Source organism: Diabrotica virgifera, chromosome 8 (assembly GCF_917563875.1).
Source record: "Diabrotica virgifera virgifera chromosome 8, PGI_DIABVI_V3a".
NCBI lineage: Eukaryota > Metazoa > Arthropoda > Insecta > Coleoptera > Chrysomelidae > Diabrotica > Diabrotica virgifera.
The window spans coordinates 4444752-5526073 of NC_065450.1; the positions used below are offsets into that span (position 1 = coordinate 4444752).

General features: G+C 33.0%; 2 protein-coding genes and 3 long non-coding RNA genes across 6 annotated transcripts; 4 read left to right on the forward strand and 1 right to left on the reverse strand.

Annotated features, from left to right (window-relative positions):
• Nucleotides 1-130461: 130461 nt before the first annotated feature.
• Nucleotides 130462-133944, forward strand: LOC126890427 (uncharacterized). The gene is made up of 2 exons (XM_050659344.1): nucleotides 130462-130862; nucleotides 131357-133944. Exons 1-2 carry the CDS (start codon nucleotides 130853-130855, stop codon nucleotides 133840-133842), a joined length of 2496 nt encoding a protein of 831 aa, XP_050515301.1. The 5' UTR covers nucleotides 130462-130852; the 3' UTR covers nucleotides 133843-133944.
• Nucleotides 133945-336888: 202944 nt separating this feature from the next.
• On the forward strand, nucleotides 336889-921703 carry LOC126889639 (semaphorin-1A). Of its 2 annotated transcripts, none has more exons than XM_050658141.1 (13): nucleotides 336889-336985; nucleotides 633650-633758; nucleotides 747014-747209; nucleotides 799324-799428; nucleotides 803535-803623; nucleotides 840634-840775; nucleotides 854961-855309; nucleotides 858883-858965; nucleotides 861374-861611; nucleotides 862819-863102; nucleotides 866629-866839; nucleotides 874506-874734; nucleotides 887258-921703. In XM_050658141.1, the coding sequence occupies exons 1-13, from the start codon at nucleotides 336951-336953 to the stop codon at nucleotides 887330-887332; spliced, it is 2145 nt and encodes a 714-aa protein (XP_050514098.1). In that variant the 5' UTR covers nucleotides 336889-336950; the 3' UTR covers nucleotides 887333-921703. The 2 variants fall into 2 exon arrangements, with proteins under 2 accessions (XP_050514098.1, XP_050514099.1); XM_050658142.1 differs by having other exon boundaries at nucleotides 874509-874734.
• Nucleotides 567066-578617, forward strand: LOC126889640 (uncharacterized). Its single transcript, XR_007700111.1, has 2 exons — nucleotides 567066-567499; nucleotides 577778-578617. It is a non-coding gene; the product is annotated as an uncharacterized LOC126889640 (long non-coding RNA).
• Nucleotides 749960-759865, forward strand: LOC126889641 (uncharacterized). Its single transcript, XR_007700112.1, has 2 exons — nucleotides 749960-750136; nucleotides 759654-759865. It is a non-coding gene; the product is annotated as an uncharacterized LOC126889641 (long non-coding RNA).
• A 25607-nt stretch (nucleotides 921704-947310) lies between the features above and the next one.
• On the reverse strand, nucleotides 947311-949413 carry LOC126889642 (uncharacterized). Its single transcript, XR_007700113.1, has 2 exons — nucleotides 949221-949413; nucleotides 947311-949004 (listed from the first exon to the last, which is right to left on the reverse strand). It is a non-coding gene; the product is annotated as an uncharacterized LOC126889642 (long non-coding RNA).
• Between the last annotated feature and the right edge of the window lie 131909 nt (nucleotides 949414-1081322).

The window sequence follows — 1081322 nt, forward strand, 5'->3', positions numbered from 1 at the left end:
TGCCTCGAGGAAGGGTGTAGTAATGCGTAGGTTTTGTATTGTTTTTTTCTTCTTCTTCTGCTTTTTTTTGTGGAATTTATGACTTTGGGGAGAGCCATTTAGCTTTAATAATTGTTAGAAATAATATTTCTAACAAAGCAAGTAAATAAAAATACTATAAAATAAAAATTTGTTGTAAATTCGTATTTACATTCGTATTGTGAGATAAAATCTAACACGCGACTGTTCACGTTATAGACGGAGAGCTAGAGCCGAAAAATCATCGTCATAAGTAATAATCTGGAGTTTTTCCTGTGAAATGTGTCCATTGTATATTGACAATTATGACCCCTTTCAGGCTGACACCTCAGTGGATACAGGAAGTAGCATTAAAGGTTTTCACCTCCTATTTTGTTAAACCTCCATCGATTTGCATTAGTTAGAGCATACATCAAGAAACAAAACTGATTTGGTGCCACTTGCACTTTTACCCTGGTGGTGAATACCACCCCTTCCCGCGGGTGAAAACTATTTTATTAAAAATAACCCCACAAGTCGATAGAGGGACAAATTTTAAGTAAAATTTGTTATATCACGTTATAAAGATCAAAGATTTGTCTATTTAAGAGCATATGCGTGAAGTTACGGATGATAAAAAGAACATGTTAATTAATTGTATGTTAGTAAAGTATTATTTTTATATTATTTCGATATTTAATTGAATTTTTTTTTCATTATAAACTGAATATGTCCAGGAACTGGGGGTGTCCAATAATGGGTACATCTGACATATTCGAATACACTTTTGCTAAATTTATAATATCGAAATAATATAAAAATAATATTGTAGTAACATACATTTAATTAATATTTTCTTTTTTATCATCCGTAACTTCACGCATGTGCTCTTAAACAGACAAATCTTTTATCTTTAATAACTCAAAAAGTATTGATTTATTTTAATAACATGATATAACAAATTTTACTTAAAATTTGTCCCTCTATCGATTTGTGGGGTTATTTTTAATAAAATCGTTTTCACCCCCGAGAAGGGGTGGTATCCACCCCCAGGGTAAAAGTGCAAGTTATCACCAAATCATTTTAATTTCTTGGGGTATGTTCTAACTAGTCACTAATTTTCATGCAAATCGATGGAGGTTTAACAAAATAGGAGGTGAAAATTTTTAAAGACTACACTAACTTTCCCCTTTCATCCCTTATTGCTACTTTCTGTATCCACTGAGGTGTCAGCCTGAAAGAGGTCATAATTATCAATATAAAATAGACACATTTCACATGCCAAACTCCATATTACTTATGACGATGATTTTTCCGCTCTAGCTCTTAGACTATTACAGAAGTGAGCGCGACTGCTCCCGGGTTAAAATAATTTGTGCTGATTCTTTGATTTTTTTCTTTTTACTATCTGTTTCTTTCAGAACTATGCTTGAATCTTTCCATTGATTTCCATGTTGCATGTTTCGATTATCCCGAATTTTCGTTAGAACAAGTAATTTTGGCTTTATCATATAAGGATTTAATGATTCCCTTTTAGTTATGATTTTATTTGAAATTTAATCTATTGGTATGTTAATACGTTCTTTAAAGGTACAATATTGCAAAACCTCTAAATTTTAAAGAACCGCTTGGATTGACATGAAATTTGGCATACACATAGCTAACAAGTCAAAGAAAAAAAGTGATATTGTGCAGGTGTCTGCTTTTGCCCTAGGGGCATAGGCTTAACCAGGGGGTAGTTTTGGGGGTTATAACCCCCCTTCCCTTTGGATGTACTTTGAGCTCTATACGCTTAATACCATTATTATTCCATACCCTCCAGAGATCTTCAAGTAGATATAACCCCCCCCCTTTAGGATCATCCTGGTTACACCTCTGCCTAGGGGTGACTTTCACCCCCTTTTGGGGGTGAAAAATATATGTTCGAAATAAGTCCGGAAATGGATAAAATGACTAATTCTAAGCAACTGTTGTTCTATAAAGTTTTTTCACCAAGTTAACACTTTTCGAGTTATTTGCGACTGAATATGTTACATTTTCTACAAAATAACCACGTTTTCAGACGGTTTTTCGCAAATAACTCAAAAAGTAAGTACCTATTTGGTTGAAAAAAAAAATTCTTATCAAAAATATAGCACGTAAAAAAAGTTAAAAACATGGTGTACATATTAAGTCACTATACCTAGTAGAAGCAGAGATATAGCTAATGAAAAATAGGTTCATATTCGTCAAATTCCAAATCGAATATATTAACCTGCCATAACCAAAAAACGAAGTACTTTTTTGGGAAAAACTCATTTTAACTTTTTTAAAGTGTTTGAAAAATGCTTATTTTTGTTTAAAAAAATTTTTTTAGCATCAAAAGTAAACAAGTTACGCTCAAAATAAAGTTGATCCCTTTTTTTGGTAAAACATCGGGAAAACCACCCCCTAATTAGCATTTCAAATGAACTTAATTGTTACCAGTGCACAAGTTTTTTACTCGCATATGTATTGATCAAATGATCTGTAAGTTTAATCGGTTCAAAGTTCTTATTTTTGAAAGAGCTGTAGTTAAAAAGGCTTGAACGAGTCACTTATCACGAGTGTATGCAAATTTAGAAACACCGAATCTTAACCAATTTTTGTCTTACGGAAAAACAAAAAATACAAAATATTCAGAAAAGTAAAGCCGGCTTTTTTATTGTCTAAGATTTTTAACAATTTTAAAGTTATTTTGAAAAAAAAAGCATTTTTTTCAAAATTAAAATTTTTAAAAATTTTACTTTAAAACCAAATTTTTTCAAAAATAAGCACATTGAATCGATGAAAGTTACAGATCATATAAACACAACATAAGTAAAGTAACTTGTGAAGCGATAACGATTAATTTCATTTAAGTTTCTAAAAGGGACCAACTTTATTTTGAGCGTAACTTGATTACATTTGATGCTAGAAATTTTTTTTATAAAAACAGAAATAAAGCTTATTTTAAAAACTTTAAAAAAGTTGTAATGTGTTTTCCCAAAGAATGCTTCATTATTTGGATATTTCACATTGAATTAATCTATTTAGAATTTTTCGAATATGAACCTATTTTTCATTAGCTATAACTCTGCTTTTGCTAGGTATAGCGACCTAATATATACACCGTTTTTTCACTTTTTTATAGGCTATAGTTTTGCTAAGAATATTTTTTCGACAAAAGCCTTACGTTTTGACTTATTTGCAAAAAACCGTCTAAAAACGTGGTTATTTTGTTGAAAAATCAACATATTCACTTGCAAATAACTCGAAAAGTATTGATTTGTTGAAAAAACTCTATAGAACAAAAGTTGCTTAAAATTAGTCAGTTTATCCATTTCGGGACTTATCTTGGACATATATTTTTTATACCCGAGATGGGGTGAAACTCACCCCCAGGGCAAAAGCACACATCGGCACCATATCATTTTTTTATTTGACATGTTAGCTATGCTTATGCTAAATTTCATGTCAATCCAATCGGTTCTTTAAAATTTACAGCAAAAACCGTGAAAGAATGTACTATGTGTTGGTTTTCTATACACATGAATCTCATATAATTTTAAAGTCATGCCAAAATGCATGAGTCAGATAAAATAAAATTATTAGGCAAATTTTTAATAAAAATAACAAAAAAAAATTGTTTAATTTTGTTTTATATTTTGAGAACGATTTCCGAAGTGGAAATCGAAACGTTAAATAAATTTAATTCTGGCTTATTTCCAACAAAAAATAATAAATTTCATTAAGATGTCACAAGAAAATAGCTTCAGAACAATATTAAGACGCCTATTTAAAAAACTTCAATGTCATAAAGAAACAGCTTTAGGACCTATTACCTTAGTTACCCTCTGAATCCAATTACCCTTCTTGGATCCGCCCAAATCAAGGGGATGCATTAGCAAAAAAGTATAGTGGAAACTTTGTGACACAAGAGTTAAATATTCCATTAGGATAGCTTAGGGTTACGCCACTGTAATGGGGAGAGAATTACAAGCCATCGCGCGTGTTTCAGGACAAGCGTCCTGATTCTTCCTCTGGAGTATTTCGTAATGCACCGGGTTCACTGACCCTTTGTATACTTAATTTATTGTATTTAAACAGGTACAAGGATAATGAATGGACGGACGAAGTTGAGTAGGAACACAAATAATTTAGACTGTATTATTATTAACGACATATTTCCACTGGACGAATTAAGACTGATATGCCTTGTAATTTTTGTAATGATTTTTTTAATAACTTATTCAAATATTGTATTATATTTTTGTAGATAATAATCACTAATTCTATATAATGTAACTACATTATAGATGGACTATTCAATCGAATTCATATACCATCAAATCTATACCTCAAACATTTTGTGACAAAAGAGTAAATCTATAGGAATAAAAGGCAGATTTCGAGCATATAGTTTAATCAAATCTTGCCCAAGTATACTTAGCATCATCAGGGACATTTCGTCAAATTAGGAAGATATCCCAGCAAAATGCAACATTGGCAAGAAAAAAGTTTTTAAAATTTGCAACTAATAAATAACATATAACACACACTGGACAAACAACAAACAGAAAAAAATTGAAAGAAAAGAAAAGATGGTTCAGATTTGATTACAATACAGAACCTCTATTATGTGCTTATACGTATTTTGGAATAACCGTTTCCTCATCGGAGCATCTGGGTAGAAGCACTTAACTGCAATCAAATCCTTTCATTCTTTCCGGGTAATTATCAGTAGTAATTGCACAAGAGCTCTAAAATTCTATATTAATTTTAGAGGTCGAATGCAATTTGTTGCGATTATTTCATGAATAAAACTGTTCAGAACCAAAATTTTATTGTAATTTATTTATGTAAGTACAAATTAGTACTGTTAAACATACAGTTGATATAAAATATTTTACGGTTGAAAGTCATCACTTTTATAACTTTTAAAACATTAATTGTCATTAATGTCACTGAATGTATTTTTTCGTAGCAACGAAGGGCATCTGACGTAATATACTTGACGACGGGATATTATCAAAAATTATCACCTTAATTTGCATTTCTGTAGCTTTCTATAGGGTGCGGCAAAAGTCAGTTCCCCGATTTGCACAATCGAAAAATATCGGAAAATGAAAATGCAAAACGTTTAATTAAGTCGCAAATTAAATGAAAAAAAATAATAAAAATATCGGAAAATAAAAATGCAAAACGTTTAATTAAGTCGCAAATTTGGGTTACAAAGGTGCATATAAAAATCAAAGCTTTATGTTTGCACTGGTGTCCATCTTCCTCGCTACAACGTTCACAACGGCTCGCAACGCTACGGCATGTTCGGTTGAGGATTGCCTTGTTCTGACGGAGGTGTTCAAATTCTTCCTCAATAATTGTCTTCAACTGTGGGAGAGTTTGCGGTCGCCTAGCCTAGCCTAGCATACACACTATTCTTCAGCAGATCCCACAACGAACAGCAACACGCGACAGGCAGATGAACGAAACTCAAGGGGAACCCTACAAACTGTAGGGAACACCTGTTATGCGAGGCTGATTGTTAGCATGTACTTATCGCGCTTATACACGAAACTACATAGCGGGAACTGACTTTTGCCGCACCCTGTATTGCTCAGAATCTCGTATGAATGAAATAATCAAAATAATTACCAAAGATGCTACTAGCGCCATCTATGAATCAAAAGTCTAATAAGTCAGGAAATCAAATTCGAAATTATTTATCCTCTGAGCTTTTTAAGTTGGAAAAATAAAGCATAACAGAGTGGCGAAATACTCGACAAGGGATATCTAAATTGCATTTCACGTCCTGTCATTCACCGTTATAATAATTTTAGCGAACTATTTCCTTTAATATCCACCAAAGGTGAATATAGTATACACTAAAAGAAAAGAAAAAATAGTCAGATTTGATTACAGTATAGAGCCTCTACTATGTGCTTATACGTATTTCGTATAAGCTGCATAGCTTATTTCTATTTCTGCTATTTCGTGCTTATTCCGAAATACGTATAAGCACGTAGTAGAGGCTCTGTACTGTAATCAAATCTGAACCATCTTTTTTTTTCTTTTCTTTTAGTTTTTACTTTATTCACCTTTGATGGATATTAAAGGAAATAGTTCGCTAAAATTATTATCACGGTGAATGACAGGACGTAAAATTCAATTTAGTCGATTTCCCTTGTCGAGTATTTCGCCACTTAGTGGAGTCACTGAAGGTTTTCACCTCCGATTTCGTTGAACCTCTATCGATTTTCATGAAAATTGGTGAGTGATTAGAGGATACCTCAAGGAACAAAGGTGACATGATGCCAACTTGCGCTTTTACCCTGGGGGTGGATGCCACCCCTTCTCGGGGTGAAAATTATTTTATTAAAAATAATACCATAAATCGATAGAGGGACAAACTATAAGCAAAATTTGTTATATAAAGTTATTAATATAAATCAACACTTTTTGAGTTATTAAAGACCAAAGATTTTATTTTTCCGTAAAAGAATGCATGTTTTAAATCGGTTTTTTACGTATAACTCAAAACCTATAAGCTTTTACAAAATAGTTATTATTGCTGAAATTGATTATAATAAAAAACTGAATACATTCCTCACTTAAGGAACCAAACTAATGTTAGTTCAAAGTGAGTTATTGGCAGTTGAATGTGTATTTTTTTCGACGGGTACTCAAATCTAAGTATTCAAGCTTAAATAACGGGAAAACGATGCAATGTATAAAATATACTTGCTAATCATTTGTCAACGTACTTCGGAATACCTATTAAATGAGCTTCAGAACAAGTTAATGGTGTCAAAATTAAGCAAGTTATGATGAAAATAAAAGAACCCTTTTGAATTTTTTAGGAAAAAGTAAAAAATAAAACATACGCCATTTCCACAAAAATTACAATTGATAGTAATCCTTACAAGAACTTCTTTATATTAGCATAAGTAATGATGTCAATAATTTTGACCGGTTTAGAATGCATATTTTTGAAAAAAGATATAATTTAAAAAAATCATAATTTTTAAACTTATTGTAATTTTCATATTCTTTTGATAATAACTCCAAAAATACTCAATATACGTAAAAAATGATATATACCAAAATCTTTTTCTGTGTCAAATATGTTACTTGTTCTACTATTTCCATAGGTTAAAAAATAACCTGGATACAAACGTTTAAATCCTAAATTTTGCTGTGAAAAACATGCAACCAGGGCCATTTAACCTTTTATTTAAAAAAAGTAAGGGGTCTAAAAGATTAAATTCAACGTGGTTAAATAGCCATTGGAATTAACTTTCAATCGGTTTTTAGACAAACCTGATATCGTAAAAATAAACGGAGTTATTAAAAAAAACAATAACATTTTTTGGAAAAATTTTTAAAAGATAAATTTTGAAAAAATTTTGGTGCATAAATTTTAATGCTATCAACAGGTTCGGCGGCTCATTTGATAGATATTTTTAAGTACTTTGACAAATTTTTAATAAGTTTGTGTTATAAAATGCATCATTTTCTCGTTATTTCAGCTTGAATACTTAGATTTTCTTTACTCGCCGAAAAAAATATATATTCAATTACCTATAACTCACTTTTAGTTAACATTAAAAGATTTTTCTAGTAAAGCGTTTATTTTGTTTTTTATTAGCTTCAATTTTGGTAATAATAACTTTTTTGTAAAATTTATAGTTTTTCAGTTATTTATGAAAAATTGGATAAAAACATGCATTTTTCTCAAGAAAAATTAAAATCTTTGATCTTCAATAACTCAGAAAGTTTTGATTTATTATAATAACTTTATATAACAAATTCTGCTTAGAATTTGTCCCTCTGTCGAATTATGGGGTTATTTTCAATAAAATAATTTTCACACCTGAGAAGGGGTGGCATTAACCCCCAGGGTAAAAGCGCAAGTTGGCACCATGTCACCTTTATTCCTTGAGATATCCTCTAACCACTCACCAATTTTCATGCAAATCTATGGAAGTTCAACGAAATCGGAGGTAATAGCTCATATCCACCTTCAGTGACTGCACTAACTCTGTTATGCTCTATTTATCCAACTTAAAAAGCTCAGAGGATACCTAAATAATTTTGAATTTTATTTCCTGACTTATTAGACTTTTGATTCATAATATGGAACTAGTAGCATCTTTGGTAATTATTTTGATAATTACCCGGAAAGGATTTGATTTCAGTTCAGTGCCTCTACCCAGGTGCTCCGATGAGGAAACTGTTATTCCGAAATACGTATAAGCACATAGTAGAGACTCTGTACTGTAATCAAATCTGAACCACCTTTTCTTCTCTTTTAGTTTATACTTTATTCACCTTTGGTGGATATTAAAGGAAATAGTTCGGTAAAATTATTATCACGGTGAATGACAGGACGTGAAATGCAACTTAAATTTCCCTTGTCGAGTATTTCGCCACTCTTTATTTTTTTAACTTAAAAAGCTCAGAGGACAAATAATTTCGAATTTTATTTCCTGACTTATTTGACTTTAGAAAAAAATTAATTAAAATTATGCCGGAGGCTACATCTTCAAGTCAAAATATAAGAACAATGAAGATGTAAGATTGTTCTTACATTTTGACTTGAAGATGTAGCACCCGGGATAATTTTAATTAATTTTAATCTGTTTGTTGTTTGTCCAGTGTGTGTTATATGTTATTTATTAGTTGCAAATTTTAAAAATTTCTTTCTTGCAAATGTTGCATTTTGCTGGGATATCTTCCTAATTTGACGAAATGCCCCTGATGATGCGAAGTTAGCGAAAGTATACTCAGGCCAGATTTAATAAAACTAGATGCTCGTATCTGCCTTTTATTCCTATAGATTCCATATATTCGAGCATTCAACCTACTTCTATTTTAAAAGAGTAAATTACTGTATCTAGCTGGATCCTTGAGTCAGTCTTCGCTCAAACTACGATATTATAATATGTTTCGCCTTTGTTGAGAACTCGTAGTCAGGCAGTGTTAGAACCGAAGACATATTATATTATGAGAAAGAAAAGAGAAATATGCTTTTGCCTGAAATGATCTCGCTGCGTAACTCCATCTAATTTATAGTACAGAAACCGAAGCTTTTCACCTCGCAATTTTTACAGAATTAATCGATTTACTTAAAAATTTGAGAATAAGTAGTGGATATTCCAAGGATCAAAATCTATATGATGCCGAAAGGCGCTTTTACCATGGGGGTGATTGCCACCCCATCTCGGGGGTGGAAATTTTTTATTAAATTTTGACCGCAAAAGTTGATAAAAAGATTAATTGTAAGCAAAATATGTTCTATATATTTTTTTGATAAAATTAACAGTTTTCGATTTATTCGCTATCGAAAGTGTTAGTTTTATATCGAAAAAATTAATGCTTTTCAATATTTTACTCATCCAAGTTCTTCGGAATTAAATAAGGTACAATTTCATATTTAAACATTTTTTCGTATCTCTGATGCCAATCTTTTTATTCAGAAGAAAACGGATTTTATTCAGACTTTTACCAAACTACAAAAATTCGTTATTCACTTTTGACTCCATTTCTTTTAAACTAATCATTCTAAGCCGGTCAAACTTCTAAAACCTATTAATAATACATAAGTAAAGAAGACCAAATAAGATCAATGACTAATTTAAATTAGGGTGGTCGTTAGGGGGTTGTTTCGGATCACTTTTCGCTGAAAAAATAGGGACTGACATTCTTTTCATTATCAAGGCACTTAATTTTTGTGCTAGAGACTTTTTTTTATTTCTGGAGATAGATATTTTTAAATACTTTAAATTAGTTTTAACAAGTTATCCTCGAAAAAAGCACAGCTTTCCCGTCTTTTGACGTTGAAACTACAATAGTACAATATTTAGCATTTGACGAAGAAGAGCTAACGTATAATAAAGTATAGCTCAATTACTATTGGTCTTAAAGAAAATGAGAAAAGACGGTTTTGTATATTTTTTCAAAAGGTACATTTTTGTTAATCAAAGTTGTTTTGATAAAACGAAAACTTTTTGTGTTATTAGCAGAAAACTGACTGTAACATTGATTTTTTCGATATAAAACTAATATTTTCGATAGCAAATAAATGGAAAACTATTAATTTTATCAAAAAAATGTATTAAACGTTTTTGCTTAGAATGAATGTTTTTACCAACTTTTGCGGTCAAAATATAATAAAAAATGTCCACCCCCGAGATGGGGTGGCAACCACCCCCGTGGTAAAAGCGCCTTTCGCCATCATATAGATTTCTGAATTCAATTTTGAATACGAACCACAATCATCAATCTATTCATATAAATAAAATATCTTAGCAAAAAATTTTCCACTTAATTATTTGGTCCCAGATGTTCTTTAATATAAATGGATCCATTATTCGCTAATTAATTCAACTTCATTTGAATTATGTATAGATGGCTACATACATTCTGGCTAATTCTCTATTTGCATTATAAAATCATTTTATACTTTACCTACATCTTACATAATTAAGGTAAGTGTAATTATAGTCACAACATTGTTGATGTTTGTTATTACTGTTGAAAATTAAAAAAAAATCTTTTATTGCAATTAGTTGGCTGTAGTAATACAGGGTAACTTCTAACGTCACATTGTCGGTTTGATTTTTGACACCTTTCAGAAACATTACTAATTTTGCATTTAGTTGCCATTAAGTCATTGGAATGTAAACAACTCATTTTGCATCCGACGTGTTGGGAGATTCAATACCTTACCTAAGGGCATTATCCTTGTTGCCATGTATCCATCGTAAGGCATTTTATTCAAGTATGCACCTTTAATGCATACATACTATATTTAAAGGGTTTTTACCCGAACATTTCTTTGGTGGCTCGGCTAGCATCCAATCTGTAAGTATATCCAACTTGCTCTAACCTTAGTCGAAATTTAAATATTAACTTTACATTCATTAAATCGGTTATACTTACTTTTAGGTCTAACACTGATGATGATTTTTTTATAAAATCGAAAACGTTTTGTTGTGATGTAGCCCTTTAAAGGGATTTTAATAAAATTTTATACCTTTTACAAAGGATTTTTTTCAATTTTTGAAATAACTATATATTACAACTTTGTCATTACTTTATACCAGCATCGGGTATTACTTCATAATTTTCAAATGAATATATTACGAAAACGGTACACAATATCAAGTTTTACCAAGAGTACCTTTTTGGTATAAAATTGTATGATGTTTAAGTTAACTTGGAACTTTGATTAATAACTCTACCCTTAAACAAGTTATGTTAAATAATACTTGGTATGAACCTTGTATCTTATGGAATATCTGAACAAACTCATGGGATATATTAGTTTCCAAAACATATTAGTCTAAAAGTTCATTATAATGTTGCCAGTAGTTTTGGCAAAATCGTAAAAAATGTGTAAGATTTGTTAGTCTTCAAAACGTTATTGTTCTTTTTGTTCTTCAAAATGTTCTTCTTTATCTTGAAAACGGACAAAAGTTCGGAAAACGTACCTATCCTAGAGACTGTGTTTACCGTTTTCTGAAACGCACTGTATATATATTTTTCTTCGGACATTTCCGCCCACAAATACAATTTGGCGCTTAGCCACTTCCAAAAAATATATATTCATGGCACGATTATCGATTCGGGTCACGTCCGAATCGGATCCCGATCCGCCTACCAATTCGCACCAAATATTGCGCTACTCAAACGCGATTTTATGTTAATACAATCATCTATCTAATTTTGCTTCTGCCTCTGCAAGGGAACGCTGCTAATTGCGATACTATTCTTGGGGGACGGCGATCGGATCGACCCTTCCTAGGCCTACTATGCCATTTTCTCTTCTATTCCACTATTGCGTTTATGTTAGATGTCGGAAAGAGTGTGTTATAATGGACTTACAGTGTGCTGTACATGCCTAATAATAATTTCTTTTATTTAAAATATTAAAAGTATGTCACTAGCAAATAATTACAGGTTATTCGCATAAGCTATTCACTAGATGCCAACATTAGTTGACAACGATGTCGTCGTAAGCAATGAACGATATGGCTATTTGGTTCAGGTTTTTAGGTTTCAATGGTTTAGAAATTCTTGTGAAATTTAGTCCTGAAAATGACTTTATTTCGTTTTGTGTAGTATGAATAGGAAAATCCTACTGACTGCGCCAATTACAAAAATCAGGGCCGAAAACGATTTAATTTTGTAATAAATTTATTTTGAACGTACAATTTCGAAAATACAGTAACAAGTAACAAACTAGAAAGCTAATTAAACACTGATATCTATAGTCTCCCTACCGGTCGTCACACATTGGATAATCCAGGGGCGTAACACATTAATTTATAATAAATTTTGTGGAAGTATTGAAAACAAAAGTTTTCAGTGTTTTATTGTTTGATGTTAATTTTACTTTCAAACTTCCAAAAATTATTCACCAACGAGGAAATGAAGCATTTTGGCTCGCAATTTTTTCGTCCAGCATGGATTTACTTGAAATTTTCACACAAGGTAGGGAATAGTCCAAGGATCATTTTCTATATCATGCCGCTGTACGCTAAAACCTTGGGGGTGGTTGCCACCCCATCTCGGGGGCGGGAATTTTTTATTACATTTTAACCATGCAAATCAATGTAAAAAGTAATTCTAAGAAAAAAATGTTTTTTGCATTTTCTTCGTAAAACTAATATTTTGCGAGTTATTCGCGCTTGAAAGTAACAGTTTTTCGATGAAAAAATCAACTTCTTTAGAGGGTTTTTTGAGAATACCTCGAAAAATATGCATTTAATCAAAAAAACTGTAGATATCAAAATTGTTTTTTTAGTAACATAAACCAAATTCTTTCTCTGTAATATCTTTAAGACCAATACAAACCGAGATACGGCATGTTAAATGTTAGCTTTTTTCGTCAAATGCATAATTTGAAATATTCAAAGTAAAATAACGGAAAAACTTTGCATTTTTTGAGGAAAACTTAAATAATCTTTTTTGAAGTATACAGTTAGACCTTTCAAAAAATAATAATAAAAATTTTCTAAGCCTGAAAATTAAGCGACCTATGATCAAAAAAAGTCGGTACCTGCTTTTCTCTATGAAAAAATCAGTGAAAACAACCCCCTAACTAATTGATGGATTCGACCGTTACTTGATGGAAGTTCATTTTATCTCACAATAAAACACTGAAAAACGTTTGTTTTTCTATACTTCCACAAAATTTTTGTGGAACCCCCTAACTACCCTCGTAATTAAAAATTGGTCTTCACCTTTCTGCAGTTCCTTTTATATTTGTATTATCAATACAACCAAGAAGATTGACCTATATAGAAGGCCTAATTTTAGAAAAATTGGAGTTTAGTGAAAAATTAATTTTTTGGAATTTCCCATTTTTTCACCTTTTACTTTAAAATATCTCCGAAAATAATGGAGATACGAAAAAAATGATGGACTACTAAATTGTAGCTTTTTTAATAACTAAAATTCGAGCCCTTTAAACCCACCCTAATTAAAAACTAAGGGATCTTGCGGAATTTACTTTACACAGTCTTATAACTCTTCAAAAACCCTACAAAGTTATTTTTGAAAAAACTTTTTATCGCCAAAAATGAAGGAGCAATGTTGATAAAACGATTTTTTTTTTGAAAAATTCGGATAGTCCGCTTATGGATAATTTTCAATGTATGTATAATGCCACAGAACCGGTTCGTATACTGGAAGATGACTAAAAAACTATTTGTATTTGTACATATTTGGAAATTTGTATTTTTGTGTAAATAAATGTTTTTGTAATTCTTTAATTATACTTTTTTTCTGTATAGACCTATAAAAATATCTAAAAAATTAAAATTAAAATATCATAGAAAATGAACTAGAGGGTGTAATGAGCCTAATCACAAATTTTTGTACAAATCGGTGCTGGACGAAAAAATTGCGAGGTTTTGCCATTTTTTTAGCTTCATTTCCTCGACTACAAACTGTAAGATGAGAATAGTAAGAGAGCTGCGTATAATTGCTTAGTAACAAAAACTACATTAAAAAGTAACAAAGCCAAGTTTCCACAATAAATTACTAATATTCCTCGCATCATACATATTCTTGACATGTCCTATAATACGCAGACAATAACCCATCAACATCGGCATACAAATAACGTCCTATATATATGTATATCCTAATGAACAGTGGATGAGGATTCGCAACTAAACCTGTTAAGATGTGTGTCTTCGCAAAGATAGGGGAGATTACCAGCAGCAGAGGCAGCAGGGAAGTAGGCCATTTGCATTCATGAGACGGTACAGATTGCCAAGACAACAAATATTAGACTTCCGACTTCTAAACACTTTTCAAAATAAAGAACGGATGTATGTCAATGTTTCCCCAACAACAACTTTTTTAAATGAACTTCCGCTACACAGACAGGCTTTTATTTAGATCTATTATTTTGTTAAAGATTTAAGGCACTTTTATTTGGCATTTTACTTTTATGATTATAATAGAAAGGGAATTAACCTTTTTTTTATTATGCTATTAAACACCTAAGCTGTCTTTATACTACTGAAATCTGGTCACAGTTGACCAATCATCAATTCTTTTGTACGTCACTCTTATGATATATTGCCAAAATATCAATATTTAAAAATGAAAATCGGGATTTTTCCATAGAGTATCCGGTTTACGAAATAACGAATTTATTCCAAACATTTGCACCATACTGTATTACAGGTCTTTTAGTAGAATATTAGAATATTTAGAAGCTTATTACAATTTAAAAAAAAAATAAAAATCTTATCTTGTAAAAGGTATATTTAAAATCCCTAAAAACGGGCTGTCTCACAACAAAACGTTTTCGGAATCAATATTCCATCATCAGTGTTGTCACCTAAAATAAGTATAACTCTATAAGTAAAACAAACGTGAGGTTAAATTTTGACAAAGGTAAAAAAGTGAATAGATATTTATACTTACAGGTTTACATGCTTTAAGCCACCAAAATGTACGGGTAAAAACCCTTAAATTGATATTAAACTATTGGGGTTACATTATATTATCTGATTTTAAAGGATGTTAAAAATATTTCCAAATTAACCCCTGGCATCACATGATATCAACCATATTTGTTGAGAAATCGTAGGTAGAACCTTACATGGCAGAGTTTAGGTGACAACTGACCGGAATGGCCCTCTGAAGTATGTCAGCACTAGACTGACACCGTACCTTGACAGAATGTAATAATATGTGTAGTTACTTCAGTCAAAAGAATTTAAATTTTATGTTAATATTTTAAAACAGTAGTGAAAAAATTTGTTGGGATTAAAATTAATCTACAGGTGCCTCCGAAAAATTTTGAAAGTATATTCCCAACATCATAACAAATCAAGAACTCTGGAAGAAAACCAAACAAGAGCCAATTGAAATTGCAATTAAAAGGAAAAGATGGAATTGGCTGGGACACACCCTGAGGAAGGACAACTCAGATATAACAAAGAAAGCTCTAAAATGGACAGTAGCAGGACGAAGAGAGCAAGGACAACCCGCAACGACCTGGAGAAGAACAATTGAAACTGACTACAAAGATATGAGAAACAGCTGGGGAGAGGTAGCAGCTATGGCCAGAGACAGAGTCCAATGGAGAAGCTTCGTGGATGCCCTATGCTCCTTTACGGAGTAACAGGAAATAAGTAAGTAAGTAAAATTAATCTACCCTGAACGTATGGTGGATAAAAGTTAAAAATTATAAAATCAAACAGAAGTGAATTAATACTTTCTTTAGGGTAGGCAATTATTAGTACATAGTATTGAAAATTATAAATTGTAAATACAGAGTTGTACTTTTCTAAGATATTAGTTAAGCTGATGTTATAAGCTTAATATTTGGTGTAATTTATTAATAGAAGGATCCAACAAAATAGATAAAAGATGATATATAATTAGTTTGGCTGAAGAAATATGTATTACTAGATGTGAATGTAAATAAGAGAAGAATTAATGAGGAGACCGAGAAATCTCGTTCCCTAAAACACACCAAAAGAGAGAATACTTCCACTTTCTCACATCTTAAACAACAAAAACACACTCTCAACATCCCAGAAGACGTCTCCTTGTTACACAAAATTCCTCAGAAAGACTACCTAAAATTAGACCTGTATGAGGACCTAGAAATAGTCAACGAAAAACAAAACAGCCCTAATGGCGTTAACCGTCATGTATCGTTTAATCGAGACTTCATTCCATTTCATCGCCAACTTTTCTCATAGTCAAGATATCCACCATTCATCCATTCCTCTTTACATATCCATCTTCATGTACACTTCGACTCTAAACCACATTTTCGATAAGTTATACCTATGACTTATTACACTCATTTAAACCTCATTCACAGTCTAATTTTCTGTAACAGACCAACTCACCAATATCAACTTACATCCCTTCTTTCATCACTACTTCTTTTTCCTTTCTTACACACCAATAACCTTATACCCTTCCTGTCCCATCATTGCTAGTTTTTCATCTCCAGATACTTTGATGTCGGTTCTCTGGATTTCTCGGTCTCCTCATTACTTCTCTTATTTACATTCACATCTATTCTTGTTCTCATGATCATTTTTCAGTGCGTCACAGTTTTTCGATTTCTCTCTAATGCATTAAGTTTGATGAGACGGAAAAAGCGGTAGCTCCGTGATTAAACACAAAAATAATACAGCATTACAATGGTTATATACATAAGATGTCTATTCCTAACCTACGTTTGATTCGTTGATATTTAGAATGCGCGTTTTTTCTAGCCAATCAAATACACGTATTACGAACATTTGACGAAAACTTCGTCCATTTTGGCCAATTTTTAGAAGTGTCAAAGAGTCAAGTGACGGTTATTATTCAGGTCAGTATTTTGTGTACCTATCATTTTGAAATTTTGAATTCGACTTCCCTTGTGTTTCACAACGTTTTTGTGCATTATTTTGTGTTTTGGTTTAGAATTTAGTTCGTTAAAAGTTAGTTTTGTATTTTGGTTTAGAATTTAATTCGTTAGAAGTTAGTTTATACTCCAGGTTATTATGCAAGAAAAATATCCATAGTAAGGAGACGTAACTCATGGCTGAAGAACCTTAGGAACTGGTTTGGATGTAATAACAATGAATTATTTAGAGCCGCGGTTTCAGAAATAAAGATCGCTCTGATGATTACCAACTTTTGAAGCGGAGACAGCACCTAGAGAAGAAGATAAAAATACAGTTTATGGATAGTTTTGTGTCATTTTTGAATGTTTCCATATTTATAAATTTAATTAACAATATTGTTTACTTTTTAATTTTATTCCCCTTTATAAAAAATATCTACATGTTAACATATTGTGTAAAAATAAAATCTACTAAATTACTAATTAGTTTAATTCCACAAGCTTTTCACCTATGGCGAAGTACGATTCTGGCATCTGTCAGATTCGTCAATAATTACATGAAATAAGTCTCGACACACCCAATACAGTATATGACGTCATAATTAATGACGCACTGAAAAATGATCATGAGAACAAGAATAGTAATACACATTTCTTCAGCCACACTAATTATATATCATCTTTTATCTATTTTGTTGGATCCTTCTATTAATAAATTACACCAAATATTAAGCTTATAACATCAGCTTAACTAATATCTTAGAAAAGTACAACTCTGTATTTACAATTTATAATTTTCAAACTATGTACTAATAATTGCATACCCTAAAGAAAGTATTAATTCACTTCTGTTTGATTCTATAATTTTTAACTTTTATCCATCATACGTTCAGGGTAGATTAATTTTAATCCCAACAAATTTTTTCACTACTGTTATTCTTTTAAAATATTAACATAAAATTTAAATTCTTTTGACTGAAGTAACTACACATATTATTACATTCTGTCAAGGTACGGTGTCAGTCTAGTGCTGACATACTTCAGAGGGCCATTCCGGTCAGTTGTCACCTAAACTCTGCCATGTAAGGTTCTACCTACGATTTCCCAACCAATATGGTTGATGTCATGTGTTGCCAGGGGTTAATCCTTTAAAATCAGATAATATAATGTAACCCCAATAGTTTAATATCAATTTAAGGATATTTACCCGTACATTTTGGTGGCTTAATGCATGTAAACCTGTAAGTATAACTATCTATTCACTTTTTTACCTTTGTCAAAATTTAACCTCACGTTTGTTTTACTTATAGAGTTATACTTATTTTAGGTGATAACACTTATGATGGAATATTGATTCCGAAAACGTTTTGTTGTGATACAGCCCTTTTTAGGGATTTTAAATATACCTTTTACAAGATAAGGTTTTTATTTTTTGTGATTTATGGTATACAGCCAATACAGGAATTTTTTCCTTGTGAAATTTTTTTTAATATTGACAGAAATGAAAAATAATATATAATACCTTCACATAACATTTTGAATAATACAGCTTGTACATATCTTTTAATTATTATATACCAACAAAATGTCGGCATACAATTTTAACATACATATTTATATGTGAATGTTGGAGATTTCATTCATAATAGAATATTTGTTTGGAAATAGGTCTGGATCCCGCGTATAAAAAAAGCAAGCTGAAAATTTGTTAACAGCTTAAGGGTGTCTAGTCGGATAAACTTTGATATATGGGAGCACTGGAACAGGGGCAGTTTTAATTGTGGAACAGGTTAAAAATTTGGAACGGTCAGACCACGAAAACGGCACATTTATTTTGTCCGCCAGAATAGACTTAAACTCTCCGAACAGAGATTAAACTCTCATGCAAAAATCAGACTGCTATTTATCACCTGTCATAATTCCTGTCATTTGAAATATTCTACATGTTCCACTCATTAAAACGCCCATTTGGTGATAAATAGCAGTCTGATTTTTTCATGAGAATTTAACCTCTGTTCGGAGAATTTAAGTCTGTTCTGTCGGACAAAATACATGTGCCGTTTTCGTGGTCTGACCGTGCCAAATTTTTAACCTGTTCCACAATTAAAACTTCCCCTGTTCCAGTGTTCCCATATATCAAAGTTTGTCCGACTAGACACCCTTAAGTTATTAACACATTTTCAGCTTGCTATTAATCAACTTTTTTCTCATACGCGGGATCCAGACCTAAAACCTTTTTAGCCGTTTTTTACATTTATTACGGAACTATTTCCATTTGACTAAGTCGAGCAAAAACGACGATTTCATTTTAGTTAATCATTTTCTGAGACCTCCCTTAACTGTGCTTGTGATCTCAGTGATAAAGCCGTTTTTTAGTATCGTAAACAAATGAAAGACACTTAGAGGGTTCTGCTTACCATCCAAATCGACCCATAAATACAGATGAATGTCATCAGGGGCCTTTAGGAATGTTTCATTAGAGGGTCGTTTATGACTCTATTTTCTTCTCCTTTTATATAAAGTCAAGTTCTGTGCAAATTAAACGGTTGGCAATTGGATGGTGGAGTTTTAGAAAGATAACATTCAGCTTTTTTCCAAGTGCTATCAACTAAGCTGATGTGGTGAATGTAAAAGGGACGATATGTTCATGCTTTATCAAGTTAGTTAGCTAATGATACCGTTCATAGAGCTCAAATAGAAAAATGTTGTTAGTTACGTATATACATACAGCGTGGCAAAGCCTAATGGAATAAATTCATTATTTCGTGAATGAGTGATTTTGAAAATAAATCCTGGTTCGTGGAAGATCCTCGGAAATAGGAGTCGTCTGCTAGCTCATTTGAAAGGTAATTCAATTCTCTATTCAGTAATATAAACATTAACATATTTATTTAATTAAATTAATGGACACAAAAAGAAGAATGTTTTGTGTGTAATTTATTTAATTCAAAATACATTTTACTGCTGTCAGAAAACAGAAATACTATTTCTTAAATAAACATTGCTTTTCGCCTAAATTAACTATTTAACTGTCAAGAGGTAGTTGGGTTACTTAAATTTTATTTCTGCTACACTATTATAAAAGAAACTATATAACGAAAGAATAAAACTCCAAACACTAGCATCAATGGAAGACTGGAGGAAAATGCAAAGTAATATAAGAACAACACATCATGAACTTAGAGAGATAAGTAAAAGGACACACAAAGGGCACAAAAATCTATTAGGACGGACAACAGAAAGCATAAAAGTGAAAAAATCCAACAAACGATTGGAGATAATAAAAAGCTCAAAATTCTATGGAGAAAATTAACACATAGTAAAAAAATAACGTTAAAGGATAAAGATGGAAATATCATTACCAAAAGAGATTAACTATTAAGTGTAGTATGTAGAAGATTAGAGAATTATGCATAAGTCAACAACGCCGTGATGAGCAACTAACACGAAAATTAGAAAATTTAGGAAACAGGTTCATCAACGAAGGATCGAAATTGATAACCGATATATCAACAGACGAAATAAGGAACGCACTGAAGAAAATGATAAGAAATAAAGCATTAGGAGAAGATAACATCATTATAGAAGCCGGAAAAATTGAAGTAAACACAGTTTTAGAGAATATAAAACAACTGTTCAACTTATATCTGCGCAAAAGTAAAACACCTATAAGACACCATAGTGCACCAGAGACGCAGAATGCAACACAGATGGCAAACTAGTAATTGCTTGGACGAAATTCCTCTTTATATGGTGTAGCACTTAGAAATAAGGGGGAAGATAAAAGCTTGGAAAATTTAGATACTGCTTAAATACAAAAGGGTCGAGAAAACTAGGGGATATTTCTAAAAACTACTTTGCTACGGCGGCTCGTGTTTTGGTTGGAGAGCTAAGGTTGTGAGTTCGTTAAGAAGAAGTTAGGGATTAGGGAATATTTACTACTATCAAAAATTTAAACAAGGGTACTTACAGATATCCTGGGGTGTTAAATATAAATCCTGGCTATATTTTGTTAGGGCGCCTTACCAGGAGTTTTACTTTCTATGATCATCCAACATCTTAAAATTTGACTCTAAAAAGCTTTTAAAGTTTGTGGTTAAAATTTTGCCAATAGGTTAGCGGTAAATAAACAGGACAAAATACACAGTTATGGCATTTATTGAAAAATTATTCCTTGACATAACAAAACTTTCAGATTACATAAAAGATTACCTGTAAAAAAAATACATCTACTTTTCTGAACATAGGTTATGGTGCACCAAAAAATAAACAATAATATTATTGCATTGAGGATTTGATATCTGACTTAATTATGACTTGTATAACTGACTGACTGACCTAATTATGACATATATTATAGCATTTGCATTAAAACAAAAATTTATATTCATTCAGGGAACAATGTTTACATTAAAGAATTACTGACTACTCCTCGTAGTACTTAATTATTGAAAATAACAACAACTATGTCACCTGTCAAATATCATTCCGTAAATCTTTTATTTTTAACTATTTCAAAAGGTTTCAAAAAGGATTTTAACATTAACTTACAATTATGTCTTTACAATAATATTTTAATGATGGAAGCAAAATTATTCTTTGTTCTGTTCAACAATTTACTTTTTCATCTTTGTATTTTAAGTTCCAAAAAGATTTATTTTTTTTATGTTGAAAGAAATTAACGTTATTAGTTTGAGAATTTTATAATTATTAAAAGTCACTATACCTTAAAATTCAAAACTTCACCATTGTGAAACTTGACATGACACTTGACAGCACGTACGTAGTTCATACGTCACTCGAAGGGGAAAATGTCAATGGAAAATTACTGATTGCACCATATACCATTATACCATGAAAATACCATAAAACAAAAGAAATTTGCTTATTTACCTCGGGAAATAGGTTTTCTAATCCAGGAGACGGGAGGCTTGGGTTTAATTCATCACTACGATATTAGTACTATGCCGGCTTTCATAAATACATACGCAGTATTTTTACAAAGCGTATATTACACTTTTACCATCAAAAAAGGAACTGCTACACCATCAAACTGATGGTACACCTACTTAACAACAACACAGAAGAACTTTGATAGATCCCATTTACTTGGAAATTCTTTTTGCGTCACAAAAAAGCCGGTAACTCACTATCGATGTTTACTGATTCACTACCATTGTAAGAATGCCTGCTTTCTTCTCCGTCTCCTGCCAAAATTCCTTGATCCTGTCACTACGCAATTTCCGGCTTCCGTTCTTCAGAGCCAATTACGAGCTTCGATCTTTGTACCAAATTCAAACAAACCAATCAAATTGATTTTCAACATTTATTCTAGAAAGTTCATCAACGCATTAGAACTGTACTTTTGTCAAAACTTCTTACAAATTCTGTTTTTGCGTCTCAAATAAACAGGAATCTTGTAACACATTGAAATGTTGCGGAATACTTCGTAGATGTATACAGGTGCGGTTTTAGAAAATTCCTTGCAATCTGAATTTAAGTAAAAAACTGAATAAAAAAATTTGGACTTCTTAGAGAGGGATTGTAAAATCTATACAAATCTAAAGATCATATTTTCACTGGTTTTTTAAACGCTACAATGGACCCAACAGAAACACTTAGAAGAAAAATAAACGTACTAGAAGAAAACTCCATAAAAGACTTATATAAACGAAGATTGGACCAAAAGCTAGAAGAGTTTAGGTATGAATCATTAGAACAAACGCACAAATACATAAAAACATGCATAAAGACAGCAGCCGTAGAGAAAAGGACCAAAAATACATTCACCAAAATACGAAATTAAACGGAGATACACTGAAATGCATAAAAGAGAAGAAATAACTCCATATAAAATACCTGAACACAAAGAACTATGAGGACCTGGAACTGTACAGAAAAAAAAATAAAGAAGTAAAAAGTGACAAATGTAAAAAAAATAAAGATGGGAAAATTCTGCACAGACATAGAGCAGCACATAGGAAGAACGAGAAATTCAGAGTCATGGCATATCATAAAGTCGCTCCAAAGAAAAAAAAAACAAAGGAAATCAAGATCGGTCGATAAAATCAAAGAAAACGAATGGCAAGAATACTATAAAAAATTGATAACCGATAACCGCCCCCAATTCAAAGAATCAGAAATAGACGGAATAAAAATGTATACACATGATGAAATCGAATTAAGCCTAACTGAGGTAAAAAGAACGATCAAACCTCTAAACAACAGAAAAGCAGAAGGTCCCGGTGAAATACCAAATGAATTGATAAAAAACGGATCGGAAAAGCTATTCCGCATTATACACAAAATGTTTGAGAGAGCTCTGAATAGAGAATACTTACCGACAGAATGGACTCAAGACTCAAGCATATATGGCATCAATATAATATAAGAAGGGAAATAGAAAAAACTGCGAAAACTATCGAGGAATCAGCATTATATCGTCTATAAGAAGACTGTATGGAAAGAGCATAAAGGAAAAATTAAAAATATACAGGGTGTCCCCGAAAATAGTGCGTTCCTTTAAAGTATGGATATAATACACAATGTAGAACAAAAAAGTCCTATAACATTTTTTTCTAAAGTTAACGGTTTCCAAAAAAAAAATACATTGTTGTCTATATAAGCGAACTTTTATTTTCATAAAATTAACTAATCTGACATCACTGTACAAGAACTGTTTGTGACTAGGTGATTGACATCAGCAATGTAGGTCAGACAGTAGACACCTGCAAAATAGTTATATCACCCTATGTGTGAAAATCAAACAAAACAAGAATTTGTTTGTTTGTTGAGGAGAAAGACAGGGTTTAATGTAAATAGTAAAGGCCCATTGGGCAACTATTTTTGAAATGCCACTGTGTCTATCTTTAGATTTTGTATACATAGTTGTCAGATTTCAATTTGCATACCAAAATGTATTTTCGTTTTTTGGCCAAACGGTTGAATTTAGAAAAAAATGTTTAAGACTTTTTTGCTCTACATGGTACCTTCTAGCTATACCTTTAAGGAACGCACTATTTTCGGGGACACCCTGTATATACAGGATAAAATCGGAGAAGACCTGGCAGCTTTCACAGTGGTGAAAATATGCTTAGATCACGGTCGAACAACTAATAGAAAAGAGAATGGCCAAAAATAGATCCGTCCATCTAGCTTTTGTAGATATTAAGAAGGTATATGACTCTTTGGCCTAAAGAAGAATGGAATGTCAATACTTAGACTGCCTCTCAGAGAGAGGGTTAGAAATGAGGAAATCAGAAGAAGGAAAGGCTTCATTGATGTCATAGAGCGAATAGCATGGCTAAGTGGAATTGTGGGCCATGTGGATATGTGTCCAGTATGAATAACGGGCAGTAGACCCAAAAACTTACAGTGCGGAGACCACGAGCAGATAGAAGAAGTAGAGGTAGACCATCTACACGATGGAAACAGATGGAAAAGGGTCGCTGGGAATTGGCTGCAAGAAGCAGCTGCCAAATTCTACAGAACTGGAAGAAATTAGGAGATGCCTATGTTCAACTTTGGTAGAACCATACCGAATCGTAAAATTATTTAATTTTAACTTTATAATTGTAAAGACAGGTATGTCGATTTTGAGACCCTGTATTTTGTCTTACATATTGTTGTAAAATTTTATGGGAAAATTTTAGAAAATAAAATAAATATTTTATATCAGAGACCACGAGATCATAGATTTTCATCGCCCTGTATATGACCAAAAATTGTAAATATTATAATTTAGCTAGTAACCAGTGTTTTTCGCGGGAAGTGAAATCGTTAAGTGATTTGTTAATGGTTCTTTGAACGGATATACAATTATGCGGTAAAAATTAGAAAGTACATTTATTTCGCGTTGGAATCGACAATAGGACATTTGTAAATGATTCGTAGAAGGAGAGACCGTAAACAAATTTATTGAGTTTAGAATATAAGACCTTTTGTTTAGCATTTTAAAACAACGAAAAGTAATTTGGTATCTCCTAGAATTTTAACAAATTGGAAAAAGTTTTATACAAAATAAATGGGTTCTTAAGAAATGAAAATATGGATGTAGTGGGTAGAGAGGATTTTTGTGATTGGCGGAAAAAGATGGATGGAAGGGATGAGAGTGTTGAGTCTGATTTTGAGGAAAGAAAAATGGTCACTGTGTAATTAATATCTGGAGAAGACAGTCCAGTTTTTTAAAAAGTGAGAAGTCGGTGTAAAGTGGTGAAATTGGCTTTTGCGAGCAGATCGTGGTGAAACGAAATCGTTGACCGAGTTGAGAAGTTAATTTTCCTTGTGTCAGAGGAGATTCCTGTGTTCTGTCTAGAACGAGTAGCCGGTGGGTACCAATTTGCACAAGATATCGACCAGAGAGAAAACTGAATAGAGATTTCGAGCGAGTCCCGTTGTTTGTTTGTTGGGGAAGCAGTTTGGACGAGAAGGACCTTTCGCTACATTCTAGGAGCAAGTGTGAGAGAATCGAAGGCTGCGCAATCCAGGAGGAAGAAGTAAAGAAGAAACAAAAAGGTTAGTCAGAATTTTTGTGAAACGTAGAGAGTTTGTTTTATATCCACACCATATTTGTTTATTTATGTATTGAGCATTTCTATGGCATAATTTAGTCATTCCAAAAATTCAAAAGAGATAAGTAATCAATTCAAAAGGAGAAAAGTAAATTCTAGTATTTTTGTAAGAATAGTCTAACGAATTATTTAAATAAATTTTTTGTTAAAACAAAGGAGATACCAGAAATAAAGCTTAATTTATTAGATGAGAAAAAGTTGCAACATAATTAAAATTTAGTATAATTTTTTAAATCTTATATTTATGGTATATTGGATAAATAAAAAAAGAATGTGTGTGTACTTTGTACGCACGTAAGAAGTTATACTTCTATTATATGATTATATGATTATAAACGAAATTAATATACTTTTTATGTATATTTTATTTAAATATAAAATTAATTTATACTTACTACTTCTCAAACAATTTTATTAAAACAGTGCCAAAAATTAAAATAATAAAAGAATAAAACCCACACAAACACATTAAAAATGCCACAAATGATTTCTGAACATTAATTGTCGGAAAATTTTTTAACTAAATACGTATTTTCTGAAAATAAAATTATATAATAAATATACTTACAATCATAAAATGTATAAAAAAAATAAAAAAATAAAAGTTTCTATTGGGATTTGAACCAACTTACCAGCGCGGCTGGTATTGGCGTTGTATTGGGGTTCACTCGCATTAAACGCTTCGTCACGGAAACAGTGTGTCATTATGTGCGAAGATCGACTAACTAAACGGATTAAACTTTTGACATTTTTGCATTATGTAAATCAAATTATTTTGACTTTGAATTGAAATGATTTAGAATTGAAAAAATACAACAAAACATAGAGTAAGAAAACGATATATTAGGTGAATATTGAAAGAAATTTTGATGGCAATCAAATTATGTAAATAAAAGTATTACATACTATGTATTTTGGTAGGTTCAAATGATAGTTCAAATGATATTACATACTATGTATTTTGGTAGGTACCTATGATACATTTACAATTATTACGTACCTGTTGCTTTAAAAACTATTTAAAAATCACTACAATTATAAACTTTTCTGTTTTGCCATATTGGATAATTTTTGTCATGTCATTTGAACATCCAATCAGAACAAAGTTGTAATGCGACTGCGCCGGGATCAAAGGTTTTAATCCTATTAAAATTCACCCTCTATCGCGCGTAAAGAAGTATAGCTTCAAAAATATTTATAACATTTATATGACATCGAGTGTGTTTAATTTCCCTCTTTTGTCCCTGGATGAAGTAAGCAAGAAGCCACAAACTTAGGTAATTCATTAAAATTAAAATAGCCCTGAGAATAAAATTTATTAAAGAATTTAATTTAATTTTGGTTTTGTTTTACATAAGTAATAATTAAAATAATTAAGTAATTAATCAAAATAAGAATTTGCTGATCAATCTTATAAAAAGAGAGAAATACAGAGCTTAACAATATATGGCATAATATAATTAGCTTTATTAAAATATCACGTATTAAATTTACTATTAACAACAAGATTACTTTTTATTGTAGTCTAGACCACAATAGTCGATTTATATAATATATATTAAACAACCTTGAACCCCAATATTTCGGTTTATCTCTGCGCCCCCGGAGATGTATACAAACTTCCAAATCTATTTTCGCGGTATCAATATTGTCGCGGCAATCGACTTGTCTTGCATCCTTTTCTACTCTCAGCGAATGGTACCCACCGCCACCCAAGGCACTTCGAGTTCTATAAGGGGTATATACCCTCCATGTGCCCAAGGGCTTGTTTTTCAATCAAATATTGTCTCCTTTACGGCGAAGACAGTTGATGTCGGTTTCGAGTGTATCTGGAGAGGAGAACGTCTTGCAGTATATAGATGAATTTTGGAGAGAGATGGTAAAGCGCAAACTTCCGCGATGTTTGCTCTGGGGGAGATTTATATGAAATTTGGTGATTTAATGTACGTAAAAGATTAATAAATACTAAATGAGTCATCAATCAAGTTCCTATTAAAAGGAATTGTGTACAAGACGAGAATAATAGAACAAAAAACATGTACAGGATAAGAAAATAAACTAAATAATACTGTTTAGTATTAATTTAATACTAATTTAGATTTAACGGACTTTTTCAAAATTATATATGTAATCACATTCATAACAACTCTTCTTCTTTTTTAAAAGTGCCGTGTCTTAATCAAAGGTTGGATATCATCATCACTATCTTCACTCTATCTACCGCTCAGTGGCGGCAGGTCAGGGTCGGCAGGGTCGGCAGTGCCGACCCACACATTTATGGACACATTATAGATTTTTTTAAATGTATAAGTTAATCAGAGTTGATAATATTCGTTTCTGTGAAATAAAAAAAATATCTGTGAGGTAATACGGACTAAATTTTATTCATTGTTTTTAAAAGAATTCGAACGATCTGATACGTTAAGTGATCCCTGTGCGCTGTGCGTAAGAGACTTTTCAAATTAAGGATCCTAGCCAGCCATACACCCGACTGCGATTGTGTGAATTCATGGCCCGCTTCGGCTAGCCGTACCCAGTTGAGCATTTGCTTGTAATAAGACGTTATGGAATATTAGCCGATAGGTAACCAATTATACATTCCCCGTATTTATTTGAATGACAAGTGCGGCAGAAAAACAATCTGCCGAGCACAGCGGTGATCTGCAAACGGCAACAAAACACGTACTTGGACGTTGAGATTTAATTTGGACGTTGAGAGTTGACTCATATTTGTTTGCAGAAATTGCTTGAAAATAACTCATATAATAATATTTGAGTTATCCTCCCACTCAAAAAGGTCCGGAACATTGTTTAAATAATCAAAATGTCAAAAAATAAAGGAAACATTCGATTTTTTTCTTCATTTTTTTGATTATAACTTTAAAAATATTCATTTTCGAGAAAAGTTGCACTGACATAAAAGTTGCGTAATTAAATTTTCTACAATAAAGGATTAGCTAAAAATTTTAAAAATTGTCACCCTTGTTGCAAAATAGCAATAAATGCGAAAAAATCATAAAAAACAAGTATTCGTATTTTACGTTTTTCAACCGTTTATGCTACACTTAAGACCTTCATAATTTTACCCAGAAAAACTATATCATATAATAAAAAAATATTGTGAATTTCATTAAGATCGGTTCAATAGATTTTGCAAGATAAATTTTGCAATCCAGCTTTCACAAAAAAATTAATTTTTTCAAAATGTTGCAGAACTGAAAATAAAGCAGACAGCAAGTTGAATTTATTTTTACGTATAGAAGAATACCGTACCTTTCTTCTACATATATGTAAAAAAATTCAACTTGCTATCTGCTTTATTGTCAGTACTGCAACATTTTGAAAAAATTAATTTTTTTTTGCAAAAGCTAGATTGCAAAATTTATTTTGCAAAATGTTTTGAATCGATCTTAATGAAATTTACAGTATTGTTTTATTATATCATAAAGGTTTTCTGGTTAAAATCTGAAGGTCGTAAGTGTTAGCGAATACTTTGAAAGTTAAAATCAAAAAACGAAGAAAAAAATCGAAGTTTTTCTTAATTTTGTGACATTTTGATTATTTAAACAATGTTCCGGACCTTTTTGAGCGGAAGGATAACTCAATTATTATTTACAAGGAATTTTCAAAATATCTATTAGACAAGTTCATTAAAAGTTATCCTCATTCTTTATTCAAATAAAATAAGAAAATTGATTAACAGTTTTATATGCTGATCTAAATATTTTCGAAAGGTGGGATAAGCTACAAAATATGTTTAATTTTATATACTTCAATTCATTAGGTACAACAAAATGTTCCCGAATTTAATAAATTATTGTGCTCAAATGTGGGCAAATTCTGCCTCAAATGAACGGGATTTCTCTTGTCTCAAAAAAGTCAAAACGTATTGTCGAAACACCATGAAACAAGAGAGAATGTCAAACTTGTCTCAAATGTCAATAGAAAAAAACTTTTAAAACCTCTCCAAAACAATAATAAATTTTACAATGAAGTTATAACCCATTTTGCTACTTCGAAACAACATAGACTAGAGTTAATTTATAAACAGGTTTACAAAAAAAAACAAAAAAAAATAAAAAAAATAAAAAAAAAACAAAAACCAAAAATCTTCTATGAAATTGAAGCCTTTTAATTAGATGGCATACCCATCTGAGGAGACAAAACCTTGCCGACCCTGTCCCTAAAGCCACGAGCCGCCACTGCTACCGCTGCCTGAAGACTTCTATTAAAATTCACTTAAACCAATACCTTAAATTTTTCAACCATGACACTCTCCTTCTTCCTATACTCCTTTCGCCTCTTATCTTTCCATGTATTAGCATTTCATATCGCTGGCCCCTCATTACGTGTTCCAAATATTGCAATTTTCTTATTTTTCATTGTGTTTAATATTTCGTGTAGAATTGTTGCAGGACCAGATGAAATTCCTGTAGAATTGTTGAAACTTATAGACGACGACACACTTGAAATAATGGTGAACCTCTTTAACACAATTTATAGAACAGGCATCATACCAAAGAAATGGCTCTCCTCTACTTTTGCCACAATCCCGAAGACGAATACCGCCAGAGAGTGTTCAGACCACAGAACTATAGCATTGATGAGCCATACACTAAAAGTATTTTTAAAAATAATTCACAAAAGAATATTTAATAAATTAAAAGAGAACATAAGCGCCACACAGTTTGGATTCAGAAGTGGACTGGGAACATAGGAAGCTTTGTTTGGTCTGAGTGTGTTAATGCAAAGATGTTTGGATGTTAACCAAGACCTCTACGTAGGTTTCATAGATTTTGAGAAGGCCTTCGATAAAGTCAGACACCAAAAGCTGTATGAAATCCTAAGAAGCAAAAACATCGACAGTCGCGACATTAATATTATATCCAGGTTGTATTGGGGACAAACAGCAAAAATCAAGGTTGATAATGAGTTAACCGAAGAAATTGAGATTCGTCGAGGTGGGCGTCAGAGTTGTGTGCTTTCTCCACTACTATTCAATATATATAGCGAAACAACATGTCAGGAAGCACTTCTAGAGCAAAACATTGGTATGAACATTAACGGAGAGTTAATTAACAATATACGATACGCTGATGACACGCTAATAGTAACAGATAACCTAGCAAATTTACAGTATTTGATGGAAAACAGAAACACTCATACCAATAAGTATAGTCTAAAACTGAACATCAAAAAGACTAAATTCATGATTGTAACAAAGCAGCTATACACCAATGTGAATTTAACCATAAATAATCAGCCAGTTGAAAGAGTTACGTCCTACAAATATTTAGGGGTTTGCTTCACTGATACTAATGACCAGACAAGAGAAATCAAGAGGCGAATAGAGATAGCGAGACAATCGTTTGTCAAAATGAAAAAGTTCCTATGCAGCCGGGACTAAATATAAACTTAAGAACGAGAATGCTAAGGTACTATGTTTTCTCCGTTCTGCTGTACGGCATGGAAGCTTGGACACTGAAAAAGATAAACATCAAAAACATTGAGGCATTCGAGATGTGGTGTTACAGGAGAATGTGGAAAATACCATGGACAGAAAGAGTAACAAATCAAGATGTCTTGCTGAAGATGTGGAAGGAATGCGAAGTCATAAAAACCATTCAAACGAAAAAACTGGAGTATCTAGGCCACATAATGAGAGGAGAAAAGTACTCTCTGCTAAGACTCATAATCCAAAGAAAAATCTCGGGAAAGAGAAATGTGGGATGTAGGAGGATTTCCTGGTTGCGAAATTTAAGGGGGTGATATGGGTGCAGTTCGATACAGTTGTTCAGAGCTGCAGCCAACAGAGATTCCATGTTAAAAAGGCAAATGTGATTATTGGGCGCTGTAATAATGACATTTTTGTTCTGTTATACAGCGATGAGCGCTGCAATAACCGACAAAATAACGCAAAAGATGGAAAACATAATACGTTGTGATATATAAAGAGATGAAACTAGCTGGGGTGTAAAATTATCGATAGGAGCCTATAAATTTACATTAAATTACATAGTGTCCCACCGTTAGTATCGGAGGAATATGACAACTGTCACTGTGACAGTCACAGACGTCTAAAGGTGGGAAACTATCTAATGTAATGTAAATTTATAGATTCCTATCAATAATTTTACACCTCTACTTGTTTCATCTTTTTTTTTGTTTCACAACGTATTATATTTTCCATCTTTTGCGATATTTTGCGGTTATTAGCGCGCTCGTATGTTCAAAACTTTTGAAGACTGTCTATTTTTATTTCACAACGTATTATACTTTTCATCTTTTGCGATATTTTGCGGTTATTAGCGCGCTCGTATGTTCAAAACCTTTGAAGACTGTCTCTTTTTATTACACAGCGTATTATATTTTCCATCTTTTGCGTTATTTTGCCGGTTTCTTTGAAGGCTGTTTCTGAATAATAACTTTCAAAAATAATGAAAACACATTCATAAATACATATATTAACAATACAATCCTAGAATATACAGACCATTAAGCTACAATATGAGACAACACTCAACTTTTCTACCAGTGTTCCATTTGGATAGTGTTCCATAGTATAGATAGGTAGTAGAAAAAAAATCACAGAAGAGGTGGACGAATGACATCAAACATATCGTGGACAAACAACGGATGAGAATTCCTAAGCGTAGACATTAAGGGACCATATGGAATAGGTATTTGGAAGAAGAAAAAGAACATGTGCTAAAGAACAAGACGTGTATCATAAATAATATACGTCTTGTTTTTAAGTTTTGTCACTTTTATGATTAAGTATTCTGCTCACATAGTGATTAAATTCAATTGTTTAATGTGATTCACTGTCAGTAGAAAGATAATGCCTTTTTGGACCACATTGTCGCTGGTGATGAGTGTTGGTGTTTTAGATTAGAAACCCATATTGCCGCGCAATGCCATAACTACGCAGAACCATGTTGATCATAGTGTTCAAGTAGAATAAAGAATATCTTCTTAGAACATTAATATTACACGAGTAATTCAGATTTATCACAGTAAGTTTACCATTTATTTAACATTAAAATTAACAGACATATTGATTCAAGGTCTTAAGATAACACCCTAATATTAGTAATTTTTTCTTTTATTTTCTCTTTATTTATATTATTATAATAATTATAATATTTCTTTTAGTTGTTAAACAACTGCAGTAGGTCTCACTTTTTTTAGTTCTCGGTGTCCGGTGTTGAATTTTCATTAATTTTAATTTATTTTTACGAGGAAGGCAACCAGTCCAACACTATTTATTTTTGTTTTCGTTTTGTTTACTATCGCGCTGTAAAAGAGGTTCATTCATTGCGTCAAAAGTGAAGCGTTGGGTTTTTTTAAAGAAGCAAAGAAGGCAATTGCTCGACAACCAACGGCTAAGATGGGCTATAAAACCCATCTGGTAAAGTTTTCTTATATATTCACTTTGGTGATAAATGAAGACGAGGTCCCTCGGAAGTCTGGAGTACGGCTATTTTAAACGCTAAGTGGACCTCTTTACGAATTATTTTTGTTCCTTTTCTCAAATTTAATGTTGTTCTGAAGCTATTTTCTTGTGGCATTTTTATAATCAAGTATATTCAAATGGGAAATAAGCCACAATTTTACCTAAAAATGATTTTATTAACGTTTCGACGCCCAAGTCGGATGTCGTTGTCAAAATACAAAATAATACTAAATAAACAAAAATGTTGTTGCTTAGTAAAACATTCTTCTAATAATTTATTTAATCTGACTCATTTATATCGGCAATTCAGATATATATTATACATTTTAAAGTAGACGACTTTAAAATGATATTGCCAATATTGATGAGTTGTGTTCCTGGGACGACGTTACTAAAATATAGTTCATTCGATTACATGAAATCAATCCCAACTCAAGAATATTCGCCACAAAAAATCATAGCATGTGATCTGTCTTTAAAAAGACAACCAAATGCAACGGTGGCACTGAAATTCTCGCGTTAGAGATTCCATAGTAAATCACGAGGGAAAACCAGGAAAAACCTCGTGATACTATCCCGACATCGTAAGTATTTGGGTTTACATTTAGTTTACTCTCAAAACTAATACCAAATTCTGACTTGATATTTTAAATTTTAAATAATACTAAAATACTAAATATGTACTAACTCGATATGTTACTGATTTACTAATTGTGGTATTTTCTTTCTATTGACTTCCTCCTTTAATATGGGTAACCACATCCTACTGCATTCTACCGAGGAATTTGCGACACAATTGGTTTCATTTAGCATAATTAGAGCCGCTTCTTTGATTTTTCTCTTTTTACTATCTGCTTCTTTTAGGACTATACTTGAATCTCTCCACTGAACTCTATGTTCATTATCCCATGCGTGTTGACATATTTGAGATCTATCAAATTCTCTATTTTTTTATATAAGACTGATGTTCATTTACTCTAACGTCTAATGGTCTTGATGTTTCACCTATATAAAATTGTTCGCATTCACAAGGTATTTTATAAATACAATTCTTTGTTCTTTCTTGATCACTGTTAGGTTTAGTTTTAGATAGAATAGATCTCAATGTGTTTGTTGTTTTGAATGTTGTTGATATGTTGAATTTATTTCCTATTGTTTTAAGTTTCTCGGATAGTCCTTTTACATATGGTATTGATATTTTCCTCGTATTATTTCTTGTGAATGTTGTAGGATCCCGTTCTAAGTTGTTCTGTTCCATTCGATCCAATCTTGACAATTCCTTATTTATAAACGATATGGGATAATCATTTTTTAATAAAACAGATGTTAACAATTGTTTTTCTTCTAAAAATGAATTTTCGTTAGAACAAGTAATTTTGGCTCTATCATATAAGGATTTAATGATTCCCTTTTTAACGTTGATGTTATGATTTGATTTGTAATTGAGATATCTGTTGGTGTGTGTTGGTTTTCTATATACTTGAGTCTCATATACAGTATCCTTCTTTGAGACCAAAACATCGAGGAAAGGTAGGGTGTTATTGTATTCCTTTTCCATTGTAAACTTTATTGTCTCTTTATACTATATTTAAACTTATACGTTCCTGAATATTATAAACGATCAAGAAGAGACAATAAAGTTTACAATGGAAAAGGAACACAATAACACCCTACCTTTCCTCGATGTTTTGGTCTCAAAGAAGGATACTGGATATGAGACTCAAGTGTATAGAAAACCAACACACACCAACAGATATCTCAATTACAAATCAAATCATAACATCAATTTTATATAGGTGAAACGTCAAGACCATTAGACGTTAGAGTAAATGAACATCAGTCTTATATAAAAAATAGAGAATTTGATAGATCTCAAATATGTCAACACGCATGGGATAATGAACATAGAGTTCAGTAGAGAGATTCAAGTATAGTCCTAAAAGAAGCAGATAGTAAAAAGAGAAAAATCAAAGAAGCGGCTCTAATTATGCTAAATGAAACCAATTGTGTCGCAAATTCCTCGGTAGAATGCAGTAGGATGTGGTTACCCATATTAAAGGAGGAAGTCAATAGAAAGAAAATACCACAATTAGTAAATCAGTAACATATCGAGTTAGTACATATTTAGTATTTTAGTATTATTTAAAATTTAAAATATCAAGTCAGAATTTGGTATTAGTTTTGAGAGTAAACTAAATGTAAACCCAAATACTTACGATGTCGGGATAGTATCACGAGGTTTTTCCTGGTTTTCCCTCGTGATTTACTATGGAATCTCTAACGCGAGAATTTCAGTGCCACCGTTGCATTTGGTTGTCTTTTTAAAGACAGATCACATGCTATGATTTTTTGTGGCGAATATTCTTGAATTGGGATTGATTTCATGTAATCGAATGAACTATCTTTTAGTAACGTCGTCCCAGGAACGCAACTCATCAATATTGGCAATATCATTTTAAAGTCGTCTACTTTAAAATGTATAATACGTGTCTGAATTGCCGATATAAATGAGTCAGATTAAATAAATTATTAGAAGAATTTTTTACTAAGCAACAACATTTTTGTTTATTTAGTATTATTTTGTATTTTGACAACGACACCCGACTTGGGCGTCGAAACGTTAATCAAATCATTTTTAGGTAAAATTGTGGCTTATTTCCCATTTGAATATACTTGATCTCAAATTTAAATTGTTTAAAGACCCGGTGTCAAACCACCTTTATAAAACCAAAAGAACCAACCCTATGGTGAGTCTTTCCACCAGAATCGAACTCTCGGGAGTTATAAGAAATTAATATGTAGTACACAAATATGTGTATTACGAAATGCTTTTCGTAATCACAAATAATATCTTGTATTTGAAGACGTTTTTTATACCTACATTAAGTAACCTCGTAATATTGATTGGTATACAATGTTAGCTACATTTAAACCAATAACTAATATCAGAAAGTATTATTTAATGTCGAGCTTTATCCCTAATTTATTTCGACGGCACATTATGGGTTTTTTTTTCGATTCTTTTTTACGAGCTCTCTTACCAATTTTTTCTGCTTCCATTACAGATCTGAAAAATTATCTCCTATTCGTATCTGGATTATCAGCCGATAAGAGGGGAATTTGAAGATCTTTATCTACATTCAGTTTCAGATATATACGAGAGACGATTACAATGTCGTCGAGGTAGCTGATTCACTATCGAGTGAATTAATGTAATAGGTCTGGATCCCGCGTATGAAAAAAAAAGTTGATTAATAGCAAGCTGAAAATTTGTTAATAGCTTAAGGGTGTCTAGTCGGACAAACTTTGATATATGGGAACACTGGAACAGGGGAAGTTTTAATTGTGGAACAGGTTAAAAATTTGGAACGGTCAGACCACGAAAACGGCACATGTATTTTGTCCGACAGAACAGACTTAAACTCTTCGAACAGAGATTAAACTCTCATGCAAAAATCAGACTACTATTTATCACCAAATGAGCGTTTTAATGAGTGGAACATGTAGAATATGTAAGTGACAGGAATTATGACAAGTGATAAATAGCAGTCTGATTTTTGCATGAGAGTTTATTCTCTGTTCGGAGAGTTGAAGTCTATTCTGTCGGACAAAATAAATGTGCCGTTTTCGTGGTCTGACCGTTCCAAATTTTTAACCTATTCCACAATTAAAACTGCCCCTGTTCCAGTGTTCCCATATATCAAAGTTTATCCGACTAGACATCCTTAAGCTATTCACAAATTTTCAGCTTGCTATTAATCAACTTTTTTTCATACACGGGATCTAGACCTATAAGGTAAGAATTTAACAGACAACTTCAGTAATTCTTAACTTACATTATACTCTGGGCTAATTAGCAAAATACAAGGAAAAGTTATTTACCAGCAATTTTATTGCTGGAATCGAATCTTATTATTGTATGTATTAATAATATAGGTATGCAAAGTCCGCAAATAGTGTGCTACTTTTTTTATAAACAAAATGGCGCCCGAAAATCGTGTTTTTTTCAATTTTTGCTCTATAACTCCAAAGATTTTAACTTTACACCAAAAACACCCAAACAAAAATTGACCGCAATTAAATTCTGCACAGAGACGTGTGTTTCCCGATTCAGTTCGACGAAAACTTTCCCCGGAAAAAGCGGGTTTTTCCAACAAAATCTTTAATTTTCAACTAAAATTTTAGATAAGTAATTGTTAATAAATATTTAAATAACTTGGTAATGTAAAAGTCCTTTTCGTATAGATTATAATTCCAGAAGCCCATGGAAATTGAATAAACAGTTTAGCAACAATTGAATTGTTAATTAAAAATTTACGGTCGCTATAATAACGACAATAATTATGATGCATAAGAATAACTATGTTTTTTTTATAAAAAGACACTATACCTATCTAATGTACTTTACAGAATTGAAATTGGACTATTTAGGCGGCCTCAGGAATATTTTAAAATTATAAACAATTTTTTGGCTTATAAACAAATAGAATATCTCGGGAAATCTTAAACTAAATTAAATTGTAAAAACGGTATTCGAAAGACAGCGGAACAACGCTTCTTTTAAAAGAAAAAACGTTTAATTATGATGAGTGGTTCCTGAGATACAACCAGTCAAAATTGACCGGAATTTACGGCAAAGATATAAACAATAGGATCATAATTTTTAAACCATCACCTTTTTATTTTTGTCCTCTTTCTCCACACCAATTTTCATATCTTTAAAATACTTATAACATATATTATTATAATAAAAACTATCGATAATACGTGTGAAAATTGCCAAAAATAGCAAAATTCCAATCAAAAATTAGGTTGGAGAAAATGTAACCCTCAAAGTTCAAAATCGATATACGTTAAAAAAATGCATTTTCTCGGCTTCCCATGGAGCAATTTCCTTCATTCTTTTTTTGTTCCCTAATAACTCGAGTAGAGCCATCGAACTAACGCATTATAATATATATTTATTTATAAGAATAAATAAGAATATATAATTTATTTATAAGAACAGAAAACTACATATTTTTTCCACTTGTAGGCTTTTTTTAGATAAACTTACTACAAGTGTACCTTTTAAAGTTAAAAACATAAATATTCTCATTTGAAAGCTGTATAATTATTTAAACAATTTTTATTTAAACAAATTAAAATTTTGTGTTATAATAAAAAAATTAATTTATTATAACAAAACAAAAACAAGTTTGACATTTAATAATGCGTTAGTTCGATGGCTCTACTCGAATTACTTGGGAACAAAAAAAGAATGAAGGAAATTGCTCCATGAGAAGCCGAGAAAATGCATTTTTTTAACGTACACCGATTTTGAACTTTGAGGGTTACATTTTCTCCAACCTAATTTTTGATTGGAATTTTGCTATTTTTGGCAAATTTCACACGTATTATCGATAGTTTTTATTATAATAATATATGTTATGAGTATTTTAAAGATATGAAAATTGGTGTAGAGAAAGGGAACAAAAATAAAAGGGTGATCGTTTGAAAATTATGATCCTATTGTTTATATCTTTGCCGTAAATTCCGGTCAACTTTGACCAGTTCTATCTCAGGAACTACTCATCATAATTAAACGTTTTTTCTTTTAAAAGAAGCGTCCTGCCGCTGTTTTTCGAATACCGTTTTTATAATTTAATTTAGTTTAATATTTCCCGAGATATTCTATTTGTTTGTAAGCCAAAAAATTCTTTATAATTTTAAAATATTCCTGAGGCTGCTTAAATAGTCCAATTTCAATTCTGTAAAGTACATTAGATAGGTATAGTACCTTTTTATGAAAAAATCATAGTTATTATTATGCATTATAATTATTGTCGTTATTATAGCGACCGTAACTTTTTAATTAACAATTCAATTGTTGCTAAACTGTTCGTTCAATTTCCATCGGCTTCTGGAATTATAATCTATACGAGAATAGCTTTTACATTACCAAGCTATTTAATTATTGATTAACAATTACTTATCTAAAAGTTTAGTTGAAAATTAAAGATTTTGTTGGAAAAACCTGCTTTTTCCGGGGAAAGTTTTCATCGAAGTAAATCGGAAAAAACACGTCTCTATGCAGACGTGTCTATTTATTTGAGTGTTTTTGGTGTAAAGTTAAAATCTTTGGAGTTACAGAGCAAAAATTGAAAAAAACACGATTTTCGGGCGTCATTTTGTTTATAAAAAAAAATAGCACACTATCTGCGGACTTTGCATACCTATATTATTAATATATACAATCACAAGATTCGATTCCAGCAATAAAATTACTGGTAAATAACTTTTCCCAAAAATGGCCTATTTTCCGATAATCAGCCCAGACTATTAATTAACTCCATATTCACGATGAAAAAAAAAAGAAACAGAACAGAATCAATCCATAAATTTTCTAGATTTAAAAATTATCAGACTTGAAACCAAACATGATCTCCGTATTTCATAAACCTACGGCTGCATGCATACACAATTTTTCATCCCATCCTACACAGCATACATTGGCAGCCCGTAATGCCTAATAATGTACAACATTTTTAATCCAAAAACTAAATAAGAAAGCCCTGAAATTAGTCAATCAAAATAGCAAAACACATAAAAAAGAAAGGGATAACACTAGCTTTTAGGACAAACAACAACTTAAGCAAATATATTAAGAACAAGAAGAGCCAAAAGAAAAAGCATTTACATAGTGGTGTATACAAATCTGCTTATGATGACTCCTCAAAAACTTACATCGGTTAAAGTGGTAGAACTTTAACAAACGTATAGCAGAACATATAAGGGCTTTAAATAATAGAACAACAAATTTTACGTACCCACTTCCATTCTAGATCATAATAATTCTTTTAATTATTATTATTAGAATCTATGGAAATTAATAAATTAAAAAATACTGATATAGTTCTGAATTACTAACTTGAGACAAACAGCTCCCCCTCCTCAACTTATTCGGTTAACGATGTATAGGATACATCTTATACAACTTTTCTCTCTGATGGACTGTAGATATAAAATTAATATCTAGGACTGTAGATATAAAATTAATATCTACACAATAGGACAAACATGGATGTGCTAAAATCAGAGAGGGAGAGAGAGAGAGTTTATAACAAATATGATGCTGGATATAAATATCAGACCTCTTACCTGTAATTTATGAATTTTTTAAACACTAACGATTCAAAAAGCTATCCAAATGTACCTACTAAGAATTTATTATCAGAGAGAAATACAAAAAAAAACATCAAACCAATCTAGAACATAAATAAAAACAAAATAGACATAAACAAAATCTTATAGACAAGTGAAAGTTTTACTTTTAATAAAATTAAAAATAATATCAAAAATAAAACTACTGGGACCAATAATCTTCTGGTAACACCATTCGTGGTTTCTAAAATTTGCAAACCAACGAATTGCCGGAGCAAAGAAGGCCGAGGGAGATCTAAATAGTTGCATCTCACTTCTCGCCTGTCCAGCGTGATAAAATTCCAACGAAGATTAATCCTCCATACTCAGAATAGGAGTAAAAATAATATAAAGATTAAATCCTATAGCTACCATATTACTTACTAGTTACTATAAGTCTTTCAAAAGCAGGGTAATCTTTGACATATTAGAGAAAACTTTGTAAATGTATAGTGGACAGTAAATCCTTGACGAATTTTTGACAACTGCTAACAGAGATGTTGCTTGGTCTACGTCTTAATTTGTCCTTATACAAAAGCGGGACAATTTTTGACAGATTGGAGAGCACATGGAGTAAATTCTTGACGTATTTTTTGAGGGCTTCTTCTAACAGAGACATTAATTCGACATAGTCTTAATTTCATCTGATGTGTAGGCGAGTGCCTGGTGTTTTTAGAGTTTTTCTTGAAAACTACATATTTCACTACGCTACACTGTTGTCACTTACATATTTACATCTATATCATCAATCTGGTCACATAACCACAATCAAGTCATCCTCAACCTCATTCTAAACTAACCAAACCACGATTTATTTTTTGAAGTGCTTGATCAACTTCGTCGTTTTTTATTTTTGTGACCATTGTTATCATCGCTATCATTGGTTCTCCCTTAATGTAGCTTTTATATTTTAATTACTAGTTTCAATCTTCAACAGAAAAATTTCTCAAAATTAATTAATCTTTAATTTATACATCGCGGACCTACCTAGGACAACTTCGCAGAAATTTGGCTATGCTGACGATTGGGCCATGGCAGCAAGACATCATAACATGAACGTTACAGAAACAATACTGACGGATGACCTTGCTGTTATGGGTGAATATTTTCGCAAATGGAGGCTACGGCCCAATGCAACGAAAACTGAAGTGTGCTGTTTCCATCTGAATAATGCCCAAGCCAACAAAAAATTCTCCGTTCACTTTGAAAACAGACTACTCACTCATAACTCAACACCAAAATATCTTGGAGTGACTCTTGACAGAACTTTAAGTTTTAAGGAACACCTACAAAGAACGGCAGAAAAACTGAAGACGCGAAATAATATAATCCAAAAGCTATGTGGTACCACATAGGGGTCCTCAGCCTCCGTACTCAGACCATCCGCTCTCAGACTCATGAATATCTCGGTGGATGAATATGCTTCGCAGGTATGGCTCAATAGCAAACACACGAAGATCATTGACACCCAATTAAACCAGACAATGCGAATGATCTCAGGTACAATTCGACCAACACCGAACTATTGGCTTCCCATTCTGAGTCACATTCCACCGCCGAAACTAAGAAGTCATTCTCTTCTCAGAGAATATCGAAAAATCGAGACTAACCATCAACTACCCATCCACCATGATAAGCTTGATATCGAAGTGAACAGACTGCGCTCCAGATATACCCCATTGTTAAGGGCCACCTCCCTACATCAGGAACATTTCGACCTCACCAACGCTTGGAGAAGACAATGGGAGAGCGACTCACCACAGGAATCACACCAAATGGAATGTATAGATCAGAAACCGCCAGGCTTTGAATTGCCCCGCTATACTTGGACGGCGCTGAACAGAATAAGAACAGGTACCGGTAGATGTGCTGACAGCTTGCATAGATGGGGAAAGGCCCTTACTCCGGAGTTTGACTGTGGTGCGCAACGGCAGACCGTCCGCCACATTATTGAGGAATGCCCCCGAAGGCGGTACCCTGGAGTTTTCGATGAGTTTCTGAATGCGACCGAAAATGTTTTACATTATATTAATACATTAGATGTTCGTTTGTGATATTTCATGTAGTGTTTTATATACTTTTTTTAAATTATGTGTTCTTATTGTATCTATGCCATACGATAAATAAAATAAATTTCTCAAAAGTTCTTTAGCAATTTACTATTTGATATTGGAAAAATATTTCAATTAGCGCAGAAAAACGCTTGTTATTTCCTCGCTAAACATTTGTAACGTCACCCGTAAACAGTTCCTTATATCCTTACAAAGAAGTTTAGCTTTTATCTGCTGGGGCCGTTACAGCTCCCTTCGTTTCTTTCCGCCGTGTGTACCCAAGCGATCTTTATCTTTCACAGTGCAATCTTCAAAAGTATGTCGTCATATCTGGCCGGGAAATTATTTTCTTTCGCTCGACTGGCTCAGAATTAGATACAGATAACATTTAATTGAAGACGAAACATGTAGGAAATTTGGATTTGTATCAATTAAGTTTTTCTTAGAACCTTTTCGTGCAGATAAAAAGTGCTGCTAGTTTACTATGATTGGCGTATGAATCATATCAAACATGAGGCGTATGGGAAAAACGTTTTTTTTTTTAATTATTGAACTGATTGGAATTTTCTCTATTCGAGTTATGACGATCGAATTGCAGAAAAGTCATAACGGCTAAAAAGAGAAGATAAGGACGATAATGATTCTCACGAGGACCAAGAGTGATTTTTTAGATGGTAATAATCCGGTCGTAAACAAGAAAGATACTTAGCGCAAGACAAGCGACAATTACAGCTCTGTAAGAGCAGTAAAATAAAGCTCGAAAAATGGGTGGTGAAGTATACAGTGGGTATAGTGAGTATATTTACACCGCTGCTGTCTGGCCATCCACTATACTCACTGTAGAAATCGGGAGCTTTATTATTGTTCTTTCAAATTCTCCGGGATTCCGAATTCATTTCTTTCTGCACTGGATAACGGGCACTCCACTACAAGGTGTTTTATTGTTAGAGGGGTCTCGCAAGCATAACACTCTAGTTAGAGATCTCCTGTCATCAGATGGCCATGCCTGAGGCAACTATAACCAAGTCGCAGTCACGTGATGATTACCAGAGATAAACGATTGGTGGAATTATCAGGCCATGGTTGAAATGTTGGTTTTATCTTAAGTAATTTTCTCCTGTTTGTTGTGCCATCTTCTGTTCCATATGTCAAATATTTTGCTGCGGAAATATGATTTGAGATCTGTGGCTGGAGTTTTGGGATATATCTCAGTATTTGATGATTTCTTAGATTTTAGAGATGATTTCTAGAGAACTTAGTGAGTCTGTAATTATTAGGAAGTTATGTAATTTCAGAACCTTTTGTAACACGACATTATAGCTTTAAATATTACAAGAGTCTTCTTGTCAAGATAGTCTTAGTGTGTGTACTCAAGCGATCTTTATAGCTCACAGTACAATCTTCAAAAGTATGTCGTCATATATCTGGCCGGGAAATTAGTTGCTGTCGCTCGACTAGCTCAGAATTACTTATATTTCTTTATTTTGTCTTTTGTTACAAAGGCAGATGCTACACAATGTTCCGTCGTAGATCTATCGGTGACTAACTGTTTGAACGAGGAATATTCAGAAATAAAAGTTTGATATTTAGAACTAATAATATGACGATTTGTTTCTTTCTTCTTTTCTGACAATATATCCAAATTTATATGAGAAGATATTGGACAAGGAGGGGGATTTGGCATATTGCTAGGATAGATTTCAGGGACTTGAAAGTTTAATATTCATTTATGATTCGTCTGCATCTTTCATAAAAGAGAATGTGGGTTTTTGCGTGCTGAATATGCGAGGAACGAATAGTTTGGTGACATTGCAAATGGTCCGCTTAGTTGCATATGAGTATTAATTCCTGTCTTCTTAAATAATGGTAGTTCACGAGTTCGGCCTGAACACTTATGATAGGAATTGTTCTAAACGCACCGCATATTATTCTAAAAACGTTATTTTGATTGGTGTTTAAAATGTTTAGAGTTGTTGTTGAAGCGGAGGAGTAAGCATGACATCCATAATCAATCTTGAAGCGGATCAGATTTTTTTGAGAACTTATTGAGTTGATCGTGTAGAGTAATTTGGTCATGCTTTGTATATGATTTCTCTTTAAGAATATACTAAGATCATCCGCGTACAATTTTGCTTGAATCGGTTTATTCATTGATTATATCGTTAATAGCTATGAGTGAGGGAAAACGTAGGGTTGATTACCGAGGCCTGAGGTGTACCATTTTTTGTTATCTCACATTAAATCGAAGACCGTTTACTTTTACCTAGAAATTTTTATTTAAGGGAAAATTTTTAATAAAAGCAAGTATATTTTCTTCCTAGCCCCATGATTCCAGTGTTGATATTATCTTGTGATGCCAAGCCTTATCAAAGAAAAATTATGTTGACTTTATGCTTTTAGTTAACATTCATTTCAATACACAAAACTTATTTATGTTACATCAGTCAAAAGCGAGCACAAAACTAGACAAATCGCGTTATTACAAGTCGTTCATCTCACGTACGTGAAATATATCTATGCCATCAAATACCTTCACCTCCCAACGACTCTGGATATTCTCCATTCGGTACTTGCCTTGACTTATTGATTATTATCCATTTAATACATTGAGCTATTATGAAATGATGTCGGATATCACCCTTTTCCGCTCTATTCAGACATTTGGGTAGGTATAGCGATGCCATTATTGATTTACTGTATCAGCTCACAAGTAAATTGTACAAGATGAGGATCTATTTGCGTATTTCTTTGTAAGAGACTCTTATGGTAATGAATTTTGAAATCCATATATTATGTATTGAATTACGTTTGAAATGATAATATAGATAAATTTAATGAAAAATTTGTCTTTATAAAATGTGTTGTAACGTTACAAACGTCACATCTTTGCTATTTTATTTTCAAATAATTATTTTATTCTATTTTCTTTAATAATTCTTTAATAATAATCCTCTTCTATTTGTTTTACCTTTTTTCCCGTTAAAAATTGGTTGGCGCCCTCTTTCGGTATTTATAGGCATATCTCAACATTCTTGTTCTATCTCAGAATTCACATTCTTATTCAATCGTTCTGTGGTTCATGACAGTGACTTCGCACTGTCGTTTCTCGGTTCAAATTTTAAGCCCCCACTCACGAACTCTGTCAATGTCAAGTCAAACCCTTTCTCTTTGTCAAAATGAAGAATATTTTTTTCATTAAATTCTAAAATCTACTTAAGGCAATGTCTGGCCTCATAGCCACATTTTCAAACAGACGTTCTTAATTGGGGTAAGTGTTTAAATATAAATGTACACATTTTTCTAAGCCTATATCCGTAATCTTTTTTATGTTCCTATCTTACCTTACTTTTCGTACTTTTTATTGTTGTACCGCATGGTAAAATTATTTATATTATCTATTATCTTCATATGTATGTAGTAATCCACAACTATTTAACTACTAACACTATTTTATACTATTCATTTTGTTTAACCTTGCCTTTCTGCAACATTTCTGGATTATTTCTTGGAATGGCAAGGATATCTTTCATTTATTCTTGGTGTCTAATGTACCTGTATGTATTCTAGTTTTCTGGACAAATAATAGAAACCTGAACAACCCTTCACTCCGTGGGAGGACTTCTTCAAGCTGGAGCCCCCAATGTCGCCGGCGATGCAGCGATAGTACATGGCATAGACTCCTAACAACCATCCAACACCTGTAGGCCTGGTGGCCAGAACATCCACGTCGCCAGAGCCCGTTGCAGAACAACAGCAAGACACCAAGAACCCGCAGACAGATACCAAGTGCCATCGATAAAAAAAAAAGAAAAAAAAATGTGTAACGTTACAAACGTCACATCTTTGATATTTTATTTTTAAATAATTATTTTGCCTTATTTTCTTTAATATTTCATTAATAATTATCTTCTTCTATTTGGTTTACCCATTTCCCCCTTTAAAAATTGGTTGGCGCTCTTTTATTATCCTCTTTGATTATCATTTTATTATCCTTTTTTATTATCTTCTATTTACTATATCTCTTTTCATTCAAATCAACATACTGAACGTACCCTGTATACATTCTTACTCCGTAAGTATCTGTCTCAATTCGGAACATGCCCGCCACCTATGTCGCACTGTCATGAAAGTGTCACTTCATACTTCATCCCTACCAGAAGACACAAACTGGAAGGGAAAAATTAATCCTTAAAAAGGCATGTAATTCCAAAATTAAATCATTTTGATCCATCAAATCATTCCTCTTGGGGTAAGAATAATATTATATTGTAATTATATTTCTCCGTCTAACAGTTTTTCTAATGTTTTTTATCTAACCTTCAAATGTTCAACCATGTGTTTGATTTCTATATTTCTTTTCATCTATTAATATGCACGTTTAGTAATCAAACACATGGTTGAACATTTGAAGGTTAGATAAAAAACATTAGAAAAACTGTTAGACGGAGAAATATAATTACAATATAATATTATTCTTACCCCAAGAGGAATGATTTATTTTTCCCTTCCAGTTTGTGTCTTCTGGTAGGGATGAAGTATGAAGTGACACTTTCATGACAGTGCGACATAGGTGGCGGGCATGTTCCGAATTGAGACAGATACTTACGGAGTAAGAATGTATACAGGGTACGTTCAGTATGTTGATTTAAATGAAAAGAGATGTAGTAAATAGAAGATAATAAAAAAGGATAATAAAATGATAATCAAAGAGGATAATAAAAGAGCGCCAACCAATTTTTAAAGGGGGAAATGGGTAAACCAAATAGAAGAAGATAATTATTAATGAAATATTAACGAAAATAAGGCAAAATAATTATTTAAAAATAAAATATCAAAGATGTAACGTTTGTAACGTTACACATTGTTTTTTCTTTTTTTTTTTATCGATGGCACTTGGTATCTGTCTGCGGGTTCTTGGTGTCTTGCTGTTGTTCTGCAACGGGCTCTGGCGACGTGGATGTTCTGGCCACCAGGCCTACAGGTGTTGGATGGTTGTTAGGAGTCTATGCCATGTACTATCGCTGCATCGCCGGCGACATTGGGGGCTCCAGCTTGAAGAAGTCCTCCCACGGAGTGAAGGGTTGTTCAGGTTTCTATTATTTGTCCAGAAAACTAGAATACATACAGGTACATTAGACACCAAGAATAAATGAAAGATATCCTTGCCATTCCAAGAAATAATCCAGAAATGTTGCAGAAAGGCAAATAGAAGAAGATAATTATTAATGAAATATTAAAGAAAATAAGGCAAAATAATTATTTAAAAATAAAATATCAAAGATGTGACGTTTGTAACGTTACACACTCCTCTCACCCATCAGGAAAATTTTGAACAAGTGAGAAATTTTTCCCAAAGAAAACAGAAATGTTACAGTATATTTATTTAAAAACCCTTAAAAGGGCTACACATATCACAGAATGTTTTCGCTCTCTAAAAAGAGCATTATCAGAGTTACAGGTTTGACATGGTGAGCCACCCAAAAATACAGAGATTAAAACCTTTTAAATGTTGACTAAAAGTCTTACATTGTAAAATTAATTATTAAATCCAAAGGATGATCCAATATATGACTCCCAAGAAGCACGCGGGTTGCTAAGTAAAAAATTATGTCTTCACATTGAGAACGGTGAGTGGCAACTGACTCACCGGTGTAGTTATACGGTGCAGGTCGGAAGGTTATATTTTTTATAATAAATTTCTTATTTCATATGTAATATTTAAAAAAATATCAAAAAAATATTTTTAAGAAACGCTTTTCTTTAGTTACGAGTGACTAAAATTAAAAATATTTTAAAAAAATCAACTAAAAGCAAAAATTAAAAAAAAAATTGAAAAGAACACATTCGTTAAAGAATAGCGTGGGGCGAAAACTGTTTATTCGATGAAGACGCGCCCCACGCTTTTCTTTGACGAATGTATTATATTTTTTTAATTTTTTTAATTTTTTGCTTTTTAGTTGATTTTTTTTATAATATTTTTAATTTTAGTCACCCGTAACTAAAGAAAAGCGTTTCTTAAAAATATTTTTTTCATATTTTTTTTTACTTCTTAGTCTTACACTTTTCAAACATTAAAATATATCGTCATGTTTATCAAAATATGTATAAAACATGATGTACAAACGTGAAAAGTAGTCGGGATCCGCAAAAAATTTGAAACTTTTTTGTTTATTTATGAAGCATAACGTAAACAATTTACGTAAAAAGTGAAATTATCTATAGTTCATATAATTAGCTACAAGATGAAAAAGTTTCAATTTTCTTCATTGTAAAAAACCAAGAGAATTTAAGCATTTCTTGTTAAAATCGTTTTTTATTTAAACAATTAATAAACAAAAACAATTTTTATTGACTATTTGAGTATTGTTCCCGCGAATGGATATGTCTGCAAATTTTTGGTCATTTGCATTGAAGAAAAGGCAGTCAAATTAACATCCAAAGATTTGACCCAAACGATTGAACTAAAGAAAAGCGTTTAATTAAGAATTCTAATGTTAGTTGTAGCACAAAACGTCTCTACCGGTGGTTTTTCTAAGACTACCTACACGAATTTTTTGAATTCGAGTTTTTGTTGAAGTTTTGTTTCGTATCGTATTGAAATTTGACACGAATAAACGCCGATTTATTTATAAACAAATATATGAGCGTTCAAAATTTGAAACTTTATTGTTTATTTATGAAGCATATTGTAAACAATTAACGTAAAAAGTGAAATTATGTATAGTTCATATCATTAGCTACAATCCCTAAATAGACAAGGCGAAAACGGCGGGTTCTTTGGAGAAAATATTCCCATGAGAGTTTTTTGCAGAATCACATTCGTGAGACATTCCAGAATAAGACACAATTTTTTTAATCAAATTGAAAAAATCAATATTTTGGCCGGAACAATTTTTTTTGGGTTTTTTGGACCATTGTGGATAAAAAAGGTCTCTTATAATTTTTCTCTTAAGTTAATCGTTTTCGAGGTAAAAGCATTTTAAAATTGAAAAAAACGAAAAATGGCGATTTTCAAGGTTTAATAACTTAGTTAAAAGTTATTACTATGAAAGTCAGAAAGTAACTAAATCAAAGTTTAATGCCCCCCCCCCTACAAGATCCTGAAGAAATTTTGCGAATGAGTGCGAAAGAGATGCCATTCAGGCAGTCCAATGGCGCATCTCACTCGCACTCACATTTACAGCCGCGTCAATACGATCTTACCACTCATTATTAATAATTAAAAATAACAGTTCAGTAATAAATTAATGACACAAATTTCTTCAGGATCATGAAGGGGGGGGGGGCGCTTTAAATTTGATTTAGTTACTTTCTGACTTTCATAATAATCATTTTTAACCGAGTTATTAAGTCTTAAAAATGACCATTTTCGCGTTTTTTAAATTTTAAATTCCTTATAACTCGAACACGATCAACTTTAGAGAAAAATTATAAGAGACCTTTTCTGTCCTGAATGGTCCGAAGAATCTAAAAAAAAAATTACTCCGGGCCGAAAATATTGATTTTTGCAATTTGATTAAAAAAAATTGTTAAAAAAATTGGACCCCTTTTCGCGTGGGCGACTTCTTGAACCTTATTCTGGGGTGTCTCACGAATGTGATTATGCAAAAAAATCTCATGGGAATATTTTTTCCAACGAACCCGTTGTTTTCGCCTTGTCTAAAAAGTTTCTACATTGTAAAAAACAAGAGAATTTAAGCATTTTCCATTAAAATCATTTTTTTATTTAAACAATTAATAAACATAAACAATCTTTTTTTATTGACTATTCGTGTATTCTTCCCGCGAATGCATATGTCTGCAAATTTTCATTCATTTGCATTGAAGAAAAGTCAGTCAAATTAACGTCTAAAGATTTGATGCAAACTATTGAAGTAAAGAAAAGCGTTTAATAATAAACAGTCAACTACAATACAAGACCATCAAAGTCAAATAAACGCATCACAGTCATACTCTTTGGCAGCGTCGAGAGTGCAATTTCCTTTAAAGTCCCAAGCAATTATCTTTAGTGCCTTAGAAAACACCAAACTTCAAGACTACCTTCTTCCACTTGGAAATATAATTCAACCGAAAAATATAATCTTTTCTTCTAGATTATCTAATAATCGCATATGTATGTATTTATCCAATAAACAAATAGTGGATGATTTTATGAATAATCATGGTCAAATAGAAATAGAAGGTGAATTTGTCAGAGCACGAAGGTTAGTTACACCAGCGGAACGACGTGCTCTCCGGCGTATGTCCTTCAATACCGCACGACTTGCTAATCAATGAGTTACAAAAAATCGGCATAGTTCCTGTCTCCCCCATGACATTCTTCAAAATTAGTGCTTCTATGCCTGAGTTCAATCACATCCTTAGTTTTCGAAGACAAATTTATATCAGTTCTCACAGTCTAACACTACCAGAGTCATTTACTCTTGTTTTTGACAACATGATATATAGAATATTCATCTCTCAAGACAGTTTAGTTTGCTTTAGATGCAAGAAGCCAGGTCACATTGCATCACAGTGCTCCGAACCACTAGCTCAACTGAACCCCAACCAAAACAATGAAGCATCGGTATCCAGCACAACAAATATATCTTTGCAAGCACCCAATGATACAAACCCTTCTCAGTGTGAACAAATGTCTATTTCCAATGTCCCGGAGATACCGAACAAAGAAGATGCATCAGATAAGGACAGTCACATAATTAATCAACCAAAACGTAATTTTGATGAAATTATTTCACCTGAAGCAGATCCATCTTCCAAAGAATGTAACATTTTTCCACCACCTAAAGTCCAAGCAAAATCTAAAAAAGCTAAAATTAGTTCAGCAAGCACTTCTAAATGCTCATTTTCTCTCTTACTTGACCCTGCTAAAAACTTCATACAAAATCACCCTCTACCTTTCCCTCTAAACTTTGATCAACTAACATGCTCCTAATGAATATCACGGGATCAACAGATCCTATAACCACAATTCAAGAATATACCACAGACCTATCAGCTTTGTCCCATATGCTCAGTCTAGTTTACCCCCTTTTAAAGGAAAGATCCATAAAACGAAAATTCACGTCCATAAAGAAAAAAATTCATCGTTATCTTGGCAGTGAGGCGTCAGACTGGGAAAGTGACACATCTCAATTAAGCCAACATTAAGATTCAAGTTTCTACTTCAAAAGAATATTGATGGACTTTTTCATCGCCTTGTTATGCTCCTACATCTTTCTCTGCATTCCAGCATCTATACTGCAGAGCTCTTTGGATTGTTTAAAGCCATCAAACTATGTATATATTAAAAACCTCCCTTGTTGCCCAGTCCTTTCCGACTCTCTTGTCGGACTTGCACAGTCAAAGCTATGCAAAATATATACCATAAACACCCCATTGAGAAAAGAACCAAGGCCGAACTAATGGAAGCTCAAGAAAGTTTCAGAAGAATCCACTTCCTGTATATACCATCCCACATAGGCATTGAAGGAAATATGAACAAGCAGATACTAGTAAGCGTAACGCTATCACTACCGATGCATCAGAAAGAGAGTGTCGGAGTGTCGCTAGCGATCTAAAAGTTCATTCCAAAAATAAAGTGTTAGTGCGTGGAATCCAATTATTGCTCCAAAGGTTTAATTGTATACAAATTGTAATTCATTTTTACCAATTTTTGATTTAATATTGTTACAAATATTACAGAAATGTCGCTAATAACCTTCGGGTGGATGCGACTTTGTCTTTTTAAATAAATAAAAAAAGTAAATAAACAGTCAACTATTATCTTTTATAAAAGTTTTACGGGTTTATAATAAATATAACGTTAATGTCTTATTCGTGTTTTTTCATGATCGGAAATAAAACTTTTTTTAATTTCCCTCGCATAACTTTTAATATCGAATCCATATAATATACCGTACAATACCGTATTTGTCACCAGCATTTCTGTATTTGTAGCAATGTTACTACATAATGCTGGGACGGACAGGCATACCAATAAAATTAAAGGATCGATTTTTTAAATTGTGTTTTGCTCTATTAGCGAAACATTTTGCCTTTACATAATGCATTTATGGATAACAACATGAAGTAACATTTGCCTATTTCATAAACGTCAGCTATCATTTTGTATTATGTCTCTTTGAACAAACTAATTGTAATAATTAAAGCAATTTCCATATGTCATTTCTACTAATGTGTCGATGTATATTGAACATTGTTTACAGATTTTGCATTAGTATAGTAGATTAGTTGGACGAAGTATGTATAATAGATTAATAGTTACATAATACCATAAATTTGATAGCAATTTTGATGTCGAGAAAAATATACAAATAATACAAGAAAAAAATTTTTCCACAATTTTTCCACCTCTATCCAAAGTATACATTTCCTGACCTCATTCTTCTTCTTCTTCTTCTGCTTCTTCAGCCTGTTTGCATCCACTCCTGGACAAAGGCTTCCCCATGAGCTCTTCACTCTTCTCTGTGTTGTGCTATTTGGTGTCAGTTTCTCCCGACTTTGGCTTTGATGTCATCCACCCATCGTTTTTGTGGTCTTCCTCTACTACGATTGTGTTCGCGTGGTCTCCAATGTACAGTGTTTCTCATCCACCTGTCGTTGTTTTGCCATGCCACGTGCTCTACCCAGTTCCATTTCTTTTGCGCAATTCTTCCAATTATTACATCTTCCACCTTCGAACATATTCACGCAGAAAACAAAATGCATTACCATTGCGAAAGACAAAATTAGATGCAAGCTCGTGGTAGAAGGGAAACCCATAGAACAGATAAACCAGTTCAAATATCTAGGTGTAGAGTTATCAAGTTATCATGACCCAGCCAGAGACTTTAGAGGACAAATTAACAAGGCCGCTGTCTTGTCCGGATTTTTGAGAGATGCGCTCTGGAATAACCTATATATGAGAATGGATAGCAACGTTAGAATTTATAAAACTATATATGAGAATGAATAGCAAAGTTAGAATTTATAAAACTTGCATCAGACCTGTTATGACCTATGGAATTGAATCAAGAGAAGACACCAATAAAACGAAAAGCATGCTACGAACATCCGAAATCAAAAAAACACTAAGAGCAATAGCAGGGAAGACAAGAAGAGATAGAATACGAAACAACATCACCAGGGAACAATGTGGCGTACAAGATGTAGTCAGATGGGGCAGGCAAAGACGAAGAGAATGGTTCAGTCATGTAAAAAGAATGGAGGAGCACCGACTACCAAGAATTGCGCTAGAAGGAAAACTAGCAGGCAAGCGTCCACCGGGGAGATCACCCAAAAGATGGAGAGATAGCTGGCAGTCTACCTCTCAAGAAATACTTCAACGTCGGAATTAACAGATCGACAGATCTACAACAAGTATAAGAAGAAGAAGACCTTCGTCCTGCTTCGCACGTCCTCGTTTCGTATATGTCACTTTCGTTTTATATAAGTTCATTTTTAAGCCGATTTGCTCAGATTCTCGTTTAAGCTCTTTCAGCATGCAGATTAGTTCCTGTATTGTTGCTTATGTCATCGGCAAATCTTAGGTGACTTAAAAATCTGCCAACGATTTTAATTACGCGTTGTTCCCAATTTAACTTCTTGAACACATCTTCTAATGTAAGAGTAAATAATTTTGGAGATATGGTGTCTCTCTGTCCAACACCTCTTTCCGTTCTTATTTTGCTTGTTGTTAGGCCTCATTGTAGGGAGCAAATATAAAATAAATATAAATTTTAGCTATATCCCTAACTTATGCCTCGCAGTATATTTATTAAATAAAATTAAACTGTATTTTCTAGTATTCGTTAAGCGTTTTGTGCTTATACATGTACCATCTGTTTTTATGGCTTCTACCTTGATTAGGACATTGACAATGTAGCGTTATGTTTCCCTTAATATATGATTTTTATTTTCATCGATAATCACTCATTTCGTGTGAATGGCACGATGCGATGTGTCAGTCCGTTATGCATTTGTCATTGCACTCGACATATGACAAATGAAGTGAATTTAGGTAGAATAATGTCAACGTCGTTTTTTCACGCGAATAACGCATTTGCATAGCGTATACGATGATGTTCTATTTGTTACTTTTTCTCGGTCGCTTTTGAATTGTGTTTCGGCTCGCGTTCGCCATTTATGGAAATGTTGATACACCAAATTAAAAGTTAAATCTCATTTTTATTTCTATTTGTTTAATTTTGTTTTTAACAAGGTTGCTAATAGGAATATGGCAATTTGATTCCAATTTTTTGATACGTGTCAAGTTGCAAAAGCCGACAAACAATAATTTGAAACTTTTCAGTAGGTAATCCGCTAGAAGTAATCCGCTAGAAGTAATCCGCTGTATTGTCGTATTTGATATCCGTAAGGAAAAATTTCCTCTAGCTGGCTCTATACCATTAATTACAGAAATTGAAGAAAAAGATCTTTTGTGTAAAAGATATATTTATTTGAATAAATATACCTTTAACACAGAAGATCTTTTTCTTCAATTTTCATATTTGATACTTATTATTATACATATATTATTTAGAATGTATTTCATTGTAATACTATTCGATATAACATTAAAACTGAAAAAAGGAGAATTTTTTCTATACAACGCAATATATAGAACTTATCAAAAGGTATAGACCTTTGTAGCCGGTGTTTTGTTAAGGATACGTTGTTATCACGATTCAGGATTATACGTCGTGTTTAAAAATTCTTTGACCCTGAAGTTTCCTCTTACGTCATACAAAATCTTATACATTCTATTAAATAGGCATTTATAGACAATTTAGTAGAGGAATACAAAGCCGGATTCAGAGGAACAGATCGATAAGATTTTTTGAACGTGGTGTCATCAATATGATCATGCTGAATTAATCGTTTAGCATAACTTTCTACAGATGCTTGAAGGATCTGATACTTTTGATAATTACTAATACCAATCATCTTCTTCTTCTTCTTCTTCAGGTGCCGTGTTCGTATTCAGACGTTGGCGGTTGTCATCATGTTTACAAGTTCCTGAAACCTCTCTCTATCATAATACCAATTTCTCAATCTCCCTATCATGATATCAGTCTATGTGATAATACCAATCACAGAACGGATATTTGTTAAAAATGAATTTTTAAATTATAGCCAGCCCTCAGCGTCCCCTTTGAAAGGAGGTAACTTAACCTTTGGTATTAATATACTCTGCAAAGGATTTTGAACAACCGCATTTGTGGAAGCTGATATTGAATTGTAAGACTGGCTCTGTTTTATAATAAAACCTTTAAGGAAACTAGCTGTTTTGATATATCGGTTTTGAAAATGATCAGCTTTTTCTTGATTTTCCTCGAGCTTGCTCTCGTCACAAATATCTTTGATTTGTCCTTGATTAATATTAAATTCCTGTAACATGATTTCAGCAAGAGAAGTCTCATTTGTACTTCTGTTATACTTGGTTTACTATGTTGATTTTCTGCCTTAATTGTCTCCTTATATCTTTCTAAATATTATTTTTTTTGTTTTAAACTCCCTCTTTTTCTAGTAAGTTACTTTTCAGTAGTTTTGGCCATGTTTAATATTATAAAGGTATTAAAAATCGAGTACAACTTTGTAATTGTATCGGCACAAAACTAAAAATTGTAATCAAATTGTTTCTAAATAACACTGAAATTGTTTTAAAATTGAACAAGTTATTGAATGCTACATATAAATTGGCAAAGTATATTTAATTAGCAATTCAATTGGATTAAACTTGAACAAATATTTGAATAGTGTGTATAGCTTTGGCGCAATATTGAAAATAATCGAAATCGAAAATCGACTTTTAGATAGAAGACCTAACTGGTACATCAGTTGCTCTAAGGATTTTTTCTCAAATCTTCTGAGTGCCTTTTCATCCTTAGTGCCAAAGCCTATGTGCCATTTTCATACATCACTACTAGACGTTCAGACTGACAAAATTGAAGAATTGGATTTGAAGAACTGTAGTAGACTGAAGTCGCTTTTGTTAGCCACATTGACGCTGGATTTACCCTTCTGCGTCACAAAATTATTTTCGGTCAATATTGCACACAGGTGTGCACTTGTCACTTTCTCGTTCGTGTGTTCATTATTGATGACATCTTGATCTTTTTCTTCTCCTTGGTTCCTGAACATGATCATGCACTTGGTTTTCTCTCTGGTAACTCTCAGTTCCGCCTCTATTTAGCATGTCTTTCCAGAGCTGTATAGGGCTTTTCCAAGTATGATAATAATCTTGAAAGTTTTCTTATACCATCTGCATACGTTAGACCTTGTATTATTCTGTTAAATAGTGTTCCACGTGGGTTACTTATACCTGGTTGCACCAACAGATCTTAAGCTTAAGTCGTGCCTTAAGCTCAGCTTATGAAACATACGTGTTGCGCCGTTGTGTCTTAGATCAATTTTCAGCTTGAACCGATAATAATCTCAATTCCCCGTGATTCTCAGCTTAAGTTGCTGTCTGAGATATAAGACATAATCTAGATCAGCGGTTTCCAACCTTTTTTAGCTCGAGGCACACTAACTTAAAAACCGGTTCAGCCACGGCTCACTTGGGTAAATAATCTCTATAATGATAGTGAGTATAATCGAATTTCGCGGCACACCTACAGGGACTTCAAGGCATACCAGTGTGCCGTGACACACTGGTTGGGAAGCTCTGATCTAGTCAGTCATAATCTACAAGCTGAGCTTGGCTAAGCTGGAGCTTAAGATATGTTGGTGCAACCAGGCATTAGTAACATTTTCTCATGATTCATTCTCATTCAAGTGAGTTAAATTAAGTAACTCTGAGTGGGAGTTTAAGGGAATGGAAAACCACTCACGCGTCCATCTCTAGTTTAACCTCGAATTGTCTGAAATTGCCATACTTCTCACTTATATATGAGTAGGAAAAGAACATTTTACATATTTTGATCAGATCAAGAGGTGTAAACATTGTTCTCTGTTGCTATATTTTTACAAACAGAATCTATTCCACTGGCATTCTTTTCGAACTAATCTCTGTGTGTGTAAAAATTCCAAATGAATTTTATCAAAAAAGCAACCATAATATACAATCTCATGATGTGCAAGTGTCAAAAAACAATCTGTCGTTATGGCAACCAGACATTACACCAGCTCCAGCTTAAATGTTTAATCTAACGCATAAATTTTGAACGGAAAGAGTGAGCGGACGCGCTGGCCCTTCGCTCCTGCCTCGATAGCCGTTCGAGGGAGGACAGTGACCTTTTTGTTGTAGGGTCATTTAAATTTAAATATTTTTACATTGAAGGTCCGCATGACGATGATGGTTCGAGGCGCACCCAACCGTAAACACATTATGAAATATATATGAATGGATTTAATTTCTTGCGTTTTATGTCAGCTGTTAGGATGAATTCGGAAGTAAAATAAAATATTGATCCTAAATGTCTCATAGCACGCGTGTTTATATCCCACACCACACACCACGTCGTTATAATAGAAAGTATGAGTTTTAATTATTTTTTACGGCTTAGTTCGCACCGTTTAGTTATGTGTTTAGCACAGGCTGCAACTGCATAAAATTATTACGCTCGCGTTAAGTGTATAAGGAAATTAAATATCAGGAATTAAATTATCAATAAATGGGGACTGGTGGAGATATTAAAAAATATGTTATATTATTCACCTGACGTCTTATAAAAATTTATATAACATAAGAACTAGTTCTTCTTTAAGTGCCGACTCCCAATCGATGATTGGTTATCATTATCACTATTTACTCTATCTACCGCTGCTCTGAACAGTTGTACAGAAGTGAATTTAAAACAGTCCCTTAAAATTTTCAACCATGACAGTTTCCTTCTTTCTGCATTCCTTCCTTCTCTTATCTTTACCTGCATTATCAGTCTTCGCATGTCCCTCATTACGTGTCCCAGACATCGTAACTTTCTTATTTTTATTGTGGCAAGTATGGCGTGGGAATAATTTTAAATAAACTGTCGCCAATGGGGTTTCTGGATGAAAATTACCTTTTTCCGTTTCCATGGTGCCTTCCAAAGGACTACGAATAGCCAGGTCGTAGCTTCCTTTGCGTTAAGTCTATTATCGGAAGGATTTTTTCAAATATTAGCTCAGTTTAGTAGTGAAAAGTGGTCCGACAAAAAATATAAGTCCATTATCAGTCCCTTAGTGGAGGGTTTGACAATAATAACTCATAAATAAAACGGGATAATACCCGAAGGTTGGCTGTATACCATCTAGTTAAATAAAATTTAACGTGAAGTAAAACACTCCCTGGTGTAGTTGTAAGTGTAAGTGTAGTGTAAAACACACCGTATAAAATATACCAACTACACCAGGGAGTGTTTTACTTCACGTTAAATTTTAAATAATAACTTAGTTTACAAGTAAAAGGTGGTCCGGCAAAAGAGTCTGATGTGAAGTGGGGAACATAGCCCCGTAGAGTGGTTATATGAGGATAGCTCCTAGAGTATAAGACCCTATATTGGGAGCCTGACGCCAGGCTGGACTAAGCCTGAAAATGTCCCACATTTATAGACTTTCTTGTCTGTGTTTCTAGGTGAAAAAAATTCGATGCATAATAATATGTCCCATTTATTGCGAGTTTTAAAACTTATTTATAAAAAATGTATTCCTTTTTTTCAATAGCATTACAGCCATTTGTCGAGTTTTTATGTACCTCATTTCTAGACGGGCTTTCTGCTTAATCTATATTCAAGTTGGTCTTGTACGGTATGGGGAGAGCAATGAAACATCGATCAATTGTTATGACATTAGTACGCTACCCTCTAAATATATGCAAATATGAATGCCTTTATTGAGGCGGTTTCGCAGTTGTTTAAAAAGAAATATAATCTGATATTCAGGCAAGTTCGTTTTTCCTACATTTAGAATATGTACTTCTGAAGATAAAGAATTGGGTTTTGTTTTTATAAATTTTTTCTTGCACAAATATTGAAAGTATAGACCCCTGAAATGTGTTAGTAGTTGTTCTTAGAATATCAAATTTCAACTTTTATAAATTAGCCAACAAAAATGGTACGGAGTCTTTCTCCAATAGCCAATATAACAAAAATAAGAACACTTCTGTTGGAGTGAAAGTAAAGAGAAGGATATACTCCAACAGAAGTAAGGAAAAAGGCAATAACTAGTGGGACAAAAATGAAAATAGATGGGATGTAAAGAAGAGAGTGTAGTGGCTTCTACGTTGAGAAGCCGCAGTAGGAAAAAATACTACTTTCCAGTAGTATTGGTGGAGGAAAGTGGAAGGATGTAGAGGCAGAGGCAAACTGAATAGAATTGGCTAGCAAGAGATGCAAGAGAACAACTTGACACTCAAGGATGGATACGGCTAGTTTGCATGCCTGTCGAAGAACAGTAGCTCTAAGTAGATAGTAATGATGACTAAAAGGTGAAATAATAAAATAAGAATAATGTACTGAAAATGAATGAAGATGAATAATTTCTAAAGATGAACAAAATAAATAAAACTAACAAATCATGGGCGCCAAGAAAATGATCTTCGATCACTCTCCCACTGACTATTTGACACTGCTGTCAAATATTAAATATATTAAATATATGAGTATATGGAAATATAAAGGAAATAAGAATAAATGATATACAAAATAAATAAACATTTATTAAAATTAACTACCAGATTTTTAATAATCTCTGAGTTAGATCAAGTGCATATCATGTGACTCTAAAATTACATAAGTTATACAAAGTTATATTTAAGATAACTACAATAATGTTATCTGTTACAAAATTACATAAGTACCTCTTACTTACATATAGGGTACAACTCACATGAGTCTTCTACCAAATGGTTATAGTACGCTTGCTACGTACCACTAAATTGAAACCGACGAAGATGAAAATAATAAAAATAAATAGGCACAAGCCTGATTACGAGAAAATACTATAATGGATTAAGCAAAAATTAATGAATAAAATTGAAGCGAAGAAATATAATATGAAACCTACTTGAATGAAGATAAGTAAATGAACAATAAAATATTTGGGAACAAGCAATTAATATTACAAAATAAATATCAAACCAATAATAAAGTATAAAAACCTAATTTTCTGGGACTTATTACCTTGTGCACAATGTAACGTACCATATGATCATAAATAAGTTTGGGAACCTAATACGTTAATAAACAAATATGTTATATAAAAAAATACAGGCAGCTAAATCTGAAAAAATATTAATAAACATAGTGCATTACCAAAAGTCCGAAATATAAAACACAAAATTTACTCAAATCACCAAACTGAGTGTTCCCAAACAACCCCATTCCTCAAATGTATAACCAAAAGGTTCCCAGAAAATGAGCACGAGGATAGTGCCAAACCATGCTTCCTGTAAGCACAGGTGTAGACAGAAAATGAAGCTGGAACGCTTCGCTTGCTCCCAGGTGACTGACTATGTAGCCGGAATAGGTTCCTCTCAGGTGGGTGAGGGTCTATGATTTCTCATGTTCGTTTTATCTTATTTCCCCAAAAGGCTAAAACAAATATTTCCCAGTCTTAGTTTCAATGTCAAAGTCTAGGAAAAGTCAAAGGAGAAAAAAAAAAGAAACTAAGAAGTGGTTTTTAGTTTAGATTGTAATGTAAAAAAAAGGGTCATTAATATACAAGAAAAACTTTCATTATTGGATAGTACAAAATAGACATTATTGGATAGACAAAATTTGACCTTCAGAGCAAAATATGTGACAATTTCAAATTACAGTAGAATAAATATATGATTTCAAATGGTACGGTGTCTTTCTTAAGGTTCCACGGAACGGAATAGGAATAGCCGAACTGGGACCCAGAGCACCCCAAGTAGAATTCTATTTTGCTAACGTCACAAAATAGAATTTCATAATGGGAGAATCGACGGTTGACAGGCAACGTGACGTCATTAAAATAGAATTCTATTTGGCGTGCTCTCGCACCTGAACCGACTACGCACAAGTCCTGTAGTCAGTTCAGTTCGGCTATTCCTATTCCGTTCCGCGGAACCTTAAGTTCGTTTTACGGCTACTGCTAGCGTAAATTTGTTGCCCGTGGAGCCTTAGCCTTAAGCTTTTAATCCCAGTTATATTAATCCACATATGGTGAATTTAGGCTATACATTGTTTTTATGAAGGCTGAAAACGTGTGAGAAAGAAAAAATGACTATGAATTTGTTTTCAGAGCGTAAAGGTTTCCAAGTCAAAAGGACTGCGACATTCAACTAAAATACGAAGAAATCCAGTGGATTAGTAATTTAATCACTTTTCTCATATTCGAGTTAAAAGGGCAGATGTCCGAACACGTGTATGAAGTAGTAGAAGATGTGATAAATTATATTAAGATCATATAAGTAGAAATGTATTATCGATATGCTACAAGGTTGTAACAATTGTACTTAAATTATCCTTTTATTTTCAGGTAAGTGACTATCTTCACACATCACTGTTATTTGTGGTAAGTTTCCAATGATTAATTTAAAAAAGACAGGCGGCATCAAAGTTTACTAAGATATTTATGATTTTTAGATTTTAGAATTTTATGTTTTTAGATACTGTAAACGGAAAAAAGTCCTATATATCAAGTCTATTCAAAACTAAAGCCTCCATTTCCTAGCTATATAAAATCCAAAACATACGTAGCCCGTTTCTTTGAAAGATTAATATCGGCTTGTTACTTAGTCTAATATCAGAAGAGCAAACAATTCAAATACGATATACTTGCCGATCTGAAATTCAAATCAGTCCATATATTTCCAGATATTTCAGGACGCCGTCTGTAACAGGCTCCACGGGTGGCCCTTTTGACAGCGCGCTGATCAAAAAGAAAATAAACGATATTTTATGAAAACCGGTTGCATATTGAATTTGGTACATCCATCAAAGAAAAGTTCAAAAGATTAAATGTTGTTGTCTTACGTGTTTACAACAGACGATATTGCTTCGATTTCTAGATTTGCAAACATATTTTCGAGGAAAGGGGCGACAATATTAACTTTAACAAAAGCTTATCTCTGGAAACCAGTAGCCCAGTAGCTTACCCAATCTTTATAATCTTAATTACCTGTAACAATAATTCTCTAATAAAACCTTTTTAAAAAGCGCAAGCCTATAGTACACTAGTGTGGTTATTTACTTAACGACGTTCTATACCTTCGTTGCGGGGTATGCCTCTCAGAAGAAAGGGGGGGGGGAACTCATATGCAAGCGAAAGTTGGTAACAATGCATTTATAGCAGAATACTCAAATCATATGTTTCAGTATTGAATACTTTATAAAAATAAATTATAATAAATTACGGAAACTACGGAATAAATTACGGAATTAATCATAATAAATAAATTAAAAATAAATGGTACGGTAAACAATCCTCATTTTTTAATATGTTATTCCTTACAAGAAAACCTTTAATTTAAGCACAAATAATTAAAAATCGTAAATTTGGGTCAAAAGTTATTAACTTTTTAAGAATTCCCATAAGAGCCCATGTTAAAACTTAACTTTGACCCTTAATAGTAATTAAATGGCACGGTAAAACAATTAAAAAAAAAGCAAGTCTTAGTTTTTTGAAGTAAACTATAACATACTAAAATTTCATGCAAAATGGTCCTGTTAGTTTGGTCAAGTTCAATTTCATCATGTTTTGTTTGAAAATGTTCCCAGAGACTGTTCAAGCCACACACCAAAGTAACTGTAAATTTTGCTCTAAATAGACATATTTTTTTCAATCTAAGTTCATCTTCCTTGGAGACAGTATGTAGTGAAGCTACAAGGAAAGAGAAAACGAGGTAGACCGAGAAAAAGTTGATGCGAAGAAATAGACAAAGATGTTATCATAACGTTAACGATATTGTTTTGCAGAACGTTAATTATAATAGTGAAAGAGTGCCGTTGGGAAATTCATTATTTTTATGTAAACTAGAACTATTCAATTAAGGTAAAAATATTTTAAATTACTTCTAGCATGCAATGAACATTTGAACTTACTTTATATCTTAATTCGTACAAATAAATATACTTGAGGTCATTACCTTTTCAGTATAAATGTAAAGTTATAGCGGTAACTTCTCATCCCGCTTGTTTTAGAAAGTAAAGACAATTAAGTAAATTCATTAAGCAGTAAAATAAAAAAGTTTTTGAGAGGTGTGGTTAGAAGTTTACTAGCAACTGGAGTTTCAATCTGAAATTTTATATTATGAATGTCGAAAAAGGAAAGAAATTTGTAAAGCTGTAATAACAACTTTAAATTTGTTGAGGAATTTTTATATTCTTCTTCTTCTTATACTTGTTGTAGATCTGTCGATCTGTTAATTCTAGTATTTCTTGAGAGGTAGACTGCCAGCTATCTCTCCATCTTTTTGGTGGTCTCCCAGGTGGACGCTTGCCTGCTGGTTTTTGTTCTAGCGCAATTCTTGGTAGTATGTGCTCCTCAATTCTTTTTACATGACTGAACCATTCTCTTCGTCTTTGCCTGCCCCCTCTGACTACATCTTGCACGCCACATTGTTCCATGATGATGTTGTTTCGTATTCTATCTCTTCTTGTCTTCCCTGCTGTTGCTCTTAGCGTCTTCATTTCGGCTGTTCGTAGAATGTTTTTGGTTTTATTGGTGTCTTCTCTTGATTCAATGCCATAGGTCATAACAGGTCTGATGCAAGATTTATAAATTCTAACTTTACTGTCCATTCTCATATATGGGTTATTCCAGACCACATCTCTCAAACATCCAGACAAGACAGCGGCCTTGTTAATTTGTCCTCTTAGGTCTCTGGCTGGGTCATGATAACTTGATAAGTCTACACCTAGATATTTGAACTGGTTTAGCTGTTCTATGAGTTTCCCCTCTACCACGAGCTTGCATCTAATTGGGTCTTTCGCAATGGTAATGCGTAATGCATTTTGTTTTCTGCGTGGATATATTCATATTGAGTCTTCGACATGCTTGATACAATCGATAAAGTTGTCTTTGTAGGTCTCCTCGTCCTCTGCAATCAAAACTGCATCATCCGCATAGCTCAGGGCTGCAACATTCTACTGTGGCCGAGTATGTATCCTAGTTGTAGCGATTACACATCTTCTACTATTTCATCTATTAGCTTAGCATATTGAATAGAAATGGACTGAGGCTGTCTCCCTGCCTGATTCCTCCTGGTGTTGGTATGTTGGCCGTAGTGGTGTTGTTTGTTTTAATTTTTGTCGTGTTGTTATTGTTCATTTGTTTTATGACTTCAACAATGTTTGCCGGTATCCTTTTTTGCTTAATTTTTTTTATTATATCGCAAAGTCTGACTCTGCCAAATGCTTTCGTTAGGTCTATGAAGCAAATATATGCAGGTTTGTTATATTCTATCGACTTCTCTTTCACTTGTTTCATGACAAATATTGCGTCCGTCGTCGACCTGTCTTTTCTGAATCCTTGCTGTCCTTCTCTGTTCTTTATATGCGATTCCAATTTATCCTTAAATATGCCTGTGAATAACTACATTGTCGTATTTAAGAAAGTTATTCCTCTGTAGTTGTCCGGTCATGATCTTTGTCCTTTCTTAAAAATCGGTATTGTGATACTGGTGTGCCAATCTTGTGGTAGAATTTTTATATAAGTAGTCGTTTTTAATTAATTCTTAACACAAAAATAAGTTTCCTCGACATGTTTACTACCATTTTCGAAGATTGATGATACTTCCACGAAACTCTGCCGTAAAAAAGTTACTGCAAACTTTTCTGTCTAATCTTGCTTACGCAGTGTTTTTCATTGGACATTTCATGTTCATATATTTGGACATACAACTATTCCATCTGTTTCCTATGTCTCGGTTTAGTGTGGTGTTTATCTTTAGTATGTCTGCCATTTTAGTGGTATATGGACTCAATATACACATAAAAAGACAAAGTTCATGATAATTAGCAAGAAAAAGATAACAGAATGTCAACTCTACGTTAACTATACCCCAGTAAAAAGTATGGCGCACTACAACTTCTTTCGAATCATAATAAATAAAGAATGGATTAACAACCAGGAGATAAGAGCGCGCATCGAGAAAGCTAGATCCACCTTCAACCAGATGGAAGCATTAGTCTCCCTCTTGGTATAAAAATAAGAATGCTGCATTGATACGTCTTCTCTGTCCTTTTTTATGGTGTTAAATCGTAGACCTTGAACGAAGATTGGAAGTATTTGAAATGTGGCTATATCGGAGAGTGTTTAAGATACCGTGAACTAACCAAGTCACACATGACGAGGTCCTCAGAAGAATGAAGAAAACCCGAGAGATACTGATATTATCATATTTAGAAAGTTATGAATACTTCGGACGCATTATTCGAAATGAATCCAGATATGCCCTTCTACAAACCATCCAACAAGGAAAAATATTTGGAATGCGAGGTCCAGGAAGAAGAAGAATATCCTGGTTAAAGAATCTTAGAAACTGGTTCAACGCAACATATGTGCCGCTTTTCTGCTCTGCTGCAGATAAGATAAAGATGTCATAATTATCGCCAAAATTCGTCGCGATACGCACGTCAAAAAGAAGAAGAATTATCCTGGTAGTTGTCGTTCCCGTTTTCTTTTTGTCCCCGTAGCTCCCATTGGAGACCTTATGGTATTATGGCCTCGTAAATACATTGTTTTCCGGCTCATTTATATTCATTTCATTATGGTTGTACTTGTGCCTTTTCCTTTAATTATCCTCCTAATCTACCGTATGGAACATAAGTGCTGATATTTAAAATTGTCCTTTCCATATTTCCTTATGACCATGTCTCTGTTGGTTATGTCAATACTGGCATTAAACATTGTTCTATCCTCGTATTTTTATTAAGTTCCTAATGCCTCTGCTTCTGCTCTGAATTATAAAATTGAGTTTTGCCAACGCAATCCAATCATTTCTTATTCTTCTATTTATGTACGCCGTCTGCCCAATGATGTTATTGAATATTATTTGGAGTAGGGGAGAGCGGGTACAATTGTAACGCGGTACAAATGTAACATTGCTTCTAAACATCTTGTTTCTGGTCGACTAGAGCTGACAACGCTGCATGTGAGAAAGTATTTAGTGGTGTAATGTTGACCGTAGTTTGGCGATGTTAAGTGAGGGGTTACATTGTTAGACGAAAATATTGGTTTTTACGCCTGGCAGGTAAAAGTAATTAAATTTTGTATTTTTTGATTGAGAGAATAAGAATTGAGTCATATTATACATTTATCAATATATTTATTAAATTGAGATTAGATTTCGTGATCTGTCATAAAATTCTGACAAACCATTGGCATGTCGTTGTGGTACAATTTTAACACTAGCGACGGGTACATTTGTAACGTGTATTTTCCATACCAGTATATACATACACATTACCTATATGTATAATGTATGTATCGCTATGTATGTATAAGACACCTGTTTATAAATATTTATTTTGGGAATAAGTTGTATAAAATTCCATGATTTTGACATTGTTACATTTGTCCCCTTTATGTGTTACAATTGTCCCTTGAATGGGTACAGATGTAACATTTGTTGTTAAGTTAAAATTATGCATTTTTCTAGTTACCTAATCAAACGTTACAAAATAAAATTGGAAATTGAAGTCAAATGTTCAACCTATAGTCTTATATGGGACCCATTTTTAAATAAACAATTACAAGTAAAAATTGTTACAATTGTACCCGGACCTCCCCTACTGGAATTTTTACGGAAAATTACTGGCTTCGGTGACTGGTACAATACAAATTTATTCGTTAGTTTGTTAGTTATTATTTTGGTTAAAATTTTACACATTTGACATAGAAGGCTTATTAGTTGGCAGTTGTTCCTATTTTTTGAGGTAAAGGTTGCACACCAGTTTGCCTATTTTCTGAGGTAGAGGTAGAGGATACACGATACACCTCCTGGAAGATGAACAAACAGTGGAAAGATATCAGCAACAGACAATAATCAAAATGCAGATCAATAATATTTTAGATGGGGAGTAAATATTTATTTTAAGTGTCGTATAAACACAGGAAAAACTTGTTCGGCATTAGAAAAAAAAGTATGTACAATGATAGAGTAACAACTAATGGTGGGGAAAAAACGCAACTCCCGGAGTTCAACCCTGTCGAGAGTTATGCAAATGACCGGGCGGCGTATTCCATGCCGCCGCGACGACCAAGATAAGGACGCTCGCCCTGCGCCCACTGCGCTACTGTTATGATAGATGGCGCTATATACGGGGGTTGATAAGTGTTATCTTACTAGGCTTACGGGGTCAGCCTTCTCTCGCACCTGCTTTCCTTTTCCTTTTGTATTTATACTCGGGCCTCAAATACCGCCGAGAGTTCTCCCCGAGAGATAATTATTGCATTCATTATGACCCTTTTCACAGGGTAAGTTTTATTTATCCCTTAGTGGAGGGAAGTGTTCATGGAGAACACAGATAATTTGGATGAAATTCTTTCTGTGGCATAGAAAATGGGGCACATGGCATAAAGGAAGCGACGTACTTTGTTTTTTATGGTAATTATTTATTTGAATAATTGTGATTTATTTGATCGTCTTTTTGGGGTTTTTTCCCGCCTACGTAGTGTTCTACAAGGGTTGAACATGTTTCGACGCCCAAAGATGTTGATTATAAAAATGCCACAAGGAAATAGCTTCAGAACAACATTTTTTGTGTATTACTCTTCTAATTTTCGGAGCATATAGAACAGATCTTCTTCATCTTGAGCCGGTACCACTTGGTCATCTGCATGTGTACAAGAAATTGTCCCGGATTGGTATTCCCATCCCTTCACATTTTCTTTTCCATGGTTTTAATGTTTGTTCCAGGAATATCTTGAACAGTGTCTAAGATGTAGGGCATCCCTGCTATAAGCCTTGTGTGGTCTTAAATTCATTGGAGTATTTATTGCCGGTTTTAACTCTTACCCTGTTGTTGTTCTATTTTTTACGGCTTCTATTAACCTCTAAGTTATTCTGATTTCCTTCATTGTGTTCCATAGTTGTTTTCTGGGAACCGTGTCATATGCCTTTTTTAAATGGATGAATACCATGTGTACTGGTATATTTATTGCCATTTTTTTCTCAATATAGCTTATAATTTTCAAATAAAATATTCCGAAAACGGTACAGAGTATCGAGTTTTACCAAGAGTACCTACCTTTTTGGTGTAACGTTGTACCTACATAATGTTAACATGGAAGAACACAATGGCATAATTAAGAGCACAATTTAAGACACTGGTATTGTCTTCTTCTTCTCTTCTTATTATATTAGGCCTCTTGGCTTGTTCTTAACCGATTTTTGGCTTGTATTCGTAGCTGTGATGTTGAATGCCAGCTATCTCGCCACCTTTTAAAGGGCCTTCCTATTGGTCTCTTGCCTGTTGGCTTCGAATCCCTGGCTATACGGGCTATTCACTCGCTGTCCATTCTCATCACATGCTGATTCCACTCTCGTCGTCTCTGTCTTCCTCACCGTACTATATCGTGTATGTTACAGAGATCTCTTATTTTGTCGTTCGGTATTCTGTCTCTCAGTGTTTTCCCAGTTATTGACCTCAACGTTCTCATTTCTGATGTTCTCAGTATCCTCTTGGTTTCTGCAGTGTCACATTTTGTTTCTTTCGCGTACGTCATATTCGGTCTTACACATGATTTGTATATGCGTATTTTCCCTTCCAGCCTCATATCTTTGTTTCTCCAGATGAGATCACTCAGATATCCTGGCACGTAATTGGCTTTATTTGCTTGCTTTCGGACGCTCTCTTTAACATCTCTATAACTACATATTTCGACTCCCAGATATTGGAATCTCGAGACTTGTTCAATTAGTTTGTTGTTAATTACTAATTTGCATCTTATGGGTTTCCTTGACACTACCAGGGATTTTGTCTTAGCTGTTGATATTTTCATGTTGTAGTTCTTCGCCACTGTATTGAAAGTTTGTGCCATTCGCTGTAGGTTATCCTCGTTATCGGAGATTAAGATTGCGTCGTCAGCATAACAGAGGATTTTTATTTGTTTTTTTTTGGTACTATGAAACGAATAAAAATAATATCCAAAGAATATGATGATAAAAAGGCAATTTTAAAAACGGATTAGTAGACTGCAGCAACCGTTTTTAATTTTGGCACTGATACAATCATACATCGAACATTTTTATTTTTATTAGCGCTTTCGTACAAATACAGTTGTTTGCTCTCGTAGTCTGGTGTGTGCTTTGTTAACCTCAAAAATTCAGGCAAAAGGTATTGGAAAACTTGGATTTCAATATTTCTTCTTCTTATTGTTTGTTTTATGAATGTGAGGAAACTGCCGGAGCGCCGCCGCCCGCGCCGTTCGCTGATATTTATTTCATTTCGGTGCACAGCAGCGAACAGAGCGACAAAATTATTTATTAAGAAGATAAAAGCTATAGATATTCCAATTTTTGTATGAAATTTATTACGAAGTGAGGTTTTAATAAAACCGGCATTTTAGCACAGTAAATGACCGTTTTGGAGTGTAATTTTCAGCCTCACGACGATTTCCTTGATTATTTCATTCATATGAGATTCTGACCAATAGAAAGCTACAGAAATAAAAATTAAACTGATTATTTTTTAATGATTTTAACTTCCAATCGTATAGTAAGATTTTTGATCACGTGTTTAATTCTGTCCAATCAGATTATTGTTACATTGGTAATTTTCTACTGTATCTGTATGAGAATTTTTTTAAGTAGATTGTTTCTGTTTAATTGCAACCAGTTTCATAGTTTTGACAACTGTCACATTTAAGAAAATATCCATAATATACTTTTTCGTACTTCCGGGCCTAAAGTGACAACTTCACTCCCTTGTGACAGGTACTAAAGTGTCACATTTAATCCCTCCGGGATTAAATATTGACGAAACTCCCGGAACGATTAAATCACAAACAAACGAATTTAACCTGCTCAGACGTGAGAATTCTTGACTTCTTTGGCTTAAATCCCTCATTTCTTCTCTTCAAAAAAGCTAATAATTTTGGAAATTTACTTATATCAATATCTTCTCTAATGTTAATAACCGATTTCAGCATTGAGTAATTCAGAGAGTTGAGGCACAAACCGCTTTTGATTTATCATCGAAGTAGACTAACAGCGCATTTTCAGTAGGTTGTCTCACATTTTTTAAGCGGCACCACTTTTTAAAAGCATCGTACTGCTGCTCGTATAGTTTTCTAGATTTCGGTGGTAACAATTCTTCACCTACTTCGGCTGCTCTTTTATCAATATCAGATACACCTTCTTCACTCATGATACCAATAATTATCAATAACAATGTTTCTTTACAATGACACTAGTAATGACAATGTTTCTAAATTATAACTGTCACAACGCAATGTTACTATGGTAACTTATTTTAAAGACAGTTTATTAAATGAGTTGAAGAGAGAAAAAACTGATTGAAATTATTGAAATAATTAATAAAATCATACCGGAAGTACGAAAAGTATCGTATATACCTTGCGACTGAAGTACATTTAATCCTTCAGGTAAATTATGGCCCTCCCTGCGGTCGGGCCATAAACTTTACCTTCAGGATTAAATGTACTACTTCAGTCCCGCGGTATATAATGTACTATTTCGTACTTCCGGGCCTAAAGTGACAACTTCACTCCCTTGTGACAGGTACTAAAGTGTCACATTTAATCCCTCCGGGATTAAATATTGACGAAACTCCCGGAACGATTAAATCACAAACAAACGAATTTAAGGGATATTTTATTGAAAAATATAATTAATTAGAATGGTAATTAACGTTAATATTCAAATTAATTGACTTCTTTGGCTTAAATCCCTCATTTCTTCTCTTCAAAAAAGCTAATAATTTTGGAAATTTACTTATATCAATATCTTCTCTAATGTTAATAACCGATTTCAGCATTGAGTAATGTGCCCAGAGAGTTGAGGCACAAACCGCTTTTGATTTATCATCGAAGTAGACTAACAGCGCATTTTCAGTAGGTTGTCTCACATTTTTTAAGCGGCACCACTTTTTAAAAGCATCGTACTGCTGCTCGTATAGTTTTCTAGATTTCGGTGGTAACAATTCTTCACCTACTTCGGCTGCTCTTTTATCAATATCAGATACACCTTCTTCACTCATGATACCAATAATTATCAATAACAATGTTTCTTTACAATGACACTAGTAATGACAATGTTTCTAAATTATAACTGTCACAACGCAATGTTACTATGGTAACTTATTTTAAAGACAGTTTATTAAATGAGTTGAAGAGAGAAAAAACTGATTGAAATTATTGAAATAATTAATAAAATCATACCGGAAGTACGAAAAGTATCGTATATACCTTGCGACTGAAGTACATTTAATCCTTCAGGTAAATTATGGCCCTCCCTGCGGTCGGGCCATAAACTTTACCTTCAGGATTAAATGTACTACTTCAGTCCCGCGGTATATAATGTACTATTAGTTCTGCATCTAATGTCAAATTGTCACGAGGAGAACACAAATAGGCAAATTTAAGCGCTCGACTTACTTCGGTAAGATTATTTAATGAATAAAACTAAAATATTTGCTAAACTGTGCTTTTCACTTTGACAAGTTGAAAAATGTGTGTCACATTAATTGGGATCAATGTCACAGACTTATATAAAGACTTGAATTTTATATGTAAGTATGTATTAAAAAATAATCTTACGAATATCACACGGCAGTAAGAATAAATAAGAAAATAATAGGTTTGTTTTAGCATCAGTTTCAAACGGTTTGAAACCATCAGCGAATAGTCGACCAGCGCGAGTAGAGGGGATTAGGGGATAGCACTGGTGACTGTATTATGTTCTCTCACTGACCAACTGTTTGCTGACGGTTTCTGACTAGTTTGACTGTTTGCTAGAACAAACCAAATGCTTCATTTTTTCTCAAATTTGTTGTCATTGGACAACGGCCACTCGAGCCCTGCGGGCTCTCGTGACAACAAATTTTCGAAAAACTGTCGCATTATTGTCAATGTCTATTTGGACTATTTCACTCATCTTAAAATTTTCACATAATCTGACCAATCGCAAACCAAAGACAGCTTGTGTTATCGCGAAAACACCAACTGTCTTTCAATTCTGATTGGTCTATCAGCTTCGTGTTTTCAACGACGTAACCATGGATACCGATCGCAAAGCAAAGTTTGACGTTTGCCAAAAAAATTATTGTAGCTGTATACGCTGTGAGCTCGTACGTAGAAGGGATATTTACAAATTCGCGAACGCCAGTAGTGACAAGTTTGTAAACGTTTACTGGAAATTTGACATAAATGTCAAAGTGATTAATTTAAAATTAAAATTAAACACATTAATTATAAACAATATTAGTTGGTCAAAGCTGTGGTATATATTTTTACCTTAAATATACTTACGTTTTAAATACTGAATTTAAGTTTTTTTAATGTTCCGTAATATCTAATTATCAATAATCTATTATAATCTTAGCGCCATCTACACGATTATTGTCAAAGTATCCGAAGTAAGAAATTGATATTTTATCAATAGAACGTCAAAATGATTAGAAAAATCTTAAAAAAATCGATTACAATTTAATTACTTTTTTGCGTTGTAAATATTAAGCGATAACAATTAAATAACAAATTTAAAAATTACCGGTAAAAGTTGAATTAGTAACCGCTAGGAGCGACACCAGCGAAGCTCAGAGCGTATACGTCAAAAGGAACATCATCAGAACATAGTGAATACTTTTAGGAATACTCCAAGTACATCACGTAATAATAGCAACAATACCAATTGTATCCACCTAATAACGGTCTTACTATTCAAAATTTTTACAATTGCATCGTTTATAATAACTATAGTCGAGAATAATGTATTTTTTTCGTGTACAAATTATTTATTGTTATAGGTAAAAAATAATTATAACAAATTATTTATAGTTACAATAAATATTTCATGATTATGACTAATTGTGAATTATTCAAAAAATGGGTAGATTTGGGTTACCTAGATCAAATGCATTATTATTAAATTCCTTCCTCTCATTCTACTGAATTTTTGACCTATCACTTTGTTCGTGAAATAGTCTAATAAAATACCACTCGTGATTTAATTTATCTTATAAGTCTGTCTTTTATTTCTAAACTCAACTGAGTTGCTTAAAGAAAACACCACTCGTCCTACGGACTCGTGGTGTTTTCAAGCAACTCAGTTTCGTTTAGAAGTAAATCGACAGACTTATCGCGAAAATTGAATCACTAGTGGTATTACTATTGATAATATCCCGTCGTCAAGCATTACGTCAGATGCCCTTCGTTACTATGCAAAAATGAACATTTCAGTGAACAAAAGTGAAAATTCAGTGACATTAATGACAATTAATGTTTTACAACTTGTCACAGATAACACCAAGAAACACTTTTAAAGAAAACTAGTAGCAAATATTCAGGTGAAGATATCGATAAAATATTAGTTAAAATTATTTAAAAAAACAGTTTTATTCATGAAATAATCTCTTAAACAAATTAAAATCGAACTCTTAAAAATTATCGATTTGTTTTGCCCTCGTGTCACTGTCACAGTATCACTCGGGAAACAATTTGATAATTTTAGAGCTCTCGTGCAATTACTACTTATTATTCCATTCATAGAGATTCTGACTAAATAGAAACCTACAAGAATAAAAATTACAGCGATTATTTTTTTAGTGATTTTAACATCCAATCGTGTAGTAAGATTTTTCATCACGTGTTTAATTCTGTCCAATCAGATTATTATTATAGTGGTAATTTTCTACCTAGATGATTACGGCGGGAATAATTTTTAGGTAATTCTGTTTAATTATGAGTCTCCTAGTTTTGACAACTGCCACATTTAAGAATATGAACCATAATCAACTTTTAGTCCTGCATCTAATGTCAAATTGTCACGAGGACAACACAAATTGGTAATTTTATGTGCTCGACTGTAATTCGGTAAGATTATTTCACGATAAAAACTGTATTTATAAATAATTTTAACTAATAGTTTATTGATATCTTCGTCTGAATATTTCCTAAACTGTGCTACTCACTTTAACAAGTTGAAAAATGTGTATCAAATTAATTGGGATAAATGTCACTGAATGTTGTTATACAAAGACGTAAAAATTGTGTATGTAAGAATTAAAAAATAACCTATCAAATATCACACGATAGTAAGAATAAAAAGGAAAATAATGCCCAATTTTTTTTCTTAAACTTGTTTCCATTCGGCCTTGTTTCCAATTTCATTTGAGATTTTCATGGGAACCTTGAATATTTTCACGATTATTTCATAACTCATAAATTAACACTACATAAATCTAAATTAAATCGATAATTTTTGATAATTTCCCGTCGTCAAGTATATTACGTCAGATGCCCTTCGTTGTTACGAAAAAATACATTCAGTGACATTAATGACAATTATTGTTTTAAAAATTATAAAAGTTATTACTTTCCACCGTCAAATATTTATAACAACTGTGTGTTTAATTGTACTAATTTGTAGGTACTTACATAAATAAATTACAATAAAATTTTGGTGTTGAACAGTTTTATTCATGAAATAATCGCAACAAATTGCACTCGATCTCTAAAATTAATATAGAATTTTTGCCCTCGTGACACTTTGACATAATAAAACTGTGTCACTCGGGAAAAATTAAATAATTTTAGAGCTCTTGTGCAATTACTACTGATAATTTTACTATAAAAAAAGGGCCCAACTTTATTTTGAGTGTAACTTGTTTAATTTTTATGGTAGAAACTTTTATAAAAAATAAAAATAAATTTTTTTAAGCACTTTAAAAAGTTCTAACGAGTTTCCCCGAAAAGTGCTTCATTTTTTGGTTATTTCACGTTGAAATATTCGATTTGGAATTTGACGAATAGGAACGTATTTTTCATGAGCTACAACTTTGCTTTTTCTGGGTGTATTGACTTCATGAATACACCATTTCTTTCATTTTTTTATAGGCTACATTTTTCCTAAGAATATTTTTTCAATAAAATACTTAGTTTCTGAGTTGTTTCACTATTTGTGAAAAACCGCCCGAAAACGTGATTCTTTGTTGAAAAATAAACATTTTCACTCACAAATAACTCAAAAAGTATCGAATTTTACTTGTGATCGTACTATCGACTTACTCTTAGTGAGAAAACTCCATAGAACAAAACTTGCTTAGAATTAGTCAATTTATTCATCTCTGGACTTATCTTGAACGTATGTATTTTCACCTCCGAAAAGTGACTTTCATCTCCCAAGTAAAAGCAACCAACGACATAAGTCTAACTTTGAAGTGGAGTGTAAATAGAACCTAAATCCAAATTTTCATGTAATTCGATGATGACACTGAAAATTACACTGGATCGCCGTATTTCACGTTCATTTACTGGGCTATTTATGATGCGATTTTATTCCAGTAATACTATTTTTTATCTTTCGCTACTAAAATAAATAAATTCGCACAATCTCGCTAAAAGATAAAATTAAAACCTACCGAGGTTTTGCTTTGTCGGTTATTGTGACATTGGTTATATAAACAAGAGGGGCATAGAGGCAAAAAAAATTGAATCAACCTATTATTCGTTTTCTTTTATTTAAAACTAACGCAGAAGCGTATAAAAATTTAAACCATGAAGTTGATAACAGAGAGGATGACATAAAGCAAAATATTTTAATCAGATTATAATTCTTCTTCTTCTTCGTCTCCCTCATATCAGCCGTTCTCTATATTTTCAATAGAGGCTTTTCCATTACTTTATTTTGTAAAAAAAGCCATTTTGAAGAAGCAATACTATCACAAAGTGAGGGAATAATAATTACCGGAAGATCTATTAACAACATAATATATGCAGATGACACCGTGAACAACTCCAATTACGACTAAACAAAACAGTTTCTGTGAAAAATATAGAGTAAAAATGAATATAAAAAATACCAAACACATGATACACAATAAATGTACGGATAGGAAAGATTGATAAATACAAAAACCTAGGACCCGGATTTCAGAAAATGATCAAATAACAGAAATAAGGGCAAGGATAGAAATAGCAAAAAATGCGTTTGTGAAAATGAAAACATTTCTCTGCAAAAATATTAGAACTGAAAGTAAGAGAAAAAAATAGACGAACTTTGGAACTTTACCGCGCTGAGCAGATGGGACGTGAATTATTCCCTCATCTTCCTTAGTCTCAGCATCCGTTATGGCTTGCAAATTGTAGAAGCCTCGGAGGGGTTACCAGAGAAGGTTCCCATTGTTTTCAGTCTGGTAGGATGTAGAGTAACATCTTTTGATGTTGTTTTATGTGCTTCTTCTTCTTCAGGTGCCATCTCCGCTACGGAGGTTGGCAATCATCATAGCTATTTTAATTTTTGAGGCAGTAGCTCTAAATAGTTGTTTTGAGCTGCATCCAAACCATTCTCTCAGGTTCTTCAGCCATGAAATTCGTCTTCTGCCGATGCTTCTTCTGCCATCTATCTTTCCCTGCATTATGAGTCGCAGGATGCCATACTTCTCGCCCCGCATCACATGTCCGAGGTACTGTAGTTTTCTTTCTTTAATTGTAAGTTCAACTTCCTTCTCTTTACCTATCCTTCTCAGTACTTGATTGTTCGTAACTCTATCTACCCAGGAAACCCTCATAATTCTTCTATACGTCCACATTTCAAAGGCGTTAAGTCGTCTCATTGTCTCTACATTTAACGTCCATGATTCCATTTCATAGTATAGTACACTATATACGTAACATTTTGTTAGGCGCACTTTAAGAGCTAATGTTAAATCTTTGCTACATAGGACCTTTTTCATTTTCATAAAATTAGAACGTGCTTTTTCGATTCTGACTTTGATTTCTGCAGTGTAGTCATTATTTTCGGTTATAAGTGTCCCTAGGTAAGTGTACTTTTTTACTCTTTCGATCTGCTGGCCCTCTACTATCAAGATTTCGTTAGTATTATGGTTGTTTTTACTAATTTTCATAAACTTTGTCTTTTTGATATTGAGAGAGACTCCGTACTCCCTACTACACCTTACTATTTTACTCATGAGTATTTGCAGGTCTTGTAAATTATCGGCTATTATTACTGTAGATAGATAGATAGATAGATAGATAGATAGATTTATTTAACTACTTTACAAAAAAAAATTGTTTGTAGCAAGTCAAAATTACAAAGTCAAAATAAGGAATATAAAAATTACAAGGTATATAAAATCACAAGGTATATAAAACAGAAATATAAAACACAACTTATAAATATGTATCACAAACAAGAATATAGATTAACAAAAAATATTTTGTGTCACGGTAAGCATTTCAGTAGATGTTCTGCAATGAGTCATATATTCTTCCGAGCAATAAAAGCAATGTTTCAACAGATACCTTTTTATTACTTTTTTGAAACTGTTACAGCTTAGCTGTTTAATATCTTTTGGTAAAATATTGTAGTAGTTATAATTAAGACAATTTTTATCTGAAAGACGCAATCTAGAGCGATTTGTTCGTAAATAGTGAGAGTATCGCGTATTGTGAACGTGAACATCAGACTGCTTTGTTAAATGGGACCTTTTTCTGTGAATTTCAGTCAGAACTTGATATATCAACAGAGTGGGTAGCGGCATAATTTTTAATTTGATGAAGAGAGGTCGGCAATGTTCCAGATAACTAACCCCTGCTAAAATCCGGATAGCTTTCTTTTGCATCCTGAAAATTTGAAGAGCATTTGTTGAATTGCCCCATAAGATTAATCCATAGCTTAGGTGTGAGTGAAATAAAGAAAAATATGTCACCTTCAATGTCTCAAAGTTGACAACCCTTGCTAGTTGACGAATAAGAAACAATGAACTAGACAGCTTCGCCTTTACTTGTGAAATATGAGCCGACCAGTTCAATCGATTGTCTATGGTTATTCCTAATAGTTTAGCAGTGTCTTTGTCATCTGGATCGCCATGTAAACCACTTGCAGATATAATCAAGTCCTGCGTTTTTTCAGTATTGAGTTTTAGTTTGTTCGCAGCAAACCATGTGCTAGATTTATCAGAGACTTCCTCGTAAGCCATTTTTAAATCCTCATTTTTATTACCTGATATTATGTATGTCGTATCATCCGCAAATTGTACTGATTTGTACGGAGATATGAAATGAGGCAAATCGTTGACATATATAATGAATAAAAGAGGTCCCAAGACCGAACCTTGTGGGACTCCATGTTTTACGGGTCGAAAATCGGAGAGATAACGTTTAGAGACTACAGCCTGGTGTCTACCACATAGGTACGAAGAGATAAGCTTAAGAGGGATACCTCTGACTCCATAATAGTTTAATTTGTGGAGCAAAATGTCATGTGAAACGCAGTCAAAAGCCTTCGACAAATCGCAGAGAGAAATTGCTATGCGATTGCCACGTTCAAGCCCCTCAATCACCTCGCTCACAATATTATATACCGCGTTTGTAGTAGAACGAGCACTTCTGAATCCATATTGCGAGTTGCTAAAATAACTTTTAGACTCAAAATAAGAATATAATTGTTGTTTGATCACCTTTTCAATCACTTTCCCGAATGTAGAAACAATGCTTATGGGTCTGTAATTGTCAGCTTTCGAGGAATCACCTTTTTTATAGATAGGTAGTACCTTTGAGTACTTTAGTGCTTCTGGAAATACTCCAGTTGATAAAATTAAGTTAATAAGATGAGTGAAAGGTGTTAAAACTATTTGGTGAGTTTCTTTTAAAATTTTGCTATTAATTTCGTGAACGTCCTTACAATTGGAATTATTAAGAGATTTAATTATTTGAGAGATCTCATCTTCCACAACGGGTCGGAAACAAAAGGACTTACTCGGGGAAGGATAGTTTCTGTAACTGAAGAGGATATCGTTATTAATAGTGGGAAGGGATGTAATTATATTCTCTGCGATTGTAATAAAAAATTGATTTATTTCGTCTGGAGATAGATCTGGTTGTACCGAACTGGATCTTGTATTGCCTCTTTCGAAGTTTAATATTTTCCAGCAGTCTCTAGGTTTATTATTGGAGTTAGTAATAAAACCAGAGTAAGCCGACTTTTTAGCATTTTGTAACTGCCGATTATATTCATATTTTTGTTGTTTATATAGTTTGAAAATATCGGGATCCTTAGTGACATCTGCCATGTGTTTAATGAGAGAAAGATTAGATCTGTAAGACCTTAATTCGTCATTAAACCATTGCACGGGTGTTATTTTAGCAGTTTGTCGTACTTTTTTTAATGGAAAAAACTTTAATATTAAGTTATTATAAGTTTCAGTTAAAAAGAACATCAAGACATCGGGATCGTTATTGGTGTCATAGAAAAAGTCCATCTTTGTACTAGCTAGTGCATATTTAAGCTTCTGCAAACCAGAAGAAGTAATAGACCGTTGAAGTGATTGATTAGTGTCAACAACTTTAAGATCAGAATCAATAGATATAAATTGTGCTCGATGGTCAGAGAAACAAGGTTCAAATACGCCCACCCTGTAGATATTTTCAGAAAAGTTAGTCATAATGTTATCGATGCAACTACTGGATTGAGATGTGATTCTAGTATAATCGTTTATCGTTATTTCTAGACCAAAAGACATTAACAGATTTTGAATATCATAAGAAGAGTCAGATTTAGTTTTAAAATTTATATTAAAATCCCCAAGTATAATCAGTTTGTCTGCTTTGTTAAGTAAGAATGCTATAACATTCTCAAAATTCACCAAGAACAAGTCACAGTCACCATTACCTGATCTGTATACAGTTAAAACATTGGTTCTCATTGAAGGTATATAAATTGCACAAAACTCTGAAGTTTGATCTACGTTATATTCATTTAGATTAAGAGAAGAATACATAAGATTTTCTTTTACATAAATTGCAACGCCACCTTGCTTCTTTTCAACCCTACAGAAAAAGTTAGCTAGTGAAAAGCCGGAGATGTTAATTGATTTTAGATTTTCTTCAGTTTGCCAGTGCTCTGAAAAACATATGACGTCATAGAACTTTTTATCCGCAAGAAAAGCATTGATCATATCGACTTTATTTGATATACACTGTAAATTGACATGAAACATGCTTACCGTGCCTTGTTGAATTAGGTTATTTTGAAAATTTGATGGAGGGTTAACGGTCGTTTCTTCATCCTTCATTTTATTTGAGTATGTGTTGGACGCTTCATAAAAAACCTGCTTACATAAGAGCCTACGGGCCATAGTTTTGGGTCCATCGCTAAACCAAAATGTTGTTCAAAAATTGAGACTTTAAAGGATGAATATATGTTGGGATGCTTAGCCGTTAAGGACGTACATATCACTTCTGGAAAGTGTTTTTCTAACATCTTCTTAAGATTATCTGCCGTTGTATGCTGGTTTACCCTAGTAACATGAAGATGACTAAATTTTGGGACACCACTGATTTCAGAGTTTTCATTATTGCCAATAACAATAGGTCCATTCCTTCTTTTATACCTAACAGTTTTCCATTCTTGCCCATTATTATTTGGAACTGGAACCGAATTTTTACTCTCAGTATTTATCAAATTCTCATCGTTTGTTAAATTAATGATATCTGAACATTTTGCCTCCGTTTGTATTCTTAAAATATCAGCTGATAATTGTTTATTATTTTCGATTAAGGAAACAACTTGTTTATTTTTATTGGTACTATTTTTAAATAGAGTTTTTGTTGGGGAACTCCTTTCTTTATCAACAACTAGACTTTCATTTACAGCAACATTTTTTGCGGGTGTAGTGTTTTCGTTTTTTGGATATATTTTACTGCTAGACTGTTTCGGTCGTTCAAAATTTGGGTCTCTGTTTGAATGGTTGATTGAATTCGTATTTTGTTTTGTAGATGGCGACTGATCAGCTATTTGCATATATTTAAATAAATCTAGTTGTTCCTTCAATAAATTTATCGTAATTTGTTGATTTGATATTATTGTTTCATTCTGATTAATAATTTTCTTTAAGTACCTTATTTCAGTTTGTCTCGGATCCTCATCGTCAGCTTCACTATCCAAGGTTTTGTTTGGTGGATCACTTAACCTCACACTCTCCTCACAGCATATAACTGTCTCATCATCGATATATTTGATCGATTTTAGTTGCTTCAGGCAGCCACTATGGGATAACGTTCCACAATTCGCACATAATAGACCACTTTGTGCAACTTTATAACACTTTTTACAACACTTAACTTCCGAGTCGTAAACACGACCGTTCTTCTGAGGCGCCATGTTTCTTTTTGCATCATTCTGTATCATCTGCATATCTGATGTTGTTAACTAAGACTCCATTTACTCTTATGCCGACTGTTTCATCTTCCAGAGTTTCTCGCATTACCTCTTCAGAATAAGCGTTAAATAATAGAGGTGATAGTATGCAGCCTTGCCTGACTCCTCTCTTTATTTCCATTTCTTCAGATGTTTCTGTTTCAATTCTTACTATTGCTCGCTGATTGTAATAGAGATGTGTTATTAGTCTTAAATCTCTTTCATCTAGGTTTTTAGTTTTTAGAATTTCCATGAGTCGGTCATGTTTTACTTTATCAAACGCTTTATCGTAGTCTATAAAACAGACGTAAAGAGAACGGTTAACATCCAAACATCTCTGTGTCAGCACTTTGAAGGAGAATAATGTCTCTCTGGTGCCCATTCCATTGCGGAACCCATATTGAGTGTCACTAATATCCAGCTCCAGTTTAGAGTGTATTCTGGCGTGGATAATTTTCAGCAGAATTTTCAAGGTATGTGACATTAAGCTTATTGTTCGGTAGTCACTGCATTCTTTGGCATTCACTTTTTTTGGCAAACACACAAATGCTGATGTCAACATTTCTCTAGGGATGATTCCCGTAGTATAGATAGCGTTGAACAGTTCTACTATTATGTCCAGGTTTTTCTCGTTGACCAACTTTATCAGCTCGCTAGGTAATTCATCTGGACCAGCAGATTTATTGGTTTTCATAGAGTTTATTGCCTGACTAACCTCTGATTTGGTTATCTCTGGGCCTACATCTCCGGTTTGGCTATCTACGGATGTACTAGCTTCTCTCTGGTCATGAAATAGTTCCTCGATGTACTTTTTCCATCGTCGTAGTTTTCGTTCTGTCTCCATTATAATATTTCCGTTTTTGTCGAGCAATATATTTGAGGTTCTTCTATTTCCTATTCCGGCTAGTTCTTTGACTTTTTTATGTAGGTTGAAGTTGTCATATATGTTTTGAAGTTCTATTTCTTTACATTTTTCAGAGAAGTAGGTTTCTTTAGCCTCCCTAATTTTTTTTCTTATTTGGCTTTGAAGCTGTTTATAGCGAGTCTTATTAATTGTTTTGTTTTTTCTTCTTTCATTCATCAACTCTAGAATTTCCTCCGTCATCCATTCTTCTTTCTTACATTTGGTTGTTGTAAGTACTTTCTTACTTGGCTCTAACATAGAGGTTTTGAAGAATTGCCACTGTTGTTCTACGTTGCAATTATTTCTTGGGTTTCTATCTAGATTTATGTTGATTTCATGTTTCAAAGTTTCTTTTGTTTCTTCTGACTTAAGTTTATGTATGTTAAGTTTATTGTTGTTGCGGCTTTTTTGCGTCTTTTTTAGTTGAAGTTGAAACCTAGCAATAAGAAGACTGTGATCAGAAGATACGTCCGCTCCTGGATATGCCTTTACTGCCTGAATTGAGTTTCGATGTCTGTGCTTTATTAGGATGTAGTCAATTTGATTTCTGACGATTTTGTTGTTTTTGTCAGCTGGCGATTTCCATGTATAAAGGCGTCGCTTAGGTAATTTAAAGAATGTATTTGCGACTACAACATTATGTTCCTGGCAAAATTCTATTAGGCGATCCCCTCTGTCATTTCGTTCGCCATATGGCCATACATTAGGGTAGCATTTTCCTTCGCCAATTTTTGCATTGAAATCACCCATGATCACTGTTATGTCTCTAGATGCTGTGAGCTGTATATTTTATGTGCTATTAGATTGAAAACTTAGTTTTTTTTTTGCTAGCAGTTGGAGCAATCTTTTTGTACTCTCTGTGTCGGGTCGTGTTTCTGCCGCGTATGTCATTATTGGTCTGATGACTGTTTTGTAAATTCTGCCTTTCATTACTTTTCCGATATTTTTATTTCTCCATATTGTGTCATTCAGGCAACCTGCGGCTCTGTTTGCTCTATTCACTTGATCTTCCACTTCTGTTTCGAGCCTTCCGTAACTAGATAGCGTGATGCCTAGGTATTTAAACTCCATCACTTGTTCTATTATCTGACCTTCCAGTTCCAATTTACATCTTACTGGGTCTGCTGTTATAATCATGCATTTTGTCTTTTTTTGAGGAAATTAACATGTTAAATTTTCTGGCGGTTATGTGAAATTGGTGCAGCATACGTTGTAAATCATCTTCACTTTGAGAGATTAGTATTGCATCGTCTGCACAGCAGATTATTTTAAGTTGTTTTTCTTCCATTTGGGATCCTTTTTTAATTCTTACTTTTTTTATATTATTTCGTCAACAAGTCTCTCGAGTATAGCAAATGGATAACTTCCTTTAATTTGACCCTGTAATAAGAATATTATAATCCGTATTTCCATAAATAGGGAAGCGAATAGGGCTACAGATAAACCAGCACAAAACAAAATACATAACGATAGGGAAGGACGACACAACAACTCAGAAATATCTACACATAACCATGAATTTGAAACTGTATCCACTTTTTCTACTGGGGAGTAACAATAGAAATATCGAAATGCCGTTTTCAGATTTGGATTCAGAAGAAAAAACTACATAAGAATCCATCGATAAATCTGATCTGAGTATTGCAGGAGCGGCAACGCAATAACACACAGACTTTGCGAATTTATAAACGAAATGTTTTCGTTGAAAATATTTCTGTAAAAAGGTCTTAAGTCAAAACATGTCGATGACTAAGTTTTTTAATACGTTAAAAACATCGATAAATAGCGATGAAAAGCGATTGAATTTTAACGCATTTTTGAAATATTAAAATAGAGGTGAAATTCAGTCGATTTCTATTATTTTTATGGATTTTTTTAACGTACTAAAAAACTTGTCATAATCGATATTTTTTACTTAAGACCGCTTTACTTATCAGTACAGATTTGTCCTTCTAGCTGTTGCATTTTTTTTGCAATCAGTAAATACACTAAGCATCAAAATTAACGCACCACCTTAGAAATGGGACATTTTGATATCTCGTATTTCTTAAAGCTGTTGTCCGATTTGAGTGATTTTTTTAGTACATTACAGTTTATTCTTCAAAAATATCGGAATAATAATATTATTGCTAAAGAGGTAAGTGTCATTGTATACCGGGTGTAACAATGATAGTGTGTTTTTTCCTCAAATTTTGGAACACCCTGTGGAATATTCTAGCGTATACAAAATATTGAAATTAAAACTCAACTGTAACCTTAGGTTTTTTAACATTTTGCTTTTTGATTCATTCGCTTGTGTTGGATAATAAAAGAGTTAGGTACTTTAACAACTAGCGATGTTATTCATCAATACAGGATGTTTCTACATAAGTGCGACAAACTTTAAGGGGTAATTATGCATGAAAAAATAATGACTGTTTGCTTTATAAACATATGTCCACAAATACTCCGTTTCCGAGACACGGGGGATGTTGAATTTTTTCTTACAGACTGACGATTTATTTATTGCTCTAAAACCGGTTGAGATATGCAAACGAAATTCTGTAGGTTTTAAGAGGTAGTTATTGTGCATTTTTTGACATACAATTAAGAATTTCTTAATTCTTAATTATATGTCAAAAAATGTGCAATAACTGTCTCTTAAAACCTACCAAATTTTATTTGCATATCTCAACCAGTTTTAGAGCAATAAATAAATCGTCAGTTTGTCAGAAAAAATTCCAACATCCCGTATCACAGAAACAAAGTATTTGCAGACATATATTATTTATAAATAGAAACAGACTGTTTGATTGATATATATATATATATATATATATATATATATATATATATTGTTATATTTCTATTTGATATAAAAATTAAAATTTGATAATTATAAACAAAATTCACTTTAATATAAAATATTTTTAATTTTCTCAACCACGGGCATATAAATTTAGAACAACCTGTATACAACAAATTGTTATATTTAATTTTAAGAAGTGATTAAACGATACTCGGAACAATGCGCTTAAAATAAAACTAAAGTGAAATCGAAAATAGGTCATTATCGTTGTTCGCGGAAGGTTCAATCATTAGCCGATGCTAAAGAAGACTTAGTAAAAGTAGATAATAGATCATTAAATTTTGTAATTAGTAGAAAGTAATTTTAGAATGGGAATTAACTATTTTCTTTGAAATCCATTAAGCATATTTAGAAAGTTTAAAAATTGGTTTTGAGGAATACTGCGAATGAGAGTTGGTGGTGGAATTTTGATTTGTGAATCTGGAAGGGATATTTAGAAAGTAGGGGAATGAATGACAAATAGAGAGCAGAATGTTTTGAGCTGTCGAGAAGTGAAGTCGAGTAGTGGACGGTAGTGTACGGAGAGTGAGAAAGCCGGTGTAGTTCCGTGAGTGTGGAGTATCTATCGTGGAACGAGAAGTAGGCCAGGTTGAGAGTAAAAGAAACTCCTTGAGCCAAGAGTGTCCCGGTAGCTGATTGCAGTTTCGAAAAAGGTAGAACACAGCATCACGACAGAAGCAGGAAACGAGAGCTATACGAGTTAGTTTCAGAGGAGAACATTACTGGAAGCCAGGACGAGGTTTGATTGCAGCCAAGGACAGCAGGAAACGGGTCTTATGTGAAGACATTCTCAGTGCACCAAAAAAAGGTCAGTCTCATTTGTTTGGACATGAATGTATGGGTTTTTCGTAGTAAATACCACATTTAAAATTGAGGAAACATAATCAATAATATCAGAAAAGCTTCCTCAAACTTAAATAGAATTGTTGCTGATAAATCATAATAGTTAAATGTTAATAAAAACTTTCAATTTGGAAATCAAAAGGAAATAAGATTCCCATGTAAATGTTATGTTTAAGAATAATAAGATATAGCAAATATTAAACAGTGATTGCCATTTAAATAAAATAAACAATATTTTGATTACAATTGTAACCCATATGTGTTATTATTTTACTCTTTTCTTTCCTATCCCGATTAGGAACCATTAAGAAATACTTAGAAGCCACGTATGTAAGTACTTAATTTTATAAAAAGCCCTGAGATTGAAAACACATTGATATGTGATCTGGTAAATTAGTTAGATTATTATTCATGCATTGATTAAATTAAATGACATATAAAAATATTATCTCATATCAATAATCAAGATCACAACAACTGGCGCCCAACGTGGGGCATTGTAAAGTATTTCTAGTGGCAAATTTGAAGGATAGAAAGAGTAAAGCCGGTATTTAAAAATTTATATGCCTGTGGTAAAAAGTGAGATACTTACATTTGATAACATAGAATTTTAGATCTCTTTAGGTACAAATTTTACATAACTGATTTAATATTTTATTTTTTACGATATTACATTTGATATATTTATTGACAATTTATAATATTTGGGTGAGAAAAAGTCGTCTTGGTAACATACTAGTAAAATTTCATATTTGGCGGGGACAGTACTTCTTGAAAACAAAGGTCTGTGACAAGAAGCCAAAGCAAGGACAACAAAAAACAAAAAGAACATTCAGACCAAGAAGATATTTTAGACACGACAATCATGGCATCAGAACAGCAAGAATTATCAGGAATAGATAAACTATTACAACTGATGCAACTCCAGTCACAAAAACTGGATGACAATCAAAGAGAAACAAAACTAGCAATGGATGAAGCAAAAAGGACAATGGATAAAAATCAGGAAGAAACATCAAAGAAAATGGATAAAGTGGATCAAAAAATGGATGAAACACAGCAAAAAATGGATGACAATCAAAAGGAAACAAAACAAGCAATAGAAGAGAACAATAAGAAAATAGAGGAACGCATAGAAAAGTATGAAAAGGAAATAAAAGGATGTTTGACAACAATGAAAAACGAGATAGAACAGCAAGAAATGAAAATTAAAGATCACATGCAAGAACAAGAAATTAGAATGAAGGACCACATGAAAGAACAAGAAATGATAATTCAAAACAAAATGGAGGAGTTAACGAATGGCCAGAAAAAGGAACTAGAAAATTTGGAAAATAAGTTAGAAAATGCTATTCAAGTAGACAGAGAAGAAGTGGAAAAAAGAATCACAGAAATAGAAAAAAAAGTCACCGAAAACAGGACGCAACAGAATGTCGGAGAAAGAAGAGAAATGGTTATACATAGCACAGATGACGTGAAGATAAGGTTTGGCGGGGATGTAAGAAGATTACACCCAGTGCCGTTCATAAATAGCCTGAAAAAGAAAATACAGCACATCGGAAATTTCGAAACAGCAAAAGAAACTATCAGAAACCATCTCAAATATGAAGCAAGCCTATGGTTCGATAGCAAAGAAGAAGAATTCGGCAACTGGCAACAATTTGAACAAAAATTTTTGAATTATTTCTGGGGAAAAGTCCAACAATTGGAAATTAACAAGGAATTGCAAAATGGGAAATACAATGATAGGATGGGTGTATCAGAAAGGACATATGCTTTGCAAATTTACAATAATGCAAAACATTTACAATATAATTACTCATCGGAACAATTAGTCGAACTGATTGCAAGACATTTCGAGGAAACGCTGGAAGACCATATCACATTGCAAAATTACAAAGACATAGATAGTTTATGCCAATTCCTACAAATAAGAGAATCACGTCTAAGAGAAAGAAAATCAAGAAGGTCGCGAGAAGATTACAGGCCCCGAGAAACACAAGATTACAGAGATAGAAATCAAAATAGGAGGGACTATACAAGACGAGATTTTAATCCCAGAAGGGAAAACGAAAATAGAGACAACGGAAGAGGAAATTATGAACAAAGAAATAGGCAATGGAATGAGGACAGAAATCGAGAATACCAGAATAGAAACACCACACGCTCAAATCAAGAAAACAGAAATAATGGTAGACAAAATGAACAGGGATATCGAGAAAACCGAAACAGATCCGACAGACCAAGAGAAAATAGAAGAGAAGTAAATAATACCCAGACAGATGAATATGACGGAGAGAGACATTATGACGAAAATATAAACAACGATGAGCAACCGGCGTCTTTTCACGACGGCGCTCACTAAAAACCAAAAATCAAACAGGAATCTTTTGTCACCCCAAGGAGTTTATTAAATTGGCAGGAAACAACGAAAAGAAAAATGGAGTTAATTTAAAATTTGTGGATGGATTTATCAACGAGAAACCAATTAAAATTATGATAGACACTGGATCTGAAATAACATTGGTCAACAGAAAACTAATAGAAGAAGTTAACTTAACGAATTTAATTTATAAAATACCTAGGGTAAATTTAGTGGGCGCAAACAAACGGACATTGGCAACTATAAATGAAGGCATACGAGTAATGGTACGACTGGGCAAGAATATGTATGCACTACAATGTGTAATAATGCCAAACATGTCACATGACATGATAGTAGGAGTGGACGAATTGGCAGAAAAACATGTAGTGATAGATTTTAAAAATAATACGATGAAACTAACAGAAGAAAAAGAAAAAGAACAGGACAAGGAACATGAGAAACAAAATACGGACGAATCAGGTAAAGAACAAACAGTGGAAATGAATTTGGCAGCGAAGCAAGGACAAAGAAGAAAAAGGAGAAAAGGTCAGAAAAAGATAAAAGAAAATGAAACCTGTGGCTCCTCAAAAGAAGAGTTGAGCCCAGAAGAAGAAAATTTGAGAGTATCAGAAACAAAGGAAACCTGGGATTCCTCAAAAGAAGAGACGGGCTCAGGAGAAGAAGAAATAAAGCTAAAAGATGAAAGTGAAAAGAATATGATTGAAACAGTGGTATTTGAAGAGGAGGTATATGCAAACGAGGATGCAGAATGCACGGTAAACATGTGTGAAGAATCTGAGAAAAAAGACAGAAAATTGATATGTGGAGAAGGGAAAGAAAAAGAATTGCGGTTGATGTTACGAAACTACGAAAATTTGATCAATGAGGAAAACAGAGTGGCTAAAAAGTACGAACATTCATTTGAGGTGAAAAACTTGGGAAATTTTCGATCAAAGACTTACCCGATTCCATACAAGTATCGACAAGAGGTGAAAGAAGAAATAAATAAAATGTTGGAAGATCAAATCATCGAAAGATGTGATTCACCATATGTTAACCCGATTGTGATAGTAAAGAAAAGCAGTGGAGAATTGAGATTATGTTTAGATGCCAGGAATATCAACCAGCACACTGTATCACAATATGAATCACCTCTAAACATCGAGGCCATTTTTGGAAGAATCACCGGGTCACACATATTTTCGAAAATTGACTTAAAACACAGTTTTTGGTTGATACCGTTAGCTGAAAAGTGTAGAAACTACACCGCTTTTTCTATTGATGGTATTGTCTACCGGTTTAAGGTAGTGCCGTTTGGATTGCAGAGTGCTTGTGCTGTACTCGTCCGAGCTCTACATACCATTTTGAATCGCCACGAAGATTTCATAGTTCATTATATCGATGATTTATTAATTTTTTCACAAGATACTCAGAGTCATCTGAAACACATAGAAATAATTCTGGAAGAATTGGACACAGCGGGATTGAAATTAAACATTGAAAAATGTCAATTTTTTCAAAAAGAAGTCATTTATTTGGGTTTTCAATTGGACACCAAAACAGTAAGATTATCCGAAGACAGAGTCAAGCTCATAGATGAATACCCAAGACCAACGAATTTGAAAACATTGAGAGGTTTTCTTGGCACGATTAATTATTTTAAAAAACTGATTCCCGATTTGAGCCAAAAGGAAATCCCTCTGATAAAGTTGCTTAAAAAAGGAATAAAATGGAATTGGAAAGAAGAACAGGAGGAAGCTTTCGAAACATTAAAACGAGAATTCGCAAAAGGAACGAAAATATACCACCCCATTTACAATTTACCTTTTATACTCCGAACTGATGCGTCCATACAAAAATTTGCAGGAGTTCTGTCTCAAATACAAAACGACCAAGAAGTGCCGATATGTTTTATATCGCGAGTGACTAAAACACATGAGAGAAAATATAGTGTTACAGAATTGGAGTTTGCCAGTGTACTATATTGCGTAAACAAATTGAGGTTTTACTTATTGGGAGCAAAATTCACAATCGAAACAGACCATGCAGCTTTAGTACATATCATGAAGAATAGATTAGTAAATAATAGAATACATAGAGGCATTCTATTATTACAGGAGTATGATTTTGAGTTCCGATATATAAAAGGAAAAGACAACATAATAGCCGACGCTCTAACACGGGATGAGGACACCGGAAAAAAGGAAACAATTACTCTACAGGTGGGACTAAATAGATTAATACAAGAAGAAGGGATATATTCGTTAAATGAGATAAGGACAAACCAAGAAGACCTAGAGGAAAGAGAGAAAAGAAGAGCGGAAATAGAAAATGACATATATTTTAAGAGAATAGACGGAAAGGAACTATATTTAGTGACACAGACATTGGCCGAAAAGATAATAAAGAAATTACATGAGGACAATGGGCATATCGGTAGCAGAAAAGTTTGGCTCGTTTTTAGGGAAAATTACATCAGCCGACAGGATTACCGCATTGCAAAGGAAATTACCCAGAAGTGCGATGTATGTCAAAAATATAAGAGTCGGAATTTCAAAAACGAAAATGTTGCCAAAAATATTGAAGCCCGAAACAAACTAGACATTGTAGCAATAGATATGTTAAGCGATCTAATTATGACCACTAAAAGGAACAAACATATTCTGGTAATGGTGGATGTGTTTTCAAAATACGTAAAATTATGTAGTTGCCGCACCACAAAGGGGGAGGAAATATTAAGAAAAATCGACAATTTTATAGCCATAGTAGGAACACCAAAAAAGATTCTACTGGACAATGCAACGTATTTCCGAAATGATCGTTTCAAGGGACAACTTCGAGAACGAGGAATAGAGACAAATTTTGTCAGCATCAGGCATCCACAGAGTAATCCTTCGGAACGATTCATACAGGAAGTGACGAAATTTCTTCGCATTGCAACAGATGGTCAACATCGCCACTGGGACAGGAAAATGGCGGAAATAGAAAGGTATCTAAATACAATTCCGAGCACAGTAACAAAAGAGACCCCAGAATACATCATGAAGGGTGTACTGCCGATAAGGCCATGGGAAGACCAAGAGCCAAAAGAATATCAACAGGTGATTGAAACCGTACAGAGAAGATTACGGCGAAGCAACGAAAAATATATCCAAAGACAGGAACAAAATAGAAAAAGAAGACCAGTGACTTTCCAAAAGGGTGAAAAAGTACTCGTGAGGGCATTACGAGTATCAAATCTTCCTGGGGGCATTTGCGCAAAGTTGATGCCTGTTTTCGAAGGCCCGTACATCGTGAATAATGAAAATGGGATAAATAGTTATGAGTTGAGGCACAGGAACTCGGAAAAGATCCGAGGAATTTATAATATTCACGATGTATACAAATATCACGAATGAAAGACAGAATTACATGAAGTAGATAGTAAGTTAGGATATAAGACGTAGATTAAAGTAAGGAAATATACAGGGAGTTGGTTTTGCCTCGAGAAAATTTATTTAAAAATGCAGATAAATTTTATCGAATACAAGGCGGGGATTTGTTATATTTCTATTTGATATAAAAATTAAAATTTGATAATTATAAACAAAATTCACTTTAATATAAAATATTTTTAATTTTCTCAACCACGGGCATATAAATTTAGAACAACCTGTATACAACAAATTGTTATATTTAATTTTAAGAAGTGATTAAACGATACTCGGAACAATGCGCTTAAAATAAAACTAAAGTGAAATCGAAAATAGGTCATTATCGTTGTTCGCGGAAGGTTCAATCATTAGCCGATGCTAAAGAAGACTTAGTAAAAGTAGATAATAGATCATTAAATTTTGTAATTAGTAGAAAGTAATTTTAGAATGGGAATTAACTATTTTCTTTGAAATCCATTAAGCATATTTAGAAAGTTTAAAAATTGGTTTTGAGGAATACTGCGAATGAGAGTTGGTGGTGGAATTTTGATTTGTGAATCTGGAAGGGATATTTAGAAAGTAGGGGAATGAATGACAAATAGAGAGCAGAATGTTTTGAGCTGTCGAGAAGTGAAGTCGAGTAGTGGACGGTAGTGTACGGAGAGTGAGAAAGCCGGTGTAGTTCCGTGAGTGTGGAGTATCTATCGTGGAACGAGAAGTAGGCCAGGTTGAGAGTAAAAGAAACTCCTTGAGCCAAGAGTGTCCCGGTAGCTGATTGCAGTTTCGAAAAAGGTAGAACACAGCATCACGACAGAAGCAGGAAACGAGAGCTATACGAGTTAGTTTCAGAGGAGAACATTACTGGAAGCCAGGACGAGGTTTGATTGCAGCCAAGGACAGCAGGAAACGGGTCTTATGTGAAGACATTCTCAGTGCACCAAAAAAAGGTCAGTCTCATTTGTTTGGACATGAATGTATGGGTTTTTCGTAGTAAATACCACATTTAAAATTGAGGAAACATAATCAATAATATCAGAAAAGCTTCCTCAAACTTAAATAGAATTGTTGCTGATAAATCATAATAGTTAAATGTTAATAAAAACTTTCAATTTGGAAATCAAAAGGAAATAAGATTCCCATGTAAATGTTATGTTTAAGAATAATAAGATATAGCAAATATTAAACAGTGATTGCCATTTAAATAAAATAAACAATATTTTGATTACAATTGTAACCCATATGTGTTATTATTTTACTCTTTTCTTTCCTATCCCGATTAGGAACCATTAAGAAATACTTAGAAGCCACGTATGTAAGTACTTAATTTTATAAAAAGCCCTGAGATTGAAAACACATTGATATGTGATCTGGTAAATTAGTTAGATTATTATTCATGCATTGATTAAATTAAATGACATATAAAAATATTATCTCATATCAATAATCAAGATCACAACAATATATATATATATATATATATTTATTTATAAAGCAAACGGTTATTATTTTTTCATGCAGATTACCCTTAAAGTTGGTCGCACTTATTTAGAAACATCCTGTATTGATGAATAACATTGCTAGTTGTTAAAGTACCTAACTTTTTTATTATCCAACATAAGCGAATGAATCAAAAAGCAAAATGTTAAAAAAGTCTAAGGCTACAGTTAAGTGTTAATTTCAATATTTTATATACGCTAGAAGATTCCACAAGGTGTTCCAAACTTTGAGGAAAAAACACTCTATCATTGTTACACCCGGTATACAATGACACTTACCTCTTTAGCAATAATATTATTGCATCGATATTCTTGAAGAATAAAGCTATAATATACTAAAAAAATCACTCAAATCGGACAACACGTTTAGGAAATACGAGACATAAAAAATGTCCCGTTTTTAAGGTGGTGCGTTAATTTTGATGCTTAGTGTATTTAATTTTTACTGCCATCCCTTACTACTATGTGGAAAAATACGTTGGCGTCAGTGAAGAACTCCCCAAAATTGAAGTTTTAGTGACGGCATTGCCTTAACATGTTGAAAGTGCCGAATCTTGTTCGGATTTTGAGGGATATTGACAGGATGAGAGGAAATGTATTTCTGATAGGTATAAGGTGTTGCCTCCCAAAATTACTTTACTAGGTATAAGGAAAATTGACACGGAGCTTTCGGGGCTTTTGCTTTTTTGTTGTTAAATCATTTTAAAAAATTGTTCAAGGACGATATGGTACAGAATTCATGATATTGAAAATTAGGTTATTATTAAAAATCCACAAGGAAATAGTTTTCCTGTAGTTGGCTGTATAGATACCATATAATACAAAAAATGAATAAAATCCTTTATAAAAGGTATATATTTAAAAATCCCAAAAAAGAGCTACATCACAGAACTAGTTTTCGATTGGATGACCAATCATCATCAGTGCTTACCTAAAATGAATATAACCTGATAAGATAATGCACAGTTTTCAAAATTTTAACTACGGTTTAAGAAAAGTTGTAGGTTATACTCACGTGATATAACATGCTAACCACCAAAATACAATAATATAAAAATATATGGGTAAAAACTCTTTAAAAGCAATCCGTCAAGATTAATATGCGAACTTAAACATGTATGTTCAAAATATTTCATGTAATATGCTCTAGGTACCATCTGAGCTCTAATTCGACTTGTTCACATGATGACAGTATGGTACAAGTGACGATGACATGGGGTCTCTTGAACGATGCCATGACAGAAGTGACAGTTCCACAGGAATATGAAAATTTAACCTGCCAAATTTGAAGACTATGGTGTAAAGCTTGTTAAATTAAGAAAAGTAACAACAATGGTGGTTAGCATGTTAGATCACGTGAGTATAACCAACAACTTTTCTTAAAGCGTAGTCAAAATTTTAAAAACTTTGCAGTATCTTATCAGGTTATATTTATTTTAGGTAAGCACTAATGATGATTGGTCATCCAATCGAAAACTAGTTCTGCGATGTAGCTCTTTTTAGGGATTTTTAAATATATACTTTTTATAAAGGATTTTATTCGTATTTTTTTTAGGTTATTATTAAACATTTGATAAAAAAATTTAAGATTATTATTAAATATTGTATACTGGTTGGGCAATTGTAATTTAGTTAGGAATATCGCAAGTTGGCTTTCAATGGAAGCATGGACGTTAAAGGCCAGTCCATTAACTTGAAGTTTTTGAAATGTGATGTCTACGCCGGATGCTTAGAATATCATGGACGAACAGAGTCAGAAATGAAGAAGTATTAAGAAGAGCTGGATTCCATGATAGGGAACTTTTATTATGTAAAAAATAAGAGGACTACATATATGTACTTTTTGTATAGAGAAGAACGATATACAGTGAGCACGTAAAGGTTGGAATAAATTCATTTTCTCAAGAATGGACGATTTTGGAAGAAAATCCTGAAACAGGTCAATTTTTATTTTTAAGTTACGACTTTTTGGCATATATATTATACTAGTAACGTGACCAATCTGGGCGTGATGATTTCATCGATGATTTTTTTAAATGAAAATAGGTATCGTGTGATAGCTCATTTGAAAGGTAATTCAATTCTCTTTTCAGTAATATAAACATTAACATAATTATTTATACAGGGTGTCCAAAAAAATTTTTTTGAATTAAATTTATTGATATAAAAAGAAGAATTTGTGTAATTTATTTAATTCAAAATACATTTTACTGCTATCAGAAAACAGAAAAAAATGTTTATTTGGCAAATAAATATTGTTTTTTGCTTAAATTCAATATTAAGCAAAGCAGCCACCCACCAGCTTCGTGAGAGTTTGAACATTTAATTTAAGCGAAAAGTCATGAATATTTTTCAAATAAACATTTTTTCTGTTTTCTGAGAGCAGTAAAATGTATTTTGACTTAAATAAATTACATACATTCTTCTTTTTATGTCAATAAATTTAATCCAAAAAAAAAAATTGTTTTGGACACCCTGTATAAATAATTATGTTAACGTTTATATTACTAAATAGAGAATTGAATTACCTTTCAAATAAGCTATCACACGACCCCTATTCTCATTTAAAAAAATCATCGATGACGTCATCACGCCCAGATGGGTGACGTCACTAGTATGATATATATGTTAAAAAGTCGTAATTTAAAAATAAAAATTGACCTATTTCGGGATTTTTTTCCAAAATCGTCCATTCTCGAGAAAATGAATTTATTCCAACCTTTACGTGCTCACTGTATATTACAAGAAGAACGATACACTTTTCAGCAACTGATATTCTTCTTCTGCTTTTTGTGTAGACATGACTCTGTCTGTTTTTCAGTGTGCCTCCAGTAGGTTGTCATTCCACATTTTTCGTGGTCTTCCCACTGATTGTCTTCCTATTGGGGAACCGCCCCTCGCCTTCCTTACTACTCTATTTGTTGTCATTAGTCTTATGTAGTCATTCCATTCCACTCTTCTGTTTTTCACCCAGTTATTAATGTTGTCCACCTTGCATCTCCGTCGTATATCTGCACTTCTAGCTCTATCCCATAGTGTCTTACCATCGATTTTTCGAAGTGTTTTCATCTCTGCTGTTTCTAGCATTATTTTTGTCCTCTCTGTATCAGTTCGTGTTTCTGCCGCGTACGTCATTATTGGTCTAATGACTGTTTTGTAAATTGTGCCTTTCATTTCTTTTCCGATATTGTTATTTCTCCATATTGTGTCATTCAGGCAGCCTGCAGCTCTGTTGGCTTTATTCACCTGATCTTCCACTTCTGTTTCGAGCTTTCCGTAGCTAGATAGTGTAATGCTTATATATTTAATAATGATAATAATATAATAATAATATAGAGTTATATACTATATATTATATATTAGAGTTATATATTAATATAATAGTATAGAGCAGGAATACTTGCCGTGGAACAAAAACTGACACCTGGCAGTAGGTATAAAATGCACACCCATTGATATGGAGAATTATGGTTTATGTTTAGGATCGCTGCCTGGGGATCGCCAGGGCACGTCTGGAGCCGGCGCTGGACGTGACAGCATGCGGGACGTCGGTGGCAGGGTGTTGAGGAGGCGGGCCCCTGTCACACAAACAGCTACAGCCCAACAACAAGAACAACAACCACAAGCGAGCCAAACAACAGCAAGAGCTCCACTCGCTGAAGGTGCTGCGCTGGAACATCAGCCGGCGCTCACTCAAGCGGGACGACCGAGGCAGCGCATGAAATGGACTGTGTCCATTAATGAAAGCATTTTGCGCTTCTATTATAAGGTGACAAACCTTGGTCAAGAAACGATCGGCTACAGACAACAGCTGTATGCCGAATTTTGCAGGGAGTACCCAGATATTCAAGTATCGGAGCAAAGAGTATCAGATCAATACCGGGTAATCGTAAGAAACAACCTTATCCCAGAGACTAGACGCAATACGATCAAAAGCGAAGTCGAACGGGAGATTAATAACCAAGAGCTAGTTTTAGATCAAGTCCCTAATGAAATCCTTGATGAGCAGATTCCTGAGATTCCCATACCAGAAACTCAACCTGACAATACACAGCAGGAAAACAACGAGTTGCGCGATAGTCTAGAGAACGAAATGGCTCGTGCCGTACAAGAGTTTAATGGAACAAATCCACTTAGCAGACCACCGCTACCACGAATAAACTCTTGTATGAGACTAGGTGCCCTGTTACAAATTGTGAATACTGAAGTCCTACCCAATTATATCGTAGAAGCCCACACATTGGAATATCTGCATATGCTAATCTACTGTGCAGCTACAGCAATTGCCAATGTAATGGGCGTTAAGATCAGAACACGACGGGGTACTAATAACGGAAGGACTGGTAACAGAATTGCACCCTGGGAAAAAAGACTTCTCGGAAAAATTGAATTACTGCGTAGGGATATTGGTCAAGTCACAGAATATATAAGAGGTGTTACAAGTAGAAAAGTCATTAAAAGAGCTGAAGAAATAATGCGGAGCACTGCAAGACACTCGAGATACGATCCAGAAAATAACACAGCCCAACAGTGTCTGGATACGTTAAAACAAAAACTCTCCGTCTATTCAGGACGATTAAGAAGGTATAAAGTTAGTAACAGCCGAAAATGTGACAATGCACTTTTTGAGAACTCTGAGAAGGCGTTCTACCGAAAACTCAATTCCACCGTAGAAAGTGTCGACAAGTCTTACCCAAGCCAAGAAGAAATTCATGAGTTTTGGGGAAATCAACTTTCCACACCAGCTGCTTTTAACAACAATGCTGGCTGGATAGAAGATACGACGCACAACTGTCACCACTACGTCACTGCTAACTACGAACCATTCACGACTGAAGAACTCTCAAATGTCATCAAAGAGCTTCATAACTGGAAATCTCCTGGACCAGACGGAGTTCAGAACTTCTGGCTTAAAAAGTTTTGGAGTATTCATGAGTGCTTATCAACATTAATTAATCATGTTATTTCTAATCCGCAGGAATTACCATCATTTCTAACTCAGGGAACTACTTATTTAATACCCAAGGATCAAAATAACACCCAAGATCCATCCAAGTACCGCCCAATTACTTGTCTTCCAACTTTGTATAAATTGGTCACATCCTGTGTAACCCGGCGTATCTACCAACACTGTGCTCTAAACAATATCATAGAGCCTCAACAGAAAGGATGCGCTAAGGGTTCCATGGGTTGCAAAGAACAGCTTATCATCGACTCAGTCATTTCTAACCAGGCATTCACTAAAAAAAGGAACCTTTTTACTGCTTTTATTGACTATAAAAAGGCCTTTGATTCAGTACCGCATGAATGGCTAATAGATATATTGAAAATATACAAAGTAGATGATAACATAGTGACCTTTTTAAGGCATATAATGAGAGATTGGAAGACTAAAATTCACCTCCAAATACCTGGTGAAAACAATATCGAAACCGAAAATATCGCAATCAACCGGGGCCTATTTCAAGGAGACTCGTTGAGTCCATTGTGGTTCTGTTTAGCTTTGAACCCCCTTTCCCAACTATTAAACTCCACTGACTCAGGTTTTAGCATTAAAAGCAATAATACTGTGGTAGCGAAGCTCAATCATCTGTTGTATATGGATGATTTGAAATTAATGGCTTCCACTCGAGAACACCTAGAAGAGATGCTAAAAACTGTAGAAACATTTTCTAATGATATTAGTATGCAGTTCGGTCTAGACAAGTGCCGTGTTTTGAATATAGTCAGAGGAAAGGTACAGCCCGGTGGATTCGATATGCAAAATGGCCAGAACATCGAGGCCATGGGCGACAACGATATGTACAAATATCTTGGAGTAAAGCAGGCGCGGAAAATTGACCATAAGCAAATGAAAACTGAGATAAGTACTGAGTTTATAAGAAGGGTAAAACAGCTGCTTCGTTCACAGCTTAACAGTAAAAATTTGTTTAAGGCTCTAAACACCTACGCTTGTTCCGCGCTTAGCTATTCATTTGGTATTGTTAAGTGGACAAAAACGGATATAGAAAATCTTCAGCGAAAAGTACGAACACACCTCACAAAGGCACAAAAACACCACCCTAAAAGTGCAGTAGAACGAACGACATTACCCCGCTATTTAGGAGGAAGAGGACTTATGGATATAGGTGAGCAATTAGATAAACAAATTGCTAATTTAAGAACTTATTTTCAGATGCAGGCTGAGACATCTACTCTACATCGCGCTATCTGCGCAGTAGATGACACAACACCGATCAAACTGAGGGAAGCAGAACTGCGCATAAACCACCTTACTAAGGACGAAAAAGTGCGCGCCTGGATGGGTAAACCTTTGCATGGGCGACATCCCAATGAGGTCAGCCAAGATTATGTCGACAATATAGCGTCGAACTACTGGTTGACATCAGGAAAGATGTTCCCTGAAACGGAGGGTTCATTACTGGCCATTCAGGATCAGGTTATACCAACCAGAAACTACCTGAAATATATCATAAAAGACCCTCAGGTTCAAAACGACAGATGCCGATATGGATGTCAAGCCCAAGAAACCATCCAACATCTTACAGGGGGCTGCCAGGCATTTGCTGCAACTGAATACAAGTAACGGCATGACGCAGTGGGAAAAATCCTTCATCAAGAGATAGCTATCAAGCTGGGACTTCTCCAAACGGACCATCTCCCGTATTATCAATACGTCCCTGAGAGTATGCTTGAGGATGGCAACTACAAGCTATACTGGGACCGCACTGTGCTCACAGACCAAACAGTGGCACATAATAGACCAGATCTCGTACTAGTTAATAAATTAACAAGACAAACAACACTAATTGATGTGGCGATTCCTAACAACAATAATCTAAGTAGTAAATTCACTGAAAAGATCGCCAAGTACAGAGATCTAGAAATTCAAATACGAAGGCAATGGAGAATGCAAAGTACCCAGACGATACCTATTGTTATATCTACTACTGGAGTCATTCCGAAGAACCTCCTCGAAAGCATAAAAAGGCTGGGTCTAAATGAACATCTTTACAAGACCATGCAGAAAGCTGTACTACTCGCAACGGCCAGATGTGTACGAAAATTTTTGGGAGATACACCTGCATACCAAGTCACCTAGGGCTCGATAACACGGAAAGAGTCCCACCAGAGCTCAATCCTTTTGATACCGTAGGTATCTGGGATGAGTCAATTTTCCCCTTAGAGGGAGTGTGAGCCGTATGGCTAAATCTGGATAATAATAAATAGAGTTTATTTGTAGCAACTAATACATAAATAAATAAACCCAGTTTCTCACTGAAGTTGTTGGTCAAAATAGACTACAACTTGTGCGTGAGGGTTAAATTTTGATTAAGCGTATTAAATAACATTCATTTATCTTATAGGTTAACAAAAAACGGAATCAAATATAGTCTTGTTCGATCATCTAACTTCAATTTTTGGGCTCCTCTTCTCACCTAATTCAGTTACTGTTAAATTTTGTTGATGGGACCTCCGAAAATCTCTCATAATATTCAAGAAAGGATTGCAAAAAATTTCTGATGGGATTCTTCTGACGAACTTCGTTTTCTGTAAGCATTATAATTACTTTTTGAAGGTATTTTATCCATTTTTACCATAATTTTCACAATTTAAACATTTGTAATAAATCATTTTTGACATTTGTAATTAATTGACATTTAAACTCCAGGTCGTGTTTCTGCCGCGTATGTCATTATTGGTCTGATAACTGTTTCGTAAATTCTGGCTTTCACTTCTTTTCCGATGTTTTTATTTCTCCATATTGTTTCATTCAGGCAACCTGCGGCTCTGTTTGCTCTATTCACTTGATCTTCCACTTCTGTTTCGAGCCTTCCTTAGCTAGATAGTGTGATGCCTAGGTATTTAAACTCCATGACTTGTTCTATTATTTGACCCTCCATCTCTACTTTAGTCCTTATTAGATTTGCTGATATAACCATGCATTTAGCCTTTTTTGGGAAAGTTAACATGTTAAATTTTCTAGCGGTTATCTTAAATTGGTGTAGCATACGTTGTAAATCATCTTCACTTTGAGAGATTAGTATTGCGTCGTCTGCATAGCAGATTATTTTAAGTTGCTTTTCTATATATATATCCCGTTCACAGCGTAATACGCCTTGGGGTTCCCGTTCGCCAAGCCTGTCTATTCTGCCAGTCTTCTTCAGATAGATTTCTTGCTGACATTGCTTTTGAGATTCCTTGGATCCATGTTGTTGGTGGTCGTCCTCGTTTTCTTTTCTCTGATGGTACCCATTCTAATATCTTTTTGGGTAGTCTTTCTTCCCCCATACGTCTAACATGTCCGTACCATATTAGTTGTTGTTTTTCGATGTCTTCTATAATTGATCTTTGTACTTTCATTTGTCTCCTTATGTCCTCATTTCTCACATGTTCTAATCTAGACTTTCCCGCTGCTCTCCTCCAAAAATCTATTTCAACTGCCAATAGGTTACCTTTAAGTTTTTGTGATAACTGCCACACTTCTGAGCCATAGAACTGGTTTTAATATGGTATTATATATTCGGGCAACATTAAATTGGAGGGTCCGAGAAGTTAGCTACATATATAAGGAAATGAAGGCGTGACAGTGTTGCCATGTGTTCTTAAAATAAATCGGAAAAGAGCATGTGATATATTTTTATTAATTTATGTATTAACATGGAAAACATTAACTATGTAGATAAAATAACGAGAAAAAATTTTAAATTTCTCTAATTATGTCGACATAACAAGATTTTAGTATCAATAATAAAGTTAAAAAGTGTAAAATAAGTAAAATTCTGCTGTTTTAAGATTTTACTTAATATTGATTAAAGACAGAAATATTAAATATAATATAAATAATAACAGACTCCAGAATATATGCAACTGAAAACACAGATATACAAACAAGTCCACAGAAATATTAAAAAGCTGTGATAATAACAGGCTCCAGAATATATGCAACTGAAAATACAGATATCCACATACAGATGTCCACAGTACTATTATTAGGAAACATAATTTCTCTAAAATGGAAGTTATAGCTATTTATATGGGTAAAAGGACTATAAGTCTTTCACGTGCTACAAAAGTTGCAGACATTTTAATATTTAAAAAAATACAAAATAAACACAAAAATAGCGTACTGACGAAGTGAACACTTTTCAGTAACTAAGGGCATTTCAGTATTCAGGTACATTCATTCCAAATAATAAAATAATAAAAAGAAATATTTATAATATAATAAAAAGAAAATCATAAAATGTATATCTGCAGAACATCTGTGCAATCTGGCAAACGCAAATTTAAACGTTCTGACTCTATTGCCAAATCACTCCAGGAATCTATCAGGGCAATTGCCACAAAAAAATTTCTAGTAATTAACTGCAATGAATATCAAAACAAACAACAAATATTTATTCGTTCGTGTTTTACATGAATTAAGAAATATCAAAATCCATAGAATAAAGTAAAAAGGTAGTTTTTGAAGCTTTCTCTGTATATTTGAAGCCTGCAATATATTATATATTATATGCATTATAATCGCATGGCAACACTGTCAAACTTCAATTCAACGTTCTATGAAACTCTAATGTGGCTAACTTCTCGGACCCTCCAACTTAATGAAGTCCATATATTCTTTTTTTCGTTTTTGGTCTTCTATTTTTTTGCCATAATACTGAATTAACGCACCTATAACTTGTTTTCCTTTGGTTATTCTGTCTTTTATGGATTCATCACTTCTCCCTGTCTTTGTCAGTTTCAGTTTCTCCAACATTCAACATTTTTTCAACATTCAACAATATTCAACATTTTTTGTAAAAGGTTAAGTTTTATGTCGCTGATAAAAGTTTTAATCGCCATCAAAATACAGCTATTACTGTACGAATCGAAATTTCAACTTGCGTTTTACAAAGATAACCTAAAGATCATTTTATTCAAGATGAATATCTCGAAGTAATTTAAAATTCAGTTGTAACACGAATTCTTTACAAGCAACTTAGATAATTTAATTACCTAAGAGAAAACCTTTCATTCAAACATAATAAGCAAAAGGTGTTAAGCGCGGGTGGAAAAAATACGAGAAAATAAAAAGCCTGAATATTCATCAAGGTGGATTTGGACAATGAATTGGAAAGAGAAAAAGAAATAAAGAGCTCGAAGGCGAATCTTTCCAATTTGTTTTATTTCTAGACAAAGAAAGGTCACAGCTATAAAAGTTTCAACGGAATTGGGGAGAGGAAATGCAATGCATCTAGATGTGACCTCGTCAGGGTTGACAACGTTGAAACTGATAAGAAAATGGAGAGAAAACAGGGAGGGATTTAGCCTGGTTGGAATTTCAAATAACTAACTGATACAAAAAGTTGTGATATACGTGGTGGAAATTTTAAAATAAAAATTACCTGCGAATAGATTTTATACATATAAGTCACAAATATAAGGTTATCAAATCTTAAAAATATCTACTGGATAGGGTTGTTTCGTTTTAAACATTTTGTTCTAATAAACTGTTTTAAACATGTTTTAAACATTATTAGTCGAGTAAATGAAGCATTTTGGCTCGCAATTTTTTCGTCCAGCATGGATTTACTTGAAATTTTCACAGGAGGTAGGGAATAGTCCAAGGATCATTTTCTATATCATGCCGCTGTACGCTAAAACCTTGGGGGTGGTTGCCACCCCATCTCGGGGGCGGGAATTTTTTATTACATTTTAACTATGTAAATCGATGTAAACAGTGATTATAAGAAAAAAATGTTTTTTACATTTTCTTCGTAAAACTAATATTTTTCGAGTTATTCGCGCTTGAAAGTAACAGTTTTTCGATGAAAAAAATCGACTTTTTTAGAGGGTTTTTTGAGAATACCTCGAAAAATATGCATTTAATCAAAAAAACTGTAGATATCAAAATTGTATCTTTTAGTAACACAAACCAAATTATTTTTCTGTAATATCGCTAAGACCAATGCAAACCAAGATACGGCATGTTAAAAGTTAGCTTTTTTCGTCAAATGCATAATTTGAAATATTCAAAGTAAAATAACGGAAAAACTTTGCATTTTTCGAGGAAAACTCAAATAATCTTTTTTCAAGTATACAGTTAGGGCTTTCAAAAAAGAAATAATAAAAAGTTTCTAGTCTGAAAATTAAGCGACTTATGATCAAAAAAGGTCGGTACCTGATTTTCTCTATGAAAAAATCAGTGAAAACAACCCCCTAACTACCCTACTGATTAAAAATTGGTCTTCACCTTTCTGTAATTCTTTTTATATTTGTATTATAAATACACCCAAGAAGTTTGACCTATTTAAAAGGCCTAATTTTAGAAAAATTGGAGTTTAAAGAAAAATTAATTTTTTGTAATTTCCCATTTTTCACCTTTTACTTCAAAATATCTCCGAAAATACTGGAAATACGAAAAAATTGATAGATTACCAAATTGTAGCTTCTTTAATAACTAAAATTCCCTTGTGCATAGATTTTCATTACAGTGAACAGTTAGCGAGATATAGCTGTTTAAAACCTCTATTTACGAGCAAACACCACCTTATTCGAGCCCTTTAAACCCACCCTAATTAAAAACTGAGGAATCTTACGGAATTTAGTTGACACAGTCTTATAATTCTTCAAAAATACTACAAAGTCATTTTTGAAAAATCTTTTCACCGACAAAAATGAAGGAGCTATGTTTATAAAACGAAATTTTTTTTCGAAAAATTCGGATAGTCCGCTTATGGATAATTTTCAATGTATGTATAATACCACAGAACCGGTTCGTATACTGCAAGATGACTAAAAAACTATTTGTATTTGTATTTGTACATATTTGTAAATTCGTATTTTTGTGTAAATAAATGTTTTTGTAATTCTTTAATTCTACTTTTTTTCTTTTTAGACCTATTAAAATTTCTACTTATAAAAACTGTAATGTTATTAAGGGTGGTTTTTAAGGGTTGAAGTATTATGATATTATATCCTAAAGTATAAACAATCATTATTTAACCAATCAAAACCAAATTTTACACATATTAAAGTATACAATGTTTTTATATAATTTTTGACAATAAGGGGTTGTTTACACCCCTAAAAATAATCAACGCCCTTAAGCATGATATAGAACATGAAGTACAGGGTAAGATGATCCAAATCCCAAATTTTTATGTAAATCGATGCAAGCCGAAATTATTCTTTTAGGATAAGTAAATTTTGTATATATAGCTCCAACAAGGGTGGTTTTAAGGGTTTAAATATTATGATAGTATATTTTAAAACATAAAACATTCATTATGTAACTAATAAGAACCAAATGTTGACAATATTAAAGTTTAAAATGTTATTTGATAATTTTTTACAACTAGGGGTAGTTTTCACCCTTAGAAAACCAAAAGCGTACAACGGCTCAATATAGAAAATGAACTAGAGGATGCAATGAGCCTAATCCCAAATTTTTGTACAAATCGATGCTGGACGAAAAAATTGCGAGGTTTTGCCAGTTTTTCAGCTTCATTTCCTCGACTATATTTGTTTATGTTTAAAATAGTTTTTGTTTAAAACAGTTTAAAACATGTTTAAAACACTTAAATTAAAGAAGTGTTTTTTTCCATTTTCTTTATTAATATGTATAATGAACATCAAAAAAAATTATTAAATACCTTATACAGTATGTCCCTGTAAGTTGTATCCATATGGAAAACTTTTTTATTATTAATTTTACGAAAAAAAGTTATTCTTCATAAAAAGCTCTGCATGGTCCAAAATCTAAGGTTCAACCATCAGATATCAAATTTTATGAATATTATACGAGGTATGTCAAAAAGTTTGAATTTCACTCAAGAGTAAAGTAGCTTTATTTTTTACAATATTGAAAATTGTGATTATAAAAAGTTGTTTGGAATTAAAAACTATATTCTAATATGCAATTACATCCTTCCTTGAAAATTTTTTTTTGTTGAAAAATTATGGATAACTAACATTATTTTCAGTAATTTTAATTCTAATAATTCTTTTATTATTAATTTTACAAAAAAAGTTATTCTTAATAAAAAGTTCTGCATGGTCTAAAATACTCTAAAACCTAAAATACAACCATCTTATGTCAATTTTATACGAGGTATGTCAAAAAAGATAAATTTAGATCAAAAGTAAAGTACCTTTATAGTTCAAAATATTTCAATTAGAAGGATGCAATTACATACTGAAACATGGTTTTTAATTCTTAATAACTTTTCATAATAACAATTTTCGATATTGTGAAAAATAAAGGTATTTTACTCTTGAGCTAAATTCATATTTTTTATATACCTTGTATAAAATTGATAAAATTTGACTTAAGATGGTCGTATTTTAGGTTTCAGACCATGCAAAACTTTTTATTAAGAATCACTTTTTTTCTTAAAATTAATAATAAAAGAGTAATCAGAATTGAAATAACTGAAAATAATGTTAGTTATCCATATTTTTTCAAAAAAAAAAAAAAATTCAATTAGAAGGATGTAATTGCATATTAGAATATAGTTTTTAATTCCAAACAACTTTTCATAATAGCAATTTTCAATATTTTGAAAAATAACAACTTTACTCTTGAGTGAAATTCAAACTTTTTTACATACCTTGTATAATATTCATAAAATTTTATATCTGATGGTTAAATCTTAGGTTTTGGACCATGCAGAGATTTTTATGAATAACTTTTTTTCGTAAAATGAATAATAAAAAAGTTTTCCATATGGATACAACTTACAGGGACATACTGTATAAACTTTTTAATATGCATATTATTTATTAATTAATAATCGGAACACAGAAAAAAAATTGGAAAACTTAAAGACATTTTGCATACAAGAGTTAATCAATTTCTTAAAACTGTTTCAGTTTCATAGTAATATTGTAATCTAAATCATCAATCTGATCAGTCACGTCATCACTGATGGAATTAAGTTCTTTAAAAATTGAAACCAACTTAGAAGCTTTGATATTGCCTAGTGGGCCTAGCCGATTACGTAGTTTGGAATGGTAAACCGTATGACGAGAAGAGTCTTTCTTAGTTGGCTGGCGATGCAATAGCTCTGTGAAGCTGTTGAGCAAGTTTCAATGCTGTAGTATTTATATTTTTCGTAGAACGCCACCATGCCAATGGTTTTATATTGTCAATTAGATGTTTAGAAAACATATGGTTTAAAGTTTAAAGGGTACACACTTTGCCTGGTAATAATAATAATAATTGAAAATGCTTCTGGATGATAATTTATAATGGATGGATGATAAGTTTATTTCCACTAAAGCGATGATCAAGCAAATTTGACAAAAAATTGCTGGGGTCACCACAAAATAACTGACAGTAGTAGTTATTGCAATAGCTAACTTGCAATGCGAATTTATAAATAATAAATTGTCTGGGATTACGCAGGCAATTTCTTATCTATTATTTAGTAGAATAATAGATCAAACACCTTCAATTAATGTTATGATTAAGAAAATATGATTTAAACAATGTTTTCTTCTAAGTTTTATTTGTTTAAAATATTAAATTTAAAAACAGAAAACAAAAACATGTTTAAAGCAAAAAAGGTTTAAAACAAAAAAAAACATGTGTTTTAAACAAGTTTTATTTGTTTAAAACATACAATCTAAAAACAAAAAAAAGCATGTTTAAAACAAAAAAAAAACGTTTAAAACAAAAAGAAACATGTGTTTTGTTTAAAATTAAAAAAACATGTTTTTTGCAACCCTGTGGATATGATAGTCGTTTTCAGTATTTGTTGTTAGAAAAGAAAAGCAAAATGAAACTAAGTAAAAATAAAAATATAATCAAAATAGTCGGTTAAAATATTTCATATTATTTGAGAGCAATATAATATTTCAAATATATGAAAAATTGTTTTAATCTTCTGTTCAAATACTAGCAAAAGGCTAAGAAAATTTTTACTATGGGCAAGTAGGTCTCCTACGGATCTTATAAGAAAATAACAGAACCCCATGGTTTTTTATTCTTACTATACTGAGCTAAAAGTTAACGTAATTTTCCTCCGAAGCTGAGTCATTTTTCAGAAGACATGATCCCGTTGATTCTAAGCTATATAAGGTAAAAATATTTGGTATAAGTGAAAGGAAGAAGAAAAATGGAAAGAAAAGGGAAGAAGGTAAAAGGAATCTGGTAAATAACAAATAACCATGCTTTATATTCTCTCTCCTATGGCGCTACAGGCTCCCCCAGCATTCGCCTCCAAGTATTTCTGTCCCTGGCTACTCTCCTTCAATTTATCCACGCTCACTATCTCTTTAGCATCGGTTCTCACTTCGTCTATCCACCTCTTCCTTGGTCTTACTTGGTACCTAATTGGAACGCTAAAGTTCCAATCTATAATATTGTAAGAAATCATAATAGAGGGAAAATATGGGGAGGAAACCATATGCAGAAATAGAATAAGGATGATCAATTTCTGTAGAAGGAATGATCTAACGATTGGGAACACCTATTGGAACCAACGAAGAGAAGATAAGTACATATTTGTAACAGAAGAAACAAAATGCTTAAAGTTTAATATACCATATAGCACTTACGAAAAAATTAACAAAAGTAACACAAAAATTGAAAAAAGAATAGAAGCAGAAATAACCTCACAGCATAGGCTAGTCATAGTAGAATGTATATTAACACCAGGAAGAAAATAAGATGAAACTGCGTACTTTATAATAGTAATATACAAACCACAGACGACAGAAATACCGGAGAAATACCAACACGAAACAAACGAAGAGTTCAAAAAATTAGAAAGTAAAGAAATCCAAAGAATTCTCGAAGAACAGTGGAAAATATTCATATTTTTAGCAAGTAAAAATTGTTTCCTCTGCCTGAAGTTCAAATATGCGTAACAAAATACACTCTATACAAAATATCCATTATAAGCAAAACTAAATGTCTCGTAATCTAGTTTGCAAATATGTATTGACCCCTGAGGCAGATCCAGAACAGAGTGCGTCTGTAAGAAGAAAAATGGAAACAGGATTTTCCACTTAAAGTTTAAGTTGAACATATATAAGCCAGAAATCAATCACCTTTTTTTCTTCTATTTGCTATTAGGTTAACGACTTTCGTGAAACAGCGAAAACTCACTTGACAAGGGAATGAAAGTAGATAAAACCGAACTGAACGCAATCACGTCGTACGAGATAGGCTAAAAGCGCGCTTTTAAAGCTCTGAATTTATTTTGGATTGGATTAATTTATTATGTTATTTGTATTCGTTCTATGCAGCTGACAGAAGACGATATATGCCACGTTTAGAGCGCTCATATCGGAAAAAATTGTCATCGCTGTAAGATTTTTATAATTATAAAAATGTATACCATTTCTATTCATCTTAGTTTTTTATTTTCATAATTATTAACAATCTAATCTAATAAAATCCTAGGATGACAAGGAAAGAACTGCCAACTGACACTTTCCGTGGATTTAACCATTTAGTAGTTAACAAAAGATTATAATGAATTAGACGTAGATACACTACGAGAATATGCTAAAAGCTTCTTTTGACCCGGCATCCGACAGGTGAACTTTTTTGCCACTAACAGACAGGTGGGGTGTGACAAACCCCAGCACTTGAAAGAGCTAAAGAATGTCAAAAAATATCTTTACGTTTAGTTATTTGTGATATCTGGAACGTCAACATGTTGAAGCTGGTCAGGATAGTTACTATTTACACTAATATTGTCTATTTCTTCACTTACTTCCGATCCACTCTTGTCAATAAATTCATCACTGTCTGTTTCATCCTATAAAGGCATAAAGGCGTGCGTATTTTCGTTCGCAATTTATTTTAGCTTAGACTAATAAAAAAATATGTTAAAATCTGTAATAAGTATTATTCATTTATAGCCCAAAATGACCGTTTTGGAGTGTAATTTTCAGGGACAACTCCGAATTGCATGAACATTTGGATTTAGGTTCTACTTACCCTCTAATTCAAAGTTGAATTTATGCCGTTGGTTGCTTTTACTTGGGAGGTGACATTCACCCGTTCTCGGGGGTGAAAAAAAGAGCGTTTAAAGTGAGTCCGGAAATGGATAAACTGACTAATTATAAGCAACTTTTGTTCTATAGAAATGTTTACGTAAGTGAATACTTTTCGAGTTATTTGCGATTGAAAGTGTTTATTTTTCGCCAAAAAAAAAAATACGTTTTCAGACGGTTTTTTGAAAATAACTCAAAAAGTAAATATTTTACCGAAAAAAATATTCTTAGCAAAAGTGTAGCTTATAAAAAAACTTAAAAAACGGTGTATTAGTAAAGTCTATAAACTGAGTAAAAGCAAGGTTGTAGCCCATGAAAAATACGTTCTTATTCGTCTAATTCCAAATCGAATATTTCAACGTAAAATCACCGAAAAATTAAAAAACTTTCGGGAAAAACTTATTAACATTTTTTAAAGTGTTTAAAAAAGCTTTACTTTTGTTTGTTGCAAAAGTTTCTAGCATTACAAATAACGGTGTTACGCTGAAAAAAAAGTTGGCCTAATTTTTTTTGGTAAAAAAAATGTAAAAATCTCCCCCTAGTTATCACCCTGAATAAAATTAATCGTTACAGCTTTACCATTTACTTTAAATGTATGTATATTATTTATATTATCTGCAAGTTTGATCGGTTTCAAGTGCTTATTTATGAAAAAGTTTGGATTTAAAGTAAAAAAAAAATTTCTAAAAATTTTGAAATATTTTCATTTTTTCAAAATAACTTAAAAAGTATTAGTGACACGAAAAATCTCAAGGAGTAAGAATGTAGGTTTTGGAAATATGATAGTTTCATTTTTTTTCTGTAAGACAAAAATTGGTTAAGATATGGCTATACCCTATTCCACGAACATACGCCTGTTTTTGATTACTTCGACAACGAATATTTTACTGTGCAAAATAAGAAGAACGAAAGCAAATTGCAAATTACATTGTTGTTTATTGGAATAATTATTAGCGCCATTTACTTTCGTACTTCTTATATTGCATAGTAAAATATTCGTTGTCTAAGTAATCCAAAATAGGCGTATGTTCGTGGAATGTCCCATATTCGAAGTTTTCATACATTCGTGTTTAGTGACTCGTTCAAGCCCTTTCAACCATGACCCTTTCAAAAATAAGCACTTTAAACCGGTGAAACTGACAGACCATATAAAAATAAATAATCAAAGTAAATTTATTGTAAAGCAGTAACGAATAATTTTATTTGAGAAGATAAACACTGAGATTTTTATGATTTTTTACCAAAAAAAAGTTTTTCCGAAAAGTGCTTCATTTTTTGGTTATTTTACGATGAAATATTCCATTTGGATTTGGACGAATAAAAACGTATTTTTCATGAGCTACAATTTGCTTTTGCTGGATCTATAGACTTTACGAGTACACAGCTCTTTTCGTTGTTTACTAAGCTATATTTTTACTAAACATATTTTTTTCGATCAAATATTTACTTTCTGAGTTATTTGCAAAAAACCGTTTGAAAACGTAGTTTTTTTGTCGAAAAATTAACATTTTCAATCGCAAATACCTCGAAAAGTATTGACTTACATAAAAAAACTTGAATGAAAATTTCCGGGCTTATCTTGAAGGTATGTTTTTTCACCCCCCAGAAGGGGTGACTGTAACCCCCCAAGTAAAAGCAACCAACGGCACAAATTCAACTTTGAAGTGGAGGGTAAGTAGAACCTACATACAAATTTTCGTGCAATTCGGAGTTGCCCCTGAAAATTACACGGTATCGCCGTATTTCACGTTCATTTACTGGGCTATTACCTGTACTTACTTATTTATAGGAGTAAAAGAAAATAAAGACAATTATGCAGAAAGTTCAAAATCCGACTCGTGTGGTGTGGACACTTCCAATCCAAATGTACTTGCTGAAACTAAACAGACTACTAAAAACTATGTGCCATTACATAGATGAATATACAAGAGAAAGCTATCTAGCCGCTGTGGCCTATACATGCAAACTTTTCTTATGTTTTAGGCGCTTTAGTATTGTTGGGGTGTACTACACCTCGCCTGTCGGATGCCGGGTTAAAACGCTGAATTTACTTTGATTTGGATTTATTTATTATATGTTATTTGTATTCGTTCTGTGCAGCTGACGGGAGGGGATTAAGGAATTATAGAATAAATTTAATTTAAATTTTTAATGTTGTTCTGAAGCTATTTTCTTGTGGCATTTTTATAATCAAGTATATTCAAATGGGAAATAAGCCACAATTTTACCTAAAAATAATTTTGTATTTTGACAACGACACCCGACTTGGGCGTCGAAACGTTAATAAAATCATTTTTAGGTAAAATTGTGGCTTATTTCCCATTTGAATATACTTGATTAAATTTTTAAATTTTTAAATTTTAAAACACCTACCTGAAACTGGCTGGAGTGTCTACCTAGGTCCACCTATACCTTTTCAGTAATTCACGTCCCTAAAAATTATCATGCAATGTAATCTATACCTAGGTACACCTCACGTTACTTAAAAATATCATTAGGTTTTTTCCACTTCGGATTAATTGAAAAAGTCTAAAGATATCTAATTACATTCATATCCCATTCAACATTTTTATATCTAATTACATTTTTTTGTACCCTATTTTGAGTTCTCCTAAGAAATCAGTCCTGGATATTGTTTAAGGCCAAATAAATGTAAAGTAAACAGCAATAATTACACGTGTACCTTTCCGGTAACATAAAAGTTAATAAGGTTTCTCCAGTTACTATACAATCCTTAATGAGACACCCTGTATATGATATTATTGTACTAGTATATCTTGGTTCACATTTATAAATGTTTCTAATGGTGTAGATCTTATGATGATGATGATGATGATGATATAGTAACCTATAGAAGGCGATACTTGTTTAGCTGCATGTAATGAATAACGTAATACTGTGTTATACAAATCGTCTAAATGTAATAACGTGTTTTACAAATCATCTAAATAATTGAGTAATTAGAGCATTGAGCACAGATTAAATTCGTTACCTAAATAATAGAGTGAATTTACTGTTCTGTAATTTTCACATAAATTAATAATTCAAGTGGATTGCCCGTAGAGATGCTCCCTGCTTTTGTAAATTATTAAAGTATGCACACTATTATTTATAGGTAGATGGTAAATACATTTAAGGCAGATATTAACTACTGTTGACCTTCCTTTGGCAATTTAAGTATGTATTGCAATAAGAAATCTTCTGAGACTCCATCTTGTATTTCTCGTATACAAAATACATTACAAAAACTTCAGATCATTCTGTCTTTGAAAACTTTAGCGCGAATCTTATTTACATATTTTATGAAATTTTAAAACAAATATTAAAATTTTTGTCCTAATCCCCTAATTTTGCCGGAGGCCGTTATACAAAAGTGTACAAACCGTTTTAAAGTTGTTGGTAAATTGTTTCAATTTTCAAACTGTACTCAAATTGTATTTCCAAATATTTTATTTATTTTGTAGTATAATAATTAAATTCACTATCAAATGTTATTTATATTTTATTAATAACTTAATTTAAAATTTAGTTTGACATTGACGGACCTATCAAACTCAATTATTATTTTAATATAACATAATTTATTTAAACAATTCTTCTTCTTTACGTGCCATCTCCGCGACGAAGGTTTAGCAATCATCATTGCTATTCTAACTTTTGACACTACAGCCCGAAAGAGTTAAGTTGAGCTGCACCCAAACCATTCTCTGAGATTTCTCAGCCATGACATTTTTCTTCTACCTACGCTGCCGCTTCCTTGAATTTTTCCCTACATTCTGCATCATTAATTTTAGGAGCTCGAAATCTGTCACCACGTGTTATATGACCCAAGTATTGCAGTTTTTTTATTTTGATTGAATCCAGTATCTCCGCTGTTCTCTATCTATTCTTCACAACCAAATAAATCCTAAACAATATGAATGAATGAATGAATGAATGAATGAATGAATGAATGAATGAATGAATGAATGAATGAATGAATGAATGAATGAATGAATGAATGAATGAATGAATGAATGAATGAATGAATGAATGAATGAATGAATGAATTTATTTGACTACATTACACAATTACAAGGTTTGTAGCAAGTCAGACTTCAAAGATTTAAAATAAACAAGTAAAAACCTATCTATACATAAAATTAGAATATACCTAAAATACACAAAAAATACCTAAAATATACAAATAATAATTTCACACATAAGTAAGTATATCACAAAAATCTCACTTTTAAATAGTATAAAAATTATGTAAGTACCAATATAATTCCTTTATTTAATTTTAAACATGTTATTTTAATATAACGTACCTATACAGGGTGTCCCGAAAAGAATGGTCATAAATTATACCACACATTTTGGGGTCAAAAATAGTTCGGTTGAACCTAACTTACCTTAGTACAAATGTGCTCATAAAAAAAGTTACAGCCCTTTGAAGTTACAAAATGAAAATCGATTTTTTTCAATATATCGAAAACTCTCAAAGATTTTTTATTGAAAACGGGCATGTGTCATTCTTATGACAGGCCCACCTTAAAACCAAATTATAGTGAAATTTGTCCACCCCATAAAAAATTTATGGGGATTTTGTTCCCTTGAACCCCCCCAAACTTTTGTGTACGTTCCAATTAATTCATTATTGTGGTACTATTAGTTGAACACAACGTTTTTAAAACTTTTTTGCCTCTTAATATTTTTTCGATAAGCTAGTTTTTATCGAGATGCGGCTACTTTTTTACTATATTTACATAAAAAATTTATGGGGGTTTTGTTCCTTTAAACCCCCCAAATGTTTGTGTACGTTCCAATTAAACTATTATTGTATTACCATTAGTTAAACACAGTGTTGTTTAAAACTTTTTTGTCTCTTAGTCTTTTTTTGATAAGTCAACTTTTATCGAGATGTGGCTTCTTTTTCAAAATATACCAAAAAATTTAAGTTATAAATAAATTTTCAGATTATTAACAGGTGTCTATAATCATACTTAACAACTTAACCATATAAAAATAGGTGGTGGATTCGACAAATATTCAAAATATCTCGATAAACAGTGGCTTATCAAAAAAGTACTAGGAGGCAAAAAAGTTTTAGAAATATTGTGTTTAACTAATGGTGCCACAATAATAATTTAATTGGAACGTACATAAAAGTTTGGGGGGGTTTAAGGGAACAAAACCCCCATAAAATTTTTATGGGGTACACAAATTTCACTATAATTTTTTTTTAAGATGTTGCTACGATAAGGATTCCTCATGTCCATTTTCAATAAAAAATCTTTAGGAGTTTTCGATATATTAAAAAAAATCGATTTTCATTTTGTAACTTCAAAGGGCTGTAACTTTTTTTGTGTGCACTATTGTATATAGGTGAGTAAGGTTTAATCAACCTATTTTTGACCCCAGAATCTGTGGTATAATTTATGACCAATCTTTTCGGGACACCCTGTATAATTTGAGAAATGTACCGATAGAAAGGGTTGATAAATACAAATACCTAGGAACCTGGATTTCAGAGAAAAATGATCAAACAAGAGAAATAAGGACCAGGATAGAAATAGCAAGAAATGCATGTGTAAAAATGAAAACAGTTCTCTGCAACAAAGACCTTAGCTTAGAACTGAGAGTAACAGCTTTGAGATGCTACGTGTTCTCGATTCTACAATATGGACTTGAAAGCTGGACATTAAAGCAAGAACACATAAATAAGCTACAGTCATTTGAAATGTGGTGTTACAGAAGGATGCTTAGAATAGCATGGACACAGAGGAAAACGAACACGGAAGTATTGCGAGAAATGGGTAAAGAATGCGAAATAATAAACACAATAAAAATAAGAAAGTTACAATATCTGGGACACGTAATGAGGGGACCGCGATATGAAATGCTAAGACTGATAATACAGGGAAAGATAAGAGGCGGAAGGAGTATAGGAAGAAGGAGAGTATCATGGTTAAAGAATTTAAGGGACTGGTTTAGATGCAGTTCTATAGAACTCTTTAGAGCAGCGGTGGATAGAGTAAAGATAGTGATGATGATATCCAACCTCCGATTAGGAGACGGCACTTGAAGAAGAAGAAGAATTTAAGTAACGTACCTATATCGTGAGGGGTAACCGCAAGGTAACCTCTCGCGTCACGATTTTTGAGTGACGCCCAATACGATTTTACACCCACCAAAATTCCATACCGAACGATAAGCAGGATTTATTTAAAAAAAAATAGCTTATTGTGGTTTATGGTGGGAAGTAGCAGATACTCGTTTGTATAGGAAAAACTTAACACAAGAAGAATAGGGACGAATAATAATAATTGTTATGGTATGTTTAACAGTAAATGGTTGAGTTCAATTAGTTACCACCACAAACATCCTGGATTAACCGATAATAGTATAAAAGGCCCGGTTTCAGGTAAAATTTAAATATGTTTTCTGGTAAAATGTCTTTGCTTTATTATGTGAGTACCGTCTAGTCAGTGTTAATTGTCAAAAGACCAACTCTGTCTACCTCGGTGGCTTATCGCTCCGGGTGGGTCTTAACAATGGGCCAGGTCAGATAAATTTAATAATATTTACGACCGCACTAATTGAACTCAACCATTTACTGTTGAACAAACCATACATGGCTCACAAAATCGAGAAACATAATTGGCTAGGTGGCATTGTGGCTACTAATACCTAAATCTGGGCATGGCATCGAAAGAAGATCCGTTATACCCTGTCTAGCTTAACCGATTGTTTAAAATATTTTTTAATAGTATTATTTTGTATTTATTGGTATAGTCGGTTCGCTAAATTCAGACACAACTGGCTAGTGATTTTAGTAAGTAATTTTGCCAATCTGGTAAAATTGGCAAAGAAATAATTACTAAATAGTTAATAATTACTAAGTAGTTAGTAATTTTGCCAATTTTGGCAAAATCGGCCAAAAACAAAAAAAAAATACCTACTAAAATCACTAACCAGTTGTGTCTGAGTTTAGAGAAACGAGTATATTTAACCTTCATAAACGTTTTTTTTTCTGGAGCTATACCGTTTTCTAAGTATTTTTTTTATTTACAGTGTTTCATTGAAACAAAATCTAACCAGAAAAAAAAATAAAAAGAATTAATGCTCGTGGCAAAAATAAAAAGGTCCCGGAAATTTTCATATTTCTAGAACTCTTAGCATGTAACAAAACTCCCATAATACAAAAGACCGAAAGGTGTATAAAGAATACGTAAAATATGTAAATTGGTTCTTAAATGTCTTGTGGAAAAAATACCAGGTAAATTGTAATATTTATTTTCAAATTGTATGTAGACAACGGCTTCCAAGGTAAAAGCCGAAATGTTAGAATTTTATTTCAGAATTTATGTGGTATTTTCCGCAGAATATTTTAAAAACAGGGATAGGTCACAGATAGCTCCTGAACAATAAAATGTCTACTTGGGGAAACAAAAAATAAAAGAAAATACGATTTAGAAATAAATATTTATTAGGTCCTGGAGACGACGAAATAACAAAAGAAATGATTACAACTGTAGGTCAAACTACTTTGGAGGGAATTAAACCTCAGGGACGCCGCTAAAATGTTGGCCGCCCGTGTGCAACTTTATATTTGCCGCCCCCCTTTCAACACTTTAATCGTTTTAACATAAGTACTAGTATCTAAAGAAATGTGCAGGAGACCGTAACGCGTATATTAATAATAATAATTCCTCTGATCTCGACGTTACCTTTGGACCTGGATCCCGCGTACCAAAAAAAAGTTATTATTATGTTAATAATAATATACAGAAATGCAATATTGTACTAATACCTACATGTGTAAGTTTTGTTTACAAGACTACTTACAACATTCGGCATGCTTAATTGTTTACTAATATATTTAAATATATGGGCCTGGATCCCGCGTACAAAAAAAAGTTGATTAATAGCAAGCTGAAAATTTGTTAATAGCTTAACGGTGTCTAGTCGGACAAACTTTGATTTACGGGAACACTGCAACAGGGGAAGTTTTAATGGTGGAACAGGTTATAAATTTGGAACGTCAGACTACGAAATCGTTCCATGTATTTTGTCGGACATATCTTCCAATGATTTGTTACCATCTCATTAAACTCTCATGCAAGAATCATACTGGTGTTAATCACCAAATGGGCATTTTAATGAGTGGAACATAAAGAATGTTAAATGACAGGAATCAAGTTGGTTAGTAATAGCAGTCTGATTTTGCACGACAGTTTAATGAAAGGGTAACAAATCAATTGGATGTTCTGTCCGACAAAATACATGGGCCGTTTTCGTAATCTGACATTCCAAATTTTTAAACTGTTCCACAATTAAATCTTCCCCTGTTCCAGTGTTCCCGTACATCAAAGTTTTCCAGACTAGATATCGTTAAGCTATTAACAAACTTTCAGCTTGCTATTAATCAACTTTTTTTGGTACGCGGGATCCAAGCCTATTTGAAATACAGTCGTGTGCAAAAGAAACGGTCACACTACTATATATTACAAACAAAATCGTTTATCAAAAGCGTGTCTAAAATCATCAAATTCTCAACTTAGGGTTTGCTCACTACGGAGAGCAATGGGTTGTATCCTCGCTCCGACCCTTGCTCCCTGGTATTTATATTCGTGAATCCTCGCATTTAAAATAATGTATTTATTTTAAATGTGAGAATTTAGGAATATAAATACCAGGGAGCAAGGGTCGGAGCGAGGATACAACCCATTGCTCTCCGTCGTGAGCACAACTTTGAACTATAACCCATCTATAACCATACAGACATAAGCATAAAGGAACAATATTATAGCTCGAGTAATAAAAAATATTTTTTTAAACCATCGAGTAATAAAAACGACTTTTTTATTACTCAATGAGAGCAACTTAACAAGCACTTATCTAAATTCTCGGAAAGTATCCTATTGTCGTATCGTACTCTCTTAACAAATCATAAATGTTCAGAATTTGAAAAAATCGCATAAGCACTTTGAATTAAAAAGCATTCCCGGAACTACTTTATGACTACAGCTGCAAAAGGGCAGTTCATATAATAAATAACATTTTCTGGCATTTTTGTTTAGATTGTTTGAAATATTAGAGTTTATAGACATATCTGAATCATTACTATTTAATTTTTTAAATTTATTTTCATGTGAAAAAAAGTATTATCATCAGTGTCCTGCTTTTGGCCGCCTCTATTATCGGCCGCCCGTGTGCGATGCACACTTTGCACACATGGTAGTGGCGGCCCTGACAAAAAGTAGGCAAAATGCGCAAGTACTTTTACTACACAAGAAAGGAAAAAAACTCGAAAATTACAGACCAAGAAGTCTGTTATAGTCGATTCGCGAATCTGTTACACAACTATCTAAACTACAATTACAATAAAGATGCACTAGAAATAAACAATTGTAACGAGGTCGTTGCGTTGTTGCTCCAAGTAACTAAATCAGTCGAAGAAAAGAATTCGCTTTTTAAAACATTTTTATTTGGAATCAAAACATACAAAAGATAAGATAATTAGCCTTAATTACTCGTTAATTTCGTTAATAAAATATATTTATAATCTACGCATCGAGCTTTCTGTCCGGGCCGATGAGACGATATTTTGTACATGAATGAATGATTTTGACGATCGCGGGAAATAGGAATTGCTTTTATTAATACGACATGAATGTATAAGGAAAGGGAAGAAAGGTATCTCACTCAGCTCACCAGATGGAAAGGCATATTAGGGATATACGATCACCGCTCGTATAAGGATAGGTAAAAGGATAGGTAAGAGGAAAAACTGTCGGATTCGCTCAGCTCGCCAAAACGACAGCGGAAAATAGTCGGGAACTACTACCTACATAAACTCACCTCTTATACCTCGTTGCTGTTTATTATTATTCGATCAACGCTCCAAGAATAATAATCAAGTAGGCTTTCCGTTCCGACTTTTATATCGTCCAAGACGGTACAAAAACACGTTTTACTTAATTCATTGGCGTACTCTATCTAATCAGCCCTAAACATCCATCCTTGGATATAGGCCTCCTCTTCCTTCTTCCATGCTTCTCTATCTTGGGCAATTTGCATCCATTTTGACCCAGTGTGTTTCTTCAGGTCATCTGACCATCGCATCTGTGGCCTTCCCCCTTTTCGTTGTGTTGATTAAACATTGGAGACCGTGGAACCATAAATGGCGTACTCTAGACGATAAAATTATATTATCGTCACACAATATACACTAGAGTGCACGAGGAGCACTTCCAAATCATGATTTGGGAGTGCTATTCGAACATTCAACGTGTCCTGGTTTATTTATTTCTATATACTAGTGCATTTTTATTGTGATTGTAGTGTAGACAGTTGTGTCTCAGATTAGCGAATCGACTATATCACAATTACCAACAGGCTATCAAACAGATACCGATAGTTACCAGCCTGTTGAACAGGCGGAATTTCACAAGGGTTATAGTACCATAGAACACCTAAAGACAATATAACGATATTATCATTGATAAATTCCTTTGGCATTTGTGGATTACAATAAGGCATTCGATTCCATAGAACTCTGGGTTGTATTAGAAGGAACGAACATCACAAAGATTGATTCCAGGTATACTAGAATGTTTCTAAAATACAAATACGACAATGCAATCATGCAAACAAATGTAGCAATAGGTTTAACAACAAGCAAAATAAGAACGAAGAGATAGGAGTAAGAAATGGGGACACTGGACACTATCTCTCCAGAATTACTTATTCTTGCGTTAGAAGATGTGCTCAAGAAGTTAAATTGGGGACAACGCGGAATAAAATATGTGGCAGATTTTAAGTCATTTAAGATTTCCCAATGTCATAGTTACAGTGTTCAGAATTACAGTGTAATTATGAAAATATCGTGGACAGAAAACGTCACAAACAAAGAGATTCTGAGAAAGATAAATAAAGAAATGGAAATCTTAAATACCATCAAAACAAGATAATTAGACTATCTTGGACATACTACAAGTGAAGAGAGATACAACTTACTCCAATTGATTATGCAGGGAAAGATTCAAAAAGAACGAAGCATTGGGAGCCGCACAATATCGTGGCTGCGCAATCTGAGAGAATGGTACGGATGTACATCAAATGAACTTTTCAGAGCAGCCGTCTCTAAAGTCCGAATAGCTATGATGATTGCCGACCTCCGTCGCGGAGATGGCTTAAAGAAGAATGTCATATTTACTCATAAGCAACAATAAGCTACAATCATTTGAAATGTGGTGTTACAGAAGGATGCTTAGAATAGCATGGACACAGAATAAAACGAACACGGAAGTATCGCGAGAAATGATTAAAGAATGCGAAATAATAAACACAATAAAAATAAGAAAGTTACAATATGTGGGACACGTAATGAGGGGACCGCGATATGAAATGCTAAGACTGATAATACAGGGAAAGATAAGAGGCGGAAGGAGTATTCGCGGTGTGCAAGTACTTGGAAGGGGAAACGAGAAACGACCCTGCGCGAGTCGCGGAGAAATATTGCAACTATCTTAAATAATTCATATTGTAAATTGAAATTGTCAAATTGACGTATATTTCATACCTTCTGTCAATGAAGCAGAAAAATTATATATTGCTCCACAATATTGATATGATATGCAATTATTATATAAAGGTAAATTTAATTAATTTTATTTTGCTTGCAGTACTGCATTTTAATAACTAATTTTATTTACTACATACAAATGTTGACGTTTTCATAACATAACCTGAATCTTATTTTTTCTTCTTATTATTTTTTTTGGACTATGGCCTTGACAATTATCCAGTAACCAGGACTAATATAATTGGCCAATATAATTAAAAGTGCGAATTTTAGTATACAGCGTAGAAATAGGGGTCGCTTTGCCGAACTTGCACGGTCCCAATAGGAAGAAGGAGAGTGTCATGGTTGAAGAATTAGAGGGACTGGTTTAAATGCAGTTCTATAGAATTCTTTAGAGCAGCGGTAGATAGAGTAAAGATAGTAATGATGATATCCAACCTCAGATTAGGAGACGGCACTTAAAGAAGAAGAAGAACAATACAGAGGAACTAATCGACATGCTAAAGGAGCCTAAACAAGAATCTGCGGAAATCTGTGATGGAAGTGAATTCGAAAGTGTCGAAAAGTATATTATATACCTAGGTCACACAGAGACAACTAGAAGAATCCGAATGACTTGGGTAGCAGTAGGAAAACTTAGTGTGTTGAAAAACAGAAAGAACCAATAAATCTAAAGAAAAGGGTATCCAACAGTTTTATTCTACCAGTTATGGAATGAAGACCGTTGTACAGGATTTATATTAGCATCCAAAAAATAAGAGTATTAAATCGATTTAATTTTTAAAAGTCTTAAGGTAAATAATATACACATGCATTGTTTGGATTTCGTAAATGGGTGGCATTGATTTATTTAATCTAGGTCATATACTGAAAACAGCAAGTCAGCAATAATGCTCCTATTAGTAATTCACGGTCACATTAAAATTATTTTACACACTATCAAAAATTTTCTGAGAACATACACCTGTTTGCCGTTTTGACCTACTTAGAAGTGTGTACAAGTCTTACAGTATTTTCCAATACATTAAAAATAGTCAATCATAACAAACAATTACGATATATTTATAGATACGTAGAAAGATAGACAGAGATTATTCATTATTCAGAACCAGACTTTGTTAGAGTCGAGACGTTGTCCATCCATCCAACATCAACTAGTTACTGTAATACTTAGTGAGTTAAATAAATATATTCAAGTATTTAGTGTTTCAACATAATCAACCCCATCACCGAGGGTGGCAACCCCGTACCACCATAGCGTGATACAGAGTTATTAGCTAATAGATTATGAACGCAATGGTATGGGTACCAGAGAGGCATTATTCTCCTTCAACGTGCTGACACAGAGATGTTTGGATATTAACCATCCTCTTTACGTCTGTTTTATAGACTACAATAAAGCGTTTGATAAAGTAAAACATGATCGACTCATGGAAATCCTAAAAAATAAAAACCTAGATGAAAGAGATTTAAGACTAATAACACACCTCTATTACAATCAGCGAGAAATAGTAAGAATTGAAAAAGAAAAATCTGAAGAAATGGAAATAAAGAGAGGAGTCAGGCAAGGCTGCATACTATCACCTCTATTATTTAACGCTTATTCTGAAGAGGTAATGCGAGAAACTCTGGAAGATGAAACAGTCGGCATAAGAGTAAATGGAGTCTTAGTTAACAACATCAGATATGCAGATGATACAGTAATAATAGCCGATAGTTTACAAGACCTGCAAATACTCATGAGTAAAATAGTAAGGTGTAGTAGGGAGTACGGACTCTCTCTCAATATCAAAAATACGAAGTTTATGAAAATTAGTAAAAACAACCATAATACTAACGAAATCTTGATAGTAGAGGGCCAGCAGATCGAAAGAGTAAAAAAGTACACTTACCTAGGAACACTTATAACAGAAAATAATGACTACACTGCAGAAATCAAAGGAAGAATCGAAAAAGCACGTTCTAATTTTATAAAAATGAAAAAGGTCCTATGTAGCAAAGATTTAACATTAGCTCTTAAAGTACGCCTAACAAAATGTTACGTCTACAGTGTTCTATACTATGGAGTGGAATTATGGACGTTAAATGTAGAGACAATGAGACGACTTAACGCCTTTGAAATGTGGACCTATAGAAGAATTATGAGGGTTTCCTGGGTAGATAGAGTTACAAACAATGAAGTACTGAGAAGAATAGGTAAAGAGAAGGAAGTTGAACTTACAGTTAAAGAAAAGAAGCTACAGTATCTCGTGTGATGCGGGGCGAGAAGTATGGCATCCTACGACTCATAATGCAGGGAAAGATAGATGGCAGAAGAGCATCGGAAGAAGACGAATTTCATGGTTGAAGAACCTGAGAGAATGGTTTGGATGCAGATCAAAACAACTATTTAGAGCTACTGCCTCAAAAATTAAAATAGCTATGATGATTGCCAACCTCCGTAGCGGAGATGGCACCTGAAGAAGAAGAAGAAGATTATGAACAATGCAGAAGGCCTTCAAACGAGCTATGGTAGGAGTTTCTCTGAGAAAACATATACGAAATGAGGATGTGTGAAACAGGATGAAGGTGGAGGACGTAATTGGGAGAATTACGCAAATGAAATGGAACTGGGTAGGACAAGTGGCATGACGAAACAACTAAAGTTGGACGAGAAACATTGTACATTGGAGACCACGCAAGTACAGTCGTGGTAGAGGAAGATAACAAAAACAATGGCTAGACCACATCAAAGCAAAAGTGGAGAGAAACTGGCACCAAATAGCACAAAACAGAGAAGAGTGGAGAACTCATGGTGTTGTCTTTGTTCAGGAGTCGATGCAAACAGGCTGAAGAAGAAGGAGATGTTATATTTATTATAAATATAGGTTTTCCATGATTGTTGTGTCTCGTTTATCCGTTTGTTTTGCTCATTATGTCGAATTCGTTTTTATAATTACTTCAGCAGTCATTTAACTTTTATTAGAAATACATCTTTGTTATAACAAGGACACTAATGTTTAGAAATATTCATCATCATTATCATAAGTGGCTCGACAATCCGTTGTGGATCTTGATCTGCTCGCAAAGAAGTCGCCACCCCAGTCGATTCCTGGCATCTTCCTTCCATCTTCTGACCCTTAAAATCTTCAGGTCTTCTTCCACATCATCAATCCATCTTCTTCGTGGTCGTCCTCTACTTCTTGTGCCCTCTGGTTTTGAAAATGTTAATCTCTACGTGTATTCGTGATCTGACATCCTAGCAATGTATCCAACCCACCTGCACTTTAACTAATTTCACAATATCTGGATCGGTGTATAACTGTCTTGTCCGGATGTTTGAGAGATGTGGTCTAGAATAACTTATATATCAGAATAGAAAGCAAAGTTAAAATTTATAAAACTTGCATCAGACCTGTTATGACCTATGGCATTGAATCAAGAGAAGACACCAATAAAACCAAAAGCATGCTACGAACAGCCGAAATGAAGACACTAAGAGCAATAGCAGGGAAGACAAGAAGAGATAGAATACGAAACAACATCATCAGGGAACAATGTGGCGTGCAAGATGTAGTCAGATGGGGCAGGCAAAGACGAAGAGAATGGTTCAGTCATGTAAAAAGAATGGAGGAGCACAGACTACCAAGAATTGCTCTAGAAGGAAAACCAGCAGACAAGCGTCCACCGGGGAGACCACCAAAAAGATGGAGAGATAGCTGGCAGTCTATCTCTCAAGCAATACTTTAACGTCGGAATTAACAGATCGACAGATCTACAACAAGTATAAGAAGAAGAGAAAAGAAGAAGGTATATAACTAATGTAGTTCAAAGTTGTATAATATTCTTCAACTTATTATGATGGGTAAAATCGAAGGACGCAGAGGAATTGGTAGAAAGCAGGCCTCTTGGTTGAAGAATATCCGGGAGTGGACAGGAATAAAGAAAGCAGAACACCTATTTAGAATAGCTCGAGACAGAGACAGTTTCGCCATGTTAATCGCCAACGTCAAGGGGACTTGATAGGGCACGTTAAGAAGAGAAGTTCAAAGTTGTATCTTCGACGCCATAGCCCATTTTCATTGACGGCCCCAAAAATCATTCTACGAATTTTTCTTTCAAAACTACCAAAAAGTCGTTTAGAAATGTTCTTCTTCTTAAAGTTCCATCTCCTATCGGAGGTTAGATATCATCATGGCTATGGTCACTTTGTTGGCTGCCTCTCTGAATAGTTGTAATGAACTACATTTAAACCATTCTCGAAGGCTCCTTAGCCAGGAGATGCGTCTTCTTCCTACGTTTCTTCTTCCTTTGAGCCTTCCTTGTATAATAATTCTCAGCAACTTATATTTTTCTCCTCTGGTTATTGGACCCAAATATTCCAGTTTTCTTGTTTTTTGTTTTTCTTGTTTTAGAAATATTATAAACCCTTATGGTCTAAGAGCTAGCAACTTTTTCGAGAAAGTATTTTAAAACAGCTGATCCTTTCATATATATTGTTCCCTATACTTCCTCGAACACCGTACGGGCCATCTGGCTGCTGATACAGGTTGCGTTCATTACTGCGCAGCACACCTGTACGGGTAAATACAAAATCAGGTGATTGATTAGTGTGATAAAGCTTAGTAGATCCGCAATAGTAATAGATAGCAGTAAACGTTAGTAACAAAAAATGTAGCCAACTTTGAGCTTCACATTACAAAATTAGTTAGAATGTTACAGGGTGTTCGATAACATAGTGGCAGACCACTCCATTTTTTTAAATGGAACAACCCATATTTTATTTTATATTCGAAATCTTCCCCATCACAAAAATATAAAGGTTTGTTATGTTATACAGGATATTTACAAAGTTATAACCAATGTTCTATGAAAATCGTAATAAGTTCAGCTCCCTGTATAAATAAATATAAGCACAACAGCAATTTGTAGGTTTATTGGTGCCATATTTTTTTGTTGATTGTCAAAATTTATAATAATGGTTGTTATTGCTAATTTTTTTATATCGAATATAGGGTGAGTCAAAACGCAAGTACATTATTTTCTCAGTAATTTTAAATAGAACACCCTAATTAATAACTTGCTCTGAAAAATGAAAATAGAGAGATTTGGCACCTCTTAAAATAACCGCTGATTTTGGCTCCGCTATGGAGCCAACTTTATTAAGCATAACGATTACGGCAACGTTAAAAAGCAGAGTTTTTGCAGCCTGTCAAGTAGGTTTTTCGTGTCATCGTTATCGTTATTTAAACATAACCTCATTTCACAACGTTATTGTAATTTTAAGCATATACTTGAACAGTTTTTGATATTTTAATTTATAGGTCATCAAAATTAGAATCTATGTAAATGTAATTTTACTGATTTTTTTACATTCTGGCAACAAAGCAATTTAACCATTACTATAACGATAACGATAAGCACTACTTTAAACCTCCGTAAATTACGGAATCCCTTATTTAATAACGATAACGGATCATAAATTCGCTCCTGCGCAGACTTAGTATAACGATAACCATAACGGAATTGCAAAATATCTCTAATATCTCGAAAAATAACAAATTTAGGCATAGGGAATATTTTACAAAAATTAAAGTACGGTAATGATACTTTTCGATGGTGATATAAAATACAGCGTGTTCCATTTAAAATTTATGAGAAAAAAATGAACCTGCGTTTTGACTCAACCTGTATTCGATATAAGGAAAATTACCAAAAAAAATATGGCACCAATAAACCATTACTGTTGTGCTTATTTTTATTTATACAGGGAGCTGAACTTGTTACGATTTTCATAAAAAAATGGTTATAACTTTGTAAAAGCCCTATATAACATAACAAACCTTTATATTTTTATAAAGTTAAGAGGAAGTTAAGAGGATTTCGAATATAAAATAAAATATAGGGCATTCCATTTAAAAAAACATAAGTTTGGTCTGCCACTATGTTATCGAACACCCTGTAACATTCTAACTAATTTCGTAATATGAAGCTGAAAGTTGGCTACAATTTTTGATATTAACTTTTATCGTTATCTATTACTATAGCGGATCTACTGAGCTTTATCACACTCATCAATCACCTTTGTACATTGAATTTAAATTATTTTAGGACGAAAAATTTTTTTCATTACTTTTTAAACCACAGAAATATCTGGCAATTATAGTTTATATTTCTAATAATGTTTAAAAATTAACGACAAAAAAATTTTTCGTCCTATAATAATTTTAATGTTGTTCTGAAGCTATTTCCTTGTGGCATTTTTATAATTAACTATTTAGATGGGAAATAAGCCACAATTAAATTGAAAAAATAATTTTATTAACGTTTCGACGCCCAAATCGGGTGTCGTTGTCAAAATAATTATGACAACGACACCGGATTTGGGCGTCGAAACGTTAATAAAATTATTTTTTCAATTTAATTGTGGCTTATTTCCCATCTAAATAGTTAATTACAATAATTTTAAATTCGATATATTTACCTGTACAAGTTTGCTGCGCAGTAATGAACGCAACCTGTATCAGTAGCCAGATGGCCGGTACGGTGTTCGAGGAAGCATAGGGAATAAAATATTAAAGAACCAGTTGTCTTAAAATACTTTTTTTTCCGACGTTGAGCTCTTGGTCCATTAAATTTTAATCAAGAAATATATAGCTACTCTAGTTATTGTGAACCATCTATCAAATACGTTCGACGTAAGTGTGCCAAAGAGCTAATAAACATATTTCTGCTAAAATAGGTATTATAAACGATGTTTCCCAAACACTTAATGTAAATAGCGTATGTCCCAAAGCTAATTCCAAACGACGACAATATCACAAATCCCCCATTTGATGTTGAGTTGGTTTAATGTGTTTCAGTATGGAAATTGTAATGCAACACAATATCGAATATATTTCGCAATCCGTTAGGCAGAGAGAGAAGTATACACATATACGTATACTCCACAGACGACACACCAGATGCTTCTTATTAAAGTTTCCACTATTCATCAGATATTATGGAAATAAGTTTGCTTGTCTGTGGTGAAACTGGGAGATTAGGTGAACTCCAGCTACTCGGAAGGAAACTGGCGCAGTCATGGATAGAATCAAACTGCAAACATAAAGTTTTCGTCGTTAGTCGAGAAAGTGGTGATGAACGAATGAAAAGTCTACATTTCTCTAACTATTTCTAAACTTTCAGGACTTTACTTAAGAAATGCCAACACTTATTAAAACGAATGTGTAATTTATGCTACAATATGTTACTGAAATTGCATTTTAGGTATAATTTATAGTGGATGTTTACATTAACTTAAAAATAATTTAAACAAAGAGAAATCTAAAGGACAGAAGTACTATAGATCTCTATAGGTCGGAAAGCAAATTTTTGGTAACAACCCTTAATTTGACCCTTCTACAATTTGCAAGGCATACAGACCTATAAATAGTAGACATATGAGAATATACAATATTATGCATTCTATACCTGGTTACTTATCTATGTAGGTAAAAATCCAACAAAACTTTGTTTACTAGTACTCAATATGTGAGTAAAACTAAAGTTACGAGAGATACTTAAGATTTAATTTTTTTCAGGGGCCTTGCCAATTGTAGAAGGTATAATAAAGGTAGGGGTGTTTTCCCTTAGTGTTAGTGTCTGGTTAGTTAATACTGGAACACATTGTTTCTTCTATATGGTTTATTGGTTGATAAATATATACATTGATTAATATGGAACGTACTTAGCTGATGACAGCACCTATCATATAATAATCAAGGTGGCACTCTCAGGCAATCCCAAAACCTAATGTTGTTCTGAAGCTATTTCCTTGTGGCATTTTTATAATCAACTATTTTCAATGGGAACTGAGCCACAATTTTACCAAAAAAATGATTTTATTAACGTTTCTACACCCAAGTCGGGTGTCGTTGTCAAAATACAAAATAATACCAAATTAAACAAAAATATTGTTGCTTAGTAAAAAATTCTTCTAATAATTTATTTAATCTGACTCATTTATATCGGCAATTCAGACATGTATTATACATTGTAAAGTAGGAGACTTTAAAATGATATTGCCAATATTGATGAGTAGCGTTCCTAGGACGACTTTACTAAAAGATAGTTCATTTGATTACATGAAATCAACCCAACTCAAGAATATTCGCCACAAAAAAATCATAGCATGTGATATATATTTACTATGGAGTCTCTAGCTCGAGAATTTTAGTGCCACCGTTGCATTTGGTTGTCTTTTTAAATACAGATCGAATACTCAAAGTATTCGAGGTAGTTTCCATACGCATAGAAACTTACTTCAAATACTTTGAAGATGTTTTATTTTTTTGCATAAAAACGGCGGCTCATATGAAAAAAAGACAAGAAAGATTTTTTGTCTTAAATTGAACGAGGAATTCAAAAATGATTTTTAATTTAAAATATCCCAGTGGCGTACTATTTTTTCTTTAAAAAATTCAGGCCACTACCCATACGGGCGCCTATGATGAACATAAAATTATTCTATTACCTCCTAAAGGAGGTAATTTTGAACATTTCTTGTATATTTGCACCTAGTTAAAATCTTATTAGTGATATTTCCTGTTATTGTTCTAGTTTAATATTATTTAATTACATAGTTCTTGATAATGTATTAAGAAATGACAAATCGTCACTTGAATGCAGAACTATCCTAACTCAAAAAAAATTTTTTTTTCGTTTATTCCTTATAAAGGTAATACATATCGTATATTTTCATGCAGAACAATCTTAAGTTCATAACTTTAAATTTACTAATAGAAATTCTATATAGAACATCATAATCCTAACTAGCAAATCATTATTTTATCAATGCAGAATAATCCTAAGTAAATACAAATACAGTTAGGATTGTTCTGCATTTTCAATAACAATGCGCGCCAACATTATTTTTGTTATCTTCTATTTACATAGGATAATTCAACGGCTATCGGTTAGTCATTTCCATCGTCTTGTTGGATATTCACGTTTGTTCTTTTGCCAAATAGAGTTGCAGTGAGTGTGAATTTTAACAACAATAATGAAACGAGGTAAGTTTTAATAATAAATATGCTTTATTAGTAGTTTTTTATCTATTAAGTGAATCTAATTTTTATCTAATAAGTGAATTAATAAAACTGTGAATCTTGTTTTTAAGATGCTTTTGGTAGAAAGTAGGTACGCATTAAAGGGCTGTGTTTTTATTCTGCCACGTGCTATAAATTGTATATAACTATTAGGCACGTGTTGAATTTCACAATATTTTATGATATATTTGAGAAAATATCGCAGAATTACTAACCACACATACATATTTCGTTATTAAATAATATATAATTCTTTATATTGAACAATGCGTTGCTACAGACGGCAGTTTGGGGATACATTATTATTGGGACAAAAATTGTAAATTTGAACAAGTGAAATAAGGTTTAACGTACGTCCTGGTTTCTGAGTATTTTAATTTGTATCAATTAATTTTAAATGTCTGCAATTAATATGTTCTTGTTATGCTGACTGTAAGCTCATTGTAAATTTGTTGCAGGTGCGTTAATGGTAAAAATGGCCATGTCTATGAATCCAACACAACATGAGAATTCTGGAGAATCAAGTAATGATACGGCAGGTAGTCCCATATCTATAGCTACGGTAGAAAGCCCTTCCACATTGTATACTAACCAGCAGTACTACGGAGATCTAGGTGAATTAAGATGTCTACACTCTCCCGTACACCAAGAACAACAGTATTGCCAGCTCGAGACACCGATAGAACAGCAGTTTTCCCAACATTATAATCAATATTACGACTTACCAATACCTACCTCCATAAGCCTACTAGTACCTGAAGCAGAGCAGTATCGCCAATCTCCGAATAATTGTTTGGGTTATTGTTCACCTCTAGATAACGTCATAGATCTTCAAACATCCATCGAACAACCACGGTTGCAGCAACGTGATGAAGCTAAAGATTCCCATAATCCTACACCTAGCGTTGTAAATTTTGCAACACGTGTCCTTCAAGAGCAGGTCCTTCAGCACCAAGATGATATTACGCGTCCATCCACATCTACCGGTAAGCTTTTACCGACCATCTCACATCAAACTGATGAAAATAGTGACCCATATGCTACAGATGGAAGCTCAGATGTTGATTTTAATCCAAATGATTTTGATTTAGACCAGCAGGATGCCCTAGTGTCTGAGGAAAAAATACCAGATATCACCAAGTCTCGTAAGCGAAAAAGAAACCCAGATAATTGGAGGAGAAATAGAATAAAGAAATTACGAAACTCCGGCAAGGCCTATGTAAATTGGAAGTCTAAACAGGTTTCAGAAAGGATTATGAAACCGCCATGTCCCACAACATGCAGACTTAAATGTCAAACGAAATTTCAGGAAAAACATCGCGTCCAGATTTTTCAAGATTTTTGGAAATTGGGAGATATTAATTATCAGAGAGAATTTGTTTTGCGGAACTTAACTGTGAAGCCTACAAAACACCCCAGAAAAAAGAAGGATGCAGTTGAGCTTCCAGAAGGTGATACTTGTGAAAGTCGTAGAAAGCTGTCGTATTTTTATACTTTTCCACAAGAGAATTGTCCAGTCAACACAATCAAGGTATGTCAAACATTTTTCTTAAATACCCTGGGAATAAGTCATCAAATCGTCAAAACAGTAGTTAAAAAAACTCATCATTCAAATTCAATATCGCCACAAGCAGATTTACGAGGTAAAGTACAATGTAATTCTCGATTGCCAAAACATTTTAAGGATTCAGTACGACATCATATTAAGTCATTTGCTTTGATTGAAAGCCATTATTGCAGAAAAAATAGCACTAAAAAATATTTGCCACCTGACCTCAATATCAGCAAAATGTACCGTTTATATAAAACATATTGCAGTGATAACAATATAAATACCATAGCTTCTTATGCTATATATAGAGAGGTATTTAACAATGAATTTAATTTGGGTTTTTTCATTCCCAAAAAAGACCAGTGCGATTTTTGCAACAAATTGTCTAATTCTTCTCCGTCAGAAAAGGAAGAACTTCGTTCTGCAATGGAAGCTCATCTTAAAAACAAGGACTTATCTAGAGCAAATAAAGAACTAGATAAAGAGAGGGCTAAAACTGATAATTCGTTTTGCATGGCTATATACGACTTACAAAAAACATTGTTATGTCCTAAAGCTGAAGTATCTCTCCTCTACTATAGACGTAAGCTTGCATGTTACAATCTGACTGTGTACGATGCTGCTAACAAACAGGGATACTGCTACATGTGGCCAGAATCGCTAGCATGTAGGGGTGCTTGTGAAATCGGTAGTTGCATATTAAGTTTCATTGACGAAATGGTACGAAATGGAATTAAGGAATTCAGTTTCTATAGTGACAACTGCACTGGACAAAATCGCAATCGATTTATATATTGTCTGTACATGTATTGTGCCGCCAAATATGGTGTTAAAATTACTCACAGTTTTCTAGAAAAGGGACATACACAAAATGAGTGCGACTCCGTACATGGGGTTATCGAAAGAGCTGCAAAAAAAATCCCTATATTTAGTCCACAGCAGTGGTACACATTAGCAAGGACTGCGTGTAAAGTGCGACCTTATAAAATTAAAGAAATGGCTCAGGCGGACTTTTACGATTTAAAGGACCTGTTAGCCAAAACTACAAAAAATTGGGATAAAACTGAACTTGGTTGCAAAGTCATATTTAATAATTTGAAAGTTATTATGGTTGACCCAAAATGCCCAAACCAACTTAACGTTAAATATAGTTTTGAAGAAGATTTTATAAAAATTAATACTCTGGAATTGAAAAGGAGCCACCAAAAGTTAGACTCATTAGAGACCTATCAACTTAGAATGTTAAGAAGCTCACCAGTTCCAATTCCTGCCGCGAAATATAAAGACTTATTATTTTTGTGTGAAAACAAGGTTATACCTACGGAATACCATAACTTTTTCACTAATCTTCAAGCTAGTAACATTCCCGAACAGGAAACTGACGAAGATTAATTTAATATGTTAGTTTAATAATTTGACCATTTCATAGTATTCTTTGGTATTTTGATTTTGAGTTGTAAATCTTTAATAAAAATTAAAAAGTTTTAAATTTTACCGATTTTGTTTTTATTTGTATCCTATGTTAATCTTAAATTTATTCTAAGCTTGAAATGTATTAATGCAGAAGTAGCTTATGTACCAAACATCGCACTTACAATAGTTCTGCAGTAGAATTTATAAGTCAGTAGTATCCTAAGTCACACTTTTTATAAAAAAATTATCATTAATCCGTCTCATTCCTAATAACACATTTAAAAGGTTCCTAATATACTATACTGAGATAATTTCACCATTTAACCAAATACTGTTTAAATTATGACACATTGAAACATTAAAATCGCTCTCCTGTAAAATATCTTAAATGTGAGTTAAGCTAGTTCTGCATTCAGGTGACGAAATATGCGCCAAGATGTTTTATTTTTTTGCATAAAAACGGTGCACCATTTAAAAAAAAAGACAAGAAAGGTTTTTTACCATAAATTAAACGTGGAATTTAAAAATGATTTTTAATTTGACATACATAAATGCGCAATTACTAGATACCTCTTAAAACCCACCAAATTTTATTTTCATAACTGAACCAGTCTTAGAGCAATAAATAAATTGACAGTTTGAGATAAAAATTTCAACAACCCGTGTCTGGGAAACGAAGCATTTGCGGACACACGTTTATAGAGCAAACTGTTATTATTTTTTCATGTAGAAATTACCCCTTAAAGTGTGTCATACTTATTTACTAATACCCTGTATACCTAATGCGCCCAATAGCAAATAGTTCTTGATTATGTTTTCTTAGTACACAGCTGGATTTAATTTTTCTTCAAGGTACACCACAGACAGCACTGAGGACTCAAAACGGAAGAAACACATGTCAACTCATGGTAGTAGCCCCTGAAACAAAGTAAATGTTACGGTGTATCTCATCAAAATTAATTCAAAATGCATTTAAACTATTTAAACCAGTAAGACAGTCAATAAATCATTTTAAGAATTTTGACCTTTTGGATGACCCACCTACGAGTAGTGGTCAACCCTTCGACACCCGTAACAAATAGCTTCTTTATGAGTCTAGAGGGAGAAGCAGGTCACAATCTAATCGTTTTCTGAGGGTGAATTAACGGTAATGGTATTTTCGTTTGATGTCGAAATATGTACTTTGGGTTTTTATTAAAGGCATTTATTATCCAATATAAAGTGATATTACACTTACATGTTCTAATATAATGAAGAAGTCGTATAGTTGTAATTGTTTACTTAAAAAATATACCTTTATAATAAAAAAGTGAAAATATATCCCAGCACTTAAAATTACGAACATGCTTCTTCTTCTTTTGGTGCCATGTACACGTTCAGGCTGGTTGTCGAATAATCGAATGCATAAAGGTTCGTCTTCCGTTCTTCCAATCAGTGTGCTACTATCAAAACTCAAAAACAACGATACAAAAAAGCATATTATACAGAAGTAATAAACAATGAGAGGAAACTCATATGGGAAAAATACATCAAAAATCTCTTTGCAGACGAGAGGCCTGAGATAGAAGTCGTTCAGGAACAAGTGATAGATATTAACAACCTATCTGGTCCCGAGATCACAATTGAAGAAATTACTAGAGCAATAAATACCTCGAAAGACGGGAAAGCAGTTGGACCTGATAAAATTCCTGTTGAGTTACTCAGATTGTTAGATGAAGAGGGAATTACGATACTCCAAAGATTTTTCAACCAAATCTATAAAAAAGAAAAATTCCCTGTCCAATGGCTTGTATCTACCTTTATCCCTTTGCCAAAAAAGAACAAAGCAATAAAGTGTCAAGAGCACCGACTGATAAGTCTGATGAGCCATTCTTTAAAAATATTCCTCAAAGTTCTTCACTACAGAATCTCCACAAAATGCGATAAGGTTATTGGTTGCTCACAATTTGGATTTCGAAAAGGCCTGGGTACCAGGGAAGCACTAGTTGCAACCCAAGTGCTAGCTCAGAACTGCTACGATCAAAGGAAAGATGTAATGATGTGCTTTATAGATTATGAAAAAGCCTTAGATCGAGTACATCATAAACTCGTACATATACTAAAACAACTTGACATAGATCAAAAAGACATTCGTTGCATAGAGGCTCAAAGAGGCAAGCTCAAAAAATTCTCAGAGGTGTAAGACAGGGATGCATTCTCTCCCCACTACTGTTCAATCTATATTCAGAAAGTATCTTCCAGGAAGCTCTTGAGAAATGCGAAAGCGGCATCAAAGTGAATGGTACCTGGGTCAATAATACATATACGATATGCGGATGATTCGGTCTTAATAGCAGACAATATAGAAGACCTCCAAAACCTTCTTAATAAAATTGGAGAGCATAGCGAGCACATGGGACTTAGCATCAACATAAAAAAGACGAAGTTTCTTATAATCAGCCGTCAATTATGTCAACATCAAAATGCAAGACTAGCATATAACAACCAAGATGTAGAGCGCGTAAGAAAGTTTAAGTACCTGGGAACCTGGCTATGTGAAGACTGGATGTCGGATATGGAAATTAAATGTCGGATAGAAAGAGCCAGAAGTGCATTCATGAAATTCAGAAACGTCTTTACGAACTCTGACTTTGACCTAAACCTAAGATTAAGATTCACAAAATGCTATATATGGTCGGTGCTCCTATATGGCATGGAAGGATGGACTTTAAAAATAAACACAATGAATAAGCTAGAGGCATTTGAGATGTGGATCTATCGACGAATCCTTAAAGTTCCCTGGACCGCAAGAATAACAAATGAAGAAATCCTGAGAAGAATTGGTACAGAACGACAACTGATGTGCACAATTAAACAGAGAAAAACGGCATACCTGGGACACATAATTAGAAATGAAAGATATCAGTTTCTGCAAACCTTAATTGAAGGAAAAATCGAAGGAAGAAGGGGAGTGGGCAGGAAGAAAATGTCATGGCTCCGTAATGTCAAACAATGGACAGGACTAAAAAACATAGGAGACCTAATACATACTGCAAGGGATAGAGAAAAATGGTCAAACGTGATCGCGAACATCCATTAGTGGATTGCATAAGAAGAAGAAGAAGAATAAACAATAGGATTTCTGATATAACAACTGTGGGTGTTGAAAAGTCATGGAACGCCATAAAAGAATTATTAATGATAGGAACAACAGTTTTCTTCTCCAGAATAAAACAACTAGGTACTATGAATGTGTGGAGGCGCGATATGGAGTGAATGTAAATGTGCGCGATTTCATTAAAAATGTTGGTCCTGGGCGCAGACGCGTTATACGTTTGCTCTGATTGGGTGTTCAAATGACACGTCAAAAATTATCCAATATGGCGACTATGGGTAAACAAATGTGTTTTAGTTTTATCGCCGACCGTCACTAAAGTCATTCATCATTGTACTCATCTGCCCTCATCTGCGGCAGTGTAGTAACACTTTATTGTATTGAAAGAATTTTACTTTACCTTCCGGGATTATTAATCAAAGTAACCGAGATTGAATGTAAGTGGTCGATGACAGTAAGCGATTATTTCTTTGAGTGAACTTAAAATGTATTTACTTTAATTATTAAAAATATTGTACAAAATTTACGTTATTATTAATTAAATTTATGTCAAAAAGTGAAATTCCGTAGTATTTTGTAATTATATTCATATAAAATAAATCAAAACTGTACCAATTTAGTAATTATTCATTATTCATTTGATACATCAAGGGAAAAGCAACTACGGAAGGATACAGTTCATAAATCATGACGTAACAATTAACGTTATTTTTAATTTTTGGATTTATTTTAAGTACCTGTTAAAGTTAGTTTAATATTTAAATAAAAATGCAATTAAATTGTTTAAAATATATTTATTTCGTTGAAATCATAATAATAGAAGTATAACTTCTTACGTGCATACAAAGTACACACACTCTTTTTTTTTTCTCTGTAATATCAACTTGTCATAAGAGAAATTTGAGGCATGAAAAATGGTGGCGAGCCTGAAAAGAAACCACACAAACAACACAGTCACTGGTTGAATTCCTTTACCAGAATGGAAAAAACTTTATCAACATTTGCTAATTGAACACAGACAGTATAGCACAACTGAAGTCTATTTGCTCTGACTGTCAATAAGGCGTTTGAAGCACCCAACGTCTGCTGTAAGCTGGTTCTTGAGTACAAGAGAGCACTCGCTGATGTTGAGCTCAGTGGAAGGGACTATAGGACCCGAACCTGGATGGTAATGCCCTTCAGTACTGGTCGGATAAGTCTCAATGAGCTTCTTTTGCGGAGATTCCAGGATTCTGAGCTAGTGATGGAGATATGAAACAGACTATTCTCCACATAGCGCGGCCATCCAGAGGTTTTAAAGCTCAACTTCTGCTTCTAAATCGTAGAGATGCTTTCTGGTGGTCAGTATGCTTACTGGCCTCTGTAGACTTAGGATGGTCCACAGTGCCGCCTATGTGATGAAGAGAAGGAAGCCTCACATGTCTTCTGGAAGTGCCCGGCATTGGTCTCTTAGAGGTGGCAGATCCTGGTTTCGGCCTTAATGCAATCGAGCTAAATGAAGGAGGTACCCCTAAAGAGATTTATGGCTTTATGTGAGGCCATAAGATTAGTAAATGACTAGAACCCTCTTTGATTCTAGCAGATATGGGAGCCCGTAATAGATTGGGTCTCAGAAACGCCAAAGAACAGGTTCTTATGGGCCTACTTCGTAATATATGAGTGATACAATGGTTTCGCTTTAGGAGGTCTTAGTGTCTCCAGGGTCACAAATGGGCCACGCCACAATCAACCATGGCGATGACCATAGCACAACTGAAGAATCATTACTTAATAACGAGGTAGTATACCCAAATCTAGGGTTTTCAATAGGGAAAGTTGGAACAGTACTATCCAGGATGACAGATCCCAGGTCATGGAAATATGCCTGTCAAGTTATGGAACGGAATAACGAAATATGCTAAAGCGTGTCGAATAATAAATTGCTTGTAACATTTCGGTTACTTTAAAACAGTACTTCCGGTTGCAACTCTGTAAACGAAAGTGTGAGGTCAAATTTCTCACCTTTAATACCATTCTTGAGTTATAGGCTTTCATTCGACACCTTATTTGTCCTTCCATAACAATAATTGTCCTTCAAATACAAAACGATATTTTTGTACTGAAGTTTTTTTCTTTTTAATAATGTGTTTGTTAATATACATATTCGTTTATAAAAAATTAAATATATTATTTTTTCTACTTTGGCAACGCTGTTCTGTCATAGACATACCTACGAAACGAATTGGTTTGGTGGCCCGGCCTTCGTTATCTTTTATATTGTTTTAACTAGGGTTTCTCTCTGTTGCTCCCACTGATGGCGCATACCCACGTTAGATTCTTTCCCAATCTGTATAAATACAGAATGATCTAAGTTTTTGGGTAGTCTAAATTATAAAGTAATATTGTCAAGCAATAAATAAAAATATTATAAATTAATTAGTTGTGTTATTGGTGCAAATAAATTAAAATAAATGTTAGAAGACTGTATATAAATAATTAAAGACTAAGAATATTAAACAAACTAAAACATTGCAATATATTAATATATATATATATATATATATATATATATATATGAAAAAACAAAAGATGTAGATCTTTGAAACACACTCAGTGATCAAAAGATCCACAGGTACTGGTTTGGATCTTCGATTCTATTCAAACAATTTTTCCCAGCCCGAAGTAGTGGATGTGTGAATTGTTCGTAAGGGGATTTTTCCGCATTCTCTATTTCATTTGTTTATATATATATATATATATATATATATATATAAATTTTAAGCGAGTTGTTGGCTGTAGGTGACAAAAAGGGGACAAAATCTGCATGATTAATTATATTTTCCCTTCATTTTTAGGGTGTTTGCTTGAAAGTTTTATCAAAATAAATACGAAACAGCATTTATCATGATCTGTATTGTATTCAATAATTACACATAACAGTTTTTTAAAGTTAAAGTACGCTCTACCCTGCAGCTCACACCGAAGTTTTTTATTTGGTCTTTTCTGGTCTGATGTCATTAATCATGTGTCATCGGGTGTCGCAAGCCCTCTTGATGCAAACCCTAATTAATGGCCGCCCCTATTGACCGCAAATTCCATCACCAATTCAAGCAGAAATGAATATAACATTCACGCTTAATACCCATTCCTACTCCTAGTCGTAGTAGTTTCGACTTGGGTCATGCAGTGGCAGGAAATTAATCGTAGTTCGTTGTAATATGTCTCGGCTCTTTTCATAGTTAGGACCAGCAGGAGCAAAAGCAGCAGAGGCAATTAATTTCAAATTTAGTAATATTGCATTCCAGCAAAAAACATTAAAATTCCTGCCAGTCAATAAAATAATAAATTAAAAGTTATAACAAATATTAAAACATGATGAAAATGAAAGGCATATCCGATGTATCCTCAAAATATCCTGGACGACTCACACCATCCACGTAGAGGTATTGAGCTGAATGGGAAAACAAAAAAAAAGTAAATATAAAACTAATTTTAATACTTACTACTTTCCAAAAATTTTTGTTAAAACAATACGAAAAATTAAAAAATAAAAAAATAAAACACACGCAAACACATTGAAAAATGAAACCAAAGAAATTATTTCTGATCAATTGTTGAGAAAATTTTAACTAAATACGTATTTTCTGAAAAAAAAAAATATATACTTACAATCATAAAATGTATAAAAAAAAATAAAAAAATAAAAATTTGCATTGGAAATTGAACCTGCGTCTATCAGGTTTAGATTATTTTGAACTCACCCCACGCAGAATTTAACGTCCCAGACATGTGAATGAAGTGGAAAGATATACCTAGTAACTAAACGTTTTAAAAAATTTTCGACAGTTGCTTATTCTATTCGTTTAATCAAATAAGTTTGATTCTTGTGGAATTAAAATACGACAAAATATAGACTAAAAAAGCAATATATTAGATGGAGATTTTTGTTGGTAATCAAATTACGTAAATCAAAGCATTACCTACTAGCTAGGTAGGTACATTTTCCAAATAGGTATTTACCTAATTTGTAATGTTTTATTACAATACTGAAACATTTACAATAAGGTACGTACCTGTTGCTTTTAAAAACTATTTAAAAAGTCACTACAATTATGAACTTGCTTTTTGTCACTGTCCTCTCTTCTTCTTCTTCTTCCTCTGTATAAGCAATTCTGCTTGTTCATTGGCGGATTGATACCTCTATGGAAGGTTGTCACTCCATCTTTTGCGCGGTCGGCCGATACTTCTTCTGCCGATTGGTGATTTATCTCCTGCTATTTTGACCACACGTGTCTCCCCCATTCTGGTTATATGGTTGTTCCATTCTTTTTTTCTATTTAGTGTCCATTCGTTTATACACTGTACGTTACATTGTCTTCTAATATCTTCGCTCCTCTTTCGTTCTCTCAGTGTATTTTCTGTAATTCTTCTCAGTACTCTCATCTCGGCCGTTTCCAATAGTCTTTGTGTTGTGGCTGTATCGGGTCTTGTTTCTGATGCATATGTCATTATTGGTCTTACACTGGCTTTATAAATTCTTGACTTCATCTCGGTGTTAATATGTTGGTTTCGCCATATATTGTTATTAAGGCATCTTGCCAATCTATTTGCGTTTTGTACTTGATACCATCAATTTCTATTTTGCATCTGATTGGTTCTTTACTCATATTGTTTTGGTTTTCTGAGATGAAATTGTCATATTGAATTCTTTTGCTCTTATGTTAAATCTGTGGACTAATCTTTGCAGACTATCTTCATCTTGGGCTATCAATATTGCGTCGTCTGCGTAGCAGAGTATTTTTACTTCTTTGTTTCCCATTCTATAACCTCTTCCTTTGTTGACGTTTTTAATGATTTCATCCATGATTAAATTAAAAAGCATAGGACTCAATGAGTCTCCCTGGTCTTATTCCGCTGCCTATATTTATAGGTTCTGTAAGTTGTCCATCTATTCTGACTTCCATTTTGTTATTTTGGTAGATGTTCTCAATAGTTTTTATGATATCTAGAGGGACTTCTCTATTATACAGAAGATGGATTACATCTTTGAGTCTTACTCTGTCAAATGCTTTCTGTAAGTCAATCAGACATAGAAATACTGGTCTATTATACTCTATTGATTTCTCAGCAATTGCTTTGTGACGAATATTGCATATGTACACGATCTTCCAGTACGAAAACCCTGTTGTTCATCTGCTAAACTTATCCTCTGATTCATTACGTCTTGTAAGATTTTAGTTGTAAGTTTTAGGGTAGTATTTAACAAGTTGATACCTCTGTAGTTTTCTGGCTGCTTTTTATCTCCTTTCTTGAATAGTAGAATTAGTTCGCTCGTTCTCCGCGCTTCCGGTATTTTATTGTGTTTTATGATTTTGTTAATTAATGTTGTTAATTGTTCTGTCATTGCTGCTCCACAATATTTCAGTAATTCGTTTGGTATTCCATCCTTACCTGCAGCTTTTCTGTTCTTCAGCTTTTCGAGTGTTTTTCGTACTTCCTGTGCACTTATATTAACATCTTCATTTGTGGTAATTTCTGGTGTTTCCGGTTCTAGCATCATTTTTTCTTCCTCTGCATAGAGCTTTTTTAGGTAATCAATCCATGTATCCTTTAATATGTGTTTTGGTTATATTAGTTCCTTTACCTTCGTTCTTTGACCTCTTATAAAGCGCCATATTTCCTTTTGGAGACCATAAAAATCATGTTCCATTTATTTCGAAAAACGTTCCCAGTGATCATTTTTTATTCTTCTTACTAATGAATGTGTTTCGTTTCTTATAGTCTTATAATAATCGTATGCCTCTTGTGTTTTAGTTGACATGTATTTTAGGTAAGCTTTTTTCTTCTCTTTACATTTTTCCTTCACTTCTGTACAAAATCATGGAGTTCTTCGTCTTGGAAGCGATTTATTTTTATTAATGTTTCTTTCACCAAGAACTTCCTTGGATGAGGCTAAGATATTAGACTTAATTTTTGCCCAGCTTTCTTCGACTCCGTCACTTTCTGTGATATACGTGTTGCTGCTTTTTTCCGTTAGTCTTTTTTGGAAAGGTATCTTGTGGAGTCGTCCTGTAAGCTTTCGACTTTAATCTTGGTGGTGGTGTATTCTGCTGTTTTGTTATCACATATATGTGTTTTCATTCTGATGTCACTGTCCTCACAACAATCAAAACTAATATACACAACATTTTGTTTATCCAGAATCTCCATTTTAACAATTATTGACAGATGATTTTAACACCCAATCAGATCCCTCATAACGTTTCATACCATACTGTCGGTGTGCGCATGTGCCCAGCAAAATAAAAATTTACCCTCGTGCCTAAAGAAGTATAATAATAATAATAATAATAATATGTTTTATTTGCAGAATGATATGTAACAATACATTATAATACTTACATATTAAATTCAATAATACATTTCTGCAAAAAAGAGATGACAAACAGCTAGGCTGATACAATGAAGTGTCATCCCTTTATTACTATAAACAAAAACAAATGATATATGACATTAAAAAAAATACAAAGAAAAAGAATTGCTATTTACTTTCTTGTAAAATACTTTTGTACTTAGTCTTAAACGTACTTATTGGTAGATATTTTAGATGTTGGGGTACTTGGTTATATATTTGAAAAATCATATATGTGAATGATCCTTGAAATTTAGTAGTTCGGTGAGCAGGTGGTGATATTTGGCCTCTGAAACGAGTATGTATGTTGTGCACATCACTGCGAAACGTAATTTTATTGTATAAATATGGTGGAGACTTATATAATATTATTCTATGATACAATGTGGTCAAATGTAACTCTCTTCTACTCTTCATATTTAACCATTTAGCTTCAATCAGTTTATGGCTAATTCTTTCGAATTTTCTGATACCGTAGATGTACCGGAGACAAGAGTTTTGAGCCCTTTGAATACGTGTTGTTTCTATATTGTCAAGGCACGGACCATATACTGTATCACAATAATTAAAGTGACTGAGAACCATTGTATCACACAATAAAATTTTTGTCTTTTGATCTAAAATGTGACGATGCGGAAAAAGCATTTTTAGATTGGTATAAGCCCGTTTAATGCACTTATTCACATGACTGCCAAATTTGAGATCTGTATCTAATTCTAAACCTAAATTTCGTGCCACATTAACAGATAATACACCAACACCATCAATTGAGACTGATAGTTGCTCTGAAATGACGTCTTTGTTTTTTCCGAACACTAACATTTGAGTTTTAGTGGGATTTATGATTAACTGATGTCTTTTTGAAAAGTTTACAAGTTTTGACAATTCTGTATTAATACGTTCATTTGTGATAATACTATCGAACTCGGTTATACTAATTTTTATCTGAGTATCATCTGCATAAATGTAAGCTTTACAATTTTCTAAAACAGTAGATACGTTACTTGCATATAGACAAAATAAAACCGGTCCCAAAACTGAACCTTGGGGCACACCACAAAATATATTTTTTTATTAGATATTCCCGAACTTGTTTCCACAAACTGAGATCTGTTAGTAAGATAATGTTTAATAAATTTAATAGCATTTGGAGAGAACCCTACATAATGCAAAATATTGAATAATAACTGATGATTTATTGTATCAAAAGCTTTTGTATAATCCACAAGTATTAGTATACTAGAATTTCCCTTATCTATGTCTCGAAGTATGTCATCGGTAACTTCCAATAGCGCTGTTGCACAGCTGTAGCCGTGTAGCCCCGCCGAAAGCCTGACTGACTAGTTGGTAAAATATCATATTGACTTGTATGTTGTTCAATTTGATTTTTTATTATTTTTTCTAAAACTTTCGACAACACAGATAAAATGGAAATAGGTCTGAGTTCACTCATACTAGTTATGTTGGATTTCTTAGGCAAAGGAAAAACTTTTGATATTTTCCATTCATCGGGAAAAACTGATAATTCAATACAGGTATTAACAATATTAGTTATGAATGGTAAAATGTTTGGGCAACATAGCAAAAGCATGTCAATTTGTAATTCGTCGACTCCCACTGCTTTAGTTTTAATTTCTAGTAAATATTTATACACAGTATTTGTATTAACTGTGATGAAATTCAATAATTCATTAAAATTTGTCTTTAAATTATTATTATGGAAAAGTACTAAGTTCTGATCTGGCTCAGTCATATTACCAGTTACTAAAAGAAAATGATTATTTATATTATTAGGATTATCTAAATTTTGCGGTATTTCTCTATTCGCCGGTTTCGAACGAATATCCAACTTTCTGATTTGTTGCCACATTTGTTTACTACTTCTACCATAAGTATTCAAACAAAAATTAAAATACCCCCTTTTTTCGTTTCTTATTGCAACAGTAGTGAAATTTTTCAAATCTTTATAATACTGGTAATGAGCTGGACGTTTTGTTGTTCGGTATTTAGAAAGAGCTTTATCTCTCAGCTTTATCAATAGTTTTATGTTATCTGTAAGCCATGGAGGATTTATTTTTTTGTTTTTTCTTTTTCTAATAGGAGCTAATGTATCAAAAATATTTACCATTAACTGATTAAAAAGTGAAACTTTATCATTAATATTTTCTAACCGAAATATTTCTTCGAAAGGAGACGAATATAAAAAATCTTCCAATAAATTTTTATCTATGTTAGTTAAATTTCTTGTATATATAACATTTTCTTTATTACTGATATCAAAATTTAATGCACAAAATACTAACTGATGATCAGAAGTAATAAATAGTTCTTTATTACCATGAATGTAAGAATCGTTTTGATTTGAAATTAAAATGACATCAATAAGTGATTCACCAGTAGCTGTGATTCGAGTAGGTTCATTAATTATTTGTTGTAGATTAAATATTTCTGTAATGTTAATAAACTTTGTTACGTTATTGCAGGACGGCCCCTTTAACATGTCAATATTTATGTCCCCTCCACAAATTATTTCATCAAACTGTGTGAAAATTTCAGCTAAATTTTCTTCAAAGTCGCTTAAATAATCATTTATATTTTTATCCGGGGGTCTATATATATTTCCAAATGCGTATTTTGTATTATGTAATTTGAAACTAATCCACAATTGTTCAACAGAATCTGTATTAGTAAAATCACAAAGAATATTATAATTAAGTGAAGATCGAATGTATATTGCAGTTCCTCCCCCTCTTGTAATTCGGTCATTTCTTATAAGGTTGAATCCGTCAATGTGCACAAAATGATCAGTAATATTCTGATTAAACCAAGTTTCCCCAGTACCTATTACATCATATTCCTCTCTTAAAACATAAGATTTAAATTCGTTAAATTTATTACATAATGAATTAGCGTTAAAGAAAGCAAAAGAAAATTTTTTCATAAAAGTACCTGATATCGTAAAATAACAACACAAAAAAAAACTGTATGAAATCTATTAAATATAACAAATAAAATGAGCACGCTGCTCCTGACAAAATACCCATCATAGTTCCTAAATAAATAAATAACCAGTATTGAAAAAGAAATATAATAAATACAATGATAATACGCAGAACTTTCGTTCCAGTTAAAATAACGAGCATAAAATAAACCCATATATTTTTTATCACTAATAAAACACAAAACCCATTAAGAATAATTGATTCATGTTTAAAACAAATTTATATTGAAACTAAAATTAGTAGTAGTACCTGTTCGATAAAATAATTATTAACATTTAAAATTAGTTGAATGAATGATCAGAAAGACACTTTTTTATATTATTAATTAACGCATAAACTCTTCCATCCAATGTCCAAACTCGATGTTTCCCGTATTTCTCCATAGCCGCCCTCAAAATCTTACTAGCTGTAGTGGTTAAATCTTCTTTAATACTTATTCCGGAACTTTTCAACATTTTTTTCCTATCAAAAACACTTCTTCTAACTTTATATGACAAAAACCGTAGGAGAATTGGTCGAGGATTGGTACTGTTTTTATCAGAAAATTTACCTATTCTAAAACACATATCTACGTCACTTTGGGTTAGGTTTACTGATAATTTATCATTTAAAAATTTTACCACTGTGTCTTCTAAAGATTTTCCCACTTGGTTTTTTTCTTCCATACCAAAAAGTAGTAAATTATTAAGTTTATAGCGCTGTTCGATCAAATTTTGATTCATGGATATGGTATTTATTTTCTCCCTATTCTCAGTAACTTGCCCAATTAATGAGTCCAGACTGACTTTGAATTGTGTAAACTTAACATATATTTCGTTCATAATAAAATTAGACTGTTGTTTACAAATTTTCGTTAACAGTTCTTCACTCAACATTCCATCTTGAGTCGTCTGTGGAGTTTGTTTCGTTTGCCTTGTATCCGGCATCTTTGACAACGACTTGATCGAAAAGGAAGAACTAGTCGATTTAGTTTATAATAAAAGATTTCAAATTTTACCTTGTTTTTGGAGTTTTCCAAAATTTGGGTACACTTTTAACAAGTACTACCATCAAATGATTACCTACACGTCTTTTTATAACTGTTAATTTCTTTTTCACACAAAACTAAAGACTTTTGCCAACACATATAACACGTATAACTTCAAAAAAATCTCTTTCACAATTAAGAAACGAAAACTTGAATACCTCGGTCATATTATGAGACACGATAAATATCATATACTCCAACTGATAATACAGGGTAAAATAGGGGCAAACGCGGATCCGGAAGAAGAAGACACTCATGGCATCAAAACTTACGCCAATGATTTGGACAAACATCGATCAAGTTATTCAGAAACGCCGCAAACAAAATTAAAATTGCTAGGATGATAGCCACCGTCAGCAACGGACAAGGCACACGAAGAAAAAGAAGAAAAAGAAAGAAAGTTACTATTTCATTCTGTTTCAGAGGCGGCTATTATCCTCTTACGTACCTTTCACTCTCTTGAGATCTTCAGAGAGGCCTATGGTCTGCTGTGAATCATCTAATTAAAACAATTACAAGTTTTAGATCCGAAAATATAAAGACGGTTGAAACCAAGTTCTAGTGACAACCCAAATTCGTGCCCTCTAAAATTTGCAAAATAAATAACCGATAAATAAAAGAAGACTAGGGGAATCTAAGATTGTATTCCACAACTCGCCTATCTAGGTAAAATTCCATCGAATCTTAGTTCTTTTTACTCAGATATGAGTAAAACTAATAGAAAATGAAAGACAGTTAATATTTAATTCCATTTTCTTTTCTGTAGACTACATATTCTGTTCTGTTTTAGGACAGCTAATTCAATCATAGACATATTGTTCTATGCTTCTGTGCTACACTTCATTGACAATTACCTCTTCCAATCCTGTCAGAGTCTGTTCTCAACATGGCAGAGTGGGAAATTTTTTAGTAATTCTTGGGCCTATAAATTTCAAGTTTCACTCAGAAAAAATTTATTTATATCGACTACAATCTCCTGGGTCTTTTGGAACAAATATGAATTTCGGTTTCCTCATTCGGGAAGGATTTATAATTCACAAGGGCCACTTTAAGTCACTGACATGGTCAACATCTGATGCCTACGTACATCATCCGGAGCCAACAGCATCTATCTTCACCTAATAACAGAAACAAGCGGTCCATCGTTGCCATAAGTGTCACTTCATTTAATTGTAAAGCACTAGACAGGGTTGCCTTTTACCTATTAAATATCACTTTATTATATTTTCTATGATAAATAAATATGATTAGTTAATTTTTTGGACCTGGATCAGAAAGTATTGACGTATTATTTTACAATAGCACTTCAATTATCTGTGGCAGTGCTATCGTTACACATGGCGCCTAACGTGGGGAGTCAATGGCACTGCTATTTACTGTTTGTATAAGTCATCATCATCATCACGTAGAGCTAGAAACCTGGGTAGGTCCTTCTGGCTGATGGCAGACTGTACAAATTTTTTCCAATTTGTTCGGTCTTCCATCAACCTGGGGTCAAATGGAATGTTCGTTTTCCGGAGATCTGCTTGGATGTTATCTCTCCATCGTATTCTGGGGCGTCCGAGTGGTCTTTTGTCTGTAGGAATCTCCTCCCATACCAGTCTTACAAGTCTCTCGTTATGAAGGCTGTGCACGTGGCCTGCCCATCTTAGTCGCTGATTTCATTTCTTGGACAATATCGGCGTCATTGTAGAGTGGTTTTAATTCGGTTTTATTCGCCAATGTAACAAAAACAGAATAACTTCTGTTGGAGTGAATGCAAAGAGAGTGATAAACTCCAACAGAAGTAGAAAAAAGAAAAGAGCTTAATGTAAGCTAATGGAACAAAAAAAATATGTGTGGCTTCAACGTTGAGAAGCCGAAGTAACAAAATACTACTTTTGCAGTAGTATTCGTAGAGGAAGATGCAAAGACAAAGAGAATGAAATTGATAAAGAAAGTGATATGAACTGGTAATAAAATTAGTAGTAGATATATGTATGTAAATTGAATGGCTAGCTAGATATACAAGAGAATAACCGCTTGCCACTCAAGCAAGGATTCGGCCAATTTGCACGCCTGTCAAGACAGTGAATTAAAGAAAATGACAATGATGGCAAGGAAATATTAAGATAATGCTCAGAAAGTGGACCGAATAAATATAATAATATAATGAAAATAGAATAAATTTTTGGGCGCCAGAAGGGAGCTAACTAGGTTAACACTCTTCCAGGTATTCTACGCTGCTATAGAGTATATTAAATTTGTAGCAAGAATATACATATATTAAATGTGTAAATATAAAGGAATAATTAGAAATAATATCCACAATAAATAAATATTTATTAAATATAACTACTAGATTTCCATAATCTCTGAGTTAAATAAAGTGACTAGTATGTGACTCTAACATGACAAGAAATGATACTAGTGAAAATCTTTTACAGAATTACTGTACAAATATAATATAAGAATAATCTTAATGAGGTTAGAAAATCTATATAAGGGTACCTCTAATACAGAAAGTACAATTTACACCTAGGTTAGTAAGAACAACCTTCACCAAATAACAATTGTACGTTTTGAAGACGTACACCTTAATTCAAAACTACCTACTGGGCCTGGATTCCGTGCACTGTAGATATCTACATGTCGCTTTCTATCGGTGTCAATTTTCGTAAAAATATTTGAATTTTTAGCTTTAATTGAATTATTTTCTAGTTTTGCTAGGTTATACTCTAATTGATGCTGAAGTGACACTTAGTAAAACAAGAAAATATTTGAATTAAAACTAAAAATTAAAATATATTGACATCGCGCCGATCGCTTTCTATCAATGTCAATATATTTGAATTTTTAGTTTTAATTCAAATATTTTCTTGTTTTACTAAGTGTCACTTCAGCATCAATTAGAATATAACCTAGCAAAAATAGAAAATAATTCAATTAAAGCTAAAAATTCAAATATATTTACGAAAATTGACATCTATAGAAAGCGACGTGTAGATATCTACAGTGCACGGAATCCAGGCCCTGGTATTGGTTCAGATCCTATACTGATACTGGTTTGTGTTATTGTCGTTTGTGTAAGTACATCTGTTTAAATAATCGCTCTCCGGGAAAAAGAGTTGAATAATTTACAAACTATTTGTTCCATCTAGGTCAGATTTAGCACACTTCAATAATAAAACAATAACCTACAATAAAAGACAATTTTAGAGCTATCGAATATACATTAAATTAAATTAAAATTATAATTCTCAGGACAACTTTGCAGATATAAAATATCTATACAATAAATAATATAATCATCTTAATGAAAATACCTCCTACAATTTCTAAATAGTTTAAAGGGAGTATTCTCTTCCCTTTTAATATGTTAATTTTTGAGCCATTGAAATGTTAATAAATCTCTTTCTGATTCGGCTCGAACTTCACGATGCGTACTGTAAAGTTCGAAGTACTTTTCAGAACTATTTTAATTGAGCCCCAAAACAAACGATTCTTCGCAATATTCGCGGTGCATCGGAAGTTCTGGAAATTAGTGTAGATTTTATTATAATTTCTTGGATAGTTCACTACAAATTAGTTTTTAGTTTATTGTCTTAAGAGAAATTACTAGTGGTGTATAGCCATGATCGTTCCGAAAAAAAAAAATGTATTTCAAGCTAAAACTAAGTCAATTTAAATACTTGGCAAAGCTTCTGGGAAGATATATAAGAATCAAGAGACTTAATGGTCGTCAATTCGAACTTCAAGAGAAATAAAAGAAAACTATGCGAGAAATTATCTACAACCAAAGTTATAGCTGAAGCTCATAAAAATCAAACGCTAAAAATGTAACGATTTTAGACTGATAAGCCCATTCTGATTTAGAATTATAGAATTCTCTAATAGAATTTTCAAAAAAGTATGAAGAGGATATATGAGCCCAGAATAATTTGGATTCAAGAACGATACGGGAACCTGAGAGGCCTCGCTTAGTTTCATTTTACTCATGCAAAGAGGCCTTTGATAAAATCAGACACGAAAATCGAATATTTACAAAAAGAGAACATGGATCCCACTGATATATAAATATAATACATGAACTCGATTGGAATCAAAAGGCATTTATTAGATCGGAGTTGGGGGGGGGGGGACACAGGGGCCATAAAAATCCAAATTGGAGCTAGACAAGGCTGTCTACTTTCGCCATTATTATTCGATTTTAATAACATCAAATTGCTCAACTTATAAAGTGATGGTCTTGGCAGTTAACGTTTTAACAAAGGTAGGGCAGATTTGTTCTGAATGTTGTAGTCAGAGAGAGTTTTATCTTCTTTAAGTTATTTACCAGCAAAAATCAATCTTTGTTGATCTGCTGAGATACCTCCCTTGTCTTGGATCTTGGCTTCCACATTTTCAATTGTGTCGGAAGATTTTACTTCCAAGGTGATGGTTTTACTACTCAAGGATTTCATAAAGATCTGCGTTTTCTTCCACTATTTTTGACAGTACACTCTCATACACTCTAGTAGGTATATTATGATGAGGCGCAAAATGGTATTATAGTCAACGGAAGAATTGCTAATAACATCCGATATGTTCAAGATACTGTATTTATTGTCGGAAGCGACAATTAATTTCACAATTTGCTGGTAGTCAGCGAATGTGAAAATATGGTGTTAAAATTAATGTATAGAAAACATAAACAATGAGGGATGGTCACAAGCTCGAGCTTAGCTCCTTCTGTTAGGGGATGGATATCACCTTATCAACATGGCTTTATAGATAAACGCTCTACTGTATCAAACTTAGCTGTAATAACTCAATATATTTCAGATGTTTTGGATGTACAAGGTCAAGTAGATGTAATATATACTGATTTTTCTAAGGCGTTTGACAAGGTTGATCACAAATATCTTCTCTTTAAATTACCAAATTTAGGATTTTCTGAAAACATTTTAAAGTTACTTGAAAGCTATTTAATAGGTAGGAGCCAATTTGTATCATATAATGATTTCACATCAGAATTAATCTTTACTACATCCGGCGTTCCACAGGGATCAAACTTAGGTCCATTGTTGTTCCTATTATATATTAACGATTTATTTTTAGATATCAATAACAGAAAATTATGTTTTGCGGATGATCTTAAAATATACTGTGAAATTAAAACAATTGCTAACTGTATAGATTTGCAGAACGATCTAAATTATATAGATAACAAACTATATTTGTATTTATAACAATTTGTACATATAAACAATTTTATACAAAGTATATAAAAAACAAACTTTTTCTTAATGTCAATAAATGTAAAGTAGTAAGATATTCTAGGAAGGAAAATAAGGTTGATTTTAATTATGTAATTCAGGGGTCAGAACTGGAAAATGTAATAGCATTAAAGACTTAGGGGTTATATTTGATTCAAAATTAACCTTTAATGACCATATTGAGCAGAAAGTATCTGATGCTATGAAAATGTACGGTTTTATCAAAGGTAATACCACGAGTCCTCTAAATTGTATCGATAAATTTTTTTGTTTTCACGAAAACTTCTTTATTTGGTAAAATTACGAAAACAAACCGAATGATAAAATCACGAGTCCGAAGGACGAGTGATTTTATCCATTTCGGTTTGTTTGAGTGATTTTACCCTAAATAAAGAAGTTTAAGTATGAAAACGAAAAAATTTATCAAGCAAAATTTAGAGTACGAGTGGTATTTGAAAAGATTATTTTGTGAACCAATATGTATTATTAGTAAATACGGGCACCTGTGAAATATTTTTAAGACAACTAGGATCAATGTCTTAAGTAGGTTATAGATAAATTATTTTATATTTTTAAATTTAGGGTACCTTAAGTTTTATCAGGGAAGAGACTGTTTTATCAAGGAAGAGGCTGTTTTATCAGTATTACACTTAATGATTGGCTAGAACGACGCGTGGTGATTGGCTGAAAAAGCAAAAACGTCAGAATTTGACAGGTGAAAAAAATAATCATCAGAAACTGTAGAAATTTTAGCGATATAAGACCGATTAAACTGCTGTATCTATCGTTAGTGCGAACAAAACTAGAATATTGTAGCTTAATTTGGTATCCTATTTATAGATGTTATATGCAACAGATCGAAAAGGTACAACGGAAACTTTTAAAATATTTAGCATTTAAGGTTGATGGAGTATATCCTGCTCATGGTTATGATTACGATTTGTTATGTAATAGGTTTGATATTGTAAGTTTAGAGTTAAGAAGAGTTATATTTTCGGTTTCATTTTTATTTAAGTTATTACACAACTGTATTGACTGCAGCGATATATTAGACCAAATTAGATTTAATGTGCCACGAATATCTTCCAGGTCAACTATCGTGTTTACTTGTCCACGCGCGAGAACAAACATGTTACTAAAGTCACCGATTTATGTTATGTGCGATAACTATAACAAAATATGCAACCATTGTGATATTTTTTCATGCTCAATTAATCATCTAGTTGATACCGCATTGATTTATGGAGTACCTTAAATTGTTAATTTTTTTTTTATTTCTTATTTACATAGTTATTTGTTTAATTAAATTCTGATTGTATGCTAACTAAAAATTGTTCAAATTTTTACCCTAGAAATGGGAAACTGTTGGGTAATAAAGCTATTATTTATTTATTTATTTAGCACGGCTGGGCTCGGCTCGTTTGACGAGCCAAGCCTCGAGCTCAAGCCGGTTTGTTTCTTGCGAGTTGAGCTTCGAGCCGAATCAAATTTTTTTCGAGCTGAACCGAGCTGAATTCGAAACGAGCCGAGCTTTCCTTATCGAGCTTGTCAATATTTTAGTTAATACTCTAATCATTTTTCTAATTCATTTATTTCTGCTACGACTGATACTTTTGTTTGAGAATAAGTAATTCAGCCTACAAATATGGATTTTTAATATACAGTGTGTCCGTAAAATATGGAATAAATTCCAGCCGAGCCGAGCTTCTATCTTGAGCTCGGCTCGAAGTTTTGAGCCGAGCTCAAGCTTGTCAAAAGGTCGGCTCGTCTCGGCTCGAGTCTATTCCTATAAACAATGGATATTATCACAAAAAAGAATACTCCAAACTCCAAACATAAACATATTAAATAATGTTGAATGGGTTGCATTTGCGAGTTTATTTTGAATGAAGTAAATGACAAACTAATTGAAAAATTGAAAAGTTTAAATATTTAGGATACTGAATACATGAGACCTTAGAGTCAGAACAAGAAGTCAAAAATGTAGAATGGAACAGATCATAAAGGCATTTCTAAAAATGAAACCTTTTTCACCAACCGAGATCTTGATCTAACTACGTTGTCGCATAATAAAATGCTATATACAATACACACTCTCTTACTAGATGGCATGGAAACCTGAACACTGATAATTACGACGTCGACGCCTGGAAAACTTTGAGATGTGGATGTTCCGCCCGTATTCTAAAAATTCCTAGGAACATGTTACGTGAACGTGTAGAAATGATAATTAAAAAACGAAAAACATTTATGTTGGACATAAATGATTCAGACACGAGAGATATAACTTCTTTCAACTAATAACAAGAAGAAAAATAGGAGGAAAGTGGGATCCTGGCAGACGACACACAGCCTGGCTGTATAACATCAAGAATAAGACACGACCAGACCTCCAAACCTCAATAAGAAAAGCACAGGATAGTGACGAATGTGCAGAAGCCATCGCAAATTTCCATTACAGACGGCACGTAAAGAAGAAACGAAAGCTCTTGTTAAATTTCTATACTGTTCACCAGCTTCAACATCAATTTTTATTACATCATCATTAACAATTTTTGCAGTAAACCTGATTGGGTTCAATTGAAGGTATTTGTATGTTTACTGTGTATTGTTTACGTGTGATATATCTCGGTCATATTACACGTGGAGAGATACAACTTTCTCCAACTAATTATGTAGGGAAAGATCCACGTGAAGTAGAAGAAGTATTGTTTACTTTTTCTCTTTCTTATGTGCTGTTTACAACAAATATCGATAATGCAACTTGTTCGACGGGGGATTGTTCAGATCTGGAAAATTTCACCCTTCCCAGGAGTGACCGCAACGAGAACAAAACTGAAGCGAAGTGCACACCAAACACGAGTGCCAGTGTCATATCGCGTAGGCCAGAAGAAACTATATAAAACTACATAATTAAATAATATTGCTCGTAGTTTTAGTTCAATTTTCTATTTTTATTAATTACATAATATTATGCATGGCTTACATAGAAAGATTTAAACAAAAAACAGTATTTTAGTATCGCGTAGGCCAGAAGAAACCATATGAAACTACATAATTAAATAATATTGCTCGTAGTTTTAGTTCAATTTTCTATTTTTATTAATTACATAATATTATGCATGGCTTACATAGAAAGATTTAAACAAAAAACAGTATTTTAGTATGTTGAATTTTTATTCCCACTCAAAATAAAACACGATTAGGAATTTGGGGATGTGACGAAAGCAAACAACTTTTTGAATTATTGATTTATGATAGATACATATCTTGATTTCAAATAGGTAACCTAGTATACAAAAAAATTCTAACTTAAGGGGATAGGCGCAAAATTTCGGCTCCAATACTATTTAAATGGGATTTATTTTTCGAATTTTGAGAAAAAAGTTACAGGGGTGAAAAACTAAGAGACAGTTTAGTGTGATTTTTATTTTCAAATATCTCATTCAAAAGAAACTTTATCTACTCGATCTCATATTATGTATAAGTTTTTAGTTTGTGAAAACTGTCATTATAGATCGCAGTGCGTGAAGGAAATAAAGTGTGCGTGAAGGATTTAAAGTGTGCGTGAAGTAACAATGCATTTTAAATGGGATTTACTTTTTCGCACTGTTTTTTGGCACACTTTCATATAATCAAATATCCTTAACTTTCGTGTTGTCATGGTGATGACATGTGAGCAATAAATTACAACAAAAGTTTTGACAGTTTTGTGGTTTGAAAGAAGTTAGAATTTTTAAATGTCAAAGTTCTAAAAATTGTAGAATAGAATTGAATTCCAGTGACGAAGAGTTACAGTTTTTTATTTGTTTATCGTAGATATAATATTGTATGAAACTGTGCGTGAAGTACTTTTTGCGAACTTACGCGATGTATAGCACTTGTTCCGCTGTCGCTCGGGCTCTACTAAATATTGAGTGCGTTCGCAAAAAGCATACTTCACGAACTGTTTCATAAATAACTATTTTATTAATTCTAAGGGACTTTCGGCCCTCGGTAATAATTTAGTCTTTCATTCTGCTTTTAAATTTTTCAAGAGTATTACTTTTTTCAGGATTGGAAAAAAATGAACACCATGTCAGTGGTGATATTTTCCAAGTCGAAAATTGGCTATCTTTGTCATACAACGCACTCAGTCGAACAGAATGTGCTGACAAGACAGTGACAATTTTATATATTTGACACGGCTTTAGGAATAATAATATCTTGAGTTGTTTATTAAATAATATTGATAGTGTATTTGATAAATAATTGATTTAAGACGTGAAATTAACAAAAAGTTATTTATTGTTTATTATTTATGGAAAATCCCAAGCAGAGACTACACCAGGATATATAATGTGATATAAACATTTTGTTGTTAAAGATTTACAAAATTTATCTAAGCGTTCCATAGTAACAATATATTATTAAAAAATCACTTTTCCTCTTTTCTCGATTAAGTATTATCTTTTATTGCATAGTATATACATTATTATAATCACTGAATACATACATAGTTAGTGAAAAATTATTATATTAATTGTGGTAGTTTAATAAAAAAAATATTTTCAAAGGCTTCGAGCAGATTCTGTGGTTTTTTGTGGGTATAAAGTTTTTAATTTTCATATTTTTAATCCAAAGACTTCTTTTTGGTTCGTTTTTTGGAAACCTATATAAAAAGTCAACACTATTAATTCCATTTTCGTATTTGCCACAATATATTTTATAATTTCATTTATTTTGTACCTACACCACTGGTAAAATGGTGATTCTTTATGTTACTTTTAATTTTACATGTAAATTTTTCTCATTTTATAACTTAAACATGTAATTTTAATTATGTAATAAGGTACATTGAAGTGTTAATTTTCAAATTATTAACCGTTTAAGAGGCAATATCTAAGAATAAAGGAGTATTTATTGAATTTTCATCTACGCACACATAACAGAAATATTTATGTACCTGTGAAATGTAACTCCCACTTCCTTCCTTCTGTTGTCGCTTTTACAACCCTAAGCCGAACACATCACCATTTTAAAGAGTTAAAGAAATTGCTAGTTTTAACTCAGAAATCGCACAAAAATCACTAATAAAACAAGTAGTGTTAAACCTCAAATGCCCACCAAACGAATGGCGGACCGATCAAAATAAGCTTCACTTTTGCTTGAAGGGTAGATAGCGCATTACCTCTCCTGGAAGGGGTGAAATTTTCCATACTCCAAGGTTCAGATTAATACTTTCGTATTTTTTTTTATTCTACTTGTTTCATTTTTGAATCCTGGAAATCCGTAAAATTGTTTACATACAGTTCACTGGCCTGTAAGCCGTTGTCTTTAATAAAGAACCAAACAAAGTAAAATTTTAATTTTGTCAGATATTTTTTGCTTACGTAATTTTTTATCATTTCGATCTTAATTTTGTTCCTAAAGTAATTAAAACTTTAATATAAGCATGACAATTTAGTTTTTATGTCAAATGAAATGAAGGTACAATTTTACTTTTTTTATTTGAAAAGTAAAGCCACAATATTCGCAATTATTTTATCGTAATAATATCCAAGTCGACTCAGAAACTTATTCTTTTACGACAAATTATATATCCGGAAGCCAGAACTACGCCATTTTTGCTACAAGGAAATTGAAATTGAAATAGAAGAACATTTGGTTTTAATTAAATTTCAATTCGAGGAAAATACTACTTAAAGTAAAGAACTCAAAGCGAAACTGCATTATATATTGTATTTAAAAAAAGTTTTTGATTACAAATTGTTCTTAATTATAATATTGAAAATATGATAAACTCTTTCATTTTTATGGGTGTCCCAAAAGCAGCGGGATGATCGAATACTTCACGAAATGAACATCGCATTGAAAAACTGAAAAATACTTGTTGAATATTTTTGAAGTTATACTTCTTTAAGCGCGTTGGGAGTAAATTTATATGTGCGCGAATTACGGGCTCTGATTGGGTAATTACAATGAACTGTCAATCATTGTTCAATATGTCGGTTATGAGTAAACAAATGTTGTGTATATTAGTTTTTATTGTTGTGCGGACAGAAACAAAAGCAAGTTTATAATTGTAGTGACTTTTTAAATAGTTTTTAAAAGCAACTGGTACGTAATTCTAAATGTTTCAGTATCGTAATAAAAAATTACATAGTTACCTACCTACGTATTTGGAAAATGTAAAATAAACGTACCTAGTATGTAATGCTTTGATTTACATAATTTGATTACCAACAAAATGTCTACCAATATTCATCTAATACCGTTTTCTTACTCTGTTTTGTTGTATTTTAATATTTAAATTCCACAAAAATCAAACTAAGTAATTTGGTTAAATTCAGAACCACCCCTCTGTGGCTTAGTGGTAAGAGCGCCTACCTTTGGATCGAAAGGTCCGAATGATCGTGAGTTCGAATATCACCAGGGTCAGAGATTTTTCGTTTATTATAAATTAATAAATGAAAATAGTTTCTGTCCTTGTGGGATCGGTGCTCACCGGAGGGACCGCAGACGTTCGGATACAATTAGCGTCTCTTTGCAAAGACAATGACGTCGTCTTTGCAAAGTAACAAGACACTTACTCAACACACACACTACACATGACACTAGGTACGTAACTGCAAAAATTTACCGTACCTACCATGCCACTGGCCATTAGTTTTCGAGGCATTAGCTAAATAAAAAAAAATCAGAACTGTCAAAAGTGTAAAACGTCCAGTTCGTCTACATATCTTCCAACAAAATGCAAATGTCTCCGTAATCAAAATCTAAAGATACTAATTTCAAAACTATCCGCGCCCATGGTCCGCGGGTTCAATCCCCAATACAAACTTTTATTTTTTTTAAATTTTTTTTATACATTTGATGATTGTAAGTATATTATTATATAATTTTTTTTCAGAAAATACGTATTTAGTTAAAAAATTTCCAACAATTATTGTTCAGAAATCATTTGTGGCATTTTTCAATGTGTTTGTGTGTCTTTTATTCTTTTATTTTTTTAATTTTTGGTATTGTTTTAATAAAATTTTTTGAAAAGTAGTAAGTATTAAAATTAGTTTAATATTTAAATAAAATATAAATAAACTGTTTGAAGTATATTAATTTCGTTGAAATCATAATAATAGAAGTATAACTTCTTACGTGCGTAGAAAGTACACATACATTATTTTTTTACAAATCTGCCGAATGACACCAAACACGACGCCCCACTCCTATTCCTGGAGGTGGGGTGGGAGGTAAAATCTAAAATAGGAACCACAATTTTTTATTGCAGATTTGGATTTGTCATGAAAAAATAAGTAACATTTATTCGAGACATTTTTCGAATTGTGGATAGATGTCGCTACGATCGGAAAAACGATGTATCGTGTACCATAGGAAAATTATAGAAACGGTTTAATATTTCGAGAAATACACTTCCAAAGGAAAAACCAAAAACACGTGTTTAATATTTTTCAAAAACCTATCGAACGACACCAAACCCTACAGTCCACTTCCACCCCCTGTGTGTGGCGTGGGGATAACTTTGAAATCTTAAATAGGGACCCCCATTGTTGCAGATTTGTATTGCTCATTAAAAAATTAGTAACCATTATTAAGACCTTTTTTAGAATTATTGATTTATAGCAACATGTATCAATAATTCTAAAAAATGTCTCAAATAAATGCTACTTATTTTTTCATGAGAAATCCAAATCTGTAATAAAAAATTGGGGTTCCTATTCAAGAGTTTAAAGTTAACCCCCACCCCACCTCCAAGGGGTGAAGGGAGGGTCGTGTTTGGTGTCATTCGATAGAGTTTTGGAAAATATTGAACACGTATTTTTCAGTTTTTCAATGCGATGTTCATTTCGTGAAATATTTTTATTTGGGACACCCTATATAAGTCCTCTTTTCATGCTTCAGGATCAATTTCCTAGAACGCTTCCATTACTCGTTGCGTACTCCTACTAACGATAGGTATAATACTGTTTTGGTATTTATGTGGCAGGTAACATTGGTTTTTCAGATGACTGTCCCAAAAAGTAGGTTGAACAACACGGTTGATAGTGCGTGTCACTTCCATATTTATGTCAAATAGGGGGCCACTTGTCCATCTTCTCAAACTGCTGCTTTTGAAACCTGCAAGGTCATTTTTATGAGGTTGTGACCTTTTTGTATATGAAGGGTCAGGGGGAAGAACGATGAATGTCTATCTGCAAGCATTTTTGGTAAAATGAGAAACAAAGTTACGTATTCATTGTTTTTCCCCTTGCGTCCAATCTTCTGTTGGGATTTTAAGACGATTACCATCTTTATTTCTCCTTGGTCATTCACAGGTTGGTAGTACTCTTTCTAAGCTTGCACAAAAATCGCAAAATGACCAAAAATTGACACTCATCGTTTTTCCCACTGATCCTTCATATGCATTAGCCCTTAGAAACGGAAAGCCTTGTATAAATTGTTGTGAAAACAACAGTTATTTAAATTAATTCGCTTTTATAAAAATATCGCTCTTAAATTTGTTTGGATAATCTGTACCATTTGCTAGTGAGATTTAAGAATTTTGTTTTTAAGTGTTGTGTTAAGCAGAAAAGATAAAGTGGACATGTAGTGGCCGTTTAGCTTCTCCGGTGGTCACAAGGGTATAAACACGTGTGGATATGGATACAAGTGACATTCTTACCCTTAGCGAAGTAACAAAATATTATGCAGGTTTTAGAAGAAAAACCCCAGTCTCTAACCAGCCTCCGTAAGGCGTGGTGTTGAAGTGTTTGCTCCTCTCTACTAGTCGTGAAAATACGTTACGCTCTCACAATAATTACTCCTGTCGCTAATTGTCTCGCGAAATTTTGTATAATAGACTTTTTCTCTCTCTTTTGCTACTAAGACAATTTATCGTTAAGCCGCTTATTTGTTAAACTCGTTGTTGTTAATAAATGTTTTTGTCGCTTATCACTTTTATTTCTCGTGTGCACAATCCCTTCATATCGTGCTAATTAGTAACTATAAAACCAGACCAAATAAATTCTTAGAACCAGTTCTCCTAAATGTTCACTATTTTGTATAATCGAAGGACATTCCTCTACTTTGGGGAAATGCGTATGGTCCAAAAATATGTACGTATGTCCAATTAGGCAAAAGATAATAATTAAACCCTTTTTGCCACGGTGGGGTGAGATTCAATAAAAACTCACACCATAAATGTGAAAATATATTGTGGATTTTCTAAGCATTTTGCGTATATAATAATTGAAAGTTATAACTTTTTCTCTCTCTGTCTCTCTCAAAAGGAAATATGGAAAGTTTAAACAAAAAACATGTCACTGTGTTCTTTGAATATTTGCTAAATGTATAAGTTATGCTATAGTATTTTTTGCACAAAGTCTGCTGCTGCTCTAAAAGTTTTCATTCCCCGGAAGAACTCCAACACCATTAAAAAACCACGGTCTACATAAAACGAAACGTCAAAAAGAAAATACAAAAGCGATGAACTTATAATAAAGTTTTAAAGCTCCTAAAAGTCACTGGTTTTTATTCTAAATAGCAGAAATAACAGCAGTGTGGCCAGATTAAACGAACCGCGCAATTAAAAGAGAATTTTCTTTCTCTTTCTATCACAATAGAAATCTTTGTCTTTTCTTTTGAACTTCATAAATCAAATTAAGTCAAATCAATGACTTTGCTGAAATGTTTAATTAAAAGTGCGGTGGTGAAGTGGATTCAAAAGATACTTAACATCACTCTAAGGGTGAAATAACCTTTTGATTTAGTAGTATAAATTGTTTTATAGTTTGAAGTAATTATAATGGAAATATTTATTTCAAAATAAATTAACCTTTGTTAGATTTTCACTTTTAGTTCAGAGAAATAAGGAAAAACATATCCTGTTGGCGACACAACCCCCTACAGGCCGAAACCAAATTTTTCGAGTAGTATAGACATCTATAATAATAACCTATACTTTTCCTGCAGCCGATTTTGATGATATACATAGTTATAAACAAATGAAGATAAAAAAACGGTAAATTTTCGCTTTTTTCGTCTATTACCCAAAAATTAAGCATTTTAAACAAATTTGAGAGTAAGAAACTCATAAAGCGTATAAAAACTTCATGGCTTAACTTGCACAGCGGCTAACTCCGTTTTTTAAAACTTTACAGGAACACAAACAAACTTCTTAAAATCACAGAATTGGTATATTGGGTAACTCCTCAATTCGCATAGTAAATAGTTACGTTAACAATGGACAACTCCATCCTCAACATATTATGTTATAACTAGGATATTTCTCACAAACAGTTATAATATTTCATTAAAACTACTTACCGGTAAAATGGAGTTAGCCGATTTGCAAGTTAAGCCATCGAATAGCGTTCGCGGTTCGCGGAATATGTCTATCCTTATTGGTTGCTTATAAAATTGCAAATAAATTATAAATTTTGAGTTTTTATAAATATTCATAACTTATGTAAAAAATACCTTAGAACCTTCTTATGACACGGAATGCTGAGACTTCTGGTGCTTAAATCATACCCTAAATTTCAAAGCAATTGGTCAAATAGTTTAAAAGTTATTTAATTTGTTTATCTCAAATTAATTTTTACACACTAAAACACTATAAGTCAGACAATCATATTATGGTCATGAAAATGAAAGTAACAGTAATACTTTGGATAGTTTATGAAAGAAGAAGATTTACACTATTAATTTAATTTAAAAAGAATGACAAAAAATAATTATAAATATTGCAAAATAATTTTGTAAAAACATGTGAATTAAAAAAATGGGGGGGCTAACTTCGTCCTTAATTGTCCTAGGACAATTGTTTGCTTTCTAAATGTGTATAAAAATACAGTCTTTCTAAATATGAAAAAATAATGTTTCTGCGGGTAACGGTTAAAAAGTTATTCTAATTAAAATAAAGTTCAAGTTAATTTTAACATAAGTTATGAATATTTATAAAATCTCAAAATATATGACTTATTTTGCAATTTTCTAAGCAACAAGTAAGGATAGATATAGTCAGCGAACGCCATATTGAAGTGTTTAATATGATTTATGAGTTTATTATTCTCAAATTTGTTTAGAATGCTTCACTTTTTAGTAATAGACGAAAAAAGCGAAAATTTACCGTTTTTTGATCTTCGTTTTTCTATGTATATCATCAAAATCGGTTGCAGATACATAAATAAATACGAAATTTAACCGACGATCGATTGGATTAGGAATAGCATTTATTCATTAACGCGAAATGGTTACAAAAGGAGAGGAAATCTCGCGCAACTCGCCAGGGGTAAGACATGTAATGGGCCGTATACAGGGTGTTTCATTAATAATTGTCCATATAGTAACTGGATAAACCTTAGCACAAAATACGAAGATTTAACCTAAAACACTTAAATAAAATGTGGTTCCTTGCTGAGTTACAGGGTGTTTTATCTAAAAATTTAAAAACTATTTTTGCTCAGCATTTTAAAACTATTCGACGTATCCTTTTCATACTTGGCAAAAAGTATAGGTACTGTACAAAGTACTAAATTACGTTAAACAAACGTTTCTGGCTATTACCAGAGGCGTACGACGGGGGAAAGTGAATGGTTGACCCTTTCCAAATTCTACGCCACTGGCGGAATTGCTATTTTAGTTCAATTTTTGGATTCTTCAATACTTTCTATGAAAATAATATACTCTTCATTCGTAACGATACAGTCATTAGTTTTCGAGATCTTTGAAGTTAAAAATGAAACTACACGGTTATTTTGATTAATGTATTGTGTCGCTTCATTTTTAATTTCAAATATCTCGAAAACTAATTATTTTATCGTTACGAATGAAGAGTATATTATTTACATAAAAAGTATTGGAAAATCAAAAAATTACACTAAAATAGCAATTTCGTCAGTTGCGTAGAATTTGGGAAGGGTCAACCAGCCACTATCCCCTGTCGTACGCCTCTGGTAGTAGATAGAAACGTTTATTTATCATAATTTTGCAGGGTGTACAGTGCCTACACTTTCTGCCAAGTATGATAAGAATACGCCAAATAGTTTTAAAGTACTGGGTACAAATAATTTTTAAATTTTAATCATATGAATCATATCATAAATTAATCAAAATAACTGTGCCGTTTCATATTTAACTTCAAATATCTCGAAAACTAATAACTTTATCGTTACCAATGAACAGTATATTATTTACGTAGAAAGTATTGGAGAATCTAAAAATGGCACTAAAATAGTAATTCCTCCAGTGGCGTAGAATTTAAGAAGGGTCAAACATTCACTATCCCCTGTCGTACGCCTCTGGTAGTAGCTAGAAACATTTGTTTATCATAATTTAGTAGGGTGTATAGTAGTCGCACTTTCTGCCAAGTATGAAAAGGATACGTCGAACAGTTTTAAAGTGCTGAGCAAAAATAGTTTTTAAATTTTTAGATAAAACACCCTGTAACTCAGTAAGGAACCACATTTTATTTAAGTGTTTTAGGTTAAATCTTCGTATTTTGTGCTAAGGTTTCTCCAGTTACTATATGGACAATTATTAATGAAACACCCTGTATACGACAACGCGATGGCTTAGTGTGAAAACCTCGTATCTCATTTTACAGAAAATTTTACAGGAGAGACTTTAAACTGAATTTTTGCATAACTTACAACAAAAAACTTTATTTACACATTTTTGATTTTAATTACATTTAGATCATTACACATGAATTTTTCATGTTATACTTTAGGTTAAAATATGCACAAATTCAGTTTAAAGTCACTCGTGTAAAATTTTCTGTAAAATGACATACGAGGTTTTCACACTAAGCCATCGAACGGTTTTTCGCTACGATGTGACTGTACAGTGCGTTGGTGTCGATTCATCGAACGTGTGGACGCAAATCGAGGCAAAGTACCCTGCGCAAACCTTATGGAAGTTCGGTCCCAGTGGATTTCGTTCATACTTTGGGAAAATACTTTTTGAAGCATCCTGATAAAAAGTTCTCATGGGCACAACTCAATCGTATGAAGGATTTTCAAGATATAGAGGCACAAACTCGGAAAACTGTAAGATTTACTGAGTATTCAAATTCCCTGAGTTACTAGTTATCTGACAACATGTAGAATTTTGGATCAAATAAAAGTACTAGTAGTCTAGGATTTTTTCCTGGTTATCCATTTCCTTTACTTTGACCTTGACCTTCAACGGACATCATCTTGTAGAGTTTCGAGGGTTTTTGGCATTAAATTGATATAAACAGATTACTCATGGGTTTTTGGGATCGCTAAACACGAATATGCCACCAGAACCGACTCCCGGAGCACCTAGTTTCCTGGAGGCGCTCCTGGAGTTTCGAGGGCCTTTGGTACTACATTAATGCAAACGGATTAGTTATAGGTTTTTGGGGTTGCTGAATACGAATGCGTGATCAAGTCAGACACAGGAGCACCTGGTGTCTAAGACAGGTTACCTATTAGATACTTTAAAACTAGTGAAAAATGCTTAACAGTTTTAAAGTTCTGGCAGTATATCTACAAGGTAACTTTAAAACCATTATCTGCTTATTTACCCCAATAAAACCTGTATAAACATTAAATAAAACTAAAATGTTTTTATTGTGCTACTTGGGCATTTCTCGTTACTGCACATAATCGTAACCGAGATACGAGAACGGTAATGTGACGGGTTGGAACAAACCACTTATATACAGACCGGTCGTAGTATTGCCCTATAGAGAAGAAGTTTGTTCTGAATATTTAAACCTGATTTCCGATTCATAATCCAGTAGATTTTCTTGTAAATGCTTGTTTTTCATTTAATTTGAGCTACAGTAGACTCGCGATTATCCGAGGTAACTGGGACCGTGACTACCTCGGATAAGGAAAAACTCGGTTAACACTGAGATTGGTTATATTGATAGAAAAACACATAAATGATCATGACTGTGGATATTTTAATGACAAAACTAATACACTACTGTCTATAAAAGATAAAAACATTTACTTTATCAATATTACTGTTTACAAAAGTTTTTGATTTTGCATAAGCTTCATTCCTCTTTTTGATTTTGAGGCGGCGATGTTGCACCAAGGTTGAAAGTTGTAACTCACCAGTTATGACTTTTGCCTCGGTTAACCGAGGGGCTCGGATAACCGAGACTCGGATAATCGCGAGTCTACTGTATTACAAAGTTATGTTACTCAAAATGCAATCGAGTTACAAGTGAAAAATCGTCTAAATGCGATTTGTTGTACTTTATAACCTGCAAATTTTATTCGTGATTTATATTTTCATCACCATTAGTTGGTGTGCTTGTGTGTAATCATTTTAAATCTAATGTGAAAATAATTCACCAGAAAAACGGTTTTGTGTAGCTTTAATGATGAAAATGAAAAACTAATTTACCAAATTATATTTATTTTTGTGACCTAAAAGTTATAATCACTTAATAATACATTTGTGCTATTATACATATATTAATTTATTTTTCATTTTGTTACAGGTAAGTCAAGAAAAGTTTCAATAGCAACAATGTTTCCACAAATAAGTAAGTAATCTTTTATTCAATCCACAAGAAAAATAAATCCCTGCAGCTGGCTGTATATGTATATCGGCCATTAATCACAAAATATTAGTAAAATCCTTTTTAAAAGATATATTTTATTTAAAATATTTAAAGGGCTACATCACAGAACGTTTTCGATCTAAAAAGATCATCATCAGTTCTTTTTACCGAAAAAGCAAACGTACGGTTTCAGTTTTCACTAAGTTTGAAAAAATTACAAGGTGGTTATACTAACAGGTTTTTGACATGCTTGAACCACCAAGATATGTGGGTGAAAACCCTGTAAGTGTTGTACCGGGTGTCCTAATAAAAATGGCTCTCGGCCATATCTCAGGAACCGTTTATAGTACAGCTTTGAGAAAAAAAATATTTTTAACAAAAGTTGCCTCGGGAAAAGCCTGGAAAAATTATTTTCATAATTCTAAGTCCACCGCTAGAGGGCGTAATTGAATGTCAAAAATTAAAAAATCAAAATTTTACAAAATTTACCTAATGAAAGGGCACTGGAAATCCAATCATCGTATTCTTCATAAAATTCTGCGCATATTTGATTTTACAAGTTTAAGTCTACCTCTGCAAATAACAGGTGGGGTGAGTGGGAACCTTCTTATGAAAAAATGGCTGTAAGTCCGGTTCTGGTAAATTGAATTTTGCATACTTGGTCTTGTTGAAAGCAGCTCTTTTTCGTCAATGTAAATGTCTTATTTTCGAAACAGCATAATAGGTAATATGCAAGCTAGGAGGCGTTATTTAATAATTTTCAGAAATCTAGTTTTCTTTGGAAAATATTAAATACAAGTATGCATTTTTAATCCTGTATTACAAAATTAGATCAAATTAGCAACATAATACCGAAAACCGCATGTCGATACCTTTTTTTTTTATCTCGAGATATCTTAAGAAACGTGTAAATTTGAAACAACTGTTAATGTCACCGGTAAACGATGTTAAGGAAAAGTAGTGTGCTATGGAAAAAACAAAGAAATATTTTGCAGATGTAAACGTATATAATTAATTAAAACAACAATAAGACAAACAAAACTATAAAATATAACAAGGAAATAGAAGCAACTACTAGTGACGACCTAAATGTTCAAATTATTGCCCGTCATTTTCGTGCCTCTTTCAAGAGTAGATTGAACAGCAGTCTCAATTTCTGCTTTCGCAATGCTTTGAATGGCGTTTCGTATTCTCTAGATTCTGGATCATGTTGTTTCGAGTAGTGGGCCTAGCGGAAAAAACAAGGTCTTTAATCCGTCCCCATAAAAAATAAAATTCTAAAACTGTTAAATCTGTTGCTATTCAACCCACTCTTGAGAGAGTAAATGCTTGCATCGAAAATGATAAGTAACAATTTGAACATTTAGGCAGTCACTAAGACTAAGTAAGTAGTTACTTATATTTCTTTGTTATATTTTATAGTATTGTTTGTCTTATTGTTGTTTTAATTTATTATATACGTTTACATCTGGAAAATGTTTATTTGTTTTTTCTGTAGCACACTACTTTTCCTTAACCTTGTTTATCGGTGACAGTAACAGTTGTTTCAAATTTACACGTTTCTTAAGATATCTCGAGATAGAAAAAAGGTATCGACATGCCGTTTTCGGTATTATGTTGCTAATTTGGTCTAATTTTGCAATACAGGATTAAAAATGCATACTTGTATTTAATATTTTCCAAAGAAAACTAGATTTCTTTTCCAAAGAAAAACAATAATTAAATAACGTCTCCTAGCTTGCATATTACTTATTATGCTATTTCGAAAATAAGACACTTACATTGACGAAAAAGAGTTGTTTCGAACAAGACCAAGTATGCAAAATTCGATTTAGCAGCACCGGACTTACAGCCATTTTTTCATAAGAAGGTTACCACTCACCCCCACCTCTTATTTGCAAAGGTAGACTTAAACTTGTGAAATGAAATATGCGCAGAATTTTATGAAGAATACGATGATTGGATTTCCAGTGCCCTTTCATTAGGTAAATTTTGTAAAACTTTGATTTTTTAATTTTTGATATTTAATTACGCCCTCTAGCGGTGGACCTACAATTATGAAAATAATTTCCAGGCTTTTACCGAGGCGACTTTTGTTATAAATATTTTTTTCTCAAAGCTGTAGTATAAACGGTTTCTGAGATATGGCCGAGAGCCATTCTTATTGGGACACCTGGTACAATTATAGAATGTTAACATTATTATGTTAAAATCTTGAATGGGTTGCATGTGAGAGTTCATTTTAAATGAAGTAAAAGTCAGACTTACTCTCAATCTTTATTATAACTTCCGACGACCGGTTTCGCTCTTTAAACTTTGTAGAGCATCTTCAGGTCAAAGGTAACAAGTTATATACACAATAATTACTCAATACATTTACGATCCAAACGTTGTCAATCTTACATTAATAATAAATAGAATTCTTTAATATACATATAAATATAGATAAAATTAAAATAAAATAAAATAAAATAAAACCTTTAAAATCAGCACACATTAAAATTGTAAAAAGTCATTCACTAATTTGATTTACACAAACATAACAACAGACACAGATTTGCTGGTTAACTTCCACCAATTATCTCATCACCCTCAAGAACTCCTAATTCCCATAGATTTGTTTACCTTTGCTGCATCGCCCGTCTATTCCACCATATCCCGTTAACATAACTTTAAAAGAAACATCATGATAATGAAAACTGAGTTGATGGCACCTTGTATCCGAATGTAAGTACGACACGTTATGATTGCATGATTATGTATAGCATACTTCTGCGCATGTTGTCGCGTTTGAGGGAAGTTTTGTATCACCACCCCCAAGAATGCTTTCATGTGCATTGGTATGCTATTTCGCTACTTTTATGTATGTTATTCAACATTGGCTTGATCATATGGATCTTTAGCATCTTTTACAACCAGACAATGTTCTAATTCTGGTTTTTATTTGTAGCATTTTGTAACTTGTTACCTTTGACCTGAAGATGCTCTACAAAGTTTAAAGAGCGAAACCGGTCGTCGGAAGTTATAATAAAGATTGAGAGTAAGTCTGACTTTTACTTCATTATTATGTTAAATTAAAAATGAGATATAACATCAGACATCACAGGACTCGGAGGTTGGATCCTCACATTACGGACAGTAACTAGCAACTGAATTGAATGGCATTTTGAAGGATGTCAGAACTAAACTGTCGATTCACCCGGAAGTATATAGGTTTATGTATTGTTACTGTAGCCAACAAATTGAAAGATTTAGTGATATTAAAAAAATTATAACGGTAGCAAACATCGATGAAGTGGGCTTAAAAGTTACTCTACCCTAAGTAGATATAAAAGGTGGAAAATACCCAATGATTGTATAGATCAGATGGCCGTAGCGTAATATTTTAAGTTGTTGGTAGGCAAACATCAATACCACCTATTGCGGATAGAATTCAATAAATTTAGTTACATTGAAGTAATAACCTTGGAAGATGATAAGGCGATTTATGTCTACGTCGGATAGGTAAGGAGAGAGAGGTAGGAATAACTATATAGAAAAGAAAGTTGGTGGGTCACCTTATGAGGCACAATAAATATAGAGTATAACAGCTAATCAATCATCCAAGGAAAAATAGAAAAAACTTGCGGCAATGGATCGGATTGTCATCTGCCGAACTATTCAGATCTGCCGTAAACAAAATCAGAATAGCCATGTTAATTGCCAACGTTCGGAACGGACAAGACACATGAAGAAGAAGATATTTAAGAGCATCTAGGACTGGAAAAAGTTGAATGTGTACCTATATGTACGTTTCTAAGTTATTAATTATGGGACTGGATCCTGCGTACCAAAAAAAGTTTAGTAATAGTAAGCTGCAAATTTGTTAATACCCTAACGGTGTCTAGTCGGACAAACTTTGATGTATGGGAACACTGGAACAGTGTTTGCTATGATAAGTTTTAATTGTGAAACGTGTCCTGCTGACAAGTTTATGATTGTGAAAACTAGCAGGTTGTTTTTAAGTTTATTCAATAGCAAACTTTTTATAATACACACACCGGCAAAATTAGCCGAACACCTTAAAAATGGGACATTTTTTATGTCTCGAATTTCCTAAACCACTGGTCCGATTTGAGTGATTCTTTCAGTATGTTATAGCCTTATTATTTAAGAATATCGTCGTGATAATATTGTTGCTAGGCAGGTAAATATCATTTTATACCGGGTGTACTAATCATACTGTGTTTTTTTCTTAAAGTTTGGAACACCCTATGGAATATTCTAGCATATGTAAAATATTAAAATTAAAACTCGATTGTAGAGTTAGGCTTTCTTAACATTTTCCTTTTAGATTCATTTAATTATGTGGGATAATAAAAAAGTTATGTGCGTTAACAACTATCCATGTTTTTCATCAATAAATCCTCATAGTAGGGGAGGAAAGTATGCTAAATTTGCAGTTACTCGAGCGTTATGGGGACCTATTGGATTGTGAAGAGTATGTGCTAAAACCAGAAAAAAGTTAAGTTAAGTTTTCCATATAGTGGGGGACTTTTTATTTTTAATTTAATTTTCCATTTGAAACAATCGTTTTTTTTTTCGATTATAGCGCGATATATCCACAATTCGAAAAAATGTGTTGAATAAAAGTTGCTTATTTTTAAGTAAAGAATCCAAATCTGCAATAAAAATTGGGGCTCCTATTTAAGATTTTAAATTAAATCCCCCACCCCCACCTGCGTGGGGGCTCGTGTTTGGTGCCATTCGATAGATTTTTCAAAAATATTGAATACGTGTATTTTGCAGTTTTTCGATCTGATGTTCATTTTTAGCCGATGTTGTATATAAAATATGTAAAAAACATCGTAAAACAGATCGTAAAACTGCAAAATACACTTATTCAATATTTTTCAAAAATCTATCGAATGGCATCAAACACGACCCCCCAAGGAGGTATGGTGTGGGGTTACTTTAAAATCTTAAATGGGAGCGCCCAATTTTATTGCAGATTTGGATTCTTGACGTAAAAATAAGCAACTTTTATTCGCAACATTTTTTCCAATTATGGATAGATGGCGCTATAATCGGAAAAAACGATTGGTGGAAATGGAAAATTAAATTAAAAAATGGAGAGTAACACACTTTATGGAAAACTTAACTTAACACTTTTTGGTTTTAGCACCCACTCTTCACAATCCGATAGGTCCTCATAACGCTCGAGTAACTGCACATTTAGCATACTTTCCTCCCCTACTATGAGGTTTTATTGATGAAAAACATCGCTAGTTGTTAAAGCCCATAACTTTTTTATTTTCCAACATAAGCAAATAAATCAAAAAAGAAAATGTTAAAAAAGCCTAAGGCTATAATTGAGTTTTAATTTCAATATTTTATGTAGGCTAGAATATTCCACAGGGTGTTCCGAACTTTAAGAAAAAAACACAGTATGATTGTTACACCCGATATAAAATGACATTTACCTGTCGAGCGACAATATTATTACACCGATATTCTTAAATAATAAGGCTATAACATACTAAAAGAATCACTAAAATCGGATAACAGGTTTAGGAAATTCGAGACATCAAACATGTCCCATTTTTAAGGTGTTCGGCTAATTTTGCCGGTGTGTATATGAAAAAATTTTTGTCCGACAAATATGTCGGGCATTTTAATAAGTCCGACAGCTAAAACATAAGGAATTATGTTGGTGGTAAATAGCAGTTTGATTTTTGCATGAGAGTTTAATGAAAGGGTAACAAATCAATTGGAATTTCTGTCCGACAAAATGCATGGGACGTTTTGGTAGTCTGACGTTCGAAATCTGTAACCTGTTCCACAATTAAAACTTCCCCTGTTGTTAAGCTATTAACAAATTTTCACCTTGTTATTAATAAAAAAATTTTTGGTACGCAGGATCCAGGCCTATTATATTGTAAGTAATTATTGACTGATATATTTTTATGTAAATAACCCTGATGATGAACTTTTTAGTTCAAAAACGTTCTGTGATATAGCCCTTTAATTGATTTTTAATAAAATATACCTTTTATAAAGGATTTCAGTAATTGTTCGTAATCTTTTATAGTCTAGGCGCCAAATAGAGGTCACCGTGTCATTTTCAATTCTGATGGACAAACTCAACGGTTTCTTATGGATTTTGGGCTGCTAATTACGAATTTCGAGGGGGGATTTCGATCCGAGTGGTCAAAAAATTGTTATAAACAATTTAGTTGTTTATAAATTGTTTATAAGGCTCTGGCTCATAAACTAAAAGAGATAAAAAAAATGTTTCAAATAAAATTTGTTCCCTAATAAAAAACGAGGAAACAACCGTTTACTAAACTTAAATCCTACAATTATTAGAACTCGAGATATTGTAAAATTAGTGCACAATGCAAATTGCAAATTGCAAAATAAGTATTTTTCGACGCTTTACCGATCATAACTCGGCTTCTACGCATGAAAATGAGTCTTATAAGGTGTCCTTTTAAAGCTTAATTAAGAGGCTTCCAAACAAAGTTTGTTAAATTATTTGATCTTCATTTGTTTAAAAGTTATACCCGTTTGAAGTTATAATTTTCTTTAAAAAATTGTACATTAATTTGTTTATAAAGGTTTCAAGCAAACTTGAGCTATAAACATTTATACTTTAATTAACAATAATGATAAAACAACTCAAAAGAAACAATTTGAGCTTACGAAAATGTTCGTAAGTTTATTTTTGGCTAAGATGTCGATATTTTAATGGCGCGCTCTGAGGCGCAAGATTGGCTCACAGTCAAGTAAGTATGTATTCTTCGACGCTTTATCGATCGTAACTCGGCTTCTACGCATGAAAATGAGCCAATATGTGATATCCATATAAAAATGGATCGAGTTCTTTTGCAGCATCATCGTTGCATATAAAACGAGCATTTATGATGTGGCGGCATACACACAGTTGACGGGCCTTGATGATGCTGCAAAAGAACTAGATCCACTTTATATGGATATCATATAGATAATTAGACTCTGAAGCCTCAAAAAATTTTAGTTTTACTGCCCACAAGAAAGGACTTGTACCACCATGTAACTGTTAAAATTTAGCTAAGAACTTATGCAGATGTAAAAAAGCTGATATTCCCTGTATATCTCTATGCAGATTTGCAGATGCATGAAAAAAATGTTTGTAAAAATAGTATTAATAAATAATATCAACTTACTTTTTAATTATACCTCTGAAATATTAGTTTTTAATGTTTTTTCTCATTCAGTGCAAAAAATAGAAGACAATGTAAATAGAATGAAAGGTGATACGAGGTACAGTATGATGATTTAATTATAAGAATTATATGATAAAATTTTATTAGGATCTTCAAAAATGAAAAATGAAGATAACGTATGTATACATAGAAATTATAATTTGCATCGAGAAGTTAGCGCGTGAACCTTTACGCGGTGAGCCGATCTTGCGCCTCATAGCGCGCGCCATTAAAATATTGACATCTTGGCCAAAAATAAACTTATGAACATTTTCATAACCTCAAATTGTTCCTTTTGAGTTTTTCTATCATTATTGTTCATTAAAGTATAAATGTTTATAGCTCAAATTTGCTTGAAACCCTTATAAACAAATGAATGTACAATATTTTTAAGAAAATTGTAACTTCAAACGGGTATTACTTTAACACAAATGAAGATCAAGTAATTTAACAAACTTTGTTTGAAAGCATGTTAATTAAGCTTTAAAACAACACCTTCTAAGACTTATTTTCATGCGTAGAAGCCGAGTTACGATCGATAAAGCTTCGAAAAATACTTATTTTGCAATTTGCAATTTGCATTGTGCACTAATTTTACAATATCTTGAGTTCTAATTGTTAGATTTAAGTTTAGTAAACGGTTTTTTCTTCGTTTTTTATTAAGGAACAAATTTTATTTGAAACATTTTTTTATCTCTTTTAGTTTATGAGCCAGAGCCTTATAAACAATTTATAAACAACTAAATTGTTTATAACAATTTTTTGATCACTCGGATCGAAATCCCCCCTCGAAATTCGTAAGCAGCAGCCAAAAATCCATAAGAAACCGTTGAGTTTGTCCATTAGAATTAAATATGACACGGTGACCCCTCTGGCGCCTAGACTATTATTAGTAAACTCTAAATCAAGTTCTACCGACTTGTAAATAAATTTAAATGATATTGAAGTTGTAACTTTTGAAAAAGTAATAAATTGTTTTTATTTATAGAAAACATGCGAACTTTGCTGTCTTTTGGAACGGTAGAGTAGTATAAAAGTTTCTAATCCATAAAAGTCGTGAAAGCATCCAAAAGTCTTTTACTTTCAGAATTTATGATGCTGACACAATTAGAAAGCAGAGCTCTAATAATTGTAAGCACAGTGGCGTCTAAAAAATTATAGCAATCAATGTGTTGTTAAAAGGATAAAACTACTTAATAGCGTATATACCCAGATACATTCTTCTTCTACTTCTTATCTTCAGCCTGTTTGCATCCACTCCTGGAGAAATGCCTCCGTATGAGCTCTCCACTCTTCTCTGTTTTGTGCTATTTGGTGCCAGTTCCTCCCCACTTTTGCTTTGATGTCGTTTAGCCATTGTTTTTGTGGTCTTCCTCTACTACGACTGTGCTCGCGTTTCTCGTCCACCTTTCGTTGTTGTGCCGTGCTACGTGAACTACCCAGTTCCACTACATTTGAGCAATTCTTCCAATTACATCTTCCACCTTCGTCTTGCTTCGCACGTCCTCATTTCGTATATCGTCCTATTAGAGGTAAAACTCACTAAGTGCATTTTTTGCGATTTTGACATTTTCATCAATTTGAACTCAATACGGTAGTACCCAGCCCTGGAGAAGTCAACTGGGGCTCTAACCCTTCTAATTGCTGAGGTAATTTATGGTACAATCCACTAAGTGCATTATTGTGAATTTCGGTGTCAGGGCAAAACTCATTAAAACTTATTATTGCACTTAGTGAATTTTTCCTTACAGTCTGGAGTGCAATGTTGAGAATTTCGGTTTCAGGGTAAAACTCATTAAAACTTACTATTGCACTAAGTGAATTTTTCCTTACAATCTGGAATGCCGAATGGGTACTTTGAGATTTTTCAAACAAATAGATAACATAATGTATTTTTCGCGACTACTATTAAGCAGGAGACCGATGTGTTATATGGTATCGTTTAAATTAAAGTGTTCATTATATTTGTGTACATTATCTGTTTGGCAATTGATTAAAGAAATATGAGCTTAAACTTCTTACATAAAGGGTAACATAATCCATTTTGCGATTAAGCAGGCGACTTTTGTGGCTGTCAAAAATGCCGAAAGAATTTCATTTATTTCAAAGAACGAAACTTATTGCTCATTTTTTAAATAATAGACTATTATTCTGATAAATTGTTATTTGTAAGTCAGCGAAATTTTATGGAAACAAATTCATTAACTTCTCTATATCCAATAATTGTGTTCATGGAAAAACTCATCAAGTACAAAGTGTAGTTAGTGAGTTTTACCTCTAACAGGATATCAATATCCATAATTTTGTTCATGGAAAAAATCATTAAGTACAAAAATTGATCTAATATTGTATTATATCATAGTTCCTGTGACAAAACATGGCTGAAAATATCTATTTTTATTTATTCTTTAAAGTTGCATTATTCCAATTAAATAATATAAATTCCAATATTCAAAGCAGATGAATTTAAAAAACAATTTGTACACTTCTTCTTATTCTTTAAGTACCGTGCCCAAATTTTTAGGCGTGGGTAGCTTCCATAACAATTTGCCGATATCGTTCTCGATCTTGTGCGGCATGTAACAATTGATCTGCCGATAAGCTAGTCCATTGACGAAGGTTTAGGAGCCATGAATATTTCTTTCGACCAATTCCTCTTTTCCCGTCGATCTTTCCATTGAGTATTAACTGCAGCATCCTGTATCTGCTACCTCTCATTATATGCCCCAAAGTTTTCTCATTTTTATCATCTTCATTAAGTCACCCTCGCCTTGACCTACTCTGTTTAAGACTTCTCTGTTAGAAATGCGTTGAACCCAAGATATTCTGAGCATTCTACGATATGACCACATCTCAAAGGCTTCTAATTTGTTCATCATGTTAACCTTCATGATCCAGGTTTCACATCCATATAGTAATACAGGATACACATAACATTATAGGAACTTGATTCTTAGTTGTAAGTTCAGCTGAGAGTTGCTCAGAATAGATCTAAGTTTCATAAATGCTCCTCTTGCAATTTCTATACGAGTTTTAATTTCTTCATCCGGATTTAGTGTCTCGTTTATCCAACATCCTAGGTATTTAAAATGGTTAACTTTTGTTATTGATTCATCACTGACAATTAGTTGCATAGGGCCGACGTCTTGTTTACTAACCACAAGTAACTTTGTCTTTGTTGCATTTATGTTAAGTCCGTTATTGGAGCATTCTCTAGTGACTCGATCTATAAGGAATTGAATTGAATTGTACACTTCGCGTCATATAAAACTGGTACACTTTTTTTTCCCGATGTAAACCTGTGTTCAGACTGACAATTATTGTTCGTGAATCACTTCGTTGTTGTCATCACAGATAACGGATCATTATCATCATTCTCTTTGCCTTATACCTATGCGGGGTCGGCTTCCCTAATTGCATTTCTCCACACAATTCTATCTTCGGTCATATCAATGTTAATCCCCTTTACCAACATGTCCTGCCTTATCGTCTCCCCCCAGGTCTTCTTTGGTCTTCCTCTCCTACTCCTTTCAGGAATCTGCACTTCAGCTATTCTTCGTATTGAGTGATTAACGTCTAGACGTTGAACATGACCAAACCATCTTAACCTATGCTCTCTCATTTTGGCATCAATTGGTGCCACACATAGACTTTCCCTAATATACTCATTTCTAATTTTATCCTTCTTTGTCACTCCACTCATCCATCTAAGCATTCTCATTTCCGCCACATGCATTTGTTGTTTCTCTTTCTTTTTCACTGCCCAACATTCAGTTCCGTGCATCATAGCCGGGCTTATGGCTGTTTTATAGAATTTTCCCTTCAGCTTCATTGGAATTTGTCTGTCACACAACACACCGCTCGCTTCTTTCCACTTTATCTATCCAGCCCTAATTCTACTGCATGCATCTCCATCTATTTCTCCATTACTCTGTAATACCGATCCTAGGTACTTAAAACTATTGCTTTTTACAATCATTTCACCACCCAAAGATACCATTTTATTTGTAGTAACTCCATCTTTAAATGAACATTCCAAATACTCTGTTTTTGTCCTATTAAGTTTTAAACCTTTTTCCTCCAGAGCTTGTCTCCACTGTTCCAGATTTTTTTCTAAGTCTCTTTCACTATTTCCTATTAACACTACATCATCAGCATTCATTAGGCACCATGGAATACTACCCTGAAGTTTCGCTGTTATCTGGTCCAAAACTAATGAGAATAAATAAGGACTAAGCACCGAGCCTTGGTGCAATCCTACTTTCACCTGAAATTTATCAGTCTCTATCACACCTGTTCTAACACTAGTCGTTACTCCCTCATACATATCTCTCACAATCTTTACATATTCGCCAGGGACTCCTTTCTTATTGAGTGCACAGTTCTTATTGAGTTCTCATCACAGATAACGGAATTGCACTAAGTCTAAATACAAAAAAATAACGTTTAAAATGTATATTTCGAATTGTTATACATACATATGTTTAAATTACACACTTGTTCACTGTAAAAGTTATTCATTTTGTATTAATTTCAAATTAAATTTTTAATTTTTCCAGTGTGTTTTATTTATTCTACACAACTTAATGCAGTTTTGTCGTACAATTTACGAGAAACCAATCACACCTCTCGATTTGACATTAAACATAATAATTTAAAGTCATGTCAAGATTTATTTTCTATCATTATTTTTTAATTGTAATATTTTCATAAATTATAATAAAACACGAATCAATGTATGGATACTTAATTGAGATGACGGAAAATTACAATTGTTTTAGTTTTTAGTACATTAAAAAATGCGGTCTGTCGCACAGCCCCGTTTTTACCTAGTTTGATATAATATTTTCGTTGAACTGGCAACATTGCCCTAGAAATTGGAATGACACTTGTGACAAGATCAACTTACACAACTTGAAAAATAACGATTTTCGGTTATAAGAGTTGTACCAGTTTTTTTTGACGCGAAGTGTACCTTTACTTCCCAATTCACTCCCAATTGCGCCTAAAGAAGTATAACTTCAAAGAATATGTGTGTGTACTTTATTTATATTTTATTTAAAGATTAAACTAATTTTTACGTACTACTTTCCAAAAATTCTTATTAAAACAATACCAAAAATTAAGAAAAAATTAGAAAACATCCGGATTCGAACTGGGAGCTTCTTGATCTCCAGTTGAACGCTCTGTCACTGAGTTATACTCCTTTTGTTTGTGCGGGTGTGGACTACAAAATTTCTCAAAAATAATGTCAAATAGACCAAGTGAAGTATAAAAATACTTTAATATTAGGTACTTGTTATCTTATTCCCGTGGTAGACAAATCTAAAGATATAAAAATTATAATAAATATATTTACTGAAAACACTAATATATTCTTTCCACACCTTTTTTGGACTAATACATACACAACTTAAAACATCTAGCAACTAACGCCATACTGTCTGTGTGCGCATGCGCGCAGAATAATAAAAATTCACTCCCAATCGCGCCTAAAGAAGTATAACTGTAAAAAGTTTTTCTTTTTAATAAAATTATGTGCTTGTTGTTACAACGATTTTATTTAAGTTTATGTTCAAGAAAGAATAATTTAAGAGTATTAGCCTAATAAAATAAAAAAAAGTCAATATGTAAATTCGTACAGGTTAAAACAAATTTGATATCAAAGTTTAGGTGGGTACAAAAGATATTTTCAAGAAAGTATCCAAATCATACAAGGGGATCATTGTTTAAATAATTAAAAAGGGGTCATTTTTGCAAAAAAATTACTTTTTTAACTGCTGAGGTCATTCAATTACCAACGAAGGTCTATAGGATTTTTTTCTGCAAAGTTGAAGAGTAAATATTTCTCATAAGACTTACTAAATTAAATTTGACCCCCTATTTATTTAAATAATTATATATAAAACTTTAAAAACAAATTTGCAAAAAATTATTTTTAGCGTTTTAAATAAGCACTATAAAATATCTTATTTTACAGACTAAGTTGCGCTATGTTACCAGTATCAAGCAAAAAAAAATTGGTCGAAAAATATTTAATAGTTTTTGAGATATTGAATTTGTTTATTAAATTTTACTATATTTTCAATTGCAAAAACGCGGTTGTTGCCAAAGAAATATTCACCTGCTTAAGATTTCAATATTTTTATTTTTATGTATATTTTCGATAAATGTGTTGATAAATTCAAATTTCAGTTAAACTCTCCCCTAAAATGGCATTTGAAAATTATTCAAATTTGTTTATAATTTGTTTTTTTAATAACGTCGCGGGGATTAAGTATTTTGAAATGCCGTTTCGATCATTGGGTTCCTGGGATTTTTATCTAATTAACAAAATTTTTTTGTCGTTTTTTCTTCTTCTTTTTCTTCTTGGAGTTATATTACTACGGGCCCTTTTAGGGTTAATTTTATTAAGAATGTCGAATCTCTGAGTTGTAGATTCTAGACCTAAAAATATTAAGATTTAACTAAAATCTTTTAAATAAAATGTGGCTACTTACTGAGTTACAGGGTGGTTTATTTAAAAATTTTAATACTTGGCAGAAAGTGTGGCTATTATCTATTAAATTGTGATTAATAAACGTTTCTAGCTAGTGCCAGAGACGTACGACAGGGGATAGTGAATGATTGACCCTTCCCAAATTCTACGCCACTGAGTGAATTACTATTGTAACGAAATTTTTTGATTCTCCAATACTTTGTATGTAAATAACTTTATTGGTATTGATAAAGTCATCAGTTTGAGAGATATTGGAAGTTTAAAATGAATGAATGAATAAATCAAAATAACTATGCCGTTTCATTTTTAACGTCCAATATCTCGAAAACTAATGACTTAATCATTACCAGTAAAGAGTATATTATTTACATAGAAAGTATTGGAGAATCGAAAAATTTCGCTAAAATAGTAATTCCCTCAGTGGCGTAGAATTTGGGAAGAGTCAACCATTAACTGGCCCCTGTCGTACGGCTCTGGTGGTAGCTAGAAACTTTTATTTATCACAATTTAGTAGACTGTATAGTACCCAGACTTTCTGTAAAGTATGATAAGGATACGTCAAATAGTTTGAAAGTACTTGGTGAAAATAATTTTTAAATTTTTAAATAAAACACCCTGTAACTCAGTAAGTAGCCACATTTTATTTAAGTGATTTTAGACCAATCTTGATATTTTTAGGTCTAGAATCTACAACTTAGAGATTCGACATTCTTAATGAAACTTAACCCAAAAAGGGCCCGTAGTAATACAATGCCAAGAAAAAAAAGAAGAGTAAAAAAAGACAAAAAAATTTGTTAATTAGTGAAAAATTCCCAGGAACCCAATTATCGAAACGGCATTTTAAAATATTTAATCACCGCGACGTTATTAAAACAACAAATTATAAACAAATTTGAATTATTTTCAAATGCAATTTTAGGGGGCAGTTTAATTGAAATTTAAATTTATCAATACATTTATCGAAAATATACATAAAAATAAAAATAATAAGATTTAATACAGGTGAATATTTCTTTGGCAACAACCGCGTTTTTGCAATTGAAAATATAGTAACATTTAATAAACAAATTCAATATCTCAAAAAATATTAAATATTTTTCGACCAATTTTTTTTGCTTAATACAGATAACATAGCACAACTTATCCTGTAAAACAAGATATTTTATAGTGCTTATTTAAAACGCTAAAAATAATTTTTTGCAAATTTGTTTTTAAAGTTTTATGTATAATTATTTAAATAACTAGGGGGTCAAATTTAATTTAGTAAGACTTATGTGAAAGATTTACCCTTCAACTTTACAGAAAACAATCCTATAGACCTTCATTTGTAATTGAATGACCTCAGCAATTAAAAAAGTAATTTTTTTGCAAAAATGACCCCTTTTTAATTATTTAAACAATGATCCCCTTGTATGATTTGGATACTTTCTTGAAAATATCTTTTGTACCCACCTAAACTTTGATATAAAATTTGTTTCAACCTGTACGAATTTACATTTTGATTTACATGTAGTGTAATTTTATTTCACTAGACTATATAAAATATTTTCAGTCATCCTAAATATATTGCGAATATAACACACTGAAGAAAACTCGTTGTGTGTTCGACGTCTTATTTCGTATTAGTTTGAAATGGGTCTAGGACTTGTTTACGGAATAGTTTAAAGTTTAAACAGTGTCCGTCTTGAGATATCAAGTAGCTAAGGGATTGATTTAATTAACCCTATTTAGTGAAAACTAATGCGGGTTTGTCTAAATATTTGCCAACCCTTGAATGAAAATGAGCATTGAGCAGTTCGGTTATTGTCTACCGAGCTAATATAGGCAGAAACGGTTGCTCATTTACATGATACCAATACAGATTGAACTTTGAAACAGTTGCATGGAATATGTTCTTTAACTTTCTTAAAAAATTGTTTTTGGTTGTCAGCTATTATTTTTAGTTAACATAAACAGCATTAATCTTTTTAGAGAAATTAATGCAAAACTTAATAGCACTACAAGAAGAAGAATAAAATGTTATCTCTTCTTCTTAAGGTTCCATCTTCTATCGAAGGTTGAATATCCACATGGAAATTTTCATTTTACTTACAGCAGCTCTAAATACATAGTTGGTTAGAGCTGAAACTAAATCATTCCCTTAGTTTTCTTCCAGGAGGGAAAGTTCGTTAAGGGAGGCCCGAAAAAAAATATATCCATAAAAATACTCGAAATTGTCAGATTAAGGTAAGGTAAGTACATGCAAAAGGTATTTAAAAAATCTGACGATTTGAGCGGGGGGCGTAAGGAAATGGGCGAGTCAAAAAGTTTCACAAAAAAACAGCGAATATTTTGCGAAATGAACGTCAGATCGAAAAACTAAAAAATACGTCTTCAATATTTTTCAAAAATCTATCGAATGGAACTAAACATGACCCCCACGGAGAGGGGTGGGGGGTAAATTTAAAATTTTAAATACAAACCTCGCGATATTTCGCAAAATAAACATCAGATCGAAAAACTGCAAAATACACTTTCAAAATGTTTTTGAAAAATCTATCGAATGGTACTAAACACCACCCCCACTGAGGTGGGGTGGGGGGTTACTTTAAAATCTTAAATGGGATAAACCAAATTTTTATTGCAGATTTGGATTCTTTACATAAAAATAAGTAACTTTTATTCGAGACATTTTTTCGAATTATGGATAGATGCTATAATCGGAAAAAACGATTGTTGGAAATGGAAAATTAAATTAAAAATGGAAAGTCCCCACTAAAATGGAAAATTTTACTTAACTTTTTTTGGTTTTATTACCTAATAATCACAACCCAATAGGTCCCCATAACGCTCGAGTGACTGCAAATTTAGCGTACTTTGCTCCCCTGCCAATATGGTAGGTACATTTTTCGTTCAGCCGTTCCAGTATGTTTGTCAGACTTTGTAGAGTTGAAGTGAATATGACAGTGTCATCGGCATAAATTGCTATTTGATGGTACGTCATTATTTCTTAAGCATTCCCTATACCTAATTGCTTTAAATGAAGTAAAGAAACACAGACGTACTCACAATCATTTAATTTACTTCGACGACCGGTTTCGATCTCTACAATATACAGATCATCTTCAGGTCGGCGTTACAAGTGATTAAATGCTACAATTAAAGAAAGCCAAAATTAGAACAGTGTCTGCTTGTATCAAAATGCTAATAGAAAGCCAAAATTTTGAAAAGTATGTAAATGTTTACATTTTAGAACAACAAACAAATACATACGTATGCACACACATGGGCACACAAGTACTCATAAGCACGCACGCGCACACAGATGCATGAGGTTTATGACTATTTGTTAAATTAAAATTAAATTTTAATTTTTGATTTACTTACATGCCGTTACAAGGGATGATTTGTAAGTTCATCAGTAACATGTTTACACGTCCAGATTATGCTAGTAGTATTCATCCTACTAGCATAATCTGGACGTGTAAACATGTTACTGATGAACTTACAAATCATAACTTGTAACGGCATGTAAGTAGATCAAAATTTAAAATTTAAATTTAATTTAACAAATAGTCATAAACCTCATGCATCTGTGTGCGCGTGCGTGCTTATGAGTATTTGTTTGCTCATGTGTATGCATACGTATTTATTTGTTTGTTGTTCTAAAATGTCAACATTTACATACTTTTCAAAATTTTGACTTTCTTTTAGCATTTTCATACAACCAGACACTGTTCTAACTCTGGCTTTCTTTAATTGTAGCATTTAGTCACTTGTAACACCGACCTGAAGATGATCTGTATATTGTAGAGATCGAAACCGGTCATCGAAATATTATTAAACGATTGTGAGTAAGTCTGTGTTTCTTTACTTCATTTAAAATGAACTCACACATGCAACCCATTCAACATTCTAATTTCTTTAATTTGTGAGTTATTCGTAATTCTTTGAGCCAAACATTAACTGCAGCAACAATTAGGTGAACTTTTATTAGGTTGGCCATGAAAATACTCAGTCAAAACTAATTTTTCGAAAAAAAAAAATAAGGAATAAAATAGTCTAAACCTTAGTTTGTTAGTATGAGATGACATATCAAAATAGAATCAAAATATAATAGATATCGATGTAGATATAATCAATTTAGATATTAAAATTAATTTCAATATAAATGACAATACTATTTTATTATTTTCTCCAAAGTATTCTCTTTAAATGTATGGCATGTATTTCTAGGCCAGTTTAGATAATATCAAAAACCATCTCGGTATTATAACTCACTCTACCTATCAATCTAACTAGACAGTTAGTCTGGATTTTCTTTCTTTTCTTGCTTCGAATGACTTATGTATTGATCTTTTTGAATATACGTGATATTGCAGAGTGTAGCTAGAAAACTAATGCTGTTGGATAACAAGTTGGACTGTTAACAATTAATTAGTAATACTGTATATTAATGTTAATGTTAAGTATGTGACTAAACTTTGAGAAATCGAGTATTACATTTGTATTTCCAAGATTTAAATGAGTTTTCGTGCCGTCAATTCACTGGTTAACTCTCCCTTTTACTCTGAAGAAATTTTGTCGTACCTACACATCTTATAAATTACAATAGTTAGTGCTTTTTTCCTTCATTCAAACGTCAAACTATTGTTAGTTTTATGAATTAATGTAAAAAGACAGCGTTCTATTGAAGTGTGAATAATAATGCAATTTCCAGAAAATTGTATTAGTCCTCAATTAAATGTAATTAAGGGGTTATGAGCCAAATCTTGGTCCAATGCTATTTAAATGCATTCATTTTATTCGAATCCTGATAAAACTAATAAGTATTTTTGAAAAATTTAAACGACGAATGAAAGACTACATTATTACCGAGGGCCGAAAGTTCCTTAAAACTTCTATAAGTTCTATAACTTCTATAAGTTACAGGGATGAAAAAAAAAGAGAAAATTTCATGTGATTTTTAATTTCAAATATTTCATTCAAAAGAATCTTTTTAGTTATTCTAAGGGACTTTTTACCCTCGATAGTAATGTAATATCTCATTCTTCGTTTAAATTTTTCAAAAATATTTAGTAGTTTCCTTAGGATTCGAAAAAAATAAATGCACTTAAATAGCATTTTACCAAGATTTTGCTCCTACCCCTTACATGTGTTTTTTTTATAAAAACTACAACTATAAAATCCTGCAATACTTCCATTGCAATCCTGCAATGAAATTTATTTTTAAAATGCACTACTTGCAGTTTGACTGTATTTGTTTCGCATAATTGTTAAACAAAGAGATGACAACGAAATGGTGAAGCCATTTTGTAGTCAAATAGCTGGCTGTTTTTGTTCTTCATTGTAATCAGTTGTTAATAGCTTTGCAACTAACTGCATGGACAGACAAAACGTATATTTACCCTCCAAAGAGAAGAGAACAAGCACTATGTTCGAATCTAAACATGATCCTTCCATTTGCCATTATTAGTTCGGAGCCGGGTGTTCTGTTAGCATTACGCACAACATTGGACAACTCCATTATATATTGAAATTCCATCTCCGTCGTTTATCGCTTGCAGGAAAATAGAGCAGAAAAAAATGCTTTCTGCGAAATTATTTTACAAACGAAAATATTCATTGGTTGTGAATATTTAAACAAGAATAAAAAACTGCTAAACGCCGTAAAAGTGAGTGGCGCATACAATATTCCAGCTACAAATATTTGCTAAATTTGAAGTAAAACGCGCCACAGAAGAGTAACTTTGATAGAGTTTGTATTTTGAAGCTCTTTTGTGGCGCGTTTACTTCAAATTTAGCAAATATTATGGAAACTTCTTTTAAAATAAAACTAGAATTTTATTTTCCAACAAAATGAAAATACATTTTCGCGCTACGTACCTAATATTCATATCAGCTCCTTTGTAGCTGGAATATTGTATACTCATTTTTACGGCGTTTGGCTGTTATTTATTCTTGTATTAGGAGTTTTTTAAAGTTATCTATAAATTAAATGTATGAAGTTGAATGGAATGTTTCTGGATTCCACGTTAAGCGTTATAAATGGTCGCCTTTCTAGCATTATCTCTCAAATGATCTAGTGTCCATCGAATGTATACTGGTTTTTTTTTATTCGAAATAGATTGAAAGAAGAATGTGTGTGTACTTTGTACGCACGTAAGAAGTTATACTTCTATTATATTTTATAATTTCAACGAAATAAATATACTTAACAGTTACAATACCAAAAATTAACAATAATTACCAAAAATTAACCAAAACTTAACAATACCAAAAAAAATGAATGTGAATATGAACCATCCGGGATTCGAACCCGCGATCTCTCGATCTGTGGTCCAATGCTATACCAACCGAGCTATGAAGCCCCGTGCTATTGACGTGTCGGATATAATTACACATCACGGTGACAAATAGATCAAAGTGAAGTATAAAAATAGATATTTTATTATCTTACGCCCGAGGAAGACAAATCTAAAGACACAAAAATTATAATAAATAATACATTTACTAAGAACACTATACTAAGAACATTTACTAAGAATCTATAAAGCAGCAATTAGACCTATATTGACATACACGGCGGAGACAAGACCTGACACATCTCAAACGAGACGACTACTAGAAACAACAGATATGAAAATACTCCGACGAATATCAGGGAAAAGTCTGTTGGATAGGGAGAGAAACGAAAACATAAGAAGATCATGGAATGTAGAAGACATAAATGGATGGGTGACAAAACGGAAACAGGAGTGGAACGAACACATTAGTAGAATGGCAGAGGATATGATATTACAAATAGCACGAGATAAGTCACCAAATGGACGAAGAAGTATTGGCAGACCAAGAAAAAGAAGGTGCGATAACTTAAACAATTTAGGAGGCTAATATTGAAGAAGAAATAGGCTTTAAAGCCTACATAAAAGAAGGAAGAAGAAGAAGAAGAAGATTAATAACACTAATATATTCTTTTAATGATTTATTTGCGCTGATACATACATAATTTGAAAGATTAGCAACGCGTCTGTCCCTGTCCCTGACCCTGTGTGTCTGCGCATGCGTCAGGGAATTATAAAATTTCACCCCGATCGTAAAGAAGTATAACTTAATAAAAAATAAAAAAAATAAAAGTTTCCATTGGGGTTCGAACCCGCTTATCAGGGCAGTTAGTATTGAAATTCATTCACCTTAAACTTTTACCCACGGAGACCATGTGTCATCATGTGCGAAGATCAACTAACTAAACGGATTAAACTTTTGACGGTTCTGAATTTAACCAAATTCTTTTGATTTTGAATTGAAATTATTTAGAATTGAAAGAAATATTAGAATACAGCAAAACATAGAGTAAGAAAACAATATATTAGGTGAATATTGATAGAAATTTTGATGGTAATCAAATTATGTAAATCAAAGCATTACATACTATTTTAGTAGGTTCTTTTTAAAATTTCCAAATAGGTAGATCCTACCTATGAATTTTTTTATTAGGTTACTGAAACATTTACAATTATTACGTACCTGTCGCTTTTAAAAACTATTTAAAAAGTCACTACAATATTATAAACTTGCATTTTTCTCTGCCATCACAACAATAAAAACTAATATACACAACATTAATTTGTTTATCCAAAATCTCCATATTGAACAATTATTGACAGATGCTTTTAACACCCAATCAGATCCCGTATAACGTTTATACCATACTGTCTGTGTGCGCATGCGCGCAGAATTATGAAAATTTACTCTCAATCGCGCCTAAAGAAGTATAACTTAAAAAAAAATATTGGGATGGCCGGTAAATGAACTCGGATTGTCCTATCAATTTAGCGTCGTAACCACTACAACTACATAAACCATTTCGGCGATAATGGTTAAATGGATTATACCTTTGGAACTCGATAACTTCTGAACGGCTTAACCGATTTTTACCATTAAACATGAGTTTAAAACGTATTGACAAGTAGTATCTGATGCATCCAAGGTCAAGTATGGTAACTGAACGTACTACAGGAATTATTGAGCTTGAAAAACCGTTTTCCCATAAGAAATAGATTTGATCATACTTATGAAGCCTATAACTTAAAATTCGAATTTTCCCAGATATGTGGTATACACCGTTAGATGCGTCTAGAGTCCCGCTACAAACGCTCAGTTATTGGCGTAATTCGTAGGTTGAAATTTTGAGTAATTGTCGAAAAACCAAAATTTTCAAAGTTTAGTTACAGCTTTCCTCTTTGTAGAATTTCTAAAAATTTGCCGGTCAACGTGGATATCTGGAACATGATTATGCTCCACCGATGCTTTTTCAAGAATAACGTAATTTTCATCACCTTCCTTTGTGTACACTTTTTGTTGACACCCTTTTTTGATGCATCGCCATCTAACTTTTCCATCTTTGGAGACATGGGCCTTTGAATATTTATATTCATTAATTATTAATAAAAGTTCTCCCCTTAGACTAAACATAGTCGTTGGATTCGCCATTTAAAAGTTAAACACAACGGACAAAACCGGACACTACAGGGTGTCCCAGACTAATTTACCCACGCTATATCTCTTAAACGAATAGAGATTTTGGAATGGGACAAAAGGTGATATATTCTACTTGTAATACACTTCAATATGGCGTACAAAAAAATCATCCCCTAAGTAATCATCCCTTAGTTACAACCCCTAACTTTAATTTTTTTAATAGCACCCTGTATATTTTTTTATAATTTTGAATGTGGTCTTTTATCGTCTATTCAACACATTTTTTAAAAATAAAATCGGTTCGTAAATAACCTAGAAACTATCAAGTTTATTTTTGTTACATTTTGTGTCCCAGACTAATTTATCCAGGCTATATTTCTTAAACGAATAGAGATTTTCGAATGGCACAAAAACTGATCTATTCCATTTGTAATACAGTTTTATATGGCGTAGAAAAAATTCATTCCTTAAATATTCATCCCTAACTTACAGGGTACTATTTAAAAAAAAAATAAAGTTAGAGGTTGTAACTAAGGGATGAATATTTAGGGGATATTTTTTTACGCCATATTAAAGTGTATTACAAATGTAATAGATCAGTTTTTGTCCCATTCGAAAATCTATATTCGTTTATGAAATATAGCCTTGATAAATTAGTCTGGGACACATAATTAACAAAACTAAACTGATATTTTCTTGGTTATTTACGAACCGATGTTATTTTCAAAAAATGTGTTGAATAGACGATAGAAGACCACATCCAATACTATAAAAAATATACAGGGTGCTATTAAAAAAATTAAAGTTAGGGGTTGTAACTAAGGGATGAATATTTAGGGGATGATTTTTTTCTACGCCATATTAAAGTGTATTACAAGTAGAAAATCTCTATTCGTTTAAGAGATATAGCGTGGATAAATTAATCTGGGACACCCTGTATACCGTAATACTTGCAACTGAAGTGAATAACTGAAAATATTTATATACTTACTTTCAAGTATAATCAAATTTGAAATTTCCGGTCATTAAGACTTAATCCCCAACTTTCTCGGCGATGGGGCAGCAGGTACTTGGGATTAATGGGCCCAAGTAGTTCATGGGTCAGTTAGATAACGCCGATATAAACACTGTTTTTATATTCTAATTACTCTACACGTCCCTATTTTAAAATGATAAAAATAAAAGAGGTCGCATAAGCTAATATTTAAATTATAACCCCTAAAAAGGAACTGCATACTGCATTTGTTTTGTTCGGAATAGTATTGTGTGTCGTGCTAGAAATGCACAAACTTGGAATAAGTCTCGCAGTTCCGATGGTTGACTCCAAATTGGTCTGTCGGTGTAAACAAATATACATTATACGGCGGGATATATAAGTTAATTCTGAATTCAACACGCTCAACGAATAATGCATTGTCTCTTTGTCTTTTAATATCGGTTTCATGAGTTTGTTGAACTATTAGATAGTGGATGAACTCCCCTAAGAGTGTTTTTTTATAATTTCAGTATTTTAATTTAAGTTGGATAATTGAGAATGTTCGATAAAGTACGACATGAACAATTAATGAATGTCCTGAAATTAAAGAAGATAGACTACAATGACCTCAGGATCATATCTAATTTATACTATAAGCAGCGAGCAAGAGTACGTGTTAACGAACAGTTGTCAGAGGAAATTGAAATTAGACGTGGGGTGAGACAGGGATGCGTATTGTCTCCCGTTCTCTTTAATGCCTACTCGGAAGAGATCCTAAAACAATATTCCATTCTTTCACGGTTTTTGCTCTAAATTTTAAAGAACCGCTTGGATTGACATGAAATTTGGCATACGTATAGCTTACATGTCAAAGAAAAAAAGTGATATTGTGCCGATGTGTGCTTTTGCCCTGGGGGTGACTTTCACCCCCTCTCGTGGGTGAAAAAATATATGTCTAAAATAAGTCCGGAAATGGATAAACTGACTAATTTTAAGTAACTTTTGTTCTATAGAGCTTTTTCGCTAAGTCAACACTATTCGAGTTATTTGCGAGTGAATATGTCCATTTTTCAACAAAATAACCACATTTTTAGACGGTTTGTCGCAAATAACTCAAAAAGTAAGTATTTTGTCGAAAAAAACGTTCTTAGCAAAAATATAGCGTATAAAAAAGTAAAAAAAATGGTGTACGCGTTAGGTCTCTGGATCTCGTAGAACCAGAGTTATAGCCAATGAAAAATAGATTCATATTCACCAAATTTCAAATAGTATAAATCGACGTGAAATATCCAAAAAATTAAGCACTTTTTGGGGAAAACCCATTTAAACTTTTTTAAAGTGTTTAAAAAAAGCTTTATTTCTGTTTTTACAAAACGTTTCTAGCATTAAATTTAAGCAAGTTACGCTCAAAATCAAGTTGGTCCCTTTTGTTTTTGCAAAAAAAATCGGGAAGACCACCCTCTAATTAGCAGCTTAAATGAGATTAATCGTTACCGCTCCACAAATTATATTTTACTTATGTTGTGTTTATATGATCTGTAAGTTTCATCGGTTCAAAGTGCTTATTTTTGAAAAAATTTGGTTTCAAAGTAAAATTTTTAAAAATTTAAATTTTGAAAAATATGCTTTTTTTCAAAATAACTTAAAAATTGTTAGAGATACCAAAAATCTCGAAAAACAAAAAAAGTCAGATTTGCTTTTCTGAATATCATGTATTTTTTGTTTTTCTGTTAGACAAAAATTGATTAAGATTTGGTGTTTGTAAATTTGCATACATTCGTAATCAGTGACTCGTTCAACCCTTTTTAACTACAGCCCTTTCAATAATAAGGACTTTGAACCGATGAAACTTACAGATCATATAAACAATATATACACGAGTCAAGAAACTTGTGAAGTCGTAACGATTAAGTTCATTTAAGATAATAATTAGGGGGTGATTTTCTCGATTTTTTTACCAAAAAGGGACTAACTTTATTTTGAGCGTAACTTGTTTAATTTTGATGCTAGAAATTTTTTTTATAAAACAAAAATGAAGCTTTTCTTAAACACTTTAAATAAGTTGTAATGAGTTTTCCCCGAAATGTGCTTCATTTTTGGTTATTTCACGTTAAAGTATTCCATTTGGAATTTGACGAATATGAACCTATTTTTCATTAGCAATAACTCTGCTTCTACCAGGTGTAGAGACGTGATATATACACCATTTTTTTTTAAATTTTTTACAGGCTATATTTTTGCTAGGAATGTCTTTTCGACAAAATACTTACTATTTGAGTTATTTGCGAAAAACCGTCTAAAAGCGTGGTTATTTTGTTGAAAAAATGAACATATTCATTGCCAAATAACTCGAAAAGTATTGACTTAGTGAAAAAACTCTATAGAACAAAAGTTACTTAAAATTAGCCAGTTTATCCATTTCCTGACTTTCTTTGGACGAATATTTTTTCACCCCAAAACCACCCCCAGGGCAAAAGCACATATCGGCACAATATCACTTTTTTTCTTTGACTTGTTAGCTATGTGTATGCCAAATTTCATGTCAATCCAAGCGGTTCTTTAAAATTTAGAGGTTTTGCAATATTTTACCGTTAAAGAACGGACTACAAGCTCTTGAGGGTGAAACAGCTGGAATAAAGGTGAACGGAGTTCTTATTAACAATATTAGATATGCGGATGACACTGTCGTCTTAGCCGAAAATATTGAAGATCTTCAGATACTGGTTAACAGAATAGCGACATATAGCCAAGAATACGGTTTAACAATGAACATCAAGAAGACAAAATTTATGAGAATATCTAAAACTCAAAGAAATAACGAGAATCTCCTCATAAACGGAACCGACGTCGAACAAGTAGACCAATATGCATATCTTGGAACAATGATCAACTCCACAAATGATTACTTCCAGGAGATTAAAATTAGAATAGAAAAGGCTAGAGCAAATTTTGACAAAATGAGAAAAGTGTTCTGCACAAGAGATCTAAGGTTAGAGCTACGAATAAGGTTGGCTAGGTACTACGTTTTCTCGACTCTGTTGACTAACAGCACATTTTGATTTCTGGATTGAAACATTTAATTAAGTGTCATAAAGTTTTATGTTTGATTAGAAGAGGTTTTTGCAATCTCAATATCGTTAGTCTGCGTTTTTAATTTCTTCTTTAAGATTTTATTTGGCCCAATGAAGAAAAAAAAACATCAAAGACAATTTTTGGTGGACAAACGTCCACCATTTTATGTGATTTTAGAAAATTGCGGAACGTATCCCTACTTTTTCAACGCAAGTAAAGTCTTTTTTTATGCAATTTTTTTTATATGCGCTTTTCTGTGGAACGTAGCCACCGCATAAAATGAGACCTTACTGTAATTATATTGAAGATTCGAGTTTAATAATTCTTATAATAATTAATGAATTTAGAAAACTGATGAATTGCGAAGTAAGAGGACTTTTGAAAGGAAAAACGTCGTCATATTTATCAAGTCACAGAGACTCAGATGGTTGGAACAGAGAAAGGAGAAACTCAGAAGCTGTTATTAAGAAAATTACCAAATGAATACTAGTCTCAGGCAGACCACGAGGAAGAGCCAAAACCAAATGGGAGAGACAGATAGTTGAGGACCTTAACAAGATTAGAGTTAGAAAATGGGTAACCATTAGCAAAAGCAAGAACGAATGGGGAAATATTGTAGAAGATGCCAGGTCACACAACCAATAATTGAGGGGCTTGGAAGTAAAAGGGTTTAAGTGCACTTTTTTTAAATTCTGACCTAAATACAGATTCGCATACCTAAATGGTATAATAACTTGGTGGTAAATTGATCTAAGCATATTTCGCCCTACAGGCGCCATCTATCGCCATTACATTTTGTTCAATGAAAACAATTGCAGTTTGCTTTGGTAGTAAACAGGTTTATCCGTGCTCTTGAACCGTTTTGCCACAAAACTATTTTTAATATTCTGTAAAAACAAATAATAAGAAACGGGTTTAAGTGCGTTGAACCATTTTACCACAAAACTATTTTTAGTATTTTGTAATGTGTAAACACATGTTAGTACAGGATTAATTTCAAGTAAATAAATATTAGATTTGTGACCAATTTTGAAGACTAATTAAGTATTATGCAACGTGCCAGTTGTAGTTACACTGTGGATAACAGCTGGAACAAAAATGATTAGTAATATGTAGTTAACATCTGCACTTGAACCGTTTTACCAGTAACATTTATCAACACCATGTACCGATTCAAGTACATTTTTTTAATAATTGAAAAAAAAGGAAGGATATAGTATGGGTAATTATATACCCTTATGTTTTTATCACTTTATAGTACATTGTACACTAGACAAATTTTAGTTTACTGACTCCTAGAATTTATAAAACTCAAACAACTTTGAATAGTCGAGGAAATGAAGCTGAAAAAATGACAAAACCTCGCAATTTTTTCGCCCAGCATCGATTTGTACAAAAATTTGGGATTAGGCTCATTACACCCTCTAGTTTATTTTCTATATTGAGCCGTTGTACGCTTTTGGTTTTGTAAGGGTGAAAACTACCCCTAGTTGTAAAAAATTATAAAATAACATTTAAAACTTTAATATTGTCAACATTTGGTTCTTATTAGTTACATATTGGGTGGAATGCATAAAACGTAGTACCTGCTAATGCTTCAAGTACGTACTACATTTTTGAAGATTTTACTTCACTTACAAAGCATTTACTTTCCTCCGTAGCACCTGCTACTATTTACCAGATACATAGAAGAATGTACTACGCTTTTGAAGTATTTACTAGTTTAGTAGTATTTGCTTCAGTTTAAGTGAAGTTGGTGGATGGACGACTTCGGCGTAGGTATTTTTTTGTTACAATATAGCAGTATTTATGAATGTCTGTCATAAAAAAATCTACAAACTAGGAAGAAGATTCTTTATTTTTGGGGTCATTCTTTTATCAAATAAAATTTAATAATACTCAAGAAGAACAAATAACAATTGTTCATTTTGTAACCCTCGCGTAACTCTTTTGTCGCTTCGGAATGTGAGTCACTCATTTTTACTCATGTACAATAAAATTCTAATAATTTGGTACGTAAAAATGTGATTTCACAAATCACAAACACATGGAAAACTAGTTCACGATTGGTGTAATGCAGACACGGCTGGCGCTACGCTTTGTAGTAGATACTTCAGGTCAGTAGTAGGTACTTCTGTTTTGTAGTATGTTCCTCTCAACAAAAGCACCTACTTTTATGTAAAAGAAAATGCTACAAAGTAGATACTATTTGCTGAAGCAGTAGCATCTACTACGTTTTATGCATTCCACCCAATGACTGTTTTATGCTTTAAGATATACTATCATAATATTTCAACCCTTAAAACCACCCTTGTTGGAGCTATATATAAAAAATTTACTTATCCTAAAAGAATAATTTCGGCTTGCATCGATTTACATAAAAATTTGGGATTAGGATCATCCACCCTGTACTTCATATTCTTTATCATGCTTAAGGACGTTGATTATTTTTAAGGGTGTAAACAACCCCTTATTGTTAAAAATTATATAAAAACATTGTATACATTAATATGGGTAAAATTTGAGTTTGATTGGTTAAATAATGATTGTTTATACTTTAGTATATAATATCATAATATTTCAACCCTTAAAAACCACCCTTAATAACATTACAGTTTTTATAAGTAGATATTTTAATAGGTCTATACAGAAAAAAGAAGTAGAATTAGAGAATTACAAAAACATTTATTTACACAAAAATACGAATTTACAAATATGTACAAATACAAATAGTTTTTTAGTCATCTTCCAGTATACGAACCGGTTCTGTTGTATTATACATACATTGAAAATTTTCCATAAGCGGACTATCCGAACTATTCGAAAAAAAAATTCGTTTTATAAACATAGCTACTTCATTTTTAGCGGTGAAAATATTTTTCAAAAATGACTTTGTAGGATTTTTGAAGAATTATAAGACTGTGTAAACTAAATTCCGTAAGATCCCTAAGTTTTTAATTAGGGTGGGTATAAAGGACTCGAATAAGGGGGTGTTTGCTCGTAAATAGAGGTTTTAAACAGCTATATCTCGCTAACTGTTCACTGTAATGAAAATCTATGGAAAAGAGAATTTTAGTTATTAAAGAAGCTACAATTTGGTAATCAATCATTTTTTTCGTATCTCCAGTATTTTCGGAGATATTTTGAAGTAAAAGGTGAAAAATGGGAAATTCCAAAAAATTAATTTTTCTTTAAACTCCAATTTTTCTAAAATTAGGTCCTTTAAATAGGTCAAACTTCTTTGGTGTATTGATAATACAAATATAAAAGGAATTAAAGAAAGATGAAGACCATTTTGTAGTTACAAGGGTAGTTAGGGGGTTGTTTTCACTGATTTTTTCATAGAGAAAAGCACGTACCGACCTTTTTTTGATCGTAAGTCGCTTACTTTTCAGACTAGAAACTTTTTATTATTTTTTTTTTGAAAGGTCTAACTGTATACTTGAAAAAAGATTAAGTTTTCTTCGAAAAATGCAAAGTTTTTCCGTTATTTTACTTTGAATATTTCAAATTATGCATTTGACGAAAAATGTATCTCGGTTTGTGTTGGTCTTAGCGATATTACAGAAAATAATTTGATTTGTGATACTAAAAGATACAATTTTGATACCTACAGTTTTTTTGATTAAATGCATATTTTTCGAGGTATTCTCAAAAAACCCTCTAAAAGAGTCGATTTTTTCATCGAAAAACTGTTACTTTTAAGCGTGAATAACTCGAAAAATAATAGTTTTACGAAGAAAATGTAAAAAACATTTTTTTCTTATAATCACTTTTTACATCGATTTACATAGTTAAAATGTAATAAAAAATTCCTGCCCCTGAGATGGGGTGGCAACCACCCCCAAGGTTTTAGCGTACAGTGGCATGATATAGAAAATGATCCTTGGTCTATTCCCTACCTACTGTGAAAATTTCAAGTAAATCCATGCTGGACGAAAAAATTGCGAGCCAAAATGCTTCATTTCCTCGACTAGAAGCTGATTATCTCAGAACTACCAAAACTGCACTTAAACCCTTTTACGGCTGGCCCCCTCAATTGTAAAACCAAAATGTTAATTCGGATTGATTCACCGCGACAAATGAATCAGAAGAGCTCAAAGAGTGCGGCAATCACTCCTTTAGGAGTGTACATAGATGCCATGATGATGATGATACCTTGTATAAAGGATTTTAATTATTTTTGTGATTAATTGTACACAGTCGATAAAAAGAAAGAGTATAAATGTCTTTTAAATATATTAAATTTTACTTTTCCATGAAACTTTAGTTTTTCAATATCTAATCATGAAAAGTTCAAGTGTCTTCAACAGAATATTAACTTTCAGATTTGTAATAGTTTTGGGATTAATTATTGTATTGGAGATTCGAATTTAATAATTCTTATCCACCTTACCGTTACCGTCCAGTCCGTCTGCTGCTACTCCTATTGTGATAAAAGTATAAATTGGCAAACTTTATTTTTCATCTACGAAGAAGAAAAGTAGTTTTCATAAGTTCGCAGCGTCGAAAGGAAAGCGGATTGCGGCAAAAATTGAAACCTTGCGTTTTAAAGCGTAACTGGAACAATATGCTCAACGACATCTTTTATTATGAAAAGAGATTCATAAAGTGCTATCTGTATTCATGAAGTTAATTAAAACGTCAACTTCTGGTTATGGAAGTTCGGCCGGCGTGAAAACATTTAATATTTCGCCACTGGCATTCGTTTTTGTAAAATGTTTCGACTAAGGACGCTAGGGCCTTTGTGCACAATACTAATTTATTGCCCTATTTACGGCGTTCCTACATAAATACTTTGAATCGCTGTTGAAGAATCTTGATCAACAGATGTAACCATTCAATTATTTGGCACGAAACAAAATTTTCAAATTAAGCACAGTTTTCAATACCGCTCAATAAACTCGGGGTGACCCGCTTTAGAGAATTATCTCAAACAACTGGGAGATTATCTCAAAGAAATAACTATTATATACTGTTTATTTGTATTTTACTTGATCTTGATACTTGATCTTGGAAGTTATATTAACTTCCTCTTTTTCCATTTTCAGGGGAATCTATTCTAATATGTATTCTTCTTGACCATCTGTATCGGTATCCTCGTTATGTAGTTTTTTCTCTTAATGAAAATCTATAGAAACTATAAAAAAATTATTTGACAGACATAATATGACAGGTCCAGCATAATGGACATCAGGACTTAGCTTTCATATCATTTAAGTATGAAACTGAAAAAACACTCTCGTTTACACATATACATTTTGCATTTTGTACAAAAGAATTTTGTCTTCTTAGTGCATCCAAGAGGTTTAGGCAACGCGGTAAGAATTTCTATTGCTGACAGAGCATATTGGCAAATGGTCATTGCTGGTTTTTTTTACATCTATAGGCGGTAACTGGACAACTGTAGATCTTTTTACAGGAATTATGGGCACTTCATCTTCCATCACCGGTTCTCTTGAAATAAACACACTAGCTTGTCTCCCACTTGCAGGCTTACCACCTAGAGCTAAGTGACCTTCCAACATACAGCTTAAATTCCTGTAAATCCATTTCCTTTGATCATTATCGCTATCTTCACTGACGGAAAAATCGTTATGTCAAAATAGCCTCCAATGCACGTTCTATCAATATCGTTTTACTATCTCTAACTAAACTTAAAAAACGTGAGTATGGTAACATATTTTGCTAACTAAGTCCCAATGTCCAAAATGCTGTACAAACAGTTTAGCGGACCCTAACGTGTTCAGTTGTAAATATTTTCAAATATATTGTTATGCTCTCTAGTTTCTCTCTGTTAAGAGATTGATCAGCATCTTATTAATTCGGTTAATTAATTAATTATTTTAATTACTACTCATGGAAACAAAACCAGGGCTAATTGATTTTAAAGTATTACCTTTAGTTTGTGGCTTCTAGTATTTCTCGTTGCTCACTTCATCCAGGACAAAACAAGCAAAATAAATGTACTCAAAATCATGTAAATTGTACAAATATTATTTATTTATATGATATACCATAAATATACGATTCCAAATGTATGCTAAAACTCAATTTTGTTGTAAAAATTTCTTATCTAATAAATTAATCTTTAAAATTCTACTATCTCCTTTTTACAAATAATCTGACTAACTTTTTTTACCTTCTATACTTCTTATCATGGATTGTGTTGTCCTAGGTTCCCCCACACGTGCTCCTTCGGATTCTGCGACGCTCCTTCTCTTCCAACTGCTTCACCAACAAACAGCACTCACTCTAAATCTCTCCTCAATTTAGTCTCTGCCTCGATACAAACAATATCAATCTTTATACTTCCAAGATTTATTTCTCAGCTCGATATCTTGTGCAAAATTGATAAAAACCGGCTACTCGTTCCAAACAGAAACTGGAATCTATTCGGACACGAGGAGATTTTACTTCTTGACTCGATCACGATTTCATCTCAACAGAAATCTGCTTTTACGGCCACCAACTTAACCACTTCACACAAAATCACTACTTTCTGAACTAGACTGCTCTCTTCCGATCTTAATTACACAGTCCATATTTTTCCTTCATCCATCTGAGACTCAAACACTCTACTCCCCTCCATCAGTCTCCTCGCCAATCACAAGCATTCTCTCTACACATTACATCCCTATTTTGTCTATCTCCATCTCTTCATCCACCGGGCCGATCATCAATGTCTTTTCTATCCCTATTACTATCCCTATTTTGTCTATCTCCATCTTGTCAAATTCCAGGAGATACCAAAATTAATTTTTGTCTTCATGCTAGAAAAAACCCTATATTCTAAAACTAAACAATTTTTGCTTACCATCGTTATTTTCTAGGAATCATTTAAAAATGTTCTATTGTTCACGTCAAACGCAAATACGTTCACTTTCTAAAACCGTTCGTAATTTAGTTCTATTGTTCTTCAATTGTTAAGTCCGTTCGTAGAATCTTAATCACTAATGTTTTTCACTTTCCACGAAACACTGCTTACGACTAAATATATTATTTACAAATTTTGTCCATATACAGGGCGATAAAAAATCTACGATCTCGTGGTCTTTGACATAAATTGATTTTCTAAGTTCTTCCCATAAAATTCTATAACAATATATTTACCACAAATACGTCCAAACATCAAGTAACATACATTAAAAACAATCAATACTTTAAAGTACAAAAAAACACTACAACTTACTGTATTTTTGTGGAGCCACATCATAACTTAAAAAGTTTCACCACATGGGACAACAAACTACCGAAGTAGGCGCTGTTGTCAAATTTTTCAAACGAGTAAATTTTACTGATAAATAGGAAGTCCAGTATGCTGCAATATAGGACGCAGCGATGCCCAACCCGAATAGTCACCGTGTAATAAATTAGTAAACATTGTCCAGCTGGCTGGACCTATGGACTTAGGAGGATATATAATCTCACTTTGTAGCATACCCATATAGATATTTTTTTTGTTTCATTTTTGGATTGATTTTTGCCAAAAAATTTAAACTAACTCTCGTGTTATTGCTCTGGCCTTATTTATTATTGCTCCGATTTCATCTTCACTATTTCTTTTTTTATTGAATCTTATTGAAATCTTCTTTAACTTCCCCAAAGACTACATTCTCGAAAATCAAACTTAAAAATGCCAAGAAGTCTTTCATCCGGGACTTACATAAAGACACATACACAAACCGTAGCCAGTGGTATGTTTGCTTGATTTTCGGGCCAGGACGAAACATTTCTCAAGTACATAATATTTTCAGTAGTAATTGCACAAGAGCTCTAAAATTCTATATTAATTTTAGAGATCGAGTGCAATTTGTTGCGATTATTTCATGAATAAAACTGTTCAACACCAAAATTTTATTGTAATTTATTTATGTAAGTACAAATTAGTACAATTAAACACACAGTTGTTATAAATATTAATTTGACGGTTGAAAGTCATCACTTTTATAATTTTTAAAACATGAATTGTCATTAATGTCACTGAATGTATTTTTTCGTAGCAACGAAGGGCATCTGACGTAATATACTTGACGACGGGAAATTATCAAAAATTATCGATTGAATTTAGATTTCTGTAGCTTTCTATTAGTCAGAATCACCTATGAATGAAATAATCAACAAAATGTAGTGTCTACAGGACACTAACTTGAATAAGGTTACAATAAGACAAACTAACCAATCTCAAGTTAATTACTGTATAATGAATAGATGTATTGCATGCAACTGGCAACTGCATGTTGCTACAGTTTTTGATAAAGCCTATGGAGCCCATTTGAATCATTTAGATGGCGGTGCCTAGTCAGGTTTCGATGACTTCCCATCTAGAGAGCCGTAGAATAATTCAATCATTGAATTGAACGATGTAAATACCGAACGATTTAAATTTTTAGGATCAGTCTGAATTATAAATTCGTATTGTCAAGTAATATATAAAAATATTATAAATTAATTAGTTGTGTTGTTAGTGTAAATAAATTAAAATAAGTGTTAGAAATCTATACATAAATTAAAGATATAAAACATTTCATTATACATCCCAAGTAAGAAAAATTGTGAAAGTATTTGATTTAACGGTTTAAAATCTTGAAATTGCCTTGTATGTGTATCTGACGTGTCAAATTACTTATCCATTGCTTTAGCATTCAACAACACACACACGAAACGAAAAATATCACAGAAAACAAGAAGTTTGTTAAGTGTTTGGTCGTAGGAAGCTATTAATCAAATCGTGGTTCATTCCGGAAACAAAGAAATCGGCAAATAGGAAGTGAGGTCGTATGCCTGGCAGGCATATATTTGCGTCTCGACGTCGTTCTCTTCTGGAATAACGTAGTGACGTTGTCAGCTACTTGGCGATGTCTGTCACTTACAGAATTCTATTAAACAAAACGTCTTGAGCGACAACAACGAAAAAAACAGCGAAAAACGTATTAGATCGTATCATCGTTGCTTGTAAATAAGGGAGCTCTGCCTCTGCTTGAATATGTATAAACTTGTCGTGGAGTGTACGTGTTTGATCACTGGAATTTATTTATGCATTTTGTATTCGCACAAGACTAAATTTTTGACAAGAATATAAAGAAAATATATAATATTACAAATGAAATAGTTACAGCGAAGAATAGATGATAATCAAAACATTTTTTTATAACGCCATTGTTGATGACAATTTTAATTCAGTGGAATCCAACCTTTCTTTATTTTTATTCTTATAGTCAAGACGTGACCTGTTTAGAATTGGACAATTTCCATAGGAGACTATTTTTTGCTGGAATTTCTTCACGATGTACCTTCTATCAATAAGCACAATATGCGCCAGTCACAAAATTTGTGCATAATTTTTTATTTAACAAAATCTGAAAAAAAAATGTTGCTTTTTACACCCATATTTTTGCCTTTAACTAGAGGAATACTGCTCGTACAAAAAAATTATACAATGTTTCTTAATTTTAGATACATATTATTTGACTAGCTATAAATTGAAAATTTAATATTTATTATCAACTATTTTTAATGGGAAATAAGCCACAATTTTACCAAAAAAATGATTTTATTAACGTTTCGAAGCCCAAATCGGGTTTCGTTGTCAAAATACAAAATACTACTAAAATAAACAAAAATGTTGTTGCTAAGTAAAAAAGATCCGACTCATTTATATTGGCAATTCAGACGTATATTATACATTTTAAAGTAGAAGACTTTAAAATGATATTGCCAATATTTATGAGTTGCGTTTCTGGGACGACTTTACTAAAAGATAGTTCATTCGATTACATGAAATCAATCCCAACTCAAGAATATCCGTCACAAAAAATGCATAGCATGTGATCTGTCTGTAAAAAAGACATCCAAATGCAACGATGACAGTAAAATTCTTGCGTTAGAGATTCTTTTGGTAAAACTTTTTTGGTAAATGATGAAAGGGTTGCCAATGCGTTTTTTGGTAAAATTGTAGCTTATTTCCCATTAAAAATAGTTGATTATAAAAATGCCACAAGGAAATAGGTTTTCACAAAGTTTTTCAACCTAATAAAAATATTAAAAATATTTCTAAAAGATATTTAATTGAAAAACTTATTGGACCATTTCCTGGTGACACCTCCACGGCTTCTAAAAATTGCAAGCAATAGGGATGCCGCAGTGAAGACAAGAGGGAGTTCTAAAAGTTGCAATTCACAACCCCGTCTACAGCTTGGTAAATTCCAACGAAAAATGGACCTAGTTACTCTATAGGAGTAATACTAACAAGTAATTGGACTTCGTAAGTTCTAGGTTTTCACCCAAAGTAATCGAAAATAGAACTGGAAGCCGATATTTGAACGCTTCGTGTAACTTTGCGCCGATTGATAAACGATTTTACTAATTTTAAGTCATTTTTACTAAACTTTGGGTCATCATTGTTTAAACAAACATTTTCTGCACTTCTGGTTAGAAATTTTTAACCGGAAATGACATAAAAACCAAAATTTTACATTTGTTCTCATCTTGCTAAGGCACGTCGAATGATATATCGCTTATACTATTTCGGTGACTTTAAAACAGTTCATACGGTTGCAACTCTAAAACCGGAAGTCCGATGTCAAATTTCTCATCTTTAATATCATCCTTGGGTTATAAGCTTTTATTCGACACCTCATCTGTCATTCTGTCTGTATTAACAACGGAGGAGGTAGACATACGGGCAGACAGTCATGAAACCGGAAGTATATATTTGTTCTCTTCTGCGAAGTCGCGTCGAATAATATATCACTTGTATTATTCCGGTGACTATAAAACAGTACTTCTGGTCGCATTTCTAAAACCGGAAGTCCTATGTCAAGTTTCTCAACTTTCTTGTCATTCTGCCTGTTATAGCGGAGGACTTATATTCGCAGTCGGACGGACAGACAGACTAGGGCAAATTTCTCACCTTTAGTAACATCCTTGGATTATAAGCTTTCATTTGACACCTTATTTGTCATTCTAGCTGGTATAAGTACGGATGAGTTATATTCGCGGTCGGACAGACCGACGGTCAGATAGCTTAGGTAAAATTTCTCACCTTTAGTACCATCCTGGATTATAAGCTTTCATTTGACACCTCATTTGTCATTCTAGCTGGTATATTGACGGAGGAGTTGTGATCACAGACAGACAGACGGACAGACGGACGTGGATAATTCAAAGTTTTCACATTTTTTCAAAATTGGGTGAAAACAATAGAAAAATAAAAATGTATTCCATTTTTATTCAATTGCAATGCGCAGGCAAAACTGTCTTATTTTTCACTTAGTACAGTTTTTCCTTCGCATTGCAACTAAATAAAAATGGTATAAATTTTTATTTTAATATTTATTGTTTAAAAATAGGAATAATTGGGAAAAAAAGTGCAAAAAATGGAGTGTATCCTTAATAGTTTTTCGATCGGTTTAATAATTTTTGTATAAAGTGATGAGCGCGCTAATAACCGGCAAAAAAACGCAAAAGATGGAAAAAATAATACATTGTGAAATAAAAAGAGATGAAACTAGTAGAGGTGGAAATTGTCGATATATGTGGCGGAAATGAGAATGCTTAGATGGATGACTGGAGTGACAAAGAAGGGTAAAATTAGAAATGAGTATATTAGGGGAAGTCTAAGTGTGGCGCCAGTTGATGCCAAAATGAGAGAGCATAGGTTAAGATGGTTTGGTCATGTTCAACGTCGAATTTAACGAACGACCCAATACGAAGAATAGCTGAAGTGCAGATTCCTGAAAGGAGTAGGAGAGGAAGACCAAAGAAGACCAGGGGGAGACGATAAGGCAGGACATGTTGGTAAAGCGGATTGGCATTAATATGACCCAAGATAGAATTGTGTGGAGAAATGCAATTAGGGAAGCCGACCCCGCAAAGGGATAAGGCAAAGAGAATGATGATGATTGTTTAATAAAAAGTTAAGCACATTTTTAATAACATACGTAGTGAAATTTATATTTATGCAATAAACTACGTTTATAGAATTCTTAAACACATGTGGTCATTTTAAAACAGATACTGCCTAGTTTCTAAAAATATTATTACACCAGGGAAATAAGGCAAAAATATACCATGTTCGGGACACTTGAGCAGCCAGGTTGCAAATCGGTTTTTTGGGTGCTATATACATAATACATTATAATTACAAAAATGCCCGTCACAGTTTGGACGATAAATTTAGTTATTAACAAATAAGGATCAAAAATGAGAGTTTTTTCGTTTAAATCGCTACAGGTAAAAACAGGGTAATTAAATTTTTAATTTATAATATATTTCTTTTAGTAGATGAGCCAAGGTTAAAAATAGCGCTTGTTGAATTTTGGTCCGATTATTTGTTGGTTCGGATATTGCAAAATAAAACTAAAATTTCGAAAATAAAAAATTTGCTATAACTTTTGAGAAAATAAATTTAGGACTTTCATATTGCACGAAAAGTTGAGTCAAACAGTCCATACAGTGCACAAAAAATTTTAAGAGGATGCGTCAATTAGTTTAAATTTTATTCAATTTGTTTGTTCCAAAGAGGTTTTTTTTCGCAACGTTATTGTTCAGAAAATAATAATGATACAGCAATTCAGTGAAAACAAGATGAAAGAAGAATAGTCATATTGTCAAAGCATTAAAAAAAATCATTAAAAAGTTATTTTTATCACTCAGAAAACATTTTAATAAAATAGAGTCATTTTTGGCTTATAAACAATTTGAATAACTTTGTTAATATTGACTGTAGGCTAAAACTACAATGTAATTTGAAAAACTTTTTCAAAGAAAAACTTTTCACCTAGGTTAATTACGGTCAAAGTTAGCCACTTTTCTTATTTAAATGACGGCTACTTTGTTTATAACAATTAAGCAACCTAACTAGAGCCATTTTGAAGTTGAAGATATATAGGTTATGTGTAAAAGTAGAGTAAAATTTTAACCTCAACAGAGTGGTTAATAAAGCTTTAAAAATGGCGTCCGAACGGAATTAATTCGTGGTCGGTGGAGGGGAATTACTAAAATACGTGCACTCAAAAAATGAAACTGATTCTGCAAACATATGCTGCGATTAATATCGCTGGAACTTGTTGATGGATTTTGGTCATAATTTTTTTAATTTGTATGAACTCGTAGTCTTATAGAGTACGTTATGTACACACAACCCCACCTACCATTACAAATTAGGGAGAACTCCCCTTATCACTCAGGGATTTTTTTTTCTGAGAATTCGTATAAAAATACCAGCTTTTGAAATGGTAAAGTAGATTTACTCTATAGTCAATATTAACAAAGTTATTCAAATTGTTTTGAAGCCAAAAATGACTCTATTTTACTAAACTTTTTTCGGAGTGATAAGAACGACTTTTTAATGATTTTTTTCAACACTTTAAAAACATAACTATTATTCTTGCATGTGGTTTTCACAGAATTGCAATGTCATTATTATTTTCTGAACAATAACATTGCGAAAAAAAGCTCTTTGCGATAAACAAATTAAATAAAATTTAAACTAATTGACGAATCGTCTTAAAATTTTTTGTGCATTATACAGAATGTTTGACTCAACTTATCGTGCAATATGAAAGTCTTAAAGCCAATATGAAAGTTATAGCAGATTTTTTATTTTTGAAATTTTAGTTTTATTTTGCACTTTCCGAAACAAAAAAGGATTGGACCAAAATTCAAAAAGTGCCATTGGCTCATCTACAAAAAGAAGAATATTATAAATAAGATATTTAATTACCCTATTTTTAACTGTAGCGATTTAAACGAAAAAACTGCCATTTTTGACCCTTATTTGTTATAACTAAATTTCTCGTCCGAACTGTGACGGGCATTTTTGTATTTATAATGTATTAGGTATATAGTACCCAAAAAATCCATTTCCAACCTGGCTGCTTAAGTGTCCCGACAAAAACCTTATTTCTCTGGACTATATATGTTTCCGACTGTACGTAACTATAACACTATACAAATTTGGAAACTACTTTAATTTTTTCTCTACTGTAATAAAACTTTAAATAAATTAAGCAGCAAAATGAAAAATGATAGTTAAACTATAAACGATGCGCGTTATGACCCATTTTTCACTTGCCTACTGCCTCCGATTGCAGTACTAAGAAATTTCTCATTACTCCGCGCATATATATCATAAAGTAGAAAAAGAAGAAGCAGTAGGAAAAAAGGGAAAAGTGAGCCATACGTTGTTGTCAGTGACAGGCGGCATGGCGCGATCAATTCTGTGCGACTTTGAAAGTTGTCAGGCCGAGAAAAACTAATTAGAGAGATTAATTGCGGTTGAACCGGGCGATAAATATTCCAATAAACCTTCCGCACGTCATATGCACAGGGTGGCATAACAACCATTCAACATAAGAGATGCTAAACATGTACTTTTTACATAAAATATACCAATATAATGTATTTCTATTGTAATCTGTATGTACACTAATCGCAAAAAGTATCACATAATTTCAGAAACAGAAAAAAAGTTCAAAAATAAGTTTCAATTTTTAGCAGAATGTATCTTTGTATATATATAGAATATATTGTTGTGATCTTACTTTTGAAATCTAATGATGTTCTCAGATGTAATTTATCTTAATTAATTAATCAATAATTATCTCATTAATCAAACAGATCAAATACCAATATAGTGTAAATCTCAGGGCTAAATTATAATATCAATTACTTACTTTCGTGGCTTCAAAGTATTTCTCAGTGGGTTCCTAATCGGGATAGATAAAAGAGAGTAAAATAATACACACATACGGATTTCAATTAGAAATTATAAAAATCGTTTATTTTCTCTAAATGGCAATAACTGCTTAATATTTTAACTATTTAGAATGGGAAATAAGCCACAATATTATTAAAAAATGATTTTTATTAACGTTTCGACGCCCAAATCGGGTGCCGTTGTCAAAATACAAAATACTATTGGTATTTTGACAACGGCACCCGATTTGGGCGTCGAAACGTTAATAAAAATCATTTTTTAATAATATTGTGGCTTATTTCCCATTCTAAATAGTTAAAATTGTAAAAATGCCACAAGAAAATAGCTTCAGAACAACATGCTTAATATTTCTAATATCTTATCTTTCTATCTTTATTTAATACAACAATTACAAAAATAGGAATCTTATTTCTTTTTGTCTCCAAATTTATTTGATTTATAATGAACTATTATGATTTATCAGTAACAAATTGATTGAGGTTTGATGAAATTTCTATAGTGATTGTGTAGCTCAATTTTCAATGTGTTATTTAATACACAAACCATACATTCATGTCATAACAAAATAGACTGACCTTTACTGATGATTTGACAATGTCTTCACACAAAACACGTTTCCTATTGGCTTGGGTTGCGATCCGAAGACTCGTCCAAGTCTTCCAGTAGTGCCTCTGGTCCTTTGAAAACTAAGCCTCGTACAGCCCTCGTTCCTGCCTTCTCCTGATGCCGTGTTCTACCTTTTTCAAACACTTCAACAAAACCGGGATACTCTACACTCAAGGAGTTATATACTATCTCGACTCGGTCTATCACTCGTTCCACGATATCTTACTTTTTATTTTTTTAAAGACAAAACTAACCAACCCGGCGTTTCACTTTTTTGTACACTCTTCTCGAAAACTGGACTTCGCCTCTCTATCGCTCAAAAGACACTGACTCTCATTGCTCATTCATTCTCCTCCTTCCAAATACCCCTTCCAGCATTCAAAAATCAACCAATCCAAAGCAACTTTCAATTATCCGTATTTACCAACACAAACTTTCCTTTTTCTAAATATCTTAATGGATTTCAAGAAAAAATAATATTCCCCATTTCAATTTTACTTTCCACATTAACCCTCTTTACAAATTTAATAACCTATTATCTTATTTGCTAGAATATGAATTATCGGTGGTTATTCACACCTTTCCACGAACACTTTCTTTTTAAACATCACTCTAATTGTTTACTTGAGTCGTATTGTTCCTGGGGTTCGTAAACACTTCTCCGAAACACTTTCTTAAAAACTACCTATACATAATTTGTTTTATACAGGGTGTTCCAAATTTACATGCCCGCGGTCGAGAAAAACGAAAACCTTTATTTTTATTTGAATTTTAAATATAACTATAGACTTTTATTTTTTATGTCAAATAGGAATATAACAATATATAAATATATATATATATATATATATATATATATCTTTATAATATGTATAGAATACTCATCTATCGTGCCCTTTAGGTGTCTACCAACCCATATCATTTTAAGTTGAAGCGTGTTTTTGCCGAAAAAAAAAAACAGTAAACAAAACGTTGTTAAAAGAGACTATTTATTTTGGACATTTGAGTTCAAAGTGATAACAAACAAATTGAATGAAATTATAACATTACCAGAAGAACAACAAGGTTTTAGGTCGGGAAGGTCATGCACTGACGCTATATTTATAATGAGGCAAGTTTAAGAGAAATCGTTGGAATACAACAAACCGGCATATTTATGTTTCGTGGACCTTAAGAAAGCATTTGACAGGGTCACATTAAAGGACGTTATCCATTTGTTATACTCGAGAGAGGTACCTCTAGGAATAATTAAAACGATCGAAAACATCTACCAGAACAACACAATAAAAGTAAAAGTGGACGATGAATTAACTGACCCAATTGAAGCCGGCAATGGGATAAGACAGGGTAATTCCTTGAGTCCTTTATTGTTCAACCTGATCATGGACGAAATAATAAAAAAAAGTAAGAACTAAAAAAGGATACCAAATGGGAGAAAAACAACTTAAAATAATCTGCTATGCGGAAGATGCAATACTAATCTCTCAAAGTGAAGATGATTTACAACTTATGCTGCAACAATTTAACATAATCACCAGAAAATTTAACATTTTAATTTCCTCAAAAAAGACGAAATGCATGCTTATAACAGTAGATCCAATAAGATGTAAATTGGAGCTGGAAGGTCAGATAATAGAACAAGTGATGGAGTTTAAATACCTAGACATCACACTATCTAGCTACGGAAGGCTCGAAACAGAAGTGGAAGATTAAGTGAATAGAGCAAACAGAGCCGCAGGTTGCCTGAATGACACAATATGGAGAAGTAAAAATATCGGAAAAGAAATGAAAGGCAGAATTTACAAAAAAGTCATCAGACCAATAAGGACATACGCGGCAGAAACACGACCCGACACAGAGAGGACAAAAAGATTGCTCGAAACAGCGGAGATGAAAACCCTACGAAAAATCAATGGTAAGACTTAATAGGACAGAGCTAGAAGTACAGATATACGACCGACGGAGATGCAAGGTGTATAACATTAATACCTGGGTAAGAAACAGAAGAATAGAATGGAATGACCACATAAGCCGAATGACAACAAATAGGATAGTCAGGACAACGGGAGACGGTTCCCCAATAGGAAGACGATCAGTGGGAAGACCACGAAAACGATGGAACGACAACTTACTAGAGGCACATGGAAAAAACAGACAGAGTCATGTCTATACAAAAAGAGGAAGAAGAAGACATTTGAGTTCGAGAATTTGATATGGGCAGTATGTCTGCTGGATTTTTCAATAAGGAGGTGTGTTCTTACAAAAAATGAGTACTTTAACGTCATGTACAGGACTTATATTATCATTCCAAAATAAAAGCAACTCATATTCATTTAATTTTTAAATATCTTAAAACAAACATTGCCTGTTGTTGTAAATAACTAGGTGACACAAATTTCCCAATATAATGCACTTGTTTCAAGATCACCTTAGTCAGCTATTTTGATATAATTATTTCATTAGGTCGAATCGTGTCAACAATCATAATAAACAATTGGGATTGATTATAGATACGTAACAAGTAGAGAAAGAGATCATTCATTATTCAGCATTCATTATTCAACCATCAAGGTAGTTATAATATAGACTTTCGTCCACCAACTTGTTACTGATAATAAGTAGTAGTGTTCAATAAATAAAGTATGAACAATTAGTGTTTTACCAAGTCAACCCTCACCTCCAGTTAGTCAACTACCCCATTACGACACGTATTCTATTATATAACCAGCAGCTCAGATTGTGGCTTTAATTGGACATGGACGATTGCAGCAATATCTTGCTGATGTTATGGGAATCCACCAATCCAGCGTTTCAACTGCTTTATGAAGGTATAGAGAAAGTGGAGGATACATAAGAAGCCCAGTTCCAGGACTTCCCAGGTGCAAGACCCTCACCACAGGTGAACGTTATGTCGTGCGAACTGCGAAATGATTTTTCCATAGCCCGTGATATTTGAATAAGTGCCAAGTATGGCAGCAAGTGACATACGTTCACCAGTTGCTGCCATACTTTCACCATGTGAACAAGTCAAATCCACAGCTCAGATGTTACCTGGGGCATTTTAGTAAAATACTTTAAACATCCATGCTTAATGTAGCATTTTCAATCGATGTTTCCTTGACGGACTACTTTTACAGGGCTTTGACCCACATATTTTTGTTAAATTATATCTTGGTGGTTAGCATGTACATTTCACGTAAGCATTGATGATGCCTGGTAAACCAGTCGAAAACTAGTTATGTGATTGTGATGTAGCCCTTTTTAGGGATTTTAAATATACCTTTTATAAAGGATTTGATTGTTTTTTGTATTACATGGTATACAGCCAACTATAGGAAAACTTTTTCCTTGTGGATTTTTTCAAATTTATTAATCATTATCAAAGGTCATTGGAATGCCCAATCAGAGCAAACGTATCCGCTGTCCTGCGCGTAGCACCAAAAATTAATGTTTATTTAAAAAAAAATACCTGACGCCGTGGTAGTTAGCCGATTTTAATTTCGTAAATTTTAAATGAAAGGTACAGTCTTCATCTATATGTAAAAATACTCAACTTGCTGTCTGCTTTATTTTCAGTCCTGCAATATTTTAAAAAAATGCATTTTTTGCGAAAGCTGAATTTTAAAATTTATTTTGCAAAATCTGTTGAACCGATCTTAATGAAATTTACAGTGTTGTTTGACTATATCATATACAGTTTTTCTGGGTGAAATATGAATTTCCTAACTGTAGCGTAAATGGTTGAAAAACGTAACTTGTTTTTTTAATGCTTTTTTGCAATTATTGCTATTTTGCAACAAGTGTGACATTTTTTAAAATCTTTAGCCAATCCTATATTGTAGAAAATTTAATTACGCAACTTTTACGTCAATGCAACTTTTCTCGAAAATAAACACTTTTAAAGTTATAATCGAAAAACGAAGAAAAAGATTTAATTTTTCCTTCATTTTTTGACATTTTGATTATTTAAACAATGTTCCGGACCTTTTTGAGTGGTATGGGAGGAAAACTCAATTATTATTATATGAGTTATTTTCAAGCAATTTCTGCAAATATATGAGTCACCTCTCAACGTCCAAATGTAGTAATATTTTTACAGATGCGCCCTGGTCTATAATAATATTACTACGTTAATATCAATTAAAATTATTGATGAGAATAAGAAGTGTTAATGTCATTATTATACAACTGCATCTTGAGTGAGGGAGCTGTTGTATATTTATTTATGGCAAAGGTAATACGTACAATTTATATTACCTTTCTCTAAGCCTTCCATTTCGGGAATAGTATAATAACTGTCAGGGAGTCTTATGGGGTTTCCCTATCTCGTGCTGCATATATTAAACAGTAACAACCTACAGTAATTGCAGAAATTATTCTAGATTATTCCAGATTATTCAAGATTAGCGAATATCCATATTTACACATACACACACACATATCCTAGGACTGAGGTAAACAGGAACTGACTCACCCAACATCATTACTTAAGGGGATAGGTGCAAATTTTTAATGTGTTTTAAATGTATTCGTTTTTTTTCGAATCCTGAGAAAACTAATAACTATTTTTTTTATTTAAAGGCAGAATTAAATATTGCGTTATTATCGAGGACCGAAAGTCCCTTAGAATAAATAAAAAGTTTCTTTTGAATGAAATATTTGCAGTTAAAAATCACACTAAAATTTCTCTTTTATTTTCACCCCTATAACTTGTTAAAATAATCATTATAGAAGTTTTCAGGGACTTTCGGTCCTCAGTAATAATGTAATCTTTTATTCTGCGTTTAAATTTTTCAAAAATATTTATTAGTTTTCTCAGGATTCGAAAAAAATGAATACATTTAAAACACATTGAACATTTTGACAGGCGACATGTTGCGCCTATGCCCTTAATAATTAATATTGTCGTTTAAAAACCTTAATAAAAATACAACATTGTGTAATTTAATAATATGTACTACTTATTGTACAGCCAATGATGATGAATCTCATTTATGGTAAAAAACATGGGATACTTATTATAATGACTAGTTTCAATGCGAAAGTAGGCAGAGAGAAATGCGAAGATTTGATTGGAAACATGGACTTATCGACCGGAATGAAAGAGGGGAAAGGAGAACCGTTGCTTGAATTTGTCCAAAAAAAAAAACGGTAGTAACAAACACGTTATTTCCTCCAAGAAGATTATATATACAGGTTGATCAACTTCTGTGACAAAGTCCAATATATCTGTTATTATACAATATATGAAAAAAAGTTGTTAATAAAAGTTATAGACACCTTTAATATACACATTTTAAAATTAGTAAAAAATATACAGGGTCACCCTGGAACACCCAATGGAACACCCTGTATTTTATTCAAGATCGGGTTTCTCTACATTTTTCTGATTCTAGAGATATACCACTTGTCTAGGATTACACTGAGTGTTTCAAAGTTACGAGCACTTTTATTAAAAAATCATACTGATTTGATCGCCCTGTATGTTTCTAACGGTGTAATATAAACTTATTTTTTTAATGCTTTTGACTGTCAATACTAAAGTAGTTTTGCAATAATGTACAATTTTTTTATAACTACACAAATTGTATACAGGGTAAGTCAAAATGTAAATACAAGATTTTCTTCATAATTTTAAATGGTATTTTATTTTATATTATTATCCTGTATTTTATATTATTATCGAAAAGTTCTATCACTATCCTTACATATCTTTTAAATATTGCCTATACCTAAAGTTATTAGTTTTCGAGATATTTTAGTTTTATTGTTGATAACATGTATTACTTAGTTATTAATAACAGTACTTTAATTTGTTAAAATTTATTAAAAAAACTAAATTAAATAAAAAAAAATGTTCAACGTACTTCTTATGTTATAAAAGGTGTTCAAAATGACCTCTCATAACGTCTACACAAGTCTGGAGACAAGTTTCGAAAGACCTACTGATGTTTGTAAGGATTTGTTGTGTGACACTTCGAAAGGCGTTTTGAATCCTTATTTTCATATCGTCAACTATTGTTGGAGGTGTCCCATACACTACGTTTTTAATATAACCCCAAAAAAAGAAGTCAACTTCGTTTAATTCTGGTGATCTGGGTGGCCAGTGAACTGGCCCATCTCTTCCTATCCATCTTTCAGGAAATAGTTCATCGAGTTCACCGTTGACAAGTGCGTTGTAGTGAGCAGGGGCTCCGTCGTGAAGGTACCACATATGTTGGCGGATATTTAATGGTACATTTTCAAGTAGAATAGGTAAATGATTCACTAGAAAATTTAAATAAACCTCATCATTTACCGATTCCTCAAAGAAAAAATGACCTATAACGTAATTGCCTATGATTCCACCCCAAACATTTAAGGACCATCTCGTTTGACTATGTGTCTGAGCACAGTACGGATTGGTTGTGGAATAATAATGAAAATTGTGTCTGATTACACTACCATTTTTGTGGAATGTTGCCTCGTCTCCAAAAAAAAAAGAACAAACTCAAAAAATCTCTCTGCACAACTAGTTGTTGTGACCATTGACAAAATTGTACTCTTCGTTAGAAATCATCCCCAACAAGTTCCTGATGTAATTGTATATGATATGTGTGCATGTTCTTTTTCTTGAGTATGTTTTGGATAGATCCATAACTTATATCTTGCTCTCTTGTAATATTTTGAATACTTGTATGAGGATTTTCTGTAACAGGCAGTAAAACATTTACATTTAATTCATTTTCTTGCGTAATAATGATTTTTGTTTTTTCCTTTGCTTCATAAACAGAACCAGTACGATTAAACCTGTCTAATAACTTGTCAAATGCTCTCTTATTTGGATGTTGACGCTATGGACACCGTTCCTCATAAATTCTTGTGGCAACTAATGAGTTTTTGAAACACTCTCCTAAAATCCATATCATGTCTGTCATTTCTTCACGACTAAAATTCATTGTTAGGTAACAATTATAACAATATGGCAAACAGTTATAATCAATAACAAAAATAAAAACGTACAGATAATTAAAATCTTACATCTGACAGTTCTTGTGTCAATTATTTCAAAGCCACCTTAAACAAGAACTTGCAGCAATTTATAGTTCCCATTTCTTCGCGGAAAAGTAATATCATTTTGTTAGTAAATATAAAATTGTCGTTATTGTATAGAATTTACCATAAGCTTGGAGAAAAAATGAAATGCAGTCTAATTTTAATTATCATTAACAAACTCATTGGAGGTTTCTAATATTAAGGGTAATTAATTTACTGTAATAAACGTTTCTATGAGTTATCAACAATAAACTAAAATATCTAGCAAACTAATAAATTTAGGTATAGGGAATATTTAAAAGATATGCAAGTATAATGAAAGAACTTTTCGATGGTAATATAAAATACCATTTCCATATAAAATACCATATAAAGTTCCATTTAAAAATATGAAGAAAATCTTTTATTTGCATTTTGACTTACCCTGTATACAATTTGTGTAATGATAAAAAAATTGTACGTTGTTGCAAAACTACTTTAATATTCACAGTCAACAGCAGTAAGAAAATAAGTTTATATTATACTGTTATAATCATACAGGGCGATCAAATCAGTATGATTTTTTGATAAAAGTGCTCATAACTTTGAAACACTCAGTATAACCCTAGACAAGTGGTATATCTCTAGAATCAGAAAAATGTAGAGAAACCCGATCTTGAATAAAATACAGGGTGTTCCATTTAAAAAAACATAACTTTGGTTTGGCACCGTGTTATGGAGGACCCTATATATTTCTCACTAATTTTAAAATGTGTATATTAAAGGTATCTATAACTTTTATTAACAACTTTTTTTCATATATTGTATAATAACAGATATATTGGACTTTGTCACAGAAGTTGATCACCCTGTATGTACCTGGAAGTCGCCTCATGATACATACGGTAAGATCGTATGAAACCCGATAGACTATATTCTGATAGAACGAACATCCAAAAATTCGCAAAGGTATATCAAAGTGCTGACATAACTTCTGATCACAATCCAGTTGTTGCTGAATTCAGGTTAAATCTAAACCAATATAAACACAACCAAAATAGACAAAACATCGACCTCTCCACACTAAGAAACAAAGAAACAAAATTTAACGTTTAAAAAAAAGGATAAATCAAGAACTACTGTCAAATACAATTGATAACAGAAAAGGTTAGGATACAAACATCCAATGGAGGAACTTAAAAGACGCTATATCACAAATAAGTAAAAATGAACTCAATAGAAAGTGCCGGAAAAAGAAAAAGAACAAAAAGAAAGAAAAATGACTAAATGAAATTAGTTCAGAGAAATAAGGAAAAAAATATCCTGTTGGTGACACAACCCGCTCCAGGAAAAAACCAAATTTTTTAGTAGTATGGACATCTATATTAATAACCTATATGTTTCCTGCAGCCGATTTTGATGATATACATAACTATAAACAAATGAAGATCAAAAAACGGTAAATTTTCGCTTTTTTCGTCTATTACCAAAAAGTTTATTTATTTATTTTCAACGGGCTGCAGCCCAATAAGATTACAAGTTTATAATATATTCCAATATACATAATACGTGTGTCAATAATTAAAATACAATAAATAGTGTAGGAAACAGAGGTTGAACCTTGCAAAATGGACACAAGTCCGGTTTTATTTTTTTTCTGTTAAATCAAGGGGTGCTTATTATAAGACTAACTTTTTCTGAAAAAACTTCGCCCCGGAACCTCCCTTTTCACCCCTTTAAAGGGGGTAATTTGTGGTTTTTGCGGAACGTAGCCCTTCCTGTACCTTTTACAAAAAATTTATTTTATAGAAATATGAAGAGGACTATATTTTCTACGATTTATTTCGGACAGCATATGTCTATCATCCACCGTTTAGAGGCGTGGCGCCCCAAACTTGACAAGTTTTTAAAAAAGATGTTTTTAAAAAGAATATATTTTTCCCTAACTGTAACGGAAATTAAGAAGAAATTCTGCGGAAATTATTCACAAATAAGTGACTGATTTTTTGGTATTGGTTTCACTTAAGGGTAATTGCCCTATTTTTAATTACAGGGTGTTACATTTTAAAAAACCCCTTTTTATACCATCTGAACCGTTTATGCCAGAGTAAAAAGACTTTCAGCGATTACCCACGTACTGGTGCTATTTACAAATTTGTATAATGCACCCCCATTTTTTCCCCGGAACCACCCAAAAAAAAAGAATAATTAATAAATAAAGTGATTTTCTTGGAATCCTTCACACACAATGCCCTTTATTAATATGCTTCATATATCATATTGTGCACGTTATTATTACCCATGCAAGGACACCAAAAGCGATTTCCTAGTGCAACCCTTGTAGCAAAAAAAAAATAAATAAAATGGGGGGTTGAAATTTTTTTTTGTTTTTTGCTTTTTGATCCATATGGGCATATGCTTCATCAATAGTGCTTTTCAAAAATATATATGGTTATTGCAACGACCCTGCGGAAACCACCCCAATCCTTGAAAATATACTGCAAAAACTACCCCTATCCCTTGGCGAGGATGTTTTTACGATTTTCTCATTACCTATGCATTATTTTTAAACAAAACTTATACAAGGTTAAAGACCACTATTTTCTCTAAAAATTAGGTCCTACTCATTTTTTTCGTATAAGCAACCGTTACGGCACAGTGGCGCCGTAAACCTCATATATGCTTTGGCGGGCTCCAGTTTTTGTTTTATTTTTCGTCATCTGTTCGTTTTATTGATAAAGTACTTATGTAAAATAAAACAACACAGTGTAACCTACAAATTATGACCTATGCACATTTTACATTATTTGCTCCCCAAAGCCACAGTGGTGGCCCAAAATCAATTTTTGCATATTTTCGCCACCTACACGCATTTTATTGCATTAATGCTACCTTAATAGCACAATATTCACCCCTAAGTGGTCGCTAAGCAGTGGTGGATCCAGGGAGGGGTGATGAGGGCGATCACCCCCACCCCTCTCAAACCAAGTGATATTATATTTAAAGATTATAAAAATATTCGTTTATTTATATAAATGTTCGTTTATTTATACTAATATTATATTAATATAATTTTTATAAGAATGACTTTTTATGCTTTAGCGACAGTGGCGGATCCAGCATCGTTAAGAGGGGGGGTGCCAATTGGCTAAATTTCTATAAAAATAAATGAATATTTTTATAATCTTTGAATATAATATCACTTGGTTTGAGAGGGGGGGAGGTGATCACCCCCCATCACCCCTCCCTGAATCCGCCACTGCTTAGCGACCACCTAAGGGTAAATATTGTGCTATTAAGGTAGCATTAATGCAATAAAATGCGTGTAGGTGGCGAAAATATGCAAAAATTGATTTTGGGCCACCACTGTGGCTTTGGGGCGCAAAGATTGTAAAATGTGCATAAGTCATAATTTGTAGGTTACACTGTGTTGTTTTATTTGACAGGTACTTTATCAATAAAACGAACAGATGACGAAAAAAAAAAACAAAAACTGGAGCCCGCCAAAGCATATATGAGGTTTACGGCGCCACTGTGCCGTAACGGTTGCTTATACGAAAAAAATGAATAGGACCTAATTTTTAGAGTAAAGAGTGGTCTTTAACTTTGTATAAGTTTTGTTTAAAAAGAATACATACATAATGAGAAAATCGTAAAAACATGCTCGCCAAGGGATAGGGGTAGTTTCTGCAGTATATTTTCAAGGATAGGGGTGGTTTCCGCAGGGATGTTGCAATAACCATATATATTTTTGAAAAGCACTATTGATGAAGCATATGCCCATATGGATCAAAAAGCAAAAAACAAAAAAAAATTTCAACCCACATTTTATTTTTTTTTTTTTGGCTACAGGGGTTGCACTAGGAAATCGCTTTTGATGTCCGTGCATGGGTAATAATAACGTGCACAAAATGATATATGAAGCATATTGATAAAGGGCATTGTGTGTGAAGGATTCCAAGAAAATCACTTTATTTATTAATTCTTCTTTTTTTTTTGGGTGGTTCCGGGAAAAAAATGGGGGTGTATTATACAAATTTGTAAATAGCACCAGTACATGGGTAATCGCTGAAAGTCTTTTTACTCTAGGAAAAACGGTTCAGATGGTATAAAAAGGGGTTTTTTAAAATGTAACACCCTGTAATTAGAAAAAGGGCAATTACCCTTAAGTGAAACCTATACCAAAAAATCAATCAAATATTTTTGAATAATTGCCGCAGGATTTCTTCTTAATTTCCGTTACAGTTAGGGAAAAATATATTTTTTTTAAAAACATCTTTTTAAAAAACTTGTCAACTTTGGGGCGCCACCCCCGCTAAACGGTGGATGCTAGACAGATGTTTCGGAAAACAAATCGTATAAATTATAGTCCTCTTCATATTTCTATAAAAGAAATTTTTTGAAAAAGGTACAGGAAGGGCTACGTTCCGCAAAAACCACAAATTACCCCATTTAAAGGGGTGAAAAGGGGCGTTCCGGGGCGAAATTTTTTCAGAAAAAGTTAGTCTTATGATAAGCACCCCTTGATATACCAGAAAAAAAATAAAACCGGACTTGTGTCCATTTTGCAAGGTTCAACCTTTGTTTCTTACACTAAAAATAGTAATAGTAAAACAATAATACAATAAAATATAAATGAGGCGCTCAGAGCAACAGTGGCCTAATCCACATCCCACAATTTTACCAAAACGCTTTTATTACATTAACTTTATCCCTTATTTAAGTAATTTAAAATGCGGAGTGGCTCAAGCAACCATTGCTTGAGCCACTCTGCATCTGAAAATACTTAAATAAGGGATATTTAATGTAATAAAAGCGTTTTGGTAAAATTGTGAGATGTGGGTTAGGCCACTGTTGGTCTGAGCGCCTCAAATATCACAAACAGATTTACGTATCACAATAATGACTACCTATTCCACAACTACTCAAACATACGCCTGAGGCTTGAAATGAATTCAGACTTCGGTGCAAAGAAATCTAGATCAGGGTGAATATTTGCCCATCTTAGTGCTCGAGATAAAAAGGTGTTATAAGCATAGTTGGTTCTATGGATAGGAACATAGAAAGTTAAGCATTTTAAACAAATTTGAGAGAGTAAGAATAGTAAGAAACTCATAAATCGTATAAAAAACTTCAATATGGCGTTCGCTGAATATGTCTATCCTTATTGGTTGCTTAGAAAATTGCAAAATAAATCATAAATTTTGAGTTTTCATAAATATTCATAATTTATGTAAAAATTAATTTAGAACGTTCTTATTACACGGAATGTTGAGACTTCTAGTGCTTAAATCATACCCTAAATTTCAAAGCAATTGGTCAAATAGTTTAAAAGGTATTTAATTTGTTTATCCCAAATTAATTTTTTTTGTAACGCTATAAGTCAGAAAATTATGAGGTTACAGTATGAGTATGTAGGAAGAAGAACATTTCGTTACACTAACACTTTAGATAGTTTATGAAAGAACAAGATTTATACTATTAATATAATTAAAAAAAAATGACAACAAATAATTCTAAATACTGCAGAATTATTTTGAGAAAAACATGTGAATTAAAAAAAGGGAAAGGGCTAACTTCGTCCCTAATTGCCCTAGGACAATTGTTTTTCTTTCTAAATGTGTATAAAAATTCAGTCTTTCCAAATATGAAAAAATAATTTTTCTACGGGTAACGGTTAAAAAGTTATTCTAACTGTTTATAAGTAAGCAAAAAATCGACGTGTTTTTGCAAAATAATTTTACACTGTTTAAAATTACTTTTTGTCATTTTTTTTTAATTAAGTCAATAGTATAAATGTTCTTCTTCCATAAACTGTCACAAGTCTTACTGTAACCTCATAATTTTCTGAATTATAGTGTTGCAAAAAAATGAATTTGGGATAAACAAATTAAATAACTTTTAAACTATTTGACCAATTGCTTTGAAATTTAAAATATAATTTAAGCACCAGAATTCTCAGCAATGTGTGTAATAAGAAGGTTCTAAGTTAATTTTTACATAAGTTATGAATATTTATAAAAACTCAAAATTTATGATTTATTTTGCAATTTTCTAAGCAACCAATAAGGATAGACATATTCATCGAAAGACATATTGAAATTTTTTAGACGATTTATGAGTTTCTTACTCTCAAATTTGTTTAAAATGCTTAACTTTTTGGTTATAGACGAAAAAAGCGAAAATTTACCGTTTTTTGATCTTTATTTGTTTATAACTATGTATATCATCAAAATCGGCTGCAGGAAACATAAAGGTTATTAATATAGATGTCCATACTACTCAAAAAATTTGGTTTCGGCCTGGAGGGGGATGTGTCACGAGAAAAATCTTATTTCTCTGAACTAAATCCATTGCAATCAAATCGAGTAAGGAGCTTGCGAAATCAGGTGAAATATGGAATGAGTGGTAGAAACTAGTAAAAACATATACATACACAAATACAAAGAAGTACTTCTTCTTCTTCTTACTGCGCCGTCTTCTTTTAAAGGTTGGCGATCCAAATAGCGATTGTACATAGCTTTGGGATCTGCTGAACGAAGCTTACTGCTTCAATCTGCTACTGATCTTTTGCCTTGTGCTTTACCTTCCAGTATAATTTGAAGCAATCAATTATATCTTTCAGCGCTCAACACATGACCCAAGTATTGTATTTTCGAAAGAAACGGCGAAACCCAAGCGACTCCATTTTCAAATAAATAAATATTTAATTTAAAAATAAAATCTTTGGATTTCTTAATTCGGAAACAGATTCTCTCTTATACCTATTCCCCAGCCTTCTAAAACGTGCAAGGAATAAATGGTGATGAATGCAGAGATTATTCCTTGCAAGTTTTAGAAGGATGGGGAATAGGTATAAGAGAGAATCTGTTTCCGAATTAAGAAATCCAAAGATTTTATTTTTAAATTAAATATTTATTTGTTTGAAAATGGAGTCGCTTGGGTTTCGCCTTTTCTTTAATAGAGGTCGCGAGTGCGTCTAAATGTTAATTATTTCCTTTGTAATAGGCATACTTGGCGAATATGTCTAATTTCGATTCAAAGCATCATTACAAGCTCTCCTGAGGAGAACAAAAGTTCGAAATAATCCATAGAAAGATGGTATGATCTCTGAATCGAAATTAAATATTAAATGCATTTATCTAGTGTATTTTCCTTTCTTTGGTTATTCTTAGTAATTCTTTTTGTTTGCTCATGCGCCGTAGTACCTCATTGTTAGTAAATTTTTGTACCCATGCAATTCTCAGCAAAGTACTTAGCGATTGTAAATAAAACTCTAAAGTTATTCAAGAAATAACTACAGTTGTATATGGATTCAAGTTAAGTAAAAGTTGTTGCTTTTTAAAAAGTATTTTTTACAATGAAATCTCTTCAATTCAACGGTTTGGTATCTCTATAATCAAATCAGTATCAGCATTAGTCAAGCTTTTTCTGTCTGCCAAATAATTTTGGAGATTTGTGAGCAACACAAGTCTTGTTAATCACTGCCATTTCCGGTCTGTACACATACAAATTTCAGGGGGTTCGCTTCCGAATGATCGCATCCCACCCTTCATTTTCAATGTTTTTAGCGCTGCCGACGTCACTGATGCCTTGTCTGCATTTCACTTTTGTTTGACTGTAATCTATTCGAATATACTTCAGCGATGCCAAGTGTGAATTATTTATTACGGTGCTGCGTAGCTACAGGGTGTGTGTATATATACCATGTGAAATTTAAGCTCATTTTTAACGGCTATTTTTATTTCCTTCTAGTTTGTACATTCAAAAAATAAAACAAACGTTTTTTATGATCGACTTTTAGTAAAAATAGAACGACGAAAAAATACAGGTGTGTCATTTATGGCTTACATACTGTAAGCCAATTTCTGTAAGACAATTTCTTGTTTGAAATATTTTTTTCTATGGCCTACCGATTATATTATTGTTAAATCGATGTTTTCCGTTCTCCTTCCCTTACGAGGTGGGTTTCAGAGGAAGTCCAGGGATAGGACTGAAAAACTTTTTAGCATCTTTTTTAGGTTCCCAAAATTGACATTCTCAGCAAAATTTAGCTTGTTCGTATACTTTTTAGAGGTACAGTGGCATTTTTGTCTTTGACGAATAGGAGTGTCGTTTGTGAGTGAAATGAAATGGCAATCGAAACGTCAAAATAATAGCTATTTATGTATCAAGTCAGTAAAGTGAGCCTTTATCGAACGAGTCTGATATTACGAGCAGAAGGAGCGAAGCGAGCGAGGCGATAACAGACAAGTTCTATAAAAAGTCTTTACTGACGTGGTGCATACACAATTTTATCGCCAATCATAAAAAACATTAACACTTAATTACATCCTTCTAACGAAAAAAAGTGTGTTTACTTCGTACACACGTAAGAAGTTCTACTTCTATTATTATGATTTCAACGAAATAAATATATTTTAAATAGTTTAATTGTATTTTTATTCAAATATTAAACTAATGTTAATACTTAAAATAATTCCAAAAATTAAAAATAAAGTTAATAGTTACGTCAATGTTTATGAACTGTAGCCTCCCGCAGTTGCTTTCCGGAATCGTAGAAAATCTAAATAAATAGTTATATTTTTCAATCGATAGTTATCATAATTGAATAATTATTAAGTCGGTAAAGTTTTGATTTGTTTTATATGAATATCATTACAAAATAGTAAATTGCACTTTTTGACATAAATTTAATTAATAATATCGTACATTTTGTACAATATTTTTAATAATTAAAGTAAATAAATTTTAAGTTCACTCAAATAAATAATCGAAAGCTGCCAGCGACCACTTTCAATCTCGGTTAATTTGATTAATAATCGCGGCAGGTAAAGTAAAAAATCTTGTTTCAGTACAATAAAGTGTTACTTTAATGCCGCAAATGAGGACAAATGAATACAATAATAAATGATTTTAGAGACGGTTGGCGTTAAACTTATTTTAAAGTAAAATTGTGGCTCATTCCTCATAAAAATAGTATATTATAATATTAAGATCAAAATAGTTATTTATGTACCTTTACGTCAGTAAAGTTACTCTTTATTGAACGAGTCTGATATTAGCAGAGCGAGCGTTAGCGAGCGAGGCGAATAACAGACGAGTTCGATAAAGAGTCTTTACTGACGTGGTGCATACAAAGTTTTATCGCCAATCATAAAAAACATTACCACTTACTTAATTACATCCTAATGAAAAAAGAGTGTGTGTACTTGGTACGCACGTAAGACGTTATACTTCTATTATTATAATTTCAACGAAATAAATATATTTTAAACAGTTTAATCGTATTTTTATTTATATATTAAACCAATTTTAACACTTAAAATAAAATACCAAAAATTAAAAATACCGTTAATAGTTACGTTATTGCTTATGAAGTGTAGCCTTCCGCGCGCAGTTGCTTTTCCCTTGATGAATAGTAGAAATTCTAAATAAATATATTTGCTAACAAATTATCATTAATATCTGTCACAGTCCTATATACAGGGTGTCCCGAAAATATTGGTCATAAATTATACCACCCATTCTGGGGTCAAAAATAGTTCGATTGAACCTAATTACCTTTGTACAAATGTGCTCATAAAAAAAGTTACAGCCCTTTGAAGTTACAAAATGAAAATCGATTTTTTTCATTATATCGAAAACTATTAGAGATTTTTTATTGAAAATGGACATGTATCATTCTAATGGCAGGAACATCTTAAAATAAAATTATAGCGAAATTTGTCCACCCCATAAAATTTTTATGGAGGTTTTGTTCCTTTAAACCCCCCAAACTTTTGTGTACGTTCCAATTAATTCACTGTTGTGGTTCTTCTTCTTCTTTAGGTGCCGTGTCTGTATTCAGACGTTGGCCGCCATCATGTTTACAATTTCCTGAAATCTCTCTCTATCGGCTGCTGCGCGAAATAATTCTTCTACTGTGCAGCCACACCATTGTCTAATATTACGCAGCCATGAAAGTTTCTTTCGACCAATCCATCTCTTTCCCTCCACTTTTCCTTGTATTATAAGGCGAATCAGATGGTATTTAGGTCCTCTAATTATATGGCCGAAGTATTCTGTTTTTCTCCTCTTTCTGATGCTTATGAGCAGACGTTCCGAATTCATCATTTGAAGAACATCTTCATTGGAAGTGTGCGAAACCCACGATATCTTTAGGATTCGTCGATAGCACCACAATTCGAATGCTTCTATTTTGTTTAGCATTGTGGTTTTTAACGTCCATGTCTCACAACCATGAGGTTGTGTGGATAGACCACACATAGGGTCCTACAATAGGATAGACCACACATAACATTTCAGCACCTTCTTTCTAATATTCATCGACAGGTTTCTATTACATAAAACTGGTTTCCAGGTCATAAAAGCCTTCCATGATATTTCGATCCTAGTTATTATCTCTTCATCAGAGTCACAATTTACATTTAACCAGCTGCCAAGGTACTTGAAATGATTTACCCGTTCTAACTCCTCTCCATCAAGAGAAAGCTGACCTTGATCTATATTAATCTTTCCAACTGCCATCCACTTTGTTTTTGAAATGTTGATTTTAAGGCCTCTCCGATAGCTTGCTTCACTGACTAGATTTAGTAGTGTCTGAAGATCTTGTAAATTTTCAGCAAGAATGGCTGTATCGTCAGCGTATCTAATATTGTTGATTACTTCTCCGCCTAGCCTTACTCCCTCTTGTCTGTCATCCAAAGCCTCCCTAAAGATTTCTTCAGAGTACAGATTAAAAAGGGTGGGTGATAAAACACAACCTTGTCGTACTCCACGTTTTATCGGCAGTTTTTCAGTACGACTGTCTCCAATTTGGATAGAGGCTACTTGATTGTAATATAAGTATTTCAGCAGTCTTATATCGTAGTGGTCAAGTCCTGCTGTCTGCAGGCAGTCGAAAAGTGTATCATGTTGTACTCGGTCGAATGCCTTCTCGAAGTCGATGAAACAAACATAAACGTTCTTTCGGAATTCACAACTTTTTTGTAATAGAACGCGCATACAAAATAGTGCTTCTCTAGTTCCTAGACCATTTCTAAATCCAAATTGCTTATTACCCATTCTAGTTTCGCACAGAAGGAATACTCGGTTTTGTATAATACGTAAAAGTATCTTAAGTGTGTGACTCATCAAACTGATTAGTCTAAAATCGCTGCATTTGGTGGGCCTGCTTTTCTTTGGTAATGTTATAAACAGTGACTCCAACCAATCATCTGGTATTTTTCCTTCGTTGTAAATTTTGTTAAAGAAAGTAGTCAAGTAGGTAATGTTTTCCTCATCCAAAAGTTTAACTAGCTCAACAGGGATTTGATCTGGTCCAGGTGCTTTATTGTTTTTGGCTTGTTGTATTGCTTTTATGACTTCTGACTTCAGTATACTGGGACCTCTGTCTAATTGGTTGTCACAGGTAGTATTGGTACCACTATTGTGGTACCACTAGTTAATCACAACGTTCTTAAAACTTTTTTGACTCTTAGAATTTTTTCGATAAACCAGTTTTTATCGAGATGCGGCTTATTTTTTAATATATTTACATAAAAATTTTATGAGGGTTTTGTTCCTTTAAACCCCCCAAATGATTGTGTACGTTCCAATTAAACTATTATGTTTGTACCATTAGTTAAACACAGTGTTTTTAAAACTTTTTTGCCTCTTAGTCTTTTTTTGATAAGTCACCTTTTATCGAGATGTGGCTTCTTTTTCAAATATACCTAAAAATGTAAATTATAAATACATTTTCAGATTATTAACAGGTCTCTATAATCGTACAACCATATACAAAAATATTTAAGATTTTGCTGCCATAGGAATGCCACATGTCCATTTTCAATAAATAATCTCGTAAGAGTTTTCGATATATGAAAAAAAAATCGATTTTCATTTTGTAACTTCAAAGGGCTGTAACTTTTTTTGTGTGCACTATCGTATATATAGGTAAGTGAGGTTCAATCAACCTATTTTTGACCCCAGAATCTGTGGTATAATTTATGACCAATCTTTTCGGGACACCCTGTATAATCGAATTAACAAAAACACTATTTCATAATATATTTGCATTAATACAAAACTTAAAAGATTTAAGAATTTTATTAATTTTAGACAATATAAACATTTCGTATGACAGTAATGACGATGACAGAATGCTTTTGCATGATGGCCGATTTCGATGTTTAATCGATAGTTGTTCAAGTAATCAATATTGAATAAGTACTTAATTACTAAATCTGGTAAAGTTTCGATTTATGTTTTATGAATATAATTGCAAAATACTGCAGAATTTCACTTTCTGGCATAAATTTAATTAAAAATAACGTAAATTTTGTACAATATTTTTAATAATTAAAGTAAATAAATTTTAAGTTCACTCAAATAAATAATCGATTACTGCCATCGACCGCTTACATTCAATCTGGGTTAATTTGATTAATCGCGGCAGGTAAAGTAAAATTCTTCTTTCAGTACAATAAAGTGTTACTTTACTGCCGCAAATGACGTCAAATGAGTACAATATTGAATGACTTTAGTGACGGTTGGCGATAAATATTTTTTATTTTAATTAAGATACTATCTTTTTTAAACCATTATCATTATGTATGGGATGTATGTAGTTTCAATTCCCAATCTCTTATTCGAAATTCTTTCAATTGACAAGTTGATATTGCCGTGTCAGTGAACCTTATTGCGATATAAAATATAATTTCGATCTTCGAGACCTTTATGTCTAGTTCTTGGTCCTCTCGGTTGTAAAGTTGCCGATGCGCCATCAATAATGTATCATCGAATCGTAACCTATCTTTTATTCTTATAGGTCACATGCTTTATCAGCAAGCTGCATTAGCAGTCTGTTTGTATTATTTTTGGAATTGGCTCTCATTGGGAGTCATGTCCGGTTTTCCTTATTGCAAACGTCAGTTATTACCAGTAATTGTGGAATTTATTGAAAGTCATTCTGCATTTACAAATGTTACGGAAGTAATTTTAAACTGGTATGAACAAGTATATTGTTACTGATTTATTGATTTATATTTTTAACACTTTATTTTTAATGAATACACTTAATTCACATTCTTCTGTTATATACAATAATTTATAACACACTAAAAATAAAGCAAATACTAACACAAATAGTTTATATCTTAATTACTCTGTACAATTTATTACCATTGATAAACGCGCACTTTTACATCGAGATTAAATTTGCGACATTTATCCAGATCCAGATTAGTTCATGATCATCTCCAGAAACTTAGATGCACTTGAAAACTCCACCGTAACACTGAATACCAAGTGCATTGAAAGAGTGAGCAAATTTGAATACCTGGGAACGTGGCGTTTTGAAGACTGGGCATCGGACAGGTATTTAGGAAGGTACTGACCTGTTCAGTGTTCGATCTTCAACTGAGACTCTGAGACTAAGGTTTACTAAGTGCTACGTATGGTCGGTGCTGCTATAAAGCGTAGAGAGCTATACACTCAAAACGAGGGATATAAACAGATTAGAAGCCTTCGAAATGTGTCTTTATCGCCGTATCCCAAAGTTACCATGGACGGCGAAAGTCACAAATATGTAGATGTACTTAAGATAATCAACCAAGGACGCCAACTTTTCGAAACCATCAAAAAAAAGGAAAACTGCATATCTGAGTCACATCATGCGAAACAAAAAATACCAGTTCCTTCAACTTATAATCGAGGGTAAAATTGAAGGCAAGAGAGGAATAGGACGCAAGAAAATGACTTGGCTCCGAAACATAAGGCAATGGACAGGGATTAACGACATACAATATCTGATACACATTGCAAGAAACAGAGAGTTAATAGAAAATGTGATCCCTAACATCTACTTATTAGTGGATTTTCATCTGAAGAACAAGAATAATGACATCTGTGCCGGCTTGTATCCTATTGTTTATTTTTTGAGGTCCTTTATTATCTTGAATTTATTGTTGTTCCAAGTAACTTAAATTCTCTGATAATCTCGAAGTTAAAGTCATAGATGTTGATGTTCTGTCCATTTATATCTCTCCTATACAGTGTGTTTCATTAATAATTGGAAGTAATTGAACTGTAGATTCGTGGGCTCAAAATATTAAGATTGAATCCAAAACACCTAGTTCGAAAATGCTTCCTATAAGCTATAACTCTTTGAAAACGACGTCTTTTAATTCGTTTTTTTTTGTAAATACCTCTACTCTAGAACGCTGCTATTTTTATAAAAACAAAAAGAATTTCTAGTACCGGTCATAGACGTCCCTTTTGGGTAGGACAACGGTTATTTATCGCATAACTTTTTTGTCTTTAACTTTTAAGCTTTTTTGACACTTAACTTTGCTTTACACAAAACTATTACTTAGCTTTGACACAAAATTATTTAGTAATTTTTTTCTTTTAGAGGATTAAGCCATTTTTATATATTTTTGTCGATATTGTTACACGGTTAACCCTGTACTGAATTTTTACGTCCCTTGTTTGTTGATGTGATTAATCCAAGGTTTTGTGCTTCCATTTATATCCATCCGGCCAGTAGGAAAAATCTGTAATAAAGAGAGACCGTGCTGAGCGATGGCAAATGAAGTTATTTGATTTAGATTTCATATGGTATTTTGACATTTAGCACCTCGATTTTAGCTGTTGTGATTGTTGATTAAATGGGGTTTGCAGCTCTTTGATTCAACGTTTTATCGTCAAATAATGTGTAATACAAAACAATGTTAGCAGTTTCATTTAACTCAACTCAAACTCAATTTTTTAGAGGTAAACGGTGCAGCGAGTATTTTTCATTGTATACACCAGGGCATTTAGGGCAAATACTTCGATTTTTTAAGTACACCACCTAGAGACCTGCAACTTTTTCATTGTGTTTAGGACAATGTCAGAAAAAAGTCTACAGTAGAAAATATGGGTGGGAATGCATAATTGCGTTTTAAAGTGCATAACATGCATTCAAAAGTGCATGAAAATGTCAAAATAAGTGTATTTTGGGGGCTAGATTTTGTTACTCGGGGGGTTTTTGTAGTCACTGAACGTGAATACTCGATCAGAACCGACCGCCGGGACATCGGGTGCCCAGGGTCACTAATAAGGCACGTCATCTACAGGATGGAGGGTTATCGGTACTAAATTGATGCAAAGAGATTTCTTGGAGTCTGCTTGTGGAGTGTGACTGCTGAGTACAACAGAGTATTTGGAATGTTGATTTAGACATGGAGTTTCTATAAATAAAATGATAACCTTGGTGGAGGAATGATTGTAAAAAGTAATAGATTTTAAGTACCTGTAATCTGTATCATAAAATAATGGAGAAATATATGAATAGGGCTGTTAATAATAGGGTCCAATAGAGAATAGGGCTATTAATCACTTGTCATTATTCCCTTATGTAATATTATATACACTATATTGTAATTACTACAATTTATAATATTCTTAATTATGTATTCGTGGTATGTTAATTTATATTATCTATGTTTAATGAATTGCTTTTTTTATTTCAGGTGAGTCATAAGAGAAACATATAAGATTAACCTTTGAGTGAGTATAACTAATTAATATTCATGTTTTTATAATAATAATGTTTTTATTCAAAAGTACATATATCTACAATCTTTTACATATGTCACGATAAGAAAATCCAGGAGGATTAATCATAATAATTACAATAAGAACAAAACTAGACAAGGACGATTAATTGACAATCAAATATATCAGCTATTATGGAACTAATAGTATTATATGTATATTAACAGTAGTTAATTGCAATTAAACAATACCGTCATCAATCAAAAATTTTTAGCCTAGCAATAGGCAGTTATTTATCTCTATTATTAGCGGATATATTCACAGATATTTTCGAACCAAATATTTTCAAACTTGATTTAAGTTCCACAATATGGAAGAGATATGTAGAATGATTCGAAGATAAAGAAGGATGGATAAAATTGACCATAAAAAATAAAATAATGCTCCGTACTATTTCTGGATATAAAAAAACACCACAAGCATTGCATTAACACTCACAAGAAGGGATTCAAATATTTCAACAATTCAATATATGTAAAGGGCTTATCAGAAAAATTGAAAGAGAAAGAAAATTAGTACATCACGACAACATTCAAAACAACTTATACTCTGAGAACTATCCTGTCCAAAAACCAAACAACACACAAGAAATATCAAAAAACTGCATCTATAAAAAACTCTGTGAATGCAACAATTTCATCGTGGGAGAAACTGCAAGACTATCAATTGTTGGGATAAACAAGCATGAAATATATATCAAGAACAGAGACTTGGAGAAATCCCAGATATGCACACATAACTTGGACAACGAACACATAGTACAATTGCCAGATGCATTAGTAATCGTGATAGATTCATACAGCAAAAAGAGAAAAATCAAAAAAGCAGCTTTCAACCTACTAAGGGGGGGGGGGGGGGGGGGGTGTGGTTTGAAATCAACATATCACATTGTTGTGAATTTTTTTCGAAGCTATGGTAGAATTAATGATTTTTGGATTTTTGGTATCACTCAGAAGTCAAAAATACGAAATTTTTGGTAAAAATTTCTTGAAAATCAACAGATTTATTATTGTTGAACAAAAAATAACCACAAAAGGAAAAATTTCTCGACGTTGTTATCTCATGAAATGAAAAGAAAATATATGCAAAATTTCAGGCAGATCGGTCAAGTAGTTTTCCAGTTACAATGTGCCACCGCATTTGAAAAGGCAGTTTTGAGAAAAATGCGTTTAAAGTTTTGATAACTGCATCTTTATCTTCTCATTTGTCTGCCAAATCGTAAAGTGATGCACATTGGAATATGTTTTTTGAATCGCGGAGTAATCTACAAAAGAGAAGGCGAACGGTTGTTGAACGTTTCTCACTACGCTCAAGCGTAAGCCGCGGCAAAGCGAATCGAAGGTAGGGATATTCTTGAAAGTATGTACTTCTATTTGCAATAATAAAAAAATTAAATATTGCAAACCATAATCCCCCCCCCCATTAGTGAAAAAAAAAATGTCTAGCAAACCCATCATCAGACTGTAGCAGTTTGGTTGCATTTGTTACCCGTACTAACACAAGAAGTCAATAACAATAATATAACAACAAAAGGTGTAAATGAAATCAGAGACAAATCACGTAGTCTTCTAAAAAATACAAAAACACAAATCTAGGTTACATAACTAATGTTATATAACCACAACTACGATACAGATTACAGAAACAAAGAGAACATAAAATAAGAAAAGTCAGAAATTTATATTCCTAGGGTAATAACAGCACCCTCAGATTTTTTCAACGATACACATGCTGTGGCCCACAAGATCGAGGCCAAGTAGGTCAATTTTGACCTAATAATAACTGGCTATACATCGTTCCAGAATTTTTCAAAATATTTTTTTTGAGAACGATTTCCGGAGTGGAAGTCAAAACGTCAGACATTAGTTAATTAAAAATGTAATTTTCATTACACCAATAATTATTGCTTAATCCCATGGTAGGAAAGCCCAAGCGGGGATTTTTGCAGTTACTCGAGCGCGTCAGATTATTACATGGGGAAAACCTTGTACCCTGAAAATGTACCTCTACCATATATTGGCTCTTAATGGAGGAGAGTTTGTTAAGGGGGGGTCGGGAAAAAATGTATCCTTAGAAAAACTGGAAATTATTGGTGAATCGGCGAATGAGCCTTGAAGGGCCCGTAGTCATACAACTCCAAAGAAAAAAAAAACTGGAAATTGTCAGATTAAGATAAGGTAAGTTAAGTACATGCAAAACAGTGTATAAATATTTCAAAAATCTGACCATTTGAGCGGGGCGTAAGGAAATGGGTGAGTCCCAAAGTTTCACAAGAAAAACGCGAACATTTTGCGAAATGAATGACAGTTCGAAAAATTAAAAAATAGATACGTGCTCAATATTTTTCAAAAATCTATCGAATGATACCAAACATCTTATTCAATATTTTTGAAAATCTATCGAATGGCACTAAACACGCCCCCACACGGAGGTGGGGTGGGGGTTACTTTAAAATTCTAAATGGAAGCCCCCATTTTTATTGCAGATTTGGATTCCTTACGTAAAAATAAGTAACTTTTATTTGAGACATTTTTTCGAATTTTGGATAGATGGTGCTATAATCTAAAAAACGATTGTTGGAAATTGAAAATTAAATTAAAAATCGAAAGTCCCCACTAAAATGGAAAACTTAACTTAACTTTTTTTGGTTTTAGGACCTAATAATCACAACCCAATAGGTCCCCCCAAACGCTCGAGTGACTGCACATTTAGCATACTTTGCTCCCCTACCATAATATTTAAATTAAAGTTCAATTTTATTCTATAAAGCTCTTTAGTGATAAACAAAATATATAAGATATATAAAATTATTTATGTGCGCTAATTTAAAGCACTACTGTGTACTGTGTGAATGACTATTTGAAATAAATTTCATTAAAATTCTCTGTGTGACTTATATTATGTGCTTCGATTATCTCTAACAAACGAAGGAAAGGAAGGCTGTATGTAGAGACAGAGAACAAAAAAGAATGTCCGTTTGTCACTAACGATGAGAAATAGGGCTGATTAGGTTTGTTTGGTTTGCTTCTATAGTAGAACGTGTTCAAGATCTGGGTCGGCTTCGGCATCGGCCACGCTCTTCCAGTCTGACGCTTTTGTCAACTTCCTAAATTTAATTTGACCAAGTGTGACTAACACACGTACATAACTTTGCCATGTTTCGCTAATGGAGCCCTCACTCAATTACTTTTTCTACCTAGATGAACTTTGAATACGATATTAGACTTAACGGAATTAGACTTTTCCTTTTACTGGACGCGTTTGGTCCAATACCGTCAAGGTGCAATAAAATTAACGTGAGTTTCTTTTCCGTATCAAACTCATTAGAATAATTAGTAAATATAGTGGAATTTCGGGAGTTTAGGTAAAATTTTATTACTATTTTCAATTTTCACTTAGTATAAAAATAGATAGTTGTTAGTATAATGTAGCACAAAGCTAATGTAGCTTTGTTATAATCAGGGCCGTCTTAACCCGGGGGTGCAAGGGGTGCGAGGCACCCGGGCGCCAAGTTCAAGGGGCGCCAGACGAACACTTGCTAGGCTCAAACTTGCACCTGTACTTAAAAAACTACAAATAACAAACATGTACAAGTGCACTTTCAGTATTTTTTACAAACGCTATTAATGCTTAGTACACCTACGATATACAAATAGAATATGAAACCCATTTAGATTACAGTAGAACCCCGCAAATCCGAACTAATTGGGGGGACAGCCTGTTCGGATTCCGAAAAGTTTGGATTATCCGAAAGTTAGCCTTAACTAGTAGTTCAAAGCTTTCATTGTGATTTTGAGTAGCCAAACGTTCTCGCAAGAGTGTGGACAATATTTTTGGACTCAAGTTGACTACGAGAGAACCAAAGTAAGTTTGTGTTTAATCTTTATAAACACTTTATAAATCTATATATATTAAAGTATAATATTTATTTTTAAGAAATTTTAAATGTCAAAGTCCTAGTAATCCTACATTGTCCAATTTTCTGGCTTTACTCTGTATAATAAATATGTTTTTAAGTTTTTGTCTTGAATGTTTAAATTTTTTTCACTTTCCGTTGGTTCGGATTTGCCGAAAGTTCGGATTCGCGGGATTCGGATTTACGGGGTTCTACTGTATTCCGACATAATTTCAAGAAGGTGATGCCGTACACTATTTTAAGTAATACCAGATAAATTAAGATTATTATTAACAGAACATGGACCAGTGCAAATTAAAAGATCTAAGTATCCTGTAGATAGCAATAACAGGTGCTTTGCAGATACCTATTATACAAAAAGTTTAAAAAATAAACGAAATTATCAAACGAGATTGTCTTATATATTCTGTATCTAATAGTGGTTCTGTATTTTGTTTTTACTGTAAGCTTTTCAATGCCAATGTTACTGCTTTTAATACCCACATTGGTTTTAAAGACTGGATACATTTCGAGAAATTTAAAAGACACGAGAAAAGTTCTGGTCACTTAATTTCTGTAAAAAAATATTTAGGTCTAAAAAAAGGCTTACCTACTATTAGACAGAAATACAATAGACTCTGTCAATCAAGCAGCAGTTGAACGCAAAAGAAAAAGGTGGACAGCGGTTTTAGAAAGAATTATCGAAATAATAACATTTTTAGCACACCAAATTTACCATTAAAAGGAACCAGTCAAAGGTTGTATGAATCGGATAACGGTAACTTTTAATTAATAGAATGTATTTCCAATTTTGATAATACGCGGTCAGAAGACATTGAAAAGTGTTCAGCATCGTATGCCCCATTATCTTCAACATAATATTCAAAATGACTTGATAAAAAGTAATTGGTGAAACAATTAAATGCACAATTATTGTTGATTTTTCAAAACAATCTAAATATTATTCTATAATTTTAGATTCCACACCTGATACTACACTCAAGGAACAACTTACTATTGTGTTTAAATTTAGGTTCGTTTATCTCAATTCGTCAACAAAGCTTGCCGAAGTTAAATTTGCATTGTTGCATTTTCTAGGTTTTTACTGGTTACTGATGGTTGATACTACCGAACAAGGATTAACAAATTATTTGTTAGAATTTTTGAAATGAATGAATATTGATTTAGATGATTTACGAGGCCAAGGGTATGATAATGGGGCAAATACGAGAGAGAGAGAGAGAGAGAGAGAGAGAGAAAGAGAAATACTAGCCTTCAAAAAAAAAATTACAAAAAAAAAAACTAGTGCATGGAAATAGACCTGATATAGATGGTAAAGATCTATTCCATGAGTTAGAATTGTTACCAATATTTTTTATAAATAAAGACACAACTCCACTTGATATTTTAAGTTATGTATATTATACTCTAATAATTTACTTCCGTTTTCCCAAATCTTTTTACATATCTAAGGATATATTTAACACTTCCAGTACCTAATACTGGAGAAAAATCTTTTTCTAAACTTAAATTGACCAAAAATTATCTGCGCTCAACATTGGATCAATATTAACAAACCTGTCTTTAATAAGTAGGTTAGATATAACAGAAGTAATAAAAACTTTTGGCAACTCAAAAGCTAGAAAAGTTGACTTTGATAAATAGAGTTAAAAGATTGATCTTGTTTGAATACTGAAACCATGTTTTTTTAATATATAAATAAAAAAAGCAAACATACTCAGTTTTAATTTTAGCATACTTTTATAACCTATATTCCTAAGATATAATCTTCTGACAAAAGGGGCGCAAAGTTTAGTCTTGCACCCCGGCGCCGTGTATACTTAAGACGGCCCTGGTTATAATGTATGTCCCAAAAGTTTTAGCACAAAATTTATTCACTTTAATTTTAACAACAAAAAAATGAAACAAAAGTATGTTTACTTTGTCTGCTGTGGTAACTGAGATTTATTTATTTTGACAACGACAACATTAATATTTTGTATTTTGAACGACTTCCGATGTGTACGTCGAAACGTTAATAAAATCATTTTTTTTTAGTTAAATTGTGGCTTATGTCCCGTTTAGCATAGTTAATTTATTTTGAAGTTTTCACTTTACGATGTAGTACAAGTTAGAATAAGAAAAAGTGTCTTTTGGGGTAACGTTTTGGCATCGTCAAATGCTTTAAACGAATCCTTAAACTCAACCCATTGTTGAAAAGTTCCACTGAACTGGAGCAATATAATTCGAAAATGAAGGGAAAACCGACTACTCTTGTCGTACGATTTTGTTGACTTAGAGCATTGCATAAATTATAACCTGAAGAGCCTTTACGATTGTTACTATAAAATGTATCAAGTTGTTTTAACTTTATATTACTTATTAGTGCAAAATATAGTTTTTCAAAGCGTTTCCTCCCGTTTTCGTGGTCTTGTGATCCAGATTCCGGTGTTTCAGTTAATTCTATTGCTTCTTGCTTTATATTAAATTCTGTTTATAAACCTTCGACTTTATCACACCTTACTTCTCATTCATACGGTAAAGGGTAAAGGTACAAGTGAACAAATCTTGAACCTGAGACAACTCATTGAAAAGTCTAGAGAATTTCAAGTACCTATGATTATATGCTTCGTTGAGTACCAAAAGGCATTTGATTGTGTAAGCTGGTCAATTTTAATAGAAATGGGCGCACCAATGCACCTGGTGACACTTATTAAAAATCTGTACCAGTCCAATATAGCGACAGTACGACTAGATCAGAAGTTCTCAAACCAATTCAAGACCGAGAGAGGTGTTAGACAAGGATGCGTGTTGTCACCTGACTTATTCAACATTTATGGTGAACATGTCATGGGGATGGTTTTAGAAGGATGGGCCGGTGGAGTAACAGTAGCTGATAGGAAAATCTCCAATTTAAGATTTGCTGATGACACTACACTTATAGCAGCAAATGAACAAGAAATGTTTGATCTTCTGCGAAGAGTTGAGTACGAAAGCAATAAAGTTGGTCTGAAAATCAATAAAGCTAAGACAAAAATAATGGTGGTCGACAGATTCGACACTATTCAACTGACTAACATGTTGCAGGAATACCAGATAGTAAACAACTTTGTCTATCTTGGGTCTAGTATAACTAACGATGGTAACTGTGAAGCAGAAGTTCGGAGACATATTGGTATGGCAAAAATGCGATGAGTCGCCTAATTAAAGTTTGGAAAGACAGATCTATCTCTCAAAATATCAAGATGAGACTGGTGAATGCCCTTGTATTCTCAATATTTCTATACGGAGCAGAGACTTGGACTCTTCGCGCATGCGAGCTCCAAAAAATTGATGTCTTTGAGATGTGGTGCTGGAGAAGAACGCTGCGCATACCTTGGATAGCTCACAGGACAAACGTTTCCATTCTAAACCAACTCAATATTAAAAAAAGGCTGTCCCCAATATGTCTGCAACGAATTCTGCAATTCTTTGGTCACGTGGTTCACAGAGGTGACGACAGTTTGGAGAGATTAATTGTTTCTGGAAACGTTCCGGAGAAGATCAAGAGGACGATCACCAACTAGATGTTCCGACCAAATAAAGAATTCAGTTGGAAACTCATTCTGCGAAGCTCTTAGAGCAGCTGAAGATAGAGACCAATGGAGAAACATTGTTATGAATATTGGAAGAAATCACGATCCTCAGTAATGGGGAAGCGACAAGAGAGAGAGAGAGAGAGAGACTTATCATTCTTTGGCGGTTCTATCATCTAAATGTGACGAGATGCTATCGAAAATTTACCTTGCCTAGCCAATTTTCCCTTCAAGGTGTCCGTCTCTTTTATTAACTTGTTAATTTCGGCACTCATCTTAAGTCGGTACTAGTTCAATCCAAATAAACTCAAATTAAATTGGAAAATATGAGGAAAAACTCACCTTTATCGAGGTTAATTGACATGTGTGTTTCTCACTACTCCTCTAGAGGACTAAATGTTGGGGTAAATCGTTTGGTTGTAAAACTCGCTTGTGTTAAAAAACTTGTACACTTGAATTTACTAACTTTACTAAAAAACAAAACTTAAAACTATTGATTACATAATACATATTTCTACATTGTTAAGTCTCTCGCCATCTTTCTTCTTGTCTTCTCTTTCATGTCAGCTGTCACCTTTCACCAGTCCGAATGGGCGTGGACAACTGCACCTACTCCAAGCGCCGCGCCAACTGCACTTAAGTTTAATTCTCCGTAAGAGTATCTACAATTTGTTTGGGCGAGTACCCAAAGATGAAATCTGTCGAATATTTCAGAAAGAAAACATTTTACGCAGGAACATTTATAGAACAATTGTAATTGTACTTAATGGACTGTATATTAACTAATTTGATCGCATGAAAACGCTTAACGTATGAAATTATGTTTTTTTTAACGAATTTAACAGGTTCTTTAAAATACAAAATAAACCGTGTTGCTTGCTTGGCGGTCGGAGTTGAAGAGAGATTTGTTGATGCGGTTCCCTTTCGTTGTCGTAGGTTACAGCGTGGTAACACTGTTGCCGGCTCTAGCTCTTAAGCTCTGTTGCTGAAAGATGTCTGAATCTACCAAAAGTGGACGACCACGTGCATTTACAGCACAGGGTTCAGAAAGATTGGTGAGAAGAGAAAAAGGCCAGGTTGGAATGTCAACTAGGAGATTGACTCGTCAATATAAATCTTCTAAGAGTACGATATCGTTGAAATTGGCGAGGTATGGTCACAGTATATTGAGGTTCCACAGTAAAATCACTCCTCTGTCGGCGCTTTGATCTCAAGAAGTAATACCGGCAGTACGCAATTGGTAATTCATCAGTGGTGGATGCGGTTTTTCCCTGTTAAAATCCGTACGTTTCTATGCGACTAGCAATGCGAGAGTGGGGCAAAAGCGACTAAGAACATTGCGCGGTCGCCATGCGCGACTACAGATTTTACTTTCAATTTTTCGGAGAGTGGTTCTACTGTCCCTCTTTATACTGTGGTATGGTCTTAAATATAGAAAGAGACGTAAGTGCGCCAAATACTCTCAAACGCAACTCCTTCGTAGGCCAAAATGCTGTCGTCAACTGAGGCGAGTACATTTTTCCAATGAAAAAATCATTATTTTAGATGACGAAAAGTATTTCACTTTGAGTAATTCTGAAATGATGGGAAAAGATGGATTTTATTCAGACAAAGTCCAGGAGTATTCTGCCAATGTTAGATGTAAATATAATACAGCGAAATTTTCAGATAAAATCCTTCTCTGCTTTTGTCTCATATTCCTAAGTATTTGTAGGTATCCAAACTCTCAACTAAAGTGTATATAATCATCAGTTGGATGTTTGCATCTGCCGATTTAGTCATTATCAATGCATTTAGTTTTCTGCAAATTCCTCTTCAGTTCGTATCATGACAGCATTCATTAAGGTGGTACATTATGTCCTGAAAATCAATATTATTATCCTCATTACTACTGTAAGGTTTGCAAAACGTAGTTTATTCAAAACTTCTCCATTGATAGATATATCTTCTATTGAATCTACGATCACTTCTTTAAATACCGCTTGACTCTAGACATTGAAGTACAATTATATGACACTAGGTAGACTAGGTAGATCTGGCCAACTCAGTTGGTCTGTATCACTCTCCGGGCGAACTGCCCTTTTTTTGAGCAGGGAAATCTATTTTCTCTTAAAGTAAATCCTTTCATATCTACCTAGTGTCATATCAATTTTACAATTTATGGTTATGAACACGTAATTTATAGGTTTTATTAACCAACGTGTGGGCTAGTTTCAACTACTAATAGAATGTTTCACTTATGATGGTCTGACTGGACCAAAAACGTTCTGAATGAAGACTTGTAATCCATTTGGATGAATTTTAATTTTTTTAAATAAATTTTAATATGATTCATTCGAAGTTTTTTACTTCTTTGTAAAGTTAAGAAACAATGTCATAAACTTGAAATATAAAATGTATGTCTATCAGTTGGTCTTTCTGATGTTTAAGTTAAATTGAACAAATCCTTTAAACCAATTTAAAAAAGACCATAAAGTATTTCGTATTTTGTTTTAGCTTATTTCATTCGTACGTACTTGCAAAAACAAATATTTCCCCGTGGAATTCAGAAAGGCACTGTCTTACGTATTTTAAGCTTTTTTGTTTCCTTTCTCCCCTTTGTGACAAAGGTAATCCTACGGGGTGTTCGAACAGGCAGCACCTGGCCCGCCGTTTGCTGAATGTAAATTATTATCAACGATTCCAGTCAGGTTCTAGGGCTCTTGACGAATTCATTGAATTTTCATGTCGCCTCTAATGCGCTCCTCACGAATATTGAATTCAAATTTTAAATCGTTTTCGATGCTAGTTTACGGGATGACAAAAGAAAACGGGCCAATTGCACGAATCTTAGGGACGAATCATCAATAGGTATTTCCAGGGCAACCTGTCATATGAAAATAACTAGGCAATTTATTACTCGAAAGGATTTGCGAGAGAACCCTATAAAGGAAAAAATTAATTTGGAAAAGAATTGTTGCTCTAACTACTGTAACGGGTAGTTATGTCGGAAAATTTTTTGCTCAATTAGAAATCCAATGAAATCAATTAATTTGTGGTCACCTGATTGAATACAACCAATAAAACCAACATTATACTGAAAACAGATCCCATGGGCTGTTTTCACTCAATCATGTAGCTATTCAATATTTCAAAATGTCACGATTTGGTTGTAATACTGATGAGAATATTAATGAAATTATAGAAACTAACATGTCTGGATCTTCATTAAATTTTTCTAATTGTTCCTTTGTTAATTGCACATTTAAATAAATTGTTTCTGCTCTGTATTTTTTTTTCATAACCAGCAAAAAATTTTCTATCCGAATAAGCCTCGAACATTGATAAATGCTCAAAAATTTTTTAACAACTTTCTCAAGCTTGTTGCTTACAGGCAACAGACCTCCGCCTACGGCGTCGGTCTGTTTCCAAGCAACAAGCTTTCGAAATCTGTTATAAAATTTTTTCGAACAATTATCAATGTCCTTGGGTTATTACTACTGAAAACAGACTCAGAAAAACGCAGATTTAATTGAAATAAAAATATATTCTTTTATCCCAATACAACAAAATAAAAGTAACAAAATAATATTTTATTCTCTGCTCCGGCTCGAAGGCAGGCCCCCCAGCAGTTATCTATAAAGAAAAATAAAATGTATTTACTGATAGACCGGGACGGATCTGTGAAAAAACTTCTATTTTTGCATGCGCGAGGTGGCATTCGGATTTTTGCAGATAAAGTTAGGTGACAACTTCAACAATAATAATTGACTTATTATGCTCCTTCTCAAATATGCCCGAAATATTAATAAAAAAATTAAAATATTTAAAAATTTCGAAAAACATCGATTTTTTTCTACTTTCTTTGCTTATAACTTTAAAAGCATTCATGTTGGAACAAAGTCGTAGGGAAATAAAATAAAGATAATTGAATTTTGTATAATAAACGATTGGTTAAAAATGTCTTAAATTATTACCCTTTTTGCAAAATAGTAATAAATACAAAATAAGGGGGCAAAATAAGCTTGTTTTTATTCAATGGTTTTCAACCACTTTGGTTGCACTTAGAACTTTCGTAATTCGCTTAGAAAATTATTACAACATACTTAAATCGTTTACCAAATTTCATTAAAATCGACCTGATAGATTTTGTAAAATAATTTTGCAATCTAAACTTTTTTTTTAAATTTAAATTTTTTAAAACCGTTCTGAAGAAAAAGTAGACCATTTAGAAGCTTGCTAATTTTTTTATATATAAAGAGGTTCTCTACCTATCTAATACACTTTACAGAATTAAAATCGGATTATTTAAGCGGCCTCAACACTGTTTTAAAGTTAAAAACAATTTTTTGGCTTATAAACAAATACAGTGAGGACCTTTGAGTTGGCATACATTCATTTTCTCGAGAATAGGCGTCTCTGGAGGTAAATCCCGAAACAGGTCGATTTTTATTTTTAAATTCTAATTTTTTGGTATATATATCATACTAGTGACGTCATCCATCTGGGAGTGATGACGTAATCGATGATTTTTTTAAATGAGAATAGGTGCCGTGTGATAGCTCAATCGACAGGCTATTAAATTTTGTGTTCACTAATATAAACATTAACATAATTATTTATACAAAGTTTGAATTAAAAAATTTTTTTTAATTAAATTAATTCCAATATTTAGATTACGTCATCACACCCAGATGGATGACGTCACTAGTATGATATTTATGCCAAAAAATTATAATTTAAAAATAAAAATCGATCTGTTTCGGAATTTATCTCCAGAGTCGCCCATTCTTAAGAAAATGAATTTATTCCAACTCAAATGTCCTCACTGCATTTGTTTATAAGCCAAATAGGCTATTGATTATGTATTTTAGAAAGGAACTACAACGTTAACGGAGTTTTATTGCTTCATATAGTTAATGGACCTCTCAGTATGAAAAAACCGCGGAGTGCTACCATTTAAAGGGGTGCGTTTTTGAGAAAAGGGTGAATTAGTCCCTAGGCACAGGGCGAATTAGGGTGAGTTCTATGCACATTTGGTGCAAACATGTCTACAGGAAAATTGTTTCAGATTAAATTTACTATAGAAATATCATATTTTAAAGTCAAAAATATTTTTTTTTACAAAAATATATTCAAAAGAAAAGCAAGAAAAAAACACGAAAGATAGCAATTTTGTTTTTTATCCCAAAACTTTTTTCTATGGGGATATAGGTATAGGCATTGCTTCAGAGAAAAATAACTTCCATCCATTTTCTTTAAAGTGACGTTTGGTATAAGTCTCTATGATTTATAGTTTCCAAATTATGATTTTTAAAAGTTCGCCACTCACAGCGATTTTGGGACATTTTCCTTGTTACTTCGCAAACATTGTTCTGTAACTTTTTTCTACGCAGCTTTAGGTATATGCAATGTTACATTTAATAGGAAGAAAAATCAATTATGTTTAAAATCGTCTATCGTAAAAGGCTGTGTGACTATTTTTAAGCAAGATATGGTTTTTCAAAGTTATATACTTTTAATGATTTTTGATATATTTTACGATTATTTTTAAAATTCTCATTATAACTTTTTTTGTTGTATATTTAGGTATATACATTGTGCAATAAAAAAGAAAACTTATTTTATTTACGTTAAAACTGTGTATTGGTAAAAACTCTGGGACCATTTTTAAACATATTTTGCTTTTTCAAAATGTCACATACACATGCAATAGGTCCCACTAAGCTGGAACCATATGGAAAACTTTTTTATTATTAACTTTATGAAAAAAAGTTATTCTTTATAAAATGCTCTGCATAGTCTAAAACCTAAGATGCAATCATCAGATATAAAATTTTATCAATAGTGTACGAGTTATGTTAAAAAATATGCATTTCGCTCAAGAGTAAAGTAGCTTTATATTTCCAAATATCGAAAAGTGTTATTAAGAAAAGTTATTTGGAATTAAAAATTATGTTATATTATGCCATTATATTCTTCTAATTAAAAAAAAATTTTAAATTTAAAATTTTTTCTCAAATGACGGATACCCTTGGCTATCCTACGGATATCTTGTTTAAAAATAAGTCCTACAATTTTTTGCAATACACCATTTTAAAGTAGAGAAAATATTCTTTTTTTATTTTACAATGTTATATACCTGAAAGTACAAGAAAAAAATGCATAATGAAAAATTCTAAAAATAATCACAAAAAATATCAAAAATCATAAAAGTAAAAAACCTTGAAAAAGCATAACTTGCTTAAAAATAGTCGTACAACCTTATACAATAGACCATTTTAAAGGTAATTGACTTCTTTTTCTACTAAGTGTACCATTGTATATACCTATAAATGCGTAGAAAAAAGTTACACAACAATGTTTGCGAAATTATGGGGAAAATGACCCAAAAATGCTGTAAGCGGCGAACTTTGAAAAATCCTATTTCGGAAACTATAAATCCTAGAGACCTCTACCAAATGTCATTTTAACGAGGAAAGAAGGTGGTTATTTTTTGCTGAAGCAATACCTATACCTACATCCCCCTGGAAAAAAGTTATGGGGCAAAAAACAAAATTGCTTTCTTTTGTGTTTTTTTCTTGTTATTCTTTTGAGTATATTTTTGTAAAAAAGAATATGTTTGACTTTAAAATGTGATATTTCGATAGTAAATTTAACCTGGAACAATTTTCCTGTAGACGTGTTTGAACTAAAAGTGCATAGAACTCACCCTAATTCACCTTGTGCCTAGGGACTAATTCACCCCTTTCTCAAAGACGCACCCATATAAATGGTAGCACTCCGCGGGTTTTTCAATTTTTGAGGTCCGTTGACCATATGAGATAATAAAATCCCATTAACGTTGTAGTTCCCTTTAGTTCTCTTATTTTGAATATAATCAATAGCCTAAAAACATTGTTTATAACTTTAAAACAGTGCTGAAGACGCTTAAATAATCAGATTTTAATTCTGTAAAGTGTATTAGATAGGTAGAGAACCTCTTTATATGTAAAAAAATTTGCAAACTTCTAAAAATGGTTTACTTTTTGTTCAGAAAGTTTTTAAAAAATTTGAACTTTTTTAAAAAAAATTAGATTGCAAAATTATTATGCAAAATCTATTAGGTCGATTTTAATGAAATTTGGTGGACGGTTTAAGTATGTTGTAAGAATTTTTTAAGCGAATTATGAAGCTTCTAGGTGCAACCAAAGTGGTTGAAAAATATTGAAGAAAAACAGTCTTTTTTGCCCCCTTATTTTTATTTTTGTTGCTATTTTTCAGAAAGGGCAATAATTTAAGACATTTTAAACCACTCGTATATTATACAAAATTCAATTATTTTTATTTTCTTTCCCTACGACTTCGTTCCAAAATGAATCGTTTTAAAGTTATAAGCAATGAAAGTAGAAAAAAATCGATATTTCTCGAAATTTTTAAATATTTAAATTTTTTTTATTAATGTTCCGGGCATATTGGAGAAGGAGCATAAGTCAATTATAATTATTGAAGTTGTCACTTAGCTTTATCTGCAAAAATCCGAATGTCACTTCTCACATTCACCTCAAAACAGATCCGCCCTGGTCTATGACGTTAAAATAAGGTGATGTTAGTACATCCACACACACACAGACATCGACAAATCATCAAGATGAAGATGGGAGCAACGGCTCAATTCATGGTTACGCAAGCGATTCATCAATTCTGAACCACTCCACGGCCGGCTTTAACTCAATTCGTCAAAGCCTGCTTGGTTTTTGCTAGATCAACACCAGTGAATCTCTTTAGATCAGTACTCCGTAAGAAGTGTAAGACTAACTGTTATTACCTCGTTCGCTTATTTTTATATTGCTCGACGGACCATCTCTCTGCCTTCGATGCTCTAAGTGGGAAATAGATCAGGCGCGTCAGTGGCGTAGCTAGCCCCACAGGGGCCCCATATCAAAGTTTGTCGCGGGACCCTTTTCCACGACTGATATGGAATGGTGCTAAAAAATGTTCAACAAAAGAAGCAAAAACGCTTGTATAGAATAGAATGGGATTATGCTTTATTGTCACAGAAAATTTTACAATTTTATGGACAAAGCTTACAAAGAAAAAAAAAACAATAACAAATACGGTTTACTGAAATTACAAATACAAAATAAAAGATAATGAAATAAAACAAAACAATATATTGCAAATTACATAATACAACTTAAGGAACTATGTAATAAGTTCTGCATATAACATCCAAATATAGATAATAATAATAAACCTAATAAACTCTACGAAAAATAGATTTGGTTTCAAATCTCAAAACAGATTCAGTTTTTTCAAACCAAGGATGAATTGAAAATGAGTTTAAACACAGAAGCTCTGTTCTTATGGTAGGTACGACGGCGAGCGGACGGCAAGTATATATATCACTAAATACAATTTATAGATAAAGAACAGATTACACGAAAATATGCCCAAACAATATACACTATTACAAATATTCAAAGGTAAAGCGATTACAAAAATTGCAATTTGGCATTATACATTATACAATGTCACACACAGCCAACTGTGAATGGACAATGAAAGTTAGCTTGAAAACAAAAAAAAAAAAAAGAATGTGTGTACTTTGTACGCACGTAAGAAGTTATACTTCTATTATATAATTATATGATTATAAACAAAATTAATATACTTTTTATTTATATTTTATTTAAATATTAAACTAATTTATACTTACTACTTCTCAAACATTTTTATTAAAACAATGCCAAAAATTAAAATAATAAAAGAATAAAAGACACACAAACACATTAAAAATGCCACAAATGATTTCTGAACATTAATTGTCGGAAAATTTTTTAACTAAATACGTATTTTCTGAAAATAAAATTATATAATAAATATACTTACAATCATAAAATGTATAAAAAAAAATAAAAAAATAAAAGTTTCTATAGGGATTCGAACCAACTTATCAGCGCGGTTGGTATTGGCGTTGTATTGGGGTTCATTCGCATTAAACGTTTCGCTACGGAGACAATGTGTCATTATGTGCGAAGATCGACTAACTAAACGGATTAAACTTTTGACATTTTTGAATTACATAAATCAAATTATTTTGATTTTTAATTGAAATGATTTAGAATTGAAAAAATACAACAAAACATAGAGTAAGAAAACAATATATTAGGTGAATATTGATAGAAATTTTGATGGTAATCAAATTATGTAAATAAAAGTATTACATACTATGTATTTTGGTAGGTTCAAATAGGTAGGTACCTATGATACATTTACAATTATTACGTACCTGTTGCTTTAAAAACTATTTAAAAGTCACTACAATTATAAACTTTTTGTTTCTGTCCTCACAACAATAAAACTAATATATTATACATTTGTTTACCTTCATATTGAACAATTATTTATTATTGACAGATCATTTCAACACCCAATCAGAGCCCGTATAACGACTAATACCATACTTTCGGTGTGCGCATGTGCGCAGATTAATATAAATTCACCCTCAATCTCAATCGCGCCTAAAGAAGTATAACTTCAAAAAGCTCTGTTGTTATGGAATAACGGCGATCGGCAGAGAACATAAAATAGGTAAATATAATTTATAGATAGATAAAGAATCCATTACACGAAAATGTCGATAACCAAACAATATACACTGTGTTAATAGTGAAATAATTGTTCATTTTTTTAAATAGAATGTCGGGGGCCCCGTATAATTCATATAGCTGATACGGCGTTAGCTACGCCTCTAAGGCGCGTATTGCCGCCGCGTCGAATAATCGAACTATGCGCGGCCACGGTATCTACAAATTGTTACACTACAAAAGGATTAACAATCGCCTAAATCTTTGGTAAAAATTTAAATTAAAACTATTGAAAATGTTCTTCGAGTTTTGTCTCCATTTTATTGAAAAGGTTGGTAAATATTGTTCTGAAGCTAATTTCTTGTGGTATCTTAATGCTTCTTCTTTAAGCGCCGACTCCCAATTGGATATCATCATCACTATCTGTACGCTGTCCCTCTACCGTTGCTCTAAAGAGTTTTATTAAACTGCATTTAAACCCATCCCTTAAAGTTCATTGGTAATTTTTAATCATTTTGTATTGTTTAGGATTTACCCAAAAAATTTAAAATGTCAAGAGTTCGCGGCCGTCTGATTAAACAACTTTTTGGTGGAAATTGTTCGTTGAAAAATCCTCTATAAAATCGCTATGATGTTATTTTATTGTAAAATGAACGGAAAAAAAATTATAACCTCCAAAAGGAAACTTCTTACAAAATTTTCTCTTATTTTTGTTTATAACTTTTTTGTTGGTCACTTGACAATAAAAAATAATAGATATAAAATTGTAGAAAATTTAATTTGCTACATTTTATGCGTAATTAAATTCTCTGTATGGTTGCTAGTTTACGAGATATAGCGCGAAAGCCCTTTGCACCCCTTTTTCCAAGATGGCGGTCGGGGGACAAGGGCGGCGACCCCAAAAACTTGAACTTAAGCTTCTACTGAACCGCCCTACACATTAAAAAAATAAAATTGACTCCTCTAAGAAATGCAACCCTAAATGTAACATTTCAATGGACTATATGTTTGTTGTAATGTCAGTGTTCCTCCATATTTTTGTGAGTTTGGCTGTTGCCGATCTAGCCATTGTGATGCATGCACGGATCTCGTCTTCGCATCCACCACCGTTAGTAATAATGAAGCCTAATTAATTAAATTGTCTGACCACTTCTGATTCTATCGATGCTCATTTTGTGTATATTTATTTTCAAACCATATTCCGTACTCAGCGTACCTAGCCTATTCGGTAATTAATTGGTAGTAGTTTGTTACAATTGTTCTTGTGAAGACGCCAATATAACAGTGACAACAGCATAACGTAGGTTTTTGATTTTTCTTCCTGCTATAGTTGCTCCACCTTGTCAATCCCCAAAAACTTGATGCAAAATGTGATTACTAGATATCTATTGTATAGAATGGGGATGTTATACACAGCACAGCATAAAGAGGAACCTCTATATACTGTGTACAATACATCCCTATCAAACTCCAGATTTTAATTTGAAGTTTTTCGAAATTCCATGTAATACATTTTCCCACCTACCTCTACCGAAAGTATACTTTTCCGGACCTGATTGTAGGGAGCAAAGTTGTACTTTTCCTCCCTAGGGAGGAAAATATTTTTGGTGACGTCATGGTATTTCATTTATGAAATATAACTTATTGACGCCCTGTACAATATCTAATTTCTATTACGTAAGTATCTATACATTGTAACGTTTATTTATAAAACACCCTGTATTTTGCAGAATGGTAAAAAACAGTAAATTTTTATTTTGAGTTAACAATGTTTACATTAATAATTTGACTTGTATTTGACAGTTGACAGTTATATTGTACCTACTTGTTAGTTTTAGTTCTAATAAATTTTGTTGGTTAGTTACATAAATAAATGAAAAAATGACTTGTTATTTGAGGAAGGTGGAAAAACCATATGTATAACATGAGAGTAAAGTACCTTTTCCTCCCTTGAATGATTACTGCCCTCCGCTACGCGTCGGGCAGTAAACTTCATTCTCGGGAGGAAAAGTAGCACTTTCCTCCCTTGTTATACAAATAGCTATTGTACACCATATACAAACTTACATTTGCGGTATTATTTACATACACTTCTTGTGTAATAAATAGATTAGACGTTTTTGCGTAAGTACACATTTCCCTAGAATGTGCCACATTTTATCCAATTTTACGTTATCGAAGGTTTTGTAGTGTAGTCAACAAAGCACACATAATAATATGTTTCTATGTTAAACTCTCTCGAGATTTAGAATATGCTTTCTTGTTCCTCTACCTAGGACGAATCCGCATTGTTCTTGGGGAATTTGTGGCAAAATAATTGATTTTAGTTTTTCTTGGATGATGGTTAGAAGTACTTTGCTCGCGTGGTATATCAATGCTACTGTACGGCGTGTACGGTAGGTAATTACTGCAATCTGCCGGTGAACCCTTTTGATATTGGAATAAACCTGATTTTACCCCAGTAATTTGGCCACTTTCCAGTATTCCATATCTCATTGCAATTTTTAAGCATTACTTCCGTTCCTAATTCTCCCATTTCTTTAAAAATACATAGAGATGTCAAAAATAAATATATTTCTTATCTAAAAATAAAAGAATACCTATTTGTCCGCTATTTATAAATTTGTACCAGTTATGAAGTAAAGCAATTTCTGTAAGGAACCTAATTAGGAGATGTTTATTTTTCCATTTACACAATTCTATTCCTCATTCTCCTTGATCTCTTTCGCGCATAAACAAAAAAAGGATTCTATTGTAGTCGTGGCGATTGTACTGCTCCCACTTTGTAAGCGTCAGCACTTAAAATATGGTGGCTGTTCTGTTCTGTTTTATAAATGCATTTAAGCCCAACTTTTTGTCTAATCTGATAAAGAATTCCCACGCTTCGTGAAACTTTGAATTAATTCTTTGTGTAACGAATTAGGAAGGCTTTTTTATTTATTTTTCTACACAGGCAGTTGTCTTATCTTTCGAAAAAGAAAACTTTTTAAACGAAGGAATGAGAAGGGGAAGACGAGTTATCAAATTTTTTTATAAGTAAGTATGTATAATTTTCTCATTTGTAATTTTAGATCCGTGTAATAATGTACCTACAACGCTAGATGAAGGAACTATCGAATTTGCAACAGTAATGTGTAAATCAATAAATTAAAAAGTTGATAAGAGAAATTTGTACCAGACAGACCAGGGCCCAGAGCACGCCAAATAGAATTCTATTTTGGTGACGTCACAAAATAGAATTTCATAATGGGAGAATCGACGGTTGCTAGGCAACGTGACTTCACTATTTGGCGTGCTCCCGCACCTCCTTTTGGTGTACACTTTGTATACGTTTATAATATGCTGTTTTCGTTGGTTCTCTCCAGTGCAGTGGCGAATACAGGGCGACACTGAAAATGTGGAAATCCTCCCGAACAAGGTTCAAAATTAAAGAAGAAAAATAAATTAGCTAACATGAAACTTAAATAATAGACAGACAAAAACCCAATAATCCCCGTAGTTAGGAAAATAAGGAAACTTAATGCTAACAATAAAACATTGGAAACTTTTGTTTTCAATACTTTCACAAAATCTATTATAACTATGTCACTACAGCTGTTTCGGCAGAGTGCCTTTCTCAAGTGATTTATTTTACTATGTCTGCATTTTAAAGTCTCCAACTGAATAGGTTGAACAGTGGGGAGCTGTTTGTGTCAAGTTGGCCATTCAGAATTATATCTGTATTTTCCAATTTATTAATTTACAAAAATTCTAATAAAGATAGCTTAAGGCCTTTATTTTGAATATGAAGAATTTGAAACTGTTCATTAAAAGAATGATTACGATCTAGAAGGTGAAGTGCGTATAAAGAATCTGTTTTTCTATTGCTGAGAGCCCTTTTTTGTTCTGCTATCCGTTTGCCAAACGTTCTGCCAGTTTGACCGATATAAGTTTGACAGTCACCACATGTCGATTTGTAAACACCACTGTCTAATTGCTTTCTCTTTCGGCCTTTATTGTTTTTAATATATTGGCTTCTCATGTTCTTAAAGTTGTTGCTAGTTCTGAAAGCTGATGTTATTCCTTTCTTTTTTTATGTATTTTGGCTATTTTTGTTGATATCTTGCCTGTATATGTAATAGAGCAGAAGGTACGGGTTTTTTTCTGTGGTGGTGGATAGACTAATTTCAGGGCTTTCTTATGGAGTTTTTGGTTTGAAATTTTGTTAAGTGTTTGTTCGTTGTAGATATTGTTTACTGTTATTTGCCTAATGATGTTCAGTTTTATTTCGAAGTTATTTTTTGACATGGAAATTTCTGTCAATCTATGTATCATGCTATACTAGGCCGCTAATGTATTTTATGCAGAATGGGATGATAGACCAGGAAGGATCTGTTTTGAGGTGGATGTGAGAGGCGGCATTCGGATTTTTGCAGATAAAGTTAGGTGACACCTTCAGTAATAATAATTGACTTATGCTCCTTCTCAAATATGCCCGGAACATTAATAAAAAAATTAAAATATTTAAAAATTTCGAAAAACATCGATTTTTTTCTACTTTCATTGCTGATAACTTTAAAACGTTTCTTTTTGGAACAAAGTTGTAGAAAAAGAAAATAAAGATAATTGAATTTTGTATAATATACGATTGGTTTAAAATGACTTAAATTATTGCCCTTTCTCCAAAATAGCAATAAAAAAAATAAGGTGGCAAAGAAGACTGTTTTTATTCAATGTTTTTCAACCAATTTAGTTGCACTTAGAACCTTCATAATTCGCTTAGAAAATTCTTACAACATACTTAAACCGTCCACCAAATTTCATTAAAATCGACGTAATAGATTTTGCATAATAATTTTGCAATCTAAATTTTTTTAAAAAAGTTCAAATTTGTTAAAAATTTTCTGAACAAAAAGTAGACCATTTAGAAGTTTGCTAATCTTTTTACATATAAAGAGGTTCTCTAGCTATCTAATACAGAATTAAAATCGGATTATTTAAGCTTCCTCGGCACTGTTTCAAAGTTATAAACAATGTTTTGGCTTATAAACAAATACAGTGAGAACGTTTGAGTTGGAATAAATTCATTTTCTTGAGAATGGGCGACTCTGGAGATAAATCCCAAGACATATTGATTTTTATTTTTAAATTATTATTTTTTGACATAAATATCATACTAGTGACGTCATCCATCTGGGTGTGATGACGTAATCTAAATATTGGAATTAATTTAATTGAATTTTTTTTAATTCAAACCCCGTATAAATAATTATGTTAATGTTTATATTAGTGAATACAAAATTGAATAGCCTTTCGATTGAGCTATCACACGGCACCTATTCTCATTTAAAAAAATCATCGATTACGTCATCATCCAGATGGATGACGTCACTAGTATGATATATATACCAAAAAATTAGAATTTAAAAATAAAAATCGACCTGTTTCGGGATTTATCTCCAGAGACGCCTATTATGGAGAAAATGAAATTATGCCAACTTAAACGTCCGAACTGTATTTGTTTATAAGTCAAAAAATTGTTTATAACTTTAAAACAGTGCTGAGGCCGCTTAAATAATCCGATTTTAATTCTGTAAAGTGTATTAGATAGGTAGAGAACCTCCTTATATGTAAAATAATTAAACTTCTAAATGGTCTACTTTTTCTTCAGAAAGTTTTTAAAAAATTCGAATCTTTTTAAAAAGATTTAGATTGCAAAATTATTCTGCAAAATCTATCAGGTCGATTTTAATGAAATTTGGTGAACGATTTAAGTATGTTATAAGAATTTTCTAAGAGAATTACGAAAGTTCTAAGTGCAACCAAAGTGGTTCAAAAACATTGAATAAAAACAGGCTTATTTTGCCCCCTTACTTTGTATTTATTGCTATTTTACAGAAAGGATAATAATTTAAGACATTTTTAACCAGTCAGTTATCATACAAAATTCAATTATCTTTATTTTATTTCTGTACGACTTTGTTCCAAAATGAATCTTTTTAAAGTTATAAGCAAAGAAAATAGAAAAAAAATCGATATTTCGCGAAATTTTTAAATATTTAAATTTTTTTATTAATGTTCCGGGCATATTTGAGAAGGAGAATAAGTCAATTATTATTGTTGACCCTAACTTTATTATATCTGCAATTATATCTGCAAAAATCCAAATGCCTCCTCGCACATCCAAAAATAGACGTTTTTTCACAGATCCGTCCTGATCTATGATGAATTATTGTATAATATAGTTGTGTCAGTATGGATCGGTTTATGAAATACGGAGAAATCATGTTTATTTTGCAGTCTGGTAATTGTTACATCTAGAAAGTTTATGGACTGATTCTGTTCTGTTTCTATTGTAAACTCAATATTTCTATGGAGTGTAATGTATGATAAAAATTGGTCAAGTTGCCTGTCAGTTTCTGTAAATCATACTAGTATATCATCCACGTATCTCCACCAATATAATAACTGTTTGAATACTGGATGTTTTGAAATCGTTGTTTCTAGATGATTCATAAAAATATCTGATAGCGATGGGCTTAGAGGAGTGCCCATAATAAGTCCTGCACTGTTTTTTGCGTATATTTGATTTGATTCATCATTCAATCTTCGCTTGTCCATTGCTCTATTTCGAATCTTGTGCCTCTTACATCAAATTCCTATGACAACTTTTTAGATCATCAGCCCAACGTATTCTGCCTTCCTAAGAAAGAAGGCAGTATCTCCACAAATGTAAATTTCGAGATAATGCAGATTTTAATAAACGGGGCTGAGCCACCATGAAAATATTTATGGATTTCAGAATTGTTTAACTGCGTTGTAGTTCTTTTTCATATCATTGGATAAGTTTATTTTTTATGAGATATTTTTATAAATTTTAATGAAAATGGCGCAATGGCGGTTACTGCTTTTAAACAAGGTATGTTAATACACACTTGCTTAAAAGTAGTAAAAGTAGTCAAGCAGTTGCTAAATTAAAAAGCAGTATCTCCATTTTTTTCTGTAGGAGATACTGCTTTTTAGGCTTGTATAAGATACTTACTGTCTTTTAACTAAGTAATGCCTAACAACAAGTTGAGTTACTGCAATTTTAATGGTCTACCAGACCCAGGAATGAAGGCTTACTGCTTTCTAACTTTGTTAGGTATATTAATAATTGTATAATAACCCATATAAAAGAGCAAACTCGAAAATTGTAAAAATTGGAGATACTGCCTTCTTGCTTAGGACGGCAGTATTGGTGGTAGAGCTTCACGATATTCGATAAAAATATCGATATCGTATCGAAAATCAATACGATACCGATAGAATACATACCTTAGCAGTATTAATGTTGATACGATACTCATTATCTGAAATCAATACTCTTGTAGCTTGTTGAGACGTTTGCCTCGATATTATTGAGAATCGATATCGAGATCGAGAAAAAAACGCCACGTGAGTGCAGCATAAGACCTATTATACAGTTAAAATATTAAAAGAGTTATAAAACGCACAAGCGGGTATTAATGCAAGAGAGAGACGATGAACCCAATATGTCAATCAATTTCGATAATTTATTTTTAAATTCAGCAGATAATATCGATGTTTTTGAAAAGAGAATTGAAGACTACTTGCAATTTCCAAGACCTGGGCCAGACACAAGTATGTTATTATGGTGGAAATCATAAATATATAGTAGTGTTTTCCCCGTTTTATCTCGGTTGGTTAGGGATATTTTGTGTGTCCAAGCGACGTCCGTACCAGTCGAACGACTATTTTCTGAAGCAGCGCAGGTACTAACGAATAAAATAAAATATGCTCTTTAACAGATAAAAGTATCAAAGAACTCATTTGTGTGAACAGATGGATGAAGTAATCTTTAAACAATAATATTTGTGAGGTTGCAATGTAATTTATCCTATTTCTTGTATATTTTGTGATACATGAACAAAAAATCGTTTTTTTATTAATTTCATCCTTTTTATGTCGATATTTTATCGAGTATTATATCGATATCGCATCGAAATCAATATCAATACGATATATTTATAATAAAGTATTGACGATGTCGATACACGATACTTCATTGGCATAACCAATACAATACTCAATATGTATGTACAGTCAAACCTCGATATAACGGATTAATTGGGGTGTGTCCCACACAATCCGCGATGTGTCCGTTAAAGCCGAAAGTCCGTTATATAAAAATAGGCTTAAAATAAATCAAAAAACTTTTTTTGAAAATATGTGCACTGTACTTAAATATAAATAAAAAAGACAAAACACTCGTGAAGTGGCGTTGCTGTTTGATATTGACGTGCCTGCTTTCGGTAATTCTGCTTTGAAAAAGGAATCAAGTTTTGTTTGCACTTTTGAAGTTTGCTGTTTTGTTCTAATTACCTCTCTAAAATTATGCTGCCCTCTTGTATCCTCTGCAATATCTTGATCGTGCAATACAACTATTACTTCATCTAAAAACTATCAGAATTTTATTCGTTTGGTTTCCCAAGTTACTCCCTGATCCATGAGTTGAATAAGCGCTGTTGTATTTTTTGAGAGAAAATAGTACAGCAAAAATACAGCGTAATTTGTTGTTTATAACAGCAAATGTTGCCTTCTTCTGAACGTAGAATATTTTCAGAGGGATGAGCAGGAGCGTTGTCTACAATCAATAAACATTTCACCTCTTCCGGTGGTATTCTCAGTTTCTTCCCTTGAAATTTTCTCATTAAAGGTACAATTTCTGAAAAAAAAAACCAATTGTTGATCCTGTCCTTGCTGATTCTTCTTTAAGAATTCGATTTTTCATATTTTTTTAATTCAAACTTTTTTACATTTGAAGGGATTTTTTGTCCGTTATATCCGAAGTCCGTTAAATAGAGGTCCGTTATATCGAGGTTTTACTGTACTTAAAAGGTATCGATATTGTATCGTATGGTGAAGCTCTAGTTAGTGGACGACCTCTGCTTCGGTAGGCATCATCAGCCATTCGAGCCTCGTGACCTGCCCAGTTCCATTTCATTGTTGCTATTCTCTCTACTGCATCGGCCACTCCTGTTCTTTGTCGTAGCTGGCGATTTGGGATCTTGTCTCGTAGTGAAACGCCCAACACATCACGCTCCATCGCCCTTTGAGACACACGGATGATTGGCATATTTCATTATTAAATTCAAAGTAGTCCTAATTTATGCAAATTTCAAGAATGTGTAAAATTTCAAATGTAATGATCGGATTTGTAATATTATGGTCTAAAAATTTTTCAACTAAAACAAAAGTTTCTTTAGGAGGAGCTTAAAAGAAGTTATATTATTTATGTCTTTTGCAGGGGCGTAACAGAGGCCCCCGCAGCATGAAGCTTGCGGGGGGCCCCAATATATCAGGGGCCCCATCTTGTCATCTAATAAAAATGTGTTATTGATATATTATTTTACGCATGCGCACGCAACGTTTTTAAGCAGTGCCTGGAAATCTTCAAAAACTTCCCTGGATTCGATTTAGAACAATGCAGAAAAACTTCTAACAAAATCTCTTACTCTAAAAACGCTATCAGTGACTAGGTTGACTAGGTCTGGATGACCAGATTTCAAGCTGTGCTTGGTGTAAAGCAGAACTACATATCAATTTTAAAAACACTGTCTAAAATAGATCGTGAGTAGAGAATGACAGCTAATAATTTAAAAAGTAAAATGGAACAGTTCGAATTTGCCTTCCCATCTATTTTACAAAATAAAGTAGTGCTTTTACGTAACTGTAAAGAATTTTTGTCAAATCTTTAGGCAAAACTATGTCATTTTTATAACAATTCAAAGATTTTGATACTAATTGTGGCTTTTCCTGTACTTTTAAAATCAAAAGGTTTGATAGAGTTAGGAAGCATTTTGATGAATTATTTCACGATCAACGTATTTCAAACCCTGAAGAAATATAATACATATTATATATTATGGAGTAGGCGTGTTTTTCTGAAATCTCGATGTAGTCATTGAACAAATTCAAGCTGGATGTGTAAGTATGTATGTACAAAGTGAACAACGATTTTAAAGTCATAGATCCTAGAAGTGGATATCTTTTCAAATCGGATCCAGAAGTTTTCGCAGAAGCCAGTAAATTAGTTGCTAAGTACCCGTCAATCGCCAGTTTAAGTAATGAGCTTTTAGAGCAACTGCAATTTGTCCGAAAACCATTAAGGACATAGTTAGAATCGGCAAACTCTATTTATGATGCCGATGCCGCCAAAATTATTCTTATAGATATTCACTGCACTAGTGCTTGCATAATACCACAAATGTGTCATGCGTACATCTTGTTTTCAATTTTATCCAGCACGATCGCTAGTTCAGAGAGATCCTTTTCTAAACTTAAATTAGTAAAACCATAAATATCTTCGTAGTACAATGTTAGAAGCACGAAGCACGGTTATCTTCTCGAGTGCTTATAAGTATTTAAAAACGAAGTTTCCCATCAGATAGATATTAATAAAATTGTAGATATATTTGCTGATAGTAGTGCACGAAGAAAATTGTTCATCTCATAAAATAATACTATGTAATAATGTAATCATTTAACCTTCTGATGACCAACCTTTTTTTGTTACACGGATGACCGAGGGGGAGGAATGACCCCAGGTGAAAAATGACAATTAACAAAAAAATTAAGTTTTTTTATGCCATGGACTTTATGTCATTTAGCCAGTCACAACATGAGTATTAGTGTCATGGGTATGTTGAGTAAGTGTCTTGTTACTTTGCAAAGTCGACGTCATTAGCGTAAAACTACTTGGAATTACACATAGACGAAATTTTACTAAACATCAACTTCAGAATATATTTTTTATTCGTAAAATATAGGGAATTTTTTTTTATTTCAAAATATGAGGATATCTAGAATGATATTAAAGTCAAATAAAAAAAATAATGAGTTAAAAATTGAAAATACTTTTGAATTTATTAAAGAAAAACATACGCTGGGGTCCAAATTTCCCCCGCTTGGTCATCCGAAGGTTAAAGAGTGTAAGCGCAAAATCGCTGACTGATGCCTTTTAAATGCATGCATTTTTTATCGAATCCTGAGCTAACTAATAAATATTTTTGAAAAGTTTAAACGCAGAATGAAAGATTGCAACCGAAGGCTGAAAGTCCCTTAGAATAAACAAAATGTTTCTTTTGAATGAGATATTTGAAATTAAAAATCATACTAAATTGTCTTTTTTTCTTCACCCCTGTAACTTTTCAGGGACTTTCGGCCCTCGGTAATAATGTAATCTTTCATTCTGCATTTAAATTTTTCAAAAATACTAGTTTTCTCATCATTCGAAAAAACTGAATGCATTTAAAAAGGAATTGGTACGAAATTTTGCACCTACGCTATTAATTTTTGGTTTTATTTTATTCTATACCAATAAAGATAAAAAATATAAGTTGTTATAAACATTGCATGAATACATTAACACACAAGTTTTTGTTACATAAGCCGCACTTAACAATTTTTTCAAGTGGGCCCCATTACCAATTCTGCGGGGGGCCCCGACGGAGATTGTTACGCCACTGATCTTTTGTGTAGTTTGGGTTTTTTTTTATTAAAAAACATTGAATAGCGATGCTTAAAATTAAACAGAAATTACGTTATCTATTTCATATTAACCAGAATTGTGGTATGTTACAGAAAACTATTGTTCTTCTAACAATTGATAACCGTTTGAAGAAAAATGAAAAGGGTATTTCAATTGGAGTGGATTTCATTTAAAAAGCATAGCGTGATTCAAGCATGTGAACAAAAAAGAAATTCTACATAATAGATCAAGGTAATCCGTTATGTTGTGAAGAGTTTTACACAAAAAAGAGATGCTTGGAGTTGCATCTAATTTATGAATTTAATGGAAGTATGTCTAGAAGGATATATAATTACACAATTAGTTAATAATATAACGCTTCCAAATGGCAGTACTAGGGGACTTTGAACGATGAATTAATAATATTCTTCTAAAAGAGTTTCTAATAGCTTGACAATAAAATTTCTCTCGCTTATTCTCTCTGAGACAAAGAACCGATTACGCTGACAAATATTTCAGGTAGATCAATCTGTTTAAGCGCATTATTAAGTTTAATCGAGGAGCAGACATTATTGTACGAGACGCTTTTTAGTCTAAGTGCTCTTTAAATATTGTTACATCCATTTAACAAAAACCGTCAGAGCGAGAGAAACGTTTTTGTGCTTATTGTTTAAAGAACCTAACTTGCTTCAGCAGAATGAACTGAATCGTTCAGCTAAAATACTTTTCAATTGAGTTTTTTGGTCTCTAGAGCTACGGTGTCTACTAATGTACCTATTCGGTGATATTCCGCCTCTTAAAAAACAAAAAGGTGTAAGATCAAATATTGTTCTACTTTTTCGCTTGTAGATGGAGAATAAAAATAAACGACGAAAAATCAGCCAATGCAACTTTCACAAAATGCCAAGGTGACACACCATCAATATATTACAACAACCACCTAATACCAAAAAAAGATAGTGCCAAGTACTTGGGATTGCATCTAGACAGAAGGCTAACTTGGAAAACACATATCTGGAATAAACGTAAACAACTAGGAATTATACTTAAAAACACTACTGGCTACTTGGAAGTAACTCACCACTATCATTAAAAAATAAACTCCTGGTCTATAGTTCCATCACAAAGTCTATTTGGACATACGGCGTACAACTCTGGGGTACAGCATCTGACAGCAACATAGCGATCCTAGAACGATTACAGTCAAAGACATTAAGAACTATAGCGACTGCCCCTTGGTTTATCTCAAACCAGGTCATTTACAGTGATTTAAAAATCCCTACAGTGAAACAAGTGATCGCGCAGTGTAGTGATAAATATCTAAAGCGTCTTGAAGTGCACTCCAACAATCTTGTAATCGGTCTCATTGACAACAATGTATAAAACAACAGACTAAATATTCGTAGTCCACTGGATTTACCCTATAGACAATAGACAACAAGTAAAAGTTTAGAATAAGTTTAGATTAAGTAGTGAAGTAAATATATATGTCATACCAATGTATATCCAGTTGGACAAATATTCAACCAATAGAGCTATAGCCACTGGGCGATCACTCTTAATGTTAAAATTCTGTTCAACAAAAATGCTTAGTGTTTATGATTTGAAATAAACAGATGGCGTTTGTAACAATAAAAAAAACTTTTTCGCGCCGCAATGGATATTTTTTAGTGTCTGCTAAATGGGGATTGCAATGGAAGAGCACTTAATGGATGAGAAAAGTGCATCTCAATAAATGGTCATCAAATAAACAACCTACGTTTCGCAGATGACACAGCAAAAATACCAAAGTATGGAAGGACAGTCAAATTTCAAGAGCGTTAAAGATTAGGTTGGTCAACTGCTTAATATTCCCAATACTGACCTACGGATGTGAATCTTGGGACTCTGAGAAAATCCGAAAGAAAAAAGAAAATCGAAACGTCAAGTAAACTTAATTTTAAAGAAAAATTGTGGCTTGTTCCACTCAACAATACCGTGCATTACGATGCCGCAGAAAATAGAACAATATAATTTTATTGTGTATAAATGTAACTAAAACTAAAATACTTCTTTTAAAAAGGAACTTGTTTACAATTTAAGAGGAATGCAAAAAGCGTAAGACAATGTTAAATGATTGTGTATGGCGACGACTTGTGAAAAATACATATTTATATTTAGTGTGAAGAAAATTTATGATCCCACCCAAGAAGAAAAGCGTCCCGGTCCCGGTTTGAGTAATGGAGGCTTGTTTTTGCGATTTGTGACTCGACTATTCAAACAAGCGATTGTGTATCAAAGATTTATCATCCAGGAAGCAACTTTTCTCGCTGATTTTCGTAATTGGAACACTGGCAGATATTAATAACAGCAGAAGCAGAATAAGAGGTATGTGCTGCTTCGTTTGTTATTTATTAATCAAGGCTTATGCAATTTTTACTTCTCCACGCAAGAAAATAATGTAATTGCTAAAACGCTCAAAAATCCTCTTATAATATTGTAGGTAAAGAAAGACAGAACTGAATGCGCAAACTATAGGAATATCCTTGTTGGAGGTAATATACAAGGTGCTCGCCATATTGATCAAAAAACGACTAAAAAAATATGCGGAGAAAATCTAGGCTAGAAGAATAGCAGGAAATTCCAGCACAAGTAGCTAATACTGTTTATTGATTACAAGGCAGCTTACGATACAAGATACAATAGACAGAAATAAAGTAATAGAAACGATAAAAGTGTTCCAAGTACATACCAACGTATCCAGGGCCAGTTGCTCTATTATTTTTTATTCTATTTAGCGCCTTTCTTACTTCGTTTTTAGATATACAGGGTAGCGAGAAAGTATGAGAACACGGTAATTTCTCTCAAACCGCTTGAACGATTTTTATAAATTTTGGTGGGTAATGGTGTTATAATGCGGCCGATATTATAGTGGTAATTACATTGTTGTCAAATCTTCCGTTTTTCTGGAAATCTAATGAACTTCCTTATTTTAAATAGAACACCCTGTATATTTTTATCGTTTTGAAGTTCTTAAGAAATACTGATTATTTTTCATGTTATATTCCCTATACCTAAATGCCATAATTTCGAAGTTATTGGTACATTTATTATTTTTTTTTTAATTCTGACATAATTATTTTTTTGACTCGGATAGACATTATTTTAGGTTATGTGGACCATTGGGAACAAAAAAGGTATTTTTTAATTTTCCTCAAAAGTTACTCGTTTCTAAGTTATAAACAATTTAAACCTGAAAAAATCGAAAAATTACGTTTTTCTAGGATTCTAGGTTCAAACACACAAGTAAAAACTATTATTTTTGAAACTACCAAGTGCCTAAATTCAAGTTCAAACCTTATTGTATCAGATACCGATAAGTGATTTCATTTTAAAACATTATTTTTTAGTTGTTAATGCAGCCCGATCGCCTGTCCTCTCATATGAGCTTCAAAAACAATTAAAAAAGACAATATTTTTGAATAAAACATGCCAAAAATTCTTATACGAATCTGATAGAAAAAGTTTTGAGCTTAAATTTGGGTACTTACTAATTTTAAAAATACTTTTTTTTACTTGTGTTTTTAAACCTCGAAAATCGTCATTTTTCGATTTTTTTTAGTTTAAGTTGTATATAATTCGGAAATTATTAACTTTAGACGAAAATTACAAAAGTTCTTTTTTTGTTCCCAATGCCACAAAGAGTAATAACATAATGTCTACCCGGGAAGAAAAAAATGATTTTTATAATTTGTTAAAAAAATTTTTTTTAATAAATGTAGCAATAACTCCGAAATTATGGCATTTAGGTATAGGGAGTATAACATGAAAAATAATCAGTATTTCACTTCAAAACGCAAAAAATATATAGGATGTTCCATTTAAAATAAGAAAGTTCATTGATTTACAAAAAAAGGAAAAATTGACAACAATGTAATGACAACCAGTATAATTAGCCCAGTAGTGTAATTTTCAGGGGCAACTCCGAATTGCATGAAAATTTGTATTTAGGTTCTACTTACCCTCCACTTCAAAGTTGAAATTGTGCCGTTGGTTGCTTTTACTTGGGGGATGATAGTCACCCCTTCTCGGGGGTGAAACAACATACATTCAAGATAAGACCGGAAATGGATAAATTGACTAATTTTAAGCAACTTTTGCTCTATAGAGTTTTTATGTAAGTCAATATTTTTCCAGTTAATTTCGATTGAAAATGTTTATTTTTCGACAAAAATACTACGTTTTCGGACGGTTTTTCGCAAATAACTCAAAAAGTAAATACTTGATCGAAAAAAATATCCTAAGCAAAAGTGTAGCTTATAAAAAACTAAAAAAAATGTGTATCAGTAAAGTCTATCAATCGAGTAAAAACAAAGTTGTAGCTCATGAAAAATACGTTCTTGTGCGTCTAATTCCAAATCGAATATTTTAAGGTGAAATCACCAACAAATTAAGCACTTTTCGGGAAATCATCATCATTCTCTTTGCCTTATCCCTATGCGGGGTCGGCTTCCCTAATTGCATTTCTCCACCCAATTCTGTCTTGGGTCATATCAATGTTAATCCCCTTTACCAACATGTCCTGCCTTATCGCCTCCCCCCAGGTCTTCTTTGGTCTTCCTCTCCTACTCCTTCCAGGAATCTGCACTTCAGCTATTCTTCGTATTGGGTGATTAACGTCTCGACGTTGAACATGACCAAACCATCTTAACCTATGCTCTCTCATTTTGGCATCAATTGGTGCCACACCTAGACTTCCTCTAATATACTCATTTCTAATTTTATCCTTCTTTGTCACTCCACTCATCCATCTAAGCATTCTCATTTCCGCCACATGCATTCGTTGTTCCTCTTTCTTTTTCACTGCCCAACATTCAGTTCCGTACATCATAGCCGGTCTTATGGCTGTTTTATAGAATTTTCCCTTCAGCTTCATTGGAATTTTTCTGTCACACAACACACCACTCGCTTCTTTCCACTTCATCCATCCAGCCCTAATTCTACTGCATGCATCTCCATCTATTTCTCCATTACTCTGTAATACCGATCCTAGGTACTTAAAACTATTGCTTTTCACAATCATTTCACCATCCAAAGATACCATTTTATTTGTAGTAGCTCCATCTTTAAATGAACATTCCAAATACTCTGTTTTTGTCCTACTAAGTTTTAAACCTTTTTCCTCCAGAGCATGTCTCCACTGTTCCAGTTTTTGTTCTAAGTCTCTTTCACTATTTCCTACTAACACGACATCATCAGCATACATTAAGCACCATGGAATGTTACCCTGTAGTTTCGCTGTTATCTGGTCCAAAACTAATGAGAATAAATACGGACTAAGCACCGAGCCTTGGTGCAATCCTACTTTCACATTAAATTTATCAGTCTCTCCCACACCTGTCCTAACACTAGTCGTAACTCCCTCATACATATCCCTCACAATCTTTACATATTCACCAGGGACTCCTTTCGTATTGAGTGCCCACCACAGAATCTCTCGAGGAACTCTATCATATGCTTTCTCAAGATCAATGAATACCATATGAGCGCTTGTTTCTTTACTCCTGTATTTTTCCATCAACTGCCTTATAATGAAAATTGCATCTGTTGTTGATCTACCCTGCATAAAGCCAAATTGATTCTCGGATATTTCGGTCTCTTCACGTATCCGTCTGTCAATTACTCTTTCCCATATTTTCATGGTGTGGCTAAGCAGTTTTATAGCCCTGTAGTTTGTACATTGTTGTATATCTCCCTTGTTTTTGTAAACAGGTACCAGTATACTGCTTCTCCATTCGTCTGGCATTTGTCCGACTTCCATAATTCTATTAAATAGACCTGCTAGCCATCTTGTTCCTGTCTCTCCCAATGCTCTCCATACTTCCCCAGGAATATCATCTGGTCCTACCGCTTTTCCTTTCTTTATTTTTTGAAGCGCTTGAGCCACTTCCTCGTTGGTTATTTTGGTGACCATTGCTGCTACTGTCTCCGTTGACTCTACAGGCTGTCTGTCAAATTCTTCATTTAATAAGCTGTCAAAGTACTTTCTCCATCTCTTTTTGACTTCCCTTTCGTGAACTAGTATTTTATTATTTTCATCTCGGATACATCTAATCTGATTAAAATCTTTTGAACATTAAAAGGGTAAACCCTGTAGTTGGCTGTATACCTTTGTTAAGACAACGTAGAATGAAGTAAACACTTCTGTTGTATATAGGTATATTATAAATTTATTAAAAAATTTTAAAATTCATCCACAAGGGAGTGGTTGTACAAAACGTTTTCGGTCAAACTGACCATCCTCAGTGTAAACGTCCAGTGTACAAGTAATTGAAACTAGCCACTTGAATAGGTGTAAAACCTCAAAATAACATTATTGCTACATTATGAGCTGTATAGTAATCGACAATAAGTCGATGTCTTAAGATTAAAAATGTATCACATGTGGATGTATGTCATCCTTGCTCGGAATTAGCACAAGGTTGTGATCAGGTGAGAGGTTAACAACCAACTTGGTTGAGTTGGTTGTTAACCTCTCACCTGATCACAACCTTGTGCTAATTCCGAGCAAGGATGACATACATCCACATGTGATACATTTTTAATCTTAAGACATCGACTTATTGTCGATTACTATACAGCTCATAATGTAGCAATAATGTTATTTTGAGGTTTTACACCTATTCAAGTGGCTAGTTTCAATTACTTGTACACTGGACGTTTACACTGAGGATGGTCAGTTTGACCGAAAACGTTTTGTACAACCACTCCCTTGTGGATGAATTTTAAAATTTTTTAATAAATTTATAATATACCTATATACAACAGAAGTGTTTACTTCATTCTACGTTGTAAAATCTTTTGCTTTCTTTGCTCTCTGTTTGGCTATTTTATATATCTTCGTTTCGCCTTCCCTGGTATCAAGTTGATCGTATAGGTTTGAATACGCTTCTGCTTTGGCTTTTGCTACTGCTACTTTCGCTTCCTTTTTCGCCACCATATAGTTTTGAAGATCTGTGTCGGATCTGGTTTCTTGCCACTTTTTATATAATTTTCTCTTCTCTTTTATTTTTCCTTGTACTTCGTTTGACCACCACCAAGTCTCTTTATCCTCGAACTTTTTTCCTGACGTTTTCCCAAGTATTTCAATAGCAGTCTCTCTAATACTACTGGCCATTTTTCTCCAAATTGTATTAGGGCTTCCTTTCATGTTCCAACATATTTTTTCTACTATTCTTCTCCTGAATAGACCTTCTTTCTCATCTTTCAGCAGCCACCACTTGATTTTTTGTGGTCCTCTCCGATATTTTTGTTTAGTTTCGCTTTTTACTTCGATGTCCAGAACAAGCAGCTTATGTTGTTGGCTTACTGTCTCACTCACTATTACCTTGCAGTCCTTGCATTCACGTATGTCTTCTTTCCTTATCATGAAGTAGTCTATTTGGGATTGATGTTGTCCACTTTTGTAGGTAATAAGTTGAGTTTCTCTCTTTTTAAAGAATGTGTTAACAATCACCATATCCAATGCTGTTGCTAATTCAAGCATGTCATCTCCAGCTTCATTTCTAGTTCCAAAGCCTAATCCCCCATGTATTGTTTCATATCCTGTCTTGGTTTGGCCCACATGTGCATTGAAATCACCTCCTATTATAACCTTCTCTTCTGCTGGAATATCACTCAGTACGTCTCCTAATTGATCATAGAAAGCTCTTCTTTCATTCTCACCCAGACCTGTTTGGGGAGCATACACACACACAACATTCAATACCTCTTTATCAATTACAAATTTCACTGAAATCATTCTATCACTCGTTCTTACAACTTCTACTACGTTATCTTTCATTTCACTATCAGCAATTATACCAACTCCATTTCTAGTGTTACTACTCCCTACATACCACAATTTGTATCCTTCACCTAGTTCTTTCGCCCTTTGTCCTTTCCACCTAGTTTCTTGAATACAAGCAATTTGGACTCTTCTTCGTTTGAGCGCATCCACTAACTCCAGACTCTTACCTGTAAGACTACCAAGATTCCAAGACCCTATCCTGATTTTTCTAACCTGTAATGGTGTTCCCCCTGAGATAGTCCTCACCCGGAGATCCGAACGGAGGCTCATTTTACTTCCGGAACATTTTACCTCAGGAGATGCCATCATTTCAGTATAAGTTTTTATTGCGTTTGGAGAAGGTCTTTTCATTATTATGGCCTGAAAAGATTTTTGGATATTTGATGCCTGAATGCCTTTTCTATCAGCACCATACCCTGCCCTGCACGTTTAGCCAATACACCACCAATGCAACCAAAGTGCAGTATTACCCCACACCCGCCTGCATTTTTCTGTATAGGCCAGGATCCCTACTGTAAGGACTGCCCTATAAGCCAATGTATTGTTGCCCGTATCCCGCCGCTAGGAGGCACGTACTTTGGTTATTTCGGGATACAACCTTTTTAAAGCACTTTTCGGGAAAAACCTTTTTAAAGTTTTTTAAAGTGTTTATAAAAAGCTTTATTAGAATTGTTCATAAAAGTTTCTAGCATTAAAAATAAGCGAGTTACGCTCAAAATAAAGTTGGCCCTCTTTTTTTTGTAAAAAAATCATGCAAATCTCCCCGTGTTTAGCTCCTCAAATGAAATTAATCGCTACCGCTTTATAAACAATTTACTTAGTTATCTATTTTTTATATGATCTGTCAGTCTCGCCGGTTTAAAGTGCTTATTTTTGAAAGGGTTATAGTTAAAAAAGCTTGAACGGGTCACTAATCACGAGTGTATGCAAATTTTGAACAGCCATATCTTAACCAATTTTTGTCTTGCGGAAAAACAAAATGAAACTAGCATATTTATGTTACTAGCATAACTATAATAACAAAACCTATATTTTTTTACTCTTTAAGATTTTTCTTATCACTAATACTTTTTAGGTTATTTTAAAAAAAGGAAATTTTTCAAAAATTTTTAGAAAATTTTGTTTTACTATAAAACCAGTTTTTTTCAAAAATAAGCACTTCAAGCTAATCAAACTTACAGATCATATAAACAATATACATACAGTTAAAATAAATGGTAAAGCGGTAACGATTAATTTTATTTAGGGTGCTAAATAGAGGGAGGTTTTCACACTTTTTTTACCAAAAAAAGGGGCCAACTTTTATTTTCAGTGTAACTCGTTTATTTTTGGTGCTAGAAACTTTTGTAAAAAACAAATATAAATCTTTTTTTAGGTACTTTAAAAATGTTAATAGGCTTTTCCCGAAAAGTGCTTAATTTTTCGGTGATTTCGCGTTGACTTATTCGATTTGGAATTAGACGAATAAGAACGTATTTTTCATGAGCTACAACTTTGCTTTTTCTCAGTTTATATACTTTACTGATATACCATTTTTTTGTTTTTTAAAAGCTACATTTTGCTTAGAATATTTTTTTCGATAAAATATTTACTTTATGAGTTATTTGCGAAAAACGGTCTGAAAACGTAGTTTTTTTGTTGAAAAATCAACATTTTCAATTGCGAATAACGCGAAAAGTATTGACTTTACGTAAAAAACTTTATAGAACTAAAGTTGCTTATAATCGGTCAATTTATCCATTTCCGGGCATATTTTAAACACGCGTTTTCACCCCTCTGAGAAGGGGTAACTGTCACCCCCCAAGTAAAAGCAACCAACGGCACAAATTCAACTTAGAAGTGGAGGGTAAGTAGAACCTAAATCCAAATTTTCATGCAATTCGGAGTTGCCCTTGAAAATTACACTCCAAAACGGTCATTTATTGGGCTAAATATCGGCCGCATTAGAACTCCATTTATCGAGAAATTACCGTGTTTTTATATTTTCTCGCTACCCTGTATAACTAGTTTAGTGTTATCTATAAAACAGCTTATTACGTCAATGTTTACAATATGAAAATAAACCAGTTCAAAATGTGCATATTTTCATGAATCATGTATTCAAAAAATATTATTTTTATAATAATAAAACTGACAAAGACATTTCACTGCGCTCTAAAAATCCCGATGTTATTTTCATATTTCTCATATTTACTAGTAAAATCTAGTTTTAGATGAAGGAAAGCCAGCCAATTTCGAGAAAATGGATTTGCTTGTTGGAGATCACCTCATAAAAAATCTATATAGAGAAATTTCAAATATCCTATCGTAATCCAAGATTCTAAAGCACCATGGGGAATTACAACCGATACCGTATATACCACGGAAAGTAAATGGCAATATGATGGGAATGGGAGCGAGCCACTGGTCATGAAGTGAGATTGCTTCTGTAGAATTTATTGTAATATTACATCATCTGCCGAGTGCGAGTGTGAATCAAATAAAACTAGGTCAGGTTTTTTTATCTATAATTCTAAGCTTATTTGGACAGATTTAACGTTAGTATTATTGAAACTTGAAAAGAAATCATAACGAAATACAGAGCAAAGGCGAAAAAATGATCTGTATGACACAGAAATTTACAAAAAGTAGAATTATCTGAAGGAGCTTTTGCTGATGATGTGGTAATAATGGCGGACAGTAGAAACAACTGACAGTACAATCTAATTCTGTGGAATGAAGTTGTAGAAGATTATGTCATGAAAATAAACAAACAAAAAACAAAAGTAATGTTAATGATGAAAACCCAGAGATATTAAATATAGTAATTCAAGATGTTAACATAGAGCAAGTAAGATCGTTTCAATATCTAGTGGTGGAAAGAGATGCAACAGGAAGAACTGAGATAGAAATTAATAATAGAATAGACAAAACAATGGAGCTTTAATATGCAATGTACCAGAAATTTATCAACAAAAGCGAAATAACACAAAAAACAAAAATTAACGTGTCCAAGACGATATTCAGACCTATACTAACCTATGGGTGTGAAACATGGGTGTTGGATGAAAGACAAAAAAGCAAAATCGAAGCAGACGAGATGAAATATCTAAGAAGAGTTAAAGGTGTGGCCAGACATGATAGATTAAGATACTGACATACGAGAAGATCTAAATATAGAAGCTACTCTGGATTACATTGAAAAAAGACAAATTAGTTGGTGGGGCCACTATATTGAAGAACAATATTGGGATGGCCGGTAAATGAACTCGGATTACCCGTTGTTAGATCAAATTTAGCGTCGTAATCACTACAACTACATAAACCATTTCGGGAATAATCGTTAATTGGATTATACTTTTGTAGCTTAATAACTTCCAAACGGCTTAACCGATTTTGATCACTATACATGGTTTGAAAGGTTTTGACAAGTAGTATCTGATGCATCTAAGGTCAAGTATGATAACTGAAGCTATTACAGGAATTATTGAGCTTGAAAAACCGTTTTTTCCCATAGGAAATAGATTTGATCATACTTATGAAGCCTATAACTTAAAAATTCGAATTTTCCCGGAAATGAGGTTACACCGTTAGATTCGTCTAGAGTCCTTCTACAAACGCTCAGTTATTGGCACAATTCGTAGGTTGAAATTTTGAGTAATTGTCAAAAACCAAAATTTTCAAAGTTTAGTTTTTCAGTTTTTCGGCTATACTGAGCCGTGTGTATGTCTGATCCTGACAGATTAGACACTATTTGAAAGCTTAACTCAACACTATTGATTTGGTGTATTTGCGGTTCTCCTGTCTCTTCTTGAACCGAAGATATATACCCTAAAAAATATGCCGTTTTGTACCTACCAAGTCCTATAGCTGGCTTGTGGGTGGTCAAAAGTCACAAACTCCGGTTCCACATCACCGGTTCTGAATCGGCCCTCACCCCCTCTTGAAACAAAGAAAAAAAAAATCAGATCAGTCTAACTTTTCCACACACATACATACATACTGTTATATTTCTATTTGATATGAAAATTAAATTTTGATAATTATAGACAGAATTCAATTTAATATAAAATATTTTCAATTTTCTCAACCACGGGCATATAAATTTAGAACAACCTGTATACAACAAATTGTTATATTTAATTTTAAGAAGTGATTAAACGAAACTCGGGAAAATGCGCTTAGAATAAACAAAGTGAATGGCGCGTACCATTATCGTTGTTCGCGGAAGGTTCGATCATTAGCCTATGCTAAATAAGACTCAGTTGGAATCGATAATAGGTCATTATCGTTGTTCACGGAAGGTTCGATCATTAGCCGATGCTAAATAAGACTCAGTTGAAATAGAGAATAGGTCATTAAATTTTGTAAATAGTAGAAAGTAATTTTAGAATGGGAATTAACTATTTCTTTTTTGAAATCCATTAAGCATATTTAGAAAGATTAAAAATTGGTTTTGAGGAATACTGCGAATGAGAGTTGGTGGTGGAAGGTTGATTTGTGAATCTGGAAGGGATATTTAGAAAGTAGGGGAATGAATGACAAATAGAGATCAGAATGTTTTGAGCTGTCGAGAAGTGAAGTCCAGTAGTAGACGGTAGTGTACGGAGAGTGAGAAAGCCGGTGTAGTTCCGTGAGTGTGGAGTATCTATCGTGGAACGAGAGGTAGGCCAGGTCGAGACCTCCTTGAGCCAAGAGTGTCCCGGTAGCTGATTGAAGTTTCGAAAAAGGTAGAAACACGGCATCACGACAGAAGCAGGAACGGAAGCTATACGAGCTAGTTTTCAAAGGAGAACATTACTGGAAGCCAGGACGAGGTTTTGATCGCAGCCAAGGATAGCAGGAAACGGGTCTTGTGTGAAGACATTCTCAGTTCACCAGAAAAAGGTCAGTCTCATTTGTTTGGACATGAATGTATGGGTTTTTCGTATTAAATACCACATTTAAAATTGAAGAACAAAATCAATAATATCAGAAAAGCTTCATCAAACTTAAATAGAATTGTTACTAATAAATCCTAATAGTTAAATGTTAATAAAAACTTTCAATTGGAAACCAAAAGGAAATAAGATTCCCATGTGTAAATGTTATGTTTAAGAATAATAAGATATAGCAAATATTAAGCAGTGATTGCCATTTAAATAAAATAAACAATATTTTGATTATAATTGTAACCCATATGTGTGTATTATTTTACTCTTTTCTTTCCTATCCCGATTAGGAACCATTGAGAAATACTTAGAAGCCACGTAAGTAAGTAATTAATTTTATAAAAAGCCCTGAGATTGAAAACATATTGATATGTGATCTGGTAAATTAATTAGATTATTATAAATGCATTGATTAAATTAAATGACATATAAGAATATTATCTCATATCAATAATCAAGATCACATCAATACATATCCACAAACATTTTTCCCTTTTTAAGTAAAAATTGAGTCATACTTCTGAGCTCGGTAACTTTTGAATGATATAACCGATTTTCAAAATTGGACATGCGTTGGAGAGGTAATGATCAGTACTATCAGAAGCTGCAAAGGTCGGACTTAAATTTTTCGAAATTTTTGTGAGTTTTGGGGACGAGAACGAAAAACAGACCCTTAATAGAAAGGGCCGTAAAATCCACAGCCTTGGACCAAAATGGATGGTTGACATACGGATGGGTCAGTCTTTTCCTGAACTTTAAGATGTGTGTTGGCCCAATTTTCAATTCAATCAGATTTAGAAAATCGAAGATTTCGTGTATATACATAGGTATTATAGTGTCGCGTGTACGGGGGGTTGTGCGCCACTGACGAGAACTGCCTTTCTCTGGTAATATGCATTTTATACATTTGTGTTTTTGTTTATATATTTTCAATATCAGTTTGTACATACATTATCATAATATGCTTTATGCTGAATTGGTAGAATTCATTGTGTCACCAATGCGTGTGACCCAAATCTCCTTACCTTGCTAGTATGTTATTATTATATAACCAAAACAATATCACATTAAATATAAATCTCGTTAATCTTTTTATTTAATTCTTTTTAAAGAAAGGATGTTTAGAAGTTTCTGAATGCTGAGTTAAATCCCGTTACAACTTCATTGCTTCGACTAAAAATCAGGATCAATATAGTTCAAATACCCCATTGATATTATATTCGTATAATTTTTGTCGATGAAATATCGGAAGCTGCAGCCAACGACTCCACACTCACTCCAACTCCAGTTCCAGTTCCAGCTTTACGGTTATCTGTAGTGGTTACGTTTTGCGATACGAGGATGCTATTAGCGACACGCGTTGGTCCATGAAACGAGCACATTACGGTTATGACCGCCATATGTTATGCAAAATGGTAGACATTCAACACCACCCTATTTATTTCAGTAAACATTTAAGTATTTTTCGGGAAATTTTTCTGCTGCTGCTCGCTATAATAATAAACAAAATCTCCTAAAAGAAATCTCTGGCAAGTTGATGCACTGCGGAAGTTTCTGGAATACTTAACGAGCCGTTTTTATACTTTTTCGACTTTTATATCTCCGGAAAATTATACTGATGCGACTTAAAAAATTTCATACATTACGGTTTAGGATTTATTTAAAAAAGTATTAAATCGTTAGTACAATCTCTCTCTAGAGTTGGAATTTGGACGTAGCAATCAGAGGATAATGTAAATTTTTGCGGACTCTTCTGACGACACTCACTCGTTTATCTCCTTTGATATACTTGTGACATCAATTATGTCCTATTCTTCTTTTTTAAGCACACTGTCTTTTGTATTTAACATCGTATTTGCTGGTAATATCATCACTCTATACAACCGCGTAAGGTAATGGATCCAATTATGATACCCTTTTTTTAAACTCTTGGTAATCGTAAAGTTTATGGATTCAAGAAGCCTTAAATTAGATACATGTCAGATAAGTATGCTATTATATTGCAACAGGTTCAAAATTAATTTTAAACTAACATTTTTGAAGTTATACTTCTTTACGCGCGATATGAGGGTGAATTTTTATATGTTAAAACCTACGATCCGGGCGCATGCGCATGATAACTTTGTTCTGATTGGATGTTCAAATGACATGTCAAAAATTATCCAATATGGCAGCTGTAGCGCAGCTGTGGTTTGGACGGTTGACGGTTTGGTTATGTATGGTTGTTGCGTTTTAAAATTTGTGGGAAGAGAAACAACAAAGGTTAGTTAATAGTTATACTGCCTTTTTAAATAGTTTTCATATTATATTTTTGAAGTTATACTTCAAAATGTTTTAATTTATGTATGTATCAGTCCAGAAAAGGTGTGGAAAGAATATATTAGTGTTTTTAAATATATTTTTCTACAAACGTGTTAAAAACGTGTTACAAACTATTGTAGGTATATTTATTTCGTTGAAATTATATTATAATAGAAGTATAACTTCTTACGTGCGTACAAAGTACACACACACATTCTTTTTTTACCAATAAATCAATTTTTTAAAATGTCAAAATTTCCAACTTAAAAAAAGGTGTCTTAATATGAGACCATGTGGTATCAATCCTAATATGAGACATCACGTTATATAGGTTAGAAAGGTGATACAAATTATTTTAACACAGTGTTTTGGATATAAACTGTATTACATGCTGTAGACGTGATTTTACTGTTCTGAAGCTGTTTCTTTGTGGCATTTTATGCAATTTTCTTTTTTTTTTGGGAAATAAGCCACAATTTAAGTTAAAAATAAAAATTGGAAGTCTGAACGTCAATAAATTTCATTTTTAACTTAACGACGTTCTACACCTTCGGCAAAGAATTAAGGATTTTCATGAAATTTTAGTATGTTATAGTTTACTTCAAAAAACTAAGACTTGATTTTTTAAAAATTGTTTTACCGTGCCGTTTAATTACTATTAAGCTTCAAAGTTAAGTTTTAACATGGGCTCGATTTTTAATTATTTGTGCTTAAATTAAAGGTTTTTTTGTAAGGAATAACATACTAAAAAATGAGGATTGTTTACCGTACCATTATTAAATAAAAGTGAAAATACTGTTTCGAAAATACTGTTTCGCTCTTAAAAAGTTAATAACTTTTGACATAAACTTACCATTTTTAATTATTTGTGCTTATATGAAAGGTTTTTTTGTAAGGAATAACATATTAAAAAATGAGGATTGTTTACCGTACCATTATTAAATAAAAGTGAAAATATTGTTTGGCAATCATGTTTCGCTCTTAAAAAGTTAATAACTTTTGATCCAAATTTACGATTTTTAATTATTTGTGCTTAAATTAAAGGTTTTTTTTTGTAAGGAATAACATATTAAAAAATGAGGATTGTTTACCGTACCATTATTAAATAAAAGTGAAAATACTGTTTCGAGAATACTGTTTCGCTTGCATATAAGTTCCCCCCTTTCCTCTGAGAGGCATACCCCGCAACGAAGGTGTAGAACGTCGTTAAATTGTAACTTAAAATGATTAAATTTTTAACTTAAATAGTAAAAAGACATGATGCTACACTCAAAACATTACAGTACCCTAATATGAAATATCTCATACTAGGCACACTTGAGGGTCTCATATTAGGAGCAACCACGTGTGAACTTTTTAGTCCGTATTTTCAGTTTAGGATTGGTTTTTACGCCACTATAATTGCGTGTTTCTGTAACCAATTTAAGTAGCTATCAATTAATTACTAAGGTGATTTTTTTCTCTCACCTTAAAAATAAAAATTCAGTTTGAGCTACACCGATTAAAAAACTTTTGACTCGCAAAAAATTTAAAAACTTCACTGACTGGTAATACTAAATCACAGACACTCGATTTTATTCACAGCCTACTGGAAACACTACCGGAGTGTATAATTCTAGGCTCAGTGGAGGCTGCTCTTCAGATAATGAAAACACCAAATAGTAATGCGAGATTTTATTTATAAGACCGACACTAAGGGTAGTTACCTCGGGAGAACTTTGAATAATGACTTGTGACTTGTACGCGATTTAGTTGAAGACTCTATTTGAAGTTATATCTTGACTGGAGGAGTTGATTCTTGTGAATGATTCTAAAATGTATTATCTCTTGTTGGCAACATGAATAATGTCGTTTGGCAGTTATTGAACAAGCATAGGATCCAGCTTTTTGCCATGGTATCAAATAGTATAGTATAGGTGATCCAAAAGATGGCATAACCCAGACATCCAAAGTGAAAGTTATCCTTCAACACCAAATTGTTCTATATGGTCCACACAATGTCCAGAAAAAAGTCACACCATTTTGAGCGTCGGGTTTGGGGGGGGGGGGGAGAGGGGGGGAGAAATCGGTAAATTCGTAGTTTTTTAAGTTTTTCGCCAATATTTCTAAAAATATGCGGTTTAGCATGAACAACCCTCTATACAAAATTGTTCTACATTAAATTTTAAATAAAAAAGGTCCTATGCATAATCTTTCTAAAATGAATGGTTCCAAAGTTACGGAGGTAGTATAGTATAACTGGTCCAAAAAACGGCCTAACCCAAACATCCAAAGTAAAAGTTTTCCTCCAACACCAAAATGTTCTATATGGTCCACATATTGTTCAGTAAAAAGATACACCATTTTGAGCGTCCAGTTTGGGAGGGAGATGGGAGAGAAGCCGGTAAATTAATAGTATTTTTAAGTTTTTCGTCAAGATTTCTAAAACTATGCTTTAGCATAAACAATGTTATATAACAAAATATTCTACATGAAATTTAAAACAAAAAATGTTCTATACATAATTGTTACAAAATCAACGGTTCCAGAGTTATGGAGGGTGAAAAGTCGAGGTTTTCGATACTTTGTATATTTTTGGGCAATATTTATGATATAACTATACCAAAAACCCAGACATCCAAAGTGAAAGTTATCCTCCAACACCAAATTGTTCTATATGGTCTACATAATGTTCAGAAAAAAGTCACCCCATTTTGAGCATCGGGTTTGGGGGGGGAGAGGAGGGAGAAATCGGTGAATATAAAAAGTATCAAAAACCTCCACTTTTCACCCTCCGTAACTCTGGAACCGTTGATTTTATAACAATTATGTATAGAATCTTTTTTGTTTTAAATATTATGTAGAACATTTTTCTATAGAACATTCCTTACGCTAAAGCATAGTTTTAGAAATATTGACGAAAAACGTAAAAGAACTACTAATTTACCGACTTCTCCCCTATCTCCCCCCCAAACCGGACGCTCCCAAAATGGTGTAACTTTTTACTGAACAATATGTGGACCATATAGAACAATTTGGTGTTGAAGGAAAACTTTTACTTTGGATGTCTGGGTTAGGCCTTTTTTTGGACCAATTATACTATATCACCTCCGTAACTTTGGAACCGTTAATTTTAGAAGGGTTATTCATAGGGCCTTTTTTATTTCAAATTTAATGCAGAACAATTTTGTGTAGAGGGTTGTTCATGCTAAACCGCTTAGTTTTAGAAATATTGACGAAAAACGTAAAAAACTACGAATATGCAGAATCCTCCCCCCCTCTCCCCCCCAAACCCGACGCTCAAAATGGTGTGACTTTTTCTGAACATTATGTGGACCATATAGAACAATTTGGTGTTGGAGGATAACTTTCACTTTGGATGTCTGGGTTTGGGTCTAACTATACCATACTAAAACTGTTTAACTTGATCCACGCATATATCATCCACTCCTGCGTCTTTCCCATTTTTGAACGAATTTAGTTCTCTATGCAGTTGTTTTATGGTGAGTGGTGTGTCAGAGTATTACCTTTTTTGGTTGTTGGCGAGCAGTTGATACATATTGGCTATATTGTTAGGAGTAACGTTCGAAGGCGGTTTGCTCACCTTTGGGTCGCTGTTTAGTTTTCTTATTAGATTCCAAGCAATTTTGTCAGTGTGAGACATGTCCATGTCCATGCCCATACCTCGAGGATTTCTATCCATTTCTTTTGTCGAGCCTTGCTCAGTGCTGTCATATTTGCGTTGCCACAGACTATTGTCTCCTCGCTGAACGGGTCTTTGTTGAATGGTAACCGGTGAATTACTCGAATGCAATTGCTCAAAATCAATTGCTCGAAATCAATTGCACTAAAATCGATTGCTCGACAAGAAAATTGCTCGAAATACAAATTGCTCGAATAAAAAAAAATGTCTAAAATATTTGTTCACAATAATACGAAATATAGTTATAAGAAATATACTTGAAATAGGACAAATTATGTGATATTCCACGTATACAGGGTGTAACGAAAATACAGGTCATAAATTTAATCACATATTCTGGGACCAAAAATAGTTTGCTTGAACCTAACTTACCTTAGTACAAATGTGCACAAAAAAAAGTTACAGCCCTTTGAAGTTACAAAATGAAAATCGATTTTTTCCAATATATCGAAAACTATTAGAGATTTTTTATTGAAAATGGACATGTGGCATTCTTATGGCATCAGTGTCTTAAGAAAAAATTATAGTGAAATTTAGACGCTCCATAACAAGTCCAATGCCTTAAATGTTGGGCTTGTTCGAGTTTTCATTTCTGTGTGTTTCCTGCAGGCATATTGTCTCAATTGTGAGTCAGACACAGTTGGAAGATTATGTCTTCTTTAGATTTTGTAATGCCCTTGATCTCTGTAGGGACAGTGATTCCAGGGACGGCCGTCATACTCTACTCTAAAATGCACGCGTGAACGCTACTTTCTTGCTCCCCTAATGCCACAAGAAAATAGCTTTAGAACAATACAAAACAAATATATTTAAATTTTACAAATATAACACTGTAGGTATAGTGGGCGATAAAACGAGCGACCTTAATCTCCATGTTGTAAAATAAAGTACATATTATTAGTTTTGTCTTCTTAATATACCGTTACAAGTTGGTGCACCATTTACGACTCACCCCATATATTTTTTTGAATTGTGTTGTTAATATTACTGTACATCTATTGGACTATCAACGACATACTTTAGTGCTCTGTAGTTTGTAGTTACGTAGTTTATGTAGTAGTGTGGCATATTTTATTAGCATTTAAGGCATATACATGGCATAATTAACGAATATTTTAAACAACATTAGAATTTCGACAGGTCATTACTAAACCATTGCAAATGCATATAATAGCATTATAATGTAGGCGATCATTATTTATAATTAACATCGGCCGATATATTGCACTGATGCATGGACTAGAGTAGATATTGCGTTGTCAGACTAATTCTGGATTAATAGATAATATATGAATTAAATAATCTGTCACGGTTACTGCTACACCATAATGAACATTATGATAATTTATTGACTTTATTTAAGTAAGTTTAATCCGCCAGTGCTTAATCCATGTGTGCTAATTCGTGACGTTTATTGTAATCCAATAAAAATGTGGTTACAAAAGTTAGAATATCTTGTACTAATACTACAGGGAATATAAGAGGAGGAAGGGGTGTAGGAAGAAGAAAGTGTCAAGGTTGAAGAATTTAAGGGACTGGTTTAAATGCAGTTCTATGGAACTCTTCAGAGCAGTGGTAGATCGAGCCAAGATAGTGATTATGATACATATCTAATTCTTCGATATTGACGTTTGAACCTTTAGGGTTAAAACAGACGAACCACCCTGCTGCGCTACTCTATGGATCCACAAAGTGGCTTAAACAGGCGATTGTGTAGCCCCCATGATTTTGTATGGGCGCCACAGTGGCGAGTATCGGCAACCGTGGCCAGTCACTGTCGCTAGTGTGGAACGGCACGTTTAATTTACATAAGGCCCAAAACAGACGGGCTACTCTGCAGCGCTACTCTGTGAATCCACAAAGCAGCTTCCGATGATTTACCGTTGTTTCTTATGTGAAGTGGACGTCGCACCCCAGACGAGCAACTGTGGTGAGCCACAGTCGCCCTAGTGGCGTCCACTAGTGGCAAAGGCCATTCAGACGGACCACTTTTGTATCTTGTTTGTTTATTTATTTTAAATAGTGGGGTCCCATCCTAGGTCAAAAAGGTTTTATTGTTTATTGCTGAAAACAAAACGATAAGATATCCGTTAAAAGGGGGTTGAAAGCTAACATGTTTTTCACATTCACTCAGTTGTCAGGTTGTATCGAACTATTTTACGCCTGTAGGATATCAGATGTACTGGTTGATTTTTTATGTGCTTCTTTCTACGATGTAGCTGTTTTTGCCTGGTTCTTCTAAATTCCATTTATGGAGTTTATTGGTATTTTTTCAAAGGCGTTGAAATTTTATAAAATATTTAAAACTATGGACATTACAAAAACTGATTTTGACGAACACACTTTTTTAAAAAAATATTAGTCGGGCAAGTTTTTAATCATTTGAACAAACTTACTGTTTTTTCTCACCCATTACATTAAACGCCGCACCCTTCCAAACGACCCAGCCTAGTCGCCGGCGCTAGAAAATCGCCTGTTTCAGCCACTCTGTGGATCCACAGAGTAGCGCTGCAAACTGGTTCGTCGGTTTAAACCTTATTTGGAAGACCAATTTGTTAAGCGTCACCAATAATTATTGATCCTGTCTCCCTGAATTTTTCAATTACTCTCTTCACAGTTGTCGAAGTTAAATCAACATGCCGACCATATTTTGGACGAAATTTTTGAAAATCAATGAATACTCGTTGTCCTCTCGTGTAACTCTCCATTTTTGCTACCCCTAAACTGTGTAAACTGTGTATTTTCTTGTTGTTAACAACAAATTGGCAAATTAAAATCTTTCGTGAATTTAAGGACACATTTTATTAACTTAATATTACATACATAATACGAGATTAAAATGATTTAAGTTATATATTATATACCAATCATAAAACAATTTAACTATTATCAGAAATGATCAAGACCACACGTAACATCCAATACCGCCAGATTTATTGCTACTTGACAATCCAGTGCCACGAGTTCACCATTTCGACTTGTTAAGTATGTATAAAACTTTAGTAGATTCTTGGACAAATTGGGTCGAAGCAGTTTTGGCTTGAAAGCATAACGTGTCAACATGACTAAAAGGAGAACGAGAGATGGAGAGAAAGCAAGCGGTAGGTGCAAAGTTGCAGGTATATTCCCATTCCCAGAACGCGTTACAAATTTAGCGGAGGCATACAACTCAAACTAGGAGCGTAAAATGAAATTGCCCGAGTGATTAATCGAGGCAATAGCTCTGAGGACATGTATATCCCGGAAAGCTGCTTCAATCATTGTGACAAATAACAGTCTCGGCTCGACGCTCTCATGGACGTCGAGGGCCAACGCCGTTGGGGTCTTTGCAACGCTGCAAACAAACATACTCATGCCATGCCATAGAGTGAGTGGATTGAAAACAAACTCCCAATAATACTTATTTTGACAGAAAAGTGTTTGTTCTCCACTACAGAATCGTTAAAGGATAACGAATCATAAACAATATCATTTTATAGGGATGTGTATGATTAAGAAATATTTTGGTTATTTAATAATTTTCCTATAAACACCAGTATATTCATGGGTTTGTTGGTCTGTCCTAAAAAAACACTTTATTTTGTTTAAACTATTTTATAACTACATTTTGGCTATTTGCCATTTTCAATAAGCACTTTAATTATTTATGCCCGGTTGCACCAACAGATCTTAAGCTTAAGTCGAGAATATCATAAGAATTAATATAATATAATTATAATATATTACAATAAGAATGCCATAATATATGAATATATATATATATATATATATATATATATATATATATATATATATATATATATATATATATATATATATATATTAAAAACATAAGATGTAGATCTTTGAAACACACTCAGTGAACCAAAGATCCAAGGTTATTGGTTTAACGACCACTCGTACGAAATCAAATAGATGAAATAGAGAATGTGGAAAAATCCCCTTACGAACAATTCACACATCCACCATTTCGGTATACATTTATGTATATATATATATATATATATATATATATATATATATATATATATATATATATATATATATATATATATATATATATGTATATATATATATATATATATATATATATATATATAATTGATAATAAGGTCAGAATCTAAAATTATGGTGCAACGTAAGTGATACTCAAGGAGGCCCTATCTGTAAGTAGAGCTTAGCTAAGCTGGAGCTTAAGATCTGTTGGTGCAACCAGGCATGAATGTCCGACTGGTCTAGGGCCTATTAAATACTGTCAAGTTGACAAATAAAACTCTAAGTAAAACTATGGTTACCCAATTACGTTACGACTATTTCTGGTAAATGTACTTATTTCAAAACTAATTCATTCAAATTTTTTGCATATAAAGAATAATTGAGTCGGACATTAAACGTTGAAGGCACCACGGGTAGGTATTATAATAATAACGCTTTCGGTCAACGTATATACCTCGGGCCGAAGGGCCTTGGTCTATACACCATTGACCTCAAGCGTTAGTATCTTTATAATACCCTTGGTACCTTAATAACTAAAACATTACACTCTTACATATCGGTATCGCAAAACAACAGTGAGATAAGTAGAAAATTTCAATTTTTTTAAGTGCGCTATTTACATAGAATGTATTGCACTGTATACTGGTAACACTGAGATAATGTGTCTCTGATAACTGAGATATACATATCTCAGTATTACCTGTACCCAGTGCTGTTTTTGTAACAATATAAGGTTCCGGTACGCAATGGTTCCGGTACGCAATGTTCCTGGGGGTCTGGGGATTGTTCATAAGGGGGGTCCACCACCCGGGAACACTTATTAAATTTATCCTCAATAATGGCGTTTTAAAGCTATTTGGGAGCAAGGGAAAAATTCAGGCATTTGTCTATAATTTTGTTGATTTTTTTATTTTTTTTGTCACAAAAACAGCACTGCCTGTACCTATAGAGTGCAATACATTGTATGTGAATAGCGTACTTAAAAAAATTATTTTAGACTTATCTCACTGTTGCTTTGAGGTATCGATATACAGTACGTAAATCGTTCTGCTGGACATAGGGAATATACATTGAGATCATTGTGGCAACTGCGCTAACATGTGTTAGTTGAAACTTCTGTTCGAGTACGAGTTTATGTTACAATAGAGCTGTTAGAACGAATAGAATGAGTGGTTTTGAATGCAAGGCAGTCATAAATCAAAAACAAAGATTACGACTGATGAATTAATAATTTTACTTTAATTTTTAAAATATCTTTTATTTAAAAATTAATTTCCAAATAAAACAGACACAGTTTTCTCATTAGGTCAAAAATAGTTTTACTACAATGTCATGTTGTTGTGACGTTTATTTATGTCACCCGAAATGAATTGTCAATTTTGAAGTTAATGCCATAGAATGCTAACAATTATATTGTCATTGGGAGAGCGAAGTTGCCATAATTATCTTAATATAATACAATGTATGTATTTATGTATCTAAATATATACAATGTATGTTCCCTATGTCCAGCTGAACGATTTACGAACTGTATTATAACATATGTTACAGTTCAAGTTGATTGTCAGTTAGAGTTGACTATTCCTAGTTCGAGTCAATCCAACTAAAACGAACTGTAAGAGTTGATTTGAAAAATTTAATACAACTTTTGCAACAATGTGGCTGTATCGACGCATACTGAGAATTCCTTGGACAGACAGAGTGACCAACACAGAGGTATTGAGACGAATGGGTAAAGAGTTGGAATTGTTAACAACTGTTAAAAGGAGGAAAGCGTCATACCTGGGCCATGTGTTCCGTAATGATAAGTACAGTCTGCTACAGCTTATCGTCGAAGGCAAGATTGAAGGTAGAAGAGGTTTGGGCAGGAAGAAGAAATCCTGGCTGAGAAACTTGAGAGAATGGTTTCAAATACCAGAAGCTGCGAACATAATACATGCGGCACAAAACAGAGAAACCTATCGTTTGATGGTCGCCAACCTTCGGTAGAAGACGGCACATAAAGAAGAATACAACTTTTACTAGTTAAAGTAGACAGTAGACTATTCCTAACCCTTGTTAGTAAAAGTAGATCGCGGGAAAAATAGAATCAACTCTTAACTAGTTTGAGTTGACTATTCCTGGATCGACTCAGTAAATGTAGATTATACGAGTATAATCTCACGTGCTTTTTTGATGAGTGTAGTCTCTTTATTTTAACCGTTTCAACTACTTATCACGATTTGAACATATCCAGTAACATTAAATTTCTAAACTCTTACTAAATGGCATTGGGAAGAGTATACTTTTTCTAGTTGGAGTCTACTGTTGAATAAAAAATCTTCAGTTTATATTTATAATCGACTTTTACTAGAACCAGCCGTCTGAGTTGACTCGAACTAGGAAGAGTCAACTCCAACTGGATAATCAACTTGAACTGTAAAATATACACATACACATTATATTTTAAAATTTACAAATACACATGTTTAATCACTTAGACAAGGCGCTCACCAACGTGGCAACCAAATTTGGCAATGGCGTGCAAGTGGTGTGGTGACCCAGTGGCAGGTACAATTGCCAAACCTGTATAAACATATATTATGTAGTCGCACATATCGAAAGGTTGCACATATGTTTATAAAGGTTTAGCAAGTCTACCTGCCACTGGGTCACTACTTCGACGCTATTGCCACGTTGGTGAGCGCATTCAGAATTATTCTTCTCTACAGATACAACTCGAATGAATCAAATAAAAAAAACATTTTTTATAAAGTATCCCTTTCCGACGCCTCTGGCTTAGGATGCCGCATAACTACGTTGCTCCATTATCTATCTATCTCTTTCTAAAAGTCTGTCACACAACATTTGCACCAAAGAACAATTTGATCACCACAATGTATTTAATTTGAAATTGTTGTCGCATTCCTTTCGAAGAATTTTATATCAAAATTACATAGAGGAATAATCACTGGCAGTAGCTGATAAAAAATAATTTTATTCTCTTTGTTAATGCACATTTTATATTAATATGATAATGCATTGTTTTACAAAAATATATTAGGACGATTTGTTTTATTTTGTTTTATTTTTTAAATCAAAGTGTATTCAATAAAAAAAGTCTTTGACACCATATTACACTCTGGACCAAAATTAACCGCCAGCCTTAAAAATGGGTCATTTGTGATGTCTCGTATGTCCTAAACCTGTTTTCCGATTTAACTGATTGTTTTAATATGGTATAGCATTATTCTTTAACAATATCACTGTAATAATATTGTTGCTAAACAGGTAAATGTTCATTGTATACCGGGTGCACGAATCAAACTGTTTTTTTCTCAAAGTTCGCATCACCCTGTGGAATATTCGAGCATTTATAAACTACTGAAATTAAAACCCAACTGTAGCCTCAGGTTTTCTTAACATTCTGTTTTTTGATTCATTCGCTTATGTTTGACCATAAGAAAGTTAGGTACTTTAACAACTAGCCATGTTTTTCATCAATACGGGGTGTTTTTAAATAAGTATGGCAAACTTTAAGGAGTAATTCTGCATGAAAAAATAATGACAGTTTGCTTTATAAACGTATATTCGCAAATACTTCGTTTCCGAGATAGGGGGTGTTGAAATTTTTCTGATAAACTGACGATTTATGTATTGCTTTAAAATCGGTTGAGATATGCAAATGCAATTTGGTGGGTTGTAAGACGTAGTTATTGCACATTTTTTATATACAATTAAGAATTTAGTATTCACCATTGGTGCGCATACGAACATATAACGGCTCATATTATCCGTATGCGTGCCAATGGTGAATATTAAATTCTTAATTGTATATTAAAAATGTGCATTAACTACGTCTTAAAACCCACCAAATTTCATTTGCAGATCTCAACCGATTTGTTTGTCAGAAAAATATCAACATCCCCTATCTCGAAAACGAAGCATTTGCGGGCATACGTCTATAAAGCAAACTGTCATTATTTTTTCATGCAGAATTACCCCTTAAAGTTGGCCATTAAGGCTATACGACTTATGTTGATTGATTGGTACGCCCGGTATACAATGACAATTTACAGTTTAACAGTAATATTATTACAGCGATTTTGTTAAAGAATAATACTACAACATATTAAAAAAATCACCTAAATCGGACAGAACAGGTTTAAAACATTCATCATCATCATTGGCTCGACAGCCCTTTCTTTCTGGGCTTGGCCTGTTCCAGGATTCTTCTCTACTCTGATCCGTTTCGTGCTTTTTTTCTCCAGTTTTTTATTTTTAAGGTTTTTATATCATTTTCTATTTGTTCTAAATATCTCAGCTTCGGTCTTCCTCTTGTTCTTTTTCCTACTGGCATCTGCTTGAGTATTTTGTTTGGTATTTCGCCTTCTTCCATTCTTTCTACATGTCCCATCCAACGCAGCCAGCCTATTTTAATGAATGTTATGATATCCGGATCCTGGTATATTTCGTATAGTTCAAAGTTGTACCTTCTTCGCCAAATTCCATTTTCTTTTGTGCCCTTATATTATATTATATATTGCGACACATATTATGTGTCGCAAGATTTTTCTTTCAAAGGTGGCTAGCAATGTTTCCTCTTTTTTAGTGAGTGTCCAGGTTTCTGAGCCGTATGTGAGTACCGGTCTTATTAAGGTTTTGTATATTTGGCATTTTGTTTTCCTTGCGACGTTAGCTGATCTTAGTTGCCGAATTAAGCCATGGTAACTTTTATTGGCAATAAATATTCGCCTCTTCACTTCCTCTGCTACGTTATTATCAGATGTGACTAGGGATCCCAAGTATGTAAAGTTTTTTACCCCCTCAATGTTGTATTCTCCTATTGTTATATTTTGTGGCTGCCTTATTTCTGTGTTTTTACTTACCTGCATATATTTTGTTTTGTTCTGGTTGATTTTAAGGCCACTATTTTGTGCAGCTCGTTCTATTTGATTGAATGCCTCTATCATTTCTCTTCTTGATCTTGCGATTATGTCAACACCATCTGCAAATGCTAGTATTTGCACGCTTTTATTAATTATATTGTTCCTCGAGTATTGACTGTTGTGTCCCTTTAATGTGGTTTAAAACATTGGAGACATAAAAAATGACCTATTTTTAAGGTGGTGCAACCCACCCAATTTGCAACGCGGTATAACTTCGAAATACCACTGTAATTTATTGATAAAACTATTTCGAATTATAACTTTCTCTTTAACAAACCAAACTAAAACGTTTAACTAAAAATGATAGGGTTGAAGGAAAACAAGTGCCGACTTTCCAAATACATTAGGGCACGGAGTAAGGAAAAGTAAAGTTTTAGTCGCGTTTAGGAAAGTGCGTGTTTTCAGCGATCCCTCGTCTAAATTAGATCGGAATTATTTATAAATTGTATTCAATCACTGTGTTGGAAGCAGCTTTACGTTTCAACTTTTATTTATCGCGTGTCTTCTCGGAAAAAAGTTTATGCAAATACGACATTCTTCCAACGAAAAAATAGAGTTTGTTTGTGATTGAAATACAAGTTTATCGAATTTGGATACGGAGGATGTAATTAAAGACTAGTTACGGATTCCTATTTCAAGCAAACACATGGCAAGAATTGTACAGCAATATTGTCAGGAGGATGGAATTCCTGCTATGGATTGGCCTACGGGAAGTCCTGACCTTAACCCAATAGAACCGGAGTAACCTAGTTGAGTCCCAGAATTTATAATCCTTCTTTCCAATAGCAGAGTTGAGTCCCGAACATGTGTAAATTGAGTCCCGTTCCTACCTGGGGCTTAGTCGATGTACGTAATGTTTTCTAGGAATTATAAAACAATAATTTATTTTATAACATTATTAGATAATTAATATTAGATAACATTATTAATATAAGATTATTTCAATACATTTTTTGTAAAAAAAGAAAATTTCTTTATTTCAGATGTTCTAAAAGCAACATTTCAGATGTTCTAAAAGCAACCTTAAAGCACAAAAGAGCAAATACAATTTTTTTCATTACAACTGAAATTATAATCTTAAAATTATGCGTTAATCCTGGCTCTGGCGGACAGTGTGTAATTTTAAGTGAAGTCAACTAGCTCTTAATCTAACGTCTAAAGGCGGGAAACTATCTGTAGTGGTAATATAAAGTAAATTTATAGGTTTTCGTCGATAATTTACCACCTCTACTAGTTCCTGCTCTTTTTATTTCACAACGTATTATGTTTTTGATCTTTTGTGTTATTTGTTCGGTTATAATAAACTATTTTTAATCGGAATAAGCCACAATTTTACCAAAAAAATGATTTTATTAACGTTTCGAAGCCCAAATCGAAATGTATTTTATATCACTATTGAAAAGTACTATTACCGTACTTTAATTTTTAGATAACATTCCCTATGTCTAACTTTTTTAGTTTTCAAGATATTTTCATTTTTCAATGGGCCAGTAGCGTGGCCACCCAAATCACCAGAATTTAATAAACTGGACTAATTTTTTTTAGGGTTACGTTAATAATAAAGTTTATAAAATACCTCCAATAACAAGGGATGAGATGAAAAATAGAATACACAGTGTATTTCGATGTGTTAATTTACAAATGCTTCATAGAGTAAGTAGCTCATTCAATGATCGTTTTTAGGCGTGCATAAATGTGTTAGGAGGTACATAATTTTGAACACCTTATGTAATTAATATTAAAAGTATTTTATTAAAAGTAGCTTTTAATTTTTTCAAACATGTTTTTTTGCAAAATTTATTACTGATAAATTATGTTTCGTTCTTTATTTGTTGCATTGTTACATTTACATACAAAAGTAGTGTTTAATTGTCTTCGCAAAATGTTGTATTTTATGTTTGCGTGTTTTTTTTTTGTAAAATTTATTACTAATTTTCTTTCTTTATTTGTTACATTTAGTACTACAAAAAAAGTAGTTTTTAATTGTTTCAAAAATGTTGCATGTTGTGGTTTGTTCTTTTTGTAAAATGTATTACTAATAAATTATTTTTATTTATTTATTTGCTACATTGTTACATTGATTACCGGATTGATAATCAGTAATCTTCAATTGTCAATTCAGTCATGGCTTACTTAAAATTTAGATAAATTTAGACACCTAAAATAATTTGCTCTGAAAAATGAAAATATCTTGAAAACTAATAAATTTGGACATAGGGAATGGTATATAAAAATTAGAGTACGGTAATGTTACTTTTCAATAGTGATATAAAATACAGGGTGTTCCATTTAACATTACTGAGAAAATAATGTACTTGCGTTTTGTATTTGATATAAAGAAAATTAGGAATGTCAATACAGTGGAACCCCGATAAGTCGGCCCCCGATAACCCGGAAGTCCGGCTAACACGGACCGATTTTCATCAGACAAACATTTCAAAAATGTATGTAATGTAATATTTAAGAGATAATGTGTATTTATGTAATTTGAACTATTATACGATAGTAAAAATGACTCATGGCACACGGCGGCAGAGCGACGTTCATTGGCTCGGATTATCGGAAACAACAGGTACCTGTATTCCTTTATTTATTTCAAACTGTCTTAACATTGTTCAAAAAAGACTATTTAAAAAATTCCTTTTTAAACAGTGGTGTCAGTCTCCACTGTTCTTAAATAACATAACATTGTTCCGATTGTGACCGTATTGTGTGTAGTGCAGTCGTATTTTTCGCTTCCTTTCTGTTATCGTGCTTCAGATAGGTTTGTGTTTGCGTGTTTTTTGTCTACAGATCAGTTTTTTGCCAAGAAATGAACAATACTCTATACTCTATATTCTATACAACTATACGTAATTTAGATGTGTACTGTGCATATATATTTCATGTTATTTCAATTATAACGGAGTTTATCTGTAAGTATGTATTACGTATTTTATTTTAATTTTTACTATATTCTCCGGCTAACCCGGATTTTCGATAACCCGGATCGGTGGCGGTCCCGATTAATCCGAGTTATCGAGGTTCCACTGTAATTCTTGAAAATTTTGACAATAAATAAAAAAATATGGCATTAATAAACCATTCATGCTGTTGTGCTTATTTTTATTTATACAGGGAGTTGAACTTGTTAAGTTTTTCATACAAAATTGGTTATAACTTTTTAAATACCCTATATAACATAACAAACCTTTATATTATTGTGATGGGGAAGTCTGCCACTGTGTTATCGAATACCCTGTAACATTCTAACTAATTTTGTAATGTGAAGCTCAAAGTTGGCTACAATTTTTGTTATTAACTTTTATTGCTATCTATTACTATAGCGGAGCTATTGAGCTTTACCCTACTAATCAATCACCCTGTAGATTATTTATTTATTAATAATGGGAACACAACAGAAACTGGAAAACTTCAAAACATTTTGCATACAAGAGTTAATAAATTTCTCAAATTGTTTCAGTCTCTTAGTAGGTAATCTTGTAATCTAAGTCATCAATTTTATCAGCCACGTGATCACTTATAGAATTAAGCTCTTTAAACATTGAAACCAACTTAGCAGCTTTGACATTGCCTAGCCGGTTACATAGTTTGGAATTGACTAAAGCGTATGATGAGAATATATATATATATATATATATATATATATATATATATATATATATATATATAGATATATATGGTTTAAAGGGTACACACTTTGCCTGGTAATTAATAATAATTGGCAATGCTTGTGGATGTGACGTGAAGTTTCTACATATTCCGTGCCAGTTTTATTTCCAGTGACTAAATTTATTTCCACTAAAGCGATGAGCAAGCAAACTTGTCAAGAAATGAGCCAAGATCAAAGCCATTTTCATAAGCTCCTTGACTTTATTCGTATCATTTATCAAAACTTCGCCATTTGCGTGTTCAGTCTCGAATGCTTCCAGAAGTTCTAGCTAGCCTCTCCTTTAGTGCAAGTATTTGTTTAGACTTTGTCCCTGCACTGCAATATACTTTAATTTTTATAAATACCTAGTCTTTGGCATTTGTCTTTAACTTTGTATCATTTACAAGCTTTATTACATTTTTATCAATATTTATTCTATTGTTTAGAGTTTAGAGCAAATGTGAAATACTATTGGCCAGTTTTTCAACTAACTTTCTAAGCATTCCGATAAAGTATTCCAACGAACAGCCTAATTAGGGGAGTGCATTTAGATTTTCACTTCGGAAAAAATCAAACAAGATAAAACTTTTTGTAATTTCATTAAGAAATGTTTAATAAACAACATATCAAAAAGTTCTACTCGAGAAGTGGGTGCTTCATTTTTTATTAAACAAATGAACAGCGAAGTTAGATGTTTTTTAAATAACTCCGAAAATATAATTTTTAGAAAAAAACTGACTTGACCATGGAAAAATTCAGAAAATTTTACAAAAAAAACCTTATATAAAGATTTTTCTAAAATTAAATCTCTAGCTTCTGTAATTTTTTATTTATAACGCTAAAGTCACCCTTCTCACACACATTGGCGCAATGTAAACTAGCGTTGGAAGAAGGGCACGGTTGAGTTTTTTAAATGTAATTCTTTAACTAATGGATCAAAAGAAATTTTACAAATTGGACATGAAAGATTATAAAATAAGCTATCTTATGGTTGTAATAAAAAGAAATAAAATATATGGACATAAGTACGGTGTGGGCGGAAAGTGAGACTTACATGAATTTTGTTTAAAAATGATTTAAAAATGTGTAACTAATACAATTTTACTTACAAAGCTCTCAAATTTGCACAACTTACCTCTCAATCATCTTACTAAACGATGTTTCATTAAAAAAAAAATCTCAAAAATTTAATTCAAATAATACGCTGTCTCAAAAAATGTAATTTTTGAAAACTTAGTAGTTCTACAGAATTCCCACCACTTTAAGACGGTATTACTCAAGTTTGAATAAATCTAATACAATTTTTTTAATATTTTTTTAAAGCCTAGGATGTAATCTTTAAAAAACACTGAATTATTTTAGATTAAAAATGAAATAAACAATTTTTTTTTGAGAAAACTAAGAAAGATAACAAAAATGTAATACAAAAACCGAAAATTACCAGCTGAAAAAATGTATATACAGAGTGATCAAAACTTTTTTCTGTAAAACTTACCTAAAATTAATTTAATAATAAGCTTCAAAAATAATAAATGTTCAACAAAAAAAATTTTTTTTAGCTCTTATACAGTATGTCTGCGTAACTTGGAACCTATTGATAACTTTTTTAATATCAGTTTTACGAAAAAAAGTTATTCTTTATAAAATACTCTGCATCTATATAACATAAGATGCAACCATTAAATATCACATTTTGTTAATTTTGTACGAGGTATGTCAAAAAATATGAATTTCACTCAAGAGTAAAGTACCTTTATATTTCACAATATCGAAAATTTTTATAAAGAAAAGTTGTTTGGAATTAAAAACTATGTTCCAATATGTAATTATATCCTTCTAATCGAAAATTTGTTTTTTTTAATATTGTTTCAAATTAATTATACCAAACATCATTAAATTTTCACTTATTATTTATGATAACTGATTTATTATTAATTTTATGAAGAAAGTTGTTATTCGTCATAAATAGCTGTGCATGGTCTAACACTTAATATGCAAATATAAAATATTATATTTTATCAATATTATACGAGGTATTATGTAAAAAAATTGCATAAAAGTGTAATTGCATATTGACACATCGTTTTTAATTCTGAACAACTTTCCATAATAACAATTTTCAGTATTATGAAAAATATAGGTATTTTACTCCTAACTGAAATTTTTATTTATTGACATATATCTTGTACAAAATTGATATTTTATGATTGCATTTAAAGTTTTAGAATATGCAGAGCTTTTAACTAAGAATAACTTTTTATTTATGATTCCATTGCAACAATTTTTTGAATATTGAAGAGATAGATTTTGAATAATTGGTTCTTTCTTTCTAATACATTTTAATTTTTTATATTTTTGTGAAAATTATTTGTTTATCTTTTTTTTTAAGAATGAAATTCCATATTTGTTTGATTGGATTCTACTTGTTTTTCATTTAAATATCCGCCATTTTGGATCCGCCATTTTGAAATTTAAATTTTTAATCTTTAATTCAGATTCAACAACCTGTTAAAAATAAAGACAATAAATGTTTTAGAAAAATGTTCTTTTTTATGTTCTTTTTAGAAAATCCGCATTTTGGATCCGCCATTTTATAGTTTATAATGTTAACATTTAAGTTAGGTTTATCAAAGCTCTCAAAAATAAATATATGTAGAAATAAATACATTTTGTAAAGAAATTATGATTTTACAACTATTTTTTAAGTTATCCGCCATTTTGGATCTGCCATTTTATAATTTAAATTATCAAAATTTGATTCAGGTTCAGCAACCTCTCAAACATATCCACATATATGTAAACAAACACGTTTTATAAAAAAAATTCGGATTTTACAACTGCTTTTCAAGGAATTTTAGGAAAAAATCCGCCATTTTGAATCCGCCATTTTGAATTTGCAAATTGTAATGTCTGATTCGGGTTCAGCATAATCAAAACTAAAATAAAAACATTTTGTTATCAAAATAAAATGTTGAATTCACCCATATTCTTAACATTATTTATACAAAACAATTGTTATTGTTTAAACAATTAATAAACAATTAGCGGCGAAATTTGTGAGTAGAACTTTTTACTTTAACATATTTATAAACTAACAAAAAAGTTTTAGAAAAATATAACCTTGTTTGATTTTTTCCGAAACATTGTATCTTCTCGTTCTAATTGCACTCCCCTAAATGCAATACAAGAGCAGAATCACCAGCTTCTCGGAATTTTACGCTAGCAAAATGTACATTTCTGAAATATTTGCAATTTTTAAACGCTTTTATTTAGTTCAAGAGATTGCGTTAAATCTTTGGATGTTAATTTGACTACCTTTTCTTCCATGCAAATGAATGAAAATTTGCAGACATATGCATTCGCGGGAACAATACACGAATGGACAACAAAAAATTTTTGTTTATGTTTATTAATTGTTTAAATAAAAAAAAACGATTTTAATGGAAAAAGGCCTAAATTCACTTGTTTTTTACAATGTAGAAACTTGAAACTTTTACGGATTGTAGCTAATGATATAACCTATACATAATTTCACTTTTTACGTTAATTGTTTACGTTATGCGTCATAAATAAACAATAAAGTTTTAAATTTTGAACACTCATATATTTGTTTATACAGTCCGATGCAAATGAAAGGAATAAATTCGTTATTTCGTAAAAAGGCGACTCTAAGGAAAAATCCCGAAAGAGGTCGATTTTTATTTTTAAATTACGATATTTTGACATATATTTCATACTAGTGACGTCATCCATCTGGGCGCGATGACGTAATCGATGATTTTTTTAAATGAGAATAGGGGACATGCGATATCTCATTTGAAAGGTCATTCAATTCTTTATTTAGTAATATAAAAATCTATATAATTATTTGTACAGGGTGTCAAAAAATAATTTTTTTATTAAATTATTTGACAAAAAAGAAGAATGTATGTGATTTATTATTAAACACTTTTCTTTAGTTCAATCGTTTGTGTCAAATATTTAGACGTTAATTTGACTGCCTTTTCTTCAATGAAAATGAATGAAAATTTGCAGACATGCATTCGCAGGAACAATACACGAATAGTCAATAAACATTTTTTTATGTTTATTAATTGTTTAAATAAAAAAACACGATTTTAATGGAAAATGCTTAAATTCCCTTGTTTTTTACAATGAAGAAACTTGAAAGTTTTAGAGATTGTAGCTAGTTATATGAACTATACATAATTTCACTTTTTACGTTAATTGTTTACATTATGCTTTATAAATTAACAATAGAGATTTAATTTTTTTGCCGATTCCGACTAATTATTTATGTTTGTTAATCATGTTATGTTTTATACATATATTTTAATAAACATGATGATATATTTTAATGTTTTAAAACTGTAAGACTAAAAAGTAAAAAATAAAAAAATATAAAAAAAAATTTTTAGGAAACGCTTTTCTTTAGTTACGAGTGACTAAAGTTAAAAGTATTATAAAAAAAAATCAACTAAAAAGCAAAAAATTTAAAAAAATCAAACACATTCGTTAAAGAAAAGTGTGGGGCGCATCTTCATCGAATAAACGGTTTTCGCCCCACGCTTTTCTTTAACGAATGTGTTTGAATTTTTTTTTTATTTTTTGCTTTTTAGTTGATTTTTTTATAATATTTTTAACTTTAGTCACTCGTAACTAAAGAAAAACGTTTCCTAAAAATTTTTTTTTATATTTTTTTATTTGACACTGTTCTTTATTCCTGGCACTACTATATCGTGGGCAAGTAAGTTCAGAATATGGGCTGAACAGCCATAAGTTATTATATGTATCTGTGCTGCCTAATTCCTCAAACAGATCCTTCTCATTTTAAGAAATATGATTTAAACAATGTTTTTTTCTACGTTTTAACGTTTTTTTTTGCAATAAAGCATGTTTAAAACAAAAAAAAACTGTTTAAAACAAAAAAAAACGTTTGTTTTATATAAAATAAAAAAAAACATGTTTTTTTTTTCAACCCTGATTTTTTTTAGTCCCAAGTAACTCGAGTAGAGCCACCTAACTAATGCATTACTAAATTCCAAAGAGGCTTTAATTTTGTTTTAAAATATTAATTTATTATGTTTCCATCCTTTGCGTTATTTTGTCGGTTATTCGCGCACTCATCACTGTATTAGAAATACTGATGACATGATCCTTTCGCCATATCGATAGATTTTGAAAAGTTATTTAGTTGAAAGTAGATCAAAGTTGTCTCGAACTTTAGCACCATGCATTTTCCATTTAAAAATTAATCAGATAATTCCGCTCCGGGAATTTTTGCTGATTAGACCGGATTTAAGTTTCTTCCGACGACGACACTCCATTTTCGTGGGGATTTCCTAAACTTGGGATATTGCAAAAAGTGGCTAAGTTTGCGAAAATCAGCCTTCTTCGTTTTTGACGGTTATACACAAAGACATTGGCGTCGTGTGCATTAACGATCAGTTACTATTCACCAACGAAAATTGATTAGATTGGTTAAGAAACTCTTTAAATGTTTTATTTGTCATAAGTCACATTTTTTCTCAGAACTACCGCAATAGCTCTTAGGAAAGTTAAAACAACTCCATCAGTAAAAAAATTATAATAAAAAAAAATAAAAATCTAAAAGTCAAACTTTTCAACGTAATAGAAATATTAAAAATATTGAAAAATACATATTAAAAATTTTCCTAAAAGATATTTAATTGAAAACTTATTGGATCAGTTTCTTGGTAACACCTCCATGGCTTCTCAAAATTGCAAGCCAGATGGATGCTGAAGCGAAGAAGACAAGAGGGAATTCTAAAAATTTGCAATTCACGACCCCGTCTGTACAGCTGGTAAATTCCAACGGAAAATGGAGCTAGTTACTCAAATGAGTAAAACTAATACAAAATAAAATAAAAATGTATACCATTTTTATTCAGTAAAAACTAATTTGCTGCCCCTCAACTCCAAACAAAGTAGTCTTTAGGTTAGTTCGTATTAGTCTAAGAGCTAGTGAACCCTCCAACTAACGGTCGTCCTGTAAGGCTATAAATTTGTCTAGTAATAATTCATAGCACACCAAGGCTAAAAACAGTGACGTGGCAGGCATCAGCGGTGCACGTGTATCTACCAGGTGAATCGAAAAGTGCAAATTTAGGGTGTAAAATAAACTTTCTCCTGTAAAGTTTAAATTTAAGTATGTGTTTGAGTAAGTCATTTAGAAGAAATGTGTACAATGACAGGCGATTCTGAAGAGCGTAACATCTTGCCAGGCGAGGGGAAAGATTATGGGTTTTTCCGAAAATTATTTTTTTTGCATCGAACAAAGTTTTTTAGGTTTTTTGAATTATTCCAAACAGAAAAGGTCTTTGGTGATTTTTCTCTTTTCGAATATAAAATTAACATTTTTTCTTAAAATGATCGCAATAGCTCTTAAGAAAATTAAAACAGAACTCCGTAAGTCAAAAAATGGTGAACAAAAAAAAAATAAATAACTATTTGTTTTATGCGATATTAAAGTCCTAGGTTAATTTTTGCAAAAGTTATAGCAAATGTTTGATTTTCGAAATTTTAGCTGTATTTTGCAATTTCCAAAGCAACAAATGTTCGGACCAAAATTCAAAAACTGACATTTTAAACTTTTGTCCATCTACTAAAAGATGAATACTATATGCTAAAGTCACAATAAAGATGCACTAGAAATAAACTAGGTATCCAAGACACTCAATGTTACGAGGAGCACTCCCAAATCATGATTGACAATGTATATACACACCACCATCAAATGAGGACCCTAGAGGAAAAGGGGTATAAGTGACAAAAAGTAAATTTCGAGTAAACGCTGCTCTTTTAAAGTTCAGCTTTCACTTTAATTGCCACGATTTCTTAATGGTAGATTTTATTAACCGGTTTAGTAACTGTAGGCATTATTATTCTTAATTGTAACAAAAAATCATGATTTTATTAACATTACTCATTTTGGAGCCATTTTTAGGTTACTAAGTAGCACTTGTACCCCTTTACTTCTAAGAATTGTAACATAAAGGCAAAACATTTAAAAAGATTATAAAGTTTTTGTACAAATTTATTCTTTACCATAACACTAATACATAATTGATTTATGATTCATCGGCATCAGTCTCGTAATGATGTTCCAACTCGTCATTTTCGACTTCCGCTTCTTCTTTCCGAGTTTATAAGTTCTTTAGCTTGTTGACCATCATGTCGCAGATTTGTGAAAAACTCATGGTAAATTGGAGGTATGTAGTTAAGCAGCTGTTGCAGATTTGAATATTTGGCCTGCTTAATGAGAGGCCTTCTGTCAATCGGTACTGGTAAAAGATCTGGCAGAAGAAGAGTGTTTTTGCCAGCACGAGTGGGTTTCATAGATAGCTCACTAAACTCTTCCATGCTACCTCCAGCTGATTTCTTGTAAAACAGGGTTAAAGGTTTGTCCTACTGAAAATGTAGCCATTGCATACTCTGTATTCCACTTACGTTTTTCTAGAAGTATGGCGCAAGTGTTTGAAAATCTAAAAAATCGCCATTTTCCATCTGTACTGTAAAGAACTTTCTACTTGTAGAAGTTACCAGCTCCATCCAATGTTGTGGTACATACAGGTCCTTTTTGGTTCTTTTCTTCTTTAACTCTATTAAACCAAAATTTTCGTCACAATCATTATAAGAATGGCCACTTTTAAAAAATCGATGATCCACTGTTTGAATATTAGTGTTTCTGACAATGTAGAGCCAAAATTTGACTGTCAGATGACTCTTGTTTTGGCCTCCACAATTGTCTCTAAATGTAGTTATGTGTTTTATAGATGGGGAAAGGCTTCCGATATATTTTAGGAGACAAGATGATATTTCCTGACATCCACGTGACGCCTGACCTTCGTGCCACATAAAGAAGTGGGTCGTTCCATTCTATAGGTTATGGACCCCTAAGTTATACGTCCACAGTTGCCTTAGATAGTATGCTTTAGACGTTGACACATTGGGAGTTGGCATAGTTTTTTGTAAGTCGAAGATGAACGCAACTTTGCTAGATCCTTTAGGTCATGACACTCTTCTTTTGCTATTCTGACGGCTTCCGCCTTACGCAAGTGTAAGTCTTTTTCTCTCTGAGCTAAATCTTTTTCTTCTGCCGAACCGTGATTTATTTTTATCTGAAATTTGTCACATTTGTCACAGGTGTCTGTACTTGGCCTTTTGAAACTAAGGTTGAAATGAGTATTAAAAATATTTCTGTAAAAGCTTTCCTTTACAGGTTCCTCTTGTTTTTCCTCCTTACAGAAATCACAATAAAGTTTATACATTATTTTCAAATTACACTCCTGAGGAAGATACCTCCTATTCGGAGTCTTATTTCTAGTGTAGTGGATTGTGTACTTAGAGAACTTATTAATATGTTCTTTTATGATTTCAATTGCCCTTTCAGAAATTTTGTTTTAGGGTGAATTTTTTCCTCTTTTATCTATGCATGCCTCGCCCGAGGAGACTATTTTTGCTTTCAACTACATTTTATAAACGTTTGTTGGAGACATCAAGAGTTTTAATTATAAACTCTTTACATACTCTAAATCCTCCCAGATTAAAAACACATGACACCTCTTTGTTGCTAACTGCATTTAGATTTTTTTTACAGGCTCAATTTGTATGGATTCATTTAGAAAAGCTGTTTGGAGATTCCAGTTACCCAATGACCAATACTCTTTACAAATTGAAAGTCTTTGTTCTTGTGAAATAATATTGGTACATTTATACCTACAATGATGATTTTGAAGTTCTCGTAACTTTTTAGCTCCATGAATATTGTGCTTTTGGTCCATGTAAGCTTTTTTTCCATACATCTGGCCTCCGAATCCTTTTCTTGCCAGCCTGCTTTGGTGGTGGAAACGCATTAGCAGGTAAATGCTCTATCACTGGCTCTGCATTCCCATCTTCTTCTTCCGGATTATCTGCTGGATCTACAAAAAAATGAAAACATTACATTCATTGCTATTTTCAAATTTCTTAAATATTTTACTTTCAATAAAAAAGTTGCAAATTTACTTGAATAGCGATCTTAATAACAAGTGTACACTCAGCCAATAACAACTGTGTTACATTTTTTACTTGCAGAGCTAAATAAAAACACTTACGTATGAAAAGGTGCTCACTTGATTTATTGTCAACTATTTTAAACAGTAGGAGCAAACAGTATTCCTTAACTTACCTTCAATTTTTAGGATACGTACATCCATCTCGTTCAAAGCTTCAAACAAACAGCACGAACTCTTCTTAAAAGCACTGTAGTTAATAATAACGTAAAACACTGCAGTTTACAATAAAGTAATACTTTAATGACAAAGTAAAATTGCTTTAGAAGAGCTATTCCACTACCCATCCGAAATAATAACAAACTCAACTAACAGTCTGACACAGTCGAACAGGGGTACAAGCGCACTCGTATCTCTTCTCCTCCAAGCCCCACTCATAGTTGGCTTGGAGGTTAAGTAACTTGTCGCTAGAAAGCAGCACCTGTTACGATTTATCGCTTAGATCTCTTTACCTCCAAATAGAATGAAATATTTCCAGTTCAGAAGTGCATTTATCTCAATATTTACAAAAATGTCACTTATACCCCTTTTCCTCTAGGGTCCTCAAATATAAGCATCAAAATTAACACACCACCTTAAAAATGGGACATTTTTGATGTCTTGTATTTCCTAAACCTGTTGTCCGATTTTAGTGATTTTTTTAATATGTTATAGCTTTATTCTTCAAGAATATCGATGTGATAATACTGTTGCTAAACAGATAAGTGTCATTGTATACCGGGTGTAAAAATGATACTGTGATTTTTCCTCAAAATTTGGAACACCCTGTGGAATATTCTGGCGTATATAAAATATTGAAATTAAAACTCAACTGTGGCCTTAGGCTTTCTTAACATTATGCTTTTTGATTCATTCGCTTATGTTGGATAATAAAAGAGTTAGGTACTTTAACAACTAGCAACGTTCTTCATCAATACAGGGTGTTTCTAAATAAGTGCAACAAACTTTAAGGAGTAATTCTGCATGACAAAATAATGACCGTTTGCTTTATAAACATATGTCCGCAAATGCTTCGTTTTCGAGATACGAGATGTTGAAATTTTTCTTACAAACTGACGATTTATTTATTGCTCTAAAACCGGTTGAGATATGCAAATGAAATTTGGTAGATTTCAAGAGGTAGTTATTGCGCATTTTTGGCATACAATTAAGAATTTTATATTCAGCATTAGCGTGCATACGGGTAATATGACCTGCATTGGGTACATACGGTAAATCTGCATCTATTAATAACGTATTATATGCATTCGAACTGCGACGGGCATTTTTGTATTTATAATGTATTAAGGCGAAATTACACGGTTCAACCGAATTGAATTCACTTTGGTTGAATGGAGCAGAAGTGAAAGCATTGCTATTTACGTGGTGTCTGGAAAGTGAACTATTCAACATATAATGTTCGAATGATGTTGTTGAAAGAAGTCATGTGTTTATGAGTTGCATTAATACGTGATCATTTAATAAAATAATTATCTAAAAGTAAGCTAAGGAAATGTTGTCGTTGGTGGGTGCGATCATGGGTTTTAAGAAGACAAGCCTTAGGAGCCTCTTTTGGTCGATCGTTTTATCTTTGTTAACTCACAAGTATAACGAGTATGGATACTTTTAATTTTCAAATTTATATCTTCTTCGGTTATACCTCTAATGTTCAAATCTTCAATTAGCAATTTAATAGCATTTCTACCACAATATCGGTTTTTATAACCCTCTGTTTTATAATTCCATAGACACGAATAGTTTTTAAAGTGTTCCAAAAACAAAAGCGTGTGCTGTTCCTTCCATAATAATATGCTGTAAAACTGAATCCTTCAATTGTTGTGTTTACACATTCATTTCTCGTTCAACCGCGTTGAAGATAGAAACGCTAAAAATGAAAATATTGAGCATGTTCAATTCTTTAAATGTCATTGAAAGACAATATTCAATGACATTGAATGATTCACTTTTATGTTTACATGGATCAATTTGGTTGCTTCATCCAAATTGAAAGGCAAAAGTGAACCGTGTAATTTCGCCTATATAGGTATATAGTATCCAAAAAAACCCATTTGCAACCTAACAGTCAATGTCCCGAACATGGTATATTTTTGCCTTATTTTCCTGAAGTATTATTCGAAGTAGGCAAAAATATTTAATTAGGAACAAACCAAAAAAGAATATTTCATAGATGATTCAGAGCAGAATACTCGTATACGGGTCACGTCAAACAAAAAATATAATCGCACGAACGAACGAACGGTTAAAGCAAAAATTTATTAGTCCTCGTAAAAATGCGATTTATTCAAAACGTGTATAATTTATAAAGCGTCTTACCGTAAGGAAATATGAAAATGACGCTTATTTGCATTGTTAAAGGTACTTATATATTCGTGAGATATGCGACTCCTCCCGACTATGATTGATAATGCACATAAGAGAATATCTATCACTCCTTATTTTGTACACGCCAACTTAAATTTTTAGAATAATATATTTGCTTACACGATTTATGTTCACATTTTTATAAATATGTCAATGTTTTACCATTTATTTTTTAAAAAGCTCGACAGGCCTTAAAGGCATAGGGCTAAAAAAATCTATCTATCTAATTAACCTTCTTCGGTCCATCTTTGACCATATAGGCCTTCCCAGTCCTTTTCCATTCTTCTTTGTCTGTCGCCACATTCATCTAGCTAGAGCCCACGTGCTTCTTGATATCATCTGCCCATCTCATTTGGGCTAAAAATACAATTGATATAATACATTAATATAATACTATATATTACAAACACTTGTATCAAGTGTAGTGGCTTCTTGTCCAATCATGCTCCTTTTCTACTAAATTAGCTTACTATTCTCATCCAATCGTCCCTATTTGTTACTCTTCCTTCCCAACCAATAATTCCCTCACTTCAAAGATCTTCCTGTACACCATCAAACCATCTTTGTCTCGCTCTTCCTTTCCTCCTTTTCGTGATTGGGCCTCTTTTTAGGATCATCTTTGGCATCCTCTTCCTTTCCATTCTCATCACGTGTCCTATCCATCTCACTCTGTTCGTGTTCGTTATACAGTTCTTCTAATTCCCTGTTTGTTCGTCGTACCCAACCTTCCTCCGTGTTTTTGCCTCCATATGTAGCTGAGAGCATTTTCCTTTCCCAAGTTTCCAATTTCTCCATATTTGCTTTTTTCATTGTCCATACTTCGCTACCATACGTCACTGTGGGTCTTATTACCGTTTTATAAATCCTTAGCTTTGTTTTTCTCGATACATATTTGGATTTTATCAGTGGTCTTAGGCTTACCATTTTTTTCTTTACAAATGTTGAATGGGTTGCATGTGAGAGTTCATTTTGAATGAATTAAAAAACAGACGTACTCTTAATCATTTATTGTAACTTCCGACGACCGATTTCGCTCTTTATAATATGCAGAGCATCTTCAGGTCAACGGTTACAAGTCACTAAATGCTACAAATAAAAACCAGAGTTAGAACAATGTCTGGTTGTAAAAGATGCTAAAGATCCATAAGATCAAGCCAATATTGAACAACATACATAAAAGTAGTTAAGACAGCAGACAAATACATATGCATGTACAATCGGGTGCGGCAACAAACGTCCCCCAAGCATAACATGCACATGCACATGTATGCCGTCTGTAATCATGCAATGATAACGTGTCGTACTTACATTCGGCTACAAGGAGATACTTCATGAGTATTCATTAACATGATACCTTGAACATAACTTGAGCAGGTATGTATTGTATCGGTATCGTATTGGTTTTCGATACGATATCAATCCAATATCGATATTTTTATCGAATATCGTGAAGCTCTAGATATTGCGAATTCCAACGTGGTCGCTCCAGTGTCAGCGACGAATACAGGCCAAGTCCACCCAAAACATCAGTCACACAGCAAATCATTGATGCGGTTCGTGAGCTAATTAAGGAAGACCGCCGTGTAACATACCTAGAGATAAATAGACCAGGGCGCATCTGTAAAAATATTAGTACATTTGGACGTTGAGAGGTGACTCAAATTTTTTTGCAGAAATTGCTTGAAAATAACTTAAATAATAATATTTGAGTTATCCTCCCTCTCAAAAAGGTCCGGAACAGTGTTTAAATAATCAAAATGTCAAAAAATGAAGGAAAAATTCGATTTTTTTCTTCGGTCTTTGATTATAACTTTAAAAGTATTCATTTCCGAGGAAAGTTGTGCTGACATAAAAGTTGCGTAATTAAATTTCCTATAATATAGAACTGGTTAAAAATTTTAAAAAAAGTCACCCTTGTTGCAAAATAGCAATAATTGCGAAAAAATTATACAAAAACAAGTATTCGCATTTTACGTTTTTCAACCATTTATGCTACACATAGGACCTTCATATTTTACCCAGAAAAACTTTATGATACAGTAAAACAATAATGTAAATTTCATTAAGATCGGTTCAATAGATTTCGCAAAATAAATTTTGCAATAAAGCTTTCGCAAGAAAAATTCATTTTTTCAAAATGTTACAGGACTGAAAATAAAGCAGATAGCAAGTTGAAATTGTATTTGCGTATAGAAGTGTACTGTACCTTTCATTTGCAATTTGCAAAACTAAAATAGGTTAACTACCACGGCGTCAGGAATTTTTTAAATAAACATTAATTATTGGTGCTACGCGCAGGACAGCGGATAGTTTGCTCTGATTGGGCATTCCAATGACCTTTGATAATGATTGATACATTTTAATTTTTATTACATTTCGATATAAATAAATAAATTTGTTTATTGAAAAATAAAAACACATACTCTGTCCTTTGAAATAACAATTTTTTTAGCAAAAACTTTCTTTATTCATATATTTTAACTTAGAGATTAAAAGTTTATTATTTTTAAACATATTCAATTGTTTAAACAATATTTCGCAAACAATAATAAAATTAGTTTGATTTTTGTGGACTTAAAATATTAAAATACAACAAAATATAGAGTAAGAAAATAATATATTAGATAAACATTGGAAGAAATTTTGGTGGAAATCAACTTTTGTGAATCGAACACCGCTGTCCTGCGCGTAGCACCAAAAATTAATGTTTATTTAAAAAATTTCCTGACGCCGTGGTTATTAATCGATTTTAATTTTGCAAATTGCAAATGAAAGGTACTATACACTTCTATAAGCAAAAAAAAATTCAACTTGCTATCTGCTTTATTTTCAGTCCTGCAACATTTTAAAAACATGAATTTTTTTGCGAAAGCTGGATTGCAAAAGTTATTTTGCAAAATCTATTAAACCGATCTTAATGAAATTTACAGTGTTGTTTTACTATATCATAAAGTTTTCCTGGGTAAAATATGAAGGTCCTAAGTGTAGCATAAATGGTTGAAAAACGTAAAATGCAAATACCTGTTTTTGGATGGTTTTTTTTCGCAATTATTGCTATTTTGCAACAAGGGTGACTATTTTTTAAACTTTTAGCGAATTCTATATTGTAGGAAATTTAATTACGCAACTTTTATATCAGTACAACTTTTCTCAGAAATTAATAGTTTTAAAGTTATGTCCAAAAAACCAATAAAAAAATCGAATTTTTTCTTCTTATTTTGACATTTTGATTATTTAAACAATGTTTCGGACCTTTTTGAGTGGGAGGATAACTCAAATAATATTATATGAGTTATTTTCAAGCAATTTCTGCAAAAAATTTGAGTCACCTCAAAACAGATGCGCCCTGGACTAAAAGGCATCTTTGGGCATTTCAAAGACCTCGATCCAATAGATCCTACATGAAGAACTGGGTGTTCGGAAGTTGGTTTGCCGTTGGAACCCCCATTTGCTTACAGAAGAGCAAAAAGCGGTTCGCGTCAATTGGTGTCGGAAAACATTGGAACGGTTCAACAAAGGAATCTCAAAACGTTTATAGTATTGTTAGTGGCGATGAATCGTGGATTTACTCCTACCAACCGGAAAAAGAACGCCAATCCGTTGTGTGGGTGTTTCATGATGAGCAAAAACCAACAAAAGTTATCCGTTCTCGAAGTGTGTCAAAGAAAATGGTCGCAACTTTTGTGTCAAAATCTGGCCATTGTGGCAACAATTGATTTATGAGATGGAGGAACGGCTACTTCTGATTGGTATATAATCGTTTGTTTACCAGAAGTTATCGCGAAACTCCGACAAAGCAACATACAACGGCGAATCATCCTACATCATGACAATGCAAGTGCTCAAACTGCCCAAAAAACCATAGAGTTTTTGGAACTTCCAAACATCGAATTGGTAAATCATCCATCTTGTAGCCACGACTTAAGTCCCAACGACTTCTTCACGTTCCCAAAGATCAAGAATTCAATGCGCGAGCGACGATTGCAATCGCCAGAAGAAGCCATTGATGCCTTAAAAACAGCGATTAATTTGTAGGTGTCAACTGAAGTCTGGAATAACTGTTTTACCAATTGGTTTGAACGTATGCAAAAGTGTATCGAAAGCAATATTTTGAAAAGCAATAAAGTACTTTTTCTACAACCGTGTTAAAAATGCAATTTTTAGCACTCCATACGAGCGTTAAAAATGCTACTTTAAGGCACTAGTGCTTTAAAATATGTTTAAGGCACTGCAGTTCGTATTGACCCTATAGACAATTTTGATGTAATGTCAAAAAAATATAAAAATGGAATGTCAGTCAAGTTCAAGTAAAAGTTTTTGTAGATATTGTCCTGTAATTACGTTTGTAGAAAAAATATTGTATGATATGCGTATTAAAAAGTACATTTTTAAGGCACTCATGTGAATTGCAGAACTTGCTATTGCTCATTCTGCAAACTTTCACATGCGTGCCTTAAACGTGTACTTTTAACGCTTATATCATAAATAACTAAACTATTAAGTCTATATATTTTTTGTTTTTATGGCTATATGCAAAATTAAAAAGACAACCTATCGTATAAAGCAGGTATATTATCAATGTCACACTAAAAACTCACCCTGTATGTATAATTTTAGCTTTTTTTGTATCATTAATGATTCTTGGTAACATACCTAATTTTAAGTATGTGTATTAATTATTCACCGCTTTCCTGTATATTCCCTCGCGTACATTATTAGTTTGAAACAAGTTGATGAACTGCATTAAAAGTTTATCAGTAAGCACAGATTTTGATCAATGTCAGAAACTTACCCCTCAATATATCTTTATAATACATTAAGAACAATGAGGTACTTATTCCTTCTTTACTTTTTGTAGTAATGTAATGTGGTTTTGTTAAATACTTTTGTTTTTTTTTACACAATACATGTCGTTGATACAATGTTTTACTGTCCTTGTAGGCGAGCGGCACACCCTTAATTTGAGGTTTAGAAATCGAAAAAGCGACCATGATAGGTGACTGGCAAATTTTGGCCATTCCTTATGTTTTAGAGGTCGCTGAATCCGAATATGAAGTTTATTTTTATCTGAAATTGGTGGAACATGTTTAAAATTTTATGCAAAAATGCGAAAATCAATTTTGATGATTTTTCATATTCACCTCGCTATATCTTTGGTCGCTGTAAATATTTTCTTTTGAAATTGTTACTGTATCATCCTTCGAGTATTTAAATGACAGCGAGATTTGTCCAGAATATTTACACAAATTAAAAGAGGGGTTGTTAATTTTTAAACATTTTGTCCTCAGATTTCGTTAGTTTCATCTTTACTTAAAAAAGTTTAGTGATCTACTTTTTAGTTTATAATTTTAACTAACACAGCAATAAAATATAATTCATGAAGAACTTTTCTGGAAAATTTCAAGTAAAAATATGTAATAAGAAAAAAGTTATGCGACTTTATAGACGAGTGGCACTCTTCCAATAAAACGCTTATTTCTCGAGATACTGACCACAATGTGGTGAATGGCTAATTGTGGTCTTACTTTATGTTTTTGATGGTGCTGAAAACGAAAATAAGGTTTATTTTAAATTTTAGATGGAGGAACATTGTCAAATTCGCAATTTTACTCTAAAAACAAACAAAAAATGAAATCACGTTTTTCTTAAAATTAAAAGTGGCATTATTTTTTTTATATAAAACGTTTTATTCTTTGTACCCTATATTTTAACATAAACTTGATTAAAAGGCTAAATTTCAAATTTTGTCACTCAACTTTTGCGATTAAACTTTGAAATTCAGGAATCTGCAGCTTTCACTTTAAACAATTTATAACTTTTACTATAATAACACAGAAAGATTGAAACAGGTACCATTGTTTTCAGAAAGGTAAGAAATATATACAACAAAAATTTTAGATAAAGATATTAAAATGAAACAGCAAAAAATAAGAAAACAGTAAAATATAAACAGTAAAAACAGTAAAAAATAAAAATAAACGCAAAAAATGTGATTTCATTTTTTTTTTCATTTTTAGAATAAAGCAACTTCGAAAACATAAAGAACCACCAAAATTGGTCATTCACCTTAAATTTGATTTTCGTGGTCGGTATAACGTAATTTTAGGGGTTGCTGCCGGTCGCCTATTGTAAGCTCACCTATTTGTTACATTAAATTGGATATTATATTTTTTAAACTGAAAACTTGAAAATAAAATATTTCAAAAGTAATATATGCCTCTAAAAATGACAGAACTACAAAAATACTTTTAGAGACGAATGAAATGCAAAATTATGTTAAGCAAATGGGTTTTAAATTAATATTCGCAATAACATCAAGTAATTATTTTGAATACAGCGCTGAAATAAAAATATAAAAGAAAAAAACAGAAGAGACAAATTGGAAGCTGCCCTTTTCACCTTTAAAACACATTTTGATTTTTGTCGATAGAACACCCCTATCAAAAGATATCGAATTTTTACCGTGGAGTTATTACACATTTACGAACTCGAAATCAATTTTTTAAATAAAATGTGTATCAACTCGACTGTAAAAAGTCGATATCTTTTGGTCATAGTGTCCTATTGACAAAAATTAAAATGCTTTTTAAAGGTGAAAAAGGCAGTTTTCGGATTCAATTTTTGTATTTTGTCGCGAATGAAGTCAGTTTCTTTACAGCTGTTAAATAAATAAAAATTGCCCGATTTTTGCCATTGCATTGGGTATGAGTAGCAAACTTTTTTTTGCATCTTTTTTGGGGTTCCAAAATTGATATTCTCAGCAAAATTCAGCTTGTTGCAAAAACAATGAAAGTATCCTTTTTAAAAACAAAACGTACGTCAGTGTATTCCCCTCAAATCCATTATTTCCCCTTTTGCCACCCTCTCCTTCATCACGAAATTGAAGAAATCCCTGAGTTACTAATGAGCAGTTTATCGCCTCGTGCTGCCTTATGCCGGTTACTGGTAATTACCCGAATTTGTACATCCTCCCCTTCCCAAGCCCTCCCGAAGGAAAGAGAAGGAGCGTGATTAAGTCTGCTAACCAAACATACGGAGCTCTACTCTATGTATTTCTGCTCTAGCCTCTTTATTTGCATTTATATACCTACTTTGATTAAAGTTTATTCCTAGAGAACGGAGGAGACCTAAGACACACACATTGTGTTAAATAGGTTTTGTGTTGATATAGGTCCTCATAAAATATCACCATGCTAATATCTGTAGATTAAATTTGTTAGTAATAATAGCAAGTAGTTCGTATTACGAGGGTAATTCGTAATGTAAGGTTCTCTATGCCCCTAGGAAAGAGTGCGGCATGCTGGGAGAAATCTGGCAACACTGTCTTACACATCAACTCTCGCTCTCTCTCACCCCACAACTTTCGCCTCGCTGCATTGCTCAGTGTCGGCCTAGCAGCCTTTGAAGATGGAGGTCATGGTCGCTGTTATAGCTGTGATTTCATTCTGGCAATTACCGCTGTGCCAGTGACAGTTTTAGTTGACATATCCTCTGATACGTCTAAAGGTGGGACACAATCAATATAATGTAAATTTATAGGTTTCTATCGCTAAACTTTTCCACCTCTACAAATTTCATCTCTTTTTATCTCACAAGTTAATATGTTTTTCATCTTTTGCGGTATTTTTCCGGTTATTAACGCGCTCATCACTGGTAGTCTCGTGTTCTGTTTGTCAAGCAGAAGTTTGGAGATGTATTGGTATGGCAAAAAATGCGATGAGTCGCCTAACTAAAGTTTGGAAAGACATATCTATCTTTCAAAATATCAAGGTGAGACTGGTGAATGCCCTTGTATTGTCAATATTTCTATACGGAACAGAGACTTGGACTCTTCGCGCACGCGAGCGCCAAAAAATTGATGTCTTTGAGATGTGGTGATGGAGAAGAGTGCTGCGCATACCTTGGGCAGCTCATGGGACAAACGTTTCCATTCTAAACCAACTCAATATTAAAAAAAGGCTGTCCACAATATGTCTGCAACGAATTCTGCAATTCTTTGGTCACGTGGGACGCAGAGCTGACGCTAGTTTTAATTGTTTTAATAGATATTAATTGTTTCTGGAAACGTTCTGGGGGGAAGATCAAGAGGACGATCACCAACTAGATGGTCCGATCAAATTAAGAATTCATCTGGAAACTTATTCTGCGAAGCTCTTAGAGTAGATGACGATAGAGACAATGGAAAAAAATTGTTAGGAATATTGGAAGAAATCGCGATCCTCAGTAATGGGGAAACGACAAGAGAGAGAGTTCTGCAGAGAACCAAACATACGGGACTCTACTCTACTTCTGCTCTAGCCTTTTTATTTGCTTTTATATGCCTACTTTGATTAAAGTTTATTCGTATAGAACGGAGGAGACCTAAGACACAATTAGGTTGTATTACGAGGGTTATTCGTAAGTAAAGGTTCTCTATGCCACTGAAAAACAGTGCGACGTGTTGGGAGAAATCTGGCAACACTGCCTTACACTTCAACTACCCCGTTCTCTCACCACACAACTTTTTCGCATGGCTGCATTGCTCAATGTCAACCTAGCAGCCTTCTAAGTTGGAGGTTACCACCAATGTGAAATTCATGCCGGGATATGTTTTTTAAATGCAAAATGGATTTCAACTATTGACATTCATGGTCAGTTAATCGAAGTTTATGGGTAAAAGTGCATAATATATGTTCAACATGCTCGCAAATGGTGTAGAGAATTCAGTGAACGCCGAACGAAAATTCATGCACGATAAATCTGAAGGTCTTCCGCTGCGATCTTCATCCAGAATTTCCGTTCATATGTTCAAGCATAAGATTCAGGCATATGAGTCCTATGCTTGAAGTTTAGTATATGTGAGGTCTATGAGTTGTTGGTGAAAGAAACATTAATAAAAATAAATCGTTTCTAAGTGAAGAACTCCGTGGTTTTGTACAGAAGTGAAGGAAAACTGTAAAGAGAAGAAAAAAGCTTACCTATAATACATATCAACTAAGACGCAAGAGGCATACGATAATTATAAGACTGTAAGAAACGAAACACATTCAATCGCAAGAAAAATAAAAAATTATCACTGGGAAAGCTGAAGAACAGAAAAGCTGCAGGTAAGGATGGAATACGAAACGAATTACTAAAATATTGTGGAGCAGCAATAACAGAAAAATTAACAACATTAATTAACAAAATCATAAAACAAAATAAAATACCGGAAGAGTGGAGAACGAGCGAACTAATTCTACTATTCAAAAAAGGAGATAAAAAGCAGCCTGAAAACTACAGAAGTATCAACTTGTTAAATGCTACCCTAAAACTTAAAACTAAAATTTTACAAGACCTAATGAATCAGAGGATAAGATTAGCAGATGAACAACAGGGTTTTCCTACTGGAAGATTGTGTACAGATGCAATATTCGTCATAAAACAAATTACTGAGAAATCACTAGAGTATAATAGACCAGCATTTCTATGTCTGATTGACTTGAAGAAAGCATTTGACAGAGTAAGACTCAAAAGATGTAATTAATCTTCTGTATAATAGAGAAGTCCCTCTAGAAATCATAAAAAACTGTTGAAAACATCTACCAAAACAACAAAATGGATGTCAGAATATATGGACAACTTACAGAACGTATAGATATAGCCAGCGGAATAAGACAGGGAGACTCATCGAGTCCTATGCTCTTCAATTTAATCATGGATGAAATCATCAAAAAAGTCAACAAGGGAAGAGGATATTGAATGGGAAACAAAGAAGTAAAAATACTATGCTACGCAGACGACGCAATATTGATAGCCCAAGATGAAGATTGCCTGCAAAGATTAACCCACAGATTTAACATAAGAGCAAAATAATTCAGTATGACAATTTCCTCTCAGAAAACCAAAACAATATTAATCAGAAGACAGAAGATATCATAAGATAATGTAACGTACAGTGTATAAACGAATGGACACTAAATAGAAAAAAAGAATGGAACAACCACATAACCAGAATGGGGGAGACACGTGTGGTCAAAATAGCAAGAGATAAATCGTCCCAATCGGTAGAAGAAGTATCGGCCAACCGCGCAAATAATAAAGTGACAACCTTCCATAGAGGTATCATTCGGCCAATGAACAAGTAGAATTGCTTATAAAGAGAAAGAAGAAGAAAATGTTTCTGTAAATACGGTAAATTTTAAGATGATCTTGAGGTTACATACTGAAGTTTATCTACTAACAGTACAAAATTCGGTACATTGTGCTGCAACTCACAATTTTTGAAAGCGCAAATTTCTTTGATGTTTTCAAACAACCGATAACAAACGCATAGCAGGCATCTATTGAATTTTTTGAAAATGTTCGAGTGTAAATATTTGCATCGAACACGTACATACAAGTTATAAAGCGTAGTTCAAATGTAATAGCGTCAATAAAAACTGACAAAATAAATGTAGACCAATCTTGATGTCTAGGAAACCTACTCCCAGCTCTCTGTGTGTTTTCGGGATTGTTATATTCCCAGAAATTTTTAATAATAAAATGTTAACAATATAGTTTTAAGTACTCATTATGGGAAGCACCGGAGACCAATAGTACAAGCAAACGTAAGAGATAAAAATGCATGGGACTTGCCAGTATAGGCAAATGAGTAGATTCCAAAAACATCATTCAAGTATTGATCAATATTGTATATGCTTGTGTGGATTAATTACACATATTAATATTTTTCAAAAACCTTAAATCATATTATGTAAAAATGTAAACTACATTCACATTGCAAATTAACTTGTTATAGACTATCGCTGCTAAGGGTTGATTTCAAGAAAGTTACAAATATAACATAAGACTTAATATATATAATGTGATAGGCGCGCTAATAACCGGCAAAATAACGCAAAAGATGGAAAACATATTAAGTTGTGAGATAAAAAGAGATGAAACTAATAGAGGTGGGAAATTTAGCGATAGAAACCTCCAAATTTACATTATATTGATTGTTTCCCACCTTTAGACGTATCAGAGGAGTAATTATGTCAACTAAAACTGTCACTGTCACAGCGGTAATTCCGCTAAACTCTTATGCAAAAATCAGCCTGCTCTTTATCACCAAATGGGCGTTTTAATGAGTGGAACATGTAGAATATGTCAAATGACAGGAATTATGACAGGTGATATATAGCAGTCTGATTTTTGGATGAGAGTTTAATCTCTGTTCGGAGAGTTTAACTCTATTCTGTCGGGCAAAATAAATGTGCCGTTTTCGTGGTCTGACCTTTCCAAATTTTTAACCTGTTCCACAATTAAAACTGCCCCTGTTCCAATGTTCCCATATATCAAAGTTTATCCGACTAGACACCCTTAAGCTATTAACAAATTTTCAGCTTGCTATTAACCAACTTTTTTTTCATACGCGGGATCCAGACCTATAATGTATCGAAACTTTTAAAAATATGTCATATGTTGATAAAAAATATACCTACCTAATAAGTAGTTCATTTTTTTCCTTAATTAGTTTTCTAGGAATTTAAACACCGATATATAGAATAATAGACTAATATGTATATTTTTTCTGCTGAGTGTGATTACGATAACCAGACAGACTATAACAGATAATGCCGTGCCGGCTATACCGTGTAACCAAACACCCAAATATTTAGTCTACGAGGCATTCAACAAAGAAATATTTATAGTGAAATACATAGAACACAAAAGGACATTTATAGCTGTTTTTTCTGTAGGTAGTTAAATTAAATTGGTCATTTGTTTTATCAATCGACTGTTTTTTTGTTAACTCTTTGGTTTATATACACTATTCCAAGAAACGGGTCATTTTTGGTCTCTCGAATTTCCTAAACTTGTTAGATTTAAGTGGTTGAGAATTTGATTTTTTATTTATTTGATTTTAATGTTTGATAATAATATAGCCTTATTATGTATAAATATCGCTGCAATAATATTGTTTCTAGACAGGTAAATTTGTCATTGTACACCGGGTGTACCAATCAAACTGTATTTTTTTTTCTCAAAGTTCGCATCACCCTGTGGAATATTCTAGCATTTATAAAATATTGAAATTAAAACCCAACTATAGCCTCATATTTTCTTAACATTTTGTTTTTTGATTCATAGTTTCGTACTTTTTAACTAGCCATGTTTTTCATCAATACAGGGTGTTTTTAAATAAGTATGGCAAACTTTAAGGGGTAATGCTGCACGAAAAATAATTTGACAGTTTGCTTTATAAGTGTATGTTCGCAAATGCTTAGTTTCCGAAATAGGGAGTGTTAAAATTTTTCTTACAAACTGACGATTTATTTATTGCTCTAAAACTGGTTTAGATATGCAAATGAAATTTGGTGGGTTTTAAGAGGTAGTTATTACGCATTTTTGACATACAATTAAGAGTTTAATATTCACCATTGGCGCGTATACAGGTAACATGACCCGTTTGTTTTGAATTACCCCTTAAAATTTGCCATACTTATTTAAAAACACCCTGTATTGATCAAAAACATGGCTAGTTGTTAAAATACCCAACTTTACTGTTATCTAACATAAGCGAATGAAAAAACAAAATGTTAAAAAAATATCAGACTGTAGTTGGGTTTTAATTTCAGTATTTTATAAATGCTAGAATATTCTAAATGGGAAATAAGCCACAATTTTACCAAAAAAATGAATTTATTACCGTTTCGACGCCCAAGTCGAAATTATTATTACAGTATTGTTTTGTATTTTGACAACGACACCCGACTTGGGCGTCGAAACGTTAATAAATTCATTTTTTTGGTAAAATTGTGGCTTATTTCCCATTTAAATTAGTTCATTATAAAAACGCCACAAGGAAATAGCTTCAGAACAACGCTAGAATATTCCACAAGATGATGCTAACTTTGAGAAAAAAACACAGTTTGATTGGTACACTCATTAGTACCGATAAGTTATCGGGTACCTATACAACGACAATTTAACTTGTAGCAACAATATTATTACAGTGATATTGTTAACGAATAAGGCTGTATAATATTAAAAAATCACTTAAATCAGACAACAGGTTTAGGAAATTCGAGACATCAAAAATGACCCATTTTTAAGGAGGTGCCTTAATTTCTTGGAGAAGTGTATAATTCTCGGTTTGGTATTCGGTACCAAAATGAGAACTGGCGTATGAAGGGCCAGGGGAAGGAACGATGAATGTCTATCTGCAAGCATTTTCGGTAAAATGAGAAACAAAGTTACATATTCATTGTTTTTACCCCTTGTGTCCAATTTTGTGACGTGATTTTAAGACGATTATTATATTTATTTCCCCTTGTCCATTCATAGGTTAATAGTACTCTTTCTAAGCTAACACATTGCACAACAATCTCAAAATGACCAAAAATTGACATTCATCCTTTTTCCCTCTGATCCTTCATATTGTGCACATCTGTCACTGAATTGAATTCTTTTCAAATCACACATTGTCAATGGCAAATACTCGAAAAAATACGTAAGTTCCTAATAAACTTTGGTTAGTTGGCATATAGACACGGATCGTTTAGATCGTAGGTTCAAACCCCACCCGGTGTCAGTTGTTTAGATATTTATTAATTTGGTTGGTCTTTACTATAGCTGTGATATTAAAGCTTAAAATTGACCTACTCTGTTACGTTGTTCTAAGATATATAATAGGCTAATGGGCAACTGCGAGACTTGCAAGACTCTTGCTGCAAGACCAAGAACAAGACCAAGACCTGGAGGGCAATACCAAGACCAAGATCAAGACCAGGTGTACTGTCGCAAGACCAAGACCAAGACTCTCTAAGTCTCGTCTTGGTCTTGCATTTGGGCAACACTATTTGTGAGTCTTGGCCTGCTTAACAATGTTCTTCCCTTCTGCCCTGTTGGATACTTTCCTTCGCCACTGCCTGATGTTCATGGTTTTAAGATCCCCCTCTACGTCGTCTATCCATCTTTTACGGGGCCTTCCTCTTGTTCTATATCCTTGGAGCTTACATATCTGGATTACTTTTACAGCTCGATTATCGGGAATTCTACAAATCTAACAATATCGGCACTCTGCATTAGTTCATCCAGCTCGTAGTTCATTTTAATTCTCCACGAACCATCGCTGCAATGGATTGGTCCAAATATCTTCCTTAGTATTTTGCGTTCAAATATTCTCAATTGATTTGAATCACTGGTTGAGAGGATACACGTTTCACATCCATATATGACCACTGATCTAACTACTGTTTGAATAAGGCTATGAAGAACTTATTTATCTACATATCTCCATCCATGGCTAATCCAAATTTTTTTTGTACAAAAATCGTTGTTTAATTGAAAATAGGTGGTATCAGTGCAATGTGAATCGTTCATTTATAGCTGATAGATTCAGTTTTGTTTTAGTTGTCAAAGTGTCGACCTTTCCTAGGTTGGTTCTTATTTCTAACATCTATTCGTCGATAAAAGAAAATAACAAAATTACTTAATATCAAAAATTTGTATTGAGAAGGTAATATAACTTAAAAGGGTAAACCCTGTAGTTGGCTATATACCTTCGTTAAAACAACGTAGAATGAAGTAAACACTTCTGTTGTATGTAGGTATATTAATTTATTAAAATTCTTAAAATTTATCCACAAGGGAGTGGAAGTACAAAACGTTTTCGGTCAAACTGACCATCATCAGTGTAAACGTCCAGTGCACGTTTCAATTACTTGTACACTGGAAGTTTACACTGATGATGGTCAGTTTGACCGAAAACGTTTTGTACTTCCACTCCCTTGTGGATAAATTTTAAGAATTTTAATAAATTAATATACCTACATACAACAGAAGTGTTTACTTCATTCTACGTTGTGTTAAGGTAATATAAAACTTTCTTACACTCTTTTTCCTACAAAACTTGATTTAACTCGTAAAGACTTCCCCCAAAAGCACGAGTACGAGTCACAAACCACACATATCAGTCGTCTTTATAATACATACATCCTTTTCTGTAAATCTACATATACATTACAAGTAGCTTATTCATACTAAATTCACATCGACTCACGTACCACGCTCTACTCTAGTATATTGTGATTTAGAACGACAGTGTGATTTCAAGCACTTACAAGACACATTTTCTTGTATGTCTTGTTTGGTAATATTTATATATGTTAACACAGTCCTATACTCGAATAATCTGGTGAAATACTGTTGACACGGTTAATTATACATTAAATAAACAAATGTTAGGTTAGGTTATATCAGGGGTGGGCAAACTTTTTTTAATAAGGCCCACAAGAGGTTTTTGGTCTATTACCAAGGGCCGCAATGTTTTCGAATTTTTAAGTGGCAAATTTTTACCGACACCTAAACCTAAACAAAATGAATTTTTTCAGTTTCAGTAGACATCAGAACTCGTTATTGGATCATATGAAACAAAAAATTCAAAAATATTTTATTATCTTATGAGTTTCTCGAGATAACACTGTCGAGTTTTTTTTAGTTTTGACGATTTTTGCGTTTTTGATATCACTCAGAAGTGAAAATATCGAAATAGTGAAAATCAACACATTTGTTATTGTTATCTCACGAAATGTATAAAGAAAATATATGAAAAATTTCAGGTGGATTTCAGGAAGTAGCCTTTGAGTTACAATGTCCACCGCCTATAAAAAGCAGTTGAGCAGTTTTGAGAAAAACACGTTTAGTTTTGACAACTTTTATTTTCAATTTCTTCTGTCTGTCAAATCTTAAAGTGATGCACATCGGAATATATTTTTAAATCGCAGAGTAATTTACAAAAGAAAATGGAACAGCTGTTGAACGTTTCTCACTATGCTCAACAAGCTGCTGCAAAGCGAGTCGAAGGTGGGGATATTAAACATGCTGTATTTCTGGTAGTTTTCCTACGGTGAAACTGAAATTTTCAGAGAATATTTATAAAATTATGTATTTTCGTACAAAATAATAAAAAAATCGAAAATTTCAAAATTTTCAAACCATATCCCTACCCCCTATAACCACATTCGCACTTATTTGAGCATGGTATTTGCCACAAATATATAGGGTGTTTAATTGAAAAACGGGAATACTTAAATTGTGAATAGAGGTCACTAAGGCGGTTCTAGATATACTACATTTATTGCCTCAATGATTTTTATAACTGAGTTACAGGGTGTTTTACTGATTTAGCCCATGTTTTTCTGGAAGCATAACTTTAGAACCACCTTGTATATTTTTTTATATTTGACATAGATATCTCTCATTTAAAATCCAAACCATCCAACTTCTAATCACAGGAATAATCCAGATCCGGACCAGATCCCAGAATAATTGCACTAATTCTTTCTTTTTTATATGATCAATGAATAGTTTGAATTTCATTACAAAAGTTTCATTTTGCGATCAACACTTATAAATTTAGCAAAGTAGCAGTGTTTAATTTTTAAATAATTTCCTCCCCTAATTCACAGCATCTTTTAAGAACCTTTTCTAAACTTAATTATCGAATATGATTGTTGATTGTGGTATAAGACATCATGTATGTTTTGTCTCTGACTCTTCCAAAAATGCTTTGAATTCACGATGATTTAATCCTATTGAACTAATACAGTTAACAATATTAGTTATAATTAAAATGACGTTGTCCACTTACAAAACATTTTTGCACAATATCTGATGATGGATTATGCAGTGAAGAATAATAAATAATGTTCTGGAAACTGTTGAACGTAGTCTTTAAGTTTTCTCAACATTACAATATTTGCTCCTCTTAGGGTCGATTTCTCATACCTGCTGTAATCTATGGTTCAGTTGAACCAGGTTCAGCCGTGATCTTCGGTTTTGTTTGGAATGCATTTCTCATTGCACGTTCATGTCAGCGCTCGTTCTACAGCTTTCGAGAAATGCCAATAGATGGCAAAAGGTAAAAACTGTCGCCATTTTGAACTACCTTTTTTATGCTGGTTTTGAATAAAGTTAAATTTAAGTATTTATAGTCAAATAGTCATTTTAATAATCTTATATATAAAAATCTATTGCTGTGCGTTAGTCTCGCTAAAACTCGAGAATGTGTGGACCGATTTGGTTAATTTTGATGTTGAATTATTTGTGGAAGTTCAGGGAAGGTTTATACGGTTTTATATTGTCATTTTAGTAGCCACCAAAATTTTTACAGCTATATGTATAAAATGCTCTTTTTACAGTGTTTGTTGCCACACTCCTCCGAAACGACTTGACCGATTTTTATGAAAGTTTGCAAGTGTACTCGACCGGACCGGGAGTAGGTTGTTGTCTATATTTCATACCCGTGCGTCTTAAGGGGGCTTGCCACCCTTATATTTATTTCTATTTTTTCAGACAAACTCTTTTTTTTTTAATTTCATATGATGTGGAACGTAAAGATACATACAACCCTAAATTTTCACTTTTCTATCACTAACCGTTATTTTTTAATGGCCATTTAAATATTTTACATCTATATAAACAAAAGAAAGTCGTGACAGTTACCAACACATAACTCGAGAACGACTGAATAGATTTTTATGAAATTTTCCACGTATATTTGACCGGACCGAGAATAGGTTGTTATGTATTTTTCATATCCGTACGTCATAACGGGGGCTGCCCCCCTAAAATATATTTTTATTTTCAAGGCAAAGGTAAATACAACCCTAAATTTTCACTTTTCTATCTTCGACCGTTATTTTTTAATAGCCATCTAAAATTTTGCATCTTATATATAAAAATCTATTGCTGTGCGTTAGTCTCGCTAAAACTCGAGAATGTGTGGACCGATTTAGTTAATTTTGATGTTGAATTATTTGTGGAAGTTCAGGGAAGGTTTATACGGTTTTATATTGTCATTTTAGTAGCCACCAAAATTTTTACAGCTATATGTATAAAATGCTCTTTTTACAATGTTTGTTGCCATACTCCTCCGAAAAGACTTTACCGATTTTTATGAAGTTTGGCAGTTATGTTTGGTCTGACTGGGAGTAGGTTTATATCTATATTTCATACCTCTAGGTCATAAGGGGGTTATGTATGACGTCATAACTCTCAGAATAATGACGTGAAAAATATGAAATTAAGTAAGTGTACTCCTTGCTGAATTCCGAAGAGAACCGTACTAAAAGTTTTTCTCTAGCTGAATCGGTGTCCAAAATACAATATCTTAAGCTGTAGAAATATTCTGAGGACAGAAGAAGAACGAGCAACAAATTTCATCGAAGAAAAGTCCAACTGTTTAACTTTTGGACTTAAATTGGGCAAAATATGAATTTCTTAATTTTACAAACTTTCAAAAAATATCTCTACCGAACTTTTCTGATGAACGGCAAGCAGAAGAAAATTTCTGAGCACACGAAAAGAACAAGCAGCAAATTATAAAGTTTTATTTAATTTTAATTAATTTTGTTTCATTTTATTTAATTTTATTTAATTTAAGTATTTTATTTATTTTCGTTTATTTTATTTTATTTCATTTTATTAAATTTAAATTATTTTTATTAGATTCTGTTTATTATTTTTTTAAATTTATTTATTATTTTTATTTAAGTTTATTCAGTTTTATTTATTTCTATTAACTTTTATTCAATTTTATGAAATATTGTTTCATTTTATTTAATGATATTTAATTTTAATTTTATTTTATTTTGATTAATCAACACCTATATTGTTGGACAACCCCCAACCCAATTATAAATACAGGGTTGTTTTGAATGTAAATAAAATAAAGCTGTAATATTCATTATAAGATAAACAAATTTAAGATTGCAACTGTTGCACTGCAAACTTTATTTTGTTGCTTCTAACTAAACTTTATTACTTCAAACATCCTGTGTAAATACATTCATTAAAAATAATAATAAAAACTCATTCACATCGAGCATTTTTTGTTTATTTTAAGTTTATTGTTTACAAAAGTTTGTTTTTATCTATTGAGGCAGTACGAAGTCTGCCGGGTCAGCTAGTTATAAATAAATATTATAAAAACAAAAATAATGTTATCGTTTATCGTTAGGCTTAATATAATAAAATAGGATTTATTTATATTATGACAGCGTTTCGTGTTAATACAACGCATGCGTAGTCCATGAAATCATCTGAACTGAGTTCTGAAATCTTTGAACGGCCGAATTCCACCGTTCAAGCATCGTTCAAGTTTAAACTGCCATCGGTTGAACGTGCGAATTGAGAAAGACGATTTTGAGTTTAAACTGACGTTTACTAGAAGTTCAGGTTAAACTGGAGTTGAACTCGATATGAGAAATTGGCCCTTAAATTTGGTACTCCGTCAGTTGTTACTCTTACTAGGTGGTTACGGGTTAATTCAAAATTTTCCACACAGTTCCGGACTACTTCGAAAATATCATTTTCATTTGTTGAAATTTCATTAATTTCATTGAGGGAGCCGATAAATCTCTGTGCCAAAAACCCAAATCATTGCCCGCGTCCCGCGTTATGTTGAAAATTTGCGGAAAAATCACCTGCTGCGAAAGAGATAATATTAATAGCTGCATTATCTATCTATATTTAATTATCAATATTAGCAATAACTAGAAAAAATCTTGAAATGAAAATAATTCACTTTTTCTCCTCGGGCCCCAAAAAAATGTCCAAAGGGCTGCATGCGGCCCGCACTTTGCCCACCCCTGGGTTATATTAATATGTTGTAGACATAGGTAGAAGGAATAACAATGCAACTCAAAGTTTTACTTTATTAAAATTAAAAATAATATTAAAATAAAAAAGAATGTGTGTGTATTTTGTACGCACGTAAGAAGTTATACTTCTATTATATAATTTCAACGAAATAAATATACTAAAGAGTTTATTTATATTTTATTTAAATATTAAACTAATTTGAATACTTACCTACCACTTTCAAAAATTTTTTATTAAAACGATACCAAAAATTAAAAAAAAAAAAAAGAATATGAGTCGTCCGGGTTCGAACTCAAGTAATCTAAATCTGTGGTCGAATGCTCTACCAACGAAGTCTGTTTACGTGACATCTCGGACATAATTACAAATCACGGTGACAAATAGATCAAGTGAAGTATAAAGACGTTATAATAGATACTTTTATTATCTTACTCCCGAGGAAGACAAATCCAAAGACACAAAAATTATAATAAATAATATATTTATTAAAAACACTAATATATTCTTTTAATAAATTATTTGCGTTGATACATCCTATTATGCTCTATTATATCTATTTAATTAGATTGATAAGCAAATTCTTACTTTAATTAATTATTCAATTATTTTATTTACTGCCTTTGTAAAAACAAAACTAAATTCAAATTAAATTTTCCAATCAATTTTATTCTCAGGGCTAAATTTGTATTGGCTACAATACCTGTGATCTGTGGCTTCTAATATTTCTGATTGCTTACTTCTTCCAGGGTGGAAACAGGGAAATTGAAAACACTCAATATCATATAAATGTAATCTATTGTTTTTATCAAATAAGCCGTGTACATGTGATTCAAAAAATATTAAATTTAAACTTTGTTGCAACAATCTCTTACTTAATAAATTAAACTCTAACTCTGATATCTCCTTGTTTTGAGAAAAAAATTATTTAACTAAGGTATTATTTACTCATACTAAATTTAATAAAATTTACTTTTCTTCTTTTGACTTGATTTCTCAAATTTTAAATGACTAACTGCGTAAAAAAAGTTCAATAAACAAATAAACAAATATGGGTTTGATATAAAAAATTATCTCCATTCCGACAAATAATTTGACTAACCTTTTTGTTTCTTCACTCTCTCGTTCTCTGGATTGCGCCGTCATTGATTCTCACAACACGTACTCTCTGGATGTTGCGAAAAAGTCCCTCTCGTCAAACTGCTTCCAAAAATCATACAGGATTTTCTCGAATTCTGTTACTCATTTTTCCTTGTTCGATATCTTGTGCAAAAAAATATTAATCAGCTACTCGTTCTAGACAAAACAAAGGAAGCTCCCTCAGACCAGGAAAATTGACTCTTCAACCGGTCGACAATTTGGTTTCAACTTGATTCTGCTCGCAAAGGCTGATCACACACACTCTACACTGATTACTAAACTTTTAAAACAAAAAACTGGACTGCCTTCCACCGATGTTAATTACACAGTGACCTCTCGTCTCTCGCCAAATTTCGACTCCCTTCTACCTCATCTCTCCCACTCAATCAAAAACACGCCTCTCTCCAAACCTTTCATACCCATTTCTTCTGAACCAAATATTTTTTCACAGAACTTTACCAATTTGTCATATTTCAAGAGATATCATAATTAGTTCTTTCCTACTTTCTACTTTAACACCTAAAACTCATACAATGTGTATACCACATTAAAATCCTTCCCGAAAGGATCTTAAAACCGTCTTTGTTTTCGACCACGATGTCCACTTTCTAATCGCCGCATTGTTTGTTCATGTCCCGTCCATTTCGTCGAATCATTTATTTATCGTTTCACTTTTTCCCGAAACACTTGCTTAATAGCAAAATTAAATTCTAAACAAATTTGGTCATATACAGGGTGATGAAAAATTATGATTTCATGGTCGTTGATATAAATTTAATTTTTTCTGAATTTCTTTACAAAAAAAAACAATTCTACAACAATACATAACTTGAAAAATTAGCAAGGAACTCCATACTATCTCTGTGCGCATGCGCCCAGAATAATAAAAATTCACTCTCAGTCGCGCCTAAAGAAGTATAACTTCAATAAAACTTTTATTTTGACCAAGTTTCTGATAACGCCTTTGTGTCAGAAGGCTTGGGGAGATCTATAATTTGCATTTCACTTCCTGCATGATCTCGGTTATAAAATTCATCCATTGCCATTTTTCGTTTGTCTGATTATTTGATTCGGTTAATCTGATCAATTAGGTTAATATATATGTATGGCATATGTGGTTAATTGCGCCGAAACTGTGGTATGAAACTTTGATGGTATTGTACCAGTGTGTTTTCGTTGTATAATTAATTAAACTGTAAAGTTTTCACTGCATTGACGTTTGAACACGAGTGTCCTGCATAACAGGGATGAATCTTGGTCACTAGACCAACGATTCTATAAAAAAAACGCCCGTTTTAACAAATTATTCATAATATTAAATAATAAATCTTATTTAATAGCGAAAAAGTCGAACATTAATAGCAAAATAAAAAGTTGTCATTAGTTGTTTATCTTTACTTGCTAAATTAATTTTGTATTATTGACATATTTAAATGTCAACAAAGAATAAAGATCTAATTTAATTAAAACGTGAATTTGCAACAAAACGATATAATAAGAGCCCTATTCCTCGTATCTGTTTCAAATACAGGGTGTCCAGACTAATTTATCCAAACTAACTATCCAACCCTAACTTTAAATGTTTTAATATCACCCTGTACATCTTTTTATAATTTTGGATGTGGTCTTCCATAGGCGATTCTCAATAGATTTTTCAAAAATAAAATGGGTTCGTAAGTAATCAAGAAAATATCAAAAATATCACTTTTTTTATTTTTGTTAAATTAACTAATTAATATTATGTATTTGCATTAGATGTTCGAATTCTAGTCCACCTGCCGCAACACACATACCGAATATCCAAGACGTAAAATAACCGCAAAAGTTTTTCAAATATTGTGAACTAATAATTATAAGAGATTTTTTTGTGAATTTTTGCTCACTCATTTGAAAGATGTATGTATGCTCCTACGAAGCCCAAATTTTTAAAAATAAAAGATGGTGTTAAAAATTAAATATGTACCAATATTTAACAAAATGGAGTTTGTAGAGGCATGTATTGAAGCATTTTACAATGTCTGTTCTGATGGGATCAAGGATAAGATTAACTATATAGATACTTTGGGTCGAAATGGGACTAAAGAAGAAGGAACAGGCATATAAAGCTTCTTGCGTACGACAGCTCATTTTTTTGTGCGATGGCAGGTCGTGGAATCGTTAGGGGGGTAAGAGGGTTTAAAGAAGACTAATTACCTTATCCAAATAAGCAAAGGATACTTACACAGACTTGAGGACCTTCCTACTACTTAAAGAAATTTGGACGCCGTTTGAAAAATCCTCAATTCACATATCGAGTACTTACTGGACATATTCCATACTTTTGAGAACCAAATTGGGGTACATTCACCTTAGATTCCTCGTTAGGTCAAACTGGGCTATTATTGACCATCCTATGGCCTCTATGCCATTTCTTTTTCTTTACTCTAAAACTTATTTCACTTGTATTAGACATCTGGTTAATAATTTTTCAAAAAAAAAAGAAAAGATTACAGAAATAAAAATAGGTACATTTTATAATGTTTATTTAAACCTTTAGACTTTATTTTTATTATGAGAATAAACATGTTCTCAAACAGGAAATGAATAATAAAAATAACTATATATTTTTAATAAGACTTTACCATGGCCAATAAAGATTTTACAATCTTTTCTATTTATCAAACGAAAATACACCAAATTTATTATTACACATTATTTTTACATACATAATAACTTTTTAGAGCAGTGTATCAAAACAAAGTTTGACTTATGCTGTCAAGTCAAACGTCACTGCCATCTTATCTAATTTACATAAAACTTTCCGAGAATCCATATTGAAAACAAACTATTAAAATATTTAAAACCTTTACCAAATTAATATCCACTTGTGAATTTAATTAAAACAAATATTATTTCATACCTTTTTTAAAAACAAAATCCATCGTCACACGTCACACTTGGAACTTAACCAAAATTTTCCATCCAAGATAAAGGGGAGATATTCAATCCTAACCAAACAGGAAACAGGATAAGTTGATACCAAATCAAAAATCTCATCATGGAATCAGGAATTGAATACAGGAATGTTACCATAACATCATAAAAAACTGGAAAAGCTTCTCAATACCATAGAATCGCACACTACTTTACCGGCATAACCACGACACAATACTTTTTACTTGATTTTCACACAAATATATCCAAGTAATGCTGTGAAATTTTGGTACAAGTATTCCTTAATATTTACAGGACAAATTGCAAGTCCTTCACTTCGTTTACCATAACGAAAAAAGCCATTTCCAAGCCGGAAAGTGCGATTATCTGCGAGTATGTTGAGTTCTACCAAAAAGATGCTTAACCTTCAAACATGCTTTTAGAACTTAACTATTTTTACTTTGTCTCTTCTCACACTCTCGTGCGTCAAAACCGACCATTCTTTCGGCTGAAGACAATTGACCAATCGGCAGAGAGAACTCAACGATCTTTCAAAATTCACACCAATAATACTAAAAGATGCTTCGCGCTCAAAAGAAAGGGAAAAATACCAAAACTTTTTAAGGATTCATTCTAGAATAATGAATGTTTACTTACACAAATAAACAGAAAGTTTCCTAACGTTTACAATGTTGTGAAATATTGAAATATTTCTAACAGGAACGGCTTAGGAAATTTTAATGATATATAAACTCACAAAATAAATTAGAAAAATAGATATTTTTCTTGGGATAGGATATAAAATTAATGAATTCTATTTACAAAACATTGTAGCGGAAATCCATCTGCTACAGTATAATAGAAACATTTTTCTAACTGAAGTTGTTCAGTGAAAATGTGAAAATCCAAAAAATGACAAATCGAGCATTTACCTACATACCAGAAATCTTCTGGCGCGATATAAAATGTTTGTTGCAGCAGGTGGACTACAATTCGAGCATCTAATGTAAATAATATTAATTAGTTAATTGTTATTTTTATTGTTCCTTTAAGGTTTAAGGCTTTCTTGATTAATACAACAAAAATAAAAAATAAACTGATATTTCGATGACTATTTACGAACAAATTTTATTTTTAAACAAGCTATAAATGCGAGCCTTATCATAACGAAAACTTTGTTTATTTTGAAAATTTGCTATTATGAAAAGTTGTTTAGAATTAAAAATTATGTTTTAATGTGCTATTATGTCATTCTAATTTAAATGTTGTGAATTATAAAGGTACATACTTTACTATTGATCAAAATTCATATTTTTTATATGCCTCGTATAAAATTAATAAAATTTGATATATGATGGTTGCATCATAAATCTTAGAACATGAAGAGCTTTTTATGAAGAATAACTTTTCTTCGTCAAATTAAGAATAAAAGAGTTATAAATGAAAATGTTGTTGGTATCCATAATTTGAGAAAAATCTAAAATATTTTTTTAGATTAGAGAAAAATATTTTTTTCCATTAGAAGGATGTAATTGCACATATAAGACCATAATTTTTTATTCCAAACAACATTTCATATATTCGGTTCGCTAAACTCAGACACAACTGGCTAGTGATATTAGTCAGTAATTTTGCCAATACGGCAAAAAAATAATTACTAAATAGTTAATAATTACTAAATAATTAGTAATTTTGCCAATTTCGGCATAATTGACAAAAATAAAAAAATTACCTACTTAAATCACTAGCCAGTTGTGTCTGAGTTTAGCGAACCGATTATAATAACAATTTTCATTTCATAACACACGGAACAGTCCATTTATCATTAGGTACTCCCATTAAAGGGGAGGCCGTATACTCGTATAAACCTTTGTAAAGTTGTTAATAAATGATTGCTTTCAAAATATACTCAAATTGTATTTTTGAACATCTTATTTATTTTATATAATAATTAAATTCACTATCAAATGTCAATGATATTTTATTAATACTTAATTCAAAATTTAGTTTGACATTCACGAAATAATGTCAAACTCAAATGCAAATAACCTATGCTTAACAAATTGAGATTAAAAAACTAGCCTACTTACTAGCGACGATTTCATCTGACGTTTAGTGTGTCGGCAGAAAATAAAAGGATTGTGACGTCACATTTTAGACTTTGAGGTCGATTATCTCGAAGACGGTTAGAGATATCGAAATGCCGTTTTCAGATTTGGATTCAGAAGACAAAACTACATACGAATCCATCGATAAATCTGCTCTATGTATTGCAAGAGCGGCAACGCAATAACACACAGACTTTGCGAATTTATAAACGAAAAGTGTTCGTTGAAAATTTGTTGAATGTACGATGGAGGATCACATCTAAAATTATAAATAAATGTACAGGGTTATTCACTATATTTTGACCCCCCTGTAAAATACTTTATTTATAGAATTAGAAAATAATGTAAAATACAAAAGTTATTCGATTTTTAAATTATGATTTTTTGACATATATATCATACTAGTGACGTCGTCCATCTGGGCGTGATGACGTAATTGACCATTTTTTTAATGAGAATAGGGGTCGTGTACTAGTTCATTTGAAAGGATATTCAATTCCCTATTCAGTAATATAAACATTGACATGATTATTTATACAGGGTGTCCAAAAAATTTTTTTAATTAAATTAATTGACACAAGAAGAAGAATGTATGTAATTTATTTAATTCAAAATATATTCTATTCAAAACAATGTTTATTTGTGCAATAAACTTTTATTTATGTTTTCTAATAGCAGTAGAAGATATTTTGAATTAAATAAATTACATACATTCTTCTTTTTGTGTCAATTATTTTAATTCAAAAAAATTTTTTGGACACCCTGTATAAATATTTATCGTTATGTTCATATTACTGTAGAAAATTGAATAACCTTTCAAATGAGCTAGCACACGACCCTTATTCTTATTTGAAGAAATAGTCGATTACGTCATCACACCCAGATGAATGACGTCACTAGTATGATATATACCGGGTGGTGAATTGGAATACGGGCCATAGGAAACTCAATGTAAAATTCTAAACTGTTGAATTCCTGCTTCCCTAATTATTCTACGTCAAAAGACATGAGAAACTATTTGTAGAGGAATAACATCTTTATTGAAAACAATTGTTAGAATTGTTCTACGAAATAAACACATTTCAAAATTTTGTAAAATATAATAAATTTTATCAAAGTATTTGCCAAATTTAGGCCATACACAGTGCAAGAATGTGTATAAGGTTGCGTTCGGTCACAATGAAATGATTCTATTAACAATATTTTGAACTGTCAGTATTTTTATTTTATCATATTTATTGTTTAAAAAACAATAAAATTGAAAATATTTCCTCAGTTGAGGAGAAAGTAGTAATAAAAATATGTTTTATTCAGTCAATAGTGCGCGTACTGTCAGAAATAGTAACGTGTGGCCTTACTTTTACGCACTTAATATGGCAAATATACCTATTATATTTTTCAAAATTTTGGAATGTGTTTAAATCGTAGAACAATTTTAACTTTTGTTTTTAATACAGATTTTAATCCTCTACAAATAGTTTCTCATGACTTTTGATGTAAAATAATTAGGGAAGCAGGAATTCGACCATTTAGAATTTTACATTGAGTTTCCCATGGCCCGTTTTCCAATTCACCACCCGGTATAATATGTCAAAAAATCATAATTTAAAAATCGAATAACTTTTGTATTTTACATTTTTTTCTAATTCTATGAATAAAGTAGTTTACAGGAGGGGGTCAAAATATAGTGAATAACCGGGTGTTATTAAAAAATTTAGAGTTACGGGTTGTAAACAAGGGATGAACATTTGGGGATGATTTTTTCTCAGCCATAATAAAGTGTATTAGAAATGGAATATATCAGTTTTTGTCCCATTCGAAAATCTCTGTTCGTTTAACAGATATAGCGTGGATAAATTAGTCTGGGACACCCTGTATTGTATATCCCCCGTTGCATTTCGCCGGCGCCATTTTAGCTTTAGCGTTACACATGTTGCACTCGGGCTCCCATTTGCATTTTCGATATTTCTGCAGTCGATGCACCAACCAACCACCATCACTCGATTTCATTCTGAAATAACGTTCAATTACATTGCTCGGAATAAAAATTGGATTCGATAATAATGCCCGTTTTTATAAGGGAAAATTAAAATTTCAAATTGAAATTGCAGCGGCAATAAGCGATGAACGGGGAAAATATTTCAAATATTCCCTACAATTCGATTAAAACTGCTGAAAATTTGTGTATTTTTGTTTCCGCTGCTGAACATATTTTAAAAAAATAAGTTTGCTTTGGAATTTAAGGATTTTTTCAAGAGTGAGTTCAAACAAAAAACCAATTAAAACTTATTTATATTAATAATATCAACTAGTTACATAACTTAAGTACTTTTACGGCTTTTGTTAATTCTATATTAATATTCGTGCTTTCCATTTATTGTCTATCTATTAAAATACTCTTAGATCTATTTAACACAATACGTAGAACTGGAATAATACCTAATAGTCCAGGGCGCATCTGTTTTGAGATGGACGTTGAGAGGTGACTCAAATTTTTTTGCAGAAATTGCTTGAAAATAACTTAAATAATAATATTTGAGTTATCCTCCCACTCAAAAAGGTCCGGAACATTGTTTAAATAATCAAAATGTTAAAAATTGAAGGAAAAATTCGATTTTTTTCTTGGTTTTTTGATTATAACTTTAAAAGTATTCATTTACGAAAAAAGTTGTACTGACATAAAAGTTGCGTTATTAAATTTCCTACAATATAGAGTTGGTTAAAAATTAAAAAAAAAATAGTCACCCTAGTTGCAAAATAGCAATAATTGCGAAAAACCCATACAAAAACAAGTATTCGCATTTTACGTTTTTCAACCATTTATGCTACACTTAGGACCTTCATATTTCACCCAGAAAAACTTTATGATACAGTAAAACAATACTGTAAATTTCATTAAGATCGGTTCAATAAATTTTGCAAAATAAATTTTGCAATCCAGCTTTCGCAAAAATAATTCATTTTTTCAAAATGTTACAGGACTGAAAATAAAGCAGATAGCAAGTTGAAATTTTTTTTGCTTATAGAAGTGTACTGTACCTTTCATTTGCAATTTTCAAAATTAAAATCGATTAATTACCACGGCGTCAGAAAATTTTTGAAATAAACAATAATTTTTGGTGCTACGCACAGGACAGCGGTGTTCGATTCACACAAGTTGATTTCCACCAAAATTTCTTTTAATCTTTATCTAATATATTATTTTCTTACTCTATATTTTGTTGTATTTTAATATTTTAATTCCACAAAAATCAAACTAATTTTATTATTGTTTGTGAAATATTGTTTAAACAATTGCATATGATTAAAAATAATAAACTTTTATTATTTAAGTTAAAATATATGAACAAAGTTTTTGCTAATAAAAGTGTTATTTCAAAGGATAGAGTATGTGTTTTTATTTTGCAATAAACAAATTTATTTATTTATATCGAAACGTAATGAAAATTAAAATGTATCAATCATTATCAAAGGTCATTGGAATGCCCAATCAGAGCAAACTATCCGCTGTCCTGCGCGTAGCACCAATAATTAATGTTTATTTAAAAACATTCCTGACGCCGTGGTATTAATCGATTTTAATTTTGAAAAATTGCAAACGAAAGATACCGTACACTTCTATAAGCAAAAAAAATTCAACTTGCTATCTGCTTTATTTTCAGTCCTGTAACATTTTGAAAAAATGAATTTTTTTTGCGACAGCTGGATTGCAAAATTTATTTTGCAAAATCTATGAAACCGATCTTAAAGAAATTTACAATATTGTTTTACTGTATCATAAAGTTTTTCAGGGTGAAATATGAAGGTCCTAAGTGTAGCATGAATGGTTGAAATACGTAAAATGCGAATACTTGTTTTTGTATGTTTTTTTCACAATTATTGCTATTTTGCAACAAGGGTGACTATTTTTTAAATTTTTAACCAATTCTATATTGTAGGAAATTTAATTACGCAACTTTCATGTCAGTACACCTTTTCTCGGAAATAAACACTTTTAAAGTTATAATCAAAAAACGAAGAAAAAAATCGAATTTTTTCTTCAATTTTTGACATTTTGATTATTTAAACAATGTTCCGGACCTTTTTGAGAGGGAGGATAACTCAAATATTATTATTGGATTTATTTTCAAGCAATTTCTGCAAAAAAATTTGAGTCACCTCTCAACGTCCAAATGTACTAATATTTTTACAGATGCGCCCTGGTCTATAAGGGATGGCTCCGTTCGACCTTTATACTATGTACATCCAAAAAAGGCAAATACAAAGGAATACAATGAATATTGTACGATAGCTTTGATGAGTCATGCTCCAAAACTATTCTTAAAAAGAATCCACAATAGAATCTATAGGAAATTAGACGTAGACATCAGTAACACTCAGATGGGATTCAGAAAAGGGCTGGGTACAAGGGAAGCTCTGTTTGCAATGAACGTTCTCTCACAAAGATACTTAGACATGAACCAAGAAATCTACACCTGTTTTATTGATTTCGAAAACGCTTTTGACAAAGTACAGCATGAACCACTAGAGCAAGTTCTAATAAACAAAAATATAGACAGCCGAGATATTCAAGTTATATGCAACCTATATTGGAATCAAACAGCAAATGTGAAGGTTGAGGGTAGGCTAACAGAAGAAATTAAAATCCGTCGAGGAGTCCGACAGGGATGTATGTTATCTCCACTTTTATTTAATCTGTATAGTGAAGCCATCTGTCAACAAGCACTCGCGAAAGAAGATGTTGGTCTGATAATAAATGGTGAGACGATCAACAATATAAGGTATGCTGACGATGCGGTTCTCCTATCGGAAACGCTAGTAGAACTACAATATCTTGTTCAAAGTCTCAATATATACTGTAACAGTTACGGCTTGAAAATTAATTTGAAAAAAACTAAATTTATGGTAATCGCGAAATCAAAGAACATCAGAGCTAATCTTGTAATAGACAATACAGCAATTGAGCATGTGTCCTATTATATACACATACACCTATAAATATGTAGGTGCTTGGATCACAGACGATTCTGATCAAACAAAAGAGATTAAATGCAGAATAGAAATTGCTAGATCAGTCTTTAATAGAATGCTCAAACTCTTTTGCAATCGTGATATCAACATAAAGTTACGAATACGAATGCTGCGGTGTTATGTATTTTCCACTCTGTTATATGGAGTTAAGGCTTGGACACTAAAACAGTCGACCGTAAAAAATATCGAAGCATTCGAAATGTGGTGCTATAGGTGCACTCTCAAAATATCATGGATCGACCACGTCACTAACACGCAAATACTCCAAACTTTAGATAAAAGATGCGAAATTATAAATGAGATAAAAAGTAGAAAGATGGAATACTTGGGACACATTATGTGGGGTGAAAAGTATGAACTTTTAAGAAATATCATGCAGGGCCAAAGAAGTGTGGGAAGAAGAAAAATATCGTGGCTTCGCAATTTACGTGAATGGTTCGGGTGTAGTTCGATTGAACTTTTTAGACGCGCTGCTAACAAAGTCGCAGTGGCCATAATGATTTCCAATCTCCGCCAGGAGTGGCACGTGAAGAAGAAGAATTTATCATCACAGCTTCTTCAGTGGAACGCTATCGTAGCCTTTCCGTAGATCTACGAATAACATATGAATTTCTTGATTCCGTGTCATCTTTTTGTCTATTATCTAAGATTGATGCAAGGATCTTGCCCGTTTCCAGCTTTATTTAAAATATATGTACCTTGAAAAATGGAAACAAAAATGGGGATACCACTTACCAACACTATACATACGCTGTATAGGGCTTTTCATCGACTGTCATTTGTTTCGAGCTTCTGTCATGTGTCACATAATATTAATATATCGTCGGTATACTGCGAAAACCAGGTAAATGCCGAAATACCGAAACCGAGAAAAAACGTTTTTAAAGTTTAGTGTTTTATTTTGAATTAAAGGACAATTTGTGTTTGATATTCGGTATTCTAGTGAAAGATGCATATATCAGAAATTATATTATATCATTAGTTTGAAAAAGTTAAGACGCCTAGCTGAATTAACCTAAATTTAAGATGGAGATGCGGTCACTTACCTGGTTTTACCTGTAAATCTAAATTAATCAGTTACCCTTAAAATAACACATTTATAACAAATATAGTAAACCAAATATAATATTTTGTAGTTTTGTGATCGGAATGTGAGGCTTTAACTAGTTAATAGCAATGTTTTTAAGTGATTAGTCGATAATTATAAGATTTAACTGGTTTTCCCTGAACATTTTATTCAGAGCTGTTTGTAGTGATATGGATATTATTTACATAAATGATAGGCAGTTTTATAGAAAAAACAAATTTATTTTGAACGTGTTGTAGATACAAGAAAATAATATTACTATGCGTATTACTCGTCAGATTATTTACTGAAATCAGGATCTGACAAGATGCCATTGGTGTCGTAAAACACTATACCACCTGTTATATTCCTCCGGCATCACTCCCTTATCAGATAGTTGTAACAAATCTCTGTTTTTTGCTGTGCTAGATGGCAAAGTCTATCATAAAGTTGCTTAAGTTTTTATCGACCAACATAAGCATGCTTATGTTAGTTGATAACTCAGCTTGCTTTTTTCTTGTTGACCGCCGTGCAGTATCAATAAGGAAATGAAGCTTATTGGTGAAGCATCATAATTGAAATGGATTCTGTTTGTCTCTTCTTTCACGAATCTCATCTTTTTATCTTTAACCACTTTATTTTTTCGCCGTTTTGGTCTTTTGTTCGGTTTTTAATTAGTGTGTGACAATTTTTTTAAATCATAAAAGTCGTAGTACCTATTTAAAATCTTTACAGTTGTATGGTTCTATACATACTTTTTTATCACTGACAATGACATTTTTAGTTTCCTTGCAGACAAGTAATCTGGCATACCATAGAGAGACCTGATTTCTAGCGGTTTAGATGCTGCTATGTATAGAGTCAACTTCCATACAAGAATGTTCCGACTCTAAAAATTTATCTTACGATACTGTCCTCCGCAGGTGTAAGAAAATACACTTTTTACACTTGCTTACATATTCTAGGACACATTTTGATAGGTGTTGAGTATAATGCTTTCTATTTCAGAACTTCCTCGTCTACCGTTAATTTCTGACCAGGCAAAACGGTAAGCTACATTTGCTAATGCGGCTTCATTTACACACAAATTGTAGACCCTTAATTTTCGGGAAGAATATATGAATTGTCCAGTTAATCTGAAATCTGTAGTATAGCCTGTAGATCTAAAGTGATTGAAACAAAATTCCTTTGTTGATTAGAGCTTTTCTTATCATTTCGTTTTTCGAGATTCCATACTACTTTTTTTCTGACGTTGCCTGTAACTGTTTTCTAAATCCGGTTTCTCAGTTGGATTAGCCATATCATGATATGATAGGGCTAATAAATATTAGTTATTACAAACTAAACATTGATCTTATTTAGGAAAAAAAGCTTAAATTATAGTCGTTAGAAAATATTCTTCGGTATGTAATTTCACTAATACCTTCCGGTTTCTTCAGCTGAAAATCATTTATATAAAGTTGATACATTTTCCTTATACTCAAACTTTTGCCCAAATATCTACGCTTCGAACTTTGGCGAATATAATGTGGGACCATGGTTGGAAAAGACTCAATATGAGCCTTCACAATTTTTCGGTTTTCATTGCTTGTTTTATTTGGCAGTATATGCTTGTCTCTTTTTCCCGTATCTGCATAACAACATAGAATATCAACTTTTCTTACAACATCTTGCATTAACGACGCTAATATACAAAGTGTCTTACAAAAAAACTTCTCACATACCTGTACCTCGTGACCATTCAAAGAAACGTAGTCAATACTATCGATTTTACCAGTCGATATGAATGAGAAATTTTAATAAAATATACATGTAAAATGTATTAAAGACATTTATCACCTTTTTACTGAATATGGTATACAGCAATAAAAATATATTGTTGTCCGGCAAAATAATATATGTGCGCTCACTTGGTTTTACATGCAACAGAACTTTAATTTTGTGGAAGTAAGTAGCGATATATTGTTTTACTTGAAAATGAAAAGTTGGTTATGTGTAACTTATTTGTTTATCGCAGAAATTATCTGCTGAATGGTAATTCGTATCATTTACTGGGTTTTACCTGTATGTAGAGCGTAAAAAGCTGAGAATTTTGGTATACTTAACTCAATATTTTAAAATTTGTCATTTACCTGGTTTTCGCAGTATACCGACGATATCTACGCCATACGTCTTTGGTTTGTATCATTGTTATATGTTTGTATCATTGTTTGTATATTGTATATTATACCAATAACGTATACGTAGATATATTAATATTATGTGACACATGACAGAAGCTCGAAACAAATGGCTGTGAATGAAAAGCCCTATACTCTACTTTGCAGACGGTCTAGTAGTAATGGCTCAAGATTATGACGATTTTTTCTTATTCTGGCATTTTTTCGGCATATTTATCGTACTAGTGTGTTTTTGTCTATTATTGCTGTATTACAATATTATTCTCTTTGTTATAGGAGCAGAAGACGACGTACATCGCTTCAGAGGCAACGATACTCACACTGACTTCTTCCGTTTAGTTATGAGAGATAGTGATTCCTTACTTGTGGGCGGAAGGTAAGTTATTAAAGTTGTTATATTATGATATCGGGCACAGTATAAAGAAGGGACAGTAAAACCTCTTCCATGTCAGCACTTTGATCTCAAGAAGTAATACCAACAGTACGCAATTGGTAATTCACCAGTGGTGAATGCGGGTTTTCCCTGTTAAAACCCGTACGTTTCTATGCGACTAGCAATGCGAGAGTGGGGCAAAAGCGAGAGAGTGGTTCTACTGTCCCTCTGTATACTGTGATATGGGTTTGGTTTCACAATTTGTATAATGAAAGAAGTTGACTTTGCTTAATATATTGTATTCGAAAATGTCTACTCAACGAATCTTCTAGTTCAATACACAACATCTGCAACCATCTCTACAACATTAAAGTAACGATCGCGATTTTCTAGACTTCATCTCATGTTCATCTCATAGATAGAATAGAATAGAAATATGCTTTATTGTCATGAAAAATTTAACAATTTTATAGACAAAGCTTACAAGAATCATAAATAAAAACAATAACAAATACAATTTACTAAAATTATACAAATCGTCAATATAAATAAAACATAATAAAGTCAAATAAAAATCAGTAACAATCTATTGCAAAATTAAAAAAAAAATTGCAAATTGCGTAATCTACCTTAAGAAATTTAATAAGTGATTTAATAAGTTATGCTGCTGCATAAAAACTCTTCACTTCATGTGAAGTGAAAAACTACACCAAGCAGCTAAAACAGTATGTTCTTCTGACCTAATTGCTCAAAAAATGCTAATCCACACATCAATCAAAAATATTTAAGTGTTTAAAGTGACGCTGTTTTTGTGATCTTTATAAACAATTATTGATCCAAAACAATTTCGTGTGTTGATTTAACACTATTATTTAATGGGAAAAATCCCATTCAATAATAATAATAATAATATCGTATCCTGTGGGAGTTTTTGGTCAGTTCTTCTATCAGGCGCGGCCCCCTGCGAATGGGGGATGCTTTCTGGGTATTCGTAGCGCCAGTACCCAGAGAGTAGCAGGGATACTTGCCGTGGAACAAAAACTGACACCTGGCAGTAGGTATAAAATGCAAACCCATTAATATGGAGAATTATGATTTATGTTTAGGATCGCTGCCTGGGGATCGCCAGGGCACGTCTGGAGCCGGCGCTGGACGTGACAGCATGCGGGACGTCGGTGGCAGGGTGTTGAGGAGGCGGGCCCCTGTCATACAAACAGCTACAGCCCAACAACAACAACAACAAGTGAGCCAAACAACAGCAAGAGCTCCACCCGCCGAAGGTGCTGCGCTGGAACCTCAGCCGGCGCTCACTCAAGCGGGACGACCGAGGCAGCGCATGAAATGGACTGCGTCCATTAATGAAAACATTTTGCGCTTCTACTACAAGGTGACAAACCTCGGTCAAGAAACGATCGGCTACAGACAACAGCTGTATGCCGAATTTTGCAGAGAGTACCCAGATATTCAAGTATCGGAGCAAAGAGTATCAGATCAATACCGGGTAATCATCAGAAATAATCTTATCCCAGAGGCTAGACGCGATACCATCAAAAGCGAAGTCGAACGGGAGATTAACAATCAAGGGCTAATTTTAGATCAAGTCCCTAATGAAATCCCTGATGAGCAGATTCCTGAGCTTCCCATACCAGAAACTCAACCTGATAATACACCGCAGGAAAACAACGAGTTACGTGATAGCCTAGTAAACGAAATGGCTCGCGCCGTACAAGAGTTTAATGGAACAAACCCACTTAGCAGACCACCGCTACCAAGAATTAACTCTTGTAAGAAACTAGGTGCGCTGTTACAAATTGTGAACACTGAAGTCCTACCCAATTACGTCGTAGAAGCTCACACATTAGAATATTTGCATATGCTCATCTACTGTGCAGCAACAGCAATTGCTAATGTAATGGGCATTAAGATCAGAACACGACGGGGTACTAATAACGGAAGAACTGGTAACAGAATTGCACCCTGGGAAAAAAGACTGCAAGGGAAGATTGAATTACTGCGTAGGGATATTGGCCAAGTCACAGAATATTTACGAGGAGTACCAAGTAGAAAAGTCATTAGGAGAGCTGAAGAAATAATGCGGAATACTGCAAGACACTCGAGATACGATCCAGACAATAACACAGCCCAACAGTGTCTCGATACATTAAAACAAAAACTCTCCGTCTATTCAGGGCGACTAAGGAGGTACAAAGTTAGTAACAACCGAAAAAGCGACAATGCACTTTTTGAAAATTCCGAGAAGACGTTCTACCGAAAACTCAATTCCACCGTAGAAAGTGCCGACAAGACTTACCCAAGCCAAGAAGAAATTCATGAGTTTTGGGGAAATCAACTTTCCACGCCAGCTGCTTTTAACAACAATGCTGGATGGATAGAAGATACGACGTACAACTGTCACCACTACGTTACTGCTAACTACGAACCATTCACGACTGAAGAGGTCTCAAATGTCATCAAAGAGCTTCATAACTGGAAATCCCCTGGACCAGACGGAGTTCAGAACTTCTGGCTTAAAAAGTTTTGGTGTATTCATGATTGTTTATCAACATTAATTAATCATGTTATCTCTAATCCGCAGGAAATACCATCATTTCTAACTCAGGGAACTACTTATTTAATACCAAAGGATCAAAATAACACCCAAGATCCATCCAAGTACCGCCCAATTACTTGTCTTCCAACTTTGTATAAATTGGTCACATCCTGTGTAACCCGGCGTATCTACCAGCACTGTGCTCTAAACAATATCATAGAGCCTCAACAGAAAGGATGCGCTAAGGGTTCCATGGGTTGCAAAGAACAACTTATCATCGACTCAGTCATTTCTAACCAGGCATTCACAAAAAAAAGGAACCTTTTTACTGCTTTTATTGACTATAAGAAGGCCTTTGATTCAGTACCGCATGAATGGCTTATAGATATATTAAGAATATACAAAGTCGATGATAACATAGTGACCTTTTTAAGGCATATAATGAGAGATTGGAAGACTAAAATTCACCTCCAAATACCCGGTGAAAACAATATCGAAACCGAAAATATCGCAATCAACCGGGGCCTGTTTCAAGGAGACTCGTTGAGTCCATTGTGGTTCTGCTTAGCTTTGAACCCCCTTTCCCAGCTATTAAACTCCACTGACTCAGGTTTTAGCATTAGAAACAATAATACTGTGGTAGCGAAGCTCAATCATCTGTTGTATATGGATGATTTGAAATTAATGGCTTCCACTCGAGAACACCTAGAACAGATGCTAAAAACTGTAGAAACATTCTCTAATGATATAAGCATGCACTTCGGACTAGACAAGTGCCGTGTTTTGAATATAGTCAGAGGAAAGGTACAGCCCGGTGGATTCGATATGCAAAATGGCCAGAACATCGAGGCCATGGGCGAAAACGATATGTACAAATATCTTGGTGTAAAGCAGGCGCGGAAAATTGACCATAAGCAAATGAAAACTGAGATAACTACTGAGTTTATACGAAGGGTAAAACAGCTGCTTCGTTCACAACTTAACAGTAAAAATTTGTTTAAGGCACTAAACACCTACGCTTGTTCCGCGCTTAGCTATTCATTTGGTATTGTTAAGTGGACAAAAACGGATATAGAACACCTTCAGCGAAAAGTAAGAACACACCTGACAAAGGCACAAAAACACCACCCTAAAAGTGCAGTAGAACGAACGACATTACCCCGGTATCTAGGAGGAAGAGGACTTATGGATATAGGTGAGCAATTAGATAAACAGATTGCTAATTTAAGAACTTATTTTCAGATGCAGGCTGAGACATCTAATCTACACCGCGCCATTTGCGCAGTAGATGACACAACACCGATCAAGCTGAGGGAACCAGAAATGCGCATAAACCACCTTACTAAGGACGAAAAACTGCGCACCTGGATGGGCAAACCTCTGCACGGGCGACATCCCAATGAGGTCAGCCAAGACTATGTCGACAATACAGCGTCGAACTATTGGTTGACATCGGGTAAGATGTTCCCTGAAACAGAAGGTTCAATACTAGCCATTCAGGATCAGGTAATACCAACTAAAAATTACCTGAAACACATCGCCAAAGACCCTCAGATCCAGAACGACAAATGCCGATATGGATGCCGAACCCAAGAAACCATCCAACATCTTACAGGGGGCTGCCAGGCATTTGCTGCAACTGAATACAAGGAACGGCATGACGCAGTGGGAAAAATCCTTCATCAAGAGATAGCTATCAAGCTGGGACTTCTCCAAACGGACCATCTCCCATATTATCAATACGTCCCTGAGAGTATGCTTGAGGATGGCAACTACAAGCTATACTGGGACCGTACTGTGCTCACAGACCAAACAGTGGCACATAATAGACCAGATCTCGTACTAGTTAATAAATTAACAAGACAAACAACATTGATTGATGTGGCGATACCTAACAACAATAATCTACGTAGTAAATTTACTGAAAAGATCGCCAAGTACAGAGATCTGGAAATTCAAATACGAAGACAATGGAGAATGCAAAGTACCCAGACGATACCTATTATTATGTCTACTACTGGAGTCATTCCGAAGAACCTCCTCGAAAACATAAAAAAGCTGGGTCTAAATGAACACCTTTATAAGACCATGCAGAAAGCTGTACTACTCGCGACGGCCAGATGTGTACGAAAATTTCTGGGAGATACTCCAGCATACCAAGTCACCTAGGGCTCGATAACATGGAAAGAGTCCCACCAGAGCTCAATCCTTTTGATACCGTAGGTATCTGGGATGAGTCAATTTTCCCCTTACAGGGAGTGTGAGCCGTATGGCTAAATCTGGTAATCGTATGGCATTTTTGCCGGGGAGATCCTTTCGGACAGTTCCGGCGCCATTTACATCTTTAACCCTGTTTCAAGTAACTAGTGTCGATGTACACTAGCCCAGGGGGACCGACGGCTTAACGTGCTCTCCGAGGCACGGTGAGACGGCTCGTGTAATTATTGGAAATGAAAATGGTTTGTCTTGGCAGGGCTCGAACCCACGTGCACTGGCGTATGAGGCCAGCGGTTATGCCGTTACTCCACGGCCGCTCACATTCAATAATAATAAGTTGTTATATATGGAAATATTTCTAAAGACTAAGTTTCCAATCTAATAGCACATACAATAATATTAAAAATATTATTGAATGGGGATGGCATGTCACTCTTGTCATATTGAATGTCCATTTCCTATTTTCTCAGTTGGTCTGTGCCCATTGAACTGGCAAGTACCTAGCATTTTCGAGCAGGAAAACATGTTGCCCTTTGAGCATGTATTCTATTATATCTAACAACATCGACTTGTAATTACCATATTCTACTTAAATATAATATGTAAATCATATATTTTGGGGTAACCACTTTAAATAGTGTGCTATTAGATTCAAACTACTCAGCAGAATGTAAGTATTCGCACATGTTTTTTCTTTCTAACAGTCACAATTTTAACTTTTTTGCATTAATCTACTAACGTGGAAATACTTCATTCTAGGCACTGAAGATGTTCTGAATTAGAAAGAAAACGTTTTGCAATCCATTTGGATAAATTTTTAGATAGTTTTTAAATAAACGATTTTATACCAGAATGCAATTTGAAGTTTTTACTTCTGTATTATTTTTTTATTAAAAATATTACTCTACATCCCACCAGATTGAAAACAATGGGAACCTTCTCCGGTTACACCTCCAAGGCTTCTAAAATTTGCAAGCCATAACGGATGTTGAGACTAATGAAGATGAGGGAATTTTACAATTTATAATAATTTACGTCCCATCTACTCAGCGCGGTAAACTTCCAACGAGAATGGTTCCCTTCGTACTCCAATCAGAGTAAACATGTAAATAAAAAATGAATAACCATTTTCAATTTCGTTGCAACACGAAACTACAGCCGCATCATATTCTAGTTCAATCAGAGAGTGCAGTAAGCACCTCTACCGGTTTCGAAACTTATTAGTTTCTCATCAGGAGGCACATATGCTGCTCTCTCTGACCCAACTAGGAGAAACCCCGGCGTGCAGTTACGGATTGCAACGAACGAAATATTTCTGTTTAAATAAAAACAACTTTTGTGATACTGTTATCTGTTGTTATGTATGAACACCAGTCCATTGTTCAATAATTATTTAGTTTTTACGGCGAAATATTGGTTACTATTGGAAACTAATATACGAGAGGAAACAAAACTAGCAAAAAGTATATATTCATATTTTAACCAACTTATTAAAAGTTGCGAAAGTGCAACAATGACATCAGACGAATGATTCCGTGTAGAGGTTTCGAAAATGTAAGTAGACATGTTAATCAGCAAACCTCCACAGGAGACGATGAATGCAAGAAGTTTAAAAATTATTACGGCATTCATGATTTAATACATTGCTTCCCCAAAAAGAACATCAAAACTAACATTTGCAATGTTAATTAACGGGATATAAAAAACTGAATCTATTCTAAGTCTGTAGAAAAATATAATCTGATATAAAATATTCATAAAAAGAAGCAAATCTGTTTTAAAAATACGGACACTAATTTATTTTAGCCGAGATTGCCTTGTTTGAATAATACATAACGAGGAGAACAAAAGCACGAAATGGCGGTGCAGCCATTTCGTAAAGGTATTGTTGCTAGATATAATTAATAATTTACGTTGTGAGTTTCGGGCTGGCACGATAACCGTTTACACACCAAATACAATAAAATACATGCCATGCCGCCACCGCCACCGCCACCGGTTATTAAATTTTTATAAAATTTGTACAAACGACCTTCCGCCGTTGAATCCGATCGCAAGCGCAAGCTACAGCAAGGGACGTAGTCCTTTGAGTATGTACTGAAATTTCATTTAGTCCATGCTGTGAGGCCGCTCCCGTTTCTGTTCAAATTCCTCTTCAAATTTGTCCTCTTTAACCAAAGTTTTATATTCATTCGACTTTTCAATCCGTATTTTTTCGGCTAACAGTAAAAATACTGATTGAAGAGTCGAGCGAATATCAAATCCCATTACACATGGCATTCATAGACTGCCGAAAGACGTTTGACAGCATAGAACATTGGGCCATCAAAAACTCAGGCGAGTGTACCTAACTATATATCAATTCACAAAAATTCAAGTTGCACTGTCTGTCCCGTACTGTCATCAGTCAGAAACGCTTTTACACCTGTAATCAGTTGGCTTTCACCTTTCTCTTTGTGAAGACAGAGAAATCGACTCAGTCGCCCACGTGCTTCCAGGAATAATCATATAATGCCTTAGGGTATATTTTTCATCTATCGCCAGGATTTAGTATACAAAATTTCAATGTAAGACTTTTAGTTGACATTTAAGGTGTTTAAACCATGTATTTTTGTGGCTTATCATATAGAGCTTGTGAGTATAACCTAATTTTTTATCTTGGTCAACTTTAAAATTTTTACCTTTGTCTTCACTAATTATGGTTATACTTATTTTAGGCAAAGAACACCGATGATGCTCTCTTTAGAGCGAAAACGTTCTGTTTTTTAATGTAGCCCTTTATTGGGGTTTTAAAATAAATATACCTTTTACACACAAGATTTTTCTTCAATATTAGAAAATTTTTCATACGGGAACAGCCTCACACATGGACTATATTAACAAGGGACGTAGTCCTTTGAGTACTGTAATTTCATTGTTGGCTGTCCACTTGGAAGAGAGTTGCCCTAAGGACAAGTAACATTTTATATGCTAAAAATTGGGAAATGTTATACGACACAAACCACTGTGGGTAATTTAATATATTATTGGATAAACATTTTGTGTAAACACTTACATTTTTAGAATTAACATTCATGTATAAATAAGAAAACCCGAATCAACTCACCGCAAGCTTACCAGACTACTTTAATTAAATTAAATATTTACAATAATGGAGTATTTTAATTATTATATTTTCTGAGCATCTCTCACAAATATACGCAGAAATATTTTATTCGACCTTCAGTTCGGAAATCCCAGGTGATTTTCCGTTTTGCAAAATACAAATTGATTAAACACTGAACAAATTATTTTGCTGTTTTACTAAATTTTATCTGCCTTATAGTCTAGGCGCCAAATAGAGGTCACCATGTCCTTTTCAATTCTGATGGACAAACTCAACTGTTTCTTATGGATATTTGGCTGCTGATTACGAATTTTGAGGGTGGATTTCGATCCCAGTGGTCAAAAAATTGTTACAAACAATTTAATTGTTTATAAATTATTTATAAGGCTCTGGCTCATAAACTAAAAGAGATAAAAAAGAATGTTTCAAATAAAATTTGTTCGTTAATAATAAACGAAGAAAAAAACGTTTACAACCTTAAATCCAACAATTAGAACTCAAGATATTGTAAAATTAGCGCACAATGCAAATTGAAAATTGCAAAATAAGTATGTTTCAAAGCTTTATCGATCGTAACTCGGCTTCTACGCATGCAAATGAATCTTAGGAGGTCTCATTTTAAAGCTTCATTAATATACTTCCAAACAGAGTTTGTTAAATTACTTGATCTTCATTTATTTTAAAGTTATACCCATTTGAAGTAATAATTTTCTTTAAAAAATTGTACATTAAGTTTACAAGGGTTTCAAGCAAATTTAAGCTATAAACATTTATACTTTAATTAACAATAATGATAGAAGAGCTCAAAAGGAACATTTTGAGCTTACGAAAATGTTTGTAAGTTTATTTTTGGCCAAGATATCGATATTTTAATAGTGCGCCTGAGGCGCAAGATCGGCTCACCGCGTAAAGGTTTACGCGATAACTTCTCGATGCAAATTATAATCTCTATGTATATATACGTTATCTTCATTTTTCATTTTTGAAGATCCTAATAAAATTTTATCCTATAATTCTTATAATTAAATCATCATACTGTAACCTCTTATCACCTTTCATTCTATTTACTTTGTCTTCTATTTTTTGTACTAAATGAGAAAAAACATCAAAATCTAATATTTCAGAATTAGAACTAAAAAGTAAGTTGATATTATTTATTAATACTATTTTTACAAACTTTTTGTTTCATGCATCTGAATCGAGATATACATACAGGGAATCTCAGCTTTTTACGTCTACATAAGTTCTTAGAGAAATTTTTACAGTTACATGGTGGTACTAAGTCTGTTCTTGTACGCAGTAAAACTTAAACTTTCTGGGACTTTAGAGTCTAATTATCTATATGATATAGATATAATCTATATAATATAGATATCCAGTGGATAGTGCATCATCAAGGCACGTCAATTGTGTGTATGCCGCCACAACATAAATGCTCGTTTTATATGAAGTGATGATGCTGCAAAATAACTCGATCCATTTTTATATGGCTATCACATATTGGCTCATTTGCATGCGTAGAAGCCGAGTTACGATCGATAAAGCGTCGAAAAATACTTGACTGTGAGTCGATGTTGCGCCTCATAGCGTGCCATTAAAATATCGATATCTTGACCAAAAATAAACTTACGAACATTTTCTTAAGCACAAATTATTCTTTTTCGGAATAGTCGCCGGGGTTTGTCCTAATTGGGTCAGAGAGAGGAGCATATGTGCCTCCTGATGAGAGACTAATAAGTTTCGAAATCGGTAGAGGTGCTTGCTGCACTCTCTGATTGAACTGAAATAATAATGCGGCTGTAGTTTCGTGTTGCAACGAAATTGAAAATGGTTATTCATTTTTGATATTCCTTTTGAGTTCGTCTATCATTATTGTTAATTAAAGTATAAATGTTTACAGCTCAAATCTACTTGAAACCCTTATAAACAAATTAATGTACAATTTTTTAAAGAAAATTATAACTTCAAACGAGTATAATTTTAAACAAATGAAGATAAAGTAATTTAACAAACTTTGTTTGGAAGCCTATTAATGACGCTTTAAAATGAGACCTTCTAAAGCTCATTTGCATGCGTAGAAGCCGAGTTACGATCGATAAAACTTCGAAAAATACTTATTTTGCAATTTGCAATTTGCATTGTGCACTAATTTTACAATATCTTGAGTTATAATTGTTGGATTTAAGTTTAGTAAACGTTTTTTCTTCGTTTTTTATTAACGAACAAATTATATTTGAAACATTATTTTTTATCTCTTTTAGTTTATGAGTCAGAGCCTTATAAACAATTAAATTGTTTATAACAATTTTTTGACCACTCGGATCGAAATTCACCCTCTAAATTCGTAATCGACAGCCAAAAATCCATAAGAAACCGTTGAGTTTGTCCATCAGAATTGAAAAGGACACGGTGACCCCTCTGGCGCCTAGACTATTACTCATGGCGAAAGTTCAGACTATACATATTAGAAGAATTATTCAGAATTATTCTTTATCCATGAAAATAATCTCCTTTGGCGGCGATACAATCGTTCCAACGCTTTTTTAATTTTTGGATGCCGCCCTTGTAAAAGAATTATCTTCTTTTTTAAAACAGGCTTCAGTTTCGCCGATTACTTCTTCTCTCGCTCCTATGGCGCTACATCCAAGTCGGGCACTGGCCTCCTCCAGCATTAACCTCCAAGTATCTCTGTCCTCTCTCCCTGGGTGCTCTCCTCCAGTTGTCCACCTTCAATATCTCTTTAGCATCGGTTCTCACTTCGTCTATCCACCTCTTCCTTGGTCTTCCTACTGTCGACGTTCTACCACGTTCCGCTAAACGTTCTGCTAAGTGTTCTGTCGTTATCCATTCTTATAAGGTGACCTGCCCAGCTCAATCTTTGTATTTTTGCATAATTTGCTATAGAGGGTTCTTTGTAATATTGGTTTGACTCGTGGTTGAACCTTATTCTCCATATACCATTGTCGTAAATGGGTCATAATATCTTCCTTAATATCTTTCTTTCAAAAGTATTAATAAGGTTTATTGTCTTTTCAGCCATCATCCATATTTCTACGCCATATGTTGCTATTGGCCGTATGGTGGTTTTATATATTTTAAACTTTACTTCCCTATGGATGTCTTTGGATCCAAATACGTGCGAGAGAGAGAGAAGTATGCTTCGTTAGCAAGCATTCCGTATTTCCTCCTCCTCTCCGCCGTTCTCAGTTGTCTGTACACCCAGGTATGTGAGCTCTTCTACTACTTCAATATTAGCGTCGTCTACTCTCAAATTCTGCAAGTTTCGTGGCTTCCTTGCTTGTATTAGGGCTTTAGTTTTATCTACCTTGACGGCTAACCCTATTTCTTTAGCATTTTCTTCAAGCTCTACATCGAAGCAATATCCACGCTAGCGATAAGTTCCTCTTCCCATTTTCGACCATCGTCAACTATACGACATTTGCAATATCTTTTAAGACACTGCAAAGTACTTCTATTCTTACAGATGGGCTCCTTTTTTAGCAGTACGTTCAACAATCAAATAAAAATTCCTTTATGCTCTGGCACCCACAGCAAACTTTCCGTATTGTGCTTATCTAGTTGCTCAGCGACTGTTGAGCCTTTCAATTATTACTATAATGGCTTCCTACAACAGGGAAAAGGCTACTGAAGAAAAAGACCAAAATAAATCAGGCAGCGACATCGACGCGTGTCACCCCTCCTGCCCCTCCAACCTATACAGGGCCAATCACACGAGCCAGGAACCGCGCGTGCGGAAGAAACGCAATACGATTAACTTTATAAGTAACCGTATTGCGAATAAAAATTCAGTTTACTTCAAGCAGCAGCGAGACGCAGAGCTACCTGACTTGACAATGGCAAGTGAAACCTTGCCGAAACGTTGTCAAAATAGTAGTTCTTCTAAAAACCAAAATTATTCAACGCAATACGAGTCAAATCCGGAAAACCACATATATATATACAGGGTGTCCAGAAACTCTATCGACAAACGAAGACAGGAGATTCTTCAGATAATTTTAAGACAATTTAGCTCAATTCACCTAGTCCGAAAATGCTTCCTAAGGGAGCTAGAGCTGTTTGAAGATGGCGTCTTGTAATTAGTTTTTCTTAAATACCTACAGAACGCTTCAATTTAGAAAAACGAAAATCGGTACGTATATTTATCTTCCAGAGATAAATCGATTCCATCCATTGCCAATTTCTAGTACCTTTTGGGTAGGGCAACGGTTATTTTATCACATAACTTTTTTGTCTTTAACTTCTAAACATTTTTGATACTGGATTATTAAATAATGAGGTATTCTAGTACTAAGAGGTACTCTTGGTTTAAGTCGGTAGGACACACGGTTTTCTAGAAAAATCGATTTAAAAATTTTTCGTTTTTTGAATTTGGATACAAATTTAAAAAACATTAAAAAAACGGTGTATTTTACCAACTTAAAGCAAAAGTAACTTAGTAACTTAGTACTAGAATACCTCATAACTTAATAATGTCGAGTCAAAAATGCTTAAAAATTAAAGACAAAAATGTTATGCAATAAAATAACCGTTGACATACCCAAAACGGACGCATATGACCCGTACTAGAAATTCGCAATTAATGAAATCGATTTATCTCTGAAATATAAATAAACATACCAGTTTTCGGATTTCTAAAGTTTTTTTTTATTTTTTTTTTGAAAATTCAAAAAAAGAAAAATTGTCAAATTGATTTTTCTAGAAAACGGTGTATTCTATCGACCTAAAACAAGAGTACCTTTTAGTTGTAGAATATCTCACAATTTAATAATCCAGAGGCATAATGCTTAAAAATAAAAGATAAAAAAGTTATGCGATAAAATAACTGTTGCCCTACCCAAAACGGACGCCTATGACCGGTAATAGAAATTCGCAATGCACGGAGTCGATTTATCTCTGGAAGATAAATATGTGTACCAATTTGCGTTTTTTTCAATAGAAGCATTCTGGAGTTATTTAAGAAAAACTAATTACAAGACGCCATCTTCAAAGAGCTGTAGCTCTCTTAGGAAGCATTTTCGGACTAGGTGAATTGGATTAAAACATCTTAAAATTGTCTGAGGAATCTCCTGTCTTCGTTTGTCGGTAGAGTTTCTGGACACCCTGTATATAGGTATTGAAACGAAAAGTACGATAGAACTACCCCAGCCAATTGAAACAATATTCGAAAATAATATTTCAGTCAACCAAGATAGTTATCGTTCACCCTAGCTTAGCTCAGTCTCCCAAGGTGTGTGTTCATCTTGTCCTAATCTCAAATATGAACTATGAAAATTCAGAATGGAAGCAAACAAAACAATACTTTAACCAATCACGTTTATTGTTCATAAAGCTATAATAAAAGTGTGACTTATTAAATGCATTAACAAATATATTCAAATTCTTGCCAAAACCTAACAATTTGTAGATTATACTTATGGCTTTTGGTATCTGGTTCGATGGTAACTTCTTTATCTCGAATGGTACTGATGTTGGTTCTGCAACTGGCTCTGGCGACGTGGATGTTCTGGACCACTAGGCCTACAAGTGTTAGTTAGTTGCAGTCATGATGACTTGTTCCTCGTTGTTGTATCGCCGGCGATTGAGGATTGTTGAAGCTCCCGGAGGGAGGACGGTGATCCAAAATTTTATCCCAAAAACTAGAAGATATAATGCGTATATGTGACAATCAAGAAGTTAATAACCAAAATGCACCTTTGCCAAATAGTATTAAAAAACTAGTAGACGGCAAGGGTAAATTAAATGGAATTAAGATGAGGGAATAGTTAAATAATTTGATTACTAAAAGCATATCAATAGAGAGAATGTAAAATATGAAACATGGCTTTTCGACATGGAAGGTTAGGTATAAAAAATACTATAAAAACTGTTATAATATATGTTGAACTGTGATTGCAAGAAAAAAAATAATGAATTTTCTTACCCCAAGAGATCGTCTGTTTGGAATAAAATGAAGCTAAGATTTAAATTTCATGTCTTTAAATAAATTAATTTTTCCCCTCCATTACTAATTGCCACTCTCATTGACATGACAGCGTAAAGTATGAGGAAATGGACAACCATGTTCCGTATTAAAAGACAGATATCTAGAGAGTAAAGATATACGGAGTACGTTCAGTATTATGACTTAGATGTTAGATGAAAAGAGAGTTTCCTATAGAACGGGCGCCAAACAGGTTTTTAACGAAAAAACAAGTTAAAACGAATACAGACGATAATTATTATTAATGAAATATTAAAGACAATAAGGTAAAATAATTATTTAAAAATAAAATAGCAAAGATGTGACGTTTGTAACGTTAAAGTATAATATATGATATGATTCCTTTTAAAATATGTCTCATAATTTGGGAAGTAGGATTTACTAAATAGGTAGGGAGTATTTCGTAATCCGCCAAATTCGGTTATAAAATGAAGATTTATCCACAGCCACCCTGGATTTCCACAACACCTCTTAATCTACCTGCACATTAGTGTTTCTACAGAGACATATGTGCTCTGCATACATAAATAGTACTCCAGAAATATATATAGACATCTCTATGCCCTCTCTAATTTTATTTATACACGTAGAGAGCGTAGTAAATTGTTTTGGTAATTAAATTAAGATTTTCACGAAGTTGCTGCGTCGAATTTTAACGTCATTATTACACCATCTGATATTAGCTGCTCAACGATCATGAAAGGATTTGAAAATTTGAAAATTGTTTTCGTAGTAGAATTTCAAATTGTAAACAGAATTTTGTGTATTCTACCCATACCTACCGGTATATAAGATATTATTATAATGTATATAAATATTGTTTTTATATGGGATTAGCTACAGTTCATTGTAATGACAGTTATTACATTTTTACCTAAAAAATAGTGTATAATCGCCAAGGGGTTGAGGAGATTATGTCATTTCATTGAGGTTGACTGTCACTAAGATTGACATACTCGGCCATGGTGTTGTAGGCAACAAAAGGCCAATTATTCCTCTTTTGTAGGCAACACCATGGCCTACCTAGTATGCCCGAGTTCTGGTGAATATCCTATGCCCTATGGTACCTAACTTACTTACTTACTTAATCCAGAACTCGTCTACCTTTCGGTGTGAGTTATTACGGAGGTAAATTATCCGTCGTTTTCTTCCACATTTCCTTCCATTTCCTTTTATCCATGGCCAATGCTTTTGTTTCCTCCCATTTTATTCCTCTTTTGTCGGCCGCTTCACTCACTTCTTCTGTCCACGTCTTTCTTGGTCTCCCTCTCTTCTTTCTTCCCATATCTCTCGCTTCATATATTTGTCTTACTATTTTCTCTTCTCCTCTTATCAGTACATGTCCATCTAAGTTGTCCTAGTTCGATTGTTGTTGTAAGTGGGTGTATTTTCCCTAAAGCTTTGATTTCTAATTTTATCTTTCCTTGTTTTCCTCTCTATTGTTCTCAAAAATCTCATTTCTGTGCTTATTAGTCTATTCTTTTGCCTTTTTGTTAATGCCCAAGATTCACAGGCATAGGTTAGAGTGGGTTTCACAATATTTTTTACTATTTCCGTTTTTACATTCTTAGGTATTTCTTTCTTAACTTTCTTTTTTAAAAAGTTACTCTTAATAATATTGTACAGCTTACCAGTCTTTTCAATTCTTTCATTTATCTCATCTTCTAATTTTCCATCCCGGCTTATGATTACCCCCAAATACTTATATCTGTCTACCTGTTCAAGTTGCTTGCCATCTACTTCTATTTCATGTTTTCCTTGTTGTCTTCCAATTATCATTGTTTTTGATTTTTCTTTGTTTATTTTCATGTTTCTGATTTTTAGCTCTTCATACAATATGTTTATATTTTCTTGTAATTGTTTTTCTGACTCCCCAATGATCACCAGGTCGTCTGCGTAGCATAGTTCTGTTATTTGTATCATTCTCAACTTCCAATATCCTACATTATATTTTCTCCATTTGTGTTTGCATTCTTTTATTACGTCATCTAGTACTAGGTTAAAGAGTAGTGGGCACAGGACACAACCCTGTTTTAATCCAATATTGCTGTCGAATACTTTTGATTTTTCATTTTTTGTCCTTACATAGCTTTTCGTTTTTTCGTATAAACTCTGGATGAATCCTATTAGATCTTTTTCAATTTTTCTCTTCTCTAGTATTTTCCAAATATCTTTTCTTTTAATTCTGTCGAAAGCTTTTTCCATATCTATGAAACATACATGTATTTCTTTTTCTGTTTTAAGAGCTTTTTCTATTATTTGTCTTATTATGAAAATCTGATCGTTCGTCCCTCTTTCTTTTCTGAAACCACTCTGGCTCTCCTCAAAGGTGTTTTCTAGTTTTTCTCTTAGCCTGTTTTCTAGTATACTAGCATAAAGTTTTCCTACTGTGCTTCCAAGTGATATTCCTCTATAGTTTGAGCATTCTTTGCTATCTCCTTTTTTATACAATGGTGTTATTTATTATGCCTATCTGCCAGTCAAGTGGTACATACTTTCTTTTCATTTTTAGCTTGGTTCATGATGTTTAGTAATTCTTGTTGTCTTTCTTCATTCATGTATTTGACCATTTCTGAAGTTATATCGTCATGTCCCGGTGCTTTTCCCATCTTGATTTTGTTGATTGCATTTGTTAATTCTTTTTGTTGTATATTTCCTATCTGTTCCTGTTTCCTGTTTCCTGTGTATCTTGTGGAGTGTGTTGATTTTTGTTTTGTTCTGTCTTATGTCCTTCTACTTGTTCCACTTCCAAGAGTTCTTTAAAGTATTCTCTCCACCTCTCCATAATCTCATTCTCTTCTGTAAGTATGGTTCCATTCTTATCCTTCACGTTTTTCAATGTATTTGGTTTTGGTTTTCTCAAACTCTTAAGTGTGTTATAGAACAATTTCTGGTTTTCAACGAATGTTTCTGTTAATTTATTTTCAAATTCTACCCACGTTCTGTCTTTGTTATTTTTAACAATCTGTTTAACTTCCGTTCTTTTTTTTACTTGTCATACCTTTCTTGCTTTCTGTCTGTTAGGTATTTTTTCCACAGTTGTTTCTTTTCTTGTACTATGTTTTCAAGTCTTTTGTCCACCATGCCGTGCGTTTTTTGGGGTTATTACTTATTTTTGTTACTCCACAACTCTCTTTTGCAGCTACTAATAGACTATGTTTATAATCTTTCCATCTTTCTTCTATATTTTGGTACTTATTTTCTCTTTTCCTATGTCCCTCTAGGCATTTCTGGTATCTCTTCTTAACTTAATAATAATAATAATAATAATAAAGACTTTTTATTCATTTGGTATGTAAAACAAATAAGCATATAGTTACAGCACATTGAAGAATATAGAACAAAAGCAAAAAAGTTAAACCCTATTGGGATAACATCTGGCGAAGTCTAGCTAAAGCTACTCTTACTTAACCAAATGTTAATCCCCGACGCTTCTAATTAATCTAAAAATCTTAAGATCAAACGAACTTACCTGAAGTGATGTTCGATCTTGATTATATGAGGCCTCATCGAAATAAATAAATGATTTTGTAGTACCTCCGCCTATGGCTATTTCCACAATATTTTAAAGCGTAATTGAAACTTCCCTGCCTCCTGCTTCTCTCCTCACATATCCCGACGCGGCCGATCTCAGTCTATTTGAAAGTTGTTGTTGCAACATATGGGTATTTTTCGAAATTGTTAGGGTGGGTTGGGACTTATTTATTTCGATGAGGCCTCATATAATCAAGATCGAACATCACTTCAGGTAAGTTCGTTTGATCTTAAGATTATATTCGGCCTCATCTCATAAATAAATGATTTTGTAGATGTTTAAAGTCGTTGCAACAACTTTATTATAATAATTTACAACATATTGTTATGCGTAAATTATAAAGTTCCTATCAAAAAATGCCCTGAGGCAGTTAGTTAACACTATGCCAATAACCTAAGGTATTAGGTTTTATCCAACCTTAAACTAAAATTATATTAAAAAATCCTTACAAGTATTATAGTTCTTACCATAAATCAGGTTCTTTTACATATTTTAAAATCGTATTTGCAAATTCTTTATTACAAACTAAGGGGCTATTGTAAATTTTTGCAAATGTCTTGGAATTTTGCGTCCAACCTGCCGCCAATCTTATAGTGTCAAAACTGACTCCTTTTCTAGCTGCCGCAGATATTGCGGCGTGGCGTGTGCTTTAAATTGACTTATATCCAGGCCACTCTGTTGTAGAATAAACTTGATCCATCTGCCAATGGTTTGTGGAGTGGCCTTATGAAAGGGTTTCTTATGAGTCAGCAATAAGGCTCTGCATGATCCTCTTAAATCTTTTATCTTTTCCAGATGCATTTTAAGGGCTCTTGCTACACAAATATCTGGATCCTTCTCAAAAAATGGTAAGACAAGAAAGGGTTTAGTTTTATTAATAGTTGTGGTTTTTGTTCTATCAGAGATTTTAATTTCAATTTTACCGTCATGCTCTATTATATTATCAATGTCAATAAGACTTAAAGTTTTTATTCTGTACCCAGTTGCAAGGGCCATTAAGGTGACTAATTATTTGTAAGAATTTCAAGTGAAATGGTATTATTTTCAAGAGTTCGCAAATACTTCAGAGCTATGCCTGGATCCCAGGTATTTTCATACCGCGGTAAAGGTCGTCTTAAAGTGAAAATACCTTTAAAAAATCTCTTTCCTATAATCCTGTCCTAGTTCTGGGCCTGCTATATAAGCGATCGCCGATCTGTACGTATTTAGCTACCCATAAGCTGCCCTCTTTTTAAAGTGAAGGGTCAAAAACTCTAAGACACTTGGCCCAGTAACTTCATATGGATTAGTGTTAACCTTAGAAAAGAATTCCCACCATAATCTAAGTCCTAAATTATATTGTTTTAATGTGAAAGGAGTTATTGAACATAAACATATATCTAAAAAGTCCTTTGGCACATCTCCCCTTAACAGAGCTTTCCTGATAATCTCCCTGCCACCAGGGAAAGGTTTTTCCACAGAGGGTGAAGCATTCTGTTAAAAGAAAGTAAAAGTCTGTTAGGTTTAAAAATCAACTGCTCACTTATTAATAAGGACTGAAAAATTGGAAACCATGGTAGGGAGTTCCAAAGGGGAACAACAACTATTCCTACTGCTTTGTTTTCTATAATTTTCTGAAGTACTCTCAATACTAAGGAAAAAGGAGGAATGCATAAAAATCAAGAGAGCCCTAATCTACTGTAAAAGCATCAATATTTGATGCTTCTGGATCCCGTTTCCATGATATAAAAATAGGACATTTTTTATTTAATCTGCTAGCAAAAAGATCAATATTAGGTTTACCAAATATATCTACTATTTTTTTAAAAGAGTCCTTTGACAAACTCCACTCCGTCTCTTTGTTAACCTGGCGAGACGATTTATCTGCCTCGCGGTTATCTTTAGAATTTATATATAACAAATAAATAAGTATTTCTTTGCTCACACCACATCCAGATCTGCCTTGTAATCGAATTTAATTTTTCGAACCGGACACTGTCCATTCTATTGATACAAGAGATCGCTGTAGTATTATCTATGCGACACAAGATGTTACAATCTGATAGTTCTGATGCAAAACGTTTTATGCCAAAAGGTAATGCGAGAAGCTCTAAATAATTTATGTGGTGTTCCTTTTCATTCTCAGATCAATGCTAAATATTTATGACGTTCAAATAACTTTATGTGTAAAAAAGCAAATTTTATAGCCGGGCAAGCGGAAACAAGAGTTCCAAAATTTTTTGCAAATTTCCTAATTTTACATTCCGGTAATCGCAAAAAATATTGAAGCATTTTTAGAATCTTCAATTTTTTGCTGTTGGGTAATGTTACTGTCAAATTATTGGAGTCTAAAGTAAACCCTAAATATGTGCACACATTCGTAGAGGTAATGTTGGTTTTAGTCTGATTAATTAAATGGTAAGCATATCTTAAATCAATTTTTGACATGAAACAACCTTGAAATATAAGTCTGACCACTACTTTATTACCTTCTATCTTAAAATGTGGATTTTCAACAAATCTAAATTTATTTAGATTTAAAATAAGACGGTATGATCCATCTGATTTTGGAATTGCAAAAACCTTAGAAATATATTGATCATCACTATGATCAACTATAGATATTGCACCACTAAGCATTAATTTATTTATAAGGTTTGTAATAATTCTTACCTCTTTAGTTGACCTCTTATCCTCAGAAGCTACAATTGTTTGTTTTCGCTTCTTTACAGGTGGGATAACCATACCTTTTATGTATTTTAATACTTGTTGTTGCCACCTTTGATAAAAAAAAAATTTTAAACGACCACATACCTCGCTAACCTCATGTTCTGTCCCTTGGTTTAATAACGACGTCTCCTGTCGTTCTGGTAACTCTCTTTTCTCTTTTTTACCTTCAATTGCTGCCCTGATTTTTCCAACTTTTTCGCCGTCTTGACCTTGTTGTCAAGATCATTTCCAAAAAGATTTTCAGTTATTGGTGTGTCCTTTAGCACCTCTGTCATATCTTTATTTAAATTATTGGCTATTAATTCTCGTCGTAAAATTGACTCAGAATTATGAATATTTGCCAATATAAGCGGCTGGCATTGCTAAGTAGCTTAATATGCTCTTTATTTCCTTTCTCCTTTTCACTAAGCATGTTTGTTAGGGCTATTCCTATAGCCGCCATACTAGCACCAACTTGTTGCTGAAGAAGTACCCAACGAGTCACTTACTGCTATTTTTACTTCCGGATTTTCATTTGGAGGAGCCACAAGCTTGCAATTTTCTGGAGGCAGATATTTGCTTGTAAGGTCTTTGCGGATATCTTTCTCTAGTCCAGAAGTTAAAATATGAGCTCATCGGGCGGCAATATCTGTTTGTATGGGTCTTGCAAATGACATTTTCACTTTATTATCATCGCCCAGAATTGATAGAATATCTTCTTGCAATCCAAAAGGCACACTACCTTCTATCTGACTTGAAACCCAAACATGTATTTCAAACCCTTGTTTGTCACTACAAACAGCAAGGTATTATTATTTTCAATAATTGTTATCACAAACAATATTCATTATCAATAGGTTAGTATATCTCCTCTACAAAATTTGTTATCCCAACAAATATTTTGTCCTGAATATTTGCCATCACAAACAAATATTTACTTGGATAATTTTCAAAAGAAAAGCAGAAAGAGAAGAAAAAAAAATATTTTGTCCTGAATATTTGTCAACACAAACAAATATTTACTTGGATAATTTTCAAAAAGAAAAGCAGAAGAGAGAGAGAAAAATATATTTTATCCTGAATATTTGTCATGACAAACAAATATTAATTTCTTCTGCATAAATTTTATAAGATGGTATGAACTATACTATTGACGATATTTGTCATCACAAACAAATATTTACTTGGATAATTTTCAAAAGAAAAGCAGAAAGAGAAAAAAAAATTATTTTGTCCTGAATATTTGTCAACACAAACAAATATTTACTTGGATAATTTTCAAAAAGAAAGGCAGAAGAGAGAAAAAAAATATTTTGTCCTGAATATTTGTCATCACAAACAAATATCAATTTCTTCTGCATACTTTTTATCAGACGGTATTAACTATACTATTGACGATATTTGTCATCACAAACAAATATTTACTTGGATAATTTCCAAAAGGAAAAGAAGAAAGAGAGAAAAAATGTTTTGTCCTGAATATTTGTCATCACAAACAAATATTTACTTGGATAGTCTCCTAAAAGAAAAGCAGAAAAAGAGAAAAATAAAAATATTGAATATTCCAGTATTGTCAATATTCGTCATCACCATCACAGACAAATAATCAATGTAAATACCTACTTCGGTCAGGTGTCCACACAAACTCCTTATAGTAGAAGTGGATATTTGGTATTTGTAGCAATAGTATTTTATTTATACATGCGATAATAATTTAGGTGAGTAATGCATAATCAACAGAATATTATTATTACAACGTACCTTCACTTTCATTCCGCTCCGTATTCGAAATTTCTGTCTGGTTACTGTCAAGAATATCAGTCGCACTATTTTCATAAGACGAAATGCGTTTGGAACGATGTATTCGCTTGTTTTTAATAGCATCTAATCTCTTTTCCAGACTTTTTTAGATCTTATATATTCCTCTGTCTGATGATAGACTTCTTTTTCGTTTTTCTCCCTGCTTAGGCATTGTTTTCCGGTAATTTGTTGTCGAAATCACTACTAATTTACTAATAATTAATTTACGCAGTGTGAACCTATAGCACAATAAACGAAGACTGAGATCGGCCGCGTCGGGATATGTGAGGAGAGAAGCAGGAGGCAGGGAAGTTTCAATTACGCTTTAAAATATTGTGGAAATAGCCATAGGCGGAGGTACTACAAAATCATTTATTTATGAGATGAGGCCGAATATAATTCAAAATCTATTTCTTTCAATGATGAAGAATCGAAGTATCCTGAATTAGTAAAGGCTACTTGTAAAATTGTTTGCATATTTAAAACAATGATATGAACCATTTTATTTCACTTTAAAATTCGTGAAATCCAAACACTGGGAGAAAAATTTATTAAGTTTTTTACAGTTTTTAAATACTTGTTTAATTGTGGCTCGCGAAAAATTTCAAATTTTGAAAAATAGCTCGGACTATCGAGGAGCTTGGCGACCCTTGGTATATATTAAAATCAAAGTGGCTATCAGCAGAAGTATTACACATTTTTGAAGTTATACTCCTTTACGCGCGATATGAGGGTGAATTTTTATATGTTAAAACCTACGATCCCGACGCATGCGCATTATAACTTTGTTCTGATTGGATGTTCAAATGACATATCAAAAATTATTCAATATGTCGGCTGTGGCAAAGCTGTGGTTTGATTATTTATGGTCGTTCCGTTTTGAAATTTGTGTGAAAAGAAACAACAAACAAAAGTTAGTTAATAGTTATACTGCCTTTTTAAATAGTTTTCATATATATTTTTGGACTTTTGGACTATTTTGGACAAGGACTCATTCTAATTTGGTAAGTAGTTTTTATTATAATCATATTGTAATTATACATTTGGATTAGGTTGGAATAAATTTATTTTCTCAAGAATGGGGATTTTACAGAGAAATCCGAAATTAGGTCCGATTTTTATTTTTAAATTATGATTTTTTGGCGTAGATTTATTTATCTAGTAGGTATGTAATGCTTTGATTTACATGCTTAATTTGATTACCAACAAAAGTTCTACCAATCTTCATCTAATATATTGTTTTCTTACTGTTAAATTTTAATATTTTCTTCCACAAAAATCAAACTACATAATTTGATTTAAATTCAGAATAACTGTCAAACAGTAAAACGTTCAGTTGACCTATTTTTCCACATGACAAATAATGAGTAATTGGATGAGTGAGTCTAGGCTTCGATTACGAATCAAAGCGTCCCCAAATTCGCGGGTTCGAATCCCGATGTAAGTTTTTATTTTTTTATTTTTTTATGCATTTTATGATTGTAAGTATATTTATTATATAATTTTTTTTTCAGAAAATGCGTATTTATAATTTTTGCCAACAATTATTATCGTTCAGAAATCATTTTTTCTTTGTGGCATTTTTCAATGTGTTTGTGTGCGTTTTATTCTTTAATTTTTTTTAATTTTTGGTATTGTCTTAATAAAAAGTTTTTGGAAAGTAGTAAGTATTAAAATTAGTTTAATATTTAAATAAAATATAAATAAACTGTTTAAAGTACATTATATCAATTTCGTTAAAAACACATAATATGTAATAGAAGTATAACTTCTTACGTGCGTACAAAGTACACACACATTCTTTTTTTTAACTAGACTAAACACACTTTAGTTACTTAAATGAAAACTCAACAAATTAGTGGTTTGGTACAGAGCTAGCAAAAATTTGAAGCTTTAGGAAAATTTAAATGCTACAAAGACGATTTCATTTAACCAACACCTATTTAATTCTCAATGAACAGACACAGCAGTATAGACCTCAGCGTAAATCTTAGAAAACGAATATTAAAGTGTTATGTATTTTCTGTTCTTTTGTATGGTGTGGAGACATGGACTCTTAATAAATAAACAATGTCTCAATAGATTGGAAGCATTTGAAATGTGGACATATCGAAAAATGCTGAGAATCTCTTGGACAGACAGAATAACCAGTGAAGTACTAAGAACAATAGAGAACAGCAAGGAGATATTGGATCCCATAAAAGGCGCAGAATAGGTAAAAGAAAAATGTTCTGGCTGAGAAACCCTAGAGAATGGTATAGATGTAACTCAGCTGAACTCTTTCGGGCTGTAGTGTTAAAAATAAGAATAGCAATGATGATTGTATGACCTTCGTCGCGGAGATGGCATGTAAAGAAGAAGAACAGACACATATTGGGACGTCTGCCTTACTAGGCTAATGGAAAATTAGTCGATAAATTTCGAATACCTGGCTTTAAGTAATTCTATTGAAAACAGGGAAACATTCACAACTTAAAAAAGTTAATAAATAACACGGTTCACGCGGCATTTTGTTAATCAACTCCCAATATTCCAGAACATTAATTGGAATAGTAGTAAAGCTAGACGATTAATGAAACAAAAGAGATTTGCTATATTTATTGCTAGTTATACGTGTGCATGTCCCCATTTCTCTTCGCCACAAAACAACATTTTTCCATTTATATTTGTACACGAGTCGGTTAATTTAGCTCTCAATCGAAATAAATATGTTTACCAAAAGCTACTGCAAAGCCATAATTTGTTCGAAAAAGCTGCTCGTTCAAATTATCGAATCGACTAAGCGAATTGCAATAACTAACTAACTATCTGAATTCATTATTTCTATTTATTATTCAAACTAAATTCAGAAAGAAAAATAACAATTTTAAATATTTCATATAGTGAGGAAAGACTGCATTAGATTTAACTCGATTCGGGGACAGCACCATCGGCTGACCATGGTTTCTGCTTTACAGCGTCTTCAGAACCGCCTGTGGTGTATCCCGAAGCGAACTGAATCCAGCTGTCGAACTATATATACAACAGCGCTAACAGGCCTTATATGCCTTCGGCTTCAAAATTCTGGATAATATTTCTCCATTCTTTTCGGTCCTCTGCACTCTTTCTCCAGTCCTTCACCCCGATTTTTTCTAAATCCCTCTCTGCAGCCTCTAACCATCTCTTCCTTAGGCGACCTCGTCTCCTTTTTCCCAATGCTCTGTCATTCAATATTCGTTTGACGTTTCTACTTTCTGGCATTCGAGTAATATGTCCCAGCCATCTAACTCTTTGGGCTCGTATTTTTGTCGTTATTTTTGGTCTCCCATACATCCTCATCACTTCTTCATTTGTTCGTCTCCTCCAGGTTTTCTCCGCTATCTGTATACCTCCAGAAATCTTTCTCAGGACCTTCCTTTTCCATATCTGTATCTTCTTCTCCTCTTGTTGATTCATTACCCACGTTTCGCTCGCATACAACACTGTGGGCCTTTTACTTCTTGTAGTGTAGGTTCTTCTTCACGTTGTTGTTCTGTGTTATCCTGTTGATGTTGTTTTATTTCCTGGGGTTCTGCTTGTTTCTTTGCATTTAATAGTTCTTCAAAATACTCCGCCCATCTGTTCAATTTTTCTGTTGTTTCTCCTAAAAGCACACCGTCTTTACCTCTACAGTAACTTGTTTTACTCTTTGCAGTTCCTCGGGATTTTTTTACTTCTTGGTAGAAATTTCTTATTTCCTTGTTTATGTATGATTCTTCTATTGTTTTCAACTGTTTGCCAAGATGTTCTCTTTTCTTTTTTCTGCAGATTTGTTTTACTTCTCTTCTTGCCATTTTATATTTTTCTGTAGTATCCTGTGTATTATTTTTGTCTTTTTCTATTTTTGCTTTATTTCTACGTATCAATGCTATTTTACAATCCTCGTCAAACCAGTCTCTTCGTTTCTCTGCTTGTACTTTTCCTAGACATAGTTCCGTTGCTTCTGTCATCGCTATCTGTATATTCTTTCATTCTTCATCAATATCTTCTGCGGTGGGGTAACGAAGTCTTTTATTTATCTCTGCCACAAATCTGTTTGCCGTTTTTTCTTCTTTAAGTAATTCTATCTTGTATGTTAATGTATGTTAATCTTTCTTTTGCTGTTCTTGGGTTTCTTGGCAGCTCTTGTTTAAGTTTGGCTATCGTTAGAATATGATCGCTATTGGTATCTGCCCCTCTATAGCTTCTGGAATCGGTAATTGCTCTGATATGTTTACTTTCTATTAATACGTGGTATATCTGGTTTTTTGTCCTTCCATCTGGAGATATCCAAGTTATCTTATGAATATCCTTCTGGTCAAATCTTGTGCTTACAATTTTCATTTTATTTTCTGTTGCAAATTCAATTAATTTTTTCCCATTTTCATTTGAATCCTTATGCAAACTTTTCCCACCCGTTATACTTCTGTAAATCTCTTCCTATTTTGGCATTCATATCTCCTACGATTATCTTTATGTCATATTTCTGAATTTTATCTATCAAATTACTTAGCTTCTCATAGAACTCTGTCTTGGTTTCTAGGTCTTTTTTTTCAGTGGGGGCATGTGCATTAATGATGCTAATTTTTCTGTACTTTCCTCTTATTCTTAAATAACATATTGTATCTGATATTGCTTGGAAGTCTATAACTAATTTACTTATTTTTTCTGTCACCATAAATCCAACTCCAAAATATCTGTTTCTCCCGCCACTCTTAAAAAAGGTTCTTTTTCCTATTTTGACTATTTCAGTTCCCAACTGTTTTGTTTCTTGTAAGGCCAGGATGTCTACTTTGTAATTCTCCATGATATTATCTAAATTTTTTAAGGCACCCTTTTCGTACGTACTTCGTACATTCCAGGTTCCAATTTTTATTATTTTCTCAGGTTTTTTCTTATTTGTATCGTTTTTTTCCTCATTTTCCAAAGTCGTTATCCCTTTTTTTGCCATGTCAATACCATATTTCAGCCGCTGTTCTTCGTTTATTAGTTTTTTGAATTTTCTATCAGCTGTTCTCTCTCTTCGTCCCATATCCAGATTTTGCCATTCACTATTAATTTCTTGTAGCCGATTTTTGTTTGCTTACCTTTGCTTCTTTCTTCCTTTGCTATTTTAGTTATTTCCTTTTGTATTTCTTTTCCTTTCGATGTCAAATCGTTGTTTATATAGATACGGTCTTTATGCTGTTTTAGTTTACTTTTCTTGTTTAGGATTTCCATTTTATCCGTGATAGTTTCTGTTTCTATTGCGCATACTGTTTCTCCTATTTTTGTTGCACTTCTTAGTTTTATTTGTGTTTGCAACTCTTGGGCTATGAAATTTTCCATTTCTTCTTTTAATTTCTTATCATCATTTGTTTCTACTTTCAACCCAGTTACGATCAAGCTTTTCTTTTTGCTAAATTTCTCCAGTTGCTCCATTCTTTCATGTAGCAATTTTACTTCTTTTTTTAGTTTTTGATTCTCTACTTTACATCCATTAACTCTTTATTGGTTTGTTGATGTTCTTTCCTTATTTGTTTTATTTCCTGAAACATTTCATCATTTTTATTCATTAGCTCTCTCATCATCGTAATCATAACATTTTCCATGTCTTCCTTTTTTTCGTTGCCTGCTTTGCTTGGTGACCGTTTTGTAATTTTACTTCTATTAAACAATCATCCAAGTTTTCTCTTTTGCGTTTCGTTTTGTCATCGGTTTCACTTCCTGTGCTATTATCCTTTCTTTCCATTTTCTAAGAGTGCCCCGCTAAATGTTACAATTAGAAAAATCTGTATAGAATACAATATAAATATAAGGTTAGTTTAAAAATAAACCTATATTAGACACAATCTATAAACTTAATTTAGAAATTAACTATAAGCCAGTTCGTAATCACCGTAAAAATTAAAATTATTGATTTTTAATTCTCTCACTGCTTTAAATTTATTTTATTAAGTCCGACTCTGCACTGCGAAAAGAAATCAAGCCTGTTCGACCCATCAAAACTTGAATTTCTTATCAGTGGTTTTATTTTATTTATATTGTTCGAATAATTATTGACATCTAAAATACCTGTTCACAGTAAATAATGGAGAGATCTTACTTTTTCGATGCTTTGGACGATTTATTTTCACTCACTAGTGCACTTGTACTTTTATTTACACACTGTGTTAACTTGGCGATTTATCTATTCGTAATTCCAATGGAAATGATAAAAAAGATTCTAACAGCGCAACCCGTGGGAATGAGAAGACGGGGTAGACCAAAGCTTAGGTGGATGGACGGGGTAACACAGGATGCCGAGAAGATCGGAGTCGGCAACTGGAAAATGCAAGCAAGGGACAGAACAGAATGGCGTAGAAAGCTTGAGAAGGTCGAGGCCCTCTAAGGGCTGTAGCACCATGATGATGAATTCCAATGGAAATTGGATTATTCACGGAACAGACGTTAATCAACCTCACAATTTGCCTACCAGGACCGGTCTAGATATCGAACTATGCATATAAATAAAATATTAAATGCCTGCGGACGCGTTAGCGACATCTATCTAGATTTCTTCTTCTACGGCACTACAGCCCAAATTGAGCCTTGACCTCCTTTATTCTTTGCCTCCACCCTTGCTTGTCTGTGGCTGCTCTTCTCCATACACGCACTCCTAAAAGGGCTTGTGCGTCGCTGTTTACTGGATCTTCCCAGCGCTTTCTTGGCTTTCCACGATCTCTTTCCCTGCATTCTAGCATTCAGTGCTCTTTTTGGTAGCCTATCCTCTCCCGTTCTTATCACATGTCCGGCCCATTGCAATATTTGTATTCTAATGAAGTTTGACAGGGGTGTTTCCTTATAAAGTTGATAAAGCTCGTTGTTGTATCGACTTCTGAAGATTCCGTTTTCTCTCACAGGTCCTAGTTTCTCCTCAGTACTTTCCTTTCGAATATGTCGAGTTTGTTTTTGGATGTTTCTTTCAAGACCCATGCTTCACTGCCATAGCATGCTATTGGTCGAATTAAGGTTTTATAGATTCTCATCTTTGTATATGGTAGAGGGCAAAATAAGCTCTGTTTGCCCGCGTTATTCTCTTCCGTATTCGTTCTACTCCCAGGTATGTAAACTTTCTAACTAGACCAGGGCGCATCTGTAAAAATATTAGTACATTTGGACGTTGAGAGGTGACTTAAATTTTTTTGCAGAAATTGCTTCAAAATAACTCAAATAATAATATTTGAGTTATCCTCCCAAAAGGTCCGGAACATTGTTTAAATAATCAAAATGTCAAAAAATGAAGGAAAAATTCGATTTTTTTCTTCGTTTTTTGATTATAACTTTAAAAGTATTCACCTTCGAGAAAAGTTGCACTTGTTGCAAAATAGCAATAATTTCGAAAAACCCATACAAATACAAGTCTTCGCATTTTAGGGTTTTCAACCATTTATGCTACACTTAGGACCTTAATATTTCACCCAGAAAAACGTTATGGTACAGTAAAATAATACAGTAAATTTCATTAAGATCTGTTCAATCTATTTTGCAAAATAAATTTTGCAATCCAGCTTTTGCAAAAAAAATTCATTTTTTCAAAATGTTACAGGACTGAAAATAAAGCAGATAGCAAGTTGAATTTTTTTGCGTATAGAAGTGTACTGTACCTTTCATTTGCAATTTGCAAAATTAAAATCGATTAACTACCACGGCGTCAGGAATTTTTTTAAATAAACATTAATTATTGGTGCTTCGCGCAGGACAGCGGATAGTTTGCTCTGATTGGGCATGCTAATGACCTTTGATAATAATTGACACATTTTAATTTTTGTTACATTTCGATATAGATAAATAAATTTGTTTATTGCAAAATAAAAACACATACTCTATTCTTTGAAATAACACTTTTTTTAGCAAAAACTTTCTTTGTTCATATATTTTAACTTAGAGAATAAAAGTTTATTATTTTTAAACATATGCAATTGTTTAAACAATATTTTACAAACAATAATAAAATTAGTTTGATTTTTGTGGAATTAAAATATTAAGATACAACAAAATATAGAGTAAGAAAATAATATATTAGATAAAGATTGGAAGAAATTTTGGTGGAAATCAACTTGTGTGAATCGAACACCGCTGTCCTGCGCGTAGCACCAAAAATTATTGTTTATTTAAAAAATTTCCTGACGCCGTGGTAATCGATTGATTTTAATTTTGCAAATTACAAATGAAAGGTTAATTACACTTCTATGAGCAAGAAAATTCAACTTGCTATCTGCTTTATTTTGAGTCCTGCAACATTAAAAAAAATGAATTTTTTTGGCGAAAGCTGAATTGCAAAATCTATTACACCGATTTTAATGAAATTTACAGTGTTGTTTTACTATATCATAAAGTTTTTCTGGGTAAAATATGAAGGTCCTAAGTGTAGCATAAATGGTTGAAAAACGTAAAATGCGAATACTTGTTTTTTGTATGGTTTTTTCGCAATTATTGCTATTTTGCAACAAGGGTGACTATTTTGTAAATTTGTAACCAATTCTATGTTGTAGGAAATTTAATTATGCAACTTTTATGTCAGTACAACTTTTCTCAGAAATGAATAGTTTTAAAGTTATAATAAAAAAACCAATAAAAAAATCGAGATTTTCTTTCATATTCTGACATTTTGATTATTTAAACAATGTTCCGGACGATTTTGAGTGGGAGGATAACTCAAGTATTATTATTTGAGTTATTTTTAAGCAATTTCTGCAAAACAATTTGAGTCATCTCTCAACGTCCATCTCAAAACAGATGCGCCCTTTACTAAACCGTTTCAATGTCATCTTCATGTATAATATTTTGTGGGACTATATTTCTTCTCGTCTAAATCATTATTTTCGTTTTTTCTGTGTTTATTTCCAGACCTAGCCTTTTTGTTTGCCTTTTTAACTCTGCGTATGTTTCCGGCGCGTTTCTGGTTCTTCGGAGATAGATCTTAGCGTTTTTAGAAAGCTTTTTAGAGATCTTAGTATACAGTTGACTGAAGTTTTGGTTTCCTCGAAAGTGGTACCGGCAAATTACGACCGTAATAATGCGATGAATGACGTTAGATTGAGGTGAAAAAATCAGGGTTCTTTATTGTGGCAATCAAATGTTTAAACTCAGAAAACGTCGTCAGTACCGTTTTACCAATCACCACACTTCACCACCACAATAAACCTGATTTTACTGATTGTTTCTCGCTGCATTCAATATGCCGGCACCGTCATATTGCGTTGCAGTGTCTTCCAACGCTTCCTTAAAACCACTGCTATCATTGTGCATGGTACAGTTTTCTATGGCGTCATTCGGTGCAATATTGCGGTCGCAATTTGCCGGTACCGCTTTCGAGGAAACAGTCTGGTGGTCATACAAGGGGTGTCTTCGGTCCGTCTCCTGCTTTTTTGGTTTTACCTTTGACGTGACCTTTCTCCTAATGGGTGGTGGAGTGATCCCAACTATGGGGTAGACCTCTTAGATAGGTGTCGGTTTCAGGTAACCCGATAGTATACGAACCGTTTCATTTAGAGACACGTCGACGTTTTTTGCGTCAGCAGAGCTTGTCCATACTGGTGCTCCAAACTCCGCATTTGCCAGGAACCGTCAATTTGATACATTCAAATCGTCCTTTATCATTCGCTAGTGACACGGTATGCTGCTTGGTTGAATGATGAGTTAACTTACCACTAAAACCACAACGTAAACATAAAAAAGAAATTGAAACCGTTTGTTTCAAGGTCTTCCTTACACGCTTTTAGCCACCTATTCCTTGGTCGTCCTCTTCTCATCTTTCCTTCCCCTTAGCAGATCACTGTTCGATATAGTCTCAATGTTGCCTCTCCTGAGATGTTTTTTGCTCTTAGTATTTTGTGTAGGGCTCCAACAGTCTTCCTTCCTCTCGAAAATCCGCTTATCAATTTCTTGGCTTTTTTCTCTTTACTTCTCCTTTACAAAAAATGAGATTTTCGAAAAAATAAAATATAGCCACGCTATGAGAAAAAAAGGAGTACACCAAAAAAACAATAACAATTCAATTGTATTTATAAACAAAAAGCTGTAGTTCTGTGAGAATATCGATGGAAAATAATTGTGCACCTGTCAAAGAGCTAATTATCTCTGTGTAAATATACAATTACCAGTTCGGCCTCAACTTCTGTTGATAATGATTAATTAAATTGGACATTGTTTAAATTGTATGTAACATAAACCGAATATAATTTGGTAAATCTTTATAATAACAGCTTAAATAATGGGAGCCGCAAAATGGGAGCCACCGGTTTATCTAACCAAATTAAACAAAATCAATTACGAGAATAATGAAACCGAAAATTAGCAATAACAAAGTCAACTTGTTGTTTTCTATTTAAATCATAAAGTTTTTACTTTCCTTGGATTATTTATATTTGGTTTTCATTTATTACTTTATTTATTTACAGAAGAAAGTTGTTCTTTATTTACCAATTTATTCGTTCTTGCAAAATTTTAGTTGTTTCGGGGTAGTATTTAGCAAATTAATACCTCTGTAGTTTTCAGCCTCGACTTTCTTCTATTTGCCTCTCCACCGTCTTAAAATTTTTCGGCCATATAAAGAAGAAGTGATGATAATCTTGAGAGACTTATAATTTTGGGAAACGTTGAAGGGCGCAGAAGTAAAGGTCGCTCACCTACTCGATGGACGGATCAAGTACAGAAAGCCAGTGGAAAAACATTTTTTGAATCCATGAGGGAAGCTCAGGACAGAAGCCGATGGAAAGAGATAGTTGCTCGTATTATAGGGAATCATGACACTCAGCAATGAGGAAACGACTGAGAAGGAGGAGGTAGTTTTCAGGTTGTTTCTTATCGTCTTTTTGAATAATAGGATGAGTTTGCTGTCGACTATTCTTTTGGTATTTCTTCTTCTTCTTCTTCTTCTTCTTCCTATCCGTTTCGGATGTTGGAAATCATAACCTTGCTCGCTGCGGCTCGAAACAGTTCCGCTGAAGTTTTCTTAAACCATGTTCTCAAATTCCGCAGCCATGATATTCTCCTTCTACCGGGTCTTCGCTTACCTTTGACTTTACTTTGCCATATGGACTGCAGCAGGGAGTAACTGTGCTGATTTCTCATAACGTGTCCCAGATACTGCAGTTTTATGCGTTTGGTGGTAAACACAATCTCCGGTTCCTTCTTCATTCTTCCTAGAACTTCCTTGTTCGTGATTCTGGCTGTCCATGATATTCTCAGCATTCTTCTATAAAACCACATTAGTCCAGGACGCATCTGTTTTGAGATGGACGTTGAGAGGTGACTCATATTTTTTGCAGAAATTGCTTGAAAATAACTCAAATAATAATAATTGAGTTATCCTCCCACTCAAAAAGGTCCGGAACATTGTTTAAATAATCAAAATGTCAAAAAATGAGAGAAAAATTCGATTCTTTTTTTTTCGTTTTTTGATAACTTTAAAAGTATTCACTTTCAAGAAAAGTTGCACTAACATAAAAGTTGCGCAATTAGACATAGGATTGGTTAAAAATATTAAAATTGTCACCCTTGTTGTAAAATAGCAATAATTGCGAAAAAACGATAAAAGAAAAATAAGTATTCGCATTATACGGTTTTCAACCATTTATGCTAAACTTAGGACCTTCATATTTTACCCTGAAAAACTTTATGATATAATAAAACAATACTGTAAATTTTATTAAGATCGGTTTAATAGATTTTACAAAATAAATTTTGCAATCCAGCTTTCGCAAAAAAAATTCATTTTTTCAAAATGTTGCAAGACTGAAAATAAAGCAGATAGCAAGTTGAAATTATTTTTAAATATAGAAGAATACTGTACCCTTCATCTGCAATTTGCAAAATTAAAATCGATTAACTACCACGGCGTCAGGAATTTTTTTAAATAAACATTAATTTTTGGTGCTACGCGCTGGACAGCGGTGTTCGATTCACACAAGTTGATTTCCACCAAAATTTCTTCCAATGTTTATCTAATATATTATTTTCTTACTCTATATTTTGTTGTATTTTAATATTTTAATTCCACAAAAATCAAACTAATTTGATTATTGTTTGTGAAATATTGTTTAAACAATTGCATAATATGTTTAAAAATAATAAACTTTTATTCTCTAAGTTAAAATTATATGAACAACGAAAATTTTTGCTAAAAAGTGTTATTTCAAAGGACGGAGTATGCGTTTTTATTTTGCAATAAACAAATTTATTTATATCGAAATGTACTAAAAATTAAAATTTATCAATCATTTTCAAAGATCATTGGAATGCCCAATCAGAGCAAACGTATCCGCTGTCCTGCCCGTAGCACCAAAAATTAATGTTTATTTAAAAAAATCCTGAAGCTGTTGCCTTTAACCGACTTTAATTTTGCAAATTGCAAATGAAAGGTACAGTATTCCTCTATTTGTAAAATAAAATCCAACTTGCTGTCTGCTTTATTTTCAGTCCTGCAACTTTTTGAAAAAATTAATTTTTTTTGCGAAACTTGGATTGCAGAATTTATTTTGCAAAATCTATTAAACCGATCTTAACGAAATTTACATTATTGTTTTATGTTATCATAAAGTTTTTTTGGGTGAAATATGAAGATCCTAAGTGTAGCATAAATGGTTGAAAGACATAAAATGCGAATACTTGTTTTTTTATGGCTTTTCCGCAATTATGGCTATTTTGCAACAAGGGTGACAATTTTTCAAATTTTTAACTAATCTTATATTGCAGGAAATTTAATTACCCAACCTTTATGTCAGTGCAATTTTTCTCGAAAATTAATACTTTTAAAGTTATAATAAAAAAACGAAGAAAAAAGTCGAATTTTTCCTTCATTTTTTGATATTTTGATTATTTAAACAATGCTCCGGACCTTTTTGAGTGGGAGGATAACTCAAATATTAATATATGAGTTATTTTCAAGCAATTTCTGCAAAAAAATTATTAGTCACCTCTCAACATCCAAATGTACCAATATTTTTACAGATGCGCCCTGGTGGCCCCAGGGGCGGCCCGTCGGGGTAGGCAAGGTAGGCGCCGCCTACCCTCTTCAAATGTAGTACAATAATATAAATTATTAATATAAATTACTTATTTCAAAATTGTAATTTACAAATTTTGACACAATATCTACAATAAAATAGCAAAAATTATCCAAATTATTTTTAAAAATATCCAAAAAATTTTCTCCATAGTTATAATTATTGTACGCTCCTTGTATCAGTAGTACTGTATAGATTCTATATTCTCCTTGGTCAGGCACTCGGGAACGTAGCCTGAAATAGAACGACGCCAACACCGAATTGACGTGCGATCTCTCTCTGTTTACGCGAGCAGGCCTGCTGCAGGTCTGCTCGTAGCGACCGTATTCTACGATTTTGAACGGGCGGATAGGCACAGAGTCTTATAGCCGGACCTACAAAATTTTATCAGTTGCTTCTCTTGTGTCTTGTGAAACTGTTTTAAAATAATTGTTTTTTGATTTTGGCTGTTTTTTTTTTCTTTGGAGTTGTATGACTACGGGCCCTTCAAAGCTCATTCGCCGATTCACCAATTTTGCTCATTTATTTTACAATAATATTTTCCTATACTTATCTACTCAACATTTTCTATCCTACTTATTCTACATACTTTATAAGGAATGACCACTGATCAATGGGAATACCACATCAGGCAAAAACACAGTTTTACTTATATATTGTAATAGATTTTAATTTCGGTCTTTACGTTAGTTAGTTTATAATTTGATTTTTATATTTTTAATATGTTCTATAAATAATTGCATTAATTCTGTATTATTAATTTGTGATAATATATATGTTAAATTTATTGGGTGTGTAATATCTTGACAACTGTATAATTTACTTATAAACATATTTATTTTTACGAGGAAAACGAAAAGCCCTAGATACAAAGTTTACTACTTTTTAAACAATTAGAATAATTGAAATAAAAATATAATAAACAATATTTTAAATCCAAGACTTTTCGTTAATAAACTGCTTTCTGGCTGCATCCCATATCTCCGGATTTTACAATATATAATCACATAGAGACGACGAAATAGGAGAAAGCAAATAGAGGACACTTAGGCCACGCATTTACCTTCTCTTCGTCTAGGAAAAGGACCGAAAGACAGTTTCTAAATACTCACAAATTGAGTAAAAATGAAAAAGATAAAAAAATAAAAAATACCACATGCATAAGGATGCTGAAATAGTTACTATATGGAGATGGTAGTCCAACTCTGAATCGAATATAAACAAAACCTGCCTTGAACCCTTTTTTATATTTATTTTTATTTGTATTAGAGGGCAATTTAAAATCATATGTTCAGCATCACCTATTTCTCCACATTGACAATATGGATTGTCTCTTAAATGAATTTTATGTAGATATGTTGGAATCAATGCATGGTTAAATCTTAACCGGCATATTTGTCTCACTGCGTATTTTGGAAGAGTTGTCATTGCAAACCATGGTCTTGATGGTATTGTGATTTTGGCTGTTATTAGTAGGTTAAGTATTGAATAAAACTAGGTAGGACAATTTAAATTTGTTTATGAAAACTGAATAATGTGTTATTAGATTATATAGATAATTAAAAATTTAAAGCGAGGTTAATTGTTAACTTATCAATTTATTCGAATAGTAAATTATTATTTGATACATAAATACAATAAGTAATATTTGACGTTGTTGAAACGTAGGTGTGTTAGTTTTATTGGTGGAAAAACTTTAGTCATCGAATATGAATATTTTAAACGATGTAATATGCAGTTTGATCGAGACGCCTTTTTCAAGGCGCCACAATCAAGAAAGATTAGTAATTATTTCAATGGGCCGGCCTTTACAAAATTTAACAATTTTATCCGTAGATAAGACAAAAGACAATCAACCATTTTCGAGATCGTTTAAAACAATATGGTATGAAAATCATAAATGGCAAGTGGAAGTTATTTTAAAAATTCACTTTTCTGTTGGCCTTGTCTGTTGCTCTCAAATTTGAAGCAAACTGTTTGGGTGAGTCAGGGATATTCAGATTTGAAAAATTTATTAGCTAGTGTAAAAAACATGAATATTCGAAAGAACATTTAAACAATTGCTTAGATTTAAAACGGTTAGAGAAAAATAAACAAACTACTGACAGTGCTTTCGCTGGACATATTTCTCTATCTAATAAGATATATAATGAAGAAGTTGAAAAAGATTGAAGAAGTTGAAGAAATTGATGTTACAATTCTTTTAGCAAAACAAGAACTTACATTTCGCGGTCGTGATGAGAGCCATAATTCTTCAAACATGGGTAATTTTAAAGAAATTTTTAATTTAGTAGTTAAACGCGATCAGGAAATCCAGGATCATGTTAAAAAATAGAAGGGGTGTTCACGGGTTTGTCAAAAACAAAACAAAATGATACAATAGATTGTCTTGCCGATTACGTAAAAAATGAAATTTCAACAGTCAGTTTTTTTCTATACTAGCTGACGATACTACTGATATAACCGAAAAATCACAGTGTACTTTAACAATCCGTTTTGTTAACAAAGTTGGTCAGGTAACAGAAAGATTTTTAGGGTTTTTTGATGCTAGCGATAATAGATCTGCAGACGCTCTATCTATATAGTTTAATTTCAAACGTGGTTGAGCGATATGATTACAAAAATAAATTAATTGCTCAATTTTACGATGGTGCAAGTGTAATGGCTGGCTCTTTAAACGGATTACAATCAAAAATTAAAGTAGATGCTCCAAAAGCAATTTTTACACATTGTTGCGCTCATAGATTACATTTAGTATTGCAAGACGGCTCAAAATGTATTACAAACTGTAGGATATTTTTTGTCGCCTACCCGAAGTATATGTGTAGCCTACCCGCATACTGAGGTCACGAGCCGCCACTGGTCTACATCTTAATTGGTATTTAGTTGCGTCTTATCTCGGCCACTTGAGGTAAGAAAAGTTACCTTTAAGATCAAATTCTGTGGTCTTACTTTTCTTAACTGTTTGTAGATATATAGAGTGTCCCAAAAGCAGCGGGACGGTCGAACATTTCGCGAAATGAACATGTGATCGAAAAACTGAAAAAAACATGTTCAATATTTTCCCCACTCCACCCTCGGAGGTGGGGTAGGGGGTAACTTTAAAATCTTAAATAGAAACCACCATTTTTATTGCAGATTTGGATTTCATACGTAAAAGTAACCCACTTTTATTCGAGTCATTTTTTCGAATTATGTATAGATGGCGCTATAATCGATAAAAACGATTTATCGTGCTAACCTAGGTAAATTTTACTATTTTATTTGGAAATAAGCCACAATTTAATTTAAAAATGAAAATTGTTGACGTTTCAACTTCCATTTTTTTAAATTAAATTTTGGCTTATTTCCCAATAAAATAGTAAATTGTAGGTATAAGATGCCACTAAGAAACTGCTTTAGAACAACCCGTGTTGAGCTGCCCCCCCCCCCCACTTGCAAAAATTAAAAAACAAATAGCCTTGATTTATGAGCTATTTATGAGCTCTCATATTCCGCAAACTAAAAATTTTGAGCTCGTTCCACTAAGCAGGAATTTAATACCCTAGTGGGGGGGGGGGGCTGAGTCAGCCCCCCCACTACTTAAAAATAGGAATATTGAATCGGTTTTTGCGGCAGAATTACGAGCTATTTATGAGCTCTTGAAATTATATAGTTTCGATTTTTGAGCTCATCCCCTTCACCCCCAAACAACCCTTTAATTGATTTAACTTAAGAGAAAGATGCTGAGAAAACTTAAAATATATCGTATTGCGGATATAATTCCTATAGCTTATATACTCTAAGAAGAAACTATTAAATCAAGGGCATTTCGATTATTGAGCTGCAACCCCTTCGCAAGAAAACCACCCTATCTTCCCGGCTTAAGAGAAAGTTGTATTTAAAATGCGTTAAACTAATTATTTGGCGACTACATATCATTTAATAATTTATAAGCTTCCAAATTACGCGCATTTAGATAAGTAAATTGCAATTTATTTTGTATAGTGCAGTCACTGAAGGTAAAAATCAACGATTACCTTCAAGTTCGGTGAACCTTCATCGATTTTCACGAAAATTGGTCAGTGGTTAGAGGATACGTCAAGAAACAAAGGTGACATGGTACCACCTTGCGCCTTTACCCTGAGGGTGGATACCGCCTTTTCTCGGGGGTGAAAATTATTTTATAAAAAATAACTGCACAAATCAATAAATGAACAAATTAAAAGCAAAATTTATTATATAAAGTTAATAAAACAAGTCAATACTTTTTAAGTTATTAAAGATCAAAGATTTTAATTATTTGTGAAAAAAATGCATGTTTGAAGAGGTTTTTTGTAAATCACTGAAAAACTGTAAGTTTTTACAAAAAAGTTAATAGTAGTTTAATTCGCATAGCTTATATTCTAAGAATAAACTCTTAAATCACGCACCTTTCGATTACATAGCTACAACCCCTTCGCAAGAAAACGACCCCATTTTCCCGGCTTAAGAGAGAGTTGTTCTTAAAATAATTTAAATTGATTATTTGGCGACTACATATCGTTTAATAATTTATTAGCTTGCAAAATATACGCATCTCAATTATTGAATTGCCATTTTCTTTCTACAGTGCAGTCACTGAAGGTAAAAATCAACTATTACCTTCGATTTCGGTAAATCTCCATTTATTTTCACGAATTGACAATAACAACTTGGGGTTTTAGCCTGGGGTATATGTCACCCCTTCTCGGGAGTGAAAATTACTTTATTAAAAATAACCCCACAAATCGAGAGAGGGACAAATTGTAAGCAAAATTTGTTATATAATGTGATTAAAATAAATCAATACTTTTTGAGTTATTAAAGATCAAATATTTTAATTTTTGGAAAGAAAATGCATGCTTTAGAGCGATTTTTCATAAATGACTCAAAAACTGTAAATTTTTACAAAAAAGTTTTTATCACTAAAATTGAAGCTAATAAAAAATATAATAAATTGCTTACTTGAAAAACCTTTAATGTTAATTTAAAGTAAGTTATTGGTAATTAAATGTATATTTTTTTCCGCGACTGTTCAAATCTAAGGGTTCAAGCTTAAATAACGGGAAAAAGATGCATTTTATAACACTTAGTTACTAAATACTTGTCAAAGTACTTAGAAATACCCATCAAAAATAAGATCCAGAAAAAGTTGATAGTATCAAAATCCGCTCACCAATTTTCGTGAAAATGAATGGAGATTTACCGAAATCGAAGGTCATAGTTGATTTTTACCTTCAGTGACTGCACTATAGAAAGAAAATGGCAATTCAATAATTGAGATGCGTATATTTTGCGAGCTCATAAATTATTAAACAATATATAGTCGACAAATAATTAATTTAAATTATTTTAAGTACAACCCTCTCTTAAGCCGGGAATAAGGGATGGTTTTCTTGCGAAGGGGTTGTAGTTCAATAATCGAAAGGCGCGTGATTTTAGAGTTTATTCTTAGAATATAAGCTATACGAATTAAACTACTATTAACTTTTTTGTAAAAACTTACAGTTTTTCAGTGATTTACAAAAAACCTCTTCAAAACATGCATTTTTTTCACAAATAATTAAAATCTTTGATCTTTAATAACTTAAAAAGTATTGACTTATTTTATTAACTTTGCTTTTGCACTAATTTTGCACTTTTTAACTAATTTGGAAGCTTATAAATTATTAAATGATATGTAGTCGCCAAATAATTAATTTAACGCATTTTAAGTACAACTTTCTCTTAAGCCGGGAAGATAGGGTGGTTTTCTTGCGAAGGGGTTGTAGCTCAATAATCGAAATGCCCTTGATTTAATAGTTTATTCTTAGAGTATATAAGCTATAGGAATTATATCCGCAATACGATATATTTTAAGTTTTCTCAGCATCTTTCTCTTAAGTTAAATCAATTAAAGGGTTGTTTGGGGGTGAAGGGGATGAGCTCAAAAATCGAAACTATATAATTTCAAGAGCTCATAAATAGCTCGTAATTCTGCCGCAAAAACCGATTCAATATTCCTATTTTTAAGTAGTGGGGGGGGGGCTGACTCAGCCCCCCCACTATGGTATTAAATTCCTGCTCAGTGGAACGAGCTCAAAATTTTTAGTTTGCGGAATATGAGAGCTCATAAATAGCTCATAAATCAGGGCTATTTGTTTTTTAATTTTTGCAAATGGGGGGGGGGGGGGCAGCTCAACACGGGTTTTAGAACAACACCTAGGTGAATTATAGAAGCGGTCTAATATCTCTAGAAATACACTTCCAAATGGAAAACCAATAAACACGTTTTATAATATTTTTCAAAAACCTGTCGGATGACACCAAACATAACCCCCACTCCACCGCCTGCAGGTTGGGTGGTGGTAGCTTTAAAGCCTTCCAATAAACTCCCATTTTTTATTGCAGATTTGGATTCCTCATGAAAAAATAAGGAATATTTCGTCGTCGTCACGGCAAAAGTCACTAAGTCCAAAATAACAGATCTGAGAAAACGAACATTCAGTGACTTCTGTCGGACAACACCATGGTAATTTTGGACTTATGCATATTCAGTGACTTAGGCAACCATCTCTAGGTACTTTCTAGGACTTCGTTATTTTTGCCAGACTATGAAAATTATTGATATTGTGAATCGATCAGGACACAACTCAATTTTGACAAAAGTAGACTTAGTGAGTTTTGCCGTGACGACGACAATTTATTCGAGTAATTTTTTAGAATTGTTGATAGATGACGCTAATAAATCGTATTTTTCCGATTGAAGCGCCATCTATCAGCAATTCTAAAAAATGTCTCCAATAAAAAATGTTGCTTATTTTTTCATGAAGAATACAAATCTGCAATAACAATTGGGGGTTTCTATTTAAGATTTTTCATTTCCTGGCTTCAAAATTTACGATAGTGGTATAACACGACTGCCACTGAACTGTTCCGCGCTGCGGTAAAAAAGTCAAGATAGCCATGATGATCGCCAACATCCGGAACAGATAGGCACTTTAGGAAGAAGATTTAAGATTTTAAAGTTACTCTCGTGTTTTCTGGTTTTTCATTTGGAAGTGTATTTGTCGAGATATTAGACCATTCTTTAATTTGCCTAGAGTTACTAATAAATGGTTTTCTTTAATTATAGCGACATCTATCCACAATTCGAAAAAATGTCTTAATAAATAAAATAAATAATAAACTCGAATAAATGTTTCTTATTTTTACGTAAGAAATCCAAATCTGCGATATAAAATGTTGGTTCCCATTGAAGATTTTAAAGTCACCACACCTCACATTCAAGGGGTAGAGTGGGGGTCGTGTTTGGTATCATTCGAAAGATTTTTGAAAAATATTGAAGAATAATATCAGTTTTTCGATCCGATGTTCATTTCGTGAAATAGTCCCGTCCCGCTACTTTTAGAACACTCTGTATATGTAGTTTGATTCTTTACTCAACTGTTTTATGTCTCCATGCGTTCTTACGTCATTTGATCATAATGGAGAAAGTTGAAACAGAACAACGTGAAAATAATAATTATAATCAATAAAGGACGCACGTGTATGGCAAAAATTATAATCGTAGTATTAAAACCCCTTTATAAAATAAAATATACTCTGAATAATACAAATGATTATAATCCTCATTCTGTTTTTATTTTTTTTGTACGCGTGTCCTTCACCTGATTTATGTACATAATTTCTCGCAAGTAATTCTCCTCCGTATGAAATATTCATTATATTTTCACCTTTAATTTGCCGCTGTCTCTTAAAACCTACTCATTAATTTCTGTCGCCGTTCTTGCCGGTTTGTTATTTCGTATATATCCCAAAATTCTTTAATAAAATTTATTGTGTCTTATAAAATTCACGAAAAAGACGATTCCTATAATATCTCTTGTACCGTACAAAACGATGCGTGCATTCTGGTTTCGGCAGAGAGCGCTGCCTACGCTATAATGTTAAATATCAAATAAATAAATAATTAATTAAATAAATGGTACAATAGCACACATCGCTTTCTTTCTGGTCATGGATTTAGTACATTCTTTAACGGTAAAATATTGCAAAACCTCCGAACAAGAATTTTACACCGAAGTTCCTTTCCAACTACACATAACATTCTATATCCCTTTCAGGCCTGAATTTTGAGTACACCCACAAACACACAGGCGCTTGCTTGAATTTTACACCACCGAAGTTCCTTTCCAACGATATATAACATTCTATATCCCTTTCAGGCCTGAATTTTGACAATAAGACAATTTTTAGGAAAAGTCAATTTTCACGGTAAATATATCCCAAATTCTACAATAGTGCTTGAACCTCTGCATAACTTATTGCGTAAAGATACAAAATTTGATTGGTCCAATGAGTGCCAAATAGCCTTTGACATAATAAAGAATCTCTTATGTTCAAGGCCAATTCTTGCAATTTTTAATCCAAAATTACCCACATTTATTTATACTGATGCAAGTATAAATGGTTTAGGAGCTGTTCTAAAACAAACACAATTAAATGGAGATCAAAAGCCTGTAGCATACTTTTCAAAGAAATTAAACCAATATCAAAAAAAGAGAAAAGCTATTTTTTTGGAAACTTTGGCTATAAAAGAAAGTATAAAATTTTGGCAACATTGGTTGCCTGGAAACTTCTTCATTGTATACACAGATCATAAACCACTGGAAAAGCTCAATATTAAAAACAGAACAGATGATGAATTAGGAGATATGATTCACTATTTATCACAATATAATTTTACAATAGAGTACAAACCAGGAAAAACAAATACAGAAGCAGATTGTCTGAGTAGAGATCCAGTTTTTGAGGATCATGAAAATAATGAAGATATCCTAAAGACAGTCAATCTTATTAGTCTAAAATGTATAAAAAGTGATCAAGCACAAAACCAACAAATAAAAGAAAAAAATAATTTTATTATGGAAAACGATATTTACTACAAGAATGATAAAAGAAAAAGAAAAAAGATAGTATTAAGAGAACAATACAGTAAACTTGTTTTAAAGAAAATTCATGAAACTTATTGTCACATAGGAATAAATCAAATGAAAACAATGTTTAAACCTTTTTATATTGCACCAAATGATACTGAAAATATAAAGGTAATATGTAAAAACTGTGAAGTTTGCATAAAAAATAAAACGAGATTAAACAAGAAATATGGTTTAATGTCACAATCAGGTCGTGCTGAGAAACCGTTTCAAATAATGTCTTTGGATACGATTGGTAGTTTTGGTGGCTGCAGATCGACAAAGAAATACCTACACGTATTAGTAGATCACTTTACAAGATTTGCATTTATCCTCTGTTCAAAAGGTCAAACTGCTCAAGAACTCATCAACCTGAAAAGGTTTCTGCAGAAAATGAAATAGAGACAATACTTACAGATCAATACCCAGCTCAAAATTCGAATGATTTTAAAAATTATCTTGAACAGAGGAACATTCAACTGATTTTCACAGCAGTAGATGCACCATGGTTTAAACGAAAGATTGAACCAGACATTAGTAAATAAAATACGATGTAAATTAAATGAAAAGAAAAAAATGGCATGGTCTAAAATAGCACAAGAATTTACAGATAAATATAACGAGACAAATCACACAGTTACAGGATTTTCACCAAAATATCTTTTAAGTGGTGAATCAACTGACTTGTTACCACCTGAGTTAAAAGAGAAAAGCGAAGAAATAAAAAATTTAGAACAAGATCGAAAAATAGCCGCACAGAGATCAACAACGTATCATCAGTATAACAAATCTGTATTTGATAAGAAGAGAATACAATATGAATTCAAAGAAGGAGATCTAGGTTATGTAGCCAATGGTAATAAACTAAACAGAAAAAAAATGGATGAAGTCCGAATTGGTCCATTCGAAATAATGGATAAAGTGTCTGATTCAGTTTATAAAATCAATACAGGACATGGAAAGAGATCGATTGGTTTGTATCACATCACAAAGCTCATTCCTATATCTAGTGATATACCATAATTTGCACTACATAGTGAAAATTATATCTTGTGGGGGGAAGATGTAAGCTTTGTGAATGTTTGGTATTACATTAAGTACGGAACGCAGCCAGCAGCTTGTTTCCAAGTGACGCACTTATTCAACGACTTTGATATTTTTCACTCTGTTTTAATTTAGCTATTGTCAGATAGATAAAATAATTTGTTAGATTTTTGGAAGCATAAACTTTTAATTGTTGTTTCTCTATTTTTAGGTTTGTATAATTTGTTAGCATATAATTTTGTAATTAATAATAAACTCTATTTTTAGACAATCAACTTTTGTTTTGATGCACCAAGGAACATTATATATTTATATTAAAATTCTGACTATAGTTAATAATGATTCTATTGTATATAATATGCATTTGCATAATAGCACAAAATTTCCAAGTTAGGCTAGCGCGAAATTCAAGTTGTTGCAGGCGACATAATAAGCAACTGTTATGCAAGTTGACATTCATATTCGGTCGAACTTAGTTAATTTACGGCCATTGGGAATCATAAGTACTTCGACAATAGATTATTAAGAATTGATTTATGGTTATCGGCCAAGTTTGATTAAAACCAGAATACTAGTTCGGGCTCAAGAGTCAATTGATTTAAAGGGACTGGAATTGTGTTTGAAACTCATCTGTTCTCATCATAAATACTCGTGTTTGGTAAACTATCAGTAAATAACGATATGATATACGTTTTATACTTTTGTAGGGTTTGTGTTTTATGTGTTATTAAAACGTTATTTCCATAAAACAGGTGGTCCGAAACTAAAAGTAAAAAAATATGAAACATTTTTTTAAGAAACGCTTTTGAAACGAGTGACTAAAATTAGAAATATTATAAAAAAATCATCTAAAAAGCAAGCAATAAAAAAAATGAAAAAACCTAACACATTCGTCAAACCTAACGCATTCGCTTTTCTTTAACGAATGTGTTAGATAGAATATTTTTAATTTTAGTCACACGTAACTAAAGAAAAGCGTCGCTTAAAAATTTTTAAAAGAAAAGCGATTTTTTTCATATTTTTTTATTTTTTACTTTTTAGTCTTACACTTTTCAAACATTAAAATACATCGTCATGTTTATTAAAATATGTATAAAACATATGATGTACAAACATGAAAAGTAGTCGAAATCGGCAAAAAATTTGAAACTTTATTGTTTATTTATGAAGCATAACGTAAACAATTAAAGTAAAAAGTTAGATTATGTATATTTGTCTAACATAATTCTTTAACAGTTTCAAGTTTCTTCATTGTAAAAAACATGAGAATTTAAGCATTTTCCATTAAAATCATTTTTTTATTTAAACAATTAATAAACACAAAAATTTTTTTATTGACTATTCCTGTATTGTTCCCGCGAATGCCTATGTCTGCAAGTTTTTAGTCATTTGCATTGAAGAAAGGCAGTCAAATTAACGTCCAAAGATTTAACCCAAACGATTGAACTAAAGAAAAGCGTTTAATTAATTAATACGTCAAAACGAATTCTAATGTTAATTGTAGCACAAAACGTCTCTACCGGTGGTTTTTCTAAGACTATGATAAAAACACGAATTTTTTTGAATTCGAGTTTTGGTTGAAGTTTTGTTTCGTATCGTATTGAAATTTGACACGAATCAAGTGCCGATTTTTATATAAACAAATATGAGCGTTCAAAATTTGAAACTTTATAGTTTATTTATGAAGCATAATGTAAAAAATTAACGTAAAAAGTGAAATTATGTATAGTTCATATCATTAGCTACAATCCGTAAAAGTTTTAAGTTTCTACATTGTAAAAACAAAAGAATTTAAGCATTTTCCATTAAAATCGTTTTTTTTTATTTAAACAATTAATAAACATAATAGTTATTTATGATATAAGTGTTAAAAGTACACGATCAAGGCACGCATGTGAAAGTTTGCAGAATTAGCGATAGCGAGTGGCATAGGGAACCTTTTTTTGCGAATGACCCTCGTATGACCCATTGTATTTTTCATTTTATTTTTATATACATTTTATTTGTAATCATTAGCAAATAAACTGCAGAAAAACCTTTGTATCATGGGAAACAACGCAGGGTTCTCTAAATCAAAATTTGAAAATATGTATATGAGAGTCAGATAATAAGGTAGTTTCATTAATGCAATGGATATAATAAATATCCATACTAAAAACGTAAATTAGTTATGGTTTTGAAAATAAATTATTTTTGTGACAGCATAAAAACGAAAATTGTGTAATGAACGAAACGGCCTAATTGTACATCACTGCAGAATTTTAATATGTTAAATGAATATTCCCAACTGACAAAACAGTGAGGAAACAATTTGTTTTACTGCATGCGAGAATTTATTGCTTTTGTCTTAAATTATATTATTTCATTTATAGGCCCGGATCCCGCGTACCAAAAAAACGTTGACTACTAGCAAGCTGAACATTTGTTAATAGCTTAACGGTGTCTAGTCGGACAAACTTTGGTGTATGGGAAAACTGGAACAGGAGAAGTTTTAATTGTGGAACGTGATTTTAATTGTGGAACTTGTCATCCTGACAAATTTATGATTGTGAAAACTAGTGTTGCCCAAATCGGTCTTGGTCTTGCAGTCTTGGTCTTGTTCTTGCGTTTTCGCAAGACCAAGACCGCCTAATTTTAGCAAGACCAAGACCAAGTCTTACCGTGCAAGACTAAGATCTAGAACAAGACTAAGCCTGCGAGACTCTTGTGTCTTGCAGTTAGGACTGAGGGTCGTTTTAGGGAGTATATTAGTTCGACTCTATTGTTAGATACTCTATGAGAAACAAAAAAATTTGTAACAAAAATTTTCAAAATTGGACTTATGCGCATTAAGAACAATACCATAAACATACATATCTAATCAAAATATCCATTTAAAGAACACTTCCCACATTATTTGACACGTGTTCAGAGGTCATTATTACAATGTAAACATAAAATATTTTGTACATTCCTTCCCAGCAGACGACTTCTCTGAAATTAATTATCCGGGTTATGAGAATACATAGGCAAGTCGCCTTCTAATCATAACATAACATTCTTGCTTTGCGACGCGATAGTAATATGTATCGAATATCGTATCCAATCTTTTTAAAATTAGCTGATAAATATACCTAATAAGTAATTAATTTTTTTCATTATTAGTTTTTTAGGAATTTAAACACACAAATCTTATCGGTATATAGAATAGTAAGACTATTATGTATTGTTTTTGCTGAATGTGCTATGAGGTCACTCGGTTAAACAAAATTTGCCGAAACTGGGCGTATATTATTTAAAAGTACATATATGATGCCGAGACAAAAGAACATATTTAATGCCAGATACCCTAACAAAATACCGAAATATTATTTAATAACGATATACACTTCTCCAAAAAATTTACGCACCACCTTATAAAAGGGTCATTGTTAATGTTTCGGATTTCCTAAACCTTTTGCCCGATTTAAGTGATTTTTTTAATTTGTTGTCTTATTTTATAAATGTCGCTGTAATAATATTGTTGCTAGACAAATCAATTATTGTCATTGTACACCGGGTGTAGGTACCAATCAAACTGTGTTTTTTTCTCACAGGAATAGGACTCAAAACAACATGATAACTCTGTGGAATATTCTAGCATTTAAAATAAATAGCAATAAAATACTGAAATTAAAACGATAGCCTCATATTTTCTTAACAATATGTTTTTTTATTATTATTATTAAACGCTTTTATTTAGTTCAATAGTTTGCGTCAAATCTTTAGACGTTAATTTGACTGCCGTTTCTCCAATGCAAATGAATGACAATTTTTAGACATATGCATTTGCGGGTACAATACACGAATAGTCAATAAAATTTTTTTTATGTTTATTAATTGTTTAAATAAAAAAACGATTTTAATGGAAAATGCTTAAATTCTCTTGTTTTTTACGATGTAAAAACTTGAAACTTTTACGGATTGTAGCTAATGATATGATCCATACATAATTTCACTTTTTACCTTAATTGTTTACATTATGCTTAATAAATACACAATAAAGTTTCAAATTTTTTGCCCATTCCGACTACTTTTCATGTTAGTACATCATATGTTTTATACATATTTTAATAAACATGACGATGTATTTTAATGTTTGAAAAGTGTAAGACTAAAAAGTAAAAAATAAAAAAATATGAAAAAAAATTTTTTTAAGAAACGCTTTTCTTTAGCAAAAAGCAAAAAATAAAAACAAATTGAAAAAATCTAAGACATTCGTTAAAGAAAAGCGTGGGGCGAAAACCGTTTATTCGATGAAGATGCGCCACGCTTTTCTTTGACGAATGTGTTAGATTTTTTCAATTTGTTTTTATTTTTTGCTTTTTGCTAAAGAAAAGCGTTTCTTAAAAAATTTTTTTTCATATTTTTTTATTATTCATTCGCTTATATTGGATAATAAAATACATAAGTTTCTAATAATCTTTAGTTAGTTAAAACATAGGCACGGATCACTTAGATCGTGGGTTCAAACCCCACGCGGTGTCAATTGTCTAGATAAGTAATTCTCAATCTTTTTGAGTCATGCACCACAAAAAAATTTTTATTATTTTTGTTACCACCTAACTGAAATAGCTAGGAAATCTAATTAACTATAATAATTGTGGCTGATTTTGGCTGTTTTTGCGTTTTGTGTACCACCGCAAATAATGATATGTACCACCAGTGGTACATGCACCACATATTGAGAACCGCTGGTGTAGATTTTTTTAATTTGGCTGGTCTTTACTATGGCTATGATATTCCAGCTTAAAATGTACCTCTCTGTTACGTTGTTCAAAGATATGCAATAGGCTAATAGGCAACTGCGAGACTTGCAAGACCAAGACCAAGGCCGGGAGCGCAATACCAAGGCTAGGTGTACTGGCGCAAGACCAAGACCAAGACTGTATAAGTCTCGTCTTGGTCTTGCATTTGGGCATCACTAGGAAAACTAGCAGGTTGTTTTTAAGTTTATTCAATAGCAAACTTTATATAATATAAATATGAAAAAATGTTTGTCCGACAGATATTTTGGGCATTTTAATAAGTCCGACACGTGGAACATGTCTAATGACAGGGATTATGTTGGTGATAGTTACATACCAGTCTGATTTTTGCATGAGAGTTTAATGAAAGGGGAAACAAATCAATAATTGGAAGTTCCTACAAAATACATGGGACGTTTTCGTAGTCTGACGTTCGAAACTTGTAACCTGTTCCATAATTTCCCCTATTCCAGTGTTCCCATATATCCAAGATTGTCCGACTAGACACCGTTAAGCTATTAACAAATTTTCAGCTTGCTATTAATAAACTTTTTTTTGATACGCGGAATCCAGGCCTATTTTGTTTTACTGCATGTGTGAATTTATTGCTTTTGTCTTAAATTATATTATTTTATTTATTCGTATCATGTTTTAAAATTGATTTTAGTACACAAATCATTGTTTCACAATAAAACTTTAAATATTTCAACAAATCAATAAATTTATTTTTTCTTTGCTACATAAATATAATGTTATATCATTATTTATGTTTTTATTTTAAAATTAATCAACTGTTAAATCATTACCATGTTTGTCGTATGGTGCAATTTTAGTCGCTACAAATGACAAAAGTTTAACTAACGTATACAGTATGATGCAAAAGTATGAAATAAATTCATTATTTCAGAAACAGACCTCATTTGAAAGGTCTCCCAACCGGCTTTGCAACGATGCGATTATTTGAATATTTCTTTGTATAAGGTTAAACAAACTGTTGATTTCACTTCAAACTAGGCAACTAAGAGATGAAAGTGGTGCACTTATGACAGATATAAACCAGAAAATGCAGAGATGGACACAATATTTAGCACAACTTTTTGAAGACAAAGAGAGAACAGAAGCACCAAAAGAATTTAAAGATGATACTGGACCTGACATTATACGAGAAGAAGTCGAATATGCAATGAAAGAAGCTAAAAGTGGTAAATCTCCCGGGCCTGATGAGGTTCCTATCGAATTACTCAAAATTGGGGATACTGAATCTATTGACCTTCTTTTGGATTTATTTAACACCATATATATAACAGGTATAATACCTAAAGAATGGCTCCAATCGACATTTACACTGCTACCCAAAAAAGCCAATACAAAGGAGTGCAATGAACATCGCACCATAACCTTAATGAGTCATGTCTTGAAATTGTTTTTAAAAGTGATTCACAATAGAATACATAAGAAATTAGACGAAGGCATAAGTGATACACAAATGGGATTTAGGAAAGGTCTGGGAACACGGGACGCACGGTTTGCAGTAAGAGTTCTTTCGCAGAGATGCCTAGATATGAATCAGGAAGTATATGTCTGTTTCATTGATTTTGAGAAGGCATTTGACAAAGTGCAGCATAATCGTCTCAAAGAAATTTTGTTAAATAAAAACATAGACAGTAGAGACATTAGAATTATATGTAACCTCTATTGGAATCAAACAGCAAAAGTGAAAGTTGAAAATGAACTGACTGAGGATATCCAGATTCGTCGTGGGGTGCGCCAATGGTGTATTTTATCACCATTGTTATTTAATTTATATAGTGAAGCCATCTCAGAATTAGCGTTGGCCGAAGTCAATGAGGGCCTAATAATAAACGGTGAGCCACTTAATAATATAAGATATGCTGACGATACCGTACTTCTAGCGGGAACACTGGAAGAATTGCTACACCTTGCTCAACAACTAAATATACATTGCAACGATTATGGACTAAAAATAAATTTGAAGAAAACCAAGTTCATGGTATTTACAAAAGCACAAAACATCAGAGTTACACTAGTACTGGATAATACAGAAATTGAGCAAATATCTTCGTACAAATACCTTGGAGCATGGATCACAGAAGATACTGATCAGACAAAAGAAATAAGATGCCGCATTGAAATTGCACGATCCATTTTTAACAGAATGAGGAAACTTTTCTGTAATCGCAATATCAATATAACGCTCCGGATAAGAATGCTTCGTTGTTATATTTTCTCCACCCTTTTGTATGGGGTCGAGGCATGGACACTAAAACAATCCAACATTAAAAACCTGGAAGTATTCGAAATGTGGTGTTATATACGTATTCTGAAAATATCATGGACAGATCGTAAAACAAACGCACAAGTGCTCGAACAGCTAGGAAAACAATGCGAAGTCTTAAATTCCATAAAAATCAGGAAGTTGGAATACTTGGGGCACATCATGAGAGGTGAAAAATACGAACTATTAAGGAATATAATGCAGGGCAAAATCAAAGGCAGAAGAAGCGTAGGAAGACGTAAAATCTCGTGGCTACGCAATCTCCGTGAATGGTTTGGATGCAGCTCAATTGAACTATTCCGGCGCGTAACCAACAAAATTATAATTGCCAGAATGATTTCCAATCTCCGATAGGAGCGGAACTTTAAGAAGAAGAAGAAACTGTTGATTTATTATTGCAATTAACTTATTATAAATGGTTAGTAATATCTATACAATTAAATAATACGAAATATTGAAATTGACCACCTTTAATATTGATGCAGTGCGAAAGACAGACAGTAAATTCTTTCCTAACGTAATTTAATTTAGTAAATGACTATTTTTTGTAATTCCATTTAACTTACGAAGTGCATAATTTTGGTAAACCCAGTAGAAATAAATACTCGAATAATCTTCTTCTTCAAGTGCCATCTCCGCGACGGAGGTCGGCAATCATCATAGCTATCCGGACTTTAGAGACGGCTGCTCTGAAAAGTTCATTTTAGGTTGCACAGCCATTATATTCTACGTCTCCCTATGCTTCTTTTTCCTTGGATCTTTCCCTGCATAAAGAGTTGGAGAAAGTTTTATCTCTCTCCACGTGTAATATGTCCGAGATATTCCAAATTTCCGGTTTTGATTGTATGTATTTAAGACTTCTATTTCTTTATTCATCTTTCTCACAATATATTTGTTTGATTCGGATAATACATCTTTCAATTTATGTACACGTGAAATAGATTTGTATTTAAAAAATCGTCAATTGCGTTATTACAAAATGAGTATTTGCTCAATAACTTTAATAATTGATTATAAAAGTTAATAATACCTGCTTTTTTATCTCCGAGTTTTTAATAATTTTGAAATTAAAGTCATTAAATTGTCTGCGCAAAAATTGAAGCAAACCATTAAACTAAGTTTTTTGTTCCATTTTCAAACGTGCAAACGGATTTTGAATATTTCAATACACAGGGTCTGGTTCAAGGTCACAATGAATTAATTTTTTTTTAATCAGAACCTGGATTTTTCTTGTGGTTAGTAGTTGGGTGGTTTGGGTTCTAAATGAGACATATATGTACTAAACATAAAAAAATATAGAAGATGGTTCTAAAGGTATGGGTCCAGAAAGAAATACGCAAAATCGATAAAGTATCGATAAAATCCAAAGTCACGCGTATTTGTTGGTTACGTTACACTTCAACAACAGAATATTATATTTCTGCTTATAATAAATTACTACATGTATTTATTGAGAATAAACTACAATTTTATTTAAAATCATATATTTTTATATGTCGCCAATAACCCGCTCGCGGTATCCGATAACCGACTCATTGACCTCTGTTCACCATTCAAGTATTTCCGTTTTTCAATGAAACTCCCTGTATAAAGATATATCTCTCTCTTTCGTATATTATTTACACATTATTTTCATACTTTTTAAAAGTAGAAAGTATTTTGTATTAAGTACCTTGCACCATCTAGTGCCCTCAAAGTGGAGGGCCAGACAGGTATCTTTACCAAAACAAGTAGGTAGATTGTTTCTAAACAATTCAGATTGCACCAGTCTGTGAATGACTTTTTGGCTGCATCGCGGCCTCAGATGTGCGAAAGGATTGTTCTCATTCTTCGTCTTTCCTATAAAGTCGTACTGATGACGCAAAAATGCAGAAACCGGTCTACGAATGGTAGTAGAGACGAAGGTGTGAACATTACCTTTCGTATATTATTTACACATTATTTTCATATTTTTTAAAAGTAGAAAGTAGCAATTACTGCCTCTTGTTTTGGCGTTCTAGGTATTTTGTATTAAGTACCTTGCGCCATCTAGTGCCCTCAAAGTGGAGGGCCAGACAGGTATCTTTACCAAAACAAGTAGGTAGATTGTTTCTAAACAATTCATATATCTTTAGATACATACAAATGAGTAATTAGAAATTAAACAAATGGACATATTAGGCCTGGAACCCACTTACCAAACAAGTTTATTAATAGCAAGCTGAAAATTTGCTAATAGCTTAACGGTGTCTAGTCGGACAAACTTTGAGGTATGGAAAAACTGGAACAGGGGAAGTTTTAAATGTGGAAAAGGTTACAGGTTTCGAACGTCAGACTACGAAAACGTCCCATAAATTTTGTCGGACAGAACTTTCAATTGATTTGTTACCTTTTCGTTCATTAAACTCTCATGCAAAAATCAGACCGCCATTTATCACCAATATAATACCTGTCATTTGACATGTTCTACGTGTCGGACTTATTAAAATGCCCAACATATTTGTCGGACAAACATTTTTTCATATATTACATAAAGTTTGCTATTGGATAAACTTAAAAACAACCTGCTAGTTTTTACAATCATAGACTTCCACAGGATGACACGTTCCACAATTAAAATCACGTTCCACAATTAAAACTTCCCCTATTCCAGTGTTCCTATTCAAAGTTTATCCGACTAGACACCGTTAAGCTATTAACAGATTTTCAGCTTGCTATTAATCAACATTTTTTTGATACGCGGGATCCAGGCTTATATATTATGCTCTAAACTCTAAATACATGTCTAGATTACTGTTAATATTAGTATAAAGGATGTTTAATTTTTAATAATTTTATTATAACTTATATCTACGGTTTTAAAATGGACAATTTTCATTTAATAAATCCTTCTCTGCTATGATCCCACCACCACCATCGTTGAATTTCAATGCATTATGAGGTCGATATATAAGAAAAGCTCTACTCAGAAGTTTAAACTTCAATTCCTCTGAGAGAACGAACTTGTGATGGAGTTCCACAGTAGTTTTATGAAATATTGACTGTAGAAAGAATACGACTGCTTCTAAAAAATGTCCCAATAAAAATTTTACTGACAAACTTTGTAAATAAAAGTTCGAAATTTATATTATAAATTTTTTAAAAATTAAATCCAATTTTTTTTTTTAATTTGTAAGTGTCGATCGGATAGCTCAGTGCGACTAGCGGCTGACCCACACTTCACTTCGTCGTGAGGTATGTGCGTTCAAGCCCAGCCCAGGCCATCGGAAAAACAAAAAGGCTAACGCGTCAGTATAAAATTCTAAATATGAATCTCCCGCTGAGACTGGAATATGCGGGCATCTGATCGACCTATGAGGGAGCAGTACGGCAACGGATAAGGGCTTGCGGCTCGGTGAAACTCCCCCATAGATCCGTACCGAAGGGCGTTGACGCCTAGGAACGGTGTATACATACATACGAACAGTACAACTAATACGAGTTTTTGTTTAACTCTTATTACATGAAGATATCTATCATCATCATCATCATTCTCTTTGCCTTATCCCTATGCGGGGTCGGCTTCCCTAATTGCATTTCTCCACACAATTCTATCTTGGGCCATATCAATGTTAATCCCCTTTACCAACATGTCCTGCCTTATCGTCTCCCCCCAGGTCTTCTTTGGTCTTCCTCTCCTACTCCTTCCAGGAATCTGCACTTCAGCTATTCTTCGTATTGGGTGGTTAACGTCTCGACGTTGAACATGACCAAACCATCTTAACCTATGCTCTCTCATTTTGGCATCAATTGGTGCCACACCTAGACTTCCCCTAATATACTCATTTCTAATTTTATCCTTCTTTGTCACTCCACTCATCCATCTAAGCATTCTCATTTCCGCCACATGCATTCGCTGTTCCTCTTTCTTTTTCACTGCCCAACATTCAGTTCCGTACATCATAGCTGGTCTTATGGCTGTTTTATAGAATTTTCCCTTCAGCCTCATTGGAATTTTTCTGTCACACAACACACCACTCGCTTCTTTCCACTTCATCCATCCAGTCCTAATTCTACTGCATGCATCTCCATCTATTTCTCCATTACTCTGCAATACCGATCCTAGGTACTTAAAACTATTGCTTTTTACAATCATTTCACCATCCAAAGATACCATTTTATTTGTAGTAGCTCCATCTTTAAATGAACATTCCAAATACTCTGTTTTTGTCCTACTAAGTTTTAAACCTTTTTCCTCCAGAGCTTGTCTCCACTGTTCCAGTTTTTGTTCTAAGTCTCTTTCACTATTTCCTACTAACACGACATCATCAGCATACATTAAGCACCATGGAATGTTACCCTGTATTTTCGCTGTTATCTGGTCCAAAACTAATGAGAATAAATACGGACTAAGCACAGAACCTTGATGCAATCCTACTTTCACATGAAATTTATCAGTCTCTCCCACACCTGTCCTAACACTAGTCGTTACTCCCTCATACATATCCCTCACAATCTTTACATATTCACCAGGGACTCCTTTCTTATTGAGTGCCCACCACAGAATCTCTCGAGGAACTCTATCATATGCTTTCTCAAGATCAATGAATACCATATGAGCGTTTGTTTCTTTACTCCTGTATTTTTCCATCAACTGCCTTATAATGAAAATTGCATCTGTTGTTGATCTACCCTGCATAAAGCCAAATTGATTCTCGGATATTTCGGTCTCTTCACGTATCCGTCTATCAATTACTCTTTCCCATATTTTCATGGTGTGGCTAAGCAGTTTTATAGCCCTGTAGTTTGTACATTGTTGTATATCTCCCTTGTTTTTGTAAACAGGTACCAGTATACTGCTTCTCCATTCGTCTGGCATTTGTCCAACTTCCATAATTCTATTAAATAGACCTGCTAGCCACCTTGTTCCTGTCTCTCCCAATGCTCTCCATACTTCCCCAGGAATATCATCTGGTCCTACCGCTTTTCCTTTCTTTATTTTTTGAAGCGCTTGAGCCACTTCCTCTTTGGTTATTTTGGTGACCATTGCTGCTACTGTCTCCGTTGACTCTACAGGCTGTCTGTCAAATTCTTCATTTAATAAGCTGTCAAAGTACTTTCTCCATCTCTTTTTGACATCCCTTTTGTGAACTAGTATTTTATTATTTTCATCTCGGATACATCTAATCTGATTAAAATCTTTTGCTTTCTTTGCTCTCTGTTTGGCTATTTTATATATCTTCGTTTCGCCTTCCCTGGTATCAAGTTGATCGTATAGGTTTGAATACGCTTCTGCTTTAGCTTTTGCTACTGCTACTTTCGCTTCCTTTTTGGCGGTCATATAGTTTTGAAGATCTATGTCCGATCTGGTTTCTTGCCACTTTTTATATAATTTTCTCTTCTCTTTTATTTTTCCTTGTACTTCATTTGACCACCACCAAGTCTCTTTATCCTCCAACTTCTTTCCTGACGTTTTCCCAAGTATTTCAATAGCCGTCTCTCTAATAATATTGGCCATTTTTCTCCAAATTGTGTTAGGGCTTCCTTTCATGTTCCAACATGTTTTTTCTACTATTCTTTCCCTGAATAGACCACATATACATGAAGATATCTATATTTCCAATTTATATTTATTTGGTAACCACTGAAACTAAGAAAAGGGGAAATGGTATAACTGATAGATGATATATTCTATTGTTGGAGCGGAAAAAAAGAAGAAAGAGCAGTAGCCGGAGTGGGAATTCCATTCAAGACAAAATCGGTATAAAAAAAAAGAATGTGTGTGTACTTTGTACGCACGTAAGAAGTTATACTTCTATTATATGATTTCTTAAAAATAAATATACTTTAAACAGTTTGTTTTAATTTTTTTTAAACACCAAACTACTTTTGTGCTTACCGCTTTCAAAAAAATAAAAAAAATATATAGGATTGCTCCGAATTCGAACTCAAGACCTCTCGATCTCTGGCCGAATGCTATACCAAATACGCTACGAGGACTGTGTCTGTATCGGTTCGGACGTACCTAATGACAATTCACGGTAACAAACAGACAAGGTGAAGTATAATAAATATACAATAAAATGTTTTAATAATACTCATCTTACTCCTGAGGAAGACAAATCCAAAGACACAAAAATTATAATAAATATATTTACTAAAAACACTAATATATTCTTTCACGCCTTTTCTTGCACTGATATATTTATATACTTCGTCTAATTTACTAAACGTTGCACGTCACCCGCTTCATAGTGTGTGACGTCGTATGATACCAACACGAAATATTTGGCGGTAGGTGTGTTCTTTTTTAGAATCATTTTCCCGAGTACACTGGAATTATAGCCACTAGACATATTTTATTATATACGCGTAGAAATAATATTTGAAGATTTCTATTAATGTTAACCTAAAGAAATACACAATAATATATTTCATTTAATTTGTATAAATGGATTATAAAGCGTTTTTATGAAGCACATTTGATCGGAATACACTGTAACTGCAATCAAATGAAGGTGACATTTTAGAATAAATTGGTAACATTTATTTGACAGTTGCGGTGATGACACTTCATATTTGTTTATATTCTTTACTATAAGTATCTGTTCTATTATATTTACTGTTTTTATTATTTACTTTGCTATAAAAAGATCCTCTACTATAAAAATATAAATTTCACCTAATTTTATCACGACTTGGAATAATCGAGGTATCTGACAACTTTTTTAGTTGTTATTGTAGACATATACAAAGAAACCTATCGGCTTCTCCCAAGAGTTCGGAGCCGTTTTTTAATAATTAACCAATGCAGTGCAAAAACGCTTGCACTGCAAATCTTAAATGATTATAACTTAATTCTTGTTGTCATTGAATATCAATTTGTTTTGTTGTAGAATCCACGTTTACAATAATTATGTGATCTATTTGATTTAAAATGGATTCAGGATTTTTTTATACTTTGGCAACTATGTCAACTTAGATCTCTGGCGTAGATAATGACGTGCAACGGTAAGTAAATTAGACGGACTGTACATAACTTGAAAGATTTAGCAACTAAACGCCATACTGTCTGTGTGCGCATGCGCGCAGAATTATGAAATTTTACTCTCAATCGCGCCTAAAGAAGTATAACTTCAATAATATCATGGATGTCTACATTAGTAAAACTCATCATGAAAATATATATGACACGCAAGTAGTAATATTGGGTACATACGGCCCTACTGATACCAGTGTGATAGTAGATAAGGAACATATCATGGTCCATAACCTTATAAGAAGAGATCTGAAAAGTGGGATCAACACAAGTAATAATAATAGCGGGTGAGCTAAGTTGAAGAACAGGGAAGCGGTCAAATGATAGAACAATAGGCTGTTTTGGAAAACATGTGACAAATGATAATGGAGAAAAACTGATTGAGCTGTATGAACTGAACACCTGACGGCTTCTTCAGTAATAAATACATACATTAATTCACGTATATACAAACAATCGATATATACAAACATTATATCGATTACATAATTGTCAACAAATGTAGTACATACTATCAAAATTGAGGATACACAAATAAAGAGAGGAGTCAAATGTGGTACTGAACACCGATTAACAATTTCAAAAATGGAGTTTTCTTATAGGTTGAACACCCAAGCTAGAAAGAAGGAATAACGCTAAGTAGAAAATGAAGAGAAAGAAGAAGAAATGCGGCCGAGTAGAAAATTAAGGGAAAGAAGAATGAAGTTAAACATACATTTACTGCAAGACGAATCTATAAGGGATATTTACCAGAGTGAAAACTTGATCAGAAATTACTGGAATTTGATTTCAGATTTCGGATTTACCTCTTCGATGATTCCCAATGATGGTGAAACTTATGTAAGGGGTTGATGGTCCTCTCTGAACTAATTGAAATATAAGATGTCTCTCATTTTTATTTGAGTATAGGGACCAAAATTCATTGGAATTTTTACTTTGATGAATTTAAACAATTTTTTAAACAAATTCATAAAAATAATTTTTTCACTTCGATCAACTTTTTTTAGATCATTTGGGTCATTCTGAAAAAAAAGGTCTCTTGTGATTTTTCTCTAAAATTGATTGTTGTTGCGGTATTCAAGACTTAATAACTCGTTTAAAAATTGTTATTATAAAAGTCAGGAAGTGACCAAATCAAAGTTTAAAGTCCCCCTCTCCTGTGTTATTACTTACTTACTAAGCTGTTATTTTTAAGTAATAATAATGAGCGTCATGCACATATTAGGCGGCCGTCAATGGTGAGTGCGAAAGAGATGCACCATTCAGGCCGTTCAATGGTGCACCTCACCATTTTGTTTGTGAATTTGTTTAAAAAAAATTATATAAACAATTTTCCGACCGCGGTACCGCCTGGCACCCTATGGATTTGCTATAAACACCTCTTTTTTTAGTAAGTTTGTGCAAAAAAGTCGAATCGGAATAATTTACCTAAAGGAGCCTTCAAGTATTACGTAACGCGATTTTTGAAGATTTTTACCCCCCCCCCCCCACCTGCGTTACGTAATACTTGAACGGTCCCTAACGGGGGAGATCACAGCCTAGACTATTAGGAAATTTGCTGTTTTATTGCTAAATTGGCAAAAATATGTTTAAAAAGTCCTGATATATATAATTTATACTAGAGTAAAGAGAACTGTTTGTGCATTTTTGTACATAATTTTTGAGTAAATTATGTGTTAGCTCTGGTTTATATGAATGTTTTTTTGCAATTTGTTTTATATGGATTAGTTAGTTCATTATTGTAATTTTCTATTGGAAATATGCATCAATATGTTTGCCGCTGTTTTTTCTGTCAATGGATGCATTATGTATTATATCACTGTGTGACGTTTGATGGAATATTGCAAAATCATGTTTATTATTTTCATTTCTCATAGTTATATTTAAAAAATTACTGATTTGTTCTGAGTTTAATTTAATATTACAATGAATATGGTTCATAAAAGTTAACACGTAGTGTTAAATAATCGATCTGAAAGAAGGTTTTTTGCTTTAAAGTAAAATTGAGACTCGATGTCATAAATAAATAAATAAATAATTTTTATGAACCATATTCATTATAATATTAAATTAAATGCAGAACAAATCACTAAGTTTCGCTGTTACTGCCTTCCGGCTTTCAGCCAACGTCTCCAGTCCTTTCTCTCTCCATCTCTAAGACCACGTTTTTCGATAGCCTCGACCACTTCATTCCTCCATGATCCTCCTTTTCTCTTTCCTATTGGGATCCAATCAGATATCTTTGAAAATAGTTGAAAGACTGATAAGTTTGTACACACTTGAATGAATAAGGGAAATGAAAATGTAGTATGTTTAAGTGTGTAAATAATTTATTTCTTTAGCTGAGCGCTTTCGACATAAATGTCATCATCGGAGCTAATGGTCAAATAGTAAAAAAGTACCGCCACATAAATTACAATCAAAAATCACATTTATATTCATAAGATGCACATGATTACACCTCTATGTGGCGGTACTTTTTTACTATTTGACCATTAGCTCCGATGATGACATTTACGTCGAAAGCGCTCAGCTAAAGAAATAAATTATTTACACACTTTGACATACTACATTTTCATTTCCCTTAGATATCTTTGATATCCACCTTGTACAATCTGCTCTTCTCACGTATCCATACCAAATAAACTTGTTTATTCAATTTGGCTTGGTATATCTTGTTCTATTGTCATTCTTCTTCTTATCTCTTCATTTCTAATACGATCTAGTCTTGTAAGTTTGGATTCCTAACGTTTGTTTATTACCCAATTATTTGATCCGTCAGTCATTTAACTAAGTACCAAGGTGTTATAATCTTCTCTTCTTTGTATTTATGGTAATCTGTCTATCCCATAGTACCCCATTCATTTGTTTGATACATGTTCTTGTCTTTGCTAATCTGCTGGTTAGGTCTTACTCGGTGGTTCCATTCTTGAAATTTATTTATTTATTTACAAAGCTCAACGAGTCTGAAGGCCTATGGCTAAAATACAATCAAAATGTCCATTTCATGGAAACAAGTGTTTTGGTTTTGTTTCAGTTTTGTTTTTCAAGTTCTAGAAAACACAAACAAAACATAATCAACTGTTCTTTTAGTAGAAAACCGCCATAAACCACAATATAATAAAAATAATAATTATATTCACTTTTAATTTATTTTTCAAACATTTTTGGATAATTACAATACCTAATGTTTAAGAACGACACACTTTAGAATCATAATCATAATGCAAGCAATAACAGTCACTTTTGAAATGCAATGGAACTGGATCGTTTATCTTGGATTTAAATCAGGTTATATTAAACGATATGGCTAATGTACGACCCATTTCAGAGTTGTACGTGAATATGTACACTAACAGGATACCAGCGTAATAAATTTATGGAAAATGAGAAGTTAATGTCTAAATTTCAGCAGTTTACTTTATGACATGAAATACAGTTGTACTATTACCGGTCCCCAGGTGCTACATTCAACCTAACACTAAATATGAAATGTTTTGTTTAGTACGTTATGGTATTGTAGCTTTTATTAGGTCTATTACATGCATTTTTGATGTGTTTCAATTATTTATGGGTAAATATAAAGAAGAATTCATTTCGCCAATGAATTAGAACTTTTAGATATGAAATTGAAAATATAGGGAGACAATAGACCTGTTACATAAAATTAATAGCATAAGTGTTTATATTTATTTATTAAGCGCAACAGGCCTTGTAGGCCTAGGGCTAAAATGTTTACATTTCTGATTACATAAATAATATAATAAATAACTTAATATAACTTACATAACTTATAAGACTTATAAATTTTATTTAATTACACTTCAGTCTTTTTATACACGCCTTCAACACCTCTCTCCATCTCCTTCTGCCCAATAGTTCTTTCCATCTCTCAATGTTACTTTTCTTCAAGTCTTCATACACACTGTCCTTCCATCTTTTCCTTGGCCTGCCATTCCTCCTCTTTTTTATTGGTCTTCGTGAGAGTACCATTTTTGGCATTCGTTTACTTCCCATTCTCTCGATGTGCCCCAAGTATCGTATTCTCTGTGCTTTGATCGTCGTCGTGATCGTTGGCTCTTGATATAGTTCTTCCAATTCTTTATTGGTTCTTCTTCTCCACTGACTTTCTATTTTCACACCTCCATATTGTATTTTTCTCTTCCATCTTTCCAAAAGGTCTGTTTCTGACTTTTTGAGCACCCATGTTTCGCATGCGTATGTTACTGTAGGTCTGATAACAGTCTTATAAATTCTTATTTTTGTTTTTCTAGATACGTATTTGGATTTCAATAATGTGCGTAATGCTTCATATTTTTTATTTCCTTTAGCTATTCTTGCCTTTATCTCCCCTTCTTCATGACCGTTTTCATCTATTTTGGCTCCCAGGTAAATAATTTCTTTGGCTCTTTTGAACGAGTATGTTTTTTCTCCATCTATTTGTACTATGATGTTATTCTCTTTTTCTTGTTGGATCTCTCCCATTATCATATACTTTGTCTTTTCTTCATTTATTTTAAGTCCGAATTTTTTGGCTTCTGTTATTATGTTTTTCATTAACTTTTGTAGTTCGTTTTTGCTTGTTGCTAATAGCGTCAGATCATTTGCAAATGCTATGCATTGGTGGCCGTTTTTAAATATCGTTTCTTGCATGTTTATTCTGCTTTTCCTGATTATTCCTTCCAATGTTAGATTGAATGTGGGTCGATGTGGGTTGATAGTGGGTCTCCTTGTCGTAATCCTTCCTTGGTTTCAAACTTTTTGGATTATACCCTTTTCGATGTATACCCTTTCGGCCGATATTTCTGTTATTCCTGGGCTTTTGTTATTTTTCAAGCTCTTTATTTCGTAATTTATTTCTTGTGCTGTGGGTATTTCTATTGCTATCTGATCATCTTCAATTTCATGGTTTGTTTCCTTTTGTACTTCGCTCTTATTTAGCAGTTCTGTGAAATAGTTTTGCCAGTTTCCCATTATTTTTTCCGGCTCATTTAGCAACATCCCTTTATCATCTCTCATATATGGGTTGTTTTTTTGATATCCTCTTTCCATTTCTTTGCTTCCTGGTAGAATGATCTTATTTCTTTTTTTTAATTTTCTTCTATTTCTTTCAGTTTGTTCTCGTTGTATTTTCTCTTTTTGCTTCTACATTTTCTTTTCATGATTTTTCTCAATTCTCTGTATTCTTCTCTAGTGCTTTCTTCGTCATTTGTGAGATTTTTGAGTCTTACCTTTCTTATTGCTTCTGCTACTTCTTGACATTCTTCATCATACCAATCTTTTGTTTTGTGTTTTTTTTTGGTTTTCGCTAGGATTGCTTTACTTGTGTTCAAGATTGCTTCTTTTATATTTTCCCATTGTTTGGGTTTGACGTTTCTTGTTCCCTGATTAGTCTGTTGGTTATTCCCTATTCATACTTCTTCTGTGTGTTGTTATCTTTTAGTAGTCCTATGTTGAATTGTTTTCAAATTTTTTCTTATGTTTTACTGTTTTTCTTTATGTTATGCTCGATTTTGTATTCTGCTCTCACCAAGTAGTGGTCCTAGTTACAGTCCGCTCCTCCGCATGAGTGATTATAATATAGGCTATTAATTATGTCTAAAAAAGTAGAATAAAAAAGGAACTACAGCGTTAAAAGGGTTTGTTCCATTTTACATTTATTTTTATTCATACAAACAATAATTTGTTACATCCATATTCAGATGTTAGCGTATGGAGCTCGGCTCTATCCCGGTTTTCATGTTTAACCGTTGAACAACAAGCCAGCAAACCCTGCGCAGCAAAATCATTAATAGCACCAAGTTCAAATAGAAATTAATGTAATAATCGTCCTGTACAGACAGTTTCTTTAAATTTAGATAGCATGCATTTAACAAATGTAGATCAAATACAACTCAACCAAGTTAACTCTCAAATAAAATTGCCTACAGTACAACTGCCAAATTTCAAAGAGTCGTACGAGGGTTGGCTTGAGTATCACGATACTCACGCCTCACTAATTCACAAAAAGCCTGGAATCCATTAAATTCAGAAGTTCCATTATCGTCGAGCATCTCTAAGTGTAGAAGCTGCACAAGTTATCAGTTCATTAGAGATTTCAAAAATATGGACTAGGTGTAAGAATTGAGACAGATTCGAACTGAGAGTAAGAGCTATGAAATGTTACTTGTTTTCGATAGTATAATATGGACTTAATAATAACCATTCACTAAATATGAAATATATAATTATTTAAATAAGTAGGGGGTCAAATTTAATATAGTAAGTCTTAAGTGAAAGATTTGTCCTTCAACTTTGCAGAAAAAATTTTTAAAGACCTTCATTAGAATGTAAATTACCCCAGCAGTTAAAAAAGTAAATATTGCGCAAAAATTACCCCTTTTTAATTATTTAAACAGTGATCTTCTTATATGATTTGGATACTTTTTTAAAAATATCGTGTGTATTCACCTATACTTTGATATAAAATTGGTTCCAACCTGCACGGAATTACATTTTAATTTTTTATTATTTTATTAGACTATCTAGAATAATTATTAATAGTGTTCTATGGTCCATAATCTCTATGGGGTTAATCTATCTTAACAAAATTTGCATCAAGAATGGTTAGTGTTATATTGGAGATTACTTTTATCTTATCTCATAGAAGAATTATTTCCAATATGCATACTGATACATTTGTACTACCAACTCGTGTTTTTCTAATAAATGTATGTGAACTCCGTAAAACATGAGTTTTTATACTTTTAATTACGACGGGAAACTTTTTGTTTCGCTGTAAATATTCCACGTATTGTATTTCTTTCAATTCAGAAACTGTTTCCAACTTTTCATTTCAAAAATATAAACCACCGCCGAAATTACAATTTTTAAAATATGCAACTTTTGATTACACAAACTTTTTAATTGGTAAACCTGCGGTTTAAAAAAGTAGTTCAAACATAGAAATTACTTTTTGATGGTTTGCGGTATTGGCAACAATATTTTGATGATAACTTTTTGGTTGCGTTGTATGACGTAAAAAAAACGTAATTGTCAGTACATATTGTTTCTATTAATTTATCTTGATTCGATTATCAAGAAAAGTAATTAAAAAATAATGTGTGTGTACTTTGTACGCACGTAAGAAGTTATACTTCTATTATATGATTTCAACGAAATAAATATACTTTCAACAGGTTATTTGTATTTTATTTAAAGATTAAACTAATTTTTACTTACTACTTTCCAAAAATTTTTATTAAAACAATACCAAAAATAAAAAAAAAATAGAAAACACACCGATTCGAACCGGGGATCTCTCGATCTCCGGTCACACGCTCTACCACTGAGCTATATTCCCTTTGCTTTGACAGGTTACAAGTTTTCTCATACATACTGACAAATTGACACCAAGAAGTGAAGTATACAAAAATACTTTAAATATACTTACTATTATTATAAAATATCTTATTCCCGAGGAAAACAAATCCAAAGACACAAAAATGATAATATATTTACTAAAAACACTAATAATATATTCTTTTCACGCACACCTTATTTGCGCTACATAAAGATGTAGCGACTAATACCATACTGTCGGTGTGCGCATGCGCCAGGGAATGTAAATGATTAACTATTTAGATGAGAAATAAGCCACAATTAAATTGAAAAAATAATTTTATTGACGTTTCGAAGCCCAAATCGGGTTTCGTTGTCAAAATACAAAATACTACTAAAAGAAAAAAAATGTTGTTGCTAAGTAAAAAAAAATTTCTAATAATTTATTTAATCTGACTCATTTATATGTAATCGAATGAACTATCTTTTAGTAAAGTCGTCCCAGGAACGCAACTCATAAATATTGGCGATATCATTTTAAAGTCTTCTACTTTAAAATGTATAATATACGTCTGAATTGCCAATATAAATGAGTCAGATTAAATAAACTATTAGAAGATTTTTTTTTACTTAGCAACAACATTTTTGTTTATTTTAGTAATATTTTGTATTTTGACAACGAAACCCGATTTGGGCTTCGAAACGTTAATAAAATTATTTTTTTAATTTAATTGTGGCTTATTTCCTATCTAAATAGTTAGTCATAAAAATGCCACAAGGAAATAGCTTCAGAACAACATTATGGAATGTAAACATTCACCCTCGTGCCTAAAGAAGTATAACTTAAAAAAAAACAAGAAAAATTAACACGTATATTGATTTTTAAATAAAAAATTTATTTTTTGTAAAATTTATCGTTAAAAGATATTATTTATAACTCTAATACATAGGGCCAGATAGCTCAGGCGGTAGGATGTCTGACTTGCATGCAAGTAAACTGGTTATCGAATCCCAGCGCCGCCGGTGAGAACATCTAGACATTTTTAAAAATGTCTACAGGCCTCAGGTCGACTCAGTCTGAATAAAATGCGTCATAGATGTCTACTACACAAAAGGGGAACATTACCATGTTATTCCTCTCATAAATGTGCAGAATGTAATAGACAGCACCATTCATTGCTATACATAGCAGAAGATCGGTATGATACCAGAAGGATTTCTGAAAACAGAAGGCTTTAAAATATACCCAATTCGAGTGGGATCAGAGGTGACAACAGTTACAAGGGATCGTCAAGGAGACTAGAGAATACTGTTAGCTCTTTAAGTCATCAGAACGAAGAAGTGCTACTTGCAACGGCATTAGTACGAGTAAGAGACTGAATAGGAAGCTCACAATTGATGAGAGCGTTGATTGGCCAAGGCTCGCAGTCATCATTCATTACGGAGTCTCGAAGTAAAACGGCTATCCATGCCCAGATATCTGGAATTGGCAATGAGGATCAAAGGACGTCGAAATGGAGCGTGACATAAAACGTAGAAGTACATTTGAAAATGAATTCGAAATGAAGACCGAAGCACTTGTGCTTCTAAGAATAACAAAGAATCTACCGGAGAAGAATATACAGATAAAAGAAAGGAACCATAGGAACATAGTCCGGGCGGATCTAATTTTTAATGAAACTGGTCCAATAGATATTATATTAGGAGCGACGGAATATAGTTTGATATTACTTGGCAGAGTAGATTGCACGAATGATGGTTTGCTTGCCCGAAATACTAAATTGGGTTGGATAATATCAAGGGTAGCACAGCAACAGCATATCTCTAAGATACAAGTACTAAATATGATGTCTAGGCGACAGATGCTTAGAGTTTATAAAATATATAAAACCAAAGCTGTAGAACAAACTATAAATATGCAAAAAATATTGGAATTGGTTGAAACACCAATGAACTAAAAGCAGCTAATAGCAATGTAGAAGTTTTTGCAGTCGATCATGATTTCAAGGAATTGGAGCGAACCCAAAATACAAAAGAAACTTATTCTGAATCGCTTGCACCTTACGAAGAAAATTTAAATCCAGTAGGTCAAGAAATATCTGATATCGAGGGTATAGACTAAAATACAATTGGAATGGTTGTACAATGCAAGAGTTAAATGTGCCAAAAAAACTATGCCTAACCAACACCAAAGCAAAAGTAAGGATCCAAAATCAACTGTCCGATGAATTTAACATTAATGAAGGTCTAACACAAGGGGATGCACTCTCAACAACACTTTTGAACTTGCGTTGGAACAGGTAATCAGGAAAACTCCTATAGATAGGGATGGTACAATATTTACAAAGCTCAATCAGGTCGTTGCCTACGCTCATGATATAGACATAATCAGCTGGACATTAAAAGACCTAGAAAAAATTTATACATATTTTAAAGAAGCGGTACAGACTATGGGTCTAGAAGTTAATAACTCAAAGACAAAGTACATGATAACAACTCGGGAAAAAGTACAAACGAAAGGCAACATATCTCTGAGCCGGCAAATATTTGAAAGAGTAGACCTTTTCAAATATTTAGGATCAACAATAACAGAAAGAAATAAAAACAGCGATGAGATGATAGCAAGAATTTCATTTGGGAACAAATGCTTCTACAGCTTACAAAATATCATAAAGTCAAAATCAGTATCTATTAATTCAAAAGTAAAAATATACACAACAGTAATAAGACCTGTAGTAATGTAGGTATCAGAAACATGGACCTTGACTAGTGAACAAGAGGAACAACTTCTTAGATGGGAAAGAAAAATCTTAAGGAAAATATATGGACCTATACAGGAGAATGGCGTATAAGAATGAACCATGAAATAAATAGAATGTTTAACAGACCGACTATCATAAAAGAAAAAAAGTACTTAGAAAAGAATTAAATGGGAAGATACCGAGAGGTCGGCTTAGAGAGAGATGGATTGATGGTATCAATCATGATTTGAAAGACCTAGGAATACGAGAATGGGAAAAACAAGCAAAGGAAAGAAAAACATGGGCAGCTATAGTCAAACAAGCAAAACACACATAACGCCAAAAAGACCTCCTCAAAAAAGAAACAAGAAAGTAATATTTTAGATAAATATCGTTTAGAACTTTTGAGGAATTATGCGTGTGGCTGGCCTCCACACCATGTAAAACTTTAGAGCCTAGAAACCCCAACGGGCGACCATGGCCCTCAATGGGCTGTCAGCGGTCACCGATGATGATGATGATGATGATGGTTGTACAAGAGACAGAGATTGTTAAAACGGATGCAAAGGAAATAGAACAACTTAATACAAATACAGAAAATACAAAATATGTGAGAACTGTTAAAGGTATAGATGTCAAGACATGGCAGAACACATTAATGATTCTGTAGAAGTAGTTAAAATTGATATAAACAGTACAGACAAAATTGTCACAGAAACTGAACAAGTAGAAGTGAAAGATAGAAGTAAATGTCCACATATATCAAGTTATGTTATGGTTGAAAGTTTAAATATTGAAAAGTCAAATACAGTTTGCAGGGAAGAGCAAGATGTCTTGAACACTGAAACTTCGGCAAAGAAAAAAATTCAAAACAGCGTAACAGTTAAGGATACTGAATTATAGAGAAACATAAAATCAACAAGGCTCAATTGTCAGAACTATAAATAAATACAGTAATTTTAAATGAAAGTTTGAATAAATGTGATAATATTAAGAGAGAAAAGCGAAGATATGTCAACATAATATTATTTAAAACCAAAATTGTAAGTAAGATTTTTTTTCTTTTTTCTTTGTGCCTTGTGTTATTTATTGATTTATTGAATTTTCAACAACTTTACCCGAATTATTTAACTCAAGATATACAGAAAATATTCCGCTTCATTCGGTTTTGGTTTTTCAGCTTCGTAATTGTGGCAATTTGTTTCGTAATTAAAAAACAGCGGAAACTCGTTAAACTTTAAATGTAGCTTACAGCTTTTGCTATAGAAAGTAATATTAATATTTCTCCCTGTTTTGTTAAGAACTTTACCATAGTTTTAAATGGTTTTAAGTTTCATTCGATAATTACAACCTAAAAGTAAGCAACATGTTGCTTGGAGGGTAGTTTTCCTTAATAAAGGGTAGAAAATGGTTTCCGATTTCGCTGTTAGCAGGGAAATGGGCGGGACAGAACTACTATACGTACACGTTTATAATTCGTAATGAGGAAAAACGGTTTTATTAATATTTCATTAGGCAAAATGAACCAACCTTATACTTATGCTAAACTCACAATACTTTATAATTTTTATTCTGAAGAGCAAAGTTAAATAAAACAGCAATCCTTTTGGTTAATAATAATAACAAGGTTAAACCACAATAATAAAAAAAAGAAAAGGTTTACAAAGTAAATTTAGAAAATAATCTTTTTACTTATTTCTTTATGTGCATGTTTTATGTGTTTACAAATTTATGTGATCACCAAAATGACAAAGAAAAAGCATATGAGAAAAATATGGTTTCTATCCTAACGGAAAGAATAGCGGTAAAGATATACAATTAATAACGGAAAGCTCAGTGCTATTGCCCAAAGTTTTCGAACGTACTCTATAAATATGTTAGTCAAAGCTCTGCGCTCCTAAGTTTGACTATAGTTTGTTTTTAAACGAAGAGGAGTGTTCAATATGGAGATTATAGATAAACAAAAATGTTGTGTATATTAATTTTTATTGTTGTGATGGCAGAGAAAAAAGCAAGTTTATAATTGTAGTGACTTTTTAAATAGTTTTTAAAAGCGACAGGTACGTAATAATTGTAAATGTTTCGGTATCCTAATAAAAAATTACATATATAGGTACCTACCTATTTGGAAAATTTATAATGAACCTACCAAAATAGTATATGTAATGCTTTGATTTTACATAATTTGATTACCATCAAAATTTCTACCAATGTTCAGCTAATATATTGTTATTCCACAAAATATTCCTTTAATTCCACAAAAATCAAACTAATTTGATTAAATTCATATAAGTAATAAACAACTGTCAAAAAGTTTATGGTGTAAACGTTCAGTTGGTGTATGACAGATACGCAAATGACAGATACGCAAATTTGGCACAGTGGGAAAGCGCTTTGATTTTCGATCGGCGGGATCGACGGGAAGTGGGTTTAATTCCCAATGCAAGTTACTATTTTTTTTTTATTTTTTTATAAATTTTATGATTGTAAGTATATTATTATATAATTTTTTTCAGAAAATACGTATTCAGTTAAAATTTTTGGCAACAATTATTGTTCAGAAATCATTTATTTGTGGTATTTTTCAATGTGTTTGTGTGTGTTTTATTCTTTTATTTTTTTAATTTTTGGTATTGATTTAATAAAAATTTTTGAAAAGTAGTAAGTATTAAAATTAGTTTAATATTTAAATAAAAATATAAATAAACTGTTTAAAGTATATTGATTTCGTTGAAATCATATAATAGAAGTATAATTTCTTACCTGCGTACAAAGTACACACATTCTTTTTTTTTTTAGAGACAGCTGGACGTCGGGCACATCTTCAAAATTAAGAAAATTCTCGGCCTTTTATTCAGAAAATTAACAGAAACATCAATATTTTTTTCACACTGTTTATTTGCACTAATACGTAACTTGAAAGATTTAGCAACTAACTTCGGACTGTCGTTTTATCTTGTCGGTATGTGTGTAGTTCATACTGTCGTTTTTATAAAAATTCACTCTCAACATTTTTCCCAATGGCGCCTAAAGAAGTATAACTTTAAAAATTCATATGATTTAAAGATATAGTAATAGGATATTTAATAGAAACTGATATTTTATGGTTTAAATTTAAATATAAAATTTCATTCAGAATTTATGGATAAACATAAGAAAATATCTCATTGAAGTCGTTACCGTTTTTAGCTTAATCGATACGATCTCGAATAAGCTTCATGAACGCTCGCAATTATTTTTCGGTAATTTGAAACTGTCCCAGTTCATTAAAAACACGAGCATTTATTCTGCACGAAAAAGAACACACACAGCAGCCCCGTTTAATCCTTACGGCCTTTACAAGTAATCCTGCTCTAACGTTTCCAATTCTGTAGTCAAGTTGGGGTCACACTCACTAATCTAGTACTTTTTCACGTTTACGGTTACGCACCAAAGAGGAAAAAACCATTTCAGACAAATGTTGCCGGATTAAATGTCAATTTGTACCAAACACTATTATGAACTGGAAAAAATAATAAACAGTTAAATAAATCTAAAATATTACTATACGAGTATTTAGTCCTGTCGCCACGGGGGGTACAACTGCCTCCTTTATTCAGATGGACTTACCCAAGTTTTTTTTATGTATTTTGACCCGAAGAACACGAATTTTTGGGGTAACAGTTGATCCGGATGTCGATTAGATTTTTATAAACAAAGAACTTGAAGAATCACATAACAGCGATTTTTCGCAAAACAAAACATTTTTTTGTATTTTTTGGATCATTATAAGCAAACAATGTTTATACAAGTTTTTTCGTAGAATGCATAGTTTTCGAGATAAACGCGCTTGAACTTAAAGAAAATTGAAAAATTGCAATTTTTGAACCCGAATAACCTTTGATTAAAAGATAAAACAGCAATTCTGCTTACCGCATTTGAAAGTTCAAGTTAAAGTATATCGGTTTTGATTATTTGCATTGCTAAAAATTAATTTTTTATTGTTAAACAAAGCTATAAACATAGTGCTTGAGTGATGTTTTCAATGCATCTCCCATTTAAAATCGAACTAGTAGGCGCACCTTCTTCTTCTTCTTTGTTCCATCTTCTATCGAAGGTTGGAAATCATCATGGCAATGCGCACCCTGTTGACTGCCGCTCTAAATAGCTCTGCACTACTGCATTCGAACCACTCCCGTAAGTTCTTAAGCCAGGATGTTCTTCGGCTTCCCACATTTCACTTTCCTCGGATTTTGCCTTGCATAATAAGTTGTAATAATGAGTATTTTTGCCCTCTCATCACATGTCCCAAGTACTCAAGTTTTCGTCTTTTGATAGTTAGTACTATTTCCGGTTGATTTCCTATCCTTCCAGTTACTTCCACGTTCGACATTCTTTGAATCCATGATGGTTGTACGATTCTTATGTAACACCAAAATTCAAAGGCGGCCAACTTATTCAAATGGACTTGTTTCAATGTCCACGCTTCCAAGTCATAAAGAAGAGTAGAGAACACGTAACATCGAAGCATTCTTTATTCGTAGGCGCACCTGCACCTACAAACAGGCTATTTCTACGTAGCATGCATTAAAACACATGCATTTGGCACGGGGAAAAACTATATGTTTATATGACAATACATAATTAATTTTTAGCAATGCAAATAATCAAAACCGGTATAATGTGGCTTGAACTTTCGAATGCGGTAAGCAGAATTGCTATTTTATTTTTTAATCAAAAGTTATTCGGGTTCAAAAATTGCAATTTTTCGATTTTTTGAAAGTTCAATCGCGTTTATCTCGAAAACTATGCATCCTATAAAAAACTTGCAAGAACATTTTTTGCTTGGAATGGCCCAAAAAATACAAAAACCCGTTTTGTTTTGCGAAAAATCGCTGTTATTTAATTCCTCAAGTTCTTTGTTTATAACAATCTTATCGACATCCGGATCATCTGTTACCCAAAAAATTCGTGTTCTACGGGTCAAAATACATAAAAAAAACTTGGGTAAGTCCATCTGAATAATGGAGGCCGTTATACCCCCCCTGGCGACAGGACTATATTGTAGCGTGTTTAAAAATAAAACTTTCGATTCGAATTTATATAAAACTACAGTGTTCAGATTCTAAAGGTGCCGGTGGGGGATGGCATGCATACGCAGGATTATAATAGTCGGTGTATGAGAGAGAAAGTATTCGAAATATTGAAATAACAAATGAAATAATATTATTTGTTATTTCATTATTTGGAATACTTTCTATCAATAACAAATGTTATATTATTTGTTATTTCATTTTTTCGAATACTCTCTCTATCATACACCGACTATAATGCTGCGCATAGTCGCCATCTCCCACCGGTACCTTTAGAATCTGTGCACTGTATTTATTTAGAAGTTTACTCAACTTTACTTTAAGATATTTGTACCTACATATCGTTATCACCCATGGCCTCCTTCTGGCCATTTTGCATATCGCATCCACCGGGCTGTACCTTTCCTCTGACTATATTTAAAACACGACACTTGTCTAGTCCGAAGTGCATACTAATATGATTAGATAATGTTTCTACAGTTTTTAGCATCTGTTCTAGGTTGTCTCGAGTGGAAGCCATTAATTTCAAATCATCCATATACAACAGATGATTAAGCTTCGCTACTACAGTATTTGTTGTTTTTAATGCTAAAAACTGAGTCAGTAGAGTTTAATAGCTGAGATAGGGGGTTCATAGCTAAACACAACCACAATGGACTCAACGAGTCTCCTTGAAACAGGCTCCGGTTGATTGCGATATTTTCCGTTTCGATATTATTTTCACCAGGTATTTGGAGGTGAATTTTAGTCTTCCAACTTGTCATTATATGCTATAAAAAGGTCACTATGTTATCATCGACTTTGTATTTTCTTAATATTTCTATAAGCCATTCATGCGGCACTGAATCAAAGGCCTTTTTGTAGTCAATAAAGGCAGTAAAGAGATTTGTTTTTGTGAATGCTTGGTTAGAAATGACTGAGACGATGATATGTTGTTCTTTGCAACCCATAGGACCCTTAGCGCATCCTAGATACGCCGGGTTACACAGGATGTGACCAATTTATACAAAGTTGGGAGACAAGTAATTGGGCGGTACCTTGCTGGATCTTGGGTATTATTTTGATCCTTCGGTATTAAATAAGTATTTCCTTGAGTTAGAAATGATGGTCTTTCCTGCGGATTAGAAATAACATGATTAATTAATGTTGATAAGCACTCATGAAAACTCCAAAACTTCTTAAGCCAGAAGTTCTGAACTCCGTCTAGTCCAGGAGATTTCCAATTATGAAGCTCTTTGATGATAGTTGAGACCTCTTCGGTCGTGAATGGTTCGTAGTTAGCAGTAACGTAGTGGTGACAGTTGTGCGTCATATCTTTTATCCAGCCGGCATTGTTGTTAAGAGCAGCTGGTGTGGAAAGTTGATTTTCCCAAAACTCATGAACTTCTTAGCTTGGGTAAGACTTGTCGACACTTTCTACGGTGGAATTGAGTTTTCGGTAGAACGCCTTCTCAGAATTCTCAAAAAGTGCATTGTCACATTTACGGTTGTTACTAACTTTGTACTTCCTTAGTCGTCCTGAATAGATGGAGAGTTTTTGTTTTAATGTATCCAGACACTGTTGGGCTGTGATATTTTCTGGATCATATCTCGAGTGTCTCGCAGTTGTCAACATTATTTCTTCAGCTCTCTTAATGACTTGTTACACCTCTTATATCTTCTCTGACTTGACTAATATCCCTACGCAGTAATTCAATCTTTCCGAGCAGTCTTTTTTTCCAGGGTGCAATTCTGTTACTAGTCCTTCCGTTATTAGTAACCCGTCGTGTTCTTATATTAATGACCATTACATTAGCAATTGCTGTTGCTGTACAGTAGATTAGCATATGCAAATATTCCAGTGTGTGAGCTTCTACAACATAATTGGGTAGGAATTCACAGTGTTCATAATTTGTAACAGCGTACCTAGTCTCTTACAAGAGTTTATTCGTGGTAGCGGTGGTCTGCTAAGTGGGTTTGTTCCATTAAACTGTTGTACGGCACGAGCCATTTCGTTTACTAGTACTAGACTATTACGCAACTCGTTATTTTCCTGCTGTGTATTATCAGGTTGAGTTTCTGGTATGGGAAGCTTAGGAATCTGCTCATCGAGGATTTCATTAAGGACTTAATCTAAAACTAGCTCTTGGTTATTAATCTCCCGTTCGTCTTCGCTTTTGATCGTATCGCGTCTATTCTCTGGGACAAGGTTATTTCTTATGATTACCCGGTATTGATCTGATACTCGTTACTCCGATACTTGAATATCTGGGTACTCCTTGCAAAATTCGGCATCCAGCTGTTGTCTGTAGCCGATCGTTTCTTGACCAAGGTTTGTCACCTTATAATAGACGCGCAAAATGTTTTCTTTAATGTACACAGTCCATTTCATGCGCTGCCTCGGTCGTCCCGCTTGAGTGAGCGCCGGCTGATGTTCCAGCGCAGCACCTTCAGTGAGTAGAGCTCTTGCTGTTGTTTGGCTCGCTTGTGGTTGTTGTTGTTGTTGGGCTGTATCTGATTGTATGACAGGCGTCCGCCTCTTCAACACCCTGCCACCGACGTCCCGCATGCACTCACATCCAGCGCCAGCTCCAGACGTGCCCTGGCGATCCCCAGGTAGCAACCCTAAACATAAATTATTAGGATCCACAATTTTTATGTGTGTGCATTTTATACCTACTGCCAGGTGTCAGTTTTTGTTCCACGGCAAGTATCCCTGCTACTCTCTGGGTATTGGCGCTACGAATACCCAGAAAGCATCCCCCATTCGCAGGGGGCCGCGCCTGATAGAAGAACTGAAAAAAACTCCCACAGAGCACTAATAATTATTACTATTTATTTGACATCAATAAACAAATTAAAATTGACCATATTTTAATTTTACTTGCAAAAGAAATATTGTTGCTTTTATGCATATCACTATTCCATCGTCGTTAATATTATTACGCTATTTTTTAATAAGAAAAAAGTAGAATAAAAGTGAAGCGAATGACAGTTCGGAGTCGTGTAACTAGCAAGCCGGAGCTTGACTCATTTCACAGTTGAGCAAGTACGGCCCTGTGTTCGGCGGATGGCGAATGGACTTGTGTCCGCTCCGATAAGCAACAGCTTGATTGGATAAATCATTGTACTATTGGTTCCGCAAACATGGCCAGTCTTCTCTCCACTGGTCACAGTCTATATCTTGATTGAAAAATAAATGATTACGATTACGAAAAATTCTGGACGATTTTCTATCTGATTTTTCCACATGAAGTGAGCGCTGTGTACTTGAAGTGTGTTTTGTCAACTACCGGTCTGTGTGTATGCTTAAGAAATTTCTTTCGGCTTTTCAAGTTTATAAAACTTATTAAATAAAAAGTCGCTACGAACTTAAGGGGCTATCCTAGTGTAAAGTACGAAATTCATATACGTTTTTGGGAATTTCTAAAATAAAATTAAATGATTTATGCGCCATCTACTGGCACCGTGAAAATAAAAACATAGCTCCACTGCTGCAGTGATAGTCTTTGTCAAAAATGTCAATTTGGCGGTCTTTGAAAATGAAAATGTTTTAGTTAATTTAAAAAAAAATTTCAACACTTCATTTTTCCAAATTTTAATATTTTTCAAAAATCGTAGTTGATGGTAGGGGATAACTTATATTTCAATAATCTCTTTGAAATTTTATGTTTCAGGATCTATATTAGTCCCAATCACTGCAGCAGTGGGGCCATGTTTTTATTTTCACGGTGCCAGTAGATGGCACATAAATCGTTTAATTTTCAAAAGTTTTTTATGAAAATTGTTTTACATGTACTTCTTTTTATAATAAATGCTCGTGCAAATTTTCAAGACAATTGGTACAGTGCTTTTTGTTTTAGAAATTCCCAAAAAAAGTATATGAATTTCGTAATTTTACACTAGGATAGCCCCTAGGATTTAAGATACTATTAAAAACCTTTAGGAAAAGATGAAAAATCCATATTATACAAAATTTATTAAATATAAAAAATAATAATTTAAATCTGAACTTTTCGTGGAATTAAATACTTGCTGGTAACATCCGAAATTTTTGACTTTTACAATTTGTAAGACAAGAGACGATGAATAAGACGAAAAGGACCCTACAATATGCAGTCATATTTCGCTTCATCCGTCTAGGAAAAGATCCGAAAGTTAGTTCCTAGTACTCAAAAATCTGAGTAAGGTAAAAGTTTAGATTTAAATTATTATTTATTATTTTTAATTAATTTTGCACATGGATTTTTCATCTTTTCTTTAAGAGATGTCGCTACAGTGTCGTAAAAGTTGATTATAAAAATTATTTTTATAATTCTTATACAGGGTGTCCAGAAACTCTACCGACAAACGAAGACAGGAGATTTTTTTAGATAATTTTAAGATAATTTAACTCAATTCACCTAGTCCGAATATGCTTCCTAAGGGAGCTAGAGCTCTTTGAAGAGGCGCCATGTAATTAGTTTTTCTTAAATAACTCCAGAACGCTTCCATTTAGAAAAACGAAAATTGGTGTGCATATTTACTTTCCAGAAATAAATCGATTCCATCTATTGTGAATTTCTAGTACCGGTCATAGGCGTCCGTTTTGGGTAGGACAACGGTTACTTTATCGCATAACTTTTTTGTCTTTAAATTTTAAGCATTTTTGACACTGGATTATTAAATTGTGAGGTATTCTAGTACTATAAGGTACTCTTGCTTTAAGTCTGTAGGACACACCGTTTTCTAGAAAAATCGATTTGAAAGTTTTTCGTTTTTGAAATTTGAAAAAAATTGAAAATTTTTTTCAAAAAAAAACCGATGTATTTTACTAACTTAAAGCAAGAGTAACTTTTAGTACTCGAATACCTCATAATTTAATAATCTAGTGTCAAGTCAAAAATGCTTAAAAATTAAGGACAAAAAAGTTACGCTATAAAATAACTGTTGACCTACCCAAAACGGACGCCTATGACCGGTACTAGAAATTCGCAATTAATGAAATCGATTCATCTCTGGAATATAAATAAATGTATCAGTTTTCGTCTTTCTAAATAGGTTTTTTTTGAAATTTTTTTTTTGAAATTCAAAGAACGAAAAATTTTAAATCGATTTTTCTAGAAAACGGTGTGTCCTACCGTCTTAAAACAAGAGTACCTTTTAGTACTAGAATACCTCACAATTTAATATTACAGTGTCAAAAATACTTAAAAATTTAAGACAAAAAAGTTATGAGATAAAATAACCGTTGCCCTACCCAAAACGGACGCCTATGATGGGTACTAAAAATTAGCAATGGATGGAATACATTTATCTCTGGAAGATAAATACGCAAACCAATTTTTGTTTTTCTAAATAGAAGCGTTCTGGAGATATTTAAGAAAGACGCCATTTTCAAAGAGCTCTAGCTCTCTTAGGAAGCATTTTCGGACTAACTGAATAGGGTTAAATTGTCTTATCTGAAGAATCTTCAGTCTTCATTTGTCGGTAGAGTTTCTGGACACCCTGTATACAAAGTTTGGTTTCTTTTCGATTCAGATGTGTTTAGGTAGCCCCACTGAAGAAGTCTAGAGACAGAAACAGCTGTCTGGGGATTGTGATGGTACACGACAACCCTCACGCAATTTTCCTAATTCCTTTGTCATAAAAATAAGGTCATATTATAATTGCAATTTGTATAATTTATTACGACAGTAGCAAAGTTCAAAGTATTGAATCTATTGGAAGACTGCAAAGAAAGCAAACGTCATTCTTACTGCACTTATTTGTAGTACCTTACCATATATGGTAATATATATTTGCACTGGTATTAACTATAACAGATATAAATAGGAAAGTCGTGTACCTGATATGTTCTTGTTGTTACACTCTCACTAGCGTAGTCAGGGGATCTAGTTACCTCCGGGTCAATGGGTTTTTCCCGACCTAGCTCATAGGTCTGGATCCCGCGTATGAAAAAAAAGTTGATTAATAGCAAGCTGAAAATTTGTTAATAGCTTAACGGTGTCTAGTCGGACAAACATTGATGCACGGGAACACTGGAACAGGGGAAGTTTTAACGGTGGAGCATGATAAACGTGTCGTCCTGACAAGTTTATGATGGTGAAAAATAGCAAGTTGTTTTTAAGTTTATTCAATAGCCAACGTTATATAATATATAAAAAAATGTTTGTCCGACAAAAAGGTTGGGCATTTTAACGAGTCCGACACGTAGAACATGTCACATCACAGGAACTATGTTGGTGATGAATAGCAGTCTGATTTTTGCATGAGAGTTTAATGAAAGGTTAAAAAAGCAATTGGAAGTTCTGTCGGACAAAATGAATGGGAAACTTCCCTAGTCGGACATTCTAAACATGTAAGATATAGACAAAAATGTTGGTGATAAATAGCAAGCTAATTTTGATTTGTTTATGTACAAATTATATTTTGTAACGCAAAAAGTTATATGTCGGACAAAAAGTTTGGGCAAATCGAAGGAAATAAATAAAAAACATTTTCTCCGAATGACTTAGTCACATATTGATAAAGCTATTTTAGGTGTATATTATTATTTATATTCACATATTTGCATGTGCATATATATACATGCACACTCCAAAAACAGTGAGGTAAGTATCAATGCATGTATATATTTCAAAACAATTCTTTTTTTGGGTGGAGTTTGTTCTAGATATTCTCAAAATGATAATAAAAAATGTCAAAGAACATATGAAAGCAATCTCTTAGGGTTTTCTAATTAGGCGCATCAGAAAGTACGTAAAATTTCCTACAAAAAACGTTGTATACATTTTTTTCCATACTCAAATCTTAACCCTGTAAACGACATTGAAAAATGTGAAGAGTCTAAAACTCCGGTGCTTATAAGAATAGACGTAAATATGACACATTATGCTTAGAAGTATTAGTATAAGAGCTGTGAGACATTTTTGAGTAGGTATTTTAGGCAACCTGAAAATTTTTCAGGTGACTCTTCTATGATAGCCTAATACAAAAATGCCGGTCTGGCTGGAGGGTAGCGGTTATTTTCCCCAAAAAATCCCCCCCAAAGTCAAAAAAGGGTAAAAATTGTTATTACAAAAAATATCATTGATATGACTTGAAAGTAAATTTAAATATTCAAATATAAAGAAAATAAACAGGCCAGGCGATTTGAGGGCGATTTTAACTCTGCAAGATACTTGCATAGACGCCCCAGGAGTATTTTCAGGGGGTGCATCTGAACTTCAGAAGATTTCATCTGAATCTGTACATACTATTAACAAGTATAAAATATACAACTATACATGCATAGCTATGTATATTCCTTCCGGACAGGGAGGTGCAATTGTTATTTTGACAGGGTATTTTTTAATTTTAAAAATAAATATTCTACAAAAGACAGTTTTTTTTTGGTGAAATTTTCCAGTTGCCATGTGATTAAACAAATTACGCGTGCATATAATTGAAAATCGCTACAAGTAAGCATCAGTGTGAGAAAGAGCGTATACCGATAGCTATTTGCGTCCTCTGTTGTAGTTCAGTGAGTCCGTTCGCCCGAGAAAATCACGTGACCTGGCGATATCCATGCTGTTGTGCCTCGAAACGTTAGAGTAGTTATTATATGTATATATCATAGTTTTTTTAAGTAATTTTTCTTAATTAAAGGAAAATAATAGGTACTATACAATAGATTTTGCAAATATGATAGAAAAAGACCAATTAATTATTATAAATATATAGGTAGAAAATATAAAACTATAAACTAAACTAATTCGGTGTCCGAATCTTGTACTTCTTCTTCACACTCCTCATCTGAGCTTAAATGTTCATTCTGTTCTTCTTCGTCAGACTCCTCTCGAGACTCGGATTCCTCTTCTACATGATCTGTAAATAGTTGTAATATGGATTTAGAATTAATTAAAAATTAATCAGTGATTAATTAATTGAGTTGCTACGTATTCTCTGTCATTTTATACAGGGTCGAAGCCTGGACAATCACGGGCGCATCTGAAGAAAGACTTACTATTGTTGAGATGTGGTGTTATCGAATAATGTAAAAAATATCATGGACACAACACTTAACAAACACGGAAACATTAAGAAAGATGAAAAAGGCAAAAGAAATACTCAACACTATGAAGGAAAGAAAAATGAGCTAAAATAAATATTCATTCTCTTCTCCTTCGTCAGACTCCCCTCGAGACTCAGATTCTTCTACCTGATCTGTAAATAGTTGTAATATGTATTTAGAATTAATAAAAAATTACCAATGCTTAATACTTTTCCTTATATAACCAATCACATCACGTTTTTTATTTCTTAGTGTAGGTATGACCAAAGTAGCTCATGTTTCTTTCCTTCATAGTGTTGAGTATTTTTTTGCATTTTTCATCTTTATTAATGTTTCCGTGTTTGTTACGTGTGTCCATGACATATTTAACATTATTCGATAACTCCACATCTCAACAACCGCAAGTCTTTCTTCAGATGCGCTCGTGATTGTCCAGGCTTCGACTCCTTATAAAAGGACGGAGAATACGTAGCAACCCAACTAGTTAATCACTATTTAATTTTTAATTAATTCTAAATACATATTAAAACTATTTACAGATCATGTAGGAGAGGAATCTGAGTCTCGAGGGGAGTCTGACGAGGAAGAAGAGAATGAATATTTAAGCTCAGCTGAGGAGTTTGAAGAAGAAGTACAAGATTCGGACACAGAATTAATTTAGTTTATAGTTTTATACTTTTCTACCTCTATATTTATAATAATAAATTTGACTTTTTCTATCATATTTGCAAAATCTATTGTATAGTACGTATTATTTTTCTTTAATTAAGAAAAAGTTACTTAAAAAACTATAATATATTATAATAAATACTCTAACGTTTCGAGGAACAACAACATGGATATCGCCAGGTCACGTGATTTTTCTCGAGGGAACGGACTCGCTCAGCTAACAGAGGACGCAAACAGCTATCGGTATACGCTCTTTCTCACACTGCTGCTTACCTATAGCGCTTTTCATTTATATGCACTCGTAATTTGTTTGATCACCTGGCAGTTGGAAAATTTCACCAAAAAAAACTGTCTTTTTTAGAATGTTTATATACCCTGTCAAAATAACAATTGCACCTCTCTGCCCGGAAGGAATGTACATAGTGTTATGCATGTATAGTTGTGTATTTTATACTCGGTAATAGTATGTACAGATTCAGATGAAATCTTCTGAAGTTCAGATGCATCCCCTGAAAATAATCCTGGGGCGCCCATGCAAGTATCTTGCAGAGTTAAAATCGCCCTCAAATCGCCTGGCCTGTTTATTTTCTTTATATTTGAATATTTAAATTTACTTTAAAGTTACGTCAATGATATTTTTTGTAATATCAATTTTTACCCTTTTGTTTAACTTTGGGAGGGATTTTTCGGGAAAATAACCGCTGCCCTCCAGCCAGACCGGCATTTCTGTATTAGGCTATCATAAAAGAGTCACCTGAAAAATTTTCAGGTTGCCTAAAATACCTACTCAAAAATGTCTCACAGCTCTTGGACCAATGTATTAGAAGGCTGCATTTGTCAGTGTGACACTTTGTGCTATACAAAGTAGTATTTGAAAGTACATGGTCTCTGAGTTTCTGTTTGCCACGTGTGTTGGAAATTAAAATTTATATTAACTATGGAGTGTTTTTGTGTCTATTTTTGAGTGTCAACAGTTTAAATTTGAAGTCGCCAAATCAAAAGTGAAACCATTCAACGGAACATTTTTTAGTAATTTTCGAACATTTTACAAAGTTAGTAAAATACTTGGTCATCAATTCAATGAGGTTCAATTGCCAGATAATTGTGAAAATTCTATTGAATATCATTCTTCGTGCTATAATGCTTGGCTTGATTGAAAAAGGGTACCTAAATAAATTATTACTAAAATTGTATAACGTAATTTTTCTCCACTTTCTACAAATGAAATAATAATGTAATTAATATGTCACATGGCTAGAAATAATTTGCTGCCAAAATAAATCGATTAGTTTAAATTTGAAGTTACGATTGCAATTTATTATGAATTATTGTCAAAAGTGACAGTTTTTCTTAAAGGGAAATGTATTGGATTTTTTGACACTGACAATGTGTTAAAGATTAATTAATTATTTATTAAATTGTTTTGGGTGTTAAATAATATCGTATTTCGTGAGTAATATGTACATATCCATACGGTTAATTTGAAATTTTATGATAATTTGATGATTTTTTAGAAAAACCTTAAATCATCGCGTTAAAATTGTTATAAATTAAGTAATTATACTGTAGATATAGTTAGTTAGTGTTTGAACATTAATTTAGTAGTTAATTTAAAAGTTAAAACGGGATAATACGTTAGTAGTGAATTAGAAATACTAAGGACTTTTCTGTAAGTTTTGCCTTTATATAATCATAGTAGCAGTAGTATAGTAGAGTAGAGGCTGGCTTAGGAGATGGACACTAACTCTCCCGGCCCCCCTGACAAAGGGGGCGGGATCTATGCTTTGCTTTCATTGAACTCGCAACATTTTTTAAATTCCATACACATGCTAGCCCCGAGACATAAAAATAACATTAATTTAATAGAAAAAGAACTCTGTGCTTTAAAAAATAAATTCCAAAACGATCAGATCATGTTAACAGAAGTTAATAACTTATCATCTAGGATTGAAAATATTAGTAGAAGAAAAGTTGAATACAAGGACACTGACTTCGGCCCATTCCTTATTATGATAGAGAGTGACAAGGGAAAAGCAGGAAATATCCATCCTATGGATATTGGGAAAGTATTTCATACAATGGGTACGACTGGAATTAAAGAAATTAGTAGAAAAGGCATGAATAGAATTGGAGTAATTTTTAACACCTCCAAACAGGCAAATATGGTACTAAATAGTACAGAAATCCTTGAGAAAGGATTTCTTGCTTATATACCTCAAAAAATGCTAACATCAAGGGGTATTATTAGAGATGTAAGTATAAATATTTCAATGGAAAACATAGTTAACGACAGTAAATTACAAAAAAACGTGAAAATTATATCGGCCAGAAGACTTAACAGAAGAGTTTTAGATAGCAGTGGGACCGTTACATACATTCCAACAGGAACTGTACAACTACTCTTTGACGTAAGAACTCCCCCTAAAGAAATAATCATATATTCAAACTTGGTAACAGTAGATCCATACATCCCTCCTGTACAGCAATGCTTCAAATGCCTAAGATTTGGGCACTCACAAAGACAGTGCAGGGGAAAAGCAAGATGCCCGAAATGTTCCGATGAACATACAGTACAAAGCTGCACAGTTTCTGTACCAAAATGCCTATACTGCGATCTTGATCACCTTGCCACAAATAAAATTTGCAAAGAATTCGAAAGACAGAAAAAGATAAATGAAGTAATGGTCTTCCAAGATCTCACCTTTTTTGAAGCTGCTAAGCTGTTTCCCCCAATTAAGGAAAAGCCAGAGAATTCGAGAATGTTTCAGAGGAGAAGTAGGGATTTTCCTTCTTTACTATCCAGCTCACCCAGAGCATTTACTCAAGCACTTCAAAAATCCCCATCCTCCACTCCCCATTTCCAGAGTCAAAGTCATGTGGTCCCAGTTAAAAGGAAAAATAAAGTAATTCTTAAAGACATTAGTTATGACAAAGAGGCGCATAAAGCTCTATTAAATGAGGACCTAAGCAGAAATTTACCTAGATTACCGATTTTAAACAAATTAAATGATTCACAAAAGTATACGGGATCACAAGGCCCAAGTTTTGCACTCTCATTAACAAGCAATCGTGTACATTCTCAGGATAGTGTATTTTCAAAAAACGTTGATTTAACCTCTGATAATAATATGGATTTTGCAGGTTTTGATGAGTCACATAATACATCTAATTTTAGTAAAAGTAGTGTTGACTGAATTTTCATTTATTTCTTACAGATAATATAATATATTATTTTTTATATTAAAAATAAAAAAAAAATAATAATAGTAACAAATTATATATATAGTTATGATATTTAATATTTTGCATTGGAATATTAATGGTTTCTTTAACAATAAGCAAGATCTAATGGTGTTTCTTAACGAATACGATGTTAATATCATTCTTCTAAATGAAACACATCTGAAATTTTCACAGCACTTGCATATTCCCAATTTTTACTGCTATAGGGATGATAGGATTGATGGATGGGGTGGAATAGCTGTACTTATTCATCAGTCTCTGGCAGCTGATAGGATAGACATTTCACATATTCACTTGCCTGAAAAATGGCAGGCTATCATTATCAAATTTGAAAAATTTTTTATTATAGGATCGTATAAGACACCAGATGTTCGTTTTCGTAAGGAGATCTTTAGAGAATTGGTTCAAATGTGTGATAAACCGTTTTTCTTCATAGGTGACTTGAATTGCCAACATTCTTTATGGGGTTCATCATCTAACAATCCGAACGGCAATCGTCTTGCAGATCTTTTGGAGGAGGATAACTTGTGTTTTCTCAATACGGGTGAGGCGACAAGAATCTCACCGCCTGACTCAAACAGTGTCCCTGACGTAGCTATAGCATCTCCAGGTTTGGCTGTGGACTGCCTCTGGGAAGTTTTTCCAGAGATAGGAGCAAGTGATCACTTTCCTTTTGTAGTGTGTTACGGGCAGGATAGAAATAGTCCCCAAGGAAATGACCCTCTTCAAGATCGCAGTATCTTTAATGTGAAAAAAGCCAATTGGGAACAATTCAACCAATATATTGAGTCTAACATTAACAACATCCCTAATGAGTCTTACACAGATTTTCAAAACCTAATATTAGACGCAGCAAACAGGTTCATCCCTAAGAAAAAGCGTGTTAGATTCCATAAACCACAATTACCTTGGTGGGATGAAGAGTGTTCAGTTTTAATTAAATCAAAGAGGGAGGCAGTCAAGAAGTTCAAACAGGTACCTTCTTTAGAAAACTTCATTAATTTTAAAAAAATTAGGGCACATTGTAAAAAAGAACTTAAATCCAAAAAGAAAAAATCATTTGTTGTGTTTTGTTCCACAATTTCACCTAATACTCCAATATCAGTAATGTGGAGAAAAGTGAGAAGTTTCCATAAGGCTTTCACTAAAGCCTCAGTTAGAACTCCTAGTAATTCATCGTTAGGGGAGGAAATGCTTTGTTCATTGACTCCACCTGTATTTGAGGACATTGCGTCTCACCCAGTGAAATCTAATACTATCGAGTGTGAACTCTTCACTTTAAACGAACTTTCATTGGTTTTGGTTGAACGAAAGGATACTGTGCCGGGCCAGGATGGTATAACATTTTCTATGTTGCAACATCTTCCAGAGTCAGCAATCAAGTTCCTGTTAAAATTTTTCAATTTATGTTTAAAGGAGGGAATGCATATTCCCACTCAATGGAAATCACAAACAGTGTGTTTAATTCCCAAACCCAATAAAAATATAAATTGTCTTTCGGGCTGGAGACCAATCGTTTTATCATCGTGTGTTAGTAAACTTTTAGAGAACATGATAAAAATAAGGTTAGATTGGTATGTAGAACATTTTATGATCCTATCGCCTTTCCAGACTGGCTTTCGTAAAGGTAGAGGGGTGTCTGAAAACATAATTCATCTGGTCAATGAAATCTCAATGAATATCTCAAAAAGGAAACCAGCAGCTGCTGTTATGTTAGACATTTCTTCTGCATATGATAAAGTGTCAATCATCCAATTATTGGACGCTTTGGGAGATCTCAATTTGCCATGGTTACTTATTGAATTGGTTAAACATTTATTGACTAATCGTTTGGTGTCTGTTCGTGATCCCATTTCCTTAAATCTGCTAGGACCAAGAACTACCAATGTGGGCCTTCCTCAGGGTTCCCCTTTGAGTCCAGTACTATTTAATATTGTCATCAATATAATTTCATTTTGTGTGCCAGAGGATGTTCTAATTACTCAGTATGCAGACGATGTTGCCCTCTATTGCTCCGGCAACAGCTGGGTGGATGTTGTGGAAAAATTGAATGGTACAGTAGAAAGTATTTCTAATAAACTTCATGATATGGGAATGTGTCTGTCATCTAGCAAGAGTCAAGCAATTTTTTTTGATAGAAATAGGAATAATATTCCGAATTTACTAATATCAGTGAATAACACACGTTTAGATTGGAAACAAGAAGTTTCTCATTTGGGAGTTATTCTAGATAGTTCCCTTTCTTGGAGAAGTCAAATTGAAAAGATGGCATTGAGGGCTTCCAGTGGAGTCAATATTATTCGTTGTTTGTGTCGAACTTGGTGGGGAGCACATCCTGCAACTTTACTCACTCTATATAAGGCATACATTAGATCACATCTTGACTATGGATCCATTTTTCTGGGAGGTTGTGCACGTTCTCTACTTGCAAAATTGGATAAGGTTCAGTATAGAGCTCTTAGAGTGGTAGGGGGATTTATGAGGTCTTCTCCAGTTCATATAATTTTGTCAGAGTGTGGAGAAACACCGTTAGATCTCAGAAGAATATGGCTAGCATCTAAATTCATTTTAAAAGTAGTAGCCTATGACAACCCAATATATGCCTCAATTGAGCAATTTCACAATGTCTTTCTGGGTTACTTTAGTTTTTGGAGAAGAAAATATTTCCCACCAATACTGGCTGCTTTCCAGAATACTTTACATGAAATTCATGAGGTAGCACATAGCTCCTTATTTCCTTGTCACTCCTTTCCACTTAATATTCAGATTTCTCCTATGGCTTATGAAACTGTCAATATGGGCAAAGAAGCAAATAACCAAACCAAGTTTATGGAATGGTACCTCAATAACTGGTCGGAATATAAACTTATTTTCACAGATGGATCCAAAGATAAACAAGGTAATGTAGGTATTGGGATATACCTTAACGAGAGAACACAGTTAACAGCAAGATTACCCTCCGCTAATTCAATTTGCTCAGCAGAAGTATTTGCCATTAAAAAAGCATTAGAGTTAATCCAACAGAATAATTTTACAAAGTGCCTCATCTGTAGTGATTCTAAGAGTGCTCTAGAAAAAATCACAAGATCAAGCTACAAGGCGGCAATAGACTCACAAACTCTCCAACTAAAACAAAAACTATGTGAATTTGATGAACAACATAGAGAAATTAAATTTGCATGGATTCCAAGTCACACTGGAATTATTGGGAATGATAGAGCTGACCATCTTGCGAATCTTGGAAGAAAGCTGCCCATTAGTGAAGAACCAAAGGCCTCCTTTAAAGATTTTCAAATTAAATATAAAGAAAACCTATGGATCGGTTGGGAAAATCGATTCCAACAAATAGGACAGGCAAAAGGAATTACTTATTGCTCACAAGTTACAGTTCCATATAAAAAGGCATGGTTTACAAAATTTCCCAACCTGGGGAGAGGTATAATCACACAAATGTGTCGTATGAGAAGTGGACATTGTAGTGTTCCTGTACATTTATTTAGATTGAAGGTAGTGAATTCAAACCAGTGTTTATGTGGCAGTGTAGGAACTTTACAACATGTTTTATTGGAATGTACTAGGTTCCAAAGAGAGTCCCAGTTGCTTAGAAGGGAACTAGAAGGTGATCCGACATTAACTGATGTGTTGTTTAAAAATTTAAACTCAAAGACATTAATCGCAGTGCAAAAGTTTTTAACATCAACAATGACTCGTGTGTAGCTTGCTTAAAAACTTTATGACTTTATGCTTGCTTGCAATGCATGTGCTTTGTGCTTAGTGCGGTTTTGCGTGGTAGTACTAGAACTAGACCATTAATGGTAGAACTTTAGTTATGGAACTTATAAACAATTACAAAGTTTTTTTTTTTTTTTTTTTTATCTCTTAATATTTCAGATTCAGGAGCTATGAGCTTAAGCCCAGATGTACCTCAGGTACGGCTCTTGAATATTCAAGTCTATATTCACGGATCCTGGCCGGATAGCCCTGGCAGCTAAGGCCATTCAAATGAAGAGAAGAAGAAGGAAATGTATTCATAGACATAAGGGTAGACAGGGAATACAGTGCAAAAAGTCGATAGGTGGTCTATCTATCTCTTTTAACCAAGCGATCCCGCGCATGTGTCAGACAAAAATAGCTAGACCACTCAATCCATAATATAATTTGCCTGATCTACTATAAATGTATTACAGTGAGGTATCTAAATGATGTTGAGATAAATCGAAAGATATCGATTGTAATTGATTGCAGGTACTTTTGACATAGAATAATCACCCCTTATTGAAATTTCAAAAATTATTTTTTTAAATTGTCCGACTACAAAATCTACCCCTTATTTTTTTCCGACAACAGTCATTCTTGGTAAGGAATAATTTACTTAATTAAATTTCGTCTTTGTCGGAAAGCTATTTATCACCAGCATTTTTGTCTATATCTTACCTGTTTAGAATGTCCGACTACGAAAACTTCCCATTAATTTTGTCGGACAGAACTTCCAATTGCTTTTTTAACCTTTCATTAAACTCGCATGCAAAAATCAGACCGCTATTCATCACCAACATAATTCCTGTGATGTGACATGTTCTACGTGTCGGACTCGTTAAAATGCCCAACATTTTTGTCGGACAAACATTTTCTCATATATTACATAACGTTGGCTATCGAATAAACTTAAAAACAACTTGTTATTTTTCACAATCATAAACTTGTCAGGACGACACGTTTATCATGCTCCACCGTTAAAACTTCCCCTGTTCCAGTGTTCCCGTGCATCAAAGTTTGTCCGACTAGACACCGTTAAGCTATTAACAAATTTTCAGCTTGCTATTAATCAACTTTTCTTTCTTACGCGGGATCCAGGTCTATCAAGTCGTACGTAATTTACTTGTACATTTAAGTATTAAAATAAAGTTTATGAAAAAAGTTTAAGTTTGTTTGTTCGGGGTAGTGTCTTCGTTGCAACCCCCAACGCCACAGGATGCTGAACCGCATCTGAATCGAAAGAAAACATAAACTGTTTTTCACAATTAGTTTAGTATACACAAATTAAACTACGTGCATCTGTAATCCACATAAATATTAGAGTTGTGACAAGCAAATATACAGTAAGGGGGAATATTCCTTAACCGATTAATTAAGGAAAAATATACCACTTTTTAATAACGCTTCGCGTATAATTCCACACTAAATTAATTTTTGATTGGAAGGTGTTAATTACACCTCCACTTGAGAGTAGTCAACCCTACAGAGTTCTATTAAATAACCCTACCTAGAGGTCGAACTCTCTATAATTATATTAATATAGAATTGAGGCCTGCTACAGAGCGCTATTTTTCGACGAGAAAAAAATAAGGGAGCAAGAATTTGAAAATTAAAATTTTTGAAAGATCTCACTTATGTTACTTTTATTTATATTTTTGTCATGTAATAATGAAGTTTATTTTACTTTATATTAAAAAACACTTTCACAAAATTCAGCTAAAGGGCGTTAATAGATCTTAACCTAAAAATATTGGCGTTGAAAATGATTTAGAACAATACGTACAAGCAACAGTTAAAGCTAAACCTCCTCTTTGTAGATTTCAAACAAGCTTACGATTTTGTGATAAGAAGGCGAATTATGAATGCTCTTGGGAAAAACACTTTTTTAAAAACTGAACTCACAAATTTAAAACTTTATTTTCGACTTACAAAGATTTTAGTAACAACACAATAATTTAAAATCAGACTGAAAAATACTGATTTTTACATGGTGTTTTATAATTTTATAATTGCTGATCTTGCTGTCCAATACGTCGCAATTAAGTCCAGAATGTTCAAGCGGTAGCCTCGTGTTGATTCCACGTGGTAGAATTTACTGGATGGTAGCGGTCAATGTACTGTAACTGGCGTCTGTACTAGACCCTAAGAGTACTTGGAATTCCGGAAAAGATGATCAGACCAGCAAAAATGACTCTAATGAAGGCCGTCAATAGAGTAGGGATAGAAGGAAGCATAACAGAAAAATTTGAAGTTAAAAGGAGATTAAAGCAGGGAGGTCCGCTGTCCACAGTACTCTTTAATTTCTTTTTAGAGGCAATATTGAGAGAGAAAGTCAAATACGATCGAAAGATCTATGACAACAGAAGGACGTAGATGGCTGTAAGGTCTTTGCAGATGATGTAGTGTTAATGGCAAGAACTGAAAGGGAACTACTGAAGATTTTCAAACTCTTTAAAGCGAAAGCTAAGCAGTCTGGATTAATTAGTAATGAGAAAAAAACAAAGTAAGTATATGGGAATAGACAGACCACATATGAAGCCACAGAAGACTACTACAGAGAACGAGAATAAAGAATATTGCCTCAAAAGGGTAACGGAGTTTGAATATCCAGGAGTAACACTAACAAGTAAAGGGGAAGAAAGCCCCTTTACTTGTTAGTAGTGATGTTGATTATAGTTACTTTCGAATGTTCGTTACAAATCGTTACTTTTGTATAAAGTAATCATTTAAAGTATTCGTTACTTTGATTACTTTGATAACTTTTGTTACTTTTGTATTTGAGTACCGGTAATCATAGCGAGAATCGCAATTCTCAGTACATATTTTGTATTAGTATTAGTAGGATACTTTGATTACTATGATTACTCTTGTATTTGAGTACCGGTAATCATATCGAGAATCGCATTTCTCAGTATTTCGTATAAGTATAAGATCCGATATAACGACCTTCACCGATCTATTTAATGGATAGAAATTAATTGATATGTAATTGTTCTGTCATTGCTGCTCCACAATATCATTAATCTCGAGTAATCTGTTTGCATAAATTAAGTGCCAAAAACAAACCCTCGAAACTCTAGATGACGTACCTTAGCAGTAACCCTGGTCACCCAGGTGCTTCGGAGGTCGGTTCTGATTGCAAATTTGTGTTCAGTGACCCCAAATACCCCGAAATAAGAAAATCTGACCCTTAATATACTGATTTTAACATGTTTATGCATTTTTCGATGCGTTTTATACATTTTAAAATGTAATAATGCATTTCCACCTATTTTTTTACTGTAGACTTTTTTCCAGACGTCATCCTAATCCTAAATACAATGCAAAAGTTGCAAGTCTCTATGTACCTACTATATTTAAAAATAGATTTATTCCTGTGTTTTTAGTGTTAAATGCACTGGTCTAATAAAAACAATGCCATACCTACATGTAAAATTAAAGTTGAATAGTGTGTATTTATTATTAAAATCTAATGTGTTGCATTTTTATTTTCAAAAGAACTAACATCTGTAAAATTTTGTGAATTATCTACCTCGACAAATCGTAAAGACATCTGTTTCTGGGTGCATGTTTTGTTAAATGATATACCTCCCTCTGTTTCAGCTACTTCTCAGCCCTGTAATCCTGTAAAACTCTTCATAGCCTTCGCCCTTCATAGATAAAATTTTAGTTAACTGTACTTGATACCGAATACTCGTGGAATACCGGTCCGACTCCGATATCAACCGAGTAGATACAATACTTAAAATCAAAATAGGTACTCGCTCTGATACGATTGGTACGAAGTAACGAAGTAATCAGAGTAATCAAAGTAACGATTTACCTCTCTGTATAGTAATCGTTACTTTCGGTATTCGTAAGTAACGAGTACTTTGTAATGAACAATTACTTTTTCAACATCACTACTTGTTAGAAAGAAAGAAAGAAAGAAAGAAAGAAAGAAAGAAATTTAGAAGCGAATTTCGAGAGGAGGGAACACTGTCGGAGCCCTACACAAACTACTACGAGCAAATAACATCTTCAGAGAGGCAAAATTGAGACTGTACCGAACAGTGATCCAGCCCACAGTCCTTTACGGAAACGAAATATGGGTTATGAACAAAAGTCAAGAAAATATGCCGAATATCCGGAAGCGAAGTGTTCTAAGGAAGATATGTGTGGTAGTAAAAGACGATGAAGACGTTTGGAGGAGACGAGCAAATACTGAGATCACAGAGCTGTACCTAAAACCACAAATTAGCCAGACAAAAAGACTTGCTGACGGAAGGAGGGCAAAGAACTCACTGCCGAGAGTGGAATGAAAGAAGAGAAGAAGACGACCACGGAAAAAGGGACTAGAAGCGTGTAGGGAAGACCTTAAAACAATGGAGATAACAAATTGGAGAACTGCGGCCATGGACAGAAGAAAATGGAGGAAAACGGGGGAAAAATTACAGGCCGTGGGCCTTTAAGGCCTATTGAGCTGACTATTTATGTTCAGGGAGGCATAAGTATTACAGCGGTCTGAATTAAATGTAGTTTACAAAAAATACAAAGTTTTTTGCATCGTTACACTGTTTGCGACTAGAGCGTCACGATACGATACAATATCGATACTTTTGTATCGTTTTGTAAGTATTGAGTATTGTATTGGTAATGCAAATGAAGTATCGTATCGTGTATCGATATCGGCAATACTTTGTTATAAAAATATCGTATTGATATTGATTTCGATACGATATCGATACAATACTCGATAACTCGATAAAATATCGACATAAAAAGGATTCTTTACTAAAAAAATCTCTTAAAATATACAAGAAGTAGGATAAATTACATTGTAACTTCACAAGTATTATCCTTTAAAGAGCTCTTTATTCATCCGTTCACTCAAATGAGTTCTTTGATACTATTATCTTTTAAAGAGAATCTTTTTTCTTTATTACCAGCGCTGCTTCAGAAAAAAGCCGCTCGATTGGTACGGACGTCACTTGGACACACAAAATATCCATATCTAACCGTGATATAACCGGGAAAACACTACTATATGATTTCCACCATAATAAAATATTTGTGTCTGCTCCAGGTCTTGGAGATTGCAAGTAGTTTTCAATTTCCTTTTCAAAAACATCGATGTTATCGGATGGTTTTAAAAATAAAATATTGTAATTGATTGACTTATTGGGTTCATCGTTCTTCTCTCTCGCACTAATGGAGAGCATACGCGCTTGTTAGCATAGGCCTTATACAGCACTCAAATGGCGTTTTAGTTTCTTTTCTCGATATCGATATTCAATATCGAGACAAGCGTATCGACAATATAAGAGTATTGTATTGATTTCAGATAATGAGTATCGTATTGACATTAATATTGCTAAGGTATGTATTGTATCGGTATCGTATTGATTTCCGATACGATATCAATACAATATCGATATTTTTATCGAATATCATGAAGCTCTATTTGCGACACGGCCTATTTTTTATTTTAGTCAGCAAACGTTCTCTTTATAATATGTACTTAATGAAAAGAAGCTGTAACAACTTAACTGCGTCATCCTCGAAAGTTTTCTCCATAAAAATATTAATACTATATTACGTATAACGAAATAATTTCTTATCTGTATCATTACAACCAGCAGGATAAGCAGGCAGCAGTCAACAATTGTATGTTCTGTTATTCTCCAACAGATCGTACAGTGTGATATCTGCGAGTAGGTATATCGCATTTAGTCGAAATCTATGGTCGTAGACGTATAAACTTTAAGATAGCTAATTAAACAACTTAGTACATTTTACCGCTTACCGCTTACGGAGGTAACGGTAATCGCTCCCTGCGACTTTGCGAAGCTACTTCTCTGGCATAATCTGGGTCGCGTTGAATTTACTTAATTATCTTTTACTACATTTGGTTTAATTTATTATTCCAGTTGAATTAATGCTATAACACGGTCTCTGGATAATTTCAAGATCTTTAGAGTAAACGACACCAGACAGTGCACAGGGAAATATGGCAACTTGGCAGATAGTCTGAACAATATAACTGCTTGAATTATTATAAAGACACGTTGGTATTTAGAAAATAAGAGAATAATCGGGAGCAACTTATTTACAAATGAACTAATATTAGTCCGTTCTTTAACGGTAAAATATTGCAAAATCTCTAAATTTTAAAGAACCGCTTGGATTGACATGAAATTTGACATACACATAGCTAACAAGTCAAAGAAAAAAAGTGATATTGTGCCGATATGTGCTTTTGCCCTGGGGGTGGTTTTCACCCCCTCTTGGGGGTGAAAAAATATTCGTCCAAAGAAAGTCAGGAAATGGATAAACTGGCTAATTTTAAGTAACTTTTGTTCTATAGAGTTTTTTCACTAAGTCAATACTTCTCGAGTTATTTGGCAGTGAATATGTTCATTTTTTCAACAAAATAACCACGCTTTCAGACGGTTTTTCGCAAATAACTCAAATAGTAAGTATTTTGTTGAACAAACATTCCTAGCAAAAATATAGCCTGTAAAATTTTTTAAAAAATGGTGTATATATCACGTCTTTACACCTAGTAGAAGCAGAGTTATAGCTAATGAAAAATAGGTTCATATTCGTCAAATTCCAAATGGAATACTTTAACGTGAAATAACCAAAAATGAAGCACATTTCGGTGAAAACTCATTACAACTTATTTAAAGTGTTTAAAAAAAGCTTCATTTTTGTTTTATAAAAAAAATTTCTAGCATCAAAATTAAACAAGTTACGCTCAAAATAAAGTTAGTCCCTCTTGGTTTTGGTAAAAAAATCGAGAATATCACCCCCTAATTAGTATCTTAAATGAACTTAATCGTTACGACTTCACAAGTTTCTTGACTCGTGTATATATTGTTTATATGATCTGTACGTTTCATCGGTTCAAAGTCCTTATTATTGAAAGGGCTGTAGTTAAAAGGGGTTGAACGAGTCACTGATCACGAATGTATGCAAATTTAGAAACACCAAATCTTAATCAATTTTTGTCTAACAGAAAAACAAAAAAATACATGATATTCAGAAAAGCAAATCTGACTTTTTTTGTTTTTCGAGATTTTTGGTATCTCTAACAATTTTTAAGTTATTTTGAATAAAAGCATATTTTTCAAAATTTAAATTTTTAAAATTTTTACTTTGAAACCAAATTTTTCAAAAATAAGCACTTTGAATCGATGAATATTACAGATCATATAAACACAACATAAGTAAAATAATTTGTGGAGCGGTAACGATTAATTTCATTTAAGTTGCTAATTAGGGGGTGGTCTTCCCGATTTTTTTTTGCCAAAAACAAAAGGAACCAATTTTATTTTGAGCGTAACTTGCTTGCTAGAAACTTTTTGTAAAAACAGAAATAAAGCTTTTTTTAAACACTTTAAAAAGTTATAATGGGTTTTCCCCAAAAAGTGCTTAATTTTTTGGATATTTCACGTCGAAATATTCTAATTGAAATTTGGTGAATATGAATCTATATTTCATTGGCTATAACTCTGGTTCTATGAGATCCAGAGACCTAACGCGTACACCATTTTTTTCACTTTTTTATAAGCTATATTTTTGCTAAGAACGTTTTTTTTTCGTCAAAATACTTACTTTTTGAGTTATTTGCGAAAAACTGTCTAAAAATGTGGTTATTTTGTTGAAAAATGAACATATTCACTCGCAAATAACTCGAAAAGTGTTGACTTGGCGAAAAAGCTCTATAGAACAAAAGTTACTTAAAATTAGTCAGTTTACCCATTTCCGGACTTATTTTGGACATATATTTTTTCACCCACAAGAGGGGGTGAAAGTCACCCCCAGGGCAAAAGCACACATCGGCACAATATCACTTTTTTCTTTGACATGTAAGCTATATGTATGCCAAATTTCATGTCAATCCAAACGGTTCTTTAAAATTTAGAGTAAAAACCGTGAAAGAATGGACTATATTGTATGTAAGTCGAATAGCCAAATGTAGTGATATAACACTCTGTATAAAATATGTTTTCCGCTTAATTTCAAATAACTATATTATTGATGGTCAATAAGGCCTGTAGTTTCTTTTTATACAGCTCCGTCATATAAACGTTCAAAAAAACTGTCAGATATTATTACAGAATACACTAAATATTCACCTAAATTCACCGTAAAAAATACACTAGAACTAGTTAATAAAATACAACATTTTCAATTTGCCCAACAACTCCAGACTAATTTCATTTGACGTAAAAAATCTTTTTCCTAGTGTTCCTCCTACAGAAACTTTTGTTTTAGTTAAAAATCTTTTAGACCATAATAGTACAAATCCGATCATTGCATCTGAAATTTTACACCTACTTGAAATTCGCATAAATCAAGACTATTTTGAATTCAGTAATCAAATATACACAAACAGTGCAGGACTTATTATGGGTAATCCTCTAAGCCCATTGCTATCAGATATATTTATGAACCAGCTTGAAACAACAATTTCTAAACATCCCGTATTTAAACAGTTCTTATATTGGTGGAGATACGTGGATGATATATTAGTATGCTTTACAGGAACTAACAGGCAACTTGACCAATTTCTATCATACATTAATTCACTTCATAGTAACATTGAGTTCACAATAAAAACAGAACATAATAAGTCCATAAACTTTCTAGACGTAACAATTACCAGACTACACAACAAACATGAGTTCTCCGTATATCATAAACCTACCCATACTGACACAACTATACACAATTCATCATCCCATCCTACACAACACAAACTAGCAGCCTACCATAGCATGATACATAGACTGACAGAAATTCCCATGTCAAAAAGTAACTTCGAGATAGAACTGAACATCATTAAACAAATAGCAGTAAACAATGGCTATAACGAATAAACAATTAACAAAATTTTAAACCAAAAGCTCCATAAGAAAGCCCTGAAATTAATCTATCCACCACCACAGAATGAACCCAGTACCTTCTGCTCTATCACATATACTGGCAAGATAACAACAAAAATAGCCAGATACATAAAAAAGAAAGGAATAACACCAGCTTTCAGAACTAACAACAACTTAAGCAAATATATTAAGAACAATAAGAGCCGAAAGAGAAAACAACTACAGAGTGGTGTTTACAAACTAACTTGTGGTGACTGTCCGAAAACTTGCATCGGTCAAACTGGCAGAACTTTTGACAAACGGATAGCAGAACACAAAAGGGCTTTCAACAATAGAAAAACAGACACTTCTACATACGCACTTCACCTTCTAGATCATAATCATTCTTTTAATGAACAGTTTCAATTTCTGCATATTCAAAATAAAGGCCTTAAGCTATCTTTATTAGAATCTATGGAAATTAATAAATTGAAAAACACAGATATAATTCTGAGTGACCAACTCGAGACAAACAGCTCCCCACTCCTCAACCTCTTCAGTTAAAGACTTAAAAAGGCAAACACATTGTAAAATATATCACTTGAGAAAGGCACTCTGCCGAAACAGCCGTAGTCACATAGTTGTAATAAATTTTGTGGAAGTATAGAAAACAAACGTTTTCAGTGTTTTATTGTTAGATAACTGTATTATTGTTTTAACTCGTAGTAAGCTTAACGCGACAGCAACGAAGTAAACATGACATTGAACTCGACGTGCTGTTGTAATCGGTTGATGGGTATAAAGACACGTCGAAATTTAGAAAATAAGAGAATAATCGGGCACAGCTTATTTACAAATTAACTAAAATTGTATATATTTAAGTCCAATAGCCAAGGAAAAAAATATCTAGAAATCTCAAACTAAATCTGATGTTCCATTTACGTATAATAGCCGGATATAACTTTTTGTATCTTATTTTATATTTAGATTTAAATGTTTTGAACAAATTTTGTAAAATATATTATGCAGGGTGACCAAACGAAAACTAGACAGAGGCATTATCAGGAACGACGACACTATTTTTTAAAAACCCAACTAAAAGTCAGTGTTTGATTAAAGGGGGACACATTTTTCAGGTATTTTCGATTATTTTACTTCCACGCCTAAACGAGGATAAGAATCGCCCAACACTTTTTAATAACAATGGGGGACAAATAAGACAGCAGTTTAAAGTAGTTGCAACTTCCTCTATATTAGTCTTTACATTTTTATATTCGGTTCATATATTTTATTTTATTTATTTAAAAATACTTTTAAACTTTAATTTGTATTTACTTGCTTATTTAGTTGATTTAGTATGCAAATAGTTTAGATTTTATTTTTTTGCTCAGTTTTTGTTTTTTTTTGTCACACTAAGTAAATGATATGATAGAAACACATAAAGAACATGAAACTAAAGTATTCTTTTGTGAATATCAATTGTAAGCATTAATTTGTAGCCTCTACAAATTTATTATTATGGTTTATTCCATTCCGGAAAGGGTTTCAAAGCGTTTCGATGTATTTTATTAACAATAAATGTGCCAATATTGCAGCTCAGGCATTTAATGAACGACACCAAGATAAATACGACAGTAGGAAGCATTTTTTGGAGTCATTAAAATAAAAAATATAAAAAAAAATATTTTTAAGAAACGCTTTTCTTTAGTTACGAGTGACTAAAAAAAGCAAAAAATAAAAAATTTGAAAAAATCTAACACATTCGTCACGCTTTTCTTTAACGAATGTGTTGGATTTTTTCAATTTTTTTTATTTTTTGCTTTTTAGTTGATTTTTTTTATATGTTTAATTTTAGTCACTCGTAACTAAAGAAAAGCGTTTCTTAAAAATATTTTTTCATATTTTTTTATTTTTTACTTTTTAGTCTTACACTTTTCCATTAAAATATATCGTCATGTTTATTAAAATATGTATAAAACATATTATGATGTACAAACATGAAAAGTAGTCGGAATCGGTAATAAATTTGAAACTTTTGTTTATTTATGAAGCATAACGTATACAATTAACGTAAAAAGTGAAATTATGTGTAGTTCATATAATTAGCTACAATCTGTAAAAGTTTCAAGTTTCTTCTAAAAACAAAAGAATGTAAGCATGTTCCGTTAAAATCGTTTCTTTATTTAAACAATTAATAAACATAAAAAAAATTTATTGACTATTTGTGTTGTGTTCCCGCGAATGCATATGTCTGCAAATTTTTAGTCATTTGCAGTGAAGAAAAGGCAGTCAAATTAACGTCTAAAGATTTGATGCAAACTATTGAAGTAAAGAAAAGCGTTTAAAAAATTAAGGAAGCTGGGAATATGGGTAATAAAAAACGAGAAAATGAAGAGCTGAACCTAAAATCTAGAAATTAAAACCTAGAAGAATGAACCTAGTGAAGTATTTGTATTATGACATGTTCACCTAGATTCCTTGTTAAGCACGATGCAAGTAGCAGCTGCATCGGGAATCAACCGAACTAGTGCCCAAGCTGTTTTGAAGAAGAACAAATTCCATTCATATACACATACTTAGTGCAAGAACTTAACGGGGATGATTATGATCGCCGCGCCATTTACAGTATTGTGAAATAATCAGTGAGCCAGTAGTAACCAATTCACACTTTCGATTTATCTAATATTTTTTCTCTAATAAATACACTTTTTTCATAAATGGTCTGTCTTCTTCTTCTGTTGCAAATCCACTAATGGATGTTAGCGATCACATTTTCCATTAACTCTCTGTTTCTTACAATATGTATGATATGTTGTATGTCGTTAATCCCTGTCCATTGCCTTATGCTTCGGAGCCAGGATATTTCTTGCATCTTGCGTCCCATTTCTCTCTTGCCTTCAATTTTACCCTCGATTATAAGTTGAAGTAACTGGTATTTTTCGTTTCGCATTGTGTGGCCTAGATACGCCGTTTGCCTTTTCTGGATGGTTTCGAAAAGTTGGCGTTCTTGGTTGATTCTCTTAAGGACATCTACATTTGTGACTTTCGCCGTCCATGGTATTTTTAGGATATGGCGATAAAGCCACATTTTGAAGGCTTCTAATCTATTTAAATGGTCTATAAGTCGTCATTATTGCAGTTATTGGTATGATATAATCCTCAGCTTTATGCTTTACTTGTTTGTCAATATTTTTAGAACAAAAATTTTCACTGCGTTGGATTTGGAGAACCGACCTCCTCTGTCACCAGATTTGTCTTCCCTGGATTTTATAATTTACTAATAGATTTTATAATAAAAATAGTTTTTAATTTAAACTTATTTCTACTGTGTGGTTTGGAACGAATACCGTATTTTATGCGGTATACTGTCAAAATAGTTTTTCAGCAGTGGAGAATTATTGTTATTATATAAAATTGTTCCACATTTATGATATACTGAGATTCATTTATTTTATTAATACAACATAGCGATGATATGAGGGTATTTTTAGAAGATAATGAAAGTGGCTGTGGGATGTAAGCTGCTGTCTCGCATTTTATTTAGCCCCAGCTCTGATAAGTGTTGATACATGGCCGTGTTTTATCCCGTCTCATTCTTTCCGTATGGGGGACATGGGGGAAACAGATAAAGCCGGGCGAAAAATTCGGGAGATACGCAACTTTATGTGCGGGCATCCTAAGAAACAATGTTAAATGCGGGTGTTGCCTTAATAAATTTTACAGGAAATGGGAAAGATGTCGGATAAATTACGCTTTGATGTTGTTTGATCTAATGCGTGTTTTGTTTGGAGCTAAAGGCGTTGTTTTACACTACTTCAAAACAATAAATTTTGATGGAGAGCGGTTTAAGCCGTACAATGCATTAATTTGATTAAAGAAGTCGATATGGGATAAAGTTTAAACTTTGATTAAATATTTTATAAAATAAAATTCTTCTTCTTTACGTGCCATATCAGAATTACCCTACGTGTTTCACGAGTCCTTTTACAAATGTGTTTGAACACAAGAATTAAACTACATAACATATTATTGAGCCATTCTGATGACGAATTCACGATAGTAGCCTGTCTTTTTAGTTTTGCATATATCCGCTTAGAGGGCGCTACTAATAAAACCTTTCGACAGAAACGTAACCTCAATCTTTTGTTGATATAAATCGAGAGTTTTATTGAGATACAACAAGTCGTGTAGATACAGTGAATTTTTGAAATTAGCAAGTCGGTAGAAAATGGATATTAGCCGAGAGCATTTTCGAGCAATATTTTTTTACAATTTTTGGAGAGGATTATCCTAACATCAGTGTCTCGCTGAAATGGTTTCTGTGTTTGGGAATGCAGCATCACACCAATCAACTATTTCCCGCTGCTATTCCAAATTTCAACGCAGTCGCTCCAGTCTCACCGATGAATCCTGGCCAGGTCCACCCAAAACAGCAGTCATACAGCAAAACATTGATGCGGTTCGTCAGCTAATTAAGGATAACATACCGGGAGATAGAGGCATCTTTGGGCATTTTAAAGACCTCGATCCAAAAGATCCTACATGAAGAACTGGGTGTTAGGAAGTTGGTTTGCCGTTGGATCCCTTATTTGCTTACATAAGAGAAAAAAGCGGTTCGCGTCAATTGGTGTTAAAAAACATTGGAACATTTCAACAAAGGAATCTCAAAAAACCTTTATAGTATTGTTAGTGGCGATGAATCTTGGATCTACTCCTACCAACCGGAAAATAAACGCCAATCCGCTGTCTGGGTGTTTCACGATGAGGAAAAACCAACAAAAGTGATCAGTTCTCGAAGTGTGTCCAAGAAAGTGGTTGCAACTTTTGTGTCAAAATCTGGTTATGTGGCAACAATTGCTTTAGAAGATCGAAGAACGATTACTTCTGATTGGTATATAACCGTATGTTTACCATAAGCAACACATAACGGCGAATCATCCTACATCGTGGCAATGCAAGTGGTTACACTGCTCAAAAGACAATAGGGTTTTGGAGCTTCAAAACATCGAATTGTTAAACCATCCACCGTATAGCCCCGACCTAATTCACAACGACTTGTTCACGTTCTCAAAGATCAAGAATTCAATGCGTGGGCGGTAATTCCAGTCGCCAGAAGAAGCCATCGATGCCTTTAAAACAGCGATTTTGCAGGGTCAACTGAAGACTGGAATAGCTGTTTTACCAATTGGTTTGAACGTAAACAAAAGTGTGTCGATCTTGGTGGAACATCTTTTGAAAATAAATAAAGTACTTTAGATCTATAAAAATATCTTTTGTTTTTATGACTACATGAAAAACTAAAAAGACAACCTATCGAGTACGCAAAAAAACTGTTATATTCCAAACAAAATCGATTTAAAGTTTAGTAAAATTTAATACTTCTACCACAACATTATTTTGTGATTTAAAACTTATACTATACAACTTAGTTGTAGGAACCTAATTAGTTATTTATGAAGTACTTTATTATGTACTATTTTGTATTTACTAACGTACGTACAACTCTAGCGAATATTGCAAGTCTATTCCGAATGACCTGTTCACGAGAACACGTGAAGTCGATATGCAAAGTTAGAGACAACTTCCGAATTAAATTCTCGAATCGTCGAAAATGGAGGGAAGTTTGGAAAATAAAATATGAAAGTTTTATACAACAATTTCCAAAGTAATCTAATACCGAAAAGTTCCGTGGACCCGTTCTATCTGATATCGTATTCAAGGCAGGAACCAGTGTAAATAAAAATACTACGAAGCTGCACTAAAAATCACGGCAGCACAGAAACTAAAACGAATAAAAACGTTAGGTAGGTACTGAGATTGACAAAACATGCAGGACTCTATTAACATACTTAATTAAAAACTATTGCAAATTTACATGAATACAATACTTGATATTTACACTCACCGGCACAAAATTCTGCCACTAAAGATTTTTGATTAAGTTTGACAATTTATAACTTTATTATTTGTACTCCGATTTTCAAGATTCTTGCATCAGTTTGTAGGTACATGTATTGATACTACTACTATTGGTTTACAGCGTTCTCCGACTCCTTCCCGACTCCTAACCGCCATTCTTCTCTGAGTCATATACTTAGAGGGATTTCTCTTTCCTCTAGTTATTTTCCAATTCCTTCCTTCCAGCTTCTTTTCGACCTTCCTATTTTCCTTCTCCTTTGTGGTGTCCACGTCAATATCTGTTTAGGTATCCTGTCAGATGGCATTCTCTATAAATGTCCGTACCATATGAGTTGTTTTGTTTTTATGTCATCAATTATTGTATGTGTGACTCCCATCAGTTCTCCTGTTCTCTCATTTGGTATTCGTCCTCTTCTTGATTTGCCTGCGGCTATTCTCCAGAAGTCCATTTCTGTTACTATTAACATTTTCTCTGTTCTTTGTTTCAGTGGCCAAACTTCACTGCCATTATGTGATTATACTTTTAAATATGTTATTGTATATGAGCTGTTTGTTCGCTTTAGATATTGTTTGGTCCCACAGAATGCCGTTTCTCATGGATATGGCTTTCCTACCCTGTATGTTTCTGTCTTTTATAGCAACAGCGAGTGTTCTATCTTGCTTTATTTTCATGCCCATGTACTTGTATTCATCACAGTGTTTAATTTCTACCCCATCGTCTAATGTAATGGACTGCTTTGTCCGTCCAATACACATGGCTTCAGTTGTCTTAATGTTGACTTCGAGACCCCATTTGTTATATTCTTCTATTAAGCTTCCGTGTCATGTAACTCAAGCCGTCATGATCCTGATCAATCAGAATTTGGTCATCAGCGAAACATCAAATGTATAGTGTTGTCTCGTCATTGAGAGGGATTCCTATGCCATTACATTTTCTTTGAACAAGGTAGGGAAAGTACAGCAACCCTAATTCAAACTTGCATGACCTTATCTCCCTCAGACATCCTTGATCCAGTTTTAATTTTTGAAGTCGTTCCATTATACAGATTTTGGACTGCTTTGATAAGACCATGTTTAATGTTGGTTTGTTGTAGGGTTGACCATAGATTGCTGAGGAGCACACTGTTATATGCTTGTTGTAAGTCTACGTACACCAGGTGAACTTATTTATTGACAGCTGTTTTTTTCTCGATAACTTGCGTAATAGAGTACAGGTGGTCTACTGTGGACCGCCCAGCTCTAAAGCCAGCTTGCTCCTCTGCTTCGTAATCTCTATAGTCATTTTCTATTTTGTTCTATAAGTTTTCCATACATCCTACTTATTGTGCTGTTTACCGCAATTTCTCTGTAATTTTTACACTGATCCTTGCTGCCCTTTTTGTGGATGGTTGACAAGATAGATAATTTCCATTCTTTTGGTAAAATTCGGCGCTATTTAAGCAGTCTTGGAAGAGTTTTCTTAGCTGTTCCTGAAGTTTGCCTGGACAAACTCCAGGAACATGTATTGATATTGTTTTTTATTATTCCGGTAACAAAAATTTTTTGCTTAGATGGCAGTATACGGGGCTGAATGAAAGAGTTGTATTTTCTCCTGACTGAAAAATTCTGTGGAAAAATTGAAGAGCTGATTTTGTTTCAGACTCCTTTCGTATTATCCCGGAAGCATCACATGGAGGCATGATAAATGCAGTGCAGTAAAAATAACATTGTTGCGGTGTCGAAGAGGAAGAGTTTACATCATTATTAAATATTTTTACAGATACTACATGGCTATAGTAATGCAAACAATAATTCACGCAATGTTGATAAGTTTGAATAATGAATAGTATATAATTTACTCACGGTTTTTGCTCCGGATATTAAAGATTCACTTGGATTGACATGAAATTTGGCGTACAGTTAAATAACATGTCAAAGAAAACTTGCCGTGCGATGTGTGCTTTTGCCCTGGGGGTGAGTGTCACCTCTTCATGGAGTGAAAAAATATAGGGTAAGTCCGGGAGAGTTGGACGACATTTATTTGGATGCTCACTAAAATTATATTTGTCAACTTATTAACATTATTATTTAAGCGTTTGGTAAACAATTTAGTTTTATACCCTTAAACAGTTTATCTTCTAATTGAACATTCTTAATAAAGGCTACATCGTATTTTTTCCAAAACTTTGCATGGTCCATCTCACCAGGACGTGTCTGGGTGAGATGGACCAGAGGTAGAAAATAGGATCAATGACTACAAACCAAAATATATATATTTTACATAATAATAAATCTTACAATAACGAATACATAGTAAAAAACGGCATACAAGCCATAGTAAAAAACAAACAAGTCCATTCTTTTGCTTTCTTGACCACAGTCTTCCCATTAAGGGGAAACTTCCCTTTTTGTGACATTATTTCCCTGTTACCACAAAGGTCACATTTTACTTCAAATCTAGAGTAACGTTCATGAAACCACCGAGAACACTGTACACACTTCACCCAGTCTTCCAGTCACCCATCTCTCCCATAACATACTGGTCCATCTCTCCCAAAAATTCAGGTGAGATGGACCACCTCATAATTCGCATTTTTAACGTAAACATGGCGGGCTTTTTAGATTAGGTTACTACCTACATGTTTATTGACATCGCTACAAGAACCCTACGTCGATATCACGTAAACTTAAACTGAAAATTAAAACTACGTTTACTACCTTAAAAAACTTTTGGACATACCAAAATAGACAATGACGTTTTTCTCCACAAATATTAACAGAAACACTACACAACTAACAGTATGTCTTCACTGTAACTGAAGCATACTCACAACAAACGATGGCAGCGCTCGAGCGTCACAGTTCGGAAATAATGGACTGGTTTATCTCTCCCGGTGGTCCATCTCTCTCGGACTTACCGTACGTTCAAAATAAGTCCTCGCAAATAACTCGTAAAGTGTCGAGTAGCGAAAAAAAATTTAAATCACTCATGGGAGTGCCGACAGAAGTGAAAACTTCTTATAGTATCTAAATTACGCGCGCAATGCTTTTTCCCCTTCAAAAAAGAAGTGCTATACCTATATTATATACGCGTTGCGTACGTTCTATGCTATTTATGGATACATATACATAATATATATACGTACGAAATTTAGTTTGGCAAAATGATGATGGTCGCAAACACAATACTTTTTCCCTATCTAAAAAGTGCAAAACGTCCCTAAAAAAGTTTTCACTTCACAAATTTATTTCGTCGAAGCAATGAGGGTCGCCAGTTTAATACTTTTTCCCCATCGAAAAAGTGCAAAACGTCCCTAAAGCAGTTTTCACTTCAAAAATTAGCTCGTCGAAGCAATGGCGGTCGCGATGACGGTCGCTAATTCAATACTTTTTCCCCATCGAAAAAGGGCACAACGTCCTTAAAGAAGTTTTCACTTCAATAATATTACTATTATTGTACGTAGATTATAATACTATACGTACAAAATTTATTTCGTCGAAGCGATGACGGTCGCGAAATCAATCCTTTTTCTCCATCCCAAAATCAATTGTAAATTAAATTTAATTACTTTTTCACAATTTATATATACATACACATAATAATAATACGTACAAAATGTATTTCGCCGAAGAGATGACGGTCGCGAAATAAATCCTTTTTCCCCATCCTAAAATAGGTTTTACATTTATTTTAAATTTAAATACCTCTACACAATTTATATATACATACACATAATATACAGGGTGTTTCAAAAAGGTAACCCCGTCTCTAGGGTAGGTAAAAAACTGAAAAATAATTGGGGTTTGCTTAGTAAAAAATTTTTGTAACGCCATCCGTTTTCAGAAAAAAAAATGAAGAAAAAAAATTTTTACGCATTTTTGAAAATTGAAAAGTTGAAACAAGGTTTAAAAACTCTAATTATTGTTGATTTATCGTCATAACAATCAATAAATGTCAGATTTCCATGGCACACTTGGAGAAAATAGAGGTGTACCTATTAGAACTTTATCATTACTACCAGCATCAATTATTACTTCATAATTTTCAAATCAAAATATTCCGAAAATGGTACACTGTATCGAGTTTTACCAAGAGTACCTTTTTCGTGTAAAATTGAATGATGTTTAAGTTTACTTGAAATTTTGATTAATAATTATACTCTTAAAAAAGTTATATTGACTAATACTTAGTACGATCCGTGTAACTAGCGCCCTCTATGAGAATTAGATATAAAAACAAATTCATGGGATGTATCAGCTTCCAAAACATATTCGTATAAAATTTCATTACAATGTTGCCAGTAGTTTTGGCAAAATCGTAAAAAATGCGTAAAATGTTTTTTTCTTCAACGCCCTGTATCTTGAAAACGGATGGCGTTACAAAAATTTTTTACTAAGCAAACCCTAATTATTTTTCAGTTTTTTACCTACCCTAGAGACGGGGTTACCTTTTTTTGAAACACCCTGTATAACATAACCGACGACGGTCGCAATGACGGTCGCTATGACGGTTGCGATGACGGTCGCGATGACGGTCGCGATGACGGTCGCGAATTCAGTGCTTTTCCCCTATCCAAAAATCGCACAACTTCCCTAAAGAAGTTTTCACTTCAAAAACTGTATTGAACAAAAGTTGCTTAGAATTAGTCAGTTTATCCATTTCCGTACTTATTTTGAATGTTTATTTTTCACCCCCGAGAAGAGGTGGAACTCACTCCCAGGGCAAAAGCACACATAGGCACACTATCACATTTTTGTTTGACATGTTAGCTATGCGTATGCCTTTCATGTCCATCCAAGCTGTTCTTTAAAATCTGGAGGTTTTGCAATATTTTACAGTGAGTGAATTGACTAGAAATGCAGTCGCTGTGTTTTTTGCAATGATATTAGCCAAGTTGAATCCGACTCTGTTTAAAACTAACAAAACACCAAGGAATGAAATTGTAGCAGCTCAATTTAACTTCGATGTTTGCCTTTGTTGAAGAGTTTTATTCGGGCAATTGTACAAAATGAAGGTTCTTTGAATGTATTGCAATGTTGGTAATGGCATTCTGACCCAACCGACCTCGATATTCGGATGCTTTTAGAACTATTTATCTCATATTGCTGAGATAGTTAGTAAAACACTTCTTGCTACGAGAGATGGAGTGTCACAGATCTGGGAGTGACATAAATTGTGTAAAAAATATGAAAACATTAAATGAAATTCATTAAATATTTATTATTATTTATATTATTGTTTTTGGTCGAATCTATCAGGTGAGAGGGCCGAACAAGTTACGAGATAGGAATTCCTATAAAAATTTAATAATGGTCCCAAAAAAATGGTTTTGCTTTTTTCAGGAAAAAGACCTATTTTAAAAAATTACGTATTATCAATTATTTAAATAGCGTGTGTGTATCTAAATTATATTGTACTCTACCTGTTGTTTTAATTTTATGTTGTATGGCTTCTTTTCTGTCTCAAACGCGCTGAAATGCGTTGAATTACACTGGGTCGCGAGTTATAGTTATAGAGTTATTATAGAGTAGTTATGCTAGTAGAGAGTTAAATAGTTAGTAATTTAAAGTTATAGTCATATTACCCGTATGAGCGCCAATAGTGAATATTAAATTCTTAATTGTATGTCAAAAAGTGTGAAATAACTACGTCTTAAAACCCACCAAATTTCATTTGCATATCTCAACCGGTTTTAAAGCAATATATATATCGTCAGTTTGTAAGAAACATTTCAACATCCCCTATCTCAGAAACGAAGCATTTGCGCTCATACATTTATAAAGGAAACTATCATTATTTTTTCATGCAGAATTACCCCTTAAAGTTTGCCATACTTATTTAAAAACACCCTGCATTGATGAAAAACATGGCTAGTTGTTAAAGTACCTAACTTTTTTATGATCCAATATAAGCGAATGAATCAAAAAACACAATGTTGAGGAAAAATAAGGCTATAGTTGGATTTTACTTTCAGTATTTTATAAATGCTAGAATATTCCACAAGGTGAATCGAACTTTGATAAAAAACACAGCTTGATTGGTACATTCCGTATACAATGAAAATTTTCTGTTTAGCAACAATATTATTACAGTGTGACATTGTTAAAGAATAAGGCTATAACATATTAAACAATCACTTAAATCGGACAACAGGTTTAGGAAATTCGAAACATCAAAAATTACTTATTATTAAGGTGGAAGGTTAATTTTCCGGTGAGTGTATTGAAGTCTATAAAATGGGAAAATACCCCAAAACCCTAAAAAAAAACAGTTTTTTGCGTTTAGGAAAAATCTGAAAAAAATAAAAAATCAAAACAAAAATCACCACCGTAGGCCTTAAATAATTTAAAAAATATTATGATATTTACCAGAGGTGCATACACGCACCAGTCTTTTTCTATATAAAAAAACTAATTAAAAAAAAATTTGTTAAAAGTTTTTGATAATAGATAACTAGACCCAAACCCAGACATCCAAAGTGAAAGTTATCCTCCAACACCAAATAATTGTTCTATATGGTCCACATGATGTTCAGAAAAAGTCACACCATTTTGAGCATCGGGTTTGGGGGGGAAAGGGGGAGAAATCGGTAAATTCGTAGTTTTTTACGTTTTTCGTCAATATTTCTAAAACTGTGCGGTTTAGCATGAACAACCTTCTATACAAAAATGTTCTACATTAAATTTGAAATAAAAAAGGTCCTATTCATAAATGAACGGTTCCAAAGTTACGGAGGTAGTATAGTATAATTATTAGTCTAAAAAAGGCCTAACCCAGACATCCAAAGTGAAAGTTATCCTCCAACACCAAATTGTTCTATATGGTCCACATATTGTTCAGTAAAAAGTTACACCATTTTGAGCGTCCGATTTGGGATGGGGTAGATGGGGGAAAAGTCGGTAAATTAGTAGTTTTTTTTACGTTTTTCGTCAATATTTCTAATACTATGCTTTAGCGTAAACAATGTTCTATACGAAAATGTTCTACATAAAATTTAAAACAAAAAAGGTCCTCTACATAATTGTTATAAAATCGATGGTTCCAGAGTTACGGACGGTGAAAAGTGGAGGTTTTCGATACTTTTTATATTCTTTGGGCAATTTATAATATTATTACTGATGAAAGAAGTTTTCTTTAACAGGCTTGTGTTTTGTAAATAAAATCTGCTATTTCAGTGGCCGATGGTATGTTAGTGATAAGCCCTTGAAGAAGCGTCAACATCACCACCAAAAATCATCATCAATTGCCCAAATAATATAAAAAATATCGAAAACATCCACTTTTCACCCTCCGTAACTCTGGAACCGTTGATTTTATAACAATTATGTATACAACCTTTTTTGTTTTAAATCCTATCTAGAACATTTTTGTATAGAACATTGTTTACGCTAAAGCACAGTTTTAGAAATATTGACGAAAAACGTAAAAAAACTACAACACCGACTTCTCCCCCATCTTCCCCCAAACCGGACCCTTAAATTGGTGTAACTTTTTACTGAACAATATGTGGACCATATAGAACAATTTGGTGTTGGAGGAAAACTTTTACTTTGGATGTCTGGGTTAGGCCTTTTTTGGACCAATTATATACTATCTCCGTAACTTTGGAACCGTTCGTTTTAGAAGGATTATGCATAGGACCTTTTTTATTTCAAATTTAATGTAAAACATTTTTGTATAGAAGGTTGTTCATGCTATACCGCATAGTTTTAGAAATATTGACGAAAAACGTAAAAAACTACGAATTTACCGATTTCTCCCCCCTCTCCCCCCCAAACACGACGGTCAAAATGGTGTGACTTTTTTCTGAATATTATGTGGACCATATAGAACAATTTGGTATTGGAGGATAACTTTCACTTTGGATGTCTGGGTTATGCCATTATTTGGATCAATTGTATCATATCTACTATGATTAGAGTTACCTATTTAATGTGGGTTAAATTGGGCTTATGGTTACATTTTGAGTCTATAATACAGATAACCATACCACTGGTGTTTCTTTATACGCAATTTGGAATTATCCAAACATTGCTTTACAAAAACAATTTAAATATCCAATAACGTTTTATTATTTTATGTAACCATACAAATTTAGATTGATTAACAAAGAAACTGGAAGTCTCATTAAAGCGTTCAAAAATACCTCGAAGGGAAAAGAGATATAACTACAGAAAGTGAGGACTCTTTCCAAGGAAACGTATCATTAAACTCCAATAAAGCATTTCCGGATTTCTAAGTCGAAGAACAAATAATAATCAAGACGAAAATAAAGACGTAATTACTCGGCTTTCTCCGGTAATTGCGGAAAAACTTTATCTTCATTTATAGTGAGTGAAGGATTTACGAGAGACATAGAAAGTATTGATCGGGAAACAATTAAAACCATCTACGACGTTTTAACTTTAATTATATATTTCTAAACTATAAAAACTGATTACAAAAAATCAGATATCGAAAATATGTTTTAGAATAGTATATTATTCAACGAGCATGTAATGATGGCTATTACTCACGATGATGAAGTTTGCGACACGAGCCGTAGGCGAGTGTTGTAATTCATCAGAGTGAGTAATAGCCATTACATGCGAGTAGAATACTATACTACTTTTTCTACGACTTTTTTATTTTACTTAGTAAAAAATTTAATTATCAACTACTCGAGATTTAAATTATTATAATTTACAAAAATACCTAAATGCTATTTACCCCTAGTACGTGGCTGAATAATTGGTTGCCTACTATTACTAAATTCCTATTTATTGTAAAAATACAACTAGAAATAGTCAATATAAGTTCTATTCGTTTCCGAAAAATTATAAGCTTAAATTTGTACTTACTGTCAGTAAATCTAATAAATAGGAAATGGCTGTTGTCGGTGGACGTATTTCATAATATACCGGGTGGTGAATCGGAAAACGGGCCATAGGAAACTCAATGTAAAATTCTAAACTGTTGAATTCCTGCTTCCCTATCTATTTTACATCAAAAGTCATGAGAAGTTATTTGTAGAGGATTGAAATCTGTATTAAAAACAGAAGTTACAATTGTTCTACGATTTAAACACATTCCAAAATTTTGAAAAATATAATGTATTTACCGCAGTAGGTATGTGTGGGTATGTTAGGCCACACGTTACTATTTAACTGACAGTGAGCACATTATTGACTGAAGAAAATATCTTTATTATTAATACTTTCTCCTTAACTAAGGGTATCTTATCAACTTTATTGTGTTTTAAACAAAAAATGATAAAATAATTTAAAAAATTGACAGTTCTAATTGTTAATATAATAAATTCATTGTCAACAAATGCAATCTTATACACATTATTGTATTGTGTGTGGCCTAGCTTTGGCGTATTACTCTGAAAATTGTATTATATTTTTACAAAATTTTGAATAATTATTGTTCATAGAACAATATTAACAGTTGTTTTCAATAGAGATTTCAATTCTCTACAAATAGTTTCTGATGACTTTTGATGTAAAATAATTAGGGAAGCAGGAATTTAACAGCTTAGAATTTTACATTGAGTTTCCTATGGCCCGCTTTCCAATTCACCACCCGGTATATATAGTTATAATGTATATTTACATTTAACTATACTAGTATATAATATAATAATATATAACTATACACAATATGTTATAACATATTTAACACAATATAACTTGAAAAACAAACACAATATTAGTTATAAGTAAATTCCAATTAACATAAACAAAATGCGCTAATGTCACTGTCACTAAATTAAATGAAAAACGTCAAAATTTTTAGTAAACAAGAAATAAACGGACAAAATATACTGACATTGTTACAGTTAAAATTCCTTTAAAAAATTTTCGAAGTTAATTATTGGTATAAATTACAATAATTATAGTATTAAATAAACAAGTTTATGTAATTTTATTTGCAGTTTATATACGATTAATATTAAAAGAGGCATGCGCCACTTGAATCTAACTTCAGCCCGTGAGTAATGACCCGTGAGTAACTTCAGCCCGTGAGTAATGAATTATTACTCACGGGTACAGTAATAGGTGCTATTATCTATGAAAAAATAGCGAATAATGAGCTTGTTATTAAACGGTCGTAGAAAAAAACATTATATTAACGTTCACCTTTTCCTGTTAGCTTGTTATTCTACATGATAACCTGCATTTAATAATGAAATAAATATCTTAAATAGTTTAATAAAGTTCTTACTTTTATAAATATTTTAGTATTAGATTAGTGCCTTACAAATACTTAAAAATGCAAAAATATTAGAACTATCGAAATACTATATATTTATAATTATTTATCAAAGATATTGCCATAAACATTTGTCTTTATTAGAAAACTAGAGCGCACGATTCATATACAATGCGTATCTTATTTTATAACACTTTATGTCTACTTTGTTCTTCTTCTTCTTCTTCTTATAATAGGCCTCTTGGCCTGTTCCTTACCAATTTTGAGCTTGTATTCGTAGCTGTGATGTTGACTGTCTGCTATCTCGACACCTTTTAATGGGCCTTCCTATTGGTCTCTTGCCTGTTGGCTTCGAATCCCTGGCTGTACGGGCTATTCTCTCGCTATCCATTCTCGTCACATGCTGATTCCACTCTCGTCGTCTCTGTTTTCCGCACCGTACTATATCTTGTATGTTACAGAGATCTCTTATTCTGTCGTTCGGTATTCTGTCTCTCAGTGTTTTCCCAGTTATTGACCTCAACGTTCTCATTTCTGATGTTCTCAGTATCCTCTTGGTTTCTGCTGTGTCACATCTTGTTTCTGTCGCGTACGTCATGATTGGTCTTACACATGATTTGTATATGCGTACTTTCCCTTCCAGCCTCATATCTTTGTTTCTCCAGATGACATCATTCAGACATACTGACACGTAATTGGCTTTATTTGCTTGCTTTCGGACGCTCTCTTTAACATCTCCATAACTACATATTTCGATTCCCAGATATTGGAATCTCGAGACTTGTTCAATTAGTTCGTTGTTAATTACTAATTTGCATCTTATGGGTTGCCTTGATACTACCAGGGATTTTGTATTGGCTGTTGATATTTTCATGTTGTAGTTCTTCGCCACTGTATTGAAAGTTAGTGCCATTCGCTGTAGGTTATCCTCGTTATCGGAGATTAAGAGAAAACAGTAGCGATCAACAGGTAGCAACAAACGCGTTCCAAGATTGCGGTTCTAATTTTGAATATTTTGTCGAGATATTTGGCACACATATTCGTAATATAATAAAGAATGGCGGTACAGAGCCCAATTTCAGAAATATGTTAGTATGTGGAAATTACTCTATAACTAAATAAAATATTGAAAACAGGAGCCTGTACCGCCATTAAGAAAGACAAAAAATACACTTCCTTGAAATAAACTTTTTTATCCCGTGCCTAGATGTTGTGCCTAGATTACTAGTATGATTTTAAAGCATTTGGACAAAGAAATTTGACTGTTAATAATAGATAATAGTAATAATAAATTATTGTCTTACTTGGGTGTACATGCAAACAATAATTTATGCCCGCTAAAATATATTACATAATTTTTAAAGAAATATGGTCCATTATATTATATTGTATTGAGTTATAACAAATCCAGATAAAAAATAAGATATTTAACAAGTGGGCAAAATGAAACATCTTTTCTAGTCTGGATTACGAAAGATTTAAATCCGAATTCAGAAATTCGATCAAATAGAGAGCAATGAAGATTAGCCTTTTTGAAGATGTAACCAAAGAGTAACCTTGAGTAACCAAAGACTCGATCTGCAAATCCGTTGTCGGATGGTAAAATGTTATATCCACTCTATTCTTCTTTATAGTGCCGAAGCTTGGACTGTAAATGTGGACTTAATGAGAAAGCTGGAAGCTTTTGCGACGTGGACTTTTAGGAGATTTTTTAAAATACCACGGACCGATCATATTATGAACTATATGGTGTTGTACAGAATAGGAAGAGATAGAAAACTTTTGACCACCATTAAAAGGAGAAAGGTAGTATATTGGGGACATATACTTAAAAATGATTAGTACGAGTTGTTGCAGCTGATTATGAGGGATAGAATAGAAGGAAAACCGGTCCTAGTAGTCGATAAATAATATCCTGATTGAAAAACATTCGCAACTGGACCGGGTTAAACACACAGACGCTTTTAAGAACAGCAGAAGATAGAGACGAATTCGCAATGGTTATATAGTACATTCTTTCACGGTTTTTGCTCTAAATTTTAAAGAACCGCTTGGATTGACATGAAATTTGGCATACGCATAGCTCACATGTCAAAGAAAAAAAGTGATATTGTGCCGATGTGTGCTTTTGCCCTGGGGGTGACTTTCACCCCCTCTTAGGGTGAAAAAATCTATGTCCAAAATAATTCCGGAAATGGGTAAACTACCTAATTTTAAGTAACTTCTGTTCTATAGAGCTTTTTCGCCAAGTCAACACTTTTCGAGTTATTTGCGAGTGAATATGTTCATTTTTCAACACAATAACCACATTTTTAGACGGTTTTTCGCAAATAACTCAAAAAGTAAGTATTTTGCCGAAAAAAAAAAAATCTTAGCAAAAATGTAGCCTGTAAAAAAGTAAAAAAAATGGTGTAAGCGTTAGGTCTCTGGACCTTGTAGAACCAGAGTTATAGCCAATGAAAAATAGATTCATATTCAAAAAATTTGAAATAGAATATTTCGATGTAAAATATCCAAAAAATTAATCGCTTTTTGGGGAAAACCTATTGTAACTTTTTTAAAGTGTTTAAAAAAGCTTTATTTTTGTTTTTATAAAAAGTTTCTAGCATTAAATTTAAGCAAGTTACTCTCAAAATAAACTTGGTCCCTTTTATTTCGGCAAAAAAAATCTGGAAGACCGCCCCCTAATTAGCAACTTAAATGAAATTAATCGTTACCGCTCCACAAATTATTTTACTTATGTTGTGTTTATATGATCTATAAGTTTCATCGATTCAATGTGCTTATTTTTGAAAAAATTTGGTTTTAAAGTAAATTTTTTTAAAAATTTAATTTTGAAAAATATGCTTTTTTTCAAAATAACTTAAAAATTATTAGAGATACCAAAAATCTCGAACAACAAAAAAAATCAGCATTAATATTTTGAATATCATGTATTTTTTTGTTTTTCTGTTAGACAAAAATTGATTAAGATTTGGTGTTTCTAAATTTACATACATTCGTGATCAGTGACTCGTTCAACCTCTTAACTACAGCCCTTTCAAAAATAAGGACTTTGAACCGATGAAGCTTACAGATCATATAAACAATACATATATGAGTCAAGACACTTGACACGTGAAGTCGTAACGATTTAGTTCATTTGAGATACTAATTAGAGGGTGATTTTCCCTATTTTTTTACCAAAAAAAAGGGACTAACACTATTTTGAGCGTAACTTGTTTACTTCTGATGCTACAATTTTTTTTTTATAAAGCAAAAATGAAGCTTTTTTTAAACACTTAAATAAGTTGTAATGAGTTTTCCCCAAAATGTGCTTCATTTTTGGTTATTTCACGTTAAATTATTGCATCTGGAATTTGACGAATATGAACCTATTTTTCATTAGCTATAAATCTGCTTCTACTAGGTATAGAGAGACGTGATATATACACCATTTTTTTAAATTTTTTACAGGCTATATTTTTTCTTAGAATGTTTTTTTCGACAAAATACTTACTTTTTGAGTTATTTGCGGAAAACCGTCTAAAAGCGTGGTTATTTTGTTGAAAAAATGAACATATTTACTGGCAAATAACTCGAAAAGTATTGACTTAGTGAAAAAACTCTTTGGACCAAAAGTTGCTTAAAATTAGTCAGGTTATCCATTTCCGGACTTGGTTTGGACGAATATTTTTTCACCCCCAAGAGGGGGTGAAAGCCACCCCCAGGGCAAAAGCACATATCGGCAAAATATCACTTTTTTTCTTTGACTTGTTAGCTATGTGTATGCCAAATTTCATGTCAATCCAAGCGGTTCTTTAAAATTTAGAGGTTTTGCAATATTTTACCGTTAAAGAACGTAGAGGAAAGGATGCAAATATGGGCTACCCATTTTGTTTTTCTTTGTAAAAAAAGAATAAAAATTCTATTTTATTTCCAAAGGTACGTAAGAATACCTACATTTAGTTACTTATAACCTGCCCAAATTCCAAATTGATTAAAAAATATACAACTGTTTTAAATGTACAAATAATGAAAAATTGTACTTTTGCGCCGTTTGAATAATGATCCTAAATATGGGCTACCCCGAAAAATGTGTCTTAAATTTGTGTGAAGTGAGATAAATGTGTGACAAATATATTTTAATATCTAAAATACAAAAAGTCCATTAAATAACTCATAGGCTAAAACTATTTGCAAAAGTCACACACATAGGTATTCTTCTTTTTCGGCCCCAGCGCACTCGTTATGTGCCCAAAAATGACACATGAAGCACTTGACCGATATTTCACCAAGATTATCCTCTGAAAAAAGTGCTTCGCAAAACATACACGTTACGTCAGCTGCGTCTTGTGGAGGCTGTGTAGAAGGAAACTCATTGTAATCGCTCTCATCATCTGCAGGCACATATTCCTCCTCATCCTCGCTACTAGAACCCGATTTCTTTTTTTGGTCCTTTGTGACTTTGGTAACCTGCTTACGTTTTCCTTTTTTTATTTCTTTTCCTTTCCTTTTTTCTTTGCCTTTTCCTACTTCGTTTTGCCTACATTGCTACATTGTTCTAAATATGGGCCACTAGCCCATATTGTAAACACGCTTGCTTTGCACAACAAAAGAAGTTATGTCTAAAAGCAGACAATTTGGAGAAAACTCATTAGCATATATCAAAGACTAATAATAGAGCTTCAACGTGACACAGATGTTTTTTTAAAATTCGTGTTTATTTTTAAATACTGGAATTTATCAACTTACCCGAAAAAGTTTTGACACTCACACCAACCGACAAACAATTATTATAAACTGGGAAATATCTACCACAGTGGCGCCATCGCTACGGTGATAGTTTAACTTCGTCAAATACCGTTTGCAATAGTCAAAATGTAGAGATCTGCAACGAATAGCTGTGAAACCCACCTAGCCCATATTACAAGACCAGCCCATATTTGCAGCCTTTCCTCTACTAATAGCCAACCTTCATTAGTGGAGTCGGCACTAAAAGAAGAAGAATATTAAAATAATGGTCATTAAATCAGTCAGTTAATGAAATATTTTATTTTGCTATTTCTTTATAGCTTAACGATTTCTACAAATTAATTTAAAATTATGTTATACGCACACTAATACTAAGAGAATAACAAAAATTTCCTGTTGGATTTTTCAATGGGCCGGATAAAATAATCAAAAGGGCCGGATCCGGTCCGCTGCCCGCTTTTGCCCACCCCTGATGAAGGGAAAGATTCAAGGAAAAATAAGCATAGGCAGACGTAGAATATCGTGGCTGCGCAACCTGACAGAATGGCATGGATGTACATCAAATGAATTTTTCAGAGCAGCCGTCACCAAAGTCCGAATAACTGTGATGATTGCCGACCTCCGTCGCAGATATGGCACTTGAAGAAGATGTTTGAATTTGGTAAAATTAGGAACAACTAATTATATTACAACATGTATAATCTTCGAGCTCAGCTGTAGGATCTATCGCCTTTAGTAAAACACCAAATTCAAGATGATAGTTTATTTCTATGAATGACACTAATTTCCCGGAAGACCTAATGACGCTACTTTACTGACCGCTTCGTATGATGGTTGAACTGAGAATCATTTGATGATGCTACACGTTAACTGTTTGAATTGACTTGAGAGAATGTATTTAAAAGCACATCTTGACTCGTTGAATTGATTCGAAGGAATGATTCTATGGGGGCAGCCCACGCGTCTGATTAACAAAGGATATTATTTAGTCAGCACAATTAGTGTGCCATAGTTAAAAATATTGTTTATGATTTGCAATAATTAAACTAATTAAATAGCCCGCACATGTTTGCAATATAATAACAATTGCGTTAGTGTGATATACGGGGTGATAAAAAGATTGTTTAATATCGAATATGAAAATTGAATGTTTTGAAATTAAACACAACAAATGCGCGTTGAAGTTAGACCTTCTCATTTTTCGGCACATTTTAATTTTTTATGATGTAACCACAAATTGTAATTTCGGTTTAGCGGAAGAGAAAGTTCTTTAATAATAGTTACTTGGCATGTTATCCGACACTCCCTTATTTCGTTAAAGTTTAATTACAACATACTGATCCTTTCAGCTCCTGTTCCTGTTGCTCTGATAAAGTTGTACGTATTAAAAGCGTGTTCATGCATTGGCGTCCTGATCCTGAATAGAACCAATTTTATCGTTAGACCAGTAAGGATCTGCGAAAAAACGTCTATTTTTGGATGTGAGAGGTGGCATTCGGATTTTTGCAGATAAAGTTAAGTGACACCTTCAGTAATAATAATTGACTTATGCTCCTTCTCAAATATGCCCGGAACATTAATAAAACAATTAAAATATTTAAAAATTTCGAAAAACGTCGATTTTTTCTGTTTTCTTTGCTTATAACTTTAAAACGATTCGTTTTGGAACAAAGTCGTAGAGAAATAAAATAAAGATAATTGAATTTTGTATGATATACGACTGGTAAAAAATGTCTTAAGGTATTACCTTTTCTGCAATATAGCAATAAATACAAAATAAGGGGACAAAATAAGTCTGTTGTTATTCAATATTTTTTAACCACTTTGGTGGCACTTAGAACCTTAGTAATTCGCTTAGGAAATTCTTTGTAACATACTTAAATCGTGTCCCTTTCATTAAAATCGACTTAATACATTTTGCATAATAAATTTGCAATCTAAATGTTTTTAAAAAAGTTCAAATTTTTTAAAATCTTTCTGAACAAAAAGTAGACCATTTAGAAGTTAACTAATTTTTTTACATATAAAGAGGTGCTCTACCTATCTAATACACTTTACAGAATTAAAATCGGATTATTTGAGGGGCCTCAGCAATGTTTTAAATTTATAAACAATTTTTTGGCTTATTAACAAATAGCTTTGTTTAATAATAAAAAAATTAATTTTTAGCAATGGAAATAATTAAAACCGGTATAATTTGACTTCAAATGCTATCAGCAGAATTGCTATTTTATTTTTTAATCAAACGTTATTCGCGTTCAAAAATTGCAATTTCTCGATTTTTTGAAAGTTCCACCGCGTTTATCTCGAAAACTATGCAGCCTACGAAAAAACTTGTAAGAACATTTTTTGCTTAGAATTACCCAAGAAATACAAAAAAATGTTTTATTTTGCGAAAAATCGATGTTATGTAATTCCCTAAGTTCTTTGTTTATACCAATCTTATCGACATCCGGATCAACTGTTACCCAAAAAATTCGTGTTCTACGGTTCAAAATACATAAAAAAACTTGGGTAAGTCCATCTAAATAAAGGAGCCCGTAGCACCCCCTCCTGGCCACAGCACTAATTTGTTTATAAGCCAAAAAATTGTTTATAACTTTAAAACATTGCTGAGGCTGCTTAAATAATCCGATTTCAATTCTGTAAAGTGCATTAGATAGGTGGAGTACTTCTTTATATGTAAACAAATGGAAAAATCTTTGTATGTTCTAGTTTTTGTTGTGCAAGATTTTAAAAAAATTTAATTTTTTAAAAAAAGTTTAGATTGCAAAATTATTGTGCAAAATCTAGTAAGTCAATTTTAATGAAATTTGGTGTACGGTTTTAGCACATTACAAAAATTTTCTAAGCGAATTAGGAAGGTTCCAAGTGTAACCTAAGTGATGGAAAATCATTGAATAAGGACAGGCTTGTTTTGCCCCCTTATTTTATATTTATTGCTATTTTGAAGCAAGGGTTATCACCCTTGCTTCAAAATAGCAATAAATAAATTAAGACATTTTTAACTAATCGCGTCTGATAGAAAATTTAATTATCTTTGTTTTATTCCTATAAGACTTTGTTCTAAAATGAATAGTTTTTAAGTTATAAGCAAAAAAAGTAGAAAAAAAAACGAAATTTTTTGAAATTTTTAAATATTTTATTTTTTTATTAATGTTCCGGGCATATTTGAGAAGGAGCATAAATCAATTATTATTAACGAAGTTATCACCTAACTTTATCCGCAAAAATCTGAATGCCACCTCTCACATCCACCTAAAAACAGATCCTTACTGGTCTATGAACAGATCTGGCAGTTTCCTTTCTTGCTTGTCTTCTTCGCCCGCTAAGTACACGAATTCGTCAATTATCTAATTTTACACATCCTACTTTCGTTTGAAAATAGTACACTTTTCCAACTTCCCATGCTCCCGTTTTGGTGTTGAAGACACCAGTTTACCTGATCAATATTGTGCTGCCTGGTTAACTCGGGATCCCGTAACTTCATCCTGCTATATCGTCCTTGGGCACGGCAAATCTTCTTCTTATCCTTTCAACTAAAATATTTACTAGGGTGGTGCGAAAAAAGTCAAGTTGATAATCCAGTATTGCTATAGTGCGGAAAAGTTGCGATTGGTAATTACAAGAAAAACAAAACAAAAACTATTCAAATTGGAATTTATCTTTCGATCCCGCAATAGGCCTGAAGATTATGAAAAAAAATGAAATTTAACCTTTTTTTCGGAAATTTTTATTTATTCTCCATGTACATTTTATTTATCGCTACAGTAAAATTTATTTACAGTTTGCATGGTTGAGTAATAAAAACAATATTTTTACGCACTTAACGAATATCTTCCGATTCCGCAAGGTCAATCAAAATCTATAAAAATTTGAAATTGTTGATGATTTTGATAAATTAAAAAACATTTATTTATCTCATTTTTCTGTTACATTGTGAAGCTCTTCGCTTGTTTATATATTGTATAATAATATTTAAACGACCCAGAACTCACAACAAGAAGGTGGTGGCACTTTTTACTCCACCCACACCCTTCTCTCCATACAGCCAATAAGTGTGTGGTTTTTACATTATTTACATAGTACATTTCTTTTTCATTTGTTTGTATCCAGCTTTTAAACGTCAACTTTGAATTTTGATTTGGTGGTAAAATCTGGCAGCATGGACCTTGATTTAAGTGTTGCTTTGATGAATCCATCTCTTGATTGGGTCCCACATACATTAGATGATACTTCCGTGACCAACTCTACGTACCGCTAGACAGCTTACGTATGACAGGGATGGTTTTGTACATTCCAGTCTGGCGTGTTGCCTGATATGTATGAACTTATATGTAGGAACTTATATCTTCATTTGAAACGCTTTGAAGAACTGGTGGAGAAGATAGTTTTGCAACATTCCAATCTAATATTTCAGTGTAGTCCTGTGCTTCAAAATTTAAAGTAGGAGGGAGGAAATTTCTAATAAGTTTGCCCTTGGCTTTAGTCTATCCGGCTTTTAACAGTCTCCTTAGCCCTAGCTCTCTAATGTGTTTCCTTTCTCCCTACTACTTGAAATTTTGAAGAACGGGACTAAACTGAAATAATAGACTGGAATATAATGTTGCAAAACTATTGCAGACTGTTGCAAAACTATCTTCTCCACCACTTCTTCGAAGTGTCAAATGAAAATCTAAGTTCTTGCATTAGATCGGGCGACATACCAGACTGGAATGTACAAAACTATCCCTGACGTACGCAAGCTGATGAGAGGTGCCTAAAGTTGGTCACGGAAGCATCGTCTAATGCAGGGGAGGCCAACCGGTCGATCGCGACCCCTAGATCAGTCGATCGATGGCAAGAAAAAATTATCTACCTACCTATCTATTCCCGTCCTAAATATTACAAAAATTCCTAGTCAGTAGATCCCAGAGAATTAGAAAGGCAGACAGTAGATCTCGAGTCCGATTAAGTTGGTCACCCCTGGTCTAATGTATTTGGGCCCCAATCAAGAAATGGATTCATAAGGGCAACACTTAAATCAAATACAAAGTTGACGTTTAAAAGCTGGATACAAGCATGAAAAAGAAATTTACTATGTAAATAATGTAAAAATCACACTCATTGGTTGGTTGGAGAGAAGGGTGTGTGTGGAGCTAGAAGTGCAACCACCTCCTCGTTGTGAGTTCTGGGTTGTTTAAGTATTGTCATACAATATATAAACAAGCGAAAAACTTCACAATGTAGGAGAAAAATGAGATAACTAAATGTTTTTTCATTTACCAAAATCATCGAAAATTTAAAATGTTTATAAATTTTGATTGACCTTGCGGAATCGGAAGATATTGGTTAGATGTGTAAAACTGTTGTTTTTATTACTTAACCATGCAAACTGTAAATAAATTTTACTATAGCGATAAATAAAATGTACATGGAGGATAAATACAAATTTCCGAAGAAATGGTAAAATTTCATTTTTTTTATAATCTTTAGGCCCGTTGCGGGATCGGAAGATAAAGTCCGATTTTAATAATTTTTGTTTGGTTTTTCTTGTAATTACCAATCGCAACTTTTCCGCACTATAGCGACACGGAATTATCAACTTGACTTTTTTCGCACCACCCTAATATTTACACATATAGCTTCCAAGAGCTGCAGGTTTCAAATACATAGTGATTCCATATAAGTTTGGTTGAGTATCTTATATATTATGTAGTATATAATGAGGTATAATCGAAACCGTAATCGGTCAGAATGCGTAACAAAGTGGCGTTATTAATGTTTGGTATAAATGTTTAAGAAATTCGAGAAGCCGTTTTAAGATAGGATATTTTAACATCCCATTAATCATTGTAAATTAGTCATTTTAGAAGCGACAGTACACGATATTAGTACAGTTAAACTAATTAGACGATAAATATTACGCAAGAGAAATTAAACGCTTTTTCTACATTTAAGGACAACCAAAGCAAGTTCATTAGCGGAACCGAATTCAAAATTATTTTGCACATCATTTTTGAAACATTATTTGGTTAAAACATCTCATTTTTATTGGTTAAAAAATATATTCATTCGTCTCGACTAAATTACGGTTCTGTTGATACCCTAGAAGACTTGGTATTCACACAATGTTATCAAACTGAGTTTTGTTATATTCGGTTTAAATTTTCTAGTCGATTTATACTCATAGCCCAATAAATGACCGTTTTGGAGTGTAATTTCCAGGGCCAACTCCGAATTGCATGAAAATTTGGATTTAGGTTCTACTTACCCTCTACTTCAAAGTTGAATTTGTGCCGTGCGTTGGTTGCTTTTACTTGGGGGGTGACATTTACCCCTTCTCGGGAGGTGAAAAAAGCTTGTTTAAAATAAGGCCGGAAATGGATAAATTGACTTATTTTAAGCATCTTTTGTTCTATAAAGTTTTTTACGTAAGTCAATACTTTCCGAGTTATTCGCAATTTAAAATGTTGATTTTTCGACAAAAAAACTACGTTTTCAGACCGTTTTTCTCAAATAACTCAAAAAGTAAATATTTTATCGAAAAAAATATTTTTAGTAAAAGTGTAGCCTATAAAAAAACGAAAAAAATGGTGTACCAGTAAAGTCTACAAATTGAGTAGAAGCAAAGTTGTAGCTCATGAAAAATACGTTCTTATTCGTCTAATTCCAAATCCAATAATTCAACGCGAAATCACCGAAGAAAGAAGCGTTTTCGGGAAAGCCTTATTAACATTTTTAAAGCATCGAAAAAAAGCTTATTATTTGTTTTTTACAAAAGTTTAAAGCATCAAAAATAAACGAGTTACACTGAAAAAAAAAGTTGGCTCCTTTTTTTGGTAAAAAAATCATGAAAACCTCCCTCTATTTAGCACCCTAAATGAAATTAATCGTTTGGCTTTACCATCTATTTTAACTGTATGTGTATTGTTTATATGATTTGGAAGTTTGATTGGTTTGAAGTGCTCATTTTTGAAAACATTTGGTTTTATAGCAAAAAAAAAATTCTAAAAATTTTTGAAAAATTTCATTTTTTCAAAATAACTTAAAAAGTATTAGTGATAAGAAAAATCTTAAAGAGTAAAAAAATGTAGGTTTTGCTATTTTAAATATGCTAGTTTCATTTTGCTTCTCCGTAAGAGAAAAATTGGTTAAGATATGGCTGTTCAAAATTTGCATACACTCGTGATTAGTGACCCATTCAAGCTTTCTCAATTATAACCCTTTCAAAAATAAACACTTTAAACCGGTGAGACTGACAGATCATATAAAAAATAGATACGTAAGTAAATTGTTTGTAAAGCGGTAGCGATTAATTTCATTTGGGGAGCTAAACACGGCAAGATTTTCATGATTTTTTACAAAAAAAGAGGGCCAACTTTATTTTGAGCGTAACTCGCTTATTTTTAATGCTAAAACTTTTGTTAACAATTAAAACAAAGCTTTTTATAAACACTTTAAAAAAGTTTAAATGGGTTTTTCCCGAAAAGTGCTTAATTTTTCGGTGATTTTACCTTGAAATATTCGATTTGGAATTAGACGAATAAGAACGTATTTTTCATGAGCTACAACTTTGTTTTTATTTGATTGATAGACTTTACTGATACACCATTTTTTTGGGTTTTTTATAAGCTAAACTTTTGCTAAAAATATTTTTTTCGATAAAATATTTACTTTTTGAGTTATTTGCGGAAAACCGTCTGAAAACGTAGTCTTTTTGTCGAAAAATCAACATTTTCAATGGCAAATAACTCGCAAAGTATTGACTTACGTAAAAAAACTCTATAGAACAAAAGTTGCTTAAAATCAGTCAATTTGTCCATTTCCGGTCTTATCTTGAACGTATGTTTTTTCACCCCCGAAGGGGTGACTGTCACCCCCCAAGTAAAAGCAACCAACGGCACAATTTCAACTTTGAAGTGGAGGGTAAGTAGAACCTAAATCCAAATTTTCATGCAATTCGGAGTTGCTCCTGAAAATTACACGGTATCGCCGAATTTCCCGTTCATTTACTAGGCTATCAATTCATATCTTTAAAATTTCAATGTGTTTTCTAACGATAATAATGAGCAGAATGTGCTTTATTTGTAATTTTTTAATCAAAATGCTTTTTGTCCTTTTTATATTAGGACATAAATCTGAAGAAGATCTCCAAAGATTAACTAACACACATCTTTAATACAACAGCCAAGAAATACAATATGATAATATCATCAGAAAAAACCAAATGTATGACAACATCTAAATAGCCACTACGATGTAAAATCGAAATTGATAGGAATGTAATAAAGCAGGAAGCAAGGTTTAGATAGCTGGGAATAGATATAACTAGTTACGAAGATGTTGAAGAAGAAGTACGACAACAAAGCTTAAAAGCAAGTAAATCAGCGGGATCTCTTAATGACACAATCTGGAAGAACAAACGCCTAAGGCAAGATACAAGAGCAAGAACCTATTACCGGATTTATACTCAGCACTGTTCGACAGGGAATTGGACAGGGAAGTGGGCAGCGTGAATGTGTAAATAGCTCACTCGCGCTGCTGCTCGTCATGCTATTGCCATTGCACCTACATACCCAAAGAGTCGGTTTTCTGTGGCGGAAGTCAAAGAGAGGCAGCGCGAGGACGAGTGGGTATTCACATTCAACTACTCTCTCTCACTTGCCGCCGGCAAAGCGGCAAGTGAGTAAGGGAGCAAGACGATGCTGTCATCACATTCCTTTCTTGTGAGTCATTCGGTAATGAGTTGTGAAGATATTGGCGAGGAACTGATGTAAACACCTCACTCGCATCGATATCGTATTTCGGGCAATATTTCCGTCAGCGGCAGCAGCAGTGGCAATAGCTGAGTATAAATCCGGCATATAAAGCAGCAATTAGACCTACATATATTGACATACACGGCAGAGACAAGACTTGACACATCTAAAACGAGACGACTACTAGAAACAACAGAGATGAAAATGCTTCGGCGAATATCAGAGAAAAGTCTGTTGGATAGGGAGAGAAACGAAAACATAAGAAGAGCATGCAATGTAGAAGACATAAATGGATGGGTGACAAAACGGAAACAGGAGTGGAACGAACACATTAGTAGAATGGCAGATGATAGGATAGTACGAATAGCACGAGATAACTCACAAAATGGACGAAGAAGTATTGGCAGACCAAGAGAAAGATGATGCGATAATTTAAACAATTTAGGAGGCTAATATTGAAGAAGAAATAGGCGTTAAAGCCTACATACAAGAAGGAAGAAGAAGAAGAAGAAGAAGACATAAATCTGTTCTTATCCAGTAAAGCTGTAGTCGTACTTGTAACGTTAACTGTTAACTTGAACTGGCCATCTTTTTAAGAGTATTTCTGGTGGTTTGGTGTCTGGTATTCTCTCTTTTAATGTTTCCCAGTAATCGATCTCAAGGTACTTTCAATTTCTGTTGCTCATTGCAATTGCAATACACTAACAATGACCATCGCAAAAAACCACAGAAACAAGAACTATGTTGGTAATGGTTTTTAAGAATTTGTGTGATTTATGAGAGCCTCTTTTTTGTCAAACTTTTGGAATAACAAATTTTTTCAAGGAATTTGTTGAAACAATCCTAAAATTACAGTGGATAAACTCCGTTAGAATTGAAATAACATAAAATATATTTATAAATATGCACAGTATTACCTACTCATTAAAATTACTAAAAAAAACACCAAACCCAAACGTAAGCAAATGGAAGCGAACAATAGAAGACACACAATACTAAAGACCATTGTTTATAAAAGAATTTTTTAATAGTCTTTCCTAAACAATACTGACAGTTTGAAATAAAAAGGAATAGATACTACAGACAGGTGGCTGTTGTTTCTGCGGCGTGTGCTATGAGTTATTTTTAATATCGTATAGCTCAAATTACACACATAAGTACACATTATCTCTCAAATATTATATTACATACATTTTTATTGTTGAAAGGTTTGTCTGATAATTAACTATTTTGATTGGAAATAAGCCACAATTAAATTGAAAAATACAAAATATTGAAAATCAAAATGTTAATCTGATGAAAATCGGTCCGGGTTAGCCGGACTTCCGGGTTATCGGGGGCCGACTTATCGGGGTTCCACTGTACTTCAAATTGGCCAAATGACCCATATTTTTACGCTCGGCAATGTATTAAATATGTAGTTGTTTTTAATGTAAACATTACTAATACTAAAGTATACTAATTTATCTTTTTTGTTTTTCAGGTAAGAATTATCAGATACAAAAATCGATAGACCACACGTAATGTAAGTAGCAAATTACACGCTTTATTTTATATATAGGTTACCCTCATCCATCAGTTACTTTGATAATTATATCAATATATGTATAATGGTTTTGTGCCACAGACTTCAATCACATTATTCGTAAGGTTAAAATGTTGAATTATTAATAGTTTTATTAAGGATAAGTGGATTCGAATTATCTTACGATTATAATATCCTAATCGTATTATATGAGAATGTTTGTATTTGTCTTTAGCATAAATTTTTTATATAAATTTAGCATAAATTTTTTATATAAATTTAGCATAAATTTTTTAGCAGAAATTTCATAAATTTGATTCAAAAGAGATTTTTATTTAAGGGGATCGGTACATAGTTTCTGATCCAATGCTATTCAAATGTGATTCATTTTTTTCGAATCCTGAGAAAACAAACTATTAAGTATTTTTGAAAAATTTAAAAGCAGAATTAAAAATTACGTTATTACCGAGGGCCGAAAGTCCCTGAGAACTTCTATAATTTTTATTTTAATAAGTTACAGTGAAAAACTAAGAGAAAATTTAATGTGATTTTTAATTTCAAATATCTCATTCAAAATAAACTTTTTATTTATTCCAAGGGACTTTCGGCCCTCGGTAATAATTTAGTTTTTCATTCTGCGTTTAAATTTTTCAAAAATATTTATTGGTTTTTTCAGGATTCGAAAAAAATGAACACAATGTCCGTGGTAATATTTTCCACATTTATCTTTGTCATACAACGCACTCAGTCGAATAGAATATTGTCAGCATATTGTCAGTCAGACAGTGACAATAATTTTAGATATTTGACACGGCTTAGGGAATATTTTGAGTTGTATATTAAATAATATCGACAGTGTATGTGATAAATAATTGATTTAAGAGGATGGGTACGTATTTTCGGCTGCAATGCTAGTCAAACGAGGATTCATTTTTTTCGACTCCTGAGAAAACTAATAAGTATTTTTGAAAAATTTAAACGCAGAATGAAAGATTACGTTATTAGCAAGGGGCGAAATCCCATTGTAGTTTTAGCCTACAGTCAATATTAACAAAGTTATTCAAATTGTTTATAACCCAAAAATGACTCTATTTTATTAAAATTTTTTCGGAGTGATAAAAACAACTTTTTTATGATTTTTTTTAAATACGTTGAAAATATGACTACTCTTCTGGTTTCCACAGGATTGCTATAATATCATTATTATTTTCTGAACAATAACATTGCGAAAAAAGCTCTTTGGGATAAACAAATTGAATAAAATTAAAACTGATTGACGAATCGTCTTAAAAATTTTTGTTCATTATATGGACTGTTTTGCTCAACTGTTCATGCAATATGAAAGTCTTAAATCCATTTTTGTGAAAGTTATAGTAAATTTTTATTTTAGAAATGTTAGTGTTATTTTGCAATTTTCTAAGCAACCAATGATCGGAACAAAATTCAAAAACTGCCATTTTAAACCTTGGCTCATATACTAAAAGAGGATTACTATAAATAAGATATTTAGTTACCGTATTTTTACCTGTAGCGATTTAATTGAAAAAAACTGCCATTTTTGACCCTCATTTGTTAATAACTAAATTTCTCGTCCGATCTGTGACGGGCATTTTGATATTTATAGTGTATTAGGTATATAGTAACCAAAAAACCCATTTGCAACCTGGCTGCTCAAGTGTCCCGAACATGGTATATTTGCCTTATTTCCCTGGCGTAGTGGACAGTGAGAGCTAAATGAGATGGAGCACCATCTTGTTGAAAATAAACAGTGTCAGAAGTTCCCTGAGCTCTCAAACATAGATTGTAAATAGATAGAAACGATTGATCGGATTGTGCTGGGACCATCGCCTGTGATTTATCTGTTAGAACCGGAACTATCATTGTCTATCCCTCAAATATTTTTGAAGTTTTGATCATTATTAGTGAGGTATGCGTCTACATAATATGATTTTTTAACTTTCTCGATATTAGGATATGTGGAAAGAACTATGCTTTGATTCTTTAATAATGAGTTTATTCCAGAACTCATAGTCTCGTGGAAGTTGTCCCAACATAAGAAATATTGCTAAAATGATACAAGAAAATTACTCACATAAATGTTTCTTCCATTCACTTCCACCTTCCATAAGTCGGGTCTCAAGTTTGACTTATTTCTGGTGATTCAAAAAGTCCAGATGATGTGGCCTCAAAGCTTCTTCACGTGATGATAACAATAGCCAGTGTTTCAAAGGCTTCGAGCAGCTCGAGGATGGGCACTCTTCCATTTCTTTATACTACATTTTCAGTTTTAGATTACCATTATTCTGCGGATCAGTAGATTCTTTCTATTTAGGCAGGATCGCCATGTATTAGACACCCGCGCCGGTCAGTCCTATAGAACAGTAATATATTTATTTGCTCTTCTAGATTTTAATTCATATTAATCCTATTATCATGATTCATCTATATTTTGTTTTCCTTTAATTACTTTGGGATTCTTCTCTGTGTTTGACGCTTCTCGTCAATGTTATTTTTTATAGATTTGAAACTAAGTTTGTCTTTTATTTGAAATAGCTAATTTGTTTGGTAAGTCGCTTACCATAAAATTAAGTTAGGGTATAAATCTGAGAACTAAGTTGAATAAAGCACTCACACAAATATAAAATGATCTGCTATCTAAACAATCATCGAGGGAATGTTTATTTATTTATTATCCGAACTGTAACTGTTTCAACATCAACAGTGGAGTCTGCTTTCGTTTAATGAAAACTGTGGATTTTTGCGGGCTGTCGAACAACGGAAAAGAGGCAGAGAAAAGAAAACATTTCGCTCAGAACTATTGTTATACCGTAGCGTGTTTTTCTAAGCCTTAAATGAAATGGATTATAATACATGTGCTCATATTTTGCCGCTGCCGCCGTCATATCGTCCGAATGTGTTTTTAAGAGAGTGATAAATTATATCTAGAATTTAATTAAAAACGAATTTCTCAGAATTTATTTCTCAGAAGTTATTACAGTACCGGGATTTTTATTATTTTTGTTGCTGCTGCTTGCCTGCTAGAAACACTTCAATCTTTTTATAATTTCATTTAAAATTTTATTAACAGGCTATTGATTATGTACTATAGAAAGGAACTACAACGTTAACGGGGTTTTATTATTTCATATGGTCAATGAATCTCTATATATGAAAAAACCGTGGAGTGCTACCATTTAAAGGGGTGCGTTTTTGAGAAATGAGTGAATTAGTCCCTGGGCACAGGTTACATTAGGGTGAGTTCTATGCACTTTTGGTACAAACACGTCTACATAAAAATTGTTCCTGGTTAAATTTCCTATCTAAATATAACTTTTTAAAGTCAAAGATACTTTTTTTTACAAAAATATATTTAAAAGAAAAAGCACAAAGAAACCCAAAAGAAAGAAATTTTGTTTTTTGTCCCATAACTTTTGTCCACGGGGATATAGGTATAGACATTGCTTCACAGAAAAAAAACTTACATATTTTGTCTTTAAAATGATGTTTGGTAGAGGTCATTAGGATTTACAGTTTTCGAAATATGATTTTTCAAAGTTCGCCACTCACAGCAATTTTGGGCAATTTTCCTTATTATTTCGCAAATATTGTTCTGTAACTTTTTTCTACGTAACTTTAGGCATATGCAATGGTACATGTAAGAGGAATAGAAATCAATTACCTTTAAAATGTTCTACTGTATAATGTTGTACGACTTCTTTTAAAGAGGTTATCTTTTTCAAGACTTTATACGTTTAACGAGTTTTTATATTTTTTACGATTATTTTTTAATTTCCCATTATAACTTTTTTTCTACATTTAGGTATATATATTATATAATAAAAAGAAAGCTTATTCTGTTTACTTTAAAATGGTGTATTATAAAAAATTCTAGGATTATTTTTGAATAAGATATGCTTTTTCAAAATGTAATAAGTACTTGCAACGATTTTTGATTTTAGGATTATTTTTTAAATTCCTCATTATAACTTTTTTATGTGATTGTGTGTTATGATTGAATCTTATTTTTTATAGGTAATACTTAGGATCCACTTGACTCGACCGGGCAAACTTCAAAATATGGATTACTTCCAATATTTACTGTCCAAGCTAATGCACCACAAGCTTTGCTTGAAAAAATAGCATGTAAATGTACCAAAGGATGTACAAAAAACTGCGGTTGTAGGAAGATAAGAATTAGTTGTTCAATATTCTGCAAAGGGTGCATGTGCATGGGTACTAATTGTGAGAACTCTAAGGCTACGGCTCCACGGGCGGGAAATTGACGCTAGCAGTAGCAGTAAAATGAATTTAAGGTTCCGCGGAACGGAATAGGGATAGCCGAACTGTACCGACTACAGGACTTGTGCGTAGTCGGTTCAGTTCGGCTATTCCCATTCCGTTCCGCGGAACCTTAAGTTCATTTTACTGCTACTGCTAGCGTCAATTTCCCGCCCGTGGAGCCGTAGCCTAAGATAACTGAGGTGTCAGAGGAAGATATTGAAGCTAATGCTAACAAAGAGATGGACTTTGATTTTGAAAATTTTTTAAATTTCAACGTTTAAATAATTTTAACTAAAGTGATGTTTTCTAAGACTAATGTTTATGTAATTTTTTTAAAAGAAATAATTTTAAATAATACAGGTAAAAAATATCAAAGAATCACTCGGTTTCCAGTTTCCATTACATATTTAAATATAGATGATACACCATTTTAAAGAACAGAAAGTAAGCCCTCTTTATTGAGCAATATGTATTCATGTACAAGAAAAAAAGTTATAATGAGAAATTTCAAAAGTATTCGTAAAAAATGTAAAAAATAATATTTTTTTTATACTAGGTATTATAATATAATACCTAGAATATATAATATATTATACATTATATAATATTATATATAGTATATATATAATATATTATTATATTATAATATATAATATAATATTATATAATATATAATATATTATATAATAATATTATTTTATTTTTATATTATATTATAAAAAATCGTTAAAAGTATAAAACCTTGAAAAACCATAATTTCTTAAAAAAAAGTCGTACAACGTTATACAGTAGACCATTTTAAAGGTAATTGATTTCTATTCCTCTTACACGTACCATTGCATATGCCTAAAGTTACGTAGAAAAAAGTTACAGAACAATATTTGCGAAATAACAAGGAAAATTGCCCAAAATTGCTGTGAGTGGCGAATTTTGAAAAATCATATTTCGAAAACTGTACATCCTAATGACTTCTACTAAACATCATTTTAAAGAAGAAATATGTAGGTTTTTTTCTGTAAAGCAATGTCTATACCTATATCCTCGTGGACAAAAGGTATGGGACAAAAAACAAAATTTCTTTCTTTTGGGTTTCTTTGTGCTTTTTCTTTTGAATATATTTTTGTAAAAAAAAGTATCTTTGACTTTAAAAAGTTATATTTAGATAGAAAATTTAACCAGGAACAATTTTTATGTAGACGTATTTGAACCAAAAGTGCATAGAACTCACCCTAATGTAACCTGTGCCCAGGGACTAATTCACCCATTTCTCAAAAACGCACCACTTTAAATGGTAGCACTCCGCGGTTTTTTCATATATAGATGTCCATTGACCATATCAAATAATAAAACCCCGTTAACGTTGTAGTTCCTTTTAGCTATCTTATTTTGAATATAATCAATAGCCTATAAATAGACTAATAATTGTTAAAATTTGTATTCTTTATAGATTTAAGATTTCACTAATTTTAATATTGCAGTCCAGCTTATCACATATATAGAATTTGGAGGGAATTGATTTGCTCTTTGCTATTTTCACGACTCCTGTATCCACCCATTCTACTGATGTGATTGTTTCATTCTTTTTTTCTGTTCGGTCTCCACTTGTTTATACCTTTTACATTGCATTTTTTTCTAATCTCGTCACTCCTTATTCGGTCCCCCAGAGTGATTCCTGTAATTCTCCTGACTATTCTCATCTCCTGAGCACTCTCTCCTCTCTGATTTGAATGTGTTGAATCTTATTTCTGATGCGTACGCGTATACAATACCGATAATGGAAATATATATTATTAAGTAGTACCTTAAACTAATGGTAGGGGAGCAAAGTATGCTAAATGTGCAGTCACTCGAGCTTTATGGGGACCGATTGGGTTGTGAAGAGTAGGTCCTAAAACCAAAAAAAAGTTAAGTAAAGTTTTCCATTTTAGTGGGCGCTTGCCATTTTTTAATTTAATTTTTCATTTCCAACAATCGTTTTTTCCGAATATAACGCTATCTATCCATAATTCGAAAAAATGTTTCGAATAAAAGTTACTTATTTTTACTTAAGGAATCCAAATCTGCAATAAAAAATGGGGGCTCCTATTTAAGATTTTAAAGTAACCCCCACCCCATCTCCGTGGGGGGTCGTGTTTGGTGCCATTCGATAGATTTTTCAAAAATATTGAATAAGTGTATTTTACAGTTTTTCGATATGATGTTCATTTCGCGAAATATCGCGGGATTCGTATTTAAAATATTAAATTTACCCCCACCCCTCTCCGTGGGAAGTCGTGTTTGGTATCATTCGATAGATTTTTAAAAAATATTGAGCACATATTTTTTAGTTTTTCGGTCTGTCTCGCTCATTTCCTTACTAGCCCAGTAAATGAACGGGAAATTCGGGGATACCGTGTAATTTTCAGGGGCAACTCCGAATTGCATGAAAATTTGGATTTAGGTTCTACTTACCCTCCACTTCAAAGTTGAAATTGTGCGGTTGGTTGCTTTTACTTGGGGGGTGACAGTCACCCCTTCTCGGGGGTGAAAAAACATACGTTCAAGATAGGACCGGAAATCGATAAATTGACTGATTTTAAGCAACTTTTCTTCTATAGAGTTTTTTACTTAAGTCAATACTTTTCGAGTTATTTGCCATTGAAAATGTTGATTTTTTGACAAAAAAAACTACGTTTTCAGACGGTTCTTCGCAAATAACTCAAAAAGTAAATATTTTATCGAAAAAAATATCCTTAGAAAAAGTGTAGCTTATAAAAAACCCAAAAAAATGGTGTATCAGTAAAGTCTATCAATCAAATAAAAACAAAGTTGTAGCTCATGAAAAATACGTTCTTATTCGTCTAATTCCAAATCGAATATTTCAAGGTGAAATCACCGAAAAATTAAGCACTTTTCAGGAAAAACCCATTTAAACTTTTTTAAACTGTTTATAAAAAGCTTTGTTTTAATTTTTAACAAAAGTTTTAGAATTAAAAATAAGCGAGTTACGCTCAAAATAAAGTTGGCCCTCTTTTTTTTTGTAAAAAATCATAAAAATCTCGCCGTGTTTAGCTCCCCAAATGAAATTAATCGCTACCGCTTTACAAAAAATTTACTTACCTTTCTATTTTTTATATGATCTGTCAGTCTCACCGGTTTAAAGTGTTTATTTTTGAAAGGGTTATAATTGAGAAAGCTTGAATGGGTCACTAATCACGAGTGTATGCAAATTTTGAACAGCCATATCTTAACCAATTTTTCTCTTACGGAGAAAAAAAATGAAACTAGCATATTTATAATAGCAAAACCTACATTTTTTTACTCTTTAAGATTTTCTTATAACTAATATTTTTTAAGTTATTTTGAAAAAATAAAATTTTTCAAAAATTTTTAGAAAATTTTTTTACTATAAAACCAAATGTTTTCAAAAATAAGCACTTCAAACCAATCACACTTACAGATCATATAAACAATACACATACAGTTAAAATAGATGGTAAAGCCAAACGATTAATTTCATTTAGGATGCTAAATAGAGGGAGGTTTTCACGATTTTTTTTACCAAAAAAAGGGACCAACTTTTTTTTCAGTGTAACTCGTTTATTTTTGATGCTGTAAACTTTTGTAAAAAACAAATAATAAGATTTTTTTCGATACTTTAAAAATGTTAATAAGGTTTTCGTAAGTTTTTTGTCGAAAAATTAATATTTTAAATCGCGAATAACTCGAAAAGTATTGACTTACGTAAAAAACTTTAAAGAACAAAAGGTGCTTAAAATAAGGCAATTTATCCATTTCCTGCCTTATTTTAAACACGCGTTTTTCACCCCCGAGAAGGGGTAAATGTCACCCCCCAAGTAAAAGCAACCAACGGCACAAATTCAACTTTGAAGTGGAGGGTAAGTAGAACCTAAATCCAAATTTTCATGCAATTCGGAGTTGCCCCTGGAAATTACACTCCAAAACGGTCATTTATTGGGCTATACGCCCGGCTCAAATCGTCAGATTTTTGAAATATACACTCTTTTCCATGTACAGTTACGGTCACTGAATAGTTTACACTTTAATTTTTACATTGTAATACTGCAAAAATAGCAGTGTCGTACAGATTTGATAAATGTCAAAGTCAAAAATTTCAGAAATGTTGAAAAATAAAATAAAACGATATCAAACTCCTCCAAAATGATTCGAATGAATTTGAGTGATGCGCAAAAAGCAAGAGCAGTTGCCAAACTCGAAGAAGGTTGGTCACATGGTCACTAAGGCAAGTTGCTGCAGATTTAAACGTGAGCCATATGTGCATATGGAAAGTCAAACAAAGATGTGTTTATCAATATTTAATATAAAATAGATTTAAAATAAAAGGGTATTTTAAAACCAGACTTCCTTATTTTCGTTATTAATATCATAATCAAGTTTATTCAAAAAGACTTCTTTCTATACTTTTCATTTTGTTAAATTTTGTAAAATATATTATTTATATTATTTTGATTTTTTAATTTTAATCAACCTATTCTAGGTACACCACTGGTAACGTCACTTTGACGTAAAAGGTGCGTTTACACGGGGTAAAAATTTAAAAATCGGCTCCTAGATACGTAATCCTGTAAACTATTTAATGACCGCAACTGTACATATTATGTACTTAGTCGGGTTAGACGAATAACAGGCCTAACCTTGCATTAGGAGCTGCCCCAAATTTTATTTTTCTTATCTTTATGGGGGATTAATAGTAGTGTAAATTTAAAATCTTGACTGAATTCCGCCGTTGCGTTAGCCGCCATCTTGATTTTAAACGAGATATGTTTTTGCTCAATATCTCCGCCATTTTCAACTTTTCAACAAAAAGTATACCAATCAAAATTGTTGAAAATATGATTTTTTATATCTTCTATTTTTACACTTTTTTCGTGAGGTCGATATTTTCCGAGTTTTGGCGGAAACTAGTGACAGTAAGAGCATACTTATTGAATTATCTCGTTTATTATTAGTTTTAGGACAAAAATGTACCTATATAAAAATAGAGAAAATGAAATTCTACACAATTTTGATCTCCTTCATTTTTTTGCTAAAATTAATATTTAAGGTAGTACATACGTATGCGGTAATGGCGCAAGCGTAAGACCTGATAGATTTTATAGTAATGGTTTTTGTTCAATATCTACGCCATTTTCAGCTAAAATTATTCCAAATATGATTTCCTACAATTTCTTTTTAACAATTTTTTTCATGCGGTTAATATTTTCCGTGTTAAGTGGGAAAATAGTAAAAAGTGGTGGGGGGATCATAATTATTGAATTGAATCTTGTTTCCGAGCTGCCCCAAATTTTATAATTTGGGAGATGAATAGTAGTGTAAATTTAAAATCGCGACTGAATTCCGCGGTTGCATTAGCCGCCGTATTGATTTTAAAGGAGAACTGTTGTTGCTTAATATCTCGCCATTTTCATCTTTTCGACAAAAATGACAGGAACTAGAATTGTTGGAAATGCAATTTCCTACAATTTATTTTGTACAATTTTTTTATGCGATCAATATTTTCCAAATTAAGGGGGAAAATAGTGGAAGCGGAGGGGAAGCATAATTATTGAATTGTCTCATTTATTATTAACTTTACGTCATAATTGTACATAATCAGAATGTCATTTTATACAATTTTTGAAACTTCCAATAAAACACCAACCAAACTAAGTACATAAAATACATAAATAATAACTTATATGCATTAAGTTCAGTTAATTTTATTAACTAGCGGGTTTTATTGGTTGAATTTGTCTGTCGATATTTTAAGTTTCATGTCAGCTAATATATTTTTATATTTCAACAATTTTTTTTATTTTGGACCCTTTTGGGGGAATTTTCCCATTTCCCCCCTCGTAGACCCGCCACAGGTTCTCCCGAAAAATTGTAGTAAATCGTAATTGCAACAATTTCAGTCCTTACACTTTTTGTCGAAAAGTTGAAAATGGCGGAGACAATTGCTATAAAATCAATCAGGTCTTACGCTTGCACTTTTACCACATACGTACTACCTTAAATATTGATTTTATGAAAAAAATGAAAGTAATCAAAATTGTACAAAATTTAATTTTCTTCATTTTTGTATAGGTACATATCTGTTGTAAAACTAATAATAAACGAGATAATTCAATAATTCAATAATTATGCTTTAACTGTCACTATTTTCCCCCATAACTAGGAAAATATCGACCGTACCAAAAAAATTATAATAAATGAAATTATAGAAAATCGCATATTAAACAATTTCGGACTCAACACTTTTTGTCGAAAATTTGAAAATGGCGGAGATATTGAGCAAAAACCGTTCTCGTTTAAAATCAAGATGGCGGCTAACGCAACGGTGGAATTCAGTCGAGATTTTAAAAATTTATACTACTATTGACCCCCCTAAAAATTAGAAAAATAAAATTTGTCAAATGCTATGCTGACTGGGCTATTAACTTACCTTATCTTAATCTGACAATTTCGAGTTTATTTAAGGATAGATTTTTTTTCGGGCCCCCTTAACGAACTCCCCTGTGTTAGGAGCCAATATATGGCAGAGGTACATCTGCAGGGTACCAGGTTTCTCCCCATATGATAATATGACGCTCTCGAGTAACTGCAAAAATCCCCGCTTGGGCTCCCCTACCATAAGCTATAAGTAAAAAATTATTTTGGGAATGTATTTGTAATATTTGGCTTTAAGTCGAAAAAATTATTACATCGGCTTTTCAGCTAAATAGGAGTAGAGTGTGGCTAACTATACAGGGTGAGTCATGAGGAACTGTACATACTCCTACCTCGTATAGAGGCTCCTATGGGGAATAACAAATGACCATTAAAAAGTGTCTGCTCCCATTGTTTAATAATATACAGGGCGAGTTTCGCATTTTGACAGAAATTTGTATTTGTCATAATTTTTGAACGGTCAGATCGATGTGTCTCTTATTTTGGCCAATCGTTACACTATTACCACCTAATCAAGTAATTTATTCAAACTAGAAAAAAATCAGGTCCGGCTTTAAAAAAATTAGTTCGTTTGGGTCTTAGAAAAAATTTCACCCTGTATACGCTTTTTGAAAACTCTAATATGAATTTTACAAATTAGACAAATAGGCAATTAAAATGGCATATTTATTTTTTCCCGCACACTATTATTAATTTTTTATAAAAAAATAAAATTTCACTATGAACTAAAAGTTTGGTATGAGTGAACCATAGATTTAAAAAAAAATAACTTTTATTACAAAAATTAATTTTTTATCACAAATAAGTAATTTATGTTGCCATCCAATCAACTGATTTATTCAAACTAGAGAAAAATCAGGTCCGGATTTAAAAAATTATTTCGTTTTGGTATTAGAAAAAATTTCACCCTGTATACGCTTTTTGAAAACTCTAATATGAATTTTACAAATAAAACAAATAGGCAATTAAAATGGCATATTTATTTTTTTCCCCACACGATTACTTAATTTTTTATTAAAAAATCAAATTTGTCAAAATCGGAATTTTAACCTAAAAATGAAAAAAAAAATGAACTCACGGTTTAACTCGCTACAACTCTGTTCCATTTTAATATTTTTTTTTCTGAAATTTTTACAGCACATACCTCTTACCATTGGGAAGACTATGAAAATTGTTGTAGACTTTCAGTCTTCTTCTTGTAAAAGTTGCAAACTTGTAACTCGCAAAAATTAGGTGGAAAAATTTATCAATTTGATCACGTCTATGTTAAACTATAGAGTCCAAAAGAAGTGTGATGGGAAGTTTTAGATCTAGACGTGTTATAGAAAAAAAAATGGTAAAACTTTTAATTTTAAGAAAAGCGTTGTTTTTGTAAATTAATTTTTGTAAGAAAAGTTAATTTTTTATAAATCTATGCAAAAACTTTTTATGCATAGTCAAATTTGATTTTTTTAATAAAAAAAAAATAAGTAATCGTGTGGGGAAAAAATAAATAAGCCATTTTAATTGCCTATTTGTCTTATTTGTAAAATTCATATTAGAGTTTTTAAAAAAACGTATACAAGGTGAAATTTTTTCTAAGACCCAAACAAACTAATTTTTTAAATCCGGGCCTGATTTTTTTCTAGTTTGAATAAATCAGTTGATTGGGTGATAACATAAATTAAATATTTGTTCAAAAAAAATTCATTTTTGTAACAAAAGTTATTTTTTTTAAATCTATGGTTCACTTTACCAAACTTTTAATTATTCATAGTCAAATTTGATTTTTTTTATAAAAAATTAAGTAATCGTGTGGGGAAAAAAATAAATATGCCATTTTAATTGCCTATTTGTCTAATTTGTAAAAATCATATTAGAGTTTTCAAAAAGCGTATACAGGGTGAAATTTTTTCTAAGACCAAAACGAACTTATTTTTTAAATCCGGGCCTGATTTTTTCCTGTTTGAATAAATCAGTTGATTGGTGGTAACATAAATTAAATATTTGTTCAAAAAAAATTAATTTTGGTAATAAAAGTTAATTTTGTTAAATCTATGGTTCACTTTACCAAACTTTTAATTCATAATCAAATTTGATTTTTTTATAAAAAATTAAGCAATCGTGTGCGGAAAAAATAAATATGTTATTTTAATTGCCTATTTGTCTAATTTGTAAAATTCATATTAGAGTTTTCAAAAAGCTTATACAGGGTGAAATTTTTTCTAAGACCCAAACGAACTAATTTTTTTAAAGCAGGACCTGATTTTTTTCTAGTTTGAATAAATCAGTTGATTAGGTGGCAATAGTGTAACGATTGACCAAAATAAGAGACACATCGATCTGACCGTTCAAAAATTATGACGAATACAAATTTCTGTCAAAATGCGAAACTCGCCCTGTATATTATTAAGCAATGGCAGCAGACACTTTTTAATGGTCATTTGTTATTCCCCATAGGGGCCTCTATACGAGGTAGGAGTATGTACAGTTCCTCATGACTCACCCCGTATATAACGGTTCATTCCTATATTTCGTTTGTGAGTTTGTTTCAAAACTGCGGAATCCTACATTTATAATTAAAACTTAAGGAATTTTGATTGTGGACTGGACAAATTAAATTAGAAATGCCCATTAGGAACTGTTAGGAATTGCTTAATGTGGTAGAAGTTCGTGAAATGTTGGAACACTTTTAAAAATGTCAAAAAATGTTTGGGTTCATCTTACCCTTGGTAGCCTTACAAACAAAACTAAAAGGCACATTACTGAAAATTTTATTCTACGTATAAGTGATTTATAGGTGAATTATACCGTGTTAGACAAAATAAAAAATGCGAGTTAAAAATGTTGACCACTGGTATACGTAAATATTCTGAAACTGTTATCTTCTGGCATGTTTAACATCAGGGCCGGATTTACCACTAGGCCTACTAGGCACTGGCCTAGAGCACCAAATTTGTTAGGGCGCGGAACAGGCAGATTTTGTTCGGTGTATCACAAAACCGGCAACCAACTTACACATCATCAAAGCAGCACTATCCATCAGATAAAAAGTGATTTAACTGATAAGCTATTTTCTCGTAAACTTAAAAATGGAGAAATAATAAATAGAAATTGGATGTCATTTTCTCAGAGAAAAGGGTCTGTGTTTTGTGTTCCATGCACATTGTTCAGTTGCTCTGCTGACGCAAACACATTTACAACCGGTTTTAATGATTGGAAAATTGCTTCACAAAGAGTGGTAGACCACGAAAATTCTCCTTGTCATAAGTCACACCAGAAAACATTAAAATTGAGAGGTCAAATAAAAGGACATGTTAGTTCAAGTCTTACTGATCAGTTAAATAAGGAAACTAAAAAACTGGAGGAATATCCTTGAGCGTGTTGTTGCCGCTGTAAAATTTCTATTCACAAAAGAATTAGCTTTTCGTGGTAGCCATGAATATTTAGGACTGTTTGATAAAGGCATCTTTTTAGGTTTAATACAATTTTTATTCGAATTTGACTCCTTTCTTGCAGAGCAATTGAAAGTATATGGCGATGGAGGTTCAGGTACAACTTCATACATTTCCTAGTCAACATATGAAGAAGTTATCCTTCTTATGGCTGAAAAAGTTCGAAAACAAATATTAAATGAAGCTAAGGAAGCAAAATATTTTGGGATTATGGTAGACTCCACTCCAGACATATCTTATATTGACCAATTAACGTTGGTACTAAAGGAATATAACTAGAGATGGCATACCCGTAGAACGCTTTTTGTGTTTTTTGTCTAACGTCGGACACAAAGCTGAAGAGATTGTAACTGCTATTATCGATGTTTGTGATAAATTCGACTTGGATATCACAAAATACCGTGGTTAGTCATATGACAATGCCAGTAATATGACAGGGACTCAGGTGTTCAAACCAGAATCAAAAGCTATGTCCTCAGGCTGGGTATGTCCCACGTGCCGCTCATTCCTTAAATCTGGTAGGATCTGTGGCCGTTAGTTCATGTTGGTTCATGTGTGGTTGCTGTTTCTTTTTTGGTCTACTTCAAGAACTGTACAATTTTTTCACAAGTTCAACACATCGATGGGAGCTTTATTTAAACCAAAATGCTATGTGGTACTCGAAAGCCTATCTAAAACACCTAGGTTAGCGATAAACTATGCTTGTCGAGCTCTGAAAGAAAATTGGCCGGCAATTACAGAATCTTTGAAACTAATAGAGAATGACAGGGACGAAACACCTTCATGCCGTAGTGATGCATCTGCTCTAAGATTAAACCTTCAATCATTAGAGACAGTATTTTTGTCCATATTTTGGAGTACCGTTTTAGAACGATTACAAAAAGTCAGTACTAAGCTTCAGTATGAAACTACAACTAGAGTAAAAATAAAGTAAAAGGATATTACCAGTCGGCTGGTTTTTTAGTAGAGCTTGGTAACGCCAAAAGTTGGTTGGTTATAAAGGGGTTGGGGGAGGGGGAGATCAAGGCGTAGGGCGCCAGAAATATTAATGCCTAGTAGGGTTCAACATGTAAATCCGGCCCTGTTTAACATACACTCACCGGCACAAAATTTCGCCACCCAAAATTTTTGATTAAGTTTGACAATTTATAACTTTATTATGTGTACTCCGATTTTCAAAACTCTTGCACCAGTTTGTAGGTACATGTATTGATATCGTTTAGTATTATTCCGGTAACAAAAAACTGCTTGCATGGCATTATACAGGGGTGAATCGAAGCGTTGTATTTTCTCTTAACTTTAAAAAATTCTGTGGAAAAATAGAATAGCTTATTTTGTTTGATAGTCCTGTCATATTATCTCGGAGGCATCACTCAAATTTTGTTTTTTGAATTATCCGAATATCTCTTTTCTTGTAAGAGCTGTACCATTTTTTGTAAATAAAAACACTGATTGACTCATAAAATAGAGGTTGGATTGATAATATTAGAATGACCCACATGCAGCCCAGATCTCAATCCTATTGATTTATTTATTTAGCGTATGGCTTAAGTATATCACAGAATATATTTAGATTTATGCATTATACAATGCATCACAAACAGATGTCCAATTTTTTTTTGCAATCCTATTGAGCATTTATGGGATGAATTAAAAAAGCTATTCGCCGTCATCCTAGGCCTCCAGAAAATTTGGTACAGTTATGACCCTGGTAGAGGAATACAGAGCTATTCCCCAGACACGGATAACACATATTTATTTGATGCCAAACAGATTGCGAGCAGTCGTTGCTGCAATAGGTGGACATACCCGCTATTGAATTATTTTGTTTTGTTTTGTTAATTTTCGTGCGTTTGATATTTTTAATTATATAAACCTCAAAGCAGTGTTTTTAGCTCTTACAAGAAAAGAGATATTCGGATAATTCAAAAAACAAAACCTTAGTGATACCTCCACGATAATACAAAAGGAGTATGAAACAAAATCAGCCAAACAATTGTTCCACATAATTTTTTAAATTTAAAAGAAAAAACAACAATTCTATTCACCCTCGTATAATGCCATCTAAGCAAAATGTTTTTGTTACTGGAATAATAACAAACGACATGAAAACATGTACCCATAAACTGCTACAAGAATCTTGAAAATCGGAGTACAAATAATAAAGTTATAAATTGCCAAACTTCATCAAAAATTTTGGGTGGCGGAATTTTTTGTGTCGGTGAGTGTAGATATTTTTGTATGAGATCCATAAATTAGGAGGAACGAACCGACCGAAAAAGTGGTAGAAAGAAAATAAAAAAAGAAAATAAAACCATAACGTCAGGATCAATCCTTTTTAAAACCTCCTACAGTCCTAGTGGTAATCACTTACATAAAGAAAATTGTAATTTGTTTGCCCAAAGATACAAAGTTTTTTTCTTTTTGTCGATTAAGAGTGTTGGAAAATCACTGCTTCCAAATGAGTACTTTCCAACTTCTAAGGCACCCCTTGTATAAGCACCATCTAGTGTAGTCTCGTCACGCTTTTCAAAATCTTAACAAGCCGCACTATTCCTATCTCGTTTAGGTTGCTCCAATCATGTTGAAAGCCAACGAATATGTTATCCGACGCCGACGACGTCGCGATGGTGACGCCTATTCAAAGAGACACAAAAAGAGGCGCTTTTTGATTTAATTCCGACGATCTGCTATTTTCTAAATTTTTTTTTTCGAAAACTTTGTAATCCGCTTCCATGTATTAAAATGTAAGCTGCTCAATAAGTGTTTCACTGTATACGATAAACAAACTTTTTATCTTTTCTTAAGAACTGCATATATTAAAACGAGATAAAATTATAGAAAAATATGTGAGCTCTAAGTCACAGACGTCTAGTCAAACTAGATGCTCTAATCTTTCATAAATAAAAATTGTAGTTCCTCAAGTGTTTTTTTTGTCATAGGATTTCATAAAACAGTTGTTTTTCCCTGATGGCACTGAAAAACCAGTTTCTCACTGGTTGTTGTTCGGTTGTTAAGTATTCGGCCTTTTGTACATTTATTTCCAGTCCACTCTTTGTGTATTCCTCTTCTATTTTTCGGAGCATAAAGGATAGATCTTCTTCATCTTGAGCAGTTACCACTTGGTCATCTTCAAAACTTAGTGTGTACAAGAAGCCATCTGGAATTGATATTCCCATATCTTCACATTTCCTTTTCCAAAGCTTTAACATTTGGTCTAGGAATAACTTTGATCGCGTTGGTGTATTCCTGTAGTAAGTATTTTGTGGTCTTAAATTCGTTGGAATATTTCTGTTACTCCAGTGAATAAGTGGTTAAGTCAATTTTGAATAGTTTTCAGGAGACGACTTACAAGTTTTGACAACATGTCATAAATCGATTTTATATGATGGAATGCTAAAACTTTACATAAAATTAAGATATAATACAAACATATTATTGGTCTCATTTTGTAACTGCTAAGTGATTAGTTAATGAGATATGAGAAGATATGAGACTTAACCATTTATTCACCGTCGACTTACCCAGTTACTCACCTAATATGAAAATAAGTCACTCTATGTATTTTATTTTTCGGTTTAATGACTTACAAAATTTAACAAAAACAATTTTATAGTTTAAAAAACATTTATTCGGTTTTAATGATATTTTAGTTGTAACACAAGAAACGAAGTATTTTTTATTGATTTTGTGAGGTAGTTTACGAGATTTTTCGAAATACAGTTTATTGCTGGAATCTATTGCTAACTTCACACAAGTATTCTGAGTTAGGTTCTATATCTTGGTCAGGACCCAATTCCTCCAGTTCAGGATCATTGGCGACATCCTTTTTCGTTTTCAGATTTTGATAAAATGCATGGAATGAAGGATCTATTAAAGACAATAAAGACAATAAGTCTTTTTTCTTGTCTGTAGCTATCGACACTCATTCCTTGTTAATGTTAGGTAAACAAAATAATATAGTTGGACGTCTTCTATGAGCAAAATTTATTGTTTTAAAAAGATGTTCTTGTTTTAATGAGCATCTAAATGAAATTTCGGCGCCGTTTTTAACATAATAAAGCCATTGCCATTGGACTGGTTTCCATAGAAACATCTCGCCATCATTATCAAGTTTTTTAATAATCTTGATTATTTCATTCATAGGAGATTCTGACCAATAGAAAGCTACAGAAATCTGAATTAAATCGATAATTTTTGATAATCTCCCGTCGTTAAGTATATTACGTCAGATGCCCTTCGTTGCTACGAAAAAATACATTCAGTGACATTAATGACAATTAATGTTTTAAAAATTATAAAAGTGATGACTTTCAATCGTCAAATATTTATAAAAACTGTGTGTTTAATGGTACTTACATAAATAAATTACAATAAAATTTTGGTTTTGAACAGTTTTATTCATGAAATAATCGCAACAAATTGCACTCGACCTCTGAAATTAATATAGAATTTTTGCTCTCGTGACACTTTGACATTAAAACGTTGAAACTTTAAAACGTTAAAACTTTGACGTGAAATTAAAACTGTCAAAGTGTCACTCGGGAAAAATTCAATAATTTCAGAGCTCTTGTGCAATTACTACTGATAATCTAAGGGTCATATTTCGTCATAAGTGAATTGAAATCGAAGAAATTATCTTTCAACATCATTACAATCAAAGGGATTCTTCTGTTTAGTAATTCTGATTACCTGTGCCCAGTCGTTAAGATGATTTATTTAAATTGTTTTTTTCCTGGCTCTTTCAATAACGGAGTGGTCAGTATCACACTCCCTATGCGTATGACAACTAACCAAAATTTTGTGGTTGATCTTCAGGTTTGCTTTTGATTAACAAAATTAAGAAACATTAATGCAACGACATTATTTTTAATCTGACCACCACACGTATCTGAATAAAATTTTACTTCGGTTTTTCCATAAAGCAAGTGTGTTAAAAAATGATTAAGCAAATAGCAAGTTGTTTTGGCTGATTCTCTGTTACCATGTCATGCACCGTGAGGTTAAAGCTCCACAGCTTCCTCTCGTGGAAAGAAACTGAGGTTATAAGGTAAGGGGTAGGCAGGCACTGTTGCAAGCCAAATGTATAAACTCCTTTCGATTGATTTTCTTTAGCAATTGCTTTGTCTTGACTTTTCTACTGATAAGCAAATTGGGCCATGTTATGATGTTCGTCTCTTTCGGCTATTAATTGGATTTTAGTTTGTCCTTCTGAGGACAATTTCATTTGTACATTAAAATGATCACGTTTGTGACCTGTGCTGCGTTGGTTTTTAAAAGCTAAACCTAAATCACGAAATATTTTAGTGTAAATAGGTAGGCAAGTAGAAGATGATCGTCCTTCCTTATACAAATCAAACATTTTTAAAATAGTCAAATTGGACGGTAATTTTTTTTTATTAGTTCAAGTTCGACAATAGTGGCTCTCGTAAGTGGGAAATAACAAAATATATCTGCTTTAGATTGTAAATTAGTCATAAAATGTCGTGATGTAATAACTATAAGTATTATAGTTAACCAGTTATGCACAGTGGCCAGAGTGGACCAAAAGACGTCCACTCGAGTTAACCTGTTTAGCACAGTAAACGATTATATTATTGGTCATAACTGGGCAGGTCACTTTAACCATTTACGTCCTAAGATATTATTTTATTAAGTTTTTAGGTAAGTCGACTTAATCTAAATAGTACATCAATTTCAAAGATGGACAAAGATACACATACGTATAACTTTGGCTAAAGTCCCCTCACAGCTTAACTACTTATTCACAACATCTGAGAAGTCATTCTGCACCCATTGGTGCACTTAACCCATTTTGGCAAAAAATCGACTTAACCACTTATTCACTGGAGTAACAGATTTATTGCCAGTTTTTCTTCTTACCCTGTTGTTGTTGTATAGGTTTTTACGGTCTATTAACCTCTGCGTTATCCCGATTTCCTTAATCGTTTTTCATAGTTGTTTTCTGGGAACCGTGTCATACTCGGTTCGTGTACATGTTATACATACATTTTGAAATGGATGAATGCCATGTATACCAGTGTGCCGATCTATTTTTTCCCATTTTTTTGTCAATCAAAGTGTATATACATATGTGGTATATACTGTTAAATAATGTTTATGGGGAGAATTTGTGTGTTAAAAAGTACATTTTTAAGGCACGCATGTGAAAGTTTGCAGAATGAGCGAAGCGAGGTCTGCAATTGCAAACGTGTACTTTTAACACTTATATCATAAATAACTATAATTATTATGGTTTTAGTTGTTTAGTTTTCTGTTTACCACGAGAAAAGTTAATATACATTTTTCTACGACCGTTTAATAATATACTCATTATTCGCTATTTTTGAATAGATAATAACACCCATTACTTTACCCGTGAGTAGTAATTCATTACTCACGGGCTGAAGTTACTCGCGGGTCATTACTCACGGGTTGAAGTTAGATTCAAGTGGTGCATGGCACTTTTAATATACCTATTAGCAAATAAAATTACTTAAACTTGTTTATTTAATAAAATAATCATTGTAATTTATATGAAAAATTAAATTCGAAAAATGTTTAAAGGATTTTTAACTTTAACAATGGGTTAGTATATTTTTTACGTTTAAATTTCAACATTTGACATTTTAAGATTGACGTTATTAAAAGGTAAACAATAAACAATCGGTATTAATTTCGTAAAAGGACTTACGGATATGAAATTCATATCAATGAATTCTGTTTTACTTACTGTTCATTGTACAATTTAATTGAAAGCACACGTTCTTTTCCATGTAATTCCCTTAAAATATGTCTTATTTTTAAAAGCCACCGCCATTCCATGACATAATGACAACTGTTTGATTGTTTTATAAGGTCAACGAGTGTAATTCTAACAGTGTTGTCATAGTTATATAAAATATATTTTCTTATGAAAAATAAAATATTTCGTTTTAAATAATGTTAGCAGTTGATAATTATATTTTTCTACTAATCCACATAAAAAAAAGGTCGTAGAAAAAGTATAGTATTCTACTTGCATGTAATCTGATGAATTACGACACTCGCCAACGGCTCGTGTCGCAAACTTCATCATCGTGAGTAATAGCCATTATTACATGCTCGTTTAATAATATACTATTATACCTTAAAATATAAATCAGCTTAAAAGCAATCTTGTGTACGTATTTTTTACAAAATAGTCATAAAAGTCATAAAACAAAAGTTTTAAAACCAGAAATCCTCAATTGTGTAGGTATACGTAAAAAGTGCACGTAGCCACTCTATTCGTTTTGTTTTCTCTGACAATTTCTGAAAGTAAAACAACGATGGAAATCATCCTGTCGTACTTTTTATTCCTTTTATTCTGGTCAGCTCAGCTCCACTGGTGCTATTTTAAAGTCGCCGAAACAGTACAAGCGATATATTATTCGACACGCCTTCAGGTGCGTTTTTACTGGGGCGTCTGTTGTGATCATCGCTGAGGGATCGGCGCTGGGCGATGATCGAGGTATACTGCTTGTGTGGTTTGTTAAGGAGCCGTTTTGACTGAAGCATCTATCGATGAAGCCTCTGGCGTCGATTGTTGGCGACTGGTCCGAGATGAGACACAGTTGCAGACGCTGAGCGATTATAGTTTATGGAAACTTAACATCATCTCCTAATAAGTTGTTGTTTATCAAAATTTTGAAGTATCGTTCTTTTTGTCTTCTTTTAAATAATACATGTTTTTCTAATCTTGGAGCACTTAACATTTTTAACATTTCCTCGTCCTCTATTTCTTCTGCTAGCAGGTATTTTAACAATAATAATTGTTTTGTTTTACATACGCTCATCGCTGCAACGAGACCACTTGTTCACTAGACAACGGACAACTCACTAAAATCGCTTCGAAAAAAACACTTCGGTTGTGATCATCTCACAGCGATCATCGCTCAACGATGATCGCAACAGACGCTCCAGTAAAAAAACGTACCTTTAGCAAGATTAGGAAAATTAGTGAAATTGTATATCAATTGACGCAAAGTTACACGAAGAGTTCAAATATCGACTTCCGGTTCTACTTTCGGTCACTTTAGGTCAGTGGTCGGCAAAGTGCGGCTCCGGACGCACATGTGGCTCTTTGGCTCCTTAGGTGCGGCTCTGGCACAAATATCTACGGAAAGCGCAATATTTTCATTAAAAAAAAACTTGGTAGGAAAAACATTACCTATATCTTATTGTGATAAATTAGCTTTTATCAAACTTACAAATTTTAGCGTTTGTCAAAACTCCTCTTAATGCTACTATAACAGAGTTGAAATTTTCTTCTTTTAACATATGCATTAATAACTTTGAAATATGTATTTAACAACAAGGATGTATGGGTATGACGCTCTAAATTCGAACGTCTTCGTGTTGAATTGGAAATATTGGAGAAGAAAAAAATGCTCACAACACAAGTGGTCTGCTTTGAATGACCTGGAGAAGGAAGCTATGATCATTTTCAACGCTTGGAATAGTGTTCCTGATTCTTATGATCAGCTGAAAAAGCTCACGTTTGCTGTTCTTTTCCTTTTTGGTTCTACATATCAACATTAAAAAAAAATGGATGTTGCGCCAAAATTTTTGTAAAAAAGACAGTGTTGTAGGAAATAAAACCTTACAAAACGAAAGAAAATAGAAGTTTCTACGATGATTAGAAACGAAAATATCGCCAAAAAACGAAAAAAACACGTTTTAATTTTTTGGGGGTTATGGTTGGGACTAGGTAGTAGGGCTTTAGTTTTATTTCGTGTAATAAAAGTTTGCTGAACAATCAGATTTGGCTCCCATTTTTTTTTAATTGTTGTAATGTTCATATTTGGCTCTTTGGCTAAAAAGTTTGCCGACCACTGCTTTAGGTGAAAACCTTGAACTGACGTAGTCAAATTGCTTCTTTACTTATTGTTTTATTACTTTTTGAAGTTATACTTCTTTAGGCGCGATTGAGATTGAGGGTGAATTTATATTGACCTGCGCGCATGCGCACACCGACAGTTTGGTATTAGTCTTTATACGGGCTCTGATTGGGTGTTGAAATGATCTGTCAATAATTGTTCAATATGGAGGTTATCGGTAAACAAAAATGTTGTATAATATATTAGTTTTTATTATTGTATGGACAGAAATAAAATAACATTTATAATTATAGTGACTTTTTAAATAGTTTTGAAAAGCCACAGGTACGTAATTCTAAATGTTTCAGTTGTATTCCAATAAAAAATTATCTTCATACCTATTTGGAAAATGTAAAAAAAATAATGTACTCACCTAGTACTTGCTATGGTATACCCCTAGTAGGCAATGCTTTAATTTACATAATCTGATTGCGAACAAACTTTCTACAAATTTTCATCTAATGTGTCGTTTTCTTACTCTATATGTTGTTGTATTTTAATTCAACAAAAATCAAACTAGTAAAAATTCATATAAACAAAATGTCAAAAAGTTGTTCAGTTTGTGTATATTCCCACATGACGTATACGCGAAGGTGGTGCAGTTTGAAATCGCTCGACTCTCGTACGGCGGGATACACGGGAAGTAGGTTCAAGCCCAATGGAAGTTATATCATTTTTTTATTTTTTTTTTATAGATTTTATGATTGTAAGTATATTATTATATAATTTTTTTCAGAAAATACGTATTTAATTAAAATTTTTGGCAACAATTATTGTTCAGAAATCATTTGTGGCATTTTTCAATGTGTTTGTGTGTGTTTTATTCTTTTATTTTTTTAATTTTTGGTATTGTTTTAATAAAAATTTTTGGAAAGTAGTAGAGAAACTGTTTAAAGTATATTGATTTCGTTGAAATCATATAATAGAAGTATAACTTCTTACGTGGGTACAAAGTACACACATTCTTTTTTTATTATTTGTTTCACCTATATCGTCTATCACGAGAAAATTGAATATACATTACTTATACCTTAAAATATAAATCAGCTTAAAAGCAATCTTGTGTACGTATTTTTTACAAAATAGTCATAAAAGCCATAAAACAAAAGTTCTAAAACCAGAAATCCTCAATTGTGTATACGTAAAAAGTGCACGTAGCCACTCTATTCGTTTTGTTTTCTCTGGCAATTTCTGAAAGTAAAACAACAATGATGGAAATCGTCCTGTCGTCCTTTTTATTCCTTTTATTCTGGTCAGCTCAGCTCCACTGGTGCTGTAAATTATCTGTTTATTGAGCTGTAAGGAAATCGATACCCGTCTGGTTAAGCCGGAAAACTCTGCTGAATTTTATATTTCGAATATCCTGTTTATCGGTCCTCTTCAGTCACTTTTCATGGATTTCTAAGATTCCAATTTCCAAGACGGTCGTAAAGTTGAAAAATTTAATTAATTTTTTTTTAATGTCATTAAAATCTAATTAATGTTTATGTGATTCTGTGATGCTACAATATGGATTTCTTGTTGTAAATAGTTTTTTCCTTCGCAATTTAACCATTTTCTTGGCAAACCAAAATAAAAATGTGAAAAGTGTGTTTTCTTTCTATTAATGCCCTTCCAGAATTATTTAAAAATTTATGAAATAGATATTTCACCTTTAATTTATTGCTAAATATGCAAAGTTTTTTGATAGTTCAATAAGCAAAAAACAGCTAAAACGTACACTCCCTATAATATATAAATTTATATATAATAATATATAAATAAAAAAAATACACCATTTCTTACATAAATTTAAAAGGTTGTAAAAAGAGTCGAGGACCTTCTCAAAAATGCATCAAATACATCAAACAGATGACAGATGGCGTCAATTAGCAATGATCAGAAATCGGTAATAATCAAAATATAAGCCAACTGTTGCCATTTAGGGATAGTTTTATATTATTAGTACAAAATATGACTAACAGAATATACCTCAAGTTACCTAGAACTCACCTAGGACCTAAAATGAAAATGTTACAAAGTTACATTGTCAAGAAAAGGGTTTAAGAAATATCCATTTTGTTCAATTTTCATGCGTTTCCCATCCTATAGATACGTTCCGTGCGAAAAACGACTTAATAAATAAAAAAAATTTTCTTTGAAAATATATTTTGTTGTAAAGCATGTTTTATAAAAGATTACTAGAATACCATCTGTGTACCTTCAAGTGGTGTGTAATAATTGTACCTGCTCCCAACTGTTGCAGTTTTAGTATGGTTTACTCTTTGAGCTACGTTGACGTAAAGTTTTCTTGCGATATCACGTACTGCGTGTCAGTACATATTTACGTTTCTATAGTTAAAAGCGTTCCATTCAGTATTCTGTCGCTATAGTATGGCAGCAAGTTCGTCCAGTTTTTCTATTTTCAAGTGCTTTTAACATTATTTTACTATTTTTTAGTTACCAATATGTACTCGTTTTTTTTGTTTTTCAGTTTATAAGAAGTTTGTAAAGAGTCTTCGTCCTGAAAAATCCACGTTAAAAGTTAAGGGTTAAATAATTACACTTTTATCAAAAAGAACTTTTTTATAATAAAACCTTTTTATTATTTATAGGAAAGAATATAAAATAATTTAACGATAAACGATTTAACGATAAAATGCTTAAAATTCCAAAAATTACACTCTAATAAAAATAGTTATTTATGAAACAGTTCGTGAAGTATGCTTTTTGCGAACGCACGCGATATTTAGAGCATGAGCGACAACGGAGCGAGTGCTTATACATCGCGTAAGTTCGCAAAAAGTACTTCGCGCACAGTTTCATACAATATTTTATCTACGATAAACAATATAAAAACTGTAACTCTTCGTCACTGGAATTCATTTCTATTCTACAATTTTTAGAACTTTGACATTTAAAAATCCTAACTACTTTCAAACCACAAAACTGTCAAAATTTTTATTGTAATTCATTGCTCATATTGTCATCACCATGACAACGCGAAAGTTAACGATATTTGATTATATGAAAGTGTGCCAAAAAACCCATTGAAAGTGTGCGAAAAAGTAAATCCCATTTAAAATACATTGTTACTTCACTCACACTTTAAACTCTTCACGCACTGTTATCTATAATGACAGTTTTCACAAACTAAAAACTTATACATAATATGACATGGAGTAGATAAAGTACTTTTTATAATATCACGGTTTTGTTATTGTACATGTACATTATACATATGTAGGACACAACATGTTTGAAAAGAATAATTAACTTATAAAATATGAATTTTTAGTAGGTGTATTAACTGTTATTTATAATTCTGATTCCAAAAATTACACTAGTATAAAATAGTATTTTTTATAATACCACGGTTGTTTAAAATGGTGTATATAATTTTAAGGATATAAACTTTTAATTATTTATTAAAACAATTTAAAAAAGATACGCAACAGCCGGGTTCCAACTGGGGACCTCTCGATCTACAGTCTAATGCCACTGAGGCACCATCAATTTGTAGATATCGATTTATTAACGCACTTTAAAATATCATTGCATTAGTCACATTTTTAAAATAGTTTGAAATTAAAAAAATCGATTTATCCATACAGTGTGATTGGTCAGTGGGGTAAAGCTTTGTAGATCCGTTATAAGTAATAGATAGTGATAAAAGTTAATAACAAAAATTGTAGTCAACTTTGATTACAGATTGATAATCAGTAATCGTAAATTTTAAGTTTTAGGCAATTATTCAGCCATGGCTTACTTAAAATTTGGAAAGATTTAGACCCGTAATTATTAATAATTTTGCTCTGAAAAATGAAAATATCTCGAAAACTAATAAGTTTACACATAGGGAATGTTATACAAAAATTATAGTATGGTAATGGTACTTTTCGATAATGATATAAAATACAGGGTGTTCTATTTAAAATTACTGAGAAAATAATGTACTTGCGTTTTGACTCACCCTGTATTCAATATAAAGAAAATTAGCAAAACATTTACGAAAATTTGACCTTGTGCTTGCTTTTATTTCTACAGGTAGTTAAACTTGCTACGATTTTCATATAAAATTGGTTATAACTTTGTAAATAACCCGTATAACATACCAAACCTTTATATTTTTGTAATCGAAAAGTTCCAAAGATTTCGAATATAAAATAAAATACAGGGTGTTCACTTTAAGAAAACATAAGTTTGGTCTGCCACTATGTTATCGAACACCCTGTAACATTCTAACTAATTTTGTAATATGAAGCTCAAAGTTCGCTACAATTTTTGTTATTAAGTTTTATCGCTATACATTACTATAACGGATCTACGGAGCTTCACCCCACTATATAATTAATCACCCTGTATAATAGCAGTTAAATATTGCATTGTTAGCTAGTTCTAAGCTATCCTGAAAATTTCAGGTGTCTAGGTGGCCTAGAACTATTTTTAAAATGGATTACAAAATTTGCGGAGTCCGTGACACCAACCAAGCCAAGTAATAAAAAGGTTTTAAAATAATGTGAATTATAAAAAGCGCTCCAAACTGAGTGGTATATCAAATTTATATTGTTTCTTATGGAACACCATTTTATTGGATGGCGTTTTGAATTGTCCTTAAAGAACACTTTTCTGAGGATTCCTTATATCTAAATACAGGGTGTTTTCATTTATCTCGATTTTTCTAAAGAATAAAAGGTTTTAGAAAAAGGAAAGGCACCCAAGCGACTCCATTTTTAAACAAATAAATATTTAAAAATAAAATCTTTTAGATTTCTTAAGTCAGAAACAAATTCTCACTTATACCTATATCATATGCTTCTAAAATTTGCAAAGAAAAAGGGCGATGAATGTATAGACGTAGGGAATCTATAATATGCATTCCACAACACATCAATTCATCAAGGTAAAGATCAACAAATTTGTTTCCTAGTGCTCAATACAAGAGTAAACACACAGGTATATAGTAGGTAAAGGCATTTCAGATTTAATTACGATTCCGAGGGCACTACCATCTAACCATAATTTTAGAAAAAATTTAATATCTACGAATCTAAGAATCGGAGACAAAATTAGCAAATTCTAGCTGTAATAACGTACCTATTTTAAATTTATAAAATGATTTTATTAGCCTATCGTGTAGAAAATTCACTTAGCTTTCAATTTATATTGGGGTTTCCTATACCTATCTCCTTTCATTTTTGAAATATTTAAAGATTTCCTAATTTCTTGTTAAATTATTAAGCTTTAGCAATTACAGGGTGAGTCATGAGGAACTGTACATACTCCTACCTCGTATAGAGGCTCCTATGGGGAATAACAAATGACCATTAAAAAGTGTCTGCTCCCATTGTTTAATAATATACAGGGCGAGTTTCGCATTTTGACAGAAATTTGTATTCGTCATAATTTTTTAACAGTCAGATCGATGTGTCCCTTATTTTGGTCAATCGTTACACTATTACCACCTAATCAACTGATTTATTCAAACTAGAAAAAAATCAGGTCCGGCTTTAAAAAATTAGTTTGTTTGGGTCTTAGAAAAAATGTCACCCTGTATACGCTTTTTGAAAACTCTAATATGAATAGGCAATTAAAATGGCTTATTTATTTTTCCCCACACGATTACCTGATTTTTTATTAAAAGATCAAATTTGTCAAAATCGGAATTTTATCCTAAAAATGAAAAAAAAAAATGAAATCACGGTTTAACTCGCTACAACTCTGTTCCATTTTAATATTTTTTTTCTGAAATTTTTACAGCACATATCTCTTACCATTGTGAAGACTATGAAAATTGTTGTAGACTTTCAATCTTCTTCTCTTAAAAGTTATGAATTTTTAAAAATAAAAGGTGCAGATTCGTGAATTGCAAAATTAAATCGCAAAAATTAAGTGAAAAAATTTAAAATGTATCTATTTGATCACGTCTTTGTTAAACTATAGAGTCCAAAAAGAAGTGTTATGGGGAGTTTTAGATCTAGACGTGTTATAGAAAAAAAAAAATGGTGAAACTTTTAATTTTAAGAAAAACGTTGTTTAATTTTTTTTATTTTTATGGTAAAATTGCGATTTCGACAAATTTGATTTTTTAATAAAAAATTAAGTTATCGGGTGGGGAAAAATAAATATGCCATTTTAATTGCCTATTTGTCTAATTTGTAAAATTCGTATTAGAGTTTTCAAAAAGCGTATACAGGGTGAAATTTTTTCTAAGACACAAACGAACTATTTTTTTAAATTTGGGCCTGGTTTTTTTCTAGTTTGAATAAATCAGTTGATTGGGTGGTAACATAAATTAAATATTTGTTTTAAAAAATTAATTTTTGTAATAAAAGTTAATTTTTTTAAATCTATGGTTCATTTTACCAAACTTTTAATTCACAGTCAAATTTGATTTTTTTATAAAAAATTAAGTAATTGCTTGGGAAAAAAATAAATATGTCATTTTAATTGCCTATTTGTCTAATTTGTAAAATTCATATTAGAGTTTTCAAAAAGCGTATACAGGGTGAAATTTTTTCCAAGACACAAACGAACTAATTTTTTTAAAGCCGAACCTGATTTTTTCTAGTTTGAATAAATCAGTTGATTAGGTGGTAATAGTGCAACAGTGTAACGATTGACCAAAATAAGAGGCACATCGATCTGACCGTTCAAAAATTATGACGAATACAGATTTCTGTCAAAATGCGAAATTCGCCCTGTATATTATTAAACAATGGGAGCAGACACTTTTTAATAGTCATTTGCTATTCCCCATAGGGGCCTCTATACGAGGTAGGAGTATGTACAGTTCCTCATGACTCACGCTAATCGGGTATTTTATACAGTATATACCGTTTTCTGGAATGCATTTATGTTTATTTTCCTAACAAGTGCAGAAAGTCATACTTTTCCGCACGCGACTACAGTTTGCCGACCGACGAGAAGCGGGAGTTCGGCAAGCAGTCGAGTGCGGAAAAGAGACTTTCTGCAAGCGTTAGGAACAATATTTTTTCTACGAGTCTTTAAAAAATGACCAAATCTTAATGAATTAATTTAATTAATATGAAAATACATACACAAATTAATTATTTGACAAGGTTGTCAAAACCAAACTTTCAGCATAATTTATTATCATGACGACGATTAGCATGACGACGATCTTGGTTTCCATGACGACGATTCAAAACCACTGTTATTGTCTACTGATTTGACTTTCGAATATTAAGTCAAAATTATTTTATTTTATCGAATTCTCGCGTTAGTTTCATTAAACCATGAACACAATAAGATATATTTGAAATAAATTAGTAAATAATATCTAAATATTAGTTTATTGCATGTATTATAATTACTTTAAGGCCATATTAACATATCTAAATTAACATGCGTGCGGAAAAGTAAAACGCGTACGGAAAAGTAAAACGCGTGCGGAAAAGTAACACGCGTGCGGAAAAGTAAAACTTTCTAAACTAAAACGCGTGCGCGAAAGTAAACATTTTTGCACGCTCGTAGAAAAAATTATTTTTCTGTTTTCTACACCTAAAACCCAACGGTTATTAAACAAATTTAAAAACACAACTTTTTTATTTGAATCTTTGTGACTTTTTGTCGAAGGTCTTTCAAGAGGCAAAACAGGCTGAAACTTACAAAAATGAGCAATACCAATCAAAATACTTTGAGCGTAGATGGACCAAAATATGTAGTATGTACTTTATTCACATTCACAAATTTTGCAATTTTCAATGCTAAGTAAATGTTTAATTGCAAAATAAGGCTATTTTTTTGTAGAAGAACAAAACTTGTTTATTTTATTTGGTAAAAAATAGTTAAATTCGTCAATTTTATTGTACTGTTTACTTAAAGTATACATATACTGCTTTACTTACATTCATCAAATTTTTTTCTCCACCTGTAAAACTTTGTCTGCGTCCTAAGCAATTTTTTTAACTGTTGTCCTTAGTACGAAAATAGAACATAAATTAGCCGAATAGGCATTGCGTGTGAGCATGCAATGAATCACACAGCAGTCGTTTTTTTTTGGTATTCAAAGATTTTCAATCTACATATCGTTGGCAGTTTCATATCGAATCGAATTTCATAGTTCAATATTTTTGTGAATAAATGTATTTTTGATAAGTTCAAATATCGTTTGTTGAACATACAATACTAAAATATTACACAGGTTGTTTCATTAAAAATTGTCCATATAGTAACTGTAGAAACATTAGCACAAAATACGAAGATTTAACCTAACACATTTAAATAAAATATTGCTTCTTACCAAGATACAGTGTTTTATTACAAATATTCTAAAATTATTTTAGCCCATTGTTTTAACACCTTCCAATATTTTTTGTTCAAACTTGACAAACAGTTTACATATGTTAGGATACTCTAACTAGCAGTGCCCCCGTAACCGTTCGTGCAACGCGTGCGGCGCAGCGGGCGTAACTCCAGAGGGGCGCCAAACCGAAGATTTGGTAAATAAGAAATATTTATTTTAAATGAGATAATCTTTTATATACAATTTTAATTATTTCATGAACAGCTAGAGAAATCTCAAAAAACAAATATTGTGTTATTACTGAAAAAATAATTATTCCCGTCCTGAAATGTTGAACTTAAATATTGTGTCAAAAATATTTTGTTGTTTCTTCCTAATTTTTTTCTTTGAAGTAGATTGAATTACGCTTGGCATACCATCCAATCGATTTATGTTGTAAATTAAAGCGACACTCATAACAGTCAAATAAACATCAAATCACACCCCTTGACGAGTAGAAACATAAATTAACACCCATAAAACGCAACTTAGCAGTTTTACTACAACAAAAACACAACTTGCTGGATCAAGCAGTTTTACTCATATAAAGTGAATATTTTACTCGAGTTTATGATAATTACCCTTAAGTAAACAAATACTCTATGAATTATGATTATGTATTTGACTTGAGTATCTTTTCCCTTCTGTCTATGCGTTTATTAGGCACAAACCTTATTTACTGTTTCTGGTGAACGAGTGGTTTACTGCAGTGAAAGGTTTAAAATTTTATTTTATATTGGTGTTAATAATTACCTACCCCTACGACTATTATTGCAATATCCGTTGGGTTTGTTCTGCCCTGATTTTAAACTTTTGTTTTCGTGTAAAAAATATTGGAATATCTTTTTTATTTGTTGTTATTTTAAGTGGTGTGGAAATTAAATTAATTTTGAAAATGGTAAGTATCCTAATCATTGCATAGATTAATAATAATTCATTTTAAATAGTCGATTATAATCGGGTTTCCTCTAATAAAATTTACAATAATTTACAATTTATTTTGAAAAAAAAAAAGAAAATAATTAAGACATTGTGTCTACGTAATTTGGAACCATATGGGAAACTTTTTTATTATTAATTTTACGGAAAACATTTATTCTTCATAAAATGCTTTGCATAGTCTAAAAACTAAATTGTGTCAATGTTATGAGTATCAAAAATATGAATTTCGATCAAGAGTACCTTATATTTCACAATATGGAAAATTATTATTATGTAAAGTTGTTTGGAATTAATTAAAACTATATGTTTTAATATGCAGTTACATCCTTTTAATTGAAATTTTTTTGTCTCAAAAATGCGATAACTCTTTTATTGTTATTGATTAATTAATTAATTAATAATAATAAAAGAGTTATCACATTATTTTAATAAATGAAGAGGGCGTAGTTGAAAAGTATAAATAATACACGATAAAATGTTCTTTTTAAAAAGCTTTGCATGGTCTAAAATCTAAGATGCAACCATCAAATCCTATCAAATTTTTTCAATTTTATATGAGATATATGTAAAAAAATATGAGTTTCGATGAAAAGTAAAGTACCTTTCTAGATCACAATATATTTCAATTAGAACGATGTAATTGCATATAGATACATAGTTTTTAATGCTGAACAACTTTTCATAATAACTTTTCAATGTTGTGAAAACTAAATGTACAGTAAGTAGTTTTCAACCTATTTGCGTTTAAAGATAATGGATTCCATAAGACTATGTATTTTAAACTACATACATACATTCAGTAAAATTATGTGTTTAAAATACATCTTATTGAATCCGTTACATTAAAATGCAAATTACATGAAAACTACTTACTTTATTGCATTGAGACAAAGGGATGATATGTACGTAAAAAGTAACGAAGAATCAAAAAAACAAGCTGAAATGATTATTACGACAGTGGCGTAGATTGTAAGGGGGAAAGGGGCAAAAATTAAGTATATATCCCTAAAGCCCGCCCCTGGTAACAGCGGAAAATTATCTTTTAACACTAGTTAAAGTATTTTAACATGTGTAAACTGTGTGTCAAGTTTGAACAAAAAATAATAAATGGTGCTTTAACAATGGGCTAAAATCATTTCAGAACTTTTGTAATAAAACAATTTTAATTTAATATTTTATGTAAATGTTTTGGGTTAAATCTTCGTTTTGTTGTTCTGAAGCTATTTCCTTGTGGCATTTCGGGTGCCGTTGGTTATTATTATATTATTATATATTATTACCGAAACGTTAATAAAATTATTTTTTTCATTTTAATTGTGGCTTATTTCCCATATAAATAATTAATCATTAAATCTTCGTATTTTGTGCTAAGGTTTTTCCAGTTACTATATGGACAATTCTTAATGAAACACCCTGTATATACTCACCGGCATGAGAAACGGAAACCCTTATAATTTTTGACGAAATTGCACTGATTTTTTGATCTTCTGATAAATAAATATAATTTGGGCGTCGAAACGTTAATAAAATTATTTTTTTCATTTTAATTGTGGCTTATTTCCCATATAAATAATTAATCATAAAAATGCCACAAGGAAATAGCTTCAGAACAACATTAAATAAATATAATTTTGATAAATAAAATTTGTCAATGTTTTGTATTTTGAGAAAGATTTTCGAAGTGCAAATTGAAATGTCAAAATTGTGGCTTGTTCTCAATAAAATAGTAAACTTCATTAAAATGCTACAGAAAATATTAAATGGCATCGTTAAGGCGAGTTTTCACAGTACACTTTGGATGATCATGCGGGATGAATCATCCAAAGTGAAAAATAGATGAATCGTGTAAACTATTAATCATCGAAAATGATCATCCAAAATGAATATTGAACGAACTTGAACCGAGTTATACTTTTGTTCACTTTAGGGGATGCATCGCGGATGAATCATCCAAAGTGAACCATGTAAACATGCATTTGTTGATGTGATTCATCGGCAGTGACTAGTGAACGGCGGCAACAGGTCCACGTGGTTGTTTATTGTCGCATTTAAAGTGCGTAGTTGTTGTGTTTGTACGTTGTGTTTTGTTCTTAGATGGTTTTTTAACATGGCTTGATCTTTTGTAGACCATTACTTTAACAAACACGTTGACGCCCCCATTTTGTAGCGTCGAATTATCCACGGCCTTATCCACCAACGTCGTTTTTTTCTAATCTTCTGTTTTTCAAGTACATGTCTAAGTTCATTTAAAATATATTCACTTATTATGCCAATTCCAGCACGTACAACTTCAGTCGGCGCCATTTGTAAGTGAACAGACTAGTTCAGTCTTGGTGATCCATGTAAACGATAATTACTTTCATCGTCGTAATCACTTTGGATGATTCATCCGGGATGATCTTCCAAAGTGTACCGTGAAAACGGGCCTTTACATCAAGCTCGCTGTCGCAGCTTGGTTTGATAGGTGGGGCCCCTGGTCCTATAGTTCTTTTCACTAAAAGTGAATTTAAAGTAAAAATTAATTCAGTATTACCATGGAACAATATTCATTTTATGGAATCATTGGAACAATAGTAAACGAACAATGAGATCACTCACAAGAAATAAAATGCATAGGCGTAACCAGGGGGGTTTGGGGGTTATAAATGTATGTACTTTGATCTCTATACGCTTAACACCATTACTATTCAATATTATTTTGTATTTTATGATTGTGATTTTTTTATTAAATGAAAGCGTAATCTTTATTAGATATCTGACTAATTTTGTAATACCAATCATGATTTTTTCCGGATCTGTATACAGTGATGAGCGCGCTAATAACCGGCAAATAACGCAAAAGATGGAAAACATAATACATTGCGAAACAAAAAGAGATAAAACTAGTGGAGGTGGAAATTATCGTTATAAACGTATAAATTAACATTACATTACACAGTTTCCCACCTTTAGATGTATCAGAGCAATATGAGAACTGTCACTGTGACAGTAGAATTTAATAAAATACTTCTGTCACAGATGTCTAAAGGTGGGAAACTGTGTATGTAATGTAATGTTAATTTATACGTTTATAACGATAATTTCCACCTCCACTAGTTTTATCTCTTTTTGTTTCGCAATGTATTATGTTTTCCATCTTTTGCGTTATTTGCCGGTTATTAGCGCGCTCATCACTGTATACAGATCCGGAAAAAATCATGATTGGTATTACAAAATTAGTCAGATATCTAATAAAGATTACGCTTTCATTTAATAAAAAAATCACAATCATAAAATACAAAATAATATTGAATAGTAATGGTGTTAAGCGTATAGAGATCAAAGTACATACATTTATAACCCCCAAACCCCCCTGGTTACGCCTATGCATTTTATTTCTTGTGAGTGATCTCATTGTTCGTTTACTATTGTTCCAATGATTCCATAAAATGAATATTGTTCCATGGTAATACTGAATTAATTTTTACTTTAAATTCACTTTTAGTGAAAAGAACTATAGGACCAGGGGCCCCACCTATCAAACCAAGCTGCGACAGCGAGCTTGATGTAAAGGCCCGTTTTCACGGTACACTTTGGAAGATCATCCCGGATGAATCATCCAAAGTGATTACGACGATGAAAGTAATTATCGTTTACATGGATCACCAAGACTGAACTAGTCTGTTCACTTACAAATGGCGCCGACTGAAGTTGTACGTGCTGGAATTGGCATAATAAGTGAATATATTTTAAATGAACTTAGACATGTACTTGAAAAACAGAAGATTAGAAAAAAACGACGTTGGTGGATAAGGCCGTGGATAATTCGACGCTACAAAATGGGGGCGTCAACGTGTTTGTTAAAGTAATGGTCTACAAACATTACATACACAGTTTCCCACCTTTAGACATCTGTGACAGAAGTATTTTATTAAATTCTACTGTCACAGTGACAGTTCTCATATTGCTCTGATACATCTAAAGGTGGGAAACTGTGTAATGTAATGTTAATTTCTACGTTTATGACGATAATTTCCACCTCCACTAGGTTCATCTCTTTTTGTTTCGCAATGTATTATGTTTTCCACCTTTTGCGTTATTTTGCCGGTTATTAGTGCCCTCATCACTGTATAGTATAGTAATATATATGTAGTTCAGTTACTACATCCGTTAGTTATCCTACATAGTTATCCGTTTGATATACAAGTTCCATTAAAGAGGAAGAATATTTAGCCATAAAACGTATTTTCCTCTCTTCCAGCTAGTTTTAGACCTTAATAACATAAGCTGGGCAGCCACATCAAAAGCTTTTACGAAAATACGATATAGCACGTTCACACATAACAAAAGTTAAATCAGGATCGGATTAAACTTTTTTAATGCGTGTTTTCCAAAACATCACAACATACAAAATTAAGAGCGCGTGTGAAATCTCGCGTGCATTCCATTCTGTTGGCTGTTGGATGCATACGATGCCGATGAAGAGTTGTTATTGTATTCAAAGTTTTTCGATTTAGCAAATAAAGTATGACGACGATAGAAAAAAAGAAAACGATTTTATTTGATTATTTTTTATTTTTATGATAGTCTATTGATTATGTACTATAGAAAGGAACTACAACGTTAACGGGGTTTTATTATTTCATATGGTCAATGAATCTCTATATATGAAAAAACCGCGGAGTGCTACCATTTAAAGGGGTGCGTTTTTGAGAAATGGGTGAAGTAGTCCCTGGGCACAGGTTACATTAGGGTGAGTTCTATGCACTTTTGGTACAAACACGTCTACATAAAAATTGTTCCTGGTTAAATTTTCTATCTAAATATAACTTTTTAAAGTCAAAGATACTTTTCTTTTACAAAAATATATTCAAAAGAAAAAGCACAAAGAAACCCAAAAGAAAGAAATTTTGTTTTTTGTCCCCTAACTTTTGTCCACGGGGATATAGGTATAGACATTGCTTGACAGAAAAAAAACTTAAATATTTTCTCTTTAAAATGATGTTTAGTAGAGGTCATTAGGATTTACAGTTTTCGAAGTATGATTTTTTTAAATTCGCCACTCACAGCAATTTTGGGCAATTTTCCTTGTTATTTCGCAAATATTGTTCTGTAAATTTTTTCTACGTAACTTTAGGCATATGCAATGGTACATCTAAGAGGAATAGAAATCAATTACCTTTAAAATGTTCTACTGTATAATGTTGTACGACTTCTTTTAAAGAGGTTATCTTTTTAAGAATTTTAATACTTTTAACGAGTTTTTATATTTTTTACGATTCTTTTTTAAATTTCCCATTATAACTTTTTTTTCTACATTTAGGTATATATTATGTAACAAAAAAGAAAGCTTATTCTGTTTACTTTAAAATAGTGTATTATAAAAAATTCTAGGATTATTTTTGAATAAGATATGCTTTTTCAAAATGTAATAAGTACTTGCAACGATTTTTGATTTTAGGATTATTTTTTAAATTCCTCATTATAACTTTTTTATGTGATTGTGTGTTATGATTAAATATTATTTTTTATAGGTAATACTTTTAGGTCTGGATCCTGCGTATGAAGAAAAAGTTGATTAATAGCAAGCTGAAAATTTGTTAATAGCTAAAGGGTGTCTAGTCGGATAAACTTAGATATGTGGGAACACTGGAACAGGGGCAGTTTTAATTGTGGAACAGGTTAAAAATTTGGAACGGTCACACCACGAAAACGGCACATTTATTTTGTCCGACAGAATAGACTTAAACTCTCCGAACAGAGATTAAACTGTCATGCAAAAATCAGACTGCTATTTACCACCTGTCATAATTCCTGTCATTTGACATATTCTACATGTTCCACTCATTAAAACACCCATTTGGTGATAAATAGCAGTCTGATTTTTGCATGAGAGTTTAATCTCTGTTCGGAGAGTTTAAGTCTGTTCTGTCGGACAGAATTCATGTGCCGTTTTCGTGGTCTGTTCGTTTCAAATTTTTAACCTGTTCCACAATTTAAACTTCCCCTGTTCCAGTGTTCCCATATATCAAAGTTTGTCCGACTAGACACCCTTAAGCTATTAACAAATTTTCAGCTTGCTATTAATCAACTTTTTTTTCAATCGCGGGATCCAGACCTATTTGGATCCACTTGACTCGGTCGGGCAAACTTCAAAATATGGATAATTCCAATATTTACTGTCAAAGCTCCTGCACCACAAGCTTGCTTGAAAAAATAGCCTGTAATTGTACCAAAGGATGTACAAAAAAATGCGGTTGTAGAAACATAGGAATTAGTTGTTCAATATTCTGCGAAGGGTACTAATTGTGGGAACTCTAAGATAACCGAGGTGTCAGAGGAAGATATTGAAGCTAATGCTAACGAAGAGATGGACTTAGGCCATACTCTGTATTAGAGTACAAAGACTCGTTTCATACAGGGTCTCTGAACCGCATATTGAAATATTTTCCTAGCGGTGCCTTTCGATATTTTCATATCTGGGTTAAACAGAGAACTTGAATCGAGTCGACATTCATTAATACATAATAACACAAAAACAGTTTGATACCCATAGGGTAATAATGTAACCTTCAAGCAATTTTTCTTCAACCACACACTTGCTGTGGCCTGTGAGATCTAGGCTAAATGTGTCAATCTTTGAAAAGACATGCATAACCTAATAAAATTAAAAACCAGAATTTTTTAGAATAATCTTTTTTGAGAACGAGTTCCAGAGTGAAAATCAAAACGTCAAACATTAGTTAATTTTTTAAAAATGTAATTTGCATTGCATCAATAATTTTGGCTCAATCGCATATATATACATAATGCGCAAATTAGATATGCCACAGGAAAACAGTTTTTTCTACAACCGTGTTAAAAATCCAATTTTTAGCACTCCATAGGAGCGTTAAAAATGCTACTTTAAGGCACTGCAGTTCGTATTGACCGTATAGGCAATTTTGATGTAATGTCAGATGTAGATATTGTCCTGTAATTACGTTTGTAGAAAAAATATTGTATGATATGCGTGTTAAAAAGTACATTTTTAAGGCACTCATGTGAATTGCAGAACTCGCTTCGCTCATTCTGCAAACTCTCACATGCGTGCCTTAAACGTGTAGGTACTTTTAACACTTATATCATAAATAACTATTAGAATCTTGTTAAACTCATTTAATGTTAAATTTTTTGGAAATATGTATTGATATTTCGAACATTTTATTGGACAGTTTATGTTGTAAAATAAATTTGATTGTAATAAAATACCATGAAAATGTTTAGGCCGTACCTTGCATTTCTTAGAGGAGTCAATTTTATTTCTTTAATGTGTAGGGGAGATCAGTAGAAGCTTAAGTTCAACTTTTTGGGGTCGCCATCCTTGTCCCCCGGTCGCCATCTTGGAAATGGGGTGCAAAGGGGTTTCGCGCTATATCTCGTAAACTACCAACCCTACGGAAAATCTAATTAAACATAAAATGTAGCAAATTAAATTTTACACAATTTTGTTTCTATTACTTTTTATCGTCAAGTGACCAACAAAAAAGATATAACCAAAAATATATAAATTTTTTTAACAAGTTTCCTTTTGGATGTTATAACTTTTTTTCAGTTCATTTTGAAATAAAATAACATTATAGCAATTTTGTAGAGGGTTTTTCAGCGAACAATTTCCACTATAAAGTTGTTTAATTCTATTTATTTATATAGGTTTTACAGCGCTCCAAACTTGACCATATTCTCGAATGCTCATAGGGATACAATAGAAAAAAAGTTAGGCTCACTGTTCTATCTATATATATTTTTTATTCATACAATTTATTATGATTTTAACATTCCTATGCTATTATTAATCTGTTTTTGACTTTTCTTCCCACTATAAAACTTATAACTCTAAGCATATATAGAAAAGGCCCAAGAAGTTGTTTGAGGACAAATTCGCCGCTTCAGAAGAAGAATGACGCAACCGCAAAATGCAAAATTCTTAAGCAGAGCAAAAAAACGATTTTTTATATCAAAATCATAAAGTATGATAAAAATTAGCCATTCACCACACCGTAGTCAGGATCTCGAGATAAAAGCGTTTTTTGGGATGTGCCGCTTGTATATGAAGTAACATAACTTTTTTCCTATTATATATTTTGACTTAAAATTTTCCAAAAAACTTCTTCATGAACTATATTTTATTGTTGTGTTGGTTAAAATTATAAACTAAAAAGTTTGTCACTCAACTTTTTTAAGTAAACATGAAACTAACGAAATATGATGACAAAATGTTAATAAATTAACAACTCCTTTTTTAATGTGTTTAAACATTTTGGACAAATTGCATTGTTATCTACATACTTCAAAGATGACACAGTAAAATTTTTAAAAGGAAATATTTACAGCGACCAAACATACAGCGAGGTAAATTTGAAAAATCATCAAAATTCATTTTTGGCATTTTTGTATAAAATTTATTTTTTTAACATGTTCCACCAACTCTAGATAAAAATAAACCTCATATTCGGATTCAGCGACCTCGAAAACATAAAAATAGACCAAAATTGATCATTCACCTTAAATTTGATTTTTGTGGATGGCATAACGGTTAATGCCGCTCGTCTAATATATAGATAGAAAAGCATTATTTTTCTACGAGAATTCGAGAATCTGGTCAAGTTTGGAGCGCTGTAAAACCTAGAAAATAACTAAAATTAAACAACTTTATAGTGAAAATTGTTTATTGAAAAATCCTCTACAAAATCACTATGATGTTATTTTATTGTGAAATGAACGTAAAACAAGTTATAACCTCCAAAAGGAAATTTCTTACAAAATTTTCTCTTATTTTTGTTTATAACTTTTTTGTTGGTCACTTTACGATAAAAAGTGATATAAAATTGTAGAAAATTTAATTTGCTTCATTTTATGTGAAATTAAATTTTCTGTAGGGTAGCTAGTTTACGAGATACAGCGCGAAAGCCCTTTGCACCTCTTTTTCCAAGATGGCGGCCGGGGGACAAGGGCCTCAACCCCAAAAACTTGAACTTAAGCTTCTACTGAACCCCCTACACATTAAAAAAATAAAATTGACTCCTCTAAGAAATGCACACTAAATGTAACATTTCAATGGACTACATGACTGAAAGAAATTTTATATTATATCAGCTTTTGTGAAAAATTGGAAAGGAATAAACATAGTCAAAGGCCTGCACGGACGTTCGTTTGAAATAAAAATGCAAAGTGTCGTATGTAACTAAAGCTCCAGCTACTGAAAAATGGCACCAGTGAGTACAAAGTTTCCCGTAATAGAGATAATCAATAAGCTTATAGATAGGTGTACATTTTTTTCTGTTTTTTGACACTGAAAAATATTTTTAAAACTAGAAATCATCAACATAGAAGTGATTTTTACACTAAAATGCACCTTTATATGGCATATTAAAAGAGAGATATTAAAGAACATATTAAATTCTATTTATAACTACTTATACAGTGAGCACGTAAAGGTTGGAATTTCGTGAATGGGCAATTTTGGAAATAAATTCCGTAACAGGTCGATTTTTTATTTTTAAATTATGATTTTTTGGCATACATATCATACTTGTGACGTCATCCATATGAGCGTGATGACGTAATCGACGATTTTTTTAAGCAAGAATAGGGGTCGTGTGCTGGCGCATTTGAAAGGTTATTACATTCTCTATTCAGTAATATAAACATTAACATAATTATTTATACTAAAAAAAATTAATTTTTAATTAAATTAATTGAGACAAAAAGAGGAATACATGTAATTTATTTAATTCAAAATACATTTTAGTGTTATCAGAAAATAGGAAAAAATGTTTACTTGAAAAATAAACATTGCCTTTCGCTTAAATTAATTGTTCAAACTGCTAAGAGGCAGGTGGGAAGGTGGTGAACTTGAAATAACTTACAGTATGTGCTGCTTTCACCAAAATTTCATAGACGGCAAAAACACTCTCCTAGTTGACCATAGGAAAAGTAAATCTCGTAAAAAGATTATTTCTCAACGATTCAACACTAAGAGAGTTTTGTTTATCGTACGATTTAATTAGAACAATAGAAAAAAGGTTATCATACGCAGTTTAAAAACAAAGTGCTTATAGCGACCTCTAATTTTGACAGGAAGCGTTGTTTAGTGTAATTTGTTGGACTGTATAAACAAACATTCATAGTAGGTCTTTTCGTTTGAGAATATAAAACGGCAAAAGTCTCATGCTTGTGGGAGCTATACATATTTTTATGATATACAGAATTTACAATTTTTTTGGATCGTTACAATATTCACATAATCAAAGCTTTAATTTTAAGTTAGTTATTTTATTACTAGTCCCTGACATTACTGCGTACTAACTACAGGGTGTAACAAAAATACAGGTCATAAATGTAATCGCATATTCTGGGACCAAAAATAGTTCGATTGAACCTAACTTACCTTAGTACAAATGTGCACGGAAAAAAAGTTAGAATCAAGTATATTCAAATGGGAAATAAGCCACAATTTTACCTAAAAATGATTTTATTAACGTTTCGACGCCCAAGTGGGGTGTCGTTGTCAAAATACAAAATAATACTAAATAAACAAAAATGTTGTTGCTTAGTAAAAAATTCTTCTAATAATTTATTTAATCTGACTCATTTATATCGGCAATTCAGACACGTATTATACATTTTAAAGTAGACGACTTTAAAATGATATTGCCAATATTGATGAGTTGCGTTCCTGGGACGACTTTACTAAAAGATAGTTCATTCGATTACATGAAATCAATCCCAACTCAAGAATATCCGCCACAAAAAATCATAGCATGTGATCTGTCTTTAAAAAGACAACCAAATGCAACGGTGGCACTGAAAATTAGTCAGTTTACCCATTTCCGGACTTACTTTGGACATATATTTTTTCACCCCCAAGAGAGGGTAAAAGTCACCCCCAGGGCAAAAGCACACATCGGCACAATATCACTTTTTTTCTTTGACATGTAAGCTATACGTATGCCAAATTTCATGTCAATCCAAGCGGTTCTTTAAAATTTAGAGCAAAAACCGTGAAAGAATGGACTAAATAATATGAAAATTTATTTATGATTTACTTTTTTAAGTATATTTTGAACCATATTAAAAAAGAAGCCACATCTCGATAAAAGATGCTTTATCAAAAAAATACAAAGAGGCAAAAAAGTTTTAAAAACACTGTGTTTACCTAATGGTACCGCAGTAATAGTTTAATTGGAACGTACACAAACATTTGGGGGGTTCCAAATGAAAAAGGAACAAAACCCTCATAAAATTTTTATGTAAACATATTAAAAAAGAAGCCGCAACTCGATAAAAACTGCCTTATCGAAAAAATACTAAGAGGCAAAAAAGTTTTAAAAATATTGAATTTAACTAATTGCACCACAATAATAAGTTATTTGGAACGGACACAAAAGTTTGGGGAGGTTTAAGGGAACAAAACCCCCATAAAATTTTTATGGGGTGCACAAATTTCATTATAATTTTTCTTTAACATGTTTTTTCCATAAGAATGCCACATGTCTATTTTCAACAAAAAATCTCTAATGGTTTTCGATATATTCAAAAAAATCGATTTTCATTTTGTAACTTCAAAGGGCTGTAACTTCTTTTGTGTGCATATTTGTACTAAGGTAAGTTAAGTTCATTCGAACTATTTGTGGTCCCAGAATATGTGGTTTAATTTATGACCTGTATTTTTGTTACACCCTGTATAATACATTGTGTTACTAAAGCAGAAATTTAATAGGCAAATAAACACAGTAACCCTAAGGAATTGTTTTGCTTAAAGCCGAGTCTTCCCCTAGATCCGGTGCTGTGAAATATACACTTCGGTGTGGTAGAACGAGATAGCGAGAGAAGAAGCAACCACCTAAAATTTGATGGTTTATGTGCTGACTAACGTACGACAATGCTTTGAGGATTATTTTACTGCTAAAAGGAAGTCGTCTATGTCTAGGATGTATTCCGTTGGTGGATGCATATTATTTTAATTAACGACAAGTAATAGCGAAATGCATTTACTACTTTTTGTTAAGTTTTGAATTTTTCGACACTAAAGAAACGTAAGGCATATTTGGATATTTGATTAATGTATAAGAAACATGGCCATAACACCTTAATAAGTAAGGTACGTGCTTTTAAATAGAAAATAATAGAAAGACAATAACAAAATATTATAGGGAACTAAACGCTAAACGAAATAGAATAGAATAGAATAGAAATATGCTTTATTGTCATGAAAAATTGTACAATTTTATCGACAAAGCTTATAAAAAGTCAAGAAAACAAAACAATAACAATGCAATTTACTAAAATTACATAAATCGTCAATATATTTACAATAATAACAATAATAATGAAGTTAAACAGAAATAATCAATTGCAAAATTTAAGTAAATTGCAAATGCATAGTCTATCTAGTAATTAATAAGTTTAAAAGTTAAGAGGCTGCATATGACACCCAAATATAGACAAAAAAAATGATAATAAAAATACTACTTGTGCAAAGGGTACTGTAATTTCTTAGTTATTGATTAAGAAAATCTTCTACTGAATAATATGGTCTTTCAGATAGGTAGGCTTTTGTCAGTTTACGGAATTTGGGGAAAGATGCTGCAGATTTAAGTTGTAGAGGGAGATGGTTGTAAAGTTTTTTTGCGGAATATAATATAGATTTCTTTACTAACTCAGAGGACGGGGTCGGCATATAGACGTCAAACGTAGAATTCCTCGTGAAGTAGTCATGATTAGGTCTTGGTGGAAAGGCATGTAGATATTTACGAATTAAGCAAATAGTTTCTAAAATATACAAAGATGGAAGGGTTAAAATTCCGTGATCTTTGAAGTAACTTCTGCAATGTGTTGTTCTTCTGAGGCCAAACAGATATCTAATTGCTCTTTTTTGTAATTTGAAAATAACATCGAATTGGACAGCTGTACCAGAACTCCAAAAAGGAAGACCATAACGAAGATGTGACTCGAACAAAGAAAAATATATTATTTTGGAAGATGCTAAATTGAGTTCATTCGAAACAGATCTTATAGCATAGCAAGCTGAGGATAGTTTTTTCCTTAACAAATCGATATGGTGGGACCATTTAAGGTTGCTGTCTAAAAAAATACCAAGAAATTTTACAGAATCAACGGTACTGATCTGGCTGTTATTAAGAGGTAAGGGTTGAAGAGCTCCTTTATAAGACGATGCTACTGTTTTATCTACGTTAAACGAGAGTAAATTAGAGTCAGACCAGGTTTTTATTGTAAGTAGATCAGAAGTTATAGTAGCATGAAGAGTTGCAATATTTGAGTTGCTCCAAGTGATACTGGTATCATCAGCAAAAAAAAAAGATTTTTCCATCGATTTTTAAACTAGTGATGTCATTAATAAAGATAAGGAAATACTACAAGAGTTGGGATTGGATGCCAAGGACATAAGAATTCTCGCCAATCTGTATTGGAACCAGACAGCAACAGTACGTCTTCAAAATTTCAACGAAACAGAAGACTTCTCAATTAAAAAAGGAGTAAGGCGAGGTTGTATACTGTCTCCAATGTTCAATTTATACATCGAAAAAGCCTTCACAGAAGCAGTGGCAGACTCTAATAAGAGTATTAAAGTTATATAACTCACGCAAGGAAGCTCGGGGTTTGAAAATAAATATCAAGAAGACAAAAACAAGTATTATAAGTAGAAATAATTACCCCAATGCAAAGATATATGTATCTGGAGAAGAAATCGAACAAGTCACGCAATTTAAATGCTTGGGTTGTTTGCTGAACGAGGGTTGGGACCCTGAGAATGAAATAAAGAGCAGAGTAGAACAAGCCGGAAATGTTTTTTTGAGGCTTCGTAAATTTCTGACTGATGACAAGTTGGATTTCAACCTCCGATACAAGATGCTAAAGTGTTACGTTTGGCCTGTGCTTTTGTACGGAATAGAAGCATTGACGTTAAAGGCCAGCTCCATTAACAAACTTGAATTACGATGTCTGCGCCGAATGCTCAGAATATCATGAACAGGCAGAGTCAGAAATGAGGAATTACTAAGAAGATAGGGCTTACAGGATAGGGAGCTTTTTAATTATGTTAAAAGTAAGGAGACTGCATACTTGGGGCATATATTACGAGGAGAACGATAAACTTTTCAGCAACTGGTACTCGAAGGAAAGATAGAGGGTAAGAGGGGTCTGGGACGTAGAAAGATGTCATGGCTGCGTAATATTCGCCAATGGACAGGAATCCACAGCTATGAAAAATAGAATAAATTGTAAGTGTATGTTTATAAAGATAATAAATTAAGTGATTTCAATTAAAATACAGTGTTAAAAATATAATAAAGTAAATAAATCGTTACAAATGTTGTCAGAAATGAAAAGTTCGTAAATAAATTGGGTGACCATGGTTTCAATCAAGTTAAAAATTAGATACTTAGGGGCCGTCCATTAATCACGTGATGTTTTTTTGGCATTTTTTAACCCCCCCACCCCCTTGGTGATATATGGTGAGGTTTAAAGCCAACAACCCCCCCCCCCCACCCCTATATCACGTGTATTTTTTAGTATCTACAAAAAATCTATTTTTAGGTATTTATAAAATACACGTATCTATAAGTGTCATCTAATCTTAGTATACAAAATTAACACTAGGTACTGAAGAATTAAAACTGACCTAGCAACCCTGTTTACCCATGTATTCAGTGCCAAAACAACAGAATAACTGACAAGACTACCAAGTACCAATTCATCAGATAATTTATTACATCATGTACAGACTAAAACCTCATAAATAATAGGAGACGGCGATAGGGTCAGTATTCCTATTGGAAACACATGGTAAGAAACAAGGCACTTCGCAAGTATCCCTTCTTATGGAGAAATCTCACGACTAGGTCGAAGCGCGTGAAGCGACATTCTGAGTGAAATAAAAAAATGTAACAGAAAAAGATAAAAACTGAAGACGGGATTCAGCCCTACGTGAAATACAGTAAACGCAATTTGAAATAGAGAAATTCCTCTCAAAATTTTGTGATTTACGATCCTTGAACAAATACATATAGTTATTTATGGTGAGTGTTGAGTGACATGGGTTGGTGGTACAGGTATACATTTCAAAGACCCTTTCAGCTGGGCAAACCAGGGAATACATCAGTGTCGGCGTAATTTTGTGGTCTAATTACGTTGGGTTTTAATTCTTATCATTGTGTGAATTAACCAACTACTAATATTTTTAACGGCCCCACTGGCGCCGTGTAATAAATATTCTTGAAGGTAGGATGTCCAACCATGTGTCTGACCCATCTTATCACAAAGTAAATATTACTAATTTTACAGTCCTGTGGAGTTGTACTGTGCTCTCTGTCGTTCTCACTATTATATATATTATTATCTCTCTTTGCCGACGTCTAAATTTTTAAATACCTACCTGAAGCTCGTATCAACACGCGCTTCGACTTAGTCGTCAGATTTCTCCTTTATCTTAAGAATTTAAGATAATTTACCATGAAGAGTAGGTATCCCATGTCGCTTTTAACATTAGCATCCAATATTAATAAAACTATTTATTATAGAAATTTAGGTGAAAGGAAAGAAAATTAATGTGTTGTAGTATTGTAGAATATTTTGAATGAAAAATTAATTTTTTGTATCAGTCACACCAATGCCGCTTTCCATTTTTGAACACCTGTGACGAAAAAATAAATACACGTGATGTATACTACACCCCCCACCCCCTTGTGATGTTTCGTGATTTTTTATGGAACCCACCCCCCCCTTCGAGCCTCACGTGATTAATGGACAACCCCTTAGCTTTACATGTGGTCTACAGCTCGAAGACCGAGAATTAAACTCTGCTGAGAAGAAAGGGATTTAGTCCTTCAGACGTTGGACGCCCTGCAAGAAGAGGTTCATGACCAGAAAGTTATTTATTTCAAGACAAGCCAGCTGCTGTCATTTTGTCAAATTTGAAAGTTTCTTTCCATGTAGCTAAAGTTTCTTCCGATGTGGCCATAGTTTCTGGTAACATCACATCTTTGGAAAGCAAAGTCTCTAATGAGATTTCTCCTCTTGAAAGCAAAGTTTCTGCTAACATCTCATCGGAAATCTTTAAGGACACCTCTGATTTCGACAACAACATATCGTCGTTAAAAAACCAAATTGCTGCCGATATTTTGGCTTGCGGAGAAAAGATGAAAGAGATGGGAAGGAGATGGAGGAAACATGGAAAGTAGATAGAGGAATTGAATGGTATTTACAAAATTAAATAATAATTATTTATTAAATGTGGTGAATGAACGTTTTTAAAATGGTTTTTTTACGTAATTACTTTATTTGTGGTTGAAAGAAATCCCACTGTATAGTTTCAGTTCGCGCATTAAGAAAATCATCCTGTCTTCGTTTTATAAATTTTCCTAAATGGTTTCGTTTCCCAATGTATATCCGTCCGTTAGATAAGTTTGTCTCGTTACATATTCATGGGTAAGAAAGCGCCTTGGATTTATCTAAGATTGTAGCTCGTTTTAAAAAGACTGCTCGGTGCATAAAGCAGACAAACTTGATACTATACATATAATCCCCTATTTTCTGAAAATTTCCATTCTCGAACATAAGTAAAATTTACGCGCCAGAGGTATCCGAATCCCATTCAAAGAATGACTTCCTTTTTGGTTGTAAAAGTAATCTGAAAACTGACACATTTATGTGCGATTCAGGGGTAAAAGTTAAATTTTTTATGGCTACTATATATATACACAGATAACTTAATTAATTAAGTGGTTAGTTCGAAAATAATTATTTTTATATAAACAAATATATGAGCGTTCAAAATTTGAAAGCTTATTGTTTATTTATGAAGCATAGCGTAAAAAATTAACGTAAAAAGTGAAATTATGTATAGTTGATATCATTAGCTACAATCCGTAGAATTTTTTAGTTTCTACATTGTAAAAAGCAAGAGAATTTACGCATTTTCCATTAAAATCGTTTTTTTTTTATTTAAACGATTATTAAACATAAAAAAAAAATTTATTGACTATTCGTGTATTGTTCCCACGAATGCAAATGTCTGCAAATTTTCATTCATTTGCATTGAAGAAAAGGCAGTCAAATTAACGATTTGACGCAAACTATTGAACTAAATAAAAGAGTTTAATAATAAAAAATAATCTGAAGATATAGGTATGGGAATATACAGTAGGAAAAATTAAAGAATACCCATGAACGAACATATAAAACACGCTGTATTTTCCTGTCACCGTGTCACACAAAAAATTGGCCAGCGCAAGTACATGTAATAATTATTGTTACATGTACTTGCACTGGACAATTTTCTTTGTGACACGGTGACAGGAAAATACAGCGTGTTTTATATGTTCGGTCATGGGTATTCTTTCATTTTTCCGACTGTAGGTGGCTCTAGTATAACATTATCTGTTCTGAGCCACATATTAGAGAACGTTTCATTGACATTTCTACTTATTGGCAATAACGCCGAAAATTCGATAATGGTACTTTGTCATGTGAAAACCAATAATTTAATCTAATTGCTAATTCGACTTCATCAGGCAAAGAAGTAATTTTTCATTTACAAATTGAACATGCGAAACTGAAGTAAAGTTCTAATAGGCATTTACTATTATTTCATAATAATAAAAATGGGTAATTATATTATTATTTAATAACCCAGACCACTTATTGACCACCGTCTTTGATAAGATCTGCTGCTTATTAATTTAGAGTTTTTATTCTGCTGACCATGCAGATTATAGTTTTTATGGTATAAGTCTACGTTAATAGTTAATTCACAACTCCATTAGCCCATTGGCGCCGAGATTATTTTTTCTAAAATTTAGTTTTTTGTGTAGGCATTTGCCAAAGCTAAAACAATGTACTGTTATAAATTTTGAAAAACGATAAGTGTGCCGTCTTTGCTTCGTTTAATTTTAATTGTTGTTAGGTATGTGGTTCATAGAAAACTCCAGAATTTTCGGCAGTCCAATAACGACAATTTCCTTGTGCAGTAGCACAACATTCTAACACAACAGGCCACGCATTTGATTTATCAGATGTCAAAGATCTTGGAGATAGAAAATAATTATGAAAAAAGATTATTTCTGGAAATGTACCACATCAATAAAAACAAAATTGCAATCAATTATAAGACAGATGCAAACAATTTAAGTAAAATCTACTGCAATACTTTAAAATTCTGAGAAACTAAAAACATTTGGTTCGATAATACAACTACATATACTAAATTTACAATCAAGATGCAGTAGAAATAAACAAACCAAGACAAGTTAAATGCTACTAGGAGCACTCTCGAATCATAATTTACAATGTATAAACTTTGGAAATCATGATTTGGGATTTACAATGTATATAAATTGTAAATTATGATTCGGGAGTGCTCCTAGTAGCATTTAACGTGTCTTGGTTTGTTTATTTCTACTGCATCTTGATTTTAAATTTAGTATAGTTGACTCTAAAAATAAATGACCGAAAAAAGACTCGCAGCTCATTCTGGAAGAAAGTCATGTGTGTTGCACATGACGTCAATACATTTCGTAAGTGTAAATATTATGTATTTTATACAGGGTGTCCAGAAATTCTCCTGACAAACGAAGACCGAAAATTCTCAAATAATTTTAAGACAATTTAACCCAATTCACATAGTCCGAAAATGCTTCCTAAGGGAGCGAGAGCTCTGTAAAAAGGGCGTCTTGTAATTAGTAATTTTTTAATACCTCCCGAACGCTTCTTAAATGGAGTCTTAGTTAACAACATCAGATATGCAGATGAAACAGTAATAATAGCCGATAGTTTACAAGATCTGCAAAGACTCATGATTTACTAGTAAGGTGTAGTAGGGAGTACGGACTCTCCTCTTAATATCAAAAAGACGAAGTTTATGAAAAGTAGTAAAAACAACCATAATACTAACGAAATCTTAATAGTAGAGGGCCAACAGATCGAAAGAGTAAAAAAGTACACTACCTAGGAACACTTATAACAGAAAATAATGACTACACTGCAGAAATCAAAGTCACAATCGAAAAAGAACGTTCTAATTTTATGAAAATGAAAAAGGTCCTATGTAGCAAAGATTTAACATTAGCTCTTAAAGTACGCCTAACAAAATGTTACGTATACAGTGTACTATACTATGGAGTGGAATCATGGACGTTAAATGTAGAGACAATGAGACGACTTAACGCCTTTGAAATGTGGACCTATAGAAGAATTATGAGGGTTTCCTGGGTAGATAAAGTTACGAACAACGAAGTACTGAGAAGAATAGGTAAAGAGAAGGAAGTTGAACTTACAATTAAAGAATGAAAACTACAGTATCTCGGACGTGATGCGGGGCGAGAAGTATGGCATCCTGCGACTTATAATGCAAGGAAAGATAGATGGCAGAAGAAGCATCGGAAGAAGACGAATTTCATGGCTGAAGAACCTGAGAGAATGGTGTGGATGCAGCTCAAAACAACTATTTAGAGCTATTGTCTCAAAAATTAAAATAGCTATGATGATTGCCAACCTCCGTAGCGGAGGTGGCACCTGAAAAAGAAGGAGAACGCTTCTATTTAGAAAAACGCTGGTACGCCTATTTATCTTCCAGAGTAATTTTTATCACAAAAATTTCTTGTGTTTAATTTTTAAACATTTTTGACACTAGATTATTAAATTATGAGGTATTCTAGTACTAAAAGCTATTCTTGTTTTAAGTCAGTAAAATACACCATTTTGTTTGAAATTTTTTTTCAGTTCTTTTTCAAATCAAAAAACGAAAAATTTTCAAATCAATTTTTCTACAAAATGGTGCATCCTACTGACAAAGCTAGAGTTTCTTTTAGGATTATAATGCGTCACAATTTAATAATTCAGTGTCAAAAATGCTTAGAAGTTAAAGACAAAAAAGTTATGAGATAAAATAACCGTTGTCCTACCCAAAACGGAAGACTATGGCAGGTACTATAAATTGGTACTTGATGGAATCGATTTATGCCTGAATGATAAAGACTTGTACCAGTTTTCGTTTTTCTAAATAGAAGCGTTCTGGAGCTATTAAAAAAACTAATTACAAGACGCCATCTTTAAAGAGCTGTAGCTCACTTAGGAAGCATTTCCTGACTAGGTGAATTGGGTTAAATTGTCTTAAAATTATCGGAGGAATCTCTGGTATTCGTTTGTCAGCAGAGTTTCTGGACACCCTGTATCTAATTGTATACTTTTTTGTAGTAGTAAAAACTGAATTTTGTAGTAGATTCCTGAAGAACTTGAAAAAATAAACATTCAACGAAATATTGAATTCTGAAATAAATGTAGTTTAATTTCACGCCACAGACCGCTGATATTTGAACACTACTCTGTAGTTTTATACGACTCACTTGCACGGTTGATAATAATTACTAACGATTTCTAATCTAATTATATCTATTGTTTAATATATAAGTTGTATTATTTTGGTGATGACAACAGTAAACATTTATCTTGCGTTTAAAACTGTTATTTCCAGTGAAATTAAAGCGCAACATTTTACGGTAACTGAGACAGTAACAAGCCTCGTAAAGTTACAGATAACTCCTTAAAGCGAGGTGAGAAAGCATCAACCTTGAAACAATAATAAACTGTTACATTTTGATTTTTATCGATAGGACACTCTGAACGCCTAAATTATCTCGAAAACAGCTGGAACCATTTTGACAGACGCAATACAATTGTTTCATTGTGTCACTAGCCCAAGCTTCGGATGGTAACAACATCATCCTGAGGTGGGTGGTTAAAGGACACAACGGAAATAAAGACAACCGCATTACTGACCAGCTAGCTAGGAAGGAAGCAGGCCTAAGACTCTAGGACCTGGTGATCTTTTTGGCTGATCAACTGCAACAATCGCGAAAATTACTAAATGTCACCCCCACACGCAAACCGTGAGAAGATGGGAAGAAGGGCCAGGATGTAGACTTGCCAATGTAACACTAACGAACCTTGGGAAGTCAGCGTCAGAAAGTATTTGAGAATGACCAGGAAAACCTACGCTTGACAGTTGGTTTTTTTAACTGGCCATTGTCAACTAAGAAAACACTACCACACACTGGGGCTAGTAGACACACCTCTGTGCAGGAAGTGTGAACGAGATGACGAAACTATCGAGCATGTCCTATGGGAATGTGCGGAGTTATCGTCAATACGAGAGTATGCGTTCGGCGAGCCTTTGCCTACACATGCCGACATAGGGGAGATATCCCCTGGTGATTTGTCCACCTTCCTGCAAGTGGCAGGATGGATAATGAACTAAGGACGACAACCCCCTGGGAGGATGCACAATGGACTAATTGTAGCCTAAGTGCTGTGGGACTTGACTCGCCCTTCCTAGGCTGCAGATACAGATACAATTGTTACATGTATTGTACGCCCATTCTTCGAAATACTTCGGACCGGACTCCTGGACAAACGAGCGCAAATGATTTTGTCCTCCGAAAAGGAGACATCTTCGCAATAAGTTGTTACGCGACAACAGATCTTCCCAATTAGTCCTAACGGACACATCGTGCCTTAGCCGTCGTGATGTCAATCGAAGCGCGCCACTCCTACTTTCAGAATATTAATGAGCTTCGATGCTAAATGTCTAACCGCTACTTCACATACATCAACAAAATTATTTTCTTTATTCAAAAGGTGATTTATGAACTGCCGAATTGTTTCTTTCATATTTCATTACTCGCGATTTAAATTAATTAACCAGATAAGTTTAATTTACGTGAAACTTTATATATTATATGTATGTATATAAAGTTGTATTTTGGTGATGTCACCAGTAAACATTTATCATGAGTTTAAAACTGTTATTTCCAGTGAAATTTAATTCTGGCAATAATTTTAAAGCGCAACATTTTACGGTAACTGAGACAGTAACAAGCCTCGTAAAAGTTACAGATAACTCCTTAAAGCGGGGTGAGAATGCATCAACCTTGAAACAATAATAAGCTGTTACATTTTGAATGCAGGTCGTTTCTTTAAAATATTGCCTTATAAAAGTGGAAAAAAAACAATCATTTAGAGTGGTCGTATATTATGGTCCTAATGGATGCCACTTCATGACAATTGCTTTGGATCTTTAATAGAAAGACTGCTGTCAAATTGTTAAATTTTAGTTTCTTACTTTTGTTGCAGTTGTATTTTTATTTGTTTTATCAAATAATACGATTTCACTTAAATATCAATTATTGATATTTTTAAATTATTATAATTAAGTTTGATCATTTTACGCAATAGTTTACGCCAGCGTTTCCCAGAACTTGGTGTTCCGCAAAGAGCACTTGGTGCTCCGCCTAGCACAGTTTGGGAAACGCTGGTTTACGCAAAAGGTATAAAGTTCTATCATCCTATTCGAAAAAACATACCATCTTTTCATAAGTAATGCTTTCTTATCGTCTTGTATTGGTCTTACTTCCTTAAGTCTATAACACGATATGAGTCAATTTGTTTTCAAGGGATGGGTTTTTGTGCCAATTTAGTTAGGATAGAAAAAGTCTGGCGGGGAAAATTTGAAGAAGCGAATTGGCTAGGAAATTAGAGCAGTTAAGACGATAGGCTGTCATCATGGCTTCGTGCTCTACAATGAGATGTAGAGGGGGTTAAGAGGAGAGAAAAGACAAAAATAACAGAAGCGGGAAAGGGAGGTCAACTTAGAATGAATTTTTGAAGAACTTCTACAAAAAAAGGATAGCTGACCTTCGAGGTACATTGTAGATTATTTTATTCTATTTTGACTTGGATCGAGAATTTTATTATCCTGAAGTGTTGTGAAGGAGATAAATGATTGTGAATTTTGTTGAGATATATTTCTAACAAATTTTGGAAGAAATGTTCCTTTTTTTTTCAATCTGGGACCAGGAATTAATTTTTTTTATAGATTAGATGTTTTTTTATTTTACATTATTATTATATCGTGGCTAAATAATAGATATGGATAGAAACAAAAATATAGTTCAACAAAGCGATAAGTTGCAAGAAAACGGTAAAATAAGCAATATATGACGGCTTTAAGCATGTCAATAGAAGCACACTAAGCAAGTTAAAATTCTACCCTTACTGATTATATAATACAAGGAAGGATGTCATTTGCAAGAACACATAAAATGAGCCCGGGACTAAAAGACTTCCGGTTAGTGCGTACCAAATAGAGGACAAAATGAATGCATCAACCCTAATTGCCTAAGATCCCGAAGGGGGATCTTTTTGTTGAACCATAATGGAGGTGTAGGGGTTAAACAGGTCAAGCACTATCAGTTTTCTTGTTTGTTACTTATATGACACATAGTGCAATTCACAGATTTAAAATATTGATGACATCGCGATGTTAGGTTTCTTTTGTAATACAGTTTCTATAAACTCATGTTTGTAAGTATGTCTGTAGAATATACAGGGTCTAACAAAAAGGCAGGTCATAATTTAAATCAAATATTCCGGGACCAAAAATAGTTCGATTGAACTTAACTTACCTTAATACAAATGTGCACATAAAAAAAATTACAGCCCTTTAAAGGTACAAAATGAAAGTAGAGTTTTTCCAATATGTATATCGAAAATTATGGCAGGATGGTATTATGGTGTTCTTATGGCAGGAACATCTAAAAAAATAACAGTGAAATTTGTGTACGTTCCAATTAAATTATTATTGTGATACCGTTAGTTATACACAATGTTTTTAAGACTTTTTTGCCTCTTAGTACTTTTTCGATAAGCCAGTTTTTATCGAGATATTTTGAACATTTGAAAAATCCACCACATATTTGTAAATGGAAGTAAGATTATAGAGACCTGGTAATAATATAAACATTTACGCACAACCAAACTTATATGGAATCATCTGATATTTCTTATCGTTTCGTGCGAATTTAAAAAAACGAACAGACGAAGTCAAACATAATTTATTTTCAAGCAAAAATAACAAATACGTAACAATTAAATAAAACAATAAAGTATTTAACAAACAAATTGAAACTAGTTGTTTTAAAGTCAATAGAGAAAAAAATTGCAATGTAAAACTAATAATTTTTAAATTGTTTTTATTTATTATTTTTTATTGTTTATTTTTTTTTTGGTAGTCAGTGTTATCACCTCTAGTCCTATGCAAGTTGCCTGACTTTTTCAGAAATTAGCACATTTTGTCAATTCCCAATGTTCCAGTTTTGGTGGTGAAAGACCAATTTAGGCGATCAATCTTGTGCTGGCTGGATAACTCCGGAACTCATAACTGTCTCCTGCTGTATACTTCTTGGCACGAACTCTTCTTCTTATCATTTCAACTGAAAAAAGTTATTTTGGTAGTGTGTATTTATAATTTATATTTTTGTTAGGTATCCATAATCGAATGCAGGCAAAGATAAATGGAAAACTAACACAGTTTATACCAGTACAAAGCGGAGTCAGACAAGGTGACTCGTTAAGCCCACTGCTCTTTAATATAATAATAGACGAAATAATAGAAGCAGTTTATTATTTATTTAGCGTATGGCTCAATACTTGGAATAAATACAATAATAATTGTAAAAAAAACGTAAGTACATAATTCAAAAATACAAACATAAGCTTATATAAAAACGAACATAGACGAAATACAGATAAAATATAAGATAATAATATAAGATAATAGAAGCAGTACGTAAAGGTCATGGTTACAGAATAGGGAACAAAGAAATATTAAATATTATAAACAAATATTATGTTATCGCCGAGACAGAAGACGATCATCAAAGATTAACACACATCTTCAATACAACAGCCAAGAAATACAATATGATAATATCAGCAGAAAAAAACCAAATGTGTGACAACATCTAAATACCCACTACGATGTAAAATCGAAATTGATGGGAAAATAATAAAGCAGGAAGCAAGGTTTAGATATCTGGGAATAGATATAACCAGTTACGGAGATGGTTTCTAGGATTGATATCCATGTGTCATGATGGGAAGGATAGTTGAAGAACTGGTTGAATACTTTGCTTCTCGAATATTGAGTTATTTTTCAGTTTTTAAGTATCCAACTGAATTTTTCAATATGTCAGTTTGCTCTTCTAATAAATAATGTTTTTTTGTCATGTTTCAAAATAGAGGTAGATACATTCCTGGATTTCTTCTATTTTATTGTCATGTATTTACATCTGGGGCCGTCTGTGTTTATTATTGTTTTTGTTTTTGACATATTTATTTTTGGCGGATGTATTGTGAGCTGTCTGACAGTTCCTCCACCATACTTTATAGTTCCTCGAAGGTACTCGCTACAATCACGATGTCCCAGCGAATCTGAGATCGGTTATCTTGTTAACATTAACGTTGATGGCACATGTTGACTAATTTATAGATTTGAAGACGTCTTCTAACTCTAGATTAAACAGTTTTGATGATATTACATCTCCTTGTCCAACTCCTTTCTTAATGGGGGTGGGATTTACATTTTCGTCTAGTTGTACTGCTTTTCCATATAAATATTATGTATTAGTTGCCTATATCTTGAAGCTATTTTATTCTACCTAGCTATCTTATATTCAGCTGATATGGTCGAGCTTGAGCTCCTCATTATTATTATTTTTCCAGAACTTTAGATTACCAGTTGTTGTTCATTAAACATGCTTCACTCTCATAGAAAACCGACATTATCTTAGTACCCTTTCAGACTAAGACACTTGGTGTCAGACACCGGTGTCCGCCACCGTGCAGTAAAGCATTGTTTTGAATGAACGACTACAGACGAGCCACTTTTGTGTCTGGCTGATTTTAGTGGCTCAACAATGATTTGCTGCAATTGAACACCGGTGTCAGACACCAGTGTCTTAATGTGAAAGGGTACTAATTGTATATATAAATTTTTGTCTTGCGTGATACCAGATCTTGTTAGATTTTTTAACAGTACTGCGTTTTTATTTCTTGTCAATATTCTTTCATCTGTTTCTGTGTTTATTCACAATTTTTCTTGATAATCGCACCCAGATATATGGCAATTACGTGTACTTCTTTTATTTTTAACACTCTTTTATTTCCTGACTATTACTATTTCAGTCTGCGATTCTGTGCGTTCTTATGCTTACGTAGGGTACTTTTTTGCTGCTTATATTTATAACTTTTTCTTTTTTCTCTACTAGTTTTCAAAGTTTCTCATTTAACAGGTTTTTAGTTGCATTGAGTTATATCATTCGCATATCTTAATACCTGATAAATTTTATTTTTTAGCGAACCTCTTCTTTGGCTGTTCTTCTTCTTCAAGTGCCCTGCCCGTTGCGAACGTTGGTTATCATCATAGCAATTTTAATTTTGTTTGTAGCGTTTCTAAATAACTCGATCGATGTTAGTCCAAACCATTGGCGTAAGTTTTGAAGCCATGAGGGTTTTCTTCTTCCGGGTCCGCGTTTGATCTCTATTTTACCCTGTATTATCAGTTTAGACAAGGCGAAAACGGCGGGTTCGTTGGAAAAAATATTCCCATGAGATTTTTTTCCATAATCACATTCGTGAGACATCCCAGAATAAGCTTCAAGAAGTCGCCCACGTGAAAAGTGGTCCAAATTTTTTTTAACAATTTTTTTTAATAAAATTGTTAAAATCAATATTTTTGGCCCCGACAATTTTTTTTAGGTTTTTTGGACCATTATTGATATAAAAGGCCTCTTATAATTTTTCTCTAAAGTTCATCGTTTTCGAGTTATAACGAAAACAACATAATCAGCAACAATATCCTGAAATCTATTTTTAATTGCTACAGTGATGCCACAGTTATATACAGAGATGCATCTAAATCAAGAGAAGGGACTGGCTGTGCTTATTTTTTACCCTCAGGAGGTTTCGAATGCAAGTACAAACTTCCCAATGAGTTTTCAATTTTCTCTGCGGAATCATTGGCCATAATCGAAGCGTTGAAATATATTATACTAAAACTTATACTAAAAAAACGTTAATTCTTTCAGACTGCCTATGAGTTTTACAGAATATTAAAAATACTTTTTTGCCCAAAACATTTAGTAATCCTACATATTTTTAATAAAGGATATGTTAAAGCGTTTAGAAGATTCTGGCTTCAATATAAAATTTATTTGGGTTAAGGCACATATTGGACTCAAAGATAATGAATATGTAGACTACTTAGCTAAATCCAGTATAACGTCAGGTACTTTATTGTCATATTCTTTATGTGTATCAGATGTTATTACTATTTTTAAAAGAAACCAACTATTGATATGGAAATATCAATGCAATCTTTACTGCTTAACAAACCACACAAGATACACAACTTTACAACCCGTGATTCCACAAAGTACTTGGTTTAAGAGTTTTAAAGCTCCACGTAAATATATAACAACTATAAATCGACTACGTTTTGGGCATACTTGCTATCCAAGTCACTTATATAAAATAAATGTGATTGAAGATGATAATTGCAAACATTGCGGAAAACAGGGTGATCTTGATCATATATTTTTTGAATGTACTAAGTTTCAACAGCATTCAAACTCTCTCTATAAAAATTTAATTAAACTTAATATGCATGCACTATTCAATATCCAGTCTCTGCTGGCTACAGGCTCACAACAAATATACAATATCATTATAGATTTCTTGTCAGATACACGCACGGTCCTATAAGATTTGTACGCGGGAGTGAAATTTTTTATGATTTATTTTCAGATTTGCATCCTTTTTTATCATAAATGTTATATCACTTTATCAGAAATCCATCATTGTTTTTATTGTATTATTATTGTAATGTGTTATTTATTGTATTAGTATGTTGATTCTGTTTAATTTTGTATTAGTGATAAGATTGTATATTATTCTTTATTGCAACTGGCTGAATGACTAATGTCTATGCCATTAAATAAAAAAAAATCATAATATTTGTTTTAGGTATGAAAATTATACTTCTTTTGTATCTTGTCGTAGCGACTTCAGTAATTTTACTACTTACGTTTAATGATTTTCGCATTTTATTAACAAAGAACGTGCTACACGTATTGCACTATGCTAGAAAATCTGTTCGTAAAAATCATTACCTGCATAAAACAACCCTTTAAATATACCTACGACAATAGAGTGAGTTGAATGTCTTCGAGACACATTCACTCGATTTTCTCCGAAAATTGTATATGTGAATTATATGCGAGTTTTACAACTTTACAAATTTCAATTCTGAGACTGCACGGTTCAGAAAATATGGAATATGCTCGTCGATTTGCACAAAATGGAATTTCTGTTTCGAAACGGTGACAAATTTCTATTTGCAAATACTTATAAAAGAAATATTTTTGATATGGTGTTTTTATCATGTTGCTACGTTTACTACGGAGATAAGCTATAATACAGGTCTATATAATATTATATATTACTCTTTTCTTTCAACAATCAATCAATCAACAGTCGATTTTTTCATATGCGCAGAAAAGTGCATCTTGTACCTAGCCAACATGCGTTAGATTGTCTAATAGTAATTTATGAAGAAGTTTTAAATTTGTCTTATAAAAGTGTCTTGGTAGTTCAATTGTTAAACAACTGTTTTATCTTTAATAAGAATTTTTTTCACTTCATCTAACATGGTGCAACGTTTTCCCACTGGAAGCTTTTTTATATAATATTTTAATCATATTTAAGGTCATAATCTCGAGAATTCCCCCAAGATTACTTAAAATCGATATTACAAGATGCCTACTCAAATCTCTTATAATTCTAAATATATTTTTTTGCATAGAATAAATTATCGAGTAAGTGATTAATCACAAAAATACGAAGTACAGGTGTTTTTATAAAAAATCTTACCAATGAATAATATAATAAGTTACAATTTTTAAGTAGGGGATTACTATTCCCTCTATTACGTTAGGGTGCATACTCATTAAAAGGTAATCATTTATTTTAGACCTGACAAAGCTCCCCCTAAAATTCTGTTTTCTTTAATTTAATTATATTACAATTGGATGGAGTATATTTGACTTAATTATGGCATAATATGCTCTCTCATAACAAAACTGAGCAGTGGTTTGAAACAAATAATCTTCATTTTTTATATTTTATATTACGCTAAAAATGAGATTTTTTTTATGGATGCTATACAATATGCAACTTCTCTCACTACTTACATACATTCAAAACGAACAATTCCTCACACAGTGAGAAAAGTCGGCCATTGCAGTGAGAAATATTTTTTCTCACGGGTTCTCCTACGGTCTTCCATACTATGATCGCCGTTTCCATGGTAACATGCACAATACAAACACAATTAAATTAATATTGTCAAACAAATGTGTCAAAGCAAAACTATCCACGAATTACCTTTCAAAACTGTTCAAAAATAACTGGTAATTAGAATTTAAAAAAATAAGGTATATCAATTTTAAGAATATTAAATATCTACATGTATAGGTATGTATTTTATTTCAATTTATGTATATTAAGGCCATGGGTACATAATTCGCAAATATTTTACGGCTATCCCTAATCCCTACCTTTTCTGTCTTTACATGGCAAATTACATGTAGTAAAATTCACACTGGTATGGATATGTACATATTACTAGAATGTCATTCTACTTGACAATGTCATAACTAGCTTAAAGAGATGGCTTTTGAATGTTCTTGGATAACTGTTATTTTTTGTATAATTGCAAATTATTAATTCAGTTAATAAATGTGATAATTTTTTCACTAACTATGTATTCAGTGATTGTAATAATTTATATGTACCTACCTACAACAAAAACTAATACTCAATCGAGACAAGAGGGAAAGTGTTAAAGTGATTTTATAATAATATATTGTTACTATGGAACTCTTACAATTTTGAACATCTTTAACAACAAAATACTTGGATCACAGAATATATCTTGATGTATTATCTGCTTCTATCTTCCATAAATAATACACAATAAATAACTTTTTATTAATTTCACCTTTTAAATCAATTATTTATCAAATACAGTATATATCAATATTATTTAATCAACAACTTAAAATATTTCCGATTCATGTCAAATAATTATTTAAAATTGTCACTGATTGTCAGTGTCTGACTGACAATTACTCTGGGCTAATTAGCAAAATTCATGGAAAAGTTATTTACCAGCAATTTTATTGCTGGAATCGAATTATAAGATCCTACATATTAATAATATAGGTATGCAAAGTCCGCAGATAGTGTGCTACTTTTTTTATAAACAAAATGGCGCCGACAAATCGTATTTTTTTCAATTATTGCTCTATAACTCCGAAGATTATAACTTTACAGCAAAAACACCCAAATAAAAATTCACCGCAATTAAATTCTGCATAGAGATATGTTTTTCACGATTTGCTCCGACGAAAATTTTCCTCGGAAAATGCGGGTTTTCCTAACAAAAACTATAATTTTCAAATAAAGTTTTAGGTAAGTAATTATTAATCAATAATTAAATAACATCAAAGTGACATCAAAGATTTCTTGGTATAGATTGTAATTCCAGAAGCTGGTAAAAATTAAACGAATATTTTAGCAACAATTCAATTGGTAATTAACAATTTACGATCGCAATAATAACCAAAATAATCATGATACATTGATCAAACTTATAAAGATTATAAAGCTGAGATGCTTGTTTAATATTTTATCGACAAAATATAAATTTTTCTTTTTTTGTATAATCTTTAAATTTTGAAAAAAAAAATAGTTATAATACGTTGGTCTTATTAGTAAAGTACAAAGAAAGGTTATTTACCAGCAATTTTATTGCTTTAATCGAATTATAAGATCCTATATATTATTAATATAGGTATGCAAAGTCCACAGATAGAATGCTACTTTTTTTATAAACAAAATGGCGCCGACAAATCGTATTTTTTTCAATTATTGCTCTATAACTCCGAAGATTTTAACTTTACACCAAAAATACTCAAATAAAAATTCACCCCAATTTAATTCTACATACAGACATGTTTTTCCCGATTTGCTTCGACGAAAATTTTCCTCGGAAAATGTGGGTTTTCCCAACAAAATCTCGAATTTTCAAATAAATTTTTTGGGCCAGTAATTATTTATCAATAATTATATAGCTTGGTGAAATAAAAGCTTTCTTGGTGTAGATTATAAATTCAGAAGCCGGTTAAAATGAAACGAATATTTTAGCAACAATTCCATTGTTAATTAACAATTTACAGTCGCAATAACAACCAAAATAATCATGAGACATTGATCAAACTTAGAAAGATTATAAAGGTGTGATGCTTATTTAATATTTTACAGACAAAATATAAATTTTTAATTTTTTTGCATAATCTTTAAATGTTTAAAAAAAATTGTTATAAACAAATTAACATTTCTTAGAAATTGTTTATTATATTCTAATTTTAAAAAATACTTAAAATGCGTATTTCATAGGTCTTGAAAATGAATGCTTTAAAAAAATTTTCCAACCATTTTCAAAAAAGTTAGGAAACAGCAAAATAAATATACGATATCTCCATTGTTTATAATTTGTTTTAATTGTTTCAAAGCTTAAAAGTGAGTCTATGGTACAATCTAATTACTCACAAAGAATGTCAAAAATTAGTGCAATGGTTATATTTTAATCAAAGATTAAAAATACTTTTTTTGTAATTTTTAGCTCGAAAGTAGGCTTGATACAGAGCCGGAGATAAAATGTTCACTCCAAGCGACTGACACGCTTAAACTCGCGCGAGTTGTGTATGTGGGCGGGTAGCTACGGTACTGTATTATTCTACTTTCGCGCGTGTAAATTACAAAAAAATATATTTATAATCTTTAATTAAAATATAACCATTAAGCTGATAATCGATATTGTTTTATAAATAATTAGCTTGTACTTTAAACTCACTTCTACGCTTTGAAAGAATTAAAAAAAATTATTAACACTGTAGTAATCGTATGTTTATTTTGCTGTTTCATAACTTTTTTGAAAATGGTTGCAAAAAAGTTTTAAAGCATTCATTTTCAAGATATTTGAAATGTGCATTTTAGCTATTTTTTAAAATTATAATATAATAAAAACTTTCTGAGAAACGTTAATTTGTTTATAACTATTTTTTTATACATTTAAAGATTATGCAAAAAAATAAAAAATTTATATTTTGTAAGTTTGATCAGTGTATAATAATTATTTTGGTTATTATTGCGACCGTAAATTATTAATTAACAATTGAATTGTTGCTAAAATATTCGTTTAATTTTCACCAGCTTCCGGAACTATAATTTAAACCAAGAAGGCTTTTAAATCACCAAATTATTTAATTATTGGTAAATAATTACTTATCTAAAACTTTATTTGAAAATTAAAGATTTTGTTGGGAAAACCCGCATTTTCCGAGGAAAATTTTCGTCGGAGCAGATCGGGAAAAACACGTCTCTATGCAGAATTTAATCACGGTGAATTTTTATTTGAGTATTTTTGTTTTAAAGTTAAAATCTTCGGAGTTCTAGAGCAATAATTGAAAAAAACACAATTTTCGGGCGCCATTTTTGTTTATAAAAAAAGTAGCACACTATCTGAGGACTTTGCATACCTATGTTATTAATATATAGGATATTATAATTCGATTCCAGCAATAAAATTGCTGGTAAATAACTTTTCCCAAAAATGGCCTATTCTCCGATAATCAGCCCAGACTAAATATTCTATTCGACTGAGTGCGTTGTATGACAAAGATAGATTTGGAAAATAACCACGGACATTGTGTTCATTTTTTTCGAATCCTGAAAAAACCAATAAATATTTTTGAAAAATCTAAACGCAGAATGAAAGACTAAATTATTACCAAGGGCCGAAAGTCCCTTAGAATAAATCAAAAGTTTATTTTGAATGAGATATTTGAAATTAAAAATAACACTAAATTTTCTCTTAGTTTTTCACCTCTGTAACTTATTAAAAAAAAACATTATAGAAGTTCTCAGGGACTTTCGGCCTTCGCTAATAAGGCAATCTTTCATTCTGCGTTTAAATTTTTAAAAAATACTTATTAGTTTTCTCAGGATTCGAAAAAAATGAATCCCCATTTGAATAGCATTGCAGCCGAAAAAACGTACCGATCCTCTTAAAATATACCTAAAAGCACCTAATTTATTTAATTTTGAAGTTTAAACTCTTGACAAAACCGCATCAATAAAAAAAGTACAGTGTACAACACATGAAAAAATAACATATTTCTCCCTCGCTTGATTTGCGGCCCTTGCCTCGTGCCTCGGCTCGTGCCAACAAACTTCTGCCCTCGTGAGAAATATGTCTTTTTTCTCACGAGGTATTCTCACTTGTTGTACAATATACTATTCTCTTGCTCGAGGCTTTTACGATTTGTCTATAAAATCAAATCATTAGGTTATATAACTTAATCTCTTATTGACCTTTGCATGACGACGACATACTTACGTATGTCTTTTTCTGATCAATACTACTTTCTTCTAGTGCCGACTCCACTAATGAAGGTTAGCTATAACCATTACAAATTCGTCTCAATCTTCTGCTTTTCATATAAAAGCGTCTGTGTGTTTAACCCGGTTTAGTTGCGAATGTTTTTCAGCCAAGATATTTGTGGTCTTGTTCCTTCGATTTTAGCCTTCATAATCAGCTGTAACAAATGTATTTATCACTTCTAAGTATGTGCCCTTTGCACAGATATTTGCAAATATGCTGTTTTTCTCCTTTTACATAATGGTGATCAAAAGTTCTCTGTCTCTTCCCGTTCTGTGCAACACCATTTCGTTCATAATTTCACCCGATATTTTTAAAATTCTCCTGAAAAGCTACATCTCAAAAGCTTCTAGCTTTTTCATTAAGTCAACATTAATAGTTCAAGCTTCGATATTTTAAAGAAGAATATAGTGGATATAACATTTTAGTTTACCCATTGAGTTTTTGGTTACCCAGAAATTTACTCATCTTCAAAAAGGCTGCTCTTGACTGCTCTATTCTTGATCGAATTTCTGATTTCGGATTTAGATCTTCTGTAATCGAGTCTCCTAAGTATTTCATTTTATTGTTCGATATCTTCATTTTTGTCTGGATTGTCTAGATGCCATGAAGATCTATGCGATGATGAGAAAAGTGGATGTTTTCGAGATGTCAAGCAGGGATAGATTTTAGGAAAGCTTAGCGTTGGAAGGTGACGAATGTCATGGCTTTGCAATCTCAGGGAATGGTTTAATTGTTCGTCTGACTAGATTTTTAGAGCAGCAGTAAACAGAATACAAATATTCATGGTGGTCTGGTGGTCATCAACCTTCGAAAGAACACGGCACCTTAAGAAGATGAAGATAATCTCCAATCACACCAAACTATAAAAATTATCAAACTATAAAAAAATAATGTGTGTGTACTTTGTACGCACGTAAGAAGTTATACTTCTATTATTATGATTTCAACGAAATTAATATACTTAACAGGTTATTTGTATTTTATTTAAATATTAAACTAACTTTCTTACCTACCACTTTTAAAAACTTTTTTATTAAAACGATACCAAAAATTAAAAAAAAAAAAAAAGAATATGAATCGTCCGGGATTTGAACCCAGAACCTCTCGATCTCCGGTCACAGGCTCTACCACTGCGCTATGCGCCCTTTGCTTTGACAGGTTACAAGATTTCTCATACATACTGACAAATTTAATAGACCAAAAGTGAAGTATACAAAAATACTTTAAATATACTTACTATTATTATAAAATATCTTATTCCCGAGGAAGACAAATCTAAAGACACAAGAATTATAATAAATAATACATTTACTAAAAACACTAATATATCCTTTTAATGACTTATTTGCGCTGACAGCGCTAATACGTACATATCTTGAAAGATTAGCAATATTGTCTGTGTGCGCATGCGTCCGGCATTACAAAATTTCACTCTGATCGTAAAGAAGTATAACTTCAAAAATATAATGTTCTTCTAACACTGTATATATAAAATCTATTCTTAATATTAAAACTTAAATACACCACATACTTCTTCCATGCCGCACAAACATCCATTGCTGGTAAATATTCAGCAACTAGAAGAGGATGATTAATCAATACTTATTAAAAAATATAAACCTTTGTTTTATACACTTATATCTTTTCCTTTCCACTTTTTGTCATCTCTCATAAATTGACCTCTGATGGCAGAGAGACCTTTTTATCACAAAAACTCTTATCCCTTTGAAAGATATTCGGAGCGGCGACAAAAAATATATTTTTATAAAAGGTCCGAACTCACAATGTTATAGAGGCTCTTAGTCACAGATGTGAATAAAAAGATCGAAAACGAGCTTTTCGATCCTTAAAACTAAAATGTCAAAGAAATCGCCTCAGCAGTGGCCTAACTAGAGGGATAAAAAATCGTTTACATTATTGATCGGACATAAGTTAGGACTTGATGCTTTAATTTTCGTACGAATTTACAATCTAAGGGGAAAAAGACGTAACGTGAAAATAACAAGATGTTAGATAAATGATATATTTATTTCCTGTACGAACAAACATTGCTCACAAATATTAGTGTCCAGCTAAAACAACTTCAAATAAAAATTTAAAATAAATGCGTGGTACAATTTTTATGAATAAAATACATTCAAAGACCATATAAAAATTAATTAAAATAATAAAACTTTCACATTTCGTTTAATCAGTGATTGATGTTTGTTCGGGAATCCTTATTTCTTTATTTTATATTGAATATCATTCTAATTATCTCGGACAGAATAAGCGTTTAGATAATTTAATAATTATATTTAGTTTTTTCTCTGCCCTCTTTAAAATGGTGCAGAATAACCTTATGTACTCATTTATTTCATACAAAAGCGCGATATCAATTTTACTCATCCACACGCACAAAAATCGCTTTACGCATCATATACAAATGGACATGCTCCGTTGAGTACCTTTAGGATAGAAGGTACGACTCCGCTTCCAGCCTTCAACGATAGAACTTCAAAAATTCCGAGCCTTCGTGAATTTCATGGAAGACATTTGAAAGTGATTGAGCAGTGATGAATCGAGTAGTCATACTTGAGTCTGCATAGTTTACCAAATCCTAAAGAACACCAATTTTTGAGGAAAGCGATCTGTGCATAGCTTGTGGAACCATATTATTTTAAAGTCAATCTTTTTAACAAGTTAGTTTTCATAGTTCCTACAGTTTTCATACAATGTTAGTGGTGCACTTGGCGGGAGTTATTTTGAAGTATTTGTGATATATCCTGTCATACACACACACGATCATGAAAATCCCAACTCCAGGGGACATGAGATTCCCGGAGTACGGTGTTCTTTTTACGGTGATGCATGCATTCCCAGGTGTATAGCGCCCTCTGTATAGGAACCTTTTGGATACGTATGTGGCAATGTTTACAGCCTCTCTTATATTGTCGTTATGTGCTATTTGGCCCCATATGTTACAGCTGGTATTATGATGCTGTTTGCTATTCTTATCTTTGATTTCAGAGTGAACTTGCTATTTGTTCCAATAACAGATCTTAGTGTGCTTGTTAATGTCCTGCTCTTAGTAATAGCGTGCAGTTTACATGTGGAATGTATGTTATTCTTTTGTCCAACTCCTAACTATTTTGCGTGGTTGGGCCATTCTATCTGTGTGTTGAATATCCTCACTTATCGGTCTGGGCTTCCGAATCGTTTTTGGAACATGATTCTGAATTCTGATTACTGAGATGTTCCATTAAATACACCAATTTTATATCCTATTTGAACCCTAATCTTTTTTTTTTCTTGGCTACGTAGGATAAAAGAATGCATGTCATTGCCTTACTGTAACTAATTTTTCTCATTTTGTGAATAAGACCTTCGTGTCACACCTTGTCAAATACCTTACTGATGTCTAGGAATGCGGTAGCAGTGTGTTTCTTCTGGTTGGATCCCTCTGTGATGTATTAGGTCAAGCCTATTACTTTTGCTGTTTGCAGTATTCAGTTCTGAAACCAAATTGTGCTTCCGGTATCGTGCCTACTGTTTCAGACTCTTCTTTTAACCTAGCTAGTATTACCCTCTCTGCAACCTCGGTTATTTATGATAATAGGCTGATTAGTCTGCAGTTAGTTTTGAGGGGTTTTCCATTTTTTTCCTACTTTCCGAAGCACTATAATCTGCGCTTCTTTCCATTTGTTAGGAGATCTTCTTAATGTGAGCCTAGTATTTATGATTTGGGTAATGTAAACGATTGCTGTCCTTGGAGGATATTGTAGAGCCCTGTTCTGGTCTTGCTGCTTTTTGTTGCTTTTGGGTATTTAATTATTCTTTTGACTTCTTCTAGGGATGTGTGAGCTGTTCCAATTTCTTCTGGGTTTCTTGATAAGCTTCTGTGGCTACGTTCTACTTCTTCTATGAAATCTATATTTACATCCTGATGATAATTTAGCCTAAATTGTCCTTCAAGGGAATTTGTCATCTCTTCGGATTTTCTTCAGTCGTGTACACTATCCCATTTTCTGTGAGTTAAGTGTACCTACGTCAATAATCTAGTTAGATCTTTCATCATTGTCTACACAATTATATTTCAAATTGTCATACAATAGTAAATTTTAATTATAACCACTAACAAAATTATTAATAACGAATAATGAGAAACTAACATTAAATAAATAACAACTATTAGAAATAGCCAATGACATTTTGACGTCTAGACACACTAATTCAAAAGAAAAACAATCAAGCCCCTGAAAAATGTAGCGATACACGCCTAGCAGGGAGGAGTCCATGTAAAATAAATTTTGTTTTGAGAATGTTTGGTGAGATATTTGGAGTATCTAAGTTTTTCATGATTCTTGCTTTTTTGGCTCCTGATGTATTACCAATCTAGACTTAAAAAGATAAATGTTATTCTCAATTTATGTCGTTTCTAGCAGACTATCATATAAATCTTTCTTTCCTATTACCTATGAGGTTTTTTAATATTGCGATAAACATGCTAACATAACAGTGTTTTATATTTTCTGCCAAAAAAATATTTATTTTTCATTTGAATGTCTCAGTCATAACAACAATAGATCGAACAATTGATTATTTTTTTACTCTCGATATCAATAACAAAACAGCAAACTAAAAAGTCACGCTATTTAAGAATAATTAATAATAATAAACAACGATTAGAATTAAAAAAGGAAAGTATTATACTACAATCAAAATAAAGATGCACTAGAAATAAACAAACCAAAAAACTTTGAATGTTACGAGGAGCACTCCCAAATCATAATTTACAATGTATATACTGTTATGCTCTATTATATCTATTTAATTAGATTGATTAGCAAATTCTTATTTTAGTTAATTATTCAATTATTTTATTTACTGCCTATGTAAAACACAAACTAAATTCAAACTCAATTTTCCAATCAATTTTATTCTCAGGGCTAATTTTGTATTGTAGACACTACCTGTGATCTGTGGCTTCTAATATTTCTGATTGCTTACTTCTTCCGGGGTGGAAACAGGGAAATCAATATCATATAAATGTAATCTATTGTTTTTATCAAATAAGCCGTGTACGTGTGATTCAAAAAATATTAAATTTAAACTTTGTTGCAACAATCTCTTACTTAATCAATTAAACTCTAACTCTGATATCTCCTTGTTTTGACAAAAAAATTATTTAATTAATTTATTATTTACTCATACTAAATAAAATTTACTTTTCTTCTTTTGACTTGATTTCTTAAATTTTAAATGACTAACTGCCTAAAAGAAAAGTTCAATAAACAAATATGGGTTTGATATAAACAAATTTTCTCCATTCCGACAAATAATTTGACTGACCTTTTTGTTTCTTCACTGCCTCGTTCTCTGGATTGCGCCGTCCTTGATTCTTCCAAACATGTACTCTCTGGATGTTGCGAAAAAGTCCCTCTCGTCACGACTGCTTCCAAAATCATACAGGATTTGCTCGAATTCTGTTACTCAGTTTTCCTTGTTCGATATCTTGTGCAAAAAGTTATTAATCAGCTACTCGTTCTAGACAAAACAAAGGAAGCTCCCTCGGACCAGGAAAATTGACTCTTTAACCGGTCGACAATTTGGTTTCAACTTGATTCTGCTCGCAAAGGCCGATTACACACACTCTACACTGATTACTAAACTTTTTAAAACAAAAAACTGGACTGCCTTCCACCGATGTTAATTACACAGTGACCTCTCGTCTCTCGTCAAAATTCTGACTCCTAATTTCTTCTCCCTTCTACCTCATCTTTCCCACTCTATCAAAAACGCCTCTCTCAAAACCATTCATACCCATTTCTTCTGAACCAAATATTTTTTCCACAGAACTTTCCCAATTTGTCATATTTCAAAAGATATCATAATTAGTTATTTCCTACTTTCTACTTTAACATCTAAACCTCATACAATTGGTATACCACATTAAAAACCTTCCCGGAAAAGATCTTAAAGCCGTCTTTGTTTTCGTCAACGATGTCCACTTTCTAATCACCGAATTGATTGTTCATGTCCCGTGCATTTCGTCGAATCATTTATTAATCGTTTCACTTTTTCCCGAAACACTTTCTTAATAGCAAAATTAAATTCTAAACAAATTTGGTCATATACAGGGTGATGAAAAATTATGATTTCATGGTCGTTGATATAAATTTAATTTTTTCTGAATTTCTTTACAAAAAACAATTCTACAACAATACATTGTAAATCCCATATGATGATTTACAAAGTTTATACATTGTAAATCATGATTCGGGAGTGCTCCTCGTAACATTTAACGTGCTTTGGTTTGTTTATTTCTAGTGCATCTTTATTGTGATTTTAGTGTAGTAAAATTTCAATGGAACCGTAAAAAACGGGAACAAATATATAAAAAACAAGAAATAGATGAGATGATTTTATCTTCAAACAATATTGGGCAGTCAATGAGGGTATTTGGCTCCGAATTCCATCCTACTACATCGATTTACTTGATATTTTCCCAGTAAGTAGGGAATAGCTCAAGAAACAAAGTCTACCCTATGCCGATGTGCGCTTTTATCTTGGGGGTGTGGGAACCCCCTCTTGGGGGTGGAAAATGTTTTGGTTAAGCCACGGAAGAGGCTAGAGAACCTAATTTTAAGCAAAAACTGTTCCATAATTATTTTTTGAAAACTAAATACTTTTTGAGTTATTCGTGTTTGAAAATTGGCAATTTTCATTGAAAAATGACATCTTTTCGGACGGATTTTTGCGAATACCTTAAAAACTATGCATCTAACAAAAAACTATATTAAACATTTTTGTAGGTTATAAAAAAAACAAAGAGACACTTGCTTACATAAATCTTCTAGTTATAATACAAAAAGAGATATGGTAGGTGAAAATAGTTTATTTTTTGGTACATTCTCAAATTAGTGTATTCAACTTGAAATAACAGAGAAACAGTCGATTGTAGGTGTATAATGCTACTGATACTTTTTGTAGTGCTTGAAAAGACCTTTAAAGTGAGCAATACTGAATGTCGATTACATTCAAATTAAGCAAGATATTCTGCAAAAAAGTTGATGACTAATGTATTTTAAGAAGAAATGTATATAAAAAATATATTTACCCCTCATCCATCAAAATTTAAATACATTGTTTTCCTTCTACAATACTTTTTATTATAGTGTTATTTCTATGTTCAAAAAGTTGGACTAATAGTTGTACGGATACAGCGCATTTTTAAATTTTCTTAAAAATCTTCCCTTTCCTGCATGTAACTCGAAAAAGATAAGAGATACGAAAAAAAGATACCACACAAAAATGTAGGGCTTTTTCAGATAAAAATTTCCTTTTTATTTTTCATTACTGTATCTCTTATCATTTTCAAGTTACATGGAGAAAAAGGAAGATGTTTAAGAAAATTTAAAAATGTTCTCTATAATTTGATCTTTTTTTTCAAAAAGCATTCATTTTAAACCCGTCCAACTTTTGAACATAGAAATAACACTATAATAAAAGGTATTGTGGAAGGAAAACGAAGCATTTATATTTTGGTGGATGGACGTTAAAATTACTTCTCATTTTTTCTTAAAATACATTAGTTATCAATTTTGTTTGCAACATATCTCGCTTAGTTTAAATGTAATGGACCTTTAATATCGCTCATTTTAAAGTTGTTTTGAAGCACTACAAAAGGTATTAGTAGCATTAAACATCTAAAATCAACCGTTTCTCTGTTATTTCAAGTTGAATACACCAATTTGAGAATGTACCAAAACATAAAATATTTTCACCTACCATATTATCTCTTTTTGTATTATAACTAGAAGATTTATGAAGGCAAGTGTCTCTTTGTTTTTTTATAACCTACAAAAATGTTTAATGAAGACCGGTCCTGCATCGATAACTATAATGTTGTATTCAATGTGGGCTCCGAATATTTTTAATATTAACAAAGTTTAATATAAGTTATAAATTGTGAATCTCAGTGATATATGGAAATAAACTGTAAGTGTACAAACTCGTTACATAATATCCAGTTAAATTAGCATTAAAGTCTGCAAATTGCAATTATTTGTTATTGTTGTCAATAAACAAATCCAGTTTTACCAGCAAAATAACCGCTTTTAGTAAAGACCCATATACCTGTTTTTGCAGGTGTACAGGGTCGGACTTACTTTTCACTTAACGTTTATCCAAATTTCGAAATTAATTCAAACATGGAATCACACAACAGTTCTACAATACAAGACCATCAAAGTCAAATAAACGCACCACAGTCATACTCTTTGGCAGCGTCGGGAGTGCAATTTCCTTTAAAGTCCCAAGGAATTATCTTTAGTGCCTTAGAAAACACCAAACTTCAAGACTACCTTCTCCCGCTTGGAAATATAATTCAACCGAAAAATATAATCTTCTCTTCTAGATTATCTAATAATCGCATATGTATGTATTTATCCAATAAACAAATGGTGGATGATTTTATGAATAATCATGGTCAAATAGAAATACAAGGTGAAATTGTCAGAGCGAGAAGGTTAGTTACACCAGCGGAACGACTTGTGCTCTCCGGCGTATGTCCTTCAATACCGCACGACTTGCTAATCAATGAGTTACAAAAAATCGGCATAGTTCCTGTCTCCCCCATGACATTCCTCAAAATTAGTGCTTCTATGCCTGAGTACAATCACATCCTTAGTTTTAGAAGACAAATCTATATCAGTCCTCACAGTCTAACACTACCAGAGACATTTACTCTTGTTTTTGACAACACGATATATATAATATTCATTTCTCAAGACAGTTTAGTTTGCTTTAGATGCAAGAAGCCAGGTCACATTGCATCCCAGTGCTCCGAACCACTAGCTCAACTAAACACTAACCAAAACAATGAAGCATCGATATCCAGCGCAACAAATATATCTTCGCAAGCACCCAATGATACAAACCCTTCTCAGTGTGAACAAATGTCTATTTCTAATGTCCCGGAGATACCAAACAAAGTAGATGCATTAAATAAGGACAGTCACATAATCAATCAACCAAAACGTAACTTTGATGAAATTATTTCACCTGAAGCAGACCCATCTTCAAAAGAACGTAACATTTTTCCACCGCCTAAAGTCCAAGCAAAATCTAAAAATGCTAAAATTAGTTCAGCAAGCACTTCTGAACGCTCATTTTCTCTCTTACTTGACCCTGCCAAAAACTTCATAGAAAATCACCCTCTACCTTTCCCTCTAAACTTTGATCAACTTGACATGCTCCTAACGAATATCACGGGATCAACAGATCATATAGCCACGATTAAAGAATATACCACAGACCTAGAAGCCTTAACCGATATGCTCATTGAAGTTTACCCCCATTTAAAGGAAAGATCTATAAAACGCAAAATCACGTCCTTAAGGAAAAAAATTCATAAATACCTTGGTAGTGAGGAGGCATCGGACTGGGAAAGTGACACATCTCAATTAAGTCAACATTAAGATTTAAGTTTCTACTTCAAAAGAATATTGATGGATTTATCCATCGCCTAGCTATGCTCCAACATCTTTCTCTAAATTCCAGCATCTATACTGCAGAGCTCTTTGGTTTGTTTAAAGCCATCAAACGTGTAAATATTAAAAACCTCCCCTGTTGTCTAGTCCAGTGGTTCTCAAAGTTTTTTAGTTCGCGGCGCACTTAACAAATAGAATTTTTCCGCGGCGCCCTGAGTCAAAATATTGATTTAACGTCTAACTTTAACTGTAGTTAATACGGTTTCAGTTGCAGTTGATATGGTTAGGTTAATTTAATAATAATTAAACATACTTTAAATTCACAATTAACGGGATAATTAATGGGATAAATGAACTTGTTCGTGTACATTACACAACTTTTCAAATCTCGGAATCAAACTGGACACAGCTATCCTCATTTCTTGTTCCACGTTAATTTTCGCACGGTATTTACTTTTATTACAGCGACCGCCGAAAACCCAGCTTCGCACAAATAGGATGTTGCAAATGGAATTAAGATGCGCAGAGCTTTACCACTCAGCAGCGGATATTCATCTTTTACTGATATCCAAAAATCAGTTAGTTCCGTGCAGCCAAACTTTGTCTTCAACGTATTGTCGCAAGCCAAATCAATGAGATTTTCTTCTTCTAAAGAAGTAAATTCAGAAGGAGCTTCCGCTCTAAATTGATCTTGAATCCATGCAAACTGGTCGATATTATCAGCTTGAAAGTATTTTTCGAACCATTTGATAAGCTCTGATAAGTGATCCGCAAAAATAGATTTAATATTGCAAGAAATATTAACTTCATTGGAGATAATAAACTCCTGCAACAAGGGACAACAATTATTGATATTATTATCATTAATTTTTCTCTTCCATACTTCTAATTTTTTTCTGAAAGCTGAAATCTTCTCCGCCAATTTTAAAATGTGCGTGTTGCGGCAATGCAGGGAGAGATTCAACGCATTTAACTTTTCAAAGATATCACATAAGTACGCTAGTTGAATCAAAAAATCCGTTTCTACAAAGTACTTGGCATACTGGTGTTTTTCTTCTTCAAGAAAAATGTACATTTCTTGCCGTAATTGGAACGTACGAGACAAAACATTACCACGAGAGAGCCATCGTGAGTGGCAGTAGTATAACAGAGACGTGTGTTCTGCACCCATATCCTCACACATTTTTTTGAAAAACCTTGCTTTCACCGGCCTAGTTTTTATATAATTTACCACAGTTACCACACGTTCTAAGACCAAATTTAGTGAAGGACTCAGATTCTTTGATGCAAGCGCTTCTCTATGAATGATGCAATAGGTCCATACTGAATCCGGAGCTTTGTTTCGAACAAGCGCCTGTAATCCTCCATAACGGCCAGACATTGAACGACCACCATCAGTGCAAACACCAACGCACTTTGTCCACTCAAAATTGTTTTCAACCACAAATGTATTCAGGATCTCGAACAAGTCTTGCGCCTTTGTACTTGCAGTGATTTTTTTACAAAACAGAAGATCCTCCACAATGGTATCATCATCCAAGAACCTTATGTAACAAATCAAGTGTGCATCTTTACTAGAATCTGTTGCCTCATCCAACTGTAACGCAAATTCACTTTCTTTTATTTTTTCAATTATTTGATCATTAAGATCCTCCGCCATACGCTGAATTCTGCGACTGATGGTGTTGGTAGATAAAGGCACCGCTAAAAGAAGTTTTCCCGCAAATTCTCCGATCATAATGTTTACCAAATCTACAGCAGCCGGTAGAATTAATTGTTCTGCGATTGTGTGGGGCTTTTTACACTTTGCAACTTTATACGCAACCTTGTATGATGCCAGCAAAGCATTTTTAGGTATCGACAAATGCTTGGAAAAGTTACCTTTTTGCTGCTTCAAATCATTTAACTTCCTGGTAAAAAAGCTACGAGGTTTGTTAGCAAAGTTTGGATGATTGGCTTCCAAGTGGCGTTTTAACTTACTTGGAAGCATGCATTCTGGAGCCAAAAGTTTCAGGCACAATACACATTGTGGTCTCTCTTCATCATTGACGTTTGTTGATGTAAAGCCAAAATCCAAATAGCTGTCATCATATTTACGGTATTTTCGTTTCTTCACGACTCTACCACTAGTTTGTGGTGCATCCACTTTATTTTTAGAACCACCTTGTTTATTTAAATTCAAAAACTTTTCCATTTTTACAGCAACTTTTGTACACAAGTAGGTGAAACAACCCTGTTTATATTATATTCACCCTGATAAATGAAACGATGCGAACAGTATGAAACTACAAATTCAACTAACTAAAATTTAGATAAGTAAAAATTCATAGTTTTAAAATGTGCACGTGCAAAGAGACGATTGTATTTGCCGACCGGCAGTGATTTATGGCCTGTCGGTCCGAAGTCAATTTACAGTAGTAAGAGAATTGTTTCGTGGAATTTAAAATATCGAGGATATATATTATTGTCGGCATCAAATAAAATTACTAATAACTGAACTCGTTTATCATGGGAAACATTTTTATATAGGTATATTTTAAAAGTTAAAAAGTTGTCATAACAACTTTAGTTTAATGTTTAATACTTGAAGGTAATTATGTGATTATGTCTAATATTGGAAGAAAACTTTCGCGGCGCCCCTGTAGTCGAGCCACGGCGCCCCAGGGCGCCGCGGCGCACAGTTTGGGAAGCACTGGTCTAGTCCTTTCCGACTCTCTTAGCATAGTCAAAGCTATGCAAAATATATACCACAAACACCCCATTGAGAAAAGAATCAAGGCCGAACTAATGGAAGCTCAAGAAAGTTTCAGAAGAATCTTCCTGTGGATACCATCTCACATAGGCATAGAAGGATATAGGAACAAGCAGAGTACTAGTGCGCGTAACGCTATCACTAATGATGTATCAGAAAGAGAGTGTCGGAGTGTCGCTAGCGATCTGAAAGTTCATTTCAAAAATAAAGTGTTAGTGCGTGGAATCCAATTATTGCTCCAAAGGTTTAATTGTTTACAAATTGTAATTAATGTTTACCAATTTTTGATTTAATATTGTTACAAATGTTACAGAAATGTCGCTAATAACCTTCGGGTGGATGCGACTTTGTCTTTCTTAAATAAAAAAAAAAAAAATGTTTCAATATATTTTTTTAGTTAGATGCATTGTTTTTAAGGTATTCGCAAAAAACCGTTCGAAAAGGTATTGTTTCAATGAAAATTGAATTTTCAACCACGAATATCTCAAAAAATATTGAGCTTTCAAAAAAAAATTATAGAACAGTTTTTGCTCAGAATTAGGTTCTCTAGCGAATTCCGTGGTAATTTTAACCAAAAAATTTTCCATCCCTAAGAAGGGGTGGGAACCACCCCCAAGATACAAGCACACATCGGCATAGGGTATACTTTGAATTAGGAGAAAAGTAGAGGCTAGGCCCAAAATTTAATTAAAATCCATGCAGTAGGATACAATTTGGAGGTAATATCCTATTCTTGTTCCCATTGACTGGCGTAATAAAGATTATAGTATAGGGTCCAGGGCTATTTCGTGGCCAATCAAAGTCCACGCAGTTTCAGGGTGTATTCTTAATTGTTTAAACGATTATAATTCGTAAACTAACAAATACAAAATAGTCCTTACAAAATACAATATGTTCCTTTAACAAATACCTACAAAATGATGTTTGTTAAGTCTTGATCCAGTAATTAGAACCGAAGATACTGCTAAATTAGTACAAAAGCTGAAAAATTTAGGCATTTCGGCGATTTTTTTCGTGTAACTTAGCTCCATTTTAAGTCAAATAACTTTATAGTAATCAAACTAAAGGAAACACTACCAGCTTTAAAACTAAACCTATTTCTATAATCAAAATGTTATTTTTCTGCAGCCGTCCCGAAAATAAAACTTTCGGTATGATTTATTAAATCGAAAGTACCATTTTACACAACTCGTACCGAAAGTAGCTACTTTCGGGACTAATTTTTTCACTTTCGGGACGCTTTTTTTTACTTTCGGGACGATTTTGGGTAACTAGGTAACGGCTTTGACAATAACATCAACTTTGTATTTTATTATGACAACGCTTGTCATTCAAGATTCGTGTGTGTTTTCACTTAATTTTTCGTTTTTCAATTCCAAGAAATGGAAATCAGCAGTGAAAGTGAAGCCGAAATGATTCCAGATGAGATTAGGGAAACTAAATATCAATGTCAATAATTGTTATAATTGTGTTATTAATATTCATAGGTAGATTTTTCTAATGTTGAATTCACGAGAGTAACTTTAAAGTGTTTAATAAAAGTTCATAAGTAAGTAAAGTTTATCCATATATTCTTTTTAACATACAAAACGGATGCAGAAAAAATATTGTACGTAACACGATCCAAAAGTGATTTTACGAGACTCGCAGAATTCCAGGTCTTGCCTACGGCTCGCCCTGGAAACTTCCTACTCGTCTCGTAAAATATCACTTTCGGAACTTGTTACGTAAATTACTATTATAACACAATTATAGCAGTTATAAACGGATTCGAGAGGGTTGTCTTTTTAGTTTTATATATAGCCATAAAGACAAAAAATATATAGGCTTACGTACTTTATTGCTTTTCAAAATATGTCCCACCAAGATCGATACACTTTTGCATACGTTCAAACCAATTGGTAAAACAGTTATTTAAGTCTTTAGTTGACGCCTGCAAAATCGCTGTTTTAAAGGCATCGATGGCTTCTTCTGGCGACTGGAATCGATCCCCACTTATTGAATTCTTGCTCTTTGGGAACGTAAAGAAGTCATTGGGACTTAGGTCGGGGCTATACAGTGGATGGTTTAACAATTCGACGTTTTGAAGCTCCAAAAACTCTATTGTCTTTTAGGCAGTGTGAGCACTTGCATTGTCCTGATGTAGGATGATTCGCCGTTGTGTGTTGCTTTGTCAAAGTTTCGCGATAACTTCTGGTAAACAAACGGTTATATACCAATCAGAAGTAACTAGATTTTACACAAAAATTGCGATCATTTTCTTTGACACAGTTCGACAACAAATCACTGTTGTTGGTTTTTCCTCATCCTGAAACACCCACACAGCGATTTGGCGTTTATTTTCTGGTTCGTAGGAGTAAATCCAAGATTCATCGACGCTAACAATACTATAGTTTTTTGAGCTTCCTTTGTTGAACCGTTCCAATGTTTTTCGACACCAATTGGCGCGAACCGCTTTTTGCTCTTCTGTGAGTAAATGAGGGATCTAACGGCAAACCAACTTCCTAACACCCAGTTCTTCATGTAGGATCTTTTGGATCGAGGTCTTTGAAATGCCCAAGGATGGCTCTATCTCCCGATATGTTACACGGCGGTCATCCTTAATCAGCTGACGAACCGCATCAATGTTTGACTGTGTGACTGCTGTTTTGTGTGGACCTGCCCTGGATTCATCGCTGAGACTGGAGTGACCATGTTGAAATTCGCAATATTAGTGGGAAATAGTTGACTGGTATGATTCTTCATTCCCAAACACAGAAACCATTTCAGCGAGACATTGCTGTTGAGATAACCCTCTTCGAAAATTATTGTAAAAAAATTATTGCTCAAAAATCTTAGATGCATTTTCGACCGACTTTCTAATTTAAAAAATTCACTGTATCTACACGACTTGTATCATTTATGTCAACAAAAGATTGAGGTTACATTTGTGTCGGAAGGTTTTATTGGTGGCGCCTTCTAAGCGGCTATGTGCAAAACTAAAAAAACAAACCTCGTATTTTTTATTAAAAAAGTCATATAATTTGTTTATAATGTTTTTTAGCTACTAAAACCTCAGAATATAGCAAAGTAAGTTACATACAGTCGGAAAAATGAAAGAATACCCATGAACGATCACATCAATCACTTATTTTGCATGTGCTGTCTTTTTCTATAAATAACAAAACGTTTGTTATAGAAAAAGACAGCATATACAAAATAAGTGATTGATGTGATCGTTAATGGGTATTCTTTCATTTTTCCGACTGTAGTTGTATTGTAGTATTGTAAAATACAAGACGATAAATTCAATAGAGTGTTTATAACAAATTCACGTCACTCCCAAAGCTTTCCGACTTTGTTCTGCCACGAAACAGCCCTAACCTGTGGACTAATAAGAATGTTTTGATTCTCTATGTATGCACGGAAAATTAAATAAAAATCAGTTCTCTTTCTTGTTTACTTTTAATTTCCCTATTGCTGCACTACATTCTACACAACGTAAATTTTTCATATACATAAGTGAATTGCGGTATAATTGAACCATAACTACTATTGTTGACCAGAGCTCGGATTTATAGGAAACAAGAATGGAAGAAAAACGCGCCTATATATGCCACGAGTTTTATTAAAAAGGCAGAAATATTAACACATTGACAATATGGGCAACGAACTCGTTAAGACGATGTTAAATAGTATGGTGCATGACGTCCCTCACATTTACTATGAACTCTTCGGATTCCATATTATCGGTTCTTATCCTGTTTCTTGTGTGTATATATACACTCACAACGGCTTCCCTGAGTTTGGTATTCACACCTTTGTTTTTTAAACATATTTTTATCAAAAGTCTAATAAGTCAGGAAATAAAATTCGAAATTATTTATCGTCTGAGCTTTTTAAGTTGGAAAAATAAAGTAAAGCATAACAGAGTGGCGAAATACTCGACAAAGGAAATCTCCGTGATAATAATTTTAGCGAACTATTTCCTTTTATATCCACCAAAGGTGAATAACGTAAAAACTAAAAGAAAAGAAAAGATGGTGCAGATTTGATTACAGTACAGAGCCTCTACTATGTGCTTATACGTATTTCGGAATAACCGTTTCCTCATCGGAGCACCTGGGTAGAGGCACTGAACTGAAATCAAATCCTTTCATCCTTTCCGTGTAATTATCAAAATAATTACCAAAGATGCTACTATTAGCACCATCTATGAATCAAAAGTCTAATAAGTCAGGAAATAAAATTCGAAATTACTTATCCTCTGAGCTTTTTAAGCTGGAAAAATAAAGCATAACAGATTGGCGAAATACTCGGCAAGGGAAATCTAAATTGCATTTCACGATCTGTTATTCACCATGATAATAATTTTAACGAAATATTTCCTTTTATATTCACCAAAGGTGAATAAAGTATAAACTAAAAGAAAACTTTCCTTTTCTTTTCTTTCGCCACTTTGTTATGCTTTATTATTTCAACTTAAAATGCTCAGAGGATAAATAATTTCGAATTTTATTTCCTGACTTATTAATAAATTAATTTTGCTCTCTCCAGTTAATAGAAAATGTGATCGCTAACATCCATTAGTGGATTTGCATCTAAAAAAGAAGATCAACCTCGTATATGACAGAAAACATTTTGTACTTTTTAGTTACAGTTTAGGAAATTTTTATAAAGAATCGAAAATATTTTCTCAATTTATTGTTTGACTATATGTTACAATCACTCTTTTTATCAACAATTTTCTCAATCGATCCAGATCTACATCCCTATCCCGAGAAGTAATAGACTGTCAGAGCCAGACGAAATATTGCCTTTAATGGATTAAATTTCCTCTTTTTATTGTATATGTGGTCACAATGTTCAACGAACTTTTATATCGAGAGGAAAATTTTTATTAATATTTCCGCTCGATTACTGTAATATAATCTGGATAACATTTCTAAATTAAAAGTTTAAGATATGAATATGGGCTGTAGATGAATATATTATTATGTGGTTAAAATTATGGAAAGTGTATGCAATATTCATGTACTACCAATAATTAAAAAAATAAAACTTGAGATGTATACGGAGTATTGCAAAATATTCGTAATATCGTTTTCTTCTTATTATTTCTCAGCTTTTCCCTTTTCAGAAGTCGCTGTTCCATACTCTTCTTCGCCACTCAGTTAGGTCTATCGTATTTTATTCACCTAAACCTTTTTCCCTCAAGTCCTCTTCCACACGGTTCTTCCATCTTCTCCTTGGTTGTCCTCTACCTCTCCTTCCACCAACTTATAACAGCTCTATCCTTCGTTCCACATGGTTTCCATTTCTACGTCTAACGTAGCCAAACCATTGCAGTCGAATCTTTTTTCAGACTGTTGTCCCGGCTTTCTCTTCTCTTCCTGCTACCCCCATCTTCTTTTCTTGAATCTTTTTTATAAACCACACTTTACCGTCGTACACCAACGCAGGTCCCACCACACTCTTTTATATCTTTTCTTTCAACCTTTCCATCATTTTTCGACTACAGAGTACCGCGTTTATTCGCTTCCAGTTATACCAACCAGCCTGTATCCTGTATCCAAATGTTACAAACTTCTTCATTTGTCTTTCTTATATACCCTTACTCTGTTCTCTGTCCTCTTAATATTCTTCTTAGTATTTTCCTTTCCCATCTTCTTACTGTTTCTTTTGTTGTTTGGTTGAGTATCTATAGCTAGAGATGCATCAAGTCAAACTAGTTCTATTGTTTAAAAGGTAGTAAACTTTGTATCTGGGGCTTTTCGTTGTTTTCCTCGTAATACGAGAGATGTCGGTAAATTGCGTCTCAGAGGTGGGTTCATTGCATTGCGATGGTTTGCCTTAAATTGGCAGAATTGTTTGTATTTCCTTCAGAGTTGAGACTTCTGAGCTTCACTGATGAGGCATAAGGATGCTGAAATAGCTATATGGAGATGATGGTCCAACTCTGAATCAAATATAAACAAAACCTGCCTTGATCTTTTTTATCTTTTTCATTTTTACTCAGTTTGAGTATTTAGAAACTGTCTTTCGATCCTTTTCCTTGACGAAGGGAAGGTAAATGCGTGGCCTAAGCGTCCTCTATTTGCTTTCTCCTACTTTCGTCGTCTCTTGTGATTATATATTGTAAAATCCGGAGATACCGGATGCAGCCAGAAAGCAGTTTATTAACGAAAAGTCTTAGATTTAAAATATTGTTTATTATATTTTTATTTCAATTATTCTAATTGTTTAAAAGGTAGTAAACTTTGTATCTAGGGCTTTTCGTTGTTTTCCTCGTAATACGAGAGATGTCGCTAAATTGCGTCTCAGAGGTGGGTTCATTGCATTGCGATGGTTTGCCTTAAATTGACAGAATTGTTTGTATTTCCTTCAGAGTTGAGACTTCTGAGCTTCTTTGATGAGGCATAAGGATGCTGAAATAGCTATATGGAGATGGTGGTCCAACTCTGAATCAAATATAAACAAAACCTGCCGTGATCTTTTTTATCTTTTTTATAGTTTTATTTTATTCAACAAACTTGACTTGACTTGAAAACAAAACTTTTTTTGTAAAAAAGTTTGACTTGATTTCAATATCTTTAGGTTTGACTTGAAATCAAACCTCTTCAAACAGTTTGAAGTTTGAATATCATATTCGCAACGTGTTTATTTCCAATTCTAATTGAGAGCGTACCGACTTTTGTTTTGACTTATTTGGATAGGTCTGAATCTTCTACTTCGCAAATTAGTTTGTAGTTCATATTATTAAGAAGTATATTCTTGGCTTGTTTATTACGTTCGTTTTAAAGTGTGTGCTTTGTGAAATAATATCTGAACCTGAATATTTTTCGGATCAGAAGAAGTAGCAGATCAAATTGAGTCTTATTTTGAAGGTATTCCCAGTGCAAAAATCAAGAGAAAAAAATCTGCATACTTGTATTATGTAAAAATAAAAGAACAGCTAAAAGAAAGATAAGAATGGACAACGGAGAAATTAGAAGAAGAATGAACCATGAACTAAGAGACATAATGAAGGGAGAAGATATAGTTAGATTTATTAAATCACAGAGGCTGAGATGGCTGGGACACATAGAAAGAAGGAAAAACGACCGACTGATTAAGAAGATCACCAAATGGAAACCGGCAACTGAAAGACCAAGAGGAAGACCCAGAGAGAGATGGGAGGACCAGGTCATGAGAGATATCAAAATTCTGGAAGTGAGAAACTGGAGGGAACTATGCACATATCGAAATGAGTGGAAGAAAATAGTAACGAAAGCCAAGTCATACAACAAACTTTGACAACATACAAGTGGAATGCGGAGTGATTCACCGCAATAAGCGAATCTGAGAGCTCTAAGTAAGAGCGGCAAACATTCCACCTGGAATGAAAAGCCCTGATGATGATGATGAAAAGAACAGCGTTATAAAATTACAAATAGTGAACTAATTCTTTAAGACGACATTGCAAAGTAGCAAAAAATTCATTAAACCTACTTTATCAAAAATATAATATTTTGTTGTTCCTTCATAAATTTTATTAGTATGTATTAAGCATGACGAAACGCAATTTTTGAAGCTCTTACAACCTCTTTATCCCATCTGTATCTTCTCATCTTTTGTTGTGAAGAAAGGTCCAGCTATTTAATGCAAACACGTGTTACTGTGCTTGACCTGGTTAATACAAATTTTAAGATTTTTTCACTTGAATACTATTGTCCTATTGTAACATTAGCGGAGCGTGAGGGGGCAATATAATCAATCCAGGAGTGCTATGTAAAATATAAACGAAAGTTGAAAAGTTGGGAGATTGTGATTCCGTAGTTTTTTTAATTTAAGTTAAAAAATAATGTTACGTAACGCGCTGTTTGGACCCCTCCCCCCGTATAACGCGTCGTAACGTTTTTTTACATGCCCCCCTCTCCCCAACTTGCGTTAGTTTAAATTACGTAATTAATTATGTAAGTAGATTAAATTACACTTGGTATGATAAAAAAACTATCCAACGAATTCTTTGTTTTAATCTAGTAACACTCAAATATAAAAAAGTTATATCGATAAAACGAAACTTGCCAGCAAGCAATTCTAAGCATACAGGAATCATTTTCAAAAAATTTACCCTATTTTTATTAAAATCGCTTCCTGTATCAAGATACTTTTATGTGGCACTCATTGTATTATTAATTTCTTATCTTAATTGGCAACTAACAAAATGTCAATCTCTACAAAAAAGTATATCTACTAAATAAATTATTTTTCAAACTCTTTCAAACTATGTAGTTTGACAAACAGTTTGAATTTTCAAACCTGTATTATTGACCAGTTTGACTTGACTTGAATTATTTGTCAGAAGGATTGAGTTGAGTTTGACTTGAAATTAAGTCTAACTCAAGTCAAGTTCAAACATTCAAGTCAAACTTGTGCAACTCTATCCATAGCTCACATCCATATATCGCTGTTGGTCTTATTATAGTCTTGTAAATCCTGAATTTTGTATTCCATGCTTTGATCTTAGTAACTAATTCATGGCTCCCGCAGATCGATTAGCTTTACTTAATCTGTCATTAATTTCTTTAATTTCTTCACACTTGTTTGTTAGCCTTGCTCCTAGATAAACAAATTCGTCTATTTCCTCAAACTTAAACTCTCCTAATTGTGTGCTTACCTTGAACTTTGTCCCATCCCTCCTTTCTCTTACTACTTTCATAACCTTGCTTTTCCTTTGATTTATTTGTAGACCCAGCTATACGCTTCAGTTACTAATCTTTCTGTTATCTCGTTCAGTATCTTTTCACTAGTCGCTACAATTGCCACATCATCGGCCCATATTCTATTTAAGTTGCTATTCCTAATGATTTTTTCTAGTATCTTGTTAAATATTAGTTTTGATAGCGGGTCTCCTTGCCTAAGTCCTGATGTGACTGCAAAATCTTCTGAGGTTCCCTCTTTTACTCTTACGTTGCAGGTCGTATGCTTTAATGTCATCGTCACTAGCTTCGTAGGTATTTCAAATTCTTCCATAACTTTTCAGAATTTTCGGAAAAATCCACTACGTCGATATTTAGAGCTGCTGTCAATAAAGTCACGATAGCGAATATGGTAGCCAACAGGATATCCAACGATCGACAACGGTAATGGAATTAGAAGAATAATTAGTCTAGACTTTACGAAACTAATTCATCTTTATTAAATCGGTACATTTATTATAGTTAAAATTGTACAAAACCTCGCATAGGCTCACCCTTCATTACCCTTCGCTAAACGATTTCTGATTCAATTTATATTCCATACGCAGCAATCATAAGTACGTTGGGTTTCATCATTTAGAGACCCTCATCAAAATACAGGACACTTCTGGAAGTTTTCAATGACCTTTTTAACAAGCGAGTTGTAAAATAATTATGAATCTAAAGTGATAGTCACTTAAAAGGCGGCAAAAAACGTGCCCGCCCCATTGAAAATATAAAAAAGCCGAAAGCTCTTCATCTGGTGGAAATAATTACCCAAATTTGAAAACGACATGAGTTCGTGTAAGGTCTTTTCATTTAGAAAAGATCATCCGTTACGAAAATTTGAATTAGTGTGTATCATACGGTTCGGTTGTTTTTAAAATCAGTGTTCTACTTTCTAGACAGTTTTTATGATAAAATCTTAAATCTTACATAGCCTTACGAATACTAATTCAAGGAATATCCATATTTTTGAAGTTATATTTCTTTAGGCACGTTGGAAGCAAATTTATATGTGCGCGAATTCATCAAAAGTCTTGGTCCTGAGCTCAGCTGAAACTTTAAACGTGCTTTGATTGGGTAATTACAATGAACTGTCAATAATTGTTCGATATGTCGGTTATGAGTAGGTAAACAAATGTTTTGTATATTAGTTTTTTATTGTTGTGAGGGCAGAAAAAGCAAGTTTATAATTATAGTGACTTTTTGATTCAGCAAACAAAAGCAACAGGTACGTAATTCTAAATGTTGGCCTTTTATTAATTTCATGACCTGGCTGAGGCTCGAACCGTCGATCGCAAGTCCACTAGACTTGTCGATCGACTTCGCCTCAGCGAACTGGACCGTCTAGCTAGACCGACGAAGAATTGTTAAATATTAAAGAGAAAAAGGAATACTCCAATCTAAACAATAAGTTTGAAAATTCTCGTGGAATCACTTTCTGGGTACATCCTTAATCTCTGCCTTTTACAATTTATAAGGCAAGGAGACGACGAATAAAGGAGACGAAATGGACTCTACAATATGCAGTCACGTTCCGTCTATTCGGCTAGGAAAAATTCCAACGAAAGTTAATTCCGTGTACTCAAAATGTGAGTAAAATGAAAAATTAAAAACAGGTTATGTGTCATTTATCATGTTTTCAATAAAAATTCACTTCCAATTGCGCCTAAACAAGTATAACTTCAAAAACTTCGAGATATGCCTATACAGGCGAATCCTAAGGATATCATGGAGGAACAAGATAACCAACGAGGTCGTACTACGAAGAATGGGAAAAGAAAGAGAGGTGATGTATACCATTAAAAGAAGAAAGTTAATTATATCGGACACATAATGAATGAAAGCGAGGAATCGGGAGAAGCAGAATATCATGGTTAAATAACCCGAGGAAATGTTCTCCACAACAACAACTATTCTATTTAAAGCGTCAGTTAATAAAATAATTATAGCCAGAATGATCGCCAATATTCGAAACGAATAGGCACCAAAAGAAGAAGAATAATCATAAAAGTTGCAGTTACATAGGTGAAAAAATTGCTCTTTTGAAAATATGGCATATGAAGCAATTTTCATTAAACTTATTTTCTTTGAAATTGAAAGACAGCTAAAAAGTGTGACAAAAAAGATACCAAAACACTAACTTCAATCTTTCTTGCACTTAGTAACTGTAACTTTATCAGTACAGAATTTTAGTATAAAATTATAACACTCAGTATAAAATAAATATATTTGCACCTTACGTTAAACTTTACTCAATGTCAATTCGCTGTAAGCCTATGAGTAGAGGGGATTTGACAGTTTTCGCCAGCGCTGTAAGTGGCAGTTTTGTGTATTGAATTTGAACAATTTTATCAGAAAAGTACAAGTTTCAAACCGCGAGAGAGCGCTACCGACGAAAACCACAGCCAATAAAAACAGAGGTAACCTCTAAATTTCACATAAACTTCTTCTTTTTCTCAATGGCCTCTTGCTTAGGCAGTCATCCAGTCGCACGAATTTATATATTACACATTAAAATTATAATGAATAAAATAAAAAAAAAACATAAAAAAATTACTTTTACTATTAATTCTGTGTATTCGTTCAGTAATCAGGTTACAATAATATTTCAGTTCATAATTTGTGTTTTTCTAGATCTATTTTTCTCGTTTTCTATATTTCACATACACGAATTTTATCAGAAAAGTACAAGTTTCAAACCGCGAGAGAGGGCTACCGTCGAAACTTACAGCCAATAATCAAGTAAATATGAACTCGAGTGACATTGACCGGAACACTGCGTGATTAAGCAAGAGTTTATTGCATATAAAAGAAACCTCTTGTGATATAGTTTATTATTATATTTATTGTACGTAGTATTGCAACATGCCTTGGGGCAGGTCGATACATTGTTGTTGTTTGTATTAATGGTTCGAAGACCAGATAAATAAAGTATAACATAGTCAGATGGAGTAGTATTTATTATACCAAATAATTAATTAAGGACTAAAAGATACTACAACTAACCACCAACATGTTTATTGATGACAGAATGTTATAACGTTTAAAAAAAGAAAAAGCCAAAACGGAATTCAGCCTTAGTACAATCCTGGCCGTTTAGTCATAGCCCTTAACGAAGCGAAGTCGAAGACACACATCAAAAGGCGGGCTCTTGATCCTGTAGCAAATAACCAGAACATCTCCAGCTCCAGCCTGCGGCAGCGGATGGCGGATGTAAAGCCTCGTACATCGGAGAGAATCTCTGCTGGATGTAACTAGCAAAGACGAAGTTATATTCTGCACTGCAATAGGGCGTCGCGGGCGTCGGACAATGGCTGTTTGTCACGCACTTGAGCATCCCTCTACCACTCGAGCACCATCATAAACATTTATTTATTGCATTAGGAAAACGTGCCGCGTTGTGCTGCTGGTAAACGATAGTAGCGTAAAGCACAAAGTAGCGTAGATAAAGGGTATCGCTAATATATGTCGCGTTTACTTGTAATTATATGTCAGTTCCTCGTTCCTTTCAAACGTTTTATAAACATAAGGTTTATAATTTTCTTTGTTACCCTAATTAGCAAACAGCAAACTGGAGTCACACAGAAAAGAATATGTCCATGTTAGAAATAACTCTGCGAGACAGAATAAAAAACAAAGAGAGAATGAGAAGAATCAAGGTGACTGACGTGATTGAGAGGATCTATCTCTATCTAATTACCTTCTTCGGTCCATCTTTGGACATAGGCCTCCCCAATCCATTTCCATTCTTTGATTGCCGCTACAGTCATCAACCTAGAACCCACGTGCTTCTTGATATCATCTGTCCATCTCATTTGTGGCCTTCCTCTGATTCGTTTATATTCTCACGGTCTCCAATTTATAAGAATTTTGTTCCATCGATTTTCTTTTTGTCGTATACAGTAGAACCCGCTTATTAGAGTACCGGTTATAGGAATGTCCCGGTTTATCTTATATATAAAAATCAATGGAATATAAATTCGAAGTCCCGAAAGGTTTCCATTTACTCTTTAATAAATTTTGCCGTTTATTGGAATACGTATTAATAAAATAATACCGCTTATTAGAATATTTTTCAGGTCGACGAATAAATTTTGTTTTCACCCAATTTTGAAAAAATGTGAAAACTTTGGATTATCCACGTCCGTCTGTCCGTCTGTCTGTCTGTCTGTCTGTCTGTCTGTGATCACAACTCCTCCGTCAATATATCAGCTAGAATGACAAATGAGGTGTCAAATGAAAGCTTATAATCCAAGGATGGTACTAAAGGTGAGAAATTTTACCTAGGCTGTCTGACCGGCGGTCTGTCCGACCGCGAATATAACTCATCCGTCCTTATACCAGCTAGAATGACAAATAAGGTGTCTAATGAAAGCTTATAATCCAAGGATGGTACTAAAGGTAAGAAATTTTACTTAAGCTGTCTGTCCGTCGGTCTCTCCGACCGCGAATATAACTCCTCCGTCTTTATACCAGGTAAAATGACAAATGAGATGTCAAATGAAAGCTTATAATCCAAGGATAGTACTAAAGGTGAGAAATTTGATCTAGGCTGCCTGTCCGTCTGTCTGTCCGACCGCGAATATAACTCCTACGTCATTGTACCAGGTAGAATGACAAATGAGATGTCAAATGAAAGATTATAATCCAAGGATAGTAATAAAGGTGAGCAATTTTAACTAAGCTGTCTGGCCGTCGGTCTGTCTGACCGCGAATATAACTCCTCCGTCCTTATACCAGGTAGAATGACAAATGAGGTGTCAAATAAAAGCTTATAATCCAAGGATGGTAATAAATATGAGAAATTTGGCCTAGGCTGTCTGTGCGTCTGTCCGTCCGACTGAGAATATGACTCCTCCGTCATTTTACCAGGTAGAATGACAAATGAGGTATCAAATGAAAGCTAATAATCCAAGGATGGTAATAAAGGTAAGAAATTTGACCTAGGTTGTTTGTCCGTCCGACCGCGAATATAATTCCTTAGTCATTTTACCAGATAGAATGACAAATGGGATGTGAAATGAAAGCTTATAATCCAAGGATGGTACTAAAGGTGAGAAATTTGATCTAGGCTGTCTGTCCGTCTGTCCGTCCGACTGCGAATATAAGTCCTCCGCTATAATAGGCAGAATTACAAGAAAGTTGAGAAACTTGACATAGGACTTCCGATTTTAGAAATGCGACCAGAAGTACTGTTTTAGAGTCACCGGAATAATACAAGTGATACATTATTCGACGCGACTTCGCAAGAAGATAACAAATATATACTTTCGGTTTCATGACTGTCTGCCCATATGTCTATCTCCTCCGTTATTAATACAGATAGAATGACAGATGAGGTGTCGAATAAAAGCTTATAACCCAAGGATGGTATTAAAGATGAGAAATTTGACATCGGACTTCTGGTTTTAGAGTTGCAACCGTATGAACTGTTTTAAAGTCACCGAAATAGTATAAGCGATATATCATTCGACGTGCCTTAGCAAGATGAGAACAAATGTACAATTTTGGTTTTTATATCATTTCCGGTTAAAAAGTTCTAACCAGAAGTGCAGAAATATTACATGTAACACATCAATCGAAGCGTATTGAAAAGTTGAGTTTGAATCTTTAGTTTCGGTTTTGAAGTCATTTTTGTTTAAACAATGATGACCCAAAGTTTAGTAAAAATGACTCAAAATTAGTAAAATCGTTTATCAATCGGCACAAAGTTACACGAAGCGTTCAAATATCGACTTCCAGTTCTACTTTCGATTACTTTGGGTGAAAACCTAGGACTTACGAAGTCCAATTACTTGTTTACCTACAATTTCCTAAAAATTTAAATTATGTCTTGTGTTATGGTTTCTCGCCAAGGGCCTCGACGGCCTGTAGTGCTGTTTTATATTAGGTTTGTCAGGTAATAAATATTTTATTAGTTTGTTATGAGTACCAATTTAATTGGTCGCCGACAAATTCACGTTTTCAGGTAATAAAATAAGTTCCTTTGTGTACAAACTGTACAGATTTCCACCCACTTGCCTGTTATAAAATTTTGAAGAAACAGTTCGCCCATCCTAATCGCTTGTAATGTTATGAGATAAGACGCTTTCTGAATGGCCAAACCAATCTAATTTTTTCTAATTTTTATAATTTAGAGCAACAAGTGACTAGTATTTTATGTAATAAAAAAACAAGCTACAATTACCGATTACTTTTCAAGATAAGTAATTTTCTTATATGTATTTTAATACGAAAATATTTACATAATCTATATTTTGCATAAATTTCATATTAATTACTGTATGCATCCACATAATATACCTAATGTAATTTTGGTCTTTTAATAAATAAGTTACGCTATTGTATTATTGACATAAAAAGACCTAAAACCATATGCATACATATTAACATGGTATGTACTATTAGTACGCATATTAGGTACACTTATTACGGCCAGCAATCAATGATCGGTTATTAGAATACCTCGGTTATAAGAATATTTTTGCTTGGCACGAATGCTATTCCAATAAGCGGGTTCGACTGTATTGTCCAGCAAATTTCCATTTTAATTTTGAAACTTCTTGTCTAATATCCCTCACTTTTGTTTTCTCTCTTATCCATTCGTTTTTCTTTTTATCCATTAGTCTCGTGTGCAACATTTGTCTTTCCATTGCTTTTTGCGTTTTTATGATTTTGTCCATGTTTGATTTTGTAAACGTCCACGTTTGGGAACAATAAGTGAGAACAGCGAGCACACATTGATTGGTCTTAAGATGTTATGGATATCTTTTGTTTTTAAGGATGTAGCTTAGTTTGCCAAATGCCGCCAATGCTAGTCTAATTTGTGTTTTGGTCTCTGATGTTTGATTTTCCTTGTTAAGTTTTATTATTTGACGCTGATATATATATATATATATATATATATATATATATATATATATAATCGCGAACTTGTTCTATTTCATCTTATCCGATCCTCATTGTGATGTCCTCATCTGTATTTGTTATCATTTTGGTCTTCCCGCAATTCTTATTAAGTTATGATGTTAGTGTTTCTCGTTTGTTTTATCTTTCAGATATTCTTTCCATGCTTTCTTTGTTGAGTTTTTTTACTTGTTTTCCATACTTCCTTAACTGCATCCAGTAGTAGATCCTTATAGTTGTTTTAGCTGATATGTTTTATCGTTTATTTTTTAATTGGTTTTTTTATCTGTACTAGTTTCTTCTGCTCTTGCTTCTTTTTTGTCCCTTCTAGCATGTTAATTAGTACCATGTAATGGTCGCTGCCTATTTTGGTTCCTCTGTGTACATTTTTATCCATTACTTTTCTTCTATCATTGCTTTCTATTCATAGCTTTGTCTTTTCTACTTTTCACTTCTCTTTTCTATTTTGACCTACATATGGTTTTCTTTGTGTTTAAAATGACTATATAATCATTGTGTTGCAGAGTGGAGGTGTGCCTTCAAATCAAAGTTTTCAGACTTGTTAACAACTTGTAAAAGAACTTCTTCTTTTGGTGCCTATTCATTTCAAATATTGGCGATCATTCTGGCTATAATTATTTTATTAACTGATGCTTTAAATAGATTAGTTGTTGTGGAGAATCATTTTCGTAGGTTCTTTAACCATGATATTCTTCTTTTCCCTATTTCTCGCTTTCCGAATACTTTGCTCAGAAGGATTAGTTTCAGTAATCTGTATTTAGTGCCGTTTCTCATTATGTGTCCGTGATATTCTAAATTGATGATATCCTTAAGATTCGCCTTTATAGCCACATCTCGAAGGCTTCAAGTTTTCTCCATCGTTTCAGTGAGTGTCCAGGATTCAACTCCGTAATATAATATTGGGAAGATATAACATCGTAAAAGTTTACTTTTATCTCCAGATTAAGGTTGTGGCTTTTAAAGAGTTTGACCATGTTGATTACACTCCTAGTCTTCTCTATTATACATTTTACTTCTTGTAAAAGATAATGACTTTTAAATCAGCTCTAATTTAATGACAGCCGCAATTTTCAATTGAATTTTACTCAAATGAAACCATTAATTTATTACCAAAAATATTTTGATTCTGTTTTATTTGTACCAACTTTTATTCCGGCATTCATATCCAAATTGTGTTACATTTGAATGACATGTTTACAACGAAATTTGTTTAGTTTAGTAAACAAATGAGGATTCTTTAATTGTATTTATTACCGTTCAACATTTTGTGAATTATTGATGAATGTTCCCATTGTTCTTTATATATTCATTATTACATGCATGTTTGTACATCTGCGATATATCGGACAATTTCACATTGGACTAAAATTTTGAATGTGCGAGTATATTAGATTTCAAATATTGGTTTTAATGTATACAGTATGATGCAAAAGTATGGAATAAATTCATTATTTCAAAAACAGAGAACTTTAAAAATAAAACTTAAAAAACGTCAATTTTAGTGTTTGAATGGCCATCAATAATAATTGTTATAGATGTGTTAGCAGTTAGACATTACGTGATAAGTGTTGGCATAATGACATAGCCGTCGATTTTTTAAAATACAAACTGAGGTCACAGGATCTTATTTGAAAGGTCTCCTAATCCTCCTTGCAATGATAGAATTATTTGAATATTTATTTTTGCAATTAACTTATAATAAATGTTTAGTAATATACAATAAAATTATAAGAAATATTGAAAATAACGACCTTCAGCAATGATGAAATCAGAAAGACGAGCAGTAAATTCTCTCCCAACGTAATTTATACTTCGTTCAACTTCAAGCTAAGCTCGAGCCCGTGATCGATGGGGTGTCGCATCGTCGCTGATTGTCATTGGTTACAATGGTTATGATGGCTTCTCCAGGCCATCAACTATGCCACTCAACACACCTAAAGAGTGCATGTGTTGTGAAATGATCCTTCCTTAACCCATATTGTGAACTGGTAAAAAAGTTATTGATTTCAAAGTACGATATTAGGCGTTGCTTCAGAATTTTTTCGATATGTATATTCATTTGTCTTTATTTGTATACTTCTCTTCATTTTGTCCATTAATTCCAAAATCTTTTCTGTTATCTACTCATGTTTATTATTTCTGGGTGTTGATGGTGCATTTTTTAATCAACTCAGCTTAACTATCGCTGAATTTTAGTAGCTTCATTATATTTCAATTCCCTGATTGTCATATTCAATAATATACTTTCAACAAAAAGTTTTCAACTGTCATTGCCAACAATTTTGTTAAATTATCATAAATTTTGGGCATACTCAAAACTTAACTCAACAATACTTATACAAGTTAACGCCGTAAAACCATGTTTTAGTAACATACCAGAGATGTCACATAAACGAAAGCATTTAAAAATGATGAAACTATAATCTCCGAAACTATGCAAATCTGTGTTAGGCAGATAGTCAGTAAAGTAATTCCAGTTCTCTTTACGTCATTTCGGTAGAGTTAATGCCATATTGTTAAAATTACAGAAGTTATATTACTACCAATTAACGTTAGATACTCCAAATGCAATTTAGAGTTTAGATATCCCCCTATGATAGCAGCGTGCTCGAATTAACAACTTTCCGGATCCTGGAAATTGCCAGTTGTCTAGTAGATGGCCAGAACCTAATATGTAATAACTGTAATCTCTTTGTTCAACTTATATCTAAAACGCCTTTAAATCTGAAAATATAACTACGATATACGAATTGGGGTTTAACGGCTATTGTTATTGTTATTAACACTTTTGTTTTTTGTAACGTGTACTTTGCAGGAAATAGGCAACTCTAACAAATTGGTCATATGTTTTGTTTCGTATAAAATAATACCAACGGTTCTGGAGTTTCTATATACTTGTAATCTTGTTTTCTGCTTTGGCTTCAGGATTAGTCTTAATTACGATACTTAATTACGATATTGTTTATAAAAAATGTTAAATAATAAACAACGATCTATGTGTACCACGAATCTGGGACACACGCATTCTGGTGACACAGTGAATTCCGCTGAGCAAGCGGTAAACATTATTATATCCTAAATACAAAGTTGACATAGAAATGAAAGTGAAAATGTAAACAAAAACATGCCATAAATATCATCCCATAAATATATTATACATGCCGAATAGCACGAGAATTATTAGTCAGATTGCAGGAGACTTCAGTTACGTTTGGGATTACTTGCGCTGAGAGTAAAATGTAATAATCGTCATCATCAGCTGGGTACTATCTATTGTATTGAACGATGTACCAATAAAGTACTGATGGGTGAATAAGTGTATTTCTGCTGACCAACCCCACGTAAGGCTAACATCCCTCCTTTTTATACAATAATATGTATACCGTATCCATCACAGCAATATTTAATACAGGACTTAAATATTGCCTCTTAGAATGGCTAGGACTCTAATAATTTTTTGTTCTTGGACATATTATGTTCCATAACATGTTCCATAACAGTGCGTTTCTCTTCCTCATCTCTTCTTTCTCCTATTCTCCTATCTAACTGTCATTTCTGGATCTTTGTCTAGCTTTTGGATGACAATTAACGTATCTCTAGCATCTTTTACGTTTTTGTGTAAATCCAACATATTCTTCTTCTTTTAGTCTTGAGACAAGACTTTTAAGAGTAATGTAGTTGTAGTACATAAGTGAGTAATACCTTGTAGTACAGTGGCTGAAGGTAAAAATCAATTATTACCTCTGATTTCGTTAAACCTCCATCATCCATTTTCATGAAAATTGGTAAGTGGTAAGAGTATACCATAAGAAACAAAAGTGATATGGTTCTCGAATTAACAACATTGTATTTAACTTTACCAATAAAGTACTGATGGGTGAATAAGTGTATTTATTAAGTCCTTAACAATGTGTCTGATCGTCTGTTTTGGAGCGCCGCAGTCACAAGAAGGCGAGGGAGGTTTACCCCATCTGTAGAGGGAGTCCGCACATCTTCCACAGTTAGTTCGAATTCGATTAAGGGCTGCCCAAATCTTACGGGGACTTTCAAATTCGCCAGGTTTTTCTATGATGTCCGGTAATGGTAATGCAGATATGTCTTACTTTCCCAATCTTCTGTCCATCGGATATTTAAGTCAAAGTTGGATTGCTGCAGCGCTTGAGCAGATTGTAGAGGGAGTAACCTGGATTGGAGACGGTTTCCAAGAATATCGGGGATGTCGTTGTGGACTAGAAGCTAGCGACTGTCCATTATTTTGTTATATTCTTTAACCAATGCATGTTCGCGGGGTAGGTTGGGTGGTGCCATATTACTAAGGGTAGGTAGCCACATTGTAGGAGTGGGCTTAATTGTGCCTGTTTTCATACGCATAACACGGTTTATTTGAGTGTCGATCAGGTGGGTATTCCTGCTATTTAGCCACACTGGTGCACAGTATTCTGCCACCGGATATATCAGGCCAAGAGCAGAGGATCTTTTAGTTGATGCTGTGGACCCCCAAGTAGGGCCGCAGAGTTTCTATATTATATTGTTGCGTGTTTTCAATTTTGCTGCTGTTTTCGTCAGGTGTTCTCTGAATGTGAACGGTCTGTCTAGAGTAACCCCAAGGTATTTAGAGTATTTATTGTGTTTCAACAGCTTGTTATTAAAATACACTCGCAATTCTCTGTTTGCCAGCTTGTTGAGATGAAAAGCTGATACTTCAGTTTTTGTAGTACTTGGTTGTAGTCTCCATTTCTTAAGGTATTCTCTGAGGATGGATAGGTCATTCGTGAGAGTGATTTCTGTAGTTTCTAAAGATTGGTGGCTTGTTTCAAGGGTCCAGTCGTCAACATATCCAAACTTCCGAGATTCGGTTTCAGGCATGTCAGCTACTACTAAGATGCACTATAAATTAACAAGCACGAGGAGCACTCCCAAATCATGATTTGGGAGTGCTCCTCGAACATTCGACGTGTCTTGGTTTGTTTATTTCTATATAGTGCATTTTTATTGTGATTGTAATGTCAGTTGTGTCTCAGATTAGCGAATCGACTATACCTATGTAGTTATATTGATTGACTGCAAACTGCTTTTATTGTCGGTGTTTAATCTAAATTATGCTATATATTTAATTGAGAATTGTTAATGCAAAGCTGTATTATAGTCGACGGTAATTAACATTAGCTAATGTCAGACTTGTATCGATCGTCCATTCAGCCTATATTCTGATTAGCAATGATTTCGCCGGTGGGTTGGGGTTGTCGTTGTCGACAACTTACGGTCCATGAAGTTCACATTCACATTACCAGTGCATTTCCTGCTGTAACTGCTTACCTCATTTCGCATTCCCTTTCCGGTTCGCCCTAATTTGGCCGATTCATCCGCTACCAAAACGGTTCTATATTTAGACAATAAAGGACTCTGTCGTGTCGCTGCTGCTCTTGCTAGAAAAGGCAATCGTACTAGGACATGAAAACTTTTAATACCGACAGTGGCGTGCCTTTAAACTATTACCGTTTTAATTAAACATACTAACAGTAGGTTTTTGTTTGCTTAACCGATGTGTCTCTATTGTTTAGACTACCTCCAATATAGAAAAGTGAATATATCGTAATCTCGTTGTTAAAATCAACTAAACTCTCCGCCTAGGATGTTTTTTGGTCCAAGAAATCTTCTGAAGAATTTCCTTTCTATTATTCTTAGTTTCTCTTCGTCTCTATTACACAGCCACATTGTCTCTGCTGCGTAGGTTATGAAAGGTCTGATTGCTGTTTTATATATTTTCAGTTTTTACTAATATGTCTGTCTTTTAATAGATTTTGTCATTTCCAATATTACTATTCCAGTTATCTTTGCGCTCCTGTCGTTTAAGCTGTCTAGTATTGAACTAGCTACTTAAATCGTTTTACCTTGTGGAATGTACAATTTTCAATATGTAAACAATTTTTGTCTTACTACGTTACAATTTTTTGAGATTAACCCATACTTCCTCTTTTCTATTATTTATTTTTAATGATATAATTTTCGCGTCTTCTATCAGAATCATTGTCCATGTCGTTAGTGTATCCTATCAGTTGTGTAGTGTAGAGCTTTGTATAATCAACTTGTGCTTGAAAGTGCTATAAACATAACATAAATTTATGTTATGTTTATAGCACTTTCTAATCAGTTGTATTAGTAGGTGAATGGCATGTATGGTCGATTTTCCTTTCTAAAATACTTTTGTATTACCCTAATGTAATGTATTATCGGTGTACTATTCTGTTTCTCAATATGCTTGTCAATATTTTTTATATGGTGTTCAGTAGCATGATTCCTCTATAGTTACTGCTATCCCTTGGTTATATCATTCCTATGTGACATTTTCTTCACTCTGTACGAGTTCCATTATATTTCTTAAGTTTATTCATTTTTATTTATTCATTGTTGAGTTCATTCAGTTCTGCTGCTTTCAGCAGCCTATGAATATTGTGCTACTTCCCTCCCAATGGAAGGTAGCACAAATCATTCTAATTGATAAACCCAACAAAGACACAACCCAACCTTCATCCTATCGTCCTATTAGCCTTCTGCCTTTACCCTCCAAAGTGTTTGAAAGGCTTCTCTTCTCCTGAAAAGAATAGACACTGTCATTACAGAAAAAAACCTAATACCTCATTACCAATTCGGATTTCGACAACAACATGGCACAATCGAACACGTTCATAGGGTAATCAGAACCGCAAGATATGCACTCGAGAACAAGAAATATTGTACAGCATGTAACGTTGAGTGATACTCATCGTCACTTTATAATATGCATTTCAAAATATTTATTAGGAAAAGCAACTCCCAATAAGTATGCAACCAAATATACTTCAGCGTGTAGTAGGTATTGCCTAGATTTTAATAAGTATTTGGACAAAGTTGGTGACTTTTAGGGGAATTCGTAATCTAGAAGTTGGTCCGTGTGTCGATACGGCTTCCGGCTGACGTGTTTGTCATTGCTTCGGGGAGAGCAGGCCAGCACTTAATTTTCAACTCTTGTACAGAAGACATCTGATCTCCCGATCTCCGGTGGCCATTGCCAGAATTTACCTTTTAGTTGGAAAAGTTATAAGATTAATTTACGTTGGAGGAAGTTTTTATTTTGTTTTGGGTTTTGTGAAGAGTTTGAGGAGAAGAGTTTTTGTTTCCAATACTTTTTTGAAGAGCAATGGGTATGTATTAGATAAATGTCTCGTAGCTATGGTTTTTCCTTGGAAAAAAAAATAGCCCTTTATTCACTGTCAATATCTTACATATATTATCTTTATATGAATTATTACTCTTCAATCATCATATTTGCAATACTTCAATACCATCGCACTTATATTTCTACAGAAAAAAAAAATCTTTCATTATATTTCCGGTTCAAAATAAGTTTGGAATCAATGATCATTTTCCTTTTCTCCTTTATATAACTCCATATAGTAATCTTTGATTACAAGATCCACATTTACTTGTCCAAATACTTTCTTATATTCGTTTAAAAAGCTGTTTCCATTCAAGGATAATCAAGGTCAATGAACTTCAAGCATGGACATCAAACTTCATTTTTTACTTAGATTTTTTCTCTGTCAAGTTCTGATAAGGTGATACACCTTTTTGTCGAGGCCCTGTTTCTTGTATACTCAAGGACAATCAGCTGATCAAGGTTTTTTTTATTATTTTAGCCACTGGAGAAAAAGGAAATTAAGTCACCATTTTTGTTTTTGTTGGATATGGAATAAGCAATCAGTTTGGGGTTTCTTTTGGTGTGGATTGGGATTTTATGTTTTTTGGAATCAACATTGATTTTTACCGGTACTAGTAAGTACCTCCTCATCGGACCATCCGTATTGTGGTTGAGTATCTCCCCAGGATTGGAAACCGGAGGATACCTACCTGGCTCTCCCATCGTCAACCTCTCAAGGAGTTTGGAGAAGCCTCCGTCCCTACTTTTGTAGAAGCGACAGGTTTTTATTATAAAATATACATTTTCAATTCTTTTAAATAACTGCTTGCAATATTAATATTTTTTCCAATAAATTAGAAATAACCTTAATAATCATATAAACTCATTTTTTCTAAAATCACCATTTGTAATATTCAATCATTTTTTTTTTCAACAAGTTTTATCGTTCACTGTTCGTACCATTCATTTAAAATAGTCCGGGAATTATAAACTATATGTTAAGGTGTTGTATACAATATCTACGGTTTTAATTCCTATTTAATAACCTTTATTTCAGTTAACAGGTATGGTACTCAGGGTTATCACTTAGGTCAGATACGAGATTGTCAACCAATACTGTAACCAATATCCATAATACATTTTTGTTTAAGTAAATAACTTGTGATTCCCAATAACTGTCTTGATCTAACTAATTAAGTTCTTTGTTTTAATTTTTATTGCGATCTCATTGTCGACAGGAGCGTACTTTTAGTACAACAGGTACTGATTAGCTAGTTTGTATAAAATTGTATATAGGGGTTATAGGTTTTTTTTCATTAAATTTGTTGGTTGTACATACTTATATGTTTTATTATCCTACCATTTTAAATAGTATTAGTTAGGTACAGCAATATAGGTCACGTGGAGAAGAATTTATAAAATCCTTCCCTGGCGCTCAACACTACTTCTGAATATCTTCTGGGTCAGTAGTTCTTTTTTTTACATTTCTTTCCTTATTTTACTTTAGTTTCTTAACACTCTAGTACTTCATTAGGTACCGTCTTATTTCGGGCGTGCAAATACGGCCTGATCCTCTCCTGAGTCCACTTGATACAGTCTCATAAATATCCAGCTAGCCTATTTCTGTAGAACTTAGTCATTTATTAAGCTACCCCAATCAAACAGAAAAAATCATACGTTACAATTGGCGCCCAACGTGGCCCCGATTTTCAGTAAGACAGTACCTTTCTTTATTTTGTTGCTTATTGTAAATTTTTCTAGTAAGTATCTTTCTGGTTCATAGTTGTATATTTTGTAATTATATAGAGATACATTTTTGATTCCTTTTGTACGTTATTTGTAAAATACACTAGTGCACTTGTATTGCTGTATTGGTACTATTTTAATTTATTTAAAATAATAATTGTAAATCGTGAGTAGGATAATATTTGAACAGGTATATTGGTTGACATTTCGGTCTGGTCGGTTTGGTGATACCTGGATATTTATTTTGAAAAATTTTGAATGATTTATTTTTTTTGATATCTAGGTACATTACTATTTCTGATTTAGGTGCAGCCACAATATACTACAGTTAGCTAAATTTTTGCTTACCATACCTATATATAATTTATAAAGTTTCATTTTTTTTATATACATTTTCGTTTAAACAATTACTTAAATTATTTTAAATATCTACCCCAAATATATATCTCGGTTATATTTGGTTTGTCGGTTTGTTAGGTCGTTAGTTTAGCAGCTCGTCGGTAGAGCAGCTTGTTTAGTAGATTGTCGGTTAATTGGGTCGTTAGTTTGTTAGGGTGGGTTCGGTTTGTCGTTGTTGGGTTGGGCTTATTGTTACTAAATTTTTCCTACCACCATGTGTACCTTTCAGCCAGAGCATTTATTAGTTAAGGAGGTAGATTATGAGTTGAGGATAAGAGAAATAGAGGTTGAAGAATCCGCTAAATGTGATAGAAAACGCAGTCTATTGCGTGGTGCTCTTAAACAAGAGCAAGGAATAGGAGTTTCCGGCAAATTTCAGCTGCATCTATTCCTTTCCTGGAACAACAACAGGGAATAAATGAGACAATTGAGGATCTTACTCAAAAGATATCCAATTTTAGAGGGACTGTCCATGATAGCATGTATTCTAGATACATTTCACGTCTTGCTCATATCTCTGGTCGTGTCCACTTATTATGTTGCTCAGATGAGGAGCAACAACTTTACAAACGCTCTATGTCCATTAGGATTCTCAGTCTAGAAGGTGAACTCGATTCTCGAGTAAATCCTCTAGCCACGTCCACTCCTGTTTCTTCGGTTCAAGCCTCTAATTCCTTGTTACATCCCAAGCCTGTGCAGGTACATAAGTGGGGAGTTTCGTTTTCTGGTGAAGGTCATTATGACCAAGTAATTTCATTTTTAGATAGGGTAGAATGTCTTCGTGTTTCGAGAGGTGTGAGTGAGGAAGATCTTTTTTCGGCTTCTGCCGAATTATTTACAGGCCATGCTTTTACGTGGTTTATGAACAACCGTGGTAGCTTTACCAATTGGACTGGTTTGGCTCAGAAACTAAAATCCGATTTTCTGCCTTATTCTTTCCAAACTGATCTCTTAGACGAGATCAAGAACCGCAAGCAGAAACCTGGAGAATCAGTGACTATGTTTATTAACACTATGTTGGGTATGTGTAGTCGTTTAGATACTCCTTTAACAGATAATGCAAAAATTAAGATAATTTTAAAATGTTTGCTACCTTTTTACCATGCCCAATTGGCACTGGTTGAGATAGCCACTATCGAAGACCTGACAGATAAGTGTAAACGGTTAGAGGAAACTCTATCCTGGTCTTTTCATCCCCCTACAACATCTAATTCTGGTGCTGGATTTAACTCTCACTCCTCGAGAAATCGTTCTTGGCAATCTAGACCCCATACACCGAATGTGTCTGTGACTACTTATTCTTTGTCTTGCTGGAATTGTCAGGGTGTTGGTCACGCATTTCGTGATTGTACCAGACCCCAAACACGGATTTTCTGCCACGGTTGTGGTAGAGAAAATACGCTTAAACGTAACTGTTTTAAGTGTTCGGGAAACGAGCATGCAGAGGCTCGTACCCTGAGCGTTCCTCAAACAGCAGCCCCATCAGGGAATATGACCGCAGCTGTAGACGAAGCTTCAGGTCCAATACCCGCCAGCAGTTCGAACACCTCTCAGGAAGGAAGAAACACTTCCAACCGGAGACCAGCACGCAAACCGAAATCAGGGAAAAAGTAATTGTTGGTAACACTTTGGTTGACTCGTACGGTTCGCTTGATCGTAGATTATTCCCTCCAGTCTTAAACTGGAATTTTAGTAATAAGCATAATCAAGACGAGGAAACAGTTCCAAATTCTATACCAGGTTGTACGGTTGTAAATAATAATAATATGTCTATGTTAATACCAGATAATTTTGAAAATAAATCAGATATTTTGGATTTTGATATAAATTCGTTATTAGTTAGGAAACATAATGATAACCGACCTTATCTTGAAATTGAAATTTTAGGACAATCTTGTTTAGCTCTATTAGATAGTGGCTCTAACATTTCTTTAATAGGTTCGTATTCGCTGAAATTGTTAGAAAACACTGATATTAATGTTATGCCTATTTCTTCTCTGCAAGTCTCTACCGCGGATGGTGCAATCCAGTCAATTACAGGTAAATTTGACACAGAAATTGTAGTTGCCAATATTCGGAAAATGATTACATTTTATGTTATCCCTTCAGTTAAAAATTCTATAATTCTTGGCATGGATTTCTTAAATGCATTTAATAGTACATTAAACTGTACAGATTTTTCGTTGTTTATATCTTCCTTTAATGTCGCAACTGTAAGTGCCATTCGTGAGTTCTCTAGTTTGTCTAGCTTAGAACAAAACCAGTTAGAGAATATTATCTCTAAATTTTCTTCTCTCTCTTCCAAAGATAAATTAGGCCGTACACATTTAATATCTCATACTATCGAAGTGAACACTTCAACTCCGTTTAGACAATATCAATATCCCATACCTCAGGCATGGCAAGCAGATTTAGGTAAAGAAATTGATTCGATGCTCTCTCTAAACATTATCGAACGTTCAAATTCTTCATATTGTTCGCCGTTATGGATGACGAAGAAGAAGGATGGATCATTCCGAGTATGCTTTGATGGTCGCAAACTTAATAGTATCACTACTAATCGAGATGCTTATCCCATCCCTCGGATAGATATAATTCTGAGCAAACTTCAGAATGCCAAATATATCTCTTCGATCGATTTATCCAAAGCCTTCTTACAAATTCCGTTAAGCGAAGAGAGTAAGAAGTATACTGCTTTCGCTGTCAGTGGTAAAGGGTTATTTCAATTTGTCACAATGCCTTTCGGTCTAGTTTCAGCTCCACAAACAATGTGTCGTCTAATGGACTTGGTTATTGGTCCACAACTTGAACCATTTGTATTTTATTACTTAGATGACATCATAGTTGTTACTCCTGATTTTTCGTCACATATTGAAATATTGGAGAAATTATTTTCACGCCTTAAAGAGGCTAATCTCACTGTTAATTTAGAGAAATGTAATTTTTGTCGTCCTAATTTGAAATTTCTAGGATATGTTGTTGATCATCAAGGTTTGAGAACAGACCCTGATAAAGTAACCGCTATTAAGGACTTCCCCATTCCTAAAACTACTACACAATTACGTAGGATCTTGGGCATGTGTGGTTACTATCGTCGATTTGTGCCTTCTTATTCTACTTTATTATCACCCCTTACTGACCTCCTTAAGAATAGGAAAAAGGGCCAGACTATCACCTGGACTCCTGAAGCCGACGATGCTTTTCATCGTATTAAAGAAGCTCTTACTAGTGCTCCGGTCATGACTTCACCTGATTTCAGTGAACATTTTTACCTCATGACTGACTGTTCAAATACCGCCTCAGGTGGTGTACTCTTTCAGATGAAAGATGGTTCTGAACACCCCATAGCATATACTAGTAAGAAGCTCAATAAAGCTCAAAAAAAATTATTCCACTACAGAGCGTGAACTCCTTGCTATTATTCATGGCTTGGAGGCTTTTCGGTACTATTTAGAAGGTCGTAAGTGTACCCTTATTACTGATCATAGCTCGTTATTGTGGATGCATTCTATGCGTAACCCATCCCAACGTTTGTCTCGATGGATTTGTAAGTTGTCAGCCTTTGATTATAATATCGTCCATCGTAAGGCAAATGGTGTTGTAGTAGCTGATGCTTTGTCTCGAACGTTTGATGTCAATCTTCTTGACTTATCCACTTTAGTTCCGGATGCATGGTATCAGAAAATGGTGGAAAAGGTTACCCAAGAACCTGATCAGTATCCGGATTTTAAAGTGGAAAATAATATCCTTTATAAGCATGTTGTTAGTTCAGTAGAAGCTTTGTCTAATATGTCTGATTGGAAAATTGTCGTCCCAACAGCAAACAGGGATGAAATTCTTCGTACTTTTCATGATAATGTGACATCTGGTCATTTCGGTTCCTATAAAACATTTAGTAGGATAGCAGAATTATATTATTGGCCTGGCATGCGCAACTATATTAAGAAATATATATCTAGATGTAGAGTTTGTGCTACTTGCAAGCCAAGTACTATGCCACAAGCTGGATTAATGGGTACTTTTAGGAACATTGACTTCCCATGGCAGATGATATCCATGGATCTGATTGGACCATATCCTCGTAGTTACAATGGCTATACCTATTGTTTAGTAGTTGTGGACTACTTTACTAAATTTCCACTAGTTTTTCCTCTTCGGAATGCTACTGTCCCTGCCATTGTGAAATATTTGGAGGAACAAGTCTTTTTGTTGTTTGGTGTTCCCCAAATTGTGTCTTGTGACAATGGTCCTCAATTTGTGTCTAAGGCCTTTAAGGATCTTCTAACCAAGTACAAAGTTCAGAAGATCTTTTATAATGCTGCATACCATCCGCAAGCTAATCATAGTGAGCGAGTGAACCGCAGTATTGTAACAGCCCTTAGATCGTACACCTATCCAGATCACAGAGCTTGGGACCAGTATATCCACTCCATAGCTCAAGCCATAAGAACTTCGGTCCATGAAGTTACTCAATGTTCTCCAGCTTATCTGAATTTTGGTAGAAATATTGCTTTGTCTGGTGATTATTTTGGTTTAATTTCAGACAATTCCACAAATCTCCCTCAGATCTCTGAGAAACTTCATCGTTTAGATGATGTTCAGACTTTGCCCCCAATATTTGCAGACATCAGGAAGAAGTTGAAATCTTCTTACCTTAAGTCACAGAGTCAATACAATTTGAGGAAAAGAGATTTGCGATTCTTTGTTGGTGATCGGGTATTAAAACGTAATTTTGTTAAGTCAAGTAAAGGTGATGCTATTTCTGCCAAATTTTGTCAGAAATATGTCCCATGTGTTGTCAGTAAAGTAATCTCTCCTTTAATATATGAATTAAAAGATAGTTCGTCCAACAGGAAACTTGGTCGATTTCACATAAAGGACTTACTACCAGATAATACTGTCAACGACTTAGAATCTTCGTCATCAGAAGAAGAAGATTAACTTAACAGTTTGATCAAGTTAATTCCTCTTTCTAAATTTCAGAAATACTCGATTGTTCAATGAATAGGTTAATGCTTGGATTTTGATTTTAGTCACCAGATAGGGACTCTATGTTTTATCTATTATAGTAATCTTTCTAGCTTTCCATATTCTATGTATCTGAGATTTTATTAGTTTATTATTGAGATTTAGCTTAATTTGGCTTATTATTGAACTGGTATGGAACTGTTAACACCTTGTATGTGATTATGCTTATATATGTCATCACTTATAGATTAGTGTATCTACATAATAGGTTTGGATTAGGATTATCTCGTTTTGTATTTGATTTTGTAGTTTCTACTGGAAAGTTATTTCAGTGCTTAGCATGATTCCTTGGTACATTAGCTTATTTTTGTCTAAAGAAGTCATTGTGATATTTGTTTGGGTAAATGCAATTTTAGTATACAGTGTGATTCCAAAGTTATACTTCATGTGTCCAAATTTTGATAAAGTTAATTGAGATTAAATTTATGATAAAGACTATGAAACCATTTCATTATTTATTGTAGTGAACATTTCTTAGGAAAGTGGTTTGCCTAGCTTGGCTATGCAAATACGTGGGTTCGAGACTTGTTGCTTATCGACTGTGCACCTGATAGGAAGCAGATTTCATTGCTCACAGTTGCCTAGTTCCAAGCCATACCTCAATTAGTTCAGATGCTGAATCTTTATGATAGAATGTTTAATCATCATTTTAATCATGCACTAGGCATTCTTATTCGATTTTCAGTTTACATTCATTCTGAAGAAACTTAGTCTTAACTTGTATGTTTATCTATCCTTCTTAAGCTTACTATTTTGTTTGTTCTGATAATAATGGTAACTTCTTAAAGATCAGTCCTATGAAAATGTAGCTTTTGCCTACACCAAGGAATTATTGTGTTCGAACATCAGCTTTCCTGGAAACTCATTATTTTTTGTTTGTATTTAAATTAGAGTCAGGATCAACATCCTGTTGTCTGGGAGTAACTAGGGAACATTTTCTTAATCTGCAGTTTCTTTAGAAATTGATTTACTTGTTCTCTAGTATTTCCTTAATTGGATTTATTTATAAGAGTTATAATATGTGACTTCTTGATTTATTTCATGTGTGATGACTTCGAAATATTGGTTAGCTTCTTCTGGCCATTCTTATCAATCTGTTGGCTATAGCTACAGTTAGAGAATCCCAGAATGAGCTAACTTCTGTTATGTCGACTATTCGATTAGGTACCTTTAGGAAGATCTTCCATGGCATCTGATACAATTCGGATGATCAGTTGAATTAGGTTCATGGTACCCAATATGTAATCATTATTAGCACATTTAGTGCTAGGTTGTAGCGTTGCTCAATTAAATCTGCCTGGTTGTTCCACCTTGGATATGCTTCAATATAAATCCGTTGTCCACTGTCGGATCAATTTAGGATAAAAGGCTTGCTACAATACTTTCTTTTCTTACCAATAACTCTTATATTTATTTTCATATATACTATGATCTATGTTGGCTTATTGCGAAATGGCTACGAAATCTACTAATTGTTCACTTTGGATATGCTCTATTTAAATCTGTTGTCCATCGATAGAACAATTTTGTATTACTCGTCCCATTCGACATTTTTTTTTTGAGATTAGGATTTATCTGAATTATGTACTTTAGAAACGGGTTATAATAACTCTTAGGTATGTATGTATGTTGATATGGCATGTGATGTATTCGCCATTTAAGCAACCCATTTACACGACTCATAATTTGCGGTTAGGTATAATCGATCGAGTCAGCTGTAAGTGTGAGTAAGTTAGTCGTTGTATAGGTTATATTGAGTTGTATTCGAATATTGTTGTTATGGTGTTCTTGTTGACTATAATTTGGGGTTTTATTTAAATCTACTAAATCAACTTGAACACAATTTGGTCTTTAGGGTATATGTCACAGAGGACCGGTACTATGAGTTTGGACGGTGTCCACGATAGGTTAGTTTATAGTAGTGTAGTATTCGTAGGTTCTTATTATATTTTAGATATTTGTTTTGTTCACGCCTGTGTTGGATCCCACAGCGTGTGATTTTTCTCTGTGGATACTTGAGTTGAGTATCTATATGGGTATATAAATATATATATGTGTATATGTATATATATATATATATATATATATATATATGTATATATATATATATATATATGTATAATAAAAAAAAATTGTTCATAAGATCAATTTTTTTTTCTTACAAGTAATGGGGGAATGTAACGTTGAGTGATACTCATCGTCACTTTATAATATGCATTTCAAAATATTTATTAGGAAAAGCAACTCCCAATAAGTATGCAACCAAATATACTTCAGCGTGTAGTAGGTATTGCCTAGATTTTAATAAGTATTTGGACAAAGTTGGTGACTTTTAGGGGAATTCGTAATCTAGAAGTTGGTCCGTGTGTCGATACGGCTTCCGGCTGACGTGTTTGTCATTGCTTCGGGGAGAGCAGGCCAGCACTTAATTTTCAACTCTTGTACAGAAGACATCTGATCTCCCGATCTCCGGTGGCCATTGCCAGAATTTACCTTTTAGTTGGAAAAGTTATAAGATTAATTTACGTTGGAGGAAGTTTTTATTTTGTTTTGGGTTTTGTGAAGAGTTTGAGGAGAAGAGTTTTTGTTTCCAATACTTTTTTGAAGAGCAATGGGTATGTATTAGATAAATGTCTCGTAGCTATGGTTTTTCCTTGGAAAAAAAATAGCCCTTTATTCACTGTCAATATCTTACATATATTATCTTTATATGAATTATTACTCTTCAATCATCATATTTGCAATACTTCAATACCATCGCACTTATATTTCTACAGAAAAAAAAAATCTTTCATTATATTTCCGGTTCAAAATAAGTTTGGAATCAATGATCATTTTCCTTTTCTCCTTTATATAACTCCATATAGTAATCTTTGATTACAAGATCCACATTTACTTGTCCAAATACTTTCTTATATTCGTTTAAAAAGCTGTTTCCATTCAAGGATAATCAAGGTCAATGAACTTCAAGCATGGACATCAAACTTCATTTTTTACTTAGATTTTTTCTCTGTCAAGTTCTGATAAGGTGATACACCTTTTTGTCGAGGCCCTGTTTCTTGTATACTCAAGGACAATCAGCTGATCAAGGTTTTTTTTATTATTTTAGCCACTGGAGAAAAAGGAAATTAAGTCACCATTTTTGTTTTTGTTGGATATGGAATAAGCAATCAGTTTGGGGTTTCTTTTGGTGTGGATTGGGATTTTATGTTTTTTGGAATCAACATTGATTTTTACCGGTACTAGTAAGTACCTCCTCATCGGACCATCCGTATTGTGGTTGAGTATCTCCCCAGGATTGGAAACCGGAGGATACCTACCTGGCTCTCCCATCGTCAACCTCTCAAGGAGTTTGGAGAAGCCTCCGTCCCTACTTTTGTAGAAGCGACAGGTTTTTATTATAAAATATACATTTTCAATTCTTTTAAATAACTGCTTGCAATATTAATATTTTTTCCAATAAATTAGAAATAACCTTAATAATCATATAAACTCATTTTTTCTAAAATCACCATTTGTAATATTCAATCATTTTTTTTTCAACAAGTTTTATCGTTCACTGTTCGTACCATTCATTTAAAATAGTCCGGGAATTATAAACTATATGTTAAGGTGTTGTATACAATATCTACGGTTTTAATTCCTATTTAATAACCTTTATTTCAGTTAACAGGTATGGTACTCAGGGTTATCACTTAGGTCAGATACGAGATTGTCAACCAATACTGTAACCAATATCCATAATACATTTTTGTTTAAGTAAATAACTTGTGATTCCCAATAACTGTCTTGATCTAACTAATTAAGTTCTTTGTTTTAATTTTTATTGCGATCTCATTGTCGACAGGAGCGTACTTTTCTAGTACAACAGGTACTGATTAGCTAGTTTGTATAAAATTGTATATAGGGGTTATAGGTTTTTTTTCATTAAATTTGTTGGTTGTACATACTTATATGTTTTATTATCCTACCATTTTAAATAGTATTAGTTAGGTACAGCAATATAGGTCACGTGGAGAAGAATTTATAAAATCCTTCCCTGGCGCTCAACACTACTTCTGAATATCTTCTGGGTCAGTAGTTCTTTTTTTTACATTTCTTTCCTTATTTTACTTTAGTTTCTTAACACTCTAGTACTTCATTAGGTACCGTCTTATTTCGGGCGTGCAAATACGGCCTGATCCTCTCCTGAGTCCACTTGATACAGTCTCATAAATATCCAGCTAGCCTATTTCTGTAGAACTTAGTCATTTATTAAGCTACCCCAATCAAACAGAAAAAATCATACGTTACAAGCAGCCTTCCTGGATGTCTCCCAAGCCTTCGACAAGGTATGGCATAAAGGTCTAATATCAAAACTTAATAAGACAACTGCCTCATCCAATCTGCATACTCCTACAATCATATCTCACCGGCAGATCGTATCAGATAAAACTAGGGGAGGCCCTCACTACTCTACATCCCATCCACTCTGGCGTACTCATGGGAAGTGTCCTTGGACCCACACTGTACTTCCTATTCACAGCAGATATACCAACTTCAGATAGTACAACAATTGCAACATATGCTGATGACACTGTCCTAATGGCCTGCCACGAAAATCGGACCATAGCTTCTCAGATACTAGAAAGTCACTTAAATAGACTTGAAATATTGGTTTAACTTGTGGAGAGTTAAAGTTAATAGCTCCAAGTCAACACACATTACGTAAACACTAAGGAAGGGGATCAATTCAGCTGTAACCTTTAACAACACACCACTACCAATAAGAAGTGACGACAAATACTTGGGGATTTACCTAGACAGCCGCCTAACATGGCAAAATCATATTTGGAACAAACGACTGCAACTGGGTCTCATATATAGAAATATGTACTGATTCATAAATCAAAAATCACGCCTAAGTCTAGACAATAAACTGCTGATCTACAAATGTGTACTAAAACCCATCTGGACGTATGGCATCCAAATCTGGGGAACTGCCAGTGAAACAAATTTACTCAAGATACAGCGCTTTCAATCAAAAGTTCTAAGGCAACTGTGCCAAGATCCTTGGTACATTTCCAACGATAATATAAATAGGGATCTCCAAGTCCAAACCGTCAAAGAAGAAATTATTTCTCTGTGATCAAAGTACCACAATAGACTACAGGTTCACCCAAACATATTGGTCACCAATCTCCTGACACCCCTACAGAACAGAAGACTAAAAAGAACAGACACTCTTGACCTCAACACTAACTAATAATTCCAACTTATTACTATTGTACTATTCAAATTAATTGATTTAATTATTAATAACTGTTATTAATTAATTATTATTGTACTCTTTTAGGCATTCACCACTGGGTGAATACTGACTGTGTCACTTTCTTAACACTTATACGTATTGTTTATTATTATGTATAAAATAGATTGCAATAAAATAGGTGTCAAAAAAAAGTTCTGCTGCTTTCACTGATTTCAATCTTTTCAATGTTTCAATAAGTTCCTTCTAGGTGGGAGCGTTTTCTTCTTCGTGTCTTTCATTCCTCTACTACCCCAATAATCCTGTTCTGTTGAATTTTGTACAAATTGGTGAAATGCTTTCCCCAGTTTTCTTTACTGATTTTCTGGTCTTAGTGTTGTTTTATTGTTGTTACCTTGTTTTTTAATAGTACTTAGTAATATCCGTATAATATTCTGTTGTCTTTGTTATTTGCCTCTATTGCTTCCATTTGCTTTGTAATCCATCTCTGCTACCTCTATTACTCTTTTTTTGTTAAATTTTGTTTAACTTTGCTCTAGCCTTTTCTATTCTGATTTTGATTTCCTGGAAGTAATCACCTGTGGAGTTGATCTTTGTTCCAAGATATGCATATTGGTCTACTCGTTCGACATTGGTTCCGTTTATAAAGAGATTCTCGTTATTTCTTTAAGCTTTTGATATTCTCATAAATTTTTGTCTTCTTGACGTTCATTGGGGTGTATTCTGTAACACTTCCGTTAAATTTTAGAGGCCTCTTCTAAAATTTTAGCGCCCGCTAAAAATATTTTGGTATTCTGTAAATCATACATCCGTTAAAATCATAACCTGAACCGTTAAAACTCCCTCTAAATAAAAATATTTTAGAGGATGTCAAAACGTACTCGCTAAATTTTTAGCAGTCCGTTAAATGTGGTTTGATTTATTTTTGTTGGGTTATGTTTGTATGAATAGTAGTTTGTTATTCTTGTATTTTACTGGAGATAAATATTTAAAAATGGCAAATGGCTTTTTATAATGTATTTGATGAAGAAGTACTTAATAAATAATAATGAAAGGTAAGTCTCATTTTACTTTACAATCGACACACTCCACCTAGAAGTAACAAAATTCAAATTTTTGTTTCTTTTTGTAGAGCTGATTTCAGATTACAACAAAAACAAAAAGTAATTGACCTCAAAGTAACTACAATTACCATTTCAAAGGAAGTAGGTACCTATCTACCTAGAAATGTGATTGAAAAAGTGTTGGAAATCAAAGATGTTCGTCAAAGCAATTAAATCCTATTAATGTAGGTAAAATTATTTAAAGTTATTGTAGAACATTACAAACGTACCAAATGTTTATAAAGATGAAGTTTCAGAAGGTTTATAACCAGATGCAGATTAATAAGATGACCTTAATGTTATTGAAAATAGACCATTTGACCAAAATTAGTGTAGAAGGTTAGAAGAAATAAGATATGCAATTTTTCTGCAATATTTTAATGTATAACTTTATAAATAAAAATGTTTATTTGGAAAATATGAGTTTTGCTAAAAAATAATTAAATACAATAAATATTATTTTCTAGGAAACTGTCAATTTCTTCTTCTTCTTAAGGTTTTGGCCTCGGACAGTCAGTTTTCGGTCAATTTATAGGTTAAAAGTAGTTCAAAAACGATCAACTTGCGACTTTGCCGTATTTGTTCCAAAACCTTTTAGAGGATTCCTCTAAAAAAATATTATTTTAGCGGTCCTCTATAATATGTGTTTACAGAATGTCAATCTAACCTAAAAGTTTTAGAGGACTGTTAAAAGTTAAATTTTAGAGGCCTCTTAAATTTAACGGAAATGTTACAGAATACACCCCGTTGTTAGACCGTCTTCTTGTCCAAACTCCGTTATTCTGGTCACTAGCCTCCGAAGATCCCCAATATTTTCAGCTAAGATGACAGTGTCATCCGTATATCTAATAAACATGGCGCCTCAGAAGAACGGTCGTGTTTACGACTCGGAAGTTAAGTGTTGTAAAAAGTGTTATAAAGTTGCACAAAGTGGTCTATTATGTGCGAATTGTGGAACGTTATCCCATAGTGGCTGCCTGAAGCAACTAAAATCGATCAAATATATCGATGATGAGACAGTTATATGCTGTGAGGAGAGTGTGAGGTTAAGTGATCCACCAAACAAAACCTTGGATAGTGAAGCTGACGATGAGGATCCGAGACAAACTGAAATAAGGTACTTAAAGAAAATTATTAATCAGAATGAAACAATAATATCAAATCAACAAATTACGATAAATTTATTGAAGGAACAACTAGATTTATTTAAATATATGCAAATAGCTGATCAGTCGCCATCTACAAAACAAAATACGAATTCAATCAACCATTCAAACAGAGACCCAAATTTTGAACGACCGAAACAGTCTAGCAGTAAAATATATCCAAAAAACGAAAACACTACACCCGCAAAAAATGTTGCTGTAAATGAAAGTCTAGTTGTTGATAAAGAAAGGAGTTCCCCAACAAAAACTCTATTTAAAAATAGTACCAATAAAAATAAACAAGTTGTTTCCTTAATCGAAAATAATAAACAATTATCAGCTGATATTTTAAGAATACAAACGGAGGCAAAATGTTCAGATATCATTAATTTAACAAACGATGAGAATTTGATAAATACTGAGAGTAAAAATTCGGTTCCAGTTCCAAATAATAATGGGCAAGAATGGAAAACTGTTAGGTATAAAAGAAGGAATGGACCTATTGTTATTGGCAATAATGAAAACTCTGAAATCAGTGGTGTCCCAAAATTTAGTCATCTTCATGTTACTAGGGTAAACCAGCATACAACGGCAGATAATCTTAAGAAGATGTTAGAAAAACACTTTCCAGAAGTGATATGTACGTCCTTAACGGCTAAGCATCCCAACATATATTCATCCTTTAAAGTCTCAATTTTTGAACAACATTTTGGTTTAGCGATGGACCCAAAACTATGGCCCGTAGGCTCTTATGTAAGCAGGTTTTTTATGAAGCGTCCAACACATACTCAAATAAAATGAAGGATGAAGAAACGACCGTTAACCCTCCATCAAATTTTCAAAATAACCTAATTCAACAAGGCACGGTAAGCATGTTTCATGTCAATTTACAGTGTATATCAAATAAAGTCGATATGATCAATGCTTTTCTTGCGGATAAAAAGTTCTATGACGTCATATGTTTTTCAGAGCACTGGCAAACTGAAGAAAATCTAAAATTAATTAACATCTCCGGCTTTTCACTAGCTAACTTTTTCTGTAGGGTTGAAAAGAAGCAAGGTGGCGTTGCAATTTATGTAAAAGAAAATCTTATGTATTCTTCTCTTAATCTAAATGAATATAACGTAGAGCAAACTTCAGAGTTTTGTGCAATTTATATACCTTCAATGAGAACCAATGTTTTAACTGTATACAGATCAGGTAATGGTGACTGTGACTTGTTCTTGGTGAATTTTGAGAATGTTATAGCATTCTTACTTAACAAAGCAGACAAACTGATTATACTTGGGGATTTTAATATAAATTTTAAAATTAAATCTGACTCTTCTTATGATATTCAAAATCTGTTAATGTCTTTTGGTCTAGAAATAACGATAAACGATTATACTAGAATCACATCTCAATCCAGTAGTTGCATCGATAACATTATGACTAACTTTTCTGAAAATATCTACAGGGTGGGCGTATTTGAACCTTGTTTCTCTGACCATCGAGCACAATTTATATCTATTGATTCTGATCTTAAAGTTGTTGACACTAATCAATCACTTCAACGGTCTATTACTTCTTCTGGTTTGCAGAAGCTTAAATATGCACTAGCTAGTACAAAGATGGACTTTTTTTATGACACCAATAACGATCCCGATGTCTTGATGTTCTTTTTAACTGAAACTTATAATAACTTAATATTAAAGTTTTTTCCATTAAAAAAAGTACGACAAACTGCTAAAATAACACCCGTGCAATGGTTTAATGACGAATTAAGGTCTTACAGATCTAATCTTTCTCTCATTAAACACATGGCAGATGTCACTAAGGATCCCGATATTTTCAAACTATATAAACAACAAAAATATGAATATAATCGGCAGTTACAAAATGCTAAAAAGTCGGCTTACTCTGGTTTTATTACTAACTCCAATAATAAACCTAGAGACTGCTGGAAAATATTAAACTTCGAAAGAGGCAATACAAGATCCAGTTCGGTACAACCAGATCTATCTCCAGACGAAATAAATCAATTTTTTATTACAATCGCAGAGAATATAATTACATCCCTTCCCACTATTAATAACGATATCCTCTTCAGTTACAGAAACTATCCTTCCCCGAGTAAGTCCTTTTGTTTCCGACCCGTTGTGGAAGATGAGATCTCTCAAATAATTAAATCTCTTAATAATTCCAATTGTAAGGACGTTCACGAAATTAATAGCAAAATTTTAAAAGAAACTCACCAAATAGTTTTAACACCTTTTACTCATCTTATTAACTTAATTTTATCAACTGGAGTATTTCCAGAAGCACTAAAGTACTCAAAGGTACTACCTATCTATAAAAAAGGTGATTCCTCGAAAGCTGACAATTACAGACCCATAAGCATTGTTTCTACATTCGGGAAAGTGATTGAAAAGGTGATCAAACAACAATTATATTCTTATTTTGAGTCTAAAAGTTATTTTAGCAACTCGCAATATGGATTCAGAAGTGCTCGTTCTACTACAAACGCGGTATATAATATTGTGAGCGAGGTGATTGAGGGGCTTGAACGTGGCAATCGCATAGCAATTTCTCTCTGCGATTTGTCGAAGGCTTTTGACTGCGTTTCACATGACATTTTGCTCCACAAATTAAACTATTATGGAGTCAGAGGTATCCCTCTTAAGCTTATCTCTTCGTACCTATGTGGTAGACACCAGGCTGTAGTCTCTAAAGGTTATCTCTCCGATTTTCGACCCGTAAAACATGGAGTCCCACAAGGTTCGGTCTTGGGACCTCTTTTATTCATTATATATGTCAACGATTTGCCTCATTTCATATCTCCGTACAAATCAGTACAATTTGCGGATGATACGACATACATAATATCAGGTAATAAAAATGAGGATTTAAAAATGGCTTACGAGGAAGTCTCTGATAAATCTAGCACATGGTTTGCTGCGAACAAACTAAAACTCAATACTGAAAAAACGCAGGACTTGATTATATCTGCAAGTGGTTTACATGGCGATCCAGATGACAAAGACACTGCTAAACTATTAGGAATAACCATAGACAATCGATTGAACTGGTCGGCTCATATTTCACAAGTAAAGGCGAAGCTGTCTAGTTCATTGTTTCTTATTCGTCAACTAGCAAGGGTTGTCAACTTTGAGACATTGAAGGTGACATATTTTTCTTTATTTCACTCACACCTAAGCTATGGATTAATCTTATGGGGCAATTCAACAAATGCTCTTCAAATTTTCAGGATGCAAAAGAAAGCTATCCGGATTTTAGCAGGGGTTAGTTATCTGGAACATTGCCGACCTCTCTTCATCAAATTAAAAATTATGCCGCTACCCACTCTGTTGATATATCAAGTTCTGACTGAAATTCACAGAAAAAGGTCCCATTTAACAAAGCAGTCTGATGTTCACGTTCACAATACGCGATACTCTCACTATTTACGAACAAATCGCTCTAGATTGCGTCTTTCAGATAAAAATTGTCTTAATTATAACTACTACAATATTTTACCAAAAGATATTAAACAGCTAAGCTGTAACAGTTTCAAAAAAGTAATAAAAAGGTATCTGTTGAAACATTGCTTTTATTGCTCGGAAGAATATATGACTCATTGCAGAACATCTACTGAAATGCTTACCGTGACACAAAATATTTTTTGTTAATCTATATTCTTGTTTGTGATACATATTTATAAGTTGTGTTTTATATTTCTGTTTTATATACCTTGTGATTTTATATACCTTGTAATTTTTATATTCCTTATTTTGACTTTGTAATTTTGACTTGCTACAAACAATTTTTTTTTGTAAAGTAGTTAAATAAATCTATCTATCTATCTATCTATCTATCTAATGTTGTTAATAGGAACTCCATTTACCTTTATTCCAGCTGTTCCACGCTCAAAACTTTTTTTAAGATCTCTTCCGAGTAGGCATTATAAAGAATGGGCGACAACACGCATCCCTGTCTCGCCCCACGTCTGATTTCAATTTCTTTTGACAGCTGTTCGTTAACACGTACTTTTGCTCGTTGCTTATAATATAAATTCGATATAATCCCGAGGTCAGACTACATTACTACATAGTTAGAAATAAAGCATAGGAAGATTTTCCTTGATAGTACGCCTGTGGATAAGAGTATCTATGAAAACTTTTAACGCAGAACCGAGGAGACGGTGACGGTGCAATGGTGAACTCAGACTCATTTTAATAAACACGTGCTGGCACGAATGCTGCATTCCGTACGTCTATTCATGATTCCATTTTCACTGACGTTTTTAATAAATTAACTTTATTCTACGACTAAACCATGACATCTTTGTTATATCTGGATTCTCTCATTTAATAGTCCAACTTTTAAATTAAATATATTTATTACATCTTTAGTGGGAGCTAAGGTCTAATTTTATAAAAAAAAAGAATGTGTGTGTACTTCGTACGCACGTAAGAAGTTATACTTCTATTATATAATTTCAACGAAATCAATATACTTTAAACAGTTTATTTATATTTTATTTAAATATTAAACTAATTTTAATACTTACTACTTTCCAAACATTTTTATTAAAACAATACCAAAAGTTAAAAAAATAAAAGAATAAAACACACACAAACACATTAAAAAATGAAACAAAGAAATGATTTCTAAACAATAATTGTTGACAAAAATTTTAACTAAATACGCATTTTCTGAAAAAAATATAATATAATAAATATACTTACAATCATAAACGTATAAAAAGAATAAAAAATAAAAATTTGCATTGGGGATCGAACCTGCTTATATCAGGTTGTTAGATCAACGCACGCAGAATTTATCCACTGAGACATTATGAGTGATGTGAGAAGATACACCAAGTGAAAGTTTTATTTTTTGACAGTTGCTTATTTTCTTAGTTTAATCAAATTAGTTTGATTTTTGTGGAATTATTATTAAAATCAAATATTAAAAGACAACAAAACATAGACTAAAAAAACAATATATTAGGTGAAGATCGGTAGAAATTTTGTTGGTAATCAAATTATGTAAATCAAAGCATTACCTACTAGTAGGTACCTACATTTTACAAATAGGTAGGTAGGTATGTAATTTTTTATTACAATACTGAAACTTTTACAATTTTAGGTACTGTTGCTTCTAAATATTATTTAAAAAGTCACTACAATTATAAACTTGCTTTTGTCTTTGTTCTCACAATAATAAAAACTAATATACACAACATTTGTTTACCCATAATCTCATATTGAACAATTATTGACAGGTCATTTTAATACCCAATCAGAGGACGTATAACGTTTAAGCTGCGCCCAGGACCAAGACTTTTGATGAATTCGCGCACATACAAATTTACTCCAAACGCGCCTAAAGAAGTATACTTTAATAAAAATTTGCGCCCATTTTATTAATCTATCTAATACGAACTTTATATAACTTAAGGCGTTCAACATTGGGACTTTCAACCAGATACGTATAGACTAAGAGCCGCTATAGGTGAAATTTCTTAATCATTTTAGGCACGACGGAACCCTATAACTTAAATAGTAGAACCTAAAAGAAAACGTTTGAACACTATGCCGTCACTTTTCAGTGGCACATGCGTCGACAGTGGCGCATCAAACTTTCCACTTATGGACGGGATAAATAAATTAAAAGTTACCCTCCCTTACTAACAGAATTAAATTTTTTCTATTTTTTAAGTGCTATGTGATTAACACATAAAATTCAGCGTAATTTTAACCCACCACCTTCTTCCCCCTGCCCCCACGATCAAAAACTTAATTTTTCGTTTTTATTTTTTTTTGTGGAATGCAATCAATTTTAAAATTTCAAAAAATTCACACGCATAGCTGAGGCTTTTATAAAACATGTCTATTTTTATAGACCCGTAGATAGACTGTACATAACCTCAAAAAAATAAAAGAAACATTTTTTTTCTAAAAAAAGCGTAAACATTTTTTGGGGAATAGCTGCACTTCTAATTTTTTCTTAATCTTGTGTGTTTTATCAAACACTATATTTCTGATTTTTTTCAGATTTTTCCGTAAGGCTCGCCCCCTTCAAAAATCCGAAAAACTGTTGGGGGGTTTTTGGGGATTTTCCCTATTTTATAGACTTCATAATATATCAAATAAATTTCGTTTTTATAGGTTATATGTAACTTGAAGTAACTGAGTCCTTTAGAATATTTAAAAATGAGAGAAACACGTTCAAACCCCCTTAAAAAACAGTTTTTTGATTTTTGAAGGTGACCAGCGTTACAGAAAAAAATGAAAAAAATTAGAAATATAGTGTTTGATAAAATACACAAGACTAAGAAAAAATTAGATCTGTAGCTGTCCCCAAAAAAAGTTATATACTTTTTTCCAAAAAAAAATTTTTTTGAGGTTATATACACTCAACTTACAGGTCTATAAAAAATATACGTGTTTTATAAAAGCCTTAACTATGCGCGTGAATTTTTTGAAATTTTAAAATTGATTGCATCCCACAAAAAAAAATCGAAAAATAAAGTTTTTGTAGGTGGGGGCAGGGAGAAGGGGGTGGTGGGTTAAAATTACGATGAATCTTATGTATTAATCACATAGAACTTAAAAAATGAAAATAATTTAATTCTGGTAATGAGGGAGGGTATTTTTTAATTTATGTATCCCGTCCATAAGTGGAAAGTTTGATGCGCCACTGTCGACACATGTGCCACTGAAAAGTGACGGCACAGTGTTCAAACGTTTTCTTTTAGGTTCTACTATTTAAGTTATAGAGTCCCATCGTGCCTAAAATGATTAAGAAATTTCACCTATAGCGGCTCTTAGTCTAGTATTCGTAGCATGCAATAATCACTTTCATACGCTGGGGCCACAGTAACGTTCAATGCTGTTAATTAACGCATTATTTGCCGTCTCCGTAATGCAAGTAATGCGTTAATTAACGGCATTAGACGTTACTGTGGCCCAAGCATTAGGATACCAAAGCAAGGAGCCCATCTAACAATTAAAAAATATTTCAGGTTTGTGGCAGACTGTGTCTCCTTTGAGCTGACATTCAGATGGCATATAAACCACATCCATCATCCCATACCATAGTTAAGAAACTTTTAGAAGGAAGTACTATTTTATTTTAATTAACTGCCGTTTTTATTATCACACTAAAAAATAAGTGTACTTGTAATAACATACAACATACTCCAGAATAAGTAAATAAAACTGATTTTCTAAGTAGACTAGCACTATTATTTATACAGTATGGTGCAAATGAAAGGAATAAATTCGTTATTTTGTAAACCGGATACTTTAAGGAAAAAACCTGAAATAAGTCGATTTTTATTTTTAAATTATGATTTTTTGACATATGTTATTAATGACGTCATCCATCTGGGCGTGATGACGTATTCAAATATTTTTTTAAATGAGAATAGGGGTCGTGTGATATCTCATTTGAAAGTTTATTCAATTCTCTATTTAGTAATATAAACATTAACATAATTATTTATACAAGGTGTCAAAAATTCTTTTTAATTAAATTAACTGACAAAAAAGAAGAATGTACATAATTTATTTAATTCAAAATAGATTTTACTGCTGTCAGAAAACATAAAAAAATGTTTATTTGAGAAATAAACATTTCTTTTCGCTTAAGGTCAACAAACATTGAATTTAACCCAAAAGCAATGTTTATTTGTGAAATATTTTTTTTTCTGTTTTCTTGGCAACAGAAAAATGTATTTTCAATTAAACTACATAAATTCTTCTTTTTTTTGTTCAATTAATTTAATTCAAAAAATTTTTATGGACACCCTGTATAAATAATTATCTTAATGTTTATATATTATATTATATTACTGAATAAAGAATTGAATATCCTTTCAAATGAGCTAGCACGCGACCTCTATTCGCATTAAAAAAAATCGATTACGTCATCACGCTCAGATGGACGACGTCACTAGTATGATATATCGTGGGCGTGCTGCAAAAACTGACCAAGTCAAATATCATGCTTTCGAGATAATTGATGTTGAATATTCTGTAATTTTATTTGAATTTTTTTTAAATCATTTTAAAAGGATATGTACTTTTTCTTTCTAGATATTAAATGGTTGAAGTTAGTAATTCTAAGTAGCTCTAAAAATCGCATCAACCTTTTTGTTTTTCGAAAAAAAAAAATTGACTTAGTCACTTTTTGATGTAGAAATTTGCTCAAATTTAAATCATGGTCACAAAAAGATGATTATATTATTTATCAATAATAAATCACAAAGAAAATATTTCTAATTTTATTTATTTACAGTGTAAGGCTGAAGTTTCAAATAAAAACATTTACTTTATTTTTTAAATTCGAAAATGATAACAAAAATGTAAACGTTTCTCTACTAGAATTAATCTGAATCCGAATAGGAGAAGTAGAGCTAATTTGAATCCGAATAGGACAATACTGATGGCTCTGGAGCAACATCTTCCCACTCTGATGGTATTGACTGATACCCAAGCATGGAATTCAGAGGGAGTTGTTCCTGTCTACACAATTTTAGAAGATCCTGCTTTTTAAGTTTAGAAATAGGAATTTCTTTGGAGTAAAATAGTAGTTGAATTTCTTTTATAAGATTTATAACTCGTTTAGTACGCCCAATTACATTGAACATAAGAAAGTCTGGATCACTATAGTTGTACTTACAAAAAAATATTGCGGTTTGTCTTCTTCATATCACATACATATAATTTTTATCCAATAACACGATTTCAGTTTTCGTCAATGGTTCTATTTTAAAGAGTACCTACATTAGCAGCTAGAGTATTTATATCAAGAAAAGCATTATACCTTAATTCCTGTACGTTATATGCATCACTTTTTTTGTTTCGGCCAGTCTAAAAATGTGTAACTAATCATGCATAGTGCGGAATGGGACGTTTCGATGCCGCCGGTTCATCGCCAGTCCATTTAATCGCCGTCATATCTCGCATTTCCTAGAATTCCTAATTCATACTAAAAATAACTAATAATTCTAACTGTCGAAAATTCGGAAATATATCAGAGAGCGATTAATTGACTGGCGATGAATCGGCCGGCATCGGCATCGAACTGGCGGCATCGAAACGGCGGCGATGAAACGTCCTAGACCCTGCATAGTGTATACTAGAACATTATTTTTAGTATTTTCTATGGCACTGTGCATGTAATCTACTTCCATGTAAGAATGCCCAGATTCTAAAAAATTATGCTGCACAATATTTTAATTGCTGTTTTATATGATAAAACGAAAGATAAACTTAATATCTATTTTTTCAACACGTGATCGTTCAACAACTAAACATACAACGTATAGATAAAACTAAAACATAGAAAAGTGACCAAGTCATAATATCCAATTGTCGCAGTTCAATGATGACATGAATAAAATATGAATCATATTTCATGCAAAAGTGACCAATTCAACATGTTCATTTCTTCCAGTCTGTTGATACGCATACCCAGACATAGACAATTGTATGTTATGTGTGTTGCGGCATCAAACCTTATAATTTTGCCTTGGGAATTTTTTCAGGTATTCGGTTAGTTCTTTGGAGTGACTTGGTCACATAAACTAAAAATCGATAAAAATTGACTTGGTCAGTTTTTGCAATATACCCACGATATATTATGTCAAAAATTCATAATTTAAAATTAAAAATCGACCTTTTTCTTGATTTTTCCTGTCGCCGGTTTTCGGAATAACTTTATTCCTTTCATTTGCACCATACATATGCACCGTACATATTTTTAGAATCTAGGTCGAATTTATCAAAATACTGTCAACTAACATAAGCTCATCATACAATTTTATTAAAGAATTTCAACGATGGCCGTTTTAAAATGAAAGGATCAGAAGATTTAACATGAATATGCAAATGTGATGTCAGCAAAAGGATAAATGGCCTATATTAAATCGATTTCTGCTCCAGTTATTGACCTGAGTAAACGTGGCGGTCAAAATCTAGAGTGTTCCACCACTCGTCAGATCAGATATATGCAAATCTAACACTTTCAATACTCTGCCAAATTGAAAAGCTGGGCGCTTACCTCATCACGTTTGCTGAATTCTATCCGCTACTCTTAAATATCTGCACAGTTGGCTAGTTTCGGATTAGACATTGACATTAACTGGAATATGGCTGGTATTATTGTTTGTCCTGTTATTTCTTGGCATTTCGTCGAAATGAAAAATAATAATAAAATATTATATACACTATCAAAAGATAAACACAGGAGAATTTCTTTTAAAAATGTTTTTATTTTCATTAGAAATTCTTTTTAGCCATACTAAACTTGATAAAAATGACTGATTTCTAATATTTCAAACGTTTTGGAAAAAGTTAGAGTTGTGAACAAAGACGTCAATTTTTGGCACAAAGTGTTAATTGTCATCCAAAAGATACGCAAATATCCAGAAATGACAGTTAGATAGGAGAATAGAAAAAAGAAAAGATGAAGAAGAAAAACGCACAGTTATGGAACATATAACATATCCAAGAATAAAAAGTCATTATATTATAACAGCCCTAGCCATTCTGAGGCAATATTTAAGTATTGTATTAAATATTGCTGTGATGTATACATTATACATATTATAATATAAAAAGAGATATAAAACAATGAGAAGAATTTAAATACTTAGGGACAGTCATAGCGAAGGAAGGAACATCGAAACGGGACATCCAGCAGAAAATACAACAGGGTCGAAATGTGGTACAAACACTAAACTCGTTACTTTGGTCTTCTAAAATTAGTCTACAAACCAAAATGACAATCTACAAGTCGGTTGTAGAACCAATTTTGACGTACGGATCTGAATGTTGGCAAATGACAATGAATGAAAAGAAAAAACTGGAAGTGGTAGAAGTGGACTATCTGAGAAGAACGTGTCGGATATCTAGACTTGATCACATCTCAAATGAAGAAATAAGAAGAAGGACAGGAAGAATCTACAATTCGTAGATACAATAGAATCCAAACAGCTTTTATGGTACGGGCATGTAATGCGAATGGATGATGAACGATGGCCAAAACAGGCTTTAAACTATGTTCCATAGAATAGAAGAAGAAGAGGAAGACCAGCACTGGAATAGAGAGAAGGAATCAGAGAAATAATGAGAGATAGAGCCATAAATGAGGAAGAACGGACCGACCGAAAAAGGTGGAGATCGAAATGCGGGATGCGGCAGAGGCTGTAGGACCCCCGTAGATTATACATATAATATAAAAGGAGGGATGTTTACCCTACGTGGTGTTGGTCAGCAGAGCATTCACAGGTGACCCTATAGACTCTGTAATGGCAACCGAAGGGTCAATCGAATATATAAAAAAACTGGACATCTGTTTGTGATGCATTGTATAATGCATAAATCTAAATATATTCTGTGATGTATTTAAAGCCATACGCTAAATAAAAAATAAAGTGATTATACCGGGGCTCATATCTGACCGGGTGTGAGATCTGGACGCTGACCAAATAGTCCTGTCGCCAGGGGGGGTACAACGGCCTCGTTAATTCAGATGGACTTACTCAAGTTTTTTTTATGTATTTTGACCCGTAGAACACGAATTTTTTGGGTAACAGTTGATCCGGATGTCGATAAGATTGTTATAGACCAAGAACTTGAGGAATCAAATAACAGCGATTTTTGGCAAAACAAAACACTATTTTGTATTTTTTGGGCCATTTTAAGTAAAAAATATTTCTACAAGTTTTTTCGTAGGATGCACAGTTTTCGAGATAAACGCGGTTGAACTTTAAAAAAATCGAAAAATTGCAATTTTTGAACCCGAATAACTTTTGATTAAAAAATAAAATAGCAAGTCTGCTTACCGCATTTAAAAGTTTAAGTCAAATTATATCGGTTTTGATTATTTCCATTGGTAAAAATTTATTTTTTTATTGTTTAACAAAGCTATAAACACGTAGGGTTTCCCGTGCTTTTACATGTGTTTTAACGCATGTAACGTAGAAATAGTCTTGATTGCACTAGTACCTATTCTACCTACTCGTTCGATTTTAAATGAGAAATCATAGAAACATCACTCACGCACTAGTTGTTTGTAGCTTTGTTTAACAATAACACAATAAATTTTTAGCAATGCAAATAATCAAAACCGACATAATTTGACTTGAACTTTCAAAGGCGCTAAGCAGAATTGCTATTTTATTTTTTAATCAAAAGTTATTCGGGTTTAAAAATTGCAGTTTTTCGATTTTTTGAAAGTTCAACCGCGTTTATCTCGAAAACTGTGCATCCTACTAAAAAACTTGTAGAAATATTTTTTGCTTAAAATGACCCAAAAAATACAAAATATTGTTTTGTTTTGCCAAAAATCGCTGTTATTTGATTCCTCAAGTTCTTGGTCTATAACAATCTTATCGACATCCGGATCAACTGTTACCCAAAAAATTCGTGTTCTACGGGTCAAAATACATAAAAAAAACTTGGGTAAGTCCATCTGAATTAACGAGGCCGTTGTACCCCCCCTGGCGACAGGACTAAAAGCAATTGAAAGAAAACTTAGATGTTTTGGGAACAAAATCCTCAGAAGAATTTAGACCCTATCACGACTGTAATAGCAACCAATACCCAATGAGTACAAATACTGAGCTCAGATGCATAGTGCAAACGACGTAGTCCAAGAAATTAAATCCCAACGTCTCAAAATATTTCTAAAGGCGATTCATGGAAGATTTATACAGAAAGCTAGAATATGATATGGATTATCCCAATTTGGATTCCGCAAAGGACTTGGAACAAGAGAGGCATTGTTTGCGTTTAATGTCCTCTCTCAAAGATGCTTAGATATCAACCTGGATATTTATTCCTGTTTCATCGACTTCGAAAAAGCGTTCGACAGGGTCCGACATGAAAAACTAATAGAATTATTGAAAAACAGAGATATAGACAGACGAGATTTACGAATTATCATCAATCTGTATTGGAATCAAAAGGCCAATATAAAGATAGAAGAACCAGAATCAGAGAATATTGATATAAAGAGAGCCGTAAGACAGGGTTGTGTTCTGTCGCCGCTACTGTTTAACCTGTACAGTGAAGCCATATTTCAGGAAGCGATAGCGGAGCTAAGTGATGGAATCTCTATAAACGGAAGAATAGTAAATAACATAAGATTCGCTGATGACACCGTTATAATATCAGACACCCTGGAATCACAAGAATTGCTAAATAGAATTAACGATTATTGCATTCGATACCGAACTAAAAATAAACAAGAAAAAAACTAAATTTATGATTGTCTTAAAAACAGAACATGGAAATGAAAGTTTAATGATAGAGCAAACCCAAATAGAAAAAGTTAAGGCATACAAATATCTGGGAACCTGGGTTGATGACAAAAATGACCAAAGCAAAGAAATTAAAGTCCGAATTGAAACTGCAAGGCAAGCATTTATAAAAATAAGACACTGCTTATAAACAAAGACCTTTAGTTTCCTCTCAGATTGAGGGCTCTAAGATGCTACACATTTTATACATTGCTATACGGAATGGAAGCTTAGATATTGAAGAAACAATACATAAGAAGAATAGAAGCATTCGCAATGTGGTGATACAGAAGAATATTGAAAATTCAGTGGGTTCAAAGGATTACCAATGTTAAAGTCCTACGACGTTTAAATAAGGAGTTAGAAATTATGAAAAGTATAGAAACTAAAAGCTATTAAGAAATGAAAGCTATAAAGGCTATTAAGAAATGAAATAAAACAAGAAATTCAACGGTAGACAATCTCTTCACTTTAAAAATAGCACTAGAAAAAAGAATACAAAGAAATCAGGAAACCCACATCGCTCTTATCGACCTAAAAAAAGCGTATGATAGTGTCCCCATAATAGAACTATAGAATTCAATGAAAGACATCGGTATCGATGGAAAACTTATACAAGCAACTAGAATGCTGTATGAGACCACTAACACCAGAATCAAAAACGGCAAAAATTTCACTGAGGCATTTAATACTTCAAAAGGCCTCCGACAAGGATGTTGTCTATCTCCCACTCTCTTTAAAATATACCTTGACCAATCCTTACAGACAAAAGCAGTAAAACCAATGGGACTGAAAGTGGGAGACGACTCCCTATTTACATTATACTTTGCGGACGACCAAGTTGTTATAGCCCAAGATCAAGATGACTTAAGCTATATGATACGGAAGCTAAATGAGCATTACCAACAGGCAGGATTAGTAATAAATATGGATAAGTCAGAATACTTCATAGTGGGAAACGAAGACATTGAAAACCTACCATTGGAACAAGGACATATTGTTGGTGTGAAACAATGCAAATATTTGGGAGCTATATTTAACAAACGAGGAAATAGTGAAGATGAAATACAACACAGGATCAATAAAGGTAGAAGCATCACTAGATCCCTCAATTCAATTTTATGGGACAAAGATATCACGAAGGAAACAAAGAGAAGAATATATGAAAGTATAATGAAGAGCGCTACAATCTACGGTGCAGAAGTTTGGGACATAAGTGGAAGAAATAAAAAGAAGCTACTTAGTACAGAAATGGACTTTTTGAGGAGAAGTTGTCAGGTTTCGAGATTAGAACATGTAAGAAATAAAACAATTAGAGAACGTATGAAGGTGGAAAAAACTATAATATACGATATTGAAAAGAGACAGCTGACATGGTTCGGTCACGTTAAAAGAATGAATGAGACTCGCTGGCCGAGAAAATTATTAGTGTGGGTCCCACCGGAGAGAAGAAGAAGAGGACGACCACTGAGAAGCTGGAGGGACAATATTCAGGAGGCAATGGATTCGAGGCAATTAGATGAAGATATGTGTTACGATAGAAAAAATTGGAAGCCGGGTATGGAGAGGCGGCGACAGCCGTAGAAATCCATTATGTATGTATGTATAAAAACTAAAAAACTGGAATATTTGGGTCACTTACCAGAGGAGAAAATATGAGTTGCTGAGAATTATTATGCAAGGAATGATCCAAGGAAGAAGAAGCATAGGAAGAAGACGCATATCCTGGCTGAGGAACCTTAGAGAATGGTTTAACTGTAGTTCATTACAACTATTCAGAGCAGCAGCCAACAAAGTGACCATAGCCATTATGCTATCCAACCTAAGATAGGGGAGAGAACTTTAAGAAGAGGAAGTCTAAGATAGGCTGGATATGTCCATAGACTCCCTAATAACCGCCTTGTCAAGGTAGTCTGGGAGAAAGCCCCCACGGGAAGAAGGCCCTCGGAAAATAAGGAAGAAATGCGATGCGAGAGACAATAAATGCTCACATTTAGGAACAATGGGGCTACCCACTCACTGACCCAACCATCATGGACGACCGAGTTGTGCAGTCAGCCAAGACATACCTCGGGTTGTAATGCTACGAGAAGAAGAAGATAATCGTTCCTCTTCTACCATTAGGTATCGAAGGAGGTACGTCTAGCTTTTGATAAATTTTTCCATTATTTTCTGTTCTTCGCTAATTGTGTTGCTTCTTGCCAAGAGTTTTCTTTATTTTGTAATATCTCTGCTATGTCGCTATTCTACTCTTTGATTGGTTTGCGTCGTCTGTTTTCCCTATTGGTTTAGTTTCCCACACTCTTGTCACTTATTCTGTTTTCCAGTGATCTGGTTGGATTCTTTTTAGTTTTCTGTAAAGTCCATGTATGATCAATTCTTAACTCGCTTGTCAGCTGGTAATATTATTATGAGCTCATCTTTTTTAGAGTTTTAATAGCTTTAAGCTCCTCTTAATTAAGTATTATTTGTTTTTGATTTTGTGTTTTTCTCCAGTTCCTTTTTGGTTATTACTCCATATTCTGCCTTATCGTGTATTGGTAGTTCTTGACAGACTTTTCAGTTATGTTTAGTTTAGGAACTCGTAGGCATGTAACAAAATAATTTATGCTCGGTTGCACATACAGATCTGAAGCTTAAGACGAGAATAACATAAGAATTAATCAATTACTTTTAATGGGAAATAAGCCACAATTTTACCAAAAAAATGATTTTATTAACGTTTCGAAGCCCAAATCGGGTTTCGTTGTCAAAATACAAAATACTACTAAAATAAACAAAAATGTTGTTGCTAAGTAAAAAAATTCTTCTAATAATTTATTTAATCTGACTCATTTATATTGGCAATTTAGACGTATATTATACATTTTAAAGTAGAAGACTTGAAGACTAGAAGAAGTTGCGTTCCTGGGACGACTTTACTAAAAGATAGTTCATTCGATTACATGAAATCAATCCCAACTCAAGAATATCCGTCACAAAAAAAATCATAGCATGTGATCTGTCTTTAAAAAGACAACCAAATGCAACGATGACAGTAAAATTCTCGCGTTAGAGATTCCATAGTAAATCACAAGGGAAAACCGAAACGTTAATAAAATCATTTTTTTGGTAAAATTGTGGCTTATTTCCTATTAAAAGTAATTGATTATAAAAAATGCCACAAGAAAATAGCTTCAGAACAACAATAAGAATTAATATAATTATAATATATTATAATAAAAATATCATAATGTAGTAATAGATATGATTGATAATAAGGTAAGAATCGAAAATTATGGTGCAACGTAAATGATACTCAAGGAGGCCCTATCTATAAGTAGAGCTTAGCTAAGCTGGAGCTTAAGATCTGTTGTTGCAACCAGGCATTAGACTTTTTGAGAGCTTATTTGAGAGCTATTAATTTTACTTTGAGGGCTATTAATAAAATTAAAGAAATTACTTTACCATCGATATCGATATATGTATAATCAAGTCGATATAGGAAACAACCGTTGGTAAATATCCAAAACGTGTGGGATAATATTAAAAAATTGATATTCCTCTTCTCCCGGTTCTCCCGTTTCTGGATGTAATCCAAAAGGAATTTACGGCACAACGACAGAAAAGGGTCGCCTTGATATAAATGCAAAACTCTTATTTATAAAAGTTATTTGTCGGTCGTTCGAAAGGTGTAATAAAATATTTTCAAGCTAAATTTATTGCCGTTACCTTCCATGACTACAAAATATGTACGACAGGGGAGGCCGCCGTTTTTATTTTTGCTGCTGCTGCTTTTATGCAATATCAAACGGCAATATTAGCCCAGTAAATGACCGATTTGGATTGTAATTTTCCCAGTCACAACGGATGTACAATAAAGGAATGATTAATATAATTTCAGAGTTTGTGGACTGTATGATTTAGCTGGTTCAAGTAGAATTAAGATAGGGTTATGATAAACGGACAATATTCATCATCATCAATGGTGCTACAGCCCTATAGAAGAGCCTCGACTTTCCCAAGTCTATTACAACAGTCAGTCCTATCCATTGCCAACCGTTGCCAGTTTGCTGCGCCTATTTTTCTCCCATCCTCATCTACACCATCCTTCCATCTGAGTTTGGCCTACCCTAATTTCTACTTCCCACTTTCCACAGGTTGTGACATAAGATTTCTTTTAGGAGGGTTGTTCTGCTGTGACCTTGCTAGATGTCCTGCCCATCTTAATCTTCCTATTTTTATAAGAGATACTCCGTCTTTACCACCAAATATATATTTATATCTGTGGTATATTATTATCTAGTAGAGTTGTACTCCTCCAAACACCGTTTTCACAGATGCCACCGAATATTCCTCTCAGGATCATTCGTTCAAATATGAGCAGGTTTTCGTCTGCCTTGGAGATAGTCCATGTTTCCGATCCATATGTCAACACTGGTTGAATAAGAGTTTGGTATATGGTTATTTTTTTATTTTGGATTAAGTTTCTGCTTCTCATAATGTCTACTCAGTCCAAAATAGCATTTGTTTGCTGGTATTATCCTTCGCTTGATTTCTTCCGTCATGACGTTCTCCTTGGTGATCAGAGAGCCTAAGTATGTCAATTTGTCCACCACTTCAAAGGTAGAGTTATCTACCGTGAATTGGTGACCGATGTTTCTGGCTCTATTGTTAGGTGTTGATGCCATCATCTTAGTTTTCTCCTCATTTGCTTGCAGATCCAATTTTTTGGGGCATTTGAGAAGGTGGTATATATTTCTTCTAGCTTGCATGTTGTGCGGCAACTAGGTCCACATCATCTGCATATACCAAAATTTGGGATGATTTATCAAAAATATTTCCTCTGTTTTTTATTCGGGCATCTCTGACCGCCTTTCCCAGAGCTATGTTGAAAAAGAGACAGGCAATATTATAAGTTTATAAAAATCTTACCGAATCCTGTGTTACTTATCAATGTTCGCGTTTTGATTAAACACATGTGCCGGTTTCACTCACGGATTAAGTAGTTCATGTGCGAGTTTTAAATGTTTTTAACAGATTCGCGATCATTTTATGTCGAATTACTGTCTTACACTATTGCCTAGAGAATAAGAGCGTCTGTTCAACGGTAATGGTACCCAAAAGAAAGGTCCAAGTGCGTGTAGGTACCCATCAACGGGTCGTAGTAGAAAAGATTGTTGTGTCCCCATCGGAGAGTCACACTCAATACATTGGCTCAGCAATGTCTGTAGGTAGGTAGGGAGTGGGGCGAAACAGTAAAAGGAATTATTATTAAGGGTTGGGTTATGGAGTAGTTTCAAATTAACGATGAGAATTATTGAAATCATACAGCAAAAATTATAAGATTACCTTTTACATGTCAAAAATTAAACATATTTAGGCCGTTTTTATTTTTGCTGCTTTTATGCAATATCAAATAGCAATATTAGTCCAATAAATTACCGTTTTGGAGTGTAATTTTCTTAGTCACGGCCAATTTGCTCGAATAATTGAACTTAGGTTCCCCCTGCCCTCTACTTCATTATTGGACTTGAGTCCAGGGTTACTTTCACTTGGGGGAGGGAGGTGAAAGCCACCCGTTCTCGGGGGAGAAAACATACGTTCAAGATAAGTCCGGAAATTGATAAATTGACTAATTCTAAATAACTTTTATTTTATAGATTTTTTCACTATGTCAATACTTTTCCAGTTATTTGCGAGTGAAAATATTTATTTTTCAATAAAAAAAAAAACACGTTTTCAGATGGTTTTTCGCAAATAACTGAAAAAGTAAGTACTTAATCGCAAAAAAATACTTAGCAGAAATGTAGCTTATAGAAAACAAAAAAATGGTGTATTTTGTGGTACGTATATTTGGTATTTTTATTTTTTTTGGAGGAACCTAAATTGAAATTTTCATGCAATTCGGGGTGACGCGAAAAATTAAACGGTATCGCCGTATTTCGCATTCATTTATTGGCCTATTTTGCTGCTTTTATGCATTATCAAACAGCAATATCTAAAAAGTGTTCTATGGACTGTCCTCGGAGTATTCGTAATACCCTTTGGATAACTCTCTTTTAACTCAAAAGGTTTTCAATAAAAATTTGTCACTGAACAGACGTGAACTGATGTCTGTATCTTTTTTTGTCGCAAGTTTGTTTACATTTAAATTGTAACTTGTTAGGAATTTTATATTCACAGCCTGTAGTACTTCTAACAAGGAGTATAGTCGAGTATATTTTTGTCATATCCTTGTTAGTTTAGATGACTGACTATCCAATATATTTATTTGATGTATATTCTCCAACGTTGTTGATTTGCGTTATCACCGATTTATTATTATTGAAATCAAAACTTCTATAGTAACTTTCTAGAAAAACGTACCTTTTTAAAAGGGGAAAAGTCTCCACTTGCCATCAGCATTTTATATAGTTCCAAGATTCCTAAGAGGAACATAGGGCTTCCAAGAAGTGTCTCCAGCGCAATCTATTTCTGGCTAGTCCTTTGATTTCAAGCCAGGATTTTCCCATTTTTTCTTGAGGATTGCAATCCAGCGTAGTTTATCTGGTGATCTACGGAGTCTGTGGCTCAGCCATTTACATTTTCTTCGCCTTATTTGCTTTGACATTAACTTGTTTGGTTCTGGTTCCATAAATGTTCATGTGAGATTCGATTAGGCCAAAATATCAACGTTGTAATTGATGTACTATGTGTGCTGATATGTTCCACACTTCAAATCCATACACTAATACAGTTTAGTACGTCTGAAACTTTATCTTCCATTTTTATATTTTCTCGCTGATTCTAGTATAAATTCAGGATTATTCTCAGAGATTTACCATGTATGCCTTTGCTAGCAAGAATATCTTTAAGTAAATCATAACGCACCCTGTCAAAAGCCTTTTGGAAATCTATGAACAGATCTTGTTATATATTAGAGAATAAGATGTGTTTGTCAACCCTCCTGATGGCATGTGCCAAAGAGAGTAAATGTCACTAAAAGAGAATATTGTATCTTTTTTGGGAATGAGAATAAAAAGGCGTTATTGATTGATTGATTGGTTTAATTACAATGTTTACTAAACACTGAGATAGGATATACCAAACATCCTTCCTTGCCATCAAAAGCTCTAGGCCCACCTTTTTCTTTAACGTAAAATCTTTACCTTGCAACAAACGTTCAATTTGATTTCGACCTACAAAGGACACCGCACACATCTTATGGACAATGTAATGTCACTCAAATGTAGTCAAATATACATGAATAGATTCGTCTCAAAATAAAAATAATTTCCTATTATTGCGCTAACCCTGAATTTTGATTAATAATGGCGTAGATTGTAATTAAAGTTTATGGAAATCGCATTATTGAAGTCCATAAAACTGTCATATTCATAAATACTATAAGTGTAGTCGCCATTGAAAACAGCTTAACCCATCGTAATCCCAGCTCTAACAAACCGTTGACAAAGACTTGTACGTACATACTGCATTTACTGTCAGACTAACGTTGGATCTAGTAAAATATGAGCACAAAATTTTTAATAAATCGTCACTTATATTGTATTTTAATTTCATTAGAAATGTAATTAAATATTTTTTAGTAATAACCGTATTTTTGTCATAAAGTACGTCCTCATCGCAATAATTAAAAAGATCTTGAAAATTATTTTATTTTATTAAATAAAATTCTTTTAAATCCTCATCAGTGAGTTAACCCTTTCACCACTGCGGGGAACTATAGTTCCCGGCCGATAGTTCAAGTTTACTGATGGCTATAAATAATAAATAAATATAATCTCTTTTACGTACAAATGAAATAGTATTCCAGTAATTGATGGTCTACCGTCGACAATCGGCAACACTAGTCTCATAATATGATTGAATTTTCTAACCTAACATCGATGTATTGTGACACGTGCATGGCCGTCTGAGTTATTATTTATGAAATTGCAAGAATCCGTTACTTATTTCAATTAAAATAAAGGAATAAAGCGAGCAGGCGTTAATACTATTACAAGTAAGTAAAATAAAATAAATAGTTATTAAAATGTAAGGTGTTTTAGTAAACAATATTCTAGTGGGATCGTTTGTTCCCTATCGTAATTTTATATGGGATTAAAATTACCCATCAGTAATAAACTTTGTCTCTTTCAGACATGCGACGAAACCGGTATCTTAGAGTAAATAATATAACTGACTCAGAAGAAGAACCATTTTCAGCATCTGATGAGTCCAACTATATTCCTGGAGACAGTGAAAATGAAAGTGAAGGAGGAATCCAAATGAGCGACGAAGAGGAAAAAGGTAACAGCAGTACTGAAGAAGCAGATATAAGCAGCGATGACGAACGCTATTCAATGAATGAAGAAAACGGTAATAACGGGAGTGGCGAAGCTACTGACGTGAGTCCCAATATAAACACGCATGTTGTATCTGATTCGTGTTGGCAGGACACTAAAGAAGTTCTACTTTTATCAAACTGTTGCTCACCATCTCTATCACAGATTGAAAGAAAAGTAAAAACAGGCGAAAAATATACTTTTGATTGCCCTGAAGCTGTAGTATTTTGCAATACATATATGGGAGGGGTTGATTTGCCTGATCAAAAGATTGCAACCTATGATTTAGACAGAAAATCTACTAAGTGGTGGCGTAAAACTTTTTACAAATTGTTAATGGCATCTGTAATCAATTCATGGATAATGTTTTCGGAATTTCAGAATAAAAAGGAGAAAGTTCTTTTCTTCATTATTTAGTACCTGTAGCTGAGCAGTTGATAAGTTTGGGGAGATCCAAAGCAACAATTAAAAGAAGAGTCTCTGGTCGTCCAGGTAGGCACAGAAAAAACAAAAATTTATGACAAATATTGAAGATCACCTTCCAAAACAAACCAGCAGTAAAAGATGTTTTAGTTGTTCTCAAAAGAAGAAGGAAAGCCGTACAAAATCTTTATGTGCTGGATGCAATGTCCCGTTGAGCAAAAAGTGTTTCTTTACATTCCACTCATACGTGAATTTCATTTATATCTTATTTCTTAAACATTTCTTTTGTAATTGCTCTTTTTATTACTGATGGGACCTTAAAATCCCAGTCAAAAGTACTGTTGGGGCCAGAAGTTCCCACCTCCCTATAACGGAAAAATGAGAATTTTACGACTAATTACAGTCGGAAAAATGAAAGAATACCAATGAACGAACATATAAAACACGCTGTATTTTCCTGTCACCGTGTCACAAAGAAAATTGCCCATTATTACATGTACTTGCGCTGGCCAATTTTTTGTGTGACACGGTGACAGGAAAATACAGCGTGTTTTATATGTTCGTTCATGGGTATTCTTTCATTTTTCCTACTGTATATAGGTACATATTGTGTCTAAATTAATAATTTTGATTACAAAACTGAATATTTTCAGTCTCTTACATGTAAAAATGAATTCAGTGGCGAAAGGGTTAGAAATTTTGCGGTACGTCACTGGAAGTGCGTTGGCATTTATTATCTGTAAGGTAAGAGTCTTAATACCTGCAGAAATATTTATGAACTGCCGATTCACAAAATCCCTTTTCTCACTCTAACTCACGTACATACCCATTTGATTTTAAATTTTTTTATATCAATTTACGCCTTTATTATTCAAAATTCAGGATTTGTGCAATAGTATGAAATAATTGTAATTTCAAGACGAATCTATTCACGTAGATTTTATTGCATTTGAGTGGCAATACATTTTCCACAGGATATGTGCGGTGTCCTTTGCTTGCAAAATAAAGATTTTCGTCCCTTCTAAATTTAAACCATAGAAAAAACGCCGAATATATAAAAAAGCCAACTCCTTACCATAAGTTGGGAAAGTTATAACATGACGAGAAAGGAAGTGTTCACACAAAAACGTTTAAATACTTGAAGTTGATGTGCCAAAAGTTTTTCTGTAATCGAAACGTTATTAGTTCGCCAGACTGCTCCAGAAGCCGAAGCTGAAGCTTACACGGTCTGCTTTTTAATGTTGTAAGTTGCCATCTGAATTACAATTTGTTAGAATTTCAAACTTTGTAAATTAAATTTTTATCCATTTTCTTAGCAGAGATACTTTTAAATTGAATTTCTTGGAAAATTTGTACGAGTGGGCAATACCAAATATTTAGTACATAGGAAAAGAAAACATGGTATAAAATAAATGATATGTTTATATGGAATTAGCCACAGTTTGGTTTTAATAACAATTACATATTTTACCTAAAAAAAAGAATGTGTGTGTACTTTGTACGCAAGTAAGAAGTTATATTTCTATTATATGATTTCAACGAAATCAATATACTTTAAACAGTTTATTTATATTTTATTTAAATATTAAACTAATTTTAATACTTACTACTTTCCATAAATATTTATTAAAACAATACCTACCAAAATTGAAAAAATAAAAGAATAAAACACACGCAAACACATTGAAACATGAAACAAAGAAATGATTTCTGAACAATTGTTGAGAAAATTTTAACTAAATATGTATTTTCTGAAAAAAAAAATTATAATTAATATACTTACAATCATAAAATGTATAAAAAAATAAAAAAAAATAAAAATTTGCATTGGGAATTTAACCTGCGTCTATCAGGTTAGATTATTTTGAACTGACCCCACGCAGAATTTAACTACCGAGACACGTGAATGAAGTGGGTAGATATAGCATCTAAACGTTTTAAAATTTTTTGACAGTTGTTTATTCTCTTAGTTTAATCAAATAAGTTTGAGTCTTGTGGAATTAAAATACAACAAAATATAGACTAAAAAAGCAATATATTAGATGGAGATTTTTGTTGGTAAATCAAAGCATTACCTAAGTAGGTAAGTAGCTAGGTTAGCTAGGTAGGTACATTTTCCAAATAGGTATATAATTTGTAATTACAATACTGAAACATTTACAATAAGGTACGTACCTGTTGCTTTTAAAAACTATTTAAAAAGTCACTCAAAAAGTTACTACAATAATTATTATAAACTTGCTTTTTGTCTCTGTCCTCACAACAATAAAAACTAATATACACAACATTTGTGTTAAAATCATCTGTCAATATTTGTTCAAATGGATATTATGCATAAACACCCAATCAGATCCCGTATAACGTTTGAGCCACTAAAACCATACTGTCGGTGTGCGCATGCGCCCGGCAAAATAGAAATTCACCCTCGTGCCTAAAGAAGTATAACTTCAAAAAATACTTGACTTTTCGATGTTCCACTCACGAAATCTTTATCAAAAAATAAAGAGAAATTTATTGAAAATATGTGTATAACCGCCAATTGATGTTATTGGGGTTATTCTATATTACAGTCAACAAATTTTGAGGTTTGTCTATGATGGTTGTAAGCAACAGCCAGTTTGGCTGGAAAGATATGAGGGTGGATGTTTTTATCCCCTTGATACATCAAGTTCTGATTATTCTGTATATTTGTCCAATAATAATTCTATGTGTGTTTTTGGGGTAAAAAACTTGCAGTTCTTTGACCTCTCCTGTGTGTTGTTAGGTTTGGTTTTGGACAGGATAGATTTGAGTGTATTGGATGTTGTACTTCTTTCCTATCCTCTTTAACTTTTCTGATAAGCCCTTTACATTATGGTATTGTTGTCAACACCTGGTGCCATTTTTGGGTGTAGCTAGTAGGCTATTGATTACGTATTTTAGAAAGGAACTACAACGTTAACGGGGTTTTATTGTTTTATATAGTCAATGGACCTCTAGATATGAAAAAACCGCGGAGTGCTACCATTTAGTGGGGTGCGTTTTTGAGAAAGGGATGAATTAGTCCCTAGACACAGGGCGAATTAGAGTGAGTTCTATGCATGTTTGGTACAAACACGTCTACAGGAAAAAGTTTCCAGGTTGAATTTACTATCGAAATATTACATTTTAAAGTCAAAAATATTTTTTTTACAAAAATGTATTCAAAAGAAAAGCAAGAAAAAAACAGCTAAGGTAGCATTTTTGTTTCTTGCCCCATAACTTTTTTCCACGGCGATATAGGTATAGGCATTGCTTTACAGAAAAAAAACTTCCATCCTTCCTCTTTAAAATGACGTTCGGTATAAGTCTCTATGATTGACAGTTTTCAAAATATGATTTTTAAAATTTCGCCACTCACAGCGATTTCGGGCCATTTTTCTTGTTACTTCGCAAACATTGTTCTGTAACTATTTTTTACACAGCTTTAGGTATATGCAATGTGACATTATGTAGGAAGAAAAGTCAATTACCTTTAAAATGGTCTACAGTAGAAGACTGCATGACTATTTTTAAGCAAGATATGGTTTTTCAAAATTTTACACTTTTGATAATTTTTGATATATTTTACGATTATTTTTAAATTTCTCATTATAACTTTTTTTATTGTATATTTAGGTATATACATTGTCCAATAAGAAAGAAAGCCTATTTTCTTTACTTTAAAATGGTGTAATGTAAAACATTCTAGGTCTATTTTTGAACAAGATATGCTTTTTCAAAATTTGGCATATACACATGCAATAGGTCCGACTAAGTTGGAACCATATGGAAAACATTTTATTATTAACTTTATAAAAAAATTTATTATTTATAAAATGCTCTGCATAGTCTAAAACCCAAGATGTAATCATCAGATATAAAATTTTATCAATAGTGTACGAGGTATGTTAGAAAATATGAATTTCGCTCAAGTATAAAGTACCTTTATATTTCACAATATCGAAAAGTGTTATTAAGAAAAGTTATTTGGAAATAAAAATTATATTACAATATGCAATTATATTCTTCTAATTGAAAAAATAACAATTTTTAAAATTTTTCTCAAATTACGGATACCCTTGGATATCCTACGTATATCTTGTTTAAAAATAGTCCTAGAGGTGTTTTCAATACACCATTTTAAAGTAAAGAAAATAAGCTTTTTTATTCCACAATGCATATACCTAAATATACAAGAAAAAAAGTCATAATGAGAAACTTAAAAAATAATCATAAAAAATATCAAAAATCACTAAAAGTATAAAATCTTGAAAAAGCATAACTTGTTTAAAAATAGGCGTACAGCCTTATACAATAGACCATTTTAAAGGTAATTGACTTCTAATTCTACTAAATACAATTTCATATACATACCTAGAAATGCGTAGAAAAAAGTTACAGAACAATGTTTGCGAAATAATGGGGAAAATGGCTCAAAAATTCTGTGAGTGGCAAATTTTGAAAAATCCTGTTTCGGAAACTATAAATCCTAGAGACTTCTTTCAAACGTCATTTTAAAGAGGAAGGATGGAAGTTATTTTTCGCTGAAGCAATGCCTATACCTATATAGCTGTCGAAAAAAGTTAGATTTCTTTCGTGTTTTTTTCTTGCTTTTCTTTTGAATACATTTCTGTAATAAAAAATACTTTGGACTTTAAGATATGATATTTCGATAGTAAATTTAACCTGGAACAATTTTCCTGTAGAAGTGTTTGTACCAATAGTGAATAGAACTCACCCTAATTCGCCCTGAGCCTAGGGACTAATTTACCCCTTTCTCAAAAACGCAGCAATTTAAATGGTAGCACTTCGCGGTTTTTTCAAACTTAGAGGCCCATTGACCATATGAGACAATAAAATCCCATAACCGTTGTAGTTCCTTTTAGCTCTCTTATTTTGAACATAATCAATAGCCTATAGTGTTGTTTTGTTCTTTCCTTTCTTCTGTGTTGCGTAATTTCTTGTTTATAAATAACAAGGGGTAGTCAATTTTTGTTAAAACCTTTGTTAACAGGTTTTTTTCTACTTGAAATGCCTTTTCGTTGGAACAAGTATTTTGGGTTCTGGCATATAATGTTTAGATGGTTCCTTTTTTGATGTTGGGAAATTTAAACACCTGTTGGTGTGGTTTGGATTTCTGTAAACTTTAATTGCGTATCCTGCGTATCCCTTATTTGGTGGTGATCAGCATATCCAGGAAAGGAAGTAAATTTTCTTACTATACATAAAACACTTCTTTCCATCTTTAAAATGACGTTTGGTAGAAATCCTTAGGGTTCATAGTATCCGAGATACGATTTTTAAAATTTCAAACATTGTTCTATAATTTTTATCTACGCAGTTTTAGATATACAGGGGGGGGAACCTCTGATTTTCTTTGATTACGGCTAATTATTATGGGATTATAATTATAGGATTTAAATTATGGGATATACAAAAAAATTTTCGAAATATTTACACTTTTATTCAGAAAAATGGTAATATTCAAAGGGCTGTGAATTAGGCTTTCAAGGTAATAAAAATTTAAATGATATTCCAAAGTTTTTTTAGTATACTGTTATTTTTAAATAAATTAACATATTTGACATATATCCATAAAGTATACAGTGTGATCACTATTTGCAAATACAAAATTTTCTCATTTTTTTTAAATGGGACACCCTGTATATGAGTATTTCCTTTTGTAGTAAATATTTCAACCTTTCTTTTGGTATAAGGTTGTATGCACCTAGCATGTTTAGTTTTGTAGATAAAAAAAAAACGTTGAAATGTATGCGATATCATTGAATTGTACTAGTATGCGATTTATTTTAATCTTTAATTACGTTTTTATTTTCATATTTGATATTTTAATGTATGTTTCTAAAACCATATTATAATTATTTTTTTTGCAAAAAATTTTTTTAATAAAAAATCCGCAAAAACGTAAAATCTATAGTTTTTTTTTTATATATACAAAACTAAACATGCTTGGTGCATACAACCTGATACCAAAAGAAAGGTTGAAATATTTACTACAAAAGGAAATACTCATATACAGGGTGTTCCATTTAAAAAAAATGAGAAAATTTTGTATTTGCAAATAGTGATCACACTGTATACTTTATGGCTATATGTCAAATATGTTAATTTATTTAAAAATAACAGTATACTAAAAAAACTTTGGAATATCATTTAAATTTTTATTACCTTGAAAGCCTAATTCACAGCCCTTTGAATATTACCATTTTTCTGAATAAAAGTGTAAATATTTCGAAAATTGTTAACTTTAGGCCTATAATACCTTATACAAATTCTTAATATTTTTAAAAAATATATTCAAAAATGATTTAATATATAGGGTGTTCCATTTAAAAAAACACAACTTTGGTTCGTACCGTCGTTCTGACTTAACCTGTATAATCGAAAATAATTTTAAATTATAGACGGTTTCGGTATACATTAATTTTGTTAAAAACATTTTTTTGTATATCCCATAATTTAGCCGTAATCAAAGAAAACCAGAGGTTTGGCGCACCCTGTATATAGATTTAATAGAAGTAATAATCAATTATCATTAAAATGGTCTACTGGAGAAGGTTCTAGGACTATTTTTAAGCAAGATAATATGACTCTTCAACGTTCGGATGTTGTAAGTTGCCATATGAATTACAATTTGTTAGAATTTCAAACTTTGTAAATTAAATTTTTATCCATTTTCTTAGCAGAGATACTTTTAAATTGAATTTCTTGGAAAATTTGTACGAGTGAGCAATACCTAATGTTTAGTACATAGGAAGAAAAACATGCTATAAAATAAATGTTTATGTTTATACAGGGTGTCTAGAAACTCTACCGACAAACGAAGACAGAAGATTCTTCAGGTAATTTTAAGACAATTTAGCTCAATTCGCCTAGTCCGAAAATGCTTCCTAAAGGAGCTAGAGCTCTTTGAAGATGCTTCTTGTAATTAGTTTTTCTTAAATACCTCCAGAACGCTTCAATTTAGAAAAACGAAAATCGGTACGTTTATTTATCTTCCAGAGATAAATCGATTCCATCCATTGCCAATTTCTAGTACCGATCATAGGCGTCCGTTTTGGGTAGGGCAACGGTTATTTTATCCCATAACTTTTTTGTCTTTAACATTTAAGCATTTTTGATATTGGATTATTAAATTGTGAGGTATTCTAGTACTAAAAGGAAAAGGTACTCTTGGTGTAGGTCCGTAGGACACACGGTTTTCTAGAAAAATCGAATTGAAAATTTTTCGTTTTTTGAATTTGAATAGAAATTGAAAAAAAAAATGAAAAAAAAAACGGTGTATTTTATCAACTTAAAGCAAGAGTAACTTTTAGTACTAGAATACCTCATAACTTAATAATCTAGAGTCAAAAATGCTTAAAAATGAAAGACAAAAATGTTATGCGATAAAATACCCGTTGACCTACCCAAAACGGACGCATATGACCCGTACTAGAAATTCGCAGTTAATGAAATCGATTCATCTCTGAAATATAAATAAACGTACCAGTTTTCAGATTTCTAAATAGTTTTTTTTTAATTTTTTTGTTGAAATTCAAAAGAAGAAAAATTTTCAAATCGATTTTTCTAGAAAACGGTGTATCCTATCGACCTAAAATAGGAGTACCTTTTAGTTGTACAATATCTCACAATTTAATAATCCAGAATCAAAAATACTTAAAAATTAAAGATAAAAAAGTTATGCGATAAAATAATTGTTGCCCTACCCAAAACGGACGCCTATGATCGGTACTAGAAATTGGTAATGGACGGAGTCGATTTATCTCTGGAAGATAAATATGTGTACCAATTTTCGTTTTTCTCGATAGAAGCGTTCTGGAGTTATTTAAGAAAAACTACTTACAAGACGCCATGTTCAAAGAGCTCTAGCTCCTTTAGGAAGCATTTTCGGACTAGGTGAATTGGGTTAAAATATCTTAAAATTATCAGTAGTAATTGCACAAGAGCTCTAAAATTCTATATTAATTTTAGAGATCGCGTGCAATTTGTTGCGATTATTTCATGAAAAAAACTGTTAAAAACCAAAATTTTATTGTAATTTATTTATGTAAGTACAAATTAGTACAATTAAACACACAGTTGTTATAAATATTTTACGGTTGAAAGTCATCACTTGACGGTCGCAATGACGGTCGCGATGACGGTCGGGAATTCAATGCTTTTTCCCCTATCCAAAAATCGCACAACGTCCCTAAAGAAGTTTTCACTTCAAAAATTACCATTCAAATGATGTGCCACTCGACCACACTTGCTATTTAAAAAAAAAGTGGGGAGGCTTTAAAGCCTACATACAAGAAGGAAGAAGAAGAAGAATAAGAAGAAGAAGAAGAAGAAGAAGAAGAAGATCTTAATTTGTTCATAACTAATTAAATATCAAAAATCGGCTGCAGGAACATATAGGTTCTTGTTATAACTAATAAGGGTATTAATTTCCCTTTCTAAATATGTTATAAGTTATACCATACTCCTCAAAACAACTGTCGTTTGCCTGACCGGGTCACATACACGGTACTTTTGTTGCTTGTTTCTCTGGACTAAAAGTATAAAGGTACCAACAACTTATTAATTTTATTTAAAACAAGCTGAAAGTTCGAGCATTATCATAACGAAAACTTTGTGTATTTACGTATTTTAATTCATAATATGGAAAATTGCTATTATGAAAAGTAGTTTAGAATTAATAATTATGTTTTAATGTGTAATTATATCATTATAATTTAAATGTTATGAACTATAAAGGTAGTTTACTCTTGATCGAAATTCATATTTTTTATATACCTCGTATAAAATTAATAAAATTTTATATATGATGGTTGCATCATAAACCTTAGAATATGAAGAGCTTTTTATGAAGAATAACTTTTCTTCGTCAAATTAAAAAGAAAAAAGTTATAAATGAAAATGTTGTTGGTATCCATAATTTGAGAAAAATCTTCAAATATTTTTTTCCATTAGAAGGATGTAATTGCACATATCATACCATAATTTTTTATACCAAACAATATTATTTCATATACTATCGGTTCGCTAAACTCGAGACACAACTGGCTAGTGATTTTAGTCAATAATTTTGCCAATTGGGCAAAAAAATGATTACTAATTCGTTAATAATTACGAAATAATTAGTAATTTTGCCAATTTTGGCAAAATTTGCAAAAAAACAAAAAATTACCTACTAAAATCACTAGCCAGTTGTGTCGAGTTTAGCGAACCAACTATATTTTAATTTCATAGCAAATGGAAGAGTCCATTTGTCATAAAGGGGAGGCCTTATACTCGTATAAACCTTTTTAAAGCTGTTAATAAAGTATTGCTTTTAAAATATACTTAAATTGTATTTTTGAACATCTTATTTATTTTATATAATAATTAAATTCACTATCAAATTTCATTGATGTTTTATTAATACTTAATTTAAAATTTAGTTTCACATTCACGAAGTGTCAAACTCAAATGTAAATAACCCCTTTGCTTAACAAAGCGAGATTAAAAAACTAGCCTACTTAATAGCAACGATTTCAGCTGGACGTGTAGTGTGTCGGAAGAAAATAAAACGATTGTGACGTCTCATTTTAGACTTTGAGGTCGATTATCTCGAAGACGGTTAGAAATATCGAAATGCCGTTTTCAGATTTGGATTCAGAAGAAAAAGCTACATAAGAATCTATCGATAAATCTGATCTGAGTATTGCAGGAGCGGCAACGCAATAACACACACACTTTTGCGAATTTATAAACGAAATGTTTTCGTTGAAAAGTGTCTCTGTACATTGTACAATGTATGTAATAAACAAAGGTTGGATAAAAGTTGACATTAACTTAATTTTCGTCGTAAAGTAAAATACGAGGCACACTCAAAATAACGAACTCGATAGTACAGGTCTAATTGAACGCTTCAAAATTATCTCCCTCAAAATCGGCACAAAACGGAATATTTCGATAATGTTAAGCCTAATTTACATACCGAATGCTGCGAGTTGGTTACCACCGGCAGTTTGTGTTTTAAATATCTGCTTCATATCAAACTATACAATCCAAGAGCTCCGGTATATAAAAGACCTTCCGGCATACATATTATAATTAGTTTTCAACAAATATGACGTAATTTGATGCTGTTGCTACCGCTACGCCATGCAAACTGAACAACGTTTTTACATTTATCTTTGATTAATTTTGGTGTATATATAGTGTGTTTCATGCATACCGTATATTAGACTTATATTTGCTTTAAAATTGGATTTAAAATCTAAAAATTTGCTCCCGAAAAGTGTATTTCGCTAAAACTGAAAGTAGCATAATAGGCCTGGATCTCGCGTACCAAAAAAAGTTTATTAATAGCAAGCTGAAAATTTGTTAATAGCTTAACGGTGTTTAGTCGGACAAACTTTGATGTACGGTAACACTGGAACAGGGGAAGTTTTAATTGTGGAACAGGTTACAAATTTCGAATGTCACACTACGAAAACGTCCCATGTATTTTATCCGACAGAACTTCCAATTGATTTGCTACTCTTTCATTAAACTCTCATGTAAAAATCAGACTGCTATTTACCACCAACATAATCCCTGTCATGTGATATGTTCTACGTTGCGGACTTATTAAAATGCCCAACGTAGTTGTTGGACAAACATTTTTTCATATATTATACAGTATGTCCCTTTAAGTTGTATCCACATGGAAAACTTTTTTATTATTAATTTTACTAAAAAAAGTTATTCTTCATAAAAAGCTCTGCTTATTCCAGAACCTAAGATTTAACCATCAAATATCAAATTTTTTGAATAATATACGAGGTATTTCAAAAAGTTTGAATTTCACTCAAGAGTAAAGTAGCTTTTTCACAACATTGAAAATTGCTATTATGAAAAGTTGTTTGGAATTAAAAACTATATTCTTTTTTTTTTAAACGTTTATTCAGCAATCTGTTAGTTATAAAAATTCTAATAAGCGTCTTTGTGGTTTGAATTAAAAAAAATTGACGTTAGAGAGGTCAGTCCAATGACTGGACCTCTAGTATGGAACAAACATGACATTCCGATAATATGCTACATACAAGCATACATTTTACATTTTTTACAAACAATACATATACAGAAAGAGTCTGTAAAGTGGAATAAATTCAATATCTCAAATACTAATTGTTTTTTTGGAAAATGCTCAGACCCGTCGATTAGTATTTCAAATTGTCCTTTTTGACATTCAATAAAAATGTATACAGGGTGTCCCAATTTAGAGATATGACGTCATCGTCGATTTTCTTAAATGGCAACACTGTCATTTTGATAGCTAATTTGATAGGGTTTGTAAAGTTATACATAACTGCAAAATATCAAATTTTTATTCTCTACCATTTACAAGATGATAGAAAATAACAAAGTTATATCTGTAATTTGGAATATATTCAATAATTAAAATACTAACTGTTTTTTTGAAAAATGCTCAGACCCGTCGATTAGTATATCAAATTGTCATTTTTGACATATAATAATAATGTATACAGGGTGTCCCAATTTAGAGATATGACGTCATCGTTGATTTTCTTAAATGGCAACACTATCATTTTGATAGCTATTTTGATAGCGTGTGTAAAGTTATACACATCTGAAAAATTTCAAAATTTTATTCCCTACCATTTACAAGATAATAAAAAATAACAAAGTTATGAAGAACAAGAAGTAATCAAATAATAATTGAATTTATTTATTTCAATTAAGCAAATGCTCATAACGTTGCCCATTGACAATTGACAATAATTGAGGGCAACATTATGAGTTTTTGCTTAATTTATTGAAATAATTAAATTCAATTATTAGTATTATTATTACTTCTTTTTCATAACTTTGTTATTTTTTATTATCATGTAAATGGTAGAGAATACAAATTTGAAATTTTGCAGTTGTGTATAACTTTACACACCCTATCAAAATAGCTATCAAAATGACAGTGTTGCCATTTAAGAAAATCAACGATGACGTCATATCTCTAAATTGGGACACCCTGTATACATTATTATTATATGTCAAAAAGGACAATTTGATATACTAATCGACGGGTCTGAGCATTTTTCAAAAAAACAGTTAGTATTTTAATTATTGAATATATTCCAAAGTACAGATATAACTTTGTTATTTTCTATTATCTTGTAAATGGTAGAGAATAAAAATTTGATATTTTGCAGTTATGTATAACTTTACAAACCCTATCAAATTAGCTATCAAAATGACAGTGTTGCCATTTAAGAAAATCGACGATGACGTCATATCTCTAAATTGGGACACCCTGTATACATTATTATTGAATGTCAAAAAGGACAATTTGAAATACTAATCGACGGGTCTGAGCATTTTCCAAAAAAACAATTAGTATTTGAGATATTGAATTTATTCCACTTTACAGACTCTCTCTGTATCTAAAATATAAACACAATTTCGGTGATGTATAAAACTTATTTATAAATAAGGTCCAGTGGATTTTTACGTTTTAGTCTGTGAGTTTGTTTACTATTATCAAGCAAGTTTATTGCCAGGGCATTTGGATGGCTTTCTAGGCGTTTTATGTACCGAACACTGCACTGAACTATCACTTCACTGATCGTAGGTACTTCTAGATCACAATAAATGTCCTTGTTTGACACGAACCATGGGGCGTCTGTTATAGAGCGTAACACTTTGGATTGTAATCTTTCCATTATGGATATGTTGGATTTTGCTGCTGTACCCCATAGCTGGATCCCATAGGTCCAGACCGGTTTGAGTATTGTATTGTATACCAACAGTTTGTTACGTATAGACAACTTCAATGTTCTGCCCAGTATCCAATAATGTTTACGAAATTTTAAATTTAACTGTTGGCGCTTTTTCCATGTATGTGTTCTCCATGTCAAAGTTTTTTCCAGGTGCATACCAAGGTATTTAACGCTTTCGGCTTGTGGAATTGCTTTGTTATTTATTTCTATATTAGGCGATATTTTACGACATTTTGTAAATGTGATATGTTGTGATTTTGATTCATTGATCTTTATTCGCTATTTCTTGGTCCACTTTTCAATGTTCCTAATATGCCTTTGAAGAGATTCGGTAGCTGTTGCGGGATTTTCATCTGTGACTAACATAGCTGTGTCATCTGCGACTGTTGTAGTCGTTACATTTTCATTTGTTGGTATGTCGTGTGTAAATATTAGATATAATATAGGACCCAGAACACTACCTTGAGGGACTCCAGATCGTATAGGGTAGATTTTTGATGTATCTGCTTCATGCTTGATACGGTAGTTATTGATACCTTTCTTCTAAATATGATTTTAGTATAGTAAACATTCAATCAGGAATGTTCATTTTTATTTTGAAGAGCAACCCTTCATGCCAGACTTTATCAAAAGCCTGACTGACGTCAAGAAAAAGTGCAGAACGGTACTTTTTTTCTTCAAAAGTTTTATTTACTATATCAACGACTCTCTGAACTTGTTCTATTGTTGAATGCTTCTCTCTGAAACCAAACTGGTGATCCGGAAAAAGATTATTATCGGTTATTATCTTCATTACCCTGGTCGCTAATAGCTTCTCAAATAGTTTAGCTAGTACCGGTAAGAGACTAAAAACTATAAATATGGTGGCCTTCCAAAAACTATATTCTAGTCTGCAATTACATCCTTCTAATTGAAAAAATTATTTTTTTGAAAAATTATGGATAACATTATTTTCAGTTATTTTAATTCAGGTAACTCTTTTATTATTAATTTTACAAAAAAAAAGTGATTCTTAATAAAAAGTTCTGCATGGTCTAAAACCTGAAATACAATCATCTTATGTCAAATTTTATCAATTTTATACGAGGTATGTCAAAAAATATGAATTTCGCTCAAGAGTAAAATACGTTTATTTTTCACAAGATCGAAATTTGTTATTATGAAAAGTTATTTAGAATTAAAAACCATGTTTCAGTATGTAATTACATCCTTATAATTGAAATATTCTGAACTATAAAGGTACTTTACTTTTGATCTAAATTTATCTTTTTTGACATACCTCGTATAAAATTGATAAAATTTGATATAAGATGGTTGTATATTAGGTTTTAGACCATGCAGAACTTTTTATTAAGAATCACTTTTTTTCGTAAAATTAATAATAGAATTATCAGAATTGAAATAACTGAAAATAATGTTAGTTATCCATAATTCTTCAAAAAAAAATTTTTTTTTCAATTAGAAGGATGTAATTGCACATTAGAAAATAGTTTTTAATTCCAAACAACTTTTCATAATAACAATTTTCAATATTGTGAAAAATAAAGCTACGTTACTCTTGAGTGAAATTCAAACTTTTTGACATACCTCGTATAACATTCATAAAATTTGATATCTGATGGTTGAATCTTGGGTTTTGGACCATGCAGAACTTTTATAAAGAATATCTTTTTTTCGTAAAATTAGATAATAATAAATTCCATATGGATACAACTTACAGGGACGTACTGTATAAAGTTTACTATTAAATAAACTTGAAAACAACCTGCTATTTTTCACAATTATCACTTGTCAGAATGACACGTTTATCACGTTCCACAATTAAAGATTCCCCTATTCCAGAATTCCAGTGTTCCCATACATCAAAGTTTGTCCGACTCAACACCGTTAAGCTGTGAACACATTTTCATCTTGCTATTAATAATCTTTTATTTGGTACGCGGGATCCAGGACTAGTAGACTTATATTTGAAAATAATTGGATTTGAAAATAATTGGATTTGAAAATAATAGGATTTGAAATTTAAAATTTTGCTCCCGAAAAATGTAGTTCCTCTAAAACTAAAAGTAGCATAACCATGATATTTTTAACGGAATACCGTGCATAATTTTTTAGATTCTTTGTATAATTTTTGACATATTTTTTATACAGTAACATATAGTCCTGTCGCCAGGGGGGGTACAACGGCCTCCTGTATTCAGATGGACTTACTCAAGTTTTTTTTATGTATTTTGACCCGTAGAACACGCATTTTTTGGGTAACAGTTGATCCGGATGTCGATAAGATTGCTATAAACAAAGAAGTTGAGGAATTACATAACAGCGATTTCTCGCAAAACAAAACATGTTTTTGTATTTTTGGGGCCATTCTAACCAAAAAGTGTTCCTACAAATTTTTTCGTAGGATGCATAGTTTTCGAGATAAACGCGGTGGAACTTTCAAAAAATCGAAAAATTGCAATTTTTGTACCCGAATAACTTTTGATTAAAAAATAAAATAGCAATTCTGCTTACCGCATTTGAAAGTTCAAGTCAAAGTATATCGGTTTTAGTTATTTGCATTGCTAAAAATTTATTATTTTATTGTTAAACAAAAGTATAAACACCTAGTGCTGGAGTGATGTTTTCAATGATTTCTCATTTAAAATCGAACGAGTAGGTAGAGTAGGTACAAGTGCAAGCGAGGATATTTCTACGTAGCATGCATGTAAACGCATGTATTAGTCACGGGAAACACTATGTGATTATAGCTTTTTTTAGCAATAAACACATAAATTTTTAGCAATGTATATATTCGAAACCGATAGAATTTGACTTGAACTTTCAAATGCGGTAAGCAGAATTGCTATTTTATTTTTTAATCAAAAGTTATTCGTGTTCAAAAATTGCAATTTTTCGATTTTTTGAAAGTTCAACCGCGTTTATCTCGAATACTATGCATCGTGCGAAAAAACTTGTAGGAACATTTTTTGGTTAGAATGGCCCAAAAAATACAAAAACATGTTTTGTTTTGCGAGAAATCGCTGTTATGTAATTCCTCAACTTCTTTGTTTATAACAATCTTGTCGACATCCGGATCAACTGTTACCCAAAAAATTCGTGTTCTACGGGCCAAAATACATAATAAAAACTTGGGTAAGTCCATCTGAATACAGGAGGCCGTTGTACCCCCCCTGGCGACAGGACTAATATTATATCAAAAATTTATACTTTTTTATTTCCTGTTACTTGTTTTTTTTTTTCAAAATTTTGACAGGCATAAGCACCATTTTAAACATTAATAAATAACCATAATATCTTAAAAACATATACACAGACAGAAGAAATATTGTTTTTCAGTAATTTTGATCGAAATTTCATTTCTAAATACAAAATTTCTCTTTCTTCTTTTGGTTGGATATTGTCCTCACTACCTTTACCCTATCTACCGCTGCTTTGAAGAGTTCTATTGAACTGCATTTAAAACAGTTCCTTAACTTTTTCAACCATGACATTCTCCTTCCTCTCACATTCCTTCCTCTTTTTATGTTCCTTTGTATTATCAATCTTAGAATTGTATATCCTTGTCCTCCCATTACGTGTCCTAAATGTTGTAACTTTCTTATTTTTATTATGTTTATTATTTCGTATTCTTTGCATTCTTTGCCCATTTCTCGCAATACTTCCGTGTTCGTTTTCCTATTTCTTGCTATTTATATCCTGGCACTTATTTATGTTGTTTGATTATTATATTCTGAAATCCAGGTTCTCAGGTATTTGTATTTGTCAACCCTTTCTATCGGTACATTTCCATATATTTGTTGTCTTTGTTATTATAAGATAAATATTTGATCTTTTTATATTAATTTTTTTCTTCTTTTTTCCCTCTGTATAAGCCATTCTGCTTGTTCATTGACGGATTGATACCTCTATGGAAGGTTGTCACTCCATCTTTCACTCGGTCGGCCGATACTTCTTCTACCGACTGGTGATTTATCCCTTATTATTTTGACCACACGTGTCTCCCCCATTCTGGTTATGTGGTTGTTCCATTCTTTTTTTCTATTTAGTGTCCATTCGTTTATACACTCTACGTTACATTGTCTTTTAATGTCTTTACTCCTCTTTCGATATCTCAGCGTATTTCCTGCAATTCTTCTCAGTACTCTCATCTCTGCAGTTTCCAATCGTCTTTGTGTTGTGGCTGAATCGGTTCTTGTTTCTGGTGCATATGCCATTATTGGTCTTACACTGGCTTTATAAATTATTGACTTCATCTCAGTGTTATTATGTCGGTTTCGCCATACAGGTTTATTAAGACATCCTGCCAGTTTATTTGCTTTTTGTACTTGATTGCTCACTTTTTGTCCAGGTCTCCGTAGCTTTGTCTAGGTCACAATGTAATTCTAAGGTATTTTATTTCCATTACTTGTCTAATACTGATACCATCAATTTCTATTTTGCATCTGATTGGTTCTTTACTGATTACTATTATTTTGGTTTTCTGAGACGAAATTGTCATATTGAATTCTTTTGCTCTTATGTTAAATCTGTGGACTAATCTTTGCAGACTATCTTCATCTTGAACTATCAATATTAATTTTTAGTCCATATTTATTACAGAAACTGCTTGTCTTGTTTAGTAGTAGTTGTAGTTGTTCAGCAGAGCTGTCGATAATATGGAAGTGATTCTATAACAGCGGAAATGTTAAAATATGAAAGAGCGCTAACAAACAAAATACACAAACTATTAAAGAACATAGAAAAAGAAAGAACAATAGAATGGTAGCAAGCAGTACTATGTCCCTTTTTATAAAAAATTAGATAAAGCGACAGAATGGAAGTAGAATGCTCAATTACAAAAAAGTTTTGGAGCCCTGCAGTAGTACCAGCATATACGTAGAATGCCAGAGCATAGATGACCAAAAAGAATATTGAACTTGGACCCGCCGGGAAGAAGACGGAGATGAAGACCTGCTATGAGATGGAAAACTTACATAGACAATGCTATGATAAATAGAAATCTCAGAGAAGGTGACTGGGAGAATAGAGTACTGTGGAGGGCGAAAACAGCGAATTCATAATGGGAAAAAGTCGAAGAAGAAGATAAAGCGGAATGTCAAAATTATAGGGGTGTGGCACTATTAAATGTAGTGTTTAAAACCACATCAAAAACAAGAAATCTTAACAATAGCATAGTAGAATACCAGTGTGGCTTCAGAAAAGGGAGAAGTACTAAAGACAACATCTTTACAGAAATCAAAATATTTCTAAAGTACCATGTTCAATCATAAAATTCAATACACTCAGTATAAAAGCACAATATTTAGAAATATCTTCACAGGGTGATTGATTAGTGGCGTAAAGCTCAATAGATCCGCTATAGTAATAGATAGCAATAAAAGTTAATAACAAAACTTGTAGCCAACTTTGAGCTTCACATTTTAAAATTAATTAGAATGTTACAGGGTATTTGATAACATCGTGGCAGACCAAACATATGTTTTTTTTAATGGAACACCCTATATGTTATCTTATATTCGAAATCTTCTTAACTTCCCCATTACATAAATATAAAGGTCTGTTATGTTATACAGGGTATTTACAAAGTTATACCCAATTTTCTATGAAAATCAAGTTCAGCTCCCTGTATAAATAAAAATAAGCACAACGGCAATCGTTTATTGATCTGATGCCATATTTTTTTACTTAATGTCAACATTTTTAAAGATGGTAGAAATTGCTAATTTTCTTTATATCGAATACAGGGTGAGTCCAAACGCAAGTGCATTATTTTCTCAGTAATTTTAAATGAAACACCCTGTATTTTATATTACTATTGGAAAGTACCATTATCGTGCTTTAATTTGTATACAACATTCCCTATGCCTAAATTTATTAGTTTTCGAGATATTTTCATTTTTCAATGGGCCAGTAGCGTGGCCACCCAGATCACCAAAATTTAATAAACTGGACTGAATTTTTCGGGGTTACGTTAAGAATGAAGGTTATAAAATGCCTCCAACAAGGTATGAGGTAAAAAATAAAATACAAAGTGTATTTATAAGTGTTAATTTACAAATGCTTCGTAATGTAAGCAACTCATTCACTCAACTCATTTTGAACACCTTCTGTAATTAAATATATAAAATATTTTACTAAAAGTAGCTTTTAATTTTTTCAAAAATGTATTTTGTGTTCATGTTTTTATTAGTATAATTTTTTACTGATAAATTATTTTTCGTTCTTTATTTGTTACATTTACATACAAAAATAGTTTTTAATTGTGTTCACAAAATGTTGTATTTCGCGTTTGTGTTTTTTTTTTGTAAAATTTATAACTAACAAATTATTTTTCTTTCTTTATTTGTTACATTTACATACAAAAGTAGTTTTTAATTGTTTCAAAAATGTTGTATGTTGTGGTTGAGTTTTATTTTGTAAAATTGACTACTAAAAAATTATTTTTTCTTTCTTTATTTGCTACATTGTTACATTGATTACCGGATTGATAATCAGTAATATTAAATTATCAGTTTTAAAAAATTCAATCATGGCTTACTTAAAATTTGGAAAGATTTAGACCCCTAATTAATAATTTGCTCTAAAAAATTAAAATATCTCGAAAAATAATAAATTTAGACATAGGGAATATTATACAAAAATTAAATTACGGTAACGGTACTTTTTGATAGTGACATAAAATAAGGGTGTGCCATTTAAAATTACTGAGAAAATAATGTATTTGCGTTTTAAACCTGTATTCCATATAAAGAAAATTAGCAATATCAACCATTCTTAAAAATTTTCACAATCAACAAAAAAATATGGCACCAATAAACCATTGCCGTTGTGCTTATTTTTATTTATACAGGGAGCTGAACTTGTTACGATTTTCATAGAAAATTTGTTATAACTTTGTAAATACCCTGTATATCATAACAGACTTTTATATTTTTGTAATGGGGAAGTTAAGAAGATTTCGAATGTAAGATAAAATATAGGGTGTTCTATTTAAAAAAATATAAGTTTGGTCTGCCACGATGTTATCGAACACCCTGTAACATTTAAATTAATTTTAAAATGTGAAGCTCAAAGTTGGCTACAGTTTTTGTAATTAACTGTTATTGCTATCTATTACTATAGTGGATCTATTGAGCTTTACCCACTAATCAATCACCCTGTACATGAAAAACCAGACTGTTAAATTAATTAAAAACATTCCGTAAAAAGGAGACCACAAAATTCGTAACATTTTTATTTCTGTTCCAATCGTCACATGCGTCGTTTTAATTCGAGCGGATTGAAGTAGCGTTGGCATTGACAATTGCTAAAGAAGTTATATCCCCTTCATTAAATCTTTACGTTTGACTTCTGCAGAACAAGAAGTGCCGATGCTGGTTAACGTCGATTTTCTACGTCACGGCGGATCTCATTAGACGCCAGTTCAAGCAGACCTTAATTAATACACCACTGCTACGAAACGGTGGCGTTGCAGCTGAATTTCCGCATTTAGGGCCATAAGACTATTGTTAAAAGAAAATAGGGAATGCCCTCTTGGATATATCACAATAAATGAAAGGTTTTCGCGATAATTGTGCATAATTTCATTTTTGCTCGTTAGACGAAAGACTTTGGGGAAATATGAATGCGTCGAAAAATTAGAATATTTTTATCATTTTTCTTTCATTTTTTCCTCTTAAGTAATATTGCTTGACTTTGGGCCTTATTAAAAAAATAATTATAGTCGAGAAAGCTACCGAGTATATTTTGTATAATAATAATAGTACAACACAAGCAACATCTATATAGATATAATATATCTATCATATTATGATAAATGTAAATATATCTCTGTGAAATGTTAAACTATACTATACTACAACCACAATAAAGGTGCACTCGACTAAACAAACCAAGAAACGTTGAATATTACGAGGAGCACTCAAAAATCATAATTTATAAGGTATATACATTGTAAATCCCAAATCATGATTTACAAAGTTTATACATTGTAAATCATGATTCGGAAGTGCTCCTCGTAACATTTAACGTGTATTGGTTTGTTTATTTCTAGTGTATCTTTATTGTGATTTTAGATTAGATCTGTTGTTCTTCTTCTTGCAGTGCTTCATCATAAAAGCAATTTGAAGAGCTATAACATGAAATCGATGCATCCATGAGGAAATTCCTGAAGTTAAGATTGCATATCGCCTGTTTCGGCCATCCATCCATATGCCTAGCTTTTCTGGTAATTACGAAAACTGGTTTGAATTACTAGATTATTTCGACTCACTAATCAATTTAAATTCAAGTACATATCGGCGATATTTAAAAATTCCATTACTTGCAGTTATATTTGACAGGAAATGCAAAAAAGGTGATCAATCTCTCCTGGTTTCAGCTCGTAAATTTCGTGTAATATGGAACCTTTTATGGGACAGGTTCGCAAATAGACAACTTCCTATTCATAAACGTATTAGGTCCATTCTGTTGTTCTGTAGAATCTGATGATGATACCAATTATTATTTATCCCTTCGAAAGAAGATCAAGGGGATAAAATGCAAAATAACCCCTCTGCTTCTCGAATCCTTCTTCTTCTTTTTGTTTAGATATAACTGTCTGCTCTAAATATGCCTCCAGGAAATTTTCATTTCATAATTTTCGTGGTCTCCCACTGATAGTGTTCATATTGGGTAACCGTCTCTCGTAGTCTTTACTATTCTATCAGTCTCATTACTAGTCGGTTTATTCATCATTGGTCTAATGACTATTTTGTAAATTGTGCCTTTCTTTCCCGATATTTTTATTTCTTTATATTGTTTCATTCAGGCATCCTGCGGCTCTGTTGCCTCAATTCACTTGATCTTCCACTTCTCTTTCGAGCTTGCCGTGGCTAGATAGTTTGATGCCTAGATATTCAAACGCCATTATAATTATTGTATTAATATTGTAAGAATATAATAAAAGAATAATATAAAAGTGGTTTTGAACACATTTCACCTCCCGTATTATCAATATTTAGCCGAATTTAAGTTACCGTCATTAAAAAGCTGAGAAAATATTAATTTTTTAAAAAGTTTATCAAGGGAAATTAGTAAGCTCGCCTATATAGAGCCCATTACATAAATTATTAAGAAACTCATTAAGGATTCTTAATAATTTTCATCGTCTGAATTAAAATATTAAATATCGTTTAGATTTGTCACGAAGATGATAAGGCTGTTATTAAAATTGATCTGGCTTCCGTAAGCATTTTTTATATTTGGTTTTATATAAAAATAAAAATACAAAAGGTTAAGTCACTAATTTAACTAATACACATAGTTTCAAAAGTTATGCATCACCCCTCGTATTCACGATGTTTACGCTTTTATAAAGCCGTATCTTTATCACATATTTAATGGGCCTTTTTTATAAAAAATATACCATTTTTGGTTTTTTATTTTATTGGATTACCCATTTAATTGACCTGGTTTTGCCAAGATGTAAACATTTGAAAAATTTATTTTGGTGAAATTTTTGAAAACGTGATTAAAAATGAAACATACTTTAATTTCTGAGTTGGACCGTATAAGAATTATCGATTTAGTTGAAGAAGGCCATTCACAGCGGTTCGTGGAGGAAAGAGTGGGTGTTTCTCGAGTGATGTCTCACGGATATGAAATAGGTTCCTGGATACAAACTCGATACGGAATAGAGCTCGGTCTGGTAGGCGCCGAGTTACCAATGATCGACATAATAGATATATCAGAATTTCCATCTGTAGAAATTGTTCTTTGTCTGTACCAGCCCTCCAAAGAGAATTCAGGCATGCCACAGGTGTCAGAGTATCGTTGTCTACAATAAGAAGAAGAATTTTAGACTCAGGTTTGAGGAGTCGTCGACCAATAAGAGTTCCTCAGCTACAATCAAGACATGTTTTGGACCGCCTCCAGTGAGCTCAAGAACACATAGAGCTCCCCCAACTGTTTTGTAATTTTGTCCTTTTTTTAGACGAGACCAGAATCTGTTTAAATAGGCGAAACCGGCGTTTAAACCGGCGAATTTGTATGTGGCGAGAATCAACAACAGCTGAACAACTAGCCACACACGAATTCGCCGGTTATCACTATTTAAACAGATTCTGGCCTCGTCTAAAAAAAGCGCAAAATTCCAAAATTGTTGGGGGAGCTGTATGTGTTCTTGAGCCCACTGGAGGCGGTCCAAAACATGTCTAGGTTGTAGCTGAGGGACTCTTATTGGTCGACGACTCCTCAAACCTGAGTCTAAAATTCTTCTTCTTATTGTAGCCAACGATACTCTGACTCCTGTAGCATGCCTGAATTCTCTTTAGAGGGCTGGTACAGACACAGAAGAATTTCTACAGATGGAAATTCTGATATATCTATTCTGTCGATCATTGGTAACTCGGGGTCTACCAGACCGAGCTCTATTCCGTATCGAGTTTGTCTCCAGGAACCTATTCCATATCCATGAGACATCACTCTGAGCAACACCCACTCTTTCCGCCACGAACCGCTGTAAATGGCCTTCTTCAACTAAATCGATAATTCTTATATACGGTCCAACTCAGAAATTAAAGTACGATTCATTTTTAATCACCTTTTCGAAAATTTCACCAGAATAAATTTTTCAAATGTTTACACCTTGGTAAAACCAGGTCAATTAACTGGGTAATCAAATAAAATAAAAAACCAAAAATGGTCTATTTTTTATAAAAAAAAGGTCCATTAAAGATGTGATAAAGATACGGATTTATAAAACCGCAAACATCGTGAATGCGAGGAGTGATGCATAACTTTTGAAACTATGTTTAGTAGGGAACGAAATAAGCCACAATTAAATTGAAAAAATAATTTTATTAACGTTTCGAAGCTCAATTCGGGTTTCGTTGTCAAAATACAAAATACTACTAAAATAAAAAAAAATGTTGTTGCTAAGTAAAAAAATTCTAATAATTTATTTAATATGACTCATTTATATTGGCAATTCAGACGTATATTATACATTTTAAAGTAGAAGACTTTAAAATGATATTGCCAATATTTTTATAAGTTGTGTTCCTGGGATCCTACAACATTCACAAGAAATAATACGAGGAAAATATCAATACCATATATAAAAGGACTATCCGAGAAACTTAAAACAATAGAAAATAAATTCAACATTTCAACAACATTGAGATCTATTCTATCTAAAACTAAACCTAACAATGAACAAGAAAGAACAAAGAATTGCATTTATAAAATACCTTGTGAATGCGCACAATTTTATTTAGGTGAAACATCAAGACCATTAAACGTTAGAATAAGTGAACATCAGTCTTATATTAAAAATAGAGAATTTGATAGATCTCAAATATGTCAACACGCATGGGATAATGAACATAGAGTTCAGTGGAGAGAATTAAGTATAGTTCTGAAAGAATCAGATAGTAAAAAGAGAAAAATCAAAGAAACGGTTCTAATTATGCTAAAAATGAAACCACAATTGTGTCGCAAATTCCTCGGTAGAATGCAGTAGGATGTGGTTACCCATACTGAAAGAGGAAGTCAATAGAAAGAAAATACCACGATTAGTAAGTCAATAACATATCGAGTTAGTACAAATTTTATATTTTAGTATTACTTATTGTATATCTATGTATATTTATAATTTAAACATATTAAAGTCAGAATTTGGTATTAGTTTTTTGAAAGTATATTAAATGTAAGACCAAATACTTACGATATCGGGATAGTATCACGAGGTTCTTTCCTGGTTTTCCCTGGTGATTTACTATGAAATCTCTAACGCGAGAATTTTACTGTCATCGTTGCATTTGGTTGTCTTTTTAAAGACAGATCACATGCTATGATATTTTTGTGACGGATATTCTTGAGTTGGAATTGATTTCATGTAATCGAATGAACTATCTTTTAGTAAAGTCGTCCCAGGAACGTAACTCATAAAGATTGGCAATATCATTTTAAAGTCTTCTACTTTAAAATGTATAATATACGTCTGAATTTCCAATATAAATGAGTCATATTAAATAAATTATTAGAAGAATTGTTTTACTTAGTAACAAGATTTTTGTTTAGCAACAAGATTTTTGTTTATTTTAGTAGTATTTTGTATTTTGACAACGAAACCCGATTTGGGCTTTGAAAGGTTAATAAAACTATTTTTTCAATTTAATTGTGGCTTATTTCCCATCTAAATAGTTAATAATCATAAAAATGCCACAAGGAAATAGCTTCAGAACAACAGTAGGGGAGGAAAGTATGCTAAATGTGCAGTCACTCGAGCGTTATTGGGACCAATTGGGTTGTGAAGAGTAGGTCTTAAAACCAAAAAAAAAAAAATAGTTACGTAAAGTTTTCCATTTTAGTGGGACTTTCCATTTTTTAATTTAATTTTCCATTTCCAACAATCGTTTTTTGTTTTTCGATTATAGCGCCATCTATCCATAATTTGAAAAAATGTCTCGAATAAAAGTAACTAATTTTTAGGTAAGGAATCCAAATCTTCAATAAAAAATGGGGGCTCCAATTTAAGATTTTAAAGTAACCCCTCACCCCACTTCCGTGAGGTGTCGTGTTTAGTGCCATTCGATAGATTTTTTTAAAATATTGAATAAGTGTATTTTCAGTTTTTCTCTCCGTGGGAGTTGTGTTTGGTATCATTCGATAGATTTTTGAAAAATATTGAGCACGAACTTTTTTATTTTTTTAATCTGTCGTTTATTTCGCGAAATATTCGCTTTCTTGTAATTCAGTTTATAAGGATTTTATAAGAACATCCACCATTTTTTTATATAGGTACGTACTACGTTCATAATTTTCTTGAAAAAATAAAGTTTATTTTATTTGGAGCAGTATTTACGAGTATATAAGCAGTATTTTATTCTTTATATATTTTATAATTAGTTCTGTGGAAGTAAACTTTAATTTCAGTATAAAAATAAACTTTTATATATTTATTTTTTAAAAATGTCGTTAATTATGTAAGTATCACTTAAACCGTGTACGGTTCTTTTAGAAAATAACTGCCCATCTCGAAGCCAAGGAAGATAATAAAATTTCCACTTAGTTAACTCTAATTGGAGTCAAGACAATTTGGCGGGAATTAAGAGCAGTTCTGCCATTTGTTTTCCGTTAATGTTTTCCTTATTAGGCAATAACCAAAAGAAACAAACAGAAAGTGCAGTTTGGAAACTGAAAATTACCGAGATGCATTTTCAGAATCAATGTGTCGTGGACTTTGGAATTGGCTACAGTTTAATGTCATATTACTCGGACAATTTAATAAATATCTGTAATCAATACAAAAAGAGAGAAACTCAAATTATTACCTACAAAAGTGGACAACATCAATCCCAAATAGACTATTTCATGATAAGGAAAGAAGACATACGTGAATGCAAGGACTGCAAGGTAATAGTTAGTGAGACAGTAAGCCAACAACATAAGCTGCTTGTTCTGGACATCGAAGTAAAAAGCGAAACTAAACAAAAATATCGGAGAGGACCACAAAAGGTCAAGTGGTGGATGCTAAAAGATGAGAAGAAAAGTCTATTCAGGGAAAGAATAGTAGAAAAAATATGTTGGAACGTGAAAGGAAGCCCTAACACAATTTGGAGAAAAATGGTCAATATTATTAGAGAGACGGCTATTGAAATACTTGGGAAAACGTCAGGAAAGAAGTTTGAGGATAAAGAGACTTGGTGGTGGTCAAATGAAGTACAAGGGAAAATAAAAGAGAAGGGGAAATTATATAAAAAGTGGCAAGAAACCAGATCGGACATAGATCTTCAAAACTATATGGTCGCCAAGAAGAAAGCGAAAGTAGCAGTAGCAAAAGCTAAAGCAGAAGCGTATTCAAACCTATACGATCAACTTGATACCAGGGAAGGCCAAGCAAAGATATATAAAGTAGCCAAACAGAGAGCAAAGAAAGCAAGAGATTTTAATCAGATTAGATGCATCCGAGATGAAAATAATAAAATACTAATTCACGAAAAGGATTTCAAAAAGAGATGGAGAAAGTATTTTGACAGTTTATTAAATGAAGAATTTGACAGACAGCCTGTGGAGTTAACGGAAACAGTAACAGCTATGGTTACCAGAATAACAAACGAGGAAGTGGCTCAAGCGCTTCAAAAAATAAAGAAAGGAAAAGCAGTCGGACCAGATGATATTCCTGGGGAAGTATGGAGAGCATTGGGAGAGACAGGAATAAGTTGGCTAGCAGGTCTATTTAATAGAATTATGGAAGTTGGACAAATGCCAGACGAATGGAGAAGCAGTATATTAGTACCTGTCTACAAAAAAAGGGAGACATACAACAAGGTACAAACTACAGGGCTATAAAACTACTTAGCCACACCATGAAAATATGGGAGAGAGTAATTGATAAACGGATACGTGAAGAAACCAAAATATCCGATAATAAATTTGGCTTTATGCAGGGTAGATCAACAACAGATGCAATTTTCATTGTAAGGCAACTGATGGAAAAATACAGGAATAAAGAGAGCAACGCTCATATGGTATTCATTGATCTTGAGAAAGCATATGATAGAGTTCCTCGAGAGATTCTGTGGTGGGCACTCAATAAGAAAGGAGTCCCTGGCGAATATGTAAAGATTGTGAGAGATATGTATGAGGGAGTAACGACTAGTGTTAGGACAGGTGTGGGAGAGACTGATAAATTTCAGGTGAAAGTAGGATTGCACCAAGGCTCGGTGCTTAGTCCTTATTTATTCTCATTAGTTTTGGACCAGATAACAGCACAGGGTAGCCTAATGTATGCTGATGATGTAGTGTTAATAGGAAATAGTGGAAGAGACTTAGAACAAAAACTGGAACAGTGGAGACAAGCTCTGGAGGAAAAAGGTTTAAAACTTAGTAGGACAAAAACAGAGTATTTGGAATGTCCATTTAAAGATGGAGTTACTACAAATAAAATGGTACCTTTGGATGGTGAAATGATTGTGAAAAGCAATAGTTTTATGTACCTAGGATCGGTATTACAGAGTAATGGAGAAATAGAGGGAGATGCATGCAGTAGAATTAGGGCTGGATGGATGAAGTGGGAAGAAGCGAGTGGTGTGTTGTGTGACAGAAAAATTCCAATGAAGCTTAAGGGAAAATTCTATAAAACAGCCATAAGACCGGCTATGATGTACGGGACTGAATGCTGGGCAGTGAAAAAGAAAGAGGAACAACAAATGCATGTGGCGGAATTGAGAATGCTTAGATGGATGAGTGGAGTGACAAAGAAGGATAAAATTAGAAATGAGTATATTAGGGGAAATCTAGGTGTGTCACCAATTGATGCCAAAATGAGAGAGCATAGGTTAAAATGGTTTGGTAATGTTCAACGTCGAGACGTTAATCACCCAATACGAAGCCTAGCTGAAGTGCAGATTCCTGGAAGGAGTAGGAGAGGAAGACCAAAGAAGACCTGGGGGGAGACGATAAGACAGCACATGTTGGTAAAGGGGATTAACATTGATATGACCCAAGATAGAATTGTGTGGAGAAATGCAAATAGGGAAGCCTACCCCGCATAGGGATAAGGCAAAGAGAATGATGATGATCTGGAATCAACACATCATCATTTTCAGACAAATATTAAACATATCTCACTGATTAAAAGGACCTACACACGTCCAGATCTAACCGACACGACAGAATTCCCCGACCATTCTTTTCTGGATCAGCTCTACACACGTCCCGACCAAACTACAGTCCGTACAATATAGATACCGTTGCGTGTCATCCGCGTCATAGCACGTGACGTCACATGATACCAACACGAAATATTTAAGTGGTAGGTCTGTTCCTTTTTAGAATCGTTTAGCCGAGTACACTGGAATTACAGTCACTAGACATATTTGATTATATACGCGTAGAAATAATATTGGAAGATTTCTATTAATGTAAATTTAAAGAAACATACTCTAACTTGTTTCATTTAATTTGTATAGGGCTTTTCATCGATTGTCATTTGTTTCGAGCTTCTGCCATGTGTCACACAATATTAATAAATCTACGTCATACGTCTTTGGTTTGTGTCGTGGTACATACCAATAACGTATGTCGTAGATATATTAATATTATGTGACACATGACAGAAGCTCGAAACAAATGACTGTGAATGAAAAGCCCTATAAGTGGAATATAAAGCGTTTTTATAAGGCACACTTGTTCGGATTACACTCTAACTGCGATCGAACAAAGATGACATTTTGGCATAAATTGGTAACATTTATTTGACAGTTGCGGTGATTGACACTTCAGATTTGTTTTTATTCTTTACTATTAGGATTTGTTTAACGCAAGAATATAACTTAATTCTGGTTTTCTATTTCTAATGTTCTTATTTATTTCCATTGAATACTAATTTGTTTTGCTGTATAATCCACTTCGCAATAATTATGTGATATATTTGATTTAAAATGAATTCAAGAATTTTTTGAAATTGGGCAACAATGTCAACTGAGATCTCTGACGTAGATAATGACGTGCAACGGTATCTATATTGTACGGACTGTACCCGACAAGGCGTTGGTAGCTAACTGTCTAGCGCATTTTTTGCATTTTTATCGCCTTTAATATCACCTTTGGTTTATAAACTCTTATTTGACACCTTATTTATCGTTATATTCGTTCGTAAAACTGAATGAATAAAATTTTGACATACTTGTTTTGTTTCAGAAATGTCGTCTACAATTTAACCTTGGCTGAATTAACTGAACAACAAAGACTGACTTGGTATTCTAATGAGCATGATGCTAAAATGTGTGTTATGAAAGGAAAGGATGAGGTAAGTTTTGCATTCAAATATAAAATAATAGAATGCGTGTGTAACGTGATCGTTGCGTTTATTGCTCCAGGTAACAAAAATTCAGCCCAAGACAGAAGGTTCACTTTTTAAGACATTTATTTAGAACCAAAACATTACAAATGATAAGATAATTAGCCTTAATTACTACTCGTTAATTTCGTTAATAAAATATATTTATAACCTACGTATCGAACATTAGGCTCGGGTTGATGTGACGATATCTGGTACGTGAATGAATAATACCGACGATCGCGTGGATTAGGAATTACATTTATTAATATGAAACGGACATATAAGGAGAGGAAATCTCGCTCAGCTCAGCGAAAAAGACTTGTAGGGAAATACGATCACCGCTCGTATAAGGATAGGTAAAAGGAAAACCGTCGGATTCGTTCAACACACCAAAACGACGGCGGAAAATAGTCGGGATAACTCACCTCTTATACCTCGTTGTTGTTTATTATTCTTCGATCAAAGCTCCAAGAATAATCAACCAGGCTTTTCGTTCCGACTTTTATATACAAAAACACGTTTTACTTCATTCATTTGCGTACTCTAGACGATAAAATTATATTATCGTCACACGTGGCAATACTTTCTTCCTACTAAAAATATTGTGACAATATTACTTTTTTTACATCTATAATTTGTTTATTCTTCAAATTTTGTTCATACTTTTTCCCTATAATTTCGTCGTGTTTCATGTTTAATTATTCATAAAAGACGTAAGAGATGCAACCAATAGTTAACAGCTTAAGGGGCTATCCTAGTGTAAAACTACGAAATTCATATACTTTTTTGGGAATTTCTAAAATAAATAGTACCAATTGTTTCGAAAATTTGCTTGAGCATTAATTATAAAAAGAAGTACATGTAAAACAATTTTCATAAAAAAATATTGAAAACTAAACGATTTATGCGCTATCTACTAGCACCGTGAAAATAAAAACATAGCTCCACTGCTGCAGTGATTGGGACTAATAGACATCTTGAAACATAAAATTTCAAAGTTATTTTCTATACCATCAACTAGGGATTTCTTGATCGGATAAAAAATGTCAATTTGACGGTTTTTGAAACTGAAAATGTTTAAATGTTTAATTTTAAAAAATTTTTTCAACACTTCGTCATTTTTCCAAATTTTAATATTTTTCAAAAATCCTAGTTGATGGTATAGGAAATAACTTATATTTCAATAATCACTTTGAAATTTTATGTTTCAGGACTTCTATTAGTCCAATCACTGCAGCAGTGGAGCTATGTTTTTATTTTCACGGTGCCAGTAGATGGCGCATAAATCGTTTAATTTTCAATATTTTTTATGAAAATTGTATTACACGTACTTCTTTTTATAGTAAATACTCATGTCAATTTTCAAAACAATTGGTACAGTACTTTTTATTTTAGAAATTCCCAAAAAAAGTATATGAATTTCGTACTTTTACACTAGGATAGCCCCTTAACAAAACATTGGTGGACGCCCTAAATAAGGCCCAGACGGAGTGCCAAGACATAAACCCATGGGTTTTCTTTTTTAATATTAGTCTCGTTACTTTTCTCTATCCAAGTGTTTCTGTTGGTACGTTAATTATGTAAATTCCGAGTTTTTCACAGCTTTCCTCGATGTTATCGTGTTCTAATAGTGCATTCTCATCAATATTCTCTGTATTCATTCTCTGTATTCTCTGTATAAGTATTTTGTGGATTCGGTATTTAGTCCTTTAACTCTGATTTTTGTTTGTGATGGTACCCTTCTCTTGGGTGTGCTATATTTCATGATGGTCCTTACTTTACATAATACTACACGGTGGTTGCTGCCTACCTCTGCTAAATTAAGAAATCTTATGTCCATTATTTTTGATGGATCTCTTTTGCTTATATAACTTCTAACTCATAACATAATCTATAATGCTCCTTTGCCCACTGGTGTTATTGCATGTATATATTTGTGTTAAGCGCTGGTTTCCTCGAAAGCGGTGCCGACAAACTGCGACCATAACACTGCGATGAATGACGTCATAAAAAACTGTACCATGCAAAATAATAGCGGTGGTTTCCAAGGATGCGGTGGAAGCCACCGCTTGCTGAGTTTACACATTTCATTGCCACAGTGAAGAACCTTGAATTTTTCACCGTAATCTGACGTAATTCATCGCAGTGCTACGGTCGCAGTTTGTCGGTGCCGCTTTCGAGGAAACCAGCGCTTTAGTCTTTGTGGTCAAAAAATGTGTTGTTTTTTTAAGTTCGTTATTCGTACACAAATTTATCATCAGTTCTCCATTTTGTTTGATTTCGTATATGTTCAAATCTTTCTTCTCTATTCTTAGATTTATTGATAAAATCCTTTCTGATACTTATTGACAGTCTCCATGATCTGGTTTTTCTATCTTTGGTGTATTAGTAAGGCTACACCTTCTTTCGACCTATCTTCTTTTGCTACTACACTGTAGATTAGTATATATTTCCCTGTCGACATTCTAATTTTTTTATTTCTTTTTGTTCCCTGTAGAGCGTATGTGTCTATTTGTTTCTCTTTCAGCACTTGGATTATTTCTTGGTCTCTAGTGTTCAGCGATCTCATGTTCCAGATAATAATAATTATTTTCATCTGAGTTTTGGATATTTTTCTCTTGTCCTTATTTCTTATCATCGTCGTCTTCACATTAGCAGTCCAGGTATAGGGCTTCACATTGTTTCTTTGATCAGGTCTTCGTTTTTTACAATTAATATATTCAGAAGCTTGTCCTTTAAAATAATTTTGAGATGAGGAAACTCAGTTTACATAAAAAATAACACAAATTACTTCAACGTTTGTTGATATTGCCATGAAGTTGAGAAGGAAAACGATGTTTGATCAGTAGCAAATGTATGTCAAACAGAGTTTTACAAAAAAAAAAACGTGTGTGTTTGCTGTTTTGCAAAAAGCAGTTCCAACATAGAAAATAAAAACTAACAGAGGCATGGAAACAACGTATTGCCAATATGAATGACACTATATTAGCTGATAGACGTAATAGAAAGAGTACAAAGTTATTTTTTGTATCTCGACCAGAAACCAATCAAGCACTTAACCAGTTTTCACAGTCGCAGTTTTCCATCCATAAAAGACATAAAGCTATGTAGCTGGAATGGGGCTTGACCCATATTTACAAAAAGTGTAGTTATAAAATGGCTGTTTAACACGATATGTGATATAAAGACGAATAAAGTATGGGATACACTGCGCTTTCTAGATCTCATTAAATGTCGTTCAAAAGCGCATTTATTCCTCCTCATCTGTTCAGAACCGGCCTTTAGTTTTTAAGTGGAATAGATTCTAGAACGAACAATCTTTTATTAAACACCTAAGCTGTGTTTATACTACTAAAATCTTGTCATCCTCATTCAGCTTATACTTGTCCACTGCTGAACGTAGGCCTCCCGTACTTCACCCCACAAGTTCCTGTCCTGAGCCGCTTGCATCCAATTTTGGCATATCCGCTTCAGGTCATCTGTCCATCTTGTTGGTGGTCGTCCTCTGCTTCGAAAGGCGTCCTGTATAGGTCTCCACTCGAGAATACGTTTCATCCATGTGCCGTCCTTCGTTCGCGCGATATGCCCTGCCCAGTTCCATTTCAAGGTCGATATTCTTTTGATTGCGTCGGTTACTCCCGATTTACGTCACAATTCTGTGTTGGTCATTTGGTCTCTTAGGGTGAATCCCAACATGAACCGTTCCATTGCCCAGTAGTATTATAATAACACTCTGTATAAAAAGAATGTGTGTGTACTTTATACGCACGTAAGAAGTTATACTTCTATTATATGATTTCAACGAAATTAATATACTTTAAACAGTTTATTTATATTTTATTTAAATATTAAACTAATTTTAATACTTACTACTTCTCAAAAATTTTTATTAAAACAGTGCCAAAAATTAAAAATAATAAAAGAATAAAACACACACAAACAAACACATTGAAAAATGCCACAAATGATTTCTGAACAATGTAGGAAAAAATTTTAACTAAATACGTATTTTCTGAAAAGAAAATTATATAATAAACTTACAATCATAAAATGTATAAAAAAAATAAAAGTTTCCATTGGGGTTCGAACCCGTTTATCAGCGCAGTTAGTATTGAAATTCATTCACCTTAAACTTTTACCCACGGAGACCATGTGTCATCATGTGCGAAGATCAACTATCTAAACGGATTAAACTTTTGACGGTTCTGAATTTAACCAAATTATTTTGATTTTGAATTGAAATTATTTAGAATTGAAAGAAATATTAGAATACAACAAAACATAGAGTAAGAACACAATATATTAGGTGAATATTGATAGAAATTTTGGTAATCAAATTATGTAAATCAAAGCATTACATACTATTTTAGTAGGTTCTTTATAAATTTTCCAAATAGGTAGGTCCTACCTATGAAATTTTTTATTAGGATACTGAAACATTTACAATTATTACCTACCTGTCGCTTTTAAAAACTATTTAAAAAGTCACTACAATATTATAAACTTGCATTTTTCTCTGCCATCACAACAATAAAAACTAATATACACAACATTAATTTGTTTATCCAAAATCTCCATATTGAACAATAATTATTGACAGATGATTTTAACACCCAATCAGATCCCGTATAACGTTTATACCATACTGTCTGTGTGCGCATGCGCGCAGAATTATGAAATTTTACTCTCAATCGCGCCTAAAGAAGTATAACTTCAACAAGATGTTTTTATTCAAAGTCAATAACCAATGTAAATAATATACTCGATCGGCCATGACCGAGGCAGCGCGTGATGTTGCAACAGTTTAATCTACATATAAGTGAACGTCCCATGATATAGATATTGTTATTGTAGTCAGTATTTAATTAATGTTAAGTTAGGTCGTTACTGTTATATGTAAACACGTTGTTATGGTTAGTCATTGATGGTGTGGATTGTAAATATAATGTATCTGAACCAAGAAATAGAGTTTTAATTAATTTGGTCCCAAAAGGTATTATGTACGCTTATTTATGACAGCCCTCTGTGTTGTTCGAATTTTGTTCGCGAAAGTCTTACGCACGTATCCATACAAGGGCGAACCCCGCTGCCTGAACCAGCTCGAATGGATACGCTATGAGCTCCCCTACATATAAACCGCAAACCGGTTGTTCGAAGAGGGTGAGCGCCGAACGGGGTTCACCGACGTATCCACTTTGTGGAGCTGCTACACGGAGCGGGGTTCGCCCTTGTATGGATACGTGCCGTTAGTGAGCGTTAGCGTTTCCACACCATAGGTTAGAACTGGCAGCACACATTGATCACAGTCCTTTTTCTTTAAGCAGATGGGAAGAGCTGATTTGAAAACGTCTCTTAGCTTTCCATAAGCCGCCCAAGTCTATTCTACGTATTAATCCAATGATCTGGTTGTCTCTACTTAAACGAATTTCGTGCCCCATATATTTGTATGCTGATCTTTGTTCTATTCTTGTTCCAGCTATGTTGATGTTCTCACTCAGAACGAGGTTTGTCATCACTTGTGTTTTTGAATGGTTGCTCTTTAAACCCACTTATATAGAGGCATGGTAGAGCCTTCCTCACATTTAGATAACATGATCAATGCGATCTGTTATCAGGACTATGACGTCCGCGAACCTGAGGTGACTAAGTTGCTCTCCATTTATGTTTACACCCTTTTCGTTCTAGGTTTTGCACGCTTACACATGTATTCCAATAACCTTGTGAACAGTTTTGGCGAAATGGTGTCGCCCTGGCGAATTCCACGATGAATGTTGAACTTGTGTGTATATTCATGGAGTCTGACGCATGCCGTAGCATTCTTCTTCTTCTACGGCACTGCAGCCCAAAGTGAGCCTTGGCCTCCTTTATTTTTTGCCTCCACCCTTGCTTGTCTGTGGCTGCTCTTCTCCATATACGGACTCCTAAAAAGGCTTGTGCGTCGCTGTTTACTGTGTCTTCCCAGCGCTTTCGTGGCTTCCCAACCGGTCTCTTTCCTTGCATTCTAGAATTCAGTGCTCGTTTTGGTAGCCTATCCTCTCCCATTCTTATCACATGTCCGGCCCATTGCAATCTTTGCATTCTAATGAAGTCTGACAGGGGTACTTTCTTATAAAGTTGATGAAGTTCGTTGTTGTATCGACTTCTGAAGATTCCGTTTTCCCTCACAGGTCCTAGTATTCTCCTCAGTACTTTTCTTTCGAATGTGTCGAGTTTGTTTTTGGATGTTTCTTTCAGGACCCAGGCATCACTGCCATAGATAGCGTGTTATTGGTCGAATTAAAGTTTTATAGATTCTCATCTTTGTATTTCGGTGGACACTTTTAGACCGAAATATATGAAAGAGGGCAAAATAAGCTCTGTTTGCCTGCGTTATTCTCTTCCGTATTTCTCCATCTTCTGATCCGTCGGCATATATTTCTACTCCCTGGTATGTAAACTTTCCAACCGTTTCAATGTTATCTTCATGTATAATATTTTGTGGGACTATATTTCTTCTCGTCTGAGTCATTATTTTTGTTTTTTCTGTGTTAATTTCCAGACCTAGCATTTTTGCTTGTGTTTTTAGCTCTGCGTATGTTTCCTGTGCTCCTGTTGATGTTCTACTCATAATATTAATATCATCGGAATAAGCGGCCAGTTGAACCGTTCGGTTGGCCAGTAGGTTTCCTCGTCCAGTTTGCATTTGCCTAACCGCATACTCCAGTGCCAGGTTAAACAATGTTGGGGCCAGCCCATCTCCCTGCTTTAGTCCCTGCGAAATTTTGAAAAAGTCTGTCCGGTGGTTTTGTATTCGTACACATGCCTGAGTTTCATCCATTGTGGCTTTAATGAGTCTTATTAGCTTGTGTAGTATTGCCAATTCAGCCAATATATAGTATAGTTTGTTCCTTTTAACTGAGTCGTATGCCTGTTTGAAGTCTACAACATCAATATCGTGTTCCCATGATTTGCTCAAGATCTGTTTGACTGTAAATATTTGAATCAGTCTCGATCTTCCCCGTCGGAAGCCAGTCTGATACTCTCCAATAATATTTTCTGCTAGTGGTTGGAGCCGCTGCTGGTTTATGCCGTAGCATTATCGTAGATATTTTTGATGACAGTGGTGTAGGGGTGACCTGTTCGGCAGTCTTTTAAAGCTTTTAGCATTTTCTGATGGTTCACTGTGTCAAATGCTTTCTCATAATCCACAAACATTAGGATGAGTGGTTTGTTGTACTCTATACATTTTTCGATGAACATTTTAATAACTTGGAGCTAGTCATTTGACCAATCTGGTCACAGTTGACCAATTATCAATTCTTCTTTGAATTAAATAATTACTAAATCGTATATTAATTCTCAGATCTTAACCCTATGGCGTCCTCTTATTTTATCTAAAATGTATGCACTATAGCTCTAACACAACATAGCGCTATACTCTTGCTTTTACACTAGCTAACTCTTACAACTTAAAAAAATTTTTAGAATAGCTCGAGACCGTGACAGTTTCGCCATTTTAATCACCAACGCCAAGGGGACTTGATAGAGCACGTTAAGAAGAAGAAGATGAAGAAGTTATTTTCAAAAATGTTGTAAGTGTATGACTCATTAAAACTATTGTTATGTGATCTGAGCAAGTTGTTCCACTGGACTTTTTGAAAATGCAAAGGTCAATTGCAGCCACTGTCTGGGAATTACAGATTATATAATAATTATTGATTATACATGGAACAAAGAGTTCAACCATTACAGCGATAATATCTTCCTCAATGAGTTTTAATAATTCGATTGACACATCATGTGGTCCAGTAGCTTTGCCATCTTTTGTGTTTTTGATAACACAGCTGAATTTTTCGCGTAATATTGGTGTTCCGGTATCCTCTGCGGTTTCTAATGACGATGACGTCGTCTTCTCGATCATTATTAGAGAGTTGTTGGATGTAGTTGGTCCAGTGACGCAATATTTCCTTCACATCTTCCTTCCTTCCTTTTCCTTCTACCTCTGATCTAGGGATCAATCCTAGCCAAGTATCAATTTTAAATTTGTTTGTCAACAATTGTTGTATTTTTTGTATTTTTTATGAATAAGTCTCTTAACTTATTTTTTTGTGGGAAGCTCTGATGAGGGCATTTGCTATGCCGAAAGTACCTAGCTGATTTTAATAAATACTTTTTACACACTCTCAGTTTTTGAGAACATACACCTGTTGCCGTTTTGACTTATATAGAAGTGTGTACGAGTCATAAAGTATTTTTCTATTCAGTAATAATATCCCCTTTATCATTTTTTTCAGCATATTCGTTCAAAGCTATTGGGAAAATACAAAAATTTGTAGTAATCTATATGATTATGGGCAATTTAAAATTTCCTGTAGCTTGTGCAAGGAAACATTGTTACAAAGAAGAACATGTCCTTTAATTGGTTGTCTAACGTTAGACCGTTACTTCATTTATCAAATTTTATTGATCTTTTTAATAAAAAAAACTTTGTGGTACTTCTTCTTAGAGTTTTTTGTACTTTGTTACCTCGAGACCACATTTGTGAAATATGGATACTTCTCTTCAAGTTATAACAGTGATGAAGTTTACACATATTTATAATTCCATCAGAAATCACCATAAACAACGAGAAACACAAACTAATTTGTCTGTCATCGAACAAATACTGTCTCCTCAAAGACAAATAAGTATCAAACATAACTAGCAAACAAGCTAAGTAAATGTAGTTGAAATTATGGACACATGCAAGAGAATTTGGTCTGATATATGATTTTAATATCTACCAAGGGACAAACGCTGACCAAAACTGTTTACTAAATTTATACACGGTGCTTAAAGAGTTATGCAGTTGACAGAAAAGATTAGTTTTAACATTTTTCTAACTTACATCATTTATTTTAATTGAATATATTGACAAGACAATCTTTTTCTTCTTGTATAGACATGAATGCTGCGTTATTCGTCATTTTGACCATCCACAGCATCTTCAACTGTCGGTGATACGTGCACATGTCGTAAGCCTCAATCTTCTTAAAAACTGTTTCAGTGAGAGTCCATGCTTCCATTCCATATAGCAGGAAGCTGAAGGCATAACAGCGTAATATCTGAATTCCTAAGTGAATTCTTAGCGCTCTGTTGGTTAATACCTGTTGCATCTTCTTAAATGATGTTCTGTCTTGCTCTATTCTGCTTTTGATTTCCTGAAAAATTATTGCGTGCTGTTAATAGTTCCTCATTATTAGCAATTTCCAATCCATATTGACCGTGGAATACTTACGTGGAAGACCAAGGTATACTTACAATCAATGCGTACTCCGTGTGCCCATTTATGGTTCCCAAACGTGACGTTTACAAAAGCAAACATGGACAAAATCATAAAAACGCAAAGAGCAATGGAAAAAATGTTGCACCTAAGACTAATGGATAAAGAAAAAAACGACTGGATAAGAGAGAAAACAAAAGTTAAGGATGTTAGACAAGAAGTTGCAAAATTGAAATGGAGATTTGCCGGACAGAATATAAGACAAAAAAACATCGACGTAACAAAATTCTTATAAATTGGAGACAGTGGGAATATAAACGAAGCAGAAAAAGGCCCCAAATGAGATGGGCAGATTATATCAAGAAGTAAGTGGGCTCTAGACAAGAAAGGAAAAGGATTGGGGAGGCCTATGTCCAAAGATGGACCGAAGAAGGCTAATTAGATAGATAGATCGGCTTCCATTGTAATATTTTTTTGAAGTTATACTTCTTTAGGCGCGATTGAGATTGAGGGTAAATTTATATTGATCTGCGCGCATGCGCACACCGACAGTTTGGTATTAGTCTTTATACGGGCTCTGATTGGGTGTTGAAATGATCTGTCAATAATTGTTCAATATGGAGGTTATCGGTAAACAAAAATGTTGTATAATATATTAGTTTTTATTGTTGTGAGGACAGAAATAAAATCAAATTTATAATTATACTGACTTTTTAAATAGTTTTGAAAAGCCACAGGTACGTAATTCTAAATGTTTCAGTTGTATTCCAATAAAAAATTATCTTCATACCTATTTGGAAAATGTAAAAAAATAATGTACTTACCTAGTACTTGCTATGCTATACCCCTAGTAGGCAATGCTTTAATTTACATAATCTGATCACGAACAAACTTTCTACAAATTTTCATCTAATGTATCGTTTTCTTACTCTATATATTGTTGTATTTTAATTCGACAAAAATCAAACTAATAAACATTCATATAAACAAAATGTCAAAAAGTTGTTCAGTTGTGTATATTCCCACATGACGTATACGTAGTGTGACCAAACAGCCCGAAAAATCCGGGACATGGCCCGAATTACGAAGTCGTGTCCCGACGTCCCGGACAAGGCTTCCGGGTCATCCGAATTTTCAACGGTTTGGTAAAATTCTATTTTCAAATGTTGAACACGTTATTCTTTTAAGAATTTACATCACACTAAATTGGTGGGACGAAAAAAAGTCGACAATTTCTAATAGTCGACCTAAACTATCTGTCTAGTGTAAAGTGTAAAACTAATACCACATCAAAAACGCATGCATTTTATTTCGTGGTATTATAGTGCTACGCAAACTCAAACTTTGGATTTTTTCCGTTTCTGTATTTTAATTATCGTATTCTGAAAAGACGATTTAAAAACATGACAATGTAATTATGATAATTATATTTTTATATTAACCTAAAGTTCTATTTATATTGAAGTCCAACATCAGTTGATTTTCTTATTTTTCCTTCTTTGAGAACGATTTCCGGATTGGAATCCGAAATGTCAAAAACTAACAAAAGTGTGAATATCATTACAACCCATCCTATAAAAAAATTTTTTTCAACATAAAAATAATAAATAATCAACAAAATGATTAGAGTTCTATATTTAAAAAAAATGGCCCTATTTTCATGGGAATGTCTCGGATTTTAGGTATTTTTTTTAGCCTTGTCCCGGATTCGACTGAATTGGAGTTGGCCACACTACGTATACGCGAAGGTGGTGCAGTTTGAAATCGCTTCGACTCTCGCACGGCGGGATACACGGGAAGTAGGTCCAAGCCCAATGCAAGTTATATCATTTTTTTATTTTTTTTTTTATAGATTTTATGATTGTAAGTATATTATTATATAATTTTTTTTCAGAAAATACGTATTTAATTAAAATTTTTGGCAACAATTATTGTTCAGAAATCATTTGTGGCATTTTTCAATGTGTTTGTGTGTGTTTTATTCTTTTATTTTTTAAATTTTTGGTATTGTTTTAATAACAATTTTTGGAAATAGTAGAGAAACTGTTTAATGTATATTGATTTCGTTGAAATCATATAATAGAAGTATAACTTCTTACGTGCGTATAAAGTACACACATTCTTTTTTTTTCCTGTTTTTGCATCTTCTTGTTTCTGGACATGTCCCAGCTGTGACAGTGTTTGACTTTTAGTTTACATTATCACACCCTCTGTCATAAATAACAACGTGTTTACATATAACAGTAAACGACCTACCTTTACTACAATAATAATATCTATATCATCGGGCGTTCACTTATATATAGTTTAAACTATTTCAACATCACGCGCAGCCTCGGTCATGGTCGATCGAGTTTATTATTTACTTTGAATAAAAACATCTTTTTATACGGGGTGATATTATAATACTACACCTCCACTCCATTCATTAACCTCGTCGTTTCTCCTGATTCTCCATGTACCGTCTTCCTCTTGCACCGGGCAATATACTTTTCTCAGTATCTTTCTCTCGAATGTCTTAAGTTGGGCTTCATCTTTTTTGTCAGTACTCGGGTTTCACAACCATAGGTTGCTACGGGTCTAATCAATGCTCTGTAGATAGCCTTTTTGGTTTTTTTTCTAATAATTTCGATGTCATCAATATTTTATTAGCATATAATGTACGATTCCCCCTGGAAATAGGTGTAATAATTTCGCTACTTACGGAATTCTGATTTATTTCTGCGCCCAGATATGTAAAGGCATCCACACGTTCAATGGTATAACTGTTTATTGCGATAATATTTTCTTTGTCAGGTGTTCTTTCGACGGTCATGCACTTCGTTTTTGTTTCGTGTATTTTAAGCCTTCTTTTTCGTGCTTCAGGATCAATTTCCTTGAACTCTTCCATTAGTCGTTGTTTGCTCTTACTAATAATAGCTACATCATCTGTATATGCAGCAATTTGTACTATTTTGGTATTTATTCATCCAATCTCATACTTTTTGTAAACCTCGAAAAGGAAAAATGGTTAATTTAATCGTTGGGCTGAATACGGTGCTGTGATTTTTAATAAAGTAAAGAGCAATGTTTATGATTCCGTTGCATGTGCAGCGGAGAATTTTTAAACTTCGCTTACCACGATATAATTTTATTTAAAGAGCCAGCCCTTATATGCGCGGCGTATTTGATGTTGCGCCCTTATCAGTCGTTAGTTACATTAAACCTTATCAAGATCAATTATTTTTATGCTTTAACCCTCCACAGCGTACTTTAAATCTGGCAAGCCCTTGATTTGAGGGCAAATGTTTCGAATGTTGCTATAAACTTGTGTAGCTTATGTCCGACTGTAACTGTGGAGCATGTACAAACAGACGGAGAAAATTAATTTTGGGTAATGCATTCGCGTTCTACGGGTTACTCTGTGCTTCATAATGCTATGTTAACTTGAATAAATATTGGTACAAATTTTAAATATTTTTTAAAATAAAAATGTGTTAAACGTTAAAACGTTTTTTTTTATGCAATGGCTTCTTTTATTGTGTACAACAAATTTACTGACACATTACATTGTAGGAATTAACATTTTTATCATAAATTTTAATAATATATATTTATATATATAAATCAAACAAATGAAATAGAGAATGTGGAAAAATCCCCTTACGAATATATTTTCCAAATTTTTCTCAAATTTATTGATACTAACTTCGTTTTTATTCATTACACATACGATAACTCTTTTATTATTACTTTTACGAAAAAAAGGTATTCTTTATAAAAATCTCTGTATGTCCTAAGACCGAAGATTCAACCAACAGATATGACATTTTATTAATTTTATACGAGTTATGTCAAAAAAATATGAATTTCACTCAAGAGTAAAGTACCTTTATTTTTCACAATATTGAAAACGGTTATTAAAAAAGTTGTTTAGAATTAAAAACTATGTGTCAATATGCAATTACATCCTTCTAATTGAAATACTGTGAAATATAAAGGTGCTATAATATTGAGCGAATTTCATATTTTTTGACACACCTCGTATAAAATTAATAAAAGTTGATATATCATGGTTGTGTCTTAGATTTTAGACCATGCAAAGTTTTTTATGAAGAATAAGTTTTTTTCGTAAAACGAATAATAAACGAGTTATGATATTTGTAATAATTAAAAACGATGTTGGGTATCCATAAATTTGAGAAAAATATTTTGTTTTCAATAAGAAGCATGAAATTGCATATTTCATCTTAGTTTTTAATTCCAAACAACTTTTTATCATAAGAATTTTCGATATTGAGAGAAATAAACCCTTAGCCGAAATTCATATTTTTTGACATACCTCGTATAATATTGAGAAAATTTGATATCTGATAATTGAATCTAAGGTTTTGGGGCATGCAGAACTTTTTATAAAGAATAACTTTTTTTCGTAAAATTAATAATAAAAAAGTTTCCCATATGTTTCCAACTCAAGTAGACACGCTGTATATAGGCCTGGATCCCGCGTACCAAAAAAACTTTATTAATAGCAAGCTGAAATTTGTTAATAGCTCAAAGGTGTCTAGTCGAACATACTTTGATGTATGGGAACAGTGGAACAGGGGAAGTGTTAATTGTGGAACGTGTCATTCTGACAAGTTTATGATTGTAAAAACTAACAGGGTGTTTTTAAGTTTATTCAACAGCAAACTTTATATAATATATGAAAAAATGTTTGTCCGACAAATATGTTGGCCATTTTAATAAGTCCGACACGTAGAACATGTCAAATGACAGGAATTATACAGGTAAATAGCAGTCTGATTTTTGCATGAGAGTTTATTGAATGGGGAACAAATCAATTGGAAGTTCTGTCCGACAGAATACATGGGACGTTTTCGTAGTCTGACATTCGAAACCTGTAACCTGTTTCACCATGAAAACTTCCCCTATTCCAGTGTTCCCGGACATCAAAGTATGTCCGACTAGACACCGTTAAGTTATTAACACATTTTTAGCTTGCTATTAATCAACTTTTTTTGGTACGCAGGATCCAGGCCTAATTATTAAAACTCTTGAATGTGACATTAGTGACACACAATTTGGCTGTAGAAATCGTATATTTTGTTTTGCTAAGTGTGCTGGTCCAGAGATTCATGGATATGAATCAGAACAGGTACTTATGTGTTGTAGACTTTGAAAAGGCATTTGATGAGGTTCATCTTTTTCAGTTTTTTGGTACATCTATAGCGATACGCTTTAATTACTATTTTTGCTAATTTTATTTTCTTAATTTTTAATAACTTTTCTCAACACGAAACAACATTAGTCATTTAAAACTCACATGTAATAATATACAAACCATATGCCAACAAGGGCCGTTGATTTCCTAAACAGATTATATAAAATTAATGTTTTTTTCAAGGAAACGCTAATTGATTTCTATGTCCCATTGCCACACTCTTTATGTCAACTTCTTAAAATACAAAAAGATTCTCATCTTTTAAAAGGCAGATGCAGTAATTTATGGCCCTTCTGGCCGTTATCGCAAAACCGCAAACCAGTTGACATAATAGTTGGTGGTCCGGCAAGTCAGTCTCTACACAGCATGCGAACGATGCAGACACACCCTCGCTCTCGCTAACAATACGCTTTCGAGATATGAGCAAACACCCTTGTTTACCCAAAATAAATAAATATATTACTGTTCGTCGTTACACTTATTTTTTAATTAATTCCGTCAACACACACCACCAGAATACATCCTAGAGTGCTAAATTCGTAGAAATATCTTTAAAACATGACTCGTCAAGCTGAAGCTCCAAAAGTCTATAAAATATAAATATATGCTTATCCTATAAATGTTTTAATTTAAAATTAACATGAAGTAAAACTCCCTAGTGTAGTTGGTATATTTAATAAAATTCTAACAATTTTTAAAAATCCAAACGGATTACGTTCATAACGTTTTCGGACTTATCAGTCCATCATCAGTGAACCTAAAAGTAAGTAATCTCACTTAATAAAATTGAAAAGGGTGAAATTTTGAATGTTAAAAATTGAAAAGTGTGGTTAAAATTACTTACTCTCTGTCCTTGCTAAATAGCCACAATGCCAAACACTGGTCAAGATGTATGATCTGTTGACCAGTGTTTGCATTGTGGTTATTTAGCAAGGACAGAGAGTAAGTAATCTTAACCACACTTTTCAATTTTTAACATTCAAAATTTCACCCTTTTCAATTTTATTAAGTGAGATTACTTACTTTTAGGTTCACTGATGATGGACTGATAAGTCCGAAAACGTTATGAACGTAATCCGTTTGGATTTTTAAAATTTTTTAGAATTTTATTAAATATACCAACTACACTAGGGAGTTTTACTTCATGTTAATTTTATTTAACTAGATGTTATACAGCCAACCTTCGGGTATTATCCCGTTTTATTTTTGTTTAATTTAATTTAATCCGAGTGGAAATCAAGATGCCAAAATAAACTTATTTTAAAGTAAAATTGTAGCTTATTCCAAATAAAAATAGTAAATTGGATGAAACTTAAGCAAAGGCAATGTTTTTTATGAATTTTATGAAACCACAACGCAAATAAATCCCAAATACTTTTGTAGCGACAAGTAGAAGAGTGAAAATGCCTTCAGTAAAATATAAGATAAAAACTTATTCTTATTTAAAACCGTCAAGTAAAAATGATGAGAAACGATCTCGCTATTCCCAAGACGATTTCCCTCCACGTACGCTACTGATCGCCAATATTTTCGGTATGTCTTCATGCGGCTTTGGACAAAGACGCTCTTCTACAAGAAAATGACGCCATTATTTAGAATCATTCAGGTTGAAAGGAGCCCTATTGAGTGGGCCCATTGAGTCCTATTCCCGAGGTCCCATGGTATGAGCCACTCAAGATCTTTTACAATGCGCTACCCTATAAGCGGATCCCATAGTCACCCTCGAGTTTTTATACAAAAAGATGCAAAGGGAAAGCAACAGGACATAATAAAATAATAAATAGGAATATATTTTATGTTTATGTCATACTGGTTTATTATTGTGTTTTTATCGCTTGGTAACTACAATTATCCTTTAAGGGGGTAGGCGCAAATCTTGGCCCGATGCTATTTAAATGCATTCATTTTTTTTGAATCCTGAGAAAATTAATAAATTTTTTTAAAAACTTAAACGCAGAATGGAATATTACATTATTACTGAGGGTCGAAAGTTCCTTAGAATAAACAAAAAGTTTCTTTCGAATGAATTATTTGAAATTAAAAATAACACTCTCTTCTCTTTTTGTTCACCCCTGTAACTTATTAAAATAACGATTATAGAAGTTTTCAGGGGCTTTCCCGTGGTAATAATATAATCATTCATTCGGCATTTAAATTTTTCAATACTACTTATTAGTTTTCTCAGAATTCTAAAAAAATAAACGCATTTCAATATCATTGGACCAAGATTTTGTAACTACCCCCTTAAGCAATTTCTGTAAACCTTATTTTTTTAAATCATACTTTATTTTGAAACTCTACGTTAGACGCAAATCGTGAAGTTTGTGTAATGTTTTGAATTTTATTTGTTTTATGTCGACGATGGTCTCCGAAGCATTTGCTAGCCAAAATGAACTGATTTTGTATAAAATATTCTTAAAACTGTAATTGAGTCCCTTGATGGGGAGCAGGTGCCTCTGAGAACTTTGCTCTGATTTTGTATCGAAATTTCACACAACTCCATGAGACGAAGCCCGTTCTGGGCATTAGGTACCTTGAATACCATCGCCGTCATGATATTCTTAATCGCAGATCCCAAAAACCACCGAGTAACCAGTTTCCACTGATTTTGTATCGAATTTCCATAAAACTACAGGAGGCGAAACCAGTTGTGGGTACCAGGTGCCTGGGAGACTACATCAGTCATGATATTCGTATTCAGCGACCTCAATATTCCCCTGGTAGTACAATTGAACTCATTAAAACGTTTTTATACATATACTTGGCTTGGTCTTTGTCACTATCTCCACAAATTTTGTAATCCATTTTAAACATAGTTGGTGTATGTTTCCTAGGCACCTAAAATTTTCAGAATAGCTCAGAACTAGCTAACAATGCAATATGTAATTGCTATTATATGGATAAATCGATTTTTTAATTTCAAACTATTTTAAAAATGTGACTAATGCAATGACATTTAAATACCATTTTAAAGTACATTACCGAATCGATACGTGGTGGCTTAGTGGCAGAGTAATAGACTGGAGATCGAGCGATCCTGAGTTTGAAACCCGTCTATTACGTATCTTTTTTTAATTGTTTTAATAAATGAATAAAATTTAATATAATTAAAATTCATATTTTATAAGTTAATTATTATATATAAATATTAGCGTGTCTACTTAAGTTGGAAACATACGGGAAACTTTTTTATTATTAATTTTACGAAAAAAAGTTATTTTTCATAAAAAGTTCTGCATGCTCTAAAACCTAAGATTCAATTATTAAATATCAAATTTTATCAATATTATACTAGGTATGTCAAAAAATATTAATTTCGTTCAAGGGTAAAGTACATTTATTTCTCTGAATATCGAAAATTCTTATTATGAAAAGTTGTTTAGAATTAAAAACTATGGTCAAATATGCATTTATATGCTTCTAATTGAAAAAAAATATTTTCCAAACTTTTCTCAAATTTATGGATACTTAACTTCGTTTTTATTTATTACACATAAGATAACTCTTTTATTATTACTTTTACGAAAAAAAGGTATTCTTTATAAAAATCTCTGTATGTCCTAAGCCCTAAGAGCAATAATCAAATATCACATTTTATTAATTTTATACGAGGTATGTCAAAAAAAATTAATTTCACTCAGGAGTAAAGTACCTTTATTTGTCACAATATTGAAAATTGTTATTACAAAAAGTTGTTTAGAATTAAAAACAGTGTTTCAATATGAAATTACATCCTTCTATTTGAAATATTGTGAAATATAAAGGTACATACTATACTCATGAGCGAAATTCATATTTTTTGACACACCTCGTATAAAATTAAAAAATTTTGATATATCAAGGTTGTATCTTAGTTTTTAGACCATGCAGAGCTTTTTATGAAGACTAACTTTTTTTCGTAAAATTAATAATAAAAGAGTTAAGTATCATATTTGTAATAAATAAACACGATGTTGGGTATTCATAAATTTGAGAAAAAATTGTAATTTTTTTTTTTTCTAATTAGAAGCATATAATTGCATATTTGATTTTAGTTTTTAATTCCAAACAACTTTCCGTAATAAGAATTTTCGATATTCAAAGAAATAAAGGTACTTTACCCTTGAACGAAATTCATGTTTTTTGACATACCTCGTATAATATTGATAAAATTTGATACCTAATGATTGAATCGTAAGTTTTAGAGCATGCAGAACTTTTTATGAAGAATAACTTTTTTCGTAAAATTAATAATAAAAAAGTTTCCCATTTGTTTCCAACTTAAGTAGACACGCTGTATATACAATTTTAAATATTTTCTTTGATTTATATGAGTTTAAATCCACTAGAGAAATTATGCCCCTAAAAAAGTCGATTACAAAATTCTTTTATTACATAGAAATTGAAACAACAAAATAGTTTATAATTTTATATTGGGTCCTATAAATAATGGAAACAATCTAAAAAGTTCTTTTTTGTAAAAGTGTAATTATTTCTATCTATTATTTCCGAATTACATATTAATTATGTGTCATCACTTCGAAAGGCACTTTGGAAAACGCATTTTCCTTGTTCAGTAATGCAATTTTAATTTCGTCATCATTACTTTAGTTCGCAAAACTTTTCGAACGCTCTTACAAATCGAATGTAACAAGTTTCATTGAGATTCATTCAGCTGCAAAAATTACCTATGTATTTTATCGTTTGTTTATTTATGATATTGTGATCTATTATAAATTTTATGTTTTTCTGCAAATTAGCTAATGAATATTTGGTATATTTTAATATGCATCTATTTATATGATTATAATTATATTTAATTTTAATATTTCATCCATCTATTATTTGAATGATTTAATCTATCCATTAATTAAGCTTTTTGGGACGATTATATTGTAGTATATTATTTTGATGACATTTATATTAATTTGAATATTAAAGTCTACTTTAATTGGTTGTATGTAAATTTTTGTGGTAGTATTCAGGATGTAGTAAAATGTACCACAGTTTCAGTTTTTCATTCATCATAAACGTATATCGGAATTATTCGTCTACTTTTATACAGTTACTCATACTTACATGCAATAATCCATTATATTATAACGAAAGAACTTAAATTGTGTAATTAACAGAAATGCTATATAACAAAAATCTATGTTTGTATATATAGATAAGAGAGCAAATGAGTAACGAAAATGAAAAGTAAAGATACATTATAATAAAGAATTAGAAAAGAAGGGCATTACTATTTCCCATGTGTTTGAATCATTTTATTTAGTTAGTTCAATGTCAGCCTTGCCTTAGGTCGGAAACTATGCTACCTTGGCAAATATCATTATTAGCAACCATTACGCACACTATTTTTAAAACAATTCTTACACGCAAAAAAATTTGGTTTAATCTTAAAAATATCTGATGAATTTAATAAATTATTAATCTAATTGAAATAATGCCACAAGATCATCCAAGGAAAGTTGTTGGAACAAAGAACTGTTGCGAAAAAAGATTATAAAGAAAAACTATAGAAAGAAAGACTGTAAGAAAAATAACATGGCTACAAAACTGACGATATGACTTGATTGCGACTCAGCGTTGTGAGCATTCCTCTTACCTCTCTCTAGAATGTTTCATTTTGATTGTGTCTATGACCTTCTTCTAAATTTTCAGTTTGTTGTTGTAAGTAATTATTGTCTCTTTTTTTACCTTAGTGTGTTCTTCTAGCTGCACGTTCCAAGCCCCCCAAACCTACTCTGCGAATGTGAGGATATACATAATATATGTAACTGTTAATATCATGTAAATTACGCTTAACCCAGTGTAATGGGCGTACTTTAACCTTTGACCTAATGCTCGTATATACAACAGCAGGACATATTGCTTGATATTGGATTACAAAATTATTGGTAGCCGAATCCGAACTGGGAAAAGTAACATCAAATATCCATTAAAGCACTTCAGCTTACGAAAAAGTACACATACTACATTCCAATGCTAATTCAACTTAAGTTGATGACATAAAACCGTCAATAAACCGTTAAAAACGGATTTATAACGTTATAAACGTTCTTCTTCTTCTTCTTCTTTGGCTCTACAGGAGTACACTCTTGCCGGTCTAGTGCAATAATCTGCCTTTTATGTACCTCCATCTTGCGTAGATCACACGTTACTGCACCCTTCTATCTTTTTCTTGGCGACCAACTGACTTTCTACCAATGGGCCTTTCCCAGAAGGTTGTATTTAGTAGTACTTTCATCAGTCGATCTAAGTATGTGTTCATCTTTGCTCATCTGATAGGACTTGCCTTAATGTATCATACTACTATGTTATGGTCTCCAAAAAGTAGTTAGAGTTTTGTGTTAACTCTCCTGTTATCTTGTCTCCACAAGGCCCAAAGATCCCGCGAGTAGTCGCGACGTTAGATAGAATCTCACATTTTATCCTTTTTCGCGATAACTTGATGAAAAATTTTGCAATTTTGAAAAAATTTCGTAAGTGCTTCGAGAAAGGGTGTAGTAATGCGTAGGTGTTTTTTTTCTTCTTCTTCTTCTTTTTGTGTAATTTATGGCTTTGGGGAGAGCCAATTAGCTTTAATAATTGTTAGAAATAATATTTCTAACATAGCAAGTAAATAAAAATACTATAAAATAAAAATTTGTTGTATATTCCTTTTGTGAGATGAAATCTAGCACGCGACTGTTCACGTTACAAAAGTAAGCGCGACTACTCCCGGGCACAGCATAGAAAACGCAACAGCAGTGACACACTAGAAGGCGGGAAAAGTTCGCGCACTATTACTGCGCAGATCGTCGGCCATTTTTCGCGTAGTACCAGACAGTGTAGAAAATCGACAGTGTTGTCGATTTGTATATAATTATCAGATTTACTTAACTTTTATGACATTCTGATAATAAATATTTTTTAACATAATTTTATACGTATACGCTGTGAGCTCGTACGTAGAGGGGATATTTACAAATTCGCGAGCGCCAGTAGTGGCAAGTCTGTAAACCTTTACCGGAAATTTGACATAAATGTCAAAGTGATTAATTTAAAATTAAAAGTAAAAACATTAATTATAAAAAATATTAGTTGGTCAAAGCTGTGGTATATATTTTTACCTTAAATATACTTACGTTTTAAATACTGAATTTAAGTTTTTTAATGTTCCGTAACATGTAATTATAAATTAATCTTAGCGCCATCTACACGATAATTGTGAAAGTATCAGATGTAAGAAATTCATATTTTATCAATAGAACGTCAAAATGATTAGCAAAATCTTAAAAAAATCGATTACAATTTAATTAATTTTTTGCGTTGTAAATATTAAGCGATAACAATTAAATAATAAATTTAAAAATTACCGGTAAAAGTTGAATTAGTAATCCGCCAGGAGCGCCACCAGCGAAGCTCAGGGCGTATACCTGTGGGAATTATGTCAATAATTGGGACATAACACAAAATATTGACGATGAATGGCGATTGTATTGTTAATCTTTTGCAGAAATTACAGAAAATATTCAAATAGAATCTCTTACGGGTAATAAATTTAGTGCAATAACTGATACTGCAGCAATGCAGAAATAAAAAAATCACGTTTTCTTAGATATCGTTGTCTGTCGACGTTTAAATGCGATCTGTTAGCAAATATTAAATGAGTGTTAGCAAAAGTGAAGGAGTAAAAGAGTTCTCCTTTCAAACAGACAAAATTAATCACATAAAGTCTTCATTTTCACAAGGTGAGGATGAGGAAATTTTATTTGAAAGCGTTCCAGATGTAGTTTTATTATAGTATAATATATGATATTGCATATAATTTTGTTACAAGTATTTTTGAATTAACAAGTTAAGTTGAATAAAATAACTTTTTTCTTAATGTATTTTTATTAGCCTTAGATACTACCAAGATAAAAAATTTTAACATAATTTTTGGCAAAATATAATTTCATATAGTGACATCGGCAACACTGATGAACGAACACATCACATCACCATTGAGATGTACTACGCAAAAAATGGCGACTCTGTACTTTTCAACTTCAAAGGCGGCATCGGGGAGTGTCCTTGCTGGTTTCGTTTATTATGCTGTGTCCCGGGTTAATATTCATTTCTAGCATAATAATATGATATTGTTTTATTATATTTTAAATATTCAAAATTTTCATGTTTCTAAATTTCCCTCTGTAAATTGACATAATCATAATTGTTTCCAGTAAATAATTGATGGATTCGACCGTTACTTGATGGAAGTTCATTTTATCTAACAATAAAACACGGAAGACGTTTGTTTTCTATACTTCCACAAAATTTATTATAACTAAGTGACTACAGCTGTTCCGGCAGAGTGCCTTTCTCAAGTGATATAGTTTACAATGTGTTTGCCTTTTTAAGTCTTCAACTGAAGAGGTTGAGGAGTGGGGAGTTGTTTGTCTCGAGTTGGTCATTCAGAATTATATCTGTATTTTTCAGTTTATTAATTTCCATAGATTCTAAAAAAGATAGCTTCAGGCCTTTATTTTGAATATGCAGAATTTGAAACTCTTCATTGAAAGAATGATTATGATCTAGAAGGTGAAGTGCGTATGTAGAAGTGTCTGTTTTTCTATTGTTGAATGCCCTTTTGTGTTCTGCTATCCGTTTGTCAAAAGTTCTGCCAGTTTGACCGATGTACGTTTTCGGACAGTCACCACAAGTTAGTTTGTACACACCACTCTGTAGTTGCTTTCTCTTTCGGCTTTTATTGTTCTTAATATATTTGCTTAAGTTGTTGTTAGTTCTGAAAGCTGGTGTTATTCCTTTCTTTTTTATGTATCTGGCTATTTTTGTTGTTATCTTGCCAGTATATGTGAGAGAGCAGAAGGTACTGGGTTCTTTCTGTGGTGGTGGATACACCAATTTCAGGGCTTTCTTATGGAGTTTTTGGTTTAAAATTTTGTTAACTGTTTGTTCGTTATAGCCGTTGTTTACTGCTATTTGACGTAAAAAATGCTAATTTCATTTGACGTAAAAAATCTTTTTCCTAGTGTTCCTCCTACAGAAACTTTTGTTTTAGTTAAGAATCTTTTAGACCATAATAGTACAAATCCGATCATTGCATCTGAAATTTTACACCTCTTGAAATTTGCATAAATAAAAGACTATTTTGAATTCAATAATCAAATATACACAAACAACAGTGCAGGACTTATTATGGGTAATCCTCTAAGCCCATTGCTATCAGATATATTTATGAACCAACTTGAAACAACAATTTCTAAACATCCCGTATTTAAACAGTTCTTATATTGGTGGAGATACGTGGATGATATACTAATATGCTTTACAGGAACTAACAGACAACTTTACCAATTTCTATCATATAATAATTCACTTCATAATAATATTGAATTTACAATAGAAACAGAACAGAATAACTCCATAAACTTTCTAGATGTAACGATTTCCAGACTACACAACAAACATGAGTTCTCCGTATATCATAAATCTACCCATACTGACACAACTATACACAATTCATCATCCCACCCTACACAACACAAATTAGCAGCCTACCATAGCATGATACATAGACTGACAGAAATTCCCATGACAAAAAATAAATTCGAGATAGAACTACACATCATTAAACAAATAGCAGTAAACAACGGCTATAACGAACAAACAGTTAACAAAATTTTAAACCAAAAACTCCATAAGAAAGCCCTGAAATAAGTGTATCCACCACCACAGAAAGAACCCAGTACCTTCTGCTCTCTCACATATACTGGCAAGATAGCAACAAAAATAGCCAGATACATAAAAAAGAAAGGAATGACACCAGCTTTCAGAACTAACAACAACTTAAGCAAATATATTAAGAACAATAAAAGCCGAAAGAGAAAGCAACTACAGAGTGGTGTGTACAAACTAACTTGTGGTGACTGTTCGAAAACGTACATCGGTCAAACTGGCAGAACTTTTGACAAACGGATAGCAGAACACAAAAGGGCATTCAACAATAGAAAAACAGACACTTCTACATACGCACTTCACCTTCTAGATCATAATCATTCTTTCAATGAAGAGTTTCAAATTCTGCATATTCAAAATAAAGGCCTTAAGCTATCTTTTTTAGAATCTATGGAAATTAATAAACTGAAAAATACAGATATAATTCTGAATGACCAACTCGAGACAAACAACTCCCCACTCCTCAACCTCTTCAGTTGAAGACTTAAAAAGGCAAACACATTGTAAACTATATCACTTGAGAAAGGCACTCTGCCGAAACAGCTGTAGTCACTTAGTTATAATAAATTTTGTGGAAGTATAGAAAACAAACGTTTTCAGTGTTTTATTGTTAGATAATTGTTTCCGTTTAGAGAACCACTTGTTCTTAAAAGCACAAAAGCTTTGTGAGATGAGAGTTTAAAGTATCTATAATTTATTTTAAACTGTATTCTGTATGTGTTGGTCTAAATACAAAAGGAATTCCACCCCGCGGACGAATGAAACTCAATCAAAAGTTCATTACGCAAACGCAGATCTTCACAATATATACGTCCAGATGGGCCAGATATGCTCGCTAAGAACGATTCCAGACCCGTCGGCTGGAGAAAGAGGGAGGGTTTAGTCGGTAGGCTGCCCGTCAAGATACGGATAGGACGGACTGAATCCGACACACCTGGGACACCTTCCCAGACGGTCTTAAGAAGATTCCCACCTCCCAAAAAAAATAAGTCCTGATGGGCACATCTTCAGTTAAGCGTGGTAGAATTGTGCCTTACCGTCGTGACGTGAAGGCACGCACGCCACGTCAACTAAGAAATTTTTTCTTCTTGTGCTCGAGATTTAAATTAAATAACCAGCTAATTTAAATACGTCCAACTTTATTCAGTAATATAATAATATATTAAAGTAAATATACATTTTATTATAATAAAGCCGGTTAACAATAGTTTATTATTTAATGTCAATTTGTATACCTTATTGCCTTGCCGACAGAACGTTTATGAAATGCAATCGTGATACTGATGCTCTCCTTTTCTATTCGGCATCTTCTCTTTAAACGAAAATGTGGATAAACGTAAACGATGAGATGCTGCTGATATATTTTTGCGTTTTTAGAACCTGCCTTTTTATTAAAATGGATTGTATTGGGAGCTAAGGGAAAATATTTTTTGTGTTATGACGCAATTTACTAAGTGATAACTTGCAATTTTACTCTAATAAATAATATCATAATTTATCTCGATTTTTTTTTAGACTGTACCATTTCATTACACAACACAAACACAAATGGTTTTTCTAATTGTCATTCTGACCAATCCTATCATTTTTTGCTGGTACTTGGAATTCTTTTAGGGTTTCTATTAATTTGTTTCTATCTATTGTATCGTAGATACAATACGATACAATAGATAGAAGCAATTCATATCCAACAAAATTCTGTAAAAGGTGGAACACTTTAGATATCTGGAAGCTGGATTGACTGCAGGGTTGAAAGTGATAAGGGAATTTCGACCAGAATAGAACTTTATTAGCTGGCGTTCTGTATTGTGCAATTGTGCAGTAGAAGTCTGTCATTGACCACACGTCTAAGAGTATTGAAGTGCTACATCTGGTCCGTTTTGTTCTGTGGATGTGAAACCTGGACAACAAAAATGAAGAATCCTAACAAATTTGAAGCGTTCGGGTTGTGGTGTTACCGTCGCATGCTCAGAATCCCGTGGACAGTACACATATCCAACGAAAGCGTGCTCTGGAGACCATGCACAAAGAGCGAGAATTGATCAAGATCATAAAAATGAGAACGGTTCAATGCTTCGGTCATATAACGAGAGGACCTAAATATCGCTTACTCCGGTTGATCATTCAGGGCAAAATCGAAGGAAAACGCTGGGTTGGAAAATAGTTATTTATGTACCAAGTCAGTAAAGTTACTCTTTATCGAACGAGTCTGATGTTACGAGCAGAGCGAGCGGTAGCGAACGAGGCGAATAACAGACGAGTTCGATAAAGAATCTTTACTGACGTGGTGCATACAAAGTTTTATCGCCAATCATAAAAAAACATTAACACTTACTTAATTACATCCTAATGAAAAAAGAGTGTGTGTACTTGGTACGCACGTAAGACGTTATACTTCTGTTATTATAGTTTCAACGAAATAAATATATTTTAAACAGTTTAATCGTATTTTTATTTATATATTAAACCAATTTTAGCACTTAAAATAAAATACCAAAAATTAAAAATACCGTTGATAGTTACATTATTGTTTATGAAGGATGCGCCTTCCGCGCGCAGTTGTTTTTCCCTTGATGAATAGTAGAAATTCTAAATAAATATATTTGCTAACAAATTATCATTAATATATATCTGTCACCGTCCTATATATAATCGAATTAACAAAAACACCATTTCATAATATAAACTGCGCGTCATAGAAAACGGGCACCCTAAAAAATGGGCCATTTTTGATGTGGCGTATCTCTTAAACCTGTTGTCCGATTTAAGTGATTTTTTGAATATGGTATAGCCCTGTTCTTTGTCAATATCCCTGTATTACTATTTTTGCAAAACAGGTAAATTTTCATTGTATACCGGGTGTACGAATCAAACTGTGTTTTTTTCTCAAAGTTCGCAACACCCTGTGGCATATTCTAGCATTTATAAAATACTGAAATTAAAACCCAACTATAGCCTCAGGTTTTCTTAACATTGTGTTTTTTGATTCATTCGCTTATGATGGATAATACAAAAGTTATGTACTTTAACAACTAGGCATGCTCTTTATCAGTACAGGGTGTTTCTAAAGAAGTACGATAAACTTTAAGGGGTAATTCTGCATGGAAACATAATGACCGGTTGCTTTATAAACATATGTCTGCAAATGCTTCGTTTCCGACATACAGGATGTTGAATTTTTTCTTAAAAACTGACGATTTATTTATTGCCCTAAAACCGGTTGAGATATGCAAATGAAATTTGGTGGGTTTTAAGACGTAATTTTTGAACATTTTTTTATATACAATTCAGAATTTTTTATTCACCATTGGTGTACATACGAATAATATGATCGGTCATATTACCCGTATGCGCTCCAATAGTGAATATAAAATTCTTAGTTGAATGTCAAATAATGCCCAATAACCATCTCTTAAAACCTACCAAATTTCATTTGCATATCTCAACCGGTTTTAAAGCAATAAATAAATCATCAGTTTGTAAGAAAAAATTTAACATCCCGTATCTCGGAAACGAAGCTTTTGCGGATATATGATTATAAAGCAAACTGTCATTATTTTTTATGCAGAATTACCCCTTAAAGTTTGTCGAACTTATTTAGTCCCTGAAACACTTTAGACTTATAACACCCTATACTGATGAAGAACATGGCTAGTTGTTAAAGTACATAACTTTTGTATTATCCAATATAAGCGAATGAATCAAAAAACACAATGTTAAGAAAACCTGAGGCTATAGTTGAATTTTAATTTCAGTATTTTATAAATGCTAGAATAATCCACAGGGTGTTGCGAACTTTGAGAAAAAAACACAGTTTGATTCGTACACCCGGTATACAATGAAAGTTTACCTGTTTTGCAAAAATATCATTACAGAGATATTGACAAAGAATAGGGCTATAACATATTCAAAAAATCATTTAAATCGGACAACAGGTTTAGGAGATACGCGACATCAAAAATGACCCATTTTTTAGGGTGCCCGTTTTCTATGACGCGCAGTTTATTTGCATTTATACAAAACTTAAAAGATTTAAGAATTTTATTAATTTTAGACGAAATAAAAATTTCGTATGACAGTAATGACGATGACAGAATGCTTTTGCATGATGGCCGATTTCGATGTTTAATCGATTGTTGTTCAAGTAATCAATATTGAATAAGTACCTAATTACTAAATCTGTAAAGTTTCGATTTATGTTTTATGAATATAATTGCAAAATACTACAGAATTTCACTTTCTGACATAAATTTAATTAATAATAACGTAAATTATGTACAATATTTTTATTTTTATTAAAGTAAATAAATTTTAAGTTCACTCAAATAAATAATCGATTACTGCCGTCGACCGCTTACATTCAATCTCAGTTAATTTGATTAATCGCGGCAGGTAAAGTAAAATTCTTCTTTCAGTACAATAAAGTGTTACTTTACTGCCGCAAATGGCGTCAAATGAGTACAATAATGAATGACTTTAGTGACGGTTGGCGATAAAACAACTGTCCTGGCTGCGTAACATTAGACAATGGACAGATCGAACGGTCGAGGAATTGTTTCATATAGCTGTCGACCGAAAAACATTTCATCAGCTTCTTAATACGACAATAGCCATCGGCATCGCTTGAAAACAAGCACGGCACACAAAGCAGAAGAAATGTATCTTGGGAAGCCTCTTCCAAAACGGAGATAATAATAGCTATCAAATCTCTGAGAAATAACAGGTCACCGGGAATCGAAAACATTGTTGCCGAAATACTTAAAACTGATCTGCATTTAACTGCTGATCTTTTGCTACCTATAATCCAAGAGGTTTAGGAAACAAACCGCATTCCAGCGGGCTGGAAAAAGGTAACATTATTAAGCTCCCAAAAAAGGACAATATCACACTGCAAAAATTGTAGAGGAATAACCTTGCTTACCGCCATAAATAAAATTTTCACGACCATCGTACTTAAAAATTAACAAACAAGGTTGAATTTCGAGCTGATCAAGCAGGTTTTAGACCAGAATCCTCCTGCATAAACCACATTAATACTGTGAGGGTAATAATGGAACAATCGGTTGAATGGAACACACCACTATACATGGTTTTTGTTGATTTCGAAGAAGAAGATTGTATCGTAGGCTTTGTATTTATTTCTATCTATTGTATTGCATCGTATTGTTTCTATATATTATATTGTATTGTATTGTATTGTAATCAGTGGAAAGTATTTGTACTAAAATGTATTCATAGCAATTGATCAGGATAAACAAAACTCATAATGCACAATATTTACATAAAACGGTTCTAAAACTATCCCAATTAAGACGAACGTTCAACACTGATAGCACTAGCAAAATATTATAGCAATATTTGGGAAAACAAGCCGAATGAGGGTGTAAGAAATAAAGCACATTCTACCGCTATGAATAAAAATACAGCTCTAGCTATATTTTCATCAGCAGCAGCGCAGCAAGATAAAAACACAGAATCCACAATAAATTTTCAACAGACTACAATGCTGGCCGACATATAGTGGTAAACCTATGTTGTATATAGTTTTATGTTTTCAAAAACGTTCCGTTGTGTTGTTTTTCATTTCTTTCATTTAATTTCCTACAAATTCTTCTCATATTTTGGTCGCAGGGAAAATATTACTTTTAATATTTTTTAATTAATATTTTTTTTATGTTGAATAGGTTGTCTAGTTCACTTGTGATTGTAAGCCTATTTTTATTTCATTTATTTTTTTGTTTTAATTTTCTATTTACTAATCACTTTAATTAGGGGAGTGCATATAGATTTTCACATCGGATAAATTCAAAAAAGATAGAACTTTTTGTAATTTCATTAAGAAATGTTTAATATACAACATATCAAAGAGTACTACTCGTGAAGTGGGTGCTTCATTTTTGAAGTTATACTTCTTTACGATCGAGGGTGAAATTTTATAATTCCCTGGCGCATGCGCAGACAGACAGTATGTAGTTCGTTGCTAATCTTTCAAATTATGTATGTATCAGCGCAAATAAGTCATTAAAAGAATACATTAGTGTTCTTAGTAAATGTATTATTTATTATAATTTTTGTGTCTTTGGATTTGTCTTCCTCCGGCGTAAGATAATACAATATCTATTTTTATACATTCACTTTTATCTATTTGTCACCGTGATGTGTAATTATACCTTATATCCGACACGTCAATAGCACGGGGCTTGATAGCCACAGGTATAGCATTGAACCAGAGATCGAGTATAATAGAAGTATAACTTCTTACGTGCGTACAAAGTAGACACACATTATTTTTTATTAAACAAATGAACTACTAAGTTTGATGTTTTTTTTAAATACCTCCGAAAATATAAATTTTAGAAAAAACTGACTTAAACATTGAAAAATTCAGAAAATTTTACAACAAAAAACCTTATATAAAGAATTTTCTAAAATTAAATCTTTATCTTCTATAATTTTTTAATTATAACGCTAAAGTCACCCTTCTCACAAACATTGGCGCACTGTAAACTAACGTACGGCGAAGTGCATGATTGAGTTATTTTAATGTAATTCTTTAACTAATAGATCCAATGAAATTTTACAAATTGAACATGAAAGAAGAATAATTAAGCTATCTTATGGTTATAATAGAAAGAAATAAAATGTATGGCCATAACTACGGTGTGGTCGGAAAGTGAGCCTTACATGAATTTTGTTTAAAAATGATTTAAAAATGTGTAACTAATACAGTTTTTCTTACAAAATTCTCAGTTTTGCACAACTTACCTTTCAAGCATCTTACTAAATGATGTTTCACTCAAAAAAAATCTCAAAAATTTAATTCAAATGATATGACGTTTCAAAAAATGTAATTTTTGAAATCTTCGTAGTTTTATAGAATTACCACCAATTTAAGACGGCATTACTCAAGTTTGAACAGATATATTACAGTTTTATAAGTGCTTTTTTAAAGCTTAGGATGTAATCTCTAAAATGCACTAAATTATTTTGCTTTAGAAATGAAATAAACTATTTCTTTTTAAGAAAATTAAGAAAGATAACAAAAATGTAAGACAAAAACCGAAAATTACCAGCTAAAAAAATGTTTGTACAAAGTGATCAAAACTTTTTTTCTGTAAAACTTACCTAAAATACATTTAATAATAAGCTTCAACAATAATAAATGTTCAGCAAAAATTTTTTTAACTCTTTTACAGTATGTCTGCGTAACTTGGAACCTATTGATAACTTTTTTATTATCAGTTTTACGAAAAAAAGTTATTCTTTATAAAATACTCTGCATCGTATATAATCTAAGATGCAATCATCAAATATCAAATTTAATTAATGTTATACGAGGTATGTCAAAAAATATGAATTTCACTCAAGAGTAAAGTACCATTACATTTCACAATATCGAAAATTGTTATTTAGAAAAGTTGTTTGGAATTAAAAAATTTGTTTTGGTGTTCAATTACATCATTCTAATTAAAATATTGTGAATAATAAAGGCACTTAACTCTTAAGAAAAATTCATATTTTTACATACCTCGTATAAAATTAAAAAAGTTTGATGTCTGATGGTTGTATCCTAGATTTTAGACCAGGGAGAGCATTTTATGAAAAATAACTTTTTTCGTAAAAGTGATAATAAAATAGTTATCATAATTGTAATAAAATGATGATAAGTATCCGTAATTTGAGAAAAAATTAAATTTTTTTTTTTTTAACAGAATGATGTAATTGAATATTTAGGCATAGTTTCTAATTTCAAACAACTTTTCATAATAGCATTATGCTGGAATATAAAGGTACTTTACTCTTTAACGAAATTCATATTTTTGACATAACTCATATAAAATTGATAAAACTTGATATCTGATGGTTGAGTTTTAGATTTTTGACTATTCAGAGCATTTCATTAAGAATAACTTTTTTTCGTAAAATTGATAGTAAAAAAGTTTTCCATGTGGTTCCTAGCTACGCAGACACACTGTATAAGAGCTTCTGTATAAGAATTTTCAAATTGCAATGCCATATTCGGATTCAGCATAATCAAAAACAAAATAGAAACATATTTGATCAAAGTAAAATGATGAATTTAACGATATTTTTAAAATTATTTATACAAAACAATTGTTATTGTTTAAACAATTAGCGGCCAAATCTGCGAGTAGAACTTTTTACTTTAACATGTATATAAACTAACAAAAAAAGTTTTAGCAAAATATAAGCTTGTTTGAATTTTTCCGAAACAATGCATGTTTTCGTTCTAATTGCACTCCCCTAAATGACGTTTTTGTAGGACGAGGGAGGGGTGAAGGGGAGGTTTGGTAAAATTGTGCTGTTTAGTTTTGTAATCTGATAGAACTTAAAAAAAATAAAAAAAATTAAATTTTAGGAGTGAGGTCATTTTGTCTATCTTAACGTGGGGCATCCTTGATCATGAGCAAATCTCACTTTACCGTATGCAATAATTCATAATACATAATTTGTATGAGAATATTGTTTTATTTTTAATAACTCACCTAATGAAAACTTTATAGTGTCGTAAAGCCGAAGAATAAAATTTTCGTTAAAGTTTAGGACCTATTTTATGCGCGCTAAATTTAAGGTTATACTTTTATACTTTAATAAATTAAATGCACATGCAATTCTTTATATCCCAAAAAGTGTAACGTAAAATACGAAAAATGTAAAATTTATTTCGTTTATATTTTTTTAATTTTTCATTAGAAATACACTGTAAAAATTCGATTTAGTAATACTGCTGTTTAACTTGAAGAAATTTTCTTCTTTTTGTTCCATAGAATTGGGTTTTGCTTGTTCAGTCTTCATAACGATATTATTATCAAACTAGTAATTTTGCCCGTCGCCATGCGAAGGAAGACCCAGTAAATTGCAGATTACAGTCAATTCCACTCAATTTTTTCTAACTTCCTTATATTTTATCGTATCTCCCTCAAAAGTTTTCTGACTCCCTCTATTTTTTCCTGACACCTTCTTATTTTTTCTGGCTCCCTCTAAATTTGTCTGACTTCCGGTATTTTTTCCTGACAATAATTTTTCTGACTCACTCCAATTTTTATTGACTCTCCCTAAGTTTTCCTGATTCCCTCTATGTTTTCCTGACACTCTTTAATTTTCCCTGCCCTCCTATTTTATCGTGTCACTCTAATTTTTTCTGACTTAGGAATAACGTACAAATCACGAATAACTCACAAATCAAAGCAATTACAGTAGGAAAAATGAAAGAATACCCATAAACGAACATATAAAACACGCTGTATTTTCCTGTCACAATACATGTACTTGCACTGGACAATTTTCTTTGTGACACGGTGACAGGAAAATACAGCGTGTTTTATATGTTCGTTCATGGGTATTCTTTCATTTTTCCGACTGTATGTATAATGTATGGGCCATTCCACGAACATACGCCTGTTTTGGATTACTTCGACAACGAATATTTTACTGTGCAACATAAGAAGTACGAAAGTAAATGGCGCTAATAATTATTCCAATAAACAACAATGTAATTTGCAATTTACTTTTGTTCTTCTTATTTTGCACAGTAAAATATTTGTTGTCGAAATAATCCAAAACAGGCGTATGTTCGTGGAATAGGGTATATAGGGCATGCTTAGAAAATAATGGTAAAGTACCATAATAGTTATTTTCCTAACAAGTGCAGAAAGTCATTCTTTTCCGCACGCGACTGCAGTTTGCCGAACGACGCAAAGCGGGATTTCGGCAAGCAGTCGAATGCGGAAAAGAGACTTTCTGCAAGAGTTAGGAACAATATTTTTTCTAAGAGTCTTTAAAAAATTACCAAATCTTAATCAATTAATTTAATTAATATGAAAATACATACACAAATTAATTCTTTGACAAGGTTGTCAAAACCAAACTTTCAATATAATTAGTTAGCATGACGACGATCTTGGTTTCCATGACGATGATTCAAAACGACTGTTATTGTCTCCCGATTTGACTTTCGAATATTATGTCAAAATAATTTTATTTCATCGAATTGTCGCGTTAATTTCATTAAAACAGGAACACAATAAGATATATTTGAAATAAATTAGTAAATAATATCTAAATATTAGTTTATTGCATGTATTATAATTACTTTAAGGCCATATTAACATATCTAAATTAACACGTGTGCGGAAAAGTAAAAACCGCGTGCGGAAAAGTAACACGCGTGCGGAAAAGTGAAACTTTCTAAACTAAAATGCGTGCGCGAAAGTAGACATTTTTGCACGCTCGTAGAAAAAATAACATTTCATTACAATGCTAAAATAAAAGGTTTCCATGTAAGAAAACTCGCATTCTTAGTTTCGACCTATTAAAGTTAAATATTTCGCTTTGTTAATAATTTTAGAAAATAATAATCTATATTAATAGCTATTTGTATAACAAGGGAGGAAAGTGTAACTTTTCCTCCCGAGAATGAAGTTTACTGCCCGACGCGTAGCGGAGGGCAGTAATCATTCAAGGGAGGAAAAGGCACTTTACTCCCATGTTATACATATGGGTTTTCCACCTTCCTCAAATAACAAGTCATTTTTTCATTTTTACTTAATTTCTTTATGGAACTAACCAACAAAATTTATTAGAACTAAAACAACGAGTAGGTACAATATAACTGTCAACTGTCAAATATAAGTCAAATTATTAATGTAAACATTGTTAAATCAAAATAACAATTTACTGTTTTTTACCATTCTGCAAAATACAGGATGTTTTATAAATAAACGTTAAAATGTATAGATACTTCGTAATAGAAAATAGATATTATACAGGGCGTCAATAAGTTATATTTCATGAATGAACTACCATGACGTCACTTTTACTTTTCCTCCCTAGGGAGGAAAAATATTTTCCTCCCTAGGGAGGAAAAGTACAACTTTGCTCCCTACAATCAGGTCCGGAAAAGTATACTTTCGGTAGAGGTAGGTGGAAAAAATCTTTTCAACAGAATAGTCCATTGAAATGTTACATTTTTTAGGCCTTACCTTGCATTTGTTAGAGGAGTCAATTTTATTTTTTTAATATGTAGGGGGGGATTAGTAGAAGCTTAAGTTCAAGTTTTTGGGGTCGCCACCCTTGTCCCCAGGCCGCCATCTTAGAAAAGGGGTGCAAAGGGGTTTTGCGCTATATCTCGTAAACTACCAACCCTACGGAAAATCTAATACAACATAAAATGTAGCAAATTAAATTTTCTGCAATTTTGTTACTATTACTTTTTATCGTCAAGTGACAAAAAAAAGATATAAACAAAAATAAATAAAAATTGTTTAACAAGTTTCAATGACAATAACTTTTTTTCAGTTCATTTTACAATAAAATAACATTACAGCAATTTTGTATAGGGTTTTTGAGCGAACAATTTCCACTATAAAGGTGTTTACTTCTATTTATTTATAGGGATACAATAAAAACAAAACGTTAGACTTACTTTTCTATCTTAATATTTATTCATACAATTTATTATGATTTTAACATTCCTATACTATTATTAATCTGTTTTTGACCGTTCTCTCCACTACAGTCGGAAAAATGAAAGAATACCCATGAACGAACATATAAAACACGCTGTATTTTCCTGTCACCGTGTCACAAAGAAAATTGCCCAGCGCAAGTACATGTAATAATAATTATTACAATTACTTGCGCTGGCCAATTTTTTGTATGACACGGTGACAGGAAAATACAGCGTGTTTTATATGTTCGTTCATGGGTATTCTTTCATTTTTCCTACTGTATAAAATTTAGAACCGTAAGCATATATAGAAAATCTAAACGGGAACTGGTGTGTTTTCAAAAGACTGATAGTGTGTAAATAAATTTATTAAATCAGCAACTGTTTGACTTGTACACACTTCTATATAAATCTAAACTGGAACTGGTGTATGTTTTCAAAAGACTGATAGTGTGTAAATAAATCTATTAAATCAGCATTATTAATTAAATTAAATTTATTTACACACTATCAGTCTTTTGAAAACATACACCAGTTCCCGTTTAGATTTATATAGAAGTGTGTACAAGTCAAACAGTCTTTTTCTATTATTTATTTATATATAGAAAAGGCCCAAGAAGTTGTTTGAGGACAAATTCTCCGGCTCAGAAGAAGAATTACACATCCGCAAAATGCAAAATTCTTCAGAAGAGCAAAAAACGATTTTTAAATATTTAAAATAGGGATTAAATGAAGAGTAATCGTCCAAGAGCATCGGTATGGCGTTTGTTTTTTGACAACGATGGCTTTTATTTTCATCGATATTGGTTCGAATTTCATTATCTTAATTTAATCGCCCCATTTTCAACCCTATCTACAGTTACGTCATTATGCATCTGAAACAAGGTTATCGGACTGAATATCTGCCTGCTATTACTTTTATTATTATAATTTATCCTAGGTGGCACAGCAGTCGGTCCCCCTATACGTAACTTATTCTTACAGTTGCGCTACAGTCGTATTAAAAATTGTGAAAAGTATTCTAAGTTTTATAGATAAAACTATTGAGAGTTTTGTGGGTAAAATTTATATTTTTGTGATTAGATAAGCATTTTGTGTTTTTTGTAAGAGCACATCATGAGTGCTGGTTATATTATTTGTAAGAAACCTCTGGGGAAAATTATTTGTCAGTGGGAAAGTCTAGCCATCTTTACTCACTGTTGTCGGCGAACGTTTTTCGTCTCTTTATATGGCGGAAATAAAGATTATTCTCTGGAAACCCTGAAATACAAACGAGTCGTAAAACAGTGACAAAAAATGCATTTAATCTCTTCTCACTTCCTCCAACACAAGATGCAGCCCGATTCCACAGACTCCGAGTGTATCAACAGATTGAGTCGTAGCTCGGTAAACGTGATCCAGAAAATTGGGGCTGGAAAAAGCATGGAAAATTTTGGAGACAAATCCAAACTTCCAAGCCTCCAGTACTCCCGAGTTTATGAAATTCATCTTTAGCAGATGCAATGGAAACTGGAAGTGCATGTGGTTACCGAAAAGCAGACCTCAAATGTTCAGCAGTGTGTCTCTATTGTGGTGGTGAAAGTTGCAGCAACATCCGCAATGACAATGACACAAACTCTAACTCTCATTATACCACAAAAATTCACCGCGGATACTAATTCAGATCTTGACTCGCAGCATTGACCATCGAAAAAAATGAAAAAGTAATAACTATGATAGATCTTACTTAACATATAATAATTAATAATATTATTTTGTCTAGAAATTGTCCGTGGATTCGGTCTATTGGGGATACCACACAAAAAACGCGTCCTCAGACGCTACCTCATAGGTGGCCGGGAAAAGGGTTAAAAATAGCTTAATAATAGCATAGGAGTGTTAAAATCATAATAAATAAATATATAGATAGAAAAGTAAGCCCAAGGTTTTTTTTTATTGTATTCCTGTGAGAACTCGAGAATCTGGTCAAGTTTGGAGCGCTGTAAAACCTAGATAAATAAATAAAATTAAACAACTTTATAGTGGAAATTGTTCGTTGAAAAATCCTTTATAAAATCGCTATGATGTTATTTTATTGTAAAATGAACGGAAAAAAAGTTATAACCTTCAAAAAGAAACTTCTTACAAAATTTTCTCTTATTTTTGTTTATAACTTGTTTGTTGGTCACTTGACAATAAAAAGTAATAGATATAAAATTGTATAAAATTTAATTTGCTACATTTTATGTGTAATTAAATTTTCTGTATGGTTTCTAGTTTAAAATATACAGCGTGAAAGCCCTTTGCACCCCCTTTTCCAAGATAGCGGCCGAGAGACAAGGGCGGCGACCCCAAAAACTTGAATTTAAGCTTCTACTGAACCCTCCGACTCATAAAAAAAAATAAAATTGACTCCTCTAAGAAATGCAACCCTAAATGTAACATTTTAATGGACCAGAAATAGATTTTTGATGTCAAATGTCTTTGGACTTTTTCTATTTATGGAATAAATTTTGTTTTTTGTCGGATGTTTCACAAATGTTAAGTGTTTCTATGCAATTTAGAGGTACAATTATTTAAAATTCTTTTACAAATCTAAAAATAAGATGATATTTTTGACAGCTATTCCATAAGATATAATTAAAAAAAAACTGACGATTATGGTGGAACAGTGGGTAGTAGCTCTTAAGTGGGGTAAACATTCTGCCTCCGTATTAGCCGGTGCAGAGAGTTAGCATACACATACACTTTTTATAATTTCTTCTTCTTCTAATGGCGTTACAACCCTTTGTGAGTCTTGGCCTGCTTAACAATGTTATTCCACTCTTCCCTGTCTGATACTTTCCTTCGCCACTGCCTGATGTTCATGGTTTTAATATCCCCCTCTACGTCGTCTATCCATCTTTTACTGGCCCTTCCTCTTGTTCTATTTCCTTAGGGCTTCCATGTCTGGATTATTTTTACAGCTCGATTATCTGGCTTTGTTTCTAAGGCACCAAGCCAGTTTAGTCTTTGTGACTTTACAAATCTAACAATATCTGCGCTCTGCATTAGTTCATCCAGCTCGTGGTTCATTTTAATTTTCCAAAAAGCATCGCTGCAATGTGTTGGTCCAAATATTTTCGTTAGTATTTTGCGCTCAAATATTCTCAGTTAATTTTCATCAGTGGTTGAGAGAGTCCATGTTTCACATCCATATGTGACCACTGGTCTAATTACTGTTTTGTAGATTCTAAGCTTAGGGCCGGTTGTTCGAACGCTAATCAACAATGATCATTATCAAATATTTAATTACTGTCACCAACTGTCAAGGTCAACTTTGTTTGGGTTGCTGAAAACATAATCTAGTACAATTATGAAATTACTTAATCAATTATGGTAATAATTGTTATGTTAATTGATTAACTAATCTCATAATTATAATCAATTATGTTTTCAGCAACCCAATAAAAGTTGACATTGACAGTTTTGGTGGCAGTAATTAAATATTTGTTAGTGATCGTTGTTGATTAGCGTTCGAACAACCGGCCTTGACTCACGATTCGGTAACTTACTTTTCATTAAGTCACTCTGTCTTATTTATAAGTTACAAGTATGATTCAATTAGCACCTGCATGGGCATGCCCCTTACTCTGCGTAACTGAGATTACTATTATCAAGTCTATTATTAATTGTGGCGAATCTAGTATGTTCCCCTTTTTATTTCATCAAGGTTATTTATGATACATTACCACGTTACTGGGTCAAGAGTGTTTTATACAAGACTGCTGATAATGTAAGGTTAACATAAAGTATTATGAAATAAGACACGCATTCTATATGAATTATGCGCTCTAGTTTTTCTAATGAAAACAAATATTTATTGCTAAATGTTTGATATATAATTAAATGTAGTATTTCGGTGCTTCTAATACAGCGCATTTCAATATCTCGCAAATGAAGCATTTGGGGACATACGATTATAAAGTAAACTGTCATTATTTAACTGTCATTATTATAAGTATATACAGGGTGATTGATTAGTGGGGTAAAGCTCAATAGATCCGTTATAGTAATGTATAGCGATAAAAGTTAATGACAAAAATTGTAGCCAACTTTGAGCTTCACATTACAAAATTAGTTAGAATGTTACAGGGTGTTCGATAACATAGTGGCAGACCAAACTTTTGTTTTTTAAATGGAACATCCCATATTTTATTTTATATTCGAAATCTTCTTAACTTCCCCTTCACAAAAATATAAAGGTTTGTTATGTTGTGTGTGTGTGTGAGAGATCCTGGCATCAGACAAAATCTATTTGCCACAAAACATGTAAATTCTTAATTACATTAAATGATTTCATATTGTCTATTTCTAAACTATACCGCTATTTTTGAATTTCTGATAAAATTAATGATGGAATCTAGTACCGCTTTATCTGGGGAAGAAATGAGAGCTGTAATATTTAGTGGCAATGGACACTCGTGATGAATTAGTTCTTGATACAGAATTGAAGAAGATTGAGAGTTCAGAGAACATTCTAGAAATATATGATTTAGATCACCAATGGATACATTGTCACAACTACAGACAGGAGAGTTAAGTATTCCAATTTTATATAAGTGAGATGGAAAGCGAGCATGATTCAATTTTAAACGAGTCAATACTGACATTTGTGCTCTATTATAATTAAAGGTGAAATGAGGAATGTCTTTTGGAAGTGTAGGGTGAATTCTGAAATAAGGGTTTGTAGATTTATTTGCAATTCTTTTGTAATCAGTTTCCCATTTCCTTCTGATATTAGGTTGGAGAGCATTATTCAAATCTTTTAAATTAAATACTTTGTCCATATGGTGGCAACTGTGACTACTTTTTGCGGCTATATCCGCAATTTCATTACCTTCGACTCCGCAATGTCCTTTCGTCCAAATAAACGAAACAGTTACATTATTTTGTTTAAGATCCATAATTAATTTTTATGTTATACAGGGTATTTACAGGGTATTTACAGGGTATTTATGTCATACAGGTTTGTTATGTTATACAGGGTATTTACAAAGTTATAACCAATTTCGTATGAAAATTGTAACAAGTTCAACTCTCTGTATAAATAAAAATAAGCACAACAGCAATGGTTTATTAATGCCATATTTTTTTATTTATTTTCAAAATTTTCAAGAATTATTGAAATTGCTAATTTTCTTTATATCAAATACAGGGTGAGTGAAAACGCAAGTACATTATTTTCTCAGTAATGTTAAATGGAACACCCTGTATTTTATATCATTATTGAAAAGTAACATTACCGTACTTTAAATTTTATATAATATTCCCTATGTCCAAATTTATTAGTTTTCGAGATATTTTCATTTTTCATAGCAAATTGTTTTAGGTGTCTAAATTTATCTAAATTTTAAGTAAGCCATGACTGAATTGACAATTGACGATTACTGATTATCAGTCCGGTAATCAATGTAACAATGAAGCAAATACACAAATAAAAATAATTTATTAGTAATACATTTTACAAAAAAAAAACACAACCACAACATGCAACATTTTTTAAACAATTAAAAACTACTTTTTTATGTAAATGTAACAAATAAAGAAAGAAAATTAGCAATAAATTTTACAAAAAAACACACAAACACAATATACATTTTGTGAAGACAATTAAACACTACTTTTGTATGTAAATATAACAATGTAACAAATAAAGAACGAACAATCATTTATCAGTAATACTTTTTGCAAAAAAAACATGTTTGAAAAAATTAGAAGCTACTTTTAATAAAATATTTTTAATATTTAATTACATAAGGTGTTCAAAATTACCTCCTAACACATTTATGCACGCCTAAAAACGATCATTGAATGAGCTACTTACTCTACGAAGCATTTGTAAATTAACACATCGAAATACACTTTGTATTATATTTTTCATCTCATCCCTTGTTGTTGGAGGTATTTTATAAACTTCATTATTAACGTAACCCCAAAAAAATCAGTCCATTAAATTCTGGTGATTTGGATGGCCACGCTACTGGTCCATTGAAAAATGAAAATATCTCGAAAACTAATAAATATAGACATAGGGAATGTTATCTAAAAATTAAAGTACGGTAATGGTACTTTTCAATAGTGATATAAAATACAGGGTGTTCCATTTAAAATTACTGAGAAAATAATGTACTGGCGTTTTGACTGACCCTGTATTTGATATAAAGAAAATTAGCAATATCAATAATTCTTGAAAATTTTGACAATACGTAAAAAAATATGGCATTAATAAACCATTGCTGTTTTGCTTATTTTTATTTATACATGGAGTTGAACTTGTTACGATTTTCATATAAAATTGGTTATAACTTTGTAAATAACCTGTAAAACATAACAAAGCTTTATATTTTTGTGATGGAGAAGTTAACAGGATTTCGAATTTAAAATAAAATAATATAGGGTGTTCCATTTAAAAAAACATAATTTTGGTCTGCCGTGTTATCGAACACCCTGTAACATTCTAACTAATTTTGTAATGTGAAGCTCAAAGGTGGCTAAAATTTTTGGTATTAACTTTTATTGCTATCTATTACTATAGCGGATCTATTAAGCTTTACCCCACTAATCAATCACCCTGAATTTTTGGATTTTTAAGTATTTGTAAGATATTAATCTAATACCACCCATTTTATTAAAATTATGTTAAATATGGATAATTTGTATTAAAATTATTGCCATTTTATTAAAATATGGATAATTTTCTATTGTCGTGGGTTGTATCATTCTCTCTCTACAGACAATGTTGTATAATAATTTACCGTATGATATGATCTTAATGCCGGTCCTGCCTTCATTGCGAGTGTCTAGATACAGAAATCCCACTCACATTAAGTTTTTTTCTTTAGTGCTACTATCTCTTGCATTGTGCGGCTTTTCTGATTTACTGTCTCTTTTATTGCAACTGTTTTTGCATCCAGATTTCTTATTATCTATCTAACCATCTTTTTCATAGGACTAATTGCTTCTCGGCTCAGGCTCAGACTCGTTTTCAGGCTTTTTGACGGCATGTGCGTACTAAAAGTGGCCAAGAGGTTGTCTATAAATAAATAATGGCTATATTTTTTACAATTATTTTTTACAATTTTTTTAAGAAAATGGAATAAATTAGAGTACGAGTAATTATATTTTATAATAATTAATAGTAGGGGAGGAAAGTATACTAAATTTGCAGTTTTTCGAGTATTATGGGGACCTATTGGATTGTGAAGAGTAGGTCCTAAAACCAAAAAAAGTTAAGTTAAGTAATTCGATAGATTTTTCAAAAATATTGAATACGTGTATTTTGCAGTTTTTCGATCTGATGTTCATTTCGCGAAATATCGCGGGGTTCGTATTTAAAATTTTAAATTTACCCCCACCCCTCTCTTTGGGGGTCGTGTTTGGTATCATTCGATAGATTTTTGAAAAATATTGAACACAATTTTTTTAGTTTTTCGATCTGACTTTCATTTCGCGAAATATTCGCTTTTTTTGTGAAACTTTGTGACTCGCCCATTTTCTTACGCCGGACTCAAATCTTCAGATTTTTGAAATATACACTCTTTTGCATGTACTTAACTTACCTTATCTTAATCTGACGATTTCGAGTTTTTCTAAGGATAGATTTTTTTTCGGACCCCCCTTAACGAACTCCCCTGTATTGATCCAATATATGGTAGGCGAACATTTACAGGGTACAAGGTTTATCCCCATGTGATTTTCTGACGCGCTTGAGTAACTGCAAAAATCCCCGCTTGGGCTCCCCTACCATAATAATTTTACGTAGATTAGAATTAGATCAGGGCATTTAGAACTAAAAACACCGGACATTGTGTTCGGGATGACGCGACGTTAGGAAAAAAGTCTACAATAGGAAAATGGGTGGAAATGCTTAATTCCATTTACAGTGCATAAACATGTCAAAATCAGAACCGATCCCTGGGAGCACCTAGTGTCCAGGGTTACTGCTGATAAATGTCATCTGACGTTTCCAGGATGTTCCAGAATAGAATAGAAATATGCTTTATTGTCATAAAAAATTTAACAATTTCATAGACAAAGCTTACAAGAATCATAAATAAAAACAATAACAAATACAATTTACTAAAATTATATAAATCGTCAATATAAATCAAATATAATGAAGTGAAACAAAAAACAGTAACAATCTATTGCAAAATTTAAAAAATTGCAAATTGCATAATCTACCTTAAGAAATTTAATAAGTTAAGTTAAGCTGCTGCATATGACACTCAAATATAGATTAAGATTCTACTTATAAATAAGAATACTGTACTTTCTTAGTTATTGGTTAAGAAAATCTGCTATGGGCCATTCCACGAACATACGCCTGTTTTGGATTACTTCGACAACGAATATTTTACTGTGCAACATAAGAAGTACGAAAGTAAATGGCGCTAATAATTATTCCAATAAACAACAATGTAATTTGCAATTTACTTTCGTTCTTCTTATTTTGCACAGTAAAATATTCGTTGTCGAAGTAATCCAAAACAGGCGTATGTTCGTGGAATAGGGTATATTGAATAATATGGTCTTTCATAATTGTATGGTCTTTCAGATAAATAGGCTTTTGTCATTTTACGGAACTTGGGGAAAGATGTTGCAGATCTAAGTTGTAGAGAGAGATGGTTATATAGTTTTTTTTGCAGAATATAATATAGATTTCTTTACTAACTCACTGGACGGGATCGGTAAATAGATGTCAAAGATAGAATTTCTGGTGGAATAGTCATGTCTAGGTCTTGCTGGAAAGACATGTAGATGTTTACGAATTAAACAAACAGTTTCTAAAATATATAAAGAAGGTAGTGTTAGAATCTTGTGATCTTTGAAGTAGCTTCTTCAATGTGTTGTTCTTTTGAGGCCAAACAGATATCTTATTGCTCTTTTTTATAATTTAAGAATAACATCGGAAAGTATTGTGGAATACTGTAGAGGAGCTGGGAATACCGAGGAAACTATTAGAGATAATTAAAAGTACGTACAGCAGAGTGGTGGGAAAAGTGCAAATGGGAGGTAGCATATCACTAGAATTTAGGATGAACAATGGGATAAAACAGGGAGATAGCCTAAGCCCACTCCTATTCGTCATAATTATGGACAAATTATTTAAAAATGTAAAAAGAAGAACAAACCACTTAAAAACAATAATAGGCTACACGTACCTAACACCAGTTATGATAGAAGGATTACTGTATGCTGACGACGTCGTTCTCTTAGCAGAAATCCCAAGAAAGATGCAGCGACTAATTGATGTATGGACTGAGAAAATAGAGAAAATGAAATTAGAAATAAACATCAGCAAATTCAAGACGATGAAAATAGGTTGACCAATAGACCATTTAAGATTGCTATCTAAAAAAATACCAATAAACTTTACAGAATCAACGATACTGATCTGGCTGTTATGAAGAGGTAAGGGTTGAAGAGCTCCTTAATAGGATATGCTACTGTTTTATCTACGTTAAAAGAGAGTAAATTAGAATCTGACCAGGATTTTATTGTGAATAGATCAGAAGTTATACTAGCATGAAGAGTTGCGATATTTGAGTTGCTCCAAGTGATACTGGTATCATCAGCAAAAAGAAAAACTTTTCCATCGATTTTTAAGCTAGTTTTGTCATTAATAAAGATAAGGAAAAGTAGAGGACCCAATACTGAACCTTGTGGTACCCCACAGACAACATTTTTGAGACTAGAGTCTGTATCATTTGCTCTAACCAGTTGTTTTCTATTATCCAAGTAAGATTGAAACCAGTTCAAAGAAATACCTCGAATTCCATAGAAATCTAGTTTTTTTATCAAAATGTGATTTATACAATCAAAAGCTTTAGCATAATCACAAAAAACGGTGGCAGTGTGAAGGTTATTGTTTAATGCTTGATAAACCTCATGTAGTACAGAAAACATGGCATCTGTGGTACACTTATTATTTAAAAAGCCGAACTGGTTTTGTAATAAAATGTTGTTATCAACGAGAAAGGACATAAGTCGGGCTTTTATGAGTCTCTCTATAATTTTTTTCCATACTAAATTGTTGTTGCAGAATAGATTATTTGGGGGTTTCTGGGCTCGCTGAACATGAATATGCCATCAGAACACACCCCCGAAGCTCCTGGTTCCCAAGGCCACTGCTGAAGCACGTCATTTTCTGGAGTTTTGAGGGTTTTCGGCGGTAAAGTGATGCAAACAGATTACTTGGGGGTTTTTGAAGTTGCTGAACATGAATGCGCCATCAGAACCGACCCCCGGAACATCTTTTGCCAAGGGTTACAGCCAATAAATACAGAAATAAAACAGTAAACCGAGTACTCTGCTTGCACCAATTTAGTGTCGGAAAGCCTACAAATTCCATATGTTCAATCACAGATTAATCCCTTAATTTGTAATCTGACATTAATCTTAACTTCCTTAATTTTTATAGTTTTACCGTGTATAATTGTGAAACATATCGATTAATAGCTTAATTAGAATTTATTCAAGTTCCTATAAACTGAATAAATTGCCAAATAGTGTTATTTCTAATTGTACTTCCTAATGTGGCAATCGCTTCCTCGTTTAAATTTTATTTGTAAGCTTTCAAAGTTCAGAGGCTTTGTTACTATGCTAGATGCATTAACCTCTGTGCTGAGGTATACATTATTGGTGGACTTATAAATTAGGGTATCCAGGCTCTTTTGAGAGCAGTCTATTATAAAATTTTACCTAACCTACAACTGTAGTTTAATAATTCAGTAGCTGTCAATAAAACAATGTTTTTTACTCCACGACTTCAACATTTATTTATCATCGTCGATCGAGAAGAAACGAACACAGGGCATTAGAAACAATTCGAAACTTATATTACATCGAATTGTTCACCAGAAAATGACGTTCATAGCAGTCACCCTGGGCACTAGGTGATCCAAGAGTCGGTTCCGATGTCATATTCGTGGTCAGCAACCCCAAAAACCCCCGAGTAATCTGTTTACATCAATTTAATGCCGAAAACTCTCAAAACTCCAGAAGATGACATGTTTCAGCCATGACCCTGGACACTAGACGCTCTGTGGATCGGTTCTGATGACGTATTTACCCCAAAAACACCAAGTAATCTATTTGTATCAGTTTAGTGTTAAAATCACTCGAACCTCCAAATTACGTGCCTTAGCAGTAATCCTGGGTACCAGGTGCACCTGAGGTCTCCTCGCAACCGGGGAACATAGAATATGCTTGTCTCGTGTAGAGTAGATTTAGACATGCCCAACAAGTCATCACTGCATTAAATGAAACATGTAGAATAACTACCGGCTATATGAAATATACCCCTTTATCCCTAATGTACCAGGTAGCTGAATTCGCATCAGCAGAAGATCGTAGATACGCCTGGCAATATGTGGAAAAGTTCAGGCAAACTTTCGGTGAAAGCCACCAATTATACGGATTTGACGAACCGCCCAGAATCCAGCCGGCTTAAATCAGTGAAAAGGTTTATAAGAAACGTCAGGGTCTAACCACTAGAACTGCTCCCCCCACACCCAGAACCACCTAATGGAATGAACCTAGACTGGAGAACCTAGCGGACATTCAACCGCATATGCACCGGCGTTGCACCTGTAAAACATAACCTTATTAAATGGGTATAAAGACAGATAACGCCGCACTTCGTGAATCTGGGGAAATGCAAAATGTAGAGCACCTGAGAGTGCAGACTTTGGTCCATCACAGTGCACCCTCGATGATTTATGGCTCGCAAATACAAAGTATGTAGACGTAGGCCGATACTAGGCATGAAAACTGTAGTCGGATCCAGACTCGAAAAAGTAAAGTAAGTAGGCTGAGACTGACCTGACAGAACGAAAGTCAAAAGTTGCCAACTGAGAAATAAAGTGTAGCAGAGAACCATTGAAATTAAAATGACTAATAAATTAGCTATTGCGTTTCAATGCAGGGGAAAGATAAGGATACAAGATCATTGAAAATATAAGGACAAAATATTTCTTGATAAAGAAATGGGCGCCAACTATTTTTAGAAAAAAAAATAGTAAAATAAAACAGAAAGTTAAGAAATAAAACAATAAAGAAATCAAATAAAAAAGATATAAAGAATAAAATAAATTAAAATATGTGTCGTATTGGACCTTAAGAGACGGAAAAGGCCAACTCTCAAATCTCGAAATTCTCTTTAATTGAACAATCCGTCTCGAATATATTTGCTCAGTCTGGACCTTTGGATGCAACGTGTGTTATACTTTTTACTACAAGGTCGTGTATACAACCCACTAAACTTCACCGTTGTTTATACATAACAATGCGACACCTCGCTAGTGCGACCTACTTTCGGATAAACACATGTTTTAATCATTACATAACATATTCTGATATACAGTGAGGACGTTTGAGTTGGAATAAATTCATTATCTCGAGAATGAACGAATTTGAAGAGAAATCCTGAGACACGTCGATTTTTATTTTTAAATTATGACTTTATGGCATATATATCATACTAGTGACGTCATCAATCTGGGCGTGATGACGTAATCGATGATTTTTTTAAATGAGAGTAGGGGTGTGTGATAGCTCATTCAAAAGGTTATTCAATTCTCTATTCCATAATATAAACATTAACATAATTATTTATACAGGGTGTACAAAAAATTTATTTTATTAAATTAATTTACACAAAAAGAAGAATGTAAGCAATTTATTTAATTCAAAATAAACCGCAAAATTCTGCGATCATAAAAACAGGTAATATTGTTTATTTCACAAATAAACATTGCTTTTTGCTTAAATTCAGTGTTCAAACTGCTAAGGGACAGGTGGGTGGCAGTTTTAACATTGAATTTAAGCAAAAAACAATGTTTGTTTGTCAAATAAACATTTCTTTCTGTTTTCTGACAGCACTCAAATGTATTTTAAATTAAATGAATTACATACATTCTTCTTTTTATATCAATTAATTTAATTAAAAAAAAATTCTTTTGGAGTCCCTGTATAAATAATTATGTTATTATATAGTATATTACTGAATAGACGTGTATATTACTGAATAGACAATTAAATAACCTTTTAAATGAGCTATCACACAAGCCCTAATCTCATTTAAAAAAATCATCGATTACGTCATCATGCCCAGATGGACGACGTCACTAGTATGACATATATGCCAAAAAGTCATAATTTTAAAAAAAATCGACCTATCTCAGGATTTCTCTCCAAATTCGCCCCTTCTCGAGATAATGAATTTATTCCAACTCAAACGTCCTCACTGTATATTATAATATAAGGGTTACTGTACATTGGAATTATAAATATAAATTAATAAGCATGTGACGCTTATAACGTTACAATATTCACATAATGACTTAATTATTTTCCCATATAACTTTATTTGTAACCCAAAACGTATTTAATAAAAGAAAACGAATTTTTCTTTTCGAATAGTTTCTGGTTCACTGCTGGTGTCCGTCTCTGCATGTCTCACTATTTGTTATTTGAAGTTAAGAAGCGAGCAAAAGGCAACGATGGCGGGTTAAAGAAATCGTTAAAGAGGCATAAAGTTAACGCTATCTCTATAAATTATAGCAAAGAGCATTGTTAAGATCCAGACATACTGTTTATTTTTACTGTCTGTTCCTATTGATAAAGACATCGAATTTCTGAGCTCGAATAGAACTAATGCAATGACAATAGAAGCGTAGAGTATTATACGTTTATTGATGTATTGAGAAAACTTTAATAGCATGGTAATGAACGTAATAGTTCACAGTACATCGTCCTTTTTGGAAGATGATTACAAAATTCTTAAAAATGGTTTTACCTGCTTCGTTTGAGCGAGTCTACCACTTTCTGAAAAATTTCAGAGTGCAGATTAACGCGTCATTAACATATTTATTTACCATTTACCGCTGACACGGTACTCTTCAGATGGTAGGGTTTCTTGACCTTACCATGATCAAATATTCGTTATCTGTAATGTAATTTTTTGTGTGAAAGTCCTTTGTGTTCGTTTTTGATGTTTTAACTTTTCCGGCTACAAAAAACCAACAGCAACATTGAGCAATTTTTTTTCAACAGACTGACAAGGTTTTTTCCATCAATAAAAAACTGCATAAGAAATATAATTCTTTTTATATCGTACATGGGATCCATCTCTCTTCATAGTGATATTTTGAACTTTAAATTGAAAATTAAGAGTTTTGTAATATCGAAATCGTAGAGTCCGACTAGTCATCCATAACCGAATATATCATAAACTGGACATAAACATTAATAATACGCAATTTGGGTTTCGCAAAGGCCTAGTAACTCGTGGAGTTTTTTCACTTAACATACTTATACAAAAGTGCATGTACGTTAATCAAGATATATATATATATATATATATATATATATATATATATATATATATATATATATATATATATATATATATATATATATATATATATATATATATATCATAAAGGAGTACGACCGTCAATTCCAATATAACAAAGGAGCACTCGTAAGTGTAGGGTTTTATCGGTCAAGTGGGTGAAAAAAGAGACAAAGAATTCAGCTACTTCATCTATTTATTGAAGACGTTTCGTCTACTGCTCAGTAGACATCATCAGTTCATCTACAAAAAGAGTGGTATAAGAGACAACATCACTTGTTTAAAATAAACTGTGATTCTTGTCTACGAGGTATAAGGTACATCCCTTGATTACTTCTTGATATTACTTTCACTTTTTAAACACTTTTATAACTGTTTTAATTACATCAATTTAAATTTTACCGCGCTGCACTGCAGTTGTCAGTCACTCTTTGTTATAATTTTTTAAAGGTTGCCTGCCTCTTGGCGAGATGTCAGTTTACACCTGATAATTCAAACTCCATTTTCTTTTGTGTGTCGGTTGGGCTAGGATGACCTGCTGGTAACTATTTGACTTTAAATTTTCAAAGTTGCATATTAGCATTCTACTCATTTAATGATGTTACCTAAAGTTAAAATGAAGTATGCTTAAATACTACTAAGTTTTTGGAAGTGAATCTGGTTTTTTCTTGGTTCATTCTTGACTTCAAAAAAAGCAAGCCGGCTTTTTTCCACTTGTTTTTTATATATGACTGTTACCACATGGTCTTGTCTTTGGCTGTACTAAAGTTTTTTAAATATTAACTATACACTTAAATGTTATATACTTTTACATTACGTTGGTTCATGGATAAGGTTTTTTTACTATGTACATCTTATCTTTTGCTACATGTCTTTTTAAGGTAACGCTAGTGCTTTTTTACCTCTCTTTTGGATGTTGTCTCTTATACCACTCTTTTTGTAGATGAACTGATGATGTCTACTGAGCAGTAGACGAAACGTCTTCAATAAATAGATGAAGTAGCTGAATTCTTTGTCTCTTTTTTCACCCACTTGACCGATAAAACCCTACACTTACGAGTGCTCCTTTGTTATATATATATATATATATATATATATATATATATATATATATATATATATATATATATATATATATATATATATATATATATATACATATATATGCGTGTTCTATTGACTATAAGAAAGCATTCGACAAAGTACGACATGAACAATTATACATGTCCTGGAATCAAAGAAGATAGACTACAATGACCTCAGGATTATATCGAATTTATACTATAAGTAGTGAGCAAAAGTACATGTTAACGAGCAGCTGTCAGAAGAAATTGAAATCAGACGTGGGGTGAGACAGGGATGCGTGTTGTCGCCAATTCTTTTTACTGCATACTCGGAAGAGATCTTGAAAAAAGCATAGGGAGACGCAGAATATCGTGGCTGCGCAACCTGAGAGAATGGTACGGATGTACAATAAATGAACTTTTTAGAGCAGCCGTCTCTAAAATCTGAATAGCTATGATGTTTTAAATGTGAAATTATGTTTTTCAAATTTAACTTGTATAAACTTTTTATTTTGTTTAGTTTGGTATATAAAATAACTTGCTTCCCGCGATATTAGTTTAACCAACTGGCTTATCTCTCTGTTACAATTATTACATTAAAGTTCTTTAGAATAATCCTCTAGAAAGAAGGATAATACTCGAATGAACAATCTCAAAAAAGTTTTTTAATCCTGTTTGATTAATTAGTTTTCCTATAGGTCTTAACGGGCTTTAAAATGTTTCCGATGATGAATTATTTTCTGTCGCCGAAACGCAGGCCTTTGAACGGCTGAAAATAATAAAGGCGCTGAAACATGATTAAGGTTTTTTCTAGTGGAAATTAAAAAAACTGTATCTTAAGGTAGAATTACTTTTTTATGCGCACTTTTTTCCTTTACAGAAGTGCCGTCTTTGTAAGTTACAGACAAGATTTAAGGGAAAATATAAGACTTTTTCATATGAAGTTAAAAAAATAAAATAGTAAATCATCCTACCTCTTGAAAGTTTTAGTTTATAAAGAATGCAGTTATATAAATAAATTCAATTAAATTAATATTAATCTTTTTCCGTATTATTAAAACATGGAAAAAATAAGACATCCCGGAAGATTGGAAAGTGTCACGAGTCATATTGTACCCATATGCAAAACAGGGGCATATGTGAGAGTGTAATAACTACCGAGGATTGACGTTGCTATGTACATGCATGAAATTGTTAAAAAAAATAATACACAAACGATTAAGAATAATGCCAGAAAGCATATTAGAGAAACCACAAAGTGATTTGGAAGTGGTAGAAGTATACAGGATCAGTGGCGGCTCGTGGCTTTAGGGACAGGGTCGGCAAGGTTTTGTCTCCTCAGATAGATATGCCATCTAATTAAAAGGCTTCAATTTCATAGAAGATTTTTGGTTTTTTTTTTTTTATTTTTTTGTTTTTTTTTATTTTTTTTTTGTTTTTTTTTTTTTGTTTTTTCCTATAAATTTAGAACATAAACCTGTTTATAAATGAACTCTAGTCTATGTTGTTTCGAAGTAGCAAAATGGGTTATAGTTATAACGTCAGTGTAAAATTTATTATTGTTTTGGAGAGGTTTTAAAAGTTTTTTTCCATTGACATTTGAGACAAGTTTGACATTCTCTCTTGTTTCATGGTGTTTCGACAATACGTTTTGACTCTTTTGAGACAAGAGAAATCCCGTTCATTTGAGGCAGAATTTGTCCACATTTGAGCACAATAATTTATTAATTTCGGGAACAGTTTGTTATACCTAATGAATTGCAGTATATAAAATTAAACATATTTTGTAACTTATCCCACCTTCCGAAAATATTTAGATCAGCATATAAAACTGTTAATCCATTTTCTTATTTTATTTGATTAAAGAATGATGGATAATTTTTAATGAACTTGTCTAATAGATATTTTGAAAATTCTTTTTCTTTTGAAATAATAATTGAGTTATCCTTCCACTCAAAAAGGTCCGGAACATTGTTTAAATAATCAAAATGTCAAAAATAAAGAAAAACTTAATTTTTTTCTTCGTTTTTTGATTTTTACTTTCAAAGTATTCACTTCTTAGAAAAGTTACACTGACATAAAAGTTGCGTAATTAAATTTCCTACAATATAGGATTGGTTAAAAATTTTAAAAAGTGTCATCCTTGTTGCAAAACAGCAATAATTGCGAAAAAAACATAAAAAATAAGTATTCGCATTTTACGTTTTTCAACAATTTATGCTACACTTACGACCTTCATATTTTAACCAGAAAACCTTTATGATATAATAAAACAATACTGTAAATTTCATTAAGATCGATTCAATATATTTTGCAAAATAAATTTTGCAATCCAACTTTTACAAAAAAAATTATTTTTTTCAAAATGTTGCAGTACTGACAATAAAGCAGATATACTGAATTCGCTCTACCGAGATTCACTTTGACACATTCGGAATAGGAAACATACAACACAAAAATTCCTACCTCACACTATTAACTGCTAAAATCAACTTAATCGTTCATTAAAAAAAGAAGAATTATTTGAAATAGTGGGAGTGTCGTACTAATCTCATAAAATTTTGTGGAGTTTATTTCTACAAAATAATTTTAATTTGTACAATAAATAATTTTCTCATTTGTTATCAATACATTAAAATGGTGTAAATAAATAACTATTGATTGGCGTAAGGTTTATGTTATGTTTATGTCTGTTTACTATTAATAATAAATATTGGCTATGAGCAGGTGCGTTGGTTGTGTAGTAATTTCCAGTCAATTCTGACAACTGAACTTTCCAAAAAAGAAATTACTAACGTCAGTGTCAAAGTGAATCTCGATAGAGCGAATTCAGTATAGCAAGTTGATTTTTTTTTACATATAGAAGAAAGGTATTACAGTATTCTTTTATACGTAAAAATAAATTCAACTTGCTGTCTGCTTTATTTTCAGTTCTGCAACATTTTGAAAAAATGAATTCTTTTGCGAAAGCTGGATTGCAAAATTTATCTTGCAAAATCTATTGAACCGATCTTAATGAAATCAACAGTATTGTTTTATTATATGATATAGTTTTTCTGGGTAAAATTATAAAGGTTCTAAGTCTAGCATAAACGGTTGACAAACGTAAATGCGAATACTTGTTTTTTATGATTTTTTCGCAATTATTGCTATTTTGCAACAAGGGTGACAATTTTTAAAATTTTTAACTAATCCTATATTGTAGCAAAGTTAATTACGCAACTTTCATGTCAGTGCAACTTTTCTCGAAAATGAACACTTTTAAAGTTATAATCAAAAAATGAAGAAAACAATTGAATTTTTTCTTCATTTTTTGACATTTTGATTATTTAAATAATGTTCCGGACCTTTTTGAGTGGGAGGATAACTCAAATATTATTATATGAGTTATTTTCAAGCAATTTCTGCAAACAAATATGAGTCACCTCTCAACTTCCAAATTAATGTTATTAAAATAATATTTTTAACAGTTTAATATTTTTACAGATGCGCCCTGGTCTATAGGTACGTGTCTTGTTGCCGTTTGCAGATCACCGCTCGACAGATTGTTTATCTGCCGTACTTGCCATTCAAATAAATACGGGCAATGTATAATTGGTTGCCTATCGGCTAATATTCCATAGCTTCTTATTACAAGCAAATGGTCAATCTGGGGACGGCTTGCCGAAGCGGGCCTTATAAGAATTCACACAATCGCAATCGGGTGCATGGCTAGGATCATTAATTTGAAAAGCCTCTTACGCACAAGGCACAGGGATCGAATTCTTTTAAAAACAATGAATAAAATTTAGTCTGTATTATCTCGATAGATATTTTTTTTATTTCACAGAAACGAATATCATCAACTCTGATTAACTTATATATTTAAAAAAATCTATAATGTGTCCATAAATGTGTGGGTCGGCACTGCCGACCCTGTCGACCCTGACCAGCCGCCACTGTACAGCCACTGATCATATGGTAACACAAAAAGCGCTACAAGAGAAAAAGAAAATATACTTTATAAAAGAAAATTTACCAAGACAAAAACTATAAAATCACTCAGAGAAAAAAGAATGGACAACAAGTTACTAAGAATGATACAACAAATCTGAAATACAATGCAAAAATGGATAGAATAAAGAACACATATATAAGAAGCAAACTGAAAATATACATTGGATATGTTACAACAGAGACAGCTGAGATGGTGGGGTCATTTACACCGGATGAAAGATACCATATCAGTGAGAAGAATGTGGGACGCAACATTATTGAAAATAAAAAAAGGGAGAAACCAAAGCAGACATGGGATGAAGTAATCGGGAAGATATTGGTGAGAAGGGGTCATCCATAAACTACGTCGTTGAGAAGAGGGAGGGGGGCTTGCTTATTACGACGGTGTACGACAGGGGGAGGGGGGTATGAGTGCCCATTCGACGTCGTTTAATATATTGGTATATTTAAATTTGTCGCTATTGTGTTTATAAAATTTTTTTACTAGTTTCTACCAGCATTAAAGTATCAGATATTCATATAAAAACGTATTGATATATAATTGAAAATAAAACAAATCGTTTACGAATAAATATACCTTTGTTAAAATTAAAAAGAATAATTCTATTATAGATACTTTAATCGCATACTTTTCATTTCGTTTTTATCAGTCACGGCGTTAAAATAATATTAGGTAGCACTTTTGTACAGGACAACAAACAATAAGACATTGTTCTTTGGATTTAAACAATCGCTTCTATATACAGAACAACGTCTGGAAGCAAAAAAATATTAAATCATTTATGTGCTGCATACTGTGTGTGAAACAACAGTTCTGAAAGAACGAATAGAAATAAAATATTGTTTTCTATTTAGTTAGTAAGTCGTATTTATACTTTAGAAGAAATGGCATCGAAATCAAAACAAAATAAATATAAAGATTTATATGATGCAGTTAAGAAAGCATACCCCGCAAAATCTTGGTCCAATGCTATTTAAATGCATTAATTTTTTTTTCGAATACTAAAAAAACTAATAAAGAATTTTGAAAAATTTAAACGCAGACTGAAAGACTACTTATTGCCGAGGGCCAAAAGTTCGTGAAAACATCTATAATGTTTATTTTATTAAGTTACACGGGTGAAAAAGAAGTGAAAATTTTGTCGGATTTTTCATTTCAAATATTTCATTCAAAAGAAACCTTTTGTTTATTCTAAGGGACTTTCAACCCTCGGTAATAATATAATCTTTTATATTGTGTTTAAATTTTTCAAATATATTTATTAGTTTTCTCAGGATTCGAATAAAATTAATGCATTTAAATAGCATTGGACCAAGATTTTACGCCTACTCCCTCATATTTGATTAAAAAACAGAAATAATATTGATTTTATTAAATCAATGAAAGGGGGGTCGTGAGTTGCAACGACGACGTCGACATGGGGGGGGGGGTCGTCTCTAAACAACGAATTACGACGGAGGGGGGAGGGTATTAAAAAGTTCAAATTTTTTACGATGTAATTTATGGATGCTCTTGAAAAGGAGTCACATTGACAAAGAATAGAAGAATCTTAAACAAAGAATTAAATTAAACCTTACACCATTATATGGTAAGAAAAGTTTTGATTTTATTTATGTTGTATTTTGTTGAATAACGAATAGGAATAAATTTAGAACTAAATTGAACAATTAAATTTTTCAAATAAATATGTATTTCGAAATTGTAGTCTAAAATTACATATAATATTTACAAGTACTCATTGGGATTGTTGTCATTAATTATTTGTTATTTATATTTATATACATACTATATTAAAATTTTCGAGTATTATGTTTTTACATAATTAATAGGAACACATTTATTATACAGGATCAAATTCATTTTAATAGAATTTTCAAATATGTGTTTTGAAATTGTATTTGACTTGTAACAAAAAGGTGTCAGCAACAGCATTTACAAGTAGAGAGTGGTTTGTAAATTTTGTGCTCTTCTAATTTGGAAATTTATTTGAAAAAAAAGATAGTCTTGGATTTTTTACAGTTTTCTCCTCTTCTATCTTTTCTCCTTCGTAAAAATATAGTGGTGTCATGTAATTCGTTTGACTATTTCTGTCCAATTATCTCCCTGGTGTGCGTGTTGTTTTGCTTCGGAGAATGAGTAATAAGTGATGTCCTTTATTTAGTCCGACCATCGCCACAGTGGTCCAAAAACCCGAAAACATGACAAAAATATGAAAGCTTTTTTTGATTTGCATGAAATTAGGCATCCAGGGGTTTTTGAGGTCACTAATTACGAATCCGAAGTCTAAATTGCAAAAAACCAAAATGGCGAATGTAATATGACGGGTTTATGTATTTTAAATATATGTAATACCGTCGAAATGTGATATCCGGGGGTTTTTGAGGTTGCTGATTACGAATCCGAAATCGAAATTTCAAAAAAGAAAATGGCGGATGCAATGGCGGATTGTTTATTCCAACGTTAAATTCGATTATTATTCATATGAAAGTCAAAACTAATTTTTACTTTATTTTTCAACGTCAATACTGTACCTGACCCATTTATCTCTGATTTTACCCTATGATACTGAAATAACTAAAGATCTACAGTCATAACAACTACCTGAATGCTGCGGCATGATCTGTTAATTTTGCGTTGTTAACTATTCATATTGAAACTCATGAGCAGAGCGCTTATACAAAAAATTCTCGTAAAACCACAGATGCAGATAGTGACAGCTATTTTTTTTTTAAATCTTAAAGAGAGAAATATAAGCTAAAAGGTGATTGTAGTAACATCTTAGAATTCGATGGAATATACAGGGTGTCCCGAAAAGATTGTTCATAAATTATACCACACATTCTGGGATCAAAAATAGTTCGATTGAACCTAACTTACCTTAGTACAAATGTGCTCATAAAAAAGTTACAGCCCTTTGAAGTTACAAAATGAAAATCAATTTTTTCCCATATATCGAAAACTATTAGAGATTTTTTATTGAAAATGGACATGTGGCATTATTATAGGAAGAACATCTTAAAAAAAATCATGCTGCGGCATGATCTGTTAATTTTGCGTTGTTAACTATTCATATTGAAACTCATGAGCAGAGCGCTTGTACAAAAAATTCTCGTAAAACCAAAGATGCAGATAGTGACAGCTAATTTTTTTTAATCTTAAAGAGAGAAATATAAGCTAAAAGGTGATTGTAGTAACATCTTAGAATTCGATGGAATATACAGGGTGTCCCGAAAAGATTGTTCATAAATTATACCACACATTCTGGGGTCAAAAGTAGTTCGATTGAACCTAACTTACCTTAGTACAAATGTGCTCATAAAAAAAGTTACAGCCCTTTGAAGTTACAAAATGAAAATCAATTTTTTTCAATATATCGAAAACTATTAGAGATTTTTTATTTAAAATGGACATGTGTCATTCTTATGACAGGAACATCTTAAAACAAAGTAATCCCCACCCCCCCCCCATAAAAAATTTATGGGGATTTTGTTCCCTTAAACCCCCCCCCCCCAAACTTTTGTGTACGTTCCGATTAATTCATTATTGTGGTACCATTAGTTAAACACAACGTTTATAAAACTTTTTTGCCTTTTAGTATTTTTTCGATAAGCCAGTTTTTATCCAGATGCGGCTTCTTTTTCTATATATTAACGTAAAAATTTTAAGCGGGTTTTGTTCCTTTAAACCCCCCAAATGTTTGTGTACGTTCCAATTAAACTATTATTGTGGTACCATTAGTCAAACACAGTATTTTTAAAACTTTTGCCTCTTAGTATTTTTTTCATAAGTCACCTTTTATCGAGATGTAGCTTCTTTTTCAAAATATACCTAAAAATGTAAATTATTAAAAAATTTTTAGATTATTAGCTGGTGTGTATAATTAACCATATACAAATATGTGGTGGATTCGACAAATATTCAAAATATCTTGATAAACACTGGCTTATCGAAAAGTACTAAGAGGCAAAAAGTTTTAAAAACATTGTGTTTAACTAATGGTGCCACAATAATAATTTAATTGGAACGTACACAAAAGTTTGGGGGGGTTTAAGGGAACAAAATCCCCATAAATTTTTTATGGGGTGGGCAAATTTCACTATAATTTTGTTTTAAGATGTTCCTGCCATAAGAATGACACATGTCCATTTTCAATAAAAAATCTCTGAGAGTTTTCGATATATGAAAAGAAAATCGATTTTCATTTTGTAACTTCAAAGGGCTGTAACTTTTTTTGTGTGCACTACTGTATATAGGTAAGTAGGTTCAATCAAATTATTTTTGACCCCAGAATCTGTGGTATAATTTATGACCAATCTCTTCGGGACACCCTGTATAACTATTTGCCAATCTGAAAATTTAATTTAAAAAAAAATACTCTCTTATTACTTAATTTCAACCTAAAATATACTAAAAATATTTTGATATCATCGGCTTTTATTAAAGATGGATACACGAATATCCTCCATTTTGCAGAATTGAATTTGCGCACTTAGATACACGCACAAGACTATGCGTATAAAATATTCGTTATTCTGTTCCGTAAGAGGGTCAACTTTGAACTGAACTGGAAATTCAGATATACGAGATATAGCTCTAGGGTTGCCAACACTGAATAGGAAATTTAATTCTCTTTTAGAAAATATAATGATATTCTCGAAACGTTGAATTTTTTTTTACTTTTTGCCATTTTTTTTCTTGATTTTGGACCACTGTGGCATCGTGTTGGAGATATTCCTGTCGATCTGTTGCTCTCTCCGTTGCCTTCAACTATTTTTTGTTCCTTGCCTCCTCATCTTCTAGTTTTACGTCCAAAATATCTCAGTCTATTTTTTCGGATAGTTGTGCTGAGTCTCGATTTTATGTTGTTATTGAGTATTAAATTACTTGTGCGATGTGCGTTCTATTCTACGATATACCGATATCTACACTTCAAATGCTTCGAATTGACGTTTTGATGGTCCATGTTTCGGAAGCATTCAATGGGAAAAGACAGAAAACTTTTGATCTCCATTAAAAGGAGAAAAACAGAATATTTGGGACGCATACTTAGAAATGATAACTTTGAGTTATTGCAGCTCATTATGAAAGGTAAAATCGAAGGAAAACGGGATCCTGACAGATGACATGTATCCTGGACAAAAGCAGAAGATAGAGACGAATTTTTAATAGTTATAGCCAACTTTCATTATTGGAGACGGCACTAGACGAAGTTGGCATATCTTATAATGGTAGGGGAGCCCAAGCGGGGATTTTTGCAGTTACTCGAGCGCGTCAGAATATTACATGGGGAGAAACCTTGTACCATGTAAATGTACCTCTATCATATATTTGCCCTTAATGCAGGGGAGTTCGTTAAGGGGAGGTCGAAAAAAAATCTTTCCATAGAACAACTCGAAATCGTCAGATTAAGATAAGGATTAATCTGACGATAGGAAATGGGGTGCAAACGTAAGGAAATGGGTGAGTCCCAAAGTTTCACAAGAAAAAAGCTAATATTTCGCGAAATGAATGACAGATCGAGAATATTTTCCAAAAATATATCGAATGATACCAAACACGACTTCCCATAGAAAGAGGTGGGGGTAAATTTAATATTTTAAATACGAATCCCGCGATATTTCGCGAAATGAACATCAGATCGAAAAACTGAAAAATACACTTATTCAATATTTTTGAAAAATCTATCGAATGGCACCAAACACGACCCACACAGAGGTGGGTGGCTGGTTACTTTAATATCTTAAATGGGAGCCCCCATTTTTTATTGCAGATTTGGATTCCTTACGTAAAATTCCTTTATTCGAGACATTTTTTTGAATTATGGATAGATGGCGCTATAATCTAAAAAACGATTATCGGAAATGGAAAATTAAATTAAAAATGGAAAGTCCCCACTAAAATGGAAAACTCTACTTAACTTTTTTTGGTTTTATTACCTACTCATCACAACCCAATAGGTGACTGCACATAGAGTGACTGCACATTTAGCATACTTTGCTCCCCTACCATAAAATATTTAGTCCTGTCGCCAGGGGGGGGGGGGTACAACGGCCTCCTTAATTCAGATGGACTTACCCAAGTGTTTTTATGTATTTTGACCCGTAGAATACGAATTTTTTGGGTAACAGTTGATCCGGATGTCGATGAGATTGTTATAAACAAAGAACTTGAGGAATTACATAACAGCGATTTTTCGCAAAACAAAACATGTTTTTGTATTTTTTGGGTAATTCTCAGCAAAGAATGATCTTACAAGTTTTTTCGTAGGGTGCATAGTTTTCGAGATAATCGTGGTTCAACTTTCAAAAAATCGAAGAAGTGCAATTATTGAACCCGAATAACTTTTGATTAAAAATTAAAATAGCAATTCCGCTTACTGCATTTGAAAGTTCAAGTCAAATTCTATCGGTTTTGATTATTTGCATTGCTAAAAATTAATTTTTTTATTATTAAACAAAGCTATAAACATATAGTGTTTCCCGTGCCCAGTGCATGCGTTTTAATGTACGTAGTCTAGTAAAAATTGTCTGTATGCGCGCCTACTCGTTCGATTTCTAATGAGAAATGCATTGAAAACATCATTCAAGCAATATGTATTTATAGCTTTGTTTAACAATAACAAAATTAATTTTTAGCAAATAAAATAATCAAAACCGATAGAATTTGACTTACACTTTTAAATGCGGTAAGCAGAATTGCTATTTTATTTTTCAACAAAAAGTTATTCGGGTTCAAAAATTGCAATTTTTCGATTTTTTTAAAGTTTAACCGCGTTTATGTCGAAAACTATGCATCCTACGAAAAAACTTGTAAAAACATTTTTTGCTTAGATTGACTCAAGAAATACAAAAAAATGTTTTGTTTTGCGAAAAATCGCTGCTATGTGATTCCTCAAGTTCTTAGTTTATAACAATCTTATCGACATCCGGATCAACTGTTACCCAAAAAATTCGTGTTCTACGGGTCAAAATACATAAAAAATCTTGGGTAAGTCCATCTGAATTAAGGAGGCCGTTGTACCCCCACTGGCGACAGGACTAATTGTTTCGGTTTAAAACATAACAATTCTATGCGACGAATATATAATTAAAGATCTTCTATAATCGGATAAAGTAATGCTTTCTAATTTCCATTGAAACGGGAAATGTTCCAGCCTTAACTTAGCCTCAATTATGTTCATTAGTGGCTAAATCTTTATGTTATTTACTAACTTTTAGTTAAAGGAGTAAACAACAATATTAATTGAAAAGACATTTCGATTTTCATTTTGAGTATTTTGAGGACGATTTTCGAATGATAAGTCGAAATGTCAAAATAAACATTTTTAACTAAAATTGTGGTTAATCACTTAAAATATAAATAGTAGATAACATTAGATATTTATTAAATCGTTTCTATTACAATGCTAAGTTACAATTCATTGCAGATAAACCAGTTTATACTGCGAAATCCCAATCCCAACGGCTTCTCATTGTATTGATCCAAAAACATGAACAGACTAATTCCGAACCGAATCCAATCAGATAATGGGTGTTTGTCACTTTATCCCCAATATACATATTAACTGTTATGCATACGATTTTAAATAACGCCAAAATGTCACTTCTTTGTTCGCGTTGTTATTAGTATTATTTTAAACAAAGGTAAATAAGTTAATAAAATATATACACCCACTCTTTTCAAATAGTTAATAATTTATTAAAAAAATGTATTGGTAGTAAATCGGTATTTAGTGCAGTCACTGAAGGTTTTCACCTCCGATTTCGTTGAACCTCCATCGATTTTCATGAAAATTGTTGAGCAGTTATAGGATACCTCAAGGAACAAAGGTGACATGATGCCAACTTGCGCTTTTACCCTGGGGGTGGATGCCACCCCTTTTCTGGGGTGAAAATTATTTTATTAAAAATAATACCATAAATCGATAGAGGGACAAATTCTAAGGAACATTTCTTATATTAAGTTATTAACAAAAATCAATACTTTTTGAGTTATTAAAGATCGAAGATTTAATTTTTTCGTAAAAAAATGCATGTTTTAAAGCTGTTTTTCACGTATAATTCAAAAACTATTAGCTTTTACAAAAAAGTTATTTTTACCAAAATTGAAGACAATGAAAAATTGAATAAACTATTCACTCAAAGTACTAAACTAATGTTAATTCAAAGTGAGTTATAGGTAATTGAATTTATATTTTTTTCGATGAGTACTCAAATCTAAGTATTCAAGCTTAAATAACGGGAAAACTATGCATTTTATAAAATATACCTGTTAAACACTTATCAAAGTATATCAGAATACCTAACAAATGAGCTCCAGGAGAAAATAATAGCATCAAAATTAATCAAGTTATGATGAAACTAAGAGAACACTTTCGAATTTTTTAGGAAAAATTGAAAAAAAAAACGCCATTTCCACAAAAATTAAAATTTATAGTAATCCTTACAAAAATGTCTTTGTATTAGCATAAGTAATGATTTTAATAATTTTCACCGGTTTAGAATGCATATTTTTGAAAAAAAGATATAATTTAAAAAAAATCAGAATTTTTTAAATTATCGTCATTTTAATTTTCTTTTGATAATAACTATAAAAATACTCAATATACAAAAAAAATGGTAAATAACCAAATTTTATTTTTTTCTATATTAAATATTATACCTTTTACCATTTCCGTACGGTGAAAAATAACCGAGATAGAAACATTTAAAGCTTAAATTGTGCTGCGAGAACCATGTAACCGTAGCCATTTAATCTTTGATTTTTAAAAAAGTAAGGGGTTTGAAAGATTAAATTCAACGCTTTTTAATAGCCTTTGGAATTACCTTTCAAATCGTTTTTAGGTGAACCTGATATCTTAAAAATTAACGGAGTTATTAAATAAAAAAAAAGATAACATTTTTTGGAAAAAATTTTAAAAGATTAAGTTTGAAAAATTTTTGGAGCATAAATTTTAATGCTATTAACTTGTTCGGTATCTCATTTGATAGATATTTCTAATTACTTTCACAAATGTTTAATAAGTTTATGTTATAAAATGCATCATTTTCCCGTAATTTAAGCTTGAATACTTAGATTTGGGTACTCGCCGGAAAAAATATGCATTTAATTACCTATAACTCACTTCCAGTTAATATTAAAAGGATTTTTTAGTAAGGAGTTTATTTACTTTTTTATTAGCGTCAATTTTGGTAATAACAACTTTTTTGTAAAAGCCTATAGTTTTTGAGTTGTCTATGAAAAATCGGTTAAAAACATGCATTATTCTTACGAAAAATTAAAATTTTTGATCTTTAATAACTCAAAAAGTTTTGATTTATTTTAATAACTTTATATAACAAATTTTGCTTAGAATTTGTACCTCTATCGAATTATGGGGTTATTTTCAATAAAATAATTTTCACCCCCGAGAAGGGGTGGCATCTACCCCTAGGGTAAAAGCGCAAGTTGGCACCATGTCACCTTTGTTCCTTGAGATATCCTCTAACCACTCACCAATTTTCATGCAAATCGATGGAGGTTCAACGAAATCGGAGGTAATAGCTCATATCCACCTTCAGTGACTCCACTAATAGATAAAGAATACATTACACGAAAATGCCAACACCGAAACAATACATACTACTGTTTCAAAACGACCTAATAGTGAGATTGTAGAATATTTTGTTCAATTTTTTAAAATTTTTTTAAATGGATTTTTGTCAGACACGGAATATCAGACACTCATACACACTATTATAGAGATCATGATACGGAGCAGATGAGTCAGGTGTTTTTCTCGGTCGATATTTTAAATAGTTATACAGTATAGTTTACAAGAAGGGTTTACAGTATAGTTTTTCTTGTAAAGTTTACAAGAATTATTATTAGGATCGAAATAATGAAGGATGAAATAATAAATTTAATTTTTTTTCTAGAAATATACCATAATTTCAATACACAGTAAAACATAGCCCACTTACTGCAGAAAACTTGCAGAACTGTATGAAATCTAAACGATAAGTTTTGTATAGTAGTGTTCATCTAAATATCGATTGATCTGGTTTAAGTTGCGTCTAATAGCATTTCAAGTAAAGTAGGTATATACGTCCCAGTATCGGTTAAAGTGTTTTATCACCTCAAAACCCATAACCCTGCCAAAAGGCATAGAATTTCCTTTAGGATAGGAAGATAGTCGAACAAGTCCCTAATGCATTCAAGACAGGTTCTTTTATACATACAGAGACGGCATGCGAAATATTTGCATACCTACCTATATAGAGATATAGAGATGCAATAAAATCATTTTAAACTACAAAATTTTACTCAATTTTGATTTGATCGAATACAATACTTCTTTTTTTTTCTCATTAACCAAAGGGTTAGAACCAAAATAATTATTTATTTATAGGTGCCGGGGTTATATATTATGTTGAAATATAGTTAGTTATAAGTAACATTATCAATTGATTAAATGCGTGTGCATGTAAATAGATGGTACGGTACCTTTTGATGATGAATCGTTCGTCTTCTTTTTTCCCTAGTCGACTAGGCTGGATCAGCTTGGTTTTCTGGTACTTTACACTTGTTGGGAAGTTAAAACATAAAACTGTGTGTGTTCCGTCCCTCCACATATAATTTTCTTTATATTTAATTAGTAATTGATATAATTTTTTATTCTTATTCATTTTATTATTATTATTTATTTTGTTTAACCATGTGTGTGTATGTTTTAATTACGTACCAATACGGTCCTGCACTACCTTCAAGTTCAATCCCACTTAAGACAGCTTGGGTAAGCCAGGCAGCTACACGCATTCTTCAGATATGTATATACTTTCATCAGTGAAACAACACAGTGTTATATAGTTTTCAAACCCAAACAAAGTGCCAGAAAACAGCATCCCAGCCTAGTACTAGAGGAAGAAGACGAACTACGAAACATAAAGGTACCGTACAAATATATAACTTGCATACACGCACTTCAATTAATTGATAAATTTGCTTTAACCTTTTCCAGCATATCATTTAAAACCAGTACCTGCAATTAAATATAAATGTCTTATTTCTAATTATTTGATTACATAATAAGAGCAGTGTGTCTTTCGTGACAGTTTATACATTACAGAAAGTGAAGTAAAACACACCATTAAAGAACTGAAAACTGGGAAAGCTGTAGGACCGGACGAAATACCGACAGAAATATTGCAACTTATAGCCGACTGCAATATTATACTTATTGTCGAATATACGTAATTGTCGAATTATTTAATATCATATACAGAACAGGTATATTACCTACTAAAGAATGGCTTCTATCAACATCCGTGACTATACCGAAAAAGAGAAACGCCAGACAATGTTGCGAACAGCGTACCATCAGTCTAGTGTGTCACATACTCAAAGTATTTCTAAAGATTCATCGTAGAATACACAAAAAGTTAGAACAAGACATTGGACAAACTCAGTTCGGATTTAAAAATGCTCAAGGAACCAGAGAAGCATTAATTGCAGTAAATGTGCTAATACAGAGATGTTTAGATGTAAACCAAGACATCTATGTCTGCTTCCTAGATTATAACAAGGCATTCGATACGGTGAAACATAATCCGTTAATAAAACTACTGAGGACAAAGCACATCGACACGCGGGATATAATATAATATAATCTGTATTATGAACAAGATGCTGTCATAAGAATAAATAATTTAAACACCAATAAAATAAAAATCAAAAGAGGCGTTAGACAGGGCTGTGTCTTGTCGCCATCACTGTTTAATGCATACTCAGAAGAAATATTCAAAAAAGCATTAGAAGACGAAGTAGCAGGCATAAAAATAAATGGCCTACCCATATGTGAAATTAGATACGCCGATGACACAATACTAATAGCAGAAACTATTACAGATCTACAAAGAATTTTAGATATCTAAGGTTGTTGCAACGAGTGAAGAATTTGGTCTGTCACTAAACATAAAGAAAACGAAATTCATGGTTATATCAAAGAAAAATATTAGAAACATCAATCTACACGTAAATAAAAAGACGATAGAACGAGTTCAGAATTATAACTATTTAGGGACAAACATTAGTGAAACAAACGATTATACCAAAGAAATCCGAATTAGAATAGAAAAGGCTAGAAGTGCATTCACTAATATGAAACAAATATTATGTAGTAGAGATCTCAGCCTAAATCTTAGAAAGCGAGTACTAAAATGTTATGTGTTTTCTGTTCTTTTGTATGGTGTGGAGACATGGACTCTTAATAAACAACGCCTCAATAGATTGGAAGCATTTGAGATGTGGACGTATCGAAGAATGCTGAGAATCTCCTGGACAGGCAGAATAATCAATGAGGAAGTACTAAGGAGAATACAGAACAGCAGGGAGATACTGGATTCCATCAAAATAAGAAAACTTCAATACTTGGGTCATATAACACTTGGTGACAGATATGAACTCCTAAACTTAATTATGCAGGGAAAGATTCAAGGAAGGCGCAGCGTAGGTAGGAGAAAAATGTCCTAACTGAGAAATCTTAGAGAATGATTTGGATGCAGCTCAACTGAACTCTTTCGGGCTGTAGTGTCAAAAGTGAGAATAGCAATAATGATTGCCAACCTTCGTCGCGGAGATGGCACGTAAAGAAGAAGAAAAGATGCGTGCCTGTGCTTACCTTGCCTAAGCCCTCTTAAGTGGGTTTAGGCTTGAGGGTAGTGCTCACAGGACTGTATTGGTAACGTATTAAAGACATTCACACAAATGTTATCTTTCTGTCTTACTCGTAAAAATGTATTTATACAGTACTTCTTTGTGATATTGACGACTTTTTTATAACAATTTAAAAGGGAAAATCCCAGAGTTGGCTGTACACCATTATTTTACAAAACTTACTATGAATTAAAAAATTTTTGCGTAGACTGGTATAAATTTCTACCATTTTACACAAGTTTCTACTTTATAGTATTTTTTTTATAAAATTTTTTTATCCTTTATAAAAGGAAATCAAAATCACAGAACGTTTTCAATCGAAAAAGATCATCATCAGTGCTCAAAGCCCAAAAAGATCATCAGAGTGGTTAGCAACTCTCTAACCACTGTCCGCAATGTAAGGACGTATCCTTCAGACGAGCAACCCACGTGCCGTGTGGGGAGTCCCACGATCACTAAGGCAATATCTATAACAATTTTATCCATCGTTTGGAATTATAAATAATAATGTAACTTTAACATATTTTAACATTTAAAGGGTTTTTACCCATGTGTTTTTGGCGGCTCAGCATATGATTAACCTGTATCAGGACTGATGATGATCTTTTTAGATCGAAAACATTCTATGGTTTTGCTGTAGCTCTTTAAGGGATTTTAATAAATATGTATATTATATGTATATTAATTAAAACATCTATTTATGTAATTTTATAATATTTATTTTGGTGTATTATGTCGATAAGAAACTTAAAGTTGTAATTACATTATGAAACTTCTATAAAAATTCATTCATTCATTCATTCGTTGATTCATTTTATGAACATTTTTTCTTTCCTTTTTGCATTTTAAAAGTATATAGCTAACGATCCAATCGACTAGAAATATCTTTACATAAACCCGCAAATGCTTTGTTATGTACATTTTACATTATACCGATTTGGATTCCGATTACGATCTCTGGAGCAAAAAGGATTAGAGAGAAAAGATTATCGAGATATTCTAATCCTTGGGAAATACGATAAATAAATCGGTTTATATCTATATCGGCGAACTGAAACACTCTCACCACTCAAATTTACCAGCTTTAATTCTAAGACAAAGAAAAGAAACAGCTAGTACAGTCACTTAAGGTTTTCACCTCCGATTTTGTTGAACCTCCATCGATTTTCATAAAAATTGGTGAGTGGTTAAAGGATCCCTCAATAAACAAAAATGACATGGTGCCTTTACTCTCCGCTTTTACCCTTTTTTTTTCATCTTTAAAGAGGAGGGTCTGGAATCTTCAAAAGATTTCTCAGTCCAGAACGCCGCCTGACTGACTTTAGTGCAGGATTCATTCTTCGTAGTCCCAGTGGTAATTACCGAGGTACTTAACGCCCTCTCGTCGTCGAGGCTACACCGAATGCCTACCTGCTAAACCAGTCCCTCCTCTGTCATCCAGCGCTCCGAAAGCGGAATGGCCTCTGTAAGGTCGACATCGCTTCCGAAGCACTTTACCTTCATTCATCCAGAGACTCAGCAAGGAGGCCCTTCCCTTTTCCCCCTTTTTTTTGTGGGTTTTTTGTTTGTATGTTTTTTTTATTCCACAGTCTGTCCTATACAATCTATTTAATTCACTAATTCACCTCTTATCAAAACTTATAGCCTCTACCTTCTACTTATAATATATTTCCCTTTTACCTTTGTCGTTGGTACAGCTGTTTTTCTTCCTGTTCTTTCTTCTTGATCACTACACAGATATAGTTGTGTATACTAGTTCAACCAGATTTATTTTCAATTATTCTCTCAATCATTTTTCTCACTGTCACAAAATTCACACCTTTTACTTTTGCGCTTTTACCGATGTCACCCCTATCGGGAGGTGAAAATAATTTTATTAAAAATAACCCCATAAATCGATAGAGCAACACATTCTAACCAAAATTTATCATATGAAGATATTACAATAAATCAATACTTTTTGAGTTATTAAAAGTCAAAGATTTTAATTTTTCGTCAAAAAAATGCATGTTTTAAAGCGGTTTTTCATAAATAACTCAAAAACTATAAGTTTTTACAAAAAAGTTATTATTAACAAAATGGAAGATAATAATAATGAAAAGTCGAATAAATTCCTTACTCGAAAAACCTGTTAATATTAATTCAAAGTGAGTTATAGTTAATTAAATGTATAGGTATATTTTTTTTTCGGCGATTACTCAAATCTAAATATTCAAGCTTAAAAACGGGAAAGTTATGATGAAAATAAGACAACTTTTTCGAATTTTTTACGAAAAAGTGAAAAATAAAATAAACCTCATTTCCGCAAAAATTTAAATTTATAGTAGTTCTTCGAAGAGTTTCTTTACTTTAGCATAAGTAATGACCTTCAAAAATTTTGCATATTTTTGAAAAAAAAAGATATGATTAAAAAAAATCAGAATTTTTTCACTTTCTTTTGATAATAACTCCAAAAATACTCAATATGTGTAAGAAATCATATAGAACCAAAATTTAGTTTTTTTATTAGCTATTATTACTTTTGTATTATTTTTGTAGGATAAAAATAACCGAGATAGAAACGTTTAAATCCTAAATTTTCCTGCGAGAACCATGTAACAGGGGTCATTTAACGTTTTATATTAAAAAAATAACGGATTTAAAAAATTAAATTTTAATACGATTTTATAGCCCCTAAAACTACCTTTCAAATGGTTTTTGGATGAACCTGATATCGTAAAAGTTAATGTTAAAAATTATTCTAAAAAAAAAACAATAACATTTTTTGGAAAAATTTTAGAGCATAAATTTTGAAAAGTTTTTGGAGCATACATTTTGATGCTATCGACTTCTTCTGAAGCTCATTTGATAGGTATTTGTGAGTACTTTGACAAATGTTTAGTAAGTATGTTCTGTTGGTGGTTAACGGAAACAATTAACTTAAATTAAAATAAGTGTAAAACAACGAACAGTAATATATTTATTTTTGGTTAAAAAAGGCGTGCTTATATCTCGTAATCTTACGAGATATAAGCACGCCTTTTTTAACCAAAAATAAATATATTACTGTTCGTTGTTTTACACTTATTTTAATTTAGGGTTTGTTATTGTTTGGGCCCAGCGAGGGTTGTATGACCGACCGATGCCTGCTGGGGTTGTGTATCGACTGATGTGGCTGAAATAAAAACACATGTCTGTGGTTTTACGTTGAAGACTAATTTATCGACATAAAGAGGCTGGCCTTTTATCTGGTGTTTTAAAAGCTGAAAACATTTCTGTGGTTTTAAGAAGCGTCTTCGAATGCATTTAAAAAGTGATTTATTGACAGAAGGTCTGATAAGGTAACTATTTAATGGGGAATTTAATAAACTGAGACTGAACAGCCATTACCATCTGGTTTCGTATAGAAAGAAATGTGAATTTTAAATGGCCCATATTATTTCATTTTGAAAAAGTTACTAAAAATTAAAATTAGCATTTAAAAAATAGTAAAATAGTAATTGAAACGTGTCGCCACAAGTATATGTTATAAAATGCATCGTTTTCCCGTTATTTAAGCTTGAATACTAAGATTTGAGTACTCACCGAAAAAAATATATACATTCAACTAAGTACCCATAACCCCCTTTGAATTAACATTTCAAGGTTTCTCAAGTAAGGAATTTATTCGGTTTTTTACCAGTTCAGTGACTGCACTATAATTCTAAGACAAAGAAAAGAAACAGCCGTAAAAATGGGAAACCAATTACTTGGTCGAAGTGGGTGAGAAATTTTCCCCGAAAAAAATGAATTGTGGAACTGCCTCTGCCAACGCTTATAATGATTAAGATATGTGATAAGGCAGGAAAGCCAAGTATTATTACATTGTGTAGAGTAACAGACTATTGGGCAGATATATTTAACGACGTGGAAATACGTATCCAGAAAAATAAAAAAAAAAAGAATGTGTGTGTACTTTGTACGCACATAAGAAGTTATACTTCTATTATATGATTTCAACGAAATAAATACACTTTTAACAGGTTATTTGTATTTTATTTAAAGACTAAACTAATTTTTACTTACTACTTTTCAAAAAATTTTATTAAAACAATATCAAAAATAGAAAAAAAAATAGAATACATACGGGTTCGAACCGGGGACCTCTCGATCTCCAGTCACACGCTCTACCACTGAGCTATACTCCCTTTGCTTTGACAGGTTACAAGATGTCTCATACATACTGACAAATTTAATAGACCAAGTGAAGTATACAAAAATAGTTTAAATATACTTACTATTATTATAAAATATCTTATTCCCGAGGAAGACAAATCCAAAGACACAAAAATTATAATAAATATATTTACTAAAAACACTAATAATATATACTCACTTGCTGTCATACTTTTACCATGTGAACAAGTCAAATCCACAGCTCAGATGTTACCTAGGACCTAGGGCATATTAGTAAAATACTCTAAACATTCATGCTTAATGTAGCATTTTAAACCGATGTTTCCTTGACGGACTATTTTTACAGGGCTTTGACCCACATATTTTTGTAAATTTAGATATTGGTGGTTAGCATGTACATCTCACGATGATGACTGGTAAACCAGTTGAAAACTAGTTATGTGATTGTGATGTAGACCTTTTTAGGGATTTTAAATATACCTTTTATAAAGGATATTAACCTTTTTTTTTAATAATATATTCTTTTCGCGCACACCCTATTTGGGCTACATAAAGTTGTAGCGACTAATACCATACTGTCGGTGTGCTCATGCGCCAGGGAATGTAAAAACTCACCCTCGTACCTAAAGAAGTATTACTAACTTCAAAAATCTTTCGAATTGTTTTACTTAGTATTATTTTACCAATACACAAGAAAACAAAAAAGGAATCAAATATGAACTATAGAGGAACTTCACTAATCAATACTACGTATAAAATATTGGCTTGGGTATTACTAAGATAATTAGTACCGTATGCCGAAGAAATAGTTGATGGCTACCAGTGTGTTTCAGGCCTGGAAGATCGACTATTGATCAAATATTTACTATTACACAAATTCTTGAAAAGTAATGGGAGTATAATCAAGACGTGCATCAGATCTTTATAGATTTTAAACAGGCTTATGATACAATTAATTAATCGTCCAACACTATGGAAGGCAATGGTCGAGCTGGGTGTACCCAAGAAACTAGCTGCGGTAACGTAAATGTGTGTAAGTAACCTCTTTGCACAAGTTAGAATAGGACGAAAAATATCAAATGCTTTCTGCGTAAATTCTGGACTGAGACAGGTAGATCCGGTGTCCCCATTATTGCTAAACCTGGCCATATGTCATGCGAAAAATTTATCCAAAAATCAAACAGTACATAGCTGGTCGGGGAGCAAAAATCGTACTCGCCTTTGCCGATGACGTAGATGCAGTGGCACAATCAAAATTAGAAGTTAAGGATATTTTCTCAAGATTTGAAGAAGCTGCAATAAACATTGGTCTAAAAATAAATGAAGACAAAACAAAATACATGGTCGTCTCAAAACAAGAATGACGGCGAATAAGGCAAAATATTAGAGTAAACAATCTGTTGCTTTCTGCACAGAAAGGGAGGTTAGAAAAATATGTAAGTTCAGTCTATAGAACACGCTGGTTTTTCCCCTTCGAATTAAGTGTATACTAATATATTATACGAAGCAAATGGACTGTATTATTCTAATTAAGATCAAGTAAAATGAAACAGAAAATAGCTCAAAATACATTTAATGTTGAAACAAAGAATAAATTATAAATTCACAAAAATATATTGACAATGACGACAAATAGATACAAATTATGAAAAGCTAAGAAAAACCCTTTGACGAAATTACATAAATATTTCTCTTGACATAAAACCAAATCAGCTGTTACAAAAATATCGTAAAGGAAGTACAACAATAATTAGTAATATAGTCCATTCTTTCACGGTTTTTGCTCTAAATTTTAAAGAACCACTTGGATTAACATGAAATTTGGCATACGCATAGTTTATATGTCAAAGAAAAAAAGTGATATTGTGCCGATGTGTGCTTTTGCCCTGGGGGTGACTTTCACCCCCTCTTGTGGGTGAAAAAATATATCTCCAAAATAAGTTCGGAAATGGATAAACTGACTAATTTTAAGTAACTTTTGCTCTTTAGAGCTTTTTCGCCAAGTCAACACTTTTCGAGTTATTTGCGAGTGAATATGTTCATTTTTCAACAAAATAACTACATTTTTAGACGGTTTTTCGCAAATAACTCAAAAGTAAGTATTTTGTCGAAAAAAATGTTCTTAGAAAAAATATAGCCTGTAAAAAAGTAAAAAAAATGTGTACGCGTTAGGTCTCTGGACCTCGTAGAACCAGAGTTATAGCCAATGAAAAATAGATTCACATTCATCAAATTTCAGATAGAATATTTCGAAGTGAAATATCCAAAAAATTAAGCACTTTTTGGTGAAAACCCATTATAACTTTTTTAAAGTGTTTAAAAAAAGATTTAATCCTGTTTTTATAAAAAGTTCCTAGCATTAAATCTAAGCAAGTTACGCTCAAAATAAAGTTGGTCCCTTTTGTTTTGGCAAAAAAAATCCGAAAGACCACCCCCTAATTATCAACTGAAATGAAATTAATCGTTACCGCTCCACAAATTATTTTACTTATGTTGTGTTTATATGATCTGTAAGTTTCATCGATTCAAAGTGCGTATTTTTGAAAAAATTTGGTTTTAAAATAAAATTTTTAAAAATTGTAATTTTGAAAAATATGCTTTTTTTCAAAATAACTTAAAAATTATTAGAGATACCAAAAATCACGAACAACAAAAAATGTTAGCATTGCTTTTCTGAATATCATGTATTTTTTTGTTTTTCTGTTAGACAAAAATTGATTAAGATGTGGTGTTTCGAAATTTGCATACATTCGTGATCAGTGACTCGTTCAACCCCTTTTAAGTACAGCCCTTTCAAAAATAAGGACTTTGAACCGATGAAACTTACAGATCATATAAACAATACATACACGAGTCAAGAAACTTGTAAAGTCGTAACGATTAAGTTCATTTGAGATACTAATTAGGGGGGTGATTTTCCCGATTTTTTTACCAAAAAAAAGGGACTGTTTTTATTTTGAGCGTAACTTGTTTACTGTTGATGCTAGAAATTTTTTTATAAAACAAAAATGAAGCTTTTTTAAACACTTTAAATAAGTTGTAATGAGTTTTCCCCGAAATATGCTTCATTTTTGGTTATTTCACGGTAAAGTATTCCATTTGGAATTTCACGAATATGAACCTATTTTTAATTAGCTATAACTCTGCTTCTACTAGGTGTAGAGACGTGATATATACACCATTTTAAAAAAAAATTACAGGCTATATTTTTGCTAAGAATGTTTCTTCGACAAAATACTTAATATTTATGTTATTTGCGAAAAAACGTCTAAAAGCGTGGTTATTTTGTTGAAAAAACGAAGATATCCACTGGCAAATAACTCGAAAAGTATTGACTTAGTGAAAAAACTCTATAGAATAAAAGTTTCTTAAAATTAATGAGTTTGTCCATTTCCGGACTTACTTTGGACAAATATTTTTTCACCCCCAAGAAGGGGTGAAACCCACCCCCGGGGCAAAAGCACATATCGGCACAATATCACTTTTTTTCTTTGACTTGTTAGCTATGTGTATGCCAAATTTCATGTCAATCCAAGCGGTTCTTTAAATTTAGAGGTTTTGCAATATTTTACCGTTAAAGAACTTAATATTCTAAACAGCTGGCTGAGGCGATAAAATCTCCGAAGCGAATATGGTACCTCATAAACGGCACACGTTTTTTTAAGTAATAATTAATTGGTCACAAAAATATTAGGGCATCAAGAACGTTAAAAATATATCAAAACAATATTAAACTTCGGTTAGGTCAATGGAACATAGAAGAGTATAACGAAAGGAAATTATTATATTATGAGCGTTTACTACGAGAAAGGCACCCTATTAAAATCAATAAAATCATAAAATCAATATATGGATATAATATATGTCAATAAAGTGTAATGCTAAATAAAACACATGCAATAATACGATACAACACAAAAAATATAGAAATATAATGTTTAAAATGAATGTCTATACGATTAAAGACCCAATGTCTTTGCAAATTCGCGCACTTCGCGACGTTAAAAGTTAATTGGAGAAAAAGGGTATCTGATTATACCACAGCAACGTAAAATGTAATTTAAAACTTATTTTGGTACCTTAAAAACTCCTCTCAGGGATGTACAATGCAGCAGGATTGCTATAGTCTATAGCAAGGACATCACCTCCTAGCAGAGCAGCTCAGGAACGATGATATCTGGATCCCGTCATGAGACGCAGGGTAGCCCTTTGTTACCAAACGAAAAACACCTTCTTCGCTAAACGAACTGTGCACAACTGATTTTCCCCCGCTAAACACATTTTTAGGGTGGTCTCTTCTTCGATATTGGATTGGTACTCAAAATAAAATTAGTTTTGGGGTTTATTACCGATTTTTCATTATTTCCGTTCCGCGACGTAGTTACCATAATTAGAATGATGTCATTTTGACACGTTCCCAATAGTAATAAACCAAGTTGTAATTAAAATTTCGTATATTTATAGTTCCTGAAAGCAGTGGCGGCTCGTACCACTTTAAGAAGGTAGTGCCAGGACTCGGGCAGCCGCCAAAATTTTTAGTGACGGATTCACGGTATTGTCAAAAAAGGTATACTTACAACAAAAACTGAAAAATATATGCGCGGATATTTTATCTTATGTATCTTATGTTTATTGATCTGAGGTGCCAAGCAATTGTCCAACATTGATCAAAACAGTTCCGTAAATTAATTTATAATAAAAACCTCTTAACCCACCACCAGCATTTACTGCTGATAGTGCTTGAAGTTTGTTATTAAGATTTAGTCTCTATTTACCAGTTTATAAAAATAATACTATTTCATTATTCACACACATGCACAAATTTTTGTAATGTCACTTTTAAAGTGTACGATATATGAAGTTCATTCTTCTATTTTTTGGTTGCAAAGTTTTCAATGCCTTTATTATTAAAATTATCAATAGGTCCAATTTACAAAACGCTTTTCTGCAGATAGCATACCTAAAGCACTATGTTTTAACATCGAAAAACAGCGTTCTGCTTCAGATGTTGATATAGGAATGGTAACTAAAATACTTAAAAGTTTAATAGTTTCTTCAAATGTGCTTTTTAAGCCTTCTCCCTACAATAAAACCGATAGCGAAACAGCCCCAGAGGTAGTACTTAATTCGTGTCGCCAATACAGTACCTACTTCTAATTCAGTTTTAAATCGAGTTTTGTTTAAAAATTAAAATTGTCTCCATGTTTCATTAAGAAATGATTCGGAGAACTGATGCTTATAAGCAGAAAACTTCTCCGACATAAATAAATTAGAAGCAACTAAATGTCCGGAGAAGGTAGACCTTTGAAAGATCTGGTACTTTGAATAATATGAACCTTTAAGTCGTTGTCTAATTCGGCGCTAAAATTGACCAGCTCCTTAAATATGCCTCTATTTTACACTACACCCACGATCATGATGCCCTAAAAGTTTAATTATAAATACAAAACTTTTTAACAGAAAATATACATAATAAAGGCGACAAACCAGCACGTAAAGAAACTCAACCTCGTGCCCGGCACAGAGATTCACATTTAAAGGTATACTAATAGTCCAATATAGCTCTTTCTCTGTCACTTAAATAGAATGCTCGTAAAATCTTTCTCTCTTTAGTCGTGTCAGTACTGACTTTGGCACGAAGGAGAGATTCTCCTGTCGAATAATCTCCGCTGTGGCAGGGATTGTATTACGCCCATAGTTGCCATATTTTATATAATTTATGTAGATCAAAAGAAATACACACAAAAAAATTAACAGGAATTAAAAAGTTTTGAAGATAAAAAATATGTTTATGCATAGTTAGCAACGTAGTGCCATGGCTCTATGGCACTACCTCACGGGCCGCCACTGCCTGAAAGTTCATATATTAGACGCGATCCTTTTTTACGATGTCTAAGAGCTAGCAACGTTTTCGAGAAAGCATTTTAACTATACGGGGAGAACCATAAGTTAGAAGAAAATTGCGGAACTGCAACACAATCATAACTTCGAAGTGGTTAAAGAGTTTAAATATCTGGGAGCAACAATCCCCAATGACAACAAAATAGAAAGAGAAAAATGACAAAAATCCAGATATTAAGACCATAATACGACCAGCAGTCGCGTATGGAAGCGAAACGTGGACGCTAACAAAAAGACAAGCAAATAAATTGCTGGTGTGGGAACGTAAAATCTATCGAGTGATATGTGACCCTAGCAGAGACAGTGGGACAAACTAATGAAAGCGCAGATACAATAACGAGTTAGAGTCTTTCTTCGGAAAGGAAAATCTAGTCAGATATATAAAGGCCAATAAACTAAGATGGGCAGGGCATGTGATACGCAGTAACGACAATGGCCTTATAAGCAACGTATTTTGGGAAACACCAGATGTTATGGTTCATTCCACCAACATACGCCTGTTTTGGATTATCGCGACAACGAATATTTCAGTGTGCAACATAAGAAGTACGAAAGTAAATGGCTCTAATAATTATTCCATTAAACAGCAATGTAATTTGCAATTTATTTTCGTTCTTCATATTTTGTACAATAAAATATTCGTTGTCGAAATAATCCAACACAGGCGTATATTCGTGAAATAGGGTATAAAAGGTCTGTGGGACCGCCTAGAAAAAGGTGGAGAGATGCAGTCAGACAAGATCTGGAGAAAATGGGAGTGAGACAATGGGAATTAGTGGCACAGGAGCGACAAACATGGAAGGCAATAGTAAACGCGGCAAAGACTCACGAAAATTTGAAACGCCTTTGATGATTTGATGATTATGATTATTAAATTTTTCTCTTTGATTATTTATAAATAGAATCAATGCCAATGCTTAGAAACCAAGCAATAATAACTATAGAATATGCTTCGGAAATGTTGCAGAGCAGAAACTAAAGAAGATATTGATTAAATAAAACAAATATTATATAAAATATTAAAACTTTCGACAAGGTGTTTTATGGATCTGTCTCAAAGGAAGGAAGCTATTTGGCGGAACGTTAAACTTTTAATGTGAAAATGTGACCTAGTTATAGCACTTGTTGAAGCAAACAGTTTAAATATTCAAAGCTATTTCTTTTTTGAAATCTTTATTCACTTAAAAGTTGCAGTTTTACGTTAACATCAATTTTAGTACGGTTAATTTTTGTTAGTGGTTTAACTAAATTTTAAATCAATTTGAGTTATTAAGTTCCATTGAAATTACAATAAACATCTATAGACCAGAGAAACTAACAAAGAAAGCGTTTTTCATGGCACAGGCATCTAATAACTGTTTTTGATAAATAAAGGAAAGATAATAAATAACACGACAATAACACTCGATTATATGGGTCGACGTTATTACAAGCAAAACTAAACACCAAATATTTTAGACAATAGTGGAAATGTACTCACTGTATGGCTCACAGACGAAAATTTTATCGAAAAATAAAATGAAAAACAGAATAAATGCAGTAGAAATGATATATTGTTAGTATTTTTACTCTGACAGTGTTAACCCTTTCATTGCTGCTCAACTCGATTTTTCGCTGCATTTACATTGAAGTGTTTTAAATCCATAATATGAATCTAAACTGACGTTATAAATACACTTTTATCTACGTAATCAATAGAAATATAACTTGTTTCCGTCAAAGTCAAACAAATACTAACCTCTAAACGTCTCTAAATACGTCTGAAGACGTCATGTGCACTCGGCAGTAGTAACGGTGTGACGTTCTTAGACGTCATCATCATTCAAAGGGTTAATTCGCTTGGTTCTCGATGTACTAGTATACTGTGTATTTCTTCTGTGTCCTGATATTCGTTTCGATTTTCTTCCAGTGGTTATTTTTTTATTGGCTTAGACTATAGTCATTCAGCCAGTCTCAATCAAAAGTAAACGTATTAAAGATATTGCCAATTAGTGAAACATGGTTATTATAATAATATTACAATTTTTTACTTCTTATTTACCTACTTATTACAGCTAATGTACATACTATGTTAATAAATATTATAAATATATTATACTACTTGATGGTTATCAAGAACTCATAGTTCATACATTTTACAAATAAAAATATTAATGTTAATATTAAAATAAATGCTTTTTTGTGTTTTTTGAAGTTATACTTCTTTACGCGCGATATGAGGGTGAATTTTTATATGTTAAAACCTACGATCCCGGCGCATGCGCATTATAACTTTGTTCTGATTGGATGTTCAAATGACATGTCAAAAATTATCCAATATGGCAGCTGTAGCGCAGCTGTGGTTTGGACGTTGACGGTTTGGTTATGTATGGTTGTTGCGTTTTAAAATTTGTGGGAAGACAAACAACATAGGTTAGTTAATAGTTATACTGCCTTTTTAAATAGTTTTCATATTATATTTTTGAAGTTATACTTCAAAATGTTTTAATTATGTATGTATCAGTCCAGAAAAGGTGTGGAAAGAATATATTAGTGTTTTTAAATATATTTTTCTACAAACGTGTTAAAAATGCAATTTTTAGGACTCCATAGGAGCGTTAAAAATGCTACTTTAAGGCACTAGTGCTTTAAAAATTTTAAGGCACTGCAGTCAAAAGTTAATTGTCAAATTGTGAATCGTCAAAATATTTATATTTCATTTATTAACATTAATATTAATAATACAACTTGCGCAATTTGAAAAAGGTGGTTTAAAAGGTTTTTTATTATAATTTTGTGTCTTTGGATTTGTCTTCCTTGGGCGTAAAATAATAAAACATCTATTTTTATATTTCACTTGTCACCGTGATGTATAATTATGTATATCTGAAAGGTTATGCGGCTTGATGGCCTTGTTGGTAGAGCATTGGACCTGAGATCAAAAAATCGCGAGATTGCGGGTTCAAATCCCGGACGATTCATATGTTTTTCTTTTTTTTTTAATATTTGGCATGTTTTGGTTCATTTTTGGTAATTATTGTTAATTTTTTGTATTGTAACTGTTAAGTAGGTATATTTATTTCGTTGAAATTATATTATAATAGAAGTATAACTTCTTACGTGCGTACAAAGTACACACACATTCTTTTTTTAGTTTTCTTTTTGTTTTGTTTTTTTTTCTTTTGTCACTACGATAAGATGTCAACCCGGTTCAACCCCTCGGAGGTTTAAATCCTCTTATTGATTTTTATTATTTAATTTTTTTTATTTTTTTTTGTTTCATTTTTTTATTATTATTTTTTTAAATTTTTTTTAAATTTTTTTTTAAACATATTTTACAAATACCTAGAACTAATTACAATAATATTTTACTATCCGACAAGAAAGATACCAAACAGTCAAAAATTTTCTTTTTATTCAGTGACAAAATAAAGAGAATATTTACAGGGAGTGGGATGTTCTGGTCTATAATTCTTTTAATTAAGTGATTGGTTAGGTGTTTATGCTTCTTGCATTCAAATAATATGTGGTTCAAGTCACTTTTAACCTCACATTCTTGATAAATATTTGAATCTAATATGTTTATTTTAAATAAATGTGCAGGATAACATGTGCATGTTCAAATCTAATTCTACTGATGGTGGATATGTATTTGCGAGGGAGGGTGAAATTCTTATACCAAGGTTTTTCCGGAATAATCGGTTGTATCAAACTGTATTGTGTTGTTGATACGTTACAGTACCTTTCCCAGTGTGTTTTCCAGTTCTTCATCTGTTCAGTTCTTAAACAAGCAAAAGCATCTAGAATGCAGGGCTGATATTTGGTTAATGTTCCATGGATGAGGGAATTTTTAGCTAATTGGTCTACATGTTCATTATGTGTAAGTCCTGAATGTGCTTTGATCCACATAAGTTGTATTTTTTGGGTGTGTTTATTAATTTCAAATAAGATTTTTTTTATTAAGAAAATGTATGGATTAGAAGTACTACAAGGTAGTTGAGGTGTTTGAATAGCAGTAAGCACAGATAATGAATCAGATAAAATTACTGCAGAATTATAGGATGCTAACTTGAAATAAATTAAAGCCTCATATACCGCCGCAGCCTCGGCAGTAAAAATGGAGAAATTTGAGGGCAGTTTAAACATTTTTTCTATAAATTTATCTGGAATATAAAAGGCACAACCAGTACCATTTGAACTTTTGGATGCATCTGTATAAATACAAACAGATTTTGACCAATTTGTAAGGTAGTTGTTTAAAACAATACTGTTTAATAAAGAGTGCTCATGATAACTGGGTTGTATTGTATCTACTTGATTTAGTAACTCAAAGAAATCTTCGAAATCTACCACTTTATTTGCAACTGCAAGTTCAGTATTATTATTCGCAGTGTTTCGAAATGCGTCACATAACGGTGGCTTATTATTAATATTATCCAGTAGTTCTTTGTAATCTGTTTCTTTATTTTTTCCTTTATAAATTAAAAGCTTGATGTTTTTCTGTATTATATAATGTTGTCTATAAATGTTTATATATATCTTGTTCCCTCTGCGTTTGTCTGGAATTCCATACACTTTTGTCGAATGATTCTCCCTTTGAAGGTTTTTATCGAAGTTTTAATATGTATTTTTTTGAAAAAGTTCTTATTATAATAATATTGGCAATATACCACAATAAAAAAGTTCTTTATTGGACCATTCGACTTTCAAATATAAAGTTTTGAGGTTAATAATAGATGGGTACTATACATGCCTAACTCAATCACAGAAAATAATTTTGTAATTCCGCCACCAATAGAGGAAAAGTTCAGCGAGAAGTATAAAGACAAACTTTGTACAAATCCAAACGTGCTCGCACTAGGATTGCTCGAAGCTGGATCTGGAAGTGATGAAGGACGTGAATTCAAGTGAGAAAAATCGTTAGACTTTATAGCTAGATTCCAAATTTAACTAGATCAGATTTTAAGATGACTTTATTAAGCTTCTTGAAGTATACTAAATATGTTGATCAGTTCTTATTGGATATTTTCAATTAAAAGTAAATTTAATGAAAAATTGTTTCTAAGTAAAAGGTCTATTATTTATTTAAAAAAAAACTCTTAAGAGGGCCACAATGTCACAGAACGTTTTCTCTCTCTAAAAAGAGCATCATCAGTGTTACCTAAAATAAGTATAACCGTATTAGTGAAGACAAAAGTTAAAGATAAAATGGTGACCAAGGTAAAAAACAAAATTTGGTTATACTTACAAGCTTAACATGCTGAGCCATCCAAAAATACGAAGGTTAAAACCATTTAAAAGTTGACTAAATGTCTTACATAAATTATTAAATAAATGTTAAAATGTTAAATAAATTATGGAATCCAAAGGATGGATATAATCCCTATGGATAAGGCCCGTATTGTGGATTTTCAATAAAAATTTTATGTTCGATATAGAGTAAAACCTGTGAGTAACGACCACTTAAAAATAAAAAACTATTGGCCGTTATAAAGGTGCCCACTATTGATATGAGTTACGGTCCACATATTGAAAAAAGATATTTGAAACTTTTTTTACTCTTCTTCTAAAGGTGCATATCTTCTAGAGATGTTGGCGACCACATTGACCCATCTTATTCTATCCACAGCAGCTCCAAATAGATCAGATCCACTTCCTCAGATTGACCAGCCATAATAATACGTCCACAGTGCCTCTCTTGCCCTCAATCTTGCCTTATAGAATCAACTGTGAAGTCGGTTTTTATTATTACGCATATTGTGTACTATACTATGGAGTGGAATCATGGATGTTGAATGTAGAGAGAATGAGACGACTTAATGTTTGAAATGTGGACCTATAGAAGAATTATGAGGGTTTCCTGGGTAGATAGAGTTACGAACAACGAAGTACTGAGAAGAATAGGTAAAGAGAAGGAAGTTGAACTTACAATTAAAGAAAGATAACTACAGTATCTCGGACGTGTGATGCGGGGCAAGAAGTATGGTATCCTGCGACTCATAATGTAAGGAAAGATAGATGGCAGAAGCATCGGAAGAAGTCGAATTTCATGGCTGAAGAACCTGAGAGAATGGTTTGGATGCAGCTCAAAACAACTATTTAGAGCTATTGCCTCAAAAATTACAATAGCTATGATGATTGCCAACCTCCGTAGCGGAGATGGCATCTGAAGATGAAGAAGAACAATCCGCTGTCAAACCCCCTCCGCGACCACCACCGGGCACAAACACAAGCTCTGTTATTTATTCTAAAGATAAAGTATTGGCTCCGTGCGTCTCCCCTCTATTTACAGAAATTTACAGTCACGTGGCACGCTGTCATTTTTGTAAGGACGTTTTAGTGTTGACTCTTATGGGATTATTTTGTTAATCTTGAATATTTTATTTTCTAGTGATGTTAAACGAATACAAATTGTTAGAATTCATTAGTTATTCTTTTATAATGTCATTTATAGTTCAACAAAAATATTTTTTGTCGTTAATAAAGATTTATTGACATAATTTGCGATAGTGAGGTTATATAGGACATACCGTATCCGTACTTTTTGGAGTGAATTTGGATTTATCAGAGCTAAAAAGTGTATGTAATATGTAAAAAACTTATAAAAACGTAAATAGTATTATTATATCCTTTGTATATTGCCACAAAACAAATACAAACAAATACAAAAGTAAATACAAACATGAAATAAAAAATACAGAATGGTGGTCGGAGAATATGCAAACGTTAGTAAACAAGAAGAAAACTGCTTATCAGAAATGGATGTCAACAAGAAAGGAGGAAGATCACAAGAGATATGCAGCATTAAATCGAGATGTAAAAAGAGAAGTAGTGAAAAGTAAAAATGAGATGTGGGACCGAAAATTCGCAGAAGTGGATAGGTATATGGGTGGAACAAGAGTTGGGCAAGCGTGGAAGGTAATAAAGTCTCTCCAGAGGGAAGGAAAGGAAAAATCTAACATAAAGTTAATAGATCTTAAACAGTGGAAACACCATTATGAGATTTTACTGACAGAAGATAGATGTAAATTCCAAGAGATCGAAATGGAAGAATTAGCCGAACACACACAAATAGTTGAGATAACAACCGGAGAGTTAAGCGAAGCCCTCAAAAGATCTAAAAACGGTAAAGCAGCAGGACCTGGAGACATCCCAATTGAGTTGGTAAAGTACGGACCAAACATATTACATGAGATGTTGGTTCAACTATTTAATAAAGGACAAAATATCCCTGATGATTGGAATGTTGGATACATCAGCTCAGTATTCAAGAAAGGGGATAAACGCATATGCTCTAATTATAGAGGAATAACTGTTACCAGCTCAGTAGGGAGGTTGTACGGTCGAATAATAAAGAAAAGAATAGAATCAGAATACGAAGACATGGAAGAACAAAGTGGATTTCGTGCAGGAAGATCGTGCACTGATAATATATTCGTTCTGCAGCAGGTAATAGAAAAACGGAAGGCAAGGAATCTATCTACCCACCTATTGTTTGTAGATTTGGAGAAGGCATACGATACGGTACCTTTGAAAAAACTGTTTCAAACATTGACGAAGGTAGGTCTCAGTAGAGAGTATGTGGATGCTATCGCAAATATATACAAAAATGCAAGAAGTGTCGTTAAAGAAGGAAACTTTATATCTGAATCATTCCCTATATCAAAGGGGCTTAAACAAGGATGTTGTCTGTCTCCGACTTTATTTAAAATATATATTCAATCATCGCTAGAGCAGTGGAGGAAACAAGTATCCGGAATGGGAATAGACATAGGCAGTGGTAAATGTCTAACAACTTTGTTTTTTGCAGATGATCAGGTAGTCGTAGCGAATGATGAGGAAGACATGGACTACATGTTTAGAAAACTAAAGAAAGAATATGAAAAATGGGGCCTCAATATGAATATGTCAAAGACAGAGTATCTTAAAATAGGGGATGATGAAGAAGATCCAGAGTTAGAAATTAGAACCACGAAAAGATGTAATGAATATAAATATCTTGGATCTATAATATCTAAAGAAGGCACTAGCAAAAGAGACATCGAAAAGAGAACGCAGCAGGGCAAAAAAGCGGTAAACATTCTGAGCTCTCTACTGTGGTCTAAAGATATAAGGCAAGGAACGAAATTGACAATCTATCGTACCTTGGTAGAGCCTATTATGACTTATGGAGTAGAAGTTTGGCAGATGACAAAAAAAGATAGGAAAAGAATAGAAGTAGTAGAAATGGATTATCTAAGGAGAGCGTGTGGTATATCTAAAAAAGATCACATCAGGAATGAATATATTAGAAGGAGGACACATACTGTATATTACAGTGTAGATAAAATTGAAACTAGACAACTAGTGTGGTATGGTCACGTGAAACGAATGAATGAAGATAGATGGCCAAAGAAAGCTTTAAATTACATACCACACCAAAAAAGAAGAAGGGAAAGACCTTCAGTTGCCTGGGAAGAAAATGTACGGCACATCATGAAAGATAGAGCCATCAAAGAAGACGAATGGATGGACAGAAAACGATGGCGGTCGAAATGCGAGAAGCGGCAGAGGCTGTAGGAACCTCGCTGATAGATAGATAGATATTGCCACATCCTTTGTAAACATCACTTCATCCTTATTGGGACCGTGCAAGTTCGGCAAAGCGACACCTGGTTTCTACGCTCAGCAACATTATTCGCACTTTTAATTATATTGGCCAATTATAATTAGTCCTGATTACTGGATAATTGTCAAGGCCATAGTCCAAAAAAATAATAAGAAGAAAAAATAAGATTCAGATTATGTTATTAAAACGTAAACAATTGTATGTAGTAAATAAAATTAGTTATTAAAATGCAGTACTGCAAGCACAATACAATTAATTAAATTTACCTTTATATAATAATTACATATCATATCAATATTGTGGAGCAATATATAATGGTTCTTCTTCATTGACAGTAGATATGAAATATACGTCAATTTGACAATTTCAATTGACAATGAATTATTTAAGAAAGTTGCAAGATTTCTCCGCTATTCTCGTACGATCGTTTCACGTATCCCCTCCAAGTACTTGCACACCGCGAATAACAGCGTTAATTAATTTTATTCTTTGATCTAATTTTTTTGGGAATGAGGAAAATAAAAGTATTTCACATCACTAGTTTTCCAAGTATTTTTACAGTGAACAACACAACAAATAAGGCGATATGGCATTTTTTTAAAATGTCCCATTTAAACATACAATAAAGGGTCCTTACAAAGATTCAAGCAACCGCCACCATGAGCAAGTCGGTCGATTTGGCTTTGACACTTTGTTAACGCTCGGAGTAAATTTGTAAAGTATACACGAACCACCACCATAGCTCACTGTTTCGACACTGCAGCACTGGGCAAATCGTTCTTCGGGCCTCCGATAGACGTGTCGTCTTCTGTCATTGCTTTACAAGCACCATTGGCCAAGGTCCCTATTGACGTGTTCTCGGACAAACTGAAGTTGAGTTTGTTTCTGACGTTCGTTCAAATTGGGCCGTGTGTTAGCACATCTGGGAGTCAAAGTGGCAGCCTTAGGCTTTCTCCGAACTATCCACCGAGTAAAGGTAACACCTCGAATATTTCTCAAGGATTATTGAAGCTCAACTCCTGTCACGTGCCGATTCCGCAAGGGACGAATAAATCGATCATCCCTCTCTGTTATTACACGTCGCCGACCCGAATCTGGTAGTCGATTGTAGCTAGGGGTGTCCTGGTATCGATGGTTAGCCGTTGAGACTGCAGACTGCGTCATAAGGAGGCGACGGGAGACAGTCCTCTGACTACATCCAAATACTATTGACTGTAATACATACAACTCTTGACCTTTCCCATTACATTTGAGGAAGCAAACAATATAGCGCTATCTAGTGGTGTGCGGTGATAACCAGAGCAATCTAACCTTACATTTATAAAATTGCTTTATTATTGTTTTTGTTGAAGTGTTTGAACTATTGTTATTTTAATTTAATTTATCAAAACTAGCTCGTTATTCAAAAATTTATAAAATTAAATTTGAATGTTTACGTCAAATTTTACATTTTCAAAACGTAGTTTCGCTTCAAGCCGACAGTGGCGCTAGTGGCAACGTGCTTCCAGATTTCTGTGGGGGTTGGATGTATTACAGTCAATAGTATTTGCTACATCCCTCTCGTAATTATGCAATTACTTGGAGCGCTTTCACTGGTGAAGTATCCATTTTGTAAAATATTCACTTACTGCACTTCGAACACACAGGTCAAGGTTTGAAAAGCGACTGAGACGACCACCGGCAAATTCATAGGCGTCTAAATTGCGTAGAAAATACCCGTTACAATGTTTGCTGCTGCATTCCCTATGCCATACAGAAAAAGACAAATTTTACAACACGTTGCCAAATTACTAAACATAAACTACAATTCATCGAATGAGTCGATTTATTTGCTCTCGAGTGTAGTTGAGTATTATGACTAAAATTATTAATATAAAAGATTAATGCGACCATCTTCACCTGCAATCCGTACCTGGCATCCGTGATTTATGATAGAGAAATCACCCGAGTCGTTAGGCTACGACTACACTCCGACTATACTTCCGCATGGCGTTCGCTTATCTTGTAACCGACGTTGCCGTATTACTGTGGTGCCGGTGTATGTTTATGGGATTAACTCGGAAACATATTGGACAGAATATCGGTGTACAGAGACACGAAGCAAGATTACAACTCGACAGACTTTTATGAGATTCAAAATTACGTTTCGATAGCGACGTTCTGAAGGCTATACGTAATATACGATTGAGTATCGGTCTTCCCTTGTGATGAGAATATATTCCGGCTGATATATTATATATATATATATATATATATATATATATATATATATATATATATATATATGTGAATTGTTCGTAAGGGGATTTTTCCACATTCTCTATTTCATCTATTTATATATATATATATATATATATATATATATATATATATATATATATATATACTAAAGTTTCTTGGGCTTAGGTTCATAAAAAAGGTGGTCATACATTTTGTTGTTCCCATGTGTAATAAAAATGATATTCCAATATCAGAAGTTATTTGTTCCATTGCTAACTTGAGTACAGCATAATAAGGAAGTTTTTTAAATGTTCTTCTTCAAAAGTGCGATCTCCGCTACGGAGGTCGGCAATCATCATAGCTGTTTTGTCTTTAAAGACGGCTGCTCTGAAAAGTTAATTTGATGGGCGATTCATCAGGTCAGATCAGATCAGGTTGGGCAACCACAATATTCTGCGTCTCCCTCTGCTTCCTTTTCCTTGAATATTTTCCTGCATAATCAATTGGAGCAAGTTGTATCTCTCTCCACGTCTAATATATCCGAAATATTCTAATTTTCTTGTTTTGATGGTATTTAAGATTTTCATTTCTTTATTCATCTTTCTCAGAACCTCTTTGTATGTAACGTGTGCTGTCTACGATATTTTCATGATTCTTCTGTACACCCACAGATCAAATGATGAAGTTTTTCATTGATTCTGCATTCAAGGTCCAAGCCTCCATTCCATAAAACTAAGTCGAGAAAACGTAGCACCTAGCCAACCTAACTCTTAGCTCCCACTTCAAATCTCTTGTGCAGATCACTTTCTTATTTTGTTAAAATTGGCTCTAGCCTTTTCTGTACTGATTTTGGTTTCCAGGAAGTAAGCACCTGTAAAGTTGATCATTATTCCAAGATATGCATATTGGTCTACTCGTGCGACATTGGTTCCGTTTATGAATATATTCTCATTGTTTCTTTGAGTTTTTGATATTCTCATAAGTTTTGTCTTCTTGACGTTGTTTGTTAGACCGTATTCTTAGCCAAACTCCGCTATTCTGGTCACCAACCTCTGAAGATCCCCAATATTTTGGGCTAAGATGACAGTGTCACCCGAATATCTAATGTTGTTATGGGAACTCCATTTACCTTTAATCCAGGTAGGCATTAAAAAGAACTGGAGGCAACACGCATCCCTGTCTCACCCACGTCTGATTTTAATTTCCTCTGACAGCTGTTCGTTAACACTAACTTTTGCTCGTTGCTTATATAGTATAAATTCGATATAATCCTCAGGTCATTGTAGTCTATTTTCTTTGATTTCAGGACATTGATTAATTGTTCATGTCGTACTTTACACAATAACTATATGGTGGAGAAAAAGGAAGCGAAAGTAGCAGTAGCAGAAGCCAAAGAAGAAGCGTATGCAAACCTATACGATCAACTTGATACCAGGGAAGGCGAAACGAAGATATCTAAAATAGCCAAACAGAGAGCAAAGAAAGCAAAAGATTTTAATCAGATTAGATGTATTCGAGATGAAAATGATAAAATACTAGTTCACGTAATTGGCTTTATGCAGGGTAGATCAACAACAGATGCAGTTTTCATTATAAGGCAGTTAATGGAAAAATACAGGAGTAAAGTAACAAACGCTCATATGGTATTCATTGATCTTGAGGAAGCATATGATAGAGTTCCTCGAGAGATTCTGTGGTGGGCACTCAATAAGAAAGGAGTCCCTGGTGAATATGTAAAGATTGTGAGGGATATGTATGAGGGAGTAACGACTAGTGTTAGGACAGGTGTGAGAGAGACTGATAAATTTCATGTGAAAGTAGGATTGCACCAAGGCTCTGTGCTTAGTCCGTATTTATTTTCATTAGTTTTTGACCAGATAACAGCGAAACTACAGGGTAGCATTCCATGGTGCTTAATGTATGCTGATGATGTCGTGTTAGTAGGAAATAGTGAAAGAGACTTAGAACAAAAACTGGAACAGTGGAGGCAAGCTCTGGAGAAAAAAGGTTTAAAACTTAGTAGGACAAAAACAGAGGATTTGGAATGTTCATTTAAAGATGGAGTTACTACAAATAGAATAGTATTCTGAAGCTATTTCCTTGTGGCATTTTTATAATTACGTATTTTTTATGGGAAATAAGCCACAATTTTACTAAAAAATGAATTTATTAACGTTTCGAAGCCCAAATCGGGATTTTGACAACGAAACCCGATTTGGGCTTCGAAACGTTAATAAATTCATTTTTTAGTAAAATTGTGGCTTATTTCCCATAAAAAATACGTAATAGAATAGTATCTTTGGATGGTGAACTGATTGTAAAAAAGCAATAGTTTTAAGTACCTGGGATCGGTATTACATAGTAATGGAGAAATAGATGAAGATGCATGCAGTAGAAATAGGGCTGGATGGATGAAGTGGAAAGAAGCGAGTGGTGTGTTGTGTGACAGAAAAATTCCAATGAAGCTGAAGGGAAAATTCTAAAAAACAGCTATAAAACCGGCTATGATGTACGGAACTGAATGATGGGTAGTGAAAAAGAAAGAGGAACAACGAATGCATGTGGCGGAAATGAGAATGCTTAGATGGATGAGTGGAGTGACAAAGAAGGATAAAATTAAAAAGGAGTATATTAGGGGAAGTCTAGGTGTGGCACCAATTGATGAAAAAATGATAGAGCATAGGTCAAGATGGTTTGGTCATGTTCAACGTCGAGACGTTAATCACCCAATACGAAGAATAGCTGAAGTGCAGATTCCTGGAAGGTGTAGGAGAGGAAGTCCAAAGAAGACCTGGGGGAGACGATTAGGCAGGGCATGTTGGTAAAGGGGATTAATATTGATATGACCCAAGATAGAATTGTGTGGAGAAATGCAATTAGGGAAGCCGACCCCGCATAGGGATAAGGCAAAGAGAATGATGATGATGATGTCGTACTTTAAGAACTGTATGGCAGGGGTTTAAGAGAGAAAGCTTTAGGTGAAGACACGATGGACAGAAACGAGTGACAAGTAATAGTAAGGAACAAGACCTCTGAAAGGAGAAAAGCTGAGGAAAACGGGGAAGATGAAGAAAATATTATTGCACATTTATCAGTAAATATTTTCGTTTTTCGTATTGCAACTTTCTTCAGCTGTTTATTTAGTTTCGAATAATTTTCGCAAAGTATTCAACCCCTCAAAAAAGCTTAAATTATTAGCAACTTAAAAGATTGCCAAGCGATAAACCGTTATATAGCGTTTAACTTACGTTCGAAGGAAGCCGAAAATTATTCCGTTTTGAATAAAAATGTCACTTCCAAGAGCAAAATTTGAAGGCGACTATCCCCGACGCTTTATCTTGTGCGAAGTTAAACTTTGTTGAAAACTCATTTCTTGGTAATTTCCCAATATACCACAACTATATTTTCCTGAATGTTGAGACTAAGTCCAATTTGCATATAAAATGATTCAAACACAGTTGTAATCAGTAGCGGAACTCGGAACTCGGGGTATGTATTTTAAATTACGATTTTTAAAGGGATGCCAGGGAGGATAAGGCATTAATAATAAGTGCTTTTGGTTAAAGAGAACATTTATAAAACTAAAATGTTAACTTTTATCTAGATGGGAAATATAATAAGCTATTTTTCTAAAATCATCAGCTTCAAATATTTGCGATCCAATTTTTATTAGCCAAATTATTCAATCGGTATACTCTTTTTACTTTAATCAGTTTTCCAAATGTTTAACTGATATAAAAATTTTATACTAGAGATAATCTAAACAATATGCTTTGACAAGATAATTTCCGTCTTATTTGAATAATATTAAAATATTTATATCTTAAAATGTTTTCCAAATCTACAAGTAATAAATAAAAATAAATCTTTTGACAGTATCGTAGGCTAATCACTGGCGAAGCACTGGCAAATACAGAGACATGGGACATAAACGAGATAAACAAAAAAATCACAGAAACACTGATAATAGCAATAAATGAACACTGCCCAAAGACAAGAAGCAAAATCCTCCCGCACACTAAAACTTTAGGCCGTCCGCACATGCAGCGACGCTCGAAGTAATCGACTCGATTCCAATCGCGTAGATCTCTCCCCGTCAGTTAAGTACCTTTGTTGTGGCATTGAGTTCCGTACACGGAGCGTTTAGGATTTCAAATCTCCTCGTCTTGTACGACTCTCGTTCCGTGCGATCTGAAGCGAAGAGAAAGTTCGAGTGAGACGCACGTTTACAGTCATTATTTTATTTGTTTGCTTCGTTTTGTTGATTTTTGCCCTAAATTAAATTTTAGTCTTTTTAAAGATCGGTGAATGTTATGTTCGTTGATTGTATTAGCTTTGTGGAAATATATTGTTTGTAATGTAAAATTCTGAAAACATTGAACTTCTGTTTCTAGGTGTTTATTATAAAATTCGTTGAGGAAGTAGAAAAATACCCTCAACTGTATAATGCAACTGTATAAAAATGTAATAATACCGTACTCTTCACATATCGAAATAGTCGTTTTGCTTACTATATAAAAAATGCGTTAATTTATAAAAACAGAATCGACTAGTGTGCGAATGGCAATCGCTTGTGACGCAGGGTTCGTACAAGACGAGCAAGACGTGCGAACTTCGAGACGTGTCTTCGATCGACCCATGTGCGGACGGTCTTAGGCAAGCCGCACACCAAAGTAACATGAAACGTAAAACATGAAACGAAAAACACCTTTCATGAAAATAAAACACAGGTAAACAAATCTTGAAGTCCGCCTACCAATGAAACGAGTGTGATTCATGCTCATAAAACATTTTTATTTTCGGAGAGTTTCATAAATGGCCGGATGTCTATTTGTTTAGCAGTGTTTTATTTCCATGAAACGTAATTTACGTTTCATGTTTCTTTGATGTGCGGCCTTGCCTAATGAAACAACGAAGGAGTTAAAACGCAACAATCCAGACTTTAAGGAAGTGAGACGTATTAATAAGAATATATCAAAAAATATCAGAAAAGATATACAACACTACAACAAAAAACAAATCCAACAAACAATAGAACAAAATAAAAGTTTGAAAGTCCTCAGAATGAAGCGAAATAATTCACAGAAAGGACATTACAAAACTTAACAACAGAGAAGGACATTTAACGTCGCACAGAAACGAGAAACTCACAAATTGTAGTAGAAGAGTTTTAGACGGATCTATATAAAAGTGAAGAAACAAAACTAAATACACCAAAAGAGGTAAAGAAGGAGAGTGGAGTAATGAACCATGGCTCTGAAGGGGTCTAGGACGTTTCATCGCCGCCGTTTCGATGCCGCCAGTTCAATGCCGATGCCGGCCGATTCATCGCCAGTCAATTAATCGCTATCTGATATATTTCCGAATTTTCGACAGTTACAATTAGTATTTATTTTTAGTATTAATTAGGAATTCTAGGAAATGCGAGATATGACGGCGATGAAATGGACTGGCGATGAACCGGCGGCATCGAAACGGCGGCGATGAACCGGCGGCGATGAAACGTCCCATTCCGCTCTGAAGACATGCCTGAGATTACTATAGAGAAAATAAAGAACGCATTTAAAAAAAAAAATGAAGAAAGGGGTGGCCCCAGGGGACGACGCCATAGTGGTGGAGGTCATAAAAATTGGAGGAAGCACCCTCTTAGAAAATATTCAAGGCTTATTTAATTTATGACTTTTTCATAGCATAATTCATGGTGAATGGAACAATACCCTTATATACTCCATCTAATTTACTTACCGTTGCACGTCATCCGCGACATAGCCCGTGACGTCACATGATACCAACACGAAATATTTAGGCGGTAGGTGTGTTCTTTTTTAGAATCACTTTGCCGAGTACACTGGCATTACAGCAACTAGACATATTTTATTATATACGCGTAGAAATAATATTTAAAGATTTCTATTAATGTCAACTTAAAGAAATACACAATAATATGTTTCATTTAATTTGTATAAATGGATTATAACGCGTTTTTATGAAGCACATTTGTTCGAAATGCACTGTAACTATAATCGAACGCAGGTGATGGTTTGGCATAAATTGGTAACATTTATTTGACAGTTGCGGTGGTGACACTTCATATTTGTTTATATTCTTTGCTATAAGTATAGTCCTGTCGCCAGGGGGGGTACAACGGCCTCCTGTATTCAGATGGACTTACCCAAGTTTTTTTTATGTATTTTGACCTGTAGAACACGAATTTTTTGGGTAACAGTTGATCCGGATGTCGATAAGATTGTTATAAACCAAGAAGTTGAGGAATCACATAACAGCGATTTCTTGCAAAAGAAAACATTTTTTTGTATATTTTGGGCCATTCTAACCAAAAAATGTTCCTACAATTTTTTTCGTAGGATGCATAGTTTTCGAGATAAACGCGGTTGAACTTTCAAAAAATCGAAAAATTGCAATTTTTGAACCCGAATAACTTTTGATTAAAAAATAAAATAGCAATTCTGCTTACCGCATTTAAAAGTTCAAGTCAAATTATACCGGTTTTAATCATTTGCGTTGCTAAAAATTTATTATTTTATTGTCCAAACACAGCTATAAACACCTAGTGCTTGAGTGATGTTTTCAATGATTTCTCATTTAAAATCGAATGAGTAGGTAGAGGAGGTAAAAGTGCAAGCGGGGCTATTTCTATGTAGCATGCATTAAAACGCATGTATTAGGCACGGGAAACACTATGTGTTTATAGCTTTTTTTAACAATCAAAAAATAAATTTTTAGCAATGCAAATATTCAAAACAGATAAAATTTGACTTAAACTTTTAAAGGCAGTAAGCATAATTGCTATTTTATTTTTTATTCAAAGGTTATTCGGGTTCAAAAATTGCAATTTTTCGATTTTTTGAAAGTTCAACCGCGTTTATCTCGAAAACTATGCATCCTACGAAAAAACTTGTACGAACATTGTTTGCTTAGAATGACCCAAAAAATACAAAAAATTGTTTTGTTTTGCGAGAAATCGCTGTTATGTAATTCCTCAACTTCTTTGTTTATAACAATCTTATCGACATCCGGATCAACTGTTACCCAAAAAATTCGTGTTCTACGGGCCAAAATACATAAAAAAAACTTGGGTAAGTCCATCTGAATTAAGAAGGCCGTTGTACCCCCCTGGCGACAGGACTAGTATTTGTGTCATTATATTTACTGTTTTTATTATGTACTTTAACGTAAGATTATAACTTAATTCTTGTTTTCTATTTCTAAAGTTTTTATTTATTTCGATTGAATATTAATTTGTTTTGCTGTATAATCCACTTCCGCAAAAATTGTGTGATATATTTGATTTAAAATGAATTCAAGAATTTTTTGTAATTGGGCAACAATGTCAACTTAGATCTCTAACGTAGATAATGACGTGCAACGGTAAGTAAATTAGATGGACTGTAGTCCGTTCTTTAACGGTAAAATATTGCAAAATCTCTAAATTTTAAAGAACCACTTGGATTGACATGAAATTTGGCATACACATAGCTAATAAGTCAAAGAAAAAAAGTGATATTGTGCCGATATGTGCTTTTGCCCGGGGGGTGGTTTTCACCCCCAAGAGGGGGTGAAAAAATATTCGTCCAAAGAAAGTCAGGAAATTGATAAACTGGCTAATTTTAAGTAACTTTTGTTCTATAGAGTTTTTTCACTAAGTCAATACTTTTCGAGTTATTTGGCAGTGAATATGTCAATTTTTTCAATAAAATAACCACGCTTTTAGACGGTTTTTTGCAAATAACTCAAATAGTAAGTATTTTGTCGAAAAAACATTCTTAGTAAAAATATAGCCTGTAAAAATTTAAAAAAATGGTGTATATATCACGTCTCTACACTTAGTAGAAGCAGAGTTATAGCTAATGAAAAATAGGTTCATATTCGTCAAATTCCAAATGGAATACTTTAACGTGAAATAACCAAAAACAAAGCACATTTCGGGGAAAACTCATTAAAACTTATTTAAAGTGTTTAAAAAAAGCTTCATGTTTGTTTTATAAAAAAATTTCTAGCACCAAAATTAAACAAGTTACGCTCAAAATAAAGTTAGTCTCTTTTGGTTTTGGTAAAAAAATCGAGCCAATCACCCCTAATTAATATCTTAATGAACTTAATCGTTACGACTTCACAAGTTTCTTGACTCGTGTATATGTTGTTTATATGATCTGTAAGTTTCATCGGTTCAAAGTCCTTATTATTGAAAGGGCTGTAGTTAAAAGGGGTTGAACGAGTCACTGATCACGAATGTATGCAAATTTAGAAACACCAAATCTTAATCAATTTTTGTCTAACAGAAAAACAAAAAAATACATGATATTCAGAAAACCAAATCTGAGTTTTTTTTATTTTTCGAGATTTTTGGTTTCTCTAACAATTTTTAAGTTATTTTGAAAAAAAGCATATTTTTCAAAATTTAAATTTTTAAAAAGTTTACTTTGAAACCAAATTTTTTCAAAAATAAGCACTTTGAATCGATGAAACTTACAGATCATATAAACACAACATAAGTAAATAATTTGTGGAGCGGTAACGATTAATTTCATTTAAGTTGCTAATTAGGGGGTGGTCTTCCCGATTTTTTTTTGCAAAAACAAAGGAGACCAACTTAATTTGGAGCGTAACTTGCTCAAGTTTAATGCTAGAAACTTTTTGTAAAAACAGAAATAAAGATTTTTTAAACACTTTAAAAAAGTTATAATGAGTTTTCTCCAAAAAGTGCTTAATATTTTGGATATTTCACGTCGAAATATTCTATTTAAAATTTGGTGAATATGAATCTATTTTTCATTGGCTATAACTCTGGTTCTACGAGATCCAGAGACCTAACGCGTACACCATTTTTTTTACTTTTTTATAGGCTATATTTTTGCTAAGAACGTTTTTTTCGATAAAATACTTACTTTTTGAGTTATTTGCGAAAAACCGTCTAATAATGTGGTTATTTTGTTGAAAAATGAACATGTTCACTCGCAAATAACTCGAAAAGTGTTGACTTGGCGAAACAGCTCTATAGAACAAAAGTTACTTAAAATTAGTCAGTTTACCCATTTCCGGACTTATTTTGGACATATATTTTTTCACCCCAATATCACTTTTTTTCTTTGACATTGTAGCTGTGTGTATGCCAAATTTCATGTCAATCCAAGCGGTTCTTTAAAATTTAGAGCAAAAACCGTGAAAGAATGGACTATTATTCTGATCATAAGACTTGCGGATCAAGTGAGAAATTTAGAAATAAGGCAAAGAACGGGTATTCAAGATATTATTCAAAGAATTACCAGATTAAAATGGAGTTTTGTCGGACATATATCGAGACTGCAGGATGACAGGTGGACAAAAAGACTGTTAGAATGGAGACCTCGCATGGACAAGAGAAGCAGAGGCAGACCACCAACACGTTGGACTGACGACGTAAAAGAATAGACGGTAAATGGATGCGATTAGCACAAGATAGAATTTCGTAGAGACATGCTGATGAGGAGGCTTATGTCCTGAAGTGGATAAGAGAAGAAGCTGGATAACGATGATAATGATGATATTTTCCTGAATGTTGAGACTAAGTCCAATTTGCATATAAAATGATTCAAACACAGTTGTAATCAGTGGCGGAACTCGGAACTCGGGGTATGTATCAAAAATTCAAACACAGTTGTAATCAGTAGCGGAACTCGGAGTATGTATCTTAAATTACGATTTTTTAAGGGATGCCAGTGAGGATAAGGCATTAACAATAAGTATTTTTGGTTAAGGTACCTTTACACGTACACTTTAGAAGACCAAAAATAATCATTTTTTTCAAGAATTTTTTTCTCAGAACTTTTATTAAAAATCAACATAAAACTTATTTCATATTAATATATAACTCTTAGAGAGTACAAAAATATATGTAGGATTGTAAATATTTTATCTTAATTTTTAAGATACCCTGTATATAATATTTCTTCAATTATTAGTATTTACAAACACGAAACAAGCGGTTGTCGGCGAGGCTCTAATGCACAGATGGGTGGGCGTATCTAACCGAGGGGTAGTTTAGTGAGCAGATTTTGTTTATTTTTAAGACATAAAAATAACAAAGTAGAGCCCTTTGACCCAATTTTTATTACTAATAGGCTAGTTCCCACGAAAGCGAATTAAACCATGAAAAGGGGGAGATTAGCATTAAGGAAAAGAATTTTGGTTGTGTTGGAATATACATTCAGTCGATGATAACACCATAAACGCGACGGATCTGCTGTTCTTAGGTTAGGGATAATACTTAGACGGGTATTATATTGATTAGACGCAAATTATCTATAAATACATTTCCCTTTTGTAAGAATAAGAACACATAAGATTTTTGGTCGCAAATTACACAAGCACTTTTACATTTCGTTAATTTAATGGTATCAATAATTTAGTCATCTATTAAACATCAAACGGACTTTTATTACGATCGTCTTTAAAGGAATCCTACATATATATCTTTTTCATTTATGCACGTACACTAATATTGTAGAGGGCGCAAAAGTCGAGGCCTCGAAAAATGATGTCGGACAGTTAATCTCAGGATTGGGATATCTGAAACAAAAAAATCGTACTGCATTCGAAAAAGGAACGTTTCTTACGTGTCAATTTACCACATTTTCACCAAGAAATAAAAAAATAATATTTTTTAACCATGAAAAACTGCAGAAAAACAAGCGATTTTTTCTCAAAAATTTTTCAAATTTCCGTAAAATTTTTTTTGCGGATTTTTTCACTAACGGTGGTAAATTGTCACGTAAGAAACCTTCCTTTTTCAAATGCCGTACGATTTTTTTATTTCAGAGATCCCAATCGTGAGATTAATTGTCCGCCATCGGAACTAATTTTTTCGATGCCTCGACTTTGGCGCCCTCTACAATATTAGTGTACGTGCATAAATGAAAAAAGATATATTTTTTGTATTCTCTAAGAGTTAGACATTAGTATGCAAAAAGTATTATGTTCATTTTTAATAAAGGTTCTGAGAAAAAAAAATCTTGAAGAAATGCTTATTTTTGGTCTTCTAAAGTGTACTAGTACCTTAAAGAACACATTTATAAAATTAAAATGTTTGCTTTTAACTAGAAGGGAAGAATATTAGGTTATTATTCTAAAATCAGCATCCTTAAATATTTGCGATCCAATTTTTATTAGTAAAGGGCGGAATATATGAAATTAAATGCAGCCAAAATATGCGCATCTACAGTCATCACAAAAAGAATCTCATCATTTTTGAAAGAGAGAAAAGTTTAAAAATAATGTTTAATTTTTAGCAGAATGTTATAATACTCGTCTATCGACTTCTTTAGGCGTCTACAAACCCATAACATTTCAAGTTAAAGCGTGTTTTTGCAGAATAAAAAACAGTAAACAAAACGTTAAAACAGAATATTTATTTTGGACATTTGTGTTCGAGAATTTGATTTGTGCACTATGTCTGCTTGAGTTTTCAATGAAGAGGTACGTTCTTACAAAAAATGAGTAATATAACGTCAGAACAAGCAGCCCAAATTGTAGCGTTAATTGGAGATGTAGTTCAGAGAAATAAGGAAAAAAAATATCCCGTTGGTGACACAACCCCCTCCAGGCCGAAACCAAATTTCTTGAGTAGTATGTACATCTATATTAATAACCTTTATGTTTCCTGCAGCCGATTTTGATGATATACATAGTTATAAACAAATGAAGATCAAAAAACGGTAAATTTTCGCTTTTTTCGTCTATAACCAAAAAGATATTTTAAAAGGTATTTTAAACAAATTTGAGAGTGAGAAACTCATAAATCGTATAAAAAACTTCAACATGGCGTTCGCTGAATATGTCTATCCTTATTGGTTGCTTAGAAAATTGCAAAATAAATCATAAATTTTGAGTTTTTATAAATATTCATAATTTATGTAAAAATTAATTTAGAACGTTCTTATTACACGGAATGTTGAGACTTCTTGTGCTTAAATCAGACCCTAAATTTCAAAGCAATTGGTCAAATAGTTTAAAAGGTTAATTTGTTTATCCCAAATTAATTTTTTTGCAACGCTATAAGTCAGAAAATGATGAAGTTACACTAATACTTTGAATAGTTTATGAAAGAAGAAGATTTATACTATTAATTTAATTAAAGAAAAATGACAAAAAATTATTCTAAATACTGCAAAATTATTTTGCAAAAACATGTGAATTAAAAAAAAGGGGGGCTAACTTCGTCCCTAATTGTACTAGGACAATTTTTTTTCTTTCTAAATGTGTATAAAAATTCAGTCTTTCCAAATATGAAAAAATAATTTTTCTACGGGTAACGGTTAAAAAGTTATTCTAATTGTTTATAAGTAAGCAAGAAATCGACGTGTTTTTGCAAAATAATTTTACACTGTTTAAAATTACTTTTTGTCATTTTTTTTTAATTAAGTCAATAGTATAAATATTCTTCTTCCATAAACTGTCAGAAGTATTACTGTAACCTCATAATTTTCTGACTTATAGTGTTGCAAATGAATTTTGGATAAACAAATTAAATAACTTTTAAACTATTTGACCAATTACTTTGAAATTTAAAATATAATTTAAGCACCAGAAGTCTCAGCAATTCGTGTAATAAGAAGATGCTAAGTTAATTTTTACCTAAGTTATAAATATTTATAAAAACTCAAAATTTATTATTTATTTTGCAATTTTTTAAGCAACCAATAAGGATAGACATATTCAGCGCACGCCATATTGAAATTTTTTAGACGATTTATGTAACCTGTAACCATGTATTAAATTTCAACACTAGAATTTTTGGTCCAATGGAAATGGCACAGACGAATAGACAAAACAACCGGCAGAAAAAACACGATTTTAATAGTAGTAAGATACAAATTTCCCCTGAGAATTTTTTCTTTGAGCTAGAATTAGTGGTTTATTCCTAGCAAAATATTTGCCAAGCCCTAAAATACCCCAAAAAAACAAAACGACAATTATCACCAACATACAGTTTATGCCTTCCGTTTTTTCAATACAGTGGCACCTACACAAATTTTATTCCAAGTCAAACAAAACATCTAATAAGATTTAAATGCTGCCAGTTTCTTTTTATATTATGTACAGTATCCTACTGAGAACAAAGCAAGGATAAACTTGTCAAAACATCTCTTTACTAAACAAATTTCTGAAACATACAACTTTTCAAACATTCAGTAATCCCATGTGGTTTCAAGTTAAACTTTATTCAATCCTGTTACCTGTTCCTGTTATTTTCGCAGTGGGGTACACAAACCGAGTTTATGTTAAAGGATAAAGTTGAAAAACAAATTGTTGGGCCTTAATCAAATACGTGAGTGGATAAAAACCAACACTCATGTAATTGGTGCAAAAAGATGGGACACTCTAAAAAATTTTATTGAATACAGAATACAAAAAGAATTATTTTTACTTCCAAATTTTTTATCAAAGATAAAGGACCGATATTTTGAAAATTTAATAATCAACAATAGTGCAGTCACTGGAGGTGGATATGAGCTATTACCTCCGATTTCGTTGAACCTTCATAGATTTGCATGAAAATTGGTGAGTGGTTAAGGTTAGAGGATATCTCAAAGAACAAAGGTGATATGGTGCCAACTTGCTCTTTTACCCTGGGGGTGGATGCCACCCCTTCTCATAGCCAAAGAGGGACAAATTCTAAGCAAAATTTGTTATATAAAGTTATTAAAATAAATCAAAACTTTTTGAGTTATTGAAGATCAAAGATTTTAATTTTTCTTAAGAAAAATGCATGTTTTAACCGATTTTTCATTAATAACTCAAAAACTATAAGTTTTTGCAAAAAAGTTAATATTACCAAAATTAAAGCTAATAAAAAATTAAATAAATGTTTTACATAAAAAACCTTTTACTTTTAACTAAAAGTGAGTTATAGGTAATTGAATATATATTTTTTCGGCGAGTAAAAAAGTATTCAAGCTGAAATAACGGGAAAATAATGCATTTTATAACAAACTTATTAAACGTTTGTCAAAGTACTTAAAAATATCTATTAAATGAGCGCCCGAACATGTTGATAGCACCAAAATTTATGCACCAAAACTTTTTCAAAATTTATTTTTTTTTTATTTTTCCAAAAAATGTTATTGTTTTTTTTTTAATAACTCCGTTTATTTTTAAGATATCAGGTTTATATAAAACTGTTTGGAAGTTAATTCCAAGGGCTATTTAACCACGTTGGACTTAACCTTTTAGACCCCTCACTTTTTTTAAATAACAGGTTAAATGACCCCGGTTGCATGGTTTTCACAGCAAAATTTAAGATTTAACGTTTCTATCTCGGTTATTTATTACCCTATGGAAATAGTAAAACAGGTAAAATGTTTGACACAGAATAAACTAAAATTTGGATATTTATCATTTTTTGCGTATATTGAGTATTTTTGGAGTTGTTATCAAAAGAATATGAAAATTACAATAATTTTAAAAATTATGATTTTTTTAAATTATATCTTTTTTTCAAAAATATGCATTCTAAACCGGTCAAAATTATTGAAATCATTACTTATGCTAATATAAAGAAGTTATTGTAAGGATTATTATAAATTTTAATTTTTTGTGGAAATAGCGTATGTTTTATTTTTCACTTTTTCCTAAAAAATTCGAAAGGGTTCTTTTATTTTCATCATAACTTGCTTAATTTTGACGCTATTAACTTGTTATGAAGCTCATTTAATAGGTATTCTGAAGTACGTTGACAAATAATTAGCAGGTATATTTTACACATTGCATCGTTTTCCCGTTATTTAAGCTTGAATACTTAGATTTGAGTACTCGTCGAAAAAAATACACATTCAATTGCCAATAACTCACTTTGAACTAACATTAGTTTAGTTATTTAAGTGAGGATATATTCAGTTTTTTATTATCATCAATTTTAGAAATAATAACTATTTTGAAAAAGTTTATAGTTTTTGAGTTATACGTGAAAAATCGATTTAAAACATGCATTTTTTACGAAAAAATAAAATCTTTGGTCCTTAATAACTCAAAAAGTGTTGATTTATATTAATAACTTGATATAACAAATTTTGCTTATAATTTGTCCCTCTATCGATTTATGGTATTATTTTTAATAAAATAATTTTCACCCCCGAGAAGGGGTGGCATCCACCCCCAAGGTAAAAGCGCAAGTTGACATTATGTAACCTTTGTTCCTTGAGGTATCCTCTAATTACTCACCAATTTTCATGAAAATCGATGGAGGTTCAACGAAATCGGAGGTGAAAACCTTCAGTGACTCCACTACAATCACAAGCGTTTGAAATGCATGTTGGGCTGCGACAGGGAGATTCGCTGGTGTGTCTCCTCTTCAATATAGCTGTGGAAAAGACGCTCAGAGATACCCGAATAGACAACAGAGGAAATATTTTTAATAAATCATCCCAAATTTTGACATCTGCAGATGACGTGGACCTAGTTGCACGCACAACACGCAAGCTAGAAGAAATGTATACCACCTTCTCAAATGCCTCAAAAAATATGGGCCTGAAAGTAAACGAGGAGAAAACTAAGATGATGGCATCAACACCCAACAATAGAGCCAGAAACATCGGTCACCAATTCACGGTTGATAACTCTACGTTTGAAGTGGTGGACAAATTCATATACTTAGGCTCCCTGATCACCAAGGAGAACGTCATGATGGAAGAAATCAAGCGAAGGATAATCCTAGCAAACAAATGCTAAGTTGCATAGCAGACATCATATGAGAAGCAGAAACTTTAGCCAAAAAACAAAAATAACCAAATACAAAACCCTTATATAACCAGTGTTGACATATGGATCGGAGGCATGGACCATCTCCAAGGCAGATGAAAACCTTCTGCTCATATTTGCACGAAGGACCTGAGAGGAATATTCGGTGGCATCTGTGAAAATGGTGTTTGGAGGAGTAGGTACAACTACGAGGTATACCACAGATATAAACAAAAGTTTGGTGGTAAAGACGTAGTATCTCTTATACGAATAGGAAGGCTAAGATGGGCGGGACATCTAGCAAGATCACAGCTGAACAACCCGCCTAGAAGAATCCTTATGTCACAACCTGTGCTAAGTAAAAATAGGGGTAGGTCTAAACTCAGATGGAAGGATGGTGTAGATGGGGATGGGAGAAGAATAGGCGCAGCAAACTGGCAACGGTTGGCAATGGATAGGACTGACTGGCGTAATAGACTTGGGAAGGTCGAGGCTCTTTCATAGGGCTGTAGCAGCATTGATGATGATGAATAATCATTAGCAGAAATAAAAGACCAGTTTTAATTTTGATCAGTGATTTGAACTACAGTATTTCTCATGATCATCTTTTAGTGCGTCACAGTTTTTCGATTTCTTTCTAACGCATTAAATTGTATGTGACAGAAAAAAAGGCACGTCGGTGATTACATTTCGTCGGTGACATTTTTATAACATTTATTCTAGTTATCGATAGATGGCGCCATAATAAAAAAATATTTTTTTTTTAATTAGATAATAATATTAAAAATATAATCTGTATAATTTATAAGACTATACAAATCAAAGAAAATACCATTTTATAAATGCAAGAAACACTTTTGATTTGTTTTTATTCCAAATTGAAAATAAAACGTGACAACTGTCAGATTTAACTAAAATGTCATGTTAGAATAAATGTCATAAATGTGTATTATCACGGACTTACCCTTTTTCCTATCATTTGTTACGCACTGAAAAATGATTATGAGAAATACTGTATTTGTTTTTTTTTGGCATATGATTTGAGTTATAACATTTGGAATAATAAGTAGTTTTTAACAATGTATATTAAGTATATGTATATCTGTATATCAAGAATAAATAAAATGGTTTTTATTGTGTATACGCAAAATATAAAGCATGTACATATAAAGATGAGAGGTACAGATAAAATTACCACAAGATAAACAAACACTTTCAAAACAAAACATGGAAAATGTTTTACTGCACAAACTTCGTCATTTAACATTTTAACGTTATAAAATTACTCATTTAAATGTACTCTATAAATGATAATTTGCCTATTTACCTAACATTCTTTACATTTAACTAACATGTTATTATTGTGGCAAAAGTTGGATAAAATGGATATAATTCTAAATTTAATACTTGAGCTGTTTATATAAAATAAATATAGTTAAAGTTACTAAGCTTTCTGCGAGATTTGTATACTTATTGTTTTTACCCAAATTTGAAAAAATGTGATAGCTTTGAATTATCCACGTCCGTCTGTCCGTCCGTCTGTCTGTCTGTCGGTGAACACAACTCCTCCGTCATTATACTAGGTAGAGTGACAAATGAGGTGTCAAATGAAAGCTTATAATCCAAGGATGGTACTAAAGGTGAGAAATTTGACCTAGGCTGTCTATCCGTTTGTCCGTTCGAGCGCGAATATAACTCATCCGTCATTATACCAGGTAGAATGACAAATGATGTATCGAATGAAAGCTTATAATCCAAGGATGGCACTAAAGGTGAGAAATTTGACCTAGGACTTCCGGTTTTAGAAATGCCACCAGAAGTACGGTTTTAAAGTGACCAAAATAGTTCAAGCGATATATTATTCGACGCGCCTTCGCAAGACCACAACAAATACATATGTACTTTCGGTTTCATGACTGTTTGTCCGTCTGTCTGTCCGTCCGCGAATACAACTCTTCTGTTATTAATACAGATAGAATGACAAATGAGGTGTCGAACGAAAGCTTATAACCCAAGGATATGTATTAAAGATGAGAAATTTGACATCGGACTTCCGGTTTTATAGTTGCAACAATGACTCAAAATTAGTAAAATCGTATCAATCGACGCAAAGGTACACGAAGAGTTCAAAATATCGACTTCCAGTTCAACTTTAGATTACTTTGGGTGAAAACCTAGGACTTACGAAGTCCAATTACTTGTTCAATATGAAATTTACTCAAACAATATCAACATTTATAGTAGACACTATAGGTCTTACTGAAAGTGTGGGCTTATGATTTTTCCCTAAAGAATAATAAACATAGTTTCATAAGTTATGCATCGCCTAAAATTATGCACATTTTCAAGTTGATATTTTCGAGAACAGATTGACGGATTCCGGTAATTTTTTTTTGAGATTTTCTTTGGTATTTACACACTTGGGAAAATGTTTACTCAAACTTCTTTTTTGTGAGGTAAAGTTTTCAATCCTAATAGCAACATTAATAATATTGAAAAATATTACTAAAAGATTTTTAAATTGAAAACTTATTGATCCATTTCGCTGGTAACACCTCCAAGGCTTCTAAAATCTTCAAACCAGATGGATGCTGCAGTGAAGACAAAGGGAGGGAATTCTAAAAAGTTGCAATTCACAACCCCTCCTCGCAAGTCTGCAGCTTGGTAAAGTTTCAACGGAAAATAGACCTAGTTACTCTATAGTATAATACTAATATAAACTAAAATAAAATTGTATACCATTTTTATTCAGTTGCAATGCGAAGGCAAAACAATCTTATTTTTCACTTAGAACAGGGAGCGCAGTCCAGCACTCTGAATCGACGATTTTCGACTCTTATTGGAGTCATCATCGGAGAGGCGTAGGCCTGCTGCTTTCTGGTCGAAGTGACCAAACCTTGAAAGTTTATCCCCACATTGCAACTGACGTGTATGGATTAGGTGACTAGCGTCATCTGGCAATTGAAAGGTAAAGTTTTCAATCCTAATAGCAACATTAATAATATAGAAAAATATTAAAAATAGACGGGGGTTGTTAATTGCAACTTTTTAGAATTCCCTCCCTTTGTCTTCACTGCAGCATCCATCTGGCTTGCAAATTTTAGAAGCCTTGAAGGTATTACCAGGGAAATGGACGAATAAGTTTTCAATTTAAAAATCTTTTAGTAAATACTGTGTTCTTTGTGTGGTGGTACAAATAGCAGTAAACAATGGCTATAACGAACAAACAATTCACCAAATTTTAAATTAAAAACTCCATAAGAAAGCCCTGAAATTAGTCTATTCACCACCACAGAAAGAACACAGAACCTTCTGCTCTATCACATATACTGGCAAGATAACAACAAAAATAGCCAGATACATAAAAAAGAAAGGAATAACAGCAGCTTTCAGAAGTGACAACAACTTAAGCAAATATATTAAGAACAATAAGAGCCGAAAGAGAAAACAACTACAGAGTGGTGTCTACAAACTAACTTGTGGTGACTGTCCGAAAACTTACATTAGTCAAACTGGCAGAACCTTTGACAAACGGATAGCAGAACACAAAAGGGCTTTCAACAATAGAAAAACAGACACTTCTACATACGCACTTCACCTTCTAGATCTAGATCATAATCATTCTTTTAATGAAGAGTTTCAAATTGCATATTGAAAATAAAGACCTTAAGTTATCTTTATTAGAATCTATGGAAATTAATAAATTAAAAAATACAGATATAATTCTGAATGAGCAACTCGAGACAAACAGCTCCCCACTCCTCAACCTCTTCAGTTAAAGACTTTAAAAAGGCAAACCCATAGTAAACTGAATCACTTGAGAAAGGTACTCTGCCAAAACAGTAGTCACATAGTTATAATAAATTTTGTAGAAGTATAGAAAACAAGCGTTTTCAGTGTTTTATTTTTAGTTAAAATTTATAGTTGTGTTTCATTAAAACAGGTGTCGTTGATGAATATTTGATAAATTTTTAGAAAACTAGAACTTTTAGCGTTTTTCCTTTGATCAAATGTGAAGTTCGTATAATAGTAATAACTTTAAAAAGACGTTAACGTAGATCGATATGTAGAGTAAACATTATGTTATGTTCTCCGTTATTTAAAAGTCTCATCTCTAATAGTCTCTATGGCACTAAAAACATTATTCTCGTTCTCAGCATTGATTTGGAATAGTGGAAGTAATGCAGGCTGCCAAGAAGTGAGCATGGCGTTCTCCAAAATCTGATAGAAATGTTAATAAGACATACACTGTCGTAAAAATGTGCCTCGGTTTTCATGTAAATATCTTAAAATTCTCCATTTGCAACTGTTTATAACGTATTTTATTTTTACGATTATTCAAGAAATTATGTAGGAAAATTTTGATGTATTTATTACTCTGCTTCCGAAAAAATTGCTGTTACCTACATTCAGGAAATTGACATAATATGTGAGACATGTTAAGATGTCAAAATGTCAAGATAAATCTCATGTATGACATCATAAAATATTTGTTTCCAGTACTACTCGTATACCCTATTTTTAGACTAGGAGGATATAATTCAAATTTACCGCACCTTAATGCTTGTTTGTAATTGGTCCAACTCCAGGCTAGTTTACTCCACTGTTATGAAATTTTTAGACTATTGGCATTTATGAAATTTTGACACTATCGCCATTTCATATGTTAAGTTATATCGGCGATTTTTTGTGTGTTTCTGCGTTCCTTTAATTTTTAGATTTTTAGTCTGCTTTTATATTATAAAAAACAGTTGTTTTTAGACCTCTTTAGCAACGTTTTAGTATAATATAACAAGAATAAAAAACCGCTAAACGCCGTAAAAATGAGTGGCACATACATTATTCCAGCTACAAAAGATCTGATATGAATATTACTTGGCGCTAAAATGTATTTTCATTTTGATGCAAAACAAAATTCTAGTTTTATTTTAAAAGATTTTTCCATAATATTTGCTAAATTTGAAGTAAACGCGCCACAAAAGAGTAACTTTGATACAGTTTGAATTTTGAAACTCTTTTGTGGCGCGTTTACTTCAAATTTAGCAAATATTATGGAAAAATCTTTTAAAATAAAACCAGAATTTTGCTTTGCATCAAAATGAAAATACATTTTTGCGCCACGTAATATTCATATCAGATCTTTTGTAGCTGGAATAATGTATGCGCCACTCATTTTTACGGCGTTTGGCGGTTTTTTATTCATGTATCAGGAGTTTTTCAAAGTTATTTATAAGTTAAATGTATGAAGTTGAATGCAATGTTTCTGGATTACACGTTAAGCTTTATAAATGGTCCCCTTTGTCGCATTATCTCCCAACTCATCTAGTGTCCATCGAATGTACACTAGATTTTTTTCTATTCGAAATAGATTGAAAACAAATATTGGGATGGCCGGTAAATATACTCGGATTGTTCGTTGCCAGAACAAATTTAGCGTCGTAACCACTACAACTACATAAACCATTTCGGGAATAATCGTGAAATGGATTATACTTTTGTAGCTTAATAACTTCTGAACGGCTTATCCGATTTTGATCACCAAACATGAATTTGAAACATATTGACAAGCTATTAGAGGAATTATTGAGCTTGAAAAACCGTTTTCCCATAGGAAATAGATTTGATCATACTTATGAAGCCTATAACTTAAAAAATTCGAATTTTCCCGGATGTGAGGTATACACCTCATATCCAGGAGATTCGTCTGGAGTCCTCCTACAAACGCTCAGTTAATGGCGCAATTCGTAGGTTGAAATTTTGAGTAATTGTCGAAAAACCAAAATTTTCAAAGTTTACTTTTCCAGTTTTTCGGCCATACTGAGCCTAATGTATGCCTGATCCTGACGGCTTACACACCATTTGAAAGCTTAACTCAACACTATTGATTTGATGTATTTGCGGTTCTCCTGTTTCGAACCGAAAATATATACCCCCAAAAAATATGCCGTTTTGTACCTACCACGTCCTATAGCTGGCTTACGGGTGGTCAAAAGTAACAAACTGCACCGGTTCTGAATCGGCCCTGAACCCCTCTTCAAACACAGATAAAACGATTCAGATCGGTTTAGCTTTTCCACACACATACATACATAATATCCACAAACATTTTCCCTTTTTTTTTAATAAATATTGAGTCATACTTCTGAGCTCTGTAACTTTTGAATGGTATAACCGATTTTCAAAATTAGACATGCGTTGGAAAGGTAATGATCAGTACTATTAGAAGCCGCAAAGGTCGTACTTACATTTTCAAGTTTTTGGTAGTTTTGGGGACCAGAACGAAAAACAGACCCTAAATATGAAGGGCCGTCAAATCCATACCCTTGGACCAAAATGGATGGTTGACATATGTGTGTGTTCACAAAGAGGGGATGGCATTAGATAAACTTTTTGCCACAGATATTTGAAAGTTGAAGATTGAAGATGTCATATTAAATTTTTATTTTAGAATCTTTAAGAAATTGTATGATAATATCATTAATAGTTTTGGTATTGAAGCTTAGTAGATGTGAAATATTCAGCGGTAAACTTACATTCCGCTCCTGAAGTCTAGCAATTAGTGCTTTCGTATGGTTTTTATTAAGTTCACAATTAAAGATTATATGATTTAAATCTGCAGTAGAGTAGTTATCACATGAACAGAGAGAGTTGATACGCATTCCTATTTTAGCTAAATGTGCAGGAAAATTTCCATGGTTTAATCTTAAGCGATGGTTGACATATGAATGGGTGATTTTTTTTCCTGAACTTTAAGATGGGAGTTGGCCCAATTTTCAATTCAGTCAGATTTAGAAAATCGAAAATTTCGTGTATATATAGTGTCGCGTATAGGGAGGTGTGGGTGTGCGCCACTGGCGAGAACTGCCGTTCTCTGGTAATGGATTACCAGAGACATGATCAATAAAAAGGCCGACATGATCAATAAAAAAAGAAGACGTATTTGGTGATTTTTCTAGTGATTATTGGGTGTGAATTTGTCTTTTGAGTTTACTCGTCCTGGTTTAAAAACAGGGTATAGTTAAATTTGATCACTATTGTATACGCGGAATGTTAAAAATTTGGATTAAAAGTTTTCTATGACTCTTCCGGGTTCGTATTGGTAAAGCATATTCACTAGATAAACCAGTCAAGAGCGGAGTTCCACAAGGATCAGTAGTTGAACCACTACTCTTTTGTATCTACGCTAGTGATCGTTTGCTAATTTTATCTAGGGTTTCCATTTACGCTGATGATACCAAATTATGTGTGAGTCCCAATATTAACCAACATGTTCTTCAACATGATCTTGACGCCATATCCAAATGGTTCTTCCGCTTAATATGAGATATTATTTGTTAGTAATAGGCCAGGGTAATAAGACAAAAATATACCCTGTTCGTGACACTTCAGCAGCCAGGGTACTGAAGCGTTTTTTCGACAGGTAATACCTATAGGATCAAATTATAACTATTTCCTGCGTAGGATCTGGCGGCCATTTTTATTTATAAACAATTAACTGTCAAAAAATGGCATTTTCCTCTTTTTTTTTTCAAAGCAACTGAAAACAGTGAAACTTATGATTTTTTTAGTAGAAGTATCTTCGAGATTGTGGAAAAAGCTTTAAAATGGCGTATTACAAAGTTTGATATACTCATTTATTGTTAATATAATTGGGAAAAAAGGTCGGAATTGCAAAAAAAATGTTCTCAATAACTGTTGTAAAAATTAGTGTACAGCTTTGAAATTTTTGTAGAATGTGGGTTCTTTGGTGCTTAATATGTGATGAAAATTTCAAAGCGATTCATTCAATTGTTTAAATTTTATTCCAATTGTTTATCCCAGAGAGCATTTTTTTGCAATAACATAAGTCAGAAAAAAATGACCTTAGAACCATTCCACAGGTGTCAAATGGAAGAGCATGAGCTACATTTTCAACATGCTTTAAAAAAGTGAATAAAAAATGCATTTATTAGTAATAAATAATTATGTAAAAGTATCGTCAATTTTTATTTATAAACTTTTTGAATAACTTTTTCCAAAAAAATTAACTTTTTTACCCTGTTTTAAGTGCACAACTACCAAGTAATGATCATAGTATCATAAACTACCTATATCATAATTGATAAAAAATTGTAATAAATATGTATAATTTCTTATATAACAAAATAAAAAGTTTATAAGGAAAGATTTACGATACTTTTGCATAATTATCTATTACTGATACCTAAATGCATTTTTTATTCACTTTTTTAAACCAAGTTGAAAATATAGCTCATGCTCTTTCATTTGACACCTGTGGAATGGTTCTAACGTTATTTTCTTCTGACTTATGTTATTGCAAAAAAATGCTCTCTGGGATAAACAATTTGAATAAAATTTAAACAATTTAATGAATCGCTTTGAAATGTTTATCACATATTAAGCACAAAAGAATCCTTATTTGGCAAAAATTTCAAAGCTGTACACTAATTTTTACAACAGTTATTGCGAAAATATTTTTTTTTTGCAATTCTGACCTTTTTTCGCAATTATATTAACAATAATGAGTATATCAAACTTTGTAATACGTCATTTTAAAGCTTTTTCCATAATCTCGAAGATATTTGTACTAAAAAAACCATAAGTTCCCCCTTTTTCCATTGATTTGAAAAAAAAAGTGAAAAATGCCATTTTTTGACAGTTAATTGTTTATAAATAAAAATGACCGCCAGATCCTACGCAGGAAATAGTTACAATTTGCTCTTATAGGTATTACCTGTCGAAAAAACGCTTCAGTACCCTGGCTGTTCAAGTGTCATGGAAAAAACCTTATTACCCTGGACTATAATGTTCTGTAGTTTTGTTGTCATTCCTTAGTCATTAAAATACTTATATGTTTTCTATTGATTACAGGAAAATTGTCAAAACTATATTAGGATTATGGCGAAAACCAGTACAGGAAAACTACTTCTGTGTGGTACCAATGCCTTCAAGCCTATATGTCGAGAGTACAACATATTAACCAAAAATTATACATCGGCTAAAGAAAAACCAGGACAAGCAGTATGTCCTTACGATCCTCATCACAACTCCACTGCAATCTATGTTGGTAAGTATATAAGTACGTTTTATTTTTTTTATATAAAATTTTTTACTTCCATCTGATAACGTAGATTTCAAACAATTGCTCTTCATTTTTTTATATAGGTTAAATAATTAGGTCACTGACATTTTTACGATGAGGGCTAATAAAAAATTTTCCTTTTAAAATGTCCTCTCCTAAATGTAGGTTGGCTACTACAATAAATGCAAACTCTTTTCTTTCTTCATCTATACTTATTAGCAGTTCAAATTTTACAGATAAGGTTAATACGAGTTAAAACAATAATAAAGTTATTCGAAATTAATCCTAAAACATATTTTATACAGAGTGTTATACATCACTACAGTCTTTTCATTTTTCAGATTTTCGTTACATATTCATCATCAACCCGTACGCGTCCACTGTTGGACATAGGTCTCCCTATCCCTCTATGTTTTGTGCGGATTGCATCCAGTTACCGATAACATGCTTCATATCGTCGGTCCATCTGGTTGGTGAGCGTCCTCTGCTCCGTAGTGCTTCTTCTCGTGGCATCCACTGACAATACGTTTTGTCCATCGGTTGTCTGACAATCCGACGACGTGTCCTGCCCAATTCCACTTTAGCGACGCGATTTTTTCGATAGCGTCTGTTGTTTTTGTTCTACGGCGTATTTCTTCGTTCTCTCGGGGCAGGCGCCTATACACCGGAGGGGGGTTAACGGGTCCATGGATCCCCCTATTATTTAGTCTATAAGCATTTTTTTATTATTTATATTTTTTTTCTTCGACATTCAACACGACATCCCCCTAGAATCCGTGAAAGAAGCCATACAACGTTTTAGTGTTAAATACTTTTAACGAGTGTTAGTGCATCCTAATGCGTTTGCCAGACAATTAAATGTGCGGGACGTCTTTGAAGTGCGTAGACTAAAACGGCAACTGCCGTCCGACTTAACCAACTGAACGTAATCAAAAGTGTATTCAGACTGATAAAATTTTAGTTTTACAATTGTAAAGAGGTTACTCACTGGAGTAACTCTCTACATGTCTATATTTTTTACCATAACAAATGCTTAATGCCCAATGGGCAGATTGTTGTACTCAATGGAGTTAATAAAAAAAAAATATTTTTTTTTCTGTTAACTCTAAACTTTAAGCCATCAGTACAACAGTAAATTACACGACAACCGCTTCCAAAGAATTGAAAGAAGCCATAAAATCTAATAAAACACCCTTCTCTGAAAAATAATCTGCAGGCGCATTTGTTTGGGTACCGGTGGAACCATAAACAACGGAAATATTTTTCTCAATTCCAAGAATAACAAAAATGATATTTTAAAATGCAAATACATTACACTGGGTATAAACCTTATCTCATGAAAAGTCACGTTTCAAATTTGCGATACAATAAAGATATAAAAATTTGTATTTTACTAGATAATCCATGCGTACCTACCCATTAATGGTAGAAAGGTTAATCTTTATGATAAAGAACGACCAGTGAGATTAATAGTCGTGAATTGTCTATCAATCCTTTTGATACCGTAGGTATCTGGAATTATATAGTGTATTTTATCCTTAGAGTAAGTGTGAGTCGTATGGATAAATATGGAAAATATAATATTTGAGCAGTGTTGCCATAGGTCTTGGACAAAATTTCGGGAGCTAAAGCTATTTTTTCGGTAGAAATCGTCAAATTTCGGTAGATTTCATTTTTTCTTCTTTTGCTATCATATTGCAAAAAAATGATACTTTAGGTACGAGTATTCAAAAATAAACTACATTTATCATGATATAATGATCAATAATCACCATCATAAAAATCATTCAAAGTTCAAAATCGGTATACCTTAAAAAATGTATTTATTTTGTCGGCTTTCTAGGTATAATAGAGCAATTTTCTTCATTTTCTTTAATCCAAAGTAACTCGAGTAGAGCTGTCTAACACAATACTAAATATCAAGAATGCTTTAGTTTTGTTATAAGGAATTAATGAATTTATAATAAAATAAGACTGCATGTTTTTTCCTGTTGTAGACTTTTTAAAAAAACTTACCAAACGTGTACCTATTAACGTTCAAAATACAAACATTCTTATTTGAAAGCTGTATAATTGTTTAAACAAGTTAAAAATTTTTGTTATAATAAAATAAATAATCGAAATGAATTTCGACTCAATTCAAGCTTTCTGCTTAACCCAGGTATAAACATACCAAAAGGCACCGCCAGGAAAACATTCCACTTTGCGGTTCAGAGAGCCCATATGAAACGAGTCTTTGTACTCTATGCAGAGTATGGCATTAACAAAATAAGAAAATCTACGGTTTCGTTTTGATTAAAATTTGTCTTCCTCCATCCCCCGATAGTACTATTTCTAGGTCTACCTGTTGTCAAGGAGGCTCTAAGGAAGACAGATTTTTACCATACCGATTTTACCATTTAATCAAAACGAAACCGTAGATTTTCTTATTTTCTTAAAATAAATAATAGTTATATGTTATTAACATTTATAATAATACCTGATGCCAGAACACAGATAGTATAACTGCCTTACATCCAAAATTTTCATTTCAGTATATAGACTATCAGATGCATACACTGTACTTCTGGACAAGATTAATTTAAGAAATTTTCTTTGCATAATTTCTAGGGAGGTGATATGTGTTTTAAAAGTTGAACCCCATACTAAAATTCCATATCGCAGATGAGTTTCAACCAATGCAAAATATAAAGTTTTCAAGTGATTGGTAGGTACCAGTTGTTTTATTTTTCTAAATTTGTACAGTATTACTCTTAATTTATTTATTAAATACTTTATATGTAGATCCCATTTCATGTGGGGGTCTATAATAATCCCTAAATATTTCATTTTCTTTTCAGGTGCAATGGACATTGATTGTGTAATACATAAGTGGTTAAATTGAGGAGCACCCGAAGAATAGCAACTAAATGGTAGATAATTGGTTTTACTTAGGTTGACTGTTAATAATTTATAGTCCAACCATTTTTTAATTTTTAGAAAGTCAATTTCAGCTGTATGTTTTAGTTCTTCCCAATTGGTAGCATTATAGAATATTACGGTGTCATCTGCAAAGCCGATAATGCTTCCAGTAGATTCCAATGAAAATAAACCATTTATATATTGTTATATTTCTATTTGATATGAAAATTAAATTTTGATAATTATAAACAGAATTCTATTTAATATAAAATATTTTCAATTTTCTCAACCACGGGCATATAAATTTAAAACAACCTGTATACAACAAATTGTTATATGTAATTTTAAGAAGTGATTAGAATAAGCGTACGAAACTCGGAACAATGTGCTTAGAATAAACAAAGTGAATGACGCGTACCATTATCGTTTCTTCGCGGAAGGTCGATCATTAGCCTATGCTAAATAAAACTCAGTGAAATAGATGATAGTTCATTATCGTTTTTCGCGGAAGGTTTCGATCATTAGCCTATGCTAAATAAGACTCATTTGAAAGAGAGAATAGGTCATTAAAATTTGTAAATAGTTAGAAAGTATTTTAGAATGGGAATTAAATATTTTCTTTTGAAATCCATTAAGCATATTTAGAAAGATTAAAAATTGGTTTTGAGGAATATTACGAATGAGAGTTGGTGGTGGAAGATTGATTTGTGAATTTGGAAGGGATATTTAGAAAGTAGGGGAATGAATGACAAAGTGAGATCAGAATGTTTTGAGCTGTCGAGAAGTGAAGTCGAGTAGTAGACGGTAGTGTTCGAGGAGTGAGAAAGCCGGTGTAGTTCCGTGAGTGTGGAGTATCTATCGTGGAACGAGAAGTAGGCCAGGTCGAGAGTAAAAGAACCTCCTTGAGCCCAGAGTGTCCCGGTAGCTGATAGCAGTTTCGAAAAAGGTAGAACACAGCATCACGACAAAAGCAGGAACGAGAGCTATTCGAGCTAGTTTTTCAAAGGAGAACATCACTGGAAGCCAGGACGAGGTTTGATCGCAGCCAAGGATAGCAGGAAAGGGTCTTGTGTGAGGACATTTTCAGTTCACCAGGAAAAGGTCAGTCTCATTTGTTTGGACATGAATGTATGGGTTTTTCGTATTAAATTCCATATAAAAAATTAAATAACATAATCAATAATATCAGAAAAGCTTCATCAAACTTAAATAGAGTTGTTCCTAATAACTCCTAATAGTTAAATGTTAATAAAAACTTTCAATTGAAAACCAAAAGGAAATAAGATTCCCATTTGTAAATGTTATGTTTAAGAATAATAAGAAATAGCAAATATTAAGCATTGATTGCCTTTTAAATAAAATAAAAAATATTTTGATTATAATTGTAACCCATATGTGTATTTTTTTTACTCTTTTCTTTTCTATCCCGATTAGGAACCATTAAGAAATATTTAGAAGCCACGGAAGTAAGTAATTAATTTATAATTCGCCCTGAGATTGAAAACATATTGATATGTGATCTGGTTAATTAATTGGATTAGTATTAATACATTGATTAAATTAAGTAACATATAAGATATTATCTCATATCAATAATCAAGATCACATCAACTGTCGTCCAACGTGGAAAGCATTGAAAAATATTTCTAGTGGCAAATTTGAAGGATAGAAAGAGTAAAGCCGGTATTTGAAAATTTATATGCCTGTGGTAAAAAGTGAGATACTTACATTGGATAACATAAAATTTTAGATCTCTTTAGGTACAAATTTTGCATAACTGATTTAATATTTTAATTTTACGATATTTACATTTGATATATTTATTGACAATTTATAATATTTGGGTGAGAAAAAGTCGTTTTGGGTAACATACTATTAAAATTTCACATTTGGCGGGGATAGTACTTCTTGACAACAAATGTCTGTGACAAGAAGCCAAAGCAAAGACAACAAAAAACAAAAAGAACATTCAGATCAAGAGGAAAATTCAGACCAAGAAGATATCTTAAACACAACAATCATGGAAACAGGAAAAAAAGAATTGTCAGAATTAGAAAAGATATTACAACTTATGCAACTCCAGTCACAAAAAATGGATGAAGCAAAACGAACAATGGATAAAAATCAGGAAGAAACATCAAAGAAAATGGATGAAACACAACAAAAATTGGATCAAAAAATGGATGAAACATCAAAGAAAATGGATAAAGTGGATAAAAAAATGGATGAAACACAACAAAAAATGGATGAAACACAACAAAAATTGGATAAAAAAATGGATGAGACACAACAAAAAATGAAACAAGCAATAGAAGAGAACAACAAGAAAATGGAGGAACGCATAGAAAAGTATGAAGTGAAAATTAAAGATCACATGCAACAACAAGAGACAGAGATTAAAGAAATCAAAAGCAAAATAAATGAGATAACGAATTGCCAGAAAAAAGAAATGGAAAGTTTGGAAAACAAGTTGCAAAACGCTATTCAAGCAGACATAGAAGAAGTGGAAAGAAAGATTGCAGAAATCAATACTCAACAAAATGTCGGAGAAAGAAGAGAAATGGTTATACATAGCACAGATGACGTGAAGATAAGGTTTGGCGGGGATGTAAGAAGATTACACCCAGTGCCGTTCATAAATAGCCTGAAAAAGAAAATACAACACATCGGAAATTTCGATACAGCAAAAGAAACTATCAGAAACCATCTCAAATATGAAGCAAGCCTATGATTCGATAGTAAAGAAGAAGAATTCGGCAATTGGCAACAATTTGAACAAAAATTTTTGAATTATTTCTGGGGAAAGGTCCAACAATTGGAAATTAACAAGGAATTGCAAAATGGGAAATACAATGATAGGATGGGTGTATCAGAAAGGACATATGCTTTGCAAATTTACAATAATGCAAAACATTTACAATATAATTACTCATCGGAACAATTAGTCGAACTGATTGCAAGACATTTCGAGGAAACGCTGGAAGACCATATCACATTGCAAAATTACAAAGACATAGATAGTTTATGCCAATTCCTACAAATAAGAGAATCACGTCTAAGAGAAAGAAAATCAAGAAGGTCGCGAGAAGATTACAGGCCCCGAGAAACACAAGATTACAGAGATAGAAATCAAAATAGGAGGGACTATACAAGACGAGATTTTAATCCCAGAAGGGAAAACGAAAATAGAGACAACGGAAGAGGAAATTATGAACAAAGAAATAGGCAATGGAATGAGGACAGAAATCGAGAATACCAGAATAGAAACACCACACGCTCAAATCAAGAAAACAGAAATAATGGTAGACAAAATGAACAGGGATATCGAGAAAACCGAAACAGATCCGACAGACCAAGAGAAAATAGAAGAGAAGTAAATAATACCCAGACAGATGAATATGACGGAGAGAGACATTATGACGAAAATATAAACAACGATGAGCAACCGGCGTCTTTTCACGACGGCGCTCACTAAAAACCAAAAATCAAACAGGAATCTTTTGTCACCCCAAGGAGTTTATTAAATTGGCAGGAAACAACGAAAAGAAAAATGGAGTTAATTTAAAATTTGTGGATGGATTTATCAACGAGAAACCAATTAAAATTATGATAGACACTGGATCTGAAATAACATTGGTCAACAGAAAACTAATAGAAGAAGTTAACTTAACAAATTTAATTTATAAAATACCTAGGGTAAATTTAGTGGGCGCAAACAAACGGACATTGGCAACTATAAATGAAGGCATACGAGTAATGGTACGACTGGGCAAGAATATGTATGCACTACAATGTGTAATAATGCCAAACATGTCACATGACATGATAGTAGGAGTGGACGAATTGGCAGAAAAACATGTAGTGATAGATTTTAAAAATAATACGATGAAACTAACAGAAGAAAAAGAAAAAGAACAGGACAAGGAACATGAGAAACAAAATACGGACGAATCAGGTAAAGAACAAACAGTGGAAATGAATTTGGCAGCGAAGCAAGGACAAAGAAGAAAAAGGAGAAAAGGTCAGAAAAAGATAAAAGAAAATGAAACCTGTGGCTCCTCAAAAGAAGAGTTGAGCCCAGAAGAAGAAAATTTGAGAGTATCAGAAACAAAGGAAACCTGGGATTCCTCAAAAGAAGAGACGGGCTCAGGAGAAGAAGAAATAAAGCTAAAAAATGAAAGTGAAAAGAATATGATTGAAACAGTGGTATTTGAAGAGGAGGTATATGCAAACGAGGATGCAGAATGCACGGTAAACATGTGTGAAGAATCTGAGAAAAAAGACAGAAAATTGATATGTGGAGAAGGGAAAGAAAAAGAATTGCGGTTGATGTTAAGAAACTACGAAAATTTGATCAATGAGGAAAACAGAGTGGCTAAAAAGTACGAACATTCATTTGAGGTGAAAAACTTGGGAAATTTTCGATCAAAGACTTACCCGATTCCATACAAGTATCGACAAGAGGTGAAAGAAGAAATAAATAAAATGTTGGAAGATCAAATCATCGAAAGATGTGATTCACCGTATGTTAACCCGATTGTGATAGTAAAGAAAAGCAGTGGAGAATTGAGATTATGTTTAGATGCCAAGAATATCAACCAGCACACTGTATCACAATATGAATCACCTCTAAACATCGAGGCCATTTTTGGAAGAATCACCGGGTCACACATATTTTCGAAAATTGACTTAAAACACAGTTTTTGGTTGATACCGTTAGCTGAAAAGTGTAGAAACTACACCGCTTTTTCTATTGATGGTATTGTCTACCGGTTTAAGGTAGTGCCGTTTGGATTGCAGAGTGCTTGTGCTGCACTCGTCCGAGCTCTACATACCATTTTGAATCGCCACGAAGATTTCATAGTTCATTATATCGATGATTTATTAATTTTTTCACAAGATACTCAGAGTCATCTGAAACACATAGAAATAATTCTGGAAGAATTGGACACAGCGGGATTGAAATTAAACATTGAAAAATGTCAATTTTTTTAAAAAGAAGTCATTTATTTGGGTTTTCAATTGGACACCAAAACAGTAAGATTATCCGAAGACAGAGTCAAGCTCATAGATGAATACCCAAGACCAACGAATTTGAAAACATTGAGAGGTTTTCTTGGCACGATTAATTATTTTAAAAAACTGATTCCCGATTTGAGCCAAAAGGAAATCCCTCTGATAAAGTTGCTTAAAAAAGGAATAAAATGGAATTGGAAAGAAGAACAGGAGGAAGCTTTCGAAACATTAAAACGAGAATTCGCAAAAGGAACGAAAATATACCACCCCATTTACAATTTACCTTTTATACTCCGAACTGATGCGTCCATACAAAAATTTGCAGGAGTTCTGTCTCAAATACAAAACGACCAAGAAGTGCCGATATGTTTTATATCGCGAGTGACTAAAACACATGAGAGAAAATATAGTGTTACAGAATTGGAGTTTGCCAGTGTACTATATTGCGTAAACAAATTGAGGTTTTACTTATTGGGAGCAAAATTCACAATCGAAACAGACCATGCAGCTTTAGTACATATCATGAAGAATAGATTAGTAAATAATAGAATACATAGAGGTATTCTATTATTACAGGAGTATGATTTTGAGTTCCGATATATAAAAGGAAAAGACAACATAATAGCCGACGCTCTAACACGGGATGAGGACACGGGAAAAAAGGAAACAATTACTCTACAGGTGGGACTAAATAGATTAATACAAGAAGAAGGGATATATTCGTTAAATGAGATAAGGACAAACCAAGAAGACCTAGAGGAAAGAGAGAAAAGAAGAGCGGAAGTAGAAAATGACATATATTTTAAGAGAATAGACGGAAAGGAACTATATTTAGTGACACAGACATTGGCCGAAAAGATAATAAAGAAATTACATGAGGACAATGGGCATATCGGTAGCAGAAAAGTTTGGCTCGTTTTTAGGGAAAATTACATCAGCCGACAGGATTACCGCATTGCAAAGGAAATTACCCAGAAGTGCGATGTATGTCAAAAATATAAGAGTCGGAATTTCAAAAACGAAAATGTTGCCAAAAATATTGAAGCCCGAAACAAACTAGACATTGTAGCAATAGATATGTTAAGCGATCTAATTATGACCACTAAAAGGAACAAACATATTCTGGTAATGGTGGATGTGTTTTCAAAATACGTAAAATTATATAGTTGCCGCACCACAAAGGGGGAGGAAATATTAAGAAAAATCGACAATTTTATAGCCATAGTAGGAACACCAAAAAAGATCCTACTGGACAATGCAACGTATTTCCGAAATGATCGTTTCAAGGGACAACTTCGAGAACGAGGAATAGAGACAAATTTTGTCAGCATCAGGCATCCACAGAGTAATCCTTCGGAACGATTCATACAGGAAGTGACGAAATTTCTTCGCATTGCAACAGATGGTCAACATCGCCACTGGGACAGGAAAATGGCGGAAATAGAAAGGTATCTAAATACAATTCCGAGCACAGTAACAAAAGAGACCCCAGAATACATCATGAAGGGTGTATTGCCGATAAGGCCATGGGAAGACCAAGAGCCAAAAGAATATCAACAGGTGATTGAAACCGTACAGAGAAGATTACGGCGAAGCAACGAAAAATATATCCAAAGACAGGAACAAAATAGAAAAAGAAGACCAGTGACTTTCCAAAAGGGTGAAAAAGTACTCGTGAGGGCATTACGAGTATCAAATCTTCCTGGGGGCATTTGCGCAAAGTAGATGCCTGTTTTCGAAGGCCCGTACATCGTGAATAATGAAAATGGGATAAATAGTTATGAGTTGAGGCACAGGAACTCGGAAAAGATCCGAGGAATTTATAATATTCACGATGTATACAAATATCACGAATAAAAGACAGAATTACATGAAGTAGATAGTAAGTTAGGATATAAGACGTAGATTAAAGTAAGGAAATATACAGGGAGTTGGTTTTGCCTCGAGAAAATTTATTTAAAAATGCAGATAAATTTTATCGAATACAAGGCGGGGATTTGTTATATTTCTATTTGATATGAAAATTAAATTTTGATAATTATAAACAGAATTCTATTTAATATAAAATATTTTCAATTTTCTCAACCATGGGCATATAAATTTAAAACAACCTGTATACAACAAATTGTTATATGTAATTTTAAGAAGTGATTAGAATAAGCGTACGAAACTCGGAACAATGTGCTTAGAATAAACAAAGTGAATGACGCGTACCATTATCGTTTCTTCGCGGAAGGTCGATCATTAGCCTATGCTAAATAAAACTCAGTGAAATAGATGATAGTTCATTATCGTTTTTCGCGGAAGGTTTCGATCATTAGCCTATGCTAAATAAGACTCATTTGAAAGAGAGAATAGGTCATTAAAATTTGTAAATAGTTAGAAAGTATTTTAGAATGGGAATTAAATATTTTCTTTTGAAATCCATTAAGCATATTTAGAAAGATTAAAAATTGGTTTTGAGGAATATTACGAATGAGAGTTGGTGGTGGAAGATTGATTTGTGAATTTGGAAGGGATATTTAGAAAGTAGGGGAATGAATGACAAAGTGAGATCAGAATGTTTTGAGCTGTCGAGAAGTGAAGTCGAGTAGTAGACGGTAGTGTTCGAGGAGTGAGAAAGCCGGTGTAGTTCCGTGAGTGTGGAGTATCTATCGTGGAACGAGAAGTAGGCCAGGTCGAGAGTAAAAGAACCTCCTTGAGCCCAGAGTGTCCCGGTAGCTGATAGCAGTTTCGAAAAAGGTAGAACACAGCATCACGACAAAAGCAGGAACGAGAGCTATTCGAGCTAGTTTTTCAAAGGAGAACATCACTGGAAGCCAGGACGAGGTTTGATCGCAGCCAAGGATAGCAGGAAAGGGTCTTGTGTGAGGACATTTTCAGTTCACCAGGAAAAGGTCAGTCTCATTTGTTTGGACATGAATGTATGGGTTTTTCGTATTAAATTCCATATAAAAAATTGAATAACATAATCAATAATATCAGAAAAGCTTCATCAAACTTAAATAGAGTTGTTCCTAATAACTCCTAATAGTTAAATGTTAATAAAAACTTTCAATTGAAAACCAAAAGGAAATAAGATTCCCATTTGTAAATGTTATGTTTAAGAATAATAAGAAATAGCAAATATTAAGCATTGATTGCCTTTTAAATAAAATAAAAAATATTTTGATTATAATTGTAACCCATATGTGTATTTTTTTTACTCTTTTCTTTTCTATCCCGATTAGGAACCATTAAGAAATATTTAGAAGCCACGGAAGTAAGTAATTAATTTATAATTCGCCCTGAGATTGAAAACATATTGATATGTGATCTGGTTAATTAATTGGATTAGTATTAATACATTGATTAAATTAAGTAACATATAAGATATTATCTCATATCAATAATCAAGATCACATCAATATATATATATATATATATATATATATATATATATATATATATATATATATATATATATTAAACAGGATAGGTCCAAGTATTGAACCTTGTGGAACTCCATAATCAATAATACGTGGACTACTCTCTACATCGCTTATTTTTACAGTTTGTTGTCTGTTAGTTAGATAACTATCAAACAGTTTTAGTGATTTATTTCGTATACCAATATCTTCCATAGATTGCAAAAGTAAATGATGACTAACTGTGTCAAAAGCTTTTGATAGATCTATAAATATGCACAAACACGGCTTACTTTCATTAAGAGATTTATTTATTTTTGAGGTTAGTGAAAGAATGGCATCTTGTGTGGATGTATTTTCCCTAAAACCAAATTGTTTTTCTGAAAGTATTTTTTACTTTCCTAGGTAAGATACTAATCTAGTTTTGATTACATTTTCAAATATTTTTGAAATGTGGGTAATGAGAGATATAGGTCGATAGTTATTCATATCAGTCGAGTTTCCTTTTTTATATACTGGAGTCACAATAGCATGCTTAAAAGCTGAAGGATAAATAGAACTGTCCACACATTTATTCAGTATGTATGTCAAAGGTTCAGTGATATAATCAGAAATACTTTTAATTGTTTCTGCTTTTATATTGTCAATACCGACTGCTTTACCATTTTTTAATCCGAATATTATATTTTTTATTTCATCACTTGTAATCGGTGCAAATACAAAAGAATTAGAGACAGTATGTCTGTTAGAAATGTATTCATGATCTTAATGTATTTTAGTTGCCAGTTTTTACCGATTTCACTAAAATGTTTATTGAATTCATTAGTAATATCCAACTTTTCGCTTAATAATTTGTTTGTGTTTGCTTGCTTTATACTGTCAATTCCTTCATCTCGTTTTTTCGTCTTGGTAATTTGTTGTACCACTTTCCATAGACTTTGACAGTTGCCTTCGTTGCTCTCAATTTGCTGTTGGTAACATCGAAATTTTGCTTTTTGTATTAGCGAAGTTAATTTATTTCTGTATATTTTGTATCTGTTTTTTAGAATAATGTTATTTGGGTCGTTATGAAGTTCAGTATACATTTTATTTTTTTTATTTACAGAAATTAGCAGTGCGCTTGTTATCCAAGGAGCGATTTTATCACGTTTCCTTCTTAGCTGTTTTTTCTCACTACACGCTTCCAGGTTATGTTTCAAGATTCTCATAAATGTATTCGTCGCAACTTCTGGGTCCTGTAAAGAATATATTGAATCCCATTTAGTATTTTGAAATGTATAAGTTAACTTTGTTGTATTAATAATATTTCTGAATTTTCGAGCGTTTTTTTGTATGCTTCCACCAGTTACTAATTGTAGAATTGTTATATAATGATCAGTAACTGAAGATTTCAAGACTAGTGGCAAAACATAGTCCAAATTGTTAACTTCTGTTTTCAAAAAAATATGATCTAAACATGACTTGCTGCTGGCCTGAACCCTAGTAGGTTCATTTATTGTTGAGATATAGCCAAACTCACTTAAAATATTTAAGTACTCGGCAGTGTAGTTATCATCAGGTTGCAACAAGTCAATGTTTATATCTCCCACAAATACAGCATACTCATCTGAATCAGTCTCAGTCTTTTCTAGAAACTCATACAAACTGTGATTAAAATCATTTAAGTTAGTACTGGGTGATCTGTATAAAGCAGTCACTTTAATTAATTGACGATTTTCTAGTTTTATCTGAATTTGCAACAAATTTATATTATTAAAAGGAAGTATTTCATATTTGTACTTTAAAGATGTTTTTATTTATATAACAACACCATCGTTTTGATTGTAATGGCTCTCACTATATACGACATCATATCCCGGAACATCAAATACATTTATATCAATTATTTCCCATGTTTCACTTAAGATTATACAGTCAATATCAGAATTAATTCTATTTAATGTTATTAAAAATTCATCTAGATTTTTGTTTATACTGCGTATATTCATATGCAAAATTTTTAAATTTTGATTGTTTTTATTTATTTCTAAAATCTGTGAACATTCTTCTGGTGTGTCCAGAGTGTAAGTTGGTAATGAGTATATTTCAAACTCCCGAATATATTGATCCATTGTTATTAATATTATCACTAATTATGTGTACCGCAAATCGATAAGAATATTACTTCTATACTAACAAATAAACAGTTTACAACACTATAAATTTACATCTAACAACTATCCTATTGATAGCAAGTACCCACTATTTTTTATTTGTGGATCCAAAACGTGTTCTGGATTTTGTTTCACTAGTCTTTGATGTCGGATTTGTTGGTTTTGGTACTTTTTCGTTAATATGTGTGTTTTTATCGTACGAATCTATATCTGCAACTGACGATTTTTCGGTTGTGCCTCTTTTGGGGTGTTGGGAGCGCTGTTTGCCTGTATTTGATTCCTTGTCGCTTCAATTTCTTCAATTTCTAATATGTCTGGAGCAGTAAATACTGTGCTATCAACAAACAGTTTTTCACCTTTAATGTAGCACTTATTCGATGAATTTTTTAATCTTTTTAGATGTCTGCTAAGTATTGCATATGTTTCTCGCTGAGCTGTTGTTTGATCATGTGATATTATAATGTTTGAACCCTTCAATTTAGAACAATTTCTGAGAATTTTTGTTTTATTGATGTTAGATATAAATTCTACTTTTATCGGTGCTTCTGGTGACTTTCCCAGACTATAAACGTTATTAATATGATCGACTTCCAATTGTAAATTCAACAAATTATTTAATTTATTACAAACACTATCCACTGATACATCTGGTATATTTTGTTTAATACCGAATATTACAATATTATTTTTTTATTTTGTCTTTCTAATAGCTCTACTTTCTCTTTTAATATTAAGTTTTCTTTTTCTAATATTTTAATTTCTTTATTTAACTTTTCTTCTATCTTTAATAATATTCGAACTTCACTTGCTTCTACCAAATTTCTTATTTTCTTAATTTCGTCTAATATTTCGGCATTGGTTGGCTGTGACATGTTTTCGTGCATGGACCGCTTTATAATATTTAATGAATGTTTACGGTTCGATTGAGGTTTTTGCGGTTGTTGCCAAAATAACAACTATGTTAAGTATGTGTTTTGCTTTAGTTTTTCTAATAGTCCATTTTCAAAATATTAGTTGTAGATAAAAATTAAAAAGATATTATGTCTTACAGTTTAGATGCTCATCCACTGATGCACTTGTATACATTTATTTTCCTGTTTTTACCATATTTTAAAACATTTCACTAGGGAGCTCACAAAATACACGTCCGCATTACACGGAACCATACACCGATGTATGGTTCCAATGTGTATTTAAATACATAGTTCCGTTTACCAAACGCTGCCCAGGCTAATCCTATGCGACATGGGAGCTCGCACGTCTAGTTATCTCTTCCCAACCGAATTTCATTTCCCAAGTACTTATAAGATGCAGTCTGCTCAATATCCATTCCATCAACAACAATATTACGATTTAGCACCAGATTAGTCATTATTTGCGTCCTGTTGATGTTAATCTTTGGTCCGACCTCTAAGGAAGCGTGATATAATTTGTTCAACATTGTTATTGTATCATCCATACGATCGGCTATAATGACGATGTCATCTGCGAATCTGAAATGACTGAGCTTCTTTCTCTCCATTTATGTTGATACCAGATTCGTTTAGATCTGCCTTGCTAAAAGGGTTGTGAATAGCTTTGGTGAGATGGTGTATCCTTGCCGTACTCCTCGCTGTATACAGAATGTATTTGTTTGTTGTACAGATAGTCTTACGCTAGCCGTTATCTTTTGGTAGATATATTTGATCATGTTACTGTAGCGATGGTTTATTCGGCATTCTGTCAATGCTTTTAACATTTTCTGCTGGCTTATGGTATCGAATGCTTTCTCGTAGTCCACGAATATCAGTGCCAATGGTTTGTTGTATTCCGCAGACTTCTCTATCAGGTTTTTTATTACCAGTAAGTGATCGTTAGTGCTATATCCAGATCTAAATCCAGTTTGTTCTCTACTGTTCTCCAGTCTTTTTTGATAATTTTTGTGAAAAGTTTATATATGTGTGACAGCAAACTGATAGGACGGTAGTTTTTTTAGATCTGTTATATCATCTTTATTGTGTAATACAACAATGACTGCATTTTTCCATTGAGAAGGGGGTTACATTAATACGTTACATATTAGTTAATGGCAATAAAAATAAGTATTTGTTTATAAAAAATGTTATTAAAATGTAATTTTGTATTTGAAAAGAAAGGAAAAGAAATATTTAAAAGTTGTCCTCGTTAAGTCAGATCGCAGGCAGGCAATGATTTGAAAGCGTGACTAGCTCAAATTGATATGCGGTTAATTTAAAGTAACAACAGTCATGAAATTTAAATCCCTATAATAAGATTTGCGAACCGACAACCCAACTTTCCGTTTATAATTTCGAAAATGATTAATACTTAACGGTTGCTCGTTTCTTTCATGATTTGCATGCCAGGAAACTATAAAAATAAATTGCAGAGCCAAAAGGCACGACAAGAGATAAATAAAAAATTGGAATGTTAATATCACTGTTCGTCAACTTCAGCGTCTGAAGTTTTTTCGTAGAAATGCGAAATAATTTTGATTCTTCCTTTGTTTTTTTCAAAATTCGAAATGTTGAAACAACTCTAATTATCCGGGAAACTATGTACGATGCGCGATGGTTGTCTTTTTAGTTTTAAATATAGCCATAAAAACAAAAATATATAGACTTAATGTTGTTTTGAAGCTATTTCTTTGTGGCATTTTTATAATTAACTATTTTGATTGGGAAATAAGCCACAATTAAATTGAAAAAATAATTTTATTACCGTTTAAACGCCCAAATCGGATGTCGTTATTTTGATAACGACATCCGATTTGGGCGTCGAAATGTAAAATTATTTTTTCAATTTAATTGTGGCTTATTTCCCAATCAAAATAGTTAATTATATAGACTTAAAATACTTTATTGATTTTTAAAATACGACTGGAATCGCCGCCCACGCATTGAATTCTTGATCTTTGGGAACGTGGAGAAGTCGGTAGGACTTATGTCGGGGCTATACGATGGATGGTTTAACAATTCGATGTTTTGAAGCTCCAAAAACTGTATTGTCTTCTGGGCAGTGTGAGCACGTACATTGTCCTGATGTAGGATGATTTACGGAATCTTCAGAAGTCGATACAACAACGAACTTTATCAACTTTATAAGGAAGCACCCCTGTCAGACTTCATTAGAATACAAAGATTGCAATGGGTTGGACATGCGATAAGAATGGGAGAGGATAGGCTACCAAAAAGAGCACTGAATGCTAGAATGCAGGGAAAGAGACCGGTTGGAAAGCCAAGAAAGTGCTGGGAAGACACAGTAAACAGAGACGCACAAGCCCTTTTGGGAGTCCGTGTATGGAGAAGAGCAGCCACAGACAAGCAAGGGTGGAGGCAAAAAATAAAGGAGGCCAAGGCTCAATTTGGGCTGTAGTGCCGTAGAAGAAGAAGAAGAAGAAGGATGATTTGCCGTTGTGTGTTGCTTTGTCGGAGTTTCGCGATAACTTCTGGTAAACAAACGGTTATATACCAATCAGAAGTAACCGTTGGCCTTGACCCCGGACTACTTATGATTTTTGCTTTTTTTTTCAAAATCGCAACGTTGAAACACATTAAATCATCTGGGGAGCTATTAGTAAGCGTAATACTATTTGTCGATAGTTCTAGTTTGTAAATTATATTGTCCCAATTATCAAATAATATGTAACAAATTATTTAGTCGAATATTCAGAATTACTGCTCTGCATTATTAACTAAAAAGCCATATTATATCATAAACGGGATTATCTATGCTACATAGGCTCCATAAAGGCTTTTAGTATGAAAATGTAAAATATTATATTACATGTGCTACGCAGAACATGCCAATTATTCGTTTTAGAACGAAAATATTTACTTCATAAACAAATACATACATATATACAGGGTGTTTCATAAAGATTTGTCCATATAGTAACTTGTAACGGGTAGTTCTTCTAAGGACGACAGACTCAGTAAAACACAGGTTAAAAATAAAGTAAATATATTAAAGATAATTATATACAGTTCAAAACAAATAAAATAAAATACAATTCCATCTTCTGCAAAGGAAAAGCAATATTAAACTTTATTACAGTCATCCGATCATAATAGCAACATTAAAATAATACGATAAACAATATATACAATATCAATCTCGCTACGTTAAATCAACATAGCCCTATATTCCGATCCGGGGATCATTTCTCGCTACTACCGCCTACTGCGCACGGTGTTCAAGAGAAAATCTAAATAAAAGTTGATCGAACACCCTATTTTTTTTGCTTTTATGCTTGCAGTATCCCTTGTAGATCAAAATTAGGTCAAAATTAAAATCGGCTACAGGGGACTTTTTTGCGCATGCGTAAAAGAAGATTTTTTCTATTTATTATTTCGTTTTTTATTTTTCTTTATCTGTATAATTGGATTTTCATATATTTTAATATGTTTGAGTATAATAATTATAATATAGAATGGAATATAATGGAATATAATATAGATGGAAGTATAGAAAACAAACGTTTTTCAGTGTTTTATTGTGAAATAAAATGAACTTCCATCAAGTAACGGTCGAATCCATCAATTATTGATGGATTCGACCGTTACTTGATGGAAGTTCATTTTATTTCACAATAAAACACTGAAAAACGTTTGTTTTCTATACTTCCACAAAATTTATTACAACTATGTTATTACTACAGCTGTTTCGGCAAAGTGCCTTTCTCAAGTTATATATTTTACAATGCGTTTGCCTTTCTAAGTCTTTAACTGAAGAGGTTGAGGAGTGGGGAGCTGTTTGTCTCGAGTTGGTCATTCAGAATTATATCTGTATTTTTCAATTTATTAATTTCCATTGATTCTAAAAGTGATAGCTTAAGGCCTTTATTTTGAATATGTAGAATTTGAAACTCTTCATTGAAAGAATGATTATGATCTAGAAGGTGAAGTGCGTATGTAGAAGTGTCTGTTTTTCTATTGTTGAAAGCCCTTTTGTGTTCTGCTATCCGTTTGTCAAAAGTTCTGCCAGTTTGACCGATGTAAGTTTTCGGACAGTCACCACAAGTTAGTTTGTACACACCACTCTGTAGTTGCTTTCTCTTTCGGCTTTTATTGTTTTTAATATGTTTGCTTAAGTTGTTGTTAGTTCTGAAAGCTGGTGTTATTCCTTTCTTTTTTATGTATCTGGCTATTTTTGTTGTTATTTTGCCAGTATATGTGAGAGAGCAGAAGGTACTGGGTTCTTTCTGTGGTGGTGGATACACTAATTTCAAGGCTTTCTTATGGAGTTTTTGGTTCCAAAACCATACCTATAGTCCATTCTTTCACGGTTTTTGCTCTAAATTTTAAAGAACCGGTTGGATTGACATGAAATTTGGCATACGCATAGCTTACATGTCAAAGAAAAAAAGTGATATTGTGCCGATGTGTGCTTTTGCTCTGGGGGTGACTTTCACCCCCTCTTGGGGGTGAAAAAATATAAGTCCAAAATAAGTCCGGAAATGGATAAACTGACTAATTTTAAGTAAATTTTGTTCTATAGAGCTTTTTCGCCAAGTCAACACTTTTCGAGTTATTTGCGAGTGAATATGTTCATTTTTCAACAAAATAACTACATTTTTAGACGGTTTTTCGCAAATAACTCAAAAAGCAAGTATTTTGTCGAAAAAAACGTTCTTAGCAAAAATATAGCCTGTAAAAAAGTAAAAAAAAATGGTGTACGCGTTAGGTGTCTAGACCTCGTAAGACCAGTGTTATAGCCAATGAAAAATAGATTCATATTCACCAAATTTCAAATAGAATATTTCGACGTTAAATATCCATAAAATTAAGCACTTTTTGGGGAAAACTCATTATAACTTTTTTAAAGTGTTTAAAAAAAGTTACGCTCAAAATAAAGTTGGTCCCTTTTGTTTTGGCAAAAAAAAATCGGGAAGACCACCCCCTAATAGGTCTGGATCCCGCGTATGAAAAAAAAGTTGATTAATAGCAAGCTGAAAATTTGTTAATAGTTTAAGGGTGTCTAGTCGGATAAACTTTGATATATGGGAACACTGGAACAGGGGCAGTTTTAATTGTGGAACAGGTTAAAAATTTGGAACGGTCAGACCACGAAAACGGCACATTTATTTTGTCCGACAGAACAGACTCAAACTCTCCGAACAGAGATTAAACTCTCATGCAAAAATCAGACTGCTATTTATCACCAAATGGACGTTTTAATGAGTGGAACATGTAGAATATGTCAAATGACAGGAATTATGACAGGTGATAAATAGCAGTCTGATTTTTGCATGAGAGTTTAATCTCTGTTCGGAGAGTTTAAGTCTATTCTGTCGGACAAAATAAATGAGCCGTTTTCGTGGTCTGACCGTTCCAAATTTTTAACATGTTCCACAATTAAAACTGCCCTTGTTCCAGTGTTCCCATATATAAAAGTTTATCCGACTAGACACCCTTAAGCTATTAACAAATTTTCAGCTTGCTATTAATCAACTTTTTTTTCATACGTGGGATCCAGACCTATAATTAGCAACTTAAATTAAATTAATCGTTACCGCTCCACAAATTATTTTACTTATATTGTGTTTATATGATCTGTAAGTTTCATCGATTTAAAGTGCTTATTTTTGAAAAAATTTAGTTTTAAAGTAAAATTTTTAAAAATTTTACTTTTGAAAAATATGCTTTTTTTCAAAATAACTTAAAAATTGTTAGAGATACCAAAAATCTCGGAAATAAAAAAAAGTCAGGATTGCTTTTCTGAATATCATGTATTTTTTTGTTTTTCTGTTAGACAAAAATTGATTAAGATTTGGTGTTTCTAAATTTGCATACATTCGTGATCAGTGACTCGTTCAACCCCTTTTAACTACAGCCCTTTCAAAAATAAGGGCTTTGAACCAATGAAACTTACAGATCATATAAACAATACATACACGAGTCAAGAAACTTGTGAAGTCGTAACGATTAAGTTCATTTGAGATACTAATTAGGGGGTGATTTTCCCGATTTTTTTACCAAAAAAAGGGACTAACTTTATTTTGAGTTTAACTTGTTTAATTTTGATGCTAGAAATTTTTTTTATAAAACAAAAATGAAGCTTTTTTTAATAAGTTGAAATGACTTTTCCCCGAAATATGCTTCATTTTGGTTATTTCAGGTTAAAGTATTCCATTTGGAATTTGACGAATATGAACCTATTTTTAATTAGCTATAACTCTGCTTCTACTGGGTATAGAAACGTGATATATACACTATTTTTTTAAATTTTTTACAGGCTATATTTTTGCTACGAATGTGTTTTCGACATAATACTTGCTATTTGAGTTATTTGCAAAAAACCGTCTAAAAGCGTTGTTATTTCGTTGAAAAAATGAACATTTTCACTTGCAAATAACTCGAAAAGTATTGACTTGGTGAAAAAACTCTATAGAACAAAAGTTGCTTAGAATTAGTCAGTTTATCTAATTCCGAACTTATTTTGGACATATATTTTTCACCCCCGATAAGGGGTGAGACTCACCCCCAGGGCAAAAGCACACATCGGCACAATATCACTTTTTTTCATTGACTTATTAGCTATGTGTATGCCAAATTTCATGTCAATCCAAACGGTTCTTTAAAATTTAGAGGTTTTGCAATATTTTACCGTTAAAGAATGTACTACTACGTTATATTTTTTTCAGTACTTTTGGAAAAATCTTGGACTCAATACTCCAAAAAAATTTAGAAGTTCTGAACTCTATACTTATATCTTTACGATTTTACTTGATTTTTCCAAAAATACTCAAAAAAATGTTCAAAAAACTCCAATACTCAAAAAAAAATTCAATTTGGAGTTCAATACTAAAAAAAATTTTGGAGTTCCTAACTCGATTTTTTTTCTTCTTAGGGTGCCTGTCCGTTCCGAACGTTGGCGATCATTCTGGCTATGATGACTTTGTTGGTTGCTATACGGAATAGTTGTGTTGAGGTCTTTCTATACCATGCTCTCAGGTTAGCAAGCCAGGATATTCTTCTTCGTTCTGTGGCCCTTTTTCCTTCAATTTTATCTTGTAAAATGCATTGGACTAGCTCGTATCTGCCTTGATCTCTCATTATATGTCCCAAGTACTGCAGCTTACGGCCCTTCACGATGTTGACTAAATCTGCGGTTGTGTTCATCCTCCGTAGTACTTCTTCATTGGTGACTTTGTCTGTCCATGGTATCTTCTGTACAACCATAACTCGTTACCTAATGATATGTTGATTTTTCCGGTTTTACGGTTTTACTTGATTTTTCAAATGAAATATAATGTGTGTGGTATTTTTGAAAAGGCAGTTGAACGATCTTTAAAATGAGATATCACTCAACCCCCTTTCCATTAAAGATTTTGGATATTGTGCCCGCCCCCGCTAGAGGGTGGATATAATTTAGTTGAAAACTGGTCTACAAAATGTCCCCCTCACAAATAAATTTGACGTGTTTTGGCATATTTTTAGATTTTCTATAGGGACCGAATTATAAAGGGTGGTACCTTTTCAAATTGACACACTGTATACACATCCAAAAGTATATACATGTCCAAAAGTTTGGAATATTAGAATATTTCATCTTTTTATTGATTTTTATATATAAACTCTTCTGAATAGTTTTTTTTATTTAATTTGATGGCTTTGGTAAAGAACAATTAGCCAGACAATTTCTGAATACTTAAACATCATTTTGCTTCAATTCTCAACAATTCTGAATAAATCTCAAAACCAGATAAACGATATGCAAAAAAATAAGTTATTCTCTTAGCATGAAAAACTTACAATGTACAACTTACATTTAAAAATAAATTAGTATAGAAAAAAATAATTTTTAATAAAACTAATAATAAGAATTTCCTCCATTGGCCTGTATGCATGCCTGTAGGCGATTTGGCAAGCTGCCGATTAACTGGTCGAGCTGGGCTTGCGGAATTCTCTCCCATTCTTCACGAGCAGCATCTTTTAGTTCTCGAAGTGTAATAGGGGGATTGTTTCGCTTCTTGATGCGTGTTTTGAGAATGTCCCAAGCATATTGAATGTCGTTCATATCGGCGGAAATCGAGGGCCACTGTAATGTAGATATTCTTTCTTCTTCCAGAATATTTTGTACTGCTGCTATTCGATGAGGAGGTGCGTTGTCATGCATAACACAAATTCATCGCCTACTGCCCCTCGGAATAGACGTTCGACAGGATTTAAAACTTCCTCGATGTACACAACACCAGTGACTCTTCTCTCCCGAACCAGCAGTGGCGTCCGTGTACCACTGATAATACCACTTTAAACCATAATGCTGCCACCTTCAAATGGGACACGCGGTTGGGCTGTTTCTAGTCGAGCTTGTCGTCCTGGGGCCCTCCAAACCAGTGTTCTTCGCGAATCAGAATCCAAGCCACGTTATTCCAGTTAGGACCATGATGCACCATTCCTCTAGCCCATTGCAACCTTACTATTTTGTGTTAGTAGGTTAGTTTAGGAACATGTAAGGGTCTTCTACGATACAAATTTACCGCATTTAGTCTGCGTGTTATTGTTTGCCGTGAAATATTCTGTCCTTGAAGCCTAGAAATTTCTTTGGATATACCACTTGTAGATTCCAGACGAATTATTCGAGATATCAATGTAATCTGCTGGTCTTATGTTGCTGTTGTACATCGACTTCTACCACTTCTGAAACGATCCTTGACGTCATGTGTATCTTGGATTTTTTTTTTAAATTTTCGATACAGAACTCTGAGTAACATCAACAATATTCGCGATATCTCTTTGACTAAAGCCCCGTTGTAACAAAACAATTACTCTAGATCTACCAAAATGAGATATCACGTTTCTAGGCATTTTAAACGGCTCAATTCAAATTTAACAAAAACTGAAATAATGTGTAAATACGCTAATCAGTTGAATGTGACCAAAATGGTACAAAAACGATTCAATTTTTTTTATCATTTTCATTAAAAACGCTCTAGACTCTAGAATAAATATCAACAACCGTTTTCAAACCATCATAGGCCTAGATACAGGGTGTAACAAAAATACAGGTCATAAATTAAATCTCATATTCTGGGACCAAAAATAGTTCGATTGAACCTAACTTACCTTAGTACAAATATGCACATAAAAAAAGTTACAGCCCTTTGAAGTTACAAAATGAAAATCGATTTTTTCCGATATATTGAAAACTATTAGAGATTTTTTAATGAAAATAGACATGTGCCATTATTGTGGCAGGAACATCCCAAAAAGAAGTTATAGTGAAGTTTGTGCACCCCATAAAAATTTTATGGGGGTTTTGTTCCTTTTAACAACCCCCAAACTTTTATGTACGTTCCAATTAAATTATTATTGTGGTACCATTAGTTAAACACAATGTTTTTAAAACTTTTTTGCCTTTCAATATTTTTTCGATAAACCAGTTTTAATCGAGATGCGGCTTATTTTTTAATATGTTTACATAAAAATTTTATGGGGGTTTTGTGTCTTTAAACCCCTCAAATGTTTGTGTACGTTCCAATTAAACTATTATTGCGGTACCATTAGTTAAAAACAGTGTTTTTAAAACTTTTTTGTCTCTTAGTATTTTTCCGATAAGGCACCTTTTATCGAGATGTGGCTGATTTTCTAATATGGTTCAAAATATGCCTCAAATTGTAATTTATAAATAAAATTTCATATTATTACCAGGTCTCTTCAATCGTACGTAACAGTATACAAAAATATGTGGTGGATTTGACAAATATGCAAAATATCTCGATAAAATCTAGCTTTTCGAAAAAGTACTAAGACACAAAAAAGTTTTAAAAATAGTTTGTTTAACTAACGGTGCTACAATATAATCTAATTGGAACGTACACAAAAGTTTGGAGGGTTTAAGGGAACAAAACCCCCATAAAATTTTTATGAGGCGCATAAATTTCACTATAATTTCTTTTTAAGAGGTTCCTGTCATAAGAATGCCACATGTCCGTTACTCGAAACCTCAAACACGTTATCGAAACCTCAAATATTTTGTAACTTTGTAACTCGATTTTAATTTTGTAACTTCAAAGGGCTGTAACTTTTTTTATGTGCACATTTGTACTAAGGTAAGTTAGGTTAAATCAAACTATTTTTGGTCCCAGAATATGTGATTTAATTTATGACCTGTATTTTTGTTACACCCCGTATTATTTGCACGTATTCCTAACTTTTGGACATGTGTGTATATATTATAGTTAAATTTATATTTATTTATAGCTACCGTGTAAATTATCTTTAATTTAGATCAGATGCATAAATTGGTGCGATATCACATCACGACGCAAGTGATTGATGAAGTATCTAATCCTTTCCATCTTTACCTAGTGGGATACACACTTGGTTCGATGGGTGTTCGATGGGGGGCGGAGGCGGCGAACACGGCATGGAGGAGTTTCACCGCCGACCGTCGCCGCCTGCCGTCATTAACGCTATATAAATCAACGATGTTCTGACGTAGGGACTGTCTACCACTTAATGGAAAACGGTCGCCAGTAGATAATGCACCTGCGAACAGCCTTATAAATACCTTTCACGAAAATATTTCTTAAAGTGAATTACGATTAATAAAATTGTTCCAAAAATCATAATACACTTCTCGAAAAAATTAACGCACCACCTTAAAGAAGAGTCATTTTTAATGTCTCGAATTTACTAAACCTGTTGTCCGATTTAAGTGACTTTTTAAGATGTTATACCCTTATTCTTTAACAATATAGTTGTAATAATATTGTTGCTAGGCATATATAAGTAAATTGTCATTGTATACCGGGTGTACCAATCAAACTGTGATTTTTCTCAAAGTTCGTGTCACTCTGTGAAATATTCTAGCATTTATAAAATACTGAAATTAAAACACAACTATAGCCCCAGGTTTTCTTAACATTCTGTTTTTTGATTCGTTCGCTTATGTTGGATAATAAAAAAGTTAGGTACTTTAACAACTAGCCTTGGTTTTCGTCAATACAGGGTGTTTTTAAATAAGTATTGCAAACTTTAAGGAGTAATTCTGCACGAAAGAATAATTACTGTTTGCTTTATAAACGTATGTCCCCAAATGCTTCGTTTCCGAGATAAGGGGTGTTTAAATCTTTCTTGCAAACTGACGATTTATTTATTGCTCTAAAACCGGTTAATATATGCGAATGAAATTTGATTATTTTAAGAGGTAGTTATAGCGCGGTAGTTATAGAGCAAAAATAAGTCATGTATAGACCAGATCTGCACGCTCAGAATGATCATCGAGCAGTCAGTGGAATGGCAAAGTAAACTATATCTAAACTTCATTGACTTTAGAAAGGCGTTCGATATCCTACACAGAGAAAAATTGTGGGAAATAGTAGAGAGTTATGGGATACCGGACAAATTCTTAAGAATGATGAAGTTGTTTTATGAAAACACCACAGCAAAAGTATTATACGACGGAAATTTAACAGAACCAATCGACATTAACAGCGGTGTAAAGCAGGGTTGTATATTGTCTCCTACTCTGTTTATTATTATCATGGACTGGCTTATGAGAAAAAGCAGCAACGGTAAAACTGGGATACACTGGAATATCTTTGAACAATTAGAAGATCTTGAATACGCAGATGATGTATGCCTACTTTCAGCAAAGAGACAGAGCATACAGAAAAAAAGTGAGAAATTAGCCAAAGAAGGTAAAAAAGTGGGTATGGAGATAAACATGAATAAAACTGAATTAATGAAGATTAACACACCGAGAGAAATGGGCATACACATAGAAAACCAAGAGCTGAAATCAGTGGAAAGAGTTAATTACCTAGGAAATATACTGAACACGACAGGAGGAGCAGAGGAGGATATCCAGACACGAATTGGCAAAGCACAGGCAGCATAGTATATGTTAAATAATATATGGAAATCTAATGAGATAAAACTGGACACCAAAGTAAAAATCTTCAATAGCAATGTAAAGGCAGTACTATTATACGGATCACAAACTTGGAAAATAACAAAACACAACACTGGAAAGATTCAATCCTTCATCAATAAATGCTTGCAAAAAATTCTAAGAATATTTTGGCCCCACAGAATTACAAACTCAGACTTATGGAAAAAAACGAAGCAAGAACCAATACATAAAGAAATAAGAAAGAGAAGATGGAAATGGGTGGGCCATACTCTGCGGAGACCAGACACAGACATAACAAAACAAGCATTGGAATTCCAACCTCCAGGAAAACGGAAACAGGGGAGGCCGATAAATACATGGAAGAAAACAATTATTAAAGAAGCAGAAAACGTCAGCCTAACCTGGAAAGAAGTTAGAGAAAAAGCACAAGATCGGCAAAAATGGAGAATGACAGTAGATGCCCTATGTTCCAGTAGGAACGAAGAGGATAAGTAAGTAAGTAAGTTATAGCTCATTTTTTAATATACAATTAGGAATTTAATATTTACCATTGGCGCGCATACGGGTAATATGACCCTTATGTTCGCCAATGGTAAACATAAAATTCTAAATTGTATGTCAAATTATATTTTGTTATCTTAATATTTGTATGTCAAAAATGCACAATAACTACCTCTTAAAACCCACCAAATTTCATTTCCATATCTAAACCGGTTTTAGAGCAGTAAATAAATCGCCAGTTTGTAAGAAAAATTTTAACACCCCCTATCTCGGATACGAAGCATTTGCGGACATATGTTTATCAAGCAAACTGTCATTATTTTTTCACGTAGAATTACCCCTTGTAAGTTTGTCATGCTTATTTAAAAACACCCTGTATTGATGAAAAACAAGACTAGTTGTTGAAGTACATAACTTCTTTATTATCCAACACAAGCGAATGAATAAAAAAACAGAATATTAAGAAAATATGAGAAAATATAGTTGGGTTTTAATTTCAGTATGTATTTTATAAATGCTAGAATATTCCACAGGGAGTGGTGAACTTTGAGTAAAAATCACAGTTTGATTGGTACACCCGGTATACAATGACAATGTTCCTCTCTAGCAACAATATTAACCCTGGATTGCTACACTTATTTTCTAAACTCAATCTGCTACACAGGGGTACAGTGGTATCCCAAATAAAATCGACCTAAAAATATTTATATATGTATATTATTTTAAGAACGTATGACAAAAACAATCGTTAACATTACATGTTAAGAGTCTATTTTGTATACAAAAATATTTTATTATATTATTATCCCCAAGTTAGGCATATTTTTTTTTGATGCTGCAAACAAATGAATTTTTTGCATAGGGCACAACTAACTCTGGATTTCCGATCTTCGCTTCTGGGACAAAATGTGCATCTGCCTGTGGTAGCAACCGGTCTTGTTGACAAGAATTGTTCTGTTGACAAGAATTTCCTTTTCTGGCGCATTAGAACCACGTAAAAGGATCATCGAGTTATGTTATATCCCACAATGTTGAGCAGATTGTAAAAAAGGCATAATGGCTAACGACGCGTCTTTCTATAAACATACGCTGGGGCACAAATTTACCCCCCTTGGTTATCCGAAGGTTAACATGATGTATGAGATTATAATGATTATAATTTCAATAGTTTAGCAAAAAATTGAACTTACATGTGTCAAAACAAAAAAATATACTATTCTGCTACACTGGGGTACACGTATACCCCGGACCTCAAATATCTCAAGAACTAAAAATGCACAGTGCGTTATCAATATCACATCTAAACTGTCGTCACGAAAGATGAAAGTACCGAGGTTCTCATGACCGCAGCCCCCACTTCTGCAGATTGGTGTAACTTTTAAACACGTTTGGGGTATAAGTGTACCCCAGGTAGCATTCCAGGGCTAATACAGCGATATTGTTAAAGAATAAGGCTATAACATGTTAAAAAAATTACTTAAATCGGACAACAGGTTTAGGAAATTCGATACATCAAAAATGACCAATTTTTAAGGTGGTGCGTTAATTTCTTGGAGAAGTGTATTATTAGTGTACACGGTATAAATATTAAATTAGTAAAATACAAATCTAGAAGGTTTTTAAGAGTAACTCCGAAAGAGGGTGAATAAAAAAGCGAGTCGAGTGGAGTCGAGTAGAACACAACAATAAATTGCACTTCCTTTTTCAGGTCGATCAACTAATTCAATGAATTTTTAAAGAAACCGTAATCAGATTCGACTAAGAGCAAGAACAGGAATATAAACCGCGCCGAGCCGCGCCCGCACCGGTTCTTTTCACGTTTCCTACTAATACTCTGGACAAATTAGGAAAAAACAAGGAAAAGATATTTACTTGCTATTTTATTGCTGGAATCGAATGTTAACATTTCATATATTAGTAATATAGGTATGCAAAGTTAAAGGGATCGACAAAAGATGTTAAAGCAACTATCTATGTTAGGGATACCCAATAAGTCAGTTAAACTTTCGAGGTTAAACAAAATACGAATGATTTTGGAGGGTTCTAAAACTATGGTGAGAATAAATGGCGATATGACAGAGGCATTTGATATTGACAATGAAGTCAGGCAAGGTGATGCCTTATCAACAACACTTTTTAATCTAACTTTAGAAGCTGTTGTTAGAAAATTGGATATGAACGTATGTATTAATACAATTTCTATGCAAATATGCGCATATGCGGATGATGTTGCCATAATAAGCCGCAACAAAAGGGTATTAAGCGAAAAAGCTATAGAGCTGAAACGGGAAACTTCGTTTCGTCTATAAATAAAAGTAAAAAAAATATGGGGTGCACAAAAATCTGAAGGTAGACAACCATATCTACGAATATGCCTCCAATTTTCCCTCCCTAGTCTCAATAATAAATGACAACAACAACACCAGTCAAGAAGTACAAGCACGGATTCTTAGCGGTAATGAGTGTTTTTATGCATACAAAGACTTACGAAAAGTAAGTTACTGAATCGCGAGTCTAAGCTTAGAATCTACAAAACAGTAATTAGACCAGTGGTCACATATGGATGTGAAACATGCACCCTCTCAACCACTGATGAAGATTAACTGAGAATATTTGAGCGAAAAATACTAAGGAAGATATTTGGACTAACACATCGTCGATGGTTTGTGGAGAATTAAAATAAACCACGAGCTGGATGAACTAATGCAGAGCGCAGATATTGTTGGATTTGTAAAGTCACAAAGACGAAACTGGCTTGGTCACTTAGAAAGAATACCAGATAATCGACCTGTGAAAGTTATCCAGAGATTGAAGCACCAAGGAAATATAACAAGAGGAAGACCCCGTAAAAGATGGATAGACGACGTAGAGGGGGATCTTAAAACCATGAACATCAGGCAGTGGCGAAGAAAAGTGTCCGACAGGGCAGAATTGAAGAACATTGTTATGCAGGCCAAGACTCACAAAGGGCTGTAGCGCCATTAAAAGAAGAAGAAAAGGAATGCAAAGTCCACAGAAAGTGTGCAATTTTATTTATAAGCAAATTAGCAATCCAAAATCTTATTTTTTTTTAATTATTGCTCTGTAACTCCAAAGATTTTAACTTTAAACCAAAAACACCCAAATAAAAATTCAAAATAATTTAACTCTACACAGAGATATTTTTTTTCGATTCCCTTCAAAAAAATTTTCCCAACAAAATCTACAATTTTCAACTAAAATTTTAGGGAAGTAATTATTTATTAAAATTTAAATAGCTCGGTGACATAAAAGCTTTTTTGTAGTAGATTATATTTCCGACAGCCGGCGACAATCGAACAAATAGTTTAGCAACAATTAAATTGTTAAAATAGGAAATGGTTAAAATATACAGGGTGTTTCATTGGGAAACGGAAATACTTTAATGGTGAATAGAGGTAATCGAGGCCGTTCTAGGTATACTAAATTTTTTGCCCTACCGACTTTTATATCCGAGTTACAGGGTGTTTTATCGATTTTGCTCATTTCTTTCCTAAGCCATAACTTTAGAACCACCCTGTATATTTTTTTAATATTTGGTACACATATGTCTCATTCAAAACGCCAACGACCGACATACTAATCACAAGAAAAATCCAGGTCCGGATTAACAAAAAATTATAAAGTAATTGTGACCTTAAAACAACACCCTGTATATTGAAATTTTGAAAATCTGTTTGCATATTTGAAAAGAGCACAATAAACTAAGTCTAATGGTGTGCTTCGATTTTTCGGCCAGACAATTTTTTGACTTTAATTTTGAAATTATATTGAATTTTTTAAGAACTCCACATTAAAAAGCAGGTATTATTAACTTTTAATTATAAATTTTTAAAGTTATTGAATAAATACTCATTTTAAAATGAATCAAGACTTATTTACCACATTGGAAAGATCCAATTATTAATCACAAGAAAAATCCAGGTCCGGATTTACAAAAAAACATAGAGTAATTTTGAGCTTGAGACAACACCCTGTATATTGACATTTTTAAAATTTGTTTGCACATTTGAAAAGACCACAAAAATCCGAGTTTATCGGTTCACTTTGATTTTTGTGCAAAAATTTATTAACTTTAATTTTGTAATTAAATATTATATTCAAATTTTTAAGAACCCTGAAATTAATAAGCAGGTTTTTAAAGCACTTTTAATAATAAATCATTTAACTTAATAAATAAATACTAATTTTAAAAATAATCAGGTATTATTTACTGCGTTAGAAGGACTCACTTACTAGTCACAAGAAAATCCAGGTCCGTATTTACAACAAAATACAAAGTAATTGGGACCTTGAAAAAACACCCTGTATATTGAAATTTTTAAAATACGTTTGCACACCTGAAGAGAGCACGAAAAACTAAGTTTAATGTCCTGCTTTAATTTTTTGTGCAGACAATAATTTAATGACAATACCTTTGAAATTTTATCGAAATTTTTATTATAAGTTCCCAGAGTTGTTAAAAATTTCGACATAATTTCAAAATTAAATTTATTAAATTATCTGGCCAAGAAATTTAAGCAAACTTAGTTTTTTGTGCTCTTTTCATACATATGTGTAAACGGATTTTAAAAATTTCAATATACAGGGTGTTGTTTCAAGGTTACAATTACCTGATATTGTTTTGTTAATCCGGACCTGGATTTTTGTTGTGATTTGTAAGTGGGTCGTTCGAATGTCGTAAATAAGTATTGATTATTTTTAAAATGGGTATTTATTTAATAACTTTAATAATTTATTGTTAAAAGTGCTTTAAAAATCTGCTTATTAATTTCAGTGTTTTTAAAAGTATCAATATATTTAATTTCAAAATTAAAGTAATTAAATTTCCTCCACAAAAAATTAAAGCAAACCGAAAAACTCAGATTTTTGTGATGTTTTCAAATGTGCAAACAAATTTTAAAAATGTCAATATACAGGGTGCTCTTTCAAGGTCAGAATTACTTTATGTTTTTTTGTTAATCCGGACGGGTGTTGTTTTAAGGTCACAATTACTTTATAATTTTTTGTTAATCCGGACCTGGATTTTTCTTGTGATTTGTATTTCGGTCGTTTGGGTTTTGGAGGAGACATATGTGTACCAAATATCAAAAAAATATACAGGGTGGCTCTAAAGTTATGGCTTAGGAAAGAAATTGGCAAAATCGATAAAACACCCTATAAGTACGGCGACCATATCTTTTGAAAGAAAAAAAAGTACAAAAAACAAAAATGTATTAAAAACGCAAAATGTATCTTGTTATTGGACAAATATAACTTTTTTGCATTAAAAATAAATAAACTATGTAGCTAAACATAAAAAATTATATCAATTAAACTAAACATAACACATTACTTTAACTCTGAAAAAGTAACAAGCCTGTAATTAAGAGTTTTTAGATGAGGGACCTGGAATAGCCTCAACTTCTTCCGGTTTTTTGCATCAATCATATTTTTCTGAATTTAAAATTAATTTAAGAAGGTGCTTCGACTGAAGTAAATGAAACATTTCATACAAATCTCATCAGAACTTGCGTACACCAGCATCGCTGCTTTGAGAGTGGATATGGACATTTGTGACTTTTCCGACGTCCAATAATAATTATTTATTACAGAAAATAAACGCTCGATAGCCGCACTAGTACCCGGAAGACAAAAAATAAATTCGCATAATATTTGTAAGTTTTTCAGTTTGAATTGATCTACACACTTAAAAACTTTAAGCCATCGATCCTGACTATTGTTTCTTCTCTGTTCCACTCAGCAATTTTTTCACTGGTAGCCACGTCTTTCAAAATTCCCAGTTCGTTAAAGAGTTGATCTTCGTTTCACATGGTTGCCTTGGTATACAATTTAAAAGCTTCGAGAAAATAACAAACATCGTTCCATGTTATTTCACTTCTTATGCGAGCTCCACACTTTCGCCGAAGTCGATCGAGGTTCAACAAGTACGAGAGTGTAGACGGCCACCTTGTGTAACTTTGCCTCACTTCGTTCTACTTCCATTCTCTGTCGGTCTGGTCAAAGGGATCTTTGTTGGTATCGCACCGCTCTTTGTCGGTATCACACTTCCTCGCGAAGTAAAACGAGTGTGTAGAGAGGGTACTTCGGACTTCGGTCAACTTTGGCGAAGTAACTTCGCCGAGAGTGTGGAGCCCGCTTTAGATCTATGCTTTTGAATAGTTTAAATTCATGAAAATTTGTACTCCAGTTTTCTAGGTAGGTTACACATTTTGTGTAAAAATGTTTCACTTGTGCGGTGAAGTTTTGTGTACCACCACCGCACCATAAGCCTAATGTCTCACACACTTAAAATGTTTTTAAAGATCATTCATAAACGCATTTACCAAACACTTGATATGGATATTGAAGAAACCCACTTTGGATTTACACTACTAATCCAGAGATGCTTGGATGTGAACCAGGATGTGTACGTCTGTTTCATAGATTACAACAAGGCTTTCGATAAAGTCCGCCACAAAGAGCTAATGGACGTCCTCAAAAGCAAAACAGTTACAATACAATGACCTTTGAATTATAACAAATCTATATTATAAACAGCAGGCACACATACGCATTAACGAACACACATCAGAAGAGTTCGAAATTAAAAGAGGAGTGCGACAGAGGTGTGTATTGTCACTACTACTATTAAATGCATACTCTGAAGAAATTATGAAAAAAGTTCATGAGGGAGAAACAGCAGGAATAAAGGTACCTAAATGGAACGCCAATTATTAACAACAACAAGACAAGATTAACAAGATACGCGGACGACACTATCATAATAGCGGACACCCTCCAAGACCTCCAAAAGATAATGAACAAGATAGTTGAGTATGGAGAACAATATGGATTATCAATAAACATCAAGAAAACTAAATTTATGAGGATATCAAAAACCCAAAATAATGATAAAAGCCTGACAATTAAAGGTAAAACTTTAGAACAAGTTGAAAACTACAACTATCTTGGCACAATAATTAATCACACAAACGATTACTCCAAAGAAATCAAAGTTCGAATAGGCAAGAAGGCAAGAACCAACTTCTATAAAATGAGAAAAGTAATTTGTGCAAGAGAACTGAAATAATTAAGACTTGAGAGTTAGGCTGGCAAGGTGTTATATTTCTCGACTCTGATTTAACGGGATAGAAGCATGGTCAATTAACGCGTCGACTACTAAAAAGTTGGAAGCATTTGAATTGTGGGTAAAGGTACCTGAAGATAGCATGGACCGAGCCTGTAACAAACAACGAAGTCATGAGAAGAGTCAACAAAAGAATGGAAATATTGGAAACCATCAAAACAAAAGCTGCAATACCTGGAACAGTACACAAAGAAATTTGTTTAAAAGTAGTAAAAGATAAAAATATTCATTTTTTTAGAAAAAATAAGTACATTCGCGTGTCCTTAGAAAGGTTTTAAAGTACATTAGGACAATATTTAAAAATAAGTACTGTCCTACTTAAATAAGTACATATGGTCACCGTACCTATAAGTCGGTTATAAAAGTCGGTAGGGCAAAAAATGTAGTATACCTAGAACCGGCTCGGTGACCTCTATTCACAATTAAAGTATTTTTGTTTCCCAATGAAACACCCTGTATAATTTTAAATTTAACTTAATCTTGCCCAAGTATACTTTCTCTCCTAGAGCATCTTTAGGGGCATCTAAAATAAGTAAAGAAAAAACGCCATTGTAAAGCGAGAAAAAGTTGGAAAACTTCGACAAAACTTTCTACTACGATATTGAACTTTTTTATACACATCATCTTCGATTATTCCGACAAAAATTTTCGGAAATCGGGAAAAAAAATATCTTTGTGCAGAATTAAATTGTGGTGAATTTTTATTTGGGTGTTTTTGGTTTAAAGATAAAATTTTCGGAGATACAGAGCAGTAATTAAAAAAAAAGAAGATTTTGGAGCGAAATTTGGAGCGAATTTGTTTATAAACAAAATAGCACAGTTTCTGCGGACTTTGCATACCAATATTACTAATATATGGAATCTTAGAATTCGATTCCAGCCATAAAATAGCTGGTAAATAACTTTTTCCAAAAATGGTCAATTTTTTCGATAATCTGCCCGGACTATAACGGTTTCGTGCCCAAACCTGGAACTAAATTAAAAAATGCATAATGTAAAGATAAATTTTGCGTGAGTTTTCTGCGTTGGATTCAGCTTCAGCGTTTTTCCAAGCGAAATTGAGGCCCGGGGCCAGTAGCGAGAATTAAAAATTCTTTTACGAAATCATGAGAACCTTTGAGACTGTTACATCAACTGAAGAGATCAAAATGACTGTATTATTTTTTCAATTAGCGGGAAAATTGCCTGCTTCAATTATTACTTATCAGTTTAAAACGAAGACAATTAAATTTCTTACCAAACAATAAGAAACTAAGTAAATAATTCTTTACCATACCCTGTTTTTAAACCAGTACTCTGGGCTAATTAGCAATCTGGGCAAGGAAAAGTTATTGACCAGCAATCTTATTGCTAATTTCAAGCACTAGAAAAGGTATTAGTATCAATATATACCTAAAATCGATCGCTTCTCTGTTATTTCAAGTTGAATACACCGATTTGAGCATGCACCAAAAAAACAAACTCTTCTTACCTACCATATCTCTTTTTGTATTATAACTAGAAGTTTTATGAACGAACGAAGCTGTTTGTTTTTTTATAAGCTACAAAAATATTTTGTATAGTTTTTTTTTTGTTAGATGCATATTTATTAAGATTTTCGCAAAAAACCGTCCGCAAAGGTGTCATTTTTCAATGAAAATGGCCAATTTTCAACCACGTATAACTCGAAAAGTATTGAGTTTTCAAAAAAATATATAGAATAGTTTTTGCTTAGATTTAGTTGCTATAGCCACTTCTGTGGCTATTTTAACCAACAAATTTTCCACCCCCGAGAAGGGTGGGAACCACCCCAAGATAAAAGCGCATATTGGCATAGGGTAGACTTTGTTTCTTGAGGTATTCCCTATTTACTGTGAAAATATCAAGTAAATCGATGTAGTAGGATGGAATTCGGAGCCAAATACCCTCATTGACTGCCCTATAAAATAAAAATTCACTTTTATTGAAGAACAACTTTGAAAATTGATTAATTGAAAACAGGTTTGAAGTATTTGTTAATTATTTAAATTAAAATACCTTCTTTTATATAGCTTAATTACGTCTTCTCTTACATTTGGATTTTTTTTTCTACATAATCCTATTTCTGAGACTTTTCAACCTAAATTGAAATTTTGTCGTAGTCCTAATTAGTACTTAGTTAAAGAGCGATTCTTGTCACCTACGCGTACGCAAGGTATTTCCTTGAACCTGCTGCTTCTGCTTCTGCTTCGTATTCAGAGTTTCAGAGCGACACAATTCAATTTTGGATACGGCAAATTACGATGTCACCTGATGACACCTTTTCACGTGGTGCGTTGCCGTTGCCGAGGCAACAAATCGCTTTAACATATACCTACGCTTCTCTAATTAATATTGACTTAATTCGCTAAATAGCAATTTTTATTCAAACGGTGGATTTGTTATTGGTATTTTCTAAAACATCTTGGATACTACAAAATGAGTTTATTTCAGAAATGACTTTGTTTTATCATTACCGATTCCTAATTAATTTTTATCTTATTACTAGTAGTTTTACCCGTTGCCATGCGACGGGGATCCAATCAATAATAATTGTCATCTACAGTCACTTCACCCAATACAAGTTTTATAAAAGATTAGAATCAGCAACCTTTCAAAGGAATTAAAAATTACATTTTTAAAATAATAAAAGTCTTGCATGTAAACTAAAAAAAAAATACAAAGAAAAATATAAACAAAAAGTAACGGACATAACCGGTACCGAAAAATTACAAGAATTGGATAACAGTCATAAATAATTAGCTATTAATTTGAGCCTAAAAGACATCATAATTATATAACAAGAGAATAAGTGAAATGCTGTTAGACGTTTTACCTATTATTTAGTGGTGATGCTGATGAATACAAGAATGTAGATGTAGAGAGTCCATGAGCAGTTATTGATTTATTTTTCGATGCGCAGGAAAAACTGCCGTTTTAATTTTTTTGTCCATTTAATATTCTGCTCTATGTCAATTGTATCGCACTTTGTTATTTAATGAATTTATGAATAAATTTCACACTAACAGCCATTAAATTAAATAGAGGTAAAATATTATTAAAATTTTATAATTACTGAAAAGTACACTATATACCATTATATACAGATATAAAATGTCACACGCAGTTGTTGAATAATAAAATATTTCTATTATGTATACAATAGAAACTGTTAATAGCTGTGACCATTATTTAAAAAAACATCCCAGAGAACGGCAGTTCTCCCAGTGGCGCACAGACCCCCTACACGCGACACTATATATACACGAAATTTTCGATTTTCTAAATCTGACTGAATTGAAAATTGGACTAACTCCCATCTTAAAGTTCAGGAAAAGACTCACCCATCCATATGTCAACCATCCATTTTGGTCCAAGGGTGTGGATTTTACGGCACTTTCTATTTAGGGTATGTTTTTCGTTCTCGCCCCCAAAACTCCCAAAAATTTCGAAAATTTAAGTCCGACCTTTGCGGCTTATGATAGTACTGAGCATTACCTTTCCAACGCATGTCTAATTTTGAAAATCGGTTATACCATTCAAAAGTTACCGAACTCAGAAATATGACACAACTTCTATTTAAAAAAGGGAAAATATTTGTGGATATGTATGTATGTATGTATGTATGTATGTATGTATGTATGTATGTATGTATGTGGAAAAGTTAAACCAATCTGATTTTTTTTCTGTGTTTGAAGAGGGGGTCTGGGCCAATTCAGAACCGGTGTAGTTTGTGACTTTTGACCACCCATAAGCCAACTATAGGACTTGGTAGGTACAAAACGGCATATTTTTTGGGGGTATATATCTTCGGTTCAAGAAAAGACAGGAGAACCGCAAATACACCAAATCAATAGATTTGAGTTAAGCTTTCAAATGGTGTGTAAGCCGTCAGGATCAGGCATACACACGGCTCAGTATAGCTGAAAAACGGAAAAACTAAACTTTGAAAATTTTGGTTTTTCGACAATAATTACTCAAAATTTAAACCTACGAATTGCGCCAATAACTGAGCGTTTGTAGAAGGACTCTAGACGAATCTAACGGTGTATACCTCATATCCAGGAAATTCGAATTTTTAAGTTATAAGCTTCATAAGTTCTAGTTCTTCTTCTCAGAACTACAACATGAAAATATCAACAACCAAGACAAAATCCCTGGTAGTGTCAAGGGAACCCATAAGATGCCAATTAGTAATTAACAACGAACTAATTGAACAAGTCTCGAGATTCCAATATCTGGGAATCGAAATATGTAGTTATGGAGATGTTAAAGAAAGCGTCCGAAAGCAAGCAAATAAAGCCAATTACGTGTCAGGATGTCTGAGAGATGGCATCTGGAGAAACAAAGATATGAGGCTGGAAGGGAAAGTACGCATATACAAATCATGTGTAAGGCCGATCATGACGTACGCGATAGAAACAAGATGTGACACTACAGAAACCACAAGAATATTGTATGCGCCACTCATTTTTACGGCGTTTAGCTGTTTTTTATTCTTGTTGTATGTTTCGATAAATAATAATAGTCTATTATTGTGTATAAGATCTTCAGGAATTAATATTTGTTCATTTCTCTGTATCCTATTCATCTTAGCGAATATTATAAAAATCTCCATTTACTTAAGCGTAAATTGATATCGCACCTCCGCTCAAACAGTGTCACAACTCAAAGAAAAACGGTGTTATTGCACCAACAGTTTAATAAAACTACAAATTCCTATCTCAAAGATGATATCCTATCGTTAGATGATACTAGTGTCATTATATGGTTAACGATCGATTCTTCGCAGTGTTTTAATCATTGCTGTTTCTACCATTGTCTTTGTCCTTTCTGTATCAGGTCGTGTTTCTGCCGAGTATGTCATTATTGGTCTGATGACTGTTGTGTAAATTCTGCCTTTCACTTCTTTTCCGATGTTTTTATTTCTCCATATTGTATCATTCAGGCAACCTGCGGCTCTGTTTGCTTTATTCACCTGATCTTCCACTTAGATTTGTTTGTAAGTATGTTATTTCTGCTCACCGTCAACCGTCTAATTACAAAGTAGCCGAAATAGTTCAAGCGATATATTATTCGACTCGCCTTAGCAAACCGATAACAAATTCCTTTTTTTATATCACTTCCGGTAAACAAGTTGACCGGAAGTTTGGAAACATGACTCAATCACTTACAGAATTTAAATATTGACTTCCGGCCACGTTGAGTGAATACCTAGAACTAAGTCCAATTGCTTGTTTACTGTTTTACATATTTAAAGTGGTTTTCAAGATTTTGTGGCTATGGGGTTCCATATATTATATTCTATTGGGTTTTTAAAATTTTCATCCAATAAAAAACCCACTCCTAAGCTTCTATAATATCCTTTATCCTTCCAAAAAAGAAAAACCTTATCTTGTAAAAAGTATATTTAAAATCCCTCAAAAAAACAAAAACACACTCTCAACATCCCAGAAGACGTCTCCTTGTTACACAACATTCCTCAGAAAGACTACCTAAAATTGGACCTGTATGAGGACCTAGAAATAGTCAACGAAAAACAAAACAGCCCTAATTGCGTTAACCGTCATGTATCGTTTAATCGAGACTTCATTCCATTACATCGTCAACTTTTCTCATAGTCAAGATATCCACCATTCATCCATCCCTCTTTACATATCCATCTTCATTTACACTTCGACTCTAAACCACATTTTCGATAAGTTATACCTATGACTTATTACACTCATTTAAACCTCATTCACAGTCTAATTTTCTGTAACAGACCAACTCATCAATATCAACTTACATCCCTTCTTTCATCACTACTTCTTTTTCCTTTCTTACACACTAATAACCTTATATCCTTCCTGTCCCATCATTGTTATTTTTTTCATCTCCAGATACTTTGATGTCGGGTCTCTGGATTCCTCGGTCTCTTCATTACTACTTTTCTTATTTACATTCACATCTAGTAATACATATTTCTTCAGCCAAACTAAATATATATCTTCTTTTATCTATTTTGTTGGATCCTTCTATTAATAAATTACACCAAATAAAGCTTATAACATCAGCTTAACTAACATCTTATAATAGTAAAACTGTATTTATAATCTATAAGTTTCAATACTATGTAATGATAATTGCCTACCCTAAAGAAAGTATTAATTCACTTCTGTTTGATTCTATAATTTTTAACTTTTATACATCTTACTTGTTCAGGGTAGATTAATTTTAATCCCAACAAATTTTTTCACTACTGTTATTATTTTAAATATTAACATAAAATTTAAATTCTTCTGGCTTAAATAACTACACATATTATTACATTCTGTCAAGGTACTGTGTCAGTCTAGTGCTGACATACTTCAGAGGGCCATTCCGGTCAGTTGTCACCTAAACTGTGCCATGTAAGGTTCTACCTACAATTTCCCAACCAATATGGTCATCAGACCAATAATGACATACGCGGCAGAAACACGACCTGACACAGAGAGGACAAAAAGATTGCTCGAAACAGCGGAGATGAAAACCCTTCGAAAAATCAATGGTAAGACTCTATGGGACAGAGCTAGAAGTACAGATATACGACGGAGATGCAAGGTGGATAACATTAATAACTGGGTAAGAAACAGAAGAATAGAATGGAATGACCACATAAGCCGAATGACAACAAATAGGGTAGTCAGGACAGCGAGAGACGGTTCCCCAATAGGAAGACGATCATTGGGAAGACCACGAAAACGATGGATCGACAACTTACTAGAGGCACATTGAAAAAACAGACAGAGTCATGTCTATACAAAAAGAAGAAGAAGAAGAATATGGTTGATGTCATGTGATGCCAGGGGTTAATCTGGAAATATTTTTAACATCCTTTAAAATCAGATAATATAATGTAACCCCAACTGTTTAATATAAAAAGGGTTTTTACCCGTACATTTTGGTGGCTTAAAGCATGTATACCTGTAAGTATAACTATCTATTCACTTTTTTACCTTTGTCAAAATTTAACCTCACGTTTGTTTTACTTATAGAGTTATACTTATTTTAGGTGATAACACTGATGATGGAATATTGAGTCCGAAAACGTTTTGTTGTGATACAGCCCTCTTCAGGGATTTTAAATATACCTTTTACAAGATAAGGTTTTTATTTTTTGTGATTTATGGTATACAGCCAGTATAGGAATTTTTTCCTTGTGATATCTTTATCCTTCCCGTTGTGAAAAGACAATTTTGGTGTTTTGATGTTCCTTGTCCTTTCTTCCCACTTTCCGAGAGAGCGCCTATCTCAGTTTTATGAGTGGTTGTTTTTGATTTTTCTTTGTTTATTTTCATGTTTCTGATTTTTAGCTCTTCATACATAGGTACAGTATGTTTATATTTTCTTGTAATTGTTTTTCTGACTCCCCAATGATTACCAAGTCGTCTGCGTAGCATAGTTCTGTTATTTGTATCATTCTCAACTTCCAATATCCTACATTATATTTTCTCCATTTGTTTTTGCATTTTTTTATTACGTCATCTAGTACTATGTAGTGGGCTCAGGACACAACCCTGTTTTAATCCAATGTTGCTGTCGAATATGTTTGATTTTTCATTTCTTGTCTTTACATAGCTTTTCTTTTTTTTTTTCGTATAAACTCTGGATGCATCCTATTAGATCTTGTTAAATTTTTCTCTTCTCTCTAGTATTTTCCAAATATCTTTTCTTTTAATTCTGTCGAAAGCTTTTTCCATATCTATGAAACATGCATGTATTTCTTTTTCTGTTTTAATAGCCTTTTCTACTATTTGTCTCATAATGAAAATCTGATCGTTCGTCCCTCTTTCTTTTCTGAAACCACTATGGCTCTCCTCAAAGGTGTTCTCTAGTTTTTCTCTTAGCCTGTTTTCTAGTATACTAGCATAAAGTTTTCCTACTGTGCTTCTAAGTGTTTGGTATTCCTATATACTCTGAGCATTCTTTGCTATTTCCTTTTTTATACAATGGTTTAGCTTGGTTCATGATGTTTAGTAGTTCTTGTTGTCTTTCTTCATTCATGTATTTGACCATTTCTGCAGTTATATCGTCATCTCCTGGTGCTTTGCCCATCTTGATTGCATTTTTTAATTATTTTTGTGTTATATTTCCTATCTGTTCCTGTTGCTCTTGTGGGGTGTGTTGATTTTTGTTTTGTTCTATCTTATTTCCTTCTACATGTTCCACTTCCAAGAGTTTTTCAAAATATTCTCTCCCCTCTCTATAATCTCATTCTCTTCTGTAAGTATGGTTCCATTCTTATTCTTCACGTTTCTCAATGCATTTGGTTTCGATTTTTTCATACTCTTAAGTGTGTTTTAGAACAATTTCTGGTTTTCACCGAATGCTGTTGTTAATTTATTTCCAAATTCTACCCACATTTTGTCTTTGTTATTTTTTACCATTGTTTAACTTCTGTTCTTTTCTCTTTGTACTTGTCATAACTTTCTTGCTTTCTGTTTGTTAGGTATTTTTTTCCACAGTTGTTTCTTTTCTTTTACTTTTTTTTCAAAATCTTTTGTCCACCATGCCGTGCATTTTTTGGGATTATTACTTATTTTTGTGACTCCACAACTCTCTTTTGTAGCTACTAATAGATAATCCAAATTGTGTCTCTAAATTTTAAAACTGGAGATTCATAAATGTATATTTATAACATCAACAAACCACAAACCAACAACTCAAATGTTGTTTAGAGAGTAAAGAAATGATTTCTCTCGAAAATGTAACCGATGTCCTCGTTTTTGGGTGTATCGGATTATCCCGTTTGACCACATAACTAAATTAATACCTTTGTAAGCTTATGCATGAGTGACTATTCATTAATTAAAACCGTTTATCATTGATCTCTCGGTTGTGAATTTCCCTCTTTCAGCCTATTGGTAGTGAATCATACATATATGCGAACAGGGTGATGCTGCAACATTTTGCGGTAGCGGTATTGCGGTTTTCTATGTAAATCTAAATAAAATTGTGAGAAGTGTAAGTACAACTTAAAGCAAACTCTTACATTATTTGTCACTAAATTTCTGTTTCTGTTTCGGTACTTCTAGTAGGTTGAGGTTAATTGTTTATCTTCTTCAACGATCATCATAATTCTCTTTGCCTTATCCCTATGCGGGGTCGGCTTCCCTAATTGTATTTCTCCATGTATCTATCTTGGGTCATATCAATATTAATCCCCTTTACCAACTGATGTTCTGCCTAAGCGTCTCTTCCCAAGTCTTCTTTGGCTTTCCTCCCCTACTCCTTCCAGGAATCTGCACTTCAGCAATTCTTCGTATTGGGTGATTACCGTCTCGACGTTGAACATGACCAAACCATCTCAGCCTGTGCTCTCTCATTTTGGCATCAATTGGTGCCACACCTAGACTTCCGTTAATATACCTACTCATTTTTAATTTTATCCTTTTTTGTCACACCACTCATCCATCTAAGCATTCTCATTTCCGCTACATGCATTCGTTGTTCGTCTTTCTTTTTCACTGCCCAACATTCAGTTCCGTAGAACATAGCCGGTCTTATGGCTGTTTTATAGAATTTTCCCTTCAGCATCATTGGATTTTTTCTGTCACACAACACACCACTCGCTTCTTTCCACTTCATCCATCCAGCCCCAATTCTACTGCATGCATCTCCATATATTTCTCCATTACTCTGTAATACCGATCCCAGGTACTTAAAACTATTGCTTTTCACTGTTTTCACAATCGTTTCACCATCCAAAGATATCATTTTATTTGTAGTAACTCCATTTTTAAATGAACATTCTAAATAGTCTGTTTTTGTCTTACTAAGTTTTAAACTATTTTCTTCCAGAGCTTGTCTCCACTGTTCTAGTTTTTGGTCTAAGTCTCTTCCACTATTTCCTACTAATACTTCATGATCAGCATACATTAAGCACCATGGAATGTTACCTCGTAGTTTCGCTGTTTATCTTCTTCAACGATGATTTTTTAATATCAGGATGACATTTTTGTGGATTGATCTTAGCCTCTTTTTTTAGCTTTAGGTATGAACTTTGGTATGGAATACGTTGAACTTCCCAAGAAGTATCAAAATATAACATTTAAGATTTAATAATCTATCATCATCATCATCAAGCCCTGATTTGTCTATTGTTAAAGATAGGGCTCCTCCAGATATTCTTGCAACATGTCCCGCCCATCTCCATTTTTGCATTGTACATAATGCGTTCGATAATGTCTTCTTCTCTGAACTTACTCGTTTCTTAGTATATTTCTCAAGCTTATTCCAAGCATTGATATCTTCATTTTATGTTATGTCCTTCCCAATTTTTCCGCTAATGTTTTTGTGAGAATGAAGATTTCTCTTTTATATGTGAGGACTCACATGTTTGGTTGTCTCGTGTTAATCTCATTTCGTGATTCAATTAGACATATTTTTATCAACTTATTTTTGAATAAACAGGAACATGTTTTATTAAGAAACTTCATTTTAGCAGAAGATATTAGTTTTGGCAATGAAAGTTTTATATTACCACACAACGGTGTATCGTGACATACGGAGAAAACATCAAAAATTTGATTTAAGAACTAAAATGTACAGGAAATAAAAGATATCGGCCGTTGCCAAGCCCGGACTTAAATGTTTTCGCTTAACGTTGTCAGCATCTGGTTTCAGTAATAAAAGAAAAAATTAAACAAACGTGGCTCTATCTATCCATGAAACTATCTCACCTCTACAGATACCATGTAGAATAGGTACATGCCAAAACATATGCAGTGAGCAGGTAAAGGTTGGAATAAATTAATTTTTTCGAGAATGGGCGATTTTGTAACGTATAACGTGACTGTTGTTATACTATATAATACTAAGCTTTAACTTTGTCATTTTAGAGTCACTGAATATGCATTTGTTTAACTCATAGATTGTGAAAATCTAAATAAACTGCGCGTCATAGAAAACGGGCACCCTCAAAAATGGGTCATTTTTGATGTCGCGTATCTCCTAAACCTTTTGTCCGATTTAAATGATTTTTTGAATATGTTATAGCCCTATTCTTTGTCAATATCTTTGTAATAATATTTTTGCAAAACAGTTAAATTTTCATTGTATACCGGGTGTACGAATCAAACTGTGTTTTTTTCTCAAAGTTCGCAACACCCTGTGGATTATTCTAGCATTTATAAAATACTGAAATTAAAATTCAACTATAGCCTCAGGCTTTCTTAACATTCTGTTTTTTGATTCATTCGCTTATGTTGGATAATAAAAAAGTTATGTACTTTAACAACTAGCCATGTTCTTCATCAGTACAGGGTGTTATAAGTCTAAAGTGTTTTAGGGACTAAATAAGTTCGACAAACTTTAAGGGGTAATTCTGCATTAAAAATAATGACAGTTTGCTTTATAATCATATATCCGCAAAAGCTTCGTTTCCGAGATACGGGATGTTAAATTTTTTCGTACAAACTGATGATTTATTTATTGCTTTAAAACCGGTTGATATATGCAAATGAAATTTGGTAGGTTTTAAGAGATAGTTATTGCGCATTTTTTGACATTCAACTAAGAATTTTATATTCACTATTGGAGCGCATATGGGTAATATGACCGATCATATTATTCGTATGTACGCCAGTGGTGAATAAAAAATTCTTAATTGTATATCAAAAAATGTTAAAAATGTACTTCTTAAAACCCACCAAATTTCATTTGCATATCTCAACCAGTTTTAGGGCAATAAATAAATCGTCAGTTTTTAAGAAAAAATTCAACATCCTGTATGTCGGAAACGAAGCATTTGCGGACATAAATTTATAAATTTATGTTTTCATGCAGAATTACCCTTTAAAGTTTGTCGTACTTCTTTAGAAACACCCTGTACTGATAAAGAGCATGCCTAGTTGTTAAAGTACATAACTTTTGTATTATCCATCATAAATGAATGAATCAAAAAACAGAATGTTAAGAAAACCTAAGGCTATAGTTGGGTTTTAATTTCAGTATTTTATAAATGCTAGAATATGCCACAGGGTGTTGCGAACTTTGAGAAAAAAACACAGTTTGATTCGTACACCCGGTATATAATGCAAATTTACCTGCTTTGCAAAAATATTAATACAGTGATATTGACAAAGAATAGGGCTATAACATACTCAAAAAATCACTTAAATCGAACAACAGGTTTAGGAGATACGCGACATCAAAAATGACCCATTTTTTAGGGTGCCCGTTTTCTATGACGCGCAGTTTAGTTATCTTTAATAAATGTTTATTTATTTTGCATATGATTTCTTATTATTCCTTTATATTTACATTTATTTACTGATTTAATATGGTTTTGACAGCAGTGTAAGATACCTGGGAGATTGGTCGATCCCATCTTCTGACGCCCGTAACTTAGTATATTTTATTTATTTCCTATATTCTTCTATATTATTATATTCTTATATTTATTCTATCTATTTTCTGAGCATCTATTATTATTATCTTCATATTGCCTTTTCTAGTCGTCATCACTATCTACTTTGATCTACTGTTCTTTGACAGTTCCTTAACTTCATTCAGTTTGCATCTGTCTATTCATACTTCTTTCTGTTATCAGTTCATCCCACATTCTTCATCTTATCATTTTCCCCCATATAATACTACAGAAAAGTAGTATTTTGATACATCGGCTTCTCAACGTAGAAGCCACCTATATTTTTGACACATTTTGTTACTTCAGCTTCTCCAACGAGAAGCTATTTTCTTTCTATTTTCATTTTTGTTAATTTTGTTACACATTAGTTTTTTTCTTTTTCTTACTTCTGTTGGAGTTTATCATCCTCTTTACTTTCACTCCAACAGAAGTTCTCTTTTTTGTTACATTGACCTCTTTCGGGATATGTCGATTTTTATTTTTAACATATACAAGTGACATCATCCATCTGATCGTGATGACGGAATCGATGATTTTTTTAAATGAGAATAGGAGTCGACTTAACATAATTATTTATACAGGGTGTCCAAAAAATTTTTAATAAATTAATTGGGACAAGAAGTAGAATGTATGTAATTTATTTAATTCAAAATACATTTTACTGCTGTCAGAAAACAGGAAAAAATATTTAGTTGACAAATAAATATTGTTTTTCGCTTAAATCCAGTGTCAAAGTGTCCAAAAAAACCCAACTGCCTCTTGGCAGTTTGAACATTTAATTCTGGACCTCGGAGGTCTATGTCATTTCAAACAACTGTGTTTAGCTTGTGTTTGCAACAAAGTTTAGAGCACTTAGAATGTCATAAAAATCTGATATATCCCAAAATTGTTTAAAAGACAATATGACATTTTAATGACAATATACAGGGTGTCCCGAAAAGATTGGTCATAAATTATACCAGAGATTCTGGGGTCAAAAATAAGTTGATTGAACCTCACTTACCTATATACAATAGTGCACACAAAAAAAGTTACAGCCCTTTGAAGTTACAAACTGAAAATCAATTTTTTTTCATATATCGAAAACTCCTAGAGATTTTTTATTGAAAATGGACATGTGGCATCCTTATAGTAGCAACATCTTAAAAAAAAATTAAAGTGAAATTTGTGCACCCCATAAAAATTTTATGGGGGTTTTGTTCCCTTAAACCCCCCCCCCCCAAACTTTGGTGTGCGTTCCAGTTAAATTATTATTGTTGCACTGTTACATAAACACAATATTTTTAAAACTTTTCTGCCTCTTAGTACTTTTTCGATAAACTAGTGTTTATCGAGATATTTTGAATATTTGTCGAATCCACCACATATTTTTATATGGTTAAGTACGATTATAGAGAGCTGTTAATAATCTGAAAATTTATTTACAATGTACATTTTTGGGTATATTTTGAAAAAGAAGCCACATCTCGATAAAAGGTTACTTATCAAAAATAGACTAAGAGGCAAAAAAGTTTTAAAAACACTGTGTTTAACTAATGGTACCACAATAATAGTTTAATTGGAACGTACACAAACATTTGGGGGGTTTAAAGGAACAAAACCCCCATAAAATTTGTATGTAAATATATTAAAAAAGAAGCCGTATCTCGATAAAAACTCGCTTATAGAAAAAATATTAAGAGACAAAAAAGTTTTAAAAACGTTGTGTTTAACTAATGGTACCACAATAATGAATTAATTGGAACGTACACAAAAGTTTGGGGGGGCTTAAGGGAACAAAACCCCCATAAAATTTTTATGGGGTGGACAAATTTCACTATAATTTTTGTTTTAAGATGTTAATGCCATAAGAATGCCCCATGTCCATTTTCAATATAAAATCTCTAATAGTTTTCGATATATTGAAAAAAATCGATTTTCATTTTGTAACTTCAAACGGCTGTAACTTTTTTTATGAGCACATTTGTACTAAGGTAAGTTAGGTTCAATCGAACTATTTTTGACCCCAGAATGTGTGGTATAATTTATGACCAATCTTTTCGGGACACCCTGTATAACCAATTTGTATAATCCAACTAATAAACGAAGTGGATTAAAGGAACTTATTCAAAACAACACCATGTCGCCATAATGTAGTTTACCTCAGAGGTCCAGAATTGTACCTTAGTACAAATGTGCATATAAAAAAAGTTACAGCCTTTTGAAGTTCCAAATTAAAAATCGATTCTTTCCAATATATAGAAAACTGTTAGAGATTTTATATTTAAACATCTTTAAAAAAATAATAGTGAAATTTGTGGACCCCATAAAAATTGTATGTGAGTTTTGTTTCCTTAAACGCCCCCCCTCCCAAATGTTTGTCTTCTTCTTCTTCTTCTTCTTTTTGTATACAAATGACATGGTCTGTTTTTTCAATGTGCCTCTAGTAAGTTGTCGTTTTATCGTTTTCGTGGTGTTCCCACTGATCGTCTTCATATTGGGGAACCGTCTCTCGCTGTCCTTACTACTCTGTTTGTTGTCATTCGGCGTATGGGGTTATTCCATTCTATTCTTCTGTTTCTTACCCAGTTATTAATATTGTCCTTCTTGCATCTCCGTCGTATATCTGTACTTCTAGCTCTGTCCCATAGAGTCTTACCATCGATTTTTCGAGTAATCTTTTTGTCCTCTCTGTGCTGGGTCGTGTTTCTGCCACGTATGTCATTATTGGTCTGATGTGTCATTCATATTTCTCCATATTGTGTCATTAAGGCAACCTGCGGCTCTGTTTGCTCTACTCGATCTTCCACTTCTGTTTCGAGCCTTCCGTAGCTAGATAGTGTGAGGCTTAGATAATTAAACTCCATTACTTGTTCTATTATCTGACCGTCCAGCTCCAATTTCCATCTTATTGGATCTGCTGTTATAACCATGCATTTTGTCTTTTTTGAGGAAATTAACATGTTAAATTTTCTGGCGGTTATGTTAAATTGGTGCAGCATACGTTGTAAATCATCTTCACTTTGAGAGATTAGTATTGCATCGTCTGCATAGCAGATTATTTTAAGTTGTTTTTCTCCCATTTGGTAACATTTCTTGGTTTTTACTTTTTTATTATTTCATCCATGATCAGGTTAAACAATAAAGGACTCAAGGAATCTCCCTGTCTTATCCCATTGCCAGCTTCAATTGGGTCAGTTAGTTCATCTTCTACTTTTACTTTTATTGTGTAGTTGTGGTAGATGTTTTAGATCGTTTGAATTATTCCCAAATGTTTGTGTATGTTTTAAATAAATTATTATTGTGGTACCATTACACAATGTTTTTAAAACTTTTTGTCTCGTAGTACTTTTTCGATAAGCCAGTTTTTATCGAGATGCGGCTTCTTTTTTAATATGTACGTTTCAAAGATTCTGAGTACCTAACAAAATGGAAATTATAAATATAATATTTTTATATTATAACCAGGTCTCTTTAATCTTACTTAGCCATTTACATACAAATATGTGGCGAATTTTACAAATGTTCAAAATATCTCGATAAAAACTGGCTTATCGAAAAAGGAGTGAGACAAAAAAGTTTTAAAAAAATTGTGTTTAACTAATGGTACCACAATAATAATTTAATTAGAACGTACACAAAAATTTTGGAGGTTTAAGCGAATAAAACTCCCATAACATTTTTATGGGAAAAAACAGTAAAATCCTGTATAAAAGGTATATTTAAAAACCCTCAAAAGGGCCACATCAAAATCACATAACTAGTTTTCGACTGGTTTACCAGTCATCATCAGTGCTTACCTAAAATGAATATAACCTGATAAAATAATACAAAGATATTGAAATTTTGACTAGGTTTAAAAATTATCAGTTATACTCACGTGCAATGTACATGCTAACCACCAAGATAGTATTTAACAAAAATATTAGGGTCAAAGCCCAGTAAAAGAAGTCCGTCAAGGAAACATTGGTTTAAAAAGCTACATAAAGTATGGATGCTAATCTGCCCCGGGTAACATCTGAGATGTATATTTGACTTGTTTACATGTTGAATGTATGACGGCAAGTGACAATGAGATGGATAGGACCTCTGAACGATGACAAGACAGAAATGACAGTGCCACAGGAAGTTAAAAATTAACCTGTCATATTTAAGACTAAGGTGTACAGCATGTTAAAATTAGAAATGATGTAACAACACACTCCATTGTGAAAATTGTCATTTAGAATTCGTTAAGCTAGTTGTTGTAATTAAAAATCTATTCACGTATACTGTAAGTGCAGTTAGGCAAACCACATTACACAAAAGTTTCGTGTTCAATAACTAAATTCAGTAAAAAAAACCTTATTATCGAGAGATCTAAGATTTAAAAAGCAATTTTATGTTGATTAAAGTTATCGAATTTATTTAACTTATTGGTAGCTGTTGGAATTTATGTGGGAAAGTGTGTAAGAGATCACAATAGGGGTGACTAAGGTGTAAAAATGTCTTAAATAATCTGGGGTATGTATCATTAAGAAAGCACAAGGCTTCGCAAGCTGCCCGGATCCCTTAGAGTCCAAAAATTTTTATGGGGTGCCCAATTTCACGGTTATTTTTTTAAAGATATTCCTGCTCTAAGAATGTCCATTTTCAATAAAAAATGTCTAATAGTTTTCGATGTATCGGAAAAAATCGATTTTCATTTTGTAACTTTTTTTATGTGCACATTTGTACTAGGGTAAGTTAGGTTCAATCGAACTATTTTTTGAAGATATTCTTCTTTAGCGGCGAATCGATTGAGGGTAAAATTATACATGAGCCGCGCGCCTGCGCACACTGACAGTATGTAGTTCATTGCTAATCTTTCAAGATATGTATGGGTCATTCCACGAACATACGCCTGTTTTGGATTACTTCGACAACGAATATTTTACTGTGCAACATAAGAAGTACGAAAGTAAATGGCGCTAATAATTATTCCAATAAACAACAATGTAATTTATAATTTACTTTCGTTCTTCTTATTTTGCACAGTAAAATATTCGTTGTCGAAGTAATCCAAAACAGGCGTATGTTCGTGGAAAAGGTATATGTATGTATCTGTAACCGTGCAAATAAGTCATTAAAAGAATATATTAGTGGTTTTAGGAAATGTATTATTTATTATAATTCTTGTGTTTTTGGATTTGTGTTTCTCTGTAGTAAAATAATAAAATATGTAGGCATAACATTTTGTCGCCGTGTTGTGTAATTATATCCGAAACTTACGTGTCGATTCAAGTGGCTCGCTGGCGTAGTTAGCAGAGCGGTGGGACAGAGAACGGAAGCACACGGAAGGTCGCGGGTTCTAATCCTAGACGATTCATACTTTTTTTTATTTTTCGTTATTTTAATAAAAAATTTTTGAAAGTGGTAGATAAGAAAGTTAGTTTAATTTTTAAATAAAATACAAATAACCTGTTAAGTATATTTACTTCGTTTAAATTACCTATATAATAGAAGAATATCTTCTTACGTGCGTACAAAGTACACACACATTCTTTTTGTCCAATAATATGTGATTTAATTTATAACCTGACTTTTTGTTATACTGTATATTTTAAAGGAATCTAATGGTTCGCTACCACACTGCTCTACCCATCCCTTTTCCTTTTTTCTTATTTGGCACAAAACCAAACGATCGAGATTCTTTTAAGCTCGAAACCGATATCCAGCTATTCGAGAGAAAGAGAAATACAAAAACTTTTATTCTTTGTTTCAGACGGAGACCTGTATACAGGAACTGTGGCCGATTTCAGCGGTATGGACCCTATTATCTACAGGGAACCGCTACAAACAGAACAATATGACTCGATGAGTCTCAACGGTAAGTTTTTCTTTTATTTCCTTTTTTCTGGATTATTTGTTCACTGAATTGTCGCCTTGAAACTGCGGAAGTCCTACGGAATGCTTTTCCTTTTTGGTGCATACTTTTATAGAAACAGCTAAAGACCCGATATTTCATTGTTTTTATTCGATTTAATACCATTTTTACACTATTCTAAAAAGTATATATTTAGTACAGTATAAATCCCAATGCACGTCAGTATCTACGTCAGAGATCTAAGTTGACATTGTTGCCAAATTACATAAAAATTCCTGAATTCAGTTTAAATCAAATATAATAAACTTACGTGCATAGAAATCGGCCCACTTAAAAATATGGTCATTTTTGATGTTTCATATTTCCTAAACGTGGTGGAAGATTGATTTTTTGAACATGTTATAGCCTGATTCTTTAACAATACCAATCTAATAGTATTGTTGCAAAACAGGTCAATTTTCATTGTATACCGGGTGTACCAATCAAACTGTGTTTTTTTCTCAAAGTTCGCATCACCCTGTGGAATATTCTAGCATTTATAAAATACTGAAATTAAAAGCCAACTATAGCCTCAGGTTTTCTTAATAGTCTGTTTTTGATTCATTCGTTTATGTTGGATAATAAAAAAGTTAGGTACTTTAACAACTAGACATGTTCTTCATCAATACGCGGTGTGTCTAAATAAGTGTGACAAACTTTAAGGGGTAATTCTGCATGGAAAAATAATGACAGTTGGCTTTATAAACGTATGTCCGCAAATGAGTCGTTTCCGAGATACGAGATGTTGAATTTTTTCTTACAAATTGACGATTTATTTTATTGCTTTAAAACCATTGAGATATGCCAATGAAATTTGGTGGGTTTAAGACGTAGTTATTGCACATTTTTTGACATACAATTAAGAATTTAATATTCACCATTAGCGCGCATACGTGTAATATGACGGATCATATTACCCGTATGCACGCTAATGGTGAATATAAAATTCTTAATTGTATGTCAAAAAATCCGCAATAACTATCTCTTAAAACCTACCAAATTTCATTTGCATATCTCAACTGGTTTTAAAGCAATACATATATCGTCAGTTTGTAAGAAAAAATTCAACATCCCGTATCTCAGGAAACGAAACATTTTCGGACATACGTTTATAAAGCCAACTGTCATTATTTTTCCATGCAGAATTACCCCTTAAAGTTTGTCACACTTATTTAGACACACCGCGTATTGATGAAGAACATGTCTAGTTGTTAAAGTACCTAACTTTTTTATTATCCAACATAAACAAATGAATCAAAAAACAGACTATTAAGAAAACCTGAGGCTATAGTTAGGTTTTAATTTCAGTATTTTATAAATGCTAGAATATTCCGCAGGATGATGCGAATTTTGAGAAAAAAACACAGTTTGATTGGTACACCCGGTATATAATGAAATTTTACTTGTTTAGCAACAATAATATTACAGTGGTATTGCTAAAGAATCAGGCTATAACATGTTCAAAAATCACTTAAATCGGCCAACAGGTTTAGGAAATATGAGACATCAAAAATGAACAAATTTTTAAGTGGGCCGATTTCTATGCACGTAAGTTTATACCTAATTATTTAAGCGAAAATGGACAAAAACGAAAATATGCCTCATGTGGGGATATAGAACATACAACGGGGAAAGATTATATTGGTCTTGTAGAGCAAGTAATGTTCTCAGAGGGACATAGCTGCAGAGCTAGGCGTAGCACAGGGCGTTCTGTCCAAAACCTATGCTAGGTAAGCGGAACTAGGAAAGCCCAAAAATAAAGCAAGGGAAAGTCGCCAAAAAGTAATAACGGCTCGCCACGATCGTTTAATTGTCCAATCAGCTGGAAGACACCCAACCATTTCTCACTTGCAGCTCCTAAGGCAGATTTTGGAAGCTACAGGTGTAACTGTTTCAGTTGAAACGATGAGAAGAAGAGTTCGTGCCAAGAAGTATACAGCAGGAAACAGTTATGGGTTCCAGAGTTATCCATTCAGCACAAGATTGATCGCCTAAATTGGTGTCTTCACCACCAAAACTGGAACATTAGGAATTGACAAAATATGCTATTTTCAGAAAAAGTCAGGATTTGTGTAAAACAGATGACTCACGAAATCGTGTACTAGGTCGAGGAAGACAAGAAAGAGACCTTACAGAGAGATATCGAAACCGTCGTAGTGAAATAATAGATTCTTATTTTGACACTTTTGACATATAAGCATGCATATTTATGTCAAGATACAGGATCTTTTATTAAAGGACTAGCTGACCCGGTGAACTTCGTTGCACCTTAGTGTGTCATAATTAGATAATTTGTCATCATTGTGATTCTAGATCAGTTCTTGAACGCAATTGCTAGAAATCAATTACTCAAAATCAACTGCTCGAAAATGAATTGTTAGACATGAAAATTGATCAAAATGCAATTTGCTCGAATAAAAAAGAAAATTATATGTCCAAATTCTATTAGAAATGTATTTAAAAATTTAATTTTTGTCTTTGTTTATTTATCTAACCTATCACTGGAATGTGCTTTACACTGGATTTAGTTTCGTTATAATCGGCGTTCTAGGAAGATCGTAATTTATACGTGCAGTTTATTATTTGTTGTTTCCGGTGGTGGATAACATACGCCACAATTATAGTAATACAATTAGTAATATAAGTACATATTTCAAATGTTTTTTAGTTATTATGGCACAAAATATATTTTTTTTTATAAACAATACTTTTTCTCAGGTAAAAAATATTTCAAAAAAAATTTTATTAGCAATTTTATTTATCATGGAATCAGATTCCAGTTATATATCCCAATTTGCTTACTGAGAAGGAACTCCAAGTATTCGCTGACGCCGAGTAAGGTTTATAACAAACAAATAAGTGTAATTTTTCAAAAAAAAATAAACAAATCCGCTGTTTTTAAGTGTATTTTCTTGTGGCGTATAAGTACGCCACGTGTGTAGTTATGTTATATTTTGAAGCGCGGGTAGTTAAAGCTTAAAATTCTAAATATTAATTAATTATGACAATAACAAAAAATATTATCGATCATTTAATACATGCAATAGTGTACATGATATTTTTCGTTAGTTCATCTAATAAACATAAATAAACTGGATGGTTTGCCCAGGTGAAAGCAAGATTTTTTGAAAATTGCGTAAAATTAAAAAATTCATATTTTATCCAATTTGAGTCCAAAAGTTAATCTGTTGCACTTTTCTTTTATGAAATTTCCCGTTCGTTCTTCTTCCTCGTTCTTCCAGAATTTTTCTACGGCTTACGGTTCGCTATTTCGGAAACGGACTGCGCTAGAGAAGAAAAAATAGCAGCTTTTTGTTCGGAATTCAGTAGGGAGTCTACCTGCCAAATTTCATAAAAATCGGTCAATTCGTTTCGGAGGAGTATGGCAACAAAGATGTAAAATATTTAAATGGCTATTAAAAAATAACGGTTGAAGATAAAAAAGTGAAAATTTAGGATTGTATGTATCTTTTCCTTCTACATCATACAAAACTAAGAAAAAACGGTTTGTCAAAAAATTAAAAAAATATATTAGGGGGGGCAAGCCCCCTTATGACGTACGGGCATGAAATCAGAGTTATGCCTATTCCCAGTTCGGTGGAATACACGTGGAAAATTTCATAAAAATCTGTTTAGCCGTTCTCGAGTTATAAATGGTGTAACTAACATAACTCGACTTTCTTTTATATATTTATTGATGACGTTAAATAGGGTTTTCGATATCTCTCGTATAGAGATGTCATATTCACTATTCACTAGATATTCACTAATATCATTCGGAAAAACATCTGTAATACTGAGGATTCTGAAATCGAACTAGTTTGTTTTTAACTTTTAAAATTAAATTAAATCGAGTGTTTTAACAATACAATACAATACAACTTTAGCCGGCAGGCACATTCAGATCAACCCTTCGGTAGTTGAGATATAAGTTTAGCGAATGATAAATGAAATTTCGAATTTGAAAAGCATTCCGAAGAAGGATTCCAGAAAACTTTTCATTTGACTTATTCACCTCCATGGGACTTTGATAACGAGTTGATTAATGGTTTTCTGTCTCTTTTCCACAGCTCCCGATTTCGTCGGATCTATGACCCAGGGGGACTTCGTTTACTTCTTCTTCAGGGAAACAGCGGTCGAATACATCAATTGTGGCAAGGTACGTATTCATTGGCGCGGAGACGACACAATTATTCAAACTTAATACTCTTTTAGAGAGTTAAATTATATCACAGTTACTTTTATATACTTATTTTTAATGATAAATAGTAAGAAAACAATATAGATCAGAGCATTTAGCACAAAATAAATTGATTTTTAAATACAGCACCTAGAGACTTGCAACTTTTTGCATTGTGTTCAGGACGAAAGTCAAGTCAAGTCAAGTCAAATTTATTCATCACATGCGACATTGTACAAAGTACATGTATGAGACAAGTCAAAGTTACAGACATACAAAAGTATATAAATTAATAAATATGACAAAACATACTTAAAAGTTATTTTTAGAATATGGCTCTAGCTCACAAATGTATTGATGTACACACCTCCGAAAGTTTGGCTGATGTAAATTCAATATCTATTGGCAATTTGTTAAAGAAACTTATGGCTGCATAATGTGTGCTACCTTCCAACAAAACAGAACGATGTTGTGGAAGCATAAAGTGATTGTCTCTGAATCTTGTTGAATAAACTTGGTTAAATTGAAATTTATTGAATTCATAAATTTTGCAATGTAAATACATTATACACGAAAATATATACAGACCAGGAATAGTAAGAATATTGTTTTGTCTAAAGATGCCTCTACAAGAATCTCTAAATTTCATTTTATAAATTATCCTCCTAATAGCTCGTTTCTGAAGTACGAATATCTGCTCTAATTCAGAGGTACAACCCCAGACTTCAATGCCATATTTGGCTATTGAGTAAAAATGGGCAAAGTATACTGTTTTTAATATTGATGTATTAAAGAGACGTGAAAGAATTCTCAATGCATAACATGCGCTACTTAATCTGGATTTCAAATTAGAAATGTGGTTTGACCATTTAAAATTACTGTCGAACAGGACCCCCAGCAACTTCGTGCAGTCTGTTTTATCTATTGCTGCTTGTATAGTGGCTTGATGGTTTAATCAATTATTTGACGTGAAAATCATATACTTTGATTTCTCTTCATTTAAAACTAGTTTGTTGGATAAGAAATAACTGTTGATGGTGGATATTATCTGTGTAGTTTTATTTTGCAAATTTTGATCGGATGTTGCTGTGACTAGAATGTTGGTATCATCCGCATAACTGATGAAGTTAACTCCACTCAGTGAATTAGTTACCAAAGCTATATCATTAATATATACTATAAAAAGTAGAAGACCCAATACACTACCCTGAGGGACACCATAATGGATATCCAATGTGTTTGATTCGTTTATAAGTCCATTAGATGTTATCTTTTCTTTTTGTCTTCTATTTTCTAGGTAGGAAATAAACCATTTTAGAACTACACCACGAATACCAATCCTCTCAAGTTTTGTTAGCAACAAATTATGATCCAAAGTATCAAAAGCCTTGGACAAATCGAGAAATAAACCACATGCCTTCTCTCGTCTGTCCAAAGCATCCAACACTAAGCTGATGAAATTTGCAAGAGCTGTAGTTGTAGACTTAGAAGATGTAAAACCATGTTGAAAATTATGCAAGACACTATGCTTTTTTAGGAATGCGTTTATTCTAGTATAAACCAGAGTTTCAATTATCTTTGAAAACACAGATAAGAGACTTATGGGACGTTAGTTGTTAAGGTCATCTTTATCACCACTTTTGAAATAAGGGATTACAATAGATAGTTTAAACATACTAGGAAATATTCCTTGTTGAAAAGAGGCATTTCAAATATCCGTCAGTGGATCTGCGAGAGCGTGAATGCATTGTTTTAATAACTTAGGGGAAATCTGATCAAAACCACAACTGTGTTTGGATTTAAAACTTCCGACTATACTAGTTATTTCCTGTGGGTTAGTTGGATATAAAAACATAGAACAACTATTACGGTTTTTTGATGCTGATGTAAGCCCATCTATTTTAGTAGGATCCAAAGCGGCAAGTAACTTTGGAGCCATTTCAACAAAATGGTGGTTAAATTTGTCTGCTAAATTATTATTATTATCACTAGGTACTTTTGAGTTGTTTTGTTTCCCGACTGTTAAGTTTACTAAATGCCAAATACATTTCATTTTATTTGATGATTCGTTTAACTGTCTCATGAAGTGACTACTTTTTGCTGCTTTTAATTTAATTGAATATTCTGTCTTTGCTAAATGAAGGACTGGCCTAAGATTACTATTTTGCTGACAGATCGTTTCTAAAAGTTTTAGCTGATCCCTTAAATTGTACAGTTCCTGCGTAAACCAATTCGAACGTGTACATTTTTTAGGTTTACATTTAAGTAGTGGAAAATGGGACCGAAAGTAATTTTGGATAGTATTTAAAAAAGCTAATGATTTATCCTCAGCAGAAATTGTATTAAATACCTCTGACCAATTTGTTGACTCAAGGGTTTGAACAAAACGATTTATGTTCCTTTCACTATATGAACGGATGAATATAAATCAGGAAAGAATTTTTTCTACTGTAGAGAATTGGCTGGAAATGCATAGTTGCATTTTAAAGTGCATAAACTGCATCCAAAAGTGCATAAACATGTCAAAACAAGTGCATTAAGAGCCAGATTTTGTTACTCGGGGGATTTTTGGGGTCGCTGAAGGCGAATACGCCATCGGAACCGACCAACGGAGCACCTGGTGTCCAGTGGCACTGCTAAGGCACGTCATCTTCTGGGGTTTCGAGGGATTTCGGCACTAAATTGATGCAAACATATTACTCGGGGTTTTTTGGGGTCGCTGAACAAGAATACCCGACTCACTGTACACTTGGTGCTCAAAAACATGCCTTAGCAGTAACCTTGGGCACCAGATGGTTCGGGGGTCGGTCCTGATGGCGTATTCGTGTTCAGTTACCCCAAAAACCCCTCGAGTAATCTGTTTGCATCAATTTAGTGCAAAAATCACTCGAAACCCCAGAAGATGACGTGGCTCTAGACACCAGTTACTCAGGGTGTTAGTTCTGATGTATTCGCTTTCAGAAACACCAAAAATCGACTGAGTAATCTATTTGCATCAATTTAATGCCGAAAACCCTCGATACTCCAGAAAAAGACGTGTCTTAGCAGTGGCACTGGGCACTAGGTGCTCTGGGTGTCGGTGCTGATAGCGTAGTATTGTTTAGCGACCCCAAAAACCCCCGAGTAATATGTTTGCATCAATTTATTGATGGTTATTCTCGAAACTCCAGAAGATGACGTGCCTTAGCAGTGACCCTGGGCACCAGGTGCTCCGGGAGTCGGTTCTGATGACGTAGTCGTGTTCAGCAACCACAAAAAGCCCCGAGTAACAAAACCTGGTCCTTAATATGCTTATTTTGACATGTTTATGCACTTTTGGGTCCATTTTATGCACTTTAAAATGCAGTTATGCATTTCCACCCATTTTTGTTTAGTACACTTTTTGGCTGACATCATCCTGAACTCTGAACACAATTCAAAAAGTTGCAAGTCTCTAGGTGCTGTATTTAAAAATCGATTTATTCCGTTGTTTTTAGTGCTAAATGCCCCAGTCTAATATGTCCCAATAGTAAATCTCATAGTAGACAGTATATTACATATACCTGATATTTGGCAATATTCATATGATTTTATGAAAAGGCTAAAGCCTGTCTGTCTTTAAAATCGGTCCCCCCTCCCCCTTTCCTTCCTACCACAAACCCTTCTTACCACAATTGTTTCGCAATGCTGTTAAAAATAGAATAGTTTCATCCTTCTTCTTCTACAGAAATCCCCTGTATATTGTCTTGTCAAGTGAGATGTCAGGACCTGGTGCCAGGTTTACGGCTAAGACAAGACATCTTCTGGAGTTTCTAAGGTTTTCGATATTAAATTGATGTATACAGATTACTCGGGGGGTTTTGGACTTACTGAACAGGAATATTACATCAGAACCAACCCCATGTAGCACGTAGTTCCCATGGTACCTGCTACTCACGTTATCTTCTCGAATTTTGAGGCTTTCCGACACTAAACTTATGCACACAGAGTACTCGGGAGTGTGTGAGGTTGCTGAGCACTAATATGACGTAGATGAACTACAAAATTTGGTGTTCAAAATGGCGAATAGCAAAGTCAGTACCTAATAATCGCACGATCAAATTATCCGCCCTGGACATCAAATACTCCAGAGCCTTCAGCTACGTCATAATTGTATTCAGCAAGTCCGAAAACCCTTAAGTACTCTGTTTGCATCAATTTAGTTTCGCAAATCCTTTTTAAACGTTTTTTCTTTTAAAAGAATCGACCTGCCGCTTTTTTCCAATACCGTTTTCATGATTTAATTTAATATTTCCCGAGATATTCTTCTTGTTTATAAGACAAAAAATTGTTCATAATTTTAAAATATTCCTAGGGCCGCTTAAATAGTCCAATTTCAATCCTATAAAGTACATTAGATAGGTACAGTATCTTTTAATACAAAAATCATAGTTATTCTTATGTGTATCATAATTATTGTTTCCATTCGTTTGTTAGGCTATCTCCTAATTTTCAATTTATTTTATATCAGATTTTTATTTGAATTTTGTTGTGTTCATTTTTGTAAGTACATTTTTTTCAATTTGGTTTGATAACATGTGTAACCTGCATATAGTCTTATTATCTTTATTTCAGTTTTAGTCATTTTGTTCCAGTTTTAGTCATTTTGTAATTGTTCTGAAGCGCATGCTCTTCGATCTTAAATCCATCAATCTCCACAACAATAGTAAAAACAAACTCAGAGAAAAAAACTCAAATACAGCTCAAAACTAGTAAAAACAAACTCAAAGAAACAACAAATTAAAAAAATATTATTGTGGTTATTATAGCGACCGTAAATTTTTAATTAACAATTCAGTTGTTGCTAAACTGTTCATTCAGTTTCCATCGGCTTCTGGAATTATAATCTATACCAAAAGAGCTTTTATATTACCAAGTTATCTAATTATTTATAGACAATTACATATCTAAAATTGTAGTTGAAAATTAAAGATTTTTTTTGGAAAAACCCGCATTTTCGGGGAAAATTTTCGTCAAACTAAATCGGCAAAAACACGTCTCTATGCAGAATTTAATTACGATGAATTTTTATTTGGATGTTTTTGGTGTAAAGTTAAAATCTTTGGAGTTATAGAGCAAAAATTGAAAAAAAAACACGATTTTCGGGCGCCATTTTGTTTATAAAAGTAGCACACTATCTGCGTACTTTGCATGCCTATATTATTAATATATACAATCATAAAATTCGATTCCAGCAATAAAATTGCTGGTAAATAACTTTTCCCAAAAATGACCTATTCTCCGATAAATCTGCCCAGACTAGTAGTCGGAGAGATATTTTTTATTTTTTTTTATTTATTTATTTATTATTTATACATATGACCTGGCCATATGTATAAATTTATACATAAAACCAGTCGGAGAGATAGAAGCGGATTTTGTGCGTGATAAGTAATATGGAAAAACTATACGGGGATATGATGAATTAGTTGTGTACATGACTTTCACCAACGGCCGGAAACCAGAGTTGGGGCCGAGGGTAGTTATAAGGGGTCAAAGTCGCGGATTTTATTATTTTTTTATGACGCTCATGATCGAGATAGTGCACCAAAATTTGGGAATAAGTAGGTCATGACGTAACTAAGTAAAATCTCTAAGGGCGGAACGCTGCGTGGCCGACAAAGGGGTGGGGGTAGGGGTGAATATAAAAAATATAAAGGGTTTTTTGCGACGTTGGTGATTGAGATAGTGGACCAAAATTTGGGAATAAGTAGTTCATAATATTACTAAGTAAAATCCCCAGAACCGGAAACCAGAGTTGGGGATGAGGGTAGTTATAAGGGGTCAAAGTCGCCGTTTTTATTATTTTTTTGTGACGCTCATGATCGAGAGAGTGCACCAAAATTTGGGAATAAGTAGGTCATGACGTAACTAAGTAAAATCTCCAGGGGTGGCACGCTGCGTGGCCGACAAAGGGGTGAAGTAGGGGTGAATACAAAAAATATAAGGGGTTTTTTGCGACGTTCGTGATTGAGAGAGTGCACCAAAATTTGGAAATAAGTAGACCATGACATAACTAAGTAAAATCCTCACAGCCGGAAACCAGAGTTGGGCTTGGGCATGAGGTTAGTTAGAAGGGGTCAAATTCGCCGTTTTTATTATTTTTTTTTGTGACGCTCATGATCGAGATAGTGCACCAAAATTTGGGAATGAGTAGGTCATGAGGTAACTAAGTACAATCTCCAGGAATGGAACGCTGCGTGGCCGATAAAGGGGTGGGGGTAGGTGTGAATATAAAAAATATAAGGGGTTTTTTGCGACGTGCTAGATTGAGATAGTGCACCAAAATATGAGAATAAAGACAATGATTTAGCTAAGTAAAATCCCCAGAGCCAGAAACCAGAGTTGGGGATGAGGGTAGTTTTAAGGGGTCAAAGTCGCAGTGTGTATTATTTTTTTGTGACACGGCACAACATTTGTCCCCCCGCAGCGTTCCACCCCTGGAGATTTTACTTAGTAATGTCATGATCTACTTATTCCCAAATTTTGATGCACTATCTCGATCACGAACGTCAAAAAAACCCCCATATATTTTTATACTCACCCCTGTCTACCACTCCTTTGTACCCCAAGCAGCGTTCCGCCCCTGAAGATTTTACTTAGTTACATCATACCCTACTTACTCCCAAATTTTGCCCCTTATAACTACCCTCATCCGCCACTCTGGTTTCCGCCTCTGGGGATATTACTTAGTTACGTCATGGCCTACTTATTCCCAAATTTTGGCGCAAAAATAATAAAAAACGGAACTTTGACCCCTTATAACTACCTTCCTTCCCCACTCTGGTTTCCGGCTCTGGGGATTTTAATTATTTATGTTATGATCTACTTATACCTAAATTTTGGTGCACTATCTCAATCACGAACGTCGCAAAAAACACCTTATATTTTTTATATTCACCCCTACCCCCACCCCTTTGTCGGCCACGCAGCGTTGAGCCCCTAGAGATTTTACTTAGGTACGTCATGACCTACTTATTCCCAAATTTTGGTGCACTATCTCGATCATGACCGTCATAAAAAAAATAATAAAATCCGCGACTTTGACCCTTTATACTACCCTCGGCCCCAACTCTGGTTTCCGGCCGTTGGTGAAAGTCATGTACACAACTAATTCAACATATCCCCGTATAGTTTTTCCATATTACTTATCACGCACAAAATCCGCTCCCAGCTCTTAGACTATAGTCCTAATAAGTTAAAATACTCGCATAGCTTTTATTTTGGCTCGTATCAAAGTCTGAATTTCACAATACTTTTTTTTTTCTTTTGGCAAATATCGCGGAATTATGTCATACGCCAACCTTTCTACATGCTCTGGAGAAAACACGGTTTTTCGAACAATTGGATGACTGCAGTAAAAAAATGTATGCACGTTAAACATTGGGTATTGCATGTTCCACAACGTAGTTCAACAAAAAAAGCATGTTTCTATTTCTGTCGAATCAAATATGTTCGTTGAATGGCTCTAGCATAAAAGCTACTTGCCTCGAACAATTCGCTTCAGATTGATGGTCAATTCATTGAATAGAGATTCGTGGATATCAGGAAGTGTTTAAAAAACTGCAGTCAGTAAGTAATTAGCACTATTTCAGTATTCCAATATTCCGCTATTCACTTTCAACAAAAATATATAATGGTCTAAGAGCTAGCAACGTTTTTGAGAAACTATTTTAAGACAGTTGATTCTTTCATATATTGTTCCCTATGCTTCCTCGAACAGCGTACCGGCCATCTGGCTGCTGATACAGGTTGCGTTCATTACTGCGCAGCACACCTGTACAGGTAAATACACAATCAGGGTAATTGATTAGTGTGATAAAGCTTAGTAGATCCGCTGTAGTAATAGATAGCAATAAAAGTTAATAACAAAACTTGTAGCCAACAACAGGGTGTTCGATATCATAGTGGCAGACCAAACTTATGTTTATTTTAATGGAACACCCTATATTTTATTTTGTATTCGAAATCCTGTTAACTTCTCCATCACAAAAATGTAAAGGTTTGTATGTTATACAGGGTATTTACAAAGTTATAACCAATGTTCTACGAAAATCGTAATAAGTTCAGCTCCCTGTATAAATAAAAATAAGCACAAGAGCAATGGTTTATATATTTTTTTGTTGATTGTCAAAATTTATAAAAATGGTTGATATTGCTAATTTTCTTTATATTGAATACAGGATGAGTCAAAACGCAAGTACTTTTCTCCATTTTCTTTCCATTTTCTCAGTAATTTTAAATAGACCACCTTAAAGGTGATACAGTAGCGATCAACAGGTAGCCAAAACGCGTTCCAAGATTGCGGCTGTAATTTTGAATATTTTTTCGAGATATTTGGCACACGTATTCGTAATATAATAAAGAATGGCGGTACAGAGCCCAATTTGAAAAATATATTAATATGTGGAAATTACTCTGCAATTAAATACAATATTAAAAAAACGAGCCTGTACCGCCATTAAGAATAACAAAAAAATACACTTTCTTCAAATAAACCTTATCCGATGCCTAGATTTTGTGTCATTTTGGAACTACTAAAATTTTTTATTTCATTAGTAGTTCCAAAATGACACAAAATCTAGGCATCGGATAAAAAAGTTTGTTTGAAGAAAGTGTATTTTTTGTTCTTCTTAATGGCGCTTTTTTAATATTGTATTTAATTGCAGAGTAATTTCCACATATTAATATATTTTTCAAATTGGGCTCTGTACCGCCATTCTTTATTATACCGGGTGTCCACTTATATTTTCCCTCATTTTAACTGCCTATAACTTCTAAACGGCTCAAGATAGAAATATGCGGTTTTCGCTGAAATGTTTTATTTTAGTAAAAGTTTTGTCTGAATGGATTGAACTTTTTATATCGCTTTCAAATACGAAAACAAAAATGGCGGATTTTTGAAAAAAAACTTTGTTGATTTTTTTTTAATTGGACCCCCCGTTATTTTTTTGTAAATTGAAAGAAAGGACCTTCACCTATCCAGCGATATAAAGTTTTTCAAAATCGGTTGTCAAATCACTGAGTAATTAATTTTTAAAATGAGAGGTGCAACATGGATATCGCATAACATAATATCAATTTATGTGATTTCCACATTGCATCTCTCATTTTAAAAATTAATTGCTCAGTCTTTTGACAACCGATTTTAAAATTTTTTATATCACTGGATAGGTAAATAAACGTTTTTCAAGTTTTTAGGTAAATGGCCATTTTTATAACGCTTTTAAATAAAAAATGGTGGATTTTTGAAAAAAAAACGTTGTTGACTTTTTTTATTAAAACACCCAGTATACTTTTTTGTAACTTGAAAAAATGGTCATTTATCTATCCAGCGATATAAAGATTTTTAAAATCGTTTGTCAAATGACTGAGCAATTAATTTTTAAAATGAGCGATGCAATGTGGAAATCACATAACATAATATCAAATTGCTTAGTCATGTTATTTAGGTATGTGATAACCACGTTGCACCTCTCATTTTAAAAAATAATTACTCAGTGAGTTGACAACCGATTTTGAAAAACTTTATATCGCTGGATAGGTGAATGACCTTTCTTTCAATTTACAGAAAAATATACTGGGTGTTCCATTAAAAAAAAGTCAACAACGTTTTTTTCAAAAAATTCGCCATTTTTTTTTCGTATTTGAAAGCGATATAAAAAATTCAATACATTCAGACAAAACTTTTGCTAAAATAAAACATTTCAGCGAAAGCCGCATATTTCTATCTTGAGCCGTTTAGAAGTTATAGGCAGTTAAAATGGGGGAAAATATAAGTGGACACCCGGTATTACGAATACGTGTGCCATATATCACGAAAAAATATTCAAAATTACAGCCGCAATCTTGGAACGCATTTTGGCTACCTGTTGAACGCTACTGTATCACCTTAATTAAAAACTTGCTCTGAAAAATGTAAATATCTCGAAAACTAACAAATTTAGCCATAGGGAATATTATACAAAAATTAAAGTATGGTAATGATACTTTTCGATGGTGATATAAAATACAGGGTGTTCCATTTAAAATTTCTGAGAAAAGAATGTACTTGCGTTTTGACTCACCCTGTATTTGATATAAGGAAAATTAGCAATATCAACCATTTTTATAAATTTTGACAATCAACAAAAAAATATAGCACCAATAAACCATTGCTGTTCTGCTTATTTTTATTTATACTTATATAGGGAGCTGAACTTGTTACGTTTTTCATAAAAAATTGGTTATAACTTTGTAAAAGCACTATATAACATAACAAACCTTTATATTTTTGTGATGGAAAAGTTAAGAGAATTTGGAATATAAAATAAAATATAGGGTGCTCCATTTAAAAAAACATAAGTTTGATTTGCCACTATGTTATAGAACGCCCTGTAACATTCTAACTAACTTCGTAATGTAAAGCTGAAAGTTGGCTACAATTTTTGTTATCAACTTTTATTGCTATCTATTACTATAGCGGATCTACTAAGCTTTATCACATTCATCAATCACCCTGTATATTGAATTTAAATCATTTTAGGACGAAACATTTTTTTGTCATTACTTTTTAAACCACAAAAATTTCTGGCAATTATAGTTCATATTTCTAATAATGTTTAAAAAGTAATGACAAAATAATTTTTTGTCTTACAATAATTAATTTAAATTCGATATGTTTACCTGTACAAATGTGCTGCGCAGTAATGAACGCAACCTGTATCAGCAGCCAGATGGCCGGTACGGTGTTCGAGGAAGCATAGGGAATAGCTATTTGTATAACAAGGGAGGAAAGTGCTACTTCTCCTCCCGAGAATGAAGTTTACTGCCCGACGCGTAGCGGAGGGCAGTAATCATTCAAGGGAGGAAAAGGCACTTTACTCCCATATTATACATATGGTTTTTCCACCTTCCTCAAATAACAAGTCATTTTTTCATTTTTACTTAATTTATTTATGTAACTAACCAACAAAATTTATTAGAACTAAAACTAACAAGTAGGTACAATATAACCGTCAACTGTCAAATTATTAATGTAAACATTGTTAAATCAAAACAACAATTTACTAAATAAAATTAACATGAAGTAAAACTCCCTAGTGTAGTTGGTATATTTAATAAAAATTCTAAAAATTTTAAAAATCCAAACGGATTACGTTGAAAACGTTTTCGGACTTATCAGTCCATCATCAATGAACCTAAAACAATTTACTATTTTTTACGATTCTGCAAAATACAGGGTGTTTTATAAATACACGTTAAAATGTATAGATACTTACGTAATAGAAAATAGATATTATACAGGGCGTCAATAAATTATATTTCATGAATGAAATACAGTGACGTCACTTTTACTTTTCCTGCCACTTTGCTCCCTACAATCAGGTCCGGAAAAGTATACTTTCGGTAGAGGTAGGTGGAAATAATATATTACAGAACCAGTTGTCTTAAAATAATTTTTTTCCGACGTTGCTAGCTCTTGGTCCATAAAGATATTCTAGCCAGGGCCGTAAGTACGATGTTGGGTGCCGCGGGGCAAACGTGATCTGGAAGCCCCCTAACGGGGGTCTCGGGGTTTACCGTTTACCCCCAGCGGAAGGGGGGTAAACCCCCCATCTCTCATCTGGAAAACGTTGTACAAAGTTGATTGCTTAGTTTTGAAGGTTTTGTTCGTTTGCTTTCAAAATAAAATCAGGTTGAACAATTCGGTACGTATCTAACACTGCGTTCATTCTTTGAAAGCAAGTGTCTATCATTATGGCATAATGTGTCGATAATTGAGTAAAATACGGTTTCTCTGAAGCATGACTTGGGATCTTGAAGTCTTTCATCTTCGCACAGTTCATCGAAATGTTTTTTTGTCTTCTGCATTCTTTTTGGAGAGAACCCTACTGGTTTTCTCCAACGTTGACACATATTTGAAGCCTCTTCAAAGAAGGTTTCAAATTGTTCTCTCATTTCAGTTAGTTTTATGAGGCTCTCTTCAAGTAAACTGTAAGCTGTTAAAAGGTCCAAAAATTCTGATTGTGGTGTTTTCGAGACTAGGAGGATTTCAAGGATTTTATTTAGTACAACTAGTAACAAAACAAATTTTTAGTTTCTTTTTCAGTTGTGCTGCTTTGTCTTTCATTTCTTTTGTTACTTGTCAGAGCTAGACTTAAAAGACACTTCAAAACATAGCAAAATCTGTGTTTCAATGCATGGACTGCATCGAATCTTCCAGCCCAGCGTGTTGGATTGAGAGGTTTGAGAGTCACTTTCGAGGAACTTCTTTCAGATTGGTATGAGGAATTCAGTGCCTCGCAATAAACGATACCGTTTGTTGAGAGTTCGAAAAATATGAAGATATGAAGGTTTATTTAGAAAAAATGCATTGAGAGGTAAACCAGATTGCTGAGGCGATACAGAAAATTGAAAAGTTGGAAGGAAAATTCGAGAATGCGTTAAAATTCGATATAGAAAAAGTGGAAGAAAAATTGAAGGAGATAGGAAAATGTCAAAAGGGAGGAGACCGTCGGGAAGTAATTTGTATACAGCTCTAATGAGAGTAGAATCCAGGGGATACTAGAAAACGACATAAAAAAACAAATTTCAACATATGCAGAATGAAGATTGCAAAGAAATTATAAGAAGCCATTTAAAAGACGGAGGTGCTTTGTGGTGTAAAAGGAAAGAAAATGAGGTGACTTTATGAAGAGATTTTGAGACAAAATTTTTTATAATAGTGCAGGTGAAACAGGTTAAAGACGCATTGAAGTTGTTAGAATTAATAGGCCGTGTACTTATTACAACCGGATAACTCGAAGTAGAACTTGACTGAAAGTACTTTGAAAGTTTATTTGACCTCGTTAAAATCTATACACGGCCAACCAAACGGAGGCCCCTCTTGGCCGGAGGCCCCGGGGCACTGTCCCGGTTGGCCCAATGGTAGTTACGGCCCTGATCCTAGCTCGTCTAAAGGTACTTATACATATGCGCTCTGGTAGGTGCGCGCGCCGCTCGCGCGCATCATGTTTGTTAGATTAGTACGTGTTTTCAAGAGGCACTCCATTTGTGCGCCTCTTGAAAACACGTACTAATCTAACAAACAAGCTGCGCGCGAGCGGAGCGTATGGATACATACCTTAATGATTTAACATTTCATCACTTTAGCAAAAACATATCTAGATGTAGATATCTTCTCGGACCCTACTCGTTTACTCTCGTTAATGTGAACGGTATCTAACAATAAAACACTTAGACAAGGCGGAAACGGCGGGTTCGTTGGGAAAAATATTCCCATGAGATATTTTTGCATAATCACATTCGTGAGACATCCCAGAATAAGGTTCAAGAAGTCGCCCACGTGAAACGTGGGCCAATTTTTTTTTAACAATTTTTTTTAATCAAATTGCAAAAATCAATATTTTTGGCCCGGACTATCTTTTTTTAGATTTATTGGACCATTCTGGACAAAAAAGCTCTCTTATAATTTTTCTCTAAAGTTGATCTTTTTCGAGTTATAAGCAATTTAAAATTTAAAAAACGCGAAAATGGCCATTTTTAAGACTTATTAACTCGGTTAAAAATTATTATTATGAAAGTCAGAAAGTGACTAAATCAAAGTTTAAAGTCGCCGCTACATGATCCTGAAGAAATCTGTGTCATTAATTTACTACTAAGCTGTTATTTTTAATTAATAACAATGAGCGGTTAGATCGTATTGACGCCGCTGTAAATGTGAGTGCGAGTAAGATGCACAATTGGACTGCTGGAATGGCTTCTCTCTCGCACTCAGAATTTACAGCGGCCGCCCACGTGCATGGTGCTTATTATTATTACTTAAAAATAACAGCTTAGTAATAAAATAATGACAAATATTTCTTCAGGATCTTGTAGGGGGGCTTTAAAATTTGATTTAGTCATATATTGACTTTCATAATAATAACTTTTAACCGAGTTATTAAGCCTTGAAAATCGCCATTTTTCGTTTTTTCAATTTTAAATTGCTTATAAATCGAAAACGATCAACTTTAGAGAAAAATTATAAGAGACCTTTTTTGTCCAGAATGGTCTAAAAAATTTAAGAAAAAATTGTTCGGACCAAAAATATTGATTCTTGAAATTTGATTAAAAAAAATTGTTAAAAAAAACTTGGCCCACTTTTCACGTGGGCGACTTCTTGAACCTTATTCTGGGATATCTCACGAATGTGATTATGCAAAAAAATCTCATGGGAATATTTTTCCCTTCGAACCCGCCGTTTTCGCCTTGTCTAACTGAAAACTTTTGATTTCAATACTGTCACTACATCAAATTATCAAGTGATGTTTTTACTATGCGTCTCTACACTTGACTTGCTTTATAAACGTATGTCCGCAAATGCTTCGTTTCCGAGTTAGGGGGTGTTGACATTTTTCTTACAAACTAACGATTTATTTATTGCTCTAAAACCGGTTAAGTTATACAAATGAAATTTGGTGGGTTTTAAGAGGTAGTTATTGCGCATTTTTTTTATATACAATTAGGAATTTAATATTCACCATTGACGCGCATGGTGAAGATAAAATTCTTAATTGTATGTCAAAAAATGCACAATAATTACCTTTGCACATCAATTGAAACCTCAATACTCTGGGTATTGAGATTTTGAAGAGGAAGAACTGACGAAATAGGGGAAAACTGGAAGGGAAGAGATTTAAGATACTAATGAAGAGTGGCTTAGCTCAGAAGCACAACTTAAATAGGCAGAGAGACACTAAATCTCAAGTGAGTTAGCTTCAATATACTGAATATTGGCTTTAAGATATAAAATCAGAGATATGGGATAACGAAATGCTAGAAACAAGGAAGAAAATGAGACCTGTTAATAAAAGAATGGAAGGCAACTAGATAAGAATGCTGGAAATAGAGATATATGAAAAGTACGATAAGGAGAGAAGAAGAAGGGCGCCAACTCGGGCTCTCTGGGCCTAGAATTTGAAAAGCTCGAGATTTTGAAGTAACGAACGACGGAAAATAAATGACATAAAATACAAAAAAAAAATGCTCAATATTTACCTTTGTCTTGCTATATTTTATACTGGTAATAGAGACTGAAATAAAAACCAAATGTACTAATAACAAATATATTTACATATAATAAATTTATCAATTTAAAATTCATCCTTGATACATATAAATACATGTGAGATACACAGAAAACACACCAAATTTCATTTGCATATCTGAACCGGTTTTAGAGCAATAAATAAATCGTCAGTTTGTAAGAAAAATTGTAACACCCTCTATCTTGGAAACGAAGCATTTGCGGGCATACGTTTATCAAGCAAACTGTCATTATTTTTTCATGTAGAACCCCTTAAAGTTTGAGATAGTGATTTAAAAACGTCCTGTATTGATGAAAAACAAGGCTAGTTGTTGAAGTACATAAATGCTAGAATATTCCACAGATTATATAAACTCTTCTTGTCCTTATCAATCTATCAAAAATTAAAATCCTAACAAGATTCATTACTTTTTGCACAACGTATTTTTTTAATACCTTCCACTTTGTCTTATTTTTCTTAACAATACACGCTTTTTATTTCCTCTTATTGTTTGTTAAGCAAAAAAATCTACGGCATGGTTTTGAAATTTGATTGAGTCTGCAGCTTTTTCCTCTTTGAAAATATCTTGTTTCACGGTTTAACTTACTGATATTAATACTTGAAACCGATCCGATATTTTATTAGATAATGATTTTCTTCGTAATATCCACACTTCTATTATGATTTTGAATAGATGTTATATATATAAGGACTATATTGTATTAGAATTATTTTTGTATAGAAATTGAATGAACTTCGAATAGCAGTTAACAAAATATGCATAATATACAGGGTGTAACAAAAAGGTAGGTCGTAAATTAAATCACATATGCTGGGACCAAAAAATAGTTCGATTGAACTTAAGTTACCTCAGTAGAAATGTGCACATAAAAAAAGTTACAGCCCTTTGAACTTACAAAATGAAAATCGATTTTTTCCAAAAGGTATATCGAAAACTATTAGAGATTTTTTATTGAAACTGGACATGTGGCATTCTTATGGTAGGTGCATCTTTAAAAAACAATAACAGTTAAATTTGTGCACTCCATAAAAGTTGTATGGGTTTTGTTCCCTTAAGTATAGTCAATAATGGATCTAAGGTTTCTGGTGTATTATGTCCATGTATATCTGTAAATATGTTTATGTTTGTAGTTGTCCATTAGTTATTCTGAGTGAGTTTCGTTGGCATACTTCGATTAGTCGGTTGCCATTATCGTTTAACACATTTTCACCGAAAGGTCCCGTAACTTTATTGTTTTGTTTGCTGCTCGTTCTGGCGTTAAGGCCTCCCAAAATCACAATTTCTCGAGTAATGCTTATTTGTGAGATTCTTTCATCTAGAGACTCGTGGTACTTTTCCTTTTCCTCTACTCTAGCGTCTTCGTTCCATACGTACCAATAACTGAGATTCTGTATGATTTTAGGGTTAAGTTCATTTATTATTCGCTCATTGATTATTTTCCAGCTCGTGATGATCTTCTTATATTTCTTTTTGACTAGGATTGATACTCCTCCTCTCGCATGTTCTTCTTTTTTCACTCCACCATATATGTGTAGATACTTATTCTACATATTGAGTACCCTGTCTTTTTTTCTTTATTTCTGTTAGTACTATCAGATCTATTTTCGATTTGTCAATTTCGCGACTTATTACTAACTCGACTGTTATGGAATGGAAGCTTGGACCTTGAATGCGGCATTAATGAAAAATCTAGAATCATTCGAGCTGTGGCTGTACAGAAGAACTTTGAAAATATCGTGGACAGAATACGTTATAAACAAAGAGGTTCTGAGAAAGATGAATAAAGAAATGAAAATCTTAAATACCATCAAAACAAGAAAATTAGAAGATCTTGGACATATTACACGTGGACAGAGATACAGCTTGGTCCAACTCATTATGGAGGGAACGATTCAAGGAAAAAAAACATAGGCAGACGCAGAATATCGTGGCTGCTCAACCTGAGAGAATGGTACGGATGTACATCAAATGAACTTTTCAGAGCAGCCGTCTTTGAAGTCCGAATAGCTATGCTGATTGCTGACCTCCGTCGTGGAAATAGCACTTAAAGAAGAATGAGATTAAGGGCAACGACCCCTGTCTAATGTCGAAATCCTTACATAATTTTCTAAAACATTTAGAAGAATTTATTCTATACTTTTGCATAATAGTTTACTTAGTACAAAATGTTTTTGGTAAACCCTGTAGAAATAAATATTCGAATAAGGTTGCAAGTGCGATTAGAAGACCTTTCAAACGAGATATCACTTGCCATAAGGTTTCATTTAAAATTATCGGTCAAAGTGGCTTCGTAACGCCATGTGTCACTATTACGTCGCCTGTTATGACTATTTGAGAATCCTACGTACGTTTATTCCCTCAAAATTTTACTATTATAAGTGTACTGTTCAAAAAATACAAGGGGGAGTGGACTTTTGACTAACACTGTACCTACATCTCTCTCATTATATTAAAACGACTGTTTAGTATACTTATTAAAGAAATGCATTAAAGAAGTCGGTAGAACAATTTAAATTTTTAGGATATATTTTTAGTAAACGTTAACCATCTCGCTACATTAAAACCCCCTTTAAACTCAATTTAATTTTCTAAATGCATATTTATTCAAATTCGCATTGAACGTTCGTTCCCGGCTTACTTACAAAATGGCGACATAAATCTTTGGGAAAAGGCAAGAGACCAAAAATAAATTTTAAATGCCTTCATTTGTAACCTTCCAAGAAATCTAATATTGGGGCCACTGGGGTAGATGCGAAACTTCTGATTAGAAAGTTTCCGAATCTGTCTTTGTGTTTGTTCGGCTTTGGGGAAGATGTATGGCTGGAAAAAAATTTAACATGTTTAGTTCCCTTCCTTTCCTTGTAAATATATGCTTTCGCTTGTTAAACTATGTTTTAAACCTTCTTCTATATTATATTAATACTTTTAAAGTGAAGGTAAATAAAAAAGGTAAGGTAAATATTTTAAGAAATTTAAAAAGATTTAATATTTAAGAAGAATTTTGTGGTGGTAGGTATATCTTACTGTAATTTTGTATAAAACGTTTATTAATAACCAGTAAGTTTTATATCTTCGAATTTCAAAAAACATTAGGTACATATCACAGCATCTAGAGACGTAACAGTGAGCATAGGTGATTTTAACGCAAAAATTGGCGAAGGAAAATGCTACTCTAATGTAGGACCATCTGAGCTTAGTGAGGGCTTAGTGAACGAAACGACAGAGAGGATCGCCTAATAGAATTTTGTCAGGACCATAATGTTATAGCCGCAAATACATTCTTTAAATTACCTAAGCGACGCCTTTATATATGGAAATCGCCAGCTGACAAAGACAACAAAATCGTCAGAAATCAAATTGACTACATCCTAATAAAACACAGATATACATAAAAACTCAATTCAGGCAGTAAAGGCATATCCAGGAGCGGACGTATCTTCTGATCACATTCTTCTTATTGCTAGGTCAGACCAGGGCGCATCTGTAAAAATATTAGTACATTTGGACGTTGAGAGGTGACTCATATTTTTTTGCAGAAATTGCTTGAAAATAACAACTCATATAATAATATTTGAGTTATCCTCCCACTCAAAAAGGTCCGGAACATTGTTCAAATAATCAAAATGTCAAAAAATGATTTCTTCGTTTTTTGATTATAACTTTAAAAGTATTCATTTCCGAGAAAAGTTGCACCGACATGAAAGTTGCGTAATTAAATTTTCTACAATATAGGATTAGTTAAAAATTTAAAAATTGTTACCCTTGTTGCAAAATAGTAATAATTGCGAAAAAAAAACCATAAAAAAACAAGTATTCGAATTTTACGTTTTTCAACCATTTATGCTACGTTTAGGACCTTCATATTTCACCCAGAAAAACTTGATCATATAATAAAACAACACTGTAAATTTCATTAAGATCGGTTTAATAGATTTTGCAAAATAAATTTTGCAATCCAGCTTTCGCAAAAAAATTCATTTTTTCAAAATGTTGCAGAACTGAATATAAAGCAGACAGTAAGTTGATTTTATTTACATATAGAAGAATACAGTACCTTTTATTTGCAATTTGCAAAATTAAAATTTGTTAATTACCACGGCGTCAGGAATTTTTTTTAAATAAACATTAATTTTTAGTGCCATGCGCAGGACAGCAGATACGTTTGCTCTGATCGGGCATTCCAGTGACCTTTGATAATGATTGATAAATTTTAATTTTTAATACATATCGATATAAATAAATAAATTTGTTTTTTTTTAATAAATCCATTCTTTCACGGTTTTTGCTCTAAATTTTAAAGAACCGCTTGGATTGACATGAAATTTGGCATACGCATAGCTTACATGTCAAAGAAAAAAAGTGATTTGTGCCGATGTGTGCTTTTGCCCTGGGGGTGACTTTCACATGGGGGTGAAAAAATATATGTCCAAAATAAGTCCGGAAATGGGTAAACTGACTAATTTTAAGTAACTTTTGTTCTATAGAGCTTTTTCGTCAAGTCAACACTTTTCGAGTTATTTGCGAGTGAATATGATCATTTTTCAACAAAATAACCACATTTTTAGACGGTTTTTCGCAAATAACTCAAAAAGTAGGTATTTTGTCGAAAAAAACGTTCGTAGCAAAAATATAGCCTATAAAAAAAATAAAAAAATGGTGTACGCGATAGGTCTCTGGATCTCGTAGAACCAGAGTTATAGCCAATGAGAAATAGATTCACATTCACCAAATTTCAAATAGAATATTTCGACGTGAAATATCCAAAAAATTAAGCACTTTTTGGGGAAAACCCATTATAACTTTTTTAAAGTGTTTAAAAAAAGCTTTATTTCTGTTTTTACAAAAAGTTTCTAGCATTAAATTTAAGCAAGTTACGCTCAAAATAAAGTTGGTCCCTTTTGTTTTTGCAAAAAAAAATCTGGAAGACCATCTCCTAATTAGCAACTTAAATGGAATTAATCGTTGCCGCTCCACAAATTATTTTACTTATGTTGTGTTTATATGATCTGTAAGTTTTATCAATTCAAAGTGCTTATTTTTGAAAAAATTTGGTTTCAAAGTAAAATTTTAAAAAATTTAAATTTTGAAAAATATGCTTTTTTTCAAAATAACTTAAAAATTGTTAGAGATACCAAAAATCTCGAAAAACAAAAAAAGTCAGATTTGCTTTTCTGAATATCATGTATTTTTTGTTTTTCTGTTAGACAAAAATTGATCAAGATTTGGTGTTTCTAAATTTGCATACATTCGTGATCAGTGACTCGTTCAACCCCTTTTAACTACAGCCCTTTCAATAATAAGGACTTTGATCCGATGAAACTTACAGATCATATAAACAATATATACACGAGTCAAGAAACTTGTGAAGTCGTAACGATTAAGTTCATTTAAGATACTAATTAGGGGGTGATTTACTCGATTTTTTTACCAAAACCAAAAGGGACTAACTTTATTTTGAGCGTAACTTGTTTAATTTTGATGGTAGAAATTTTTTTTATAAAACAAAAATGAAGCTTTTTTTAAACACTTTAAATAAGTTGTAATGAGTTTTCGCCGGAAATGTGCTTCATTTTTGGTTATTTCACGTTAAAGTATTCCATTTGGAATTTGACGAATATGAACCTATTTTTCATTAGCTATAACTCTGCTTCTACTAGGTGTAGAGACGTGATATATACACTATCTTTTTAAATTTTTTAAAGGCTATATTTTTGCACAAAATATTTTTTCGACAAAATACTTACTATTTGAGTTATTTGCGAAAAACCGTCTAAAAGCGTGGTTATTTTGTTGAAAAAATGAACATATTCAACGCCAAATAACTCGAAAAGTATTGACTTAGTGAAAAAACTCTATAGAACAAAAGTTACTTAAAATTAGCCAGTTTACCCATTTCCTGACTTTCTTTGGACGAATATTTTTTCACCCCCAAGAGGGGGTGAAAACCACCCCCAGGGCAAAAGCACATATCGGCACAATATCACTTTTTTTCTTTGACGTGTTAGCTATGTGTATGCCAAATTTCATGTCAATCCAAGCAGTTCTTTAAAATTTAGAGGTTTTGCAATATTTTACCGTTAAAGAACGGACTATTACTGCAAAATAAAAACAAATACTCTGTCCTTTGAAATTACACTTTTTTTAGCGGAAACTTTCTTTGTTCATATATTTCAACTTAGAGAATAAAAGTTTATTATTTTTAAACATATGCAATTGTTTAAACAATATATCACAAACAATAATCAAATTAGTTTGATTTTTGTGGAATTAAAATATTAAAATACAACAAAATATAGAGTAAAAAAATAATATATTAGATAAAGATTGAAAGAAATTTTGGTGGAAATCAACTTTGTGTTAATCGAACACCGCTGTCCTGCGCGTAGCACCAAAAATTATTGTTTATTTAAAAAAGTCCTGACGCCGTGGTAGTTAACCGATTTTAATTTAGCAAATTGCAAATGAAAGGTACAATATTCTTCTATATGTAAAAAAAATTCAACTTGCTATCTGCTTTATTTTCAGTCCTGCAACATTTTGAAAAATGAATTTTTTTGCGAAAGCTGGATTGCAAAATTTATTTTGCACAATCTATTGAACCGATCTTAATGAAATTTACAGTATTGTTTTATTATATTATAAAGTTTTTCTTGGTAAAATTAAAGGTCCTAAGTGTAGAATAAATGGTTGAAAAACGTAAAATGCGAATACTTGTTTTTTTAAGTTTTTTTTCGCAATTATTGCTATTTTGCAACAAGGGTGACAATTTTTAAAATTTTTGACGTATCCTATATTGTAGGAAATTTAATTATGCAACTTTTATGTCAATGCAACTTTTCTCGGAAGTGAATACTTTTAAAGTTATAATCAAAAAACGAAGAAAAAGATCGAATTTTTCCTTCATTTTTTGACATTTTGATTATTTAAACAATGTTCCGGACCTTTTTGAGTGGGAGGATAACTCAATTATTATTATATGAGTTAATTCCAAGCAATTTCTCCAAAAAACATGAGTCACCTCTCAACGTCCATCTCAAAATAGATGCGCCCTAGACTAGGTTTCAACTTCAACTAAAAAAGACGCAAAAAACAGATATGACAACTTCAATCTACATAACAAAGTCAAAGAACTACCCAGAATAGAAAATAGAAGACCGTCAAATATATTGCTCGACAAAAATGGAAATATTATAATGGAGACAGAACAAAAATACGACGATGGAGAGAGTACATCGAGGAACTATTTCATGATCAGAGAGAAGCTAGTACATCCGTAGATATCCAAATGGACGATGTAGGCCCAGAGATAACCAAATCAGAGCTTAGTCAGGTATTAAACGCAATGAAAACCAATAAATCTGCTGGTCCAGATGAATTACCAAGCGAGCTATTAAAGTTTGTCAACGAGAAAAGCCTGGACATAATAGTGGAACTGTTCCACGCTATCTATACTACTGGAATCATCCCTAGAGAAATGTTGACATCAGAATTTGTGTGAATGCCAAATAGTGCAGTGACTATCGAACCATAAACTTAATGTCACATACCTTGAAAATTCTGTTGAAAATTATTCACGCCAGAATACACTCTAAACTGGAACTGGATGTTAGTGACACTCAAAATGGATTCCGCAATAGTATGGGTACCAGAGAGGCATTATTCTCCTTCAAGGTGCAGACACAGAGATGTTTGGAATAGTTTGGATGTTAACCGTCCTCTTTACGTCTGTTTTATAGACTACAATAAAGCGTTTGATAAAGTAAAACATGGTCGACTCATGGAAATTCTAAAAAATAAAAACCTAGATGAAAGAGATTTAAGGCTAATAACACACCTCTATTACAATCAGCGAGGAATAGTAAGAATTGAAAAAGAAACATCTAAAGAAATGGAAATAAAGAGGGGACTCAGGCAATGCTGCATACTATCACGTCTATTATTTAACGCTTATTCTGAAGAGGTAATTCGAGAAACTCTGGAAGATGAAACAGTCGTCATAAGAGTAAATGAAGTCTTAGTTAACAACATCAGATATGCAGATGATACAGTAATAATAGCCCATAGTTTACAAGACCTGGAAAACACATGAGTAAAATAGTAAGGTGTAGTAGGGACTACGGACTCTCTCTCTCAATATCAAAAAGACGAAGTTTATGAAAATTAGTAAAAACAACCATAATACTAACGAAATCTTTATATTAGAGGGCCAGCAGATCGAAAGAGTAAAAAAATACACTTACCTAGGAACACTTATAACAGAAAATAATGACTACACTGCAGAAATCAAAGTCAGAATCGAAAAAGCTCGTTCTAATTTTATGAAAATAAAAAAGGTCCTATGTAGCAAAGATTTAACACTTAAAGTACGCCTAACAAAATGTTACGTATACAGTGTACTATACTATGGAGTGGAATCATGGACGTTAAATATAGAGACAATGAGACGACTTAACGCCTTTGAAACGTGGACCTATAGAAGAATTTTGAGGGTTTCCTGGGTAGATAGAGTTACGAACAATGAAGTACTGAGAAGAATAGATAAAGAGAAGGAAGTTGAACTTACAATTAAAGAAAGAAAGCTACAGTATCTCGGACATGTGATGCGGGGCGAGAAGTATGGCATCCTGCGATTCATAGTGCAAGGAAAGATAGATGGCAGAAGAAGCATCGGAAGAAGACGAATTTCATGGCTGAAGAACCTGAGAGAATGGTTTGGATGCAGCTCAAAACAACTATTTAGAACTACTGCCTCAAAAATTAAAATAGCTATGATGATTGCCAACCTTCGTAGCGGAGATTGCACCTGAAGAAGAAGAAGAAGAAGAAACGAAAAAAGTTGTTAATAACTTCATGAGAAACTACGGTTATATAAAAATCCAAAAATAGACTTGAAACTATCATCAGTAGTCGCCTGCGTATAGGACATATCTTATATAAGTACTTTTCCTTACATGTTTACCAGAGATAATCCCCCTAATAGACGAAAGTAGGTAATAGTGGGAAACATTTTTTAATTGACTGTTTTCTTTCTGTAAATGAATGCAACGGGTTCATTCCGAATAATATCAATAATCTTTTAGGTACAGACTTTCATTATGTTGATAAAATTATTGCAAATTATCTAAAATGTATATGTTTGTAGTATAGTCCGTCTAGAAAGTATCCGGAAAAAAGAAAGCAGAATCATAATTTTACGGTATTTATTTCTATCACTTGAAATATCAAATTTCAACAAATAATTCATCTCATTTACTTATACAACCTCCATTTAAATCTAAACACTTAACTAAACGTCCAGGTACACCCGAAACCGTCGGTAATGGTGTTCTAGGCCTGTAAAACTGACCGAATCAAACCTTCTTTATCTCGTGGCGCTGCTCGTTCCACTTCAATCTTCATCAGTCCCCATATATGTTTTCAATGGGGCTAAGATCTGGAGATGCTGCTGGCCACGGAATTGTTGCCAATTCGTGTTCTTGCATCCAAGCTTGAGTATAAGCAGAAGTATGGCATCTTGCATTATCTTGCTGAGCACGCCAACCATCTGGATATAAAACATGAGCTGTTTCAAGAAGAAAACTATTTAGGATGTCACAATATTTCGCACTATCAACAGTACCATTAACTATAGACGTGTAGCACCACGCTGAGATATTCCTCCACAAACCATTATTTTAGTGGGAAATTTGGAAATTTGAACGGTAACATTTTCTCTTGATAGGACTTTTAGATGATTTGCACCAAGCTGGAAACAACTTTCATCAGATATAAAGACATTATTAAAATTATCTTCTCGAAAAAGTTGACAAAAATCTATTCTTCGTTGCCTTTGCAGAGGTGTCATTGTAGGGATTTTTTTTAATTCTTTGATATGTAGCCTTGCTTTTTCAGTAACATGCGGACAGTTTCTGGGCACACTTTTATTCTACGTTGATTTCCATATCTGTTCGCTAATTTTCGAAACCCTAGGCGCGGATTTTGTCGTCCTAAAGCCACTAAAGTATTTAAATTATTTCCGCGACCCGAAACTTACGCGGTCTACCCGAAACTGGTCTATGTCTCATATCTATGCCATTTTTATCCTCTTTATTGTCTCATACACTGCACTTTTTCCGAGTCCAGTCAATTGCACTAATTTTTTAACGTTTCGGACACCCTTTCTATACAAATAGTCCACCACTTTTCTTTTTTCTACTTGCAACATTATTTCACAAATCTTAAGTCTGTTTACAAACAACAATATTTGACAGATGGTGTTGTCATGCGATTTTGTCCATAACCTACTATCGGCACAACCTACTTGATGCATTACTTTTGTCTTAAAATGTTCCAAAAAGGAAATCTCTTAAAATTAGGAAAAATATAAAATTCCGGATACTTTCTAGACGGACTATACTTATAAAATTTAAAGTATTCAAATTGTATACCTATGTACACTGTATTCCTGATAATCATCTAATGGTAGGTGCGGTAAATTTTTTAATAAAAAAACAATTATATTAAAACAATTTAATGTTATTGCCGAGAAGCATTAAGTTTATGAATTAAAATAATATAACAATGACAAGATAGCTTTGTAAGCTTTATTATGTTGGTCATGAAATAAAAGCGGTTTTATGGTTATGCGGTAAAATGAAGTTTAAGTTAAACTTTTCATTAGATATACACTTCAAAGACTATAAACTATTTTACAATTAAATTTTATAACAGTTACTCGATAAAAATTATGAGTGATTAATCTTTTAACACTTTTTTCTTTTCAAGCACTCAATTTAGGATTCTGTGTAATTCAGACCTTTTTCTAATCTCTTTGAATTATATTCAATTGCTTCCCTCTCTCTTAACCTACCACTTTCGCCTCGCTGTATTGCTCCGTGTCGACCTAGCAGCCTTTGAAGATTGAGGTCCGGTTGTTGTTACCGCCAATGTGAAATTCGTGCTGTGAAACGTTTTTTTTTTAATTCAAAATGGATTTCACCTATTGATATGCATCGTCAATTAATCAAAGTTTATGGGTAAAAGTGCTTAGCTGTTCAACATGTTCGCAAATGGTGTAGAGGTAGAGAATTATGTGAAAGCCGAGCGGAAGGAATTCAGATTCCGTTCGGGTTTCACTGAATTCTCTGACTATTTGCGAATATGTTGAACAGATATGAACTTTTACCCATAAAATTCTAGAAGGTTAGAGGGTTTTTTGAAAACCCTCTAACTAAAAGATCTTATTTATTAAACGACAGTTATATAGGCAAGCGGCAGCAACCCCTAAAATTACGTTATACCGACCACGAAAATTAACTTTAAAGTGAATGACCAATTTTGGTTATTCTTTATGTTTTCGTGGTCGCTAAATCTGAATATGAAGTTTATTTTTATCTAGAATTGGTGGAACATGTTCAAAAATCAAATTTTATGCAAAAATGCGAAAAATCAATTTTCATTATTTTTCAACTTTACCTCGCTGTATCTTTAGTCGCTGTAAATATTTCCTTTTGAAAAATTTACTGTTATCTTTGAAGTATTTAGATAACAAACTTTGGACAAACTTTGTCCAAAATGTTGGAACAAATTAAAAGAGGAGTTGTTAATTTTTAAACATTTTGTCGTCAGATTTCGTTAGTTTCATGTTTACTTAAAAAAATTGAGTGACAAACTTTTTAGTTTATAATTTTAACCAACACAACAGCAAAATATAATTCATTAAGTTTTCTGGGAAATTTTAAGTCAAAATATGCAATAGGAAAAAGTTATGTGACTTTATAAAAAGCTTATTTCTCGAGATACTGTGTGGTGTGATGACCACGGTGTGGTGAATGGCTAATTTTGGTCATACTATATATTTTTGATGGTGCTGAATACGAAAATATGGTTTATTTTGAATTTTACGTGAGGGAACATTGGCAAAATAGCAATTTTGCCCTAAAAATAAAAAAAAATCACATTTTTCTGCCTTTAACTCGCTACAACTGTTTTAATATTTTTTTTCTGAAATTTTTACAGTATATATTTCTTACCTTTCTGAAGACAATGGTACCTGTTTTAATATTTCTGTGTTATTGTTATAAAAGTTATGAATTGTTTAAAGTAAAAGGTGCAGATTCCTGAATTGCAAAGTTTAATCGCAAAAGTTGAGTGACAAAATTTGAAATTTAGCTTTTTAATCAAGTTTATTTTAAAATATAGGGTACAATGAATAAAATATTTTATGGAAAAATAATTGAGCAACTTTTAATTTTTTAAGAAAAACGTGATTTAATTTTTTTTTATTTTTAAGGTAAAATTGCGATTTTGACAATGTTCACCCATATAAAATTCAAAATAAACCTCATTTTCGTTTTCAGCACCATCAAAAACATAAAGTCAGACTAAAATTAGCTATTCACCACACCGTGGTCAGTATATCGAGAAATAAACGTTTTTTTGGGGAGTGCCACTCGTCTATAAAGTCACATAACTTTTTTCCTATTGCATATTTTGACTTGAAATTTTCCATAAAACATCTTCATGAATTATATTATAATTATTGCTGTGTTGGACAAAATTATAACCTAAAAAGTTTGTCACTCAACTTTTTTAAATAAACATGAAACTAACGAAATCTGGCGAAAAAATGTTTAAAAATTAACAACTCCTCTTTTAATTTGTTCCAACATTTCGGACAAAGCTCGTTGTTATCTAAATACTTCAAAGATAACACAGTAAAATTTTCAAAAGGAAATATTTACAGCGACCAAAGATACAGCGAGGTAAAGTTGAAAAATCATCAAAATTTATTTTTCGCATTTTTGCATAAAATTTGATTTTTGAACATGTTCCACCAATTCTGGATAAAAATAAATTTCATATTTCACCTATCATGGTCGCTTTTTCGATTTCTAAGCGTCAAATTAGGGGTGTGTCCCTCGCCTAATATTCATACGGCAAAATATTTAGATTATTTATTTTTATAAATATTAAAAATATCAAATTTTAATATTTGAGCAAATTTAAAATTCTGTTTACATGAAAACATTCAGTCAATATGACAATATATTGGAACAAGCTCAATGTATTGTTTTAGCTTGATTTATTCTGTATAGTACACCAATCAACAAATTATTTAAAATTTGTGTCATACATTTATAATACGGTTCACAATGTACTATTGTGTCTGAATCACTTATAATTGATGGCCTCGGAAATATAACAGTAAAAGACATAAAAGACTTGTCGGAAAAACTTTCCTCTAGCAAAGAACAAAAAATTGTATTCATAAAATGTCCTGAAAATACGAACAACATGATTTGGTAGAAAGCTTTATGCCATCAAATGAAATGTATGCGAAATAATGTAATCCTGGAATGGATTCTGTTTGTAAAATACTTTGTTTATGCGAAAATTCTTAATTTGAGGAAGTCCTCAAGACCACTAAATGTTACACTAAGTAAATATTAAATCATACAGAAGTAAAAAAACTTCGTTTGTATAATGGTATAAAAAGTTTTTTAAAAAACTATTAAAAAGTCATCCAAATGGATTGCAAAATGTTTTCGATCTAGATCAGATCATCTTCAGTGCCTCTAACGAAGTATTTCCACGTTAGAATCAATGCAAAAGGTTAAAATTGTGTCTAGTTAAAGAAAAAATGTGGCAAATATTTACGTTCTGCTTAGTAGATGAAACTAGCACACTTTTAAAATTGACAACATTGTGCTAGAGTGCTAAAAGTGTGCTAGTTTCATCTTCTAAGCAGAACGTAAGTATTTGCTACATTTTTTTAATTAGTCACAATTTTAACCTTTTGCATTCATTTTAACGTGGAAATACTTCTTTCTATGCACTGAAGATGATCTGATCTATATCGAAAACGTTTTGCAATCCATTTGGATGAATTTTTAATAGTTTTTTAAGGTAATAATAATAATATCGTATGGCATTTTTGCCGGGGAGATCCTTTCGGATAGTTCCAGCGCCAATTACATCTTTAACCCTGTTTCAAGTAACTAGTGTCGATGTACACTAGCCCAGGGGGACCGACGGCTTAACGTACTCTCCGAGGCACGGTGAGACGGCTCGTGTCATTATTGGAAATGAAAATGGTTTGTCTTTGGCAGGGATCGAACCCACGTCTACTGGCGTATGAGGCCAGCGTTTATGCCGTTACCCACGGCCGCTCACGTTTTTTAAGGTACTAGTACACTTTAGAAAACCAAAAATAAGCATTTTTTCAAGATTTTTTTCTCAGAACCTTTATTAAAAATTAACAAACGTTTTACATATTAATATCTGCCTCTTAGAGAATACAAAAACTATATCTTTTTTCATTTATGCACGTACACTAATATTGTAGAGGGCGCCAAAGTCGAGGCCTCGAAAAAAAGTAGTTCCGATGGCTGACAGTTAATCTCAGGATTGGGATCTCTGAAACAAAAAAAATCGTACGGCATTTGAAAAAGGAAGGTCTCTTACGTGACAATTTACCACCGTTAGTGAAAAATTCCACAAAAAAAAGATTTTAGGGAAATTTGAACAAATTTTGTGAAAAAATCGCCCGTTTTTCTTCAGTTTTTCATGGTTAAAAAATATTTATTTTTTATTTTTTGGTCAAATTAAGGTAAATTGTCACGTAAGAAACCTTCCTTTTTCAAATGCAGTACGATTTTTTTGTTTCAGATATCCCAATCCTGAGATTAACTGTCCGCCATCATTTTTCGAGGCATCGACTTTTGCGCCCTCTACAATATTAGTGCTCATGCATAAATGAAAAAAGATATATTTTTTATACTCTCTAAGAGTTATATATTAATACGTAAAAAGTTTTATGTTCATTTTTAATAAAGGTTCTGAGAAAAAAATTCTTGAAAAAAATGATAATTTTTGGTCTTCTTAAGTGTACTAGTACCTTAATAAACTTTTTCTATGGATGCTATGCAATGTGCAACTTCTCTCACTACTTACATGCATTCAAAACGAACAATTTCTCAGGCAGTGAGAAAAGTCGGCCATTGCAGTGAGAAATATTTTTTCTCAAGGGTTCACCGCCGGTTTACATACATAGGATCGCCATTTCCATGGTAACATGCACAATACAAATACAATTATTTTTGTCAAATAAAATGTGTTCAAACTTGTCAAAACTTATCAAAAATTGCCTTCTAAGACTACTCAACTGTGAATTATAATTTTAAATAAATAAAGTATATAAATATTAAGAATATTAAATACCTATGTGTATATATGTATTTTATTTCAATTAAGGCATATAATATACCTAAAGCACCTAAATTATTTAATTTTGAAATTTGAACTCTTGACAAAAACGCATCCATAGAAAAAGTACAGTGTACAGCACGAGAGAAAATGACATATTTCTCTCTCGCTTGATTTGCGCAACAAACTTCTGCGCTCGTGAGAAATATGTCTTTTTTCTCTCTTGTTGTACAATATACTATTTTATACCATTATACAAACGAAGTTTTTTACTTCCGTATGACTTTTTAATTATGGTATATAACCAGCTACTGGGATTTTCCCATTTATTAAGTAAATATTAATTCTAAACAGTTACTGGGAAAAATATGGACTAAAAATGAATATAAAAAAGACCAAATACATGATAATAACTAAGAAAACAAATAATATACAAACAAACATACATTTGGGAAATATACCGATAGAATGGGTTGGTAAATACAAGTACATAGGAACCTGGATTTCAGACAATAATGATAAATTAACAACGGAAATAAGGTCCAGGATAGAAATTAGTCTAGGCGCCAAATAGAGTTCACCGTATCCTTTTCTTTTCTGATGGACAAACTCAACGGTTTCTTATGGATTTTTGGCTGCTGATTACGAATTTCGAGGGTGGATTTCGATCCGAGTGGTCAAAAAATTGTTATAAACAATTTAATTGTTTATGTGGCTCTGGCTCATAAACTAAAAGAGATACAAAAAAATGTTTCAAATAAAATTTGTTCCTTAATAGAAAAACTAAGAAAAAAACGTTTACTAAACTCAAATCCAACAATTAGAACTCAAGATATTGGAAAATTAGTGCACAATGCAAATTGCAAAATAAGTATTTTTCGAAGCTTTGTCCATCGTAATTCGTCTTCTACGCATGCAAATGAACCTTAGGAGGTATCATTTTAAAGCTTCATTAATAGGCTTCCAAACTGAGTTTGTTAAATTACTTAATCTTCATTTGTTTTAAAGTTATACCCATTTGAAGTAATAATTTTCTTTAAAAAATTGTACATTAGTTTGTTTATAAGGGTTTCAAGCAAATTTAAGTTATAAACATTTATACTTTAATCAACAATAATAGATAGAAGAACTCAAAAGGAACATTTTGAGCTTACGAAAATGTTCGTAGGTTTATTTTTGGCCAAGACGTCGACATTTTAATAGCGCGCTCTGAGGCGCAAGATTGGCTCACAGCGTAAAGGTTCACGCGCTAACTTCTCGATGCAAATTATAATTTCTATGTATATATACGTCATCTTCATTTTTCATTTTTAAAGATCCTAATAAAATTGTATCATATAATTCTTATAATTAAATCATTATACTGTACCTCGTATAACCTTTCAGTCTATGTATTTACTTTGTCTTCTATTTTTTGTACTAAATGAGGAAAAAAAAACATTAACAACTAATATTTCAGAAACACCTAAAACTATAAAGTAAGTTGGTGTTATTTATTAAGAATAGGCAAGGTCTCCTGAGCAAAATAGTGTAACATGAGAGCAGTGGATGGGTATCTTTACCGTGATATTGCTTGACTGTGAGCCGATCTTGAGCCTCAGAGCGTGCTATTAAATTATCGATATCTTGGCCAAAAATAAACCTACGAACACTTTTTAAAGCTCAAAATATTCCTTTTGAGTTCTTTTATTATTAATGTTAATTAAAGTATAAATTTTTATTGCTCAAATTTACTAAAAACCCTTATACACAAATTAATGTACAAATTTTTTAAGAAAATTATAACTTCAAACGGGTATAACTTTAAAACAAATGAAGATAAAGTAATTTGACAAACTTTGTTTAGAAGTCTATTAGTTAAGCTTTAAAATAAGACCTTGAAAAGCTCATGCGTAGAAGCCGAGTTACGATCGATAAAGCGTCGAAAAATATTTACTTGATTGTGAGCCGATCTTGCGCCTCATAGCGCGCCATATCAATATCTTGGCCAAAAATAAACTTACAAACATTTTCATAAACTAAAAATGTTCCTTTTGAGTTCTATCATTATTGTTAATTAAAATATAAATGTTTATAGCTCAAATATGCTTGAAACCCTTATAAACAAATTAATGTACAATTTTTTAAAGAAAATTATAACTTCAAACGGGTATAACTTTAAAACAAATGAAGACAAAGTAATTTAACAAACTTTGTTTGGAAGCCTATTAACTAAGCTTTAAAACGAGATCTTCTAAGGCTCATTTGCATGCGTAGAAGTCGAGTGACGGTCGATAAAGCTTCGAAAAATACTTATTTTGTCATTTGCAATTTGCATTGTGCACTAATTTTACAATATCTTGAGTTCTAATTGTTGGATTTAAGTTTAGTAAACGTTTCTTTCTTCATTTTTTATTAAGGAATTGTCCATCAGAATTGAAAAGGACACGGTGACCCCTCTGGCGCCTAGACTAAATAGCATGAAATGCGTTTGTAAAATGAATACAATTCTCTGTAATAAAGAACATAAATTAGAACTGAGAGTAAGAGCTCTTAGATGCTGCGTGTTTTCGATACTGCAATATGAACTTGAAAGCTGGACATTGAAGCAAGAACATGTAAAAAAGCTAGTCATTTGAAATGTGGTTTTTACAGGAGGATGCTTAGAATAGCATGGACACAGAAGAAAAAGAACACGAAAGTATTGCGAGAAATGGACAACGAATACAAAATAATAAACACATTAAAAATAAGAAAGTTACAATATCTGAGACACGTAATGAGGGGACAGCGATATGAAATGCTAAGACTAATAATACAGGGAAAGATAAAAGTATGAAGGAGTATAGGAAGAAGGAGAGTGTCATGACAAACAAACTTCTTCAGGACAAACAACAACTTAAGCAAATATATTAAGAACAACAAGAGCCAAAAGAAAAAGCAGTTACACAGTACGGTATACAGCCCACTGAACATAGCTGAAAGTGTGAAAATAACCACGCACATGATACGCATTCGTCATACGACGGACCTCGCACTGACCGTCCTGTTAATAGGTTTGTTCTAGCATCAGTTTCAAACGGTTTGAAACCATCAGCGAATAGTGGACCAGCGCGAGTAGAGGGGATAGCACTGGTGACTGTATTATGTTCTCTCACTGACCAACTGTTTGCTGACGGTTTCTGACTAGTTTGATTGTTTGCTAGAACAAACCTGATATCTACTTGCTCCTCTATATAATCGGCGATTACAGACGATCAAGCGCAAGCACGATTGTGTAGAGGGCATACTCGGCTATAGTTGCCCATGATCGTCCATGACTGTAGACGATCCGTGTTTTTACGGTTTTTTGGAGACGCTTCAAAGAGAATCGTCGAGTAATAAATAATAAGTTAATGAGTAATAAGTAATAGTTGCGTTGACATGCCCACGCGATCGCCGATCATTCATTTCTCGTCGGAAAAGATTGTGCTTAGGTTAAAAAAGGTGTAATTTGTTGATGCAAGCTTAACTATCCCCCGTACCCAAGAACCTCAATGCGATGGCAAGTCGTATTTTAACTGGTATGGACTTTCTGAAAGTAGTGTCTTGTTTTGCTACTAATGGGGATATTTTTCGTACCAAATACCTAATTGAAATCGCTCGGTGACATAGATACGTATAAAGTTTTCGAATTCTCCAGAAGGTTTAACCAATAATTCAGCAAGCAGATTCTCCATAATTTCTCTGGAAAAAAGTATATCTAAGTGCAAAGCAATGACTGAAAAATATGTTTATCGAATTGCGAAGTTTGATGTATCTAAACTCATTTGATTTTATCTTGAACAAGAATGTCTTAAAGGTAGTTGTCAAAGACCACTCTTCTTTTCCTCCTTACAACTTTTCATTGGGACATATTGACATAATGATTGTATACCGCTATTAAATAAATTGTTGCAGTAGCAACACATTGCACGTCCATCTTGATAGTTGTCGTTCAACATGCTACGGACGATTATGTGGACACTTGTGCGATGATTGTGCCGATCATAGACAATCACATGATCATCCATCATCGGCGATAATGAAGAGCAGGCATACCGTTTGTTGCGTTCTCACTTCATGGTTCGCGCAGACAATGGGAACTTCACACTTTCTGCTATGTTTGGCGTACGCAGAAACTACATGTGGTGACTGCCTAAAAACTTACATAGGACAAACTGGTAGAACTTTTAACAAACATGTAGCAGAACACAAAAGGGTTTTCAAACAATAGTTTTCAGTGTTTTATTGTTGGATTTATTTTATTAACGTTATTATAATATTTAATGTAAATAAAATAATGCGTAAAGTTTATTGATGGGAATCACAAAGTACAAAACTCTCATTTTAAAGAATGATTTAATATTTATTGTATAAGATTATACAGAGAGAGTCTGTAATTTGGAATAAATTCAATATCTCAAATACTAATTGTTTTTTTGAAACATCCTTAGACCGGTCGATTAGTATTTCAAATTGTACTTTTTGACACACAATAAAAAGAATGTGTGTGTACTTTGTACGCACGTAAGAAGTTATACTTCTACTACATATTATGTGATTTTTAAGACAATACCAAAAATTTTAAAAAATAAAAGAATAAAACGCACACAAACACATTGAAAAATGCCACAAAGAAAAAATGATTTCTGAACGATAATAATTGTTGGCAAAAATTTTAAATACGCATTTTCTGAAAAAAAAAATTATATAACAAATATACTTACAATCATAAAATGCATAAAAAAAATAAAAACTTGCATCGGGAATCGAACCCGTGAATTTCGGGGCGCTTTGATTTGTTATCGAAGCCTAGACTCACTCGTCCAATTCCACATTATTTGTCATGTGGAAAATAGGGTAACTGAACGTTTTACTGTTTGACAGTTGTTTTGAATATAATTAAATTATGTAGTTTAAATTTTGTGGAAGAAAATATTAAAATATAACAAAACAGTAAGAAAACAATATATTAGATGAAGATTGGTAGAACTTTTGTTGGTAATCAAATTAAGTATGTAAATCAAATCATTACATACCTACTAGATAAATAAATCTACGCCAAAAAATCATAATTTAAAAATAAAAATCGGACCTAATTTGGGATTTCTCTCTAAAATCCCCATGCTTGAGAAAATAAATGTACAGTAGAGCGTCGATTATCCTCCGAACGTCGATCAACCGAACGACCGCTTATTCGAACTATCGACTCCCGCGTCCCGCACTCGAATACCGAGCAAGCGTTAGTAATTGACGCTTAAAATATCTTCAATTTTCTTCAATATTGTATCCAAAAATAATTATGTTGTTGCAAAGAGTGCACTTTTTTGTTTAGTTGCTAGTTGTCATTATCAAGATATAAATAAATATGTAGGTATATAAATATGGCTTTTATTCACTTGTGGATAAATATGTATGACTATAAATATGTATCAATATATTGTAGTTCGATTATCCGAACAAATCGGTTTTCCGAACACCTGTGTCCCCCAATTAGTTCGGATAATCGACGCTCTACTGTATTTCAACCTAATCCAAATGTATAATTACAATATGATTATAATAAAAACTACTTACCAAATTAGAATGAGTTTTCCTTGCCCAAAATAGTCCAAAAGTCCAAAAATATAGGTATATGAAAACTATTTAAAAAGCCATTATAACTATTAACTAACTTTTGTTTGTTGTTTCTTTTCACACAAATTTTAAAACGCAACAACCATAAATAATCTAACTACAGCTGTGCCACAGCCGCCATATTGAATAATTTTTGACATGTCATCAGAACAAAGTTATAATGCGCATGCGCCGGGATCATAGGTTTTAACATATAAAAATTCACCCTCATATCGCAGGTAAAGAAGTATAACTTCAATAATGTATACAGGGTGTCCCAATTTAGAGATATGAAGTCATCGTTGAGTTTCTTAAATGGCAATGCTGTCATTTTGATAGCTATTTTGATAGGGTGTGTAAAGTTATATACAACTGCAAGATATTAAATTTTTATTCTTTACCATTTACAAGATAATAGAAAATAACAAAGTTATGTCTGTAATTTGGAATAAATTCAATAATTAAAATACTAATTGTTTTTTTGAAAAATGCTCAGACCCGTCGATTAGTATTTCAAATTGTCATTATTTACATAAAATAATAATGTATACAGGGTGTCCCAATTTAGCGATATGACGTCATCGTTGATTTTCTTAAATGGCAACACTGTCATTATGATAACTATTTTGATAGGGTGTGTAAAGTTATACACAACTGCAAAATTTCAAATTTTTATTCCCGACCATTCACAAGATAATAAAAAATAGCAAAGTTATGAAAAACAAGTAATCAAATAATAATTGAATTTAATTATTTCAATTAAGCAAATACTCATAATGATGCCCTTAATTATTGTTAAATTGTCAATGGGCAACGTTATGAGCATTTGTTTATTCGAAATAATCAAATTCAATTATTATTTGATTACTTGTATTTCATAAATTTGTTATTTTTTATTATCTTGATCAAAGGACAATTTGAAATACTAATCGACGGGTCTGAGAATTTTTCAAAAAAACAAGTAGTTTTGAATTTATTCCAAATTACAGACTCTCTCTGTATAAATTGCTCAATAGAGCAGTTGCTATAGCTCATTTTTTAACAACCTTTTTCTCTATCGTATATACATGTATCTTTTAATATCCTTTTCTTTTTAGGCTGTTTACTCACGTGTGGCTCGAGTATGCAAGAACGACCGTGGAGGCCCTCATCGTTTTCGTAATCGTTGGACGTCTTTTCTCAAGTCGCGCCTGAATTGTTCAGTTACTGGAGAATTTCCATTCGCCTTCAATGAAATCCGTAAGTAGACATATTGATATATATTAAAATTGTTTCTTTGTCTTCTGCGTCTCCATTCGTATTATTTTATCCGAAAAGTTTTGCTTTGATCAGTTTAAAATGGGACTTTTTAGACGATGTTTCCAGCAAATTGTTTCGGAAAAGATTTGTGTTATTGGTTTAGTAGATATATTGTGCTCGATATCACAACTAACATGCTGGAGATATCGAGAGGAAGAAAGAGAGAGAGATATTATTGTTAAATTATTTTTTTTTTTATTTTATTTTACAAAATAGTCGCATCAACCTCGGAGGTTATTAGCGACATATACATATACATAAGGTAATTTATTTACAAATGTTAGATTTTGTTAAATACATTGATATCTTTAAGGAATTTTACCAAGTGTTCAATTTTACAATTTTCTCCTAAGATTTCACTTGTTGATCCGATGATGTGGTTGTTCTGTCTCTGCAACTGGTATTTTGGACACTCTGCAAGTACATGCTTAACACTTAGTGGGATATTACAGTTTTCACATAAAGTGGGATTAGTGTGACCAATTATGTGTCCGTGGGTAAGTCGGGTATGTCCTAGACGAAGACGAGTAACAGTGACATGGTGAGTTCTGTTGTGAATTTGAGATTTCCACGGTTTTACAAACGTTTTCACTTCGCGAAGTTTTGAAGTTGAACTGTCCCACTGGTTTTGCCACAGATTTTCGACTTTCACTTTAATAAATGATTTTAAATCATTAAGAACTACATCTCTCACTTCACTCGCGGTTTCACTGTCCCTGGCTTGTTGGACTGTCCGATCCGCCGCTTCATTTCCTTGGAGGCCAATGTGTGAAGGAACCCATAGGAATTGTACAATATGGTTGTTGTTTTGAATGGTAGCTAGTTCTTTTTTAATTAGGAGAGCAATTGGATGCTTCGTGTACAGTTGGTTAATGGTATGGATGGAACTGAGGGAATCGGTAATTATAAGAGCATTGGATATATTACTGGAGTTAATATGAACGAGAGATTGATAGATGGCGTATAGCTCGCCAGTATGTATACAGCTTAAGGATGGTAGTTGTTAAATTATTGATTTGAAGTTGGAACTTTATTTGCGATCATATCGTTAGTTTACGATTTCCTTATTTTATAAGAGAATATTACCAGAGAACGGCAGTTCTCGCCAGTGGCGCACACCAACACCCCCTACACGCGACACTATATATACACGAAATTTTCGATTTTCTAAATCTGACTGATTTGAAAGATGGGCCAAGTCCCATCTTAAAGTTCAGGAAAAGACTCACCCATTCATATGTCAACCATCCATTTTGGTCCAAGGGTGTGGATTTTACGGCCCTTCCCATTTAGGGTCTGTTTTTCGTTCTCGTCCCCAAAACTCCCAAAAATTTTAAAAATTTAAGTCCGACCTTTATGGCTTCTGATAATACTGATCATTACCTTTCCAACGCATATCTAATTTTGAAAATCGGTTATACCATTCAAAAGTTACCGAGCTCAGAAGTATGACTCAATTTTTATTTAAAAAAGGGAAAATGTTTGTGGATATGTATGTATGTATGTGTGTTTAAAAGTTAAACCGATTTGAATTTTTTTTTTTGGTGTTTGAAGAGGGGGTCAGGGCCGATTCATAAAGGGTGTAGTTTGTGACTTTTGACCACCCATAAGCCAGCTAGAGGACTTGGTAGGTACAAAACGGCATATTTTTTGGGGGTATATATCTTCGGATCAAGAAGAGACAGGAGAACCGCAAATACACCAGATCAATAGTGTTGAGTTAAGCTTTCAAATGGTGTCTAAGCCGTCAGGATCAGACATACACACGGCTCAGTATAGCAAAAAAACAAAACTGAAAAACTATACTTTGAAAATTTTGGTTTTTCGACAATTACTTAAAATTTCAACCTACGAATTGCGCCAATAACTGAGCGTTTGTAGAAGGAGTCTAGACGGATCTAACGGTGTATACGTCATATCCGGAAAAATTCGAATTTTTAAGTTATAGGCTTCATAAACATGATCAAATCTATTTCCTACGGGAAAAACGGTTTCTCAAGCTCAATAATTCCTGTAATAGCTTCAGTTATCATACTTGACCTTAGATCCATCAGATACTACTGGTAAATACGTTTCAAACTCATGTTTACTGATCAAAATCGGTTAAGCCTTTTAGAAGTTATTAAGCTACAAAAGTATAATCCAATTAACGATTATTCCCGAAATGGTTTATGTAGTTGTAGTGATTACGACGCTAAATTTGATCTGGCAACGGGCAATCCGACTTCATTTACCGGTCATCTCTATATTTTTTTTTCAATCTATTTCGAATAGAAAAAAATCTAGTGTACATTCGATGGACACTAGATCATTTGGGAGATAATGCAACAAAGGTGACCATTTATAAAGCTTAACGAGTAATAGAGGAACATTGCATTCAACTTCATACATTTAATTTATAAATAACTTTGAGAAACTCCTGATACAAGAATAAAAAACCGCTAAACGCCTTAAAAATTAGTGGCGCATACAATATTCCAGCTACAAAAGATCTGATATGAATATTACGTGGCACGAAACTGTATTTTCATTTTGATGTAAAACAAAATTCTAGTTTTATTTCAAAAGATTTTTCCATAATATTTGCTAAATTTGAAGTAAACGCGCCACAAAAGAGTTTCAAAATTCAAACTGTATCAAAGTTACTCTTTTGTGACGCGTTTACTTCAAATTTAGCAAATATTATGGAAAAATCTTTTAAAATAAAACTAGAATTTTGTTTTACATCAAAATGAAAATACAGTTTCGTGCCACGTAATATTCATGTCAGATCTTTTGTAGCTGGAATATTGTATGCGCCACTAATTTTTAAGGCGTTTAGCGGTTTTTATTCTTGTAGGAAATATACAGGGTGAGTCACCACTAACGAGACGGAAGATTACAGCGAAATGGTAAAAGATTTGGAAAAAAATTTAAATCAGTATTTTGTAAGTTGATAATAGCTACATTTTAAAATTATTTTGAAATATACAGGGTGTCCCAATAAATGGCGGCGTATCAAAGTTATATTTTTTCTTATGGAGCACCCTATATTTTATTGCATTTTTTAATTGTCCTCAAAAAAGAAGGTATAGTTTCATAAGGCTTCCCTATACCTATGTACAGAAGGTTCTGAATTATGTTGACTTTTCTTAAAATGTAAAGTTTTAAAAGAAGGCTTATTCTCAAGTTATTTAAGAAATTATGAAAAAATTACTTTTACATCTAAGTAGTTGGATATTGGTTGAATGTATTCCATGATTAATTATTACACATTTATTTACAGGGTGTTCAACATTTACAGTTTCATTATTGGATTATTCAATGTGTCATATGATGCTTATTTTAAATGGACACCATGTATATTAATAAATCATTATACTAAACAAATTTACTTCTTTCGAATGGTATATGGATGTCCTATACCTAGGTCTCATAGTTTTTGCGTAATTTACAATTATTTAAATTCCTAATCTATAAATCAATTTTAAAACAAAAGATGTATCTCATTGTATGACATCGTCATTTTATGACAGTACGGTCTGGTAATTATCAAAAATATAAACATCCGTGTATGATATTCAAAGTTAATTGTTACCAAAAATGAATAATCACGTTATCTACGAAAGAGTAGACATGGTACTTTGCATTTAGGGTGTTTCCAAAATTATATCTTACATTCTAAAGTTTACTCTCAAAAGTATCCTGATAGAATACACCCAAAAAGGACGTTTTTGGGAGATTTATCAATGCTACTGCTACTGCATTTCCGTGCTACTGGTAATTAAATATTGCATACGGAAAATTAAATAAAAATAAACCAGTTATTTGTGATGATGTCAAGGAACTTGATGTCCTGCTTTCTGTTACGGAAAACTCAAATACTAGTAAAGAAAAAATTTCGGGTGAATTGGAAATCAGTCAAACAATAGGTCTGGATCCCGCGTATGAAAAAAAGTTGATTAATAGCAAGCTGAAAATTTGTTAATAGCTTAAGGGTGTCTAGTCTGATAAACTTTGATATATGGGAACACTGGAACAGGGGCAGTTTTAATTGTGGAACAGGTTAAAAATTTGGAACGGTAAGACCACGAAAACGGCACATTTATTTTGTCCGACAGAACAGACTTAAACTCTCCGAACAGAGATTAAACTCTCATGCAAAAATCAGACTGCTATTTATCACCAAATTTGCGTTTTAATGAGTGGAACATGTAGAATATGTCAAATGACAGGAATTATGACAGGTGATAAATAGCAGTCTGATTTTTGCATGAGAGTTTAATCTCTGTTAGGAGAGTTTAAGTCTATTCTGTCGGACAAAATAAATGTGCCGTTTTCGTGGTGTGACCGTTCCAAATTTTTAACCTGTTCCACAATTAAAACTACCCCTGTTTCAGTATTCCCATATATCAAAGTTTATCCTACTAGACACCCTTAAGCTATTAACAAATTTTCAGCTTGCTATTAATCAACTTTTTTTTCATACGCGGGATCCAGACCTACAAGCGTTAGGGTACTTAAGAGAAACCACTATTATCCGTATAAAACTTAACTACACCAGTATTAGATCGAACAGGATTATAATAAATATTTAACTTATCGTTTATGAACTTTAGAATTTGGAGAAGATCCTGATTTTGTTTAAATGTATTGTATACAGACCAATCTACTTATTTTTCATAATAATGGTCTAGTAAATAGACATAATTTTCATTTCATTATAATACAATAAACAAACATTTATTTCCTACTATTGATCGCTAACACCGATAGAGTGTTAATGTTTGGGGCGGTATTCTGGGCGAGTACGTTATCGACTCGTATTTTTTTGACAAAGATCTGAATGGAACAACTTTTTAAATTTCTTAAAACAATATTTTTGGATCCTTCTTGAAAACCTTCCACTTTGCGTCCGAACAAACATGTGGCTCCAATTGGACGGAGTTCCTGTCCATTTTTGACGTGATGTTAAGAACTACCTTAACAGAAAATTTAAAAATAAATGGATAGGTAGAGGCGGTCCATATATTTGGCCGCCTAGGACACCAGGATTGACAAAGATGGATTTTTTATGGGGTTATATTAAAAATATTGTATATCTATGCTACATTTCCTACTACTCCAGATGATATAAAATTAAGAATTTGGAACGCTTTTTGCGTCTATAACAACAGCTATTTTAAATAATGTAACCAAACCATTTGAAGATATAATCGTTTGTTGTATTGCACAAGAAGGCAAACATTTTGAACATCTATTACATAACTGATAATAATTTTTTACTTATACTAAGTTGCTAAAATTGGCAAAATTACTAACTATTTAGTAATTATTAACTATTTAATAATTATTTTCTTTTGCCAATTTTACCAAATTATCAAGATTACTTACTAAAATAACTAGCCAGTTGTGTCTGAGTTTAGCGAACCGACTATAGTTGTGTTAGTGATTTTAAAGAAAACGAACAGGTATCCAATGTTTCCGACCAAGAGAGTGACGACGAACTATTAGTACAACTAAAGTTGACTTTAGTACAACCAAATGTTGAGTCAGAAATTGTGAAAAATAATGTTTAAACAAAGAAGCAAACCAAAATTGATGATTTTTACCATTTTTACATTTTTATTGCATTTTTACATCAGTATTTTATTTGTTTTATTCGTGTATATGCTTATGCAAATACGAAAATGAAGAATTAAAGATCAAGCAAATCGAAACTTCTGTTTTATTTTAAATTTATTGAGCGATAACTCTACACAACGGACAATTATATTTCCCCGTTGCTGTCCGTTAAAGAGAAGTTTCACTGTACTTTAATTCATGAAACGCCACGAAGGGTGAAATTTAGTTATGTATTTTAGTTCCTTATTCTCTCTATATAAAAATAAATTAAAGAGGAATGTACGCATTGGCAATGGCGACTGCCTCTTGAATTTATCGAGCTTAAAAGTTGGCGAAAACGCCGCTCAGGCCGCGGCCGTGGACGAATTTAAATTTTAAAAATTTATCATCGCGACTTGAAAGTATGAGTTCAGAGACTTTCTACAGACGCGACAGATTTATTGTTCCAAGCTGATTAATATTCTATTAGATTTCATTATTTTATGTAGTCATGTTAAACATTATTAGGTAGCAAACTAATATTAGTAGAAATGATAAAGCAAATGTTATTTCTACCAGAAATTGGCTATGCAAAATATTCATAATATAAAATCTACACTGTTTAACAGTTTGTAAAACAGTCTAGATTTGTTTTCAGAGTCAAATCTAATAAAAGTAGAGATGGCAAGGATGTATCGTTTTAAAATTATATCGATATTTTTATATCGATGTTTCTCTTCGGATATATCGGTACTGTTGTGAAAACAACAGTTAAATTAATTCGCATTTATATAACTCTCTCTTGTAAATCTGTTGGGACAATCTGTATTGTGTTTGAAAGAATTCATTCTCTGAAAACTTGATAAAATAGACATATGTTTGCTATTTATCGTCTTTGGGGTAAAAGGCATGTCGCTTTGCCAAAGAAGAATAACATGTGGGTAGCCCTTTTTCAGGCAGAAAAGTGTAAACTAAGATATTAATGCAGTGATTTGAATAGAATTTTAGAAGTCTCTCGCCAGCCTCTCTAAGGCGAGGTGTTCGTGTTGTGTGCTCCTCTTTTTGTCGTGAAAATACGTTCTCCGCAATAATTAGATTAAATACTCTTTCTCTTTCGCTATTAAGACAATTTATCGTTAAATCCGCATATTTGTTAAACTCGTTGTTGTTAATAAATGTTTTGTTCGCTTAACACTTTTATTTTTCGTTTGCACAATCCTTCATATCGTGTTTATTAGTAACTATAAAACCAGACCAAATAAATTCTCAGAATCATTCGCCCTAAAAGGTCACTAGTTTGTTAATATCGAAGGACTCTATGCTTTGGGACATATGCGTGTGGTCCTAAAATATTCACCTATGTCTAATTAGGCAAAAGATAATAATTAAACCCTTTTCGCCACTGTTGGGGTGAGATTCAATAAAAACTCACACCAGGTACATATATCAATATTTGGGGCAATACTTGCATCAGATCCTTCTACATCTTCTGCATCTTCTCTTTTTCCCAAAGACACCCAATTAATTTAGCTAGTTTGCTTTCCAAGTTAGTAGCTCTTCACTTGCTTTCAACAATTCTGCATTTATCCCATTTGCTCCATGGCTCTTTGTGTTCTTAGTGTTCTTAGAGATCTTGACCTGTATCCATAATTTCTTGTTCTATTGAACTGTCATGAGTATCTTTGCTTTCTAATAATATTTGTTGTGCTTCTTCCACTTCGTCATATCCCTTGAACAGTTTTAAAACTTTTCATTCCGTCATTACATGATCAGTCTCACTTAGCAGGAATCCTTCGTTTGGTGTCATATATTTACTCTTACTCTGACAACCCTAGTTGTCGTCTTGACTTTACAATAGAAAAAAAATTTTGCGGAACTTTTTCTCGATATCTTGAATTTTTCTTTCGTCGTACTGTCTTTTTAACACACTGTATCTTTTCTCAAACTCTCTTTATTTTTCTTTGTGATTCTGTTCATTGGCTTCATCATGATTGGACAACATTACTTTGCTTTGTATTTTGTTCCCGCAAGGAATCACGCCTTAACTCGTTTTGTTCTCATATCCTAGCACTTCTGTGTTTGTCTTTTCGACTGCGTATTTCACTGTTTCCCAATTTGTTTCTACTTCTGCCTTCAATCCCTTCTTGCGGCTCTATTTATAGTTTATATATTATTTTACGTCTTTATCACTTACTTTGCGGCTATCATATCTCGAAATGCTTTTTTTATATTTGAGCTCGTTTTTGTTTTTCCCCTCCAACTATAAGATTTATTTTTACTTCTTACCAAGAGTGATCAGATCCACAGTCTTCTTCTCTCAACCTCCTGATTTTTTTTTTCTTCTTCTTTCAGTACCCTGTCCGATTATCGAACGTTGACGATCATATTGGCAATAATACCTTTTTTATGGTAGTTCTAAACAAATTATCGGTGGTCTCTTGATACCATTCTCTGAGATTTCGGAGCCAGGATGTTGTTCTTCGACCTGAGTCTCTCCTTTCGTCGATCATGCCCTGTATTGTGAAGGGGTAGAAGGTTAGGCGTGGATCCCGCGTACCTAAAAAAAACTGATTAATAGCAAGCTAAAAAGTTTATAGCTTAAGGGTGTCTAGTCGGACAAACTTTGATGTATGGGAACACTGGAACAGGGGAAGTTTTAATTGTGGAACTTGTCATCCTGACAAGTTTATGATTGTGAAAACTAGTAGGTTGTTTTTAAGTTTATTCAATAGCAAACTTTATATAATATATGAAACAATGTTTGTCCGACAGATATGTTGGGCATTTTAATAAGTCCGACACGTAGAACATGTCAAATCACAGGAATTATGTTGGTGGTAAATAGCAGTCTTTTTTTGTATCAGAGTTTAATGAAAGGGTAACAAATCAATTGGAAGTTCTGTCCGACAAAGTACATGTGACGTTTTTGTAGTCTGACATTCGAAATCTGTAACCTTTTCCACAATTAAAACTTCCCCTGTTCCACTGTTCCCGTACATCCAAGTTTGTCCGACTAGACACCGTAAAGCTATTAACAAATTTGCAGTTTTAGTACTTATTAACTTGGTAAGGTTGGCCAAACAAATACAGATTTATCATTACCTATTTTTGTATAGGATGACAACTTAACAATTTTCCTGATTTAGCTTCATTATTTTCATACAAAAGGAGCATATAACCGCCTTGCAATCAAGACATCACAATAAATTTGCAGCGTCTGGAAAAATATAAAGACTTGCATTGTAACTCACAACTTGCAGAATTTAATTTTTAAACTTTAAATCGTCCGACGCGCCTCCGCCAAAATTTTAACTAGATGAATGCGCACGACGCATTCGTCAAAATTTAAACTCTGCGGATTCGCTCGCATTCGTCAAAATTTAAACTCGATGAATTCAAGGAAGTCGCCAGCGCGTACATTCTTTTTCAATTCTGTTTCAATAGAAAATAAAAGACTGGATACTAAATACGTAACTATCCTGATACTCCTCTTGGAGCTTTATAAATAAATTCGCTGTGCTTTAATTTTATAACGTAATAATAATTATTAGAAAATATATAGATAGTATGGTGGAATCACAATTTTTTCAGGATGATATTTTCAACAGAGCAATTATTAAAAAGTGTTAATTGATTAAGACACGTTTATTTGATACTTCCCTAGTATTTGTTTTACCCGTCTGTTTGGAATTTCAGTACAGCGAAGGGTCTTAAGTAAAAGTATAGATATGTATCATTAATTGCTACCGCAATACGTCAGTTTTTGCTTTTATTATTGCTTGTCACTTCACCCATCAATCTAGTGATTCTCATTGCAACCACATATCTTTGTTGTTCTCTTTTTTTCACTTGCCAATACTTAGTTCCCTACATCGGTGGAAGAAATATATGGTGAAAGATCAAATTTTTACAATCATATATGTAAAAGGTAGTATGGAGGAAGACCTGGGGAAGTATGGAGAGCATTGGGAGAGACAGTTGGCTAGCAGGTCTATTTAATAGAATTATGAAAGTTGGACAAAAGCCAGACGAATGGAGAAGCAGTATATTAGTACCTGTCTTCAAAAACAAGGAAGACATATAACAATGCACAAACTACAGGGCTATAAAACTACTTAGCCACTCCATGAAAATATGGGAGTGAGTAATTGTTAGACGGATACGTGAAGAAACCGAAATATCCGATAATCAATTTGGCTTTACGCAGGACAGATTAACAACAGATGCAATTTGCATTGTAAGGCAACTGATGGAAAAATACAGGAATAAAGAGACCAACGCTCATATATGGTATTCATTGATCTTGAGAAAGCATATAATAGAGTTCCTCGAGAGGTTTTGCGGTGGGCACTCAATAAGAAAAGAGTCCCTGGCGAATATGTAAAGATTGTGAGAGATATGTATGAGGGAGTAACAACTAGTATTAGGACAGGTGTGGGAGACACTGATAAATTTCAGGTGAAAGTAGGATTGCACCAAGGCTCGGTGCCTTAGTGCACACCTACATTGGATCCGATTTTCTCCGATCAGATCAGATCAGATCAGATCCGATCCGATCCGACAGGCGGTGCCTACATTGGATCCGTCTTTCTCCGATCAGATCAGATCCGATCAGACCGGTTTTCCGGCGAGGGTGCCTACATTGGTTCAGTAATCTTCCGACCACCGACCACCGACAATGAGTTCCGATGAAGATGTGTTAAGGAGATGATGAATTTAATATATTTAAACATGTTAGCTTGCAACCCCCAACCTGCAACCAGTTTGAAACCAGTTTGAAACCAGTTTGAAACCAGTTTGCAACCAGTTTGCAACCTGTTTGCAACCAGTTTGCAACCATTTTGCAACCAACTTGCAACCAATTTGCAACTAATTTGCAACCAACTTGCAACCAACTTGCAACTAAAATTGCAACTCAACTTGCAACCAATCGGAATGAAACCAAACACTTCTCGATGAGAATAGGAGAAGCTACTCCCGACGTCGGCCGATATCGGATCTGATCTGATCTGATCGGATCGGAGAAAAACGGATCCAATGTAGGCACTCCCATTTAATACTATGGGTTTATTTTTTATTCCGACGTCGGCCGACGTCGGATCTGATCTGATCTGATCGGATCGGAGAAAAACGGATCCAATGTAGGCACCCCCATTTAATACTATGGGTTTATTTTCTATTCCGACGTCGGCCGACGTCGGATCTGATCTGATCGGAGAAAATCGGATCCAATGTAGGTGCGGCCTTAGTCCTTATTTATTCTCATTAGTTTTTGACCAGATAACAGCGAAACTACAGGGTAGTATTCCATGGTGCCTAATGTATGCTGATGATGTAGTGTTAATAGGAAATAGTGAAAGAGATTTAGAACAAAATCTGGAACAGTGGAGACAAGCTCTGGAGGAAAAAGGTTTAAAACTTAGTAGGACAAAAACAGAGTATTTGGAATGTTCATTTAAAGATGGAGTTACTACAAATAAAATGGTATCCTTGGATGGTGAAATGATTGTGAAAAGTAATAGTTTTAAGTACCTAGGATCGGTATTACAGAGTAATGGAGAAATAGATGGAGATGCATGCAGTAGAATTAGGGCTGGATGGATGAAGTGGAAAGAGGCGAGTGGTGTGTTGTGTGACAGAAAAATTCCAATGAAGCTGAAGGTAAAATTCTATAAAACAGCCATAAGACCGGCTATGATGCACGGAACTGAATGTTGGACAGTGAAAAAGAAAGAGGAACAACGAAAGACCAAAGAAGACCTGGGGGGAGACGATAAGGCAGGATATGTTGGTAAAGGGGATTAACATTGATATGACCCAAGATAGAATTGTGTGGAGAAATGCAATTAGGGAAGCCGACCCCGCATAGGGATAAGGCAAAGAGAATGATGAATGGTATCTGTAAAAGGTACCCCCCGTTAAGATAGGCAAAATGCTACTGTATACTATTATTATATACATGATATGATTTATTTCCCAAGGGAAGCCAGAGATTTGTTTAAACTTAAGATCTTGAAGAAGATCTCAAATTTCATGAAATATTGTACTAAATAATTGCGATAGAGGCACATTTTGATAGTAGTATTTATACACGTCCAGTTATTCTAAAAAAATTCGTTATATTTTGTAGTCACATTTTTTGAAGTGCTCTGCTTAATAGAGTTTAAAGGTCCAGATTCCCCAAATGAAAAATTAAAAATGTAGTAATGAAACACAGACTTACTCACAATCATTTAATTATACTTTGACGACCGGTTTCGATCTCTACATTATACAGATCATCTTCAGGTCGGCGTTACAAGTAGTTAAATGCTACAATAAAGAAAACCAGAGTTAGAACATTATCTGGTTGCACAAGTGTTAACAGAAAGCCAAATTCGAAAAAAATTTTTGCAATAAAGGTTTTCAACTGTTGACATTTCAGAATATTGATACCTACAAATGCACACCTATGAGTTAAAATGCTCATAAGCATATATGAGCAAATGGGTGCATGTAGTTTGTGAGTATGTGTTGAAATTTAAATTATTAACAATTAAAAACAAATTAAACCATTAAGCAAACTTAAATATGCATCCAAACTCAAAATAGTAATAACAAATAGATAGTAATATTGTTCAAACCTACTTACATGCCGTTACAAGGGATGCGTTGCCACTTAGTTGTTATCATATTAATTCGTCCAACTTATGCTGATTGGTTTGCTGGTAGGGTTATACGGCAAACAGACATGTTACGCAGGTCAAAACAAAGTAAATTTTTGAATTTGGAAAGGATCCTGAAGGAAGATGCGTGCTGTGAAACTGGTGATGTCTTGTTAGAATGGAGAAAGACAATGCTCAAGTGGTTGTGTATTGAATGTAGCCAGGTATGAAAATCTTATTGTAGACACTTGTACAAATGTGATGGTCTTAGCTCGTAGATGTTTTACAATACGGGCAGAGGTCAAAGATAGGAAATTATTTTAATAATTAACTTGAATTATAAACATTATAATTCAAGTTAATTATTAAAATAATTTCCTATTTGTCATTTCCTATGCTTTGACCTCTGCCCGTATCGTAAAACATCTACGAGCTAAGACCATCACATTTGTACAAGTGTCTACAATAAGATTTTCATACCTGGCTACATTCAATACACAACCACTTGAGCATTGTCTTTCTCCATTCTAACACGACATCACCAGTTTCACAGCACGCATCTTCCTTCAGGATCCTTTCCAAATTCAAAAATTTACTTTGTTTTGACCTGCGTAACATGTCTGTTTGCCGTATAACCCTACCAGCAAACCAATCAGCATAAGTTGGACGAATTAATATGATAACAACTAAGTGGCAACGCATCCCTTGTAACGGCATGTAAGTAGGTTTGAACAATATTACTATCTATTTGTTATTACTATTTTGAGTTTGGATGCATATTTAAGTTTGCTTAATGGTTTAATTTGTTTTTAATTGTTAATAATTTAAATTTCAACACATACTCACAAACTACATGCACCCATCTGCTCATATATGCTTATGAGCATTTTAACTCATAGGTGTGCATTTGTAAGTATCAATATTCTGAAATGTCAACAGTTGAAAACCTTTATTGCAAAAATTTTTTTCGAATTTGGCTTTCTGTTAACACTTGTGCAACCAGATAATGTTCTAACTCTGGTTTTCTTTATTGTAGCATTTAACTACTTGTAACGCCGACCTGAAGATGATCTGTATAATGTAGAGATCGAAACCGGTCGTCAAAGTATAATTAAATGATTGTGAGTAAGTCTGTGTTTCATTACTACATTTAATATGGACTCACATATGCAACCCATTCAATATTTGAAAAATTAAAAATTGGATTTTTCTGATTCTTTAAGAAATTTATAGCTTTTCTCAATATGGGAAGTATTGGTGTCATGTTATTTCATAAAATTTTTGAAAATATGCTGTATAATGATGTAGGAAGGTAAAAAAGATGAGTAAATCCAGTAGAAACCCCCCAAATAACCCTTGAAAACCTGGGCTTTTGCATAAAAGATTTCCTTAAAGTATTTCCTTCGTTGAAACCTGAAGCCTTTTGGATATGAGTTAGAGACGCATCGATTCAGGTTATATCGACTTCAAAAACGTGATTAACCCCGCAAAAATTAATTAAAAATAATTTTAAAAGAAATTAATAACCTTGGGAAAAACACGTTTTTTGGAGTTTTAAAGGTGTTTTGTTCAATTTTTGAATACCTATCCTAAAGGACAATTGGCAAAGGTTGGAATAATGACTATATGAAGTACAATATCGATGTAAGTACTCTATTCCAGCGGAAACGAAGTAGATATGTATCGTGCACTGTGGAGAAGAAGAATGATGCAACGATATGGAGACAGATTGGCAGTTTGTTTTGTTTTCTTCAAAGCAATGTTAATTAAAAAACGATATTTTGAAAACTGCTACCAATATACAATTAATTTTATTTATAAAATACATCAGATCTTTTTTTAGATAAATCGTTTTGTTTTGCTTTATAGTATTAATTGGTTTTATTCTTTCTTTTTAGAATCTGCCACAGATCTGATTGAAGGCAAATACGGTGACGTACAAGCTCAACTAGTTTACGGCACTTTTACTACCCCTCCAAATAGCATATCCGGCAGCGCGGTGTGCGCTTTTAGTCTTCAAGATATCACCGACACTTTCGAGGGAAATTTCAAAGAGCAGGCTGCTATTAATTCTAATTGGTTACCTGTTCTGAGTAATAAAGTTCCGGATCCGCGGCCTGGGCAGTGTCATAACGACAGTAGGACGTTACCCGATCTTACGTTAAATTTTATTAAAACGCATTCGCTGATGGACGAGAGTGTGCCCAGTTTCTTCGGGCAACCGATACTCATCAGGACGAGCTTTCAGTAAGTATAATAAAATCTTAAATGGCATTGCAACATTAGCATTAAAGTATATTTACACTCACATATCATCAAATCCCCGAGATGGAGCTGGTAGCAATCGTTCAATACATGATTACAAACGTCGCAAGCGATTCATCAATTCTGAATCGCTCCGCGACTGGCTTCGACTCAATTCGTATTGGCCCAATTGGCTTCCACTAGCTCAGTACGCTAGCTTAAACCAGCAAGTCGTAAGACTCCGGTTGGTTCCAACTCAGTTCGTTTGCCACCTACTGGTGACCAGTGAGTTCCTTACAGATCAATTCTCCAGCTGGAACTAACTTTCTGTTGCTCCGCTCTTTATTAAATATAATTTCGATGGACCATCTCATAGCCTTCATCTGTGGGACGGCGTGTGATAGAGGCCCAATCGTTACACACATTCGAAGGAAATTTCTGCTAGTAATTCTAATTGGTTACCTGTTCTGAATAATAAAGTCCCTGATCCGCCGCCTGGGCAGTAGAGTGGAACGAAAAAGGTCAAAAAAATAAAAGAACAGAAAAATTCTTATGGCTTTCGTATAAAAGTTGTGTCAGGTAATGAAAACAATTGGTGCGAGAGCATTTTGAAATAAAAAAAAATATCTTGAGGTTCCATATTGGATTTTAATTAAAAAACAAAAAAAAATTTTTGTCGAAAAAATCAATAGGGCTCTTATCAAATTTCAATGATCGTGTTTTACCAACTAAGTGTGACATTCTAAAATGCTTTCTCTTTATTCGTAATGAACTTAAGTTGACAAATAATAATAGAGATCCATATATCGCTGACGTCTTGAATGCCGTTGCAACGAAAGTAGAACAAATATGAAAAAAAGCTTCTATTCCAACATTATCGCATAAGTGCATTCAAGATATGATTAAAAATATTTATACAGAGTATCAAAATGTTAAGCGATAGGTACACAAAAACTCAGCAAGCATCCGACTCATAAATAGAAAAGATTTGCCAGTTTCGAAAGGAGTGCAAAAAGTTATTGAATATCGTGGCTTGGAAGTGCAACATGACTGGAACTGTGTATGTGTACTTGTGATAAAATCAAGAAAGTACCACAAAATGAGCGAATTTTTCTTCAAGATCAACGATTCTGTCGAAAAATGGCAATTAGAGCAGTGGATATTGCAGCATCTGCAGCAATAAGGTAGAAAATGGAAAGAACCATGAAGGCAAAGGCAAGTTCTCAAAAATATAATACTGACGAAATTGTTCTAAAAGCATGTACCGTTGATTCCTCTAATCCTTCCATAAGTAGCAGCTTCTCTGACTTAAATTCTTCTGATGCAGATGATCATGAAGAAGAATTCATTGCTCCTTTGTCAACAGTTATAGTTCAACCATCTACGTCACAAATACTTCATTCATTGCAATGAGCTACCTCTACGTCATTTAATTCAACAGTTAGATGGACGCACCAGTGGACCATTTGGTTTTTCAGGGCCAATAGGGAAACGACAAAAGGGATTTTGTCGCAATAGAAAATAACCTAGCAATATTATTAGAAACAACAAACCTTAGTACCGATCAGAAGTACTTGTACCAAATCAGTCAAGCAGTTGCGGGAAAATGTCTTAATGATTTGAGCCTTAGGCTAAGGCTCCACGGGCGAGAAATTGACGCTAGCAGTAGCCGTAAAACGAACTTAAGGTTCCGCGGAACGGAATAGGAATAGCCGAACTGAACCGACTACGCACAAGTCCTGTAGTCGATACAGTTCGGCTATTCCTATTCCGTTCCGCGGAACCTTAAGTTCGTTGTACGGCTACTACTAGCGTCAATTTCTCGCCCGTGGAGCCGTAGCCTTAAAAAACCTGGGAAAATATCACATGCACGGTGGCTGACAGTTGATAATCGGTTGCTTCGATTGTATGTTGGAACTGAATGCCCCAGCCCCCAATTAATTATGTTAGTAAGTTTCATCCAAAAAGTGTATGCATCAGTTTGGTTTTATATAAAACTGTATCCTAGCTGTTCTGACAATTCAAAACATTTATGGCGAATGATCCATTATTCACGATTTCTATCAGTTGACCGAAGAACAATTGTCGATGCCGTTATCCAAAGGAATGCTTATTTTGTCCATCCCGAAAATGTATTACTCGATATGATGAAAGATGAACGAAAACATATACGGGAGCTAGGACTACGCCGAGTGCCGAAAGCTAGAGAAAGTCAGAAAGAAAAAAGATCCGGAGATTCAAAATACCAACATTAAATTTTAGTGCTGCAGATTATAATGACTTAATTTCTATTTTTGGATTCAAAGTTACGACTCCTCCTTTGCTAAAACATATTTCCAATGAAGATGTAAGGGATATGATTGATTCTGGGAATTACAACAACATAGAGGTCTTAAACTGCCCTTGTCATACAAAATCCGTGGAAAGAACTGTTAAGTTAGTAACAGAAGCATCAGCTGCTGTTTGTGGACCAGAATCAAGGGATGGCTTTATTCGTTCAAGGTTGCAGTCTAGAAATATTATGCCGTTTTTTAACACAAAATCAGACTACCGATAAAAGATAGAAGATAAGATAAAAGAACTGATAAAAAATAAATTTTTATAATTTTATTTTTTTTGTTATTGCCAAAAATTTTAATTTAATATGGAACCTGAAGGTAGAGTCCAATACAAAAAGGATTTCTTACAGTTTTAATATACATCAAAACACAACTTTTTCGCACTAGCCCCATAAAAAATAATGACTTCGAATTTTTCGTTCCACCCTACTGGGCAGTGTCATAACGACAGTAGGACGTTACTCGATCTTACGCTAAATTTTATTAAAACGCATTCATTAATGGACGAGTGTGTGCCCAGTTTCGTCGGGCAACCGATACTCGTCAGGACGAGCTTTCAGTAACTATAATAAAATATTTAATGGCCTTCCCTATGCCACGAGAATGAGTATGATGTGCTCGGAGAAATCTGGCAACACTGCTTTACACATCAACTTTCCCTCTCTCCCACCCCACCATTTTCGGCCCAGTGTCGGACTAGCAGCCTTCGAAGATGGAAGTCACGGTGGTTGTTACCGCCAATGTGAAATTCAAGCTGTGATGCGTTTTATAAATGCAAAATGGATTTCACCTACTGACATTCATCGTGTGGTACTCAACAGAAATTCTACTGGTAAACAGAGATATGATCTTGTATTGGCCAAAGATCCAGCAATTGTCAAGCTTTTTTAGGTTACATACAAGTGTATCATAATATAACTTACAGTTGAAAATTCTGACTCTACACTTACAACAAATCTCTAGAGATTTATAGTATTACTGAAGAATGTATTTGGTTTTAACTTCTTAATAGAAATACGTGTTGTAGTAAGGTTACTGCACTTAGAATAAAGTCAAACAAATCGTTAAAGTACGCACGTATTGTTCCCTAAACAACTCATACAGAAGTGGTACTTTTTTCTTCGGCTAGGTACTAGATCGAGCATGTTATGTCAAACTCTCTACTTGATTGCCAATGTTACAATATTACAATATGATATAAAACAATTCAGTTTTTCATGTTATTTTTTTATTTTAGCTATCGATTTACACAAATTGCAGTGGATCCGCAGGTTAAAGTTCCAGGCGGCAAAACATATGACGTCCTTTTTATTGGAACAGGTAAAGTTTATTATTTATTTTTAGTATTTTCTTTATTTGCAAACCAATTAAATGTAACTTAAAAAAAGGATAGAGGCATGGGCACACAATATACAGGGTGTTTGGTAAAGAATGGGCCATAGCTTAACCGTAGATTCCTGAGGTTAAATAGGTCGATTCAAGCTAACTTACCTTAGTACGAAAGTTGATAATAACCGAAATACAGCTAAAAGAAAATCTCAGCTAAAAAGAAAATCTAAATTAAGACTGTACAGTGTGCATGTCAATTATTCGCCCAGTTGTTACTTGTGAAAGTGAAACATGTAGTCCACATCAGCGGGAAATAAATAAACTGCTGGTATTTGAAAGGAAGGTTCTAAGAATGATATTTGGCCCTCGAAAGAAATTAATTGACAGGAGCGTGGAGAAGGCGCCGTAATGTTGAATTGACAACGCTGTATGGTACTGAAAACATGGTCAGACATATATAAAAACTAACCGGATAAGATGGGCAGGCCATGTGCTAAGATCAGAAGAAGACAGAGTGTTAAAGACAGTATTTTTTGAAAGGCCAGACGGTAGAAGATCAGTAGGCCTTCACACAAAAAGATAGAAAGATGATGTTGAATGGGAAATGGAAGCGCAAGATCATAGAAGATGGAGGGCTCTAGTGGATGCTGCGAAGATTCTCCCCAAGTTGTAAAGCCAGTCAAGAGGAAGAAGAAACAGATTTTTGATTTATGAATTTTATCGAATTTTATTTTCCTCGGTAATAATTATTCGTTTCTTTTAAAAATAAAAATGTATACCATTTTTATTCAGTTGCAATCCGAAGGCAAAACTGTCTTATTTTTCACTTAGTATAGAGAGCGCAAACCAGCACTCTTAATCGACAATTTTCGCTTCTTGTTGGAGGTGTCACCAGGAAAATGGTCCAATAAGTTTTTCGGACATCTTGGATATTAGTGCACTCTAATATGTCTGTGTAGATTTTGGCATTGGATCCGACCATCACTTGTTACACCGTTGCCGTATCCTCTATTTTTTCATACTATCACGTTACAAGTTTTTGTGATATTATATTTGTGTGTGAAATGTATCATCTTTGTATTTTAGGTATGTTCTAATATGTTATGTATAGATAGGTTTTTACTTAATTATTTTAAATCATTGTGAAGTTTAACTTGCTAGGAACCTTGTAATATTGTGTAATGTGTTAAAAGTAAGTAGTTTTGAAACACCAATTAAGTAAAGTTCTTTATGTTGTTGTTTTCACCAATTTTGAAAAAATGTGAAAACATTGAATTATGACGGAGGAGTTATATTCGCGGTCAGACAGACAGACAGACAGACAACCTAGGTCTAATTTCTCACCTTTAGTACTATCCTTGGATTATAAGCTTTCATTTGACACCTCATTTGTAATTCTACCTAGTATAATGACGGAGAAGTAAACGTTCTTATTCTATTATTCTTGTAGGTACACTAAACATTGATTGAAATTATGAAAGAAATATAGAAAACAGCATGGCAACACTGTGACGCACAAACATAAGATTCAGCTGTGCGTTACATAGGGTGCAAATAGCCAAGATGTCCAGTTTTTCAATTAAATATATTTTAAAATATTTATTAAATATTTTATTAGGATGAAAAATTTTGACTTTCATTTAGCAGATGTCGGTAGGCACCTACTCCATAACGTCAGTTGCAATGCGAGCAAGACTCTCGGTAGTTTGTCACTGATGATGCTTCCAACAAGAAGCAAAAATCGTCGATTAAGAGTGCTGGTTTGCGCCCTCTATACTAAGTGAAAAATAAGACAGTTTTGCCTTCGCATTGCAACTAAAAAAAAGTAGTATATATTTTTATTTTTATTAGTATTACTCCTATAGACTAACTAGGTCCATTTTCCGTTGGAATTTTACCAAGGTGTAAACGGCGTTGTGAATTGCAACTTTTAGGGCCGGTTGTTCGAACGCTAATCAACAATGATCACTATCAAATATTTAATTACTGTCACCAACTGTCAATGTCAACTTTGATTGGGTTGCTGAAAATATAATTGATCATAATTATGAGATTAGTTTATCAATTAACATAACAATTATTAACATAATTGATTAACTAATTTCATATTTGTAATCCATAATTATGTTTTTAGCAACCCAAACAAAGTTGACATTGACAAATGGTGACAATAATTAAATATTTGATAATGATCATTTTTGATTAGCGTTCGAACAACCGGCCCTTAGAATTATCTCTTGTCTGCACTGCAGCATCCATCTGGCTTGCAATTTTTAGAAGCCATGGAGGTGTCACCAGGAAAACGGTCCAATAAGTTTTTCAATTAAATATCTTTTAAAAATATTTTTAAATATTTTATTAGGTTGAAAAACTTTGACTTTTGTTTCTTTTAATTTCAGATAATGGAAAAGTGATAAAAGCTGTCAACGGATTATCTGCGGATTCAAGACACGGAGTAAGAACTGTCGTCATAGAAGAGATACAAGTTTTTCCGGTCCATGCTCCGGTGAGAGGTATCAAAATTATGAAAAATGTTAAAAGTGGAAAAGAAGAGTCCCGGCTCGTTGTCGTTTCTGATACAGAAGTTCAGTCGTTAAGGGTGCATCGATGTGATAGTAATAAAATATCAAGTTGTAGGTAAGTTGCTTGTATATCTTCTATTATTTTTATCTGGGTGTCTCCTAATTCAGTAGTTCCAGAATCATACGAATGGCACAGTATTTCATAGTTCTACCACATAATAAATAACCCTACAGAAGCGAAACTCCTGCCGAAAACAGTAACATAATTTTCATGCTCATGTGTCAACGTAACTGGTGCAACCTCACTTTTGCGACTGACGTGACAGTTGTTTATAGTTAAATTTTATATTAGTATATGTTTTATTTTATATTTTATAGTTAAATTTTATATTTCATATTTAATTAATAACAACTTGTCAAAAATATTATCTAATTTGGAATGGTCTATTCCTTAGAACATCAAGTTCTATTCTGTAACTGGTGCACAAGGTCAAATATTTCGGTCCCAACAAAATCAATGGAAACGACAGTCAGATTCGCTTCTATGTGGTTATACCGGGTGGTGAATTGGAAAACGGGCCATAGGAAACTCAATGTAAAATTCTAAACTGTTGAATTCCTGCTTCCCTAATTATTTTACATCAAAAGTCATAAGAAACTATTTGTAGAGAATTAAAATCTGTATTGAAAACAACTGTTAATTTTGTTCTACAAACAATAATTATGTAAAATTTTGTAAAAATATAATACAATTTTCAGAGTAATACGCCAAAGTGAGACAACACACAGTGCAATAATGTTTATAAGGTTGCATTTGGTGACAACGAAGTTATTATATTAACAATTTGAACTGTCAGCTTTTTTATTTATTTCATCATTTATTGTTTAAAACGCAATAAAGTTGATAAGATACCCTCAGTTAATGAGAAAGTATTAATAATAAAGATATTTTCTTTAGTCAATAGTGTGCTCACTGTCAGTTAAATAGTAACGTGCGACCTAACATACCCACACATACCTACTGCGGTAAATACATTATATTTTTCAAAATTTTGGACTCTGTTTAAATCGTAGAACAATTGTAACTTCTGTTTTTAATACAGATTTCAATCCTCTACAAATAACTTCTCATGACTTTTGATGTAACATAATTAGGGAAGCAGGAATTCAACATTTTAGAATTTTACATTGAGTTTCCTATGGCCCGTTCTCCGATTCACCACCCTGTATATTCTGTGGTTCTAACATTTGGTTTTACATTTTAATGTGGAATTTAGTACCTACATATTGTTATTGAAATCTAATCTCTATTTTCATTTTAGTGAATGCGTAGCTCTCCAAGACCCCTATTGCGCTTGGGACAAAGTGCAAGGAAAATGCAGATCCAAGGGTTCTGGTCGTTGGGGCGAAGAAAGTTACTTCTTCCAAAGTGTCAGCACTGGAGAGCACACCGCTTGTCCTCCCTTAAAGTTGGGAAAAGATGCTGGATCTGTGGGAGGACTGAGTTCGACTCAACCGAAATATAATTCTGATCATCAACCCATTAATGACAAACCTGATGGACAAGTCATTAATATTATTCAGGACAAAGCTTTTGAAAGCAGTGGTAAGTGTTTTTAGTTGTTACTTATATATTACTTAGAAGTAGGCTTAGGCAAATATGCAAATTGCATATTATGCATAAAAATGCAAAAATGACAAATTTTGCATATTATGCCTAAAAAAAGCAAAAATGTCAAATTTTTCCTGTATTTAAACAGTATGGATAAAGTGCATATAACCTGAATTTTTGGTTGTAACTATAGATATTCACATAATAAATTAACCAATAGCTTGGAAATCCCAATATTGAATTTATGTTTTGAATTTTTCTAGATATTCCAATTTTTGGCATCGTAATGTATAACTAATAAAAGATAAGCAATTTATACTTTTGTTCTTGAATATAAGACTTATAAAAATTCTAAAAATCAATTGGTTTTACTTCTGAGTTCTCCACGACATAAAAGCTGAAATAGGAAATAATTACTTTTATGTATGTGTGGATGAGACCACTGACCACCGACGTTTTATACAAGAAACAGTTTCTACATGCAGCTCTGCCTAATAATAAATTATTGCTCGTTTTTATTTGATGTACATGGTGATAACAGGACAAAATTTAAAAATATTTTATTCAAAGTTAATACATATTACTTCTTTAGCGCTTGGAATAAACAGAGTTGCGGAGGAAATAAGAAAAAAATTTACTCTAGTTAACGGTTTATTAGCAAGCGTCAAAAAGGTCAGTCTTGAAATCACATGTAAGAATTCAATGTTATAGAGAGATGCTTCCTGCTGTTCCACTGCTACTGCAACCCATTTTAACACAATGGGGCACATGATTGGAAGTATCTAATTTCTATGCTGATCATTTTGTTGAATAAAAAAATATTAGCATTTTAACGGATGTAGTTGATAATGTCTATTGGACTCTAAGCATGCCTTTCAAAATAAAAGTCTTCAACAGCAAGTCTCATTCATAAAATCAAACTCTAATTTGGTTCAGAAAACTATTATCCAATTAGAATTTCCCAAATTATCATTGTTATATAGTATATATAGTATGACTTCAGTTTTATGGTGATAAAACTGGAACAGGAATATACAAAGAATGGGATGGAAATAAACCTTACTAAAGCTGAATACCTAACAACGGAGAATACAGAAATAATTCAGCTGGAAATAGAGAAAGGTAAACGAATCAAAGGAACAGGCAAGTATAAGCATTTAGGTTTCATAATATCAACCAAAGGAACAACTGAAGAAGATATAACAAATAGATTAGGACAAACAAGAGACTGCATACGAAAATTGAACCCGGTACTGTGGGATAAGAACATTAGCGTAAAATCAAAAAGAGTCTATAGACCAGTAAGGATCTGTTTTTGGGTGGATGTGAGAGGTGGCATTCAGATTTTTGCGGATAAAGTTAGGTGATAACTTCGTTAATAATAATTGAGTTATGCTCCTTCTGAAATATACCCGGAACATTAATAAAAAAAATTAAATATTTAAAAATTTCAAAAAATTTCGTTTTTTTTTCTACTTTTTTTGCTTATAACTTGAAAACTATTCATTTTAGAACAAAGTCCTATAGGAATAAAAAAAGATAATTAAATTTTCTGTCAGATGCGATTGGTTAAAAATGTCTTAATTTATCACCCTTGCTTCAAAATAGCAATAAATATAAAATAAGGGGGCAAAACAAGCCTGTCCTTATTCGATGATTTTCCATCACTTAGGTTACACTTGGAACCTTCCTAATTCGCTTAGAAAATTTTTGTAATGTGCTAAAACCGTACACCAAATTTCATTAAAATTGACGTACTAGATTTTGCATAATAATTTTGCAATCTAAACTTTTTTTAAAAAATTTAATTTTTTTAAAATCTTGCCCAACAAAAACTAGAACATACAAAGATTTGTCAATTTTTTTACATATAAAGAAGTACTCCACCTATCTAATGCACTTTACAGAATTGAAATCGGATTATTTAAGCAGCCTCAGCAATGTTTTAAAGTTATAAACAATTTTTTGGCTTATAAACAAATTAGTGCTGTGGTCAGGAGAGGGTGCTACGGGCTCTTTTATTTAGGTGGACTTACCCAAGTTTTTTTTATTATTTTAACCCGTAGAACACGAATTTTTTGGGTAACAGTTGATCCGGATGTCGATAAGATTGTTATAAACAAAGAACTTGAGGAATTACATAAAATCGATTTTTCGCAAAATAAAACATTTTTTTGTATTTCTTGGGTAATTCTAAGCAAAAAATCGAGAAATTGCAATTTTTGAATGCGAATAACGTTTGATTAAAAAATAAAATATCAATTCTAAAAAAATAGAATAGCATTTGAAAGTTTAAGTCAAATTATACCGGTTTTAATTATTTGCATTGCTAAAAATTTTTTTTTTTATTATTAAACAAAGCTATTTGTTTATAAGCCAAAAAATTGTTTATAAATTTAAAACATTGCTGGGGCCCCTTAAATAATCCGATTTTAATTCTGTAAAGTGTATTAGACAGGTAGAGCACCTCTTTATATGTAAAAAAATTAGCCAACTTCTAAATGGTCTACTTTTTGTTCAGAAAGATTTTAAAAAATTTGAACTTTTTTAAAAACATTTAGATTGCAAATTTATTATGCAAAATTTATTAGGTCGATTTTAATGAAATTTGGTACACGATTTAAGTATGTTACAAAGAATTTCCTAAGCGAATTACTAAGGTTCTAAGTGCCACCAAAGTGGTTAAAAAATATTGAATAACAACAGACTTATTTTGCCCCCTTATTTTGTATTTATTGCTATATTGCAGAAAAGGTAATACCTTAAGACATTTTTTACCAGTCGTATATCATACAAAATTCAATTATCTTTATTTTATTTCTGTGCGACTTTGTTCCAAAACGAATCGTTTTAAAGTTATAAGCAACGAAACCAGAAAAAAATTGATGTTTTTCGAAATTTTTAAATATTTTAATTTTTTTATTAATGTTCCGGGCATATTTGAGAAGGAGCATAAGTCAATTATTATTACTGAAGGTGTCACCTAACTTTATCTGCAAAAATCCGAATGCCACCTCTCACATCCAAAAATAGACGTTTTTTCGCAGATCCTTACTGGTCTAAATAACGACATGAAAAGAAGACAATATCCTCACATATGGGTGTGAAAATTGGACAATAAATAAGAAAACAAAAAACAAAATAAATAACAAAATAAAGAAATAGAATAAATACCATAGAAATTAAGAAAATAATAGGAATGAACTCAGATATAATAGACTACATAAAACAGAAGAGATTGACCTGCTACGGTCATGTTAGAAAGATCGTTGGATAAACAAAATAACAAAATGGAGCCCGATAAGAAGAAGGAAAAGAGGCAGATCCCGAATATTTCAGAGATAAAGTGGACGAAGCAATAGAAAGAAAAAATCTGCAGGAAGGGGCCGGCAAAACCGAAAATCTGGAAAGAACGGTTGAGTGAAGGAATACAGTAAAAACTGTGGAAATCCTTAGTATATATAATTATTATAACTATACTTATTATAGAATCATTTATTAAAATTGTATTATATTTTAGGTCCTGCAGTAACAGCTGCCGATGCTCTTCCTAACCAATACTCAGTGGAGACACTGATTATGGCCGTTGTGGCAGGGTCTGTGTCCGCTTTAGTTGTAGGATTTTTCGCTGGTTATTTATGCGGTCGCAAATGCCACAAAGACGAAGATGATAATTTACCATATCCCGATACTGAATATGAATATTTTGAACAGAGACAAAATATGAATAGGTAAGTGATGCGTCAATAACATAATTTTCATTGTACTGAAGTAGTGTTCTGGAGATAATTTCTTGTGTCATTTTAACCACTAATACGCCTTCTCACAGAGGGTATCACACCACATTGAATATATTCTTCTTTATGTACCATGTCCTTTCAGAATGTTGGTTACCATCATAGCTATGTTGTTCTGAAGCTATTTCCTTGTTGCATTTTTGTAATTAACTATTCTAAATGGGAAATAAGCCACAATTTAATTAAAAAAATGATTTTATTAACGTTTCTACCTCCAAATGGAATGTCCTTGTCAAAATACAAAATAATAATAAATTAAACAAAAATGTTGTTGCTTGGTAAAAAATTCTTATAATAATTTTCTGACTCATTTATATCGGCAATTCAGACATAATATATTATACATTTTAAAGAAGAAGACTTTAAAATGGCATTGCCAATATTATGAGTTGCGTTCCTGGGACGACTTTACTGAAAAATAGTTCATTCGATTACATGAAATCAACGCCAACGCAAGAATATGCGTCACAAAATTTACTATGGAATCTCTAACTCGAGAATTTTACTGTCACCGTTGCATGCATAGGCGTAACCAGGGGGTGGTTTTGGGGGTTATAACCCCCCTTTTGGATGTACTTTGAGCTCTATACGCTTAACACCATTATTATTCCATACCCCCCAGAGACCTTCAAGTACATGTAACCCCCCCCCCCTTAGGATCATCCTGGTTATACCTCTGGTTGCATGTGGTTGTCTTTTTAAAGACACATCACATGCTATGATTTTTTGTGACGGATATTCTTGCGTTGAGGTTGATTTCATGTAATCGAATGAACTATCTTTCAGTAAAGTCGTCCCAGGATCGCAACTCGTGAATATTGGCAATGTCATCTTAAAGTCTTCTACTTCAAAATGTATAATATATGTCTGAATTGCCGATATAAATGAGTCAGTTTAAATAAATTATTAGAAGAATTTTTTACTAAGGAACAACATTTTTGTTTAATTTATTATTATTTTGTATTTTGACAACGACATCCGATTGGATATAAAACCATTATTTTAGTTAAATTGTGGCTTATTTTCCATTTAGAATAGTTCATCATAGCTATCTTAATGTTATTCACTGCCACCCTAGACAGCATGCTTGTATCAATACCATACCAATCTCGCAAAATCTTCAAGCAGTCTTTCTTTGTCATGGACTGCAATTGCCTGCTATTTTCCCTTCCATAATCTTTATTAGTTAAATGCGAAACTAAAATTTTAGTATTGATTTAATTTAGTCATCAAAATCAGCTTAAACCCAACCAAAATTAGTATGATTATACGTATAGGTATGTTCAGTACCTTTCAAACGAGATATAGTAATGTCTCTTTTTATGCGGATTATTTTTATACGATTTTGAAGTTGGGCGGTTGGTGTTCCATTCAAAAATGTCTATTATTAACAATTAGTATAATTAATATTAACCATTCCCATCCAGTAGTCTGAGAGTTTTCAATTCGGGTATTCCCCTTGTTACATGATGTACCATGCAGCTATTATATCAGTCTGAATTTCGCATTGAAAGGTATTAGGTCTGGATCCCGCGTATAAAAAAAAGTTGACTAGTAGCAAGCTGAAAATTTGTTAATAGCTTAAGGGTGTCTAGTCGGACAAACTTTGATATATGGGAACACTGGAACAGGGGAAGTTTTAATTGTGGAACAGATTAAAAATTTGGAACGGTCATACCACGAAAACGTCACATGTATTTTGTCCGACAGAACTTCCAATTGATTTGTTACCCTTTCATTAAACTCTAATGCAAAAATCAGACTGCTATTTATCACCAAATGGGCATTTTAATGAATGGAACACTTAGAACATGTCAAATGACAGGAATTATGACAGGTGATAAATAGCAGTCTGATTTTTGCATGAGAGTTTAATGAAAGGGTAACAAATCAATTGAAAGTTCTGTCGGACAAAATACATGTGACGTTTTCGTGGTCTGACCGTTCCAAATTTTTAACCTGTTCCACAATTAAAACTTCCCCTGTTTTAGTGTTCCCATATATCAAAGTTTGTCCGACTAGACACCCTTAAGCTATTAACAAATTTTCAGCTTGCTATTAATCAACTTTTTTTTCATACGCGGGATCCAGACCTATATAAGCTGTAATTGTTTTGAAATTAAATTTAAATGTTGACGATTTCAAGTTGCATTATAATAAACAGCACATTTTGATTTCTGAATTGAAACATTTAATTAAGTGTCGTAAAGTTTTATGTTCCATTAGAAGAGGTTTTTGCAATCTCAATATCGTTAGTCTGCGTTTTTAATTTCTTCTTTAAGATTTTATTTGGCCCAATGAAGAAAAAAAAACTTCAAAGACACAATTTTTGGTGGACGAACGTCCACCATTTTATGTGATTTTAGAAAACTGCGGAACGTATCCCTACTTTTTCAATGCAGTCTTTTTTTATGCGATTTTTTTATATGCGGTTTTCTGAAGAACGTATCCACCGCATAAACCTTACTGTATATATCTCTTGCCATATAGTCCCATTTAAAATCATCGGTGACAGTGGCGTAAATGCCTTGTTATTTAGTAAAGACGTTTTCATTGTCTTTACAAAGAAACGGTAATTGTATTCTAACGTCTGTAGTCCCTCAGGTGACTACCGCTTCCACAAGGATTTCATTAAATTTTTAGTAAAGAAAAATTACATACTCAGCTGGAATTCGAACTCATAACATTTGTGTCCAAAGGTTGATAGTGGTTGCTTACCACTGAGCCTCTGTGGCTCTGTGGATGTAGATAGATAGATTTAAAGAGGTGGCTTTCTGGAATATTCCACTGCGACCTTTTCAGATCTATTGTAGTCCTCCAGTCCTAGATAACATTCTCTAGCCTGACCCTTTTTAAAAAATTTAATAGCTTCGAGACTGAACCTTCCATGCTGCTATAGACCGGTGGATTGTCTTCTCCTAATGCAAAGAACCGTTCATTTGCCACAATGTCACCGTAGATTGCCGTTAATTCCGCCTGAAAAACTGTGACATCCTTAGATAGACTTACCGGGAAATGTATCCCTTGATTTGTCCCAACTATGCCAGCTCCCACACCTTCCGATGTTTTTGAGCCTTCAATGTACCAGATAGCAGCTGCTTGTGTGGGTACACCCGTACACCTTCCTTCCAGTCTTCCCTGCCTGGTATATTAATTGTGAACTTATTCAGCCCTGTGATGGATGACTGAAGTTATTTTTAACGTAAAGTTATCCTGTAGTTAAGTTATAATCCTCGAATTGGTGTGATGTATCATATTTAACTTAAGAGGAAACAGTAACGATCAACAGGTAGCAAAAACGCGTTCCAAGATTGCGGCTGTAATTTTGAATATCTTTTCGAGATATTTGGCACAAGTATTCGTAATATAATAAAGAATGGCGGTACAGAGCCCAATTTGAAAAATATGTTAATATGTGGAAATTACTCTGTAATTAAATACAATATTAAAAAAACGAGCCCCTACCGCCATTAAGAAGAATAAAAAAATACACTTTCTTCAAATAAACTTTTTTATCCGATGGCTAGATTTTGTGTCATTTTGGAACTACTAAAATTTTTTATTTCATTAGTAGTTCGAAAATGACACAAAATCTAGGCATCGAATAAAAAAATTTAATTGAAGAAAGTGTATTTTTTTGTTCTTCTTAATGGCGGTACAGGCTCGTTTTTTAAAATATTTTATTTAATTACAGAGTAATTTTCACATATTAATATATTTTTCAAATTGGGCTCTGTACCGCCATTCTTTATTATATTACGAATACGTGTGCCAAATATCTCGAAAAAATATTCAAAATTACAGCCGCAATCTTGGAACGCGTTTTCGCTACCTGTTGATCGCTACTGTTTCACCTTAACTACAGTAGGAAAAATGAAAGAATACCCATGAACGAACATATAAAACACGCTGTATTTTCCTGTCACCGTGTCACAAAGAAAATTGTCCAGTGCAAGTACATGTAACAATAATTATTACATGTACTTGCGCTAGCCAATTTTTTGTGTGACACGGTGACAGGAAAATACAGCGTGTTTTATATGTTCGTTCATGGGTATTCTTTCATTTTTCCTACTGTACTTGCGTTATTTCTTGACAGTTCTTGAGTTATCTGATATAACAACTGTCACTTTATAACGCGACGTTAAGCCTCAAGTTATGAGATAACTCTGTAGTTATGTTAAGGATTGTAAGGTTAGGTTTATGTTTTGATTTGTTTTTAGATAGAAATCAAGTGAATATTTAACGTAGAACGCTGCTTCAGATTGTCCCAGGACCTTGTGCGGCATTTTATTAATTTAATAAATCAAATTTAATATCGAATATAAAGCAGCACAAAATTATCAAAAACAGACATAAAATAACAATTAAAAACACGTAGGTAATAAAATTAAAAGAATAATAAAAATGAAAAAGAAAGCTAATAAGTTAAAAAGTAGAAGGGTAATGCAATTTTAAAAATTATACAAAAATAAAATCGAGAGATACAAGTCGAAATTTTTATTTATAAACATCCAAGGGTTTTAAGTACTGTTCTTTGTTCCTTCTATCTACTTTTACGATTCACCACCGAACGACACCGAACATCGAACAGCTGTTCGGTCATCGGTAGCCGTGGGTAGGTATACCAACTTCTCGTGATTTTCTTTCTCGCTCAAACTTGTACTGATTCTACATAAGGTTCTCTTTTTAGACAACTTCCGTCTATAACGTCTAAGAAATAACTCATCTCATAACGGTGGATGATCCATCAAACCGAATTTACGTTTTATAGTTATGGAGATAGTTATATCAAAGAATACTCCATCCAACAAGAAGCGAAAGCATCGACTATTTCAGGATCCAAATTTCTTGGCGCATGTACGATCCGCCATGTTTCATGTATTATTTCTTATTTCTCAACCTAACCCCTAACAACTGTTTGTTGAACCTAACAAATAATGTGAATGTATTTGTATAATTATTATTGTGTTGTTTAATCTTTTCTTATTGTAGAAAAAAGGATAATACTATTAAATATATCTATTGTTAAAATAAACTCTCATTGTGATGGCTACACGCAAAGGTGGATTTTCTTGTGTGGTTCGTAGTTCGTACTGGGATGCCCCACTAGATCGTGAACAAATAATTCTCTTTTCAGTACCTACCGAGAAATCGTAGCAGGTAAACGATCGTAGGGCAATGAGAGAAGTTCCTTTTAAACATTATGTGATTCATTTTCAAACATTTATGTGATTTCATATATCTACGTACCTATCTATTAAAATTATTTATTCCCAGATTTTTAATAAAGAATAAAAACAATTTAAACATAGCTATTTTGTTAGTGTTTTACGTAATTTGCAATAGTATTATTTTATTTCCAGTTAACAAACATTTGCTTAATTTTGATCAGATCATTAAGTATTTGTCTTAGCACCCTATTCAAAATAAGTTTTCGTCATCGTAATACATTTGAAATCTAACAAACTTTAGTGTGTGCGGTTCTAGAAATAAAAGTCATTTTGAATTTATGCAAGGCAGGTCCACAACATCAATTTTTATTTTATGTCAGCTGAGGGAAACACTTACGAGTGGAAGAGAAAGACTTGCACATAGTGTTTATTAATCTTGAGAAGGCATATAGCAAAGTTACCAGAAACCTATTGGTACGAAGTAGGAACGGAGTGTCAGCTGCATATGTGAGAGTGGCATAAGAGATGTGTCAGACGGTAACAATTAGAGAGCAGCTAATATGCAGCTGAAACTAGAAAATTTTGTGTGAAAGCAGAGCTTCATTAGGGTTAGGTTAAGTTCCGTATTAAACCCGCAGTTATTAATAACTAGAACTAGCGAATAACTAAAAAAGATAATGTTAGGAATCAGTATATACGATAAAATTAGGTGTGTATCCTATTGGAAACAAAATAAGAAACAGGTTAAGGTGGCTAGATGCTAGATCTGATATCTTCTTTGTTTCATATAGGCAGTACTGCCTGTTTTTCTTCAACGGTGCATTTCATTCTGTCCCTAAATTGTCATTACAGCTTTTCCTTGGGCGTCCTATACTTCTTCTGCTCAACAGTGACCTGTCCCTGGCTATTCTTACTATCCTTGATTAAAACATCCTGCTTATATGTTGAGTCCACTCTTCTTTTCTGTTCTTTACCCAGGTATTTATATTGTCTACCCCACATATATGCTTCTGATTTCCTCACTTCTTACCCTGTCCTGTAGTCCTTTTCCAGCAATCCTTCTTAAGATCTTCATTTCGTTGGTCTCCAGATGTCTGTGTGCTTTGCTTGTATCTGGTCTTGTTTCGGCCGTATAAGTCATAACGGCCTAATAACTGACTTATTGGGGTCTTTGTTTGCACTCTTACGTGTTTGTTTTTCCAAATTGTGTCATTTAAGCATCGGGTCGTTCTATTGGCTTTAATGATTTGTTCTTTTACCTCTTCTTCGATATTGTTGTCAGCTGATAGATTAATTCCCAGGTATTAGATGCTAGATGTGATGGAATAATTGTTATATATCCAGGCAAGTTGAATTTGGTACAGTACAACCAGAGTTTCCAGAAGCCTCAGATACACAGAAAGAAATCGAAGGTGAATAAAGTCATTCTAGCTTCAGCCGCAGAGTTTCCTCGTGCAGCGAGAATATGGTGGTGTTGGAGGTCAAGAGACATTCAAAGAAATTTCTCAAAAGGAAGCAAAAAAGTTATCAACATAAGACAAAGTTAATAGAAAATTTGAAAGTATAATTCTGTACTAAGTTAAAAGGTCTTGGGTCAAAAATATCTATTTTGACAAGTTTTTTAGTACGAAAAAATGTAATAGAAATCGATAGAAATTTTAATCTCTACTTTGAAATTAACTATTAAATTCAACTAAGCATTAAAAATCCATCACGTTTATATAAGTTTACAAAACTTAGTCAAAATCGATATTTTTAAACCTTTTTACTTATCAGTACAAAATTGATATATGGGTTATATTAAATTATACATAAAAAAATACAATTCATATTAAATAGATCAACTTAAAAAGTATTAATTAATACTTTGTTTCTCAGTGTAACTCAAATTTCCTACTGTTTTGAACGAATTCTTCATTACTTTTCTCAGTGTGGTGTGAAGTATGACCCCTAGCATTCTCTGACGGATATTTCTGTCCCCTGAATATCAAAGGAGCCGACAGGTACTTTCGCTTCTTGTTGGATGGAGTATTCTTTGGTTATATGTTATAGTTATGTTAACTTTAACGCATACGTTAAAAATAACTTCGGTAATTCATCACACGGCTGATTGTCAAAGTTATATCTCGTAGCTGTTGCATCGATATGCTGCCCCATCACAATATCGGCTTTTAGCTCCTCGATTAGCTTTCTGTTGTTAGCACCATACCATGCACCTGGCTTATATGTCGCTGACTATGCATTAATCTGTGCATCACTGATCTGGATTCGACCTGTACAATGGTATGAAGAGTCAATGTAATTATGTAATATAGGTATAATCGTTTCAACAAAAAGAAAAACGTGGGGGCAAGAGACTTTTGGCTAGCACTGGTATTTAAATTAGTTTTCTTGATAAGTATAATCTCATTGCACTATGTTTACAGCAGAATAGCAGCCGAACCAAAATTACTTCCACAAGAAGAGGTGACGTACGCCGAGCCCGTCCTCGTGCCACAGCCCCCTCCCAAACTCCATTCCCCTAAAAACACTCTCCGCAAGGGGCCACACCAAAACAACGCGGAGACCCTCTTCCAATTCCAGACTGATGGTGGCTACAACGGCCGAGACAACTACAGAGGCCGCGACAACTTCGGAACGTTGAGATCGCACCAGGTAAACAGAAGAGATTATTTGTGATAGACTAGCTTTGTTGTTTTCTCAGATATGGTTCTTGATCAGTTCGGGGCAAAGATACACAATGCGTTTTTAACCCTTTCACTGCTATATTTTTTTTGAAGAAATGCCCAGGTGCTCGCTTTCTACTGGCAATGGAAGGTTGAATGTGCATGTGTCACATATTCGTGCCACGCCGCTGTCTGAACACTCATCCTGGCACGAATACGTGTCACGCACACTGAATTAGCGCTTAACCTGACACGGATCAGTGTCGCGCGCACTATCTGAACACTCAGCCTGGCACGGATCCGTGTCATGTACAGTAAAGGCTAATTTCGTTTTATTTTTATTTAAGAATTTACTCTTTACTGGCATTTTATTGAAATAAAACCATATTTGTGTATACATTCACCCCTTTCAAATTAAGAAAGTAAAGCAGCAGTATTAAAAAAAGTATAATAGCAAAAAGTAATCTACCAACCTAACAGAGTACGTACACAAGTCCCAAAAAGTATTACTTGCTTTTTAAAATTTAACCTTTTTAAGTTTGATAGCAAAAACTTTTATGTATGCTCGTCCAAAAATGCAGTAGAATTTGAAAAATACAAGACAATATTAAACAGATCTTTTTTTAAATAATGTCTATGCCTGGTTTCACCAACAGATCTTAAGCTTAAAACGCGCCTTAAGCTCAGCTTACTACACATACGCGTTGCACCATTGAGCCTTAGATCAATTTTCAGCTTGGCATAGTGGATTGCATCTTAAACTTCGTCTCAGTTAAGCCGTGCTTAGATAAAAATCGAAAATTATGGATCTATAAGCTGAGCTGGGCTAAGCTGGAGCTTTATTATTTGTTGTTGCAACCAGACATTAGTGATACATTATTTTTAGTGTTTCTAGGCCATGTTATTCCTCTTGGAATAACTGCAATGAATTCTGCCTTCCATTTCTTTTTGGATATTTTTGTTTTTCCGTTTTGTTTCATTCAGGCAACCTGCGGCTCTGTTTGCTCTATTTACTTGATCTTCCACTTCTATTTCAAGCTTTCTGTAGCTAGATATTGTGATGCCTAGATATTTCAACTCTATCACTTATAATATTATCTGACCCTCCAGCTCCAATTTATCTTGTAGATTTGCTGTTATAACCATGCATTTTGTCTTTTTTTGTCAGAGAAGACTCTGACACTTTGAAAGATTAGTATTGTATCGTCTGCATAGCAGATTATTTTGAGTTGTTTTTCACACATTTGGTATCTTTTTTAGGTCTTACTTTTGTATTATTTCATCCATAATCAAGTAAAACAATAGAAGACTCAGGGAATTTCCTTGTCGTATCATATTGGGTCAGTTAGTTCTTGTTCTACTGTTACTTTTATTGTGTTAGCCCCTTAATTTGTCCCTTCATCAGGTCCTTTAATTTGTACCTTCAAATGCCCTCTTAGGCCGATGCCACATTATGCGTTTTGACCGGATGCGGTGAAAACGCATCCGTTTCCAACGCAACCGGACCGATCCGTCACACTATGCGTTTTCACCGAATGCGGCGGAAACGCATCCGGTCAAAACGCATAATGTGGCATCGGCCTTAAGGTCCACGAAACATAAATATGCCGGTTTGTTGTATTCTAATGATTTCTCTTGCACTTGCTTCATTATAAATATAGAGTCGGTGCATGATCTTCCTAACCTAAAACCTTGTTATTCTTCTGTTAGTGTTATAATAATTTCTTTCAGTTTATTTAATACCACTTTGGTTGTTAATTTTAGGCCGATGTCACATTATGCGTTTTGACGGGATGCGGTGGAAACGCATGCGTTTCCAACGCAACCGGACCGATCTGTCACACTATGCGTTTTGACCGGATGCGATGGAACCGCATCCGTATCCAACGCAACCGGACTGACCTGTCACACTATGCGTTTAGTCTCTTGCAGTTTGTAAGTGCGTAAGGATGTCTCGATACATTTTGAAAAAGAAATTGTTAGCAATTGCTGTATTGGAAGCGGGGGGAGTGTTGAGAAAACCAGTGAATAGCCAGCATTGGGTTCATCCGTTTTTTGCCCAACGCGATTCAACGGAACACTTTCAGAGGTTTTCCGATAATATTCGTCTTTGTAATGATAAAGTTTTTAAATATTACCGGATGTCAATCTTTTGAAGAGTTGGTGGAAATCTTACGACCTCACATAACAAAAGAAAGTACGAAATTTAGAAACTCCATAAGTGCAGAGGAAAGATTGACAGTAACACTCAGGTACGTAGAAATCAGTCGATATACTTAAGTTGGACACATATGGAAAACTTTTTTATTACTAATTTTACGAAAAAGGGTTGAAAAAATTGAAAACTATTATTATGAAAAGTTGTTTGGAATTTCATGTCTTAGTATGTGATCAAAGTAACTCATTTCTATTTCCTTCATAGTGGTGAATACTTCTTTTTCTTTTTTCATCTTTGTTAGTGTTTCCCTGTGTGTTACGTATTGTGTCCATGATATTTTCCACATTTTTCGATAACACCACATCGTAACCTCTCAATGTTCTCGTTCTAATTTCGACACACAGATTTCCATTGCATAATACTGAATTAAGTGCTTTTGGCTTCTGGTCATCTCAATGCATCGTTGTATTTCAAAGCTCACATCCCAAATAATTGTATCTGGGTACTTTCTCTTATTTTTTTATGTAGTTATTATGTAGTTCTCTGTTAATAATCTTTATTGGTAAATTTCTGTAGGTATTTCATTTCATAAAGGATTTTTCAAAACAAAAGGACTATAATCCAAATATGCAAATCAGGCTACCTTGAGTACCGTGATTTACAAAAGGATTGGAATTTTGGAATTCCCTCTCTTAATAATATGTAGTTGGGAATTACAAGGGACAATATGATAAGACAATCGCCTCGGATGGTTATGTGAAGATTTAATACCATTTAGTTTTCCTTGAAAGCGCAATACTTATTACCTGTTTTCATAGAAAGTTTTCTGATAATAGATATGTTTTCCTTTCGGTATTATTAATACACAAGTTTTAATATAACTGTTTTTCCTTTCATGAGAAAAAAATACTTTTTGGTTGTATATTAGTCTTAATTTATGTGTTTTTAATCCAATCTAATTAATAAATTGTCAAATTTCATTCTGTTTATTGTCTCGGCCGTTGAATGCTTGTGTTGTCGATGCATTTTGGTCTTCTGGTCTTTGGGTCTCGCCTCAGGTAGTTGCAGTAATGTCCAGTAGATGCGGCAAGAACGCATAGTGTAACAAGCCTCATTAAAAGACGTGAGTTGTCATCATCCCTTCGAACCGTGGCGTTTCCACCGCATCCGTTTCCAACGCAACCGGATCGATCTGTCAGGCCGATATCAGATTATGTGTTTTGACCGGATGCGTTTCTGCCGCATCCGGTGAAAACACATAGTGTGACAGATCGATCCGGTTGCGTTGGAAACGGATGCGTTTTAAGTTATCGGTACGCGCTTACAAACTGCAGCAGACTAAACGCATAGTGTGACAGGTCGGTCCGGTTGCGTTGGAAACGGATGCGTTTTCACCGCATCCGGTCAAAACGCATAATGTGGCATCGGCCATAGGCCGATGTCAGATTATGCGTTTTGACCGGATGCGGTGGAGACGCATCCGTTTCCAACGCAACCGGACCGACCTGAGTGTTGTGTTTAATAATATAATTCCTCTTTAATTCTTTGAGTCCAATTGTCTCCCCTTTTGAAGAAAGGTATTATGATGCTTGATCTCCAGTCTTGTGGTATTCTGTTTTGTTCTGTTATTTTTTGGATTAGTTTTAATAGTTGTTTGGTCAGATCTGGATTTAGGGGTTCGTTCGATCTTCTATTCTCTGCTGGTCATTTTCTATATTTTTGTTTCATTTACCTCTCCCTCCTCAATGTTTATTTCTTCGTTAAAAAACATAAAATATAAAAATAAAGTTACGTTCCTTTTCTAGTCTCTTCTGTATTATATTCTTTAGTTTAAATATTTTCTTATTTCACCATTAAAAAAATTAACGAATCTGTTCTATTTATTTTTACTTGAACTCATATACAGAATTTCTGTGTTACATACAATATTTTTATTGATTGCAGAAATGCTAAAACTTTAATAATAGATGTATTTTTTATTGTAGCTTCGATAATCTACAGTGATTGTTAATCAATAGTCATGAATTAGATACTCTTATTAATTAACACAAATGTCATGGATGTATTTTGAGCATACATATTTAGTTTTTTGTTACTTTAACATTCCCTTTTATCGCTAACTGTATTTTTGTATTTGGTCTAAATAGACCAGTAAAGAACAAAAGCTGCGAAAAAAATATATTTGTTTTTAAAGGCTCTATATAAATACTCTAAAAGGTATATAAGGGATAACTAAGGACAAATTCTTGAAGACCTATAGCTGGTTTTGCTTTATTTTTTTTAACAATCATTAAATATGAAAAAATAATTTTTTGCCTATAAAATGTCTCTTATAGATTTTAGAGAAAAATTATTTAAATAAAAGTAGCACATCTTTTTGCGAGTTTCTAAAAATGGAAATATGAATTTAAGAAAAAATGCTATCTTGGTTTCTATTGGTCATAGAAAGGTTCTTCTAAAAAAATTGTGTTTTTTCACCAGATTTTAGGTGAGTTTATTTACAAGCGCGTGACATAAAAAATATCAAAGTGCTTATAAAAATGTTCATAAGCTAAAAATTCAGTCCTTTTTAAACGATTTTTTTAATAATAAATTTAAAAAATTCTTCACTTCTTCAAAGTCTTCAAAGATTTGTTATAAGCTATCCCCATGATCCTTTAAGAACATACTTTTCAATAGCCGTATCAGATTTTTACGTGAAATCGCTGATTTTTTCACAGATAGACTGAACTAAAAAGCTATGTATTATGTATCTAAAAAATCAATTGTGTATCTTTGTCTTACAAGTCTTAAACAGTATGTCAGTTTCCATTAATTATTTTTTTAAATTTAGTGTCTAGAAACTATTGCTAAAAAGTAGATTATTTACGAATATTCGCTCATTTGAAAAGTGAATTTCTATAAAATTCACTTGAGGCTAAAAAACACGCATAAATACACATTTAAAATATTAATCGATAATATTTTAAATTGATCTGACAATAATATGAATACATACAGACTGTTTAGTTTTAAATTAGATATATACCCTAAACATGGCAACAGCGCGCCGTCGAATATAAACGAGACGGTCCCCACTTCACACATAACGCACCCGATTCGCGCTTATTCTAACACTCTATTCTCCGTCGCCATTATCATCCTCATCTCCGACGTAATGGAATAAGCAATGCTGCCGATTTTAGCACTTCCTTCAGTGGGCTATATCTAATCCAAATCTAAACGTATTTATTCTGATTCTAATGAACAAAAATGACAATATTTTAAGAATCTTATTTTCACTTTTTATCAGACTTGGGGTTTCAGGAACCCTTAAGTTAAGCAGGTAATTATACAAACTAAAACTAAGCATTGAAAAAGACCATCCTTGTTTTGTAGTAGATAAAAATAAAAATTATCAATAGATCTTTTATAACAATGTGCATGTCTTAAATCCACTTTTTAACAAATTAAAAAAATATATTGTATACGTTAATAATATTGTGTTTGGTGTTTAAAATGCATGACTATATTTATATTTAATTTAACCTGTGAAGTGGGTAATTTCATTTTTTTTTGTTAATCCAATTGAAAGGCAATTTTTGTTAGCTTTTTTGTTAAATAATAAACTGTTCAATAAGTTTTGCGGTTCGATAAGAGGGGGCCTTGCTACTAGCTTAATTATTTTTGTTATGTTGGTACACTTTTCATATGACCTTTAATATATCAAGCTTCATTTCAATCTGTCAATTCATTGTTTGTTTACAAGCCATGTAGTAGCTACGTGTTAAGTATTTTTTTACAATGGAAAAAATCAAGTATCGTGTAGTGATTGAATTATTTTTGGAAGGTTGAAAAGTAAAGGAAATTAATGAACGAATGTTGAAAGTGTATAAGGACTCTTTGCAGTCAATCAGTACGGCAGAAAGATGGGCTGCTGAATTAAAACGTGGTCGTACAAGCCTTGAAGCTGAACTTCGTCAAGGACGTCCAAAAACAGCAACAACGCCATAAATCGTAGAAAAAGTACAGGATATCCTATTGGAAAATCGTCGATTTAATGAGATTTAGTAGGAGCCCTAGACAGACATCGCATTGGGCATTGTAAGTAATATTTTGATTGAAGTATTGGGTTTCAGAAAGCTGTGTTCACAATGGGTGCCGCATTCGCTCACAATGGAACAAAAACACATTCGAATGCGACTTTCTCAGCAATATTTAGACTGTTTTCAAAAGGATAAAGTAGATTTTATACGTCGATTCATCACTAACGATAAGACTTGGGTCTATCATCATGATCCTGAATTAAAACAAGAGTGGTGTGAACCTGGTACTTCGGCTCTGAGGTTGTCCAGAATAGTGATGTTGAAAAAGTAATTATTCGTTACAAAGTACTCGTTACTGAGGAATACCGAAAGTAACGATTACTATACAGAGAGGTAAATCGTTACTTTGATTACTTTGATTACTCTGATTACTTCGTACTTCGTGAAGGTCGTAATTATATCGGAATACCTATACAAAATACCTACATACTGAGAAATACGATTATCGATATGATTACCGGTACTCAAATACAAAAGTAACAAAAGTAATCATAGTAATCAAATCATTTTTATCCCTTAAACAGATCGGTGAAGGTCATTGTTATATCGGAATACCTATACAAAATAGCCACCTACTGAGAAATACGATTCTAGATATGATTACCGGTACTCAAATACAAAAGTAACAAAAGTAATCATAGTAATCAAAGTAACGAATACTGTAAATGATTACTTTATACAAAATACCTACCTACTGAGAAATACGTTTCTCGATATGATTACCGGTACTCAAATACAAAAGTAACAAAAGTAATCATAGTATAATCAAAGTAACGAACCACAGTTAAAAACCAACAACCACAGTGCCGCTGCCCTAGCAGGTATCCATCAGGGCCAAACCAGATGGCTGAAACGGGATAGGAGCACCCAGTACAGAAAACGAGATATTATAGCTGTTTATCTTAAGATATGTCATTCAGAATTGCATTAGATATTAGATAATATAGAATTTGATATCCTAGATTCGAAAGTAAGAACTGAAGTAGATAATATAATAGACAAAAAATTTAATACACAGTGTAAAAAACTAAATAATCTAATTTTCAATAGTAAAAAACTCAATACTCATTATAAAAAAAAATTTCAAATCATAGTTTTTTCAATAGATTTATAAACTTAACAGATACTAAATTCAATAATAGCGAGATAGAACTTTTAGAGAAAGGATTCAAACACAACTTGCCTCAACATAATAATCAAAAAAATTTAGAATATTTAGGTGTAGAATGTGAAGTAGCGTTAAACAAAACTGCCAAGAACATAGAAAAAAGCATAATTGTAAAATCTATTACCGATATTTGTAGTGAAACTAATAATTCCTGTTACAAAGAAAACCAAATAGCCGTTTCAATTAAAAATAAATCAATAAAACATGACATAATATTTACAAAAGCAGACAAAGGTAACACTACTATTGCTATAGATAAAAGAGACTATAATAATAAAACAATAGAATTTTTAAATAACCAAAATAGTATAACACTAAACAAAGACCCCACAGAAAAATACCTAAAACAAATTAAACTAGCCATTGAAAATTCAAAATCAATATTAAGTCCAACAGAACAGAAATACCTTAATATTATGGACCGACAACCTCCTAAATTATACTCTTTTATTAAACTATAAAACTCACCGACGGATTTCTGACAAATAAAGGGCTCAAACAAGGATGCTGCCTCTCTCCAACACTTTTTAAAATATATTTAGAACAAGCTCTTAAAAATTGGAAACGGAAATGCAAGAACATGGGACTCCCACTAAATGACCATATACGATATACTCTTTGTTTCGCAGACGACCAAATACTAATAGCACAAGACTACGATGATATATGTTACATGACAAGAAAGCTAATAGAGGAATACAGGAAATGGGGACTAGAGATCAACATAAGAAAAACCAAATATATGAATATCGGCGGAACGCAGCAGGACTTGATACTAGAAGGAGGAGAAACAATCAGTAAATGTAACGAATATAAATACCTGGGTATGAAAATCACGAATGATGGAACACTGGACGGAGCCATTAAAGAACGAAATACTCAGGGCAGGAAAGCAATTACGCTCCTAAACTCCGTACTCTGGGACAAGCAGGTAAAAAACCAAAACAAGAAAAAGATCTATAACGCCGTAGTGAAAAGCATCATAACATACAGCTGCGAAGTATGGCCTATGAAGGAAAAAGCAAAACGAATGTTAGAGGTCACCGAAATGGATTTCTGGAGAAGAGCTGCAGGAAGATCAAGAAGATAACATGTCACCAATGAACGAATACGAGAAATAATGAAGGTCACACATACAATAAATGACGAAATCAATTAAATACAACTGCGATGGTTTGGTCACGTACAAAGAATGCACGAAGACAGAATTCCAAAACAAATACAACACTGGAAACCGCAAGGTAGAAGAAGAAGAGGTAGACCGAGGAAAAGTTGGCAGGCAGGAATAAACAAAGCCATGGATGAAAGAGGTCTGCAAGTAGATCAATGTGCGGACAGAGAGGAATGGCGAACGGGTATCGGAAGACGGAGAACGTTGTAAACCGATAATATATATATATATATATATATATATATATATATATATATATATATATATATATATATATATATATATATATATATATATATTAAACTATACAAACCTGACCACCCAATAAGGCCTGTAGTTTCCTTTTATACAGCTCCGTCATATAAACTTTCAAAAAAACTGTCAGATATTATTACAGAATACTCTAAATTTTCACCTAAATTCACCGTAAAAAATACACTAGAGCTAGTTAATAAAATACAAGATTTTCAATTGCCCAACAACTCCAGACTAATCTCATTTGACGTAAAAAATCTTTTTCCTAGTGTTCCTCCTACAGAAACTTTTGTTTTAGTTAAAAATCTTTTAGACCACAATAGTACAAATCCGATCATTGCATCTGAAATTTTACACCTTCTTGAAATTTGCATAAATCAAGACTATTTTGAATTCAATAATCAAATATACACAAACAACAGTGCAGGACTTATTATGGGTAATCCTCTAAGCCCATTGCTATCAGATATATTTATGAACCAGCTTGAAACAACAATTTCTAAACATCCCGTATTTAAACAGTTCTTATATTGGTTGAGATACGTGGATGATATACTAGTATGCTTTACAGGAACTAATAGGCAACTTGACCAATTTCTATCATACATTAATTCATTTCATAGTAATATTGAGTTTACAATAGAAACGGAACAGAATAAGTCCATTAACTTTCTAGACGTAACAATTACCAGACTACACAACAAACATGAGTTCTCCGTATATCATAAACCTACCCATACTGACACAACTATACACAATTCATCATCCCATCCTACACAACACAAATAGCAGCCTACCATAGCATGATACATAAACTGACAGAAATTCCCGTGTCAAAAAATAACTTCGAGATAGAACTGAACATCATTAAACAAATAGCAGTGTATAATGGCTATAACGAACAAACAATTAACAAAATTTTAAACCAAAAACTCCATAAGAAAGCCCTGAAATTAGTCTATCCACCACCACAGAAAGAACCCAGTACCTTGTGATCTATCACGTATACCGGCAAGATAACAACAAAGATAGCCAGATACATAAAAAGAAAGGAATAACACCAGCTTTCAGAACGAACAACAACTTAAGCAAATATATTAAAGAACAATAAGAGCCGAAAGAGAAAACAAGTACAGAGTGGTGTTTACAAACTAACTTGTGGTGACGGTCCGAAAACTTACATCGGTCAAACTGGCAGAACCTTTGACAAACGGATAGCAGAACACAAACGGGCTTTCAATAATAAAAAAACAGACATTTCTACATACGCACTTCACCTTCTAGATCATAATCATTCTTTTAATAAACAGTTTCAAATTCTGCTTATTCAAATGAAGGCCTTAAGCTATCTTTATTAGAATCTATGGAAATTAATAAATTGAAAAATACAGATATAATTCTGAATGACCAACTCGAGACAAACAGCTCCCCACTCCTCAACCTCTTCAGTTAAAGACTTAAAAGGCAAACCCATAGTAATCTAAATCACTTGAGAAAGGCACTCTGCCGAAACAGCTGTAGTCACATAGTTGTAATAAATTTTGTGGAAGTATAGAAAACAAACGTTTTCAGTATTTTATTGTTATATAAAGTAATGAATACTGTAAATGATTGCTTTATACAAAAGTAACGGTTTGTAACGAATACTCGAAAGCAACTATAATCAACATCACTAGTCCAGAAAGCGGTCAAGAAGGCGTTGGCATCAGTTTTTTGGGATGCTAATGGAATTTTGTTTGTGGATTTCTTACAAACTGGTAACACAATGAATCCTAAATATTATTGTAATCTTCTAGGCCAGTTGAAGGATAATATTCGTGAGAAAGACCTGGTTTGCAGGAGATAAAATTATTTTTCATCAGGATGATGCCCTGTGTCATATGAACCTTTTGACAACGGCTAAAATCTATGAATTACAGTTCGAATTGTTGGAACATTCACCGTACTCACCAGATTTGGCCCCTAGCGAATTCATAAATTTTAAATGTCGTTGGAACAAGTGTATTGATGTTTAGGGAGACTATACAATATAATAAATTGTATTTCAAACCATATAATTCTGTTTTTCTTATCAATCCGCAAAACTTATTGACCAGCCTATTAATAATAAACTTTTACTAAAACAATCAAAATTTTTATACACTACTCCAAGAAATTAACGCACCACCTTAAAAATCGGTCATTTTTGATGTCTCGAAGTTCCTAAACCTGTTGTCCGATTTAAGTGATTTTTTAATATGTTATTATAGCCTTATTCTTTAACAATATCGTTGTTGTAAAATTGTTGCTACAGTTAAATTGTCACTGTATACCGGGTATACCAATTAAACTGTGTTTTTTTTTCTTAAAGTTCACCACTCCCTTTGAAATATTCTAACATTTATAAAATACTGAAATTAAATCCCAACTATTGGGACCGTGCAAGTTCGGAAAAAACGACACCTATTTCTACGCTCTGCAACTTTATTCGCACTTTTAATTATATTGGCCAATTATATTAGTCCTGGTTACTGGATAATTGTCAAGGCCATAGTCCAAAAAAATAATAAGAAGAAAAAATAAGATTCAGGTTATGTTATTAAAACGCAAACAGTTGTATAAAGTAAATAAAATTAGTTATTAAAATGCAATACTGCAAGCAAAATACAATTAATTAAATTTACCTTTATATAATAATTGCATATCATATCCATATTGTGGAGCAACATATAATTTTTCTTCTTCAATGACATTAGATATGGAATGTACGTCAATTTGACAATTTCAATTGACAACATGAATTATTTAAGAAAGTTGCGCTATTCGCGCACGATCGTTTCTCAATTCCCTTCCAAGTACTTGCACACCGCGAATAGCCTTATGGCGCGTCCGCATTGGTAAATTTTTCGTGCGTATTGAACTAATGATTCATCGAAAGAAATCGCGTCGCAAGAATTTGCATCGCAAATTTTTACCAGTGAGGACGCGGTGCTCAAATCATTTGATCTTTACTCGAAAACCGACAACCGATGGAGCGTGTGCGTTGTGTGCGTCGAAAATTCTTGCGTCCGATTTATGCGACGAACACGTCCACACTAGTACAATTTACTTCGAGCACGCAAATATTTGCGACGAACAGCTGGTTCGACGCAAATTTTTACCAATGTGCCTCCCAGGGCGATTTTACCTACCCTGCAGTGAGGGCAAAGTACTTGTCTCAAACTAAACACAAGAATATCGTTCCCTTTCTTCCACCCGGTATAAGCTCAAAAGAGAAATTTGAATAAACCTCTGCATAACAGTGTAAATGCCAAAGAAAAAATCTAAAATAATAAAAAATAGCGGAATTCGTTAATCCGTCCACGAGAATATAAAATATCAAAATGAGCATAATTTTTGATCGTTCAAAACTTTTGCAGTTAACAATTTAACCTCAGTAGTTGTTTAAAAATCTAAATGTCGGCGTTACGAATTATGGCGTTACGAATAGTTTTAGTTTATCTATTAGCCGTTACCATTTGTGGAGTTACGAGCTGTCGCGTTACTATATGTAATGAAAACAATTTCTAGCTAGAGTATATTATACATTTGAAACTACCTACTTTGTTAACCAGCACTTTGTCGCATGTTTACATTTGCACTACTCGTTAACCGAACCTGCACTGCTATCATCCCCAAAAACCTTGTCCTTTTTAGTTGTTACAGGGCGACAACTATCGGCGAGGCGACGGATTCGCAACGACACGCAGCGTCAAGAAAGTATACCTCTGAGAAAACAGCGAGGAGGGGCGAAGTCTGGGCCGCGTCCCCCGGCCCTCCCAGCAGCAGCAGAGATCCGGTCACAGCGCCCTGCCCACCAGCAGCGGATCCTCTAGCTCCCCGTCGCCGCCTTCCTCGTCGCCGTCGCCAACGCCTCCAAATACTGCCTCCTATATTTATAGAGCGTAGCTGTTCTCCTACAGGGCGTAACTATTCAAGGGAACCTTATGTCTAGCAGCGAGACCATGCACGTTGGCTTTGTAAAGCTTTACGGGCGGTCGTTTTGACTGTGTAAGCATGCGTGGTCTGCCAGAGGGGTGAGAACAACTAACTGTACTATAAAATTGGTTTAGTCTTTGGGATATTTTGTGGGTTGTATGTTTCGAAGAAAGTTCGACTGTATTTTGAACTAAATACCTACTGAGGCGAGCAGCGTTCCCCTAAAAAGGTGCATAAGAAAAGCAAATAACCCTCCAATAAAAGACTACTCATCCAAACCAAGCGTAATCAATTCTTTACATCATTGAATCTTATAAAATCCTAAGGCGACAAGTCACGCTGTCTGTCCGGTACGGTTTCGATATGTAAACATTGAATGACGTTTAATAAACGTCAATTTATTTTGTTATAATTTTTTTATAACAGCTCAAGAATGACTGAATAGAATTAGCTAATTTAGATTTTAAAACATTTGTAGAAGTCCAAGAAAGGTTTAAAAGGTGAGAAAATGTGATGAAATTGTAAAAAAAATACTAAAAACAACACACAGTTGTCATATACACACAGTTGTATTATACTTCTTTAGATTTATGTCACTAAAACTGCGGCTAACTTCGGGTCTATTGACTTTTTTACGCTACCCGTGAAATCGATGCTTTTGGCGCTTTGTTTGATCTAAATATGGTATTGAATTGTTTCATTAAATTTATAATTGAAGACCTAAGTGGAACAAGGGGGGTTACAAAGCCTACCTTTTGAGATATGGGCAGTAATGTTTTTATTCGTGTACTTTTATCAGGAAAATATTGTTTGTGTTATTTGGTTTTATTTATATTGCTATAAGCATTTCTTTACATATAATGCTGATAATATGTATTTATTTTTAGTATTTTTTCTAAAAATAAATAAAAACTGTACAAATGCCTTCTTCCATTAATTTTAGTTTTTATAACTATCCTTTATCTGAATGGATGAAGGGGATATGTGGCATGAAATATTACTCTTTAATCAGTTTTACAGAAATGTATGTAATTCAACACAACATAATCTTCTTCTTCATGTACCGTGCTCGATTATTGAACGTTGGCTATCAAATTGGCTATAGTAAATTTTTTGATGGCAGTTCGGTAAAGGGATGCAGAGGATCTGTTAAACCATTCTCACAGGTGTCTAAGCCTAAGCCATGACGGTCTTCTTCGACCTGGCCTTTTTTCTTCGACCTGGCATTTCTTCTTCGACCTGTCCTTTCTTCTTCGACCTGGCTTTTCTTATTCCGTCTGCCTTGCCTTGTATTATTACATGGAGTATATTATATAGAGTGAGTTTTATGTATGGAAAGCCTCAATTATCTCGGCACGATTTTTGATAGATTTTGGTGACAAAGGGTTTTCTAATGCGGCCGATATAATAGTGGCAATTACATTGTTGTCAGAAGTTCCGTTTTTCTAGAAATCTAATGAATTTTCTTATTTCAATTGGAACACCCTGTATATTTTTGCGTTTTGAAGTCCTTAAGAAATGCTGATTATTTTTCGTGTTATATTTCCTATACCTAAATGCCATAATTTCGGAGTTATTTAGATACATTTATTTTAAAAAAAATTTAAACAAATTAACAAAATCAATTTTTTCAAGCGGGTACATTATTTGTAGGTTCTTTTGATAATTAGAAACAAAAAAGGTCTTTTGTAATTTTTCTCCAACGTTAATACTTTTCGAGTTATAAACAATTTAAACCTGAAAAAGACGAAAAATGTTTCATACCTCCTTCCATTCAAGAATCGTAGTTTACATGTTACATACCATCTTCATCCACTAGAATATCTCTTACTAAGCTTTTTAGAGATACAGTATAAGTGTCGTATGATAGTGAAGATACATACCACCTTAATTCAAGATCTACGTTTCATACTCCCATCAGCAGAACTAACTTCACTGCAAATTCTTTCATCTCGAGGGTTTCTAGACAGGCAAATGCTTGCTCCAATTGTGTGGATTTCTTTGCGGATAGTTCGCGATTTTTAAAAACGCTAAAGGATTGCACCCTCTAGTTTTATGTTCTTGAATATTTTAAACTTGTGATTATATATCTTTACCTGTTATTTTTACTTTTTGACTTGCTTTATTGTCGTAGTGTTTATTGTATCTTATTGTATTTTACGTATATTTGTAATATTTTGTTAGTTCTTCATATCTTCTGTAATGTTTTATTGTAATGAGCTTTGCTCGTAAATATATATAAATAAATAAATAAATAAATAAATAAATTCACTAAGAAACTCAAAATTTTAGAAAATGTTATATACCTCCTGTTTCCACTTAAGTCTTCAATTATTAAAATGTAATACACAAACTTGAATTTTCAACTTTATCGCAGAGAAAATGCTTAATAATAGTTTTTATTATTGTAATTAAACAATGTTTTAAAATTATTTTTAATTATAAACATATTTTCTGTATATTAATTTTCGATATTGTCAAAAATATTCTTGAGCAAGGAGCACATTTTTTACACACTTCCTATTCAACTAATAAAATTTGATATCTGATAGGATATTGTAAAGATCTTCTTCCTTAGACTTCTACAAATATTTCAAAATCAAAAGTAACCAAATCAATCCAGTCCTTTTCGAGTTATAAAATAAACAAAACATAAAAAAAAATAGTCAGAAAAACCGGAGGGTATCAGATAAAATTGGAGGGTACGATCAAAATTGAAAGGAGATACGATAAAATAGGATGTTGTCACAAAAAATTTAGTGCAGTAACTATAGGAGGCAATAGGGAACTTGCATAAAATTTTAAATTCGAAAAAAATGTTATAAATCACAACAGAACATAATTTAAAACATGTATCAAAGATAAAAAAGTTTTGTTTGGCTTTCGTTTGGCCCCTAAAGACGATTAAAAATTCAAATTATTCCAGCCAGGCCAAAACGCGTCGTGACGTCATCCGTTTATATGTTTACATTCTTCCAACAAAGTAAACAGAATTTTAAATTAGACGTTATAAACGTCAGTAGAAAATACAGTTATGTGACGTTACAAATGTTTTTGATCGTTTGAACTATTCATAGAAAACTTCTACTTTTACAAAATGGTTTTATTTTACGTAGTAAACCTACTTTCCTTTCCTTCAATAACTATATCAAACTCCAATGTCAACAACCTGGTATATATTATTACAATGACATACGATAAATGTTAATAGAATATAAATATTTTTCCTTTATTCCGCGACGAGGTATACCCAAGTAGGTGGAGGCCAATAAACTAAAGAAGAAGAAAAAGAATATACCTAATTATAACCATAAACGGAACCATATAGTTAAACTGTGTGACGTCACGGGTAGTTTGAACTATTTTAAAATACAGAAGACTTTAAATTTGTACTTCTGTTATTATGAGTTTTTGAAGAGTAAAATTTTGGAAATCTCATTTTTATACAAAACTGAACATTATTATGTAATAAAAAAAATGTGCAAGTTCCCTATTGATTGTATTCCCCGTCGCATGGCGACAGGTAAACTCATTAATTAATAATATTTGACATTCGATCTGACGTTCACTTGTGTCTGCCGAACCGAATAATATATAAGAAGGATTGTGACGTCACAATTTAATTTTCAACTTTGAGGTCAGTTATCTCGAAGATCGTTCGAGATATCGAAATGCCGTTTACAGATTTGGATTCAGGAGACAAAACTACATATTATGTATACATCGGTAGGTCAGCTTCAAGTGTTGCAGGGCCGGCGACGAACGAACGAACAGACTTTGCGAATTTATAAACGAAAACAAAATTTTGGTTGAAAAGTGTTTGCAATACCTATTTTCAACTTTTTTTTATTTTGCAATAAATTGTTAAGCAAAATCATCTGCCATTTGTACAAAAATAAATTATTTAGGTTTTTTTTTTCAAATCCATTATACTTGTTTGGGATTAGTAGATTTTGATTGAGCGGCTATTTGGATTATTTATGCATCTTTTTGTGGGAGCGCTGCTCGTCTACCTAAGATTCGTAGGGAAATTAAACATAAAAAAAAATTGAAAGTATTTTCGAAACTACCAGCAATTGCTCGCAAGGATTATAACAAATTGTCATATTCATTTTTTTAATGTTACCATGAGAAATTATTATTGATTAATGCCAAAATGTGAAGATATTACTTAAAATTGTGCAAAGCTCATATTAAAGTATTTTCATAATAACTAAAAACAAAACGTAGAAATAATGTTTTTTACTTTTAAAAAGTTTCCTAAAAATGTCACAGAACGAATAAGTTTTATATTTTCTTGTAAAATTCTTAAAAAAATTCACTATATACCGAGTGTTCAAAATGAATCTTCTATACTTATCTATTATGTTTGTTTGTTTATTGATTCACTGGCCTGAGTTATTTTTGATGTCAGTACTTTTATAGGTGATCGTTTATATTTCATGCATACTGAATTCAAAAATGCAACACATTTTTCAGAATCAGATCAGGTTTATTTACTAAATCAAATTATCGAAATAAATGACAGAGCACCAGAATTATTATTAAGGTTATTGTTTTAAATTAGATCTACATTTTAAAATAATATACGCAAATTTAGCTATTCATTGTAACAGCTATTCGTTAATAAATGATCGTTTCAAATACTTTCTGGCATCTTTTTCACCTCTAACGTCCCTCTTAAGATACCAGCAATAGTCACATCCCATCGGACCCAGTATCTCTCTTCCATTACTCGAATGTCCTAATAGAAGCTAGAAGTAGTCCAAATGTGAGCTGAGAAAGTGCATCCTTATAGATATACGTCCGCCAAGAGCATTGAAGTTCTGAAGGAGTAGTTCTTCTACAGTCGACTCATGGTTCTGGCTACTATAGTTTTATAGCAGCCAGAATTTAGAGCCTTGCATGAGCTCCCTAATCTGAGGACTATCAAGAATGTCTTCACTAATACGTAGTATTTTTTCTCTCAGAAATACGGAAGCCCTATACGGAACCAGGTTCAAGATTAGGTCTTACTGTCCAGGCGCGTTTCACGTAATAGTAGTCTGCTCTACTGCCCCAGAGACACAGGAATCAAGGATACTTGGTGTAGCCATCCTGTAGACCCAATATTATGAACAGTACTTGAAATATTAATAAAAATTTTAAGTAGAATTTTTAGCAACACATGGGAAGAACACAACTAAAACAGAGATAAAGTACACCATAATGAATTGAATAGTGATGTCAAACGGCTATACGCTATGAGCTCGTAGGTAGAGGGGATAATTAAAAATTCGCGAGCGTCAGTAGTGACAAGTCTGTAAGCTTTTACTGGAAATTTGACATAAATGTCGAAGTGATTAATTTAAAACATTGAAATTAAAAACATTAATAGCAAATAATATTAGTTGGTCAAAGCTGTGGTGTATATTTTACCTTAAATATACTTACGTTTTAAATACTGAATTTAAGTTTTTTTAATATTTCGTAATATGTGATTATAAATTTATGTAAGCGCCATCTACACGATAATTGTGAAAGTATCCGAAGTAAGAAATTAATATTTCATTAATAGAACGTTAAAATGATTAGCAAAATCTTTAAAATATCGATTTCTTTTTTGCGTTGTAAATATTAAGCGATAACAATTAGATAATAAATTTAAAAATTACCGGTGAAAGTTGCATTAGTAATCCGCTAGGAGCGACACCAGCGAAGCTCAGAGCGTATACCTTCAAATCTCCACAAATCCTCCAATTGTGGTGATCATTTTTCAAGCAAGTTAGTAAATGTTCCATGTTAATATAATTTTCTGTCATTTGCTCAGAATGCCCTACTGGAACAGAACCGATCTTGTTGCCGTTGTATAAAAGAACAGCTTTCAAACTCCTGTTTGAGGAGTCAATGAAGAGTCACCATTCTGCAGGGTTATACGTGACACTAAAGCTTCAACAAGTGAATTCATACTTCTATACAAGTAAAAGGTTGTTTCCGGAGCTAGTAAATTATTTTCATGAAGAAGTGACCCAGGCAACTGTGAAGATTCTTTGGACAAGCACATATCTCTTGTCAGATAATATGATTGACCTGAATATAAGGGTTTTGCTTCACTTGATTTTGAAGTGGATACATATATCTCATTTCCATCACTGTCTGGTCCTACCGATTCAGATGAAAACTCATTGAAGTTGTTGTCTGGGGGTGTTGGAATTGGAATGCCTGGTCCATGGTACAAAGGCTTTATACTGGGTATTATACATGGTTCTTGTTTTTTCGATTGTTTCAGTTACATCAGTTAAATAAATGGACACAACGCAGCTTAATATATTTATTTATATACAGAATATATTATAGTACGTAATTATATTTCGGTTGTAGCTATGTTGGTTGAGGACGCTATGGACAGAATACCTTGGCGAATGGATTTAGTGTCCGCAGTCATATAAACCCAAATAAACAAAAAATAAACAGAATACCCAGAACGCATATAATGAACAAATATAATGGTATTTTTAAATGTAACTTACCATTTAAGTTTGTCATACAGAACGTAGTATGGTCTTGTTCTTTCGTCCAAATAAAAGGTACTCTCTCTCTCTTGTCGTTTCCCCATTACTGAGGATCGTGATTTCTTCCAATATTCCTAACGATGTTTCTCCATTGGTCTCTATCTTCAGCTGCTCTAAGAGCTTCGCAGAATGAGTTTCCAGCTGAATTCTTTATTTGATCGAACCATCTAGTTGGTGATAGTCCTCTTGATCTTCTCCCCGGAACGTTTCCAGAAACGATTAATCTCTCCAAACTGTCGTCACCTCTGCGAACCACGTGACCAAAGAATTGCAGAATTCGTTGCAGACATATTGTGGACAGCCTTTTTTTAATATTGAGTTGGTTTAGAATGGAAACGTTTGTCCTATGAGCTGTCCATGGTACGCGCAGCATTCTTCTCCAGCACCACATCTCAAAGGCATCAATTTTTTGGCGCTCGCATGCGCGAAGAGTCCACGTCTCTGCTCCGTATAGAAATATTGAGAATGTATAGAATGAGAAATATTGAGAAAAAGGTACATCAAAGTCTAAATATGTTTGCTTTCTGGTACTTCAGCGACCCCGGATTTCAATACATGTTTTGCAATATATGTGAGGTGTAAAGTTCTTATGCTTTGAGTTTTGAAAGCTTTGAGATGTAGGTATTTCGTCGTATGCAGAAAATTCCATGGACTGACCACGTTAGAAGAAGTTTTAAGGCGTATGAATAGAGAACGTGAACTCACAGAAATTGTCAAGAAACGTAAAACATCTTATCTTGGACACATATTTAGACACACAGGTATAACTTCCTTCAGCTTATTATAGAAGGGAAAATAGAAGAAGGACGCGGCCCGGGTAGACGACAAATGTCCTGCTGCGCAACATCAAAGAATGGACAGGATTAGACTTTCAAAGTTTAATAAGAAAAGCCCAAAATAGAAAAGGCTTTGCAGAAGTCATTGCCAACCTTGGCTAAGAAGACGGCACCCAAAGAAGAAGAAAATTTTTGTCTTGCTCACCAATATTAACACCAAAAGTATGCAAGATGCATTTTACGTACAAACGGTAATATTTTTGACATCCGATCTGATATTGTAACTTTATCACAAATGTAGCAAAACCGATCGGGATGATTCTTGTACTTTTAATTCATTTTATAAGAGACACTCAGGTACTGAGTCCAAACAACCTGTAACTCAGTGTGCACTCACCTCCCACCAGCACTCTCTTGCACAATTGCCGTATTTTTTCTCATGCACTATTGCCACCAATGACCTGTTAATAGTGGTAGAACAGTTCATTTTATAGGAATGGAATTTACATGAAATCATAAAATCAAAAGTTTTTTATTGGCTAGATTAAATATTTCTGTATCGTACTTTTTATATACTATACATTTCACTTTGTAACAAAATTAGCATATTGGAAATAATAGATATGCTCCTTATTTCAAGAATATACTCTCTTTTTAATTTGAGATATCAAAAAATCAGACCTGAATGAGCAAAATGAGTGCATGTGATACATAAAAAGCATGTGATACATGCTAAATACATAATATAAAGTCGTTTATAAAACTCTTGACCTCACAAAAAAAGTTTTGAAACGCAGGCCAGTGTTATCAAGTTAAGTTGTTTTTTTAAATATATATTTCCTTATGAATCAGTAAGATACAAAACAAAACTACCAAATATGATAAGAAACAAAAAATGATTAGATTACGTAAATAAGAAGAGAAACCTAGGGATGCGCCATAGTTATAGGAGTAGTTGGGGCAGTGTGCATTTTTAGATACAAGTTGATAGACTTGGTTAATTATACAAGGTGATTCAGAAAAACGGTACGATTTGACAACGCTGCTGACGATAAAATAGTGATGCCGCGGGCTTGTGACGTAAACGTTGTGAATCTAGAGAGTGGGAAGTTTAGTTATCATGGAGACGTGGTCGGGTGAACAACGTGCATTTGCTGTGAAAGTTTATTACAAAAATGGTGAAAGTTTTGTGTGTATAAAACGAGCGTTTCGTTTATACTACCATTTGCCGCCCCAAATTGCAGTTCCGTCTAACATGGCTATTAAGACTTGTGTTAGGAACTTTGAAAGTAGTGGTTTAACATCACAGAAAAGAGGTGGCAGTGTCAGAACTGCTCACACAATACTGAATATTGAAGCGGTGTGAATTTCATTACACGCGAGTCATCGCAGGGATCTTCGAGGACTTACGTGTAATGAATTTAGCACATCTTCAATATTCTGTGGTGTGCGAGCATTTCTGACACTGCCACCTCTTTTCTGTGATGTTAAACCACTACTTTCAAAGTTCCTAACCCAAGTCTTAATAGCCATCTTAAACGGAGCTGCAATTTGGGTCCGCAAATGGTAGTATAACCGAAATGCTCGTTGTACACACACAAAACTTTCACCATTGTTGTAATAAACTTTCACAGCAAATGCTCGTTGTTCACCCGAGCACGTCTCCATGATAACTAAACTTCCCACTCTCTAGATTCACAACGTTTACGTCGCAAGCCCGCGGCACCTAAATTTTATCGTCAGCAGCGTTGCCAAATCGTACCGTTTCACTGAGTCACCCTGTAAATATATATATACATATTCTGATGATTAATAAGTGCTTCTTATGAATGTGTTAGGTAAGTATGTCCGTAAAAATAGGATTGTTATAATTTAGCAAAATGACATTGTGATTAGATTGTATGATATTCTTTAGCTATAAAGTTGTTCCACCTTATATTAGTCTAGTGAATTATGTAAGTGATCAAAATGTTTTTTTTTTTCAACGACGGTGGAGCAGTATAACTAAAACCTTAAAAACGTTAACAATTCTTATTTTTTGTGCTGAGTACGTAAGTAAAAATCATCCATCACTACTTTGCGTTTTACTTTGGTGTATCATTTGAAACAAGCAAGTCGATGTCTACTGGTATAACAAGAATATTAAACGGTTTAAAACACTCAGTAACATCAAATATTTGTTGCAATAATTATCTCACTTTTGGATATACGCCTTTTTTGGAGATACGAGAACTTCCTAGGAAGGAAGCAGTATGCGACTCAGATCACTTTCTATTACAAATAAAATTTAGATGCCGTATAAACACAGAAATAAGTGACGAAGGCGAGTAAGGAGCAAGGACCCCTGAAAAGGAAAGAGCTGAGGAAGAAATAAACAGACAGTAGAAGAACAAACACGCAATGACCGAAAAATTAAACCTGGACAATCTGAAAGATCCAGAAATAGAAAAGTGATTGTGATAAGAATTGAATAGGGCTCTTAGAATAAATGGAGGAAACAATGCAAGAAGAATGGAATAAGATTAAGAGGATTACATGGGAAATGGCTAAAAGAGTGATACTAATTAAAAAACATCAAAGGAAAGAGCTTTGATTTGATGAAGACTGTAAACAAGCAATAGACAAGAGAAATGGACTATACGTGCAATATACTCAAAGAAGACGACAAAGGCGTGAAACTTTTGAAGAAGAACGAAGAATGGCAGAAAAAATATGTAGAAGAAAGAAAGGGAGATATGAAAACGACCAAATACTAAAAATGTAGAAAGATTTCAATCATGATGACACTAAAGGAACATATAAATTCCTGAAACAGCTCAGAGAGTGATATATCTGCACTAATATTTTTAGAAATAATGAAGGCCAAATTATCAGAGACGATATAACAATAAAATCAGGTTGGAAAAACTAAGAGCAAATACAAACAAACCAGTCCATGCAGAAGCAAATTTTAAAATAACAGAAGATCAAAACCAGAGTGCTGAATAAATGTACTAACCCATAAAACAAGCAATAGTGGATCCCATTATTGCTTGTCTTGAAGAAGAAGCACTGAATAATAATAAAGCCCTAGGTATTGACAACATACCAGCTGAAATTTTCAGAATTAGAGGACACACACTGATAGATATAAATGTCAGTAGATTGGAAAAATCAATTATATGCCCAATTCACAAGAAGGGAGACAGACTGAACTATAGAGGCATATTCTTACTCTGTCTGCGCTACAAAGGTGTTTACGTGGACCATAAACAGGAGATTCTGCAAATCGGAGGTGGTTAACGTAGATGCCATATGTTGACCAAATTGTAGATTTGAAGACGTCTTCTAGGGCTTTAAACAGCAACTTTAGCGATATTACGTCGCCTTGTCGAACTTCTATCTTAATGGGAATGGGATTCATGATTGGTAAAGTAAAATTCAACTGAATCACAAATTATTTGAAACATCCCTAATAAAATATTCGTATTTATACCCAATAGACATAGATTTATAGGTTCTTATGATTGAAATCGATAAATAAATCGATTTTTACATTCACGATCAAAATTTTCTTTTAATAATGTTTTCACGTATTATCAAGTAGTGATAAATGTTTTACTTATATATAAACGCAAACTGAGAAATATATTTAGAAAAACTCTTCTAAAAAGAGTAGTCAAAAAATCAACATCTGTTATACTCGAAAACTCCACTAATCGCCGATTTTTGGTTTTTTATAAATAATAATAAAAAGCTCTAAATGTAATTTTGGAATTAGATTTACTAGACTATATATATATAACTTTGTTATGAAATATATCCCCTCATATTGTATCACAGCCTCACTTTGTAACACTCGTGACATTATTTTTTTATCTTCATAAAAACCAAAGTAAGAAATAGTCGTTGCAGAGTGAGGGGATTTTTGAAATTATGTTAGATTCGTCTTTTGGTTAGTGCATCTAGTAATGTAAATAAGACTGAAAATTGTAATACCTTGTATCTTTTAGGTTTACCAATCTATGCTGATTCCATCTTTTTCTTGAATTGCTTTTAGTATGTACATTATGGCTGATGACAAATTAGATACAGACTGTTTGGTTTTCAATTAGATATACGCGCTATTAATGGCACCACTGCTTCTCCGCTGCGCAACTAATGTCGCGCCGATTCATTCTGTCATTCTTCATTTTACAGTGACAGTGCAACTCGTTATCATAAGCAGTGTTGCCGATTTTAGCGCTTCCTTCATTGGGGTGTATCTAATCAAACAGTAAACAGTCTGTATGTTCTTATTGCTGACAAATTTGTATTTTGTTATTGTTCAGTTGCTTTATTGTGTTAAGTATAGCGAAGCTTCTAAAAGTATTCTATAGGTTAATTAAGTTTTAAACATTTCGAAAATAAAATGAATTTTTTTAATAGACATAAAACGAAGATAGAACGAACTAGTCAAACTTATTACATTCTGAGATTGTCCATTTTAGATATGTACTTACATGGTTTTAGGAAAATTTGATAACAGTATCCTAGACTGGACGTATTTTGTATCTTTTATATTTTTTATACCACTTAAATGAAGAGGCTTCTCTGCTGTCGAGACTTAAGGCTTGGGTTAAAAATACGACTGTTGAGGTGCTATGTACTATTCGTATTATACTACGGGATGGAAGCATGGACACTGAAGATAATTGACGAGAGGAGACGGGGGGGCATTCGAGATGTGGATGTATCAAAGATTGCTGAAGATCTCATGGGTAAATACACTAGCCGACGCGACGTAGAAATAATGACACGTATACACAAGGAAAGAGAAGTACTTCTAACAATTAAGAGAAGAAAACTGAGATATATGGGACATATGATGAGAGGAGATAAATATTTAATACTTTATGTCATTATGCAAGGAAAATCCAGGGAAAAGATCCATAGGAAGCAGACGTAACTCATGGCTGAGGAACCTAGGGCAATGGTTTGGTCGTAATAATAACGAATTATTTCGAGACGCGTTCTCAAAAGTAAAGCATCACTCTGATGATTGTCAACCTTCGAAGTAGAGAGAAGAAGATACCACTTAAAATTGCAATGTTGTATAGTTTAAGTATACAGTTTTACAATACAAATATACGCTCCTACAACAGCTACATAAAATAAGACATTGACAGGTTCTATATAGTCCAGCAAACAAAAAATGATTAGAATGAATGGAACTATTTTTAATAGATAGACGCAAATTCTCACATTCGCTGACGATATAGTTATAATGGGCAGAAGTATGAGAGAGTACGGACGAATACGGATGAGTACGGACGAATAATAAAGAAACGGATAGAAAATGAGTGGCAAGATTCCGAAGAACAAAGTGGATTTAGGGCAGGTAGATCATGCACAGATAACATTTTCTGCATAAGGCAACTACTAGAAAAACGTTCTGCTAGAAATCTAGAAACTCGCATGGTATTTGTAGACTTAAAAAAAGCATACGATACCGTTCCCAGAGAAAAAATGTTTGAGGTATTACAACAAACCACTTTAAATAGAAAATACATCCAAACAATAAAAGATCTCTATGCTAATGCAACAACAGCAATAAAAATTGGAACGAAACTTTCAAATACCTTTGAAACTTCGAAAGGCCTTTTGCAGAGATGCTGTCTGTGGCCCACTTTATTTAAAATTTACCTTACACATGTGTTAAAATATTAGACTAGGAAATGCCAAACAATGGGGATACCAGTAGGAGATTCTTATTTGTATACGTTGCTATTTGCTGACGACCAAGTTGTGATTGCTGCTGATAAAGATGACGCCAATTGACATGATCAGAAAATTGAACGAGGAGTACAGAAAATGGGGTTTGGAAATGAGCATGGAGAAAACCGAATACCTTGTAGTCGGATGTGATACTGGAGACTTAGAATTAGAAGGGGAATACATAAAAGGATGTGATGAGTTTAAATATCTAGGTTCTATTTTTGACAAAAACTCCATATGCGATCAAGATATAGAATATCGAATAAGTCAAGGAAGAAAAGCTATAAAACAGCTGAATGGCATTTGGTGGAGTACAGGACTGCAAAATCAGACAAAGAAAAAAATCTACCAAACTATCGTGGAAGGAATTGTCCTGTACAACTCGGAAGTATGGGAAGTAAAAGACCGACAAAATAAAAGACTTCAAGCTTTAGAAATGGACGCGCTTAGAAGAAGTTGCAGAATTTATAAACTACAGCATATCCCAAACGAAGAAATAAAAGAAAGAAGGGAAGTAGAAAATGATATTATAGACAGAATAGAACAAAAAAGATTAATATGGTACGGACATGTCCAGAGAATGGGACCAACAAGATGGCCCAAGAAAATGATCCAGTATGCACCACCCGAGAGACGAAAAAGAGGCAGACCGAAGAGAACATGGATACAAGATGTAGAGAAAGCAATGAACAGTAAACAACTCAACGAGGAAGATATTCGTGACCGAAAAGCATGGTGAATAGGATGCGGGAAACGGCGGATGCTGTGGAAGACCCGATATATATATAAGTATGAGAGACATGCTGCAGTGTTTTACAAGGCTTGCGGACGCGGCAAGTAAATTAGTACTTATAGTAAACGGGGAAAATATATGGTGGTTTCAAAAACTGCCGAAATATACAACAGAGAATTCAAATCAACAACCATATCTTTGAGCAAGTCAAAGAATTCACATATCTTGGTGACAAAGAGTTATACAATATCATCCATTCTATCACTGTTTAGAATTCAGAAAACTGGTCATCTGATTGGTTTACGTCAATTTATATTACACTACACAAAGAGGATGCCACTACCAGATGTAAAAACTTCCGTACATTGTCACTACTAACACATGCCAGTAAAATCTTGTGGCATATCATTAAAAACAGATTAAAAACTTAAGGGTTTATAAAGGCAAACAATTTCTTAGTATATAAACAGTTCTCAATAAGATTAAGAACACTAAAGTGTTATGTCTAGTCTCTATTACTATATGGATGTGAGACTTGGACTTTAAATAGTATGACGTCAACAAATTGAATTCATTCAAAATATGGATGTACCGCCGAATGCTAAGAATAAGCTGGACCAGCAGAACTACTAATGAAGAAGAACTGGTTATAATGAACAAACGTCCTCACCTGGTCAATACTATCAAAATTAGAAATACGTCATATCTAGGACACATAATGCGCCATAGGGAATTTGAGCAGCTCCAGGTAATATTAAAGGGCAAGATCGAAGTTAAAAGGGGTATAGAAAGAAAGAAAAAATCCTAGCTCCGAAACATCAGAGGTTGGACCCACACAACAGAAAATGACTTAAGTCATCAAGCCCAGAACTGAGAGGAATTTGCCATATCGATCGCCAACCTCAAAAGAGAAGGCACTTAGGAGGAGGAAAGGCAAAAGGTACACGTGAGCAAATTCTCAACCTGAGACAACTCATTGAAAAGTCGAGAAAATTTCAAGTACCTCTGATAATATGCTTTGTTGACTACCAGGAAGCATTCGATTATGTAAGTTTGATAAATCTTTGGTCTATTTTAATAGATATGAGTGCACCGATACACTTGGTGACACTTAGTACAAATCTGTACCAGTCCAATATGGCAACTGTACAACAAGATCATAGGGTTTCAAGCCAATTCAGAGGAAAGTGGGGGATTAGCCAAGGATGCGCTTTATCACCAGATTTACTTATTATGGTGAACATGTCATGAGGATCGCCCTATAAGGATGGATAGGTGAAGATAGCAATATGATTTTTTTAATATGGGACGAAAATCACAAGTTGGAGTAAAGATACTGACTACATTTGTCGATCTATTCATACTGGTAAAGAAGAATACAACCTTTATAACATTGTAAGAATTTTTTTTTTTTAATTATTGATATAATAGATATTTTACTATCCTGATTTGTTATAGCGTTCTGCGCCATCCGGTTCCCAGTTTTCAGCTTCGTCAGTTGTTCCATTCGACAGGGTGAAGGTTCCTTTCCGACATTGCCTTCTGAATGCCGCCTAGCCACGATTATTTCGACCTTCCTCTCTTCCTTCTTTCCCTTGGCGTCCATTTTAAAATTTGTTTTAGCAGCCTGGCGTCGTCCATTCTTTCTATATGACCATTCCAGATCAGTTGTCCCCTTTGAATTCTACCTATGATGGTTGATATAGTAGCTATAAAGAGTTAAATTGTTAAATAACTGATAAAAATTATTTCAGTTCATGAAATGTATGTACTAAATATTGTACGATACTATGTTCATTCTTAAGATAAGCTTAGACGGCAGTTTCAGACACGTCATCGGTGGGAGTGTCGTGTCGGGTCGAGTGACACGGTACACCCACTGATCATGCGTCTGAAACTAGCGTCCTAGCTTATCTTGGGAATGACCGTAGTATAGATGAGTCTATGTACGGAGGTATGTGTTTATTTTTGTAATTGCTTGTTCGTTTGGCAAAATATGTTTGTTTTCTCAGCAGTGTGACCCAGTTTGTCATCAGACGTAATGTTTTAGAGGCTTATTATGATTTGTTAGACATCATTTATGATTTTTCACGTGTATAACAAATCAGCAATATGTCAATTATTTGGTGCTCTGCACCTGATAAATACTACCCACACTTTTATAATAACTTAGGTTTTGTTGAAAATACTGAAGACATAGTGCCTGCTTAACACGCCAAGTCAACTTTAAAAGAAGAGGGGGCATTATGTCTCTTTTAGTCTAAGATCCGATATAAGAACGACCTTCGCCCATTTGTTTAATGGATAAAAATTATTTCATATGTAATATAGTACCTATGTTAAAAATAATAAAAAAACAAGGAGTGTCCGAAATAATTTTGTCCAGATTATAAGTAATTAATAATTTAAAAATTACTTTTTTTATAAATTCCAGTAAAGTTTTTTCGGCCCGGCAGATATTATTTTAGATTTTTGGATCATTCGAAACAAAAAAGTTCTTTGTAATTTTTCTCTTAAGTTGATGGTTTTTGAGTTATAAACAATTTAAAACTAAAAGAAACTAAAAAAAATTTCAAGGCTCAAAAACATAAGGAAAAAATATCATTTTTGAAATTACTAAGTACCAAATTTAAATTTCAAACTTTATTCTATCAGTTTGTGATCAGTATATTTTGGGCTTATTTCATTTTAAAACATTGTTTTTTTTTAGTTGTTAATGCAGCCCATCGCTGGTCTTCCCATAAGGAACCTTCCTCATTAACAATTAAAAAATATATTTGAGAATAAAACATGGCAAAATACTTATCGGACCTGATAGAAGATGTGTACTTTAATTTAGGTAGTTGATGATTTAGTCCGTTCTTTAACGGTAAAATATTGCAAAACCTCTAAATTTTAAAGAACCGCTTGGATTGACATGAAATTTGGCATACACATAGCTAACAAGTCAAAGAAAAAAAGTGATATTGTGCCGATATGTGCTTTTGTCCTGGGGGTGGTTTTCACCCCCTCTTGGGGGTGAAAAAATATTCGTCCAAAGAAAGTCAGGAAATGGATAAACTGGCTAATTTTAAGTAACTTTTGTTCTATAGAGTTTTTTCACTAAGTCAATACTTTTCGAGTTATTTGGCAGTGAATATGTTCATTTTTTCAAAAAAAATAACCACGCTTTTAGACGGTTTTTCGCAAATAACTCAAATAGTAAGTATTTTGTCGAAAAAACATTCTTAGCAAAAATATAGTCTGTAAAAAATTTAAAAAATGGTGTATACATCACGTCTCTACACCTAGTAGAAGCAGAGATATAGCTAATGAAAAATAGTTTCATATTCGTCAAATTCCAAATGGAATACTTTAACTTGAAATAACCAAAAATGAAGCACATTTCGGGAAAAACTCATTACAACTTATTTAAAGTGTTTAAAAAAAGCTTCGTTTTTGTTTTATAAAAAAAATTTCTAGCATCAAAATTAAACAAGTTACGCTCAAAATAAAGTTACTCCCTTTTGGTTTTGGTAAAAAAATCGAGAAAATCACCCCCTAATTAGTATCTTAAATGAACTTAATCGTTACGACTTCACAAGTTTCTTGACTCGTGTATATATTGTTTATATGATCTGTAAGTTTCATCGGTTCAAAGTCCTTATTATTGAAAGGGCTGTAGTTAAAAGGGGTTGAACGAGTCACTGATCACGAATGTATGCAAATTTAGAAACACCAAATCTTAATCAATTTTTGTCTAACAGAAAAACAAAAAAATACATGATATTCAGAAAAGCAAATCTGACTTTTTTGTTTTTCGAGATTTTTGGTATCTCTAACAATTTTTAAGTTACTTTGAAAAAAAAGCATATTTTTCAAAATTTAAATTTTTAAAAATTTTACTTTGAAACCAAATTTTTTCAAAAATAAGCACTTTGAATCGATGAAACTTACAGATAATATAAGCACAACATAAGTAAAATAATTTGGAGCGGTAACGATTAATTTCATTTAAGTTGCTAATTAGGGGTTGGTCTTCCCGATTTTTTTTTGCAAAAACAAAAGGGATCAACTTTATTTTGAGCGTAACTTGCTTAAATTTAATGCTAGAAACTTTTTGTAAAAACAGAAATAAAGCTTTTTTAAAACACTTTAAGAAAGTTATAATGGGTTTTCCCCAAAAAGTGCTTAATTTTTTGGATATTTCACGTCGAAATATTCTATTTGAATTTTGGTGAATATGAATATATTATTCATTGGCTATAACTCTGGTTCTACGAGATCCAGAAACCTAACGCGTACACCATTTTTTACATTTTTATAAGATATATTTTTGCTAAGAACATTTTTTTCGACAAAATACTTACTTTTTGAGGTATTTGCGAAAAATCTTCTAAAAATGTGGTTATTTTGTTGAAAAATGAACATATTCACTCGCAAATAACTCGAAAAGTGTTGACTTGGCGAAAAAGCTCTATAGAACAAAAGTTACTTAAAATTAGTCAATTTACCCATTTCAGGACTTATTTTGGACATACATTTTTTCACCCCCAAGAGGGGTGAAAATCACCCCCAGGGCAAAAGCACCCATCGGCACAATATCACTTTTTTCTTTGACATGTAAGCTATACGCATGCCGAATTTCAGGTCAATCCAAGCGGTTCTTTAAAATTTAGAGCAAAAACCGTGAAAGAATGGACTAATTTCAAAAATAATATGTTTTTTCTTGTGTTTTTGAGTCTTGAAAATCGCCCTTTTTCGTTTTTTTTTTCAGTTTTAAATTGTTTATAACTCGAAAACGATCAACTTAAGAGAAACACTACAAAAATCTTTTTTTGTTTCGAATGATCCAAAAAATCTAAAATAATATCTGCCCAGGCCGAAAAAATTTTAGTAGAATTTATAAAAAAAAAAGAATGTGTGTGTACTTTGTACGCACGTAAGAAGTTATACTTCTATTGTACGATTTCAACCAAATAAATATACTTTCGAACAGTTTATTTATATTTTATTTAAAGATTAAACTAATTTTTACTTACTACTTTCCAAAAAGTTTTATTAAAACAATATCAAAAATAAAAAAAAATTAGAAAACACCCGGATTCGAACCGGGGACCTCTTGGTCTCCAATCGAACGTTCTACCACTGAGATATATTCCTTTTATTTGTGCGGGTGCGGACTACAATATTTCACAGACATAGTGTCAAATAGACCAAGTGAAGTATAAAAATACATACTTTAATTACTTATTATCTTATTCCCGAGGTAGACAAATCCAAAGATACAAAAATTATAATAAATATATTTACTAAAAACACTAATATATTCTTTTCACACCGTTTTTGGACTAATACATACATAACTTAAAACATTTAGCAACGAACTCCATACTGTCTGTGTGCGCATGCGCGCAGAATAATAAAAATTCACTCCCAATCGCGCCTAAAGAAGTATAACTTCAAAAAGTAATTTTTTAATTATTAATTAATTATAGTCTGGACAAAATTATATCGGGCAGCCCTTGTTTTTTATAATTTTTAACATACTAAATTACATATCAAATAATTTTTATCCACTAAACAGATCGGTGATGGTCATTGTTATATCGGATCCTCTACTATCTTTGTTTAATTTTTTATTATTGCTCAAAAATTTATTTAGTTAGGTGTTTTTTATAGTTTGTGTTCTATGATATTTAATATATATGTAATAAAACTTGTTTTTTATAAAAAAAAATATGTAATGGAAGCTGACAAACGTATTATGAACTTTTTTAATAGTCCGCAATTTATTTTTGTGAAGTTTTACAAAACGTGAAACACATTCTTTAGCGGAAACGTTAAAAAGAGGTCAAGAGATTTATTTTTGGTCCAAGTTGTGAGGCTGCTCCCCTAGGAAAATTTTTTCTGATTCGGTTCCTGTTCATATATATCCCCCTTAAACAAATCTAAAGGGTTCCGGGCGAAATTTTTGGTAGAAATTGTTTACAACAATTTTTTAAACAAATTTAAAAAATTCCCTTCTTTGTTCCAAAAAATATGTTTTTAGGTTTTTTTGGAGAATTCTAAACAAAAGGTATCGTTTTTCTCTATAGTTAACAGTTTTCGAGTTACAAGCGATTTAAATTCTAAAAAAATGCGAAAATACGCATTTTTGAGTCTTGAAAACTTATTTATAAATTATTATTTTTGAGGTTGCCAAGTGCCTAAAGTCTAGTTTAAACATTCAATTTCAAGAATTTGAAGGGTAGTCGAGGCTCATTTCAATTTAGACCGTTTTTAATTGTTGACAATTTATGCCAAAATGTCACTTTTGTTCGATTGCAGTTAAAGTGTGATCCGGACATGTGTGCTTCATAAAAACGCTTTATAATCCTCTTATACAAATTAAATAATACAATGTATGGTGTATTTCTTTAAATTCACATTAACAGAAATCTTCAAATATTATTTACTACGCGTATATACACTTCTCTAAAAAAATTAACGCACCACCTTAAAAATGTTGTCCGATTAAGTTATTTTTTAATATGTTGCCTTATTCTTGAACAATATCACTGTAATAATATTGTTCCTAGACAGCAAATTGTCATTGTATACCGGGTGTACCAGTCAAACTGTGTTTTTTTTTCTCAAAGTTCTCAACACCCTGTGGAATATTGTAGCATTTATAAAATACTGAAATTAAAACCCAACTAAATTATAGCCTAAGGTTTTTTAACATTCTGTCTTTTGATTCATTTGCTTATATTCGATAATAAAAAAGTTAGGTACTTTAACAACTAGCCATGTTTTTCATCAATGCAGGGATGTTTTTAAATAAGTATGACAAACTTTAAGGGATAATTCTGCATGAAAAAATATTGACAGTTTGCTTTATAAACGTATGGCCGCAAATGCTTCGTTTCCGAGATACGGGGTGTTTAAAATTTTCTTACAAACTGAAGATTTATTGCTCTAAAACCGGTTGAGATATGCAAATGAAATTTGGTGTTTAAGGGGTAGTTATTGCGAATGTTTTGACATATAGCTAAGAATTTGATATTCCCCATTGGCGCGCATGCGGGTAATATGACCCGTATGTGCGCCAATGGTGAATATAAAATTCTTAATTGTAAGTCAAAAACAGCACAATAACTACCTCTTAAAACCCATTAAATTTCATTTGCATATCTCAACCGATTTTAGAGAAATAAATCATCAGTTGGTACGAAAAATTTCAACACTCCGTATCTCGGAAACAAAGAATTTGCGGACATACGTTTATACAGCAAACTGTCAATATTTTTTCATACAGGATTACTCCTTAAAGTTTGTCATACTTATTTAAAAACACCCTGTATTGATGAAGGATGAATGAATCAAAAAACAGAATGTTAAGAAAACCTGAGGCTATAGTTGGGTTTTAATTTCAGTATTTTATAAATGCTAGAATATTCCACAGGGTCACGCGAATTTTGAAAAACTCAGTTTGATTGGTATACCTGGTATACAATGACAATTTACCTGTCTAGTAATAATATCAATTTCAGCGATATTGTTAAAGAATAAGGCTATATCATATTAAAAATCACTTAACCCTCGTAATGCGGTGCTTAGATTCTTACGTAAACAATGTTGCGGGGTGCATTTGCACCCCATCCGTATATCCATTTTTTTGTATGTGAACGTTGGGGAAATTAATTTGAAAGATAATTATTACTTGTTTTTCATATTATGAAACATAATTTTACAAACAAAGTACTCATTTCTTCTTAAAAACAATATTATCGCTGCAAGACAAACACATGAAATTTTTCACAGTGTGAGCAACACAAAATTTAAAACAACACACAATACAGTTGTGCCGGGACTTTCGGTCTTTTTTTCTGACATAAATAACACCGATATTGTCCCATAGCTCTGTAGGTGGAACAGCAGAAACGTCTAATTCAGGATGAAATTTTTATCATTTGCACCTTACAGTCATTTTTCCAAAATAAAAACACGTAAACGCAGAGTTTTAAACGCTGTAATGGGTGAAATGCGTTTAGAATTTAATTTAATGCGAATAAAAAATGGATAAACATCAAAAAAATTTATTACAAAAGATAGGTGAGAAAAACGAGGTCTGGGGTGCAGCTGCACCCCGCACCGCCTTACGAGGGTTAAATCGGAGAACAAGTTTAGGAAATTCGAGACATCAAAAATGACCCATTTTTAAGGTGGTGCGGTAATTTGTTGGAGAAGTGTAATAAAATATGTCTAGGGGTTGTAATTCCTAGTGCTTGGCTAAAAGGCTAAAAGATTCTAGGAAGGAACAGACCTATAACTTAAATATTTTGTATTGGTATCATGTGACGTCACTTGCTATGACGACTGTACCAACGTATGAGTTTTCAAGTCTCAAAAATACGTATTTTCGCATTTTTCAGATTTTAAATCACTTATAACTCGAAAACTATAAATTTTTGAGATGGCCGAAAAACCTAAAAAAACATGTTTTCCTGGACACAAAAGATGAATTTTGGAATTTGTTTAAAAAAATGGTTTAAACATTTCTGCCCAAAAATTTCTGGTATTTGTACCCTTCAGATTAGTTTAAAGGGGACATTTTTGAATAGGAATCGGTAAAGAAACCGAATCAGAAACATTTTTTCTTCGGAATCGGCCTCACAACCTGGACTAAAGAGATTTATTTTGTTATCTGTAAGGATTAACAATTTAAGACTTTTTGAATAATGTTAGCAGTTCATTTTTTCAGAAATATTGTATAAAGTTGTAGATAGATTTTTAACGATATACCTAGTCGCGTTACATATTATATAACTTTTTGAATTTGGCACTTGGGAAATTTTATAGAATTAGATGTAGAAATGCTCGTTTTGATATTAAAATAAAAGACTGGACTTAAGTATTTCTACAAGAAAATTTTGTTCAGAACAAAAAACGATACATAGTCATTATGGAAGTGTTTTTTATTGTAAAATAGTTATTTTTTTAAAACATTTTAACCAATTATATTTGTTTACTTGAAGTTTAAGGTTCACGAAGAACTGAATATCCTGATAAGTAAAATAATAAATACAGGAAGAATTTTAGAAGAATGGAGAACCACTCAAATGATGAGCGTTATTTAAGAAAGGTGATAGGGCAGACCCCAGTAACTATAGAATGATAAATTTACCGAGCACTATAATACTGAAGCCCACAACAAAAATACTGACGGAGAAAATAATGGCGTGCATAAATATATCAGATGGATAACAAGGATATAGAAGTGGAAGATCATGTAACGATGCAGTTTTTGTGATATAGCGGGCACATAGCGGAGAAATCATTAGAATATAACAAACCTTTTTCTGTTTTATAGACCTTGAGAAAGCGTTTGATAGAATACAATTAAAAGATGTTATACACCTACTATAATATGACAAAAATTTACCACTGAATATCATAAAACTGATAGAAAACATATATATGTAAGAAATAAAATAGAAATGAAAGTCAATGGAATAATAACAGAACCCATAGAAGCAAACACAGGAATCAGGCAAGGAGATTCACTAAATAATATAATGTTGGATGCAATAATAAAACAAGTGAAGAAAAAAAGAGGGTACAAAATGGTCGATGTAGATATAAAAATACTCTGTTATGCCGATGACACCGTGTTAGTAGCAGAGTGCGAAGACGACCTACAAAGATTACTGCACGAATTCAGCATTAACGCAAAAGAAATGAATATGAAAATATCAGCCCAAAAAACAAAAAGCTTAGTAATTACCAAAGAACCAATAAGATGCAAATTGGAGTTAGACAATCAAATTATACAACAAGTAATGACTTTCAAATACCTGGGAATTAATGTATCAGCCGACAACAATATCGAAGAAGAGGTAAAAGACCAAATAATTAAAGCTAGTAGAACGGCCGGATGCCTAAACGACACAATTTGGAAAAACAAACACCTAAGAGTGGAAACAAAGGCCCAAATTAATGTCAGTTATTAGGCCAGTTATGACTTACACAGCTGAAACAAGACCAGATACAAGAAAAACACACATACATCTGGAGACCAACGAAATGAGGATCTTACGAAGGATTGCTGGAAAAGGACTACAGGACAGGGCAAGAAGTGAGGAAATCAGACGCATATGTGGGGTAGACAATATAACTACCTGGGTAAAGAACAGAAAAGAAGAGTGTAATCAACACATAAGCAGGATGTCTGAATCAAAGATAGTAAGAATAGCCATGGAAAAGTCACGGTTAAGCAGAAGAAGTATAGGACGCCCAACGAAAAGATTGAATGAAAATTTAGGGACAGAATGAAACGCACCGTTGAAGAAAAACACGCAGTACTGCCTATATAAAAGAAAAAGAAGAAGTTTAAGATAACAGAGTTGTATATGCGAGAGATACTCACTCTATTTTCTCAATTTACATTCTCAATTTGGTTTTTCTTGTCTTTCTGTGGACTCTGGACAAAAGTATGCAATAATTTTTGCTATAAAATTAGAGAAAAATTCAGAGCTTCGTTCAGATTGTTGAAACATTATATTATTTGTGAATTAGTCCCTCCTGCATTTAAAATAGTAAAAAAAAGTAGCATTGGCCATCTTCGAATATTTCTTGAGCAATTGTAACTAGCACAAAGTTTGTCTACAAAATCAACATTTTGAGACCATCTGTCTTCTTAAGCCATAGTGGCTTCTTCTTAACACTTATTGGCGAGCACTATTCTTCTTTTAGTTTCTTCACTGACATCTTTAGTTATCAGCGAGCCTAAGTATATGAAGGTGTCGACACCTTCCAGTTCTAGATTGTCAATTATTATTCTTAAAGAGTTCGTATGGGTGTCTGCTTATCTAATGATCTTCTTTTTTCACGAGGATTCATGTTGTCAAGACGTAAACATCTTAGAAGAAATTTAAACGACTTAAAAAGCATGCTTAGATGAAATATCTCTCTACATGACAAATTGATTTTCCACATATATTCAATGTTCAGACGGTTTGCGTTATAAACTCCGACCATGTACATGTACAGTAACCCCAGTAGAGCACGAATCTCCATAGGCGTAACCAGGATGATCCTAAGGGGGGGTTACAACTACTGGAAAGGGGGGGGTTACAACTACTGGAAGGTCTCTGAGGGGTATGGTGTTAAGCGTATAGAGCTAAAAGTACATCCCAATGGGGGGTGTTATAACCCCCAAAACCCCCCTGGTTACGCCTATGCGAATCTCAATCATATTTGAAGGTGCAGCATCTCGAGAGCGGGAAAAATTATGGCGAATGGACTCGATATATTGATTTGTAAATTGAACAATCAAATTAATCTTACCATCATCGATAAAGTATTCCCATATTTCTTTAATCTCTTTCACAGGCCTGGTAGGTACTTCATTTAAGAGAATGAAAAATGTTTATAATTTTATTTGCTCTGGTTCCTATAGTCTTAGGAGCTGATAAGCATTTTTTTCCAGTGTGTTACACCATTCTGTCCAATAGACGATAACATATTGCTCCCTTTAATATGGTCTTAAAATATCTTGTTCAGATTCACTTCCTTCCAGATCTACTTTCTGATTGTCTCATTCTTGACATCGGATCCATCATAGACAGCTTCATCACTGTCCGTGATTACCTTTTCCATCAATTTTTTCAACATCTCCTGCTATTTTTCGTAATAATTCATTTCTGTAATAAATTATAAATGAGCATATCGGATAAAAATAACTGTATCCAATAATAAATACCTTTATAAATAAATTGAGGAAGTAAAAAAACAGGACCCGGTGTCACAGACCATTTAACTTTTAGTTGGCACTGCCAAAACCATTTTTCAAGGAAAAAATACTTGTTCAAATAGTGTTCAAATATAAACGGAAAATTGGAGTTGTTGTTGAAGCAGAAGAGTAGGCATGGCATTCATAAATAATCTTAGAGCGGATCCGATGTTTATATAATCTAAGTAGAGTTCTACCGTCTGCTCCCTAGTTTTGCATTAATTTCAACAATTCAAATACTACAATTTCAAGGTCTTAAATATTATTGGCTGTAGACGTACAAATAAAAACAGTTTTATGATGAAGCATAAGCTTCTAAATCAATTATTTTCTTTTATATACATATTTAAATATAAACAGACAATATGAAGCACTTCTTATTAATGGTATTTTATAAAAAACATATAATCAATGTTCTGAACAAAATCTGTTGGTATAGTACTTTATCTTGTCTCATGGATATGTAGGACTTTTTATTTATTTCATTGTATTCATTTTTCTTGACTGATCAAATCTATAAAATACTAAGTATTGCTTAATTGGAAGAACAATTCAAACAGCCGTATGCAATTGAAATTATTGGTATCCACAGTCATGTTAACAATATTTACCACAGTTTATTATTATTATTATTAAATTAGTGAAAACACAAAATATCTAACGAGATCTGTAAAACTGATAATAAAAATATTAACAGGTAGAAGAGAAACTTTGTTTGGCGTATATGGCAGTATGTACAATATTAGTAACTTAATCAGAAAAAAATTGCAATCATTGCATTGGAAAATTGCGCAAAGTTGTGTTGCACAGTAAGTAATGTAAATAATTCACCCATCTTCTTCTTCTTTGTGTGCCGTGCTTGTTTTCAAGCGTTGGCTATCGTCGTATCAAAACAAGCTGATGAAATGTTTCTCGGTCTGCAGCTATATGAAACAATTCCTCGGCCGTTCGACCTGTCCATTGTCTAATTTTACGCAGCCAGGACAGTTGTTTGCTTCCAACCCAGCATTTTCCTTCGATTTTGCCCTGAATGATTAACCGGAGTAAGCGATATTTAGGTCCTCTTATTATATGACCGAAGCCTTTCTTATTATCATACTTACCTAATCCAGAACTCGTCTACCTTTCGGTGTGAGTTATTACGGAGTTAGGTTCTCCGTCGTTTTCTTCCACATTTTCTTGCATTTCCTTCTATCCATGGCCAGTGATTTTGTTTCCTCCCATTTTATTCCTCTTTTGTCGGCCGCTTCCCTCACTTCTTCTGTCCACTGTCTCTAGCACACGTTCGTTAGATATGTGTGCTGTCCACGGTATTCTGAGCATGCGACGGTACCACCACAACTCTTCTAATTTGTTAAAAAATTTCTTATTTTTGTTGTCCAGGTTTCACATCCATAGAACAAAACGGACCAGACGTAGCACTTCAATACTCTCAGACGTGTGGTCACTGACGGACTTCTACTGCACAATACAGAACGCCAGCTAATAAAGTTTCAACCCTGCAGTCAATCCAGCTACCCAGATATATAAAGTGTTCCACCCATTCCAGGATTTGGTTATCTACTTTTAGTACTGAGTCCTCGATATTAATTTTTCCGACCACTATCCATTTTGTTTTCTTTGCCTTGATTGTTAAGCCCTTTGCAGTACATTCGTTGTTTACAGCGTTCAAAAGGGTTGGAAGGTCTTCTAGACTCTCTGCCATTATGGCGGTGTCATCTGCGTATCAGATGAAAAAGTATTGCCAAGGTCACCGATTTCATTAAGTCACCAAGGTCCCAAGTAATTATATAAGGCTCTTGAATTCTTAAGTGAAGCATAGAGCTTCAGTGAAAACGCTTCATCGGGTTCTATTTTGCGCTAAGACCTTCACCTCATTCCAAGACTTTCCTTGGCTTCTTATCTCGTCCATGATGGATCTTCTCCAAGTTTGTGCGGGGCGACCTCTTTTTCTTTTTCCTTGGGGATTCCGCTCTAGGGCAGTCTTTGCAATACTGGAACTATTTTTTCGGAGTGTGTGACCGATCCAACACCACTTTCTGAACTTCATTTGATTTTATACCAGTGGCGGCTCGTCAGAGGAGGCAAGGGAGGCACAGCCTCGCCATAAATTTTTTACACACTCTACACTGTTTTGTTTATCATGAATCGCGAAAACAACAAGCAGTCTCACTGTTATACAACGTGTAAATTCCATATTATCACTAATTATCCAAACGTACGGAGCATTAGCATTAGAACGCATGATCGCGTCTCAGTTTTATTACATATTATTGTAGGCAGGACCCTGGGTTATCCCGAGATTCATGAACGGAGCCGAGAAAATGCTCTGTGCAGCGCAGCAGGCGTTTAAGGAGACCCGGTCTCATAACAGTGGCATCTACGGTGCCATCACACGCTGCCCGGAGATATACCAAGGGAGGCAGAGTAGCTTCTTGGCTCCGTTGCGTGGTTGCGTACGTCTCGGGACAACGAATTTTAGGGTCCTGACAAAAAATAATGAAAAATCTAAAAGTGAGAATTTTGTTATGAAATTTGGTATGTGGGGTTATAATAATATTTGGAACAATTTGCTCAAAAAACTTTTTCCGATATCTCTAACTCAAAGCAAAATATCGGTAATTTATCGTGTTTTTGAATTCGCAGTAGGCCGCGTTTAGAATTAAAAAAAATTCAGTTGAGTATCTTAAAAAATTTGAAGCTTCATTATGTATGGACGGCAAAACTTCAAATCTGTATTTATTTTGATATGCATAGGTATCTATTTACAAATAGATGGAATTGTTAACAAATAAACGACACAAACTTTGGTATTAAACTTTTACAATTAGACTAACTATTTTTAAAATGATGTGATATCATGAAAATTATGAATTAGGATGATATTATGAAATGTAAATAAAAAATGGTCAAAAAATGGGGCCTTAAATTACATTTTTTGGCGCATTTTTTTGCTAGTGCACATTTGTCTAGATATTTTACAGTTAGGTATAGCCTCCTCTATTGTAAAAATCACGAGCCGCCACTGTTTTATACCCTCTTTTCTTCAGTCAGGTGTAGTAGATCTTCGTGTCTGTGTTTTCGGTGATTCCAGAGTCGTCAACATTTGATCCCTCCAGTTCGTGTCTACCAAAGTTTCAGTGATAAGATCAAATTTAAGATCGGTAGGTTATTGGCCTTCCGCGCCAGTCTGGTGCCGTGACTGCCGACTGTAGCTTCCAGACAAGCCTCAGGGGATAGTGGTTCTGGAGGTGGCAACGACATTTTCTTCGTGGAGAGATGTTAAGGATATACCGCCTATTTTCGGTCGTCAGAGCCTCGTTTGGGATAAGGTTCACCAACGTGAAGGTGATGTTGACAGTTGAGTAGGAGAGGCTATTTGACGTATCACTACCCCATTAGAACCTTCGAATTAATTGGGTTACTAGTAAAACTTATTATAGTCTTTCAAAACTGTACCTACGGCCAAGTGAAATGATCTTCTTGTTAAGTATATATTTAAAACCTACAGAGATAAGTCACTGAGAATATAAGTAAAATGTCCTGTATAGACTGATGTAGGTAAACATTTTTATACATTATAATATAGAAAACAAAGTTTTAAGAAACTATAGTGATTTGTATGAAAATGCAGTGAATTATTAAAATTAATAACTTAGATTACAAATATCTTGCTTCTTCCTAAATTGGGGGGGCCGACCCCCCAAAAAACCATTTATTAACGCAGGAATATTCTGCATTTGTAGCATTTAAGGCAAACCCGCCAGTTTTTTAAAATATATTAAAACCTAATTATATTTAAAATTATAAATAGAATGATAAAGTTAGCTTTTAGTTATAGTTTATAAGTATTTCAGCAGAATACTTATATTAAGCAGATTGTACTGATTCCAGTGATATTCTTACTGGATGTTCGCCTAAGAAGCCTTTAGAATATAAATAAAAACTATATAAAATATAATATATTATAATATTTATTAGGTGAATAGAAAATGATGCTATATACTTAACATTTTCGGTACTGTGCAGACCTATATATCCCATGGAATTTAAAAAAGCTCTAATGGTATCTGTTTGCCCCCTAAATTCACTTTAATCAAATATAACCCTGTTACTAAACATTTCGTGATGTTATGCAACCAACAATTCTATTATATAACCTAAAATTTTCTAGAAATAGGCCATTCCAACATGCTGTCAATTTTAAAATCAATCTGACAGCGGGAGGCAAACATAAATGTTATTCTATTAGTTCTTAATGTGTTTTAGATCATTTTAGTTGCATTTATTTGTAATTTTGTTTTATACAAGGATTAATTTAACATTTTTACATTTTAAGCATTATGCTACATTTTAAGCATAAAACCAACTGAACTAAATAAGTTATGATCTGAGAGACAAACAATGGTTAAATATAATAAGAAAGCTATAAAATATACTATAAAAATGCTAAGTAACTAACTACTGTACCTACAAGCAACATCGTCTGCCAACAACTAAATAAAGTCGTTCAAGTACTTCTACAATTAAAAACTACATATAAACAACAACAAAATGTTCGCAAAATACAATTAGAAAACTATTAAAGTGGTAAAAAATTTAAGAAACACAATGTTAAAAAATTTAAGAAACACAATGTTAAAAAATATAAACAAATAAAATATGTTCGTTCGCGGATCTTGACGCGGACTTTTAGTCATGGCATGCTCCACTTGTCGTCAACTAGTCCCTGACGTGCCCTGACTGTCTCTGCGAATACAATTATTAATTGCCTCCCGGCGCGGCGGTGACATAAACGTTAAAGTCTTAAAATGGCCTATAGGTGTTCTTGTACAACGTGGTTCTGTGTTTTTTTTTTCAAAATTTATTCGTGTATTACCTACTAATGGGACACATTGGTCTCAATATAAATCACTATGGGACACGGTTGTCCCATGCCCTATCAAGGATTTAAGGATATTTAAGAAAAATAGATCAAAAATGAATAACCATTTTCAATTTCGTTGCAAAACGAAAATGCAGCCGAACCATATTCTAGTCCAATCAGAGAGTGCAGCAAGCACCTCTACCGGTTTCGAAACTTATTAGTCTCTCATCAGAAGGCACATAAAATATGCTGCTCTCCCTGATCCAACCAGAACAAACCCCAGCGTGCAGTCCCGGATTGCAACGAACGAAATGGCATAGATGCCCTAGCGGCAACTGCTAGCAAAAAGACTAAGTTTTCACTCTAATGGCATATAAAACAACATAATGCTATTCTACATCCCTGTTTTCCATTCTTGTTTTCATTCTGGTGGGATGTAGAATAGCATTATGTTGTTTTATATGCCATTAGAGTGAAAACTTAGTCTTTTTAAAAATAGATCACTTTAAGCACCCTTATACTATTGATAGTGAATAGTGAATTGATATTGAAGAGTCAACAAAAGACTGGAAATATTGGAAACCATTAAGACACGAAAGCTGCAGTACCTGGGGCATGTTATGCGTAATGAGAGATACAACATACTTCAATTAATTATTCAGGGGAAAATCCAGGGCAAGAGAAGTGTGGGAAGAAGAAAAATCTCATGGTGGCGTAACTTGAGGGAATGGTACGGATGCACATCAACCGAACTATTCAGAGCAGCAGCATCTAAGATCAGAATAGCCATGATGATTGCCAACCTCCGTCGCGGAGATGGCACGTAAAGAAGCAGAAGATACTATTGATCATATTTTTGTCTGAAAAATTTTGGATATCTGCGGATTGTATTCAGTCCTGAAAGGGATAATATTTAACATACTTACACGTTTATTATCTAAAATCTAGTCTACAAAAAGTTTATAAACTAGAAATAACATAAAAATTATATTTCGAAGTAAAAATCTGTTGTAATTGGTATAAGTATTTAATTAAAAATTCAAATGGATTACAATAGTTGTTCAGAACGAACGATTTCGGACTTATCAGTCCATCATCAGTGAACTTTGAAGTACTTGCGCTAATAAGCGCAAAACCAAACAATGGTTGGGTTTAAATTGAAGACTGCATACTTAAAAGTATTACATTCAGGGCCGGTTGTTCGAACGCTAATCAAAAATGAAATCAACTGATCATTATCAAATATTTAATTACTGTCACCACCTGTCAATATCAACTTTGATTGGGTTGCTGAAAACATAATTGATTACAATTATGAGATTAATTGATTAGTTAATCAATTATGTTAATAATTGTAATGTTATTTAATAATAATTAATAAATCAATCAATTATGCTAATCATCATAATGATAATAATTAACATAATTGATTGCAATCAACTGATTGGCGTACGAACAACGGATTTTGTTATTTGATGGTTGTTAAGGGGACTTGATTATAATCAACTTCTTGATTAGCGTTCGAACAACCGGCCCTAAACGACACAAAGTCGATGTAAATGGATAGAATTATGCGGGAACAGTATGTGTCCCTACTCAAAATAGCAATTACATCTGTCTTGAACTACAATAGCCTGCCAACTGACAATCAGCTGTCAATGTCGAAAGCAATGATTAAATGATATAACATCAATGAATACTGGTAGAGTTTTAAACAAAAAGTACAAAAAATAATTGACGAAGTCTTTGAAAAAAAGAGGTGATATATAACAAAGCAGAAGGAATTGCATACAAAAAAGACATTACTAATCCCTCCGTAGAGATTGGAGAGGCTTGGGTTCAAACTATTTGCTAAGGAAAATCCAAGGTAGAAAAATTTACCAAAATTTTTCACCACTCGAAGATTAAGGAACATAGGTTAACGAACTGCTATTTATTATCAAGATATCCCTCAGACATCCTTGATCCAGTTTTACTTTTTGAAGTCGTTCCATTATACAGACTTTGGACTGCTTTGATAAGACCATGTTTAATGTTGGTTAGCTGTAGGGTTGATCATAGTTTGCTGAGGGGTACACTGTCATAATATACTTCTTTAACCATTTGATTAATATTACACAAGGAACTTGCACATTTTTTTTATTACATATTAATGTTCAGTTTCGTTTAAAAATAAGATTTCCAAAATTTCCTCGCCTTAAAACCTCATAATAACTTAGAAGTACAAATTTAAAATCTTCTATGTATTTAAATCATTTCAAACGATCAAAAACACTTGTGACGTCACATCATTATATGTATTTTCTACTGACGTTTCTAATGTCTCATTTAAAATTATACACAATTTTAAATAATTTAACGTGAAGTAAAAAACTTCCTGGTGTAGTTGGTATAAAACATAATTAAGAATTAAAATTCTAAAAAATCCAAAAGGATTAGATTCATTATTTAGAACGTTTTCGGACTCATCAGTCCATCATCAGTGAACTCCCGTGTCGTTGCAAAATAGCCACAATGCCAAGCACTGGTTGGGTTAAATGTTCGAACTATGTACAGTAGGAAAAATGAAAGAATACCCATGAACGAACATATAAAACACGCTGTATTTTCCTGTCACCGTGTCACACAAAAAATTGGCCAGCGCAAGTACATGTAATAATAATTATAGTTACATGTACTTGCACTGGACAATTTTCTTTGTGACACGGTGACAGGAAAATACAGCGTGTTTTATATGTTCGTTCATGGGTATTCTTTCATTTTTCCGACTGTACATAATAAATACAAGATGTGTAAACATTATAATCTGACGTCACGATGCGTTTTGGACTGGCTGCTATAATTTGAATTTAGAATCGTCTTTAGGGGCCAAACGAAAGACAAAAACACTTAATTTTCTTTGATATATATTTTAAATTATGTTCTGTTGTGTTTTATAACATTTTTTTCGAATTTAAAATTGTATGCAAGTTCTCTATTAAAGATACAAAATGTTTGTTATTGACAAGATATTATTCCGTCTATTACACAGCGAAATAAAAACAAAACAGATATTTAGAAAAAATAAAGTTAATTAATAATTTAAAAAAAAAAAAGTAAAAAATCACAATCCGTCAAAAACTGAGGGCAGAAATGTAACATTTATTCGAAAAAAATTCATTTAATTCCGAATGTCTATTTTTAATAGTGTTTTAAAAAATTTGCAGTAACATTGTTATAGTGTCTTTCTCTATTCACCCTGTATATAAAATCGTTGCATCCTTCATCATGTTAAAAATATTAAAAACATTCCATACTCCATTTAAAAACGTGAGATATTTAGTACTTGATATTGTCCGAATAAGATGGTTAAAAATTATTGTCAATATATCTTTAGAACTCATGTATTAATAAATAAAAAAGAAAAACCGATTAATGATTCTAAAACTTAGAAATAACAAAATTGCTGCGATTGATAGTTGTAATTATAAATGATAAGCCTTTCGCAGATGTACTATATATTATTACTATTATTATATTATTATATACACTTGGTCCAGATACGATTTTTTATTACTGTTTGTAAAGATGCTGCTGTCTTGAGTTTACTTCTAAGAAGTAAAAAGTGAGTGCTTATAAATCTTGTAATTTTTCACTGTAAGTATAAAAAATGTCTGTCTGGATTAAGTGTTTTCCCAAATATTTAATAACATTGAATTTAGATGACACAATGTATTCTTTGAATAGAAATAAAAATATATCGAAAATTGCTTTTCTTTTATTTCTATCTTATTTTCTTATGTACCTTTTTCTTATGTAAAAATATAAAATAAATAAGGAAGTATAAAAATTAATGAAAGATGGGCCAACCAGCTCATTGATGTGATGTGATGTCCAACAGTACCTAGTTATAGTAAAGAAGAAAGATGGTTTAATGCGTTTTTCTATTGACTACCGCCAATTCAATGTGGTAACCAAAAAAGAGAGTTATCATTTGCCTATAATAGATCTAAAATCGATGTAAAAACTGGATATTAGCAAGTAGAGCAAATATAGGAACTCTACAGTTTAGATCTCCCGTCGGGCCTTCGGAGTTCACGCTTAGGGCTTAGAGCTAGAACTCTGAGCTCCTGAATATGCCGTAAACGCACCGCACAGCGCCTTGTTGGATATGCTTATTGTCAATTGTAAGAAAGCTGAGAAATATCCAAACAGGGTTACCAGGTCTACTGATTTTTAAGTAGATCTACTTATTTAAATCCAATCAAATATCTATATTATTCCTATTTTTGGTTGGTTTTTACTAACATTATTTATTAACTTATGTTTTTTACTGTTTCTGCCCCACAAAAAAAAGACAAAGTTGGCCAAACTTCAAAACAATTGTGAGCAAAAACATCGGAGCAATACCCACAATAAATAACATAGCAGAACTAGAAGAATGTCATGATGCGATGTTATGATGCGGTTAAATTAGAACAAACGATCCAAAATGCTATCGATGATCGATGCCAGCTCCAAAGAAGAAGAAAGAACACAAAGAGGAAGATTTAGGGACATCTAGGGTGGAGCGAAAAGAAAGAAAAACAATTTTTTTTTACAAATTGATTTGTCCTATATGCGGAAAAGTGGTTAGATATTATTGCAAAACGTTATCCAAAATTTGGGATTTATAGAACAATATCTTCCGGTGCCCCCAGAACTTTAAAAATTTACAAATTAAAAAGAAATTATTAAAAAAAACATAACTTTTTTATTTTACATTAATGTTGTTTTTGCTTGTTTACAACTCAAAACTTACTACAACATAGTTTAATTAATTATTTACTGTAAAGTTTGAAAAAATTCGAATTTTGTTTCAAACTTAATTAATACTTGTCTTGCCAAAACTCGATTTCTTACGAATCCATCTCTTGCTTCAGCTCCACAAACCAATAATGATGCTTCTGTCTCTAGTTTAACACATCTTTCCACTGCTTGCGAATGACAAGGAAATTTAGGAATTTCAAATTTATTTGAAGTCGTGTCATCAATCATTTTTCATCTGTTGTTCATTAAGTTCATCTGTTGACAATTGTTTTGTTATTGGTGGTTCTGATATTACACTAGTTTGTCAATTAATTAAGTCAAAATACTCTTTGGCTCCAAAATTTATAGTTGGAATTTTAAACTGGCGAATTTCCTTGGTTTCTTGCCCATTCTTAGACTTTAATATGCGCCTCAAACCTAGCTCTCGGATGTGGGTTCGTTTATCACCCAACATGGCTGAGAGAATATTCTCTGGATGTGCAAAATATCCATTACCTTGAATGAATTTGTTCACTATTTTCTTTAGTTTTAGTGATAAATATTGCGAGCATTGAATCATATTAAATAAATGAATTGTCCCATATTTAACTTCTGGCTTTACTTTGATTGAAAACCAAGTGGGAACATACACATTTTGCAGATAAGTTGCCAAAATATTTAAATCGGTAGTCGAATTTAAAGTTCCTACCTACATAAAGTCTGTTTGCTGTTGTAATCCATCTCGAATGTGCCATCTTTCCCCGTTGTCGATATTTTAAGCTCTCTGATACGGTACCATTACTTACAGATTTGCTTATTTCGTACAAATATTTTTGGTCTGTACTTAATGTATTAATCTCTACTTCAGGAAGTTGTACTGTAATGTATTATAAGTTGTACTGTAATGTATTAATATCTACTTCACTTTTAATTTTTGAAATTCAAAAACAGGTAGGGTTTCACAAGTTTCTAAAAGCTTTCTTGTTTCGCCCGAAAATCCGGTAGGTCCTGCGGTTTCTCCATCTAAATACTTCATCTAATGTCGTAATGGTAGCTCGTTTCCATATAAATGACAAAGAGAACCACTGTAATGGTTTCTTAATTTGAAGTTCTAATTTGCGAATTGCACCATTGTGAACGCCAGTATTTACGGCTGTTCCATCGCATCCAATTGCAACCAAAGTAGAAAAGTCACATTTCGATTTTAAGAAATTGAATAAATTGTCTGCAATATTTTTTGCTGAACCAGATTGTAAAGTAAGATGTCCAAAATACTCAGAGTTTGGTTCTGAAACTGACACAATGTTCTTCGGCAATCAACTATTCTAAATGGTAAATAAGCCACAATTTAGCTAAAAAAATGATTTCAATTTTAATGCATGAGAATTTTACTGTCACCGTTGCATTTGGTTGTCTTTCTAAAGACAGATCACATGCTATGATTTTTTGAGACGGATATTCTTGAGTTGGGGTTGATTTCATGTAACCGAATGAACTATCTTTCAATAAAGTCGTCCCAGGAACGCAACTCATAAATATTGGCAATATCGTTTTAAAGTCTTCAACTTTAAAATGTAAAATATATGTCTGAATTGCCGATATAAATGAGTCAGATTAAATAAATTATAGCAGAATTTTTTACTAAGCAAGAGAAAGCGTCTATTCACAAATGTGGGTGGGGGCACCACTAAATAACATCCGATTGAGCAAAGATTTTAACACAAGTTAAGATTCCATCCTAGACCACTTTTCCGCATATAGGCAAATTATTATTTGAAAATCGATTTTTTCGCTCCACCCTAATCACCAACCGATTAAAAGATCTACTCAGGAAAAAGAGAAGAGTCAGCAGGACAAGAAATCACGAAGACAAAAGAATTGCTAATGAATTGAATAGAGAAGTCAAAAGGCAACTATAAGACCACAGAAACGAAGGCTGGGACAACTATATCCAAATAAATTTGCATTCCAGAAGTTGTCGAACATACTGTAACAATAAAACAAGCGGTTCGTATTTATATACAACTTTATTTATATAACTGTACAGACGGAATTTATCTTATAACTAACTACTCCTAAAAATTCGCGTTTTTATATATTGAATACAAAAATAGCAGACATATTCTTGAACGTTCCAGAAAAACGGAACCGCCCATCCCTAGTAATCCGTAGCCTTGACGGCCGAACACTCTCAAGAAAACCTTTCCTCGCTTGTTCGCTGCGTCATTCTTCCCGATGTTTCCGTAGTGACTGGCTGTCGAGACTGACTGAACCTGTTACTTGCGGTCGGTAATTCGTCACAATACTAAGAAACGACAAAAAGTCAATTCTACCTCTACTTACATGGACAAAACGAAATAGTATACACCGAGCAAGAAAAAGCAGAGGTCATGAAAGATACGCTGGAATTGGGATATACAGGAAAAACTACCATCCCAACGAAGACCTAGAGTTCATCGAAGAGGTAGAAATAGCCCAATAAATGACCGTTTTGGAGTGTAATTTTCAAGGGCAACTCTGAATTGCATGAAAGTTTGGATTTAGGTTCTACTTATCCTCCGCTTCAAAGTTGAATTTGTGCCGTTGGTTGCTTTTACTTGAGGGGTGGCAGTCACCCCATCTCGGGGGGTGAAAAACGCGTTTTTAAAATAAGCCCGGAAATGGATAAATTTACAGATTATAAACAACTTTCGGTCTATAAAGTTTTTTACGTAAGTCAACACTTTTCGAGTTATTCGCGATTGAAAATGTTGATTTTTCGATAAAAAAAACTACGTTTTCAGACCGTTTTTCGTAAATAATTCAAAAAGTAAATACTTTATCGAAAAAAATATTTCTAGCAAAAGTGTAGCTTATAACCAATCGAAAAAAATGGTGTATCAGTAAAGTCTATACATTGAGTAAAAGCAAAGTTGTAGCTCATGAAAGCTACGTTCTTATTCGTCTAATTCCAAATTGAATAAGTCAACGGGAAATCACCGAAAAATTAAGCACTTTTCAGGAAAAGCTTATTAATTATTTATTTATTTTTAAAGTATCTAAAAAAAACTTTATACCTGTTTTTTACAAAAGTTTCTAGCATCAAAAATTAACGAGTTACACTGAAAAGAAAAGTTGGCCCCTTTTTTGGTAAAAAAAATCGTGAAAACCTCCCTCTATTTAGCACCCTAAATAAAATTAATCGTTACCGCTTTACCATTTATTTTAACTGTATGTGTATTGTTTATATGATCTGTAAGTTTAATTGGCTTAAAGTGCTTATTTTTGAAAAAATTTGGTTTTATAGTAAAAAAAAATTTCGAAAAATTTCCTTTTTTCCCTGAAAAAGTATTAGTGATAAGAAAAATCTTAAAGAGTAAAAAAATGTAAGTTTTGCTATTATAAATATGCTAGTTTCATTTTGTTTTTCCGTAAGACAAAAATTGGTTAAGATATGGCTGTTCAAAATTTGCATACACTCGTGATTAGTGACTCGATCAAGCTTTTTCAACTATAACCCTTTCAAAAATAAGCACTTTAAACCGGTGAGACTGACAGATCATATAAAAAATAGATAAGTAAATTGTTTTTAAGGCGGTAGCGATAATTTCATTTTGGGGACCTAAACACGGGGATATTTTCATGATTTTTGTACCAAAACAAAGATTGCCAACTTTATTTTGAGCGTAACTAGCTTATTTTTAATGCTAGAAACTTTTATAAACAATTAAAATAAAGCTTTTTATAAACACTTTAAAAAAGTTTGAATGGGGTTTTCCAGAAAAGGGCTTAATTTTTCGGTGATTTCACCTTGAAATATTCGATTTGGAATTAGACGAATAAGAACGTATTTTTCGTGAGCTAAAACTTTGTTTTTACCCGATTGATAGACTTTACTGATACACCATTTTTTTATGGTTTTTATAAGCTACACTTTTGCTAAGGATATTTTTTTCGATCAAATGTTTACTTTTTGAGTTATATGCGAAAAACCGTCTGAAAACGTAGTATTTTTGTCGAAAAATAACCATTTTCAATCGCAAATAACTCGAAAAGTATTGTCTTACATAAAAAACTCTATACAATAAAAGTTGCTTAAAATCAGTCAATTTGTCCATTTCCGGTCTTATCTTGAACGTATAGTTCTCTCACCCCCCAAGCAAAAGCAACCAACGGCACAATTTCAACTTTGAAGTGGAGGGTAAGTAGAACCTAAATCCAAATTTTCATGCAATTCGGAGTTGCCCCTGAAAATTACACGGTATCGCCGTATTTCCCGTTCATTTACTGGGCTAAAAGAAGTGCCAGAAATCTAAGAAGAAACGGCAGAATAGGTTTAACACATACCTCCCATGAAGAGATCAAACAATTAATAAAAATGACTACCGCGAAGAAGGCACCAGGACCAGACAACATCACCAACAGGGCAATCAAGAACCCGCCCTTAAAATAATAGTTTATATATAGACCAGTAAGGATCTGTTTTTAGGTGGATGTGAGAGGTGGCATTCAGATTTTTGCGGATAAAGTTAGGTGATAACTTCGTTAATAATAATTGATTTATGCTCCTTCTCAAATATGCCCGGAACATTAATAAAAAAAATAAAATATTTAAAAATTTCAAAAAATTTCATTTTTTTTTCTACGTTTTTTTTGCTTCTAACTTAAAAACTATTCATTTTAGAACAAAGTCCTATAGGAATAAAACAAAGATAATTAAATTTTCTATCAGATGCGATTGGTTAAAAATGTCTTTATTTATCACCCTTGCTTCAAAATAGCAATAAATATAAAATAAGGGGGCAAAACAAGCCTGTCCTTATTCAATGATTTTCCATCACTTAGGTTACACTTGGAACCTTCCTAGTTCGCTTAGAAAATTTTTGTAATGTGCTAAAACCGTACACCAGATTTCATTAAAATTGACTTACTAGATTTTGCACAATAATTTTGCAATCTAAACTTTTTTTAAAAAATTAAAATTTTTTAAAATCTTGCACAACAAAAACTAGAACATACAAAGATTTGTCAATTTTTTTACATATAAAGAAGTACTCCACCTATCTAATGCACTTTACAGAATTGAAATCGGATTATTTAAGCAGCCTCAGCAATGTTTTAAAGTTATAAATAATTTTTTGGCTTATAAACAAATTAGTGCTGTGACCAGGAGGGGGTGCTACGGGCTCCTTTATTTATATGGACTTACCCAAGTTTTTTTTATGTATTTTGACCCGTAGAACACGAATTTTTTGGGTAACAGTTGATCCGGATGTCGATAAGATTGTTATAAACAAAGAACTTGAGGAATTACATAAAATCGATTTTTCGCAAAATAAAACATTTTTTGTATTTCTTGGGTAATTCTAAGCAAACAATTTTCTTACAAGTTTTTTCGTAGGATGCATAGTTTTCGAGATAAACGCGGTGGAACTTTCAAAAAATAGAGAAATTGAAATTTTTGAACGCGAATAACGTTTGATTAAAAAATAAAATAGCAATTCTGCTGACAGCATTTGACAGTTTAAGTCAAATTATACCGGTTTTAATTATGTATATCATACAAAATTCAATTATCTTTATTTTATTTCTCTACGACTTTGTTCCAAAACGAATCGTTTTAAAGTTATAAGCAAAGAAAGCAGAAAAAAATCGATGTTTTTCGAAATTATTAAATATTTTAATTTTTTTATTAATGTTCCGGGCATATTTGAGAAGGAGCATAAGTCAATTATTATTACTGAAGGTGTCACCTAACTTTATCTGCAAAAATCCGAATCCCACCTCTCACATCCAAAAATAGACGTTTTTTCGCAGATCCTTACTGGTCTAATAGTAATAACTAACATAATAAACAGTATGACGAGACTATACTAACAAGAGGCTCATGTAATAATGATTGGGAAAATGGGGCCTTTCCTCAAAACTACACACAGATAAGCTTGCTGCTATCAATAAACAAAATCAACTAAAGGGTCATACTAACAAGACTCAAAGAAGAAACTGAGGAAATATTAACATTTGACAAGAATTTTCATGTTATTCATTAACTTTAAACAAGTCTACGAAATAAATCGTAGAAGAATTGAATGGGTGATGGAAATGAAATATTTATGGACTAGGTACATTGTCCAGTGATAAAACACTAGATAAAGGATGGTAAATCTAGCAACCACTGAAGCAAGCAAAATATTTATCATCTCTGGGACTCTATTCGGATAAAAAAATCAGTTTTTATCAACGGAAGTAACAGAATATAATATAAAGCTTAGCGGTAGAGTAGCAATGATCTGTTTTGTTTTCTGGCTTTAGTTTAGAACCTTTAGCCAAATCAATGATCAGTGCCGCGCCAAGGCTTTCAAGCGCCCCGGGGCAAGTAATTTTAGGCGCCCCTTTCCTCCTCCCCTTGTAAGTAGTTTTTTGCAACTTAGTGAATAAGTCCATTTACTCACGGTTTTTGCTCCGGATTTTAAAGCACCGCTTGGATTGAAATGAAATTTGGCATTAGCGTAGCTAACATGTCAAAGAAAAAAAGTGATATTGTGCCGATGTGTGCTTTTGCTCCGAGGGTGAGTTTTACCCCTTTTCGGGGGTGAAAAACTATACGTTTAAAATAAGTACGGAAATGGATAAACTGACTAATTCTAAGTCACTTTTGTTCTATAGAGTTTTTTCACTAAGTCAATACTTTTCGATTATTTGCGAGTGAATATGTTTATGTTTCAACAAAAAAAAAACAAATAACTTTTTCGCAAATAACTCAAAAAGTATTTTATCGAAAAAACATTCTTAGCAAAAATATAGCTTATAAAAAAGTGAAAAAAAATGGTGTATGCATGAAGTCATTAGACCCAGATGAAGCAGAATTGTAGCTAATGAAAACTAGGTTCTTATTCGTCAAATTCCAAATCAAATACCTATTTCAACGAGAAATAAACAAAAAATGAAGCACTTTTCGGGGTAAACTTATTACAACTAAATTTCATCGGTTCAAAGTACTTTTAAAAAAAAAATTGGTTTTAAAGTAAATTTTTTTAATTTTGAAAAAATTACATTTTTTTCAAAAAAACTTAAAAATTATTAGTGATACCAAAAATCTCAAAGAGTAAAAAAAATGTAAGTTTTGCTTTTCTGAATATTTTGGATTTTGTGTTTTTCTGTAAGACAAAAATTGGTTAATCAGCGGTAAAAAAATGTAAAACCGTGGAATTTTGAGAATCAACACCGATTTTAATGAAAATTTGGATTTAAGCTCGGTTTGATCCTCTTCTTCAAATCTACCCTATGCCGAACCGGGCTTTTGCCCTGGGGTGAAAACAACCCCATCTAGGGAATGAAAATTTTTCAATCAAAATAACTATGGAAGTCGTTAGATTCACCAATTCTGAGTAAATTTTGTTCTATAAATTATTTTTGGAAAGTTGATATTTTCCAAGTTATTAGCGATTGAAACTATGCATTTTTCATTGAAAATCACGTTTTATGACCGTTTTTCATGAATAACTTATATTTCTTTAATGACCTATAAAAGATGTCTCTTGTTTTCCCAAAAAAATTTCACCACATTCGAGTTATTTGAGATTGAAGGTTCTCATAATTCGGTTCTAATAACTTTCAAAGTATCAACTTTCCAAAAAAATTTTATAGAATAAAATTTACTCCGAATTGGTCAATATATCGATTTCAATAGTTATTTTGATTAAAAATATTTTCATCCCCTAAACGGTTTTGTTTTCACCCCCACCCCCAACAAAAGTTGCCTAGAATTTGTCAGTTTATTAATTTCCGGACTTGTTTTAAACGTATACTTTTTCATACCCGAGAAGGGGTGAAACTCACCCCTCGGGCAAAAGCACATATCAGCACAATATCACTTTTCTATTTGGCAGTATGTGTATGCCAAACTTCATATCAAGCCAAGCGGTTCTTTAAAATTCGGAACTTTTGCAATATTTTATTGTGAGTCAATGGACTAGAATCGGTATTCGGTATTCGCTCCATGCGTGACGTGACCATGGTGGGGGTACCTAGAAACGATGTCAGCGTGAGTAGTGGCGAAAATGACATTATTGGAGCTATCTTTGTAATATCATTGGCATTGTTAGTATAACAAATTTTATAAAAAATGGTAAATAAATGTTATCTATTTATCATATGCTTAACGTCAATTTGTGAGATCTAAAAAGGTCAGGACCTCGATTTTTGACCCTTCGAACGAAGCGAAGGGTCAAAAATCGAGGTCCTGGTGAAATTAGGTGTTGCGTCAGTCATGCACGGAGCGAATACCTACAAACTATTTGTTATGTGTTTAGGATAGTAATATACCTACCGATAAATTATTATGAACACTATAAATATTTACAAAAAACAACGATTACACCATCAGAGAACAAATATGGTTCAGTTTAATAAGAGAACTAAGGGTTCGTACAGTTATGGGATCAAAGTAATACTTACTGCCATTTTTATACCTACCTACGATTGGTAAAGTTTTAAATTTTACAAGATATAATATTACTAATATTTCTGGTAATTTCGGTATTGTAAACAATTTTTTTCGGCTCCTACTGGCGCCTTTTGAATACGGCGCCGGGGGGCTCCGCCCCCCTCCGCCCTTATGGACGGCGCGGGCCTGTCAATGATCTACATTGCCAAGCCAACATGAACTAACGCAAAGATTATTTAGAAACCACCGAAATGAAATTAGTTCGTAGAATATTAAATAAACTCTTAAGATATAAGACTTGTATGCAAAATTAAACGAATAAACAGGTCTATCAAGAGCAGAAAAAGTAAATCAAATAGGAAAATAAATCGAATGTCTGAGAGTAGTGTAAAAATAGCAGAAGATAATAAAATAACAAAATAATAGCATTATACTCTAATAAAAATTAATCAGATCCATAAATAAATAATCAACAGTATCAATAAAATAATTATTAATTAAATTTAAATGTTTTTGCTTTAAAAATCGTATAATTTCACTAAATTTCATCTGTCAAATTGATTCTCAGAACCATCTTTTAGAAATCTGCCCACAGATGGCAATATTTTTGGAGTAATGTTCATATTTAAAATTAAATTCAATTAAAAAGAAATAGATTGTGATAAATAGAAATTGTCTTTTATTTTTTGCGTTTGTAATTTCAATTTTATGTACAATTTGGCCTTAAAACATACCTAATATAATTTTTTAATACAATGTCCGAACCTGTCAACGGAATCCATTTTGAATCCGAGTTTGAAATAGGTAATTTTAAAACTTATTTAGGCATATATTAAATTTAGCAATAAATAATATGAATACGAAAATAATAAGAAGTGATAATATGTATAATAATATGAAGAATACAATAAACGATTAATTTCAATGACTTACCGTTTACAAAAATCAGAAGTATATTTGAATATGAAAAATTTCTCACTATTAATGCCACTCGCTACAGTTTTGTCTTTTGTAATAGGAAATATCATAATTATGAGAAAACCACCGCACATTATTCACTTTTCTATACGAGTACTACATTTTTATATTTTAAAATAACCCGGATAATTTTGAATTTAAAATAATACTGCAAACTGACGCCACAGACTGTCGCTTTGAATCGCGGAAAGAAACCTGTAATTTATCCTACCTTATTTAACGAAGAACTGCTGCGCTCGAGCTCAAAAGTCGATGCGCGAGATTGGTTTATAGTCTGGGTATTTTACCGGAAAATTTGACCATTTGAAAAAACACGATTTCGGAGCGGTAATTTGTTTATAAAAAAATAGCACACTATGTGCGGACTTTACATACATACCTCTATATTATTACCAGAGAACGGCAGTTCTCACCAGTGGCGCACAATACCCCTACATGCGACACTATATATTATTCATCATTATTCTCTTTGCCTTATCCCTATGCGGGGTCGGCTTCCCTAATTGCATTTCTCCACACAATTCTATCTTGGGTCATATCAATGTTAATCCCCTTTACCAACATGTCCTACCTTATCGTCTTCCCCCAGGTCTTCTTTGGTCTTCCTCTCCTACTCCTTCCAGGAATCTGCACTTCAGCTATTTTTCGTATTGGGTGATTAACGTCTTGACGTTGAACATGACCAGACCATCTTAACCTATGCTCTCTCATTTTGGCATCAATTGGTGCCACACCTAGACTTCCCCTAATATACTCATTTCTAATTTTATCCTTCTTTGTCACTCCACTCATCCATCTTAACATTCTCATTTCCGCCACATGCATTCGTTGTTCCTCTTATTTTTTCACTGCCCAACATTCAGTTCCGTCGAACATAGCCGGTCTTATGGCTGTTTTATAGAATTTTCCCTTCAGCTTCATTGGATTTTTTCTGTCACACAACACACCACTCGCTTCTTTCCACTTCATCCATCCAGCCCTATGTCTACTGCATGCATCTTCATCTATTTCTCCATTACTCTGTAATACCGATCCTAGGTACTTAAAACTATTGCTTTTCACAATAATTTCACCATCCAAAGATACCATTTTATTTGTAGTAGCTCCATCTTTAAATGAACATTCCAAATACTCTGTTTTTGTCCCACTAAGTTTTAAACCTTTTTCCTCCAGAGCTTGTCTCCACTGTTCCAGTTTTTGTTCCAAGTCTCTTTCACTATTTCCTACTAACACGACATCATCAGCATACATTAAGCACCATGGAATGTTACCCTGTAGTTTCGCTGTTGTCTGGTCCAAAACTAATGAGAATAAATACGGACTAAGCACAGAGCCTTGGTGCAATCCTACTTTCACATGAAATTTATCAGTCTCTCCCACACCTGTCCTAACACTAGTCGTTACTCCCTCATACATATCCCTCACAATCTTTACATATTCACCAGGGACTCCTTTCTTATTGAGTGCCCACCACAGAATCTCTCGAGGAACTCTGTCATATGCTTTCTCAAGATCAATGAATACCATATGAGCGTTTGTTTCTTTACTCCTGTATTTTTCCATCAACTGCCTTATAATGAAAATTGCATCTGTTGTTGATCTACCCTGCATAAAGCCAAATTGATTCTCGGATATTTCGGTCTCTTCACGTATCCGTCTATCAATTACCCTTTCCCATATTTTCATGGTGTGGCTAAGCAGTTTTATAGCCCTGTAGTTTGTACATTGTTGTATATCTCCCTTGTTTTTTTAAACAGGTACCCAGGGCCGCCGAGAGGGCGGTACAGCCGGTACATTTTACCGAGCGCGGCGATGTAAGGGGCCCGACGTCGACCAGACCAAAGACGTAATTTTTCCGTTTTTTTTGCTCTTCACTTTATGCCCATGGTTTAATTAATACTCGGCTATTTTTAATATCATGACCTTTAATCGATTTGGTTTAAAATTTTAAGAGCCATAAATCACAGGAGTCAAATACTACAGTGCAGTCAGATAAAACTATGGTATGGATATGAAGATTAAAAATATATCAGGGCATCTAGAAGATTTACAAAAAATCAGAAGAATCTATGTTGAAGAATCTAAATTAGTTACCAGCAATTATGGAATAAATCTAGAATTTAATCAAATAAAGAAAAACGGCGCAAAAACCAGTGAGACTTTTTTATGATTTGCCTGGGCCTAGTAGTGATGCGACTAATAATTTTGAGCCCGACGCAATATTTCGTTGGGAAATATTTAATATTGTCATACAGGGAACTTCATTGGGAAAGTAACATACGTTACTCTAGAAAGAGGTTACTTAGGCGGTCTCAAAAATACTATAATGAATGGGTCTTACTCCATTAATAACAAAGATACTGGGTGTTTTATCTATTTTGGCATTTTTTAAATTGGTTCATAACTTTTTAACCACACTATATATTTATTTTATATTTGGCACGCAAATATCATTTAAGGTGTACAATAAATTAATTTATTTACAATTGTAAAATATCCAGGTCCGGATTAAAAAATATTGGGAAAATATTCCGACCCAAAAACAACACCCTGTACATTAAATTTTTTTAAATGGATTTTTCAGTTGAGAAGAGGATGAAAAACTAAATTTAGTGGTATACTTTTAATTTTCGACAAAATGATTTTCTGGTCAAATTTTGAATTTGAATTCTGAAATTATGTGAGTTGCGAGAGCTCTAAGTAGAAAAAAAATTGAAATACAGCTTACAACTTGTCAACCGCACTGTATATTGATTTTATATTTAACACACTAATATTCTTTTAGGTGTCCAAAAAACACCCTGTATGTTAATTTTTTTTAAATGAATTTTGCATTTGAAAACAGGATGAAAAACTAAATTTAGTGGTTTACTTTGAATTTTCGGCAAAATGTTTTTTCTGGTAAAATTTTTAATTTGAATTCTGAAATTATGTGAATTGCGAAGCTCTAAGTAAAATTAATTAAAATATTACTTAATTTCAATTAATACCATTATTTAATCTAAATTGGTAAAATATTAACATTTGCACACATAACAATAATTTTTGATGGTGATAATTTTGAATAAGTACTTTAGTTTTGAATAGTTATTATGCTACAAATTTTCGCTGTTTTGTTATAATTTAATTTTTAACTTCCTATTTGGCATTGTAGAGAGCTTCGTATCTTGCAAAGATTTCTCCTCTTGTCCTGAGATCGGTGTGAATCCTGAGTTCGTCCCTCATTTGCTTGAGTAGATGGATCATCCTGTCGTAGTCACAGATGTCGTATATTTCTTGCCATAGGTTATTTATTTCGTCCTGTTTTTGGCTGTTGTTCCTCGGTTGGGGTTGTTGAGGTACATTCCTGGTGGTTTGTGCATAGGTTCTTCCACTTGTCGTAGTCCTATATGCCGAAGGGTGACTTCTTGGTGCTGTTGGTGGCGCCGTTGGTTGAGTTCTTCCGTTCTTCTGTGCTTGGAAGTCCAGGAATTGAAGGTGTTTTGGGCACATCAGGTAATTTGATGTGTGGCTATCACCACAGTTGCAGCACTTAACTTTGTTGATTTGTCCTTTTGGTAAAGGACACAGTCTTGTGCTGTGGTCTTCTGCGCATTTCATGCACTTGGAAGCCCTGTAGCAGTTCCTGGCACTGTGTCCGAAGGACTGACAGTTAAAACACTGAGTAGCTCGATGAGGTCTACTGTATGTATCCCACCGTACTCTAATGTTTTGGATCCCTGTCAGCCTCCTCACTTCTTTGACGTCTTGGGTTTTGGGTACTTGTACCAAATAGGTGCTGCCATCTTCTCCACTCTTTGGTTTTAGTACCGAGATTTTCGCCTCGATACCTGCTTCTTTCAGTTCGTCGGTCATCTCCTTGATATCCATTCTGGGTGCACCTCTCATGATGATCTTCTTCGTGATGTCTTCTTTCCTGGCGTAGGTGTGGAATCCTTGATTTTGTGCAATCAAGTTTTCTTTTACTTTATCATAGTCCGCTGTGGTATAGGTGAACACTCTCGTGCCACTTCTACCTGCAGGGGCTATGGAAAAGTTTTTGTGACCAAGCAGAGTGGTCAGGTTCTTCACTAAGTTAGTATAGTGACCGATTCCGTGCTGGAGCACGATTGGTGCTATTCTAACTTTCTTCTCTGGTTGCTGCGTTGGGTTTTCATTTCCCTTGTTCTGCTGATCTGGTCGTTGGAAAATCTCAAACATGTTTGAGGTCGGTATTCCTGTTGATGTTGATGCTCTTGCACGTGCGTCTGTTACGTTTTCGGTGTTGGTTTTCTTTGTTATCTTCACCATTTCGTATCCGTCCTGATCCATAATTTCGTTGGTGTTGTTTGCCATCGTGTCCTGAGAGTTGTTTGTTCCTAATGAATCTTGATTTTCGTACGAATCTTGATTTTCGTTCCTTTCCCTTTCCGTTATTTTTGTCCCACCTCTATTCGAGGTTGACCTGCGGTGGGATCACGATCGGTAGAATGGTAGAATGCTGACGTCACGTTGCCTAGCAACCGTCGATTATCGCCTGCAAGCGTAAATTTGGTATCACGATGAATAGAATGGTCGTTTCCAGTCGAATTTTATCCCCACCCTTGTAGAATAAAAATCCTCCTCAAACTACCACTTCTTAGCTGTAGAAAGGACGGTTAATCTCTTTCTTTCTCATGTTAATAAACAAAAACAGAACCAATATGGCAATATGACAGATATTTATTTTTCCCGCTTCCGTATTTTTTGTCTTGTTTATTGTTATTGTTTATGTTCACTAATATGTTTTACATAATATTTCAATCAACGGTTTTCCTCATAGACATGTAAAGAAAGTTTCTCGTGGTTTTTCATAGTGACTGTTTTGCAAAAATACAATTAGTTTTTATTTTGAGATAACTAATAGCAGGATAACGAAGCAACAAACCTAAATAACATGTTTGGCTTTCCTTTATTTGGAGACATCAACTTTATTTCTTCGTGATACTGGTACCTTAAATCTCTACAGAATAGAATTTTGTCTCAAAATAGATTGGTGAATGTATCTACTTACACACTGTATGTTTCTTAGATGAATAAAACTTTTTTCTACATAATTGTAGGTACATTTTGATTTTATATACTGTTTAACAACCCATACTTATAGTAAATATAATTTATTCATTAATATTCATTTTAAATATATTTTCTCCACTTGTTTAATAAACCTACCACTAATAACCCTAGTGGTTGATGCAGATAAAAAAAAGTTTGACCTTCACTGTGATTGTTTTTAATAAGTTATTTAAATTATTTGTAGTTTTTTTATAAAAATTTGTTTGAATTTAATCTTTTGATTAAAATTTAAAATGCTTATTCTTTTGCACATTATTTGTATTCTGAAAGCTTACCTATATAAAGATGTTTAATGCCTGGTTGCACCAACAGATCTTAAACTTTAGACGTGCCTTAAGCTCAGATTGCGAAATATATGTACGTGTGGCATCATTGAGTCTTAGATGAATTTTCAGCTTGGCACAATGGATTATTTAATTTATTTATTTATTTAGATAAGAATCGAAAATTATGGTGCAATGTGAGTGAAACTTAAAGCGGCCATATCTATGAGCTGAGCTGAGTTTAAGATTTGTTGGTGCTACCAGGCATAAGTTTAGTTAATAAAAATATATGATTTACTATTTTATTGGGAAAAAAGCCACAATTTAAGTGAAAAATGAAATTTATTGACGTTTTAACTTCCACTTCGGAAGCAGTTATCGAAATATAAAATATAAATTAATATAATAAATTTTAATTCAACTTATTAATGAGTACTAAAATATTAATTAAGATTTTGTATTTCAATAACGATTTCCGACTTGGAAGTTGAAACGTTAATAAATTTTATTTTTAACTAAATCGTGGATTATTTCACAATAAAATAGTATATTGCATACGATATCACAAAGAAGCAGCTTCAGAACAATATAAAAATATATGTAAATTAACTACAGAGGACAGTCTGACTTTTACAAAATTAACCTTAATTTTTGTGAAATATTTTTTCTCAAAAAATGCATTGTTTCTGCAGAAAAACCTCAGAATCCTCTTACTATTATCATTATAATTTTCAGGTTGAAATAAAAATCAATAATGGGTAAAACATAAACTTTATTTAAACTGAAGAAAACATAAAAACAAATATAATCCATGAACATTATAAAAATAACATAAAGACAAATCTTCATAACAAAGTTGTAGTACTTCTCTGTTACATCCAAAACATTTTCTTTCATAGGACTGAAAAAGCACACAGTATTGTCTTAACATTGTTTCATACCAAGACTAAAATAAGAACAAAGAATAAATCACAAATAAACCACAAATTTATGTAAATTGAAAAATAATGCAATTTTACTCTCTATGGCCAGTTTCACCAACAACAAATAAATCAGTGAATAGTTTGATAATTTAAAATTAAATTGACAAATTTTCTTTGTTATAGATATTTAAAGTGAGATTAACTCGTCAATTCATTTGAAGAGTAAATATTTATTTGATAAATATATAAAATAAGTACTATTTGACGTTAGAGAAACATAGTTGTGTCAGTTTTATCAGTTGAATAATTTTATTCATCGAATAAACTACTATTCATCTTTGGTGAAACTGGCCATTAGTCAATGAAGCTTTACAATTATTATTTCTAGTGCAAAAATAAGTAATAATATTAAACTACAGTGGAACCTCGATAACCCGGATTAATCGGGACCGCGGCCGATCCGGGTTAGCCGGAGAATATAGTAAAAATTAATAAATAACCTCCATTATAATTACAAAAACATGAAACACATATGCACAGTACACATCTAAATTACGTATAGTTGTATAGAGTGTAGAGTTTTGTTCATTTCTTGGTAAAAAACTCAGTCATACTGTAGAGATGTACCGACACCATAATATGGTATCATAATATCATATTATGATGCTGCAATAAATTTATTTTAAAGATTCGCCTTTATCAATCCTACCTAATGTTTCTAGTTTCTTTTCCATTGTCACAACATTTTTACGTTTTGTTAACATTACAGTTTTGTTACCATTACGTAGACAAAAATCAGGCAAACACAATCTGAAGCACGATTACAGAACGGAAGTGATTAAAACAATGTTGTTATTTAAGAACAGACTAAGGCCATTGTTTTAAAAAAGAATTTTTAAATAGTCACGTCTATTTTAAACAATGCTAAGACAGTTTGACATAAATAACGGAAAAGGAATACAGACAGGTGCCTGTTCTTTCCGATAAGCTGAGACGGTCGCTCTGCCTGCCGCCGTGTGCATGAATCATTTTTACTGTTGTACATACTTATATGTGTTCAAATTACACAAATACACATTATCTCTCAAATATTATTTGACCTACATACATTTTTATTTGATAAAATTGTTAAATTGTTTATTTGTTAAATTTTTGTCTGATGAAAATCGGTCCGGGTTAGCCGGACTTCCGGGTTATCGGGGGCCGACTTATCGGGGTTCCACTGTACTTATAAAAATTATTATGAAACTTTAAATAAACATGGAGTTCGAGTTTGGCAAGCGAGGCGAGAGGTCGTGTGGCAGGTGTATTGGCGATAAGGTAATTTCGAATTCGAAACCTATCACAATAAAAACACCGGTTTTTTAAAAGACCTATCGTTATCGATAATCGTTAAACTTAAAAAGCGTTCTTGTGCGAAATAAAAATAAACTTCTAAGTGTATAATAATAATATTTATATTAGTGCTGAGGTTAACATTTAATTTAAAATGGCCAGTGGCGGAACAGGAACAATCCGAAAGGAAACCTATAGAAAGAATGAAGAACTATCTGATAGTGGCGACGAAGAATCTAAGAAGAAAAAATATAAAGAAGATAAATTATATTTTGAAAAGAGTAACCTGACGAGACGAACACCGAATAAAAGCAACGACACAAATGAAGAGATGATAAAAATGATGCGGGAAGTTATGTGGAAAAATGATGAAATGATGGCAGAAATAAGAACCATACGGAAAGACCAAAAAGAAACGATGGAATATATTAAGGAGCTGAAAGAAAAAAACGAAAAATTGGAAGAAGGTTTAAAAATGGCAAACAATAGAATAGAACAATTGGAAAAAGATAGACGGAGAAATAATATAGTATTAAAAGGCCTAACACTAGATGCTACCGACGGAAAGCCTGTAAAGGAGTCAGTAGAACACTTCATAGGAAGAAATCTGAAATTAGAGGTCAGACTGAGAGGAGCGGTGAAGATCGGCGACCAAATCTTTGTAGCAGAAATGGAAAACCTAACGGATAAGATGAGTGTACTAAAAAACAAAGGAAAACTGAAAAATCTACAGGGACAAAAGGTGTATATAGAATCAGATTTAACAAGAAAGGAAAGGGAAATACAAGCAAAAATTAGGAAAATGGCAAAAGAAGAAAAAGACAAAGGTAATACTACGAAGATAGGATATATGAAACTGGAGATTAATGGAAAGGAGTGGAAATGGGACCATAATAAAGAGAAACTTATACTAACTCACAGAAATATCGGGGAAGGGACTTCAAAAAACTAAAAGAAAATAATGAGACCGGACCCACAACAATGACAACCAAGGCAATGAATGGGAAAAGCGATAGGGAAAAAGATGATGCAAAGGTAAACAAGGATGAAAATAGGAAAAAGGGGAAAGCTAGATTGCAGAAAAAAGGAGAGATAAAAATGGGAACATGGAATGTGAGAAGCATCAATGGAAAAGAGGAAGAACTGGTAGAAGATATGATAAGACAAAAAATAGAAATACTAGGAATAACAGAAACGAAGATGAAAGGAAAAGGTCTTAAGAAAATACACAAAGGATATTGGTTACTTTGGGTAGGAGCGGATACAAAAGAGAGAGCAAAAGAAGGAGTCGGGATAATAATTGCACCGAATAGACTACAACACGTTATAGAAGAAACATATGTTAACCAGAGAATATTATCGGTGAAAATTAAACTGATGGACGAAGAAATATGGACAATAATAACAGCCTACGGAGTAAATGAAGATGCAAGAAAGGAAGAGAAAGATAAATTTTTCGAGGAGCTCCAAATGCAAATTGATAATGGGGAAGAAAACATAATTGTAATGGGAGATCTAAACGGTAGAGTCGGAAACAACAACAGCGGAATAGAGGAGTGCATGGGAAAAGAAGGAGAAGAAATGCTAAACAGAAATGGTGAAAGAATAATAGAAATATGTATGGAGAATAAACTAGTTATAACAAATACAAAATTTAAACATAAAGAAGTACACAAATACACGAGAGTACAAGACAGCAGAAACGAAAAATCAATCATAGATTACTTTTTGGTAAGCAGCAACAAATGGAAAAGAGTACAGGATACGAAAGTGAAAAGAGGCTCGGAGATTGGCAGTGACCACCATCTAGTAATAATGAGAATGAGAACAACAGAGGAAAAAGAAGAAAAGAGAAGAAAGGTAGTAAATGAAAAAATAAAAAGTTACAAATTAAAAGAGGAAATATATAAGAAGAAATTCCAAGAAAACTTAGATAATACTTTGAAAGGTAGGGCAAAAAATACAAATATAGAAAAAAAATGGGAATATCTAAAAACCAGCATAATCAAAGCAGCTGAGGAAACTTGCGGGAAAGCAAAAATAGCAAACACTAACATGAGGAGAACAGAATGGTGGACGGAAGAAATACGAGAGAAAATAAAGAACAAAAAAGACAAATGGAAAAGATACCTAAGCACAAAACACCCGGAAGATTACGAAGCATATAAAGAAAAAAGGAAAGAGGTTAAAATAGCGGTGAAAGCAGGAAAGGAAAGGTCATGGGAGATATTTGGACAAAAAATGACAAAAAATTATAGGGAAAACCAAAAACTCTTCTACGGCGCATTAAAACAACTCAGACAAAAGAAAGAGCACACGATGCCGAATATAAAAGACAAGAATGGAAACGTACTAACAGAAGAAAAACAAATAATGGAAAGATGGAGAGAACATTTCAAAGAGCTAACTCATGTAGACAAGGACAACATAGGGGAGATACAAGAAAGGAATGAAGAACAACAAGTGGAATCCATAACAAGAGAGGAATTAGAGAAAGCAATAGAAAGAGTAAAACTGGGCAAAGCACCAGGCAAGGATCATATCACCCCGGAAATGATAAAATTCATGGGGACAGAGGGAATGGATAGCATGAAAGAACTAATGAATGATATCATAAATAGAGCAGAATTACCAAAGGACTGGAAGAAAGACATTATATTACCAATACACAAAAAGGGAGACAAGAGAAACTGTAATAATTACCGAGGTATCACCATATCAAGTATCCCTGGGAAGGTATTAGCAAGAATACTAGAGACAAGAATAAAAACACAAATAGAAACAACTATGGAAGACACACAGTGTGGATTCAGGAAGGACAGAAGCACGCAAGACCTAATATTCACATTAAGACAAGTAAGTGAGAAGGTAATCAAGAAAAATAGAGAGATACATATGTGCTTCATTGACCTGGAAAAGGCGTTTGACAGAATCCGAAGAAAGGACGTTTGGAAGACACTAACAGAAAGGGGAGTCGACAGACACATAATAGAAGTAATAAAGGATATGTACAAAAATAATACAAATACAGTAAGAACCAATAACGAGGAATCCAGAGAATTTTCTACAAGTCAAGGCGTCAAACAGGGATGCGTGCTGAGTCCACTGCTATTCTCAGTGGTACTGGATGAAGCGATAAAGAAAGCCAAGAGAAGAATGAGAAAACTAACATTAGGATACTGGCAAATGAAACAGACTCAACTATCGGAGCTACTATTTGCAGACGACATGGTATTGATAGCAGAAAACAGAGAAGACTTACAGAACAATCTTGAAATCCTAGAAGAAGAACTATCAAACATAAATATGAAAATTAATACAGAGAAAACAAAAACAATGATAATTTCAAATACGAGGAAGACACACGCAATAGAATTAGACGGGAAACAACTAGAGCAAGTGGAATATTTTAAATACCTAGGAGTAATAATCGAATCAAATGGTAAACAAGACATGGAAATAAATGAGAGAATGGGACGAACAGGAAGCTTATTTAACACTATGAAAACAACATTTTTTGGGAAAAAAGGGATACCGGAAAAAGTAAAAACGGCAGTCGTTAAATCAGTAGTTAGACCAACAATCATGTATAGCAGCGAGACATGGACATTGACGGGGAGACAAAAATCCAGAGTCAATGCTATGGAAATGAGGTTCCTGAGGAAAATAGCAAACAGAAAAAGGACAGACAAAATACGAAACGAAACAATTAGACAAAACCTAAAACTAGAACCAATCAATGAAAAAATAGTAGAAGGACAACTTAGATGGTTCGGGCACGTGTGTAGAATGTCGAACGAGAGGCTAACAAAACGAGTGTTCGAAACGAGAGTGCAGGGGAAAAACAAAAGAGGGAGACCAAGAGTTATGTGGGTAGATGAAATCAGGAAAGAAGTCGAGAAGAAGGGATTGACATTGGAAAGTACAAGAAACCTAGCGCAAGATCGGAAAGCATGGAGACTACAATGCCAAACTCAACTCCACCAGCCTTACACCTAAAGGTAGAAAGGCTTAGGACTAAGTAAGTAAGTAAGTAAATAAACATTTCTTTAAGATATTTGATCAATGCATCCATAAAACAAAAATTTTATGTTCAAAATACTTCATAATAAGATATAAAGCTTCACCGTCCAGCAAAGATAACTAAGAAGTGAAAGTAATCTTTGCCAGAATAGAAATGGAAAATGCTTTGATCTCTATTTTAAACAATCTGCTGCAAAAAAGTTTTACATTTGAGTTTCTCCACATCATGTGTTGCACCTCCTCATCTAGCATCGATGTTTAAAATTTTTAAGTCTGGATCACACGCCTAAAAGATTGTAATTTTTTACTTATTCTTTATTTTGTTAGTCAAAGTTTTTTCAACACAAATATCAACAAATACTACAAATTTTTGTGATATTTGCAATATAATATATTATGTGATAATACATTATTTTTATAAATTGATTATTGGCAGCATATAGTACATAAAATAATATTACAAGTAAGTAGTGTTATATAACGAGTGTTACAATTTCTACATTTTTAGAAAGATAACTTTTCTATTAAGATAGTTATGTTCCCGTTCCGTTGGAGCAATTATAGCAACATGTGTGCAAACTATGGCCCCTACACAGCCAGGAAAGTTAAACTTCTGCATAAATTTTCTTTTAAAATTCTCTTTTTGAACGAATGTAGTAGGAAAGATAATCGACTCTTCACTTAGATGTTCAATTGTTAAATTTGTTACATCATTTAAACGGTTGCTAACAGTATTTTGGGCAATTGTTATAGTAGTTATATATAGGCATAAAGTGAAACGTACGCCGATGTGTTTAGTATATTAGTATACAAAATGTATATACACATCAACGTTCATTTCACTTTATGTTTTGACTTAATTTGTTTGAAAATGAATCGCTACACGTGGGAAAAGTTATAGCGGACAAAAATAACTGATAGCTCTGACCGACTACTCTTTGATAGGAACTTATTGCATAAAAATAAGTGAGGTAAAAATTTACAGTGAAGGCTCAACACTGCTTGGATGAACGGATTATCACATATTATGAGGTATAAGCCTCTCAAAAAAATAGTTCACCATGTCTGTTGTTAATATAAATAAATCTACAAACTCCTAAAGTAAATGCATCACTTTCCCTTCTCATTATTCTCCTCTATATTATACCTATTTATTTCGTTTCTTAATTGCTCATTTCTTTGTATATGAGCAGGAAGCATCTAAACGTCAAACTATATCAGTATTTAATATAAACATCAAAATATATTAATAATAATTAATAATTAAATAGTTCACTATGTCTGTTGTTGATATAAATAGATCTACAAACTCCTAAAGTAAATGCGTCACTTTCCCTTCTCATTATTCTCCTCTATATTATACCCATTTATTTCGTTTCTTAATTGCTCATTTCTTTGTATATGACCAAGTATCCGAGCAGGAAGCATCTGAACGTCGAACTATATCGGTATTTAATATAAACATCAAAATATATTAATAATAATTAATAAGTGATATGAACCTACAACTTATTAATGTGTTATTTTTCCTTTACAGTAACAGGAATTTATAGAAAAAATACCTACATAAAAATACCTTAATATAACAATGTTCCCTAGTCACAGGTAAAATCCAAAAATTTAGTGATTTCTAATAAAATAGTTCCAAACAACACAAGACAAAAATAAACAAATTGAAAATAATCACAAATAATAATCTTTCTTTAGGTTAGCTTTTTGAATACAACCACCACAAAATAAAGACAACCACACGTCAAACAGCAATATTTTTAAGAAGAAGAAGCGATATTTTTAACACGGCTAGTAGAATATCCGAACATTGCCGAGCACCGATTCTACTTTCCCAAGCGTGTTAACGTGATACCAAAATTGTCGATTGTAGAATTATTTTTGTGACGTCAGCATTCTACCATTCTACTGATCGTGATCCCACCACTGCGGTGGGATCACGATCGGTAGAATGGTAGAATGCTGACGTCACGTTGCCTAGCAACCGTCGATTATCGCCTGCAAGCGTAAATTTGGTATCACGATGAATAGAATGGTCGTTTCCAGTCGAATTTTATCCCCACCCTTGTAGAATAAAAATCCTCCTCAAACTACCACTTCTTAGCTGTAGAAAGGACGGTTAATCTCTTTCTTTCTCATGTTAATAAACAAAAACAGAACCAATATGGCAATATGACAGATATTTATTTTTCCCGCTTCCGTATTTTTTGTCTTGTTTATTGTTCACTAATATGTTTTACATAATATTTCAATCAACGGTTTTCCTCATAGACATGTAAAGAAAGTTTCTCGTGGTTTTTCATAGTGACTGTTTTTTCAAAAATATAATTAGTTTTTATTTTGAGATAACTAATAGCAGGATAACCAAGCAACAAACCTAAATAACATGTTTGGCTTTCCTTTATTTGGAGACATCAACTTTATTTCTTCGTGATACTGGTACCTTAAACCTCTACAGAATAGAATTTTGTCTCAAAATAGATTGGTGAATGTATCTACTTACACTGTATGTTTCTTAGATGAATAAAACTTTTTTCTACATAATTGTAGGTACATTTTGATTTTATATACTGTTTAACAACCCATACTTATAGTAAATATATAAACCTACCACTAATAACCCTAGTGGTTGATGCAGATAAAAAAAAGTTTGACCTTCACTGTGATTGTTTTTAATAAGTTATTTAAATTATTTGTAGTTTTTTTATAAAAATTTGTTTGAATTTAATCTTTTGATTAAAATTTAAAATGCTTATTCTTTTGCACATTATTTGTATTCTGAAAGCTTACCTATATAAAGATGTTTAATGCCTGGTTGCACCAACAGATCTTAAACTTTAGACGTGCCTTAAGCTCAGATTGCGAAATATATGTATGTGTGGCATCATTGAGTCTTAGATCAGTTTTCAGCTTGGCACAATGGATTATTTAATTTATTTATTTATTTAGACAAGAATCGAAAATTATGGTGCAATGTGAGTGAAACTTAAAGCGGCCATATCTATGAGCTGAGCTGAGTTTAAGATTTGTTGGTGCTACCAGGCATAAGTTTAGTTAATAAAAATATATGATTTACTATTTTATTGGGAAAAAGCCACAATTTAAGTGAAAAATTAAATTTATTGACGTTTTAACTTCCACTTCCGAAGCAGTTATCGAAATATAAAATATAAATTAATATAAGTAATCAATTTTTATTCAACTTATTAATGAGTACTAAAATATTAATTAAGATTTTGTATTTCAATAACGATTTCCGACTTGGAAGTTGAAACGTTAATAAATTTTATTTTTAACTAAATCGTGGATTATTTCACAATAAAATAGTATATTGCATACGATATCACAAAGAAGCAGCTTCAGAACAATATAAAAATATATGTAAATTAACTACAGAGGACAGTCTGACTTTTACAAAATTAACCTTAATTTTTGTGAAATATTTTTTCTCAAAAAATGCATTGTTTCTGCAGAAAAACCTCAGAATCCTCTTACTATTATCATTATAATTTTCAGGTTGAAATAAAAATCAATAATGGGTAAAACATAAACTTTATTTAAACTGAAGAAAACATAAAAACAAATATAATCCATGAACATTATAAAAATAACATAAAGACAAATCTTCATAACAAAGTTGTAGTACTTCTCTGTTACATCCAAAACATTTTCTTTCATAGGACTGAAAAAGCACACAGTATTGTCTTAACATTGTTTCATACCAAGACTAAAATAAGAACAAAGAATAAATCACAAATAAACCACAAATTTATGTAAATTGAAAAATAATGCAATTTTACTCTCTATGGCCAGTTTCACCAACAACAAATAAATCAGTGAATAGTTTGATAATTTAAAATTAAATTGACAAATTTTCTTTATATAGATATTTAAAGTGAGATTAACTCGTCAATTCATTTGAAGAGTAACTATTTATTTGATAAATAAATAAAATAAGTACTATTTGACGTTAGAGAAACATAGTTGTGTCAGTTTTATCAGTTGAATAATTTTATTCATGGAATAAACTACTATTCATCTTTGGTGAAACTGGCCATTAGTCAATGAAGCTTTACAATTATTATTTCTAGTGCAAAAATAAGTAATAATATTAAACTACTTATAAAAATTATTATGAAACTTTAAATAAACATTTCTTTAAGATATTTGATCAATGCATCCATAAAACAAAAGTTTTATGTTCAAAATACTTCATAATAAGATATAAAGCTTCACCGTCCAGCAAAGATAACTAAGAAGTGAAAGTAATCTTTGCCAGAATAGAAATGGAAAATGCTTTGATCTCTATTTTAAACGATCTGCTGCAAAAAAGTTTTACATTTGAGTTTCTCCACATCATGTGTTGCACCTCCCCATCTAGCATCGATGTTTAAAATTTTTAAGTCTGGATCACACGCCTAAAAGATTGTAATTTTTTACTTATTCTTTATTTTGTTAGTCAAAGTTTTTTCAACACAAATATCAACAAATACTACAAATTTTTATGATATTTGCAATATAATATATTATGTGATAATACATTATTTTTATAAATTGATTATTGGCAGCATATAGTACATAATATAATATTACAAGTAAGTAGTGTTATATAACGAGTGTTACAATTTCTACATTTTTAGAAAGATAACTTTTCTATTAAGATAGTTATGTTCCTGTTCCGTTGGAGCAATTATAGCAACATGTGTGCAAACTATGACCCCTACACAGCAACTTCTGCATAAATTTTCTTTTAAAATTCTCTTTTTGAACGAATGTAGTAGGAAAGATAATCGACTCTTCACTTAGATGCTCAAGTGTTAAATTTGTTACATCATTTAAACGGATGCTAACAGTATTTTAGGCAATTGATATAGTAGTTATATATAGGCATAAAGTGAAACGTACGCCGATGTGCTTAGTATATTAGTATACAAAATGTATATACACATCAACGTTCATTTCACTTTATGTTTTGACTTAATTTGTTTGAAAATGAACTGATAGCTCTGACCGACTACTCTTTGATAGGAACTTATTGCATAAAAATAAGTGAGGTAAAAATTTACAGTGAAGGCTCAACACTGCTTGGATGAACGGATTATCACATATTATGAGGTATAAGCCTCTCAAAAAAATAGTTCACCATGTCTGTTGTTAATATAAATAAATCTACAAACTCCTAAAGTAAATGCATCACTTTCCCTTCTCATTATTCTCCTCTATATTATACCTATTTATTTCGTTTCTTAATTGCTCATTTCTTTGTATATGAGCAGGAAGCATCTAAACGTCAAACTATATCAGTATTTAATATAAACATCAAAATATATTAATAATAATTAATAATTAAATAGTTCACTATGTCTGTTGTTGATATAAATAGATCTACAAACTCCTAAAGTAACTGCATCACTTTCCCTTCTCATTATTCTCCTCTATATTATACCTATTTATTTCATTTCTTAATTGCTCATTTCTTTGTATATGACCAAGTATCCGAGCAGGAAGCATCTGAACGTCGAACTATATCGGTATTTAATATAAACATCAAAATATATTAATAATAATTAATAAGTGATATGAACCTACAACTTATTGTGTTATTTTTCCTTTACAGTAACAGGAATTTATAGAAAAAATACCTACATAAAAATACCTTAATATAACAATGTTCCCTAGTCACAGGTAAAATTCAAAAATTTAGTGATTTCTAATAAAATAGTTCCAAACAACCCAAGACAAAAATATACAAATTGAAAATAATCACAAATAATAATCTTTCTTTAGGTTAGCTTTTTGAATACAACCACCACAAAATAAAGACAACCACACGTCAAACAGCAATATTTTTAAGAAGAAGAAGCGATATTTTTAACACGGCTAGTAGAATATCCGAACATTGCCGAGCACCGATTCTACTTTCCCAAGCGTGTTAACGTGATACCAAAATTGTCGATTGTAGAATTATTTTTGTGACGTCAGCATTCTACCATTCTACTGATCGTGATCCCACCACTGATATTCTTGGCTGCTTCCTTCACTAAATCTTTCCTCAGATTAGTAAGGTTATTGTTTCTAGGGGTGCTAGAAACCTTGATGATTCTGCAACGTCTTTTCGACGTTCCGAACACTGGTCCTTTGTTAGTCTTAAGAAAGACTATTTCATTTGTGTTGTTCACGGATTTCTCCGAGACCTGAATTTTTTCTAAGTCCCCAAATTCCAAACTGCTCAGTCTACCGTCCGACCAGTTTGATATAAGTAGTGTTCGCGCAGTACAAATCGAGCATACCCAGAGTAAGTTCGGGATTAGTTTCCAATGCGCAGGCGTCAACGTAAACTTATCCTGGACATGCTCAGGATTTTTCGCTCCGCGAACAATTTTCGGATTCGCAATGTAATGACGGGTTGCATACATTAAGGTTAGAGAAGGAAGCTTTTTGTTGTCTCCTTCTTATTTCGAAATAAATGTCATAAAAAATGCAAATGCAACACAACAAATTTGTATGTCAACAAAGAGAAAAAGAAAAGAGAATAAAGGCAACAGGCAAAGGATTAACTTTCTATTCAATAATTCAATGCCTTTCTTAGAAGGTAGAAATTTGATTAGAGTCTTTCTTTATTATTTCCACAATATAATGTGGTTATTTCCACTCTGAAATCCAGCTTACATTTTTGTAGAGAGTAAAAGATTGTTGATATGTAGATATAAAAATTACCTTTAACTTCATGAGGGTTGAACATTATCTGAAGGAAGGAATAATTTAGTAAAACAATCATTTCCAATTTTGATATCTATGTATTGAATTTAATGGGTTGTGGCATTGTGTTGTGGTTTATTACACCACAAAAATAATGAAATATAACAAGACACAAGAAATAGTTTCAGAATAAGTTTGATGTATTGTTTATGTTTCATTATATTCAATAAGAGACTAATTTAACTCATAAATTAAACTGAAAAATAAACCACAAGAATATGTAGGTACTTACTTATAAGCTCATTTAGATAGAAGAAATTATAAGTAAAAACAGAGTACAATTTATTGTAATACATACTACCGTAATAGAGAATTATCGAATATCGAATGAAAATAATACTTGAAAAGGTACCTACTTATTTATAAACATACGAAATGGAAAACATTGACAAAAACAACTAAAAAAGCTTTAATATAAAAAATATTAAAATTTGTTTGAAGAATATTTAAATGACACAACACTTTACATAATTTCAAAACTTTAAAAACCAGAATCTACATCTACAAGTTGTTGAACAAAACAATATTTTAGGCAGTGTTGCCAATGCAAAAATAAAAATTATCCGAATGTTGTGAGCCAAATATCCGAAATTATCCGATTCTATTTAAATGGCATAATTGACATTGACAGTTGACATTTGTACATTGGTCGATGACCTTGACTTGACACAATGTCATATCCAATATGGCGACGAGCAGGTTTTTATGTTTTATTATGGAATATTATGTTATTAATTAATTATTATTCATATATTTATATAATACAATATAATTTTATAATTATATATTTTATATGGAACAGAGTATACTACAAAAGAGTTGTTCCGCCATATTGGATAGTGCGTTTTTGTCAATGTAATCGAGTCCATGCCCATCTACTTAACCGTATGTCATATCCCCTCTCCCCCATATCACTGTAGAAGATGACAAATAATGGCAATGGCAAGAAAACGTATTTGTATGTTGTAAGGTTAATAGAAATCTATTCATTGAAATAAAAAGCATAACAAATAATACACCTTGAATTATCCGAAATTATCCAAAAAATTGTTCAATCCGAAAATTATCCGATGGTCCATGAAATTATCCGAAAATCGGATAATTATCCGGACATTGGCAACACTGATTTTAGGTTAAGAATTGGAAGGAGTAAGAACAGAATGTCAAGAAATTCTTCCCAAATATTTTGTGCGCCTGTGCGAACTTAAAATCCGAAACAAAATCCTCGAACGTCGAGAGCGTACCCCGGGCATGTTCAGGATCTTTTTTCTGTACTGCGCGAACACCGAATTAAAAATCCGGAGGGTGTTCAGAGGGAAAGATTTGGACTCCGCGAACGCCCAATTTTGTAATGCGCAGGCGTTCTCCCTCTGGGTATACCCAGGACGTACTGCGCGATCAAAGCTATACTCAAGAACTTAGAAAATTTCGAGCGTCAGTTCTCTCTGAGACAGAGTCGAGTGACAGGGTTAGAATGTTAGTCCTAGTACGTGTTGCCAGTACGAGTCGTCACAGTCTAATGGAGACGGAAGAAAATATTATGTCAATTTATAGATCGACGTAGCGGAATTTTTGCGCATGAGTAGAAAGAGTAAACAATGATCTAATTCTAATTCATAGCCTATAAATTATACGAACAGTAAACAAACTTTGTGTTTATTTATTTATACTTATACTATCATTTATTATAATATTTATCTGTTTTGTGTGTTACATGGATTAGGATTAGGAAATAAACGAAAGTATTTATTTTTTGGTGCCGCATGCCGTGGGATTTCCAACTATTTTGTTTCATTTCCTGGTCTTTAAATGTTTATTGGATTTACCTATCGTATATAATATGTGTGGATAACCACGAATTAGGCTAATAAACAACTCATATTTATCTGAAATATTGAAATGACTCTATGATATATTTTTATTAAATTAATAACTTAACATCCATTGTATTAACAAATAATTAACAAAATTCGAATATGTTGACAATCAACTTTTTACACAACACAAGGAATGAGGGGGCGGGGCGGGTCCACTTTGAGTGACAGAACAAAATTCTGCCTTATGATTGGCCAGACGGAAGAAACGCACTGTAAAAGATGAAAGTTGGTCATCTCTTATGTTACGTTACGTTTCTCTTACGTTCCGTCAGGCGCTTGCGTTCATCTATAAACACGAGTACACAAAATTCGGTGTTGATCTTTTCCAGTGCGTCTCCGTTGCGTCTACGTCTACGCTACGTCAAACTATAAATCCAACTTAAATTAGTTTAATATTTAAACAAAATTTAAATAAAAAGCATATTAATTTCGTTTAAATCATATAATAGAAGTATAACTTCTTACGTGCGTACAAAGTACACACACATTTTTTGTATTTTGTATTTTGACAACGGCACCCGATTTAGGCGTCGAAACGTTAATAAAAATCATTTTTTAATAATATTGTGGCTTATTTCCCATTATAAATAGTTAAAACTTCTAATTAATATATTTTCCTGTTCGACTCAAAAAATACTATAAATTTTACTTGAATGGACCGAAAAAGTGTGACGTTTCACCCCCACTGCTATGATTCCATTCCATTATAATTATGACCCTTATTGCCATATGGCATAAGACCATCACAAATTGTTTTTTCAAAATTCTGCCTTATTCTGAAGTATTTAACTGATGTAGTATTTTTTTTCAGGATCTATATTTATGTTTAATTAATTCTATATTTTCCTTTTATGGAAATATTACTGGATATCAATTTAAAAAGTTAATAAAAACCGTGTCAAACGTATGTCGTTGATTGTTGTTTGGTTTACCCATAGGACTCATAGAAATATTAAATTTCTGTGGACTTGACACGTTCCTTTTTGTGTTCTCTGTGGGTTTTTCCTATTCCTATCATTTCATTTGTCACATTTCACTCTTATTTGTGTACATTTCTACATTTTGAACACGCAAACGCATATTTTTAACCTAACACCTAACCACAACGTTTTTGTTGTTTTTGTTCATTTCAACAAGGTTGTTTGATTGTTTGTGCAGAAGATAAAACATACAATACTTTCATTATGATTTAATAAAAAAAGATTGATGCGAGATATTGATATCTATATAAATTTAAAATATTTATTATGGTACAAACATTATTCACATAAACTATGTAACATTAGAATGTTACAGACAACAACTAACATTTATTATATTAATAGACAATAAAATAATGTTACATACAGAATTAAAAATTGTATATATTTTACAAATTGGTGAAATATTAACACTACAAATCAGATGGAAGAGTCGGGGAGAAATTCATAAAAATAAATTCTCACTATACTACTTGGGAAATGAAATGAGACAAAGTGAAAGAGGAGTAGGGTTTAGTAAGGTGGTTTTAGTAACTACAGAAAAGGTTACAGAAAGAATGGCAGAGCACAAGCTGGCAACTCTAAAGAAAATTGGCATGATGGTTCTTCGAGCAGCGCATATAATGTAAATAATAAGACTGCAGTCTACATAGAGAAAACAGCTAGAAAAAGTGGAATATACAAGTGATGATTGTTAGGAATGGATAAAGTTACAGTGAAGAATATTTTTTCAATATTGACAGAAGTTTTACATCACGATTATGTCATTAATGTAAAAAAAATCGTTTAAAATATATATTTCTATTTATATCTTATTCACATGAAGGGTCACTACGAAAAACGATCATAGTCATTTTTAATAGTTTCTGTAAAATCATGATTTTAAGGTTTGAAGTCACATTGAGGCGGTGGCTTATATCTATTTTCTCACAAACCTTAATCTTTTCTTGCTGTTACTGTTTATAGTTCGAAACTAACTGACAACCTCTACAACATGGAGCATATATCCTAATTTTGGCCAAAATTGACATTGATTGTTATTCATAGTGACCCTTTATATACATAATTTTATACATTTAAAGGGGGGTGTAACGCTAGTTCGCATAAACAGGTAATACTACACGCACACCCAGGGTAAACTAAAGAACTAGCACAAGAGGCGCCAGACAATCTTTCGAAAGATCTCCTGGCATAAGTATATCGCAGTTTTTTTTAGAATAATTAAAGATGACACAGTTAATGAATGGACTTTCCAAGCAACAAATTACAAAAGAAATAGGACCCAATGTAAGAGTTTGCCAAATAAAAATAAAAAGTATAAGTAGAACAAAATGTCAAATTCTATACAGACTATTAAAGAATAACGATACTGATCTGGTCCCAATACAAGAAACACAGAAAACGAATTTTAGCATCGAGTATAGAGTAGCATATTTTATTTGACAACGGTTTGTTATTTTATGAGAAAAAGTTAGCAATAGAGACAGCTTTGTGTGCGTTAAGACTGTTTTGAGTTATCATGACAGTTGGGAATTTTGTGCCTTAAAAGGCACAATAAATTATGGTATTTGTTATGGCAAATACAACTAAATTACCATGCGTAATTACAGTGACGCAGATTGTGCAGGTGATAAAGAAACTCATTGTTCCACCACTGGCTACGTTTTGGACACTGGACAAGCAAGAGACAGATCTCAGTATCTTTATCAACAACCGAATCTGAGTTTGTAGCTGCATAACAAGCAACAAAAGAATTGGTGTGGCTTCAAAACTGTCTATTAGATCTGAAAATGCAAGATTGCCTACCACTCTATATAATAGACAACCAGAGTGCAATAAAGTGGACATTTGTTATATTTTTTTTATTTAAAAGGTTTGTTTATTTATTTATTTATTGTTTATGGGTTGAACAACTTGGAAAACAAAAAAAAAGGTGGGAGTATTGGAATACAGTTGAGTCCGCGAGTCTTTACCCGTGCGTCATCATTTAAAGCATACGAAATAAGTCGGAAATCTATTTCACGCAACAACAACTGACAGAAAGTGGCTACTGTTCCGATTACGGGTTTTATTATAAAATTTGACTTTATCAAATATATAGAATGTCAAATGTAAGTTTTGCTTCAAAATTTTTGTGCAGAATTACAGCTACATTTGAAGTAGCTTAATAAATTCTTTTATTATTATTGATTTATAAATAAATAAACAATTTATAAAAAAATTCAATAAAATATTTTATTTTTGTTATTTTATTCACTTTGACGGAAATCTAAACACAATCATTTCTTTACTGTGTGAATGACGTTAGCTTTGTATGTTTTAAATATTAATTGCCAAAATATAATTATTTACCTTAAAATTTCAAAGCCCAATATAAAATTAGGTGTGAAAACAACTGTTTGTGTAATATAAAGAAACTTCAAAACGCAAAAATTCGACAAAAACCGCAAAAAATTCAACTGACTGACAGCCACAAAAGTAAACAAAACAGAAACGTCAAACAAATTGTGCTTAAAATATGAAAACATACCGAATCGTCTTTTTTTGTACCTATCTCTTTTCAATGAACTGAGTCTAGATGGTTCATAAAAATAACATGTGTTGTTACTTAATAACAAACGGCAGCTGGTTTGTCATGAGTTTCATGTGTGGAAGAGAATGATGCTAAATAAAAAGTATGTGTTTTATCTCTTCAGGTATTAATGACGCACGGGTAAAGACTCGCGGACTCAACTGTATGTTTTGTAATGTTGTTCATAATAAGCTTTAGGTTCTTATTTGACAGATATAGAAGATAGAAATGAGGTAAAATAAGGTAAAAAATTAATGTTGTTGAATAATAAAAGAAGTTTTTATTTTAAAGTCAAATCCTAGTTCTTTCTTAAATTAAACATATAAACTCTAATAGCAACAGACATAACTAATGTCAGAACGCATCGGGGTGAACTCTGAGAGTACAACTTAGTCCTGGGTCAAATAACAACCCTTCACCAAATAGAACTTACAAGTAGTAATAGTATGATTGTAATGCATACAGCAAAGTTAAATATATCCAGAAAAGAATAATGATATGAGTAATGGAGGATTAATAATATTATTCAGATTAATAATAAGCAGAACTCTAAATAAGTTAAATAGCCACAAGCCTAGCTGACGTGAACCTAGGGCCTACTTGATATAAAAAAATCAGTTGCTTCAGCACGTAGTCACTGAAAGTTAGCATGTAAAATGGGAAACTATTACAAGAGAATAGCGCCTAGGAATATAATTTAATTCTAAGAAAATGATTTAGATCAGCGGTTCTCAATCTGTGGTACATGTACCACTGGTGGTACATTTCATTATTTGAGGTGGTACACAAAACGCAAAACAGTCAAAATAAGCACTACTATTATAGTTAATTACATTACCTATCTAGATAGGTATTTCAGTTAGGTGGTACTAAAAATAATAAAAAGTATTTGGTGGTACATGACTCAAAAAGTTTGAGAACCGCTGATTTAGATAAACTACACTATGTCGACATAGTGTTATTAGTGGATAATAATTATCGTCCTATATCTTTATTAAGCTTGTTTTCTAAAATAATCGAAAAGACTGTAAGTAGTAGAGTTGGAATATTCTTATCAAGTTTCAAACTGATCTGTAATAATCAACATGGTTTTCGTCAAGGACCAAGGATCATCTACTGAAACTAGCTTGGTAGAGTGTACTCAATTTATTAGTGATAGGATGGATGAGGGTCATTTTGTTGTATCCTTGATGTTTGACTTGAGTAAGGCATTCAATACAGTTGATCAGGTATTCGTTAGCAAGCAAAAAATTTGGTATTAGAGGTCCCCTCAATGATTGGTTTGTCTTTTCTTAAAAACAGGAAAATAATAGTGAAAATTAATGATATACTATCCAGCCCATACTACATAGATATGGGCACCCCACAAGGAAGTATTTTGACTATGATTATGTTGTGTATGTTAACACACTATATATTTTATATTATGTAATTGTAATTATTTTTTAGCTTATTACTTATTATTATATAATTATTATACATTTTTTGACACGTCCAATCTGTATCACCTGTATATTGTGTATATTTACATTTGTAAACAGTTTGTTTTGTGACAAATGACAAACTAAAAATACGACATACGTTCCACTATTCAACTAATTTTACTCTTATTTCAATTTAAGCAGCTTTTTTATTGTATTCCATCCATGCAAACATGAGATAAGCTTATTTACTTTCATTATAAATATATTTCAATAGTTAAATCTGAGTTAGTCAACCTAAAAACTCGCAAAGAAAAATATAGGATTTAATTTTGACCCTTATGTTCAGTAACAATACGGACAGCCATAATTTGTGCATAGAATCATTGTCAAATTTCCCGCGTGAAAATTACGTCACGACTTTTTCGGTCCATTGTTACTTTAAAATCGTGGTTTCGAAAGCGGTAGTCCGAAAGTCAGACTACCGACGTCATCAATTGCGACGTTGCCTTTTTCTCTTCATGGCTTGAAAGTAAAGGTGGCTATGGTGCTGTGTTCATACAACTGATACAACTTCATTAAATGTCCTGTCACTTTTTATTTCTTATTTCTTTCAATCTCAATCAATTTTTTAGTAAATAAGTACATAAACATAAAATTTGAATTTCCATAAATAATATGGAAAGAAAAGAGGGAAATGAAGATGAAGATACAGTAACAAATATCAAGGTTGAGAATAGTATTTTTGTCAAGCCCGAATTCATAAAAGTTGAACCTGATCTATTTTATCTAGATGAATATGAAGACTGTAAACCTACTTTGAACCATCTTAAAACAGAATTATCAGTTGAATGTAAGACATCTGAACAGAACCAAAACGATCTAGCACAATTCCAGTATTTAGATAGTGATGTTAATACAAAACCAGAGCATTCTGTTAAAGGAAGTCAAAGCAGTGAACATGGTATGTAAATTTTCTTTGAAATAAGAATTGCTATTTTTCATTTACTTAGCCCGGCATATACGAGACATTATCCCACAGTTTCAGAATATTGCACACAACTATTTTTCTGGTAAAATAAAAGTCCCATAAACTTGACATTATTTGCTCAAATATGTAAAAATTTTATGCAAATAAAAATTATTCTAATTCCTTATATCGCTATGGGTGACTTTTCTGCGTTTTACAGCTAAATTCTTTAAAATTCGTTGCCCTCTGAGCGTGACTAAAATCTTTCTGCCATACCGATCCCTCCAAACTGATGTAAGAGGATGTTTCTCTAAGTTTTTGACTCAACCTTAGAACTGACAGTTAAGATACATAACATTTTTTTGTTATTTCTCTTTGACTACATGTGGTATTCGTCAAAATTCAGCAGAAACTAATGAGCCCCGAGGCCAATTCTTATGGCATATTCGTATTTAGCAACCCCTAAAATCCGTGAGTAATCCGTTTGCATCAATTTAATGCCGAAAACCATTGAAACTCCAGAAGATGACGTCTCTTGCCGTGACCTTGGGCACCAGGTTATCCGAGGGTCAGTTCTGATGGCGTAATCGCATTCAGTGACCCCAAAAACCCCCAATTATTAAATTTTGTTCCTTAGTATACTGATTTTGACTTTCCTTACTGACGTTCCTTAGTATATTGTTTATGCAGTTTTGGATGCATTTTATGCACTTTACAGTGCAATTATGCATTTCCACCCATTTTTGAATAGTAGACTTTTTTCTGACGTAGTCCTGAACATAATGCAAAAAACTGCAAGTCTCTAGGTGCTGTATTTAAAAATCTATTTATTCGGGTGTTTTTAGTGCTAAACGCCCTGGTCTATTTATACTTTGGGTATTGTTATGTATGTACAAATATCCGTTACTTGTTGTTACATTACATGAGTTACACTACATGATTTATTTATGCATTACATTTAATGATTTATGCTCATGTTCATACAATTTATTTTCTCTCATATTTGTATCAACTTTTTAAATTTTTGGATTGACCATTTGCAATAGTTGTTCAAATTATTCGGTAGTTATTTTTAAATGGTTTTTAAATGTACATATCTTAATCTTCATTTTTACTACTTCACTTTGAAAATTAGACGAAGCTTCAAACACCTCACGTATCCAATTAAGAATCCAAATTTTCCTTTTTTTCTTTTTTATTTCTTTTTTCTGGATCTCAAGCTCATGTATTAACATATCAGCAGTCAGCAACCACTTGAATACCCTCCATAATTACTTTCGCCATCTTTGCAATGGTTTTTTGTTATTTTATTTGACATCCAAAAGTAGCGCGCACAGCGTCCAAGTTGACTTGGACTAAGTACACTTGGATGCAACTTGGATCGTGTCAACCCGCTTTTACGCCCGGCCCAAATCGTCAGATTTTTTAAATATACACTGTTTTGCATGTACTTAACTTACCTAGTGATGTTAGAAGAGAATATTCTCAAGAGAATATTCTCGAGAACGACAATATTCTCGGCCAGAAAATTCTCTCGAGAATATTCTCGGCAAAAATTTTCTATGTTTTCAAAAACTGTAACAAAAATAAAAACTAGATACGGGTCAAATTATTATGATTTAAAAAATATTTAGGTATATTGTTTTTGCCAATCCCATGAACCACTAGCAAGGGTGTTTACAGTGTCAGTGTCAATATTTATTGTTTTGGTGCAATATTAACGTGCAAATATTTAGAATGGTGTTCATTTAAGCAGAGAAGAACAAGTTGAGGAAACCGAGTTTGTAGATAATTTAGCAACTTTAAAATATGGTGATGAGTCGGCTGAAATAATGGCAGATTTGGCACTTTATCGGTCTAAGGAGGGATTTTTTGAAAAACCATACATTGTAAAATCAATTATGTGTGTGTTTATGTTTTATTGGCACTGGTTTAAGCAACCAACTGGCCAGTCAATGTGTTTTGAATTCTCTCTTTTACAAAATATATGCTTAGGATCTAAATTTAAAACTATTAGTACTACTAAGTTTTTTTTTACTGTTTTTTTTTATTTTTTTTTAATATATTTTTTAACATTTTTTTTATTACATTTTTTATTTTTTTTTAGTTTTTTTTTTGTATATTTTTTATCGCGCTAAGACCTAAACCCGATTCAACCTCGCGGAGGTTTAGATCTTAGTAACTTTTTATTTTATTTAATTATTATTTTTTTATTTTTTTTCTTTTTTTCTCAGAGCTTTAATTTTAAACAATTAACATGGTTGTACAAAATTTTATAAACATCTAGATTGTTTGATTGTAAAAGGTATATAAGATTAAAAGGAAATTATACATTAACTTGAACTAGATTGGCAAAAAAGTTTGATATTTCAATAAAATGTAAAGGACATTCTAACAGCATATGTTGTAGATCAGCTAGCTCTCCACATAAACATTCATCATTATCTACAAGTCCTATTTCTCTTTTGTAGACTGGAGTCAGACAGTGATTACTTCTTATTCGACAAATAGTTTTGATAAAGCCTCTGTTGGAAACTTGATTAAACCATGTCTTGATGGGAAGTGTAGGCTGGATTTTTTTGTAATAATTTCCTTTGTCTGAATTATTTGTATTGTTCCTGCCATTTCGTCCGTTTGATAGATCTCATAATAGAAATTATGTCTCCCATAGGAAGTTGATAAGCATGCAGAGTGGATTCCTTCGTTGTTGCTTTTTTAGCCAGATCATCTACTATTTCGTTGTTTTTTATACCAATGTGTGCTTTTATCCAACACAATATTATATTTTTGCCCGATTTCAAAGCTTCACTGTTCATTGCTATGATGTCACTGATGATATAATTTTCTGCAAAATTATGTACATTATATTTCAATGTCTTTACAATGCTTTGGCAGTCTGTAAATATAACATAATTGAGTTCTTTTTGATTAATACATATTTTGTATGCTTCTTTGATTGCAATGAGTTCAGCTGTGAAAATTGTCATTTTATCAGGTAATCTGTTGTTTATTTTTATACTTTTTTGTGGGTAATATATAGCATATCCAACTTTTCCTTCCATTTTTGAACCATCCATATATAATTTCTGATAACTCCCGCAGTTTTTTTGTACACACTGAAGGTGGTCTATTTTAGTAAGGAAGTTTGTCGCACGAATATTACTTAAATGACAGTTAACTGGAGAAAAATAATCTTCATAATTTAGCTTTCGAGACGAGCTTTGTTTTATTTGGTGTATGTCGCCAATGGAATTAGAAACGTTGAGGAAGCTTTCCACAACTAAAAGCAGTTTCTTTTTTTCCCAGTAATAATGAGTTAGGTATGAGGTGGTTAAATGAACAATTTTATTTAATAGCAGTTTATCGTTAACCGCTGTTTTAACTATAAATTTCTCACTTAGGTATTCCCTGCGTAATGAAAGTGGAGGTTCATTAAGCTCACATTCCATGACCAATATAGGTGTGCTACGAAGATAACCAGTGCATAACCTAAGTGCCTTATTTTTGATCCTCTCGATTTTTTGGAGTACAGAGTTTGATGCTGAGCCATAAAAAATATATCCATAGTCTAAGATTGATCTTATCAAATTTCTGTATAGTAATATTGATGTTTGGATCAGCTCCCCAGTTACTGACACTTACAGTCTTCATGATATTCATTGCATTTTCCATTCTTCGTAATATGTAATTTGTGTGTTCTTTCCAATTTAATTTGGAGTCTAAAAATACGCCAAGAAATTTTATTGAAGTTTTATAAGGAATACTAGTATTATCAAATTGTAGATGGCTTTGAGGAACATATCGTTTTTTAGTAAAGGTAACAATGGTTGATTTACTCTCTGATATTGTTAAGTTATTATCGGTCGCCCATTTTTTTATAATATTCAATGTCGATTTAAGGTAGTTATTACATCTATCTATTGACTTATTTTCTGCATATATCGCAACATCATCAGCGTACTGTAGGATTTTTATGTGTTGAGGAAGTTTAGTTTCTAAGTCAGCAGTATACAGTATATATAATATAGGACTTAGGATGCTACCCTGAGGTAGTCCCAAAGATGTGTATCGGGAGTTAGATTGATCTCCATTTAATCTAACGTGAACTGCTCGATTAATGTATAAGTTAATGATGTTCCATGTTACTATCTCGGGTATTCCTATTTCCAACATTTTCGCGTATAGTATGTGAAGATTAACGTTGTCGTAAGCCCCTTTTATATCTAAGAACAAAGCACTAACTGCTTTCTTATAAGTAAAGGAACTATAAATGTCTATTAAAAAGTGGCAGAGGCTATCTTGTGTGGATTTACCTTTTCTAAAACCAAACTGACTTCTTGGTAATAGGTCGTTCTTTTCTAGCCAAAATTCCAGACGGTTTTTAATAAGTCTCTCATATGTTTTTAGTATACAGGAAGCCAGACCGATTGGACGGTAAGAATCCCAATTCTTTGATGATTTTCCTGGTTTTAAAACCGGGATAATAGTGTAAACGTGCCAATCGTCAGGAATCTTTATGCGGCGCATCCAAATTTCATTATATATATTTAGTAGTGCAGCCTTACCAATTCTTGAAAGATTTGATAGCATCGAGTAATGGATATTATCGGCACCTGGTGCTGAATTTGAGTTTTTCTTCAACGCAAAGTTTAGTTCAGTGGCAGAAAATGGTTTGACTAGGAAACGGATTGGTTCTGGATAGTCGTACAGAGCATTTAGTTGTAAATCAGGAATTACTAATTCTGCAAACGGCGGTGTGATATTTTGATGGAACTCTTCTATCCACGAAGCTTCCGACAGTATAACAGGGACTTTGTTCATTGTTTTTCTATTTTTTATTCGGTTAATTTTTGACCATACATCTTTAATAGGGACTGACCTATTTAGGGATCCGACATAATCTCTCCAGCTATTTCTTTTAGTTTGTTTAGTGATCTTCTTGACATGTGCATCATCTTTTTTATACTTAAGTAGGTTTTCATGGTTTGGATTTTCTTTGAATATACAAAAACTTTCCTGTCTTCTTCTGACTGCTTCTTCACATTCTAAATCCCACCAGTATTTTCCTCTAGAAGTCGGTTTTTTTATTTTAAATTTGGGGATGCAGTAGGATGCAGTTGTATTTATATTGTGCAAAATTTGTTCATAAGAATTTATATCTTTAAATTGAGAGAATACATCTTCCGAATACTGTTCATATAATTTCCAGTCGGCATTCTTTAAATTCCACTTTTGTGAATATGGATTATATGTATGAGTTGGTTGATCCTCTAACTCTACTCTTATAGGTGTATGGTCTGAACCAAATAGGTCTTGAAGTGTTTTCCAAGTGATCAGGTGGTTTAAGTCAGGAGTACAAATGGTAAGGTCTATTGCCGATTTCGAGAAGTTCCTAAAGAAAGTAGGAGAGCCATCATTTTTGAATATTAAATTATTATCGTCTATACAGTCCATCAAGATTTTACCTTTCATATCTGTTTGGTTGTCTAGGCCCCAGGCAATGTGGTGAGCATTAAGGTCACCTCCTGTTATAAATGGTCTTTCTATAGGTGTTATGAAATTGTTCCATTGTTGTAACAATAACTTGGTTCCTGGGGGAACATACATAGATATAAATGTGACAGTATATGACTTAAACTTTATTTTTATTGCTACTTTATTGACGTTTATTAAATCTACTTTCATGGTGACTTCCTCATAATATAGGTTTGAATTTATTAAAATTGCTGAGCCACCGCCAACAGTTACTGAAAAGCGGTCGTCTCTGACAATATTGTACCCGTGAAAGTTATAATACTTTTCTGGTTTAAATCTAGTTTCTGATAATAATGCGATATCAACTTTCTGGTCTTCTAATAGGTGGATAAGGTTTTCTCTATTAGAGTTAGCCGATCTACAATTCCATTGACAAATTACCAATCTATTCATTATTATATAAGAGAGAACTTAAAACTGATTGAATTGAATTTACTAGAACTGATTTTTCTGGAATTTCAAAATTTTTGTGATTTATATTAGAGATAATACTTGTAACTATATTTGATATTAATTCTGTTAATTCTTTTGATGGTTCATGTATTTTAGATCCTTGTTCTGGATTAAATGTAGATTGATACGAAGAAGAGGTGATAATACCACCAGGTCTGTTGGACATGGGGTTTAACTTTATTATTTTTTGATGTTCCATTGTTACTTGGTCTGGTGAGGAAGAGATAGGTCGTTTGTATTTTGGTGGTTTTATTATTGTATATCTATTTGAAACTGAAGGTAGAGCGAACTGATTGGAAGATGTTTGAGATGTGGACAATTGAGTAAAGGAATATGAAGAGGATGGTGCATTCATATTTGGAGTTTGATGAGAATTTATTGAGGAATTATTGGCTGCTATAGATGCATAAGTTATCTTAGGAAAGAGTTTAATTGTTTCCTTAAAAGACAAGCTGTTTTCAGACATATAATGTTTTATTTTCTTTTGGCGATCAAATTCTGGGCATATCTCCCATTCATTTGTGAAGTGTTCACCTTCACAGGATAGACATTTTTTGTTAAACGATGATAAAGAACAAGAATCGGAAAGGTGAGATTCATGACACTTAAAACAGCGAGGATTACTTTTACACTGCTTACTCATGTGGCCATACCTATAGCAGTGGTAACAGATAATTACCTTTTGCTGGTATTTTTCAACAGTGTGTAAGACATGATTAATTACTACATACTTTGGTATATTCTGGCATTTAAAAGACACAATAACTGATTTTGTTGGTTTAAATATTACTTTGTCATCTGCTACTATTTTTCTTGTTATTCGTTTCACATACTCAACCGAGAATTTGCAATGGTGATCAAATTCCTTTATTCTATTTTTAAGATATTCTTCCGTATATCTGAATCTATATCCCTTACTACACCTAGTTTAAACAATTGAAATTTTGGAATGTATGCGGTCAGATTTTTTTGAATAAGGAATTTGGAAGTAACTAAAGCATTTGCGCTACTATAATTTTTAAATGAGACCCTAACTCGGTTGCGTCCGATTGAGTCAATTTTTTTTATATAATTGTCAATTTCTGGATGTAACGTAAATAGGATCTCGCCTATTTTAACAGCGTTTAATTTTCCTGTAAAATTTAAACTGGAGTTTTCAATGAAAATGTAAAAAGGTCCTAAATCAGTTTTTTCGTATAAATAAGCAGGTCTGGTTTTTTCTGGTTGATCTGAGTTTACTAAAGTATTTTGTTTTTCATTAATATTGTTGTTAAGATTAATACTACTACTTTTCTTATTTTGAGGCTGGTTGGGTAGAAATCCATTTAAATCTTGTAAATCACAGCTACTATCCATCGAATTCTCAATATCAGGCGGTTCGCCTCCACTATATGACTCCATAGAGGAGTTTTCAAGTAACGTTTAACTTATTAACACTTTCAAAATGTAAACTAAATAAGGAAAAGTTTAACAAAACTAAACAAACCAAATTAGAACGGTATAAATCAAATAATCCGCCAAAAATTAATATTTTTCGGAGAGATTTCCAAATTTAAATTAACTTTGACAATTATTTTGACGTATGTGTAAAAATCAATTAAAAACTTAGACTTAATCATATGGTGAAAAGGTACATGTTTCGGAACAAAATTAACTAAAATAGTAGTTGATATACAGGGTGTAACGAAAATACAGGTCATAAATTTAATCACATATTCTGGGACTACAAATAGTTTGATTGAACCTAACTTACCTTTGTACAAATGTGCATATAAAAAAAGTTACAACCCTTTGAAGTTACAAAATGAAAATCGATTTTTTCCAATATATCGAAAACTATTAAAGATTTTTTATTGAAAATGAACATATGGCATGCTTCTGACAGTAGCATCTTAAGAAAAAATTATAGTGAAATTTGGACACCCTATAAAAATTTTATGGGGGTTTAGTTCCTTTAAACCCCCCCCCCCCCCAAACTTTTGTGTACGTTCCAATTAAATTATTATTGTAGTACCATTACTTAAACACAATATTTTTAAAACTTTTTTGGCTCTTAGTACTTTTTCGAAAAGTCAGTTATTATCGAGATATTTTGAATATTTGTCAAATCCACCACATATTTGTATATGGTTAAGTACGATTATGGAGACTTGGTAATAATATGAAAATTTATGTATGATTTATATTTTTAGGTATATTTTGAACCGTATTAAAAAAGAAGCCATATCTCGATAAAAGGTGCCTTCTCGAAAAAATACAAGGAGGCAAAAAAGTTTTAAAAACATTGTGTTTAACTAATGGTATCGCAGTAATAGTTTAATTGGAGCGTACACAAACATTTGGGGGGTTTAAAGGAGCAAAACCCCCATACAATTTTTATGAAAACATATTAAAAAAGAAGCCACAACTCGATAAAAACTGCCTAATCGAAAAAATACTAAGAGCCAAAAAAGTTTTAAAAATATTGAATTTAACTAATAGTACCACAATAATAATTTAATTGGAACGTACAGAAAAGTTTGGGGGGGTTTAAGGGAACAAAACCCCCATAAAATTTTTATGGGGAGCACAAATTTCACTATAATTTTTCTTTAAGATGCTCCTGCCATAAGAATGCCACATGTCCATTTTCAATAAAAAATCTCTAATAGTTTTCAATATATTCGAAAAAATCGATTTTCATTTTGTAACTTCAAAGGGCTATAACTTTCTTTATGTGCATATTTGTACTAAGGTAAGTTAGGTTCATTCGAACTATTTTTGGTCCCAAAATATGTGATTTAATTTATGACCTGTATTTTTGTTACACCCTGTATTAAGCATGCCTTCATCCAGTGCAGCGACTGAAAGAAGTTTCAGTACTCATGGTTTTTTTATCTACTATATACTTTAAAAGAAACCGGCTCACTGCTGAACGGGCTCGTAAGGTAACTTTTATTGCTCACAATTTAAAATTGTTGGACGTAGACCAATACATGACCGAGCTGGCCACTCGTGAAAAACAAAATCCCACAACTCATCAGTACATTGTAAAGAAGATTGTAGATGACTAGGATGAGCTAATGATAGAAATGGATTCTGAATCTGGGGTCTCATCTTTTATCATACCACATCGATTATTTGCTGTTAAGAAGAAAATTTCATTTTTTTATCAAATAAATTTTGTGTTTCTGTTGTTTTTGTATTTTTTATATACAAAGAACACTGTTGTTTCGTATCATAATTTTGTATATAAGATCATGATATTTAAAACCCTATTTTTCATCTTCAACAATATTCTTAAGTGCGTCATAAGGTTCATTCTCAGAAAATTCTCCGTATCGAGAATATTCTCCGATTTTTCATTCTCGAGAATTTTCCAACACTAAACTTACCTTATCTTAATCGGACGATTTCGAGATTTTCTAAGGATAGATTTTTTTCAGTCCCATCCCCTTAACGAACTCCCCTGTGTTTAGAGCCAATATACAGGGTGGGGCATTAGTGTGACAAAGTCCAATTACTCGTTTGTCGTAAGAGATACGAAAAAAAGTTATTTAGGTAAAAGTTGAGGCACTGATAGGACCATAATTTAAAAATATTTTCAAATATACAGGGTCGTGCGTATTGACAGAGTGACACAAACTTATGTTTTTTTTAAATGGAACATCCTGTATGTTTTTACATTTTTAGTTTCTTCTTAATGTTTCCTTTCTTAAAATATATGGTTTTGTAATATTATATGAGGCAGTTTAAAAGATAATCATGTTTTTTTGTTAAATTCATAGCAATATTTACACCCTGTAGAATTGTAGTGGATTGACATCAAATTTTTATTTTATGTTCAAACGATTTTTAATATAGTCTACTATTGTTAAACATTAACAGTATAGCGAAATGTTAAATTTTAGTATACAGAGTTGGTCGAAACTCAGAATGAGTATTTGATTTTTCTTAAATAGAACACACTGTATTTTAGTATTGTAATGAAATTATATTTTATGGTACTTTTTTATTTCTTAAGCATTCCCTATACCTAAGTGTTTTAATTTGTAAGTTATTCGTGATTCTTTAAGCCAAACATTAATTGCAAGAAAAATTATGTGAAATTTTATTAGGTGGCCGTGAAAATATTCAATCAAAAATAATTTTTCGAAAAAAAATATCATAATCTAGCTTGATATTTTTAATTTATTAATATTGGATGAGATATCCAAATAAATTCGTACTTAAGATTGTTGGTGCGCAAAATATTAATAAAAACATACAATATTCGACATAATCGGCTATGACACTAAATTTTCTAAAAAATTTGACATTATACTATTTATAGTTCCAGTTGCTTTATTACCATTACTAATATGAATTTTTCTAGTGAGGAACTGATTAATAAGATTTTTGTGCTAGTGGAGTATAACAAAAATGTGCTACTAGCAATAAGAATTTTTCATCAGAAATTCCCTGACAGACAATAACTAATAGTCTGGGCTGATTATCAGAGAATAGGCCATTTTTGGGAAAAGTTATTTACCAGCAATTTTATTGCTGGAATCGAATTATAAGATCCTATATATTAATAATATTGGTATGCAAAGTCCTAAGATAGTGTGCTACTTTTTTTATAAACAAAATGGCGCCCGAAAATCGTGTTTTTTTCAATTATTGCTCTATAACTCCGAAGATTTTAATTTTACGACAAAAACTCCCAAATAAAAATTCACCGTGATTAAATTCTACATAGAGATGTGTTTTTCCCGATCTGATCCGATGAAAATTTTCCTCGGAAAATGCGGGTTTTCCCAACAAAATCTTTAATTTTCAAATAAACTTTTAGATAAGTAATTATCTACCAATATTTAAATAATTTGGTGACTTAAAAGCCTTCTTGGTTTAGATTATAGTTCCAGAAGCTGATGCAAATTAAACGAATATTTTAGCAACAATTCAATTGTTAATTAATAATTTACGGTCGCAATAATAACCAAAATAATTACGATACACTGATCAAACTTTGAAATCTTATAAACATGAGATGCCTTTTTAACATTTTGTCGACAAAATATAATTTTTTTATTGTTTTGCATAATCTTTAAATGTTAAAAAAAATAGTTATAAACAAATTAACGTTTCTCAGAAAGTTTTTATTATATTGTAATTTTAAAAAATAGCTAAAATGCGCATTTCAGATATCTTGAAAATGAATGCTTTAAAAATTTTTTGCAACCATTTACAAAAAAGTTATGAAACAGCAAAGTAAACATACGATTACTACGGTGTTTATATATTTTTTTAATTCTTTCAAAGCGTAGAAGTGAGTATAATGTACAAGCTAATTATTTACAAAAAAATATCGATTATCACTTTAATGGTTATATTTTAATTAAAGATTATAAATATATTTTTTTTGTAATTTACACGCGCGAAAGTAGAATAATACAGCACTGTAGCTGAAATTTTCACTCGGAGCGACGACCGGCCGCGCGAGACGTACACTTTTATAAAAAATATATGCTGCGTGTCAGTCGCTTCGAGTGAACATTTTAGCTCCGACTCTGTATCAGGCCTACTTTTGCGCTAAAAATTACAAAAAAAGTATTTTTAATCTTTGATTAAAATATAACCATTGCACTAATTTTTGACATTCTTTGTGAGTAATTAGATTGTACCATAGACTCACTTTTAAGCTTTGAAACAATTAAAACAAATTATAAACAACGGAGATTTCGTATATTTACTTTGCTGTTTCATAACTTTTTTGCAAATGGCTGGAAAAAATTTTTAAAGCATTCATTTTCAAGACCTATGAAATACGCATTTTAAGTATTTTATAAAATTAGAATATAATAAACAATTTCTGAGAAATATTAATTTTTTTATAACAATTTTTTTTTAACATTTAAAGATTATGCAAAAAAATGAAAAATTTATATTTTGTCGACAAAATATTAAATAGGCATCACACCTTTATAATCTTTCTAAGTTTGATCAATGTCTCATGATTATTTTGGTTGTTATTGCGACTGCAATTTTTTAATTAACAATTTAATTGTTGCTAAAATATTCGTTTCATTTTCACCGGCTTCTGAATTTATAATCTATACTAAGAAAGCTTTTATGGTGGCTCCTGTCTTCTGAGCCACCCTGGATACTTAGGGGTGGTTACCCCGACTATGAGGGTTGATGTAGTAAATATCGTTCGTTGTTAATACATTTATTTACACGTTAAATATATCACAGAAAGTAACTGGTGGTATAGTATTTACTTGAAATCGATGTTACCCCCTGGAATCTCAACTGCTAATTGATTTATCTGTTCTCGTAAAAATATAATTAAAGTCGATTATTGTTTATTTACTGTTTTGGTAAGCCAAGGTGAACGTGATTCAAAAGTGCTGACTGTTAATAAACACCCACTGAATATTATTGCAACTCGACCTTGTATCAAATACTAGCATGCATCGATGCAAAAACTAGGTTAATCGTATTTATTAAAAACAAACATTACCACGGGCATTTAATTATTAAAAGGTTTATTTTTAATATGATGTTTACTGAGATGCTGTGTATCCCAATTCATCTTCCCCTTCCCCCGAAAATTTTCTGACTACGGAAAAGGAAGAAAATTTTTCTAATAGTACCACTAATTACTTGCTGCGTTTTACGAAGTACAATATATACATTTTTCCTATAAATACTAATTAAATACAAAAAAAAAAGTACAAGTGAAAATGTTCGTTATCTACACTGTTCCCGTTTCACTTGTCACTCACGGTGTTCTCGGATTGTAAGCATATAATCTATTCTTATGTATTTCCTTGATTTTACCTCTGTTATTGTGAAAGGGCCTACATAAAGACTATCAAACTTACCATTCTCTTCCCTTTTTACCAGGACTAGGTCTCCTATTTTAAAGTGTTGTGGTGTTGCTTTGAGCTTATTCTTTTCTTGTCGCTCTTTTTTGTGCTTTAGTAAGAAGGTTCTAGCTCTCTCGTGTGCGCTTTGTAGTTTGTAACGTAACTCATTGTAGTAAGCATCTATATTGTAACATGGTTGAACCTCCTGTGTAAGGTCTTCTGGTAGGTTAACCTTCCTGCCATATAATAGTTCAAACGGTGTGTAACCATGATACGCGTTAGGGGTTGTATTGTAGCAGTATGTGAACATCCTGCAACACACATCTCAATTTTCTCTGTCTTCATCTATGAATGCTCTTACGTACTCATTTAATGTTCTGTGTAGTTTTTCGCAACTTCCAATGGACTGTGGATGGTATGCCGTTGAGAAGTTGTGATCTATTTTTAATAGCTTTGTTAATTCCTGCATTACTTCATTTTTATATTCTGTGCCTTGGTCTGTTCTTATTTGCTTCATGAGTCCGTATGTTGGTATGAAATGATCAAAAATTCCTCGGCCTATTGTATCTGCTTCTTTATTGCACACGGGTATGCTGACCGCGTATTTAGTAAGTTCACATAACATTGTTATACAGTATCTATTACCTTCGTTACTTTTAGTGAATGGACCTATCGTATCTATGTATACTATGTCCCATGGTTTGGAAGAAGTGTCCGATATCACGAATTCTTCGACATGTGTTTTTTTCGGTTTATTAATTTGACATTTATGACATTGTTTAACGTATTTTCTTACGTCTTTTTCCAAATTTTTCCATCTAAATCTTGCTTTTAGCTTCTTTATTAGTCTGTTATTTCCTACGTGTCCTCCAAACATCGGATGATTGTGATATTCTTCTATTAGCCTGTGTTTTTCTTTGTCTTCTTCTATTGTTTCTGGTACTTCACATATGTATATTTCAACATTCTTTAATATTTTGTTTCCTTGTTTAATAAATTCCTCAATTGTGCACACTTTAAAAATAATATCGTTTACGTATATTTTTACTTTACGTACTGCATTCTTTACCGCCAGCTTATCAAGCTGTGCCAACATTTGGTTTAAATCGAAATGATTGAATCCTGTGGCTATGCTCTTGCTGCACTTTATTTTGTTTTTGACCCTAATGCTCAGCCTTGGTGAGATTAGTTCTGCTCCAAAAGACAAAATTGGTAGTCTATGCGCCTCTAAATTGTTTAGTACCTTTCTTACTTTTGTTTGTGGGCTTCTGGCTGTAGTGCGAGTTCACTTTCTGCCTTCGTTTGCCTTGCTTCCTTCTTTTTTTCTCTTGCTTGAGCTCGTGTTATAGCTAATATATGGGTATTGTCTATGTATAGGTTCTTTAGTTGATGTAATGTTATTCTTGAAAGACTATCTGCATAGTTATTTTTCCCTGTTATGTATTCTATTTCGAAATCGTATTCCTCTAAATCTAATCTGATTCTTGTAAGTTTCGAAGTTGGTTCTTTCATTGCAAATAAATGTGTTACTGGTTTATGATCCGTTTTGACTAAAAATGTTGGTGCTCCATATAAATAACATTTGAAATGATTAATTCCCTAATGAATCGCTAGTAATTCCCTAACGATTATAGGTTTATTACATTCTCCTTTATTGAAACTTCTTGATGCGTATGCTATTGGTAGGTCTATTCCGTTATAATCTTGACTTAAAATTGCTGAACAACTCTCGTTGGATGCGTCTGTTGTTAGGATGAATTGTTTATTGAAATCTGGATATTTTAGGATCGGTGGCTTCATCAGAGATGATTTAAGCTTATTGAATGCCTTTTCACATTCTTCTGACCAAAAAAATTCTACTCCTTTTCTTGATAATCTGTTGAGTGGTCTGCATATTTCAGCAAAATTTTGAATAAAACGTCTATAATAGTTACAAAATGCTACGAATCTTTTTGTTTCTTCCGCTGTCTTAGGTGTCGAGTATTGTTCAATCGTTGCATATTTCGCTTTGTCTGGTGATACTCCTTCCTGAGAAAGATCATGTCCTAAATATGTTACTTCTCTTCTAAAAAATTGACATTTTCCTGGGTTAAGTTTCAAATTGAATTTTCGACATGTCTCAAATGTCTTTTTCAGGTTGTCTAGGTGATGTTGTTCGGATATTCCTATTACTACTATATCGTCCATGTAAAGAAATGCTTTGTCCGGTGTTAATACCGAAAATGCTATTGACATCATCCTTGAAAAACTATTTGGGCTTACATTTAATCCAAAAGGTAATCTGGTAAATTGAAATGCTCCATTTTCTGTGCTAAACGATGTGTATTTTCTCGATGATTTTTCTAATGGTATCTGATGAAAACCTGACATTAAGTCTATAACTCAAAACCATTTTGCTCTTCCTAGTTGATCTAATATCGAGTCTATTCTTGGTAAAGGAAATTTGTCTGTGACTATTTTCTTGTTCAGTTGTCTAAAATCTATGCATAATCTCCATGCTTTATTTCCATCTATCGCCTTTTTCGGTACCAGTACTACTGGGCTGTTGTATTCTGATGTAGACGGTTCTATTATCCCTTGGTCTCTCCGCTTTTGTACTTGCCGGTTTAATTCCTCTGTTTGTGCATGAGGTGTCCTATAGTTTTTAATGTATACCGGAGTTTGGTCTTTAACTCTCAGTTTCTGCTCGTAGAAGTTGTTACATGTTAGCATGTCATGCCTTAGGGCGAATATATCTGAATAATCTTCACATAAAGATACTAACTTATCGCGTATGTATTCTGGAATGTCTAACTTCAATGATTCCCGTAATTCCTTTTTCCTATCCTTGCTGTCGTTGATCAGTCTATATATGTTGAATAATTTAATGTCTAATGTTTTGATTTCGTTTGTCTCTACTTTTACTGTTTCGTAGGTTGTGTTCAAAATTTTGATGTACGGATTATTACTTGAAATAATTGCTCTCGCTATGAATATTCCTGGTTGTATTTCTTGTTGTTCCACTATCCTGTCGTTCTTCAGCGTTTGAAAAATTTTTACGACTCTGTAAATTTCACATCTAGGCGGTATTATTATCGTGTCATTATCTATATTATCCAAAATGTTTGTACTAATGTAACAATCGTTGTCCTCTTTAATGTGCATTTTAAGGTTAGCGTAGTCTAGTATGCATTGAAAATTTGAAATAAAGTCTCTCCCAATGATTCCGTCGGTTGGAATAGGAAAGCTAGGTTCCACTAACTGAAAGATATGCTCGAATCGAGATCCTCTTACTTCTAGCGTTGTTTCAACTTCTCCCATTGTTTGTAATTCTCCTTTAGTTACTCCTTTTATTTTCGCTTTTGTGTTTGGTTTCACATGTTCCTTCATAAAATCTTGTGAACACTTCAGTATTGAAATATCAGCTCCTGTGTCTATGATAAAGGTATTTGTGTTTTCTAGGATTCCTGTTTTCATTTGTACAAAATTCGTTAGGTTTAAGTCGAAGTTGTAAATATTATATTCCACTTCTGACTGTGTACTTTCCTTGTTTCGTTCATTCAAAACCCCAACAGCTGGTTTTCTGTTTCCTCTTGTCTGTCTTCTAACTCAAGTAGCCTTACGTTTCTGTTTCGTCCTCCTCTCTGTATGTTTGGTTGTTGAATTGTCTATATCAGGGGTGTCAAACTCAATTTTGCAGAGGGCCATATATTAAATTCAGAATGTGTCGGCGGGCCAGATTCAAATAAAAAAAAATGTACTGAATTATTATAACATTTTATTTAATAGTATACTTATAATATACGGTTGTTAAAAATCATATCAAAGTTATAAAAGAGGGTAATTATTTTGAGCTCGAGGATCCAGATACCTGACTTCTCTTGTTTTTGACAAGCTCATTGATGTCAGGTATCATATTCGTTGTATTTATTTTAAGAATTGATTGGAGATGTTCATTTGTAAGTCTTGTGCGATGTTTGTTCTTATTTATTTTCATGACGGAAAACATCTGCTCACATAAATAGGTGCTACCAAACATGCACAGAATGCGTGCTGCATGCTTTTTTAATTCCGGGTAGTTATCCAAACTCTTGAAATATTGTGTATAAAATGTAAGTGCGTTAACCTCTTTAAATTTTTCTTTCAAAATACTGTCCGATTGAAGATCTATCAACTCCATTTGCAAATGAACTGGTGCCTGTGAAGCTTCAAAATTGAATGGATTGTTGAAAATTGGGAATTCCATTTCATTCATTTTGTGGAAGTCTTCAAAACGATTGTTGAATTCCGTGATAAGATTTTGCAGAAGTTGAGAATATTGATCCAATTTTTTTTGATCCACTGTGCCAAATGATTTTAAATGAGGGAAATGATCCAAAGTTTGATTTTTTACCTGATTTTCCCACAGCCTCAACTTTGTTTCAAAGGCTTGAATACATGAGTACATTTGAGTGACAATCAGATTTTTACCCTGTAACTTTACATTCAGATCAGTCAAGTGTTTATTCATATCTACCAAAAAGGCACAATCAACCCACCAGTCATTGTCATAATCAATTGGGTTGCCTTTTTCTAACATGAAAGCTTGAATAGGGTCACGTAATGCAAAAAATCTTTCTAAAACTACTCCTCGACTGAGCCAACGAACTTCGGTGAAATAAGGGACATCAGAAAACTTTTCGTCCAAATCTTGTAAAAACTGCCTGAACTGTCGGTGATTTAGTCCTCTGCTCCTTATAAAATTTACTATTTTAATTATAGGTTGCATGACATGGTCCATTTTTAAATGTTTGGATGCCAATGATTCCTGGTGAATTATACAGTGAAATCCCACAAAATTTCCTGATGTTTTCTGTTTTAATTTAGTTACAACGCCCGAATGTTGGCCAACCATGGCAGGAGCGCCATCCGTAGTTGTGCTGCTAAGTATATTCCAATCGAGTCCATATTCTGCCATCAAATGCTCCAATGCAGAATAAATATCATTTGCTGTTGTAGTACCTGTCAATGGAACGCACTTTAATAGTTCTTCAGTTATTTCAAAGTTACTGTTAATACCTCGTATAAAAACAGCAAGTTGAGCTGTATCAACAGTATCAGTGCTCTCATCAACAGCCAGTGAAAAGTTTGTAAATTCCTTAATTTTCTCCTTCAGTTGAAGAACCAAATTTTGAGATAAATCATTTATTCTTGAAGCAACAGTGTTTCTTGACAGCGAAATATTTTGAATTATTGACTTTTGAAATGGAAATGAAACATCGGCAACTTTCAACATACAGTCTTTAATAAAATCACCATCAGTGAAAGGTTTTGATCTCTTCGCGATTTCTAATGCAATAATAAAACTTGATTTCAGGGCATCTTCGCTCTCAGTATTAGCTTTAGTAAACATCGATTGTTGACCTTGAAGTTTAGATTTTAAAGATGACAATCTGTCCATTCTTATTTTTTCAGTGTAACAATCGAATTTTGATTTATGATTCGTATCATAGTGTCTCTTCAAGTTAAACTCCTTACAAACAGCAACTGTTTGATTGCAAATCAAACACAGTGGTTTACCTTTCCATTCTATGAAAAAATATGCATTTTCCCATTTAGACTGAAAAACTCTACGTTCACTATCAACTTTACGTTTTTGTGACATTATGCCGAAATCGTAACAAATATGGAACTCGACACAATTATGGATATCGCACACGCACGACACAAACAAATGTACAATACCTTCTCAACCACTACTTCGCAACTGACTCACGTGACACGTCGACGCACTTCTTTTATATCGATAAGGAAGGTTCTAGTCTAGACTCGAAGCGCATGGAAGATTCTATTGTTCTCAACAAAAATAATAGGGTGTTTCCGCTAAGAGATGGTGTTACTGTCTATCTCTCTCGCTTGTCTAGGCACGCGCTGCCTTTGAAATGACTTATAAATGTAGTGTAGTGTACGCATTTTAAAACTTCCGTAGAGCAATCGAGTGAAGTCTAAAAGCTCTAAAAAACATGATTCTTCTTTCTGTGACACATTGCGATCGCGGGCCGTATTGGTATGGCCCGGGGGCCGGATGCGGCCCGCGGGCCGTATCTTTGACATGACTGGTCTATATCCTCTGTTGGAATAATTCCGTTGGTTTCCTGTTTCTTCTCCTTCGTTCCGTTGTCCGAAGTTATTTCTTCTTCCTCTGTCGTATTTGTTATGGTATCCTCTTCGGTATTGCTGTTGTCCTCTCCTATTTTCATAATTCGTCCTATAATTGAACACTCTTCCTTGTGTGTTCTCCTCTGTCGTATCAATCGATAAAAATTTAGATACTACTTCCTGCGGTGTTGTGAAATTACCTGCCTCCAGTATTAACTTTGCTCTATCCGTATTAACGTTTCGCTTCATTGTTGCTACAACTGTTTCCGTTGTGTATTTTTTCGCTAGCTGCAATGGCATTCCTTCCGCTATGTATGCTACCTTCAACTGTTCCGCTAATTCCTCTACTTCGGATGCGTACACTGCTGCATCTTTGTTTCCTTGCCTTTTCTTTGCTAACTTGTCTATTATCGTTTTCGGATTGTCGCCTCTTAATTCCTTCTTCAGTGCCGCTGCTATAAGTGGGATCGTATCCTCTGTGGTTATCAGGTTTCTAGCCTTATTAGTCAATCTTGTTTTTATTAATGTTATTGCTGTTTCTTCATGCCCTGCTATTTTTCCAAGTAACTCTAATGCGTCTAAAAATGGTTGTAGTTTCCCTGCGCTTCCATCAAACTCGTTGGGCAATACCTTGCTTGCAATATTTAAAAATTCGTTGATTGTCAGAGCCATGTTTAATATTTTTATCTCTTGTTTTATGTCGCTTTTTCCCTCTTTTATTTCCTCGTCAATTTTTTCCTCTATCTCCTCGTCACTTTTTTCCTCTTCTACTTCTTCGTCGCTTTGTTCTTCCTCTATTTCCTTGTCGATTGGTTGGTGTATTGAACTTGGAACTACTGTTCTTAAGTTTACAGCTTGAACTGAGCGTATAACTGTGTCTCTTATTTTTCCGAAATATTTGTTGCACGCTTCTCTTTGTTTGTCTGATAGCGCTTCCCAATTTTTCTTCGTTAAATGTGTGAATTTGTTATACAATTTAATTAACTGTGTCGTTACTTCTTGTATATCCTTAGATTTAGGTACTTTCTTCTTCAAGACCCTTTTGCTTTGCGTTATTACTTCTTGCGTAATCTCCTCAACTATTTTGACGAAGTCTTCCCAAGTAACTTTGTTGCTACTCATTTATTCATAATTTTCTTATTCTTGTACCCGTAACGAACGCATAAATTTGACAGTCTTACGAGGTATAGTAAATATATATATATATATATATATATATATATATATATATATATATATATATATATATATATATAAAATGATGTTGGATAATCGAGTACAAATATAAAAATAAATAAGCAAAATCATTGGTTAATACTCGTAAAGTGAATGTGAATTTAGTTGGAAATATATAAAATGATGAAGGGTCATCATTCCATACATTTCTGTGCAACTATATACACCGGTGTTTCGGCCTATTTGGGCTTCGTCAGTATAGTGTAGCAAGTTAAAAAAGTTGTTTGTTAACTTGTAAAAGGATTACTACAGGAGCAAGGTTACCAATTTTGGTCAGGTTGTTAGAAGACCCGCAGTCGCAAGGCTACAACTAACATTGCCAAGGAGGTAAAGCTACCTGAGGAAATGAAAAGCCATAACATTATTAAATAAAATGATGTTGGATAATCGAGTACAAATATAAAAATAAATAAGCAAAATCATTGGCTAATACTCGTAAAGTGTATTTATATAAAGCTAATACTTCATCATTTTATATTATATTTCCAACTAAATTCACATTCACTTTACGAGTATTAGCCAATGATTTTGCTTATTTATTTTTATATTTGTACTCGATTATCCAACATCATTTTATTTAATAATGTTATGGCTTTTCATTTCCTCAGGTAGCTTTACCTCCTTGGCAATGTTAGTTGTAGCCTTGCGACTGCGGGTCTTCTAACAACCTGACCAAAATTGGTAACCTTGCTCCTGTAGTAATCCTTTTACAAGTTAACAAACAACTTTTTTAACTTGCTACACTATACTGACGAAGCCCAAATAGGCCGAAACACCGGTGTATATAGTTGCACAGAAATGTATGGAATGATGACCCTTCATCATTTTATATATTTCCAACTAAATTCACATTCACTTTACGAGTATTTAGCCAATGATTTTGCTTATTTATTTTTATATATATATATATATATATATATAAGTGAAGTTTCTAAGTCCAAGAACAACGTTTTTAAAAAGAACTTTATTGACAAGGGACTACTTACTACAGTTAAATGCAAAATAAGAGTGACGCTATACAATGCAAAAAGTTTATTTATAAGCTCGGTGACGCCGAGGTGTGGTCGAGGTGAAGCTTGCTTACGCTGTCCTTTTATTATTGGTGATTTAGCAGTTCTGGTTTCTTAACTCCTCCGGGGCTAGATGAGAACTATGGGGTGGCATAGTTCGAAGAAATGGAAAATTTTCTGGTACCTTCTTTTCTTGTTCTGTGGATTCTTTTGGTGATTCTGGATTCGTATTTTTCCTGTATATTTGCCAAATGGTGTAGACAAGGAAAATGATTGCTATGACATATAAAATTATGGTATAAAAACTGACATGTTGAAATGAATGGGAACTGTGTCTAGATTGTCTATTTTGTTTTCTTGATCTGCTAAAGAACTTTGAACATTATTTAATTCGTCTAATTTTATCGAGTCTATTTTTATTGTTTTAAAGTTTAGATCACTGACCGGGGTTTTTAGTAACACTTCTAAATTTGGCAGTTCCATTTTAACAAAGTTTGGAGTTTTTAGTTCAAATGATTTTAAAACGTAATTGTTTATATAAATTTCGCACGCACTATTGAGTTCGATTAAGTAACTACCGTTTAATGGAATATTGTCCGAATTTTTGTCGCATTTTTGAATACTAATCACTTTGTTTAGAGTTATTACGATCCACTTATTGTTTTCAAGTTTTTGAATTTTTATATTGTTAATTTCTGTTGGCACTGATTGACATTGATTTACAAATTTTGAGTACTGTATTAGTTGAACTTCGCAAGGGGCTGTTGGTGTTACTTCAATGGACTGGACATCGTGGCATAAATATTCTTCTTCTAACAATTTTTGACATTGAACGTTGGCAAGTGCATATTGGTATCGATTGGAAAGTAGGAACTTGGATTTTGGAATAATTGTTCTAAAATGAGTTTGGTATCGGGTCGGAAAGGAATAAAGATGATAATAATCATAGTCATTGATCTCAACAATGGGTAATTCAAGTACAAAAATTATTTTATTCGCTTTACTATAACTTTTTATCTTTATTATTTTTTCGAACAACAAAATATTTTGCAAAGATAATTCAAAAGGGAATTTGTTATCTTTAAGGAATTTACTAACGTTTAAAATTTCGAGAAATAGTTCATCTGGGTCGGCTATCGAATTATGAAATGTATTTAGTTTTGAAAAGCTGATAGCAACTTCGATTTTTTCTAGAAGATCATAAATAATTTGCAAACTAGTGTAAAATTGCGATACAAGTCTTTCTAGTGCAAAATAATGAAATGTCTCAACTTTTTCTATCTTTATATCTTTAATTAAGTTTTGAACTTCTGTTATTCGTGAACTTAAAATTAACTGGTTATGGGCTAAGATTTTTGTATTATTTTCAAAATTCTTTATTGAAGATCTTAATAAGGTGATTTGGTTTTTAACTATAGTTTTAATATTATTTTGATTATTTGTTAAAGTTGATATAGCGTCGTCGTAGCGTTTTGCATCGTTTTGGTCTAGGTTTCCGGTTATAAATTTTATTGCGGAACCTACACCATCAAATAGAGATCTTTTAGATCTGGTATTCCAAAAGGGATTTAATTGTCTTAATTCGAGATAAATTTTGTTTTCTAAAATTTGGATTAAATGATAGGAGTCTTGAAATTCTTTATTAAAGCTTAGAATTTGGGAAGTATTTGAAAGGGTATTTATCATGGAATCATATTGATTTTGTAGAGTAAGGAAATTTGTAGTAATGTTTGTAATATCATAGATATGTATAAAAGTCCAAACATCTGTCTGAATTCGGGCTGTGCCTAAATGAAGGGGTAAAAGTCCGGGATTGTCGTTTAAGTTATGGAATTTGGATGTGTCTCGTCTTGCGTCGACGTTTGTTGTCCAGAGGGTGAACCTGCAACGGGAGGTTTCTTTAGTTCTTTAATATGTATAATTTCTGTCTGGTTAATGTCTTTTTTATATTTAAGTCTTTGTCGTACAAGTTCTACTCGGTTTCTGTCAAGAATTTTGGTTATTTTGTAGGGACCTAAGTATGGTTGATGTTTTTTGTTACGTTTTTGGGTATTAACTTTATAAACTACTTGTCCAATTTTAAATTCTGAATTTATTTCTCCTTGATCGTTTCGTTTGTCAATTACTTTAGTTTTATTTTGTGTTAGATTTTCATGTACATTTTGGTAAAAGTGTTTTAATTTGTCTTTATGATTATTTATATATTCTGAATAGAAATTTTGGGAAAGAAATAGTTCGTTGGGGTTTCTAGAATTTGTATGTCCGAAAGTTAGTTCAAATGGGGTAAATTTTGTGGAACTATGAATAGAATTATTGTAAGCTATAAGAGCATAGTCCATTAGGTCATCTTCGTTAGGATACGTTTGTTTTAGAAGTCTTAAATGTTCGATTAGTGTAGAGTGTATTCGTTCAGCTATTGAATTTGATTCATGGTGACCGGGAGTAGTAAAATGAACTTTGATTTTGTGAATTGCTAATAAATCTTTTATTACTTCATTATTAAATTCTCTACCTTTGTCTGCTACTATTAATTGGGGAATGCCGAAAGAAGTGAAGTATTTTATTAAGGATTTCTTAATGTGAATTGCGTTTTTACCTGGAATAGAATTAGCTTGAGCAAATTCAGTAAATGCGTCTGTGAGGGTCAAATATTTGTTACCGTCATATGTAAAAATATCTATATGAATAATTTGAAAAGGTTTGCTGGCGGTTTCCGTAAGCATTAGTGGGACATAAGGGGTGTGTCTACCATATTTATTTTTTTGGCAAATAGAACATTCGTTAATGTAATTAGTAATAGTTGTCTTCATATTTTTCCAGTAATAATTTTGACGTAATTTTTCAAATGTTTCGTTAATTCCTCTATGGTTAGTTTTTCCTTCGTGGTAGTTTTTTAATAAAATTATTTGTTCCTCTTCGTTTGCTACTGTATTAATTAATCTAGTGCATTTAATTAGTTTCGGACCATTTTCAGAAAAATGTTTTAGGTAATATTTATTAAAATCATTATACAGGTTGTCTTTACTGAAGTACAAATAAAATGTAGTGTTAAGGTCTGTGTATGCCATAAGAAATTCAAAAATATCTTTTTCATTATCAGTTTCAGGGATTTTTACTTTAATTATTTTATGGTTTTGATAAGTTTCATGAGTTATATCGGTTTTTGGGTAAACGTTAGGGTATACTAAGATTTGGTGAACTTTGTTATTTATTATTTCGTCTAAAATGGGTATTCCTTGATTCGTTGTTTCGTTTGCGGTTGTATGTTGTGTAGATTCGTCTGAGCTTTCGTCTTGTGTATTTATTTTGTCTGGAGGTATTCTTATATCAGAAATAATGTTAATTTTTCTTGATTCGTTATTGTCACTTGTTGAAGGTTGTGGCTCTAATGGATTCTCTGCAAAATTTTGGAGGTACTTTAAAATATCTTCGTCTACGTCTCCAGGATTATTTACTATTGATTCATCTTCTAATGCGTTAATTGTAATTCGAGATAAACAGTCTGCGTTTGTATTATGTTTTCCTTTTTTATAAATAATTTTATAATCGTATTCTTCTAGTTTTAGACGCCAACGTATTAATTTTGAGTTTGGCTCCTTTAGACTAAAAAGCCAAGATAATGGTTTGTGATCCGTGTATATGAAAAATTTTCTTCCGTAAAGGTATGGTCTAAAATGTTTACAGGCCCATACAATTGCTAATAGCTCCTTTTCTATAGTTGAATAATTTGTCTCTGATTTATTTAGTGTTCTTGAGGTGTATGCGATGGGTCGATCATTTGGTACATTTCCTTGTGATAATACGGCTCCAATTGCATAATTGCTAGCATCTGTCGTTAATATAAATGGTTCGCTAAAATTTGGGTATTGTAAAATAGGGTCATTTGTTAAGATTTGTGTACAAGTTTCGAAACAGTCAATAAAATCTTTATCGTGGTTTAATTTAGAACCTTTTTTCAAACATTTGGTCATTGGTTTAGTAATTTTTGCAAAATCTTTTATAAATCGTCTATAGTAACCTAGTAATCCTAAAAAGCTTTTTATTTCAGTTTGGGTTTTTGGAATGGGAAATCTTTTTATGGCGGCGATTTTATCAGGGTTTGGTTTTACGCCTTGAGGGGTAATTACATGTCCTAAATACATAACTGTTTTTTGTAAAAATTCTGACTTGTCTAATTGTACCTTTAAATTACTTTTTCTAAGTCTTTCGAAAACTATTTTTAATTTTTCAAGGTGCTCTTGTAAAGATGTGCTATAAATTAAAATATCGTCTAAATATACTATACATGTTTCGTCTGTTAGTCCTCTTAAAACATTGTCTATTACTCTCTGAAAAGTTGAGGGTGCATTTTTCAAACCAAAAGGCATTCTTTTAAATTGAAAGTGACCTTGTGGGGTACTAAAGGCTGTTTTTTCAACATCTTGTGGGTCTACTTCTATTTGGTGGAAGCCACTTGCAAGATCTAGTGTCGAAAAATAATTTGCTCTTCCTAATTTATCTAAAATTTCTGTTATGTTTGGTAATGGGTATTTATCATCTACGGTTCTCTCGTTTAACTTTCTGTAATCTATTACTAGACGCCATTTTCTTTTTCCTGTAGCATCTTGTTTTTTCGGGACCACCCAAATGGGACTCGAAAACGCTGAATTGCTATCTTCTATTATACCTTAAACGATATGATTTTGCATATATTGCAGAATCATCAGTAACTTTAATTTTATGTTTAATACTATTAGTAAAACTTAAGGGTATGCCTTCACAATAAAATATATCTCTATATTGGAAACAAAGCTTTTTTAGTAATTCTTTTTCTTCTTTGTTGCAATGATTTATCCTTATATTTTTTAAATTCCTTTTTAACATATTATCATCATTAATAGACGTTTCTTCGTCAGTTTCCATCTTTCTTATAAAATTAGTATTTACTATATCTAATGGTTCTATATCTAAGGGTTCAATATTACTTAACGTTGTCTTATATTCGCTCATATTCGTGATAGTGGTTATAGCAAAATTATTTTTAACGTTAACTACTGCTTTGGGCATTTCGATTCCTTTACCGAAATTTTTATATTCTAGTATACCTAATCCTTCATTTAATTTTACCGGTATATTGACTATTTGCTTAGTTCTAGGGGGAATAATTATTGTATGATTAAAAGTTGCTTTGGGATATAATATATTCTTTTTACTGGGTTCAAAAATTATGGGTATAGTTACATAAGGCGTTCTCATTTGTCTCGTGTTGACATTAATTGAAGCTTTTAATTTTTGTAATAAATCTATACCAATTAATCCATCAAAATTTTCGCTAAATTTAAAAACATAAAACTTATTGTATTGGTTTACTTTAAAAATGTTAAAAGCTGGAATATTAATTATTTCATTGTGCATGGAAATTCCGTGAGCCGTCTGTATATTAAAATTTTCATAAGAAATAAAATTTTTATAATATTTATGCGCTAACTGTGGAGAGATTAAACTTTTGGAAGACCCTGTATCTAATAAAAATCTGGCATTGAGTTCTGGTATAATAATATGTGGTAAATCTGCTATCGTTGTATTTAAGTATATTATGTCGGATTGTAATTTTCTTGGGTCATGCAAAAATTTACGTTTTCAACATTTTGAGTTGGACTGTGATATGATCTTTCATTTGTGTTGTCTTGAGTTTGATAAGGACTGGATTGCGTTTCATAATTGTTCTCGTAAGGCGGTAATGAATAGGGTAATGAACTTTGAGTCGGATATTCGTAATCAGTGGGAATATTATTATTTTCAAAGGGATTTTCGAATTGTATTTGATCGTTATTTATTTGTTGATTAAATAATTGCGTGGAAGTAAAATGTGGTTTAGATCTTAAAGAAGTATTTCGTGAATTTGTATCCATCGGTTCTGGCTGGTATTGATTTTGATTTTGGGGTTGATTATTAACATTTCTTTGTTGAAAATTAGGATTATTATTATGGAAGTATCTTGGTCGAAAATTAGAATTATTATTGTCGAAATTTCTTGGGTTGAAGTTAGTATTATAATTATTGAAATTTCGGAAATGATTTTGGTGTGGTTGAAAAGTATTGTTAGGATTAAAATTATTATTCTGGTATTGCGGTCTGATATTTTGATATTGGTAACGTGGAAATCTCATATTAGGGCGATTTTGTTGAAAATTATTTCTAGGAATAAAAGTTTGATTAGTATTATTGTTTCTCATAGGAGTATGTCTCGATGAGGGTCTAAAAGAATTTTGTGAGTTTAAATTATTTCCGCGTTGTAACGAATATAGAAAATTCTCTTCTTCGATAACGAAGCACATAGCTTTCTCTAAACTGTCTGGGTTTCTCAATCTAATATTTGTTTGTAACGATAAGGGCAAGCCTCTAATGTAAGTTTTTAAACATAAGTCATCGTAACTTTGTATTCTAATTAATTTTTCTGGTGCTTTAATATTAAGGGTATTTAATTTTTGTGCTACTAAACTACGTGTTTCTTGGCAACGCATGCCAAAATTATAAGGGGTTTCATTTTTGAAAGGCCTCAACGTTATCAGGTCTTGGATAAGGCAATCGAGATCTCTCTGATCTCCAAAACTAAGATTTAGGGCATCCTTTACAAGTTGCCATGTATTTAATTCTGTCCTAGAGCCTATTAACATTTGAGCTCTCCCATTTAATTTACCTAATATAGCTCGAAGTAAAAATGTATTCAAAGTGCCATCTGTTTGGCTAGCAAAATTAGTTATTAAATTTTCACAATTTTCTATAAATATAGTTAAAGTATGTGGATTACCATCATATGCTGGGATAGAGTCTAAGTATGTATAGTTTTAACAATTGGTAGTTTGTTTGAGCCATTTCGTTATCTTTATTACTATTTGGTTCTAAAATTGAATTTAATTCTGCTACAAGGCTACTTAAATCTAATTTACTATCAGTTTCACTCATTAAATATTTATTTTTTTTTTTCAAATAATATATCAGGTTATAATAAAATATTAAATATGTTTCAACTTCAATATAATCAAATATTTTCAAAAATATAATAATATAATACAACAATAATATTCTTTTTCTTATTTAAAATAAAAATTTTGTAAAATAAAAAAAAATCTTAAAAAAAATCATTTACTGTCGTTAGCTCTCTGACTATAAGTATTTTCAAATATGTATAGGAAAAATATAAAATGGAATAATAAAATGGAAAAAATAGGAAACGCTTACATTAAAATGTAGAATTTCAACATTTCTGCCTATAGGATTCGACGATTTTGTTCTTCTCCCAGGTCTCGTTGAACTACTGCTTAAAATCTACTGCCTCTAGGGTTCGACGATTCTTGTTCTCTCCCCAGGTCTTGGTGATACCTTGTCTAAAGCTGATCTTGGACACTTTCACAAAAAGTTCGGTTTTCCGGTAAATCGTTAAAACGAAAAACTACTCGCGAAATCGTTCGATTTTTGTAACGTAATTTTGCGACGTAATTCCCGAAAAATCCTACTGACTGCGCCAGTGAAGTTTCTAAGTCCAAGAACAACGTTTTTAAAAAGAACTTTATTGACAAGGGACTACTTACTACAGTTAAATGCAAAATAAGAGTGACGCTATACAATGCAAAAAGTTTATTTATAAGCTCGGTGACGCCGAGGTGTGGTCGAGGTGAAGCTTGCTTACGCTGTCCTTTTATTATTGGTGATTTAGCAGTTCTGGTTTCTTAACTTATATATATATATATATATATATATATATATATATATATATATATATATATATATATATATATATATATATATATATATATATATATATATATATATATAATATATATATATATAGGGTGGTTCACCTTATTCGCCTCGGTCTCTGTACGAAAAACCACTTGATATTTTAAAAAAATTTCTTTACAGAAATATACAGGGCCTTTAATACTACAACATAAAAATAATGTGAATTATACAGGGTGCTCCAAAAAAGAGTGGTATATCAAAGTTATATTTTTTCTTATGGAATGCACTATATCTGATGACATTACTGAATTGACCTTAAAAAATAAGCTATACTTTTATAGGGGTTCCCTATACCTAAATACAGGGTGTTTTGATTTATTTCGATTTTTATGAAAATGTAAGGTTTTAGAAAAAAATAAATATCTACAAATCTAAGAATCTTTAACATATTCCTTCTTGGATCTTAATAATAGACTATTTAGCATACTTAAACAGATGCTTACTGCAACAAAATTTCTTACAGGGTGGTCAAAATATGAGATTGTTCTATTAACAAATTCAAGCTATAATAACTTACTTATTTTAAATAGAACACCCTGTATCTTACTAGTCTATCGCGTAGAAAATTTACTTAGCTTTTAATTTATATTAGGGTTTCCTATACCTATCTTTACAGGGTGGTCAAAATATTAGATTGTTCTATTAACAAATTCAAGCTGTAATAACTTACTTATTTTAAATGGAACACCCTGTATCTTACTAATCTATCGCGTATAAAATTTACTTTGCTTTCAATTCTTATTAGGGTTACCTATGCCTATCTCCCTTCATTTTTGAAATATTTAAAGATTTCCTAATTTGTAAGGTTTAAAAATTAGAATTAAGTACCTATGTCGTGGTTATGTACAACACATCACCAACACCGGCAATATACTTAAATATCTTAGTCAAGATACTTTCGTTAATATAATTCATATTTTTATCATTTAATCACACAGAGTGTTCTTATTTTAAATGACATACTCGATATTCTATTCTTTATAATGGAAGATATTTAAAATCTCTTCAATTCCATGTAAACATTCTCAATACACATGTTATTCTGTAAATGTTAATTCCCATGTTATTCTGTAAATACCCATTTTTACATATTTTTGTACAATAGGCTCGTTTTCGTCATAGTAGCCATTGCATTTAATTGTCTGTAATTGCGATTCAAAGATTCAAACAAAAAGTGGTGTTCTTAAATTTATTTAATAACCATTGGTTTAAGATATGGAAAATACTTATACGGAATGAAATATAATTTAAGTATCTTCCAGAATACGGCATCTAATATAGGGTATGCAGTTTATACATACATACATACATAATCGGTTGCCTCTTTTACCATTAGGTGTCGAGGATTCCTCCTTTATATAATACTCTCTGCAAATTTACGCCACTTCTTCCTATCTGCTGCTAAAACTTTTGCTTCTTGCCACGATGTTCCTCTTTTCTTGAGTATTTCGTTTACACTAGTGTTCCAGCTTTTCCTTGGTCTGCCCCTCCTGCTTTTACCCACTGCTTTGGCCTCCCATGTCATTTTTACTTGTCTCTCACCACTCATTCTTATCATGTGTCCAGCCCATTTTAACTTGTTTTCTTCAACTTTTTCGTTGAGCGATTTTACCTGTAATTCATGTCTTATATCTTCGTTTCTTCTTTTGTCTAATCTTCTTGCTCCCACCACTTTTCTTAAGTATCTCATTTCTGTAGCTTGTAATCTTTTTCTTTGTCTGTCATTAAGTACCCAGTTTTCTGCCCCATATATTGTAATTGGCATATATACAGTTTTATATACTGTCATTTTGGTTTTCCTCGATATTTCTTTTTTGTTTAGGAAATTTTTATACAGTGAATAATAAGTTCTCGTTGCCAATTTTATTCTGTTTCCAATTTCATCTTCTTGTGTACCTTTGTTGTTTAACATTATTCCCAAATACTTAAAGAGGTCTACTTGCTCGATTTTTTGCCCTTCGATTTCAATATTTACAGTTGCTTCTTTGTTGGCTATTGTCATTACTTTAGTTTTCTCCATATTTATTATTAAGTTGTAGTTTTTTAGTTCTTCAGCCCAGATTCTAATGTTATCTGCGAGAGCCTTTTCAGTTCTTGCAACTAATACAATGTCATCAGCAAATGCACAGGCTTCAATTTTTATTTGTTGCAAATTTCTATACCCTATAGCGCATTTTTTAGTTTTTTTCCAACACTTTTTAATAACTTCATCCATAACGGAAATAAATAACAGTGGGCTCAACACTCCACCTTGTCTAACCCCGTCGTTATTAGAGAATTCGCCGGAGATTAAGTTACTTGTCCTGACCTGGTTTTTTGTGTTGACATACAAACTTTTTATTACACTTACAAGTTCTTCATCTACTTCCTTTTTTATCAGGCTTTGCCATATTCCTTCTCTATTGACCATGTCAAACGCCTTTTTCATATCTAAAAACGCCAGGTACAGTGTATCGTTTTTTAACAGTGTTTTTTCAGTAATTTGCTGTAGTGTGAATATATGATCTTGTACGCTGTGTGATGGTCTAAATCCACTTTGTATATCCGCCAGTCGAGGCTCAACTATTTCTCGTAGTTTCTTTTCTAGGATAATTTCGTAGATTTTCAACGCTGAGCAGAGAAGTGATATACCCCTATAATTACTGCACTCTTTCGTGTCTCCCTTTTTGTGTATAGGCAGTATTATTGAAATGTTCCAATCCTCTGGGATTTTTTTGTTTGTCCACGCTAAATTTAGTAGGTCATGTAATTCTTGTTTACCCTGTTGTCCAAGTGTCCAATATCAAATATTCAGTATTCATATCCGAAATTGGACAGTATCATTTTATCACCCAGTAGATCGAATGCATTTATTTGTTATTAAACACACACACGTAATTAATTAAATTACATACACATTTGGTCAATTAACAATAATATAATTTGGACATCAGCCAAAAGTTGCTGACATAAGATAAACAATTTACCTTAATTAGATACACAAAATCACGCGGGGCCCGTGTTTACATTGACCCAATTTAAACTTATATAAAACTAAGATCTCTTGTCTAGAAATTCAATTATTATTAATTCATTAACGCGAGTGATTGTCTTCAACGCTCATCATTTAAGTCTCTACTCAAAGTACCCCGGGTCAACATCCATAGTGTAAGTCTCATCAATAAACTCTGCTACTATTATTTGGTGTTTCCATCACAACTTAAAGACCATCTACACTGAGCCAACGAAGGGAATTGTTCATGGTCCTATCGAGAAAAAGAATACTTCAAGGAAGTTTGAGAAAGCCTATACAGTCCACATCAGCAACACCCTCAGAGAGAGACCACTAGACCCGGGAGAACGAGAGCCGATTGCAGAGCTAAGAGCAGTACCAAAGCCGAGAGCCGATTGCAGAGCTAAGAGCATTACCATAGCCGATTGCAGAGCTAAGAGCAGTACCATAGCCGAGAGCCGATTGCAGAGCTAAGAGCAGTACCAAAGCCGAGAGCCGATTGCAGAGCTAAGAGCAGTACCAAAGCCGAGAGCCGATTGCAGAGCAAAGAGCAGTAGCATAGCCGAGAGCCGATTGCAGAGCTAAGAGCAGTACCATAGCCGAGAGCCGATTGCAGAGCTAAGAGCAGTACCAAAGCCGAGAGCCGATTGCAGAGCTAAGAGCAGTACCAAAGCCGAGAGCCGATTGCAGAGCTAAGAGCAGTACCATAGCCGAGAGCCGATTGCAGAGCTAAGAGCAGTACCAAAGCCGAGAACCGATTGCAGAGCTAAGAGCAGTACCATAGCCGAGAGCCGATTGCAGAGCTAAGAGCAGTACCAAAGCCGAGAGCCGATTGCAGAGCTAAGAGCAGTACCAAAGCCGAGAGCCGATAGCAGAGCTAAGAGCAGTACCATAGCCGAGAGCCGATTGCAGAGCCTACCAGAAGCGAGGGACCCTAGACGTCTAAGAAAACAAAAAAAAAACCGTAAGTTTTTGAATAATTACAAAATCTTCCAACTGTTACAATCGTACAATTTAACAAGTTTGTATTTTTATTATAATTCAACAATCTAGAACAACAATCTCCACTCTATCAATAGTAAAATAATGTACTTTAGAATGTATACCATATAAATAATAAAGAGACAAAAATATATTTGAAAAATAATTTGAGAAAAAAAAAAAGAAACGTTCATAAAGATATAGCTTGCTTTAATTTCAATTAAATACTTTATTTCGAAAAAATTAAAATACTACGTAACTTATAGAACGATAAAAGTCCACTCTATATAATAATTTCAGTTAAATTTTCACTATTTTAGAAAATGAAAATATTTTACCTACTTCTGTAAAAATTAATCACATAGATATCTAATTGCCAAATTTGAATAAGATTCCAGTATTAATATTAAATATATCATTTACAGATCTTTTATAAATACAAAGGTTTATTACATTATCCAGCCAAAGAATTTCAATTTTAGCGTTAGTGAAATCGTAATACTATTCAGTTTAGTTACAAACAGAAATCACTTAGTCAGGCAAGCGACCTACGGTAACGTTGAAAAAATTGCAAACTTGACAAGGGCATACAATTACATTTTTATTTATATACATTCTGGCTTACGAGAGAGCGTGATAGTACAGGTATAGAAAATTAATATAATTGTTAATAAGCAGATATTTTTTTTGTGTGAATTTGATGGCCTTGGACTAGCCAATTAGCCAGACATTATAGGCATATTTAAGTACATTGCTTAATAAATAAAATACAGTTCATATTGTTTAATATATTTACCGCTGAATTTAAAATTTTATAAAAATAACCATGGAAAGTGTATACGGTAAGCAAGCGGAGATAGGAGCAGAATTAGCGAAACTAGTTTCTAATACTAAAAAGGATTCTCAATCTCGGAGGACTCAACAATACATCCGGGATAGGCAGGAAAAATTAGAAGAATATTGGGCAAAATTTCTGAATAACCACGAAAAGCTGCTAGAAGGAGGTATAACGAAAGAAAAATATTTTGAAACAAAATACCATGATCAGGTATTTAAGACATATATTGAGGGGAAACCCCTGTTGGAAGAATATGGAAGGGTGCTGAAAAGAGGAAAAGCACCGAAAGTAAAGGAGATACAGATAAGGAAGCAAAGAATCGAGGAATTATTACGGCCAGAAAATGAACAAGATTTGCAGGAGGATGAAGAGCTGCAGTCAGAGTTAAGAGAATACATGGAAAAGGTGAATACACTAATAATTGAAGCAGCAGTAAATGAGGAACTAGACGCTATAGATAATGGAGAAGTAGAGAGAATAAATCAACTAAAGAGGAGAGTCAGGGAAACCTTGAAGAAAATAAGGCCAGGAATGCAACGGCCAGAAAGCACACAGAGGAGGGACGGTGTGACATTACCGCAGGTAAAAATCCCTGTGTATGAAGGCAGGTATGAAACGTGGAGAACTTTCCACGATCTGTTTACAAAAGTAATACATGAAAACGACCAGTTATCAAACGCAGAAAAAATGCAGTACCTAAAAACTCAACTAAGAGGGGAAGCCAACAGAATGATACAACACTTAAACATATCCGAGGCCAACTACGAAGTGGCCTGGAACATGCTAAAAGATAGATATGAGAATCCAAGGATGATATTGTTTAAATTGATAGACAGGATGCTACTAGCACAGGAAGTAAAGGAATCTTCGGCTAGAGCATTGAAATCACTACATGACACCTTCCACGAAAGTCTGGAAGCCATAGGAGGGTTAGGAACAGACACGGAAGCGTGGAGCCCATTGGTAGCCCGAATTATCATAACGAAATGGGACAATGAAACCAGGAGGCTGTACGAAAACCACGTTGGAGACAGTAGAGAGATACCGACGTACAAATCGACACAAACATTCTTACAGCGAAGATTCCAGACACTGGAACTGCTGGAGTCAGAAAAAAGACAAGAGAAGCAAGGAGGATCTGGGAGGAAACCAAGAACACGTTGCGTGATATGCAACGGAGATCACGGAGTACCGAACTGCAGAGAATTTCAGGAACTCAATGTAAGAGACCGAAACAGGATGATAAAAGAAAAAGGATTGTGTGCAAACTGCCTAGCACATAAAAAAGAAAAACAATGTTATGTACAATATAGGTGCAGACACTGTGGCGGAGACCATCACCATATGTTGCATTATGAGAAAGGAACCACAGGCAACAAAAGAAACTCCAATGAAACGAAAGGAGAACAAACACAAGAAAGAAATGGAAGAGATTCGAATAATAGAAGAAACGGGTATCAAGCTAATAGGTACAGAGGAGGAAATAATAATCCATACAACGCCAGAGAACAAAATAACGGAAGGCGAGAAAATACACAAGATACCGATGGGCATAGGAATATCAACGACCACCAAAGAGGACAGAATTCAGTAAACTGTGCAAGCCATAAGGAAGGTGAAGCATTACTAGCGACAGCTGTTGTACGCATAAGAGATGCGAAAGGAGATTCACACATAATGAGAGCATTAATCGACCAAGGGTCACAATGCGCATTTATAACGGAACAAGCTGCGACGACGCTAGGAACAACAAGAAAGCCCATACAGGCGACCATATCCGGGATAGGCTCGTCAGGAGAAAAAACAGCCAATTGGAGTATGAAACTTTTAATCGAAACTCATTACGAAAGTGACTTCGAGATGGAAATAGAAGCACTAGTATTACCGAAGATAACGAGGAATTTACCGGAACAGGATATAATTCTACCGGACTATAACGAGAAAAATGCAATACTGGCAGATCCAAGATATTACAAGGTAGGTAAAATAGACTTACTACTAGGAGTAAAAGAATACAGTTACATATTGACAGAAGGGATGCACAGAATAAGTAATGGACTCCTGAGTCAAAACACCAAACTAGGATGGATAGTTTCGGGGATAGCACGAGAGAAGGAGACTACAAAAGCAGAAGTATGCTGTATGATATCCAGACAAGAGATGGACATACAAATAAAGAAATTCTGGGAATTAGAAGAAGTAAATCAGGAAACAAGTTTATCAGTAGAAGAACAAGAATGTGAAGAAATGTATCGACAGACAGTAAAAAGAGATGAAGACGGGAGATACGAAGTGAGAATTCCGTTTAAGGAAGACGTAACAAAGCTAGGAGAATCTAAGCAGCAGGCATTCGCCAGATTGATGCAACTAGAAAGGAAGTTTGCAAAAGACAAACAGTTAGAAGCGAATTACAGACAATTCATGGAAGATTATGAAAACCAAGGTCATATGGTAATAGCAGAAAACCAGGGAGATGGGTACTACCTACCTCATCATCCAGTGAGAAAAGAGGACAGTACTACAACGAAAATAAGAGCCGTGTTTGATGCATCAAGTAAAAGCTCATCGGCAGTAAGCCTGAATGATATTATGCACACAGGGCCGAAATTACAACAAGATTTGACAAATATACTATTACGATGGAGATCCAATAAGATAGCATACTCAGCGGATTTGGAAAAAATGTTTAGACAAATCAGAATGGCAGAAGAAGACCAAAAATATCAAAAAATTTTGTGGAGAAAGGACACAAAGGACCCAATACAAGAATATAACTTAACGACGGTGAAATACGGCACGGCAGCAGCACCATTTTTAGCGTTGAGAACAATACAGCAATTACAAGAAGACGAAGGAGCGAGGTTCCCGTTGGCATCGAAAATTGTAAAAGAAAACATGTATGTAGACGATATACTAGGAGGAGCGGAGACAGTGCAGGAAGCAGAAATAGCCCAAAAGGAATTAATACAACTGTTCAGAAAAGGAGGTTTCATTCTCAGAAAATGGTTGAGCAACGAAGAAAAAATAATGGAGAACGTACCGGAGGAAATGAGGAACGTAGACTCCAAGGCATTCAAACAAGAAGAAGTACGGAAAACGTTAGGAATACACTGGTCCCCTAAAGAAGATATAATTACATTCAAAATAGGGATAACGACAGCAAAGAAAATAACGAAAAGACACGTACTGTCAGAAGTAGCAAAACTATACGACCCACTAGGGTGGATAGCACCTGTAGTAATTCAGGCGAAAATGTTCATACAGGAATTATGGGAGCAAAAAACCAGTTGGGATAAAGAATTAACTAGCAACCAACAAAGCAGGTGGAATACATACCAGGCGCAATTAGTAAATCTGGAGAAAATAACATTGCCCAGGTGGAACAACTTAAGCAAGACAAACAGAGTAGAACTACATGGATTTGCAGATGCATCTATGAAAGGATATGGAGCGGTAATCTACTCAAGGGTGTTAGGCCCAGAAATCAAAACGAATCTAATGATAGCAAAATCGAAAGTCGCACCATTGAAAGGAAAAACGACATTACCGAGGCTCGAGTTGTGTGCCGCGGTGCTATTAGCAAATTTAATGAAGAAAACCCTACAAGCATTGAATAGGGAAAACATTGAGGTATATGCATGGTCAGACTCAATGATAACCCTGGCTTGGATAAGGGGATCATCAAAAAGGTGGAAAATGTTCGTCGCCAACAGAGTAGAGGAAATAAGAGGCGTTATAGGACCGAAAAATTGGCATAAGGTAGATACGAAGGAAAACCCAGCGGACATCCTCTCACGTGGAAGTACAGCATCAGAATTATTAGAAGCAGAGCTATGGTGGAAGGGACCAACTTGGCTGACTAGTAACAAAACTTTAACGCAGGAATCAGAAGAAATACCAGAGACAAGTGAGGAGGAAGTCAAAACGAAAATAACGGTGCACACGACAACGATAAAGGAGGACATATGCGAGAGATTCTCAAATTTAGAAAGAATGAGAAGAGTACTTGCATACTGTAGGAGATTTGCAGACAAATGCAGAAAAAAGAAGGACAGTGGACAAAGTCAGCTGACAGTCCAAGAATTAGAGGAAACGCTATTAAAGGTGATAAAGCACTCACAGCACGCCTACTTCAAACAAGAAATAAAGAAGCTGGAGAAGAAACAGCAGTTAGACAAGAAAAATAAATTAGCGTCATTGGTACCATTCCTGGATAGACAAGGAATTCTAAGAGTCACCGGAAGACTGAGACGCACGAATCTAAAGTACGGAGAAAAACATCCGATAATTTTGCCAAAGGTTAGTGCATTAACAAAGTTACTTATAGCAGATAGTCACGCAAAAAATCTACATAGCGGATTACAACAAACACTACAGTATATAAAAAGGAAATACTGGATAATCAACGGCAGAAGAACCGTGAAAGATCATCTAGCAAAATGCTTAAGGTGCAGGAGGTATAAAAGCCAAGCAGCACAACAATTAATGGGAGATCTACCGAAAGACAGAGTGAACCCGAGTCATCCCTTTACTAACACAGGGATAGATTATGCCGGGCCAATAAAAATAAGTACCACGAGAGGCAGAGGACAGAGGAGCTATAAGGGCTACATCTCAGTATTTGTGTGTCTGTCAACGAAGGCAGTACACCTCGAAGTAGTAAGCGATATGTCTACGGATGCATTCATCGCGGCGTTCAAGAGATTTACGGCACGCAGAGGACAGTGCAACAACGTATACAGCGATAACGGAACCACATTCGTAGGAACAGCAAATTTGTTGAAAAAAGAAAATCAAAAAATAGATGACGAGATAAAACAAGGATTACTGGCACTAGGTACCCAATGGCATGTCATACCTGCATATGCACCACATTTCGGAGGACTATGGGAGAGCGCAGTGCGGATAATGAAATATCACTTGAAAAGAATCATCGGGGAAACAGTTCTAACATATGAAGAATTGAGTACGGTGCTGACACAAATAGAAGCATGTATGAACTCGAGACCATTATGTGGGTCATCAGAAGACCCTGAAGGGAAAATAGCCCTGACACCAGCTCACTTCCTTATAGGGAGAGAAATTATATCACCAAATCGGGAAGAAGAGCTTACGACTTATTTGAAGATGCCGACGAGGTGGAGATTATTGGAGAAAATAAAAAGAGACTTCTGGAAAATTTGGAAACAGGAATACCTGCACCAATTACAACAGAGAAATAGATGGCATAAGGCGCACTCTAACATAAAAGAAGAAGAAATAGTTATAATAAAAGAAGAAGATACACCTCCTGGCAGATGGCCATTAGCGAGGGTAACAGAAACACACCCTGGAGCGGAGGGACTAACCAGAGTCGTAACAGTGAGAAAGGCGAACGGGAAACTGACAAAAAGACCCATACATAAACTAATACGACTGGAAGAAGAGAAACAGGAAAAGCCGAAGAAGGCAGCAGCACTAAGATGGAAGAAAATACTAGTAGCTATAATGTTTTTAACGATGTTAAAACCCATAAAGGCAGAACCATATAAAATATATAATCCGGAACCAGGATTTTTCACAGAAGATCTTGGAGAGGTCGTTATAGACCGGGGAACATTTCGAATAAAGGTGTTACTAGAAAAGGGAAGAATTCGAACAGAGCACCAACTAATAGGAAATATGATACAAGGAGTACGAGAACTATGTCAGGATATAAAAATCGTGAATTGTAAGGATATAATAGGGAAGTTAGAGGAAGGACAAAGAAAGGCGGAATCAGTAAGCGAGGGGTTGACAGTAGAAATAAAAGCAAGGGAAAGAAGAGGAATATTAGGAACAATATTAACCTCAGTATTTGGAGTCAATGACGAAGCCTACAGTAACATTGAAGCATTAGACAATAACCAAAAGGAGCTAATAAAGGGATCACAGCATCAAGCGAAGATAATGTTAGAAACAATAACATCAATCAATCACACAGAGAACAGGATAAACGAGCAAATGAACAAGTTTAACAAAGCACTAATCACAGGCCTACAAGAAATATCTAAAGGACTTAACGAAGTAGAAGACAAAGCACAGAGACTAGAAACCGAATATAGCACGTTGCGAATACAAACGATAGCGTTGCAAGTTATGGAATTCATAAACGAATATACTCAATTTTACGAGGGAATATTAAACCTTCACTATAACCACGGACACTTCATTGATATAGTGAAACCGGGTGAGATAAATAAATTGATAGAGAAAGCAGGGCAGATACTGCCACAAGGGGTCGAAATACGACGACAGCCCATTATAGAAACAGAAGTCAGTCATGACGACAGATATATAACAGTCATCGGCTATTTCATAGTGACAGGGAAAATTAAGTACAGCATGCTGAAAGTCACGGCCATACCACTTAACGTTGAGGGGTCGGTGTTGCGCACATTTGTCGCCCCAAGGAATATACTGGTCGTAGATTATAACACACTGCACTACTTCGAATTGACCGCAGAAGATAGGGAAAGATGTTTACTGTTGACAAAGACGCAGATAGCGTGCTCACCAACGGCTATAAGGAACATGGATACCAACCAAACTGCATACTTGAAGAAATTTATGAGCGATCTAAGAATAGCACATGTCCAGTGGTAGCCAGGACAATACAGACAGCTCAGTGGAGTAAGATGGGTACCCCCAACCTCTGGCTCGTTATCACGCCAGTCACGATACATATATCCATTATTTGCGATGGAAATCGGAGCGAAAGAGTACTGGAACGAGTCACATTCCTGAAACTTTCACCCAAATGTATCGCCCAAACGAAAAATATTACATTACTCCCCACTAGCAGTGGGATGGAGAGAGCGGTAACAAGCTACCTGAAGGCGCCAATCACTCCCGTGGCCCAATTGGTGGCGAGGACACCCCGCAGGTTTAACATGCCTCTAAACACCTACCTGGACATACCAGGAGGAGAGCTACGTCACGCGTTACTTGAGGAGGAAAGTCTAGAACAAGAAATGACGCATACGCAGTGGCAATCGATTCCAGAATCTAATTGGCATTATTTTGTAGCCACCGGGACCATCACTATAATGGTAATTATTGGGATACTCACGTTATGGAAATACCGTCCTGTTGTACGACTATGTCGTTCAGGGAATCCACATACTCAGACTAACGAACAGGAAGTACCTGTATTAAGTAGTAATCGGCATAACAATGTACCGTCGACTTCAAAGGCTGACATCCCACTCTCCACATTTTCATCCAATTGCCCTAATTTTAATCTAGAGATAGAGTCGGACATTGATAGCTAGAGTACGGTTGGAAGATTGTTGATTATTCTTAAACTATTTATTTATTAACATGTTTGAATTTGACTATTTTATGTAATACTTATATGTAAACTTTGAGTATTGACACTTGGGCCAGTTTTTGTCCGAGTCCGCAGTATGTCCAATATCAAATATTCAGTATTCATATCCGAAATTGGACAGTATCATTTTATCACCCAGTAGATCGAATGCATTTATTTGTTATTAAACACACACACGTAATTAATTAAATTACATACACATTTGGTCAATTAACAATAATATAATTTGGACATCAGCCAAAAGTTGCTGACATAAGATAAACAATTTACCTTAATTAGATACACAAAATCACGCGGGGCCCGTGTTTACATTGACCCAATTTAAACTTATATAAAACTAAGATCTCTTGTCTAGAAATTCAATTATTATTAATTCATTAACGCGAGTGATTGTCTTCAACGCTCATCATTTAAGTCTCTACTCAAAGTACCCCGGGTCAACATCCATAGTGTAAGTCTCATCAATAAACTCTGCTACTATTATTTGGTGTTTCCATCACAACTTAAAGACCATCTACACTGAGCCAACGAAGGGAATTGTTCACCAAGATATTTCAATAATTCAGCATCTATTCCGTCGATCCCTGCTGCTTTACCAACTTTTAGTTTTTCTAGTGCATCTTCAACTTCTTCCATCTTTATTTTAGTTTCATAAACGTCTTCTTGCCCTCTTTCAGGTGTTTCGTCTGTTATCTGTGTGCAATTCTCTGCTGTTGTATTTTCATTGTTTAAAAGCTCCTTGAAATATTCTCTCCACCTTTCTATAATGGGCTCATCCTCAGTTATTATATTTCCGTTTCTATCTTTTATCTGCTGTAGTTTAATTTCCGTTTTACTTCTCATATTCTTTAATACTCTATAAAATAATTTTGTATTTTGGGTACTATTTTCTTCCATAGTTCTTCCAAATTCTTCCCAGGCGTTCTGCTTTTCTTGTTTTATCCTTGCTTTAACTTTGTTGCGCTGTTCCTTGTATTTATCGTATGCCTCTTGATTTCTTTTTTGTATGTACATTTTCCATAGCCTTTTCTTTTCTCTGACTTCTTTTTTAATATCGTTGTTCCACCAGCTTGTCTGCTTTTTATGATTATTTCTTCTGGTATACCCGCAAACTTGCCCTGCTGTTTCTAATAGTATTGCCTTAAATCTGATCCACTTTTCTTCCACATTTCTACTTTGTCTTCTCTTTTCAATCCTTGCAAACTGTTTTTCTGTTTTTTCTATATACTCATTTCTTGTTTGCAAGTTTCTCAGCTTATAGGTTCTTATTCTTCCGCTATAGTTTTTGTTTTGTATCTGTTTTCGGTCCTCGACTTTGTTGTTATTCTTGAATACTCCTTCTAGTAGATAATGGTCACTACCTATATCATAGCTTCTTTTCACTCTGACATCTTTAACTTTACTCCTTTTTTCCCGAGGAACAATTATGAAGTCTATTATTGATTTTTCATTTCGCTGGGGCATTGCTCTTGTTATCTTGTGTATTTCCTTGTGTTCAAAGAAAGTGTTGGCTATAACTAAATCATTATCTATACAAAACTCTAGCAATCTTTTCCCGTTTTTATTAATTGTGTGTTCTCCGTGCCTACCTATAGCTCCTTGCCATTTCATGTTTTCGTTTCCCACTCTAGCATTGAAGTCTCCCAATATTATGAGTGTTCCCTCATAATCTTCTACTGTCTGCTGTAGTTGTTCCCAAAATTGATTTTTGTCGTTTGCTTTGTCACTTTCGCCAGGTGCGTATATTACAATCAAAGTTATAATATCGCTTTTACTACAATTCATTGATACTTTCAATAGTCTCTCATTGATGAACTCCCAATTTCTTATACCTTTTACTTTATCTTTGGGTATCAAACAGGCTACTCCTGCTCTGGCCCATTCAGTTTCCTTTACACCACTGTATATTAATAGATTTCCATCTCCTATTATTTGTGTCCCAGCTCCCTTTTTTTGTCTCAGTGATGGCTATTGCAGCATAGTTTGTGTTGCTAAGGGTTTCTACTAATTCTAACTCTTTTCCACTTATTCCTCTAACATTCCATGTCGCTGTTCTCCATACTTCTCCTTTCTTATCTATAACTTTCAGTTCCATTTCTTTTTCCGTTTTCATTGCCGAATTTGTCGTCGTTTTGTCCGCCTCTGCTTTTATTAGTTTTTTGGATTAGCTCTGTTGCTCTCTTTTTCAATTGTGCCAGTTTCCATATTCCATTTCCATATTTCATCATTTATAATGATCTTCTGGTATTTAACTTTTACAACATTACCTTTTTGCCTCTGTTCATTTGCATATTCTCTTAGTTGTTTTTGAATCTCTCTTTCTTGGATCGTATAGTCATCATCAATAAAAAGTTTTCTTCCTTTAATATGTCTTAACTTGTTTTTATTTTTCATTATGTCTGCTTTATCACCATATGTACTCAATTCTAACTTGCACATTCTCTTATTCAGTTTCGTTATCTCTTTTATCTCACACTTTGTTCCAAGAAAAGTTTGCAACTGATTCTCTATATCTTCTTTTAGCTCTATAGTATCTCCTGCAGTTTCAAATCTGGTGATAATAATGTTATTTCGACGTTCTTTCTTTTCCATAGCTTCAAGTTTATATTCTAGCACCCTGATTTTAGTTTTCATTACTTCATTTTCTCTTCTAATCTCTTTTACTTCTTCCAAACTCTGCTTCCATTCACTTGTTAAATCTTTGACAATTTTTATTAATTCTTTACGCTCAGTTCTCATTTCTTTCATTTCATTTGCTATCTCTCTCATTCCGTTTGTTACTTCTTTAACCATCTCGCTCATTTCATCCGGATATGGAAAATACTTATACGGAATGAAATATAATTTAAATATGTTCCAGAATACGGCATCTAATATAGGGTATGCAGTTTAATATAAACATATTATTCAATGTCACATGTAGGCCAAAATCAACTAAAATAATACAACACTCTGTGTGATTACATGATAACAATGAAAATTTTATTATTGACAGTATCATGTCTAAGTATATTGCCGGTGTTGGTGATGTGTTGTACATAATATGTAACCACGACATATTTACTTAATTCTAATTTTTAAAGCTTGCAAATTAGGAAATCTTTAAATATTTAACAAATGAAGGGAGATAGGTATAGGAAACTCTAATAAGAATTGAAAGCTAAATAAATTGTCTACGCGATAGGCTAGTGAGATACAGGGTGTTCTTTTTAAAATAAGTAAGTTATTGCAGCTTGAATTTGTTAATAGAACAATCTAATATTTTGACCACCCTGTAAAAAGATAGGTGTAGGAAACCCTAATACAAATTGAAAGATAAGTATATTTTCTACGCGATAGACTATTAAGATACAGGGTGTTCTATTTAAATTAAGTAAGTTATTACAGCTTGAATTTGTTAATAGAACAATCTCATATTTTGACCACCCTGTAAGAAATTTTGTTGCAGTAAGCATCTGTTTAAGTATTCTAAATAGTCTATTATTAGGATCCAAGAAGGAATTTGTTACTGATTCTTAGATTCGTAGATATTTGTTTTTTTCTAAAACCTTACATTTTCATAAAAATCGAAATAAATCAAAACACCCTGTATTTAGGTATAGGGAACCCTTATAAAAGTATAGCTTATTTTTTAAGGTCAATTCAGTAATGCCATCAGATATAGGGCACTCCATAAGAAAAAATATAACTTTGATATACCACTCTTTTTTGGAGCACCCTGTATAATTCACATTATTTTTAGATTGTAGTATTAATGGCCCTGTATATTACTGTGAAGAAATTTTTTTAAAATATCAAGTGGTTTTCCGTACAGACACCGAGGCGAATAAGATGAACCACCCTGTATATATATATATATATACGGAAAACCACTTGATATTTTAAAAAGGTTGCCACAAATTGGTTGCCTTGCTCCTGTTCGGCTATACCATACTGATGACGACTAATAAGTCAGAAACACGTGTCTGTGGTTGCATTCCATCTTATGCAATTATATATATATATATATATATATATATATATATATATATATATATATATATATATATATATATATATATATATATATGTCAAACGATGACTACCGGGACTTTTTTTAAGGTGTATATACAGACCCAAAATCTTGAGTACATTACTATTTTCTATACGGTACACTATATACTTTTTAAAAAACTGTAATATTTTTGAGTTTCTCATATATTGATGAGTTCCGGTACATTTTAATTTTTCTCAGGTAACGTATTTAGTTAATTATTTATGTCAAACGATGACTACCGGGACTTCTTTTAAGGTATCTATCCAGACCCAAAATCTTGAGTACATTACTGTTTTCTACACGGAACACTATATGCTTTTAAAAAACGGTAATATATTTGAGTTTCTCATATATTGATGAGTTCCGGTACATTTGAATTTTTTTCTGGTAACGTATTTAGTTAATTATATGTCAAACGATGACTACCGAGACTTCTTTTAAGGTGTCTATACACACCAAAATCTTGAGTCCATTACTATGTTCTACACGGTACACTATATATGTTTTAAAAACAGTATACAGTGTATAAAGAACTTAGATTAATGAAAACACCAAAGAAACAGTATATTCTACACTTTGAAATATTGCGATTTAAGCCAACGTACTTTAATAAAATGTTGATATGTATTAAGAATTATACAGGGTGTTGTGCAATTTTAAATTTTTTTTGCTACAACTTTCATGAATGTGGACATTTATGTATAAAAATTTATGACTGGAGGCGTCTGAGTATGTGCAACTATAATTTGATACATACGTTGATGTAGCTTATATAGGCCGCCACATATGCCACGTAGACGGGATAAATTTGGGCTTAACTTTTTGCTTTTCAAGTTATCGCTATTTGTGTGAAAAAACTTGTTAATAACTTCAAAACTCAACAGTTTTCGAGCTAATCGCATTTTTCAAATCAGCCATGCGGGTTATCTCGTAATTTGAATGGTGAGAACTATTTACATTTTTTACAAAATGATTTTATTGATTTCTTGGTAGAATTGCCATTAAACTTAAGGCAAAATTTGTGGTTCATGCAAGATGATGCACCCCTACATTATACGAGGGCAGTGAAAACATACCTAAATACCGAATTTCCTGAACGCTGGATTGGTCGTGGTGTATGGTGGTACATAGGGAGCAAAGAAATAACGTGTTTACAAGAATCCCATATACATTCGCAAACCAACTTTATTCGCAAACCAACTTTGGGAAGAAACAGATAATACAGCAGTTTGTTTTGAACCAACGATGCTATTTAATATGAGACGATCTTTTATGCAACGTATTGATACCTAAATACATTGAAGAAATTGGTGGATATATCGAACACTTACTTTGAAAAAAAGTTTAATGTTATTCAGTTTAACTATTTCTTACTTTGGTTTATAAATAAAATTTATTTTATTATGACATTAATTTAATATGAAACGTAAAACGTTTGATATCAAATCCTATAAAACGTTATTAAGTATCCTACTGATGTATGTAAAAAATATTAGCGTATACTATTTTTATCGTCAATCTTTTGGAAACTATCAATTTAGTCAAAAGTACTCGTATTCACAAGTATTATTGTTTTTGTTTTTTTCCTTTGTTGCCTGCAGTAATTGCATTTAAGCCGAGTTATGCAGCTGATCTGAAAAATACGATTAACTCGAAAACTGTTTAGTTTTGAAGTTATTAACAAGTATACAAGTATATTTTTATACATAAATATCCACATTCATTAAAGTTATAGCGAAAAATAAAATTTTAAATTGCAATTTCAACACCCTGTATCTTTCTTAATATTAACATTATAATATTTTAAAGTGTAGAATCTACTGTTTATTTTTGTACAATTACTTAAGGACAACCCTGTATACAGACCTAAAATCTTGAGTACATTACTATTTTCTACAGAGTACACTATAAACTTTTTAACAAACTCTAATATCTTTGAGTTTCTCATGTATTGGTGAGTTCCGGTACATTTTAATTTTTTTCAGGTAATTTATTTAGTTAATTAGTATTAAGGTGTAAATACAGACCCAAAATCTCTTACTATGTCCTGTTTGGTAGGTACACTATATACTTTTGAAAAAACTGTAATATTTTTGATTTTCTCATATATTGATGACTTCCGGTACATTTGAATTTTTTTCAGGTAACGTATTTAGTTAATTATATGTCAAACGATGACTACCGGGACTTCTTTTAAGGTGTCTATAGGAGTACAGATCAAAATCTTGAGTACATTACTATTTTCTACACGGTATACTATATACTTTTTAAAAACCAGTATATAGTGTATAAAGAAACAGTAGACTCTACACTTTAAAATATTGCGATTTAAGCCAACTTGCTTTAATAAAATGTTGATATTAAGAATTATACAGGGTATTGAAATTGCAATTTTAAATTTTTTTGCTATAACTTTCATGAATGTGGACATTTACATATAAAAATTTATGACTGGAGGCTTCTGAGTATGTGCAATTATAATTTGATACAGGCCGCCACATATGACACGTATATGGCAAAAATTTTGGGCTTAACTTTTTTGTTTTTCAAGTTATCGCTATTTGTGTGGAAAAAAGGTAAACTTGTTAATAACTTTAAAACTCAACAGTTTTCGAGCTAATCGCATTTTTCAAATCAGCCATGCGAGTTACCCTTGTAATTTGAATGGCGAGAACTATTTACATTTTTTACAAAATGACCTTATTAATTTGTTGGAAGAATTGTCATTAAACTTAAGGCAACATTTGTGGTTCATGCAAGATGATACACCCCCACATTATACGAGTGCAGTGAGAACATACCCAAATACCGAATTTCCTGAACGCTGGATTGGTCGTGGTAGTCATTTTCGTTGGCCACGACGTAGTCCAGAATTTAATCCGCTCGATTTTGGTGTATGGTGGTGTATAGGGAGTAATGAAACAACGTGTTTACAAAAATCCCATAAACACTCGCAACCAACTTTTTAGGAAAAAATAAATAATACAGCAGTTTGTTTTGGTAACGTATTTAGTTAATTAGTATTAAGGTATAAATAGAGATCTTACTATTTTCTGTTTGGTAGGTACACTATATACTTAAAAAAAAACGGTAATATTTTTGATTTTCTCATATACTGATGAGTTCCGGTACATTTTAATTTTTTTCTGGTAACGTATTTAGTTAATTAGTATTACAGTGTAAATACAGACCCAAAATCTTGAGTACATTACTACTTTCTACACGGTACACTATATACTTTAAAACAAAACGTAATATTTTTGAGTTTCTCATATATTGATGAGTTCCGGTACATTTTAAACTTTTTTCAGGTAACGTATTTAGTTAATTAGTATTAAGGTGTAAATAGGGACCCAAAATTTTGAGTACATTAATACTTTCTACACGGGACACTACATACTTAAAAGAAAAACGTAATATTTTTGAGTTTCTCATATATTGATGAGTTTCGGTATATTTTAATTTTTTTGAGGTAGGTAACATATTTAGTTAATTAGTATTAAGGTGTAAATACAGACCCAAAATCTTAAGTACATTACAATTTTCTACACGGTACACTATATACTTTTACAAAAACGGTAATATTTTTGAGTTTCTCATATATTGATGAGTTCCGGTACATTTAAAACTTTTTTCAGGTACCGTATTTAGTTAATTAGTAATAAGGTGGAAATAGAGACCCAAAATCTTGAGTACATTACTACTTTCTACACGGTACACTATATACTTTAAAACAAAACGTAATATTTTTTAGTTTCTCATATATTGATGAGTTCCGGTACATTTTAAACTTTTTTCAGGTAACGTATTTAGTAAATTAGTATTAAGGTGTAAATAGAGACCCAAAATTTTGAGTACATTACTACCTTCTACACGAGACACTACATACTTAAAAGAAAAACGTAATATTTTTAGTTTCTCATATATTGATGGGTTTCGGTACATTTTAATTTTTTTGAGGTAGGTAACATATTTAGTTAATTAGTAATAAGGTGGAAATAGAGACTCAAAATCTTGAGTACATTACTACTTTCTACACGGTACACTATATACTTTAAAACAAAACGTAATATTTTTGAGTTTCTCATATATTGATGAGTTCCGGTACATTTTAAACTTTTTTCAAATAACGTATTTAGTTAATTAGTATCCCGAAATAACCAAAGTACGTGCCTCCTAGCGGCGGGATACGGGCAACAATACATTGGCTTATAGGGCAGTCCTTACAGGAGGGATCCTGGCCTATACAGAAAAATGCAGGCGGGTGTGGGGTAATACTGCACTTTGGTTGCATTGGTGGTGTATTGGCTAAACGTGCAGGGCAGGGTATGGTGCTGATAGAAAAGGCATTCAGGCATCAAATATTCAAACAAAATCTTTTCAGGCCATAATAATGAAAAGACCTTCTCCAAACGCAATAAAAACTTATACTGAAATGATGGCATCTCCTGAGGTAAAATGTTCCGGAAGTAAAATGAGCCTCCATTCGGATCTCCGGGTGAGGACTATCTCAGGGGGAACACCATTGCAGGTTAGAAAAATCAGGATAGGGTCTTGGAATCTTGGTAGTCTTACAGGTAAGAGTCTGGAGTTAGTGGATGCGCTCAAACGAAGAAGAGTTCAAATTGCTTGTATTCAAGAAACTAGGTGGAATGGACAAAGGGCGAAAGAACTAGGTGATGGATATAAATTGTGGTATGTAGGGAGTAGTAACACTAGAAATGGAGTTGGTATAATTGCTGATAGTGAAATGAAAGATAACGTAGTAGAAGTTGTAAGAACGAGTGATAGAATGATGTCAGTGAAATTTGTAATTGATAAAGAGGTATTGAATGTTGTGTGTGTGTATGCTCCTCAAACAGGTCTGGGTGAGAATGAAAGAAGAGCTTTCTACGACCAATTAGGAGACGTACTGAGTGATATTCCAGCAGAGGAGAAAGTTATAATAGGAGGTGATTTCAATGCACATGTGGGCCAAGCCAAGATAGGATATGAAACAATACATGGGGGATTAGGCTTTGGAACTAGAAATGAAGCTGGAGATGACATGCTAGACTTAGCAACAGCATTGGATATGGCGATTGTTAACACATTCTTTAAAAAGAGAGAAACTCAACTTATTACCTACAAAAGTGGACAACATCAATCCCAAATAGACTACTTCATGATAAGGAAAGAAGACATACGTGACTGCAAGGACTGCAAGGTAATAGTTAGTGAGACAGTAAGCCAACAACATAAGCTGCTTGTTCTGGACATCGAAGTAAAAAGCGAAACTAAACAAAAATATCGGAGAGGACCACAAAAAATCAAGTGGTGGCTGCTGAAAGATGAGAAAGAAGGTCTATTCAGGAGAAGAATAGTAGAAAAAATATGTTGGAACATGAAAGGAAGCCCTAATACAATTTGGAGAAAAATGGCCAGTAGTATTAGAGAGACTGCTATTGAAATACTTGAGAAAACGTCTGGAAAAAAGTTTGAGGATAAAGAGACTTGGTGGTGGTCAAACGAAGTACAAGGAAAAATAAAAGAGAAGAGAAAATTATATAAAAAGTGGCAAGAAACCAGATCCGACACAGTTCTTCAAAACTATATGGTGGCGAAAAAGGAAGCGAAAGTAGCAGTAGCAAAAGCCAAAGCAGAAGCGTATTCAAACCTATACGATCAACTTGATACCAGGGAAGGCGAAACGAAGATATATAAAATCGCCAAACAGAGAGCAAAGAAAACAAAAGATTTTAATCAGATTAGATGTATCCGGGATGAAAATAATAAAATACTAGTTCACGAAAGGGATGTCAAAAAGAGATGGAGAAAGTACTTCGACAGCTTATTAAATGAAGAATTTGACAGACAGCCTGTAGAGTCAACGGAGACAGTAGCAGCAATGGTCACCAAAATAACCAACGAGGAAGTGGCTCAAGCGCTTCAAAAAATAAAGAAAGGAAAAGCGGTAGGACCAGATGATATTCCTGGGGAAGTATGGAGAGCATTGGGAGAGACAGGAACAAGGTGGCTAGCAGGTCTATTTAATAGAATTATGGAAGTCGGACAAATGCCAGACGAATGGAGAAGCAGTATACTGGTACCTGTTTACAAAAACAAGGGAGATATACAACAATGTACAAACTACAGGGCTATAAAACTGCTTAGCCACACCATGAAAATATGGGAAAGAGTAATTGACAGACGGATACGTGAAGAGACCGAAATATCCGAGAATCAATTTGGCTTTATGCAGGGTAGATCAACAACAGATGCAATTTTCATTATAAGGCAGTTGATGGAAAAATACAGGAGTAAAGAAACAAACGCTCATATGGTATTCATTGATCTTGAGAAAGCATATGATAGAGTTCCTCGAGAGATTCTGTGGTGGGCACTCAATAAGAAAGGAGTCCCTGGTGAATATGTAAAGATTGTGAGGGATATGTATGAGGAAGCAACAACTAGTGTTAGGACAGGTGTGGGAGAGACTGATAAATTTCATGTGAAAGTAGGATTGCACCAAGGCTCTGTGCTTAGTCCGTATTTATTCTCATTAGTTATGGACCAGATAACAGCGAAACTACAGGGTAACATTCCATGGTGCTTAATGTATGCTGATGATGTCGTGTTAGTAGGAAATAGTGAAAGAGACTTAGAACAAAAACTGGAACAGTGGAGACAAGCTCTGGAGGAAAAAGGTTTAAAACTTAGTAGGACAAAAACAGAGTATTTGGAATGTTCATTTAAAGATGGAGCTACTACAAATAAAATGGTATCTTTGGATGGTGAAATGATTGTGAAAAGCAATAGTTTTAAGTACCTAGGATCGGTATTACAGAGTAATGGAGAAATAGATGGAGATGCATGCAGTAGAATTAGGGCTGGATGGATGAAGTGGAAAGAAGCGAGTGGTGTGTTGTGTGACAGAAAAATTCCAATGAAGCTGAAGGGAAAATTCTATAAAACAGCCATAAGACCGGCTATGATGTACGGAACTGAATGTTGGGCAGTGAAAAAGAAAGAGGAACAACGAATGCATGTGGCGGAAATGAGAATGCTTAGATGGATGAGTGGAGTGACAAAGAAGGATAAAATTAGAAATGAGTATATTAGGGGAAGTCTAGGTGTGGCACCAATTGATGCCAAAATGAGAGAGCATAGGTTAAGATGGTTTGGTCATGTTCAACGTCGAGACGTTAATCACCCAATACGAAGAATAGCTGAAGTGCAGATTCCTGGAAGGAGTAGGAGAGGAAGACCAAAGAAGACCTGGGGGGAGGCGATAAGGCAGGACTTTTTGTTAAAGGGTATTAACATTGATATGACCCAAGATAGAATTGTGTGGAGAAATGCAATTAGGGAAGCCGACCCCGCATAGGGATAAGGCAAAGAGAATGATGAATGATGATGTATTTAGTTAATTAGTATTAAGGTGTAGAGACCCAAAATTTTGAGTACATTACTACTTTCTACACGGGACACTACATACTTAAAAGAAAAACGTAATATTTTTGAGTTTCTCATATATTGATGAGTTTCGGTAAATTTTAATTTTTTTGAGGTAGGTAACATATTTAGTTAATTAGTATTAAGGTGTAAATACAGACCCAAAATCTTGAGTACATTACTATTTTCTACACGGTACACTATATACTTTTACAAAAACGGTAATATTTTTGAGTTTCTCATATATTGATGAGTTCCGGTACATTTTAAACTTTTTTCAGGTAAAGTATTTAGTTAATTAGTATTAAGATGTAAATAGAGACCCAATATCTTGAGTACATAATTTTTAAAAACGGTAATATTTTTAAGTTTCTCATATTTTGGTGAGTTCCGGTACATTTGAATTTTTTTCAGGTAACGTATTTAGTTAATTAGAATTAAGGTGTAAATATAGACCCAAAATCTTGAGTACATTACTAGTTTCTACACGGTACACGATATACTTAAAAAAAAACGTAATATTTTTGAGTTTCTCATATATTGATGAGTTCCGGTACATTTTAAACTTTTTTCAGGTAACGTATTTAGTTAAGTAGTATTAAGTTGTAAATAGAGCCCAAAATCTTGAGTACATTACTACTTTCTACACGGTACACTATATACTTAAAAAAACGTAATCTTTTGAATTTCTCATATATTGATGAGTTCCGGTACATTTTAAACTTTTTTCAGGTAACGTATTTAGTTAATTAGTATCAAGGTGTAAATAGAGCCCAAAATCTTGAGTACATTACTACTTTCTACACGGTACACTATATACTTAAAAAAAACGAAATATTTTTGAGTTTCTCATATATTGATGAGTTCCGGTACATTTTAATTGTTTTCAGGTAGTTAACATATTTAGTTAATTAGTATTAAGGTGTAAATACAGACCCAAAATCTTGAGTACATTACTATTTTCTAGACGGTACACTATATACTTAAAAAAAACGGTAATATTTTTGAGTTTATCATGTATTGATGAGTTCCGGTACATTTTAAACTTTGTTCAGGTAACTTATTTAGTTAATTAGTATTAAGGTGTAAATAGAGACCCGACATCTTGAGTACATTACTATTTTCTATATGGTACGCTATATACTTTTAAAAAAACGGTAATATTTTTGAGCTTCTCATATTTTGGTGAGTTCCGGTACATTTGATTTTTTTTTTCAGGTAACGTATTTAGTTAATTAGTATTAAGGTATAAATACATACTCAAAATCTTGAATACATTACTACTTTCTACACGGTACACTATATACTAAAAAAACGTAATAATTTTACTCATATGTTGATGAGTTCTGGCATATTTTAATTTTTTTCTGGTAACATATTTAGTTAATTAATAGAGAGCGGATTTCGTTCGGTCAATTTGTAAAAATCAGAGTTGTAATCGGGAACTCGTGATATAACTAAAAAGAGGTTACCACTTTTTTCTAAAGAAAAATTAATTGGGGTTTTTTGGAGTGACTAAATTACGATTTTGTCAGATTTAAAATCCAAAATAGTGGATTCGGTATGGTGGACTGCTTATTAGAAATTTATAGCCACTTTACACGATGCAAGTAATTGCGCAATTAATTGCTCAATTTCTTGCGCAAGAATTGAGGGCCATAACCACCCCTTGTGGGGTTAGATTGTTTAATATTTAGAGACCGGTTACCTGTTTACTTATCTTTATGTCTATGAAAATCGCATTGAAGACTGTCAACTTATCTTTAGTGCAAAGTGCATTCGTATTTAACGAAATGATAACAGTAAACTCAGACAAAAGGGCGTGTAGAAATTACCGCAAATACTGCAGTACGTTGAAATTGGCCATACCGCATATTCATCGATGAGTCAGTTTTTGACCGCTAGGACGAAAGCGGTTTAGTTGTTGGTGACGTATTTAAGTGTGATATAATAGGTATTATAAATATGGCTGAATCTAGCACACAACTTAGAGTACCTATTGCAATAACAGTGAAGAAGTAGATAACTAGTAACCCGTAATTTAAATATAATGGTACTCATATATACTATGTTAACAATACATTGCTTATTTAACGAAAAGCAATATTGTGGATTATGGGGTCGCGAGAAACAGAGTTCAATTAAGACTCGATGGAACATTCGGAAGTTAGTGAAAAAATGATCGTCAGATTTGTAGCAGAGTGAGGACAGACAGGTGAAGTTTATATAACCGTGATAAATACAAAGCAGTTCCCATTCCCATCTTTATGTTTCATTCACAGGTTAACCTGAAATAACCGGACGATATCCTTTCTCTATAAACTAATTAACGAGGAATTTGTTTTAAACTTTATAAAGATAAGTATTTATTTTTCTCATCAATCAGTTTCTCGATAACACTACTATTTATCGATTAGAATTTGATGGAAGATTGTATATGGCAAATTTTTTCGAACGAATTTTTGTTATGTAGGTACTTAGTTCTGTTGTGCAAGGTACATACTTATGAAATATGTACAACTTCAATGATGTCATTACTCTTATTCCTTATTACCAATTACCACCAGTCGTTAACGAAAAAAAAAAACAAAGTCAGCGATAGACTCTGTCGGTAAATGTTCGCCACCTATAATATGTACAACTTCAATGATGTCATTACTCTGTTACTCCTTATTACCACCAGTTATTAACCTTTCGATGACCAACCTTTTTTTGTTACACGGATGACCAAGAGGGGGAAAAATGACCCCAGGTCAAAAATGTCAAAAATGACAATTAACAAAAATAAAGTTTTTTTTTTAATTTTGTTTGGCATCCAGTCACAAAATGAGTATTAGTGTCATGTGTAGCGTGTATGTTGAGTAAGTGTCTTGTTACTTTGCAAAGTCGACGTCATTAGCGTAAAACTACTTGTAATTATACATAATAGACGCTATTTTATTAAACATCAACTTCAGAATATATTTTTTATTCGTAAAATATAGGGATTTTTTTTTTATTTCAAAATATGAGGATATCTAGAATGATATTAAAGTCAAATAAAAAAATAATGAGTTAAAAATTAAAAATACTTTTAACATACGCTGGGGTCACAATTTCCCCCGCTTGGTCATCTGAAGGTTAAGGAAAAAAGCAAAGTCAACGATAGACTCTGTAGGTAATAAATGTTCGCCAAATGTTTGTGAATCACAGGTCTAAGCTAAGCAAAAAGAACTGACCCTGAACTAATCACCATACATACGTTTATGTTCTATTGATCGCTTCCATGACACAATTTTTAATTTAATGAATGATTCAAAATATTTTCGTTAATTCGAATTTATTTCAGTAATCAACTCGACTCCCGTACTTTCGAATAGGAACCGAAATCTTCAACATGTAGGTGCCAATTTTTAATTTGTACATAATAGACCTTCCTTTACAAATAGTTGAAAATAACTAATCTTATAATATCTACGTAAACCGCTAGCGGCAAAATTTTCGTGGGCGAATGTCCCGGTAGTCGTGTATATGTTATAGTCAAAGCCCGAATTTCAGGCACTCCTAGGTTTGACTAGGCAATCCTCAGGTCTGACTGACGGTCTTAGTAAAAGCCCGAAATAAATTACAGTTTCGGCCTTTGACTAGTCAAACCTAGGAGAGACTAAGCTGGTCAGGCAAAGGTCGAAATTTAATTTTATGAAATCGGGGTTTGACTAGTCAAACCCCGATTAGCTATTAAAATGTCGTAATTTGTTACATAGGGTTTAACAGAACGTCATTTTTTAATTGTAATGTTTATTATTTTTATATTGTCGTAATTAAAATAAAAAAATTAGTGTTTATTCTCGCATGTTGAGGCATTTTGGCATTAAGAGTTGCACAATACTTTACACCTTTTACACTTACATAATTTTGAAGAGCATTTCTTATTGCAGTGGCATTTTAAAAAGCTTTGTCCTCCAAATATAGAATCGTTTGTACTAATTTCTCTTAGAGACAGCTTAACATCTGAAACATCTTCAAAATTAAGAAAATTCTTATGCATTCTCTTATTTGAGTTCTTGAAAAAAGTGCGTTTATTTCCATATTTAGTACCAACTCGATATAAACCGTCAATTGTTTGATCTTGTATAATACCCAAACTATTTCGATCATCCCCTTTGGCTCTATCAAAGCTGGGGATAGGTATTGTTACAGTTTTTCCGATAGAAATTGGAGGAATTTTTTTTTACTTAATTGTTGCATAGCTTTAGCCTGGGCATGAAGACCTTCAATCGTCTTTCCTTTATTTGAGCTGTTAATATTGTGAGGTAGGAAATTTTGTGTAGTGCGTTTCCTACTCTGAATCTATCAAAATGCGTCTGAGTTAAGAGAACTGAGTTTAATTATTATTTACACGTAATTTGGTTTGATTAAGCATATGAATTTTATTTTAGCACAAACAGATGGAATGGGAATGTCATCGTCAACTCTGAAAGAAGACTGTGCAATCGGAGAAAAAAACTAAAGATCACCATAATACTAACGAAGCCCCTGGACCGTCGTCTCTAGGAGAGGAAGTAAATTGTCAAACTATTCAGATTACTTCTTTAGACGTGGTTTGTTGTATTTGCCTACAAGAGAGCTCTGATGCACATACGTGCATACTTTGTAATCAGATGGTACCTGTTGTGTACTATAAAGATTTTGGAAGAAACGTTACATGCATGCGTTGTGTATAGACAGAAAAGGTTAAAATAAATAAAGAAAAGGCGAAGGTCTTCATCCCAGGCTTAGTCTATGAAATAATTAAGTGAAAAAAGAAATTCCTCCAATTTCGATCGGAAAAACTGTAACAATACCTATCGCCAGCTTTGATAGAGCCAAAGGAGATGCTCTAAATATTTTGAGTAGCATACAAGATAAAACAATTGACGGTTTATATAGAGTTGGTACGAAATACGGAACAATGAACACACCTTTTTCAAGAACTCAAATAAGAGAATGCAAAGAGATTTTTTTTAATTTCGAAGATGTTCCAGACGTTAAGCTGTCTCTAAGGAAAATTAGTACAAAATATTCTAAATTTGGAGGACAAGACTATATAAAATGCCACTGCAATAAGAAATGCTCTTCAAAATTATGTAAATGTAAAAGGTGGAACATATTGTGCAACTCTAAATGCCAACATGCCTCAACACGTAAGAATAAACACATTTTTTTTATTTTAATTACGACAATATAAAAATAATAAACATTAAAATTAAAAATTACGTTTCATTAAACCTAATCTAACAAATTACGACATTTTAACAGCTGATCGGGGTTTGACTAGTCAAACCCCGATTTCATAAAATTAAATTTCGACCTTTGCCTGACCAGCTTAGTCTCTCCTAGGTTTGACTAGTCAAAGGCCGAAACTGTAATTTATTTCGGGCTTTGACTAAGACCGTCAGTCAGACCTGAGGATTGCCTAGTCAAACCTAGGAGTGCCTGAAATTCGGGCTTTGACTATAACATATATATCCATATATTTAAAATGTCTTGCAAGTCAAAACACTTTTATATGATTGATAAATAATTAACGGCAACAGCGTTGCCAGGCTCAGTTGAAGGAAAATCAGTATGGGTGTGGTCTGAAGTGCAGGTTGATAGAGAAGTCATTTTTTAGTCACCTAAATAAGTATGTGTTTGCTGAAGCACCACATTTGTTAAAACTCGTATTAATTTGGATGCTAATTATAGAACTGCAGTTCTCACGGTTTCTAATTACCGTCCATACAGGGTGTAGGTGTACTATTTCATAGGGACAGTATTGGTATCTCGTAAAGTAGGGGAATTTTTTTAGTGGGTAGTTACTTCTTGAGCTAGCTGTACATGCAGGCGATAATTTTTCGTAACTGATAGTGATTTATCAACGATTCAAATATTAACCATTTCTTGGGCGATGCGATTTTATGAATGTCTGAAAGTGTTTTTAGTACCTATTATTGATTAAAAGTTTGGTTCAAGAAACTTTTTAGTAAAAGAGAATGTCAGTAGTAGTTATGTTGAAAAAGTAACTATTCGTTACAAAGTACTCGGTACTTACGAATACTGAAAGTAACGATTACTATACAGAGAGGCAAACCGTTACTTTGATACTTTGATTACTTTGATTACTTCGTTACTTTGTACCAATCGTATTAGAGCTGGTAACGACTATTGTATCTACTTTGATTACTCTGATTACTTCATTACTTCGTACCAATCGTATTAGAGCGAGTAACGACTATTGTATCTACTTTGATTACTTTGATTACCTACTCTGATTACTTCGTTACTTCGTACCAATCGTATTAGAGCGAGTAACGACTATCATATCTACTTTGATTATTCTGATTACTTCGTTATTTCGTACCAATCGTATCAAAGCGAGCAACGACGACGACTATTGTAGTTTTTATATCGGAATACCTATACAAAATACCTACCTACTGAGAAATACGATTCTCGATATGATTACCGGTACTCAGATACAAAAGTAACAAAAGTAATTATAGTAATCAAAGTGACGAATACTGTACCTGTACATGATTACTTTATACAAAAGTAACGATTTGTAACGAATACTCGAAAGTAACTATAATCAACATCACTAGTCAGTAGACTATACAAATTGGTGTCATTGGAATCTTTGATCTTATGGTTTGGTTATTAATATTAAAAATACTTGAAAACGTCTCGTAGGACATTTATTTTATTTATTTCTTTTACCTACCTTCCAGGTTCGTATTTAAAAAACGAATGTCGATGGTGGTCCTGAGAGTACGAAACATTGTATTATAAAACTAAACACGTATCAATGTAGTATTTCTCAAGTGTTTTTTTTAATATTTTGTGAAATAAAGGAGTTAGGACAAACATTAGAAAACGGGACTTTTTAATTATTTTTAAATATTAAATACGGATCTGGTTTCCTTAATGCTGATTTAGCAAATTTATTTTTCTACGAGCGTGCAAAAAGGTCTACTTTCTCGCACGCGTTTTAGTTTAGAAAGTTTCACTTTTTCGCACGCGTTTTACTTTTCCGCACGCGTGTAGATATTTTAATATGGCTTTAAAATAATTATAATACATGCAATAAACTAATATTTAGATATTATTTACTATTTTATTTCAAATGTATCTTATTGTGTTCCTGTTTTAATGAAATTAACGCGACAATTCGATGAAATAAAATTATTTTCACTTAATATTCGAAAGTCAAATCGGTAGACAATAACAGTCGTTTTGGATCATCGTCATGGAAAGCAAGATCGTCGTCATGCTAACTAATTATATTGAAAGTTTGGTTTTGACAACCTTGTCAAAGAATTCATTTGTGTATGTATTTTCATAATAATTAAATTAATTGATTAAGATTTGGGCATTTTTTAAAGACTTATAGAAAAAATATTATTCCTAACTCTTGCAGAAAGTCTCTTTTCCGCACTCGACTGCTTGTCGAACTCCCGCTTCGCGTCTTTCGGCAAACTGCAGTCGCATGACTTTCTGCACTTGTTAGGAAAATAACTATTGTTTCATAAATACGCAACTTTTTCCCGATTTCAACATTTCCCTATCTTTTCTACTTTACAAGGTACCAATACTCTCCCTATGAAATAGTATACACTATACACCCTGTATACCTGTGGCTTATATTGCAGTAGTAATAAACAGTATTTATGTTACTAATAAGTACTACTGACCTAGTCGTTTCATGTTTCAGTATATTGATTGTGTTGTACTTTGTATATTATATAATTAATTTTTTTACAAATTTTATTTAAACATCTTACATAGGTTCATTGCAATGAACCTATCCAATATGATATCGTATAGGTTGGGTGCTGCTAGCACCACTAAGGATAGTGGGCCCCACGACGGACGGTCGAGTTATATACGCCCTCCGACAGTTATAATAAACTAAAATGTGTTAACTGTTGTAACATAAATCAAGCAGAGCCTGTGGTTTTGATGATTCGAATTTTTCAAATTTAGTTTTTCCATATTTTATGACCATAGTATCAAAAAGGAACATGAGCTGTAAGCCTTCAGTATCAATTAAACTAGCATAGATTATAGGTTAAGTTAGAGTATCGTTATCGTATATGTTCATTAAACCTAATAAGTAAATGGTATTCACAATATAGGCATTATCAAGTTTATTCTCTTCTCCTCTAGCTTCAAATAAAGTCGTCAAGATTAGTTAAAACGAAACTTGAAACATGTAACTGTCAAGGATGCTAGAACTCGAAATTATAATTTTAAGTATTGGGTATAAAGGAGAATTTTAAATGTGAACAGAAAATGAATTTCTTTCTTACATTTATAACTTATATGAGCTCATAAAATAAGTGTCCTACTAGATTGATGACTATTTTTGCGAAATCCTTAAAACTGATTTGTACCGGAAGCAGGCATTATACATAAATTGATTTCCGGGACAGTCCTGGAAGTCATCATTAGACGTATAGGAATTCCGGCCAGACCCGGAATTCAGCAAATGTCCCTGAAGTCATCGTTAGGTCGCTTAGAATGTCCCGGGACTCATCGCTTGACATATATATATATATATATATGTAAAATAATATGTCAAAAATAGTAAAAAATATAGTAAATTGCCATAAAAAATCAGTATATCACTCAATATAAATCACCATTAAAAAGCAGTAGACCAATAAAAATGTAATAAAAATCAGTAGTCCAATAATAAATGGATAAGAATCAGCAAAGATAAAATATGTTGGTAAATATATAAAAAAATCATATAAAAATCAGTATCAAATAAAAATGTATCATTACGTCCTATAATAACTAATATCAGGGTTAAAAAAAAATTCTGTATATTTTGGTAAATATTGGTATCATAAGGAAATTAAAATAGAATAATTAAGTAAAAATAGGTAAAACTTAAAAGGTAATGTGCGTCTTAAATTATAATTACGTTAATATTACTTTATACTTTATACGAATCAGGAAATACCATAAAAATAGCTAATATGGACTTACCACTTTAAACGGTCTGTGTTCGTATCACCAAAAAGTCCTCGCTGACGTCCCATAGCATTGTCCAGACGAAGTTCCATCTCCATACCATAATCATCTCCGTCTCGGGCCTGATGTCTCCATCCTTTTCTGCATACCACACTGTATTCCAGGGTGGTCGAGGTGCCAGAACATTGACGTGTTTCTCCATACTCGTCCCAGTTTACCAGTCCTGAGCTCATCCTGGCAGGATCGCCATATGGTGGCTCCTGTCTTCTGAGCCACCCTGGATACTTAGGGGTGGTTACCCCGACTATGAGGGTTGATGTAGTAAATATCGTTCGTTGTTAATACATTTATTTACACGTTAAATATATCACAGAAAGTAACTGGTGGTATAGTATTTACTTGAAATCGATGTTACCCCCTGGAATCTCAACTGCTAATTGATTTATCTGTTCTCGTAAAAATATAATTAAAGTCGATTATTGTTTATTTACTGTTTTGGTAAGCCAAGGTGAACGTGATTCAAAAGTGCTGACTGTTAATAAACACCCACTGAATATTATTGCAACTCGACCTTGTATCAAATACTAGCATGCATCGATGCAAAAACTAGGTTAATCGTATTTATTAAAAACAAACATTACCACGGGCATTTAATTATTAAAAGGTTTATTTTTAATATGATGTTTACTGAGATGCTGTGTATCCCAATTCACTTTTATTTCACCAAGCTATATAATTATTAATAAATAATTATTGGCCCAAAAAATGTATTTGAAAATTTGAGATTTTGTTGGGAAAACCCACATTTTCCGAGGAAAATTTTCGTCGGAGCAAATCGGAAAAAACATGCTTCTATGTAGAATTAAATTGGAATGAATTTTTATTTGAGTGTTTTTGGTGTAAAGTTAAAATCTTCGGAGTTATAGAGCAATAATTGAAAAAAATACAATTTGTCGGCGCCATTTTGTCTATAAAAAAAATTGCACACTATCTGCGGACTTTGCATACCTATATTGATAATATATAGGATCTTATAATTCGATTCCAGCAATAAAATGGCTGGTAAATAACCTTTCTTTGTACTTTACTAATTAGACCAGCGTATTATAACTATTTTTTTTTCAAAATTTAAAGATTATGCAAAAAAAAGAAAAATTTATATTTTGTCGATAAAATATTAAATAAGCATCTCATCTTTATAATCTTTATAAGTTTGATCAATGTATCATGATTATTTTGGTTATTATTGCGATCGTAAATTGTTTATTAACAATTGAATTGTTGCTAAAATATTCGTTTAATTTTCACCGGCTTCTGGAATTACAATCTATACCAAGAAAGCTTTTATGTCACTAAGCTATTTAATTATTGATTAATAATTACTTACCTAAAACTTTATTTGAAAATTAGAGTTTTTGTTAGGAAAACCCGCATTTTCCGAGGAAAATTTTTGTCGGAGCAAATCGTGAAAAACTTATCTCTATGCAGAATTTAATTGCGGTGAATTTTTGTTTGGGTGTTTTTGTTGTAAAGTTAAAATCTTCGGAGTTATAGAGAAATAATTGAAAAAAATACGATTTGTCGGCGCCATTTTGTTTATAAAAAAAGTAGCACACTATCTGCGGACTTTGCATAACTATATTATTAATATATAGGAACTTATAATTCGATTCCAGTAATAAAATTGCTGGTAAATAACTTTTCCATGAATTTTGCTAATTAGCCCAGAGTATAAGAAGAGAAACGTTTGAAAATATACTAAAACCGTTTCAACAGACTGGACACTTAGATTATGATAAACCTTATCAAACAAAAACTATTGTAAGTGAAGAAAACAGGAAGTAAATGTAATCCTTAGTGCCACTGAGGATATGCATATTAGTACAACTGTTCTTACAATCCAAGTATTTAGTCTGTTAAAACCGTTTTAGTATACTTTAAAAAGTTTATCTTCTTGGTTGTTGTCTATCGGGGAATTGCTGATGATAATTTTTTATTGCAAGTAGCTCATTTTTGATATACTCTCCTAGCACAAAGCCATTTTAATCAGTTCCTCATTAGAAAAATTAATATTAGTAATGGTAACAAATCAACTGGAACTACATTCGAGGTTTGCAAGTACTTGGAGGGGATACGAGAAACAATTATTATTATGAGTTTTTAAAGCGTGAAATTTTGGAACTCCCATTTTTAAACAAAAGTGTACATTATTATGTAATCAAAAAATGTGCAAGTTCCCTATTTATGCATTAAGCTTTTATGTATATTTTGGTTTTTATTTTAGATTTTCTCCGGGAGAAGGAGACTTTGGAAATTATGAAAACATTAGAAGTACATTCATCTAATAAAGAACAACATACAAGTCAAGCTGTAGTAAAAAAAACATTAAATTGTGAAATTTGTGAGAAGAATTTTAGCAGTAAAGGTAATTTAAAAGCGCATTTGAGAGTGCACACTGGGGAAAAACCTTACAAGTGTGAGATTTGTTTCAAGCAGTTTAGTCGAGTAGATATTTTGAAAACACATTTGAGAACTCACAGTGAGGAAAAACCTTACAAGTGTGAAACCTGTTTAAAGCAGTTTATTACTACAAGTAGTTTAAACAGACATTCGAGATTTCACTTTGCAGAAAAGCCTTTTGTGTGCGAGATTTGTTTCAAGTCGTTTTCTCAAAAAAATACTTTGAAAGGTCATATGGTAGTGCACACTGGAGAAAAAGCTTATGCGTGTGAAATTTGTTTTCAACAGTTTTCTTATAAACTTAGTTTGACCAAACATTTGAGAGTGCATACTGGAGAAAAGCCTCACCGGTGTGAAACTTGTTTAAAGAAGTTTAATAGTACAAGTGATTTAAAAACGCATTTGAGAACGCACACTGGAGAAAAGCCTTACGCGTGTGACATTTGTTTTAAGCAGTTTTCTCAAAAATGTAGATTGAAAAGTCATATACTATTGCACACAGGTGAAAGACCTCACAGTTGTAAAATTTGTTTTAAGCAGTTTAGCGAAGCTGGTAATTTGAAAGCGCATTTGAGAGTACACACTGGACACAAGCCTTACAAGTGTGAAGTTTGTTCTAAGCAGTTTTCTCGGAAAGGTATTTTGAAAAATCATTTGAAAGTACACACTGGAGAAAAACCTCACAGTTGTGAAATTTGTTTTAAGCAGTTTAGCGAAGCAGGCAGTTTGAAAAAACATATTATGAGATTGCACCACTAACAACTGCGAGAAGTGTACTTGCAGACTTCCCACATAGTCAACATCGTCCTGTGCTTATCACCATCGGAATATCAATTCCAATAATTAGATCATATCCTCGACCCAGGTGGAATCTTAGAAAAGCAAACTGGAAGAAGTTCTCTGAACAACTAGACTGGACCTTGAGCTGGGTCCCTCCAACCAGCAAACATTATGAGAGGTTTGTGGGTGCAGTAATAAGCGCTGCCAAGGAAACCATCCCCAGGGGGTATCGATACAGCTAGACGCCAAAAATGGATAAAGACTGTCGAAAACCTTGACTTCAAAAAATCAAGCCGGCAGGCATGGTCCCTGTTGCGGAAAATTGGAGGAGCTAACCAGCTGGAATCCAGAGACTTTAAAATGTCTCCTAACAAGGTTGCCTCCCATATAGTATCTCTATCCAGAGCTCCACGAGATCGAACACATACTACCAACGTGAAAAGAGACTTGAGGGCATTAAAACAAATGAACAGAATGAACTCCGAATATTCAGGAAGAATACTTATTTCTGAAATCACACATGCGCTGAAAGAAATGAAATCAGGTAAAGCACCTGGGTTTGATGGTATCCATCCAGAGTTCTTGATACACAGTGGTGCATATACAAAACAGTGGCTTGCAATGTTCTTTAATGATATACATCAATCTACTCAGCATGGTATATAAACTATTAGAAAAGCTTCTCCTCAACAGAATTAGTCACAGGATCTTAGAAAATGTCCCCATTGAACAAGCTGGCTTCCGCCCTCATCGAAGCTGTACGGACCAAGTGCTGTCATTAACAACTTTTATAGAAGCTAGTTTTCAAAAGAAACAAAAGACAGCAACAGTATTTATAGATCTAACAGCAGGATATGATACTGTTTGGAGACAGAGATTAATATATAAACTGGCCCGTATTATCCCCTGCAGGAAGATAATTAACCTCATTGACAACATGTTGACAAACAGAGCCTTCCAGGTTATAATGGGAAAGGAGACGAGTAGACAGATGAAACTTAATGGTCTTCCACAGGGTTCTGTCCTTGTCTCTTTACTTTTCAGCCTCTATATTGCTGACATGCCTGAAACCGAATCTCGGAAGTTTGGATATGCTGACGACTGGACCCTTGCAACAAGCCACCAATCTTTTGAAACTACATAAATCGCTCACGAATGACTTATCCATCCTCAGCGAATACCTTAAGAAATGGAGAAAGCCACCAATCTTTTGAAACTACAGAAATCACTCACGAATGACTTATCCATCCTCAGCGAATACCTTAAGAAATGGAAACTACAACCAAGTACTACAAAAACTGAAGTATCAGCTTTTCATCTCAACAACAAGCTGGCAAACAGAGAATTGCGAGTGTATTTTAATAACAAGCTGTTAAAACACAGTAAATACCCGAAATACCTTGGGGTTACTCTAGACAGAACGCTCACATTCAGAGAACACCTGACGAAAACAGCAGCAAAATTGAAAACACGCAACAATACAATACAGAAACTCTGTGGCACTACATGGGGGTCCACAGCATCAACTTTAAGATCCTCTGCTCTTGGCCTGATATATCCGGTGGCAGAATACTGTGCACCAGTGTGGCTAAATAGCAGGCATACCCACCTGGTCGACACCCAACTAAACCGTGCTATGCGTATGATAACAGACACATTTAAGTCCACCCCTACAATGTGGCTACCTACCCTTAGTAATATAGCACCACCCAACCTTCACCGCGAACATGCATTGGTTAAAGAATATAACAAAATAATGGACAGTCGCCAGCTTCTAGTCCACAACGACATCCCCGATATTCTTGGAAACCGTCTCCGATCCAGGTTACCCCCTCTGCAATCTGCTCAAGCGCTGCAGCAATCCAACTTTGACTTAAATACCCGATGGAGCGAAGATTGGGAAAGTAGGACAGATCCGAATTACCATAGTCTACCGGACATCATAGGAAAACCTGGCGAATTTGAACGTCCCCGTAAGATTTGGGCAACCCTTAATCGAATTCGAACAAACTGTGGAAGATGCGCCGACTCCCTCTACAGATGGGGTAAACTCCCCTCGCCTTCTTGTGACTGCGGCGCTGCAAGACAGACGATCAGTCACATTGTTCAGGACTGCCCATGCAGAGCATACACTGGCGACCCTATAGACTTTGTAATGGCAACCGAAGGGTCAATCGAATATATAAAAAAACTGGACATCTGTTTGTGATGCATTGTATAATGCATAAATCTAAATAAATTGTGTGATGTACTTAAGCCATACGCTAAAAAATAAATGAGATTGCACACTGGAGAAAAGCCTTAAATCTGTGGAATTTATTTTAAGCACTTTTTTCAGATAACCATGGTCTATTTTTTAAAAAGGAGGGGTCTCTTCTCCTTCTTCTTAACTCAGGCGAGAGTCGTTAGTCTCTGCCATTTAGTCATCAAGACCTTTGTACCAAACCCTGTTCTTCTCCTTAAACTCTAATAAGTCCTGTGGCCTGAACGAAGGCCAACAGTTTTCTTATTGGTAGTTTTAGGATCTCTTCTGGTTCAAACCTCATTTGACCAGTAAAGTCCTGCCTTACATCACCTAGCACACGGCAATGGCATAGTATGTATATGGCAGTTTCTTCTTCCATTTCGCACTTTCTGCACCATGGTTCATTCACCTTACCTAGTTTGTATAGGTGCTTTCTTAAACGGCAATGTCCAGTCACCATTTCAGTGACCGATTTGATCTCTCGTTTATTGAGGTTCATCAGACTGTTCGAGAGTTTTTTATCAATATTCTTGATTATTTTTTTTTTAGTCTGGATTTTCCCTTGAATGGTTCTCCATTTATTTTGACGATTCTTTATCAGCCATTTTTGAACCTCGTTTTTCGTAGCATCTTTAGTGATGCCACAGAAAGGTTCTGGGCCTTCAAAAGTTTCTCTCGAGTCTTGTTTCGCTAACATATCTGCTCGTTCGTTCCCTCACACCCCTTCATGACCCGGCACCCATATTAAAGACACTTTATTGTCTTTTGCCAGGTTATTGAGGAGATCTTTGCAGTTTCTCACCAGTTTTGATTTGGTGAGAGGGTTCTTTACAGCCAGAATAGCCGATTGGCTATCTGTGTAAATGTTGATTCTCTTAGCTTTAGGGTCTTCATCAATGCAGGCCACCAAAGCAAAAACTTCAGCCTGGAACACCGTTGTATGTTGACCTAGGCTTTAAGATTTATTGTAGTTACATGTTTGCCCAAAGACTCCTGATCCACTGCCATGGGCAGTTTTAGATCCATCAGTGAACCATATTAAGTCTCCATTAGTATTTGGGACTTTTTGTTCTCTAGATGGTATAATTGTGTTAATCTTCTCAGTGAAGATTAGTCCTGGTGTCATATCTGAGTTCATCATAAAGATGGATTCCTCAAGTATAGTCCCAGTAGTGTTTGTGTGGCTCTTGAATACATAATTCGGCCTCCAAGTATTGTTTGCTTTGAGTCTCAGGATGGTCATAAAGGCTACCGCAGAAATATATAATTCCAGCGGAGGGAGACCTGTGATAGATTATAATGAAGCCGTTGCAGCCGTTGCTGTACTATTCAAGGCTCCTGTTATATTTAGAAGCGCTTGTCTTTGTAGGGTGGTGAGAGTGGTCACACAAGATTGCAAAGCCGTCTTTCTCCACCAGAGTACTGACCCATAAGTGACTGTCGGTCGTATCACTGATATGTACAACCACATCTTTGATTCATCACCTTTGGTTTCAATCCCTAGGTTTTACCTACAACTCATCTACAGTTCCAGAAGAGTCGCTTAGCCCTATTGGTTATATTGGTAATAGTTTCCAATTCGTAAGTATTCCAATTGAGTTTCGAATCCAGGGTTACCCCTAGATACTTAACCTCATTGGTCCTTTCCAGTACCTCTCCAAAGAGGAGGGGTGATTTAAAGGAACGCGCGAAAAATATAGCCTGCTGATTTACCAAAGTAAAGCCGAATTCACACACAACTAATATCTGTTAAAATTATGAAGTTTTTCTGTAGTATGTATCATTATTGGCAACTATTGAGTTATCGATTTTTGTCGTGTTAATATTGTTGATCTTTTGATCAAAAATTGAGAACTTAGGAGGACTGAAAATGCTGTTATTGTTATGGACATCATCCCATAGCCGAAAAGCTGAAAAAATTCCAATCAATGCTACAAAAAAAGCAGATATACAAGCATTTCTGCAATCAAATAGGCTATTCCAACATGCTGTCAAAGTTAAGTCAATCTGACAGTGGGGAGGCAAACAAATGTTATTCTATCAGTTCTTAATGTGTTTTAGATCATTTTAGTTGCGTTTCTTTGTAATTTTGTTTTGTGCAAGGAGTCATTTAACATTCTCACTAGAAGAATTAATCTAAAAAGATAATATGCTTCATTTCTGTTGTGTTTTGAAGTGTGGAATACGAAATAGGTCTGGATCCCGCGTATGAAAAAAAAGTTGATTAGTAGCAAGCTGAAAATTTGTTAATAGCTTAAGGGTGTCTAGTCGGATAAACTTTGATATATGGGAACACTGTACAGGAGCAGTTTTAATTGTGGAACAGGTTAAAAATTTGGAACGGTCAGACCATGAAAACGGCACATTTATTTTGCCCGACAGAACAGACTTAAACTCTCCGAACAGAGATTAAACTCTCATGCAAAAATCAGACTGCTATTTATCACCAAATGGGCGTTTTAATGAGTGGAACATGTAGAATATGTCAAATGACAGGAATTATGACAGGTTATAAATAGCAGTCTGATTTTTGCATGAGAGTTTAATCTCTGTTCGGGGAGTTTAAGTCTGTTCTGTCGGACAAAATAAATGTACCGTTTTCGTGGTCTGACCGTTCCAAATTTTTAACCTGTTCCACAATTAAAACTGCACCTGTTCCAGTGTTCCCATATATCAAAGTTTATCCGACTAGACACCCTTAAGCTATTAACAAATTTTCAGCTTGCTATTAATCAACTTTTTTTTTCATACGCGGGATCCAGACCTAAAATATTCATGGTAAAGTTCAGTTTTATTGGAGACCATCAGTATAGTCTGGGCTGATTATCGGAGAATAGGCCATTTTTGGGAAAAGTTATTTACCAGCAATTTTATTGCTGGAATCGAATTATAAGATCCTATATATTAATAATATAGGTATGCAAAGTCCTCAGATAGTGTGCTACTTTTTTTATAAACAAAATGGCGCTCGAAAATCGTGTTTTTTTCAATTATTGCTCTATAACTCCGAAGATTTTAACTTTACAACAAAAACACCCAAATAAAAATTCACCGTGATTAAATTCTGCATAGAGACGTGTTTTTCCCGATCTGCTCCGACGAAAATTTTCTTTGGAAAATGCGGGTTTTCCCAACAAAATTTTTAAATTTCCAATAAAGTTTTAGATAAGTAATTATCTACCAATAATTAAATAATTTGGTGACTTAAAAGCCTTCTTGGTTTAGATTATAGTTCCAGAAGCTGGTGAAAATTGAACGAATATTTTAGCAACAATTCAATTGTTAATTAATAATTTACGGTCGCAATAATAACCAAAATAATTATGGTACACTGATCAAACTTTGAAATCTTATAAAGATGAGATGCCTATTTAACATTTTCTCGACAAAATATAAATTTTTAATTTTTTTTTGCATAATCTTTAAATGTTTAAAAAAAATAGTTATAAACAAATTAACGTTTCTCAGAAAGTTTTTATTATAAACTCCTGGACAAAATTAACGCACCACTCATATTTCTCTCAATAATCTTTATTTATGTATAATTTACTGTACGACAAGTTGCCTATGGACCTTGTTTGACAGTGACAGTTGTTATGTAAGCTAATAATAGTCTTGTTCATAGAGAAATAATGTCTTGTTTTAACAATAATTTGTATTAAACTTCGTTTTAGACTAAAAGTGAGTTAAACTTTTCATAAAAAGTGCCGATTAAAGCAAAGTGCTTGTGAGAAACAAGCTTTTTATTGGGATATTTTTCATCACATGCATGTTTGGAAGTTCATTTGCATAAAAATCAAATAAAAAAATGAACCGCCAAAGAAATTTGTCAATGGAGGAAGCAATGCGAGCATCGACTCTCCTAGATGAAGGATATTCAATGCGATACGTTGCAGTTTTGTTAGGAAGACATCATTCCAGCATCAGTCGCAAAGTGAGGCGATATAATGAAACAGGGTCGTACCATCGAAGACCAGGGCAAGGGCGAAAACGTTGCACTAACCAAATTGATGATCGTTTTTTGAGACAACGTGCTCTCAGAGATAGGAGAGTCACCAGAAATTTGCTAAAAAATGAACTAGCAGATGTTCGAAATGTCGCGATATCGTCTCGAACAGTTAGAAGACGTTTACATGAAGCAGAATTGAGCAACAGGAAACCGGCCAAAAAACCCTTGCTTACCAGAGAACACAGGGTTCAGAGATTGAATTTTGCAAGATTGCATCAAAATTGGACCATCGATGATTGGAAACGAGTTTTTTTCTCCGATGAGACTAGAGTAAGCCTAAAAGCTCCAGATGGTCGTGAGCGTGTCTGGCGAGGGCGAGGAGAAAAGTTTGCCAGCTACAATATCTCTCCTAAAGTACCTTTTGGTGGTGGCTCTAAAATGTTTTGGGGGGAATTTGTTTTGAAGCTCGTACGGAGTTGGTCCCCATACGTACGAGGTCTATGAATGTCCATTATTACTTAGACAACTTTATTGTCGAACATGTAATGCCTTTTGCTCCGTTTCTTGGACTTAATTTTTTATTCATGCAAGACAACGCTCGTCCTCATGTGGCTCGACAGGTTATTAACTACCTAAATGATGTTGATATTCCATTATTAGAGTGACCATCTAACAGTCCGGACATGAATTATATAGAGCATCTATGGGACTATCTCAAAAAAAAGATTCGAAGTCGTAGACCCCATATTGCCAATCACAACCAACTCATTGAGGCCGTTATTTAAGAGTGGGAGAATATTCCGCAAGCTTTTTTTGAACATTTGATATCAAGCATGCCTCGACTCCTAAATGCAGTCATAAGAAGTAGAGGAGGGCCTACATGGTATTAGTGTTGACCCAGATGCATTTTATTGTGTTAGTTTACTGATTTTTTTCTTTTTGCAATTAGCTTATGCTAGCTTATTTACGCATTTCCGGCAAAAACAATTTTTTAAAGAAACAGTAAGGCAAATTAAGGTCATGATAAAGTCATGTTGGACTTATTTGTATGTGTTTATTATTATTTCAATGTAACCTAGTTTTATTTTGTGTTCATATTGTAAATATTTAGATTAATTAAAGTGGTGCGTTAATTTTGTCCAGGAGTTTATTATAATTTTAAAAAATAGCTAAAATGCGCATTTCAAATATCTTGAAAATGAATGCTTTAAAACTTTTTTGCAACCATTTGCAAAAAAGTTATGAAACAGCAAAGTAAACATACGATTTCTACGGTGTTTATAATTTTTTTTAATTCTTTCAAAGCGTAGAAGTGAGTTTAAAGTACAAGCTAATTATTTACAAAAAAAATATCGATTATAAGTTTAATGGTTATATTTTAATTAAAGATTATAAATATATTTTTTTGTAATTTACACGCGCGAAAGTAGAATAATACAGTACTGTAGCTGAAATTTTCACTCGGAGTGACGACCGGCGGCCGCGCGACGTACACTTTTAATAAATAATGTATGCTGGGTGTTAGTCGCTTCGAGTGAACATTTTAGCTCCGACTCTGTATCAGGCCTACTTTTGCGCTAAAAATTACAAAAAAAAAGTATTTTTAATCTTTGATTAAAATATAACCATTGCACTAATTTTTTACATTCTTTGTGAGTAATTAGATTGTACCATAGACTCACTTTTAAGCTTTGAAACAATTAAAACAAATTATAAACAACGGAGATTTCGTATATTTACTTTGCTGTTTCATAACTTTTTTGCAAATGGTTGGAAAATTTTTTTAAAGCATTCATTTTCAAGACCTATGAAATACGCATTTTAAGTATTTTTTAAAATTAGAATATAATAAACAATTTCTGAGAAATGTTAATTTGTTTATAACAATTTTTTTTAAACATTTAAAGATTATGCAAAAAAATGAAAAATTTATATTTTGTCGACAAAATATTAAATAGGCATCACACCTTTATAATCTTTCTAAGTTTGATCAATGTCTCATGATTATTTTGGTTGTTATTGCGACTGTAAATTGTTAATTAACAATTGAATTGTTGCTAAAATATTCGTTTCATTTTCACCGGCTTATGAATTTATAATCTATACCAAGAAAGCTTTTATTTCACTAAGCTATATAATTATTAATAAATAATTACTGGCCCAAAAAAATTATTTGAAAATTCGAGATTTTGTTGGGAAAACCCACATTTTTCGAGGAAAATTTTCGTCGGAGCAAATCGGGAAAAACATGCCTCTATGCTGAATTAAATTGGGGTGAATTTTTATTTGAGTGTTTTTGGTGTAAAGTTAAAATCTTCGGAGTTATAGAGCAATAATTGAAAAAAATACGATTTGTCGCCGCCATTTTGTTTATAAAAAAAGTAGCACACTATCTGCGGACTTTGCATACCTATATTAATAATATATAGGATCTTATAATTCGATTCCAGCAATAAAATTGCTGGTAAATAACCTTTCTTTGTACTTTACTAATTAGACCAGCGTATTATAACTATTTTTTTTTTCAAAATTTAAAGATTATGCAAAAAAAAAGAAAAATTTATATTTTGTCGATAAAATATTAAATACGTATCTCATCTTTATAATCTTTATAAGTTTGATCAATGTATCATGATTATTTTGGTTTTTATTGCGATCATAAATTGTTAATTAACAATTGAATTGTTGCTAAAATATTCGTTTAATTTTCACCGGCTTCTGGAATTACAATCTATACCAAGAAAGCTTTGATGTCTCTAAGTTATTTAATTATTGATTAATAATTACTCACCTAAAACTTTATTTGAAAATTAGAGTTTTTGTTAGGAAAACCCGCATTTTTCGAGGAAAATTTTCGTCGGAGCAAATCGTGAAAAACATATCTCTATGCAGAATTTAATTGCGGTGAATTTTTATTTGGGTGTTTTTGTTGTAAAGTTAAAATCTTCGGAGTTATAGAGCAATAATTGAAAAAAATACGATTTGTCGGCGCCATTTTGTTTATAAAAAAATTAGCACACTATCGGCGGACTTTGCATACCTATATTATTAATATGGAGGATCTTATAATTCGTTTCCAGCAATAAAATTGCTGGTAAATAACTTTTCCATGAATTTTGCTAATTAGCCCAGAGTAGTACTACATTTTAAGAGTAAAACAACTAAATAAGTCTCGGAGAGACAAAAGCAATGGTTAAATGGTGTAAAACGTTCTAAAAAAATGTTAAATAACTAACTATATCCATGTTACTTACGCTTGGAAAACGTCTAAACTGCAGGTCTCCTTGACTCCTATGGGACTCCTTGTGGTTGAAGGAAATTGGACCTATAATATTTATGTTGCCAATCTTCTGCTTGTACCTACCACTGTGCGTTTAGGTACCTACGACCCAGGCAACCAAATAACGTCCCCAAAACGTTGAAAAGACGTCATAATTATCACCAAACCACGTCAGTTTATCACGTTTTTTGACGTCAAAAGTCACGTGAATATGTCCCACCATAACTGACGTCATTTTTATCATGTTTTAGATAAGTGTTATCAAAAACGTAGTTTTTATGTCGTTTTTTGTAGATTATTTTTCATTTTATGGTTTTAAAAATACACAATAATAATTATTCGTATGGGCATTGTTGGTATTGCAATGTTTCATTAAACTGTTTTAAATTTAGCTTATAAGCTAAAAGAAAGACTTTATAAAATGCATAGAATTTACAATCAAATTAAAATACCCTAAATGCAATATTAAAACAACATATAAACTAATAAATAATTTATTAACAAATTATCCAGCATAATCGTGAACAACACACAATAATTTGTTCATTAACAGAAAATAAACACTTACTAAAAAACCAATTAAAAAACACCAAAACATATTTATTTTGCCACACAAAGCAGGTAAAGGGTTGCCAGGTCAATTTTTACTTCAGTCGTTTTGCTTTCAAAAATCAGTAGAAATCAGTATTTTAGGCGATGTAAATACAGTAAAAATTGTGTTATCGGTCACCTGTCAAAATCGGCCACCTGTACTAACGGCTAGTTTCAAAATTCTCTAAACCAATTATATGAAGATTTCCTTATTTAAATAATCCAATAATACCAGGTCATAATTATGATCTGGTATTTACGGCCATCTTTATAATACTGACGCGGCCAAAGAATTTCGTATTTTTAAAGCCAATTTCATAAAAATTTACCTGTTAATAACGGCCAATATGTTGATAGATTTCAGTAGGTCAGTAAAATCAGTAGGTCTACTGAAAAATCAGTAGACCTGGCAACCCTGAACGTTATAAGCATAACTCTTTAAACTCCTCCCATTTTTGTGACGTAAGACTTGGCCTGTCTGAAATGAAAACGTATTTTTAAATGTATTTTAACGTTATTAATCTTACGTATTTAAAATCACCTACAAAAGAGGTTTATACGACGTAATGTTCAAACACGTGTATATATTCAACCTGGGGCCTGATTCTAATTCATTTCGACAGTCGCAAATTCATTTCGACACCGCCATGACAGCCGCAGAGTATAGCGATTCTCATTCATTTCGATATTAGTTACAACTGGGGATATTAACCTTATCATGTTGACACTGCTCAGAATTTGGGTTGGCGCTCCGGTTTATTGGAATTTGTTGATAGTCTGGGAAAATTATCGAAAAAATGCCATTTTTGGGAAAAATTATTTACCAGCTATTTTATTGCTAAAATCGAATCATGCATATATTAGTAATATGGGGTATGACAAGTCCGCAGAAAGTGTGTTATTTTATTTATAAACAAATTAGCACTCCTAAATCTTCTTTTTTTTTTCAGTTAGTACTCTGTAACTCCTAAGATTTTTCCTTTAAGCCAAAAACACTCAAATAAAAATTCACCGTAAGTTAGTTCTGCACAAAGTTATTTTTTTTTCGATTTCCTTCAACAAAAATTTTACTCAGAAAATCCGAGTTTCCCCAAAAAATCTGCAATTTTCAATTAAAATTTTAGGGAAGTACCTAATTATTTATCAATAATTAAATAATTGATGACATGAAAGATTTATTATAGTATGAGACTTTATACAGAGGGGCTAAATTATGGAATAAATTCATTTCTTTAAAACGGACGATTTTGGAGCAAAACCCCGAAAGAGGTCGATTTTTATTTTTAAATTACAATTTTTTGGCATATATTTCATACTAGTGACGTAATCCATCTGAGCGTGATAACGTAATCGATAATTTTGTTAATGGGAATAGGGGTCGTGTGGTAGGTCATTTGAAAGGGCGTTCAATTATCTATTCAGTAATATAAACATTAATACATTAGGTATTTAGACAGGGTTGCCAAAAAATAATTCTTGAATTAAATTAATTGGCGCAAAAATAAGAATGTATGTAATTTATTTAACTCAAAATACATTGTACTGCTGTCAGAAAATAGAAAAAAAGGTTCATTTCACAAATAAACATTTCTTTTCGCTTAAATTAAATCACAAACAGCCTCCCTCCTACCTATTGGCAGTTTGAACATTTAATTTAAGCTAAAAGCAATGTTTATTTGAAAAATAAACATTTTTTTCTATTTTCTGACAGCAATAGAATGTATTTTGAGTTAAATAAATTACATGCATTCTTCTTTCTTGCGTCAATTAATTTAATTCAAAAATTTTTTTGGCCTCCCTGTATAAATAATGATATTAATGTTTATAATACTGAATAGAGAATTGAACGCCTTTGTAAATGAGCTACAACACGAACCCCTATTCCTCTTTAAAAAAATAATCGATTACGTCATCACGCTCGGATGGATGACGTCACTAGTTTGAAATATATGCCAAAAAAATTTAATTTAAAAATAAAAATCGACCTGTTTCGGGATTATTCTCTAAAATCGTCCATTTTAGAGAAAATGAATTTATTCCATAATTTAGCCCCTCTCTGTATATCAGGAGACCGGCAACAATCTAACCAATAGTTTAGCAATAATTAAAATGTTAATTAAAAAATTTCGGTCGACATAATAACCAGAAAGATTATGATACACCAGAATAACTATGATTTTCGTATAAAAAAGCACTATACCTATTCAACGTACCTTACAGGATTGAAATTGGACCATTTGAGCGGTCTCAGGAATGTTATAAAGAAACAATTTTTTGGCTTATAAACAAATAGAACCCATCAGAAAATATTAGATTAAATTAAATTAAGTTAACGCTGTTGAAAAGGGCACGGCTTCTGTGCCCTTTTCGAAGAAAAAAAAATTGAATTGCGAGGAGTGATTCCAGGTATAACCGGTCAAATTTGACCGGCATTTGCGACAGAGTTATAAACAACAGGATTTTAATCTTTGAACCATTAGATACCTTTTAATTCCGGTCCTCTTTGTACATACAAATTTTCATATCTTCAAGACACTCATAACAAAAAAGATTTATGTCACTGTCACCAAATTATTTAATTATTGATAAATAATTACTTCCCTCAAATTTTAGTTGAAAATTAAAGATTTTGTTTGGAAAACCCGAATTTTCCGAAGAAAATTTCCGTCGAAGGAAATTGGAATAAATTATCAATGTGCAGAATTAAATTACTGCCAATTTTTATGCGAGTGTTTTGGTTTAAAGTTAAAATTTTCGGAGTTATAGAGCAATAATTAAAAAAAAAGATTTCGGAGCACTAATTTGTTTATAAACAAAATAGCACACTTTCTGTGGACTTTGCACAGCTATATTACTAATATAGGAAATCTTAAGATTTGATTTCAGCATGTCCAGCAATAAAATAGCTGGTAATTAATTTTCCTTGTTTTTTACTAATTTTCCCAGATTATTACCTTACATCTTTCATTGAGTTGATGATTCATGTTGTGGACATTCTCAATTATTATATTTCTAATTTAATGCTATTCTATCTAATTCCTCAAAACAAGCAAATTTCAATTAAACCCATCCATATTAATACCTTTTGCTTTAGTTTTCCTTGCAAGAAATAAACAAAACACATCTAAATTAAACCTAACCTCGCTTTTGGCCATTCATTCATCTCCGTGTCAAATAATTTCGACATCGAAATTATAATAGCGACCACTTTTTTAAAGTCGCTATTAATTTCGATAGGTCGCAATTTGATGACATCATTTCGTTAGTTCAACGAAAATCCACAAGGCTCGCACAGTCGCATTTCGACGTCGCCATATTGAAAGTGACTTGTTTAGTGTCGAAATTTGATTTAGAATCAGGGCACAGACACTGACGTTTCCTCGACGTTATTGACGTCACTTGGTTGCCTAGGTAGCAACATGTGTGTTGTCTAGCAACAGCTTTATTGCACTTATATTTATTTATTCACTGCTTAAAACTAAATAAAGCCGTTCAAGTAGATATACAACTAAAACATATATCTACAACTAAAAACTACACAAAATCTACAACAGATGTTCCAAAAATACAACTAAAAAACTGTTAGCGATAGAAAACTTAGAAACATGTGGTGTAGATAATATAAGCTAACACAATGTTTAAAAGTTTTGCCTCCCGAACGTCAAAGTCTGGAAATGGCCTATACAACGAGGACATGGTACGATAGAATCATTGGATTTAGTTAAACTTTGTAGGAACAAGTAGGTACAATGACAACGTCTACGTTACAGATGAGGTGGCCAAAATGCAATAAAACAGTATTAACCTTTAACTACACGCGCTGGCGTACTTTGTACGCCAGATATAAGAATTCTACTGGAAATATATTTAAAAATTTAATTTTTGACCTTGCTTATCTCTCTAACCTATAACTGGAATGTGCTTTACAATTTGGTTTTAATTTCGTTATAATCGGCGTTCTGGAAAGATCGTAATTTACATTTTATTATTTGTTGTTTCCGGTGGTGGACAATATACCCCAGAATTATATTACTATAAGTCGTAATGTAAGTACATATTTTAATTGTTTTTTAGTCATTATGGCACAAAATATATTTATCTTTATAAACAATACTTTTTCTCCTGTAAAAAATCACATTTAAAAAAATTTTTTATTAGTAATTTTATTTATCATGGAATCCAGTTATTCCATGATTCCAGTTATAAATCCCAATTGGCTTACTGAAAAGGAACTCCAAGTATTCACTGATGCCGAATAAGGTTTATAACAAACAACTAAGTGTATTTTTTCAAAAAAAATTAATCAAATCCGCTGTTTTTAAGTGTATTTTCTTGTGGCGTACAAAGTACGCCACGCGTGTAGTTATGTTATAACTTGATGCGCGGGTAGTTAAAGGTTAAAGCTACCACCTTAACACTGTGAATTAAACCCAATCGAACTGATTTTGGCAAAAATCAAAAACGAGGTTGCATCAAAAAATACAACTTTTAAATTAACTGATATAAGACATTTGCTATGTAAAGCAATAGAAAAGGTCGCTCCTGCTGATTGAAAAAAGTGTGAGACACATGTAGTTTGCTAAGGAAAATAAAATGAATGCACTAACTGATCATCTGTTGATGAAAAAAATAGTAGCGAAGTCTCTGCTTTCTCATATATTGAAGACGATCAATAAAAACTTAACATATTTTTATATTTGTTACCTACATGTATTATCAATTATCATCATAATTTAAAATTATTATTAAAATTTGTTTTTGGTAAACACGACCAGTAAATCCTATAGTCTTAAGTATTTTTGTGTATTATTTATTATCCTTATTTCCCTTTAACCTTCATCGGATGGGCCTCAAAATATTACACAAAAGATGGATTGGAGTCTGAACGGACCCCATTCTGATAATGCGTGAACTAAGCTATTCGCGGTGTGCAAGTACTTGGAAGGGAAACAAGAAACGACCGTGCGCGAGTCGCGGAGAAATATTGCAACTATCTTAAATAATTCATAGTCAATTGAAATTGTCAAATTGACGTATATTTCATACCTTCTGTCACTGAAGCAGAAAAATTATATATTGCTCCACAATACTGATATGATATGCAATTATTATATAAAGGTAAATTTAATTAATTGTATTTTGCTTGCAGTACTGCATTTTAATAACTAATTTTATTTACTACATACGCAATTGTTTATGTTTGCATAACATAACCTGCATCTTATTTTTTCTTCTTATTATTTTTTTGGACTATCGCCTTGACAATTATCCAGCATAATATAATTGGCCAATATAATTAAAAGTGCGAATAAAAGTACAGAGCGTAGAAATAGAGGTCGCTTTGCCGAACTTGCACGGTCCCAATACGAAAAAAGAACTGTAACAATAACAACTACAGGGTGTCCCGAAAAGAATGGTCATAAGTTATACCACACATTCTGGGGTCAAAAATAGTTCGATTGAGCCTAACTTACCTTAGTACAAATGTGCTCATAAAAAAAGTTACAGCCCTTTGAAGTTACAAAATGAAAATCGATTTTTTCAATATATCGAAAACCATTAGAGATTTTTTATTAAAAATGGACATGTGTCATTCTTATGACAGGAAAATCTTAAAACAAAATTATAGTGACATTTGTCCACCCCATAAAAAATTTATGGGGATTTTGTTCCCTTAAACCCCCCTAAACTTTTGTGTACGTTCCAATTAATTCAATATTGTGGTACCATTAGTTAAACACAACGTTTCTAAAACTTTTTTGCCTCCTAGTCTTTTTTCGATAATCCAGTTTTTATCGAGATGCGGCTTCTTTTTCAATATATTTACGTAAAAATTTTATGGGGGTTTTGTTCCTTTAAACCCCCCAAATGTTTGTGTACGTTCCAATTAAACTATTATTGTGGTGCCATTAGTTAAACACAGTGTTTTTAAAACTTTTGCCTCTTAGTCTTTTTTTCATAAGTCACCTTTTGATATGGTAAATATAGAACAAACCAATAGTGTAAATAAATTATTGACAAATTATAACTCACTGTTTAAAGGCATAGGTTGTCTAGAAGAACCTTACCATATTGAGCTCAAACCAGATGCAAAACCAGTAATATATCCCCCTAGAAAAATTCCATTTTCCATTAAAGAACAATGGAGTATCATTAACCTTACATGGCGCAATTATAGTAAACATGGACTTTAAAGGCGTACCTCCTATGGAGATGTCAGGGAATGTCTCCGAAAATTGGAAATTCTGGAAACAGCGATTCACAACTTACCTCGTGGCAACCGAGATTTCAAAAAAGGCACAAGAGACTCAATGTGCCCTGTTGTTAACGTTAATAGGTGACGAAGGAATGAGAATTTATAATACATTCACATTCTTAGACGAAGAAAAAAATAATCTAGAAGTTTTACTTACAAAATATGATAACCACTTTACACCAAAGAAAAATTTAACCTATGAAAGACATCAACTATTAACCAGTAAGCAAACAGAGTTTGAAAGTATTGAGCAATTTAGTGTAAGAGGGAGTTCGAGTTTGGCAAGCGAGGCGAGAGGTCGTGTGGCGGGTGTATTGGCGATAAGGTAATTTCGAATTCGAAACCTATCACAATAAAAACACCGGTTTTTTAAAAGACCTATCGTTATCGATAATCGTTAAACTTAAAAAGCGTTCTTGTGCGAAATAAAAATAAACTTCTAAGTGTATAATAATAATATTTATATTAGTGCTGAGGTTAACATTTAATTTAAAATGGCCAGTGGCGGAACAGGAACAATCCGAAAGGAAACCTATAGAAAGAATGAAGAACTATCTGATAGTGGCGACGAAGAATCTAAGAAGAAAAAATATAAAGAAGATAAATTATATTTTGAAAAGAGTAACCTGACGAGACGAACACCGAGTAAAAGCAACGACACAAATGAAGAGATGATAAAAATGATGCGGGAAGTTATGTGGAAAAATGATGAAATGATGGCAGAAATAAGAACCATACGGAAAGACCAAAAAGAAACGATGGAATATATTAAGGAGCTGAAAGAAAAAAACGAAAAATTGGAAGAAGGTTTAAAAATGGCAAACAATAGAATAGAACAATTGGAAAAAGATAGACGGAGAAATAATATAGTATTAAAAGGCCTAACACTAGATGCTACCGACGGAAAGCCTGTAAAGGAGTCAGTAGAACACTTCATAGGAAGAAATCTGAAATTAGAGGTCAGACTGAGAGGAGCGGTGAAGATCGGCGACCAAATCTTTGTAGCAGAAATGGAAAACCTAACGGATAAGATGAGTGTACTAAAAAACAAAGGAAAACTGAAAAATCTACAGGGACAAAAGGTGTATATAGAATCAGATTTAACAAGAAAGGAAAGGGAAATACAAGCAAAAATTAGGAAAATGGCAAAAGAAGAAAAAGACAAAGGTAATACTACGAAGATAGGATATATGAAACTGGAGATTAATGGAAAGGAGTGGAAATGGGACCATAATAAAGAGAAACTTATACTAACTCACAGAAATATCGGGGAAGGGACTTCAAAAAACTAAAAGAAAATAATGAGACCGGACCCACAACAATGACAACCAAGGCAATGAATGGGAAAAGCGATAGGGAAAAAGATGATGCAAAGGTAAACAAGGATGAAAATAGGAAAAAGGGGAAAGCTAGATTGCAGAAAAAAGGAGAGATAAAAATGGGAACATGGAATGTGAGAAGCATCAATGGAAAAGAGGAAGAACTGGTAGAAGATATGATAAGACAAAAAATAGAAATACTAGGAATAACAGAAACGAAGATGAAAGGAAAAGGTCTTAAGAAAATACACAAAGGATATTGGTTACTTTGGGTAGGAGCGGATACAAAAGAGAGAGCAAAAGAAGGAGTCGGGATAATAATTGCACCGAATAGACTACAACACGTTATAGAAGAAACATATGTTAACCAGAGAATATTATCGGTGAAAATTAAACTGATGGACGAAGAAATATGGACAATAATAACAGCCTACGGAGTAAATGAAGATGCAAGAAAGGAAGAGAAAGATAAATTTTTCGAGGAGCTCCAAATGCAAATTGATAATGGGGAAGAAAACATAATTGTAATGGGAGATCTAAACGGTAGAGTCGGAAACAACAACAGCGGAATAGAGGAGTGCATGGGAAAAGAAGGAGAAGAAATGCTAAACAGAAATGGTGAAAGAATAATAGAAATATGTATGGAGAATAAACTAGTTATAACAAATACAAAATTTAAACATAAAGAAGTACACAAATACACGAGAGTACAAGACAGCAGAAACGAAAAATCAATCATAGATTACTTTTTGGTAAGCAGCAACAAATGGAAAAGAGTACAGGATACGAAAGTGAAAAGAGGCTCGGAGATTGGCAGTGACCACCATCTAGTAATAATGAGAATGAGAACAACAGAGGAAAAAGAAGAAAAGAGAAGAAAGGTAGTAAATGAAAAAATAAAAAGTTACAAATTAAAAGAGGAAATATATAAGAAGAAATTCCAAGAAAAATTAGATAATACTTTGAAAGGTAGGGCAAAAAATACAAATATAGAAAAAAAATGGGAATATCTAAAAACCAGCATAATCAAAGCAGCTGAGGAAACTTGCGGGAAAGCAAAAATAGCAAACACTAACATGAGGAGAACAGAATGGTGGACGGAAGAAATACGAGAGAAAATAAAGAACAAAAAAGACAAATGGAAAAGATACCTAAGCACAAAACACCCGGAAGATTACGAAGCATATAAAGAAAAAAGGAAAGAGGTTAAAATAGCGGTGAAAGCAGGAAAGGAAAGGTCATGGGAGATATTTGGACAAAAAATGACAAAAAATTATAGGTAAAACCAAAAACTCTTCTACGGCGCATTAAAACAACTCAGACAAAAGAAAGAGCACACGATGCCGAATATAAAAGACAAGAATGGAAACGTACTAACAGAAGAAAAACAAATAATGGAAAGATGGAGAGAACATTTCAAAGAGCTAACTCATGTAGACAAGGACAACATAGGGGAGATACAAGAAAGGAATGAAGAACAACAAGTGGAATCCATAACAAGAGAGGAATTAGAGAAAGCAATAGAAAGAGTAAAACTGGGCAAAGCACCAGGCAAGGATCATATCACCCCGGAAATGATAAAATTCATGGGGACAGAGGGAATGGATAGCATGAAAGAACTAATGAATGATATCATAAATAGAGCAGAATTACCAAAGGACTGGAAGAAAGACATTATATTACCAATACACAAAAAGGGAGACAAGAGAAACTGTAATAATTACCGAGGTATCACCATATCAAGTATCCCTGGGAAGGTATTAGCAAGAATACTAGAGACAAGAATAAAAACACAAATAGAAACAACTATGGAAGACACACAGTGTGGATTCAGGAAGGACAGAAGCACGCAAGACCTAATATTCACATTAAGACAAGTAAGTGAGAAGGTAATCAAGAAAAATAGAGAGATACATATGTGCTTCATTGACCTGGAAAAGGCGTTTGACAGAATCCGAAGAAAGGACGTTTGGAAGACACTAACAGAAAGGGGAGTCGACAGACACATAATAGAAGTAATAAAGGATATGTACAAAAATAATACAAATACAGTAAGAACCAATAACGAGGAATCCAGAGAATTTTCTACAAGTCAAGGCGTCAAACAGGGATGCGTGCTGAGTCCACTGCTATTCTCAGTGGTACTGGATGAAGCGATAAAGAAAGCCAAGAGAAGAATGAGAAAACTAACATTAGGATACTGGCAAATGAAACAGACTCAACTATCGGAGCTACTATTTGCAGACGACATGGTATTGATAGCAGAAAACAGAGAAGACTTAACAGAACAATCTTGAAATCCTAGAAGAAGAACTATCAAACATAAATATGAAAATTAATACAGAGAAAACAAAAACAATGATAATTTCAAATACGAGGAAGACACACGCAATAGAATTAGACGGGAAACAACTAGAGCAAGTGGAATATTTTAAATACCTAGGAGTAATAATCGAATCAAATGGTAAACAAGACATGGAAATAAACGAGAGAATGGGACGAACAGGAAGCTTATTTAACACTATGAAAACAACATTTTTTGGGAAAAAAGGGATACCGGAAAAAGTAAAAACGGCAGTCGTTAAATCAGTAGTTAGACCAACAATCATGTATAGCAGCGAGACATGGACATTGACGGGGAGACAAAAATCCAGAGTCAATGCTATGGAAATGAGGTTCCTGAGGAAAATAGCAAACAGAAAAAGGACAGACAAAATACGAAACGAAACAATTAGACAAAACCTAAAACTAGAACCAATCAATGAAAAAATAGTAGAAGGACAACTTAGATGGTTCGGGCACGTGTGTAGAATGTCGAACGAGAGGCTAACAAAACGAGTGTTCGAAACGAGAGTGCAAGGGAAAAACAAAAGAGGGAGACCAAGAGTTATGTGGGTAGATGAAATCAGGAAAGAAGTCGAGAAGAAGGGATTGACATTGGAAAGTGCAAGAAACCTAGCGCAAGATCGGAAAGCATGGAGACTACAATGCCAAACTCAACTCCACCAGCCTTACACCTAAAGGTAGAAAGGCTTAGGACTAAGTAAGTAAGTAGTGTAAGAGTGAAAAATATATCATTACACTGTGAACTAGATCAACTAAGGGAGAGCCTAGTTAAAGATATTTTAATTTGTGGTATAAAATCTAGCGAAATTAGAGAAAAACTCCTACAAGATGATTTAAATACATGTCCAATATTGGGTTTAAAAGACTGCATAGAATTTGATTTAATCAGTAGAGTTGATATGGTAAATATAGAACAAACAAATAGTGTAAATAAATTATTGACAAATTATAACTCACTGTTTAAAGGCATAGGTTGTCTAGAAGAACCTTACCATATTGAGCTCAAACCAGATGCAAAACCAGTAATATATCCCCCTATAAAAATTCCATTTTCCATTAAAGAACAATGGAGTATCATTAACCTTACACCTTTTATCGAGATGTAGCTTCTTTTTCAAAATATACCTAAAAATGTAAATTGTAAAAAAATTTTCAGATTATTAATAGGTCTCTACAGGGTGTCCCAAAAGTAGTGGAACGGTCGAATATTTCGCGAACTAAACATCGGATCGAAAAATTGAAAAATACGTGTTCAATTATTTTCAAAAATCAATCCAATGACACCAAACACCAACCCCCAGTACACCCCCTGGAAGTGGGGTGGAGGGTAACTTTAAAATATCAAATAGAAACCCCTATTTTTTCTTGCAGATTTGGATTCGTTGAGTAAAAGTAAGCAACTTTTATTCAAGACATTTTTTCGAACTGTGGATAGATGGCGCTATAATTGAGAAAAACGATTTATCCTGATACCATAGGTAAATTATAGAAACGGTCTAATATCTCGAGAAATACACTTCCAAATGAGAAACCAAAGAAAAGGTTTTTAATAGTTTTCGAAAACCTATCCAATAACACTAAACATGACCCTCCAACCCACCCCTGGAGGTGGGGTGGGGGGTAACTTTAAAATCTTAAATAGCAACCCCCACTTTTTATTACGGATTCGTCATGAAAAATTAAGCAGCATTTAAACGAAACATTTTTTAGAATTGTTGATAGATGGCGCTTTAATTGGAAAAATACGATTTACTAGCGCCATCTATCAGCAATTTTAAAAAATGTTTCGAATAAATGTTGCTTAATTTTTCATGACGAATTCGAATCTGCAATAAAAAGTGGGGGTTGCTATTTAAGATTTTAAATTTACCCCCCACCCCGTCTCCAGGGGGTGGGTTGGAAGGTCATTTTTGGTGTTTATCGATAGGTTTTCGAAAAATATTAAAAACCTGTTTTTTGGTTTCTCATCTGGAAGTGAATTTCTCGAGATATTAGACCGTTTCTATAATTTGCCTATGGTATCAGGATAAATGGTTCTTCTCAATTATAGCGCCATCTATCCACAGTTCGAAAAAATGTCTTGAATAAAAGTTGCTTACTTTTACGTAACGAATCCAAATCTGCAAGAAAAATTAGGGGTTTCCATTTGAGATTTTAAAGTTACCCCCCACCCCACCTCCAGGGGGTGTACTGGGGGTTGGTGTTTGGTGTCATTGGATAGATTTTCGAAAATGATTGAAAATGTATGTTTCAGTTTTTCGATCCGATGTTTAGTTCGCGAAATATTTGACCGTTCCACTACTTTTGGGACACCCTATATAATCGTACTTAACCATATACAAATATGTAGTGGATTCGACAAAAATATTCAAAATATCTCGATATACACTGGCTTATTGAAAAAGTACTAAGAGGCAAAAAAGTTTTAAAAACATTGTGTTTAACTAATGGTGTCACAATAATAATTTTATTGGAACGTACACAAAAGTTTGAGGGGGTTTAAGGGAACAAAACCCCCATAAAATTTTTATGGGGTGCACAAATTTCACTTTATTTTTTTGAAGTTATACTTCTTTACCGGCGATAGAGGGTAAATTTTTATATGGGAAAACCTAGCGACCGGGCGCATGTGCATTATAACTTTGTTCTGATTGGATGTTCAAATGACATGTCAAAAATTATTCAATATGGTGGCTGTGGCACAGCTGTAGTTAGATTATTTATGGTTGTTGCGTTTTAAAATTTGTGTGAAAAGAAGCAACAAACAAAAGTTAGTTAATAGTTATACTGCCTTTTTAAATAGTTTTCATATACCTATATTTTTGGACTTTTGGACTATTTTGGACAAGGAAAACTCATTCTCATTTGGTAAGTACCTAGTTTTTATTATAATCATATTGTAATTATACATTTGGATTAGGTTGAAATACATACATTTATTTTCTCAAGAATGCGGATTTTAGAGAGAAATCCCAAATTAGGTTCGATTTTTATTTTTAAATTATGATTTTTTGGCGTAGATTTATTTATCTAGTAGGTATGTAATGCTTTGATTTACATACTTAATTTGATTACCAACAAAAGTTCTACCAATCTTCATCTAATATATTGTTTTCTTACTGTTTTGTTATATTTTTATATTTTCTTCCACAAAATTTAAACTACATAATTTTCAAAACACTTGTCAAACAGTAAAACGTTCAGTTACCGTATTTTTCCAGATGATAAATAATGTGCGATTGGACGAGTGAGTCTACGCTTCGATTACGAGTCAAAGCGGCACGAAATTCAAGGGTTCAATTCCCGATGCAAGTTTTATTTTTTTATGCATATTATGATTGTAAGTATATTTGTTATATAATTTTTTTTTCAGCAAATGCGTATTTAAAATTTTTGCCAACAATTATTATCGTCCAGAAATCATTTTTTCTTTGTGGCATTTTTCAATGTGTTTGTGTGCGTTTTATTCTTTTATTTTTTTAAATTTTTGGCATAGTCTTAAAAATCACATAATATGTAGTAGAAGTATAACTTCTTACGTGCGTACAAAGTACACACACATTCTTGTTTTAAGATGTTGCTGTCATAGAAATGCCACATGCCCAATTTCAATAAAAAATCTCTGAGAATTTTCGATATATGAAAAAAAAATCGATTTTCATTTTGTAACTTCAAAGGGCTGTAACTTTTTTTGTGTGCACTATTGTATATAGGTAAGTGAGGTCCAATCAACCTATTTTTTACCCCAGAATCTGTGGTATAATTTATGACCAATCTTTTGGATCACTCAATTTTGGATAAAAAAAAACTTTTGGATCTCCAATTTGTTTGAAAATTGGTATATAGCATCTGCGGGATGTAGAAATAAAACATTTTAGGGTCGAATTGTCTTCTTATTTTTTCTCAAAATGTTATTTTAAGCGATTTTACAGTGATTTGGTATTTATTTAAACAAATTTGCATTTTCTATCGTAAAGTATCAATGGAAAACATAATATTTTAATAGAAGGAACTCAAAAATGTCATTATATTACATTACAACAAGTTATTTTGATTCAAAATAAGTTTTTGATCAAATTTTATAGTGTAGAAAACGTTAAAATACCGTTTTTTACATTCCCTTCCAAACCCAAAATACATCATAATCGATTTGGCTGAAAATTTGCCCACAGATAGTCAAAACATCGGACTTTAAGTGGTTAGAAGGATTTGAATTATATTACAATACCAACATTCAATATCATAGTCAAAAATATAGGCGTCTACTGTAAGTACAATTAACTCAAAAAATATCGACCTCACAATTTCAGTTCCTATACCATTTTTGTCGAAAAGTTCAAAATGGTGGAGATATTGAGCAAAAACTGCTCTCCTTTAAAATCAAGATGGCGGCTAACGTAACGGAGAAATTCATTCGCGATTTTAAATTTAGGTTACTATTGACCCCTAAAGCTTAGAAAAATAAAATTTTGGGCAGCTCGGCATGCAAGGTCAAATGCTTTCCCGACTGGATTAATATACTTTTGAGTCTGATTGCATGTAACTTTTTTGTTATTATAATATAATTCAAATCCTTCTAATCACTTAGGGCCGGTATTTCAATAGCTACTTAAGCTTTTGCTTAGCTAAGCCTGTGTCAAAAGTTAAGGAGAAGCTTAAGCCAAGTGCCGTATTTCCATCATTTCCTTAACTAAACTGATGCTCAACTGTAAAGTTAATTGGTTTGGTACCTCTGAATACGTCAAAATGCCAAAACTAACTGTTCTGAGGTAAAAACACTACTGTTGACGTTTAATTTTATCTTGTCACCGGTATCAATGTCGTTTACTTCACTTAATTTTCTGTACATGGTGCATGTGTTGTTAGTTTATTTTACCGTCGATATTTTCTCTGGTTATATTGTTATTGTTATTTTGCATAAGCAATAGATCCGTATTTGTAATTTTGTTTATTGGATATATTCCTTAAAATGTCAAATTCGAATGTAAGTTTATTTTTGTAAAATAAATATACCTACCAAGCATTGTAGAAATAAATAATTTTCATCTACACCTTCCAAAAGTAGTAAGAATTTTAATAATCGTTAGTTACTACGATTAATAAATTAATAGATTAATAGATTATTTAATAATCTAATTTAACGTTATTACTCAAAAGTAGGTTTTCAAAATAACTGTCTAATTAATAATCTATAGAAATAACCTCAAAAAACAGAAAACAAATTTTAAGCAAAGGCTTAAACCAACTCCTGCGTGAGCTTAAAATTATTTGGTTTAAGCCTAGGCTTAAACCTCAAATTGAAGTGGAAATACAGGCGTCTAAGCTTAAGCAAAGGCTTAAAGTAAGCTTTGGCTTAAGTGAGGTTGGAAATACCGGCCCTTAAAGTCCTATGTTTTGGCTATCCGTGGGCAAATTTTCAGCCAAATCGATTATGATGTATTTTGGGAATGGAGGAAAATGTAAAAAGTATTTTAACGTTTTTTATACTATAAAATTTTATCAAAAACTTCTTTTGAATCAAAATAACTTGTTATAATGACATTTTTGAGTTCCTCCTATTAAAATATTATTTTTTCCATTGATACTTTACGATAGAAAATGCAAATTTGTTTAAATAAACACCAAATCACTGTAAAATCGCATAAAATAAACATTTTGAGAAAAAAAAAGAAGAAGACTTTTTGACCTTAAATATCTTATTTTTACGTCCTGCAGAAGCTATACACCAAGTTTCAGAAAAATCGGTGATCCAAAAGATTTTGCCCGAGTGAGTCGACATGGAATGTACGATACACATTAGGTATGTACTACAAAATACATTCTACTGAGTGATACTAACAGACTAAATAACAACTACATACTATGTGCAGGGCCGCCGAGAGGGATGAGCGGGCTCCGGTAAAAAGTGAAGGGCGGGCCCCTGGCAAAAAGTGAAGGGCGTGCGCACGGCGAAAAGTGAAGAGCGAAAAAAATTGTTTAATTTTTATAGAAATAAAATTATTAATAATAATACACATTTCAAATATAAATTTTATTAAATTTTGATTATATTTAAAATAGTGAAAATATTTATAATACATATGCTTTTCGAATTTTCTGATTGGCAAAAATGTCTCTAATTTTCGAAAAATCGCATGATTTTGCCAAATCATTCTCAATTCACAAACTTGATAGGCAGCTAACCGATCCTGTTTCATTGTAGCTCTCATGACCTCATAGCATTTTTTATGCGAAAAAGAAAACTAAAGGATATTTCTGCTTCTGTGACTGTCACCGGTAATGTGCAAAAGATTCTCAACGCAATAACGATTCAAATTTGAGATGTTTAATTTTAATAAGCAAATCTATTGGAGAAAGTTGAGATTCACCAATATTATCCTTGTATATCGCTCTCAAATGAAAAATTTCATCTCTCATTTTTTCACTGATGTCTTCTTTATAAAACTATTGCAATAGGCAGAGGCGGCTCTAGCCCATGTAGCGCCCGTGTGCAGTCAATGCCCTGGCGCCCTTTGGTAGACTCGCAGTCAAAATGGAATAGTTGAATAGGTACCTACCTAGTGCTTGCACATAGGGTATTAGGTACTCTTATAATGCAAACAAAAATCCAGATGCAAATAGTGCAATATTAAATGATGTCGGAAGCTAATAGATATCCACGGCGTCAGAACAACCTACCCAAACTTGTTAAAAATATTTAATTAAACATGAACTTTTTATCTATTAGGCAAGGTTGAAAATTGGTTGAGGTTGATAAAATGATGAACTACATACTACGTATTTTCAGTAGTACTTAAAAAACTAACAACAAATTGTTAATATGGATAATTTTTAGGAGCTCTGACTCCGCTAAGAGTCGCAATAATTGTGGTAGTCTTCTTCTTAGGGTGCCTGTCCGTTCCGAACGTTGGCGATCATTCTGGCTATGATGACTTTGTTGGTTGCCATACAGAATAGTTGTGTTGAGGTCTTTCTATACCATGCTCTCAGGTTAGCAAGCCAAGATATTCTTCTTCGTCCTGGGGCCCTTTTCCTTCAATTTTACTTTGTAAAATGCATTGGAGTAGCTCGTATCTGCCTCGATTTTTCATTATATGTCCCAAGTACTGCAGCTTACGGGCCTTCACGATGTTGACTAAATGTGCGGTTGTGTTCATTCTCCGTAGAACTTCTTCATTGGTGAATTTGTCTGTCCATGGTATCTTCAGGATCCTTCTGTACAACCATAGCTCGCAAGCCTGAAGTTTCGATAGAGTTTCTGCCTTCAATGTCCACGTTTCTACTCCATATAGACGCACTGAGTACACGTAACATTTAAGGAGCCTTATTTTTGTTTTTAGGGTGAGGTCATGGCTCTTGAACACAGAGCTCATAGTCAAGAATGCACTTTTTTCCTTTCCGATGCGACATCTAATCTCTTGGGTATTGTCCCATACTCAATGATTATAGTTCCCAAGTAGTTGTATTGTGAGACACATTCAATTCTCATTTGGTTCACATACAGATTTGCTCCAGTTATGTTTTGCTTGCTGATGATCATTAGCTTGGATTTGCTGGTGTTTATATCTAGTCCATATGTTCTACTTGTTTCCGTTATTTTGTTCATTAAGTTTTGCAGCCCTTTTATGGTATTGGAAAACACTATTGTATCATCTGCATACCGCAGCTTACTGACCTTGATTCCATTTTTATTGAGATGCCTTCATCAGTATCTTTTAGAGTTTAGAGCCTCTTCAAAAATATGCTTTGAGTACAGATTGAACATCAGCGGTGAAATTATGCATCCCTGTCTCACTCCCCTTAAGATTTTGACCTGATATGTATATTCTCCATCTATTCGGAGCACTGCTGATTGATTCCAATACTATTATTTTCAGGTCTCTTCCGTCAATCCCTGTCTTCTTTAACTCTTCCAACATTTGTTCGTGCCTGACTCTATCGAAAGCCTTCTTGTAGTCAATCAGGCATGCACAAATATCACAGCTGACATCTCTACATTTTTGAAACAACACCTGCATGCTAAATAAAGCCTCCCCGTACCAACAGCGTTCACAAATCCAAACTGATTGGGCGCAATTTGTTCTTAGTATTTTCAGTAAAGTGTGGTAGTAATAAAAGAAAATCTTCCTTTTAAATAATTTTAATCAAATGAAAAGCCGCTCTAAATACTTAATCCATTCCGTCAAAGCTTATTTCGCAAAATTATCCCGCGACACTTGTACAAACTCTTTTGAAAATGCCCGACAAGCCCCAAGCAATTTGACCTTTATAGGTTACTAAACAGATTTCGGAACCATTGTCGGTATGTCTTCAAACGAATCAAAAGATCGCCGTCCGTCTGTTGGACGGACAGCCGGGCGGGCGGCAATCTATAAATCGCGCTTAAGTGCCAATGTAATTTTTCATTAATCGTTTTAAAGTATATTTTATGTTGAAACAAAGTAAAGAACTCGCTCTTTGGCGATCGGCGCCCCCAACATCCCGGCGCCCGTGTGCACCGCACACCCTGCACAATAGGTAAAGCCGCCTCTGGCAATAGGTACATCTATCAATTTTCTTCTTAATATTTTCGTCATCTTTATCTTGGAATATCCATAAAATATTAAATACCGAATGAATTTTATTTTCCGCATTAATCTTCTGGTTAAATTGCTTATTATATGACAATAGTAAAAAATATTTCCCAGTAGCATCACTACAAAGGCCCAGGCAAATCATCAAAAAATCTCACAGGCTTTTTGCGCCATTTTTCTTTATTTAATGTAAATTCTGGATTTATTCCATAATTGCTGGTAACTAATTTAGATTCTTCTGATTTTTGGTAAATATTCTAGAAGCCCTGATATATTTTTAATCTCCAAATTTATTTTTTTTTATTAGAAAAAGAAGTCGCATCCACCAAAAGGTTATTAGCGACGGAACAAAATATAAATAACAAAAGTAAACAACTACAGGTTGTACAGAATGTTTATGGATTTTAGATAATTAACTATATTGTCGCAGGAATAGTTTTGACCTAGAGCCTGTGGTAGAGCGTTTGGGATCTTGTAGCGCTGTCTTTCTTGGTCATATTTACTACAAACTATTAAAAAGTGTTCGACTGTTAATCGGACGTTACACTGATCGCATATAGGTGGATTACTCTTTGTGAAAAGGTAAGAGTGCGTTAACCTGGTATGTCCTAGACGTAAACGCGCAACCGCAATTTGTTCTCGTCTATTGCGCGACGATGGAAACCACTGAGACACATTATTTTTTTATTTTATTTAACTTAGAATTAGATTGAGACCACTCATTTCGCCACAAACACAACACTTTATTTTTAAAATAAGCTTTTAAGTCACTGGAAACACACTTGTCTATCGGCTCCGAAAAATCACTTAAAATTGCCTCTCGTGCAGTCCTGTCAGCTTCTTCATTTCCTGTTATTCCGACGTGTGAGGGAACGCATACAAATTGAACGCTTCTTCCATGTTCATGAGCTTGGGAAAGCTGGTATTTTAGCAACTTTTCAAAAGGATGTTTCGGAAAAATGTGTTTTAATGAGTTTAGAGAGCTAAGGGAATCTGTTATGATCAGGGCTTTGGTGAGTGTAAGCTCGTTAAGAAATTTCACAGCACGGTATATGGCGTAGAGTTCAGCTGAAAATGTGCTACATGCTGGGGGTAAACGAAAAAGAAGATTGTTTTCTGAAGAAACGATTGATGCCCCCACACCGTCTTCGAACTTAGACGCATCTGTGTAGATTTTATGGTAGTCGGGGTACTTATTTATGAGGTCCTCGAACTTGGAACGAATCAGAGAATGGTGTGTATTAGATTTATCGAAATACTCCAGAGATGCATCACAGGTTGGTAAATCGATCAGCCAAGGCTCGGGGTATTTAATATCCGAGGAGAAAACCTCCGGAAAATTAATGTTTAGGTTTTGAAGTATGGATTTAATTCTTTCGTAATATGGTTTTTTAGTATAGCGAATATCTTGGAATATGTTTACATATTTGTTTGTAAAAGTGTTTTGATATATTGGCTTTGAAATATTGCAAGCAACTGAGGCTGCATGTGATAGAGCGAGGTACATGCGGCGGTGATGTAGCGATGGTTCTCCTAAAAGAACATAAATGCTGGATACAGGCGTAGTTGGGAAAGCCCCTAGGATTAATCTAAGACTTTTATTATGAATAATATCTAATGATTATCTAATGAAAGCAAGGCAGTGACCTTGAATATTCCATTTATGAAGTTGTCTCAAAATGTTGTACTTCCAAGCTTTATTAAATGCACGTTCTAAATCAAAAAATATAGCAACACATTTTTGGTTTGTAGCAAGAGCTTCATGTATTTCACTTTCCAAGTCTAAAATGTTGTCTGTGGTTGACCGATCTTTTCTAAAGCCATTTTGTTCGGAGATTAAGAAATTAGAATTTTCTAAAACCCATGAGAGCCTGGAGTTAACAATATTTTCTAGTAATTTGCAGATTGTCGATGTCAGAGATATGGGTCGATATGATTCTGGGTCATATTTAGGTTTATTAGTTTTTAGGAGAGGAATGACTATTGCATTTGACCAAATAGCTGGCCATTGGTGGTGAAGCCAAATTTTGTTGAATATGTTTAAGAGATACGTTATGGCTGAAGCAGGGAGATGTTTCAGAAATGCTGAAGGGATATCATCAGGCCCAGGACTAGAGTCCTTCAAGTTAAGAATAGATGAGTTTATCTCTTGAAAAGAGATGGGATGGTTTAATGAATTATTTTGTGCTTCAAACGGATAAATGGGATTTTGTTCGGCGAATTCTTTGGCTTTGAGAAAATTGGCGCTACACTGTTGATTCGATGAGTGGCCTTGATAGATTCTTCCAAAAATGTTTGCAATATCGCTGCTCGATGTTATGAAATTATTATTTTCTTTTAGCCCCGTGAAGTTATATGAAGTGTGTAAACCAGATATTTTCCTAACTTTGTTCCAGACATCAGAGAGGGGGGTATTGCTATTAATTTCCGATGCGTATTTGTTCCATGAAGATCGTTTAGCAGTTTTGACAGTTAGCTGTGCCCTTGCTTTTAGCATTTTGAATTTTAATTTATTTTCGGGTGTTTTATGTTTTTTGTATCGGTTTAGGGCTGATTTACTTTCACGGATTGCTGTAGCACAACTGTCATTCCACCATGGTACAGGACATCGGCCTTTAACAGATTTAGATTTACCAATAAATTTGTGGGCGGCGCTTAAGATAAGTTGATTAAACTGCTCTACATTCGAGTTCACATCGTCTGTTATATCCAAACTGGAAATATTATTATCGATATATTCGGAGAATTTTTGCCAATTTGCATTTTTTATTCTCCACTTAGATATGAATATGGGACCTGATGAGGGATAACTATGGTTTCTAATTAGGATTGGAAAGTGGTCACTACCATATGTATAGGTTTGAGCATCCCAACTGAAACAATGAGCTAAATTTGGGTCGCAGAGAGTTAAATCGATGCATGAGGAATACCCTGTTGAAATATTGAACCTTGTAGGGCTACCATCATTAAGAAAATTTATATTAAGCTGATCTAAGAAATCGGCAATACTTGAACCTCTGGCAGATGTGTGATCTGAACCCCATATTATGTTGTGAGCATTAAAGTCGCCTAGAATTATACGAGGACGTGGCAGTTGCTCTAATAACCTGCAGAGGCTATCAGAACTTACTTGTATGTCGCAAGAAAGGTAAACATTGCAAATAGATACTAAACTGGTAGATGTGATTCTGATAGCAACGGCCTCCAAATCACTGACTATTGGAATTTGTACCGCCTCGATGGATTTGTTTACTAGTATCGCTACACCACCGCTTGCACGACTTGCATCTGTACGGTCTTTGCGGAAACAAGTGAAATGTTTTGAATTGTACAACTGATTGGTCTTTAAGTTTGTCTCCTGTAGACAAATAATATCTGGAGAATATTCGGATAAAAGAAGCTGTAGCATAGGGAGACGATGGAAAAATCCATCAATGTTCCATTGAAGTATCGAGTTGAATGTTGTTAACAGATTCGGAGTTAGATGATACTGAGCAATTATCTACAGAAGAGTCACTGTCTAAGTCAGAAATATCTTTCCCTAAATGGTTAAGAAGTTTCTTTTGAAGTTTTGTAAACTTAGTTTTTGTAGATCTATCATTTGCATATTGATAGCTGCTTTGTAAAAGATAGAGTAAACCAGGCATATCAGTTGTAAATTCTTTAACGACGCTAATAGTGTCGGGGGAACCTTGGACATTATCAATCAGTGAGGACAATTGGTGGTTTATTTTTTATTTTTTTTTTTTTTTTATTTAGCGTATGGCTTAAGTATATCACAGAATATAGTTAGATTTATGCATTATACAATGCATCACAAACAGATGTCCAATTTTTTTATATATTCGATTGACCCTTCGGTTGCCATTACAAAGTCTATAGGGTCGCCTGTGTATGCTCTGCGTGGGCAGTCCTGAACAATGTGACTGATCGTCTGTCTTGCAGCGCCGCAGTCACAAGAAGGCGAGGGGAGTTTACCCCATCTGTGGAGGGAGTCGGCGCATCTTCCACAGTTTGTTCGAATTCGATTAAGGGCTGCCCAAATCTTACGGGGACGTTCAAATTCGCCAGGTTTCCCTATGATGTCCGGTAGACTATGGTAATGCGGATCTGTCCTACTTTCCCAATCTTCTCTCCATCGGGTATTTAAGTCAAAGTTGGATTGCTGCAGCGCTTGAGCAGATTGTAGAGGGGGTAACCTGGATCGGAGACGGTTTCCAAGAATATCGGGGATGTCGTTGTGGACTAGAAGCTGGCGACTGTCCATTATTTTGTTATATTCTTTAACCAATGCATGTTCGCGGCGTAGGTTGGGTGGTGCTATATTACTAAGGGTAGGTAGCCACATTGTAGGGGTGGGCTTAATTGTGCCTGTTATCATACGCATAGTACGGTTTAGTTGGGTGTCGACCAGGTGGGTATGCCTGCTATTTAGCCACACTGGAGCACAGTATTCTGCCACCGGATATATCAGGCCAAGAGCAGAGGATCTTAATGTTGATGCTGTGGACCCCCATGTAGTGCCGCAGAGTTTCTGTATTATATTGTTGCGTGTTTTCAATTTTGCTGCTGTTTTCGTCAGGTGTTCTCTGAATGTGAGCGTTCTGTCTAGAGTAACCCCAAGGTATTTCGGGTATTTATTGTGTTTTAACAGCTTGTTATTAAAATACACTCGCAATTCTCTGTTTGCCAACTTGTTGTTTAGATGAAAAGCTGATACTTCAGTTTTTGTAGTACTTGGCTGTAGTCTCCATTTCTTAAGGTATTCGCTGAGGATGGATAAGTCATTCGTGAGAGTGATTTCTGTAGTTTCTAAAGATTGGTGGCTTGTTGCAAGGGTCCAGTCGTCAGCATATCCAAACTTCCGAGATTCGGTTTCAGGCATGTCAGCAATATAGAGGCTGAAAAGTAAAGGGGCAAGGACAGAACCCTGTGGAAGACCATTGTTAAGTTTCATCTGTCTACTCGTCTCCTTTCCCATTATAACCTGGAAGGCTCTGTTGGTCAGCATGTTGTCAATGAGGTTAATTATCTTTCTGCAGGGGATAATGCGGGCCAGTTTATATATTAATCCCTGTCTCCAAACAGTATCATATGCTGCTGTTAGATCTATAAATACTGTTGCTGTCTTTTGTTTCTTTTGAAAACTAGCTTCTATAAAAGTTGTTAATGACAGCACTTGGTCCGTACAGCTTCGATGAGGGCGGAAGCCAGCTTGTTCAATGGGGACATTTTCTAGTATCCTGTGACTAATTCTGTTGAGGAGAAGCTTTTCTAATAGTTTATATACCATGCTGAGTAGAGCTATGGGGCGGTAGTTTTCTGGCTTATCGTTTGATTTGCCCGGTTTCGGAATTGCAATTATCTTTGTTCGCTTAAGTGAGAAAGGAATGTTACCTGACTGAAGTATATCATTAAAGAACATTGCAAGCCACTGTTTCGTGTATGCACCACTGTGTATCAAGAACTCTGGATGGATACCATCAAACCCAGGTGCTTTACCTGATTTCATTTCTTTCAGCGCATGTGTGATTTCAGAAATAAGTATTCTTGCTGAATATTCGGAGTTCGTTCTGTTCATTTGTTTTAATGCCCTTAAGTCTCTTTTCACGTTGGTAGTATGTGTTCGATCTCGTGGAGCTCTGGATAGAGATACTATATGGGAGGCAACCTTGTTAGGAGACATTTTAGACTCTCTGGATTCCAGCTGGTTAGCTCCTCCAATTTTCCGCAACAAGGACCATGCCTGCCGGCTTGATTTTTTGAAGTCAAGGTTTTCGACAGTCTTTATCCATTTTTGGCGTCTAGCTGTATCGATGTTGTGTAAAAGCTCATCGGCTATTTCTCGGTCACCACTTTCGAGAAACTTCGTGTATAACGCTCGGTTTCATAATCAGTTAAAGTGGACTTTAAATTTTAGGTTGGTACCTTTATCAATGCAATTCATATGGATAAATGTCAACCTTAAAGTGAACTTTAGTTAATGTTCACTTTAAGTTGATTATGAAACCGGGCGTAAGTCTTCACATGTTTCAGTCCATCCAGGCACATATTCTTTGCGATACCCCCTAGGGATGGTTTTCTTGGCAGTGCTTATTACTGCGCCCACAAACCTCTCATAATGTTTGCTGGTTGGAGGGACCCAGCTCAAGGTCCGGTCTAGTTGTTCAGAGAATTTCTTCCAGTTTGCTTTTCTAAGATTCCACCTGGGTCGAGGATATGATCTAATTATTGGAATTGATATTCCGATGGTGATAAGCACCGGACGATGTTGAGTATGTGGGAAGTCTGCAAGGACACTTCTCGCAGTTGTTAGTGGTCTGTCATTGGTATCTTTTGAGACAAAACATAGGTCTGGGTTATATTCTTTTCTCCATGCAGCTGATTTAAATGTTCCTCTGTCTTTGGCATCAAAAACTAGGTATGTGTTTTGCTCTTCGGACCATTCTACTAGTGCCTCCCCATTTTCATCATTCGTGGTGTACTTCCACATTTCGTGGTGGCTGTTGAAGTCGCCGATGTATATAGTAGGATGTGGATGAGTCTTTAGCACTTCTGGGTTCCATGTAGTGGCTGGAGGTTTGTATATGTTAACTACGGTAATATCTCCAATCTTGGTGACTACTTCATGTATATTATTTTCATTGGAAGCAGAAAGTAGGAAACCATTTTCTATATTGCAGCGAATGTAGGTTGCGACGCCGTAATGTTTATCATAGGTGGCTCCCAGTAAATCGTAGCCAGGTATCTTTCCCCTTAAATCAAGCTGGACTTTGTCTTCAGTATGGGTCTCTTGTATGGCAACCAGGTCAATGTCGTTATCGTGTAGGATTTTTTGCAACACTTGGCATTTTGCCTGGCTTATGCCCTCGATGTTAAGGTGACAGACTCGGATACACGGTCCGAGATCTCTAGTCAGTTGGTTCTGAGAAGAACCTTTATTTGTTCCCATCGTATGTTTACGTATAGATAAGATTTCTGTTTGTGATCTGTGATGTTGGCAGGATATTGTTTTTGTTTTTCGTTCGTCTGCCGCCAAATTTTTGCTAGTTCATTTAGCGTTACCCAGGGTGCACCACATGGAGGCGAACTAGCATTACACCCCACAATTGGTGGTAATTTAAAACGAATGGTGGGGTATGATTATCAATAAAATTTTCAAGAGTTTCCCGTGTAGATGGGACTTTAGATGAGCGCGGTTTTTTTGGTTTAGAAGATTTGGGTTTTGCAAACAGATTTTGTGATGAAATTGCTGAGTCTGAAGGAGGAGTATCGATCTCACCAATACTGCGTTTTATGGAAGAACTTGCGTTTTCGCAAGTGCTATTAGAGTTTTCACTTAGATTTTGTGGCTTTATTACCTTTGGAAGTACTGGAGCAGACTCATTGGTAATGACAGAAGTCGAGCTTGAAGTTTTGATTGTAAGATTGGTTGAAATGGTTGTTTCGGAAAATTGTGGTGATGTATCAGTTTTATTGGAGTTTTCTGCAGTTGTATCTAATGGAAGAGGTGCTGATAGATTGGAGGATATTGCTTTAGGAGTTTGTGAAAACGGTATTGCCGCTGAATGTGGATGACTGAAAGTGTTGCTATGAGTAGGAGTATTAGTAATTTCTTGGTCATGGAGATTTGTAGGTGTAGGTGATATGCTCGGATTTGATAATGCATAACTTGATGACTGCTGAGTGTTTGGTAACTTGTGTAATATACTTGTTGGATCTGTTTGATTTGGTACTTCATTGTTTGAATCAATATGAGTTGATTCCGTTACTGAACTGTTATTGCATTGGGATGATATGTGTCCTGTATTTTTGCAAATAAAGCAGGTGAGTGTACCTTGTGACAAAAATATGCGGTAAGGTGTTTGGTCGAAATTTATTAGAATAGAATCTGGAATTAGTGATGTTATAGGGCTTACATAAACTTGCCTCCGAAAGCTCAATATGTGACTATATTCGGGAAGAGTTGAGCTAATTTTCAGAAATGTTATTGGGGAGATAAGCTTTAAACCAATATTCTGTAATTCTTCAACTAATACTTGATGAGGAATTGACGGTCAGACACCAGACAAGACTAGTCTTTCTGCTGGAGAGACAAGTCTCCGTGCTGTTACAACTTCGCCGAGTGCTTCTATAGAGCCATGTTGTTGCATGAAATTATCTACTACGGTTTTGTTTGCCAAATACATGCAGATTCTATTATGAGATAATCTAGATGAAAAAATAATATTTTTTGGGTTGATTATTGTGCCCAACGGAATTAAATAATCTTGCAGTTTAGCATTATCGATACAACTAAATACAATTGCTTGGGTCTTACTCGGAAAAGAGTTTGAAGCGGCTGATGCATAACTGTTTGTGATATTCGAACGTTGATTTACTGGACTGGTTAGATCGGAAGGTGTGTTTACATTGTGTGAAGTCATTTTAGCTGCGGTGGCGAAAGCTTCAGTCCGGCTCTGGTAAGTGACAAACCAACCGCATGCTAGCTAACCTCACAAAATGATTGAACGGTGGTGTCTATTTATTATTTGACGTTTTCTTTTCACAATAATAAAGTAATAATTACGTATAGATGACTTACGTAGTAGTATCTAGTAGATAAACACTTTAATTTTAAAAAACTATTTAATAATACCACTTGTTTGTAAAAACTAGGAGTACAATATCAGTACAACTTCACCATCTCCAAATTTATTGTATTTGACTCATGTGATTTATTGCTGTTAATTTTAAACAAAATCGATTAAAGGTCATAATATTAAATATAGCCGAGTATTGTCTAATTAAACTCATTATGGAGATAAAGTGAAGAGCAAAAACGGGAAAAATTACGTCGTTAGTCTGGTCGACGCCGGGCCCCGGTAAAATGTACCGGCTGTACCGCCCTTTCGGCGGCTCTGACTATGTGTACAATGTACAGTAACTGTCTCTGATTTGTGATTTAGGCATACAAAATTATTACACTTTACACATATTTTACTTGTTTTCCTGTTTTTGCCTCTACAACATAAAATGGCAACATGGTATTTTTTTGTTCTATCTGAGCTCCGCAATATCCAAAAGTTCTGGATCTTTCCTAACCGTTAAATGTTCTTGTATGCATGATTTTTTTATCAATAAATTATATAAACTACAGATAGACTGAAGAGTGCCGATTAAAAATTAAGATCCATTAAGTATATATCACCCAAAATTTTGATTTGGGTTCAAAATAGACCCCAGCCAGTCCGATGAAGGTTACATCTATGTAATTTACGTTTCCAGCTATAAAAGAGAGAGTACCTATGTAATTTGTACGCACGTAAGTTTACTTCTATTATTATGATTTCATCGAAATAAATATTTTAAAGAGTTTAATTTAATTAGTGTATTTTTATTTAAATTATAAACTAATTTTAATACTAAAAATAGTACCAAAAATTAAAAATACCGTTAATACGTCATTTTTATGAACTGTATAGCCTCCCCGCAATTACGTTTCCCTTGACGAATCTAAAAAGCGTCAGATTTTCTACACAAATTTTTAATTGTTTTTTCATCATATTTTAATACTAACTTGTACCTTGTATAAATAATTATGTAATTGTTTATATAAGAGGCTGTTTTGACCGGGGCTATTTTGTGTGCGATCTATTTTGTCGGGGCTATTTTGTTTGCGGGCTATTTTGACGGGTCACGCAATACTCTCTTGTATTGTCGATACGCTTGCCTCGATAATTATTGAAAATATCGATATCGAGAAAAAAAAATAAAACGCCACAGTTGTTTAATTAAATTTCGTGGAATAGGGATTTAGATAAGTGATCTGCAATCCAAGCTCAGCTGTTATAATATGTTACACTTGAATGCTTGAAATTGAAATTCTTGAGAGTGACTAAATGACTGTTATGATTACACTGTTTATATCATGTGGCATTTGTGGCAATATTATGGAAGTAAATGATGATGACGCAAAAATAATTTTCAACAAAAATAATGAATTGCGATTTATTCCGAATCTCAGGGATTTCACAATCTTTTCAAAAGTAGTTTGTAAACAATAGATACAGAATTAGTAAGTATTAGTCGTTTTAAAGAAGCATTCAGCCATATTCAATTTTTATAAGAATCTATAAGTTATAAGAAATATTTGTAATATTTTTAGAATAATGCCCACTTGCCAAGCATGCAAAAGTGGGCATAAAGAGCCTACACAGCTCAGATGTATAATTATTCTTTTTATGTCGATATTTTATCGAGTATTGTATCGATCTCGTATCGAAATCAATATCAATACGATATTTTTATAAGAAAGTATTGCCGATATCGATACTCGATACGATAATCGCAAACTCAATCGACTATAGGTGGCAGTGCAGTTGCATGAAAATGGCCGATGTAATTGGGATAACGTATTTTGATATAATTAATATTTTTATTATTGTAATTAATTAATATAAATAAATCATTCATGAAATGAACACACCGGACAAACATTCAATCGACCTTGATACATTGGTTAACGGATGCTTTGTTTAAATTTTCATCCCAATTCCTCTAGTTCCAAATAAGCGGCAGCACCCTCGATTGAGTTCGCGATACTCAATACTTAAAAAATATCGATATTTTATCGTATCGTGAAGCTCTAATTATTGGGCTGAAGAAAATCCGCACTGGATACAGGAGGTGCAGTTTGAAGGTGAATGGAGTCCTAATGTTTGGTGTGGTATAGTTGATGGAAAGATCGTAGGTCCATATTTCTTTGATAGAACTTTAAATGGGGAAACATATTTGGATTTTCTGGAAAATCAGTTGCCTGTTTTATTGGAAGATATTTCCTTACAAACAAGAAGAGATATGATATTACAACATGACGGGTGTCCTGCGCTCTTTTCCAGACGAGTTCGAGATTATTTGTATGCAAGTTATCCAAATAAATGTATTGGAAGGGGAAGTATATTTTCATGGCCAGCTAGATCTCCAGACTTAACATGTCTGGACTTTTATCTGTGGGGAAGATTGAGGACTTAGTGTACCAAACTCGACCAACCACGCGAGACGACATGAAACAGCGCATTATAAACTCAACAAATAGTATATCAACAGCTGAGATTGAAGCAGCTGCTACGCGCGAAAGATTACATCTTTGTGTGGACAACGATGGAAAACAATTTGAACATTTAATTGAACATTAAGTTTTAATGATCGAGATTTGGTATGATCTTTCTTTCACATATTTAATTTTAAGTTATAATAAAGGGTGAATCAATACTATATACTTACTTATGTTTATGCGTTTTTATTCATATCTCGATTTCGACAAAAGCTATCAACATGCGGTTTGCGCCATTTTGTTACGAATTTAATCCAGTTCCATTATAATTTACAATAAATAGATGTTTCCATTAAACATTTTAAAGAAAAATAATTTTTAATTTTTTCTATTCGAAAGTGCCCTCTACCCATGACAATTAAAACTAAATGCAATTGTTTTATAGTAGATGTAAATTAAATCATCCACACTCTTTCTAATGACACACCATCATTATCATCAGCCTCTCTCAATCCACGCCTGGACATAGGCCTCCCCTGTTTGTCTCCAAAGTGTTCTATCTTGTGCTTTCTGTATCCAGTTTTTTGTTGTCTTTCGTAGTGTCCCAAAACTTTTTTAATTTAAATTATTTGACGAAAAGGAAGAATGTATTTAATTTAAAATGCATTTTACTGTTGCCCTAAAACAGAAAAAAATGTTTATATCATAAATAAACATTGATTTTCGCTTAACTTAAATGTTCAAACTTCCAAGAGGCAGAGAAGACAGGACTCGAGTTCTCGGAAAAGACCATTTTTATTTAATGTGGTTAATAAACATCTGAATAGAGGATAATTACCATTTCCAAAAAAAAATGTATTTTTAAGGAATTATTTCATGATGAATTCTGAAGGGAGCTTATTTGTCGGGGTTATTTTGTCGGCGGGCTATTATTCCGCGGCTATTTTGTGTGCGGGATATTATGTCGGAGCTTTTTCGACGGGGCTATTTTGACGGAGTACCGAGTATTGTATTGATTTCAGATAATGAGTATCGTATCGACATTAATATTGCTAAGGTGTGTATTGTATCGGTATCGTATTGATTTTCACAAGATAAATCGTGCATAAGTATTTTTAAGGAACGGATATGATAAAAGCGCCGTGTTGCCGTTTTTATCGGAATATTAAAATATCAGTTGAATTCAAAGTTTAAAGGGTATTCCAAGTTTCTGACCTAAACGTTCACTTTATAATATGAAAAACCAACCTTTGATGTTTTAAAATCCTTAGAACAGTAGTTTTGGGTATGTTGATTAAATTATCTTCGGTCATACCTCTACTACGTCGTTTAAAACAAGAACGATGAAAATTACCAGTTTCTCTTAATCTTCTTGCCTTTCTTTCAAATACTTGCTTGTGTATCTTACAGAATATACCTACCTATGTTACACTTATGTTTAAAAAATGAATGTGTGTGTACTTTGTACGCACGTAAGAAGTTATACTTCTATTATATGATTTCAACAAATTAATATACTTTAAACAGTTTATTTAAATATTAAACTTATACTTACTATTTCTCAAAAATTTTTATTAAAACACTGCCAAAAATTAAAATAATAAAAGAATAAACCACACACAAACACATTGAAAAATGCCACAAATGATTTCTGAACAATAATTGTCGGAAAAATTTTTAACTAAATCCGCACCTTGAAAACAAAAGTGGCATTATCCCAAAAACTAAATATTTCAGTATGACCGTTTAAAGTTTTTCGAAGAGTTCTGTAATGGATATTGAACTAAAATAACCGAATTAAATACTATAATTAATGTTATTCAACAGTTTGATTAAAGCACAGTTATCTTCTAGCGAAGAAGGCAAATTAATAATAACTACTAATTTAAAAAAAAATCTTTAAAAAATTCCTTATAGTGCCACTTTTGTTTTACCTAAAAGTTCTGATTATTAGAATAAAAAGTCAAGTTAATATTTACCTTATGATAAAAAAACAGAAAAATAAAACGAAATTGTGTCATATTAAAAAAAAAACAATCTTTTATTTGGTAAAAGTAAACAAACTATTATTAATACTTAATGAAACTTAACATTTTCTCGAAATTAAAATAATTAAAAAACTTAAATATTATCCAAACATACTTTGGTAATAGGATTTGTAATAATTGGTAATTAAGCCAGCATCAATAAGACTTCTTACATCATCTTTCTTTCTCTGTGATATATCCAATTTACGCTGATACAGAGGTTTGATTTCTGAAAGACGACTATTTCTATTGGTTATTTTATTTAAGTCAAGCTCTTTAAAATCATCAAAGTAAGATGTTTTGTAGCTAATTTTTATCTCTTCATGTTCGTTTTTCTCAACTTTGATTACTTTTAAATCAGACAGTTTTACAACTTGGCCATCTACGCTCTTATTCAGCCTCGGAACCGGTAATTGTTTTATATCCAAGAAATCGCCATAGCTCATTTCATTTACAGCGAAAGGTGTTCCTCTTTTTTTTGCGCTTCGAATAGCACAAACATATTGCGAAGGTACGTATATTGGTCCTGACTTAAGACATCTTTTGACTTGTTTTTCAATCAAAGAATGTACAGCGTCTCCTTCGTTCTGAGTATGACCACGTATTAAAAATTTGTGGGTAATAGATTTTATTTTTAAATTTAGGACAGCATGTATGTACATCCCAATAATGAACTGGTTTTTTTGCTGTCCACAACAGTTATCAGAATAAAAGATGACATTCAATTCTTCATCAGCAGTTAGAGACTTTTTCTGTAGATACTTTAAAACACAACTACCTATCTCAAAAAAGAAGCATTCAGTTTTGTCTTGTTGGAGTTCAGAGATAGTAAAATTTAAGCAATTTACTTTAGACTTGTAATAGAAAGTTGATACCTCACCATTTTTAACTGATGTTACTGCTTTCAAGTCATAACATGCCACAAAAAAACTGTGCGACACGTTCTCTTTATCATTAGCCTTTTCCTCGCGACTCTTTTCTTTTTCAGCCAAATGTCTCTCATAATTTTCTTTTTGTGCATCTTTTTCACAACCTTCAGCAATCTTGTATTTAGTATATTGCTCACATTGATCCTTGTTTGGTGCAAAGAACCCAATATTAAACTCCTCGTTAAATATTTTTCGATATGTGTGTATCATTACATAGGGTGATCTTTGTTGTATACAGTCTTCTTTGTAATCAAAATAAATACCGTAGATTGGGGATACTTTTAACTCGGGGGTTATTTTGATCAAAACTTTAAAAATTAATTATATGCCTCAGGCGTGTGCGCTTAGCCACTGCCGATAACCGAATTTTGCCTAGTCGGCAGCAATGTTACTGTTATTTAGTATTTATGACCATTCGATACCGATACACACGCGTGTGCTAGAAGTACAAGCATTTTTTTGGAGTATTCAGTTTAACATCAATTTTGTTAAGTGAAAAACTTCGTACATATCACGGTAAGTATATTGTTTATACAACGTATTCTTTCATGTAGTGATTAGAAGTACTTTGATCATGAATCTCACTGAAAATAACGTAAGCAGGTTATGGGAGTGATTAAGAGTACGGCGTGAAATTACTGGGGGAAACATTGATCAATACAATGGGCAACATTGATCGTGTGATCAATGTTACCCCAGACGATCCGTATAATCGTTTTTTCGAACAGATGAAAATATTAATCAAATAAATATTATTTAAACGTATTCTTTCTTGCAGGAAAATGCCCCGTAAGCATAAAAGATTACTTGGCAGCAGAAGTTACGCTGATTACCCTCCAGCAAATTTAGAAAGAGCCATTGAACGGGTAGTTGAAGGTACACTATCTATTAGAGAAGCATCAAGACAATACAAAATTCCCTTTGGTACCCTATATAACAGTGTAAACGAAAAATTAAAAGCAAGATCCTATTCGAACAAGCATTTATTTCATACTAACAAAAAATTCATTCCCCGTCGAAAACGATAAATTCGTCAGCAACGAAGAATGATTACACACACTTTTACTTAAGTAGATAATGTTGTTCTCAAGCTATATGATAAAACTGATGAATCGTATTTTAACGTTGTATATACAGGTTCGTCGTGAGTATTGGTTACAGTCGGCCAAACCTGACACCTTCGCGCCCTCGACGACGTTTACCTGTAACAAAAACAAAAACATAAATTAGTTACCATAATAAGTCTAAGCCTCTTGGTGTAAGTTGACTTCTTCATCGGACGTATCCGAGCTTACACCCGTTTTATACAACTTTATCTTATCAGAGGGACATATACCCTTGTATGACAGGCGCGTACGTTTCGCTCCTGGCATGTCTTCTACAACATATCGATCTTTATCTAGTACTTTCGTTATCATAAAGGGACCCTTATAGCGCGGCTCGAGCTTGGTACTTTTACCATCATTGGCGCTTTTCGCCTTCTTTACGAGCACGTGTTGCCCGACTTCGTATACATGAGGACGGACATGTCTGGAGTTGTAGGCCCGTTTCTGAACCAGTTGTTGTTCGGCAATCCTATCAGAAACCTCCTCTCTAACTACAGCTAAGTCCTCATGTTCGTCTTCGCATACCTCAGCGCTAAGGAATGCGTCATTTATGCCTCTAGGCCGATAACCTAGGAACACCTCGTAAGGCGTCTTGCCGGTAGTAGAACAAACTGTTGAGTTTATTCCCCACCGAACCTTGCTAACCACTTCATCCCAACGCTCTTCGATTTCGACTGTTGCAGTCAGAGCATTAAGAATGACGCGATTCATCCGCTCTACTTGGCCGTTTGCCCTTGGAGTAGCGGTGGCACATAAAACGTGTTTTATTCCGAGGCTAGCGCAAAAGCTTTTGAAAGTCTGGCTTGTATATGCAGTGCCTCTATCCGAGATTATGCGCCGTGGAACACCAAAAATCTCTATAATTTCATTTAGAAATTTTATTACAGGATTCGTACTTGTATTGGGCACAGCCTTCATAAAGGTGAACTTCGTGAATCCATCCACAGCCACGATAACATAGCTGTTCTTTCTTCTGCTCTTCGTGAAGGGGCCCAGATGATCCAAATGGATTGTATCCATTGGTATTGCTCTTTTCTGTATTGGGTTTAGACTACCAGTCGGTTTACCGGATGGTTTCTTATTGTATAGGCAACCTAAACAACACGAGATATAGTTCTTCGTATAATTTCGCATTGCAGGAAACCAGTATCTTTTCTGAATAGCGTCCAAGGTCTTATCCAACCCGAAATGGCCTACACCATCATGGTAGTACGTTAAAATATTCTTTCTTGCTGCCTTGGGTACCACCCAACGTCTTCCTTTGGGTGTTTTTCTATAAATTCTATTATCTTTTAGAACATACTCCTGATGAACCTTTCGTTCGTCTGTATTAGTGGGTACTCCAGACAAGATTTTGTGTAAAATTTTACAGCGGTTGTCGGTAAGTTGTGCAGAAAGCACCCAATCATCCTCACTTATATTTACATGTAGGATTGGCAGCTCATCATATTCTTCACTGGTCACAACAGGATTCCTGCTTAGGGCATCGACATGGTTCATTTTTGAGATAGCACGGTATTCGACTTCAAAATCAAATTCTTGATCTAGACAACCACCATCTACCAATCCTTGGAATCAGATCACGTTTACTTAGTGTAGCACGCAACGCATTACAATCGGTGACAACCTTAAATTGAATACCTAACAAATATACTCTGAACTTTTTCAGCGAATTAACCACGGCTAGCGTTTCTAGCTCATAGGAGTGGTAGTTTTGTTCTTCTTTGGTAGTTGACCTGCTAAAATATTGTATCGGCTTTAATTCTCCATTTGGTTGCACTTGTAGTAGGATGCCTCCGATTCCTATTTTACTAGCATCTGTGTGAAGTTCCGTAACTGCCTCGCGATCGTATATCGCCAGAAGTGGCCTTGAAGTTAGTTTTGCTTTGAGATCAACGAATGCATGTTCTTCATCAGCCGACCAGTTAAATGTGATATCCTTTTTCGTCAGATTAGAAAGTGGCTTTGCAATAGCTGCGAAATTTCTGATAAACTTGCGAAAATAGCTGCTGAGACCCAGAAACTGGCGGACCTGGTGAACGTTGGTGGGAGTAGGAAAGTTTGACACTGCCATTATCTTTTCCTTTCCAGGCTGTATACCATCTCCGGATATCTCGTGTCCCAAGTATGAGATGGTATTTTGTAGAAAATAACATTTTTGAAGTTTTAGTGTCATGCCAGACTCCTTAATCAGTTCTAGCACTGTTTTTAAACCTTTAAGACCATCTTCGGCATTTGCCGATGGTATGAGAATATCATCTAGGTAAGCAAGAGCAGTAGTAAAACGAAATGAGCCTAGAATCTCGTTCATTGTCCTTTGGAAAACTGCTGGAGCATTGACTAATCCGAAGGGCATGCGTAGATACTCGTAATGACCGTCGGGAGTAATAAATGCTGTCTTAGCAATAGAGTCTTCTTCTACTGCGATTTGATGGTATCCTGCTGCCAGATCCAAACTAGTAAACCAATGACAACCCTTGAGGCGGTCTAGAAGATCATCAATTCGAGGTAGAGGATATCGGTCCTTGACTGTTTTCCGATTTAGTGCGCGGTAGTCAACACATAACCTCACTTCTCCATTTTTCTTTTTGACTAGTAGTATCGGGCTTGCGTATGGTGAATTAGATTCACGGATAATGTCATTGTCTAAAAGTTCTTGTACTACGTCACGTACTTTTCCTCGTTCTGAGTACGAGAGTCTATAGGGTCTGTATGTTATAGGAACGTCGTCGGCTAATTTTATGGTCATTTTCGTGGTGGTACTTTTACCGAGTTGCTCAATGCTGCTGGCAAAACATTCGGGATATTGATTAAGAGTATCCAGTAATTGTTCTGTATATTCAGCACTCATCATTTCATTCACATTGACGTCTTCAAATGTCAATTTACGTATAATAGAAGTAGAAGTAGCTAAGCACTCTAAATATGGTAAATCTTGCACTTCCTGGCAATTGAAACCTCTGGCGACTACGGCACCTTTCAAATACTCCACTGGTTCTTCCGAACCATTGAAAATTGGTAGAAGAGAGTCTTCATCTAGATTTAGGATACAACGAGGAATGACATGAAATTTAGAAGGCCACGATCTATGCTGCAAGTCAACAAAAATGTCGCCACTCTGCTGATCACTATGTAGTGCGATATGACCTAAATGATGGGGAGGTATAACCGTAGTTTCTTTAGCCCATAAAGTGACTTTACGAGAAGGTAGGGCTGCAACAGCCCGTACATCTGCTTTGTGTTTGTTAAAAAGTCTGACTTGTTCGCCGTGTACAGTCATAATGACGTTTTCATTATTGATGAATGGCTGTCCAACTATAATAGGTATCTGTTGGGTGTCATCCGGGACAACTAAAGTCCTAACCCTAGCTAATGCTAAATCGACACGTAAATCAATACAAATCTCAAAGTTTGCCAAAACGCATCCACCACCGTAACCACGTAACATTATTTTTACAGGTTTTAGCTCCAAATTCAACATTTTGGCTTCGCTATAACGTAAAGTAACAGCACTGCTACCCGAATCAACATAACCCCTAAATATATGGTCATTTACACCACAATCAATAAAGTAACATGCATTATACTCGGCAGAATTGTTTTCATTCATGCACATCGATTTATTATTATTGAAACGCATGCTATTTTTAGTTACTGGTAAATAGGGTTTGTACTCACTTTCAGTCGTCTTGGGATTACCTGACTTCAATTTAAAACAATTGGAGATGTCATGTCCTAGAAGATGGCAGTGCTTGCATTCCAGTTTTTCTCGGAAACATTTCGCTGCAACATGTCCCCTGGTACCGCAATTGAAACACCTGGTATTTGACGCTTGACGACCATGCTGTACTGTTGTGCTACCTTGCTGTTGCTTTCTCACCTCCACAACCTTCGATGACATGCTTGGCTTTGTCGTTTTTCCAAACTCGTTTTTGAATGTTTCTTTTCTAAACACCTGAGGATCTTCTCTTATTGCTGACAAATACTCTTGATACAGTGACTCCGGAGACTCGTACCGTCCTGCACGTGCACCATTTTGAACTACGTTCTCATCCAAGCCATCAATGAGACATGATACAGCTTCTTTACCTGTAATACGGCAACTTCGGAGGAGCTCCATCTTTTCAAAGTAATATACTGTCATTGTCTCGCCTTTATGTTTCTTTCTGTCCAACATTTTCCTCAGCAAAGCAGCATAATCGTTATGATCCGGGAAGGATTTTAAAATAAGTCTTTTCCAGCCATTCCATGTGTGGTTGTACTCGGCGAGACTATGGTACCAGGACTTTGCCATTCCGACGAGTCTTGACTGCATATGGAATATAGTAGAGACATCATCCCATCCGTTGATCTCTCTAAGTTGATCGACTTTGTCTAGCCATTTTGAAGCAGACAAGTTTGGATTGTCGGGGGAAAATTCTGGAATACAATCGCTGCGAACAGTATCTCTAGTAGTGTTCCGTTGAACATCACTTTTTCTGGAAAGCTTTTCCACCAATGCCTCTAATTTGGCTATTCTTCGTGTAGCATCAGGCATATCTCGTAAATGACGTTCCGTTTCTCGTCGAGAGGATGAAGATCTTACTGTGGAACGCACACGAGTTTGTCTTGGGTGTTGAGATTTAGATTTTCTCTTGGGTGTATATGATTTCTCCACAGTTTCTCGCATTGTGTTTCTCTTGCGATATCTCTCACGAGAACTCTCACTACTGCTTGACGAATAAGATCTTTTGGACCTACTTCTGGATCTACTCATGACTTATAAGTTATAGAATGGTTATAGTTTAAACCGTATATTTAAACCGTATATTAATGTCTAAAGTTAGAGCTTAAACCTTTTATTTAAACTTATAACTTAGTTAATTTAAAACGTATTTTTAAATTAACAAATAAATAAATATCTAGCCCAAACCTTATATTTAAACTAAACAAAAAAAAACACTTATAACTTATAGTCTCCAAATTTACAGGTCAAACCTTGTATTTAAACCAGAAACTGATTAATTTAAACCGTATATTTAAATTAAAAAAACTTACTGCGTCGTGATTGTCCAAAATAAACACCAGCTGAAGAAGTCCAGACCGTATATCTCTATTATAGTTTAAACCTTATATTTAAACTAAACAAAGAACACTTTCTTATCACTTAAATTGTACCCTCTCCCGTATTATTATTTTTTTTTTAACGGAACACTTATTAATTAGTCACCCAGACAAAAATTATCTGCATAGATTACGTTCAAACTGCACCGCAAGAAATAACGATAACAAAAAACGGCCAAAGCGATATGAAAAGCACGTAGAATACTCCACACCTGAACTGTAAACGAAAAATTAAAAGCAAGATCCTATTCGAACAAGCATTTATTTCATACTAACAAAAAATTCATTCCCCGTCGAAAACGATAAATTCGTCAGCAACGAAGAATGATTACACACACTTTTACTTAAGTAGATAATGTTGTTCTCAAGCTATATGATAAAACTGATGAATCGTATTTTTACGTTGTATATACAGGTTCGTCGTGAGTATTGGTTACAACAGATATAAAGGAAAACATATTGGCACCCCCGGACGTCCTACTATTTTCACCAAAGGAGAGGAGGTAGCAATTTTAAAAGCAGCCGCTAAATGTGCTGACTGGGGCTTTCCTTTATCTATTCAGGACCTACGAATGATGGCAAAATGGTATTTGGATCAACAAGGAAAAAACGTGGCTATATTTCAAAATAATCTGCCTGGTATTGACTGGGCATACAGCCTACTTAATAGGCATAAGGATTCGTTTGGGCAACGACTAGCAACAAATATTAAACGTGCTAGAGCTGCTGTTTCAAGAGTTACACTAGAAGAGTTTTATATTGGAGCCAGTAATTAAAGATTTGCCCAGTTCCAACATTTTCAACTATGACGAATCTAATTTGTCAGACGATCCAGGGAAAAAACGTTGCATATACAAAAGAGGCATTAAGTACCCCGAAAAAGTGATGAATCACTCCAAAACTTGTACCACTATTATGGTATGTGCTGCTGCAGACGGAACTCTTCTCCCTCCGTACGTCATTTATAAAAGCATTCACCTGTATGATACGTGGAAGGAAAATGTACCGCGTGGTTTACCTTGCTGCGATAAACCATGCTGCAACCAAGGGACGAGGTATAATCGTACTCAAAGTGGATGGATAGATGGCGTAACTTTTAGAGACTGGTTCACAACTTGCTTTTTACCCCATGCACGACGTTTAGAAGGAAGAAAAGCTTTGATAGGAGATAATTTGCCGTCACACATGGATGTTGAAGTTCTTAAGATGTGTGCTGAACATGAAATTGACTTCATATGCTTAGTTCCAAATTCTACCCATTTGTGCCAACCACTGGACGTGGGCTTTTTCAGGCCAATGAAACAGGCTTGGAGGACGACGTTAACGGATTGGAAATTACAAAATTTGCGACTAAGTACAGTTCCAAAAGATATGTTTTCATCTCTTTTAAGGAAAACATTAAAAACTCTTGACGAAGTCACTCCTCGAGTTTCGAAAGGTGGTCCATTCCAACAAACGGATAAAATTGCGTCAGCAGTAAAGCGAAACTTAATTAGCTCCTTTCGTTCTACTGGTATTTATCCGTTTTGCCCGGGTGAAGTTTATAAGAAATTGCCAACAGATGACGCTCCACAAGATCCCACGGACGCCGTTGAAAATGCATTAACTGCACTTCTAAAGGAGCAAAGATTTGGAGGACCAGAGAGACCAAAAACAAGAAAAAAGAAACTAGATGTAGCTCCCGGAGCTAGTGTGTCAACAGCAATAATTGAGCAGCAATCAGAAGATAGTTCAGATAAAGAAAGCCACATATCACAGTCAGATGAATCCGAGTCCGAAAATGAATCAGACTTGTTAGAAAATGAAGAAAACTACGAAGTGCAGTCTGAAGTAGATAAGGTTCAAGCAGGTAGATATATTTTAGCAAAATTCTTATCTCAGAGAGGAAAAAAAACTTATATCTATGTCTGTAAAATTTTGGAGGTAGAGCCGGAAGTAATAGTCATAGGCTATAAATCCATAAAACCCAGCAAGACAGAATTTAAGATGATTGATGCCGACATATCCCAAATTAGTAAGGAGGATATAGTTGAATTTTTACTAAATCCCGCATCTATAGAGTGTTTAGATGGAAGCACCAAATGCATTTTTAAAAAAGACATTAAAGTAGTTGAAGTTTAGTTTAATTTGAAACACGTTAACATACCTTATTTTTCTGTAAAATTCGTAGTTTTTAAGTTGTTGAAGTGCAGTTTCATTTCATTATCATCAAATACATTATTTTCTGTAAGTTTCATAATTTTATTTTTACCCTAAAAAGTCATAATAAAATAAGATTTGTCAAAATATGTTTTCAAAGTGAATAACATTGGGGATACTTTCATATTAAACTAAAATTACATGTGTGATCAAAATATCCCCATCTACAGTATATCTTTGATCAGGTCCTTTAAATTTTTTTTCTTGAAAAGTATCAAACATTTAGTGTTAATATTTATTGTGTGTCTTGATAAACGAAACCCGATTATTACTGATTTTTTTAGTCGATTTTAACTCTTAGATAAAAGTTTTGTTTAACATTAAAATTTAAAAATGATCAATGTATCCCCATTCTACGGTATCTGTTAAGGTTTTTCCGCCATCTATATATTCCTTCGTTGTTTGTTTCCGCAAATAATGACTTTCAATTCGAGGTATACTATTGATGTGACGTTTTACTCCTTCTGTCAAGTCAATTGGCACTTTTCGATGTTTTCCATGTTTGCCTCTTTGTTCACCTTCTAGTATACCAGTCATATTATTTTTCTTCTCAATAACTGTTCTGATACATCTATCTGTTATATTTAATGTATTTTTAAAAAATGTTTTACATATTTTGCTTCTAGTACCATTGACATCAAAATAGAACGCACTTTTTAACTTTCTAGTCGAATCTGCTTTCTTGTACTGATACTTTGGATGAATCTCTTCTATATTACGCGCGATATATTCTCTTTGCCTCATCAGCGAAGCCATTCCCCAATAATCATGGAATAATCGTTTTCTTGATTCCTCATTAATTTTTTCTGGGCATTTCAGGCGACAACTTAATCCACAAGAACTTTTTATAGTTTTAGCTTGGAACACTTTTTTTGATCTAGAACTCGAAACATATTCTTGTCCAGAGTCTTTTAAAGACTTAGCAGTTTTAGCATATCGTTCATTTTTTTTGTTTCCTAGGTTTGTCGACCCCATTTCCAATAGCAGATGGAATATCCTCCATGACATTATTATTTGCAATCCGAACATTTTCATTATCTGTTATAGTTAGCATAGACCGGGCAGTATCGTCGCCCCCGCTAGCGCAATTATTCCGATTCGATTTTTTTGCACAAACTTACTCAAAAAGAGGTTCTTATAACATATCCACAGGGTGCCGTGGTCGAAAAATTTTTTAAACAAATTCACAAAAATAATTTTTGTTTATTTCCAAAATTTTTTTTTTTTAGATAATTTGGGTCATTATGAGCAAAAAAAGGTCTCTTGTCATTTTTCTCTAAAATTGACTGTTGTCGAGTTATACGCGATTAAAAATTTGAAAAATGCGAAAATAGCCATTTTCAAGGCTTCATAACTCGATCAAAAATGATTATTATGAAATTCAAAAAGTGACAAAATCAAGATTCAAATACTTTCTTCAGCGTTCTGAAGAGATTTTTGTCATTAATTTATTACAAAGCTGTTATTTTAGTTATTAACAATTAGCGCTATAGTCTAACTGTATCGTCGCCCCCGTTAGCGGAACAATTTCGATCAGATTTTTTTGCACAAATTTACTCAAATAGTAGTCCTCATAACATATCCACAGGGTGCCTTGCGGTGCCGTGGTCGAAAAAATTTTTAAACAATTTTTTTTAAACAAATTCACAAAAATAATTTTTTCATTTCCAACAATTTTTTTTAGATAACTTGGGTCATTCTGAGCAAAAAAGGTCTCTTGTAATTTTTCTCTAAAATTGATTGTTGTCGAGTTATTAAAAATTTCAAAAATGCGAAAATGGCCATTTCAAGGTTTCATAACTCGATTAAAAATGATTATTATGAAATTCAAAAAGTGACAAAATTAAGATTGAAATACCTTCTTCAGCGTCCTGAAGAGATTTTTGTCATTATTTTATTACAAAGCTGTTATTTTTAGTTATTAACAATTAGCGGTATAGTCCAACTGTATCGTCGCCCCCGTTAGCGGAACTATTTCGATTAGATTTTTTTGCACAAACTTACTCAAAAATAGGTCCTTATAACATATCCACAGAGTGCCGGCCGGTGGTCGAAAAACTGTTTAAACAATTTTTTTAAACAAATTCACAAAAATAATTTGTTCATTTCCAACAATTTTTTTAGATAATTTGGGTCATTCTAAGCAAAAAAGGTCTCTTGTAGTTTTCGTCTCAAATTGATTATTGTCGAGTTATACGCGATTTAAAATTTGAAAAATGCGAAAATGGCCATTTTCAAGGGTTAGTAACTCGATTAAAAATTATTATTAAGAAAGTCAGAAAGTGACCACATCAAAGTTTAAAACTTTGTTTTGTTTATTTATTTTTATTTTGCGAATGTTATTCAATTTTTCATCAACTATCGCCAAGTTAAATGCATAATATTTTATAATAGAATCAATCACGGCAATTATTCTAATTCATCCGCTTCAACAATTAAACATAACATAATTTTAATAACAAATAGGTAAATGAAACATTTTTTAACAAATAAAATAGTCACGTTTAGTAGATAGGATATTTCAAATAAATCCAAAAAATTATATAGACAAATATATTAACAAATAAATATAACATAATTTTAACAAATAAATGAAACATTTTTAACAAATGAAATATTCATAATTTTAATTGCGTATAACTCGACAACAGTCAAGTTTAGAGAAAAATGACCAAATACCTTTTTTACCCACAATGATCCAAATTATCTAAAAAAAAAATTGTGGGAAATGAAAAAATTATTTTTGTGAATTTGTTTAAAAAAAATTGTTTTAAAAAATTTTTCGACCACGGCACCGCCCGGAATCCTGTGGATATGTTGTAAAGACCTCTTTTTGAGTAAGTTTGTGCAAAAAAATCGAATCGAAATAGTTCCGCTAACGGGGGCGACGATACAGTTGGACTATATCGCTAATTGTTAATAACTAAAAATAACAGCTTTGCAATACAATAGTGACAAAAATCTCTTTAGGAAGTTGAAGAAGGTATTTGAATCTTGATTTTGTCACTTTTTGAATTTCATAGTAATCATTTTTAATCGAGTTATGAAGCCTTGAAAATGGCCATTTTCACATTTTTCAAATTTTTAATCGCGTATAACTCGACAACAGTCAATTTTAGAGAAAAATGACAGGAGACCTTTTTTGCTCAGAATGACCCAAATTATCTAAAAAAAATTGTTGAAAATAAAAAAATTATTTTTGTGAATTTGTTTAAAAAAAATTGTTTAAAAAATGTTTCGACCACTGCACCGCCCGGCACTCTGTGGATATGTTATAAGGACCTCTTCTTGAGTAAGTTTGTGCAAAAAAATCGAATCGGAATAATTGCGCTAGCGGGGGCGACGATACTGTCCGGTCTAGCAACTCATCACCAATATCGTTAGATATAACATGTTCATTAAAATCCTCGTTAAAAGAATTTGAATTATTCTCATTTATAATTGTCGTCAAATCACCACTATTTTTACTTACTACTTTTTCATGTATGATTATTTCGTTTTCATTAGAAAGTTCTGAATTTTTTTCATCTACGTAAGCTACACATTTAGTGAAAGAATGTAAGGAAGAACTTGAAGAACATGTAGAAGATCTTGTAGAACAGGAGCACCAGCTGGAAGAAGATGAAGATCTGGAAGTAGATGAAGAGTTAGATTTGCGGCATCTTTTTTTGGGGGGTGCGTAGGTTCTGTCATCGTCCGAAACGGGTGAAAAGTCACCACTGTCATCACTGGATAAGTTTTCGTAGTTAAACGAACCGAAGTCGTTGCTGGATTTAGTTTCTGTAAAAGCTTAACTTCGGCATCTTTCTTCCATTTTTTCAGGTACTGGATTTTGACTACCTTTATTTTGAACGACTAATTGTAATATTCTTCTACTTCTACTGTGTGAATTGTCCATGATTATAACCCCTTAAACAAAAAAAGTCTATGCACTTAGCAATATTTTGATGGTGTATTTAACGTTAAAATCATGTACTTTTTCAAGAAATAATCACAGTTATTTATGTTACATTATTATAAAACCACTACACACGAGAAACTGCAATTAATATCTTTTATTTATTAAAATACAGCATGATTGTCCTATTATTTTTACTAAAAGACTGACATTAAACTAAATTTGACATTTATCGAGTTACAAAAAACAGTATAATCTCATTCCACTCCTTAGAAAAAATGGCACTTAACGAAAAATGCTATTATTTAATTCGTTGATATAAGAACTTAGTCATTTAGGTTATTCGAAAACCGACACTATACTTAAAATGCCAGTTTTTCATTCATTAACTAGGCAGAATAACTACATAATTTACGTAAAAACCGGCACTAAAGAAAAAATGTCACTTTTTTACTTACGACGACGTGCTTCTCCCTTAACAATCCGCCGGAAACAGATAGAGTGCCACTTTTTAAATTACCACTTTGACAAAACACCTAAAAGTCAAAAGTGACACTAGCGACTTCTATGAGAAACTATGCGAGCTATTAGAACAGGAGTCTCTGCGAAAGGAGCGTTTAGTTAAAAGTAATGCAGATGTCGCTATAACTAAAAATTGATGATTTCAGTATAGTGCCACTTTTGTATTCAAGGTGCGTACGTATTTACTGAAAAAAAAATATAAAATAAATATACTTACAATCATAAAATGTATAAAAAAATAAAAGTTTCTATTGGGGTTCAAACCCGCTTATCAGCGTAGTTAGTATTGAAACTCATTCACCTTAAACGTTTACCCACGGAGACCATGAGTCATCATGTGCGAAGATCAACTAACTAAACGGATTAAACTTTTGACAGTTCTGAATTAAATCAAATTATTTTGATTTTGAATTGAAAAACGTAGAGTAAGAAAACAATATATTAGGTGAATATTGATAGAAATTTTGATGGTAATAATTATGTAAATCAAAGCATTACATACTATTTTGGTAGGTTCTACCAAATAGGTAGGTACCTATGAAATTTTTTATTAGGATACTGAAACATTTACAATTATTACGTACCTGTCGCTTTTAAAAACTATTTAAAGTCACTACAATTATAAACTTTTTTCTCTGCCATCACAACAATAAAAACTAATATGAATATACACAACATTAATCTGTTTATCCAAAATCTCCATATTGAACAATTATTGACAGATGATTTTAACACACAATTAGATCCCGTATAACCCACATAACAATTTCATGTTCTTAGTAGATTCATAGAACATACTTTTCAGAAAAAGTATATACTGAGAATGTGCGTAATTACCATTGCGAATGTGCAGGGCAGATACTGAGTATATACTACATTACAGTACTTAAACGTTCTATGTATATACTTAGAATGTACTACCGCACTTCTTTTCAGTATATACCAAGAATGTTCTTTTTAGAACATTCCAAGGACGTGCTATAAACCTTCTATGTGTATACTTAGAACATACTACCGCACATCTTTTTAGTTTATACCAAGAAGGTACTTTTTAGAATATTCCAAGGAAGTGCTATAAACCTTCTATTTATATACTAAGAACGTACTACCGCACATCTTTGTATGGGAAGAATATTATATTTTTAAGAATATTCTAAGAAAGTGCTATCAAGTGCTATATTGCTTAGAAGTATGTTTTCAGCATCACCTAATCTCATCTTAGGTTCTACTGGTTCTACCAAATATCTATTTACATATTTTAATTGCAAATGAGAATGTAGTTAGTGCCTACATTCTACAATATTACTTAAAAAGTAAGTACATATTTATAAATTTTAGTTATTTATATAAATCATTATACAGGGTGTCCCGAAAAGAATGGTCATAAATTATACCACACATTCTGGGGTCAAAAATAGTTCGATTGAACCTAACTTACCTTAGTACAAATGTGCTCACAAAAAAAGTTACAGCCCTTTGAAGTTACAAAATGAAAATCGATTTTTTTCAATATATCGAAAACTATTAGAGATTTTTTATTGAAAATGGACATGTATAATTCTTATGTCAGGAACATCTTAAAACAAAATTATAGTGAAATTTGTCCACCCCATAAAAAATTTATGGGGATTTTGTTCCCTTAAACCCCCCCAAACTTTTGTGTACGTTCCAATTAATTCATTATTGTGGTACCATTAGTTAAACACAACGTTTTTAAAACTTGTTTGCCTCTTAGTATTTTTTCGATAAGCCAGTTTTTATTGAGATGCGGCTTCTTTTTCAATATATTTACGTAAAAATTTTATGGGGGTTTTGTTCCTTTAAACCCCCCTAATGTTTGTGTACGTTCCAATTAAACTATCATTGTGGTACCATTAGTTAAACACAGTGTTTTTAAAACTTTTGTCTCTTAGTCTTTTGTTCATAAGTCACCTTTTATCGAGATGTAGCTTCTTTTTCAAAATATACCTAAAAATGTAAATTATAAATAAATTTTCAGATTATTAACAGGTCTCTATAACCGTACTTAACCATATACAAATATGTGGTGGATTCGACAAATATTCAAAATATCTCGATAAACACTGGGTTATCAAAAAAGTACTAAGAGGCAAAAAAGTTTTAAAAATAATGTGTTTAACTAATGGTGCTACAATAATAATTTAATTGGAACGTACACAAAAGTTTGGGGGGGTTTAAGGGAACAAAACCCCCATAAAATTTGTATGGGGTGCACAAATTTTACTTAATTTTTTTTTTTAGATATTCCTATCGTAAAAATGCCACATGTCAATTTTAAATAAAAAATCTCTGAGAGTTTTCGATATATGAAAAAAAATCGATTTTCAGTTTGTAACTTCAAAGGGCTGTAACTTTTTTTGTGTGCACTATTGTATATAGGTAAGTGAGGTTCAATCAACCTATTTTTGACCCCAGAATCTGTGGTATAATTTATGACCAATCTTTTCGGGACACCCTGTATAATATTTAGCTAAACTAAACTATGCATAATGAGTAACTAAAATTTATATAATACTTATATGTACTTACCTATTTAAGTAATATTGAGTTATCAAAATAGATTATATGTATTTTGAAGCACCGCAAACAAAATAAACAGATTATGTATGTTCTTTAGTCCTAGTACTACATCATTCGCCTTCATCCTTAACACTCCATAGATCCATAGATGATACAAATAATGAAATAATGCCTGTTTTCTTTGTCATATTTTACGGTTTTTTCCTATCCCTGATCCATTCAGGTAAGAATAG

Coding starts and splice junctions, on each gene's coding strand:
- LOC126889639 (XM_050658141.1), top strand. CDS start 336,951: ATGAGAGATAGTGATTCCTTACTTGTGGGCGGAAG. Junction 799,429..803,534: donor TGACTCGATGAGTCTCAACG/GTAAGTTTTTCT, acceptor TCTTTTCCACAG/CTCCCGATTTCGTCGGATCT. Junction 861,612..862,818: donor AATAAAATATCAAGTTGTAG/GTAAGTTGCTTG, acceptor TTTTCATTTTAG/TGAATGCGTAGCTCTCCAAG.